The following is a 1,153,433-nucleotide window of genomic DNA, read 5'->3' as shown; positions in this document are numbered from 1 at the left end:
TACGCTTCAATTACAAATTATTACAAGTTAGGCAAGAATGCCTCTATAGATTTTCCCCTCAAGTTAGGGGAGAAGAAAGACCGGCAAGCAGAAAGACAATATGACTGGAAGGATAACAGCTGGAAAACTAGGAATAGTTTAATAACTAAAATTGGACCTTTTACCTGATCTCCATTAACTGAAATTCTAAAAGAGACAGCCAGCTTTGGGTATTTTTTAATCAATCTAATACTCAATCTTCAATCTCCTTTCCTCAATGAGGAAATAAAGAGAACATTATGGAATCATTTTTAATCTTTTCAGTAGCAAACCAAATGTACTGTCCATAGGCACTATTTAAATTAAATATAGGTGGTGCCTGGGTGGCTCAGCCATCAAGCATGTGCCTTCAGCTCAGGTTATAATACCAGCATCCTGGGATGGAGCCCGCATCAGCTTTCCTGCTCCACGGGAAGCCTGCTTCTCCCTCTCCCACTCCCCCTGCTTGTGTTCCCTCTCTCGCTGTCTCTCTGTCAGATAAATAAATAAAATCTTTAAAAAAATAATTAATTAAATATAATTTCTCCTTTATCTTACTCCAAGCTTGTTTATGTGGGGAGGTAAGTAAAACCATCTCATCTTTATGTTGTATCACACTGCTTTCCCATACCATACAAACTGGCTTTGAAAATTTATGGCATTCAAATTGCTAATCTACTATTTGTCTGCGATAACTCAATTAAATACTACCTGATATTTCTATAGCTGTATTCTTGAAATAATGTAATGAAATATTTATTCCATTAATTATTTATTGAGCTATTAAAGAACATACCTTTCTATTTAAAGTAAAAAAGATGGATACAGACAACTGTATTCTGAGAATGTAGGATCTGTGCCAAGAAGAGGATCACCACCTGTGTTATACAGAAGAACCAGGTCAAAATAGTATCTAATTGTGAATTACAAGATGATGGATTACCAAGATTTCAAAACAGGAAAGCTGACAGCCCAGAGTTCATCTTTTCTTTCCTGGATGGTGAAATTTATGGATAAGTCTATGCTTTATATTAAGTTAATAAAACATAATGAAGTAACGAGTAGACAGCAGATCCTATGACCAAGATTTGATGGAAATGGATATGGGAGGCACTGAGTGAGTGACTCAAGATATGAATGGAGAAAAGAAACAGGACTCTATCTTTTTGAGTCGGACTTCTCATCACATCATGGAGTCAGCAAGGGATAAGCTGGTAAAAGCCTCCTTCAAGAAGCAAAAAATTTCTACAGGAGTAAAGTTAAGTTCTACTACACTTTTATTAGTACAGAAGTGAGTGGTAAATTTGCAAGACGACTAGGGAAGAATTCTCATAAAATTTGATTGGGCAGTGACATAAGGATAGTCATATAGATAAATGTATTAGAACTGACAATCTAAAAATAAACTGTCACATTATGGTGAATTGATTTTCAACAAGGGTGTCAATTAAATGGAATAAGAATAGTCTTTTTAACAAATGGTAGTGGGACAAAGTAATAAAATTAGACCTCTACCTCATAGCATATATACAAAATCAACTCCAAATATGAGAGCTAAAATTATAAAACTCTTAGAAAAAAACATATCATTTGTGACTGGATTTGGCAATGGTTTCTTAGGACAGCAGAAGATAAAAACAGATTAAGTATATTTCATCAAAATCAAAACCTTCTTTGCTTCAAATGTCACCATCAAGAAAGTGAAAAAGCAAGCTACTAAGAGAAAATATTTAAAAAGCCTATATCTGATAAGGGATTTGTATTTAGGATATATATAAATAACTCTTAAAATAATGAAAAGACAATCCAATAAAGAAATGGTCAAAAGAACTGATTCATTCGTTAAGGAAGATATAGAAATGGATAATAACCACATAAAAAGATGAGATACTCAACATCATTAGTTTTTGTTTAGTTTTTTTTTCTAACGTTTTATTTCTTTCTTTGATATAGAGAGAGAGAGAACAAGCAGTGGGAGCTGCAGAGGGAGAGGGAGAAGCAGGCTCCCTGCTGAGCAGGGAGCCAGATGTGGGGCTCAATCCCAGGATCCTGGGGTCATGACCTGAGCGGAAGGCAGACCTTAATTAATTGAGCCATCCAGGTGTCCCTCAACATCATTAGCTTTAAGAAAAATGCAAATCAAAGCCACAAGATTGATGGAACTCATCAAGTGTATTATGCTAAGCCAAACAAGTCAGTCAGAGAAAAACAAATACCCTATGATTTTACTCATATGTGGAATTTAAAAAACAAAACAGATGAACACAGGGGAAAGGGGGAAGAAAATAAGAGAAAGGGAGGCAAACCATAAAAGACTCTTAACTATAGAGAAAAAACTAAGTGTTGCTGTAGTGGAGGTGGATGGGGGGTGGGCTAGATGAATGATGTACTTGTTGTGATGAGCGCTGGGTGTTGTATGTAAGTGATGAATCACTAAAGTCTACTCCTGAAACCAATATGTTAACTAACTAGAATTTTAAAACTTCAAACAAACAAAAAACCCCACAAGATGCCATTTCCCACCCACTAGGATGGCTATAATAAAAACAACAGATAATGACAAACACTGGCAAAAATCACGAAAAATGAGAACCTTCGAACACTGCTGATGAAAATGTAAAATGGTGCAGCCATGCTGCAAAAACAGTGTGGCAGTTCCTCAAAGGGTTAAAAAAAAAAAAAAGAAAAGGTTAAAGAGAGTTACCATATGACCCAGCAATTCCATTTTTAAGTATATACCCAAGAGAAATGAAAACATATTCACACAAAAACTTGTACATGTGTGTGTACAATAGCATTATTAACAAAAAGCAAAACAATCTAAAGGTCTACCAACTGATAAATGAATAAATAAAATGTGGTATGTCCCTATACTGGGATATTATTCAGCAATAAAAAGAAATAAAGTACTGACACGTGCTACAAAATAGGTATAACTTGAAAATACTATACTAAATGAAAGAAGGCAGTCCCAAAGGACACATATTGTGTGATTCCATTGATATGAAATGTCCAAAATAGGCAAATTTATAGAGACAGAGAGTAAGTAATGGTTCCCTAGGGCTAAGGAGAGTAGGAAAGGGGAACCTAGCATAGGGTGACAGGTAAAAGGTACAGGGCTTCTTTACAGGGTGACAAAAATGTTCTAAAATTGATTGTGGTACTCTTTGAATATGCATATTACGTTCATTTTATCTCAATAAAGCTGTTACCAAAAAAAAAAAAATGTAGCACGTATATAAAATTAATAGAAAACATTTCATTGCTCAAAGCACTGAGTGACTTATTTCCCAAAATTAAATGATTTTGGAGTCCCAAAACTAATTAAAAATTACCTTCTGTTTTAGCATATCAATCTGACTATCCATTTCAATTTGATTGGCTTTTGAATTTCCAGGGAAAGTAAGCTCCCCATCTTCATATTCACTTAACTTTCTCCTTGTCACGTTTAAGAGTTTCTTAAATCTGCGGAAGGTATAGAATGAGTAAGTCAGGTTTTTTTAAGAGTAAATATTTAATAATTGTTTAAATAGATAATATGTTCTATCATATAAACAAATCTATAAATTATGATCTCTCATTTGTCCCAATCTCACATTGTTTAAGAACATACTAACTAAATTATAATCTCAGGTAAAAAATATGAAGAAAATTTTTGTGACACAACTGGCAGAATTAATACTGTAACTATATTAAGAGTTCTTATACATAAGTTATTAATATTTATTTTCAGTATCTTAATAGAATCATCTATTATTAAATAGTGACTATAAACCAGAGACCAGTATCCAAGGTGAAGAAGAAAAGCATACTTATCCATGAATGTTTTAAAAAGACACAAAAATACATTTTGGTACCCACTAACCACAGTCTACAAGAAGAAAAGAAAATACATACAAAAAACATCAAAGGAGATCACTCACATAAAAACAAGAAAGAAAAATCTTTAAAGTCTGAGTTGAGAGGAAAAATGAAGAGACAAAGCTTTAGAAGAAAGGAAATCAGCAAAGAGATAATGTGTGATGGTCTATGAGACTGTTTCAGGAAAGAAGTCACATATCTTGGCTAGGACACTGTTAACAAAGTGAAAGGGTTGCAAAACAATGCAGAGAAAGACAGTTAAATGAGAGAGTATCAGAGAACAAATTTAAGTACTCAGCAAAAAAACAGAAAGGGAGCCCTTCGGGAGCAACAGACATTGGAAAAAACTCTTTTTATTTTTTTTTAATCTGAGTGGTAAAAGCATGATTGCTAATTTTATTCTTCTTTAAGTCAGACATATATTTTTCTCTGTATATTTTATAATTAAAAAATGCAGAAAGAAAATATAAGCAAGTTGAATCAAAAACGATGGTGAAGGAGTAGGAGAGCTTAGTTTTGTGTGGTCTGGAACTCACTCGATAGGTATAAAATGATTTTGAACACCTGTGAACTCAACTGGAGATCTAAGAAAAGAATTGCCGCAATTCTACAAATAGAAAAGCGACCACGTTTGGGGAGGGTATGTGTTGTGGTGACCACTGTGTATTATGTAAGACTGATGAATCACAGATCTGTACCCCTGAAACAAATAATACACTGTATGTTAGTAATAAAAAAAAAAGAAAAGCAACCACTTTCTGCAAGTCTTTTTTAACTTTCATTTTTACACTTACATTCTATCCTTTCATTGTATTTAATTTTATTTTTGTATATATATATATATATATATAAGTTTTTCTTTCTTTACAATTTTGGGATGTAGTTTTCTAAAAAACAGACCCAAATACACACAGGATCCAGTGTATTTCTCTGTTCTGTTCACCTGATTATATTCTTTTTTCTTTTGGTTCTGGGTCTCCTCTAATTTGTTTAGTGTATATTTCACTGGGGTTGTTGTTGCTCTTTTAGTATTTTGTTCACTCATTCATCTACCTCTGGACAAAATGACAAGACATATAAACTCAGCTCAAATAAGAGAACTAGAGGCAGTAATGACTGCTAAGGACCTAATTTGTATGAATATAAGAGGTCAGAACTAGAGTTCAGAATAACGATGATAAAGATACTAGCTGGGCTTGAAAAAAGTATAGAAGACACTAGAGAATCCCTTTCTGAAGAAATAAAAGAACTAAAATGTAATCAAGTAGATATCAAAAAGGCTATTAATGAGATGCAATCAAATATAGAGGCTCTAAAAAAAATAGAGGCTCTAACTGCTAGGATAAAAGAGGCAGAAATGAGAAGTAGTGATACAGAAGACAAAATGACGGAGAATAAAGAAGCTGGGGAAAAAGAGAGATAAACGACTGGATCACGAGGTGAAATTTCAAGACACAAGTGATACCATAAAGCAAAACAATAGTAGAATAATTGGGATCCCAGAAGACGAGGAAGCGGGGGTGGCAGAAGGTATATTTGAGAGGATATAGTGGAGAACCTCCCTAATCAGGGGAAGGAAACAGGCATTCAAATCCAGGAGGCACAGAAAACCCCCTTCAACATCAATAAAAACAGGTCCACATCTTGACATAATAGTAGTGAGGGCTGCAAATTTCAGAGTCAAACAGAAAATCCTGAAAGCAGCTCAGCACAAGAGGTCCTTAACCGACAATGGTAGAAACATTAGAGTGGCAGTAACCACAGAGACCTGGCAGGCCAGAAAGGACTGGCATGATATATTCAGGGTGCTAAACGAGAAAAATATGCAGACAAAAATACCTCATTTATCCAGCAAGGCTGTCATTCAAACTTGAAGGAGAGAGAAAGAGTTTCCAGGACAAACAGAAACTAAAACATTTGTGATCACTAACCCAGCCCTGCAAGAAATATTAAAGGGGATCCTTTATGCAAAGAGAGAGCCCCAAAGTAACACAGATCAGAGAGGAACAGAGACAATATACAGAAACAGTGACGTTACAGGTATTACAATGGCACTAAATTCATATCTTTCAATAGTTAGTCTGAATGTAAATGGGCCAAATGTCCCAATCAAAAGACGCAGGGTATCAGATTGGATAAAAAAGCAAGACCCATCGATATGCTGTCTGCAAGAGACTCATTTTAGACCCAAGGACACCGCCAGATTGAAAGTGAGGGAGTGGAAAACTATTTATCACGCTAATGGACATCAAAAGAAAGCTGGGGTAGCAATCCTTGTACCAGACAAATTAGATTTTAGACCAAAGACTGTAATAAGAGATGAGGAAGGACACTATCATAATGACTTAAAGGGGTCTATCCAACAAGAAGATCTAACAATTGTAAATATGTGTGCCCCTAACATGGGAGCAGCCCATGACATAAACCAATTAATAACAAATTAAAGAAACACGATGATGATACAGTAATAACAGTGAATGACACACTGGACTGTGGGAAACAGAACGCCACAACAACCACTGGTGCATGTTCGTTCAGACTCCAAGATCTCTGAGAAATCTCAAGATTCCATGGTTAAAAATAAGCCAAAAGGATCAGAGTGAAATGCCCTTGGGATATGTGCGGTCTGTTCTAAAGTATGCAGCAGAAGATGTTTTGTAGATAGGAAGCCACCTATAAACAGCACACTGTGCACTCCCCTCTTGGTTCCCTGGCCCTGTAAATAGCACACTGTGCAGTCTCCTCTTTGTTCCCTGGCCGTGTAAATAGCACACTGTGCACTCCCCTCTTTGTTCCCTTGTCCTGCTTTAAAGATTCTTATCATACACGCGGGACTAATCCTGTGTACATGGAAGAATGTGCCTTACTAAGCCCCTGCTGTAAATCATTATATCTCTATATCGCTGTAGAAGGTATATAAGATTATGGAAAATAAACCTCGGAACCTTGGTCTGCTTGCTCGGGGTCCCCTCTGCCTCACTCTACTGTCATCTCTTTTCCTCAGTTCCTTCGCCACCCCACATCCATGACTCTCCGAGGTTGACACTGGACCAGATGGACTTCACAGATACATTCAGAGCATTCCAACCTAAAGCCACAGAATACACATTCTTCTGGAGCGCACATGGAACTTTCTCCAGAAGAGATCACATACTGGGTCACAAATCAGGTCTCAACCGGTACCAAAAGTATGGGATCATTCCCTGCATAGGTTCAGACCACAATTCCTTGAAACTTGAACTCAATCACAAGAGGAAATTCGGAAAGAACTCAAATACATGGAAGTTAAAGAGCATCCTATTAAAGAATGAATGGGTCAAACAGGAAATTAAAGAAGAACTAAAAGAATTCATGGAAAGAAAGGAAAATGAAAACACAACTGTTCCAAAACTTTGGGATGCAGCAAAGGCAGTTCGGGGAGGGAAGTACAGAGCGACAACAGCCTTTCTCAAGAAACAAGAAAGGTCCTACATACACAACCTAACCTTACACCTAAAGGAGCTGGAGAAAGAACAGCAAATAAAGCCAAAACCCAGCAGAAGAGAATTAATAACGATCAGAGCAGAAATCAATGAAATAGAAACCAAAAGAACAGTAGAACACAGCAACGAAACTAGGAGCTGCTTCCTTGAAAGAATTAATAGGATCGATAAACCCCTGGCCAGACGTAGCAAAAAGAAAAGAAAGGATACAAATAAATAAAATCATGAATTGACAGAGGAGAGATCACAACCAACACCAAGGAAATACAAACAATTTTAAGAACATATTAGGAACGACGATATGCCAACCAACTAGGCAATCTGGAAGAAATGGATGAATTCCTAGAGAGGTAGAAACTACCAAAACTGAAACAGGAAGAAAGAGAAAACCCGAACAGACCCACAACCAGCAAGGAAATTGAAGCAGTAATCAAAAATCTTCGAACAAACAAAACTCCAGGGCCGGATGGCTTCCCTGGGGAGTTCTAACAAACACTTAAAGAGGAATTAATGGCTATTCTTCTGAAGCTGTTTCAAAAAATAGAAATGGAAGGAAAACTTCCAAACTCTTTCTATGACGCCAGCATTACCTTGATCCCCAAACCAAAGACCTCACCAAAAAGGAGAATTACAGACCAATATCCCTGATGAACACGGATGCAAAAATTCTCATCAAGATACTCGCCAATAGGAGGCAACAGTACATTAAGAGGATTATTCACCACAACCAAGTGGGACTTATTCCTGGGTTGCAAAGGTGGTTCAACATCTGCAAATCAATAATCAGTGTGATACACTACTTTAATAAAAGAAAGGACAAGAACCATATGATCCCCTCTATAAATGCAGAAAAATCATTTGACAAAGTACAGCATGCTTTCTTAATTAAAACTCTTCACGGTGCAGGGATAGAGGGCACATACCTCAATACCATAAAAGCCATCTATGAAAAGCCCACGGCAAATATCTTTGTCAATGGGGAGAAACTGTGAGCTTTTCCCCTAAGGTCAGGAACACAGCAGGGATGTCCACTCTCACCACTGTTGTCCAACATAGTACTAGAAGTCCTAGCCTCAACAATCAGACAATAAAAAGAAATAAAAGGCATCGGAAACGGCAAAGAAGAAGTCAAACTCTCACTCTTCGCAGGTGATGTAATACTCTATGTGGAGAACCCAAAGACTCCACCCCAAAATTGCTAAAACTCATACAGGAATTCAGCAAAGCGGCAGGATATAAAAATTAATGCACAGAAATCAGTTGCATTTTTATACACTAACAATGAGACAGAAGAAAGAAAAATTAAGGAGTCCAACTAATTTAAAACTGCACCAAAAACCTAAGATACCTAGGAATCAACCTAACCAAAGAGGCAAAGTATCTGTACTCTGAAAACTATAGAACACTCATGAGAGAAACTGAGGAAGACACAAAGAAATGGAAAAATACTCCATGTTCATGGATTGGAAGAACAAATTTGTTAAAATGTCTATGCTACCGCTACACAGAGGAACCTGTGCATTCAATGCAATCTCTATCAAAATACCATCAACTTGTTTCACAGGGCTGGAACAAATCATCCTAAAATTTGTACGGAGCCAGAAAAGACCCCGAACAGCCAAAGGAATGTTGAAAAAGAAAACCAAAGCTGGTGGCATCACAATTCTGGACCTCAAGCTCTACGACAAAGCTGTAATCATCAAGACAGTATGGTACTGGCACAAAAACAGACACATCGGCCAATGAAACAGAACAGAGAACCCAAAAACGAACCGTCAACTCTATGGTCAACTAATCTTTGACAAAGCAGGAAAGAACGGCCAATGGAATAAGAAAGTGTCTTCAACAAATGGTTTTGGGAACATTGGACAGCCTCAGGCGGAAGAACGACACTGGACCATTTTCTTACAACATACACAAAAATAGACTCAAAATGGATATAAGACCTAAATGTGAGACAGGAACCCATCAAAATCCTAGAGGAGAACACAGGCAGCAACTTCTGTGACCTGGACTGCAGCCACTTCTTGCTAGACACGTCTCCAAAGGCAAGGGAAACAAAGACTTCATTAAGATAAAAAGCTTTTGCACAGCAAAGGAAGAAGTCGACAAAACCAAAAGACGACTGACAGAATCGGGGAAGATATTTGCAAATGACATATCAGATAAAGGGTTAGTATGCAAAATCTATATAAAAGAACTTATCAAACTCAACACCCAAAGAACAAATAATCCAGTGAAGAAACGCGTGGAAGGCGTGAACAGACATTTCTCCAAAGAAGACATTCAAATGGTCAACAGACACATGGAAAAGTGCCCAACATCACTTGGCATCAGGGAAATAAATACAAATCAAAACCACAAGGAGGTATCCCCTCACACCTGTTGGAATGGCTAAAATGAACAAGTCAGAAACAACAGATGTTGGTGGAGATGCAGACAACGGGGAATCGTCTTACACTGCTGCTGGGCTGTAAGCTGGTACAGGCACTCTGGAAAACAGTATGGAGGTTCCTCAAAAAGTTGAAAATAGAGCTACCCAATGACCCAGCAATTGCACTACTAAGGATTTACCCCAAAGATACAAATGTAGTGATCCGAAGGGGCACCTACACCCCAATGTTTTTAGCAGCAATGTCCACAATAGCCAAACTGGAAAGAGCCCCAATGTCCATTGACAGATGAATGGATAAAGAAGATGTGTAGATATATACAATGGACTATTACTCAGCCAATAAAAAACATGAAATCATGCAATGACGTGGATGGAACTAGAGGGTATAATGCCAAATAAGTCAGTCAGAGAAAGATAATTATCATTTGATTTCACTCTTATGTAGAATTTAAGAAACAAAACAGAGGAGCATAGGGGAAGGGAGGGGAAAATAAAACAAGATGAAATTAGAATGGGAGACAAATCACAAGGGACTCTTAATCAAAGGAAACAAACTGAGGGTTGCTGGAGCGGAGGAGGGGAGAAGGATGGGGTAACTGGATGGTGGACATTAAGGAGGGCACCTAATGTAATTAGCACTGGGTGTTATATAAGACTGATGAATCACTGAACTCTACCTTGGAAATTAATATACTTTATGTTGGTTAACTGATTTAAATTTAAAAAATAATATAAAAAAATATATATATATAAGCCAAACCAAGATAAATTTTGATATGATTAAACAGTGACATAGGTTTTTAGATATTAAAATACTTGTTGGAAGGGAAGAACACTATTAACAGGAAATATTGCCAAAGAACAAAGATATCTTGCAGAAACTCTTCAAGATGGACAATGAAACTTACAGTTGTTATTGTTAAAGGAACTGTTGTTATTATTTAAGGAATCATTAAAGAGTAAGTGTAATATTTTGCCAAGAATTTGTATTTAATAAAGTAAAATTACAGTTAAATCAGTTAATGAATGGTTAAAATTATCTGAAATATTACAATCTTACCTAGTCATCTCTTTTTCTAATTCACCATTTTTCTTCATTTCTTGATCCAAACTACATTCCAGAGATTGTTTCAACTCAATCAATTTCTTTATCTGTCCCTTTTCATCAGACTTTGAAAAAATTTTTTAAAGAAAATTATATTTGAAAAACAAGATACTCATTCTTCTATCATAAAATATTGTTTCTCATGAATTCATAAGTAATAAAGTGTTTAGAAAGGCTCATAAACTACATTTTATAAATTCTATAAATTTATAATTTTAAATTTATATAATGTAGTTTGAAATTTATAATTTTAAGTTTTACATAATATAGTTTTATAAACCTGATGCCAATAAATACAAATTTCAAATATAAGGACCTTTCTTAAAAACAGCTTAAACTGATTTTACATTTTCATCATTATTTTTTCCAGAATTTAAACTGCCAGAATTTACTTGTTAAATACAGAGGTTCTTACCCATATTAATACTGTTAATGAAAAATTTTAAAAAGTGGTTATATTTACATTTTAGTTTCTAAAGATGCCCTAGAAATATTTTCATCCAAAGTTTAAGATACTCTGGGTTTTGTGAGATCATACCTTTTTAAGATAATCTCTGAAAAATTCCCATGCAGTCCCCATGACAGTTTTGATGATCGTCTGACTTTAGAATGAGATACTCTCCTTCTCTGCAAGCATTGCAAGCATCTCCGCAAGGTTTCAATTTCTTCTGTTCTATTAACTACCTTTCTCTTTAAATAAAGTTTAAGTCTTCTCGATATTACATAAAAACTTTTGCTTCACTCTTGCTGCTTTTTCTATCATCCTGCTTCTCCCCTTTCACTGGACTTGAGCATTCTTTAATGTGTCATCTCATCCACAGATTCATCTTTCCAACACTTATTTTCTTCTTTTACATTAAAATCAAGTTTCAATCCTGGAATTCCACTAAAAAATTCTGAGGGTCATCAAGGATCTTTTTTTTTAAAGTCTTTATCCTGCTTTACTTCTCAGCAACAGCTGAAAACAATGACTATGCCCTCCCTCTGCTCTCTAAACCCATTTTATTTCTAAATGACAGCAACCGTGGTTAGTCCCTGACCTTTGCTATTCCTCTTATCAAATCCTCTCAGACTTCGTTAAATCTCAAGGCTTCAAAACCAGATTCTTTAATCTACATTTCCAGCCTTGACCCCTTTACTGAGGTCATCTCTACTTTTTGATCTTCCTTCTAGTTCCTCATAGACAATATTCTCAACCACACACTCAAAAACCATTACCTGATGTGGATTACCTTTATAGACAGCTAATTTTTTTAAATTTTTTAAAAATTTATTTATTTGAAATAGAGAGTGCATGAATAGGGGAAGGAGCAGAGGGAGAGGGAGAAGCAGACTCCCAGCTGAGCAGGGCTCGATCTCAGGACCCTGAGATCATGGTCTGAGCCGAAAGCAGGCGCTTAACTGACTGAGCCACCCAGGTACCCCTAGATAGCTAACTTTGTACATTTTATGTTGACTCTTTTTGGTATTACTTTGAGTGTATTGTTATTTTGTCATCTCAGGGGGCACCCTTACCCTTAGGATGCTGACCACCATACTCTGTCTTGCTTTTCTTTTCTGATGCAAATGTTTCTCCCAACGGTCAGACTATCAATTGTTTGCCTTTGTTTTCTTTTGAATAATTTCCTATTCCATAGAGATTGGATCTTATGGAAGTCTTCTTCTGAAGTTCTTTTCAGACACATACTTGACTATATTGTTTGGAAGCTTAAGTCAGCCTAGAGCTATCTCTTCTTCCCAATCCAGACTTCACCTCAAAACTATGTCCATCAAATATCTTAACCCAGGTAGTCTCTGGCCTGGGGATTCATGAGATAAAATCCTTCTAGAGATGTTAGGACTATGGACTGAGTTGGTTGAAAGCTAAGTGTTTGTTTCACAGGGTAGACCTTAAAGTGGCTAATAATTTTATGTCACAACCCTAATTCATTTCCACTGGAATCTACAGAATACCTACGGATATTCTTACAAACTTTACAAGATTTGATAGCTTCCTTAATAGATTTCTATATGACACCGTAGGGGGACAACTCCTGGCATTCTCATTCACATATCGTCACCTTACTTGCTCAATGAAAACTATAGTAATACAATGTGACTAATTTATAGGAAATCTAGAAAAAAAATAATTTTTGATTCCCATGCAGTCCCCATTACAGTTTTGATGATCGTCTGACTTTAGAAACTTTCGATGTTTCTTTGGCCACAAAAAGGACCAGTCAACAGAATGTGCTAGTTCCCCTGATAGGTATAGCTGTATAATGAAATTTGCAAGGATGCAGCTTCTGTGACTAAAAGAAACTAGTGGTAGGTGCATCTACCTCATTGTTCCAACCTAGGACTCACAATGCAGTCTTCTCATCTTAAATCATTGGTAGCCTCTCCTATGAAGGAGGGTATAAATGGCATGATAATCCGGTTCTGCTTAGTAAATAGTTATATAGTTTGCACTACGTATCAATAAGTTGTAATCCCGGATTGCACATTAATCTTTTCTGAGATTCGATTGCTAAATCTCTGAAAGGCTGATTAACTCAAATTAATGAAAAAAAAAAAAAAGTTCCTGAACTTGCAGTGAATGCTAGGAGCACTATGTTACTATGTAAGGCCCTGATTGAGCAGTCATTTCCACTTTTTCACTGGCATCTCTTTTCCTTTTCAAAATCCAACAAAGAGAAAAATATATTCCTTTGAGAAAAATGTTTGCATAATGATCTAGTAGTCATTCTTGATGAAGTCAACAAATTACAAATTTATAATTACAAATCACAACAAATTATCATGAAAGTAATCCATTCTCAAATCTCACGGAAGGGTTTAGATTACAAGAGAAAGTCAGAATTCAATATCAAATTATGACTCAAAGTTTCGGTTTTTTAAACATACTGAAAAATATTAGTAGGGACTCGGACGTTTGTATGCCAATATTCACAGCAGCATTACTAACAGTAGCCAAAAGGTAGAAAAACTCAATTGTCCACTGCCAGATAGATAAATAAAATGTGGTATGTATAAAATATTGCTTATCTTAGACTACCACAATCTTTTTTATTACAATCTTACTATAAAAATTATTAATTTATGAATTCAGTCAACTTCATCTATAAAGAGGAATTATACTACCAGTAGCAAGTAGCAACAATATGAATACAATAAACATTTTTATTAGTGAGAATTTTCATATTATCCAAAATGGTCTTATATACTACTACTAGAGAAATAAAAATTCCTTTTCAGTAGGACAGAAATTAAGAGACTGACTTACCAAACTTGTACTTAACAGGTTTTCCTGAAGTTGTTCAATTTTGCACGCTTGTTTTTTGACTGTAACTTTTAACTTGGCATTTTCAACTTCAAGCCTAAAATGAATATTTTAAAATTATTCTCACACATAAATTTTAAAAGTACCGTATAATTTCTAAACAAACATCTGACGGTCTTACATAAATTCTTAAAAATTTAAAAAGTAGAAGATTTGGCAATTGTGCCATTTTTCTGGTTGTGTTTTATAGTTAATGTGCAAAATTTAAAGATAATATGCAAAATTTATGCATTTCCAAATAGCGCAAAGCTGGAAGTTTTATCCAGCTTAACAATGATGTACTTATTATCATAACTGATATATTTCTCATCCTACACTGCTTCTCTGCTTTATAAATACTCAAGTATTTTCTGTGCTGCTTTAAATTGTACTTTTGCACGTGATCTTTCGACGTCTCAATACATCTTACAGCCTCTGCATGTCGATCTTGTGCTTCTTGCAACTAAAAAAGAAAAAAAAAAGAAATACTTTTAACTACTGGCAATCTAGTATAAAACCACCATCAGCTGTTTTTGTAAATAAAATTTTAGTGGACACAGCCACACTCTCCTCTACATACTGCTTTATGGCTACAGCAGATTTGAACTGCTGCAACAGAGACCTATGGCCTACGAAGCCTAAAATATTTACAGGGAGTCTGCTTCTCTCTCTCTCTCTCCCTCTGCCCTTCCCCGCTGTTCCTTCTCTCTCTCAAATAAATAAAATCTTAAAATAAAATAAAATATTTACAATCCCCTTACAGAAAAGTTTGCTGACTTCTCTAGTTACTAAAATGTCACGTTTTTAATGTTTTTAAATTATATTTTATCAGCTAAACCTACAAATTTATATATTGGTCAAAGGGGGAAAGATACGAAATTACCTTATGGTAAACATTTCTGTTTTTGTATTCGAAGTACCACATCCATTCTACTTTTAAATATTCACATATGTGAATGACCATGGCTGTTCCAGTGATTATAAAAGTTAACATGTTGCTTTCAGTGACAACTAGATATTTCATGGAATAGTATGAGAGGCATTATCTTCGTAGGAACCAGAATGCCTGGGGTCTGAACACTGGGTATTAGCTGTGTGACCTGAACAAATTACTTAAAATTTCTGTGTCTCAGTTTCTTCTTCGTAAAATGAAGATAAAAATAGTATCTACACACTGGGATGTTGGGAAGATTAATTTAGGAAGTATACATGAACTATTTATTTTTATTTTTATTTTTTAAAGATTGTATTTATTTGACAGAGAGAGAGAAACAGCGAGAGAGGGGACACAAGCAGGGGGAGTGGGAGAGGGAGAAGCAGGTTTCCCGCCGAGCAGGGAGCCCGATGCGGGGCTCGATCCCAGGACCTTGGGATCATGACCTGAGCCGAAGGCAGACGCTTAACGACTGAGCCACCCAGGTGCCCCTATACATGAACTATTTAGAAGGGTATGTGGCACATACCAGATTCTGTCTGCAATTAGCATTATTGTTGTTGCTATAGGTTATGTTCTAATAATATTTCATATTTTAGGCAGATGGTAGGCCAATGAAAGTGGTCTCTCATACAAGTTATACTGAAATCGTTCTTCACACCACTGAAAGTGGCAGCAAATGGGGAGCATGAGGCCCAGAATACATCCTCCACACTTCAAAAAACTTTTACCAATTCCACTAGCTAACAGTACTTTTTTCCACTTATAATAATTTTAACTTCCTTCCTCTCTACTCAGTGGACAATCTCATGGACTACAGTGCAAATAGTACCTCCTAGACTGAGTAATAAATATTTATATGACCATCAGAGGCAAGGTAAAGCCACTGACGTGGAAATAATGGACTCTTGCTAAATCAACATTCCCAAATCATGTCATGTTTATATTATCTTAACAACTGTCTCTGTTACACTGCTTTAGCAAGTACTCTGATGAATACATTAAGGCTACCTGGTATGGCATATGAGAAAAAACTGTCCGCAGGGGCGCCTGGCTGGCTCAGTGGGAAGAACGTGACTCTTGACCTTGGGCTCATGAGTCCAAGCCTCACAATGGGTGTAGAAATTACATAAATAAATAAATAAATACACAAACAAACAAACTTTCAAAAAGGAAAGGTAAAAAAAAAAAAAAAAAAAAAAAAGCTGTACCCGGAGCTTTATAGTTGGTAAAGTAATCTCAGTACTGGCTGCAAAATGAACAAAGGCAAATTTAGACGGGTTTTCCACAGTGAGGCGGGAGAAACAAGCATTTGACTGAACACTTCTCCTCTGTCAGATTAAATGCTTTCAATTTTACATTTAACTGCTTAAAATACGTTTAGAATAAAAGCTTTGTTATGTCAATGCTTTCAATCAGAAATTATTGATATGGTATAAAGTACTTAATTTTATCCTAAACACTGTAAAAATATTCTCAATTTATACAAGGATAGGTACCATGCATATCCCATATTTTGCCCCTTAGATAAATGTGTACATAGACAAAATTATCTATCATGAAAAAAATAAAACCAATGTAAAATAAAGGACTAAATTGTTCTGCATAGACTAGATGAGACAACTGTGAAGAGAGTAAAGTCAGTGGGAATTAGAATAGTCAGAGAGAGCTTCAAGGAGAATGAGAGACTATGAGCCAGGTCTGAATAGTGTAGGATTAGGCAAGAGGAAGGGAAACTAAAAGGACAGAAAGGACAGCATAAATAAAAGGCTGAGAGATGGTGAAATCAACCCAATTAACTCAGAGGAAAAAATCTGATGGCAGGGAAATAAAAACAGATGTCCAGACAACAATTAAATCAACGTTCAGAGCAGCATTATTAATGGCCATAAAGTGGGAAACAACCCAAAGGTGCATCAAATGATGAATGAACAAGGGTTTTGGCCCACAATGGAGTACTGTTGGACAATTAAAAAAAAAAAATGAAGCACTGATATATGCTATAACACAGATGAACCCTGAAAACATTAAGTAAAAGAAGCTAGTCACAAAGGACCACACATTGTGTGACCCCCCCTTTATATGAAATATTCAGAATAGGCAACTCTATAGAGGCTGGAAGTAGACTGGTGGTTGCCTGAGGCTGGGGGCTCAAGGGCTAAAGGTTTCTTTTCAGGGTGATGAAAATGTTCTACTTGATGGCAGTGATAGTTGCACAACTCTATGAATATGATCAGAAACACTGAACTATACATGTTAACTGGGTGAATTGTATGGTATGTGCATTATATCTCAATAAAGTTTTTAAAAAATCCAATGGGGGCGCCTGGGTGGCTCAGTCATTAAATGGCTGCCTTCGGCTCAGGTCATGGTCCCAGGGTCCTGGGATCAAGCCCCACATCAGGCTCCTTGCTCGGCGGGAAGCCTGCTTCTCCTTCACCCACTCCCCTGCTTGTGTTCCCTCTCTCGCTGTGTCTGTCAAATAAGTAAAATCTTAAAAAAAAAAGAAACCAATGGAAGGACCCATTCTTAATTTCTTAATTCTCTCTTTTGGGTGTATATACTACACATGATCTGAATATTTCTATGCATTTACAATATATCTAAAAGGAAAAGAAAATGAAGGAAATGCCTAAGTTCAACTGGTTTGTAAAATGACTTTTCTGTACAAGTTATCCTAAAATCAGTACAGATTCTATATCCGTTCATAAAAGTGAACATGAGAAATAAGACCATTGTCTGAAACATTCCATTAAAGATTATCTTCTGATTTTATATGGCTCACCTCATCATGGTAACAGAGATATCATTAAAAAACATTGCACCTGGGTGGCTCAGTTGGTTAACCATCCAACTCATGATTTCAGCTCAGGATCATGGAATTGAGCTGGCGTGGGGCTCTGTGCTGGGCAGGGAGTCTGCTCGAGATTCTCTCCCTCTCCCTCTGCCTCTCCACCCATTCACGCATGTGCCTGCGCACGCACTCTCGCTCTCTCTCAAATAATACATAAATCTTTAAAAAAAATTGTACAGTAGGAAAAAAAAGTCCCTCAATTTCTGTGAGGAATGATGAATCAGTTTCAACTTTCCTAAGGGTAAATACTGTAAGAAAAAAAAATGTATAACACAAATAGCAGAATGAAAGTCAAAGTTAGAGACACAGTGCATTGTGAACATACTAAAATTACACTAAATTATAATGTAAATACAAAAGAAAATGTTCCATGGAAATTAGCATCCTAAAACACTTTATATTAACCTGTTACAGATTAACTGTTGACATGCTACATTTAATACATACCTGACTTCTGATTTGACCTAATTTCTTCCTCAAATCCTGTGTCTCATCTTCTAAATTAATACGGCAACGTGATGTAACCTCCAGCGAAGCTTCTGACATAGATTGTTTTTTTAGGGCATCAGCCAGTTCTAGTTGAAGGTGTCTCACAGTTACCTAATAAGACGTTTCTGTTACTGATTTTATAAATTATCTTATATGAAGTTATGTTAATAATATATAACTAACATATGTACTTCAAAAAATATCACCACATACAGGTGTTATCCTCCTGCCTAGTCAGTGTTATGTTACTTAGATAATTAATTCAGCCCCACTCTCCATTCCTTGTTGATGAATCTGCAAAGCTTCCCACCCTACTGAAGTCTCAAAAAGAAATGGGTATATAGGTGGGCCTAGCAGTGGTAAATTCTACATGATGACATGGTTTCCCTCTTTTTTATTAGAGGCTTAAATTAATGTCAAAGTTCCTGACATATTCAATCCTCTGCTCAAATCCTTCCAATACATTACTATCTCAGAACAAAAGTGAAGTCATGCTAATGGGCTTCAAGGCCCTAGATAACCTGGCTTTCACCTCCCTCCCTGACCTCCATTCCTGCTACAATACAAGAATCCTGCCACCCCCCATTAGTCTGAAAATGGAGATCCAATGCCAAATTAATATATTACAGATACAATTCTCTTTGTTTTGGAAGGCAGCTATGCTCAGCACTATACCACCAATGCAGATCAATTCTCTTTGTTTTGGACAAACTTATGCCCAAATGATAGTCATTGAGCTTTGAAATAAGCAAATTATTGGTAAAATTGCCTTAAAAAATTATAAATAGCAGTGGGAACATTAAATCAAACAGTTTTGCTAAAGCTCACCACAGTTGTCCCAAATTATGATTTAATGAAAAGTGCCTGCAAAGGGTTAAAAGGTCATAAGATACACGATTTCAGACTAAAAATTCAAATTTATATAAATAAAAATAAAATTATTCCAACCTAAAATGTATAAAAAGCTACCAGAGGAAAAGTACTGAGAGATAGCATCTACACTTCAGTTCATGTGGGAAATCTGGAGTAAACCGTCAAGTGAATCCACTTAATTGAATCTCAATTTCAACATGCTCATTGCAGGTATGAACATTTCCATTTATCTGTTCATCATGGTATTAAAATGTAGTGACAAAGATTAAAATTATTATTTTAGCAGTATAAGACTAAATTATTAGTATCAGCCTACTATTAACAATTTATAACTTAACCTCTTAAACTTTCATAGATGACACAACAATTTTATTCAAATTAAAGCCCCTCTCAAGTCTAATTTTTATTTGCTGGATACAAGTTATGCTGAATCATAGTCTATATATTTTTTATATTCAACTAGATTCAAAATTCAGCAATAATCATTCAGGTCACGATCTCAGGGTCATGAGGTGGAGTTCTCTGATGTGGAGACCTCTTGGGATTCTCTCTCCCTCTCCCTCTGCCCCACTCCCATTCTTGTGCAGGTGCACTCTTTCTCTCTAAAAATATGAATTTTCTCTTAGAAAGCTTGAAAAATATTTATCTTTCTGGATACTTACTTCTCTTTCTACTTTCTCCTTTTCATACTGATATATTCTTTCTTTTAAAAGATTACATTCATTGATTAACTCTCTATTGCTTGCTTCCAGCAAAAGACCGTGTTTTTCACTTTCAGCTTGAAGTTTCTTTACGATATCCTGAAACTGGTCTTGGATATTAATTACTACATTTTCTTTACTGGCAGCTTTGTTGTGAGCATCATCTAGTTGCTGATGAAGCAGCATATTTTCACTTTGTAGTTGAGATAATCTCTCCACTAAGGATTCCTGCTTTCCAATGTATTTATTCACTTTATCTTGTTCATTTTGATACATGTGTTCCATTTCCTTTTTCTGACACTGTGTTTGACTTAGGTCTCTTTGTACACATTCTAAAACCAAAGTCTTTTCCCTGAGAGCATCTCTTGTGTGATGGAGCTCAATTTCTAAAGTATTGAATTCACTTTCAGCTTTAGAAAGGTTTTGAGAAAGAAGCTCATTGTTTTCTTTTAGGTTAGACACATCAAAATTCAGTTTGTCCTGCAGACGAAACCATTCATCTTTTGCTCTCTGGAAAGCAAGTTCTAGGTCTCTTTTTGACGCCTGACTTTGATCATAATCCTCTAGAGCAGTAGCTAGTCTAGCTCGAAATGATCCAACTTGTGTGTCCAGTCTTTCTTTGTTTTGCTTTTCATTCTCCAGTTTAGACTTTAGCATTGTATTCTCAGTGGTCAGGGCATTAATCTGTCCACTATATTCTAATACTGTTTTTGTTAATGTTTCCTCCTTCAGTTTTATGGTCTTTAGAAGACTGACATTCTTTTCTTTTATAATTTCAATGTCTTCACAATATTTAGTTTCCATTTCCTGGTTCTTACTGTTTATTGTGTCTATTTCCAGTCTTAGCATGGCAATTTCATCCTGCCACAAGTGGGTTTTAGGCAACAGATCTTTTTCTTCTTTATGACTATTAGATATCTAAGTAAAACAGAGGAGACTTTTAGCTGGAACTCAATAAAATGACATTATCCTGATTTTCTCTGAAATTAAAGAAAAACCTGTGTTTATACAATGAATAGGTTGCAGTAAGTGGATATCCCAACTGGAAAAAAATAAAGTTGGGTCCAAACCTCAAACTCTATACAAGTATAAATTCCCAAAGTTTCAAAAATTTAATTGAAGAGTGTGAATGCATGAAAGGAAAAAAGAAACCAAGACAGAATTTTTAAGAATCTCAGAACTGGAAAGGTCTTTGATTTTCAACAAACCCAGAAAGCCTGAAATAAAAGATTAATAAATCTGATTACACTAAAAATTGAATTTACAGTCTGATATCTAACACAGCTACCCCACAATAAAATCCCTAGCTCTACATTTATTTTGACAGATTCAATTTCCTAAAATTCTTTTTTCCTGACAATATTCCATACAAATTCTACTTTTCTAACATTTCTATAGTCACGTATAAGAATTACATCTACTGATAACTGACAAATCTAGGCACTGTACTATAAACACTTCTACCGACATCAGTGAACTTTTTGTTATCACAATTCTAGAATGGAGAGGTTAAAAACATTAAGTGAGCTGCAGGACTTTCCCCAGGTCTTCTTCCTCCACTACTAGTCTCTTACACCAAACCGCAGCTCTTCTCTAGTGTAAATCATACATACAAAAGAAGCCTTATATTTCAAAATACTGATGGTACATAAGGTAAAATTTATACAGCTCTTAGAAAAATCATGAGATTATTTGCTGCTGCAATAAATTTAACTTCCTCTTCATGATGTTTAAAATAGGGGAAAATACACTGAGCTATTTTATTAGGAATAAAACACTCATCAATAAGTTGTCATTAGCATATAATTGTTTCAAAAGCGCCTTGTAATGAAATAGGATACTACTTGGAGCAAATTGGTACTTTTCTCAAAAGTAGAGACTCAATCCAAAAGAAAGTCTCTGAACAGGCTACACTCTTCTGTTCATCAGTGGCAGTGTTAAGCTAACTTCTCTTTCAATTCAGAGGTGATGAAGTAACTGCCAAAAATTGAAACATATGTTGTTAGTAGCAATAGTTTTAAGCATATAGAAAGCTCAACAATTCTTATGGAAAATAATAAAAGCCTCTCCTTTGGATGAGGACATGATGAATGTCACTATTTGACTCTTGCAGACAAACGCATTTAAATTAAGGATATTACTTTATCCACTGGACCAAAAATGTCACCACCCACTATGCCCCCGCAAATACACACACACATACACATATATGCTTTAAAAATCCTCTATGCTTTCCATGATCTACAGTGTTGGTTTTAAAAATATATATATGCATACATGGAGAAAAAATAATAATTTCAGAAAATAAAATGTATATACATATAAATACATACACACATGTACTTAAAAATAACTAAAGAAAATACCCCAGAATTCATTCTGTTGTTACCCACTTCTATCTCCTTTTGTTTGCAAAGGTGATTCTTTAGAATTCCATCTTGTAATACTCTGGCATTCTGTTCTCGAGAAAGTTGTAACTTAGCGTCATTTCGCTCCTCCACAACCTAGAGACATATTTTCATTAGGATTTTGAATCACACCATTAAAAAAAAAAAAGTCAGGGGCGCCTAGGTGGCTTAGTCAGTTAAGCGGCTGCCTTCGGCTCAGGTCATGCTCCCAGGTTCCTGGGATCGAGCCCCACGTCGGGCTCCCTGCTCAGTGGAGAGTCTGCTTCTCCCTCTCCCTCTGCCTGCCTCTTTGCCTACTTGTGCTCTCTATCTCTCTGCCAAATAAATAAATAAAATCTTTAAAAAAAAAAAGTCAAAAGTTTAAGAGAACTTAAAAATAATGTTCAAAAGAAGTAGCCTTTTTAAATACAAGGATTTTATCCTGCATGAATAACTCAAATTTTAATTTAAATGACAGCTAAATTTGTCATAAAGTAAAAATACAAGAAGATATAGTATGTGAAAATAAAATTTCTTTACAAAACATTTAACTAGTTCCATCATAGTCTCAAGGCGATTGAGCCTGTACTTTAACATAAAAAATTCAAAACTGGGGTGCCTGGGTGGCTCAGTTGGTTAAGTGTCCTACCCTTGGTTTTGGCTCAGGTCATGGTCTCAGGGTTATAAGATCCAATCCTGAGTCGGGCTCTTCATTCAGCACAGAGTCTGCTTGAGATTCTTTTCCCTCCCTCTCCCTCCCCCTTTACTCCTTCCCTTGCTCATGCTCTCTCTCTAAAAATAAATAAAATCTTAAAAAAAAAAAGCCAACATTCACATTTATCTCAATTTACCCTCTATCCCTTCATTCAGAAAATATATAGAGAGCATATATGAGAAGCCAAGAATTCCAATAAGTTAATAATTTTAGCTAAAAATATTATACTTCCTATTAGGATAAAATTAAATTTTTTATCTATTTTATACCTAAATAATATACATTAAATCAAGGGTATATTATAAATAATACTGATGGAAATATGCAATTTTTATCAAAGATTTACCTGATCCAAATTATTTCTCATAGTCCTCAATTCCGCACCTACTGTTGCAAGACGAAGTTCAAGTTGTTGTTTCATTTCAACTTCTTTATTATACTGCTCTTCTTTTTCTCTGAATTGCTCCCTCATTTTTTCATATAATTTATCAGCATTTCTTCTTTTTCCTTCTTCTTGTTTGAAGGTAAATCTGCAAATAAATGTGCTCATTTTAAAATGTTTTGTAAGTAATAAAAAGTTCATTTTATGATCTGATTCCACATATGTTGGTTTATTAGCCAAATGAAATTTCTATGTTCTCAATTTTTTTCCTTTCTCGGGCTCATGTTTACTTTCTCACTTCAATCTCTTCCAAAAGATATATATAGTTGAAAAGAAGCAATGAGAAAGCATTATGCAGCTTAGTAATAAGTTTTAGTACTAACTCTGGTAGATATTGTAGAGAAAGGAATTTTGAAATTATTCAAGAAAGTTAGAATTAAAATTATCATTTTTCCCATACAGTCATAATTACTCCTCCATTAGAACAGATAATTTAGTTACTAATTAAAAAGAGAAGTTGCTCTTTATAAAAAAGTTTATAAATTCCCCATAGAAGTAAATTTCTACTTCACAAAACATCACAGGTACCTCCAAAAATAATTTGCAGTATTAAGACAGCATCTGCAGATGTCATTTACACAACATACACCTGCAGATTACTGTGATCCAGGACTAGGCTGTGGAGTCTAGTATCTGTTGCCCTATACATTTTATGTTTCTTCTTCTGCAATATTCTCAATTTACCTTGTTGATTATTCATTTTACATTTTTAAATATTTTATTTATTTATTTGACAGGGAGAGAGAGCACAAGCCGAGGGAGCAGCAGGCAGAGGGAGAGGGAGAAGTAGGCTCCCCGCCGAGCAGAGATCTGGAGATGGGGCTCAATCCCAGGACCCTGGGATCATGATATGAGCCAAAGGCAGACTCTTAACCAACTGAGCCATGCAGGTACCCCTATTATCCATTTTATAAATCATTTGAAAACCCCTTTTAGAACACAGGATCCATATTAATTAAGGAAACAATAAAGAGTCATATGTGCTTACAGCATAGACTTCTGGATTAATTTTATAAGAGAGATTTTGAAAAAACTTAGCAGTAATCATTTTCCATTTTACTTTTTAATTGCTGCATATGTTTAAAACTGAATAAATTTTTAAAATTTTTCCTATCTTGAGATAAACGGCCATTTCATACTCTGTTGATAGGCATATAAATTAATATAAACTTCCCAGAGAACAATTTAAAAATAGGATCAAAGACCTTCTTTAAAAATTTTTATACTTTAAGCAAACAATACGATATTGAAGAATTTATTCCAAGTAAGTAACCAGAATTGTAGAAACAGATTTATATAAAAGTCATTCCTTACAGCACTTATTAAAGTATAGAAAAATGGAAAATAACCAATATTCAATTTGTTAAATAATGAGGATTCCATATGGTGGACTTCTATATGGTCATTAAAATTATGATTTGGAATATACATTAAATTATCAGTAGAAGTATTCACTGTCAAGAACTTGCTGAATTATTTTGAAGAATCTCATACTTCACACTACTAAAGAAGTTTTCTTCCCTATAAAAATTCCAGAAGGTAAGTTAGCAATTATCAAACTTCTACACATCTGTAGTACAAAAGGAAATAGTTCAAGGGCCATCTGGCTGGCTCAGTTGGTAGAGCATGTGACTCTTGACCTCACAGCTGTGAGGTAAATAGTTCAAATATTTCCTTAAAACCAAGATGTCATACCTCAAATCGCTAAGTTCTTGTTCCCATTTCACTTTTTGATGCTCCAACTGCAATTTCAACTCTTTTGTTTCTGATAGCTCCTTTTGTAGTCCATTAACCTTATTTTCCATTTCTTTATTTTTTCTTTTAAGTTGTTTACACTGATTTTTTTTAAGTTCTACTAATTTTTTATATGAAAGAATCACATCCTGGATTTTTAGTAAAGTAGTAGAATCTACATCAGAGAAAAAACAAAAAAAATAAAATATATAGGGCACCTAGGTGGCTCAGTTGGTTAAGCATCCAACTCTTGGTTTCAGCACAGGTCATAATCTCAAACTCGTGGGATCGAGCCCCACGTCGGGCTCCACACTCAGCACGGAGTCTGCTTGAGGTTCTTCCCCCGACTTCTCCTCTGTTCTTCTCTTCCACCCCCCACTCATGCTCTCTTTCTCTCAAATAACTTATCTTTAAAAAAAAGAAATAAAATATGTGAGTACTTTTTGCATATAAAGGACTGTGTGCTTTCACATTCACTCACTCATACTTTAAACAATTATATACTGAATGACTTCAATATAAAAGATATTTTAGGGGTGCCTGGGTGGCTCAGTCGGTTAAGTGTCTGCCATCAGCTCAGGTCATGATCTCAGGGTCCTGGGATCAAGCCCCGTGTCAGACTCCCTGCTTACTGGGGAGTCTGCTTCTCCCTCTGCCCTGCCCCTTCCCCTGCTCGTACACTCTCACTCACCTTCTCTCAAATAAATGAATACAATCTTTAAAAAAGAAGAGAAAAAATGACCAAAACCTTTCAAAATAATGAAAACTACAATCCCACAGACCCAGAAGAATCTGGCTAGGAGAGAAGAAATGGAAGTAAGCTATTATAGTTTTCTTAAACTACTATGATGGGGCATAACATTACTCAAAGGTGGACTGTGATGCTTAAGTCATATACTTTAAACCCTAATCACTAAAATAGCACAACTAAAGAGTTATAGCTAGAGTAAGCAAAATACATACATATACATACTCACATAAATAAAACTAAATCAAAAAGATTCCTTGATTAATTTAAAAGAAAGCAGAAAAAGGAGAATAGGAGCAAAAAGCAGAAAAGACAAATGGAAGTCAAACAATTCGATGACAGATTCAAATCAACTACATCAATAATCACATTCAATGAAAATGCTCTAACAGCCTCAATTAAAAGGCAGACTGTCAAAGTGGATGAAAAAGGAAGACCCAACTATATGCCACCTATTAAAAAAATACACTTTAAGTGTAAAGACACAAATTTTTTAAAAGGCCAGAAATATGAGAGACCACACTAACAACTTGACAAAAGAACGCTGGGCCAGAGTGGCTATATTAATACGAGACAAAATAGATTTCAAAGCAAAAAACATTAGCAGCAATAATTTAGGTCATTTTATAATGATAGAAGGGTCAATTAAAAGAAGCATAACAAACCTAAATGTTTATGCATCTATTAAAAGGTTCAAAAATACATAAACAAAAATCAATAGAATTACAGAGAAACAGGCAAATTCACAATTATAGTCTGAGATTTCAATAGGCAGAAAATCAGCAAGGATATAGTAGACTGGAACACCACCATTTTTCTCAAGTATCCATGGAACACTTACCAAAAGAGACTATATTTTGGGTCATAAAATAAATTGTAATAAAAGGAGTAAGTCAAAAGGACTGAAGTCATGAAAGTGTGCTCTGCGACCACAAACTAATTAACACACATCTGAATAACCCCTAGGTCAGGGCACCTGGGTGGCTCAGTTGATGAAGCGTCTGCCTTCAGCTCAAGTCATGATCTCAGGGTCCTGGGATCAAGCCCCACATTTGGCTCCCTGCTCAGAGGGAAGGCTCCTTCCCCTCCAGCTCATGCTCTCTCTCTCTCTCAAATAAATAAAATCTTTAAATAACCCCTGGGTCAAAGAAGGACTGAAAAAAGAAATTAGAAAGTATTCTGAACTGAATACACATAACATGTTAGAATTTCTGAAGCCCTGCTATAGTGGCACTCATATGAGCATTTACAGCACTGAATGTATATTTTAAAAAAGAAGAAAAGTCTTAAATTGATGACCTTTCGCTCCACCTTAAGAAATTAGTAAAACAGCAGTTAAAGTTTGATAACCTTTGGTTATGTAGAAAATCTGACAGAATTTTTTAAAAAGCTACTAGAACTAATAAATGAACTCATCAAGTTTGGAGGACAAAGAATCATTATACAAAAATCAACTGTATTTCTACATATTAGCAATAAAAAACTAAAATTTAAGAATTAAAATTAATTTTAATTAATTAAAAAATTGAAACTGCATTGCAAAATAAAAAATAACCACAGGTAATATCATAAAGGATAAAAAGACCTATACACTAAAAACTACAAAATATTACCAAGAAAATTAAAGAAGATTTATATAATTGGAGAGAGATACTCTGGGGTTGAAAAATTCAATATTGTTAAAATTAATCTGTAGATCCAACATAATCCAAACCTGATCTCCAGAAGACCACCAGAGTTGTTTTTTTTAGAAAATGAGAAGCTGACTCTAAAATTCATGTGGAAAACATAAATAAATAAAATAAATACTATTCATGTTCTGGAAAAACAAAGGATCTAGGAGAGAACAGCAAAAGAACCCTGAAAAAGAACGAAACTGGAGGACTAACACTAACTACCTGATTTCAAAAATTATCATAAACTGGTAGTAATTACAACAGCATGATATTGACATAAAGAAGGCCAAAGAGATCAATGGGACAGAATAGAGTACCATAAAAAAACCCATACACATATGGTCAACTGATCCTGATAAAGACACAATGGTATGAAGTGGAGAAAATACAGCCTTTTCAACAAATGGTGCTGGAACTGGATATCCATATGCAAAAAGAATGAACCTGGATCCATACTATGCATCATAAGCAAAAAAAAAAGAATACAAAATGGAGGCGCCTGGGTGTCTCAGTTGGCTGAGCCTTGGCTCAGGTCATGATCCCAGGGTCCTGGGATCGAGCCCCATGTCCAGCTCTCTGCTCAGCGGGAGCCTGCTTCTCCCTCTCCCCGAGCCTGCCATTGCCCCTGCTCATGCTCTCTCACTCCTTGTCAAATAAATAAATATATAATTTAAAAAAAAATACAAAATGGATGACATGGATCACAGATCTAAAGGTAAGACCTAAAACTATAAAACTTCGATTTTAAACTACGAAACTTCTAAAAGAAAGCATGAGAGAAAACCTCTGACGTTGTGCTAGACAAAGATTTCCTAGATAGGAACACCAAAAGCAAAAATCCATAGAAGAACAAATGGATAAACTGGATTTCATCAAAAAGAAAAACTGCTCTTCAAAAGACACTGTTGAGACAATGAAAAGTCACAGATTGGGAGAAAATCTTTACAAAAAAATATAGGTGAGGGGCGCCTGGGTGGCTCAGTCGTTAAGCATCTGCCTTCAGCTCAGGTCATTATCCTGGGGACCTGGGATCGAGCCCCACATTGGGCTTCCTGCTCAGTGGAGAGTCTGCTTCTCCCTCTCCCACTCCCCCTGCTTGTGTTCCCTCTGTAGCTGTCTCTCTCTGTCAAATTAATAAATAAAATCTTAAACTGTATATATACATGATAAAGGAACTATATCTAGAATATACAAAGAATTCTCAAAACTCAACAAATAAGAAAACAACCTAATTTTTAAAATGACAAAGGATTTGGATAGTTCAAAGCAGATATACAAATGCCAAATAAGCACATAAAAATATGTTCAACATTATAAGTTATTAGGGAAATGTATATTAAAACCATAATGATAAAAATAAAAGAACCATAATGATATATATATTACATACACATCAGAATGGCTAAGATTTAAAAAACTGACAATACTAAGTGTTCATGAATATACAGGGAGAAATTAGAACTCTCATACACTGCTGGTGGGAATGCAAAATGGTACAACTACTTTAGAAAACAATTTGGCAGTTTCATAACAAGGGAATATAAAGAGACATGAGACTTACGGGTGATAGATATGTTGACTGCCTGAATTACGGTTATGGTTTCATATGCATATACATATGTCAAAACTATCAAATTACACACTTCATATATGTGCAGTTTACATAACTAAAGCTGTTGGGGAAAAAAAAAAGCTCTATTATACGAAAAAACATCTAAAACATGGCTGAGACACAGATGGAAAGAAGGATATGAAACATGGGCGCCTGGGTGGCTCAGTCATTAAGAGTCTGCCTTCGGCTCAGGTCATGATCCCAGAGTCCTGGGATCGAGCCCCGCATCCGGCTCCCTGCTCCGCGGGGAGCTTGCTTCTCCCTCTCCCACTCCCCCTGCTTGTGTTTCCTCTCTCGCTGTGTCTCTCTCTGTCAAATAAATAAAATCTTTAAAATAAAAATTAAAAAAAAAAGAAGGATATGAAACAATACAAGATGAAGCTAGAGTGCTGTGGTCTTTCACCTTAGAGCAATGAGAAGTAGTAGCTAAGCTTTAAGCAAGGGGGTAACGTGATGAAACATGAATTTTTAAAGATTATGATAACTATGGTTGCAGCGTAGACCAATATTCTGGGAGGTGGAATGACAGGGAAAACAGTCCTGAGGCTATTTCAGTATTCTAGGAGAAAAATAATGGTAACCTGACCTTGGGTGAAGGCACAGAAGAGAAGCGGAGTTAACAACACATCAGGTGTGCCATTCCCATGACAAAACATAGAGTGGAAATTATAGCCCTTTGGCTGAGAGTATTCAACAGTTCTCTATTCTCATATAAAACATATTTCTGAGATGAGTAGCTCATGAGTGTTGTGTGGTACAGCACTATACAAGATGGGCACATATTGCTACAGTAATATACATACAAAGGCTTTCTACTTATACAATGGTCCTACCTTTACGATCCTGGCCAACTGGTACAATTAGCGACTTGCAACTCATATACTTAGAGCAAGGCAACTTGGAATCCTCTGAAGCTGTTCCAGATGACTCCGTTAAGTCAAGGTCATCCATAAAATTAATTTGCTTTTTGACCTACAAATAAAAAATACTATTTCAAAATGTCCCCCAAATATTCATAAAATATACTAAGTGTAGAGAGATGATAAATACCCATCTTTTTATAAGAGCAAAAACATAAGTATTTTTTAAAAGAACTGATTTTTATCAAAACGACCTTTATCAATAATTAGTACTTCTGAAAAACTTTTTCACAATAAATGTCTATACAACAAAGGAAGATTTTCTATTTTTTCACTATACCCTTCCTAAAGTAATTTTTTACCATGGAATAATATTTCTAATAAATATTATTTATCAAAGTAATATAATAAAGTGAAAATTAAAAAATAAATGAAATACAATTATACATATTTTTTTACCTCTTTCTTTTCATGAGATGTTTTCTTTGCAGGTCTAAAAAAAAACAATTCTTTTCAGGCAAATATTAAATACTTAAAATACAAAGAATATCTAAATCATATCTAAACAATATTAATAATACTAAGCATTAAATTTAGATCAAATGGACAAAAAGCAAAGGAAAAGCATAATGTTACTTGCATTATTTGATACGAAGAAAAATACCACATTTTTTGTTGTCATTTTCAATAAAAACAACCTTTTATTGGCTCTAAAAACTATTGGGAAAGTGCAAGTTAAGTTCTTATATGAAAGAAACCCTTTTTTAATAATCATGATACTAGTATTTTGAGGATTTACTGTACAACTACTATGCATTACTATGAACACCTTACACATCTTAAAAGTATTTTAAGCCTCACAACAATCTTATAAACATAGTTAATTATATTAGGCATTTTACACAGGAAGAAAATGAGGCACAGAAATAAGTAACTTCCCCAAGCCCATACAGCTGGTCAGGAGTAGACCCAGAATTCAAATCCAGGATATGTGCCTTCAAAACGTGTGTTTTACAGTATGTGGTGAAGGTAATATTTAAGAGTTTCCAAGTAATATGACAGCAAATGAATCTACTATTATTCCATTTCTAGCTATAATTATAAATAATAATTTATGGATCTTACACATATTTTTTTAAAATAAAAAGACTTCATACCTAGGCAATATTGAAAATCTACTTTCCATAAACTAAAGATCTGCTTCTTCTGAAGAAGTTCATCAATGGCATTCATCTATTTATTCAACTGTTTATTCACAAATATATACTTACTGAGCACACAATATGTGTCAAACACAGTTGGTACAGGAACCATGGCTTTTGTCATTTAGAACTTTATAATCTAAAAGTAATAATCTATGATAGAATAATAGTTTATTTTTCAATTAGAAAGTCTTTCCCCTTTCCCCAGAATCGAAACAAATATTAACTTAATGCAACCAGATACTTCAAAGTCCCTAACAAAACCATAGCTATTCATGATTCTGTCAAAGGCACTGAATATCTAAAATCACCAAGGAATGATTAGTTCTATTCAGAATGGCCTAAGAGTGTATATTTACTATCATTTATATACTTTTAAGTCTATGAATGATACTCTCTACACATTCAATTATATGAGAATACTCCACTGGGGAACCAATTCTGAATCAACAACTTCTTGCCACAGGGACCTGGGTGGCTCAGTCGTTAAGCATCTGCCTTCGGCTCAGGTCATGGTCCCAGGGTCCTGGGATCGAGCCCCACATCAGGCTCCCTGTTCAGCGGGAGTCTGCTTTTCCCTCTTCCACTCCCCCTGCTTGTGTTTCCTCTCTCGCTATGTCTCTGTCAAATAAAATCCAAAAAAACCTCCCCCAAACCAAAAAAACAACCTCTTGCCACAAAACAACATGAATAGGAGTACTAAGGACAATTACTGTAATCTTTAAAAGATAATGTAATACAGTGGAGCCTAGGTGGCTCAGTCATTAAGCATCTGCCTTCGGCTCAGGTCATGGTCCCGGGGTCCTGGGATCGAGTCCCACATCAGGCTCCCTGCTTGGCGGGGAGCCTGCTTCTCCCTCTCCCTCTGCCTGCCACTCCCCCTGCTTGTGCATTCTCTCTCTGTGTGTCAAGCAAATAAAAAAATCTTAAAATAGGGGCGCCTGGGTGGCTTAGTTTAGACGTTAGGCGTCTGCCTCCGCCTCAGGTCATGATCCTGGGATCGAGCCCCACATCCGGCTCCCTGCTAGGCAGGGAGCCTGCTTCTCCCTCTCCCTCTGCCTCTGCCTGCCGCTCCCACTGCTTGTATTCTCTTTAAAAAATAAAAAATAAAAAATCTTAAAAAAAAAAGATAATGTAATACAATCAATAAGCTTTCTAATATTTGGAAATGCAAACAAAATTAAATAACCATGTCTATCTCTATCAGATCATTTCCAGCAGCATATAAATGTACTCTAAAGCTCCCATCTTAAAATTAAAAAAGAAAGAAAACTCCCTTGAATTCCACATTCTTTTTCAGTTATCATCCATTTCTCTATTACCTCTCCCTGTAAAATTTCTCTAAGGAGTTGTTTATACTTTTTCATTACAGTCCAGCTTCCATGGTGACTATTGAAACCGCTCCTTGTCAAAGTCACTTGTCCTCATCTTAACCTTTCAAGCAGTGTATCTGATATACTTGAGTATTTCTTGCCTTAGCCTGTACGTACACGACAGCGTTTTATTTCCATAAAAAGTAATCACTGCTAAACTTCCTTCAGAGGAAAATAAAGAATTTATAGATTTTACCTTACTTCATCCTGATCCATTTCACTTGAAGTGCTGTCATCATTCACTTGTGGTGGATGAGAAGGTAGGGAATCAGCCTTCTCAAGTCCTGGTGTAATCACAGATACTTCTGATGTCCATTTTTCATTTTCATCTTTCCTTACTCCCTTCATATGCAAACCAGGATCACTACTTTAAAAAATCCAATTAGAATATCCATTAAAAAGCCAATGTTTTCTAATAATTTTACTGGTAAAAAATAAAAACAATATTTTTTGTAAAATTCTGTTACCCATCTCAATGAACATTTATTAATTCACAGAACAGTTATGAAATCCAACCATATACAAGGAAATACACATCCCTTGCTTCAAAGAAAGATAAATATACAATTATAATCCAATGTCATTTGTGGGGACAAAACTGCTATGGATCTCTTTGTAGGAGCTGTGGAATCAAGGACCATACACCAAGGGACCTAGGAAAAGTCTTGCTTACCCATGTATTGGGTAACGGGAACACTCACTACATGTCCAGCTGTGGACCCAGCAATAGCCCATAAACTGGTTCCAACCCCTTCCTCTCAGCCACATCTGGGAGCCCCTGGAAAACACTGTCTTAGATAATCACCCATGGATGAGAGAGACATTTTGGAAAACCAGATTTCCTGCAGAAAAGTTCTAGCACACCACCAGAGCAAAAAAAAAAAATCAGGTTTGGACACATTGGAAAGGTAGTCGTTAAAGGCTATTTCAAAAGCAAAGACAGCAATGCCAAACTTCAAAGAATATAAAAAGTCAAGGATATATGACACCAAATCTTCCAGTAATTGACCTCAAACACATGGAGATCTGTAATTTATCCAAAAAAGAATTCAAAAGAGCAGTTTTAAGGAAACTTAATGAGCTACAAGAAAACACAAAAAGCCAATTCAGGGGTGCCTGGGTGGCTCAGTCAGTTAAGCGTCTGACTCTTGATTTTGCCTCAGGTCATGAGATCCAGCTATGCATCCTACTTACTCTCAGTGCAAAGTCTGCTTGTCTCTTTCCCTCTACTATTCCCCCCACTCACACACACGCTCTCTCTAAAATAAATAAATAAAATCTTAAAAAAAAAAAAGCCAATTCAATAAAACGAGAAAAACACTATATGAATAAAACGAGAAATTTAGTAAAGCACTGGAAGGGCACCTGGGTCGCTCAGTCAGTTAAGTGTCTGACTCTTGATTTCGGCTCAGGTCATGATCTCAGGGTCATGGGATCGAGCTCCGGGTATGCTTGAGATTCTCTCACCCTCTCTCTGTCCCTCCCCTGACTTGCTCTCCTTCTCTCTCTCTCTCAAATAAATAAATAAAATCTTTTTTTGAAAAAGAGCTGGAAATAGTAAAAAAGGTTTAAACAAAAATTCCAGAGCTGAATAATAGAGTGAATGAAATGCAAAAAAGCAATAGAAATCACTGACACTAAAATGGATCAAAAAAAAATCTGTGAATTTAAAATTTTCAAATTTTAAGACTTTCAAATTATCCAATCAAGGAGGTGAAAGATATGTACACTAAAAACTACAAGTCTTTGATAAAAAAAAGAGCAGAGACACAAACAGGAAGATATCTCATTGTTTATGGATTGGAAAAATTAGTATTATATATCCACATTATTCAAAGCCATCTACAGATTCAGTGCAATCTCCGTCAAAATTCCAGTGACATTTCTCACAGAAATAGGAAAAACAGTCCTTAAATTTGTATGGAACAAAAAAGACCCCAAACCGCCAAAGCAGTCCTGAGAAAGAACAAAGGTGGAAGCATTACACTTCCTGTTTTCAAACTGTTACCAAGCTATAGTCACCAAAACAGTATATGGAACTTGCATCAAAACAAACACAAAGACCAATGAAACAGAATCAAGAACCCAAAAATAAACCCATGCATATAGTCAAGAACACTTAAAGAAGAAAAGATAATCTCTTCAATAAATGATGTTGAGAAAACTGGATATTCACATGCAAAAAAGAATGAAACTGGACCCTAACTTACATCACTCACAAAAATTAACCCAAACTGGATTAAAGACTTAAATGGACAACGTTAAGCCATAAAACTCCTACAAGAAAACAGGGAAAACACTCCCTGACATTGATCTTGGCAATGATTTTGGATACGACATCCAAAGTACAAGCAACAAAAGCAAAAACAATGGAACAATGTTTCTCCACAGCAAAAGAAACAAGCAACACTCTAGTTCCATTTACATCAAGTATAGGGGAAGGAAGGGAAAAATAAGTTAAAAACAGAGAGGGAGGCAAACCATAAGAGACTCTTAACTATAGGAAACAAACTGAGGGCTGCTGGAGGGGAGGTGGGTGGGAAGATGCTGTAACTGGGTGATGGGCATCAGGGAGGGCACTTGCGATGAGCATTGGGTATTACATGCAAGTGATGAATCACTAAAGTCCAGCCCTGAAACTAATAATACAATATAGGTTAACTAACTTGAATTTAAATAAAATCTAAAAAACAAAAAAGAAACAAGTAACATAATGAAAAGGCAACCTACAGAATGGAAGAAAATATCTGCAAACCACATATCTGAAAAAAGGTTAATATCTAAAATATGTAAGGAGATCACACAATTCAACAGCAAAAAACAAATAATTCAAATAAAAACTCAGCAAAGCACCTTAATAGACAGCTCTCCTCAGAAGATACTCAAATGGCCAACGGTACCAAAAAAGGGGCTCAACATCACTATTCATCAGGGAAACGCAAATCAAAACCACAATGATATATCTATCACCTCACACCTGTTAAATGGCTTTCATCAAAAAGACAAGAGATACCACTGGCAAAGATGTACAGAAAAGGGAATCCTTGCACACTGTTATGGGACTGTAAATTGGTACAGCCACTATGCAAAACACTGTGGAGGTTCCTCAAAAAACTAAAAATAGAACTATCATATGACACAGTAATCCCATTTCTGGGAACATTTCTGATGGAAATGAAATCACTATCTCGAAGAGGTATCTGCACCCCTGTTTACTGCAGCATTATTTACAATAGCCAAGACAGGGAAGCAACCTGAGTGTCTATCAATGGATCCATGGGTTTAAAACATGTGGTATATATTTACAACGGAATATTTTAGCCACAAAAAAGAGGGAAACCTTGCCATTTGCAACAACATAAATGAACCTGGAGGGAATTATGCTAAATGAAATAAGTCACACAAAAAGACAAATACTGTATGATCTGACTTACATGTAGAAACTTAAAAAAAAACAAAACAAATTTCCACCTGGTGCTTGCCAGGGGTAGGAGGCTGTGGGAAATGGGTAGATATTGGCCAAAGGATACAAACTTCCTGTTACAAGAGTAGCAAGTTCTGAGGGTCTAATGTACAGAATGGTGATTACAGTTAACAATACTGTATTATATATTTGAAAGTCGCTAAGAGAGTTGCTAAAAAAGAAATGATAATTATGTGAGATGATGGAGTTATTAACACTATTACCATTTTACTATATAAAAGTGTATTAAATTAATATAGGTATACCTTAGACTTACACAGTTATCTGTCAATTATACCTCAATAAATCTGCAGAAAATTCAAAAATACTCATATGTCACTATATATATCACTCAAAAATAGCAATAACCTGGTTAATTTTGTTTGAAAATAAAATGATTTGGGGGTGCCTGGGTGGCTCAGTCGGTTAAGTGTCTGCATTCGGCTCAGGTCATAATCTCCAGGTCCTGGGATCTAGCCCTGCACCAGGCTCCCCACTGAGCTTCTACCTCTCCCTCTGTCCCTCCCTCCTGCTTGTGCGCTCACTCTCGCTCTCTTTCTCTCTCTCTCTTACAAATAAATTTAAAAAAAATTAATTTTTTTAAAGAAAATGATTTGGTAACTTTTGCATACTTTTAGCCTAGTATTTAATCCTAATATAAAAAGCTAGATTTACCAACAGAAAATTATAATTACTTTTTCATGGACTAAATGTATGCAAGAGAATATGAGCAGCATATAGCTACATAAATTTACAAAAGACTGAAATTTCCCAAAGGAAATAATTAATTTAGGAATTGAACATGAGCCCCTAAGAGCACTGAAAACAAAAACAGAGCCAGCAATTATTGTTTTAAAACTGTTACACAGATAACTCTTCTAGTTAAAATTTAACATCCAAAAAAGAAGGATCTTCCTGAAGGCAATTATTAACAATTCTTCTTAACCCAAATCTCAAAAATAAATCTATAATTACAGAATATGAAATAGCTTCCTTTTTGAACACAGTTGATAGAAGCAACTATTAAATAGAAAACATCTAGTTAAAGTCACCTCAAACTTGGGGGGCAGAACCCAAATATGAAGCCATGGGAACAAGAAGCCACCACAACCAGTTTTAAATGTGTGCGACTGATCAATGCCCACTGGCCTCACTCACCCACCAAGCAGTGTCAGCTCCTCCCTTCTAAAAGAAAGCCAATAGGAGACAAAACCATTCCATACACGTGCCTCATGTACCAACCAATCAACAACAGTCTCACCCAAATTACCATGGTGTTTCAGATGATGACAAACCACTTAATTCTCTGAAAGTCCCCCAAACCTTCCACTCTACTCTTCCCAAAACCCTATATAAGAATAGCAGACTGCTCTGTCAGAAAAGACCGTAAATGACCAGCATAGGTCTATCTTACTAGTAGGCAATAAATTCCAACTTCACCTTTTTATTTCAGATATTGAGGGCTCATAATCCTTTGGCAAGAATTTTTAAAGTCCTATAATTTACCACCATATTTCAGTTTCCTTAATAAAATATAAATGAAGTTTGCTATTCCTGATCCATTTTACCATAATTAAAACTAACCTAAATACCAGTAAAAGAATAAATAGCAAGTAACCACAATATTGGGCCCCCCAAAATAAAAAAAATGCATACAACTGACAGATTAAATTGTCAGAATGGACCTATATCAAACTTTCTTTTTCTTTAAGCGAGAGTTAGTATTATGTTAAAAAACAATACATGCAGGTTAAACTCCATTCACTCAAAAAACATTTTTGAATAGAACTATATATGCTAGAACATTTTCTAGGCACTGAGGACATGGCGATGAACAGATAAAAATCCTACTCATGAGTGAAGTAAACACAATAACAATAAACTACACAGGCAAGATAGTACTAGAGGAGAAAAACTAAAGCAGAGAAATCAAATTTTGATGTGCTGCAGGGAAAGAGGTAATCAGGATAACCAAGAAAGGCCTTGCTAAGAAAGTAACCTTTAAGCAAAAAATTGAAGGGGGAAAAAAAAATGGAAGGAGTAAGGAGCTAGCAAGACAGGAGGGTATTGGAGGGAAAAGCACTCCAGATAGAGTCAACAGCAAGTACAGAGGGATGCTTGAAGCGTTTATAATGAGGGAAAAAAAGTGAGAAATTCAGTGTGGCTAGACAGCGTGAAAGGGACAGAAAATAGGAGTGAGGCAGTAAGGGATAGGGAGAGATCAAGATGAACAGATCGAACAAGGCCTTGTAGGTGCTAGAAAGAACTTTGGCACGTACTCTGAGTGAAATAGGAGGCAATTAGGTTTTGAGCAGAGGAAGACATAATCTGACTTACGTTTTAATAGATCCACTGTGTTTAGAATTAATGCAAACAGAGAAAAGACAAAAGAACAAACAAGAAGACCAATTAGTTAATTATCACACTTATACACACAACAGATGATAGTGGCTAACTCCAGGATATATCCAAAATAATTAGTCATATTAAAATTCTATACGAGGGGCGCCTGGGTAGCTCAGTTGTTAAGCATCTGCCTTCAGCTCAGGTCATGGTCTCAGGGTTCTGGGATCGAGCCCCACATCGGGCTCCCTGCTTGGTGGGAAGCCTGCTTCTCCCTCTCCCACTCCCCCTGCTTCTGTTCCCTCTCTCGCTGTCTCTCTCTCTCTCTGTCAAATAAATAAATAAAATCTTTTAAAAAATTAAATTTAATTTAAGAAATTAAAAAGTAAAATTCTATAAGAGAAGTATAAGGTGTTTGGAATGCAGAAAATATTCCTATTTTGTAAAATGAATTTTCGTAAATTATATAATATGAAGTCACTGTTGAAAAATTTGGTGTGGTGCATATAGAAATATATTCTCTTTAAAAAGGAAGGTTAATAGCATACATGCAAGGTCCCTTCAAAAGAAGATTCACTGCATTAGGAACCTCTTGGTTTATAGCACAAGGATCATCAAATCAAATGTTTATATAGAATATGGGACAAGTTGACGTACGAAATCTCTTGGTAATATTCAGATCAATTTGAGGGTCCAAAATTTGAACACTCAAGCTCAATGGAACCAAAACCAAAAACCTAATAGCTAACAATTTTGCTGGTAATAAGATAGAGTGCCAGTGTAGCAGGTAACTTCCTTTTGCAACTCAGCAGATATTAAAAGCATTCTAAAATTTGCATAAGACATGACATCAAACCGAACACCTTAAATATACTTTGTTAAACAATCAGTACACTGTAGACCTAAACTCATTTTTTCAAATGGTCGCATGTTACATTGTCTTATAGGGGTGACAACTTACTTCCTTATTGATGGCTATTTAGACTATCTCCAACTTTTTGATATGAGAATGCTATAATAAATATCCTTAACATATCTGTCATATTTTATATATACAATAATGTACAATAAATGTCCTTAGAATGTGTTCGTGCGTGTGTGTGTGTTTACACAAGTCATGTTTTCCTATAGGATCTAGTCCTGGCAATGAAGCATTGGAATAAAGGGACAGCATATGGGGCGCCTGGGAGGCTCAGTCATTAGGCGTCTGCCTTCGGCTCAGGTCATGGTCCCAGAGTCCTGGGATCGAGCCCCGCATCGGGCTCCCTGCTCGGCGGGAAGCCTGCCTCTCCCTCGCCCACTCCCCCTGCTTGTGTTCCCGCTCTCGCTGTGTCTCTCTCTGTCAAGTAAAGAAATAAAATCTTTTAAAAAAATTAAAAAATAAACTTAAAACAGGGACAGCATATTTAAAGTTTTTGAAACACACTAACTCACCCTTCAGAAAGGAGTTACCACGTGCATCTAACCACAGTGTACAGGAATGCCTTTTTCCTCCCATTTGCTACCTTTGGTTATTATTTTTTTAATAAAATATTTATCACTAGGACTGCAAAAAATGGTATCTCGTTATTTGCATTTTTCTGATTCGCACCCAGGATGGACTAGCCTTACTAAAAATATAAAACTTGTTAATCATGAATGTTAGCTCCAACTAGAACTGGTTTTATAGGCAAATAATAATTACCTACTATTTCAATATGGCCATAGGCTTACCCATCAGAATCTTCCTTTTTCCCAACAGGAAAGAGGTGGTTTTCAGTTTTTCCACTCTCTCTTTGTTGAATGAGTCCAGCAGCAGCAGCAGCGACAGCATATGTGTTTTCTAATACTGCCGTCTCATTACTTTGGTGTCTCTTCTTTTCTTCATTAATCTTTAATGGAAATGTGATACTAAGGATAATTGTTACTACATTATTCATTAAAAAGAACTTTTTTTCATTAATTATAAATTTCTTAAAGGTTTTATTTATTTATTTATCAGAGAGAGAGCACAAGCAGGGGGAGGGAGGTACAGACAGAGGGAGAAGCAGGCTCCCCGCTGAGCAGGGAGCCTGATGCGGGACCCGATCCCAGGACCCTGGGATCAGACCTGAGCCGAAGGCAGACTCTTAAGGACTGAGCCACCCAGTCATCCCAGAACTTTTTTTCATTAATTATATCATTTGACTCTTAGTCTGTCGTAATTTTAATCAATAAAAATATTTTGTTTAACTTTATCATTATAAATAATTGCAACTTTTATAAGTTCTGCTTCATTTCCGTTTGAATAAAAACAGCAGAATTGGGACGCGTGGGTGGCTCAGTTGGTTAAGCGTCTGCCTTCGGCTCGGGTCTCATCCAGGGTCCTGGGATCGAGCCCCGCATCAGGCTCCTTGCTCAGCGGGAAGCCTGCTTCTCCCTCTGCCTGTAGCTCCTCCTGCTTGTGCTCTCGCTCTCTCTGACAAATAAATAAAATCTTTAAAAATAATTAATTAAAACAGCAGAATTTTCCAAAATTTGAAAAAGGGCTTTCTTAATTTTGTATTCATATCCACGCTTTGCTACCTAACATTCCCACCCCACCCCATCTGACCAGCAGATACAAAGAAATAAAAAGACAAAGACACAAATTTGTCCTCGTCTGTCGTTACAACCTGGATTTTGCAAAAACAGCCAGATTTAAAGGATGTGACATTGTGGTGCTCCAGGAACAAAGAGTTTTCCTCTTTCTGCACTGAGCTATTTTTTCGCCAACTGCCTTTTACAATTCTTTTTTCATTTGGATCCTAGGGTTATCAAACAAGTGGCAGTGTTCATTAAAATATATGAACCAAGGTTCACCACAACACAAAAAGAACAGAGTGAAACTGATGTTAGTGTAGAATTTTGGGAAATGAGTAATGCTCCCCAAATTCCACATTCATGGTTATCATAAACTTTTATAGCTAGAGGGTATAAAAGTAATTATCAACTTTAATCCCATTTTCCACTGATAAATGGGAGTGAAACCAAAAAAAGTTAAATGATTTGTCCAAAGTTCCTAAAGTGGCATTACCTAGCATCTTATGGCACCAAAAGAGATGATACAATTCTTTAATGCTGAATCAGCTAAGTTATCAAACAAATTCATTAAATTAATCAGATACATTAAAAGTATGACACTGGCACAGTAATTTAATATCTTAATGGGGACAAGGTGCGTAGCTACTTTTTCTTTTGAAGGAGGATATCTCTAGATTTTTCTCTATTTTTAAAACTCAATTCACCTCAAAAGTCAGCTTTCTCCCTTCGAGTTAAATACTGAAGGTTTCTGAAGGTTTATGGTACCTACATTATAAAAGCCATTCATGTCAAAATGTACCATACTTTATTAAACATAATATGAAGGTTTGACTCAACAGAAACATGTGAGAATGGTGACCAAAAAAAAAAAAAAAAAAGTGGAGGGGGGCGCCTGGGTGGCTCAGTCAGTTGGGCCTCTGACTCTTGATTTTGACTCAGCTCATGATCTCAGGGTTGTGGGACTGAGCCCCGCATCAGGCTCCATGCTCAGTGGGGAGTCTACTTCTCTCCGTCTCTCTCTCTCCCTCTTCCTCTCTCTCTCTCCCTTTGCCCCTCCCCTTGCTCATGCTCTCTAAATAAATAAATAAATCTTAAAAAGAGAGTCTGTTTTTAAAAAATGTGGAGGAAAACAGTGATAATACAAATATTTGTTATTAAAAATATCTCAAAGTGGTCCTGTTGGAATTCTAAGTTCCAAGAGTGAGTACAAAGCAGAAAAGATTGCACATACTGAAACAATAAATAGGTTTAGCTGAAATACTTGTTTATATCCTTTCTCTTAGTCATTGCTTCTTTCCCATTTTATTGTTTATGGAAATGCAATTTATATTTAAGCCAATAGATAAAAATAAAAACCCTAGAGATGGGGCACCTGGATGGCTCACCGTTAAGCATCTGCCTTCAGCTCAGGTCATGATCCCAGGGGCCTGGGAAGGAGCCCCATGTCAGGCTCCCTGCTCAGCAGAGAGTCTGCTTCTCCCTTTCTCTCTCCCTCTGCCTCTCCCCCGGCTCATGCTCGTGCACACACATGTGCTCTCTCTCAAATAAATAAATAAATAAATCTTAAAAAACAAAACAAAACACTAGAGATTATTATATATCTTTTTTAAAGATTTATTTATTTTATAGAGAGAGAGAGCATGAGCAGGAAGGGCAGAGGGAGACGGAGAGAGAAACTAAAGCACACTCCATGCTGAGCACAGAGCCCAACGCGGGGCTCACTCTCATGAACCTGAGATCACAACCCAAGCCAAAACCAAGAGTCGGATGCTCAACTGTGCCACCCAGATGTGCCAAGATAATTGCATTTTTTTAAGTTTTTTTTTTTTTTAAGATTTTATTTATTTATTTGACAGAGAGAGACACAGAGAGAGAGGGAACACAAGCAGGGGGAGTGGGAGAGGGAGAAGCAGGCTTCCCGCTGAGCAGGGAGCCTGATGCGGGGCTTGATCTTAGGATCCCGGGATCATAACCTGAGCTGAAGGCAGATGCTTAGCGACTAAGCCACCCCAGGTGCCCCAATAATTGCATTTTTTAAGGAATTTTCTTTACGGTTACTCTGGTTCATGAGGTCACAGGGTGCGTAGCTAAATCAGTTTCCCAGTTCATATGCCACTTGGGAGACTTACAGAGAAACTTAAGGAAAACCAATCATAAGAATGTTTTCCTGCACTCCGATCATTTAGACAGCAGAAATAATCTATTTCCGAACACAATTATGTATTTAGACAACCCCATGTTATACACGAACTTTTTTCCTAAGTGGAGAATCAGAATGACTCAGATAATTGATAAAGAGGAAAAACAAAAGAGCAGCAGCAAAGTGAACCTCTACCTCTTTTTGAAGTTGAACTTTCTTTTTTTCCTCATCCAGGATGTCTATCTGTAACATGCCTATCTCGTTCTTAAACTTTTGAACATCTTGCTGTAATTCTTCTTTTAGACATACTTCTGATGTTCTGTAACTACATGGTGGAGAAGAACTCACATTTTCTAATTCGGGTTCCATACTTCTATAGTTATTAGTACTGTTATTAACTGCACAGAATGGCTTCTGGAACAAGACTTTTGTTTTCTTGTAAATGTAACGGCAGAACTATGGTGCCTTTTTATTTGAGCCATTTGTCTCATCTCATTGGAGCGGGAAAACCTTTTGTCAAAATGGCTTTCTGAATCACTAGACTGAGGTATACGTCCAATGTCTAATTTAGAATTAGTGCTATTTTGGTTCATACTTTTTGCCATATGCACGTCAAACTCTTGGTCTTCTTTCACTTCAAACGTAGCGAGTGGGTTCCTTACTTTTTTAGTTTCTGTACCACTTTTAAAACTCTTATTTTTGGAGGGCGCCTGGGTGGCTCAGTTGGTTAAGCAACTGCTTTCAGCTCAGGTCGTGATCCTGTAGTCCCAGGATCGAGTCCCACGTCGGGCTCCCCACTCAGTGGGGAGTCTGCTTCTCCCTCTGACCCTCTCCCCTCTCATGCTCTCTCTCACTCTCTCTCAAATAAATAAATAAAATCTTTAAAAAAAAAACTCTTATTTTTGTTAAAAACATGCTCAGTGTCTGGTTTGTTATCATTTTCACAGTCTGATTTATTTTCACTAAAAGAAAAATCAGAAGATGCCTGGCAAGCATATTTGAGACTAGAATTTTTTTGTTCAGGAAATGCCTGAACTACTAGAGGGACAGGCACTGCAAATATATCCTTTTTCTCACAATCAAGTCTATCATTTGTCAAGTTAGAAGGTATTTCCATTAAGTTTGCTCCTTCTTTAAAGTTACCACGTAGTGACTCTTCCTTAGGATAAGGAGCAATTTTGTGTTTTTCACAAGTTGCACCAAACGTCCGCTTTAACTCACTGGTGATGTGTTTTAGATTATTTTTCCACACTAATTTGCCTTGTTTGATCGAGATTTCCTCACGCTTTTGCACAGAAGGATGTTCTGAATATACAGATATATTATCCTTTCTATCACATTTCTTATTCATTTCTGGTTCTCGAGACTTTTTTTGCAGATGCAAAAGTGGAACGTTAATTTGCTGGGTTTGATTTTCACATGTCTTTTCTGCCAGGATACATGTTTGTGAAATACCTTTATCCTTAAGTAATCAAGTATGGACAAAGAAAAATTAGAAAATAATTAAAATTTAACTGTTAAATTTCTTAATCTATGTTAAGCTGCTCCCAAGTCACTATGTTGTAAGAAAGAAGTGAAAAATAACTCGCCCTGGCTTAAGACAGAAGAAAAACATAAATCCATAAACTTAACTTTGTCAGTTTTTTTGAAATAAACATTTCATTACGTTACATTTACCAAAAAAATGAATTGGATTAGTTTTAATGTTGCAAACTTAAAAGCTTTTTATCTCACCATACTTAAGAATATATATATTTATATATATATGAATTATAATTTTCATATTTAAGAACAGTGAGCCCCTACAGTGCATTTGAGGATTTTCTTTAAAGATTAATAACTAGAGAATAGGCAAATTTTCAATTATTAGGAGCCAAAATCAGTTAACATGAATCAGAAAGAAAATTCCTAAATCTTAATTCAAATTATATACTATGATAGTGTTATACATCACTATAATTATCTGCTTATATACAGCCCTAATATAATGTCCACTGAGAGTGGATAAGAAAAATGTTAATAATACTTACTGATATCCTATGCTGAAATGAAATAACTGAAAAAGTTATTGTTTATTACCCAACTACAAAGGTCCCACCCTGGAAGGTGTGATTCTACAATAGGCAATTGTGCTGATTTTATGACCCCACTCTCTGAAGTCAACTACACAGAGATCACAAGGCAAAATAAATCTTTTATCTTGGCATCAGTGACTGGCAATACAGAACTGAACATTTTGAACCACTGAGAATAATTACTCCTTCTATCTGAATCTAAGTCACTAGTCATCATTATTATACTGCTCATAATTTCAACTCCTTAAACATATGATTCAATATTTGATGTTACCTTCTTTATTGCATAAAAAGTTACAAAAATGTGAAGAAGCAAACAATATTCAGGAATTTTTTTTTATCTCAATTCCAAGGATGAAGTTTAGCTATAAGTTACTATAAATTCTAACTATATTTTAAGTTTTGTAACTTGTAAAATTTTATAAAAACTAAATATTAAATTATAATCTATTGACTTCAATATGTCCATTCAAAAGATCATTTCATTTGAACTATGTTACATTATTAAAGCAGGAAAAATATCAAATCGGAAATTTAAATTTAAATTTTACATACCTTTAGGTGGTTATTTTCACTTTCATCAAGTCTTTTTTGCTCTTCCTCTGATGTCCTTTCTACGTCTAGTTCTGCTGGCCAATCTATATATTTAGTGAAAATGGACTACTTAGAATGGTTAGATAAAAGCTATAATCTTCTTAAAAATAGAAAATAACATTTTATCTATTGATAGTTTAAATTAAACTTAATCTTTAGCTGAATATTTACTTTAAGAAATACTTTTAATTATAGGAAACTTCAACAAACCATTTGGGAAATACTAAATGTCACCAGGTTAAAGACATACAAACATCTCAAAGATTCATTCACAGGTTCATCCACCTAACATCAATGAACAAAACAATCAGAAACAAAATTTTATAATGCAGCAGAAACATATAAAATCACAACAGACTGTTCTTTACCTTGTAACAGCACCTCTTAACACCCAAAGCGTCAACTATAACATTATTCATGGTTTCCAAAATTATTAGTATTTTTTATGCCTTTATTAGTGTACAAGCTTCCTAAGGGTGTATGTCCCTGATGAGTGTAAACATGCCTGAAATGTTTTCCTCTACTACTTGATAAATTTCTTCACATCTTGTAGGACACAGACTGCTATGTAAAGCCATCCTTGATTATGGCTCCTGTTCCCCAGATGAATAGGTGCCTCTTTCTTCAGGGCTACCTTACTACTTTACCGATTTTTCTAGTGTATCTTCACCACCTGAACTGTAAATTACTTCCTTATATATCTCTTATTTTGCTCCTGGACTGTATGGGACAATCTCTCTCTCTCTCTTTTTTTGGAGAGGGGGAGGACCAGATAGAGAGAGAGGGAATCTTGACGGGGCTCCAAGCCCAGCACTGAGCCCCACACGGGGCTCGATCTCACAACTCTGAGGTCATGACCGGAGTTGAAATCAAGAGTTGGACACTCAACCGACTGAGCCAACCAGGTGCCCCTGTATGGGGCAATCCCTTAAGTCATTTCTGTGTCTACACTCTTTATTTTACTCAGTAATTATTTACAGAGTTTCCCGTAAGTGCTAGGCACCCAGGTTTAAAGAAGCATGTAGATAAAAGGTGTCAGGAATGGTTTTTCTGGAGATAATGCCTGAACTGAAACTGAAAACAGTGAGGTCAGCCAGATTCAAAGGGGTTAGAGGGAGGAAAACAGGAGGAGTATGCAAGGCTGTAGTAAGACAAGGGAGAGAAGCACACAACAGGGTAAATATTTGTCTAAAAGGGAGAGAAGCACACAACAGGGTAAATATTTGTCTAAAATACAGGGATCTAAGAGGAAGTCAAGACTATGAAAGCTTTATATGTAATTTTAAGATACCTGGACACAAATATATTTTCAACGGTGGTTCATAGTCATATTTACATTTGAGACAGATCACTCTAAATGCTGTGGAGAGGGATGAATTTGAGGGGCACTGTAATAAAAGATGGGAGATGAATTAGAAGGCAGTAAGGCAAAATAAAGATGAAGTACACCTGCACTGACAGAATGGTTCCAGAAATACTGAGGCTATAAAATGATCAGGGCACAGTACAGAATAAATCTGTATTAAATGAATAAACACACAATCTTGGGTCCCTAGAGAACTAACTTTGCTCATTACTTTATAAAAGGCATCAAGTGAGAAGAGAAACAATCTACATGAACTGTTTTAAGTTGCTTGTATTTATAATTTGTGTTTCAGATCTTCCTTTGTTACAGGAGCCTGTAGGTATTTTAAAAGTCCTACTTCTTGGATCTACCAAGCTCATGAAGAAGTAACAGCAAACAAGTCACTTGTATAGGTAAATAACTTTGGATTTATTGCCTGTACACATTACTCTAGGAGATAATTGAAAATCCTTTGAAAATACAGTGTTAATTCTACAAGGAAAGAAAGAACATAAAACTACAGGGGTGAAAAAAATATTGTACGATTTATTAGTACAGACCTGATCATATGACCGATAAAAGGTAAGGAATGAACTGGTACATTAAGTAGAGCACACATTAGATGTGGTTAATCAATAGACAGAGTATCTTAGTAGAATTAAAATGGACTTTCCACATATTATTTTTAAATAATATAGTGCTCCTTAAAACCAATATTCCATTTATTTATTAAAAATAATAAAGGGAAGTGCCTGGGTGGCTCAGTCAGTTAAACGGCGGCCTTCGGCTCAGATCATGATCCCACGGTTCTTGGGATCAAGTCCTGCATTGGGCTCTCTGCTCAGCTGGGAGTCTGCTTCTCCCTCTGCCACTCCTCCCACTCGTTCTCTCAATTTCCCTCTCTCTCAAATCAATAAAAATTTTAAATAACAATAATAATAATAAAGAGGCACCTGGGTGGCTCAGTGAGTTAAGTGTCCAACTTTTGATTTAGGCTCAGGTCACGATCTCAGGGTCATGAGATTGAGCCCCCCCATCAGGCCCTGTGCTGAGTGTGAAGCCTGCTTCGGATTCTCTCTCTCCCTCTCCCTCTCTCCACCCATCTCTCTCTCTCTAAAGAGATAAAATAAAAATAATAAAACAAGGAGATGGACTATGCATACATAGCTGAGAAGATGATACTATATAGTAAATTCTCAACTATTCCCATTACTGCTGGGAAAGCCAACTCTAAAACAAAAGTCATACAGAACATAGGAAATATTTTAATATTTGATTTGGGAAGGTGCTTTTTATAGTTACAATGAATATAGCTTGACCAATACTTGTGAATTTAGAGCTACAAAATAAAGCTAAGAAACTATGTTTTGAGTAAGCAATCTTTAGATCTCTACCTAGTATTCCCCACTGGTCCCAAAGTTCTAAATATAATCCTGCTACCTACTCTCAAGTGAATGCTAAAAACTAGCCCAAAGGAAATTACTTTCTCATAATTCTTATTCAGATGTTCCTTTGGTTAGAGGAAGAAGAGAGAGAGAGAGAGCGCACAAGCAGGGGGAGCAGCAGGGACAGAGGGAGAAGCAGGCTCTTCACTGAGCAAGGAGCCAAATGTGGGACTCGATCCCAGGATCCTGGGATCATGACCTGAGCCACAGGCAGACGCTCAACGGACTGAGTGACCTAGGAGTCCCTATGTTCAGAAATTTTTAAGCCTTGGACAAACATCACAAATTTATCTCAGAAATGAAAGCCTCGGGTGATCTAATCATTTCCATGTAAAAACACAGTAAGTCTCAGTCCACGCTAGATCCAAAAACTACAGTGCCATGAAACAGAAAATGAATATATAACAAAAATACTTTCCTTTTTTTTTTTTTAAAACAAGATTGTCTGATTTAAACCTCTTAAGACAAGGGAAAGAAAAAGGCAAGAAATGCAGAAATGAAACCTTAATGCCCATTTCACCACAAGGGCCCCTCTATCATTTTGTATCCATGAAATCTGTACATGGTTTAAAACAGTTCTCCCATGTCATCTGAGAATCCCCAGAGTTCCAAGATCCATCCATTCAATAATGCTGAATGTTATTTGACATTTTCACTCTCATTCTCTTATTAAGTGTACGGTGAAGTTTTCTAAAGATAGGATATGTGATAGTATCACAACTCGCATGATTAGTGGGTCAGAGCTCTAACGGCTAAGAATGTATGATCGTGTATGCTTGTATTTTAAATGCTTGTTTTAATTTCTAATATGGTAAATATCAACACTTAAACAGAAGCTCTTTGGAATTCCCAATAATTTTTAAATAGTATAAAAGGACCCTAAGGCCAATAAGTTTCAGAATTATGGTTTTAAAAGACTGTGTCTACCAAATATTAGGATAGAACTAATTACTTCCCACAGTTTTAATAATCAAAGACACCACACACACACACACACACACACACACACACACACACACACACAGAGTCCGCTAATCAGAACATCTGTTTGGCTTAAGATGATCAACATAATAACACTAAGAAGAAATAAACTTAAAACACAATTGACATGATAGCAAGTGAAGCTTTACTCTAGGGAAAGGTCAGAATTGAAATAAACATTGTGAACACTGGAAAAATCTGAGAGTCTAATAATTAACTTCTGGGAATCCCAAAGAAGTAATGGGATTCCAAACTGGGAACTTCAGGATTTCAAAACATAAAAGTGGAAACTACAGCTAAAGCTTACATTTTAAAAATCTTTTCTTATGCTTATAAATATCTTTTGTTCAAACACGGGTATGAACAGTGGTATCTACCTTATTTATGTCAAATCCTTCAGTTAAATTTGCCACCAAAAAAAAAAAAAAACAAGAAAGAAGAATTCAGAATAAGAAGACTGAGCATTTCAAATATTTTAGTCTACTTCTTTCCACTGTTAAATTTGTATTGTAAAATTTACCTGAGTTGGATGTTTGTTTTTCCTTCACTTCCACTGTTTTATTAGGAACAGAATCTTTCACTTCAACGGGAGGCTGAATGGGTATTGAAACAATATGATTAAGACATGATGGACCTTTCATACAATCTGTAGTTAAAAATTCAAAATAAAAATATAAAAGTTTTACCTTCACGTAAGGATAACTTTTAGGAGAATCTGAAAAGTAAAATGGACATAATGTTAATTATATGTAAACATGAAAGGCAACTAAACATTCATGCAGTTAGTACTAAGCTGAATCCTCATGCTTGGCTCTGAAAATGATTACATTAGGTTTTGGTGTTCTGTTTCTGGAGATAGGAAGGTGGGTTCGGACAGCGACAAGAGAGAAATATGAACCCAGTATAAATATTGAAAAAAAATGCAAATATATGTATTCAGTGTCAATCTTACTGATAATAACAATTGTAGCATTTAGAGAACGAACCCTATAATCTCTTTGGTTTCCAAAATTAGTTTGATTTGCTAGATCATGTTAGTCTTTAAAAGGTTTTTTTGAAACAGCTATCATATCAAAAAATTGGCTATCTTAAAAAAAAAAAACAGCCAAAGCTTCCATATTCAAATTAATCTCACTGGAATAATGAATACCAATACAAGAGAGATCTTTGATGTCCCATAGATCTGAGGAGGATGAACGAGTGGCTGTTTTAGCCCAAGTTTAGCACTCCATCTGCTTTCAGTATTCTTTGCGGAGCAACTATAATTTAATCTGTTTTAGTGCAAATACACTCAAGTCATCTAAAGTGAATTCTCTCGAGTTTTCTCATCAACTCCAAAATTTCCTAGGTAACATGCCTTTCTTTCTTCCCTCCTTCCCTTCACTATCCACCTTCTCCAAAAGTAATTTCTGGGGGCGCCTGGGTGGCACAGTCGGTTGGGTGTCTGGCTCTTGATTTTGGCTCAGGTCATGATATCGGGGTCCTGGGATTGAGCCCCGCATCGGGCTCCAGGCTCAGCAGGGAGTCTGCTTAAGGATACTCTCTCCCTCTCCCGTTGCCCCTCGCCCTGGTCGCTTGCTCTCTCTCTCTCTCTCTCCTTAAAATAAATAAATCTTTAAAAAAAAGTAATTTCTGGATCTATGGTCTTGATTGTTCTGCTTTTACATCCCTTTTATTACGGATTATCTCCACCACTTCTTTCCTCTTTGTTTAGCAGTAGTATCTTACATCTATAACCTCTATTTCTGCATCTCCTTGCTCCCCTCTAGCTAAAAACATGCTCAGCAATAAAAACAAAATAATGCTTTTCCTTGATCCTATTATGTCTTGAACTATCCAATGGCCCTTCCAGATTTCTCTAAAGGGAAGTCTACATCCTTGCTATGGAGCACATGACCCAAGGACCACCAACACTGACATCACCTGAGAAGTCAGACTGCAGAATCCCAGACCTGCTGCTCACAATGTGCATTTTTAACAAGGTCTCGGATGATTCACTAAAATTTGAGAAATTCTGGTCCACACGGAGTCTGTTGCCACATTCCTTTACCTTAACTGAACCTTCTAGAAAAAGCCTCAAGTTCGTCACTATCGATTCTCCAAAACTGAAAATGTATTAAAAGTCATAAACTTTCGGGGTGCCTGGGTGGCTCAGTTGTTAAGCGTCTGCCTTCAGCTCAGGTCATGGTCTCAGGGTCCTGGGATCGAGCCCCGCACTGGGCTCCCTGCTTGGCGGGAAGCCTGCTTCTCCCTCTCTCACTCCCCCTGCTTGTGTTCCCTCTCTCGCTGTCTCTTCTGTGTCAAATAAATAAATAAAAATTTTAAAAAAGTCATAAACTTTCTAATGCACTTTTTATCAGGGCTAAAGCTTCCTTGATCTCCCCCTAACTGATCCTGCTCTCTTCTTCCTTCCAATTCTCCTATTTTGCACTAAATGATACTATCTGATGAAGTGCCACCATTTTATATGACATTAAGATATATACATTTATAGCTGACTAGGACATAGCTCTGCATAATCAGCTACGCCAGTCCTTAATGTCTTCCCAACAGTGAGGAAATCAGTAAGAGTGGAAAAGTTTTGGCATACTACTCTGACAAACTTTGGTACTGGAAGCTCACTTGATATTATTCCTGCATTTCAAATACTCTGCTCTTCCTTTTAAAAGAATTATTTTATGTTACCACCTTCCACTATAAAGAGCTGCTTTGTCCTTCATTTACTCCCGGTACTCTCCGCCTTTCTCATCATTCCCTCTTTTCCTCTTATTTCCTGATGTTCCTTAGGTCTTAGAGTATCTTGAAATGGAACCAGTAATTTAGCTCCTTCAGTGGCACTCTCAATTTAATCTGTTGCTGACCCCTGAAAAGATATACAACTGATCTCCTTTTCACATCTTTCTCCTTTCTATGCATTTAATAGGTGATTTTCTTTGGATATTAGAACATATCAGTATTCCCATTTTAAATTAACATTCTATCAAGTGACTTTTTAAGAAAATACAATTCTTACCTTCTACTTGTTCATTTAATATACGTGGTCCTTTCTGATCCACAGCTCCAAATAAATGTTTAACGTCTTTCTTTAGAAGACTCTCAGAAATACTCTGTTAAAATTATCATCAAAAATGAGCTGCATAAAGACTTCCTAATCCTTTTCTAAGAAAATATCAGAATTTCCTACTTTAACAGCAATCAGACTTACAAATAAGAAAAGCATGTATTGAAAACCAAAACATCTAAAAACCTCATATATGCTTTCTAGATTAAGTGTACCTTTTAATCTACATTTGCCCACTGACTCTAACTGAACATGGAAGGCCAGAGTAAATACTTTCATAGACAGAAGACTTATTTATATGTACATTTCAATAGGAATTAACAAAACACCTAACTCTCCTTTGCATTTCCCACCAAAATAAAAGGACATTAAAAATATGTATTTAAACAAGTTCTTTAATAAGTATATTTGCTACAGATTTAAACTGTTCCTAATGGCAGAAACTTTTTCAGTTCTAAAGTAAGATACTTGACATGATGAGAAACCTTGGAGTATATCATGTTGAGTATAAACAGAACACTGTGGTAGCTGCTGCTTCATTTAGATAAACAAAGGCTTGGACTTTTTATTGATAGGAGAAATGGTTGAATGAAATGGCAAAGTAGGAAGAAAAACTTTCCTTGAAATTATATTTAAATAATAGCAAAAAACTTTAGATACAGGTATGAAACTCTTCAAAAAGTATAGTAAGCTTTCATAAGGGAAGAATAAGAACATTTATTTATTAATTACCTAAAATGTACCAGGCACTTATCTTAGTATGCACATTTTCTTTTCTACACACAATAACAATGATTATGACAATGGGGTGGATCTTCCTGCTTCCTGGTCATTCCAAGACATAAGAGTGAAATGATGAATAGATGTGATCCATGGTTCTCTCTGTCTAGAATGTCCTTCTCCAAGACCTTTGCATGACTGGTCCTTCTCATCAACCAGTTGGTGGCTCTTGCCACATTCAGAGAGATCTTTCCTGACTAACAAAATTCCACTCCCATTCTCATCCCCATCCTAATTACAAATTCCCCAAAATTCCCTAACCTAACATTTCCATTTTCTTTATATGAAGCACTTATAGTAACTTACCAATGGATTGTTATTTCCTTATTTTTTCTGCTCCTACCACTACAGCCTAACCCCTCAACTTATACAGCCTGGTACATAGCTGATATTCAATAACAGAAATGTATTTAAGGTCAAAACATTTAAAATAATCTCACTGAGGGGGTGCCTGCGTGGCAGAGTCAGTTAAGTGTCCAACTCTTGATTTTAGCTCAGTTCATGATCTCAGGGTCATGAGATCAAGCCCCATGTCGGGCTCCGTGCTGAGCATGAAGCCTACTTGGAATTCTCTCTCTCCCTCTTCTTCTGCCCCTCCCCACCCTCTCACACGCTCTCTCTCTCTCTCTCTCTAAAAAATAAATAAAATCACCTCACTGAGAAGGTCTCAAGTACCAAGTCACTATACTGTCGACCCTTACACAATGCAAGGGTGAAGGGCGTTGACAGCCGTGCAGTCAAAAATCCACATACAACTTTTGATTCCCCAAAAACTTAACTACTAATCTCCTATTGAACTTCCTACTTTAAAAGCAATTAGACTTAAAAATAGGAACAATGTAAATGAAAAACCAAAACATTTAAATAGAAGACCTCGTATATGCTCTCTAGATCTAATCTATGTCTTAATCCTCATTTGGCCATTGACTCTGTTTACTGAGCATGGAAGGTCAGAGAAAATTATAACCTAATGCTGACCTTACCAATAATGTAAAATCAATTAACACATTTTGTGTGTTATATGTATTATATACTGTATTCTTACAATATAAAGAAAAGTTTATTAAGAAAATCATAAGGAAGAGAAAACAGATTAACAGTACTGAACTGTATCAAAAAAATAGTCTGTGTGTAAGTGGACACACAATTCAAACTCATCCTGTTCCAGGGTCAACTGTATACCTATACAATGTCACTGAAACGTAACATACCCCAACTTAGAAATCCACCTGCCCGTTCTAACTTTCCCATTCTTTTCTGGACACTACTGCCATTTATGTTACTGTCCTTCAGAAATCTTCACATTTAAAAAAAGTGTCCTCAATATTTAATAAATCACTAAATACTGCTGTGATCATTTTTGTCCTATATTTCTATAGCAGCCTTTACAGTATACAAAGTGTTTTCACATTTGTTACCACATTTGTTCATTACACATACCTGAGAGGTAGGTATTAGTACCATTTTTATGAATCAGGTCACTGACATTCAAGCAGGTTAAACAAGTTTTTCTGGCATCCCACAGCTACCAAGTGACAGAACCAGGATGCTAGCATATCTTTTGACTTCAAATACGGTGCCTGCACCATTCTGAAGCACCTGCCTGTGCTAAGAGATCAGGTCCTTTTCACCTCCTTCCACAGTCTGTCACCTTAGAATAGGTCATCATTACTTTATACTTATGTTTCTACAAGTATGGCTGCCACAAAGATACTCAATGCATACTATTTTAACGATCCCAAATGGCTGTTACCTATTAAAACACCACAAAACCAGGGACACCTGGGTGGCTCAGTCGGTTCTGGGATCTAGCCCCATGTGCTCAGTGGGGAGCCTGCTTCTCCCTCTCCCTCCGCACCTCCCCCAGCTCATGCTCTCTTTCTCTATCTCTTTCTCTCTCAAATAAATAAATAAAATCTTTTTAAAAATAAATAAATAAAACACCACTAAGCCAAATTGTTATTATAATCCCAATGCTCCTTGTAAATCTACTTGACAATCCAAGTATAATACTTTCAGGGCCCCTGGATGGCTCAGTCAGTTGAGTGTCCAACTCTTGGTATAGTAGGGCTCTGCGCCCAGAGGGAGTCTGCTTCAGATTCTCTTTCCCTCTCCCTCCTGCTCACTCACTCTCTCTCTCAAATAAATAAATAAAATCTTAAAAAAAAAAAAAAAAAAAAAAAAATATATATATATATATATATATATATATAAAATACTTTCAAGTCCCAGGCGTTAGCTTTTCAAGTTCCAAGTTGTAAAAAACTATAATCCAAACTTTCTAGATCTCATCAGAAATTTTGCACATCCATATACACCACAGAATCACATCTGGCCATAGGTTGGCCTGGAGTAATTCTTTAGTTTTTTAGATAACTTAATTTCAAAACGCAAACTAATTCCTTATCACTCCTAAACCTCAGTTTTCTGCAATAATAATACACAGCTTTCATTAAGTTAAGCTTGCAAATTAGCAGAACTGTATTATGCTGTATTATTATATTTAGCACATAATTATTTTATCAATTACAGGTAAAAAGTATAAGGAAATAGTTTTTATGGGCAAATGCAGAGATGACAGAGTAAAGTCTAAGCATCCCTTTTATGCTTTAACATCATTCAATGCTTATATTTTAAAATAATAAGAAGAAAACAGTACCTCAGAATCCCAAGGTGATTCTCCATCTTCCTCTTCTCCTAATCCCAATGCTGACATCGTAACTATAAAATACAGTCACAGATACATTAATGAGAACATGTATTATTATGAATTTTAAACATATGTACAAGCTTATCCCTACTCATGAATATTTCAATAAAATAAAAGTAATAGCAGTAAAGATTTTCAGAGGGTTGAATTATTTTCAGGAAGAAAAAGTTGGTAGTAGTCGGGATACTTAAAAAGAAAGACAGCAAAAGAAACATATCTTAATGAAATGCATAACATCTGGATCTACATACTTTCAGATTTCTTTATACTAGCATTTGAGCATAGGAAAAAATTCACAGATGTTTACTAACTTACCACTACTATTACTTTTGTATGCTCTATCAGCAGAAGTCAGATGGTCATTAACTGTTTGCTCTTGTGGAGCACTTTCAGTAATATTAATACCATTGTCCTTTTTTCCAGTTGCCGGCTGCACCTCTCCTTCCTATAAAAACAACACAAAACAAAAACCCAACTTCAGAAAACATCACATTAATTCACTTGTTCACTCACTCACTCACTCAGAAAGACAAAGACACACCGTACCTGTCAAGTCATAGGCACTATCGTGGGAGAAGTTGGAAATATAAACGACAGAGACTGCCCTATATGCTAGTAGGGGTAGAGATGGACCAAAACAATTAAGAACAGAAGAGTATCATTTACTAGTTCTACAGGTGAAGTGAATAAAGTACAGTGAAGGCACAAAGGAGAAAAGAGTTGCATATGGGAAGCTCAGGAAATGCTGCAGATAGGGCTGTATATTGAAAGACAGACAAGGTGCACAAGGAGGGTGCAAAGGACACTCTAGAAAAGGTAGAATGAGCGAAAGGATGAAGTATGAAATAACGCAGTAAGTTACGATAGCTCCAGAATGTGGCAAAACTGGAACACAACTTTTGGGAATGGGACAGAGAGAGATAACTGGAAAATCAGGACTGAACCAAAAAAGGCAAGTGTCATGCTAGAATATGAACTTTCTCCTTCATGTAATGGGGATCCACTAAATAAGCAGAGGAGTTACATCGTCAGAAATATATTGTAGAAAGGTCTGACAGCAATGTAAAGATGAACATAAGGGAACCAAAACCAGAAGAGTATTTCAAAACTATACGTGAGAGAGTGAATTATGATAATAAGATATGAAAAATGGTAAGCAGGGACAAAATACTGAATGTGGTGATTTTTTTGTTTTGTTTTTTACTTTTTTTTTTTTTAAGATTTTTTATTTATTTGTCAGAGACAGAGAAAGCACAAGCAGGAGGAGTGGCAGGCAGAGCGAGAAGCAGGCTTCCCGCTGAGCAAGGAGCCCAACTTGGGACTCAATCCCAGGACCCCCGGATCATGACCTGAGCTGAAGGCAGGCAGCCCCCTAACTGACTGAGCCTCCCAGGCGTCCCTTTTTCTAATTTAAATTCAATTAATTAACATATAATGTATTACTGGTTTCAGAGGTAGAGATGTGGTGATTTTTTTTTTTAAAGATTTACTTATTTTGAGAGAGAGAGTGTGTGTGCGTGCAGGGGGAGGGGCAGAGGGAGAGGAAGAGAGAGAATCCTCAAGCAGACTCCCTACTCAGTATGGAGCCTGTAACAGGGCTTGATACCAGGACCCTGAGATCATGACCTGAGCCAACATCAAGAGTCGGATGCTTAACCAAGTGAGCCACCCAGGTGCCCCTGGATGTAGTAATTTCAGGGAAGTTTGCAGTCCAGGATTTTTCCTGCTTCAGTGTTTCAGTGGCACAATATACTAGGATGGGGAAAACAAATGACAAAGCAGATTACAAAAAGTCAGGGTAGAGGAATGGGTCAGAAACAATGTCTTCAATCTGGGACATACCAAATGGAAGCACCCAGGAGACTTAAGGAGAAAGTTTTACACAAATACATTTGGAGTAGGAAAAAATGACAGGAAAAGCACATGATGTTAATAAAACATAAATATCTATAAAATATACTAACCTGATATAATTAAATAATGTAAACCTACACAGAACTCTGAAATTTTCAGAATAAAAATAAAAGCAGGGGGGGAAAACCATGGGATTCAATATTTCATTTATATACTTCAACATTAGTTTCAAGGATAGAAGATAGACTTTTATTTATTTATTTTTATTTTTTTAAAGATTTTATTTATTTATTTGACAGAGAGAATGAGAGAGAGAGCACATGAGAGGGGGGAGGGTCAGAGGGAGAAGCAGACTCCCTGCCGAGCAGGGAGCCCAATGCGGGACTCGGTCCAGGGACTCCAGGATCATGACCTGAGCCGAAGGCAGTCGCTTAACCAACTGAGCCACCCAGGCGCCCCGAAGATAGACTTTTATTAATAAAGGCAAGTTAGTGGGCACCTGGGTGGCTCAGCTGGTTAAGCATCTGACTCTTGATTTTGGCTCAGGTCATGATCTCAGATTTGTCAGATTGAGTCCCAAATCAGGCTCCATGCTCAGTGGGGAGTCTGCTTCCCTCCCTCTCTTTTCCTCTCCCTCTGACCCTCCCCCAGAGTCTCTCTATACCCCATGTCGGGTATAGAGATTACTTAAAATTTTTTAAATCTAAAACAAAAACAAAAATTAACAACGATGAATACTAAAGTTTCCTGAGAATAATATAAAATGTATCTACTATTGGAGATATTTGAAAAAGTAAAAATCATCTTCCAGAAATAATTCTGTATACTCTGTTGGCAACCTTTCCTTCCTTACGATTCTACAATGATAAACAGTTCATATTAGAAAAAAAACTATAAATTGTGAGTTCATTCATTTGATGTGTGTCTGTGTATCTATTAAATGCAGATACAATTAAAAATAAATTATAAATCACAATCCAGAAACAAAATTTTCTATTTTTTCTTTAAGAGTGTTACAGCTTAAAATTTATTTCATTTATTGGATAAAGATTAAGAACCTCACTTACATAATCAGAAATTTCAGTTTTAATTAATGAAAAGACTAAATGTTTACTTATTTCCTCTCTTTAGTCTCAAAAAGATCTAAAACCTACCAAGATTCTACCACACAGGAAGTTAAATCAGAAACCACAAGAAAGGGCACCTGGGTGGCTCGGTTGGTTTAGAGTCTGCCTTCAGCTTAGGTCATGAACCCAGGATCCTTGGATTGAGTCCTGCATCAGGCTCCCTCCTCAGTGGGGAGTCTGCTTCTCCCTCTGCACCTCCCCCTGCTCATGCATTCACACTCTCTCTCTCACAAAAATAAATATATAAAATCTTAAAAAAAAAAAAAAAAAGAAAGAAAGAAACCACAAGAAAGACAATGGCCAAAAATTCAAAATTCATAATAAATCTGATTAAGGCCTAAAACAGATTTCACTTTGCATTATCTATAAACACAGGTTTTGCTAAATTAAATATAAGATAGCACACTTTATTAAACTTAAATGGAAGGATAAAATTTTCTTCCAGTTCTTCATAAAAGTCAGCTGTAAGTCATTCAGAAGAGTCAAGAATTTTTTTTTATTACTTGACTTTGTTTTCTTATTTTGCACTTAAAATAATTTCTACCATATTTTGTAATATAGAGTATCTGCTCTCCCTTAGCCTCACTACTGCTGTTGTCTTTTTATAATAATCTCTCTCAACTCTTCAATCTTTACATCCATCTTGCCCTTCTTAAATTAATTCTTCCCCCCACCCCCTCCCTCATCTTCACATCCATCTAGTTGTTCTTTCCAGTTGCTTTCTAATTCTTTCCTTCCATAATGGCATACCTAAGAATTGTTTACTCCCACCAACCTTTATAAATCTCAATCTGGTACTTACCTCTCTGTTGTTATTATATTATTTCCCCTTATGATCTTGAGGACTTCCGTTTTTTCCTAAGATTCTTTTCATTATAAGGATCAACAGGATGGTATGTGAAAAAAAAAATAGGGAAAAAAGCTAAAAACAGAAAAACTTACCTTTATAACACCATGGCCTGCTAACGACTTGACAGAAGGTTTTGAAAAAGCAGGACAAGAAAAGTCATTGGCTTTGAATGGTGGTTTGTAAAGAAGTCCAACTATATTTTCATCTTCATAATCAGAATTATCATGCTCAGATAAAGTTCTACCTCCTAGTGTTATAAGGCCACATTTTGTTCCCACTTAGTAAAAAACAAAATAAAAAGAACATGAAAATATCTGTAATTTCGAATTACTGAATAATACAAGAATGGACAAAAATCAGTGAATAGCACGTCTTCAAATAGCTTACCATTCTTGAATTGCTCAGAAGCATTCATTAGCGCTCTTAAGTTTGGTTTTGGGACAGTCTAGAAAAAAATTAATAGTTTTAAGGATTACAAGTATCAAATTTGGTAAAATAATTATAATATTCCCCATTATCAATGAGCACCACTACACAGAGAACACAGGTTTTGGAATCATTCAAATGGAGATTCAAATCTCAGTTCTGCCATTTACAAAGCCTATATTTTCTCCTGGGATGAGGATTATGAGAGATTTAATAGCTAGTCCCAAAATGTTATTTTCCTTACCCCTAACTGATTATTATATAAATTCTTCCTCAAAAAGTTAAAAATAAAGCTACCCTACAACCCAGCAATTGCACTACTAGGTATTTATCCAAAGGATACAAACATAGTGATCTGAAGGGGCACCTGCACCCCAACAATTTACTTTATAGTGAAAAAATTAAATTCTTTACTACAGTATTTATAAACAAATAATTGTAGAGTGAGAAAAGTCAGTGTTATTGGGGATATACTATGAACAAAAGCCTCTGTTTTAGATATATTTATAATATATATGTAATGTATATATTTACAATATATACATAATATATTTATAATATGTAATTCAAAAAATTTAAGAGACTTCTGTTTATAGTATATCCATAATCATATTTACATATACTGAAAAATTTTTTTCCACTTACCTTTACCTTATCAGTACCTGAAAATTATAAATTATTACTACAGAGAGAAAAAATTAGAAAAAGAAATGTTTCTAACACATCAACTTTCCACTTGGAGAAAGAATTGGTAAAGAGAATTCTAAGTAGAAATGTACACCTTGAAAGGATATATCTAATGAGACACAGATGAGGTTAAAAAAGTTGAGGAATTTTTATCTAAAATTCTGAGCTCATGGGGCACCTCGGTGGCTCAGTCGCTTGGTTAAGCATCTGCCTTTGGCTCAGGTCATGATCCCAGAGTCCTGGGATCGAGCCCCACATCGTGCTCCTGGCTCTGCGGGGAGCCTGCTTCTCACTCTGACTCTCTCCCCTCTCATGCTGTTTCTCTCTCTCTCTCAAATAAATAAATAAATAAAATCTTAAAAAAAAAAATTTCTCAGTTCACAATTAGAGGATACTAAAAAATATACTGTAACCTTATTTATTTATTTCCTCAACATCATTCATTTGCACTTATAAATCTTAAACATAAAAAGGGAATATAGGGCGTCTGGGTGGCTCAGTTGGTTAAGCAACTGCCTTCGGCTCAGATCATGATATTGGAGTCCCGGGATCGAGTCCCGCATTGGGGGGGGGACGGGGGGGGGGGCGCATGCTCAGCAGGGGGTCTGCTTCTCCCTCTGACCCTCCCCACTCTCATGTGGTCTCTCTCCCTCTCAAATAAATAAATCTTTTTAAAAAATAGGAATATAAATTTGAGCCATATTTTTAAAAATTCATGTATTTAATTATGACACACTATGCACATTACTTATAACATTCCATTATACAGAATTCCATCTGTCTGCTCATTTATTCACATTCAAAAAATATTAAATTGCTTCTTCCAAGCAAGACTTTATTCTAGGTGTTCCAGGAGATGCACAATTACATTTCCTAACATCCAGTAGCTTATAATGATGCAGGGGCTTTAAAATGAATATTTAAATAAGAATGAAATTTTAAATTGTAGAATCTGATACAAAGATTGAGTAGATATTTTTAAAAACTGTAATATAAAAGATTTCTGAAATTGGACATTTTACCATATGGGTATGAAGAGCCTCTGCTTCTAGAGCTGATTATTATTTTAGGCAAAACATGTATTCTTCACTTAGATAACGTTTTAACTATACTCTTAATGGAATTATTTTGAAAACACAGTGGAATACCTTTGCAATATAAATTTTGAGAAACAATTTAAATTTCTGAATTTCCACAATTTCTAATATTATTTTAGTCTAAATGTACAACAAAGGATAAAAATAGAGAAAAAAAAGTCTTTTGTAAAACTATATGTTACCAAGGGAAAAAATGTCCGCAATAATTGAATCCACTAAAGATTTCATTTAGGCATGAGTATTATAAATGTCATATTAAGAAAGAAAACTCATGTTAAGATAACTAAAACTTACAGAAAAATCCTTATCCTTGACCAAATATCTTATTTCCTCCATTATGGAAAAGCTTTTCCCAGTGTAATTTTCCTGTCATTATATATTTTCCAGCCCACTTTTTTCAGCCTCCACCTTCAGTATTTACCAGAGTAAAAAAAAATTTTAAAAAAAATTTCTACAAAATGGTTTGTTCTGACCCACTTTCCATTACAAACATTAAATGATGATAGGTAGGCCACTGCTAAATTTTAAGAGTAAATAATATACAAACTAAATTCAGAGCAGGAAAACAAATTTCACAAGAGTACTTTACCTTGATATCAAAATTAAAGTCTTCATCATCTGATGTAGGCCATGAATCATCAGTACCAGGTTTAATGGAAATACTTTAGAGCAAAAACATACAACAAAAACAAGTTCATTAAAAAGAAAAATCGAATGAAAGGTCAGCTATTTACTGAATGAAGTTTCTTGATATACTTAAAATTTGGCCTCTGTTTTTGTTGTTTTTATTTTTCCTGTATCATTAACATACAAGTGCTATATTAGTTCCATGTATACAATATAATAATAGGGCAATTCCTTACATCACCCAGTGCTCATCATGACAGTGCATTCCTTAATCTCTATCTCCTATTTCACCCATTTCCCTACCCATCTCCCCTCTGGTAACCATCAATTTGTTCTCTATCGTTAAGTCTGTTTCTTGGTTTGTCTTTTTTTTTCCCCTTTTCTCATTTTTATTGTTTCTTAAATTATTCATATGAGTAAAATCATATGGTATTTGTCTTTCTCTGACTGACTTCACTTAGCATAATACTCTCTAGTTCCACCCATTTCATTGCAAATAGCAAGATTTCATTCTTTTCTATGCCTGAATAATATTCCATTGTGTATGTATATCACTTCTTTACCCATTCATCTATCAATAGACACTTGGGCTGACTCTTGTAAATAATGCTCCAGTAAACACAGGGGTGCATGTATCCCTTTGAATTGGTGTTTCTGTATTTTTTGGTAAATACCCAGTAGTGCAATTACTCAATTATAGGGTAGTTCTATTTTTAACTTTTTGAGGAAACTCCATACTGTTTCCCACAGTGGCTGCACCAGTTTGCATTCCCACCAACAATCCAAGAGGGTTCCTTTTCCTCCACATCCTCACCTTCTTGTGTTTTTGATTTTAGTCATTCTGACAGGTGTGCAGTGGTGTCTCATTGTAGTTTTGATTTGCATTTCCCTGATGATGAGTGATGTTGAGCATCCTCTTATGTGCCTGTTGACCATCTGTATGTTTTCTTTGGAAAAATCTCTGTTCAGGTGTTCTGATCATTTTTCAACCGGGTTGTGTTTTGGGTGTTGAGTTCTATCAGTTCTTTATATTTGTATACTAACCCTTTATCAGATATGTCATTTGCAAATATCTTCTCCTATTCATAGGTTGCCTTTTCATTTTGTGGACTGATTCCTTCACTGTGCAAGGAAGCTTTTGATTTTGATGTTTAGATAACTTAAAGCTTTTGATTTTGATGTAGTCCCAACAGTTTATTTTTGCTTTTATTGCTCTTGCCTCAGGAGACATAGAGAAAAACAAACAAACAAACAAAAACAAAAAACCACTGCTACATCCAATATTAGAGAGATTATTGCTTGTGTTCTCTTCAAGTATTTTTATGATTTCAGATGTCACATTTAGGTCTTAAACCCATTTTTGAGTTTATTTTTATTATTTTTTTTAATTTTTATTTTATTTATTTATTTATTTTTTAAGATTTTATTTATTTTTTTGACAGAGAGAGACACAGCGAGAGCAGGAACACAAGCAGGGGGAGTGGGAGAGGGAGGAGCAGGCTTCCCGCAGAGCAGGGAGCCCGATGTGGGACTCAATCCCAGGACCCTGGGATCATGACCTGAGCCGAAGGCAGATGCTTAACGACTGAGCCACCCGGGCGCTCTTTGAGTTTATTTTTAAAGAAAGTGGTCCAGTTTCATTCTTTTGCATGTAGCTGTCCAGTTCTCCCAACACCATTTGTTGAAAAGACTGCTTTTTCTCCATTGGATATTCTTTCCTGCTTTGTCAAAGATTGATTGACCATAGAGTTATGGGTTTATTTCTGGGGTTTTCTGTTCTATTCCACTGATCTATATTTGTTTTTTGCCACTACCATACTATTTTGATGACTACAGCTTTGTAATATAACTTGAAATCTGGAATTGTGATACTTCCAATTTGTTTTTCAATATTGCTTTGGCTATTCGAGGTCTTCAGTGGTTCCATACAAATTTTAGGATTGTTTGTTCTAGTTCTGTGAAAAATGTTGGTATTTTAATAGGCATTGCATTAAATCTGTAGATAGCCTGGGGTAGTACAGACATTTTAACAATATGTGTTTTTCCCATCCATGAGCATGCAACGTCTTTCCACTTCTTCTGTCTTGACACAATTTCTGTCATCAATGTTTTATAGTTGTTAGAGTACAGGTCTTTCAAAATTTGGTCTCTGTTTTTAAAAAGGTTTTCATTATCTTCTTGCCTCCACCTCTCCAAAGATGTGAAATACCTAGTAAAGACCCAGTCTTAGTTCCCATAACTAAGAGTGACAGGCAAGGAATTCTCTGAAATGTTTGCAAGTTAATTGTTCAAAAGTAAACCACAATGAATTATCACCCTACATCTGTCAGAATGGCTACAATCAAAAACACAAAAAACAAGTGTTGGTGAGGATGTAGAGAAAAAGGAACCTTTGTGCACTGGTGATGGGGATAGAAAATGGTGTGAAAAACAGTATGGAGGTTCCTTGAAATATTAAAAATAGAAATAACACAAGATCCAGTAATTCCATTACTGGTTATTTACTTTCCCAAAGAAAATGAAAACACTAATTTGAAAAGATATATGCACTCCCATGTTTACTGCAGCATTATTTACAACAGCCAATATATGTAAACAACCCAAGAGTACATCAACAGATGTATCTCTTACACACACACATATACACACAGAGGAATGTTACTCAGCCATAAAAAAGAATATAATCTTGCCATTTGCAACAATGTAGATGTACCTAGAGGGTATTATGCTAAGTGAAATAGTCAGAGAAAGACAAATACTGTATGATTTCACTTATATGTAGAATCTAGAAAGCAGAACAAATGAACAAACAAAAAGCAGAAATAGACACAGAAATAGAAGGAATTCTGTATTGCCAGAAGGGAAGGGTTGGGGGACGGACAAAATGGGTGAAGGGGAATGGGAGGTTCAGGATTCCAGTTATAGTAAGTCACAGGGATACAAGTACAACATAGGGAATATAGTCAATGGTATTGTAATAGCATTATGCAGTAACAGATAGTAGCTACACTTGTGGTAAGCATGGTGTAACATATAGAGTTGTTCAACCACTACCTTGTACACCTGAAACTAACATAACATCTTGTGTCAACTATGCTTCAATTAAAAGAAATAAATAAATATATAAATGTTAAAGAACAAATTTATGTTATTAGTGGGAATACTATTCCCAAATTAAAAGATTAAAAATTATAAGGTTCAAATTTTTTCCTTCACAGGTCCTGCCTTATTTAGGTCTACATAAACGAGCAAGACCTTAAAAACCTTCATAGGCACTCAGATACCCAAGAAGAGAGACTGCTATAAAAACAGAGTCCGGGTAGCTGTGCCTCTATTTCCCTATACACTGCCTAATATTTTCTTCCTGTGAGTTCCCACACCTATTATCACTCTTCTGCAGGGCTCAGTGGTACTCTCCAACCTTTAAGTCTTTAGCCTATGAAAGCACAGACTCCCAAAACAAGGATAGGCTCAAATGTCCAAGAGTAGGAGCCATTTCCTGCTCCTGGAGAACAAGCGAAATGGAGTTTCAGTCATCCATGGAGTCATCTCAATGTAGACATGTTACCAACTACCCAAATAAAACTCTGTTACTGATTTGACAGCCAGTCGTACCCCACCAAACCCTACATGTACATGGGCAGGGCATCAGAGAATTAAGAAAAGAGGTGGAGTGAGGAGACCGCTACCTTGGGCCATACATCTATGTTGTGTAGAGTCTCCATTGCGCCTATTACTCAAGAGGATCTAAGCCACTCTCTGTAAGTTGGGGTGGAAGTAGATGATATCACATTCTTATATGCTGTAAAAAGATTCTTCCCAGTGGCTCAAATGATTTTAATATCTCTCAACAGAAAACCTGAAGTATGCTAGTTCATTCAATTAAACCAACAAACAAAAAAGCTGCTCAAGATTCTCTTCAACCCTCTATTTTAGTATGCCTTTCTAAACAACTCCCAATATCCTGTGCCCTTCATTCCTTTGTGTGTGTGTGTGTGTGTATCCTTCATTCCTATAATTCATCTTTATCTAACTTATCATAAACCCCAATATTTTGACATCTTTTCTAAAACTATCCAAACCAGTGTTATTCTTCTTGAAACTTGGCCTCTCCTGCTAATTCCTTCCTTACCCCCCTTCACTGTGTTCACAAGACCCCCTCCCCATCTTTCAATTATTAAAACATTTACCTACAAGATGAGAAAAAAGGAAAAAACCTGAATTTAAATCTCATTTCTGTCACTTATCATATCCAAATAAGTCACTTTTAATCTCTTTTGGGTTTCAAATTCTCCATTTAAACAACCACTTGGTGGGAGGATGTTGAACATAGGTTGCAGTACCAGAGGGTATTTTGATTAATTCATCTCTAAGATTCCTTAAGATCCTGAAATTCTATGTGCTTTTGATTTTGTCTATAGAAACACAGAGACTATTTAGCTGGCAGAAATGGAAACAATTAATGGACTAAAAGAAACACCAAGAAAAGCAGAGAACAAAGTAAAAAAAAAAAATCAAGAAAAGATTACAGAAAAGTCATGGAGAAAAAGAAAAAGGTCTACAAAAAAAAGAAGAAGCTTCAAAGAACTAGTCAAGGGTACTAGCCTAGGGAAAACTAGACTGGGAAGTCAGTAAGTAGAGAATAATTTAGAAATATCCTCTAAATAGATGATAAATTTAATTAATGTAACATGGTCTACACCTAGATTACATATCCTTCACTTCTGGAAAAATCATTCATCTCAAGGAGAGCAGACATCACTATATCTAAGAATTTGCCTGATTAGGTCTTGCTTATGTAAAAGCTATGTACTGTGGCCATAGGTAACTGAGATCCACCCTAAAATCTTTGACAGTAAAAACAACAGACTAGTTACCACTGCAGTAATTACCTCTAGTTATCATTAGTTGTCAAATATATTAGGACAAATGCTTGAACTAACCTGGTTTCTTAAGAAAACTCTAAATCAGGGTTAACACATAACTAAATTTGACCAAGTTGATCTGACTAGGATCTGTATCTTAATCCCAGTGTTGCTGAGGGACAAAAGAATGGAGATGGGAGTCACACAGGCTGACAGTCAAATCATGGGTCTGCTACTCATTAACTATGTAATCACAGGTCAATTAATCAACCTCCCTGCACCACAGCTGACTAATAAAAAATAGGCTATAATAGCAGAGCTACTTTGTGAAGCTATTGTAATGACTATATAAGTAATAAATGTCAAGCACATAATATAGTGTCTAGCCCAGAACAGAACTCAACAAATGCTTTTCTCTGCATTCCCTTAGTTAACACATAATTTTAAAGACTCCATAAAAATCCTACCTGCTTAAAGACTCTTCTTCAGAACTCTTATCTGCCACTAAAGAAAAAAGCAAAATACATTTTAAATCAACAATAGAAAAATACAGAATATTAAAAGTATAAGACTGATGATTTGTTAAAAAGTATTCCTTCAAGATCACACCTGGAAAGTACACTGGAATGAATATTAATTATATTACTGGTAGGCAGTTAATGCATTAAGAAATCTTACTTTCTCCTCTACATTTACCAAATGCAAGAAAAGAATGGTATTTATCAGAATTTGATACCTACAAGTGAATGTTTATAATGACCATAATTGTAACCAAACACTATGAGACTGACAGAAAATGGTATCATTAGCAGAATCATTATCATAGACAGACAATGTCAAACCTAAATAACATGATTCTTCTGGACTTCCACTACTAGGAGCAGTTAAAAGAGACTGTATTTATTTTGCTGTAACAACAGAACTTCTCAAGCTCTTCAGCAGAGACTGTTAAGTTTAGGATGAAACATCTCATCACAAAGTTTGGCCTATAGCCACTGTACTTTGCAGCATGGCAAAACATAGCAAACAGACTCCCTCTGGCCTTATTTCTAATTGCAGGTAAGTATGAAAGATTTTAGTGATTTTAGTGATTCTGGTTTTATAAAGTATAACCTCTTGAGACTATCTACTTTCATTGCTAGAGAGTCTATCTGGACCTACCTCTTAGACCAGGATAGTACCAATGGTTAGTGCTAGGTAGTAGTATGTGATTTCATTGTTCTCAACCCTCACCATTATGTGAAAAAAGTCTATAGAAATCACACTTTTTCAGTCTGTAAGGCATATGTCATCGGATCCTACACTGATGAACACAAAACAAAACAAAACAAAGGACAAGGAATATCTTAAATCACTACATTCAATTACCTTGGAATTTTAAGGTTTTTTTTGGTTTTTTTGTTTTTTATTTTATTTATTTTTTTGACAGAGACATAGCAAGAGCAGGAACACAAGCAGGGGGAGTGGGAGAGGGAGAAGCAGGCTTCCCGCAGAGCAGGGAGCTCAATGTGGGACTCGATCCCAGGACCCAGGGATCAGGACCTGAGCCGAAGGCAGACGCTTAACGACTGAGCCACCCAGGGGCCCGGAATTTTAAGTTTTTAAACATTCAAGAAGAGGGGCGCCTGGGTGGCTAAGTCGGTTAAGCGGTTAAGCATCTGCCTTCAGGAGGGGGGAAAGGTGGTGGAGGAGTAGGGGACCCTATTTCAACTGGTTCCCGGAATTGAGCTGGATATCTACCAGACCACTCTGAGCACCCACGAAACCAGCCTGAGATGTAAGAAGATCTGGATCTCTACAAACAGAATATCACAGGCAGTGGTTTTGAGGTACAAAGCGGAGAGCCGTGATTCTGCAGGCAGATATCGGAGGATAAATGGCAGCCGAAGGGTGCCTGGACGTGGGGATCTTACACCGCCGGTGAGTGAGAGCCTCGCACGCCGCGGACGGGGCACAGACTCGCAGACCGGTAGCGTCGGGAAAGGACTTTAGGGCAGCCCCTGGGGTGGAAAACCAGAGCAGCGACATCGCGCGCATGCGAACTGCAGCCCCGCGGACAGAAACCTGGAGCTATGGAGCCACGTGCACGCGAACTGCAGCCTCCAGACGAAACCCGGTGCTCTGGGGTCGCGCTGGTGAACTGCAACCCCAGGGGTGGAAACCCCGAGTGGCGGAGTCGCGTGCACGCGAACTGCAATCCCCAGAACAGAAACCCGAAGCAGGGCAGTTGTGCGCACATGAACTGGGAGCGGCTGGCAGGTTTAGAAGCACAAAGGGGAGAGACGTGCCCCAATCTGGAGACAAGACTGGGAGCACTGCGGAGGGGCGCACAACCCAGGACACTGCAGTTTATAGCGGCACAGACATAAACAGAGACAGTGTGGCCTGGAGAGCTCACTGAAGAACAGACTGTGGTCTCTCTGCTCTGAGGCAGAGGGTTGGAAACGGTCTCTTCTACTCTGACTCGCGGAGGAGACGCGGAAAGCCGCCAGGGAAAGGCGCCAGAGAACAAAAGCCCCAAAGACTGATTTCCAATGAGCACATCCCCCACCACAGGGGCGCAGGGCAACTCCGCCCAAACAGGGTTGCCTAGTAACAGCGCGGCAGGCCCCTCCCACATAAGACAGGCTGGGAAAACAAAAGGCCAGCAACCCTAAGGTCCCAAGAAAACAGGTGCATCTTGCTTGGGGTCTGGTCAATAATTTAGACTCTACATTCCCTCAAACACCCATCAACAGAATGACTAGGAGGAGGAGCCCCCAAAACAGAAAAGACTCAGAGAATATGACTTATGCTGCAGATTTACAAATGGATGCAGATATAACCAAGATGTCAGAGATGGAATTCAAGCTAGCAATTGTGAAGACAATGGCTAGAATGGAGAAATCAATTAATGGCAACATGGAGTCTCTAAGGGCAGAAATAAAAGGTGAATTGGCAGAACTTAAAAAAGCTATCAATGAGATCCAATCCAATCTAGATCATCTTAACAGCTACGGTAACTGAGGCAGAAGAACAAATAAGCGACCTGGAAGACAGTATAATAGATAAAAAGGGAAAAGAGGAGGCCAGGGAAAAACAACTCAGAATCCATGAAAACAGAATTAGAGAAATAAGTGTCGCCATGAAGCGTTCCAATGTCAGAATAATTGGAATCCCGGAGGGAGTGGAGAGAGAGAGGGCTAGAAGATGTATTTGAGCAAATCATAGCTGAGAACTTCCCTAATCTGGGGAATGAAACAAACATTCGAGTCCTAGAGGCAGAGAGGACCCCTCCTAAGATCAAGGAAAACAGGCCAACACCCCGGCATGTAATAGTAAAACTTGCAAATCTTAGAACCAAGGAAACCATCTTAAGGGCAGTTAGGGGGAAGAGATTCCTTACGTACAGAGGGAGGAACATCAGAATAACATCAGACCTATCCACAGAGACCTGGCAAGCCAGAAAGGCCTGGCAAGACATATTCAGGGTACTAAATGAGAAGAACACGCAGCCAAGAATACTTTATCTAGCAAGGCTGTCATTTAGAATGGATGGAGAGATGCAGAGCTTCCACGACCGGCAGAAGTTGAAAGAATATGTGACCACTAAGCCGGCCCTGCAAGAAATATTAAGGGGGCTTCTATAAAAGGAGAAAGACCCCAAGAGTGATCTACGACAGAAATTTACAGGAACAATCTATAAAAACAACGTCTTCACAGGCAACATGATGACAATTAATTCATATCATTCAATAATCACTCTCGACGTGAATGGCCTAAACGCTCCCATAAAACGGCACAGGGTTGCAGATTGGATCAAAAGACAGGACCCATCCATATGCTGTCTACAAGAGACTCATTTTGAACCTAAAGATACATCCAGACTGAAAGTGAAGGGATGGAGATCCATCTTCCATGCCAGCGGACCTCAAAAGAAAGCTGGGATAGCAATTCTTATATCAGACAAATTAGATTTTAAACTTAAGTCTGTAATAAGAGACACAGAAGGACACTCTATCATTCTTAAAGGGTCTATCCAACAAGAAGATCTAACAATTGTAAATATCTATGCCCCCAACATGGGAGCAGCCATATACATAAGCCAACTGTTAACCAAAATAAGGAGTCATATTGATAACAATACATTAATTGTAGGAGACCTCAATACTCCACACTCAGCAATGGACAGATCATCTAAGCAGAAAATCAGCAAAGAAACAAGAGCTTTGAATGATACATTGGACCAGATGGGCCTCAATGTTACAGAACATTCCACCCAAAAACAACAGAAGACTCATTCTTCTCGAGTGCACATAGAACTTTCTCCAGAATAGACCATATACGGGGTCACAAATCAGGTCTCAACCGATACCAAAAGACTGTGATTATTCCCTGCATATTCTCAGACCACAATGCTCTAAAACTGGAACTCAACCACAAGAAAAAATTTGGCAGAAATTCAAACACTTGGAAGCTAAAGACCACACTGCTCAAGAATGTCTGGGTCAACCAAGAAATAAAAGAAGAACTTAAACAATTCATGGAAATCAATGAGAACGAAAACACATCGCTCCAGAACCTATGGGATACTACAAAGGCGGTCCTAAGGGGGAAATACATAGCCATCCAAACCTCACTCAAAAAAATAGAAAGATCCCAAATTCACCGACTAACTCTAAACCTTAAAGAACTAGAGAAAAAGCAACAAACGACGCCTAAGCCACGCATTAGAAGAGAAGTAATTAAAATTAGAGCAGAAATCAATGAATTAGAAACCAGAAACACAGTAGATCAGATCAATGAAACTAGAAGTTGGTTCTTTGAAAGAATTAATAAGATCGATAAACCACTGGCCACACTTACCAAAAGAAAAGAGAAAGGACCCAAATTAATAAAATTATGAATGAAAGGGAAGAGATCATGACCAACACCAAGGAAACAAACAATTATTAGAAATTATTATCAACAACTATATGCCAATAAATTGAGCAACACCTGGAAAAAATGGATGCCCTCCTGGAAACCTTTAAGCTGCCAAGACTGAAACAGGAAGAAATTGACAACCTGAATAGGCCAATAACTAGTAACGAGATTGAAGCAGTGATCAAAAACCTCCCAAAAAACAAGAGTCCAGGGCCTGGTGGATTCCCTGGGGAATTCTACCAAACATTCAAAGAAGAAATAATACCTATTCTACTGAAGCTGTTTCAAAAAATAGAAACAGAAGGAAAACTTCCAAACTCATTCTATGAGGCCAGCATTACCTTAATCCCCAATCCAGGTAAAGATCCCATCAAAAAGGAGAATTTCAGACCGATATCCCTGATGAATATGGATTCCAAAATCCTCAACAGAATCCTAGCTAATAGAATCCAACAATACATTAAAAGGATCATCCACCACAACCAAGTGGGATTTATCCCCCGGGATGCAAGGGTGGTTCAACATTCGCAAATCAATCAATGTGATACAACACATTAATAAGAGGAGGGAGAAGAACCATATGGTCCTCTCAATTGATGCAGAAAAAGCATTTGACAAAATACAACATGCTTTCCCGATTAAAACTCTCCAGAGTACAGAGATAGAGGGAATATTTCTCAAGCTCATAAAATCCATCTATGAAAAACCCACAGCGAATATCATCCTCAATGGGGAAAAGCTGAGAGCCTTTCCCTTAAGATCAGGAACACGTCAAGGGTGCCCACTCTAACCACTGTTGTTCAACATAGTACTACAAGTCCTAGCAACAGCAATCAGACAACAAAAAGAAATAAAAGGTATTCAAATTGGCAAAGAAGTCAAACTCTCTCTTTTTGCAGACGACATGATACTTTATGTGGAAAACCCAAAAGACTCCACCCCCAAATTACTAGAACTCATCCAGCAATTCAGTAATGTGGCAGGATACAAAATCAATGCACAGAAATCAGTTGCTTTCTTATACAGTAACAACGCAACTGTAGAAAGAGAAATTAAAGAAATGATTCCATTTACAATAGCAGCAAAAACCCTAAGATACCTCAGAATAAACCTAACCAAAGAGGTAAAGGATCTATACTCTAGGAACTACAAAACACTCATGAAAGAATTTGAAGAAGATACAAAAAGAGGGAAAAATATTCCATGCTCAGGGATCGGAAGAATAAACATTGTTAAAATGTCTATGCTACCCAGAGCAATCTATACCTTCAATGCCATCCCGATCAAAATTCCAATGACATTTTTCAAAGTGCTGGAACAAACAACCCTAAAATTTGTATGGAATCAGAAAAGACCCCAAATCGCCAAGATGTTGAAAAAGAAAAACAAAGCTGGAGGCATCACGTTGCCCGATTTCAAGCTATATTACAAAGCTGTGATCGCCAAGACAGCAAGGTACTGGCACAAAAACAGACATACAGACCAATGGAACAGAACAGAGAACCCAGATATGGACCCTCAACTCTATGGTCAAATAATCTTCGACAAAGCAGGAAAAAACATGCAATGGAAAAAAGCCAGTCTCTTCAATAAATGGTGCTGGGAAAATTGGACAGCCACATGCAGAAGAATGAAACTTGGCCATTCTCTAACACCATTCACAAAGATAAACTCAAAGTGGATGAAAGACCTCAATGTGAGACAGGAATCCACAAAAATCCTAGAGGAGAACATAGGCAGTAACCTCTTTGACATCGCCCACAGCAACTTCTTTCAAGATACATCTCCAAAAGCTAGTGAAACAAAAGCAAAAATGAACTTTTGGGACTTCATCAAGACGAAAAGCTTCTGAACAGCAAAGGAAACAGTCAACAAAACAAAGAGGCAACCCACGGAATGGGAGAAGATATTTGCAAATGACACTACAGATAAAGGGCTGGTATCCAAGATCTATAAAGAACTTCTCAAACTCAACACCCAAGAAACAAATAATCAAGTCAAAAAATGGGCAGAAGAGATGAACAGACACTTCTCTGAAGAAGACATGCAAATGGCTAACAGACACATGAAAAAATGTTCATCATCATTAGCCATCAGGGAAATCCAAAAGAAAACCACATTGAGATACCACCTTACACCAGTTAGAATGGCAAAAATGGACAGGGAAAGAAACAACAAATGTTGGAGAGGTTGTGCAGGAAGGGGAACCCTCTTACCCTGTTGGTGGGAATGCAAGTTGGTACAGCCACTTTGGAAAACAGTGTGGAGCTTCCTCAAAAATTTAAATAGAGCTACCCTATGACCCAGCAATTGCACTCCTGGATATTTACCCCAAAGACACAGATGTAGTGAAAAGAAGGGCCATATGCACCCCAATGTTCATAGCAGCAATGTCCGCAATAGCCAAACTGTGGAAAGAGCCGAGATGCCCTTCAATAGATGAATGGATAAAGAAGATGTGGTCCATATACACGATGGAATATTACTCAGCCATCAGAAAAGATGAATACCCAACTTTTACATCAACATGGATGGGACTGGAGGAGATCATGCTAAGTGAAATAAGTCAAGCAGAGAAAGTCAATTATCATACGGTTTCACTTATTTGTGGAACATAGGGAATAACATGGAGGACATTAGGAGAAGGAAGGGAAAAATGGGGGGGGGGAATAAGAGGGAGAGATGAACCATGAGAGACTATGGACCTGAGAAACAAACAGGGTTTTAGAGGGGAGGGGTGAGGACGGATTGGTTAGCCCAGTGATGGGTATTAAGGAGGGCACGTACTGCATGGAGCACAGGGTGTTATACGAAAAAAATCAGATTATTTCAAATCTGCACCTCCAATCTTGAAGCTCTATCTCCAGCTAGAAACTCCTAGTATTCGATTATCCAGTTACTGAAAATATACTACATGGACATTCCATCAAATTCAACATATACAGAAAAAAACCTGGTCTTCCCTATTCCCACCACTTTCCTCTCTTCATCTGATAAAGTCCTAGTCATTCTTCATGTCCAATTTAAATTTTAGTGTACAACCTGGAAACATATGAATCATCTTAGATTTCCTCTCTCCCCTAACTTTTTACATTCAATAATCACGAAATCATATTAACTATACTTCTTTTCTGTCTCTGCTTTGTATTTCCCCTGCCACTGCCCTACTCAAACATGAGCTCTTAACTGATGACTTCCAGCGGGGTAAAAAAAGCCACCAACTATTAATGTTATTTCTTAAATGAATAAAAAATTTTTAAGCAAAATGAATGAGAAAGGGGGCACGTGGGTGGCTCAGTCAGTTAAGCATCTGCCTTCAGCTCAGGTCATGGTCTCAGGGTCCTGGGGTCAAGCCCCGCATCGGGCTCCCTTTTCAGCGGGGAGTCTGCTTCTCCCTCTCCCTCTGCCCCTGCCCCTCTGCCCCACTGTGCTCCCTATCTCTCTCTCTCTCTCAAATAAATAAAATCTTTAAAAAAAATTGTTTAAATTTTAAAAAATGAGAAAGACATAAGGCCTAGAAAAAGAACAACATTTTAAATTGAATAAACTGAGCCTCCTGACTTTTTCAGTATAGAAGGGTGAAAATTTCATAATGGACTGATACTAGGCTAAGGAAATATAAGCTTCCTTTGTCTTCCAGTCTCTTTACGTGGTTTCCTTCAATATATCCTCCACATGAGGGGCCAGCAAACTACGGCCACAGGCCAAGTCTGACCTGCCATCTGGTTCTGTAAATAAAGTTTTATTGGAGGACAGTCACATCTATTCACCTATATATTGCTATGGCTGCTTTCACCCTACAATGGTAATTGTAATTGAGAAACCACATGGCCTAAAAAAGTCACGATCTGGCCCTTGAAAGAAAAAGCTTGGTGATCCCTATTTTATGCCATAACCAGAGGGCCCTAATTCAAATCTAATCTTATTACCCTTCTGCTTCAAATTCTCCAATGAATCCCTGCATCAAATACTGCTGGCTCCCTCCCCAATGGCCATTCCATAATTCTTCATTCTTGCTGCAGAACTACAACTTTATTTGGATATTTATTGTCCCCATACACAAAGAAGGTGGCCTCACCCCAGCTTCAAAAGGAGAAATGATTATTCTAAGCTAATCACAGTACTTGATTTACCAGTGACTGGTTTAGGAACAAGCATGTGATATAACCTAGCCTATAAAATGTTAGAGGAAATTCACTGCAAGCCTCTAAGTTTCCTTCTTATTTAAAAGAAACATATAGGGGGGACCTCGGTGGCTCAGTCGTTAAGCGTCTGCCTTCAGCTCAGGTCACGATCCCAGGGTGCTGGGATTGAGCCCTGCATCAGGCTCCCTGCTCCGCAGGAAGCCTGCTTCTCCCTCTCCCACTCCCCCTGTTTGGGTTCCCTCTCTCACTGTCTCTCTCTCTGTCAAATAAATGGATAAAATCTTAAATAAATTAATTAGTTAATTAATGAAAGAAACATATAAAGAAAAACAGTCCTTCCAGTCATTGGATATTGTCATGTGAGACTAGACCTGGAGCTGTTGCTAATTAGCCAACCAGGAAGGGAGACATAAAATACTGCCAACCTCAAAGCTGAACAAGAGACAACTGGGACCCTGATGACATCACTGAACCATCAAAACAATTCTAGTTCCTATTGTTTTAGTCACTGTTTTGTTTTGTTTTTTTTTTAGATTTATTTGAAAGAGAGAGAAAGAAAGGAAGCGTGCCATAGAGTGCAAGAATGGGGGGAAGGGCAGAGGAAGAGAATCTTCAAGCCCACTCCGTGCTGAGCACGGAGCCCAACGTGATGTGGGGCTTGATCTCATGACCCGAGACTGTGTAAAACCAAGAGTCAACACTTAACTGACTAAGCCACCCAGGTGCCCCTGTTTTAGTCACTGTTATAAGTCACCTATTATTTGCAGCTAAAAGCATTTTACCTGATAAAGTTACCAAGGTCTACAGGGTAAGATCTACTCCTTTCCATACGACTGAAAAACTTTCATAAGCTTGCCTTAGCTAAGTATTCACCTCATTCCAACCATTCCCATAGCACACTTTTTGTACTGGCAAAACTGAACTGCTCATAAATCCTCCAAAGTTCACTCGTACATCTTAGCCTTTGCACTGCTGTTCCGTCTGCAAAACATGTCATCTTGATGGATGTTTCTCCTGCCAAACATCGTCCTTCTGCCACTTTACCTGGCAAACTTACTATTCAGTCTGCATACTTACCCTAAATTCTACCCACTCTCCTAAAACTCTAATTCCTCACTATGGACATAGTATCTGGAACATATTAAATACCAACAAAAAAATAACAATGGTAATTATAAGCACTAGGGGACTCCGGCCCATAGTAAGCACTGAATAAAGTAGAGTAAATAATAAAAATGACAATGATAATAACAAATTCCTAGAGGGCAGGGATTGTATTTTTTGAATGTTTACATTCTACAACATCAGAATAACACTTAGGAACTAAAAGACACTTGGTAGTTATTTGTTAAGTGAACAAATGAAAGTATGTAAATTGCAAAACCAATAGACAGTTATCTTAAAAAAAAAAGTCTCATTGGTATTGCTGCATACTAGCTAAGTTTTGCAATTCTTATTGTTTGCCATTTGTTTACGATACCAGGAAGGTATTGTAAAGTCCCCAGTTTTAAGGATAGTTCCTTTTTTAATGAGACAAATCACTATATAATAATATTTACTAAATGTAATCCACTTGTAAAAATTAAAAGATCCACTTTCATAACAGGTTCAAATTATTATAATATGCTTATAGAGAAAACATAAAACATACTAACTTAAAAATCTCTTTTTCTTATTTACACAAAGATATCATATGGCATTTTAGGGGTCATGACTAAAATAATGAATTTCTTTTCAGGCAATACCACCTCATATTTTAAATTACCTACAATTAACTTCTTTTCTTGTTGTTGTTCATACTGAGGTACTTTAATTTTTTTTTATATTCAGTTACCCAGCATATAGTCCATCATAAGTTTTTGATGTAGTGTTCAACAATTCATTAGTTGCATGTAACACCTACTGCTCATCATAACGCATGTCCTCCTTAATACTCATCACCTGGTTACCCCCTCCCTTCTGTAACCCTCAGTTTGTTTCCCGGAGTCCAGTCTCTCTCACGGTTTGTCTTCCTCTGATTTCTTCCCATTGTTCATGACAGCAATGCCTACAATTAACTTCTTAAATAATCCTGAATACTAGACTATTAAGAAAGAAATTAAGAAAGAAAAAAAAAATAGGGGCATCTGGGTGGCTCAGTTCGTTAAGCGTCTGCCTTCAGCTCAGTTCATAATCCCCAGACCCTGGGATCAAGCCCCACATCGGGCTCCCTGCTCAGCGGGAAACCTGCTTCTTCCTCTCCCTCTGCCTGCCACTCCCCCTGCTTGTGCTCTCTCACTATCTCTCTCTGTCAAATAAATAGATAAAATCTAAAAAAAGAAAAAAAAGAAAAGAATAAAAAATACATATGCAATTGACACATTAGGTTTTTTTTTTTTTTCCCATTGCTCTTTCATTATCAAAACTTCCTTACTCTGACTTCATCTATGTTAGGACCACCAAAAGTAATTCACTCTGAAAAGTCTTACCTGCATTCTTACTTTGCAAATCATTGTTAAGTTTTTCTTCTCTATATTCGGCAATTAGTTGGTGACTGCTACATATAAAAAAGGGTGATAAACAATGTTACTATTTTAATACTGATATGAAAAACATTTACCAAATATCAAATTCTTAGGAGTATTTCAAATAATATCAGAACTAATATCAAAACTTGAAGTACCCCATATACTTCACATTTGTAAGTTCTATACACTTTTTATTAAGTATGTAATTAAAGGAGAAAAAAAGTAAGGTGAACCAGTCATGAATTAGTAATTTAGTAATTAGTTACTAAATCAGTTAGCTTGCCATAACGGAAAGTGTCTAGAACTCAGAAGTCCTAAGTCTCACAGCTATTTCCTCTTGGACAAGCCACTTCTCTTGGGCTCAAAGTCTTCCTCTATAAAACAGGCATCTTACTGCCTTATTTTACAAGGTTGTTAAGAGGATTTAATGAAATATTAAACCCAAAACATGGCCTTTCGGGAAAGGTGATGCCCACTACTCTGGGAAGGGCAATATGAGACCTTTCATCACCTAATAAGAAAAGGTGCTCCACAGGATTTAAAGCAGGCTTGGGACATGTCTAGTAAGAAAGGAGAAAGAGAAGTCCAGTCTCTTTCTGCAGCATTATTTAAACCTCTTTAACAGCTTAGAATGGTCCCAACTACCATCTGCTAGCAAAAAAGACAAGGATAATTCATCCTGAAGGTCTGGGCTAACATATGGGCTTCATGTAAGGCTTTTGAGTATGAAGGGAAGGGTGTGTGTGGCTAAAGCCAGGAGGCCCAGCTGACAGAACAGGGTGCTGGTGCTTTGGAATAGCTGAGCATAGAAGCTTATGTAGTAAACGAAAAAAAAGTTGTAACTTTGAAGTCTAACTGTGGATCACCATGAAGACTGAGGAATGTGGATCAGCAAGGGCATCCTAGGAGCAAAGGTCAGTCATGACCAGACTGCAGAACCAGTTTCTTTCTTACTTTTTTTTTTAAGATTTATTTATTTATTTATTTATTTGAGAGAGAGAGCATGAGACGGGGGAGGGTCAGAGGGAAAAGCAGATTCCCTGCTGAGCAGGGAGCCTGATGCGGGACTCAATCCTGGGATTCCAGGATCATGACCTGAGCCAAAGGCAGTCGCTTAACCAACTGAGCCACCCAGGCACCCTGCAGAACCAGTTTCAATGGCAATGCTGTAGTAGTAGAATCAGAGGAAACAAGGGAATGATAAGGATGTCTTTTCCTTCCAAATGACTTGTGAAAAAAGATGGTCTCTTTGGTCTTAGGGAACTCCTCAGGTTCTTGGAAAATTCAAGGCAGAAAGTATAGGAGATAGCCCTCAAGGGAAATTATAGGGTCTTCTACTAAACTGAACATCTCAAGACCCAAATAACTAGTTAGAAAAAACAAAGATGTTGGGGCGCCTGGGTGGCTCGGTCGGTTAAGCGTCTGCCTTCGGATCAGGTCACGATCTTGGGGTCCTGGGATGGAGCCCCACGTCAGGCTCCCTGCTCAGCAGGGAATCTGCTTCTCCCTCTGTCCCTCCCCGACCTGTGCTCTCTCTCTGTCTCTCTCTCAAATAAATAAAATCTACCAAAAAAAAAAAAAAAAGAAAGAAAAAGAAACACAGATGTAACATTATTTGTACCCCATGCATAACGGTTATACTTGGAATGAAACAGATACAGTTAGGCTCCCTAAGGATAAAGGTCTCAGTAGTCCTGAGATAAAGAATCCTGCACCCATTACTACTTCTTACTAGTCTAGCCTTTTTCTTGATTTCTGGCAAATGATGTGGGCTAACTCACTGCCATCCCAAAACTGCCTGAATCAAACAATGAACTCTCATCTGTTACATAAGAACTAACAGGGGCGCCTGGGTGGCTCAGTCGTTAAGCGTCTGCCTTCGGCTCAGGTCATGATCCCAGGGTCCTGGGATCGAGCCCCACATCATGCTCTCTGCTCAGCCGGAAGCCTGCTTCTCCCTCTCCCGCTCCCCCTCCTTATGTTCCCTCTCTCGCTATGTCTCTCTCTGTCAAATAAATAAATAAAATCTTAAAAAAAAAAAACACCTAACAGTTAAATTATTATATACCTCAGTTTAGTAATAACTAACATTTTAATGTAAACACTTACACTTTAAGATCATTAAAAATAGAATATTCTTCTGCAGTCCATCCACACACATCTTCAGAAAAGATATTAATACCTTGCTGAAGAAGAACCCTGACTAGATCTGCAGAATCATAATGTACAGCAAGCATGAGGGCTGTTCTAAAATAACAGAGAGAGAACTTCACCCTTAGGAACTTAAGAGTTATTTAAACAGCTAATTTGATATACTTCATCAGGTTAATATCTTGCCTGTCAGGACAGAGTTGACCATTAACATGTTCAAGTGCTCAACTTTGTAAATACCTCCACGGCTAAAATGAAAGGACAAAAAAGAAGCCTCTTGTCCTACTTGACTATGACAGAAGTTGCTAATTTAAAGTCCTTTGATGGGGGTGCCTCGGTGGCTCAGTTGTTAAGCGTCTGCCTTCGGCTCAGGTCATGATCCCAGGGTCCTGGGATCGAGCCCTGCATCGGGCTCCCTGCTCGGCGGGAAGACTGCTTCTCCCTCTCCCACTCCCCCTGCTTGTGTTCCCTCTCTAGCTGTCTTTCTCTCTCTGTCAAATAAATAAATAAAATCTTAAAAAAAAAAAAAGTCCTTTGATGGACAAGAAACTATGCTGAGGTCACTTATCTGAATAGTTAAAGATTTTAAAAAAGAATTCCCCATTTCTTCCTTAATCTGATACAGTGTACTTCCAAGCCATCTAGAGGACAGGTCCCTATAAAAAGCTATTTGCAGGGGCACCTGGGTGGCTCAGTCAGTTAAGCATCTGCCTTCAGCTCAGTCATGATCTCGGGGCTCCACGTCTGGATCCCTGCTCTAGCCCCTCCCCCTGCTCATGCTCTCTCTCTAATAAATAAAATCTTTAAAAATAAAAAAATAAAAAAGCTTATTTGCAGGCTGAAAATAACAGTATTCATACTAATGGTAATAAAACAGTCATAGTTGCAGTTAATGATGCTAAGATAAGCACGTGGTAGGCACTAAATTAAATGCTATATATATATAAAATAGTACACACAACCACCCTTGAAGGATATATTATTATCCTCCTTTTCATATCAGGAAATGTATCTGGTTATGATAAGTAATGTTTCCAAAGTCACACACCCAGCAAGTAGGAAAGCTAGGAATTAAACCTAGTCTTGTGTCAATCTAAAGCCCATCTCTTTTCTCTTTATCACCCACCTATGATTTGTCCTCATTAAAGGAAAAGTCTATTCAATTAAAGTTATCTTTCATCCTTTTATCCTTACCAATGAAAACAAAAAAATATATATATACTGAACATGAGAAAGGATGATGAGCCCATATTATCTGGTAATAGTAATTATTAATCACTTAGGGATCATCCAACATCAGTATTCTTCAAAAACAAAAAGCAATTTAAAGAGTCATTCAAAAGACATAGCAACTCCTATTTATGTTTAATATTCATCTTTTAAGGAAAATATATATGAAGTAGAAGTTTCAAAAATACTATAAAAGGGTTAAGAAGTCCAATATTGCATCATAAAGTAAAATAAAAGTTAGGAGTCCACACTTTATAAAACTAATAAAACTAATATGAAACCCCTTTAGCTAATATAAAATCATATGGCAAAAAAAAAAAAAAAAAGACTGCAAATGACATCAGTCAATAACATGAAGGAATATAAATTCTACCATATACTGTTCTTCATGTTGCCCCGTCAGAATAATTGCTTTCTGCCTAACTGATGACATGTTGACATTTTTCACTATATAATTATAAATTAATCCTCTTCTTATTAAGTTAATCTTTCTGACTTGAGTAACTGTGCCACTCTAGAACAATATAAGGTTTAAAAAAAAACCCAAAACTACTGTACCTTTCCAACTTATCAACTGCATGTACATTTGCTTCTTTTTCTATTAAAAATTCCACCATTTGCTGTTTGTTCTCACTTACAGCAAGTAAAAATGGTGTGAGTTCATCCTGTAAAAGTGCAAAAACAACTTATAATTTACAAAATTACATAATTCCATACTGAATTTTAAAACTTATAAAGGATCCTCTAAACTCAAATATATAATATACAAAGTACTCTCACCCTTCTGTGCTTTCACCAGCTGCTCCTTCTCTTTCAAATAGCCCTCCTCAGGGGGCCTGGGTGGTTCAGTCGGTTAAGCATCTACCTTGGACTCAGGTCAGCTCAGGTCGTGATCCCAAGGTCCTGGGATCCAGCCCTAAGTAAGGCTCCCTGCTCAGAGGGGAGTTGGCCTCTCCCTCTGCCCCGCCTCTATGCTCCTACTCTCACCCACTCTCTCTCTCTCAAATAAATAAATAAAATCTTTTTTAAAAAATAAATAAAACTAAATTAAATAGCCCTCTTCCACCTCTTCAACAGATTAACTGCAGTCATTCTCCAAAGCTCACTTCATTGACTGGTTCCAAGAATCTTGGCTTCTATCACAGTATTTATTATGGTATACTCTAGTTATTTTATTGCACCCCCTCTAAACCAAGAGCTTCTTGAGGAAAGGGATTATTTTTTTTCTCTATATCTCCAAAATCTAAAACATAGCAGTAAATGCTTTAAGTATTTTTATTGAGTTAACAACCTAAATGATTATCTCTGGAGTAGTGTTTTTTAAATTACATTCCAAAGAACATATACTTTGCTGGAAGGTAAGTACTATGCCCCAACAGAAAGATTCAATGATCATCTATGTTTGAGAAATATTAAAACACTGCACTATATATCTAGCACAAAAGAAATCCGTTTAAATTTGCTTATCCCCGTTTGACAATACTTTTTGTGGCAAACATTAACATTTGAGAAATTAGAGATTCAGGGATATAGTTTTGAGAGCTTTCCAATAAAGATGAAGGTTTTCGGGGTGCCTGGGTGGCTTAGTCATTAAGCGTCTGCCTTCAGCTCAGGCCATGATCCCAGGGTCCTGGGATCGAGCCCCACATCCTGCTCGGCGGGAAGCCTGCTTCTCCCTCTCCCACTCCCCCTGCTTGTGTTCCCTAGCTCGCCGTCTCTCCGTCAAATAAATAAATAAAATCTTAAAAAAAAAAAAAATGAAGGTTTTCTCCAGGTTACACATACATGCTTGATTCTCTTCTATCAATGGTATCAGGATCCCAGATGGCAACATAAGGCACTCTTGATCCAAATGGGTCACTGAGGAGATGGACTCGGAATTAAAAGAGTGGCTTTGGGGCAACTGGGTGGCTCAGTCAGTTAAGCGTCTGTCTTTGGCTCAGGTCATGACCCCCGGGGTCCTGGGATCCACCCCTGCATCAGGCTCCCCTGTTTCTCCCTCTCCCCTTCCTCCATACTCATGTTTTTTTTTTTTTTTTTTGTTGTTGTTGTTTTTAAAGATTTTATTTATTTATTTGAGAGAGAGAATGAGAGAGAGAGAGCACATGAGAGGAGGGAGGGTCAGAGGGAGAAGCAGACCCCCTGCTGAGCAAGGAGCCTGATATGGGACGCGATCCCGGGACTCCAGGATCATGACCTGAGCCGAAGGCAGTCGCTTAACCAACTGAGCCACCCAGGCGCCCATACTCATGTTTGTTCTCTGTCTCTCTCAAGTAAATAAAATCTGAAAAAAAAAGTATCATTAAAGTGAAATCTTAGACAATTATTTCAAAATATTTTCATTCAGGGAATGCAGGAGCTTCCAAATATGAAAAACTGACCCTACCTATGTCAACCAACAGTGTTTCTGTAAGGGCAGTGGTAGAAATAATGCATGTCACAGAAACAGAAGGTGGACTGGTGCGCGTGGTCATCAACTACTCCCCATATACAGCTACCTCCCCACTGAGGAACTACACAAGGCTGAGCAGGAACTACTCTCTGAAATGGGAGACCCCAATGTGGTACGTGGCGGGAAGAGTGGCTACAAGCACAAGTAAATGCCCCTGTAGGATGTCATGACCTGATCCCTTTGCTCTCATTTTCAGAACCTGGGGCCTCGAGTGCCCAGGGCCTGTAACCTGCTGCTTTCTCCTCCAACTTGCACTTACCCAAGTTACCCCACTGGGTCAGGGTCTCCCACCCATTCCCAGCATCACCCATTTCCTAAGCCCCTGCACAGCACCCAGCCTCCACCACCTCCACTCCCCTCTAGGCCTTCAATCCTTTGTGGGCTCTGAGCCCACCATCCACTCCCAAGCGCTAATGGGAAGATTTTCTTTCTGGGGTGGAAGCGGGGCTGGGAGACAGAACTTCGCCCTCTCCATGGGCATCCCCTTTCTCTAGCCTTCCCTGCCCTGGCTTTGGAGTTGTTTCCAGGATGACAGGACCTGATGTATAGAATTCAGTATATGTATTTATTACACATATAAATAAATATGTAAATAAAATGATTTGTGGCTAAATTTATGTATACATATATTATATATTATTTCAAATACTCTATAAATACACTTGATCTGCACCTTGTTTCTCACTTCAATATTTGCATGGTGTAGAAGCAGCTTCTCTGCTATTGATGTATTCGAACCAAGGGCGGCATAGTGGAGAGCAGTATTGCCAGCAATGTCCGTAAGATTTGGATCAGCACCGTGTTCTAGAAGAATAGTCACACATCTCTCATCCTGACATTGTACAGCCTGTCAGTATTATACCAAGAAACAGAGTGTCAATTCTGGGAATTTAAAGTAAACATGCCACAGGTTTCACCAATTAGTTATGTTTAAATGCAATAAGTTTTCATTCTAAGTAATTAAATCAAATCCATCTCAGGCAGACACAGCTGCTTCCACATACCTTCATCAGAGCAGTCCTATAATCTGTATCAAAGAGGTCAAGCTGGCATTTCCTCTCCACTAGGACAGCAACGACATCTGGATGGCCATTGGCACAGGCCAAATGAAGAGCAGTCCTTTGAAAGTGAAAGAACTTTTTAGGAAATTATAGTGCACTATTTCAAAACATGCAGTTAATTCATGTAATTGCAAACGTTAAATAGCATCTTATTCCTATGACTCCAAAACAAAGATTTAGTTTTCTTTTGAAGAAAGTACAATATTTATTAGTGATTCTTCACCACACTAATAAAGAGCAGCCTATCTGAGTAGGTAGAGCATGACCTCAGGATTCAGCTTAACTTGGGTTTGACTCCTACTTTAACTCTGTCACTTAACAGTTATCACCTACTTAGCCTTATCCTCAATTTCCTCATCAACAAAATGGGGATAAAAATAGTTATCTCGGGTCCCCTGCCCAGCTCAGTTTGAAGATCATGTGACTCTTGATCTTGAGGGTTGTGAATTCGAGCCCCACGTTGGGTATAGAGATTACTAAAAAATAATAATAATAAATAAAGACTAGTTATCTCACAAGACCTCGGCGTGATGCTTAAATGAGGATCTATGCAAAGTTTGTTATATAATATTATTAATAACTATTACTATTACTACTATTTTACAAAGACAACATCCAATTAGGTAAAGTGATACAATTATGCCTACTTTGTAGATATGTTTTAAGGATTCACAAGAATACTAAATTTCAGTGATTCTAAGATGCTCATTATGTCACCTTTTAATATCTCTGACATTGGAATGCAACTTATAATTCAAAATGTCTTACAACTATAATTGGCAGAATTGTTTTAAAATTTCTTATTGGTACAGAAAATACTGGGGCATCAGACAATCTATGGTGCCTTACATTACATGAAATAATGATATACACAACAGGTCTATTGCAGTTCTAGTCATATGCCTGGCATTTAAATAAATTTTAGTTCCTGAAAGCATTATGGGAAAAGAGGATTAAAATAACGGAGAATGTTTTTTAAGTAATTCTTATTCTGTTTTTCAAGAAACTAAGCCAAAGGAAACTCAGGATTTAAATAAACAGGGACAGCTCATTTTATTAAATATTTCGATTTATAAATCACATGAAAATCAAGTACTACCAATTATCAATAGTAGTATTTAATACTATTATAAATTTCAAAAGGACAAGTAAAGGTTAACTTTTACGATTTCCTATCTTCAGAAATGTTTTCGTTTGAAAGGAAAGAGGAAAAGCTTTAACTGAGATTAAGTCCTAATACTTCAATTTAAAATTGCTCATCTTAGGGGCACCTCGGTGCCTAGTTGGTTGGGTGTCCGACTCTTGGTTTTGGCTCAGGTCATGATCTCCAGATCTTGAGATCGAGCCCCATGTCGGGCTCCATGCTCAGTGTGGAGTCAGCTTGAGATCCTCTCTCCCCCTCTAACCCTCCCTTCTCCCTCTCCAGCCACTCCCATTCACTCTCTCTCTCTCAAATAAATCAATCTTTTCTTAAAATTAAAAAAATAAAATTTCTCATCTTAGTAGTACCTGGCTGCGTCATCAGTAGAACATGCAGCCTTAGTCTCAATGATATAAATTCAAGCCCCCTGTTGGGTATAGAGATTACTTAAAAATAAAATCTTATGAATGAATGAATGAATGAATGAATGAATGAATGAAAAATAAATAAATAAATAAATAAATAAATAAATAAATAAATAGAAATTCTCATCTTACTAATACTGGGCAACATGAAGTCTTTAAGAATGAAAGATTCTGGGTAGAGTATGTCTCCTACATTACATGTGTTCAGATTCTATTTGATAAATAAATGGATTGAAAGAGTAGATAAATACAGTTGGAGAGTTCAATATTTTTTAAAGATTTATTTCTTTTAGAGAAAAAGAGAGAGTATGCGCAAGCGGGGGGAAGGGCAGAGGGAGAGGGAGAGAATCTCAAGCAGTCTCCCCACCAAGCATGGAGCCCGACATGGGGCTCCACCCCCCAACCCCGAGATCACGACCCACGCCGAATTCAACACTCTGATGCTCAAACGATTATGCCACCCAGGCACCCCAGAGTTCAGTATTTTTAAAGAAAACTTTTATAAAGTAAAGCAATACATCTGAAATTGCAACAATCATTTATATTTCCTATTTTTGATTTTTTTCATAAGGACACAACTAAAATTTTACATACTTTTATAGTATCATTTATATTATTTATTTTCATAAGGATGTAACTAAAATAAAATGATTAATCTATAATCACCTATATGTAATAAAGCTACACACAACAAAAAAATGTATATATTTAATGTATGAATAAAATCGACAAGTACAGGTAAAAACATTCCCTTTACTTCTGAAGAGGTTAAACGTTGTCAGAAGATACCAATCCCCACCCGCAGTCCCCAATTTTTTTTAAATAGAAAGTAAGAGGGGCACCTGGGTGGCTCAGTCAGTTAAGTGCTTGCCTTCATCTCAGGTCGTGTTCCCAGGGTCCTGAGATCGAGCCCTGCATCGGGCTCCCTGCCCAGCAGGGAGCCTGCTTCTCCCTCTCCCACTCCCCCTGCTTGTGTTCCCTCTCTCGCTGTCTCTCTCTCTCTCTGTCAAATAAATAAATAAATAAAATCTTAAAAAAAACAAAAACAAAAACCTGTCTGTAAAGTGGTCTACCCGGGGAATTATGAGTGGGTCCAAAGGCAGCTGAAGCTTTCGTTTTCGTGCTCCGACAGCCGGCCTGGGCGCTACACCCCTGCTGGGGGCCTCAGGAGGGAAGACCGCAAAGCGCCCTCGGTGACAGGGGGGCTCCGCTCCACAGGCGGAGCCCGGGAAGGTGCGCGCTTCTCCCGGTCCGCCCCACCTCCTCCCCGCCGTCTCCGGCAGCCGGCCTCCAAGTCCCTATTACCTGTTCATCTGGTCTCTTTCGTCCACGCCGTGTTTCCCGGAAAGTAGAATCTCCTGCAGTTTCCTTACGTTGCCCATGCTGGCAACTTTGTGGATCTTTCTGAGATCTTTGTCTCGGATGTTGTACCCCCACCCGAAGCTGTTGGTTCCAATTCTCCTCTCACGCAGGATGCCCGGGCCGTCCCTCAGCGAGCTGGTAACGCGAAAGGACGACCCGCCCTTCTTACTCCCGAAGCTAAAAAACTTCTTCATCGCAAAGCCTGGAGGCTTCACAAACACTTCCCCTTCCCCTCGGCTTTTCACCGCCTCTAGAGCCCAACACTAGCGCTAGAGATAAGCCAAACCCGCCTCGCCACTACATCACAGTAGCGAAATTCCGAGGTTTGGAATCTTTGAGCGCAGAATAACGTAACACAGCAATGACGCCAAACAGAAATGCGCTTGCGCACCTCACAGACCGGCGTCGCTGCGAGTGCGCACAAAGGGCCTGCGGCCAAGGGTGCCCAAAGCGCATGTGCGAGGTCCAAGTCTCTCAAATCTCAGCGATCGCTTGTGAGCCGACTGGTTTCCCCTTCAAACATTGGCGAGAGTTGGCTGAGCGTTTCTGAACCTTTGCAGAAGTTAGACTCGCCGGTGGGGAAAGGCACTCTTCCTATACTACTGGGGCTAGAGAGCATGAAACTTCAGGATGTTGAATGCCTCGTTCCCCAGAAAACTTCCCTAAAAAAAGCTCTCCCTCAGTTTATTCCTCTTCCATATCCCTCTGGGCCCCAGCCGGTCTCCATGCAATTGAGCAGATGCAGCTATTAGAAAGCCTTTTTCAGGGGCTCCTGGGTGGCTCAGGTGGTTGGGCTTCTGCGTTCCCCGGGGCATGAAAGAAAGACGTGTTAGCTAGGATATTTGGAGTTGATGAGGAAACTCCAGAGAATTCACTTTAGATGGCTTGAGTGTATTTGCACTAAAACAGATTAAATTACAGCTGCTCCACAAAGAATACTGAAAGCAGATGGAGTGCTAAACTTGGGCTAAAACAGCCACTCTTTCATCCTCCTCAGATCTATGGGACATCAAAGATCTCTCTTGTATTGGTATTCATTATTCAAATGAGATTAATTTGAATATCGAAGCTTTGGCTGTTTTTTTTTTTTTAAGATGGCTAATTTTTTGATATAATAGCTGTTTCAAAAAAACCTTTTGAAGACTAACATGATCTGCCAAATCAAACTAATTTTGGAAGCAAAAGAGATTATAGGGTTCATTCCCTAAATGCTACAATTGTTATTATCAGTAAGTATGACACTGAATACATATATTCGTATTTCTTTTTCAATATTTATAATGGGTTCATATTTCTCTCTTGTCGCTGTCCTAACCCACCTTCCTATCTCCAGAAACAGAACACCAAAACCTAATGTAATCATTTTCAGAGCCAAGCATGAGGATTCAGCTTAGTATTAACTGCATGAATGTTTAGTTGCCTTTCACGTTTACATATAATTAAATGTATGTCCATTTTGCTTTTTATATTCTCCGAAAAGACATCCTTACGTGAAGGTAAAACTTTTATATTTTTATTTTGAATTTTTAACTACCGATTGTATGAAAGGTCCATCATGTCTTAATCATATTGTTTCAATACCCATTCAGCCTACCGTTGAAGTGAAAGATTCTGTTCCTAATAAAACAGTAGAAGTCAAGGAAAAACAAACATCCAACTCAGGTAAATTTTACAATACAAATTTCACAGTGGAAAGAAGTACACTAAAATATTTGAAATGCTCACAGTCTTCTTACTCTGAATTCTTTTTTTTTTTTTTTTTGGTGGCAAATTTAACTGAAGGATTTGACATAAATAAGGTAGATACCATTGTTGATACCCATGTTTGAACAAAAGATATTTATAAGCATAAGAAAAAGAGATTTTTAAAATGTAAGCTTTAGCTGTAGTTTCCACTTTTATGTTTTGAATTCCTGAAGTTCCCAGTTTGGAATCCCATTACCTCTTTGGGATTCCCAGAAGTTAATTATTAGACTCTCAGATTTTTCCAGTGTTCACAATATTTATTTCGATTCTGGCCTCTCCCTAGAGTAAAGCTTCACTTGCTAACATGTCAATTGTGTTTTAAGTTTATTTCATCTTACTGTTATTATGTTGATCATCTTAAGCCATACAGATGTTCGGATTAGTGGACTCTGTGTGTGTGTGTGTGTGTGTGTGTGGTGTCTTTGATTATTAAAACTGTGGGAAGTAATTAGTTCTATCCTAATATTTGGTAGACACAGTCTTTTAAAACCATAATTCTGAAACTTATTGGTCTTAGAGTCCTTTTATACTATTTAAAATTATTAGGAATTCTGTTTAAGTGTTGATATTTACCATATTGGAAATTTAAACAAGCATTTATTTTTTTTATTTTTTTTTATTTATTTTTTTTTTTTTTTAAAGATTTTATTTATTTATTTATTTGACAGAGAGAGAGAGATAGCGAGAGCAGGAACACAAGCAGGGGGAGTGGGAGAGGGAGAAGCAGGCTTCCCGCCAAGCAGGGAGCCCGATGCGGGACTCGATCCCAGGACCCTGGGATCATGACCTGAGCCGAAGGCAGACGCTTAACGACTGAGCCACCCAGGCGCCCTTAAACAAGCATTTAAAATACAAGCATACACGATCATATATTGTTAGCCATTAGAGCTCTGACCCACTAATCATGCGAGTTGTGATACTATCACGTATCCTATCTTTAGAAAACTTCACCATACACTTAATAAGAGAATGAGAGTGAAAATGTCAAATAACATTTAGCATTATTGAATGGATGGATCTTGGAACTCCGGGGATTCTCAGATGACATGAGAGAACTGTTTTAAACCATGTACAGTGTTCATGGATACAAAATGATAAAGGGTCCCTTAAGGTTTAATGCCCTTAAGGGTATTAAGGTTTCATTTCTGCATTTCTTGCCTTTTTCTTTCCCTTGTCTTAAGAGGTTTAAATCAGACAATCTTGTTTTAAAAAAGAGAAGGGAAGTATTTTTGTTATATATTCATTTTCTGTTTCATGGCACTGTAGTTTTTGGATCTAGTGTGGACTGAGACTTATTCTGTTTTACATGGAAATGATTAGATCACCCGAGGCTTTCATTTCTGAGATAAATTTGTGATGTTTGTCCAAGGCTTAAAAATTTCTGAACATAGGGACTCCTAGGTCACTCAGTCCATTGAGCGTCTGCCCGTGGCTCAGGTCATGATCCCAGGATCCTGGGATCAAGTCCCACATTTGGCTCCTTGCTCAGTGAAGAGCCTGCTTCTCCCTCTGTCCCTGCTGCTCCCCCTGCTTGTGCGCTCTCTCTCTCTCTCTCTTCTTCCTCTAACCAAAGGAACATCTGAATAAGAATTATGAGAAAGTAATTTCCTTTGGGCTAGTTTTTAGCATTCACTTGCGAGTAGGTACCAGGATTATATTTAGAACTTTGGGACCAGTGGGGAATACTAGGTAGAGATCTAAAGATTGCTTACTCAAAACATAGTTTCTTAGCTTTATTTTGTAGCTCTAAATTCACAAGTATTGGTCAAGCTATATTCATTGTAACTATAAAAAGCACCTTCCCAAATCAAATATTAAAATATTTCCTATGTTCTGTATGACTTTTGTTTTAGAGTTGGCTTTCCCAGCAGTAATGGGAATAGTTGAGAATTTACTATATAGTATCATCTTCTCAGCTATGTATGCATAGTCCATCTCCTTGTTTTATTATTTTTATTTTATCTCTTTAGAGAGAGAGAGATGGGTGGAGAGAGGGAGAGGGAGAGAGAGAATCCGAAGCAGGCTTCACACTCAGCACAGGGCCTGATGGGGGGGCTCAATCTCATGACCCTGAGATCGTGACCTGAGCCTAAATCAAAAGTTGGACACTTAACTCACTGAGCCACCCAGGTGTCTCTTTATTATTATTATTGTTATTTAAAATTTTTATTGATTTGAGAGAGAGGGAAATTGAGAGAACGAGTGGGAGGAGTGGTAGAGGGAGAAGCAGACTCCCAGCTGAACAGGGAGCCCGATGCGGGACTTGATCCCAGGACCGTGGGATCATGACCTGAGCCAAAGGCCACCGTTTAACTGACTGAGCCACCCAGGCAACCCCCTTTATTATTTTTAATAAATAAGTGGAATATTGGTTTTAAGGAGCACTATATTATTTAAAAATAATATGTGGAAAGTACATTTTAATTCTACTAAGATACTCTGTTTATTGATTAACCACATCTAATGTGTGCTCTACTTAATGTACCAGTTCATTCCATGCCTTTTATCGGTCATATGATCAGGTCTGTACTAATAAATCGTACAATATTTTTTTCACCCCTGTAGTTTTTTTTTTTTTTTTTTTAAGATTTTTATTTATTTATTTGAGACAGAGAGAATGAGAGAGAGCACATGAGAGGGGGGAGGGTCAGAGGGAGAAGCAGACTCCCTGCCGAGCAGGGAGCCCGATGCGGGACTCGATCCAGGGACTCCAGGATCATGACCTGAGCCGAAGGCAGTCGCTTAACCAACTGAGCCACCCAGGCGCCCTCACCCCTGTAGTTTTATGTTCTTTCTTTCCTTGTAGAATTAACACTGTATTTTCGAAGGATTTTCAATTATCTCCTAGAGTAATGCGTACAGACAATAAATCCAAAGTTATTTACCTATACAAGTGACTTGTTTGCTGTTACTTCTTCAAGCTTGGTAGATCCAAGAAGTAGGACTTTTAAAATACCTACAGGCTCCTGTAACAAAGGAAGATCTGAAACACAAAGTATAAATACAAGCAACTTAAAACAGTTCATGTAGATTGTTTCTCTTCTCACTTGATGCCTTTTATAAAGTAATGAGCAAAGTTAGTCTCTAGGGACCCAAGATTGTGTGTTTATTCATTTAATACAGATTTATTCTGTACTGTGCCCTGATCATTTTATAGCCTCAGTATTTCTGGAACCATTCTGTCAGTGCAGGTGTACTTCATCTTTATTTTGCCTTACTGCCTTCTAATTCATCTCCCATCTTTTATTACAGTGCCCCTCAAATTCATCCCTCTCCACAGCATTTAGAGTGATCTGTCTCAAATGTAAATATGACTATGAACCACCGTTGAAAATATATTTGTGTCCAGGTATCTTAAAATTACATATAAAGCTTTCATAATCTTGACTTCTGCCAAACTCTGAAGCCCTTTCTGCTTTCTGCCCTTTTCTCTGGCATTCTGAACTGCTGGTGATGTCTTCCTCTTAGATCCCTGTATTTTAGACAAATATTTACGCTGTTGTGTGCTTCTCTCCCCTTTAGACAAATATTTACCCTGTTGTGTGCTTCTCTTCCTTGTCTTACTACAGCCTTGCATACTCCTCCTGTTTTCCTCCCTCTAACCCCTTTGAATCTGGCTGACCTCAACTGTTTTCAGTTTCAGTTCAGGCATTATCTCCAGAAAAAACATTCCTGACACCTTTTATCTACATGCTTCTTTAAACCTGGGTGCCTAGCACTTACGGGAAACTCCGTAAATAATTACTGAGTAAAATAAAGACTGTTTACACAGAGGTGACTTAAGAGATTGCCCCATACAGGGGCACCTGGTTGGCTCAGTCGGTTGAGTGTCCAACTCTTGATTTCGGCTCCGGTCATGACCTCAGAGTTGTGAGATCGAGCCCCGTGTGGGGCTCAGTGCTGGGCTTGGAGCCCGGTCAAGATTCCCTCTCTCTCGCTCTCTCTCTCTCTGCTCCTCCCCCTCTCTAAAAAAAGAGAGAGAGCGAGAGAGATTGTCCCATACAGTCCAGGAGCAAAAGAAAGAGATATATAAAGAAGTAATTTACAGTTCAGGTGGTGAAGATACACTAGAAAAATTGGTAAAGTACTAAGGCAGCCCTGAAGAAAGAGGCACCTATTCATCTGGGGAACAGGAGCCATAATCAAGGATGGCTTTACATAGCAGTCTGTGTCCTACAAGATGTGAAGAAATTTATCAAGTAGTAGAGGAAAACATTTCAGGCATGTTTACACTCATCAGGGACATACACCCATAGGAAGGTTGTACACTAATAAAGGCATAAAAAATACTAATAATTTTGGAAACCATGAATAATGTTGTAGTTGACGCTTTGGGTGTTAAGAGGTGCTGTTACAAGGTAAAGAACAGTCTGTTGTGATTTTATATGTTTCTGCTGCATAATATAATTTTGTTTCTGATTGTTTTGTTCATTGATGTTAGGTGGATGAACTTGTGAATGAATCTTTGAGATGTTTGTATGTCTTTAACCTGGTGACATTTAGTATTTCCCAAATGGTTTGTTGAAGTTTCCTATAATTAAAAGTATTTCTGAAAGTAAATATTCAGCTAAAGATTAAGTTTAATTTAAACTATCAATAGATAAAATGTTATTTTCTATTTTTAAGAAGGTTATAGCTTTTATCTAACCATTCTAAGTAGTCCATTTTCACTAAATATATAGATTGGCCAGCAGAACTAGACTTAGAAAGGACATCAGAGGAAGAGCAAAAAAGACTTGATGAAAGTGAAAATAACCACCTAAAGGTATGTAAAAAGTTAAATTTAAATTTCCGATTTTATATTGTTTTTCCTGCTTTAATAATGTAAATTAGCTCAAATGAAATGATCTTTTGAATGGACATATTGAAGTCAATAGATTATAATTTAATATTTAGTTTTTATAAAATTTTACAAGTTACAAAACTTAAAATATTGTTAGAATTTATAGTAACTTATAGCTAAAATCCATCCTTGGAATGAGATAAAAAAAATTCCTGAATATTGTTTGCTTCTCCACATTTTTGTAACTTTTTATGCAATAAAGAAGGTAACATCAAATATTGAATCATATGTTTAAGCAGTTGAAATTATGAGCAGTATAATAATGATGACTACTGACTTAGATTCGTGTAGAAGGAGTAATTATTCTCAGTGGTTCAAAATGTGCAGTTCTCTATTGCCAGTCAGTGATGCCAAGATAAAAGATTTATTTCGCCTTGCGATCTCTGTGTAGTTGACTTCAGAGTGTGGGGTCATAAAATCAGCACAATTGCCTATTGTAGAATCACACCTTCCAGGGTGGGACCTTTGTAGTTGGGTAATAAACAATAACTTTTTCAGTTATTTCATTTCAGCATACAAAATCAGTAAGTATTATTAACATTTTTCTCATCCACTCTCAGTGGACAGATAAACAGATAATTATAAACAGATAATTATAGTGATATATAACACTATCATAGTATATAATTTGAATTAAGATTTAGGAATTTTCTTTCTGATTCATGTTAACTGATTTTGGCTCCTAATAATTGAAAATTTGCCTATTCTCTAGTTATTAATCTTTAAAGAAAATCCTCAAATGCACTGTAGGGGCTCACTATTCTTAAATATGAAAATTATAATATAATTTATATATATAAGTATATATATATTCTTAAGTATGGTGAGATAAAATGCTTTTAAGTTTGCAGCATTAAAAATAATCTAATTCATTTTCTGGTAGATGTAACATGTAATGAATTGTTTATTTCAAAAAAACTGACAAAGTTAAGTTTATGGATTTATGTTTTTCTTCTGTCTTAAGCTAGGGCGAGTTATTTGTCACTTCTTTGTTACAACATAGTGACTTGGGAGCAGCTTAACGTAGATTAAGAAATTTAACAGTTAAATTTTAATTATTTTCTAATTTTTCTTTGTCCATACTTGATTACTTAAGGATAAAGGTATTTCACAAATATGTATCCTGGCAGAAAAGACACGTGAAAATCAAACCCAGCAAATTAACGTTCCACTTTTGCATCTGCAAAAAAAGTCTCGAGAACCAGAAATGAATAAGAAATGTGATAGAAAGGATAATATATCTGTATATTCAGAACATCCTTCTGTGCAAAAGCGTGAGGAAATCTCGATCAAACAAGGCAAATTAGTGTGGAAAAATAATCTAAAACACATCACCAGTGAGTTAAAGCGGACGTTTGGTGCAACTTGTGAAAAACACAAAATTGCTCCTTATCCTAAGGAAGAGTCACTACGTGGTAACTTTAAAGAAGGAGCAAACTTAATGGAAATACCTTCTAACTTGACAAATGATACACTTGATTGTGAGAAAAAGGACATATTTGCAGTGCCTGTCCCTCTAGTAGTTCAGGCATTTCCTGAACAAAAAAGTCTAGTCTCACATATGCTTGCCAGGCATCTTCTGATTTTTCTTTTAGTGAAAATAAATCAGACTGTGAAAATGATAACAAACCAGACACTGAGCATGTTTTTAACAAAAATAAGAGTTTTAAAAGTGATACAGAAACTAAAAAAGTAAGGAACCCACTCGCTACGTTTGAAGTGAAAGAAGACCAAGAGTTTGACGTGCAAATGGCAAAAAGTATGAACCAAAATAGCACTAATTCTAAATTAGACATTGGACGTATACCTCAGTCTAGTGATTCAGAAAGCCGTTTCGACAAAAGGTTTTCCCGCTCCAATGAGATGAGACAAATGGCTCAAATAAAAAGGCACCATAGTTCTGCCGTTACATTTACAAGAAAACAAAAGTCTTGTTCCAGAAGCCATTCTGTGCAGTTAATAACAGTACTAATAACTATAGAAGTATGGAACCCGAATTAGAAAATGTGAGTTCTTCTCCACCATGTAGTTACAGAACATCAGAAGTATGTCTAAAAGAAGAATTACAGCAAGATGTTCAAAAGTTTAAGAACGAGATAGGCATGTTACAGATAGACATCCTGGATGAGGAAAAAAAGAAAGTTCAACTTCAAAAAGAGGTAGAGGTTCACTTTGCTGCTGCTCTTTTGTTTTTCCTCTTTATCAATTATCTGAGTCATTCTGATTCTCCACTTAGGAAAAAAGTTCGTGTATAACATGGGGTTGTCTAAATACGTAATTGTGTTCGGAAATAGATTATTTCTGCTGTCTAAATGATAGGAGTGCAGGAAAACATTCTTATGATTGGTTTTCCTTAAGTTTCTCTGTAAGTCTCCCAAGTGGCATATGAACTGGGAAACTGATTTAGCTACGCACCCTGTGACCTCATGAACCAGGGTAACCGTAAAGAAAATTCCTTAAAAAATGCAATTATTGGGGCACCTGGGTGGCTCAATCATTAAACATCTGCCTTGGGCTCAGGTCATGATCCTGGGGTCCTGGGATTGAGCCCCGCCTCAGGCTCCCTGCTCAGCGGGAAGCCTGCTTCTCCCTCTCACACTCCCCCTGCTTGTGTTCCCTCTCTCTCTGTGTCTCTCTCTGTCAAATAAATAAATAAAATTTAAAAAAAAATTTAAAAAATGCAATTATCTTGACACATCTGGGCACAGTCGAGCATCCGACTCTTGGTTTTGGCTTGGGTTGTGATCTTGGGTTCATGAGATTGAGCCCCGCTTTGGGCTCTGTGCTCAGCATGGAGTGTGCTTTAGTTTCTCTCTCCTTCTCCCTCTGCCCTTCCTGCTCATGCTCTCTCTGTCTCTCTCTGTCTCTCTCTAAAATAAATAAATCTTTAAAAAAATATATAATAATCTCTAGTGTTGTTTTTTTTTTTTTGAAGATTTATTTATTTATTTATTTGAGAGAGATCACACGTGTGTACATGAGCATGAGCCAGGGGAGAGGCAGAGGGAGAGAGAAAGGGAGAAGCAGACTCTGCTGAGCAGGGAGCCTCACATATGGCTCCATCCAAGCCCCTGGGATCATGACCTGAGCTGAAGGCAGACGCTTAACCGCTGAGCCATCCAGGTGCCCCATCTCTAGGGTTTTTATTTTTATCTATTGGCTTAAATATAAATTGCATTTCCATAAACAATAAAATGGGAAAGAAGTAATGACTAAGAGAAAGGATATAAACAAGTATTTCAGCTAAACCTATTTATTGTTTCAGTATGTGCAATCTTTTCTCCTTTGTACTCACTCTTGGAACTTAGAATTCCAACAGGACCACTTTGAGATGTTTTTAATAACAAATATTTGTATTATCACTTTTTTCCTCCACATGTTTTTTAAACAGACTCTTTTTTTAAGATTTATTTATTTACTCAGTGAGCATGAGCAAGGGGAGAGACAACGGGAGAGAAAGAGGGAGAGAGAGAGAGGGAGAGAAGTAGACTCCCCACTGAGCATGGAGCCTGATGCGGGGCTCAATCCCACAATGCTGAGATCATGAGCTGAGCCAAAATCAAGAGTCAGAGGCCCAACTGACTGAGCCACCCAGGCGCCCCCCTCCACTTTTTTTTTTTTTGGTCACCATTCTCACATGTTTCTGTTGAGTCAAACGTTCTTATTATGTCTAATAAAATATAGTACATTTTGACATGTATGATTTTTATAATGTAGGTAGCATAAACCTTCAGAAACCCTCAGTATTTAACTCGAAGGGAGAAAGCTGACTTTTGAGGTGAATTGAGTTTTAAAAATAGACAAAAATCTAGAGATATCCTCCTTCAAAAGAAAAAGTAGCTAAGCACCTTGTCCCCAATTAAGATATTAAATTACTGTGCCAGTGTCATACTTTTAATGTATCTGATTAATTTAATGAATTTGTTTGATAACTTAGCTGATTCAGCATTAAAGAATTGTATCATCTCTTTTGGTGCCATAAGATGCTAGGTAATGCCACTTTAGGAACTTTGGACAAATCATTTAACTTTTTTTGGTTTCACTCCCATTTATCAGTGGAAAATGGGATTAAAGTTGATAATTACTTTTATACTCTCTAGCTATAAAAGTTTATGATAACCATGAATGTGGAATTTGGGGAGCATTACTCATTTCCCAAAATTCTACACTAACATCAGTTTCACTCTGTTCTTTTTGTGTCCTGGTGAACTTTGGTTCATATATTTTAATGAACACTGCCACTTTTTTGATAACCCTAGGATCCAAATGAAAAAAGAATTGTAAAAGGCAGTTGGCGAAAAAATAGCTCAGTGCAAAAAGAGGAAAACTCTTTGTTCCTGGAGCACCATATGTCACATCCTTTAAATCTGGCTGTTTTTGCAAAATCCAGTTGGTAACGACAGACGAGGACAAATTTTGTGTCTTTGTCTTTTTATTTCTTTGTATCTGCTGGTCAGATGGGGTGGGGTCGGGAATGTTAGGTAGGAAAGCATGGATATGAATACCAAATTAAGAAAGCCCTTTTTCAAATTTTGGAAAATTCTGCTGTTTTAATTAATTATTTTTTAAAGATTTTATTTATCTGTCAGAGACAGCGAGCACGCGAGAGAGAGCACAAGCAGGAGCGGCAGTCGGAGGGAGAAGCAGGCTTCCCGCTGAGCAAGGAGCCTGATGTGGGGCTCGATCCCAGGATCCTAGAGCAGACCCGAGCCTAAGGCAGACGCTTAACCAACTGAGCCACCCATGCGTCCCAATTCTGCTGTTTTTATTCAAACAGAAATGAAGCAGAACTTATAAAAATTGCAATTATTTATAATGATAAAGTTAAACACAAAATATTTTATCGATAAAAATTATGACAAACTAAGAGTCAATGATATAATTAATGAAAAAATGTTCTGGGAAGACTGGGTGGCTCAGTCCTTAACAGGACTCCCTCTGTCTGTACCTCCCTCCCCCTGCTTGTGCTCTCTCTCTGATAAATAAATAAATAAAACCTTTAAGAAATTTATAATGAAAAAAAGTTCTTTTTAATGAATAATGTAGTAACAATTATCCTTAGTATCACATTTCCATTAAAGATTAATGAAGAAAAGAAGAGACACCAAAGTAATGAGACGACAGTATTAGAAAACACATATGCTGTCGCTGCTGCTGCTGCTGGACTCATTCAACAAAGAGAGAGTGGAAAAACTGAAAACCACCTCTTTCCTGTTGGGAAAAAGGAAGATTCTGATGGGTAAGCCTATGGCCATATTGAAATAGTAGGTAATTATTATTTGCCTATAAAACCAGTTCTAGTTGGAGCTAACATTCATGATTAACAAGTTTTATATTTTTAGTAAGGCTAGTCCATCCTGGGTGCGAATCAGAAAAATGCAAATAACGAGATACCATTTTTTGCAGTCCTAGTGATAAATATTTTATTAAAAAAATAATAACCAAAGGTAGCAAATGGGAGGAAAAAGGCATTCCTGTACACTGTGGTTAGATGCACGTGGTAACTCCTTTCTGAAGGGTGAGTTAGTGTGTTTCAAAAACTTTAAATATGCTGTCCCTGTTTTAAGTTTATTTTTTAATTTTTTTTAAAGATTTTATTTATTTATTCGACAGAGAGAGACACAGCGAGAGAGGGAACACGAGCAGGGGGAGTGGGAGAGGGAGAAGCAGGCCTCCCGCAGAGCAGGGAGCCTGATGCGGGGCTCGATCCCAGGACTCTGGGACCATGACCTGAGCCGAAGGCAGACGCCTAATGACTGAGCCTCCCAGGCGCCCCATATGCTGTCCCTTTATTCCAATGCTTCATTGCCAGGACTAGATCCTATAGGAAAACATGACTTGTGTAAACACACACACACGCACGAACACATTCTAAGGACATTTATTGTACATTATTGTATATATAAAATATGACAGATATGTTAAGGATATTTATTATAGCATTCTCATATCAAAAAGTTGGAGATAGTCTAAATAGCCATCAATAAGGAAGTAAGTTGTCACCCCTATAAGACAATGTAACATGCGACCATTTGAAAAAATGAGTTTAGGTCTACAGTGTACTGATTGTTTAACAAAGTATATTTAAGGTGTTCGGTTTGATGTCATGTCTTATGCAAATTTTAGAATGCTTTTAATATCTGCTGAGTTGCAAAAGGAAGTTACCTGCTACACTGGCACTCTATCTTATTACCAACAAAATTGCTAGCTATTAGGTTTTTGGTTTTGGTTCCATTGAGCTTGAGTGTTCAAATGTTGGACCCTCAAATTGATCTGAATATTATCAAGAGATTTTGTATATCATCTTGTCCCATATTCTATATAAACATTTGATTTGATGATCCTTGTGCTATAAACCAAGATGTTCCTAATGCAGTGAATCTTCTTTTGAAGATACCTTGCATGCATGCTATTAGCCTTCCTTTTTAAAGAGAATATATTTCTATATGCACCACACCAAATTTTTCAACAGTGACTTCATATTATATAATTTATGAAAATTCAGTATACAAAATAGGAATATTTTCTGCATTCCAAACCCCTTATACTTCTCTTATAGAATTTTATTTTTTAAAATTTTTTAAATTGAAGTTAATTTTTTTAAAGATTTTATTTATTTATTTGACAGAGAGAGAGACAGCGAGAGAGGGAACACAAGCAGGGGGAGTGGGAGAGGGAGAAGCAGGCTTCCCACTGAGCAGGGAGCCCAATGTGGGGCTCGATCCCAGCACCCTGAGATCATGACCTGAGTGGAAGGCAGATGCTTAACTGACTGAGCCACCCAGGCGCTGCTTGACTGTGCACTCCTTATCAGGACGTTGGTATAGCAGAACCCATGTAAGACAGATCCTTCGGAGTGGACACTGAAGCATTTCTAGGTAAATAATCAGGCATAACAATAACAAACCCGAATTTCACAATACCGTATTCTCCTATGTCCAGTATTCCCCATGAGTTCTCAAAATTGCTAAATAAGAATGTTTTGTACCATATTTCTGAGATAGAGTTTGAACTGAAGGACAATGAAGGGTATTAATGTTGCGATACCAGGAATACTAGTTGGAGAGCCAAGCTAACCATCTAGGCAAAGCCTGACCTGGTGGTTCGTTGTGGGAAATGAGTCTAGTCCTCCTGTGGAAGGTCTAAATACTGGATCTTATCAGTTCACTTGGGTCCGGATACAGGGGAATACTCACACTAAGCAAAAATCACATGTTCGCTGTCTAGATTAAGTCTTTCTTGCGAATCCACATACCCGAGAATCTGAATTACCTTGCAGCTCTGGAAAAAGAACAGAGCACTACATGGTCCAATGTAGGTCATTTATGGTGGTCTGATGAATGTTCCATTCCTCATGAAAGTAAATCCCTCTGTGGTCTGATGAAATGGAGCCCCCAGAAAAGGTCTTTGGCTCATAAATTCTTATTATTTATTTCACCGACTCTAAGATCCACATCTTTATCATCTTTGGATGAAATCTGAGATTGCATGAACTATGGTAATTGCCCTCTTCTTACTCTCCATCAGACCTCTACCTTTCCCGAACCACTCACTGCATGTTGCAATGTATGCATTGCACATTGGCTGGGTTATGCTCCAGGCATGCAGATCCACTATGGTCGGTTGACCAGACAGAGAGATTTCCCGAATTGCCCTCAGCAGCACGGTCACAAATCTTCTTGCAGGTGGACTCACTTCTGCAGATGGCTAAGCTCTACCATTTTCTTCACATTTTTTTCACCTCCCTTTTAAACATCTAAACTAGCTCCACATACAAGATAACCTCTACCGCAGTGCTCAAGGGCATTTGGCAGTAAGATCCAAATTCCACATCAAGACTGCTCCTGCCCAGACGCCCCTCGTGCTTCCCATCTTGGTTTTCAGCTTTAGCCACGTGACAAACACTTCCTGATGGATTTTTACAAGAGTGGATATGTCATGTCATTGCCGCAAAATTTTAAGACATTAAAATGATCTAGTCTCAGGAGTTTTTCCATACAAGATTTAGTCGCATAATATTGTCCTGGCTAAAGAACTTGCTATTTCCTTTCCCAGCCCTTTATTTAAGAACTTTGGTTATGGATGAAGCACAACATAAAACAAGTTTACCTAACAGAGCCTGCACCACCTAATCATAGATTACAGCTGGTGATAAAAGAAAAATAAGCACTTTACATATGATGACTCCAGAAAGAATTTAAATTACAAACCTAACTTGAAACCTCTTGGCTTTTATTAGACTATAGGACTGATAATATCCATCTGGAATATATAAATTACTATGTTCAGAGTCAGCACTTGACTCGTAATCAAATCCTCATGCTATTTAATCTGAGATGTTATCACTTTTAATAATCGGTAGGTGCTCTTTTCAATATAAATACACATTATATTTATACCTGTTTCAAAGAGGCATTTGAAAATTTAAAATCATGCCATAAATCCTGTTATCTTAAAAAGTAAAAATTATTTTAGCATATGAGATATTCAACTTTTAAGAAATGGAAGACTTTAAATGGTGTATTCCTTAGTTGTGGTTTAGAAAGGAGGAACACACTGGTTAGTATTTGTCTTGTGTCCTGCATGAGTTGTGTGCTTTTCTCGCTTTATAGATTACTGCCAACCACCCTGAGAAAAGCTCATTATCCAGTTTTTACTGGTGAGAAAAAAGAGGCTCAGAGGTGTTAAATAATTTGCCCAGTGTTCTAAAGCAACTAAATTTCAGGGAGTCTTTTTTCTTTTCTTTTCTTCCTTCCTTCCTTCCTTCCTTCCTTCCTTCCTTCCTTCCTTCCTTCCTTCCTTCCTTCCTTCACCTTCCTTCCTTCCTTCCCTCCTTCTTTCTTTTTAATGTTTATTCCCAAGGGCATGAGCTTTCCACTAAAAACCATCAATTAATTCATCATGTGATACAAAGAGCCTGGATTCAGTATGACAGATGCTTTGACAGTGCCCAACCCAGTTGTTATAGGCGAGAATATGATCTGAAATGAACAATTTTATAAGGCAGAACACCTGAGAGGTAAGCATGGGTAACTGACAACAAGAGAAGTGTTATGTACTTAATAGTTTCAAAAACAGTCATGCTCATAACTTGGTCTCCCAGACACTGAAATCTGAAATTCTGTGATGTGTTATAGCAAGGCTTCAAACAAAGAGGTTTTGTTCTGTTCATGTTTTTGTGGGAGGGTGGAACTATGCAGTCTATATCAGTCAACAAATGCTGCACAGAGCTGACCAATGACTCATGAAGTCTATGGTGAGCCCTCCCTCCTCAGTTTCAAAATACACACTTCGAACTGCATTAGTGAAAGAGCCAACAGCTTGTCACCGTCTTTTCACTACCTCGGCCTGGTCCTAACAAATTAGGTTTTTAATTTTACCTTGGAATTTTTCTCTTTATTTCAAAATTTTTATATGCATTGTGGTAAAAAAAAAAAGTCACTTAAGAAAAGATAATTTATTATAGATTTATACATTTCTCTCTTTTAAAATACTTTTTGATTACATGGCAAAATTTCCCTCAAGAGACTTAGAAGTTCGATTTTGAAAACAAAAATCTATGTAGAGTCAAAGTAACTCTTTTTCTTCTCTCTTCATCTTCTCAAAGAAAAACAGACCTTTACAGAAGATCATGTTGGCATTGGTTACATTTTTTGGGGAAGGGGAGCCATTTGGGGCCTTCCATCTTTGTCTTTAAATACAAGAGTTGTATTAATGCTACAGTCATTTCCTTTTTGTATTCTGAGCTTCCGATATCAAACTAACTTCGTTTTCACATAATTATAAGAGAGAAAATCTTTTGTTTTCCTGTAGACCATATATTGAAATGCAAATATGGTATACTTAGTTCTAAAACCAGCAAATGACATACTGATGATGTTAGAAAAGATACTCACCATTGTCCATACATGATACATAATTTGAACAACCGTTTCATTATTACGCAGCTTCTCTCACTGTTGTAGAAACCTAGTAAAAATAAATTCCACACTACCTGTAGAGCTTAAAACTTAACGCCTGGATTCTGACCTTCATATTAAATAGAAATGTAGGCTGTTTAATCTCTGCAAAGATTTTTTTTTTTTTTTTTTTTGGTCCATGAAACGCCTACATCTGTGGCCAAGTGGCAGGTGTATGCAATTCATCAGGCCGCCCGCTTCCTTCCTATTATGGCTTTGCCCCTGGAGCCAAGGCTCATGAGGTCCTAAGCTTGGTTGCTTATTGCCAGGGTGCACTATTCCTCCTCCTGAGGCTGCCCTGTAGCACAGGGCGGAAGGCCAGGAAGGCGAGGGTCGCCGAGCTCTGGCTCTAACCTGGCGTGGGGAGGGTGTTCGTGTGAAAAGGAAGATGCTCTGGAATCCACGCCACCCCAACCCCCAAGTGCGCTGGCCTGGCGGGAGGCTGAGCACAGAGGCTCCGGAGAAAAGAAGGCGAGGAGAGCTTGGTGGCGTGGAGGCACCTCGCAGGGGTATCGAGACGGGTCCAGCTTTCGTGGGGACATTTCAGCGGCGGGCTGGCCCGCGGGCCGTCCGGGATAGAGCGCGCGGCGCCGAGCAGCAACGAGGCAGGCGGGCAGAGGCAGCGAGCCCGGTCCTGTTCCGCCGCGCCCCCCGCCCGCCGCTTCCCACGCTCCGCCCCCCCAGGGGTCGCCATGGCAACGGACGCCGGGTTCTGGACTCCCAACTGCCCCAAGCCTGCAGCTGCGCGGGAGGCGCCCCGGCGCAGCGGCCAGCCCCTGGCTCCGATGGAGAGCGAGGAGGACGCGTCGGAGAGAGAGGAGGACACGTCCAAGACCGAGGAATGCCGGAAGATCCTCGAGAACCTCGTGTCGACTCTGGAACAATTCCGGTTCAGCCCCAGATGACCCGCACGAGCCACCGCGGCCCGCGCAGCGCCACCTCCCCTTCCTTCGGGCCACGCGCCCCTTTCCCGCGCCTCCCGCCCGCGCTCCAGGCGCGGGAAATTGATTTCTTAAGTGCATTCACATAAACTGAGAACATGGACTCTGGAGCCAGAGTGCCTGGGTTCAAATCCTGCGACCCTCTACAGGGCCCCTGAGTTGGGCGAGTTCCTTAAAAACTTCTGTCGCAGTTACCTCGTGGGGAAACCGCCGTGTCGGTGGTGGTCGGTGTAGCTGAGAGTGAACACGAAAGGGGTGCATGTGCGTACTGTGTGTAGACGAGCGCCGTACACATATACACAGAGTACCCTGTAGGTGTTTGCCAACGTCGTTGTTATCCCTTGATCCTTTCTTCACATTTCCTCCCTTTCATCATCCTTTGCCCCCCTCTGCCCATATTGTGTCTGTTCGGATAACATAGAGCTGATGAGCCTGGAAAAATGTGTTTTTCCTTCCAAAAACCCTTTAAGATCAGTAAGTGGCCAGCACTAGGTTAGCTACTGTGCAAGCACTTAGAGTTCCCTAAGTCAAGGGCTTCATGGTGCCTGGTAGGCCGGCTTGGAGAGGCAAGCCCGGCACACTGAGGCTCCGGAGTGAGAAGAAAGGACCAGCACGGTACTTGCCCCATGGTGGAGACTGACCCAGTGAGACAATGCTGCCAGCTCAGCGTAAGTGGGTGCATTTGTGAAAATAGATCAGGGAGACACAGGCCCTGGTTTATTGGGGGTTGTGGAAAGCACATATTGGCAATGGCCCATAATAACACCATGGGCACAGTGTCTAACCTGTTCTGCTTGTTTACTGCTAGGAATGACTTCCTGCCTTGGATTCCTTGGCATTGCCTGGTGTGGAGCTCACCAGCAAAACACACTGGCTGCGCTCAGTGGGCAAAATGACAGTGCCAGGTGCTCAGTTAATACGTGGTGCCTGAACAAAGGAACCACTGATGCCAATGTTAATCCCCCCCCCCCCCCCCGGCCCCGGGCTAGGGGGGCTGTGTTGGTGCTCTGGGAGGAATGGGAGAGGCTGGAATAGGGATGCAGTCCTGGGTTTCGGGCAGAGTGTGGCCCTGGGCAAGCAGCAATCTACAAACCAACTGAAGGCCCGCCTTTGTCAAGTTTACATTCTAGTCAGGAAACCAATGATAAGCAAGGAAACTATGTAATAAAGAAGTTAGTGGTGTGTGCTAAGGAAGGAACAGCAGGGAGGGAGCAGAGGAACTGGTGTGTGGAGCAGGGAAGTGGACTGTAATTTTAGACACTGTGGTCGAGGAAAGCTTCTCAGAGATGATGTTGGGGTGAAGACCTGCAGGCTTGATGGAGGAACCATTCTGATCTATCAGGGAACAAAGTGTTCCCGCGAAAGAACAGGAAGCAGGAAGGGGTGGGCCTGGATGTCTCAGGCTCAGCAAGGAGCCTTGTGTGGCTGGAGCAGAGGGAGAAGGGGAGAGCTGCGGAGAGGTCAGAGGTAAGGGGACAGTGCCAGACAGTGGCCCTGACTAGGTGTCCTACAGTTTAACTCAATTCTCTGCTACCCAGAGACAGCGTCAGATCGCACAGGTGAAGGGCCCAGTCCCACAAGACTGCCCCCTCCTCCTTCAGATGCCAATCGCAAATCCAGGTTGTTACCTGTGCTTCTCACCATTCAGCCTGAAGTTAGAGATTCTTATAACCCCTGCTGTGGGTTCAATTAATTTGCTAGAGCCACTCATAGAACTCAGAAAACCAATTTACCTACGGGGTGGCTGGTTTATTACAAAGAATATTGGAGGACACAAATGAATGGCCAGATAAAGAGATTCTTAGAGTGAGGTCTTGAAGGATCTGGAGCACAGAAGCTTCTGTCCCCATGGAATTTGGAGTGTGCCATCCTCCTGGCACCTGGATGGGTTCTGCTTCACCCCCCCAGAAGCACGCTGAAACTTGTAGTTCAGAATTTTTTTATGGAGGCTTCATTACATAGGCCGAATTGATGAAATCATTGGCTTTTGGTGATTGAGTCTACCTCCTGCCCCTCCAGAAGTGGATGTGGCAGTGGGACTGACACGTCCCACCCTCTAATTGTGGTTGGTTTCCCTGGCAACCAGCCTCCATCCTTAGGGGCTTTCCCAAAATGCCCCCATTAACATCGACTCAGATGTGGTTCAAAGGAGTTTGTTATGAATTACAAAAGACCCACAGTTCACCTTTTTTCCACAGGGAGACTATTTCAGGAACTGAGGACAAAATACCAAATATAACAAAAGATGATCCCATTGCTCCAGTCACTTAGGAAATTCCAAGGATCTTGGGAGCTTTGAGGCAGGAACTGTGGATGAAGACCAAAATATAGATTTCTTAGTATAAATCACACTATCAAAATGGGAAGCCGTGAAGGGGGATTGGTGCAGAGGAATGATTTGATATGATTAATCTATCAACAGGATTACTCTGGCTGCTGTTTTGATAATAAATTATAATGGAGATAAGGGCAGAAACAGGGAAACCAGTTAGGAGATGGGGGGAAATAATTTTTCCTTTACCCGTGTAGGTTCTGGGATGAGACCAACCCCATGATAAAAGACAGACTAATAGGGGAGGAACAAACAGAAATTTAATAGCTTGTATGCCTCTTGTATACGTGGCAGATACCCAGGAAAATTGAGTAACTCCCCAAAATGGCCCAAGCCACCACCTTAAATGCCAACACCTAAAGACAAGGGATGGAGATTGGATAGGGGGAGGGGAGTCAGTTATGGAAAGTTGCCAGGAAAAGCACAGTAAGCAAAACTATGGCTGTTTCACAGATTGGTGCCTTATTTCAGTCCTTGATTTTCTTTCTCTTGACTTTTACTATCTTGTATATTCTAATGATCTTCAGGTTTATATCTCCAGCCCAAATCTCTCTGCATAAGTCCAGACCTACATATCAAACTGCCTATTTGATAGCTCTTTGGGATAGCTATTGGGTATTACGAACTTAACATGTCCAAAATCGAACTACTGATATTCTTTAATACCTGCCCTTCTTGTCTTTCCTAATTGAGTTAATGACAGTTCTTCCAGTTGCTCTGCCAGAAAACTTGGTATCATCTTTGACTCGTGTCTTTTTCTTTTCCATACATGTCACATCTAATCTGTCAGCAGATCTTGTCAGGTCTTCCTTCAAAATATATCCAGAACCCAAACACATCTTCCATGACCAAGCCACTATCATCTGTTGTGTGTATAAGTGTAATAATTAACTAATTGGTCTTCTTGTTTGTTCTTTTGTCTTTTCTCTGTTTCCATTAATTCTAAACACAGTGGATCTATTAAAACATAAGTCAGATTATGTCTTCCTCTGCTCAAAACCTAATTGCCTCCTATTTCACTCAGAGTACATGCCAAAGTTCTTTCTAACACCTACAAGGCCTTGTATGATCTGTTCATCTTGGTCTCTCCCTATCCCTTACTGCCTCACTCCTATTTTCTGTCCCTTTCACACTGTCCAGCCACACTGAATTTCTCACTTTTTTTCCCCTCACTATAAACACTTCGAGCATCCCTCTGTACTTGCTGTTGACTCTAACTGGAGTGCTTTTCCCTCCAATACCCTCATGCCTTGCTTGCTCCTTGCTCCTTCCTTTCCCCCCCCCCTTCAATTTTTTGCTTAAAAGTTACTTTCTTAGCAAGGCCTTTCTTGGTTATCCTGATTACCTCTTTCCCTACAGCACATCAAAATTTGATTTCTCTGCTTTAGTTTTTCTCCTCTAGTACTATCTTGCCTGTGTAGTTTATTGTTATTGTGTTTACTTCACTCATGAGTAGGATTTTTATCTGTTCATCGCCATGTCCTCAGTGCCTAGAAAATGTTCTAGCATATATAGTTCTATTAAACAAATGTTTATTGAGTGAATGGAGTTTAACCTGCATGTATTGTTTTTTAACATCATACTAACTCTCACTTAAACAAAAAGAAAGTTTGATATGGGTCCATTCTGACAATTTAATCTTTCAGTTGTATGCATTTTTTTTTATTTTGGGGGGGCCAATATTGTGGTTACTTGCTATTTATTCTTTTACTGGTATTTAGGTTAGTTTTAATTATGGTAAAATGGATCAGAGGAATAGCAAACTTCATTTATATTTTATTAAGGAAACTGAAATATGGTGGTAAATTATAGGACTTTAAAAATTCCTGCCAAAGGATTATAAGCCCTCAATATCTGAAATAAAAAGATGAAGTTGGAATTTATTGCCTACTAGTAAGATAGACCTATGCTGGTCACTTACAGTCTTTTCTGACAGAGCAGTCTGCTATTCTTATATAGGGTTTTGGGAAGAGTAGAATGGAAGGTTTGGGGGACTTTCAGAGAATTAAGTGGTTTGTCATCATCTGAAACACCATGGTAATTTGGGTGAGACTGTTGTTGATTGGTTGGCACATGAGGCACGTGTATGGAATGGTTTTGTCTCCTATTGGCTTTCTTTTAGAAGGGAGGAGCTGACACTGCTTGGTGGGTGAGTGAGGCCAGTGGGCATTGATCAGTCGCACACATTTAAAACTGGTTGTGGTGGCTTCTTGTTCCCATGGCTTCATATTTGGGTTCCGCCCCCCAAGTTTGAGGTGACTTTAACTAGACGTTTTCTATTTAATAGTTGCTTCTATCAACTGTGTTCAAAAAGGAAGCTATTTCATATTCTGTAATTATAGATTTATTTTTGAGATTTGGGTTAAGAAGAATTGTTTAATAATTGCCTTCAGGAAGATCCTTCTTTTTTGGATGTTAAATTTTAACTAGAAGAGTTATCTGTGTAACAGTTTTAAAACAATAATTGCTGGCTCTGTTTTTGTTTTCAGTGCTCTTAGGGGCTCATGTTCAATTCCTAAATTAATTATTTCCTTTGGGAAATTTCAGTCTTTTGTAAATTTATGTAGCTATATGCTGCTCATATTCTCTTGCATACATTTAGTCCATGAAAAAGTAATTATAATTTTCTGTTGGTAAATCTAGCTTTTTATATTAGGGTTAAATACTAGGCTAAAAGTATACAAAAGTTACCAAATCATTTTCTTTAAAAAAATTAATTTTTTAAAAATTTATTTGTAAGAGAGAGAGAGAAAGAGAGCAAGAGTGAGCGCACAAGCAGGAGGGAGGGACAGAGGGAGAGGTAGAAGCTCAGTGGGGAGCCTGGTGCAGGGCTAGATCCCAGGACCTGGAGATTATGACCTGAGCCGAACACAGACACTTAACCGACTGAGCCACCCAGGCACCCCCAAATCATTTTATTTTCAAACAAAATTAACCAGGTTATTGCTATTTTTGAGTGATATATATAGTGACATATGAGTATTTTTGAATTTTCTGCAGATTTATTGAGGTATAATTGACAGATAACTGTGTAAGTCTAAGGTATACCTATATTAATTTAATACACTTTTATATAGTAAAATGGTAATAGTGTTAATAACTCCATCATCTCACATAATTATCATTTCTTTTTTAGCAACTCTCTTAGCGACTTTCAAATATATAATACAGTATTGTTAACTGTAATCACCATTCTGTACATTAGATCCTCAGAACTTACTACTCTTGTAACAGGAAGTTTGTATCCTTTGGCCAATATCTACCCATTTCCCACAGCCTCCTACCCCTGGCATGCACCAGGATGTAAATTTGTTTTTGTTTTTGTTTAAGTTTCTACATGTAAGTCAGATCATACAGTATTTGTCTTTTTGTGTGACTTATTTCATTTAGCATAATTCCCTCCAGGTTCATTTATGTTGTTGCAAATGGCAAGGTTTCCCTCTTTTTTGTGGCTAAAATATTCCGTTGTAAATATATACCACATGTTTTAAACCCATGGATCCATTGATGGACACTCAGGTTGCTTCCCTGTCCTGGCTATTGTAAATAATGCTGCAGTAAACAGGGGTGCAGATACCTCTTCGAGATAATGATTTCATTTCCATCAGAAATGTTCCCAGAAATGGGATTATTGTGTCATATGATAGTTCTATTTTTAGTTTTTTGAGGAACCTCCACAGTGTTTTGCATAGTGGCTGTACCAATTTACAGTCCCATAACAGTGTGCAAGGATTCCCTTTTCTGTACATCTTTGCCAGTGGTATCTCTTGTCTTTTTGATGAAAGCCATTTAACAGGTGTGAGGTGATAGATATATCATTGTGGTTTTGATTTGCGTTTCCCTGATGAATAGTGATGTTGAGCCCCTTTTTTGGTACCGTTGGCCATTTGAGTATCTTCTGAGGAGAGCTGTCTATTAAGGTGCTTTGCTGAGTTTTTATTTGAATTATTTGTTTTTTGCTGTTGAATTGTGTGATCTCCTTACATATTTTAGATATTAACCTTTTTTCAGATATGTGGTTTGCAGATATTTTCTTCCATTCTGTAGGTTGCCTTTTCATTATGTTACTTGTTTCTTTTTTGTTTTTTAGATTTTATTTAAATTCAAGTTAGTTAACCTATATTGTATTATTAGTTTCAGGGCTGGACTTTAGTGATTCATCACTTGCATGTAATACCCAATGCTCATCACAAGTGCCCTCCCTGATGCCCATCACCCAGTTACAGCATCTTCCCACCCACCTCCCCTCCAGCAGCCCTCAGTTTGTTTCCTATAGTTAAGAGTCTCTTATGGTTTGCCTCCCTCTCTGTTTTTAACTTATTTTTCCCTTCCTTCCCCTATACTTGATGTAAATGGAACTAGAGTGTTGCTTGTTTCTTTTGCTGTGGAGAAACATTGTTCCATTGTTTTTGCTTTTGTTGCTTGTACTTTGGATGTCATATCCAAAATCATTGCCAAGATCAATGTCAGGGAGTGGTTTCCCTGTTTTCTTGTAGGAGTTTTATGGCTTAAGGTTGTCCATTTAAGTCTTTAATCCAGTTTGGGTTAATTTTTGTGAGTGATGTAAGTTAGGGGTCCAGTTTCATTCTTTTGCATGTGAATATCCAGTTTTCTCAGCATCATTTATTGAAGAGATTATCTTTTCTTCTTTAAGTGTTCTTGACTATATGCATGGGTTTATTTTTGGGTTCTTGATTCTGTTTCATTGGTCTTTGTGTTTGTTTGTTTGTTTGTTTATTTATTTATTTATTTATTTATTTATTTTATTCTTATGTTAATCCCCATACATTACATCATTAGTTTTAGATGAAGTGTTCCATGATTCATTGTTTGTGCATAACACCCAGTGCTCCATGCAGAACGTGCCCTCCTCAATACCCACCACCAGGCTAACCCATCCTCCCACCCCCCTCCCCTCTAGAACCCCGTTTGTTTTTCAGAGTACACCGTCTCTCATGGTTCGTCTACCCCTCCGATTTCCCCCGCTTCACTCTTCCCCTCCCGCTACCCTCTTCTTCTTTTTTTTTTTTTCTTAACATATATTGCATTATTTGTTTCAGAGGTACAGATCTGAGATTCAACAGTCTTGCACAATTCACAGCGCTTACCAGAGCACATACCCTCCCCAGTGTCTATCACCCAGTCTTTGTGTTTGTTTGATGCAAGTTCCATATACTGTTTTGGTGACTATAGCTTGGTAACAGTTTGAAAACAGGAAGTGTGATGCTTCCACCTTTGTTGTTCTTTCTCAGGACTGCTTTGGCGGTTTGGGGTCTTTTTTGTTCCATACAAATTTAAGGATTGTTTTTCCTATTTCTGTGAGAAATGTCACTGGAATTTTGACAGAGATTGCATTGAATCTGTAGATGGCTTTGAATAATGTGGATATATAATATTAATTTTTCAAATCCATAAACAATGAGATATCTTCCTGTTTGTGTCTCTGCTCTTTCTTTAAACAAAGACTTGTAGTTTTTAGTGTACATATCTTTCACCTCCTTGATTGGATAATTTGAAAGTCTGAAAATTTGAAAATTTTAAATTCACAGACTTTTTTTTTTATCCATTTTAGTGTCAGTGATTTCTATTGCCTTTTTGCATTTCATTCACTCTATTATTCAGCTCCGGAATTTTTGTTTAATTCTATTTTACTATTTCCAGCTCTTTTTCAAAAAAAGATGTTTATTTATTTATTTGAGAGAGAGAGAGATAGAGAGCAAGTCAGGGGAGGGACAGAGAGAGGGTGAGAGAATCTCAAGCATACCCGGAGCTCAATCCCACGACCCTGAGATCATGACCTGAGCCGAAATCAAGAGGCAGACACTTAACTGACTGAGCGACCCAGGTGCCCTTCCAATGCTTTACTAAATTTCTCGTTTTATTCATATAGTGTTTTTCTCATTTTATTGAATTGGCTTTTTTTTTTTTAAGATTTTATTTATTTATTTTAGAGAGAACATGTGTGTGAGTGGGGGGAATGGCAGAGGGAGAGAGACAAGCAGACTCTGCACTGAGCGTAAGCAGGATGCATAGCTGGATCTCATGACCTGAGAGAAAATCAAGAGTCAGATGCTTAACTGACTGAGCCACCCAGGCACCCCTGAATTGGCTTTTTGTGTTTTCTTGTAGCTCATTAAGTTTCCTTAAAACTGCTCTTTTGAATTCTTTTTTGGATAAATTACAGATCTCCATGTGTTTGAGATCAATTACTGGAAGATTTGGTGTCATATATCCTTGACTTTTTATATTCTTTGAAGTTTGGCATTGCTGTCTTTGCTTTTGAAATAGCCTTTAACGACTACCTTTCCAATGTGTCCAAGCCTGATTTTTTTTTTTTTGCTCTGGTGGTGTGCTGGAACTTTTCTGCAGGAAATCTGGTTTTCCAAAAAGTCTCTCTCATCCATGGGTGATTATCTAAGACAGTGTTTTCCAGGGGCTTCCAGATGTGGCTGAGAGGAAGGGGCTGGAACCAGTTTATGGGCTATTGCTGGGTCCACAGCTGGACATGTAGTGAGTGTGCCTGTTACCCGATGCATGGGTAGGCAAGACTTTTCCTAGGTCCCTTGGTGTATGGTCCTTGATTCCACAGCTCCTACAAAGAGATCCATAGCAGTTTTGTCCCCACAAATGACATTGTATTGTAATTGTATATTTACCTGTCTTTGAAGCAAGGGATGTGTATTTCCTTGTATATGGTTGGATTTCATAACTGTTCTGTGAATTAATAAATGTTCATTGAGATGGGTAACAGAATTTTACAAAAAATATTGTTTTTATTTTTTACCAGTAAAATTATTAGAAAACATTGGCTTTTTAATGGATATTCTAATTGGATTTTTTAAAGTAGTGATCCTGGTTTGCATATGAAGGGAGTAAGGAAAGAGGAAAATGAAAAATGGACATCAAAAGTATCTGTGATTACACCAGGGCTTGAGAAGGCTGATTCCCTACCTTCTCGTCCACCACAAGTGAATGATGACAGCACTTCAATTGAAATGGATCAGGATGAAGTAAGGTAAAATCTATAAATTCTTTATTTCCCTCTGAAGGAAGTTTAGCAGTGATTACTTTTTATGGAAATAAAACGCTGTCGTGTATGTACAGGCTAAGGCAAGAAATACTCAAGTATATCAGATACACTGCTTGAAAAGTTAAGATGAGGACAAGTGACTTTGACAAGGAGCAGTTTCAATAGTCACCATGGAAGCTGGACTGTAATGAAAAAGTATAAACAACTCCTTAGAGAATTTTTATGCGGAAAGGTAATAGAGAAATGGATGATAACTGAAAAAGAATGTGGAATTCAAGGGAATTTTCTTTCTTTTTTAATTTTAAGATGGGATCTTTTAGAGTACATTTGTATGCTGCTGGAAATGATCCGATAGAGATAGACATGGTTATTTAATTTTGTTTGCATTTCCAAATATTAGAAAGCTTATTGATTGTATTACATTATCTTTTTTTTTTAAGATATTTTATTTTTTATTTGACAGAGAGAGAGTACAAGCAGGGGGAGCGGCAGGCAGAGGCAGAGGGAGAGGGAGAAGTAGGCTCCCTCCCAGCCAGCAGGGAGCCCGATGTGGAACTTGATTCCAGGATCCCGGGATCATGACCTGAGCTGAAGGCAGACGCCTAACGAGTAAGCCACCCAGGCGCCCCTATTTTAAGATTTTTTTATTTGCTTGACACAGAGAGAGAGAATGCACAAGCAAGGGGAGTGGCAGGCTGAGGGAGAGGGACAAGCAGGCTCCCCGCCGAGCAGGGAGCCTGATGTGGCACTCGATCCCAGGACCCCGGGACCATGACCTGAGCCGAAGGCAGATGCTTAATGACTGAGACACCTAGGCTCCCCTGTATTACATTATCTTTTAAAGATTACAGTAATTGTCCCTAGTATTCCTATTCATGTAGTTTTGTGGCAAGAGGTTGTTTTTTTGGTTTGGGGGGGGTTTGGATTTTATTCATTTGACAGACAGAGACATAGCGAGAGAGGAAACACAAGCAGGGGGAGTGGGAGAGGGAAAAGCAGACTCCCGCTGAACAGGGAGCCTGATGTGGGGCTTGATCCCAGCACCCTGGGACCATGACCTGAGCCGAAGGCAGATGCTTAACGACTGAGCCACCCAGGTCCCTGTGGCAAGAAGTTGTTGATTCAGAATTGGTTCCCCAGTGGAGTATTCTCATATAATTGAATGTGCAGAGAGTATCATTCATAGACTTAGAAGTATATAAATGATAGTAAATATACAAACTCTTAGGCCATTCTGAGTAGAACTAATCATTCCTTGATGATTTTAGATATTCAGTGCCTTTGACAGAATCATGAATAGCTATGGTTTTGTTAGGGACTTTGAAGTATCTGGTTGCATTAAGTTAATATTTGTTTCGATTCTGGGGAAAGGGGAAAGACTTTATTTATAATTGAAAAATAAACTATTATTCTATCATAGATTATTACTTTTAGATTATAAAGTTCTAAATGACAAAAGCCATGGTTCCTGTACCAACAGTGTCATTGACACATATTGTGTGCTCAGTAAGTATATATTTGTGAATAAACAGTTGAATAAATAGATGAATGCCATTGATGAACTTCTTCAGAAGAAGCAGATCTTTAGTTTATGGAAAGTAGATTTTCAATATTGCCTAGGTATGAAGTCTTTTTATTTTAAAAAAATATGTGTAAGATCCATAAATTATTATTTATAATTATAGCTAGAAATGGAATAATAGTAGATTCATTTGCTGTCATATCACTTGGAAACACTTAAATGTTACTTTCACCACATATTGTAAAACACACGTTTTGAAGGCACATATCCTGGATTTGAATTCTGGGTCTACTCCTGACCAGCTGTATGGGCTTGGGGAAGTTAATTATTTCTGTGCCTCATTTTCTTCCTGTGTAAAATGCCTAATATAATTACCTATGTTTATAAGATTGTTGTGAGGCTTAAAATACTTTTAAGATGTGTAAGGTGTTCATAGTAATGCATAGTAGTTGTACAGTAAATCCTCAAAACACTAGTATCATGATTATTAAAATAGGGTTTCTTTCATATAAGAACTTAACTTGCACTTTCCCAAGTGTTTAGATCCAATAAAAGCTTGTTTTTATTGAAAATGACAACAAAAAATGTGGTATATTTCTTCGTATCAAATAATGCAAGTAACATTATGCTTTTCCTTTGCTTTATGTCCATTTGATCTAAATTTAATGCTTTGTTAATATTATTAATATTTTTTAGATATGATTTAGATATTCTTTGTATTTTAAGTATTTAATACTTGCCTGAAAAGAATTGTTTTTTTTTAGACGTGCAAAGAAAACATCTCATGGAAAGAAAGAGGTAAAAAAATATGCATAATTCTATTTCACTTATTTTTTAATTTTCACTTTATTATATTACTTTGATAAATAATATTTATTAAAAATATTATTCCATGGTAAAAAATTACTTTAGGAAGTACATAGTGAAAACCTAGAAAATCTTCCTTTGTTGTATAGACATTTATTGTGAAAAAGTTTTTCAGAAGTAGTAATTATTGATAAAGGTCATTGTGATAAAAATCAGTTCTTTTAAAAAGTACCTATGTTTAAAAAAAAAAAAAGTACCTATGTTTTTGCTCTTATAAAAAGATGGGTATTTATCATCTCTCTACACTTAGTATATTTTATGAATATTTGGGGGACATTTTGAAATAGTATTTTTTATTTGTAGGTCAAAAAGCAAATTAATTTTATGGATGACCTTGACTTAACGGAGTCATCTGGAACAGCTTCAGAGGATTCCAAGTTGCCTTGCTCTAAGTATATGAGTTGCAAGTCGCTAATTGTACCAGTTGGCCAGGATCGTAAAGGTAGGACCATTGTATAAGTAGAAAGCCTTTGTATGTATATTACTGTAGCAATATGTGCCCATCTTGTATAGTGCTGTACCACACAACACTCATGAGCTACTCATCTCAGAAATATGTTTTATATGAGAATAGAGAACTGTTGAATACTCTCAGCCAAAGGCTATAATTTCCACTCTATGTTTTGTCATGGGAATGACACACCTGATGTGTTGTTAACTCCGCTTCTCTTCTGTGCCTTCACCCAAGGTCAGGTTACCATTATTTTTCTCCTAGAATACTGAAATAACCTCAGGACTGTTTTCCCTGTCATTCCACCTCCCAGAATCTTGGTCTACACTGCAACCAGTTATCATAATCTTTAAAAATTCATGTTTCATCACGTTACTCCCTTGCTTAAAGCTTCGCTATTACTTCTCATTGCTCTAAGGTGAAAGACCACAGTACTCTAGCTTCATCTTGTGTTGTTTCATATCCTTCTTCTTCTTCTTTTTTTTATTTTAAAGATTTTATTTATTTGACAGAGAGAGACACAGCAAGAGAGGGAACACAAGCAGGGAGAGTGAGAGAGGGAGAAGCAGGCTCCCCGCCGAACAGGAAGCCCGATGCGGGGCTCGATCCCAGGACTCTGGGATCATGACCTGAGCTGAAGGCAGATGCTTAACGACTGAGCCACCCAGGCGCCCATGTTTCATATCCTTCTTTCCATCTGTGTCTCAGCCACTGTTTTAGTTGTTTTTTCCTATAATAGAGCTTTTTTTTCCCCCAACAGCTTTAGTTAGGTAAACTGCACATATATGAAGTGTATAATTTGATAGTTTTGACATATGTATATGCATATGAGACCATAACCGTAATTCAGGCAGTCAACATATCTATCACCCGTAAGTCTCATGTCTCTATATTCCCTTGTTACGAAACTGCCAAATTGTTTTCTAAAGTAGTTGTACCATTTTCCATTCCCACCAGCAGTGTATGAAAGTTCTAATTTCACCCTGTATATTCATGAACACTTAGTATTGTCAGTTTTTTAAATCTTAGCCATTCTGATGGGTATGTAATATATATATAATTATGGTTTTAATATACATTTCCCTAATAACTGTTAATGTTGAGCATATTTTCATGTGCTTATTTGCCATCTGTATATCTGCTTTGAACTATCCAAATCCTTTGTCATTTTAAAAATTAGGTTGTTTTCATATTTGTTGAGTTTTGAGAATTCTTTGTATATTCTAGATATAGTTCCTTTATCACCTATATATATTTTTTAAGATTTTATTTATTAATTTGACGGGGAGAGAGACAGCTAGAGAGGGAACACAAGCAGGGGTAGTGGGTGAGGGAGAAGCAGACTCTCCACTGAGCAGGAAACTCAATGTGGGGTTCGATCCCAGGACCCCAGGATAATAACCTGAGCCAAAGGCAGACACTAAACAACTGAGCCACCCAGGCGCCCCTCACCTATATTTTTTTGTAAAGATTTTCTCCCAATCTGTGACTTTTCATTGTCTCAACAGTGTCTTTTGAAGAGCAGTTTTTCTTTTTGATGAAATCCAGTTTATCCATTTGTTCTTCTATGGATTTTTGCTTTCGGTGTTCCTATCTAAGAAATCTTTGCCTAGCACAAAGTCAGAGGTTTTCTCTCATGCTTTCTTTTAGAAGTTTCGTAGTTTAAAAATGAAGTTTTATAGTTTTAGGTCTTACCTTTAGATCTGTGATCCATGTGATCCATGTCATCCATTTTGTATTCTTTTTTTTAATGATTTTATTTATTTATTTGACAGCGAGAGAGAGAGCATGAGCAGGGGGAATGGCAGGCTGAGGGAGAGGGAGAAGCAGGCTCCCCGCTGAGCAGAGAGCTGGACATGGGGCTCGATCCCAGGACCCTGGGATCATGACCTGAGCCAAGGCAGACACTCAACCGAGACACCAAGGCACCCCCATTTTGTATTCTTTTTTTTGCTTATGATGAAAGGTATGGATCCACGTTCATGCTTTTTGCGTATGGATATCCAGTTGTTCCAGCACCATTTGTTGAAAAGGCTATATTTTCTCCACTTCATGCCATTGTGTCTTTGTCAGGATCAGTTGACCATATGTGTGTGGTTTTTTTTTTTTTTTTAAAGATTTTATTTATTTATTTGAGAGAGAGAGCACATGAGAGGGGGGAGGGTCAGAGGGAGATGCAGACTCCCTGCCGAGCAGGGAGCCGGATGCGGGACTTGATCCAGGGACTCCAGGATCATGACCTGAGCCGAAGGCAGTCGCTTAACCAACTGAGCCATCCAGGCGCCCCTCTGTGTGGTTTTATTTATGGACTCTATTCTGTCCCATTGATCTCTTTGGCCTTCTTGATGTCAATATCATGCTGTTTTAATTACTACCAGTTTATGATAATTTTTGAAATCAGGTAGTTAGTGTTAGTCCTCCAGTTTTGTTCTTTTTCAGGGTTCTTTTGCAATTCTATTCTAGATCCTTTGTGTTTCCAGAACATGAATTGTATTTATTTTATTTATTTATGTTTTCCACATGAATTTTAGAGTCAGCTTCTCATTTTCTAAAAAAAAAAAAAAAAAAAAACAACTCTGGTGGTCTTCTGGAGATCAGGTTTGGATTAGGTTGAATCTACAGATTAATTTTAATAATATTGAATTTTTCAACCCCGAACAGATTATCTCTCTCCATTTTTATAAGTCTTTAATTTTCTTGGTAATATTTTGTAGTTTTTAGTGTATAGTTATTTTTATCTTTTATGATATTACCTGTCATTATTTTTTATTTTTCAATGCAGTTTCAATTTTTTAATTAATTAAAATTAATTTTTAATTCTTAAGTTTTAATTTTTTTGTTGCTAATATGTAGAAATACAGTTGATTTTTGTATAATGATTCTTTGTCCTCCAAAGTTGATGAGTTCATTTATTAGTTCTAGTAGCTTTTTAAAAAATTCTGTCAGATTTTCTACATAACCAAAGGTTATCAAACTTCACTGTTTTACTAATTTCTTAAGGTGGAGCCAAAGGTCATCAATTTGAGACTTTTCTTCTTTTTTAATATATACATTCAGTGTTGTAAATGCTCATATGAGTGCTAGTATAGCAGGGTTTCAGAAATTCTAATATGTTATGTGTATTCAGTTCGGAATACATTCTAATTTCTTTTTTTCAGTACTTCATTGACCCAGGGGTTATTTAAAGATTTTATTTATTTGAGAGAGAGAGAGAGAGAGCCTGAGCTCGAGGAGAAGCAGCCTCTCCTCTGAGCAGGGAGCCAAATGTGGGGCTGATCCCAGGACCCTGAGATCATGACCTGAGCTGAAGGCAGACGCTTCATCAACTGAGCCACCCAGGTGCCCTGACCTAGGGGTTATTCAGATGTGTGTTAATTAGTTTGTGATCGCAGAGCACACTTTTATGACTTCAGTCCTTTTGACTGACTCCTTTTATTACAATTTATTTTATGACCCAAAATATAGTCTCTTTTGGTAAGTGTTCCATGGATACTTGAGAAGAATGGTGGTGTTCCAGTCTACTATACCCTTGCTGATTTTCTGCCTATTGAAATCTCAGACTATAACTGTGAATTTGCCTGTTTCTCTAGTTCTCTAATTCTCTAATTCTATCAATTTTTGCTTTCTGTATTTTTGAACCTATTAATAGATGCATAAACATTTAGGTTTGTTATGCTTCTTTTAATTGACCCTTCTATCATTATAAAATGACCTTATTTATTGCTGCTAGTGTTTTTTGCTTTGAAATCTATTTTGTCTGGTATTAATATAGCCACTCAGGCTCAGCCTTCTTTTGTCAAGTTGTTAGTGTGGTCTGTCATATTTCTGGCCTTTTAAAAAATGTGTGTCTCTACACTTAAAGCATATTTTTTTAATAGGTTGCATACAGTTGGGTCTTCCTTTTTCATCCATTTTGACAGTCTGCCTTTTAATTGAGGCTTTTAGACCATTTTCATTTAATGTGATTATTGAGGTCGTTGATTTGAATCTGTCATCGTGTTGTGTGACTTCCATTTGTCCTTTCTGCTTTTTGCTCCTATTCTCTTCCTTTTCTGCTGTCTTTTAAATTAATCAAGTAATTTTTATGATTTAGTTTTATTTATGTGAGTATGTATATGTATGTATTTTGCTTACTCTAGCTATAACTCTTTAGTTGTGCTATTTTAGTGATTAGGGTTTAAAGTATATGACTTAAGCATCACAGTCCACCTTTGAGTAATGTTATGCCCCATCATAGTAATTTAAGAAAACTATAATGGCTTACTTCCATTTCTTCTCTCCTAGCCAGATTCTTCTGGATCTGTGGGATGATAGTTTTCATTATTTAGAAAGGTTTTGGTCATTTTTTCTTTTCTTTTTTAAAGATTTTATTCATTTATTTGAGAGAAGGAGAGTGAGAGTGTACGAGCGGGGGACGGGGCGGGGCAGAGGGAGAAGCAGACTCCCCAGTAAGCAGGGAGTCTGACACGGGGCTTGATCCCAGGACCCTGAGATCATGACCTGAGCTGATGGCAGACACTTAACCGACTGAGCCACCCAGGCACCCCTAAAATATCTTTTATATTGAAGTCATTCAGTATATAATTGTTTAAAGTATGAGTGAGTGAATGTGAAAGCACACAGTCCTTTATATGCAAAAAGTACTCACATATTTTATTTCTTTTTTTTTAAAGATAAATTATTTGAGAGAAAGAGAGCATGAGTGGGGGGTGGGAGAGAAGAACAGAGGGGAAGTCGGGGGAAGAACCTCAAGCAGACTCCGTGCTGTGTGTGGAGCCTGACGTGAGGCTCGATCCCACGACTCTGAGATTATGACCTGTGCTGAAACCAAGAGTTGGATGCTTAACCAACTGAGCCACCTAGGTGCCCTATATATCTTATTTGTTTTTTCTCTGATGTAGATTCTACTACTTTACTAAAAATCCAGGATGCGATTCTTTTGTATAAAAAATTAGTAGAACTTAAAAAAAATCAGTGTAAACAACTTAAAAGAAAAAATAAAGAAATGGAAAATAAGATTAATGGACTACAAAAGGAGCTATCAGAAACAAAAGAGTTGAAATTGCAGTTGGAGCATCAAAAAGTGAAATGGGAACAAGAACTTAGCGATTTGAGGTATGACATCTTGGTTTTAAGGAAATAGTTGAACTATTTACCTTTTTTTTTTTTAATAGGCTCCACACCCAATGAGGGGCTTGAACTCACAGCTGTGAGGTCAAGAGTTGCATGCTCTACCAACTGAGCCAGCCAGGTGCCCCTTGAACTCTTTACTTTTGTACTACAGATGTGTAGGAGAAGTTTGATAATTGCTAACTTACCTTCTGGAATTTTTATTTTTATTTTTATTTTTTTAATTTTTTAATTTTTTTAATTTTTAAAGATTTTTATTTATTTATTTGAGAGAGAGAATGAGATAGAGAGCATGAGAGGGAGGAGGGTCAGAGGGAGAAGCAGACTCGCTGCCGAGCAGGGAGCCCGATGCGGGACTCGATCCTGGGACTCCAGGATCACGATCTGAGCCGAAGGCAGTCGCTTAACCAACTGAGCCACCCAGGCGCCCCCTTCTGGAATTTTTATAGGGAAGAAAACGTCTTTAGTAGTGTGAAGTATGAGATTCTTCAAAATAATTTAGCAAGTTCTTGACAGTGAATACTTCTACTGATAATTTAATGTATATTCCAAATCATAATTTTAATGACCATATAGAAGTACACCATATGGAATCCTCATTATTTAACAAATTGCATTTTGGTTATTTTCCATTTTTCTATACTTTAATTAATGCTGTAAGGAATGTTTTATATAAATCTGTTTCTACAATTCTGGTTACTTGGAATAAATTCTTCAATACCGTATTGTTTGCTTAAAGTATAAAAATTTTTAAAGGAGGTCTTTGATCCTATTTTTAAATTGTTCTCTGGGAAGTTTATATTAATTTATATGCCCATCAACAGAGTATGAAATGGCCATTTTTCTCAAGACAGGAAAAATTTTAAAAATTTGTTCAGTTTTAAACATACGCAGTGATTAAAAAGTAAAATGGAAAATGATTACTGCTAAGTTTTCTCAATATCTCTCTTATAAATAAATCCAAAAGTCTGTGTGGTAAGCACATATGACTCTTTATTGTTTCCTTAATTAATATGGATCCTGTGTTCTAAAAGGGGTTTTCAAATGATTTATAAAATGGATAATCGGGGTGCCTGGGTGGCTCAGTTGGTTAAGGGTCTGCCTTCGGCTCAGGTCATGATCCCAGGGTCCTGGGATTGAGCCCTTGATCTCTGCTCGGTGGGGAGCCTACTTCTCCCTCTCCCTCTGCCTGCTGCTCCCTCTGCTTGTGCTCTCTCTCTCTGTCAAATAAATAAATAAAATCTTTTAAAAAAGTAAAATGAATAATAATCAACAAGGTAAATTGACAATATTGCAGAAGAAGAAACGTAAAATGTATAGGGCTATCTATATAAAATGTATAGATATTAGACTCCCCAGCCTAGTCCTGGATCACCATAATCTGCAGGTGTATGTTGTGTAAATGACATCTGCAGATGCTGTCTTATACTGCAAATTATTTTTGGAGGTACCTGTGATGTTTTGTGAAGTAGAAATTTACTTCTAGTGAATTTATAAACTTTCTTATAAGGAGCAACTTCTCTTTTTATTTAGTAACTAAATTATCTGTTCTAATGGAGGAGTAATTATGACTATATGGGGAAAATGATAATTTTTAATTCTAACTTTCTTGAAAAATTTCAAAATTCCTTTCTCTACAATATCTACCAGAGTTAGTACTAAAACTTATTACTAAACTGCATAACGCTTTCTCATTACTTCTTTTCAACTATATATATCTTTTGGAAGAGATTGAAGTGAGAAAGTAAACATGAGCCTGAGAAAGGAAAAAAATTGAGAACATAGAAATTTCATTTGGATAATAAATCAACATATGTGGAACCAGATCATAAAATGAACTTTCTATTACTTACAAAACATTTTTAAATAAGCACATTTATTTGCAGATTTACCTTCAAACAAGAAGAAAAAAAAAGAAGAAATGCTGATAAATTATATGAAAAAATGAGGGCGCAATTCAGAGAAAAAGAAGAGCAGTATAATAAAGAAGTTGAAATGAAACAACAACTTGAACATACTCTTGCAACAGTAGGTGTGGAATTGAGGACTGTAAGGAATAATTTGGATCAGGTAAATCTTTGATAAAAATTGCATATTTCCATCAATATTATTTATAATATACCCTTGATTTAATGTATATTATTTAGGTATAAAATAGATAAAAAATTTAATTTTATTCTAATAGGAACTATAATATTTTTAGTTAAAATTATTAACTTATTGGAATTCTTGGCTTCTCATATATGCTCTCTCTCTATTTTCTGAATGAAGGGATAGAAGGTAAATTGAGATAAATGTGAAGGTTGGCTTTTTTTTTTAAGATTTTATTTATTTTTAGAGAGAGAGCATGAGCAAGGGAAGGAGCAAATGGGGAGGGAGAGGGAGGGAAAAGAATCTCAAGCAGACTCTGCGCTGAATGAAGAGCCCGACTCAGGGTTGGATCTTACAACCCTGAGACCATGACCTGGGCCAAAACCAAGGGTAGGACACTTAAGCAACTGAACCACCCAGGCACCCCAGTTTTGGATTTTTTATGTTAAAATACAGGCTAAATCGCCTTGAGACTATGATGGAACTGGTTAAATGTTTTGTAAAGAAATTTTATTTTCACATACTTTATCTTCTTGTATTTTTACCTTATGACAAATTTAGCTGTCATTTAAATTAAAATTTGAGTTATTCATGCAGGATAAAAATCCTTGTATTTAAAAAGGCTACTTCTTTTGAACATTATTTTTAAGTTCTCTTAAACTTTTGAATTTTTTTAAAAAGATTTTATTTATTTATTTGGCAGAGAGATAGAGAGAGAGCACAAGTAGGCAGAGAGGCAGGCAGAGGGAGAGGGAGAAGCAGACTCTCCACCGAGCAGGAAGCCCGACGTGGGGCTCGATCCCAGGGCCCTGCGATCATGACCTGAGCTGAAGGCAGCCGCTTAACCGACTGAGCCACCCAGGCGCCCCTGACTTTTGTCTTTGTAATGGTGTGATCCAAAATCCTAATGAAAATATGTCTCTAGGTTGTAGAGGAGCGAAATGACGCTAAGTTACAACTTTCTCGAGAACAGAATGCCAGAGTATTACAAGATGGAATTCTAAAGAATCACCTTTGCAAACAAAAGGAGATTGAAGTGGGTAATAACAGAATGAATTCTGGGGTATTTTCTTTAGTTATTTTTAAGTACATGTGTGTATGTATTTGTATGTATATACATTTTATTTTCTGAAATTATTATTTTTTCTCCATGTATGCATACATATAAATTAAAAACCAACACTGTAGATCATGGAAAGCATAGAGGATTTTTAAAACATATATATATATGTGTGTGTGTGTGTGTGTGTGTGTATTTGGGGGCCATAGGGGGTGGTGACATTTTTGGTCCAGTGGATAAAGTAATATCCTTAATTTAAATGCGTTTGTCTGCAAGAGTCAAATAGTGACATTCATCATGTCCTCATCCAAAGGAGAGGCTTTTATTATTTTCCATAAGAATTGTTGAACTTTCCATATGCTCAAAACTATTGCTACTAACAACATATGTTTCAATTTTTGGCAGTTGCTTCATCACCTCTGTATTGAAAGAGAAGCTAGCTTAACACTGCCACTGATGAACAGGAGAAGAGTGTAGCCTGTTGAGAGACTTTCTTTTGGATTTAGTCTCTACTTTTGAGAAAAGTAGCAATTTGCTCCAAGTAGTATCCTATTTCATTACAAGGCGCTTTTGAAACAATTATATGCTAATGACAACTTATTGATGAGTGTTTTATTCCTAATAAAATAGCTCCGTGTATTTTCCCCTATTTTAAACATTTTAAACATCATGAAGAGGAAGTTAAACTTATTGCAGCAGCAAATAATCTCATGATTTTTCTAAGAGCTGTACAAATTTTACCTTATGTACCATCAGTATTTTGAAATATAAGGCTTCTATTGTATGTATGATTTACACTAGAGAAGAGCTGTGGTTTGGTGTAAGAGCACTAGTAGTGGAGTGAGAAGACCTGGGGAAAGTCCTGCAGCTCACTTAATGTTTTTAACCTCTCCATTCTAGAATTGTGATAACTAAAAAGTTCACTGATGTCGGTAGAAGTGTTTATAGTATAGTGACTGGATTTGTCAGTTATCAGTAGATGTAATTCTTATATGTGACTATAGAAATGTTAGAAAAGTAGAATTTGTATGGAATATTGCCAGGAAAAAAGAATTTTAGGAAATTGAATCTGTCAAAATAAAGGCAGAGCTCTGGATTTTATCGTGGGGTAGCTGTGTCAGATATCAGAGTGTAAATTCAATTTTTAGTGTAATCAGATTTATTAATCTTTTATGTCAGGCTTTCTGGGTTTGTTGTAAATCAGAGAAAGACCTTTGCAGGTCTGAGATTCTTAAAAATTGTGTCTTGCTTTCTTTTCTCCTTTCATGCATTCACTGTCTTCAATTAAATTTTTGAAACTTTGGGAATTTATGCTTGTATCAAGTTTGAGGTTTGGACCCAACTTTATTTTTTTCCAGTTGGGATATCCACTTACTGCAACCTGTTCATTGTATAAACACAGGTTTTTCTTTAATTTCAGAGAAAATCAGGATAATGTCATTTTATTGAGTTCCAGCTAAAAGTCTCCTTTGTTTTACTTAGATTTCTAATAGTCATAAAGAAGAAAAAGATCTGTTGCCTAAAACCCACATGTGGCAGGATGAAATTGCCATGCTAAGACTGGAAATAGACACAATAAACAGTAAGAACCAGGAAATGGAAAAGAAATATTGTGAAGACATTGAAATTATAAAAGAAAATGTCAGTCTTCTAAAGGCCATAAAACTGAATGAGGAAACATTAACAAAAACAATATTAGAATATAGTGGACAGATTGATGCTCTGACCACTGAGAATACAATGCTAAAGTCTAAACTGGAGAATGAAAAGCAAAACAAAGAAAGACTGGACACACAAGTTGAATCATATCGAGCTAGACTAGCTACTGCTCTAGAGGATTATGATCAAAGTCAGGCGTCAAAAAGAGACCTAGAACTTGCTTTCTGGAGAGCAAAAGATGAATGGTTTTGTCTGCAGGACAAACTGAATTTTGATGTGTCTAACCTAAAAGAAAATAATGAGCTTCTTTCTCAAAACCTTTCTAAAGCTGAAAGTGAATTCAATACTTTAGAAATTGAGCTCCATCACACAAGAGATGCTCTCAGGGAAAAGACTTTGGTTCTAGAATGTGTACAGAGAGACCTAAGTCAAACACAGTGTCAGAAAAAGGAAATGGAACACATGTATCAAAATGAACAAGATCAAGTGAATAAATACATTGGAAAGCAGGAATCCTTAGTGGAGAGATTATCTCAACTACAAAGTGAAAATATGTTGCTTCAACAGCATCTAGATGATGCTCACAACAAAGCTGCCAGTAAAGAACATGTAGTAATTAATATCCAAGACCAGTTTCAGGGTATCATAAAAAAACTTCAAGCTGAAAGTGAAAAACAAGGTCTTTTGCTGGAAGCAAGCAATAGAGAGTTAATCAATGAATGCAATCTTTTAAAAGAAAGAATGTATCAGTATGAAAAGGAGAAAGTAGAAAGAGAAGTTAGTATCCAGAAAGATAAATATTTTTGAAGCTTTCTAAGAGAAAATTCAAAGTAATATTTGATTATTATTATTATTTTTTTTTTAGAGAGAAAGAGTGCACCTGCACAAGAATGGGAGTGGGGCAGAGGGAGAGGGAGAGAGAATCCCAAGAGGGCTCCACATCAGAGAACTCCGCCTCATGACCCCGAGATCGTGACCTGAATGATTATGGCTGAATTTTGAATCTAGTTGAACATAAAAAATATATAGACTATAATTCAGCATAACTTATATCCAGCAAATAAAAATTAGACTTGAGAGGGGCTTTAATTTGAATAAAATTGTTGTGTCATCTATGAAAGTTTAAGAGGTTAAGTTATAAATTGTTAATAGTAGGCTGATACTAATAATTTAGTCTTATACTGCTAAAATAATAATTTTAATCTTTGTCACCACATTTTAATACCATGATGAACAGATAAATGGAAATGTTCATACCTGCAATGAGCATGTTGAAATTGAGATTCAATTAAGTGGATTCACTTGACGGTTTACTCCAGATTTCCCACATGAACTGAAGTGTAGACGCTGTATCTCAGTACTTTTCCTTTGGTAGCTTTTTATACATTTTAGGTTGAAATAATTTTATTTTTATTTATATAAATTTGAATTTTTAGTCTGAAATCGTGTGTCTTATGACCTTTTAACTCTTTGCAGGCACTTTTCATTAAATCATAATTTGGGACAACTATGGTGAGCTTTAGCAAAACTGTTTGATTTAATCTTCCCACTGCTATTTATAATTTTTTAAGGCAATTTTACAAATAATTTGCTTATTTCAAAGTTCAATGACTATCATTTGGGCATAAGTTTGTCCAATACAAAGAGAATTGTATCTGTAATATTTTAATTTGGCATTGGATCTCCATTTTCAGACTAATGAGGGGTGGCAGGATTCTTGTACTGTAGCAGGAATGGAGGCCAGGGAGGGAGGTGAAAGCCAGGTTATCTAGGGCCTTGAAGCCCATTAGCATGACTTCACTTTTGTTCTGAGATAGTAATCTATTGGAAGGATTTGAGCAGAGGATTGAATATGTGAGGAACTTTGACATTAATTTAAGCCTCTAATAAAAAAGAGGGAAACCATGTCATCATGTAGAATTTACCACTGCTAGGCCCACCTGTATACCCATTTCTTTTTGAGACTTCAGTAGGGTGGGAAGCTTTGCAGATTCATCAACAAGGAATGGAGAGTGGGGCTGAATTAATTATCTAAGTAACATAACACTGACTAGGCAGGAGGATAACACCTGTATGTGGTGATATTTTTCGAAGTACATATGTTAGAGTTATATATTATTAATATAACTTAATAGTAAGATAATTTATAAAATCAGTAGCAGAAACGTCTTATTAGGTAGCTGTGAGACACCTTCAACTAGAACTGGCTGATGCCCTAAAAAAACAATCTATGTCAGAGGCTTCGCTGGAGGTTACATCACGTTGCCGTATTAATTTAGAAGATGAGACACAGGATTTGAGGAAGAAATTAGGTCAAATCAGAAGTCAGGTATTTATTAAATGTAGCATGTCAACAGTTAATCTGTACCAGGTTAATACAAAGTGTTTTAGGATGCTAATTTCTATGAACCATTTTCTTTTGTATTTTCATTATAATTTAGTGTAATTTTAGTATCTTCACAATGCACTTATTTCTTAAACTTTGACTTTCATTCTGCTATTTGTGTTATACATTTTTTTTTTCTTACAGTATTTACCCTTAGGAAAGGTGAGACTTATGCATCATTCCTCACAGAAATTGAGGGACTTTTTTTTCCTACTAAACAACTTTTTTAAAGATTTATGTATTATTTGAGAGAGAGCGAGAGTGCGTGCGCAGGCACACGCGTGAATGGGTGGAGAGGCAGAGGGAGAGGGAGAGAATCTCGAGCAGACTCCCTGCCCAGCACAGAGCCCCACGCCTGCTCGATTCCATGATCCTGAGCTGAAATCATGAGTTGGATGCTTAACCAACTGAGCCACCCAGGTGCAATGTTTTTTAATGATATCTCTGTTACCATGATGAGGTGAGCCATACAAAATCAGAAGATAATCCTTAATGGAATGTTTCAGACAATGGTCTTATTTCTCATGTTCACTTTTATGAACGGATATAGAATCTGTACTGATTTTAGGATAACTTGTACAGAAAAGTCATTTTACAAACCAGTTGAACTTAGGCATTTCCTTCATTTTCTTTTCCTTTTAGATATATTGTAAATGCATAGAAATAGTCAGATCATGTGTAGTATATACACCCAAAAGAGAGAATTAAGAAATTAAGAATGGGTCCTGCCATTGTTTTTTGTTTTTTTTTTTTTTAAGATTTTCTTTATTTGACAGAGAGAGACACAGCGAGAGAAGGAACACAAGCAGGGGGAGTGGGCAAGGGAGAAGCAGGCTTCCCGCCGAGCAAGGAGCCTGATGTGGGGCTTGATCCCAGGACCCTGGGACCATGACCTGAGCCGAAGGCAGCCACTTAATGACTGAGCCACCCAGGCGCCCCCATTGGATTTTTTAAAAACTTTATTGAGATATAATGCCCATACCATACAATTCACCCAGTTAACATGTATAGTTCAGTGTTTCTGATCATATTCATAGAGTTGTGCAACTATCACTGCCATCAAGTAGAACATTTTCATCACCCTGAAAAGAAACCCTTAGCCCTTGAGCCCCCAGCCTCAGGCAACCACCAGTCTACTTTCAGCCTCTATAGAGTTGCCTATTCTGAATATTTCATATAAAGGGGGTCACACAATGTGTGGTCCTTTGTGACTAGCTTCTTTTACTTAATGTTTTCAGGGTTCATCTGTGTTATAGCATATATCAGTGCTTCATTTTTTTTTTTAATTGTCCAACAGTACTCCATTGTGGGCCAAAACCCTTGTTCATTCATCATTTGATGCACCTTTGGGTTGTTTCCCACTTTATGGCCATTAATAATGCTGCTCTGAACGTTGATTTAATTGTTGTCTGGACATCTGTTTTTATTTCCCTGCCATCAGATTTTATCCTCTGAGTTAATTGGATTGATTTCACCATCTCTCAGCCTTTTACTCATGCTGTCCTTTCTGTCCTCTTAGTTTCCCTTCCTCTTGCCTAGTCCTACACTATTCAGACCTGGCTCATAGTCTCTCATTCTCCAGGAAGCTCTCTCTGACTATTCTAATTCCCACTGACTTTACTCTCTTCACACGTGTCTCATGTAGTCTATGCAGAACAATTTAGTCCACAATTTAGTCCTTTATTTTACATTGGTTTTATTTTTTTCGTGAGAGATAATTTTGTCTTTCTAAGTACACATTTATCTAAGGGGGAAAATATGGGATATGCATGGTACCTATCCTTGTATAAATTGAGAATATTTTAACTTAACAGTGTTTAGGATAAAATTAAGTACATTATACCATATCAATAATTTCTGATTGAAAACATTGACATAACAAAGCTTTTATTCTAAATGTATTTTAAGCAATTAAATGTAAAATTGAAAGCATTTAATCTGACAGAGGAGAAGTGTTCAATCAAATGTTTGTTTTTCCCCCTCACTGTGGAAAAACAGCTATATTTGCCTTTCTTCATTTTGCAGCCAGTACTGAGATTACTTTACCAACTATAAAGCTCCGGGCAAAGCTTTTCTTTTTTCTTTTTTTTTTTTTTAACCTTTCTTTTTTAAAGTTTGTTTGTTTGTGTATTTATTTATGTAATTTCTACACCCATCGTGGGGCTTGAACTCATGAGGACAAGGTCAAGAGTCGCATGTTCTTACCACTGAGCCAGCCAGGCGCCCCCGGGGACAGTTTTTTCTGATATGCCATACCACGTAGCCTTAATGTATTCATCAGAGTACTTGCTAAAGCAGTGTAACACAGACAGTTGCTAAGATAATATAAACATGAAATGATTTGGGAATGTTGATTTAGCAAGAGTCCATTATTTCCACGTCAGTGGCTTTACCTTGCCTCTGATGGTCATGTAAATATTTATTACTCAGTCTAGGAGGTACTATTTGCCCTGTAGTCCATGAGATTGTCCACTGAGTAGTATAGAGAGGCAGTAAGTTAAAATTATTATAAGTGGAAAAAAGTACTGTTAGCTAGTGGAATTGGTAAAAGTTTTTGAAGTATGGAGGATGTATTCTGGGCCTCATGCTCCCCATTTGCTGCCACTTTCAGTGGTGTGAAGAACGATTTCAGTGTAACTTGTATAAGAGACCACTTTCATTGGCCTACCATCTGCCTAAAATATGAAATATTATTAGAACATAACCTACAGCAACAACAATAATGCTAATTGCAGACAGAATCTGGTATGTGCCACATACCCTTCTAAATAGTTCATGTATAGGGGCACCTGGGTGGCTCAGTCGTTAAGCGTCTGCCTTCGGCTCAGGTCATGATCCCAAGGTCCTGGGATCGAGCCCCGCATCGGGCTCCCTGCTCGGCGGGAAGCCTGCTTCTCCCTCTCCCACTCCCCCTGCTTGTGTCCCCTCTCTCGCTGTTTCTCTCTCTCTGTCAAATAAATACAATCTTTAAAAAATAAAAATAAAAATAAATAGTTCATGTATACTTCCTAAATTAATCTTCCCAACATCCCAGTGTGTAGATACTATTTTTATCTTCATTTTACGAAGAAGAAACTGAGACACAGAAATTTTAAGTAATTTGTTCAGGTCACACAGCTAATACCCAGTGTTCAGACCCCAGGCATTCTGGTTCCTACGAAGATAATGCCTCTCATACTATTCCATGAAATATCTAGTTGTCACTGAAAGCAACATGTTAACTTTTATAATCACTGGAACAGCCATGGTCATTCACATATGTGAATATTTAAAAGTAGAATGGATGTGGTACTTCGAATACAAAAACAGAAATGTTTACCATAAGGTAATTTCGTATCTTTCCCCCTTTGACCAATATATAAATTTGTAGGTTTAGCTGATAAAATATAATTTAAAAACATTAAAAACGTGACATTTTAGTAACTAGAGAAGTCAGCAAACTTTTCTGTAAGGGGATTGTAAATATTTTATTTTATTTTAAGATTTTATTTATTTGAGAGAGAGAAGGAACAGCGGGGAAGGGCAGAGGGAGAGAGAGAGAGAGAAGCAGACTCCCTGTAAATATTTTAGGCTTCGTAGGCCATAGGTCTCTGTTGCAGCAGTTCAAATCTGCTGTAGCCATAAAGCAGTATGTAGAGGAGAGTGTGGCTGTGTCCACTAAAATTTTATTTACAAAAACAGCTGATGGTGGTTTTATACTAGATTGCCAGTAGTTAAAAGTATTTCTTTTTTTTTTCTTTTTTAGTTGCAAGAAGCACAAGATCGACATGCAGAGGCTGTAAGATGTATTGAGACGTCGAAAGATCACGTGCAAAAGTACAATTTAAAGCAGCACAGAAAATACTTGAGTATTTATAAAGCAGAGAAGCAGTGTAGGATGAGAAATATATCAGTTATGATAATAAGTACATCATTGTTAAGCTGGATAAAACTTCCAGCTTTGCGCTATTTGGAAATGCATAAATTTTGCATATTATCTTTAAATTTTGCACATTAACTATAAAACACAACCAGAAAAATGGCACAATTGCCAAATCTTCTACTTTTTAAATTTTTAAGAATTTATGTAAGACCGTCAGATGTTTGTTTAGAAATTATACGGTACTTTTAAAATTTATGTGTGAGAATAATTTTAAAATATTCATTTTAGGCTTGAAGTTGAAAATGCCAAGTTAAAAGTTACAGTCAAAAAACAAGCGTGCAAAATTGAACAACTTCAGGAAAACCTGTTAAGTACAAGTTTGGTAAGTCAGTCTCTTAATTTCTGTCCTACTGAAAAGGAATTTTTATTTCTCTAGTAGTAGTATATAAGACCATTTTGGATAATATGAAAATTCTCACTAATAAAAATGTTTATTGTATTCATATTGTTGCTACTTGCTACTGGTAGTATAATTCCTCTTTATAGATGAAGTTGACTGAATTCATAAATTAATAATTTTTATAGTAAGATTGTAATAAAAAAGATTGTGGTAGTCTAAGATAAGCAATATTTTATACATACCACATTTTATTTATCTATCTGGCAGTGGACAATTGAGTTTTTCTACCTTTTGGCTACTGTTAGTAATGCTGCTGTGAATATTGGCATACAAACGTCCGAGTCCCTACTAATATTTTTCAGTATGTTTAAAAAACCGAAACTTTGAGTCATAATTTGATATTGAATTCTGACTTTCTCTTGTAATCTAAACCCTTCCGTGAGATTTGAGAATGGATTACTTTCATGATAATTTGTTGTGATTTGTAATTATAAATTTGTAATTTGTTGACTTCATCAAGAATGACTACTAGATCATTATGCAAACATTTTTCTCAAAGGAATATATTTTTCTCTTTGTTGGATTTTGAAAAGGAAAAGAGATGCCAGTGAAAAAGTGGAAATGACTGCTCAATCAGGGCCTTACATAGTAACATAGTGCTCCTAGCATTCACTGCAAGTTCAGGAACTTTTTTTTTTTTTTCATTAATTTGAGTTAATCAGCCTTTCAGAGATTTAGCAATCGAATCTCAGAAAAGATTAATGTGCAATCCGGGATTACAACTTATTGATACGTAGTGCAAACTATATAACTATTTACCAAGCAGAACCGGATTATCATGCCATTTATACCCTCCTTCATAGGAGAGGCTACCAATGATTTAAGATGAGAAGACTGCATTGTGAGTCCTAGGTTGGAACAATGAGGTAGATGCACCTACCACTAGTTTCTTTTAGTCACAGAAGCTGCATCCTTGCAAATTTCATTATACAGCTATACCTATCAGGGGAAGTAGCACATTCTGTTGACTGGTCCTTTTTGTGGCCAAAGAAACATCGAAAGTTTCTAAAGTCAGACGATCATCAAAACTGTAATGGGGACTGCATGGGAATCAAAAATTATTTTTTTTCTAGATTTCCTATAAATTAGTCACATTGTATTACTATAGTTTTCATTGAGCAAGTAAGGTGACGATATGTGAATGAGAATGCCAGGAGTTGTCCCCCTACGGTGTCATATAGAAATCTATTAAGGAAGCTATCAAATCTTGTAAAGTTTGTAAGAATATCCGTAGGTATTCTGTAGATTCCAATGGAAATGAATTAGGGTTGTGACATAAAATTATTAGCCACTTTAAGGTCTACCCTGTGAAACAAACACTTAGCTTTCAACCAACTCAGTCCATAGTCCTAACATCTCTAGAAGGATTTTATCTCATGAATCCCCAGGCCAGAGACTACCTGGGTTAAGATATTTGATGGACATAGTTTTGAGGTGAAGTCTGGATTGGGAAGAAGAGATAGCTCTAGGCTGACTTAAGCTTCCAAACAATATAGTCAAGTATGTGTCTGAAAAGAACTTCAGAAGAAGACTTCCATAAGATCCAATCTCTATGGAATAGGAAATTATTCAAAAGAAAACAAAGGCAAACAATTGATAGTCTGACCCTTGGGAGAAACATTTGCATCAGAAAAGAAAAGCAAGACAGAGTATGGTGGTCAGCATCCTAAGGGTAAGGGTGCCCCCCTGAGATGACAAAATAACAATACACTCAAAGTAATACCAAAAAGAGTCAACATAAAATGTACAAAGTTAGCTGTCTAGGGGTACCTGGGTGGCTCAGTCAGTTAAGCGCCTGCTTTCGGCTCAGACCATGATCTCAGGGTCCTGAGATCGAGCCCTGCTCAGCTGGGAGTCTGCTTCTCCCTCTCCCTCTGCTCCTTCCCCCTATTCATGCACTCTCTATTTCAAATAAATAAATTTAAAAAAATTAGCTGTCTATAAAGGTAATCCACATCAGGTAATGGTTTTTGAGTGTGTGGTTGAGAATATTGTCTATGAGGAACGAGAAGGAAGATCAAAAAGTAGAGATGACCTCAGTAAAGGGGTCAAGGCTGGAAATGTAGATTAGAGAATCTGGTTTTGAAGCCTTGAGATTTAACCAACTCTGAGAGGATTTGATAAGAGGAATAGCAAAGGTCAGGGACTAACCGCGGTTGCTGTCATTTAGAAATAAAATGGGATTAGAGAGCAGAGGGAGGGTATGGTCATTGTTTTCAGCTGTTGCTGAGAAGTAAAGCAGGATAAAGACTTTAAAAAAAAGATCCTTGATGACCCTCAAAATTTTTTAGTGGAATTCCAGGATTGAAACTCCGATTTTAGTGTAAAAGAAGAAAATAAGTGTTGGAAAGATGAATCTGTGGATGAGATGACATATGAAAGAATGCTCAAGTCTTGTGAAAGGGGAGAAACAGGATGATAGAAAAAGCTGCAAGAGTGAAGCAAAAGTTTTTATGTAATATCGAGAAGACTTAAACTTTATTTAAAGAGAAAGGTAGTTAACAGAAAAGAAGAAATTGAAACCTTGCGGAGATGCTTGCAATGCTTGCAGAGAAGGAGAGTATCTCATTCTAAAGTCAGACTATCATCAAAACTGTCATGGGGACTGCATAGGAATTTTTCAGAGATTATCTTAAAAAGGTATGATCTCACAAAACCCAGAGTATCTTAAGCTTTGGATGAAAACGTTTCTAGGGCATGTTTAGAAACTAAAATATAAATATAACCACTTTTTTAAATTTTTCATTAACACTTAGTATTAATATGGGTAAGAACCTCTGTATTTAACAAGTAAATTCTGGCAGTTTAAATTCTAGAAAAAATAATGATGAAAATGTAAAATCAGTTTAAGCTGTTTTTAAGAAAGGTCCTTATATTTGAAATTTGTATTTATTGGCATCAGGTTTATAAAACTATATTATATAAAACTTAAAATTATAAATTTTAAACTATATTATATAAATTTAAAATTATAAATTTATAAAATGTATAAAATGTAGTATATGAGCCTTTCTAAACACGTTATTACTTATGAATTCATGAGAAATAATATTTTATGAGAGAAGAATGAGTATCTAGATTTTTAAATATAATTTTCTTTAAAAATTATTTTCAAAGTCTGATGAAGAAAAGGGACAGATAAAGAAATTTATTGAGTTGAGGGACGCCTGGGTGGCTCAGTCAGTTAAGCGTCTGCCTTCAGCTCAGGTCATGACCCCAGGGTCCTGGGATCGAGTTCCGCATCGGGCTCCTTGCTCAGCGAGGAGTCTGCTTCTCCCTCTGCCTGCCACTCCCGCTGCTTGTGCTCTCTCTCTCTCTCTCTGTCTAATAAATGAATAAAATCTTAAAAAAAAAAAAAGAAATGTATTGAGTTGAAACAATCTCTGGAATGTAGTTTGGATCAAGAAATGAAGAAAAATGGTGAATTAGAAAAAGAGATGACTAGGTAAGACTGTAATATTTCAGATAATTTTAACCATTAATTAACGGATTTAACTGTAATTTTACTTTATTAAATACAAATACTTGCCAAAATATTACACTTACTCTTTAATGATTCCTTAAATAATAATATAAATACATAATATAAATATATTAATATAATTATATTATATTAATAATATAATTATAAATTATATAATATATTTATATATAATATATTATATATTATAATTATATAATAATATAATTATAAAATAAATATAATAATATAAATAACATAATATAAATAACATAAATAATAACAATAGTTCCTTTAACAATAACAACTGTAATTTTCATTGTCCATTTTGAAGAGTTTCTGCAAGATATCTTTGTTCTTTGGTAATATTTCCTTTTAATAGTGTTCTTCCCTTCCAACAAGTATTTTAATATCTAAAAACCTGTGTCACTGTTTAATCATATCAAAAGTTATCTTGGTTTGGCTTATATTTTCTTTTTTTTAATATTATTTTTTAAATTTAAATTCAGTTAACCAACATAAAGTATATTATTTTCCAAGGTAGAGTTCAGTGATTCATCAGTCTTATATAACACCCAGTGCTAATTACATTAGGTGCCCTCCTTAATGTCCATCATCCAGTTACCCCATCCTTCTCCCCTCCTATGCTCCAGGAACCCTCAGTTTGTTTCCTATGATTAAGAGTCTCTTGTGATTTGTCTCCCACTCTAATTTCATCTTGTTTTATTTTCCCCTCCCTTCCCCTATGCTCCTCTGTTTTGTTTCTTAAATTCTACATAGGAGTGAAATCAAATGATTATTATCTTTCTCTGACTGACATATTTGGCAAAATACCCTCTAGTTCCATCCACGTCATTGCACGATTTCATTTTTTTTATTGGCTGAGTGATAGTCCATTGTATATATCTACACATCTTCTTTATCCATTCATCTGTCAAGGGACATCGGGGCTCTTTCCACAGTTTGGCTATTGTGGACATTGCTGCTATAAACATTGGGGTGCAGGTGCCCCTTCGGATCACTACATTTGTATCTTTGGGGTAAATCCTTAGTAGTGCAATTGCTGGGTCGCTGGGTAGCTCTATTTTCAACTTGTTGAGGAACCTCCATACTGTTTTCCAGAGTGGCTGTCCCAGCTTGCATTCCCACCAGCAGTGTAAGAGGGTTCCCCGTTGTCTGCATCCCTGCCACATCTGTTGTTTCCTGACTTGTTCATTTTAGCCATTCCAACAGGTGTGAGCTGATATCTCATTGTGGTTTTGATGTGTATTTATTTCCCTGATGCCAAGTGATGTTGGGCATTTTTTCAAGTGTCTGTTGACCATTTGAATGTCTTCTTTGGAGAAATGTCTGTTCACGTCTTCCATGTTTCTTGACTGGATTATTTGTTCTTTGGGTGCTGAGTTTGATAAGTTCTTCTATATAGATTTTGCATACTAGCCCTTTATCTGACATGTCATTTGCAAATACCTTCTCCCATTCTGTCAGTCGTCTTTTGGTTTTGTCGACCGCTTCCTCTGCTGTGCAAAAGCTTTTTATCTTGATGAAGTCTTTGTTTCCCTTGCCTTTGGAGACGTGTCTAGCAAGAAGTTGCTGTGGCCCAGGTCACAGAAGTTGCTGCCTATGTTCTCCTCCAGGATTTTGATGGGTTCCTGTCTCACATTTAGGTCTTACATCCATTTTGAGTCCATTTTTGTGTATGGTGTAAGAAAATGGTCCAGTTTCATTCTTCTGCATGTGGCTGTCCACTTTTCCCAACACCATTTGTTGAAGAGACTGTCTTTTTTCCCATGGCTGTTCTTACCTGCTTTGTCGAAGATTAGTTGACCATAGAGTTGAGGGTCCGTTTCTGGGTTCTCTGTTCTGTTTCATTGGCCGATGTGTCTGTTTTTGTGCCAGTATCATACCATCTTGATGATTACAGCTTTGTCATAGAACTTGAGGTCCGGAATTGTGATGCCACCAGCTTTGGTTTTCTTTTTCAACATTCCTTTGGCTATTCGGGGTCTTTCCTGGTTCCGTACAAATTTTAGGATGATGTGTTCCAGCTCTGTGAAACAAGTTGATGGTATTTTGATAGAGATTGCATTGAATGCACAGATTGCTCTGGGTAGTGGTAGCATAGACATTTTAACAAATTTGTTCTTCCAATCCATGAACATGGAGTGTTTTTCCATTTCTTTGCGTCTTCCTCAATTTCTCTCGTGAGTGTTCTATAGTTTTCATAGTACAGATCCTTTGCCTCTTTGGTTAGGTTGATTCCTAGGTATCTTACGGTTTTTGGTGCAATTGTAAATGGGTTTGACTCCTTAATTTCTCTTTCTTCTGTCGCATTGTTAGTGTATAGAAATGCAACAGATTTCTGTGCATTGATTTTATATCCTGCCACTTTGCTGAATTCCTGTATGAGTTCTAGCAATTTGGGGGTGGAGTCTTTTGGGTTTTCCACATAGAGTATTATGTCACCTGCGAAGAGTGAGAGTTTGACTTCTTCTTTGCCAATTCCCATGCGTTTTATTTCTTTTCATTGTCTGATTGCTGAGGCTAGGACTTCTAGTATTATGTTGGACAGCAGTGGTGAGAGTGGACATCCCTGCCGTGTTCCTGACCTTCAGGGAAAAGCTCGCAGTTTCTCCCCATTGAGAATGATATTTGCCGTGGGCTTTTCATACATGGCTTTTATGGTATTGAGGTATGTGCCCTCTATCCGTGCATCGTGAAGAGTTGTTTGTTTGTTTGTTTTTTTAAAGATTTTATTTATTTATTTGACAGGGAGATAGAGAGAGAGCACAAGTAGACAGAGCGGCAGGCATAGGGGGAGGGAGAAGCAGGCTTTCTGCTGATTAGGGAGCCGGACGTGGGGCTCGATCCCAAGACCCCAGGATCATGACCTGAGCCAAAGGCAGCCGCTTAACTGACTGAGCCACCCAGGCGCCCCATGAAGAGTTTTAATCAAGAAAGCATGCTGTACTTTGTCAAATGCTTTTTCTGCATCCATTGAAGGAATCATACAGTTCTTGTCCTTTCTTTTATTAACGTAGCATATCACGTTGATTGATTTGCGGATGTTGAACCACCTTTGCAGCCCAGGAATAAGTCCCACTTGGTTGGGGTGAATAATCCTCTTAATGTACTGTTGGCTCCTATTAGCGAGTATGTTGATGAGAATTTTTGCATCCGTGTTCATCAGGGATATTGGTCTGTAATTCTCCTTTTTGGTGGGGTCTTTGTCTGGTTTTGGGATCAAGGTAATGCTGGCCTCATAGAAAGAGTTTGGAAGATTTCCTTCCATTTCTATTTTTTGAAACAGCTTCAGAGGAATAGGCATTAATTCCTCTTTAAGTGTTTGTTAAAACTCCCCAGGGAAGCCATCCGGCCCTGGAGTTTTGTTTCTTGCGAGATTTTTGATTACTGCTTCAATTTCCTTGCTGGTTGTGGGTCTGTTCAGGTTTCCTGTTTCTTCCTGTTTCAGTTTTGGTAGTTTCTACCTCCCTAGGAATGCATCCATTTCTTCCAGATTGCCTAATTTGTTGGCATATAGTCATTCCTAATATGTTCTTGAAATTGTATTTCCTTGGTGTTGGTTGTGATCTCTCCTCTTTTATTCATGATTTTATTTATTTGGATCCTTTCTCTTTTCTTTTTGCTAAGTCTGGCCAGGGGTTTATCGATCCCATTAATTCTTTCAAGGAACCACCTCCTAGTTTCGTTGCTGTGTTCTACTATTCTTTTGGTTTCTATTTCATTGATTTCTGCTCTGATCGTTATTAATTCTCTTCTCCTGCTGGGTTTCGGCTTTATTTGCTGTTCTTTCTCCAGCTCCTTTAGGTGTAAGGTTAGGTTGTGTATTTAGGACCTTTCTTGTTTCTTGAGAAAGGCTGTTGTTGCTCTCTACTTCCCTCCCCGGACTGCCTTTGCTGCATCCCAAAGGTTTTGAACAGTTGTGTTTTCATTTTCCTTTGTTCCCATGAATTCTTTTAATTCTTCTTTAATTTCCTGGTTGACCCATTCATTCTTTAATAGGATGCTCTTACATTCCATGTATTTGAGTTCTTTCCGAATTTCCTCTTGTGATTGAGTTCAAGTTTCAAGGCGTTGTGGTCTGAAACTCTGCAGGGAATGATCCCCTACTTTTGGTACCGGTTGAGACCTGATTTGTGACCCAGTATGTGATGTCTTCTGGAGAAAGTTCCATGTGCACTCGAGAAGAATGTGTATTCTGTGGCTTTAGGTTGGAATGCTCTGAATCTATCTGTGAAGTGCATCTGGTCCAGTGTCGACCTCAGAGAGTCGTGGACCTGGGGCGGTGAAGGAACTGAGGAAAAGAGATGCCAGTTTTGCGAGGCACAGGGGACCCCGAGCAATCAGCCCAAGGTCCCGAGGTTTATTTTCCATAATCTTATATACCTTCTACAGCGCTATAGATCTCTAATGATTTACAGCATGGGCTTAGTAAGGCACATTCTTCCATGTACATAGGATTAGTCCCGCATGTATGATAAGAATCTTTAAAGCAGGACAAGGGAACAAAGAGGGGAGTGCACAGTGTGCTATTTACAGGGCAAGGGAACCAAGAGGGGAGTGCACAGTGTGCTGTTTACAGGTGGCTTCCTATCTACAAAACATCTTCTGCTGCGTACTTTAGAACAGACCACACACGTCCCAAGGGCAATTCACTCTGATCCTTTCGGCTTATTTTTAACCCAGCAAATCGAGTTTTCTCAGAGATCTCGGAGTCTGAACGAACATGCACCAGTGGTTGTTGTGGAGGTCTGTTTCCCACAGTCCAGTGTGTCATTCACTGTTATTATTGTATCATCATCAATGTGTTTCTTTAATTTTATTATTAATTGGTTTATGTCATTGGCTGCTCCCATGTTAGGGGCACACATATTTACAATTGTTAGATCTTCTTGTTGGATAGACCCCTTTAAGTCATTATGATAGTGTCCTTCCTCATCTCTTATTACAGTCTTTGGTCTAAAATCTAATTTGTCTGGTACAAGGATTGCTACCCCAGCTTTCTTTTGATGTCCATTAGCATGATAAATGGTTTTCCACTCCCTCACTTTCAATCTGGAGGTGTCCTTGGGTCTAAAATGAGTCTCTTGCAGACAGCATATCGATGGGTCTTGCTTTTTTATCCAATCTGATACCCTGCATCTTTTGATTGGGGCATTTGGCCCATTTACATTCAGGGTAACTATTGATAGATATGAATTTAGTGCCATTGTACTACCTGTTATATCACTGTTACTGTATATTGTCTCTGTTCCTTTCTGGTCTGTGTTACTTTGGGGCTCTCTCTTTGCGTAAAGGATCCCCTTTAATATTTCTTGCAGGGCTGGGTTAGTGATCACAAATGTTTTAGTTTCTGTTTGTCCTGGAAACTCTTTCTTTCTCCTTCAAGTTTGAATGACAGCCTTGCTGGATAAATACAGTATTCTTGGCTGCATATTTTTCTCGTTTAGCACCCTGAATATATCATGCCAGTCCTTTCTGGCCTGCCAGGTCTCTGTGGTTAGGTCTGCTGCCAGTCTAATGTTTCTACCCTTGTCGGTTAAGGACCTCTTGTGCTGAGCTGCTTTCAGGATTTTCTCTTTGTCTCTGAAATTTGCAGGCTTCACTACTATATATCGAAATGTTGACCTGTTTTTATTGATGTTGAAGGGGGTTTTCTGTGCCTCCTGGATATGAATGCCTGTTTCCTTCTCCGGATTAGGGAGGTTCTCTGCTCTAATTCTCAAACACACCTTCTGCCACCCCCCCTTCCTCTTCTTCTGGGATCCCAATTATTCTACTATTGTTCCGCTTTATGGTATCACTTATCTCTTGAAATTTCACCTCGTGATCCAGTCGTTTATCTCTCTTTTTCCCCAGCTTCTTTATTCTCTGTCATTTTGTCTTGTATATCACTACTTCTCCTTTCTGCCTCATTTATCCTCTCAGTTAGAGCCTCTATTTTTTTAGAGCCTCTATATTTGATTGCATCTCATTAATAGCCTTTTTGATATTGACTTGATTAGATTTTAATTCTTTTATTTCTTCAGAAAGGGATTCTCTAGTGTCTTCTATACTTTTTTCAAGCCCAGCTAGTATCTTTATCATCGTCATTCTGAACTCTAGTTCTGACCTCTTATGTCCATACTGATTAGGTCCTTGGCAGTCTTTACTGCCTCTAGTTCTCTTATTTGAGCTGAGTTTTTCCATCTTGTCATTCTGTCCAGAAAATAGATGAATGAGTGAACAAAATACTAAAAGAGCAACAACAACCCCAGTGAAATATACACTAAACAAATTAGAAGAGACCCAGACCAAAAAAAAAAAAAAAAAAAAGAAAAAAGAATATAATCAGGTGAACAGAACAGAGAAATACACTGGATCCTGTATGTATTTGGGTCTGTTTGTTAGAAAACTACATCCCAAATTGTAAAGAAAGAAAAACTTATATATATATACAAAAATAAAATTAAATACAATGAAAGGATAGAATGTAATTGTAAAAATGAAAGTTAAAAAAGACTTGCAGAAAGTGGTTGCTTTTCTTTTTTTTTTTTTATTACTAACATACAGTGTATTATTTGTTTCAGGGGTACAGATCTGTGATTCATCAGTCTTACATAATACACAGCGGTCACCACAACACATACCCTCCCCAAACGTGGTCACTTTTCTATTTGTAGAATTGCGGCAATTCTTTTCTTAGATCTCCGGTTGAGTTCACAGGTGTTCAAAATCATTTTATAGCTATCGAGTGAGTTCCGGACCAGACAAAACTAAGCTCTCCTACTCCTCCACCATCTTTTTGGATTCAACTTGCTTATATTTTCTTTCTGCATTTTTTAATTATAAAATATACAGAGGAAAATATATGTCTGACTTAAAGAAGAATAAAATTAGCAATCATGCTTTTACCACTCAGATTAAAAAAAAAAAAAGTTTTTTCCAATGTCTGTAGCTCCCACAGGGCTCCCTTTCTGTTTTTTTTTTTTTTTTTTTTTTTTTTGCTGACTACTCAAATTTGTTCTCTGATATTCTCTCATTTAACTGTCTTTCTCTGCATTGTTTTGCAACCCTTTCACTTTGTTAACAGTGTCCTAGCCAAGATATGTAACTTCTTTCCTGAAACAGTCTCATAGACCATCACACATTATCTCTTTGCTGATTTCCTTTCTTCTAAAGCTTTGTCTCTTCATTTTTCCTCTCAACTCAGACTTTAAAGATTTTTCTTTCTTCTTTTTTTGTGAGTGATCTCCTTTGATGTTTTTTGTATGTATTTTCTTTTCTTCTTGTAGACTGTGGTTAGTGGGTACCAAAATGTATTTTTGTGTCTTTTTAAAACATTCATGGATAAGTATGCTTTTCTTCTTCACCTTGGATACTGGTCTCTGGTTTATAGTCACTATTTAATAATAGATGATTCTATTAAGATACTGAAAATAAATATTAATAACTTATGTATAAGAACTCTTAATATAGTTACAGTATTAATTCTGCCAGTTGTGTCATAAAAATTTTCTTCATATTTTTTTACCTGAGATTATAATTTAGTTAGTATGTTCTTAAACAATGTGAGATTGGGACAAATGAGAGATCATAATTTATAGATTTGTTTATATGATAGAACATATTATCTATTTAAACAATTATTAAATATTTACTCTTAAAAAACCTGACTTACTCATTCTATACCTTCCGCAGATTTAAGAAACTCTTAAACGTGACAAGGAGAAAGTTAAGTGAATATGAAGGTAGAGAGCTTACTTTCCCTGGAAATTCAAAAACCAATCAAATTGAAATGGATAGTCAGATTAATATGCTAAAACAGAAGGTAATTTTTAATTAGTTTTGGGACTCCAGAATCATTTAATTTTGGGAAATAAGTCACTCAGTGCTTTGAGCAATGAAATGTTTTCTATTAATTTTATATACGTGCTACATTTTTTTTTTTTTGGTAACAGCTTTATTGAGATAAAATGAACGTAATGTGCAAATTCGAAGAGTACCACAATCAATTTTAGAACATTTTTGTTACCCTGTAAAGAAGTCCTGTACCTTTTACCTGTCGCCCTATGCTAGGTTCCCCTTCCCTACTCTCCTTAGCCCTAGGGAACCACTACTTACTCTCTGTCTCTATAAATTTGCCTATTTTGGACATTTCATATCAATGGAATCACACAATATGTGGTCCTCTGTGACTGCCTTCTTTCATTTAGCATAATATTTTCAAGTTACACCTATTTTGTAGCATGTGTCAGTACTTTATTTCTTTTTATTGCTAATAATATCCCACTATACAGACATACGACATTTAATTTATTCATTTATCAGTTGGTAGATCTTTAGATTGTTTTGCTTTTCGTCTGTTGTTAATAATGCTATTATACACACACGTACAAGTTCTTGTGTGAACATGTTTTCATTTCTCTTGGATATATACTTACAAATGGAATTGCTGGGTCATATGGTAACTCTCTTTAACCTTTTCTTTTTTTTTTTTAACCCTTTGAGGAACTGCCACACGGTTTTCCAACATGGCTGCACCATTTTACATTTTCGTCAGCAGTGTTTGAAGGTTCTCATTTTTCCTGATTTTTGCCAATGTTTGCCATTATCTGTTGTTTTTATTATAGCCATCCTAGTGGGTGGGAAATGGCATCTTGTGGGGTTTTTTGTTTGTTTGTTTGAAGTTTTAAAATTCTAGTTAGTTAACATATTGGTTTCAGGAGTAGAATTTAATGATTCATCACTTACATACAACACCCAGTGCTCATCACAACAAGTACATCATTCATCTAGCCCACCCCCCATCCACCTCCACTACAGCAACACTTAGTTTTTTTCTCTATAGTTAAGAGTCTTTTATGGTTTGCCTCCCTTTCTCTTCTTTTTTTTCCCCCTTTCCCCTGTGTTCATCTGTTTTGTTTCTTAAATTCCACATATGAGTAAAATCATAGGGTATTTATTTTTCTCTGACTGACTTGTTTGGCTTAGCATAATACACTTGATGAGTTCCATCGATCTTGTGGCTTTGATTTGTATTTTGCTTAAAGCTAATGATGTTGAGGGTCACCTGGATGGCTCAATTAGTTAAGCGTCTGCCTTCGGCTCAGGTCATGACCCCAGGTTCCTGGGATTGAGCCCCACATCTGGCTCCCTGCTCAGCGGGTAGCCTGCTTCTCCCTCTCCCTCTGCATCTCCCCCTGCTTGTGCTCTCTCTCTCTCTCTGTCAAATAAACAAATAAAACGTTAGAAAAAAAAACTAAACAAAAACTAATGATGTTGAGTAGCTCATCTTTTTATGTGGTTATTATCCATTTCTATATCTTCCTTAAAGAATGAATCAATTGTTTTGACCATTTCTTTATTGGATTGTCTTTTCATTATTGTAAGAGTTATTTATGTATATCCTAAATACAAATCCCTTATCAGATACAGGCTTTTCAAATATTTTCTCTTATTCAGTAGCTTGCCTTTTCACTTTCTTGATGGTGACATTTGAAGCAAAGAAGTTTTTGATTTTGATGAAATATACTTAATCTGTTTTTTCTTTTGGTGTCCTAAGAAACCATTGCCAAATCCAGTCACAAATGATATGTTTTTTTCTAAGAGTTTTATAATTTTAGCTCTTATATTTGGAGTTGATTTTGTATATGTGCTATGAGGTAGAGGTCTAATTTTATTACTTTGTCCCACTACCATTTATTAAAAAGGCTATTCTTATTCCATTTAATTGACACCCTTGTTGAAAATCAATTCACCATGTGCTCGCTTCGGCAGCACATATACTAAAATTGGAAAATCAATTCACCATAATGTGACAGTTTATTTTTAGATTGTCAATTCTAATACATTTATCTATATGTCTATCCTTATGTCACTGCCCAATCAAAGTTTATGAGAATTCTTCCCTAGTCGTCTTGCAAATTTACCACTCATTTATGTACTAATAAAAGTGTAGTAGAACTTAACTTTACTCCTGTAGAAATTTTTTGCTTCTTGAAGGAGCCTTTTACCAGCTTATGCCTTGCTGACTCCATGATATGATGAGAAGTCAGACTCAAAAAGATAGAGTTCTGGTTCTTTTCTCCATTCATATCTTGAGTCGCTCACTCAGTGCCTCCCACATCCGTTTCCATCAAATCTTGGTCATAGGATCTGCTGTCTACTCGTTACTTCATTATGTTTTATTAACTTATTATAAAGCATAGACTCATCTATAAATTTCACCATCCAGGAAGGAAAAGATGAACTCTGGGCTGTCAGCTTTCCTGTTTTGAAATCTTGGTAATCCATCATCTTGTAATTCACAATTAGATACTATTTTGACCGGGTTCTTCTGTATAACACAGGTGCTGATCCTGTTCTTGGCACAGATCCTACATTCTCAGAAAATACAGTTGTCTGTATCCATCTTCTTTTACTTTAAATAGAAAGATATGTCCTTTAATAGCTCAATAAATAATTAATGGAATAAATATTTCATTACATTATTTCAAGAATACAGCTGTAAAATATCAGGTAGTATTTAATTGAGTTATCAGAGACAAATAGTAGATTAGCAATTTGAATGCCATAAATTTTCAAAGCCAGTTTTGTATGATATGGGAAAGCATTGTGATACAACATAAAGATGAGATGGTCTTACTTACCTCCCCACATAAACAAGCTTGGAATAAGATAAAGGAGAAATTATATTTAATTAATTATTTTTTTAAAGATTTTATTTATTTATTTGACAGAGAGAGACACAGCGAGAGAGGGAACACAAGCAGGGGTAGTGGGAGAGGGAGAAGCAGGCTTACCGTGGAGCAGGGAGCCTGATGTGGGCTCCATCCCAGGACCCTGGGATCATGACCTGAGCCAAAGGCAGATGCTTAATGACTGAGCCACCCAGGCACCACCTATATTTAATTTAAATAGTGCCAATGGACAGTACATTTGGTTTACTACTGAAAAGATTAAAAATGATTCCATAATGTTCTCTTTATTTCCTCACTGATGAAAGGAGAATGAAGATTGAGTATTAGATTGATTTAAAAATACTCAAAGCTGGCTATTTCTTTTAGAATTTCAGTTAATGGAGATCAGGTAAAAGGTCCAATTTTGGTTATTAAACTATTCCTAGTTTTTCAGCTGTTATACTTGCAATCATATTGTCTTTCTGCTTGCCGGTCTTTCTTCTCCCCTAACTTGAGGGGAAAATCTATAGGGGCATGCCTGCCTAGTTGTAATAATTTGTAATTGAAGCATATCTTAGAGAAATGTCTTGAGAGAAAGGAAGATGGTAGCAGAGTAAGAGGAGCCTAAGTTCACCTAATACCTGAAGACTGACAGAACAAACTCCACAACTAAAGAGGGAAGAGGACACATCGAAGAAGGTAGAAGTACAGAGATGTGGTTTAGGAGAGAAACAGATCGTGGCTGTTATAGAGGGGAGGGATTCATGGTCATAGAGAAGGGCAGGAGAGGAGTACATGGAAATGCCCAAAGAGAACGTTTCCTCATACCCACTGGCTTGGAAGATGAGAGGGGCTGAATTTCATGAGTTCTTACAACGAGGGGGGCTTAAAGCCTGGAGTTCTAAAGGTCATCAGGCTTAGCTGGGATAGAGCCTGTAGGGCACTGTGCTGCTCTTGGAGAGAAGGCAGGTAAACAACCCGGGAGCATACAGCAGGGAAACAGTGATCTGAACAGTGCCTGGGGCATACAGTGGGGAGATTACTCACTCTTCTCAGAGCATGTCCCTGAGAGGCAGTGTTGACGGAGATTCTTCTCTAGGAACAAAGGAACCAGCTGGTGCCATTTCCCTCCACTGCCCCTCAGCACCAATACAGAGCCTCCTGTGGGAAGCGGTGCAGCTCTGACACTGGCTGTCTAATTTGCTTACATCAAACCATCCCCTTGCACTCCAGTGGAACTGCCCTGATCAATCATTCTTGCCTCAGTTCCAGCACAGCAGGCCTTCCCCCCCCCGCCCCCAGAAGACCTCTGCCCACACCACATCTCCTGAATAGATTCAGGAGGACCTCAGTTCCAGTGGAGGTGGTGACAGGTCTCATTTCACAAGCACACCAGAGCACACCGAATTTAAAAGTTGCTACATTCCAGCCAGGTACCAAACACTGCCCACAGCAGGTGGGGAGAGCCTCTGCAGATGACTGGCCTAAAGGATAGAGCAGCCAGAACACAACAGCAGAGTGCATGCAGCACACACTGTGGACACTGCCCTAAGTGCCAGACCCTGGGCACTACATGACGTCTTTTTCATAAGTCCATTACTTTCAGGAGCAGGTAACATAACTGGCTTTTCTAACACAGAGAAGCTGGTAGAGACGTAGACAAAATGAGAAAACAGGAATTTATCTGAAATGAAAGAACAGGATAAGGCCATGGGACCAGAGATTTAATGGAGGCAGAATAAATATCATGCCTGATGGAGGATTTAAAGCAGTGATCATAAGGATACTCACTGGACTTGAGAAAAGAATGGAAGACATCAGTGAGACCCTTACAACAGAGATAAAAGAATTAAAAAAAAGAATCAGAGATGAAGAGTGCAATAAATGAGATTAGAAACATACCTGATGCAATGAACAGCAGGCTGGAAGAAGCAGAAGAACAAATTAATCACCTAGAAGACAAAGTAATGGAAAGCAATAAAGCTGAAGAAGGGAGAGAAAGAAGAATTATGCAAAATGAGACAAGACCTCGGGAACTCAGTGTAGGAGTCCCAGTAGAAGAGAGAGAAAAGGCGTAAGAAAATTTATTTCAAGAATAATAACAGAAAACTTCCCTAATCTGGGGAAAGCAACAGACACCAAGATCTAGCAGGCACAGAAAACTCCCATCAAAATCAACAAAAGCAGGCCAACACCAAGATACATTATAATTAAATTTGCAAAGTATACTGATAAAGAAAACATCTTAAAAGCAGGAAAACAAGTCAGTAACTTCCAGGGGAAACCCCTTAAGGCCATCAGGAATGTTTTCAACAGAAAGTTTGCAAGCCAGAAGGGAGTGGCATGATATATTCAACATGGTGAATGGGAAAAATCTGTAACCAAGAATACTCTATCCAGCAAGCCTATTACTCCGAATAGAAGGAGAGAGAGAGTTTCCCAGACAAAAATTAAAGGAGTTTGTGACCACTACACTAGCCCTGCAAGAAACATTAAAGGGGGCTCTTTGAGTGGAAAAGAGAGACCAGAAGTGACAGTATAAAGGCAAGAAACACAAAAGTAACAAAAATGAACATTTATGTAAAAAATAATTTAAGGAACTCAGAAACAAAGGATATAAAATATACCTTATCTGAAGCATGGGGAGAAGAAGAGAAAAGAATTGGTTCAAACTTAAATGACCAGCAACTTAATATAGACTGCTATATGCAGAAGAGGTTATATACAAATTATATATCAAAAACCACCAATAGAGGTGCCTGGGTGGCTTAGTTGGTTAAGCATCTGACTCTTGATTTCAGCTCAAGTCATGATCTCAGGGTTGTGAGATTGAGCCCTGCATTGGGCTCCGTGCTGGGCATGGCATCTGCTTAAGATTCACTTTCCCTCTCCCTGCCCCGCTCGTGTTTTCTCTAAAAAGAAAAGAAAAGAAAACCAAAAACAAAACCACTAATAAACATGCAAAGAGAAAGAATCCAAATATATCACTAAAGAACATCAGCAAAGCATCAAAGACACAAAAAAGGATCGGAGAAAAATCTCCAGAAACAACCACAAAACAAGTAGTAAAATGACGAATACATATCTATCAATAATTACTTCGGATATAAATGGGCTAAATGCTCCAATCAAAAGACATAGGATGTATATGCTGCCTACAAGAGACTCATTTTTGACATAAGGATACCTGCAGATTGAAAGTGAGGGGATGGAGAAACATGTATCATGCAAATGGACATCAAAAGAAAGCCAGAATAGCAATAACTTATATTGGACAACATAGAGTTTAAAACAAAGACTGTAACAAGAGACAAGGGCACTATATCGTAAGAAAGAGGACAATCTGACAGGAAGAAGATCAATTGTAAATATTTATGCACCCAACATGGGATCACCCAAATACATAAAACAATTAATGACAAACATAAAAGAACTAATTGATAATAATACAATAATACTATGGTACTTTATTTTTAATATATATATAGTTTTTTTAATGGAATAAGTTGCTTTTATTCCTAATAGTAAAAGTATCCATGAACACAATGTACAGTTTGGATATTTTAGGAAGGAATAGAAATAATCAATAGTTGGGAACTTTAACACCCTACTTACATCAATGGACAGATCAACTAACAGAAAGTCAACAAGGAAACAATGTCTTTATATGACACACTGGATTAGATGGACTAAAGAGATATATTCAAAATATTCCACCCTTAAACAGCAGAATACACATTCTGAAACATTCTCTAGAATATATTACATATTAGGCCACAAAACAGGCCTTAATAGATACAAAAAAGATTGAAGTCATACCATGCACCTTTTCTGACCACAATAATATAAAACTAGAAGTCAGCCACAAGAAACAATCTGAAAGACCACAAATACATGTTGGTTAAGTAACATTCTACTAAACAATGAATGGACCAACCAGGAAATAAAAGAAGAAATTTAAAAATACATGGAAACAAATGAAAATGAAACACATTCGCCAAAACTTTTGAGATACAGCAAAAGTGGTCCTAAGAGGGAAGTATATAGCAATACAGGCCTAGCTCGAGAAGCAAGAAAAATCTCAAACTACCTTACACCTAAAGAAGCTAGAAAAAGAATAATAAATGAAGCGTACAGTCAGCAGAAGGAAGGAAATAGTAAAAATTAGAGCAGAAATAGGGGCACCAGGGTGGCTCAGTTGGTTAAGCAGCTAACTCTTGATTTCCGCTCAGGTCATGATCTCAAGGTCCTGGGATTGAGCACTGCTTCAGGCTCCATGCTCAGCGGGGAGTCTACTTGAGGATTCCCTCACTCCCTCTTCATTTGCCCCTTTCCCCACTCTCTCTCTCTCTCTCTCAAATAAACAAATCCTTTAAAAAAAATACAGCAGAAATAAATAGTATAGAAACTTAAAAAAGATAAAACTAGAAGAGATCAATGAAACCAGTTGCTGGTTCTTTGGAAAAATTAATAAAACTGACAAGGCTCTAGCCAGAGTTACAGAAAGAAAAGAGAAAGGACCCAAATAAATAAAATCACAAATGAGAGAGGAGAAATAACACCACCACAGAAATGCAAACAGTTATGAGAGAATATTATGAAAAAGTATATGCCAACAAATAGACAATCTAGAAGAAATGGATAAATTCCTAGAAACATACAAATTACCAAAACTGAAACAGGAGGGAATAGAAAATTTGAACAGACTGATAACCCGCAAAGAAATTGAATCAGTAATCAAAAAACTCTGAACAAACCCAAGTCCGGGACCAGACGGCTTCAGAGGCAAATTCTACCTAGCACTTAAAGGAAGAGTTAATACCTATTCTTCTCAAACTGTTCCCCCCTCCAAAAAAAAAAAAAAAAAAAAAAAAAAAAACAGAAAAGGAAGGAAAACTTCCAAATTCATTTTATGCGGCCAGTATTATTACCCTGATACCAAAACCAGATAAAGACACCACAAAGAGAACTACAGGCCAGTATCTCTGGTGAACCTAGTTGCAAAAATCCTCAACAAAATACTAGCAAACTGAATCCAACAATACATTAAAAAGCCATCACCATGATCAAATGGGATTTATTCCTGGGTTGTGGGGGTGGTTCAATATCTGCAAATCAATCTATGTGATACACCACATTAATAAAAGAAAGGAGAAGAATCATCTGATCGTTTCAATAGATGCAGAAAAAGCATTTGACGAAGTACAACATCCATTCATGATAAAAACCCTCAACAAAGTAGGTTTAGAAGGAACATACTGCAACATAATAAAGGTCATATATAAAAAATGCATAGGTAATGTCACCCTAAATGGGGGAAAATGGAGAGAAAAACTTCTTAGATCTTGCTTCTAGTTATGTGCTGCTTCTCATTAGCACTGTTTGTCATTAATAAATTAATCTTGACATTTATTACTTCCCACTTTAATGGAGACCAATTTCTACTATATAAGTTATGTATCTTATTAACTCTTTTTATCATCCATTTATCTTTTTTTGTTTTTTTTTCTTAACAAACTCCCCAAAGTTTAGTGGCTTAAATAAATAACATTTATTTTGTTCACAAATCTGTTAGGAAAAGTGTGGCCAGGACAGCTTGTTTCTGTTCCCCTAGCTTCAGGTGGGGCAACTGAAAGGTTTGGGGATGGAAGTGTTTGAAGATTTGTTCCATCACTTCTGGTGTTGTTGATGCTCGCTGTTGACTAGGACTATAGTTAAGGCAGGCAGCTGAAACACCTAGACTCTCTTTGTGGCCTGAGCTTCCTCACAAATTGGAGGGCTAAATTCCAAGTAAGCAGCCTGAGATACAGAGCAAGGCAGAAGCTCTATTGCCTCTGTAACCTAGCCTTGGAATACACACAGCATCACATTCACCATATTCTGTTTGTTAGGAGATAAGTCACTAAGATTGGCCCACGGTCTTTTTATTTATTTATTTTTAATAGAATGAATATTTAAAAACCTATGGACACATTTAAAAACCAGCATATTTTTGTATTCCTCCAACATGAAAAATACACTCACCTCCTCCCACAAATCTGTTATCATGGCATTAGGTTCAGGCTTGAATCCAAGATCTTACCATTTTAATCAGGAGCAGTGGGGTTAAGGTGTCTGAATTATAGTCCCTTGAGTTCAAGTCCTCTCAATATGAAGACTTGAGAATTAAAGTGACAGTTCTCTACCACTCAAAATGCAGGATGCGGATAACCTGCTAAGGACTCTCCCATTCAGAAAGAAGATGGGAAGCACGCTAGTCCATAGCAGTTTTGAAATATAGCCTGAAGCATGCTGTCAGTTCTTTAGTTAGGACTTAGTCCTAACCATGGGAATACTTCTCCATGGCTCTTTGCTTTACTCTTTGAGCTCTTGGTTCTGTCCTTTTCATAAGGAATGACCTGTGTTTTTAGCTGTTTTTTCAGCCTGCTTCCTCCCTGTGGGACTTCTAAGACCCAAAGGCCTATTTTCAGCTTGTACTATCTTGGTCTCTTTTAGTCCAAGCTCGCAAACAGTGTTTTTGCTTCTCTAATTCTCTTCACTTTTTTTTTTTTTTTTGAAGATTTTATTTATTTGACAGAGAGATAGAGAGCACAAGTAGGCAGAGAGGCAGGCAGAGGGAGAGGGAGAGGCAGGCTTGGAGCCTGATGTGGGACTCGATCCCAGGACCCTGGGATCTTGACCTGAGCTGAAGACAGCCGCTTAACCGACTGAGCCACCCAGATGCCCCTATAATTCTCTTCACTTTTTGAGTTTTCTGTGAATATTATTGGAGTTCATGCCATTAGAAAAGCCATTCTCCTGGGTCTTTTTGAGATAAGCTTTTCAACTCAGGTTTCCTGTGAACCTCTTATTTGACAATGCCTTTAAAATTCTTATACTCTTAAGATCCTTAAAGAAATTGGAGGCACACCTTAAAACCTTCCGAGGTCTTAATAAAGGGTTTTATAGTCTTGGCTTCATCCATAGACCATGTTTTCCTCGATTTGCTCTTAACCCAGAAGCCATTTATTTTAGCATTATTTGACAATTCAACATGTGGAGAGGCTGTAAATGAGAAACAGATATTTGAACCCAGCAAATCCTGGTTCCTTCATATTGAATAGTGTTTCTTTAGCTTATCTCCCCTATGAGTTTCCTTTCAAGTGGTTTGTTGCATGAGTTCCTTTCCCTCTAGTGTCATTTTCTTCACTTGTCTAGAAACCTTTGCTGTAAGCCTCTTCAAGGGCCATCAGGTTTCCACTAACAGTTTCTTGGAAGCCCTTTTGGTTTTCATTCTTACTCTTCTCTACATCCTTTCAGGTTCCACCTACCTCCTGGTTCAAAGGAGGTTTATTTTTAGTTTGTTTTGTTTTTAATGGCAGCACCCCATTTTTAATATCAGTATCTGTGCCAGTTATTTATTGCTGCATACTCAACCATCTCAAAACCCAGTGGCTCAAAACAGCATTTATCTTGTTCACACATCTTTAGACAAGGCTGAGTAAGGCCAACTCATTTCTTCTTCATTTGGCATCAGCTGGGATGACTGGAAGCTGGGAACTAGAATCATCTAAAACCTTGTTCTTGTTCATGCACATGTTTGGCTGTTGAGGCTGCTTTTTGACTAGGATGTTAGCTGAGGCAGTCTCAGCTGCAGTATCTGCATGAGGACTCACTAGGTGGCCTGGGCTTTCCCACAACAGCTGGATGCTAAGGGTGAGCTTCTGTAGAAAAAGTCAGATGGAGGCTATCTCACATTTTGTAACCTAGCCTTAAAAATCACACAGCAGTTCTGCCATATTCTATTCACTAGAAACCAGTTACTAAGGCCAGCACATATTAAGGGGGGGGGGGGATTGTCATGGGAGAAGTGTCAAAGAATTTATAAAACCACCACATCCACTCATCTTGTCTTACCAATCATATCTAAAAGAAAGAAGTTCTTCCCAATTCAGCATCACTGAAACTCCAGCAAGTTTTTTGGTTGTTTTTGTCTTATTTTGTGGGATGTAACAAAGGATTATAATACTGTTGAATTAAGGGGGTTTTTTGGGGGGTTTTTTTGGTCAAAAATGTATGGATCATCTCACTAAATTTTTTTACTGAGAGATGCGATTTCTTAACCTTGCAAATCATTTCTTCTCAGAATGCAATTCAAATTAGCATAAAACATTTGTAATTCAGAAAAAGGCTTATGGCATTAAAATCAGTCTTTATAGATTCATTAATTAGAGTTTTATTTTCAAAGTCTTATTTTGGTAAGCATTTATTTGCTGAGACCTACATAAGTCAATATGATATTCCTAAAACTTCTTTAAAACTTATGGAGTACCAGGGCACCTGGGTGGCGCAGTCAGTTAAGTGTCTGCCTTTGGCTTGGGTTGTGATCCTGGCATGCTGGGATTGAGCCCCACGCTGGGCTCCCTGCTCAGTGGGGAGTCTGCTTTTCCCTCCCCCTGCTCTTGCACTCTTGCTCTCTTGCTCTCTTTCCCTCTCAAGTAAATAAATAAAATCTTTAAAAAAAATTATGGAGTGTTAAGATGAGGGAAGGGTTAAGAGACTTTCTACTAAGAGATGACTTACAGTTATTTTGTGAAGGAAAGATCTGAAACAATCATAGAAAAATAAAAGTATAAATGTGTGGCAAAGAGAACGATAGCAGAGATCTCCTTTAGTAACTACTAGTGGTTTTAATTTTGTTCTTGATTTTCTGAGTTATTTGAGGTTCCACATTCCAAGACTCTACTTACAATATAGATAACATTTTGTTGAAAATGAATTTATTTTAAAATTTGAGCACCTGGCTGGCTCTGTCAGTAGAGCATGTGACTCTTGATCTTGGGGGTTGTGAGTTTGAGCCCCGTGTTGGGTGTAGAGACTTAAAATCTTTTAAAAAAAAAACTTGGTCATAGTTTTGCATTAGACTATTTTCACTCTACTTCCAAACTGTATTATTTTATTCATGCAGGTTGATGATCTTACAGCAAAACTGGAAACTGCGTCTTCAAAATGTCTATACCTGGATGCAAACAACCAGCTTCTTACCCAGGAGTTAACATCTATGAAGGAAATGCAGAAGAAATATGAAAAACTAGAGAAGAATAAAAAGAAGTTGGAACAAGTAGTAAACCTCAGAAGTCATGTAGAATTCAGTATGGTAGAATACAGTAAAATAGAACACTATAAACGGGAGCTTGAAGAAAGAACAAGATTGGACATAACAGAAAAATTAAAAGAAGCCAATCTGTTTTTCCAGGTTAATTTATTGATCTGTAGTATGCTTTAATCATTTCACTGCAAGTTACATTTTGGTTATATGCATTGTATAGTTTTCCTCTACTTCCTTTATAGCAATTTGGTAAATTTCTGGAAGCATTTGTTCCTTCTCTTTAAAAATTTCAGTTTTCATCGGGGCGCCTGGGTGGCTCAGTCGTTAAGCGTCTGCCTTCGGCTCAGGTCACGATCCCAGGGTCCTGGAATCGAGCCCCGCATCGGGCTCCCTGCTCCGCAGGAAGCCTTCTTCTCCTTCTCCCACTCCCCTTGCTTGTGTTCCCTTTCTCGCTATCTCTCTCTCTGTCAAATAAATAAATAAAATCTTTAAAAAAAAATTTCAGTTTTCATCATTATTCTCACTAAATTGATTTTTCAGAATGATTCACAGTAGAGAATCATTTTATTTTTTAAGATCACTTGGTATAAAACAAGACTATTGACAGGAAAAGAAAAGATGGTGTTTTAAAAATTTTAACCATGGGGTGCCTGGGTGGCTCAGTTGGTTGAGCAGCTCAGGCTTGTGAAATCAAGCCTAGCATGGAGCCTACTTTAAAAAAAAAAAAATTGTACCATACTTGGATTATTTTTTTTAAGATATTTATTTATTTATTTAGAAAGCACGGGTGAGGGGATGCACAGAGGGAGAGAGAGAATCCCAGGCAGACTCCATGCTGAGTATGACACAGGGCTTTATCTCATGACCCTGAGATCACAATTGAGCAGAAACCAAGAGTCAGGCGCTCAACCGGCTAAGCCAGCCAGGCACCCCCGGTACTTGAATTATTCTTAAGTTGTATTGTTCACTTTTTTAAAGTTTTAAATGATTCTATTATTCTCTGAATTACCAGATTGCATGAGTTCTAATATAAGAATGATTGAACTTTATCATTCAGATTTAATTCAGTTGACATTGATGACAAATATTTTACGCTTCAGCTTTTTTTTCACATTTACAATTGCTCTCTGAATCATTGACTCAAAACTAAAGGAAAGAAATATACTATAATTACCCAGGTTATAACTTATTTTAAAAGTATGCTTTTAATTTGCTTTAGACACAAGTAGCATCTCAAGAAAGCTTAGGACAGTTAAGAGAAGCTAATAATGCTTCAATAAGAAATCAAATGGAACTCAGAATTAAAGAACTAGAATTTGAACTATCCAGAATGAAATGTTCTCAAGAAGATTTTAATAAAACAGAATTGGAAAAATACAAGCAACTCTACCTAGAAGAATTAAAAGTTCGAATGTCATTGACAAATGAACTGAACAAGTAAGTTAAAACAGAATCATAGAAAATAGATTTAGCTTGTTAATTTGCCTCTAAAGTGTAATTTTTATGGAGCCAGGTTCATGAGATGAGTAGGAAGTGAAAGCCAATTAGATAGTTTAATTTTGGAAAATGATGTTTGTAAAAGAACTTACCTTTGAAATGTTCGTCCAAGACAGTTTGCATCTCTCCTCCTTTTTTTGGTTTTACATGATTTTATTTTTTTCCCCTTAATATTTTCAGTTAATCTGATCTCCTAGTCTTTAAGCTAATGGTTAGAAGCTTTATAATTTAGACAGCATGTTATTATAAAATTGTTTGTCAGAATTGCCCTAAATAGAAATGAGTTTATTAATATTAGTGAGTTTATTTTTGGAAGAATACATCTGTAACCCAACTGCACATCCTGGCAGCTTGGTAAATTTACTTTTTTGATTGTGATTTTTGTTATTATTACCAAATAGAGGGTGCTTTGAAACAAACTGTTCTTTATAGTTTTTCTACCTTACATAAAAGTATACATGTGAAATACAAAAAGATTCCCCTAGGGGCCGAAAGGCAGTATAATTCCCAAAGTGGCTAAAAAAAGCACCATGGTGGACATGAGGAGGGGCTGGGTGAAAGACAGAAAGGGTAGATTCCACCTCCAGTACCCTGGTAGCTGTGTTATAACCTAATTGGCTCTGGAGCTGTTTTATTTCTTTCTGATCACAACTCTGCCATCTAGCAATTGTTGGTCTAAATTATTCCTCAGTGCCAAATGCTCAATTTCTCTGAGGTAATGAGTGAAATGTGCAAGAGTGGTGAAAGCCAATGCTTGAAAATGTCTTTGAGGGATGGTTTATTTTTATTTTTATTTTAAAGATTTTATGTATTTATTTGACAGAGAGCGAGCGAGTGAGCTCAAGCAGGGGGAGCGGCAGGCAGAGGTTGAGGGAAAAGCAGGGGCTCGATTCCAGGACTCTGGGGTCATGACCTGAGCCGAAGGCAGATGGTTAACTGACTGAGCACCCAGCCCCCTGGGATGGTTTTATATTTTTATATCTCTAAACTGGTTTACTAAATAGAAGTATATGTAATGGCATCCTGGTTTACTAAATATAAGTATGTGTAATGGCATCCTCAAGAATCTTGTTAAGTCCAGCCATTCCAGAAGGCAGCAGGTATTACCTGTTAAGCCATGTGCATCACTAATAGCCATTTCTGTCCCTCCTTAATTTGAATTACTTGTTAGTTAGGAATCCTCTAGAAATATATGTCCTTTAGAGCAATTTTAAACCTATCATTATATATTGTAGGTCTGCTCTGTCACATTTTCAGTGTTAAAACACCGTTTAATGGCACATTCTGTTTACTATTATGGAAACTTTAAAAAAATGCAAGTCACTTAGGAATGATTTGGGGAGAAATGAAATACTAAGCATTGTGTTTTGTAATCTTAACAGGACTAATGAGAAGCTGGCAGAGACCAGTACCAAACTTCTGGTGGAGACACAGCAAAAAAAGTCTTTGATTAATACTATTGCTATGAGCCCTGTCCTAGAATTGCCTTCTGTTAGAAATATGAATAATAGTTCACTGTTCAATAGATATGTTGCTCCGAGAGAAAACCTAGTGATTCCTACCTCAAGCTCACGGCCTACAAAGAATGGCGTTGAGACTTTCTTGACCAAGGTTAGTTATCTTTTTGCCCTTGGGTTTCAGATTTCTGATATAATTTTTGTTTTTAATTTGGTGAAATTCTGAGTTGTTTAACTAACACACACTAAGTAAAAGTCATAATTATATGCGCTAATAAAGAAATGAGACAGAAATTTTACGATTTTTTTTTAGTTCCTGGAGCTCTTACTTTCAAGAGATACCTATTATTAACTTTATTTAGTAAATATAACTAAACTGACATATTTTACTATTTTTAAGATTTTATTTATTTTATTTTATTTTTTTGAAGATTTTATTTATTTATTTGACAGAGGCACAGTGAGAGAGGGAACACAAGCAAGGGCAGTGGGAGAAGGAGAAGCAGACTTCCCTCCAAGCAGGGAGCCCGAAGTGGGGCTTGATCCCAGGACCCTGGGATCATGACCTGAGCCAAAGGCAGCCGCTTAACGACTGAGCCACCCAGGCGCCCCTAAAGATTGTATTATTTTAGAGAGAGAGAGTGCACAAGAGGGAGAGAGAGCATGCGACTTTCAAGCAGATCCCCCCCCCCCCCCCGAGCATGGAACCCTACATAGGGCCCAGTCTCATGACCTGTTTTCTCACATGAGAGTACATTTTTAATTGCTTTCTTACTTATAGCATTTTTTTTTACTTATAACACTTCTATTTCACGTTTTACAAAATGTCTTGAGCAGTTGTAGAGCATTTTCTAAATAGCTAAATCAAGCAAATATTTGATTTTTTTTTTTCCAGAGAGGGAGTGCAAGCAGGGGGTGAGGAGCAGAGGGTAAGCAGGCTCCATGCTCAGTGTGGAGCCCGATGTAGGGCTTAGTCCCACAACCCTGAGATCGTGACCTGAGCCAAAATCAAGATCAGACACTTAACTGTGACTGAGCCACCCAGACGCCCCACAATTTGAATTCTTAAAAAGAAGTTCACATATATCTACCTTGCCATCAGTTGAATGATTGATGACTAAGATGGGAATGATAGGGAGTCTTTAAATAGCAGCTAGTTTCCTTTGTGTCATTGTTATTAAAATATCCATTTCAATGAATGCACATAGGTTTATGGTTTTGATGGTATATTCACGTTCTTATTAATGTAGACAAAAGTAGCATAGGCTTGTGGTAAATGAGGCCTCAATCTTGTTCCTTCATTCGGCATCCTTATTGTCTTGCTCTCTTCCCTTCTAATTTGAGGACTTTCTTTAGTGTTATGCTTGGATGCCTTTAGATTTTTGGTTTGTGATCACATGAAGTTCATATATAACATCCTATGTATATAGCAGTCTATTTTAAGTTGATGGTTACTTAAGTTCAAACACATTTTAAAAACACTACATTTTTACACCCCACCTTGTTTTATTTATTTGATGTCTTAGTTTACATCTTTTTATTTTGTGTATCCCTTAACTAATTACTGTAGATATAATTGATATTACTACTTTTGTCTTTTAACCTTCATACTGGCTTTATAAAAGTGATTGATCTATTACCTCTACTGTATGTTTGCTTTTACCAATAAAACTTTCTTTTTCTTATTTTAAAAGATTTTATTTATTTGAGAGAGAGAGCAGGGGAAGGGTGGAAAAGCAGGCTTCCCACGGAGCAGGGAGCCTGATGTGGGGCTCGATCCCAGGACCCTGGGATCATGACCTGAGCCGAAGGCAGATGCTTAACCGACTGAGCCACCCAGGCGCCCCCCAATAAAACTTTCTTTCATAATTTTTTTACTTCTAGTTATGGCCTTTCCTTTTTTTTTTTTTTTAAGATTTTATTTATTTATTTGACAGAGACAGCCAGAGAGAGAACACAAGCAGGGTAAGTGGGAGAGAGAGAAGCAGGCTTCCTGCTGAGCAGGGAGCCCGATGTGGGGCTCGATCCCAGGACCCTGGGATCATGACCTGAGTGGAAGGCAGACGCTTAATGACTGAGCCACCCAGGCACCCCTCCTTTTTTTTTTATTTTAATTTATTTATGAGAGAGAGAGGGAGCAGAGCAAGCAAGAGAGAACACAAGTGGGAGGGGAGGGCCAGAGGGAAAGGGAGAAGCAGGCTCCCTGAGCAGGGGGCCTAATGTGGGGCTCGATCCTAGGAGGTCCCTTAACCTATCCTCATTTTTAAAATTCTTTTTTTTCTTTTTGGCTTGGAGGATTTCTACTACCCTGTCTTGCAGATCACTGGTCTGTTCTGCAGCTTTCAATCTGCTGTTGATTCCCTCTGGTGTATTTTTCATTTCAGTTATTGTAGTCTTTAGCTCTGATTGGTTCTTCTTTGTATGTTCTCTTTGTTGAAGTTCTCACTGAATCCATCCATTCTCCTCCCAAGTTTGCTGAGCATCTTTATGACCATTACTTTGAACTCTTTATCAGGTAGACTACTTATCTCTGTTTCATTTAGTTATTTTTCTGAAGTGTTGCATTGTTCATTCATTTGGAACATACTCGCCTGTCTCCTCATTTTGGCTGACTTTCTATGTTTGTTTCTGAAGTTGTTCTTTTCAACTTTTTCCCTCTTTAAAGTATGTTGCTTTGAAGAATGAATGTTAGTTATAAAGTCAAGGAAGAAGAAAACATGTCTAAGTGTTGTCTGGTCATTTTTCTTGTTGGAACTGTGGTGGAGTAGGTGGCAGATGACATTGCTCTTCTTTTTCTGAGTTGAGAACACAGGAGTCAGGCAGATGGAGATAAGCTTAGTAACTTTATTAGTAATACATACTAACAAATAGGAGGATATGGTTTAGGTAGGTAGCCACAGCGAGCTTCCCAGTACTTTATCCCAAATTAGGCACTTCCACACACAGTTGTAATGGAAGGAACAAATGTTTGATGCCCATCCCACAAAGATGAGAGCAGACTTGAATTCATGCTACTATGGCAGGCACATCTTTTTAAAGAAGAGATTTGGAACCATGTATGCATTGCTTAGTGCCTTCTCCCAAATTCACCCTTTAGGTAAATCTCCCTTCCTGTCGTGAGGAAGGTAGAGAAAAGTCCTCACATGGAAATGAAGGTTTACCTATAATTTCTGACTTGATTTAAATTCTAATTAAAGTTAATCATGTCTTTTGTACATACCAACTAATGATGAGAGGTTGGACAGAGCATGCTAGATGGTAAAGAGAAATCTGTTGTGCGTTTTAAATTTTGCTATAAATAACCCACAACATAGGTAACTCATTTGTTGATTGATTTGGATAAACAAAGTTTTATTTGAAGGAAATGAATAATTCTTTCAAGGAAGAATTTCCTCAGTTTCAGGTTCTTTGGTTCGACTAAAGATTTTCTCCTTCAAGTTCCTTGTCCTTTGGTTAAAAAAATTTATGCTTATAAATTGCACATGTTGACTGTTACTAAAAGGAGTTAAGATAACTTCTGTTCCTTTCTTTTTGTTCATGACTTTAAAATTTATACTTTAGTTAGAAAGCTATTTTGTGCCTAATGCCTGAACATTATTGAGCCACATGACAAAGTTTTATGTATTCATATTCTCTGAGTTATAGTTAAAAATGCATGCATTGTTCCTGAATATGAGGAAGTAACTGGCATAAAACTCTAGGCTCAGTAAGACCTAAACCACATTCCTGGCTTGCAGCTAGGTGGTTTTTTGACCTCAGGCAAACTGCAATCTCTCTGGGGCCTTTTTGTCTCTTATGTAAAATTAGGGACTTTGACGAAGTGAGTGACTTTTATACCTTTGGAAAAACTTTTTTCCCAAAGAATAGAACTTGAATTTTTTTTTTTTTTTGCATTAAACTGTATTATATAAAACAGAGACAGGTAGAGCTGTTTAGCTAAAGGAGAGATGAGACTACACCTGTAGACTTCCTTGTCCCTCAATCCTGCTTTGTCCCCAGTGGAACGTTAGATTACTATGGGCATAGTTTGAAAACTAACAGTTATGAGAAAATCCTTCTAGTTAATAATTCTTCAAATTAAAATTTGCTGATACATTGGTACATTGTTTTTCTGTGTATAATTTTCTTACCCGCCTATATTTTTGATAAATGGAAAAGTATAAATAAAATTGCAGATGTGTTCTATTTATTAATGGACTTCAAGCTATTTCTACGAAGCACAATTCTTACCTTGAAATAAACAAAGGTCACAGAAGTAAATATTTAGGAAAAGAGCTTTTGGGGAAAAGATAATAACATTACATTGGTAGTTCCTTAAGTCACGTCATATGAAAAAGTAGTTTATATTTTACATAGTATTTGTTAATGGTATTATAAAATTGCTTCAATAAAAGTTTCTCCCATCAAGTGGTATTGAGTTATTAATTTTACAAGGCCTGTCTAGTAATGTTGTCAGATTATTCGTTTTATAAATCCTGAATATAATGTTACTGTCAAAAAGTGTTGTGGTTCCTCAAAAAATTAAAAATAGAAATATGATACAATTCAATACTTCCACTACTGAGTATTTACCCAAAGAAAATGAAAACACTAATTCGAAAAGTTGTATGCACCCCTGTGTTTTTTGAAACATTATTTACAATAACGAGAGTATGGAAGCAACCTCAGTGTCCATCAATAGACGAATGGATAAAGAAGATGTGTTATATGTATATAATGAAATATTACTCAGCTATAAAAAAGAATGGGATCTTGCCATTTGTGACAACATTGGTAGACCCAGTATTTTGCTAAGTGAAATAACTCAGAGAAAGGCAAATACCATATGATTTCACTTATGCATGGAATCTAAAAAACTAAACTACTAATAGCCTAGTTCGACTTAATTTCTCTATCTTCTGGAAGCCTTACCCATAACATTAAATAATCCATTAACACGTGTTTCGTACATTGCAGGTACTATATACTATATCCTCACAATAAAATAAGCTAGAACAAAAATGTTATTAAGAAAAACATAAGAGAAAAGACACTCCAATGCAGTATCAAAAAAAGTCCATGTGTAAGTAGAGTAGACCTGTACCGTTCAAACACACGTTGGTCAAGGATCAACTGTATATTACAAGTATTCCCATCTAGAATGTTCTTCCTTAGACCTTTCTTATAAAAGGTATCCTTTCATTCAATGCCCAAAATGGGGTCTAAAGTAGGGTACTGAGGGGTGCCTTGGTGGCTCAGTCAGTTAAGTGTCTGTCTTCAGCTCAGGTATGATTCCAGGGTCCTGGGACAGAGCCCCACTTCAGGCTCTCTGCTCAGTGAGAGTCTGCTACACCCTCTCCCTCGGCCCTTCCCCCCACTCGTGCACTCTCTCTCTCTCTAGCTCTCATTCTCAAATACATAAAACTGCTGTAAACATTGGGATGCAGGTGCCCCTTCGGATCACTACATTTGTATCTTTGGGGTAAATCCTAGTAGTGCAATTGCTGGGTCATTGGGTAGCTCTATTTTCAAGTTTTTGAGGAACCTCCATACTGTTTTCCAGAGTGGCTGTCCCAGCTTGCATTCCCACCAGCAGTGTAAGAGGGTTCCCCGTTGTCTGCATCCCTGCCAACATCTGTTGTTTCCTGACTTGTTCATTTTAGCCATTCCAGCAGGTGTGAGCTGATATCTCATTGTGGTTTTGATGTGTATTTATTTCCCTGATGCCGAGTGATGTTGGGCATTTTTTCAAGTGTCTGTTGACCGTTTGAATGTCTTCTTTGGAGAAATGTCTGTTCACGTCTTCCATCCGTTTCTTGACTGGATTATTTGTTCTTTGGGTGTTGAGTTTGATAAGTTCTTTCTATATAGAGTTTGCATACTAGCCCTTTATCTGACATGTCATTTGCAAATATCTTCTCCCATTCTGTCAGTCGTCTTTTGTTTTTGTCGACCGCTTCCTTTGCTGTGCAAAAGCTTTTTATCTTGATGAAGTCTTTGTTTCCCTTGCCTTTGGAGATGTGTCTAGCAAGAAGTTGCTGTGGCCCAGGTCACAGAAGTTGCTGCCTGTGTTCTCCTCCAGGAGTTTGATGGGTTCCTGTCTCACATTTAGGTCTTACATCCATTTTGAGTCCATTTTTGTGTATGGTGTAAGAAAATGGTCCAGTTTCATTCTTCTGCGTGTGGCTGTCCACTTTTCCCAACACCATTTGTTGAAGGGACTGTCTTTTTTCCCTTGGCTGTTCTTTCCTGCTTTGTCGAAGATTAGTTGACCATAGAGTTGAGGGTCCGTTTCTGGGTTCTCTGTTCTGTTTCATTGGCCCATGTGTCTGTTTTTGTGCCAGTACCATACTGTCTTGATGATTACAGCTTTGTCATAGAATTTGAGGTCCGGAATTGTGATGCCACCAGCTTTGGTTTTCTTTTTCAACATTCCTTTGGCTATTCGGGGTCTTTCCTGGTTCCGTACAAATTTTAGGATGATGTGTTCCAGCTCTGTGAAACAAGTTGATGGTATTTTGATAGAGATTGCATTGAATGCACAGATTGCTCTGGGTAGCGGTAGCATAGACATTTTAACAAATTTGTTCTTCCAATCCATGAGCATGGAGCGTTTTTCCATTTCTTTGTGTCTTCCTCAGTTTCTCTCATGAGTTTTCTATAGTTTTCATAGTACAGATCCTTTGCCTCTTTGGTTAGGTTGATTCCTAGGTATCTTATGGTTTTTGGTGCAATTGTAAATGGGTTCGACTCCTTAATTTCTCTTTCTTCTGTCTCATTGTTAGTGTATAGAAATGCAACTGATTTCTGTGCATTGATTTTATATCCTGCCACTTTGCTGAAATCCTGTATGAGTTCTAGCAATTTGGGGGTGGAGTCTTTTGGGTTTCCCACCTAGAGTATTATGTCACCTGCAAAGAGTGAGAGTTTGACTTCTTCTTTGCCAATTCTGATACGATTTATTTCTTTTCATTGTCTGATTGCTGAGGCTAGGACTTCTAGTACTATGTTGGACAGCAGTGGTGAGAGTGGACATCCCTGCCGTGTTCCTGACCTTAGGGGAAAAGCTCGCAGGTTTACCCCATTGAGAATGATATATGCTGTGGGCTTTTCATACATGGCTTTTATGGTATTGAGGTATGTGCCCTCCATCCCTGCACCGTTATGAGTTTTAATCAAGAAAGCATGCTGTACTTTGTCAAATGCTTTTTCTGCATCCATTGAGGGGATCATATGGTTCTTGTCCTTTCTTTTATTAATGTAGCGTATCACGATGATTGATTTGCAGATGTTGAACCACCTTTGCAACCCAGGAATAAGTCCCACTAGGTTGGGGTGAATAATCCTCTTAATGTACTGTTGGCTCCTATTGGCGAGTATGTTGATGAGAATTTTTGCATCCGTGTTCATCAGGGATATTGGTCTGTAATTCTCCTTTTTGGTGGGGTCTTTGTCTGGTTTTGGGATCAAGGTAATGCTGGCCTCATAGAAAGAGTTTGGAAGATTTCCTTCCATTTCTATTTTTTGAAACAGCTTCAGAAGAATAGGCATTAATTCCTCTTTAAGTGTTTGTTAGAACTCCCCAGGGAAGCCATCCGGCCCTGGAGTTTTGTTTCTTGCGAGATTTTTGATTACTGCTTCAATTTCCTTGCTGGTTGTGGGTCTGTTCGGGTTTTCTGTTTCTTCCTGTTTCAGTTTTGGTAGTTTCTACCTCTCTAGGAATGCATCCATTTCTTCCAGATTGCCTAGTTGGTTGGCGTATCGTCGTTCCTAATATGTTCTTAAAATTGTTTGTATTTCCTTGGTGTTGGTTGTGATCTCTCCTCTTTCATTCAGGATTTTATTTATTTGGATCCTTTCTCTTTTCTTTTTGCTAAGTCTGGCCAGGGGTTTATCGATCCCATTAATTCTTTCAAAGAGCCAGCTCCTAGTTTCGTTGCTGTGTTCTACTGTTCTTTTGGTTTCTATTTCATTGATTTCTGCTCTGATCGTTATTAATTCTCTTCTCCTGCTGGGTTTCGGCTTTATTTGCTGTTCTTTCTCCAGCTCCTTTAGGTGTAAGGTTAGGTTGTGTATTTAGGACCTTTCTTGTTTCTTGAGAAAGGCTGTTGTTGCTCTCTACTTCCCTCCCCGGACTGCCTTTGCTGCATCCCAAAGGCTTTGAACAGTTGTGTTTTCATTTTCCTTTGTTCCCATGAATTCTTTTAATTCTTCTTTAATTTCCTGGTTGACCCATTCATTCTTTAATAGGATGCTCTTACATTCCATGTATTTGAGTTCTTTCCGAATTTCCTCTTGTGATTGAGTTCAAGTTTCAAGGCGTTGTGGTCTGAAACTCTGCAGGGAATGATCCCCTACTTTTGGTACCGGTTGAGACCTGATTTGTGACCCAGTATGTGATGTCTTCTGGAGAAAGTTCCATGTGCACTCGAGAAGAATGTGTATTCTGTGGCTTTAGGTTGGAATGCTCTGAATCTATCAGTGAAGTGCATCTGGTCCAGTGTCGACCTCAGAGAGTCGTGGACCTGGGGCGGTGAAGGAACTGAGGAAAAGAGATGCCAGTTTTGCGAGGCACAGGGGACCCCGAGCAATCAGCCCAAGGTCCCGAGGTTTATTTTCCATAATCTTATATACCTTCTACAGCGCTATAGATCTCTAATGATTTACAGCATGGGCTTAGTAAGGCACATTCTTCCATGTACATAGGATTAGTCCCGCGTGTATGATAAGAATCTTTAAAGCAGGACAAGGGAACAAAGAGGGGAGTGCACAGTGTGCTATTTACAGGGCAAGGGAACCAAGAGGGGAGTGCACAGTGTGCTGTTTACAGGTGGCTTCCTATCTACAAAACATCTTCTGCTGCGTACTTTAGAACAGACCACACACGTCCCAAGGGCAATTCACTCTGATCCTTTCGGCTTATTTTTAACCCAGCAAATCGAGTTTTCTCAGAGATCTCGGAGTCTGAACGAACATGCACCAGTGGTTGTTGTGGAGGTCTGTTTCCCACAGTCCAGTGTGTCATTCACTGTTATTATTGTATCATCATCAATGTGTTTCTTTAATTTTATTATTAATTGGTTTATGTCATTGGCTGCTCCCATGTTAGGGGCACACATATTTACAATTGTTAGATCTTCTTGTTGGATAGACCCCTTTAAGTCATTATGATAGTGTCCTTCCTCATCTCTTATTACAGTCTTTGGTCTAAAATCTAATTTGTCTGGTACAAGGATTGCTACCCCAGCTTTCTTTTGATGTCCATTAGCATGATAAATGGTTTTCCACTCCCTCACTTTCAATCTGGAGGTGTCCTTGGGTCTAAAATGAGTCTCTTGCAGACAGCATATCGATGGGTCTTGCTTTTTTATCCAATCTGATACCCTGCATCTTTTGATTGGGGCATTTGGCCCATTTACATTCAGGGTAACTATTGAAAGATACGAATTTAGTGCCATTGTACTATCTGTAACGTCACTGTTTCTGTACATTGTCGCTGTTCCTTTCTGGTCTGTGTTACTTTGGGGCTCTCTCTGCGTAAAGGATCCCCTTTAATATTTCTTGCAGGGCTGGGTTAGTGATCACAAATGTTTTAGTTTCTGTTTGTCCTGGAAACTCTTTCTCTCTCCTTCAAGCTTGAATGACAGCCTTGCTGGATAAATACAGTACTCTTGGCTGCATATTTTTCTCGTTTAGCACCCTGAATATATCATGCCAGTCCTTTCTGGCCTGCCAGGTCTCTGTGGTTAGGTCTGCTGCCAGTCTAATGTTTCTACCCTTGTCGGTTAAGGACCTCTTGTGCTGAGCTGCTTTCAGGATTTTCTCTTTGTCTCTGAAATTTGCAGGCTTCACTACTCTATGTTGAGGTGTGGACCTGTTTTTATTGATGTTGAAGGGGGTTGGGGTTTCTGTGCCTCCTGGATTTGAATGCCTGTTTCCTTCCCCAGATTAGGGAGGTTCTCTGCTATAATTTCTCAAATATACCTTCTGCCACCCCCCCCTTTCCTCTTCTTCTGGGATCCCAATTATTCTACTATTGTTCCACTTTATGGTATCACTTATCTCCTGAATTCTCACCTCATGATCCAGTAGTTGTTTATCTCTCTTTTTTTCTCAGTTTCTTTATTCTCCATCATTTTTTAAATTTTTTTAAATTTTTTAAAAAGATTTTATTTATTTATTTGACAGAGAGAGACACTGCAAGAGAGGGAACACAAGCAGGGGGCATGGGAGAGGAAGAAGCAGGCTTTCCGCTGTACAGAGAGCCCGACGCGGGGCTCGATCCCAGGACCATGGGATCATGACCTGAGCCAAAAGCAGACACTTAACGACTGAGCCACCCAGGTGCCCCTATACTCCATCATTTTATTTTGTCTTCTGCATCACTACTTCTCCTTTCTGCCTCATTTATCATAGCAGAGCCTCCAATTTTTTTTTTTATTTTAAATACATAATTTTTATTAAGTATAGCTCAGTCCGTCTGGAAAAGATAAGTAAATAATGTTTTATTGGGGCGCCTGGGTGCCTCAGTCATTACGCATCTGCCTTCGGCTCAGGTCATGATCCCAGGGTCCTGGGATCGAGCCCCGCATTGGGCTCCCTGCTCTGCGGGCGCCTGCTTCTCCCTCTGCCCCTCCCCCTGCTTGTGTCCCCTCTCTCGCTGGTCTCTCTGTCAAATAAATAAAATCTTTAAAAAAATAATGTTTCATTTCACCATTACCCATATGTATATGATAAATTTTTTAAAATTTCATTTTATTTTAAAGAACATATTTATTTATTTGCCACAGAGACAGAGATAGTGAGAGAGAGAGCACAGAGAGGGAGAAGCAGACTCCCCGCTGAGCAAGGAGCCCATGGGTTCGATCCCAAGACCCTGGGATTATGACCTGAGCCGAACGCGGCCGCTTAACCAACTGAGCCACCCAGGCACTCCTGAAATTTCTCTTCAGTTAGCTGACATATGATATATCATTAGTTTCAGATGTAGTGTTCAGTTAATCATCAGTTGTATATAACACCCAGTGCTCTGCACATCACGTGCCCTCCTTCATGCCCATCCCCCCACCCACCTCCCCTCCAGCAAACCTCAGTTTGTTTCCTATAGTTAAGAGTCTCTCATGGTTTGTTTCCCTCTCTGGTTTCTTCCCATTTTAGTTTTCTCTCCCTTCCCCTACGATTCTCTGCACTTTTTCTTATATTTCACATATGTATGAAACCATATGATAATTGTCTTTCTCTGATTGACTTTTCTCTCCGCATAATACCCTCCATTTCCATCCACGTCAATGTAAATTGTAAGATTTCATCCTTTTGATGGCGTAGTAATATTCCATTGTATGTATATATACCACATCTTCTTTATCCATTCATCTGTCGATGGACATTTGGGCTGTTTCCACAGTTTGGCTATTGTGGATATTGCTGCTATAAAAATTGGTGTCCAGGTGCGCCTTCTGATCACTACATTCGCATCTTTGGGGTAAAGACCTTGTAGTACAATTACTGGGTCATTGGGTAGCTCTATTTTTAACTTCTTGAGGAACCTCCATACTGTAGAGCCTCCATTTTTTACTGCATCTCATTAATAGCCTTTTGATTTCGATTTGTTAAGCTTTTAGTTCTTTTATTTCTCCAGAAAGGCATTCTGTAGTGTCTTCTGTGCTTTTTCAAGCCCAGCTAGCATCTTTATAATTGTTATTCCAAGCTCTAATTCCAACATCCTACTTTTATCCATACTGATTAGGTCCCTGTCAGTCAGTACTGTCTCTTGTTCTCTTATTTGAGGTGAGTTTTCCCATCTAGTCATTCTGTCTAGAGAAGAATAGATGAATGAGAGAACGAAATACTAAAATAGCAACAACGACCCCAGAGAAATCTACTCTTAACAAATCAGAGGAGACCTGAAACCAAAAAAATAGATAAGAATTAAAGGCGAAAGAGAATATAATCAGACAGGTGATGAGAACAGAGCAATACAGTAGATTCTGGGTATATTTTGGTCTGTTTGTTAGAAGAAACTACACCCCAAAATTGTAAAGAAAGAAAAACTTCTGTATATGCAAAAATAAAATTAAATACAATGAAAGTATAGAATGTAATTATAAAAATGAACATTGAAAAAGTTTTAAAAAACGAGTTGATAAAATAAGAAATTGGTTGAAAAGGAAAACAAAAATTACAATTGAGAGATTGAGGAATCATGAGAAAAAGCCATGAATTCTATATAGTATTTTCCTCTAGTGCTGGAGTTTTGCATTTCTGTGTGATCGGTAAACTTGGTCTTAGCCGGATGTTCTTGCTGATTTTCTGGAGGACAGGCCTGTGGTGCTGATTCTCAGGAGTCTTTGCTCCAGCAGTACTGCACTGCCCTTGCCAGGGGGCCAGGCTAAGTCCGGGCCTCGGGATTGCTCTATGTGGCTTTTGTTCCCTGAAGGCTTTCCACACCACTTTATAGGATGAGAATGAAAATGTCAGCCTCCCAGTGTCCAGCCCGGGAGCTGAAAGCTGGCACCCTCCACTCCTCAGTGTGCCCTCATGGAGAAGCTGTCAATCACTCTCGCCTCCCTGGTTTCTGTCTGCATTCTGTGTACACCCAGCCTGTGACTGAACATTTTTATCTCAGCCATGCAACCCCCTTTGGAGTTTCCAAACTTTGCAGTCTCCTGTGGCATGCATTCGTGCCACTCCTCCTGGGAGAGGGAGGGAGGTCTTGCCCTGGTTCTGCCACTTGTATGGCCCCTGCTCTGAGAGCGGTCGCCCAACTGGCTGCAGTTTGTGGTTTATGGCAACACTGAGCTGAAAGCCCCCTCCTCAGCTCTCTGATTGCAGCCGGCTTCACTGCTCAAATGCCTGGGAACTCTCCCATACTCAGGCACCCCCATTCTTTCTGTGACCCTGGGGATCCTGAGATAAGGCCGTCCCACCTAGGATTCCACCCTGCTTCTGCACCTGAGTGCCTTTCAAGCAGGATGTCCCTCACCGGAGCAGACTTCTACAAGTTCTGATTTGCACACCACTGCTTTATCACTTTCTGATAGCTGGCTTATGGAGGCTCCCTCCCCCCCACGGTTTATCTTCCTATGGATCACCGCCGATTCGCTTCTCCACACCTCCTACCTTGTAGAAAGTGGTCGCTTTCCTATTTGTAGAATTGCAACAGTTCTTTTCTTAGATCTCAGGTTGAGTTCACAGGTCTTCAGAATGATTTGAAAGCTATCCAGCTGAATTCCAGGGACCGGACAAAACTACGGTCCTCTACTCCTCCGCCATCTTCCTCTTCTTCCAGAAAGTATGTATATTCAATAGACCAATATTAATTGTACTTTTTATCAGATTCATCTAAATAGCATTACATATGTTTCTTCTCAGTTACCTAAGATTAAAATAAGTAGGGATTTATTTTATTTATGTCATTATCTTTCTATTTCAGCAATCCCTAACTTAGTTTTAGTCTCTAAAAGTGTTATTTAAAGACCACATTTCATAAGCTATATATAGTTCCTACAATAATGTCTCTTGTTTAACTTGAACATTATAAATAATATTTGACTTATTTCAGATGGACATATCTCAGCAGGAGATGGAAAGGAATATAACTAGAGAACTAGAAGGTATGTTGCCAAATTTATGAATTAAGATGGTCATTGATTTCTGAAATAAACTATGAATAGTAAATGGCATCCCTTTCCATGGTTTGGATAATAGGTACTACATTAATTTTTTTAAATATATAGCCAATAAAAAATGTAAAGCATTAACATAATGATGAACTTACTTATTCCTCATTTAGTCATCGTGTTCATTCAGACTTTAAAAAATATCCAAATGTCTATGTATCTATTATTATTTCTGGCTATAATCTTCCTTCACTTCTGCCATTCCTATGGAACCGTCAACCTGAATATGTGGGCTTTCTCAAATTCTTGTTTCTGCTAGTGGTATAAGACCAAAAAACTCAGACTTGTCTTAGTAATAGTTAAGCAACTATAGTCCATATAGCTGTCACTTGACAGGTGATATTTAAATCTCCAGTCATTGGTTTACCTTTTGCCATTGAATAAAATTCCAAGTTCCTTATATGGAATAAAAACACCCAAGTCAATTTGGTTCTTGCCAGATTATTCAGCCTTCTCTGTCGCTACTTACCCTACTCTGTTGCTTTGCTCTAGCACCTCTTCAGCGTAGACTACTTGCAATTCCACAAGTGTTCTTCCTCACTCTTTGTATATGTTCTTTGTATATGTGTCTTCCCTCCACCTGGCCCACTTTTTCCTTGTACTTCAGGTATCAACTTACATATCACCTCCACCAAAAAGCAGGCAGTATTGATAGAAAACTAGGATGTCCCTTTTGTGTGTTCTTATAGTGTCTTGTTTTATACCTGTCATGGTATATTCAACTCTAAAATTGCCTGTTTGATTTTTCAGTTTCTAGTATATGATTGTTCAGGGGTGGGCTCTGTCATCATCTTGTAATTTCATCTTGTAATGAGAAAACTAGAAGCTCTGATATTTATCCACAATAGCAATTAACTCACTGGGCAACCATGAGCAAAATATATTTAAAAGTAATCTTGTATTTTATATTGTAGTTCTATGTAGATGTTTTTCATTCTTTTTAACACTCATAAGGCTTCAACTTTGTTTTTTACTAACTTGTAGTTAACTACAAAGTATTTTAGATAAAGAATGTAATTCTTTTTCTTTTCAGCTGCTGCTGAATTTGAATCAGACTCATGGTGTATGACCTCCTCTTTAGAATCTACTTATGAATCACATGTAAATGACGATCTACTAGTGAAATCTTCAAAAGAATATTTACAGATTTTGAAGAAAAATTATATGTTCTGAAAGACAAACATTAAAAATTTATTTACTGGATGTTTGTATAACATCTTAATTGTGTCCTACTAAACATATCGTGTGAAAATCTTGAATAAAGGAAAATAGTTCTGGATCATGTGTGTAATGAAAGTTTATATAATATTTTAAGCTATGTTTCTTGGCACCTAATTAACTTTTAAGCAGGTTTTATACATGGAGACCAGCACTGTTGGGTTTTACATGCTTCAAGCTGCCCAAATACCAGCTTTTTAAACAGCACCCAACCAACCAAATTGTCATTAGTACTTCAGGGGTGTTAATTGATAGCCTTTTAGTATTTTCCAGTTTATATTACTACATATGGACCTGGAGATTTACACAGACATCATTTTGATATATTGCTGCTAAGGCTATTGTCAATGTTTGTATGTATTACAATTTTTATAGTGCCATAAAACCTATGTATAATTTTAATTTTAAGTACTGATTCATAGCTCTTTCCTCATGGTGAAATAAGATTTGCCTAAAACTTTTCACCTTTTCTGTTTATTTTTGATTTACTTTTTGAAGACAGTCTTAAAATTAGAGAAAAGAAAAATTAGAGAAAGAGAAAAGAACGTTTTCCCCCAGAACCATTTGCAAGTAAATTGTTAGATTATGCCTGATTGCCATAGCATTTATATCCTACAAATCAGTACATTCCACATGACTACTGTACAACCCTGACAAGTGACAAAACTTAAAAATATGACCCTGACAATCAGACAATTAGCTCTAATACAATTAACCCTTGAATAATGTGGGGGTTAGGGGCACTGACCCATTGCAGTCAGAAATACGTGAATAACTTTTGACTCCCCAACTTTTGACTTTACTAATAATCTGCTGTTGACCAGAAAACTTACTGGTACCAGAACAGTCAATGAAACTGTGTTTTGTGTGTTATATGTATTCCATATTATATTCTTCCAATAAAGTAAGCTAGAGAAAAGAAAATGTTATTTAAATCATAAGAGAAAATACATTTACAGTACTATCATGTATTTATTGAAAGCATCTGCATATAAGTGCACCCATTCAAACCATGTCAACTATACATTCTATCATTTTTTTTTTAAAGATTTTATTTATTTGACAGTGAGAGCACAAGTAGGCAGAGCGGCAGGCAGAGGGAGAGGGAGAAGCAGGCTCCCCACTGAGCAGAGAGCCCGACATGGGGCTCGATCCCAGGACCCTGGAATCATGACCTGAGCTGAAGGCAGACGCTTAACCAACTGAGCCACCCAGGCACCCTGTACATTCTATCATTTAATCCTCATATTTCTAAGTTTTGTCACTTGTCTGTAATATCCTATACGCAAGGAAGGTCCTGTTCAGAGCCATGTATTTAATTCAGATGTTGTGTCTCTTAGTTCCTTCAGTTTAGAATCGTTCCTTAGTCTTTCCTTAATTTTCACAACTTTTAATCTTTTAAACAGTTAATTCCAGTAATGTAGAATGTCTTTCAATGTGGGTTTTTCTTATGTCTCCTTATGATAAAATTCAGATCAGGGACGCCTGGGTGGCTCAGTTGGTTAAGCAACTGCCTTCGGCTCAGGTCATGATCCTGGTGTCCTGGGATCAAGTCCTGCATCAGGCTCCCTGCTCAGTGGGAAACCTGCTTCTCCCTCTGCCTGCCGCTCCCCCTGCTTGTGTTTTCTCTCTCTCTCTGACAAATTACAAAAAAGAAAAAAACAACACCAAGAAAAAAACAACTTTAAAAAAGTTCAGATCAGGGGAGCCTGGGTGGCTCAGATGGTTAAGCATCTGCCTTCGGCTCAGGTCATGATCCCAGGGTCCTGATATCGAGTCCCACATCGGGCTCCCTGCTCCTTGGGAGCCTGCTTCTCCCCCTCCTCCTCTGTCTCTCATGAATAAATAAATAAAATCTTTTTAAAAAAATCATTTCATACATTTTTAGCAAGAGTATGAAGTGGTCCTCTACTCTTCTCATTGCATCCTATCATGAGACCTACAATTTTGATTTGTCCCATTTTTGGTCATGTTAGCATTGATCCTGGAGGTAATATCTGCCAGGTTTCTCCTCTGGAATGTTAACTTTCCACTTTATAATTAATTAGTATTTTGGGGGAAGTACTTTGAGACATGTAAATATCTCCTTTCTCAGACACCCTGTGCCAGGCCACGTCTTCTGCAGATGATTGACTGCCCCCACAGGCTCTGAAAACCCATGCTGGGCTGTTCTTTCCCTTCAGTCTGCAATAGCACATTCTATGTTGTTGTCCTTTCAGGGGTGTTCCAACACTGTGCAGGGTGGCTCTCCCACTTTTATGCCTTCCCCATTCTATCCAGGCTCCAACACCTCACTCAGGGCCACCACAGATCCCTGTTTCTGTTTCTATGCTTTTGAACTGAAAATGTGGAAATAGAAAGAATAAAGGGGGAAAGGCTCCATAGGTCTTTTATAATCAACTTGTCAAGCTTTACAAAGCAATGATTCTGATTAGAATTGCATTGAATCTATAGATAGTTTATAGGGAAAAGACATAATACTGAGTTTTCCTAACAGTATTTTAATTGATTAACTCTCAATGTTTAAAAAATTTCTTATAAAGGTCCTGCAGATATTTTTTAGATTTATTCCCAGTTATTTAATATTTTGACCCCATTATAAATGTTATTTTAAAAAATCAATTTCATTTCCTGTTTGTTGCTAGCTTATAGAAATAAAATTACTTTGCATATTGAGCTTAGATTCACCTATCTTGCTAAACTGTCTTATTTTATTGTTTCCCACAATTCTGGAGGCTGGGAAGTCCAAAATCAAGGCACTGGCAGATTCAGTGTCCAGTGAGGGCCGGCTTCCTGGTTCATGGATGCTGGTCTTCCTCTGTTTCCTCATAAGGCACAGGGCCACGGGAGCTCTCTCAGGTATCCTTTATTTATAAGGGCACTAATCCCATTCATGAGGGCTCCACCTTCATGACTTAATCACTTCCCAAAGCCCCCACCTCCAAATATTATTACATTGAACATTAAGACCTAATACATGAATTTGGGAGTGGGGGGAACAAATATTCAGTCTATAGCAAGGCTGTTCCTTGTTCCTGGCCATGTAAGCCTCCACAATATGGCTGCTTGCTTCATGAGGCCAACAAGGAGAATTTCACTGCAGAGAGGCCTCAGTCCTCTTTTAAGGGCTTCACCTGCTTAAATCAGGCTTACACAGAATAATCCCCTTCTGATTAACTCAAAATTAACAATTGTATCTGCAAAATTCCGTTACATTTGCCATTTTCTAATGGCTAGAGTCAAGTCACAGATCTTGGCTACACTTAAGGGAAAAGGATTATAAAAGCTGAGAACACCACAGGGCATTTATTATGGGGTCACCTAGGGTCTTTCTGTTACAAATATATTAACAAAGTTCCCTTATACTACTAGTTTTCTAAGTTTTATCATGAATGTTGAAAGATAATAGATGTTTGTTTTGCATATATTGAGATAATTTTTTAAAAATTTGTCAATGTGGTGAATTACATTATGTGCTCATGTGAAACCAGCCTTGCGTTTCTTAGGTAAACTGAATTTAGTTGTGATTTCATTCGTCTGTTGCATACATTGCCACTCTTGATATGATGATATCTTGGTGAGGGTTTTCTTCTCTCTGTTCATGGATAATGATAATGCAAGGAGTTTTGAATACTTTTAACTCAATTTGCATGGCTCCAAACTAATGTGTATTGTTGCTTTGTGTTTTAATTCTCTCTTGTATCTTTAAAAAATACTCGACATTTTTATAGCTTTTATATGATACTGTCAGCGTCCATTTAAACTGAACTACATATTTATTTTTTTTCCCTGTCCTCTTGCATCTCAGAATTTCTATTTGGGATTATTTTTCTTCCATTTGTTTATGTACATTCTTTAAAATTTTCATGAGTGAGAACTGCCAGGTAATGAATCTCTGTTTAAAATGTCTTTATTGGGCTCCTGGGTGGCTCAGTTGATTAAGTGTCTGCCTTTGGCTCAGGTCAGGATCCCAGGGTCCTGGGATTGAGCCCCACTTCAGGCTCACTGCTCAGCATGGAGTCTGCTTCTCCCTCTCTCCCTGCCCCTCCACCCACTTGTTCTCCCTCTCTCGCTCCTTCTCTCTCACTCTCTTCCAAATAAATAAAATCTTTAAAAAATAAATAACAATGTCTTTATTTCCTCTTACTCTTGATATACATTTTCACAGCATAGAGAATCCTAGGTGAATAGTTATTTTCTTTGATCCTACAGAAAATGTCATTCCACTGCCCTTTGTCTTTCATAATTGCTCTTTAGAAAATAGCTGTTTGCCTGTTTCTCCTTTGAACATAATCTGTTCCCCACTCTGCTCCTTTTCCCCACAGTTTTTGGTGGCTTTAAAGATTTTACTCTTGGGGGGGAGAAAAGAATTCTTTTTCTTTGTGTGTTTACTGCAGTTACGCTATTATGGGTCTAGATTTGGATGTCTTGCTATTTATCTTAATATTCATAATGTTCCATAATGAGAATTCCATTTACAAGAGCTCCAAAAACCATAATATACCTAGGCATAAACCTAACCAAACAGGTAAAGGATCTATACTCTAGAAACTACAGAACACTTATGAAAGAAATTGAGGAAGACACAAAGAGATGGAAAAACATTCCATGCTCATGGATTGGAAAGATAAATATCGTTAAAATGTCTATGCTACCCAGAGCAATTTAAACTTTCAATGCAATCCCTTTCTAAATACCATTGACATTTTTCACAGAGCTGGAACAAATAATCCTAAAATTGCTATGGAACAGAAAAGACCCCGAATTGCCAGGGGAATGTTCAAAAAGAAAACCAAAGCTGGAGGTATCACAATGCCTGACTTCAAGCTATATAACAAAGCTGTAGTTAAGACAGTATGGTATTGGCACAAAAACAGACACATAGATCAATGGAACAGAGTAGAGACCCCAGAAATGGACTCTCACCTCTACGGTCAACTAATCGTCGACAAAGCAGGAAAGAACATCGAATGGGAAAAAAAAGACAGTCTCTTCAATAAATGGGGCTGGGAAAACTCGACAACCACATGCAGAAGAATGAAACCAGACCATCCTCTTACTCCATACACAAAGATAAAATGGGTGAAAGACCTCAATGTGAGACAGGAATCCATTAAATCCTAGAGGAGAACATAGGCAATAACCTCTTTGACACTGGCCACAAGAACTTTTTCAAGTCACGTCTCTAAAGGCAGGAGAAACAAAAGCAAAAATGAACGTTTGGGACTTCATCAAGATAAAAAAGCTTTTGCTCATCAAAGGAAGCAGTCAACAAAACTAAGAGGCAATCCAGAGAATGGGAGCAGATATTTGCAAATGACATTTCAGATAACGGGCTGATATCCAAGATCTATAAAGAACTTCTCAAACTCAACACCCAAAAAACAAACCAGTCAAGAAATGGGCAGGGGCGCCTGGGTGGCTCAGTCGTTAAGCGTCTGCCTTCTGCCTTCGGCTCAGGTCATGATCCCAGGGTCCTGGGATCGAGTCCCACATCAGGCTCCCTGCTCGGCAGGAAGCCTGCTTCTCCCTCTCCCACTCCCCCTGCTTGTGTTCCTGCTCTCGCTATCGCTCTCTCTTTCAAATAAATAAATAAAAATCTTTAAAAAAAAAAAAAAAGAAATGGGCAGAAGATATGAAAAGACACTTCTCTGAAGAAGACATACAAATGGCTAAGAGACACATAAAAAAAAGTTCAACATCGCTAGCCATCAGGGAAATCCAAATCAAAACCACATTGAGATACCACCTTACACCAGTTAGAATGGCCAAAATTAACGAGACAGGAAACAAGTGTTGGCAAAGTTGTGGAAAAGGGGGAACCCTCTTGCACTGTTGGTGGGAATGCAAGCTTGTACAGCCACTCTGGAAAACAGTATGGAGGTTCCTCAAGACATTAAAAATAGAGCTACCCTATGACCCAGCAATTGCACTACTAGGTATTTAGCCCAAAGATACGTAGGCAGTAAAAAGAAGGGGCACATGCACCCCATAGTTCATAGCAGCAATGTCCACAATAGCCAAACTGTGGAAGGAACTGAGAGGCCCTTCAGCAGATGAATGGATAGAGAAGATGCGGTACATATATACAACGGAATATTACTCACCCATCAGAAAGGATGAATACTCACCATTTGCATTGACATAGATGGAAATGGAGGGGATTATGCTAAGCGAAATAAGTCAAGTTCCTATGTGGAACATAAGGAATAGAGCGGAGGACCACAGGGGAAGGGAGGGAAAACTGAATGGGAAGAAATCAGAGAGGGAGACAAACCATGAGAGACTCTGGACTCCAGGAAACAAACTGAGGGTTACAGAAGGGAGGGGGGTAGGGGGATGGCGTAAATGGCTGATGGGTATTAAGGAGGGCACGTGTTGGGATGATCACTGGGTGTTATATGCAACTAACGAATGGTTGAACACTACCACAAAAACTTATGATGTACTATATGCTGGCTAACTGAACATAATAAAAATTCATTTGGCCTTTTGAATCTGTGATTTGGTGTCTCAGATTAAACATATTTAGACTTTCTTATCTAGCCTCCATATTTCTTAACCTCTCTTTCATGTTTCCATGGTTGTTTTTTGGTCTCTTCCCTTATATTCTCAATTATTTCTTCTCTTTTCCTAGTTAATTTTCACCTCTGCTCTATCCAGTCTGCTGTCTTACCTATCCACAGAAATTTAAATTGGGGTTATTGCATTTTTAAAATAAGTTTTCTTTGGGTCTTTAAAAAATCTATTTAAATAATATAGTTTTTCATTATTTGAAGAATATGTTTTGTTTTTTGTATCATTTACTGAGGATCTACTTCAGGGGAGGAAAAGACGGTGGAGGAGTAGGGGACCCTTTTCTAACCAGTCCTTGAATTGAGCTGGATATCTACCAGACCACTCTGAACACCCAGGAAATCAGCCTGAGATATAAGAAGATATATCTGGATCTCTACAAACAATATCGCAGGCAGTTGATTTTGAGGTATGAAGCGGGGAGCTGTGATTCTGCAGGCAGATATCGGAGGATAAATGGCAGCAGGAGGGAGCCTGGCGGTCGGGATCCTACACCGCTAGTGAGCGATAGCCTCCCGCGCTGGGGACGGGGCACAGACTCGCACACCGGTAGCGGCAGGGAAAGGACTTTAGGGCAGCCCCCGGACTGAAACCTGGAGTGGTGGGGTGCATGGGAACTGGGGGCAGCTGTCGGTTTTAGAAATGTAAAGGGCAGAGACGTGCCCTGACCAGGAGGCGGGGACTGGGAGTGCTGCTGAGGGGCACACAACCCAGGACGTTGTATTTCATAGCAGCACAGACAGAAGCGGAGATAGTGTGGCCTGGAGAGCTCACTGATGAACAGACTGCGATCTTTCTGCTCTGAGGCAGAGGGTTGGAAATGATCTCTTCTGCACTGGCTCTCAGAAGAGACGCAGAAAGCCACCAGGGAAAGCCGCCAGAGAACAAAAGCCCCCCACTGAGCCCATCCCCCGCCACAGGGGGCAGGGCAACTGCCCAAACAGGGTTGCCTGAGTAACAGCACGGCGGGCCCCTCCCCCAGAAGACAGGCTGGAGAACAAGAGGCCAGCAGCCCTAAGGTTCCTATAAAACAGGTGCATCTTGCTTGGGTCATGGCCAATAATTTGGACGCTGTACATTCCCTCAACCACCCCTCAACAGAATGACTAGGAGAAGGAACCCCCAAAATAAGAAAGACTCAAGAGACTGTGACTTCTGCCGCAGATTTATAAATGGATACAGATATAACCAAGATGTCAGAGATGGAATTCAGGGTAGCAATTGTGAAGACAGTAGCCAGAATGGAGAAATTGATTAATGGCAACGTACAGTCTCTAAGGGCAGAAATAAAAGGTGAATTGGCAGAACTTAAAAATGCTATCAATGAGATCCAATCCAATCTAGATAATCTAACAGCTGAGGTAACTGAGGCAGAAGAAGCGACCTGGAAGACAATATAATAGATAAAAAGGGAAAAGACAAGGCCAGGGAAAAACAACTCAGAATCCATGAAAATAGAATCAGAGAAATAAGTGTCACCGTGAAGCGTTCCAATGTCAGAATAATTGGAATCCTGGAGGGAGTGGAGAGAGAGAGAGGGCTAGAAGATGTATTTGAGCAAATCGTAGCTGAGAACTTCCCTAATCTGGGGAATGAAACAAACATTTGAGTCCTAGAGGCAGAGAGGACGCCTCCCAAGATCAAGGAAAACAGGTCAACACCCTGGCATGTAATAGTAAAACTTGCAAATCTTAGAACCAAGGAAACCATCTTAAGGGCAGTTAGGAGGAAGAGATTCCTTACGTACAGAGGGAGGAACATCAGAATAACGTCAGACCTATCCACAGAGACCTGGTAAGCCAGAAAGGCCTGGCGAGACATACTCAGGGTACTAAATGAGAAGAACATGCAGCCAAGAATACTTTATCCGGCAAGGCTTTCATTTAGAATGGATGGAGAGATGCAGAGCTTCCACGACCGGCAGAAACTGAAAGAATATGTGACCACTAAGCCAGCCTTGCAAGAAATATTAAGGGGAGTTCTATAAAAGGAGAAAGACCCCAAGAGTGATATACGACAGAAATTTACAGGGACAATGTATAAAAACAACATCTTCACAGGCAACATGACAATTAATTCCTATCTTTCAATAATCACTCTCCACGTGAATGGCCTAAACACTCCCATAAAATGGCACAGGGTTGCGGATTGGATCAAAAGACAGGACCCATCCATATGCTGTCTACAAGAGACTCATTTTGAACCTAAAGATACATCCACACTGAAAGTGAAGGGATGGAGATCCATCTTCCATGCCAGCGGACCTCAAAAGAAAGCTGGGATAGCAATTCTTATGTCAGACAAATTAGATTTTAAACTAAAGTCTGTAATAAGAGACACAGAAGGACACTCTATCATTCTTAAAGGGCCTATCCAACAAGAAGATCTAACAATTATAAATATCTACGCCCCCAACATGGGAGCAGCCATCTACATAAGCCAACTGTTAACCAAAATAAAGAGTCATATTGATAAGAATATGTTAATTGTAGGAGACCTCAATACTCCACTCTCAGCAATGGACAGATCATCTAAGCAGAAAATCAACAAGGAAACAAGAGCTTTGAATGACACACTGGACCAGACGGACCTCATAGATATTTACAGAACATTCCACCCTAAAACAACAGAATACTCATTCTTCTCGAGCACACATGGAACTTTCTCCAGAATAGACCATATACTGGGCAACAAATCAGGTCTCAACCGATACCAAAAGATTGAGATTATTCCCTGCATATTCTCAGACCACAATGCTCTAAAACTGGAACTCAATCACAAGAAAAAATTTGGCAGAAATTCAAACAGTTGGAAGCTAAAGACCACTCTGCTCAAGAATGTTTGGGTCAACCAGGAAATCAAAGAAGAACTTAAACAATTCATGGAAATCAATGAGAACGAAAACACATCGGTCCAGAACCTATGGGACACTGCAAAGGCAGTCCTAAGGGGGAAATACATAGCCATCCAAACCTCACCCAAAAAAATAGAAAAATCCCGAATTCACCAACTAACTCTACACCTTAAAGAACTAGAGAAAAAGCAACAAACGACACCTAAGCCAAGCGCTAGAAGAGAAATAATTAAAATTAGAGCAGAAATCAATGAATTAGAAACCAGAAACACAGTAGATCAGATCAACGAAACTAGAAGTTGGTTCTTTGAAAGAATTAATAAGATCAATAAACCACTGGCAGGACTTATCCAAAAGAAAAGAGAAAGGACCCAAATTAATAAAATCATGAATGAAAGGGGAGAGATCATGACTAACACCAAGGAAATAGAAACAATTATTAGAAATTATTATCAGCAACCATATGCCAATAAACTGAGCAATCTGGATGAAATGGAGGCCTTCCTGGAAACCTTTAAGCTGCCCAGACTGAAACAGGAAGAAATTGACAACCTGAATAGGCCAATAACCAGTAACGAGATTGAAGCAGTGATCAAAAACCTCCTCAAAAACAAGAGTCCAGGGCCTGGTGGATTCCCTGGGGAATTCTACCAAACATTCAAAGAAGAAATAATACCTATTCTACTGAAGCTGTTTCAAAAAATAGAAACAGAAGGAAAACTTCCAAACTCATTCTATGAGGCCAGCATTACCTTAATCCCCAAACCAGGCAAAGACCCCATCAAAAAGGAGAATTTCAGACCGATATCCCTGATGAATATGGATTCCAAAATCCTCAACAAAATCCTAGCTAATAGGATCCAACAATACATTAAAAGGATCATCCACCACTAACCAAGTGGGATTTATCCCCGGGATGCAAGGGTGGTTCAACATTCGCAAATCAATCAATGTGATAGGACACATTAATAAGAGGAGGGAGAAGAACCATATGGTCCTCTCAATTGATGCAGAAAAAGCGTTTGACAAAATACAACATGCTTTCCTGATTAAAACTCTCCAGAGTATAGGGATAGAGGGAATATTCCTCAAGTTCATAAAACCCATCTATGAAAAACCCACAGCGAATATCATCCTCAATGGGGAAAAGCTGAGAGCCTTTCCCTTAAGATCAGGAACACGTCAAGGATGCCCACTCTCGCCACTATTGTTCAACATAGTACTACAAGTCCTAGCAACAGCAATCAGACAACAAAAAGAAATAAAAGGTATTCAAATTGGCAAAGAAGAAGTCAAACTCTCTCTTTTCGCAGACGACATGATACTTTATGTGGAAAACCTAAAAGACTCCACCCCCAAATTACTAGAACTCATCCAGCAATTCAGTAATGTGGCAGGATACAAAATCAATGCACAGAAATCAGTTGCTTTCTTATACACTAACAATGCAACTGTACAAAGAGAAATTAGAGAAACGATTGCATTTACAATAGCACCAAAAACCCTAAGATACCTTGGAATAAACCTAACCAAAGAGGTAAAGGATCTTTACTCGAGGAACTACAAAACACTCATGAAAGAAATTGAAGAAGACACAAAAAGATGGAAAAATATTCCATGCTCATGGATTGGAAGAATAAACATTGTTAAAATGTCTATGCTACCCAGAGCAATCTATACCTTCAATGCCATCCTGATCAAAATTCCAGTGACATTTTTCAAAGTGCTGGAACAAACAACCCTAAAATATGTATGGAATCAGAAAAGTCCCCGAATCGCCAAGGAACTGTTGAAAAAGAGAAACAAGGCTGGGGGCATCACGTTGCCCAATTTCAAGCTATATTACAAAGCAGTGATCGCCAAGACAGCATGGTACTGGCACAAAAACAGACATATAGACCAATGGAACAGAATAGAGAACCCAGGTATGGACCCTCAACTCTATGGTCAAATAATCTTCGACAAAGCAGGAAAAAACATGCAATGGAAAAAAGCCAGTCTCTTCAATAAATGGTGCTGGGAAAATTGGACAGTCACATGCAGAAGAATGAAACTCAACCATTCTCTAACACCATTCACAAAGATAAACTCAAAGTGGATGAAAGACCTCAATGTGAGACAGGAATCCATCAAAATCCTAGAGGAGAACATAGGCAGTAACCTCTTTGACACTGGCCACAGCAACTTCTTTCAAGATAACATCTCCAAAGGCAAGTGAAACAAAAGCAAAAATGAACTTTTGGGACTTCATCAAGATGAAAAGCTTCTGCACAGCAAAGGAAACAGTCAACAAAACAAAGAGGCAACCCACAGAATGGGAGAAGATATTTGCAAATGACACTACAAAGGACCGCTATCCAAGATCTATAAAGAACTTCTCAAACTCAACACCCAAAAAACAAATAATCAAGTCAAAAAATAGGCAGAAGACATGAACACTTTTAAAAAGAAGACATACAAATGGCTAACAGACACATGAAAGAAAATATTCATCATTAGCCATCAGGGAAATTCAAATCAAAACCACATTGAGATACCACCTTACACCAGTTAGAATGGCAAAAATTGACAAGGCAAGAAACAACAAATGTTGGAGAGGTTTTGGAGAAAGGGGAACCCTCTTACACTGTTGGTGGGAATGCAAGTTGGTACAGCCACGTTGGAAAACAGTGTGGAGGTTCCTCAAAAAGTTAAAAATAGAGCTACCCTATGACCCAGCAATTGCACTCCTGGGTATTTACCCCAAAGACACAGATGTAGTGAAATGAAGGGCCATATGCACCCCAATGTTCATAGCAGCAATGTCCACAATGGCCAAACTGTGGAAAGAGCTGAGATGGCCTTCAACAGCTGGCTGGATAAAGAAGATGTGGTCCATATATACAATGAAATACTACTCAACCATCAGAAAGGAAGAATACCCAACTTTTACATCAGCATGGATGGGACTGGAAGAGATTATGCTAAGTGAAATAAGTCAAGCAGAGAAAGCCAATTATCACAGAGTTTCACTTATTTGTGGAACGTAAGGAATAGCATGGAGGACATTAGGAGAAGGAATGGAAAAATGAAGGGGGGGAAATCGGACGGGGAGACGAACCACGAGAGACAATGGACTCTGAGAAACAGACTGACGGGTTTAGAAGGGAGGGGGTGGGGGATGGGTTAGCCTGGTGATGGGTATTAAGGAGGGCACATACTGCATGGAGTACTGGGTGTTATATGAAAACAATGAATCGTGCATCACTACATCAAAAACTAATGATGTATTGTATGGTGACTAACATAACATAATAAACTAAACTAAACTAAACTAAACTAAACTAAAAAACAAACAAACAAAAAAACCCCTGAAGATCTACTTTTAACAAGAAATAAAGGTTAAGGGTAGGGACCACTAATCAGAAAATGGGAATGACTACACTTTTGTTCTTTTTTATTTTTTAACTTTAAAATGTAAAATGTGAAAACCAAACCCCACACTAAAAAGGAGAACTACAGGCCAGTATCTCTGATGAACATGACTAGCAAATCAAACTGAACAGTACATTAAAAGAATTATTCACCATAATCAAGTGGGATTTATTCCTGTGTTGCAGGAGTGGTTCAATATTTACAAATCAATGTGATACACCACATTAATAAAAGGATAAGAACCATATGATCCTCTAAATAGATACAGAAAAAGCACTTGACAAGAAACATCAACTGTTCTTGATAAAAACCCTCTACAGTGTGGGGATAGATGGAACCTACCTCAATATCATAAAGGCCACATAGGAAAGACCCACAGGTAATATCATCCTCAATGGGGAAACACTGAGGGCTTTTCCCCTATGGTCAGGAACAAGACAGGGATATCCACTCTCACCATTACTATTTAACAGTACTGGCAGCCTTAGCCTCAGCAATCACACAACAAAAAGAAATAAAAGGCATCCAAGTCAGCAAGGAAGAAGTCAAACTTTCACTATTTGCAGACAACATGATACTCCATGTAGAAAGCCTGGAAGACTCCACCAAAAAATTGCTAGAACTAATACATGAATTCAGCAAAGTCACAGGACATAAAATCAACATATAGAAATCTGTTGCATTTCTATACACCAATAATGAAGTAGCAGAAAAAGAAATCAAGGAATTGATACCATTTGCAATTGCATAAAAAAAAAAAAAAGATACTTAGGAATAAACCTAACCAAAGAGGTAAAAGATCTTTTTTTCTGAAAACTACAGAACACTTATGAAAGAAATTGAAGAGGACACAAAGAAATGGAAAAACATTCCATGCTCATGGATTGGAACAAGCATTGTTAAAATGCCTGTGCCACCCAAAGCAATCTACATATTTAACACAATCCCTATCAAAATACCACCAGCATTTTTCACAGAACTAGAACAAACTATCCTAAAATTCATATGAAACCACCAAAGACTCTGAATAGCCAAAGCAATCCTGAACAAGGAAAAACAAAGCTGGAGGCATCATGATTCTGGATTTCAAGCTACATTACAAAACTGTAGTCATCAGGACATTATACTACTGGCACAAAAACACAAAGATCAATGGAACAGAATAGAAAACCCAGGAGTGGATCCACAACTACACAGTCAACTAATCTTCAATAATACAGGAAAGAATATCCAATGGATATTCAACAAATGGTTTGAGAAAACTGGACAGCAACATGCAGAAGAATGAAAGTGTACCACCTTCTTACACCGTACATGAAAGTAAATTCAAAATGGTTGAAGGACTCAAGTGTGAGACAGGAAACCATCAAAATCCTGGAGGAGAACATTGGCAGCAACCTCTTTGACCTTGGCTGGAGCAGCTTCTTACTAGACACATCACCAGAGGCAAGGGAAACAAAAGCAAAAATGAACTATCGGGACTTCATCAAGTTAAAAAGCTTGTGCGCAGCGAAGGAGAAAAAACTAAAAGGCAGCCTATGGAATGGGAGAAGATATTTGCAAATGGCATACCTGATAAAGGGTTAGTATCCAAAATCTATAAAGAACTTACCAAACTCAACACCCAGAAAACAAATAATCCAGTTAAGAAATGGGAGGAAGATATGAATAGACAATTTTACAAAGAAGACATGCAGGTGGCTAACAGACACATGAAAAGATGCTCAACATCACTCATCATCAGGGAAATGCAAATCAAAGCCATGATGAGATACCACCTCACACCTGTCAGAATGGCTAAAATTAACAACCCAAGAAACAACATGTGTTGGTGAGGATGTGGAGAAAGGGGAACCCCCTTGCACTCCTGGTGGGAATGCAAACCGGTGCAGGTACTCTGGAAAACAGTATGGCGTTTCCTCAAAAATTTAAAAATAGAACTACCCTATGATCCAGCAATTGTACAACTTGGTATTTACCCAAAGGATACAAAACTACAGATTCAAAGGCGTATAGTTCCCCTGATGTTTATAACAGCATTATCAACAATAGCCAAACTCTAGAAAGAACCCAAATGTCCATTGACTGATGAATGGATAGAGAAGATTATATAATGGAATATTATTCAGCCATCAAAAAGAATAAAATCTTACCATTTGCACCAGTGTGGATGGAACTAGAGTGTATTATGCTAAGCAAAATAAGTCAGTCAGAGAAAGACAAATACCATATGATTTCACTCATATGTCGAATTTAGGAAACAAAACAGATGAACATATGGCAGGTGAAAAAAAAGAGGGAACCAAACCATAAGAGACTCTTAACAAGAGAGAACAAACTAAGTGGTGATGGAGGGAGGTGGGTGGGGGATGGGCTAGATGGATGATGACTATTAAACAGGGCACCTGTTATGATGAACACTGGGTGTTGTATGTAAGTGATGAAACACTGAATTCTACTCCTGAAACCAATACTGCATGGTATGTTAACTAACTAGAATTTAAATAAAGACTTTTAAAAATGTGCAATGTGATGAGTTGATATATGTATACATTGTGAAAGGATTCTCACAATCTAGTTAATTAATGCATTCTGCCCCCTACATATTTATCTATTTATTTATGTATTTATGTATTTATGTATTTATTTATTGGTGAGAACACTTGTTTTAGTTTCTTAGCAAATTTCAATTATACAACACAGAATTATCAACTATAGCCACCATGTTATGCATTAGATCTTCCAACCTTATTCATGTTATAACTAAAAGCTTGTGTGCTTCTACCAACCTCTACACATTTTCCCCACTCTCCAGCCCCTGCAACCACCATTTTACTCTGTTTATATGAGTTCAAGTTCAAAAACATTTTTTTTAGATTCCACATATACATGGTATCATGCAGTGTTTATCTTTCTCTTGCTTACTTAGCATAATGCCTTCTGAGTCTATTCATGATTTCTTCCCATTCAGTTTTCCCTCCCTTCCCCTGTGGTCCTCCGCTCTATTCCTTATGTTCCACATAGGAACTTGACTTATTTCGCTTAGCATAATCCCCTCCATTTCCATCTATGTCAATGCAAATGGTGAGTATTCATCCTTTCTGATGGGTGAGTAATATTCCGTTGTATATATGTACCGCATCTTCTCTATCCATTCATCTGCTGAAGGGCCTCTCAGTTCCTTCCACAGTTTGGCTATTGTGGACATTGCTGCTATGAACTATGGGGTGCATGTGCCCCTTCTTTTTACTGCCTACGTATCTTTGGGCTAAATACCTAGTAGTGCAATTGCTGGGTCATAGGGTAGCTCTATTTTTAATGTCTTGAGGAACCTCCATACTGTTTTCCAGAGTGGCTGTACAAGCTTGCATTCCCACCAACAGTGCAAGAGGGTTCCCCCTTTTCCACAACTTTGCCAACACTTGTTTCCTGTCTCGTTAATTTTGGCCATTCTAACTGGTGTAAGGTGGTATCTCAATGTGGTTTTGATTTGGATTTCCCTGATGGCTAGCGATGTTGAACTTTTTTTATGTGTCTCTTAGCCATTTGTATGTCTTCTTCAGAGAAGTGTCTTTTCATATCTTCTGCCCATTTCTTTTTTTTTTTTTTTAAAGATTTTTATTTATTTATTTGAAAGAGAGAGCGATAGCGAGAGCAGGAACACAAGCAGGGGGAGTGGGAGAGGGAGAAGCAGGCTTCCTGCCGAGCAGGGAGCCTGATGTGGGACTCGATCCCAGGACCCTGGGATCATGACCTGAGCCGAAGGCAGAAGGCAGACGCTTAACGACTGAGCCACCCAGGCGCCCCTGCCCATTTCTTGACTGGTTTGTTTTTTGGGTGTTGAGTTTGAGAAGTTCTTTATAGATCTTGGATATCAGCCCGTTATCTGAAATGTCATTTGCAAATATCTGCTCCCATTCTCTGGATTGCCTCTTAGTTTTGTTGACTGCTTCCTTTGATGAGCAAAAGCTTTTTTATCTTGATGAAGTCCCAAACGTTCATTTTTGCTTTTGTTTCTCCTGCCTTTAGAGACGTGACTTGAAAAAGTTCTTGTGGCCAGTGTCAAAGAGGTTATTGCCTATGTTCTCCTCTAGGATTTAATGGATTCCTGTCTCACATTGAGGTCTTTCACCCATTTTATCTTTGTGTATGGAGTAAGAGGATGGTCTGGTTTCATTCTTCTGCATGTGGTTGTCGAGTTTTCCCAGCCCCATTTATTGAAGAGACTGTCTTTTTTTTCCCATTCGATGTTCTTTCCTGCTTTGTCGACGATTAGTTGACCGTAGAGGTGAGAGTCCATTTCTGGGGTCTCTACTCTGTTCCATTGATCTATGTGTCTGTTTTTGTGCCAATACCATACTGTCTTAACTACAGCTTTGTTATATAGCTTGAAGTCAGGCATTGTGATACCTCCAGCTTTGGTTTTCTTTTTGAACATTCCCCTGGCAATTCGGGGTCTTTTCTGTTCCATAGCAATTTTAGGATTATTTGTTCCAGCTCTGTGAAAAATGTCAATGGTATTTAGAAAGGGATTGCATTGAAAGTTTAAATTGCTCTGGGTAGCATAGACATTTTAACGATATTTATCTTTCCAATCCATGAGCATGGAATGTTTTTCCATCTCTTTGTGTCTTCCTCAATTTCTTTCATAAGTGTTCTGTAGTTTCTAGAGTATAGATCCTTTACCTGTTTGGTTAGGTTTATGCCTAGGTATATTATGGTTTTTGGAGCTCTTGTAAATGGAATTCTCATTATGGAACATTATGAATATTAAGATAAATAGCAAGACATCCAAATCTAGACCCATAATAGCGTAACTGCAGTAAACACACAAAGAAAAAGAATTCTTTTCTCCCCCCCAAGAGTAAAATCTTTAAAGCCACCAAAAACTGTGGGGAAAAGGAGCAGAGTGGGGAACAGATTATGTTCAAAGGAGAAACAGGCAAACAGCTATTTTCTAAAGAGCAATTATGAAAGACAAAGGGCAGTGGAATGACATTTTCTGTAGGATCAAAGAAAATAACTATTCACCTAGGATTCTCTATGCTGTGAAAATGTATATCAAGAGTAAGAGGAAATAAAGACATTGTTATTTATTTTTTAAAGATTTTATTTATTTGGAAGAGAGTGAGAGAGAAGGAGCGAGAGAGGGAGAACAAGTGGGTGGAGGGGCAGGGAGAGAGGGAGAAGCAGACTCCATGCTGAGCAGTGAGCCTGAAGTGGGGCTCAATCCCAGGACCCTGGGATCCTGACCTGAGCCAAAGGCAGACACTTAATCAACTGAGCCACCCAGGAGCCCAATAAAGACATTTTAAACAGAGATTCATTACCTGGCAGTTCTCACTCATGAAAATTTTAAAGAATGTACATAAACAAATGGAAGAAAAATAATCCCAAATAGAAATTCTGAGATGCAAGAGGACAGGGAAAAAAAATAAATATGTAGTTCAGTTTAAATGGACGCTGACAGTATCATATAAAAGCTATAAAAATGTCGAGTATTTTTTAAAGATACAAGAGAGAATTAAAACACAAAGCAACAATACACATTAGTTTGGAGCCATGCAAATTGAGTTAAAAGTATTCAAAACTCCTTGCATTATCATTATCCATGAACAGAGAGAAGAAAACCCTCACCAAGATATCATCATATCAAGAGTGGCAATGTATGCAACAGACGAATGAAATCACAACTAAATTCAGTTTACCTAAGAAACGCAAGGCTGGTTTCACATGAGCACATAATGTAATTCACCACATTGACAAATTTTTAAAAAATTATCTCAATATATGCAAAACAAACATCTATTATCTTTCAACATTCATGATAAAACTTAGAAAACTAGTAGTATAAGGGAACTTTGTTAATATATTTGTAACAGAAAGACCCTAGGTGACCCCATAATAAATGCCCTGTGGTGTTCTCAGCTTTTATAATCCTTTTCCCTTAAGTGTAGCCAAGATCTGTGACTTGACTCTAGCCATTAGAAAATGGCAAATGTAACGGAATTTTGCAGATACAATTGTTAATTTTGAGTTAATCAGAAGGGGATTATTCTGTGTAAGCCTGATTTAAGCAGGTGAAGCCCTTAAAAGAGGACTGAGGCCTCTCTGCAGTGAAATTCTCCTTGTTGGCCTCATGAAGCAAGCAGCCATATTGTGGAGGCTTACATGGCCAGGAACAAGGAACAGCCTTGCTATAGACTGAATATTTGTTCCCCCCACTCCCAAATTCATGTATTAGGTCTTAATGTTCAATGTAATAATATTTGGAGGTGGGGGCTTTGGGAAGTGATTAAGTCATGAAGGTGGAGCCCTCATGAATGGGATTAGTGCCCTTATAAATAAAGGATACCTGAGAGAGCTCCCGTGGCCCTGTGCCTTATGAGGAAACAGAGGAAGACCAGCATCCATGAACCAGGAAGCCGGCCCTCACTGGACACTGAATCTGCCAGTGCCTTGATTTTGGACTTCCCAGCCTCCAGAATTGTGGGAAACAATAAAATAAGACAGTTTAGCAAGATAGGTGAATCTAAGCTCAATATGCAAAGTAATTTTATTTCTATAAGCTAGCAACAAACAGGAAATGAAATTGATTTTTTAAAATAACATTTATAATGGGGTCAAAATATTAAATAACTGGGAATAAATCTAAAAAATATCTGCAGGACCTTTATAAGAAATTTTTTAAACATTGAGAGTTAATCAATTAAAATACTGTTAGGAAAACTCAGTATTATGTCTTTTCCCTATAAACTATCTATAGATTCAATGCAATTCTAATCAGAATCATTGCTTTGTAAAGCTTGACAAGTTGATTATAAAAGACCTATGGAGCCTTTCCCCCTTTATTCTTTCTATTTCCACATTTTCAGTTCAAAAGCATAGAAACAGAAACAGGGATCTGTGGTGGCCCTGAGTGAGGTGTTGGAGCCTGGATAGAATGGGGAAGGCATAAAAGTGGGAGAGCCACCCTGCACAGTGTTGGAACACCCCTGAAAGGACAACAACATAGAATGTGCTATTGCAGACTGAAGGGAAAGAACAGCCCAGCATGGGTTTTCAGAGCCTGTGGGGGCAGTCAATCATCTGCAGAAGACGTGGCCTGGCACAGGGTGTCTGAGAAAGGAGATATTTACATGTCTCAAAGTACTTCCCCCAAAATACTAATTAATTATAAAGTGGAAAGTTAACATTCCAGAGGAGAAACCTGGCAGATATTACCTCCAGGATCAATGCTAACATGACCAACAATGGGACAAATCAAAATTGTAGGTCTCATGATAGGATGCAATGAGAAGAGTAGAGGACCACTTCATACTCTTGCTAAAAATGTATGAAATGATTTTTTTAAAAAGATTTTATTTATTTATTCATGAGAGACAGAGGAGGGGGGGGAGAAGCAGGCTCCCAAGGAGCAGGGAGCCCGATGTGGGACTCGATATCAGGACCCTGGGATCATGACCTGAGCCGAAGGCAGATGCTTAACCATCTGAGCCACCCAGGCTCCCCTGATCTGAACTTTTTTAAAGTTGTTTTTTTCTTGGTGTTGTTTTTTTCTTTTTTGTAATTTGTCAGAGAGAGAGAGAAAACACAAGCAGGGGGAGCGGCAGGCAGAGGGAGAAGCAGGTTTCCCACTGAGCAGGGAGCCTGATGCAGGACTTGATCCCAGGACACCAGGATCATGACCTGAGCCGAAGGCAGTTGCTTAACCAACTGAGCCACCCAGGCGTCCCTGATCTGAATTTTATCATAAGGAGACATAAGAAAAACCCACATTGAAAGACATTCTACATTACTGGAATTAACTGTTTAAAAGATTAAAAGTTGTGAAAATTAAGGAAAGACTAAGGAACGATTCTAAACTGAAGGAACTAAGAGACACAACATCTGAATTAAATACATGGCTCTGAACAGGACCTTCCTTGCGTATAGGATATTACAGACAAGTGACAAAACTTAGAAATATGAGGATTAAATGATAGAATGTACAGGGTGCCTGGGTGGCTCAGTTGGTTAAGCGTCTGCCTTCAGCTCAGGTCATGATTCCAGGGTCCTGGGATCGAGCCCCATGTCGGGCTCTCTGCTCAGTGGGGAGCCTGCTTCTCCCTCTCCCTCTGCCTGCCGCTCTGCCTACTTGTGCTCTCACTGTCAAATAAATAAAATCTTTAAAAAAAAAATGATAGAATGTATAGTTGACATGGTTTGAATGGGTGCACTTATATGCAGATGCTTTCAATAAATACATGATAGTACTGTAAATGTATTTTCTCTTATGATTTAAATAACATTTTCTTTTCTCTAGCTTACTTTATTGGAAGAATATAATATGGAATACATATAACACACAAAACACAGTTTCATTGACTGTTCTGGTACCAGTAAGTTTTCTGGTCAACAGCAGATTATTAGTAAAGTCAAAAGTTGGGGAGTCAAAAGTTATTCACGTATTTCTGACTGCAATGGGTCAGTGCCCCTAACCCCCACATTATTCAAGGGTTAATTGTATTAGAGCTAATTGTCTGATTGTCAGGGTCATATTTTTAAGTTTTGTCACTTGTCAGGGTTGTACAGTAGTCATGTGGAATGTACTGATTTGTAGGATATAAATGCTATGGCAATCAGGCATAATCTAACAATTTACTTGCAAATGGTTCTGGGGGAAAACGTTCTTTTCTCTTTCTCTAATTTTTCTTTTCTCTAATTTTAAGACTGTCTTCAAAAAGTAAATCAAAAATAAACAGAAAAGGTGAAAAGTTTTAGGCAAATCTTATTTCACCATGAGGAAAGAGCTATGAATCAGTACTTAAAATTAAAATTATACATAGGTTTTATGGCACTATAAAAATTGTAATACATACAAACATTGACAATAGCCTTAGCAGCAATATATCAAAATGATGTCTGTGTAAATCTCCAGGTCCATATGTAGTAATATAAACTGGAAAATACTAAAAGGCTATCAATTAACACCCCTGAAGTACTAATGACAATTTGGTTGGTTGGGTGCTGTTTAAAAAGCTGGTATTTGGGCAGCTTGAAGCATGTAAAACCCAACAGTGCTGGTCTCCATGTATAAAACCTGCTTAAAAGTTAATTAGGTGCCAAGAAACATAGCTTAAAATATTATATAAACTTTCATTACACACATGATCCAGAACTATTTTCCTTTATTCAAGATTTTCACACGATATGTTTAGTAGGACACAATTAAGATGTTATACAAACATCCAGTAAATAAATTTTTAATGTTTGTCTTTCAGAACATATAATTTTTCTTCAAAATCTGTAAATATTCTTTTGAAGATTTCACTAGTAGATCGTCATTTACATGTGATTCATAAGTAGATTCTAAAGAGGAGGTCATACACCATGAGTCTGATTCAAATTCAGCAGCAGCTGAAAAGAAAAAGAATTACATTCTTTATCTAAAATACTTTGTAGTTAACTACAAGTTAGTAAAAAACAAAGTTGAAGCCTTATGAGTGTTAAAAAGAATGAAAAACATCTACATAGAACTACAATATAAAATACAAGATTACTTTTAAATATATTTTGCTCATGGTTGCCCAGTGAGTTAATTGCTATTGTGGATAAATATCAGAGCTTCTAGTTTTCTCATTACAAGATGAAATTACAAGATGATGACAGAGCCCACCCCTGAACAATCATATACTAGAAACTGAAAAATCAAACAGGCAATTTTAGAGTTGAATATACCATGACAGGTATAAAACAAGACACTATAAGAACACACAAAAGGGACATCCTAGTTTTCTATCAATACTGCCTGCTTTTTGGTGGAGGTGATATGTAAGTTGATACCTGAAGTACAAGGAAAAAGTGGGCCAGGTGGAGGGAAGACACATATACAAAGAACATATACAAAGAGTGAGGAAGAACACTTGTGGAATTGCAAGTAGTCTACGCTGAAGAGGTGCTAGAGCAAAGCAACAGAGTAGGGTAAGTAGCGACAGAGAAGGCTGAATAATCTGGCAAGAACCAAATTGACTTGGGTGTTTTTATTCCATATAAGGAACTTGGAATTTTATTCAATGGCAAAAGGTAAACCAATGACTGGAGATTTAAATATCACCTGTCAAGTGACAGCTATATGGACTATAGTTGCTTAACTATTACTAAGACAAGTCTGAGTTTTTTGGTCTTATACCACTAGCAGAAACAAGAATTTGAGAAAGCCCACATATTCAGGTTGACGGTTCCATAGGAATGGCAGAAGTGAAGGAAGATTATAGCCAGAAATAATAATAGATACATAGACATTTGGATATTTTTTAAAGTCTGAATGAACACGATGACTAAATGAGGAATAAGTAAGTTCATCATTATGTTAATGCTTTACATTTTTTATTGGCTATATATTTAAAAAAATTAATGTAGTACCTATTATCCAAACCATGGAAAGGGATGCCATTTACTATTCATAGTTTATTTCAGAAATCAATGACCATCTTAATTCATAAATTTGGCAACATACCTTCTAGTTCTCTAGTTATATTCCTTTCCATCTCCTGCTGAGATATGTCCATCTGAAATAAGTCAAATATTATTTATAATGTTCAAGTTAAACAAGAGACATTATTGTAGGAACTATATATAGCTTATGAAATGTGGTCTTTAAATAACACTTTTAGAGACTAAAACTAAGTTAGGGATTGCTGAAATAGAAAGATAATGACATAAATAAAATAAATCCCTACTTATTTTAATCTTAGGTAACTGAGAAGAAACATATGTAATGCTATTTAGATGAATCTGATAAAAAGTACAATTAATATTGGTCTATTGAATATACATACTTTCTGGAAGAAGAGGAAGATGGCGGAGGAGTAGAGGACCGTAGTTTTGTCCGGTCCCTGGAATTCAGCTGGATAGCTTTCAAATCATTCTGAAGACCTGTGAACTCAACCTGAGATCTAAGAAAAGAACTGTTGCAATTCTACAAATAGGAAAGCGACCACTTTCTACAAGGTAGGAGGTGTGGAGAAGCGAATCGGCGGTGATCCATAGGAAGATAAACCGTGGGGGGGAGGGAGCCTCCATAAGCCAGCTATCAGAAAGTGATAAAGCAGTGGTGTGCAAATCAGAACTTGTAGAAGTCTGCTCCGGTGAGGGACATCCTGCTTGAAAGGCACTCAGGTGCAGAAGCAGGGTGGAATCCTAGGTGGGACGGCCTTATCTCAGGATCCCCAGGGTCACAGAAAGAATGGGGGTGCCTGAGTATGGGAGAGTTCCCAGGCATTTGAGCAGTGAAGCCGGCTGCAATCAGAGAGCTGAGGAGGGGGCTTTCAGCTCAGTGTTGCCATAAACCACAAACTGCAGCCAGTTGGGCGACCGCTCTCAGAGCAGGGGCCATACAAGTGGCAGAACCAGGGCAAGACCTCCCTCCCTCTCCCAGGAGGAGTGGCACGAATGCATGCCACAGGAGACTGCAAAGTTTGGAAACTCCAAAGGGGGTTGCATGGCTGAGATAAAAATGTTCAGTCACAGGCTGGGTGTACACAGAATGCAGACAGAAACCAGGGAGGCGAGAGTGATTGACAGCTTCTCCATGAGGGCACACTGAGGAGTGGAGGGTGCCAGCTTTCAGCTCCCGGGCTGGACACTGGGAGGCTGACATTTTCATTCTCATCCTATAAAGTGGTGTGGAAAGCCTTCAGGGAACAAAAGCCACATAGAGCAATCCCGAGGCCCGGACTTAGCCTGGCCCCCTGGCAAGGGCAGTGCAGTACTGCTGGAGCAAAGACTCCTGAGAATCAGCACCACAGGCCTGTCCTCCAGAAAATCAGCAAGAACATCCGGCTAAGACCAAGTTTACCGATCACACAGAAATGCAAAACTCCAGCACTAGAGGAAAATACTATATAGAATTCATGGCTTTTTCTCATGATTCCTCAATCTCTCAATTGTAATTTTTGTTTTCCTTTTCAACCAATTTCTTATTTTATCAACTCGTTTTTTAAAACTTTTTCAATGTTCATTTTTATAATTACATTCTATACTTTCATTGTATTTAATTTTATTTTTGCATATACAGAAGTTTTTCTTTCTTTACAATTTTGGGGTGTAGTTTCTTCTAACAAACAGACCAAAATATACCCAGAATCTACTGTATTGCTCTGTTCTCATCACCTGTCTGATTATATTCTCTTTCGCCTTTAATTCTTATCTATTTTTTTGGTTTCAGGTCTCCTCTGATTTGTTAAGAGTAGATTTCTCTGGGGTCGTTGTTGCTATTTTAGTATTTCGTTCTCTCATTCATCTATTCTTCTCTAGACAGAATGACTAGATGGGAAAACTCACCTCAAATAAGAGAACAAGAGACAGTACTGACTGACAGGGACCTAATCAGTATGGATAAAAGTAGGATGTTGGAATTAGAGCTTGGAATAACAATTATAAAGATGCTAGCTGGGCTTGAAAAAGCACAGAAGACACTACAGAATGCCTTTCTGGAGAAATAAAAGAACTAAAAGCTTAACAAATCGAAATCAAAAGGCTATTAATGAGATGCAGTAAAAAATGGAGGCTCTACAGTATGGAGGTTCCTCAAGAAGTTAAAAATAGAGCTACCCAATGACCCAGTAATTGTACTACAAGGTCTTTACCCCAAAGATGCGAATGTAGTGATCAGAAGGCGCACCTGGACACCAATTTTTATAGCAGCAATATCCACAATAGCCAAACTGTGGAAACAGCCCAAATGTCCATCGACAGATGAATGGATAAAGAAGATGTGGTATATATACATACAATGGAATATTACTACGCCATCAAAAGGATGAAATCTTACAATTTACATTGACGTGGATGGAAATGGAGGGTATTATGCGGAGAGAAAAGTCAATCAGAGAAAGACAATTATCATATGGTTTCATACATATGTGAAATATAAGAAAAAGTGCAGAGAATCGTAGGGGAAGGGAGAGAAAACTAAAATGGGAAGAAACCAGAGAGGGAAACAAACCATGAGAGACTCTTAACTATAGGAAACAAACTGAGGTTTGCTGGAGGGGAGGTGGGTGGGGGGATGGGCATGAAGGAGGGCACGTGATGTGCAGAGCACTGGGTGTTATATACAACTGATGATTAACTGAACACTACATCTGAAACTAATGATATATCATATGTCAGCTAACTGAAGAGAAATTTCAGGAGTGCCTGGGTGGCTCAGTTGGTTAAGCGGCCGCGTTCGGCTCAGGTCATAATCCCAGGGTCTTGGGATCGAACCCATGGGCTCCTTGCTCAGCGGGGAGTCTGCTTCTCCCTCTCTGTGCTCTCTCTCTCACTATCTCTGTCTCTGTGGCAAATAAATAAATATGTTCTTTAAAATAAAATGAAATTTTAAAAAATTTATCATATACATATGGGTAATGGTGAAATGAAACATTATTTTTTTAAAGATTTTATTTATTTATTTGACAGAGAGACCAGCGAGAGAGGGGACACAAGCAGGGGGAGGGGCAGAGGGAGAAGCAGGCGCCCGCAGAGCAGGGAGCCCAATGCGGGGCTCGATCCCAGGACCCTGGGATCATGACCTGAGCCGAAGGCAGATGCGTAATGACTGAGGCACCCAGGCGCCCCAATAAAACATTATTTACTTATCTTTTCCAGACGGACTGAGCTATACTTAATAAAAATTATGTATTTAAAATAAAAAAAAAAATTGGAGGCTCTGCTATGATAAATGAGGCAGAAAGGAGAAGTAGTGATGCAGAAGACAAAATAAAATGATGGAGTATAGGGGCACCTGGGTGGCTCAGTCGTTAAGTGTCTGCTTTTGGCTCAGGTCATGATCCCATGGTCCTGGGATCGAGCCCCGCGTCGGGCTCTCTGTACAGCGGAAAGCCTGCTTCTTCCTCTCCCATGCCCCCTGCTTGTGTTCCCTCTCTTGCAGTGTCTCTCTCTGTCAAATAAATAAATAAAATCTTTTTAAAAAATTTAAAAAAATTTAAAAAATGATGGAGAATAAAGAAACTGAGAAAAAAAGAGAGATAAACAACTACTGGATCATGAGGTGAGAATTCAGGAGATAAGTGATACCATAAAGTGGAACAATAGTAGAATAATTGGGATCCCAGAAGAAGAGGAAAGGGGGGGGTGGCAGAAGGTATATTTGAGAAATTATAGCAGAGAACCTCCCTAATCTGGGGAAGGAAACAGGCATTCAAATCCAGGAGGCACAGAAACCCCAACCCCCTTCAACATCAATAAAAACAGGTCCACACCTCAACATAGAGTAGTGAAGCCTGCAAATTTCAGAGACAAAGAGAAAATCCTGAAAGCAGCTCAGCACAAGAGGTCCTTAACCGACAAGGGTAGAAACATTAGACTGGCAGCAGACCTAACCACAGAGACCTGGCAGGCCAGAAAGGACTGGCATGATATATTCAGGGTGCTAAACGAGAAAAATATGCAGCCAAGAGTACTGTATTTATCCAGCAAGGCTGTCATTCAAGCTTGAAGGAGAGAGAAAGAGTTTCCAGGACAAACAGAAACTAAAACATTTGTGATCACTAACCCAGCCCTGCAAGAAATATTAAAGGGGATCCTTTACGCAGAGAGAGCCCCAAAGTAACACAGACCAGAAAGGAACAGCGACAATGTACAGAAACAGTGACGTTACAGATAGTACAATGGCACTAAATTCGTATCTTTCAATAGTTACCCTGAATGTAAATGGGCCAAATGCCCCAATCAAAAGATGCAGGGTATCAGATTGGATAAAAAAGCAAGACCCATCGATATGCTGTCTGCAAGAGACTCATTTTAGACCCAAGGACACCTCCAGATTGAAAGTGAGGGAGTGGAAAACCATTTATCATGCTAATGGACATCAAAAGAAAGCTGGGGTAGCAATCCTTGTACCAGACAAATTAGATTTTAGACCAAAGACTGTAATAAGAGATGAGGAAGGACACTATCATAATGACTTAAAGGGGTCTATCCAACAAGAAGATCTAACAATTGTAAATATGTGTGCCCCTAACATGGGAGCAGCCAATGACATAAACCAATTAATAATAAAATTAAAGAAACACATTGATGATGATACAATAATAACAGTGAATGACACACTGGACTGTGGGAAACAGACCTCCACAACAACCACTGGTGCATGTTCGTTCAGACTCCGAGATCTCTGAGAAAACTCGATTTGCTGGGTTAAAAATAAGCCGAAAGGATCAGAGTGAATTGCCCTTGGGACGTGTGTGGTCTGTTCTAAAGTACGCAGCAGAAGATGTTTTGTAGATAGGAAGCCACCTGTAAACAGCACACTGTGCACTCCCCTCTTGGTTCCCTTGCCCTGTAAATAGCACACTGTGCACTCCCCTCTTTGTTCCCTTGTCCTGCTTTAAAGATTCTTATCATACACGCGGGACTAATCCTATGTACATGGAAGAATGTGCCTTACTAAGCCCATGCTGTAAATCATTAGAGATCTATAGCGCTGTAGAAGGTATATAAGATTATGGAAAATAAACCTCGGGACCTTGGGCTGATTGCTCGGGGTCCCCTGTGCCTCGCAAAACTGGCATCTCTTTTCCTCAGTTCCTTCACCGCCCCAGGTCCACGACTCTCTGAGGTCGACACTGGACCAGATGCACTTCACTGATAGATTCAGAGCATTCCAACCTAAAGCCACAGAATACACATTCTTCTCGAGTGCACATGGAACTTTCTCCAGAAGACATCACATACTGGGTCACAAATCAGGTCTCAACCGGTACCAAAAGTAGGGGATCATTCCCTGCAGAGTTTCAACCACAACGCCTTGAAACTTGAACTCAATCACAAGAGGAAATTCGGAAAGAACTCAAATACATGGAATGTAAGAGCATCCTATTAAAGAATGAATGGGTCAACCAGGAAATTAAAGAAGAATTAAAAGAATTCATGGGAACAAAGGAAAATGAAAACACAACTGTTCAAAGCCTTTGGGATGCAGCAAAGGCAGTCCGGGGAGGGAAGTAGAGAGCAACAACAGCCTTTCTCAAGAAACAAGAAAGGTCCTAAATACACAACCTAACCTTACACCTAAAGGAGCTGGAGAAAGAACAGCAAATAAAGCCGAAACCCAGCAGGAGAAGAGAATTAATAACGATCAGAGCAGAAATCAATGAAATAGAAACCAAAAGAACAGTAGAACACAGCAACGAAACTAGGAGCTGGCTCTTTGAAAGAATTAATGGGATCGATAAACCCCTGGCCAGACTTAGCAAAAAGAAAAGAGAAAGGATCCAAATAAATAAAATCCTGAATGAAAGAGGAGAGATCACAACCAACACCAAGGAAATACAAACAATTTTAAGAACATATTAGGAACGACGATACGCCAACCAACTAGGCAATCTGGAAGAAATGGATGCATTCCTAGAGAGATAGAAACTACCAAAACTGAAACAGGAAGAAACAGAAAACCCGAACAGACCCACAACCAGCAAGGAAATTGAAGCAGTAATCAAAAATCTCGCAAGAAACAAAACTCCAGGGCCGGATGGCTTCCCTGGGGAGTTCTAACAAACACTTAAAGAGGAATTAATGCCTATTCTTCTGAAGCTGTTTCAAAAAATAGAAATGGAAGGAAATCTTCCAAACTCTTTCTATGAGGCCAGCATTACCTTGATCCCAAAACCAGACAAAGACCCCACCAAAAAGGAGAATTACAGACCAATATCCCTGATGAACACGGATGCAAAAATTCTCATCAACATACTCGCCAATAGGAGCCAACAGTACATTAAGAGGATTATTCACCCCAACCTAGTGGGACTTATTCCTGGGTTGCAAAGGTGGTTCAACATCTGCAAATCAATCATCGTGATACGCTACATTAATAAAAGAAAGGACAAGAACCATATGATCCCCTCAATGGATGCAGAAAAAGCATTTGACAAAGTACAGCATGCTTTCTTGATTAAAACTCATAACGGTGCAGGGATGGAGGGCACATACCTCAATACCATAAAAGCCATGTATGAAAAGCCCACAGCATATATCATTCTCAATGGGGTAAACCTGCGAGCTTTTCCCCTAAGGTCAGGAACACGGCAGGGATGTCCACTCTCACCACTGCTGTCCAACATAGTACTAGAAGTCCTAGCCTCAGCAATCAGACAATGAAAAGAAATAAATCGTATCAGAATTGGCAAAGAAGAAGTCAAACTCTCACTCTTTGCAGGTGACATAATACTCTAGGTGGGAAACCCAAAAGACTCCACCCCCAAATTGCTAGAACTCATACAGGATTTCAGCAAAGTGGCAGGATATAAAATCAATGCACAGAAATCAGTTGCATTTCTATACACTAACAATGAGACAGAAGAAAGAGAAATTAAGGAGTCGAACCCATTTACAATTGCACCAAAAACCATAAGATACCTAGGAATCAACCTAACCAAAGAGGCAAAGGATCTGTACTATGAAAACTATAGAAAACTCATGAGAGAAACTGAGGAAGACACAAAGAAATGGAAAAACGCTCCATGCTCATGGATTGGAAGAACAAATTTGTTAAAATGTCTATGCTACCGCTACCCAGAGCAATCTGTGCATTCAATGCAATCTCTATCAAAATACCATCAACTTGTTTCACAGAGCTGGAACACATCATCCTAAAATTTGTACGGAACCAGGAAAGACCCCGAATAGCCAAAGGAATGTTGAAAAAGAAAACCAAAGCTGGTGGCATCACAATTCCGGACCTCAAATTCTATGACAAAGCTGTAATCATCAAGACAGTATGGTACTGGCACAAAAACAGACACATGGGCCAATGAAACAGAACAGAGAACCCAGAAACGGACCCTCAACTCTATGGTCAACTAATCTTCGACAAAGCAGGAAAGAACAGCCAAGGGAAAAAAGACAGTCCCTTCAACAAATGGTGTTGGGAAAAGTGGACAGCCACACGCAGAAGAATGAAACTGGACCATTTTCTTACACCATACACAAAAATGGACTCAAAATGGATGTAAGACCTAAATGTGAGACAGGAACCCATCAAACTCCTGGAGGAGAACACAGGCAGCAACTTCTGTGACCTGGGCCACAGCAACTTCTTGCTAGACACATCTCCAAAGGCAAGGGAAACAAAGACTTCATCAAGATAAAAAGCTTTTGCACAGCAAAGGAAGCGGTCGACAAAAACAAAAGACGACTGACAGAATGGGAGAAGATATTTGCAAATGACATGTCAGATAAAGGGCTAGTATGCAAACTCTATATAGAAAGAACTTATCAAACTCAACACCCAAAGAACAAATAATCCAGTCAAGAAACGGATGGAAGACGTGAACAGACATTTCTCCAAAGAAGACATTCAAACGGTCAACAGACACTTGAAAAAATGCCCAACATCACTCGGCATCAGGGAAATAAATACACATCAAAACCACAATGAGATATCAGCTCACACCTGCTGGAATGGCTAAAATGAACAAGTCAGGAAACAACAGATGTTGGCAGGGATGCAGACAACGGGGAACCCTCTTACACTGCTGGTGGGAATGCAAGCTGGGACAGCCACTCTGGAAAACAGTATGGAGGTTCCTCAAAAACTTGAAAATAGAGCTACCCAATGACCCAGCAATTGCACTACTAGGATTTACCCCAAAGATACAAATGTAGTGATCCGAAGGGGCACCTGCATCCCAATGTTTACAGCAGTTTTATGTATTTGAGAATGAGAGCTAGAGAGAGAGAGAGTGCACGAGTGGGGGGAAGGGCCGAGGGAGAGGGTGTAGCAGACTCTCACTGAGCAGAGAGCCTGAAGTGGGGCTCTGTCCCAGGACCCTGGAATCATACCTGAGCTGAAGACAGACACTTAACTGACTGAGCCACCAAGGCACCCCTCAGTACCCTACTTTAGACCCCATTTTGGGCATTGAATGAAAGGATACCTTTTATAAGAAAGGTCTAAGGAAGAACATTCTAGATGGGAATACTTGTAATATACAGTTGATCCTTGACCAACGTGTGTTTGAACGGTACAGGTCTACTCTACTTACACATGGACTTTTTTTGATACTGCATTGGAGTGTCTTTTCTCTTATGTTTTTCTTAATAACATTTTTGTTCTAGCTTATTTTATTGTGAGGATATAGTATATAGTACCTGCAATGTACGAAACACGTGTTAATGGATTATTTAATGTTATGGGTAAGGCTTCCAGAAGATAGAGAAATTAAGTCGAACTAGGCTATTAGTAGTTTAGTTTTTTAGATTCCATGCATAAGTGAAATCATATGGTATTTGCCTTTCTCTGAGTTATTTCACTTAGCAAAATACTGGGTCTACCAATGTTGTCACAAATGGCAAGATCCCATTCTTTTTTATAGCTGAGTAATATTTCATTATATACATATAACACATCTTCTTTATCCATTCGTCTATTGATGGACACTGAGGTTGCTTCCATACTCTCGTTATTGTAAATAATGTTTCAAAAAACACAGGGGTGCATACAACTTTTCGAATTAGTGTTTTCATTTTCTTTGGGTAAATACTCAGTAGTGGAAGTATTGAATTGTATCATATTTCTATTTTTAATTTTTTGAGGAACCACAACACTTTTTGACAGTAACATTATATTCAGGATTTATAAAACGAATAATCTGACAACATTACTAGACAGGCCTTGTAAAATTAATAACTCAATACCACTTGATGGGAGAAACTTTTATTGAAGCAATTTTATAATACCATTAACAAATACTATGTAAAATATAAACTACTTTTTCATATGACGTGACTTAAGGAACTACCAATGTAATGTTATTATCTTTTCCCCAAAAGCTCTTTTCCTAAATATTTACTTCTGTGACCTTTGTTTATTTCAAGGTAAGAATTGTGCTTCGTAGAAATAGCTTGAAGTCCATTAATAAATAGAACACATCTGCAATTTTATTTATACTTTTCCATTTATCAAAAATATAGGCGGGTAAGAAAATTATACACAGAAAAACAATGTACCAATGTATCAGCAAATTTTAATTTGAAGAATTATTAACTAGAAGGATTTTCTCATAACTGTTAGTTTTCAAACTATGCCCATAGTAATCTAACGTTCCACTGGGGACAAAGCAGGATTGAGGGACAAGGAAGTCTACAGGTGTAGTCTCATCTCTCCTTTAGCTAAACAGCTCTACCTGTCTCTGTTTTATATAATACAGTTTAATGCAAAAAAAAAAAAAAATTCAAGTTCTATTCTTTGGGAAAAAAGTTTTTCCAAAGGTATAAAAGTCACTCACTTCGTCAAAGTCCCTAATTTTACATAAGAGACAAAAAGGCCCCAGAGAGATTGCAGTTTGCCTGAGGTCAAAAAACCACCTAGCTGCAAGCCAGGAATGTGGTTTAGGTCTTACTGAGCCTAGAGTTTTATGCCAGTTACTTCCTCATATTCAGGAACAATGCATGCATTTTTAACTATAACTCAGAGAATATGAATACATAAAACTTTGTCATGTGGCTCAATAATGTTCAGGCATTAGGCACAAAATAGCTTTCTAACTAAAGTATAAATTTTAAAGTCATGAACAAAAAGAAAGGAACAGAAGTTATCTTAACTCCTTTTAGTAACAGTCAACATGTGCAATTTATAAGCATAAATTTTTTTAACCAAAGGACAAGGAACTTGAAGGAGAAAATCTTTAGTCGAACCAAAGAACCTGAAACTGAGGAAATTCTTCCTTGAAAGAATTATTCATTTCCTTCAAATAAAACTTTGTTTATCCAAATCAATCAACAAATGAGTTACCTATGTTGTGGGTTATTTATAGCAAAATTTAAAACGCACAACAGATTTCTCTTTACCATCTAGCATGCTCTGTCCAACCTCTCATCATTAGTTGGTATGTACAAAAGACATGATTAACTTTAATTAGAATTTAAATCAAGTCAGAAATTATAGGTAAACCTTCATTTCCATGTGAGGACTTTTCTCTACCTTCCTCACGACAGGAAGGGAGATTTACCTAAAGGGTGAATTTGGGAGAAGGCACTAAGCAATGCATACATGGTTCCAAATCTCTTCTTTAAAAAGATGTGCCTGCCATAGTAGCATGAATTCAAGTCTGCTCTCATCTTTGTGGGATGGGCATCAAACATTTGTTCCTTCCATTACAACTGTGTGTGGAAGTGCCTAATTTGGGATAAAGTACTGGGAAGCTCGCTGTGGCTACCTACCTAAACCATATCCTCCTATTTGTTAGTATGTATTACTAATAAAGTTACTAAGCTTATCTCCATCTGCCTGACTCCTGTGTTCTCAACTCAGAAAAAGAAGAGCAATGTCATCTGCCACCTACTCCACCACAGTTCCAACAAGAAAAATGACCAGACAACACTTAGACATGTTTTCTTCTTCCTTGACTTTATAACTAACATTCATTCTTCAAAGCAACATACTTTAAAGAGGGAAAAAGTTGAAAAGAACAACTTCAGAAACAAACATAGAAAGTCAGCCAAAATGAGGAGACAGGCGAGTATGTTCCAAATGAATGAACAATGCAACACTTCAGAAAAATAACTAAATGAAACAGAGATAAGTAGTCTACCTGATAAAGAGTTCAAAGTAATGGTCATAAAGATGCTCAGCAAACTTGGGAGGAGAATGGATGGATTCAGTGAGAACTTCAACAAAGAGAACATACAAAGAAGAACCAATCAGAGCTAAAGACTACAATAACTGAAATGAAAAATACACCAGAGGGAATCAACAGCAGATTGAAAGCTGCAGAACAGACCAGTGATCTGCAAGACAGGGTAGTAGAAATCCTCCAAGCCAAAAAGAAAAAAAAGAATTTTAAAAATGAGGATAGGTTAAGGGACCTCCTAGGATCGAGCCCCACATTAGGCCCCCTGCTCAGGGAGCCTGCTTCTCCCTTTCCCTCTGGCCCTCCCCTCCCACTTGTGTTCTCTCTTGCTTGCTCTGCTCCCTCTCTCTCTCATAAATAAATTAAAATAAAAAAAAAAGGAGGGGTGCCTGGGTGGCTCAGTCATTAAGCGTCTGCCTTCCACTCAGGTCATGATCCCAGGGTCCTGGGATCGAGCCCCACATCGGGCTCCCTGCTCAGCAGGAAGCCTGCTTCTCTCTCTCCCACTTACCCTGCTTGTGTTCTCTCTCTGGCTGTCTCTGTCAAATAAATAAATAAAATCTTAAAAAAAAAAAAAAAGGAAAGGCCATAACTAGAAGTAAAAAAATTATGAAAGAAAGTTTTATTGGGGGGCGCCTGGGTGGCTCAGTCGGTTAAGCATCTGCCTTCGGCTCAGGTCATGATCCCAGGGTCCTGGGATCGAGCCCCACATCAGGCTCCCTGCTCCGTGGGAAGCCTGCTTTTCCACCCTTCCCCTGCTCTCTCTCTCAAATAAATAAAATCTTTTAAAATAAGAAAAAGAAAGTTTTATTGGTAAAAGCAAACATACAGTAGAGGTAATAGATCAATCACTTTTATAAAGCCAGTATGAAGGTTAAAAGACAAAAGTAGTAATATCAATTATATCTACAGTAATTAGTTAAGGGATACACAAAATAAAAAGATGTAAACTAAGACATCAAATAAATAAAACAAGGTGGGGTGTAAAAATGTAGTGTTTTTAAAATGTGTTTGAACTTAAGTAACCATCAACTTAAAATAGACTGCTATATACATAGGATGTTATATATGAACTTCATGTGATCACAAACCAAAAATCTAAAGGCATCCAAGCATAACACTAAAGAAAGTCCTCAAATTAGAAGGGAAGAGAGCAAGACAATAAGGATGCCGAATGAAGGAACAAGATTGAGGCCTCATTTACCACAAGCCTATGCTACTTTTGTCTACATTAATAAGAACGTGAATATACCATCAAAACCATAAACCTATGTGCATTCATTGAAATGGATATTTTAATAACAATGACACAAAGGAAACTAGCTGCTATTTAAAGACTCCCTATCATTCCCATCTTAGTCATCAATCATTCAACTGATGGCAAGGTAGATATATGTGAACTTCTTTTTAAGAATTCAAATTGTGGGGCGTCTGGGTGGCTCAGTCACAGTTAAGTGTCTGATCTTGATTTTGGCTCAGGTCACGATCTCAGGGTTGTGGGACTAAGCCCTACATCGGGCTCCACACTGAGCATGGAGCCTGCTTACCCTCTGCTCCTCACCCCCTGCTTGCACTCCCTCTCTGGAAAAAAAAAAAATCAAATATTTGCTTGATTTAGCTATTTAGAAAATGCTCTACAACTGCTCAAGACATTTTGTAAAACGTGAAATAGAAGTGTTATAAGTAAAAAAAAATGCTATAAGTAAGAAAGCAATTAAAAATGTACTCTCATGTGAGAAAACAGGTCATGAGACTGGGCCCTATGTAGGGTTCCATGCTCGGGGGGGGGGGGGGATCTGCTTGAAAGTCGCATGCTCTCTCTCCCTCTTGTGCACTCTCTCTCTCTAAAATAATACAATCTTTAGGGGCGCCTGGGTGGCTCAGTCGTTAAGCGGCTGCCTTTGGCTCAGGTCATGATCCCAGGGTCCTGGGATCAAGCCCCACTTCGGGCTCCCTGCTTGGAGGGAAGTCTGCTTCTCCTTCTCCCACTGCCCTTGCTTGTGTTCCCTCTCTCACTGTGCCTCTGTCAAATAAATAAATAAAATCTTCAAAAAAATAAAATAAAATAAATAAAATCTTAAAAATAGTAAAATATGTCAGTTTAGTTATATTTACTAAATAAAGTTAATAATAGGTATCTCTTGAAAGTAAGAGCTCCAGGAACTAAAAAAAAATCGTAAAATTTCTGTCTCATTTCTTTATTAGCGCATATAATTATGACTTTTACTTAGTGTGTGTTAGTTAAACAACTCAGAATTTCACCAAATTAAAAACAAAAATTATATCAGAAATCTGAAACCCAAGGGCAAAAAGATAACTAACCTTGGTCAAGAAAGTCTCAACGCCATTCTTTGTAGGCCGTGAGCTTGAGGTAGGAATCACTAGGTTTTCTCTCGGAGCAACATATCTATTGAACAGTGAACTATTATTCATATTTCTAACAGAAGGCAATTCTAGGACAGGGCTCATAGCAATAGTATTAATCAAAGACTTTTTTTGCTGTGTCTCCACCAGAAGTTTGGTACTGGTCTCTGCCAGCTTCTCATTAGTCCTGTTAAGATTACAAAACACAATGCTTAGTATTTCATTTCTCCCCAAATCATTCCTAAGTGACTTGCATTTTTTTAAAGTTTCCATAATAGTAAACAGAATGTGCCATTAAACGGTGTTTTAACACTGAAAATGTGACAGAGCAGACCTACAATATATAATGATAGGTTTAAAATTGCTCTAAAGGACATATATTTCTAGAGGATTCCTAACTAACAAGTAATTCAAATTAAGGAGGGACAGAAATGGCTATTAGTGATGCACATGGCTTAACAGGTAATACCTGCTGCCTTCTGGAATGGCTGGACTTAACAAGATTCTTGAGGATGCCATTACACATACTTATATTTAGTAAACCAGGATGCCATTACATATACTTCTATTTAGTAAACCAGTTTAGAGATATAAAAATATAAAACCATCCCAGGGGGCTGGGTGCTCAGTCAGTTAACCATCTGCCTTCGGCTCAGGTCATGACCCCAGAGTCCTGGAATCGAGCCCCTGCTTTTCCCTCAACCTCTGCCTGCCGCTCCCCCTGCTTGAGCTCACTCGCTCGCTCTCTGTCAAATAAATACATAAAATCTTTAAAATAAAAATAAAAATAAACCATCCCTCAAAGACATTTTCAAGCATTGGCTTTCACCACTCTTGCACATTTCACTCATTACCTCAGAGAAATTGAGCATTTGGCACTGAGGAATAATTTAGACCAACAATTGCTAGATGGCAGAGTTGTGATCAGAAAGAAATAAAACAGCTCCAGAGCCAATTAGGTTATAACACAGCTACCAGGGTACTGGAGGTGGAATCTACCCTTTCTGTCTTTCACCCAGCCCCTCCTCATGTCCACCATGGTGCTTTTTTTAGCCACTTTGGGAATTATACTGCCTTTCGGCCCCTAGGGGAATCTTTTTGTATTTCACATGTATACTTTTATGTAAGGTAGAAAAACTATAAAGAACAGTTTGTTTCAAAGCACCCTCTATTTGGTAATAATAACAAAAATCACAATCAAAAAAGTAAATTTACCAAGCTGCCAGGATGTGCAGTTGGGTTACAGATGTATTCTTCCAAAAATAAACTCACTAATATTAATAAACTCATTTCTATTTAGGGCAATTCTGACAAACAATTTTATAATAACATGCTGTCTAAATTATAAAGCTTCTAACCATTAGCTTAAAGACTAGGAGATCAGATTAACTGAAAATATTAAGGGGAAAAAAATAAAATCACGTAAAACCAAAAAAAGGAGGAGAGATGCAAACTGTCTTGGACGAACATTTCAAAGGTAAGTTCTTTTACAAACATCATTTTCCAAAATTAAACTATCTAATTGGCTTTCACTTCCTACTCATCTCATGAACCTGGCTCCATAAAAATTACACTTTAGAGGCAAATTAACAAGCTAAATCTATTTTCTATGATTCTGTTTTAACTTACTTGTTCAGTTCATTTGTCAATGACATTCGAACTTTTAATTCTTCTAGGTAGAGTTGCTTGTATTTTTCCAATTCTGTTTTATTAAAATCTTCTTGAGAACATTTCATTCTGGATAGTTCAAATTCTAGTTCTTTAATTCTGAGTTCCATTTGATTTCTTATTGAAGCATTATTAGCTTCTCTTAACTGTCCTAAGCTTTCTTGAGATGCTACTTGTGTCTAAAGCAAATTAAAAGCATACTTTTAAAATAAGTTATAACCTGGGTAATTATAGTATATTTCTTTCCTTTAGTTTTGAGTCAATGATTCAGAGAGCAATTGTAAATGTGAAAAAAAAGCTGAAGCGTAAAATATTTGTCATCAAGGTCAACTGAATTAAATCTGAATGATAAAGTTCAATCATTCTTATATTAGAACTCATGCAATCTGGTAATTCAGAGAATAATAGAATCATTTAAAACTTTAAAAAAGTGAACAATACAACTTAAGAATAATTCAAGTACCGGGGGTGCCTGGCTGGCTTAGCCGGTTGAGCGCCTGACTCTTGGTTTCTGCTCAATTGTGATCTCAGGGTCATGAGATAAAGCCCTGTGTCATACTCAGCATGGAGTCTGCCTGGGATTCTCCTCTCCCTCTGTGCATCCCCTCACCCGTGCTTTCTAAATAAATAAATAAATATCTTAAAAAAAATAATCCAAGTATGGTACAATTTTTTTTTTTTTAAAGTAGGCTCCATGCTAGGCTTGATTTCACAAGCCTGAGCTGCTCAACCAACTGAGCCACCCAGGCACCCCATGGTTAAAATTTTTAAAACACCATCTTTTCTTTTCCTGTCAATAGTCTTGTTTTATACCAAGTGATCTTAAAAAATAAAATGATTCTCTACTGTGAATCATTCTGAAAAATCAATTTAGTGAGAATAATGATGAAAACTGAAATTTTTTTTTAAAGATTTTATTTATTTATTTGACAGAGAGAGAGATAGCGAGAAAGGGAACACAAGCAAGGGGAGTGGGAGAAGGAGAAGAAGGCTTCCTGCGGAGCAGGGAGCCCGATGCGGGGCTCGATTCCAGGACCCTGGGATCGTGACCTGAGCCGAAGGCAGACGCTTAACGACTGAGCCACCCAGGCGCCCCAATGAAAACTGAAATTTTTAAAGAGAAGGAACAAATGCTTCCAGAAATTTACCAAATTGCTATAAAGGAAGTAGAGGAAAACTATACAATGCATATAACCAAAATGTAACTTGCAGTGAAATGATTAAAGCATACTACAGATCAATAAATTAACCTGGAAAAACAGATTGGCTTCTTTTAATTTTTCTGTTATGTCCAATCTTGTTCTTTCTTCAAGCTCCCGTTTATAGTGTTCTATTTTACTGTATTCTACCATACTGAATTCTACATGACTTCTGAGGTTTACTACTTGTTCCAACTTCTTTTTATTCTTCTCTAGTTTTTCATATTTCTTCTGCATTTCCTTCATAGATGTTAACTCCTGGGTAAGAAGCTGGTTGTTTGCATCCAGGTATAGACATTTTGAAGACGCAGTTTCCAGTTTTGCTGTAAGATCATCAACCTGCATGAATAAAATAATACAGTTTGGAAGTAGAGTGAAAATAGTCTAATGCAAAACTATGACCAAGTTTTTTTTTTAAAAGATTTTAAGTCTCTACACCCAACACGGGGCTCAAACTCACAACCCCCAAGATCAAGAGTCACATGCTCTACTGACAGAGCCAGCCAGGTGCTCAAATTTTAAAATAAATTCATTTTCAACAAAATGTTATCTATATTGTAAGTAGAGTCTTGGAATGTGGAACCTCAAATAACTCAGAAAATCAAGAACAAAATTAAAACCACTAGTAGTTACTAAAGGAGATCTCTGCTATCGTTCTCTTTGCCACACATTTATACTTTTATTTTTCTATGATTGTTTCAGATCTTTCCTTCACAAAATAACTGTAAGTCATCTCTTAGTAGAAAGTCTCTTAACCCTTCCCTCATCTTAACACTCCATAATTTTTTTTAAAGATTTTATTTATTTACTTGAGAGGGAAAGAGAGCAAGAGAGCAAGAGTGCAAGAGCAGGGGGAGGGAAAAGCAGACTCCCCACTGAGCAGGGAGCCCAGCGTGGGGCTCAATCCCAGCATGCCAGGATCACGACCCAAGCCAAAGGCAGACACTTAACTGACTGCGCCACCCAGGTGCCCTGGTACTCCATAAGTTTTAAAGAAGTTTTAGGAATATCATATTGACTTATGTAGGTCTCAGCAAATAAATGCTTACCAAAATAAGACTTTGAAAATAAAACTCTAATTAATGAATCTATAAAGACTGATTTTAATGCCATAAGCCTTTTTCTGAATTACAAATGTTTTATGCTAATTTGAATTGCATTCTGAGAAGAAATGATTTGCAAGGTTAAGAAATCGCATCTCTCAGTAAAAAAATTTAGTGAGATGATCCATACATTTTTGACCAAAAAAACCCCCCAAAAAACCCCCTTAATTCAACAGTATTATAATCCTTTGTTACATCCCACAAAATAAGACAAAAACAACCAAAAAACTTGCTGGAGTTTCAGTGATGCTGAATTGGGAAGAACTTCTTTCTTTTAGATATGATTGGTAAGACAAGATGAGTGGATGTGGTGGTTTTATAAATTCTTTGACACTTCTCCCATGACAATCCCCCCCCCCCCTTAATATGTGCTGGCCTTAGTAACTGGTTTCTAGTGAATAGAATATGGCAGAACTGCTGTGTGATTTTTAAGGCTAGGTTACAAAATGTGAGATAGCCTCCATCTGACTTTTTCTACAGAAGCTCACCCTTAGCATCCAGCTGTTGTGGGAAAGCCCAGGCCACCTAGTGAGTCCTCATGCAGATACTGCAGCTGAGACTGCCTCAGCTAACATCCTAGTCAAAAAGCAGCCTCAACAGCCAAACATGTGCATGAACAAGAACAAGGTTTTAGATGATTCTAGTTCCCAGCTTCCAGTCATCCCAGCTGATGCCAAATGAAGAAGAAATGAGTTGGCCTTACTCAGCCTTGTCTAAAGATGTGTGAACAAGATAAATGCTGTTTTGAGCCACTGGGTTTTGAGATGGTTGAGTATGCAGCAATAAATAACTGGCACAGATACTGATATTAAAAATGGGGTGCTGCCATTAAAAACAAAACAAACTAAAAATAAACCTCCTTTGAACCAGGAGGTAGGTGGAACCTGAAAGGATGTAGAGAAGAGTAAGAATGAAAACCAAAAGGGCTTCCAAGAAACTGTTAGTGGAAACCTGATGGCCCTTGAAGAGGCTTACAGCAAAGGTTTCTAGACAAGTGAAGAAAATGACACTAGAGGGAAAGGAACTCATGCAACAAACCACTTGAAAGGAAACTCATAGGGGAGATAAGCTAAAGAAACACTATTCAATATGAAGGAACCAGGATTTGCTGGGTTCAAATATCTGTTTCTCATTTACAGCCTCTCCACATGTTGAATTGTCAAATAATGCTAAAATAAATGGCTTCTGGGTTAAGAGCAAATCGAGGAAAACATGGTCTATGGATGAAGCCAAGACTATAAAACCCTTTATTAAGACCTCGGAAGGTTTTAAGGTGTGCCTCCAATTTCTTTAAGGATCTTAAGAGTATAAGAATTTTAAAGGCATTGTCAAATAAGAGGTTCACAGGAAACCTGAGTTGAAAAGCTTATCTCAAAAAGACCCAGGAGAATGGCTTTTCTAATGGCATGAACTCCAATAATATTCACAGAAAACTCAAAAAGTGAAGAGAATTATAGGGGCATCTGGGTGGCTCAGTCGGTTAAGCGGCTGTCTTCAGCTCAGGTCAAGATCCCAGGGTCCTGGGATCGAGTCCCACATCAGGCTCCGAGCCTGCCTCTCCCTCTCCCTCTGCCTGCCTCTCTGCCTACTTGTGCTCTCTATCTCTCTGTCAAATAAATAAAATCTTCAAAAAAAAAAAAAAAAAGTGAAGAGAATTAGAGAAGCAAAAACACTGTTTGCGAGCTTGGACTAAAAGAGACCAAGATAGTACAAGCTGAAAATAGGCCTTTGGGTCTTAGAAGTCCCACAGGGAGGAAGCAGGCTGAAAAAACAGCTAAAAACACAGGTCATTCCTTATGAAAAGGACAGAACCAAGAGCTCAAAGAGTAAAGCAAAGAGCCATGGAGAAGTATTCCCATGGTTAGGACTAAGTCCTAACTAAAGAACTGACAGCATGCTTCAGGCTATATTTCAAAACTGCTATGGACTAGCGTGCTTCCCATCTTCTTTCTGAATGGGAGAGTCCTTAGCAGGTTATCCGCATCCTGCATTTTGAGTGGTAGAGAACTGTCACTTTAATTCTCAAGTCTTCATATTGAGAGGACTTGAACTCAAGGGACTATAATTCAGACACCTTAACCCCACTGCTCCTGATTAAAATGGTAAGATCTTGGATTCAAGCCTGAACCTAATGCCATGATAACAGATTTGTGGGAGGAGGTGAGTGTATTTTTCATGTTGGAGGAATACAAAAATATGCTGGTTTTTAAATGTGTCCATAGGTTTTTAAATATTCATTCTATTAAAAATAAATAAATAAAAAGACCGTGGGCCAATCTTAGTGACTTATCTCCTAACAAACAGAATATGGTGAATGTGATGCTGTGTGTATTCCAAGGCTAGGTTACAGAGGCAATAGAGCTTCTGCCTTGCTCTGTATCTCAGGCTGCTTACTTGGAATTTAGCCCTCCAATTTGTGAGGAAGCTCAGGCCACAAAGAGAGTCTAGGTGTTTCAGCTGCCTGCCTTAACTATAGTCCTAGTCAACAGCGAGCATCAACAACACCAGAAGTGATGGAACAAATCTTCAAACACTTCCATCCCCAAACCTTTCAGTTGCCCCACCTGAAGCTAGGGGAACAGAAACAAGCTGTCCTGGCCACACTTTTCCTAACAGATTTGTGAACAAAATAAATGTTATTTATTTAAGCCACTAAACTTTGGGGAGTTTGTTAAGAAAAAAAAACAAAAAAAGATAAATGGATGATAAAAAGAGTTAATAAGATACATAACTTATATAGTAGAAATTGGTCTCCATTAAAGTGGGAAGTAATAAATGTCAAGATTAATTTATTAATGACAAACAGTGCTAATGAGAAGCAGCACATAACTAGAAGCAAGATCTAAGAAGTTTTTCTCTCCATTTTCCCCCATTTAGGGTGACATTACCTATGCATTTTTTATATATGACCTTTATTATGTTGCAGTATGTTCCTTCTAAACCTACTTTGTTGAGGGTTTTTATCATGAATGGATGTTGTACTTCGTCAAATGCTTTTTCTGCATCTATTGAAACGATCAGATGATTCTTCTCCTTTCTTTTATTAATGTGGTGTATCACATAGATTGATTTGCAGATATTGAACCACCCCCACAACCCAGGAATAAATCCCATTTGATCATGGTGATGGCTTTTTAATGTATTGTTGGATTCAGTTTGCTAGTATTTTGTTGAGGATTTTTGCAACTAGGTTCACCAGAGATACTGGCCTGTAGTTCTCTTTGTGGTGTCTTTATCTGGTTTTGGTATCAGGGTAATAATACTGGCCGCATAAAATGAATTTGGAAGTTTTCCTTCCTTTTCTGTTTTTTTTTTTTTTTTTTTTTTTTTTTTTTTTTTTTTGGAGGGGGGAACAGTTTGAGAAGAATAGGTATTAACTCTTCCTTTAAGTGCTAGGTAGAATTTGCCTCTGAAGCCGTCTGGTCCCGGACTTGGGTTTGTTCAGAGTTTTTTGATTACTGATTCAATTTCTTTGCGGGTTATCAGTCTGTTCAAATTTTCTATTCCCTCCTGTTTCAGTTTTGGTAATTTGTATGTTTCTAGGAATTTATCCATTTCTTCTAGATTGTCTATTTGTTGGCATATACTTTTTCATAATATTCTCTCATAACTGTTTGCATTTCTGTGGTGGTGTTATTTCTCCTCTCTCATTTGTGATTTTATTTATTTGGGTCCTTTCTCTTTTCTTTCTGTAACTCTGGCTAGAGCCTTGTCAGTTTTATTAATTTTTCCAAAGAACCAGCAACTGGTTTCATTGATCTCTTCTAGTTTTATCTTTTTTAAGTTTCTATACTATTTATTTCTGCTGTATTTTTTTTTAAAGGATTTGTTTATTTGAGAGAGAGAGAGAGAGAGAGTGGGGAAAGGGGCAAATGGAGAGGAAGTGAGGGAATCCTCAAGTAGACTCCCCGCTGAGCATGGAGCCTGAAGCAGTGCTCAATCCCAGGACCTTGAGATCATGACCTGAGCGGAAATCAAGAGTTAGCTGCTTAACCAACTGAGCCACCCTGGTGCCCCTATTTCTGCTCTAATTTTTACTATTTCCTTCCTTCTGCTGACTGTACGCTTCATTTATTATTCTTTTTCTAGCTTCTTTAGGTGTAAGGTAGTTTGAGATTTTTCTTGCTTCTCGAGCTAGGCCTGTATTGCTATATACTTCCCTCTTAGGACCACTTTTGCTGTATCTCAAAAGTTTTGGCGAATGTGTTTCATTTTCATTTGTTTCCATGTATTTTTAAATTTCTTCTTTTATTTCCTGGTTGGTCCATTCATTGTTTAGTAGAATGTTACTTAACCAACATGTATTTGTGGTCTTTCAGATTGTTTCTTGTGGCTGACTTCTAGTTTTATATTATTGTGGTCAGAAAAGGTGCATGGTATGACTTCAATCTTTTTTGTATCTATTAAGGCCTGTTTTGTGGCCTAATATGTAATATATTCTAGAGAATGTTTCAGAATGTGTATTCTGCTGTTTAAGGGTGGAATATTTTGAATATATCTCTTTAGTCCATCTAATCCAGTGTGTCATATAAAGACATTGTTTCCTTGTTGACTTTCTGTTAGTTGATCTGTCCATTGATGTAAGTAGGGTGTTAAAGTTCCCAACTATTGATTATTTCTATTCCTTCCTAAAATACCCAAACTGTACATTGTGTTCATGGATACTTTTACTATTAGGAATAAAAGCAACTTATTCCATTAAAAAAACTATATATATATTAAAAATAAAGTACCATAGTATTATTGTATTATTATCAATTAGTTCTTTTATGTTTGTCATTAATTGTTTTATGTATTTGGGTGATCCCATGTTGGGTGCATAAATATTTACAATTGATCTTCTTCCTGTCAGATTGTCCTCTTTCTTACGATATAGTGCCCTTGTCTCTTGTTACAGTCTTTGTTTTAAACTCTATGTTGTCCAATATAAGTTATTGCTATTCTGGCTTTCTTTTGATGTCCATTTGCATGATACATGTTTCTCCATCCCCTCACTTTCAATCTGCAGGTATCCTTATGTCAAAAATGAGTCTCTTGTAGGCAGCATATACATCCTATGTCTTTTGATTGGAGCATTTAGCCCATTTATATCCGAAGTAATTATTGATAGATATGTATTCGTCATTTTACTACTTGTTTTGTGGTTGTTTCTGGAGATTTTTCTCCGATCCTTTTTTGTGTCTTTGATGCTTTGCTGATGTTCTTTAGTGATATATTTGGATTCTTTCTCTTTGCATGTTTATTAGTGGTTTTGTTTTTGGTTTTCTTTTCTTTTCTTTTTAGAGAAAACACGAGCGGGGCAGGGAGAGGGAAAGTGAATCTTAAGCAGATGCCATGCCCAGCACGGAGCCCAATGCAGGGCTCAATCTCACAACCCTGAGATCATGACTTGAGCTGAAATCAAGAGTCAGATGCTTAACCAACTAAGCCACCCAGGCACCTCTATTGGTGGTTTTTGATATATAATTTGTATATAACCTCTTCTGCATATAGCAGTCTATATTAAGTTGCTGGTCATTTAAGTTTGAACCAATTCTTTTCTCTTCTTCTCCCCATGCTTCAGATAAGGTATATTTTATATCCTTTGTTTCTGAGTTCCTTAAATTATTTTTTACATAAATGTTCATTTTTGTTACTTTTGTGTTTCTTGCCTTTATACTGTCACTTCTGGTCTCTCTTTTCCACTCAAAGAGCCCCCTTTAATGTTTCTTGCAGGGCTAGTGTAGTGGTCACAAACTCCTTTAATTTTTGTCTGGGAAACTCTCTCTCTCCTTCTATTCGGAGTAATAGGCTTGCTGGATAGAGTATTCTTGGTTACAGATTTTTCCCATTCACCATGTTGAATATATCATGCCACTCCCTTCTGGCTTGCAAACTTTCTGTTGAAAACATTCCTGATGGCCTTAAGGGGTTTCCCCTGGAAGTTACTGACTTGTTTTCCTGCTTTTAAGATGTTTTCTTTATCAGTATACTTTGCAAATTTAATTATAATGTATCTTGGTGTTGGCCTGCTTTTGTTGATTTTGATGGGAGTTTTCTGTGCCTGCTAGATCTTGGTGTCTGTTGCTTTCCCCAGATTAGGGAAGTTTTCTGTTATTATTCTTGAAATAAATTTTCTTACGCCTTTTCTCTCTCTTCTACTGGGACTCCTACACTGAGTTCCCGAGGTCTTGTCTCATTTTGCATAATTCTTCTTTCTCTCCCTTCTTCAGCTTTATTGCTTTCCATTACTTTGTCTTCTAGGTGATTAATTTGTTCTTCTGCTTCTTCCAGCCTGCTGTTCATTGCATCAGGTATGTTTCTAATCTCATTTATTGCACTCTTCATCTCTGATTCTTTTTTTTAATTCTTTTATCTCTGTTGTAAGGGTCTCACTGATGTCTTCCATTCTTTTCTCAAGTCCAGTGAGTATCCTTATGATCACTGCTTTAAATCCTCCATCAGGCATGATATTTATTCTGCCTCCATTAAATCTCTGGTCCCATGGCCTTATCCTGTTCTTTCATTTCAGATAAATTCCTGTTTTCTCATTTTGTCTACGTCTCTACCAGCTTCTCTGTGTTAGAAAAGCCAGTTATGTTACCTGCTCCTGAAAGTAATGGACTTATGAAAAAGACGTCATGTAGTGCCCAGGGTCTGGCACTTAGGGCAGTGTCCACAGTGTGTGCTGCATGCACTCTGCTGTTGTGTTCTGGCTGCTCTATCCTTTAGGCCAGTCATCTGCAGAGGCTCTCCCCACCTGCTGTGGGCAGTGTTTGGTACCTGGCTGGAATGTAGCAACTTTTAAATTCGGTGTGCTCTGGTGTGCTTGTGAAATGAGACCTGTCACCACCTCCACTGGAACTGAGGTCCTCCTGAATCTATTCAGGAGATGTGGTGTGGGCAGAGGTCTTCTGGGGGCGGGGGGGGGAAGGCCTGCTGTGCTGGAACTGAGGCAAGAATGATTGATCAGGGCAGTTCCACTGGAGTGCAAGGGGATGGTTTGATGTAAGCAAATTAGACAGCCAGTGTCAGAGCTGCACCGCTTCCCACAGGAGGCTCTGTGTTGGTGCTGAGGGGCAGTGGAGGGAAATGGCACCAGCTGGTTCCTTTGTTCCTAGAGAAGAATCTCCGTCAACACTGCCTCTCAGGGACATGCTCTGAGAAGAGTGAGTAATCTCCCCACTGTATGCCCCAGGCACTGTTCAGATCACTGTTTCCGTGCTGTATGCTCCCGGGTTGTTTACCTGCCTTCTCTCCAAGAGCAGCACAGTGCCCTACAGGCTCTATCCCAGCTAAGCCTGATGACCTTTAGAACTCCAGGCTTTAAGCCCCCCTCGTTGTAAGAACTCATGAAATTCAGCCCCTCTCATCTTCCAAGCCAGTGGGTATGAGGAAACGTTCTCTTTGGGCATTTCCATGTACTCCTCTCCTGCCCTTCTCTATGACCATGAATCCCTCCCCTCTATAACAGCCACGATCTGTTTCTCTCCTAAACCACATCTCTGTACTTCTACCTTCTTCGATGTGTCCTCTTCCCTCTTTAGTTGTGGAGTTTGTTCTGTCAGTCTTCAGGTATTAGGTGAACTTAGGCTCCTCTTACTCTGCTACCATCTTCCTTTCTCTCAAGACATTTCTCTAAGATATGCTTCAATTACAAATTATTACAACTAGGCAGGCATGCCCCTATAGATTTTCCCCTCAAGTTAGGGGAGAAGAAAGACCGGCAAGCAGAAAGACAATATGATTGCAAGTATAACAGCTGAAAAACTAGGAATAGTTTAATAACCAAAATTGGACCTTTTACCTGATCTCCATTAACTGAAATTCTAAAAGAAATAGCCAGCTTTGAGTATTTTTAAATCAATCTAATACTCAATCTTCATTCTCCTTTCATCAGTGAGGAAATAAAGAGAACATTATGGAATCATTTTTAATCTTTTCAGTAGCAAACCAAATGTACTGTCCATTGGCACTATTTAAATTAAATATAGGTGGTGCCTGGGTGGCTCAGTCATTAAGCATCTGCCTTTGGCTCAGGTCATGATCCCAGGGTCCTGGGATGGAGCCCACATCAGGCTCCCTGCTCCACGGTAAGCCTGCTTCTCCCTCTCCCACTACCCCTGCTTGTGTTCCCTCTCTCGCTGTGTCTCTCTCTGTCAAATAAATAAATAAAATCTTTAAAAAAATAATTAATTAAATATAATTTCTCCTTTATCTTATTCCAAGCTTGTTTATGTGGGGAGGTAAGTAAGACCATCTCATCTTTATGTTGTATCACAATGCTTTCCCATATCATACAAAACTGGCTTTGAAAATTTATGGCATTCAAATTGCTAATCTACTATTTGTCTCTGATAACTCAATTAAATACTACCTGATATTTTACAGCTGTATTCTTGAAATAATGTAATGAAATATTTATTCCATTAATTATTTATTGAGCTATTAAAGGACATATCTTTCTATTTAAAGTAAAAGAAGATGGATACAGACAACTGTATTTTCTGAGAATGTAGGATCTGTGCCAAGAACAGGATCAGCACCTGTGTTATACAGAAGAACCCGGTCAAAATAGTATCTAATTGTGAATTACAAGATGATGGATTACCAAGATTTCAAAACAGGAAAGCTGACAGCCCAGAGTTCATCTTTTCCTTCCTGGATGGTGAAATTTATAGATGAGTCTATGCTTTATAATAAGTTAATAAAACATAATGAAGTAACGAGTAGACAGCAGATCCTATGACCAAGATTTGATGGAAACGGATGTGGGAGGCACTGAGTGAGCGACTCAAGATATGAATGGAGAAAAGAACCAGAACTCTATCTTTTTGAGTCTGACTTCTCATCATATCATGGAGTCAGCAAGGCATAAGCTGGTAAAAGGCTCCTTCAAGAAGCAAAAAATTTCTACAGGAGTAAAGTTAAGTTCTACTACACTTTTATTAGTACATAAATGAGTGGTAAATTTGCAAGACGACTAGGGAAGAATTCTCATAAACTTTGATTGGGCAGTGACATAAGGATAGACATATAGATAAATGTATTAGAATTGACAATCTAAAAATAAACTGTCACATTATGGTGAATTGATTTTCCAATTTTAGTATATGTGCTGCCGAAGCGAGCACATGGTGAATTGATTTTCAACAAGGGTGTCAATTAAATGGAATAAGAATAGCCTTTTTAATAAATGGTAGTGGGACAAAGTAATAAAATTAGACCTCTACCTCATAGCACATATACAAAATCAACTCCAAATATAAGAGCTAAAATTATAAAACTCTTAGAAAAAAACATATCATTTGTGACTGGATTTGGCAATGGTTTCTTAGGACACCAAAAGAAAAAACAGATTAAGTATATTTCATCAAAATCAAAAACTTCTTTGCTTCAAATGTCACCATCAAGAAAGTGAAAAGGCAAGCTACTGAATAAGAGAAAATATTTGAAAAGCCTGTATCTGATAAGGGATTTGTATTTAGGATATACATAAATAACTCTTACAATAATGAAAAGACAATCCAATAAAGAAATGGTCAAAACAATTGATTCATTCTTTAAGGAAGATATAGAAATGGATAATAACCACATAAAAAGATGAGCTACTCAACATCATTAGTTTTTGTTTAGTTTTTTTTTCTAACGTTTTATTTGTTTATTTGACAGAGAGAGAGAGAGAGCACAAGCAGGGGGAGATGCAGAGGGAGAGGGAGAAGCAGGCTACCCGCTGAGCAGGGAGCCAGATGTGGGGCTCAATCCCAGGAACCTGGGGTCATGACCTGAGCCGAAGGCAGACGCTTAACTAATTGAGCCATCCAGGTGACCCTCAACATCATTAGCTTTAAGCAAAATACAAATCAAAGCCACAAGATCGATGGAACTCATCAAGTGTATTATGCTAAGCCAAACAAGTCAGTCAGAGAAAAATAAATACCCTATGATTTTACTCATATGTGGAATTTAAGAAACAAAACAGATGAACACAGGGGAAAGGGGGAAAAAAAAGAAGAGAAAGGGAGGCAAACCATAAAAGACTCTTAACTATAGAGAAAAAAACTAAGTGTTGCTGTAGTGGAGGTGGATGGGGGGTGGGCTAGATGAATGATGTACTTGTTGTGATGAGCACTGGGTGTTGTATGTAAGTGATGAATCATTAAATTCTACTCCTGAAACCAATATGTTAACTAACTAGAATTTTAAAACTTCAAACAAACAAACAAAAAACCCCACAAGATGCCATTTCCCACCCACTAGGATGGCTATAATAAAAACAACAGATAATGGCAAACATTGGCAAAAATCAGGAAAAATGAGAACCTTCAAACACTGCTGACGAAAATGTAAAATGGTGCAGCCATGTTGGAAAACCGTGTGGCAGTTCCTCAAAGGGTTAAAAAAAAAAAAGAAAAGGTTAAAGAGAGTTACCATATGACCCAGCAATTCCATTTGTAAGTATATATCCAAGAGAAATGAAAACATGTTCACACAAAAACTTGTACGTGTGTGTATAATAGCATTATTAACAACAGACGAAAAGCAAAACAATCTAAAGATCTACCAACTGATAAATGAATAAATTAAATGTCGTATGTCTGTATAGTGGGATATTATTAGCAATAAAAAGAAATAAAGTACTGACACATGCTACAAAATAGGTGTAACTTGAAAATATTATGCTAAATGAAAGAAGGCAGTCACAGAGGACCACATATTGTGTGATTCCATTGATATGAAATGTCCAAAATAGGCAAATTTATAGAGACAGAGAGTAAGTAGTGGTTCCCTAGGGCTAAGGAGAGTAGGGAAGGGGAACCTAGCATAGGGCGACAGGTAAAAGGTACAGGACTTCTTTACAGGGTAACAAAAATGTTCTAAAATTGATTGTGGTACTCTTCGAATTTGCACATTACGTTCATTTTATCTCAATAAAGCTGTTACCAAAAAAAAAAAAATGTAGCACGTATATAAAATTAATAGAAAACATTTCATTGCTCAAAGCACTGAGTGACTTATTTCCCAAAATTAAATGATTCTGGAGTCCCAAAACTAATTAAAAATTACCTTCTGTTTTAGCATATTAATCTGACTATCCATTTCAATTTGATTGGTTTTTGAATTTCCAGGGAAAGTAAGCTCTCTACCTTCATATTCACTTAACTTTCTCCTTGTCACGTTTAAGAGTTTCTTAAATCTGCGGAAGGTATAGAATGAGTAAGTCAGGTTTTTTAAGAGTAAATATTTAATAATTGTTTAAATAGATAATATGTTCTATCATATAAACAAATCTATAAATTATGATCTCTCATTTGTCCCAATCTCACATTGTTTAAGAACATACTAACTAAATTATAATCTCAGGTAAAAAATATGAAGAAAATTTTTATGACACAACTGGCAGAATTAATACTGTAACTATATTAAGAGTTCTTATACATAAGTTATTAATATTTATTTTCAGTATCTTAATAGAATCATCTATTATTAAATAGTGACTATAAACCAGAGACCAGTATCCAAGGTGAAGAAGAAAAGCATACTTATCCATGAATGTTTTAAAAAGACACAAAAATACATTTTGGTACCCACTAACCACAGTCTACAAGAAGAAAAGAAAATACATACAAAAAACATCAAAGGAGATCACTCACAAAAAAAGAAGAAAGAAAAATCTTTAAAGTCTGAGTTGAGAGGAAAAATGAAGAGACAAAGCTTTAGAAGAAAGGAAATCAGCAAAGAGATAATGTGTGATGGTCTATGAGACTGTTTCAGGAAAGAAGTTACATATCTTGGCTAGGACACTGTTAACAAAGTGAAAGGGTTGCAAAACAATGCAGAGAAAGACAGTTAAATGAGAGAATATCAGAGAACAAATTTGAGTAGTCAGCAAAAAAAAAAAAAAAAAAAAAAAAACAGAAAGGGAGCCCTGTGGGAGCTACAGACATTGGAAAAAACTTTTTTTTTTTTTAATCTGAGTGGTAAAAGCATGATTGCTAATTTTATTCTTCTTTAAGTCAGACATATATTTTCCTCTGTATATTTTATAATTAAAAAATGCAGAAAGAAAATATAAGCAAGTTGAATCCAAAAAGATGGTGGAGGAGTAGGAGAGCTTAGTTTTGTCTGGTCCGGAACTCACTCGATAGCTATAAAATGATTTTGAACACCTGTGAACTCAACCGGAGATCTAAGAAAAGAATTGCCGCAATTCTACAAATAGAAAAGTGACCACGTTTGGGGAGGGTATGTGTTGTGGTGACCGCTGTGTATTATGTAAGACTGATGAATCACAGATCTGTACCCCTGAAACAAATAATACACTGTATGTTAGTAATAAAAAAAAAAAAGAAAAGCAACCACTTTCTGCAAGTCTTTTTTAACTTTCATTTTTACAATTACATTCTATCCTTTCATTGTATTTAATTTTATTTTTGTATATATATATAAGTTTTTCTTTCTTTACAATTTGGGATGTAGTTTTCTAACAAACAGACCCAAATACATACAGGATCCAGTGTATTTCTCTGTTCTGTTCACCTGATTATATTCTTTTTTTTTTTTTTTTTTTTTTTTTTGGTCTGGGTCTCTTCTAATTTGTTTAGTGTATATTTCACTGGGGTTGTTGTTGCTCTTTTAGTATTTTGTTCACTCATTCATCTATTTTCTGGACAGAATGACAAGATGGAAAAACTCAGCTCAAATAAGAGAACTAGAGGCAGTAAAGACTGCCAAGGACCTAATCAGTATGGACATAAGAGGTCAGAACTAGAGTTCAGAATGACGATGATAAAGATACTAGCTGGGCTTGAAAAAAGTATAGAAGACACTAGAGAATCCCTTTCTGAAGAAATAAAAGAATTAAAATCTAATCAAGTCAATATCAAAAAGGCTATTAATGAGATGCAATCAAATATAGAGGCTCTAAAAAAATAGAGGCTCTAACTGAGAGGATAAATGAGGCAGAAAGGAGAAGTAGTGATATACAAGACAAAATGACAGAGAATAAAGAAGCTGGGGAAAAAGAGAGATAAACGACTGGATCACGAGGTGAAATTTCAAGAGATAAGTGATACCATAAAGCGGAACAATAGTAGAATAATTGGGATCCCAGAAGAAGAGGAAGGGGGGGTGGCAGAAGGTGTGTTTGAGAGATTAGAGCAGAGAACCTCCCTAATCCGGAGAAGGAAACAGGCATTCATATCCAGGAGGCACAGAAAACCCCCTTCAACATCAATAAAAACAGGTCAACATTTCGATATATAGTAGTGAAGCCTGCAAATTTCAGAGACAAAGAGAAAATCCTGAAAGCAGCTCAGCACAAGAGGTCCTTAACCGACAAGGGTAGAAACATTAGACTGGCAGCAGACCTAACCACAGAGACCTGGCAGGCCAGAAAGGACTGGCATGATATATTGAGGGTGCTAAACGAGAAAAATATGCAGCCAAGAATACTGTATTTATCCAGCAAGGCTGTCATTCAAACTTGAAGGAGAAAGAAAGAGTTTCCAGGACAAACAGAAACTAAAACATTTGTGATCACTAACCCAGCCCTGCAAGAAATATTAAAGGGGATCCTTTACGCAAAGAGAGAGCCCCAAAGTAACACAGACCAGAAAGGAACAGAGACAATATACAGTAACAGTGATATAACAGGTAGTACAATGGCACTAAATTCATATCTATCAATAGTTACCCTGAATGTAAATGGGCCAAATGCCCCAATCAAAAGATGCAGGGTATCAGATTGGATAAAAAAGCAAGACCCATCGATATGCTGTCTGCAAGAGACTCATTTTAGACCCAAGGACACCTCCAGATTGAAAGTGAGGGAGTGGAAAACCATTTATCATGCTAATGGACATCAAAAGAAAGCTGGGGTAGCAATCCTTGTACCAGACAAATTAGATTTTAGACCAAAGACTGTAATAAGAGATGAGGAAGGACACTATCATAATGACTTAAAGGGGTCTATCCAACAAGAAGATCTAACAATTGTAAATATGTGTGCCCCTAACATGGGAGCAGCCAATGACATAAACCAATTAATAATAAAATTAAAGAAACACATTGATGATGATACAATAATAACAGTGAATGACACACTGGACTGTGGGAAACAGACCTCCACAACAACCACTGGTGCATGTTCGTTCAGACTCCGAGATCTCTGAGAAAACTCGATTTGCTGGGTTAAAAATAAGCCGAAAGGATCAGAGTGAATTGCCCTTGGGACGTGTGTGGTCTGTTCTAAAGTACGCAGCAGAAGATGTTTTGTAGATAGGAAGCCACCTGTAAACAGCACACTGTGCACTCCCCTCTTGGTTCCCTTGCCCTGTAAATAGCACACTGTGCACTCCCCTCTTTGTTCCCTTGTCCTGCTTTAAAGATTCTTATCATACATGCGGGACTAATCCTATGTACATGGAAGAATGTGCCTTACTAAGCCCATGCTGTAAATCATTAGAGATCTATAGCGCTGTAGAAGGTATATAAGATTATGGAAAATAAACCTCGGGACCTTGGGCTGATTGCTCGGGGTCCCCTGTGCCTCGCAAAACTGGCATCTCTTTTCCTCAGTTCCTTCACCGCCCCAGGTCCACGACTCTCTGAGGTCGACACTGGACCAGATGCACTTCACAGATAGATTCAGAGCATTCCAACCTAAAGCCACAGAATACACATTCTTCTCGAGTGCACATGGAACTTTCTCCAGAAGACATCACATACTGGGTCACAAATCAGGTCTCAACCGGTACCAAAAGTAGGGGATCATTCCCTGCAGAGTTTCAGACCACAACGCCTTGAAACTTGAACTCAATCACAAGAGGAAATTCGGAAAGAACTCAAATACATGGAATGTAAGAGCATCCTATTAAAGAATGAATGGGTCAACCAGGAAATTAAAGAAGAATTAAAAGAATTCATGGGAACAAAGGAAAATGAAAACACAACTGTTCAAAACCTTTGGGATGCAGCAAAGGCAGTCCGGGGAGGGAAGTAGAGAGCAACAACAGCCTTTCTCAAGAAACAAGAAAGGTCCTAAATACACAACCTAACCTTACACCTAAAGGAGCTGGAGAAAGAACAGCAAATAAAGCCGAAACCCAGCAGGAGAAGAGAATTAATAACGATCAGAGCAGAAATCAATGAAATAGAAACCAAAAGAATAGTAGAACACAGCAACGAAACTAGGAGGTGGTTCCTTGAAAGAATTAATGGGATCGATAAACCCCTGGCCAGACTTAGCAAAAAGAAAAGAGAAAGGATCCAAATAAATAAAATCATGAATAAAAGAGGAGAGATCACAACCAACACCAAGGAAATACAATTTCAAGAACATATTAGGAATGACTATATGCCAACAAATTAGGCAATCTGGAAGAAATGGATGCATTCCTAGGGAGGTAGAAACTACCAAAACTGAAACAGGAAGAAACAGGAAACCTGAACAGACCCACAACCAGCAAGGAAATTGAAGCAGTAATCAAAAATCTCGCAAGAAACAAAACTCCAGGGCCGGATGGCTTCCCTGGGGAGTTTTAACAAACACTTAAAGAGGAATTAATGCCTATTCCTCTGAAGCTGTTTCAAAAAATAGAAATGGAAGGAAATCTTCCAAACTCTTTCTATGAGGCCAGCATTACCTTGATCCCAAAACCAGACAAAGACCCCACCAAAAAGGAGAATTACAGACCAATATCCCTGATGAACACGGATGCAAAAATTCTCATCAACATACTCGCTAATAGGAGCCAACAGTACATTAAGAGGATTATTCACCCCAACCAAGTGGGACTTATTCCTGGGCTGCAAAGGTGGTTCAACATCCGCAAATCAATCAACGTGATATGCTACGTTAATAAAAGAAAGGACAAGAACTGTATGATTCCTTCAATGGATGCAGAAAAAGCATTTGACAAAGTACAGCATGCTTTCTTGATTAAAACTCTTCATGGGGCGCCTGGGTGGCTCAGTCAGTTAAGCGGCTGCCTTTGGCTCAGGTCATGATCCTGGGGTCTTGGGATCGAGCCCCACGTCCGGCTCCCTAATCAGCAGAAAGCCTGCTTCTCCCTCCCCCTATGCCTGCCGCTCTGTCTACTTGTGCTCTCTCTCTATCTCCCTGTCAAATAAATAAATAAAATCTTTAAAAAAACAAACAAACAAACAACTCTTCACGATGCACGGATAGAGGGCACATACCTCAATACCATAAAAGCCATGTATGAAAAGCCCACGGCAAATATCATTCTCAATGGGGAGAAACTGCGAGCTTTTCCCTGAAGGTCAGGAACACGGCAGGGATGTCCACTCTCACCACTGCTGTCCAACATAATACTAGAAGTCCTAGCCTCAGCAATCAGACAATGAAAAGAAATAAAACGCATGGGAATTGGCAAAGAAGAAGTCAAACTCTCACTCTTCGCAGGTGACATAATACTCTATGTGGAAAACCCAAAAGACTCCACCCCCAAATTGCTAGAACTCATACAGGAATTCAGCAAAGTGGCAGGATATAAAATCAATGCACAGAAATCTGTTGCATTTCTATACACTAACAATGCGACAGAAGAAAGAGAAATTAAGGAGTCAAACCCATTTACAATTGCACCAAAAACCGTAAGATACCTAGGAATCAACCTAACCAAAGAGGCAAAGGATCTGTACTATGAAAACTATAGAACACTCACGAGAGAAATTGAGGAAGACGCAAAGAAATGGAAAAACACTCCATGTTCATGGATTGGAAGAACAAATTTGTTAAAATGTCTATGCTACCACTACCCAGAGCAATCTGTGCATTCAATGCAATCTCTATCAAAATACCATCAACTTGTTTCACAGAGCTGGAACACATCATCCTAAAATTTGTACGGAACCAGGAAAGACCCCGAATAGCCAAAGGAATGTTGAAAAAGAAAACCAAAGCTGGTGGCATCACAATTCCGGACCTCAAGTTCTATGACAAAGCTGTAATCATCAAGATGGTATGATACTGGCACAAAAACAGACACATCGGCCAATGAAACAGAACAGAGAACCCAGAAACGGACCCTCAACTCTATGGTCAACTAATCTTCGACAAAGCAGGTAAGAACAGCCATGGGAAAAAAGACAGTCTCTTCAACAAATGGTGTTGGGAAAAGTGGACAGCCACATGCAGAAGAATGAAACTGGACCATTTTCTTACACCATACACAAAAATGGACTCAAAATGGATGTAAGACCTAAATGTGAGACAGGAACCCATCAAAATCCTGGAGGAGAACATAGGCAGCAACTTCTGTGACCTGGGCCACAGCAACTTCTTGCTAGACACGTCTCCAAAGGCAAGGGAAACAAAGACTTCATCAAGATAAAAAGCTTTTGCACAGCAGAGGAAGCGGTCGACAAAACCAAAAGACGACTGACAGAATGGGAGAAGGTATTTGCAAATGACATGTCAGATAAAGGGCTAGTATGCAAAATCTATATAGAAGAACTTATCAAACTCAGCACCCAAAGAACAAATAATCCAGTCAAGAAACATGGAAGACGTGAACAGACATTTCTCCAAAGAAGACATTCAAATGGTCAACAGACACTTGAAAAAATGCCCAACATCACTTGGCATCAGGGAAATAAATACACATCAAAACCACAATGAGATATCAGCTCACACCTGTTGGAATGGCTAAAATGAACAAGTCAGGAAACAACAGATGTGGCAGGGATGCAGACAACGGGGAACCCTCTTACACTGCTGGTGGGAATGCAAGCTGGGACAGCCACTCTGGAAAACAGTATGGAGGTTCCTCAACAAGTTGAAAATAGAGCTACCCAGCGACCCAGCAATTGCACTACTAAGGATTTACCCCAAAGATACAAATGTAGTGATCCGAAGGGGCACCTGCACCCCAATGTTTATAGCAGCAATGTCCACAATAGCCAAACTGTGGAAAGAGCCCCGATGTCCCTTGACAGATGAATGGATAAAGAAGATGTGTAGATATATACAATGGACTATCACTCAGCCAATAAAAAAAATGAAATCGTGCAATGACGTGGATGGAACTAGAGGGTATTTTGCCAAATATGTCAGTCAGAGAAAGATAATAATCATTTGATTTCACTCCTATGTAGAATTTAAGAAACAAAACAGAGGAGCATAGGGGAAGGGAGGGGAAAATAAAACAAGATGAAATTAGAGTGGGAGACAAATCACAAGAGACTCTTAATCATAGGAAACAAACTGAGGGTTCCTGGAGCATAGGAGGGGAGAAGGATGGGGTAACTGGATGATGGACATTAAGGAGGGCACCTAATGTAATTAGCACTGGGTGTTATATAAGACTGATGAATCACTGAACTCTACCTTGGAAAATAATATACTTTATGTTGGTTAACTGAATTTAAATTTAAAAAATAATATTAAAAAAAAGAAAATATAAGCCAAACCAAGATAACTTTTGATATGATTAAACAGTGACACAGGTTTTTAGATATTAAAATACTTGTTGGAAGGGAAGAACACTATTAAAAGGAAATATTACCAAAGAACAAAGATATCTTGCAGAAACTCTTCAAAATGGACAATGAAAATTACAGTTGTTATTGTTAAAGGAACTATTGTTATTATTTATGTTATTTATATTATGTTATTTATATTATTATATTTATTTTATAATTATATTATTATATAATTATAATATATAATATATTATATATAAATATATTATATAATTTATAATTATATTATTAATATAATATAATTATATTAATATATTTATATTATGTATTTATATTATTATTTAAGGAATCATTAAAGAGTAAGTGTAATATTTTGGCAAGTATTTGTATTTAATAAAGTAAAATTACAGTTAAATCCGTTAATTAATGGTTAAAATTATCTGAAATATTACAGTCTTACCTAGTCATCTCTTTTTCTAATTCACCATTTTTCTTCATTTCTTGATCCAAACTACATTCCAGAGATTGTTTCAACTCAATACATTTCTTTTTTTTTTTTTAAGATTTTATTCATTTATTAGACAGAGAGAGAGAGAGAGCACAAGCAGCGGGAGTGGCAGGCAGAGGGAGAAGCAGACTCCTCGCTGAGCAAGGAGCCCGATGCGGAACTCGATCCCAGGACCCTGGGGTCATGACCTGAGCTGAAGGCAGACGCTTAACTGACTGAGCCACCCAGGCGTCCCTCAACTCAATAAATTTCTTTATCTGTCCCTTTTCTTCATCAGACTTTGAAAATAATTTTTAAAGAAAATTATATTTAAAAATCTAGATACTCATTCTTCTCTCATAAAATATTATTTCTCATGAATTCATAAGTAATAACGTGTTTAGAAAGGCTCATATACTACATTTTATACATTTTATAAATTTATAATTTTAAATTTATATAATATAGTTTAAAATTTATAATTTTAAGTTTTATATAATATAGTTTTATAAACCTGATGCCAATAAATACAAATTTCAAATATAAGGACCTTTCTTAAAAACAGCTTAAACTGATTTTACATTTTCATCATTATTTTTTCTAGAATTTAAACTGCCAGAATTTACTTGTTAAATACAGAGGTTCTTACCCATATTAATACTAAGTGTTAATGAAAAATTTAAAAAAGTGGTTATATTTATATTTTAGTTTCTAAACATGCCCTAGAAACGTTTTCATCCAAAGCTTAAGATACTCTGGGTTTTGTGAGATCATACCTTTTTAAGATAATCTCTGAAAAATTCCTATGCAGTCCCCATGACAGTTTTGATGATAGTCTGACTTTAGAATGAGATACTCTCCTTCTCTGCAAGCATTGCAAGCATCTCCGCAAGGTTTCAATTTCTTCTTTTCTGTTAACTACCTTTCTCTTTAAATAAAGTTTAAGTCTTCTCGATATTACATAAAAACTTTTGCTTCACTCTTGCAGCTTTTTCTATCATCCTGTTTCTCCCCTTTCACAAGACTTGAGCATTCTTTCATATGTCATCTCATCCACAGATTCATCTTTCCAACACTTATTTTCTTCTTTTACACTAAAATCGGAGTTTCAATCCTGGAATTCCACTAAAAAATTTTGAGGGTCATCAAGGATCTTTTTTTTAAAGTCTTTATCCTGCTTTACTTCTCAGCAACAGCTGAAAACAATGACCATACCCTCCCTCTGCTCTCTAATCCCATTTTATTTCTAAATGACAGCAACCGCGGTTAGTCCCTGACCTTTGCTATTCCTCTTATCAAATCCTCTCAGAGTTGGTTAAATCTCAAGGCTTCAAAACCAGATTCTCTAATCTACATTTCCAGCCTTGACCCCTTTACTGAGGTCATCTCTACTTTTTGATCTTCCTTCTCGTTCCTCATAGACAATATTCTCAACCACACACTCAAAAACCATTACCTGATGTGGATTACCTTTATAGACAGCTAATTTTTTTAAATTTATTTATTTGAAATAGAGAGTGCATGAATAGGGGGAAGGAGCAGAGGGAGAGGGAGAAGCAGACTCCCAGCTGAGCAGGGCTCGATCTCAGGACCCTGAGATCATGGTCTGAGCCGAAAGCAGGCGCTTAACTGACTGAGCCACCCAGGTACCCCTAGACAGCTAACTTTGTACATTTTATGTTGACTCTTTTTGGTATTACTTTGAGTGTATTGTTATTTTGTCATCTCAGGGGGGCACCCTTACCCTTAGGATGCTGACCACCATACTCTGTCTTGCTTTTCTTTTCTGATGCAAATGTTTCTCCCAAGGGTCAGACTATCAATTGTTTGCCTTTGTTTTCTTTTGAATAATTTCCTATTCCATAGAGATTGGATCTTATGGAAGTCTTCTTCTGAAGTTCTTTTCAGACACATACTTGACTATATTGTTTGGAAGCTTAAGTCAGCCTAGAGCTATCTCTTCTTCCCAATCCAGACTTCACCTCAAAACTATGTCCATCAAATATCTTAACCCAGGTAGTCTCTGGCCTGGGGATTCATGAGATAAAATCCTTCTAGAGATGTTAGGACTATGGACTGAGTTGGTTGAAAGCTAAGTGTTTGTTTCACAGGGTAGACCTTAAAGTGGCTAATAATTTTATGTCACAACCCTAATTCATTTCCATTGGAATCTACAGAATACCTACGGATATTCTTACAAACTTTACAAGATTTGATAGCTTCCTTAATAGATTTCTATATGACACCGTAGGGGGACAACTCCTGGCATTCTCATTCACATATCGTCACCTTACTTGCTCAATGAAAACTATAGTAATACAATGTGACTAATTTATAGGAAATCTAGAAAAAAAATAATTTTTGATTCCCATGCAGTCCCCATTACAGTTTTGATGATCGTCTGACTTTAGAAACTTTCGATGTTTCTTTGGCCACAAAAAGGACCAGTCAACAGAATGTGCTACTTCCCCTGATAGGTATAGCTGTATAATGAAATTTGCAAGGATGCAGCTTCTGTGACTAAAAGAAACTAGTGGTAGGTGCATCTACCTCATTGATCCAACCTAGGACTCACAATGCAGTCTTCTCATCTTAAATCATTGGTAGCCTCTCCTATGAAGGAGGGTATAAATGGCATGATAATCCGGTTCTGCTTGGTAAATAGTTATATAGTTTGCACTACGTATCAATAAGTTGTAATCCCGGATTGCACATTAATCTTTTCTGAGATTCGATTGCTAAATCTCTGAAAGGCTGATTAACTCAAATTAATGAAAAAAAAAAAAAAGTTCCTGAACTTGCAGTGAATGCTAGGAGCACTATGTTACTATGTAAGGCCCTGATTGAGCAGTCATTTCCACTTTTTCACTGGCATCTCTTTTCCTTTTCAAAATCCAACAAAGAGAAAAATATATTCCTTTGAGAAAAATGTTTGCATAATGATCTAGTAGTCATTCTTGATGAAGTCAACAAATTACAAATTTATAATTACAAATCACAACAAATTATCATGAAAGTAATCCATTCTCAAATCTCACGGAAGGGTTTAGATTACAAGAGAAAGTCAGAATTCAATATCAAATTATGACTCAAAGTTTCGGTTTTTTAAACATACTGAAAAATATTAGTAGGGACTCGGACGTTTGTATGCCAATATTCACAGCAGCATTACTAACAGTAGCCAAAAGGTAGAAAAACTCAATTGTCCACTGCCAGATAGATAAATAAAATGTGGTATGTATAAAATATTGCTTATCTTAGACTACCACAATCTTTTTTATTACAATCTTACTATAAAAATTATTAATTTATGAATTCAGTCAACTTCATCTATAAAGAGGAATTATACTACCAGTAGCAAGTAGCAACAATATGAATACAATAAACATTTTTATTAGTGAGAATTTTCATATTATCCAAAATGGTCTTATATACTACTACTAGAGAAATAAAAATTCCTTTTCAGTAGGACAGAAATTAAGAGACTGACTTACCAAACTTGTACTTAACAGGTTTTCCTGAAGTTGTTCAATTTTGCACGCTTGTTTTTTGACTGTAACTTTTAACTTGGCATTTTCAACTTCAAGCCTAAAATGAATATTTTAAAATTATTCTCACACATAAATTTTAAAAGTACCGTATAATTTCTAAACAAACATCTGACGGTCTTACATAAATTCTTAAAAATTTAAAAAGTAGAAGATTTGGCAATTGTGCCATTTTTCTGGTTGTGTTTTATAGTTAATGTGCAAAATTTAAAGATAATATGCAAAATTTATGCATTTCCAAATAGCGCAAAGCTGGAAGTTTTATCCAGCTTAACAATGATGTACTTATTATCATAACTGATATATTTCTCATCCTACACTGCTTCTCTGCTTTATAAATACTCAAGTATTTTCTGTGCTGCTTTAAATTGTACTTTTGCACGTGATCTTTCGACGTCTCAATACATCTTACAGCCTCTGCATGTCGATCTTGTGCTTCTTGCAACTAAAAAAGAAAAAAAAAAGAAATACTTTTAACTACTGGCAATCTAGTATAAAACCACCATCAGCTGTTTTTGTAAATAAAATTTTAGTGGACACAGCCACACTCTCCTCTACATACTGCTTTATGGCTACAGCAGATTTGAACTGCTGCAACAGAGACCTATGGCCTACGAAGCCTAAAATATTTACAGGGAGTCTGCTTCTCTCTCTCTCTCTCCCTCTGCCCTTCCCCGCTGTTCCTTCTCTCTCTCAAATAAATAAAATCTTAAAATAAAATAAAATATTTACAATCCCCTTACAGAAAAGTTTGCTGACTTCTCTAGTTACTAAAATGTCACGTTTTTAATGTTTTTAAATTATATTTTATCAGCTAAACCTACAAATTTATATATTGGTCAAAGGGGGAAAGATACGAAATTACCTTATGGTAAACATTTCTGTTTTTGTATTCGAAGTACCACATCCATTCTACTTTTAAATATTCACATATGTGAATGACCATGGCTGTTCCAGTGATTATAAAAGTTAACATGTTGCTTTCAGTGACAACTAGATATTTCATGGAATAGTATGAGAGGCATTATCTTCGTAGGAACCAGAATGCCTGGGGTCTGAACACTGGGTATTAGCTGTGTGACCTGAACAAATTACTTAAAATTTCTGTGTCTCAGTTTCTTCTTCGTAAAATGAAGATAAAAATAGTATCTACACACTGGGATGTTGGGAAGATTAATTTAGGAAGTATACATGAACTATTTATTTTTATTTTTATTTTTTAAAGATTGTATTTATTTGACAGAGAGAGAGAAACAGCGAGAGAGGGGACACAAGCAGGGGGAGTGGGAGAGGGAGAAGCAGGCTTCCCGCCGAGCAGGGAGCCCGATGCGGGGCTCGATCCCAGGACCTTGGGATCATGACCTGAGCCGAAGGCAGACGCTTAACGACTGAGCCACCCAGGTGCCCCTATACATGAACTATTTAGAAGGGTATGTGGCACATACCAGATTCTGTCTGCAATTAGCATTATTGTTGTTGCTGTAGGTTATGTTCTAATAATATTTCATATTTTAGGCAGATGGTAGGCCAATGAAAGTGGTCTCTTATACAAGTTACACTGAAATCGTTCTTCACACCACTGAAAGTGGCAGCAAATGGGGAGCATGAGGCCCAGAATACATCCTCCATACTTCAAAAACTTTTACCAATTCCACTAGCTAACAGTACTTTTTTCCACTTATAATAATTTTAACTTACTGCCTCTCTATACTACTCAGTGGACAATCTCATGGACTACAGGGCAAATAGTACCTCCTAGACTGAGTAATAAATATTTACATGACCATCAGAGGCAAGGTAAAGCCACTGACGTGGAAATAATGGACTCTTGCTAAATCAACATTCCCAAATCATTTCATGTTTATATTATCTTAGCAACTGTCTGTGTTACACTGCTTTAGCAAGTACTCTGATGAATACATTAAGGCTACGTGGTATGGCATATCAGAAAAAACTGTCCCCGGGGGCGCCTGGCTGGCTCAGTGGTAAGAACATGCGACTCTTGACCTTGTCCTCATGAGTTCAAGCCCCACGATGGGTGTAGAAATTACATAAATAAATACACAAACAAACAAACTTTAAAAAAGAAAGGTTAAAAAAAAAAAAAAGAAAAAAGAAAAGCTTTGCCCGGAGCTTTATAGTTGGTAAAGTAATCTCAGTACTGGCTGCAAAATGAAGAAAGGCAAATATAGCTGTTTTTCCACAGTGAGGGGGAAAAACAAACATTTGATTGAACACTTCTCCTCTGTCAGATTAAATGCTTTCAATTTTACATTTAATTGCTTAAAATACATTTAGAATAAAAGCTTTGTTATGTCAATGTTTTCAATCAGAAATTATTGATATGGTATAATGTACTTAATTTTATCCTAAACACTGTTAAGTTAAAATATTCTCAATTTATACAAGGATAGGTACCATGCATATCCCATATTTTCCCCCTTAGATAAATGTGTACTTAGAAAGACAAAATTATCTCTCACGAAAAAAATAAAACCAATGTAAAATAAAGGACTAAATTGTGGACTAAATTGTTCTGCATAGACTACATGAGACACGTGTGAAGAGAGTAAAGTCAGTGGGAATTAGAATAGTCAGAGAGAGCTTCCTGGAGAATGAGAGACTATGAGCCAGGTCTGAATAGTGTAGGACTAGGCAAGAGGAAGGGAAACTAAGAGGACAGAAAGGACAGCATGAGTAAAAGGCTGAGAGATGGTGAAATCAATCCAATTAACTCAGAGGATAAAATCTGATGGCAGGGAAATAAAAACAGATGTCCAGACAACAATTAAATCAACGTTCAGAGCAGCATTATTAATGGCCATAAAGTGGGAAACAACCCAAAGGTGCATCAAATGATGAATGAACAAGGGTTTTGGCCCACAATGGAGTACTGTTGGACAATTAAAAAAAAAAATGAAGCACTGATATATGCTATAACACAGATGAACCCTGAAAACATTAAGTAAAAGAAGCTAGTCACAAAGGACCACACATTGTGTGACCCCCTTTATATGAAATATTCAGAATAGGCAACTCTATAGAGGCTGAAAGTAGACTGGTGGTTGCCTGAGGCTGGGGGCTCAAGGGCTAAGGGTTTCTTTTCAGGGTGATGAAAATGTTCTACTTGATGGCAGTGATAGTTGCACAACTCTATGAATATGATCAGAAACACTGAACTATACATGTTAACTGGGTGAATTGTATGGTATGGGCATTATATCTCAATAAAGTTTTTAAAAAATCCAATGGGGGCGCCTGGGTGGCTCAGTCATTAAGTGGCTGCCTTCGGCTCAGGTCATGGTCCCAGGGTCCTGGGATCAAGCCCCACATCAGGCTCCTTGCTCGGCGGGAAGCCTGCTTCTCCCTTGCCCACTCCCCCTGCTTGTGTTCCTTCTCTCGCTGTGTCTCTCTCTGTCAAATAAAGAAAATCTTAAAAAAAAAAAAAACAAAAAACAATGGCAGGACCCATTCTTAATTTCTTAATTCTCTCTTTTGGGTGTATATACTACACATGATCTGACTATTTCTATGCATTTACAATATATCTAAAAGGAAAAGAAAATGAAGGAAATGCCTAAGTTCAACTGGTTTGTAAAATGACTTTTCTGTACAAGTTATCCTAAAATCAGTACAGATTCTATATCCGTTCATAAAAGTGAACATGAGAAATAAGACCATTGTCTGAAACATTCCATTAAGGATTATCTTCTGATTTTGTATGGCTCACCTCATCATGGTAACAGAGATATCATTAAAAAACATTGCACCTGGGTGGCTCAGTTGGTTAAGCATCCAACTCATGATTTCAGCTCAGGATCATGGAATCGAGCAGGCGTGGGGCTCTGTGCTGGGCAGGGAGTCTGCTCGAGATTCTCTCCCTCTCCCTCTGCCTCTCCACCCATTCACGCGTGTGCCTGCGCACGCACTCTCGCTCTCTCTCAAATAATACATAAATCTTTAAAAAAGTTGTTTAGTAGGAAAAAAAAGTCCCTCAATTTCTGTGAGGAATGATGCATAAGTCTCACCTTTCCTAAGGGTAAATACTGTAAGAAAAAAAAATGTATAACACAAATAGCAGAATGAAAGTCAAAGTTTAAGAAATAAGTGCATTGTGAAGATACTAAAATTACACTAAATTATAATGAAAATACAAAAGAAAATGGTTCATAGAAATTAGCATCCTAAAACACTTTGTATTAACCTGGTACAGATTAACTGTTGACATGCTACATTTAATAAATACCTGACTTCTGATTTGACCTAATTTCTTCCTCAAATCCTGTGTCTCATCTTCTAAATTAATACGGCAACGTGATGTAACCTCCAGCGAAGCCTCTGACATAGATTGTTTTTTTAGGGCATCAGCCAGTTCTAGTTGAAGGTGTCTCACAGCTACCTAATAAGACGTTTCTGCTACTGATTTTATAAATTATCTTACTATTAAGTTATATTAATAATATATAACTCTAACATATGTACTTCGAAAAATATCACCACATACAGGTGTTATCCTCCTGCCTAGTCAGTGTTATGTTACTTAGATAATTAATTCAGCCCCACTCTCCATTCCTTGTTGATGAATCTGCAAAGCTTCCCACCCTACTGAAGTCTCAAAAAGAAATGGGTATACAGGTGGGCCTAGCAGTGGTAAATTCTACATGATGACATGGTTTCCCTCTTTTTTATTAGAGGCTTAAATTAATGTCAAAGTTCCTCACATATTCAATCCTCTGCTCAAATCCTTCCAATAGATTACTATCTCAGAACAAAAGTGAAGTCATGCTAATGGGCTTCAAGGCCCTAGATAACCTGGCTTTCACCTCCCTCCCTGGCCTCCATTCCTGCTACAGTACAAGAATCCTGCCACCCCTCATTAGTCTGAAAATGGAGATCCAATGCCAAATTAAAATATTACAGATACAATTCTCTTTGTATTGGACAAACTTATGCCCAAATGATAGTCATTGAGCTTTGAAATAAGCAAATTATTTGTAAAATTGCCTTAAAAAATTATAAATAGCAGTGGGAAGATTAAATCAAACAGTTTTGCTAAAGCTCACCATAGTTGTCCCAAATTATGATTTAATGAAAAGTGCCTGCAAAGAGTTAAAAGGTCATAAGACACACGATTTCAGACTAAAAATTCAAATTTATATAAATAAAAATAAAATTATTTCAACCTAAAATGTATAAAAAGCTACCAAAGGAAAAGTACTGAGATACAGCGTCTACACTTCAGTTCATGTGGGAAATCTGGAGTAAACCGTCAAGTGAATCCACTTAATTGAATCTCAATTTCAACATGCTCATTGCAGGTATGAACATTTCCATTTATCTGTTCATCATGGTATTAAAATGTGGTGACAAAGATTAAAATTATTATTTTAGCAGTATAAGACTAAATTATTAGTATCAGCCTACTATTAACAATTTATAACTTAACCTCTTAAACTTTCATAGATGACACAACAATTTTATTCAAATTAAAGCCCCTCTCAAGTCTAATTTTTATTTGCTGGATATAAGTTATGCTGAATTATAGTCTATATATTTTTTATGTTCAACTAGATTCAAAATTCAGCCATAATCATTCAGGTCACGATCTCGGGGTCATGAGGCGGAGTTCTCTGATGTGGAGCCCTCTTGGGATTCTCTCTCCCTCTCCCTCTGCCCCACTCCCATTCTTGTGCAGGTGCACTCTTTCTCTCTAAAAAAAAAATAATAATAATAATCAAATATTACTTTGAATTTTCTCTTAGAAAGCTTCAAAAATATTTATCTTTCTGGATACTAACTTCTCTTTCTACTTTCTCCTTTTCATACTGATACATTCTTTCTTTTAAAAGATTGCATTCATTGATTAACTCTCTATTGCTTGCTTCCAGCAAAAGACCTTGTTTTTCACTTTCAGCTTGAAGTTTTTTTATGATACCCTGAAACTGGTCTTGGATATTAATTACTACATGTTCTTTACTGGCAGCTTTGTTGTGAGCATCATCTAGATGCTGTTGAAGCAACATATTTTCACTTTGTAGTTGAGATAATCTCTCCACTAAGGATTCCTGCTTTCCAATGTATTTATTCACTTGATCTTGTTCATTTTGATACATGTGTTCCATTTCCTTTTTCTGACACTGTGTTTGACTTAGGTCTCTCTGTACACATTCTAGAACCAAAGTCTTTTCCCTGAGAGCATCTCTTGTGTGATGGAGCTCAATTTCTAAAGTATTGAATTCACTTTCAGCTTTAGAAAGGTTTTGAGAAAGAAGCTCATTATTTTCTTTTAGGTTAGACACATCAAAATTCAGTTTGTCCTGCAGACAAAACCATTCATCTTTTGCTCTCCAGAAAGCAAGTTCTAGGTCTCTTTTTGACGCCTGACTTTGATCATAATCCTCTAGAGCAGTAGCTAGTCTAGCTCGATATGATTCAACTTGTGTGTCCAGTCTTTCTTTGTTTTGCTTTTCATTCTCCAGTTTAGACTTTAGCATTGTATTCTCAGTGGTCAGAGCATCAATCTGTCCACTATATTCTAATATTGTTTTTGTTAATGTTTCCTCATTCAGTTTTATGGCCTTTAGAAGACTGACATTTTCTTTTATAATTTCAATGTCTTCACAATATTTCTTTTCCATTTCCTGGTTCTTACTGTTTATTGTGTCTATTTCCAGTCTTAGCATGGCAATTTCATCCTGCCACATGTGGGTTTTAGGCAACAGATCTTTTTCTTCTTTATGACTATTAGAAATCTAAGTAAAACAAAGGAGACTTTTAGCTGGAACTCAATAAAATGACATTATCCTGATTTTCTCTGAAATTAAAGAAAAACCTGTGTTTATACAATGAACAGGTTGCAGTAAGTGGATATCCCAACTGGAAAAAAATAAAGTTGGGTCCAAACCTCAAACTTGATACAAGCATAAATTCCCAAAGTTTCAAAAATTTAATTGAAGACAGTGAATGCATGAAAGGAGAAAAGAAAGCAAGACACAATTTTTAAGAATCTCAGACCTGCAAAGGTCTTTCTCTGATTTACAACAAACCCAGAAAGCCTGACATAAAAGATTAATAAATCTGATTACACTAAAAATTGAATTTACACTCTGATATCTGACACAGCTACCCCACGATAAAATCCAGAGCTCTGCCTTTATTTTGACAGATTCAATTTCCTAAAATTCTTTTTTCCTGGCAATATTCCATACAAATTCTACTTTTCTAACATTTCTATAGTCACATATAAGAATTACATCTACTGATAACTGACAAATCCAGTCACTATACTATAAACACTTCTACCGACATCAGTGAACTTTTTAGTTATCACAATTCTAGAATGGAGAGGTTAAAAACATTAAGTGAGCTGCAGGACTTTCCCCAGGTCTTCTCACTCCACTACTAGTGCTCTTACACCAAACCACAGCTCTTCTCTAGTGTAAATCATACATACAATAGAAGCCTTATATTTCAAAATACTGATGGTACATAAGGTAAAATTTGTACAGCTCTTAGAAAAATCATGAGATTATTTGCTGCTGCAATAAGTTTAACTTCCTCTTCATGATGTTTAAAATGTTTAAAATAGGGGAAAATACACGGAGCTATTTTATTAGGAATAAAACACTCATCAATAAGTTGTCATTAGCATATAATTGTTTCAAAAGCGCCTTGTAATGAAATAGGATACTACTTGGAGCAAATTGCTACTTTTCTCAAAAGTAGAGACTAAATCCAAAAGAAAGTCTCTCAACAGGCTACACTCTTCTCCTGTTCATCAGTGGCAGTGTTAAGCTAGCTTCTCTTTCAATACAGAGGTGATGAAGCAACTGCCAAAAATTGAAACATATGTTGTTAGTAGCAATAGTTTTGAGCATATGGAAAGTTCAACAATTCTTATGGAAAATAATAAAAGCCTCTCCTTTGGATGAGGACATGATGAATGTCACTATTTGACTCTTGCAGACAAACGCATTTAAATTAAGGATATTACTTTATCCACTGGACCAAAAATGTCACCACCCCCTATGGCCCCCAAATACACACACACACACACACACACACACACACACACATATATATATATGTTTTAAAAATCCTCTATGCTTTCCATGATCTACAGTGTTGGTTTTTAATTTATATGTATGCATACATGGAGAAAAAATAATAATTTCAGAAAATAAAATGTATATACATACAAATACATACACACATGTACTTAAAAATAACTAAAGAAAATACCCCAGAATTCATTCTGTTATTACCCACTTCAATCTCCTTTTGTTTGCAAAGGTGATTCTTTAGAATTCCATCTTGTAATACTCTGGCATTCTGTTCTCGAGAAAGTTGTAACTTAGCGTCATTTCGCTCCTCTACAACCTAGAGACATATTTTCATTAGGATTTTGGATCACACCATTACAAAGACAAAAGTCAGGGGCGCCTGGGTGGCTCAGTCGGTTAAGCGGCTGCCTTCAGCTCAGGTCATGATCGCAGGGCCCTGGGATCGAGCCCCACGTCGGGCTTCCTGCTCGGTGGAGAGTCTGCTTCTCCCTCTCCCTCTGCCTGCCTCTCTGCCTACTTGTGCTCTCTCTCTATCTCTCTGCCAAATAAATAAATAAAATCTTTTTAAAAAAATTCAAAAGTTTAAGAGAACTTAAAAATAATGTTCAAAAGAAGTAGCCTTTTTAAATACAAGGATTTTTATCCTGCATGAATAACTCAAATTTTAATTTAAATGACAGCTAAATTTGTCATAAGGTAAAAATACAAGAAGATAAAGTATGTGAAAATAAAATTTCTTTACAAAACATTTAACCAGTTCCATCATAGTCTCAAGGCGATTTAGCCTGTATTTTAACATAAAAAATCCAAAACTGGGGTGCCTGGGTGGTTCAGTTGCTTAAGTGTCCTACCCTTGGTTTTGGCCCAGGTCATGGTCTCAGGGTTGTAAGATCCAACCCTGAGTCGGGCTCTTCATTCAGCGCAGAGTCTGCTTGAGATTCTTTTCCCTCCCTCTCCCTCCCCATTTGCTCCTTCCCTTGCTCATGCTCTCTCTCTAAAAATAAATAAAATCTTAAAAAAAAAAGCCAACCTTCACATTTATCTCAATTTACCTTCTATCCCTTCATTCAGAAAATAGAGAGAGAGCATATATGAGAAGCCAAGAATTCCAATAAGTTAATAATTTTAACTAAAAATATTATAGTTCCTATTAGAATAAAATTAAATTTTTTATCTATTTTATACCTAAATAATATACATTAAATCAAGGGTATATTATAAATAATATTGATGGAAATATGCAATTTTTATCAAAGATTTACCTGATCCAAATTATTCCTTACAGTCCTCAATTCCACACCTACTGTTGCAAGAGTATGTTCAAGTTGTTGTTTCATTTCAACTTCTTTATTATACTGCTCTTCTTTTTCTCTGAATTGCGCCCTCATTTTTTCATATAATTTATCAGCATTTCTTCTTTTTTTTTCTTCTTGTTTGAAGGTAAATCTGCAAATAAATGTGCTTATTTAAAAATGTTTTGTAAGTAATAGAAAGTTCATTTTATGATCTGGTTCCACATATGTTGATTTATTATCCAAATGAAATTTCTATGTTCTCAATTTTTTTCCTTTCTCAGGCTCATGTTTACTTTCTCACTTCAATCTCTTCCAAAAGATATATATAGTTGAAAAGAAGTAATGAGAAAGCGTTATGCAGTTTAGTAATAAGTTTTAGTACTAACTCTGGTAGATATTGTAGAGAAAGGAATTTTGAAATTTTTCAAGAAAGTTAGAATTAAAAATTATCATTTTCCCCATATAGTCATAATTACTCCTCCATTAGAACAGATAATTTAGTTACTAAATAAAAAGAGAAGTTGCTCCTTATAAGAAAGTTTATAAATTCACTAGAAGTAAATTTCTACTTCACAAAACATCACAGGTACCTCCAAAAATAATTTGCAGTATAAGACAGCATCTGCAGATGTCATTTACACAACATACACCTGCAGATTATGGTGATCCAGGACTAGGCTGGGGAGTCTAATATCTATACATTTTATATAGATAGCCCTATACATTTTACGTTTCTTCTTCTGCAATATTGTCAATTTACCTTGTTGATTATTATTCATTTTACTTTTTTAAAAGATTTTATTTATTTATTTGACAGAGAGAGAGAGCACAAGCAGAGGGAGCAGCAGGCAGAGGGAGAGGGAGAAGTAGGCTCCCCACCGAGCAGAGATCAAGGGCTCAATCCCAGGACCCTGGGATCATGACCTGAGCCGAAGGCAGACCCTTAACCAACTGAGCCACCCAGGCACCCCGATTATCCATTTTATAAATCATTTGAAAACCCCTTTTAGAACACAGGATCCATATTAATTAAGGAAACAATAAAGAGTCATATGTGCTTACCACACAGACTTTTGGATTTATTTATAAGAGAGATATTGAGAAAACTTAGCAGTAATCATTTTCCATTTTACTTTTTAATCACTGCGTATGTTTAAAACTGAACAAATTTTTAAAATTTTTCCTGTCTTGAGAAAAATGGCCATTTCATACTCTGTTGATGGGCATATAAATTAATATAAACTTCCCAGAGAACAATTTAAAAATAGGATCAAAGACCTCCTTTAAAAATTTTTATACTTTAAGCAAACAATACGGTATTGAAGAATTTATTCCAAGTAACCAGAATTGTAGAAACAGATTTATATAAAACATTCCTTACAGCATTAATTAAAGTATAGAAAAATGGAAAATAACCAAAATGCAATTTGTTAAATAATGAGGATTCCATATGGTGTACTTCTATATGGTCATTAAAATTATGATTTGGAATATACATTAAATTATCAGTAGAAGTATTCACTGTCAAGAACTTGCTAAATTATTTTGAAGAATCTCATACTTCACACTACTAAAGACGTTTTCTTCCCTATAAAAATTCCAGAAGGGGGCGCCTGGGTGGCTCAGTTGGTTAAGCGACTGCCTTCGGCTCAGATCGTGATCCTGGAGTCCCAGGATCGAGTCCCGCATCGGGCTCCCTGCTCGGCAGCGAGTCTGCTTCTCCCTCTGACCCTCCTCCCTCTCATGCTCTCTATCTCATTCTCTCTCTCAAATAAATAAATAAAAATCTTTAAAAATTAAAAAAATTAAAAAATTAAAAAAATAAAAATAAAAATAAAAATTCCAGAAGGTAAGTTAGCAATTATCAAACTTCTCCTACACATCTGTAGTACAAAAGTAAAGAGTTCAAGGGGCACCTGGCTGGCTCAGTTGGTAGAGCATGCAACTCTTGACCTCACAGCTGTGAGTTCAAGCCCCTCATTGGGTGTGGAGCCTATTAAAAAAAAAAAAGGTAAATAGTTCAACTATTTCCTTAAAACCAAGATGTCATACCTCAAATCGCTAAGTTCTTGTTCCCATTTCACTTTTTGATGCTCCAACTGCAATTTCAACTCTTTTGTTTCTGATAGCTCCTTTTGTAGTCCATTAATCTTATTTTCCATTTCTTTATTTTTTCTTTTAAGTTGTTTACACTGATTTTTTTTAAGTTCTACTAATTTTTTATACAAAAGAATCGCATCCTGGATTTTTAGTAAAGTAGTAGAATCTACATCAGAGAAAAAACAAATAAGATATATAGGGCACCTAGGTGGCTCAGTTGGTTAAGCATCCAACTCTTGGTTTCAGCACAGGTCATAATCTCAGAGTCGTGGGATCGAGCCTCACGTCAGGCTCCACACACAGCACGGAGTCTGCTTGAGGTTCTTCCCCCGACTTCCCCTCTGTTCTTCTCTCCCACCCCCCACTCATGCTCTCTTTCTCTCAAATAATTTATCTTTAAAAAAAAAGAAATAAAATATGTGAGTACTTTTTGCATATAAAGGACTGTGTGCTTTCACATTCACTCACTCATACTTTAAACAATTATATACTGAATGACTTCAATATAAAAGATATTTTAGGGGTGCCTGGGTGGCTCAGTCGGTTAAGTGTCTGCCATCAGCTCAGGTCATGATCTCAGGGTCCTGGGATCAAGCCCCGTGTCAGACTCCCTGCTTACTGGGGAGTCTGCTTCTCCCTCTGCCCCGCCCCGTCCCCCGCTCGTACACTCTCACTCTCCTTCTCTCAAATAAATGAATAAAATCTTTAAAAAAGAAAAGAAAAAATGACCAAAACCTTTCTAAATAATGAAAACTATCATCCCACAGATCCAGAAGAATCTGGCTAGGAGAGAAGAAATGGAAGTAAGCCATTATAGTTTTCTTAAATTACTATGATGGGGCATAACATTACTCAAAGGTGGACTGTGATGCTTAAGTCATATACTTTAAACCCTAATCACTAAAATAGCACAACTAAAGAGTTATAGCTAGAGTAAGCAAAATACATACATATACATACTCACATAAATAAAACTAAATCATAAAAATTACTTGATTAATTTAAAAGACAGCAGAAAAGGAAGAGAATAGGAGCAAAAAGCAGAAAGGACAAATGGAAGTCACACAACACGATGACAGATTCAAATCAACGACCTCAATAATCACATTAAATGAAAATGGTCTAAAAGCCTCAATTAAAAGGCAGACTGTCAAAATGGATGAAAAAGGAAGACCCAACTGTATGCAACCTATTAAAAAAATATGCTTTAAGTGTAGAGACACACATTTTTTAAAAGGCCAGAAATATGACAGACCACACTAACAACTTGACAAAAGAAGGCTGAGCCTGAGTGGCTATATTAATACCAGACAAAATAGATTTCAAAGCAAAAAACACTAGCAGCAATAAATAAGGTCATTTTATAATGATAGAAGGGTCAATTAAAAGAAGCATAACAAACCTAAATGTTTATGCATCTATTAATAGGTTCAAAAATACAGAAAGCAAAAATTGATAGAATTAGAGAATTAGAGAACTAGAGAAACAGGCAAATTCACAGTTATAGTCTGAGATTTCAATAGGCAGAAAATCAGCAAGGGTATAGTAGACTGGAACACCACCATTCTTCTCAAGTATCCATGGAACACTTACCAAAAGAGACTATATTTTGGGTCATAAAATAAATTGTAATAAAAGGAGTCAGTCAAAAGGACTGAAGTCATAAAAGTGTGCTCTGCGATCACAAACTAATTAACACACATCTGAATAACCCCTAGGTCAGGGCACCTGGGTGGCTCAGTTGATGAAGCGTCTGCCTTCAGCTCAGGTCATGATCTCAGGGTCCTGGGATCAGCCCCACATTTGGCTCCCTGCTCAGAGGAGAGGCTGCTTCTCCTCGAGCTCAGGCTCTCTCTCTCTCTCTCTCAAATAAATAAAATCTTTAAATAACCCCTGGGTCAATGAAGTACTGAAAAAAAGAAATTAGAATGTATTCCGAACTGAATACACATAACATATTAGAATTTCTGAAACCCTGCTATACTAGCACTCATATGAGCATTTACAACACTGAATGTATATATTAAAAAAGAAGAAAAGTCTCAAATTGATGACCTTTGGCTCCACCTTAAGAAATTAGTAAAACAGTGAAGTTTGATAACCTTTGGTTATGTAGAAAATCTGACAGAATTTTTTAAAAAGCTACTAGAACTAATAAATGAACTCATCAACTTTGGAGGACAAAGAATCATTATACAAAAATCAACTGTATTTCTACATATTAGCAACAAAAAAATTAAAACTTAAGAATTAAAAATTAATTTTAATTAATTAAAAAATTGAAACTGCATTGAAAAATAAAAAATAATGACAGGTAATATCATAAAAGATAAAAATAACTATACACTAAAAACTACAAAATATTACCAAGAAAATTAAAGACTTATAAAAATGGAGAGAGATAATCTGTTCGGGGTTGAAAAATTCAATATTATTAAAATTAATCTGTAGATTCAACCTAATCCAAACCTGATCTCCAGAAGACCACCAGAGTTGTTTTTTTTTTTTTTTTTTTTTAGAAAATGAGAAGCTGACTCTAAAATTCATGTGGAAAACATAAATAAATAAAATAAATACAATTCATGTTCTGGAAACACAAAGGATCTAGAATAGAATTGCAAAAGAACCCTGAAAAAGAACAAAACTGGAGGACTAACACTAACTACCTGATTTCAAAAATTATCATAAACTGGTAGTAATTAAAACAGCATGATATTGACATCAAGAAGGCCAAAGAGATCAATGGGACAGAATAGAGTCCATAAATAAAACCACACAGAGGGGCGCCTGGATGGCTCAGTTGGTTAAGCGACTGCCTTCGGCTCAGGTCATGATCCTGGAGTCCCTGGATCAAGTCCCGCATCCGGCTCCCTGCTCGGCAGGGAGTCTGCATCTCCCTCTGACCCTCCCCCCTCTCATGTGCTCTCTCTCTCAAATAAATAAATAAAATCTTTAAAAAAAAAAAAAAAACCACACACATATGGTCAACTGATCCTGACAAAGACACAATGGCATGAAGTGGAGAAAATATAGCCTTTTCAACAAATGGTGCTGGAACAACTGGATATCCATACGCAAAAAGCATGAACGTGGATCCATACCTTTCATCATAAGCAAAAAAAAGAATACAAAATGGGGGTGCCTTGGTGTCTCGGTTGAGTGTCTGCCTTGGCTCAGGTCATGATCCCAGGGTCCTGGGATCGAGCCCCATGTCCAGCTCTCTGCTCAGCGGGGAGCCTGCTTCTCCCTCTCCCTCAGCCTGCCATTCCCCCTGCTCATGCTCTCTCTCTCGCTGTCAAATAAATAAATAAAATCATTAAAAAAAAGAATACAAAATGGATGACATGGATCACATGGATCACAGATCTAAAGGTAAGACCTAAAACTATAAAACTTCGTTTTTAAACTACGAAACTTCTAAAAGAAAGCATGAGAGAAAACCTCTGACTTTGTGCTAGGCAAAGATTTCTTAGATAGGAACACCGAAAGCAAAAATCCATAGAAGAACAAATGGATAAACTGGATTTCATCAAAAAGAAAAACTGCTCTTCAAAAGACACTGTTGAGACAATGAAAAGTCACAGATTGGGAGAAAATCTTTACAAAAAAATATAGGTGAGGGGCGCCTGGGTGGCTCAGTTGTTTAGTGTCTGCCTTTGGCTCAGGTTATTATCCTGGGGTCCTGGGATCGAACCCCACATTGAGTTTCCTGCTCAGTGGAGAGTCTGCTTCTCCCTCACCCACTACCCCTGCTTGTGTTCCCTCTCTAGCTGTCTCTCTCCCCGTCAAATTAATAAATAAAATCTTAAAAAATATATATAGGTGATAAAGGAACTATATCTAGAATATACAAAGAATTCTCAAAACTCAACAAATATGAAAACAACCTAATTTTTAAAATGACAAAGGATTTGGATAGTTCAAAGCAGATATACAGATGGCAAATAAGCACATGAAAATATGCTCAACATTAACAGTTATTAGGGAAATGTATATTAAAACCATAATTATATATATATTACATACCCATCAGAATGGCTAAGATTTAAAAAACTGACAATACTAAGTGTTCATGAATATACAGGGTGAAATTAGAACTTTCATACACTGCTGGTGGGAATGGAAAATGGTACAACTACTTTAGAAAACAATTTGGCAGTTTCGTAACAAGGGAATATAGAGACATGAGACTTACGGGTGATAGATATGTTGACTGCCTGAATTACGGTTATGGTCTCATATGCATATACATATGTCAAAACTATCAAATTATACACTTCATATATGTGCAGTTTACCTAACTAAAGCTGTTGGGGGAAAAAAAAGCTCTATTATAGGAAAAAACAACTAAAACAGTGGCTGAGACACAGATGGAAAGAAGGATATGAAACATGGGCGCCTGGGTGGCTCAGTCGTTAAGCATCTGCCTTCAGCTCAGGTCATGATCCCAGAGTCCTGGGATCGAGCCCCGCATCGGGCTTCCTGTTCGGCGGGGAGCCTGCTTCTCCCTCTCTCACTCTCCCTGCTTGTGTTCCCTCTCTTGCTGTGTCTCTCTCTGTCAAATAAATAAAATCTTTAAAATAAAAAAAAGAAGAAGAAGAAGGATATGAAACAACACAAGATGAAGCTAGAGTACTGTGGTCTTTCACCTTAGAGCAATGAGAAGTAATAGCGAAGCTTTAAGCAAGGGAGTAACGTGATGAAACATGAATTTTTAAAGATTATGATAACTGGTTGCAGTGTAGACCAAGATTCTGGGAGGTGGAATGACAGGGAAAACAGTCCTGAGGTTATTTCAGTATTCTAGGAGAAAAATAATGGTAACCTGACCTTGGGTGACGGCACAGAAGAGAAGCGGAGTTAACAACACATCAGGTGTGTCATTCCCATGACAAAACATAGAGTGGAAATTATAGCCTTTGGCTGAGAGTATTCAACAGTTCTCTATTCTCATATAAAACATATTTCTGAGATGAGTAGCTCATGAGTGTTGTGTGGTACAGCACTATACAAGATGGGCACATATTGCTACAGTAATATACATACAAAGGCTTTCTACTTATACAATGGTCCTACCTTTACGATCCTGGCCAACTGGTACAATTAGCGACTTGCAACTCATATACTTAGAGCAAGGCAACTTGGAATCCTCTGAAGCTGTTCCAGATGACTCCGTTAAGTCAAGGTCATCCATAAAATTAATTTGCTTTTTGACCTACAAATAAAAAATACTATTTCAAAATGTCCCCCAAATATTCATAAAATATACTAAGTGTAGAGAGATGATAAATACCCATCTTTTTATAAGAGCAAAAACATAGGTACTTTTTTTTTTTTTAAACATAGGTACTTTTTAAAAGAACTGATTTTTATCACAATGACCTTTATCAATAATTACTACTTCTGAAAAACTTTTTCACAATAAATGTCTATACAACAAAGGAAGATTTTCTAGGTTTTCACTATGTACTTCCTAAAGTAATTTTTTACCATGGAATAATATTTTTAATAAATATTATTTATCAAAGTAATATAATAAAGTGAAAATTAAAAAATAAGTGAAATAGAATTATGCATATTTTTTTACCTCTTTCTTTCCATGAGATGTTTTCTTTGCACGTCTAAAAAAAAACAATTCTTTTCAGGCAAGTATTAAATACTTAAAATACAAAGAATATCTAAATCATATCTAAAAAATATTAATAATATTAACAAAGCATTAAATTTAGATCAAATGGACATAAAGCAAAGGAAAAGCATAATGTTACTTGCATTATTTGATACGAAGAAATATACCACATTTTTTGTTGTCATTTTCAATAAAAACAAGCTTTTATTGGATCTAAACACTTGGGAAAGTGCAAGTTAAGTTCTTATATGAAAGAAACCCTATTTTAATAATCATGATACTAGTGTTTTGAGGATTTACTGTACAACTACTATGCATTACTATGAACACCTTACACATCTTAAAAGTATTTTAAGCCTCACAACAATCTTATAAACATAGGTAATTATATTAGGCATTTTACACAGGAAGAAAATGAGGCACAGAAATAATTAACTTCCCCAAGCCCATACAGCTGGTCAGGAGTAGACCCAGAATTCAAATCCAGGATATGTGCCTTCAAAACGTGTGTTTTACAATATGTGGTGAAAGTAACATTTAAGTGTTTCCAAGTGATATGACAGCAAATGAATCTACTATTATTCCATTTCTAGCTATAATTATAAATAATAATTTATGGATCTTACACATATTTTTTTAAAATAAAAAGACTTCATACCTAGGCAATATTGAAAATCTACTTTCCATAAACTAAAGATCTGCTTCTTCTGAAGAAGTTCATCAATGGCATTCATCTATTTATTCAACTGTTTATTCACAAATATATACTTACTGAGCACACAATATGTGTCAATGACACTGTTGGTACAGGAACCATGGCTTTTGTCATTTAGAACTTTATAATCTAAAAGTAATAATCTATGATAGAATAATAGTTTATTTTTCAATTATAAATAAAGTCTTTCCCCTTTCCCCAGAATCGAAACAAATATTAACTTAATGCAACCAGATACTTCAAAGTCCCTAACAAAACCATAGCTATTCATGATTCTGTCAAAGGCACTGAATATCTAAAATCATCAAGGAATGATTAGTTCTACTCAGAATGGCCTAAGAGTTTGTATATTTACTATCATTTATATACTTCTAAGTCTATGAATGATACTCTCTGCACATTCAATTATATGAGAATACTCCACTGGGGAACCAATTCTGAATCAACAACTTCTTGCCACAGGGACCTGGGTGGCTCAGTCGTTAAGCATCTGCCTTCGGCTCAGGTCATGGTCCCAGGGTGCTGGGATCAAGCCCCACATCAGGCTCCCTGTTCAGCGGGAGTCTGCTTTTCCCTCTCCCACTCCCCCTGCTTGTGTTTCCTCTCTCGCTATGTCTCTGTCTGTCAAATGAATAAAATCCAAACCCCCCCCAAACCAAAAAAACAACCTCTTGCCACAAAACTACATGAATAGGAATACTAGGGACAATTACTGTAATCTTTAAAAGATAATGTAATACAGGGGAGCCTAGGTGTCTCAGTCATTAAGCATCTGCCTTCGGCTCAGGTCATGGTCCCGGGGTCCTGGGATCGAGTCCCACATCAGGCTCCCTGCTCGGCGGGGAGCCTGCTTGTCCCTCTCCCTCAGCCTGCCACTCCCCTTGCTTGTGCATTCTCTCTCTCTGTGTCAAGCAAATAAAAAAATCTTAAAATAGGGGCGCCTGGGTGGCTTACTCGTTAGGCGTCTGCCTTCGGCTCAGGTCATGATCCCGGGATCCTGGAATCAAGTTCCACATCGGGCTCCCTGCTGGCTGGGAGGGAGCCTACTTCTCCCTCTCCCTCTGCCTCTGCCTGCCGCTCCCCCTGCTTGTACTCTCTCTCTGTCAAATAAAAAATAAAATATCTTAAAAAAAAAAGATAATGTAATACAATCAATAAGCTTTCTAATATTTGGAAATGCAAACAAAATTAAATAACCATGTCTATCTCTATCGGATCATTTCCAGCAGCATACAAATGTACTCTAAAAGATCCCATCTTAAAATTAAAAAAGAAAGAAAATTCCCTTGAATTCCACATTCTTTTTCAGTTATCATCCATTTCTCTATTACCTTTCCGCATAAAAATTCTCTAAGGAGTTGTTTATACTTTTTCATTACAGTCCAGCTTCCATGGTGACTATTGAAACTGCTCCTTGTCAAAGTCACTTGTCCTCATCTTAACTTTTCAAGCAGTGTATCTGATATACTTGAGTATTTCTTGCCTTAGCCTGTACATACACGACAGCGTTTTATTTCCATAAAAAGTAATCACTGCTAAACTTCCTTCAGAGGGAAATAAAGAATTTATAGATTTTACCTTACTTCATCCTGATCCATTTCAATTGAAGTGCTGTCATCATTCACTTGTGGTGGACGAGAAGGTAGGGAATCAGCCTTCTCAAGCCCTGGTGTAATCACAGATACTTTTGATGTCCATTTTTCATTTTCCTCTTTCCTTACTCCCTTCATATGCAAACCAGGATCACTACTTTAAAAAATCCAATTAGAATATCCATTAAAAAGCCAATGTTTTCTAATAATTTTACTGGTAAAAAATAAAAACAATATTTTTTGTAAAATTCTGTTACCCATCTCAATGAACATTTATTAATTCACAGAACAGTTATGAAATCCAACCATATACAAGGAAATACACATCCCTTGCTTCAAAGACAGGTAAATATACAATTACAATACAATGTCATTTGTGGGGACAAAACTGCTATGGATCTCTTTGTAGGAGCTGTGGAATCAAGGACCATACACCAAGGGACCTAGGAAAAGTCTTGCCTACCCATGCATCGGGTAACAGGCACACTCACTACATGTCCAGCTGTGGACCCAGCAATAGCCCATAAACTGGTTCCAGCCCCTTCCTCTCAGCCACATCTGGAAGCCCCTGGAAAACACTGTCTTAGATAATCACCCATGGATGAGAGAGACTTTTTGGAAAACCAGATTTCCTGCAGAAAAGTTCCAGCACACCACCAGAGCAAAAAAAAAAAAATCAGGCTTGGACACATTGGAAAGGTAGTCGTTAAAGGCTATTTCAAAAGCAAAGACAGCAATGCCAAACTTCAAAGAATATAAAAAGTCAAGGATATATGACACCAAATCTTCCAGTAATTGATCTCAAACACATGGAGATCTGTAATTTATCCAAAAAAGAATTCAAAAGAGCAGTTTTAAGGAAACTTAATGAGCTACAAGAAAACACAAAAAGCCAATTCAGGGGTGCCTGGGTGGCTCAGTCAGTTAAGCATCTGACTCTTGATTTTCTCTCAGGTCATGAGATCCAGCTATGCATCCTGCTTACGCTCAGTGCAGAGTCTGCTTGTCTCTCTCCCTCTGCCATTCCCCCCACTCACACACATGTTCTCTCTAAAATAAATAAATAAAATCTTAAAAAAAAAAAAGCCAATTCAATAAAATGAGAAAAACACTATATGAATAAAACGAGAAATTTAGTAAAGCATTGGAAGGGCACCTGGGTCGCTCAGTCAGTTAAGTGTCTGCCTCTTGATTTCGGCTCAGGTCATGATCTCAGGGTCGTGGGATTGAGCTCCGGGTATGCTTGAGATTCTCTCACCCTCTCTCTGTCCCTCCCCTGACTTGCTCTCTATCTCTCTCTCTCTCAAATAAATAAATAAACATCTTTTTTTGAAAAAGAGCTGGAAATAGTAAAATAGAATTAAACAAAAATTCCGGAGCTGAATAATAGAGTGAATGAAATGCAAAAAGGCAATAGAAATCACTGACACTAAAATGGATAAAAAAAAAAGTCTGTGAATTTAAAATTTTCAAATTTTCAGACTTTCAAATTATCCAATCAAGGAGGTGAAAGATATGTACACTAAAAACTACAAGTCTTTGTTTAAAGAAAGAGCAGAGACACAAACAGGAAGATATCTCATTGTTTATGGATTTGAAAAATTAATATTATATATCCACATTATTCAAAGCCATCTACAGATTCAATGCAATCTCTGTCAAAATTCCAGTGACATTTCTCACAGAAATAGGAAAAACAATCCTTAAATTTGTATGGAACAAAAAAGACCCCAAACCGCCAAAGCAGTCCTGAGAAAGAACAACAAAGGTGGAAGCATCACACTTCCTGTTTTCAAACTGTTACCAAGCTATAGTCACCAAAACAGTATATGGAACTTGCATCAAACAAACACAAAGACTGGGTGATAGACACTGGGGAGGGTATGTGCTCTGGTAAGCGCTGTGAATTGTGCAAGACTGTTGAATCTCAGATCTGTACCTCTGAAACAAATAATGCAATATATGTTAAGAAAAAAAAAAAAAGAAGAAGAAGAGGGTAGCGGGAGGGGAAGAGTGAAGCGGGGGAAATCGGAGGGGTAGACGAACCATGAGAGACGGTGTACTCTGAAAAACAAACGGGGTTCTAGAGGGGAGGGGGGTGGGAGGATGGGTTAGCCTGGTGGTGGGTATTGAGGAGGGCACGTTCTGCATGGAGCACTGGGTGTTATGCACAAACAATGAATCATGGAACACTTCATCTAAAACTAATGATGTAATGTATGGGGATTAACATAAGAATAAAATAAATAAATAAATAAATAAATAAATAAACAAACAAACAAACAAACACAAAGACCAATGAAACAGAATCAAGAACCCAAAAATAAACCCATGCATATAGTCAAGAACACTTAAAGAAGAAAAGATAATCTCTTCAATAAATGATGCTGAGAAAACTGGATATTCACATGCAAAAGAATGAAACTGGACCCCTAACTTACATCACTCACAAAAATTAACCCAAACTGGATTAAAGACTTAAATGGACAACCTTAAGCCATAAAACTCCTACAAGAAAACAGGGAAACCACTCCCTGACATTGATCTTGGCAATGATTTTGGATATGACATCCAAAGTACAAGCAACAAAAGCAAAAACAATGGAACAATGTTTCTCCACAGCAAAAGAAACAAGCAACACTCTAGTTCCATTTACATCAAGTATAGGGGAAGGAAGGGAAAAATAAGTTAAAAACAGAGAGGGAGGCAAACCATAAGAGACTCTTAACTATAGGAAACAAACTGAGGGCTGCTGGAGGGGAGGTGGGTGGGAAGATGCTGTAACTGGGTGATGGGCATCAGGGAGGGCACTTGTGATGAGCATTGGGTATTACATGCAAGTGATGAATCACTAAAGTCCAGCCCTGAAACTAATAATACAATATAGGTTAACTAACTTGAATTTAAATAAAATCTAAAAAACAAAAAAGAAACAAGTAACATAATGAAAAGGCAACCTACAGAATGGAAGAAAATATCTGCAAACCACATATCTGAAAAAAGGTTAATATCTAAAATATGTAAGGAGATCACACAATTCAACAGCAAAAAACAAATAATTCAAATAAAAACTCAGCAAAGCACCTTAATAGACAGCTCTCCTCAGAAGATACTCAAATGGCCAACGGTACCAAAAAAGGGGCTCAACATCACTATTCATCAGGGAAACGCAAATCAAAACCACAATGATATATCTATCACCTCACACCTGTTAAATGGCTTTCATCAAAAAGACAAGAGATACCACTGGCAAAGATGTACAGAAAAGGGAATCCTTGCACACTGTTATGGGACTGTAAATTGGTACAGCCACTATGCAAAACACTGTGGAGGTTCCTCAAAAAACTAAAAATAGAACTATCATATGACACAATAATCCCATTTCTGGGAACATTTCTGATGGAAATGAAATCATTATCTCGAAGAGGTATCTGCACCCCTGTTTACTGCAGCATTATTTACAATAGCCAGGACAGGGAAGCAACCTGAGTGTCCATCAATGGATCCATGGGTTTAAAACATGTGGTATATATTTACAACGGAATATTTTAGCCACAAAAAAGAGGGAAACCTTGCCATTTGCAACAACATAAATGAACCTGGAGGGAATTATGCTAAATGAAATAAGTCACACAAAAAGACAAATACTGTATGATCTGACTTACATGTAGAAACTTAAACAAAAACAAAAACAAATTTACATCCTGGTGCATGCCAGGGGTAGGAGGCTGTGGGAAATGGGTAGATATTGGCCAAAGGATACAAACTTCCTGTTACAAGAGTAGTAAGTTCTGAGGATCTAATGTACAGAATGGTGATTACAGTTAACAATACTGTATTATATATTTGAAAGTCGCTAAGAGAGTTGCTAAAAAAGAAATGATAATTATGTGAGATGATGGAGTTATTAACACTATTACCATTTTACTATATAAAAGTGTATTAAATTAATATAGGTATACCTTAGACTTACACAGTTATCTGTCAATTATACCTCAATAAATCTGCAGAAAATTCAAAAATACTCATATGTCACTATATATATCACTCAAAAATAGCAATAACCTGGTTAATTTTGTTTGAAAATAAAATGATTTGGGGGTGCCTGGGTGGCTCAGTCGGTTAAGTGTCTGCGTTCGGCTCAGGTCATAATCTCCAGGTCCTGGGATCTAGCCCTGCACCAGGCTCCCCACTGAGCTTCTACCTCTCCCTCTGTCCCTCCCTCCTGCTTGTGCGCTCACTCTTGCTCTCTTTCTCTCTCTCTCTTACAAATAAATTTTTAAAAAATTAATTTTTTTAAAGAAAATGATTTGGTAACTTTTGTATACTTTTAGCCTAGTATTTAACCCTAATATAAAAAGCTAGATTTACCAACAGAAAATTATAATTACTTTTTCATGGACTAAATGTATGCAAGAGAATATGAGCAGCATATAGCTACATAAATTTACAAAAGACTGAAATTTCCCAAAGGAAATAATTAATTTAGGAATTGAACATGAGCCCCTAAGAGCACTGAAAACAAAAACAGAGCCAGCAATTATTGTTTTAAAACTGTTACACAGATAACTCTTCTAGTTAAAATTTAACATCCAAAAAAGAAGGATCTTCCTGAAGGCAATTATTAAACAATTCTTCTTAACCCAAATCTCAAAAATAAATCTATAATTACAGAATATGAAATAGCTTCCTTTTTGAACACAGTTGATAGAAGCAACTATTAAATAGAAAACGTCTAGTTAAAGTCACCTCAAACTTGGGGGGCGGAACCCAAATATGAAGCCATGGGAACAAGAAGCCACCACAACCAGTTTTAAATGTGTGCGACTGATCAATGCCCACTGGCCTCACTCACCCACCAAGCAGTGTCAGCTCCTCCCTTCTAAAAGAAAGCCAATAGGAGACAAAACCATTCCATACACGTGCCTCATGTGCCAACCAATCAACAACAGTCTCACCCAAATTACCATGGTGTTTCAGATGATGACAAACCACTTAATTCTCTGAAAGTCCCCCAAACCTTCCATTCTACTCTTCCCAAAACCCTATATAAGAATAGCAGACTGCTCTGTCAGAAAAGACTGTAAGTGACCAGCATAGGTCTATCTTACTAGTAGGCAATAAATTCCAACTTCATCTTTTTATTTCAGATATTGAGGGCTTATAATCCTTTGGCAGGAATTTTTAAAGTCCTATAATTTACCACCATATTTCAGTTTCCTTAATAAAATATAAATGAAGTTTGCTATTCCTCTGATCCATTTTACCATAATTAAAACTAACCTAAATACCAGTAAAAGAATAAATAGCAAGTAACCACAATATTGGCCCCCCCAAAATAAAAAAAAATGCATACAACTGAAAGATTAAATTGTCAGAATGGACCCATATCAAACTTTCTTTTTGTTTAAGTGAGAGTTAGTATGATGTTAAAAAACAATACATGCAGGTTAAACTCCATTCACTCAATAAACATTTGTTTAATAGAACTATATATGCTAGAACATTTTCTAGGCACTGAGGACATGGCGATGAACAGATAAAAATCCTACTCATGAGTGAAGTAAACACAATAACAATAAACTACACAGGCAAGATAGTACTAGAGGAGAAAAACTAAAGCAGAGAAATCAAATTTTGATGTGCTGTAGGGAAAGAGGTAATCAGGATAACCAAGAAAGGCCTTGCTAAGAAAGTAACTTTTAAGCAAAAAATTGAAGGGGGGGGGGAAAGGAAGGAGCAAGGAGCAAGCAAGGCATGAGGGTATTGGAGGGAAAAGCACTCCAGTTAGAGTCAACAGCAAGTACAGAGGGATGCTCGAAGTGTTTATAGTGAGGGGAAAAAAAGTGAGAAATTCAGTGTGGCTGGACAGTGTGAAAGGGACAGAAAATAGGAGTGAGGCAGTAAGGGATAGGGAGAGACCAAGATGAACAGATCATACAAGGCCTTGTAGGTGTTAGAAAGAACTTTGGCATGTACTCTGAGTGAAATAGGAGGCAATTAGGTTTTGAGCAGAGGAAGACATAATCTGACTTATGTTTTAATAGATCCACTGTGTTTAGAATTAATGGAAACAGAGAAAAGACAAAAGAACAAACAAGAAGACCAATTAGTTAATTATTACACTTATACACACAACAGATGATAGTGGCTTGGTCATGGAAGATGTGTTTGGGTTCTGGATATATTTTGAAGGAAGACCTGACAAGATCTGCTGACAGATTAGATGTGACATGTATGGAAAAGAAAAAGACACGAGTCAAAGATGATACCAAGTTTTCTGGCAGAGCAACTGGAAGAACTGTCATTAACTCAATTAGGAAAGACAAGAAGGGCAGGTATTAAAGAATATCAGTAGTTCGATTTTGGACATGTTAAGTTCGTAATACCCAATAGCTATCCCAAAGAGCTATCAAATAGGCAGTTTGATATGTAGGTCTGGACTTATGCAGAGAGATTTGGGCTGGAGATATAAACCTGAAGATCATTAGAATATACAAGATAGTAAAAGTCAAGAGAAAGAAAATCAAGGACTGAAATAAGGCACCAATCTGTGAAACAGCCATAGTTTTGCTTACTGTGCTTTTCCTGGCAACTTTCCATAACTGACTCCCCTCCCCCTATCCAATCTCCATCCCTTGTCTTTAGGTGTTGGCATTTAAGGTGGTGGCTTGGGCCATTTTGGGGAGTTACTCAATTTTCCTGGGTATCTGCCACGTATACAAGAGGCATACAAGCTATTAAATTTCTGTTTGTTCCTCCCCTATTAGTCTGTCTTTTATCATGGGGTTGGTCTCATCCCAGAACCTACACGGGTAAAGGAAAAATTATTTCCCCCCATCTCCTAACTGGTTTCCCTGTTTCTGCCCTTATCTCCATTATAATTTATTATCAAAACAGCAGCCAGAGTAATCCTGTTGATAGATTAATCATATCAAATCATTCCTCTGCACCAATCCCCCTTCACGGCTTCCCATTTTGATAGTGTGATTTATACTAAGAAATCTATATTTTGGTCTTCATCCACAGTTCCTGCCTCAAAGCTCCCAAGATCCTTGGAATTTCCTAAGTGACTGGAGCAATGGGATCATCTTTTGTTATATTTGGTATTTTGTCCTCAGTTCCTGAAATAGTCTCCCTGTGGAAAAAAGGTGAACTGTGGGTCTTTTGTAATTCATAACAAACTCCTTTGAACCACATCTGAGTCGATGTTAATGGGGGCATTTTGGGAAAGCCCCTAAGGATGGAGGCTGGTTGCCAGGGAAACCAACCACAATTAGAGGGTGGGACGTGTCAGTCCCACTGCCACATCCACTTCTGGAGGGGCAGGAGGTAGACTCAATCACCAAAAGCCAATGATTTCATCAATTCGGCCTATGTAATGAAGCCTCCATAAAAAAATTCTGAACTACAAGTTTCAGCGTGCTTCTGGGGGGGTGAAGCAGAACCCATCCAGGTGCCAGGAGGATGGCACACTCCAAATTCCATGGGGACAGAAGCTTCTGTGCTCCAGATCCTTCAAGACCTCACTCTAAGAATCTCTTTATCTGGCCATTCATTTGTGTCCTCCAATATTCTTTGTAATAAACCAGCCACCCCGTAGGTAAATTGGTTTTCTGAGTTCTATGAGTGGCTCTAGCAAATTAATTGAACCCACAGCAGGGGTTATAAGAATCTCTAACTTCAGGCTGAATGGTGAGAAGCACAGGTAACAACCTGGATTTGCGATTGGCATCTGAAGGAGGAGGGGGCAGTCTTGTGGGACTGGGCCCTTCACCTGTGCGATCTGACGCTGTCTCTGGGTAGCAGAGAATTGAGTTAAACTGTAGGACACCTAGTCAGGGCCACTGTCTGGCACTGTCCCCTTACCTCTGACCTCTCCGCAGCTCTCCCCTTCTCCCTCTGCTCCAGCCACACAAGGCTCCTTGCTGAGCCTGAGACATCCAGGCCCACCCCTTCCTGCTTCCTGTTCTTTCGCGGGAACACTTTGTTCCCTGATAGATCAGAATGGTTCCTCCATCAAGCCTGCAGGTCTTCACCCCAACATCATCTCTGAGAAGCTTTCCTCGACCACAGTGTCTAAAATTACAGTCCACTTCCCTGCTCCACACACCAGTTCCTCTGCTCCCTCCCTGCTGTTCCTTCCTTAGCACACACCACTAACTTCTTTATTACATAGTTTCCTTGCTTATCATTGGTTTCCTGACTAGAATGTAAACTTGACAAAGGCGGGCCTTCAGTTGGTTTGTAGATTGCTGCTTGCCCAGGGCCACACTCTGCCCGAAACCCAGGACTGCATCCCTATTCCAGCCTCTCCCATTCCTCCCAGAGCACCAACACAGCCCCCCTAGCCCGGGGCCGGGGGGGGGGGGGGGGGATTAACATTGGCATCAGTGGTTCCTTTGTTCAGGCACCACGTATTAACTGAGCACCTGGCACTGTCATTTTGCCCACTGAGCGCAGCCAGTGTGTTTTGCTGGTGAGCTCCACACCAGGCAATGCCAAGGAATCCAAGGCAGGAAGTCATTCCTAGCAGTAAACAAGCAGAACAGGTTAGACACTGTGCCCATGGTGTTATTATGGGCCATTGCCAATATGTGCTTTCCACAACCCCCAATAAACCAGGGCCTGTGTCTCCCTGATCTATTTTCACAAATGCACCCACTTACGCTGAGCTGGCAGCATTGTCTCACTGGGTCAGTCTCCACCATGGGGCAAGTACCGTGCTGGTCCTTTCTTCTCACTCCGGAGCCTCAGTGTGCCGGGCTTGCCTCTCCAAGCCGGCCTACCAGGCACCATGAAGCCCTTGACTTAGGGAACTCTAAGTGCTTGCACAGTAGCTAACCTAGTGCTGGCCACTTACTGATCTTAAAGGGTTTTTGGAAGGAAAAACACATTTTTCCAGGCTCATCAGCTCTATGTTATCCGAACAGACACAATATGGGCAGAGGGGGGCAAAGGATGATGAAAGGGAGGAAATGTGAAGAAAGGATCAAGGGATAACAACGACGTTGGCAAACACCTACAGGGTACTCTGTGTATATGTGTACGGCGCTCGTCTACACACAGTACGCACATGCACCCCTTTCGTGTTCACTCTCAGCTACACCGACCACCACCGACACGGCGGTTTCCCCACGAGGTAACTGCGACAGAAGTTTTTAAGGAACTCGCCCAACTCAGGGGCCCTGTAGAGGGTCGCAGGATTTGAACCCAGGCACTCTGGCTCCAGAGTCCATGTTCTCAGTTTATGTGAATGCACTTAAGAAATCAATTTCCCGCGCCTGGAGCGCGGGCGGGAGGCGCGGGAAAGGGGCGCGTGGCCCGAAGGAAGGGGAGGTGGCGCTGCGCGGGCCGCGGTGGCTCGTGCGGGTCATCTGGGGCTGAACCGGAATTGTTCCAGAGTCGACACGAGGTTCTCGAGGATCTTCCGGCATTCCTCGGTCTTGGACGTGTCCTCCTCTCTCTCCGACGCGTCCTCCTCGCTCTCCATCGGAGCCAGGGGCTGGCCGCTGCGCCGGGGCGCCTCCCGCGCAGCTGCAGGCTTGGGGCAGTTGGGAGTCCAGAACCCGGCGTCCGTTGCCATGGCGACCCCTGGGGGGGCGGAGCGTGGGAAGCGGCGGGCGGGGGGCGCGGCGGAACAGGACCGGGCTCGCTGCCTCTGCCCGCCTGCCTCGTTGCTGCTCGGCGCCGCGCGCTCTATCCCGGACGGCCCGCGGGCCAGCCCGCCGCTGAAATGTCCCCACGAAAGCTGGACCCGTCTCGATACCCCTGCGAGGTGCCTCCACGCCACCAAGCTCTCCTCGCCTTCTTTTCTCCGGAGCCTCTGTGCTCAGCCTCCCGCCAGGCCAGCGCACTTGGGGGTTGGGGTGGCGTGGATTCCAGAGCATCTTCCTTTTCACACGAACACCCTCCCCACGCCAGGTTAGAGCCAGAGCTCGGCGACCCTCGCCTTCCTGGCCTTCCGCCCTGTGCTACAGGGCAGCCTCAGGAGGAGGAATAGTGCACCCTGGCAATAAGCAACCAAGCTTAGGACCTCATGAGCCTTGGCTCCAGGGGCAAAGCCATAATAGGAAGGAAGCGGGCGGCCTGATGAATTGCATACACCTGCCACTTGGCCACAGATGTAGGCGTTTCATGGACCAAAAAAAAAAAAAAAAAAAATCTTTGCAGAGATTAAACAGCCTACATTTCTATTTAATATGAAGGTCAGAATCCAGGCGTTAAGTTTTAAGCTCTACAGGTAGTGTGGAATTTATTTTTACTAGGTTTCTACAACAGTGAGAGAAGCTGCGTAATAATGAAACGGTTGTTCAAATTATGTATCATGTATGGACAATGGTGAGTATCTTTTCTAACATCATCAGTATGTCATTTGCTGGTTTTAGAACTAAGTATACCATATTTGCATTTCAATATATGGTCTACAGGAAAACAAAAGATTTTCTCTCTTATAATTATGTGAAAACGAAGTTAGTTTGATATCGGAAGCTCAGAATACAAAAAGGAAATGACTGTAGCATTAATACAACTCTTGTATTTAAAGACAAAGATGGAAGGCCCCAAATGGCTCCCCTTCCCCAAAAAATGTAACCAATGCCAACATGATCTTCTGTAAAGGTCTGTTTTTCTTTGAGAAGATGAAGAGAGAAGAAAAAGAGTTACTTTGACTCTACATAGATTTTTGTTTTCAAAATCGAACTTCTAAGTCTCTTGAGGGAAATTTTGCCATGTAATCAAAAAGTATTTTAAAAGAGAGAAATGTATAAATCTATAATAAATTATCTTTTCTTAAGTGACTTTTTTTTTTTTACCACAATGCATATAAAAATTTTGAAATAAAGAGAAAAATTCCAAGGTAAAATTAAAAACCTAATTTGTTAGGACCAGGCCGAGGTAGTGAAAAGACGGTGACAAGCTGTTGGCTCTTTCACTAATGCAGTTCGAAGTGTGTATTTTGAAACTGAGGAGGGAGGGCTCACCATAGACTTCATGAGTCATTGGTCAGCTCTGTGCAGCATTTGTTGACTGATATAGACTGCATAGTTCCACCCTCCCACAAAAACATGAACAGAACAAAACCTCTTTGTTTGAAGCCTTGCTATAACACATCACAGAATTTCAGATTTCAGTGTCTGGGAGACCAAGTTATGAGCATGACTGTTTTTGAAACTATTAAGTACATAACACTTCTCTTGTTGTCAGTTACCCATGCTTACCTCTCAGGTGTTCTGCCTTATAAAATTGTTCATTTCAGATCATATTCTCGCCTATAACAACTGGGTTGGGCACTGTCAAAGCATCTGTCATACTGAATCCAGGCTCTTTGTATCACATGATGAATTAATTGATGGTTTTTAGTGGAAAGCTCATGCCCTTGGGAATAAACATTAAAAAGAAAGAAGGAGGGAAGGAAGGAAGGAAGGTGAAGGAAGGAAGGAAGGAAGGAAGGAAGGAAGGAAGGAAGGGAGGAAGGAAGGAAGAAAAGAAAAGAAAAAAGACTCCCTGAAATTTAGTTGCTTTAGAACACTGGGCAAATTATTTAACACCTCTGAGCCTCTTTTTTCTCACCAGTAAAAACTGGATAATGAGCTTTTCTCAGGGTGGTTGGCAGTAATCTATAAAGCGAGAAAAGCACACAACTCATGCAGGACACAAGACAAATACTAACCAGTGTGTTCCTCCTTTCTAAACCACAACTAAGGAATACACCATTTAAAGTCTTCCATTTCTTAAAAGTTGAATATCTCATATGCTAAAATAATTTTTACTTTTTAAGATAACAGGATTTATGGCATGATTTTAAATTTTCAAATGCCTCTTTGAAACAGGTATAAATATAATGTGTATTTATATTGAAAAGAGCACCTACCGATTATTAAAAGTGATAACATCTCAGATTAAATAGCATGAGGATTTGATTACGAGTCAAGTGCTGACTCTGAACATAGTAATTTATATATTCCAGATGGATATTATCAGTCCTATAGTCTAATAAAAGCCAAGAGGTTTCAAGTTAGGTTTGTAATTTAAATTCTTTCTGGAGTCATCATATGTAAAGTGCTTATTTTTCTTTTATCACCAGCTGTAATCTATGATTAGGTGGTGCAGGCTCTGTTAGGTAAACTTGTTTTATGTTGTGCTTCATCCATAACCAAAGTTCTTAAATAAAGGGCTGGGAAAGGAAATAGCAAGTTCTTTAGCCAGGACAATATTATGTGACTAAATCTTGTATGGAAAAACTCCTGAGACTAGATCATTTTAATGTCTTAAAATTTTGCGGCAATGACATGACATATCCACTCTTGTAAAAATCCATCAGGAAGTGTTTGTCACGTGGCTAAAGCTGAAAACCAAGATGGGAAGCACGAGGGGCGTCTGGGCAGGAGCAGTCTTGATGTGGAATTTGGATCTTACTGCCAAATGCCCTTGAGCACTGCGGTAGAGGTTATCTTGTATGTGGAGCTAGTTTAGATGTTTAAAAGGGAGGTGAAAAAAATGTGAAGAAAATGGTAGAGCTTAGCCATCTGCAGAAGTGAGTCCACCTGCAAGAAGATTTGTGACCGTGCTGCTGAGGGCAATTCGGGAAATCTCTCTGTCTGGTCAACCGACCATAGTGGATCTGCATGCCTGGAGCATAACCCAGCCAATGTGCAATGCATACATTGCAACATGCAGTGAGTGGTTCGGGAAAGGTAGAGGTCTGATGGAGAGTAAGAAGAGGGCAATTACCATAGTTCATGCAATCTCAGATTTCATCCAAAGATGATAAAGATGTGGATCTTAGAGTCGGTGAAATAAATAATAAGAATTTATGAGCCAAAGACCTTTTCTGGGGGCTCCATTTCATCAGACCACAGAGGGATTTACTTTCATGAGGAATGGAACATTCATCAGACCACCATAAATGACCTACATTGGACCATGTAGTGCTCTGTTCTTTTTCCAGAGCTGCAAGGTAATTCAGATTCTCGGGTATGTGGATTCGCAAGAAAGACTTAATCTAGACAGCGAACATGTGATTTTTGCTTAGTGTGAGTATTCCCCTGTATCCGGACCCAAGTGAACTGATAAGATCCAGTATTTAGACCTTCCACAGGAGGACTAGACTCATTTCCCACAACGAACCACCAGGTCAGGCTTTGCCTAGATGGTTAGCTTGGCTCTCCAACTAGTATTCCTGGTATCGCAACATTAATACCCTTCATTGTCCTTCAGTTCAAACTCTATCTCAGAAATATGGTACAAAACATTCTTATTTAGCAATTTTGAGAACTCATGGGGAATACTGGACATAGGAGAATACGGTATTGTGAAATTCGGGTTTGTTATTGTTATGCCTGATTATTTACCTAGAAATGCTTCAGTGTCCACTCCGAAGGATCTGTCTTACATGGGTTCTGCTATACCAACGTCCTGATAAGGAGTGCACAGTCAAGCAGCGCCTGGGTGGCTCAGTCAGTTAAGCATCTGCCTTCCACTCAGGTCATGATCTCAGGGTGCTGGGATCGAGCCCCACATTGGGCTCCCTGCTCAGTGGGAAGCCTGCTTCTCCCTCTCCCACTCCCCCTGCTTGTGTTCCCTCTCTCGCTGTCTCTCTCTCTGTCAAATAAATAAATAAAATCTTTAAAAAAATTAACTTCAATTTAAAAAATTTTAAAAAATAAAATTCTATAAGAGAAGTATAAGGGGTTTGGAATGCAGAAAATATTCCTATTTTGTATACTGAATTTTCATAAATTATATAATATGAAGTCACTGTTGAAAAATTTGGTGTGGTGCATATAGAAATATATTCTCTTTAAAAAGGAAGGCTAATAGCATGCATGCAAGGTATCTTCAAAAGAAGATTCACTGCATTAGGAACATCTTGGTTTATAGCACAAGGATCATCAAATCAAATGTTTATATAGAATATGGGACAAGATGATATACAAAATCTCTTGATAATATTCAGATCAATTTGAGGGTCCAACATTTGAACACTCAAGCTCAATGGAACCAAAACCAAAAACCTAATAGCTAGCAATTTTGTTGGTAATAAGATAGAGTGCCAGTGTAGCAGGTAACTTCCTTTTGCAACTCAGCAGATATTAAAAGCATTCTAAAATTTGCATAAGACATGACATCAAACCGAACACCTTAAATATACTTTGTTAAACAATCAGTACACTGTAGACCTAAACTCATTTTTTCAAATGGTCGCATGTTACATTGTCTTATAGGGGTGACAACTTACTTCCTTATTGATGGCTATTTAGACTATCTCCAACTTTTTGATATGAGAATGCTATAATAAATATCCTTAACATATCTGTCATATTTTATATATACAATAATGTACAATAAATGTCCTTAGAATGTGTTCGTGCGTGTGTGTGTGTTTACACAAGTCATGTTTTCCTATAGGATCTAGTCCTGGCAATGAAGCATTGGAATAAAGGGACAGCATATGGGGCGCCTGGGAGGCTCAGTCATCAGGCGTCTGCCTTCGGCTCAGGTCATGGTCCCAGAGTCCTGGGATCGAGCCCCGCATCGGGCTCCCTGCTCGGCGGGAAGCCTGCCTCTCCCTCGCCCACTCCCCCTGCTTGTGTTCCCGCTCTCGCTGTGTCTCTCTCTGTCAAGTAAAGAAATAAAATCTTTTAAAAAAATTAAAAAATAAACTTAAAACAGGGACAGCATATTTAAAGTTTTTGAAACACACTAACTCACCCTTCAGAAAGGAGTTACCACGTGCATCTAACCACAGTGTACAGGAATGCCTTTTTCCTCCCATTTGCTACCTTTGGTTATTATTTTTTTAATAAAATATTTATCACTAGGACTGCAAAAAATGGTATCTCGTTATTTGCATTTTTCTGATTCGCACCCAGGATGGACTAGCCTTACTAAAAATATAAAACTTGTTAATCATGAATGTTAGCTCCAACTAGAACTGGTTTTATAGGCAAATAATAATTACCTACTATTTCAATATGGCCATAGGCTTACCCATCAGAATCTTCCTTTTTCCCAACAGGAAAGAGGTGGTTTTCAGTTTTTCCACTCTCTCTTTGTTGAATGAGTCCAGCAGCAGCAGCAGCGACAGCATATGTGTTTTCTAATACTGCCGTCTCATTACTTTGGTGTCTCTTCTTTTCTTCATTAATCTTTAATGGAAATGTGATACTAAGGATAATTGTTACTACATTATTCATTAAAAAGAACTTTTTTTCATTATAAATTTCTTAAAGGTTTTATTTATTTATTTATCAGAGAGAGAGCACAAGCAGGGGGAGGGAGGTACAGACAGAGGGAGTCCTGTTAAGGACTGAGCCACCCAGTCTTCCCAGAACATTTTTTCATTAATTATATCATTGACTCTTAGTTTGTCATAATTTTTATCGATAAAATATTTTGTGTTTAACTTTATCATTATAAATAATTGCAATTTTTATAAGTTCTGCTTCATTTCTGTTTGAATAAAAACAGCAGAATTGGGACGCATGGGTGGCTCAGTTGGTTAAGCGTCTGCCTTAGGCTCGGGTCTGCTCTAGGATCCTGGGATCGAGCCCCACATCAGGCTCCTTGCTCAGCGGGAAGCCTGCTTCTCCCTCCGACTGCCGCTCCTGCTTGTGCTCTCTCTCGCGTGCTCGCTGTCTCTGACAGATAAATAAAATCTTTAAAAAATAATTAATTAAAACAGCAGAATTTTCCAAAATTTGAAAAAGGGCTTTCTTAATTTGGTATTCATATCCATGCTTTCCTACCTAACATTCCCGACCCCACCCCATCTGACCAGCAGATACAAAGAAATAAAAAGACAAAGACACAAAATTTGTCCTCGTCTGTCGTTACCAACTGGATTTTGCAAAAACAGCCAGATTTAAAGGATGTGACATATGGTGCTCCAGGAACAAAGAGTTTTCCTCTTTTTGCACTGAGCTATTTTTTCGCCAACTGCCTTTTACAATTCTTTTTTCATTTGGATCCTAGGGTTATCAAAAAAGTGGCAGTGTTCATTAAAATATATGAACCAAAGTTCACCAGGACACAAAAAGAACAGAGTGAAACTGATGTTAGTGTAGAATTTTGGGAAATGAGTAATGCTCCCCAAATTCCACATTCATGGTTATCATAAACTTTTATAGCTAGAGAGTATAAAAGTAATTATCAACTTTAATCCCATTTTCCACTGATAAATGGGAGTGAAACCAAAAAAAGTTAAATGATTTGTCCAAAGTTCCTAAAGTGGCATTACCTAGCATCTTATGGCACCAAAAGAGATGATACAATTCTTTAATGCTGAATCAGCTAAGTTATCAAACAAATTCATTAAATTAATCAGATACATTAAAAGTATGACACTGGCACAGTAATTTAATATCTTAATTGGGGACAAGGTGCTTAGCTACTTTTTCTTTTGAAGGAGGATATCTCTAGATTTTTGTCTATTTTTAAAACTCAATTCACCTCAAAAGTCAGCTTTCTCCCTTCGAGTTAAATACTGAGGGTTTCTGAAGGTTTATGCTACCTACATTATAAAAATCATACATGTCAAAATGTACTATATTTTATTAGACATAATAAGAACGTTTGACTCAACAGAAACATGTGAGAATGGTGACCAAAAAAAAAAAAAGTGGAGGGGGGCGCCTGGGTGGCTCAGTCAGTTGGGCCTCTGACTCTTGATTTTGGCTCAGCTCATGATCTCAGCATTGTGGGATTGAGCCCCGCATCAGGCTCCATGCTCAGTGGGGAGTCTACTTCTCTCCCTCTCTCTCTCTCCCTCTTTCTCTCCCGTTGTCTCTCCCCTTGCTCATGCTCACTGAGTAAATAAATAAATCTTAAAAAAAGAGTCTGTTTAAAAAACATGTGGAGGAAAAAAGTGATAATACAAATATTTGTTATTAAAAACATCTCAAAGTGGTCCTGTTGGAATTCTAAGTTCCAAGAGTGAGTACAAAGGAGAAAAGATTGCACATACTGAAACAATAAATAGGTTTAGCTGAAATACTTGTTTATATCCTTTCTCTTAGTCATTACTTCTTTCCCATTTTATTGTTTATGGAAATGCAATTTATATTTAAGCCAATAGATAAAAATAAAAACCCTAGAGATGGGGCACCTGGATGGCTCAGCGGTTAAGCGTCTGCCTTCAGCTCAGGTCATGATCCCAGGGGCTTGGATGGAGCCATATGTGAGGCTCCCTGCTCAGCAGAGTCTGCTTCTCCCTTTCTCTCTCCCTCTGCCTCTCCCCTGGCTCATGCTCATGTACACACGTGTGATCTCTCTCAAATAAATAAATAAATAAATCTTCAAAAAAAAAAAAACAACACTAGAGATTATTATATATTTTTTTAAAGATTTATTTATTTTAGAGAGAGACAGAGAGAGACAGAGAGAGCATGAGCAGGAAGGGCAGAGGGAGAAGGAGAGAGAAACTAAAGCACACTCCATGCTGAGCACAGAGCCCAAAGCGGGGCTCAATCTCATGAACCCAAGATCACAACCCAAGCCAAAACCAAGAGTCGGATGCTCGACTGTGCCCAGATGTGTCAAGATAATTGCATTTTTTAAATTTTTTTTTAAATTTTATTTATTTATTTGACAGAGAGAGACACAGAGAGAGAGGGAACACAAGCAGGGGGAGTGTGAGAGGGAGAAGCAGGCTTCCCGCTGAGCAGGGAGCCTGAGGCGGGGCTCAATCCCAGGACCCCAGGATCATGACCTGAGCCCAAGGCAGATGTTTAATGATTGAGCCACCCAGGTGCCCCAATAATTGCATTTTTTAAGGAATTTTCTTTACGGTTACTCTGGTTCATGAGGTCACAGGGTGCGTAGCTAAATCAGTTTCCCAGTTCATATGCCACTTGGGAGACTTACAGAGAAACTTAAGGAAAACCAATCATAAGAATGTTTTCCTGCACTCCTATCATTTAGACAGCAGAAATAATCTATTTCCGAACACAATTACGTATTTAGACAACCCCATGTTATACACGAACTTTTTTCCTAAGTGGAGAATCAGAATGACTCAGATAATTGATAAAGAGGAAAAACAAAAGAGCAGCAGCAAAGTGAACCTCTACCTCTTTTTGAAGTTGAACTTTCTTTTTTTCCTCATCCAGGATGTCTATCTGTAACATGCCTATCTCGTTCTTAAACTTTTGAACATCTTGCTGTAATTCTTCTTTTAGACATACTTCTGATGTTCTGTAACTACATGGTGGAGAAGAACTCACATTTTCTAATTCGGGTTCCATACTTCTATAGTTATTAGTACTGTTATTAACTGCACAGAATGGCTTCTGGAACAAGACTTTTGTTTTCTTGTAAATGTAACGGCAGAACTATGGTGCCTTTTTATTTGAGCCATTTGTCTCATCTCATTGGAGCGGGAAAACCTTTTGTCGAAACGGCTTTCTGAATCACTAGACTGAGGTATACGTCCAATGTCTAATTTAGAATTAGTGCTATTTTGGTTCATACTTTTTGCCATTTGCACGTCAAACTCTTGGTCTTCTTTCACTTCAAACGTAGCGAGTGGGTTCCTTACTTTTTTAGTTTCTGTATCACTTTTAAAACTCTTATTTTTGTTAAAAACATGCTCAGTGTCTGGTTTGTTATCATTTTCACAGTCTGATTTATTTTCACTAAAAGAAAAATCAGAAGATGCCTGGCAAGCATATGTGAGACTAGACTTTTTTGTTCAGGAAATGCCTGAACTACTAGAGGGACAGGCACTGCAAATATGTCCTTTTTCTCACAATCAAGTGTATCATTTGTCAAGTTAGAAGGTATTTCCATTAAGTTTGCTCCTTCTTTAAAGTTACCACGTAGTGACTCTTCCTTAGGATAAGGAGCAATTTTGTGTTTTTCACAAGTTGCACCAAACGTCCGCTTTAACTCACTGGTGATGTGTTTTAGATTATTTTTCCACACTAATTTGCCTTGTTTGATCGAGATTTCCTCACGCTTTTGCACAGAAGGATGTTCTGAATATACAGATATATTATCCTTTCTATCACATTTCTTATTCATTTCTGGTTCTCGAGACTTTTTTTGCAGATGCAAAAGTGGAACGTTAATTTGCTGGGTTTGATTTTCACGTGTCTTTTCTGCCAGGATACATATTTGTGAAATACCTTTATCCTTAAGTAATCAAGTATGGACAAAGAAAAATTAGAAAATAATTAAAATTTAACTGTTAAATTTCTTAATCTACGTTAAGCTGCTCCCAAGTCACTATGTTGTAACAAAGAAGTGACAAATAACTCGCCCTAGCTTAAGACAGAAGAAAAACATAAATCCATAAACTTAACTTTGTCAGTTTTTTTGAAATAAACAATTCATTACATGTTACATCTACCAGAAAATGAATTAGATTATTTTTAATGCTGCAAACTTAAAAGCATTTTATCTCACCATACTTAAGAATATATATATACTTATATATATAAATTATATTATAATTTTCATATTTAAGAATAGTGAGCCCCTACAGTGCATTTGAGGATTTTCTTTAAAGATTAATAACTAGAGAATAGGCAAATTTTCAATTATTAGGAGCCAAAATCAGTTAACATGAATCAGAAAGAAAATTCCTAAATCTTAATTCAAATTATATACTATGATAGTGTTATATATCACTATAATTATCTGTTTATAATTATCTGTTTATCTGTCCACTGAGAGTGGATGAGAAAAATGTTAATAATACTTACTGATTTTGTATGCTGAAATGAAATAACTGAAAAAGTTATTGTTTATTACCCAACTACAAAGGTCCCACCCTGGAAGGTGTGATTCTACAATAGGCAATTGTGCTGATTTTATGACCCCACACTCTGAAGTCAACTACACAGAGATCGCAAGGCGAAATAAATCTTTTATCTTGGCATCACTGACTGGCAATAGAGAACTGCACATTTTGAACCACTGAGAATAATTACTCCTTCTACACGAATCTAAGTCAGTAGTCATCATTATTATACTGCTCATAATTTCAACTGCTTAAACATATGATTCAATATTTGATGTTACCTTCTTTATTGCATAAAAAGTTACAAAAATGTGGAGAAGCAAACAATATTCAGGAATTTTTTTTATCTCATTCCAAGGATGGATTTTAGCTATAAGTTACTATAAATTCTAACAATATTTTAAGTTTTGTAACTTGTAAAATTTTATAAAAACTAAATATTAAATTATAATCTATTGACTTCAATATGTCCATTCAAAAGATCATTTCATTTGAGCTAATTTACATTATTAAAGCAGGAAAAACAATATAAAATCGGAAATTTAAATTTAACTTTTTACATACCTTTAGGTGGTTATTTTCACTTTCATCAAGTCTTTTTTGCTCTTCCTCTGATGTCCTTTCTAAGTCTAGTTCTGCTGGCCAATCTATATATTTAGTGAAAATGGACTACTTAGAATGGTTAGATAAAAGCTATAACCTTCTTAAAAATAGAAAATAACATTTTATCTATTGATAGTTTAAATTAAACTTAATCTTTAGCTGAATATTTACTTTCAGAAATACTTTTAATTATAGGAAACTTCAACAAACCATTTGGGAAATACTAAATGTCACCAGGTTAAAGACATACAAACATCTCAAAGATTCATTCACAAGTTCATCCACCTAACATCAATGAACAAAACAATCAGAAACAAAATTATATTATGCAGCAGAAACATATAAAATCACAACAGACTGTTCTTTACCTTGTAACAGCACCTCTTAACACCCAAAGCGTCAACTACAACATTATTCATGGTTTCCAAAATTATTAGTATTTTTTATGCCTTTATTAGTGTACAACCTTCCTATGGGTGTATGTCCCTGATGAGTGTAAACATGCCTGAAATGTTTTCCTCTACTACTTGATAAATTTCTTCACATCTTGTAGGACACAGACTGCTATGTAAAGCCATCCTTGATTATGGCTCCTGTTCCCCAGATGAATAGGTGCCTCTTTCTTCAGGGCTGCCTTAGTACTTTACCAATTTTTCTAGTGTATCTTCACCACCTGAACTGTAAATTACTTCTTTATATATCTCTTTCTTTTGCTCCTGGACTGTATGGGACAATCTCTCTCGCTCTCTCTCTTTTTTTAGAGAGGGGGAGGAGCAGAGAGAGAGAGAGCGAGAGAGAGGGAATCTTGACCGGGCTCCAAGCCCAGCACTGAGCCCCACACGGGGCTCGATCTCACAACTCTGAGGTCATGACCGGAGCCGAAATCAAGAGTTGGACACTCAACCGACTGAGCCAACCAGGTGCCCCTGTATGGGGCAATCTCTTAAGTCACCTCTGTGTAAACAGTCTTTATTTTACTCAGTAATTATTTACGGAGTTTCCCGTAAGTGCTAGGCACCCAGGTTTAAAGAAGCATGTAGATAAAAGGTGTCAGGAATGTTTTTTCTGGAGATAATGCCTGAACTGAAACTGAAAACAGTTGAGGTCAGCCAGATTCAAAGGGGTTAGAGGGAGGAAAACAGGAGGAGTATGCAAGGCTGTAGTAAGACAAGGAAGAGAAGCACACAACAGGGTAAATATTTGTCTAAAGGGGAGAGAAGCACACAACAGCGTAAATATTTGTCTAAAATACAGGGATCTAAGAGGAAGACATCACCAGCAGTTCAGAATGCCAGAGAAAAGGGCAGAAAGCAGAAAGGGCTTCAGAGTTTGGCAGAAGTCAAGATTATGAAAGCTTTATATGTAATTTTAAGATACCTGGACACAAATATATTTTCAACGGTGGTTCATAGTCATATTTACATTTGAGACAGATCACTCTAAATGCTGTGGAGAGGGATGAATTTGAGGGGCACTGTAATAAAAGATGGGAGATGAATTAGAAGGCAGTAAGGCAAAATAAAGATGAAGTACACCTGCACTGACAGAATGGTTCCAGAAATACTGAGGCTATAAAATGATCAGGGCACAGTACAGAATAAATCTGTATTAAATGAATAAACACACAATCTTGGGTCCCTAGAGACTAACTTTGCTCATTACTTTATAAAAGGCATCAAGTGAGAAGAGAAACAATCTACATGAACTGTTTTAAGTTGCTTGTATTTATACTTTGTGTTTCAGATCTTCCTTTGTTACAGGAGCCTGTAGGTATTTTAAAAGTCCTACTTCTTGGATCTACCAAGCTTGAAGAAGTAACAGCAAACAAGTCACTTGTATAGGTAAATAACTTTGGATTTATTGTCTGTACGCATTACTCTAGGAGATAATTGAAAATCCTTCGAAAATACAGTGTTAATTCTACAAGGAAAGAAAGAACATAAAACTACAGGGGTGAGGGCGCCTGGGTGGCTCAGTTGGTTAAGCGACTGCCTTCGGCTCAGGTCATGATCCTGGAGTCCCTGGATCGAGTCCCGCATCGGGCTCCCTGCTCGGCAGGGAGTCTGCTTCTCCCTCTGACCCTCCCCCCTCTCATGTGCTCTCTCTCATTCTCTCTGTCTCAAATAAATAAATAAAAATCTTAAAAAAAAAAAAAAAAAACTACAGGGGTGAAAAAAATATTGTACGATTTATTAGTACAGACCTGATCATATGACCGATAAAAGGCATGGAATGAACTGGTACATTAAGTAGAGCACACATTAGATGTGGTTAATCAATAAACAGAGTATCTTAGTAGAATTAAAATGTACTTTCCACATATTATTTTTAAATAATATAGTGCTCCTTAAAACCAATATTCCACTTATTTATTAAAAATAATAAAGGGGGTTGCCTGGGTGGCTCAGTCAGTTAAACGGTGGCCTTTGGCTCAGGTCATGATCCCACGGTCCTGGGATCAAGTCCCGCATCGGGCTCCCTGTTCAGCTGGGAGTCTGCTTCTCCCTCTACCACTCCTCCCACTCGTTCTCTCAATTTCCCTCTCTCTCAAATCAATAAAAATTTTAAATAACAATAATAATAATAAAGAGACACCTGGGTGGCTCAGTGAGTTAAGTGTCCAACTTTTGATTTAGGCTCAGGTCACGATCTCAGGGTCATGAGATTGAGCCCCCCCATCAGGCCCTGTGCTGAGTGTGAAGCCTGCTTCGGATTCTCTCTCTCCCTCTCCCTCTCTCCACCCATCTCTCTCTCTCTAAAGAGATAAAATAAAAATAATAAAACAAGGAGATGGACTATGCATACATAGCTGAGAAGATGATACTATATAGTAAATTCTCAACTATTCCCATTACTGCTGGGAAAGCCAACTCTAAAACAAAAGTCATACAGAACATAGGAAATATTTTAATATTTGATTTGGGAAGGTGCTTTTTATAGTTACAATGAATATAGCTTGACCAATACTTGTGAATTTAGAGCTACAAAATAAAGCTAAGAAACTATGTTTTGAGTAAGCAATCTTTAGATCTCTACCTAGTATTCCCCACTGGTCCCAAAGTTCTAAATATAATCCTGGTACCTACTCGCAAGTGAATGCTAAAAACTAGCCCAAAGGAAATTACTTTCTCATAATTCTTATTCAGATGTTCCTTTGGTTAGAGGAAGAAGAGAGAGAGAGAGAGAGCGCACAAGCAGGGGGAGCAGCAGGGACAGAGGGAGAAGCAGGCTCTTCACTGAGCAAGGAGCCAAATGTGGGACTTGATCCCAGGATCCTGGGATCATGACCTGAGCCACGGGCAGACGCTCAATGGACTGAGTGACCTAGGAGTCCCTATGTTCAGAAATTTTTAAGCCTTGGACAAACATCACAAATTTATCTCAGAAATGAAAGCCTCGGGTGATCTAATCATTTCCATGTAAAACAGAATAAGTCTCAGTCCACACTAGATCCAAAAACTACAGTGCCATGAAACAGAAAATGAATATATAACAAAAATACTTCCCTTCTCTTTTTTAAAACAAGATTGTCTGATTTAAACCTCTTAAGACAAGGGAAAGAAAAAGGCAAGAAATGCAGAAATGAAACCTTAATACCCTTAAGGGCATTAAACCTTAAGGGACCCTTTATCATTTTGTATCCATGAACACTGTACATGGTTTAAAACAGTTCTCTCATGTCATCTGAGAATCCCCGGAGTTCCAAGATCCATCCATTCAATAATGCTAAATGTTATTTGACATTTTCACTCTCATTCTCTTATTAAGTGTATGGTGAAGTTTTCTAAAGATAGGATACGTGATAGTATCACAACTCGCATGATTAGTGGGTCAGAGCTCTAATGGCTAACAATATATGATCGTGTATGCTTGTATTTTAAATGCTTGTTTAAATTTCCAATATGGTAAATATCAACACTTAAACAGAATTCCTAATAATTTTAAATAGTATAAAAGGACTCTAAGACCAATAAGTTTCAGAATTATGGTTTTAAAAGACTGTGTCTACCAAATATTAGGATAGAACTAATTACTTCCCACAGTTTTAATAATCAAAGACACCACACACACACACACACACACACACAGAGTCCACTAATCCGAACATCTGTATGGCTTAAGATGATCAACATAATAACAGTAAGATGAAATAAACTTAAAACACAATTGACATGTTAGCAAGTGAAGCTTTACTCTAGGGAGAGGCCAGAATCGAAATAAATATTGTGAACACTGGAAAAATCTGAGAGTCTAATAATTAACTTCTGGGAATCCCAAAGAGGTAATGGGATTCCAAACTGGGAACTTCAGGATTTCAAAACATAAAAGTGGAAACTACAGCTAAAGCTTACATTTTAAAAATCTCTTTTTCTTATGCTTATAAATATCTTTTGTTCAAACATGGGTATCAACAATGGTATCTACCTTATTTATGTCAAATCCTTCAGTTAAATTTGCCACCAAAAAAAAAAAAAAAAAGAATTCAGAGTAAGAAGACTGTGAGCATTTCAAATATTTTAGTGTACTTCTTTCCACTGTGAAATTTGTATTGTAAAATTTACCTGAGTTGGATGTTTGTTTTTCCTTGACTTCTACTGTTTTATTAGGAACAGAATCTTTCACTTCAACGGTAGGCTGAATGGGTATTGAAACAATATGATTAAGACATGATGGACCTTTCATACAATCGGTAGTTAAAAATTCAAAATAAAAATATAAAAGTTTTACCTTCACGTAAGGATGTCTTTTCGGAGAATATAAAAAGCAAAATGGACATACATTTAATTATATGTAAACGTGAAAGGCAACTAAACATTCATGCAGTTAATACTAAGCTGAATCCTCATGCTTGGCTCTGAAAATGATTACATTAGGTTTTGGTGTTCTGTTTCTGGAGATAGGAAGGTGGGTTAGGACAGCGACAAGAGAGAAATATGAACCCATTATAAATATTGAAAAAGAAATACGAATATATGTATTCAGTGTCATACTTACTGATAATAACAATTGTAGCATTTAGGGAATGAACCCTATAATCTCTTTTGCTTCCAAAATTAGTTTGATTTGGCAGATCATGTTAGTCTTCAAAAGGTTTTTTTGAAACAGCTATTATATCAAAAAATTAGCCATCTTAAAAAAAAAAAAACAGCCAAAGCTTCGATATTCAAATTAATCTCATTTGAATAATGAATACCAATACAAGAGAGATCTTTGATGTCCCATAGATCTGAGGAGGATGAAAGAGTGGCTGTTTTAGCCCAAGTTTAGCACTCCATCTGCTTTCAGTATTCTTTGTGGAGCAGCTGTAATTTAATCTGTTTTAGTGCAAATACACTCAAGCCATCTAAAGTGAATTCTCTGGAGTTTCCTCATCAACTCCAAATATCCTAGCTAACACGTCTTTCTTTCATGCCCCGGGGAACGCAGAAGCCCAACCACCTGAGCCACCCCGGAGCCCCTGAAAAAGGCTTTCTAATAGCTGCATCTGTTCAATTGCATGGAGACCGGCTGGGGCCCAGAGGGATATGGAAGAGGAATAAACTGCGGGAGAGCTTTTTTTAGGGAAGTTTTCTGGGGAACGAGGCATTCAACATCCTGAAGTTTCATGCTCTCTAGCCCCAGTAGTATAGGAAGAGTGCCTTTCCCCACCGGCGAGTCTAACTTCTGCAAAGGTTCAGAAACGCTCAGCCAACTCTCGCCAATGTTTGAAGGGGAACCCAGCCGGCTCACAAGCGATCGCTGAGATTTGAGAGACTTGGACCTCGCACATGCGCTTTGGGCACCCTTGGCCGCCCGCCCTCTGCGCGCAGGCCCAGCGACGCCGGTTTGTGAGGCGCGCAAGCGCATCTGTGTTTGGCATCGTTGCTTGGTTACATTATGCTGCGCTCAAAGATTCCAGACCTCGGAATTTCGCTACTGTGATGTAGTGGCGAGGCGGGTTTGGCTTATCTCTAGCGCTAGTGTTGGGCTCTAGAGGCGGTGAAAAGCCGAGGGGAAGGGGAAGTGTTTGTGAAGCCTCCAGGCTTTGCGGTGAAGAAGTTTTTTAGCTTCGGGAGTAAGAAGGGCGGGTCGTCCTTTCGCGTTACCAGCTCGCTGAGGGACGGCCCGGGCATCCTGCGTGAGAGGAGAATTGGAACCAGCAGCTTCGGGTGGGGGTACAACATCCGAGACAAAGATCTCAGAAAGATCCACAAAGTTGCCAGCATGGGCAACGTAAGGAAACTGCAGGAGATTCTACTTTCCGGGAAACGCGGCGTGGACGAAAGAGACCAGATGAACAGGTAATAGGGACTTGGAGGCCGGCTGCCGGAGACGGCGGGGAGGAGGTGGGGCGGACCGGGAGAAGCGCGCACCTTCCCGGGCTCCGCCTGTGGAGCGGAGCCCCCCTGTCACCGAGGGCGCTTTGCGGTCTTCCCTCCTGAGGCCCCCAGCAGGGGTGTAGCGCCCAGGCCGGCTGTCGGAGCACGAAAACGAAAGCTTCAGCTGCCTTTGGACCCACTCATAATTCCCCGGGTAGACCACTTTACAGACAGGTTTTTGTTTTTGTTTTTTTTAAGATTTTATTTATTTATTTATTTGACAGAGAGAGAGAGAGACAGCGAGAGAGGGAACACAAGCAGGGGGAGTGGGAGAGGGAGAAGCAGGCTCCCTGCTGGGCAGGGAGCCCGATGCAGGGCTCGATCTCAGGACCCTGGGAACATGACCTGAGATGAAGGCAAGCACTTAACTGACTGAGCCACCCAGGTGCCCCTCTTACTTTCTATTTAAAAAAAATTGGGGACTGCGGGTGGGGATTGGTATCTTCTGACAACGTTTAACCTCTTCAGAAGTAAAGGGAATGTTTTTACCTGTACTTGTCGATTTTATTCATACATTAAATATATACATTTTTTTGTTGTGTGTAGCTTTATTACATATAAGTGATTATAGATTAATCATTTTAGTTACATCCTTATGAAAATAAATAATATAAATGATACTGTAAAAGTATATAAAATTTTAGTTGTGTCCTTATGAAAAAAATCAAAAATAGGAAATATAAATGATTATTGCAATTTCAGATGTATTGCTTTACTTTATAAAAGTTTTCTTTAAAAATACTGAACTCTGGGGTGCCTGGGTGGCATAATCGGTTGAGCATCAGAGTGTTGAATTCGGCGTGGGTCGTGATCTCGGGGTTGGGGGGTGGAGCCCCATGTCCGGCTCCATGCTTGGTGGGGAGACTGCTTGAGATTCTCTCCCTCTCCCTCTGCCCTTCCCCCCGCTTGTGCATACTCTCTCTTTTTCTCTAAAAGAAATAAATCTTTAAAAAATATTGAGCTCTCCAACTGTATTTATCTACTCTTTCAATCCATTTATTTATCAAATAGAATCTGAACACATGTAATGTAGGAGACATACTCTATCCAGAATCTTTTCATTCTTAAAGACTTCATGTTGCCCAGTATTAGTAAGATGAGAAATTCTATCTATCTATCTATCTATCTATCTATCTATCTATCTATCTATCTATCTATCTATTTATTTATTTTAAAGATTTTATTTTTAAGTAATCTCTATACCCAACATGGGGCTTGAATTTATATCATTGAGACTAAGGTTGCATGTTCTACTCATTGAACCGGCCAGGTACTACTAAGATGAGAAATTTTATTTTATTTTTTTAATTTTAAGAAAAGATTGATTTATTTGAGAGAGAGAGAGTGAATGGGAGTGGCTGGGGAGGGAGAAGGGAGGGTTAGAAGGAGAGAGAGGATCTCAAGCTGACTCCACGCGGAGCACGGAGCCCGACATGGGGCTCGATCTCAAGATCTGGAGATCATGACCTGAGCCAAAACCAAGAGTCGGACACCCAACCAACTAGCCACCGAGGTGCCCCTAAGATGAGCAGTTTTAAATTGAAGTATTAGGACTTAATCTCAGTTAAAGCTTTTCCTCTTTCCTTTCAAACGAAAACATTTCTGAAGATAGGAAATCGTAAAAGTTAACCTTTACTTGTCCTTTTGAAATTTATAATAGTATTAAATACTACTATTGATAATTGGTAGTACTTGATTTTCATGTGATTTATAAATCGAAATATTTAATAAAATGAGCTGTCCCTGTTTATTTAAATCCTGAGTTTCCTTTGGCTTAGTTTCTTGAAAATCAGAGTAAGAATTACTTAAAAAACATTCTCCGTTATTTTAGTCCTCTTTTCCCATAATGCTTTCAGGAACTAAAATTTATTTAAATGCCAGGCATATGACTAGAACTGCAATAGACCTGTTGTGTATATCATTATTTCATGTAATGTAAGGCACCATAGATTGTCTGATGCCCCAGTATTTTCTGTACCAATAAGAAATTGCAAAACAATTCTGCCAATTAGAGTTGTAAGACATTTTGAATTATAAATTGCATTCCAATGTCAGAGATATTAAAAGGTGACAAAATGAGCATCTTAGAATCACTGAAATGTAGTATTCTTGCGAATCCTTAAAACATATCTACAAAGTAGGCATAATTGTATCACTTTACCTAATTGGATGTTATCTTTGTAAAATAGTAGTAATAGTAATAGTTATAATAATATTATGTAACAAACTTTGCATAGATCCTCATTTAAGCATCACGCCGAGGTCTTGTGAGATAACTAGTCTTTATTTATTATTATTATTTTTTAGTAATCTCTATACCCAACGTGGGGCTCGAATTCACAACCCTCAAGATCAAGAGTCACATGATCTTCAAACTGAGCTGGGCAGGGGACCCGAGATAACTATTTTTATCCCCATTTTGTTGATGAGGAAATTGAGGATAAGGCTAAGTAGGTGATAACTGTTAAGTGACAGAGTTAAAGTAGGAGTCAAACCCAAGTTAAGCTGAATCCTGAGGTCATGCTCTACCTACTCAGATAGGCTGCTCTTTATTAGTGTGGTGAAGAATCACTAATAAATATTGTACTTTCTTCAAAAGAAAACTAAATCCTGGTTTTGGAGTCACAGGAATAAGATGCTATTTAACGTTTACAATTACATGAATTAATTGCATGTTTTGAAATAGTGCACTATAATTTCCTAAAAAGTTCTTTCACTTTCATAGGACTGCTCTTCATTTGGCCTGTGCCAATGGCCATCCAGATGTCGTTGCTGTCCTAGTGGAGAGGAAATGCCAGCTTGACCTCTTTGATACAGATTATAGGACTGCTCTGATGAAGGTATGTGGAAGCAGCTGTGTCTGCCTGAGATGGATTTGATTTAATTACTTAGAATGAAAACTTATTGCATTTAAACATAACTAATTGGTGAAACCTGTGGCATGTTTACTTTAAATTCCCAGAATTGACACTCTGTTTCTTGGTATAATACTGACAGGCTGTACAATGTCAGGATGAGAGATGTGTGACTATTCTTCTAGAACACGGTGCTGATCCAAATCTTACGGACATTGCTGGCAATACTGCTCTCCACTATGCCGCCCTTGGTTCGAATACATCAATAGCAGAGAAGCTGCTTCTACACCATGCAAATATTGAAGTGAGAAACAAGGTGCAGATCAAGTGTATTTATAGAGTATTTGAAATAATATATATATGTATACGTAAATTTTTTTAGCCACAAATCATTTTATTTACATATTTATTTATATGTGTAATAAATACATATACTTACTGAATTCTATACATCAGGTCCTGTCATCCTGGAAACAACTCCAAAGCCAGGGCAGGGAGGGCTAGAGAAAGGTGATGCCCATGGAGAGGGCGAAGTTCTGTCTCCCAGCCCCGCTTCCACCCCAGAAAGAAAATCTTCCCATTAGTGCTTGGGAGTGGATGGTGGGCTCAGAGCCCACAAAGGCTTGAAGGCCTAGAGGGGAGTGGAGGTGGTGGAGGCTGGGTGCTGGGCAGGGGCTTAGGAAATGGGTGCTGCTGGGAATGGGTGGGAGACCCTGACCCAGTGGGGTAACTTGGGTGAGTGCAAGTGGGAGGAGAAAGCAGCAGGTTGCAGGCCCTGGGCACTCGAGGCCCCAAGGTTCTGAAAATGAGAGCAAAGGGATCAGGTCATGACATCCTACAGGGACATTTACTTGTGCTTGTAGCCACTCTTCCCACCACGTACCACATTGGGGTCTCCCATTTCAGAGAGTAGTTCCTGCTCAGCCTTGGGTAGTTCCTCAGTGGGGTGGTAGCTGTACATGGGGAGTAGTTGATGACCACGCGCACCAGTCCACCTTCTGTTTCTGTGACATGCATTATTTCTACCACTGCCCTTACAGAAACACTGTTGGTTGAGATAGGTAGGGTCAGTTTTTCATATTTGGAAGCTCCTGCATTCCCTGAATGAAAATATTTTGAAATACCTTAATTGTCTAAGATTTCACTTTAATGATACTTTTTTTTGTTTTTAAGATTTTATTTACTTGAGAGAGACGGAGAACAAACATGAGTATGGAGGAAGGGCAGAGGGAGAGGGAGAAACAGGGGAGCCTGATGCAGGGGTGGATCCCAGGACCCTGGGGGTCATGACCTGAGCCAAAGACAGACGCTTAACTGACTGAGCCACCCAGTTGCCCCAAAGCCACTCTTTTAATTCTGAGTCCATCTCCTCAGTGACCCATTTGGATCAAGAGTGCCTTATGTTGCCATCTGGGATCCTGATACCATTGACAGAAGAGAATCAAGCATGTTTGTGTAACCTGGAGAAAACCTTCATTTTTTTTTTTTTTTAATGATTTTATTTATTTATTTGATGGAGAGACGGCGAGAGAGGGAACACAAGCAGGGGGAGCAGGAGAGGGAAAAGCAGGCTTCCGCCGAGCAGGATGTGGGGCTCGATCCCAGGACCCTGGGATCATGGCCTGAGCTGAAGGCAGACGCTTAACGACTGAGCCACCCAGGCACCCCGAAAATCTTCATTTTTATTGGAAAGCTCTCAAAACTATATCCCCAAAACTCTAATTTCTCAAATGTTAATGTTTGCCACAAAAAGTATTGTCAAATGGGGATAAGCAAATTTAAACGGATTTCTTTTGTGCTAGATATATAGTGCAATTTTGTAATATTTCTCAGACATAGATGATCATTGAATCTTTCTATTGGGGCACAGTACTTACCTTCCAGCAAAGTATATGTTCTTCGGAATGTAATTTAAAAAACACTACTCCAGAGATAATCATTTAGGTTGCTAACTCAATAAAAATACTTAAAGCATTTACTGCTATGTTTTAGATTTTGGAGATAGAGAGAAAAAATATAATCCCTTCCCTCAAGAAGCTCTTGGTTTAGAGGGGGTGCAATAAAATAACTAGAGTATACCATAATAAATACTGTGATAGAAGCCAAGATTCTTGGAACCAGCCAATGAAGTGAGTTTTGGAGAATGACTGCAGTTAATCTGTTGAAGAGGTGGAAGAGGGCTATTTAATTTAGTTTTATTTATTTTTTAAAAAAGATTTTATTTATTTATTTGAGAGAGAGAGAGTGGGTGAGAGAGTAGGAGCATAGGGGCAGGGCAGAGGGAGAGGCCAACTCCCCTCTGAGCAGGGAGCCTGACTTGGGGCTGGATCCCAGGACCTTGGGATCACGACCTGAGCTGACCTGAGTCCAGGGCAGATGCTTAACCGACTGAACCACCCAGGCCCCCTGAGGAGGGCTATTTGAAAGAGAAGGAGGAGCTGGTGAAAGCACAGAAGGGTGAGAGTACTTTCTATATTATATATTTGAGTTTAGAGGATCCTTTATAAGTTTTAAAATTCAGTATGGAAATATTGTAATTTTGTAAATTATAAATTGTTTTTGCACTTTTACAGGATGAACTCACACCATTTTTACTTGCTGTAAGTGAGAACAAACAGCAAATGGTGGAATTTTTAATAGAAAAAGAAGCAAATGTACATGCAGTTGGTAAGTTGCAAAGGTACAGTAGTTTTGGGTGTTTTTTTAAACCTTATATTGTTCTAGAGTGGCACAGTTACTCAAGTCAGAAAGACTAACTTAATAAGGGGATTAATTTATATAGTGAAAAATGTCAACATGTCATCAGTTAGGCAGAAAGCAATTATTCTGACGGGGCAACATGAAGAACAGTATATGGTAGAATTTATATTCCTTCATATTATTGACTGATGTCATTTGCAGGCTTTTTTTTTTTTTTTTTTTTGCCATATGATTTTATATTAGCTAAAGGGGTTTCATATTAGTTTTATTAGTTTTATAAAGTGTGGACTCCTAACTTTTATTTTACTTTACGACGCAATATTGGACTTCTTAACCCTTTTATAGTATTTTTGAAACTTCTACTTCATATATGTTTTCCTTAAAAGATGAATATTAAACATAAATAGGAGTTGCTGTGTCTTTTGGATGACTCTTTAAATTGCTTTTTGTTTTTGAAGAATACTGACGTTGGATGATCCCTAAGTGGTTAATAATTACTGTTACCAGATAATATGGGCTCATCATCCTTTTTCATGTTCAGTATATTTTTTTTTGGTTTTCATTGGTAAGGATAGAAGGATGAAAGATAACTGTAATTGAATAGACTTTTCCTTTAATGAGGACAAATCATAGGTGGGTGATAAAGAGAAAAGAGTTGGGCTTTAGATTGACACAAGACTAGGTTTAATTCCTAGCTTTCCTACTTGCTGGGTGTGTGACTTTGGAAACATTACTTATCATAACCAGATACATTTCCTGATATGAAAAGGAGGATAATAGTATATCCTTCAAGGGTGGTTCTGTGTACTATTTTATATATATATAGCATTTAATTTAGTGTCTACCACGTGCTTATCTTAGCATCATTAACTGTGACTATGACTGTTTTATTACCATTAGTATGAATACTGTTATTTTCAGCCTGCAAATAAGCTTTTTTTTTTTTATTTTTAAAGATTTTATTTATTTGAGAGAGAGACAGAGAGAGAGCACGGGTGGGGAGGGACAGAGGGAGAAGCAGATTCCCTGCTGAGCAGGGAGCCTGACGTGGGGCTCCATCCCAGGGTCCCAAGATCGTGACCTGAGCTGAAGGCAGACGCTTAACCGACTGAGCCACCCAGGTGCCCCAACATCCTTGTTTTTTCTAACTAGTTACTTGGGTCTTGAGATGTTCAGTTTAGTAGAAGACCCTATACTTTCCCTTGAGGGCTATCTCCTATACTTTCCCCCTTGAATTTTCCAAGAACCTGAGGAGTTCCCTAAGACCAAAGAGACCATCTTTTTTCACAAGTCATTTGGAAGGAAAAGACATCAACTACTCAGCATTGCCATTGAAACTGGTTCTGCAGGGCGCCTGGGTGGCTCAGTTGGTTAAGCAACTGCCTTAGGATCAGGTCATGATCCTGGAGTCCCAGGATTGAGTCCCACATCAGGCTCCCTGCTCAGCGGGGAGTCTGCTTCTCCCTCTGACCCTCCCCCCTCTCAGGCTCTCTCTCTCAAATAAATAAATAAATAAATAAATCTTCAAAAAAAAAAAGTAAGAAAGAAACTGGTTCTGCAGTCTGGTCATGATTGACCTTTGCTCCTAGGATGCCCTTGCTGAGCCACATTCCTCAGTCTTCATGGTGATCCATAGTTAGACTTCAAAGTTACAACTTTTTTTTCGTTTACTACATAAGCTTCTATGCTCAGCTATTCCAAAGCACCAGCACCCTGTTCTGTCAGCTGGGCCTCCTGGCTTTAGCCAGACACACCCTTCCCTTCACACTCAAAAGCCTTACGTGAAGCCCATATGTTAGCCCAGACCTTCAGGATGAATTATCCTTGTCTCTTCTTCCAGCAGATGGTAGTTGGGACCATTCTAAGCTGTTAAAGAGGTTCAAATAATGCTGCAGGAAGAGACTGGACTTCTCTTTCTCCTTTGTTACTAGACCTATATCCCAAGCCTGCTTTAAATCCTATGGAGCGCCTTTTCTTATTAGGTGACGAAAGGTCTCATATTGCCCTTCCCAGAGTAGTGGGCATCACCTTTCCCGAAAGGCCATGTCTTGGGTTTAATATTTCATTAAATCCTCTTAACAACCTTGTAAAATAAGGCAGTAAGATGCCTGTTTTATAGAGGAAGACTCTGAGCCCAAGAGAAGTGGCTTGTCCAAGAGGAAATAGCTGTGAGACTTAGGACTTCTGAGTTCTAGACACTTTCCATTATGGCAAGCTAACTCTAATTTACTAATTACTAAATTACGAATTCATGACTGGTTCACCTTACTTTTTTTCTCCTTTAATTACATACTTAATAAAAAGTGTATAGAACTTACAAATGTGAAGTATATGGGGTACTTCAAGCTTTGATATTAGTTCTGATATTATTTGAAATACTCCTAAGAATTTGATATTTGGTAAATGTTTTTCATATCAGTATTAAAATAGTAACATTGTTTATCACCCTTTTTTATATGTAGCAGTCGCCAACTAATTGCCGAATATAGAGAAGAAAAACTTAACAATGATTTGCAAAGTAAGAATGCAGGTAAGACTTTTCAGAGTGAATTACTTTTGGTGGTCCTAACATAGATGAAGTCAGAGTAAGGAAGTTTTGATAATGAAAGAGCAATGGAAAAAAAAAAAAAACCTACTGTGTAAATTGCATATGTATTTTTTTCTTTCTTTTCTTTTCTTTTTTTTTTTTTAAGATTTTGTCTATTTATTTGACAGAGAGAGATAGTGACAGCAGAAGCAGGGGGAGTGGCAGGCAGAGGGAGAGGGAGAAGCACGTTTCCTGCCTAGCAGGGAGCCCGATGTGGGGCTTGATCCCAGGTCTGGGGATCATGAACTGAGCTGAAGGCAGACCCTTAACCACCCAGATGCCCCTATTTTTTTTTCTTTCTTAATTTCTTTCTTAAGAGTCTAGTATTCAGGATTATTTAAGAAGTTAATTGTAGGCATTGCTGTCATGAACAATGGGAAGAAATCAGAGGGAGACAAACCGTGAGAGAAACTGGACTCTGGGAAACAAACTGAGGGTTACAGAAGGGAGGGGGGTGGGGGGATGGGGTAACCAGGTGATGAGTATTAAGGAGGACACGCGTTATGATGAGCAGTAGGTGTTACATGCAACTAATGAATTGTTGAACACTACATCAAAAACTTGTGATGGACTATATGCTGGCTAACTGAACATAATAAAAAAAATTAAATAAAGTACGTCCGTATGAACAACAACAACAAAAGAAGTTAATTGTAGGTAATTTAAAATATGAGGCGGTATTGTCTGAAAAGAAATTCATTATTTTAGTCATGACCCCTAAAATCCCATATGATATCTTTGTGTAAATAAGAAAAAGAGATTTTTAAGTTAGTATGTTTTATGTTTTCTCTATAAGCATATTATAATAAATTGAACCTGTTATGAAAATGGATCTTTTAATTTTTACAAGTGGATTACATTTAGTAAATATTATTATATAGTGATTTGTCTCATTAAAAAAGGAACTATCCTCGGGGCGCCTGGGTGGCTCAGTCGGTTAAGCGGCTGTCTTCGGCCCAGGTCATGATTCCAGGGTCCTGGGATCGAGTCCCGCACCGGGCTCCCTGCTCGGTGGAGAGTCTGCTTCTCCCTCTCCATCTGCCTGCCTCTCTGCTTACTTGTGCTCTCTCTCTATCTCTCTGTCAAATAAATAAATGAAATCTAAAAAATAAAATAGGGGGAAAAGTTAAAAAAAAAAAAGGAACTATCCTTAAAACTGGGGACTTTACAATACCTTCCTGGTATCGTAAACAAATGGCAAACAATAAGAACTGCAAAACTTAGCTAGTATGCAGCAATACCAATGAGACATTTTTTTTTTTTAAGGTAACTGTCTATTGGTTTTGCAATTTACTTATTTTCATTTGTTCACTTAACAAATAACTGTCAAGTGTCTTTTAGTTCCTAAGTGTTATTCTGATGTTGTAGAATGCAAACATTCAAAAAATACAATCCCTGCCCTCCAGGAATTTGTTATTATCATTGTCATTTTTATTATTTACTCTTCTTTATTCAGTGCTTACTATGTGCCAGAGTCCCCTAGTGCTTATAATTACCATTGTTATTTTTTTATTGGTATTTAATATGTTCCAGATACTATGTCCATAGTGAGGAATTAGAGTTTTAGGAGAGTGGGTAGAATTTAGGGTAAGTATGCAGACTGAATAGTAAGTTTGCCAGGTAAAGTGGCAGAAGGACGATGTTTGGCAGGAGAAACATCCATCAAGATGACATGTTTTGCAGACGGAACAGCAGTGCAAAGGCTAAGATGTACGAGTGAACTTTGGAGGATTTATGAGCAGTTCAGTTTTGCCAGTACAAAAAGTGTGCTATGGGAATGGTTGGAATGAGGTGAACACTTAGCTAAGGCAAGCTTATGAAAGTTTTTCAGTCGTATGGAAAGGAGTAGATCTTACCCTGTAGACCTTGGTAACTTTATCAGGTAAAATGCTTTTAGCTGCAAATAATAGGTGACTTATAACAGTGACTAAAACAGGGGCACCTGGGTGGCTTAGTCAGTTAAGTGTTGACTCTTGGTTTTACACAGTCTCGGGTCATGAGATCAAGCCCCACATCACGTTGGGCTCCGTGCGGAGTGGGCTTGAAGATTCTCTTCCTCTGCCCTTCCCCCCATTCTTGCACTCTATGGCACGCTTCCTTTCTTTCTCTCTCTTTCAAATAAATAAATCTAAAAAAAAAAACCAAAAACAAAACAGTGACTAAAAAATAGGAACTAGAATTGTTTTGATGGTTCAGTGATGTCATCAGGGTCCCAGTTGTCTCTTGTTCAGCTTTGAGGTTGGCAGTATTTTATGTCTCCCTTCCTGGTTGGCTAATTAGCAGCAGCTCCAGGTCTAGTCTCACAGGACAATATCCAATGACTGGAAGGACTGTTTTTCTTTATATGTTTCTTTCATTAATTAACTAATTAATTTATTTAAGATTTTATCCATTTATTTGACAGAGAGAGAGGGAACACAAGCAGGGGGAGTGGGAGAGGGAGCAGGGAGAGGGAGCAGGGAGCCTGATGCAGGGCTCAATCCCAGCACCCTGGGATCGTGACCTGAGCTGAAGGCAGACGCTTAACGACTGAGCCACCGAGGTCCCCCCTATATGTTTCTTTTATTTTTTTATTTTTTAAAGATTTTATTTATTTATTCATGAGAGACAGGGAGAGAGAGAGAGAGAGGCAGAGAGAGAAGCAGGCTCCCAAGGAGCAGGGAGCCCGATGTGACCCGATCCCAGGACCCTGGGGTCATGACCTGAGCCGAAGGCAGACGCTCAACCATCTGAGCCACCCAGGCGCCCCTATATGTTTCTTTTAAATAAGAATACTCAGAGGCTTACAGTGAATTTCCTCTAACATTTTCTAGGCTAGGGTGTATCGCATGCTTGTTCCTAAACCAGTCACTGGTAAATCAGGTACTGTGAATAGCTTAGAATAATCATTTCTCCTTTTGAAGCTGGGGTGAGGCCACCTTCTTTCTGTATGGGGACAACAAATATCCAAATAAAGTTGTAGTTCTCCAGCAAGAATGAAGAATTATGGAATGGCCATTGGGGAGGGAGCCAGCAGTATTTGATGCAGGGATTCATTGGAGAATTTGAAGCAGAAGGGTAATAAGATTAGATTTGAATTAGGGCCCTCTGGTTATGGTATAAAATAGGGATCACCAAGCTTTTTCTTTCAAGGGCCAGATCGTGACTATTTTAGGCCATGTGGTTTCTCAATTACAATTACCATTGTAGTGTGAAAGCAGCCATAGCAATATATAGGTGAATAGATGTGACTGTCCTCCAATAAAACTTTATTTACAGAACCAGATGGCAGGTCAGACTTGGCCTGTGGCCATAGTTTGCTGGCCCCTCATGTGGAGGATATATTGAAGGAAACCATGTAAAGAGACTGGAAGACAAAGGAAGCTTATATTTCCTTAGCCTAGTATCAGTCCATTATGAAATTTTCACCCTTCTATACTGAAAAAGTCAGGAGGCTCAGTTTATTCAATTTAAAATGTTGTTCTTTTTCTAGGCCTTATGTCTTTCTCATTTTTTAAAATTTAAACAATTTTTTTTAAAGATTTTATTTATTTGAGAGAGAGAGAGAGATAGGGAGCACAGTGGGGCAGAGGGGCAGGGGCAGAGGGTGAGGGAGAAGCAGACTCCCTGCTGAAAAGGGAGCCCGATGCGGGGCTTGACCCCAGGACCCTGAGACCATGACCTGAGCTGAAGGCAGATGCTTAACTGACTGAGCCACCCACGTGCCCCCTTTCTCATTCATTTTGCTTAAAAATTTTTTATTAATTTAAGAAATAACCATAATAGTTGGTGGCTTTTTTTTCCCCTCTGGAAGTCATCAGTTAAGAGCTCATGTTTGAGTAGGGCAGTGGCAGGGGAAATATAAAGCAGAGACAGAAAAGAAGTATAGTTAATATGATTTCGTGATTATTGAATGTAAAAAGTTAGGGGAGAGAGGAAATCTAAGAAGATTCATATGTTTCCAGGTTGAACACTGGCATTTAAATTGGACATGAAGAATGAGTAGGACTTTATCAGATGAAGAGTGGAGAGCGGTGGGAGTAGGGAAGACCAGGTTTTTTTCTGTATACGTTGAATTTGATGGAATGTCCATGTAGTAGATTTTCAATAATTGGATAATCGAATACTAGGAGGTTTCTAGCTGGAGGTAGAGCTTCAAGGTTGGAGGTGCAGATTTGAAATAATCTGATTAGAATTATTAAGCAAAGTGATAGCTTGGACAAAGATTGAGCTTGTCCATGGTGGAGAAACATATAGAATGAGAAGGAGGCCAGTGAACAAACCCTGGGAATACCAAAATATAAGGGTGGATGGAGGAGTAGGAGTTAGTAGAGAAGACTGAGGAGTGACTGGGGAAACGTAAGAGAGGAATTAGAGGAAGTGATGGTGAAAAAATTAAAAAAATATTTCAAGGAGGCGTATTACTGAAAAGAAAGAAATTACTGAAAAGAAAGTTGGATTTAACTTTTAAAAGCTCTTTGGTGGTAACCTTTTCAAAAGAATTTTTGAGTTGTACGATCTATTATTTACATGATTGGTACTTTCTACGTCCAAATTTGGAAAAATAACACATCAAGTAAGGTCCTACGTAACTTTTTTGTAACTGCAGTGTCTACCCGGACAGGGTCAAGGGAAAATGGTCTAGCCTGGTGAGTAGACTTGCCAACATTTTTCCATAATTGTCAAAACCTAGGAGTCAAGTGTGAGGAAAAGTGTTGTCTTTCTTACCTGTTTCTGGTGGAGATACTTGAGTTTTTCCTCAAGTCCTTGATACACTCTTCTGGATGAATACGAAAACAAAAACAGCAACAGGCAGGAAGCCACTGTCAGGCCCTATCTCTGATATGGAATCATGATGCAGCTGTATTTTGAGAGTTTTAAAGTTTGATCAGAAATAGTTTACAGACCTGCAGTTTGGAGCCTTTTGACCTCTTTTAAATATTTTATTGCAGAAAACTAGTATAATACCGAGGAGAAAATATAAGGTGATACACTGAATATACTAGTCTCACTAGTTTAGGAATTCTGTGTCAGTAAAAACAGTCAATACCTGACTATTTTGGTTAGTGCTGTCTCTCTTGATCCTCTTTTCATTTGCCTTCTTCTAATATCTCCACTTCTACTGCTCCTTTCTGAATTTCATCTCTAAAGAAAGCGCTAAGGAAAATTGTCTTGGAATCCAACACTATTAGAACACATTTCTACCATATGTATGTTTGACATATATGTGTATTTCCTTCTAAGGTAATGGGCTACCTAATCTAAAGTGTATCTCATATTTTATTAGTTTCTTGTGCTAAATTTCTTTGTATCTGTATCACAGTGACAAAGTTAGTGATGATGGTCTGCCAAGACTGAAAGCATTTTCTGGATTGTCAGAAATTTTTATCTGATACACCTTTAATGTGAAATGCTTTTATATTTTTTTTCCAGAAATTGGTAAACTGTGACTTAACAAGAATATGTGGCCAATTAGATTATCAAGTTTTTAACCATCTATGTATATAAGATAACTCACTTTGTTTTCCCCCAAATGAGCCCTATTGATCTTTAATGATCAAATCCACTATTTTCAGGGTGGAGCGGATAACTCATATTTTGGATGGAGTATTTTTGGCTTTTTTTTTTTTTTTTAAGATTTTATTTATCTACTTGACACACAGAGAGATAGCAAGAGCAGGAACACAAGCAGGAGGAGTGGGAGAGGGAGAAGCAGGCTTCCCGCGGAGCAGGGAGCCCGATGTGGGACTCGATCCCAGCATCCTGGGATCATGACCTCAGCCGAAGGCAGACGCTTAACGACTGAGCCACCCAGGCATCCTATTTTTGGCTTTTTGACTAGTTTGTCGACAACTGCCTTTAATAGGTGAACTATGCTTTTAATTCTGTAAGAAATTAAGGAAAAGACTGGAAACAAAACTCTATAATCAATAGTGTGTTGTTAAACTGTGTATGATAGTTACATATTTTTCTATAGTTATCCCAGTTACCTTATTGATTCATAACTACCATAAAAATGGTATTAAGCCCTATTTATTTATGTATTTATTTTCTTTAAGATGTTTTTTTTATTTATCTGACAGAGAGAGACACAGCGAGAGAGGGAACACAACTAGGGGGAATGGGAGAGGGAGAAGCAAGCTTCCCGCTGAGCAGGGAGCCCGATGTGGGGCTCAATCCCAGGACCCTGGGACCATGACCCGAGCTGAAGTCAAACGCTTAACCACTGAGCCACCCATGCGCCCTGAATTAATCCCTATTTAGTTGGAGAAAATTTATGTGATCTTTTCATTTTTTTATAGGAAATTTTATACTGTAGAATATTTTGGTAATCATCAGGATTCTCTTTTTTTTTTCCTGATTAAAATAAGATTGTTGCTTGTTTGACATTATTTTCCGATCATTATGTCATCTCTTCTTTTTATGCCTTTATTCAGATGGGTATAGAAAAACAGGAATCTCCAAGGCAGATACTAAGAAAACCAGATTCAAGTAAAGGTGTTCTGTGAAATAACCGTCTGACTGTAATCATGTATAAAATATCAACCCAAATCATAAAAATTTCATATAATGCAGTTGTATTAGAGATTCCCAGAACGACACCCAGATTTGGTTATTCACTAGAAGAACTCACAGGTCTTAGCATATTTGTACTCATGCCTTTGGTTTATTACGGTGAAAGGATACAAAGCAAAATCAGCACAGAGGAAAGGTGCATGGAGTGAAGTCTAGAGGAAACCAAGTGCAGGCTTCTAAGAATCCTCTGCCTATGGCTGTGCTTAATTCCTCCAGCATCAAGTTATGTGCTTAATTCCTCCAGCATCAAATTATGACAACACATATGAAATGTTGTCTGCCAGTACAAGAATCTTGTAGAGACTCAGTGCCTGAAGTTTTCTTGAAATGATAATCATGTAGCCATCTTCTCCCTAGCGTATACCAAAATTCCAGGCTCCCTGAAGGAAATCAAGTATACAGGATAAGACACCTGGTTTGTACCAACACTTAGGCACAGCCACTCTTACCAGCTATGGAATGGTGGGAACCCTCCCAAAATCCAAGTTCCCGGATACCAACCAAGGGCCAGCCATTCAAGTGGGATCTAATGGTGGCAGTCTTTGGCCTGCTCTATGGAATCTTTTTTGCATAGGAATTATAGCCCTGACTTAATTTTTGTTGTTGTTTTAAGATTTTATTTTAACAGCAAGAAATATGATGGTATCACATGGTACTGGTTTCAGTAGCATGATCTGTATTAAATGAAGTGCTGGTTACTTTTTTGACTTTTGGTGAATATTTAACAGGTATTTGTACATAAATTACTGCGGCAATATTAGGTAATTATAATCTTTTTTTTACCTTATTAAACTTTCATTATGATTCTTAGATTAAACAATGGTTTCTGATTTAAAATTAGAATAAAAATTCTTAATTATATAGATAATCCAGTTTTGTTTCATATGATAGTGAATCCCTGTTTATAAGATTCGATTATATAATTGTCAGTTATTTTCTTGCCTAAGTATGCAATTAAAATTATTTGCTTTATGTATTTTCATATACTTCAATTTGGTGGATAATACCTGTATTCTGTTACTTCGGTCTTTATCTTAATTTTCACGGTGGCTGTATCTTACTTTAATACATGGTGATAGCAGGCTTAATGGATACCTTTTTTTTCCTTCACGAAAAATAGACCTTACTTTTTAGAACATTTTCAAGTTAACAGCAAAATATAGCAGAAAGTACAGAGTTTCCATTTACCCCATGTTCCCATACATGCATAGCCTCCCCTGTTGTCAACATCCTGTACCACAGGGATACATTGTTTTATTTACATTAACTCATCTTTATCATCCAAAGTCCATAATTTACATTTCGGTGCAGTCTTGGTGTTGTACATTCTATTGGTTTTAACAAATGTATAATGACATGGAATAGTCTCACTGCCTTAAAAGTCCTCTGTGCTGTGCCTATTCATCCCTCCTTTTGCCGCAACCCTTAACTCCTAACTTGAAAAGTTTTACTTTTTCCAGAATGTCATATAGTTGCAATCATACAGTGGATATCTTCTTGAATGCTTATTTTTTAATTTATTTTTATTTTATTTTATTTTTTTAAAGATATTATTTATTTATTTGAGAGAGAGAGAGAGAACTCGAGGAGGGGGAGGGGCAGAGGGAGAGGGAGATGCAGACACCCCCACTGAGCAGGGAGCCCGATGCGGGGCTCGATGTCAGGACCCTGAGATCATGACCTGAGCTGAAGGCAGATGCTTAACCACTTAACCGACTGAGCCACCCAGGCGCCCCTCTTCTTGAATGTTTGAAAAATTAAAATTCCAAGGTAATTGAATATAGTGATTCAAGATATTCTTTGTCCTTTGTTTTGTTTTGTGTTCATCAGTGTAGGATCTGATGACATATGCCTTACAGACTGAAAAAGTGTGATTTCTATAGACATTTGTCACATAATGGGGAGGGTTGAGAACAATGACATCATGTACTACTACCTAGCACTAACCATTGGTACCATTCTGGTCTAAGAGATGGGTCCAGATAGACTCTCTAGCAATGAAAGTAGATAGTCTCAAGAGGTTATACTTTATAAAACCAGAATCACTAAAATCACTAAAATCTTTCATACTTACCTGCAATTGGAAATAAGGCCAGAGAGAGTCTGTTTGCTATGTTTTGCCATGCTGCAAAGTACAGTGGCTATAGACCAAAGTTTGTGATGAGATGTTTCATCCTAAACTTAACAGTCTCTGCTGAAGAGCTGGAGAAGTTCTGTTGTGTTACAGCAAAATAAATGCAGTCTCTTTTAACTGCTCCTAGTAGTGGAAGTCCAGAAGAATCATGTTATTTAGGTTTGACATTGTCGGTCTATGATAATGATTCTGCTAATGATACTGTTTTCCGTCAGTCTCATAGGGCTTGGTTACAATTATGGTCATTATAAACATTCACTTGGAGGTATCAAATTCTGATAAATACCATTCTTTTCTTGCATTTGGTAAATGTAGAGGAGAAAGTAGGATTTCTTAATGCATTAACTGCCTACCAATAATATAATTAATACTCATTCCAGTGTGGTTTCCAGGTGTGATCTTGAAGGAATACTTTTTAACAAATCATCAGTCTTATACTTTTAATATTCTGTATTTTTCTGTTGTTGATTTAAAATGTATTTTGCTTTTTTCTTTAGTGGCAGATAAGAGTGCTGAAGAAGAGTCTTTAAGCAGGTAGGATTTTTATGGAGTCTTTCAAATTATGTGTTAACTAAGGGAATACAGAGAAAAGCATTTGTTGAGTTCTGCTCTGGGCTAGACACTATATTATGTGCTTGACACTTATTACTTATATAGTCATTACAATAGCTTCACAAAGTAGCTCTGCTATTATAGCCTATTTTTTATTAGTCAGCCGTGGTGCAGGGAGGTTGATTAATTGACCTGTGATTACATAGTTAATGAGTAGCAGACCCATGATTTGACTGTCAGCCTGTGTGACTCCCATCTCCATTCTTTTGTCCCTCAGCAGCACTGGGATTAAGATACAGATCCTAGTCAGATCAACTCAGTCAAATTTAGTTATGTGTTAACCCTGATTTAGAGTTTTCTTAAGAAACCAGGTTAGTTCAAGCATTTGTCCTAATATATTTGACAACTAGTGATAACTAGAGGTAATTACTGCAGTGGTAACTAGTCTGTTGTTTTTACTGTCAAAGATTTTAGGGTGGATCTCAGTTACCGATGGCCACAGTACATAGCTTTTACATAAGCAAGACCTAATCAGGCAAATTCTTAGATATAGTGATGTCTGCTCTCCTTGAGATGAATGATTTTTCCAGAAGTGAAGGATATGTAATCTAGGTGTAGACCATGTTGCATTAATTAAATTTATCATCTATTTAGAGGATATTTCTAAATGATTCTCTACTTACTGACTTCCCAGTCTAGTTTTACCTAGGCTAGTACCCTTGACTAGTTCTTTGAAGCTTCTTCTTTTTTTTTTGTAGACCTTTTTCTTTTTCTCCATGACTTTTCTATAATCTTTTCTTGATTTTTTTTTTTTTTTTACTTTGCTTTTCTTGGTGTTTCTTTTAGTCCATTAATTGTTTCCATTTCTGCCAGCTAAATAGTCTCTGTGTTTCTATAGACAAAATCAAAAGCACATAGAATTTCAGGATCTTAAGGAATCTTAGAGATGAATTAATCAAAATACCCTCTGGTACTGCAACCTATGTTCAACATCCTCCCACCAAGTGGTTGTTTAAATGGAGAATTTGAAACTCAAAAGAGATTAAAAGTGACTTATTTGGATATGATAAGTGACAGAAATGAGATTTAAATTCAGGTTTTTTCCTTTTTTCTCATCTTGTAGGTAAATGTTTTAATAATTGAAAGATGGGGAGGGGGTCTTATGAACACAGTGAAGGGGGGTAAGGAAGGAATTAGCAGGAGAGGCCAAGTTTCAAGAAGAATAACACTGGGTTGGATAGTTTTAGGAAAGATGTCAGAATATTGGGGTTTATGATAAGTTAGATAAAGATGAATTATAGGAATGACGGATACACACACACACACAAAGGAATGAAGGACACAGGATATTGGGAGTTGTTTAGAAAGGCATATTAAAATAGAGGGTTGAAGAGAATCTTGAGCAGCTTTTTTGTTTGTTGGTTTAATTGAATGAACTAGCATACTTCAGGTTTTCTGTTGAGAGATATTAAAATCATTTGAGCCACTGGGAAGAATCTTTTTACAGCATATAAGAATGTGATATCATTTACTTCCACCCCAACTTACAGAGAGTGGCTTAGATCCTCTTGAGTAATAGGCGCAATGGAGATTCTACACAACATAGATGTATGGCCCAAGGTAGCGGTCTCCTCACTCCACCTCTTTTCTTAATTCTCTGATGCCCTGCCCATGTACATGTAGGGTTTGGTGGGGTATGAGTGGCTGTCAAATCAGTAACAGGAGTTTTATTTGGGTAGTTGGTAACATGTCTACGTTGAGATGACTCCATGGATGACTGAAACTCCATTTTGCTTGTTCTCCAGGAGCAGGAAATGGCTCCTACTCTTGGACATTTGAGCCTATCCTTGTTTTGGGAGTCTGTGCTTTCATAGACTAAAGACTTAAAGGTTGGAGAGTACCACTGAGCCCTGCAGAAGAGTGATAATAGGGGTGGGAACTCACAGAAAGAAAATATTAGGCAGTGTATAGGGAAATAGAGGCACAGCCACCCGGACTCTGTTTTTATAGCAGTCTCTCTTCTTGGGTATCTGAGTGCCTATGAAGGTTTTTAAGGTCTTGCTCGTTTATGTAGACCTAAATAAGGCAGGACCAGTGAAGGAAAAAATTTGAACCTTATAATTTTTAATCTTTTAATCTGGGAATAGTATTCCCACTAATAACATAAATTTGTTCTTTAACATTTATATATTTATTTATTTCTTTTAATTGAAGCATAGTTGACACAAGATGTTATGTTAGTTTCAGGCGTACAAGGTAGTGCTTGAACAACTCTATATGTTACACCATGCTTACCACAAGTGTAGCTACTATCTGTTACTGCATAATGCTATTACAATACCAGTGACTATATTCCCTATGTTGTACTTGTATCCCTGTGACTTACTATAACTGGAATCCTGAACCTCCCATTCCCCTTCACCCATTTCGTCCGTCCCCCACCTCCTTCCCTTCTGGCAATACAGAATTCTCTCTATTTCTGGGTCTGTTTCTGCTTTTTGTTTGTTCATTTGTTCTGCTTTCTAGATTCTACATATAAGTGAAATCATACAATATTTGTCTTTCTCTGACTATTTCACTTAGCATAATACCCTCTAGGTACATCTACATTGTTGCAAATGGCAAGATCATATTCTTTTTTATGGCTGAGTAACATTCCTCTGTGTGTGTGTGTGTGTGTGTGTGTGTAAGAGATACATCTGTTGATGGACACTTGGGTTGTTTCCATATATTGGCTGTTGTAAATAATGCTGCAGTAAACATGGGGGTGCATATATCTTTTCAAATCAGTGTTTTCATTTTCTTTGGGAAAGTAAGTAACCAGTAATGGAATTACTGGATCTTGTGTTATTTCTATTTTTAATATTTCAAGGAACCTCCATACTGTTTTTCACACCATTTTCTATCCCCACCACCAGTGCACAAGGGTTCCTTTTTCTCTACATCCTCACCAACACTTGTTTTTTGTGTTTTTGATTCTAGCCATTCTGACAGGTGTAAGGCGATAATTCATTGTGGTTAACTTTTGAACAATTAACTTTCAAACATTTCAGAGAATTCCTTGCCTGTCACTCTTAGTTATGGGAACTAAGACTGGGTCTTTACTAGGTATTTCACATCTTCGGAGAGGTGGAGGCAAGATAGATAACGAAAACCTTCTTAAAAACAGAGACCAAATTTTGAAAGACCTGTACTCTAACAACTATAAAACATTGATGACAGAAATTGTGTCAAGACAGAAGAAGTGGAAAGACGTTGCATGCTCATGAATGGGAAAAACACATATTGTTAAAATGTCTATACTACCCCAGGCAATCTACAGATTTAATGCAATGCCTATTAAAATACCAACATTTTTCACAGAACTAGAACAAACAATCCTAAAATTTGTATGGAACCACTGAAGACCTCGAATAGCCAAGGCAATATTGAAAAACAAATTGGAAGTATCACAGTTCCAGATTTCAAGTTATATTACAAAGCTGTAGTCATCAAAACAGTATGGTACTGGCAAAAAACAAATATAGATCAGTGGAATAGAACAGAAAACCCCAGAAATAAACCCATAACTATATGGTCAATTAATCTTTGACAAAGCAGGAAAGAATATCCAATGGAGAAAAAGCAGTCTTTTCAACAAATGGTGTTGGGAGAACTGGACAGCTACATGCAAAAGAATGAAACTGGACCACTTTCTTTAAAAATACACTCAAAAATGGGTTTAAGACCTAAATGTGACACCTGAAATCAAATATTTGAAGAGAGCACAAGCAGTAATCTCTCTGATATTGGCTGTAGCAGTGGTGTTTTGTTTTTTTGTTTGTTTGTTTTTCTCTAATTATGTCTCTTGAGGCAAGAACAATAAAAACAAAAATAAACTATTGGGACTACATCAAAATCAAAAGCTTTTGCACAGTGAAGGAATCAGTCCACAAAATGAAAAGGCAACCTATGAATAGGAGAGGATCTTTGCAAATGACATAGCTGATAAAGGGTTAGTATACAAATACAAAGAACTGATAGAACTCAACACCCAAAACACAACCCGGTTGAAAAATGATCAGAAGACATGAACAGACATTTTTCCAAAGAAAACATACAGATGGTCAACAGGCACATAAGAAGATGCTCAACATCACTCATCATCAGGGAAATGCAAATCAAAACTACAATGAGACACCACTGCACACCTGTCAGAATGACTAAAATCAAAAACACAAGAAACAAGTGTTGGTGAGGATGTGGAGGAAAAGGAACCCTCTTGGATTGTTGGTGGGAATGCAAACTGGTGCAGCCACTGTGGGAAACAGTATGGAGTTTCCTCAAAAAGTTAAAAATAGAACTACCCTATAATCGAGTAATTGCACTACTGGGTATTTACCAAAAAATACGGAAACACCAATTCAAAGGGATACATGCACTCCTATGTTTACTGCAGCATTATTTACAAGAGTCAGCCCAAGTGTCCATTGATAGATGAATGGGTAAAAAGTGATATACATACACAATGGAATATTATTCAGGCATAGAAAAGAATGAAATCTTGCCATTTGCAATGAAATGGGTGGAACTAGAGAGTATTATGCTAAGTGAAGTCAGAGAAAGACAAATACCATATGATTTTACTCATATGTAGAATTTAAGAAACAATAAAAATGAGCAAAGGGAGAAAAAAAAAAAAGACAAACCAAGAAACAGACTCTTAACGATAGAGAACAAATTGATGGTTACCAGAGGGGAGGGAGATGGGTGGGGGAATGGGTGAAATAGGAGACAGAGATTAAGGAATGCACTTGTCATGATGAGCACTGGGTGATGTATGGAATTGCCCTATCATTATATTGTATACATGAAACTAATATAGCACTTGTATGTTAATGATATAGGATTTAAAATAAAAACTTAACAAAAACAGAGGCCAAATTTTAAGTATTATCAAGAAAGTTCATTCAGTAAATAGCTGACCTTTCATTCGATTTTTCTTTTTAATGAACTTGTTTTTGTTGATGTTTTTGCTCTAAAGTATTTCTGTTAAACCTGGTACTGATGATTCATGGCCTACATCAGATGATGAAGACTTTAATTTTGATATCAAGGTAAAGTACTCTTGTGAAATTTGTTTTCCTGCTCTGAATTTAGTTTGTATATTATTTACTCTTAAAATTTAGCAGTGGCCTACCTATCATCATTTTGTTTGTAATGGAAAGTGGGTCAGAACAAACCATTTTGTAGAATTTTTTTTTTTTTTTTTTTTTTTTTTTTTTACTCTGGTAAATACTGAAGGTGGAGGCTGAAAAAAATGGGCTGGAAAATAGGTAATGACAGGAAAATTATATTGGGAAAAGCTTTTCCATAATGGAGGAAATAAGATATTTGGTGTAGGATAAGGATTTTTCTGTGAGTTTTAAGTTATCTTAACATGACTTTTCTTTCTTTCTTAACATGACATTTATAATACTCATGCCTAAATGAAATCTTTAGTGGATTCAATTATTGCGGACGTTTTTCCCTTGGTAACATATAGTTTTACAAAAGACTTTTTTCTCTATTTTTATCCTTTGTTGTACATTTAGACTAAAATAATATTAGAAATTGTGGAAATTCAGAAATTTAAATTCTCAGAATTTATATTGCAAAGGTATTCCACTGTGTTTTCAAAATAATTCCATTAAGATTATAGTTAAAACGTTATCTAAGTGAAGAATACATGTTTTGCCTAAAATAATAATCAGCTCTAGAAGCAGAGGCTCTTCATACCCATATGGTAAAATGTCCAATTTCAGAAATCTTTTATATTACAGTTTTTAAAAATATCTACTCAATCTTTGTATCAGATTCTACAATTTAAAATTTCATTCTTATTTAAATATTCATTTTAAAGCCCCTGCATCATTATAAGCTACTGGATGTTAGGAAACGTAATTGTCCATCTCCTGGAACACCTAGAATAAAGTCTTGCTTGGAAGAAGCAATTTAATATTTTTTGAATGTGAATAAATGAGCAGACAGATGGAATTCTGTATAATGGAATGTTATAAGTAATGTGCATAGTGTGTCATAATTAAATACATGAATTTTTAAAAATATGGCTCAAATTTATATTCCTATTTTTTAAAAAGATTTATTTATTTGAGACAGAGAGAATGAGAGAGACCACATGAGAGTGGGGAGGGTCAGAGGGAGAAGCAGACCCCCCCGCTGAGCAGGCGCCCCCCCCTCCACCCCCCCGATGTGGGACTCGATCCCGGGACTCCAAGATCATGACCTGAGCTGAAGGCAGTCGCTTAACCAACTGAGCCACCCAGACGCCCTATATTCCCTTTTTATGTTTAAGATTTATAAGTGCAAATGAATGATGTTGAGGAAATAAATAAATAAGAAAAAAGGTTACAGTATATTTTTTAGTATCCTCTAATTGTGAGCTCAGAATTTTCTTTTTTTTTTTTTTAAGATTTTATTTATTTATTTATTTGAGAGAGAGAAACAGCATGAGAGGGGAGAGAGTCAGAGTGAGAAGCAGGCTCCCCGCAGAGCCAGGAGCACGATGTGGGGCTCAATCCCAGGACTCCGGGATCATGACCCGAGCCAAAGGCAGATGCTTAACCAACCGACTGAGCCACCAAGGCACCCCATGAGCTCAGAATTTTAGATACAAATTCCTCAACTTTTTTCTTTAACCCCATCTGTGTCTCATTAGATATCCTTTCAAGGTGTACATTTCTCCTTAGAATTCTCATTACCAATTCTTTCTCCATGTGGAAAGTTGATGTGTTAGAAACATTTCTTTTTCTATTTTTTTCTCTCTATAGTAATAATTTATAACTTTCAGGTACTGATAAGGTAAAGGTAAGTGGAAAAAATATTTTTCAGTATATGTAAATATGATTATGGATATACTATAAACAGAAGTCTCTTAAATTTTTTGAATTACATATTATAAATATATATATTATGTATATATTGTAAATATATACATTACATATATATTATAAATATATCTAAAACAGAGGCTTTCATTCATAGTATATCCCTAATAACACTGACTTTTCTCACTCTACATTTATTTGTTTAAAAAAACTGTAGTAAGGAATTTAATTTTTTCTCTATAAAGTAAATTGTTGGGGTGCAGGTGCCCCTTCAGATCACTATGTTTGTATCCTTTGGATAAATACCTAGTAGTGCAATTGCTGGGTTGTAGGGTAGCTTTATTTTTAACTTTTTGAGGAAGAATATATATATAATAATCAGTTAGGGGTAAGGAAAATAACATTTTGGGACTAGCTATTAAATCTCTCATAATCCTCATCCCAGGAGAAAATATAGGCTTAGTAAATGGCAGAACTGAGATTTGAATCTCCATTTGAATGATTCCAAAACCTGTGTTCTCTGTGTAGTGGTGCTCATTTGATAATGGGGAATTATCAATAATAATTAAAATTAAAATAATAATTATTTTATCAAATGTGATACTTGTAGTCCTTAAAACTATTAATTTTTTTCTAGACTGTCCCAAAACCAAACTTGAGAGCGCTAATGAATGCTTCTGAGCAATTCAAGAATGGTAAGCTATTTGAAGACGTGTTATTCACTAATTTTTGCCCATTCTTGTATTATTCAGTAATTCGAAATTACAGATATTTTCATGTTCTTTTTATTTTGTTTTTTACTAAGTGGGAACAAAATGTGGCCTTATAACACTAGGAGGTAGAACTTTATCTGAGCACGATAATTCTGATTATGAAGATGAAAATATAGTTGGACTTCTTTACAAACCACCATTCAAAGCCAATGACTTTTCTTGTCCTGCTTTTTCAAAACCTGTCAAATCGTTAGCAGGCCATGGTGTTATAAAGGTAAGTTGTTCTGTTTTAAGCTTTTTTCCCTATTTTTTTCACATACCATCCTCTTGATCCTTATAATGAAAAGAATCTTAGGAAAAAACAGAAGTCCTCAAGATCATAAGGGGAAATAATATAATAACAACAGAGAGGTAAGTACCAGATTGAGATTTATAAAGGTTGGTGGGAGTAAACAATTCTTAGGTATGCCATTATGGAAGGAAAGAATTAGAAAGCAACTGGAAAGAACAGCTAGATGGATGTGAAGATGAGGGAGGGGGTGGGGGGAAGAATTAATTTAAGAAGGGCAAGATGAATGTAAAGATTAAAGAGTTGAGAGAGATTATTATAAAAAGACAACAGCAGTAGTGAGGCTAAGGGAGAGCAGATACTCTATATTACAAAATATGGTAGAAATTATTTTAAGTGCAAAATAAGAAAACAACGTGAAGTAATAAAAAAAAATGCTTAGACTCTTCTGAATGACTTAAAGCTGACTTTTATGAAGAACTGGAAGAAAATTTTATCCTTCCATTTAAGTTTAATAAAGTGTGCTATCTTATATTTAATTTAGCAAAACCTGTGTTTATAGATAATGCAAAGTGAAATCTGTTTTAGGCCTTAATCAGATTTATTATGAATTTTGAATTTTTGGCCATTGTCTTTCTTGTGGTTTCTTTCTTTCTTTCTTTTGTAAGATTTTATATATTTATTTTTGTGAGAGAGAGAGAGTGTGAGTGCACGAGCAGGAGGAGGTGCAGAGGGAGAAGCAGACTCCCCACTGAGGAGGGAGCCTGATGCAGGACTCAATCCAAGGACCCTGGGTTCATGACCTAAGCTGAAGGCAGACTCTAAACCAACCGAGCCACCCAGGTGCCCTTTCTTGTGGTTTCTGATTTAACTTCCTGTGTGGTAGAATCTTGGTAGGTTTTAGATCTTTTTGAGACTAAAGAGAGGAAATAAGTAAACATTTAGTCTTTTCATTAATTAAAACTGAAATTTCTGATTATGTAAGTGAGGTTCTTAATCTTTATCCAATAAATGAAATAAATTTTAAGCTGTAACACTCTTAAAGAAAAAATAGAAAATTTTGTTTCTGGATTGTGATTTATAATTTATTTTTAATTGTATCTGCATTTAATAGATACACAGACACACATCAAATGAATGAACTCACAATTTATAGGTTTTTTTCTAATATGAACTGTTTGTCATTGTAGAATCATAAGGAAGGAAAGGTTGCCAACAGAGTATACAGAATTATTTCTGGAAGATGATTTTTACTTTTTCAAATATCTCCAATAGTAGATACATTTTATATTATTCTCAGGAAACTTTAGTATTCATCGTTGTTAATTTTTGTTTTAGATTTAAAAAATTTTAAGTAATCTCTATACCCAACATGGGGCTTGAACTCACCACCCTGAGATCAAGAGTCACACACTCTTCCAACTGAGCCAGCCAGGCGCCCCATAGTTGTTAAATTTAACATGTGAATTCTTTCATATCTGAAATTCAGAAATACTGGTGATTTGATTTTTTTTTGTCCCTTTCTTCTTTCCTTCTGTGAATATTGGGTCCTGCTTGATGATCATACATGTATTTGGAGACTTTAAAACCTTCAACTTGGATGATCATGATTATTAATTTTTTAATACTAGATTCTTTCCCCAGTCTTTAACTACCATCCTATATTCATTGATAGGAAATTAGAGCTATTAGTATGCTGTTCACAGTGGAATAAGAAAATCATGTGAATTTTAAAATAGGGCTTTATATTTTTCTCGTACATTGTAGTAGTACTTAAAGATGCCTCAAAATTCTATAATCCTATAAGTATTTCTCTTCTACAATTTAAATCTTTTAAAATTAATTTTTAGAAAATTATTCTTACAAAATCTTGAATTGGTGTTTTGCAATTAAATCTTTTTATTAATCTTAAAAATGCTATTCATTAAAGAAATTAATACTTGCCTATATATATATTTTTTTTTCTAAATATTTATTTCAGAGAGAGAGAGAGTCAGGGGGAGGGGCAGAAGGAGAGGAAAAGAGAGGGAGAGAAGCAGACTCCCCACTGAGCATGGAGCCTGATTTGGGACTCAATCTGACAAACCTGAGATCATGACCTGAGCCAAAATCAAGAGTCAGATGCTTAACGAGTTGAGCCACCCAGGTGCCCACTAACTTGCCTATATTAATAAAAGTCTATTTTCTATCCTTGAAACTAATGTTGAAGTATATAAATGAAATATTGAATCCCATGGTTTTTCCCCCCCCTGCTTTTATTTTTATTCTGAAAATTTCAGAGTTCTGTGTAGGTTTACATTAATTATATCAGGTTAGTATATTTTATAGATATTTGTTTTATTAACATCATGTGCTTTTCCTGTCATTTTTTCCTACTCCAAATGTATTTGTGTAAAACTTTCTCCTTAGGTGCTTCCAATTTGGTATGTCCCAGATTGAAGACTTTGTTTCTGACCCTTTCCTCTTCCCTGACTTTTTGTAATCTGCTTTGTCATTTGTTTTCCCCATCCTAGTATATTGTGCCACTGAAACACTGAAGCAGGAAAAATCCTGGACTGCAAACTTCCCTGAAATTACTACATCCAGGGGCACCTGGGTGGCTCACTTGGTTAAGCATCCGACTCTTGATGTTGGCTCAGGTCATGATCTCAGGGGTCCTGGTATCAAGCCCTGTTACAGGCTCCATACTGAGTAGGGAGTCTGCTTGAGGATTCTCTCTCTTCCTCTCCCTCTGCCCCTCCCCCTGCACGCACACACACTCTCTCTCTCAAAATAAGTAAATCTTTAAAAAAAAAAATCACCACATCTCTACCTCTGAAACCAGTAATACATTATATGTTAATTAATTGAATTTAAATTAGAAAAAGGGACGCCTGGGAGGCTCAGTCAGTTAGGGGGCTGCCTTCAGCTCAGGTCATGATCCGGGGGTCCTGGGATTGAGTCCCAAGTTGGGCTCCTTGCTCAGCGGGAAGCCTGCTTCTCGCTCTGCCTGCCACTCCTCCTGCTTGTGCTTTCTCTGTCTCTGACAAATAAATAAAAAATCTTAAAAAAAAAAAGTAAAAAACAAAACAGAAAAATCACCACATTCAGTATTTTGTCCCTGCTTACCATTTTTCATATCTTATTATCATAATTCACTCTCTCACGTATAGTTTTGAAATACTCTTCTGGTTTTGGTTCCCTTATGTTCATCTTTACATTGCTGTCAGACCTTTCTACAATATATTTCTGACGATGTAACTCCTCTGCTTATTTAGTGGATCCCCATTACATGAAGGAGAAAGTTCATATTCTAGCATGACACTTGCCTTTTTTGCTTCAGTCCTGATTTTCCAGTTATCTCTCTCTGTCCCATTCCCAAAAGTTGTGTTCCAGTTTTGCCACATTCTGGAGCTATCGTAACTTACTGCGTTATTTCATACTTCATCCTTTCGCTCATTCTACCTTTTCTAGAGTGTCCTTTGCACCCTCCTTGTGCACCTTGTCTGTCTTTCAATATACAGCCCTATCTGCAGCATTTCCTGAGCTTCCCATATGCAACTCTTTTCTCCTTTGTGCCTTCACTGTACTTTATTCACTTCACCTGCAGAACTAGTAAATGATACCCTTCTGTTCTTAATTGTTTTGGTCCATCTCTACCCCTACTAGCATATAGGGCAGTCTCTGTCGTTTATATTTCCACCTTCTCCCACGATAGTGCCTATGACTTGACAGGTACGGTGTGTCTTTGTCTTTCTGAGTGAGTGAGTGAGTGAACAAGTGAATTAATGTGATGTTTTCTGAAGTTGGGTTTTTGTTTTGTGTTGTTTTTATAGGAAGGAGAGGTGCAGCCGGCAACTGGAAAAAAAGACAATGGTATTAATATTACTGAAAGTGCTCCACAAGAGCAAACAGTTAATGACCATCTGACTTCTGCTGATAGAGCATACAAAAGTAATAGTAGTGGTAAGTTAGTAAACATCTGTGAATTTTTTCCTATGCTCAAATGCTAGTATAAAGAAATCTGAAAGTATGTAGATCCAGATGTTATGCATTTCATTAAGATATGTTTCTTTTGCTGTCTTTCTTTTTAAGTATCCTGACTACTACCAACTTTTTCTTCCTGAAAATAATTCAACCCTCTGAAAATCTTTACTGCTATTACTTTTATTTTATTGAAATAGTCATGAGTAGGGATAAGCTTGTACATATGTTTAAAATTCATAATAATACATGTTCTCATTAATGTTATCTGTGACTGTATTTTATAGTTACGATGTCAGCATTGGGATTAGGAGAAGAGGAAGATGGAGAATCACCTTGGGATTCTGAGGTACTGTTTTCTTCTTATTATTTTAAAATATAAGCATTGAATGATGTTAAAGCATAAAAGGGATGCTTAGACTTTACTCTGTCATCTCTGCATTTGCCCATAAAAACTATTTCCTTATACTTTTTACCTGTAATTGATAAAATAATTATGTGCTAAATATAATAATACAGCATAATACAGTTCTGCTAATTTGCAAGCTTAACTTAATGAAAGCTGTGTATTATTACTGCAGAAAACTGAGGTTTAGGAGTGATAAGGAATTAGTTTGCGTTTTGAAATTAAGTTATCTAAAAAACTAAAGAATTACTCCAGGCCAACCTATGGCCAGATGTGATTCTGTGGTGTATATGGATGTGCAAAATTTCTGATGAGATCTAGAAAGTTTGGATTATAGTTTTTTACAACTTGGAACTTGAAAAGCTAACGCCTGGGACTTGAAAGTATTTTATATATATATATATATATATTTTTTTTTTTTTTTTTTTTTAAGATTTTATTTATTTATTTGAGAGAGAGAGTGAGTGAGCAGGAGGGAGAGGGAAAGAGAATCTGAAGCAGACTCCCTCTGGGCGCAGAGCCCTACTATACCAAGAGTTGGACACTCAACTGACTGAGCCATCCAGGGGCCCTGAAAGTATTATACTTGGATTGTCAAGTAGATTTACAAGGAGCATTGGGATTATAATAACAATTTGGTTTAGTGGTGTTTTATTTATTTATTTTTAAAAAGATTTTATTTATTTATTTGAGAGAGAAAGAGATAGAGAAAGAGAGCATGAGCTGGGGGAGGTGCGGAGGGAGAGGGAGAAGCAGGCTCCCCACTGAGCACATGGGGCTAGATCCCAGAACCGACTGAGCCACCCAGGTGTCCCTGGTTTTGTGGTGTTTTAATAGGTAACAGCCATTTGGGATCGTTAAAATAGTATGCATTGAGTATCTTTGTGGCAGCCATACTTGTAGAAACATAAGTATAAAGTAATGATGACCTATTCTAAGGTGACAGACTGTGGAAGGAGGTGAAAAGGACCTGATCTCTTAGCACAGGCAGGTGCTTCAGAATGGTGCAGGCACCGTATTTGAAGTCAAAAGATATGCTAGCATCCTGGTTCTGTCACTTGGTAGCTGTGGGATGCCAGAAAAACTTGTTTAACCTGCTTGAATGTCAGTGACCTGATTCATAAAAATGGTACTAATACCTACCTCTCAGGTATGTGTAATGAACAAATGTGGTAACAAATGTGAAAACACTTTGTATACTGTAAAGGCTGCTATAGAAATATAGGACAAAAATGATCACAGCAGTATTTAGTGATTTATTAAATATTGAGGACACTTTTTTTTAAATGTGAAGATTTCTGAAGGACAGTAACATAAATGGCAGTAGTGTCCAGAAAAGAATGGGAAAGTTAGAACGGGCAGGTGGATTTCTAAGTTGGGGTATGTTACGTTTCAGTGACATTGTATAGGTATACAGTTGACCCTGGAACAGGATGAGTTTGAATTGTGTGTCCACTTACACGCAGACTATTTTTTTGATACAGTTCAGTACTGTTAATCTGTTTTCTCTTCCTTATGATTTTCTTAATAAACTTTTCTTTATATTGTAAGAATACAGTATATAATACATATAACACACAAAATGTGTTAATTGATTTTACATTATTGGTAAGGTCAGCATTAGGTTATAATTTTCTCTGACCTTCCATGCTCAGTTTACAGAGTCAATGGCCAAATGAGGATTAAGACATAGATTAGATCTAGAGAGCATATACGAGGTCTTCTATTTAAATGTTTTGGTTTTTCATTTACATTGTTCCTATTTTCAAGTCTAATTGCTTTTAAAGTAGGAAGTTCAATAGGAGATTAGTAGTTAAGTTTTTGGGGAATCAAAAGTTATGTGTGGATTTTTGACTGCACGGCTGTCAACGCCCTTAACCTTTGCATTGTGTAAGGGTCGACAGTATAGTGACTTGGTACTTGAGACCTTCTCAGTGAGGTGATTTTATTTATTTTTTAGAGAGAGAGAGAGAGCGTGTGAGAGGGTGGGGAGGGGCAGAAGAAGAGGGAGAGAGAGAATTCCAAGTAGGCTTCATGCTCAGCACGGAGCCCGACATGGGGCTTGATCTCATGACCCTGAGATCATGAACTGATCTGAAATCAAGAGTTGGACACTTAACTGATGCTGCCACGCAGGCACCCCCTCAGTGAGATTATTTTAAATGTTTTGACCTTAAATACATTTCTGTTATTGAATATCAGCTATGTACCAGGCTGTATAAGTTGAGGGGTTAGGCTGTAGTGGTAGGAGCAGAAAAAATAAGGAAACAACAATCCATTGGTAAGTTACTATAAGTGCTTCATATAAAGAAAATGGAAATGTTAGGTTAGGGAGTTTTGGGGGAGTTTGTAATTAGGATGGGGATGAGAATGGGAGTGGAATTTTGTTAGTCAGGAAAGATCTCTCTGAATGTGGCAAGAGCCGCCAAGTGGCGGATGAGAAGGACTAGTCGTGTGAAGGTCTTGGAGAAGAACATTCTAGACAGAGAGAACCATGGATCACATCTATTCATCATTTCACTCTTATGACTTGGAATGACCAGGAAGCTGGAAGATCCACCCCATTGACATAGTCATTGTTATTGTTGTGTATAGAAAAGAAAATGTGCATACTAAGATAAGTGCCTGGTACATTTTTTTTTTTTTAAGATTTTATTTATTTATTTGAGAGAGAGACTGAGAGAGAGAGAGCATGAGAGGGGGAGGGTCGGGAGGGTCATAGGGAGAAGCAGACTCCCTGCCGAGCAGGGAGCCCGATGCGGGATTCCATCCAGGGACTCCAGGATCATGACCTGAGCCGAAGGCAGTCGCTTAACCAACTGAGCCACCCAGGCGCCCGAGTGCCTGGTACATTTTAGGTAATTAATAAATAAATGTTCTTATTCTTCCCTTATGAAAGCTTACTACTTTTTTTTTTTTAATTTTATTATGTTATGTTACTCACCATACATTACATCATTAGTTTTTGATGTAGTGATCCACGATCCATTGTTTTCGTATAATACCCAGTGCTCCATGCAGTGCGTGCCCTCCTTAATACCCATCACCGGGCTAACCAATCCCCCCTCCCCGCTCCCCTCTAAAACCCTGTTTGTTTCTCAGGTCCATAGTCTCTCATGGTTCATCTCTCCCTCCAATTCCCCCCGCCCATTTTTCCCTTCCTTCTCCTAATGTCCTCCATGTTATTCCTTATATTCCACAAATAAGTGAAACCATATGATAATTGACTTTCTCTGCTTGACTTATTTCACTTAGCATAATCTCCTTAGCATAAGCTGTACCAACTTGCATTCCCACCAACAGTGTAAGAGGGTTCCCCTTCCTGCACAACCTCTCCAACATTTGTTGTTTCTTTCCCTGTCCATTTTTGCCATTCTAACTGGTGTAAGGTGGTATCTCAGTGTGGTTTCGATTTGAATTTCCCTGATGGTAATGATGATGAACATTTTTTCATGTGTCTATTAGCCATTTGTATGTCTTCTTCAGAGAAGTGTCTGTTCATCTCTTCTGCGCACTTTTTGACTTGATTATTTGTTTCTTGGGTGTTGAGTTTGAGAAGTTCTTTATAGATCTTGGATACCAGCCCTTTATCTGTAGTGTCATTTGCAAATATCTTCTCCCATTCTGTGGGTTGCCACTTTGTTTTGTTGACTGTTTCCTTTGCTGTGCAGAAGCTTTTTATCTTGATGAAGTCCCAAATTTCATTTTTCCTTTTGTTTCACTAGCTTTTGGAGATGTATCTTGAAAGAAGTTGCTGTGGCCTATGTCAAAGAGGTTACTGCCTATGTTCTCGTCTAGCATTTTGATGGATTCCTGTCTCACATTGAGGTCTTTCATCCACGTTGAGTTTATCTTTGTGAATGGTGTTAGACAATGGTCGAGTTTCAGTCTTCTGCATGTGGCTGTCCAATTTTCCCAGCACCATTTATTGAAGAGACTGGCTTTTTTCCATTGCATGTTTTTTCCTGCTTTGTCAAAGATTATTTGACCATAGAGTTGAGGGTCCATATCTGGGCTCTCTATTCTGTTCCATTGCTCTGTATGTCTGTTTTTGTGCCGGTACCATGCTGTCTTGGTGATCACTGCTTTGTAATATAGCTTGAAATTGGGCAACGTGATGCCCCCAGCTTTGTTTTTCTTTTTTAACAGTTCCTCGGCGATTCGGGGTCTTTTCTGATTCCATTCAAATTTTAGGATTGTTTGTTCCAGCACTTTGAAAAATGTCATTGGAATTTTGATCGGGATGGCATTGAAGGTATAGATTGCTCTGGGTAGCATAGACATTTTAACAATGTTTATTCTTCCGATCCATGAGCATGGAATATTTTTCCATCTTTTTGTGTCTTCTTCAATTTCTTTCATGAGTGTTTTGTAGTTCCTAGAGTATATATCCTTTACCTCTTTGGTTAGGTTTATTCCGAGGTATCTTATGGTTTTTGCTGCTATTGTAAATGGAATCGTTTCTTTATTTTCTCTTTCTACAGTTGTGTTGTTAGTGTATAAGAAAGCAACTGATTTCTGTGCATTGATTTTGTATCCTGCCACATTACTGAATTGCTGGATGAGTTCTAGTAATTTGGGGGTGGAATCTTTTGGGTTTTCCACATAAAGTATCATGTCGTCTGTGAAAAGAGAGAGTTTGACTTCTTCTTTGCCAATTTGAATACTTTTTATTTCTTTTTGTTGTCTGATTGCTGTTGCTAGGACTTCTAGTACTATGTTGAACAACAGTGGTGAGAGTGGGCACCCTTGACGTGTTCCTGATCTTAAGGGAAAGGCTCTCAGGTTTTCCCCATTGAGGATGATATTCGCTGTGGGTTTTTCATAGATGGATTTTATGAGCTTGAGAAATATTCCCTCTATCCCTATACTCTGGAGAGTTTTAATCAGGAAAGGATGTTGTATTTTGTCAAATGCTTTTTCTGCATCAATTGAGGGGACCATATGGTTCTTCTCCCTCCTCTTATTAATGTGTTCTATCACATTGATTGATTTGCGAATGTTGAACCACCCTTGCATCCCGGGGATAAATCCCACTTGTTCGTGGTGGATGATCCTTGTAATGTATTGTTGGATCCTATTAGCTAGGATTTTGTTGAGGATTTTGGAATCCATATTCATCAGGGATATCGGTCTGAAATTCTCCTTTTTGATGGGATCTTTGCCTGGTTTGGGGATTAAGGTAATGCTGGCCTCATAGAATGAGTTTGGAAGTTTTCCTTCTGTTTCTATTTTTTGAAACAGCTTCAGTAGAATAGGTATTATTTCTTCTTTGACTGTTTGGTAGAATTCCCCAAGGAATCCATCACGCCCTGGACTCTTGTTTTTTGGGAGGTTTTGGATCATTGCTTCAATCTCGTTACTGGTTATTGGCCTATTGAGGTTGTCAGTTTCTTCCTGTTTCAGTCTTGGCAGCTTATAGGTTTCCAGGAGGGCATCCATTTTTTCCAGGTGTTGCTCAGCTTATTGGCATATAGTTGTTGATAATAATTTCTAATAATTGTTTCTATTTCCTTGGTGGTGGTCGTGATCTCTCCCCTTTCATTCATAATTTTATTAATTTGGGTCCTTTCTCTCTTCTTTTGGATAAGTCTGGCCAGTGGTTTATCAGTATTATTAATTCTTTCAACGAACCAACTTCTAGTTTCATTGATCTGATCTACTGTGTTTCTGGTTTCTAATTCATTGATTTCTGCTCTAATTTTAATTATTTCTCTTCTAATGCGTGGCTTAGGCGTCATTTGTTGCTTTTTCTCTAGTTCTTTAAGGTGTAGAGTTAGTTGGTGAATTCGGGATCTTTCTATTTTTTTGAGTGAGGCTTGGATGGCTATGTATTTCCCCCTAGGACCGCCTTTGCAGTATCCCATAGGTTTTGCACCGATGTGTTTTCGTTCTCATTGATTTCCTGAATTCTTTAAGTTCTTTTATTTCTTAGTTGACCCAAACATTCTTGAGCAGTGTGCTCTTTAGCTTCCAAGTGTTTGAATTTTTGCCAAATTTTCTCTTGTGATTGAGTTCCAGTTTTAGAGCATTGTGGTCTGAGAATATGCAGGGAATAATCCCAGTCTTTTGGTATCGGTTGAGACCTGATTTGTCGCCCAGTATATGGTCTATTCTGGAGAAAGTTCCATGTGCGCTCGAGAAGAATGAGTCTTCTGTTGTTTTAGGGTGGAATGTTCTGTATATATCTATGAGGTCCATCTGGTCCAGTGTGTCATTCAAAGCTCTTGTTTCCTTGTTGATTTTCTGGTTAGATGATCTGTCCATTGCTGAGAGTGGAGCATTGAGGTCTCCTACAATTAATGTATTGTTATCAATATGACTCTTTATTTTGGTTAACAGTTGGCTTATGTAGATGGCTGCTCCCATGTTAGGGGCATAGATATTTACAATTGTTAGATCTTCTTGTTGGATAGACCCTTTAAGAATGATAGAGTGTCCTTCCGTGTCTCTTATTACAGACTTCAGTTTAAAATCTAATTTGTCTGATATAAGAATTGCTACCCCAGCTTTCTTTTGAGGTCCGTTGGCATGGAAGATAGATCTCCATCCCTTCACTTTCAGTCTGGATGTATCTTTAGGTTCAAAATGAGTCTCTTGTACACAGCATATGGATGGGTCCTGTCTTTTTATCCAATCTGTAACCCTGTGCCGTTTTATGGGAGCGTTTAGGCCATTCACGTTGAGAGTGATTACTAAAAGATATGAATTAATTGTCATCACGTTGCCTGTGAAGATGTTGTTTTTATACATTGTCCCTGTAAATTTCTGTCGTATATCACTCTTGGGGTCTTTCTCCTTTTATAGAACTCCCCTTAATGTTTCTTGCAGGGCCGGCTTAGTGGTCACATATTCTTTCAGTTTCTGCCGGTCGTGGAAGCTCTGCATCTCTCCATCCATTCTAAATGAAAGCCTTGCCAGATAAAGTATTCTTGGCTGCATGTTTTTCTCCTTTAGTACCCTGAGTATATCTTGCCAGGCCTTTCTGGCTTGCCAGGTCTCTGTGGATAGGTCTGACGTTATTCTGATGTTCCTGCCTCTGTACGTAAGGAATCTCTTCCTCCTAACTGCCCTTAAGATGGTTTCCTTGGTTCTAAGATTTGCAAGTTTTACTATTACATGCCGGGGTGTTGGCCTGTTTTCCTTGATCTTGGGAGGGGTCCTCTCTGCCTCTAGGACTCAAATGTTTGTTTCATTCCCCAGATTAGGGAAGTTCTCAGCTACGATTTGCTCAAATACATCTTCTAGTCCTCTCTCTCTCTCCACTCCTTCCAGGATTCCAATTATTCTGACATTGGAACACTTCATGGCGTCACTTATTTCTCTGATTCTATTTTCATGGATTCTGAGTTGTTTTTCCCTGGCCTTGTCTTTTCCCTTTTTATCTATTATATTGTCTTCCAGGTCGCTTCTTCTGCCTCAGTTACCTCAGCTGTTAGATTATCTAGATTGGATTGGATCTCATTGATAGCATTTTTAAGTTCTGCCAATTCACCTTTTATTTCTGCCCTTAGAGACTCCATGTTGCCATTAATTGATTTCTACATTCTAGCCATTGTCTTCACAATTGCTAGCCTGAATTCCATCTCTGACATCTTGGTTATATCTGCATCGCTTTGTAAATCTGCAGCATAAGTCATAATCTCTGAGTCTTTTCTGTTTTGGGGGCTCCTTCTCCTAGTCATTCTGTTGATGGGTGTTTGAGGGAATGTATAGAGTCTAAATTATTGACCAGAACCCAAGCAAGATGCACCTGTTTTCTTGGGACCTTAGGGTTGCTGGCCTCTTGTTTTCCCAGCCTGTCTTCTGTGGGAGGGGCCTGCCGCACTATTACTCAGGCAACCCTGTTTGGGCGGAGTTGCCCTGAGCCCCTGTGGTGGGGGATGGGCTCAGTGGAAATCAGTTTTTGGGGCTTTTGTTCTCTGGTGCCTTTCCCTGGCAGCTTTCCGCATCTCTTCTGCGAGTCAGAGCAGAAGAGACCGTTTCCAACCCTCTGCCTCAGAGCAGAGAGACCACAGTCTGTTCTTCCGTGAGCTCTCCAGGCCACACTGTCTCTGTTTCTGTCCATGCTGCTATAAACTGCAGGCTCCTGGGTTGTGCGCCCCTCCACAGCGCCCCCAGTCCTGCCTCCAGCGTCGGGGCACGTCTCTGCCCTTTGTGTTTCTAAAACCGGCAGCCGCCCCCAGTTCGTGCGGGCGCACAAATCCGCCGCTCGGGGTTCCCACCCCGGGGCTTGCAGTTCACCGGCGGGACACGGTGCACCATGTTTCCCTCTCGGAGGCTGCAGTTCACGTGCGCGCGACCGTCGCTGTGGGTTTCTGTCCGGGGGGCTGCGGTTCGCGTGTGCACGACCCCGCCGGTCTGGTTTTACACCCCAGGGGCTGCCCTAAAGTTCTTTCCGGAGGCTACCGGTCTGCGAGTCTGTGCCGTGTCCGCAGTGTGCGAGGCTATCACTGACCGGGGGTGCAGGATCCCCACGGCCAAGCACCCTCCCGCTGCCATTTATCCTCCGATATCTGCCCTCAGAATCAGGGCTCTCTGCTTCGTACCTCAAAACCAACTGCCTGCGATATTCTGTTTGTAGAGATCCAGATCTTCTTACATCTCAGGCTGGTTTCGTGGGTGCTCAGAGTGGTCTGGTAGATATCCAGCACAATTCTGGGGACCAGTTGAAATAGGGTCCCCTAGTCCTCCACCATCTTTCGCCCCTCCGCTTACTATACTTTTTGAAGAGTTTCATACCTGTATCTAAAGTTTTTTGCTATTATTTAAATATAATTTCAAGGAAAGTTTTTCTTCCTACTTTGCCATTTCATTCAACCATTTCTCCTATCAATAAAAAGTCCAAGCCTTTGTTTATCTAAATGAAGCAGCAGCTACCACAGTGTTCTGTTTATACTCAACATGATATACTCCAAGGTTTCTCATCATGTCAAGTATCTTACTTTAGCACTGAAAAAGTTTCTGCCATTAGGAACAGTTTAAATCCGTAGCAAATATACTTATTAAAGAATTTGTTTAAATACATATTTTTAATGTCCTTTTATTTTGGTGGGAAATGCAAAGGAGAGTTAGGTGTTTTGTTAGTTCCTGTTGAAACGTACATATAAATCAGTCTTCTGTCTATGAAAGTATTTACTCCTCTGGCCTTCCATGTTCAGTTTACAGAGTCGGTGGGCAAATGTAGATTAAAAGGTACACTTAATCTAGAAAGCATATATGAGGTTTTTAGATGTTTTGGTTTTCAATACATGCTTTTCTTATTTGTAAGTCTGATTGCTGTTAAAGTAGGAAATTCAGATATTTTCTTAGAAAAGGATTAGGAAGTCTTTATGCAGCTCATTTTTGATGTTAATTTTAACAGAGTATTTCTGAGAATCCTCCAAAGAAAGACATTAAACATTTATTTAGAGCTGCGGATCAGAAAGGACCACGTATATTAAATGAACAAGTAGAAGGTAAGAATTGTATTTTCTTAAAAAGTCACTTGATAGAATGTTAATTTAAAATGGGAATACTGATATGTTCTAATATCCAAAGAAAATCACCTATTAAATGCATAGAAAGGAGAAAGATGTGAAAAGGAGATCAATTGTATATCTTATCAGGGGTCAGCAACAGATTAAATTGAGAGTGCCACTGAAGGAGCTAAATTACTGGTCCCATTTCAAGATACTCTAAGACCTAAGGAACATCAGGAAATAAGAGGAAAAGAGGGAATGATGAGAAAGGCGGAGAGTACCGGGAGTAAATGAAGGACAAAGCAGCTCTTTATAGTGGAAGGTGGTAACATAAAATAATTCTTTTAAAAGGAAGAGCAGAGTATTTGAAATGCAGGAATAATATCAAGTGAGCTTCCAGTACCAAAGTTTGTCAGAGTAGTATGCCAAAACTTTTCCACTCTTACTGATTTCCTCACTGTTGGGACGACATTAAGGACTGGCGTAGCTGATTATGCAGAGCTATGTCCTAGCCAGCTATAAATGTATATATCTTAATGTCATATAAAATGGTGGCACTTCATCAGATAGTATCATTTAGTGCAAAATAGGAGAATTGGAAGGAAGAAGAGAGCAGGGTCAGTTAGGGGGAGATCAAGGAAGCTTTAGCCCTGATAAAAAGTGCATTAGAAAGGTTATGACTTTTTTAAAAATTCTATTTATTTATTTGACACAGAGAGAGAGACAGCGAGAGAGGGAACAGAAGCAGGGGGAGTGAGAGAGGGAGAAGCAGGCTTCCCGCCAAGCAGGGAGCCCAGTGCGGGGCTCGATCCCAGGACCCTGAGACCATGACCTGAGTTGAAGGCAGGCGCTTAACAACTGAGCCACCCAGGCACCCCGAAAGTTTATGACTTTTAATACATTTTCAGTTTTGGAGAATCGATAGTGACGAACTTGAGGCTTTTTCTAGAAGGTTCAGTTAAGGTAAAGGAATGTGGCAACAGACTCCGTGTGGACCAGAATTTCTCAAATTTTAGTGAATCATCCGAGACCTTGTTAAAAATGCACATTGTGAGCAGCAGGTCTGGGATTCTGCAGTCTGACTTCTCAGGTGATGTCAGTGTTGGTGGTCCTTGGGTCATGTGCTGCATAGGAAGGATGTAGAGTTCTCTTTAGCGAAATCAGGAAGTGCCATTGGATAATTCAAGACATAATGGAATCAAGGAAAAGCATTATTTTGTTTTTATTGCTGAGCATGTTTTTAGCTAGAGGGGAGCAAGGAGATGCAGAAATAGAGGTTATAGATGTAAGATACTACTGCTAAACAAAGAGGAAAGAAGTGGTGGAGATAATCCGTAATAAAAGGGATGTAAAAGCAGAACAATCAAGACCATAGATCCAGAAATTACTTTTTTAAAAAATTTATTTATATTAGGGATAGAGAGAGCGAGCGACCAGGGCGAGGGGCAACGGGAGAGGGAGAGAGTATCCTTAAGCAGACTCCCTGCTGAGCCTGGAGCCTGATGAGGGGCTCATTCCCAGGACCCAGACATCATGACCTGAGCCGAAATCAAGAGCCAGGTGCTCCCAGAAATTACTTTTGAAGAAGGTGCATAGTGAAGGGAAGGAGGGTAGAAAGTGAGACGTGTTAGCTAGGAAATTTTGGAGTTGATGAGGAAGCTCGAGAGAATTCACTTTAGATGACTTGAGTGTATTTGCACTCAACTCAACAAAACATTACATTACAGCTGCTCCACAAAGAATACTGAAAGCAGATGGAGTGCTAACGTTGGGGTAAAACAGCCACTCTTTCATCCTCCTCAGATCTATGGGACATCAAAGATCTCTCTTGTATTGGTATTCATTATTCCAATGAGATTAATTTGAATATGGAAGCTTCGGCTTTGTTTTTTTTTAAGATAGCTAATTTTTTGATATGATAGCTGTTTCACAAAAACTTTCAAAGAATAACATGATCTACCAAATCAAACTAATTTTGGAAACCAAAGAGATTATAGGGTTCGTTCTCTAAATGCTACAATTGTTATTATCAGTAAGATTGACACTGAATACATATATTTGCATTTTTTTTCAATATTTATACTGGGTTCATATTTCTCTCTTGTCGCTGACCTAACCCACCTTCCTATCTCCAGAAACAGAACACCAAAACCTAATGTAATCATTTTCAGAGCCAAGCATGAGGATTCAGCTTAGTACTAACTGCATGAATGTTTAGTTGCCTTTCATGTTTACATATAATTAACTATATGTCCATTTTGCTTTTTAGATTCTCCGAAAAGATATCCTTACGTGAAGGTAAAACTTTTATATTTTTATTTTGAATTTTTAACTACAGATTGTATGAAAGGTCCATCATGTCTTAATCATATTGTTTCAATACCCATTCAGCCTCCCGTTGAAGTGAAAGATTCTGTTCCTAATAAAACAGTAGAAGTGAAGGAAAAACAAGCATCCAACTCAGGTAAATTTTACAATACAAATTTTACAGTGGAAAGAAGTACACTAAAATATTTGAAATGCTCACAGTCTTCTTATTCTGAATTCTTTTTTTTTTTTTTTTTTTGGTGGCAAATTTAAGTGAAGGATTTGACATAAATAAGGTAGATACCATTGTTGATACCCATGTTTGAACAGAAGATATTTATAAGCATAAGAAAAAGAGACTTTTAAAATGTAAGCTTTAGCTCTAGTTTCTACTTTTAAGCTTTGAATTCCTGAAGTTCCCAGTTTGGAATCCCATTACTTCCTTGGGATTCCCAGAAGTTAATTATTAGACTCTCAGATTTTTCCAGTGTTCACAATGTTTATTTCAATTCTGACCTTTCCCTAGAGTAAAGCTTCACTTGCTATCATGTCAATTGTGTTTTAAGTTTATTTCATCTTAGCGTTATTATGTTGATCATCTGAAGCCAAACAGATGTTCTGATTAGTGGACTCTGTGTGTGTGTGTGTGTGTGTGTGTGTATGGTGTCTTTGATTATTAAAACTGTGGGAAGTAATTAGTTCTATCCTAGTATTTGGTAGACACAGTCTTTTAAAACCATAATTCTGAAACTTATTGGCCTTAGGGTCCTTTTATGCTATTTAAAAATTATTAGGAATTCCAAAGAGCTTCTGTTTAAGTGTTGATATTTACCATATTAGAAATTAAAACAAGCCTTTAAAATACAAGCATACACGATCATACATTCTTAGCCGTTAGAGCTCTGACCCAGTAATCATGCGAGTTGTGATACTATCACGTATCCTATCTTTAGAAAACTTCACCATACACTTAATAAGAGAATGAGAGTGAAAATGTCAAATAACATTTAGCATTATTGAATGGATGGATCTTGGAACTCTGGGGATTCTCAGATGACATGGGAGAACTGTTTTAAACCATGTACAGGTTTCATGGATACAAAATGATAGAGGGGCCCTTGTGGTGAAATGGGCATGAAGGTTTCATTTCTGCATTTCTTGCTTTTTTCTTTCCCTTGTCTTAAGAGGTTTAAATCAGACAATCTTGTTTAAAAAAAAAAAGGAAAGTATTTTTGTTATATATTCATTTTCTGTTTCATGGCATTGTAGTTTTTGGATCTAGCGTGGACTGAGACTTACTGTGTTTTTACATGGAAATGATTAGATCACCCGAGGCTTTCATTTCTCAGATGAATTTCTGATGTTTGTCCAAGGCTTAGAAATTTCTGAAGATAGGGACGCCAGGGTGGCTCAGTCCGTTGAGCGTCTGCCTGTGGCTCAGGTCATGATCCCAGGATCCTGGAATCGAGTCCCACATTGGGCTCCTTGCTCAGTGAAGAGCCTGCTTCTCCCTCTGCCCCTGCTGCTCCCCCTGCTTGTGCGCTCTCTCGCTCTCTCTCTCTCTCTTCTTCCTCTAACCAAAAGAACATCTGAATAAGAATTATGAGAAAGTAATTTCCTTTGGGCTAGTTGTTAGCATTCAGTTGAGAGTAGGTAACAGGATTATATTTAGAACTTTGGGACCAGTGGGGAATACTAGGTAGAGATCTAAAGATTGCTTACTCAAAACATAGTTTCTTAGCTTTATTTTGTAGCTCTAAATTCACAAGTATTGGTCAAGCTATATTCATTGTAACTATAAAAAGCACCTTCCCAAATCAAATATTAAAATATTTCCTATGTTCTGTATGACTTTTGTTTTAGAGTTGGCTTTCCCAGCAGTAATGGGAATAGTTGAGAATTTACTATATAGTATCATCTTCTCAGCTATGTATGCATAGTCCATCTCCTTGTTTTATTATTTTTATTTTATCTCTTTAGAGAGAGAGAGATGGGGGGAGAGAGGGAGAGGGAGAGAGAATCCCAAGCAGGCTTCATGCTCAGCACAGGGCCTGATGGGGGGGGCTCAATCTCATGACCCTGAGATCATGACCTGAGCCTAAATCAAAAGTTGGACACTTAACTCACTGAGCCACCCAGGTGCTTCTTTATTATTATTATTGTTATTTAAAATTTTTATTGATTTGAGAGAGAGGGAAATTGAGAGAACGAGTGGGAGGAGTGGCAGAGGGAGAAGCAGACTCCCAGCTGAGCAGGGAGCCCGATGCGGGACTTGATCCCAGGTCCGTGGGATCATGACCTGAGCCAAAGGCAGCCGTTTAACTGACTGAGCCACCCAGGCACCTCCCTTTATTATTTTTAATAAATAAATGGAATATTGGTTTTAAGGAGCACTATATTTTTTATTTTTTTATTTTTTTATTTTTTATTTTTTTTAAAATATTTATTTATTTGACAGAGAGAGAGATAGCAAGAGCAGGAACACAAGCAGGGGGAGTGGGAGAGGGAGAAGCAGGCTTCCTGCCGAGCAAGGAGCCCGATGTGGGACTCGATCCCAGGACCCTGGGATCATGACCTGAGCCGAAGGCAGACGCTTAACGACTGAGCCACCCAGGCGCCCAAGGAGCACTATATTATTTAAAAATAATATATGGAAAGTCCATTTTAATTCTACTAAGATACTCTGTCTATTGATTAACCACCTCTAATGTGTGCTCTACTTAATGTACCAGTTCATTCCATGCCTTTTATCAGTCATATGATCAGGTCTGTACTAATAAACCGTACAATATTTTTTTCACCCCTGTACTTTTATGTTCTTTCTTTCCTTGTAGAATTAACACTGTATTTTCAAAAGATTTTCAATTATCTCCTAGAGTAATGTGTACAGGCAATAAATCCAAAGTTATTTACCTATACAAGTGACTTGTTTGCTGTTACTTCTTCATGAGCTTGGTAGATCCAAGAAGTAGGACTTTTAAAATACCTACAGGCTCCTGTAACAAAGGAAGATCTGAAACACAAAGTATAAATACAGGCAACTTAAAACAGTTCATGTAGATTGTTTCTCTTCTCACTTGATGCCTTTTATAAAGTAATGAGCAAAGTTAGTTCTCTAGAGACCCAAGATTGTGTGTTTATTCATTTAATACAGATTTATTCTGTACTCTGCCCTGATCATTTTATAGCCTCAATATTTCTGGAACCATTCTGTCAGTGCAGGTGTACTTCATCTTTATTTTGCCTTACTGCCTTCTAATTCATCTCCCATCTTTTATTACAGTGCCCCTCAAATTCATCCCTCTCCACAGCATTTAGAGTGATCTGTCTCAAATGTAAATATGACTATGAACCACCGTTGAAAATATATTTGTGTCCAGGTATCTTAAAATCACATATAAAGCTTTCATAGTCTTGACTTCCTCTTAGATCCCTGTATTTTAGACAAATATTTACCCTGTTGTGTGCTTCTCTCCCTTTTAGACAAATATTTACCCTGTTGTGTGCTTCTCTCCCTTGTCTTACTACAGCCTTGCATATTCTTCCCGTTTTCCTCCCTCTAACCCCTTTGAATCTGGCTGACCTCAACTGTTTTCATTTTCAGTTCAGGCATTATCTCCAGAAAAAGCATTCCTGACACCTTTTATCTACATGCTTCTTTAAACCCGGGTGCCTAGCACTTACGGGGAACTCTATAAATAATTACTGAGTAAAATAAAGAGTGTAGACACAGAAATGACTTAAGGGATTGCCCCATACAGGGGCACCTGGTTGGCTCAGTCGGTTGAGTGTCCAACTCTTGATTTCGGCTCCGGTCATGACCTCAGAGTTGTGAGATCGAGCCCCGCGTGGGGTTCAGTGCTGGGCTTGGAGCCCCGTCAAGATTCCCTCTCTCTCTATCTGCTCCTCCCCCTCTCCAAAAAAAGAGAGAGAGAGAGATTGTCCCATACAGTCCAGGAGCAAAAGAAAGAGATATATAAAGAAGTAATTTACAGTTCAGGTGGTGAAGATACACTAGAAAAATCGGTAAATTAGTAAGGTAGCCCTGAAGAAAGAGGCACCTATTCATCTGGGGAAGAGGAGCCATAATCAAGGATGGCTTTACATAGCAGTCTGTGTCTTAAAAGATGTGAAGAAATTTATCAAGTAGTAGAGGAAAACATTTCAGGCATGTTTACACTCATCAGGGACACACACCCATAGGAAGGTTGTACACTAATAAAGGCATAAAAAATACTAATAATTTTGGAAACCATGAATAATGTTGTAGTTGACGCTTTGGGTGTTAAGAGGTGCTGTTACAAGGTAAAGAACAGTCTGTTGTGATTTTATATGTTTCTGCTGCATAATATAATTTTGTTTCTGATTGTTTTGTTCATTGATGTTAGGTGGATGAACTTGTGAATGAATCTTTGAGATGTTTGTATGTCTTTAACCTGGTGACATTTAGTATTTCCCAAATGGTTTGTTGAAGTTTCCTATAATTAAAAGTATTTCTGAAAGTAAATATTCAGCTAAAGATTAAGTTTAATTTAAACTATCAATAGATAAAATGTTATTTTCTATTTTTAAGAAGGTTATAGCTTTTATCTAACCATTCTAAGTAGTCCATTTTAACTAAATATATAGATTGGCCAGCAGAACTAGACTTAGAAAGGACATCAGAGTAAGAGCAAAAAAGACTTGATGAAAGTTAAAATAACCACCTAAAGGTATGTAAAAAGTTAAATTTAAATTTCCGATTTTATATTCTTTTTCCTGCTTTAATAATGTAACATAGTTCAAATGAAATGATCTTTTGAATGGACATATTGAAGTCCTTAGATTATAATTTAATATTTAGTTTTTATAAAATTTTACAAGTTACAAAACTTATAATATTGTTAGAATTTATAGTAACTTATAGCTAAACTTCATCCTTGGAATTGAGATAAAAAAAAAATTCCTAAATATTGTTTGCTTCTTCACATTTTTGTAACTTTTTATGTGATAAAGAAGGTAACATCAAATATTGAATCATATGTTTAAGCAGTTGAAATTATGAGTAGTACAATAATGATGACTACTGACTTAGATTCGTGTAGAAGGAGTAATTATTCTCAGTGGTTCAAAATGTGCAGTTCTCTATTGCCAGTCACTGATGCCAAGATAAAAGATTTATTTTGCCTTGTGATCTCTGTGTAGTTGACTTCAGAGAGTGGGGTCATAAAATCAGCACAATTGCCTATTGTAGAATCACACCTTCCAGGGTGGGACCTTTGTAGTTGGGTAATAAACAATAACTTTTTCAGTTATTTCATTTCAGCATACGAAATCAGTAAGTATTATTAACATTTTTCTCATCCACTCTCAGTGGACATTATATTAGAGCTGTATATAAGCAGATAATTATAGTGATGTATAACACTATCATAGTACATAATTTGAATTAAGATTTCGGAATTTTCTTTCTGATTGATGTTAATTGATCTTGGCTCCTAATAATTGAAAATTTGCCTATTCTCTAGTTATTAATCTTTAAAGAAAATCCTCAAATGCACTGTAGGGGCTCACTATTCTTAAATATGAAAATTATAATTTATATATATATATTTATATATTTATATATACTTAAGAATATATATATATTTATATATATATATAAAGTATGGTGAGATAAAATGCTTTTAAGTTTGCAACATTAAAAAATAATCTAATTCATTTTTTGGTAGATGTAACATGTAATGAATTATTTCAAAAAAACTGACAAAGTTAAGTTTATGGATTTATGTTTTTCTTCTGTCTTAAGCTAGGGCGAGTTATTTGTCCCTTCTTTGTTACAACATAGTGACTTGGGAGCAGCTTAACATAGATTAAGAAATTTAACAGTTAAATTTTAATTATTTTCTAATTTTTCTTTGTCCATACTTGATTACTTAAGGATAAAGGTATTTCACAAACATGTATCCTGGCAGAAAAGACATGTGAAAATCAAACCCAGCAAATTAACGTTCCACTTTTGCATCTGCAAAAAAAGTCTCGAGAACCAGAAATGAATAAGAAATGTGATAGAAAGGATAATATATCTGTATATTCAGAACATCCTTCTGTGCAAAAGCGTGAGGAAATCTCGATCAAACAAGGCAAATTAGTGTGGAAAAATAATCTAAAACACATCACCAGTGAGTTAAAGCGGACGTTTGGTGCAACTTGTGAAAAACACAAAATTGCTCCTTATCCTAAGGAAGAGTCACTACGTGGTAACTTTAAAGAAGGAGCAAACTTAATGGAAATACCTTCTAACTTGACAAATGATAGACTTGATTGTGAGAAAAAGGACATATTTGTAGTGCCTGTCCCTCTAAGTAGTTCAGGCATTTCCTGAACAAAAAAAGTCTAGTCTCACATATGCTTGCCAGGCATCTTCTGATTTTTCTTTAAGTGAAAATAAATCAGACTGTGAAAATGATAACAAACCAGACACTGAGCATGTTTTTAACAAAAATAAGAGTTTTAAAAGTGATACAGAAACTAAAAAAGTAAGGAACCCACTCGCTACGTTTGAAGTGAAAGAAGACCAAGAGTTTGACGTGCAAATGGCAAAAAATATGAACGAAAATAGCACTAATTCTAAATTAGACATTGGACGTATACCTCAGTCTAGTGATTCAGAATGCCGTTTCGACAAAAGGTTTTCCCGCTCCAGTGAGATGAGACAAATGGCTCAAATAAAAAGGCACCATAGTTCTGCCGTTACATTTACAAGAAAACAAAAGTCTTGTTCCAGAAGCCATTCTGTGCAGTTAATAACAGTACTAATAACTATAGAAGTATGGAACCCGAATTAGAAAATGTGAGTTCTTCTCCACCATGTAGTTACAGAACATCAGAAGTATGTCTAAAAGAAGAATTACAGCAAGATGTTCAAAAGTTTAAGAACGAGATAGGCATGTTACAGATAGACATCCTGGATGAGGAAAAAAAAAGTTCAACTTCAAAAAGAGGTAGAGGTTCAATTTGCTGCTGCTCTTTTGTTTTTCCTCTTTATCAATTATCTGAGTCATTCTGATTCTCCACTTAGGAAAAAAGTTCGTGTATAACATGGGGTTGTCTAAATACGTAATTGTGTTCGGAAATAGATTATTTCTGCTATCTAAATGATAGGAGTGCAGGAAAACATTCTTAAGATTTGTTTTCCTTTAGTTTCTCTGTAAGTCTCCCAAGTGGCATATGACCTGGGAAACTAATTTAGCTACGCACCATGTGACCTCATGAACCAGAGTAACCGTAAAGAAAATTCCTTAAAAAATGCAATTATCGGGGCACCTGGGGTGGCTCAGTCGCTAAGCATCTGCCTTCGGCTCCAGTCATGATCCTGGGGTCCTAAGATCGAGCCCTGCATCGGGCTCCCTGCTCAGCGGGAAGCCTGCTTCTCCCTCTCCCACTCCCCCTGCTGGTGTTCCCTCTCTCGCTGTGTCTTTCTCTGTCAAATAAATAAATAAAATCTTAAAAAAAAAAAACTTAAAAAAATGCAATTATCTTGGCACATCTGGGTGGCACAGTTGAGCATCCGACTCTTGGTTTTGGCTTGGGTTGTGATCTCAGGTTCATGAGAGTGAGCCCCGCCTTGGGCTCTGTGCTCAGCGTGGAGTGTGCTTTAGTTTCTCTCTCCTTCTCCCTCTGCCCTTCCTGCTCATGCTCTCTCTCTAAAATAAATAAATCTTTAAAAAAGATATATAATAATCTCTAGTGTTTTGGGTTTTTTTTAACATTTATGTATTTATTTGAGAGAGAGCACATGTGTGTGCACAAGCATGAGCCGGGGGAGAGGCAGAGGGAGAGAGAAAGGGAGAAGCAGACTCTCTGCTGAGCAGGGAGCCTGACATGGGGCTCCATCCCAGGCCCCTGGGATCATGACCTTAGCTGAAGGCAGACGCTTAACGCTGAGCCATCCAGGTGCCCCATCTCTAGGGTTTTTATTTTTATTTATTGGCTTAAATATAAATTGCATTTCCATAAACAATAAAATGGGAAAGAAGCAATGACTAAGAGAAAGGATATAAACAAGTATTTCAGCTAAACCTATTTGTTTGTTTCAGTATGTGCAATCTTTTCTGCTTTGTACTCACTCTTGGAACTTAGAATTCCAACAGGACCACTTTGAGATATTTTTAATAACAAATATTTGTATTATCACTTTTTTCCTCCACATGTTTTTTAAACAGACTCTTTTATTAAGATTTATTTATTTATTTAGAGAGCATGAGCAAGGGGAGGGGCAAAGGGAGAGAGAGAGAGATTGGGAGAGAGAGAGAGAGACGGAGAGAAGTAGACTCCCCACTGAGCATGGAGCCTGATGTGGGGCTCAATCCCACAATCCTGAGATCATGAGCTGAGTCAAAATCAAGAGTCAGAGGCCCAACTGACTGAGCCACCCAGGCGCCCCCCCTCCACTTTTTTTTTTTTGGTCACCATTCTCACATGTTTCTGTTGAGTCAAACGTTCATATTATGTTTAGTAAAATATGGTACATTTTGACATGTATGATTTTTATAATGTAGGTAGCATAAACCTTCAGAAACCCTCAGTATTTAACTCGAAGGGAGAAAACTGACTTTTGAGGTGAATTGAGTTTTAAAAATAGACAAAAATCTAGAGATATCCTCCTTCAAAAGAAAAAGTAGCTAAGCACCTTGTCCCCAATTAAGATATTAAATTACTGTGCCAGTGTCATACTTTTAATGTATCTGATTAATTTAATGAATTTGTTTGGTAACTTAGCTGATTCAGCATTAAAGAATTACATCATGTCTTTTGGTGCCATAAGATGCTAGGTAGTGCCACTTTAGGAACTTTGGACAAATCATTTAACCTTTTTTGGTTCTACTCCCATTGATCAGTGGAAAATGGAATTAAAGTTGATAATTACTTTTATACCCTCTAGCTATAAAAGTTTATGATAGCCATGAATGTGGAATTTGGGGAGCATTACTCATTTCCCAAAATTCTACACTAATATCAGTTTCACTCTGTTCTTTTTGTGTTGTGGTGAACTTTGGTTCATATATTTTAATGAACACTGCCACTTTTTTGATAACCCTAGGATCCAAATGAAAAAAGAATTGTAAAAGGCAATTGGCGAAAAAATAGCTCAGTGCAGAAAGAGGAAAACTCTTTGCTCCTGGAGCTCCACAATGTCACATCCTTTAAATCTGGCTGTTTTTGCAAAATCCAGGTGGTAACGACAGACGAGGACAAATTTTGTGTCTTTGTCTTTTTATTTCTTTGTATCTGCTGGTCAGATGGGGTGGGGTGGGAATGTTAGGTAGCAAAGCGTGGATATGAATACAAAATTAAGAAAGCCCTTTTTCAAATTTTGGAAAATTCTGCTGTTTTAATTAATTAATTATTTTTTAAAGATTTTATTTATTTGTCAGAGAGAGCGAGAGAGAGAGAGAGAGCACAAGCAGGAGGAGCGGCAGGCAGAGGGAGAAGCAGGCTTCCCGCTGAGCAAGGAGCCTGATGCGGGGCTCGATCCCAGGACCCTGGATGAGACCCGAGCCGAAGGCAGACGCTTAACCAACTGAGTCACCCACGCGTCCCAATTCTGCTGTTTGTATTCAAACGGAAATGAAGCAGAACTTATAAAAATTGCAATTATTTATAATGATAAAGTTAAACACAAAATATTTTTATCGATTAAAATTACAACAAACTAAGAGTGAAATGATAAAATTAATGAAAAAAGTTCTGGGATGACTGGGTGGCTCAGTCCTTAAGAGTCTGCCTTCGGCTCAGGTCTGATCCCAGGGTCCTGGGATCGGGTCCCGCATCAGGCTCCCTGCTCAGCGGGGAGCCTGCTTCTCCCTCTGTCTGTACCTCCCTCCCCCTGCTTGTGCTCTCTCTCTGATAAATAAATAAATAAAACCTTTAAGAAATTTATAATGAAAAAAAGTTCTTTTTAATGAATAATGTAGTAACAATTATCCTTAGTATCACATTTCCATTAAAGATTAATGAAGAAAAGAAGAGACACCAAAGTAATGAGACGGCAGTATTAGAAAACACATATGCTGTCGCTGCTGCTGCTGCTGGACTCATTCAACAAAGAGAGAGTGGAAAAACTGAAAACCACCTCTTTCCTGTTGGGAAAAAGGAAGATTCTGATGGGTAAGCCTATGGCCATATTGAAATAGTAGGTAATTATTATTTGCCTATAAAACCAGTTCTAGTTGGAGCTAACATTCATGATTAACAAGTTTTATATTTTTAGTAAGGCTAGTCCATCCTGGGTGCGAATCAGAAAAATGCAAATAACGAGATACCATTTTTTGCAGTCCTAGTGATAAATATTTTATTAAAAAAATAATAACCAAAGGTAGCAAATGGGAGGAAAAAGGCATTCCTGTACACTGTGGTTAGATGCACGTGGTAACTCCTTTCTGAAGGGTGAGTTAGTGTGTTTCAAAAACTTTAAATATGCTGTCCCTGTTTTAAGTTTATTTTTTAATTTTTTTTAAAGATTTTATTTATTTATTCGACAGAGAGAGACACAGCGAGAGAGGGAACACGAGCAGGGGGAGTGGGAGAGGGAGAAGCAGGCTTCCCGCCGAGCAGGGAGCCCAAAGTGGGGCTCGATCCCGGCACCCAGGGATCATGACCTGAGCCGAAGGAAGACGCTTAATGACAGAGTCACACAGGCGCCCCATATGCTGTCCCTTTATTCCAATGCTTCATTGCCAGGACTAGATCCTATAGGAAAACATGACTTGCGTAAACACACACACACGCACGAACACATTCTAAGGACATTTATTGTGCATTATTATATATATAAAATATGACAGATATGGTAAGGATATTTATTATAGCATTCTCATATCAAAAAGTTGGAGATAGTCTAAATAGCCTTCAGTAAGGAAATAAGTTGTCACCCCTATGAGACAATGTAACATGCGGCCATTTGAAAAAATGAGTTTAGGTCTACAGTGTACTGATTGTTTAACAAAGTATATTTAAGGTGTTCGGTTTGATGTCATGTCTTATGCAAATTTTAGAATGCTTTTAATATTTGCTGAGTTGCAAAAGGAAGTTACCTGCTACACTGGCACTCTATCTTATTACCAACAAAATTGCTAGCTATTAGGTTTTTGGTTTTGGTTCCGTTGAGCTTGAGTGTTCAAATGTTGGACCCTCAAATTGATCTGAATATTACCAAGAGATTTCGTATGTCAGCTTGTCCCATATTGTATATAAACATTTGATTTGATGATCCTTGTGCTATAAACCAAGATGTTCCTAATGCAGTGAATCTTCTTTTGAAGGGACCTTGCATGCATGCTATTAACCTTCCTTTTTAAAGCGAGTATATTTTTATATGCACCACACCAAATTTTTCAACAGTGACTTCATATTATATAATTTACGAAAATTCATTTTACAAAATAGGAATATTTTCTGCATTCCAAACCCCTTATACTTCTCTTATAGAATTTTATTTTTTTAAATTTTTTAAATTTAATTTTTTTTAAAGATTTTATTTATTTATTTGACAGAGAGAGAGAGACAGCGAGAGAGGGAACACAAGCAGGGGGAGTGGGAGAGGGAGAAGCAGGCTTCCCACCAAGCAGGGAGCCCGATGTGGGGCTCGATCCCAGAACCCTGAGACCATGACCTGAGCTGAAGGCAGATGCTTAAAAACTGAGCTACCCAGGCGCCCCTCTTATAGAATTTTAATATGACTAATTATTTCGGATATATCCTGGAGTTAGATGATTTTTATCAAGCATGAAATATTGCTGTTGAAACTTAATAGTTTATCTATGGTCTTTCTAAGCATGAGAAAAAGTGATAATCAGGTTATATAATATTATATATATATTATATATCCAGAAAATTTTTAAGGACTCTTTTGGTTTTATTGTTTTGTGAATTATTTAATGCCTTGGTCTGCCTTTTTTTTTTTTTTTTTTTTAAGATTTTATTTATATTAGAGAGAGAGAGTGCGTGGTGGGGGAGAGGGACAAGCGGACTTGGCACTGGGAGCAGAGCCCCATGCGGGGCTCGATCCCACAACCCTGAGATTATGACCTGAGCCAAAATCAAGAGGTTTAACCAACTGAGCCACCCAGGTGCCCCCTTGGTCTGGCATTTTTAAAAAAAAACATTTAGTGATACATGTATGTAATTTGAAAAACTATATTACAAAATATATTACAGAAATACTACATCATCCTTGTGTAAGGATTGAACTAAACAAGAAAATTAAATCATCTATGATCATTCCTCTTAGCTATGAAATCCTTAAAAGAACCATGTACACTCACTGATCCTGATTTACCTCCCATTCATTCTTGAATTCTCTCTAGTAATTTTCACTCCCACTACCCCGGATTTGATTTTTCAAAGGTTACCACTGATTTTCACTTTAATGAATCTAAACATAATTTCTTAGATCTCATTTTATTTGACCTATCAGCAATATTTGACCCAATGGAGAACTCTCTTCAAAATTCTGTCTTCATTTAGCTTTCAGGGTATCACTCACTCACCTGGTTTTCTCCCTGCCTTTCTAGTCTGTACATCTCAGCCTGATTTGATTCTTTCTCCTCATCCCCCACCTCTTACTTACACATTGACATCTTCCAGGAATCAGTCCTTGATTTTCTTTCTCTTGACTTTTACTATCTTGTATATTCTAAGGATCTTCAGGTTTATATCTCCAGCCCAAATCTCTCTGCATAATTCCAGACCTACATATCAAACTGCCTATTTGATAGCTCTTTGGGATAGCTATTGAGTATTATGATCTTAACATGTCCAAAATCGAACTATTGATATTCTTTCTTATACCTGCCCTTCTTGTCTTTCCTAATGGAGTTAATGACAGTTCTTCCGGTTGCTCTGCCAGAAAACTTGGTATCATCTTTGACTCATGTCTTTTTCTTTTTCATACATGTCACATCTAAACTGTCAACAGATCTTGTCAGGTCTTCCTTCAAAATATATCCAAGAGCCAAACACATCTTCCATGACCAAGCCACTATCATCTGTTGTGTGTATAAGTGTAATAATTAACTAATTGGTCTTCTTGTTTGTTCTTTTGTCTTTTCTCTGTTTCCATTAATTCTAAACACAGTGGATCTATTAAAACGTAAGTCAGATTACGTCTTCCTCTGCTCAAAACCTAATTGCCTCCTATTTCACTCAGAGTACATGCCAAAGTTTTCTAACACCTACAAGGCCTTGTATGATCTGTTCATCTTGGTCTCTCCCTATCCCTTACTGCCTCACTCCTATTTTCTGTCCCTTTCACACTGTCCAGCCACACTGAATTTCTCACTTTTTTTTTCCCCCTCACTATAAACACTTCGAGCATCCCTCTGTACTTGCTGTTGACTCTATCTGGAGTGCTTTTCCCTCCAATACCCTCCTGTCTTGCTAGCTCCTTGCTCCTTCCTTTTTTTCCCCCCTTCAATTTTTTGCTTAAAAGTTACTTTCTTAGCAAGGCCTTTCTTGGTTATCCTGATTACCTCTTTCCCTACAGCACATCAAAATTTGATTTCTCTGCTTTAGTTTTTCTCCTCTGGTACTATCTTGCCTGTGTAGTTTATTGTTATTGTGTTTACTTCACTCATGAGTAGGATTTTTATCTGTTCATCGCCATGTCCTCAGTGCCTAGAAAACGTTCTAGCATATATAGTTCTATTCAACAAATGTTTATTGAGTGAATGGAGTTTAACCTGCATGTATTGTTTTTTAACATCATACTAACTCTCGCTTAAACAAAAAGAAAGTTTGATATGGGTCCATTCTGACAATTTAATCTGTCAGTTGTATGCATTTTTTTTATTTTGGGGGGGCCCAATATTGTGGTTACTTGCTATTTATTGGTTTTACTGGTATTTATGTTAGTTTTAATTATGGTAAAATGGATCAGAGGAATAGCAAACTTCATTTATATTTTATTAAGGAAAATGAAATATGGTGGTAAATTATAGGACTTTAAAAATTCTTGCCAAAGGATTATGAGCCCTCAGTATCTGAAATAGAAAGATGAAGTTGGAATTTATTGCCCACTGGTAAGATAGACCTATGCTGGTCACTTACAGTCTTTTCTGACAGAGCAGTCTGCTATTCTTATACAGGGTTTTGGGAAGAGTAGAGTTGAAGGTTTGGGGGACTTTCAGAGAATTAAGTGGTTTGTCATCATCTGAAACACCATGGTAATTTGGGTGAGACTCTTGTTGATTGGTTGGCACACGAGGAACGTGTATGTAATGGTTTTGTCTCCTATTGGCTTTCTTTTAGAAGGGAGGAGCTGACACTGCTTGGTGGGTGAGTGAGGCCAGTGGGCATTGATCAGTCGCACACATTTAAAACTGGTTGTGGTGGCTTCTTGTTCCCATGGCTTCATATTTGGGTCCCCCCTCCCCAAGTTTGAGATGCCTTTAACATCTATAGATGTTTTCTATTTAAAAGTTGCTTCTATCAATTGTGTTCAAAATGAAAGCTATTTCATATTCTGTATAGATTTATTTTTGAGATTTGGGTTAAGAAGAATTGTTTAATAATTGCCTTCAGGAAGATCCTTCTTTTTTGGATGTTAAATTTTAACTAGAAGAGTTATCTGTGTAACAGTTTTAAAACAATAATTGCTGGCTCTGTTTTTGTTTTCAGTGCTCTTAGGGGTTCATGTTCAATTCCTAAATTAATAATCTCCTGTGGGAAATTTCAGTCTTTTGTAAATTTATGTAACTATAGGCTGCTCATATTCTCTTGCATATATTTAGTCCATGAAAAAGTAATTATAATTTTCTGTTGGTAAATCTAGCTTTTTATATTAGGATTAAATACTAGGCTAAAAGTATGCAAAAGTTACCAAATCATTTTCTTTAAAAAAATTAATTTTTATTTTATTTATTTGTAAGAGAGAGATAGAGAAAGAGAGCGAGAATGAGCGCATGAGCAGGACGGAGGGGCAGAGGGAGAGGTAGAAGCTCAGTGGGGAGCCTGAGGCAGGGCTAGATCCCAGGACCTGGAGATTATGACCTGAGCCGAACGCAGACACTTAACCGACTGAGCCACCCAGGCACCCCCAAATCATTTTATTTTCAAACAAAATTAACCAGGTTATTGCTATTTTTGAGTGATATATATAGTGACATATGAGTATTTTTGAATTTTCTGCAGATTTATTGAGGTATAATTGACAGATAACTGTGTAAGTCTAAGGTATACCTATATTAATTTAATACACTTTTATATAGTAAAATGGTAATAGTGTTAATAACTCCATCATCTCACATAATTATCATTTCTTTTTTAGCAACTCTCTTAGCGACTTTCAAATATATAATACAGTATTGTTAACTGTAATCACCATTCTGTACATTAGACCCTCAGAACTTGCTACTCTTGTAACAGGAAGTTTGTATCCTTTGGCCAATATCTACCCATTTCCCACAGCCTCCTAACCCTGGCAAGCACCAGGATGTAAATTTGTTGTTGTTTTTTTTTTTAAGTTTCTACATGTAAGTCAGATCATACTGTATTTGTCTTTTTGTGTATCTTATTTCATTTAGCATAATTCCCTCCAGGTTCATTTATGTTGTTGCAAATGGCAAGGTTTCCCTCTTTTTTGTGGCTAAAATATTCCATTGTAAATATATACCACATTTTTTAAACCCATGGATCCATTGATGGACACTTAGGTTGCTTCCCTGTTTGGCTATTGTAAATAATGCTGCAGTAAACAGGGGTGCAGATACCTGTTTGAAATGATTTCATTTCCATCAGAAATGTTCCCAGAAATGGGATTACTGCATCATATGATAGTTCTATTTTTAGTTTTTTGAGGAACCTCCACAGTGTTTTGCATAGTGGCTGTACCAATTTACAGTCCCATAACAACAGTGTGCAAGGATTCCCTTTTCTGTACATTTTTGCCAGTGCTATCTCTTGTCTTTTTGATGAAAGCCATTTAACAGGTGTGAGGTGATAGATATATCATTGTGGCTTTGATATGCGTTTCCCTGTTGAATAGTGTTGTTGAGCCCCTTTTTTGGTACCGTTGGCCATTGGAGTATCTTCTGAGGAAAGCTGTCTATTAAGGTGCTTTGCTGAGTTCTTATTTGAATTATTTGTTTTTTTGCTGTTGAATTGTATGAATTCCTTACATATTTTAGATATTAACCTTTTTTCAGATATGTGGTTTGCAGATATTTTCTTCCATTCTGTAGGTTGCCTTTTCATTATGTTACTTGTTTATTTTTGTTTTTTAGATTTTATTTAAATTCGAGTTAGTTAACTTATATTGTATTATTAGTTTCAGGGCTGGACTTTAATGATTCATCACTTGCATGTAATACCCAATGCTCATCACAAGTGCCCTCCCTGATGCCCATCACCCAGTTACAGCATCTTCCCACCCACTTCCCTTCCAGCAGCCCTCAGTTTGTTTCCTGTAGTTAAGAGTCTCTTCTGGTTTGCCTCCCTCTCTGTTTTTATCTTATTTTTCCCTTCCTTCACCTATACTTGTTGTAAATGGAACTAGAGTGTTGCTTGTTTCTTTTGCTGTGGAGAAACATTGTTCCATTGTTTTTGCTTTTGTTGCTTGTACTTTGGATGTCGTATCCAAAATCATTGCCAAGATCAATGTCAGGGAGTGTTTTCCCTGTTTTCTTGTAGGAGTTTTATGGCTTAAGGTTGTCCATTTAAGTCTTTAATCCAGTTTGGGTTAATTTTTGTGAGTGATGTAAGTTAGGGGTCCAGTTTCATTCTTTTGCATGTGAATATCCAGTTTTCTCAGCATCATTTATTGAAGAGATTATCTTTTCTTCTTTAAGTGTTCTTGACTATATGCATGGGTTTATTTTTGGGTTCTTGATTCTGTTTCATTGGTCTTTGTGTTTGTTTTGATGCAAGTTCCATATACTGTTTTGGTGACTATAGCTTTGTAACAGTTTGAAAACAGGAAGTGTGTTGCTTCCACCTTTGTTGTTCTTTCTCAGGACTGCTTTGGCGGTTTGGGGTCTTTTCTGTTCCATACAAATTTAAGGATTGTTTTTCCTATTTCTGTGAGAAATATCACTGGAATTTTGGCAGAGATTGCATTGAATCTGTAGATGGCTTTGAATAATGTGGATATATAATATTAATTTTTCAAATCCATAAACTAACATATCTTCCTATTTGTGTCTCTGCTCTTTCTTTTATCAAAGTCTTGTAGTTTTTAGTGTACATATCTTTCACCTCCTTGATTGGATAATTTGAAAGTTTTAAAATTTGAAAATTTTAAATTCACAGATTTTTTTTTTGATCCATTTTAGTGTCAGTGATTTCTATTGTTTTTTTGCATTTCATTCACTCTATTATTCAGCTCCAGAATTTTTGTTTAATTCTTTTTTACTATTTCCAGCTCTTTTTCAAAAAAAGATTTTATTTATTTATTTGAGAGAGAGAGAAAGAGAGCAAGTCAGGGGAGGGACAGAGAGAGGGTGAGAGAATCTCAAGCAGACCCAGGGCTCGATCCCACAATCCTGAGATCATGACCTGAGCCGAAATCAAGAGTCAGACACTTAACTGACTGAGCCACCCAGGTGCCCTTCCAATGCTTTATTAAACTTCTCGTTTTATTCATATAGTGTTTTTCTCATTTTATTGAATTGGCTTTTTTTTAAAGATTTTATTTATTTATTTTAGAGAGAGCATGTGTGTGAGTGGGGGGAATAGCAGAGGGAGAGGGACAAGCAGACTCTGCCCTGAGCGTAAGCAGGATGCATAGCTGGATCTCATGACCCTGAGATCCTGACCTGAGACAGAATCAAGAGTCAGACGCTTAACTGACTGAGCCACCCAGGCACCCCTGAATTGGCTTTTTGTGTTTTCTTGTAGCTCATTAAGTTTCCTTAAAACTGCTCTTTTGAATTCTTTTTTGGATAAATTACAGATCTCCATGTGTTTGAGATCAATTATTGGACGATTTGGTGTCATATATCCTTGACTTTTTATATTCTTTGAAGTTTGGCATTGCTGTCTTTGCTTTTGAAGTAGCCTTTAATGACTGCCTTTCCAACGTGTCCAAACCTGATTTTTTTTTGCTCTGGTGGTGTGCCGGAACTTTTCTGCAGGAAATCTGGTTTTCCAAAAAGTCTCTCTCATCCATGGGTTATTATCTAAGACAGTGTTTTCCAGGGGCTCCCAGATGTGGCTGAGAGGAAGGGGCTGGAACCAGTTTATGGGCTATTGCTGGGTCCACAGCTGGACATGTAGTGAGTGTGCCCGTTACCCGATGCATGGGTAGGCAAGACTTTTCCTAGGTCCTTGGTGTATGGTCCTTGATTCCACAGCTCCTACAAAGAGATCCATAGCAGTTTTGTCCCCACAAATGACATTGTATTGTAATTGTATATTTACCTGTCTTTGAAGCAAGGGATGTGTATTTCCTTGTATATGGTTGGATTTCATAACTGTTCTGTGAATTAATAAATGTTCATTGAGATGGGTAACAGAATTTTACAAAAAAATTGTTTTTATTCTTTACCAGTAAAATTATTAGAAAACATTGGCTTTTTAATGGATATTTTAACTGGATTTTTTAAAGTAGTGATCCTGGTTTGCATATGAAGGGAGTAAGGAAAGATGAAAATGAAAAATGGACATCAGAAGTATCTGTGATTACACCAGGGCTTGAGAAGGCGGATTCCCTACCTTCTTGTCCAGTACAAGTGAATGATGACAGCACTTCAAGTGAAATGGATCGGGATGAAGTAAGGTAAAATCTATAAATTCTTTATTTCCCTCTGAAGGAAGTTTAGCAGTGATTACTTTTTATGGAAATAAAACGCTGTCGTGTAGGTACAGGCTAAGGCAAGAAATACTCAAGTATATCAGATACACTGCTTGAAAGGTTAAGATGAGGACAAGTGACTTTGACAAGGAGCAGTTTCAATAGTCACCATGGAAGCTGGACTGTAATGAAAAAGTATAAACAACTCCTTAGAGAATTTTTACGGGGAAAGGTAATAGAGAAATGGATGATAACTGAAAAAGAATGTGGAATTCAAGGGAATTTTCTTTCTTTTTTAATTTTAAGATGGGAGCTTTTAGAGTACATTTGTATGCTGCTGGAAATGATCCGATAGAGATAGACATGGTTATTTAATTTTGTTTGCATTTCCAAATATTAGAAAGCTTATTGATTGTATTACATTATCTTTTTTGTTTTAAGATTTTTTATTTTTTATTTGACAGAGAGAGAGTACAAGCAGGGGGAGCGGCAGGCAGAGGCAGAGGGAGAGGGAGAAGCAGGCTCCCTGCCAGCCAGCAGGGAGCCCGATGTGGGACTCGATCCCAGGATCCCGGGATCATGACCTGAGCCGAAGGCAGACGCCTAACGACTAAGCCACCCAGGCGCCCCTATTTTAAGATTTTTTTATTTGCTTGACAGAGAGAGAGAGAATGCACAAGCAAGGGGAGTGGCAGGCAGAGGGAGAGGGAGAAGCAGGCTCCCCACCGAGCAGGGAGCCTGATGTGGGACTCGATCCCAGGACCCCGGGACCATGACCTGAGCCGAAGGCAGATGCTTAATGACTGAGCCATCTAGGCTCCCCTGTATTACATTATCTTTTAAAGATTACAGTAATTGTCCTTAGTATTCCTATTCATGTAGTTTTGTGGCCAGAGGTTGTTTTTTTGGTTTTGGGGGGGTTTTTTTGGATTTTATTCATTTGACAGACAGAGACATAGCGAGAGAGGAAACACAAGCAGGGGGAGTGGGAGAGGGAAAAGCAGACTCCCGCTGAACAGGGAGCCCGATGCGGGGCTCGATCCCAGGACCCTGGGACCATGACCTGAGCCAAAGGCAGTTTTTCAGAAGTGGGCGCCTGACGACTGAGCCACCCAGGTCCCTGTGGCAAGAAGTTGTTGATTCAGAATTGGTTCCCCGGTGGAGTATTCTCATATAATTGAATGTGCGGAGAGTATCATTCATAGACTTAAAAGTATATAAATGATAGTAAATATACAAACTCTTAGGCCATTCTGAGTAGAACTAATCATTCCTTGATGATTTTAGATATTCAGTGCCTTTGACAGAATCATGCATAGCTATGGTTTTGTTAGGGACTTTGAAGTATCTGGTTGCATTAAGTCAATATTTGTTTCGATTCTGGGGAAAGACTTTATTTATAATTGAAAAATAAACTATTAATCTATCATAGATTATTACTTTTAGATTATAAAGTTCTAAATGACAAAAGCCATGGTTCCTGTACCAACAGTGTCATTGACACATATTGTGTGCTCAGTAAGTATATATTTGTGAATAAACAGTTGAATAAATAGATGAATGCCATTGATGAACTTCTTCAGAAGAAGCAGATCTTTAGTTTATGGAAAGTAGATTTTCAATATTGCCTAGGTATGGAGTCTTCTTATTTTAAAAAATGTGTGTTAGATCCATAAATTATTATTTATAATTATAGCTAGAAATGGAATAATAGTAGATTCATTTGCTGTCATATTACTTGGAAACACTTAAATATTACCTTCACCACATATTGTAAAACACACGTTTTGAAGGCACATATCCTGGATTTGAATTCTGGGTCTACTCCTGACCAGCTGTATGGGCTTGGGGAAGTTAATTATTTCTGTGCCTCATTTTCTTCCTGTGTAAAATACCTAATATAATTACCCATGTTTATAAGATTGTTGTGAGGCTTAAAATACTTTTAAGATGTGTAAGGGGTTCATCATAATGCATAGTAGTTGTACAGTAAATCCTCAAAACACTAGTATCATGATTATTAAAAATGGGTTTCTTTCATATAAGAACCTAACTTGCACTTTCCCAATAGATTTTAGAGCCAATAAAAGCTTGTTTTTATTGAAAATGACAACAAAAAATGTGGTATATTTCTTCGTATCAAATAATGCCAGTAACATTATGCTTTTCCTTTGCTTTATGTCCATTTGATCTAAATTTAATGCTTAGTATTATTAATAATATTGTTTATCTATGATTTAGATATTCTTGGTATTTTAAGTATTTAATACTTGCCTGAAAAGAATTGTCTTTTTTTTTAGACCTGCAAAGAAAACATCTCATGAAAAGAAAGAGGTAAAAATATATGCATAATTCTATTTCATTTATTTTTTTTAATTTTGGCTTTATTATATTACTTTGATAAATAATATTTATTAGAAATATTATTCCACGGTAAAAAATTACTTTAGGAAGGGCATAGTGAAAACATAGAAAATCTTCCTTTGTTGTATAGACATTTATTGTGAAAAAGTTTTTCAGAAGTGGGCGCCTGGGTGGCTCAGTCGTTAAGCGTCTGCCTTCGGCTCAGGTCATGATCCCAGAGTCCTCGGATCGAGCCCCACATTAGGCTCCCTGCTCCGCGGGAAGCCTGTTTCTCCCTCTCCCACTCCCCCTGCTTGTGTTCGCTCTCTGGCTGTCTTTCTCTCTGTCAAATAAATAAAACCTTAAAAAAAAGAAAAAAGTTTTTCAGAAGTACTAATTATTGATAAAGGTCGTTTTGATAAAAATCAGTTCTTTTAAAAAGTACCCATGTTTTTGCTCTTATAAAAAGATGGGTATTTATCATCTCTCTACACTTAGTATATTGTATGAATATTTGGGGGACATTTTGAAATAGTATTTTTTATTTGTAGGTCAAAAAGCAAATTAATTTTATGGATGACCTTGACTTAACGGAGTCATCTGGAACAGCTTCAGAGGATTCCAAGTTGCCTTGCTCTAAGTATATGAGTTGCAAGTCGCTATTTGTACAAGTTGGCCAGGATCGTAAAGGTAGGACCATTGTATAAGTAGAAAGCCTTTGTATGTATATTACTGTAGTAATATGTGCCCATCTTGTATAGTGCTGTACCACACAACACTCATGAGCTACTCATCTCAGAAATATGTTTTATATGAGAATAGAGAACTGTTGAATACTCTCAGCCAAAGGGCTATAATTTCCACTCTATGTTTTGTCATGGGAATGGCACACGTGATGTGTTGTTAACTGCGCTTCTGTTCTGTGCCTTCACCCAAGGTCAGGTTACCATTATTTTTCTCCTAGAATACTGAAATAACCTCAGGACTGTTTTCCCTGTCATTCCACCTCCCAGAATCTTGGTCTACACTGCAACCATAGTTATCATAATCTTTAAAAATTCATGTTTCATCACGTTACCCCCTTGCTTAAAGCTTCGCTATTACTTCTCATTGCTCTAAGGTGAAAGACCACAGTACTCTAGCTTCATCTTGTATTGTTTCATATCCTTCTTTTTTTTTTAATTTTTTATTTATTTGGCAGAGAGAGACCCAGTGAGAGAGGGAACACAAGCAGGGAGAGTGAGAGAGGGAGAAGCAGGCTCCCCGCGGAGCAGGGAGCCGGATGCAGGGCTCGATCCGAGGACCCAGGGATCATGACCTGAGCCGAAGGCAGATGCTTAACGACTGAGCCACCCAGGCGCCCATGTTTCATATCCTTCTTTCCATCTGTGTCTCAGCCACTGTTTTAGATGTTTTTTCCTATAATAGAGCATTTTCCCCCCCAACAGCTTTAGTTAGGTAAACTGCACATATATGAAGTGTATAATTTGATAGTTTTGACATATGTATATGCATATGAAACCATAACCATAATTCAGGCAGTTAACATATCTATCACCCATAAGTCTCATGTCTCTTTATATTCCCTTGTTACAAAACTGCCAAATTGTTTTCTAAAGTAGTACCATTTTCCATTCCCACCAGCAGTGTATGAAAGTTCTAATTTCTCCCTGTATATTCATGAACACTTAGTATTGTCAGTTTTTTAAATCTTAGCCATTCTGATGGGTATGTAATATATATATATCATTATGTTTTTTTTAATCATTATGGTTTTATTTTCTATTTTATTTTAATTTTTTATTGTTATGTTAATCCCCATACATTACATCATTAGTTTTAGATGTAGTGTTCCATGATTCATTGTTTGTGCAAAACACCGTGCTCCATGCAGAAGGTGCCCTCCTCAATACCCATCACCAGGCTAACCCATCCTCCCACCCCCCTCCCCTCTAGAACCCTCAGTTTGTTTTTCAGAGTCCATCGTCTCTCATGGTTCATCTACCCCTCCGATTTTCCCCCCTTCATTCTTCCCCTCCTATCTTCTTTTTTTTTTTTCTAAACATATATTGCATTATTTGTTTCATAGGTACAGATCTGAGATTCAACAGTCTTGCACAATTCACAGCGCTTACCAGAGCACCTACCCTCCCCGTGTCCATCACCCAGTCAGCCCATCCCTCCCCCACACCCCCCACTCCAGCAACCCTCAGTTTGTTTCCTGAGATTAAGAATTCCTCATATCAGTAAGGTCATATGATACATGTCTTTCTCTGACTGACTTATTTCGCTCAGCATAATACCCTCCAGTTCCATCCACGTCGTTGCAAATGGCAAGATCTCATTCCTTTTGATGGCTGCATAATATTCCATTGTATATATATACCACATCTTCTTTAGCCATTCATCTGTCGATGGACATCTTGGCTCTTTCCACAGTTTGGCTATTGTGGACATTGCTGCTATAAACATCGGGGTCCACGTACCCTTTCAGATCCCTACTTTTGTATCTTTGGGGTGTATACCCAGCAGTGCAATAGCTGGATTTATTATTTTCAAAATAAATTCTCTATTTTCAACTTACATCTTTTTATTTATTTATTTATTATTTATTTATTTATTTTATTTTATTTATTTATTAACATCTTTTATTTTCAACTTACATCTATTTTCAACTTACATCTCTAGGAATGCATCCATTTTCAACTTTCTGAGGAACCTCCATACTGTTTTCCAGAGCGACTGCACCAGCTTGCATTCCCACCAGCAGTGTAGGAGGGTTCCCCTTTCTCCACATCCCCGCCAACATCTGTCGTTTCCTGACTTGTTAATTTTAGCCATTCTGACTGGTGTGAGGTGGTATCTCATTGAGATTTGGATTTGGATTTCCCTGATGCCGAGCGATATTGAGCACTTTTTCATGTGTCTGTTGGCCATTTGGATGTCTTCTTTGGAAAAATGTCTGTTCATGTCTTCTGCCTATTTCTTGATTGGATTCTTTGTTCTTTGGGTGTTGAGTTTGATGAGTCCTTTATAGATTTTGGATACTAGCCCTTTATCTGATAAGTCATTTGCAAATATCTTCTCCCATTCGGTCAGTTGTCTTTTGGTTTTGTTGACTGTTTCCTTTGCTTTGCAAAAATTTTTTATCTTGATGAAGTCCCAATAGTTCATATTTGCCCTTCCTTCCCTTGCCTTTGGCGATGTTTCTAGGAAGAAGTTGCTTCGGCTGAGGTCGAAGAGGTTGCTGCCTGTGTTCTCCTTGAGGATTTTGATGGACTCCTGTCTCACATTGAGGTCTTTCAACCATTTGGAGTCTATTTTTGTGTGTGGTGTAAGGAAATGATCCAGTTTCATTCTTCTGCATGTGGCTGTCCAAGTTTCCCAACACCATTTGTTGAAGAGACTGTCTTTTTTCCATTGGACATTCTTTCCTGCTTTGTTGAAGATTAGTTGACCATAGAGTTGAGGGTCCATTTCTGGGCTCTCCACTCTGTTCCATTGATCTATGTGCCTGTTTTTGTGCCAGTACCATACTGTCTTGATGATGACAGCTTTGTAATAGAGCTGGAAGTCCGGAATTGTGATGCCACCAGCTTTGCTTTTCTTTTTCAACATTCCTCTGGCTCTTTGGGGTCTTTTCTGGTTCCATACAAATTTTAGGATGATTTGTTCCATTTCTTTGAAAAAAGTGGATGGTATTTTGATGGGGATTGCATTGAATGTGTAGATTGCTCTAGGTAGCATTGACATCTTCACAATATTTGTTCTTCCAATCCATGAGCATGGAACATTTGTCCATTTCTTTGTGTCTTCCTCAATTTCTTTCATGAGTATTTGATAGTTTTCTGAGTACCGATCCGATGCCTCTTTGGTTAGATTTATTCCTAGTTATCTTATGGTTTTGGGTGCAGTTGTAAATGGGATCGATTCCTTAATTTGTCTTTCTTCTGTCTTGTTGTTGGTGTATAGGAATGCCACTGATTTCTGTGCATTGATTTTATTTCCTGCCACTTTACTGACCTCCTGTATGAGTTCTAGCAGTTTTGGGGTGGAGTCTTTGGGGTTTTCCACATAAAGTATCCTATCATCTGCAAAGAGTGAGAGTTTGACTTTTTCTCTGCCGATTTGGATGCCTTTGATTTCTTTTTGTTGTCTGATTGCTGTGGCTAGGACTTCCAATACTATGTTGAATAGCAGTGGTGATAGTGGACATCCCTGCCGTGTTCCTGACCTTAGGGGAAAAGCTCTCAGGTTTTCCCCATTGAGAATGATATTCGCTGTAGGTTTTTCATAGATGGCTTTTATGATATTGAGGTATGTACCTTCAATGCCTCTACTCTGAAGAGTTTTGATCAAGGAAGGATGCTGTACTTTGTCAAATGCTTTTTCTGCATCTATTGAGAGGATCATATGATTTTTGTTCTTTCTTTTGTTAATGTATTGTATCACGTTGATTGATTTGCGGATGTTGAACCAACCTTGCAGCCCAGGGATAAATCCCAGTTGGTCGTGGTGAATAATCCTTTTAATGTACTGTTGGATCCTATTGGCTAGTATTTTGGTGAGAATTTTTGCATCCATGTTCATCAGGGATATTGGTCTGTAATTCTCCTTTTTGATGGGGTCTTTGTCTGGTTTTGGGATCAAGGTAATGCTGGCCTCATAAAACGAGTTTGGAAGTTTTCCTTCCATTTCTATTTTTTGGAACAGTTTCAGAAGAAAAGGTATTAATTCTTCTTGAAATGTTTGGTAGAATTCCCCTGGGAAGCCATCTGGCCCTGGGCTTTTGTTTTTTGGGAGATTTTTGATGACTGCTTCAATTTCCTTAGTGGTTGTAGGTCTGTTCAGGTTTTCTGTTTCTTCCTGGTTCAGTTTTGGTAGTTGATACATCTCTAGGAATGCCTCCATTTCTTCCAGGTTATCTAATTTGCTGGCATAGAGTTGCTCATAATATGTTCTTATAATTGTTTATATTTCTTTGATGTTGGTTGTGATCTCTCCTCTCTCATTCCTAATTTTCTTGATTTCTCTTTTCTTTTTGCTAAGTCTGGCCAGGGATTAATCAATCTTGTTAATTCTTTCAAAGAACCAGCTCCTTGTTTCGTTGATCTGTCTACTGTTCTTTTAGTTTCTATTTCATTGATTTCTGCTCTGATCTTTATTATTTCTCTTCTCCTGCTGGGTTTAGGCTTTATTTGCTATTCCTTCTCCAGCTCCTTTAGGTGTAGGGTTAGGTTGTGTACTTGAGACCTTTCTTGTTTCTTGAGAAAGGCTTGTATTGCTATATACTTTCCTCGTAGGACTGCCTTTGCTACATCCCAAAGATTTTGAATCGTTGTGTTTTCATTTTCATTGGTTTCCATGAATTTTTTAAATTCTTCTTTAATTTCCTGGTTGACCCATTCATTCTTCAGTAGGATGCTCTTTAGCCTCCATATATTTGAGTTCTTTCCAACTTTCCTCTTGTGATTGAGTTCTAGTTTCAAAGCATTGTGGTCTGAAAATAGGCAGGGAATGATCCCAATCTTTTAGTACCGGTTGAGACCTGATTTATGACCTAGGATGTGATCAATTCTGGAGAATGTTCCATGGGCACTAGAGAAGAATGTGTATTCCGTTGCTTTGGGATGGAATGTTCTGAATAGGTCTGTGAAGTCCATTGGGTCCAGTGTGTCATTTAAAGTCTTTATTTCCTTGTTGATATTTTGCTTAGACGATCTGTCCATTTCAGTGAGGGGGGTGTTAAAGTCCCCCACTATTATTGTATTGTTGTCGATGTGTTTCTTTGCTTTTGTTATTAATTGCCTTATATAATTGGCTGCTCCCATGTTAGGGGCATAGATATTTACAATTGTTAGATCTTCTTGTTGGATAGACCCTTTAAGTACGATATAGTGTCCTTCCTCATCTCTTATTACAGTCTTTGGTTTAAAATGTAATTTGTCTGATATAAGGATTGCCACCCCAGCTTTCTTTTGGTGTCCATTAGCATGGTAAATGGTTTTCCACCCCCTCACTTTCAATCTGGGGGTGTCTTTGGGTCTAAAATGAGTCTCTTGCCGACAGCATATCGATGGGTCTTGTTTTTTATTCCAATCTCATATCCTGTATCTTTTGATTGGGGCATTTAGCCCATTTACATTCAGGGTAACTATTGAAAGATAGGAATTTAGTGCCATTGTATTGCCTGTAAGGTGACTGTTACTGTATATTGTCTGTGTTCTTTTCTGGTCTATGTTGCTTTTAGGCTCTCTCTTTGCTTAGAGGACCCCTTTCAAGATTTCTTGTAGAGCTGGTTTCGTGTTTGCAAATTCCTTTAGTTTTTGTTTGTCCTGGAAGCTTTTTATCTCTCCTTCTATTTTCAGTGACAACCTAGCTGGATATAGTATTCTTGGCTGCATATTTTTCTCATTTAGTGCTCGGAATATATCCTGCCAGTCCTTTCTGGCCTGCCAGGTCTCTGTGGATAGGTCTGTTGCCAATCTAATGTTTCTACCGTTGTAGGTTACAGATCTCTTCTTCCCAGCTGCCTTCAGGATTTTCTCTTTGTCTCTGAGACTCGTAAGTTTTACTATTAGATGTTGGGGTGTTGACCTATTTTTATTGATTTTGAGAGGGGTTCTCTGTGCTTCCTGGATTTTGATGCCTGTTTCCTTCCCCAAATTAGGGAAGTTCTCTGCTATAAGTTGCTCCATTATACCTTCTGCCCCTCTGTCTCTTTCTTCTTCTTCCGGGATCCCAATTATTCTAATGTTGTTTCATCTTATGGTATCACTTATTTCTCGAATTCTGCCCTCGTGATCCAGTAGTTGTTTCTCTCTCTTTTTCTCAGCTTCTTTATTTTCCATCATTTGGTCTTCTGTATCACTGATTCTCTCTTCTGCCTCATTTATCCTAGCAGTTAGCGCCCCCATATTTGATTGCACCTCATTAATAGCCTTTTTGATTTCTACTTGGTTAGATTTTAGTTCTTTTACTTCTCCAGAAAGCATTTCTCTAATAACTTCTATGCTTTTTTCAAGCCCAGGTAGTATCTTTAAGGTGATGATTCTGAACTCTAGATCTGACATGGTACTAATGTCCGTATTGAGTAGGTCCCTGGCACTCGGTACTACTTCTTGTTCTTTTTGTTGAGGTGATTTTTTCCGTCTTGCCATTTTGTGCAGTGGAGAATAGATTAATGAGAGAACAAAATGCTAGCAGGGTAACAACGTCCCCAGAAAATATACTCTAAACAAATCAGAAAAGACCTGAAGCACTGGGAAAAGAAAGGGAAAGAGAGAAAAAAGAAAAGGAAAGAAAAGAAAAAGATAAAGATAAAAACAAACAAAAACAAAACAAAACAAAAACAGAATGTGATCAAATATGATCAGGCTGGTATATAGATCAGTGCCACACACTAGATTTTGGGTGTATTTTGGTCTGTTAAAAGAAAGTTCCTCCCAAAATTTTAAAGAAAGAAAAACTTATATATGTACAAAAATAAGGGTTGATATATTGAAGGGATGGAATATGACTGTAAAGATGGAAATTATAAAAAATTTTATAAAAGGAATTGATAAGTTGTTTGAAAAAAGAAAGAAGAGGATTTTTTAAAAAAAGAAAAAAAAGGGAGAGAATGTGATCAGGCAGGGGAGTAGAAAAAAACCATACACTAGAGATTTAGGGTGTATTTTGATCTGTTAGAAGAAACTATCTCAAAATTTTAAGGAGAGAACAACTTATATATATATATATGCCAAAAATACAGGTAACTACTATGAAGGGATAGAATATGACTCTAAAAATGAAAAATAAAAATGTTTTTTAAAAAAGGGATTGATAAGATGTTGGTTGAAAAAGGGAAAAAGAAAAATTCAAAAAAAAAAAAACAGTTAAAAAAAATAATTACCTTTGAAAGACTAAAGAATCATGGTAAAAAACTCATGAATTCTATGTGCAGTATTCCCCTAGTGCAGGAGTTCTGCCCTTCTCATTGATCGGTAAACTTGGTCTTGGCTGGCTGTTCTCGCTGATCTTCTGGGGGAGGGGCCTGTTGCCGTGGTTCCCAAATGTCTTTGCCAGAGGCGGAATTGCCCCGCCCTTTCCCCGTCTGGGCTAAGTAATCTGCTCGGGTTTGCTCTCTGGAGCTTTTTTTCCCTTCAAGCTTTCCATACTGCTTTGGAGGCGGAGAGTGAAAATGGCGGCCTCCCAATCTCCGCCCCGGAGGAGCCGAGAACTCGGGGCCCCACTCCTCAGTGCACCACCAGAGAAAAGTAGTCCGTTACTCCCGTCTCCCCGGTCTCCGGCCACATTCCATGCTCACCCGGCCTCTGACCGCGCGTTTGTATCCCTGGCACCCGACTCGGTGTGGAGTCTCCAAACCCAGCAGATCCCTGCGGTGCACTCCCGTGCCGCTCCTCCCAGGGAAGGAAGGTGAGTCTCCCCAGATCTGCCTCTTGTTGGGTCTCTGCTGGAGGAGCAGTGGCCCGACTGTGCCACGGATCATGGTTTATAGCAACCCCGAGCTGAGAGCCCACGCCTCGGCTCCAACTCTGCAGCCGGCTTCCCGCTCCGATACCTGGGAGCTCTGCCGCACTCAGGGACCCCCGGTCTTTCTGTGACCCTGAGGGTCCTGAGACCACACTGTCCCACGAGGGTTCCACCCCCCACTTAGCCACCAGAGTGATGTCCCTCAGCGGAGCAGACTTCTAAAAGTTCCGATTTTATGCTCCGTGGTTCTATCACTTGCCAGAAGTGGCCCACGGAGGCCCCTCCCCCGCCATCTATCCTCCCGAATATCGCCTCGGATTCACTTCTCCGCACGTCCTACCTTCCAGAAAGTGGTCGCTTTTCTGTTCAGAGAGTTGTTGCTATTCTTTTCTTCGATCTCCTGTTGAGTTTGTAGGTGTTCAGAATGGTTTGATCCCTATCCAGCTGAATTCCTAAGAGCAGATGAAATCCAGGTCTCCTACTCCTCCGCCATCTTGCCTACTTTACCCATTACGGTTTTAATATACATTTCCCTAATAACTGATAATGTTGATCATATTTTCATGTGCTTATTTGGCATTTGTGTATCTGCTTTGAACTATCCAAATCCTTTGTCATTTTAAAAATTAGGTTGTTTTCTTACTTGTTTTGAGAATTCTTTCTATATTCTAGATATAGTTCCTTTATCATGTATATATATATTTTAAGATTTTATTAATTTGACAGAGAGACACTAGAGAGGGAACACAAGCAGGGGGAGTGGGAGAGGGAGAAGCAGACTCTCCGCTGAGCAGGAAGCCCAATGTGGGGCTCGATCCCAGGACCCCAGGATAATGACCTGAGCCGAAGGCAGATGCTTAACAACTGAGCCACCCAGGCGTCCCTCACCTATATTTTTTTGTAAAGATTTTCTCCCAATCTGTGACTTTTCATTCTCTCAACAGTGTCTTTTGAAGAGCAGTTTTTCTTTTTGATGAAATCCAGTTTATCCATTTGTTCTTCTATGCATTTTTTGCTTTCGGTGTTCCTATCTAAGAAAGCTTTGCCTAGCACAAAGTCAGAGGTTTTCTCTCATGCTTTCTTTTAGAAGTTTCGTAGTTTAAAAACAAAGTTTTATAGTTTTAGGTCTTACATTTAGATCTGTGATCCATGTGATCCATGTCATCCATTTTGTATTTTTTTTTTAAGATTTTATTTATTTATTTGACAGAGAGAGAGAAAGCATGAGCAGGGGCAGTGGCAGGCTGAGGGAGAGGGAGAAGCAGGCTCCCGCTGAGCAGAGAGCTGGACATGGGGCTCGATCCCAGGACCCTGGGATCATGACCTGAGCCAAGGCAGTCACTCAACCGAGACCCCCAGGCGCCTCCATTTTGTATTCTTTTTTTTTTTTTACTTATGATGCATAGCATGGGTCCAGGTTCATTCTTTCTGCATATGGATATCCAGTTCCAGCACCATTTGTTGAAAAGGCTATATTTTCTCCACTTCATGCCATTGTGTCTTTGTCAGGATCAGTTGACCATATGTGTGGGGGTTTATTTATGGACTCTATTCTGTCCCATTGAATTCTTTGGCCTTCTTGATGTAAGTATCATGCTGTTTTAATTACTACCAGTTTATGATAATTTTTGAAATCAGGTAGTTAGTGTTAGTCCTCCAGTTTTGTTCTTTTTCAGGTTTCTTTTGCTATTCTATTCTAGATCCTTTCTGTTTCCAGAACATGAATTGTATTTATTTTATTTATTTATGTTTTCCACATGAATTTTAGAGTCAGCTTGTCATTTCCTAAAAAAAAAAAAACACCATTCTGGTGGTCTTCTGGAGATCAGGTTTGGATTATGTTGAATCTACAGACTAATTTTAACAATATTGAATTTTTCAACCCCAAACAGTGTATCTCTCTCCAATTATATAAATCTTCTTTAATTTTCTTGGTAATATTTTGTAGTTTTTAGTGTATAGGTCTTTTTATCCTTTATGATATTACCTGTGGTTATTTTTTATTTTGCAATGCAGTTTCAATTTTTTAATTAATTAAAATTAATTTTAATTCTTAAATTTTAATTTTTTATTGCTAATATGTAGAAATACAGTAGATTTTTGTATAATGATTCTCTGTTCTCCAAACTTGATGAGTTCATTTATTAGTTCTAGTAGCTTTTTAAAAAATTCTGTCAGATTTTCTACATAACCAAAGGTTATCAAACTTTAACTGCTCTTTTACTAATTTCTTAAGGTGGAGCCAAAGGTCATCAATTTAAGACTTTTCTTCTTTTTTAAAATATACATTCAGTGCTGTAAATGCTCATATGAGTGCTAGTATAGCAGGGTTTCAGAAATTCTAACATGTTATGTGTATTCAGTTCAGAATACTTTCTAATTTCTTTTTTCAGTCCTTCTTTGACCCAGGGGTTATTTAAAGATTTTATTTATTTGAGAGAGAGAGAGAGACAGAGAGAGCATGAGCTGGAGGGGAAGCAGCCTTCCCTCTGAGCAGGGAGCCAAATGTGGGGCTTGATCCCAGGACCCTGAGATCATGACCTGAGCTGAAGGCAGACACTTCATCAACTGAGCCACCCAGGTGCCCTGACCTAGGGGTTATTCAGATGTGTGTTAATTAGTTTGTGGTCGCAGAGCACACTTTCATGACTTCAGTCCTTTTGACTGACTCCTTTTATTACAATTTATTTTATGACCCAAAATATAGTCTCTTTTGGTAAGTGTTCCATGGATACTTGAGAAGAATGGTGGTGTTCCAGTCTACTATACCCTTGCTGATTTTCTGCCTATTGAAATCTCAGACTATAACTGTGAATTTGCCTGTTTCTCTAGTTCTCTAATTCTCTAATTCTATCAATTTTTGCTTTCTGTATTTTTGAACCTATTAATAGATGCATAAACATTTAGGTTTGTTATGCTTCTTTTAATTGACCCTTCTATCATTATAAAATGACCTTATTTATTGCTGCTAGTGTTTTTTGCTTTGAAATCTATTTTGTCTGGTATTAATATAGCCACTCAGGCTCAGCCTTCTTTTGTCAAGTTGTTAGTGTGGTCTGTCATATTTCTGGCCTTTTAAAAAATGTGTGTCTCTACACTTAAAGCGTATTTTTTAATAGGTGGCATATAGTTGGGTCTTCCTTTTTCATCCATTTTGACAGTCTGCCTTTTAATTGAGGCTTTTAGACCATTTTCATTTAATGTGATTATTGAGGTCGTTGATTTGAATCTGTCATCGTGTTGTGTGACTTCCATTTGTCCTTTCTGCTTTTTGCTCCTATTCTCTTCCTTTTCTGCTGTCTTTTAAATTAATCAAGTAATTTTTATGATTTAGTTTTATTTATGTGAGTATGTATATGTATGTATTTTGCTTACTCTAGCTATAACTCTTTAGTTGTGCTATTTTAGTGATTAGGGTTTAAAGTATATGACTTAAGCATCACAGTCCACCTTTGAGTAATGTTATGCCCCATCATAGTAGTTTAAGAAAACTATAATAGCTTACTTCCATTTCTTCTCTCCTAGCCAGATTCTTCTGGATCTGTGGTATTATAGTTTTCATTACTTAGAAAGGTTTTGGTCATTTTTTCTTTTCTTTTTTAAAGATTTTATTCATTTATTTGAGAGAAGGAGAGTGAGAGTGCATGAGAGGGGACGGGGCAGGGCAGAGGGAGAAGCAGACTCCCCAGTAAGCAGGGAGTCTGACACGGGACTCGATCCCAGGACCCTGAGATCATGACCTGAGCTGATGGCAGACACTTAACCGACTGAGCCACCCAGGCACCCCTAAAATATCTTTTATATTGAAGTCATTCAATATATATTTGTTTAAAGTATGAGTGAGTGAATGTGAAAGCACACAGTCCTTTATATGCAAAAAGTACTCACATATTTTATTTCTTTTTTTTTAAAGATTTAATTAAATTACTTGAGAGAAAGAGAGCATGAGTGGGGGTGGGAGAGAAGAACAGAGGGGAAGGCGGGGGGAGAATCTCAAGCAGACTCTGTGCTGAGTGTGGAGCCCGACGTGGGGCTCGATCCCACAAGTCTGAGATTATGACCTGTGCCGAAACCAAGAGTTCGACGCTTAACCAACTGAGCCACCTAGGCGCCCTATATATTTTATTTGTTTTTGTTTTCTCTCTGATGTAGATTCTACTACTTTACTAAAAATCTAGGATGCGATTCTTTCATATCAAAAATTAGAACTTAAAAATCAGTGTAAACAACTTAAAAGAAAAAATAAAGAAATGCAAAATAAAGTTAATGGACTACAAAAGGAGCTATCAGAAACAAAAGAATTGAAATTGCAGTTGGAGCATCAAAAAGTGAAATGGGAACAAGAACTCGGCAGTTTGAGGTATGACATCTTGGTTTCAAGGAAATATTTGAACTATTTACCTTTTTTTTTTTTTTAAGAGGCTCCACAGCCAATGTGGGGCTTGAACTCACAGCTGTGAGGTCAAGAGTCGCATGCTCTACCAACTGAGCCAGCCAGGTGCCCCTTGAACTCTTTACTTTTGTACTACAGATGTGTAGGAGAAGTTTGATAATTGCTAACTTACCTTCTGGAATTTTTATAGGAAAGAAAACGTCTTTAGTAGTGTGACGTATGAGATTCTTCAAAATAATTCAGCAAGTTCTTGACAGTGAATACTTCTACTGATAATTTAATGTATATTCCAAATCATAATTTTAATGACCATATAGAAGTACACCATATGGAATCCTCATTATTTAACAAATTGCATTTTGGTTATTTTCCATTTTTCTCTAAGTGTTGTAAGGAATGTCTTTTATATAAATCTGTTTCTAAAATTCTGGTTACTTACTTGGAATAAATTCTTCAATATAGTATTGTTTGTTTAAAGTATAAAAATTTTTAAAGGAGGTCTTTGATTCTATTTTTAAATTGTTCTCTGGGAAGTTTATATTAATTTATATGCCCATCAACAGAGTATGAAATGGCCATTTATCTCAAGATAGGAAAAATTTTAAAAATTTATTCAGTTTTAAACATATGCAGCGATTAAAAAGTAAAATGGAAAATGATTACTGCTAAGTTTTTTCAAAATCTCTCTTATAAAATTAATCCAAAAGTCTATGCTGTAAGCACATATAACTCTTTATTGTTTCCTTAATTAATATGGATCCTGTGTTCTAAAAGGGGTTTTCAAATGATTTATAAAATGGATAATAGGGGCGCCTGGGTGGCTCAGTTGGTTAAGGGTCTGCCTTCGGCTCAGGTCATGATCCCAGGGTCCTGGGATCAAGCCCCATTTCCAGATCTCTGCTCGGTGGGGAGCCTACTTCTCCCTCTCCCTCTGCCTGCTGCTCCCTCTGCTTGTGCTCTCTCTCTGTCAAATAAATAAATAAAATCTTTAAAAAAAGTAAAATGAATAATAATCAACAGGGTAAATTGAGAATATTGCAGAAGAAGAAACATAAAATGTATAGGGCTATCTATATAAAATGTATAGATATTAGACTCCCCAACCTAGTCCTGGATCACCGTAATCTACAGGTGTATGTTGTGTAAATGACATCTGCAGATGCTGTCTTATACTGCAAATTATTTTTGGAGGTACCTGTGATGTTTTGTGAAGTAGAAATTTACTTCTAGTGAATTTATAAACTTTCTTATAAAGAGCAACTTCTCTTTTTATTTAGTAACTAAATTATCTGTTCTAATGGAGGAGTAATTATGACTATATGGAGAAAATGATAATTTTAATTCTAGCTTTCTTGAAAAATTTCAAAATTCCTTTCTCTACAATATCTACCAGAGTTAGTACTAAAACTTATTACTAAGCTGCATAATGCTTTCTCATTGCTTCTTTTCAACTATATATATTTTTTGGAAGAGATTGAAGTGAGAAAGTAAACATGAGCCCGAGAAAGGAAAAAAATTGAGAACATAGAAATTTCATTTGGCTAATAAACCAACATATGTGGAACCAGATCATAAAATGAACTTTTTATTGCTTTCAAAACATTTTAAAATAAGCACATTTATTTGCAGATTTACCTTCACACAAGAAGAAGAAAAAAGAAGAAATGCTGATAAATTATATGAAAAAATGAGGGAGCAATTCAGAGAAAAAGAAGAGCCGTATAATAAAGAAGTTGAAATGAAACAACAACTTGAACTTCGTCTTGCAACAGTAGGTGCGGAATTGAGGACTGTGAGAAATAATTTGGATCAGGTAAATCTTTGATAAAAATTGCATATTTCCATCAGTATTATTTATAATATACCCTTGATTTAATGTATATTATTTAGGTATAAAATAGATAAAAAATTTAATTTTATCCTAATAGGAAGTATAATATTTTTAGCTAAAATTATTAACTTATTGGAATTCTTGGCCTCTCATATATGCTCTCTATATATTTTCTGAATGAAGGGATAGAGGGTAAATTGAGATAAATGTGAATGTTGGCTTTTTTTTTTTAAGATTTTATTTATTTTTAGAGAGAGAGCATGAGCAAGGGAAGGAGTAAAGGGGGAGGGAGAGGGAGGGAAAAGAATCTCAAGCAGACTCTGTGCTGAATGAAGAGCCCGACTCAGGATTGGATCTTACAACCCTGAGACCATGACCCGAGCCAAAACCAAGGGTAGGACACTTAACCAACTGAGCCACCCAGGCACCCCAGTTTTGAATTTTTTATGTTAAAGTACAGGCTCAATCGCCTTGAGACTATGATGGAACTAGTTAAATGTTTTGTAAAGAAATTTTACTTTCACATACTATATCTTCTTGTATTTTTACCTTATGACAAATTTAGCTGTCATTTAAATTAAAATTTGAGTTATTCATTCAGGATAAAATCCTTGTATTTAAAAAGGCTACTTCTTTTGAACATTATTTTTAAGTTCTCTTAAGATTTTGATTTTTTTTTTAAAGATTTATTTATTTGGCAGACAGAGAGAGAGCACAAGTAGGCAGAGAGGCAGGGAGAGGGAGAGGGAGAAGCAGACTCTCCACCAAGCAGGGAGCCCAATGTGGGTCTCGATCCCAGGACCTGGGATCATGACCTGAGCTGAAGGCAGCCGCTTAACTTACTGAGCCACCTAGGCGTCCCTGACTTTTTTTTTTAATGGTGTGAGCCAAAATCCTAATGAAAATATGTTTCTAGGTTGTAGAAGAGCGAAATGACGCTAAGTTACAACTTTCTCGAGAACAGAATGCCAGAGTACAAGATGGAATTCTAAAGAATCACCTTTGCAAACAAAAGGAGATAGAAGTGGGTAATAACAGAATGAATTCTGGGGTATTTTCTTTAGTTATTTTTAAGTACATGTGTGTATGTATTTATATGTATAAATTATTATTTTTTCTCCATGTAGCATATATATATTTTAAAAACCAACACTGTAGATCATGGAAAGCATAGAGGATTTTAAAGCATATATATGTGTGTGTGTGTATGTGTGTGTGTGTATTTGGGGGCCATAGGGGGTGGTGACATTTTTGGTCCAGTGGATAAAGTAATATCCTTAATTTAAATGCGTTTGTCTGCAAGAGTCAAATAGTGACATTCATCATGTCCTCATCCAAAGGAGAGGCTTTTATTACTTTCCATAAGAATTGTTGAGCTTTCCATATGCTCAAAACTATTGCTACTAACAACATATGTTTCAATTTTTGGCAGTTACTTCATCACCTCTGTATTGAAAGAGAAGTTAGCTTAACACTGCCACTGATGAACAGGAGAAGAGTGTAGCCTGTTGAGAGACTTTCTTTTGGATTTAGTCTCTACTTTTGAGAAAAGTAGCAATTTGCTCCAAGTAATATCCTATTTCATTACAAGGCACTTTTAAAACAATTATATGCTAATGATAATTTATTGATGAGTGTTTTATTCCTAATAAAATAGCTCCATGTATTTTCCACTATTTAAAACATCATGAAGAGGAAATAAAATTTATTGCATCAGCAAATAATCTCATGATTTTTCTAACAGTTGTATAAATTTTACATTATTTACCATCAGTATTTTGAAATATAAGGCTTCTTTTGTATGTATGATTTACACTAGAGAAGAGCTGCGGTTTGGTGTAAGAGACTAGTAGTGGAGTAAGAAGACCTGGGGAAAGTCCTGTAGCTCGCTTAATGTTTTAAACCTCTCCATTCTAGATTTGTGATACTAAAAAGTTCACTGATGTCGGTCGAAGTGTTTATAGTACAGTGCCTAGATTTGTCAGTTATCAGTAGATGTAATTCTTATACGTGACTATAGAAATGTTAGAAAAGTAGAATTTGTATGGAATATTGTCAGGAAAAAAGAATTTTAGGAAATTGAATCTGTCAAAATAAAGGCAGAGCTCTGGATTTTATCGTGGGGTAGCTGTGTTAGATATGAGACTGTAAATTCAATTTTTAGTGTAATCAGATTTATTAATCTTTTATGTCAGGCTTTCTGGGTTTGTTGTAAATCAGAGAAAGACCTTTGCAGGTCTGAGATTCTTAAAAATTGTGTCTTGATTTCTTTTCTCCTTTCATGCATTCACTGTCTTCAATTAAATTTTTGAAACTTTGGGAATTTATGCTTGTATCAAGTTTGAGGTTTGGACCCCACTTTATTTTTTTCCAGTTGGGATATCCACTTACTGCAATCTGTTCATTGTATAAACATAGGTTATTCTTTAATTTCAGAGAAAATCAGGATAATGTCATTTTATTGAGTTCCAGCTAAAAGTCTCCTTTGTTTTACTAAGATGTCTAATAGTCATAAAGAAGAAAAAGATCTGTTGCCTAAAACCCACATGTGGCAGGATGAAATTACCATGCTAAGACTAGAAATAGACACAATAAACAATAAGAACCAGGGAATGGAAAGTAAATATTGTGAAGACATTGAAATTATAAAAGAAAAGAATGTCAGTCTTCTAAAGACCATAAAACTGAATGAGGAAACATTAACAAAAACAATATTAGAATATAGTGGACAGATTAATGCCCTGACCACTGAGAATACAATGCTAAAGTCTAAACTGGAGAATGAAAAGCAAAACAAAGAAAGACTGGACACACAAGTTGGATCATATCGAGCTAGACTAGCTACTGCTCTAGAGGATTATGATCAAAGTCAGGCATCAAAAAGAGACCTAGAACTTGCTTTCCAGAGAACAAAAGATGAATGGTTTCGTCTGCAGGACAAACTGAATTTTGATGTGTCTAACCTAAAAGAAAACAATGAGCTTCTTTCTCAAAACCTTTCTAAAGCTGAAAGTAAATTCAATAGTTTAGAAATTGAGCTCCATCACACAAGAGATGCTCTCAGGGAAAAGACTTTGGTTCTAGAATGTGTACAGAGAGACCTAAGTCAAACACAGTGTCAGAAAAAGGAAATGGAACACATGTATCAAAATGAACAAGATCAAGTGAATAAATACATTGGAAAGCAGGAATCCTTAGTGGAGAGATTATCTCAACTACAAAGTGAAAATATGCTGCTTCATCAGCAACTAGATGATGCTCACAACAAAGCTGCCAGTAAAGAAAATGTACTAATTAATATCCAAGACCAGTTTCAGGGTATCATAGAAAAACTTCAAGCTGAAAGTGAAAAACACAGTCTTTTGCTGGAAGCAAGCAATAGAGAGCTAATCAATTAATGTAATCTTTTAAAAGGAAGAATGTATCAGTATGAAAAGGAGAAAGTAGAAAGAGAAGTTAGTATCCAGAAAGATAAATATTTTTCAAGCTTTCTAAGAGAAAATTCAAAGTAGAATTTTATTATTATTATTATTTTTAGAGAGAAACAGTGCACCTGCACATGAATGGGAGTGGGTCAGAGGGGGAGAGAGAGAGAATCCCAAGAGGTCTCCACATCAGAGAACTCCACCTCATGCCCCCGAGATCATGACCTGAATGATTATGGCTGAATTTTGAATCTACTTGAATATAAAAAATATATAGACTATGATTCAGCATAACTTGGATCCAGCAAATAAAAACTAGACTTGAGAGGGGCTTTAATTTGAATAAAATTGTTGTGTCATCTTTGAAAGTTTAAGAGGTTAAGTTATAAATTGTTAATAGTAGGCTGATACTAATAATTTAGTCTTATACTGCAAAATAATAATTTTAATCTTTGTTACCACATTTTAATATCATGATGAACAGACAAATGGAAATGTTCATACCTGCAATGAGCATGTTGAAATTGAGATTCAATTAAGTGGATTCACTTGACGGTTTACTCCAGATTTCCCACATGAACTGAAGTGTAGACACTGTATCTCAGTACTTTTCCTTTGGTAGCTTTTTATACATTTTAGGTTGAAATAATTTTATTTTTATTTATATAAATTTGAATTTTTAGTCTGAAATCATGTGTCTTATGACCTTTTAACCCTTTGCAGGCACTTTTCATTAAATCGTAATTTGGGACAACTGTGGAGAGCTTTAGCAAAACTGTTTGATTTAATCTTCCCACTGCTATTTATAATTTTTTAAGGCAATTTTACAAATAATTTGCTTATTTCAAAGCTCAATGACTATCATTTGGGCATAAGTTTGTCCAATACAAAGAGAATTGTATCTGTAATATTTTAATTTGGCATTGGATCTCCATTTTCAGACTAATGAGGGGTGGCAGGATTCTTGTACTGTAGCAGGAATGGAGGCCAGGGAGGGAGGTGAAAGCCAGGTTATCTAGGGCCTTGAAGCCCATTAGCATGACTTCACTCTTGTTCTGAGATAGTAATGTATTGGAAGGATTTGAGCAGAGGATTGAATACGTGAGGAAGTTTGACATTAATTTAAGCCTCTAATAAAAAAGAGGGAAACCATGGCATCATGTAGAATTTACCACTGCTAGGCCCACCTATATACCCATTTCTTTTTGAGACTTCAGTAGGGTGGGAAGCTTTGCAGATTCATCAACAAGGAATGGAGAGTGGGGCTGAATTAATTATCTAAGTAACATAACACTGACTAGGCAGGAGGATAACACCTATATGTTGTGATATTTTTCGAAGTACATATGTTAGAGTTATATATTATTAATATAACTTAATAGTAAGATAATTTATAAAATCAGTAGCAGAAACGTCTTATTAGGTAGCTGTGAGACACCTTCAACTAGAACTGGCTGATGCCCTAAAAAAAACAGTCTATGTCAGAGGCTTCGCTGGAGGTTACATCACATTGCCGTATTAATTTAGAAGATGAGACACAGGATTTGAGGAAGAAATTAGGTCAAATCAGAAGTCAGGTATGTATTAAATGTAGCATGTCAACAGTTAATCTGTAGCAGGTTAATACAAAGTGTTTTAGGATGCTAATTTCTATGAACCATTTTCTTTTGTATTGTCATTATAATTTAGTGTAATTTTAGTATCTTCACAATGCACTTATTTCTTAAACTTTGACTTTCATTCTGCTATTTGTGTTATACATTTTTTTTTCTTACAGTATTTACCCTTAGGAAAGTTGAAACTGATTCATCATTCCTCACAGAAATTGAGGGACTTTTTTTTCCTATTGTACAATTTTTTTAAAGATTTATGTAGTATTTGAGAGAGAGCGAGAGCGTGTGCGCATGCACACACATGAGTTGGGGGAGAGGCAGAGGGAGAGGGAGAGAATCTCAAGCAGACTCCCTGCCCAGTACAGAGCCCCACGCCAGCTCGATTCCATGATCCTGAGCTGAAATCATGGGTTGGATGTTTAACCAACTGAGCCACCCAGGTGCAATGTTTTTTAATGATATCTCTGTTACCATGATGAGGTGAGCCATACAAAATCAGAAGATAATCTTTAATGGAATGTTTCAGACAATGGTCTTATTTCTCATGTTCACTTTTATGAACGGATACAGAATCTGTACTGAATTTAGGATAACTTGTACAGAAAAGTCATTTTACAAACCAGTTGAACTTAGGTGTTTCCTTCATTTTCTTTTCCTTTTAGATATATTGTAAATGCATAGAAATATTCAGATCATGTGTGGTATATACACCCAAAAGAGAGAATTAAGAAATTAAGAATGGGTCCTGCCGTTGTTTTTTTGTTGTTTTGTTTTTAAGATTTTATTTGACAGAGAGAGACACAGTGAGAGAGGGAACACAAGCAGGGGGAGTGGGCGAGGGAGAAGCAGGCTTCCCGCCAAGCAAGGAGCCTGATGTGGGGCTTGATCCCAGGACCCTGGGACCATGACCTGAGCCGAAGGCAGCCGCTTAATGACTGAGCCACCCAGGCGCCCCCATTGGATTTTTTAAAAACTTTATTGAGATATAATGCCCATACCATACAATTCACCCAGTTAACATGTATAGTTCAGTGTTTCTGATCATATTCATAGAGTTGTGCAACTATCACTGCCATCAAGTAGAACATTTTCATCACCCTGAAAAGAAACCCTTAGCCCTTGAGCCCCCAGCCTCAGGCAACCACCAGTCTACTTCCACCCTCTATAGAGTTGCCTATTCTGAATATTTCATATAAAGGGGGGTCACACAGTGTGTGGTCCTTTGTGACTAGCTTCTTTCACTTAATGTTTTCAGGGTTCATCTGTGTTATAGCATATATCAGTGCTTCATTTTTTTTTTTAATTGTCCAACAGTACTCCATTGTGGGCCAAAACCCTTGTTCATTCATCATTTGATGCACCTTTGGGTTGTTTCCCACTTTATGGCCATTAATAATGCTGCTCTGAACATTGATTTAATTGTTGTCTGGACATCTGTTTTTATTTCCCTGCCATCAGATTTTATCCTCTGAGGTAATTGGGTTGATTTCACCATCTGTCAGCCTTTTACTCATGCTGTCCTTTCTGTCCTTTTAGTTTCCCTTCCTCTTGCATAATCTTACACTATTCAGACCTGGCTCATAGTCTCTCATTCTCCAGGAAGCTCTCTCTGACTATTCTAATTCCCACTGACTTTAATCTCTTCACACGTGTCTCATCTAGTCTATGCAGAACAATTTAGTCCTTTATTTTACATTGGTTTTATTTTTTTCATGATAGATAATTTTGTCTACGTACACATTTATCTAAGGGGGAAAATATGGGATATGCATGGTACCTATCCTTGTATAAATTGAAAATATTTTAACTTAACAGTGTTTAGGATAAAATTAAGTATTCATACCGTATCAATAATTTCTGATTGAAAGCATTGACATAACAAAGCTTTTATTCTAAATGTATTTTAAGCAATTAAATGTAAAATTGAAAGCATTTAATCTGACAGAGGAGAAGTGTTCAAATGCTTGTTTCTCCTCCCTCACTGTGGAAGAGCCGTCTAAATTTGCCTTTCTTCATTTTGCAGCCAGTACTGAGATTACTTTACCAACTATAAAGCTCCGGGCACAGCTTTTCTTTCTTTCTTTTTTTTTTTTTTAACCTTTCTTTTTTAAAGTTTGTTTGTTTGTGTATTTATTTACTTATGTAATTTCTACACCCATCGTGGGGCTTGAACTCATGAGCCCAAAGTCAAGAGTCACGTTCTTCCCACTGAGCCAGCCAGGCGCCCCTGGGGACAGTTTTTTCTGATATGCCATATCACATAGCCTTAATGTATTCATCAGAGTACTTGCCAAAGCAGTGTAACAGAGACAGTTGTTAAGATAATATAAACATGAAATGATTTGGGAATGTTGATTTAGCAAGAGTCCATTATTTCCACGTCAGTGGCTTTACCTTGCCTCTGATGGTCATGTAAATATTTATTACTCAGTCTAGGAGGTACTATTTACCCTGTAGTCCATGAGATTGTCCACTGAGTAGTATAGAGAGGCAGTAAGTTAAAATTATTATAAGTGGAAAAAAGTACTGTTAGCTAGTGGAATTGGTAAAAGTTTTTTGAAGTATGGAGGATGTATTCTGGGCCTCATGCTCCCCATTTGCTGCCACTTTCAGTGGTATGAAGAACGATTTCAGTGTAACTTGTATAAGAGACCACTTTCATTGGCCTACCATCTGCCTAAAATATGAAATATTATTAGAACATAACCTACAGCAACAATAATAATGCTAATTGCAGACAGAATTTGGTGTGTGCCACATGCCCTTCTAAATAGTTCATGTATAGGGGCACCTGGGTGGCTCAGTCGTTAAGTGTCTGCCTTTGGCTCAGGTCATGATCCCAGGGTCCTGGGATCAAGTGCTGCATTGGGCTCTCTGCTCCACAGGAAGCCTGCTTCTCCCTCTCCCACTCCCCCTGCTTGTGTTCCGTCTCTCGCTGTCTCTCTCTCTCTGTCAAATAAATACAATCTTTAAAAAATAAAAATAAAAAAAATAGTTCATGTAAATTTCCTAAATTAATCTTCCCAACATGCCAGTGTGGTAGATACTATTTTTATCTTCATTTTATAGAGAAGAAGCTGAGACACAGAAATTTTAAGTAATTTGTTCCAGGTCACACAGCTAATACCTAGTGAGTTGGGATTCAGACCCCAGGCATTCTGGTTCCTACGACGATAATGCCTCTCATACTATTCCATGAAATATCTAGTTGTCACTGAAAGCAACATGTTAACTTTTATAAGCACTGGAACAGCCATGGTCATCACATATGTGAATATTTAAAAGTATAATTGATGTGGTACTTCGAATACAAAAATAGAAATGTTTACCATAAGATAATTTCCTATCTTTCCCCCTTTGACCCATATATAAATTCGTAGATTTAGCTGATAAAATATAATTTAAAAACATTAAAAATGTGACATTTTAGTAACTAGAGAAGTCAGCAAACTTTTCTGTAAGGGGATTGTAAATATTTTATTTTAAGATTTTATTTATTTGAGAGAGAGAAGGAACAGTGGGGAAGGGCAAAGGGAGAGATAGAGAGAAGCAGACTCCCTGTAAATATTTTAGGCTTCGTAGGCCATAGGTCTCTGTTGCAGCAGTTCAAATCTGCTGTAGCCATAAAGCAGTATGTAGAGGAGAGTGTGGTTGTGTCCACTAAAATTTTATTTACAAAAACAGCTGATGGTGGTTTTATACTAGATTGCCAGTAGTTAAAAGTATTTCTTTTTTTTCTTTTTTAGTTGCAAGAAGCACAAGATCGACATGCAGAGGCTGTAAGATGTATTGAGACGTCGAAAGATCACGTGCAAAAGTACAATTTAAAGCAGCACAGAAAATAACTTGAGTATTTATAAAGCAGAGAAGCAGGGTAGAATGAGAAATATATCAGTTAATATAATTACATCATTGTTAAGCTGGATAAAAATTTCAGCTTTGCGCTATTTGGAAATGCATAAATTTTGCATATTATCTTTAAGTTTTGCACATTAACTATAAAACACAACCAGAGAAATGGCACAATTGCCAAATCTTCTACTTTTTAAATTTTTAAGAATTTATGTAAGACAGATGTTTGTTTAGAAATTATACGGTACTTTTAAATTTTTATGTGTGAGATAAATTTTAAAATACTCATTTTAGGTTTGAAGTTGAAAATGCCAAGTTAAAAGTTACAGTCAAAAAACAAGCGTGCAAAATTGAACAACCTCAGGAAAACCTGTTAAGTACAAGTTTGGTAAGTCAGTCTCTTAATTTCTGTCCTACTGAAAAGGAATTTTTATTTCTCTAGTAGTAGTATATAAGACCATTTAGGATAATATGAAAATTCTCACTAATAAAAATGTTTATTGTATTCATATTGTTGCTACTTGCTACTGGTAGTATAATTCCTCTTTATAGATGAAGTTGACTGAATTCGTAAAGTAATAATTTTTATAGTAAGATTGTAATAAAAAAGATTGTGGTAGTCTAAGATAAGCAATATTTTATACATGCCACATTTTATTTATCTATCTGGCAGTGGACAATTGAGTTTTCCCACCTTTTGGCTATTGTTAGTAATGCTGCTGTGAATATTGGCATACAAACGTCCGAGTCCCTACTAATATTTTTCAGTATGTTTAAAAATTCTGAAACTTTGAGTCATAATTTGATCTTGAATTCTGACTTTCTCTTGTAATCTAAACCCTTCAGTTAGATTTGAGAATGGATTACTTTCATGATAATTTGTTGTGATTTGTAATTATAAATTTGTAATTTGTTGTCATCATCAAGAATGACTACTAGGGGGCGCCTGGGTGGCTCAGTTGGTTAAAGCGACTGCCTTCGGCTCAGGTCATGATCCTGGAGTCCCTGGATCGAGTCCCGCATTGGGCTCCCTGCTCCGCGGGGAGTCTGCCTCTCCCTCTGACCCTCCCCACTCTCATGTGCTCTCTCTCATTCTCTCTCTCTCAAATAAATAAATAAAATCTTTAAAAAAAAAAAAAAGAATGACTACTAGGTCATTATGCAAACATTTTTCTCAAAGGAATATATTTTTCTCTTTGTTGGATTTTGAAAAGGAAAAGAGATGCTAGTGAAAAAGTGGAAATGACTGCTCAATCAGGGCCTTACATAGTAACATAGTGCTCCTAGCATTCACTGCAAGTTCAGGAACTTTTTTTTTTTTTTTCATTAATTTGAGTTAATCAGCCTTTCAGAGATTTAGCAATCGAATCTCAGAAAAGATTAATGTGCAATCCGGGATTACAACTTATTGATACGTAGTGCAAAGTATATAACTATTTACCAAGCAGAACCGGATTATCATGCCATTTATACCCTCCTTCATAGGAGAGGCTACCAATGATTTAAGATGAGAAGACTGCATTGTGAGTCCTAGGTTGGAACAATGAGGTAGATGCACCTACCACTAGTTTCTTTTAGTCACAGAAGCTGCATCCTTGCAAATTTCATTATACAGCTATACCTATCAGGGGAAGTAGCACATTCTGTTGACTGGTCCTTTTTGTGGCCAAAGAAACATCGAAAGTTTCTAAAGTCAGACGATCATCAAAACTGTCATGGGGACTGCATAGGAATTTTTCAGAGATTATCTTAAAAAGGTATGATCTCACAAAACCCAGAGTATCTTAAGCTTTGGATGAAAATGTTTCTAGGGCATGTTTAGAAACTAAAATGTAAATATAACCACTTTTTTAAATTTTTCATTAACACTTAGTATTAATATGGGTAAGAACCTCTGTATTTAACAAGTAAATTCTGGCAGTTTAAATTCTAGAAAAAATAATGATGAAAATGTAAAATCAGTTTAAGCTGTTTTTAAGAAAGGTCCTTATATTTGAAATTTGTATTTATTGGCATCAGGTTTATAAAACTATATTATATAAAACTTAAAATTATAAATTTTAAACTATATTATATAAATTTAAAATTATAAATTTATAAAATGTATAAAATGTAGTATATGAGCCTTTCTAAACACGTTATTACTTATGAATTCATGAGAAATAATATTTTATGAGAGAAGAATGAGTATCTAGATTTTTAAATATAATTTTCTTTAAAAATTATTTTCAAAGTCTGATGAAGAAAAGGGACAGATAAAGAAATTTATTGAGTTGAGGGACGCCTGGGTGGCTCAGTCAGTTAAGCGTCTGCCTTCAGCTCAGGTCATGACCCCAGGGTCCTGGGATCGAGTTCCGCATCGGGCTCCTTGCTCAGCGAGGAGTCTGCTTCTCCCTCTGCCTGCCACTCCCGCTGCTTGTGCTCTCTCTCTCTCTCTGTCTAATAAATGAATAAAATCTTAAAAAAAAAAAAGAAATGTATTGAGTTGAAACAATCTCTGGAATGTAGTTTGGATCAAGAAATGAAGAAAAATGGTGAATTAGAAAAAGAGATGACTAGGTAAGACTGTAATATTTCAGATAATTTTAACCATTAATTAACGGATTTAACTGTAATTTTACTTTATTAAATACAAATACTTGCCAAAATATTACACTTACTCTTTAATGATTCCTTAAATAATAATATAAATACATAATATAAATATATTAATATAATTATATTATATTAATAATATAATTATAAATTATATAATATATTTATATATAATATATTATATATTATAATTATATAATAATATAATTATAAAATAAATATAATAATATAAATAACATAATATAAATAACATAAATAATAACAATAGTTCCTTTAACAATAACAACTGTAATTTTCATTGTCCATTTTGAAGAGTTTCTGCAAGATATCTTTGTTCTTTGGTAATATTTCCTTTTAATAGTGTTCTTCCCTTCCAACAAGTATTTTAATATCTAAAAACCTGTGTCACTGTTTAATCATATCAAAAGTTATCTTGGTTTGGCTTATATTTTCTTTTTTTTAATATTATTTTTTAAATTTAAATTCAGTTAACCAACATAAAGTATATTATTTTCCAAGGTAGAGTTCAGTGATTCATCAGTCTTATATAACACCCAGTGCTAATTACATTAGGTGCCCTCCTTAATGTCCATCATCCAGTTACCCCATCCTTCTCCCCTCCTATGCTCCAGGAACCCTCAGTTTGTTTCCTATGATTAAGAGTCTCTTGTGATTTGTCTCCCACTCTAATTTCATCTTGTTTTATTTTCCCCTCCCTTCCCCTATGCTCCTCTGTTTTGTTTCTTAAATTCTACATAGGAGTGAAATCAAATGATTATTATCTTTCTCTGACTGACATATTTGGCAAAATACCCTCTAGTTCCATCCACGTCATTGCACGATTTCATTTTTTTTATTGGCTGAGTGATAGTCCATTGTATATATCTACACATCTTCTTTATCCATTCATCTGTCAAGGGACATCGGGGCTCTTTCCACAGTTTGGCTATTGTGGACATTGCTGCTATAAACATTGGGGTGCAGGTGCCCCTTCGGATCACTACATTTGTATCTTTGGGGTAAATCCTTAGTAGTGCAATTGCTGGGTCGCTGGGTAGCTCTATTTTCAACTTGTTGAGGAACCTCCATACTGTTTTCCAGAGTGGCTGTCCCAGCTTGCATTCCCACCAGCAGTGTAAGAGGGTTCCCCGTTGTCTGCATCCCTGCCACATCTGTTGTTTCCTGACTTGTTCATTTTAGCCATTCCAACAGGTGTGAGCTGATATCTCATTGTGGTTTTGATGTGTATTTATTTCCCTGATGCCAAGTGATGTTGGGCATTTTTTCAAGTGTCTGTTGACCATTTGAATGTCTTCTTTGGAGAAATGTCTGTTCACGTCTTCCATGTTTCTTGACTGGATTATTTGTTCTTTGGGTGCTGAGTTTGATAAGTTCTTCTATATAGATTTTGCATACTAGCCCTTTATCTGACATGTCATTTGCAAATACCTTCTCCCATTCTGTCAGTCGTCTTTTGGTTTTGTCGACCGCTTCCTCTGCTGTGCAAAAGCTTTTTATCTTGATGAAGTCTTTGTTTCCCTTGCCTTTGGAGACGTGTCTAGCAAGAAGTTGCTGTGGCCCAGGTCACAGAAGTTGCTGCCTATGTTCTCCTCCAGGATTTTGATGGGTTCCTGTCTCACATTTAGGTCTTACATCCATTTTGAGTCCATTTTTGTGTATGGTGTAAGAAAATGGTCCAGTTTCATTCTTCTGCATGTGGCTGTCCACTTTTCCCAACACCATTTGTTGAAGAGACTGTCTTTTTTCCCATGGCTGTTCTTACCTGCTTTGTCGAAGATTAGTTGACCATAGAGTTGAGGGTCCGTTTCTGGGTTCTCTGTTCTGTTTCATTGGCCGATGTGTCTGTTTTTGTGCCAGTATCATACCATCTTGATGATTACAGCTTTGTCATAGAACTTGAGGTCCGGAATTGTGATGCCACCAGCTTTGGTTTTCTTTTTCAACATTCCTTTGGCTATTCGGGGTCTTTCCTGGTTCCGTACAAATTTTAGGATGATGTGTTCCAGCTCTGTGAAACAAGTTGATGGTATTTTGATAGAGATTGCATTGAATGCACAGATTGCTCTGGGTAGTGGTAGCATAGACATTTTAACAAATTTGTTCTTCCAATCCATGAACATGGAGTGTTTTTCCATTTCTTTGCGTCTTCCTCAATTTCTCTCGTGAGTGTTCTATAGTTTTCATAGTACAGATCCTTTGCCTCTTTGGTTAGGTTGATTCCTAGGTATCTTACGGTTTTTGGTGCAATTGTAAATGGGTTTGACTCCTTAATTTCTCTTTCTTCTGTCGCATTGTTAGTGTATAGAAATGCAACAGATTTCTGTGCATTGATTTTATATCCTGCCACTTTGCTGAATTCCTGTATGAGTTCTAGCAATTTGGGGGTGGAGTCTTTTGGGTTTTCCACATAGAGTATTATGTCACCTGCGAAGAGTGAGAGTTTGACTTCTTCTTTGCCAATTCCCATGCGTTTTATTTCTTTTCATTGTCTGATTGCTGAGGCTAGGACTTCTAGTATTATGTTGGACAGCAGTGGTGAGAGTGGACATCCCTGCCGTGTTCCTGACCTTCAGGGAAAAGCTCGCAGTTTCTCCCCATTGAGAATGATATTTGCCGTGGGCTTTTCATACATGGCTTTTATGGTATTGAGGTATGTGCCCTCTATCCGTGCATCGTGAAGAGTTGTTTGTTTGTTTGTTTTTTTAAAGATTTTATTTATTTATTTGACAGGGAGATAGAGAGAGAGCACAAGTAGACAGAGCGGCAGGCATAGGGGGAGGGAGAAGCAGGCTTTCTGCTGATTAGGGAGCCGGACGTGGGGCTCGATCCCAAGACCCCAGGATCATGACCTGAGCCAAAGGCAGCCGCTTAACTGACTGAGCCACCCAGGCGCCCCATGAAGAGTTTTAATCAAGAAAGCATGCTGTACTTTGTCAAATGCTTTTTCTGCATCCATTGAAGGAATCATACAGTTCTTGTCCTTTCTTTTATTAACGTAGCATATCACGTTGATTGATTTGCGGATGTTGAACCACCTTTGCAGCCCAGGAATAAGTCCCACTTGGTTGGGGTGAATAATCCTCTTAATGTACTGTTGGCTCCTATTAGCGAGTATGTTGATGAGAATTTTTGCATCCGTGTTCATCAGGGATATTGGTCTGTAATTCTCCTTTTTGGTGGGGTCTTTGTCTGGTTTTGGGATCAAGGTAATGCTGGCCTCATAGAAAGAGTTTGGAAGATTTCCTTCCATTTCTATTTTTTGAAACAGCTTCAGAGGAATAGGCATTAATTCCTCTTTAAGTGTTTGTTAAAACTCCCCAGGGAAGCCATCCGGCCCTGGAGTTTTGTTTCTTGCGAGATTTTTGATTACTGCTTCAATTTCCTTGCTGGTTGTGGGTCTGTTCAGGTTTCCTGTTTCTTCCTGTTTCAGTTTTGGTAGTTTCTACCTCCCTAGGAATGCATCCATTTCTTCCAGATTGCCTAATTTGTTGGCATATAGTCATTCCTAATATGTTCTTGAAATTGTATTTCCTTGGTGTTGGTTGTGATCTCTCCTCTTTTATTCATGATTTTATTTATTTGGATCCTTTCTCTTTTCTTTTTGCTAAGTCTGGCCAGGGGTTTATCGATCCCATTAATTCTTTCAAGGAACCACCTCCTAGTTTCGTTGCTGTGTTCTACTATTCTTTTGGTTTCTATTTCATTGATTTCTGCTCTGATCGTTATTAATTCTCTTCTCCTGCTGGGTTTCGGCTTTATTTGCTGTTCTTTCTCCAGCTCCTTTAGGTGTAAGGTTAGGTTGTGTATTTAGGACCTTTCTTGTTTCTTGAGAAAGGCTGTTGTTGCTCTCTACTTCCCTCCCCGGACTGCCTTTGCTGCATCCCAAAGGTTTTGAACAGTTGTGTTTTCATTTTCCTTTGTTCCCATGAATTCTTTTAATTCTTCTTTAATTTCCTGGTTGACCCATTCATTCTTTAATAGGATGCTCTTACATTCCATGTATTTGAGTTCTTTCCGAATTTCCTCTTGTGATTGAGTTCAAGTTTCAAGGCGTTGTGGTCTGAAACTCTGCAGGGAATGATCCCCTACTTTTGGTACCGGTTGAGACCTGATTTGTGACCCAGTATGTGATGTCTTCTGGAGAAAGTTCCATGTGCACTCGAGAAGAATGTGTATTCTGTGGCTTTAGGTTGGAATGCTCTGAATCTATCTGTGAAGTGCATCTGGTCCAGTGTCGACCTCAGAGAGTCGTGGACCTGGGGCGGTGAAGGAACTGAGGAAAAGAGATGCCAGTTTTGCGAGGCACAGGGGACCCCGAGCAATCAGCCCAAGGTCCCGAGGTTTATTTTCCATAATCTTATATACCTTCTACAGCGCTATAGATCTCTAATGATTTACAGCATGGGCTTAGTAAGGCACATTCTTCCATGTACATAGGATTAGTCCCGCATGTATGATAAGAATCTTTAAAGCAGGACAAGGGAACAAAGAGGGGAGTGCACAGTGTGCTATTTACAGGGCAAGGGAACCAAGAGGGGAGTGCACAGTGTGCTGTTTACAGGTGGCTTCCTATCTACAAAACATCTTCTGCTGCGTACTTTAGAACAGACCACACACGTCCCAAGGGCAATTCACTCTGATCCTTTCGGCTTATTTTTAACCCAGCAAATCGAGTTTTCTCAGAGATCTCGGAGTCTGAACGAACATGCACCAGTGGTTGTTGTGGAGGTCTGTTTCCCACAGTCCAGTGTGTCATTCACTGTTATTATTGTATCATCATCAAGGTGTTTCTTTAATTTTATTATTAATTGGTTTATGTCATTGGCTGCTCCCATGTTAGGGGCACACATATTTACAATTGTTAGATCTTCTTGTTGGATAGACCCCTTTAAGTCATTATGATAGTGTCCTTCCTCATCTCTTATTACAGTCTTTGGTCTAAAATCTAATTTGTCTGGTACAAGGATTGCTACCCCAGCTTTCTTTTGATGTCCATTAGCATGATAAATGGTTTTCCACTCCCTCACTTTCAATCTGGAGGTGTCCTTGGGTCTAAAATGAGTCTCTTGCAGACAGCATATCGATGGGTCTTGCTTTTTTATCCAATCTGATACCCTGCATCTTTTGATTGGGGCATTTGGCCCATTTACATTCAGGGTAACTATTGATAGATATGAATTTAGTGCCATTGTACTACCTGTTATATCACTGTTACTGTATATTGTCTCTGTTCCTTTCTGGTCTGTGTTACTTTGGGGCTCTCTCTTTGCGTAAAGGATCCCCTTTAATATTTCTTGCAGGGCTGGGTTAGTGATCACAAATGTTTTAGTTTCTGTTTGTCCTGGAAACTCTTTCTTTCTCCTTCAAGTTTGAATGACAGCCTTGCTGGATAAATACAGTATTCTTGGCTGCATATTTTTCTCGTTTAGCACCCTGAATATATCATGCCAGTCCTTTCTGGCCTGCCAGGTCTCTGTGGTTAGGTCTGCTGCCAGTCTAATGTTTCTACCCTTGTCGGTTAAGGACCTCTTGTGCTGAGCTGCTTTCAGGATTTTCTCTTTGTCTCTGAAATTTGCAGGCTTCACTACTATATATCGAAATGTTGACCTGTTTTTATTGATGTTGAAGGGGGTTTTCTGTGCCTCCTGGATATGAATGCCTGTTTCCTTCTCCGGATTAGGGAGGTTCTCTGCTCTAATCTCTCAAACACACCTTCTGCCACCCCCCCCTTCCTCTTCTTCTGGGATCCCAATTATTCTACTATTGTTCCGCTTTATGGTATCACTTATCTCTTGAAATTTCACCTCGTGATCCAGTCGTTTATCTCTCTTTTTCCCCAGCTTCTTTATTCTCTGTCATTTTGTCTTGTATATCACTACTTCTCCTTTCTGCCTCATTTATCCTCTCAGTTAGAGCCTCTATTTTTTTAGAGCCTCTATATTTGATTGCATCTCATTAATAGCCTTTTTGATATTGACTTGATTAGATTTTAATTCTTTTATTTCTTCAGAAAGGGATTCTCTAGTGTCTTCTATACTTTTTTCAAGCCCAGCTAGTATCTTTATCATCGTCATTCTGAACTCTAGTTCTGACCTCTTATGTCCATACTGATTAGGTCCTTGGCAGTCTTTACTGCCTCTAGTTCTCTTATTTGAGCTGAGTTTTTCCATCTTGTCATTCTGTCCAGAAAATAGATGAATGAGTGAACAAAATACTAAAAGAGCAACAACAACCCCAGTGAAATATACACTAAACAAATTAGAAGAGACCCAGACCAAAAAAAAAAAAAAAAGAAAAAAGAATATAATCAGGTGAACAGAACAGAGAAATACACTGGATCCTGTATGTATTTGGGTCTGTTTGTTAGAAAACTACATCCCAAATTGTAAAGAAAGAAAAACTTATATATATATACAAAAATAAAATTAAATACAATGAAAGGATAGAATGTAATTGTAAAAATGAAAGTTAAAAAAGACTTGCAGAAAGTGGTTGCTTTTCTTTTTTTTTTTTATTACTAACATACAGTGTATTATTTGTTTCAGGGGTACAGATCTGTGATTCATCAGTCTTACATAATACACAGCGGTCACCACAACACATACCCTCCCCAAACGTGGTCACTTTTCTATTTGTAGAATTGCGGCAATTCTTTTCTTAGATCTCCGGTTGAGTTCACAGGTGTTCAAAATCATTTTATAGCTATCGAGTGAGTTCCGGACCAGACAAAACTAAGCTCTCCTACTCCTCCACCATCTTTTTGGATTCAACTTGCTTATATTTTCTTTCTGCATTTTTTAATTATAAAATATACAGAGGAAAATATATGTCTGACTTAAAGAAGAATAAAATTAGCAATCATGCTTTTACCACTCAGATTAAAAAAAAAAAAAGTTTTTTCCAATGTCTGTAGCTCCCACAGGGCTCCCTTTCTGTTTTTTTTTTTTTTTTTTTTTTTTTTGCTGACTACTCAAATTTGTTCTCTGATATTCTCTCATTTAACTGTCTTTCTCTGCATTGTTTTGCAACCCTTTCACTTTGTTAACAGTGTCCTAGCCAAGATATGTAACTTCTTTCCTGAAACAGTCTCATAGACCATCACACATTATCTCTTTGCTGATTTCCTTTCTTCTAAAGCTTTGTCTCTTCATTTTTCCTCTCAACTCAGACTTTAAAGATTTTTCTTTCTTCTTTTTTTGTGAGTGATCTCCTTTGATGTTTTTTGTATGTATTTTCTTTTCTTCTTGTAGACTGTGGTTAGTGGGTACCAAAATGTATTTTTGTGTCTTTTTAAAACATTCATGGATAAGTATGCTTTTCTTCTTCACCTTGGATACTGGTCTCTGGTTTATAGTCACTATTTAATAATAGATGATTCTATTAAGATACTGAAAATAAATATTAATAACTTATGTATAAGAACTCTTAATATAGTTACAGTATTAATTCTGCCAGTTGTGTCATAAAAATTTTCTTCATATTTTTTACCTGAGATTATAATTTAGTTAGTATGTTCTTAAACAATGTGAGATTGGGACAAATGAGAGATCATAATTTATAGATTTGTTTATATGATAGAACATATTATCTATTTAAACAATTATTAAATATTTACTCTTAAAAAACCTGACTTACTCATTCTATACCTTCCGCAGATTTAAGAAACTCTTAAACGTGACAAGGAGAAAGTTAAGTGAATATGAAGGTAGAGAGCTTACTTTCCCTGGAAATTCAAAAACCAATCAAATTGAAATGGATAGTCAGATTAATATGCTAAAACAGAAGGTAATTTTTAATTAGTTTTGGGACTCCAGAATCATTTAATTTTGGGAAATAAGTCACTCAGTGCTTTGAGCAATGAAATGTTTTCTATTAATTTTATATACGTGCTACATTTTTTTTTTTTTGGTAACAGCTTTATTGAGATAAAATGAACGTAATGTGCAAATTCGAAGAGTACCACAATCAATTTTAGAACATTTTTGTTACCCTGTAAAGAAGTCCTGTACCTTTTACCTGTCGCCCTATGCTAGGTTCCCCTTCCCTACTCTCCTTAGCCCTAGGGAACCACTACTTACTCTCTGTCTCTATAAATTTGCCTATTTTGGACATTTCATATCAATGGAATCACACAATATGTGGTCCTCTGTGACTGCCTTCTTTCATTTAGCATAATATTTTCAAGTTACACCTATTTTGTAGCATGTGTCAGTACTTTATTTCTTTTTATTGCTAATAATATCCCACTATACAGACATACGACATTTAATTTATTCATTTATCAGTTGGTAGATCTTTAGATTGTTTTGCTTTTCGTCTGTTGTTAATAATGCTATTATACACACACGTACAAGTTTTTGTGTGAACATGTTTTCATTTCTCTTGGATATATACTTACAAATGGAATTGCTGGGTCATATGGTAACTCTCTTTAACCTTTTCTTTTTTTTTTTTAACCCTTTGAGGAACTGCCACACGGTTTTCCAACATGGCTGCACCATTTTACATTTTCGTCAGCAGTGTTTGAAGGTTCTCATTTTTCCTGATTTTTGCCAATGTTTGCCATTATCTGTTGTTTTTATTATAGCCATCCTAGTGGGTGGGAAATGGCATCTTGTGGGGTTTTTTGTTTGTTTGTTTGAAGTTTTAAAATTCTAGTTAGTTAACATATTGGTTTCAGGAGTAGAATTTAATGATTCATCACTTACATACAACACCCAGTGCTCATCACAACAAGTACATCATTCATCTAGCCCACCCCCCATCCACCTCCACTACAGCAACACTTAGTTTTTTTCTCTATAGTTAAGAGTCTTTTATGGTTTGCCTCCCTTTCTCTTCTTTTTTTTCCCCCTTTCCCCTGTGTTCATCTGTTTTGTTTCTTAAATTCCACATATGAGTAAAATCATAGGGTATTTATTTTTCTCTGACTGACTTGTTTGGCTTAGCATAATACACTTGATGAGTTCCATCGATCTTGTGGCTTTGATTTGTATTTTGCTTAAAGCTAATGATGTTGAGGGTCACCTGGATGGCTCAATTAGTTAAGCGTCTGCCTTCGGCTCAGGTCATGACCCCAGGTTCCTGGGATTGAGCCCCACATCTGGCTCCCTGCTCAGCGGGTAGCCTGCTTCTCCCTCTCCCTCTGCATCTCCCCCTGCTTGTGCTCTCTCTCTCTCTCTGTCAAATAAACAAATAAAACGTTAGAAAAAAAAACTAAACAAAAACTAATGATGTTGAGTAGCTCATCTTTTTATGTGGTTATTATCCATTTCTATATCTTCCTTAAAGAATGAATCAATTGTTTTGACCATTTCTTTATTGGATTGTCTTTTCATTATTGTAAGAGTTATTTATGTATATCCTAAATACAAATCCCTTATCAGATACAGGCTTTTCAAATATTTTCTCTTATTCAGTAGCTTGCCTTTTCACTTTCTTGATGGTGACATTTGAAGCAAAGAAGTTTTTGATTTTGATGAAATATACTTAATCTGTTTTTTCTTTTGGTGTCCTAAGAAACCATTGCCAAATCCAGTCACAAATGATATGTTTTTTTCTAAGAGTTTTATAATTTTAGCTCTTATATTTGGAGTTGATTTTGTATATGTGCTATGAGGTAGAGGTCTAATTTTATTACTTTGTCCCACTACCATTTATTAAAAAGGCTATTCTTATTCCATTTAATTGACACCCTTGTTGAAAATCAATTCACCATGTGCTCGCTTCGGCAGCACATATACTAAAATTGGAAAATCAATTCACCATAATGTGACAGTTTATTTTTAGATTGTCAATTCTAATACATTTATCTATATGTCTATCCTTATGTCACTGCCCAATCAAAGTTTATGAGAATTCTTCCCTAGTCATCTTGCAAATTTACCACTCATTTATGTACTAATAAAAGTGTAGTAGAACTTAACTTTACTCCTGTAGAAATTTTTTGCTTCTTGAAGGAGCCTTTTACCAGCTTATGCCTTGCTGACTCCATGATATGATGAGAAGTCAGACTCGAAAAGATAGAGTTCTGGTTCTTTTCTCCATTCATATCTTGAGTCGCTCACTCAGTGCCTCCCACATCCGTTTCCATCAAATCTTGGTCATAGGATCTGCTGTCTACTCGTTACTTCATTATGTTTTATTAACTTATTATAAAGCATAGACTCATCTATAAATTTCACCATCCAGGAAGGAAAAGATGAACTCTGGGCTGTCAGCTTTCCTGTTTTGAAATCTTGGTAATCCATCATCTTGTAATTCACAATTAGATACTATTTTGACCGGGTTCTTCTGTATAACACAGGTGCTGATCCTGTTCTTGGCACAGATCCTACATTCTCAGAAAATACAGTTGTCTGTATCCATCTTCTTTTACTTTAAATAGAAAGATATGTCCTTTAATAGCTCAATAAATAATTAATGGAATAAATATTTCATTACATTATTTCAAGAATACAGCTGTAAAATATCAGGTAGTATTTAATTGAGTTATCAGAGACAAATAGTAGATTAGCAATTTGAATGCCATAAATTTTCAAAGCCAGTTTTGTATGATATGGGAAAGCATTGTGATACAACATAAAGATGAGATGGTCTTACTTACCTCCCCACATAAACAAGCTTGGAATAAGATAAAGGAGAAATTATATTTAATTAATTATTTTTTTAAAGATTTTATTTATTTATTTGACAGAGAGAGACACAGCGAGAGAGGGAACACAAGCAGGGGTAGTGGGAGAGGGAGAAGCAGGCTTACCGTGGAGCAGGGAGCCTGATGTGGGCTCCATCCCAGGACCCTGGGATCATGACCTGAGCCAAAGGCAGATGCTTAATGACTGAGCCACCCAGGCACCACCTATATTTAATTTAAATAGTGCCAATGGACAGTACATTTGGTTTGCTACTGAAAAGATTAAAAATGATTCCATAATGTTCTCTTTATTTCCTCACTGATGAAAGGAGAATGAAGATTGAGTATTAGATTGATTTAAAAATACTCAAAGCTGGCTATTTCTTTTAGAATTTCAGTTAATGGAGATCAGGTAAAAGGTCCAATTTTGGTTATTAAACTATTCCTAGTTTTTCAGCTGTTATACTTGCAATCATATTGTCTTTCTGCTTGCCGGTCTTTCTTCTCCCCTAACTTGAGGGGAAAATCTATAGGGGCATGCCTGCCTAGTTGTAATAATTTGTAATTGAAGCATATCTTAGAGAAATGTCTTGAGAGAAAGGAAGATGGTAGCAGAGTAAGAGGAGCCTAAGTTCACCTAATACCTGAAGACTGACAGAACAAACTCCACAACTAAAGAGGGAAGAGGACACATCGAAGAAGGTAGAAGTACAGAGATGTGGTTTAGGAGAGAAACAGATCGTGGCTGTTATAGAGGGGAGGGATTCATGGTCATAGAGAAGGGCAGGAGAGGAGTACATGGAAATGCCCAAAGAGAACGTTTCCTCATACCCACTGGCTTGGAAGATGAGAGGGGCTGAATTTCATGAGTTCTTACAACGAGGGGGGCTTAAAGCCTGGAGTTCTAAAGGTCATCAGGCTTAGCTGGGATAGAGCCTGTAGGGCACTGTGCTGCTCTTGGAGAGAAGGCAGGTAAACAACCCGGGAGCATACAGCACGGAAACAGTGATCTGAACAGTGCCTGGGGCATACAGTGGGGAGATTACTCACTCTTCTCAGAGCATGTCCCTGAGAGGCAGTGTTGACGGAGATTCTTCTCTAGGAACAAAGGAACCAGCTGGTGCCATTTCCCTCCACTGCCCCTCAGCACCAACACAGAGCCTCCTGTGGGAAGCGGTGCAGCTCTGACACTGGCTGTCTAATTTGCTTACATCAAACCATCCCCTTGCACTCCAGTGGAACTGCCCTGATCAATCATTCTTGCCTCAGTTCCAGCACAGCAGGCCTTCCCCCCCCGCCCCCAGAAGACCTCTGCCCACACCACATCTCCTGAATAGATTCAGGAGGACCTCAGTTCCAGTGGAGGTGGTGACAGGTCTCATTTCACAAGCACACCAGAGCACACCGAATTTAAAAGTTGCTACATTCCAGCCAGGTACCAAACACTGCCCACAGCAGGTGGGGAGAGCCTCTGCAGATGACTGGCCTAAAGGATAGAGCAGCCAGAACACAACAGCAGAGTGCATGCAGCACACACTGTGGACACTGCCCTAAGTGCCAGACCCTGGGCACTACATGACGTCTTTTTCATAAGTCCATTACTTTCAGGAGCAGGTAACATAACTGGCTTTTCTAACACAGAGAAGCTGGTAGAGACGTAGACAAAATGAGAAAACAGGAATTTATCTGAAATGAAAGAACAGGATAAGGCCATGGGACCAGAGATTTAATGGAGGCAGAATAAATATCATGCCTGATGGAGGATTTAAAGCAGTGATCATAAGGATACTCACTGGACTTGAGAAAAGAATGGAAGACATCAGTGAGACCCTTACAACAGAGATAAAAGAATTAAAAAAAAGAATCAGAGATGAAGAGTGCAATAAATGAGATTAGAAACATACCTGATGCAATGAACAGCAGGCTGGAAGAAGCAGAAGAACAAATTAATCACCTAGAAGACAAAGTAATGGAAAGCAATAAAGCTGAAGAAGGGAGAGAAAGAAGAATTATGCAAAATGAGACAAGACCTCGGGAACTCAGTGTAGGAGTCCCAGTAGAAGAGAGAGAAAAGGCGTAAGAAAATTTATTTCAAGAATAATAACAGAAAACTTCCCTAATCTGGGGAAAGCAACAGACACCAAGATCTAGCAGGCACAGAAAACTCCCATCAAAATCAACAAAAGCAGGCCAACACCAAGATACATTATAATTAAATTTGCAAAGTATACTGATAAAGAAAACATCTTAAAAGCAGGAAAACAAGTCAGTAACTTCCAGGGGAAACCCCTTAAGGCCATCAGGAATGTTTTCAACAGAAAGTTTGCAAGCCAGAAGGGAGTGGCATGATATATTCAACATGGTGAATGGGAAAAATCTGTAACCAAGAATACTCTATCCAGCAAGCCTATTACTCCGAATAGAAGGAGAGAGAGAGTTTCCCAGACAAAAATTAAAGGAGTTTGTGACCACTACACTAGCCCTGCAAGAAACATTAAAGGGGGCTCTTTGAGTGGAAAAGAGAGACCAGAAGTGACAGTATAAAGGCAAGAAACACAAAAGTAACAAAAATGAACATTTATGTAAAAAATAATTTAAGGAACTCAGAAACAAAGGATATAAAATATACCTTATCTGAAGCATGGGGAGAAGAAGAGAAAAGAATTGGTTCAAACTTAAATGACCAGCAACTTAATATAGACTGCTATATGCAGAAGAGGTTATATACAAATTATATATCAAAAACCACCAATAGAGGTGCCTGGGTGGCTTAGTTGGTTAAGCATCTGACTCTTGATTTCAGCTCAAGTCATGATCTCAGGGTTGTGAGATTGAGCCCTGCATTGGGCTCCGTGCTGGGCATGGCATCTGCTTAAGATTCACTTTCCCTCTCCCTGCCCCGCTCGTGTTTTCTCTAAAAAGAAAAGAAAAGAAAACCAAAAACAAAACCACTAATAAACATGCAAAGAGAAAGAATCCAAATATATCACTAAAGAACATCAGCAAAGCATCAAAGACACAAAAAAGGATCGGAGAAAAATCTCCAGAAACAACCACAAAACAAGTAGTAAAATGACGAATACATATCTATCAATAATTACTTCGGATATAAATGGGCTAAATGCTCCAATCAAAAGACATAGGATGTATATGCTGCCTACAAGAGACTCATTTTTGACATAAGGATACCTGCAGATTGAAAGTGAGGGGATGGAGAAACATGTATCATGCAAATGGACATCAAAAGAAAGCCAGAATAGCAATAACTTATATTGGACAACATAGAGTTTAAAACAAAGACTGTAACAAGAGACAAGGGCACTATATCGTAAGAAAGAGGACAATCTGACAGGAAGAAGATCAATTGTAAATATTTATGCACCCAACATGGGATCACCCAAATACATAAAACAATTAATGACAAACATAAAAGAACTAATTGATAATAATACAATAATACTATGGTACTTTATTTTTAATATATATATAGTTTTTTTAATGGAATAAGTTGCTTTTATTCCTAATAGTAAAAGTATCCATGAACACAATGTACAGTTTGGATATTTTAGGAAGGAATAGAAATAATCAATAGTTGGGAACTTTAACACCCTACTTACATCAATGGACAGATCAACTAACAGAAAGTCAACAAGGAAACAATGTCTTTATATGACACACTGGATTAGATGGACTAAAGAGATATATTCAAAATATTCCACCCTTAAACAGCAGAATACACATTCTGAAACATTCTCTAGAATATATTACATATTAGGCCACAAAACAGGCCTTAATAGATACAAAAAAGATTGAAGTCATACCATGCACCTTTTCTGACCACAATAATATAAAACTAGAAGTCAGCCACAAGAAACAATCTGAAAGACCACAAATACATGTTGGTTAAGTAACATTCTACTAAACAATGAATGGACCAACCAGGAAATAAAAGAAGAAATTTAAAAATACATGGAAACAAATGAAAATGAAACACATTCGCCAAAACTTTTGAGATACAGCAAAAGTGGTCCTAAGAGGGAAGTATATAGCAATACAGGCCTAGCTCGAGAAGCAAGAAAAATCTCAAACTACCTTACACCTAAAGAAGCTAGAAAAAGAATAATAAATGAAGCGTACAGTCAGCAGAAGGAAGGAAATAGTAAAAATTAGAGCAGAAATAGGGGCACCAGGGTGGCTCAGTTGGTTAAGCAGCTAACTCTTGATTTCCGCTCAGGTCATGATCTCAAGGTCCTGGGATTGAGCACTGCTTCAGGCTCCATGCTCAGCGGGGAGTCTACTTGAGGATTCCCTCACTCCCTCTCCATTTGCCCCTTTCCCCACTCTCTCTCTCTCTCTCTCAAATAAACAAATCCTTTAAAAAAAATACAGCAGAAATAAATAGTATAGAAACTTAAAAAAGATAAAACTAGAAGAGATCAATGAAACCAGTTGCTGGTTCTTTGGAAAAATTAATAAAACTGACAAGGCTCTAGCCAGAGTTACAGAAAGAAAAGAGAAAGGACCCAAATAAATAAAATCACAAATGAGAGAGGAGAAATAACACCACCACAGAAATGCAAACAGTTATGAGAGAATATTATGAAAAAGTATATGCCAACAAATAGACAATCTAGAAGAAATGGATAAATTCCTAGAAACATACAAATTACCAAAACTGAAACAGGAGGGAATAGAAAATTTGAACAGACTGATAACCCGCAAAGAAATTGAATCAGTAATCAAAAAACTCTGAACAAACCCAAGTCCGGGACCAGACGGCTTCAGAGGCAAATTCTACCTAGCACTTAAAGGAAGAGTTAATACCTATTCTTCTCAAACTGTTCCCCCCTCCAAAAAAAAAAAAAAAAACAAAAAAAAAAAACAGAAAAGGAAGGAAAACTTCCAAATTCATTTTATGCGGCCAGTATTATTACCCTGATACCAAAACCAGATAAAGACACCACAAAGAGAACTACAGGCCAGTATCTCTGGTGAACCTAGTTGCAAAAATCCTCAACAAAATACTAGCAAACTGAATCCAACAATACATTAAAAAGCCATCACCATGATCAAATGGGATTTATTCCTGGGTTGTGGGGGTGGTTCAATATCTGCAAATCAATCTATGTGATACACCACATTAATAAAAGAAAGGAGAAGAATCATCTGATCGTTTCAATAGATGCAGAAAAAGCATTTGACGAAGTACAACATCCATTCATGATAAAAACCCTCAACAAAGTAGGTTTAGAAGGAACATACTGCAACATAATAAAGGTCATATATAAAAAATGCATAGGTAATGTCACCCTAAATGGGGGAAAATGGAGAGAAAAACTTCTTAGATCTTGCTTCTAGTTATGTGCTGCTTCTCATTAGCACTGTTTGTCATTAATAAATTAATCTTGACATTTATTACTTCCCACTTTAATGGAGACCAATTTCTACTATATAAGTTATGTATCTTATTAACTCTTTTTATCATCCATTTATCTTTTTTTGTTTTTTTTTCTTAACAAACTCCCCAAAGTTTAGTGGCTTAAATAAATAACATTTATTTTGTTCACAAATCTGTTAGGAAAAGTGTGGCCAGGACAGCTTGTTTCTGTTCCCCTAGCTTCAGGTGGGGCAACTGAAAGGTTTGGGGATGGAAGTGTTTGAAGATTTGTTCCATCACTTCTGGTGTTGTTGATGCTCGCTGTTGACTAGGACTATAGTTAAGGCAGGCAGCTGAAACACCTAGACTCTCTTTGTGGCCTGAGCTTCCTCACAAATTGGAGGGCTAAATTCCAAGTAAGCAGCCTGAGATACAGAGCAAGGCAGAAGCTCTATTGCCTCTGTAACCTAGCCTTGGAATACACACAGCATCACATTCACCATATTCTGTTTGTTAGGAGATAAGTCACTAAGATTGGCCCACGGTCTTTTTATTTATTTATTTTTAATAGAATGAATATTTAAAAACCTATGGACACATTTAAAAACCAGCATATTTTTGTATTCCTCCAACATGAAAAATACACTCACCTCCTCCCACAAATCTGTTATCATGGCATTAGGTTCAGGCTTGAATCCAAGATCTTACCATTTTAATCAGGAGCAGTGGGGTTAAGGTGTCTGAATTATAGTCCCTTGAGTTCAAGTCCTCTCAATATGAAGACTTGAGAATTAAAGTGACAGTTCTCTACCACTCAAAATGCAGGATGCGGATAACCTGCTAAGGACTCTCCCATTCAGAAAGAAGATGGGAAGCACGCTAGTCCATAGCAGTTTTGAAATATAGCCTGAAGCATGCTGTCAGTTCTTTAGTTAGGACTTAGTCCTAACCATGGGAATACTTCTCCATGGCTCTTTGCTTTACTCTTTGAGCTCTTGGTTCTGTCCTTTTCATAAGGAATGACCTGTGTTTTTAGCTGTTTTTTCAGCCTGCTTCCTCCCTGTGGGACTTCTAAGACCCAAAGGCCTATTTTCAGCTTGTACTATCTTGGTCTCTTTTAGTCCAAGCTCGCAAACAGTGTTTTTGCTTCTCTAATTCTCTTCACTTTTTTTTTTTTTTTTTGAAGATTTTATTTATTTGACAGAGAGATAGAGAGCACAAGTAGGCAGAGAGGCAGGCAGAGGGAGAGGGAGAGGCAGGCTCGGAGCCTGATGTGGGACTCGATCCCAGGACCCTGGGATCTTGACCTGAGCTGAAGACAGCCGCTTAACCGACTGAGCCACCCAGATGCCCCTATAATTCTCTTCACTTTTTGAGTTTTCTGTGAATATTATTGGAGTTCATGCCATTAGAAAAGCCATTCTCCTGGGTCTTTTTGAGATAAGCTTTTCAACTCAGGTTTCCTGTGAACCTCTTATTTGACAATGCCTTTAAAATTCTTATACTCTTAAGATCCTTAAAGAAATTGGAGGCACACCTTAAAACCTTCCGAGGTCTTAATAAAGGGTTTTATAGTCTTGGCTTCATCCATAGACCATGTTTTCCTCGATTTGCTCTTAACCCAGAAGCCATTTATTTTAGCATTATTTGACAATTCAACATGTGGAGAGGCTGTAAATGAGAAACAGATATTTGAACCCAGCAAATCCTGGTTCCTTCATATTGAATAGTGTTTCTTTAGCTTATCTCCCCTATGAGTTTCCTTTCAAGTGGTTTGTTGCATGAGTTCCTTTCCCTCTAGTGTCATTTTCTTCACTTGTCTAGAAACCTTTGCTGTAAGCCTCTTCAAGGGCCATCAGGTTTCCACTAACAGTTTCTTGGAAGCCCTTTTGGTTTTCATTCTTACTCTTCTCTACATCCTTTCAGGTTCCACCTACCTCCTGGTTCAAAGGAGGTTTATTTTTAGTTTGTTTTGTTTTTAATGGCAGCACCCCATTTTTAATATCAGTATCTGTGCCAGTTATTTATTGCTGCATACTCAACCATCTCAAAACCCAGTGGCTCAAAACAGCATTTATCTTGTTCACACATCTTTAGACAAGGCTGAGTAAGGCCAACTCATTTCTTCTTCATTTGGCATCAGCTGGGATGACTGGAAGCTGGGAACTAGAATCATCTAAAACCTTGTTCTTGTTCATGCACATGTTTGGCTGTTGAGGCTGCTTTTTGACTAGGATGTTAGCTGAGGCAGTCTCAGCTGCAGTATCTGCATGAGGACTCACTAGGTGGCCTGGGCTTTCCCACAACAGCTGGATGCTAAGGGTGAGCTTCTGTAGAAAAAGTCAGATGGAGGCTATCTCACATTTTGTAACCTAGCCTTAAAAATCACACAGCAGTTCTGCCATATTCTATTCACTAGAAACCAGTTACTAAGGCCAGCACATATTAAGGGGGGGGGGGGATTGTCATGGGAGAAGTGTCAAAGAATTTATAAAACCACCACATCCACTCATCTTGTCTTACCAATCATATCTAAAAGAAAGAAGTTCTTCCCAATTCAGCATCACTGAAACTCCAGCAAGTTTTTTGGTTGTTTTTGTCTTATTTTGTGGGATGTAACAAAGGATTATAATACTGTTGAATTAAGGGGGTTTTTTGGGGGGTTTTTTTGGTCAAAAATGTATGGATCATCTCACTAAATTTTTTTACTGAGAGATGCGATTTCTTAACCTTGCAAATCATTTCTTCTCAGAATGCAATTCAAATTAGCATAAAACATTTGTAATTCAGAAAAAGGCTTATGGCATTAAAATCAGTCTTTATAGATTCATTAATTAGAGTTTTATTTTCAAAGTCTTATTTTGGTAAGCATTTATTTGCTGAGACCTACATAAGTCAATATGATATTCCTAAAACTTCTTTAAAACTTATGGAGTACCAGGGCACCTGGGTGGCGCAGTCAGTTAAGTGTCTGCCTTTGGCTTGGGTCGTGATCCTGGCATGCTGGGATTGAGCCCCACGCTGGGCTCCCTGCTCAGTGGGGAGTCTGCTTTTCCCTCCCCCTGCTCTTGCACTCTTGCTCTCTTGCTCTCTTTCCCTCTCAAGTAAATAAATAAAATCTTTAAAAAAAATTATGGAGTGTTAAGATGAGGGAAGGGTTAAGAGACTTTCTACTAAGAGATGACTTACAGTTATTTTGTGAAGGAAAGATCTGAAACAATCATAGAAAAATAAAAGTATAAATGTGTGGCAAAGAGAACGATAGCAGAGATCTCCTTTAGTAACTACTAGTGGTTTTAATTTTGTTCTTGATTTTCTGAGTTATTTGAGGTTCCACATTCCAAGACTCTACTTACAATATAGATAACATTTTGTTGAAAATGAATTTATTTTAAAATTTGAGCACCTGGCTGGCTCTGTCAGTAGAGCATGTGACTCTTGATCTTGGGGGTTGTGAGTTTGAGCCCCGTGTTGGGTGTAGAGACTTAAAATCTTTTAAAAAAAAAAACTTGGTCATAGTTTTGCATTAGACTATTTTCACTCTACTTCCAAACTGTATTATTTTATTCATGCAGGTTGATGATCTTACAGCAAAACTGGAAACTGCGTCTTCAAAATGTCTATACCTGGATGCAAACAACCAGCTTCTTACCCAGGAGTTAACATCTATGAAGGAAATGCAGAAGAAATATGAAAAACTAGAGAAGAATAAAAAGAAGTTGGAACAAGTAGTAAACCTCAGAAGTCATGTAGAATTCAGTATGGTAGAATACAGTAAAATAGAACACTATAAACGGGAGCTTGAAGAAAGAACAAGATTGGACATAACAGAAAAATTAAAAGAAGCCAATCTGTTTTTCCAGGTTAATTTATTGATCTGTAGTATGCTTTAATCATTTCACTGCAAGTTACATTTTGGTTATATGCATTGTATAGTTTTCCTCTACTTCCTTTATAGCAATTTGGTAAATTTCTGGAAGCATTTGTTCCTTCTCTTTAAAAATTTCAGTTTTCATCGGGGCGCCTGGGTGGCTCAGTCGTTAAGCGTCTGCCTTCGGCTCAGGTCACGATCCCAGGGTCCTGGAATCGAGCCCCGCATCGGGCTCCCTGCTCCGCAGGAAGCCTTCTTCTCCTTCTCCCACTCCCCTTGCTTGTGTTCCCTTTCTCGCTATCTCTCTCTCTGTCAAATAAATAAATAAAATCTTTAAAAAAAAATTTCAGTTTTCATCATTATTCTCACTAAATTGATTTTTCAGAATGATTCACAGTAGAGAATCATTTTATTTTTTAAGATCACTTGGTATAAAACAAGACTATTGACAGGAAAAGAAAAGATGGTGTTTTAAAAATTTTAACCATGGGGTGCCTGGGTGGCTCAGTTGGTTGAGCAGCTCAGGCTTGTGAAATCAAGCCTAGCATGGAGCCTACTTTAAAAAAAAAAAAATTGTACCATACTTGGATTATTTTTTTTAAGATATTTATTTATTTATTTAGAAAGCACGGGTGAGGGGATGCACAGAGGGAGAGAGAGAATCCCAGGCAGACTCCATGCTGAGTATGACACAGGGCTTTATCTCATGACCCTGAGATCACAATTGAGCAGAAACCAAGAGTCAGGCGCTCAACCGGCTAAGCCAGCCAGGCACCCCCGGTACTTGAATTATTCTTAAGTTGTATTGTTCACTTTTTTAAAGTTTTAAATGATTCTATTATTCTCTGAATTACCAGATTGCATGAGTTCTAATATAAGAATGATTGAACTTTATCATTCAGATTTAATTCAGTTGACATTGATGACAAATATTTTACGCTTCAGCTTTTTTTTCACATTTACAATTGCTCTCTGAATCATTGACTCAAAACTAAAGGAAAGAAATATACTATAATTACCCAGGTTATAACTTATTTTAAAAGTATGCTTTTAATTTGCTTTAGACACAAGTAGCATCTCAAGAAAGCTTAGGACAGTTAAGAGAAGCTAATAATGCTTCAATAAGAAATCAAATGGAACTCAGAATTAAAGAACTAGAATTTGAACTATCCAGAATGAAGTGTTCTCAAGAAGATTTTAATAAAACAGAATTGGAAAAATACAAGCAACTCTACCTAGAAGAATTAAAAGTTCGAATGTCATTGACAAATGAACTGAACAAGTAAGTTAAAACAGAATCATAGAAAATAGATTTAGCTTGTTAATTTGCCTCTAAAGTGTAATTTTTATGGAGCCAGGTTCATGAGATGAGTAGGAAGTGAAAGCCAATTAGATAGTTTAATTTTGGAAAATGATGTTTGTAAAAGAACTTACCTTTGAAATGTTCGTCCAAGACAGTTTGCATCTCTCCTCCTTTTTTTGGTTTTACGTGATTTTATTTTTTTCCCCTTAATATTTTCAGTTAATCTGATCTCCTAGTCTTTAAGCTAATGGTTAGAAGCTTTATAATTTAGACAGCATGTTATTATAAAATTGTTTGTCAGAATTGCCCTAAATAGAAATGAGTTTATTAATATTAGTGAGTTTATTTTTGGAAGAATACATCTGTAACCCAACTGCACATCCTGGCAGCTTGGTAAATTTACTTTTTTGATTGTGATTTTTGTTATTATTACCAAATAGAGGGTGCTTTGAAACAAACTGTTCTTTATAGTTTTTCTACCTTACATAAAAGTATACATGTGAAATACAAAAAGATTCCCCTAGGGGCCGAAAGGCAGTATAATTCCCAAAGTGGCTAAAAAAAGCACCATGGTGGACATGAGGAGGGGCTGGGTGAAAGACAGAAAGGGTAGATTCCACCTCCAGTACCCTGGTAGCTGTGTTATAACCTAATTGGCTCTGGAGCTGTTTTATTTCTTTCTGATCACAACTCTGCCATCTAGCAATTGTTGGTCTAAATTATTCCTCAGTGCCAAATGCTCAATTTCTCTGAGGTAATGAGTGAAATGTGCAAGAGTGGTGAAAGCCAATGCTTGAAAATGTCTTTGAGGGATGGTTTATTTTTATTTTTATTTTAAAGATTTTATGTATTTATTTGACAGAGAGCGAGCGAGTGAGCTCAAGCAGGGGGAGCGGCAGGCAGAGGTTGAGGGAAAAGCAGGGGCTCGATTCCAGGACTCTGGGGTCATGACCTGAGCCGAAGGCAGATGGTTAACTGACTGAGCACCCAGCCCCCTGGGATGGTTTTATATTTTTATATCTCTAAACTGGTTTACTAAATAGAAGTATATGTAATGGCATCCTGGTTTACTAAATATAAGTATGTGTAATGGCATCCTCAAGAATCTTGTTAAGTCCAGCCATTCCAGAAGGCAGCAGGTATTACCTGTTAAGCCATGTGCATCACTAATAGCCATTTCTGTCCCTCCTTAATTTGAATTACTTGTTAGTTAGGAATCCTCTAGAAATATATGTCCTTTAGAGCAATTTTAAACCTATCATTATATATTGTAGGTCTGCTCTGTCACATTTTCAGTGTTAAAACACCGTTTAATGGCACATTCTGTTTACTATTATGGAAACTTTAAAAAAATGCAAGTCACTTAGGAATGATTTGGGGAGAAATGAAATACTAAGCATTGTGTTTTGTAATCTTAACAGGACTAATGAGAAGCTGGCAGAGACCAGTACCAAACTTCTGGTGGAGACACAGCAAAAAAAGTCTTTGATTAATACTATTGCTATGAGCCCTGTCCTAGAATTGCCTTCTGTTAGAAATATGAATAATAGTTCACTGTTCAATAGATATGTTGCTCCGAGAGAAAACCTAGTGATTCCTACCTCAAGCTCACGGCCTACAAAGAATGGCGTTGAGACTTTCTTGACCAAGGTTAGTTATCTTTTTGCCCTTGGGTTTCAGATTTCTGATATAATTTTTGTTTTTAATTTGGTGAAATTCTGAGTTGTTTAACTAACACACACTAAGTAAAAGTCATAATTATATGCGCTAATAAAGAAATGAGACAGAAATTTTACGATTTTTTTTTAGTTCCTGGAGCTCTTACTTTCAAGAGATACCTATTATTAACTTTATTTAGTAAATATAACTAAACTGACATATTTTACTATTTTTAAGATTTTATTTATTTTATTTTATTTTTTTGAAGATTTTATTTATTTATTTGACAGAGGCACAGTGAGAGAGGGAACACAAGCAAGGGCAGTGGGAGAAGGAGAAGCAGACTTCCCTCCAAGCAGGGAGCCCGAAGTGGGGCTTGATCCCAGGACCCTGGGATCATGACCTGAGCCAAAGGCAGCCGCTTAACGACTGAGCCACCCAGGCGCCCCTAAAGATTGTATTATTTTAGAGAGAGAGAGTGCACAAGAGGGAGAGAGAGCATGCGACTTTCAAGCAGACCCCCCCCCCCCCCGAGCATGGAACCCTACATAGGGCCCAGTCTCATGACCTGTTTTCTCACATGAGAGTACATTTTTAATTGCTTTCTTACTTATAGCATTTTTTTTTACTTATAACACTTCTATTTCACGTTTTACAAAATGTCTTGAGCAGTTGTAGAGCATTTTCTAAATAGCTAAATCAAGCAAATATTTGATTTTTTTTTTTCCAGAGAGGGAGTGCAAGCAGGGGGTGAGGAGCAGAGGGTAAGCAGGCTCCATGCTCAGTGTGGAGCCCGATGTAGGGCTTAGTCCCACAACCCTGAGATCGTGACCTGAGCCAAAATCAAGATCAGACACTTAACTGTGACTGAGCCACCCAGACGCCCCACAATTTGAATTCTTAAAAAGAAGTTCACATATATCTACCTTGCCATCAGTTGAATGATTGATGACTAAGATGGGAATGATAGGGAGTCTTTAAATAGCAGCTAATTTCCTTTGTGTCATTGTTATTAAAATATCCATTTCAATGAATGCACATAGGTTTATGGTTTTGATGGTATATTCACGTTCTTATTAATGTAGACAAAAGTAGCATAGGCTTGTGGTAAATGAGGCCTCAATCTTGTTCCTTCATTCGGCATCCTTATTGTCTTGCTCTCTTCCCTTCTAATTTGAGGACTTTCTTTAGTGTTATGCTTGGATGCCTTTAGATTTTTGGTTTGTGATCACATGAAGTTCATATATAACATCCTATGTATATAGCAGTCTATTTTAAGTTGATGGTTACTTAAGTTCAAACACATTTTAAAAACACTACATTTTTACACCCCACCTTGTTTTATTTATTTGATGTCTTAGTTTACATCTTTTTATTTTGTGTATCCCTTAACTAATTACTGTAGATATAATTGATATTACTACTTTTGTCTTTTAACCTTCATACTGGCTTTATAAAAGTGATTGATCTATTACCTCTACTGTATGTTTGCTTTTACCAATAAAACTTTCTTTTTCTTATTTTAAAAGATTTTATTTATTTGAGAGAGAGAGCAGGGGAAGGGTGGAAAAGCAGGCTTCCCACGGAGCAGGGAGCCTGATGTGGGGCTCGATCCCAGGACCCTGGGATCATGACCTGAGCTGAAGGCAGATGCTTAACCGACTGAGCCACCCAGGCGCCCCCCAATAAAACTTTCTTTCATAATTTTTTTACTTCTAGTTATGGCCTTTCCTTTTTTTTTTTTTTTAAGATTTTATTTATTTATTTGACAGAGACAGCCAGAGAGAGAACACAAGCAGGGTAAGTGGGAGAGAGAGAAGCAGGCTTCCTGCTGAGCAGGGAGCCCGATGTGGGGCTCGATCCCAGGACCCTGGGATCATGACCTGAGTGGAAGGCAGACGCTTAATGACTGAGCCACCCAGGCACCCCTCCTTTTTTTTTTATTTTAATTTATTTATGAGAGAGAGAGGGAGCAGAGCAAGCAAGAGAGAACACAAGTGGGAGGGGAGGGCCAGAGGGAAAGGGAGAAGCAGGCTCCCTGAGCAGGGGGCCTAATGTGGGGCTCGATCCTAGGAGGTCCCTTAACCTATCCTCATTTTTAAAATTCTTTTTTTTCTTTTTGGCTTGGAGGATTTCTACTACCCTGTCTTGCAGATCACTGGTCTGTTCTGCAGCTTTCAATCTGCTGTTGATTCCCTCTGGTGTATTTTTCATTTCAGTTATTGTAGTCTTTAGCTCTGATTGGTTCTTCTTTGTATGTTCTCTTTGTTGAAGTTCTCACTGAATCCATCCATTCTCCTCCCAAGTTTGCTGAGCATCTTTATGACCATTACTTTGAACTCTTTATCAGGTAGACTACTTACCTCTGTTTCATTTAGTTATTTTTCTGAAGTGTTGCATTGTTCATTCATTTGGAACATACTCGCCTGTCTCCTCATTTTGGCTGACTTTCTATGTTTGTTTCTGAAGTTGTTCTTTTCAACTTTTTCCCTCTTTAAAGTATGTTGCTTTGAAGAATGAATGTTAGTTATAAAGTCAAGGAAGAAGAAAACATGTCTAAGTGTTGTCTGGTCATTTTTCTTGTTGGAACTGTGGTGGAGTAGGTGGCAGATGACATTGCTCTTCTTTTTCTGAGTTGAGAACACAGGAGTCAGGCAGATGGAGATAAGCTTAGTAACTTTATTAGTAATACATACTAACAAATAGGAGGATATGGTTTAGGTAGGTAGCCACAGCGAGCTTCCCAGTACTTTATCCCAAATTAGGCACTTCCACACACAGTTGTAATGGAAGGAACAAATGTTTGATGCCCATCCCACAAAGATGAGAGCAGACTTGAATTCATGCTACTATGGCAGGCACATCTTTTTAAAGAAGAGATTTGGAACCATGTATGCATTGCTTAGTGCCTTCTCCCAAATTCACCCTTTAGGTAAATCTCCCTTCCTGTCGTGAGGAAGGTAGAGAAAAGTCCTCACATGGAAATGAAGGTTTACCTATAATTTCTGACTTGATTTAAATTCTAATTAAAGTTAATCATGTCTTTTGTACATACCAACTAATGATGAGAGGTTGGACAGAGCATGCTAGATGGTAAAGAGAAATCTGTTGTGCGTTTTAAATTTTGCTATAAATAACCCACAACATAGGTAACTCATTTGTTGATTGATTTGGATAAACAAAGTTTTATTTGAAGGAAATGAATAATTCTTTCAAGGAAGAATTTCCTCAGTTTCAGGTTCTTTGGTTCGACTAAAGATTTTCTCCTTCAAGTTCCTTGTCCTTTGGTTAAAAAAATTTATGCTTATAAATTGCACATGTTGACTGTTACTAAAAGGAGTTAAGATAACTTCTGTTCCTTTCTTTTTGTTCATGACTTTAAAATTTATACTTTAGTTAGAAAGCTATTTTGTGCCTAATGCCTGAACATTATTGAGCCACATGACAAAGTTTTATGTATTCATATTCTCTGAGTTATAGTTAAAAATGCATGCATTGTTCCTGAATATGAGGAAGTAACTGGCATAAAACTCTAGGCTCAGTAAGACCTAAACCACATTCCTGGCTTGCAGCTAGGTGGTTTTTTGACCTCAGGCAAACTGCAATCTCTCTGGGGCCTTTTTGTCTCTTATGTAAAATTAGGGACTTTGACGAAGTGAGTGACTTTTATACCTTTGGAAAAACTTTTTTCCCAAAGAATAGAACTTGAATTTTTTTTTTTTTTTTGCATTAAACTGTATTATATAAAACAGAGACAGGTAGAGCTGTTTAGCTAAAGGAGAGATGAGACTACACCTGTAGACTTCCTTGTCCCTCAATCCTGCTTTGTCCCCAGTGGAACGTTAGATTACTATGGGCATAGTTTGAAAACTAACAGTTATGAGAAAATCCTTCTAGTTAATAATTCTTCAAATTAAAATTTGCTGATACATTGGTACATTGTTTTTCTGTGTATAATTTTCTTACCCGCCTATATTTTTGATAAATGGAAAAGTATAAATAAAATTGCAGATGTGTTCTATTTATTAATGGACTTCAAGCTATTTCTACGAAGCACAATTCTTACCTTGAAATAAACAAAGGTCACAGAAGTAAATATTTAGGAAAAGAGCTTTTGGGGAAAAGATAATAACATTACATTGGTAGTTCCTTAAGTCACGTCATATGAAAAAGTAGTTTATATTTTACATAGTATTTGTTAATGGTATTATAAAATTGCTTCAATAAAAGTTTCTCCCATCAAGTGGTATTGAGTTATTAATTTTACAAGGCCTGTCTAGTAATGTTGTCAGATTATTCGTTTTATAAATCCTGAATATAATGTTACTGTCAAAAAGTGTTGTGGTTCCTCAAAAAATTAAAAATAGAAATATGATACAATTCAATACTTCCACTACTGAGTATTTACCCAAAGAAAATGAAAACACTAATTCGAAAAGTTGTATGCACCCCTGTGTTTTTTGAAACATTATTTACAATAACGAGAGTATGGAAGCAACCTCAGTGTCCATCAATAGACGAATGGATAAAGAAGATGTGTTATATGTATATAATGAAATATTACTCAGCTATAAAAAAGAATGGGATCTTGCCATTTGTGACAACATTGGTAGACCCAGTATTTTGCTAAGTGAAATAACTCAGAGAAAGGCAAATACCATATGATTTCACTTATGCATGGAATCTAAAAAACTAAACTACTAATAGCCTAGTTCGACTTAATTTCTCTATCTTCTGGAAGCCTTACCCATAACATTAAATAATCCATTAACACGTGTTTCGTACATTGCAGGTACTATATACTATATCCTCACAATAAAATAAGCTAGAACAAAAATGTTATTAAGAAAAACATAAGAGAAAAGACACTCCAATGCAGTATCAAAAAAAGTCCATGTGTAAGTAGAGTAGACCTGTACCGTTCAAACACACGTTGGTCAAGGATCAACTGTATATTACAAGTATTCCCATCTAGAATGTTCTTCCTTAGACCTTTCTTATAAAAGGTATCCTTTCATTCAATGCCCAAAATGGGGTCTAAAGTAGGGTACTGAGGGGTGCCTTGGTGGCTCAGTCAGTTAAGTGTCTGTCTTCAGCTCAGGTATGATTCCAGGGTCCTGGGACAGAGCCCCACTTCAGGCTCTCTGCTCAGTGAGAGTCTGCTACACCCTCTCCCTCGGCCCTTCCCCCCACTCGTGCACTCTCTCTCTCTCTAGCTCTCATTCTCAAATACATAAAACTGCTGTAAACATTGGGATGCAGGTGCCCCTTCGGATCACTACATTTGTATCTTTGGGGTAAATCCTAGTAGTGCAATTGCTGGGTCATTGGGTAGCTCTATTTTCAAGTTTTTGAGGAACCTCCATACTGTTTTCCAGAGTGGCTGTCCCAGCTTGCATTCCCACCAGCAGTGTAAGAGGGTTCCCCGTTGTCTGCATCCCTGCCAACATCTGTTGTTTCCTGACTTGTTCATTTTAGCCATTCCAGCAGGTGTGAGCTGATATCTCATTGTGGTTTTGATGTGTATTTATTTCCCTGATGCCGAGTGATGTTGGGCATTTTTTCAAGTGTCTGTTGACCGTTTGAATGTCTTCTTTGGAGAAATGTCTGTTCACGTCTTCCATCCGTTTCTTGACTGGATTATTTGTTCTTTGGGTGTTGAGTTTGATAAGTTCTTTCTATATAGAGTTTGCATACTAGCCCTTTATCTGACATGTCATTTGCAAATATCTTCTCCCATTCTGTCAGTCGTCTTTTGTTTTTGTCGACCGCTTCCTTTGCTGTGCAAAAGCTTTTTATCTTGATGAAGTCTTTGTTTCCCTTGCCTTTGGAGATGTGTCTAGCAAGAAGTTGCTGTGGCCCAGGTCACAGAAGTTGCTGCCTGTGTTCTCCTCCAGGAGTTTGATGGGTTCCTGTCTCACATTTAGGTCTTACATCCATTTTGAGTCCATTTTTGTGTATGGTGTAAGAAAATGGTCCAGTTTCATTCTTCTGCGTGTGGCTGTCCACTTTTCCCAACACCATTTGTTGAAGGGACTGTCTTTTTTCCCTTGGCTGTTCTTTCCTGCTTTGTCGAAGATTAGTTGACCATAGAGTTGAGGGTCCGTTTCTGGGTTCTCTGTTCTGTTTCATTGGCCCATGTGTCTGTTTTTGTGCCAGTACCATACTGTCTTGATGATTACAGCTTTGTCATAGAATTTGAGGTCCGGAATTGTGATGCCACCAGCTTTGGTTTTCTTTTTCAACATTCCTTTGGCTATTCGGGGTCTTTCCTGGTTCCGTACAAATTTTAGGATGATGTGTTCCAGCTCTGTGAAACAAGTTGATGGTATTTTGATAGAGATTGCATTGAATGCACAGATTGCTCTGGGTAGCGGTAGCATAGACATTTTAACAAATTTGTTCTTCCAATCCATGAACATGGAGCGTTTTTCCATTTCTTTGTGTCTTCCTCAGTTTCTCTCATGAGTTTTCTATAGTTTTCATAGTACAGATCCTTTGCCTCTTTGGTTAGGTTGATTCCTAGGTATCTTATGGTTTTTGGTGCAATTGTAAATGGGTTCGACTCCTTAATTTCTCTTTCTTCTGTCTCATTGTTAGTGTATAGAAATGCAACTGATTTCTGTGCATTGATTTTATATCCTGCCACTTTGCTGAAATCCTGTATGAGTTCTAGCAATTTGGGGGTGGAGTCTTTTGGGTTTCCCACCTAGAGTATTATGTCACCTGCAAAGAGTGAGAGTTTGACTTCTTCTTTGCCAATTCTGATACGATTTATTTCTTTTCATTGTCTGATTGCTGAGGCTAGGACTTCTAGTACTATGTTGGACAGCAGTGGTGAGAGTGGACATCCCTGCCGTGTTCCTGACCTTAGGGGAAAAGCTCGCAGGTTTACCCCATTGAGAATGATATATGCTGTGGGCTTTTCATACATGGCTTTTATGGTATTGAGGTATGTGCCCTCCATCCCTGCACCGTTATGAGTTTTAATCAAGAAAGCATGCTGTACTTTGTCAAATGCTTTTTCTGCATCCATTGAGGGGATCATATGGTTCTTGTCCTTTCTTTTATTAATGTAGCGTATCACGATGATTGATTTGCAGATGTTGAACCACCTTTGCAACCCAGGAATAAGTCCCACTAGGTTGGGGTGAATAATCCTCTTAATGTACTGTTGGCTCCTATTGGCGAGTATGTTGATGAGAATTTTTGCATCCGTGTTCATCAGGGATATTGGTCTGTAATTCTCCTTTTTGGTGGGGTCTTTGTCTGGTTTTGGGATCAAGGTAATGCTGGCCTCATAGAAAGAGTTTGGAAGATTTCCTTCCATTTCTATTTTTTGAAACAGCTTCAGAAGAATAGGCATTAATTCCTCTTTAAGTGTTTGTTAGAACTCCCCAGGGAAGCCATCCGGCCCTGGAGTTTTGTTTCTTGCGAGATTTTTGATTACTGCTTCAATTTCCTTGCTGGTTGTGGGTCTGTTCGGGTTTTCTGTTTCTTCCTGTTTCAGTTTTGGTAGTTTCTACCTCTCTAGGAATGCATCCATTTCTTCCAGATTGCCTAGTTGGTTGGCGTATCGTCGTTCCTAATATGTTCTTAAAATTGTTTGTATTTCCTTGGTGTTGGTTGTGATCTCTCCTCTTTCATTCAGGATTTTATTTATTTGGATCCTTTCTCTTTTCTTTTTGCTAAGTCTGGCCAGGGGTTTATCGATCCCATTAATTCTTTCAAAGAGCCAGCTCCTAGTTTCGTTGCTGTGTTCTACTGTTCTTTTGGTTTCTATTTCATTGATTTCTGCTCTGATCGTTATTAATTCTCTTCTCCTGCTGGGTTTCGGCTTTATTTGCTGTTCTTTCTCCAGCTCCTTTAGGTGTAAGGTTAGGTTGTGTATTTAGGACCTTTCTTGTTTCTTGAGAAAGGCTGTTGTTGCTCTCTACTTCCCTCCCCGGACTGCCTTTGCTGCATCCCAAAGGCTTTGAACAGTTGTGTTTTCATTTTCCTTTGTTCCCATGAATTCTTTTAATTCTTCTTTAATTTCCTGGTTGACCCATTCATTCTTTAATAGGATGCTCTTACATTCCATGTATTTGAGTTCTTTCCGAATTTCCTCTTGTGATTGAGTTCAAGTTTCAAGGCGTTGTGGTCTGAAACTCTGCAGGGAATGATCCCCTACTTTTGGTACCGGTTGAGACCTGATTTGTGACCCAGTATGTGATGTCTTCTGGAGAAAGTTCCATGTGCACTCGAGAAGAATGTGTATTCTGTGGCTTTAGGTTGGAATGCTCTGAATCTATCTGTGAAGTGCATCTGGTCCAGTGTCGACCTCAGAGAGTCGTGGACCTGGGGCGGTGAAGGAACTGAGGAAAAGAGATGCCAGTTTTGCGAGGCACAGGGGACCCCGAGCAATCAGCCCAAGGTCCCGAGGTTTATTTTCCATAATCTTATATACCTTCTACAGCGCTATAGATCTCTAATGATTTACAGCATGGGCTTAGTAAGGCACATTCTTCCATGTACATAGGATTAGTCCCGCGTGTATGATAAGAATCTTTAAAGCAGGACAAGGGAACAAAGAGGGGAGTGCACAGTGTGCTATTTACAGGGCAAGGGAACCAAGAGGGGAGTGCACAGTGTGCTGTTTACAGGTGGCTTCCTATCTACAAAACATCTTCTGCTGCGTACTTTAGAACAGACCACACACGTCCCAAGGGCAATTCACTCTGATCCTTTCGGCTTATTTTTAACCCAGCAAATCGAGTTTTCTCAGAGATCTCGGAGTCTGAACGAACATGCACCAGTGGTTGTTGTGGAGGTCTGTTTCCCACAGTCCAGTGTGTCATTCACTGTTATTATTGTATCATCATCAATGTGTTTCTTTAATTTTATTATTAATTGGTTTATGTCATTGGCTGCTCCCATGTTAGGGGCACACATATTTACAATTGTTAGATCTTCTTGTTGGATAGACCCCTTTAAGTCATTATGATAGTGTCCTTCCTCATCTCTTATTACAGTCTTTGGTCTAAAATCTAATTTGTCTGGTACAAGGATTGCTACCCCAGCTTTCTTTTGATGTCCATTAGCATGATAAATGGTTTTCCACTCCCTCACTTTCAATCTGGAGGTGTCCTTGGGTCTAAAATGAGTCTCTTGCAGACAGCATATCGATGGGTCTTGCTTTTTTATCCAATCTGATACCCTGCATCTTTTGATTGGGGCATTTGGCCCATTTACATTCAGGGTAACTATTGAAAGATACGAATTTAGTGCCATTGTACTATCTGTAACGTCACTGTTTCTGTACATTGTCGCTGTTCCTTTCTGGTCTGTGTTACTTTGGGGCTCTCTCTGCGTAAAGGATCCCCTTTAATATTTCTTGCAGGGCTGGGTTAGTGATCACAAATGTTTTAGTTTCTGTTTGTCCTGGAAACTCTTTCTCTCTCCTTCAAGCTTGAATGACAGCCTTGCTGGATAAATACAGTACTCTTGGCTGCATATTTTTCTCGTTTAGCACCCTGAATATATCATGCCAGTCCTTTCTGGCCTGCCAGGTCTCTGTGGTTAGGTCTGCTGCCAGTCTAATGTTTCTACCCTTGTCGGTTAAGGACCTCTTGTGCTGAGCTGCTTTCAGGATTTTCTCTTTGTCTCTGAAATTTGCAGGCTTCACTACTCTATGTTGAGGTGTGGACCTGTTTTTATTGATGTTGAAGGGGGTTGGGGTTTCTGTGCCTCCTGGATTTGAATGCCTGTTTCCTTCCCCAGATTAGGGAGGTTCTCTGCTATAATTTCTCAAATATACCTTCTGCCACCCCCCCCCTTTCCTCTTCTTCTGGGATCCCAATTATTCTACTATTGTTCCACTTTATGGTATCACTTATCTCCTGAATTCTCACCTCATGATCCAGTAGTTGTTTATCTCTCTTTTTTTCTCAGTTTCTTTATTCTCCATCATTTTTTAAATTTTTTTAAATTTTTTAAAAAGATTTTATTTATTTATTTGACAGAGAGAGACACTGCAAGAGAGGGAACACAAGCAGGGGGCATGGGAGAGGAAGAAGCAGGCTTTCCGCTGTACAGAGAGCCCGACGCGGGGCTCGATCCCAGGACCATGGGATCATGACCTGAGCCAAAAGCAGACACTTAACGACTGAGCCACCCAGGTGCCCCTATACTCCATCATTTTATTTTGTCTTCTGCATCACTACTTCTCCTTTCTGCCTCATTTATCATAGCAGAGCCTCCAATTTTTTTTTTTATTTTAAATACATAATTTTTATTAAGTATAGCTCAGTCCGTCTGGAAAAGATAAGTAAATAATGTTTTATTGGGGCGCCTGGGTGCCTCAGTCATTACGCATCTGCCTTCGGCTCAGGTCATGATCCCAGGGTCCTGGGATCGAGCCCCGCATTGGGCTCCCTGCTCTGCGGGCGCCTGCTTCTCCCTCTGCCCCTCCCCCTGCTTGTGTCCCCTCTCTCGCTGGTCTCTCTGTCAAATAAATAAATAAAATCTTTAAAAAAATAATGTTTCATTTCACCATTACCCATATGTATATGATAAATTTTTTAAAATTTCATTTTATTTTAAAGAACATATTTATTTATTTGCCACAGAGACAGAGATAGTGAGAGAGAGAGCACAGAGAGGGAGAAGCAGACTCCCCGCTGAGCAAGGAGCCCATGGGTTCGATCCCAAGACCCTGGGATTATGACCTGAGCCGAACGCGGCCGCTTAACCAACTGAGCCACCCAGGCACTCCTGAAATTTCTCTTCAGTTAGCTGACATATGATATATCATTAGTTTCAGATGTAGTGTTCAGTTAATCATCAGTTGTATATAACACCCAGTGCTCTGCACATCACGTGCCCTCCTTCATGCCCATCCCCCCACCCACCTCCCCTCCAGCAAACCTCAGTTTGTTTCCTATAGTTAAGAGTCTCTCATGGTTTGTTTCCCTCTCTGGTTTCTTCCCATTTTAGTTTTCTCTCCCTTCCCCTACGATTCTCTGCACTTTTTCTTATATTTCACATATGTATGAAACCATATGATAATTGTCTTTCTCTGATTGACTTTTCTCTCCGCATAATACCCTCCATTTCCATCCACGTCAATGTAAATTGTAAGATTTCATCCTTTTGATGGCGTAGTAATATTCCATTGTATTTATATATACCACATCTTCTTTATCCATTCATCTGTCGATGGACATTTGGGCTGTTTCCACAGTTTGGCTATTGTGGATATTGCTGCTATAAAAATTGGTGTCCAGGTGCGCCTTCTGATCACTACATTCGCATCTTTGGGGTAAAGACCTTGTAGTACAATTACTGGGTCATTGGGTAGCTCTATTTTTAACTTCTTGAGGAACCTCCATACTGTAGAGCCTCCATTTTTTACTGCATCTCATTAATAGCCTTTTGATTTCGATTTGTTAAGCTTTTAGTTCTTTTATTTCTCCAGAAAGGCATTCTGTAGTGTCCTCTGTGCTTTTTCAAGCCCAGCTAGCATCTTTATAATTGTTATTCCAAGCTCTAATTCCAACATCCTACTTTTATCCATACTGATTAGGTCCCTGTCAGTCAGTACTGTCTCTTGTTCTCTTATTTGAGGTGAGTTTTCCCATCTAGTCATTCTGTCTAGAGAAGAATAGATGAATGAGAGAACGAAATACTAAAATAGCAACAACGACCCCAGAGAAATCTACTCTTAACAAATCAGAGGAGACCTGAAACCAAAAAAATAGATAAGAATTAAAGGCGAAAGAGAATATAATCAGACAGGTGATGAGAACAGAGCAATACAGTAGATTCTGGGTATATTTTGGTCTGTTTGTTAGAAGAAACTACACCCCAAAATTGTAAAGAAAGAAAAACTTCTGTATATGCAAAAATAAAATTAAATACAATGAAAGTATAGAATGTAATTATAAAAATGAACATTGAAAAAGTTTTAAAAAACGAGTTGATAAAATAAGAAATTGGTTGAAAAGGAAAACAAAAATTACAATTGAGAGATTGAGGAATCATGAGAAAAAGCCATGAATTCTATATAGTATTTTCCTCTAGTGCTGGTGTTTTGCATTTCTGTGTGATCGGTAAACTTGGTCTTAGCCAGATGTTCTTGCTGATTTTCTGGAGGACAGGCCTGTGGTGCTGATTCTCAGGAGTCTTTGCTCCAGCAGTACTGCACTGCCCTTGCCAGGGGGCCAGGCTAAGTCCGGGCCTCGGGATTGCTCTATGTGGCTTTTGTTCCCTGAAGGCTTTCCACACCACTTTATAGGATGAGAATGAAAATGTCAGCCTCCCAGTGTCCAGCCCTGGAGCTGAAAGCTGGCACCCTCCACTCCTCAGTGTGCCCTCATGGAGAAGCTGTCAATCACTCTCGCCTCCCTGGTTTCTGTCTGCATTCTGTGTACACCCAGCCTGTGACTGAACATTTTTATCTCAGCCATGCAACCCCCTTTGGAGTTTCCAAACTTTGCAGTCTCCTGTGGCATGCATTCGTGCCACTCCTCCTGGGAGAGGGAGGGAGGTCTTGCCCTGGTTCTGCCACTTGTATGGCCCCTGCTCTGAGAGCGGTCGCCCAACTGGCTGCAGTTTGTGGTTTATGGCAACACTGAGCTGAACGCCCCCTCCTCAGCTCTCTGATTGCAGCCGGCTTCACTGCTCAAATGCCTGGGAACTCTCCCATACTCAGGCACCCCCATTCTTTCTGTGACCCTGGGGATCCTGAGATAAGGCCGTCCCACCTAGGATTCCACCCTGCTTCTGCACCTGAGTGCCTTTCAAGCAGGATGTCCCTCACCGGAGCAGACTTCTACAAGTTCTGATTTGCACACCACTGCTTTATCACTTTCTGATAGCTGGCTTATGGAGGCTCCCTCCCCCCCACGGTTTATCTTCCTATGGATCACCGCCGATTCGCTTCTCCACACCTCCTACCTTGTAGAAAGTGGTCGCTTTCCTATTTGTAGAATTGCAACAGTTCTTTTCTTAGATCTCAGGTTGAGTTCACAGGTCTTCAGAATGATTTGAAAGCTATCCAGCTGAATTCCAGGGACCGGACAAAACTACGGTCCTCTACTCCTCCGCCATCTTCCTCTTCTTCCAGAAAGTATGTATATTCAATAGACCAATATTAATTGTACTTTTTATCAGATTCATCTAAATAGCATTACATATGTTTCTTCTCAGTTACCTAAGATTAAAATAAGTAGGGATTTATTTTATTTATGTCATTATCTTTCTATTTCAGCAATCCCTAACTTAGTTTTAGTCTCTAAAAGTGTTATTTAAAGACCACATTTCATAAGCTATATATAGTTCCTACAATAATGTCTCTTGTTTAACTTGAACATTATAAATAATATTTGACTTATTTCAGATGGACATATCTCAGCAGGAGATGGAAAGGAATATAACTAGAGAACTAGAAGGTATGTTGCCAAATTTATGAATTAAGATGGTCATTGATTTCTGAAATAAACTATGAATAGTAAATGGCATCCCTTTCCATGGTTTGGATAATAGGTACTACATTAATTTTTTTAAATATATAGCCAATAAAAAATGTAAAGCATTAACATAATGATGAACTTACTTATTCCTCATTTAGTCATCGTGTTCATTCAGACTTTAAAAAATATCCAAATGTCTATGTATCTATTATTATTTCTGGCTATAATCTTCCTTCACTTCTGCCATTCCTATGGAACCGTCAACCTGAATATGTGGGCTTTCTCAAATTCTTGTTTCTGCTAGTGGTATAAGACCAAAAAACTCAGACTTGTCTTAGTAATAGTTAAGCAACTATAGTCCATATAGCTGTCACTTGACAGGTGATATTTAAATCTCCAGTCATTGGTTTACCTTTTGCCATTGAATAAAATTCCAAGTTCCTTATATGGAATAAAAACACCCAAGTCAATTTGGTTCTTGCCAGATTATTCAGCCTTCTCTGTCGCTACTTACCCTACTCTGTTGCTTTGCTCTAGCACCTCTTCAGCGTAGACTACTTGCAATTCCACAAGTGTTCTTCCTCACTCTTTGTATATGTTCTTTGTATATGTGTCTTCCCTCCACCTGGCCCACTTTTTCCTTGTACTTCAGGTATCAACTTACATATCACCTCCACCAAAAAGCAGGCAGTATTGATAGAAAACTAGGATGTCCCTTTTGTGTGTTCTTATAGTGTCTTGTTTTATACCTGTCATGGTATATTCAACTCTAAAATTGCCTGTTTGATTTTTCAGTTTCTAGTATATGATTGTTCAGGGGTGGGCTCTGTCATCATCTTGTAATTTCATCTTGTAATGAGAAAACTAGAAGCTCTGATATTTATCCACAATAGCAATTAACTCACTGGGCAACCATGAGCAAAATATATTTAAAAGTAATCTTGTATTTTATATTGTAGTTCTATGTAGATGTTTTTCATTCTTTTTAACACTCATAAGGCTTCAACTTTGTTTTTTACTAACTTGTAGTTAACTACAAAGTATTTTAGATAAAGAATGTAATTCTTTTTCTTTTCAGCTGCTGCTGAATTTGAATCAGACTCATGGTGTATGACCTCCTCTTTAGAATCTACTTATGAATCACATGTAAATGACGATCTACTAGTGAAATCTTCAAAAGAATATTTACAGATTTTGAAGAAAAATTATATGTTCTGAAAGACAAACATTAAAAATTTATTTACTGGATGTTTGTATAACATCTTAATTGTGTCCTACTAAACATATCGTGTGAAAATCTTGAATAAAGGAAAATAGTTCTGGATCATGTGTGTAATGAAAGTTTATATAATATTTTAAGCTATGTTTCTTGGCACCTAATTAACTTTTAAGCAGGTTTTATACATGGAGACCAGCACTGTTGGGTTTTACATGCTTCAAGCTGCCCAAATACCAGCTTTTTAAACAGCACCCAACCAACCAAATTGTCATTAGTACTTCAGGGGTGTTAATTGATAGCCTTTTAGTATTTTCCAGTTTATATTACTACATATGGACCTGGAGATTTACACAGACATCATTTTGATATATTGCTGCTAAGGCTATTGTCAATGTTTGTATGTATTACAATTTTTATAGTGCCATAAAACCTATGTATAATTTTAATTTTAAGTACTGATTCATAGCTCTTTCCTCATGGTGAAATAAGATTTGCCTAAAACTTTTCACCTTTTCTGTTTATTTTTGATTTACTTTTTGAAGACAGTCTTAAAATTAGAGAAAAGAAAAATTAGAGAAAGAGAAAAGAACGTTTTCCCCCAGAACCATTTGCAAGTAAATTGTTAGATTATGCCTGATTGCCATAGCATTTATATCCTACAAATCAGTACATTCCACATGACTACTGTACAACCCTGACAAGTGACAAAACTTAAAAATATGACCCTGACAATCAGACAATTAGCTCTAATACAATTAACCCTTGAATAATGTGGGGGTTAGGGGCACTGACCCATTGCAGTCAGAAATACGTGAATAACTTTTGACTCCCCAACTTTTGACTTTACTAATAATCTGCTGTTGACCAGAAAACTTACTGGTACCAGAACAGTCAATGAAACTGTGTTTTGTATGTTATATGTATTCCATATTATATTCTTCCAATAAAGTAAGCTAGAGAAAAGAAAATGTTATTTAAATCATAAGAGAAAATACATTTACAGTACTATCATGTATTTATTGAAAGCATCTGCATATAAGTGCACCCATTCAAACCATGTCAACTATACATTCTATCATTTTTTTTTTAAAGATTTTATTTATTTGACAGTGAGAGCACAAGTAGGCAGAGCGGCAGGCAGAGGGAGAGGGAGAAGCAGGCTCCCCACTGAGCAGAGAGCCCGACATGGGGCTCGATCCCAGGACCCTGGAATCATGACCTGAGCTGAAGGCAGACGCTTAACCAACTGAGCCACCCAGGCACCCTGTACATTCTATCATTTAATCCTCATATTTCTAAGTTTTGTCACTTGTCTGTAATATCCTATACGCAAGGAAGGTCCTGTTCAGAGCCATGTATTTAATTCAGATGTTGTGTCTCTTAGTTCCTTCAGTTTAGAATCGTTCCTTAGTCTTTCCTTAATTTTCACAACTTTTAATCTTTTAAACAGTTAATTCCAGTAATGTAGAATGTCTTTCAATGTGGGTTTTTCTTATGTCTCCTTATGATAAAATTCAGATCAGGGACGCCTGGGTGGCTCAGTTGGTTAAGCAACTGCCTTCGGCTCAGGTCATGATCCTGGTGTCCTGGGATCAAGTCCTGCATCAGGCTCCCTGCTCAGTGGGAACCCTGCTTCTCCCTCTGCCTGCCGCTCCCCCTGCTTGTGTTTTCTCTCTCTCTCTGACAAATTACAAAAAAGAAAAAAACAACACCAAGAAAAAAACAACTTTAAAAAAGTTCAGATCAGGGGAGCCTGGGTGGCTCAGATGGTTAAGCATCTGCCTTCGGCTCAGGTCATGATCCCAGGGTCCTGATATCGAGTCCCACATCGGGCTCCCTGCTCCTTGGGAGCCTGCTTCTCCCCCCCCTCCTCTGTCTCTCATGAATAAATAAATAAAATCTTTTTTAAAAAATCATTTCATACATTTTTAGCAAGAGTATGAAGTGGTCCTCTACTCTTCTCATTGCATCCTATCATGAGACCTACAATTTTGATTTGTCCCATTGTTGGTCATGTTAGCATTGATCCTGGAGGTAATATCTGCCAGGTTTCTCCTCTGGAATGTTAACTTTCCACTTTATAATTAATTAGTATTTTGGGGGAAGTACTTTGAGACATGTAAATATCTCCTTTCTCAGACACCCTGTGCCAGGCCACGTCTTCTGCAGATGATTGACTGCCCCCACAGGCTCTGAAAACCCATGCTGGGCTGTTCTTTCCCTTCAGTCTGCAATAGCACATTCTATGTTGTTGTCCTTTCAGGGGTGTTCCAACACTGTGCAGGGTGGCTCTCCCACTTTTATGCCTTCCCCATTCTATCCAGGCTCCAACACCTCACTCAGGGCCACCACAGATCCCTGTTTCTGTTTCTATGCTTTTGAACTGAAAATGTGGAAATAGAAAGAATAAAGGGGGAAAGGCTCCATAGGTCTTTTATAATCAACTTGTCAAGCTTTACAAAGCAATGATTCTGATTAGAATTGCATTGAATCTATAGATAGTTTATAGGGAAAAGACATAATACTGAGTTTTCCTAACAGTATTTTAATTGATTAACTCTCAATGTTTAAAAAATTTCTTATAAAGGTCCTGCAGATATTTTTTAGATTTATTCCCAGTTATTTAATATTTTGACCCCATTATAAATGTTATTTTAAAAAATCAATTTCATTTCCTGTTTGTTGCTAGCTTATAGAAATAAAATTACTTTGCATATTGAGCTTAGATTCACCTATCTTGCTAAACTGTCTTATTTTATTGTTTCCCACAATTCTGGAGGCTGGGAAGTCCAAAATCAAGGCACTGGCAGATTCAGTGTCCAGTGAGGGCCGGCTTCCTGGTTCATGGATGCTGGTCTTCCTCTGTTTCCTCATAAGGCACAGGGCCACGGGAGCTCTCTCAGGTATCCTTTATTTATAAGGGCACTAATCCCATTCATGAGGGCTCCACCTTCATGACTTAATCACTTCCCAAAGCCCCCACCTCCAAATATTATTACATTGAACATTAAGACCTAATACATGAATTTGGGAGTGGGGGGAACAAATATTCAGTCTATAGCAAGGCTGTTCCTTGTTCCTGGCCATGTAAGCCTCCACAATATGGCTGCTTGCTTCATGAGGCCAACAAGGAGAATTTCACTGCAGAGAGGCCTCAGTCCTCTTTTAAGGGCTTCACCTGCTTAAATCAGGCTTACACAGAATAATCCCCTTCTGATTAACTCAAAATTAACAATTGTATCTGCAAAATTCCGTTACATTTGCCATTTTCTAATGGCTAGAGTCAAGTCACAGATCTTGGCTACACTTAAGGGAAAAGGATTATAAAAGCTGAGAACACCACAGGGCATTTATTATGGGGTCACCTAGGGTCTTTCTGTTACAAATATATTAACAAAGTTCCCTTATACTACTAGTTTTCTAAGTTTTATCATGAATGTTGAAAGATAATAGATGTTTGTTTTGCATATATTGAGATAATTTTTTAAAAATTTGTCAATGTGGTGAATTACATTATGTGCTCATGTGAAACCAGCCTTGCGTTTCTTAGGTAAACTGAATTTAGTTGTGATTTCATTCGTCTGTTGCATACATTGCCACTCTTGATATGATGATATCTTGGTGAGGGTTTTCTTCTCTCTGTTCATGGATAATGATAATGCAAGGAGTTTTGAATACTTTTAACTCAATTTGCATGGCTCCAAACTAATGTGTATTGTTGCTTTGTGTTTTAATTCTCTCTTGTATCTTTAAAAAATACTCGACATTTTTATAGCTTTTATATGATACTGTCAGCGTCCATTTAAACTGAACTACATATTTATTTTTTTTCCCTGTCCTCTTGCATCTCAGAATTTCTATTTGGGATTATTTTTCTTCCATTTGTTTATGTACATTCTTTAAAATTTTCATGAGTGAGAACTGCCAGGTAATGAATCTCTGTTTAAAATGTCTTTATTGGGCTCCTGGGTGGCTCAGTTGATTAAGTGTCTGCCTTTGGCTCAGGTCAGGATCCCAGGGTCCTGGGATTGAGCCCCACTTCAGGCTCACTGCTCAGCATGGAGTCTGCTTCTCCCTCTCTCCCTGCCCCTCCACCCACTTGTTCTCCCTCTCTCGCTCCTTCTCTCTCACTCTCTTCCAAATAAATAAAATCTTTAAAAAATAAATAACAATGTCTTTATTTCCTCTTACTCTTGATATACATTTTCACAGCATAGAGAATCCTAGGTGAATAGTTATTTTCTTTGATCCTACAGAAAATGTCATTCCACTGCCCTTTGTCTTTCATAATTGCTCTTTAGAAAATAGCTGTTTGCCTGTTTCTCCTTTGAACATAATCTGTTCCCCACTCTGCTCCTTTTCCCCACAGTTTTTGGTGGCTTTAAAGATTTTACTCTTGGGGGGGAGAAAAGAATTCTTTTTCTTTGTGTGTTTACTGCAGTTACGCTATTATGGGTCTAGATTTGGATGTCTTGCTATTTATCTTAATATTCATAATGTTCCATAATGAGAATTCCATTTACAAGAGCTCCAAAAACCATAATATACCTAGGCATAAACCTAACCAAACAGGTAAAGGATCTATACTCTAGAAACTACAGAACACTTATGAAAGAAATTGAGGAAGACACAAAGAGACGGAAAAACATTCCATGCTCATGGATTGGAAAGATAAATATCGTTAAAATGTCTATGCTACCCAGAGCAATTTAAACTTTCAATGCAATCCCTTTCTAAATACCATTGACATTTTTCACAGAGCTGGAACAAATAATCCTAAAATTGCTATGGAACAGAAAAGACCCCGAATTGCCAGGGGAATGTTCAAAAAGAAAACCAAAGCTGGAGGTATCACAATGCCTGACTTCAAGCTATATTACAAAGCTGTAGTTAAGACAGTATGGTATTGGCACAAAAACAGACACATAGATCAATGGAACAGAGTAGAGACCCCAGAAATGGACTCTCACCTCTACGGTCAACTAATCGTCGACAAAGCAGGAAAGAACATCGAATGGGAAAAAAAAGACAGTCTCTTCAATAAATGGTGCTGGGAAAACTCGACAACCACATGCAGAAGAATGAAACCAGACCATCCTCTTACTCCATACACAAAGATAAAATGGGTGAAAGACCTCAATGTGAGACAGGAATCCATTAAATCCTAGAGGAGAACATAGGCAATAACCTCTTTGACACTGGCCACAAGAACTTTTTCAAGTCACGTCTCTAAAGGCAGGAGAAACAAAAGCAAAAATGAACGTTTGGGACTTCATCAAGATAAAAAAGCTTTTGCTCATCAAAGGAAGCAGTCAACAAAACTAAGAGGCAATCCAGAGAATGGGAGCAGATATTTGCAAATGACATTTCAGATAACGGGCTGATATCCAAGATCTATAAAGAACTTCTCAAACTCAACACCCAAAAAACAAACCAGTCAAGAAATGGGCAGGGGCGCCTGGGTGGCTCAGTCGTTAAGCGTCTGCCTTCTGCCTTCGGCTCAGGTCATGATCCCAGGGTCCTGGGATCGAGTCCCACATCAGGCTCCCTGCTCGGCAGGAAGCCTGCTTCTCCCTCTCCCACTCCCCCTGCTTGTGTTCCTGCTCTCGCTATCGCTCTCTCTTTCAAATAAATAAATAAAAATCTTTAAAAAAAAAAAAAAGAAATGGGCAGAAGATATGAAAAGACACTTCTCTGAAGAAGACATACAAATGGCTAAGAGACACATAAAAAAAAGTTCAACATCGCTAGCCATCAGGGAAATCCAAATCAAAACCACATTGAGATACCACCTTACACCAGTTAGAATGGCCAAAATTAACGAGACAGGAAACAAGTGTTGGCAAAGTTGTGGAGAAAGGGGAACCCTCTTGCACTGTTGGTGGGAATGCAAGCTTGTACAGCCACTCTGGAAAACAGTATGGAGGTTCCTCAAGACATTAAAAATAGAGCTACCCTATGACCCAGCAATTGCACTACTAGGTATTTAGCCCAAAGATACGTAGGCAGTAAAAAGAAGGGGCACATGCACCCCATAGTTCATAGCAGCAATGTCCACAATAGCCAAACTGTGGAAGGAACTGAGAGGCCCTTCAGCAGATGAATGGATAGAGAAGATGCGGTACATATATACAACGGAATATTACTCACCCATCAGAAAGGATGAATACTCACCATTTGCATTGACATAGATGGAAATGGAGGGGATTATGCTAAGCGAAATAAGTCAAGTTCCTATGTGGAACATAAGGAATAGAGCGGAGGACCACAGGGGAAGGGAGGGAAAACTCAATGGGAAGAAATCAGAGAGGGAGACAAACCATGAGAGACTCTGGACTCCAGGAAACAAACTGAGGGTTACAGAAGGGAGGGGGGTAGGGGGATGGCGTAAATGGCTAATGGGTATTAAGGAGGGCACGTGTTGGGATGATCACTGGGTGTTATATGCAACTAACGAATGGTTGAACACTACCACAAAAACTTATGATGTACTATATGCTGGCTAACTGAACATAATAAAAATTCATTTGGCCTTTTGAATCTGTGATTTGGTGTCTCAGATTAAACATATTTAGACTTTCTTATCTAGCCTCCATATTTCTTAACCTCTCTTTCATGTTTCCATGGTTGTTTTTTGGTCTCTTCCCTTATATTCTCAATTATTTCTTCTCTTTTCCTAGTTAATTTTCACCTCTGCTCTATCCAGTCTGCTGTCTTACCTATCCACAGAAATTTAAATTGGGGTTATTGCATTTTTAAAATAAGTTTTCTTTGGGTCTTTAAAAAATCTATTTAAATAATATAGTTTTTCATTATTTGAAGAATATGTTTTGTTTTTTGTATCATTTACTGAGGATCTACTTCAGGGGAGGAAAAGACGGTGGAGGAGTAGGGGACCCTTTTCTAACCAGTCCTTGAATTGAGCTGGATATCTACCAGACCACTCTGAACACCCAGGAAATCAGCCTGAGATATAAGAAGATATATCTGGATCTCTACAAACAATATCGCAGGCAGTTGATTTTGAGGTATGAAGCGGGGAGCTGTGATTCTGCAGGCAGATATCGGAGGATAAATGGCAGCAGGAGGGAGCCTGGCGGTCGGGATCCTACACCGCTAGTGAGCGATAGCCTCCCGCGCTGGGGACGGGGCACAGACTCGCACACCGGTAGCAGCAGGGAAAGGACTTTAGGGCAGCCCCCGGACTGAAACCTGGAGTGGTGGGGTGCATGGGAACTGGGGGCAGCTGTCGGTTTTAGAAATGTAAAGGGCAGAGACGTGCCCTGACCAGGAGGCGGGGACTGGGAGTGCTGCTGAGGGGCACACAACCCAGGACGCTGTAGTTCATAGCAGCACAGACAGAAGCGGAGATAGTGTGGCCTGGAGAGCTCACTGATGAACAGACTGCGATCTTTCTGCTCTGAGGCAGAGGGTTGGAAATGATCTCTTCTGCACTGGCTCTCAGAAGAGACGCAGAAAGCCACCAGGGAAAGCCGCCAGAGAACAAAAGCCCCACACTGAGCCCATCCCCCGCCACAGGGGGCAGGGCAACTGCCCAAACAGGGTTGCCTGAGTAACAGCACGGCGGGCCCCTCCCCCAGAAGACAGGCTGGAGAACAAGAGGCCAGCAGCCCTAAGGTTCCTATAAAACAGGTGCATCTTGCTTGGGTCATGGCCAATAATTTGGACGCTGTACATTCCCTCAACCACCCCTCAACAGAATGACTAGGAGAAGGAACCCCCAAAATAAGAAAGACTCAAGAGACTGTGACTTCTGCCGCAGATTTATAAATGGATACAGATATAACCAAGATGTCAGAGATGGAATTCAGGGTAGCAATTGTGAAGACAGTAGCCAGAATGGAGAAATTGATTAATGGCAATGTACAGTCTCTAAGGGCAGAAATAAAAGGTGAATTGGCAGAACTTAAAAATGCTATCAATGAGATCCAATCCAATCTAGATAATCTAACAGCTGAGGTAACTGAGGCAGAAGAAGCGACCTGGAAGACAATATAATAGATAAAAAGGGAAAAGACAAGGCCAGGGAAAAACAACTCAGAATCCATGAAAATAGAATCAGAGAAATAAGTGTCACCGTGAAGCGTTCCAATGTCAGAATAATTGGAATCCTGGAGGGAGTGGAGAGAGAGAGAGGGCTAGAAGATGTATTTGAGCAAATCGTAGCTGAGAACTTCCCTAATCTGGGGAATGAAACAAACATTTGAGTCCTAGAGGCAGAGAGGACGCCTCCCAAGATCAAGGAAAACAGGTCAACACCCTGGCATGTAATAGTAAAACTTGCAAATCTTAGAACCAAGGAAACCATCTTAAGGGCAGTTAGGAGGAAGAGATTCCTTACGTACAGAGGGAGGAACATCAGAATAACGTCAGACCTATCCACAGAGACCTGGTAAGCCAGAAAGGCCTGGCAAGACATACTCAGGGTACTAAATGAGAAGAACATGCAGCCAAGAATACTTTATCCGGCAAGGCTTTCATTTAGAATGGATGGAGAGATGCAGAGCTTCCACGACCGGCAGAAACTGAAAGAATATGTGACCACTAAGCCAGCCTTGCAAGAAATATTAAGGGGAGTTCTATAAAAGGAGAAAGACCCCAAGAGTGATATACGACAGAAATTTACAGGGACAATGTATAAAAACAACATCTTCACAGGCAACATGACAATTAATTCCTATCTTTCAATAATCACTCTCCACGTGAATGGCCTAAACACTCCCATAAAATGGCACAGGGTTGCGGATTGGATCAAAAGACAGGACCCATCCATATGCTGTCTACAAGAGACTCATTTTGAACCTAAAGATACATCCACACTGAAAGTGAAGGGATGGAGATCCATCTTCCATGCCAGCGGACCTCAAAAGAAAGCTGGGATAGCAATTCTTATGTCAGACAAATTAGATTTTAAACTAAAGTCTGTAATAAGAGACACAGAAGGACACTCTATCATTCTTAAAGGGCCTATCCAACAAGAAGATCTAACAATTATAAATATCTACGCCCCCAACATGGGAGCAGCCATCTACATAAGCCAACTGTTAACCAAAATAAAGAGTCATATTGATAAGAATATGTTAATTGTAGGAGACCTCAATACTCCACTCTCAGCAATGGACAGATCATCTAAGCAGAAAATCAACAAGGAAACAAGAGCTTTGAATGACACACTGGACCAGACGGACCTCATAGATATTTACAGAACATTCCACCCTAAAACAACAGAATACTCATTCTTCTCGAGCACACATGGAACTTTCTCCAGAATAGACCATATACTGGGCAACAAATCAGGTCTCAACCGATACCAAAAAATTGAGATTATTCCCTGCATATTCTCAGACCACAATGCTCTAAAACTGGAACTCAATCACAAGAAAAAATTTGGCAGAAATTCAAACAGTTGGAAGCTAAAGACCACTCTGCTCAAGAATGTTTGGGTCAACCAGGAAATCAAAGAAGAACTTAAACAATTCATGGAAATCAATGAGAACGAAAACACATCGGTCCAGAACCTATGGGACACTGCAAAGGCAGTCCTAAGGGGGAAATACATAGCCATCCAAACCTCACCCAAAAAAATAGAAAAATCCCGAATTCACCAACTAACTCTACACCTTAAAGAACTAGAGAAAAAGCAACAAACGACACCTAAGCCAAGCGCTAGAAGAGAAATAATTAAAATTAGAGCAGAAATCAATGAATTAGAAACCAGAAACACAGTAGATCAGATCAACGAAACTAGAAGTTGGTTCTTTGAAAGAATTAATAAGATCAATAAACCACTGGCAGGACTTATCCAAAAGAAAAGAGAAAGGACCCAAATTAATAAAATCATGAATGAAAGGGGAGAGATCATGACTAACACCAAGGAAATAGAAACAATTATTAGAAATTATTATCAGCAACCATATGCCAATAAACTGAGCAATCTGGATGAAATGGAGGCCTTCCTGGAAACCTTTAAGCTGCCCAGACTGAAACAGGAAGAAATTGACAACCTGAATAGGCCAATAACCAGTAACGAGATTGAAGCAGTGATCAAAAACCTCCTCAAAAACAAGAGTCCAGGGCCTGGTGGATTCCCTGGGGAATTCTACCAAACATTCAAAGAAGAAATAATACCTATTCTACTGAAGCTGTTTCAAAAAATAGAAACAGAAGGAAAACTTCCAAACTCATTCTATGAGGCCAGCATTACCTTAATCCCCAAACCAGGCAAAGACCCCATCAAAAAGGAGAATTTCAGACCGATAGCCCTGATGAATATGGATTCCAAAATCCTCAACAAAATCCTAGCTAATAGGATCCAACAATACATTAAAAGGATCATCCACCACGAACAAGTGGGATTTATCCCCGGGATGCAAGGGTGGTTCAACATTCGCAAATCAATCAATGTGATAGGACACATTAATAAGAGGAGGGAGAAGAACCATATGGTCCTCTCAATTGATGCAGAAAAAGCGTTTGACAAAATACAACATGCTTTCCTGATTAAAACTCTCCAGAGTATAGGGATAGAGGGAATATTCCTCAAGTTCATAAAATCCATCTATGAAAAACCCACAGCGAATATCATCCTCAATGGGGAAAAGCTGAGAGCCTTTCCCTTAAGATCAGGAACACGTCAAGGATGCCCACTCTCGCCACTATTGTTCAACATAGTACTACAAGTCCTAGCAACAGCAATCAGACAACAAAAAGAAATAAAAGGTATTCAAATTGGCAAAGAAGAAGTCAAACTCTCTCTTTTCGCAGACGACATGATACTTTATGTGGAAAACCTAAAAGACTCCACCCCCAAATTACTAGAACTCATCCAGCAATTCAGTAATGTGGCAGGATACAAAATCAATGCACAGAAATCAGTTGCTTTCTTATACACTAACAATGCAACTGTACAAAGAGAAATTAGAGAAACGATTGCATTTACAATAGCACCAAAAACCCTAAGATACCTTGGAATAAACCTAACCAAAGAGGTAAAGGATCTTTACTCGAGGAACTACAAAACACTCATGAAAGAAATTGAAGAAGACACAAAAAGATGGAAAAATATTCCATGCTCATGGATTGGAAGAATAAACATTGTTAAAATGTCTATGCTACCCAGAGCAATCTATACCTTCAATGCCATCCTGATCAAAATTCCAATGACATTTTTCAAAGTGCTGGAACAAACAACCCTAAAATTTGTATGGAATCAGAAAAGTCCCCGAATCGCCAAGGAACTGTTGAAAAAGAAAAACAAGGCTGGGGGCATCACGTTGCCCAATTTCAAGCTATATTACAAAGCAGTGATCGCCAAGACAGCATGGTACTGGCACAAAAACAGACATATAGACCAATGGAACAGAATAGAGAACCCAGGTATGGACCCTCAACTCTATGGTCAAATAATCTTCGACAAAGCAGGAAAAAACATGCAATGGAAAAAAGCCAGTCTCTTCAATAAATGGTGCTGGGAAAATTGGACAGCCACATGCAGAAGAATGAAACTCAACCATTCTCTAACACCATTCACAAAGATAAACTCAAAGTGGATGAAAGACCTCAATGTGAGACAGGAATCCATCAAAATCCTAGAGGAGAACATAGGCAGTAACCTCTTTGACACTGGCCACAGCAACTTCTTTCAAGATAACATCTCCAAAGGCAAGAGAAACAAAAGCAAAAATGAACTTTTGGGACTTCATCAAGATGAAAAGCTTCTGCACAGCAAAGGAAACAGTCAACAAAACAAAGAGGCAACCCACAGAATGGGAGAAGATATTTGCAAATGACACTACAAAGGACCGCTATCCAAGATCTATAAAGAACTTCTCAAACTCAACACCCAAAAAACAAATAATCAAGTCAAAAAATAGGCAGAAGACATGAACACTTTTAAAAAGAAGACATACAAATGGCTAACAGACACATGAAAGAAAATATTCATCATTAGCCATCAGGGAAATTCAAATCAAAACCACATTGAGATACCACCTTACACCAGTTAGAATGGCAAAAATTGACAAGGCAAGAAACAACAAATGTTGGAGAGGTTTTGGAGAAAGGGGAACCCTCTTACACTGTTGGTGGGAATGCAAGTTGGTACAGCCACGTTGGAAAACAGTGTGGAGGTTCCTCAAAAAGTTAAAAATAGAGCTACCCTATGACCCAGCAATTGCACTCCTGGGTATTTACCCCAAAGACACAGATGTAGTGAAATGAAGGGCCATATGCACCCCAATGTTCATAGCAGCAATGTCCACAATGGCCAAACTGTGGAAAGAGCTGAGATGGCCTTCAACAGCTGGCTGGATAAAGAAGATGTGGTCCATATATACAATGAAATACTACTCAACCATCAGAAAGGAAGAATACCCAACTTTTACATCAGCATGGATGGGACTGGAAGAGATTATGCTAAGTGAAATAAGTCAAGCAGAGAAAGCCAATTATCACAGAGTTTCACTTATTTGTGGAACGTAAGGAATAGCATGGAGGACATTAGGAGAAGGAATGGAAAAATGAAGGGGGGGAAATCGGACGGGGAGACGAACCACGAGAGACAATGGACTCTGAGAAACAGACTGACGGGTTTAGAAGGGAGGGGGTGGGGGATGGGTTAGCCTGGTGATGGGTATTAAGGAGGGCACATACTGCATGGAGTACTGGGTGTTATATGAAAACAATGAATCGTGCATCACTACATCAAAAACTAATGATGTATTGTATGGTGACTAACATAACATAATAAACTAAACTAAACTAAACTAAACTAAACTAAAAAACAAACAAACAAAAAAACCCCTGAAGATCTACTTTTAACAAGAAATAAAGGTTAAGGGTAGGGACCACTAATCAGAAAATGGGAATGACTACACTTTTGTTCTTTTTTATTTTTTAACTTTAAAATGTAAAATGTGAAAACCAAACCCCACACTAAAAAGGAGAACTACAGGCCAGTATCTCTGATGAACATGACTAGCAAATCAAACTGAACAGTACATTAAAAGAATTATTCACCATAATCAAGTGGGATTTATTCCTGTGTTGCAGGAGTGGTTCAATATTTACAAATCAATGTGATACACCACATTAATAAAAGGATAAGAACCATATGATCCTCTAAATAGATACAGAAAAAGCACTTGACAAGAAACATCAACTGTTCTTGATAAAAACCCTCTACAGTGTGGGGATAGAAGGAACCTACCTCAATATCATAAAGGCCACATAGGAAAGACCCACAGGTAATATCATCCTCAATGGGGAAACACTGAGGGCTTTTCCCCTATGGTCAGGAACAAGACAGGGATATCCACTCTCACCATTACTATTTAACAGTACTGGCAGCCTTAGCCTCAGCAATCACACAACAAAAAGAAATAAAAGGCATCCAAGTCAGCAAGGAAGAAGTCAAACTTTCACTATTTGCAGACAACATGATACTCCATGTAGAAAGCCTGGAAGACTCCACCAAAAAATTGCTAGAACTAATACATGAATTCAGCAAAGTCACAGGACATAAAATCAACATATAGAAATCTGTTGCATTTCTATACACCAATAATGAAGTAGCAGAAAAAGAAATCAAGGAATTGATACCATTTGCAATTGCATAAAAAAAAAAAAAAGATACTTAGGAATAAACCTAACCAAAGAGGTAAAAGATCTTTTTTTCTGAAAACTACAGAACACTTATGAAAGAAATTGAAGAGGACACAAAGAAATGGAAAAACATTCCATGCTCATGGATTGGAACAAGCATTGTTAAAATGCCTGTGCCACCCAAAGCAATCTACATATTTAACACAATCCCTATCAAAATACCACCAGCATTTTTCACAGAACTAGAACAAACTATCCTAAAATTCATATGAAACCACCAAAGACTCTGAATAGCCAAAGCAATCCTGAACAAGGAAAAACAAAGCTGGAGGCATCATGATTCTGGATTTCAAGCTACATTACAAAACTGTAGTCATCAGGACATTATACTACTGGCACAAAAACACAAAGATCAATGGAACAGAATAGAAAACCCAGGAGTGGATCCACAACTACACAGTCAACTAATCTTCAATAATACAGGAAAGAATATCCAATGGATATTCAACAAATGGTTTGAGAAAACTGGACAGCAACATGCAGAAGAATGAAAGTGTACCACCTTCTTACACCGTACATGAAAGTAAATTCAAAATGGTTGAAGGACTCAAGTGTGAGACAGGAAACCATCAAAATCCTGGAGGAGAACATTGGCAGCAACCTCTTTGACCTTGGCTGGAGCAGCTTCTTACTAGACACATCACCAGAGGCAAGGGAAACAAAAGCAAAAATGAACTATCGGGACTTCATCAAGTTAAAAAGCTTGTGCGCAGCGAAGGAGAAAAAACTAAAAGGCAGCCTATGGAATGGGAGAAGATATTTGCAAATGGCATACCTGATAAAGGGTTAGTATCCAAAATCTATAAAGAACTTACCAAACTCAACACCCAGAAAACAAATAATCCAGTTAAGAAATGGGAGGAAGATATGAATAGACAATTTTACAAAGAAGACATGCAGGTGGCTAACAGACACATGAAAAGATGCTCAACATCACTCATCATCAGGGAAATGCAAATCAAAGCCATGATGAGATACCACCTCACACCTGTCAGAATGGCTAAAATTAACAACCCAAGAAACAACATGTGTTGGTGAGGATGTGGAGAAAGGGGAACCCCCTTGCACTCCTGGTGGGAATGCAAACCGGTGCAGGTACTCTGGAAAACAGTATGGCGTTTCCTCAAAAATTTAAAAATAGAACTACCCTATGATCCAGCAATTGTACAACTTGGTATTTACCCAAAGGATACAAAACTACAGATTCAAAGGCGTATAGTTCCCCTGATGTTTATAACAGCATTATCAACAATAGCCAAACTCTAGAAAGAACCCAAATGTCCATTGACTGATGAATGGATAGAGAAGATTATATAATGGAATATTATTCAGCCATCAAAAAGAATAAAATCTTACCATTTGCACCAGTGTGGATGGAACTAGAGTGTATTATGCTAAGCAAAATAAGTCAGTCAGAGAAAGACAAATACCATATGATTTCACTCATATGTCGAATTTAGGAAACAAAACAGATGAACATATGGCAGGTGAAAAAAAAGAGGGAACCAAACCATAAGAGACTCTTAACAAGAGAGAACAAACTAAGTGGTGATGGAGGGAGGTGGGTGGGGGATGGGCTAGATGGATGATGACTATTAAACAGGGCACCTGTTATGATGAACACTGGGTGTTGTATGTAAGTGATGAAACACTGAATTCTACTCCTGAAACCAATACTGCATGGTATGTTAACTAACTAGAATTTAAATAAAGACTTTTAAAAATGTGCAATGTGATGAGTTGATATATGTATACATTGTGAAAGGATTCTCACAATCTAGTTAATTAATGCATTCTGCCCCCTACATATTTATCTATTTATTTATGTATTTATGTATTTATGTATTTATTTATTGGTGAGAACACTTGTTTTAGTTTCTTAGCAAATTTCAATTATACAACACAGAATTATCAACTATAGCCACCATGTTATGCATTAGATCTTCCAACCTTATTCATGTTATAACTAAAAGCTTGTGTGCTTCTACCAACCTCTACACATTTTCCCCACTCTCCAGGCCCTGCAACCACCATTTTACTCTGTTTATATGAGTTCAAGTTCAAAAACATTTTTTTTAGATTCCACATATACATGGTATCATGCAGTGTTTATCTTTCTCTTGCTTACTTAGCATAATGCCTTCTGAGTCTATTCATGATTTCTTCCCATTCAGTTTTCCCTCCCTTCCCCTGTGGTCCTCCGCTCTATTCCTTATGTTCCACATAGGAACTTGACTTATTTCGCTTAGCATAATCCCCTCCATTTCCATCTATGTCAATGCAAATGGTGAGTATTCATCCTTTCTGATGGGTGAGTAATATTCCGTTGTATATATGTACCGCATCTTCTCTATCCATTCATCTGCTGAAGGGCCTCTCAGTTCCTTCCACAGTTTGGCTATTGTGGACATTGCTGCTATGAACTATGGGGTGCATGTGCCCCTTCTTTTTACTGCCTACGTATCTTTGGGCTAAATACCTAGTAGTGCAATTGCTGGGTCATAGGGTAGCTCTATTTTTAATGTCTTGAGGAACCTCCATACTGTTTTCCAGAGTGGCTGTACAAGCTTGCATTCCCACCAACAGTGCAAGAGGGTTCCCCTTTCTCCACAACTTTGCCAACACTTGTTTCCTGTCTCGTTAATTTTGGCCATTCTAACTGGTGTAAGGTGGTATCTCAATGTGGTTTTGATTTGGATTTCCCTGATGGCTAGCGATGTTGAACTTTTTTTTATGTGTCTCTTAGCCATTTGTATGTCTTCTTCAGAGAAGTGTCTTTTCATATCTTCTGCCCATTTCTTTTTTTTTTTTTTAAAGATTTTTATTTATTTATTTGAAAGAGAGAGCGATAGCGAGAGCAGGAACACAAGCAGGGGGAGTGGGAGAGGGAGAAGCAGGCTTCCTGCCGAGCAGGGAGCCTGATGTGGGACTCGATCCCAGGACCCTGGGATCATGACCTGAGCCGAAGGCAGAAGGCAGACGCTTAACGACTGAGCCACCCAGGCGCCCCTGCCCATTTCTTGACTGGTTTGTTTTTTGGGTGTTGAGTTTGAGAAGTTCTTTATAGATCTTGGATATCAGCCCGTTATCTGAAATGTCATTTGCAAATATCTGCTCCCATTCTCTGGATTGCCTCTTAGTTTTGTTGACTGCTTCCTTTGATGAGCAAAAGCTTTTTTATCTTGATGAAGTCCCAAACGTTCATTTTTGCTTTTGTTTCTCCTGCCTTTAGAGACGTGACTTGAAAAAGTTCTTGTGGCCAGTGTCAAAGAGGTTATTGCCTATGTTCTCCTCTAGGATTTAATGGATTCCTGTCTCACATTGAGGTCTTTCACCCATTTTATCTTTGTGTATGGAGTAAGAGGATGGTCTGGTTTCATTCTTCTGCATGTGGTTGTCGAGTTTTCCCAGCACCATTTATTGAAGAGACTGTCTTTTTTTTCCCATTCGATGTTCTTTCCTGCTTTGTCGACGATTAGTTGACCGTAGAGGTGAGAGTCCATTTCTGGGGTCTCTACTCTGTTCCATTGATCTATGTGTCTGTTTTTGTGCCAATACCATACTGTCTTAACTACAGCTTTGTAATATAGCTTGAAGTCAGGCATTGTGATACCTCCAGCTTTGGTTTTCTTTTTGAACATTCCCCTGGCAATTCGGGGTCTTTTCTGTTCCATAGCAATTTTAGGATTATTTGTTCCAGCTCTGTGAAAAATGTCAATGGTATTTAGAAAGGGATTGCATTGAAAGTTTAAATTGTTCTGGGTAGCATAGACATTTTAACGATATTTATCTTTCCAATCCATGAGCATGGAATGTTTTTCCGTCTCTTTGTGTCTTCCTCAATTTCTTTCATAAGTGTTCTGTAGTTTCTAGAGTATAGATCCTTTACCTGTTTGGTTAGGTTTATGCCTAGGTATATTATGGTTTTTGGAGCTCTTGTAAATGGAATTCTCATTATGGAACATTATGAATATTAAGATAAATAGCAAGACATCCAAATCTAGACCCATAATAGCGTAACTGCAGTAAACACACAAAGAAAAAGAATTCTTTTCTCCCCCCCAAGAGTAAAATCTTTAAAGCCACCAAAAACTGTGGGGAAAAGGAGCAGAGTGGGGAACAGATTATGTTCAAAGGAGAAACAGGCAAACAGCTATTTTCTAAAGAGCAATTATGAAAGACAAAGGGCAGTGGAATGACATTTTCTGTAGGATCAAAGAAAATAACTATTCACCTAGGATTCTCTATGCTGTGAAAATGTATATCAAGAGTAAGAGGAAATAAAGACATTGTTATTTATTTTTTAAAGATTTTATTTATTTGGAAGAGAGTGAGAGAGAAGGAGCGAGAGAGGGAGAACAAGTGGGTGGAGGGGCAGGGAGAGAGGGAGAAGCAGACTCCATGCTGAGCAGTGAGCCTGAAGTGGGGCTCAATCCCAGGACCCTGGGATCCTGACCTGAGCCAAAGGCAGACACTTAATCAACTGAGCCACCCAGGAGCCCAATAAAGACATTTTAAACAGAGATTCATTACCTGGCAGTTCTCACTCATGAAAATTTTAAAGAATGTACATAAACAAATGGAAGAAAAATAATCCCAAATAGAAATTCTGAGATACAAGAGGACAGGGAAAAAAAATAAATATGTAGTTCAGTTTAAATGGACGCTGACAGTATCATATAAAAGCTATAAAAATGTCGAGTATTTTTTAAAGATACAAGAGAGAATTAAAACACAAAGCAACAATACACATTAGTTTGGAGCCATGCAAATTGAGTTAAAAGTATTCAAAACTCCTTGCATTATCATTATCCATGAACAGAGAGAAGAAAACCCTCACCAAGATATCATCATATCAAGAGTGGCAATGTATGCAACAGACGAATGAAATCACAACTAAATTCAGTTTACCTAAGAAACGCAAGGCTGGTTTCACATGAGCACATAATGTAATTCACCACATTGACAAATTTTTAAAAAATTATCTCAATATATGCAAAACAAACATCTATTATCTTTCAACATTCATGATAAAACTTAGAAAACTAGTAGTATAAGGGAACTTTGTTAATATATTTGTAACAGAAAGACCCTAGGTGACCCCATAATAAATGCCCTGTGGTGTTCTCAGCTTTTATAATCCTTTTCCCTTAAGTGTAGCCAAGATCTGTGACTTGACTCTAGCCATTAGAAAATGGCAAATGTAACGGAATTTTGCAGATACAATTGTTAATTTTGAGTTAATCAGAAGGGGATTATTCTGTGTAAGCCTGATTTAAGCAGGTGAAGCCCTTAAAAGAGGACTGAGGCCTCTCTGCAGTGAAATTCTCCTTGTTGGCCTCATGAAGCAAGCAGCCATATTGTGGAGGCTTACATGGCCAGGAACAAGGAACAGCCTTGCTATAGACTGAATATTTGTTCCCCCCACTCCCAAATTCATGTATTAGGTCTTAATGTTCAATGTAATAATATTTGGAGGTGGGGGCTTTGGGAAGTGATTAAGTCATGAAGGTGGAGCCCTCATGAATGGGATTAGTGCCCTTATAAATAAAGGATACCTGAGAGAGCTCCCGTGGCCCTGTGCCTTATGAGGAAACAGAGGAAGACCAGCATCCATGAACCAGGAAGCCGGCCCTCACTGGACACTGAATCTGCCAGTGCCTTGATTTTGGACTTCCCAGCCTCCAGAATTGTGGGAAACAATAAAATAAGACAGTTTAGCAAGATAGGTGAATCTAAGCTCAATATGCAAAGTAATTTTATTTCTATAAGCTAGCAACAAACAGGAAATGAAATTGATTTTTTAAAATAACATTTATAATGGGGTCAAAATATTAAATAACTGGGAATAAATCTAAAAAATATCTGCAGGACCTTTATAAGAAATTTTTTAAACATTGAGAGTTAATCAATTAAAATACTGTTAGGAAAACTCAGTATTATGTCTTTTCCCTATAAACTATCTATAGATTCAATGCAATTCTAATCAGAATCATTGCTTTGTAAAGCTTGACAAGTTGATTATAAAAGACCTATGGAGCCTTTCCCCCTTTATTCTTTCTATTTCCACATTTTCAGTTCAAAAGCATAGAAACAGAAACAGGGATCTGTGGTGGCCCTGAGTGAGGTGTTGGAGCCTGGATAGAATGGGGAAGGCATAAAAGTGGGAGAGCCACCCTGCACAGTGTTGGAACACCCCTGAAAGGACAACAACATAGAATGTGCTATTGCAGACTGAAGGGAAAGAACAGCCCAGCATGGGTTTTCAGAGCCTGTGGGGGCAGTCAATCATCTGCAGAAGACGTGGCCTGGCACAGGGTGTCTGAGAAAGGAGATATTTACATGTCTCAAAGTACTTCCCCCAAAATACTAATTAATTATAAAGTGGAAAGTTAACATTCCAGAGGAGAAACCTGGCAGATATTACCTCCAGGATCAATGCTAACATGACCAACAATGGGACAAATCAAAATTGTAGGTCTCATGATAGGATGCAATGAGAAGAGTAGAGGACCACTTCATACTCTTGCTAAAAATGTATGAAATGATTTTTTTAAAAAGATTTTATTTATTTATTCATGAGAGACAGAGGAGGGGGGGGAGAAGCAGGCTCCCAAGGAGCAGGGAGCCCGATGTGGGACTCGATATCAGGACCCTGGGATCATGACCTGAGCCGAAGGCAGATGCTTAACCATCTGAGCCACCCAGGCTCCCCTGATCTGAACTTTTTTAAAGTTGTTTTTTTCTTGGTGTTGTTTTTTTCTTTTTTGTAATTTGTCAGAGAGAGAGAGAAAACACAAGCAGGGGGAGCGGCAGGCAGAGGGAGAAGCAGGTTTCCCACTGAGCAGGGAGCCTGATGCAGGACTTGATCCCAGGACACCAGGATCATGACCTGAGCCGAAGGCAGTTGCTTAACCAACTGAGCCACCCAGGCGTCCCTGATCTGAATTTTATCATAAGGAGACATAAGAAAAACCCACATTGAAAGACATTCTACATTACTGGAATTAACTGTTTAAAAGATTAAAAGTTGTGAAAATTAAGGAAAGACTAAGGAACGATTCTAAACTGAAGGAACTAAGAGACACAACATCTGAATTAAATACATGGCTCTGAACAGGACCTTCCTTGCGTATAGGATATTACAGACAAGTGACAAAACTTAGAAATATGAGGATTAAATGATAGAATGTACAGGGTGCCTGGGTGGCTCAGTTGGTTAAGCGTCTGCCTTCAGCTCAGGTCATGATTCCAGGGTCCTGGGATCGAGCCCCATGTCGGGCTCTCTGCTCAGTGGGGAGCCTGCTTCTCCCTCTCCCTCTGCCTGCCGCTCTGCCTACTTGTGCTCTCACTGTCAAATAAATAAAATCTTTAAAAAAAAAATGATAGAATGTATAGTTGACATGGTTTGAATGGGTGCACTTATATGCAGATGCTTTCAATAAATACATGATAGTACTGTAAATGTATTTTCTCTTATGATTTAAATAACATTTTCTTTTCTCTAGCTTACTTTATTGGAAGAATATAATATGGAATACATATAACACACAAAACACAGTTTCATTGACTGTTCTGGTACCAGTAAGTTTTCTGGTCAACAGCAGATTATTAGTAAAGTCAAAAGTTGGGGAGTCAAAAGTTATTCACGTATTTCTGACTGCAATGGGTCAGTGCCCCTAACCCCCACATTATTCAAGGGTTAATTGTATTAGAGCTAATTGTCTGATTGTCAGGGTCATATTTTTAAGTTTTGTCACTTGTCAGGGTTGTACAGTAGTCATGTGGAATGTACTGATTTGTAGGATATAAATGCTATGGCAATCAGGCATAATCTAACAATTTACTTGCAAATGGTTCTGGGGGAAAACGTTCTTTTCTCTTTCTCTAATTTTTCTTTTCTCTAATTTTAAGACTGTCTTCAAAAAGTAAATCAAAAATAAACAGAAAAGGTGAAAAGTTTTAGGCAAATCTTATTTCACCATGAGGAAAGAGCTATGAATCAGTACTTAAAATTAAAATTATACATAGGTTTTATGGCACTATAAAAATTGTAATACATACAAACATTGACAATAGCCTTAGCAGCAATATATCAAAATGATGTCTGTGTAAATCTCCAGGTCCATATGTAGTAATATAAACTGGAAAATACTAAAAGGCTATCAATTAACACCCCTGAAGTACTAATGACAATTTGGTTGGTTGGGTGCTGTTTAAAAAGCTGGTATTTGGGCAGCTTGAAGCATGTAAAACCCAACAGTGCTGGTCTCCATGTATAAAACCTGCTTAAAAGTTAATTAGGTGCCAAGAAACATAGCTTAAAATATTATATAAACTTTCATTACACACATGATCCAGAACTATTTTCCTTTATTCAAGATTTTCACACGATATGTTTAGTAGGACACAATTAAGATGTTATACAAACATCCAGTAAATAAATTTTTAATGTTTGTCTTTCAGAACATATAATTTTTCTTCAAAATCTGTAAATATTCTTTTGAAGATTTCACTAGTAGATCGTCATTTACATGTGATTCATAAGTAGATTCTAAAGAGGAGGTCATACACCATGAGTCTGATTCAAATTCAGCAGCAGCTGAAAAGAAAAAGAATTACATTCTTTATCTAAAATACTTTGTAGTTAACTACAAGTTAGTAAAAAACAAAGTTGAAGCCTTATGAGTGTTAAAAAGAATGAAAAACATCTACATAGAACTACAATATAAAATACAAGATTACTTTTAAATATATTTTGCTCATGGTTGCCCAGTGAGTTAATTGCTATTGTGGATAAATATCAGAGCTTCTAGTTTTCTCATTACAAGATGAAATTACAAGATGATGACAGAGCCCACCCCTGAACAATCATATACTAGAAACTGAAAAATCAAACAGGCAATTTTAGAGTTGAATATACCATGACAGGTATAAAACAAGACACTATAAGAACACACAAAAGGGACATCCTAGTTTTCTATCAATACTGCCTGCTTTTTGGTGGAGGTGATATGTAAGTTGATACCTGAAGTACAAGGAAAAAGTGGGCCAGGTGGAGGGAAGACACATATACAAAGAACATATACAAAGAGTGAGGAAGAACACTTGTGGAATTGCAAGTAGTCTACGCTGAAGAGGTGCTAGAGCAAAGCAACAGAGTAGGGTAAGTAGCGACAGAGAAGGCTGAATAATCTGGCAAGAACCAAATTGACTTGGGTGTTTTTATTCCATATAAGGAACTTGGAATTTTATTCAATGGCAAAAGGTAAACCAATGACTGGAGATTTAAATATCACCTGTCAAGTGACAGCTATATGGACTATAGTTGCTTAACTATTACTAAGACAAGTCTGAGTTTTTTGGTCTTATACCACTAGCAGAAACAAGAATTTGAGAAAGCCCACATATTCAGGTTGACGGTTCCATAGGAATGGCAGAAGTGAAGGAAGATTATAGCCAGAAATAATAATAGATACATAGACATTTGGATATTTTTTAAAGTCTGAATGAACACGATGACTAAATGAGGAATAAGTAAGTTCATCATTATGTTAATGCTTTACATTTTTTATTGGCTATATATTTAAAAAAATTAATGTAGTACCTATTATCCAAACCATGGAAAGGGATGCCATTTACTATTCATAGTTTATTTCAGAAATCAATGACCATCTTAATTCATAAATTTGGCAACATACCTTCTAGTTCTCTAGTTATATTCCTTTCCATCTCCTGCTGAGATATGTCCATCTGAAATAAGTCAAATATTATTTATAATGTTCAAGTTAAACAAGAGACATTATTGTAGGAACTATATATAGCTTATGAAATGTGGTCTTTAAATAACACTTTTAGAGACTAAAACTAAGTTAGGGATTGCTGAAATAGAAAGATAATGACATAAATAAAATAAATCCCTACTTATTTTAATCTTAGGTAACTGAGAAGAAACATATGTAATGCTATTTAGATGAATCTGATAAAAAGTACAATTAATATTGGTCTATTGAATATACATACTTTCTGGAAGAAGAGGAAGATGGCGGAGGAGTAGAGGACCGTAGTTTTGTCCGGTCCCTGGAATTCAGCTGGATAGCTTTCAAATCATTCTGAAGACCTGTGAACTCAACCTGAGATCTAAGAAAAGAACTGTTGCAATTCTACAAATAGGAAAGCGACCACTTTCTACAAGGTAGGAGGTGTGGAGAAGCGAATCGGCGGTGATCCATAGGAAGATAAACCGTGGGGGGGAGGGAGCCTCCATAAACCAGCTATCAGAAAGTGATAAAGCAGTGGTGTGCAAATCAGAACTTGTAGAAGTCTGCTCCGGTGAGGGACATCCTGCTTGAAAGGCACTCAGGTGCAGAAGCAGGGTGGAATCCTAGGTGGGACGGCCTTATCTCAGGATCCCCAGGGTCACAGAAAGAATGGGGGTGCCTGAGTATGGGAGAGTTCCCAGGCATTTGAGCAGTGAAGCCGGCTGCAATCAGAGAGCTGAGGAGGGGGCGTTCAGCTCAGTGTTGCCATAAACCACAAACTGCAGCCAGTTGGGCGACCGCTCTCAGAGCAGGGGCCATACAAGTGGCAGAACCAGGGCAAGACCTCCCTCCCTCTCCCAGGAGGAGTGGCACGAATGCATGCCACAGGAGACTGCAAAGTTTGGAAACTCCAAAGGGGGTTGCATGGCTGAGATAAAAATGTTCAGTCACAGGCTGGGTGTACACAGAATGCAGACAGAAACCAGGGAGGCGAGAGTGATTGACAGCTTCTCCATGAGGGCACACTGAGGAGTGGAGGGTGCCAGCTTTCAGCTCCAGGGCTGGACACTGGGAGGCTGACATTTTCATTCTCATCCTATAAAGTGGTGTGGAAAGCCTTCAGGGAACAAAAGCCACATAGAGCAATCCCGAGGCCCGGACTTAGCCTGGCCCCCTGGCAAGGGCAGTGCAGTACTGCTGGAGCAAAGACTCCTGAGAATCAGCACCACAGGCCTGTCCTCCAGAAAATCAGCAAGAACATCTGGCTAAGACCAAGTTTACCGATCACACAGAAATGCAAAACACCAGCACTAGAGGAAAATACTATATAGAATTCATGGCTTTTTCTCATGATTCCTCAATCTCTCAATTGTAATTTTTGTTTTCCTTTTCAACCAATTTCTTATTTTATCAACTCGTTTTTTAAAACTTTTTCAATGTTCATTTTTATAATTACATTCTATACTTTCATTGTATTTAATTTTATTTTTGCATATACAGAAGTTTTTCTTTCTTTACAATTTTGGGGTGTAGTTTCTTCTAACAAACAGACCAAAATATACCCAGAATCTACTGTATTGCTCTGTTCTCATCACCTGTCTGATTATATTCTCTTTCGCCTTTAATTCTTATCTATTTTTTTGGTTTCAGGTCTCCTCTGATTTGTTAAGAGTAGATTTCTCTGGGGTCGTTGTTGCTATTTTAGTATTTCGTTCTCTCATTCATCTATTCTTCTCTAGACAGAATGACTAGATGGGAAAACTCACCTCAAATAAGAGAACAAGAGACAGTACTGACTGACAGGGACCTAATCAGTATGGATAAAAGTAGGATGTTGGAATTAGAGCTTGGAATAACAATTATAAAGATGCTAGCTGGGCTTGAAAAAGCACAGAGGACACTACAGAATGCCTTTCTGGAGAAATAAAAGAACTAAAAGCTTAACAAATCGAAATCAAAAGGCTATTAATGAGATGCAGTAAAAAATGGAGGCTCTACAGTATGGAGGTTCCTCAAGAAGTTAAAAATAGAGCTACCCAATGACCCAGTAATTGTACTACAAGGTCTTTACCCCAAAGATGCGAATGTAGTGATCAGAAGGCGCACCTGGACACCAATTTTTATAGCAGCAATATCCACAATAGCCAAACTGTGGAAACAGCCCAAATGTCCATCGACAGATGAATGGATAAAGAAGATGTGGTATATATAAATACAATGGAATATTACTACGCCATCAAAAGGATGAAATCTTACAATTTACATTGACGTGGATGGAAATGGAGGGTATTATGCGGAGAGAAAAGTCAATCAGAGAAAGACAATTATCATATGGTTTCATACATATGTGAAATATAAGAAAAAGTGCAGAGAATCGTAGGGGAAGGGAGAGAAAACTAAAATGGGAAGAAACCAGAGAGGGAAACAAACCATGAGAGACTCTTAACTATAGGAAACAAACTGAGGTTTGCTGGAGGGGAGGTGGGTGGGGGGATGGGCATGAAGGAGGGCACGTGATGTGCAGAGCACTGGGTGTTATATACAACTGATGATTAACTGAACACTACATCTGAAACTAATGATATATCATATGTCAGCTAACTGAAGAGAAATTTCAGGAGTGCCTGGGTGGCTCAGTTGGTTAAGCGGCCGCGTTCGGCTCAGGTCATAATCCCAGGGTCTTGGGATCGAACCCATGGGCTCCTTGCTCAGCGGGGAGTCTGCTTCTCCCTCTCTGTGCTCTCTCTCTCACTATCTCTGTCTCTGTGGCAAATAAATAAATATGTTCTTTAAAATAAAATGAAATTTTAAAAAATTTATCATATACATATGGGTAATGGTGAAATGAAACATTATTTTTTTAAAGATTTTATTTATTTATTTGACAGAGAGACCAGCGAGAGAGGGGACACAAGCAGGGGGAGGGGCAGAGGGAGAAGCAGGCGCCCGCAGAGCAGGGAGCCCAATGCGGGGCTCGATCCCAGGACCCTGGGATCATGACCTGAGCCGAAGGCAGATGCGTAATGACTGAGGCACCCAGGCGCCCCAATAAAACATTATTTACTTATCTTTTCCAGACGGACTGAGCTATACTTAATAAAAATTATGTATTTAAAATAAAAAAAAAAATTGGAGGCTCTGCTATGATAAATGAGGCAGAAAGGAGAAGTAGTGATGCAGAAGACAAAATAAAATGATGGAGTATAGGGGCACCTGGGTGGCTCAGTCGTTAAGTGTCTGCTTTTGGCTCAGGTCATGATCCCATGGTCCTGGGATCGAGCCCCGCGTCGGGCTCTCTGTACAGCGGAAAGCCTGCTTCTTCCTCTCCCATGCCCCCTGCTTGTGTTCCCTCTCTTGCAGTGTCTCTCTCTGTCAAATAAATAAATAAAATCTTTTTAAAAAATTTAAAAAAATTTAAAAAATGATGGAGAATAAAGAAACTGAGAAAAAAAGAGAGATAAACAACTACTGGATCATGAGGTGAGAATTCAGGAGATAAGTGATACCATAAAGTGGAACAATAGTAGAATAATTGGGATCCCAGAAGAAGAGGAAAGGGGGGCGGGTGGCAGAAGGTATATTTGAGAAATTATAGCAGAGAACCTCCCTAATCTGGGGAAGGAAACAGGCATTCAAATCCAGGAGGCACAGAAACCCCAACCCCCTTCAACATCAATAAAAACAGGTCCACACCTCAACATAGAGTAGTGAAGCCTGCAAATTTCAGAGACAAAGAGAAAATCCTGAAAGCAGCTCAGCACAAGAGGTCCTTAACCGACAAGGGTAGAAACATTAGACTGGCAGCAGACCTAACCACAGAGACCTGGCAGGCCAGAAAGGACTGGCATGATATATTCAGGGTGCTAAACGAGAAAAATATGCAGCCAAGAGTACTGTATTTATCCAGCAAGGCTGTCATTCAAGCTTGAAGGAGAGAGAAAGAGTTTCCAGGACAAACAGAAACTAAAACATTTGTGATCACTAACCCAGCCCTGCAAGAAATATTAAAGGGGATCCTTTACGCAGAGAGAGCCCCAAAGTAACACAGACCAGAAAGGAACAGCGACAATGTACAGAAACAGTGACGTTACAGATAGTACAATGGCACTAAATTCGTATCTTTCAATAGTTACCCTGAATGTAAATGGGCCAAATGCCCCAATCAAAAGATGCAGGGTATCAGATTGGATAAAAAAGCAAGACCCATCGATATGCTGTCTGCAAGAGACTCATTTTAGACCCAAGGACACCTCCAGATTGAAAGTGAGGGAGTGGAAAACCATTTATCATGCTAATGGACATCAAAAGAAAGCTGGGGTAGCAATCCTTGTACCAGACAAATTAGATTTTAGACCAAAGACTGTAATAAGAGATGAGGAAGGACACTATCATAATGACTTAAAGGGGTCTATCCAACAAGAAGATCTAACAATTGTAAATATGTGTGCCCCTAACATGGGAGCAGCCAATGACATAAACCAATTAATAATAAAATTAAAGAAACACATTGATGATGATACAATAATAACAGTGAATGACACACTGGACTGTGGGAAACAGACCTCCACAACAACCACTGGTGCATGTTCGTTCAGACTCCGAGATCTCTGAGAAAACTCGATTTGCTGGGTTAAAAATAAGCCGAAAGGATCAGAGTGAATTGCCCTTGGGACGTGTGTGGTCTGTTCTAAAGTACGCAGCAGAAGATGTTTTGTAGATAGGAAGCCACCTGTAAACAGCACACTGTGCACTCCCCTCTTGGTTCCCTTGCCCTGTAAATAGCACACTGTGCACTCCCCTCTTTGTTCCCTTGTCCTGCTTTAAAGATTCTTATCATACACGCGGGACTAATCCTATGTACATGGAAGAATGTGCCTTACTAAGCCCATGCTGTAAATCATTAGAGATCTATAGCGCTGTAGAAGGTATATAAGATTATGGAAAATAAACCTCGGGACCTTGGGCTGATTGCTCGGGGTCCCCTGTGCCTCGCAAAACTGGCATCTCTTTTCCTCAGTTCCTTCACCGCCCCAGGTCCACGACTCTCTGAGGTCGACACTGGACCAGATGCACTTCACAGATAGATTCAGAGCATTCCAACCTAAAGCCACAGAATACACATTCTTCTCGAGTGCACATGGAACTTTCTCCAGAAGACATCACATACTGGGTCACAAATCAGGTCTCAACCGGTACCAAAAGTAGGGGATCATTCCCTGCAGAGTTTCAGACCACAACGCCTTGAAACTTGAACTCAATCACAAGAGGAAATTCGGAAAGAACTCAAATACATGGAATGTAAGAGCATCCTATTAAAGAATGAATGGGTCAACCAGGAAATTAAAGAAGAATTAAAAGAATTCATGGGAACAAAGGAAAATGAAAACACAACTGTTCAAAGCCTTTGGGATGCAGCAAAGGCAGTCCGGGGAGGGAAGTAGAGAGCAACAACAGCCTTTCTCAAGAAACAAGAAAGGTCCTAAATACACAACCTAACCTTACACCTAAAGGAGCTGGAGAAAGAACAGCAAATAAAGCCGAAACCCAGCAGGAGAAGAGAATTAATAACGATCAGAGCAGAAATCAATGAAATAGAAACCAAAAGAACAGTAGAACACAGCAACGAAACTAGGAGCTGGCTCTTTGAAAGAATTAATGGGATCGATAAACCCCTGGCCAGACTTAGCAAAAAGAAAAGAGAAAGGATCCAAATAAATAAAATCCTGAATGAAAGAGGAGAGATCACAACCAACACCAAGGAAATACAAACAATTTTAAGAACATATTAGGAACGACGATACGCCAACCAACTAGGCAATCTGGAAGAAATGGATGCATTCCTAGAGAGGTAGAAACTACCAAAACTGAAACAGGAAGAAACAGAAAACCCGAACAGACCCACAACCAGCAAGGAAATTGAAGCAGTAATCAAAAATCTCGCAAGAAACAAAACTCCAGGGCCGGATGGCTTCCCTGGGGAGTTCTAACAAACACTTAAAGAGGAATTAATGCCTATTCTTCTGAAGCTGTTTCAAAAAATAGAAATGGAAGGAAATCTTCCAAACTCTTTCTATGAGGCCAGCATTACCTTGATCCCAAAACCAGACAAAGACCCCACCAAAAAGGAGAATTACAGACCAATATCCCTGATGAACACGGATGCAAAAATTCTCATCAACATACTCGCCAATAGGAGCCAACAGTACATTAAGAGGATTATTCACCCCAACCTAGTGGGACTTATTCCTGGGTTGCAAAGGTGGTTCAACATCTGCAAATCAATCATCGTGATACGCTACATTAATAAAAGAAAGGACAAGAACCATATGATCCCCTCAATGGATGCAGAAAAAGCATTTGACAAAGTACAGCATGCTTTCTTGATTAAAACTCATAACGGTGCAGGGATGGAGGGCACATACCTCAATACCATAAAAGCCATGTATGAAAAGCCCACAGCATATATCATTCTCAATGGGGTAAACCTGCGAGCTTTTCCCCTAAGGTCAGGAACACGGCAGGGATGTCCACTCTCACCACTGCTGTCCAACATAGTACTAGAAGTCCTAGCCTCAGCAATCAGACAATGAAAAGAAATAAATCGTATCAGAATTGGCAAAGAAGAAGTCAAACTCTCACTCTTTGCAGGTGACATAATACTCTAGGTGGGAAACCCAAAAGACTCCACCCCCAAATTGCTAGAACTCATACAGGATTTCAGCAAAGTGGCAGGATATAAAATCAATGCACAGAAATCAGTTGCATTTCTATACACTAACAATGAGACAGAAGAAAGAGAAATTAAGGAGTCGAACCCATTTACAATTGCACCAAAAACCATAAGATACCTAGGAATCAACCTAACCAAAGAGGCAAAGGATCTGTACTATGAAAACTATAGAAAACTCATGAGAGAAACTGAGGAAGACACAAAGAAATGGAAAAACGCTCCATGTTCATGGATTGGAAGAACAAATTTGTTAAAATGTCTATGCTACCGCTACCCAGAGCAATCTGTGCATTCAATGCAATCTCTATCAAAATACCATCAACTTGTTTCACAGAGCTGGAACACATCATCCTAAAATTTGTACGGAACCAGGAAAGACCCCGAATAGCCAAAGGAATGTTGAAAAAGAAAACCAAAGCTGGTGGCATCACAATTCCGGACCTCAAATTCTATGACAAAGCTGTAATCATCAAGACAGTATGGTACTGGCACAAAAACAGACACATGGGCCAATGAAACAGAACAGAGAACCCAGAAACGGACCCTCAACTCTATGGTCAACTAATCTTCGACAAAGCAGGAAAGAACAGCCAAGGGAAAAAAGACAGTCCCTTCAACAAATGGTGTTGGGAAAAGTGGACAGCCACACGCAGAAGAATGAAACTGGACCATTTTCTTACACCATACACAAAAATGGACTCAAAATGGATGTAAGACCTAAATGTGAGACAGGAACCCATCAAACTCCTGGAGGAGAACACAGGCAGCAACTTCTGTGACCTGGGCCACAGCAACTTCTTGCTAGACACATCTCCAAAGGCAAGGGAAACAAAGACTTCATCAAGATAAAAAGCTTTTGCACAGCAAAGGAAGCGGTCGACAAAAACAAAAGACGACTGACAGAATGGGAGAAGATATTTGCAAATGACATGTCAGATAAAGGGCTAGTATGCAAACTCTATATAGAAAGAACTTATCAAACTCAACACCCAAAGAACAAATAATCCAGTCAAGAAACGGATGGAAGACGTGAACAGACATTTCTCCAAAGAAGACATTCAAACGGTCAACAGACACTTGAAAAAATGCCCAACATCACTCGGCATCAGGGAAATAAATACACATCAAAACCACAATGAGATATCAGCTCACACCTGCTGGAATGGCTAAAATGAACAAGTCAGGAAACAACAGATGTTGGCAGGGATGCAGACAACGGGGAACCCTCTTACACTGCTGGTGGGAATGCAAGCTGGGACAGCCACTCTGGAAAACAGTATGGAGGTTCCTCAAAAACTTGAAAATAGAGCTACCCAATGACCCAACAATTGCACTACTAGGATTTACCCCAAAGATACAAATGTAGTGATCCGAAGGGGCACCTGCATCCCAATGTTTACAGCAGTTTTATGTATTTGAGAATGAGAGCTAGAGAGAGAGAGAGTGCACGAGTGGGGGGAAGGGCCGAGGGAGAGGGTGTAGCAGACTCTCACTGAGCAGAGAGCCTGAAGTGGGGCTCTGTCCCAGGACCCTGGAATCATACCTGAGCTGAAGACAGACACTTAACTGACTGAGCCACCAAGGCACCCCTCAGTACCCTACTTTAGACCCCATTTTGGGCATTGAATGAAAGGATACCTTTTATAAGAAAGGTCTAAGGAAGAACATTCTAGATGGGAATACTTGTAATATACAGTTGATCCTTGACCAACGTGTGTTTGAACGGTACAGGTCTACTCTACTTACACATGGACTTTTTTTGATACTGCATTGGAGTGTCTTTTCTCTTATGTTTTTCTTAATAACATTTTTGTTCTAGCTTATTTTATTGTGAGGATATAGTATATAGTACCTGCAATGTACGAAACACGTGTTAATGGATTATTTAATGTTATGGGTAAGGCTTCCAGAAGATAGAGAAATTAAGTCGAACTAGGCTATTAGTAGTTTAGTTTTTTAGATTCCATGCATAAGTGAAATCATATGGTATTTGCCTTTCTCTGAGTTATTTCACTTAGCAAAATACTGGGTCTACCAATGTTGTCACAAATGGCAAGATCCCATTCTTTTTTATAGCTGAGTAATATTTCATTATATACATATAACACATCTTCTTTATCCATTCGTCTATTGATGGACACTGAGGTTGCTTCCATACTCTCGTTATTGTAAATAATGTTTCAAAAAACACAGGGGTGCATACAACTTTTCGAATTAGTGTTTTCATTTTCTTTGGGTAAATACTCAGTAGTGGAAGTATTGAATTGTATCATATTTCTATTTTTAATTTTTTGAGGAACCACAACACTTTTTGACAGTAACATTATATTCAGGATTTATAAAACGAATAATCTGACAACATTACTAGACAGGCCTTGTAAAATTAATAACTCAATACCACTTGATGGGAGAAACTTTTATTGAAGCAATTTTATAATACCATTAACAAATACTATGTAAAATATAAACTACTTTTTCATATGACGTGACTTAAGGAACTACCAATGTAATGTTATTATCTTTTCCCCAAAAGCTCTTTTCCTAAATATTTACTTCTGTGACCTTTGTTTATTTCAAGGTAAGAATTGTGCTTCGTAGAAATAGCTTGAAGTCCATTAATAAATAGAACACATCTGCAATTTTATTTATACTTTTCCATTTATCAAAAATATAGGCGGGTAAGAAAATTATACACAGAAAAACAATGTACCAATGTATCAGCAAATTTTAATTTGAAGAATTATTAACTAGAAGGATTTTCTCATAACTGTTAGTTTTCAAACTATGCCCATAGTAATCTAACGTTCCACTGGGGACAAAGCAGGATTGAGGGACAAGGAAGTCTACAGGTGTAGTCTCATCTCTCCTTTAGCTAAACAGCTCTACCTGTCTCTGTTTTATATAATACAGTTTAATGCAAAAAAAAAAAAAAAATTCAAGTTCTATTCTTTGGGAAAAAAGTTTTTCCAAAGGTATAAAAGTCACTCACTTCGTCAAAGTCCCTAATTTTACATAAGAGACAAAAAGGCCCCAGAGAGATTGCAGTTTGCCTGAGGTCAAAAAACCACCTAGCTGCAAGCCAGGAATGTGGTTTAGGTCTTACTGAGCCTAGAGTTTTATGCCAGTTACTTCCTCATATTCAGGAACAATGCATGCATTTTTAACTATAACTCAGAGAATATGAATACATAAAACTTTGTCATGTGGCTCAATAATGTTCAGGCATTAGGCACAAAATAGCTTTCTAACTAAAGTATAAATTTTAAAGTCATGAACAAAAAGAAAGGAACAGAAGTTATCTTAACTCCTTTTAGTAACAGTCAACATGTGCAATTTATAAGCATAAATTTTTTTAACCAAAGGACAAGGAACTTGAAGGAGAAAATCTTTAGTCGAACCAAAGAACCTGAAACTGAGGAAATTCTTCCTTGAAAGAATTATTCATTTCCTTCAAATAAAACTTTGTTTATCCAAATCAATCAACAAATGAGTTACCTATGTTGTGGGTTATTTATAGCAAAATTTAAAACGCACAACAGATTTCTCTTTACCATCTAGCATGCTCTGTCCAACCTCTCATCATTAGTTGGTATGTACAAAAGACATGATTAACTTTAATTAGAATTTAAATCAAGTCAGAAATTATAGGTAAACCTTCATTTCCATGTGAGGACTTTTCTCTACCTTCCTCACGACAGGAAGGGAGATTTACCTAAAGGGTGAATTTGGGAGAAGGCACTAAGCAATGCATACATGGTTCCAAATCTCTTCTTTAAAAAGATGTGCCTGCCATAGTAGCATGAATTCAAGTCTGCTCTCATCTTTGTGGGATGGGCATCAAACATTTGTTCCTTCCATTACAACTGTGTGTGGAAGTGCCTAATTTGGGATAAAGTACTGGGAAGCTCGCTGTGGCTACCTACCTAAACCATATCCTCCTATTTGTTAGTATGTATTACTAATAAAGTTACTAAGCTTATCTCCATCTGCCTGACTCCTGTGTTCTCAACTCAGAAAAAGAAGAGCAATGTCATCTGCCACCTACTCCACCACAGTTCCAACAAGAAAAATGACCAGACAACACTTAGACATGTTTTCTTCTTCCTTGACTTTATAACTAACATTCATTCTTCAAAGCAACATACTTTAAAGAGGGAAAAAGTTGAAAAGAACAACTTCAGAAACAAACATAGAAAGTCAGCCAAAATGAGGAGACAGGCGAGTATGTTCCAAATGAATGAACAATGCAACACTTCAGAAAAATAACTAAATGAAACAGAGATAAGTAGTCTACCTGATAAAGAGTTCAAAGTAATGGTCATAAAGATGCTCAGCAAACTTGGGAGGAGAATGGATGGATTCAGTGAGAACTTCAACAAAGAGAACATACAAAGAAGAACCAATCAGAGCTAAAGACTACAATAACTGAAATGAAAAATACACCAGAGGGAATCAACAGCAGATTGAAAGCTGCAGAACAGACCAGTGATCTGCAAGACAGGGTAGTAGAAATCCTCCAAGCCAAAAAGAAAAAAAAGAATTTTAAAAATGAGGATAGGTTAAGGGACCTCCTAGGATCGAGCCCCACATTAGGCCCCCTGCTCAGGGAGCCTGCTTCTCCCTTTCCCTCTGGCCCTCCCCTCCCACTTGTGTTCTCTCTTGCTTGCTCTGCTCCCTCTCTCTCTCATAAATAAATTAAAATAAAAAAAAAAGGAGGGGTGCCTGGGTGGCTCAGTCATTAAGCGTCTGCCTTCCACTCAGGTCATGATCCCAGGGTCCTGGGATCGAGCCCCACATCGGGCTCCCTGCTCAGCAGGAAGCCTGCTTCTCTCTCTCCCACTTACCCTGCTTGTGTTCTCTCTCTGGCTGTCTCTGTCAAATAAATAAATAAAATCTTAAAAAAAAAAAAAAAGGAAAGGCCATAACTAGAAGTAAAAAAATTATGAAAGAAAGTTTTATTGGGGGGCGCCTGGGTGGCTCAGTCGGTTAAGCATCTGCCTTCGGCTCAGGTCATGATCCCAGGGTCCTGGGATCGAGCCCCACATCAGGCTCCCTGCTCCGTGGGAAGCCTGCTTTTCCACCCTTCCCCTGCTCTCTCTCTCAAATAAATAAAATCTTTTAAAATAAGAAAAAGAAAGTTTTATTGGTAAAAGCAAACATACAGTAGAGGTAATAGATCAATCACTTTTATAAAGCCAGTATGAAGGTTAAAAGACAAAAGTAGTAATATCAATTATATCTACAGTAATTAGTTAAGGGATACACAAAATAAAAAGATGTAAACTAAGACATCAAATAAATAAAACAAGGTGGGGTGTAAAAATGTAGTGTTTTTAAAATGTGTTTGAACTTAAGTAACCATCAACTTAAAATAGACTGCTATATACATAGGATGTTATATATGAACTTCATGTGATCACAAACCAAAAATCTAAAGGCATCCAAGCATAACACTAAAGAAAGTCCTCAAATTAGAAGGGAAGAGAGCAAGACAATAAGGATGCCGAATGAAGGAACAAGATTGAGGCCTCATTTACCACAAGCCTATGCTACTTTTGTCTACATTAATAAGAACGTGAATATACCATCAAAACCATAAACCTATGTGCATTCATTGAAATGGATATTTTAATAACAATGACACAAAGGAAACTAGCTGCTATTTAAAGACTCCCTATCATTCCCATCTTAGTCATCAATCATTCAACTGATGGCAAGGTAGATATATGTGAACTTCTTTTTAAGAATTCAAATTGTGGGGCGTCTGGGTGGCTCAGTCACAGTTAAGTGTCTGATCTTGATTTTGGCTCAGGTCACGATCTCAGGGTTGTGGGACTAAGCCCTACATCGGGCTCCACACTGAGCATGGAGCCTGCTTACCCTCTGCTCCTCACCCCCTGCTTGCACTCCCTCTCTGGAAAAAAAAAAATCAAATATTTGCTTGATTTAGCTATTTAGAAAATGCTCTACAACTGCTCAAGACATTTTGTAAAACGTGAAATAGAAGTGTTATAAGTAAAAAAAAATGCTATAAGTAAGAAAGCAATTAAAAATGTACTCTCATGTGAGAAAACAGGTCATGAGACTGGGCCCTATGTAGGGTTCCATGCTCGGGGGGGGGGGGTCTGCTTGAAAGTCGCATGCTCTCTCTCCCTCTTGTGCACTCTCTCTCTCTAAAATAATACAATCTTTAGGGGCGCCTGGGTGGCTCAGTCGTTAAGCGGCTGCCTTTGGCTCAGGTCATGATCCCAGGGTCCTGGGATCAAGCCCCACTTCGGGCTCCCTGCTTGGAGGGAAGTCTGCTTCTCCTTCTCCCACTGCCCTTGCTTGTGTTCCCTCTCTCACTGTGCCTCTGTCAAATAAATAAATAAAATCTTCAAAAAAATAAAATAAAATAAATAAAATCTTAAAAATAGTAAAATATGTCAGTTTAGTTATATTTACTAAATAAAGTTAATAATAGGTATCTCTTGAAAGTAAGAGCTCCAGGAACTAAAAAAAAATCGTAAAATTTCTGTCTCATTTCTTTATTAGCGCATATAATTATGACTTTTACTTAGTGTGTGTTAGTTAAACAACTCAGAATTTCACCAAATTAAAAACAAAAATTATATCAGAAATCTGAAACCCAAGGGCAAAAAGATAACTAACCTTGGTCAAGAAAGTCTCAACGCCATTCTTTGTAGGCCGTGAGCTTGAGGTAGGAATCACTAGGTTTTCTCTCGGAGCAACATATCTATTGAACAGTGAACTATTATTCATATTTCTAACAGAAGGCAATTCTAGGACAGGGCTCATAGCAATAGTATTAATCAAAGACTTTTTTTGCTGTGTCTCCACCAGAAGTTTGGTACTGGTCTCTGCCAGCTTCTCATTAGTCCTGTTAAGATTACAAAACACAATGCTTAGTATTTCATTTCTCCCCAAATCATTCCTAAGTGACTTGCATTTTTTTAAAGTTTCCATAATAGTAAACAGAATGTGCCATTAAACGGTGTTTTAACACTGAAAATGTGACAGAGCAGACCTACAATATATAATGATAGGTTTAAAATTGCTCTAAAGGACATATATTTCTAGAGGATTCCTAACTAACAAGTAATTCAAATTAAGGAGGGACAGAAATGGCTATTAGTGATGCACATGGCTTAACAGGTAATACCTGCTGCCTTCTGGAATGGCTGGACTTAACAAGATTCTTGAGGATGCCATTACACATACTTATATTTAGTAAACCAGGATGCCATTACATATACTTCTATTTAGTAAACCAGTTTAGAGATATAAAAATATAAAACCATCCCAGGGGGCTGGGTGCTCAGTCAGTTAACCATCTGCCTTCGGCTCAGGTCATGACCCCAGAGTCCTGGAATCGAGCCCCTGCTTTTCCCTCAACCTCTGCCTGCCGCTCCCCCTGCTTGAGCTCACTCGCTCGCTCTCTGTCAAATAAATACATAAAATCTTTAAAATAAAAATAAAAATAAACCATCCCTCAAAGACATTTTCAAGCATTGGCTTTCACCACTCTTGCACATTTCACTCATTACCTCAGAGAAATTGAGCATTTGGCACTGAGGAATAATTTAGACCAACAATTGCTAGATGGCAGAGTTGTGATCAGAAAGAAATAAAACAGCTCCAGAGCCAATTAGGTTATAACACAGCTACCAGGGTACTGGAGGTGGAATCTACCCTTTCTGTCTTTCACCCAGCCCCTCCTCATGTCCACCATGGTGCTTTTTTTAGCCACTTTGGGAATTATACTGCCTTTCGGCCCCTAGGGGAATCTTTTTGTATTTCACATGTATACTTTTATGTAAGGTAGAAAAACTATAAAGAACAGTTTGTTTCAAAGCACCCTCTATTTGGTAATAATAACAAAAATCACAATCAAAAAAGTAAATTTACCAAGCTGCCAGGATGTGCAGTTGGGTTACAGATGTATTCTTCCAAAAATAAACTCACTAATATTAATAAACTCATTTCTATTTAGGGCAATTCTGACAAACAATTTTATAATAACATGCTGTCTAAATTATAAAGCTTCTAACCATTAGCTTAAAGACTAGGAGATCAGATTAACTGAAAATATTAAGGGGAAAAAAATAAAATCACGTAAAACCAAAAAAAGGAGGAGAGATGCAAACTGTCTTGGACGAACATTTCAAAGGTAAGTTCTTTTACAAACATCATTTTCCAAAATTAAACTATCTAATTGGCTTTCACTTCCTACTCATCTCATGAACCTGGCTCCATAAAAATTACACTTTAGAGGCAAATTAACAAGCTAAATCTATTTTCTATGATTCTGTTTTAACTTACTTGTTCAGTTCATTTGTCAATGACATTCGAACTTTTAATTCTTCTAGGTAGAGTTGCTTGTATTTTTCCAATTCTGTTTTATTAAAATCTTCTTGAGAACACTTCATTCTGGATAGTTCAAATTCTAGTTCTTTAATTCTGAGTTCCATTTGATTTCTTATTGAAGCATTATTAGCTTCTCTTAACTGTCCTAAGCTTTCTTGAGATGCTACTTGTGTCTAAAGCAAATTAAAAGCATACTTTTAAAATAAGTTATAACCTGGGTAATTATAGTATATTTCTTTCCTTTAGTTTTGAGTCAATGATTCAGAGAGCAATTGTAAATGTGAAAAAAAAGCTGAAGCGTAAAATATTTGTCATCAATGTCAACTGAATTAAATCTGAATGATAAAGTTCAATCATTCTTATATTAGAACTCATGCAATCTGGTAATTCAGAGAATAATAGAATCATTTAAAACTTTAAAAAAGTGAACAATACAACTTAAGAATAATTCAAGTACCGGGGGTGCCTGGCTGGCTTAGCCGGTTGAGCGCCTGACTCTTGGTTTCTGCTCAATTGTGATCTCAGGGTCATGAGATAAAGCCCTGTGTCATACTCAGCATGGAGTCTGCCTGGGATTCTCTCTCTCCCTCTGTGCATCCCCTCACCCGTGCTTTCTAAATAAATAAATAAATATCTTAAAAAAAATAATCCAAGTATGGTACAATTTTTTTTTTTTTAAAGTAGGCTCCATGCTAGGCTTGATTTCACAAGCCTGAGCTGCTCAACCAACTGAGCCACCCAGGCACCCCATGGTTAAAATTTTTAAAACACCATCTTTTCTTTTCCTGTCAATAGTCTTGTTTTATACCAAGTGATCTTAAAAAATAAAATGATTCTCTACTGTGAATCATTCTGAAAAATCAATTTAGTGAGAATAATGATGAAAACTGAAATTTTTTTTTAAAGATTTTATTTATTTATTTGACAGAGAGAGAGATAGCGAGAAAGGGAACACAAGCAAGGGGAGTGGGAGAAGGAGAAGAAGGCTTCCTGCGGAGCAGGGAGCCCGATGCGGGGCTCGATTCCAGGACCCTGGGATCGTGACCTGAGCCGAAGGCAGACGCTTAACGACTGAGCCACCCAGGCGCCCCGATGAAAACTGAAATTTTTAAAGAGAAGGAACAAATGCTTCCAGAAATTTACCAAATTGCTATAAAGGAAGTAGAGGAAAACTATACAATGCATATAACCAAAATGTAACTTGCAGTGAAATGATTAAAGCATACTACAGATCAATAAATTAACCTGGAAAAACAGATTGGCTTCTTTTAATTTTTCTGTTATGTCCAATCTTGTTCTTTCTTCAAGCTCCCGTTTATAGTGTTCTATTTTACTGTATTCTACCATACTGAATTCTACATGACTTCTGAGGTTTACTACTTGTTCCAACTTCTTTTTATTCTTCTCTAGTTTTTCATATTTCTTCTGCATTTCCTTCATAGATGTTAACTCCTGGGTAAGAAGCTGGTTGTTTGCATCCAGGTATAGACATTTTGAAGACGCAGTTTCCAGTTTTGCTGTAAGATCATCAACCTGCATGAATAAAATAATACAGTTTGGAAGTAGAGTGAAAATAGTCTAATGCAAAACTATGACCAAGTTTTTTTTTTAAAAGATTTTAAGTCTCTACACCCAACACGGGGCTCAAACTCACAACCCCCAAGATCAAGAGTCACATGCTCTACTGACAGAGCCAGCCAGGTGCTCAAATTTTAAAATAAATTCATTTTCAACAAAATGTTATCTATATTGTAAGTAGAGTCTTGGAATGTGGAACCTCAAATAACTCAGAAAATCAAGAACAAAATTAAAACCACTAGTAGTTACTAAAGGAGATCTCTGCTATCGTTCTCTTTGCCACACATTTATACTTTTATTTTTCTATGATTGTTTCAGATCTTTCCTTCACAAAATAACTGTAAGTCATCTCTTAGTAGAAAGTCTCTTAACCCTTCCCTCATCTTAACACTCCATAATTTTTTTTAAAGATTTTATTTATTTACTTGAGAGGGAAAGAGAGCAAGAGAGCAAGAGTGCAAGAGCAGGGGGAGGGAAAAGCAGACTCCCCACTGAGCAGGGAGCCCAGCGTGGGGCTCAATCCCAGCATGCCAGGATCACGACCCAAGCCAAAGGCAGACACTTAACTGACTGCGCCACCCAGGTGCCCTGGTACTCCATAAGTTTTAAAGAAGTTTTAGGAATATCATATTGACTTATGTAGGTCTCAGCAAATAAATGCTTACCAAAATAAGACTTTGAAAATAAAACTCTAATTAATGAATCTATAAAGACTGATTTTAATGCCATAAGCCTTTTTCTGAATTACAAATGTTTTATGCTAATTTGAATTGCATTCTGAGAAGAAATGATTTGCAAGGTTAAGAAATCGCATCTCTCAGTAAAAAAATTTAGTGAGATGATCCATACATTTTTGACCAAAAAAACCCCCCAAAAAACCCCCTTAATTCAACAGTATTATAATCCTTTGTTACATCCCACAAAATAAGACAAAAACAACCAAAAAACTTGCTGGAGTTTCAGTGATGCTGAATTGGGAAGAACTTCTTTCTTTTAGATATGATTGGTAAGACAAGATGAGTGGATGTGGTGGTTTTATAAATTCTTTGACACTTCTCCCATGACAATCCCCCCCCCCCTTAATATGTGCTGGCCTTAGTAACTGGTTTCTAGTGAATAGAATATGGCAGAACTGCTGTGTGATTTTTAAGGCTAGGTTACAAAATGTGAGATAGCCTCCATCTGACTTTTTCTACAGAAGCTCACCCTTAGCATCCAGCTGTTGTGGGAAAGCCCAGGCCACCTAGTGAGTCCTCATGCAGATACTGCAGCTGAGACTGCCTCAGCTAACATCCTAGTCAAAAAGCAGCCTCAACAGCCAAACATGTGCATGAACAAGAACAAGGTTTTAGATGATTCTAGTTCCCAGCTTCCAGTCATCCCAGCTGATGCCAAATGAAGAAGAAATGAGTTGGCCTTACTCAGCCTTGTCTAAAGATGTGTGAACAAGATAAATGCTGTTTTGAGCCACTGGGTTTTGAGATGGTTGAGTATGCAGCAATAAATAACTGGCACAGATACTGATATTAAAAATGGGGTGCTGCCATTAAAAACAAAACAAACTAAAAATAAACCTCCTTTGAACCAGGAGGTAGGTGGAACCTGAAAGGATGTAGAGAAGAGTAAGAATGAAAACCAAAAGGGCTTCCAAGAAACTGTTAGTGGAAACCTGATGGCCCTTGAAGAGGCTTACAGCAAAGGTTTCTAGACAAGTGAAGAAAATGACACTAGAGGGAAAGGAACTCATGCAACAAACCACTTGAAAGGAAACTCATAGGGGAGATAAGCTAAAGAAACACTATTCAATATGAAGGAACCAGGATTTGCTGGGTTCAAATATCTGTTTCTCATTTACAGCCTCTCCACATGTTGAATTGTCAAATAATGCTAAAATAAATGGCTTCTGGGTTAAGAGCAAATCGAGGAAAACATGGTCTATGGATGAAGCCAAGACTATAAAACCCTTAAGACCTCGGAAGGTTTTAAGGTGTGCCTCCAATTTCTTTAAGGATCTTAAGAGTATAAGAATTTTAAAGGCATTGTCAAATAAGAGGTTCACAGGAAACCTGAGTTGAAAAGCTTATCTCAAAAAGACCCAGGAGAATGGCTTTTCTAATGGCATGAACTCCAATAATATTCACAGAAAACTCAAAAAGTGAAGAGAATTATAGGGGCATCTGGGTGGCTCAGTCGGTTAAGCGGCTGTCTTCAGCTCAGGTCAAGATCCCAGGGTCCTGGGATCGAGTCCCACATCAGGCTCCGAGCCTGCCTCTCCCTCTCTCTCTGCCTGCCTCTCTGCCTACTTGTGCTCTCTATCTCTCTGTCAAATAAATAAAATCTTCAAAAAAAAAAAAAAAAGTGAAGAGAATTAGAGAAGCAAAAACACTGTTTGCGAGCTTGGACTAAAAGAGACCAAGATAGTACAAGCTGAAAATAGGCCTTTGGGTCTTAGAAGTCCCACAGGGAGGAAGCAGGCTGAAAAAACAGCTAAAAACACAGGTCATTCCTTATGAAAAGGACAGAACCAAGAGCTCAAAGAGTAAAGCAAAGAGCCATGGAGAAGTATTCCCATGGTTAGGACTAAGTCCTAACTAAAGAACTGACAGCATGCTTCAGGCTATATTTCAAAACTGCTATGGACTAGCGTGCTTCCCATCTTCTTTCTGAATGGGAGAGTCCTTAGCAGGTTATCCGCATCCTGCATTTTGAGTGGTAGAGAACTGTCACTTTAATTCTCAAGTCTTCATATTGAGAGGACTTGAACTCAAGGGACTATAATTCAGACACCTTAACCCCACTGCTCCTGATTAAAATGGTAAGATCTTGGATTCAAGCCTGAACCTAATGCCATGATAACAGATTTGTGGGAGGAGGTGAGTGTATTTTTCATGTTGGAGGAATACAAAAATATGCTGGTTTTTAAATGTGTCCATAGGTTTTTAAATATTCATTCTATTAAAAATAAATAAATAAAAAGACCGTGGGCCAATCTTAGTGACTTATCTCCTAACAAACAGAATATGGTGAATGTGATGCTGTGTGTATTCCAAGGCTAGGTTACAGAGGCAATAGAGCTTCTGCCTTGCTCTGTATCTCAGGCTGCTTACTTGGAATTTAGCCCTCCAATTTGTGAGGAAGCTCAGGCCACAAAGAGAGTCTAGGTGTTTCAGCTGCCTGCCTTAACTATAGTCCTAGTCAACAGCGAGCATCAACAACACCAGAAGTGATGGAACAAATCTTCAAACACTTCCATCCCCAAACCTTTCAGTTGCCCCACCTGAAGCTAGGGGAACAGAAACAAGCTGTCCTGGCCACACTTTTCCTAACAGATTTGTGAACAAAATAAATGTTATTTATTTAAGCCACTAAACTTTGGGGAGTTTGTTAAGAAAAAAAAACAAAAAAAGATAAATGGATGATAAAAAGAGTTAATAAGATACATAACTTATATAGTAGAAATTGGTCTCCATTAAAGTGGGAAGTAATAAATGTCAAGATTAATTTATTAATGACAAACAGTGCTAATGAGAAGCAGCACATAACTAGAAGCAAGATCTAAGAAGTTTTTCTCTCCATTTTCCCCCATTTAGGGTGACATTACCTATGCATTTTTTATATATGACCTTTATTATGTTGCAGTATGTTCCTTCTAAACCTACTTTGTTGAGGGTTTTTATCATGAATGGATGTTGTACTTCGTCAAATGCTTTTTCTGCATCTATTGAAACGATCAGATGATTCTTCTCCTTTCTTTTATTAATGTGGTGTATCACATAGATTGATTTGCAGATATTGAACCACCCCCACAACCCAGGAATAAATCCCATTTGATCATGGTGATGGCTTTTTAATGTATTGTTGGATTCAGTTTGCTAGTATTTTGTTGAGGATTTTTGCAACTAGGTTCACCAGAGATACTGGCCTGTAGTTCTCTTTGTGGTGTCTTTATCTGGTTTTGGTATCAGGGTAATAATACTGGCCGCATAAAATGAATTTGGAAGTTTTCCTTCCTTTTCTGTTTTTTTTTTTTTTTTTTTTTTTTTTTTTTTGGAGGGGGGAACAGTTTGAGAAGAATAGGTATTAACTCTTCCTTTAAGTGCTAGGTAGAATTTGCCTCTGAAGCCGTCTGGTCCCGGACTTGGGTTTGTTCAGAGTTTTTTGATTACTGATTCAATTTCTTTGCGGGTTATCAGTCTGTTCAAATTTTCTATTCCCTCCTGTTTCAGTTTTGGTAATTTGTATGTTTCTAGGAATTTATCCATTTCTTCTAGATTGTCTATTTGTTGGCATATACTTTTTCATAATATTCTCTCATAACTGTTTGCATTTCTGTGGTGGTGTTATTTCTCCTCTCTCATTTGTGATTTTATTTATTTGGGTCCTTTCTCTTTTCTTTCTGTAACTCTGGCTAGAGCCTTGTCAGTTTTATTAATTTTTCCAAAGAACCAGCAACTGGTTTCATTGATCTCTTCTAGTTTTATCTTTTTTAAGTTTCTATACTATTTATTTCTGCTGTATTTTTTTTAAAGGATTTGTTTATTTGAGAGAGAGAGAGAGAGAGAGTGGGGAAAGGGGCAAATGGAGAGGAAGTGAGGGAATCCTCAAGTAGACTCCCCGCTGAGCATGGAGCCTGAAGCAGTGCTCAATCCCAGGACCTTGAGATCATGACCTGAGCGGAAATCAAGAGTTAGCTGCTTAACCAACTGAGCCACCCTGGTGCCCCTATTTCTGCTCTAATTTTTACTATTTCCTTCCTTCTGCTGACTGTACGCTTCATTTATTATTCTTTTTCTAGCTTCTTTAGGTGTAAGGTAGTTTGAGATTTTTCTTGCTTCTCGAGCTAGGCCTGTATTGCTATATACTTCCCTCTTAGGACCACTTTTGCTGTATCTCAAAAGTTTTGGCGAATGTGTTTCATTTTCATTTGTTTCCATGTATTTTTAAATTTCTTCTTTTATTTCCTGGTTGGTCCATTCATTGTTTAGTAGAATGTTACTTAACCAACATGTATTTGTGGTCTTTCAGATTGTTTCTTGTGGCTGACTTCTAGTTTTATATTATTGTGGTCAGAAAAGGTGCATGGTATGACTTCAATCTTTTTTGTATCTATTAAGGCCTGTTTTGTGGCCTAATATGTAATATATTCTAGAGAATGTTTCAGAATGTGTATTCTGCTGTTTAAGGGTGGAATATTTTGAATATATCTCTTTAGTCCATCTAATCCAGTGTGTCATATAAAGACATTGTTTCCTTGTTGACTTTCTGTTAGTTGATCTGTCCATTGATGTAAGTAGGGTGTTAAAGTTCCCAACTATTGATTATTTCTATTCCTTCCTAAAATACCCAAACTGTACATTGTGTTCATGGATACTTTTACTATTAGGAATAAAAGCAACTTATTCCATTAAAAAAACTATATATATATTAAAAATAAAGTACCATAGTATTATTGTATTATTATCAATTAGTTCTTTTATGTTTGTCATTAATTGTTTTATGTATTTGGGTGATCCCATGTTGGGTGCATAAATATTTACAATTGATCTTCTTCCTGTCAGATTGTCCTCTTTCTTACGATATAGTGCCCTTGTCTCTTGTTACAGTCTTTGTTTTAAACTCTATGTTGTCCAATATAAGTTATTGCTATTCTGGCTTTCTTTTGATGTCCATTTGCATGATACATGTTTCTCCATCCCCTCACTTTCAATCTGCAGGTATCCTTATGTCAAAAATGAGTCTCTTGTAGGCAGCATATACATCCTATGTCTTTTGATTGGAGCATTTAGCCCATTTATATCCGAAGTAATTATTGATAGATATGTATTCGTCATTTTACTACTTGTTTTGTGGTTGTTTCTGGAGATTTTTCTCCGATCCTTTTTTGTGTCTTTGATGCTTTGCTGATGTTCTTTAGTGATATATTTGGATTCTTTCTCTTTGCATGTTTATTAGTGGTTTTGTTTTTGGTTTTCTTTTCTTTTCTTTTTAGAGAAAACACGAGCGGGGCAGGGAGAGGGAAAGTGAATCTTAAGCAGATGCCATGCCCAGCACGGAGCCCAATGCAGGGCTCAATCTCACAACCCTGAGATCATGACTTGAGCTGAAATCAAGAGTCAGATGCTTAACCAACTAAGCCACCCAGGCACCTCTATTGGTGGTTTTTGATATATAATTTGTATATAACCTCTTCTGCATATAGCAGTCTATATTAAGTTGCTGGTCATTTAAGTTTGAACCAATTCTTTTCTCTTCTTCTCCCCATGCTTCAGATAAGGTATATTTTATATCCTTTGTTTCTGAGTTCCTTAAATTATTTTTTACATAAATGTTCATTTTTGTTACTTTTGTGTTTCTTGCCTTTATACTGTCACTTCTGGTCTCTCTTTTCCACTCAAAGAGCCCCCTTTAATGTTTCTTGCAGGGCTAGTGTAGTGGTCACAAACTCCTTTAATTTTTGTCTGGGAAACTCTCTCTCTCCTTCTATTCGGAGTAATAGGCTTGCTGGATAGAGTATTCTTGGTTACAGATTTTTCCCATTCACCATGTTGAATATATCATGCCACTCCCTTCTGGCTTGCAAACTTTCTGTTGAAAACATTCCTGATGGCCTTAAGGGGTTTCCCCTGGAAGTTACTGACTTGTTTTCCTGCTTTTAAGATGTTTTCTTTATCAGTATACTTTGCAAATTTAATTATAATGTATCTTGGTGTTGGCCTGCTTTTGTTGATTTTGATGGGAGTTTTCTGTGCCTGCTAGATCTTGGTGTCTGTTGCTTTCCCCAGATTAGGGAAGTTTTCTGTTATTATTCTTGAAATAAATTTTCTTACGCCTTTTCTCTCTCTTCTACTGGGACTCCTACACTGAGTTCCCGAGGTCTTGTCTCATTTTGCATAATTCTTCTTTCTCTCCCTTCTTCAGCTTTATTGCTTTCCATTACTTTGTCTTCTAGGTGATTAATTTGTTCTTCTGCTTCTTCCAGCCTGCTGTTCATTGCATCAGGTATGTTTCTAATCTCATTTATTGCACTCTTCATCTCTGATTCTTTTTTTTAATTCTTTTATCTCTGTTGTAAGGGTCTCACTGATGTCTTCCATTCTTTTCTCAAGTCCAGTGAGTATCCTTATGATCACTGCTTTAAATCCTCCATCAGGCATGATATTTATTCTGCCTCCATTAAATCTCTGGTCCCATGGCCTTATCCTGTTCTTTCATTTCAGATAAATTCCTGTTTTCTCATTTTGTCTACGTCTCTACCAGCTTCTCTGTGTTAGAAAAGCCAGTTATGTTACCTGCTCCTGAAAGTAATGGACTTATGAAAAAGACGTCATGTAGTGCCCAGGGTCTGGCACTTAGGGCAGTGTCCACAGTGTGTGCTGCATGCACTCTGCTGTTGTGTTCTGGCTGCTCTATCCTTTAGGCCAGTCATCTGCAGAGGCTCTCCCCACCTGCTGTGGGCAGTGTTTGGTACCTGGCTGGAATGTAGCAACTTTTAAATTCGGTGTGCTCTGGTGTGCTTGTGAAATGAGACCTGTCACCACCTCCACTGGAACTGAGGTCCTCCTGAATCTATTCAGGAGATGTGGTGTGGGCAGAGGTCTTCTGGGGGCGGGGGGGGGAAGGCCTGCTGTGCTGGAACTGAGGCAAGAATGATTGATCAGGGCAGTTCCACTGGAGTGCAAGGGGATGGTTTGATGTAAGCAAATTAGACAGCCAGTGTCAGAGCTGCACCGCTTCCCACAGGAGGCTCTGTGTTGGTGCTGAGGGGCAGTGGAGGGAAATGGCACCAGCTGGTTCCTTTGTTCCTAGAGAAGAATCTCCGTCAACACTGCCTCTCAGGGACATGCTCTGAGAAGAGTGAGTAATCTCCCCACTGTATGCCCCAGGCACTGTTCAGATCACTGTTTCCGTGCTGTATGCTCCCGGGTTGTTTACCTGCCTTCTCTCCAAGAGCAGCACAGTGCCCTACAGGCTCTATCCCAGCTAAGCCTGATGACCTTTAGAACTCCAGGCTTTAAGCCCCCCTCGTTGTAAGAACTCATGAAATTCAGCCCCTCTCATCTTCCAAGCCAGTGGGTATGAGGAAACGTTCTCTTTGGGCATTTCCATGTACTCCTCTCCTGCCCTTCTCTATGACCATGAATCCCTCCCCTCTATAACAGCCACGATCTGTTTCTCTCCTAAACCACATCTCTGTACTTCTACCTTCTTCGATGTGTCCTCTTCCCTCTTTAGTTGTGGAGTTTGTTCTGTCAGTCTTCAGGTATTAGGTGAACTTAGGCTCCTCTTACTCTGCTACCATCTTCCTTTCTCTCAAGACATTTCTCTAAGATATGCTTCAATTACAAATTATTACAACTAGGCAGGCATGCCCCTATAGATTTTCCCCTCAAGTTAGGGGAGAAGAAAGACCGGCAAGCAGAAAGACAATATGATTGCAAGTATAACAGCTGAAAAACTAGGAATAGTTTAATAACCAAAATTGGACCTTTTACCTGATCTCCATTAACTGAAATTCTAAAAGAAATAGCCAGCTTTGAGTATTTTTAAATCAATCTAATACTCAATCTTCATTCTCCTTTCATCAGTGAGGAAATAAAGAGAACATTATGGAATCATTTTTAATCTTTTCAGTAGCAAACCAAATGTACTGTCCATTGGCACTATTTAAATTAAATATAGGTGGTGCCTGGGTGGCTCAGTCATTAAGCATCTGCCTTTGGCTCAGGTCATGATCCCAGGGTCCTGGGATGGAGCCCACATCAGGCTCCCTGCTCCACGGTAAGCCTGCTTCTCCCTCTCCCACTACCCCTGCTTGTGTTCCCTCTCTCGCTGTGTCTCTCTCTGTCAAATAAATAAATAAAATCTTTAAAAAAATAATTAATTAAATATAATTTCTCCTTTATCTTATTCCAAGCTTGTTTATGTGGGGAGGTAAGTAAGACCATCTCATCTTTATGTTGTATCACAATGCTTTCCCATATCATACAAAACTGGCTTTGAAAATTTATGGCATTCAAATTGCTAATCTACTATTTGTCTCTGATAACTCAATTAAATACTACCTGATATTTTACAGCTGTATTCTTGAAATAATGTAATGAAATATTTATTCCATTAATTATTTATTGAGCTATTAAAGGACATATCTTTCTATTTAAAGTAAAAGAAGATGGATACAGACAACTGTATTTTCTGAGAATGTAGGATCTGTGCCAAGAACAGGATCAGCACCTGTGTTATACAGAAGAACCCGGTCAAAATAGTATCTAATTGTGAATTACAAGATGATGGATTACCAAGATTTCAAAACAGGAAAGCTGACAGCCCAGAGTTCATCTTTTCCTTCCTGGATGGTGAAATTTATAGATGAGTCTATGCTTTATAATAAGTTAATAAAACATAATGAAGTAACGAGTAGACAGCAGATCCTATGACCAAGATTTGATGGAAACGGATGTGGGAGGCACTGAGTGAGCGACTCAAGATATGAATGGAGAAAAGAACCAGAACTCTATCTTTTCGAGTCTGACTTCTCATCATATCATGGAGTCAGCAAGGCATAAGCTGGTAAAAGGCTCCTTCAAGAAGCAAAAAATTTCTACAGGAGTAAAGTTAAGTTCTACTACACTTTTATTAGTACATAAATGAGTGGTAAATTTGCAAGACGACTAGGGAAGAATTCTCATAAACTTTGATTGGGCAGTGACATAAGGATAGACATATAGATAAATGTATTAGAATTGACAATCTAAAAATAAACTGTCACATTATGGTGAATTGATTTTCCAATTTTAGTATATGTGCTGCCGAAGCGAGCACATGGTGAATTGATTTTCAACAAGGGTGTCAATTAAATGGAATAAGAATAGCCTTTTTAATAAATGGTAGTGGGACAAAGTAATAAAATTAGACCTCTACCTCATAGCACATATACAAAATCAACTCCAAATATAAGAGCTAAAATTATAAAACTCTTAGAAAAAAACATATCATTTGTGACTGGATTTGGCAATGGTTTCTTAGGACACCAAAAGAAAAAACAGATTAAGTATATTTCATCAAAATCAAAAACTTCTTTGCTTCAAATGTCACCATCAAGAAAGTGAAAAGGCAAGCTACTGAATAAGAGAAAATATTTGAAAAGCCTGTATCTGATAAGGGATTTGTATTTAGGATATACATAAATAACTCTTACAATAATGAAAAGACAATCCAATAAAGAAATGGTCAAAACAATTGATTCATTCTTTAAGGAAGATATAGAAATGGATAATAACCACATAAAAAGATGAGCTACTCAACATCATTAGTTTTTGTTTAGTTTTTTTTTCTAACGTTTTATTTGTTTATTTGACAGAGAGAGAGAGAGAGCACAAGCAGGGGGAGATGCAGAGGGAGAGGGAGAAGCAGGCTACCCGCTGAGCAGGGAGCCAGATGTGGGGCTCAATCCCAGGAACCTGGGGTCATGACCTGAGCCGAAGGCAGACGCTTAACTAATTGAGCCATCCAGGTGACCCTCAACATCATTAGCTTTAAGCAAAATACAAATCAAAGCCACAAGATCGATGGAACTCATCAAGTGTATTATGCTAAGCCAAACAAGTCAGTCAGAGAAAAATAAATACCCTATGATTTTACTCATATGTGGAATTTAAGAAACAAAACAGATGAACACAGGGGAAAGGGGGAAAAAAAAGAAGAGAAAGGGAGGCAAACCATAAAAGACTCTTAACTATAGAGAAAAAAACTAAGTGTTGCTGTAGTGGAGGTGGATGGGGGGTGGGCTAGATGAATGATGTACTTGTTGTGATGAGCACTGGGTGTTGTATGTAAGTGATGAATCATTAAATTCTACTCCTGAAACCAATATGTTAACTAACTAGAATTTTAAAACTTCAAACAAACAAACAAAAAACCCCACAAGATGCCATTTCCCACCCACTAGGATGGCTATAATAAAAACAACAGATAATGGCAAACATTGGCAAAAATCAGGAAAAATGAGAACCTTCAAACACTGCTGACGAAAATGTAAAATGGTGCAGCCATGTTGGAAAACCGTGTGGCAGTTCCTCAAAGGGTTAAAAAAAAAAAAGAAAAGGTTAAAGAGAGTTACCATATGACCCAGCAATTCCATTTGTAAGTATATATCCAAGAGAAATGAAAACATGTTCACACAAAAACTTGTACGTGTGTGTATAATAGCATTATTAACAACAGACGAAAAGCAAAACAATCTAAAGATCTACCAACTGATAAATGAATAAATTAAATGTCGTATGTCTGTATAGTGGGATATTATTAGCAATAAAAAGAAATAAAGTACTGACACATGCTACAAAATAGGTGTAACTTGAAAATATTATGCTAAATGAAAGAAGGCAGTCACAGAGGACCACATATTGTGTGATTCCATTGATATGAAATGTCCAAAATAGGCAAATTTATAGAGACAGAGAGTAAGTAGTGGTTCCCTAGGGCTAAGGAGAGTAGGGAAGGGGAACCTAGCATAGGGCGACAGGTAAAAGGTACAGGACTTCTTTACAGGGTAACAAAAATGTTCTAAAATTGATTGTGGTACTCTTCGAATTTGCACATTACGTTCATTTTATCTCAATAAAGCTGTTACCAAAAAAAAAAAAATGTAGCACGTATATAAAATTAATAGAAAACATTTCATTGCTCAAAGCACTGAGTGACTTATTTCCCAAAATTAAATGATTCTGGAGTCCCAAAACTAATTAAAAATTACCTTCTGTTTTAGCATATTAATCTGACTATCCATTTCAATTTGATTGGTTTTTGAATTTCCAGGGAAAGTAAGCTCTCTACCTTCATATTCACTTAACTTTCTCCTTGTCACGTTTAAGAGTTTCTTAAATCTGCGGAAGGTATAGAATGAGTAAGTCAGGTTTTTTAAGAGTAAATATTTAATAATTGTTTAAATAGATAATATGTTCTATCATATAAACAAATCTATAAATTATGATCTCTCATTTGTCCCAATCTCACATTGTTTAAGAACATACTAACTAAATTATAATCTCAGGTAAAAAATATGAAGAAAATTTTTATGACACAACTGGCAGAATTAATACTGTAACTATATTAAGAGTTCTTATACATAAGTTATTAATATTTATTTTCAGTATCTTAATAGAATCATCTATTATTAAATAGTGACTATAAACCAGAGACCAGTATCCAAGGTGAAGAAGAAAAGCATACTTATCCATGAATGTTTTAAAAAGACACAAAAATACATTTTGGTACCCACTAACCACAGTCTACAAGAAGAAAAGAAAATACATACAAAAAACATCAAAGGAGATCACTCACAAAAAAAGAAGAAAGAAAAATCTTTAAAGTCTGAGTTGAGAGGAAAAATGAAGAGACAAAGCTTTAGAAGAAAGGAAATCAGCAAAGAGATAATGTGTGATGGTCTATGAGACTGTTTCAGGAAAGAAGTTACATATCTTGGCTAGGACACTGTTAACAAAGTGAAAGGGTTGCAAAACAATGCAGAGAAAGACAGTTAAATGAGAGAATATCAGAGAACAAATTTGAGTAGTCAGCAAAAAAAAAAAAAAAAAAAAAAAAAACAGAAAGGGAGCCCTGTGGGAGCTACAGACATTGGAAAAAACTTTTTTTTTTTTTAATCTGAGTGGTAAAAGCATGATTGCTAATTTTATTCTTCTTTAAGTCAGACATATATTTTCCTCTGTATATTTTATAATTAAAAAATGCAGAAAGAAAATATAAGCAAGTTGAATCCAAAAAGATGGTGGAGGAGTAGGAGAGCTTAGTTTTGTCTGGTCCGGAACTCACTCGATAGCTATAAAATGATTTTGAACACCTGTGAACTCAACCGGAGATCTAAGAAAAGAATTGCCGCAATTCTACAAATAGAAAAGTGACCACGTTTGGGGAGGGTATGTGTTGTGGTGACCGCTGTGTATTATGTAAGACTGATGAATCACAGATCTGTACCCCTGAAACAAATAATACACTGTATGTTAGTAATAAAAAAAAAAAAGAAAAGCAACCACTTTCTGCAAGTCTTTTTTAACTTTCATTTTTACAATTACATTCTATCCTTTCATTGTATTTAATTTTATTTTTGTATATATATATAAGTTTTTCTTTCTTTACAATTTGGGATGTAGTTTTCTAACAAACAGACCCAAATACATACAGGATCCAGTGTATTTCTCTGTTCTGTTCACCTGATTATATTCTTTTTTCTTTTTTTTTTTTTTTTTTTTGGTCTGGGTCTCTTCTAATTTGTTTAGTGTATATTTCACTGGGGTTGTTGTTGCTCTTTTAGTATTTTGTTCACTCATTCATCTATTTTCTGGACAGAATGACAAGATGGAAAAACTCAGCTCAAATAAGAGAACTAGAGGCAGTAAAGACTGCCAAGGACCTAATCAGTATGGACATAAGAGGTCAGAACTAGAGTTCAGAATGACGATGATAAAGATACTAGCTGGGCTTGAAAAAAGTATAGAAGACACTAGAGAATCCCTTTCTGAAGAAATAAAAGAATTAAAATCTAATCAAGTCAATATCAAAAAGGCTATTAATGAGATGCAATCAAATATAGAGGCTCTAAAAAAATAGAGGCTCTAACTGAGAGGATAAATGAGGCAGAAAGGAGAAGTAGTGATATACAAGACAAAATGACAGAGAATAAAGAAGCTGGGGAAAAAGAGAGATAAACGACTGGATCACGAGGTGAAATTTCAAGAGATAAGTGATACCATAAAGCGGAACAATAGTAGAATAATTGGGATCCCAGAAGAAGAGGAAGGGGGGGTGGCAGAAGGTGTGTTTGAGAGATTAGAGCAGAGAACCTCCCTAATCCGGAGAAGGAAACAGGCATTCATATCCAGGAGGCACAGAAAACCCCCTTCAACATCAATAAAAACAGGTCAACATTTCGATATATAGTAGTGAAGCCTGCAAATTTCAGAGACAAAGAGAAAATCCTGAAAGCAGCTCAGCACAAGAGGTCCTTAACCGACAAGGGTAGAAACATTAGACTGGCAGCAGACCTAACCACAGAGACCTGGCAGGCCAGAAAGGACTGGCATGATATATTCAGGGTGCTAAACGAGAAAAATATGCAGCCAAGAATACTGTATTTATCCAGCAAGGCTGTCATTCAAACTTGAAGGAGAAAGAAAGAGTTTCCAGGACAAACAGAAACTAAAACATTTGTGATCACTAACCCAGCCCTGCAAGAAATATTAAAGGGGATCCTTTACGCAAAGAGAGAGCCCCAAAGTAACACAGACCAGAAAGGAACAGAGACAATATACAGTAACAGTGATATAACAGGTAGTACAATGGCACTAAATTCATATCTATCAATAGTTACCCTGAATGTAAATGGGCCAAATGCCCCAATCAAAAGATGCAGGGTATCAGATTGGATAAAAAAGCAAGACCCATCGATATGCTGTCTGCAAGAGACTCATTTTAGACCCAAGGACACCTCCAGATTGAAAGTGAGGGAGTGGAAAACCATTTATCATGCTAATGGACATCAAAAGAAAGCTGGGGTAGCAATCCTTGTACCAGACAAATTAGATTTTAGACCAAAGACTGTAATAAGAGATGAGGAAGGACACTATCATAATGACTTAAAGGGGTCTATCCAACAAGAAGATCTAACAATTGTAAATATGTGTGCCCCTAACATGGGAGCAGCCAATGACATAAACCAATTAATAATAAAATTAAAGAAACACCTTGATGATGATACAATAATAACAGTGAATGACACACTGGACTGTGGGAAACAGACCTCCACAACAACCACTGGTGCATGTTCGTTCAGACTCCGAGATCTCTGAGAAAACTCGATTTGCTGGGTTAAAAATAAGCCGAAAGGATCAGAGTGAATTGCCCTTGGGACGTGTGTGGTCTGTTCTAAAGTACGCAGCAGAAGATGTTTTGTAGATAGGAAGCCACCTGTAAACAGCACACTGTGCACTCCCCTCTTGGTTCCCTTGCCCTGTAAATAGCACACTGTGCACTCCCCTCTTTGTTCCCTTGTCCTGCTTTAAAGATTCTTATCATACATGCGGGACTAATCCTATGTACATGGAAGAATGTGCCTTACTAAGCCCATGCTGTAAATCATTAGAGATCTATAGCGCTGTAGAAGGTATATAAGATTATGGAAAATAAACCTCGGGACCTTGGGCTGATTGCTCGGGGTCCCCTGTGCCTCGCAAAACTGGCATCTCTTTTCCTCAGTTCCTTCACCGCCCCAGGTCCACGACTCTCTGAGGTCGACACTGGACCAGATGCACTTCACAGATAGATTCAGAGCATTCCAACCTAAAGCCACAGAATACACATTCTTCTCGAGTGCACATGGAACTTTCTCCAGAAGACATCACATACTGGGTCACAAATCAGGTCTCAACCGGTACCAAAAGTAGGGGATCATTCCCTGCAGAGTTTCAGACCACAACGCCTTGAAACTTGAACTCAATCACAAGAGGAAATTCGGAAAGAACTCAAATACATGGAATGTAAGAGCATCCTATTAAAGAATGAATGGGTCAACCAGGAAATTAAAGAAGAATTAAAAGAATTCATGGGAACAAAGGAAAATGAAAACACAACTGTTCAAAACCTTTGGGATGCAGCAAAGGCAGTCCGGGGAGGGAAGTAGAGAGCAACAACAGCCTTTCTCAAGAAACAAGAAAGGTCCTAAATACACAACCTAACCTTACACCTAAAGGAGCTGGAGAAAGAACAGCAAATAAAGCCGAAACCCAGCAGGAGAAGAGAATTAATAACGATCAGAGCAGAAATCAATGAAATAGAAACCAAAAGAATAGTAGAACACAGCAACGAAACTAGGAGGTGGTTCCTTGAAAGAATTAATGGGATCGATAAACCCCTGGCCAGACTTAGCAAAAAGAAAAGAGAAAGGATCCAAATAAATAAAATCATGAATAAAAGAGGAGAGATCACAACCAACACCAAGGAAATACAATTTCAAGAACATATTAGGAATGACTATATGCCAACAAATTAGGCAATCTGGAAGAAATGGATGCATTCCTAGGGAGGTAGAAACTACCAAAACTGAAACAGGAAGAAACAGGAAACCTGAACAGACCCACAACCAGCAAGGAAATTGAAGCAGTAATCAAAAATCTCGCAAGAAACAAAACTCCAGGGCCGGATGGCTTCCCTGGGGAGTTTTAACAAACACTTAAAGAGGAATTAATGCCTATTCCTCTGAAGCTGTTTCAAAAAATAGAAATGGAAGGAAATCTTCCAAACTCTTTCTATGAGGCCAGCATTACCTTGATCCCAAAACCAGACAAAGACCCCACCAAAAAGGAGAATTACAGACCAATATCCCTGATGAACACGGATGCAAAAATTCTCATCAACATACTCGCTAATAGGAGCCAACAGTACATTAAGAGGATTATTCACCCCAACCAAGTGGGACTTATTCCTGGGCTGCAAAGGTGGTTCAACATCCGCAAATCAATCAACGTGATATGCTACGTTAATAAAAGAAAGGACAAGAACTGTATGATTCCTTCAATGGATGCAGAAAAAGCATTTGACAAAGTACAGCATGCTTTCTTGATTAAAACTCTTCATGGGGCGCCTGGGTGGCTCAGTCAGTTAAGCGGCTGCCTTTGGCTCAGGTCATGATCCTGGGGTCTTGGGATCGAGCCCCACGTCCGGCTCCCTAATCAGCAGAAAGCCTGCTTCTCCCTCCCCCTATGCCTGCCGCTCTGTCTACTTGTGCTCTCTCTCTATCTCCCTGTCAAATAAATAAATAAAATCTTTAAAAAAACAAACAAACAAACAACTCTTCACGATGCACGGATAGAGGGCACATACCTCAATACCATAAAAGCCATGTATGAAAAGCCCACGGCAAATATCATTCTCAATGGGGAGAAACTGCGAGCTTTTCCCTGAAGGTCAGGAACACGGCAGGGATGTCCACTCTCACCACTGCTGTCCAACATAATACTAGAAGTCCTAGCCTCAGCAATCAGACAATGAAAAGAAATAAAACGCATGGGAATTGGCAAAGAAGAAGTCAAACTCTCACTCTTCGCAGGTGACATAATACTCTATGTGGAAAACCCAAAAGACTCCACCCCCAAATTGCTAGAACTCATACAGGAATTCAGCAAAGTGGCAGGATATAAAATCAATGCACAGAAATCTGTTGCATTTCTATACACTAACAATGCGACAGAAGAAAGAGAAATTAAGGAGTCAAACCCATTTACAATTGCACCAAAAACCGTAAGATACCTAGGAATCAACCTAACCAAAGAGGCAAAGGATCTGTACTATGAAAACTATAGAACACTCACGAGAGAAATTGAGGAAGACGCAAAGAAATGGAAAAACACTCCATGTTCATGGATTGGAAGAACAAATTTGTTAAAATGTCTATGCTACCACTACCCAGAGCAATCTGTGCATTCAATGCAATCTCTATCAAAATACCATCAACTTGTTTCACAGAGCTGGAACACATCATCCTAAAATTTGTACGGAACCAGGAAAGACCCCGAATAGCCAAAGGAATGTTGAAAAAGAAAACCAAAGCTGGTGGCATCACAATTCCGGACCTCAAGTTCTATGACAAAGCTGTAATCATCAAGATGGTATGATACTGGCACAAAAACAGACACATCGGCCAATGAAACAGAACAGAGAACCCAGAAACGGACCCTCAACTCTATGGTCAACTAATCTTCGACAAAGCAGGTAAGAACAGCCATGGGAAAAAAGACAGTCTCTTCAACAAATGGTGTTGGGAAAAGTGGACAGCCACATGCAGAAGAATGAAACTGGACCATTTTCTTACACCATACACAAAAATGGACTCAAAATGGATGTAAGACCTAAATGTGAGACAGGAACCCATCAAAATCCTGGAGGAGAACATAGGCAGCAACTTGTGACCTGGGCCACAGCAACTTCTTGCTAGACACGTCTCCAAAGGCAAGGGAAACAAAGACTTCATCAAGATAAAAAGCTTTTGCACAGCAGAGGAAGCGGTCGACAAAACCAAAAGACGACTGACAGAATGGGAGAAGGTATTTGCAAATGACATGTCAGATAAAGGGCTAGTATGCAAAATCTATATAGAAGAACTTATCAAACTCAGCACCCAAAGAACAAATAATCCAGTCAAGAAACATGGAAGACGTGAACAGACATTTCTCCAAAGAAGACATTCAAATGGTCAACAGACACTTGAAAAAATGCCCAACATCACTTGGCATCAGGGAAATAAATACACATCAAAACCACAATGAGATATCAGCTCACACCTGTTGGAATGGCTAAAATGAACAAGTCAGGAAACAACAGATGTGGCAGGGATGCAGACAACGGGGAACCCTCTTACACTGCTCGTGGGAATGCAAGCTGGGACAGCCACTCTGGAAAACAGTATGGAGGTTCCTCAACAAGTTGAAAATAGAGCTACCCAGCGACCCAGCAATTGCACTACTAAGGATTTACCCCAAAGATACAAATGTAGTGATCCGAAGGGGCACCTGCACCCCAATGTTTATAGCAGCAATGTCCACAATAGCCAAACTGTGGAAAGAGCCCCGATGTCCCTTGACAGATGAATGGATAAAGAAGATGTGTAGATATATACAATGGACTATCACTCAGCCAATAAAAAAAATGAAATCGTGCAATGACGTGGATGGAACTAGAGGGTATTTTGCCAAATATGTCAGTCAGAGAAAGATAATAATCATTTGATTTCACTCCTATGTAGAATTTAAGAAACAAAACAGAGGAGCATAGGGGAAGGGAGGGGAAAATAAAACAAGATGAAATTAGAGTGGGAGACAAATCACAAGAGACTCTTAATCATAGGAAACAAACTGAGGGTTCCTGGAGCATAGGAGGGGAGAAGGATGGGGTAACTGGATGATGGACATTAAGGAGGGCACCTAATGTAATTAGCACTGGGTGTTATATAAGACTGATGAATCACTGAACTCTACCTTGGAAAATAATATACTTTATGTTGGTTAACTGAATTTAAATTTAAAAAATAATATTAAAAAAAAGAAAATATAAGCCAAACCAAGATAACTTTTGATATGATTAAACAGTGACACAGGTTTTTAGATATTAAAATACTTGTTGGAAGGGAAGAACACTATTAAAAGGAAATATTACCAAAGAACAAAGATATCTTGCAGAAACTCTTCAAAATGGACAATGAAAATTACAGTTGTTATTGTTAAAGGAACTATTGTTATTATTTATGTTATTTATATTATGTTATTTATATTATTATATTTATTTTATAATTATATTATTATATAATTATAATATATAATATATTATATATAAATATATTATATAATTTATAATTATATTATTAATATAATATAATTATATTAATATATTTATATTATGTATTTATATTATTATTTAAGGAATCATTAAAGAGTAAGTGTAATATTTTGGCAAGTATTTGTATTTAATAAAGTAAAATTACAGTTAAATCCGTTAATTAATGGTTAAAATTATCTGAAATATTACAGTCTTACCTAGTCATCTCTTTTTCTAATTCACCATTTTTCTTCATTTCTTGATCCAAACTACATTCCAGAGATTGTTTCAACTCAATACATTTCTTTTTTTTTTTTTAAGATTTTATTCATTTATTAGACAGAGAGAGAGAGAGAGCACAAGCAGCGGGAGTGGCAGGCAGAGGGAGAAGCAGACTCCTCGCTGAGCAAGGAGCCCGATGCGGAACTCGATCCCAGGACCCTGGGGTCATGACCTGAGCTGAAGGCAGACGCTTAACTGACTGAGCCACCCAGGCGTCCCTCAACTCAATAAATTTCTTTATCTGTCCCTTTTCTTCATCAGACTTTGAAAATAATTTTTAAAGAAAATTATATTTAAAAATCTAGATACTCATTCTTCTCTCATAAAATATTATTTCTCATGAATTCATAAGTAATAACGTGTTTAGAAAGGCTCATATACTACATTTTATACATTTTATAAATTTATAATTTTAAATTTATATAATATAGTTTAAAATTTATAATTTTAAGTTTTATATAATATAGTTTTATAAACCTGATGCCAATAATACAAATTTCAAATATAAGGACCTTTCTTAAAAACAGCTTAAACTGATTTTACATTTTCATCATTATTTTTTCTAGAATTTAAACTGCCAGAATTTACTTGTTAAATACAGAGGTTCTTACCCATATTAATACTAAGTGTTAATGAAAAATTTAAAAAAGTGGTTATATTTACATTTTAGTTTCTAAACATGCCCTAGAAACATTTTCATCCAAAGCTTAAGATACTCTGGGTTTTGTGAGATCATACCTTTTTAAGATAATCTCTGAAAAATTCCTATGCAGTCCCCATGACAGTTTTGATGATCGTCTGACTTTAGAAACTTTCGATGTTTCTTTGGCCACAAAAAGGACCAGTCAACAGAATGTGCTACTTCCCCTGATAGGTATAGCTGTATAATGAAATTTGCAAGGATGCAGCTTCTGTGACTAAAAGAAACTAGTGGTAGGTGCATCTACCTCATTGTTCCAACCTAGGACTCACAATGCAGTCTTCTCATCTTAAATCATTGGTAGCCTCTCCTATGAAGGAGGGTATAAATGGCATGATAATCCGGTTCTGCTTGGTAAATAGTTATATACTTTGCACTACGTATCAATAAGTTGTAATCCCGGATTGCACATTAATCTTTTCTGAGATTCGATTGCTAAATCTCTGAAAGGCTGATTAACTCAAATTAATGAAAAAAAAAAAAAAAGTTCCTGAACTTGCAGTGAATGCTAGGAGCACTATGTTACTATGTAAGGCCCTGATTGAGCAGTCATTTCCACTTTTTCACTAGCATCTCTTTTCCTTTTCAAAATCCAACAAAGAGAAAAATATATTCCTTTGAGAAAAATGTTTGCATAATGACCTAGTAGTCATTCTTTTTTTTTTTTTTAAAGATTTTATTTATTTATTTGAGAGAGAGAGAATGAGAGAGAGCACATGAGAGTGGGGAGGGTCAGAGGGAGAGGCAGACTCCCCGCGGAGCAGGGAGCCCAATGCGGGACTCGATCCAGGGACTCCAGGATCATGACCTGAGCCGAAGGCAGTCGCTTTAACCAACTGAGCCACCCAGGCGCCCCCTAGTAGTCATTCTTGATGATGACAACAAATTACAAATTTATAATTACAAATCACAACAAATTATCATGAAAGTAATCCATTCTCAAATCTAACTGAAGGGTTTAGATTACAAGAGAAAGTCAGAATTCAAGATCAAATTATGACTCAAAGTTTCAGAATTTTTAAACATACTGAAAAATATTAGTAGGGACTCGGACGTTTGTATGCCAATATTCACAGCAGCATTACTAACAATAGCCAAAAGGTGGGAAAACTCAATTGTCCACTGCCAGATAGATAAATAAAATGTGGCATGTATAAAATATTGCTTATCTTAGACTACCACAATCTTTTTTATTACAATCTTACTATAAAAATTATTACTTTACGAATTCAGTCAACTTCATCTATAAAGAGGAATTATACTACCAGTAGCAAGTAGCAACAATATGAATACAATAAACATTTTTATTAGTGAGAATTTTCATATTATCCTAAATGGTCTTATATACTACTACTAGAGAAATAAAAATTCCTTTTCAGTAGGACAGAAATTAAGAGACTGACTTACCAAACTTGTACTTAACAGGTTTTCCTGAGGTTGTTCAATTTTGCACGCTTGTTTTTTGACTGTAACTTTTAACTTGGCATTTTCAACTTCAAACCTAAAATGAGTATTTTAAAATTTATCTCACACATAAAAATTTAAAAGTACCGTATAATTTCTAAACAAACATCTGTCTTACATAAATTCTTAAAAATTTAAAAAGTAGAAGATTTGGCAATTGTGCCATTTCTCTGGTTGTGTTTTATAGTTAATGTGCAAAACTTAAAGATAATATGCAAAATTTATGCATTTCCAAATAGCGCAAAGCTGAAATTTTTATCCAGCTTAACAATGATGTAATTATATTAACTGATATATTTCTCATTCTACCCTGCTTCTCTGCTTTATAAATACTCAAGTTATTTTCTGTGCTGCTTTAAATTGTACTTTTGCACGTGATCTTTCGACGTCTCAATACATCTTACAGCCTCTGCATGTCGATCTTGTGCTTCTTGCAACTAAAAAAGAAAAAAAAGAAATACTTTTAACTACTGGCAATCTAGTATAAAACCACCATCAGCTGTTTTTGTAAATAAAATTTTAGTGGACACAACCACACTCTCCTCTACATACTGCTTTATGGCTACAGCAGATTTGAACTGCTGCAACAGAGACCTATGGCCTACGAAGCCTAAAATATTTACAGGGAGTCTGCTTCTCTCTATCTCTCCCTTTGCCCTTCCCCACTGTTCCTTCTCTCTCTCAAATAAATAAAATCTTAAAATAAAATATTTACAATCCCCTTACAGAAAAGTTTGCTGACTTCTCTAGTTACTAAAATGTCACATTTTTAATGTTTTTAAATTATATTTTATCAGCTAAATCTACGAATTTATATATGGGTCAAAGGGGGAAAGATAGGAAATTATCTTATGGTAAACATTTCTATTTTTGTATTCGAAGTACCACATCAATTATACTTTTAAATATTCACATATGTGATGACCATGGCTGTTCCAGTGCTTATAAAAGTTAACATGTTGCTTTCAGTGACAACTAGATATTTCATGGAATAGTATGAGAGGCATTATCGTCGTAGGAACCAGAATGCCTGGGGTCTGAATCCCAACTCACTAGGTATTAGCTGTGTGACCTGGAACAAATTACTTAAAATTTCTGTGTCTCAGCTTCTTCTCTATAAAATGAAGATAAAAATAGTATCTACCACACTGGCATGTTGGGAAGATTAATTTAGGAAATTTACATGAACTATTTTTTTTATTTTTATTTTTTAAAGATTGTATTTATTTGACAGAGAGAGAGAGACAGCGAGAGACGGAACACAAGCAGGGGGAGTGGGAGAGGGAGAAGCAGGCTTCCTGTGGAGCAGAGAGCCCAATGCAGCACTTGATCCCAGGACCCTGGGATCATGACCTGAGCCAAAGGCAGACACTTAACGACTGAGCCACCCAGGTGCCCCTATACATGAACTATTTAGAAGGGCATGTGGCACACACCAAATTCTGTCTGCAATTAGCATTATTATTGTTGCTGTAGGTTATGTTCTAATAATATTTCATATTTTAGGCAGATGGTAGGCCAATGAAAGTGGTCTCTTATACAAGTTACACTGAAATCGTTCTTCATACCACTGAAAGTGGCAGCAAATGGGGAGCATGAGGCCCAGAATACATCCTCCATACTTCAAAAAACTTTTACCAATTCCACTAGCTAACAGTACTTTTTTCCACTTATAATAATTTTAACTTACTGCCTCTCTATACTACTCAGTGGACAATCTCATGGACTACAGGGTAAATAGTACCTCCTAGACTGAGTAATAAATATTTACATGACCATCAGAGGCAAGGTAAAGCCACTGACGTGGAAATAATGGACTCTTGCTAAATCAACATTCCCAAATCATTTCATGTTTATATTATCTTAACAACTGTCTCTGTTACACTGCTTTGGCAAGTACTCTGATGAATACATTAAGGCTATGTGATATGGCATATCAGAAAAAACTGTCCCCAGGGGCGCCTGGCTGGCTCAGTGGGAAGAACGTGACTCTTGACTTTGGGCTCATGAGTTCAAGCCCCACGATGGGTGTAGAAATTACATAAGTAAATAAATACACAAACAAACAAACTTTAAAAAAGAAAGGTTAAAAAAAAAAAAAAGAAAGAAAGAAAAGCTGTGCCCGGAGCTTTATAGTTGGTAAAGTAATCTCAGTACTGGCTGCAAAATGAAGAAAGGCAAATTTAGACGGCTCTTCCACAGTGAGGGAGGAGAAACAAGCATTTGAACACTTCTCCTCTGTCAGATTAAATGCTTTCAATTTTACATTTAATTGCTTAAAATACATTTAGAATAAAAGCTTTGTTATGTCAATGCTTTCAATCAGAAATTATTGATACGGTATGAATACTTAATTTTATCCTAAACACTGTTAAGTTAAAATATTTTCAATTTATACAAGGATAGGTACCATGCATATCCCATATTTTCCCCCTTAGATAAATGTGTACGTAGACAAAATTATCTATCATGAAAAAAATAAAACCAATGTAAAATAAAGGACTAAATTGTTCTGCATAGACTAGATGAGACACGTGTGAAGAGATTAAAGTCAGTGGGAATTAGAATAGTCAGAGAGAGCTTCCTGGAGAATGAGAGACTATGAGCCAGGTCTGAATAGTGTAAGATTATGCAAGAGGAAGGGAAACTAAAAGGACAGAAAGGACAGCATGAGTAAAAGGCTGACAGATGGTGAAATCAACCCAATTACCTCAGAGGATAAAATCTGATGGCAGGGAAATAAAAACAGATGTCCAGACAACAATTAAATCAATGTTCAGAGCAGCATTATTAATGGCCATAAAGTGGGAAACAACCCAAAGGTGCATCAAATGATGAATGAACAAGGGTTTTGGCCCACAATGGAGTACTGTTGGACAATTAAAAAAAAAAATGAAGCACTGATATATGCTATAACACAGATGAACCCTGAAAACATTAAGTGAAAGAAGCTAGTCACAAAGGACCACACACTGTGTGACCCCCCTTTATATGAAATATTCAGAATAGGCAACTCTATAGAGGGTGGAAGTAGACTGGTGGTTGCCTGAGGCTGGGGGCTCAAGGGCTAAGGGTTTCTTTTCAGGGTGATGAAAATGTTCTACTTGATGGCAGTGATAGTTGCACAACTCTATGAATATGATCAGAAACACTGAACTATACATGTTAACTGGGTGAATTGTATGGTATGGGCATTATATCTCAATAAAGTTTTTAAAAAATCCAATGGGGGCGCCTGGGTGGCTCAGTCATTAAGCGGCTGCCTTCGGCTCAGGTCATGGTCCCAGGGTCCTGGGATCAAGCCCCACATCAGGCTCCTTGCTTGGCGGGAAGCCTGCTTCTCCCTCGCCCACTCCCCCTGCTTGTGTTCCCTCTCTCACTGTGTCTCTCTCTGTCAAATAAAATCTTAAAAACAAAACAACAAAAAAACAACGGCAGGACCCATTCTTAATTTCTTAATTCTCTCTTTTGGGTGTATATACCACACATGATCTGAATATTTCTATGCATTTACAATATATCTAAAAGGAAAAGAAAATGAAGGAAACACCTAAGTTCAACTGGTTTGTAAAATGACTTTTCTGTACAAGTTATCCTAAATTCAGTACAGATTCTGTATCCGTTCATAAAAGTGAACATGAGAAATAAGACCATTGTCTGAAACATTCCATTAAAGATTATCTTCTGATTTTGTATGGCTCACCTCATCATGGTAACAGAGATATCATTAAAAAACATTGCACCTGGGTGGCTCAGTTGGTTAAACATCCAACCCATGATTTCAGCTCAGGATCATGGAATCGAGCTGGCGTGGGGCTCTGTACTGGGCAGGGAGTCTGCTTGAGATTCTCTCCCTCTCCCTCTGCCTCTCCCCCAACTCATGTGTGTGCATGCGCACACGCTCTCGCTCTCTCTCAAATACTACATAAATCTTTAAAAAAATTGTACAATAGGAAAAAAAAGTCCCTCAATTTCTGTGAGGAATGATGAATCAGTTTCAACTTTCCTAAGGGTAAATACTGTAAGAAAAAAAAATGTATAACACAAATAGCAGAATGAAAGTCAAAGTTTAAGAAATAAGTGCATTGTGAAGATACTAAAATTACACTAAATTATAATGACAATACAAAAGAAAATGGTTCATAGAAATTAGCATCCTAAAACACTTTGTATTAACCTGCTACAGATTAACTGTTGACATGCTACATTTAATACATACCTGACTTCTGATTTGACCTAATTTCTTCCTCAAATCCTGTGTCTCATCTTCTAAATTAATACGGCAATGTGATGTAACCTCCAGCGAAGCCTCTGACATAGACTGTTTTTTTTAGGGCATCAGCCAGTTCTAGTTGAAGGTGTCTCACAGCTACCTAATAAGACGTTTCTGCTACTGATTTTATAAATTATCTTACTATTAAGTTATATTAATAATATATAACTCTAACATATGTACTTCGAAAAATATCACAACATATAGGTGTTATCCTCCTGCCTAGTCAGTGTTATGTTACTTAGATAATTAATTCAGCCCCACTCTCCATTCCTTGTTGATGAATCTGCAAAGCTTCCCACCCTACTGAAGTCTCAAAAAGAAATGGGTATATAGGTGGGCCTAGCAGTGGTAAATTCTACATGATGCCATGGTTTCCCTCTTTTTTATTAGAGGCTTAAATTAATGTCAAACTTCCTCACGTATTCAATCCTCTGCTCAAATCCTTCCAATACATTACTATCTCAGAACAAGAGTGAAGTCATGCTAATGGGCTTCAAGGCCCTAGATAACCTGGCTTTCACCTCCCTCCCTGGCCTCCATTCCTGCTACAGTACAAGAATCCTGCCACCCCTCATTAGTCTGAAAATGGAGATCCAATGCCAAATTAAAATATTACAGATACAATTCTCTTTGTATTGGACAAACTTATGCCCAAATGATAGTCATTGAGCTTTGAAATAAGCAAATTATTTGTAAAATTGCCTTAAAAAATTATAAATAGCAGTGGGAAGATTAAATCAAACAGTTTTGCTAAAGCTCTCCACAGTTGTCCCAAATTACGATTTAATGAAAAGTGCCTGCAAAGGGTTAAAAGGTCATAAGACACATGATTTCAGACTAAAAATTCAAATTTATATAAATAAAAATAAAATTATTTCAACCTAAAATGTATAAAAAGCTACCAAAGGAAAAGTACTGAGATACAGTGTCTACACTTCAGTTCATGTGGGAAATCTGGAGTAAACCGTCAAGTGAATCCACTTAATTGAATCTCAATTTCAACATGCTCATTGCAGGTATGAACATTTCCATTTGTCTGTTCATCATGATATTAAAATGTGGTAACAAAGATTAAAATTATTATTTTGCAGTATAAGACTAAATTATTAGTATCAGCCTACTATTAACAATTTATAACTTAACCTCTTAAACTTTCAAAGATGACACAACAATTTTATTCAAATTAAAGCCCCTCTCAAGTCTAGTTTTTATTTGCTGGATCCAAGTTATGCTGAATCATAGTCTATATATTTTTTATATTCAAGTAGATTCAAAATTCAGCCATAATCATTCAGGTCATGATCTCGGGGGCATGAGGTGGAGTTCTCTGATGTGGAGACCTCTTGGGATTCTCTCTCTCTCCCCCTCTGACCCACTCCCATTCATGTGCAGGTGCACTGTTTCTCTCTAAAAATAATAATAATAATAAAATTCTACTTTGAATTTTCTCTTAGAAAGCTTGAAAAATATTTATCTTTCTGGATACTAACTTCTCTTTCTACTTTCTCCTTTTCATACTGATACATTCTTCCTTTTAAAAGATTACATTAATTGATTAGCTCTCTATTGCTTGCTTCCAGCAAAAGACTGTGTTTTTCACTTTCAGCTTGAAGTTTTTCTATGATACCCTGAAACTGGTCTTGGATATTAATTAGTACATTTTCTTTACTGGCAGCTTTGTTGTGAGCATCATCTAGTTGCTGATGAAGCAGCATATTTTCACTTTGTAGTTGAGATAATCTCTCCACTAAGGATTCCTGCTTTCCAATGTATTTATTCACTTGATCTTGTTCATTTTGATACATGTGTTCCATTTCCTTTTTCTGACACTGTGTTTGACTTAGGTCTCTCTGTACACATTCTAGAACCAAAGTCTTTTCCCTGAGAGCATCTCTTGTGTGATGGAGCTCAATTTCTAAACTATTGAATTTACTTTCAGCTTTAGAAAGGTTTTGAGAAAGAAGCTCATTGTTTTCTTTTAGGTTAGACACATCAAAATTCAGTTTGTCCTGCAGACGAAACCATTCATCTTTTGTTCTCTGGAAAGCAAGTTCTAGGTCTCTTTTTGATGCCTGACTTTGATCATAATCCTCTAGAGCAGTAGCTAGTCTAGCTCGATATGATCCAACTTGTGTGTCCAGTCTTTCTTTGTTTTGCTTTTCATTCTCCAGTTTAGACTTTAGCATTGTATTCTCAGTGGTCAGGGCATTAATCTGTCCACTATATTCTAATATTGTTTTTGTTAATGTTTCCTCATTCAGTTTTATGGTCTTTAGAAGACTGACATTCTTTTCTTTTATAATTTCAATGTCTTCACAATATTTACTTTCCATTCCCTGGTTCTTATTGTTTATTGTGTCTATTTCTAGTCTTAGCATGGTAATTTCATCCTGCCACATGTGGGTTTTAGGCAACAGATCTTTTTCTTCTTTATGACTATTAGACATCTTAGTAAAACAAAGGAGACTTTTAGCTGGAACTCAATAAAATGACATTATCCTGATTTTCTCTGAAATTAAAGAATAACCTATGTTTATACAATGAACAGATTGCAGTAAGTGGATATCCCAACTGGAAAAAAATAAAGTGGGGTCCAAACCTCAAACTTGATACAAGCATAAATTCCCAAAGTTTCAAAAATTTAATTGAAGACAGTGAATGCATGAAAGGAGAAAAGAAATCAAGACACAATTTTTAAGAATCTCAGACCTGCAAAGGTCTTTCTCTGATTTACAACAAACCCAGAAAGCCTGACATAAAAGATTAATAAATCTGATTACACTAAAAATTGAATTTACAGTCTCATATCTAACACAGCTACCCCACGATAAAATCCAGAGCTCTGCCTTTATTTTGACAGATTCAATTTCCTAAAATTCTTTTTTCCTGACAATATTCCATACAAATTCTACTTTTCTAACATTTCTATAGTCACGTATAAGAATTACATCTACTGATAACTGACAAATCTAGGCACTGTACTATAAACACTTCGACCGACATCAGTGAACTTTTTAGTATCACAAATCTAGAATGGAGAGGTTTAAAACATTAAGCGAGCTACAGGACTTTCCCCAGGTCTTCTTACTCCACTACTAGTCTCTTACACCAAACCGCAGCTCTTCTCTAGTGTAAATCATACATACAAAAGAAGCCTTATATTTCAAAATACTGATGGTAAATAATGTAAAATTTATACAACTGTTAGAAAAATCATGAGATTATTTGCTGATGCAATAAATTTTATTTCCTCTTCATGATGTTTTAAATAGTGGAAAATACATGGAGCTATTTTATTAGGAATAAAACACTCATCAATAAATTATCATTAGCATATAATTGTTTTAAAAGTGCCTTGTAATGAAATAGGATATTACTTGGAGCAAATTGCTACTTTTCTCAAAAGTAGAGACTAAATCCAAAAGAAAGTCTCTCAACAGGCTACACTCTTCTCCTGTTCATCAGTGGCAGTGTTAAGCTAACTTCTCTTTCAATACAGAGGTGATGAAGTAACTGCCAAAAATTGAAACATATGTTGTTAGTAGCAATAGTTTTGAGCATATGGAAAGCTCAACAATTCTTATGGAAAGTAATAAAAGCCTCTCCTTTGGATGAGGACATGATGAATGTCACTATTTGACTCTTGCAGACAAACGCATTTAAATTAAGGATATTACTTTATCCACTGGACCAAAAATGTCACCACCCCCTATGGCCCCCAAATACACACACACACATACACACACACACATATATATGCTTTAAAATCCTCTATGCTTTCCATGATCTACAGTGTTGGTTTTTAAAATATATATATGCTACATGGAGAAAAAATAATAATTTATACATATAAATACATACACACATGTACTTAAAAATAACTAAAGAAAATACCCCAGAATTCATTCTGTTATTACCCACTTCTATCTCCTTTTGTTTGCAAAGGTGATTCTTTAGAATTCCATCTTGTACTCTGGCATTCTGTTCTCGAGAAAGTTGTAACTTAGCGTCATTTCGCTCTTCTACAACCTAGAAACATATTTTCATTAGGATTTTGGCTCACACCATTAAAAAAAAAAGTCAGGGACGCCTAGGTGGCTCAGTAAGTTAAGCGGCTGCCTTCAGCTCAGGTCATGATCCCAGGTCCTGGGATCGAGACCCACATTGGGCTCCCTGCTTGGTGGAGAGTCTGCTTCTCCCTCTCCCTCTCCCTGCCTCTCTGCCTACTTGTGCTCTCTCTCTGTCTGCCAAATAAATAAATCTTTAAAAAAAAAATCAAAATCTTAAGAGAACTTAAAAATAATGTTCAAAAGAAGTAGCCTTTTTAAATACAAGGATTTTATCCTGAATGAATAACTCAAATTTTAATTTAAATGACAGCTAAATTTGTCATAAGGTAAAAATACAAGAAGATATAGTATGTGAAAGTAAAATTTCTTTACAAAACATTTAACTAGTTCCATCATAGTCTCAAGGCGATTGAGCCTGTACTTTAACATAAAAAATTCAAAACTGGGGTGCCTGGGTGGCTCAGTTGGTTAAGTGTCCTACCCTTGGTTTTGGCTCGGGTCATGGTCTCAGGGTTGTAAGATCCAATCCTGAGTCGGGCTCTTCATTCAGCACAGAGTCTGCTTGAGATTCTTTTCCCTCCCTCTCCCTCCCCCTTTACTCCTTCCCTTGCTCATGCTCTCTCTCTAAAAATAAATAAAATCTTAAAAAAAAAAAGCCAACATTCACATTTATCTCAATTTACCCTCTATCCCTTCATTCAGAAAATATATAGAGAGCATATATGAGAGGCCAAGAATTCCAATAAGTTAATAATTTTAGCTAAAAATATTATACTTCCTATTAGGATAAAATTAAATTTTTTATCTATTTTATACCTAAATAATATACATTAAATCAAGGGTATATTATAAATAATACTGATGGAAATATGCAATTTTTATCAAAGATTTACCTGATCCAAATTATTTCTCACAGTCCTCAATTCCGCACCTACTGTTGCAAGACGAAGTTCAAGTTGTTGTTTCATTTCAACTTCTTTATTATACGGCTCTTCTTTTTCTCTGAATTGCTCCCTCATTTTTTCATATAATTTATCAGCATTTCTTCTTTTTTCTTCTTCTTGTGTGAAGGTAAATCTGCAAATAAATGTGCTTATTTTAAAATGTTTTGAAAGCAATAAAAAGTTCATTTTATGATCTGGTTCCACATATGTTGGTTTATTAGCCAAATGAAATTTCTATGTTCTCAATTTTTTTCCTTTCTCGGGCTCATGTTTACTTTCTCACTTCAATCTCTTCCAAAAAATATATATAGTTGAAAAGAAGCAATGAGAAAGCATTATGCAGCTTAGTAATAAGTTTTAGTACTAACTCTGGTAGATATTGTAGAGAAAGGAATTTTGAAATTTTTCAAGAAAGCTAGAATTAAAATTATCATTTTCTCCATATAGTCATAATTACTCCTCCATTAGAACAGATAATTTAGTTACTAAATAAAAAGAGAAGTTGCTCTTTATAAGAAAGTTTATAAATTCACTAGAAGTAAATTTCTACTTCACAAAACATCACAGGTACCTCCAAAAATAATTTGCAGTATAAGACAGCATCTGCAGATGTCATTTACACAACATACACCTGTAGATTACGGTGATCCAGGACTAGGTTGGGGAGTCTAATATCTATACATTTTATATAGATAGCCCTATACATTTTATGTTTCTTCTTCTGCAATATTCTCAATTTACCCTGTTGATTATTATTCATTTTACTTTTTTTAAAGATTTTATTTATTTATTTGACAGAGAGAGAGCACAAGCAGAGGGAGCAGCAGGCAGAGGGAGAGGGAGAAGTAGGCTCCCCACCGAGCAGAGATCTGGAAATGGGGCTTGATCCCAGGACCCTGGGATCATGACCTGAGCCGAAGGCAGACCCTTAACCAACTGAGCCACCCAGGCGCCCCTATTATCCATTTTATAAATCATTTGAAAACCCCTTTTAGAACACAGGATCCATATTAATTAAGGAAACAATAAAGAGTTATATGTGCTTACAGCATAGACTTTTGGATTAATTTTATAAGAGAGATTTTGAAAAAACTTAGCAGTAATCATTTTCCATTTTACTTTTTAATCGCTGCATATGTTTAAAACTGAATAAATTTTTAAAATTTTTCCTATCTTGAGATAAATGGCCATTTCATACTCTGTTGATGGGCATATAAATTAATATAAACTTCCCAGAGAACAATTTAAAAATAGAATCAAAGACCTCCTTTAAAAATTTTTATACTTTAAACAAACAATACTATATTGAAGAATTTATTCCAAGTAAGTAACCAGAATTTTAGAAACAGATTTATATAAAAGACATTCCTTACAACACTTAGAGAAAAATGGAAAATAACCAAAATGCAATTTGTTAAATAATGAGGATTCCATATGGTGTACTTCTATATGGTCATTAAAATTATGATTTGGAATATACATTAAATTATCAGTAGAAGTATTCACTGTCAAGAACTTGCTGAATTATTTTGAAGAATCTCATACGTCACACTACTAAAGACGTTTTCTTTCCTATAAAAATTCCAGAAGGTAAGTTAGCAATTATCAAACTTCTCCTACACATCTGTAGTACAAAAGTAAAGAGTTCAAGGGGCACCTGGCTGGCTCAGTTGGTAGAGCATGCGACTCTTGACCTCACAGCTGTGAGTTCAAGCCCCACATTGGCTGTGGAGCCTCTTAAAAAAAAAAAAAGGTAAATAGTTCAAATATTTCCTTGAAACCAAGATGTCATACCTCAAACTGCCGAGTTCTTGTTCCCATTTCACTTTTTGATGCTCCAACTGCAATTTCAATTCTTTTGTTTCTGATAGCTCCTTTTGTAGTCCATTAACTTTATTTTGCATTTCTTTATTTTTTCTTTTAAGTTGTTTACACTGATTTTTAAGTTCTAATTTTTGATATGAAAGAATCGCATCCTAGATTTTTAGTAAAGTAGTAGAATCTACATCAGAGAGAAAACAAAAACAAATAAAATATATAGGGCGCCTAGGTGGCTCAGTTGGTTAAGCGTCGAACTCTTGGTTTCGGCACAGGTCATAATCTCAGACTTGTGGGATCGAGCCCCACGTCGGGCTCCACACTCAGCACAGAGTCTGCTTGAGATTCTCCCCCCGCCTTCCCCTCTGTTCTTCTCTCCCACCCCCACTCATGCTCTCTTTCTCTCAAGTAATTTAATTAAATCTTTAAAAAAAAAGAAATAAAATATGTGAGTACTTTTTGCATATAAAGGACTGTGTGCTTTCACATTCACTCACTCATACTTTAAACAAATATATATTGAATGACTTCAATATAAAAGATATTTTAGGGGTGCCTGGGTGGCTCAGTCAGTTAAGTGTCTGCCATCAGCTCAGGTCATGATCTCAGGGTCCTGGGATCGAGTCCCGTGTCAGACTCCCTGCTTACTGGGGAGTCTGCTTCTCCCTCTGCCCTGCCCCATCCCCTCTCGTGCACTCTCACTCTCCTTCTCTCAAATAAATGAATAAAATCTTTAAAAAAGAAAAGAAAAAATGACCAAAACCTTTCTAAGTAATGAAAACTATAATACCACAGATCCAGAAGAATCTGGCTAGGAGAGAAGAAATGGAAGTAAGCTATTATAGTTTTCTTAAACTACTATGATGGGGCATAACATTACTCAAAGGTGGACTGTGATGCTTAAGTCATATACTTTAAACCCTAATCACTAAAATAGCACAACTAAAGAGTTATAGCTAGAGTAAGCAAAATACATACATATACATACTCACATAAATAAAACTAAATCATAAAAATTACTTGATTAATTTAAAAGACAGCAGAAAAGGAAGAGAATAGGAGCAAAAAGCAGAAAGGACAAATGGAAGTCAAACAACACGATGACAGATTCAAATCAACGACCTCAATAATCACATTAAATGAAAATGGTCTAAAAGCCTCAATTAAAAGGCAGACTGTCAAAATGGATGAAAAAGGAAGACCCAACTATATGCCACCTATTAAAAAATACGCTTTAAGTGTAGAGACACACATTTTTTAAAAGGCCAGAAATATGACAGACCACACTAACAACTTGACAAAAGAAGGCTGAGCCTGAGTGGCTATATTAATACCAGACAAAATAGATTTCAAAGCAAAAAACACTAGCAGCAATAAATAAGGTCATTTTATAATGATAGAAGGGTCAATTAAAAGAAGCATAACAAACCTAAATGTTTATGCATCTATTAATAGGTTCAAAAATACAGAAAGCAAAAATTGATAGAATTAGAGAATTAGAGAACTAGAGAAACAGGCAAATTCACAGTTATAGTCTGAGATTTCAATAGGCAGAAAATCAGCAAGGGTATAGTAGACTGGAACACCACCATTCTTCTCAAGTATCCATGGAACACTTACCAAAAGAGACTATATTTTGGGTCATAAAATAAATTGTAATAAAAGGAGTCAGTCAAAAGGACTGAAGTCATGAAAGTGTGCTCTGCGACCACAAACTAATTAACACACATCTGAATAACCCCTAGGTCAGGGCACCTGGGTGGCTCAGTTGATGAAGCGTCTGCCTTCAGCTCAGGTCATGATCTCAGGGTCCTGGGATCAAGCCCCACATTTGGCTCCCTGCTCAGAGGGAAGGCTGCTTCCCCTCCAGCTCATGCTCTCTCTGTCTCTCTCTCTCTCTCAAATAAATAAAATCTTTAAATAACCCCTGGGTCAAAGAAGGACTGAAAAAAGAAATTAGAAAGTATTCTGAACTGAATACACATAACATGTTAGAATTTCTGAAACCCTGCTATACTAGCACTCATATGAGCATTTACAGCACTGAATGTATATTTTAAAAAAGAAGAAAAGTCTTAAATTGATGACCTTTGGCTCCACCTTAAGAAATTAGTAAAAGAGCAGTTAAAGTTTGATAACCTTTGGTTATGTAGAAAATCTGACAGAATTTTTTAAAAAGCTACTAGAACTAATAAATGAACTCATCAAGTTTGGAGAAGAGAGAATCATTATACAAAAATCTACTGTATTTCTACATATTAGCAATAAAAAATTAAAATTTAAGAATTAAAATTAATTTTAATTAATTAAAAAATTGAAACTGCATTGCAAAATAAAAAATAACCACAGGTAATATCATAAAGGATAAAAAGACCTATACACTAAAAACTACAAAATATTACCAAGAAAATTAAAGAAGATTTATATAATTGGAGAGAGATACTCTGTTTGGGGTTGAAAAATTCAATATTGTTAAAATTAGTCTGTAGATTCAACATAATCCAAACCTGATCTCCAGAAGACCACCAGAATGGTGTTTTTTTTTTTTAGGAAATGACAAGCTGACTCTAAAATTCATGTGGAAAACATAAATAAATAAAATAAATACAATTCATGTTCTGGAAACAGAAAGGATCTAGAATAGAATAGCAAAAGAAACCTGAAAAAGAACAAAACTGGAGGACTAACACTAACTACCTGATTTCAAAAATTATCATAAACTGGTAGTAATTAAAACAGCATGATACTTACATCAAGAAGGCCAAAGAATTCAATGGGACAGAATAGAGTCCATAAATAAACCCCCACACATATGGTCAACTGATCCTGACAAAGACACAATGGCATGAAGTGGAGAAAATATAGCCTTTTCAACAAATGGTGCTGGAACTGGATATCCATATGCAGAAAGAATGAACCTGGACCCATGCTATGCATCATAAGTAAAAAAAAAAAAGAATACAAAATGGAGGCGCCTGGGGGTCTCGGTTGAGTGACTGCCTTGGCTCAGGTCATGATCCCAGGGTCCTGGGATCAAGCCCCATGTCCAGCTCTCTGCTCAGCGGGAGCCTGCTTCTCCCTCTCCCTCAGCCTGCCACTGCCCCTGCTCATGCTTTCTCTCTCTCTGTCAAATAAATAAATAAAATCTTAAAAAAAAAATACAAAATGGATGACATGGATCACATGGATCACAGATCTAAATGTAAGACCTAAAACTATAAAACTTTGTTTTTAAACTACGAAACTTCTAAAAGAAAGCATGAGAGAAAACCTCTGACTTTGTGCTAGGCAAAGCTTTCTTAGATAGGAACACCGAAAGCAAAAAATGCATAGAAGAACAAATGGATAAACTGGATTTCATCAAAAAGAAAAACTGCTCTTCAAAAGACACTGTTGAGAGAATGAAAAGTCACAGATTGGGAGAAAATCTTTACAAAAAAATATAGGTGAGGGACGCCTGGGTGGCTCAGTTGTTAAGCATCTGCCTTCGGCTCAGGTCATTATCCTGGGGTCCTGGGATCGAGCCCCACATTGGGCTTCCTGCTCAGCGGAGAGTCTGCTTCTCCCTCTCCCACTCCCCCTGCTTGTGTTCCCTCTCTAGTGTCTCTCTGTCAAATTAATAAAATCTTAAAATATATATATACATGATAAAGGAACTATATCTAGAATATAGAAAGAATTCTCAAAACAAGTAAGAAAACAACCTAATTTTTAAAATGACAAAGGATTTGGATAGTTCAAAGCAGATACACAAATGCCAAATAAGCACATGAAAATATGATCAACATTATCAGTTATTAGGGAAATGTATATTAAAACCGTAATGGGTAAAGTAGGCAAGATGGCGGAGGAGTAGGAGACCTGGATTTCATCTGCTCTTAGGAATTCAGCTGGATAGGGATCAAACCATTCTGAACACCTACAAACTCAACAGGAGATCGAAGAAAAGAATAGCAACAACTCTCTGAACAGAAAAGCGACCACTTTCTGGAAGGTAGGACGTGCGGAGAAGTGAATCCGAGGCGATATTCGGGAGGATAGATGGCGGGGGAGGGGCCTCCGTGGGCCACTTCTGGCAAGTGATAGAACCACGGAGCATAAAATCGGAACTTTTAGAAGTCTGCTCCGCTGAGGGACATCACTCTGGTGGCTAAGTGGGGGGTGGAACCCTCGTGGGACAGTGTGGTCTCAGGACCCTCAGGGTCACAGAAAGACCGGGGGTCCCTGAGTGCGGCAGAGCTCCCAGGTATCGGAGCGGGAAGCCGGCTGCAGAGTTGGAGCCGAGGCGTGGGCTCTCAGCTCGGGGTTGCTATAAACCATGATCCGTGGCACAGTCGGGCCACTGCTCCTCCAGCAGAGACCCAACAAGAGGCAGATCTGGGGAGACTCACCTTCCTTCCCTGGGAGGAGCGGCACGGGAGTGCACCGCAGGGATCTGCTGGGTTTGGAGACTCCACACCGAGTCGGGTGCCAGGGATACAAACGCGCGGTCAGAGGCCGGGTGAGCATGGAATGTGGCCGGAGACCGGGGAGACGGGAGTAACGGACTACTTTTCTCTGGTGGTGCACTGAGGAGTGGGGCCCCGAGTTCTCGGCTCCTCCGGGGCGGAGATTGGGAGGCCGCCATTTTCACTCTCCGCCTCCAAAGCAGTATGGAAAGCTTGAAGGGAAAAAAAGCTCCAGAGAGCAAACCCGAGCAGATTACTTAGCCCAGACGGGGGAAAGGGCGGGGCAATTCCGCCTCTGGCAAAGACATTTGGGAACCACGGCAACAGGCCCCTCCCCCAGAAGATCAGCGAGAACAGCCAGCCAAGACCAAGTTTACCGATCAATGAGAATGGCAGAACTCCTGCACTAGGGGAATACTGCACATAGAATTCATGAGTTTTTTACCATGATTCTTTAGTCTTTCAAAGGTAATTATTTTTTTTAACTGTTTTTTTTTTTTTTGAATTTTTCTTTTTCCCTTTTTCAACCAACATCTTATCAATCCCTTTTTTAAAAAACATTTTTATTTTTCATTTTTAGAGTCATATTCTATCCCTTCATAGTAGTTACCTGTATTTTTGGCATATATATATATATAAGTTGTTCTCTCCTTAAAATTTTGAGATAGTTTCTTCTAACAGATCAAAATACACCCTAAATCTCTAGTGTATGGTTTTTTTTTACTCCCCTGCCTGATCACATTCTCTCCCTTTTTTTTCTTTTTTTAAAAAATCCTCTTCTTTCTTTTTTCAAACAACTTATCAATTCCTTTTATAAAATTTTTTATAATTTCCATCTTTACAGTCATATTCCATCCCTTCAATATATCAACCCTTATTTTTGTACATATATAAGTTTTTCTTTCTTTAGAATTTTGGGAGGAACTTTCTTTTAACAGACCAAAATACACCCAAAATCTAGTGTGTGGCACTGATCTATATACCAGCCTGATCATATTTGATCACATTCTGTTTTTGTTTTGTTTTGTTTTTGTTTGTTTTTATCTTTATCTTTTTCTTTTCTTTCCTTTTCTTTTTTCTCTCTTTCCCTTTCTTTTCCCAGTGCTTCAGGTCTTTTCTGATTTGTTTAGAGTATATTTTCTGGGGACGTTGTTACCCTGCTAGCATTTTGTTCTCTCATTAATCTATTCTCCACTGCACAAAATGGCAAGACGGAAAAAATCACCTCAACAAAAAGAACAAGAAGTAGTACCGAGTGCCAGGGACCTACTCAATACGGACATTAGTACCATGTCAGATCTAGAGTTCAGAATCATCACCTTAAAGATACTACCTGGGCTTGAAAAAAGCATAGAAGTTATTAGAGAAACGCTTTCTGGAGAAGTAAAAGAACTAAAATCTAACCAAGTAGAAATCAAAAAGGCTATTAATGAGGTGCAATCAAATATGGGGGCGCTAACTGCTAGGATAAATGAGGCAGAAGAGAGAATCAGTGATACAGAAGACCAAATGATGGAAAATAAAGAAGCTGAGAAAAAGAGAGAGAAACAACTACTGGATCACGAGGGCAGAATTCGAGAAATAAGCGATACCATAAGATGAAACAACATTAGAATAATTGGGATCCCGGAAGAAGAAGAAAGAGACAGAGGGGCAGAAGGTATAATGGAGCAACTTATAGCAGAGAACTTCCCTAATTTGGGGAAGGAAACAGGCATCAAAATCCAGGAAGCACAGAGAACCCCTCTCAAAATCAATAAAAATAGGTCAACACCCCAACATCTAATAGTAAAACTTACGAGTCTCAGAGACAAAGAGAAAATCCTGAAGGCAGCTGGGAAGAAGAGATCTGTAACCTACAATGGTAGAAACATTAGATTGGCAACAGACCTATCCACAGAGACCTGGCAGGCCAGAAAGGACTGGCAGGATATATTCCGAGCACTAAATGAGAAAAATATGCAGCCAAGAATACTATATCCAGCTAGGTTGTCACTGAAAATAGAAGGAGAGATAAAAAGCTTCCAGGACAAACAAAAACTAAAGGAATTTGCAAACACGAAACCAGCTCTACAAGAAATCTTGAAAGGGGTCCTCTAAGCAAAGAGAGAGCCTAAAAGCAACATAGACCAGAAAAGAACACAGACAATATACAGTAACAGTCACCTTACAGGCAATACAATGGCACTAAATTCCTATCTTTCAATAGTTACCCTGAATGTAAATGGGCTAAATGCCCCAATCAAAAGATACAGGATATGAGATTGGAATAAAAAACAAGACCCATCGATATGCTGTCGGCAAGAGACTCATTTTAGACCCAAAGACACCCCCAGATTGAAAGTGAGGGGGTGGAAAACCATTTACCATGCTAATGGACACCAAAAGAAAGCTGGGGTGGCAATCCTTATATCAGACAAATTACATTTTAAACCAAAGACTGTAATAAGAGATGAGGAAGGACACTATATCGTACTTAAAGGGTCTATCCAACAAGAAGATCTAACAATTGTAAATATCTATGCCCCTAACATGGGAGCAGCCAATTATATAAGGCAATTAATAACAAAAGCAAAGAAACACATCGACAACAATACAATAATAGTGGGGGACTTTAACACCCCCCTCACTGAAATGGACAGATCGTCTAAGCAAAATATCAACAAGGAAATAAAGACTTTAAATGACACACTGGACCCAATGGACTTCACAGACCTATTCAGAACATTCCATCCCAAAGCAACGGAATACACATTCTTCTCTAGTGCCCATGGAACATTCTCCAGAATTGATCACATCCTAGGTCATAAATCAGGTCTCAACCGGTACTAAAAGATTGGGATCATTCCCTGCCTATTTTCAGACCACAATGCTTTGAAACTAGAACTCAATCACAAGAGGAAAGTTGGAAAGAACTCAAATATATGGAGGCTAAAGAGCATCCTACTGAAGAATGAATGGGTCAACCAGGAAATTAAAGAAGAATTTAAAAAATTCATGGAAACCAATGAAAATGAAAACACAACGATTCAAAATCTTTGGGATGTAGCAAAGGCAGTCCTACGAGGAAAGTATATAGCAATACAAGCCTTTCTCAAGAAACAAGAAAGGTCTCAAGTACACAACCTAACCCTACACCTAAAGGAGCTGGAGAAGGAATAGCAAATAAAGCCTAAACCCAGCAGGAGAAGAGAAATAATAAAGATCAGAGCAGAAATCAATGAAATAGAAACTAAAAGAACAGTAGACAGATCAACGAAACAAGGAGCTGGTTCTTTGAAAGAATTAACAAGATTGATTAATCCCTGGCCAGACTTAGCAAAAAGAAAAGAGAAATCAAGAAAATTAGGAATGAGAGAGGAGAGATCACAACCAACATCAAAGAAATATAAACAATTATAAGAACATATTATGAGCAACTCTATGCCAGCAAATTAGATAACCTGGAAGAAATGGAGGCATTCCTAGAGATGTATCAACTACCAAAACTGAACCAGGAAGAAACAGAAAACCTGAACAGACCTACAACCACTAAGGAAATTGAAGCAGTCATCAAAAATCTCCCAAAAAACAAAAGCCCAGGGCCAGATGGCTTCCCAGGGGAATTCTACCAAACATTTCAAGAAGAATTAATACCTTTTCTTCTGAAACTGTTCCAAAAAATAGAAATGGAAGGAAAACTTCCAAACTCGTTTTATGAGGCCAGCATTACCTTGATCCCAAAACCAGACAAAGACCCCATCAAAAAGGAGAATTACAGACCAATATCCCTGATGAACATGGATGCAAAAATTCTCACCAAAATACTAGCCAATAGGATCCAACAGTACATTAAAAGGATTATTCACCACGACCAACTGGGATTTATCCCTGGGCTGCAAGGTTGGTTCAACATCCGCAAATCAATCAACGTGATACAATACATTAACAAAAGAAAGAACAAAAATCATATGATCCTCTCAATAGATGCAGAAAAAGCATTTGACAAAGTACAGCATCCTTCCTTGATCAAAACTCTTCAGAGTAGAGGCATTGAAGGTACATACCTCAATATCATAAAAGCCATCTATGAAAAACCTACAGCGAATATCATTCTCAATGGGGAAAACCTGAGAGCTTTTCCCCTAAGGTCAGGAACACGGCAGGGATGTCCACTATCACCACTGCTATTCAACATAGTATTGGAAGTCCTAGCCACAGCAATCAGACAACAAAAAGAAATCAAAGGCATCCAAATCGGCAGAGAAAAAGTCAAACTCTCACTCTTTGCAGATGATAGGATACTTTATGTGGAAAACCCCAAAGACTCCACCCCAAAACTGCTAGAACTCATACAGGAGTTCAGTAAAGTGGCAGGAAATAAAATCAATGCACAGAAATCAGTGGCATTCCTATACACCAACAACAAGACAGAAGAAAGACAAATTAAGGAATCGATCCCATTTACAACTGCACCCAAAACCATAAGATAACTAGGAATAAATCTAACCAAAGAGGCATCGGATCGGTACTCAGAAAACTATCAAATACTCATGAAAGAAATTGAGGAAGACACAAAGAAATGGACAAATGTTCCATGCTCATGGATTGGAAGAACAAATATTGTGAAGATGTCAATGCTACCTAGAGCAATCTACACATTCAATGCAATCCCCATCAAAATACCATCCACTTTTTTCAAAGAAATGGAACAAATCATCCTAAAATTTGTATGGAACCAGAAAAGACCCCAAAGAGCCAGAGGAATGTTGAAAAAGAAAAGCAAAGCTGGTGGCATCACAATTCCGGACTTCCAGCTCTATTACAAAGCTGTCATCATCAAGACAGTATGGTACTGGCACAAAAACAGGCACATAGATCAATGGAACAGAGTGGAGAGCCCAGAAATGGACCCTCAACTCTATGGTCAACTAATCTTCAACAAAGCAGGAAAGAATGTCCAATGGAAAAAAGACAGTCTCTTCAACAAATGGTGTTGGGAAACTTGGACAGCCACATGCAGAAGAATGAAACTGGATCATTTCCTTACACCACACACAAAAATAGACTCCAAATGGTTGAAAGACCTCAATGTGAGACAGGAGTCCATCAAAATCCTCAAGGAGAACACAGGCAGCAACCTCTTCGACCTCAGCCGAAGCAACTTCTTCCTAGAAACATCGCCAAAGGCAAGGGAAGGAAGGGCAAATATGAACTATTGGGACTTCATCAAGATAAAAAATTTTTGCAAAGCAAAGGAAACAGTCAACAAAACCAAAAGACAACTGACCGAATGGGAGAAGATATTTGCAAATGACTTATCAGATAAAGGGCTAGTATCCAAAATCTATAAAGGACTCATCAAACTCAACACCCAAAGAACAAAGAATCCAATCAAGAAATAGGCAGAAGACATGAACAGACATTTTTCCAAAGAAGACATCCAAATGGCCAACAGACACATGAAAAAGTGCTCAATATCGCTCGGCATCAGGGAAATCCAAATCCAAATCTCAATGAGATACCACCTCACACCAGTCAGAATGGCTAAAATTAACAAGTCAGGAAACGACAGATGTTGGCGGGGATGTGGAGAAAGGGGAACCCTCCTACACTGCTGGTGGGAATGCAAGCTGGTGCAGTCGCTCTGGAAAACAGTATGGAGGTTCCTCAGAAAGTTGAAAATGGATGCATTCCTAGAGATGTAAGTTGAAAATAGATGTAAGTTGAAAATAAAAGATGTTAATAAATAAATAAAATAAAATAAATAAATAAATAATAAATAAATAAATAAAAAGATGTAAGTTGAAAATAGAGAATTTATTTTGAAAATAATAAATCCAGCTATTGCACTGCTGGGTATACACCCCAAAGATACAAAAGTAGGGATCTGAAAGGGTACGTGGACCCCGATGTTTATAGCAGCAATGTCCACAATAGCCAAACTGTGGAAAGAGCCAAGATGTCCATCGACAGATGAATGGCTAAAGAAGATGTGGTATATATATACAATGGAATATTATGCAGCCATCAAAAGGAATGAGATCTTGCCATTTGCAACGACGTGGATGGAACTGGAGGGTATTATGCTGAGCGAAATAAGTCAGTCAGAGAAAGACATGTATCATATGACCTTACTGATATGAGGAATTCTTAATCTCAGGAAACAAACTGAGGGTTGCTGGAGTGGGGGGTGTGGGGGAGGGATGGGCTGACTGGGTGATGGACACGGGGAGGGTAGGTGCTCTGGTAAGCGCTGTGAATTGTGCAAGACTGTTGAATCTCAGATCTGTACCTATGAAACAAATAATGCAATATATGTTTAGAAAAAAAAAAAAGAAGATAGGAGGGGAAGAATGAAGGGGGGAAAATCGGAGGGGTAGATGAACCATGAGAGACGATGGACTCTGAAAAACAAACTGAGGGTTCTAGAGGGGAGGGGGGTGGGAGGATGGGTTAGCCTGGTGATGGGTATTGAGGAGGGCACCTTCTGCATGGAGCACGGTGTTTTGCACAAACAATGAATCATGGAACACTACATCTAAAACTAATGATGTAATGTATGGGGATTAACATAACAATAAAAAATTAAAATAAAATAGAAAATAAAACCATAATGATTAAAAAAAACATAATGATATATATATATTACATACCCATCAGAATGGCTAAGATTTAAAAAACTGACAATACTAAGTGTTCATGAATATACAGGGAGAAATTAGAACTTTCATACACTGCTGGTGGGAATGGAAAATGGTACTACTTTAGAAAACAATTTGGCAGTTTTGTAACAAGGGAATATAAAGAGACATGAGACTTATGGGTGATAGATATGTTAACTGCCTGAATTATGGTTATGGTTTCATATGCATATACATATGTCAAAACTATCAAATTATACACTTCATATATGTGCAGTTTACCTAACTAAAGCTGTTGGGGGGGAAAATGCTCTATTATAGGAAAAAACATCTAAAACAGTGGCTGAGACACAGATGGAAAGAAGGATATGAAACATGGGCGCCTGGGTGGCTCAGTCATTAAGCATCTGCCTTCGGCTCAGGTCATGATCCCTGGGTCCTCGGATCGAGCCCTGCATCCGGCTCCCTGCTCCGCGGGGAGCCTGCTTCTCCCTCTCTCACTCTCCCTGCTTGTGTTCCCTCTCTCACTGGGTCTCTCTCTGCCAAATAAATAAAAAATTAAAAAAAAAAGAAGGATATGAAACAATACAAGATGAAGCTAGAGTACTGTGGTCTTTCACCTTAGAGCAATGAGAAGTAATAGCGAAGCTTTAAGCAAGGGGGTAACGTGATGAAACATGAATTTTTAAAGATTATGATAACTATGGTTGCAGTGTAGACCAAGATTCTGGGAGGTGGAATGACAGGGAAAACAGTCCTGAGGTTATTTCAGTATTCTAGGAGAAAAATAATGGTAACCTGACCTTGGGTGAAGGCACAGAACAGAAGCGCAGTTAACAACACATCACGTGTGCCATTCCCATGACAAAACATAGAGTGGAAATTATAGCCCTTTGGCTGAGAGTATTCAACAGTTCTCTATTCTCATATAAAACATATTTCTGAGATGAGTAGCTCATGAGTGTTGTGTGGTACAGCACTATACAAGATGGGCACATATTACTACAGTAATATACATACAAAGGCTTTCTACTTATACAATGGTCCTACCTTTACGATCCTGGCCAACTTGTACAAATAGCGACTTGCAACTCATATACTTAGAGCAAGGCAACTTGGAATCCTCTGAAGCTGTTCCAGATGACTCCGTTAAGTCAAGGTCATCCATAAAATTAATTTGCTTTTTGACCTACAAATAAAAAATACTATTTCAAAATGTCCCCCAAATATTCATACAATATACTAAGTGTAGAGAGATGATAAATACCCATCTTTTTATAAGAGCAAAAACATGGGTACTTTTTAAAAGAACTGATTTTTATCAAAACGACCTTTATCAATAATTAGTACTTCTGAAAAACTTTTTTCTTTTTTTTAAGGTTTTATTTATTTGACAGAGAGAAAGACAGCCAGAGAGCGAACACAAGCAGGGGGAGTGGGAGAGGGAGAAACAGGCTTCCCGCGGAGCAGGGAGCCTAATGTGGGGCTCGATCCGAGGACTCTGGGATCATGACCTGAGCCGAAGGCAGACGCTTAATGACTGAGCCACCCAGGCGCCCACTTCTGAAAAACTTTTTCACAATAAATGTCTATACAACAAAGGAAGATTTTCTATGTTTTCACTATGCCCTTCCTAAAGTAATTTTTTACCGTGGAATAATATTTCTAATAAATATTATTTATCAAAGTAATATAATAAAGCCAAAATTAAAAAAAATAAATGAAATAGAATTATGCATATATTTTTACCTCTTTCTTTTCATGAGATGTTTTCTTTGCAGGTCTAAAAAAAGACAATTCTTTTCAGGCAAGTATTAAATACTTAAAATACCAAGAATATCTAAATCATATCTAAACAATATTATTAATAATACTAAGCATTAAATTTAGATCAAATGGACATAAAGCAAAGGAAAAGCATAATGTTACTGGCATTATTTGATACGAAGAAATATACCACATTTTTTGTTGTCATTTTCAATAAAAACAAGCTTTTATTGGCTCTAAAATCTATTGGGAAAGTGCAAGTTAGGTTCTTATATGAAAGAAACCCATTTTTAATAATCATGATACTAGTGTTTTGAGGATTTACTGTACAACTACTATGCATTATGATGAACCCCTTACACATCTTAAAAGTATTTTAAGCCTCACAACAATCTTATAAACATGGGTAATTATATTAGGTATTTTACACAGGAAGAAAATGAGGCACAGAAATAATTAACTTCCCCAAGCCCATACAGCTGGTCAGGAGTAGACCCAGAATTCAAATCCAGGATATGTGCCTTCAAAACGTGTGTTTTACAATATGTGGTGAAGGTAATATTTAAGTGTTTCCAAGTAATATGACAGCAAATGAATCTACTATTATTCCATTTCTAGCTATAATTATAAATAATAATTTATGGATCTAACACACATTTTTTAAAATAAGAAGACTCCATACCTAGGCAATATTGAAAATCTACTTTCCATAAACTAAAGATCTGCTTCTTCTGAAGAAGTTCATCAATGGCATTCATCTATTTATTCAACTGTTTATTCACAAATATATACTTACTGAGCACACAATATGTGTCAATGACACTGTTGGTACAGGAACCATGGCTTTTGTCATTTAGAACTTTATAATCTAAAAGTAATAATCTATGATAGATTAATAGTTTATTTTTCAATTATAAATAAAGTCTTTCCCCAGAATCGAAACAAATATTGACTTAATGCAACCAGATACTTCAAAGTCCCTAACAAAACCATAGCTATGCATGATTCTGTCAAAGGCACTGAATATCTAAAATCATCAAGGAATGATTAGTTCTACTCAGAATGGCCTAAGAGTTTGTATATTTACTATCATTTATATACTTTTAAGTCTATGAATGATACTCTCCGCACATTCAATTATATGAGAATACTCCACCGGGGAACCAATTCTGAATCAACAACTTCTTGCCACAGGGACCTGGGTGGCTCAGTCGTCAGGCGCCCACTTCTGAAAAACTGCCTTTGGCTCAGGTCATGGTCCCAGGGTCCTGGGATCGAACCCCGCATCGGGCTCCCTGTTCAGCGGGAGTCTGCTTTTCCCTCTCCCACTCCCCCTGCTTGTGTTTCCTCTCTCGCTATGTCTCTGTCTGTCAAATGAATAAAATCCAAAAAAACCCCCCCAAAACCAAAAAAACAACCTCTGGCCACAAAATTACATGAATAGGAATACTAAGGACAATTACTGTAATCTTTAAAAGATAATGTAATACAGGGGAGCCTAGATGGCTCAGTCATTAAGCATCTGCCTTCGGCTCAGGTCATGGTCCCGGGGTCCTGGGATCGAGTCCCACATCAGGCTCCCTGCTCGGTGGGGAGCCTGCTTCTCCCTCTCCCTCTGCCTGCCACTCCCCTTGCTTGTGCATTCTCTCTCTCTCTGTCAAGCAAATAAAAAAATCTTAAAATAGGGGCGCCTGGGTGGCTTAGTCGTTAGGCGTCTGCCTTCGGCTCAGGTCATGATCCCGGGATCCTGGGATCGAGTCCCACATCGGGCTCCCTGCTGGCTGGCAGGGAGCCTGCTTCTCCCTCTCCCTCTGCCTCTGCCTGCCGCTCCCCCTGCTTGTACTCTCTCTCTGTCAAATAAAAAATAAAAAATCTTAAAACAAAAAAGATAATGTAATACAATCAATAAGCTTTCTAATATTTGGAAATGCAAACAAAATTAAATAACCATGTCTATCTCTATCGGATCATTTCCAGCAGCATACAAATGTACTCTAAAAGCTCCCATCTTAAAATTAAAAAAGAAAGAAAATTCCCTTGAATTCCACATTCTTTTTCAGTTATCATCCATTTCTCTATTACCTTTCCCCGTAAAAATTCTCTAAGGAGTTGTTTATACTTTTTCATTACAGTCCAGCTTCCATGGTGACTATTGAAACTGCTCCTTGTCAAAGTCACTTGTCCTCATCTTAACCTTTCAAGCAGTGTATCTGATATACTTGAGTATTTCTTGCCTTAGCCTGTACCTACACGACAGCGTTTTATTTCCATAAAAAGTAATCACTGCTAAACTTCCTTCAGAGGGAAATAAAGAATTTATAGATTTTACCTTACTTCATCCCGATCCATTTCACTTGAAGTGCTGTCATCATTCACTTGTACTGGACAAGAAGGTAGGGAATCCGCCTTCTCAAGCCCTGGTGTAATCACAGATACTTCTGATGTCCATTTTTCATTTTCATCTTTCCTTACTCCCTTCATATGCAAACCAGGATCACTACTTTAAAAAATCCAGTTAAAATATCCATTAAAAAGCCAATGTTTTCTAATAATTTTACTGGTAAAGAATAAAAACAATTTTTTTGTAAAATTCTGTTACCCATCTCAATGAACATTTATTAATTCACAGAACAGTTATGAAATCCAACCATATACAAGGAAATACACATCCCTTGCTTCAAAGACAGGTAAATATACAATTACAATACAATGTCATTTGTGGGGACAAAACTGCTATGGATCTCTTTGTAGGAGCTGTGGAATCAAGGACCATACACCAAGGACCTAGGAAAAGTCTTGCCTACCCATGCATCGGGTAACGGGCACACTCACTACATGTCCAGCTGTGGACCCAGCAATAGCCCATAAACTGGTTCCAGCCCCTTCCTCTCAGCCACATCTGGGAGCCCCTGGAAAACACTGTCTTAGATAATAACCCATGGATGAGAGAGACTTTTTGGAAAACCAGATTTCCTGCAGAAAAGTTCCGGCACACCACCAGAGCAAAAAAAAATCAGGTTTGGACACGTTGGAAAGGCAGTCATTAAAGGCTACTTCAAAAGCAAAGACAGCAATGCCAAACTTCAAAGAATATAAAAAGTCAAGGATATATGACACCAAATCGTCCAATAATTGATCTCAAACACATGGAGATCTGTAATTTATCCAAAAAAGAATTCAAAAGAGCAGTTTTAAGGAAACTTAATGAGCTACAAGAAAACACAAAAAGCCAATTCAGGGGTGCCTGGGTGGCTCAGTCAGTTAAGCGTCTGACTCTTGATTCTGTCTCAGGTCAGGATCTCAGGGTCATGAGATCCAGCTATGCATCCTGCTTACGCTCAGGGCAGAGTCTGCTTGTCCCTCTCCCTCTGCTATTCCCCCCACTCACACACATGCTCTCTCTAAAATAAATAAATAAAATCTTTAAAAAAAAGCCAATTCAATAAAATGAGAAAAACACTATATGAATAAAACGAGAAGTTTAATAAAGCATTGGAAGGGCACCTGGGTGGCTCAGTCAGTTAAGTGTCTGACTCTTGATTTCGGCTCAGGTCATGATCTCAGGATTGTGGGATCGAGCCCTGGGTCTGCTTGAGATTCTCTCACCCTCTCTCTGTCCCTCCCCTGACTTGCTCTCTTTCTCTCTCTCTCAAATAAATAAATAAAATCTTTTTTTGAAAAAGAGCTGGAAATAGTAAAAAAGAATTAAACAAAAATTCTGGAGCTGAATAATAGAGTGAATGAAATGCAAAAAAACAATAGAAATCACTGACACTAAAATGGATCAAAAAAAAAATCTGTGAATTTAAAATTTTCAAATTTTAAAACTTTCAAATTATCCAATCAAGGAGGTGAAAGATATGTACACTAAAAACTACAAGACTTTGATAAAAGAAAGAGCAGAGACACAAATAGGAAGATATGTTAGTTTATGGATTTGAAAAATTAATATTATATATCCACATTATTCAAAGCCATCTACAGATTCAATGCAATCTCTGCCAAAATTCCAGTGATATTTCTCACAGAAATAGGAAAAACAATCCTTAAATTTGTATGGAACAGAAAAGACCCCAAACCGCCAAAGCAGTCCTGAGAAAGAACAACAAAGGTGGAAGCAACACACTTCCTGTTTTCAAACTGTTACAAAGCTATAGTCACCAAAACAGTATATGGAACTTGCATCAAAACAAACACAAAGACCAATGAAACAGAATCAAGAACCCAAAAATAAACCCATGCATATAGTCAAGAACACTTAAAGAAGAAAAGATAATCTCTTCAATAAATGATGCTGAGAAAACTGGATATTCACATGCAAAAGAATGAAACTGGACCCCTAACTTACATCACTCACAAAAATTAACCCAAACTGGATTAAAGACTTAAATGGACAACCTTAAGCCATAAAACTCCTACAAGAAAACAGGGAAAACACTCCCTGACATTGATCTTGGCAATGATTTTGGATACGACATCCAAAGTACAAGCAACAAAAGCAAAAACAATGGAACAATGTTTCTCCACAGCAAAAGAAACAAGCAACACTCTAGTTCCATTTACAACAAGTATAGGTGAAGGAAGGGAAAAATAAGATAAAAACAGAGAGGGAGGCAAACCAGAAGAGACTCTTAACTACAGGAAACAAACTGAGGGCTGCTGGAAGGGAAGTGGGTGGGAAGATGCTGTAACTGGGTGATGGGCATCAGGGAGGGCACTTGTGATGAGCATTGGGTATTACATGCAAGTGATGAATCATTAAAGTCCAGCCCTGAAACTAATAATACAATATAAGTTAACTAACTCGAATTTAAATAAAATCTAAAAAACAAAAATAAACAAGTAACATAATGAAAAGGCAACCTACAGAATGGAAGAAAATATCTGCAAACCACATATCTGAAAAAAGGTTAATATCTAAAATATGTAAGGAATTCATACAATTCAACAGCAAAAAAACAAATAATTCAAATAAGAACTCAGCAAAGCACCTTAATAGACAGCTTTCCTCAGAAGATACTCCAATGGCCAACGGTACCAAAAAAGGGGCTCAACAACACTATTCAACAGGGAAACGCATATCAAAGCCACAATGATATATCTATCACCTCACACCTGTTAAATGGCTTTCATCAAAAAGACAAGAGATAGCACTGGCAAAAATGTACAGAAAAGGGAATCCTTGCACACTGTTGTTATGGGACTGTAAATTGGTACAGCCACTATGCAAAACACTGTGGAGGTTCCTCAAAAAACTAAAAATAGAACTATCATATGATGCAGTAATCCCATTTCTGGGAACATTTCTGATGGAAATGAAATCATTTCAAACAGGTATCTGCACCCCTGTTTACTGCAGCATTATTTACAATAGCCAAACAGGGAAGCAACCTAAGTGTCCATCAATGGATCCATGGGTTTAAAAAATGTGGTATATATTTACAATGGAATATTTTAGCCACAAAAAAGAGGGAAACCTTGCCATTTGCAACAACATAAATGAACCTGGAGGGAATTATGCTAAATGAAATAAGATACACAAAAAGACAAATACAGTATGATCTGACTTACATGTAGAAACTTAAAAAAAAAAACAACAACAAATTTACATCCTGGTGCTTGCCAGGGTTAGGAGGCTGTGGGAAATGGGTAGATATTGGCCAAAGGATACAAACTTCCTGTTACAAGAGTAGCAAGTTCTGAGGGTCTAATGTACAGAATGGTGATTACAGTTAACAATACTGTATTATATATTTGAAAGTCGCTAAGAGAGTTGCTAAAAAAGAAATGATAATTATGTGAGATGATGGAGTTATTAACACTATTACCATTTTACTATATAAAAGTGTATTAAATTAATATAGGTATACCTTAGACTTACACAGTTATCTGTCAATTATACCTCAATAAATCTGCAGAAAATTCAAAAATACTCATATGTCACTATATATATCACTCAAAAATAGCAATAACCTGGTTAATTTTGTTTGAAAATAAAATGATTTGGGGGTGCCTGGGTGGCTCAGTCGGTTAAGTGTCTGCGTTCGGCTCAGGTCATAATCTCCAGGTCCTGGGATCTAGCCCTGCCTCAGGCTCCCCACTGAGCTTCTACCTCTCCCTCTGCCCCTCCGTCCTGCTCATGCGCTCATTCTCGCTCTCTTTCTCTATCTCTCTCTTACAAATAAATAAAATAAAAATTAATTTTTTTAAAGAAAATGATTTGGTAACTTTTGCATACTTTTAGCCTAGTATTTAATCCTAATATAAAAAGCTAGATTTACCAACAGAAAATTATAATTACTTTTTCATGGACTAAATATATGCAAGAGAATATGAGCAGCCTATAGTTACATAAATTTACAAAAGACTGAAATTTCCCACAGGAGATTATTAATTTAGGAATTGAACATGAACCCCTAAGAGCACTGAAAACAAAAACAGAGCCAGCAATTATTGTTTTAAAACTGTTACACAGATAACTCTTCTAGTTAAAATTTAACATCCAAAAAAGAAGGATCTTCCTGAAGGCAATTATTAAACAATTCTTCTTAACCCAAATCTCAAAAATAAATCTATACAGAATATGAAATAGCTTTCATTTTGAACACAATTGATAGAAGCAACTTTTAAATAGAAAACATCTATAGATGTTAAAGGCATCTCAAACTTGGGGAGGGGGGACCCAAATATGAAGCCATGGGAACAAGAAGCCACCAAAACCAGTTTTAAATGTGTGCGACTGATCAATGCCCACTGGCCTCACTCACCCACCAAGCAGTGTCAGCTCCTCCCTTCTAAAAGAAAGCCAATAGGAGACAAAACCATTACATACACGTTCCTCGTGTGCCAACCAATCAACAAGAGTCTCACCCAAATTACCATGGTGTTTCAGATGATGACAAACCACTTAATTCTCTGAAAGTCCCCCAAACCTTCAACTCTACTCTTCCCAAAACCCTGTATAAGAATAGCAGACTGCTCTGTCAGAAAAGACTGTAAGTGACCAGCATAGGTCTATCTTACCAGTGGGCAATAAATTCCAACTTCATCTTTCTATTTCAGATACTGAGGGCTCATAATCCTTTGGCAAGAATTTTTAAAGTCCTATAATTTACCACCATATTTCATTTTCCTTAATAAAATATAAATGAAGTTTGCTATTCCTCTGATCCATTTTACCATAATTAAAACTAACATAAATACCAGTAAAACCAATAAATAGCAAGTAACCACAATATTGGGCCCCCCCAAAATAAAAAAAATGCATACAACTGACAGATTAAATTGTCAGAATGGACCCATATCAAACTTTCTTTTTGTTTAAGCGAGAGTTAGTATGATGTTAAAAAACAATACATGCAGGTTAAACTCCATTCACTCAATAAACATTTGTTGAATAGAACTATATATGCTAGAACGTTTTCTAGGCACTGAGGACATGGCGATGAACAGATAAAAATCCTACTCATGAGTGAAGTAAACACAATAACAATAAACTACACAGGCAAGATAGTACCAGAGGAGAAAAACTAAAGCAGAGAAATCAAATTTTGATGTGCTGTAGGGAAAGAGGTAATCAGGATAACCAAGAAAGGCCTTGCTAAGAAAGTAACTTTTAAGCAAAAAATTGAAGGGGGGAAAAAAAGGAAGGAGCAAGGAGCTAGCAAGACAGGAGGGTATTGGAGGGAAAAGCACTCCAGATAGAGTCAACAGCAAGTACAGAGGGATGCTCGAAGTGTTTATAGTGAGGGGGAAAAAAAAAGTGAGAAATTCAGTGTGGCTGGACAGTGTGAAAGGGACAGAAAATAGGAGTGAGGCAGTAAGGGATAGGGAGAGACCAAGATGAACAGATCATACAAGGCCTTGTAGGTGTTAGAAAACTTTGGCATGTACTCTGAGTGAAATAGGAGGCAATTAGGTTTTGAGCAGAGGAAGACGTAATCTGACTTACGTTTTAATAGATCCACTGTGTTTAGAATTAATGGAAACAGAGAAAAGACAAAAGAACAAACAAGAAGACCAATTAGTTAATTATTACACTTATACACACAACAGATGATAGTGGCTTGGTCATGGAAGATGTGTTTGGCTCTTGGATATATTTTGAAGGAAGACCTGACAAGATCTGTTGACAGTTTAGATGTGACATGTATGAAAAAGAAAAAGACATGAGTCAAAGATGATACCAAGTTTTCTGGCAGAGCAACCGGAAGAACTGTCATTAACTCCATTAGGAAAGACAAGAAGGGCAGGTATAAGAAAGAATATCAATAGTTCGATTTTGGACATGTTAAGATCATAATACTCAATAGCTATCCCAAAGAGCTATCAAATAGGCAGTTTGATATGTAGGTCTGGAATTATGCAGAGAGATTTGGGCTGGAGATATAAACCTGAAGATCCTTAGAATATACAAGATAGTAAAAGTCAAGAGAAAGAAAATCAAGGACCGATTCCTGGAAGATGTCAATGTGTAAGTAAGAGGTGGGGGATGAGGAGAAAGAAGCAAATCAGGCTGAGATGTACAGACTAGAAAGGCAGGGAGAAAACCAGGTGAGTGAGTGATACCCTGAAAGCTAAATGAAGACAGAATTTTGAAGAGAGTTCTCCATTGGGTCAAATATTGCTGATAGGTCAAATAAAATGAGATCTAAGAAATTATGTTTAGATTCATTAAAGTGAAAATCAGTGGTAACCTTTGAAAAATCAAATCCGGGGTAGTGGGAGTGAAAATTACTAGAGAGAATTCAAGAATGAATGGGAGGTAAATCAGGATCAGTGAGTGTACATGGTTCTTTTAAGGATTTCATAGCTAAGAGGAATGATCATAGATGATTTAATTTTCTTGTTTAGTTCAATCCTTACACAAGGATGATATAGTATTTCTGTAATATATTTTGTAATATAGTTTTTCAAATTACATACATGTATCACTAAATGTTTTTTTTTAAAAATGCCAGACCAAGGGGGCACCTGGGTGGCTCAGTTGGTTAAACCTCTTGATTTTGGCTCAGGTCATAATCTCAGGGTTGTGGGATCGAGCCCCGCATGGGGCTCTGCTCCCAGTGCCAAGTCCGCTTGTCCCTCTCCCCCACCACGCACTCTCTCTCTCTAATATAAATAAAATCTTAAAAAAAAAAAAAAAAAAAAGGCAGACCAAGGCATTAAATAATTCACAAAACAATAAAACCAAAAGAGTCCTTAAAAATTTTCTGGATATATAATATATATATAATATTATATAACCTGATTATCACTTTTTCTCATGCTTAGAAAGACCATAGAAAAACTATTAAGTTTCAACAGCAATATTTCATGCTTGATAAAAATCATCTAACTCCAGGATATATCCGAAATAATTAGTCATATTAAAATTCTATAAGAGGGGCGCCTGGGTAGCTCAGTTTTTAAGCATCTGCCTTCAGCTCAGGTCATGGTCTCAGGGTTCTGGGATCGAGCCCCACATCGGGCTCCCTGCTTGGTGGGAAGCCTGCTTCTCCCTCTCCCACTCCCCCTGCTTGTGTTCCCTCTCTCGCTGTCTCTCTCTCTCTGTCAAATAAATAAATAAAATCTTAAAAAAAAATTAAATTTAAAAAATTTAAAAAAATAAAATTCTATAAGAGAAGTATAAGGGGTTTGGAATGCAGAAAATATTCCTATTTTGTAAAATGAATTTTCGTAAATTATATAATATGAAGTCACTGTTGAAAAATTTGGTGTGGTGCATATAAAAATATACTCGCTTTAAAAAGGAAGGTTAATAGCATGCATGCAAGGTCCCTTCAAAAGAAGATTCACTGCATTAGGAACATCTTGGTTTATAGCACAAGGATCATCAAATCAAATGTTTATATACAATATGGGACAAGCTGACATACGAAATCTCTTGGTAATATTCAGATCAATTTGAGGGTCCAACATTTGAACACTCAAGCTCAACGGAACCAAAACCAAAAACCTAATAGCTAGCAATTTTGTTGGTAATAAGATAGAGTGCCAGTGTAGCAGGTAACTTCCTTTTGCAACTCAGCAAATATTAAAAGCATTCTAAAATTTGCATAAGACATGACATCAAACCGAACACCTTAAATATACTTTGTTAAACAATCAGTACACTGTAGACCTAAACTCATTTTTTCAAATGGCCGCATGTTACATTGTCTCATAGGGGTGACAACTTATTTCCTTACTGAAGGCTATTTAGACTATCTCCAACTTTTTGATATGAGAATGCTATAATAAATATCCTTACCATATCTGTCATATTTTATATATATAATAATGCACAATAAATGTCCTTAGAATGTGTTCGTGCGTGTGTGTGTGTTTACGCAAGTCATGTTTTCCTATAGGATCTAGTCCTGGCAATGAAGCATTGGAATAAAGGGACAGCATATGGGGCGCCTGTGTGACTCTGTCATTAAGCGTCTGCCTTCGGCTCAGGTCATGATCCCTGGGTGCTGGGATCGAGCCCCACTTTGGGCTCCCTGCTCGGCGGGAAGCCTGCTTCTCCCTCTCCCACTCCCCCTGCTCGTGTTCCCTCTCTCGCTGTGTCTCTCTCTGTCGAATAAATAAATAAAATCTTTAAAAAAAATTAAAAAATAAACTTAAAACAGGGACAGCATATTTAAAGTTTTTGAAACACACTAACTCACCCTTCAGAAAGGAGTTACCACGTGCATCTAACCACAGTGTACAGGAATGCCTTTTTCCTCCCATTTGCTACCTTTGGTTATTATTTTTTTAATAAAATATTTATCACTAGGACTGCAAAAAATGGTATCTCGTTATTTGCATTTTTCTGATTCGCACCCAGGATGGACTAGCCTTACTAAAAATATAAAACTTGTTAATCATGAATGTTAGCTCCAACTAGAACTGGTTTTATAGGAAAATAATAATTACCTACTATTTCAATATGGCCATAGGCTTACCCATCAGAATCTTCCTTTTTCCCAACAGGAAAGAGGTGGTTTTCAGTTTTTCCACTCTCTCTTTGTTGAATGAGTCCAGCAGCAGCAGCAGCGACAGCATATGTGTTTTCTAATACTGCCGTCTCATTACTTTGGTGTCTCTTCTTTTCTTCATTAATCTTTAATGGAAATGTGATACTAAGGATAATTGTTACTACATTATTCATTAAAAAGAACTTTTTTTCATTATAAATTTCTTAAAGGTTTTATTTATTTATTTATCAGAGAGAGAGCACAAGCAGGGGGAGGGAGGTACAGACAGAGGGAGAAGCAGGCTCCCCGCTGAGCAGGGAGCCTGATGCGGGACCCGATCCCAGGACCCTGGGATCAGACCTGAGCCGAAGGCAGACTCTTAAGGACTGAGCCACCCAGTCATCCCAGAACTTTTTTCATTAATTTTATCATTTCACTCTTAGTTTGTTGTAATTTTAATCGATAAAAATATTTTGTGTTTAACTTTATCATTATAAATAATTGCAATTTTTATAAGTTCTGCTTCATTTCCGTTTGAATACAAACAGCAGAATTGGGACGCGTGGGTGACTCAGTTGGTTAAGCGTCTGCCTTCGGCTCGGGTCTCATCCAGGGTCCTGGGATCGAGCCCCGCATCAGGCTCCTTGCTCAGCGGGAAGCCTGCTTCTCCCTCTGCCTGCCGCTCCTCCTGCTTGTGCTCTCTCTCTCTCTCTCGCTCTCTCTGACAAATAAATAAAATCTTTAAAAAATAATTAATTAATTAAAACAGCAGAATTTTCCAAAATTTGAAAAAGGGCTTTCTTAATTTTGTATTCATATCCACGCTTTGCTACCTAACATTCCCACCCCACCCCATCTGACCAGCAGATACAAAGAAATAAAAAGACAAAGACACAAAATTTGTCCTCGTCTGTCGTTACCACCTGGATTTTGCAAAAACAGCCAGATTTAAAGGATGTGACATTGTGGAGCTCCAGGAGCAAAGAGTTTTCCTCTTTCTGCACTGAGCTATTTTTTCGCCAATTGCCTTTTACAATTCTTTTTTCATTTGGATCCTAGGGTTATCAAAAAAGTGGCAGTGTTCATTAAAATATATGAACCAAAGTTCACCACAACACAAAAAGAACAGAGTGAAACTGATATTAGTGTAGAATTTTGGGAAATGAGTAATGCTCCCCAAATTCCACATTCATGGCTATCATAAACTTTTATAGCTAGAGGGTATAAAAGTAATTATCAACTTTAATTCCATTTTCCACTGATCAATGGGAGTAGAACCAAAAAAGGTTAAATGATTTGTCCAAAGTTCCTAAAGTGGCACTACCTAGCATCTTATGGCACCAAAAGACATGATGTAATTCTTTAATGCTGAATCAGCTAAGTTACCAAACAAATTCATTAAATTAATCAGATACATTAAAAGTATGACACTGGCACAGTAATTTAATATCTTAATTGGGGACAAGGTGCTTAGCTACTTTTTCTTTTGAAGGAGGATATCTCTAGATTTTTGTCTATTTTTAAAACTCAATTCACCTCAAAAGTCAGTTTTCTCCCTTCGAGTTAAATACTGAGGGTTTCTGAAGGTTTATGCTACCTACATTATAAAAACCATACATGTCAAAATGTACCATATTTTACTAAACATAATATGAACGTTTGACTCAACAGAAACATGTGAGAATGGTGACCAAAAAAAAAAAAGTGGAGGGGGGGCGCCTGGGTGGCTCAGTCAGTTGGGCCTCTGACTCTTGATTTTGACTCAGCTCATGATCTCAGGATTGTGGGATTGAGCCCCACATCAGGCTCCATGCTCAGTGGGGAGTCTACTTCTCTCCGTCTCTCTCTCTCTCTCCCAATCTCTCTCTCTCTCCCTTTGCCCCTCCCCTTGCTCATGCTCTCTAAATAAATAAATAAATCTTAATAAAAGAGTCTGTTTAAAAAACATGTGGAGGAAAAAAGTGATAATACAAATATTTGTTATTAAAAATATCTCAAAGTGGTCCTGTTGGAATTCTAAGTTCCAAGAGTGAGTACAAAGCAGAAAAGATTGCACATACTGAAACAAACAAATAGGTTTAGCTGAAATACTTGTTTATATCCTTTCTCTTAGTCATTGCTTCTTTCCCATTTTATTGTTTATGGAAATGCAATTTATATTTAAGCCAATAAATAAAAATAAAAACCCTAGAGATGGGGCACCTGGATGGCTCAGCGTTAAGCGTCTGCCTTCAGCTAAGGTCATGATCCCAGGGGCCTGGGATGGAGCCCCATGTCAGGCTCCCTGCTCAGCAGAGAGTCTGCTTCTCCCTTTCTCTCTCCCTCTGCCTCTCCCCCGGCTCATGCTTGTGCACACACATGTGCTCTCTCTCAAATAAATACATAAATGTTAAAAAAAACCCAAAACACTAGAGATTATTATATATCTTTTTTAAAGATTTATTTATTTTAGAGAGAGAGCATGAGCAGGAAGGGCAGAGGGAGAAGGAGAGAGAAACTAAAGCACACTCCACGCTGAGCACAGAGCCCAAGGCGGGGCTCACTCTCATGAACCTGAGATCACAACCCAAGCCAAAACCAAGAGTCGGATGCTCAACTGTGCCACCCAGATGTGCCAAGATAATTGCATTTTTTTAAGTTTTTTTTTTTTAAGATTTTATTTATTTATTTGACAGAGAAAGACACAGCGAGAGAGGGAACACCAGCAGGGGGAGTGGGAGAGGGAGAAGCAGGCTTCCCGCTGAGCAGGGAGCCCGATGCAGGGCTCGATCTTAGGACCCCAGGATCATGACTGGAGCCGAAGGCAGATGCTTAGCGACTGAGCCACCCCAGGTGCCCCGATAATTGCATTTTTTAAGGAATTTTCTTTACGGTTACTCTGGTTCATGAGGTCACATGGTGCGTAGCTAAATTAGTTTCCCAGGTCATATGCCACTTGGGAGACTTACAGAGAAACTAAAGGAAAACAAATCTTAAGAATGTTTTCCTGCACTCCTATCATTTAGATAGCAGAAATAATCTATTTCCGAACACAATTACGTATTTAGACAACCCCATGTTATACACGAACTTTTTTCCTAAGTGGAGAATCAGAATGACTCAGATAATTGATAAAGAGGAAAAACAAAAGAGCAGCAGCAAAGTGAACCTCTACCTCTTTTTGAAGTTGAACTTTTTTTTTCCTCATCCAGGATGTCTATCTGTAACATGCCTATCTCGTTCTTAAACTTTTGAACATCTTGCTGTAATTCTTCTTTTAGACATACTTCTGATGTTCTGTAACTACATGGTGGAGAAGAACTCACATTTTCTAATTCGGGTTCCATACTTCTATAGTTATTAGTACTGTTATTAACTGCACAGAATGGCTTCTGGAACAAGACTTTTGTTTTCTTGTAAATGTAACGGCAGAACTATGGTGCCTTTTTATTTGAGCCATTTGTCTCATCTCATTGGAGCGGGAAAACCTTTTGTCGAAACGGCTTTCTGAATCACTAGACTGAGGTATACGTCCAATGTCTAATTTAGAATTAGTGCTATTTTCGTTCATATTTTTTGCCATTTGCACGTCAAACTCTTGGTCTTCTTTCACTTCAAACGTAGCGAGTGGGTTCCTTAATTTTTAGTTTCTGTATCACTTTTAAAACTCTTATTTTTGTTAAAAACATGCTCAGTGTCTGGTTTGTTATCATTTTCACAGTCTGATTTATTTTCACTTAAAGAAAAATCAGAAGATGCCTGGCAAGCATATGTGAGACTAGACTTTTTTTGTTCAGGAAATGCCTGAACTACTTAGAGGGACAGGCACTACAAATATGTCCTTTTTCTCACAATCAAGTCTATCATTTGTCAAGTTAGAAGGTATTTCCATTAAGTTTGCTCCTTCTTTAAAGTTACCACGTAGTGACTCTTCCTTAGGATAAGGAGCAATTTTGTGTTTTTCACAAGTTGCACCAAACGTCCGCTTTAACTCACTGGTGATGCGTTTTAGATTATTTTTCCACACTAATTTGCCTTATTTGATCGAGATTTCCTCACGCTTTTGCACAGAAGGATGTTCTGAATATACAGATATATTATCCTTTCTATCACATTTCTTATTCATTTCTGGTTCTCGAGACTTTTTTTGCAGATGCAAAAGTGGAACGTTAATTTGCTGGGTTTGATTTTCACATGTCTTTTCTGCCAGGATACATGTTTGTGAAATACCTTTATCCTTAAGTAATCAAGTATGGACAAAGAAAAATTAGAAAATAATTAAAATTTAACTGTTAAATTTCTTAATCTATGTTAAGCTGCTCCCAAGTCACTATGTTGTAACAAAGAAGGGACAAATAACTCGCCCTAGCTTAAGACAGAAGAAAAACATAAATCCATAAACTTAACTTTGTCAGTTTTTTTGAAATAATTCATTACATGTTACATCTACCAAAAAATGAATTAGATTATTTTTTAATGTTGCAAACTTAAAAGCATTTTATCTCACCATACTTTATATATATATATAAATATATATATATTCTTAAGTATATATAAATATATAAATATATATATATAAATTATAATTTTCATATTTAAGAATAGTGAGCCCCTACAGTGCATTTGAGGATTTTCTTTAAAGATTAATAACTAGAGAATAGGCAAATTTTCAATTATTAGGAGCCAAGATCAATTAACATCAATCAGAAAGAAAATTCCGAAATCTTAATTCAAATTATGTACTATGATAGTGTTATACATCACTATAATTATCTGCTTATATACAGCTCTAATATAATGTCCACTGAGAGTGGATGAGAAAAATGTTAATAATACTTACTGATTTCGTATGCTGAAATGAAATAACTGAAAAAGTTATTGTTTATTACCCAACTACAAAGGTCCCACCCTGGAAGGTGTGATTCTACAATAGGCAATTGTGCTGATTTTATGACCCCACTCTCTGAAGTCAACTACACAGAGATCACAAGGCAAAATAAATCTTTTATCTTGGCATCAGTGACTGGCAATAGAGAACTGCACATTTTGAACCACTGAGAATAATTACTCCTTCTACACGAATCTAAGTCAGTAGTCATCATTATTGTACTACTCATAATTTCAACTGCTTAAACATATGATTCAATATTTGATGTTACCTTCTTTATCACATAAAAAGTTACAAAAATGTGAAGAAGCAAACAATATTTAGGAATTTTTTTTTTATCTCAATTCCAAGGATGAAGTTTAGCTATAAGTTACTATAAATTCTAACAATATTATAAGTTTTGTAACTTGTAAAATTTTATAAAAACTAAATATTAAATTATAATCTAAGGACTTCAATATGTCCATTCAAAAGATCATTTCATTTGAACTATGTTACATTATTAAAGCAGGAAAAAGAATATAAAATCGGAAATTTAAATTTAACTTTTTACATACCTTTAGGTGGTTATTTTAACTTTCATCAAGTCTTTTTTGCTCTTCCTCTGATGTCCTTTCTAAGTCTAGTTCTGCTGGCCAATCTATATATTTAGTTAAAATGGACTACTTAGAATGGTTAGATAAAAGCTATAACCTTCTTAAAAATAGAAAATAACATTTTATCTATTGATAGTTTAAATTAAACTTAATCTTTAGCTGAATATTTACTTTCAGAAATACTTTTAATTATAGGAAACTTCAACAAACCATTTGGGAAATACTAAATGTCACCAGGTTAAAGACATACAAACATCTCAAAGATTCATTCACAAGTTCATCCACCTAACATCAATGAACAAAACAATCAGAAACAAAATTATATTATGCAGCAGAAACATATAAAATCACAACAGACTGTTCTTTACCTTGTAACAGCACCTCTTAACACCCAAAGCGTCAACTACAACATTATTCATGGTTTCCAAAATTATTAGTATTTTTTATGCCTTTATTAGTGTACAACCTTCCTATGGGTGTGTGTCCCTGATGAGTGTAAACATGCCTGAAATGTTTTCCTCTACTACTTGATAAATTTCTTCACATCTTTTAAGACACAGACTGCTATGTAAAGCCATCCTTGATTATGGCTCCTCTTCCCCAGATGAATAGGTGCCTCTTTCTTCAGGGCTACCTTACTAATTTACCGATTTTTCTAGTGTATCTTCACCACCTGAACTGTAAATTACTTCTTTATATATCTCTTTCTTTTGCTCCTGGACTGTATGGGACAATCTCTCTCTCTCTCTTTTTTTGGAGAGGGGGAGGAGCAGATAGAGAGAGAGGGAATCTTGACGGGGCTCCAAGCCCAGCACTGAACCCCACGCGGGGCTCGATCTCACAACTCTGAGGTCATGACTGGAGCCGAAATCAAGAGTTGGACACTCAACCGACTGAGCCAACCAGGTGCCCCTGTATGGGGCAATCCCTTAAGTCATTTCTGTGTCTACACTCTTTATTTTACTCAGTAATTATTTATAGAGTTCCCCGTAAGTGCTAGGCACCCGGGTTTAAAGAAGCATGTAGATAAAAGGTGTCAGGAATGCTTTTTCTGGAGATAATGCCTGAACTGAAAATGAAAACAGTTGAGGTCAGCCAGATTCAAAGGGGTTAGAGGGAGGAAAACGGGAAGAATATGCAAGGCTGTAGTAAGACAAGGGAGAGAAGCACACAACAGGGTAAATATTTGTCTAAAAGGGAGAGAAGCACACAACAGGGTAAATATTTGTCTAAAATACAGGGATCTAAGAGGAAGTCAAGACTATGAAAGCTTTATATGTGATTTTAAGATACCTGGACACAAATATATTTTCAACGGTGGTTCATAGTCATATTTACATTTGAGACAGATCACTCTAAATGCTGTGGAGAGGGATGAATTTGAGGGGCACTGTAATAAAAGATGGGAGATGAATTAGAAGGCAGTAAGGCAAAATAAAGATGAAGTACACCTGCACTGACAGAATGGTTCCAGAAATATTGAGGCTATAAAATGATCAGGGCAGAGTACAGAATAAATCTGTATTAAATGAATAAACACACAATCTTGGGTCTCTAGAGAACTAACTTTGCTCATTACTTTATAAAAGGCATCAAGTGAGAAGAGAAACAATCTACATGAACTGTTTTAAGTTGCCTGTATTTATACTTTGTGTTTCAGATCTTCCTTTGTTACAGGAGCCTGTAGGTATTTTAAAAGTCCTACTTCTTGGATCTACCAAGCTCATGAAGAAGTAACAGCAAACAAGTCACTTGTATAGGTAAATAACTTTGGATTTATTGCCTGTACGCATTACTCTAGGAGATAATTGAAAATCTTTTGAAAATACAGTGTTAATTCTACAAGGAAAGAAAGAACATAAAAGTACAGGGGTGAAAAAAATATTGTACGGTTTATTAGTACAGACCTGATCATATGACTGATAAAAGGCATGGAATGAACTGGTACATTAAGTAGAGCACACATTAGAGGTGGTTAATCAATAGACAGAGTATCTTAGTAGAATTAAAATGGACTTTCCATATATTATTTTTAAATAATATAGTGCTCCTTGGGCGCCTGGGTGGCTCAGTCGTTAAGCGTCTGCCTTCGGCTCAGGTCATGATCCCAGGGTCCTGGGATCGAGTCCCACATCGGGCTCCTTGCTCGGCAGGAAGCCTGCTTCTCCCTCTCCCACTCCCCCTGCTTGTGTTCCTGCTCTTGCTATCTCTCTCTCTGTCAAATAAATAAATATTTTAAAAAAAATAAAAAATAAAAAAATAAAAAAATAAAAAATATAGTGCTCCTTAAAACCAATATTCCATTTATTTATTAAAAATAATAAAGGGAGGTGCCTGGGTGGCTCAGTCAGTTAAACGGCTGCCTTTGGCTCAGGTCATGATCCCACGGACCTGGGATCAAGTCCCGCATCGGGCTCCCTGCTCAGCTGGGAGTCTGCTTCTCCCTCTGCCACTCCTCCCACTCGTTCTCTCAATTTCCCTCTCTCTCAAATCAATAAAAATTTTAAATAACAATAATAATAATAAAGAAGCACCTGGGTGGCTCAGTGAGTTAAGTGTCCAACTTTTGATTTAGGCTCAGGTCATGATCTCAGGGTCATGAGATTGAGCCCCCCCCATCAGGCCCTGTGCTGAGCATGAAGCCTGCTTGGGATTCTCTCTCCCTCTCCCTCTCTCCCCCCATCTCTCTCTCTCTAAAGAGATAAAATAAAAATAATAAAACAAGGAGATGGACTATGCATACATAGCTGAGAAGATGATACTATATAGTAAATTCTCAACTATTCCCATTACTGCTGGGAAAGCCAACTCTAAAACAAAAGTCATACAGAACATAGGAAATATTTTAATATTTGATTTGGGAAGGTGCTTTTTATAGTTACAATGAATATAGCTTGACCAATACTTGTGAATTTAGAGCTACAAAATAAAGCTAAGAAACTATGTTTTGAGTAAGCAATCTTTAGATCTCTACCTAGTATTCCCCACTGGTCCCAAAGTTCTAAATATAATCCTGTTACCTACTCTCAACTGAATGCTAACAACTAGCCCAAAGGAAATTACTTTCTCATAATTCTTATTCAGATGTTCTTTTGGTTAGAGGAAGAAGAGAGAGAGAGAGAGCGAGAGAGCGCACAAGCAGGGGGAGCAGCAGGGGCAGAGGGAGAAGCAGGCTCTTCACTGAGCAAGGAGCCCAATGTGGGACTCGATTCCAGGATCCTGGGATCATGACCTGAGCCACAGGCAGACGCTCAACGGACTGAGCCACCCTGGCGTCCCTATCTTCAGAAATTTCTAAGCCTTGGACAAACATCAGAAATTCATCTGAGAAATGAAAGCCTCGGGTGATCTAATCATTTCCATGTAAAAACACAGTAAGTCTCAGTCCACGCTAGATCCAAAAACTACAATGCCATGAAACAGAAAATGAATATATAACAAAAATACTTTCCTTTTTTTTTTTAAACAAGATTGTCTGATTTAAACCTCTTAAGACAAGGGAAAGAAAAAAGCAAGAAATGCAGAAATGAAACCTTCATGCCCATTTCACCACAAGGGCCCCTCTATCATTTTGTATCCATGAAACCTGTACATGGTTTAAAACAGTTCTCCCATGTCATCTGAGAATCCCCAGAGTTCCAAGATCCATCCATTCAATAATGCTAAATGTTATTTGACATTTTCACTCTCATTCTCTTATTAAGTGTATGGTGAAGTTTTCTAAAGATAGGATACGTGATAGTATCACAACTCGCATGATTACTGGGTCAGAGCTCTAACGGCTAAGAATGTATGATCGTGTATGCTTGTATTTTAAAGGCTTGTTTTAATTTCTAATATGGTAAATATCAACACTTAAACAGAAGCTCTTTGGAATTCCTAATAATTTTTAAATAGCATAAAAGGACCCTAAGGCCAATAAGTTTCAGAATTATGGTTTTAAAAGACTGTGTCTACCAAATACTAGGATAGAACTAATTACTTCCCACAGTTTTAATAATCAAAGACACCATACACACACACACACACACACACACACAGAGTCCACTAATCAGAACATCTGTTTGGCTTCAGATGATCAACATAATAACGCTAAGATGAAATAAACTTAAAACACAATTGACATGATAGCAAGTGAAGCTTTACTCTAGGGAAAGGTCAGAATTGAAATAAACATTGTGAACACTGGAAAAATCTGAGAGTCTAATAATTAACTTCTGGGAATCCCAAGGAAGTAATGGGATTCCAAACTGGGAACTTCAGGAATTCAAAGCTTAAAAGTAGAAACTAGAGCTAAAGCTTACATTTTAAAAGTCTCTTTTTCTTATGCTTATAAATATCTTCTGTTCAAACATGGGTATCAACAATGGTATCTACCTTATTTATGTCAAATCCTTCACTTAAATTTGCCACCAAAAAAAAAAAAAAAAAAAAGAATTCAGAATAAGAAGACTGTGAGCATTTCAAATATTTTAGTGTACTTCTTTCCACTGTAAAATTTGTATTGTAAAATTTACCTGAGTTGGATGCTTGTTTTTCCTTCACTTCTACTGTTTTATTAGGAACAGAATCTTTCACTTCAACGGGAGGCTGAATGGGTATTGAAACAATATGATTAAGACATGATGGACCTTTCATACAATCTGTAGTTAAAAATTCAAAATAAAAATATAAAAGTTTTACCTTCACGTAAGGATATCTTTTCGGAGAATCTAAAAAGCAAAATGGACATATAGTTAATTATATGTAAACATGAAAGGCAACTAAACATTCATGCAGTTAGTACTAAGCTGAATCCTCATGCTTGGCTCTGAAAATGATTACATTAGGTTTTGGTGTTCTGTTTCTGGAGATAGGAAGGTGGGTTAGGTCAGCGACAAGAGAGAAATATGAACCCAGTATAAATATTGAAAAAAAATGCAAATATATGTATTCAGTGTCAATCTTACTGATAATAACAATTGTAGCATTTAGAGAACGAACCCTATAATCTCTTTGGTTTCCAAAATTAGTTTGATTTGGTAGATCATGTTATTCTTTGAAAGTTTTTGTGAAACAGCTATCATATCAAAAAATTAGCTATCTTAAAAAAAAACAAAGCCGAAGCTTCCATATTCAAATTAATCTCATTGGAATAATGAATACCAATACAAGAGAGATCTTTGATGTCCCATAGATCTGAGGAGGATGAAAGAGTGGCTGTTTTACCCCAACGTTAGCACTCCATCTGCTTTCAGTATTCTTTGTGGAGCAGCTGTAATGTAATGTTTTGTTGAGTTGAGTGCAAATACACTCAAGTCATCTAAAGTGAATTCTCTCGAGCTTCCTCATCAACTCCAAAATTTCCTAGCTAACACGTCTCACTTTCTACCCTCCTTCCCTTCACTATGCACCTTCTTCAAAAGTAATTTCTGGGAGCACCTGGCTCTTGATTTCGGCTCAGGTCATGATGTCTGGGTCCTGGGAATGAGCCCCTCATCAGGCTCCAGGCTCAGCAGGGAGTCTGCTTAAGGATACTCTCTCCCTCTCCCGTTGCCCCTCGCCCTGGTCGCTCGCTCTCTCTATCCCTAATATAAATAAATTTTTTAAAAAAGTAATTTCTGGATCTATGGTCTTGATTGTTCTGCTTTTACATCCCTTTTATTACGGATTATCTCCACCACTTCTTTCCTCTTTGTTTAGCAGTAGTATCTTACATCTATAACCTCTATTTCTGCATCTCCTTGCTCCCCTCTAGCTAAAAACATGCTCAGCAATAAAAACAAAATAATGCTTTTCCTTGATTCCATTATGTCTTGAATTATCCAATGGCACTTCCTGATTTCGCTAAAGAGAACTCTACATCCTTCCTATGCAGCACATGACCCAAGGACCACCAACACTGACATCACCTGAGAAGTCAGACTGCAGAATCCCAGACCTGCTGCTCACAATGTGCATTTTTAACAAGGTCTCGGATGATTCACTAAAATTTGAGAAATTCTGGTCCACACGGAGTCTGTTGCCACATTCCTTTACCTTAACTGAACCTTCTAGAAAAAGCCTCAAGTTCGTCACTATCGATTCTCCAAAACTGAAAATGTATTAAAAGTCATAAACTTTCGGGGTGCCTGGGTGGCTCAGTTGTTAAGCGCCTGCCTTCAACTCAGGTCATGGTCTCAGGGTCCTGGGATCGAGCCCCGCACTGGGCTCCCTGCTTGGCGGGAAGCCTGCTTCTCCCTCTCTCACTCCCCCTGCTTCTGTTCCCTCTCTCGCTGTCTCTCTCTCTGTGTCAAATAAATAAATAGAATTTTTAAAAAAGTCATAACCTTTCTAATGCACTTTTTATCAGGGCTAAAGCTTCCTTGATCTCCCCCTAACTGACCCTGCTCTCTTCTTCCTTCCAATTCTCCTATTTTGCACTAAATGATACTATCTGATGAAGTGCCACCATTTTATATGACATTAAGATATATACATTTATAGCTGGCTAGGACATAGCTCTGCATAATCAGCTACGCCAGTCCTTAATGTCGTCCCAACAGTGAGGAAATCAGTAAGAGTGGAAAAGTTTTGGCATACTACTCTGACAAACTTTGGTACTGGAAGCTCACTTGATATTATTCCTGCATTTCAAATACTCTGCTCTTCCTTTTAAAAGAATTATTTTATGTTACCACCTTCCACTATAAAGAGCTGCTTTGTCCTTCATTTACTCCCGGTACTCTCCGCCTTTCTCATCATTCCCTCTTTTCCTCTTATTTCCTGATGTTCCTTAGGTCTTAGAGTATCTTGAAATGGGACCAGTAATTTAGCTCCTTCAGTGGCACTCTCAATTTAATCTGTTGCTGACCCCTGATAAGATATACAATTGATCTCCTTTTCACATCTTTCTCCTTTCTATGCATTTAATAGGTGATTTTCTTTGGATATTAGAACATATCAGTATTCCCATTTTAAATTAACATTCTATCAAGTGACTTTTTAAGAAAATACAATTCTTACCTTCTACTTGTTCATTTAATATACGTGGTCCTTTCTGATCCGCAGCTCTAAATAAATGTTTAATGTCTTTCTTTGGAGGATTCTCAGAAATACTCTGTTAAAATTAACATCAAAAATGAGCTGCATAAAGACTTCCTAATCCTTTTCTAAGAAAATATCTGAATTTCCTACTTTAACAGCAATCAGACTTACAAATAAGAAAAGCATGTATTGAAAACCAAAACATCTAAAAACCTCATATATGCTTTCTAGATTAAGTGTACCTTTTAATCTACATTTGCCCACCGACTCTGTAAACTGAACATGGAAGGCCAGAGGAGTAAATACTTTCATAGACAGAAGACTGATTTATATGTACGTTTCAACAGGAACTAACAAAACACCTAACTCTCCTTTGCATTTCCCACCAAAATAAAAGGACATTAAAAATATGTATTTAAACAAATTCTTTAATAAGTATATTTGCTACGGATTTAAACTGTTCCTAATGGCAGAAACTTTTTCAGTGCTAAAGTAAGATACTTGACATGATGAGAAACCTTGGAGTATATCATGTTGAGTATAAACAGAACACTGTGGTAGCTGCTGCTTCATTTAGATAAACAAAGGCTTGGACTTTTTATTGATAGGAGAAATGGTTGAATGAAATGGCAAAGTAGGAAGAAAAACTTTCCTTGAAATTATATTTAAATAATAGCAAAAAACTTTAGATACAGGTATGAAACTCTTCAAAAAGTATAGTAAGCGGAGGGGCGAAAGATGGTGGAGGACTAGGGGACCCTATTTCAACTGGTCCCCAGAATTGTGCTGGATATCTACCAGACCACTCTGAGCACCCACGAAACCAGCCTGAGATGTAAGAAGATCTGGATCTCTACAAACAGAATATCGCAGGCAGTTGGTTTTGAGGTACGAAGCAGAGAGCCCTGATTCTGAGGGCAGATATCGGAGGATAAATGGCAGCGGGAGGGTGCTTGGCCGTGGGGATCCTGCACCCCCGGTCAGTGATAGCCTCGCACACTGCGGACACGGCACAGACTCGCAGACCGGTAGCCTCCGGAAAGAACTTTAGGGCAGCCCCTGGGGTGTAAAACCAGACCGGCGGGGTCGTGCACACGCGAACCGCAGCCCCCCGGACAGAAACCCACAGCGACGGTCGCGCGCACGTGAACTGCAGCCTCCGAGAGGGAAACATGGTGCACCGTGTCCCGCCGGTGAACTGCAAGCCCCGGGGTGGGAACCCCGAGCGGCGGATTTGTGCGCCCGCACGAACTGGGGGCGGCTGCCGGTTTTAGAAACACAAAGGGCAGAGACGTGCCCCGACGCTGGAGGCAGGACTGGGGGCGCTGTGGAGGGGCGCACAACCCAGGAGCCTGCAGTTTATAGCAGCATGGACAGAAACAGAGACAGTGTGGCCTGGAGAGCTCACGGAAGAACAGACTGTGGTCTCTCTGCTCTGAGGCAGAGGGTTGGAAACGGTCTCTTCTGCTCTGACTCGCAGAAGAGATGCGGAAAGCTGCCAGGGAAAGGCACCAGAGAACAAAAGCCCCAAAAACTGATTTCCACTGAGCCCATCCCCCACCACAGGGGCTCAGGGCAACTCCGCCCAAACAGGGTTGCCTGAGTAATAGTGCGGCAGGCCCCTCCCACAGAAGACAGGCTGGGAAAACAAGAGGCCAGCAACCCTAAGGTCCCAAGAAAACAGGTGCATCTTGCTTGGGTTCTGGTCAATAATTTAGACTCTATACATTCCCTCAAACACCCATCAACAGAATGACTAGGAGAAGGAGCCCCCAAAACAGAAAAGACTCAGAGATTATGACTTATGCTGCAGATTTACAAAGCGATGCAGATATAACCAAGATGTCAGAGATGGAATTCAGGCTAGCAATTGTGAAGACAATGGCTAGAATGTAGAAATCAATTAATGGCAACATGGAGTCTCTAAGGGCAGAAATAAAAGGTGAATTGGCAGAACTTAAAAATGCTATCAATGAGATCCAATCCAATCTAGATAATCTAACAGCTGAGGTAACTGAGGCAGAAGAAGCGACCTGGAAGACAATATAATAGATAAAAAGGGAAAAGACAAGGCCAGGGAAAAACAACTCAGAATCCATGAAAATAGAATCAGAGAAATAAGTGACGCCATGAAGTGTTCCAATGTCAGAATAATTGGAATCCTGGAAGGAGTGGAGAGAGAGAGAGGACTAGAAGATGTATTTGAGCAAATCGTAGCTGAGAACTTCCCTAATCTGGGGAATGAAACAAACATTTGAGTCCTAGAGGCAGAGAGGACCCCTCCCAAGATCAAGGAAAACAGGCCAACACCCCGGCATGTAATAGTAAAACTTGCAAATCTTAGAACCAAGGAAACCATCTTAAGGGCAGTTAGGAGGAAGAGATTCCTTACGTACAGAGGCAGGAACATCAGAATAACGTCAGACCTATCCACAGAGACCTGGCAAGCCAGAAAGGCCTGGCAAGATATACTCAGGGTACTAAAGGAGAAAAACATGCAGCCAAGAATACTTTATCTGGCAAGGCTTTCATTTAGAATGGATGGAGAGATGCAGAGCTTCCACGACCGGCAGAAACTGAAAGAATATGTGACCACTAAGCCGGCCCTGCAAGAAACATTAAGGGGAGTTCTATAAAAGGAGAAAGACCCCAAGAGTGATATACGACAGAAATTTACAGGGACAATGTATAAAAACAACATCTTCACAGGCAACGTGATGACAATTAATTCATATCTTTTAGTAATCACTCTCAACGTGAATGGCCTAAACGCTCCCATAAAACGGCACAGGGTTACAGATTGGATAAAAAGACAGGACCCATCCATATGCTGTGTACAAGAGACTCATTTTGAACCTAAAGATACATCCAGACTGAAAGTGAAGGGATGGAGATCTATCTTCCATGCCAACGGACCTCAAAAGAAAGCTGGGGTAGCAATTCTTATATCAGACAAATTAGATTTTAAACTGAAGTCTGTAATAAGAGACACGGAAGGACACTCTATCATTCTTAAAGGGTCTATCCAACAAGAAGATCTAACAATTGTAAATATCTATGCCCCTAACATGGGAGCAGCCATCTACATAAGCCAACTGTTAACCAAAATAAAGAGTCATATTGATAACAATACATTAATTGTAGGAGACCTCAATGCTCCACTCTCAGCAATGGACAGATCATCTAACCAGAAAATCAACAAGGAAACAAGAGCTTTGAATGACACACTGGACCAGATGGACCTCATAGATATATACAGAACATTCCACCCTAAAACAACAGAAGACTCATTCTTCTCGAGCGCACATGGAACTTTCTCCAGAATAGACCATATACTGGGCGACAAATCAGGTCTCAACCGATACCAAAAGACTGGGATTATTCCCTGCATATTCTCAGACCACAATGCTCTAAAACTGGAACTCAATCACAAGAGAAAATTTGGCAAAAATTCAAACACTTGGAAGCTAAAGAGCACACTGCTCAAGAATGTTTGGGTCAACTAAGAAATAAAAGAACTTAAAGAATTCAGGAAATCAATGAGAACGAAAACACATCGGTGCAAAACCTATGGGATACTGCAAAGGCGGTCCTAGGGGGAAATACATAGCCATCCAAGCCTCACTCAAAAAAATAGAAAGATCCCGAATTCACCAACTAACTCTACACCTTAAAGAACTAGAGAAAAAGCAACAAATGACGCCTAAGCCACGCATTAGAAGAGAAATAATTAAAATTAGAGCAGAAATCAATGAATTAGAAACCAGAAACACAGTAGATCAGATCAATGAAACTAGAAGTTGGTTCGTTGAAAGAATTAATAATACTGATAAACCACTGGCCAGACTTATCCAAAAGAAGAGAGAAAGGACCCAAATTAATAAAATTATGAATGAAAGGGGAGAGATCACGACCACCACCAAGGAAATAGAAACAATTATTAGAAATTATTATCAACAACTATATGCCAATAAGCTGAGCAACACCTGGAAAAAATGGATGCCCTCCTGGAAACCTATAAGCTGCCAAGACTGAAACAGGAAGAAACTGACAACCTCAATAGGCCAATAACCAGTAACGAGATTGAAGCAATGATCCAAAACCTCCCAAAAAACAAGAGTCCAGGGCGTGATGGATTCCTTGGGGAATTCTACCAAACAGTCAAAGAAGAAATAATACCTATTCTACTGAAGCTGTTTCAAAAAATAGAAACAGAAGGAAAACTTCCAAACTCATTCTATGAGGCCAGCATTACCTTAATCCCCAAACCAGGCAAAGATCCCATCAAAAAGGAGAATTTCAGACCGATATCCCTGATGAATATGGATTCCAAAATCCTCAACAAAATCCTAGCTAATAGGATCCAACAATACATTACAAGGATCATCCACCACGAACAAGTGGGATTTATCCCCGGGATGCAAGGGTGGTTCAACATTCGCAAATCAATCAATGTGATAGAACACATTAATAAGAGGAGGGAGAAGAACCATATGGTCCCCTCAATTGATGCAGAAAAAGCATTTGACAAAATACAACATCCTTTCCTGATTAAAACTCTCCAGAGTATAGGGATAGAGGGAATATTTCTCAAGCTCATAAAATCCATCTATGAAAAACCCACAGCGAATATCATCCTCAATGGGGAAAACCTGAGAGCCTTTCCCTTAAGATCAGGAACACGTCAAGGGTGCCCACTCTCACCACTGTTGTTCAACATAGTACTAGAAGTCCTAGCAACAGCAATCAGACAACAAAAAGAAATAAAAAGTATTCAAATTGGCAAAGAAGAAGTCAAACTCTCTCTTTTCACAGACGACATGATACTTTATGTGGAAAACCCAAAAGATTCCACCCCCAAATTACTAGAACTCATCCAGCAATTCAGTAATGTGGCAGGATACAAAATCAATGCACAGAAATCAGTTGCTTTCTTATACACTAACAACACAACTGTAGAAAGAGAAAATAAAGAAACGATTCCATTTACAATAGCAGCAAAAACCATAAGATACCTCGGAATAAACCTAACCAAAGAGGTAAAGGATATATACTCTAGGAACTACAAAACACTCATGAAAGAAATTGAAGAAGACACAAAAAGATGGAAAAATATTCCATGCTCATGGATCGGAAGAATAAACATTGTTAAAATGTCTATGCTACCCAGAGCAATCTATACCTTCAATGCCATCCCGATCAAAATTCCAATGACATTTTTCAAAGTGCTGGAACAAACAATCCTAAAATTTGAATGGAATCAGAAAAGACCCCGAATCGCCGAGGAACTGTTAAAAAAGAAAAACAAAGCTGGGGGCATCACGTTGCCCAATTTCAAGCTATATTACAAAGCAGTGATCACCAAGACAGCATGGTACCGGCACAAAAACAGACATACAGAGCAATGGAACAGAATAGAGAGCCCAGATATGGACCCTCAACTCTATGGTCAAATAATCTTTGACAAAGCAGGAAAAAACATGCAATGGAAAAAAGCCAGTCTCTTCAATAAATGGTGCTGGGAAAATTGGACAGCCACATGCAGAAGACTGAAACTCGACCATTGTCTAACACCATTCACAAAGATAAACTCAACGTGGATGAAAGACCTCAATGTGAGACAGGAATCCATCAAAATGCTAGACGAGAACATAGGCAGTAACCTCTTTGACATAGGCCACAGCAACTTCTTTCAAGATACATCTCCAAAAGCTAGTGAAACAAAAGGAAAAATGAAATTTGGGACTTCATCAAGATAAAAAGCTTCTGCACAGCAAAGGAAACAGTCAACAAAACAAAGTGGCAACCCACAGAATGGGAGAAGATATTTGCAAATGACACTACAGATAAAGGGCTGGTATCCAAGATCTATAAAGAACTTCTCAAACTCAACACCCAAGAAACAAATAATCAAGTCAAAAAGTGCGCAGAAGAGATGAACAGACACTTCTCTGAAGAAGACATACAAATGGCTAATAGACACATGAAAAAATGTTCATCATCATTACCATCAGGGAAATTCAAATCGAAACCACACTGAGATACCACCTTACACCAGTTAGAATGGCAAAAATGGACAGGGAAAGAAACAACAAATGTTGGAGAGGTTGTGCAGGAAGGGGAACCCTCTTACACTGTTGGTGGGAATGCAAGTTGGTACAGCTTATGCTAAGGAGATTATGCTAAGTGAAATAAGTCAAGCAGAGAAAGTCAATTATCATATGGTTTCACTTATTTGTGGAATATAAGGAATAACATGGAGGACATTAGGAGAAGGAAGGGAAAAATGGGCGGGGGGAATTGGAGGGAGAGATGAACCATGAGAGACTATGGACCTGAGAAACAAACAGGGTTTTAGAGGGGAGCGGGGAGGGGGGATTGGTTAGCCCGGTGATGGGTATTAAGGAGGGCACGCACTGCATGGAGCACTGGGTATTATACGAAAACAATGGATCGTGGATCACTACATCAAAAACTAATGATGTAATGTATGGTGAGTAACATAACATAATAAAATTAAAAAAAAAAAAGTAGTAAGCTTTCATAAGGGAAGAATAAGAACATTTATTTATTAATTACCTAAAATGTACCAGGCACTCGGGCGCCTGGGTGGCTCAGTTGGTTAAGCGACTGCCTTCGGCTCAGGTCATGATCCTGGAGTCCCTGGATGGAATCCCGCATCGGGCTCCCTGCTCGGCAGGGAGTCTGCTTCTCCCTATGACCCTCCCGACCCTCCCCCTCTCATGCTCTCTCTCTCTCAGTCTCTCTCTCAAATAAATAAATAAAATCTTAAAAAAAAAAAAATGTACCAGGCACTTATCTTAGTATGCACATTTTCTTTTCTATACACAACAATAACAATGACTATGTCAATGGGGTGGATCTTCCAGCTTCCTGGTCATTCCAAGTCATAAGAGTGAAATGATGAATAGATGTGATCCATGGTTCTCTCTGTCTAGAATGTTCTTCTCCAAGACCTTCACACGACTAGTCCTTCTCATCCGCCACTTGGCGGCTCTTGCCACATTCAGAGAGATCTTTCCTGACTAACAAAATTCCACTCCCATTCTCATCCCCATCCTAATTACAAACTCCCCCAAAACTCCCTAACCTAACATTTCCATTTTCTTTATATGAAGCACTTATAGTAACTTACCAATGGATTGTTGTTTCCTTATTTTTTCTGCTCCTACCACTACAGCCTAACCCCTCAACTTATACAGCCTGGTACATAGCTGATATTCAATAACAGAAATGTATTTAAGGTCAAAACATTTAAAATAATCTCACTGAGGGGGTGCCTGCGTGGCAGCATCAGTTAAGTGTCCAACTCTTGATTTCAGATCAGTTCATGATCTCAGGGTCATGAGATCAAGCCCCATGTCGGGCTCCGTGCTGAGCATGAAGCCTACTTGGAATTCTCTCTCTCCCTCTTCTTCTGCCCCTCCCCACCCTCTCACACGCTCTCTCTCTCTCTCTAAAAAATAAATAAAATCACCTCACTGAGAAGGTCTCAAGTACCAAGTCACTATACTGTCGACCCTTACACAATGCAAAGGTTAAGGGCGTTGACAGCCGTGCAGTCAAAAATCCACACATAACTTTTGATTCCCCAAAAACTTAACTACTAATCTCCTATTGAACTTCCTACTTTAAAAGCAATTAGACTTGAAAATAGGAACAATGTAAATGAAAAACCAAAACATTTAAATAGAAGACCTCGTATATGCTCTCTAGATCTAATCTATGTCTTAATCCTCATTTGGCCATTGACTCTGTAAACTGAGCATGGAAGGTCAGAGAAAATTATAACCTAATGCTGACCTTACCAATAATGTAAAATCAATTAACACATTTTGTGTGTTATATGTATTATATACTGTATTCTTACAATATAAAGAAAAGTTTATTAAGAAAATCATAAGGAAGAGAAAACAGATTAACAGTACTGAACTGTATCAAAAAAATAGTCTGCGTGTAAGTGGACACACAATTCAAACTCATCCTGTTCCAGGGTCAACTGTATACCTATACAATGTCACTGAAACGTAACATACCCCAACTTAGAAATCCACCTGCCCGTTCTAACTTTCCCATTCTTTTCTGGACACTACTGCCATTTATGTTACTGTCCTTCAGAAATCTTCACATTTAAAAAAAAGTGTCCTCAATATCTAATAAATCACTAAATACTGCTGTGATCATTTTTGTCCTATATTTCTATAGCAGCCTTTACAGTATACAAAGTGTTTTCACATTTGTTACCACATTTGTTCATTACACATACCTGAGAGGTAGGTATTAGTACCATTTTTATGAATCAGGTCACTGACATTCAAGCAGGTTAAACAAGTTTTTCTGGCATCCCACAGCTACCAAGTGACAGAACCAGGATGCTAGCATATCTTTTGACTTCAAATACGGTGCCTGCACCATTCTGAAGCACCTGCCTGTGCTAAGAGATCAGGTCCTTTTCACCTCCTTCCACAGTCTGTCACCTTAGAATAGGTCATCATTACTTTATACTTATGTTTCTACAAGTATGGCTGCCACAAAGATACTCAATGCATACTATTTTAACGATCCCAAATGGCTGTTACCTATTAAAACACCACAAAACCAGGGACACCTGGGTGGCTCAGTCGGTTCTGGGATCTAGCCCCATGTGCTCAGTGGGGAGCCTGCTTCTCCCTCTCCCTCCGCACCTCCCCCAGCTCATGCTCTCTTTCTCTATCTCTTTCTCTCTCAAATAAATAAATAAAATCTTTTTAAAAATAAATAAATAAAACACCACTAAGCCAAATTGTTATTATAATCCCAATGCTCCTTGTAAATCTACTTGACAATCCAAGTATAATACTTTCAGGGCCCCTGGATGGCTCAGTCAGTTGAGTGTCCAACTCTTGGTATAGTAGGGCTCTGCGCCCAGAGGGAGTCTGCTTCAGATTCTCTTTCCCTCTCCCTCCTGCTCACTCACTCTCTCTCTCAAATAAATAAATAAAATCTTAAAAAAAAAAAAAAAAAAAAAAATATATATATATATATATAAAATACTTTCAAGTCCCAGGCGTTAGCTTTTCAAGTTCCAAGTTGTAAAAAACTATAATCCAAACTTTCTAGATCTCATCAGAAATTTTGCACATCCATATACACCACAGAATCACATCTGGCCATAGGTTGGCCTGGAGTAATTCTTTAGTTTTTTAGATAACTTAATTTCAAAACGCAAACTAATTCCTTATCACTCCTAAACCTCAGTTTTCTGCAGTAATAATACACAGCTTTCATTAAGTTAAGCTTGCAAATTAGCAGAACTGTATTATGCTGTATTATTATATTTAGCACATAATTATTTTATCAATTACAGGTAAAAAGTATAAGGAAATAGTTTTTATGGGCAAATGCAGAGATGACAGAGTAAAGTCTAAGCATCCCTTTTATGCTTTAACATCATTCAATGCTTATATTTTAAAATAATAAGAAGAAAACAGTACCTCAGAATCCCAAGGTGATTCTCCATCTTCCTCTTCTCCTAATCCCAATGCTGACATCGTAACTATAAAATACAGTCACAGATAACATTAATGAGAACATGTATTATTATGAATTTTAAACATATGTACAAGCTTATCCCTACTCATGACTATTTCAATAAAATAAAAGTAATAGCAGTAAAGATTTTCAGAGGGTTGAATTATTTTCAGGAAGAAAAAGTTGGTAGTAGTCAGGATACTTAAAAAGAAAGACAGCAAAAGAAACATATCTTAATGAAATGCATAACATCTGGATCTACATACTTTCAGATTTCTTTATACTAGCATTTGAGCATAGGAAAAAATTCACAGATGTTTACTAACTTACCACTACTATTACTTTTGTATGCTCTATCAGCAGAAGTCAGATGGTCACTAACTGTTTGCTCTTGTGGAGCACTTTCAGTAATATTAATACCATTGTCTTTTTTTCCAGTTGCCGGCTGCACCTCTCCTTCCTATAAAAACAACACAAAACAAAAACCCAACTTCAGAAAACATCACATTAATTCACTTGTTCACTCACTCACTCACTCAGAAAGACAAAGACACACCGTACCTGTCAAGTCATAGGCACTATCGTGGGAGAAGCTGGAAATATAAACGACAGAGACTGCCCTATATGCTAGTAGGGGTAGAGATGGACCAAAACAATTAAGAACAGAAGGGTATCATTTACTAGTTCTGCAGGTGAAGTGAATAAAGTACAGTGAAGGCACAAAGGAGAAAAGAGTTGCATATGGGAAGCTCAGGAAATGCTGCAGATAGGGCTGTATATTGAAAGACAGACAAGGTGCACAAGGAGGGTGCAAAGGACACTCTAGAAAAGGTAGAATGAGCGAAAGGATGAAGTATGAAATAACGCAGTAAGTTACGATAGCTCCAGAATGTGGCAAAACTGGAACACAACTTTTGGGAATGGGACAGAGAGAGATAACTGGAAAATCAGGACTGAAGCAAAAAAGGCAAGTGTCATGCTAGAATATGAACTTTCTCCTTCATGTAATGGGGATCCACTAAATAAGCAGAGGAGTTACATCGTCAGAAATATATTGTAGAAAGGTCTGACAGCAATGTAAAGATGAACATAAGGGAACCAAAACCAGAAGAGTATTTCAAAACTATACGTGAGAGAGTGAATTATGATAATAAGATATGAAAAATGGTAAGCAGGGACAAAATACTGAATGTGGTGATTTTTCTGTTTTGTTTTTTACTTTTTTTTTTTAAGATTTTTTATTTATTTGTCAGAGACAGAGAAAGCACAAGCAGGAGGAGTGGCAGGCAGAGCGAGAAGCAGGCTTCCCGCTGAGCAAGGAGCCCAACTTGGGACTCAATCCCAGGACCCCCGGATCATGACCTGAGCTGAAGGCAGCCCCCTAACTGACTGAGCCTCCCAGGCGTCCCTTTTTCTAATTTAAATTCAATTAATTAACATATAATGTATTACTGGTTTCAGAGGTAGAGATGTGGTGATTTTTTTTTTTAAAGATTTACTTATTTTGAGAGAGAGAGTGTGTGTGCGTGCAGGGGGAGGGGCAGAGGGAGAGGAAGAGAGAGAATCCTCAAGCAGACTCCCTACTCAGTATGGAGCCTGTAACAGGGCTTGATACCAGGACCCCTGAGATCATGACCTGAGCCAACATCAAGAGTCGGATGCTTAACCAAGTGAGCCACCCAGGTGCCCCTGGATGTAGTAATTTCAGGGAAGTTTGCAGTCCAGGATTTTTCCTGCTTCAGTGTTTCAGTGGCACAATATACTAGGATGGGGAAAACAAATGACAAAGCAGATTACAAAAAGTCAGGGAAGAGGAAAGGGTCAGAAACAAAGTCTTCAATCTGGGACATACCAAATTGGAAGCACCTAAGGAGAAAGTTTTACACAAATACATTTGGAGTAGGAAAAAATGACAGGAAAAGCACATGATGTTAATAAAACAAATATCTATAAAATATACTAACCTGATATAATTAATGTAAACCTACACAGAACTCTGAAATTTTCAGAATAAAAATAAAAGCAGGGGGGGGAAAAACCATGGGATTCAATATTTCATTTATATACTTCAACATTAGTTTCAAGGATAGAAAATAGACTTTTATTAATATAGGCAAGTTAGTGGGCACCTGGGTGGCTCAACTCGTTAAGCATCTGACTCTTGATTTTGGCTCAGGTCATGATCTCAGGTTTGTCAGATTGAGTCCCAAATCAGGCTCCATGCTCAGTGGGGAGTCTGCTTCTCTCCCTCTCTTTTCCTCTCCTTCTGCCCCTCCCCCTGACTCTCTCTCTCTCTGAAATAAATATTTAGAAAAAAAAATATATATATAGGCAAGTATTAATTTCTTTAATGAATAGCATTTTTAAGATTAATAAAAAGATTTAATTGCAAAACACCAATTCAAGATTTTGTAAGAATAATTTTCTAAAAATTAATTTTAAAAGATTTAAATTGTAGAAGAGAAATACTTATAGGATTATAGAATTTTGAGGCATCTTTAAGTACTACTACAATGTACGAGAAAAATATAAAGCCCTATTTTAAAATTCACATGATTTTCTTATTCCACTGTGAACAGCATACTAATAGCTCTAATTTCCTATCAATGAATATAGGATGGTAGTTAAAGACTGGGGAAAGAATCTAGTATTAAAAAATTAATAATCATGATCATCCAAGTTGAAGGTTTTAAAGTCTCCAAATACATGTATGATCATCAAGCAGGACCCAATATTCACAGAAGGAAAGAAGAAAGGGACAAAAAAAAATCAAATCACCAGTATTTCTGAATTTCAGATATGAAAGAATTCACATGTTAAATTTAACAACTATGGGGCGCCTGGCTGGCTCAGTTGGAAGAGTGTGTGACTCTTGATCTCAGGGTGGTGAGTTCAAGCCCCATGTTGGGTATAGAGATTACTTAAAATTTTTTAAATCTAAAACAAAAATTAACAACGATGAATACTAAAGTTTCCTGAGAATAATATAAAATGTATCTACTATTGGAGATATTTGAAAAAGTAAAAATCATCTTCCAGAAATAATTCTGTATACTCTGTTGGCAACCTTTCCTTCCTTATGATTCTACAATGACAAACAGTTCATATTAGAAAAAAACCTATAAATTGTGAGTTCATTCATTTGATGTGTGTCTGTGTATCTATTAAATGCAGATACAATTAAAAATAAATTATAAATCACAATCCAGAAACAAAATTTTCTATTTTTTCTTTAAGAGTGTTACAGCTTAAAATTTATTTCATTTATTGGATAAAGATTAAGAACCTCACTTACATAATCAGAAATTTCAGTTTTAATTAATGAAAAGACTAAATGTTTACTTATTTCCTCTCTTTAGTCTCAAAAAGATCTAAAACCTACCAAGATTCTACCACACAGGAAGTTAAATCAGAAACCACAAGAAAGGGCACCTGGGTGGCTCGGTTGGTTTAGAGTCTGCCTTCAGCTTAGGTCATGAACCCAGGGTCCTTGGATTGAGTCCTGCATCAGGCTCCCTCCTCAGTGGGGAGTCTGCTTCTCCCTCTGCACCTCCTCCTGCTCGTGCACTCACACTCTCTCTCTCTCACAAAAATAAATATATAAAATCTTACAAAAGAAAGAAAGAAAGAAACCACAAGAAAGACAATGGCCAAAAATTCAAAATTCATAATAAATCTGATTAAGGCCTAAAACAGATTTCACTTTGCATTATCTATAAACACAGGTTTTGCTAAATTAAATATAAGATAGCACACTTTATTAAACTTAAATGGAAGGATAAAATTTTCTTCCAGTTCTTCATAAAAGTCAGCTTTAAGTCATTCAGAAGAGTCTAAGCATTTTTTTTTATTACTTCACGTTGTTTTCTTATTTTGCACTTAAAATAATTTCTACCATATTTTGTAATATAGAGTATCTGCTCTCCCTTAGCCTCACTACTGCTGTTGTCTTTTTATAATAATCTCTCTCAACTCTTTAATCTTTACATTCATCTTGCCCTTCTTAAATTAATTCTTCCCCCCACCCCCTCCCTCATCTTCACATCCATCTAGCTGTTCTTTCCAGTTGCTTTCTAATTCTTTCCTTCCATAATGGCATACCTAAGAATTGTTTACTCCCACCAACCTTTATAAATCTCAATCTGGTACTTACCTCTCTGTTGTTATTATATTATTTCCCCTTATGATCTTGAGGACTTCTGTTTTTTCCTAAGATTCTTTTCATTATAAGGATCAAGAGGATGGTATGTGAAAAAAATAGGGAAAAAAGCTTAAAACAGAACAACTTACCTTTATAACACCATGGCCTGCTAACGATTTGACAGGTTTTGAAAAAGCAGGACAAGAAAAGTCATTGGCTTTGAATGGTGGTTTGTAAAGAAGTCCAACTATATTTTCATCTTCATAATCAGAATTATCGTGCTCAGATAAAGTTCTACCTCCTAGTGTTATAAGGCCACATTTTGTTCCCACTTAGTAAAAAACAAAATAAAAAGAACATGAAAATATCTGTAATTTCGAATTACTGAATAATACAAGAATGGGCAAAAATTAGTGAATAACACGTCTTCAAATAGCTTACCATTCTTGAATTGCTCAGAAGCATTCATTAGCGCTCTCAAGTTTGGTTTTGGGACAGTCTAGAAAAAAATTAATAGTTTTAAGGACTACAAGTATCACATTTGATAAAATAATTATTATTTTAATTTTAATTATTATTGATAATTCCCCATTATCAAATGAGCACCACTACACAGAGAACACAGGTTTTGGAATCATTCAAATGGAGATTCAAATCTCAGTTCTGCCATTTACTAAGCCTATATTTTCTCCTGGGATGAGGATTATGAGAGATTTAATAGCTAGTCCCAAAATGTTATTTTCCTTACCCCTAACTGATTATTATATATATATTCTTCCTCAAAAAGTTAAAAATAAAGCTACCCTACAACCCAGCAATTGCACTACTAGGTATTTATCCAAAGGATACAAACATAGTGATCTGAAGGGGCACCTGCACCCCAACAATTTACTTTATAGAGAAAAAATTAAATTCCTTACTACAGTTTTTTTAAACAAATAAATGTAGAGTGAGAAAAGTCAGTGTTATTAGGGATATACTATGAATGAAAGCCTCTGTTTTAGATATATTTATAATATATATGTAATGTATATATTTACAATATATACATAATATATATATTTATAATATGTAATTCAAAAAATTTAAGAGACTTCTGTTTATAGTATATCCATAATCATATTTACATATACTGAAAAATATTTTTTCCACTTACCTTTACCTTATCAGTACCTGAAAGTTATAAATTATTACTATAGAGAGAAAAAAATAGAAAAAGAAATGTTTCTAACACATCAACTTTCCACATGGAGAAAGAATTGGTAATGAGAATTCTAAGGAGAAATGTACACCTTGAAAGGATATCTAATGAGACACAGATGGGGTTAAAGAAAAAAGTTGAGGAATTTGTATCTAAAATTCTGAGCTCATGGGGTGCCTTGGTGGCTCAGTCGGTTGGTTAAGCATCTGCCTTTGGCTCGGGTCATGATCCCGGAGTCCTGGGATTGAGCCCCACATCGTGCTCCTGGCTCTGCGGGGAGCCTGCTTCTCACTCTGACTCTCTCCCCTCTCATGCTGTTTCTCTCTCTCAAATAAATAAATAAATAAAATCTTAAAAAAAAAAAAAAGAAAATTCTGAGCTCACAATTAGAGGATACTAAAAAATATACTGTAACCTTTTTTCTTATTTATTTATTTCCTCAACATCATTCATTTGCACTTATAAATCTTAAACATAAAAAGGGAATATAGGGCGTCTGGGTGGCTCAGTTGGTTAAGCGACTGCCTTCAGCTCAGGTCATGATCTTGGAGTCCCGGGATCGAGTCCCACATCGGGGGGGTGGAGGGGGGGGCGCCTGCTCAGCGGGGGGGTCTGCTTCTCCCTCTGACCCTCCCCACTCTCATGTGGTCTCTCTCATTCTCTCTGTCTCAAATAAATAAATCTTTTTAAAAAATAGGAATATAAATTTGAGCCATATTTTTAAAAATTCATGTATTTAATTATGACACACTATGCACATTACTTATAACATTCCATTATACAGAATTCCATCTGTCTGCTCATTTATTCACATTCAAAAAATATTAAATTGCTTCTTCCAAGCAAGACTTTATTCTAGGTGTTCCAGGAGATGGACAATTACGTTTCCTAACATCCAGTAGCTTATAATGATGCAGGGGCTTTAAAATGAATATTTAAATAAGAATGAAATTTTAAATTGTAGAATCTGATACAAAGATTGAGTAGATATTTTTAAAAACTGTAATATAAAAGATTTCTGAAATTGGACATTTTACCATATGGGTATGAAGAGCCTCTGCTTCTAGAGCTGATTATTATTTTAGGCAAAACATGTATTCTTCACTTAGATAACGTTTTAACTATAATCTTAATGGAATTATTTTGAAAACACAGTGGAATACCTTTGCAATATAAATTCTGAGAATTTAAATTTCTGAATTTCCACAATTTCTAATATTATTTTAGTCTAAATGTACAACAAAGGATAAAAATAGAGAAAAAAGTCTTTTGTAAAACTATATGTTACCAAGGGAAAAACGTCCGCAATAATTGAATCCACTAAAGATTTCATTTAGGCATGAGTATTATAAATGTCATGTTAAGAAAGAAAGAAAAGTCATGTTAAGATAACTTAAAACTCACAGAAAAATCCTTATCCTACACCAAATATCTTATTTCCTCCATTATGGAAAAGCTTTTCCCAATATAATTTTCCTGTCATTACCTATTTTCCAGCCCATTTTTTTCAGCCTCCACCTTCAGTATTTACCAGAGTAAAAAAAAAAAAAAAAAAAAAAAAAAAAAAATTCTACAAAATGGTTTGTTCTGACCCACTTTCCATTACAAACAAAATGATGATAGGTAGGCCACTGCTAAATTTTAAGAGTAAATAATATACAAACTAAATTCAGAGCAGGAAAACAAATTTCACAAGAGTACTTTACCTTGATATCAAAATTAAAGTCTTCATCATCTGATGTAGGCCATGAATCATCAGTACCAGGTTTAACAGAAATACTTTAGAGCAAAAACATCAACAAAAACAAGTTCATTAAAAAGAAAAATCGAATGAAAGGTCAGCTATTTACTGAATGAAGTTTCTTGATAATACTTAAAATTTGGCCTCTGTTTTTGTTAAGTTTTTATTTTAAATCCTATATCATTAACATACAAGTGCTATATTAGTTTCATGTATACAATATAATGATAGGGCAATTCCATACATCACCCAGTGCTCATCATGACAAGTGCATTCCTTAATCTCTGTCTCCTATTTCACCCATTCCCCCACCCATCTCCCTCCCCTCTGGTAACCATCAATTTGTTCTCTATCGTTAAGAGTCTGTTTCTTGGTTTGTCTTTTTTTTTTTTCTCCCTTTGCTCATTTTTATTGTTTCTTAAATTCTACATATGAGTAAAATCATATGGTATTTGTCTTTCTCTGACTTCACTTAGCATAATACTCTCTAGTTCCACCCATTTCATTGCAAATGGCAAGATTTCATTCTTTTCTATGCCTGAATAATATTCCATTGTGTATGTATATCACTTTTTACCCATTCATCTATCAATGGACACTTGGGCTGACTCTTGTAAATAATGCTGCAGTAAACATAGGAGTGCATGTATCCCTTTGAATTGGTGTTTCCGTATTTTTTGGTAAATACCCAGTAGTGCAATTACTCGATTATAGGGTAGTTCTATTTTTAACTTTTTGAGGAAACTCCATACTGTTTCCCACAGTGGCTGCACCAGTTTGCATTCCCACCAACAATCCAAGAGGGTTCCTTTTCCTCCACATCCTCACCAACACTTGTTTCTTGTGTTTTTGATTTTAGTCATTCTGACAGGTGTGCAGTGGTGTCTCATTGTAGTTTTGATTTGCATTTCCCTGATGATGAGTGATGTTGAGCATCTTCTTATGTGCCTGTTGACCATCTGTATGTTTTCTTTGGAAAAATGTCTGTTCATGTCTTCTGATCATTTTTCAACCGGGTTGTGTTTTGGGTGTTGAGTTCTATCAGTTCTTTGTATTTGTATACTAACCCTTTATCAGCTATGTCATTTGCAAAGATCCTCTCCTATTCATAGGTTGCCTTTTCATTTTGTGGACTGATTCCTTCACTGTGCAAAAGCTTTTGATTTTGATGTAGTCCCAATAGTTTATTTTTGTTTTTATTGTTCTTGCCTCAAGAGACATAATTAGAGAAAAACAAACAAACAAAAAAACAAAACACCACTGCTACAGCCAATATCAGAGAGATTACTGCTTGTGCTCTCTTCAAATATTTGATTTCAGGTGTCACATTTAGGTCTTAAACCCATTTTTGAGTGTATTTTTAAAGAAAGTGGTCCAGTTTCATTCTTTTGCATGTAGCTGTCCAGTTCTCCCAACACCATTTGTTGAAAAGACTGCTTTTTCTCCATTGGATATTCTTTCCTGCTTTGTCAAAGATTAATTGACCATATAGTTATGGGTTTATTTCTGGGGTTTTCTGTTCTATTCCACTGATCTATATTTGTTTTTTGCCAGTACCATACTGTTTTGATGACTACAGCTTTGTAATATAACTTGAAATCTGGAACTGTGATACTTCCAATTTGTTTTTCAATATTGCCTTGGCTATTCGAGGTCTTCAGTGGTTCCATACAAATTTTAGGATTGTTTGTTCTAGTTCTGTGAAAAATGTTGGTATTTTAATAGGCATTGCATTAAATCTGTAGATTGCCTGGGGTAGTATAGACATTTTAACAATATGTGTTTTTCCCATTCATGAGCATGCAACGTCTTTCCACTTCTTCTGTCTTGACACAATTTCTGTCATCAATGTTTTATAGTTGTTAGAGTACAGGTCTTTCAAAATTTGGTCTCTGTTTTTAAGAAGGTTTTCGTTATCTATCTTGCCTCCACCTCTCCGAAGATGTGAAATACCTAGTAAAGACCCAGTCTTAGTTCCCATAACTAAGAGTGACAGGCAAGGAATTCTCTGAAATGTTTGAAAGTTAATTGTTCAAAAGTTAACCACAATGAATTATCGCCTTACACCTGTCAGAATGGCTAGAATCAAAAACACAAAAAACAAGTGTTGGTGAGGATGTAGAGAAAAAGGAACCCTTGTGCACTGGTGGTGGGGATAGAAAATGGTGTGAAAAACAGTATGGAGGTTCCTTGAAATATTAAAAATAGAAATAACACAAGATCCAGTAATTCCATTACTGGTTACTTACTTTCCCAAAGAAAATGAAAACACTGATTTGAAAAGATATATGCACCCCCATGTTTACTGCAGCATTATTTACAACAGCCAATATATGGAAACAACCCAAGTGTCCATCAACAGATGTATCTCTTACACACACACACACACACACACACACAGAGGAATGTTACTCAGCCATAAAAAAGAATATGATCTTGCCATTTGCAACAATGTAGATGTACCTAGAGGGTATTATGCTAAGTGAAATAGTCAGAGAAAGACAAATATTGTATGATTTCACTTATATGTAGAATCTAGAAAGCAGAACAAATGAACAAACAAAAAGCAGAAACAGACCCAGAAATAGAGAGAATTCTGTATTGCCAGAAGGGAAGGAGGTGGGGGACGGACGAAATGGGTGAAGGGGAATGGGAGGTTCAGGATTCCAGTTATAGTAAGTCACAGGGATACAAGTACAACATAGGGAATATAGTCACTGGTATTGTAATAGCATTATGCAGTAACAGATAGTAGCTACACTTGTGGTAAGCATGGTGTAACATATAGAGTTGTTCAAGCACTACCTTGTACGCCTGAAACTAACATAACATCTTGTGTCAACTATGCTTCAATTAAAAGAAATAAATAAATATATAAATGTTAAAGAACAAATTTATGTTATTAGTGGGAATACTATTCCCAGATTAAAAGATTAAAAATTATAAGGTTCAAATTTTTTCCTTCACTGGTCCTGCCTTATTTAGGTCTACATAAACGAGCAAGACCTTAAAAACCTTCATAGGCACTCAGATACCCAAGAAGAGAGACTGCTATAAAAACAGAGTCCGGGTGGCTGTGCCTCTATTTCCCTATACACTGCCTAATATTTTCTTTCTGTGAGTTCCCACCCCTATTATCACTCTTCTGCAGGGCTCAGTGGTACTCTCCAACCTTTAAGTCTTTAGTCTATGAAAGCACAGACTCCCAAAACAAGGATAGGCTCAAATGTCCAAGAGTAGGAGCCATTTCCTGCTCCTGGAGAACAAGCAAAATGGAGTTTCAGTCATCCATGGAGTCATCTCAACGTAGACATGTTACCAACTACCCAAATAAAACTCCTGTTACTGATTTGACAGCCACTCATACCCCACCAAACCCTACATGTACATGGGCAGGGCATCAGAGAATTAAGAAAAGAGGTGGAGTGAGGAGACCGCTACCTTGGGCCATACATCTATGTTGTGTAGAATCTCCATTGCGCCTATTACTCAAGAGGATCTAAGCCACTCTCTGTAAGTTGGGGTGGAAGTAAATGATATCACATTCTTATATGCTGTAAAAAGATTCTTCCCAGTGGCTCAAATGATTTTAATATCTCTCAACAGAAAACCTGAAGTATGCTAGTTCATTCAATTAAACCAACAAACAAAAAAGCTGCTCAAGATTCTCTTCAACCCTCTATTTTAATATGCCTTTCTAAACAACTCCCAATATCCTGTGTCCTTCATTCCTTTGTGTGTGTGTGTGTATCCGTCATTCCTATAATTCATCTTTATCTAACTTATCATAAACCCCAATATTCTGACATCTTTCCTAAAACTATCCAACCCAGTGTTATTCTTCTTGAAACTTGGCCTCTCCTGCTAATTCCTTCCTTACCCCCCTTCACTGTGTTCATAAGACCCCCTCCCCATCTTTCAATTATTAAAACATTTACCTACAAGATGAGAAAAAAGGAAAAAACCTGAATTTAAATCTCATTTCTGTCACTTATCATATCCAAATAAGTCACTTTTAATCTCTTTTGAGTTTCAAATTCTCCATTTAAACAACCACTTGGTGGGAGGATGTTGAACATAGGTTGCAGTACCAGAGGGTATTTTGATTAATTCATCTCTAAGATTCCTTAAGATCCTGAAATTCTATGTGCTTTTGATTTTGTCTATAGAAACACAGAGACTATTTAGCTGGCAGAAATGGAAACAATTAATGGACTAAAAGAAACACCAAGAAAAGCAAAGTAAAAAAAAAAAAAAAATCAAGAAAAGATTATAGAAAAGTCATGGAGAAAAAGAAAAAGGTCTACAAAAAAAAAAGAAGAAGCTTCAAAGAACTAGTCAAGGGTACTAGCCTAGGTAAAACTAGACTGGGAAGTCAGTAAGTAGAGAATCATTTAGAAATATCCTCTAAATAGATGATAAATTTAATTAATGCAACATGGTCTACACCTAGATTACATATCCTTCACTTCTGGAAAAATCATTCATCTCAAGGAGAGCAGACATCACTATATCTAAGAATTTGCCTGATTAGGTCTTGCTTATGTAAAAGCTATGTACTGTGGCCATCGGTAACTGAGATCCACCCTAAAATCTTTGACAGTAAAAACAACAGACTAGTTACCACTGCAGTAATTACCTCTAGTTATCACTAGTTGTCAAATATATTAGGACAAATGCTTGAACTAACCTGGTTTCTTAAGAAAACTCTAAATCAGGGTTAACACATAACTAAATTTGACTGAGTTGATCTGACTAGGATCTGTATCTTAATCCCAGTGCTGCTGAGGGACAAAAGAATGGAGATGGGAGTCACACAGGCTGACAGTCAAATCATGGGTCTGCTACTCATTAACTATGTAATCACAGGTCAATTAATCAACCTCCCTGCACCACGGCTGACTAATAAAAAATAGGCTATAATAGCAGAGCTACTTTGTGAAGCTATTGTAATGACTATATAAGTAATAAGTGTCAAGCACATAATATAGTGTCTAGCCCAGAGCAGAACTCAACAAATGCTTTTCTCTGTATTCCCTTAGTTAACACATAATTTGAAAGACTCCATAAAAATCCTACCTGCTTAAAGACTCTTCTTCAGCACTCTTATCTGCCACTAAAGAAAAAAGCAAAATACATTTTAAATCAACAATAGAAAAATACAGAATATTAAAAGTATAAGACTGATGATTTGTTAAAAAGTATTCCTTCAAGATCACACCTGGAAACCACACTGGAATGAGTATTAATTATATTATTGGTAGGCAGTTAATGCATTAAGAAATCCTACTTTCTCCTCTACATTTACCAAATGCAAGAAAAGAATGGTATTTATCAGAATTTGATACCTCCAAGTGAATGTTTATAATGACCATAATTGTAACCAAGCCCTATGAGACTGACGGAAAACAGTATCATTAGCAGAATCATTATCATAGACCGACAATGTCAAACCTAAATAACATGATTCTTCTGGACTTCCACTACTAGGAGCAGTTAAAAGAGACTGCATTTATTTTGCTGTAACACAACAGAACTTCTCCAGCTCTTCAGCAGAGACTGTTAAGTTTAGGATGAAACATCTCATCACAAACTTTGGTCTATAGCCACTGTACTTTGCAGCATGGCAAAACATAGCAAACAGACTCTCTCTGGCCTTATTTCCAATTGCAGGTAAGTATGAAAGATTTTAGTGATTTTAGTGATTCTGGTTTTATAAAGTATAACCTCTTGAGACTATCTACTTTCATTGCTAGAGAGTCTATCTGGACCCATCTCTTAGACCAGAATGGTACCAATGGTTAGTGCTAGGTAGTAGTACATGATGTCATTGTTCTCAACCCTCCCCATTATGTGACAAATGTCTATAGAAATCACACTTTTTCAGTCTGTAAGGCATATGTCATCAGATCCTACACTGATGAACACAAAACAAAACAAAGGACAAAGAATATCTTGAATCACTATATTCAATTACCTTGGAATTTTAATTTTTCAAACATTCAAGAAGAGGGGCGCCTGGGTGGCTCAGTCGGTTAAGTGGTTAAGCATCTGCCTTCAGCTCAGGTCATGATCTCAGGGTCCTGACATCGAGCCCCGCATCGGGCTCCCTGCTCAGTGGGGGTGTCTGCATCTCCCTCTCCCTCTGCCCCTCCCCCTCCTCGAGTTCTCTCTCTCTCTCTCAAATAAATAAATAATATCTTTAAAAAAATAAAATAAAATAAAAATAAATTAAAAAATAAGCATTCAAGAAGATATCCACTGTATGATTGCAACTATATGACATTCTGGAAAAAGTAAAACTTTTCAAGTTAGGAGTTAAGGGTTGCGGCAAAAGGAGGGATGAATAGGCACAGCACAGAGGACTTTTAAGGCAGTGAGACTATTCCATGTCATTATACATTTGTTAAAACCAATAGAATGTACAACACCAAGACTGCACCGAAATGTAAATTATGGACTTTGGATGATAAAGATGAGTTAATGTAAATAAAACAATGTATCCCTGTGGTACAGGATGTTGACAACAGGGGAGGCTATGCATGTATGGGAACATGGGGTAAATGGAAACTCTGTACTTTCTGCTATATTTTGCTGTTAACTTGAAAATGTTCTAAAAAGTAAGGTCTATTTTTCGTGAAGGAAAAAAAAGGTATCCATTAAGCCTGCTATCACCATGTATTAAAGTAAGATACAGCCACCGTGAAAATTAAGATAAAGACCGAAGTAACAGAATACAGGTATTATTCACCAAATTGAAGTATATGAAAATACATAAAGCAAATAATTTTAATTGCATACTTAGGCAAGAAAATAACTGACAATTATATAATCGAATCTTATAAACAGGGATTCACTATCATATGAAACAAAACTGGATTATCTATATAATTAAGAATTTTTATTCTAATTTTAAATCAGAAACCATTGTTTAATCTAAGAATCATAATGAAAGTTTAATAAGGTAAAAAAAAGATTATAATTACCTAATATTGCCGCAGTAATTTATGTACAAATACCTGTTAAATATTCACCAAAAGTCAAAAAAGTAACCAGCACTTCATTTAATACAGATCATGCTACTGAAACCAGTACCATGTGATACCATCATATTTCTTGCTGTTAAAATAAAATCTTAAAACAACAACAAAAATTAAGTCAGGGCTATAATTCCTATGCAAAAAAGATTCCATAGAGCAGGCCAAAGACTGCCACCATTAGATCCCACTTGAATGGCTGGCCCTTGGTTGGTATCCGGGAACTTGGATTTTGGGAGGGTTCCCACCATTCCATAGCTGGTAAGAGTGGCTGTGCCTAAGTGTTGGTACAAACCAGGTGTCTTATCCTGTATACTTGATTTCCTTCAGGGAGCCTGGAATTTTGGTATACGCTAGGGAGAAGATGGCTACATGATTATCATTTCAAGAAAACTTCAGGCACTGAGTCTCTACAAGATTCTTGTACTGGCAGACAACATTTCATATGTGTTGTCATAATTTGATGCTGGAGGAATTAAGCACATAACTTGATGCTGGAGGAATTAAGCACAGCCATAGGCAGAGGATTCTTAGAAGCCTGCACTTGGTTTCCTCTAGACTTCACTCCATGCACCTTTCCTCTGTGCTGATTTTGCTTTGTATCCTTTCACCGTAATAAACTAAAGGCATGAGTACAAATATGCTAAGACCTGTGAGTTCTTCTAGTGAATAACCAAATCTGGGTGTCGTTCTGGGAATCTCTAATACAACTGCATTATATGAAATTTTTATGATTTGGGTTGATATTTTATACATGATTACAGTCAGACGGTTATTTCACAGAACACCTTTACTTGAATCTGGTTTTCTTAGTATCTGCCTTGGAGATTCCTGTTTTTCTATACCCATCTGAATAAAGGCATAAAAAGAAGAGATGACATAATGATCGGAAAATAATGTCAAACAAGCAACAATCTTATTTTAATCAGGAAAAAAAAAAGAGAATCCTGATGATTACCAAAATATTCTACAGTATAAAATTTCCTATAAAAAAATGAAAAGATCACATAAATTTTCTCCAACTAAATAGGGATTAATTCAGGGCGCATGGGTGGCTCAGTGGTTAAGCGTTTGACTTCAGCTCGGGTCATGGTCCCAGGGTCCTGGGATTGAGCCCCACATCGGGCTCCCTGCTCAGCGGGAAGCTTGCTTCTCCCTCTCCCATTCCCCCTAGTTGTGTTCCCTCTCTCGCTGTGTCTCTCTCTGTCAGATAAATAAAAAAAAAATCTTAAAGAAAATAAATACATAAATAAATAGGGCTTAATACCATTTTTATGGTAGTTATGAATCAATAAGGTAACTGGGATAACTATAGAAAAATATGTAACTATCATACACAGTTTAACAACACACTATTGATTATAGAGTTTTGTTTCCAGTCTTTTCCTTAATTTCTTACAGAATTAAAAGCATAGTTCACCTATTAAAGGCAGTTGTCGACAAACTAGTCAAAAAGCCAAAAATAGGATGCCTGGGTGGCTCAGTCGTTAAGCGTCTGCCTTCGGCTGAGGTCATGATCCCAGGATGCTGGGATCGAGTCCCACATCGGGCTCCCTGCTCCGCGGGAAGCCTGCTTCTCCCTCTCCCACTCCTCCTGCTTGTGTTCCTGCTCTTGCTATCTCTCTGTGTGTCAAGTAGATAAATAAAATCTTAAAAAAAAAAAAAAAAAGCCAAAAATACTCCATCCAAAATATGAGTTATCCGCTCCACCCTGAAAATAGTGGATTTGATCATTAAAGATCAATAGGGCTCATTTGGGGGAAAACAAAGTGAGTTATCTTATATACATAGATGGTTAAAAACTTGATAATCTAATTGGCCACATATTCTTGTTAAGTCACAGTTTACCAATTTCTGGAAAAAAAATATAAAAGCATTTCACATTAAAGGTGTATCAGATAAAAATTTCTGACAATCCAGAAAATGCTTTCAGTCTTGGCAGACCATCATCACTAACTTTGTCACTGTGATACAGATACAAAGAAATTTAGCACAAGAAACTAATAAAATATGAGATACACTTTAGATTAGGTAGCCCATTACCTTAGAAGGAAATACACATATATGTCAAACATACATATGGTAGAAATGTGTTCTAATAGTGTTGGATTCCAAGACAATTTTCCTTAGCGCTTTCTTTAGAGATGAAATTCAGAAAGGAGCAGTAGAAGTGGAGATATTAGAAGAAGGCAAATGAAAAGAGGATCAAGAGAGACAGCACTAACCAAAATAGTCAGGTATTGACTGTTTTTACTGACACAGAATTCCTAAACTAGTGAGACTAGTATATTCAGTGTATCACCTTATATTTTCTCCTCGGTATTATACTAGTTTTCTGCAATAAAATATTTAAAAGAGGTCAAAAGGCTCCAAACTGCAGGTCTGTAAACTATTTCTGATCAAACTTTAAAACTCTCAAAATACAGCTGCATCATGATTCCATATCAGAGATAGGGCCTGACAGTGGCTTCCTGCCTGTTGCTGTTTTTGTTTTCGTATTCATCCAGAAGAGTGTATCAAGGACTTGAGGAAAAACTCAAGTATCTCCACCAGAAACAGGTAAGAAAGACAACACTTTTCCTCACACTTGACTCCTAGGTTTTGACAATTATGGGAAAATGTTGGCAAGTCTACTCACCAGGCTAGACCATTTTCCCTTGACCCTGTCCGGGTAGACACTGCAGTTACAAAAAAGTTACGTAGGACCTTACTTGATGTGTTATTTTTCCAAATTTGGACGTAGAAAGTACCAATCATGTAAATAATAGATCGTACAACTCAAAAATTCTTTTGAAAAGGTTACCACCAAAGAGCTTTTAAAAGTTAAATCCAACTTTCTTTTCAGTAATTTCTTTCTTTTCAGTAATACGCCTCCTTGAAATATTTTTTTAATTTTTTCACCATCACTTCCTCTAATTCCTCTCTTACGTTTCCCCAGTCACTCCTCAGTCTTCTCTACTAACTCCTACTCCTCCATCCACCCTTATATTTTGGTATTCCCAGGGTTTGTTCACTGGCCTCCTTCTCATTCTATATGTTTCTCCACCATGGACAAGCTCAATCTTTGTCCAAGCTATCACTTTGCTTAATAATTCTAATCAGATTATTTCAAATCTGCACCTCCAACCTTGAAGCTCTACCTCCAGCTAGAAACCTCCTAGTATTCGATTATCCAATTATTGAAAATCTACTACATGGACATTCCATCAAATTCAACGTATACAGAAAAAAACCTGGTCTTCCCTACTCCCACCGCTCTCCACTCTTCATCTGATAAAGTCCTACTCATTCTTCATGTCCAATTTAAATGCCAGTGTTCAACCTGGAAACATATGAATCTTCTTAGATTTCCTCTCTCCCCTAACTTTTTACATTCAATAATCACGAAATCATATTAACTATACTTCTTTTCTGTCTCTGCTTTATATTTCCCCTGCCACTGCCCTACTCAAACATGAGCTCTTAACTGATGACTTCCAGAGGGGAAAAAAAAGCCACCAACTATTATGGTTATTTCTTAAATTAATAAAAAATTTTTAAGCAAAATGAATGAGAAAGGGGGCACGTGGGTGGCTCAGTCAGTTAAGCATCTGCCTTCAGCTCAGGTCATGGTCTCAGGGTCCTGGGGTCAAGCCCCGCATCGGGCTCCCTTTTCAGCAGGGAGTCTGCTTCTCCCTCACCCTCTGCCCCTGCCCCTCTGCCCCACTGTGCTCCCTATCTCTCTCTCTCTCTCAAATAAATAAAATCTTTAAAAAAAATTGTTTAAATTTTAAAAAATGAGAAAGACATAAGGCCTAGAAAAAGAACAACATTTTAAATTGAATAAACTGAGCCTCCTGACTTTTTCAGTATAGAAGGGTGAAAATTTCATAATGGACTGATACTAGGCTAAGGAAATATAAGCTTCCTTTGTCTTCCAGTCTCTTTACATGGTTTCCTTCAATATATCCTCCACATGAGGGGCCAGCAAACTATGGCCACAGGCCAAGTCTGACCTGCCATCTGGTTCTGTAAATAAAGTTTTATTGGAGGACAGTCACATCTATTCACCTATATATTGCTATGGCTGCTTTCACACTACAATGGTAATTGTAATTGAGAAACCACATGGCCTAAAATAGTCACGATCTGGCCCTTGAAAGAAAAAGCTTGGTGATCCCTATTTTATACCATAACCAGAGGGCCCTAATTCAAATCTAATCTTATTACCCTTCTGCTTCAAATTCTCCAATGAATCCCTGCATCAAATACTGCTGGCTCCCTCCCCAATGGCCATTCCGTAATTCTTCATTCTTGCTGGAGAACTACAACTTTATTTGGATATTTGTTGTCCCCATACAGAAAGAAGGTGGCCTCACCCCAGCTTCAAAAGGAGAAATGATTATTCTAAGCTATTCACAGTACCTGATTTACCAGTGACTGGTTTAGGAACAAGCATGCGATACACCCTAGCCTAGAAAATGTTAGAGGAAATTCACTGTAAGCCTCTGAGTATTCTTATTTAAAAGAAACATATAGGGGCGCCTGGGTGGCTCAGATGGTTGAGCGTCTGCCTTCGGCTCAGGTCATGACCCCAGGGTCCTGGGATCGGGTCACATCGGGCTCCCTGCTCCTTGGGAGCCTGCTTCTCTCTCTGCCTCTCTCTCTCTCTCTCCCTGTCTCTCATGAATAAATAAATAAAATCTTTAAAAAATAAAAAAATAAAAGAAACATATAGGGGGGACCTCGGTGGCTCAGTCGTTAAGCGTCTGCCTTCAGCTCAGGTCACGATCCCAGGGTGCTGGGATTGAGCCCTGCATCAGGCTCCCTGCTCCCTCTCCCTGCTCCCTCTCCCACTCCCCCTGCTTGTGTTCCCTCTCTCTCTGTCAAATAAATGGATAAAATCTTAAATAAATTAATTAGTTAATTAATGAAAGAAACATATAAAGAAAAACAGTCCTTCCAGTCATTGGATATTGTCCTGTGAGACTAGACCTGGAGCTGCTGCTAATTAGCCAACCAGGAAGGGAGACATAAAATACTGCCAACCTCAAAGCTGAACAAGAGACAACTGGGACCCTGATGACATCACTGAACCATCAAAACAATTCTAGTTCCTATTTTTTAGTCACTGTTTTGTTTTTGGTTTTTTTTTTTAGATTTATTTATTTGAAAGAGAGAGAAAGAAAGGAAGCGTGCCATAGAGTGCAAGAATGGGGGGAAGGGCAGAGGAAGAGAATCTTCAAGCCCACTCCGCACGGAGCCCAACGTGATGTGGGGCTTGATCTCATGACCCGAGACTGTGTAAAACCAAGAGTCAACACTTAACTGACTAAGCCACCCAGGTGCCCCTGTTTTAGTCACTGTTATAAGTCACCTATTATTTGCAGCTAAAAGCATTTTACCTGATAAAGTTACCAAGGTCTACAGGGTAAGATCTACTCCTTTCCATACGACTGAAAAACTTTCATAAGCTTGCCTTAGCTAAGTGTTCACCTCATTCCAACCATTCCCATAGCACACTTTTTGTACTGGCAAAACTGAACTGCTCATAAATCCTCCAAAGTTCACTCGTACATCTTAGCCTTTGCACTGCTGTTCCGTCTGCAAAACATGTCATCTTGATGGATGTTTCTCCTGCCAAACATCGTCCTTCTGCCACTTTACCTGGCAAACTTACTATTCAGTCTGCATACTTACCCTAAATTCTACCCACTCTCCTAAAACTCTAATTCCTCACTATGGACATAGTATCTGGAACATATTAAATACCAATAAAAAAATAACAATGGTAATTATAAGCACTAGGGGACTCTGGCACATAGTAAGCACTGAATAAAGAAGAGTAAATAATAAAAATGACAATGATAATAACAAATTCCTGGAGGGCAGGGATTGTATTTTTTGAATGTTTGCATTCTACAACATCAGAATAACACTTAGGAACTAAAAGACACTTGACAGTTATTTGTTAAGTGAACAAATGAAAATAAGTAAATTGCAAAACCAATAGACAGTTACCTTAAAAAAAAAAAATGTCTCATTGGTATTGCTGCATACTAGCTAAGTTTTGCAGTTCTTATTGTTTGCCATTTGTTTACGATACCAGGAAGGTATTGTAAAGTCCCCAGTTTTAAGGATAGTTCCTTTTTTTTTTTTAACTTTTCCCCCTATTTTATTTTTTAGATTTCATTTATTTATTTGACAGAGAGATAGAGAGAGAGCACAAGTAAGCAGAGAGGCAGGCAGATGGAGAGGGAGAAGCAGACTCTCCACCGAGCAGGGAGCCCGGTGCGGGACTCGATCCCAGGACCCTGGAATCATGACCTGGGCCGAAGACAGCCGCTTAACCGACTGAGCCACCCAGGCGCCCCGAGGATAGTTCCTTTTTTAATGAGACAAATCACTATATAATAATATTTACTAAATGTAATCCACTTGTAAAAATTAAAAGATCCATTTTCATAACAGGTTCAATTTATTATAATATGCTTATAGAGAAAACATAAAACATACTAACTTAAAAATCTCTTTTTCTTATTTACACAAAGATATCATATGGGATTTTAGGGGTCATGACTAAAATAATGAATTTCTTTTCAGACAATACCGCCTCATATTTTAAATTACCTACAATTAACTTCTTTTGTTGTTGTTGTTCATACGGACGTACTTTATTTAATTTTTTTTATTATGTTCAGTTAGCCAGCATATAGTCCATCACAAGTTTTTGATGTAGTGTTCAACAATTCATTAGTTGCATGTAACACCTACTGCTCATCATAACGCGTGTCCTCCTTAATACTCATCACCTGGTTACCCCATCCCCCCACCCCCCTCCCTTCTGTAACCCTCAGTTTGTTTCCCAGAGTCCAGTTTCTCTCACGGTTTGTCTCCCTCTGATTTCTTCCCATTGTTCATGACAGCAATGCCTACAATTAACTTCTTAAATAATCCTGAATACTAGACTCTTAAGAAAGAAATTAAGAAAGAAAAAAAAATAGGGGCATCTGGGTGGTTAAGGGTCTGCCTTCAGCTCAGTTCATGATCCCCAGACCTGGGATCAAGCCCCACATCGGGCTCCCTGCTAGGCAGGAAACGTGCTTCTCCCTCTCCCTCTGCCTGCCACTCCCCCTGCTTCTGCTGTCACTATCTCTCTCTGTCAAATAAATAGACAAAATCTTAAAAAAAAAAAAAGAAAAGAAAAGAAAGAAAAAAATACATATGCAATTTACACAGTAGGTTTTTTTTTTTTTTCCATTGCTCTTTCATTATCAAAACTTCCTTACTCTGACTTCATCTATGTTAGGACCACCAAAAGTAATTCACTCTGAAAAGTCTTACCTGCATTCTTACTTTGCAAATCATTGTTAAGTTTTTCTTCTCTATATTCGGCAATTAGTTGGCGACTGCTACATATAAAAAAGGGTGATAAACAATGTTACTATTTTAATACTGATATGAAAAACATTTACCAAATATCAAATTCTTAGGAGTATTTCAAATAATATCAGAACTAATATCAAAGCTTGAAGTACCCCATATACTTCACATTTGTAAGTTCTATACACTTTTTATTAAGTATGTAATTAAAGGAGAAAAAAAGTAAGGTGAACCAGTCATGAATTCGTAATTTAGTAATTAGTAAATTAGAGTTAGCTTGCCATAATGGAAAGTGTCTAGAACTCAGAAGTCCTAAGTCTCACAGCTATTTCCTCTTGGACAAGCCACTTCTCTTGGGCTCAGAGTCTTCCTCTATAAAACAGGCATCTTACTGCCTTATTTTACAAGGTTGTTAAGAGGATTTAATGAAATATTAAACCCAAGACATGGCCTTTCGGGAAAGGTGATGCCCACTACTCTGGGAAGGGCAATATGAGACCTTTCGTCACCTAATAAGAAAAGGCGCTCCATAGGATTTAAAGCAGGCTTGGGATATAGGTCTAGTAACAAAGGAGAAAGAGAAGTCCAGTCTCTTCCTGCAGCATTATTTGAACCTCTTTAACAGCTTAGAATGGTCCCAACTACCATCTGCTGGAAGAAGAGACAAGGATAATTCATCCTGAAGGTCTGGGCTAACATATGGGCTTCATGTAAGGCTTTTGAGTGTGAAGGGAAGGGTGTGTCTGGCTAAAGCCAGGAGGCCCAGCTGACAGAACAGGGTGCTGGTGCTTTGGAATAGCTGAGCATAGAAGCTTATGTAGTAAACGAAAAAAAAGTTGTAACTTTGAAGTCTAACTATGGATCACCATGAAGACTGAGGAATGTGGCTCAGCAAGGGCATCCTAGGAGCAAAGGTCAATCATGACCAGACTGCAGAACCAGTTTCTTTCTTACTTTTTTTTTTTGAAGATTTATTTATTTATTTATTTATTTGAGAGAGAGAGCCTGAGAGGGGGGAGGGTCAGAGGGAGAAGCAGACTCCCCGCTGAGCAGGGAGCCTGATGTGGGACTCAATCCTGGGACTCCAGGATCATGACCTGATCCTAAGGCAGTTGCTTAACCAACTGAGCCACCCAGGCGCCCTGCAGAACCAGTTTCAATGGCAATGCTGAGTAGTTGATGTCTTTTCCTTCCAAATGACTTGTGAAAAAAGATGGTCTCTTTGGTCTTAGGGAACTCCTCAGGTTCTTGGAAAATTCAAGGGGGAAAGTATAGGAGATAGCCCTCAAGGGAAAGTATAGGGTCTTCTACTAAACTGAACATCTCAAGACCCAAGTAACTAGTTAGAAAAAACAAGGATGTTGGGGCACCTGGGTGGCTCAGTCGGTTAAGCGTCTGCCTTCAGCTCAGGTCACGATCTTGGGACCCTGGGATGGAGCCCCACGTCAGGCTCCCTGCTCAGCAGGGAATCTGCTTCTCCCTCTGTCCCTCCCCACCCGTGCTCTCTCTCTGTCTCTCTCTCAAATAAATAAAATCTTTAAAAATAAAAAAAAAAAGCTTATTTGCAGGCTGAAAATAACAGTATTCATACTAATGGTAATAAAACAGTCATAGTCACAGTTAATGATGCTAAGATAAGCACGTGGTAGACACTAAATTAAATGCTATATATATATAAAATAGTACACAGAACCACCCTTGAAGGATATACTATTATCCTCCTTTTCATATCAGGAAATGTATCTGGTTATGATAAGTAATGTTTCCAAAGTCACACACCCAGCAAGTAGGAAAGCTAGGAATTAAACCTAGTCTTGTGTCAATCTAAAGCCCAACTCTTTTCTCTTTATCACCCACCTATGATTTGTCCTCATTAAAGGAAAAGTCTATTCAATTACAGTTATCTTTCATCCTTCTATCCTTACCAATGAAAACCAAAAAAAAATATACTGAACATGAAAAAGGATGATGAGCCCATATTATCTGGTAACAGTAATTATTAACCACTTAGGGATCATCCAACGTCAGTATTCTTCAAAAACAAAAAGCAATTTAAAGAGTCATCCAAAAGACACAGCAACTCCTATTTATGTTTAATATTCATCTTTTAAGGAAAACATATATGAAGTAGAAGTTTCAAAAATACTATAAAAGGGTTAAGAAGTCCAATATTGCGTCGTAAAGTAAAATAAAAGTTAGGAGTCCACACTTTATAAAACTAATAAAACTAATATGAAACCCCTTTAGCTAATATAAAATCATATGGCAAAAAAAAAAAAAAAAAAAAGCCTGCAAATGACATCAGTCAATAATATGAAGGAATATAAATTCTACCATATACTGTTCTTCATGTTGCCCCGTCAGAATAATTGCTTTCTGCCTAACTGATGACATGTTGACATTTTTCACTATATAAATTAATCCCCTTATTAAGTTAGTCTTTCTGACTTGAGTAACTGTGCCACTCTAGAACAATATAAGGTTTAAAAAAACACCCAAAACTACTGTACCTTTGCAACTTACCAACTGCATGTACATTTGCTTCTTTTTCTATTAAAAATTCCACCATTTGCTGTTTGTTCTCACTTACAGCAAGTAAAAATGGTGTGAGTTCATCCTGTAAAAGTGCAAAAACAATTTATAATTTACAAAATTACAATATTTCCATACTGAATTTTAAAACTTATAAAGGATCCTCTAAACTCAAATATATAATATAGAAAGTACTCTCACCCTTCTGTGCTTTCACCAGCTCCTCCTTCTCTTTCAAATAGCCCTCCTCAGGGGGCCTGGGTGGTTCAGTCGGTTAAGCATCTGCCCTGGACTCAGGTCAGCTCAGGTCGTGATCCCAAGGTCCTGGGATCCAGCCCCAAGTCAGGCTCCCTGCTCAGAGGGGAGTTGGCCTCTCCCTCTGCCCTGCCCCTATGCTCCTACTCTCTCACCCACTCTCTCTCTCTCAAATAAATAAATAAAATCTTTTTTAAAAAATAAATAAAACTAAATTAAATAGCCCTCTTCCACCTCTTCAACAGATTAACTGCAGTCATTCTCCAAAACTCACTTCATTGGCTGGTTCCAAGAATCTTGGCTTCTATCACAGTATTTATTATGGTATACTCTAGTTATTTTATTGCACCCCCTCTAAACCAAGAGCTTCTTGAGGGAAGGGATTATATTTTTTCTCTCTATCTCCAAAATCTAAAACATAGCAGTAAATGCTTTAAGTATTTTTATTGAGTTAGCAACCTAAATGATTATCTCTGGAGTAGTGTTTTTTAAATTACATTCCGAAGAACATATACTTTGCTGGAAGGTAAGTACTGTGCCCCAATAGAAAGATTCAATGATCATCTATGTCTGAGAAATATTACAAAATTGCACTATATATCTAGCACAAAAGAAATCCGTTTAAATTTGCTTATCCCCATTTGACAATACTTTTTGTGGCAAACATTAACATTTGAGAAATTAGAGTTTTGGGGATATAGTTTTGAGAGCTTTCCAATAAAAATGAAGATTTTCGGGGTGCCTGGGTGGCTCAGTCGTTAAGCGTCTGCCTTCAGCTCAGGCCATGATCCCAGGGTCCTGGGATCGAGCCCCACATCCTGCTCGGCGGAAGCCTGCTTTTCCCTCTCCTGCTCCCCCTGCTTGTGTTCCCTCTCTCGCCGTCTCTCCATCAAATAAATAAATAAAATCATTAAAAAAAAAAAAAAATGAAGGTTTTCTCCAGGTTACACAAACATGCTTGATTCTCTTCTGTCAATGGTATCAGGATCCCAGATGGCAACATAAGGCACTCTTGATCCAAATGGGTCACTGAGGAGATGGACTCAGAATTAAAAGAGTGGCTTTGGGGCAACTGGGTGGCTCAGTCAGTTAAGCGTCTGTCTTTGGCTCAGGTCATGACCCCCAGGGTCCTGGGATCCACCCCTGCATCAGGCTCCCCTGTTTCTCCCTCTCCCTCTGCCCTTCCTCCATACTCATGTTTGTTCTCCGTCTCTCTCAAGTAAATAAAATCTTAAAAACAAAAAAAAGTATCATTAAAGTGAAATCTTAGACAATTAAGGTATTTCAAAATATTTTCATTCAGGGAATGCAGGAGCTTCCAAATATGAAAAATTGACCCTACCTATCTCAACCAACAGTGTTTCTGTAAGGGCAGTGGTAGAAATAATGCATGTCACAGAAACAGAAGGTGGACTGGTGCGCGTGGTCATCAACTACTCCCCATGTACAGCTACCACCCCACTGAGGAACTACCCAAGGCTGAGCAGGAACTACTCTCTGAAATGGGAGACCCCAATGTGGTACGTGGTGGGAAGAGTGGCTACAAGCACAAGTAAATGTCCCTGTAGGATGTCATGACCTGATCCCTTTGCTCTCATTTTCAGAACCTTGGGGCCTCGAGTGCCCAGGGCCTGCAACCTGCTGCTTTCTCCTCCCACTTGCACTCACCCAAGTTACCCCACTGGGTCAGGGTCTCCCACCCATTCCCAGCAGCACCCATTTCCTAAGCCCCTGCCCAGCACCCAGCCTCCACCACCTCCACTCCCCTCTAGGCCTTCAAGCCTTTGTGGGCTCTGAGCCCACCATCCACTCCCAAGCACTAATGGGAAGATTTTCTTTCTGGGGTGGAAGCGGGGCTGGGAGACAGAACTTCGCCCTCTCCATGGGCATCACCTTTCTCTAGCCCTCCCTGCCCTGGCTTTGGAGTTGTTTCCAGGATGACAGGACCTGATGTATAGAATTCAGTAAGTATATGTATTTATTACACATATAAATAAATATGTAAATAAAATGATTTGTGGCTAAAAAAATTTACGTATACATATATATATTATTTCAAATACTCTATAAATACACTTGATCTGCACCTTGTTTCTCACTTCAATATTTGCATGGTGTAGAAGCAGCTTCTCTGCTATTGATGTATTCGAACCAAGGGCGGCATAGTGGAGAGCAGTATTGCCAGCAATGTCCGTAAGATTTGGATCAGCACCGTGTTCTAGAAGAATAGTCACACATCTCTCATCCTGACATTGTACAGCCTGTCAGTATTATACCAAGAAACAGAGTGTCAATTCTGGGAATTTAAAGTAAACATGCCACAGGTTTCACCAATTAGTTATGTTTAAATGCAATAAGTTTTCATTCTAAGTAATTAAATCAAATCCATCTCAGGCAGACACAGCTGCTTCCACATACCTTCATCAGAGCAGTCCTATAATCTGTATCAAAGAGGTCAAGCTGGCATTTCCTCTCCACTAGGACAGCAACGACATCTGGATGGCCATTGGCACAGGCCAAATGAAGAGCAGTCCTATGAAAGTGAAAGAACTTTTTAGGAAATTATAGTGCACTATTTCAAAACATGCAATTAATTCATGTAATTGTAAACGTTAAATAGCATCTTATTCCTGTGACTCCAAAACCAGGATTTAGTTTTCTTTTGAAGAAAGTACAATATTTATTAGTGATTCTTCACCACACTAATAAAGAGCAGCCTATCTGAGTAGGTAGAGCATGACCTCAGGATTCAGCTTAACTTGGGTTTGACTCCTACTTTAACTCTGTCACTTAACAGTTATCACCTACTTAGCCTTATCCTCAATTTCCTCATCAACAAAATGGGGATAAAAATAGTTATCTCGGGTCCCCTGCCCAGCTCAGTTTGAAGATCATGTGACTCTTGATCTTGAGGGTTGTGAATTCGAGCCCCACGTTGGGTATAGAGATTACTAAAAAATAATAATAATAAATAAAGACTAGTTATCTCACAAGACCTCGGCGTGATGCTTAAATGAGGATCTATGCAAAGTTTGTTACATAATATTATTATAACTATTACTATTACTACTATTTTACAAAGACAACATCCAATTAGGTAAAGTGATACAATTATGCCTACTTTGTAGATATGTTTTAAGGATTCGCAAGAATACTACATTTCAGTGATTCTAAGATGCTCATTTTGTCACCTTTTAATATCTCTGACATTGGAATGCAATTTATAATTCAAAATGTCTTACAACTCTAATTGGCAGAATTGTTTTGCAATTTCTTATTGGTACAGAAAATACTGGGGCATCAGACAATCTATGGTGCCTTACATTACATGAAATAATGATATACACAACAGGTCTATTGCAGTTCTAGTCATATGCCTGGCATTTAAATAAATTTTAGTTCCTGAAAGCATTATGGGAAAAGAGGACTAAAATAACGGAGAATGTTTTTTAAGTAATTCTTACTCTGATTTTCAAGAAACTAAGCCAAAGGAAACTCAGGATTTAAATAAACAGGGACAGCTCATTTTATTAAATATTTCGATTTATAAATCACATGAAAATCAAGTACTACCAATTATCAATAGTAGTATTTAATACTATTATAAATTTCAAAAGGACAAGTAAAGGTTAACTTTTACGATTTCCTATCTTCAGAAATGTTTTCGTTTGAAAGGAAAGAGGAAAAGCTTTAACTGAGATTAAGTCCTAATACTTCAATTTAAAACTGCTCATCTTAGGGGCACCTCGGTGGCTAGTTGGTTGGGTGTCCGACTCTTGGTTTTGGCTCAGGTCATGATCTCCAGATCTTGAGATCGAGCCCCATGTCGGGCTCCGTGCTCCGCGTGGAGTCAGCTTGAGATCCTCTCTCTCCTTCTAACCCTCCCTTCTCCCTCCCCAGCCACTCCCATTCACTCTCTCTCTCTCAAATAAATCAATCTTTTCTTAAAATTAAAAAAATAAAATAAAATTTCTCATCTTAGTAGTACCTGGCCGGTTCAATGAGTAGAACATGCAACCTTAGTCTCAATGATATAAATTCAAGCCCCATGTTGGGTATAGAGATTACTTAAAAATAAAATCTTTAAAATAAATAAATAGATAGATAGATAGATAGATAGATAGATAGATAGATAGATAGATAGATAGATAGATAGAATTTCTCATCTTACTAATACTGGGCAACATGAAGTCTTTAAGAATGAAAAGATTCTGGATAGAGTATGTCTCCTACATTACATGTGTTCAGATTCTATTTGATAAATAAATGGATTGAAAGAGTAGATAAATACAGTTGGAGAGCTCAATATTTTTTAAAGATTTATTTCTTTTAGAGAAAAAGAGAGAGTATGCACAAGCGGGGGGAAGGGCAGAGGGAGAGGGAGAGAATCTCAAGCAGTCTCCCCACCAAGCATGGAGCCGGACATGGGGCTCCACCCCCCAACCCCGAGATCACGACCCACGCCGAATTCAACACTCTGATGCTCAACCGATTATGCCACCCAGGCACCCCAGAGTTCAGTATTTTTAAAGAAAACTTTTATAAAGTAAAGCAATACATCTGAAATTGCAATAATCATTTATATTTCCTATTTTTGATTTTTTTCATAAGGACACAACTAAAATTTTATATACTTTTACAGTATCATTTATATTATTTATTTTCATAAGGATGTAACTAAAATGATTAATCTATAATCACTTATATGTAATAAAGCTACACACAACAAAAAAATGTATATATTTAATGTATGAATAAAATCGACAAGTACAGGTAAAAACATTCCCTTTACTTCTGAAGAGGTTAAACGTTGTCAGAAGATACCAATCCCCACCCGCAGTCCCCAATTTTTTTTAAATAGAAAGTAAGAGGGGCACCTGGGTGGCTCAGTCAGTTAAGTGCTTGCCTTCATCTCAGGTCATGTTCCCAGGGTCCTGAGATCGAGCCCTGCATCGGGCTCCCTGCCCAGCAGGGAGCCTGCTTCTCCCTCTCCCACTCCCCCTGCTTGTGTTCCCTCTCTCGCTGTCTCTCTCTCTCTCTGTCAAATAAATAAATAAATAAAATCTTAAAAAAAACAAAAACAAAAACCTGTCTGTAAAGTGGTCTACCCGGGGAATTATGAGTGGGTCCAAAGGCAGCTGAAGCTTTCGTTTTCGTGCTCCGACAGCCGGCCTGGGCGCTACACCCCTGCTGGGGGCCTCAGGAGGGAAGACCGCAAAGCGCCCTCGGTGACAGGGGGGCTCCGCTCCACAGGCGGAGCCCGGGAAGGTGCGCGCTTCTCCCGGTCCGCCCCACCTCCTCCCCGCCGTCTCCGGCAGCCGGCCTCCAAGTCCCTATTACCTGTTCATCTGGTCTCTTTCGTCCACGCCGCGTTTCCCGGAAAGTAGAATCTCCTGCAGTTTCCTTACGTTGCCCATGCTGGCAACTTTGTGGATCTTTCTGAGATCTTTGTCTCGGATGTTGTACCCCCACCCGAAGCTGCTGGTTCCAATTCTCCTCTCACGCAGGATGCCCGGGCCGTCCCTCAGCGAGCTGGTAACGCGAAAGGACGACCCGCCCTTCTTACTCCCGAAGCTAAAAAACTTCTTCACCGCAAAGCCTGGAGGCTTCACAAACACTTCCCCTTCCCCTCGGCTTTTCACCGCCTCTAGAGCCCAACACTAGCGCTAGAGAGAAGCCAAACCCGCCTCGCCACTACATCACAGTAGCGAAATTCCGAGGTCTGGAATCTTTGAGCTCAGCATAATGTAACCAAGCAACGATGCCAAACACAGATGCGCTTGCGCGCCTCACAAACCGGCGTCGCTGGGCCTGCGCGCAGAGGGCGGGCGGCCAAGGGTGCCCAAAGCGCATGTGCGAGGTCCAAGTCTCTCAAATCTCAGCGATCGCTTGTGAGCCGGCTGGGTTCCCCTTCAAACATTGGCGAGAGTTGGCTGAGCGTTTCTGAACCTTTGCAGAAGTTAGACTCGCCGGTGGGGAAAGGCACTCTTCCTATACTACTGGGGCTAGAGAGCATGAAACTTCAGGATGTTGAATGCCTCGTTCCCCAGAAAACTTCCCTAAAAAAAGCTCTCCCTCAGTTTATTCCTCTTCCATATCCCTCTGGGCCCCAGCCGGTCTCCATGCAATTGAGCAGATGCAGCTATTAGAAAGCCTTTTTCAGGGGCTCCGGGGTGGCTCAGGTGGTTGGGCTTCTGCCTTCCCCGGGGCATGAAAGAAAGACGTGATAGCTAGGATATTTGGAGTTGATGAGGAAACTCCAGAGAATTCACTTTAGATGGCTTGAGTGTATTTGCACTAAAACAGATTAAATTACAGCTGCTCCACAAAGAATACTGAAAGCAGATGGAGTGCTAAACTTGGGCTAAAACAGCCACTCTTTCATCCTCCTCAGATCTATGGGACATCAAAGATCTCTCTTGTATTGGTATTCATTATTCAAATGAGATTAATTTGAATATCGAAGCTTTGGCTGTTTTTTTTTTAAGATAGCTAATTTTTTGATATGACAGCTGTTTCAAAAAAACCTTTTAAAGACTAACATGATCTACCAAATCAAACTAATTTTGGAAACAAAAGAGATTATAGGGTTCATTCCCTAAATGCTACAATTGTTATTATCAGTAAGTATGACACTGAATACATATATTCGTATTTCTTTTTCAATATTTATAATGGGTTCATATTTCTCTCTTGTCGCTGTCCTAACCCACCTTCCTATCTCCAGAAACAGAACACCAAAACCTAATGTAATCATTTTCAGAGCCAAGCATGAGGATTCAGCTTAGTACTAACTGCATGAATGTTTAGTTGGCTTTCACGTTTACATATAATTAACTATATGTCCATTTTGCTTTTTAGATTCTCCGAAAAGATATCCTTACGTGAAGGTAAGACTTATATTTTTATTTTGAATTTTTAACTACCGATTGTATGAAAGGTACATCATGTCTTAATCATATTGTTTCAATACCCATTCAGCCTACCATTGAAGTGAAAGATTCTGTTCCTAAGAAAACAGTAGAAGTCAAGGACAAACAAACATCCAACTCAGGTAAATTTTACAATACAAATTTTACAGTGGAAAGAAGTACACTAAAATATTTAAAATGCTCACAGTTTTCTTATTCTGAATTCTTTTTTTTGTGTGTGTGGCAAATTTAACTGAAGGATTTGACATAAACAAGGTAGATACCATTGTTGTTACCCAAAAGATATTTATAAGCATAAGAAAAAGAGATTTTATTTTATTTTATTTGTTAAAGATTTTTTATTTATTCATTTATTTGAGAGAGAGAGAGAGCACATGAGAGGGGGGAGGGTCAGAGGGAGAAGCAGACTCCCTGCCCAGCAGGGAGCCCGATGCAGGACTTGATCCCAGGACTCCAGGATCATGACGTGAGCCGAAGGCAGTTGCTTAACCAACTGAGCCACCCAGGCGCCCAAGAAAAAGAGATTTTAAAAATGTAAGCTTTAGCTCTAGTTTCTACTTTTATGTTTTGAAACCCTGAAGTTTGGAATCCCATTACTTCCTTGGGATTCCCAGAAGTTAATTATTAGACTCTCAGATTTTTCCAGTGTTCACAATGCTTATTGCAATTCTGACCTTTCCCTAGAGTAAAGCTTCACTTGCTAACATGTCAATTGTGTTTTAAGTTTATTTCATCTTAGTGTTATTATGTTGATCATCTGAAGCCAAACAGATGTTCTGATTAGTGGACTCGTGTGTGTATGTGTGTGTGTGTTTGTGTGTGTGTGTGTGTATGGTGTCTTTGATTACTAAAACTGCAGGAAGTAATTAGTTCTATCCTAATACTTGGTAGACACAATCATTTAAAACCGTAATTCTGAAACTTATTGGCCTTAGGGTCCTTTTATACTATTTAAAAATTATTAGGAATTCCAAAGAACTTCTGTTTAAGTATTGATATTTACCATATTAGAAATTAAAACAAGCTTTTAAAATACAAGCATACACGATCATACATTGTTAGCCGTTAGAGCTCTGACCCACTAATCATGCGAGTTGTGATACTATCACATATCCTATCTTTAGAAAACTTCACCGTACACTTAATAAGAGAATGAGAGTGAAAATGTCAAATAACATTTAGTATTACTGAATGGATGGATTGGAACTCCGGGGATTCTCAGATGACATGGGAGAACTGTTTTAAACCGTGTACAGGGTTCATGGATACAAAATGATAAAGGGACCCTTGTGGTGAAATGGGCATTAAGGTTTCATTTCTGCATTTCTTGCTTTTTTCTTTCACTCGTCTTAAGAGGTTTAAATCAGACAATCTTTTTTTTTTAAAAAAAGGAAAGTATTTTTGTTATATATTCATTTTCTGTTTCATGGTGCTGTAGTTTTAGGATCTAGTGTGGACTGAGACTTATTCTGTTTTTACATGGAAATGATTAGATCACCTGAGGCTTTCATTTCTCAGATGAATTTATGATGTTTGTCCAAGGCTTAAAAATTTCTGAAGATAGGGACGCCTGGGTGGCTCAGTCAGTTGAGTGTCTGCCTGTGGCTCAGGTCATGATCCCAGGATCCTGGGATTGAGTCCCACATCGGGCTCCTTGCTCAGTGAGAAGTCTGCTTTTCCTTCTCCTCTGTTGCTCCCCCTGCTTGTGTGCTCTCTCTCTCTGACAAATAAATAAATAAAATGTTTAAAAAATAAAATAAAATTTCTGAAGATATTGTTGCATTGAGGAAAGACCATCTCACTGTAATTAAAAGTAGTACCATTCATTAAAAGTTCTTTTAAAACACATGTCTTTAGAACACACAGTGCATTTTTTTTTTAAAGATTTTATTTATTTATTTGACAGAGAGATAGAGAGAAAGCACAAGTAGGCAGAGAGGCAGGCAGAGGGCGAGGGTTATTATTAGACTCTCTTTTGTGGGTTTGTGCCACTCTAATGAGCCTTGTCAAAGATCCAGGGATTTCAGAGTTGATGATAAATGCCCATGTGTATCACAATCGGTGACCAAAAATCAGTCAGCATCCACAGAATTTGGACAGACGACCTTCATATAGAAAGAAAAGATTAATAATATTGGAGTTGTGTTTCTGTTAGAGAATTATAAACTCCCTGACCTGTGTAAATCACAGCTACCAGAAAGCAGCACAAACAAGGTAATAAAGAAGCACAGAGAATTCAGTCTCTCCATGACTTCCCCATAGTTCTGATTTTTCAAAAATAATTTTGTGGCGGCGGCCGCTCCGGACGCGAGGGGCGGGTCGTGCGCGGGACAAAGGGAAACGAGGCCCGAGCTGCGGTTGCTTTTTCTGCCCGCGGTGTCTCAGATTCATTCTTAAGGAACTGAGAACTTAATCTTCCAAAATGTCAAAAAGACCATCTTATGCCCCACCTCCCACCCCAGCTCCTGCAACACAAATGCCCAGCACACCAGGGTTTGTGGGATACAATCCATACAGTCACCTCGCCTACAGCAACTACGGGCTGGGAGGGAACCCGGGCACCAACAGCCGGGTCTCGGGATTACGATTCCAAAACCCCAAAGCCACCAGATACGCCGCTGATGCCCTACATGAGGTACAGCAGCAAGGTCTGGGACCAAGTAAAAGCTTCCAACCCTGACCTAAAGTTGTGGGAGATTGGCAAGATTATTGGTGGCATGTGGCGAGATCTCACTGACGAAGAAAAACAAGAATATTTAAACGAATACGAAGCAGAAAAGATAGAGTACAATGAACCTATGAAGGCCTATCATAATTCCCCCGCATACCTTGCTTACATAAATGCAAAAAGTCGTGCAGAAGCTGCTTTAGAGGAAGAAAGTCGACAGAGACAGTCTCGCGTGGAGAAAGGAGAACCGTAGATGAGCATTCAGCCTGCTGAAGATCCAGACGATTATGATGATGGCTTCTCAATGAAGCATACAGCCACCGCCCGTTTCCAGGGAAACCACCGCCTCATCAGTGAAATCCTTAGTGAGAGTGTGGTGCCAGACGTCCGTTCAGTTGTCACAACAGCTAGAAGGCAGGTCCTCAACGACAGGTCCAGTCCTTAATGGTTCATCAGCGAAAACTAGAAGCTGAACTTCAAATAGAGGAGCGACACCAGGAAAAGAAGAGGAAATTCCTGGAAAGCACACATTCATTTAACAATGAACTTAAAAGGTTGTGCGGTTTGAAAGTCGAAGTGGACATGGAAAAAACTGCCGCTGATATTGCACAGGCAGAGGAACAGGCTCGAAAACGGCAGGAGGAAAGAGAGAAAGAAGCAGCAGAGCAAGCTGAACGCAGTCAGAGCAGCATGGTTCCTGAGGAAGAGCAAGCTGCTAGTAAGAGCCAGGAGAAGAAGGACGACGAGAGCATCCCGATGGAGACAGAGGAGACACACCTTGAAGAAGCAACGGAAAGCCAACAGAATGGTGAAGAAGGCACATCTACTCCTGAGGACAAGGAGAGCGGGCAGGAGGGGGTGGACAGTATGGCTGAGGAGGGGACCAGTGACAGTAACACTGGCTCAGAGAGCAACAGTGCCACAGTGGAGGAGCCGCCCGCAGACCCCGCGCCGGAAGACGAGAAGAAAGAATAAATGTTGCCTTGTTTTATGTGTTCTAAATACATTTTTAAATGAAAAAAAAAAAGATATTTTTTTGAGTTTAAAAAAAATAATTTTGTGGCAAAAATTACTTTGTGTTTACTCCTTTTATGCAACCTACAACCAAACAATATCTTTTAGCAAGACATTTGTCTTCTTCTTCTAACCAAAGGAACATCTGAATAAGAATTATGAGAAAGTAATTTCCTTTGGGCTAGTTTTTAGCATTCACTTGAGAGTAGGTAGCAGGATTATATTGAGAACTTTGGGACCAGTTGGGAATACTAGGTAGAGATCTAAAGATTGCTTACTCAAAACATAGTTTCTTAGCTTTATTTTATAGCTCTAAATTCACAAGTATTGGTCAAGCTATATTCATTGTAACTAAAAAAAGCACCTTCCCAAATCAAATATTGAAATATTTCCTATGTTCTGTATGACTTTTGTTTTAGAGTTGGCTTTCCCAGCAGTAATGGGAATAGTTGAGAATTTACTATATAGTATCATCTCAGCTATGTATGTATAGTCCATCTCCTTGTTTTATTATATTCATTTTATCTTTTTAGAGAGAGAGAGATGGGGGGAGAGAGGGAGAGGGAGAGAGAGAATCCCAAACAGGCTTCACGCTCAGCACAGGGCCTGATGGGGGGGCTCAATCTCATGACCCTGAGATCATGACGTGAGCCTAAATCAAAAGTTTTCTATGCCTCTTTAATATTATTGTTATTTAAAATTTTTATTGATTTGAGAGAGAGGGAAATTGAGAGAACGAGTGGGAGGAGTGGCAGAGGGAGAAGCAGACTCCCAGCTGAGCAGGGAGCCCGATGCGGGACTTGATCCCAGGACCGTGAGATCATGACCTGAGCCAAAGGCAGCCGTTTAACTGACTGAGCCACCCAGGCACCTCCCTTTGTTATTTTTAATAAATAAATGGAATATGGGTTTTAAGGAGCACTATATTATTTAAAAATAATATATGGAAAGTCAGTTTTAATTCTACTAAGATACTCTGTCTATTGATTAACCACATCTAATGTGTCTCTACTTAATGTACCAGTTCATTCCATGCCTTTTATCAGTCATTGATCAGGTCTGTACTAATAAATCGTACAATATTTTTTCACCCCTGTACTTTTATGTTCTTTCTTTCCTTGTAGAATTAACACTGTATTTTCAAAAGATTTTCAATTATCTCCTAGAGTAATGCGTACAGGCAATAAATCCAAAGTTATTTACCTATACAAGTGACTTGTTTGCTGTTACTTCTTCATGAGCTTGGTAGATCCAAGAAGTAGGACTTTTAAAATACCTACAGGCTCCTGTAACAAAGGAAGATCTGAAACACAAATTATAAATACAGGCAACTTAAAACAGTTCATGTAGATTGTTTCTCTTCTCACTTGATGCCTTTTATAAAGTAATGAGCAAAGTTAGTCTCTAGGGACCCAAGATTGTGTGTTTATTCATTTAATACAGATTTATTCTGTACTGTGCCCTGATCATTTTATAGCCTCAGTATTTCTGGAACCATTCTGTCAGTGCAGGTGTACTTCATCTTTATTTTGCCTTACTGCCTTCTAATTCATCTCCCATCTTTTATTACAGTGCCCCTCAAATTCATCCCTCTCCACAGCATTTAGAGTGATCTGTCTCAAATGTAAATATGACTATGAACCACTGTTGAAAATATATTTGTGTCCAGGTATCTTAAAATTACATATAAAGCTTTCATAGTCTTGACTTCCTCTTAGATCCCTGTATTTTAGACAAATATTTACCCTGTTGTGTGCTTCTCTCCCTTTTAGACAAATATTTACCCTGTTGTGTGCTTCTCTCCCTTGTCTTACTACAGCCTTGCATACCCATTTTCCTCCCTCTGACCCCTTTGAATCTGGCTGACCTCACTGTTTTCAGTTTCAGTTCAGGCATTATCTCCAGAAAAACCATTCCTGACACCTTTTATCTACATGCTTCTTTAAACCCGGGTGCCTAGCACTTACTGGGAGCTCCGTAAATAATTACTGAGTAAAATAAAGACTGTTTACACAGAGATGACTTAAGGGATTGCCCCATACAGGGGCACCTGGGTGGATCAGTTGGTTGAGTGTCCAACTCTTGATTTCGGCTCCGGTCATGACCTCAGAGTTGTGAGATCGAGCCCCGCGTGGGGTTCAGTGCTGGGCTTGGAGCCCCGTCAAGATTCTCTCTCTCTCTCTCTCTGCTCCTCCCCCTCTCCAAAAAAAGAGAGAGAGTGAGAGAGATTGTCCCATACAGTCCAGGAGCAAAAGAAAGAGATATATAAAGAAGTAATTTACAGTTCAGGTGGTGAAGATACACTAGAAAAATCGGTAAAGTACTAAGGTAGCCCTGAAGAAAGAGACACCTATTCATCTGGGGAAGAAGAGCCATAATCAAGGGTGACTTTACATAGCAGTCTGTGTCCTACAAGATGTGAAGAAATTTATCAAGTAGTAGAGGAAAACATTTCAGGCATGTTTACGCTCATCAGGGACATACACCCATAGGAAGGTTGTACACTAATAAAGGCATAAAAAATACTAATAATTTTGGAAACCATGAATAATGTTGTAGTTGACACTTTGGGTGTTAAGAGGTGCTGTTACAAGGTAAAGAACAGTCTTGTGATTTTATATGTTTCTGCTGCATTATAAAATTTTGTTTCTGATTGTTTTGTTCATTGATGTTAGGTGGATGAACTTGTGAATGAATCTTTGAGATGTTTGTATGTCTTTAACCTGGTGACATTTAGTATTTCCCAAATGGTTTGTTGAAGTTTCCTATAATTAAAAGTATTTCTTAAAGTAAATATTCAGCTAAAGATTAAGTTTAAACTATCAATAGATAAAATGTTATTTTCTATTTTTAAGAAGGTTATAGCTTTTATCTAACCATTCTAAGTAGTCCATTTTAACTAAATATATAGATTTGCCAGCAGAATGAATTAGAAATGACATCAGAGGAAGAGCAAAAAAGACTTGATGAAAGTGAAAATAACCACCTACGGGTATGTAAAAAGTTAAATTTAAATTTCCAATTTTATATTGTTTTTCCTGCTTTAATAATGTAACATAGTTCAAATGAAATGATCTTTTGAATGGACATATTGAAGTCAATAGATTATAATTTAAAATTTAGTTTTTATAAAATTTTACAAGTTACAAAACTTAAAATATTGTTTGAATTTCTGTAACTTATAGCTAAACTTCATCCTTGGAATTGAGATAAAAAAAATTCCTGAATATTGTTTGCTTCTTCACATTTTTGTAACTTTTTATGCGATAAAGAAGGTAACATCAAATATTGAATCATATGTTTAAGCAGTTGAAATTATGAGCAGTACAATAATGATGACTACTGACTTAGATTCGTGTAGAAGGAGTAATTATTCTCAGTGGTTCAAAATGTGCAGTTCTGTATTGCCAGTCACTAATACCAATATTAAAGATTGATTTTGCCTTGCGATCTCTGTGTAGTTGACTTCAGAGTGTGGGGTCATAAAATCAGCACAATTGCCTATTGTAGAATCACACCTTCCAGGGTGGGACCTTTGTAGTTGGGTAATAAACAATAACTTTTTCAGTTATTTCATTTCAGCATAAGAAATCAGTAAGTATTAACATTTTTCTTATCCACTCTCAGTGGACATTATATTAGAGCTGTATATAAGCAGATAATTATAGTGATGTATAACACTATCATAGTATATAATTTGACTTAAGATTTAGGAATTTTCTTTCTGATTGATGTTAATTGATTTTGATTCCTAATAATTTAAAATTTGCCTATTCACTAGCTATTAATCTTTAAAGAAAACCCTCAAATGCACTGAAGGGGCTCACTATTTAAGGTATGGTGAGATAAAATCTTTTAAGTTTGTAACATTAAAAATAATCTAATTCATTTTTTGGTAGATGTAACATGTAATGAATTGTTTATTTCAAAAAAAACTAACAAAGTTAAGTTTATGGATTTATGTTTTTCTTTTGTCTTAAGCCAGGGCGAGTTATTTGTCACTTCTTTGTTACAATACAGTGACTTGGGAGCAGCTTAACATAGATTAAGAAATTTAACAGTTAAATTTTAATTTTCTAATTTTCCTTTGTCCATACTTGATTACTTAAGGATAAAGGTATTTCACAAACATGTATCCTGGCAGAAGAGACACGTGAAAATCAAACCCAGCAAATTAACGTTCCACTTTTGCATCTGCAAAAAAAGTCTAGAGAACCAGAAATGAATAAGAAATGTGATAGAAAGGATAATATATCTGTATATTCAGAACATCCTTCTGTGCAAAAGCGTGAGGAAATCTCGATCAAACAAGGCAAATTAGTGTGGAAAAATAATCTAAAACACATCACCAGTGAGTTAAAGCGGACGTTTGGTGCAACTTGTGAAAAACACAAAATTGCTCCTTATCCTAAGGAAGAGTCACTACGTGGTAACTTTAAAGAAGGAGCAAACTTAATGGAAATACTTTCTAACTTGACAAATGATAGACTTGATTGTGAGAAAAAGGATATATTTGCAGTGCCTGTCCCTCTAGTAGTTCAGGCATTTCCTGAACAAAAAAATTCTAGTCTCAAATATGCTTGCCAGGCATCTTCTGATTTTTCTTTAAGTGAAAATAAATCAGACTGTGAAAATGATAACAAACCAGACACTGAGCATGTTTTTAACAAAAATAAGAGTTTTAAAAGTGATACAGAAACTAAAAAAGTAAGGAACCCACTCGCTACGTTTGAAGTGAAAGAAGACCAAGAGTTTGACGTGCAAATGGCAAAAAATATGAACGAAAATAGCACTAATTCTAAATTAGACATTGGACGTATACCTCAGTCTAGTGATTCAGAAAGCCGTTTCGACAAAAGGTTTTCCCGCTCCAGTGAGATGAGACAAATGGCTCAAATAAAAAGGCACCATAGTTCTGCCGTTACAAACATTTACAAGAAAACAAAAGTCTTGTTCCAGAAGCCATTCTGTGCAGTTAATAACAGTACTAATAACTATAGAAGTATGGAACCCAAATTAGAAAATGTGAGTTCTTCTCCACCATGTAGTTACAGAACATCAGAAGTATGTCTAAAAGAAGAATTACAGCAAGATGTTCAAAAGTTTAAGAACGAGATAGGCATGTTACAGATAGACATCCTGGATGAGGAAAAAAAGAAAGTTCAACTTCAAAAAGAGGTAGAGGTTCACTTTGCTGCTGCTCTTTTGTTTTTCCTCTTTATCAATTATCTGAGTCATTCTGATTCTCCACTTAAGAAAAAAGTTTGTGTATAACATGGGGTTGTCTAAATACGTAATTGTGTTCGGAAATAGATTATTTCTGCTGTCTAAATGATAGGAGTGCAGGAAAACATTCTTATGATTGGTTTTCCTTAAGTTTCTCTGTAAGTCTCCCAAGTGGCATATGAACTGGGAAACTAATTTAGCTATGCACCCTGTGACCTCATGAACCAGAGTAACCATAAAGAAAATTCCTTAAAAAATGCAATTATCAGGGCACCTGGGTGGCTCAGTCATTAAGCATCTGCCTTCGGCTTAGGTCATGAACCCAGGGTCCTGGGATCAAGCCCCGCATCGGGCTCCCTGCTCAGCGGGAAGCCTGCTTCTCCCTCTCCCACTCCCCCTGCTTGTGTTCCCTCTCTCGCTGTGTCTCTCTCTGTCAAATAAATAAATAAAATCTTGAAAAAAAAAAACTTAAAAAAATGCAATTATCTTGGCACATCTGGGTGGCACGGTCGAGCATCCGACTCTTGGTTTTGGCTTGGGTTGTGATCTCAGATTCATGAGACTGAGCCCCTCATTGGGCTCTGTACTCAGTGTGGAGTGTGCTTTAGTTTCTCTCTCCTTCTCCCTCTGCCCTTCCTGCTCATGCTCTCTCTCTCTCTCTAAAGTAAATAAATCTTTAAAAAATATATAATAATCTCTAGTGTTTTGGGGTTTTTTTTAGATTTATTTATTTGAGAGAGAGCACACGTGTGTGCACGAGCATGAGCCAGGGGTGAGGCAGAGGGAGAGAGAAAGGGAGAAGCAGACTCTCTCCTGAGCAGGGAGCCTGACATGGGGCTCCATCCCAGGCCCCTGGGATCATGACCTGAGCTGAAGGCGGACGCTTAACTGCTGAGCCATCCAGGTGCCCCATCTCTAGAGTTTTTATTTTTATCTATTGGCTTAAATATAAATTGCATTTCCATAAACAATAAAATGGGAAAGAAGCAATGACTAAGAGAAAGGATATAAACAAATATTTCAGCTAAACCTATTTATTGTTTCAGTATGTGCAATCTTTTCTGCTTTGTACTCACTCTTGGAACTTAGAATTCCAACAGGACCACTTTGAGATATTTTTAATAACAAATATTTGTATTATCACTGTTTTCCTCCACATTTTTTAAAAACAGACTCTTTTTTAAGATTTATTTATTTATTTAGAGAGCATGAGCAAGGGCAGGGGCAAAGGGAGAGAGAGAGAGGGAGAGAAGTAGACTCCCCACTGAGCATGGAGCCTGATGCGGGGCTCAATCCCACAACCCTGAGATCATGAGCTGAGTCAAAATCAAGAGTCAGAGGCCCAACTGACTGAGCCACCCAGGCGCCCCCCCTCCACTTTTTTTTTTTTGGTCACCATTCTCACATGTTTCTGTTGAGTCAAACGTTCATATTATGTTTAATAAAGTATGGTACATTTTGACATGTATGTTTTTTATAATGTAGGTAGCATAAACCTTTAGAAACCTTCAGTATTTAACTCGAAGGGAGAAAACTGACTTTTGAGGTGAATTGAGTTTTAAAAATAGACAAAAATCTAGAGATATCCTCCTTCAAAAGAAAAAGTAGCTAAGCACCTTGTCCCCAATTAAGATATTAAATTACTGTGCCAGTGTCATACTTTTAATGTATCTGATTAATTTAATGAATTTGTTTGGTAACTTAGCTGATTCAGCATTAAAGAATTACATCATGTCTTTTGGTGCCATAAGATGCTAGGTAGTGCCACTTTAGGAACTTTGGACAAATCATTTAACCTTTTTTGGTTCTACTCCCATTGATCAGTGGAAAATGGGATTAAAGTTGATAATTACTTTTATACCCTCTAGCTATAAAAGTTTATGATAACCATGAATGTGGAATTTGGGGAGCATTACTCATTTCCCAAAATTCTACACTAATATCAGTTTCACTCTGTTCTTTTTGTGTTGTGGTGAACTTTGGTTCATATATTTTAATGAACACTGCCACTTTTTTGATAACCCTAGGATCCAAATGAAAAAAGAATTGTAAAAGGCAATTGGCGAAAAAATAGCTCAGTGCAGAAAGAGGAAAACTCTTTGCTCCTGGAGCTCCACAATGTCACATCCTTTAAATCTGGCTGTTTTTGCAAAATCCAGGTGGTAACGACAGACGAGGACAAATTTTGTGTCTTTGTCTTTTTATTTCTTTGTATCTGCTGGTCAGATGGGGTGGGGTGGGAATGTTAGGTAGCAAAGCGTGGATATGAATACAAAATTAAGAAAGCCCTTTTTCAAATTTTGGAAAATTCTGCTGTTTTAATTAATTAATTATTTTTTAAAGATTTTATTTATTTGTCAGAGAGAGCGAGAGAGAGAGAGAGAGCACAAGCAGGAGGAGCGGCAGGCAGAGGGAGAAGCAGGCTTCCCGCTGAGCAAGGAGCCTGATGCGGGGCTCGATCCCAGGACCCTGGATGAGACCCGAGCCGAAGGCAGACGCTTAACCAACTGAGTCACCCACGTGTCCCAATTCTGCTGTTTGTATTCAAACGGAAATGAAGCAGAACTTATAAAAATTGCAATTATTTATAATGATAAAGTTAAACACAAAATATTTTTATCGATTAAAATTACAACAAACTAAGAGTGAAATGATAAAATTAATGAAAAAAGTTCTGGGATGACTGGGTGGCTCAGTCCTTAAGAGTCTGCCTTTGGCTCAGGTCTCATCCCAGGGTCCTGGGATCGGGTCCCGCATCAGGCTCCCTGCTCAGCGGGGAGCCTGCTTCTCCCTCTGTCTGTACCTCCCTCCCCCTGCTTGTGCTCTCTCTCTGATAAATAAATAAATAAAACCTTTAAGAAATTTATAATGAAAAAAAGTTCTTTTTAATGAATAATGTAGTAACAATTATCCTTAGTATCACATTTCCATTAAAGATTAATGAAGAAAGGAAGAGACACCAAAGTAATGAGACGACAGTATTAGAAAACACATATGCTGTCGCTGCTGCTGCTGCTGGACTCATTCAACAAAGAGAGAGTGGAAAAACTGAAAACCACCTCTTTCCTGTTGGGAAAAAGGAAGATTCTGATGGGTAAGCCTATGGCCATATTGAAATAGTAGGTAATTATTATTTGCCTATAAAACCAGTTCTAGTTGGAGCTAACATTCATGATTAACAAGTTTTATATTTTTAGTAAGGCTAGTCCATCCTGGGTGCGAATCAGAAAAATGCAAATAACGAGACACCATTTTTTGCAGTCCTAGTGATAAATATTTTATTAAAAAAATAATAACCAAAGGTAGCAAATGGGAGGAAAAAGGCATTCCTGTACACTGTTGTTAGATGCACGTGGTAACTCCTTTCTGAAGGGTGAGTTAGCAGTGTGTTTCAAAAACTTTAAATATGCTGTCCCTGTTTTAAGTTTATTTTTTAATTTTTTTTAAAGATTTTATTTCTTTACTTGACAGAGAGAGACACAGCGAGAGAGGGAACACAAGCAGGGGGAGTGGGAGAGGGAGAAGCAGGCTTCCCGCCGAGCAGGGAGCCCAATTTGGTGCTCGATCCCGGCACCCAGGGATCATGACCTGAGCCGAAGGCAGACGCCTAATGACTGAGCCTCCCAGGCGCCCCATATGCTGTCCCTTTATTCCAATGCTTCATTGTCAGGACTAGATCCTATTGGAAAACATGACTTGTGTAAACACACACACACACACACACACACGAACACATTCTAAGGACATTTATTGTGCATTATTGTTTATATAAAATATGACAGATATGTTAAGGATATTTATTATAGCATTCTCATTTCAAAAAGTTGGAGATAGTCTAAATAGCCGTCAATAAGGAAGTAAGTTGTCACCCCTATGAGACAATGTAACATGCGGCCATTTGAAAAAATGAGTTTAGGTCTACAGTGTACTGATTGTTTAACAAAGTATATTTAAGGTGTTCGGTTTGATGTCATGTCTTATGCAAATTTTAGAATGCTTTTAATATCTGCTGAGTTGCAAAAGGAAGTTACCTGCTACACTGGCACTCTATCTTATTACCAACAAAATTGCTAGCTATTAGGTTTTTGGTTTTGGTTCCATTGAGCTTGAGTGTTCAAATGTTGGACCCTCAAATTGATCTGAATATTACCAAGAGATTTCGTATGTCAGCTTGTCCCATATTGTATATAAACATTTGATTTGATGATCCTTGTGCTATAAACCAAGATGTTCCTAATGCAGTGAATCTTCTTTTGAAGGGACCTTGCATGCATGCTATTCACCTTCCTTTTTAAAGAGATTATATTTTTGTATGCACCACACCAAATTTTTCAACAGTGACTTCATATTATATAATTTACGAAAATTCATTTTACAAAATAGGAATATTTTCTGCATTCCAAACCCCTTATACCTCTCTTATAGAATTTTATTTTTTTTAATTTTTTAAATTAAATTTAATTTTTTTAAAAGATTTTATTTATTTATTTGACAGAGAGAGAGACAGCGAGAGAGGGAACACAAGCAGGGGGAGTGGGAGAGGGGGAAGCAGGCTTCCCACCAGCAGGGAGCCCAATGTGGGGCTCGATCCCAGAACCCTGAGACCATGACCTGAGCTGAAGGCAGATGCTTAACAACTGAGCCACCCAGGTGCCCCTCGTATAGAATTTTAATATGACTAATTATTTTGGATATATCCTGGAGTTAGATGATTTTTATCAAGCATGAAATATTGCTGTTGAAACTTAATAGTTTTTCTATGGTCTTTCTAAGCGTGAGAAAAAATGATAGTCATGTTATATAATATTATGTATATATTATATATCTAGAAAATTTTTAAGGAGTCTTTTGGTTGTATAATTTTGTGATTTAATGCTTTGGTCTGCCTTTTTTTTTTTTAAGATTTTATTTATATTAGAGAGAGAGAGTGCGTGGTGGGGGAGAGGGACAAGCGGACTTGGCACTGAGAGCAGAGCACCATGCGGGGCTCGATCCCACAACCTTGAGATCATGACCTGAGCCAAAATCAAGAGGTTTAACTGATTGAGCCACCCAGGTGCCCCCTTGGTCTGGCATTTTTTAAAAAACATTTAGTGCTACATGTATATAATTTAAAAAACTATATTACAAAATATATTACAGAAATATTATATCATCATTGTGTAAGGATTGAACTAAACAAGAAAATTAAATCATCTATGATCATTCCTCTTAGCTATGAAATCCTTAAAAGAACCATGTACACTCACTGATCCTGATTTACCTCCCATTCACTCTTGAATTCTCTCTAGTAATTTTCACTCCCACTAACCCGGATTTGATTTTTCAAAGGTTACCACTGATTTTCACTTGAATAAATCTAGACATAATTTCTTAGATCTCATTTTATTTGACCTATCAGCAATATTTGACCCAATGGAGAACTCTCTTCTCCAAAATTCTGTCTTCATTTAGCTTTCAGGGTATCACTCACTCACCTGGTTTTCCCCCTGCCTTTCTAGTCTGTACATCTCAGCCTGATTTGCTTCTTTCTCTTCATCCCCCACCTCTTACTTACACATTGACATCTTCCAGGAATCAGTCCTTGATTTTCTTTCTCTTGACTTTTACTATCTTGTATATTCTAAGGATCTTCAGGTTTATATCTCCAGCCCAAATCTCTCCGCATAATTCCAGACCTACATATCAAACTGCCTATTTGATAGCTCTTTGGGATAGCTATTGGGTATTATGAACTTAACATGTCCAAAATCGAACTACTGATATTCTTACACCAGCCCTTCTTGTCTTTCCTAATTGAGTTCATCATAGTTCTTCCAGTTGCTCTGCCAGAAAACTTGGTAAGATTCTCCTGTGATTTACTCATCCTTTTATTCCTGGTATAGAGAGGGAGACACTTACAAAAGGAGGTATCCTTTATAAATGTAAATTTCTCTTACAAAAGAGTAACTTCTACTTTGTTTTCAGAACTTCTCCTGTATCTGCAGTTCTCGAAATAATTAGCTCAAAATAATCCTGTGTCAAAGAGGCGTGTTTTGGGGTGCCATATTCTGCTACCCTTCAAGTGGGTGTTCACAAGAGAGGTCCAGGCTGGCTGTATCAATTTGGGAGTAATTAGCACAAAGATGGATGTAGGGGTGGAGGACCTGAAGAGGAAAAGAGTGAAGCAATGTTTTCCTTATTTAAAATTGAACAGTACACCATAGTGAAAATTTAGCACACCTAACACCATTTTCTTTGACTAATTGGTTAATAAGCATTTGTTAGGATAGACTATTCTAGGATCCAGTGAGAAGTGTCATTGCATTCTATTAATAAATATTCAAGGGTCTGTTTTCTATACTAAATTTACATGTTAATTTTGTATCTAGTTTATTCAAAAAACATAATTGTCATTTTTCCAAGACTGTATTTTATGCATAACAACTAAACCATTATTCAGAAATCAAATTGCTGAGACTATAAATAAGGCCTGTGTAGGAACCACTTAGCTAATTTGTTGTGATGTGGGTTTCCATTCTAGGCAAGGAGGTTGCCATTTAAAATCAGAGACATTTGGAATTTGACAGGAAACTGAAGAATGAACCTTCGTGTTTCACTTAGATTCTGAATGAGCCAGATCTTTCTGAGTCAGTTATACAAAAATTTAAGACTCAAGGGACCTTAGAGCCCTGAGTCTATTCTCCCTAGGGATGGAGAATTGGGATCTGTCCTTTCAGGCTTATGATTTTAGAAGAATTCTTTCCTCTCTTCAAACCCCGGTTTCTGTATCTTTGAAACAAGAAACCCAGTCTCTTTTATGAGATTATTGGGAGGAAGACCTGAAGGGAAAATGCGTGTGTTAGTGCATACATCTTAACAAACCACATGGGACGAGTTAAGCACTCAATAAATAGTGCTTAATATAATTTTTAAACACTCTGTAGGAGGTATCTATAAAATTTTTGGGTTTGATTTTAAAGCATTGTATTGTAGTGTTATAGTATTACGATACCAGAAGGAATAACTGAAAACATTCCAAGTTTTTAAGTCATATCTGGAAAATGTATGTATTTGGGTGTTTTTTTTTTACACTCTTAACTTATTTCTTTTTCAGCATTATTGAGATGTAATTGACATGTAACATATATTCATAATAGCTACCCACATTCCATAAACCTACTGCCCACAATAGATTTTTTTGCTTAAAATGGAAAAGAAAGAACATACATGTTCAAGCTTAATGAAAAATGAAGCTGAATAGTTAAAAGGAGCTGCTTGGCACCGAGGAGGGTAAAGGATTGTATTTCTAGACAGGGAGGATGAAGCATGAGGTGTGTTAAATGTACAGTGTTGTAGAATATAAAGAAACAGGTTAAGTGACCATTTGTATTTATTATGATGACCTAGCACTCAAGATCTAGACAGGAGGCAGAAACCTCGCCAGTATTGAAATGGGGGAATATTTCCTGTTCCTTATTAAATATTAAGAAGTATTTAAACAAAAAGCATTTTTAACTAGTAAAAGGGAGTAAAAGTGGTAAAAGAAGACTCTAAGCAGTCTTGTAATAGCAAACGCAAAATGGAGCTGTGATCCCAAAGGCAGAGGAAGAGTAAACATGAAAGGAAGTAAGAACTTAGAAGACCCTCACTCCCCCTCACTCCCACCCTCACTCCCACCACCATCCAAGGCGGAGATTAAGACCTCTTGGGAGAGGACGCAGCTGGTGGCAAAGAAACTTGTCAGAGGGTGCTGGCCAGAGCTGGTCCATGGGGATGACTTGTTGAGCGGCTGGCTGAAAGATGCAGGCCGACTGAGGTTCTTCACCCTGCTGGGAGATCCAAATCTTCATTCCTGAAAGGTTCTGAGTTCTCAAAAATAACTTTCCTGGGACTCCTGGCTGGCTCATTCGGTGGAGCATGGGACTCTTGATCTTGGGATTGTGAGTTTGAGCCCCATATTGGGTGCTGAGGTTACTTAAAAATAAAATCTTTAAAAATAAATAAGTAAATAAATAACTTTCCCTCTACCCTTCAGGTTCTTGGCTGAGACTCCCTGTAATAAAACATTAACAGGAGAAAACCAAAGAGAAGTTTAATAATGTGTATACCTCCTGTATACACAGAAGATACCCAGGAAAATTTAGTAACTCCCCCAAATGGCCCAAGCTACCACTTTAAATACCGTCTCCACCTAAAGACAAAAGAAGATGTTAGAGGGTGAGGGGTGGAGCCATTATGGGAGGTTATCAAGCAAAGCACCGTAAAGGAGGGCACGGTTGTTATGCAGATTTAAGTACTTGCCTTATCCATTGTTAAGTTTCTAGAGATTTAGTCATCCTCTCTTCCTGGTTCAGCTAGGGAGACTCCCTTACAAATGGAGATACCCCTTATAAATGTAAATGTCCCTTACAAAAGGGCAACTTCTACTCTGTTTTCAGAGCTTCTCCTTTGCCTGCTGGTCCTTAAAAGTAACTAACTCAGGACAATCCTTAAGCCGAAGAGGTGTATTTTAGGGTGGCAAATTCTGCTCCCCTACAGACTTGTAGAGAGTAAAATGGAGTCTCTCATGTCAAGCAGGGGCCTATGTCAAGCAGTGACGCAAGCAGGTAAGGTACTGCAGCCAGGAGACATCGCCAGGACCCAAGTCAACTGACAACAGAGGAGGGCTGCAGAGACCCACAGCCGATGAAATCCCTTTAAACAGGAAAGGATTTTGGCAGGAAGCTGTCAGTCTCTTCAGACCTGACCCCTCTATGCCTGGCCACTTAAAAAAGGCAACTGCCACTGAAAGCTCTGCCCGATGGATCTCCGAACAGAACCGAGGTCCTTGCCTGCTTGAACATCAGAAGCAGGCAGAGCCTAGGGTTGACCCAAACCAGACCGAGGCCTTATCTCAATTGCGCGCCCCCAGACTGACTTCGCGTTTGGTTCGTGGAACTTCCTACACCCTTCTGTTTATCTAGTTTGCTGTGTGGCTTGTCTTCTGTCCTGCTTTGTATGCTGTGTAAGAAGCCAAGTTTAATCACATGGTGAAATGTCATTGAGTTTGGAATCCTGAACCTGCTTTATAATTGTGATTTAACTTTGCTTTATGATTGAATAAAGCTGACATTGTGGAAAGACACAACTCGTGTGTGTGCCTTTATAGCTTGCTCATAAAAAGTATGGAAATGCAAAGAAGCACCCCAGAGAATCCCCTGGATTCCAGACATAGTCTTCACTGACTCCATTGTATACCAACAACCCACTTGATCCTTCATTATCAGAATCAATCACTACAGCCAGACCCCATTCTCCGCCAAAGGACCCCCAAGCGGCTAGATATCAGCTCAATTAAATCTCATCTAATTCAATGGAACTATAGCTGTGTTTCTGGGTGGAAGTATTCTTCCCCTGAGAACTAAGACCTCCAAGTCAGCAGATCATAAAGTTGCTGGGACAGGAAGAGATACTTTTGGGAGTGGGTTATTACACATAATGGTGAGAGGAGCCACTTCCCTTCTGTCTCCGGGTTCCTGGACCTATGGCCATGGGAGAGACAGTACCACATACTGATTCAAAGCACACACTGCATCCTGTAAGACAGAAACACATCCCTTATGGATCTGTCTCACCACTGCCATAATCGAATCTCCAGTAAGCTATTTTACCCTTCCATTAGGCTAGTCACTACTGGGTGATGGGATATATGGTAAGACCAGTCATTTCCATGGGCATGAGCCCATTGCTGCGCTTCTTTGGCTATGAAATGAGTACCTTTATCAGAAGTGATTATGTGTACCATGTCATGAGGGTGGATAAGGCATTTTGTAATGGATGGTGGTTCTGGCAGACACATTATGGTCAGGGAATACAAATCCACATCCAGAATACATATATATGTCTATCCCAGTGAGGATGATGGAAGAGGTTCAGTGTTATCAGGCTGCCACCAGGTGGATCCCCACTGGTTAATACTGGCATATTAGGGACTCAGTATTGATCTCTTGGTTGGCTGATGAGGCACTCCACTTGTAGCAGTCAGGCCGGACTCAGTAAGGGGAAATCCATGTTGTTGAACTCCATCCCTGCCACCATAGCCATTTCATGCAAGGGCCATTGAGCGAGCACTGGGATGGTTGCTGAAACTAACTGCTATCCACAGTGTGTGTCATTTTACCTGCTTGATCATTGGATACTTTCTCTGTGGTGGATAACTTTGATGGGCATTCACATGAGGCACAAGTATCTTTATAGCCTGTGCCCATTTTTTTTTTTTTAATTTATTTAGAGAGCATGAGTGAAGGGAGGGGCAAAGGGAGAGGGAGAGCGAGAACCTCAAGAAGACTCAGCACTGAGGACCGTAGCCTGACGTGGGGCTCAATCTCAGGACCCTGAGATCTTGACCTGAGCCAAAATCAAGAGTTGGACGCTTTAACTGGCTGAGCCACCCAGGCGCCCCTAGCCTGAGCCCCTTCTTAAAGGGTCATCCACAGAACTCTTCCCCAGACTTTCTTGTCACCAATCTCTCAGTCTTCTTCCTTCCTTAAAACTTTAGCAACAGTACATAAATTAATACAGATATGCAATTCTGGCTAGCTCTCATCCAGAAAAAGTAAACAAGAAAATGTACTACTTCAATTCTATTCAGTGGAAGGATTTTCCTTCATGGCTGTCCTTCAAGGTCACCTCGGAGTGAAGCTGTGGGACTATAGGTATCCCCCTTCTGATGGCAGCACCCTCCATTAACCAGGCTTGAGTCTTTTCTTCCTCAGTCAGCTGATCATACAGAACTTCCCACAAGGCTGCAACTATGGATTGGGGGGGGGGGGGAAGAGGAATGGAGCTGGGGCTATGGGCTCCTGGAAATGTCTTTTCCTTCTGCTTGAGCCTGGTCTCTTATGTCACTTCCGTCTTAAGAGATTGAAGCTGCTCATGCCCAATTTTATAGTTTGGTGGGTCAGAGAAAACCCAGTTTATCGTGGGAAACTCAGGCCTGATGACTCATGTTTATGCATTCAGTCTTAATAGCAAGCCAGGGCTGTTTCTCAAAAGGATAATAGTCATCTATAGAAGAAGGCATATGATTTGCTCTAAAACCTAGATGTCTCTACTGTGATTTTCTTCGTGGTGCTTGCCAGATCACAGATAATCCCACTATTTGTCATAGACAAATAGTGCTGTTACCTGCTGGATCATAATGTCCAAGTGGAAGGGCAGCTTGCACTACAGTCTAGATTTCTTTTATTCCAGGCTCCCACAAAAACTGGCAGCCTTACCCGGGACTTGGAAAATGGGTTGAAGTAGCATACACAAATGTGGTATATGCTGCTTCCAGTCCCCTTTGACCAACATCTCCCCATTTCCCCACCCCTCAGCCTCTGCAACCACCAATCTCTGTTTCTATGAGTTTGGGTTTTTTAGATTCCATATATAAGTGAGATCATACGATATTTGTCTTCCTCTGTCTTACGTATTTTACTTAGTATAATGCCCTCGGTGTTCATCTATGTTGTCACAAATGGCAGGATTTCCTTCCTTTTTTTATGGTGGAAGAATATTCCATTGTATATAAACATTACATTTTCCATATCCATTTATCCATTAATGGGCACTTAGGTTATTTCCATGCCTTGGCTATTTTGAATAATGTTTCAATGACCCTGGGGGTGTAAATATTGAGGTAATGACTTAATTTCCTTTGGATATATACTCAGAAATGGGATTGCTAGTACATAAAGTATTCTATTTTTAATTTTTTGGAAAAAATTTCCTTTTCTTAATCCAAATTCCACTGACCAGCCTTACCTGTCATTGATAACTCCCACCTTAATGAGTCACCTCTATGGTGATTGCCAAATGCTGATGCTCTGTTTTCCTCATTTTTTTTTTTTACATTTGTTACCTTTATGTACCCCGTCTCCCAATCATGCTGGCTCTGTGCTGCTGCTCCTATTTGTCACACTCCCCTGCTACATTCTTGGCCTTTGCCTCTGCATGGCTTCCAACCTTTCTCATCATGAAGAAATTCACTCATGTCATTGGCCACCATGTTGATTCCTCCACTCTGGCAAGGGAAGGGAATGGAAGGAATAGGTAGATGGAAAAGAAAGTGACTACAGGGGCGCCTGGGTGACTCAGTCGTTAATCGTCTGCCTTCGGCTCAGGTCATCCCAGGGTCCTGGGATCGAGCCCCGCATCGGGCTCCCTGCTCTGCGGGAGACCTGCTTCTCCCTCTCCCACTCCCCCTGCTCGTGTTCCCTCTCTCGCTGTGTCTCTCTCTGTCAAATAAATAAATAGAATCTTAAAAAAATAATAATAATAAATAAATAAATAAAATAAAAAAAAAGAAAGTGACTACATATGGTTTTAGTAAGCAGAACTGTGGGACGACTGTATCTTAGACTGAAGGTACTGCCCAGGTAGATATATTTTGAGAACATTTAATAGGTAAGTATGGTACATCAGGTATATGTAATGAGAGATGAGTTTAACACTGCCTCATATTTTTACATAATATATTTTTATTTATAATTTATAATTTATAAAAATAATTTATAATAAATTATTAATAGATATGTATAAATGAATATTTATAAATGTATATAAATTTATGTAAAATTTATGTGAATAAATAATAATATAATTATATTTATAAATAAATATTAATAACTAAAGTATAAAATTATAAAATAAATCAATAGTTTATAATATAATTTTTATATAACATATTTTTGTTTACTTGTTTACTAGTTGTCTCTCCCTTTAGAATGTAAGTTCCATGAGAACAAAGACTTTGACTTGTCCACTCCTGTTATCTTTGGTGCAAGAAACAGTGCCTGGCAAACATTAGCTACCCAGTCATTCTTTGTTAAATGCATGAAGCTCAGACAAGGAGTTTGCACCTATATTTTGGAGGTCAGAATAAGAAGACTGAATTTAATTCTGTTGGACAAAGGAAGGCTATCAAAGTCTTTATAGCAGGAGAGTAAAACAACCTGAGTTTTAGTAAGATACCTCTAGGAATCATGGGAATGATAGATTAAAAAGACAAAAATTTGGAGGCTTATAGTAATTTTAGGAAACTTTTATTGTCTATATTTTGTGGGACACTTGTTTGAAGGTATAAGGATTTTATTTTTATTTCATGTTTTAAAAGATTTCCAAATGTATAAGAAAGAGAATTTCTGTAAAATTTATAAAACACATGTTCTAGAAAAAAACCTGCCACATGTACAATTTGTCATCGATAATAGTTGTCATCCTTGAAAAGTATCAAAAACATTTTCCCTGAAATTATGTCATCACCACTTAAAAATTGGTTTTCTCTTATTTCTTATAAACTGCTTTAAAACATTGTTTTAAAATTTTTATCATAATTGATCATATGATTCATCCATTTCTATAGTGTAGTCCAATATCATACTTAATTTTAACATAATAATTATAATTTAGTGGTGGTTTTCACATATGATTTTCAAAAATGGTTACAAATTTTAGGTAGACAAATTTTTAAATATTGATGATCTTTTTAGTTTATTTATTAGATTTTAGTTAATTACTATATCTTAGTCTTAAAAATTTCGATACAGGATGCCTGGCTGGCTCAGTCAGAAGAGCTTGCAACTCTTGATCTCGGGATCATGAGTTTGAGCCCCATGTTTGGTGTAGGGATTACTTAAATAAATAAAAAACTTAAAAAAAATAAAATTAAAATTAAAAAATTTTCAATACAACAAGCATTTATTGAGAGGATTTTATGGGTCAGGACTCTGCAGTGTTTGAGATCTTACCCTACTTACAAGCTAACAAGTTTGCTTGTTTCATGGCCATTTGCAGAAGACACAAGACTCCTGGGTCAGAGACAAAGGACTTTATCACCATTGCAAAAACAGTATCCAGACCCTCATATTTATTTGTGTTGATTTGCCATGCCCCCTCAGGGCCATGAGGGTGACAGTAAAGACCCATCCTAGATACCTATATACACAGTGTGTTGCATTAAAGGAAGTGATCCCTGAGCTCACCACTTTCCTAGTAAAGATTATCAGCCTGCTTCTTGGCAGAAGAAAGGCATTACCTCATCCTTTAAGGCTGCTCACTGCAAACAAAATTCTGAGGAATGGCCTGTGGAAAGAGTGGTCAGGATTTTGCATTCTTGGCATATGCACAAAGAATGTGCAGGGACACTCAGGATCCAAGGAGATTGCCTCTTCTAACAGTACTCTGGTAGTGAGAAAAAATATATATAGGCTCCTAAAATGAAATTAGAGCAAATCTAAAATATAATTTTCTGTGGAAAAACACCAGAAATATTAGTTGAAACTGAGATATACAATATTACTGCTGTTTCCTCCCCATCTGGATAATGCTACTGATGAGATCTGTCATCACTATGATATTAAGGAGTGTGTAGAAGCTTAGTTGAAAATTGAGTGGGGTTAATTGAAAAATCATCATATTAAGTGTTAAAAATTTTATAAATTTAAACTTAGTCTTTCTTGGTTGAATATTACTATACTTCAAAAGTTTTTTCCAAACCAGATGAAAAAATATACTTCAGAACACAGTAGTTGATAGTAACAAGTACCACCACAGCACCAAAACCAGGTAACATTTCTTGAGGGCTTACTAAGTGACATGCATCATTCAAAGTACTTCTAGATATTAACACAATAATCCTGACAATAACTCTATGAAATAGGCACTATTATTTTTCATAAGAGGAAACTAAGGCACAGAAAGATTAAGTAATTTACATAATGTCACATAGCTAGGATATCAGCATGCTTTCAGCTCTGACTGACAGACGCTCTCACCAATTGGTGCATTTATTATATGACACTGCAGGAAGGCCAGAGGTATGACAGGTTTTAGAGCTAGCTGAGTCAATAGCTAAACAAAGTTGGTAGTCAAAATTATTTCTGATTTTTAAAAAAAACTCATCATCTATGTACTGGCGTTGCCCTTTGGCTGGCCCCACTTGTGGTCACCAGATGGCTGTGGCACTTCTTGGCACTTTTACTCTCCATTTTTTTTTCTCCAGACTTAGTATTTCAGATGATTTGAAGATTGGCTTTTTCTGCACAGATCATGCTACTCAAACAGATTACAGTGAAATTCTGCCACTAAAAGAGTTGAGTTCATCTACAGAAAAGCTAATACGGGTAAATTGGATTTGTTTTCAAACTTCTGAGATTATTTTGGGTATTGTTTGCCTTGATGTCTCTTTCCTTCGCAGAGTTGAAATGACTAAAAATTTTAATCTTAGCGTCTTTTATAAGCTGAATTGGACGACAGTCGTGTTTTTAAAAATAATTTGTATCAACTACTGTTTATATTTATATCATGCTTATATATGTTAACCAGTTTAGTGAAGTATGTTTTTACTCTCTTTGGAATTTTCTATTTATGCTACTTTTTAGAAATTATGAAATACTTTTGGATTGTAGAAAAATGTGGAGAGTAATATAATGAATCACTGTGTTACCCACCATACAGCTTTGTCAAATCTTGACTTTCCACCATATTTCCTTTGGATCTTTTTTGATTGTAAAGAAACAGAACATTTCATACACCTCGGATATCAAGAGTTATTAAAATCCCTAATCAATAAAACTGTCACACTGGATAGCATACTACTATAAATACTCTCGTGTACTTTGTTTCTGTTTTTTCACTTAACAGTATAACTTGAAAATCATCCCATATTGGTAGTGTCCTCGTCATTTTCACAAGTGTATCTATCCATCATAAAATGTACATCATTTATTTAGCTATTCCCCTAAAAATGGACATTTTGGATGTTTCAAATCTTCTACCGTGATGAAGAATTCTGTACATATTCAGAGGCCAGCCAATCTGTGGCATAAACTTCAAAGTGGAATTTCTGAGTCATAAGATGTATGCATTAGTCATTTTGAAGGATATTGCCAAATTGCTCTGCACGGAGATTGTACCAGTTTACACCCCCACTAGTAACTTTTGGAGGTGTCTCTTTTCTTACATACTTGCCAGTTTGTTGCCTTTTCTAGTAATACCTTCAGAAAAGTTTTATAACTTTTTTTCTTTGCAACTGGGCATGTCCAAATGACCAAGTTCTGGTAGTAGAATTAGATTAAAATATTATGTGGCAGCTTTGGGAACCTTCTTTAAGAAACAGCTCACCGTGCACTTACTGTTTGCTACTTCACTTCCTCCTCCTCTTCTCCCTTCCTCCCTTCCTCCTTTCCTCACTCCCTCCTTCCCTCCCTTCCTTTCCTTATTTCTGTGCCTAGAACACGGATGCTACCATTTGTGCCCTGATTTTGAGGCAGTATACAGTATAGTGATAAGATAGAAGGATCTTAGGTCATTTTCACCCCTGATTGCCTACTCAATTTCTAGTGAAAGAGAAATAAACTTATTTCTCTTTTGTGCTTTTGTTATTTGGATTTTTAAAATCCAGCTGAACCAAATTCTTATGCTTATATCAGATTAAGGGTGTTTCCTCTATTTTTAATTGATGAAAGGCATCTAAAAAATATAATGAATGACGGGATTTGAATGCTTTTCATGGGTCTATTGAGTCATATGTTTTTTTTTCTTTATGTGATGATGTGAAAATTGACTTTTGAACAGTAAGCCTGGAATGAACCCAACGGGACTATAATATTTCCTTCTGTTTTCTGCATCATTTGTATAATTCTACTAATGATTGTTTTCCATTCATGTTCATAAGAGACTGTCCTATATTTTTCTTTTCTTCTTATACTATTGTTGTTCAATCTCAGTACCAAGGTCATAGTATTTCATAGAATAAGTTGGAAGATGTTCCTTAGTCTATTCTCTGGAATAGTTGGCATGAGGTTGGAATTATCTATCTCTTCAATGTTTGTTAGAACTTGCTTGCAAAACTGTATGTGCTTATTTTTATTGCTATTTTTATCTTGTTATGGATATATTAAGGTTCTCTTAAATCCTCTTGGGTCAGTTTTGACATTATGTTTTTCTATAAAAGTATTTATTTTGTCAAGTTTTCAAATTATTGGCATATTGTTGACTGTCTTATTTTTAAATCTTTATTGTGTCTGTAGTTACCTATTTTTTTAAATTTTAATATTAAAAAATAAAAAGCTAATGTTGTGTGCATACCTCTTCTTTTTTTTCTAGATGAATGTTGGCAGTTTTATCTATTTCATTATTTTTTTTCAGAGACCCAACTTTTACATTTGTTAATCCTCTCTATCATATCTTTATTTCTAGTTCATAAATTTCTTATCTTTATTTTTTAATTTATTCTACTATTTTGTGTTCACTTTGTTTTCTTTTTCTGATTCCTTGAGTTGGCTCTCAGTATCAGTTAGGATGTCATAAAGCTCTATTTTTAGGAAATGCAACTATATTGGCTTAATCAAATAAGAAGTCACTTAGAATTAGACATCTGTAGTTGAGGCAGTAGCTCTCTGTTGTCATCTATATACCACACTTGTTTTATCTTTTTCAATCTCTGTTATTAGTGCATGGCTTTTGCTTTCATATTTCTGACCTCACAGTAGCAAGATGGCTGCTACACTTCCAGCCTCCATCTGCATTTCATACAGGACGGAGACTATGAGAGAAGTAGGGAGGGCTGGTGGTGGTGGCCATGATAGGAAAGCAGGAACTTTCTATAGAAAACCCCAGCTTATTTATCATTGGCCTTAACTTGACCACCTTAACTGGGAGGAGTTCTAGAGTAGTGAGCATTTTAGTTGGACATATTTCTGTCTGGACAAAGTCCTAGTCCTCTCAGTAAGGAAGAACCAGTGTAATGGATAGTGGTTGTCAGCTACAATGCCTATAGATCATTATTTTTGTGGCCCCCTCTTTTCTTTTATAAGCATTTACAGGCTTATATTTCCCACAAATTACTTCTTTACCTTCACCCCACAAATTTTGAAATGTAGCATTTTTATTAGTATTCGTAATACTAATTATTTTTATTAGTTAATGCTTTTAATATTTATTAATATTAGATTGAAATGCTCTAACATTTTCCAAGTATGCTTTTTAGTTATTGTTATGTTGTTGGTTTTTAAATTCAGTCCTCTGTTATCAGTGAAAATTCTTTGTGAGACAAATTATTTGGTGTTTGCAACTTGTACCAAGGCTTCGTGTGAGGTCAGTCTTTGTCATTGTGCCCTGGATATAAGAAATTAAAAATAATTTTCATTTGTTACTAGTTGAGAGTGTATATGCATATGTATGTGTATATGTGTATGTGTGTATATATATGTATGTGAATATATATATTTTGCCATTCTGTTCAATGCTAATATCCTTATATCAACATTCTTTGGTATAGTGTTTGCCTGGTAAATCTTTCTCGTTCTTACACTGACCTCATTTCTGTGTTGCATTTTAGGTATAATTTTACAGATTATAGATAGTAGGTTTAGAAAATATCCAATCTTATAATCTTTTTCAACAACTAGTTTATTCTCTTAATATTAGTTGTGATTACTAATACTAATAATTACTGTGTTTTTATTTTATTTTTTTTTTTTATTTTATTTTATTTATTTTTGTTTTTATTTTTCTGCCAACTTATTCTGTAATTTTTCTTTAGCTTCTTCTTCTTTTATACTTCTTTTTTCCTACCTCCCTACTTTTCATTGGATTGATAAACTTTCTTTAGTACCTATTCTCTCCTCTACTGGGAATTAAGTTAATCACGGTATCTTTATTCTTTTAATGGTTGCCTCCAGTTTGAACATGTGCACTTGGTTTTACAGTGTCTGCATGTAGCCAGAATTTCTAATTTCTGTCAAATAATGCAAGAAACCTACTACCTTTATCTATAATCACCCCCTATCTTACATATTATTATTCTCAAGTATGTCAGTTCTACCTCTTTTTCTAATATTTTTGTAGTTACCTATTCATATCATTATTTTATACAGTTAATATTTGTTTTGATTTGCTCACATTCACTAATTTCTTTCTCACCATTACTTCCTATATCTCTTACTTATTTTCGAGTTTAATTTTCATTCTTCCTAAAGATCCCTTGATTCTTCTTTCAGCAAAGAGCATGGTCTACTTAGTGGTAGTATTGTACAACCTCACATAACATGTAATACCCTTGCAATTGTATAGATCCATTTACCACCCTCCCCTGTCCTTTATGCCAGGGTTATCATATGTGTTACATCTACATACATTATACACTCAGCTTATGATGTTTGCTTTAAACATTCTTATATATCTTACACAAATAAGAGGAAAAACCAATCCATTATATTTATTTGGATATGTACTATTTCCAATGCTCTTCATTCTTTCCTGAAAATCTAAGTTTCCAGCCTGTAATATTTCTTTTTACCCTGAAGAAATTTCTTTAGCAATTCTCAGTCAAGGCAATAAATTCTCATAGTTTTCTTTATTTAAAATGTTGCATTGATTATAGAATTCTAGATTGATAAGTATTTTTTTTTTTCTTTTCACTGTAGCATAGCTCTTCTGACTTCCTTGGTTTCTAATAAGAAAACTTTAATCATCCCAAAAGTTATTCCTCTGTATGTACTTGTTTTCTTTTCTGTCTGCTTTCAAGATTTTCTTTTGGAGGTGCCTGGCTGCCTCAGTCAGTAGAGCATGCCACTCTTGATCTTGAGGTCATGAGTTCAAGCCCCACGTTGGGTATAGAGCTTACTTAAGAAAAAAAAAAAGATTTTCTTTTTATCTTTGGTTTTCAGCAGTTGAATTATTATGTACCTAGGTGTGGTTCATATGTATTTATCCTGCATGAGGTTTGTTCAGCATCTTGAATCTTTGTTTTTCACCACATTTGGGAGCTTTTTGGCCATTATATCTTCAAATATTTTTTTCTACCCTACTCTTTGTATCCTCTCCTTCTGCAACTCCAGTTACTTGCATGTTATACCTCTGATTATGGACTTACATGTCCCCAATTTCTGTTCACTTATTAAATTTTTAAAAATTATTTTTGGGGCGCCTGGGTGGCTCAGTCATTGGGCGTCTGCCTTAAGCTCAGGTCGTGATCCCCGGGTCCTGGGATCAAGCCCCTCATTGGGCTCCCTGCTCTGTGGGGGGCCTGCTTCTCCCTTTCCCACTCCCCCTGCTTGTGTTCCCTCTCTTGCTGTCTCTCTCTCTGTCAAATAGATAAATAAAATTTTTTAAAAAAAAATAAATAAATAAAATAAAAATTTTCTTTCTTTTGTTCTACTGATTTATCTTCAAGTTCACATACTTTTCTCCCATCATCCTTATTCTTCTATTAAACTCTTCCAGTGAATTTTTAATTTCAGACATTTTAGTTTTCAACTCGTGAATTTCTGTTTGTTTTCTTTATTGCCTATTTTTTCCCCATTTGTTATAAGCATATATTTTCCTTACTTCCTCCTGCATAGTTATAATAGCTGCTTTAAAAATCATTGCCTAATAATTCCAACATTTGGGTAATACTGGTCTTGGTCTCAATGATGTTTTTTCTTGGGACTGAATCACATTTTCCTGGTTTTTTTTTTCTTTTTTAATCAGGTATTTTGAATTATATCTTGGGTATTGTGAGTGTTATGTTCTGGCTTCTGATATTTATGTACATATTCTCCTGAAGACTGTTGATATCTTTGTTTTAGCACATAATAAACTTGTTTGGATTCAAACTGCAAATGTCTCTTCGTTGACAGCCCAAATCTCCTTGGGCTGCTTACAGTCTGTTCTATGTATGTGTGTTTTGGGGATCACCCAGAGGTTTGTTCTGAGTTTATATACAGATTTTGCACTCCTTCTCTTTGGTTTTTTTCTTTTTAGGAAGCCCACACAATCACATCCAGCATCTGTGGTTGCTCTGTCCCTTTATTATTCAGACCATAAAGGCCAATGATTTCTATTTGAGTTTTGGCTGCCTTGTGAGGTCACCGAACACAGCCACCCCAGCAGGCATCTCTCCTTGCATCAGTTCCTTCCTCCAATTTTTGAATCCCCTCCTGGATTCTCCTGCTTCTGTTTATTCTCCAGAATAATGATTGTGTTTTGTTCCTATTTTATCTAGAGTTTATAGTGATCTGTGGGAGTCTTAGATCCAGTGGAATTTGTTTGACCATACAGGATTTCTGTGCCTTCCTTCCTCAGAACATGCAGTCCATACAGGACTGGGTCTTCTAAAGGCAAAGTCATCTCTGCCTGTTCCTGGAATTTAAGGAATTCCTTAAGACTTCACTTGCTTTCAAATATTTTTTAAAAATGACTTGTCAACATAGTACCCTTTGTGAGTTGACAACATGATATAAAGAAATAGGGCTATGAGTCAGTCATAACTGTTTAAATCTGGGCCTTCCATTACTGGTCATGCAATGTTGCATTAGATAGTCATTAACCACTTGAAGTCTTATTATCCTCATCTGCAAAATAAAATCTTATCTATAGTTTCAGGATACTAAAATGAGATTCTTTCCAGGATGCTAGTACACCAGGTATAAAATTCCAAAGTGAATTTGAGTTAGATCCCATTTGCAGGATTTGCAAAAGGAATGTTGCATATCAGATCAATGACTCTTAGCTTTTGAAATAGATCAAGGATAATAAAAAAAGAGTCAGGAGGTGCAGAGGAAAAATTACTGATTGAGAAAGCGCTATTACCATGCTCTTTATAGGGGAAGAGGTACCAGAAACGATCTTCCTCAACTCAAAGCTAGTAAAGCAGGCTTGTATGGAACCTGAAGTACGTTTGCTGCTTTTGGAAAACACAGAGGACTGGTGCTGATCCATGCTTAAGGAAACTAGGAAGATGGAGTCGCTAAGTTGGGATCATTCTATACTTCCAAAGTTGTTGGGGTGAGGAATGTGTGATTGTTTCCTATGGACCATATGTGGCCTATGAAAGAGAAAGAGAGAGAGAAAGTGCATCATCATGGAGTCATTCTGGGCCCTATCCAGTAGAATGATCTAAAACAACAGAGGACCCCCAACAGTAGGAAGAAGAAAAAAAAGCTCTATATTCATAGGGGCTGAGGAAGGAGCAGCAATGATCTCCCAGTCTTACTTTGAATGTGTTTAACTCATGGTAATAATATTCTAAATGCCACTTTGAGGCTGTGTTTTGAGTGACAGTAGGATTTTCTATTCCCAAGAATGAGCAGAAAGGCCCTGGAATTGATTAGAGTTTCCATTCAGGGCAGAGGAAGATTGCCTAGTGAATACATTTTAAATAGATGATGGGAGACAAAAACACATTATATGTTTTGATGATCAGAAATGATTCTTAGTCAACATGCTGGTTTGCTTGGCTAGTAAATTCACAACAAATGTTGATTTTTGCCTATCTTTTCTGATTTAACATCCGCATCTTGAACTATACCTTTTGGAGGTATGATAAAGGGTTGTTGTTAACCCAGGTATTTTATCCTGGATGGGAAGAAATGACCAAGAACCTTCTCTCCCTTACTCCATTAGCATATATTAATTTAGCAGATTAACTGGAGTTCTCCAATGTATACCATATTCCAGAGGTATTCTTAAAAAGCAGGACAGGCCCCTAACTACATTCCAGGTCATATGCCCATGTTGGGGAGGAAAAATTTTTTCTTTACCTTTCAACATTCTTCTAGTTGGTCTAAGAATCAAATTGACAGGAGACAGATTAGCAGGAGAAAAACAATTCAGTAACATGTACACCTCCTGAATACAAGTGAGAGACCCAGGAAAACTGAGTAACTCTCTGAAATGGCCTTAAATACCACCTTCAACTAAAGACAAAAGATGATGTTGGGGGAGGAGGGGAGCAGTTAAGCGAGGTTATGAGGAAAAGCACAATAAACAAGGATATGATGGTTATGCAGGTTTAAATCTGCATAAGAGTTTCTAGAGATTTTAACTCATCCCCTTCTTGCTGGTATAGCTAGGGAAGGCACCCTTACAAGTGGAGCTTTCCCTTCTAAATGTAAATGTCTCTTATAAAAGGGTAACTTCTACTCAGTTTTGGAGTTTCTCCTGCGTTTGCAGTTTCTTAAAAATAATCAGCCTAAAATAATCAGTATGCCAAAGAGACGTATCAAAATTTGCTTTTCTACACCCAGAACCAGGCAATGTACTAGAATCTTTACACAGAGTGCCCTTACTCTCTTCAATAATGTATGTTTTTCCATTTTTCAGATTATTAGATCTCTTCAAGTGGATTTTGGGTTCCTCAAACAATTGCTTCAGTTGAAATTTGAGGACAGTCTTAAAGAAGAGTCTTTCAATCTCTTCACTGCTCTACATGACAGGATCCTAACAATCGAAAAACATTATCAAGAGGTACAAGTTCTCTTATTTCCTTTGTTTTATATGTGGATTGATCTTGTGCTTAGATAGGTATGTACTACAGTTTTGAATTTAGCAACTAGTGTGGGGGGCAATTTAATTTGCATATGTTGTGTCTCATGTAATAGCTAATCCATATAATAGCTTTCCTTTGTATCAGGAACTTTGTAAGTACTCTGTATGCAAATTAATCTAATCCTCACACTAACTTCATGAAGTAGGTGCAATTATTATCTCTCTTTTACAGATGAGGAAATTGAAGCCCAGGAAGTTTAATTAACTTGCTCAAGGCCACCAGTTAAACAGCAGAGTTTATTTTCCTGGCCAGACAGTTTGATGCTTGAGATCTGGCTCTTAAGCACAATTTTATAGGATATTATTTGTACTTATTATCTCTGTAAGGGCCAAAGGCTTGAAAACTCAGCTGCTTCAAGGAATTTCCTAAATTCTTTGGTCAGGTTAGCATATTTATCTGTCATTAAGAATAGGGACTGCTTTTCCTCAGTTATAATACACACACACAAACCCCTCATCTTCTATTGACTCCACCATTCTGAGAACCACTATAAGCCTTTTAAATGTGTTTCCTCCATAAGTCCCTCAACAATGCTTAAATGAAACCCGATTATTCCTGATCTACAGATAAGGAAACTGAGATGCCAAGGTTAAGTAACCTGCTTCAGGTCAGACAGATTGAAAGTGGCACAATAATACTGAAATCCAGTTCTGTCTGACTAAAGCCTAATTGTTGTTTGCACTCCATTGTTATCCAAAACAATGGTCAACTGATTTGATTAATCAGAAAATGACTCTGTTTTATGGATTAGTGGCTCTAGATTTCTTTTTATGAGCATATCCCATTCAAAAGGTACAAGGACCAGGAGAGGATATGAATTACAAATAGGTTTTACTATTTTTAAGAGCAGTTCTAGGAAGACAGTAAAAAGACTTAAATATGTAAAGTGAAATAAAATGTTCAAATTATCTATATTTATTTTATCCATTTGAGCTCTCTATTGCTTATAGTTAAGTAAAAATTGAATGCAGTGTGGAGTACCTGGGTGGCTCAGTCAGTTGGGTGGCTGACTTGATTTCGGCTCAGGTCACGATCTCAGGGTCGTGAGATCGAGTCCTGTGTTGGGCTCTGGGCTCAGCCTGCAGTCTTCTTGAGATGCTCTGTCTCCCTCTCCTCTGCCCCTCCCCCTGCTCACATGCATGTAATCTTTCATGTGCGTGCTCTCTCTCCCTCAAAAATAAATAAATAAATCTTTTTAAAAAATTGAATGCAGTGTAATAGCTATAGTGTTGGAGAAATGATTACAAATTGGAGTTTTCACAAGATTTGTGATGATCTGAATGATGGTTTTATACTGAGTCCTTTAGTAGGGTGAGAGAATCATATTTGGAAATTCAGTATGGTGTTCATTGTACTTATTTTTGGTTTGCAGAATGAGGACATCATAAGAAAATGCTACAATCAGCAGTTGGCTGATGCCATAGCTGTTATCAAAGGAATGTATAAGGTGGGTTTTTAGTGCTGTCATGGGCAAGGCCAGCTTCCCATCCTGCGAATGCACAGAGTGGGGCTCACTGGGGGTTCCCAGTCTGTGTTTTTGGCTTTGAAGATCTGTCTGCTCAGTTTTCAGGTCACTGAAAAGGGATCAGGCCTAAGACTGTTCACACCCACGTTAAATCGACCAAAATAACATTTTATTGTGACAGATATAGATTTGCAGAGACTGGAAAATTCCAGTCTGGTGTCCAGGTAAGTGACGAAGTCTGTTTGGTGAGCATGCAGTTGGATAGAAGGTCAGATAGTCTCAGAGAGTTCATTGCGATTGCTGTAAATCCCAATGAACTGTCTCTGACCCTTGGTGGAGTAACTCTTCTACTGATGAGGACATGTCTATCTGCCATATATGGTGCTTCACTCTCCTACACAATGGGAGCATTCATAGTTTTCAATGATTACCTTTTTAGGCTTACTAAGGACCTTGTGCTTCTTTTAGATTTTATAACTGTATTCTTGTCTTTCATTTCAATAAACCTCTGGGAAGAAATATTTTTTATTATAGCAAATTGTGCATTGATTGCATACTTCTTTTCATAGCATTTATCACGTTTGTATTTAATTATGTAATTGCCTGTTACATGTTCTTTTCCATGCCAGACTGTAAGCTTTATGAGGGCAGGGATGTTGTCTGTCTTATTCATTGCTCTGCCTGCCTCTTAGTGCTGTGCCTGATGCATGATTAGCAATCAGCTAATAATTGCTAAGTGAAAGGATAGTTACCTGTATTTGTGGCAGATACTGGTGACTCAATGGTGATTCTCCTTCCTCCTTTTTCTTATTAGCAGAAGCGCTTCTTACTATGAAGCCACAATGCTAGATCCTTTCTTTCCCTGCTTCCTTTTCAGATATGGTGTGAACATAGGCAAGGTCAGGTGCCTGACCAATGTGACCTGAAGCTAAGTTGGCTATGAGGTTTGGGGAGGAGGTTATTCTTTGTCACTTAAAGAGCTTTGTGGGGGGCACCTGCATGGCTCAGTAGGTTAAATGGCTGCCTTCGGCTCAGGTCATGATCTCAGGGTACTGGGATTGAGTCCCACATTGGGCTCCTTGCTCAGCAGGGGGTCTGCTTCTCCCTCTGCTGCTCTCCCTGCTTGTGCTCTCTCTCTCATGCTCTCTCTCAAATAAATGAATAAAATCTTAAAAAAAAAATAAAGAGCTTTGTGGGAATAAATATCCTTCTTTTTTCTTTGTTTGACATTGTCTCCTGATGCTTGGAATTGCTGCAGCCGACCTACAACCAAGGACTGAAACGTTTTGGATGTGCTAAAGGTAGCAGGGTGGAAAGATAGTAAGCACTGGGGGCCTTGATGAACATCACTGAACAACTAAATAATTCTGGACTTGCCCTGCCTCTGGCCCTTTCATTTCATGAGATAATACCCCTCCTAGTGTTCAAGCTGCTGGTTCAGTAGTTTCCAGCTGAAAATATTCCAGGACCTACTGCTCTGACAACAGTCTCTGTGACTCTGTGCCAGTTATGATTCCAAAAGTGCTGTGACCCTATCTTTCTCACCTGCTGTGTTACCTTGCTCCTCTCCCACACAGAGGTGGAGCCTAATTCTCCCTCCTTGAATCTGGGCTGGTCTCGGTGCCTTGCTCCTAGGTATAGAAGGTGACGCAGCACCAATTCAGAGGTTAGGTCAAAAGAAGCCTTGCAACTTCATTCTCTTCCTCTTGGAATGTTTGCTCTCTGGATTTGGCCTCTCTGAATCCCGCTGCCATGTTGTGAGAAGCTCAAGCTGTTTGGAGGATCTACATGTGGGTACTGGGTCCACAGACTCAACTGAGCTCAGCTTTCAAGTCATCCAGCCCCTAGCCATTTCGTCTTTCCCTCTGAGGTCCCAGGCATTATGGAGCAGAGACAAGCCATCCCCTCGTGCCGGTCTTAATTCCTTGCCCCATGGAGCTCGAGAGCATGATAAATGGTTGTGGTTTTAGGCCACTAAGTTTGGGGAGGTGTATTATGCAGCAGTAAATAGAGAGCTGGCGTGGGTTCCTTGCACTCACATCAATAAGCAACTTCCAATTGACTGTGTTGGATAGACGACTTCTCTAATAGTTCTGCCAGCACCATGTAGCGTTGTGGTTAAGAGTTAGCATAATGTGTGCTTTAGAACAAGGACCCTGTCTGGAGTCAGACTCCATGGGTTAGACTCCTGGCTCTGTCACTTTATCATTTTGTGACCTTAGGCAAAATACCGAACCTCTCTGCCTCAGTTTTGCCATCTGTCAAATGAGGATCATAATAGTGCCCCCCTCATGGGCTCGTTATGAGGATGGAATGAATTGATCCCTGTGAAGCACTTACAATAGTGCCTGGAATAAGGTAAGTGCAGTCTAAGTGTCTGCTAAATAAATGAACATTTCACATATGCATGACACTCCTTAGTACTGGTCATTTGTTCTGCTCCTTTATTATCTTAGTATTTAGGCTTGTAGCTTTCTGACCACTGACTGTGGATATGGTAAATGCCTTTAAGATATCTATAATAATTGTCAGTATTTGTTATGTTGAACTGTATGAAATTGCTGCTTTTGGAGCCCAAAATGTCAAATATCAGCAATTTCATATGGCTCAACATAAGAAACATACTTATCTTAATGGATAAAGGCAGCAACAAACTACATAAAATATGAGGCTATAATAACTTAAAGTAGAAGAGATTCATCTTCAATTTAACCAAACGTGTTGAATGAGTACTGTGTGCTAGGATATGGTGCGTACTGACATTACAAAGATGAAAGAGAGATGAATAGGGGTGAATTATAACCTCAGCCTTAATATACTTTGTTCACTGCAGAGATAAACATATAATGGGAGATATGGAAGCACCACAAAGGAAGCAGTTATTTCTGCCTTCATGCTTTAGGGAGGCTTCACAGAGAAGGTGATATTTGTGCTGGGTTTTAAAGTAAATTCTCAGTTGGTGGATAAGAAATACAAAGGGATTCTAGGTAGATGGCAGAGTGTCTCTTAGTCAGGATGTTTTTAGTGGCAAGTGATATATACCTAATTCACAATGGCATTAGTTAAAGGAATTTACTGGTTCATGTAACTGTAAAGTGTAGTGATAGTAATGACTTCAGGAAAAGCTGGATCTAGGTACTCAAATAATGTTATCAAGAAACTGTCCATCCCCTGCTTCCATCTTCTTCTCTGATGGTTTAATTTCCAGGCAGGTTCTCTTCACATAAGAGCAACCTTAGACAGAGCATCTCTTTCTAGATAGTTCCTACAAGAGTCTCAAGACTGACCCTGACCAATCTGGCCTAGTTATTGTCCCCCACTCCCACCACAAGCCAAGCCAGAGTGACGTACCCATCCCAGGAGATAATATCAAGGACAGGGTTTACCCAAATGGAAAAGAGAGGTTTTGATACTTAAAGGAGAGATGTTGGGTAGGCAAAACTGTTTAGACAAATTGGCTTCCCACTTTCAATAGCATGTGAAAAGGCAAATAGGACCTGGTCAGAGTTGCTGACTGTTGCATTTCCCCACATGGTAGCCAGTAACCATGGGTGGCTCTTAAAATGGAAGTTGAAATTAGGGGCGCCTGGGTGGCTCAGTCGGTTAAGTGTCTGATCCCAGGGTCCTGGGATTGAGCCCCGTATCGGGCTCCTTGCTCAGTGGGAAGCCTGCTTCTCCCTCTCCTTCTACTGCTTCCCCCTGCTTGTGCTTTCTCACTCTCTCTGTCAAATAAATAAAATCTTTAAAAAAAAAAAATGGAAGTTGAAATTAAATTAAAAATTCAGTTCCTGGGTTGCATTAGCCATAGATTGCCCAGCAATATTCCGTGAAACTGAATAACTTAGGAGAATTCATGAAAGTTTGCACAGGTGTGTTTGATTTATTTTATTTTATTTTTATGTTTTTATTAATAACAGTTAAAAAGCTATGCTTTATTGAGTGCCTTCTTTGTGCCGGGCACCATACGAAGGAGCTTAGATGTATCATTTTATTCAGTCTTCACATGAGCAAGTAGCAAGAACTGGGGCCCACAGCAATTCCTCAATTCTAATGTGGCACAGAGAGTGGTGGTAATAACAGGAACTACGTCATGGCCTCGTATTCTTACTTAGTGCTCTTGCTAATTTCAAGGTGTAAATTAGGCTGCTACAGAAGTGCCTGTGCTATCCGGTTCATCCAAAATGTGGTGCCCAAAGATAAAGTCCAAGTATCTTTTGCCTGGTTCAGCCCCATGACCAGGTGGAGCTGGGAGTCCAGTTCCCATCTATGTCATGTCTCTACAGTTGTTCTGCAGAAAATGGGAAATGCTTGAATTTTCTGAGCAGGAGAAAGAGAGGTGCCTTTGTATCCTTCAGGATGGTTACTCATGTAACAGAGTTAAAGGGCGTTGGAGAAATGAAGACACAGATATACACTCCAGGAAGACAGAAACCACGAAGAGTCTCCTCAATGCCCAGTACAGGGCTTGGATTTTAATAAATATTTATTGGAGGAAGATAGAAGGAGGAATGAGAAAGAGGGAAGGAAGGAAGATGAGCTACAATCTGTAGTTTAAGGCAGAATGTTGGATAGTGGAGGGGAGGGACAAAAGGAATGAAGTTCTGCTCTAGGTTAAAAGAATTTAAAGAGACGTCTCACTAAATGCAATATGTGGGGCTACTTACTATCCTGCTTTGAACAAACCAACTGTTAGAAAAAAAGTTTCGAGATCATTGGAAAAATTTTATTATGGACTAGATATTAAATGATATTAAGAAACTCTGTTACTTTTGTTAGTGTGATGGTGGCATTGTGATTACATGAAAAAGAAAAGAAACTCTTAGTTATTAGAGATGAACTGTGAAGTTAGGGTTCAAAGACAAGACGTCTAGGATTCCCATAAAAATACATAAGAACAGAATGGGTAGGTAAGTGTGTAACAGACTATTATAATTTTCTCTACTTTGGGGTATGTTTCATCATAAAAAAAGCAGACGTATTTGAAAAAATGCAGGTTACTTCTTTAGTCCTCTTTCTTAAACACCCCCAGTGGCCTCTCAGAATTCAAGATGGAGTCCAAGCTCCATTGCTTGGTCTATGCCTTCCAGACCATGGGGACCCTGGCCCCTTTGGTTCCCCAGGTTCATTCTGCTGCAGCTTTCAGACCCTCAAACCTGCCAAGTACATTCCTGCCTTACGGCTAATCCCTGGAACCCTCTGGCCTCCATCTTCATATTGCAGCTCAAAAGGTGCCTCCTCAGGCTTCCTGTGACCATCACCACTCAAGGACAAATCTTCCACACCAGTCTCTCCCTATTCCATTCTGTGGCCTTCAGAGCAGATGCCACTGCCTAAGATTCTCTTGTTCATGTTTATTTACTTATGAGTGTTCTGTTTCACCCCACTAGACTTTCTGCTTTGGGAGAGCAGCCATCTTGGCTTCATACCTAGAGGCATTTTAGCAGGTGTGAGATAAGAATATGTTGAAAGAATAAACACAGGAACAAATTAATGGGGAAGGGCTTTCTGAGCATGAATCTTTCCACAGAGACCATAAAAGAAAATAAAAATAAGCATAAAATGAAAAACTTCTGTACAACAAAAGAAAGTAAAAATAGTTTGAAGAAAAATGAAGAACTGGGAAAATATGTGCAAAAAAAAATGCAAATAATGTATTAATATTCCTAACATATTGAGAGCTCCCACCAATCATTAAGATAATGCTGAATAGGGGCACCTGCATGGCTCAGTCAGTTAAGCGTCTGACTGTTGATCTCTGAGATCATGGTGGTGAAATGGAGCCCTGCATCAGGCTCTGCACTCAACAGGGAGTCTGCTGGAGATTCTTTCCCCTCCCTCTCCCTCTGCCCCTCCTCTCAGTTCATTCGTGCATGCTCTCTCTCTCTAAATAAATAAATAAATAAAATCTTAAAAAAAGAAAATAATGCTGAATAGCCCATTAGAAAAATCAGCAACATATATTAAAAAGATATTAAAATAAAAATATCTAAATGGCCAACAAACTTACAAAAAATGTTCAACCTTATTAAAAATAAAATAAATGCAAATGAAGCAAAAATACTGCTTTCATCTATCAGATTGGCAGAAATTTAAAGATTGATATTATCTACTCTTGGCAAAGTGTGGGTTAATGGGTAAGCACATATATTGTGGAAGCATAAATTGGTACCACCCATTTGGAAGAAAATTTAACAAATTCTAATAAAAATTTAAATGTGCATTTATTTTGATCAGGCAATCCCACTTCCAGGAGATAAAAATACATATACAATGATCAGCAGCATTATAATCTAGTTTTTAATAGAAAATAATGGAATAATACTACTTAATGATACAAATGTTAGAAAAATACCCAGCCCATTTAAACAAAGGTAAATTCATATGTACTACTATGAAGGCGTTTCTAAGATACATTGTAATTGAAAAAAAATCTGGCAGAACAACACAATATTGTAGAACATTCAGAATGTCTGGAGAATGAGGGAGAAAAAGAAAGCAATTTTTAATTTGAAGTTTCTGCATTTTTATAACAGTCATGCTTCCATTTTTTATAACGTGTTAGTAGTAAAAAGAAGTGTCATTTCAGTTGCAATACATTTCTTTCCCTCGACCCCCCGCCCTTTCTCTTTTTTCTTTCTTTTCCTTGACATTGACTTTTACAACAAATAAGGCAGTTGTCTTTCAATATGTCCCATGTTCTGTAGTTGTTAGTTTGCTTCCTCAAGGGGTTGTGTTACTTGTTCTTCTGTTTTCCATATTTCTTATAAATTAGAATATAGCTCTAAAATCATGATTAGATTCAAATTCAAATTTTATACCTTTTGACAAGAATGGCTTATTGGCAGGGCTTTTAAAAAGTAAACTTTTACTTGAAGTGTAATTTACACACATAAAAGTACACAGATTAGGGGCGCCTGGGTGGCTCAGATGGTTAAGCGTCTGCCTTCGGCTCAGGTCATGATCCCAGGGTCCTGGGATCGAGTCCTGCATCGGGCTCCCTGCTCCTTGGGAGCCTGCTTCTCCCTCTGCCTCTCTCTCTCTCTCTCTCTGTCTCTCATGAATAAATAAATAAAATCTTTAAAAAAAAAAGTACACAGATTATAAATGTACAATTCAAATTTTTGTTAAAAAAAGGAACATACCCAAATAATCATTGTTTAGATCAAGAATTAGGATGTTATGGCAACTTCCACCTCTCCAAAGGTTACCATGATCTGACTTCTGTCACGGATTTGTTTTGCTTATGTTTGAATTTTAATGTAAATAAAACCATACAACACTTGCTTCTTTATGTCTGACTTCGATTGTTGGACCTTACATCTGTAAAATTTATCCATATTGTTGTGCATAGCAATAGTTTGTTCTTTCTCATTGCTGTAGAGTATTCTGTTGTATGAACATTCTTGTATATACCTTTTTATTGTTTTACATAATCTCTACACCCATCGTAGGGCTCAAACTTATAACCCCAAGATCAAGAGTTGCATGCTCTATGACTGAGCCAGCCAGGTGCCCCTCTTGTACATATCTCTTATTTACGTAAGTATGTATGTATGTATGTATGTATATAGAGAGAGGGCATCAGCAGGAGGGACAGAGGGAGAGGGAGAGAGAATCTCAAGCAGACTCCCCACTGAGCACAGAGCCCAATGCGGAGCTCGATCTCACGACCCCAAGATCAAACCCGAGCTGAAACCAAGAGTTGGATGCTCAGCCAAGTGAGACACCCAGGCGCCCCACATATCTTATAATGTACATATGTATGCATTTCTGTTGGGCAAATACTAGAGTAGAATTGCTAGATCACAGAGTGAGCACATTTTCAGTTTTAGTGGATGATGCTGTTTTTGAAGTTTTCTACTGTTTTTCTAAGTTACACCAATTTTTACTCCCTTCAGAGATGTGGAAGTGTTCTAGCTGCTCGACGTTCTTAGTTCTACCACTCTTTTAGATTTTAACACTTCTTGTGAATGTGTAGAGGTATGTGTTTGTGTCGTGACATGTATTTTTTAAAGATTACTAAGGTTGCTGTGAAGAGAATAAATTATAGGAAAGCAAGGATGGAAATAAGAACAGTGGAAGTTTGTTTCAGTCATCTCTGTAAGTGATGGTGGTGGCTTGGAATAGGATGGTAGCAATGGAAATAGAATGAAGAGGATGAATCTGGGATATATTTTAGAAGAAGAGCCAATAAGGTTTGCCAATGGGTTAGGTGTGGAAGGGAAACAAAAGGGTGAAATCGTGTGTAACTGCTAGCTTTTTGACTTCCACAGCTGGATGGCTGATTCACATCAGTGACTGGAGGAGTCTGGTGGAGGAAGAGTATGTGTGAATTCACGGGGTGGAAGTTGTTCAAAGTAAGCTTCCCAAGAGTAGGGTTCTTGGTTTGTACCTTTCACTTACATATCCCAAGCACCTAGAATATTAATTAACACGAAGTAAGTAATTAAAAGTATGTGTTGAACAAAGAGTGAATTAGACATCTTAGTGGTAATATCTGGCAATTTGTTGAATGTACGAGTTTAGAGGTTTGCGGAGAAACAGGTTAGATATATATATCTGATAGACATCATCATCATAGTAGATTTAAAGCCATAAGGACTGGATGAGATCACCCAGGGAGAAAGTGTATTTATACAAGGTTAGTAGTAATGAGGGGTTGTCAGAGAGGCCTTAGAAAAAGCAGGGGAGCCTGGTGTCACAGAGATCAAGAGAGGAGACTGTTTTAAGAAGGATGGAATGGTCAATGGTATCAAATACACTGAGACTTGAGTAAGCTGAGAGTCAAAAAGTAACATTGGCAATATTAACACTGGCATCACTGCAGATCCCAGGAAGAACATCAGAGTGATAGAGGTGGATGTTCAGTTGGAACTGGGGGGTGGGGGGGGTGATCCAATGTGGATTGAGGACATTGAAAAAGGGAATAAAGGGATAGGGCTATGGCTGGAAGGCTAGAGTGAGAGTTTAGGGTCAAGGGACGTTTTTTAAAAGAAGGGGTACTAGAAAATGCATGTATAGGGATGGGAAAGGTCCAGAACTGAGGGATAAATCAATAATGTAAAAGATAGAAGATATGGTGCAGGAGGGAGTACTGGAGAAGGCCAGAGCAGAGGGGATCCACTGCATAAAAAGAGGGGTTGTTCTTAAGGGCAACAGGGGGATTCTCCATCATTGTACAGAAGTGTTATGGGCTGGGGAGGCATGGGTGGTTCATCTGGTTAAGCACATGATCCAGGATTGTGAGATTGAGCCCCACGTCAGGCAACACACTCAGCAGGGAGTCTGCTTGAGATTCTTTCTCTCTCCTTCTCGCTCTGCCCCTCCCCCCTTGAAAATAAATAAATAAATCTTAGAAGTGTTATGGGCTGAATTGTGTCCCCCCCAAAATTCAGATGTTGAAGTCCTAACTTCCAGTACCTCAGAATGTGACTGTTAAGAGGTAGAGCCTTTAAAGGAACCATGAATGGATCTGTGAGGTCATATGAGTGGACTCTGATCCAATTTGACAGGAGTCCTTATAAAAACAGGAGATTAGGACATGGACACATACAGAGGGAATATTGTGTGAGGACATAGGGAGAAGATAGTCATCTGCAAGCCAAGGAGAAAGACCTCAGCAGAAACCAACCCTGCTGACACCTTGATCTCAAACTTCGAATCTCTAATATTGTGAGAAAATACATTTCTATTGGTTAAGCCCCCCAGTCCATGGAGCTCTGTCTTAGGAGCTCTAGCAAACCCAGGCAGGAAGAGAGAATGGAGTGCACAGACAGCTATAGGCAGCTTATAGATTTGGCAGTGAACTCTAGGCTGGCTTCTGTCTTCTTAATGAAGGCAGAGACATGACCACAGGCTGAATCTGAAAAAAGGTGGAGGGAGTGAGAGAGAGAGAGAAGAGAAAACTAGAAAATATTCTGCATAAAAAACACATTTTTATGTTTTCATGTTTTAAATCTGTTTTGTACACATTGTTGGGTCTTATTTAACTTGCAGACATTAACTTACATATGAATATCCAGTTTGCCTAAATTTGATATAAACTACCTAATTATATAATGATTTATCATTTTTAAATGGCCTTTATTAGGGGTGCCCGGGTGGCTCAGTCTGTTAAGTGGCCAACTCTTGATTACAGCTCAGGTCATGATCTCAGGGTCCTGGGATCAAGCCCTGTATTAGGCTCCAGCCCTGTGTTGGGCTCCCTGCTCAGCAGAGAGTCTACTTCTTCCTCTCTCTTTCTGACCCTCCTCCCCACTTGTGCTCTCTCTCTGTGTCTCAAAAAAAAAAAAATTAAGATTATCCTTCCTTGTGGATGATACCACTAAAATTGACATGTAATTTTAGGTATTTGGTATTAGATAAGCTATCTCATTTTCTTTTCTTCTACAGAAATGGCTTGAATATTCTTGGCTTTTTGTCCTTCCATATACATTAAATTATGTATTTAGTGCTATATTGTACAAATAAACTCGTTGAAAATTGTATTGGTTTGCCTTAAAACTATAGACCATTTTGGGGGAAATGTGTATTTTCTTATAGTTAGGATTTTTTTCCCTTTCAACGCTAAATCTACAGTCTTTTCCAGCCACTTGACACCAACAGGATGTCATAGAGGAGGAAAACTTTTTTCTCAATCCTCCAAGGTTCAGTAAGTGGAATGCAAAAATCAAACTGATAAAAGACAAATTAACAGGAGAGAAAAACAGATTTAATAAAGTGCTACGCATGCAAGTTCACAAAGAAATGTGGCTTAAAGAGGCCCTCAGAATTTGCAGGCTTATATGCCATCCCAGAGGGCAATAGAGTGTAGAGAAGAGGCTAAACAAAAGAAAAGGGGCTTGGGGGCTAGGGAGGTAAGTTACGGGAAGGTGACTAGGAAAAGTATGGTCAACAAGGATTGTTCAGTAAGATTCATTATACAGATTCAAGTCAGTGTCTTCTCCATTCCTAAGAGTTGCTAAGAGTCCTTCTCCTCCAGGAGATGCCTTTACAAATGGGAAATTCCTTTATAAATGTAAATTTCCTTTACAAAAGGAGTTTTATGCTGTTTTTAGGGTTTTTCCTGCCCCTCTTATTCCTCTGTTGCCTTTGAAATAATCATGCCAAAGTGGCATATTCTGGATTGTCCAAAAATTTGATTCAACTCTGACACCAATGATCCATAGCTGATGCAGACCCCACAGGTAAAGGGCTCCATCCCACAAGGCTGCCCCTTTTCAGATGCCAGTTGTGTGCAAGTCCCAGTACCTCTGACCAACTGGCTATAAATTTGGTATTCTCCACCCCACCCCCTCCCACCAAGGTTTGATAATTTCCTAGAAGGACTCCTAGAACTCAGCAAAGCACCTTACTTACTGTTATAGGTTTATTATAAAGGATACAACCCCAAAAAGCCAAACGGAAGAGATGGGTAAGGGAGCAAAACTTATTTTCCTTCTTCCCTTCTAGGTTTGTAGCTGACCCCTCCCCCCTCCCCAATAAATGACAGATTAACAGGAGAAAAACAAATTTAATAACATGCATACCTACTGTATACATGGGAGGGACCCAGGAAAACGGAGTAACTCCACAAACTGGCCCAAGCCACCCCCTTAAATACCATCTTCAGCTAAAGACAAAAGAAGATGTTGGGTGGGGAGGAGCCAGTTATGGGAAGTGACTAGGCAAAGCACAGTAAACAAAGTTATATTTGTTATGCAGATTTAAGTCCTTGCCCTGTCCATTGATAAGCATTTCTAGAATTTTAGTCATCCTCTTTCTGGTACAGAGAAGGGGACACGCTTACAAATGAAGATTTTCCTTATAGGAGTCTCTTCCATGTCTTATGTGTTTATGCCCTTATACAAGTCTCTGACAAAAGAGTAACTTCTCAATTTTCAAAGCTTCTCCAGTGTCTGCTGTTTTTTAAAAGTAATCAGCCTAAAATAATCCTTACGCCAAAGAGACATATTTAGGGGTGGCAAATTCTGTTCCCCTTCAGATGCATAGCATAAGTATGGGGCAGAGGCTCAAAGTTTCCATGACCTCTCCAGGTGCAGCACCCTCCCAGCTTCTAGTTATGTTCACCAACCCACAGCTCTCTGAATGCAGTCCTTTGGATCTTTAACAGAGGTCTCATAGTGTAGGACTGAATAAATCATTTGGCATTAACTCAATCTCCAGTCCCTTTCCTCTCCCAGGGGTGGGAGGATGGAGCTGAAAGTTCTAAGCTTCTAATCAAGGCTTGGTCTTTCTGGTGACCAGTCTTCATCCTGAAGCTATCTAGGGGCCCCTCAAGAGTGGCCTAGTTAGAACAAAGGTAGTCCTATTGCTCTTGCCAAAAGTTTTAGGATTTTTGTGCCAGAAACCAAGAACAAGGACCAACTATCTTCCGATGACACCATGCCTAAATTGAATCATCCAATACTGTATATACTATAATTCTCCATTTACTTAGCTCTTTTTTAATAGTTCAAAATACAAAAAGAACTTTAATGGTTTTGATGGGGGATGGAAGCAGAAAAATGTTCACCTTTAGCCCAGAAGGCTGACCCATAACCTGCATATTTCTGATAAGGATCAGATAATGCACCAGTTGCTACATTCTTGAAGGGTCTCATGACTGCCTGTAAATCTCACCAATAGTTAATATCAAACTGAGTGATAAGGACCAGAGAAATCTTGAAAAAGTAGGTTTCACGAGCAGAAATTCAAAGAAGATACCTATGACCTAATACTTCCTGCACATCCCCTTCCCCTTGAGCACTAAGCATAGAACCACCATGCCTAAATTGAATCATCCAATACTGTATATACTATAATTCTCCATTTACTTAGCTCTTTTTTAATAGTTCAAAATACAAAAAGAACTTCATACAGCAAAAGTTCAGCCCTTCCTGCCCATGGGTCCTGTCCCCGTGCTACTTAAACTTACTAAGTCACACCATACAATGTCTCAAGAATTCTTTCTTGACCATTGCGCTCCATGGCCCCCAACATTTTTTTTTCAAGTTTGATTTATTTAAGTAACCTCCAGACCCAATGTGGAGCTCGAACTCATGACCCTGAGATGGAGAGTCACTTACATGCTCCTCTGACTGAGCCAGCCAGGCGCCCGGCCCTACATTTTTATTACATTTATTCCTGAATACTTTTCTTGAAGACGTAGTAAATACCTTTTCTTTTTTTTTTTTTTTTAAAGATTTTATTTATTCATTTGACAGGGAGAGAGAGAGCGAGAGAGGGAACCCAAGCAGGGGGAGTGGTAGAGGGAGAAGCAGGTCTCCGCCAAGCAGGGAGCCCGACGCGGGGCTCGATCCCAGGACCCTGGGATCATGACCTGAGCCGAAGGCAGACGCTTAACGACTGAGCCACCCAGGCGCCCTAGTAAATACCTTTTCAAAATTAAATTTCTGACTGTTTATTACTGGGGTATAGAAATGCAGTTGATGAGTATATCAGCTATCTTACTAAATTTTTAAACTTACTTTAATAATTTATAGAGTCTTCAGGACTTCCTATATCAAGTTATATTAATTGAGAATAATTACATATTTGTTACTATCTTTTTCATCCTCATCCCATTTCTTCATTCATTCATTAATTTTTCCTTACTGCACTGGTGGTGCATCCAGTACAATGTTAAATAAGAGCGATAATAGCAAGCATCCTTATTTTATATCTAATCTTATAGGGAATGGATCAAATGTTTCAACATTACACATAATACTTGGTATATTAACAGGCTATTTTAAAGAGACTATTAAAAAAAATCATGAATCCATTTCAGTTTTATAAAATGTAGGGTTTATGCATCTACTAAGACATGCATAAATGCGTTCCCCTTCATGATGTTCCTCTTAATCTATTAATGTGGTGAAATTAATTAATTAATTTTTTAAGTGTTAAATCAACTTTACTTTCCTTGTGTATGTCCAACTTGGTCATGATATGTCTTTTATAAAAACAATTGTTGTTGAATTTAGTGTATTAATATTTTGATTAGGATATTTTAAATCCACGTTCATCAGTGAGGTAACCTGTACTTTTCTCTTTTTTATACTGTCCTTGTTGGGTTTTGGTGTCAGGCTTATGCTAGCTTCCCAAAATGAGTTGAGAATGTTATCCTCATTTTGTTCCCTAGGAACATTTATATAAGATTGGAAATATTTCCTCCTCAAATATTTAGAACTACCAGGAAAAGCCAACTGGGCCTGGAGGGATAGATTCACTAATCGACATCTTTTGGATTCCTCATTCAATTTCCTTAATGATTATAAGACTATTGGGAATTCTATTCCTTTTGAGTCAGATATAATGAAATATTTGTCTAGGGCTTTGTCTATTTGATTTAAACTCAAAAACATGTTGGAAGAAAGGCTTACTAATGTATATTGTTCTCAGATAAAAAATGTAATCCTATATTTTTAAACCCACATTTTATTACTATTTTATCCATTTCATTGAGTTTTAAAATATTACTTATAATATTTTTTTATGACTCAGAATTCTATTTGTACTTTATGCTTGGTTATTGGTTATTTTTTTATGGCTTTTGCTCATTGCTCATCATTTTAGTCCTGTTATTTCTATAAACATATTTAACTATACTTGATTTATATTCTGTGTCTCACCATTTCCATCTTTGAGGGTCTGATAAGTGCTGGCTGTCACATGTGACATGTCATTACTTTTGGGCTTTATGATTTTTGACTGTGAACTCAGATTTCTGTGGGAATTCCTTGAGGCCTAGAACAGAAGTCAGTTTCTGTAGAGATTTGTGTTTGCTTCTATAAGATTTCTGGGTCTGTGACCACTTCAATCTGACTTTTAGCTTGAGACATTTTAGACCACCCAGATGGATGACTTTGGGTCACAAGCTGTGTAGGTCATCTTTCATCTTGTGCTCATAAAACTTCTTTAGAAGACATGTTTTTTCCCTTCTCTGTACTCAGAGCCAAGTTTCCAGACAGGCAGTTCCACTTTCGGTGGGGTGGGAGGGGGTGCACAGTTCAAGGTAGTTTTAGTTTGTTCTTACAATGAAGGAGGGGCCTGTGGTGTCTCAACCTTAATGAGGAGGCCTCCTATTATTTAGAATTAGAATTGCCACCCTGAGGGGGACGGAGGTGATGTCTCTTCTCTGTGTCCTGCTGAGGAGCAAACCAAAGTTCACATGTCCCTGGGTTGGCAATGCCCTGGAATGAAAGCCAGCCTCAGTGTGCTGCACACCTCTCTGGATTTCTGCATTCACTTCATTTTAGCCCAAGTACTCCTTTCTTTGTCAGCTTATAGATGCACTTCACCTATCCTATCCAGAATTTTTGTTGTTTACAGTGGAAGAGTAAGTCAGAATCCCATGATTTTTTTTTTTAACATGCTTTCCTAATCTTTTGTGTCTTCAACAATTTCTGGGACACTGATATATGTCTAGTATGTATCAAATGCTCAGAAAATATGGCAGAATGGAGCACCTGGCTGGCTCAGTTGAAAGAGTATGCGACTCTTGATCTTGGGGTCATGAGTTTGAGCCCCACATTGGGCATAGAGATTACCAAAAATAAATAAACAAATAAACTTAAAAATAATGTGGCAGAATAAGTGACTATCACTCTTTATATGTACTTCTTGTACTTAAAGTAGAAAGCCCGGAAATGATTAAATGCTTTCTATTCATCAGTTTTTCTTAAACATGTTCTAGTAAAATATACTTAATCAGTGTATTAATTGTAGTTGGTTTATCGAATTAAAGAATTGCTTTAATGATATAAAAGTGATTATTTGAATCATCCCTTTGGTTGTTATCATTGTTTTGATCCATGACCTCAGACAGTCTGCCTAATCCTGGCCACCCAGTTTGCGGAAGCTCAGTCACAAGAAAAAAACAGAAGACTGTTGGGAAAAAAAAAAATAAATAAATAACCAAAGTAAACACTTGGGTTAAGAGGTAATTTTGGTTAAGGATAAATGACTCTGCTGCCCTCTGGAGGCCAGTTGAGGATACAGGTAACAAGTCCCTTTCCAGCTATGGAGCAAGTTTTTAAATCTATTTAACTTTTGAAACAATCTCTTCCGTGATATTATAGTACCTCATCTGAGACAAAAGAAAAGATTTTTCTAAAACTTACACCTGATTTAGCTATATTTTGTAGGAGCTCCGATTCAAGTAAGAAAACAAACTACTCTAGGGGTTTCAAACACATAGGGATTTAATAAAAGGATTTAGGAGCTTATAAAAAAAACCCTTGGAAAAGTCAAGGAGATTGTCACTACCTTTTGTATTAACAAGAAATTTTCCCATTTCTTTTTTATTCTTTCAGGTAAACTTTAGAATAATTTTGTTTACTGCCACTCCAAAAGGCCCCCCTTGGTATTTTTATTAAAATTGAACTGGTTGGAAAATTATTCATGAATTTTGAAATTTGTATCATTTATAATATTCAGTCTTCCTATTCAAGAATACCTCTTGATCCACTTATGTCTTATTTTATGTATCTCAAAGTTTTATAATTTTACTTTTGCAGGTTATATTTCTTTCTCATACAACTAAGTGATTCCTAAGTATTATACTTTATGTCCTTAGAATATGGAATCAATTTTGTCATATTTCAAGAATATTTGGGTATCCATGGAATCCTTTGGGTTTTTTTTTACTTTTTTATTTATTTAAGTGGTGTCTACACCCAACGTGGGGCTCAAACTCATGACCCCGAGATCAAGAGTAGCTTGTTCGGCTAAGCCAGCCAGGTGCCCCAATCAGCTTTACAGGTATAATTTACATTGCATAAAATTCACTCGTTTAAAGCCTACAGTTCACTGGTTTATAGTGTATTTACAGAGTTGTGCAGCCATCACCATAATCTAATTTTAAAACATTTTCATCACCTCCAAAAGAAAGCTTGTACCCATTAGCAGTCACTCCCTATTCTTCTCTCCTCCTTTTATGCCCCCACTCCCCCAGTCTCAACCCCTGGCAACTGCTAATCTACTTTCTGTCACTACAGATTTACCTATTCTGAACATTTCATATAAATGGGAATAAAAGATATGCTGTTTTGTGATTGCTTTCTTCCACTTCACCAAAATGTTTTGATGTGAACCATTAATTTTATAAATAGTGTATCCAACCACTTTGTTGATAGATTTCCTTCCAAATGTGGGATCATCAGATCTCTTTTTTTTTTAATTGAAGTACACTTGGCATTTAACATTATATTAGTTTCAGGTGTACAACATAATGATTCAATATTTGTGTATATTGTGAAATGATCACCTCAATAAGTCTAGTTAACATCCATCACCACACATAGTTACAAATTTTTTTCTTGTGATGGGAACTTTTAAGATTTTTTCTCTTAGAAAGAGAAATATATGATTTACAAATATATGTATATATATGATTTATAAATATATGATTTACAAATATTTTCTCCCATTCAGTATGTTTTCTTTTCATTTTGTTGATGGTTTCCTTTGCTATTCAAAAGCTTTTTAGTTTGATGTATTCTCACTTGTTTAATTTTGCCTTTGCTTTTGGTGTTATTCTAAAAAATCATCTCTAAGACCAATGTCAGGGAGCTTACTGCCTATGTTTTCTTCTAACAGTTTTATGGTTTCAAGTCTTAAGTTCACCTTTTATCAGACATTTTAACAGTTCTTGTTGATTCATTTGTATTTTCTAAGCACAAACATCTACTCATGGAAAATGACTATATTTATGTCTTAATTTCTCAATGGTATCTCTTTCTCTCTTTAACACTAGACAGACATTGCAGAATGATATTAAATAATAAGGCAGTGATCATTCTTTTGTTTTTACTGAATTTGATAAGAATCCATCAGTAACTCATAATTAAGTATAATAATGGCTTTTTGTTTGGAATAATTTGGAGCTGGATGGAAGGAGACTAAGACTAATTAGTCTTTTGAGATGGGCTGGTGGTAGAAATATAATTCCCTACAGTTTTAGTGCCTAGGGTGAGCAACTAAATATAGAATATATGTTTGTGGGGAAGGCTAAAATTGCACCAGAAAAGTAGGTCAATAAAGGGCTAACAAAGCCAGAGAGACTGGATGTTGGATGTTAGGTATACACAAGCCAAGTGGGGATCAGGGCACCGGAGATTAACGTAAGAAAAATCAGGCTAGAATGGATGAAACAGGTGAACTAAGTCCTAAGGCTGGGTTCCTCTATGACCCTAGCACAGTGTTGCCTGGGCTAATCAGGTCCCTTTACAAAGGTCCACGTGGGATAGATCCTGTTCCTCTCCCCTGAGTAGGGAGGGACTAGTTGTTTCTTTGCCTCGTCAAGTGGAAGAATTGAGCGCATACTGTAGGAGAGAAATGGGTTGAGGACACAATCTTTTGGCATGAATGTATCAAGAAAGCCAATAACCAGCCTCACACTCCGTGTGATGAACGTAGCTCCTGGCAAAGAAGAGAGTTCTGTGACTTTTGTGAAGCTGAAGAGTCTGAATCAGTCTAAGAAATGTTGCTTTGCGAGAAGCATCAAAGGTGAAGTTCAAATGAAGGCTGACAGGTGATTCTCAGTTCAGACTCTTGGGCACGGAAGATCATTTAATTTTGCTTTCTAGTTTGGAATATGCTCACTTCCTGTGCCTTACTGCATGAACTCAGATGCGTTTTTACATGATGGTCTCCCAGGTCTTTTAAAGAGAATTTTAGAGACTATGAAGCTCTATTCTTCTCCATCAACATGGGATGTTGAGGATTTTCTTATACACGGGGAAGTTTGTGACTAGCCCATAGCTGTGCATAGCAGGTCCTATAAATATGTACAGAATGAATGTTGGTGTTTTCTTGCAGGGTTCTTCAAGCAGAAGAGACTCTTTGGGTGACATAGTAGGGGAGGAGGATACTTCCCGTCGTTCAAAAGTATTAGGCACATTCACACCCCAAGAGTGCTTGAAATACAACCATTAGAATTTCATTTCCTCAAATCAAAGTACCACCCTCTCCTTTACAAACAGAGGGCTAAGGAATGAAGTTATTACCTTCTTAATGGATGTTCCTTTTTCTGTGAGAAAAATCTGGGATAGTTTGGAGGAGAGGGGGAGGTACAGAGAGATGCTTACATGGAGAAAAGTATACAGGGCTGTAGAGAGAGCCATGCTCTGTATAGACCTGCTCTGCTGGAACCTAATGCAGCCTGGGGCTGTGGTTATTCTTTTGTCTTAGGTGGTGATGGGCATTAGTTACAGAAACGTAGGTGAAAATGCTTGGGGAAACGTTCTCATTTTCTCTAGGGCGATAATTAATGATAATGAAAGCCGTTATCACCTACTAAATAATCTACAATGGCCCAGGCGCTGTGCACAGTGTTTCCTGTGCTGCATCATGATTTATTCTATTTCTCTAGAAAGACAAAAAAGACTAGAGTTAAATTCAGGTGGATTACAGAAAAATGCAAACTTTTATGTCTAAGTTTTTATTTCAATGACCTCCTTCTTGGTTCAGCTATAATTGGCATTCAGCAGGAAAGTTTTGTTAACATACATCTCTTCATATAGTTACAAACTTTTTTTTCCTTGTGATGAGAACTTTTAGGATCTATTGTCTTAGCAACTTCCAAATATACTGTATGACGGTGTTAACTCTAGTCCTCATGTTGTACATTATATCCCCGGTGTTTATTTATCTTACAACTGGCAGTTTGTACCTTTGACCATCTTCCTCCTCTCCCCCCACCCCTGCCACTTATAGACATTTCTTAAGTAGTGAACTAAATATATGCTACATTTCAAATACAAATGTTAAGAACATAAAGAAAACAACAAATAAAAACAAAAGTGTATAAAACGTAAACATTAAACTCATAGTTCTAATATAGGGGCGCCTGTGTGGCTCACTCAGTTAAGCGTCTGCCTTCGGCTCAGGTCATGATCCTGGGGTCCTGGGATGGAGCCCCGCATCGGGATCCCTGCTCAGCGGGGAGTCTACTTCTCCCTTTCCCTCTGCTGCCCCCCCACACCGCTCCTTCTCTCTCTCTCTTTTTCTCTTTCTCTCACTCGCTCTCTCAAATAAATAAATAAAATCTTTTAATATAAACTACTAGCAGATAAAACAAGTGTAGCTCAAAAAATAAACTATACTACATAAGATAGAAAAAAATGTAATCAGTCTTTAAAAAAACAAACAAACATGATCTTAAAAAAAAAAAGTGTCAATTGTTTTCATCATTTAAGCCGGAGACAATTTCTGTGCCAAGTTTCCTACCTTCCCAGAAATCTTTCTGATTGTCATTAACTAGGAGGATGGAAAATTGCTGTAAGTTAACTTCCAATATTTCCCCATCACATAATCACATCTCTTCTTTGATGACTGTGAAGAGATCAGCGCAAACAGTGCATTGTCTATTTTGCCGGACCGCAAGCCTTTTATGGATAACAAGTAGTAGTGTTGGGGCCAAGAAAAGCATTTTGGGTTTGTCCTCTTCTTTGCTTAGTCAAATATAGATGAAAATTTGATGCAGAATTACCCAAATCCATTTCAAGGCTCTTAAAAATGCATTTGTTAAAATGGTAAAATGTTAACATTGTTTTTAAAAGTCTTTGAACTGGGAAAGTATTTATTCTTGCAATAGAAGCCTTGCTTTGTTGACTGGCATTTTCTTACGCCTATTGAAGGTGGGAGAAGTGTAGAACAACCATATCTAATGAGGGCACTCATTTTAGATCCCAAATTTTAATGCAACAACTACTACCAGGGGTTAAGTGATTTTTCATTTCAGATTTTTTAAAAATTCCTAGTAACAGTATTATGCAATAAAATACCAACATTTTGGTATTTGGAGAGGATTAAATTTTCTGGACTGTGACTTAGGAAACGAAGATGGGCCTCTGCCAAGGGCAGGGTGCATCTCCTCAGATTGGGAGGAACGCCTTCTCTGGATCACAGCTAATGGCCTAAATGAGGCTTTATGTTGAGGAGAGGGTGGGAAAGAAAACTGCCTAGGCAAAATGGGAAAAAAAACTAACGTGATGAGTTACCAAATAAGTCACCACAGACTCAACCATGACACAAAGCGAACGACGTCATCTTCCCCCTTACTTCCACACCGCCCGCCTTAGTCCCAGTCTCAGGTGTCGGCGGCACGGTCCAACTGGTCTCCCCAGCTGGGAAGCTAGCTGTCACTCCTTGTGCTGGACACCACAATCCAGCCTCCAGGGGTTCACACCTGTGTGATCACCCTCCTCATCTCCTTGCTTCTAACCACAGATTACAGCCTTGCAAGGTGCCTGGATGATTCTATCTTGTAAAGGTGTAGCTCCCGTCTTGCAGAGCCTCTCTCTCCTTTGCTGGCTTGGAGGAAACAAGGGGCCATGTGGAGGTAAAGAACCTCAGGCAGCCTCAAACGGAGGGCAGCCTCTGGCGGACAGTCAGCAAGAAGCTGAAGCCCTCGGTCCTCCAGGTGCGAGGACGCAAATCCTTCCAACAACCTGAGTGAACATGAAAGCAAGATCCTTTCCCAGTCAAGCCTCCACCAAGACCAGTCCCAGAGGACACTTGGATTGCAGCCTCATAGCTCCTAAGCAGAGGACCCACCTAAGCCATGCCTGAACCCCTGCCCCACAGAAACTGAGAGAATGCATGTGTGTTTTAAGCCACTAAGTTTGTGGTAAAACTCTATGTTTGTGACATGGCATAGATACAAAATACACCCTGGTTTTCAGTGAGTCATCAACTCCTGCCACTTTTTTACTTCCTAAGTCCATCGCCTTTATCTTGCCACAGAACGAGGTCAGGCAGTTAGCACTGCTTGCCTGGCCTGTGGCTGCTACCCCCTTATCCCATCTGGTCTCTGTAATTCTGTGTCTGCCTGGTCAAGTGAGTGGTCTTTCAAAACATAAAACCCTTCACATCTTGCCCCTTTTTGAAACCCTTCAGCATCTTCTCCATAACTGTAGGGTGACATCTAAGCCTTCAGCATGGCCCAGAATGGCCCTTACATTTCTCCGCTCTTATCTCCTTCTACTTCTTGGAGAAAAATTTACCCTCCAGCAATCCTGAGCTACCTGCTGTCACCTGCCTCCCTCTGCATGCCTCAAGTTATTAGTCACCTCCCTGGAATTTTCCCATAATGTCCCTTCTTGCTGGAATGCTCTTTCTCTCCCAGATAATCGACACACTGAATTTTATCACAATTACCCACTTGTGGCCTGGTCTGGACTCTAGAATCTTTGTTCCTGTGGACCAGGGACTAAGCTATATTCATCTTTATATGCAGGTCCTAGCAGAGAGCCTGACACATCATAGATAGTCAACAAATGTTCGCTGAATAGAGGCCTGAATATAACCAAGAAAGGTGCCAAAGAACTTGACCTATGCCATGGTACTGGAAATAGATCATGAGTTCTTAGTAAAAATGTCCTAGAACATGGCAGGGCATGATGTCGAGGACTTGACCTGCTCTTTCACTCAATTGTTGAGTCATCCATGCACTGTCTGATTTTGTAGCAGAGACAAAAGCAGTCCTTGCTCTCAAATTGTTCATAATCTAGTGGCCATGAGAGATAGAAAGGAAAGAAGGAAGGAAGGAAGGAAGGAAGGAAGGAAGGAAGGAAGGAAGGAAGGAAGGAAGGAAGGCAGGCAGGCACCAGCACACAGCCCACGTATGAGCGAAGCATTGAGAAGCTCTCCATGCTGGAAAAGATCTACATCCAACCCAGGTACAACTGGAGGGAGAACTTGGACCGTAACATAGCCTTGCTGAGGCTCAAGAAGCCCATCACCTTCAGCAACTACATCTACCCCGTGTGCCTGCCTGATGAGGAAATCGCAATCAGACTGCTCCACGCCAGATACAGGGTGGGTGACTGGCTGGGGCAACCTGAAGGAGATGTGGATGTCCAACGTTGCCAAGGTACAGCCCAACGTCCTGCAGGTGGTGAACCTGCCCATTGTGGAGCGGCTGGTGTGCAAAGCCTCCACTCGGATCCGCATCACCGACATGTTTTGTGCTGGCTTCAAGCCCAGTGAAAGGAAATGAGGAGATGCCTGTGAAGGTGACAGTGGGGGGCCCTTTGTCATGAAGAGCCCCTTTAACAACCGCTGATATCAAATGGGCATCCTGTCATGGGGTGAAGGCTATGACAGGGATGGAAAATATGGCTTCTACACACACGTGTTCCACCTGAAGAAGTGGACACAGAAGGTCTTTGATCAGTCTGGAAGTTAGCAGACTGCTCACATTCTAGGCTCCTCACTGTAAAATTACAGAAACCAATCCAGCAGAATTATTTTTGTGGTTTGTTCCTAAAACTATATAGTTCTCAATAAAAGTGCCAGTCAACAAGCAAAAAAAAAAAGAAGAGAGGGAGGAAGGAAGGATGGAAGAAGGAAGGGAAGAAAGAAGGAAGGAAGGAAGAGAGGAAGGAAAGATGGAAGAAGGAAGGAAGGAAGAGAGGAAGGAAAGATGGAAGAAGGAAGGAAAGAAAGAAGGAAGGAAGGATGGAAGGAAGGAAAGAAAGAAGGAAGGAAGGAAGGAAGGGAGAAAGGAAGGGAGAAAGGAAGGAAGGAAGGAAATTCAACAATTACAATCCATAATCGAGGTTTGCACCTGATGGGTGCCCAACTCTTCTGTGGGGGTTGGGGGAGTAATTAAGGAAGATTTTCAGGATGAGGTGATTCCTGAGCTAAGCGTTGAAGGATGGTGACTATTTGGCAAGTTGGGGGGAGGGGGTGAGAGGAATCAGGGCCCATTTCACAGAACAGGCATTAAGGTGTAAGGCAGTCAGGGAGCTGCAGGTGGTTTGGTAAGGCTGGAGAACAGGGGACTGGAAAGAGTGGTGAGAGGTGATGCAGGAAAGTGAGACTAAGGAATCAATACTTTATGTTGAAGACATCAAAGAATCATTGTAGAATTCTAAGCAGTTTTCATGACGTGCATGGATTTGCCACCTTGAAAGATAAATATTATTGCAGTGTTTATGATGCTTGATAAATAATACCGCTCTTCCCCACCCAGGTTCTGGGCAAGTTGAAAAATTAAGTCAGGGAGCCAACAGATGGAGATCATCTGCTTTCCTGAGAAAGCAGGCTGCCTAGTGTTAACTCTCAGCACTTGGCCGACTTGCCTCCCCGCCAGAGGCCCTGGGCTGGGCGCGTCTCTTCCTGCAGCACTTGCCCCAAAGAGAAAGGGTGGAGAGGGGAATGGCCCAAATGTGAGCAAGTTTCTTCCTCCAGGATCAGAACTCAGTGGAGGGTATCACTTCACGTGGAAGGAAACAAGAGTCCCTGGATTTTTCTTTTTTCCTTTCTTTTCTTTTTTTAACTTCATCATTTAGTCTATGATCAGTTAGCTGTGTATCTGAGCCCTAGGGAGAGGAAAGCTCTGCTCCCACCTTCATGATGCAGCGCCCCCCAATACCAAGCACTTCTCTGGGGATCCTGAGCCTGCTGGTGCCCTGGGAGATTTGGCATCCTGTCAGAGGAGTGCATGATTTACTTTGCATCTAATACTAAGAATTCATTTTCTAGTCTGTTTCTCACCCCAGATAATATCCAGTTGTGTTGTTCAATATTGGTGGTCAAGAGGTTTTGCCCATGAGACCAGATGACATCATAAAACTATTCTAATAATAAAAAGCCAACAATTATGCCAGAGATTTGAATATCAACTCCTCCTCACTTTCTAATGCTGAGGGAAAAATTAAAATACAAATATTAATTCTTCTTGCAGGACCAAAGGAATTAAATTCCAAAATAAAGTTTTCTTGCCATTGTGAATTAAAAGACCAAAGGCATGTTTCTGCCTTTTCTGTCCCATTGCCTGAATCAGAGGCAAGCTCTTGGTGGCACAATGCAGTCAGGAGATGGGTTGCATGAAGGGAGGATTGAGCAAACACATCAGCCCATAAAGTATTGTGGGAGCCAGCTTCCCGGCTGCCAGAGGAGGGGTTATGCTATGGAAAGGAGATGGGCTATAATAAATGCCATGGTGTTGGGTTGGAATTGGAGGTGTCAGTGTGAGTTTATGGTCTTTAGATGTAGATATTATATTAGTCAGGATTCTCCAGAGAAACAGAACCAGTGTGTATAGAGAGCAAGAGAGAGAAAAAGAGAGAGATTGATTTTAAGGAATTGGCTCACACGATTGTGGGGGTTGGCAAGCTTGAAATCTGCAAGGTAGACCAGCAGACCAGAGATCCAGGTGTCGGCGGCACTCAAATCCAAAACAGTCTGCTGACAAAATTCCCTCTCCCCACGGGACCTGTCTTTCTCCGAAGACCTTCAACTGGTTGGATGAAGCCCATCCACATTATGGACAGTAATCTGCTTTACTCAGTCTATCGATTTTAATCTTAATCTCACCTAAAAAAATACTTTCACAGCAACATCTGGACTGGCATTTGATCAAATTTCTGGGTACTAGAAAACAAAGCCAGTTTTGGCCCCTCTTCTCCACCACAGGATGCCAAGTCCGAGGGAGGCCACAGTTGGGGGTGACAGGAACCCTGATGGGTAAGAGGAGGCTGGATTGAGATTTGGGGCATTTTATTCATTCATTCATTCATTCATTTATTCATTTATGGTTTATGCTTTCTTCCTATCTTTCCTTTATCCAGTTTTGTTGTCGTTATTTAAGAGTTAATAAAAAAAAAAAAAGCTGTGGCACTTTCCTGAGGGCTTTTCTAAGAGGTAAGAAACATGAGGCGGGAGACCAGATTTGAGGGTGGTGAAGAAAAATAAAAGTGCCTTCCGCTTATCTCCTCGTGAGTCCAGCTCATTCAATAAACATTGGTCGAACATCAGAAACATTCCTGGAGATGAAGAGAAATGAATCCAATGTGTTTGGGCCTTACAACTATTTTGCGAAATGTCAGAAGTAAAACTTTTTGTTCTTCCAAAGAACGGCATGACCCTCCCTGCCCTGAAGTCCAGAGGGACCGAGCCCTTCAGACAGGCTGGCTCGCTCCCATACTGCTGAGTTTGTGCAGCATCTCAGCCCAGTTCCTGGGGGCATTTTAAAGGAGCATTCAGCATGGTTTGCGTCACGTCACAGAGGAGATGACTTGGCCAGCTTGTCGGAAGCGTCTTTATTTTGGTGATTTTTTTTTTTTTTAGCACAGAATATCTCTTTATTGTAAATAGTATTGTTTTTTTAATTTAATTTAATTTAATTTTTATTTTTATTAAAAAAACCTTTTTTTTTAAAGATTTTTTTTTTTTTTTTTTTTTTTTATTCATGAGAGAGCGAGAAAGAAAGGCAGAGGGAGAAGCCGGCTCCCAAGGAGCAGGGAGCCCGATGCGGGACTCGATCCCAGGACCCTGAGATCATGACCTGAGCCGAAGGCAGACACTTAACCATCTGAGCCACCCAGGCGCCCCTAATTTTATTTTATTATGTTATGTTAATCACCATACATTACATCATTAGTTTTTGATGTAGTGTTCCATGATTCATTGTTTGTGCATAACACCCAGTGCTCCATGCAGAACGTGCCCTCTTTAATACCCATCACCAGGCTAACCTATCCTCCCACCCCTCTCCCCTCTAGAACCCTCAGTTTGTTTCTCAGAGTCCATAGTCTCTGATGGTTCATCTCCCCCTCCGATTCCCCCCCTTCATTTTCCCCTTCCTACTATCTTCTTTCTTTCTTTTTTTTTTTTAACATATAATGTATTATTTGTTTCGGAGGTTTTTAAAAGTAAAATAGGGGCGCCTTGGTGGCTCAGTTGGTTAAGCGTCTGACTATTGGTTTCGGCTCAGGTCTTGATCTCAGGGTCTGAGATTGAATCCCAGGTCAGGCTCTGCCCAGCAAGGAGCCTGCTTGAGATTCTCTCTCTCCCTCTCCCTCTGGCCCTCCCCACTCCCAGTCTACTCTCTCCTTAAAAATAATAAGTAAATAAATCTTTAAAAGTAAAATCCATCATCTTCAGAACATAAAAAATTAGTGAGCAAATAAACAAATAATAAATGAAGTGACCCAAGAGGACAAGATACAGAAAGAACACAGCAGTGGAGGGCAGGTGGGCAGGTGGGGTGCTAAGGCTTCCCAGGGCCAGTGGCATCTGGATTTGAATGATAAGAAAGAATGAAAATCAAATGCCAGAGTATAATACTTACAGGGAGCTGATTGTGTTGTAGACACTGTTCAAAATGGTTTAGGTGCATTGTCTTATTTAATTCTCACAGTACTTTAGGTACTGCTATGAATCTCATTTTACAGGTCATAAGACTCGGGCACAGGGCACTAAGTGACTGAGCTGGTCTGTCGATGCAGGCTATCCTGCTCTAGATAGTCAACTCTGTTCTTTTTTTTTTTTTTAATTTTTCTTTTTTTTTTTAAGATTTTATTATTTGACAGAGAGAGACACAGCGAGAGGGAACACAAGCAGGGGGAGTGGGAGAGGGAGAAGCAGGCTTCCCGCCGAGCAGGGAGCCCGATGCGGGGCTCGATCCCAGGACCCCGGGATCATGACCTGAGCCGAAGGCAGATGCTTAACATCTGAGCCACCCAGGTGCCCCGACCCTGTTCTTTAATGTCACTCAATTTAAAAAGCTGGAATTGTCATGTGGATTGTTTTACTTTCAATCTTTCCCACTATACTGCATATTCATATGCTGATTTTTACAGTAATGCAACGTAGGCCCTGTCAGTGTTCTGTTCCTAGCTTGACTCTCAATTCTACCCTGGTATATTATGCTCCTCAGTTGACTGATGTTCATCATATATTATAGAACAATTTTAGTTTGTGAATCTAACTCTGAAATACTAGCAGATGTGATTAGGTTTTACTACATTTCCTGTATGTGCATGTGCTCAAATATATTAGCAGTGAACACATAAAAACAAAATCATGCTGTAATTCTCAAGAGTTCAAAATGGACAATATGATTTTACACATCAGGGTTGAAAATGAGAGTTTTATATACTGGAATAAGTATAACAGTGTTCATTTTGTAAGTATTTCGTCCCTGTTTGGTTTTGTGACACGGTTCTTCAGAGTACTGAGTGCAAACGGGGAAGCACCTAAATGCTTAAAACAAGCTGTCAGGAAATGGCACTTCTACACTAGCAGATGGAAATAGGAAATCTAATCAATAAAACTACTAAATAGATCAATGGGAGTTCTAAAACTATTTTGAGTTCTCAGCAAAAGGGCATATAATTAGAATTGAGTATTTTCAAAACATATAGCATAAATATCTAATATGATATTAAAAAAATTCACTTTGGTGATCAAAACATACTGATTCAGGGGAACCTGGCTGGCTTGCTTGGTAGAGCATGTGACTCTTGATCTCAGGGTCGTGAGCCCGAGCCCCATGTCAGGGGTAGAGTTTACTTTTTGAAAAAAGAGGTGCCTGGGTGGCTCAGTTGGTTAAGCATCTGCCTTCGGCTCAGGTCTTAATCCCAGGGTCCTGGGATGGAGCCCCACTTCTGGCTCCCTGCTTAGCAGGGAACCTGCTTCTCCCTCTCCCCCTCCCCCTCCCCCTCCCCCTCCCTCTGCCTCTCCCCTTCTGCTCATGCTCTGTCTCTTGCTTTCTCTCTCTCAAATAAATAAATAAAATCTTTAAATAAATAAGAGGTAAAACATGCTGATTAAAACAAAAATAAAATAGTACGTTCATATATTGTCATAGTAAGACTCAGAAAATATACAAGTGATTCAGGGAATGTAGTAAGACAAACATCCTCATCCTCAAGGTCGAATATAAACTGCACAATCTTTTTGAAAAGAAATCTGTGAAATGAATCAAGACCATTGAAACATTTATATGTTCTGGTCAGGAATTCTACTTCTAGGGATCTATGCCAAGAAAAAAAGATGAGAAATGTGGACAGAGGTGTAGGTATAAAGATACGGTATGATAAAAAACTTAAAATATATATATTATAATTATATAAATAATGGCATGTCTATAGAGCAGAATGTGATGTAACCATCAGTAATTACATTTATGTAAAATGCTAATGACATGGGACATGCTCATGATATAAGGTCAAATGAATTAAATTTTTTTTTTTCTATAGAGGGAACAGGGTGAGTAGGGGAAGGGCAGAGGGAGAGGGAGAAAGAATCTTAGGCAGGCTCTATGCCCAGTACAGAGCCTGATGCGGGACTCAATCTCACCACCCTGAGATCATGACCCGAGTCGAAATCAAAAGTTGGACGCTTAACCGACTGAGCCAAATGAATTAAATGTCAAATGAATTAAAATAAGAGCAACACCATATGTGATATATGGTATCAACTAATATACAAATTCATTTCAAACCAATTTGAGTGTATTTTTTCATTTAATTTCTATTTGATTAGTGTTATCAAAAAACAGCTTTCTCAGTTTTTTTAAGAAAAGCAGAAACATAGCCATTTTTTTCATGCAGAGAGAACTGAATGATATGTTAGAATTACATAATTTTAGAATGGTTGTGCATATAGACCCTGAAGATTACTTTCTTATGCCTAATGGTTCATTATCCACAGCTTTGCAAGGAAAAAAAATTCTATTTAAATGCATCTTCCTCTGCTTTGGTCTCAGTTTCCTAAGTTTTCAAATGAAGCGTAGTCTATCTAGATTAATGGTCTACAAAGCTTTTCTGTGGAAAAAAAGGAAAGAAATGGTACTTGTCTCCACATCTCCATACCAAACCACTGGGGGAATTAGTTGCACCACTGAAGCTTACTTCTCTTTTTACATATTCAAATTTTTGCTATCTTCCTTTCTAGGGGAAGGTTGAAGTAGGACATTCACAACCATGATGTGAATTTACAATTAAGGTTTACTGTGATTACTTGCGTGGCTGATGCAGTTAGAGTACCACATAATGCTTTGTGTTTTATAGGAGAATAATGTGCCATATTCTATGGCACGTTAGCGTATCATTCAATATAAATATAGTTATTTCCTGAAAATTGTGTGCAAGTTCCAAAAATAAAATAACTTACAAGACAGTAGCTTAAATAAAACATGAACTACTTTCTGATGGTGCTCACTTAGTGTCTGATTTTTAATGTTGCTTTCCCCCCAGCAATTCTTTGAGGTGGAAGAAGAGACTTTTGTGCAAGAATCAACTACTATCAAAATGAGTGTTTTGTTAAAAAAACTGAAGGATAGAGAAGAAGTTATTAAGGAATTAAGAGAAGAACTAGACCAATACAAAGAGTCTAGACTTCAAAAATGTGTAAGTTTCAAAGCAATGAATAATTAATTTTAATATATATAAATAAAGTTATAACTTTCCAAAAGTTTGGCTCAAGAATAAAGGAAATACAAGTGGTATATCTTGGACATCTCTCCACAACATCAGCCAGTCCAACCTTTTTCTGCTCAATGGCATATTCCAGAAAACCCATAATTGTTATAAATAGGAGCAATATAATTGTTTTCAATTTTTATTTGTAATAGAAATGAAATCAACTATTTCCCACTGCAGAAATTGTCCTATTCTAGAAAAGCACGTAGATTTTTGTTTTAATTTTGAAGACTCCAACCCTGTTTTGCTGTTTAGATAGTTTGAAAGACACAAAGCAATCTCCATGTCGGAGGCTTCCACGAAGCACCATGGAACAGGAGGACCTTCAAGGAAAAATTCTCAAAGGGTTCCCCTGCTCCCAGTTCTCCTTGTTTCCAAGGGAGCCAGAAATTGGTTAACTACTTGGACAAAGGACTGGTGGGAACAGAAATGGAAGGAGAGAGCAAGGAGAGGCTAAACTCCTGTCAAGAAGGAGAATTTTAAGGGCTCTGGAAAGTGTGGACGCTGAGAGTGAATTCATTTTCATCTCAAGTCAGCTTTGAGGCACTGGCGGTGGCCCAACCACAGTTCAGAGCCACAGAGGAGTCTTTATTATTAGATTCTAAGAGCAAGAAGCTGATTGAATCAGAGAGGCTAGAAGAGAGGCCAGAGGAATAACAATCTTTTGAATATCAACTGGCAGGCACCACGTGCCTCATCAGTGGTACCTCTTCTCATCTCCTGGCTCAGTTTATGGAGGAGGAAGCAGAGACGGGTGGTTAAGTTACTTCCCCCAGGCACACAACTAGTACATGCTAGAGATAGCATGTGAACCGAGGTCCTGCTGAATCTGAAGCCCACAAAAGGATGTGGAGCTCTATGCTCTACAGTAAGGTGTCATGGTTGTGATTTTCCAAATTAACTAGTTGATATGTATATATAAAATAGACTATAATATTATAATATTATAATGTACACATATATTAATACAGGTGTATACATACACATGTAAATATTGACACATGCATAGATATGCACAGAAAAGGTCTGAAAAATTATACATCCAAATGTCAACACTAGGAAGAAACACTTATGCTTTGCCAGTCCTTTTAAAGCAATCGATAATTTACCTAAATCTCACACTAGTAATCTTATTTAAAACTCCAAGTTTAGAAGAGAGAAGGTATTGCACTTATATCATTCTGAAGGATTTTGTTTACTAATTGGTGAAGAAGTGTTTACTTTGTATAATCTATTAGAATTGTTTATGTTCTAAAAAAACCTGAGTATCTTCTAAATAAATATTAAGTGTTAGTAGCATAGATCTAATTAAATGTTAATTCTTTTTACATGTTCTGACTGCTTTGGAAGAGGCACATCCAGTTTTTGCACTTACTTTAACCTTTTCCTGGGTCTAATTCTAGTCTTATCTTTTGGAGACAATAATTTAATAGAAAGGACTAAAACAACTGTAATAGTTTTGGCTTTTAATCTTTCCTTGGTCAAAGATATCCAGTATAGATTGACAGGGTGATTTTTGTCCATTTATTTCCCATTTGTGAAGTACAAAGATACCTGCCTAGCTAAAAGAGATAGTTGTGAGAAGGATACCTGTTGTACTGAATGTGAATTGCTTTGAGTTCTTTGAAGAAAGCTAAGTACATAAATCCTAGTTATCATTTCGAGGAAATACACAAGTCCTTATGACCATCTAGTTTACATTCCATGAAATGCTCTGAACAGACCTCAGGACCTGTTCAGACCATCCCTATTTGGTAAATGAGCTCCTTACTCTAAAACATGAGGTCTATTTTGTAAGGTTTACATCTCGAAATGTCCTCAACCTGGTAACTGTTCTCTCTGATGCGAGAGGGGAAGGAGGATGAGGATGGGTAGCGGCTTTGTGAGGACAAGGGAAGTGGGGGGCTCCACCCTGCTGGCTCAGGAAGACATCCTGAATACCCTGGTTATTCCACTAAAATTTGTCCCCACATCCCAATTTCTGTAAACACCCTAAGGTTTGAGGGAGGTGAAGATACTCCTGATTTACTGGGAGTATACATTTCTCCCGGCTCCTGAGGACCCCCACAAAATGTATGGCGCTGGTCTCCCACCTTGATTGAGGGCAGTGTAGAGCAGTCGGGACTGGTGTGCATTTCAGGAACATGGACATGAAGGCCACAAAACAGATCATGAGTTATACAAAATAAACCTATGGAGGATAATTTTTTTTTTTTAATCCTCTAAGATTTCCTAAAACTCCATGCCACCGAGGATCTGAAAGAGAGCTTTTTAAATTTGAAATTTCATCTTATACAACTGCTCCCTCTGGTGGTATAAAAAAGCTTGAGACACAAAGCATCTGAGATTAGATTTGGAAAACAGAATTTGGAGAACCAAACGGAGAAGTTCAAAGTCGCAGTGGAGATAACTTGAAACGACTTGAAATAAGCAAGCTGAATAAGCAATAGGGAAACACTTTAGTTCATTCTTACTGACAGTCAAATTATATGAATAGCTTTATAGTTAATAAGTAGTCATAACATCTCTCTAGAATGGTTTTTGAGGAAAATCTGATGAGACTGTGATCGCAAAGGGAAAGTTTAATAAACCGCTAGCTTACATCATATTTATAACAAAATGGAAATCGGGAAAGGGAGCTCTTTAAGTTATAGAAGCCTCATCTCTCCAGGCTTGATGTTGAATATCCCTCCGAGCACCGTCACTCAAGGACTGAGCCTCTTTTCCAGTTTAGTTCTGTAGGAAACGGTCGTGACTTAGCTGCATGTCGCTGTGGTTCTCCGGTTGTCGTGCGCTCCATTGATCAGCCCCCTTGAGGGTTGCAAACGGAGGCTGGGCTGCCAGAGCGCATGCGCAGGTATGCGCGTGTCTGCCCGCACACATGCACGTGCGTTTTAATTGCAACTGACTTCATTTTTTCCCCTTACCCTCCCATAAATGAGCTGTGCAACCATCACCACCCCCCCGCTCCGCCCCTCGAGAAGGGAACGTAACTGCTTGTTGCTGACAGCTCCGAAACAGAGCTGTCCGTCAAGAGTGGCAACTCTGCAGGGCTGCACTGCCCCAGTGCGCCACTTTCCTGGCTGTCACTCACCGGGAGAGCACCTGCTCTTCTCCGTGACTGTCAGGCAGCACGGGCGGGCATGCATCAAAACCCTCCTGCACCCCCCAGCAGCAAATTGAGATGTCCAAGTACTGTACGGGGAGCCTGCAGAATTGAGACACCAATATGGCAGAAGGGGGACTGCTGAGAGGCACATGCAGGGCTCTAAACAGTACTCCCCAGACTTCATTGTGTGTATGGATCCTCCGCGGCTCTGGTTAAGATACAGATTCTGGCAGTGGGTCTGGGCTGGGGCCCGAGAGTCTGCGTTTCCCATAAGCTCCTGGGTGAGGCCGGGGCTCAGGGTCTGTGGACCACACTTTGAGTAGCAAGGCTCTACAGTACACCAAGTCTACAAAAACGATTCTTTCAAGATCTGTTTAGGATTCCGAAACCGGGGAACGACGGTTCTGCCCATCTCGTCAATGTTCACCAGAGAACTAGTGCCTAAGCCACCGCGGGAAGTCCTCGTTTTCACAGCGTGATAGAAAAACTTTACCTTGGCGAGTTCCTTTCGAAATTTAAAATTCCAGAATGATCGTGGATCACACACCATCTCTCTTCAGCTACGGTGCGGCTTTAAATAGCTACATCTAGTTAACCACCTTTTAATGATCTCCATCCTTTTTAACCTTGGTTTGTTAACGCAGTTTACTTTAAAGAAGTCTCATGGTTTAAATAAGCCAAAAACTAGTGGTGTGGGCAGATGGTAGAAGGAACACCACCACAAAACCTGCCACTCAGAGTGTAACAGATGACCGTGGCAGCCCAGAACTATCCCTTTGTTCATTTTGCTAATGAGTGTCCTCATTGCTGTGGGAGTCTGAATAGTTAATTACGTGCAGTTCCTGCAGCTGACAGATGGTGGGGACAGAGCTAAAGATTAACCTCACAAGCACGGGAGCTGTATAGATGGATAGGAAGAAAGACCGTCCAGATGAATGTGTTTTCCTTGTTTCCTGCTTTTATACGAGAGTTTCAGAAAACGCATTGAGGTATTAGCTGCTACCACTTATACATTTCATGCTTCGTGTGATGAATTCAAATAGTTCTTGTTTAGTTTATGATAATGAGTGCTCATATCATTCACTGTGGTCATTCATATTCTGCCAGTTAGGAAATGTATGCTTAAGCCTTTGGAGACAAATATGATTTGTTTGTTTGTTTGTTTGTTTGTTTTTGTTTAAAAACCATTTTTAGTCTATAAGTACCTTCTGTGATGGTTTCAAATTGAACCACGTGGGACTAGAAATTAACGATTGGGATTCTTCCTTTATTAAAACAGTGCTGTTTATTAACTATTAGATTTGTTAGTTCTCATGAATTAAGAATGAGTTGGGCTCAAATAATGTAAATGAAATGGTGGATCAAAATCATAAAGATTTGTATTGGGTTTAGTGCAAAACTTAACATTGTTTTAAAAATTAACTCTGATAAGACTAACTTTATTAGTAGGTGGCTTCTTATTGAATGTACTGGGTTTATTAAATGTACTGCAAAAATTGTAGCCACTTCTTTTTCTTTTGAGACATTATGGTCACAGAGTAAAACATTTTAATAATTTACTTTCAGATCTCTCTAAGGTTAAATAAAAATACGGTTTCAAAAGGGACCCAGTATGTTGGGAAGGAAGATTTTGTTTTTGAGAGGAGATCTCATTTTTTTTTGTATTAGCAATCATGGCATTGCTGCAAAAAGAATACATTATAATTGGTCTGAAGATTAAAGTTCAAAAGTACTTCTGTTAACCATATGAATTTTGAAGCAAGGCATATAGAACTTTCTATCTCTTTTAGCACAATAATAGAATGACTTTTCAGCCTACTCCTTAATATTTTGAGATTGTGTGATCGTTTAATATTTTACCATCACGAAGTACAAAGTTCTGCACCAGCTTCCCCAATCCATTACATCTTAATTTTTTAAAAAATGTGTGGCGGTAAAACCTCGACAGCCATAAGCGAGAGTATATTCAGATGTTTTTGAAAAGCTTTGAAACAGACAAGAAGAAGAAGAAGAAAGGAAGAGTAGCTGTCCCAATAAGCTTCTATTGCGTAAGAAAAAGTCTCTCCCATAATGGACATGGCAAGATTTAAACAAAAGACGCACATAATAAAAATGTAAATGAGTTTGCTTTACTAAAACTATAACTTTAAAGTCCTTTGTTGTAAGTTATCCTGAAACCTTCTTACAAGGTAATCGCTGTTTGCATAGAGATTTAAACTGAAGTCTTCAATAGCATTAAACGCCTGCACAGTCCCCAGTGTGACAGGCATGCAAAGCCATGTTAATGTTCAGAATATGAATTGCCTCTGGGTGGCTCCTCCACCAAGCCGAAAACCAACTGTGTGGATATCCGTGCGCCTGATGGACTCCATGCGGCTCCCAGGCTGAACACGTCACCGCTTTGACATGTGATGTGCTCCTCATGACACCGGCAGCGCTGACACTGGGAAATGCCACAAAGGCAACAAGCCCCCCTCCTTAACCGTGCACTTTGCCACCCCCTGGCGCTGCCCGTCCCGGTCCCCCCAGCCTGCCTAGTTACACAGGCGGACAGCGCTTCAGACACACACAGAGGGACGTGTGGGTGGAGGGGCCCCAGCTGCCTCCCCGGACGCAGCCTCCATAATGAATTGACCTGAATGATGAGGGCACACAAACAGTATGATATGCATTATTCCTGTCAATAAAATGTCCCCATGTGCTGTGGTCTTTGTACAGAATGTACTGCAGCCTTTCTTCCAGCGAGCTCTATTTAATCTCCTTCCTTTTTACTGTTCATATTATAAGTGTGTAATAGAATTCAGAAAATTATATGATAGCTCTTCTGCATCTGTATTGTCTTGTGTTGCATATTTAAATCCTTGGCTTTCTGCTTAGAAATACGGAATTCCCCATCTTTCAGGACACTTTTGCCAGAGAGACGATGCTAGAGAGGGAAAATTTGGAGTACAAAGTGGCAAACAAGAGACTGCTTCAGATCATTTCAGAACTTGAAGAAGCAATCCGACTCAATCTAAAGGAAAATTCAGTATTAGGTTACATTTTACAGTCATTTTTGAGAAAACCCTATGCATTGGGCACTTCATAAAATCCATAGCGGTGTTTGTCTTCACCAAACATACGTTTGCTTGGTTATTTACATGTATAAGATCAGTTGGATTTACATGTATAAGATCGGTTTGATTTTTATTGAAGATGGCATTCCTTGCTTGGGAAAGAGGGTTTATTTGTGGTTATATTTTTGAGCCATGCCATTCTAACTCAGGGTGTTTGTTTTCCCCCCAAGACAAACATTGACCTTTGAAAAATGTACTAAGATTTCACCTAGAAATATTATAAATCGACAGAGACTTTTGCTGATTTGTTTCATATGCTTGCTTGATTATCTAAAATTTATAACCTTTAAATACTTAAGCACATAGACTGGGGTATCCTTTATGGAGGAACAGAGTTAGCCCTTCAGAAAAATATGGCACTACTTACTACGGAACTATCTTCAATTTTGGATACAAATTTAAAGCACAAATCTTCATGTGTATGCCTCATACTCCCCTTTTTTACATACCTTAAACGTTGGCAAAAGGTGCATTTAAATCACCAAAGTTAGACTGCTTTAAAGTCTTTTTTCACTTACTGTTATCTTTGTATTTCTGTTACCTACATGGTGTTCCCCTTACCTGCAGTGATGAAAAGCAATAAAAAAAAAAACACAAAAACTTAGAGCAAAATATTGATGAAATCAGATAGATTACAATATCCCTTGAATATAAATTATACCATGCCAGTGTAGTTTCATTTCCCTTCTAATGTGGTGCGATGCTGCTTTTTCAGACTTTCTAGTTCTTACTGAGTCATAAAGTGCCACCTGCTAAAGCACTTTGTATTGGCTGTGACTAACGGCAAAAATGTCCATTGCTAGTATGGATGAAAAGCTTTCAGCCCTCAGCCACACTTGGATCTTGAACTTAGTTCTTAATCCCTATCTGACCAGCCGTCTGAACAGCAGGAAGAAGGCTGTGAATGTCAAGGGCAGTTGTGAAGGTCACAGTCCTGCTAGGACTTGCGTCCAGCATGTCTGCCAGCCGTGTACAGCCTGCCCTGAAGCAGGGAGCTTGAATACAGGGCCATAAGCTTGTAATTTCATGGTTGGCCTCTCTTTCCTTTTGTTTACAGGAGATGAAATTGTAAGTCTGAAAGAGAAGGCAGAAAAGAATCATAAAACTATTCAAAAGGTACTGTAATGTTTTACCTTGACGAACGACTCTTTTTACATTGAAATGTCAGCACGACGAGTGAAATAACACTGTGTCCCGCTTGTCTTGGGGTGTAGAGAAAAGTCCATTTCCGTATTTAGTCTCTCCCGTGATTTGGGTAGGGTCTCTGGTAATAAATAAGGATTCAGTCTTGAAAATGAATTAATGTACAGATAGTTCTTTCCTTTGGGATAACTGAGTGTCTACCCTGTTGACTGTAAGGAACTGAAAATTTATATGGACACCGGGGATCCAAAGGTGTGCTTGTGGGAGAATTCTATTATTAAGAAGGAGCAATCTTATTTTCAGCCCAGATGGGGCTTCATGTTCATTTTTCTGTTTGCATGTGAACTGGGCTTATGCTATGCAGGAAATCTGTATTGAGAACTGGAATTCTTTTGGGTATCAGCAAGGTCAAGATCTCCCAGTGCATCCAAGGCCGCAGGACCACAGCAGTCCCGCCCTCCCGCACAGGTCGGGTGCCCCTGCTTTGGGCTTTCTTAGCTCTCAGTGGTAGCGTTCCATCCTAGCTATCAACACATTTTCAGCGACGGCTGTCTTCCCTGCTGTGCTGCTAGCCTCATGAGGGCAGAGACGGTATCATCTCCATTTCTGGTATATTCCCAGTGCTGAGCACAGTGCCTGGTGTGTGGACAAATGCTCTTTGAGTGATTCATAGAATGAAGATGTGTTTAGAGTTCAGGAAGTTTACAGGTGAAAACGTGTATTTACATCCCTGACTTATTCCAAATAAACATCAATGCTCTCCACTCATTGAATTGAGTGCCAGTTTTAAAATGAAAATTAATTAAAACTGGGTGACATTCAGTTTTAATTAAACATTCATTCCCTCAGAGGCACTAGCCATGTTTCCAGAGCCCCAACGAATGACCACCTGTGCCTAAGTTTAGGTCCAAATTTCAACCTGATTTTACAGTTCAGGGTATTCTTAGGTTTTCGATAAAATTACTCTTAAGAACTATTTTTTTAAAGACTTGGTTACCCTGAAGGGTCAGAGTTGGGCGATATTTTCTCTGAAAACCAAACCCATCGATGGGGATTTGCAGAAAGAGTTCATTTTCTTGCACTTCACCTTGTTTGCAGCGGAGACAGTACAAGTCCCGTCCTCACAGAGAAAACAAGAGTCTGTGGACAGACAAGTTTAACCTTTTTAGTGTCAATGTCTTCAGTTGAAAATGAAGTCCCAGCTTTCTGGTGTCACTTAACCTCCAAGGAAGGCTTAAATGTTTCTAAAACTGTTCAGTCTATTCTGTCACTGGTAGAGATGAGTTGTGGAAGCTTACTATTCTCTGTGAGGAGCACAAGAACTTAAAGTGAAAAATCTGACCAGGAAGCCACCAATTAGAAAGAAACATGCCCCTTTGAGTGACGAGTTATACCTTGTGTGAGCTTAAATATTTCAGTTAAATGCATCCTCAGCTTCCTTAGGTCTGCACTGCCCAGTGGTAGCCCCATGTGGCTAGGTGAAAATATGAACTGTGTCTAGTGCAACTGAGGAACTCAATTTTAAATTATATTTAGTTTTAATTTTTTAATTTAAATTTAAAGATTTATAAATAAATATTTTAAATATTTATATTTAAATAACTTGGTTATATTTTAAATATATTTTATATTTAAATAACTTGGTATGTGAATCTGCTTTTTCTTCTGTAAGTTTTATGCAGTCTAAATACAGATCAAGTATTTCCGATGAAATTTTAGCTCCCGAATTGAGATGTGCTGTATATGAAAAGTACACACTGAGTTTCAAAGACTTAGTTTAAGTGAAATATCTCAGCAATGATTATTAATATTAATTATTACACATTGAGATGATAATATCTTGAATGTATATTTGGATAAATGAAATATATTATTAAAATTAATTTCACCTGTTTCTTTTACCTTTTCTTTAACAAGGCTACTATAAAATTCAAAATTATATATATCTTGCACCATATTTTTAATTCACAGCTCTCTTCTAGACAAATATAGCAGATCCTTAGTCTGTTTGATCATTTCTAAATCCTTTTTTCTTTTTTTCTTTATACGTACTGGACCTCCACAGAAACACTGAATATAAGCACAAATTTGTATTGAGCAGAAAGAATCTAGAACCTTGGGTTCCTCTTCCATTTCTGCCACTGTGGTCCCTTGGGCCAGTGCCTTATCCTTCTTCCTGTCTCTCACAGGCTTACCGTGAAGATAGAATGAGATAATGTGCATCAAAGTGCTTTGTCAACTGGCAAGCACGTCAGGAGTTGTTGAACAAACAAGACTGATATTACTGGTTTGGTTTCCAATATCCTCCACTATATCAGTTAATTCAGCAATGTTTATTAGATGCCTTTTAGGGCCAGGCTCTGTGCTACTGCGGAGACACACACACACGGCCCTGCTGTAGAGCAGATTAAGTCTAGAGCAAGAGACAAAAACCCTTGGGCTGTGTGATGTGGACTGTAATGGAAGTATGTACATAGAGAAGAGATGTCTAGTTTTACCTGGAAGGTTCTAGAAAAGCTTCACACATAGCTCCACACTTATTTTGCACTCTTTCACTGGAGCTGATCTTTCCAGGTAGGTAGGAAGGTGGAAGAGCTGGGTCAGACCATGAATGCATACAGCATGAGATATGTTTGTGGACTTGTTTGTGATTTGGTATGGCTAAGGTACAAGGTAGGAATCCGGTGAGCTATGAGAATTTGTGTTGGGGCAGAAGAAGGGGGCGGGGTAAACAGCTCAGAAGCCCCTGGATAAGACACATGTTTCCTTTTTTTAGCCCTGGGTTCAATGAAAACCAAGCTGAAAATGGCCTGTATTTGGGTAGGCTGATCTCGTGCCTTCCATCAGGGTTTGCAGCACTGTCTATTATGATATTCAGTAACTTGCATGTTTAAATTCCAATAATCTAATAACAGCTGAATCTATATTCCAGCTGTGGCCTTAATATGAATCTCCTTCTGGGAGGGAGTCAGCCAGAAGTCAGAAATGACAGCTCAGGGTGTGATCAGCATCAGGATGCAGGGCAGCATAGATTGCTGTGGGCCATGTTGGGGAGCCCAGCGTGGATTGTAAGGGATCCGGGAAGGTTGGAGGAAGGACTCTGAGTTGACTCCCAGAAGAGAGGTTCTAGTAAGCCAGGAAAGGGATATGGGAAGTGGGAAGGGTCAGAAACATGCAAAAGGGAAGTAAGTGCATGTGATTTGCTGTAGCTGAGGGGTATGCGAGAGCAAGGGGTGGTAAGAAGCAGGGCTCATGGCAGAGGATTATTATTCATGCTAAGGGGTTTGAGTTGCCTTCTGAGTGCATTGGGGAGCCTTGAACATTGTGGAAGAATTGGTTTCACGTTTCAGAAAGAAAATGAGAAGGAGGGAGGAAAATTTGGAGCTAGAGAGACCAGTTAAGAGGCTACTTGGATAGACCAGAGAAAGTATAATCTGAAACAGAAAGAGGACAGTGACACTGGGAATGATCAAGCAGGATGAATTCCAGGGATGTTTAGGCAGGAAAAGCTATGGTCATTGATAATGTTGAAGGTGGGAGAGGTAAAGGAGAAGTTGAGGCTGGAGAGCATTTGAATGAAGATGAGAACAGTCAGTAGGGGAAGCCAGAGAGGGGACATCACGGAAGCCAAGCAAGGGAGAATTTCCTTTGCACTGTGCTAAAGGCTCAAAAGGGAAGATTGGGCAATTAGCTCTGGCAACAAAGTGACCCCGGTGATATTAATGGGAGTCATTTTCCTGGAACGGTGGGAACAGGTGAGAAGCAGGGTGAATGCAGAAGTGGAGACGGTGAGCATGGGCAACTCTCTAGAAGTTTGGCTGTGGATGGCTAGAGAGAAGTAGGGGAGTAGTTGGAGAGGGACATGGGGCTGAGGGAGGAATTCTTTTTTAAAGAAGAAACTAGAATATTTTTAAACGATGCCAATGGAAAGAAGAATGAGAGTGGAGATGTAGAGCAGAAGAGGTCATTGATAAAGAGTGATCTAAGGAGGCAGGAAGGGTTGGGGCTAATGGTCTTGGTGTTTGTGGTAATTGACACCCATTGAAAACTTGGTGACACTCCTTTTCAGACCAAGGTATGATGACTCAATACAAAATCTTTTCCTTTTCTTCCACCTCATTCCATTACTTTCCCTAAACCTGCCATCTACCCTCCCACCTTATCAACTATACCACTGTGTCACCTTCGGAGACCCTTATCTAGCCAGTCCCCACTGTTCTCCAGCCCTGCTCCAGTGGAGATGGGCCAATCCTTGCCTGTTGGTGGCATTGCAAGCATATGGGGTTTTAATCCAGAGTAGCTGCACCTTCTCCCTGCTTAGCATTTCACTTGGATCTACTTAGCACCCTTTCTTACTACCCCCTACAGCTCTTCTAATCTCCACTACTTTTCTTAATTCACATATTCCATCCTCCATGCTTCCTAACTCACAGGAAACATGGCGGACACTTGGATTTTTTTTTCCCCCTTCTGCGCTCTCTTACTCCGTCACTTAGCTTACCTAGCCTTACCTTTACTCCTTTTTATCTGAAGAGGATCATTCTTCTTTGCCCTGATTCATCCTTCCATCTATTCCCTGACTCATCTCTTCCTTCTTCCTCTTCTGGAACTTTCTTCATCAGCCCCTTTCTCTCTTATGCTTTTAAAAATTTTCCTCTAGCTTACAGACGTAGTGAAACCATCATCTTGGTGGTATCCATTGACCCTAATCACCCCCAACCCATTGCCATTTACTGTACTTCAAATATTATTTAAAAGAAATCTATGTTTACCAGCCCCTTTTCGCTCCCCCTGTGGATAAGGTCACAGTGAGATTCATATTGCCTTCAATCCTTTTTTTTTTAAATTTTTTTTTTAAGATTTTATTTATTTGACAGAGAGAGACACAGCAAGAGACGGAACACAAGCAGGGGGAGTGGGAGAGGGAGAAGCAGGCTTCCCGCTGAGCAGGGAGCCCGATGCGGGGCTTGATCCCAGGACCCTGGGATCGTGACCTGAGCCGAAGACAGACACTTAACGACTGAGCCACCCAGGCGCCCAGCCTTCAATCCTTTTGAGGTTTTTTTCCTTCCTGAATTTTCTGCCATATATGACAGACTACTTGCCATGTCATAGAGTCTTCTGCAGCAATGCTCACTTCTGATTCTTCATACAATTCTTCATTCCTTCCTAAGCAATACCTGTCGGTGGCTTCTCCTTCTCCATTTTCCACTTGAATTCCATTCTTGAGAATTCTATTTAACCTTGATCTTCTTCATTTTCTCTTCTAGCTGACCTCAGCCTCTCCCATAACTGGCACACTTGTTTACCAGTGACTTCCAAACTTCCTCTCCTGCTTCGTGATTACCCTGAACACCACGTCTCTAGTTTCAACTCTGTTCTCATCTTTAATTTTGATGTTACATGCACTTTGACAGTCCCCATCCATTTCCTATGGTAATTAGAAGCTCCCTCTATGGCCCTGCATATCTGGGACTATTTGCTCTCTTAATGTCAGGAACTGTCTTGTTTATATTCTTAGTCATCAGCCCTAAAAAATATTTGCTGAAAAAATGCTCTACATGCTCATCAAACCCACTGTCAAAATTTGAACTCATTACCCCTTGAATTTGGATCCTGCTGTGTTCCCCCATTTAAATGAATGAACTTGCCATCGATCCTGAAGAACAGATGAGAAATCTAAGGCCGTTCTCTACTCTCTCCTTTATACCTTATATCTAGTTGGTCACTCAATCTGTAGATTTTCCATCCAAAATTGATCTTAAACCCCCCTTCTCTGTCACAGCATTGCTGCAGACTTGGTTGAGGCTCTCATCATTTCCATAGATTCGAACTTCATTTTCCTGTCTCCACCCTCATCCCTTTTCAGATCTAGCTTCCACACTCTGCCATAGCTGTGTCCTACCTTCATTGTACGTGCTAAAACTTTCAATGGTTCCCCATCGCCTACCGTATAAAATCAGAGCACCCAAAAATACACTGGGGGATTTTCAGATGCCAGAAACAGCTAAATTCTCTCCAGAAGAACTCTTTGAAATAGGTTTTATTATCTTAATTTTACAGACAAGAAAACTAAGACTTGAAGCAGAGACTTAGTTAACCCACACAGCTAGTAAGGAGAAGAGCTCCCATTTGAACAGACTCCTGTTCGGCTCATTGCATCATTCTGCCTTCCACCCCTGACTGTGGGGAGTGAGGCCTCTCCTATGGTCACCCAACCCTCCTCCTTTCCTGCCACTGCTGTCTCTCTGCACCTTGGGTCCCCTTACACCAAGCCTTCCCCAAGTCCTCCATGACTCCATGTTCCTCTCCAGTTGCTGTGCTATTTTGTTTGCTGTTTTCTCTGCCTTGTTCCTTCTCCAACTTGCACGTATCCCTCAAGACCATTGTCAAATAGTACCTCTCCTGGTATATCTGATTATAACTGGTTGCTGGGGTATGTAGATCGCTATGCTTTTGACCAGCTGAAAATGTGATTTATTAACATATTTTCTTACGTATTATGGTCATTTTTTCACATTGCTCTCCTACCATACTGTAGATGCTCCAGAGGAAGGGATCTGTTCTATTTCATTTCTGTACCTCCGTAGACGAACGTAGACCTCCCGGCATCTAATATACACATCTATACATGTGTATAAATAAATGAATATATGAATTAATTGAGTGGATGTCAGAATCAAGGTTTGAAGTTTATCAGTGTATATAGCATAACTGACGTCCAATATATGTATATAATATTATATAACTGGTATATATTATATGTCTTATACATATATACACATATGTGTATATATTATATAACTGATATATAATATGATATATAATACATAATATATGACATTATATATCATTGATAACATGTATATCATGATATATATTAATATATATTATATATCAGTTATATTATATCAGTGTATCTAATATAGTATAATATAAATATACACAAATGGCAAATAATCACTGAAGATATGGAGGCAAGTCATAGGAGTGCAGTGGCCCTACAGCGTATGCTCTTTGATGGCTGTTTTCAGGTGGCATGAAGAGAGTTTGATGTGCGTAGAAATAGAACACAAAAATCTAAAATAAAAGAAATGGGTCCTATAAAGAGGAGAGCAAAATTTCTCTTCTTGACAGACTCTACTTGCTTTATTATATATTGATGTCACATTCTGTTGGGGTAATGTAAGGAAGATTGTAAATAAATTGGCATTTCCTGTGTATATTTTGCTTGCTTTTCTAGTAAAAATACAGTAATTATATAATAATGTATTATTGTTACATGATAATCTACAGACATTTAAATTTTCTAAATCATATTAGAATCCCCTTTTCTCCTGTTTAAAATCAAAATATGTGTTGCTAAATTCTGCTGAGGAGGAATTTTAGACATTCTGTTCTTTTCTTTAATCAAAATGTAATATTCTTCTCTTTTAGCTAATTGATGGTAGAGACAGATTACTATGTGAGCTCGATTATGAAAAATCATTAGTTCAAGAAATGGTAAGGTGATTTACATTATTTCCTAATAAATTTGAAATCAGGAATTCAATTTAATCATGAAAGATTTATAAACTTTATCTGTAAACATTTTACTGTAAACTTATTTCACCTTCGTCAATAATCTAAATGCATGCATAATTATAGACTTTTTTAATTGAAGCATAATTAACACACAATGTTATATTAGTTTCAAGTGTACAACATAGTGATTCGACAGACAATTCCATACATTAAGCTATGCTCAGTACAGTAAGTGTGGTCACCATACAATGTTATTACAATATTATTGACTATATTCCCCATGTTGTACTTTGCAACCCCGTGACATATATATTTTATAACTGTAAATTTGTACCTCTTCATCCCTTCACCTATTTCTATAAACATTTTTAAATGATCATTTTAAGGCAACAGAATGATTAGTACTATGATAAACGTAATAAGCTGCCACGTGGATGAGTCTTCCATAAGAAATCGTGTTACCATTTAAAGCACTGTCCAAAGTTTTTGAGTTTGATTATGGAGATTTAAAAAAAACACACACACAAATAGGAGAGCCCAATATTTTGAAGGATCTGCTATTTTTAGTTACAAATTGCCATAAATGACAACAACAACAAAAAGAGCCCAGCTAGATATTTTGGCATTCTGTGTTTGTCTCATAAGAAAACACTGGCTTTTTATGTTCTTTTAAGAGAACTTTCCAGACGGCTGCTCTTTTATTTTATCTGTTGACTACCCACCCCCCAGGCCCTGCCACCTCACCCCCCGCCCAGCTTATGGTGGTGTACTTTGGCTTTCAACTGGTCACCACTAGTATGTCTTTGTTACAGGAAACTGACTGTGTTTATTATGATCAAAAATAAAACACAGCTTGACTTGCGTTCTAAATGTGCTTGAAAAGAATATGATACTGTTTAGAAGAGAAAAGGTTGTTCATAGGCAGTCAACACCACTTCAGATATTGAAACATTCCCTTTTTTACAGCTTGTCACACTTTGTGCCAAGTCATGACTGTTTCCCTAACTCTGTTTTGTTACTCTCAGCACCATGTGTTTTAGGTTCCTTGTCATAGAAATTAATGCAAAACAATGCTCCGGGATGACAATAAAGCCTTCTATGAAACCAACCTGGGAATGCAGGCAAGGAAAAAAATTTATGGTTAGCCATTCACAGAAACCATGTGCTAACAAATGACGTTATTTTGAACCCTTTACTTTTAGATACCTCACCTATAAAAATCGTCTCCATTATTGGAGTATACTTGGTCGATTTCTTCTCTCCCCACCCCCTTCTGTCATTCCTCCAAAGTCTAGGAGTTGTTTATCTAAACAAACGAAATGTGCACATTGTCATTAAAATTGAAAGTGTTTTTAGAGAACGGGAAGCAAGTGTTATATTGTCAGTTTGTTAACGACGTTGGAGAAGAAATTAAACTCCTTGATCAGTGAGTTTGTGTGGATACTATGAACAGAACCCATAGTTTTACTTGGCCTCTTTATTGAAACTTAAGCAGTTAACCAGGGCTATTATATTGCCCACAGGGGAACCAAAAAACGTTTTGTTTTGTTGTTTGGAAGTTCGTGGAGCACCAAGCTTGTTGCCAAGCAGCAAGATCTTGCATCACAAACCGCACCCCCCCATACACAAGAGCCTTCGGCATGCTCAGAACTAGTTTGGGGGTTCAGGTTTTCAGAAGAGAGAGTCTGCTTAAGGTTCTTCTCATGACCAAGGTTTCCGGGGCATACTTTTGGGCCCAGCAAGGTCACTGTTTGGCGCCCCCTCCCTCCCACCAAGGCATTCAGTTCCTAACTCGGTGGGAGGCTGGTTTTGTGGCTCTCTGGCTTCCTTTGTCTCTTGCCACAGTACTTTTTTTCCAGAAATGAAGATTTCTGGATTGATGATTGTACCTAGATGGAGGAGTGGGAGACGGTAGAGTGGACGCAGAGTCTTTTTGTAGAAATGTAAAAATGTTCTCACTGTAGGGTTTTTGTTCCATGCTTGCCTATTACTGTTTTCCAATGTAGTTTATTTTCTGGCCTCTTAAGAACCTAGCCTAAAAAGTCAAAGAGCTGCAAGTAAAAAGGCACCACCAGTTAAGTGTAGGGAAGCAATGAAATTTGGAATCATGGTATCCTGAGATTGGCTTGAAGGGAAGCGTATGAAATAGTTTTGTATCTTCCTGTGATTCTTATGCGTAGTGCCTTTCATTTATCTTTTTAAAAAATTGAGATGTAATCGCCACATAAAATTGTATTGGTTTTAGGTGTACAACAAAAGGATTTGATATATGTGTATATTGTAAAGTGATCACCATGGTTAAATCGAGTTAACATCCATCACCACACATAGTTACAAACTTTGTTTTCTTGTGATAAGAACTTCTAAGATTTGCTCTCTTTGCAATTTTCAAATATACAATACAGTATTGTTAACTATAGTCACTATGTTGTATGCTATATTCTTAGGACGTTTATTATGACTAGAAGTTTATGTACTGTGACCACCTTCACCCATTTCGCCAACCTCACTTCACTCCCCACCTCTGACAATCACCAGTTCTCTAAGTTCAGTTTTTTTACATTCCACATATAAGTGATCATACGGTATTTGTCTTCTTCTGACTGATTTCGTTTAGCATAATGTCCTCAAGGCCCATCCGTGTTGCTGCAAATGGCAGGATTTCCTTCTTTTTTATGGCTGAATAGTATTCCATTATATCAGTGCCACATTTTCTTTATCCATTCATTTGTTAATGGACACTTAGGTTGTTTCCACGTGTTGGCTATTGTGAATAATGTTGCAGTGATCATGGGGATGCAGCTATCTTTTTGAGATAGTGATTTTGCTCCCTTCAGATAAATGCTCAGAAGAAGAATTGCTGGGTCATATGGTAATTCTATTTTTAATCTTTTTGAGGAAACTCCATACTGTTTTCCATAGTGGCTGAACCATTTACATTCCCACCAGCGGGGCACAAGTGTTCCCTTTTCTCCACATTTTTACCGACCCTTGTTATCTATAGTGATAGCCATTCTATCAAGTATGAGGTGATATCTCATTAATGGTTTTGATTTGCATTTCCCTGATGATTAATGATGCTGAATATCTTTACATGTACCTGTTGACCATTTGAATACCTTCTTTGGAAAATGTCTACTTAGGTCACCTCCCTATTTTTTTTTTTTTTTAAGATTTTATTTATTTGAGAGAGAGAGCACACACACACGTACGCATGCATGCAAGTGAGTGCAGGGAGGGGCAGAGTGAGAGATAGAGGGACAAGCAGACTCCAGGCTGAGTGAGGAGCTGGATGTGGGGTTCGAACCCATGACCCCAAGATCATGACCTGAGCTAAAAGCAGGAGTCGGATACTCAACCACCCAGCTGCCCAGGTACCTCAATCATCTGCCCATTTTTAAGTGGATTATTTGGGTTTTCTTATTTATTTATTTATTTATTTATTTTTTGCAATGGAGTTGTATGAGATCTATATATATTTTGGATATTAATCCCTTATCAGATATATGATTTCCAAATATTTTCTACCATTCCATAAGTTGCCTTTTTATTTTGTTGATTGTTTTGCTGTACAGAAGCTCTTCAATGTGATATAGTCTCACTTGTTTATTTTTTATTTTGTTACTTTGCATTAGGTGTCATATCCAAAAAAATCATTGCTGATACCTATGTCAAGAAGCTTTTCCCCTATGTTTTCTTCAAGGAGTTTTATGGCTTCAGGCCTTACATTTAAGTCTGTAATTTATTTTGAGTTAATTTGGGGGAGTGGTATAAGATAGGGGTCTAGTTTCATTCTTTGACATGCGAATGTCCAATTTTCCCAGCACCATTTATTGAAGAGACTGTCTTTTCTTTATTGAGTGTCCTTGGCTCCTTTGTCAAATATTAGTTGGCTATGTATTCATAGGTTTAGTTTTGGACCCTCAGCTCTCTTTCGTTTGGTCTGTGCGTCTGCTTTTGTGCTAGTACCATACTGTTTTGATTACTGTAGCTTTATAATATACTTTGAAATCATGAAGTGTGATACTTCCAAATTTGTTCTTCTTTCTCAGCATTGCTTGGGTTTGGGGGGGTCTTTTGTGATTCCATATAAGTTTTAGAATTATTTTTTCTAATAATAATTCTATTTATTTTCTAATAATTCTTTTGGTAAAAAGTGAAATCTGTAAAAACTGGAATCATAATAGAGATCACATTGGCTTGGAGTAGTATAGCCCTTTTAACAATATTAATTCTTCCAGTCCAGGAACATGAGTTATCTTTCCATTTATTTGTGTCGTCTTCAATTTCTTTCATCAATGTCTTATAGTTTTCAGTGTACAGATCATTCACCTCTTTGGTTAAAAACCAAAAAAAATAAAAAAGTGTACTCATCAGAAAAGTACTATAACTGAACTCTTAATTTTAACTGTTTTCTCATCTGTTTCATCCCAGTGTACTTGGCTTCTAGGGACAACCCAGACTTAAGATAGAAAGGAGTTACAAAGGTTGCTGTAGCCCCTCATTCTGGGGGCCCAGCCCTGAGTTACTGCTGCAGTTGGCCTTGATCCCATAACTGGGGTCCCTGTTGCCTGAGTTCCCTTTGAGTCATGCCTCAGGTCTGTCTAGACATATACCAGGTAATGTGGCGGTGTTTGGCCATTCAACTAGGAAACCAGTATTTTGATGACCCAGACATTTACTATAATAAAATATATGTCTGAATTTCTGTGTCTAGTCCTGTGTATTTGATAAAATTTATGTTATTATATCACTTCTCATTAGTACTATCACTGTACATTTTTATTTATTTATTTTGAGAGAGAGAGAGTGAGCATGCAAGTGTGGGGAGGGTTAAGGGGAGAGGGAGAGAGAGCTCTGAAGCAGCCTCCATGCCTAGCAGGGTGCCCCACAAGGGGCTCTTTCTCACAATCCTGAGATCATGAAGTCAGATCAGATGCCCAACTGACTGAGCCACCCAGGCGCCCCTCTGGTGCTATCACTGTTCTGACGCTGGTGATCCACAGGTAGAATCTACAGTTTGCCAACTGTTGCTGCCATAGGACTGAGAACCACTTTGAAATCTGGGGGATGCTTCCAGTGATCTGTGGGAAACTTCATTTACATTATAGCTCTGGGAATCGTGGCAATTAATGAAGACAAGAATGACATGAGTAGTGGCTCAAGGTGATTGCATCCTTATATACTTGGCAGACCGCAGAGCAAGTTCTACTATCCATGTGTTCCCTGTCTCACTGTCAGTGAGTTCCTGCCCACCATCAGAAAATGTGCTTGCTCCACACAGTCCTGGACATCTGGTAGCCCTGCTCAGCCTTCATGATCTACTTGTAAGTCACAGGGCAGAGGGCAAACCTTGTGAAAGGAAAAGTTCCCTTGAGCCAGTGTTGTTCCAAATCCACCACAGTGAATCCCTCAGACCCATGCAGCAATTCATCCCCCATGAAATCAGCAGATACATTTGTCTACCTATAATCAGGAGTTTCATTACCAAATGTCTCAGAGTACTGTTTCTTTTATGTGGTTTCCTCTTCCTAAAGTGCCACCTCTTGGTTAGCTCCTGCTCATTCTTCAGGTCAGAGTTCAGATAACACCTCTGGGAACCCCTCCCCCTTACTCCCCTAGACCGGAGCAGATTCCCACCCTCAGGTTTATACAGCACACAGTTCCCCTCTCGTGGCTATCCTCACACTGTATGGAGATGGCCTGTTGACTTGTCTGCCATTTCCATCTGGTGAGCTACTTGAAATCAGGAACTGCATCTTGTTCACAGTTGTACCCCGAAAACTACCATGGTGGCTGCCACAGAGTAGATACTCAAATATTTGTCATGAGTAAATGAAGGAATGAATTTTAAAAGTGAGTAGTTGAAAATGACTTAACCCACACTATAGCATGGACTACATATAGTTTAATAAGCTGGTCATACTGTTCATACACAAGTGACACAACTATACAATATATGGACTAACTAGAGTGTACTTTAATTTATAGGTTAATTTATGTATTAATTTATAGGTTTTGTTCCAGTGGTTCTCAAACTTTTTGGTCTCAGGATCCCTTTCCACTCTTAAAAACTATTGAGGCCTCTAAGGAGATTTGGTTTAGATGGGTTTTATCAGTTAATATTTACTGCATGTGAAATTAAAACAATCAAATTATTTATTAGTTCATTTACAAATAATAATAACAATCTTTTGCATGCTAAAATAAATAGCATATTTCTTATAAAAATAGTTTCCAAAACAAAAAAGTTTAGTAAGAGTGTCATTGCCTTGCATTTTTGCAAATTTCTTGAATATCTGGCTAACTAGAAGACAGCTGGATCCCTACATCTGCTTCTGCCTTGCGTTTTTGCAAATTTCTTGAATATCTGGCTAACTAGAAGACCGCTGGATCCTTACATCTGCTTCTGCGTTCATTCTATCAGGGTCAATATCCCGGAGCCTCTGGAAAACTCCACTGTATGCTGGTGAGACCATGAGAGTGAAAAAAGGTGATGATTGTTTTCGTATTGTTAGGAAAATAATAATGATGCTGCAAAAGCCCTAAAGATTTTGGGAACCCCATGGATCCTTGGACCATCCATTGAGATGTGCTGCCCTTTTTAATAAGGAAAAACTCTTAGCCAGGTGTGGTTAAGGGAAATATCTTTGTTCTGTTCTAGTCCTGATCCTCTTTCCTTTGTTTTTATTTAATTCATTTAGTCCCTGATTCTCTCCCTTGACACCTCTCTGTCAGAATGTTACACTAATACATTGCAATGAACATAAGCCATTAATGCTGAGTTCAGGCAGAAAGCTCCAAATTCCCATTTGACGAAATTGTCGTTTATCTGTCACAGAGTAGTAGTTGCAGTAAATATTCGCTATGGGTAATACCTGGTGTTGTGTTGTGCTATAGTAATCCTAGATGTTGTGCAAGGGTCAGAGCCGTAAGTACCACTAGCATACCTGGTATATGTGTAAAGCTCACTAAAAAAAATAACAATTTACAAGAAGAAGATGAACGGAGAGGACACTCTCCCTTTATCTTTTATTACTCCACCACAAGGTGATGTTGGGCTAGGCCAGCAGGATGAGTCATGGAAAGTGCTACAGAAGAGGAAAACCAGCTCCATACCACTTTATACATTTATTGGGGACCATCTAGTGCATCTTTGTTCTAGAAGATTCCTGGCCAGGGAAATGCCCTGTTAAGATCACCCAGACTTGAGCTCAAGGAGGGGGCACCAATGACATGAATATCAAGTCTCCCAGAGAACTTACTTCGGTCCAGCTGAGCCACCTCATTGGTCAACTAGCAGGCGGAGGACAGATAAGGACCTGCAGGACCATGGGATTATCTGATCTCACTGGAAAGTGTGATGGTTCGTGTCCTTCTCTAAGAAAAGAGGGGTGGGTTACTCATACCTACACTTAGTGATGAAAGCAAAGTTATAGTTGAGAGGGTGACCAGATCATCCTGGTCTGACCAGAACTTCTCCAGGCTTAATGCGGAGAGTCTTGTATCTAGAAACCCCCCAGTCAGGCAAACCAGGACGGTTGGTCCCTCTGATAGCTAGAGACCTGAAAGCTCCTCCCGAGAGCAGACATGATTCTGTGTATCAACTCCAATGTATTAAGAGGATTCTGAGGGAAAATTCAAACTGTTTGGGAAAGAGGGCCTAAGCTTTTTCCATTACGCACACTGATACTGATTATAGTGGGGGAAACTATCAAGTAAGCTAGGCATTCAAACCAACTCCCAGAAAAAAAGAAAACAAAAACAATTTAGATGAAATAGTATAAACGTCTTTATAAATAAAGCACCAAAGAATTGACAAGAGAGGGATTACCAGGTAAAATCAAATGTCAAGGGAGAAACATCAGGGAGAATTTAGCATTCCAAACTGAACTTCCCCTTAGGGCATTCACCAGTCTGGGCAAACCAGAAACAGAAGTCACAGTGCTGGGCATGCTAGAATGTACGTGTGTGCATGTGTGTGTGTGTCTGTGTGTGTGTGTGAAGAGGTGGTCATAGGTGATCTCCCACATTAGGCTAAGAACCAGTGACCTTTTCTGCAGGGTGAATGTAAACCGAAAGTAAGCTGGCAGGAAATAAGGAACCATGTGTGAGAAACAAAAAATACTACAGATTGGTCATTATATGCTTCCCACTCTTTCCTTTTTTGGAAGGAGAGGGTGTCTAGAGGTTATCCAATGTCCCACTATGATATGTTGGCTATGGGGGTTGGATAACTTGTCTCTTTAGTTCCTGGGTCATCAGATCAAGATAGACTATATTCAAGGAGGCTTATGTGCACCTGGACCAGATTTAGACAATGAGATCTTGGCTTCAAGCTGACACTGTAATAGGATGGGATTTTTGGAGGCCTTGGGTGAGGATGAATGTGTTTTACGTATGGGAAAAAGTAAAATGTATGAGGCAGAAGGCAGATATAAATGTAGGAAAAGGATTTGAGAGAGTCCAATATACATTTGTGATAAAACTCTAAGTGAGAGGCGCCTGGGTGGCTCAGTCAGTTAAGCGTCTAATTCTTGATCTCTGCTCGGGTCTTGATCTCAGGGTCGTGAGCTCAGGCCCCATGTTGGGTCCACGCTGGGTGTGGAGCCTACTTAAAAAAGAAAAACTCTCAGCAAAATAGGAATAGAGCTTATAATGGGTATCTACAAAACATTTAAAACTACTGCCATGTTTCATAGGGAAAGACTGACAGCTAAGGTCAGGAATGAGACAAGAATTTCTGCTCTTCTGGGTGTTATACACAACTAATGAATCGTTGAACACTACATCAAAAACTAATGATGTACTATATGTTGGCTAACTGAACATAATAATAAAAAACAAACAAACAAACAAAAAAGGAATTTCAGCTCTTACCATCTCCATTCAACATTGTATTTTAGATCTTAACCAGGATACCAATGTAAGAAAAAGAAATGGCATCCAGATTGGAAAGGAAGAAGTAGAACTATTTTTATTCCCAGATGACATTATCATCTATGTAAGAAATCTTAAAGAATCTACAAAAAAGCTACTAGAATTAATAAGTGAATTTAGCAAGTTCACAAAGATCAAGATACAAAAACAATGTATTTCTGTATATAAGCAATAAACAATCAAAAATGGAAAATTTTAAAAACACCACTTATAATAGCATAAAAATAGGAAATGTTTATGGATAAATTTGACAAAATATCTACAAAACCATACAAAACACTCCTGAGAGAAATTGAAGACTTAAATAGATGGAGAAGCATACCGTGTTCATGATTTAGATGATATAAACTGTCAGTTATTTCCAGATTGATTTATAGATTCAACACAATCCCAATCAAAATCCTAGCAGGCTTTTTTTTTTTTTTTTTTAATCAACAAGCTCCTCTAAAATTTATATGGAAAATTCATGGACCTTAAATAGCTGAAGTAATTTTGAAAAAGAACAAAGCTGAAGGACTCACACAACCTGCTTTCAAGACTTATTCTAAAGACACAGTAGTCAAGGTACAATGATATTGGCATAAGGATAAACATATAGATTGACAGAATAGAATAGAGACCCCAGAAATAAACCTAGTGGGTCATATATGGTGAATTGATCTCTGACAAAGGTGCCAAGCCAATTCAAGCAGGAAAGGATGATTTTTTTCAACAAAAGGTGCTGGAACACATGGATAGCTATAAGCAAAAAATGAACCTCAACTCTACCTCACACCTCATATAAAAGTTAACTCAAATGGATCATAAACCTAAATGTAATGGCTAAAACCACAGAATTTCTAGAATAAGGTGCAGGAGGGGATTTTGTATATGAGAAAAATGTAAAATGTTGGAGCCAGAGGGCAGATAGATGTAGAAAAAACACATGAGAAAGTCCAACATATATTTTTGATGAAAACTCTCAGCAAACTGGGAATAGGGAGGGTTAAGAGGAAGTCTCAATACAATTTTTTAAGTACCTAAGGCAGAATGAAAAATAAAACATACCAAATATATGAGATACAGCTAAAGCAGTGCTGAGAAGGAAGTATACCTCTAAATGCTAGCGGTAGAGAAGAAGGTCTCAAATCAATAATTGTAGTTTCTACCTCAAAAAATTAGAAACAGAAGAGCAAAATAAACACAAATCAACCAGAAAGGAAGGAAATAATAACGATAATAGCAGAAATAAATGGAATTGAAAATAGGAAAACAACAGAGGAAATAAAAAACCTAGTTCTTTGAAAATAAACCAATAAAATTGACAAACCTCTAGCATGACTAATAAATATGGAAAGAGATGGGCAAAAGACGCAAATCTCCAACTTTAAGAATAAAATGAGATATCACTATAGAACTTGTCATCTTTAAAAGGATAATTGGGGAAACTACAAACAACTTTATGCTCATGAATTTCACAACTTAGAAAAAAATGGAGCAATTCCTCAAAAACCAGTAACTACCAAAATTCAATCAAAATGAAATATTCTTTAAAAGTCATATGACCATAAAAATTGAATTTCTAATTTAAAAGCTCCTGAAAAATGAATTTGCAGAATGTCTGGATAGTTTCACTAGAGAATCTTATCAGACATTAAAGAATTAACACCAGTTTTACACAATATATATCAGAAAATTAGAAGAGGCAGAATCACTTCCCAGTGCATTATATGAGGCTAGTATTACCATGGTACCAAAACCATACAGAGACCGTAGGCAAAAACGAAAACTATAGGGCGATATCCTTCATGAATTTAGGTGCAAAAATCCTAAAAAAAAAAAATTAGCAAATTGAAGCCTGCTATGTATAAAAAATTATATATTATGATCAACTGGGATTTATTCATGAAATGAAAGGCTAGTTTAACATTTGAAAATAAATCAATAAAATCCATAAGAACAGGCTAATAGAGACATAGCACATGATCATGTCAATCGATGGAGAAAAATCATTTGAAAAAATCCAACACCCATTCATGAAAAGAACTCTTAGCAATCTAGGAAAAGAAGGGAACTTCCTCAAACTGATGAAGAGCATGTGCCAAAAAAACCCTTTATCTTACATCAGACTCAATGATGAAAGACTGAATATTTTCCTTGTAAAAATCAACTGTCTTTCTGTATGTTAGGAATGAACATATGGAAACAAAAATTAAAAATACAGTGTAATTTGTACTTGCTCCAAAAGAAACATAAATAAATATAAATCTAACCAAACATGTATAGGTTCTGTATACTGATAATTATAAAATGCTAATGAAAGAAATCAGAGACTCAAATAAATGACATACTATGTTCATGAATTGGACAACCCAATGTAGTAAAGATGTCAGTTCTTCCCCAAATTGGGCTCTAGTTTAATATATTTCTATCAAAATGCCAGCTAGGTTTTTTTTGTTGACATAGACAATTTTATTCTAAAAGTAAGGCCCTAGAATATCTGAAACAATCTTGAAAAAGAAGAATAAATTAGAAGGACTCACTTTACCTGATATTAAGTTTTATTATATAGCTACAGTAATCAAAGAACTGTAGTATTTGTAGAGGTCTAGAACAGAACAGTGAACCCAGAAGTAGATCCACACAAATATGTTCAACTGATTTTTTTTTACATAAATGCAGAAGCAGTTTACTGGGAGGAAGGATAACCTTTTCAACATTTAGTGCAGGAGTAATTGGACATCTGTGGCCCCCAGAAATGAACCTCATGTAAACCTTATATCTAACACAAAGAATAACTCAAAATGGATCATAGATATAAATGAAAAATATAAAACCATAAACATTTGGGGAAAAAATAAGAGAAAATCTTTGGGATCTGGGGTTAAGCAAAGAGTTCTTAGTATTGACATCAAAAGCACAATTCATAAAAGGAAAGACTGATAAACTGGACTACTCTGTCCTATCTTAATATGCGCAGGCTGGTATAACAAAATACCACAGATTGGGTGGCTTAAACAACAATTTTTCTCTCAGTTCTGGAGGTTGGGAAGTTCAAGATCAAGAGGCCAGCAGATTAGGTGTTTAGTGAGAGCCTGATTCCTGGATTGCAGACTGACATTTTCTCCCAGTGTATTCACTTGGCCTTGCTTCAGTGAGTACACATGAAGTGCTGGGTAGGTGGGGAAAGAGGGGGAGACTGAGAGACAGAGCGAGAGCTAGAGCCCTCTAGCTCACTGTCTTCCTCTTCTTATAAGGGGATCAATCCCATCATGAGAGTGTAATACTCTTAGGACCTAATCTAAATTTAATTACTTCCCAAAGCCTCCACTTTCTAATACCATCACATTGAGGATTCATCATATGAATTTTGCAGGGACACAAAGATTCAGTCCATAAGGGACCTCATCAAAATTAAAAGCTTTTCTCCATGAAAGCACACATGAAGCAGATGAAAGACAAGCTACAGACTTAGAGAAAAGATTTGTGAACCACGTATCTCACAAAGGACTAACATCTAGATAAATAAAGACCTCCCAAACTCAACAGTACAAAAAAATCCAAATAGAAAAAGAGCAAAAGACATGACCAGACATTTTATTGAAGAGGCACATGAAAAAAATGTTCAATATTATTAACCATGAGGGAAATGCAAAATAAAACCATACTGAGATATCACTACAGACCTATCAGACTAATTAAAATTTTTAAAAGGGGCTGACAACACTAAGTCCTGGCAAGATGGTGAGGAACTGGATAACTAGGAAAGCAGTTTGACAGTTTCTTTAAAAACTAAACATGCAATTACAATATAACCAGCAATTGCACTCTTATGCATTTTCCCAGAGAAATAAAAACATAGTCACAAACCAAAAAACCACACCCAAATGTTCAAAACAGCTTTATTCATAATAGTCAAAACCTGGAAGCAACCTATATGTCTTTAAACATGTGAATGGTTAAACTGTGGGGTACCCATACCTCAGAATCCTATTTAGCAACAAAAAGGAATAAACTAAGGATACAGCAACAACTTGGATGAATCTCCAGGGAATTATGCTGAATGAAAAAAGCAATCCCAAAAGGCTACACATTGTATGATTCATTTCTATAACACTCTTTTAAAAATTCCACTATAATTAACATAGTGTTATATTAGTTTCAGGTGTATAATATAGTTATATAACACTTTTGAGAGGATAAAGTTTTAGAAATGGAGAACAAGTTAGTGGTTGCCAGGGTTAGGGATGAAGAGAGGAGCACAGTAAGGGAGGTGGGTGTGTTCCAAAAGGGCAACACAGGGTGGGGTGGGAGGGATGGGGTGACTGGGTGATAGACACTGGGGAGGGTATGTGCTCTGGTAAGCGCTGTGAATTGTGCAAGACTGTTGAATCTCAGATCTGTACCTCTGAAACAAATAATGCAATATATGTTAAGAAAAAAAAAAGAAGAAGAAGAAGACAGCGGGAGGGGAAGAATGAAGCGGGGGAAATCGGAGGGGTAGACGAACCATGAGAGACGATGGACTCTGAAAAACAAACAGGGTTCTAGAGGGGAGGGGGGTGGGAGGATGGGTTAGCCTGGTGGTGGGTATTGAGGAGGGCACATTCTGCATGGAGCACTGGGTGTTATGCACAAACAATGCATCATGGAACACTTCATCTAAAACTAATGATGTAATGTATGGGGATTAACATAAGAATAAAATAAAATTAAAATAAAATAAAATAAAATAAAATAAAATAAAATAAAATAAAATAAAATAAAATAAAATAAATCTCCTAACTTGAAGGACAGGAGAGGATCTCATGATTTATAAACTCAAAAAAACAAAAAAACAAAAAAAAACAAAACAAAAACAAAAGGGCAACACAAGGGTCTTTGTATTGACCACTGCAAACATACTGTATCTTCACTGTGGTAGTAGATAGATAATCCTACACAGGTGCTATAATTGTATAGCATAAAATACACACATACAAATGCATACTAGGGAAATCTGAATAAGATTGGTGGATTGTATCAATGTCAGTATCCTGGTTGTGATATTGTACTATAGTTTTGCAAGATGTTAACATTAGGGGAAAGGAGGTAAAGAGTATTATAAGATCTTGCTGTATTATTCCTTATCATTGCATGTGAATCTACAATTATTTCAAAATAAAAGTCCATTTTAAAACATTGAGTTTTTTTTTTTAATTAGTGAATAAGTGCAGAGAAACTAGGTAACTAGAGAGGTTAAATGTTTGATAGACTTCACCAATGAAACTATCTGGGCCTAGAGTTTTCTTTATGCAAAAGTTTTTGATAATGGATTTATTTTCTTTAATAGCTATAGAGCTATTCACATTTTTTATTTCATTTTGTGTTTTGCTAGGTTGTATTATTCAATTTGTTCACTTTATTTAATTACGTATTTGTTGATATGAGGTTTTCCATAGCATTCTCTTATTATCCTTCTAATATCTATAGGATCGGAAATAATAAATCCTCTTTTATTCCTGATATTAGTAAATTATGTTCTTGATCAGTCTAGTTGGGGGGCTATTAATTTTGCTGATCTTTTCAAGAAATTAGTTTTGGCTCTATTTTCTCTATTTTTTCCCTTTTTTATTTCACTGATATCTGCCCTGATCTTTGTCCCTTTCCCCCCTCTATTTATTTTTTGTTTACTATGCTCTTTTTTTTTAACCTTCTTAGGGTGGAACTTAAGGTCATTGATCTCAGGCTTTTTATTATTTTTAATTGAGCATTTAAAGCTATTAATCTCCCTCTGAGCAGCATCCTACACATTTTGGTATCCTATATTTCATTCAGTTTGGGATATTTTCTAATTTCTGATTTCCCCTGTGATTTAGAACTGTGTTGTTTAATTTATAAATATTAGTGATTTTCCTAGATATATTTTTTGTTATTGATTTCTAGTTTAATTCCATTGTGATCAGAGAACATCCTCCCTATGATTTAAATTTTTATAAATTTGTTGGCAGTCATTGTATGGCCAAACAGCATGTAGTCTATCATGGGACTGTACTATATCTACTTGAAAATAATTTATATTCTGCAGTTGATGCAGTTGTTATCAATTAAATCAAGGTAGTAATAGTGTTTTTTAGGTTATCTATATGTCTTTAACTTTTCTGTTTATTTCTTTCAATTCCTGGGAGAGGGGTGTTATTTTTCTCTATATACAATTTTGCCAATTTTTACTTTATGTGTTTTAAAGCTCTGTTATTAGGTGCATTTGTATTTATAATTATTATGTCTTCCCATGAATTGATCCTTTTATCATTATAAAATGTCCCTCTTTATCTCTAGTAATTCTCTGATCCTGAAATCTACTGTACATGTTAGGCATAAATGTAGTACTGCCAGCCTTCTTATGTTTGCATTGCATTTTTTTCAATACATGTATTTTCAACCTCTCTGTGTATTATATTTAAAGTGCTTGTGTTATAGATAGCAAATAATTGGGTCTTGCTGTTTTATACATTCTGCCTATTTCTGCATTTTAACTAGACTGTTCAGTCTATCAACACTCAGTGTTATTATTGCTAGGGTTGGATTTAGGTCTACCGTTTTATTATTTGTTTTCTATATGTCCCCTCCAGGTTTTTCATTGTTCTTTCCTCTGTTCTTTTTTTTTTTGGCTGTCCTTTTAATATATTTTAGAATTCCAATTTAATTTATTTATTATCTTTTTTAAAAGATTTTATTTATTTATTTAAGAGAGAGTGAGAGAGAGAGAGAGAAGGAGCAGGGCAGGGGCAGAGGGAGAGGGAGAAGCAGGGAGTCTGATGTGGGGCTCCATTCTGGGACTCCAGGATCATGATCTGAGCCTAAGGCAGTTGCTCAACTGAATGAGCCACCTAGGTGCCCCTAATTTATTTATTATTATTTTGGCTTTTTGCCTATCTTTTAGTGGTTGCTCTAGCAATTATAATTTACATCTTTAACTTTTTACAGTTTACTTAGAGTTAATTTAAGGCAGTTTCATGTAAAATATAGAAACTTTGAAATTATAGGTTTGTTTATATAGATTTATTTCTCCATTCTTCAAATTAAAGTTGTTTTATGTATTATATTTACATCAATATTACAGTTTTTGCTTTAAACCGTTGTATGTATTTGAAAGAAATTAAGATAAAATAGTCTTACATATTGACCATTTCTGATGCTCTACATTCCTTCCTAAAGATTGGAGGTTCTCCCTGGGATCATTTCAGTCTGAGGAGATTCCTTTAATGTTGCTTGTAGATCAGGACTGCTATTGATGCAATCCTTCTGTATCTTTCAGACACTTCCATCTTGAAAAATATTTTCTGGCAGTACAGAATTCCGAGCTAACAGTGTTTGTTTTTCTTTCATTCTTTCCACACTTTAGAGACCTCATTCCACTATTTTTGAGGTACCATCTCACTCTCAGTCTGTGTTAAGAGTCTTTTCGCTCAAGAATAGATCAGCAACATACAATTGTATGTTGAGCATTTTGGGATTTTACAGGCATTATGAATGCTGTGTGTTATTTTTAAAAATCAGGCAATTAGGGATGCCTGGGTGGCTCAGTCAGTTAAGCAACCAACTCTTGATCTCAGCTCAGGTCTTGATCTTGGGGTGGTGAGTTCAAGCCCTGTTCTCTCTCCATGATGGGTGTGGAGACTACTTTAAAAAAAAATCAGGCAATTAACTTGGATTTAAACTGCAAACTCTGTCTCGCATGCAGTGGAGGGAAGCTCAAGTCTCAACTCAATCTTTGAGCCTTAGCTTCACTGCCAAGCATGATTCAGGCATCTGCTAAGTATTTGGGCAAAATTTACGCACAAAGTTTGGGGCTCTGCCGTCTGGCTTTCCTTGGGATTTCCTTGCCTTGGAACTTTCCCTGGCTCTGGTTTCCCTGAACTGTGTCTCCAACAATCGGCTGCAGTTTTCCCATCATAGTTTTAGTTGTTCCACACAGACAGACTGGGCACTGCAGCTAAGTTAAAAGCCATTGTCTTCAGGTAATTTTTTTAAATATGTTTTTTCTGGAGCTTATCGTTGTCATCTGTGGGAAGGTTGGTTTCATAGCAGTTACTCAGCCATGACCAGAAACATGACTCCCCCCAAATTATGACTTCATACAATAAATATTATCATGTCCCATTCATACCCCCCCAACAGTTAAAATTATTCATTGGTATCCCATTGCATTTAAAGTAAAATTGAAGCTTTGCATATTATCCTTCATCTTAGCACACCTGCCCAGTTCTTCCTAAATGCAGTGCTTCATGGACATCAGTTACTGTCCCTCCAGACCTCAAGATTTCATGAGACAGACCTGCCCTATCTGTAGGTGAGAGATATTTTGGAAAATAGTTGTACCTGTGAGATTAATGATTAGGGGTGTATCTCATCATTGTTTAATTTCATAAGATTAGCCAGAATTAGAATCCCTAGCATTAGTCACATATGCATTTGATGAAAAAAAGCTTGATATTATTGAAGCATGCATTAATAATATATTTTTTGCCTCTTGCAACAGATGGATGGATCTTCAGGAAAGGTATCTCATTATACCAAGTGAAGTCGGAGAAAGACAAATACTGTATATTCTCACTTACATGTGGAATCTAAACAAAATGAAAACATGAACTTATAGAGAATGAATCAGTGGTTGCCAGAGGTAGGGTGGGAAGTGGGTGAAATGGGTGAAGGTGGTCAAAAGATACAAATTTCTAGCTATAAAATAAATAAGTCACAGGAACGTAATGTACAACACGGTGACCATAGTTAATAATACTGTATTATATATTTGAAAGTTGTTAAGAGAGTAAATCTTAAAAGTTCCCATCACAAGAAAAAAATTAAAACTGTGTGGTGATGGATGTTAACTAGATTTATTGTGGCCATCATTTTGCAACATATACAATTTTTGAATTATTATTTTTTTAACTTTTGAATTATTATGTTGTAGACCTGAAACTAATATAATTTTCTATGTCGATTATATCTCAATTATATATATGATAAAAAGCCTTTTATGCCTGGAAACTAGAATTGACTCTTTAAGTCAAAATTTTATCACTGTATTATTAAAGTCTGGCTATTGAATTATCTGAAATTTCTCCAAAACTTTTATAAGACTTGGAATTTATAACTATCATAATAATATATGAAACAAATTATTACCACAAAAGCAAACGATCTATGTTTCTCTATAATTTCTATTATGCTTAAAACAATGAGCAAATGCTAATGACTTAAAACAGTTACAACTTTCTTTCTGTTCACCTCTTTAAGTGCTCTTTTTTTAGGTACAAATTAATTTCTCTTCTAATTCATATGCACCATTATAACTTACGTTCTCATAATCGTGTTAGCAGTTAAGTGGTTTACCATTGTATTCTTCCATTGCTTGAGGAAGTTTTATAGAAAATTCTCCTTTTTAATCTTTGCAAATGATAACAAATAATGTGCGCCTTCAATTTCACAGATTAATAAACAGAAGGAGGACATGGAAACAAGGAAAAAGTTGGACAGCCTAGGTGGCAAGGTTTGCATTTAAATTTAAGTTATTTTTTTCTTCTTTTATTCTGTGTGAGTCTTATTTTGACATCTGGGTTGAAAAAGGTATACATACCATATTGAGACTTTTCACTTTCCAAGATTCGAGTTTGAAGGAGAAAATCCTTAAAAGTGTGGATGGGAGCCCAGGAGTGATGGCTGAGCTCAGTGAGAGGGGTATAAGCCAACAAGAAGGCAAACCTGGCTGAAGGAAGGGGAAAGTGTTGTCCCGGTACACCAAGCCTTAGGCTCATGCCGTATCTCTTCAGATCCCTGTCCCTATACTCCTACCTTCTATTCCCCTAGCTTCCTACAAATAAGATACAGACCTCAAGCTGTCATGTCACCCCACTCCTCACCCCACTCCCACCTTTCCAGGTGCTTCCAGAAAACACTGATCTGTTGGTATGTTTTTCTTAGTACAGTAGCATCAGTGGGAGGAGAGGAAAAACAGACCCAGCCGACACATTAAATCAGGCCAAAAGGGGGAGTGTAGCACTGGGAAAAGGACCAGACCCATGCCCTTTGGGACTGAAAATCTGACCCTGCAATGCCAACTCACAGGAGGAAACGAAAGGGACACGATTCTGGAGAATGAAGTGAGAATAACCAAGCTGCTTCTTTTTGTGTGCCAGAGCCTGAAACTAGTCAAGGCGAAAGAGACTGCTGTGTCCCCGTGGCCCTTACAGCCCAGGATTCCATCCAGACCTAGAGCAAGTTCAAGACCACACTCACCCTCCATCAGTGTCTCAACTGTGAACACCAGGAAAGTTAAGACTCCAAAGAAATCTGCAAAGGAAGAGCAGCCTGTGGTAAGAACTGCTCCTATGACCATACTCTAGGATACCTGCATCCATCCAGGGCCACGGCTGTGTTAGCACTATTATGACCTCACGTCCAGCATGAGCAAGGCTGGTGGTCTCCTACACTGGATGCCCCCTACTCTCTGTGCCTGCAGCCGGGCAGGGACCTCTGGCCTGCTCTCTCTACACCAATGTGTCCTTCCTTGTTGGGCCCCTTGACTGCCCAAGAGGATGCCATCATTATCCTCAACGTGGTCGTTTAGGCTCAGCTTAGTCGCTAAGGCTCAGTGGGTCTCTATTAAATTAGCAAGATAGAAAAGCCACATTCCAAGCACAGTCTAGGGTGTATAATTACTAACTCCTTACTGCCCAATACCTAACAGAAGCTTCCTGAAAATTCCCTGAAGGACGTGCAGCTATACAGTCCATTTGCTCATAGTATTCTAAGTTGACAACTGGATTAACTCACACCATCAGAGATACACATGCATCAGTGATACACTATTATTCTCTTAATTCACCATCCCTCCAAATAATCAGAATTGCTTTTACTGGACCCAAGGCGGTACTACTGGTCTGTATAAAAGAGCGTGTTAAGAAGTAGCTCTGTGATGTTCAACTCAACGTTGGCTTAGTGTGTGGACCCTGCTGAGACACAATCCCTCCCTTTGTAATGATTCTATGGGGAACTTGCTTCCGCTGTGAGTTACGGGAATTGTTGTATTTCTCTAAGAGACCGATCTAGCCTGTGGGCACTGTGAATTGTGTAACCAGTCAAAACTCTTTTTCCGTGTTGATTTTTTAAAAGCTCAGGAGCCGGTTGGTGATACAGAGAGCCAATGTGTAGCACTTCCCATACTTTTTTGTCTTGTTTCTGCCTGTCCGCGTGTTCTTCCTCCTTCTCCCACAGGGGGCAGAATTTGCCTCGCTAAGGCTTGGGGCACAGAGGACCTGAGCAGGAGCAGGCTGCCTGTGCCATCCTTGTTCCAAAAGCAAAGGTAGGGGTGTCTCATGCCGGCTCACCGGGCAGATGCTCACAGCTCCCCCGCAGCAGAGGAATAAGCGAGCAGGTAGAGAGAGTCCAGGGTGCCCACCAGTGGCCGTAACTCCCCAGGAGCTGAGACAGAGCCTTCTCTGCCGAAAGCATTTCCCCTTTACAGAAAATTAGGAAGTACAGACAACTGGAAACCAGGGTAATTTCCAAAGGAGGAAAATGACATTTGGGGGCGAATTTGGTGCATGACTGACCAGTGCCTAGGTTCTAGAAGTAAGATGTTTAGAATGCAGTTCTTGGGAAGTTGGTGTTTATTCGTTTTTTGTTGTTGCTGTTGCTGTTTGTGTTTGTGGAGTTTGTTTGTTTTGGTTTGTTTTTTGCTCACAAAACAAAACAAAAAACCCCACCCCCACGCCTGAGTGTACAATGCTGCCGGCTGACCTGCACAGATAGATCAGCCCGACTGGGTAAAGGGTTCTAGCCTAAGCCTTGGACTTAGGGAGCGTGCGGCTGAGGCTGTGTCCTGTTCCAGAAGGCTCCATCAACTGCCATGAAATCAGGTCCCTTGGCGGTGTGGCCGCGGGGGTGGGGTGGGGGGTGTCAGAGTCTGTGGTCGGAGGTTGTGAGATGATGGAGGACTGCAGAGCAGGGCTGGTGACAGGGACAGAGCAACGGAACTCCAATCCCAGGATCTCAGCAGCATGGGGAGCTGCCCCAGTCCCTGCAGCAAGCACAAAGCCCTAACTAAACCCTACAATTGCAGATAAGAAACAACAGGGTCCTCAATTTCCGGTTGAGATTGAGGTTCCCAGTTCACAGCCATGAGGGGCAGAAATAACCACTTGTTCTCACCCACAGAAGATGCACCGTAGGAGAGACAGGGCAGACAGGATCTCCCAGAGGTGTCAGTTCAATGCGGTGTTCTGTTAGTGCCATAGTCTCTCCTTCTAACTGTAAGGATTGCTATTTTGATGTTGCCAAAGCCTAACAGTGTGTCTTGTCGGCAGGGGAGACTCAGAAGTTAATGCATAACCATAAGTAAAAATCAGACTGGGGAGGGAGGGGGGAGGTGACGTAAGCTGGTGTTTACGTATTTGTATGAACTGACACGCTTTTAAAATGAAGTGTATTTTCCTAGTTCACCATTATTGCTATAGTATACACTTAAGTTGTTCACAGTTTTATGATAAGTGCTCCCTTCTATCAGCTTTCCATGTGGTACAGTCTTCACTGCAGATTAACTTGATGTATTATGCACCCTGACTTTAATTTTCCTTTTTTTCTCTTTGACATCTTTCATTATGCGGAGGTAGCTGGACTTCTCAAAAATTGTCTTTAAAGGGTTTTGTAACATGTATCACATGTAAATGATCAGACAGAGAGCTTGCTGAAGGAACTTTTTACATCAGTCACTTATCTTATCTAATTAATCATACTTACTTTTTGAAATCTGTGTCATTTGGTGGGAATAGCACACGTGCTTCCCACAGTGGGGTACAGAGTGATAAACTGAGTGGTTAGCCAGTCTGAAAAGCACGATAGGAACATTGCTGTTTGATTTCTATTTACGAAAGATTTCACAACATAAAATTTGTATTTGTACAGCGTTTTGTGTAAAGTTTATTTTTTGATATCTGGGAAACATTTCAAATACTAAGGTTTCATATAACCAGGTTAGATTGGATTCCCAGGAGGTTTGCCCCTCCCCCACCCCAGGGAATTAGTTAATTAAGGTTGCACCCAGTAAATGCTTCCCAGGAAGACTTCTGAGCTTCCATGGGGTAACCTGGTCTCTGCTGAGAGAACATATGGTGTGTGCTTACATCTGCAGAAACCATCGGGACCCTCTGTGTGGGAAATGGGACACGGACAAGTCAATCACATTCCCATTCTTAAAGTGCACTCAATACAAAGCAATTTGTACAGCATAAAAGACATCAATAAAAACTCTATAATGTGATACCTTTAACATTTAAAAATTGTCAGGTGAAATATTTTTGCAGTAGCTTTGCAATTATGATCATATTCACCCTGAAAGCTAGTAATTTAATAAAAAATATTAGTATAGGATAGAGAATGATTGTTACAGATCTGTAGTATTACAGGCTAGGTAGGTGAGGGGAAAAAAATCATTCTGAAATTGACCATTGCTCTCCTATGCAAACTTCTTATTTGATAAAATTGCACATGAAGTTTAAAATAAACATCATCAGGGAAGAAAATAATACAATCTGTTTATTGTTTCATTATTTCATGCTTTTTAACTTGGGCTTCACTTGGTAGAGCAGGCAGTTAAGAGTTCTACAGAGCAATGGGGGAAAGCCAGCATTTTGCTCGTTGTGGATTTGGCCACACTGGATTGCTGTTTAATACAGAGATAGGATCGTCCTGCTCATGTGCATGGTCTTGGAGGTTGTCAAAGGATACTCCCTGTATTTTGGTAGATTTTTTTGACACGGAAGAGTTTTCCTTATTGTACTAGATCTTTCTTTCAGCAAATAACTTTAAAATGTAGAGATTATTAAAATCATACACTATACTTGTTTTATTTCAAAATCAAATTTTTCATTTACCACTAAAATGAATTCATCTTTAGATTCTGCTCTCAGAGACCAAAATTGACAAGCTGAGTGATATTATATTTAGAAGTCAACTGAAAGGTGGTTTTTACTTTCTACATTATCTTATTCTGAGTGGTTCGATGATAAATACTTTCAGTATATTTGGAACTGAAAATATTTTAGTGAAAGTCAGATTCAATATTTGTCGCACAAATGAAAAATGTTTTTTGTTAAGAATCGCATAATGCATTTTATGCTTTTTCTTCTTGTTATGTTCTTGGGGAACAGTGATAGCATTTTATTTGTAGAGTTTGTGATATTTTAGTATAACTTAATTAAGGAACTAAGATACAATTGTGGGAATTGGGAAAAGATAAATTTGAGATTTGTATCCATTTCTGTTCTTCCCTTGGCACTCTCAGCCAGGGGCAGTTGCTAGGTCCTGACCACATGTAATAACACCCTGGTGTTAAAAGAAGGAGTGTCATCCTTGACATTCAGGTGCCCAGAGCAGCCATCTTGCCCCTCACTGTAGGGTGTTGCTTTATTCCATTTGCTTTGATTTCAGCTGTGGGTTTCTCTCCAGTTCCCACTGGGAGTTGAGGCCAGTCTTGAACACCAGGTCATTTAGCCAGAGTCCTGATACTGCCCAGACGTGCGTCTTACCCCCATGAATATTTGACATACTGGCACCCATTCTAACTGCCATTATTGCATGTACAAATTCTGCTGCTTGGTGCTATGAATTCTGTCATAGAACTCACTACCATAGGACTGCTTCAATATGGATGCTGGCCAGAGCCAAGCCTGAAGTAGCTGCACCCCCCTGAACACTGGCATTGGACTATTGGCTACCCCCTTTGGATCTAACCAACTTATCAGTTTCTCCAGACCCTACCACTTCAGGCCCAGTGTCCCCCAGGTCCCAGCTTTGTCCTCGCATCCTGGGATTATTTTACAATACACCAATTTTTTTTCTTAAGGAATGTAATTTCATGAAAGATGGTACTTGAACTTTTCTTCATTTAATATCCCTTTGTTTTCTTTTCCTGTAGTCTCTGCTTGTTCACAAAAAAACCCCCTGAACTTATTAAAGTTATTTGTTTTCCTTTATGCATCCATTTAGTACATATTACTTTTAACTTGGATATCTGATCAACCTTAGATAACCAGTGATATTTCACTGAATTGATTTAATGCCAACCAAACCCAAAGAGTTCTTAAGGATTGTTAGGTATGCGACTTTATTAGGGAATCAAGGTACACTTTTATTTAGACTTTTAAAGTTCTTGAAAATAGCTTGAAGATCTCCTTCACCAATTGCATTGTGGGATCCATCCCTCTTTTGAATATATGAGTATATATAGGACCATATATGAAAATATAATAATATAATATAATATAATATAATATAATATAATATAATATAATATAATATAATATAATATAATATAATATAATATAAGAAGTAGTTACCTACAACAAATGCCATGAAGTGTTATGGAGTTCAGTGAATCCATTGGCTAAAAGTATACATATGGTGAGTGCATATTCAGTTTCATGACACCAGAATTTTTAAAGATTTATTTATTTTTTTTTTTAAAGATTCTATTTATCTATTTGACAGAGAGAGAGACAGTGAGAGAGGGAACACAAGCAGGGGGAGCAGGAGAGGGAGAAGCAGGCCTCCCACTGAGTGGGGTGCCCCATGCGGAGCTCGATCCCAGGTCCCTGGGATCATGACCTGAGCCGAAGGCAGACGCTTAACGACTGAGCCACCGAGAGAGAAAGGGAGAAAGCATGAGCAGGGTAGGGGCAGGGGGAGAGGAAGAGAGAGAGAATCCTCAAGCAGACTCCTCACTGAGCACAGAGCCTGACATGGGGCTCGATCCCAGAACCCTGAGATCATAACCTGAGCTGGAACCAAGAATTACCTGCTCAACCAACTGAGCCACCCGGGTGCCCCTCATGCCACCATGATTGACATGACGTGAACAGCCTAGAGTGTAATTATGGTTAAGATACATAACATTTCTATTGGTTTACATGAAATAAGGCATAAACATATTTTTAAGCTAATTGCTTATGTTAAGATTAGAAAGACTTCAATATACAGTTTTAGATTTTTATACAACCATTGGTAGAGCTAGGACAATAAGTATTAGGAAAGCAACAAAAAAAAGATTTCAGACCGAAGCACCCAAATAACCGATTGGTAGGAGGTCAATAAGTCACTGCGATTTTTAGGAACCTTTGGCAATTTCCTACCACATAGCTTAGTCTCAGTGGCAAAGATAGTGTTTCTTAAGTGCTCTCCAAAAAGTCATTATGAAACTCATAACTGTCCATTCATCTTGCTTCACATGTCCCTGGATAACCTTTTCCAATGTCGCCATCAAAAGTACAATCCATGGAATTCCTAACATGTTGTATCCTTCAAAAATTTTAAAGTTTAATATATTTTCATATAAAAAAACTGATATAATTTGTCACAGGAAGATTTGTCAAATGCAAATGCATTTGACACTTTCATTTATACCATTTCTGGACCTTTCATTTCTTAAAATTTTTTTTTTAGTAGATTCCACACCCAGTGTGGGGCTTAAACTCACAACACTGAGATCAAATTGTTTTCCTCAGTGGTATTGAATCTACTGATGAGTCATCAGAGAAATTCTTCATTTTTATTATTTTTTTATTTTTTAGAGATTTTATTTATTAATTCATGAGAGACAGAGAGAGAGGCCGAGGCAGAGGGAGAAGCATGCTCCCCAAGGAGAAGGGAGCCCGATGCGGGAGTTGATCCCCGGACCTGAGCCGAAGGCAAATGCTTAACCATCTGAGTCACCCAGGGGCCCAAATTCTTCATTTTTAGTGTTGTCTTTTTCATTTCTAGTATTTCCATTTGACTCTTATATATATAATATACTTATATTTATATATATGTTATATATATAAATATATATATTTCATCTCTCTGCTGAAATTCATTATTTATTATCATCCATGTTGTTCACCTTTTCTCCTAGTTTCTTTAATATTTTAATTATAGTTATTTATAGTTATTTTAAAGTCTCCACCTGATAGTTCCAAGATCTGGGTCATCTTTGAATCTGGTTCTGTTGATTGCTTTGTCTCCTGACAATCAGTTCTTTTTTCCTTCCTTTTTCCTGTCTCATTTTTTTTTAAATTTTTTATTGTTATGTTAATCCCCATACATTACATCATTAGTTTTAGATGTAGTGTTCCATGATTCCTTGTTTGTGCATAACACCCAGTGCTCCATGCAGAATGTGCCCTCCTCAATACCCATCACCAGGCTAACCCATCCTCCCACCCCCCTCCCCTCTAGAACCCTCAGTTTGTTTTTCAGAGTCCATCGTCTCTCATGGTTCGTCTACCCCTCTGATTTCCCCCCCTTCATTCTTCCCCTCCTGCTACCTTCTTCTTTTTTTTTTTTTCTTAACATATATTGCATTATTTGTTTCAGAGGTACAGAGCTGAGATTCAATAGTCTTGCACAATTCACAGTGCTTACCAGAGCACATACCCTCCCCAGTGTCTATCACCCAGTCACCCCATCCCTCCCACCCCACGCCCCACTCCAGCAACCCTCAGTTTGTTTCCTGAGATTAAGAATTCCTCATATCAGTGAGGTCATATGATACATGTCTTTCTCTGTTTGACTTATTTTGCTCAGCATAATACCCTCCAGTTCCATCCACGTCGTTGCAAATGGCAAGATTTCATTCCTTTTGATGGCTGCATAATATTCCATTGTATATATACACCACATCTTCTTTTTTTTTTTTTAAAGATTTTATTTATTTGACAGAGACACAGCGAGAGAGGGAACACAAGCAGGGGGAGCGGGAGAGGGAGAAGCAGGCTTCCCGCGGAGCAGGGAGCCCGATGCGGGGCTCGATCCCAGGACCCTGGGACCATGACCTGAGCTGAAGGCAGACGCTTAATGACTGAGCCACCCAGGTGCCCTACACCACATCTTCTTTATTGATTCATCTGTCCATGGACATCTTGGCTCTTTCCACAGTTTGGCTATTGTGGACATTGCTGCTATAAACATCGGGGTGCACGTACCCTTTTGGATCCCTACTTTTGTATCTTTGGGGTAAATACCCAGTAGTGCAATTGCTGGATCATACGGTAGCTCTATTTTCAACTTTTTGAGGAACCTCCATACTGTTTTCCAGAGTGGCTGCACCAGCTTGCATTCCCACCAACAGTGTAGGAGGGTTCCCCTTTCTCCGCACCCCCACCAACATCTGTCATTTCCTGACTTGTTAATTTTAGCCATTCTGACTGGTGTGAGGTGGTATCTCATTGAGGTTTTGATTTGGATTTCCCTGATGCTGAGCGATATTGAACACTTTTTCATGTGTCTGTTGGCCGTTTGGATGTCTTCTTTGGAAAAATGTCTGTTCATGTCTTCTGCCCATGTCTTGATTGGATTCTTTGTTCTTTGGGTGTTGAGTTTGATGAGTTCTTTATAGATTTTGGATACTAGCCCTTTATCTGATATGTCATTTGCAAATATCTTCTCCCATTCTGTCGGTTGTCTTTTGGTTTTGTTGACTGTTTCCTTTGCTTTGCAAAAGCTTTTTACCTTGATAAAGTCCCAATAGTTCATTTTTGCCCTTCCTTCCCTTGCCTTTGGCGATGTTTCTAGGAAGAAGTTGCTGCGGCTGAGGTCGAAGAGGTTGCTGCCTGTGTTCTCCTTTAGGATTTTGATGGACTCCTGTCTCACATTGAGGTCTTTCAGCCATTTGGAGTCTATTTTTATGTGTGGTGTAAGGAAATGGTCCAGTTTCATTCTTGTGCATGTGGCTGTCCAATTTTCCCAACACCATTTGTTGAAGAGACTTTTTTCCATTGGACATTCTTTCCTGCTTTGTCAAAGATTAGTTGACCATAGAGTTGAAGGTCCATTTCTGGGCTCTCTATTCTATTCCATTGATCTATGTGCCTGTTTTTGTGCCAGTACCATACTGTCTTGATGATGACAGCTTTGTAATAGAGCTGGAAGTCTGGAATTGTGATGCCACCAACTTTGCTTTTCTTTTTCAACATTCCTCTGGCTATTCGCGGTCTTTTCTGGTTCCATACAAATTTTAGGATGATTTGTTCCATTTCTTTGAAAAAAGTGGATGGTATTTTGATGGGGATTGCATTGAATGTGTAGATTGCTCTAGGTAGCATTGACATCTTCACAATATTTGTTCTTCCAATCCATGAGCATGGAACGTTTTTCCATTTCTTTGTGTCTTCCTCAATTTCTTTCATGAGTATTTTATAGTTTTCTGAGTACAGATCCTTTGCCTCTTTGGTTAGATTTATTCCTGGGTATCTTATGGTTTTGGGTGCAATTGTAAATGGGATCGACTCCTTAATTTCTCTTTCTTCTGTCTTGTTGTTGGTGTATAGGAATGCCACTGACTTCTGTGCATTGATTTTATATCCTGCCACTTTACTGAATTCCTGTATGAGTTCTAGCAGTTTTGGCGTGGAGTCTTTGGGGTTTTCCACATAAAGTATCCTATCATCTGCAAAGAGTGAGAGTTTGACTTCTTTGCCAATTTGGATGCCTTTTATTTCTTTTTGTTGTCTGATTGCTGTGGCTAGGACTTCCAATACTATGTTGAATAGCAGTGGTGATAGTGGACATCCCTGCCGCGTTCCTGACCTTAGGGGGAAAGCTCTCAGTTTTTCCCCATTGAGAATGATATTTGCTGTAGGTTTTTCATAGATGGCTTTTATGATATTGAGGTATGTACCCTCTATGCCTATACTCTGAAGAGTTTTGATCAAGAAAGGATGCTGTACTTTGTCAAATGCTTTTTCTGCATCTATTGAGAGGATCATATGATTTTTGTTCTTTCTTTTGTTAATGTATTGTATCACGTTGATTGATTTGCGGATGTTGAACCAAACTTGCAGCCCAGGGATAAATCCCACTTGGTCATGGTGAATAATCCTTTTAATGTACTGTTGGATCCTATTGGCTAGTATTTTGGTGAGAATTTTTGCATCCATGTTCATCAGGGATATTGGTCTGTAATTCTCCTTTTTGATGGGGTCTTTGTCTGGTTTTGGGATCAAGGTAATGCTGGCCTCATAAAACGAGTTTGGAAGTTTTCCTTCCATTTCTATTTTTTGGAACAGTTTCAGAAGAAAAGGTATTAATTCTTCTTTAAATGTTTGGTAGAATTCCTCTGGGAAGCCATCTGGCCCTGGGCTTTTGTTTTTTGGGAGATTTTTGATGACTGCTTCAATTTCCTTAGTGGTTATAGGTCTGTTCAGGTTTTCTATTTCTTCCTGGTTCAGTTTTGGTAGTTGATACATCTCTAGGAATGCATCCATTTCTTCCAGGTTATCTAATTTGCTGGCATAGAGTTGCTCATAATATGTTCTTATAATTGTTTGTATTTCTTTGGTGTTGGTTGTGATCTCTCCTGTTTCATTCATGATTTTGTTGATTTGGGTCATTTCTCTTCTCTTTTTGATAAGTCTGGCCAGGGGTTTATCAATCTTGTTAATTCTTTCAAAGAACCAGCTCCTAGTTTCGTTGATCTGTTCTACTGTTCTTTTAGTTTCTATTTCATTGATTTCTGCTCTGAGCTTTATTATTTCTCTTCTCCTGCTGGGTTTAGGCTTTATTTGCTGTTCTTTCTCCAGCTCCTTTAGGTGTAGGGTTAGGTTGTGTACTTGAGACCTTTCTTGTTTCTTGAGAAAGGCTTGTATTGCTATATACTTTCCTCTAAGGACTGCCTTTGCTGCATCCCAAAGATTTTGAATAGTTGTGTTTCATTTTCATTGGTTTCCATGAATTTTTTGAATTCTTCTTTAATTTCCTGGTTGACCCATTCATTCTTCAGTAGGATGCTCTTTAGCCTCCATATATTTGAGTTCTTTCCGACTTTCCTCTTGTGATTGAGTTCTAGTTTCAAAGCACTGTGGTCTGAAAATAGGCAGGGAATGATCCCAATCTTTTGGTACCAGTTGAGACCTGATTTTTGACCTAGGATGTGATCTATTCTGGAGAATGTTCCATGGGCAGTAGAGAAGAATGTGTATTCCGTTGCTTTGGGATGGAATGTTCTGAATATGTCTGTGAAGTCCATTTGGTCCAGTGTGTCATTTAAAGTCTTTATTTCCTTTGTGATCTTTTGCTTAGATGATCTGTCCATTTCAGTGAGGGGGGTGTTAAAGTCCCCCACTATTATTGTATTGTTGTCGATGTGTTTCTTTGCTTTTGTTATTAATTGCCTTATATAATTGGCTGCTCCCATGTTAGGGGCATAGATATTTACAATTGTTAGATCTTCTTGTTGGATAGATCCTTTAAGTATGATATAGTGTCCTTCCTCATCTCTTATTACAGTCTTTGGTTTAAAATGTAATTTGTCTGCTATAAGGATTGCCACCCCAGCTTTCTTTTGGTGTCCATTAGCATGGTAAATGGTTTTCCACCCCCTCACTTTCAATCTGGGGGTGCCTTTGGTTCTAAAATGAGTCTCTTGCAGACAGCATATCGATGGGTCTTGTTTTTTAATCCAATCTGATAGCCTTTGTCTTTTGATTGGGGCATTTAGTCCATTTACATTTAGGGTAACTATTGAAAGATAGGAATTTAGTGCCATTGTATTCCCTGTAAGGTGACTGTTACTGTATATTGTCTCTGTTCCTTTCTGGTCTATGTTGCTTTTAGGCTCTCTCTTTGCTTAGAGGACCCCTTTCAAGATTTCTTGTAGGGCTGGTTTCGTGTTTGCAAATTCCTTTAGTTTTTGTTTGTCCTGGAAGCTTTTTATTTCTCCTTCAATTTTCAATGACAGCCTAGCTGGATAGAGTATTCTTGGCTGCATATTTTTCTCATTTAGTGCTCTGAATATATCCTGCCAGTCCTTTCTGGCCTGCCAGGTCTCTGTGGATAGGTCTGTTGCCAATCTAATGTTTCTACCATTGTAGGTTACATATCTCTTCTCCTGAGCTGCTTTCAGGATTTTCTCTTTGTCTCTGAGACTTGTAAGTTTTACTATTAGATGTCGGGTTGTTGACCTATTTTTATTGATTTTGAGAGGGGTTCTCTGTGCTTCCTGGATTTTGATGCCTGTTTCCTTCCCCAAATTAGGGAAGTTCTCTGCTATAATTTGCTCCATTACGCCTTCTGCCCCTCTCTCTCTTTCTTCTTCTTCTGGGATCCCAATTATTCTAATGTTGTTTTGTCTTATGGTATCGCTTATCTCTCGAATTCTGCCCTCATGATCCAGTAGTTGTTTATCTCTCTTTTTCTCAGCTTCTTTATTTTCCATCACTTGGTCTTCTATATCACTGATTCTCTCTTCTGCCTCATTTATCCTAGCAGTTAGCGCCCCCATATTTGATTGTACCTCATTAATAGCCTTTTTGATTTTGACTTGGTTAGATTTTAGTTCTTTTACTTCTCCGGAAAGGGTTTCTCCAATAACTTCCATGCTTTTTTCAAGCCCAGCTACTATCTTTAAAGTGATGAACTCTAGATCTGACATCGTACTAATGTCTGTATTGAATAGGTCCCTGGCAGTCAGTGCTACCTCTTGTTCTTTTTGTTGAGGTGATTTTTTCCATCTTGTCATTTTGTGCAGAGGAGAATAGATTAATGAGAGAACAAAATGCTAGCAGGGTAACAAGTCCCCAGAAAATATACTCTAAACAAATCAGAAAAGACCTGAAGCAGTGGGAAAAGAAAGGGAAAGAGAGAAAAAAGAAAAAGAAAAAAAAAGATAAAGATAAAGATAAAGATAAAAACAAACAAAAACAGAACAAAACAAAACAAAACAAAAACAGAATGTGATCAAATATGATCAGGCTGGTATATAGATCAGTGCCACACACTAGATTTTGGGTGTATTTTGGTCTGTTAGAAGAAAGTGCGTCCCAAAATTTTAAAGAAAGAAAAACTTATATATGTACAAAAATAAGGGTTGATATGATGAAGGGATGGAATATGACTGTAAAGATGGAAATTATAAAAAATTTTATAAAAGGAATTGATAAGAAGTTGTTTGAAAAAAGAAAGAAGAGGATTTAAAAAAAAAGGAAAAAAAGGGAGAGAATGTGATCAGGCAGGGGAGTAGAAAAAAACCATACACTAGAGATTTAGGGTATATTTTGATCTGTTAGAAGAAACTATCTCAAAATTTTAAAGAGAGAACAACTTATATATATATATGCCAAAAATATGGGTAACTACTATGAAGGGATAGAATATGACTCTAAAAATGAAAAATAAAAATGTTTTTTAAAAAAGGGATTGATAAGATGTTGGTTGAAAAAGGGAAAAAGAAAAATTCAAAAAAAAAAAAAGACAGTTAAAAAAATATTAACTTTGAAAGACAAAAGAATTATGGTAAAAAAGCCATGAATTCTATGTGCAGTATTCCCCTAGCGCTGGAGTTCTGCCAATCTCATTGATCGGTAAACTTGGTCTTGGCCGGCTGTTCTCACTGATCTTCTGGGGGAGGGGCCTGTTGCCGTGGTTCCCAAATGTCTTTGCCAGAGGCGGAATTGCCCGCCTTTGCCCGGTCCGGGCTAAGTAATCTGCTTGGGTTTGCTCTCCGGAGCTTTTGTTCCCTGCAAGCTTTCTGTACAGCTTTGGAGGACAAGAGTGAAAGGGCAGCCTCCCAATCTCCACCCCGGAGGAGCCGAGAATTCGGGGCCCGCTCCTCAGTGAGCCCCCAGAGAAAAGCAGTCAATCACTCCCGTCTCCCCAGTCTCCGGCCGCACTCCGTGCTCACCCGGCCTGTGACCGCGCATTTCTATCTCTGGCACCCGACCCCGTGTGGAGTCTCCAAACCCAGCAGATCCCTGTGGTGTGCTCCCACACCTCTCCTCCCGGGGGAGGAAGGGGAGTCTCCCCGGATCTGCCGCTCGTTGCGTCCCTGCTGGAGGAGCAGTTGCCCGACTGTGCCGTGGATCACGGTTTATGACAACCCCGAGCTGAGAGCCCGCGCCTCAGCTCCGTCTCTGCAGCCGGCTTCCCGGCTCCGATACCTGGGAGCTCTGCCGCACTGTCACCCCCAGTCTTTCTGTGACCCTGAGGGTCTTGAGACCACACTGCCCCACGAGGGTTCCACCCCCCACTTAGCCACCGGAGCGATGTCCCTCAGCGGAGCCGACTTCTAAAAGTTCCGATTTTGTGCTCCGCGGCTCTATCACTTGCCAGAAGCGGCCGACGGAGGCCCCTCCCCCGCCATCTATCCTCCTGAATATCACCTTGGATTCACTTCTCCGCACATCCTACCTTCCAGAAAGTGGCCGCTTTTCTGTTCAGAGAGTTGTTGCTATTCTTTTCTTCAATCTCCTGTTGAGTTCGTAGGTGTTCAGAATGGTTTGATCCCTATCCAGCTGAATTCCTGAGAGGAGACGAAATCCAGGTCTCCTACTCCTCCACCATCTTGCTCCGCCCCCCTGTCTCAATTTTTTATTAAATACCAAACATCATGTGTAGACTAGTAGAAATTGAACTAATCAGTATTCACATCTGGAAATGGCATTCCTCTTCTTATATCAGATTGTTATTGTAAGGGGTTGAGCCAATCTAGCTACAAGTTGAATTGAGTTGTTTGGTGGTTGCTGTGGTTCTTCTTAAAGGAAGAAGATGTCCTTCTGTTCTTAGGGACAGACAATGTTCCTTTTGCAGTGGATGTGTGCTTGCAGTGGGAGTGAAAGGAACAGAGTGTTTTTCTCTTTGAGCTGCTCCACCCTCAACTTCAGCAGAACCTGTCCACTTGTGCCACAGAGGAGGTCTTTCTCTATGCTCTTGTCCCTCCTTCAGTAGTAGGCAGCTCTTTCTTGGTAGTCCATAAGTGAGGCAGAGAGGGTTCTCTCTTGCTCTAATCCAGACCAGTCTTTGGGGAGTGCTGTGTGCCTGGGCCTCAGAGGTGGGCTCTGTCAGGATTCCTGCTCTTCCTCCCTGTGGTGGTCTACCTCTGCCTGTATATGAAGCAGACCTTGGACAGGAGTTGCCTGTCCCTCCTGCAATAGTAGGAACCTCCACTTGGTATTATTACAGACTCTAAGGCCCAAGACAATGGCTTGCCAGGGAAGGAAAATGTTTCTTTCATTTTCCCCCTTACCATAATATGTCTTCCCCTATGCCCTATAAGCAGAAGCTTTGCTGCCCTCCCCAGCAGTTGAACGTTTTTCTTTCCTAGGAAGGAAAGCTCTGGGAGAAGAGGGTGAGGCTTCATGCCTTACACTTCTCCACTGATCACCTTCTTTGGGTCTGGTTGGCGAGAGAGTTTGCTTCCCCTCTCCCAGGGACTTAAGACTTCTCCTATCTCAGGGAAGGTACTTTTCTCTTAGCATCAGCTGATCTCTTCTTGAAGTCTGTACCATCACCAAGTGTCCTGCCCTGCCCTCAATTACCTTCATGAGCATCTGGTAGGAGATGGGATAAAAAGTTGAGAGTGAGTGTGAACTCCCCTTATAATATGTCCCCCGGCCAGTTCAGACTGCTCTGTTAACCCATACTTGCTCTTCAGTGGTTCTTTACATTTTAGCTTACTTCTCCTACCTGCATGTGTTGCAACTGGGATGGTGCTGCCTCTGCTGTAGGTGAACCTGTGCATCACACCCCCCATTGGAAGGTCTTGCTCCTCTTTGGAATTCATGTTGCCTGGTCGTGACCTCAGTTCTCTGATGGGTCCAAGAAAGGTTGTGACTTTGTAGTCTATCTGGATTTTTCTAGTAATTGTATAGCAGTGGCCTTTTTTTTTTTTTTTTTTGGCATCCTATGTGGGATTCTAGAAGTCTGAAATTTTTTTTTTAATAAAACATTCATACTTATACCAAGTCTTTTCAATAAAGAAATGTCAAAAAAGGAAGTAAAAAAGAATCCTGCCACCCATAGGTAATTATTAAAAACTCCTTGTGACCATCCTTTCAGACAACTCTTGATGCAGATTTGCACACAACAAGATATGGAAACATTATTCAATGTATATAATAAATTACGTACAGTATTTTACTCCATGGAGCTAGCATAACTTACTTAACCAATCTTTGTCAATTTAGTAGTGCCTTCCAGAGATATTGTTTCTATTCTTTTGCTATTATAAACAATGGCTTCATCATCTTTAGACATTTCCATCATGGAAGAGTTCTGATTAAAAATTTTTAAGATTAGTTTGATAGAAGGTGTGTATGTAAAGTCTAGGATGAGCTGGAGCCAGGCGAGGAAGCCTAATCCACAGAGACTTTTGTCTTGAGATTTGCAGATAGCCTGGCTCAGCCTGGATTCTGTAGGGCTTTGTAGCCTCATCATCTGCCTAGATGTTTGAGAGCCCCCTGGCAGACAGGAAGTGGCACTCTTGGGGCCCATCAAATGGGCCTTGGGGTGCATCAAATGAAGACTTATCTTATTTTTGAGAGAATTCCCTAGCTTAATTTTGTTGCAAGAAAATTCACTGGTGATATATGTAGATAAATGTTTTATTTTTACTTTTGGCCTAGTCAATGATTAATGCTTGCTTGCATAGAGTCTCATATTTTATTTCAATATTCCTAATTCCCCAGTCTCTTTTCTCCAAACTGTCAGCACACAGGCTGGTTCTCCTCTCTTCATGGGCTTGTCATTCCCCCTCTCCTCCACCAACCAGCACCCACCAGGACGTACTGGCGTTTAAAAATAGTTGTTTAGCTTAAAGGTTAAAAAAAAAAAAAAGGAATGTTAATGTAAAAGTCAAGATTAATGAAATTTTAGGGACAGAAGATGATCTTTCTTCATGATGAGTTAGAAAGATTGTTTTGATAGTAATATATTTAATGGTTTAAAGGAGAGAGACGCAAGGAGGCAGGAAAGCCCAGAAAGAATGGCCAAAGTTTCAGAAGAGGGACATTTGTGGAAATTAGGAGAAAAAAGAGAATGTAATGACTCCTTCATTGACAAGAAAAGGAGAAAGTGGATCTGATAAGGAATATGGTTAATCTTGTGGTGATTAATAAACATAATTGCACATCTTCTGTTATTACAAACCTTGGCTGTTGATTCCTAATTTAGAAGATTAATATGTTTTTAACATGTTTTTGGTGCTAAAAATGGAAAACAAACTTAAGAATTATAATCTCTGTTGGGCGCCTGGGTGGCTCAGATGGTTAAGCGTCTGCCTTCAGCTCAGTTCATGATCCCAGGGTCCTGGGATCGAGTCCCACATCAGGCTCCTGGCTCAGCAGGGAGTCTGCTTCTCCCTCTCTCTCTGCCTCTCCCACTGCTCATGCTCTCTCTCTGTATCTCTGTGTCTCAAATGAATAAATAAAATCTTTAAAAAAGAAGAATTATAATCTCTGTTATAAATGAACCTGATTTCTTAATTTTATGATTTTTTAATTATATATACAAATTCAACAGAAAATGAGAACTATTTATAATAAATTATTTCTAATCAAAATTTTTGGTTATTTTTATAATTATTCAATTTACATTTTCCTACTTAGGAAGTTATCTACTTTTCTATTAATATTACCATTCATTTTCACCTCTATCTATTGTTTAGCAGTCCAATGTTTGCACCTGTCAATGAAGTAGCCACATAAAGACTAGCATGCATATTCCAGAGAAAGTGGAATGTCAGCAGCTGACAAAACAAAATGACAGTTTAATGTGCACAGAGCCAGGATTCAATATAACATGCTGTAGTAAAGTTGAAAGTTCAACTTAAACTGGAGAGCAAACACTCTAGTGTACATGTGGTGCTTTTTTTTTTTTTTTAATGAAAAGAGAAGCTATATTTGTCATTGTAAGAGTATTGTCTTTTGGAGAGATTGAATCATTATTTGTTTTATAGAAGATATGGTATAGCAACAGTCTTATCTTTAGTTATTACAGAGTTGATCATTATAGGAGAGGCAGGAAAAGGGAGCCTTGAAAAATTGGAACTCGTTTTTACTATACGTGAATTTAAACACAGGGTCTTTTTAATAAACTTTCAATTATGGATATGACTGGATATAGTGAAGTAAATAAATACAAATGTCTTTCTACATGGGAACTTACTTTGTTTTATCAAATTGTTTTCCTGACTTTTTGTGGATTACTTTTTAAAATTTGGGTTAATTTTTTCCCCACTAGCATACTGGCAAGTGCCCTCCAAAGCTTGGAATTCTTACCCCAGTGATTTCCTTGGTCCATTGTTAACCAAATGGCAGTGAACTCACTCTGTACTCCTTGTGCCTGGGGGAGAGAGGCAGTTCAAGTGGATTGTGCCCTTTGAGAACACATAGGTGGAAAGATTCTAAAAAGTGCATGCCTCTGTCATTTTGGTAATCCTCACGGTTTTGGGGTTTTGGATCCACAGAAGGTTAATGATAACCAACACTTTTCATCGTTTTTGTTAAATTAGTGTTATTATACCTTAGGCTTCGTTTTTGTCTAGCTTCCTGTGAAGACTGAGTCACAGTGCTGGTAATAGTAGTTGGTGGTTTCTTCCAGGGAGTTTGAGATAGCATGTCAACAACTAAAGGAACATTTATTTGGGTAGTTCTAGGGCCCCAAAGGGCTCTCCAGGACTGTGAGGATTCATGGAGTGGGAATTAGAGTTTTGAGAACTAAGGTAAGAGCAGTGGGTTAGGGTCCCAGGTTTGGGAGTTCCCTATCAGCCAAGGATAAATCAGAGCTACAGGTCAGCCACACCTGGACACAGGGTTTCATCCCTGACCTTCTGCTTTTCTTTCTCTGTAAATTTCATGAATGGCCTTATCTAAGTCTTCAGCTTCAACTAAAATATTGATGACTCCAAATTCTATCTCTAGGATCAACCCCACTCCCAAATTCCAGGCCCTTGTCCCAGTTGCCTATTGAAAAACTTACCAAATTTTTTTCATTAAATAAGAAAAGAATACTAGCATACAAAATTGTCCCTACTCCAATTCTTCTTCTTCTTTTTTTTTTTTTGTCTTAGTGAATGGTACCATTGTCCATCTAGTTGCCCAAATAAGAAATTCTAGGCAGTTACCTTTTCACTCAAAGAGTGCCCTAAGTTCTACCTCTTTGAGCCCTGTTCTGTTTTCTGTTGTATCTTTAGTTCCTAGAATGTTTTCTGTCACATAGTAAGAATTCAGCAAATATTTAGTGAGTGAAAAAACAAAGAGAACAAACAGCCATTGGCTCCATAAGAAAGATGGTTAATTCAGGGAATGGACAAGAACTTAAAAAACATTTTTAAAATAAGTATATTTGGTGAAACATTCATGAGAAACTTCTCCATTAAGGAAGGACAGGCAGCTATGGGAAAGGAACAGCCTAAGGGAAAGAACAATATCTTGGAAGTAACAATAACAACAACAACAACAAAAAAAACACCAATGGGCAGGCTGAATAATAAAACTTTCACAGCTGAAGACCCAATTAATAATCTGGAAGATTTGGGCACCTGGGTGGCTCAGTTAGTTAAGTGTCTGACTCTTGATTTCGGCTCAGGTCATGATCTCAGGGTTGTGGGATCGAGCCCCACATTGGGCTGCGTGCTTAGCACTGAGTCTGCTTAAGATTCTCTCTCTCCCTCTCCCTCTGCCCTTCCCGCCTCACGCTCTCTCTCTCTCTCTCCCTCAAATAAATAAATAAATAAATCTTTAAAAAAATAATCTGGAAGATTAAGTGAACAACAGAGTCTCTTAGAACATAGTGTAAAATGGCAGACAGAAATTATGAGAAAAGTTAAAATATGAAGGATGGATCCAAGGGGTCTAATACCTTTCTAATAGAGTTTTCAGGAAGCAAGACAGGTACAATGGAAGTAAGACAGCAATAAAAGAAATAAAATAAAATTTCCATAAACTAAAGCAAAGGAATATTAAGATTCAGATGGAAAGGCCCATCAAGTGCTAAACAGGATTGAAATGAAAAGCAGAGTATCTGTTGTATTTTATGAAATCTCAGATGACAGTGGTTAAGACACATCTTTATTTTATGTACCACGAGCAAGGCAAAACTGCTGCCTATTAAATTATGATGTGCACACAGTTGTAAGGCACCTCAATTTCAAAGATGTTAAAACACTGAGTGGGACACAGAATATGTCTTAGAATTGATGAAAACAGCAGGTACATTCTGGTGAAATTTTAGGTCTCTAAAAATAAAGAAGAGGAAAAAGACAGTTTATCTATAATGGAACAAAAAAAGGAAACTAATTTTCTCATCAGCATCACTGGTTGCTACAAGCAAATAAAGCAAAGTTTTCAAAAGGAAAAAAAATTGAATCCTAGTTCTTATATCCAACTAAAGTCTCAACTGAGTATGGAAGAGAAATAAAGATATTTTTGAACGTGTGAAAACTCAAAAAGTTTGTTATATGTGGAACCTGTTTAAAGAAATTATTCAAGAAACACTCTAACCAAACATGGAAAGAATCCAATATGCAGGATGATAAGGACCAAGAAGAAGGAGAAAGGAAATGTGACTCAGAAGTAAAGGGAGCTAGAAAATGACAAGTTGTAACATTAGGGGTGCCTGGGTGGATCAGTCGGTTAAGTGTCTGCCTTCGGTTCAGGTCATGATCCCGGGGTCCTGGGATCGAGCCCCGCATAGGGCTCCCTGCTCAGCAGGGAGCCTGCTTGTCACTTTCTCTCTTCATGCCGCTCCGCTCACTCTCTCAACCTGTCAAATAAACAAATAAGATCTTAAGAAAAAAAAGTTGTAACTTTACAGCAGCCCTGAGAAGAGTCTCCTTTTAGTAGCAAAGCTTAGTTACAGGTTTACCTTGTCTTCCCTGTGGAGCCAATTACACTTCTTGGTCTTGCAGTAAATAATGTTTGCAGAAACACATTTCACTTTTTAGATTCAGGCTGTAGATAAAGCGTGGGGCACTTAATTAGAGTTTGAGAACAATCCTATAGACATTAACAATGTAAAAATAACAGTCCTTCCCAAAACTGGGAGGTGGAGAGAGTGAAGACTGTTAGGGGGAAAAAAAGACTAAATAACTTTCCCATCTTTCACAGCAGGGAATTAACAAATCAAAATATAGAAGTTTACATATTTTGAAATGATAATAAAGGCAACTATGATGTGAGTTAAACATCTGCAAATTAAAAAAAAACCCCAGGCATGTGAGGGAGAGAGAGAGAGAGAAGGCAGAAGATAATGTGAATGCTTTAAATTCTGAATCTTTATTTGTGGAGAAGCCCAAATCAATAAAAGCTGTTATTTATTTATAATAATGATGAGAAAAATGAAAACAAAACACGATGAGCAAACAAAACCTTAACTTCTGGGAAGTGAGAATCTCAGGTTCGGGTATGCTATTTGCAGTTCATTTAAAAAATGCATGTATTATCTATTATGAAAAATCTAAAATAATATGAGGGGCGCCTGGGTGGCTCAGTCGGTTGAGTGCCGACTCTTGATTTCGGCTCAGGTCCTGATCTCAGGGTCATAGGATTGAGCCCCTACTGGGGCTCATACGCAGCATGGAGTCTGCTTGAAATTCTCTCCCTCTTCCTCCCCCCAGTCCTCCCCCACTTGCACATGCACCTTTCTCTAATAATAAAGAAAGAAAATCTTTACAAAAAGCGAAAGTAATATGAATGAAGAAGTCAATAGGTAGTATATAGAAGTAAACGGTAATATATGTTAACTGTCCATCACATAATAGGCACTCAATAAACTATAGCTTTTAGGGCTGTTGCTACAAATTTTGTTATCTTTTATTTGTGGCAGCTGATGTTGGCAGGGTTCTCTCTGTTCCCTCAGATATGAATAAAACTGGTTCAAACCCACATTCTGTGCTTTGTGGCAGCCTAGAGCATGCCCTGGGTTTTCTGCAGATGCCCACGGCATCGTCTGGTGGTTGTCGCCGTGTCTAGCTCCTTCTTCCACTGAACTAAGTCAGTTTCTGAGTTTCACTGTGCTCTGTTTCCCATCCCAGTTCCCATTTTGTTTAATCAGACCTTGAATTTCATCCAAGTATGCAATGTCTATTAAAACAACCCACTCGCAGGACCCCTTTGTATATGTAAATTTGAGGAGGTTGAAGAAGGTAAGTGACAGGGACCAGGTATCACCAAGATGCCATTTCAAATTAAATAGTGGCCATCACCCCTGGACACCAGTCACCCACAATGTCACCAGACGCTAGCACCACCAAGCCTTGTGGCCTTGCCTGGCCATTCTCTCTCTCTCTCTCACACACACACACTCTCTTTCCTCTTCCCAGTCCTTCTAATTACTCAGGGGAAGTTAGCTCTAAGTTCCTTTTACTCTCTTCTGCAGAACTCTCTAGTTCCTTTTCCCGGACCTGGCTCTAGACTTTCCTGGGTGGAGCCCACCTCACCAAGATGGACAACAGATTCAGGGCCTTTTGGGTCACAGAACCCACCAGAGAGGTAGTGGTAGTAATAAGGAGCACCTTTTTCTGTCTTTTGTGTAGGAACACAGAGATAGCTAAACAAGCAGATTTTTATATTCAGTATGCTTTCTCACTGCCATCTGCTCTTAACATCAGAGAGATAACACTAGTGAAAAGTCATTATAATTATCATTTCAATCATGTAAATCATCATTTAAAATAAAGTTTCCTTAAAGGTTATCACTACACTAATAACTGCCTACTTCATTAAAAAAAAAAAAGTATAATAGTAAAATTTGGCCAACATAGGAGTGCAGAGAGATGCACTTTAAAAAGATGGTAGTGGGAAAGTTGGTTTTAACGGACTGTGATTGTCCAGTTGCAAAGGCAATGTACAAAAGCCCTGGGCTTTATACATTAGGGAAGGCAGACAAGACCCCTGCGGGACTATGGTTGGCATATTCTAAGACTCAGTTGCCTGTCTCTAAGCTGCAGAAAAACTACATCTTTATGCACTGATTTGAAATGTTATATTTACATTGGTTTATTTTCACACCAGGTGAGGCATGCAAAACCAGCTGCGGTACACGAAGAAAGGGTGAAATTGTCAGTGGCTAAGGTATAATAATGACTAATATGACCAGTACTATTAACATGCTTATTGTTTATATTGATCCTGGCTAATCTTAAAAAGTGGCAATGACTTTGAAAGCTACACCGAGAGTGGGTCTCATGAAGAGACAAAGACCTGATTCACACTGTAGTCTGATTCTGGGGTACGTCCGGGCTGGATCCAAAGAAATCTCTCATTTGTGATATGCCTACAATTCCACTGTTAGAGATTCATTCCTTTTGCCAAACTTTGTCCCCTTGTAATATATAAACAATCCTGAGAAATGGGTGACATAAAGCTCTAATGTGATTGACTTGGTCAGATCCTTTCCTGAGAACAGTTTTGGTAAGAAAAAAAGAAAGAAGGAAAGAAAATAGAGTAACTGGAGCAGCTCCTGCCTATAATGAGCTGGAGAGGTCACAGTAAGAGAGAGAAAACAAGATTTAGAAAAAGGGATACCTGGTAAGGGGAGGGGTGATGAAGATAAGTTTTGATTGCTTTGTAATATTGCTTAGAACTGGCTGCCTTTAAATGAATCACTTACAGGACATGGAGGATGGGATCTTTAATTCTTGCAATTTATGGGGACTTGCAAGTAAATGTAACTCACTATTCCCTCAAATTATTTTTGATAGGTAGAATGTGCATGCTATTTAATAGAAATAGCTTTTAAGATTTATGAAGAAAGAATATATTGTTCATGTAATTCACTTTGTGATGCATTTTCTATTGAAAGATTGAAGACAGATACATTTTGGAGGAGCAAATACAAGTACTAAAGGCTAATTTAGAAAAAGAGAAAAAGAAGACAGAAAGGTACTGGTAATAATGAAGCATAATTGTTCATTTGTAGCTAATACAACATTTAACCATCTATAAATCTATTACAGATTTAAGAAAGAATCAGAACAGATAAACAAAAACTGGGAAAAGAAATTCTATATTCTCAGAAATAGGTATGTGGTGATATGTATAAATTCTATTTATAAAAATGTGACTAATCATCTTTTAAAAAGTGACTAATGTACATTTTTCTGTGCATATTAATATAAAATACCAGCATACACCTTTAAAAAGAAATGCAAAATTTGGCTTAAATAGACGAGTTGTCAAAGTCACTTCAAAGAAAAAATAATTCAATATTCTATTACATTCCCTATCTCCATATTTCAATTTTAAAGGATCAACAGGATAGACAGCCTCTTCTTGATATCTGGTTTAATCAGACCTACCTAGTCATCTTCCCTCATAGGGCTATTAAAAGAGTTTCCTGTTTATTTGCACATGATAATATTTAACTGGTCTAGATCTTCTTTATAAAATTGTTTTATATACTGTATCCTCTATTCTTTTACAGACAAAACAGCACCGATTCCTTAATTCTCAGATCTCTTCTTCACTCACATAATCATTTTAATTTATCTTCCCTATGTCACCTTTGTCTTTTTAAAAGTGGAGTAAGTGACTACTGTAAAATTCTGGAAAGGCTAAAAGCAACACCAAGTAGAGAAAATGCCTACTTTTTTCCCCTTGTCCTAACATGTTAATTTAAAACATCTATATTCTATTCTCTTGTTTCTGGCCATAATGTCGCCCAGATGCTCTTCTCTTTATCACATGCTGGAAGTTCCTTTGCAAGATTTTCTCACAGTCAAGGAGCATCCAAGGCAGGATGGATTCAGTGTTGGTCTGATGTCAGAGGTCAAGCATGAGACTCATACAGGACTTCGTAGGATGATAATGCCCTACATTTGCACAGCACCTCATAAGCTTACACTATTATTGTGAGTGTGTATGAGAGAGAGGGAGAAAAAAGAAATCCTATATGTTGCTGCATACATCACCCTCAAATGGTCTCAGGTGGTACACTGAGAATCCACATGCTAGCCGGAATACCACCAGGTGGTGAGAGAAAGATCTTGTGGTAACATGCACTCCTGCTTGTGTTTCACGTCTGTGCTGATAATGCTCTGTGCTCTGAAAAATGTGCATATTAATACCTGCCCTAACTACCTCATACAGTTATTCTAAGGATAGAATATAAATACAGGTGAGAAACAAGAGACTGAGACTGAGACTGGCTTAAATACGCACTTCATTTCCCCAAACATGGATTTTGGACTATTTCTGAAACTGAGTAGACTCTCTTTCCCTTACTTATTTCTGTGGGGTTCACTTTGGTGGTTTTTTTTTTTTTTTTTTTTAAGATTTTATTTATTTGAGAGAGAGAGGGAGAATGAGTGGAGGGCGCAGAGAGAGAGGGACAAGCAGACCTCCCACCGGGAGGCCGGTCGTGGGATTCCGTGTGGGGCTTGGTCCGAGGACCCAGAGATCACGACCTGAGCCACTTAACCGACTGAGCCACCGACTGAACCACCCAGGCGCGCCTGTGGGCTTCACTTTGATCCTTAATATTTATGCTGTGTCTATCCCAATGGGATTCATCCCATATTTCAATGACCATTTACAAGAATGTCTCAGTTTTACTTCAAGTTGATTTGCTGTTAATCAAGATGGTCTACGTCATTTCATCATTTTGATCTTTGCAGACTTTATGTTGCTATCTAAACATTTGGAATAGCAACGTATGATTACATATTTTCTATATGTTTTCTCACTTAACCGACTAACTGGGACATAATGTTGGGACAAAACGCATTGTCTCTCTCATGTGGTTGCATCACCAAGTGTTCATTCAAGGTAATATATAACATAAAGAGTGTGTATATCCAGGGTACTGCCTCATGGTGGGGGATGGAGATTGACAGTACAGTCGCAGATTTGTATCGCTAAAATGGTCATTTCATTTCATTGTAACAGATCTTAGATCAGGCGCCATCATTTTGTTTTGTAGAGGAAAAACTTCACCTTGGCCAGGTAACGTAACAGTCGAATCCAACAATTTCTCAGACAAGTCATGATGTATAGTCAGCCCCGGTCCAATTCAGAGCTTCCACCTCCAAGCTCCTTTTCTGTCTCTGCTGAGTTGGCTCTATTTCCAGGAAGCTGGACCTTAAGCGGGGCCGGCCAGGGCAGGAGCTAGTCTTTCCTCTTAGTGTGGCATGACGCCGTCATGGTCGCGTCTCTCCGCCCAAACGGTGTGCAGGTGTGGCACTTGGGCGCAGGACTAGATCCCCACCCGCCCGGTGCCGCAGTGATGCCGCCGTTGAGTGTCCCACCTCAGCCCGACACCCATCTGAGCCATCCCTCGGTCCCGCCTGCTGAGCTCCTGGGGCCGGCCGGACCCACTGCGCGCATCACTCCGGCCAGGGCGCAGAGAACTTACACGCACGCTGTTCCCACAGGGCGGTGAGTGCGCGCAGCAAACGGGGCTACGTCCGCACCCTTTCCCTCCCTCCTCCTCTCTCCGCATGCGCAGTCCCTCCCAGGGAGATTGCCAACCAGCGGAGCCGGAGACGCGACGTGCCCGCGCAGGCGCACTGTGCTCTCAATCGCCTCCCTCTTCCTCTCACTGTTCGAACCCCCCTTGTTCTTGGACTTGGGGGACAGGGAGAGTTAGATAAACAGAAACCCTGCGCCGCCCCTTCTTTCCTTTTCTCTCCCCGCTTCCCCCCCTTCTTAGGCTTCTGGCTTGCGTCGCCTGTCACAGGAGTCCTAGGACCTTTCCCGGTACACCTGCCCTCCCCGGTCCCGTTCGTTTCACCCCTGACAGGTTTAGACTCTTGTATCTTTGTTCTCAGCCCTTGTCAGGGTGTAGTGTGGGGGGAAAGGACGATTCGGCACTTGGCAGTTTGTTGTCGCTCATTGCCACCTGAGTATACCCACAACACGTTCATTGTCTGTGAAATTCAAGATTCACAAGAAATGCCAATGCCAAATCAGAGTAAATCTGGAGTCTTGGGCACTCGGTGGTTTTTCTGAGTCTTGTGCCTTCCTCTAAATTCAGCTGTCTGGAGTCTTCTCAAAAGCTAGGCCCTGGGCCGGTGAGGGGATGGTGTGGGGTTGGCTCCTGAAGTTCAGAGTGTTCAGCTGATGGTGATCCAAAACGCAGTTCCCAGGCTGGGAAGTGAGGGGAATTGGAATCAAAAGCCAAGCAGACATGGATGTTGATGGTAGCTTTATTTGTAACTACCCAAGCTCGGAAGCAACCAAGAGGTCTTTTAGGGGTGAATGGATACATTGTGCTATGTCCAGACCTAAAAAGAAATGAGCTGTCAGGCCATGACAAGACATAGAGGAACCTTAAACGTATATTACGAGGTGAAAGAAGCCAGTCTGAAAAGGCCGTGGTCCTATATGACATGCTGGAAAAGGGAAAACCATGGAGACAGCAGAAGAATCAGTGGTTGCCAAGGGCTGGGGGTAGGGAGAGATGAGTCGGTGGAGCACAGAGGATTTTGAGGGCAGTGACACTACTCTGCATGATACTACAAAGAAAGTACATGCCATTACACATTTGTTAAAACCCATAAAATGTACGACACCAAGACTGAACCCTAATGTCAACTATGGATTTTGAGCCATAATGATGTGTCAGTGTAGATTCATTGATTGTAACTAATGTACCACTCTGTTGGTTGTTAACAGTCTGGGAGGCCGTCCATGTGGGGGGGGGGGGCAGGAAGTATATGGGAAATCTCTGTACCTTGTTCTCCATTTGCTGTGAACCTAAAACTGCTCTAAAAAATTAAGTGTGTTTAAAAAATGAAAAGGAAAAAGAAAAAAGCTAAGCAGACAACCAAATGAAGGTGTCAGTCTGAAGATGCTGTTCAGAGAAGTAGGATCCACAGTGAGTAGTAACTGGGGGCTCTGGGACAGAGGAGATGGTTTAATGTGGAGGTCCGTGGTACGTGGTAGAGCGTGGAGGGAGGTCCACAATCCCTGAAGGCTGCAGCGATCCTTTTTCCCCCTGATTCTTGCAGTTTCCAAGGCTGAGTGTGGGGAACAGGCTATTATGATCACCAAACGACACTCAGAACTGAATTTTCCAATGTCCTTTTTTAGCTGAGGGGAGTGTACTTCATTCTTGGAGTATATTTATCCATTCCTAAATATCTCAACCGGAAGTCCTCGCCGCAGTTTAGCCAGCTTACTGCCCAAAAGATACACTTTGTTATTTGGAAATAGATATTTTCTCAAGCAATCATCTTCATCTGGTAAAGTTATGTTATATGAAAAATCCAGTGTCCTTTTTGCTAAAATATGTGCAACAAAGGATTAATCTCAAAGATGCCTGCCATGAAATTGTTAAACTGAATGAAATTAGCAGTTACTAATTGTGTGTTATTGTGTTATGTGTGTGTTGAATGTATACGATTAATGTTTTAGTTTACTAGATAGTGCCCGAGACAATACTAATCGTTTCACAGGCATCCAATCCTTATTGAAACTGTAGGTGGTAGTTAAAAATAGTAACTCCAGGGTGCCTGGGTGGCCCAGTCGTTAAGCTGACTCTTGATTTCAGCTTAGGTCATGATCTTGGGGTGGTGAGATCAAGCCCTGCATCAGGCTCCGGGCTGAGGGTGGAGCCTGTTTGAGGATTCTCTCTCCCTCTGCCCCTCCCCCACCATGCTTGCACGAGCTCTCACGCTCTCCCCCTCTAAAAAAATATTAACTCCACTTCTCTTATGAGAAAACTGAAGTTCAAAGAAGCTGAGTAATTTATCAGAATTCATACAGCTAAAGAGTGACAGATCTCAGTCATGGACACAGGTCTTTCTAACCCTTAAAAACATGTTACTCTTAGGGCGCCTGCGTGGCTCAGTTGTTTGGGCGACTGCCTTCGGCTCAGGTCATGATCCTGGAGTCCCTGGATGGAGTCCCGCATCGGGCTTCCTGCTCTGCAGGGAGTCTGCTTCTCCCTCTGACCCTCCCCCCTCTCATATGCTCTCTCTCATTCTCTCTCTCTCAAATAAATAAATAAAATCTTAAAAAAAAAATGTTACTCTTAGTTTCTTTTTCTGTACTAAAATTTTTTTTTGGTTCAACATTTAATATATACAGAAAAATACTTAAGATATACTAGTATAGTATAAAGATAGCAATATAATGAACACAAGTATTCTTACTACAAGATGAAGTGTTAGCAGTATCTTCACAACCATCGTGTGCCCATTCCATGCCTAGTGCCTCTTCTTCCTCCAATGTAACATCTATCCTAAGTTAATGTTTATCATTCTCTGGGGGAAGGTTTTATTTTTTTTGAATTCTCATTTTAATTCCAGCTAGTTAACATACAGTGTTAGTTAGTTTAGTGTTAGTGTTACTTTCAGGTGTACAATATAGTGATTCATTACTTCCATATAACAGCCAGTGCTCATCATGACAAGTGTCCTCCTTAATCCCCATCACCTGTTTAACCCACCCCTCTCCATTCTCTTCCTCTCTGGGAACCCTCTATTTGTTCTCTGTAGTTAAAAGTCTGTTTCTTGGTTTGTCTCTCTCTCTCTCTTTTTTTCCTTTGCTCATTTGTTTTGTTTCTTAAATTCCACATATGAGTAAAATCATATGGTATTTGTCTTACACTGACTGACTTATTTCCCTTAACATAATACTCTCTAGCTCCATCCAGGTCATTGCAAATGGCAAGAGTTCATTTTTATGGCTGAATAATATTCCATGGTGTGTGTGTGTGTGTGTGTGTGTGTATACACACAATGTATATATAAATATCTTCTTTATCTATTCATCAATTGATGGATGCTTGGGCTGCTTCCATATCTTGGCTATTATAAATAATGCTGCTTAAGCATAGGGCTGTATGTATCCTTTCAAATGAATGTTTTTGTATTTTTGGGTAAATATCCAGTAGTGTGATTACTGGATCATAAGGTAGTTCTACTTTTAACTTTTTGAGGAACTTCCACACTGTTTTCCACAGTGGCTGCAGCAGTTTGCATTCCCACCAACAGTGCACGAATGTTCGTTCCTCTTTCTCCACATCCTCACCAATGCCTGTTGTTTCTCGTTTTGTTGATTTTAACCATTCTGACAGGTGTGAGGTGGTATCTTATTGTGGTTTTGATTTACATTTCCCTGATCGTGAGTGATGATGAACATATTTTCATGTTGTCTATAGGCCATCCCTGGAGGAAGTTTTTAAATAATATCCAATTTGTTAAATAGATATTGAGTTATTCTGATTTTCCATTTCTAGTAGATTTCATAATTTATATTGTCTTTTTAAAGGAATTTTACCATGGCATCTGGGTGGTTCAGTCGGTTGAGCATCCAGCTCTAGGTTTCAGCTCAGGTCATGATCACATAGATCACGAGATCAAGCCCCACGTTGGCTCTGTGCTCAGGGAGGAGTCTGCTTGAAGATTCTCTCCCTCTGCCCCTCCCCCGACTCGTGTGCTTGCTCTCTCTCTCTCTCTCTAAAATAAATAAATAAATCTAAAAAAATAAAAAGGAATTTTACCTTTTCACTGAAGTGTCAAATTGATTGACTTAAAGTTGTTCATAATATCCTCATATTTTATACTTAAATTATCTGTAAGATCATTTCTGATATTGATAATATGTGTTCTCTTTTATTGATCAATCTTGTTAAGAGTTAGTCAGTTTTATTATTTATTTCAAAGAAATCATTTTTCCTTTGTTGAATTTCTCTCATATATTTGTTTTCTTTTCATTAGTTTCTGGTCTTACCTTTATTATTTTCTTCCTTCTACTTTCTTTGTGTATGATTTGCAATCCTTCCTAAGAAGAAAGCTGAAATCATTGGTTTTCAGATTTTTTTTCTTCTACTATATACATTTCAGACTACATATTGTCCTCTAAGCACTGCTTGAGTTGCATCCCACAAATTGAGACATGTTACGTACTACCGTTCAGTATAAAACATTTTATAAATTCTATTTTATTTTATCTTTGATCCATGGGTATTTAGAAGTGATATGTTTTATTTTCAGGTAGTGGAAGATGGTCTAGTTGTATTTCTAGATTAATTCTACTGTGCCCAGAGAACCTATTCTAAATTATTTCAATCTGTTAAAATTTTTGATACTTGTTTTATGCTCAGCATAGGGTTGATTTTGAAAAAATGATCCATGTACACTTAGAAAGAAGAGGAATTCTATCACTGAGTGCAGTGTTTTATCTATTTCAATTAGGTCAAGTTTATCCATTGTGTTTTTTATATCTTTTATATACTTACATTTTTGCTACAGTTCCAACTATTAAGACAGGAGTATTAAATTTTCCACTATGTTTATAGATTTATCTATTTCTCTTTTAGTTCTGTCAGTTTTTGCTTTAAATATTTTATGGCTACATTTATGGATACCTACAAATTTAGAATCCTGCTATCTTCTTATGAAGTTATCATTTATATGTATCATTATGAGCCATTCCTTTCTATCTGTAAAAATGCCTTCTGGCTGAATGTTTCCTTCATCTAGAATTAATATAACTGTATCACTCTTCATTGATTAAGATTGCATGGTGCATTTTTTCCTTCAACCTATCTTGTTTTTATATTTGAATGTGTCTCTTGTAAGCAGCATAGAGCTGGATTTTTAATCTGACCTGCCAGTCTTATTTATTTAATTGGCCTACTTCATTTACTTTTAGTGAGATTACTTGTATCCTTGGGTTTGTGTCTACCAACATAACACATTTTTTTCCTATTTAGCCAACCTGTTTCTTCTTCTCTCCTTTTCACCTTTTTTGGACTAATCAACGTATTTTTATTCCATATTTTCTTCTATTGACTTGTTAGTTACTTATTCTTTTCTCTTTTTGTAATTTTAACCCACCTCCTTTGCTTACCATAGTCTTTTACAAATTTCTATTTAATACTTGCCCAAGAATTCTAGAACCTTAGAATCATTATGTTGTACACCTGAAACCAACAGGATAGTGTATATCAATTATACTTCAATGAAAAAGAAAAAAGGAAAGAATTCTAGAACCTTAGAATATTTTAACTCCATTTAACCGCCTCCCACATTTTCATTTTGATTCCTTATAAATGTTTAACACCATCGAACAATTACAATTATTGTTAGGCATAGTCAGTATTCACTTCCATTAACATTTTTACTCTGTGAGCTCTTTATTTCTTCCTGCTTTCAATGTGTTTCCATCTGGGATCATCTTCCTCCTATCCAAATAGCTCTCTTTAGTTTTTCTTTCAATACAGGTTTGCACGCAAATAATTCCGTCAGCTTTCCTTTATAGGAAAATGTCTTTATTTTACCTTCATTATTGAAGATTATTTTCTATGAGTGTAGAATTCTGTGCTGGTAGTTTCTTTTCCCTCAGCCTATTCATGATGCCAGTGCATTGAGTACTGGCCTCCACCGGAGATGTCGAGACTTATCAACTATCAGCTTCTGCTCTTCTAGGATTCTAATTATATGTAAGTTGTGCCTTTTGACTATAACCCACATGTTTCTTACACTCCTGTCTGGTTTTTCCTACTTTTTTCTCCAGGCTTCACTTTGAAAAAAAAAAAATATATATATATATATATAGAGAGAGAGAGAGAGAGAGAGGTCTGCCTTTGAGATGAATAATCCTGTCTGTGCTCTGCTGTATCCATTCTACTATTCAGCCCATGTACTGAGTTCTTAATATCATATATGATTGCTTCAGTTCTAAGATGACTACTCATTTTTTTTAAGTAGATTCCAATTCTGTGCTGAAACTCACCATTTTTTATCTATTTTACCAATCTTTTGCTCTGTTTTCTTCATCATAGTGATATTAAAGTCATCATTGCTCTGCTTTTTTCTCTCTACTTTATTCATAAGTTTCCATTTTTTTAGCACACATAGTAACTTACTGTATAACAACTTTATTGACATATAGTTTACATACCAGCCTTTTAAAGGATGGTTTTTAGTGCATTCACAGAGTTGGACAACAATTACCGCTCTCTAAATCAGAACATTTTCATCAACCCATAAAGGAACTCCATATCCATTGGCAGCCACTCCCCATTGCCATGGCAGCCAACCACTAGCAACCACTAATCTACTTTCTGTCTCTATGGATTTGCCTGTTCTGGACATTTCATATACACAGACTCATACACTATGTGACCTTTTGTGACTAGCTTCTTTCACTTGGCATAATGTTTTCAAGTTTACCTATGTCGTAGAAGGTATCAGTATTTCATTACTTTTGGTTGCCAAATAATACTCCATTGCATGGATATACTACATTTTGTTTACCCATTCTTCAGTGTTTAGACATTTTAATTATTTCCACTTCTTAGTTACTATGTATAATGCTGCTATTAACAGTCATGTACAGGTTTTGGTGTGGAACATAGGTTTCCAGTTCTCTTAGGTATATACTGGAAGAAATTGCTAGGTCATATGATAATTCTATGTTTAACATTTTGAGGAATTGCCAAACTCTTTTCCAAAGTGGCTGCACCATTTTACAATTACAGAAGCAACAGATGAGGGTTCCCATTTCTCTGTATCCTCTCCAACATTTCTCATTGTCTGTCTTTTTGGTTTTAGTTATGCTAACAATTATATAGTGGTACCTCATTGTGGTTTTGGTCCATGAGACACACGCAGTCTCTGCTAAGACCCTCCATGTGACTGGATACTGGGACTTTTTTTGTTCCTTCCTAGTGGCTACCCAAAGTTGTCCAGCATACTGGTGGCTTTGTCTCCAGAACATGCTTTCCTGAGGGTGAATCTCCTACTTTTAGCAACGTTTGCAATCTGGATAGGCTGAGAATTTCCCAAATTTTTAATATATTTGTAGTGTTTCAATACATTATAATCATTATTTTTGATGCTCAGTTTCTCCAATCGTAAGTCAATGGGAGCCCTCTTAAGGTTGACTGCTGTGTTCTTTTGGCACAGTCTTTGATGACTCCCTTAACAATAAAATGTCCCAGGCCAACTTGGATATTTATTACCTTAGATCTAGAAACAGCCATTTCTGAAAGATGCCCTGGTTCATTTTAGGGAGAAATGTTTTTAAAGCTACACCTGGGTGGCTCAGTCGGCTAAGTGTCTGACTTCAGCTCAAGTCATGGTCTCAGGGTCATAGGATGGAGCCCCGAGTCTGGCTCGGAGCTCAGCAGAGAGTCTGCTTCTCTCTCTCCCTCTCCCTCTACCCCTCCCCCTGCTTGTGCTCTCTCTGTCTTCTCGTCTCTCTCTCAAGTAAATAAATAAAATCTTAAAAAAAAATAAAACAAAAAACACCCAAAACTACAGTTTGGGCTCCAAGATGCTCATTGATACTGGGTTGTCATTCATTGATTCTGTGCCTTTTCAGGGCTGGGAAATATGTAGTCTTAAAGATGAAAAAAGTAGGGTGCCTGGCTGGCTCAGTCATTAGAGCATGTGACTCTTGATCTCAAGGTTGTGCGTTCAAGCCCAAAGCTGGGTGTAGAGATTGCTTAAAAATAAAAGCTTTAAAAAAAATAACTAAAAATGAAAGAAGTAACAAATTCATACTAATATTTTAAATTTTTTACTTTTATCTCTTTCACAATGAAAATTGTAGTTCCTAACCACATGAACATAATATTAATTTGCTTTATCGTATGATTTCTATACATTTTAATTTCACCATTTCTTTTATTTTAGCTTTCATGTCCTTAAAGATGAGATGTTTACTAGGCACACATTGTTTCGTCAGTTTGCAGTACTTGCTGATACGTCCTTCAATTATATTGTAAGTACATATAATGTTTAGATACTGTTTGTCTCTTTGATGATATTTGTACATGTCTTTCTGTTCTTATTTAACATTTATTGAGCCCCTGTCTGGAGATAGTATGTGACAGTCATTTGCTAGATACTAAGGATACAAGACCGAGTGCCTGAGCCCAAAGAGCTCAATCTGGTACGAGATATAGATGTGTAAACAAATCCTTTCAATGCAGTATGATTGGGCTATAATAGAGGCAAGCAGAAATTTCAGAGGAGGGGTGACACTAGCTGGGAAGTATTTGTCAGTCTGACCACTTGTGGGCATGGATGGAATGTAAGGAAATAGATCCAAGTATCCAGTCACTTCCACAGGGAAAAAGGAGGCAAAAGAATCTTTTCCTAGTACCAAGCCATTCATTTTCATACTAGAAGTCACTTGTAGATAAAGCCCAATTTTAAAAGACTATTTTTTTAACCTGTGTACTTAATGTTTTTACTTGGGAGCTGTGATTGTAAAGGTAAATGATGTCCAGTGTAGAAATATATGCAGGAAATTTCGAATAGTAAGAAAATTAGCAAGCTATACATGCTATTGAGCACCTGTCATGATGCTAAGTATTCTGGGACAAGGCTTGTGGGAAAGAGCACAAGAAATACAAAATACAGGCTCTTGCTTTAGGAAGCTTCCAATCTAAAATTACTCTTAAAATTTTTTTCAACATTTTTTACTTTGACTTTATTTTCTAAATTTTAAGTTGCTGCCGATGAAAGAACTTAAGAATGTTGGCAAGATAACATTTAATTATTTCTAATTTTTAACTAAATTACCTGGTAATCTGAACCAGCTTGCTGAGCTTTTAATAACTGACTCCCCTGAAATATCCCCAGACTGGATTACATAGATAAAAATATATAGTCTCTTTTTTTATCCTTTTGGGTTTTCCTCTTTCGACTGAAGGTTACAGTTTCGATTGGAGTAATCCTCATTTCAGATATTTAATCAGCTGGACAAATAAAATATTGTTGGACCCATGAGAATGTTGTGCTAACTCAAAAATCGAGCTTTTTGAGGATTACCTGGTAAAACTGTCTGGTCCAAAGGTGAACTGGCCAGGTTTAATGAAAGAGAATTCTAAAAATCTCAAAGTTACACCAGTAAGGCACATTAATAGATCCAGTCCTTGTCTTGAGAAAAATCTCTGACTTGCCCTCAGTCTATCTTCCTGTGAGGAGAGCTAGTGCTCCATCCAGCCCAGAATACGTCCATGTGCCATTACTTCTGTGGGATTCCAGGCTCATGATCCTTATCTATATGTCCACACAGTATACAGGCACTTGAGATACTCGTCGGAGTGGATAGCAAATATTGAAGAAAAATAGACGGGGGCAGGGGTGGGGAGGAGGGAAAGAGAGTGATGAGTGAGTGAGTTATGGATAACTAATTTTTCCTTGGTTCCCTACACTATAGCCACTCCACAAATATTTATTGAGTGTAAACATGCACCAAGCACCATGCTCCGTGCTGGGAGCAAGATAGTGCACATGACAAATAGGGCTCCTTCCTTTACAGGCTATAAATTTCATGAGGGCCACAGACTGGTCTGTCTTGTCAACTGTTTTACTCACAGAGATTAGAATAGTGCCTGACTTACAGAGTAGAAAACATAGATATTAATAAGGAAATATCACAAACTTTAAATGACATATTTGAATAAATGCTATGAAAGAAAAAGTTTAATACTTTCTTACTATTGAGGTATTCATATGGGAAAGTTCACAAATATTAAGTGTATCCTTTCAAGTGTTTTGCCCTGTGTAGTCATCACCTAAATGAAAGGGTAGAACATTTCCATCCTCCCTGAAAGTTCCCTGGTGTCCCTTTCCAGACAATACCTTAGTCACATCCCCACGCTGGACAAATATTGCTCTGATTTCTATCACTGCAGATTAGTTTTGCCTGTTCTTAAAACTTACGCAGATGGAATCATACAGTATGTATTCTCTTATGTCTGGCTTATTTTAACTCAGCATAGTGCCTTTAAGATTTATCCCTGTTATTGTGTGCATCCCTAGCAATTGTTTCTCTGTATTGCTGAATAACATTCTATTGTATGAATAAACAATCATCTGTTTATCCTTTCTCTTCTTGATGGACTCCTGGGCTGTTTCTAGTTAGGAGCTGTTTTGGGGGAAAAAGGTGCTACAAACATTCTTATACTAGTTATTTCCCAAAATATGTTTTTGTAACTCTCACATAGGACTAGAATAGCTGGGACATAGGAATATATATTTTTAAGTTTATATTCCAGAGTGACTGTATCCTATTACTGTACCATCAGCAAAGTGGGAGAGTTCCTGTTCTCCACATCTTCACCAACTTGATATTGTCATTTTCTAAAGTTGGGCCATCCTAAAATAATGTCTCACTGAACTTTTAACTTGCATTCCCTAATAATTAATGATGTTAATATCTTTTGATGTGCTTATTGGCTAATTTTAGATCTTCTTTCCAAAAGGGACTATTCAAGTTGTTTAAAAAAAATTGTGGCAAAATACACATAACTTAAAATTTACCATCTAAACCATTTTTAATTGTGCAGTTTAATAATGTTAAGTACATTCACATTGTTGTGAAACCTATCTCCAGAACCCATTTCATCTTACAAAAAGGAAACTTTGGGGTGCCTGGGTTGTTCAGTCAGTTAAGTGTCCGACTCTTGATTTCAGCTCAGGTCATGATCTCAGGGTCATGAGATGGAGCCCCATGTCTGGCTCTGTGACAGTGTGGAGTCTGCTTGAGATTCTCTTTCTCCCTCTCCCGCTGCCCCTCCTCCCACTAAAATAAATAAATAAATAAATCTTTTAAAATAAATAAATAAAATGAAGCTTCATACCCATTAAGCAATAACTCCCCATTCACCCTTGCTCCCATTTTTGTCTGTTTTCAATTATTATTGAGTTATAGCATTTTATTATATATTCTGGATACAAGTCTTTTGTCATATATATATTTCAAATATTTATTCCCATTCTGTAATTTGTTCTTCCATTTTCAGAACAGCACCTTTTGAAGGTCAGAAATTAAAAACTTTTTTAGAAAATTTAAATTTTATTGAAGATCAACTTAGCTCTTTTTTTCCTGTGGCAGATTGTGTTTTCTGTGGCCTTAACTATAGCCTACATTCAGTATATACTTCTGATGTGATTTTGATCTTTGTTTTCCCATTGAATTTCACATTTCACTGGTTCCTTTGTTCTAATTCAATTGACAATGTATATTTGAGTCTGTTTCTAAACCTCTATTCTGTTCCATTGGTCTATTTGTCTGTCCTTTACCCAATACTATATTATCTTAATTAATATTGCTTTATAATAGGTCTTGAAATCAGGTGGTGTAAGTTCTTCCATTTTATTCTTCTCCAGGATCGTTTTGGCAATTCTATTTTTTTTGTTTTGTTTTGTTTTAAGATTTTATTTATTCACTTGAGACACAGAGATACAGAGAGAGAGAGCGTGAGCAGGGAGAGACGCAGAGGGACAGGGAGAAGCAGGCTCCCCGCTGAGCCAGGAGCCCGATGTAGGGCTCGATCCCAGGACCCTGGGATCATGACCTGAGCAGAAGGCAGATGAATAACCATCTGAGCCACCCACGTGCCCCAATTCTATTTTTTTTTTTTAAAGATTTTATTTATTTACTTGAGAGAGAGCACATGAACAGAGTAAGGAGCAGAAGCAAACCCCCGCTGAGCAGGGACCCTGGGATCATGACCTGAGCTGAAGGCAGATGCTTAACCAACCGAGTCACCCAGGCGCCCTGTTTTGGCAATTCTATATTCTTAGTACTTCTATATATGTTACATGCAGTTACAACAACAAGAACCAAACAAGTCTGAGTCCTACCCGCTCTGGGTAAAACAAGGGCTTATGCATGGTTTTGTTCCTCCAAGTTTCATTTCAGCCTTAATTGCATCAGTATATCCCTCCTTTTCTTCTAGTCTGTGTTAACTTTATTCTGTTTAGAGAACTACATTATTACTATGGGATTCTTTCTATCACATGAAAGTATTTTTGATTAACTTCTGCTTTTCATTTTGTAACTGTATGAATAGCAGTTATTTGTATCTACATTTACATGTTTATTTTTAGCCTTTTAAAAATCATGACTTCTGGGGGCTCCTGGAGGGCTCAGTTGGGTAAGCGTCTGCCTTGGGCTCAGGTCATGATCCCAGGATCCTGGGATCGAGAGTCCCACTCAGCGGTGAGTCTGCTTCTCCCTCTCCCTCTGCCCCTCCCCTCCTTGGGCTCTCTCTCTCTCTCTCTCAAATAAATAAATAAAATCTTTAAAAAAAATCATGACTTCTACCATTCTTTAGTTCTTAATTTTGATTTATTTCTTATAAACAGGATCATTTCTTTGAGTTTCTTTTTTTGTGGAAGGAACATTATCTTCACTTTGTTATGCCTTGCCCTGACTGAAGCCAGTTTAGTATTTGTTTTTTGCTAATTAATTTGGCTTATTTTCCCCCAGTGGATGTTTATAAGCTATTTTCTTTAAATTTGAAATTTAAAGGTGTCACCAGGAAATGAGTTAACACATGTTATTTTATTAATTTCCCTTGAATAAAATGAGCCACTCTCATCTATAGATCTAAATCTTTTTCTTTTCAACTCAGACAAGTTTCTTATGTACACTTCTAATGATTGCATCTACAGGATTTGTTTTTGTTTCTTTTTCAGAAACACTATGATAAATTAAAAATCTATTTTCTGTCCTCCATAGTTGACGTGTTCTTTTTAATTTAATGTTATTCTCTTTGTTCTTTTCCTTGGCATTTTTAGGAAACCCTTCCAGTCTGTGCCTCTCATCAGAATTTCCCAAACTTGTTTTAAGAGTTCTAAGATAGTGATTGTCCTTGGCCCTCCAGGGGGCAGGGATGGGGCCATGACTGGGGTAGCCTGAAACTCCTGTCCCACTCTCTAAGTCCATGAGCAACCTTGTCCACTTCCCCCAGTGCTCCCTGCAAGTAATACCATTTTTATGTGTCCTACGACAGCCTGGAGGTTAGAAACCATTACTCTATGTAAGTATTCTATTGTGTACCATGTTAGGTCTAATCATTACTATCTTAGATACTGATTTTAAATCTGTTATTGTGTGGTTAGCAATCTATTCATATTAATGCAAACCTGTTTATATTGGCCTGTTTATCCCCAGTGTAAGTTTCCATACTCTTACACTCTTAATGTGGTATCAAGGCTCAGTATGAAAGAATCCCTTTTGTCTCTACTCTGACTTTTTTGGTTTCTTTTTTTTTTTCTGTGAAATAACCATGTGCACAAAAAGAATGAGTGAGAATCCATATGTGCAACTTAAAGAATGATGATCACATGAATACCTGTGTACCCAGGATCCAAGCCATAAATACAATAAAATTACAGAAGCCCACCTATTGCATTCCTCTCTGCCAGAGACCACTGTTCTGATGTTCTTCTTGATAGTTTTTGTCACTTGCACCTCTCTCCCGAAGCAATATATCATTGGCTTTTGCCTGTTTTTCAACTTTCTATAAATGAAAGAATATAAGTGAAAAAAAATGTAAGTATCCTTCGGTGATTTGTTCCATTTTCTCAACATTATGCTTTTAAGACTCATCCATGTTGATGCTTGTGGTTGTAGTTCACCCACCAAGAGTATTCTATTGCTTGAATATACCACAACTTATGCTGATCAACATTTGGGTTAGATCTCACTGTTCTGCTATTATGAACATCATTGCCCTGAACATTCTTTTAGTTTCGTCTGATACACATATGTAGCAGTTTTTCTAGGTTTTTGTTTTGTTTTGTTTGTTTGTTTTTAGAGATGAGAGAGAGAGTGCAAGCAGGTGGGGAGGGGCAGAAGGAGAGAGAGGATCCTAAGCAGGCTCCACACTCAGTGGAGCCTGATGCAGGGCTTGATCTCAGGACACTGAGCCTGATGCAGGGCTTGATCTCAGGACGCTGAGATCATGACTTGAGCTGAAATCAAGAGTGGGATGCTTAACCAACTGAGCCTGATGCAGGGCTTGATCTCAGGACACTGAGATCATGACTTGAGCTGAAATCAAGAGTGGGATGCTTAACCAACTGAGCAACCCAGGTTACCCAGTTGTTCCAGGTTTTATAGTAATAATAGAACTTCTGGTCATAAAGTATTGGTATGTTCAAGTCTATGGAAGAATATGATTGCTATGACAAAAATATGCTCCCTTATATAAGATTGAAGATTACTTCTCTCTCAGGTCAGTGATGAAAAGAGCAGCTCCAGGCAGGGGAGTGAGCAGTACTCCACAGTACTGATGACACACAGGTTCCTTCATCATTGCTCTGCCATTTCCCCCATCCACACCAAGAAAGCCGGTTAACTCCATGTCTGTGGGTGTACGCTGCAGAAGGCGGAAGTCCAGGGCAAGCATATTAGTACTTAAGTATATGACCCCAAAATGGCATACATCACTTCCACTCATATCCCACTGGTCTGATCAAACTGCAAAAGACTGAGAAAACTGGGTGGCCAAATACCCAATGAAAATGTTACCAAAAGAAAAAGGGAGACTAGATATTGAGGGATGATAAACAGTTTCTGCTATATAAGGTAAAGCCAGATCGTTTTCCAAATTATTATTACTAATTAACACTCTAACCAAGAATGCATGAAAGTTTCTACTGCTCCTTGCTGTTTCTACCACTGATATTGTCAGACTATAATTTTTGTCTGTCTCGTGATTGTGTAATGGTTTCTTCTTGTGGTTTGGGGGTGTGTGCGTGTGTGTGTGTGTGTTTGTAACTTTTTTCCTCATTTCTCTACTAATAAATGTGATCATCTTTTCGTATGTTTATTAGCCATTCAGGTTTTCTCTTTGAGTTAGTGCTTCAAGTTTAAGCCTTTTGTGTCTACTGAGTTGTCTTACACTTATTCATAGAAATACTATAAGAATTAGATAAATTCCTAAAAATACATAACCTGTCAAGACTGAATCATTATGAAATGAAAATCTGAACAGAATGATCACTAGCTGGGGCACCTGAGTGACTCAGTCGTTAAGCGTATGCCTTCGGCTTGGGTCTTGATCCCAGGGTCCTGGGATTGAGCCCCACATCAGGCTCCCCGCTCCGTGGGAAGCCTGCTTCTCCCTCTCCCACTCCCTCTGCTTGTGTTCCCTCTCTCGCTGTGTCTCTCTCTGTCAGATAAATAAATAAAATCTTAGAAAAAAAAACAAATTATCACTAGAAAGGATATTAAATCAGTAATCAAAAGCCTCCCAACAACAACAAAAAAGCCCAGGACCAGATGGCTTCACTGGTAAATTCTACCAAACATTCCAGGAAGAATCAATACTAATACTTCTCAGACTCTCCCAAAAAATACAAGAGGAGGAACTCTTCCAAACACATTTTGAGGCCAGCATTACTCCTATACCAAATCAGACAAGGATACCACAAAAAAAGAAAATTACAGGCCAAATATCCATAATGAACATACATGCAAAAATTCTCAGCAAAATATTAGCAAACCAAATTCAGTAATTAAAAGGATCATTCACCATGATCAGTGGGATTTATGCCAGGGATGCAAGGATGGTTTGACATCTTCAAATCAATCAGTGTGATACATCACAAGGATAAAATTCATATGATCATCTCAATACATGCAGAAAAAGCATTCCATTTTCTGAAGAAAATCAACAACCACTTTTGATAAAAACTCTCAACAAAGCAAGCATAGAGGGAATGTACCTCAACATAATAAAAGGCATATATGACAAGCCCACAGCTAACATATTCAATGGTGAAAAGCTGAAAGCTTTTTCTCTAAGATCAGGAACAAGACAAGGATGTCCACTCTTGTCATTTTATTCAACATAGTATTGGAAGTACCTAGCCAAAGCAATAGGTAAGAAAAAGAAATAAAAGGCAAACAAATTGGAAAGGAAGAAGTTTTTTATGAACAAAAAAATTTTTAAGGAATTCTTTATATAATTTGGAAACTAATCCTTTGTCAGTTATATGTGTTGCAAATGTCTTCTTCCTGTTTTGGATGGTATTTTTGTATCTTTTCACAAATAAGTGTTCTTAATTCTGATGCTAATTTAATTAATAATATTTTCCTTTTTGCCTTCACATTTTCCTGCCTTGTTTAAGACCTTACCTAACCTTTAGTCACAAATATATTCTTTATGATCTTTAATTTTTTCCCCTTTCCCTTTCATATTTAGAAGCTTAACACACCTAGAATTGATAGTGTATAGAAAGGCAGATGTCTGATGGCATTTTCTTTTAATACAGAAAATCAACTGAACCAGCACCATTTATTAAAAAGTCTATTTTCTCCCTGGATACCTAATTCCACCAGTTATATATATTATATTAAGGGTTCACATATGTAATAATCTGTTTCTGTCACTCTATTCTGTTCTACTGTTCCGTTTGTCTATTCTTGTACTAATATGACACTAATTTAATATCTCTACCTTTATTATAAGTCTTTTCTGATAAGGCAAATACCCCTACCCTGGTGTTGATCTTTGCATTTCCATATAAAGTTTAGAATTGGATTGTTAATATGCACAGGAAAAAAAAAACCCAGAAACATAAGAAACAAAACAAAAAATTCAATTGGGATTTTGATTAGAAGTGCAATAAATCTAGATCAGTTTGGGTACAATTGACATCTTTATAGTACTGAGTCTTCTAATCCATAAACATGCTATTTCTTTTGTCTAGGTTTGATTTCAGTAGAGTTTTATAATTTTCTCCACAGAAGTTTTACAAAATTGTTTTTTAATTTAATGAGCAGAGGAATAAGACAATCTCAGTTAACATTTTAAAGGGATGACTCTGGCAGCTACGGAGGGCTTGGGGGGAAAGGAGCAGGTTAGGAAGCTGTGAGGTGATGCTGGTGACAGATGGTGGCATGGCGGCCTGGAAAGGAGAGGAGAGGGGCAAAAGGAGGCAGATACATGGCTGCAGTGCTATGTACTGGGCAGTACTAGATTTTAGGCATACACAGCAGAATGGATGGATCTTAAAAACATAGTACTAGTGAAAGTACTTAGTACTTAGCAAGAGAAGTGGGAACACATAAGGTGTACTAAGACTTTCTAAGTCTCTAAAAGAGAAAAGTGCTGCCAATTATACTGTGAGACTCCATCTATTGCAAGATGCATCCCAATTTTGGGGATGTTAAAATACCAGAAGGCTATACCTTAGAGAATCAACAAAATAGGATAGCACATAACACCACTAGTGTAAATTAAAAGACATGCACAACAGTATGTATTTTTGCAAGAACATAAACAAATTAAAGATATGCATAAAATATTTAAACCGTTTCCTTGGGGTGGGAACAAAAAGAGAGTGGGGGGTGCTATGGAGAATAGAAAAATACACACACACAAATCAACAAGAGAGAAGCCTTGAAGAGGGAAAACTTCACCTACATCACCAGGGTACATCCGTGGACCTCAGGCCTCTTTCTGATAAACACGCTTAGTGTACCTTTGGTCCTTTTCACCCACACATGTTTATTGTTGTCATTTACTTGGGAATAAATGATGCTAGGGACAATTCTGCTTGCATGCTGGGGCTCCTTAAGTCCGAGAAGAGATGCTTCTGGGCTTTCACCATTCAGTTCCTGGGAAAGAGGACCCCTACTGCCATAGTTGCCCAGAGCGAGGAGGTGCTGGACAAACCCCGTGATATCTGGCCAGTGACATGTTGTAAACCCCAGTGGGGTGGAGATTATCAAAAGGAAGAAGAGTCAGGGGACAGAGGGTAGCTGTACTTGGGATGAGCATAGCATACCATGCAAACTGGTCAGATCACTAAATTATACACATGAAACAAATGTAACACTGTGTGTCAACTGTACTTAAAAGAAAAGGAGAGGAGAGAAAAGGTGAGAAGAAAAGAAAAAGGTAGAGTCAGAACAGCCATTGAAGAAAACATTTTTCTTGAATTTTTTCTCAGAGTAGCCCAAATAAGGAAAGGGTCTGTCTATTCCATGGGTTTCAAGGAAAGGATTTCCCCAGCCATATTTAAACAAATAAATCAGGAGCTTAGTTTTCACATCTTGGTTAATTAAGAAGCGAAGAACCTCCTATCCATTTGATTTGATAACTACTTCCCCTTGATAACACAGTACATTCCTTTTGTGTCTTTCAGAAATTAAAACCTTTATTTGTGCAGTCTAAAATGAACTTGATAACAGGTTCTATATCTTCTGGAAGTGATCAAACACCTTTGGTAGGTAGATTTTTTTTCTATTAAACATTTAATTGGTTGCTATTCTTCAACCTCAGTAATGAAACTTTTTGCTTTACCTGCAGATGGACAAGGACATGGATGTAGTCAGTGATCAGATATTTTTCTCCCCTTTATCAAAAGGTAAGAATCTTTATTGTTGGAAAAAATGGTTCACGCACAGAATGGGTACTTAGTCTAGATTGACATCTCCTTCTTTTTGTTATCCTGAGGCATTTAGAATTCTGGATGAATGCATGGGGTTTTTTCAGCCAGTTTATAAAACTAATACATAGATATGCTGAATCAAAGAATGCTAATATGCATTTCTGAATATTGGTCGCTGCTAATCGAAAGACTAGACTGTTTTAGCAGAGAGAAACCTTTCTTCTGGGCTTCCATGCAACAGAGAAGCTTTTTCTGCAACACCGTAATGTATTAGGAGAAGAGACTCTCATGATTTATCATCAAAATCTAGATGATTGAATTTGGAACCTGTGGTTGGCCTCACATTTAAACGAGAGAGTTTAATTAACAGCAACATTCCATACCCCGAAAGATTCAGTGGACCATTTTGCATCCAGAATTGATTTTCCACAGCCAAGCAAAACATTTTTCAAAGGTCCATTTGAAGTAGTACAAATGAAACTTGATGGCCACCTGAAATGCAGGGCAGCCCCAGTGGAAACAAGCATCACTCCCTTTCCTCAGCACTGAAAATGCAAAAGATAGTTATTTCTACCCTGTCTACTGAAAATCCTCCTACAGTTCGTTAGTCCCTCCTTTCCTTTACTAAATAAAATCAAATGTAAATGCTTTTCCATGATCGAGAATCTTGTAGTCCGCCACAAAGCGCTATCACTCTGAATGTTAACCTGCATCGCAGAGAGGATGTATGTGACAGTGGTCGCACCCAGTACCTCTGGGCAAAACCTTGAAATTTCTTTTACTAAATCTCTGATACAACTTGGACATGCCATGTTCTTCCCTATGAAGACAGTGTGGGGGAAATAATCCAGGGAACAACAGTTTCTGGTTAAGTGGATTCCAGTTAATCCAAAATTTACTAGAAATAAATTTTCTATTTTTAATGAATAGAAATGAATATGTGAATTACACATTTGCTAATTCAGGGAGTAAGTGAATCTCATTAGCACACAGGTTATGGCTACTGGATGGGATATACACTAGACATTCAAAGGACCAAATCATCTTCATGAAACAAGTCACCCCAAGTTTCTTAGATACTTCACATGCTTGAGAGCCCCCTTCAGGCCCCTAGGAAATAGTTTAATTCATTATTAGTATTTTCAAGCACTAATTCACAAATACATTATTAAAGAGGCATTTAGCCACATGGTTAGTATGTACCTGATTTATAGACAAATATTTATTATTTTCTATAGCACGGGGGATTATTGTAACCTATCTGGTGATGGACCCCGAATCGAACTCTTTAAAGTCACCGTTGTATTGAGTTCCATTTTTTAGAATATGTAAATAGAATATTAATATTTTAAGTCCTTACTGAATATTTAGCCTCCCTGTTAACAGGATCCTCAGTGTTGCATCAAAGAACCTAAGAGGTTCCTGGGTTGTTCTTTCACACTACAAGATTCTTCTAAAACTTATGTATAGCTAACATTTAGTGGATGTAGGTGCTACTGTAAATGCCTTTCACCTTTTAGCTTTAATCCTCACAAAACCGTAGGTGGTTGGCGCTCTTGCTTTCCCCCCAGTCTAGGGAGGAGACAGTTGGATACAGAGAGGGTTAGTAGGCTACCAGAGTTATACCATGAACAGGAGACACAGCTGGATTCAAGCCCAGACGCTGTGGCCCCAGAGCCCTGGCTTGTCACCACTCGATTATATTGACTTGCCCCAAGTCTCATGCATGACATGTCGCCCCATTCTTAACCACAAGGGGAAAATATGGGATGTAGCAGAGAGGCCATGGAGGCCCACAGACTTCAGTTCCCATCCCAGCTCCAACCACTTACTTACTGGCATCATCTCAAATTCCTCTGCTGTGGAAAATGGGGATGGTGACCCCACCTCATAGCTTTGTGATGAGGATTACGTGAGATATATGTTATGTGCCTAGCCAACCCCTATTTCCTCCTGAGCTGTTGATCATATTTTCCCCAAGTCCCCCCGATAAAGCCTGCAAACCTACCTTTTAGCCCACCGCACAAGGATCATAATGTCCTCAGCATTAGGCTGGTCTAGTGATTTCAAAGAACCAGTCTCTCCTCTGGTTCTTCAGTAATTATTTTTCTACCAACATAAGTAGAAGAAAAGAATTGATCATTAGTATCAAAATATGCAGTAGGTATTTTGAAAACAGTGAAATAAAAATAAAATATGGTTTTAAAACAATGTTATATGAGGTGATACATCTTTTCTAAACAGATTGAAAATGACATTTTGTTATGTTGCAAGTTTTAATCCAAACAATTCTAAAGAGAACAACAGGGAGTCACTCATGCAATGTAGAAAAAGAGATAAATAGCTAAAAAGAGAGAGAGGCAGAGAGATATATCCTTGTTAATACAAGGGAATAAAAAACGAGGTATGATACTATCTGCAAAATTTCAAAGCAGTTTTTACGCAGTAGTAATGATCCCAAGAGAGCCCAAGTAACATTATTAATTTGTTTGCTGCTTAACTGTGATAAAATTTGGGATCTGAGCTGCCCATTGTGTGCAGTGCACTGGGGCAGATCGAATGTACTCAAGAAGACCTTTCTCAGTCCAGTAATTAGGTGCTATTGACATTGTAATCTCTGGCAATGTTCTTAATGAGCCCCAAAGACACGAATCTCATAGATAAAACCTCAAAGTAACACTGACCCTTTAAGTACCTTGTCGGTAAGAGAAAGCTCAAACATAAATATCTGAAGCACAGGAGAAACCCAAATTTAAACCTAGATTACATTGTTTTGTTCATTCTCTGAGACTCTGAGGGAAGAAACATCGAGCAGGTGATTTTAAAGGCTTTTAAAGAATAGTGGAACAATCGTAATATATTTGAAATAAGTCAAAAACCATTCTTTTCACCCTTTGAAGCTCTGGACTTGAAAAGTATTTTTTTCTAAATGAGTTTCCCACCAACTTGTAAAGATAAATATTGAAAGTGGAGTTCAGTGGCCCCTATTTTTAACACAAAGATAATTTTAAAACTCACATAAGAAATTGGAACTTAAATAAAAGATAAAAAGCAAAAGAAATTTCAGGCATAGTGTTAACATCATTTTGTATATCATTTCTAGATTTTAACTGTAATTAATATAATTTAGTGAGGTTTTCAAATTCATATTCAAATGCATATTTTATATTACTATATATACTACATATTTGCATAAACTATAACATCATTTAACATGTAATTGATGGCTATTAAAAATGTTAGAAGAAATAATTAATCCATAAATATGAGTTAAGTACCAGGACTAAGCTGATTTACTAAACATAATATATTAAGGGGTCTGTAAGTGTTAACGATATCACTGCCATCAACTTCTCTACTATTTCCCTATTATCACCAATTACCTACTATTCATACAGTGTATGTCTATGTTATTATACGTCATCGTTGTCTTTGAGATTTGAGCTAATCTCAACTACCTATCCTTAGGAATTTTTCCTGCTCTTCATACCTATATTCTAGAGATATTTTGTCCTCAAGCAATGGGATTTAGGATATTAGATGGTAATGAAAGCCTGGAAGATTAGCAGTGTGTCTCTTAAAACATCTTTCCAAATACTGTGAATTCTCAGTGACATAGAAAAGAGTCAAGATGACCAGTTGGGTTAGAGAATTAATCACAAAAATCAGAGGTTCTCTATCTAACTGAGGCTCTGTCCATCAGTTGGAGAGGGGATTGAAAAACGTGAAAAAGGAAAATGAAAGGTAATCTATCCTTTGAACACACAGTGTTAATCTTTGAAATAAGTAAGCAGGAATTTGAAATTCAATACTTTGAATTTGTAAGATTGTAAAAACTGAGCAGAAAAGAGGGTTAAGACATATACATATTTTAAAAAGTACTTTCTTAATTTGATGTCAGGACTGTCTTGTATTAATTTAGTCTAGTGATACTTTTAAGTATCTGTGGGCAATGTTTCATTTAATAAATGCCACTAAACACATTCCTAATTGTGCCCCCAAACTGGTACTGAGAGCTCTTCAAAGCATAAAGCATGAGACAAGAACACTTTCTGGTGTGCATTGTTATTCACATGTTGGACCACGAGAGGAGTCCAGCAGCCTCTCTGGATCTCCTGACCACTAATTGCATCCCAAACCTTAGCTGCCTGGTTGCTGCCCTGTCAATTAAAGGGTCTTATAAGTCATATAAGCCATTATGGTGATAACAAAATATCGAGCAAGGGTTTAATACATACTGCACAGACAGTATGTATTAATTTTTAAATTTAGGAATGGTTCTGTTACAGAAATCACAAAATGTTACAACATATTGGGTATAGATTCATGCAAATTTGTGGGCATATCACGTGCACCCCTACTGAGCTAGAAGTGACATCTTTGAGTGAGAAAGGTACCATATGAATATTACTTTCAACTGGAGGTACCCCAAGTTTGGAAACTGAGGGAATAAATTAAGATTAGAAAAGTGGGTATTTGCATCATTGTATAGAAATTTCAGCAGAGGGGCACCTGGGTGGCTCAGTTGGTTGAGCATCTGCCTTCCAATCGGAGGTTGATCCCAGCGTCCTGGGATCAAGCCCCATATCAGGGAGTCTGCTTCTCCCTCTCCCACAGCCCCTCCCCCTGGCTCGTGCTCTCTCTCTCAAATGAATAAATAAAATCTTTAAAAGAAAAGAAGAAATAGCAGTGGACTCCAGTCCTCAGCTAAATACTACGTTCCTCGCTATGTTCCTCGTTCCTCTTTAATGTAGGTTTCTCATCCTAAAAGAAACAAGCACATAGAAAAAAGTAGGTCGGGGCGCCTGGGTGGCTCAGTTGGTTAAGCGACTGCCTTCGGCTCAGGTCATGATCCTGGAGTCCCGGGATCGAGTCCCGCATCGGGCTCCTTGCTCGGCAGGGAGTCTGCTTCTCCCTCTGACCCTCCCCCCCTCTCATGTGCTCTCTCTCTCAAATAAATAAATAAAATCTTAAAAAAAAAAAAAACGTAGGTCATAGGGAGAAGCGTGTTGTCTGCTACTAATTTCCACACACTGTAAGCGAGAGGTGACAAAAAAATGATAAAATGATTTTATTATTTGTGTTTTCCTATCAGTAAGAACGAATTGAGGAAAGCCTTAATTTCTTCATAGACATATTTAATGTAGGAACTGTTTTAAGTTTTACTGTACAATATTTCAAATATTAGAAATATAGAAAACATAAGATTGTATCACACCTGGCTCTTTTAGATTTTGCCATGCTTGATTCATAAAAGAAAGAAAACCGTGAAGATTGAGTTGAAGCTCCCTTGGTAACTATTTCCCTCCTTCCCTCCCTCCCTCCCTCCCTCCCTCCCCAGACGTAACCACTGCCCTGATTTTGTATATTTTATATTTCTGCGCACACGCAGGCACACACACACACAATGTCATTTGGCATGTTTTCAAGGATTATATAAATGATAGTGGAATGTATGGATTCTTTTTTCCTCATGAATGTTATGTTTTTAAAAATCTAATTACAGTACTTTGCTGTATCTTGAGCTCATTTATTTTACCTGTTGTGTAGTATATTCCATTGTATGATATTCTACAATATATTCATTCTCCTGCTGATGGGAATTTAGAAGATTTTCAATTTGTTGCCATTGTAAACACCACTGCTATAAACATCCCTGTACATTTTCATAGTCATAAGGGGGAGAATTTCTCTACAGTAAATTCCTAGAAATGGAGTTGCTGAGTTGAAGAGTATATACATCTTTAACTTTATTAGATGCTCTCAAATTGTGCTACTAAGTGGTTATGCTAATTTAGATTCATACAAGTAGTATGAGTATGTTCCATATTCTTACTAACACTTGAGATTTTAATTTTTGCTGATCTAATGGGTGTGAAATTATCTCCCATTTTTTAATTTGAAATTCCCCGATAACCAGTGAGAATAAATTTTTTTATTGACCATTTTGGCTTCCTCTTCTGTGAATTGCTTGTTTTTAGTAGTTGAACATTTTTATATTATTTGATTGTTTTTCCTTTTTTGATTGATTAGTAGGAGTCTTTATAAATTCAGAATATTAGCCCTTTGTCAGTTACATGTTTCACAAATACCTTGTCACTGTCTGTAGTGTGTCTTTCAACTTTGCCTTTGATGTCTTTTTGTCAAACCAAAGTTTTTTTAGTTTTACTTAGTTTTATTTTTCCACCTTTTAATTTATGAATTGTTCTTTATTATCTATTTTAGAAAATTTTTCTTATTCTAAATTTATAAAACTAATCCTACATTGTCTTCTAAAAATACTGCCAATTTGATTTTCACACTTAGGTGCTTTAAAGCAGCAGAATTTATTTTTGTAGATGGACTGATTTTGGAGCCCAGCTTTTTTGTTCCAACAGAATAACAGATTACCTTATCACCATTATCCGCCTCCCCAAACCCGTGATTTGTAATGCTGCATCTGACATTAGCCAAGCTTCCCTGCAAGTATGGACTTTTTCTAGGCTCTCCATTCTGTGCCATTGACTTATTTTCCTTTCTGTTCTAATACCAGAGTTGTGAAAACGTTGGCTTTAAAATAAAACTTGATATCTGGCTCAGCAATTTCCTCCGTCTTGTTCTTCAAAATTGTCCCAGCCTTTCTTGGTTCCTATGAATTTTAGGTTTACCATTTCAAGATCCATGAAAAAAACTCTTGGTAGTTTGATTTCTTTGATGAATTCTATGTTTATCATTGTTGAGTATTGGATTCTGTATTTTCATCTTGTTTCCAACAAACTTGTTGAACTCTACTGATCCTAATAGCTCATCTGAATGTCTCAACACTTAGATAATCACATTATCTATAATTTTTAAAACTTCTGTCTTCCAATCTATATAGCACTTATTTTTTCTTTTCTTATTGCACTGGCTAGGATTGTCACTATGATATTGAATAGAGCAGTCAGTGGTACCCTTCTCTTGTTTGTCTCTTAATAGGACACATTCTGAAGTGTCACTATTGCAATACCATTAACTATATTCTCTAGGCTGTACTTTTTACCCCTGTGACTTATTCTTTCCATAACTGGAAGCCTGGACCTCCCATTCCCCTTTACCTATTTTGCCCGTTTCCCCAACTCCCTCCCCTCTGGCAATCATCAGTTTGTTCTCTGTATTTATAGGTCTGATTCTGCTTTTTGTTTGTTTATTCCTTTATTTTGGTTTTCAGATTCCACATGTAAGTGAAATCATATTATTTGTCTTTCTCTATCTGCCTTATTTCATTTAGCAAAATGCCTTCTAGGTCCATCCATGTTGTCACAAATGGCAAGATCTCATTCTTTTTTATGACTGAGTGACATTCCATTATATATATATATCCATTCACCTATCAATGGACACTTGGGTTGCTTCCATATCTTGGGTATTATAAATAATGCTGCAATAAACAGGGGTGCATATATCTTTTTGAATTAGTGTTTTCATTTTCTTTAGTAAATACCCAGTAGTGGAATTACTAGATCATATGGTAGTTCTACTTTTATTATTTTGAGGAACCAACAATTTCCCTCAACTGTGCACAAGGTTCCTTTTTCTACACATCCTCACCAATACTTGTTATTTCTAGTCATTTTGATTTTAGCCATATTGACATGTGTGAGATGATATCTCATTGTAGTTTTGATTTGCCTTTCCCTGAAGATTAGTGATGTTGAACATAGTTTCACGTATCAGTTGGCTATCTGTATGTCTTCTTTGAAAAAAATGTGTATTCTGTTCCTCAGCCCATTTTTAATCAGATTTTTTTTTTTAGTGTTGAATTATATAAGTTCTTTGTGTATTTTGGATATTAACCCCTTATTGGATATATCATTTGCTAATATCTTCTCCCACTCAATAGGTTGCCTTTGTTTTCTTTGATAGTTTGCTGGGCAAAAGCTTTTATTTTTGGTGTAGTCCCAGGAGGTTTTTTTTGCTCTTGTTTCCCTTGCCTTAGGAGACATATCTAGAAAAATGTTGCTATGGTTGATGTCAAAAAATTTATAAGCTGTATTTCTTTTGTTTTAGTGTATATACTTATGTATATGTGTATGTTTTTGTATATGTATGTTAAAAATTATTATTACTGCAATACTTTGTTTAGTGAAGCTCTATTGATGGTAAATTCTGTTTTCCTTAATTTTCACCTCACTCTTGATGGTAATTGAGTGAGATATGAAATTCTAAGTTGACATTATTTTTCCTTCACATTTTGTTATTTATACCATTGCCTTTGAGTCTCTGCTCAGGATTATGTGAAGTCTGTTGTCAATCTGTCAATCATTTGTGATCATTTTATGTTTTCTTTCTTATAGCTTGCATTTATTTATTTATTTATTTATTTATTTATTTATTTAAGATTTTATTTATTTATTTGAGAGAAAGAGAGCACAAGCAGGGGGAGCAGCAGACAGAGGGAGAAGCAGGCTCCCCACTGAGCAGGGAGCCTGATGCAGGACTCCATCCCCGGACTCTGGGATCATGACCTGAGCTGAAGACTGACGCTTAGCCAACTGAGCCACCCAGGCACTCTTATTTATTTATTTTTAAATATTTATTCGTTTATTTTTGAGAGACAGAGAGTGGAAGGGAGGGGCAGAGGGAGAAGGAAAGAAACTGAAGCAGACTCTGGGCTGACTGCAGGCCTGACATGGGGCTCAATCTCAAGACCCTGAGATCATGACCTGAGCTGAAATCAAGAGTCAGATGCTTTGGGGTGCCTGGGTGGCTCAGTCGTTAAGCGTCTGCCTTCGGCTCAGGTCATGATCCTGGGGCCTTGGATGGAGCCCCGCATTAGGCTCCCTGCTCAGTGGGGAACCTGCTTCTCTCTCTCCCACTCCCCTGCTTGTGTTCCCTCTCTTGCTGTGTCTCTCTTTTTCAAAGAAAAAAATAAAATCTTAAAAAAAAAAAAAGAGCCGCTTAACTGTGCCACCCAGGTGCCCCTCTTTATAGCAGCTTTTAAAGTTTATTTTTATTAGAATATACTCAATGGTATATTTATATTTACCAGTATTCAGAGTACAATCTGGATCTGATTATTTGAAACTTTCTTTACATCTAGAAATTTCTCAGCTACTATCTTTTCAAATATTGTTTATACAACCTTCTCTACATTATTTTCTTTGAAAGCACCTATCTCATCTCTATACATCTAATCTAAATTTTCTAATTTTTATGTTTATTTCTCTATTGTGCATATGGGTGGATTCCTCAATACTACCTTATAATTCACTAATTTTCTCTTCAGCTGTGCCCAATGTTTAAGTGTCTCATTTTAGTGACTTTATAAATTGATTCTTTTTCACAGCCCACTAGTTCTTATTTTATTCTGGCCTGTTTTGTGTCATAATTTGTTTTTTTAAAGGATATTATCAATTATTTCTTTGGCACATACACATATTTCAAAGTTTTTGTCAGACTATTTTATCAATTAAAATTTATCTGGAGTGAATTCATGTTCTCATAACTCATCTTGCTGTTGTCTTTATAAGCACTCTATTTCTTCGTGTATTTTGGAACTTTTGTTTTCGGCTCATTTTCTTTCTTCCTTTCTTTCTCTCCCTCTCTCTTTCTTTCTCTCTCTCTCTCAAAAAAAATAAAAAAAAATAAAATAAAATAAACCCACCCCCTATTTCACCCCTCCCCTCCACCCATCTCCCCTCTGGTAACCATCACTTTATTCTCTATAGTTAAGAGTCTGTTTCTAGGTTTGTCTCTTTTTTCCCCCTTTTGTTTCTTTGTTTTGGTTCTTAAATTCCACATATAAGGGGCACCTGGCTGGCTCAGTATGTAGAGCATGTGACTCTTGATCTTGAGTCATGAGTTTGGGCCCCACACTGGGTGGAGAGCTTACATTAAAAAAAAAAAGTAAAGTAAAAAAAAAAAAATCCACATATGAGTGAGATCATATGGTATTTGTCCTTCTCTGACTTATTTCACTTAGCATTTTACTCTCTAGCTCCATCCATGTTGTTGCAGATGGCAAGATTTCATTCCTTTTATGGCTGAGTAATATTCCATTGTATATATACCACATCTTCTTTATCCTTTCATCAGTCAGTGGACACTTGGGCTGCTTCCACTGTTTAGCCATTGTAAATAATGCTGCAATAAACATAGGGGTGCATGTATCCCTTTGAATTAGTGTTTTTGTATTTTGGAGGTAAATACCCAGTAGTGCAATTACTGGACCATAGGGTGGTTCTATTTTTAACTTTTGAGGAACTTCCATACTCTTTTCCAGAGTGGCTGCAGCAGTTTGTCTTCCCACCAACAGTGTAGGAGAGAGGGTTCCCCTTTCTCCACATCCTCACCAACATCTGTTGTTTCTTGTGTTGTTGATTTTAGCCATTCTGACAAGTGTGAGGTGATATCTCATTGCGGTTTTGATTTGCATTTCCCTGATGATCGGCGATGTTGAGCATCTTTTCATGTGTCTGTGGGCCATCTGTATGTCTTCTTTGGAGAAATGTCTGTTCATGTCTTCTGCCCATTTTCTAATTGGGTTATTTTTGGATGCTGAGTTGTATAAGGTCTTCATATATTTTGGATACTAACCCTTTATCGGATATGTCATTTGCAAATATCTTCTCCCATTCCGGAGGTTGCCTTTTTGTTTTTTTGATTGTTTCCTTTGCTGGGCAGAGACTTTTTATTTTGATGAAGTCCCAATAGTTTATTTTTGCTTGTATTTCCTTTGTCTCAGGAGGCATATCTAGAAAAATGTTGCTATGGCCAATGTCACAGAAATTACTGCCTGTGTTCTCTTCTAGGATTTTTATGGTTTCAGGTCTCACATTTAGGTCCTTAATCCATTTTAAGTTTATTTTTGTGTATGGTGAAAGAAAGTGGCCCAGTTTCATTCTTTTGCATGTGGCTGTTCAGTTTTCCCAACACTATTTGTTGAAGAGTCTATCTTTTTCCCATTGAATTATTTTTTCCTGTTTAGTTGAAGATTAATTGATCATATACCTGTGGATTTATTTCTGGGTTCTCTGTTCTATTCCACTGATCTATGTGTCTATTTTTATGCCAATACCATACTGTTTTAATTACTACTGCTTTGTAATATAACTTGAAATCTGAACTTGTGATACCTCCAGTTTTATTTTCGAGGTCTTTTGTGGTTCCAAGTAAATTTTAGAATTGTTTGGGGATGCCTGGATGGCTCAGTTGGTTACTGCCTTCAGCTCAGGTCATGATCTCAGGGTCCTGGGATCAAGCCCCGCATCAGGCTTCTTGCTCAGCGGGGAGCCTGCTTCTCCCTCTCCCTCTGCTGCTTCCCCTGCTTGTGCTCTCTCTCCCTCTGACAAATAAATAAAGATAATCTTTTTTAAAAATTAGAATTGTTTTTTCTAGTTCTCTGAAAAACACTATTGATATTTTGGTAGGAACTGCATTAAATCTGTAGATTGCTTTGGGTAGTATAGACATTTTAACAATATTTTTTTCTTCCAACCCATGAGCATGGAATGCCTTTCCATTTCTTTGTGTCCTCTTGAATGGCTTTTATCAGTGTTTTACAGTTTCCAAAGTACAAGTTTTTCACTTCTTTGGTTAAGTTTATTCCCAGATATTTTATTATTTTTGGTGTAATTGTAAATTACATGCCTTTTATTTCTTTATGTTTTCTAACGAAACATTTAAAAAATCTCTGTTGTATCTTAGCATAAGTCCTTTTTCCTGATGTTCTGCCTGTGAAATAAGCAATGAGTTACCTTTTCCAGGGAAGAATGCATTATGGGTTGAACTATGTGTCCCCCAAGAGATGTTGAAACCCTCACCCACATTTCCTGTGACTGTGACCTTATTTGTAAAATAGGGTCTTTGCAGATGCAATCAAGATGAGGTTGTTAGGTCATTAATCCATTATGACTAGTGTCCTAAGAAGAGGGAAATTTGGACAGACACACAGGGAAGTTTTAATCAGGAAAGCATGTTGTATTTTGTCAAACGCTTTTTCTGCATCAATTGAGAGGACCATATGGTTCTTCTCCCTCCTCTTATTAATGTGTCCTATCACATTGATTGATTTGCGAATGTTGAACCACCCTTGCATCCCGGGGATAAATCCCACTTGGTTAGTGGTGGATGATCCTTTTAATGTATTGTTGGATCCTATTAGCTAGGATTTTGTTGAGGATTTTGGAATCCATATTCATCAGGGATATCGGTCTGAAATTCTCCTTTTTGATGGGGTCTTTGCCTGGTTTGGGGATTAAGGTAATGCTGGCCTCATAGAATAAGTTTGGAAGGTTTCCTTCTGCTTCTATTTTTTGAAACAGCTTCAGTAGAATAGGTATTATTTCTTCTTTGAATGTTTGGTAGAATTCCCCAGGGAATCCACCAGGCCCTGGACTCTTGTTTTTTGGGAGGTTTTTGATCACTGCTTCAATCTCGTTACTGGTTATTGGCCTATTCAGGTTGTCAATTTCTTCCTGTTTCAGTCTGGGCAGCTTAAAGGTTTTCAGGAAGGCCTCCATTTCATCCAGATTGCTCAGTTTATTGGCATATGGTTGTTGATAATAATTTCTAATAATTGTTTCTATTTCCTTGGTGTTAGTCATGATCTCTCCCCTTTCATTCATGATTTTATTAATTTGGGTCCTTTCTCTTTTCTTTTGGATAAGTCCTGCCAGTGGTTTATCGATCTTATTAATTCTTTCAAAGAACCAACTTCTAGTTTCGTTGATCTGATCTACTGTGTTTCTGGTTTCTAGTTCATTGATTTCTGCTCTAATTTTAATTATTTCTCTTCTAGCGCGTGGCTTAGGTGTCGTTTGTTGCTTTTTCTCTAGTTCTTTAAGGTGTAGAGTTAGTTGGTGAATTCGGGATTTTTCTATTTTTTTGAGTGAGGTTTGGATGGCTATGTATTTCCCCCTTAGAACTGCCTTTGCAGTATCCCATAGGTTGTGGACCGATGTGTTTTCGTTCTCATTGATTTCCATGAATTGTTTAAGTTCTTCTTTGATTTCCTGGTTGACCCAAACATTCTTGAGCAGAGTGGTCTTTAGCTTCCAAGTGTTTGAATTTCTGCCAAATTTTTTCTTGTGATTGAGTTCCAGTTTTAGAGCATTGTGGTCTGCGAATATGCAGGGAATATTCTCAATCTTTTGGTATCGGTTGAGACCTGATTTGTCACCCAGTATATGGTCTATTCTGGAGAAAGTTCCATGTGTGCTCGAGAAGAATGAGTATTCTGTTGTTTTAGGGTGGAATGTTCTGTAAATATCTATGAGGTCCGTCTGGTCCAGTGTGTCATTCAAAGCTCTTGTTTCCTTGTTGATTTTCTGCTTAGATGATCTGTCCATTGCTGAGAGTGGAGTATTGAGGTCTCCTACAATTAACGTATTGTTATCAATATGACTCTTTATTTTGGTTAACAGTTGGCTTATGTAGATGGTTGCTCCCATGTTGGGGGCGTAGATATTTATAATTGTTAGATCTTCTTGTTGGATAGGCCCTTTAAGAATGATAGAGTGTCCTTCTGTGTCTCTTATTACAGACTTTAGTTTAAAATCTAATTTGTCTGATATAAGAATTGCTATCCCAGCTTTCTTTTGAGGTCCGCTGGCATGGAAGATGGATCTCCATCCCTTCACTTTCAGTCTGGATGTATCTTTAGGTTCAAAATGAGTCTCTTGTAGACAGCATATGGATGGGTCCTGTCTTTTGATCCAATCCGCAACCCTATGCCATTTATGGGAGCATTTAGGCCATTTAGGTGAGAGTGATTATTGAAAGATATGAATTAATTGTCATCATGTTGCCTGTGAAGATGTTGTTTTTATACATTGTCCCTGTAAATTTCTGTCGTATATCACTCTTGGGGTCTTTCTCCTTTTATAGAACTCCCCTTAATATTTCTTGCAGGGCTGGCTTAGTGGTCACATATTCTTTCAGTTTCTGCTGGTCGTGGAAGCTCTGCATCTCTCCATCTATTCTAAATGAAAGCCTTGCCGGATAAAGTATTCTTGGCTGTATGTTCTTCTCATTTAGTACCCTGAGTATGTCTTGCCAGGCCTTTCTGGCTTACCAGGTCTCTGTGGATAGGTCTGATGTTATTCTGATGTTCCTCCCTCTGTACGTAAGGAATCTCTTCCTCCTAACTGCCTTTAAGATGGTTTCCTTGGTTCTAAGATTTGCAAGTTTTACTATTACATGCCGGGGTGTTGGCCTGTTTTCCTTGATCTTGGGAGGCGTCCTCTCTGCCTCTAGGACTCAAATGTTTGTTCCATTCCCCAGATTAGGGAAGTTCTCAGCTACAATTTGCTCAAATACATCTTCTAGCCCTCTCTCTCTCTCCACTCCCTCCGGGATTCCAATTATTCTGACATTGGAACGCTTCATGGCGACACTTATTTCTCTGATTCTATTTTCATGGATTCTGAGTTGTTTTTCCCTGGCCTCGTCTTTTCCCTTTTTATCTATTATATTGTCTTCCAGGTCGCTTCTTCTGCCTCAGTTACCTCAGCTGTTAGATTATCTAGATTGGATTGGATCTCATTGATAGCATTTTTAAGTTCTGCCAATTCACCTTTTATTTCTGCCCTTAGAGACTGTACGTTGCCATTAATCAATTTCTCCATTCTGGCTACTGTCTTCACAATTGCTACCCTGAATTCCATCTCTGACATCTTGGTTATATCTGTATCCATTTATAAATCTGCGGCAAAAGTCACAGTCTCTTGAGTCTTTCTTATTTTGGGTGTTCCTTCTCCTAGTCATTCTGTTGAGGGGTGGTTGAGGGAATGTACAGAGTCCAAATTATTGACCATGACCCAAGCAAGATGCACCTGTTTTATAGGAACCTTAGGGCTGCTGGCCTCTTGTTCTCCAGCCTGTCTTCTGGGGGAGGGGCCTGCCATGCTGTTACTCAGGCAACCCTGTTTGGGCAGTTGCCCTGCCCCCTGTGGCAGGGGATGGGCTCAGTGGGGGGCTTTTGTTCTCTGGCGGCTTTCCCTGGTGGCTTTCTGCATCTCTTCTGAGAGCCAGTGCAGAAGAGATCATTTCCAACCCTCTGCCTCAGAGCAGAAAGATCGCAGTCTGTTCGTCAGTGAGCTCTCCAAGCCACACTATCTCCGCTTCTGTCTGTGCTGCTATGAACTACAGTGTCCTGTGTTGTGTGCCCCTCAGCAGCACTCCCAGTCCTCGCCTTCTGGTCAGGGCATGTCTCTGCCCTTTACATTTCTAAAACCGACAGCTGCCCCCAGTTCCCATGCACCCCACTACTCCAGGTTTCATTCCGGGGGCTGCCCTAAAGTCCTTTCCCTGCCGCTACCGGTGTGCGAGTCTGTGCCCCGTCCCCAGCGCGGGAGGCTATCGCTCACTAGCGGTGTAGGATCCCGACCGCCAGGCTCCCTCCTGCTGCTGTTTATCCTCTGATACCTGCCTGCAGAATCACAGCTCCCCGCTTCATACCTCAAAATCAACTGCCTGCGATATTGTTTGTAGAGATCCAGATATACCTTCTTATATCTCAGGCTGATTTCCTGGGTGTTCAGAGTGGTCTGGTAGATATCCAGCTCAATTCAAGGACTGGTTAGAAAAGGGTCCCCTACTCCTCCACCGTCTTTTCCTCCCCTGAAGTAGATCCTCAGTAAATGATACAAAAAACAAAACATATTCTTCAAATAATGAAAAACTATATTATTTAAGTAGATTTTTTAAAGACCCAAAGAAAACTTATTTTAAAAATGCAATAACCCCAATTTAAATTTCTGTGGATAGGTAAGACAGCAGACTGGATAGAGCAGAGGTGAAAATTAACTAGGAAAAGAGAAGAAATAATTGAGAATATAAGGGAAGAGACCAAAAAACAACTATGGAAACATGAAAGAGAGGTTAAGAAATATGGAGGCTAGATAAGAAAGTCTAAATATGTTTAATCTGAGACACCAAATCACAGATTCAAAAGGCCAAATGAATTTTTATTATGTTCAGTTAGCCAGCATGCAGTACAGCATAAGTTTTTGTGGTAGTGTTCAACCATTCGTTAGTTGCATATAACACCCAGTGCTCATCCCAACACGTGCCCTCCTTAATACCCGTCAGCCATTTACACCATCCCCCTACCCCCCTCCCTTCTGTAACCTCAGTTTGTTTCCTGGAGTCCAGAGTCTCTCATGGTTTGTCTCCCTCTCTGATTTCTTCCCATTCAGTTTTCCCTCCCTTCCCCTGTGGTCCTCCGCTCTATTCCTTATGTTCCACAAAGGAACTTGACTTATTTCGCTTAGCATAATCCCCTCCATTTCCATCTATGTCAATGCAAATGGTGAGTATTCATCCTTTCTGATGGGTGAGTAATATTCCATTGTATATATGTACCGCATCTTCTCTATCCATTCATCTGTTGAAGGGCCTCTCAGTTCCTTCCACAGTTTGGCTATTGTGGACATTGCTGCTATGAACTATGGGGTGCATGTGCCCTTCTTTTTACTGCCTACGTATCTTTGGGCTAAATACCTAGTAGTGCAATTGCTGGCTCATAGGGTAGCTCTATTTTTAATGTCTTGAGGAACCTCCATACTGTTTTCCAGAGTGGCTGTACAAGCTTGCATTCCCACCAACAGTGCAAGAGGGTTCCCCTTTCTCCACAACTTTGCCAACACTTGTTTCCTGTCTCGTTAATTTTGGCCATTCTAACTGGGGTAAGGTGGTATCTCAATGTGGTTTTGATTTGGATTTCCCTGATGGCTAGTGATGTTGAACTTTTTTTTATGTGTCTCTTAGCCATTTGTATGTCTTCTTCAGAGAAGTGTCTTTTCATATCTTCTGCCCTTTTTTTTTTTTTAAAGATTTTTATTTATTTATTTGAAAGAGAGAGAGATAGCGAGAGCAGGAACACAAGCAGGGGGAGTGGGAGAGGGAGAAGCAGGCTTCCTGCCGAGCAGGGAGCCTGATGTGGGACTCAATCCCAGGACCCTGGGATCATGACCTGAGCCGAAGGCAGAAGGCAGACCCTTCACGACTGAGCCACCCAGGCGCCCCTGCCCATTTCTTGACTGGTTTGTTTTTTGGGTGTTGAGTTTGAGAAGTTCTTTATAGATCTTGGATATCAGCCTGTTATCTGAAATGTCATTTGCAAATATCTTCTCCCATTCTCTGCATTGCCTCTTAGTTTTGTTGACTGCTTCCTTTGCTGTGCAAAAGTTTTTTTATCTTGATGAAGTCCCAAACGTTCATTTTTGCTTTTGTTTCTCCTGCCTTTAGAGACGTGACTTGAAAAAGTTCTTGTGGCCAATGTCAAAGAGGTTATTGCCTATGTTCTCCTCTAGGATTTAATGGATTCCTGTCTCACATTGAGGTCTTTCACCCATTTTATCTTTGTGTATGGTGTAAGAAGATGGTCTGGTTTCATTCTTCTGCATGTGGTTGTCGAGTTTTCCCAGCACCATTTATTGAAGAGACTGTCTTTTTTTTCCCATTCGATGTTCTTTCCTGCTTTGTCGAAGATTAGTTGACCGTAGAGGTGAGAGTCCATTTCTGGGGTCTCTACTCTGTTCCATTGATCTATGTGTCTGTTTTTGTGCCAATACCATACTGTCTTAACTACAGCTTTGTAATATAGCTTGAAGTCAGGCATTGTGATACCTCCAGCTTTGGTTTTCTTTTTGAACATTCCCCTGGCAATTCGGGGTCTTTTCTGTTCCATAGCAATTTTAGGATTATTTGTTCCAGCTCTGTGAAAAATGTCAATGGTATTTAGAAAGGGATTGCATTGAAAGTTTAAATTGCTCTGGGTAGCATAGACATTTTAACGATATTTATCTTTCCAATCCATGAGCATGGAATGTTTTTCCGTCTCTTTGTGTTTTCCTCAATTTCTTTCATACGTGTTCTGTAGTTTCTAGAGTATAGATCCTTTACCTGTTTGGTTAGGTTTATGCCTAGGTATATTATGGTTTTTGGAGCTCTTGTAAATGGAATTCTCATTATGGAACATTATGAATATTAAGATAAATAGCAAGACATCCAAATCTAGACCCATAATAGCGTAACTGCAGTAAACACACAAAGAAAAAGAATTCTTTTTTCCCCCCCAAGAGTAAAATCTTTAAAGCCACCAAAAACTGTGGGGGAAAGGAGCAGAGTGGGGAACAGATTATGTTCAAAGGAGAAACAGGCAGACAGCTAATTTCTAAAGAGCAATTATGAAAGACAAAGGGCAGTGGAATGACATTTTCTGTATGATCAAAGAAAATAACTACTCACTTAGGATTCTCTATGCTGTGAAAATGTATATCAAGAGTAAGAGGAAATAAAGACATTGTTATTTATTTTTTAAAGATTTTATTTATTTGGAAGAGAGTGAGAGAGAAGGAGCGAGAGAGGGAGAACAAGTGGGGGGAGGGGCAGAGAGAGAGGGAGAAGCAGACTCCATGCTGAGCAGTGAGCCTGAAGTGGGGCTCAATCCCAGGACCCTGGGATCCTGACCTGAGCCAAAGGCAGACACTTAATCAACTGAGCCACCCAGGAGCCCAATAAAGACATTTTAAACAGAGATTCATTACCTGGCAGTTCTCACTCATGGAAATTTTAAAGAATGTACATAAACAAATGGAAGAAAAATAATCCCAAATAGAAATTCTGAGATGCAAGAGGACAGGGAAAAAAAATAAATATGTAGTTCAGTTTAAATGGACGCTGACAGTATCATATAAAAGCTATAAAAATGTCGAGTATTTTTTAAAGATACAAGAGAGAATTAAAACACAAAGCAACAATACACATTAGTTTGGAGCCATGTAAATTGAGTTAAAAGTATTCAAAACTCCTTGCATTATCATTATCCATGAACAGCGAGGAGAAAATCCTCACCAAGATATCATCATATCAAGAGTGGCAATGTATGCAACAGACGAATGAAATCACAACTAAATTCAGTTTACCTAAGAAATGCAAGGCTGGTTTCACATGAGCACATAATGTAATTCACCACATTGACAAATTTTTAGGGATTTCAAAAATTTGTGCTTATATGGCCATTTTATTCCAACTTTAGAATATTTAGAAATCTGTCAGCCTCTCCTTTAAAAAAAAAAGTCTGGCATATTTGTTTAGTTAATGCATGGACACCATGCTAGGCTCTGATGAAGAATGTCATTTTTATTAAAAGCCATCTCTGGAATTTTGAAGTTAAAGAAAAATTCTGCGAAAAATCCCACTTAGTCATCTAATTCTAGTATTGTTAGGAAGTTTACCTATTTTTTTTCTTTTTGAAAGATGATTAAATACAATATTGCACAATCAGACCTTCACATTCTACCAGGCATATGGTGAGTGTTCAACAAATGTCGGCTTTTACTGTTACTACTCTTTAATTTGCTCAGCCACATACGATCACCACACAACAATTTTACCCTATGCTTATGTAATATCTTCTTGCTCTCCTTCTCTCTCCCCTCACTGACTCTTTCACTCTTCAATTTTTTCTTTCTCTTCTTGCTGTGGTCAACTCTACAATCATCCTCAAAGTCCACTACTATTTCTATTCTCATTGTTCCTATCAATAATTCCACCAGGCAAGTAGTACAAATTTGTATATTTACAAATTTCTTAAAAAAAAAAAGATTTTATTTATTTATTTGAGAGAGAGAGAGTACATGAAAGGTAGGGGGGAGGGGGGAAAGGGAGAGGGAGAAGCAGGCGCCTGGCTGAGCAGGGAGGCCAATGTGGAGCTAGATCCAAGGACCCTGAGATCCTGACCTGAGCTGAAGGCAAATGCTTAACTGACTGAGCCACCCAGGCACCCCTGTATATTTACTTTCTAGTCCTATAAAGTACCAGTGTGTTTCTTACTGAGGTATATTATTAAATTTAAACAAACTATTTAAATTACTATATCAACTTACACTAGGAGGTCCTATATGCTAGTATAAATGCATACCACCCAAATATTGTCACTCATTGGGAGATCCCTTTAGTCTTCATGGACTCATGTGTCCATGGATGTATCAGATTGCGTTTGTAATGCAGAAGAAGGCCTGCTTCTACTTTCCATGGCACCATTTTATATTCAAAGTAAGGATGCATGTTAGTTAGCTCATGGTATTTTCCTTCAGTCTAGTCTATAAGATGTGGACATTTGGGATGACATTTTGGCTCATGCTCATCATATTTCTTTGGTCAGTCCAGACATTCCTGGGAAGGATTTTAATACTTCTTTTTATAGCACTATGTTTTCTGGAAGTCAACCTGTACTTTCATGAACTCTTAAAAATCAAGTCACATGTTGTTTCTAGTGCTTGGAACTATCTCTCAAAGACATTTGCTGATTACCATGTTAATGCCTAAAAAATGTTTTAAAGCTTTTTTCCATGAATGCATTATCTTAATATTCAGAGTTAAGATCTATCTCTGATTCAAAAATCAAAGTATAATCATGGAAACTATTTTTTCAGGAAATTAGATTTTCCTGGCTGAGATTGCAATGAGTCTGATTGTCAAGGAAAACTCTCCAGATGAACAATATTCTAAAGGTGGAATAAAGAGGCTTTATCTGGGAATTTCAGAACACTGAGGGAAATGATTGTTTAAGGTGGGCCTGGTTTTGGCAAGGATTCTTTAATATATTGAAAAAAGTGAGATAAAATTTTCATTTTTACTTCTTCATAACCACAAGATGGCACCAGTTTCCCATTTTTAAAAGTTTGACACTGCTGTTTTTCATTTTTTTAACATTTTTTTCAAGATTACAAGCTGTTGGGTGACGTTTGGTTATAACTTTCCCTCACATACAGGCTCATAGACTGTAAGACTAGAGTTACTGCATTAACTAAGAATTTGTAGGTGGAATAAGGTTTATAATATGCATTGCTTATAACAAAACTTCAATGTGGAGGGAGTGACTAATGAATAAGGTGGAATATTGCAGTAATTTTGCTCACAAATATTAATTTACAGAGTAAGTTTCAAACTCAAAGCCTCATACTGGCAATTTTATGAGCATTTTCTCATACAAACTCATATAAATGAGTATAAGCCAGCAACTAAAAAGCAATAAATACTAGAAATCTATTTACATGCTTTGGGATTTGGCTATATATATGTCTTGTCTTCGTTACCAGAATTGTAATGCATTTATGAGTTTGGATGGCCAAGGCCAAGAATCAAAGCAGATTGTATCTAATTGCTTCCTGCTCGTTTTTCTAGATTATCCTATAAATAAAATTTAGATTTCTCAAAATGACTACAAAATAGATTTTGACTAAACATTCCATGGTCACATTTTTTGTGATGTTGCCTTTAAAGCAACTTGAAGTTGTGACATCCTTGTGAGACTCTAAGCCCTGGTGAGTTTGGGTTAGGGCCCAGGAATGATGAGATGGCATTGATGAAGCCTGTCTGTTTTCATTGTTTTCCACATTAGTTTACAAGTGTTAGAACTCTTCCAAAGGACTTAGGGCAGAGATGAAATTTTCTCATTCAACTGAAAAGTCCACAGATAGCCTGGCTTCCAGAACAATTGGATTCTGGGCCCCAACAACATCATTAGGGCTTGATATCTGACCCCCGGCCCCTGCCTTGCACTGGGCTGGTTTATATGCAAGCTTCCTGTCACAGCCCCCTGGAACTTCTAGGCTCTCTCTTTGTGGCAAGATGACTAAGGCAGTTCTAGACTCAGATGAGTTCAAGATTCAAGTCTAGTGGGAACACAAGCCCTTTATTTAGAGATCTGGGAATCACTCATATGTCCACTCACCAACCAGGCTCCAAGGGCAGGGGAATGTGATGTGCTGATTGGCGTGGACCTGAGACATCTGGTCCACCATTGGACCAGTGTATGTGGACTAGACTGAGGAAGGAGTAACCTCCAGGTTGAAATATGGGGCTGTTTTGAGAATGGATGCAGTGACAGGATCTTACTCTGGAAGAATCTCACACAGCCCTGTGCCTAAGGAAAAACAGTACTGGGGAGAGGAGATCTCTATGCTTCTGAAAATATTTTTTGAATGAGTATTTTCGAAGCTTTGGAAAATGCCGAAGCTAAAAGACATGTGGGTCATACGCTTGCATTCTTGTATTCTTAGTGCACACACTGATAAAATTAAGTAGGCAGGGTTTTCTTTGGTGTCCCTTACATATCTTTTTCTTATCTATTATCACTGTGGAGGTCCCAGGTCTCCAGGATTTCTGCATTCCTGTATGTTCCAAAACTTTTTTTACTTCCTGCCAAAAAAACTCACCTTTCCTAAATACCATTCTATGTTTGTTATAATTTAAGTGCTAGATATTACCTCCTGGCTTTTAATGCCTTAATTCAAAGAATGACCAATAATATTGATTAATTCTTTTTTAAATTTAATTTAATTTTATTGTGTTATCTTAGTTACCATATAATACATCATTAGTTTTTGATGTAGTGATCCACGATTCATTGTTTTCATATAACACCCAGTACTCCATGCAGTACGTGCCCTCCTTAATACCCATCACCAGGCTAACACAACCCCCACCCCCCTCCCCTCTAAAACCCTCAGTCTGTTTCTCGGAGTCCATAGTCTTTCATGGTTCGTCTCCCCCTCAGATTTCCCCCCCTTCATTTTTCCATTCCTTCTCCTAATGTCCTCCATGCTATTCCTTATGTTCCACAAATGAGTGAAACTCTATGATAATTGACTTTCTCTGCTTGACTTATTTCACTTAGCATAATCTCTTCCAGTCCCATCCATGTTGATGTAAAAGTTGGGTATTCATTCTTCCTGATGGTTGAGTAGTATTTCATTGTATATACGGACCACATCTTCTTTATCCATCCAGCTGTTGGAAGGCCATCTCAGCTCTTTCCATAGTTTGGCTATTGTGGACATTGCTGCTATGAACATTGGGGTGCATATGGCCCTTCTTTTCACTACATCTGTGTCTTTGGGATAACAACCCAGTAGTGCAATTGCTGGGTCATAAGGTAGCTCTATTTTTTTTTTTAAAGATTTTATTTATTTATTTGACAGAGATAGCGAGAGAAGGAACACAAGCAGGGGGAGTGGGAGAGGGAGAAGCAGGCTTCCCGCCGAGCAGGGAGCCCGATGTGGGACTCGATCCCAGGACCCTGGGATCATGACCTGAGCCAAAGGCAGACGCTTAACGACTGAGCCACCCAGGCGCCCAAGGTAACTCTATTTTTAATTTATTGAGGAACCTCCATACTGTTTTCCAAAGTGCTTTACCAACTTACATTCCCACCAACAGTGTAAGAGGGTTCCCTTTCTCCACAACCTCTCCGTATTTGTTGTTTCTTGCCTTGTCAATTTTTGTCATTCTAACTGGTGTAAGGTGGTATCTCAATGTGGTTTTGATTTGAATTTCCCTGATGGCTAATGATTATGGACATTTTTCATGTGTCTGTTAGCCATTCGTATGTCTTCTTTTGAAAAGTGTCTGTTCATGTCTTCTGCCCATTTTCTAACTTGATTATTTGTTTTTTGGGTGTTGAGTTTGAGAAGTTCCTTATATATCTTGGAAATCAGACCTTTGTCTGTAGTGTCATTTGCAAATATCCTCTCCCATTCTGTGGGTTGCCTCTTTGTTTTGTTGACTGTTTCCTTTGCTGTGCAGAAGCTTTTTATCTTGATGAAGTCCCAAAAGTTCATTTTTGCTTTTGTTTCACTTGCCTTTGGGGATGTTATCTTGAAGGAAGTTGCTGTGGCCAATGTCGAAGAGGTTACTGCCTATGTTCTCCTCTAGGATTTTAATGGATTCCTGTCTCACATTGAGGTCTTTCATTCATTTTGAGTTTATCTTGATTAATTCTGTGATGCTTGTGTGATTCATTATGTTGTGAACTTGTTAAATATGTGAAATGTGTTTTGTTCATCTCTGTGACTGAGGCTTAGCTCTCAATATATGTTGGTAAAATGAATGAAGGCATAAAAAGGATTTGAAACTTAAGATGGATGGTTACCAGCCTCTGTGCTTTTCAGAGCTTGTAAACATTTGCCTCTTCGGACAAAGAATCCCTGATCTACCTGCCTAATTATAGATCTTAATTATTTTGTCCATTTTTTAGAGGTAGTTGGGGACAATATTAGCTGTTTACCACAATTTCAAAATAATTTGGCACAGAGTAGTATATGATCTCTGTTTTCTTTTTTCTGGATTAGAGTACTAAATAATAGCTCATGCCAGGGAAAGAGAAATGTAATTAACTGGGATTACTATTAAATGTGGGTATTTAGTGGTTCAGTCCTGGTAAAGACAGTAGAGGGCTACTCCAGTGAAGTGTGATTGGTTCTAAAGTAAGTAGGATTGGATTAATGAGAAGGTGTCTGACCATATCTAATTGAGAATAATAAGTGATATCAGATATTGTCTATAATTTACCCAAAGGATTTAGAGAGGAGATACGTTGCCCAAATATATACAAGGACCATATCATTTTTAAATTATATTTTCCTTAGCATACAAGTGTTTTGATCCGCTTACGTGTGTGTATAATGAAAATAAAGAAATGCTGTAAAGGCCAATGCTACAGCATATGGAAGCCTCCTTTGTTACAGGGGTGTGATTTAAATGGTTGGAATCTCAACAGGAGGGAAAGGAGTGTCTCTGGGGGTTTTGCAAGTGAAAAAGGCATTGGGCAACTTAAATTGAGTCAGATGTAAAGAGAAGAGAAGTCAGATGTAAAGTGGTCTTGGCCAGGAGTTCGCTGTCTGGTCCAAGAGTATGAGTTGGCAGAGAATATAGGCTAGGATGAGAAAGAGGGTAGGAATGTCAGCTGTGCTGAGAGTTGAACTCTCCTAGAAATGATATTTTGAAGTGAGGGGAGTACTGAGGGTGTGTTTGAGGAAGGAGAGGGAAGAGATCAGAGAAGGAGAAGCATGCCTAAGGCAGAAGCAAAAAGTAGAAGGCAATTCCACCCACTTCTCAGCTCTGACCTAACTCTGTTAACATATTTTGGTTTGGCAAACTGTCCTGGGCCTACAAAAGACAAATGAAGGGAACCAATGGGGAACCAGCCATCTTCCTGTCATAAATGCTGTTGTAAGGTTGTTGTCTAGCTATAGTTCTAAGACCTTCCTCTCCTCAGTCTCCCTTCATCACCTGTTTTCCTCCTCCTCATCAGTCCAATCCCTTTGGGTTATAAGTAATAGAAACCCAGTGCAAAGTAGCTTAAACAAAAGGGAATTTATCAATGCATAAGACTTAAAAGTTCAGGGTTTGAATGACTTCAAACAGCTGCATATAGATGCTCCACTGTTGCCTCTTTTTTTTTTTTTTCTGTTGTCTTCATTCTCCCTCACATCTGTCCAGGGTGCAGGGAAGATTGTCCCAGCAGCGCTAGACTTTCATGATTTTCATAGCTCAATCTCAGAAGCCAGCAGTCTCTTTCCCAGTATTCCTACAGAGGACCCTCATTGATTGGTCTGGTTTGTGTGCCTGCCTGACTGACCACTGCATAAGAATTATATGGGCCACACAAGGTGCAATACTCAAAAGAAAATGTTTATGGACAGATTTTAAATGTAACCCATGTCCATTATATCTTCCTAGGAAAATGTCACAACTGTAATACGGCCCCAAGCCAATGTTCCCAATGCAGTAAGAACTAATCTACTAAATACAGTGAAAATGCACAGTTTGTAATTACGGATAAGGACTAGATCTAAGTTTGGAGATCTTCAACCTAGGAGGAAAGTCTCATGGAGAGAATTACAGGTTTGACCTGTTGTTACCCTCTAGTATTTCCTGTTCTTTTTAGCCATTTACTTCTATGGGTAAGCATAATGGTGGCAGGTTGACTTGAGAAGAATTTCTGGTCTCAGAGTCTCCCGACCTAAAATCAATCGCTTTCCCTCTCCCTCCTTCCATCCCTCTCTCTGCACCTCCTCCACCCCATCACCAATGTGACTGGATTTCCCTTGACCTACTTTATGTAGGACTTGCTCAGAATCCTGAAATGGGACATTCAACAGAAATCTTGGGACTGAAATCTTTGTGTTCAAAGTGGGGATTGGGGATGCTTCCTTATACTGACATGTGGTCATATAATTGTGCCAATAATGAAAACTCTAGATGTAGCTACTTTCATTAACTTCCATTTCACAAAGGTAACAAGTGTTCTGTTGTGAGTACCTGGGAAGATGTCTCTTGCCAAATCTGGAGAAGAATATATGAAGGGAAGAGTTCTTCTGGGTAAACCTTCTTGGTACCAGGTATCAGAAGCTTTTGTAGAGCTCAACAGCATACTGCAAAGTTTAATTATATACTCATATATTTTAGGCTCTCTAAGTTTATTTGATAAAGGTTCAACCCATTATATTAACATAATGACTGTGCTTTTCTTGTGGAAAACTTGGAAACAGACTAATAAAATATCTCCCCTGCTATGAAAACTAGATGGCTTTAGTTTGAGAGAATTGAATCTGGTTCATCACAGTCTCACACTGACAATTTCTACGCTATTTTGGACAGCATTCTCAGAGCATTTAACATTTACTTTGATGGCAAAGCTGTGGAAAGAAAGGTTTTGATTGAGTGGTTATGAACCAAAAACCAGGTAAGAAGCTTGACTTTTAGGCATAATTTCTACCCTGTTAATCCTCCTATAGCTCTTTAGGAAATGAGATAGAGAATAATCCATTCTTAGTGGGCTGAAGAGGCGCAAAATCTGAAAAGTTAGCATGTATATTGGAAGTTAAATTTCCATTTCATACAATTAGAAAATAGGACAGACTATTACAAAAACAACTATGGATGTTAGGAAAAGGAATATTTCTTAAAGAACATGCACCTGTAAATCAGAGAAGATGTTATCCTAACATTATTTGAAGTTTCAACAACTCAACATTGGTACAATTAGTGATGGCAGTCCCTCCGGTCCAGTGTTCTCTCACACAGGTGTTCTGCACACCACGTTAGTAGTCACTCTCAGGGTCATGACTTCCATCTTGCCATCATCCATCACCTCACCTCCAGAGGCAGAAATGACAGCACTTCACCTTCTGACCACAGCCTTCCATTATTCCAGATCACGTGGTCATCACTTTCCACTACTCTGAACCTCACTGGCACAGAGGTTCCTCACGCTCTGCTCCTCCCAGTACCCTGGGCCTCTACTCTTACCATTCCCAGCTTAGATTTCTCTTTCCTCAATGGCCAGTCCCCCCACTTGTATTTCAAATTCCATCTTCCCGTTTTTTCTCCAGTTCTTTACAGTATTAATAACCCCTTCTCTGTCTTGTAACTTCATTCTACTTCTCACTGAATCCTCCTGTTAGCTTTTAAATATATTAAGGACTCTCCCATTAAAATAACTAGAGTTGGTTCTCACACATTGCTCCAGCTACCCTTCTGTATCTCTCTCCTCCACCCTCAGAGTCCTTCAGAGAAGATTTGGAGTCACAGCATCCATTTCCTCATCTCCCACTTACTGCCCAGTCCATTCCTATGTAGCCTCTGGCTTGAAAGAGGTATTCTCAACACCTTTCACTGAAGTCACCAGTTTTGAGATTCCACTTACAAGTGAGATCATGCGGTATTTGTTTTTCTCTGTCTGGCTATTTCACTTAGCACAGTGCCCTCAAGGACCATCCATGTCATGGCAACGGGAAAGATTTCATTCCTTTTTACAGCTGAATAACTTCTCACATTCTATATATATAGTGGATATCTATATCTATATATCACATCTTCTTTATCTATTCATCCATTAATGAACACTTAGGTTGTATCCATATCTCAGCTATTATAAATAATCCTTCAATGAACATGGGGATGCATCTATCTTTTCAAGTTACCGTTTTTGTTTTCTTTGGATAAATACCCAGAAGTGGAATTGATGGATCATATGGTTCTATTTTTAATTTTTTGAGGAACCTGTATACTGTTTTCCACAGTGGCTGAACCCATGTACATTCCCACCAACAGTGTACAAGGGTTCCCTTTTCTCCATATCCTCACCAACACTTGTTATCTCTTGTCTTCTTTTTAATAGCGGTTCTAACAGATGTGAGGTGATATCTCAGTGGCTTTGATTTGCATTTCCTTGATGATGAGTGATGTTGAACATCTTTTCAAGTAGCTGTTGGCCATCTGTATGTCTTCTTTGGAAAAATGTCCATTCAGAGCCTCTACTCATTTTAAAATCAGACTGTGTTTTGTTTTGTTTTGCTATTGAGTTGTATGAGACCTTCATGTATTTTGGATATCCCCTCCACCCCAAGTCCTATTTCCCTGTTCCCTTTTCATTGACTGGTACCACCATTCATTTGGACATGCTAGTTTATCTCTCATCCTATCTGCCACTGAATTCTGAAATTTTTACCTCTGGAACATCTTTTGAATTCTTCTATCAGTTTCCACCATAGTCTAAACACCATTTTTTATGTGGTATATTGCATTATTAGCCTTAAAAGTGACCTTCTTGTATGCAATCTGACCTTCACCCTGGCAGAATATGAATCTGATGATACCACCCCTTGGGCAAGACACTTCAGAAATTCCCCTTGACATTTAGGATGAAGACTCCATTTCTAAACATAAGTCACCTGTGCCTGTATGATCTGGCCTCTCCCTTAAACTCTGGCTTTCTCCTGCACCACCTCCCTCACTCATCTATGCTCCAACCTCTCTGGCCATGCTCTCTCTTGCCACAGAACATTCTCACATGAGGCTCCTTCTATCTGGATTACTCTTTTACTCCTCCACTACTTACCAAGTTGGCTCCTATCTTCCCACAATATAAGCTCACTTTACCTCCTCGAGTCTGCCTTTGTGGACCCCCCTTGCATCTATTTCTTGGCACTCATCACTGATAATTTTACATTTGCTTCTATTATTATTGTTAGCCAATAATGCCTGTCTTCCCTACTGGACTCAAGCTCCACAAGGTCATGGATTATGTCTGTTTTTGCCAATCATTATTACCATATAGTCCCAGGCAAGAGAATGTAATAGGAGCTCAATAAATATTTGTTAGATGAAAGATTGCTTATGTTGCTTTACAACATAGTTTTCTATCTTAAAAAAGCAGTGTGTGATTACTGGTAGGTTTGCGCCGTCTTGAGAGTTGTCTTGAAGTGGCCAGCAGAAACTTTGATGGCATACACAAAAGGGAGCGTACATAGCAGGCCACTGTGTGTGTTCTTTCAGAGTAGGTTGTGGATATAATCGCCCAATTTCTCAGAAGAAATAAATTGTGGCTCCCACCTTATTTCCTTGCTAGCCACATAAAAAGCAGACTAAATGGAATAAATTAATTTAGCACCATTTCAAGTGAAGTTTCACACTATTCTGGGATGGGATAGCATTATAGGATAGTCAAGATGATCTAAGATTGGCTGTGGACAATTGCAGTTGGTGTTCTTCCCTACACATTGGGAAGCATGTCGAAGTTTCAAGAAGTGTTACCAGAAAAAAAAATCTTGTTTGCCTACCTAAAAGCTGTTCCTACCTTTTTTCCTGATGTAGAGCCTTTATTGCATTCCAGTGTGTAGCCCCAACTCATGTGACTTGAGAAAGATACACTATCCAGGCCCCAGCAATAAATTCTAATTGATCTAAGCCAGTCATTGTGATCCAGTATCCTTGTCAGTTATTGGATCTGATGTGGGCATGCCACTGCATTTCTGCCCAGTGAGATGTGAGAAGCCTTCCGGTTCTTGGAGAAAAGGCTCTTCTCTTATTATCAGAGGCACACGGATGAACAGTCGCTCTCCTTCTGCTCAATGCTGTTATGTCTGAATGGGGTCCTGAGAAGGCTGCAGCCAGCTTGTGACAATGGGAACTAGTCTGCAGATGAGAGACACACTGAGCATGGAATAGAAGAAAGATAGAAAGCTCTGGGCCACAGGCTAGTTCTCCTCACTGATATGGCTGGGTAGGCATGCACAATTTGCTGGACACACACACACACGCATGTTTGTACGTGTACAACAAAGAATTTGGCAAAACATCATGTGCTTCAGTTTCCTTCTGCTGTTGCATGCATATACGTATAGATTATCTCCACCATGGGACAGAATCTTGTAGTGCTGTGTTTCAGGAATGAAACTGAAAATTAACCACTTTCATCAATTTCATTACAGGTTAAAGAAAAATTGTGGTATGGCAAACACTGAAAAATTTCCCAGCCTGTCATGGTTTCTTCCACTTTTAAGAGCTTGGAGATTACATTGGCCCCACTTGGATAACCCAGGATACTCTCCCTGTCTTAAGGTCTGCTGATTAGCAATCTTAATTCCATCTGCAACCTTAACTCTCTTTCTGTACGCAACAAAGCATAGTCACGAGTTCTGGGGATTAGGACGCAGATTTATTTGGGTGTCACTCACATCCTCGCCATCTTAGTATTTCTTCCATTTTAAGTTCATTCAAAAATTTATCCATATGGTAAACATTTGAGCACTTACTATGGAAATGGAAATGAGATGTGGTCCCTGCATTTAAGGAGGTGATAATTTAGTAATGTCTTTCTCATAAAATGTTTTAATTTGTAGCATTCGATTTAATGATAAGGGAGATATGGTTCTAAATAGTCTAGATATCCTGTTCCAGATACTCTAGATGTATGTGTATATGTGTGTTTTTCATTTTCTAGCTGAGTAACAAGAAGTTTACTGAGGTAAAGCTACTCTTACCCAGGAGTGCAGCTGGGAAGACACGGAGACAGTGTGTGAATGGTGATTTTCTTGCTTGTCCAATGGTTTTTCCTCTGTATCAGTGAATGCTTTATGTATGAAGAATTCTGGTCTCATTTTTGTTTTACGATAACTTCCAGACCTGTAAAGCAAAAAAGGAATGTGGCTTTCCCTGTTTTCACAGAATTTCAGCTGAGAACAGTGGGTGATAGAATCCTCATTGCATCCATAAAGTTCAGGGACGGTAATTTCCAACAGTCTAAAAAGAATAAAGATTTCTTGAAGTTTTCTTTGACATACATCAGGAATACATACGTATGTAAGTGCATGTGAGCCTGTGAATGGCTTTTCCTCTCTCCTCCTGGTGGAGAGACTCTTGCATGACTCCTGCCTTAAGAATTCTGAAGGCAGGAGTTTGGCAGGAGTTAATCCATCAGCGCCGCAAGGAGGAAGGGCAGCAGAAAAACACGCCGTTTGGGAAGTAAGGGTATGTGATTTCATGGATTTGAGGATATTGCACAGACAAATGAGCTGTGCTTGAGTGAACAGACGGGTCCCTCTCTGGAGGGCAGGGGACCTCAGCGGGAGTTTATGTGGCGTGAACCACAAAGGGGATTTTAAAAGAAGTCAGCTGCAAGAGTATCTGCATTGGGGAATGCAAAAACTCCACCAAGGAGACCCAAGAGAAAACCTGCCTTAACAGAGTGAACAACAGCTATTTTAGAGGAATGACAGTTACGGGAATCGCACCCTTCTCGGAACCAGCAGCAGGATGGGAGGAGAGGAGGAAGGCAAGAACAGACACAACCCTCTCCCCCTTTCCCCTCGCTGATTTCAGTGCTGGGCGTATTCCTTTGTCCTCACGAACAACTTTGTGCTGAATGGTTCTCTAAAGGACAACTTTTAATTTTAAATGCAGTGTTTCTCAAACTTGGGTTTCTAAGCTTCTGGGAGTTTCTAAGTCTAAAGGCTCAAACTGTATCTTGGGAGGTCAGACTCCTGCTTTATTCATTTTTTCACAATATTACCTTCAGTATAATAATTTGCATTTAAAAAGCTATAACAGTTGACATTGAAAAACCCACAAGATGTCACATTTATAGCTTAAAATAAATAACCCTGACTTGAGGAGACTCTTACCTGTCAAATGTCACATGCACAGGCAGGAGTATGTCAAGATTTGTGTCTCATAATTGGGACTAAACATAGGATGAAACTTTGCTTTGGGTTTTGCCATTTTGTCCTGGGGATTTGTTGCACCAGTCCAAAGTGGAGTTGGTCTCTTGATTTTTAGGAAATGAAACAGGGTCACTGTGGCAGTAGATAAGACAATTTCTTGTCTTAGTGATGGGCACTGTCTCTGTATACAGTGGCTTTGGTCTGGGTAGGTCCATGGCTGGAGATGGCCAGGGGAGGAGGTGACTGAAAGGGAGGAAGGCCCTTGTGATTCTCCTTAAGTAGGATGACTACCTCTGCTCTTTTCAAAAGGCACAGGCAGGGTTATCATCTCTGCATTTCTGAATGGGTACATGGAAATCTAGGTACCTTCAAACTTTATTTGTAAGTACACCCAACTGCTTCCCAGCACAGCTGACCCAGGATAAATGTGGTAAAATAATAGACAGCACAACATACCCTAAGTTGATCTTGGATCTTCATATATGCACCCTTTGGTGCTGCCAACCATCGGTGATTTGAAGATTCTTCCTTCGGTCAGAGGAGGATGCCTTAGCCAAATTGAGGCAAGTAGCCATTGTTGATTAGAAACTTTCAAAATCACCTATTCCTTCTAACCAGTGGCAATGGGGACTGAGTGAAGAAAACACAGGCTGTGATAAGTAAAGCTTTACCCTAGAAAAATAGTCTGCTGAAAAGTTTTTGGTCTCAAAACGCTAATACACGAGTCAATCACTGGGAGCAGAATTCATATGAAGAAAATAACGAAGCTTTTTCTCAGGGAATGAGCAAAGTATTTCTCCACATTCCTGAAGTCACCTGAAACCGTAATGCATTCCACCACATTTCAGCAAGATAGTAAGAAAGTGCTGTGGGGACAGTGGCTTGTCTTGTATGCATTTGTCTGTGTGAGGATGAAATAAGCCACCAGTGGTGTGGAAAATCTGTAACTAGTGTTGAAAAGGGTATTGAGGGGCGCGTGGGTGGCTCAGTCGTTAAGCGTCTGCTCAGGTCATGATCCCAGCATCCTGGGATCGAGCCCCGCATCAGGCTCCCTGCTCGGTGGGAAGTCTGCTTCCCCCTCTCCCACTCCCCCTGCTTGTGTTCCCTCACTCACTGTATCTCTCTCTCAAATAAATAAAGAAAATCTTAAAAAAAGAAAAAAAGAAAAGGGTATTGAAATTATAGATTATATTTATTCATTCCTTATGGCAAAGGAATTGTGCAACACACTAGCTTTTATTCATTTTATTACTAACAAATTGTTGGCAAAGGCCTCGATAATGTATTTCCTTTTAAACACCAGAGAAAGTGTTGAAATAAAAGTAAGCTATTGTTTATTTTTAAAGTTACCAAATTTCTGTTCCAGAAATATTATGACCTTCACTTTTAAATGGTGAACTATATTTCTTGGTCAGCAATCTGAAAAATTCATAAAACCCTGTCCCCTCTTTGACTCTTGAACCTAGCAGCGGTAGCCTGCTCCCAGAATTTCCATTAGAGCTGATGGAAGACACAGGTGCGCTCTTAGAGCAACAATATCTGGTGGCCTGTTATTTGAATAACATTATAAAAGACTGCTTTAGAGATAGAACCAGTATGGGTAGGAGACAAAAACTGTGGAAAAAAAAGTCTGTGTTTCTTTATGTGGGTGTATATTTATGTGATATCATTGGTTGCCTAGTTCAGAGAATATCTCTTGAGAAAATAATTGTGGGGAAAATAACTCAGCAGAAAGAGAAAAATGGAAAAATGGAAAGTAAAACCTTAAAGGATTAATATATTTGGGAATCTAGTTTGCAATCTTGTGCACGCATGTGTGTGTGTGTGTGTGTGAGAGAGAGAGAGGTAGAGAGAGGGGGGAGAGGGAGGGTGGGAGAGGGAGAGAGAAAAAGGGAGCGATGGAGAGAAAGGGAGAGAGAGAGACAGGGAGGGAGAGAAAGAGAAGGAGAGAGAGAGAGGAGAGGAAAGAGAGAGAGGGAGAGAGAAAGAAAGTAAGAGGGATTACTGACTGCTACCTCTATTGGTAACATCTATTCAAAAACTATGCATACCTACTAAGGTTGTTTTAGGCTCGGCCATCTCTATGCCAAATATCTGTTTCTTCAATAAATGACTTTTAAAAAACCTCAATAGCTCTATCATGGCTTGCAATTGATTCTTGGCTCAAGATTATTTGGCTTTAGGTTTTTATTGATGAGTTGTGTGTTTTTCCTATTAATATTTTTTTTTATGATTTCCATAGCAGTTTAACACCTGGAATATAGTTTCTATTTTGGAGGAAGAAAACTTATTTATTTCATTTTATTAATTTTTTTCAAGGTCTTTTAACATCATGACCTAGATGATTGTCCTCATCATGCTGTTGATGATAGTTATTATTTGAATGAATTAACTGTCATATGGGCTTAGTCAACCTGAAACTTAAAGTGTGTGAGTTTTATTTTGTTGGACCAACATTATAACAGAGGATGAAAAAAAATGTACCATTCTGAATCCCTTAAGGCAGGTTCTGGACATCTGACATGCCTGTACAAAACATAGTCACTTATTTTGTCTGAAAGCACACGCCAATGCTTTTTGCTATATTTCTCTGTTGCTAGATACTGGATTTCATATATCCCTAAAGTCAATCTACCTCCACGTACTTTGTAGTGTCTGATAGGCTGATTCTCCACAAATGTTTAGGGCACAGATATCACACTGGACTTGAGAAAAATGCCCCTTTGGTTGGATTTTGTTGTGTCACACTATGGAATTCCTTTTTCTCTTCTACTTTCCAAAAGGTAGTACTCCAAGTGATTCCTGCATTTATAAGAGTATCCTTCAACATGCCAGTGTGATGAAGATCTGGAGGGCTTGGCATTTCCAGTGAGTGAAGACTTTTGTTATGGCAAAATAATGAGGTATGGGCTTTTTATTATGAAGTCTCCCTGGAGTGTCAGTGCTTTTTTTGTTGTTTTTTTATTGTTTTTCTACTTACTAAAAAGTAAGTGAACCCTTAAATCTAATACATTCTGTTAAAATAAGGTACATACTTTATAATTCAAAATCAATTTCCTTGTTGATACCCAGAAAGTTGATGCCGATCCCAAGCCATTTTAGAAAAGAGAAGAAAACAATAATCATGATTGATAATATGTAGGAGTACTGCATTTCCTTTACCTAAATTTACATTCCAGGTTAATGTATGTTAATATACTTATAAGAATAAGCTTTCATTTCCCCCCCAGTTTGCTCATAAACCGCTGTGGCAATTTCCTGCCCTGCCACCAACACACGTGGACACACACAGACACTAACTTGTGTATGTATGTACACACATATTCCTATTTAGTGATGAGGTCTCACGTTATCTTGCTGGACTTCATGGTAATTGCAATCCAGATGCTCAAAAAAATATTTGTGAAATGAATGAACGGATTGCAGGCTTTTAACACTAGAAAGGGGACTTATTATTACTGTTGTCAAAAAGAAAGAAGTGTTAACGACTGCTTCTCATTTACCCTCCCTCTTTTAGTCGGATATTCATTCTCTGAGTCTGTTCTTCTTATCAGGACTGAAATGCCTAACAAGCAATGTGGTCGTAATGGCTCTTCCTGGATTCGGATTCCATTTGCAATCCCTGCCCTGCCTCTCGAAGAAAATCTGGGCCGAAGGACTCTGTCTCAGGGCATTGTCCATGCAGAGTAAAGATGAAGTCCGTAATACTTCCACTGTGAGTCAGGTCAGATGCCCTCTGAGAAAACCTTGAACTTTAGAATTCTTAAAGCCTTTCTCTTTTTGGAGAAAAAAATATAGTCTTTTCAATTATCTATGCAAAAAGAGAAGATGAATGCTGATATTCTCTATTAACGTTAGAAAAATAAACAGTAAGATCATTTTAAATCTACAATTGCCAGTAATATCAGCTCTCCTCTGCACAGCATCAGATAATAAGTATTCTATTATGTATTATGTACAAAGTATGTGTGCTTATGCACATATATACATACATATATGTGTGTATATATGTATACATATATACATATGTATATATATATTAAAACAATAACAGACATCAGTTGTGGACTGAGTATCAAATCAAAGTGATAATTTTAAATGCTTGTATGTTCTTCATTATAAGTATAGCTGTGTTATAATTTGATTATCTTTTTTTTAAAGTTACTCTCAGCTGATACTTAAAAAAAAAATGTTTAAGTAACCTCCACACTCAGCATGTGGCTTGAACTCACAACCCTGAGATCAAGAGTCACATGCTCTACCGACTGAGCCAGCCAGGCGCCCCTCCAGTTTGATACTTATATGGCCAACAAATTCTTTAACTTTAGACAGTATGACTATATACTTTGACAAATATTAACTGACAAAGTTTTACTTAAATCACCTCAAGGATCTTTCTCCATAAAGAAAAGGAAAAAAGTTGGGGGGAGGGGTGGGAATAGAGGGTGAGAGTCATCTTATCTTGCAGATTTGCAGCATAAAAGGATATTATTTATAGTGGTGATGTATTCTTTGGAATTAAGGCAAAAGTGTTATATGGAAGAATTTTTCTGAACTTTCTGGGCAATTGGCATAGTATATGTATTAGTCTCTTTTGTAATTTCCTTGAAAACCTATTTACTCCGTTAAAGCAAAGTCTTTTTGTTGTTATTTTAGAAAGTTTAAGAGACAATCAAGGGAATTGTAAGATTTTTCGCATTATATGGCTATTACGTTATTGAGAGAGAAAAGGGATTTTCCAGATATATTGAAGTCCCATATAATTAATTTACTTCAAAGCTTACTTCAAGATGAACTAGATTGAACCCAAACTGTAAACTTAGATAGCAAAATGAATGACATAAATAGGAAAAAAGGGCACTTGTTTCCAACTCCGATGAGATAATTGAAAGACTGTCCTCTTATTGGAAATAACAAGACAAAATGTGTTGAGCAACTGTCTTCAGAAACCGGGCAATAAACAGTGGAGGACTATGATCCCTGGAAAAAAGGAAACAAATGAGGTGAACCATAGAACCCAGTCCTCTGACCTCCTTAGAGACATTTTCCAGACTGCAGCCCAGGAAGGAGAATCTAAGCAAAGCATAGCATTTTCTCTAAGTCGAGGAGACCAAGCAGAGTTTAGGGGGGGATGAGGTGCCTGAAATATGTGAGGCTGAGTGCCAGGGAAGAGAGACCTCTAGTGATAAAGTGCCTCAGAAATGTGCATGGGGTCCCTTGCAGTTTGTCCTCAAATCCCCAGTCACAGATGTGGACGATGAACTTCTTTGAAGTCAGGCAAAGCCTGGCCAGAGTCTGTCCCTAAATACTTAACCACGCATGCATGGATAAAACTCCACGAGCTGAGGCAAAACATAATTAGAGAAATAGATGCTAAAAAGTTGCCCAAGCTCATCCAGAGCGGGGGGACGGTTAAATTTTGAACAGCCAGAATGCAGAGTCTGCACTGGGGCTTTCAGGAGAAACTCCAGAGAGTTTTGCCTCATACTATGGCACAACTAGCCCTGGGACTAAAGTCTACTCTAGACTTGCTCTAACAAGGCTTAAAAATAAGTCTTGAAAGGATCAACCGATATATAAACAACTTCCTGTCAGATCAAAGTCCAATAGTATTTAAAGGAAGCAAAGAGGGGCACCTGGGTGGCTCAGTTGTTAAGCGTCTGCCTTCGGCTCAGGTCATGATCCCAGGGTCCTGGGATCAAGCCCCGCATCAGGCTCCCTGCTCAGCTGGGAGCCTGCTTCTCCCTCTCCCACTCCCCCTGCTTGTGTTCCCTCTCTTGCTGTGTCTCTCTCTGTCAACTAAATAAATAAAATCTTTAAAAAATAAAATAAAATAAAGGAAGCAATTTAGTACTCAACATATATACTCTACAAGGTCCAACATCAAATACAAAATTACTAGGCATGCAAAGAAGGAAAATATGACCCATAACTCTGGCAGAAATCAACAGTGGTAAATAGTAGCTTGACTCAATGATGGCTCTCAATTATCATCACCTCCTGATAGTCATATCCTTTAGTCTCCTTGCACATTGAGTTAGAATGAGTTGGTATGACCAACAGAGTGCATTAGCAGTGTCCCTGTGTGACATTCTAGGTTAGGACAAAAGGACAATTGGATCCCTTGTTCTGGGAGAAGCCAGCAGCTACATCATGAGCAACCCTGTAATGAGGCCCAGATGGAGAGGAACTGAGACCTTCACAAAATAGGCAACCCAACTTGCCATGCCCGTGAGTTAGCCACCTTGAAAATGAATCTTCCTCCTGCTCCAGTCAAGCCTTCAGATATATGCATCCCCAACTGATGTCTGACTAAATCTCATGAGAACTGCAAAATAGTGCATCCAATCAAAGCCATTCCCCATTTCCTTAACCACAGAAAATATGAAAGACAATAAATGTGATTATTGTTTTATGCCACTGAGTTTTGGGATAATTTGTTAGGGAACAATAAAGAATTAATATAGACATTGGTACTGCTACTATAACAAAACCCCCGAAATGTAGGAGTGACTGAGCAAGTAGGGAAAAGCTAGAACATCTTAAGGAGACTTTTAGTGAAAGGCAAAAGGCCTTGAAGTTACTATTAACGACGTTGTGGCCCTTGAGGAGGCTGCCACGGAGGCGGTAAGTGAGAAGAATATGATTGGAGACTGGGAAAAAGAGAATCCCTGCTATATGGTGGCAAAAAGTTGAGAGGCACTGTCAATACGCACAATACTGTGGTATCGTGGGAACTAGAAAAGGCACTGAATCAGCTGGATGATTAAACGAAGAATCTTTTCGGGCAGGAGGTTGCAGGTGCAGTCTGACTTCCTTTTGCAGTTTTTTGCACAACGTAAAGGAGAGAGAGAGAGAGAAGTTAGAGAAAAAGTTGTTAAACACAAGCAACTGCTAGGTTTGAAAGCAAACAATGCTAGAATTAAGAAATGGTTCTAGAAAAGATCAAATCCAAAGAACTATTAGGAAAGCATGGTCTAAAGATGAAACCAGACATGGAGGGGAGTGACGGCATCAAGATGGCAACACAGTGGTTCCCAACCGCTGTCCTCCTCACAAGAACAACCAGCAACTTTCCATAAGCAAGACACCATTTGAAAATCCCAGAACATGTGGGTAGGGCTGAAGGCCCCCCCCAGCACAGAGACTAAAAATGGATTGCATTAGAAGGCTGAGAGGAGCCCTTATACTCTGATTGCATCACCCCTCCCCCAGGCCAGCACAGTGAGGCACTGAGAGGCACCCCTTCCTTTCCCTCCCCCGGCCTATGGTTTCTCCAGTGGGGAAAAAAAGAGCCCAAGATGAACATCTAGTTATCCCAGCATTGTGGGATGCTTCCTGGAAGGCCCACTTGGGTCTTGCCTCACAAGGCTCGTAGGGGAAATCTGTGAGGCTTGAACCCTGGGGATCAGATTGAGATGGAGGAGTTGGGGTAGGGTTTACAGCAACTAGTGCTCAGATCTTGGCCAACAGCATTCTTCCTTGCAGGAGCAACCAAGTAGATACTGTAGCCAGTGGCTCTGCCCATCTGCAGAGCTGAGTTGCTGGCCCTGTCTGGCCAGGGAGCAGCTCAGGTTGATTATGTCCCCAGTAAATGAGCCATACACACCTTGGAGCCCATTCAATCCTTCAGCCTTGGCAGGGAAGCGAGCTCAAAGCCCCGCCTAATGCTGAATATAGCCTTCTGTCCTGCCAGAACAGGAAGCCTAACCAGAGTACCTGGGACGATGCATAGACAATCCTACAGACCCATATATAGTAGTAGCTGCACAGAGAGCCCAGCCAGTGGCTCTGCCGATCTCCAGAGCTAGCCAGTGGCTGGTCGGGTCAGGGAACTTGGTGGCAAGTTCTGCCCGATTCATGTACCCATCCGGCCAGTCATACCAGCCTTGGAGCCTGTTCTGTGACCACACCCAGGCAGGGAAGCAAATTCAAAGCCTGTGTACTGCAGAATATTGCCCACAGTCCCACCTAACCAGGAAGCCAAATCAGAGAACCGGAGAAGCTGTGGAGCCCATCCTACATGCTCTAACCCAGGAGCCAACTTAGCAAGTTGGAGATGAGAACGATATGTGATTGGAGAGGGCTAGAAATGTTTTAAATGTTTTATCCCACTAATTTTACAACACAAGTTTTTTTCATTCTTCCTGCTCCTCCCCTTCCTTTTTGTTTTTTTAAGAGATGTAGTTTGTCCATTATTCCAGAATAATGGGATTACGAGGTAATTTATTAGGGTTACTCACTGAGTTCAAGTCCCTTTACCTACTGGGGTCATCTTTCTCCTCTTTAAATCTATGCCCAGGTCCAAGAGCCCCAAGCAACAGGGCTGACTCCCTGCTTGGCTTGCCTTCAGCCTGTGCTCCGACACCCAGAACACTTCTAGAAACCCTCCCGATGTTGGTCTCCACTTAGTTTAGGACCCCTGATCTGATGTCCAGAATGCTTGTGACCTAGGTCCGGATGTTTGGTTTGGTTCCGGCCCCTGCCCCCACACTACCCTTTCTTCTAGAGCTGCTCCGACCCTTCCCTTGAGGATCTCTGCCGTTCTGACCCCAGGGCTGACTGATGACTGCTGACAACCCCTCTCAGGTTGACAATCAGTCCTGGCCCCGCCCCCGACTCCCCTTCAGGCTCCAGTATGGCTTCCAGTTCCAGCCTTGCTCTCGGTTCCGGGCTCCGTCCTGGGTAGTGATCGGACTCCGCTCAGGAGCAACCTTACAGGGACTGAGGCTCATTTCCGGGAAGGTAAGGATGTTCTCAAACCTGACGGTAGATGAGACCGCAGCTACTGGGCGGAGCGCCCATCTCCACCCCACCCGACGGTTTCCTGGAGAAATTGTAAGGGAGTCCGTCGGTTTGAGCTCCGGCTGCTCGGGCCTGGAGCCTGGAGGCTTCCTTCGGTGGGGAGCAAGCGGCTTGAGCGAAATTTGTGGTGTGCCTGTCCTCTCAGGAGTTCAGTTAATACAAGAAACACTTCTTAAAGGTGCATAAAATGCTTACATGTTCTACAGGACTCACAGTTTATTGGGGGAATTAGGCTTGTTCACAGACACAAACACACAAATGAATTCTAACTGGCAGTTTTTACCTTTCAGGGGATCATCCAGCAGCATAGTTCTTAGGTAAGGCTTTTGTGAATCTGGTACACCTAATTTAGTTATTTTTATTCCCTAATTACAAAAGTAATTGGTGCATACATTTATTCTCCTTGTAAAAAGTTAGAATTACATAAATTGAAAAGTGGATGTTCATCCTGACAAACCCTTTTCTATGCATTTACACATTTCAAAATACATGCAGGTATATGTTTTTCTTAAATGTTATATACTATTTGTGTATGCAAATTACATTTTTCATCTAATACATCCAAGGATCTTAACAGGTCCGTGCATATGGATATCTTATTCTTTTGAACTGCTCTATGATTTTCCAGTGTATGAGTGAAAGACTCATATGGGTATGACTTATATGGGTATAATAAATTAGTTATAACCCTATTGATAGGTCTGTGGGTTGTTTAGTCTTTTCTGTTATAAACAATACTAAGTGAATGAATGTCTTTTATTCAGAGCACAAGATCTGTATCTGTGAGATAATTTTTTAGAAGTAGATTTACTGGGCCAAAGGATATCCCCTTTTAAATTTCTAGAGCTATTGGTAAATTAATATTCTTAGAAGTTTATTAATTTACACCCTCAAAAGCAGTGTATGAGGTTTTGTTTTGCCATAGCCTATCCCAGAATGTCAATAAATCATTTGATTTGGGCCACTGGTATCTTATTTTGGTTTTATTTTTAAATTATTGCTTAGAATCATCATATTTCCTCTTTGCGTAAACTCTCATCTTATGTGTTTTCCTGGTTTACCTTTTGGACTGTTGGTATTTTCTACTTGATTTATGAGAACCATTCGTATATTCAAGAAATGATCACTTTTACCTGTGTTTTGAGTCATGAGTTCTTCCCTCCACCCACCCACCCCTGCCACCTTTGCTGGTTACCATGGCGCATATTTGTAGGTGAATTAACTAACGCTTTGCTTTTATGAGTTCTAGATTTTGTGTCATAATAGACAGACTTTTCCCTTTCCGTGATTATAATGATATACTTCATAAAAATATTTAAATAACAAGCTGGAATTTATTTTAGTGTAGTGTAAGAGGTTAAGAATCAATGACATTCAATCAGAGAAAGACATGTATCATATGACCTCACTGATACGAGGAATTCTTAATCTCAGGAAACAAACTGAGGATTGCTGGAGTGGTGGGGGTAGGAGGGATAGGGCAGCTGGGTGATAGACATTGGGGAGGGTATGTGCTATGGTGAGCGCTGTGAAATGTGCAAGACTGTTGAATCACAGATCTGTACCTCTGAAACAAATAATACATTATATGTTAAAAAAAAGAAGAAGAAGAAGAAGATAGCAGGAGGAGAAGAATGAAGGGGGGGAAATCGGAGGGGGAGATGAACCATGAGAGACGATGGACTCTGAAAGACAAACTGAGGGTTCTAGAGGGGAGGGGGTGGGAGGATGGGTTAGCCTGGTGATGGGTATTAAAGAGGGCATGTTCTGCATGGAGCACTGGGTGTTATACACAAACAGTGAATCGTGGGACACTACATCAAAAACTAATGATGTAATGTATGGTGATTAACATAACATAAAAAAAAAGAATCAATGACATTGAGTGCTAGCTGTCAAGCAAAAATTGTGCTATCTTTCCATAATATGGAATGGCAATTGAAACATGGCTGCCCACTCAAGGACTACATTTTCTAGTCCCTTTGACCTATGTGTGTAGCCATGCGGCCTGTAATCGAGTACAGAATATAAGCAGAAGTGATGTGTATCACCTATAGGCCAAGACTTTTAAGAAGTTCTCTGTTCTGTCTGCCATCTAGACAGAGGCAAGAGAGGAATCCATTTAAATTGTGGCACCGTAAGTCGGCAGGAATCTGGGTCCCTGAACTACCATGGTCAAGATAGCTACTCACTGACTAGGAACATCTACTGCAATTGTTACATGAGTGAGAAATATACCTCCACTGGGATAAGCCACTAAAATGTTGGGACTAATTATTAAAATGGCTAGTATGGTTTTACCAATAAATCATCCAATGAAGAGATAGCTGTCCCTAACCACTCATGCCTGAGCACACTTCGTTTTATTCAGTGAGCACTCTGCCAACTGACAGTGGAAGGGAAGTGTTAGTTACATAGCATTTGTAAAGGATCTGGAAGGGAGGTGGTTTATCAGTGGGTGACTTTCAGAGTTAACCATATGTTAAAGTGAGAATTCTATTCAGTGTCATCCACATCACTAGACCAGACCATGGCAGAATCTGAAAGTAAAAAGTAAAAGCAGAGGTATATCAAACCAATCCAGGCTTATTTTAATTCAACTATTTTTTTTTTTAAGATTTTATTTATTTGCGAGAGAGAGAATGAGAGACAGAGAGCATGAGAGGGAGAAGGGTCAGAGGGAGAAGCAGACTCCCTGCTGAGCAGGGAGCCTGATGTGGGACTTGATCCCGGGACTCCAGGATCATGACCTGAGCCGAAGGCAGTCGCTTAACCAACTGAGCCACCCAGGCGCCCATTTTAATTCAACTATTAATAATAACAATAATATAATTTAAAATAAGACATCCAAATTTAAATTAGGTGGTATACCTGAACAACTGTGGAAACCCAGTTTTGGCTCTGGAGATAGGAGTTAACATTCACATAGAAAACTTAATAATGACCTATCCTAAGCAAAATAGGCTTCATTTGTAAATATGAATGGATAATCAAAGATTACATCTGAGGAATACATGCAGAAGGAACAAGATGAGCTAATAAAATACCTAAAGTAAGTGAACAACAAATATTTGGTGATAAAACTGACATTGAATTTAAAAATATTCAAGCCTGACAGTATGTACTTTTTCCTCTTAGCTGTGCAACATCAGCCAGATTTTACAAATGCTTGACTCTTTGAAAAACTACTTTGAAAATCAATCTAGTGCCTTACAATGGTATTGGACTAGTTTGTAAATGAGTCCTCTATTTGTTCTTGTTGCAAAATTTGTTCAAAATCAGTTGTGAATCTTTAATCAAGTGTTCAATGAAGGGAAGACCAAAGAAACTTAAAAGTTTTGAAGCCATTGAAAACAAAGTGTGTGACTAGGAAGCCATTGAATTTGTCACTACAAAAGCGAGGAAGGAAATGAACAAATCAAACAAGGAGAGCTCAAACAGTGTATCTGATTTAATTTTGCAATTTTATAATTGTGCTTTGTAATTTCTTGGGAGAAGAATTTTTTGATGAGCTTCCATTTTGGGGATAAATTTACATTTTGTAATGAATGGAATGAAATTGAAAAGACCTATTATTTTGCAACATCTCCCATTATCTGCCAAACATTGAAGATAATCAGAAATAGTGAGAACTTATTTGATGATTTTTTTTTAAATGTTTGTCTAAGAATGATAACCTCAATGAAGTAAAAAAGGGACAGTAGTGATGAACATATATTGACTAAAATATTTAAATATTTCCAAACACAAAAGCATAATTAATAACCTTCACATAGTAGAATATTCCTGAGCTTACCAGGAATCTCACCATATGTAGAAAGACTGTTTTTTCAATAAAACATGGGCTACAGAGAAGAGTCTATTGAAGGTGTCAACAAATTCAAATTTATTAATGATAAAATGCAAACTTGAAGAATATTACAATATTATGCACCAACTAAAAATAACAAGAACATATTTGTAATCAGAGTCCCAGAAGGAGAAGATAGAGACAATGTGTTAGAAAAACATTTGAAGAAATAAAGGCTAAAATATTTCCAAATATGATAGAAAATATCAAGCTACAGGTCCAAAAGCTCAAGATACCCAAGAGGGTTGAATAGAAAAAACACCACACGCAATCACATCATAGTCAAATTGCTGAAAACAAGTAATAAAGGAAAAATCTTAAAAGCAGCTAGCGAAAAAAAGACATATTCCATAGAGAAGAACAGTATAACAATGGAAGCTGAATTCTAATCAAGAGGACAACACAATGACATTTTTAAAGTGTGGAAAAAACCCTCTCAACCTAGAACTCTATATCCAGTTAAAGTATTCTTTAAAAAAAATGAAGAGAAAGCAAAGGCATTGTCTGATCCATGATCAAAGAAGAAATCACAAGAGAAATGGGAACTTATTTTGAAAGGAATGTTAAGGAACACCCATTGCATAAAAATTTGTGGATACAGTTAAAATGGTAGTGAGAAGGAAATTTATAGCATTAAATGCTTTCTTAGGAGAATAAAGGTTTAAAATCAATCACTTAAGCTACTACCTTAAAGAGCTGGAAAATGAAAAGAAAATTAAACTCAAAGTAGAGAACAAGAAGGAGCAAAGAGTAGAAGCCAGTGAAGTAGCAAATAGAGAAATAATAGAGGAAATCAATAAGGCCAAAAGTTGGTTCTTGGAAAAATTTAATAAAATTGATAATCCCTCAACCAAGAAATAGAAGGGATATGATACAAATTACCAATATCAAGAATTGCACAGGGGACATCACTAGAGACATTAAAATGATAATAAGAAAACAATCCATTGTCCGCTTAGCTAAAAGGGATAATTAAAACATACCAAAACTGATCCAAGAAGAAAACAACATCTGGATACTCTTATATTTGTTAAAGAAAGTGAATTTTAAATTAAAAAAAAAAAAAACCTTTCCAGAAAAACTCTATGCCCAGATGACTTCACTGGTGAATTTTACCAAACATTTAAGTAAGAAATTGTATCAACCATACATCATATATTTCAGAAAATAGAAGAGGAATATTTATCAGCTCATTTCCTGAGGGCAGCATAACCCTGTTATCAAAACCTGAGGAAGACATTTTAAGAAAAGGGAACCGTAGACCAATATCCCTCATGATCACAGGAACAAATATCATTGACAAAAATGACAAAACTAAGACAGTAATATATGAAAACACTAATATGCCATGACCAAATGTGAGTCATCTTAGGAATGCAAGGTTGGTATAAATACTAAAAAGTCATTCAACATAAATTGCCACATTCACAGATTAAAACAAAAAATAACATGATAATCTTAATAGAGGGACAAAAATTATTTGACAAAATTCAATATCCATCCATGGTAAAACATCTTAGCAAACTAGGAGAAAGGAACTTCCCCAATCTGATAGAAACAACTATGAAATACCTCAAGGTAATCATCATATTGAATGATGAAATATTGAACATTTCCTCTAGAGTTGGGAACAAGGCAATGAGATCTGCCTTTAGTGTGTTTTCCCACATTTTACTGCATGTTTTAAGCCACTATAATGAGTCAAGTAAGAGATAAAGATTATATAAGAAGAAATAAAATGGCCTTTATGTGACCTTTACGTAATTGCAGATAAAAACTGCTAAAGAAACTACAAGGATCTACAAGAACTAATAAATGAACCTACACAATATAATTTAGGTATGCTGAAATCAATTGTATTTTTATATAGTAGTAAAAACAAAATGGAAAAGGAATTCAAATTTATTTATAATGCCATAAAGATAAAAATACTTGGAAAGTAAATCTACCTAAATCTGTGGGGCACCTGGGTGGCTCAGTTGTTAAGCGTCTGCCTTCGGCTCAGGTCATGATCCCAGGGTCCTGGGATCGAGCCCCGCATTGGGCTCCCTGCTCCACGGGAGGCCTGCTTCTCCCTCTCCCACTTCCTCTGCTTGTGTTCCCTCTCTGGCTATGTCTCTCTCTGTCAAATAAATAAATAAAATCTTAAAAAAAAAATCTACCTAAATCTATAAGATATTCCTGAGGGAAATTAAAGAAGACACAAATAAATGGAAAGGTAAACCATGTTCATAGATTAGAAGATTCCAAATGACTAAGATACCTATTTTCTCCAAACTGATCTGTAGATTCACTATAACCGAGTCATGAACCCAGAAGGCTTTCTGATAAATTGACAACTGATTCTAAAATTAGTATCTCAATGGGAAGAACCAAGAATAGCCAAAATAATTTGGAAAAGAAAAATGCTGCACACATTATACAACCTAATTTCAAGATTTAATATAAAAGTTCAATAATCAAGGCACTGTGGTATTGGCTTTAGGATAGACAAACAGATCAATGCACAGAAATAGAGCCACACATAAACTGTCAGCTGATTCTTTGACAGAGGTGCCAAATTAATCCTATGCTGAAAATGTAGTCTTTTTACTAATGATGCTGGAAAACTGAATGGATAACTATTATGGGAAAATAATGAACTTCTATTCACATGTCTCAACAAATACAGATCTATGGATCATAGACCTAAATGCAAAATTAGAATTATGAGCTTTGAGAAGAAATCATAGATGGATTTTTTTTGTAATCTTGGAATAGGCAAAGATTTCTTAGAGAGGACAAAGAAAACACTGACCATAAAAAAATGATAAATTGGATTTCAAAACTTTAAAAATTTCATTTTATTAAAATACACCATTAAGAAAATGCATACAGGGCGCCTGGGTGGCTCAGTTGGTTAAGCAACTGCCTTCGGCTCAGGTCATGATCCTGGAGTCCCGGGATCGAGTCCCACATCGGGCTCCCTGCTCAGCGAGGAGCCTGCTTCTCCCTCTCACCCTCCCCCCTCTCATGTACTCTCTCTCATTCTCGCTCTCTCAATTAAATAAATAAATAAAATCTTTAAAAAAAAAAAGAAAGAAAATGCATACAAAGCCCCCAGACTGGGAGAATAAATAATAAGTTGTACTTTTACATAATAATGATATAGGAAGTACAATGAAAATAATACTCCATTTATATTATAATGTATAAAATATTTGAATTCCAGGCATAAACTTCTAACAATGAAACAAAAAGAAAAAATAATTGGAAAGTCATACCTTATGCTTGGTTGTATAGACTATAATAAAGATGACAACACTTCTTAATTTAGTAAAGATATTTTAATGTAAGACTAATTGATTTTTCTCAGGATATTTTACATAACATTTTTAAATGGGATTTCCAAGCCAAGGAAACATGCCTTTGTTTTTAGTTTATTGACTATTTCTAATAGTACATTTTTATCAGATTGTATTGTGACAATCAGGAATTCTATAATTGGTCTTTGATTTGTTAGTAGATACTCAAACAAACCTTGAAAAAAAAAAGTTAAGAATACTGGAATAAATATTAGGCCATGAGCAGCCCCAAATACCATAACAAGAAACATAATCTTAAAAAATGTCCTGAAGATGTATGCTTTAGCTATAGATAAAACACACACCCCTATTACTGTTGAAAGTGCACTTTGTAACATTGGGTAGCCTAGCAGATACAATGCCTCAATTGCTTTTTGGTTTCCTGAGGGCTTAGAGCTGGAAACAAATGCATAAGAAATGTGTGCAGAAAAATCGAAAGAAAACCCTATGCAAATGACAAGATTAATCATGGATATGGAATCAAGACTGACATTCCAGAATGCCATGAAACCCGTTACTCCCACAATCACAGAAGTAATAGCAAAAGTCACCCACAAGGAACACAGTGGATGAGGAATTAACAATAAGGAAACAATGAACATAGCGGTTGATGCAACAATGACATTTCGAACAGTGTTTTCTAATACTGCGGTATACTGATCAAAATATATGAATGCCTGGTTATACACCATTAGGGGAATTTCACACTTTTTGGCTCTGCTTCGTAACTGGGATAACATCATCTTCTTATCGGTTGAAGAAGAAACACCCATGGTCTGAATGAAGCCCCGGGAAGAAATGATTTCATGTGATGATGAAATATTAATATCATACACAAAAAGTGGAAAATGTGTTAAAAAATTGGGCAAACCGTTCATAAAAGTGTCCTTATCATTTACATCTTGCTTGCTGTTTTCCATATATTGCACATACTCTCGTAACCAAAACTCTGTGAGATTTTTATCTACATAGTCACTGTTTTCCAAATCCATATTTCCAGTTTTTGCCTAGCATCTTTATCCCAGTAGTCAAGAGTTTCAGTAACAATAACCATAACCCTGGGACCATAATTCAAAAAATATTCTTCTTCTACATTAAAATATGGTGTGATGTAGGAATCGTCACTTGCCAAATTTTGAAGGTCTAAACCTTCCTGCACTTGGAAACACCCATAGATACTACTTATGATGTACAAAATGTATATAAGCACTACAAAAAATTTGGACCCAGTGCTTGTGAGAAAAGGGTCAAAATAGTCTCGAAAGAACAAATTCATTGGATGGATATCAGTTTCTTGTTCATCTGGGAGAGAATCACATGGGAGACAGCAGGACCTTTTCAATGAGGAACATTTTTGGTCAGGAGTTTCTGGCTTTTTCAACCTGCGTAGACAGACTACTTGTCTTTTACCATCCAGAGCCATAAATGCTCCAAAACAGGTGAAGTTATAGAAATAACAGAAGAGCAGGGTTGTTCCTGTATAGATGAAAAAGTATTGTACGGACCTGAAAGAGGTCATAATCCCTGTATAGAAGGCCAGGACGTTGGTGATGGTGGTGATCGTAATCGACACAGCCACTTTGGAATAGACGTTGGACAGCCGCTGTTTTATGTTGTCCCTGAGGCTAGTCTTCTGCCAGGCAGAAATCATTATGAACATATCATCAACCCCAACACCTGTTAAAAAAGGGAAACAATCTTCATGCCTATTAATATCCATTAAAAACTAAACACATAAACTCAAACCATCTTCTTTGTCCATCTCTTATAAGATGTCTTATTTATCTTGCCCAGTCTGTGCTTTGATACTATTTTCCCTGTTGTTTTCTCTGGTTGCCTATGAATCCACAGCAGAATTCACGCCCTCCTCTGTGACGACTCTGTGCTTTGTACGTACTCCCGTTATTTGTACATAGCACAGGATACTCTACTCCTAGTCTTCATGTAGGGTGTTTGAATGATGAGTCAGGAAACTGTTGTGGGTGTTAGTCAAAGCAGGAGTAGCAGTGTATCTTTGATTCCACTGGATTACTTGAGAGACCATTTTCCCTCATAAACCATTTTATACAGATGCACAAACACATCAAGCCAACATTCTGTTGCTTAAAATATAAGCTGGACTTATCTGTTCTACAGTTAGCATCTAACTATCAATGTGGTATGATTTGAGAGGCACCATATAGTTCTCTTTCTCTCTCTCCGTCACACACACACACACACACACACACACACACACACACACACCCTTTTCCTCCTAGCCTGTTTTTGGTACCCAGAAAGTTATCATTTAAACTTACTTTCCCAGGTTAAGGCATTGTTAGTAAAATGCAAGTACTTTTTTTTTTTTTTAAGATTTTATTTATTTGACAGAGAGAGACACAGCGAGAGAGGGAACACAAGCAGGGGGAGCGGGAGAAGAAGAAGCAGGCTTCCCGCGGAGCAGGGAGCCCGATGTGGGACTCGATCCCAGGACCCTGGGATCATGACCTGAGCCAAAGGCAGACGCTTAACGACTGAGCCACCCAGGCGCCCCTAAAATGCAAGTACTCTTGAGGTCAGACATATGCACCAAAGTAAATCTTTTTTTTTTTTTAAAGATTTTATTTATTTATTTGTGTGAGAGAAAATGAGAGAGAGAGCACATGAGAGGGGGGAGGGTCAGAGGGAGAAGCAGACTCCCTGCCGAGCAGGGAGCCCGATGTGGGACTCGATCCAGGGACTCCGGGATCATGACCTGAGCCGAAGGCAGTCGCTTAACCAACTGAGCCACCCAGGCGCCCACCAAAGTAAATCTTAAGAATCCCTTACATATTAATGCCTACTAAGGTAATTCTTTTCCACAGGGATGTTTCATGACTGGTTTGGAATAGAGAGGACAGAAGACCATTTGAGGACTTTGAAATCACCACTGAAGACTTGGAAAGGGGAACTAGAAGGAAGAAAGGGGATTAGGAAGGACAGCATGAGCATGTTGCAGGTAAATTTCACGTCCCTCAAGCTTTCTACTAGAGTTGACACTACTTCCACTCATGTATATTGATACAAACTCAATAAAATAAACAAGTAAACACAAAAAGTGGAATAAAACGCTGATCTTCATTTCAATTTGGGGGGATCTTCTCCATGGGAGGGTACTAGGAATTGCAACTTTGCCTCTGATCAGATGTTCTATGGGTATGATCAAGAAGGCAGAAGGCTCTAAAATAACGCAAGTCTACACAGCCGGTCACAAACTGCGTCCTGACATGCCATGGCTAGCGGCCTTGAGGATTTCAGTTGTACTCAGCTGGACAAAAGGGAAGAATCAGAAGTACGAAGGACCAAGAATGAACTCATTGATATTTATGAGGCATTTAAAAACTAGTTTTATTATTTATAGAACCTTATTCAGAAATTGTCCTCACACATTTCTTGCTTGAGTTGCTTAAATCACACACACACACACACACACACACAGAACCATTCACACTCCCGTGAATACACATACTATACAATCCTGGTTTACATTAAATCAATTATATACACCTTAACCATAGTTATCATGGGCCGTGGGGGGTACTGAGTGACTAAGTATGGCTGGGTACTAGACATCCAGTGTCTCCCCTAGGAAACCAAATACTACTTCTTCCAAGCTCCTTACTTCCTCAAATATAAACACCTTTGTTTTCTCATGCTTATTATAAATTCTGAAAGTACAGGAAAATACGGAGAAAAAATTTAAACAACTGTAATTCCACCCTTCATTTTTACATATATCCATCCAGAATTTGTCCTATACAACTACGCCCATACAACTGTATCTCTCTATTTCGAACACCTTGTTTCACAACTGACATTTTTCTGGTAGAGGTTATATATCTTGTATGTACCTTATATATCTTATAAATCTGCCTCTTTCTAAGGACTGAATATGATTCAAAATTTTAATATGTTACATTTGAGTTGCCCAATCCCATGTTGATCAGGGGATTAGATGGTTTTCAAAACCTTCTCGTTCTACATAATGCCAAAATGAACATAATTTTTCTACTTTTTAAGCACTTGTCCAAGCACTTCTAGGACAAATTCCTAGAAGTGGAATCAGTAAGCCAAAGGCATTCCCTGTTTAATTTTTAAGTCTTTTGATTTGTTGCAAAACTGGACTAAAAGAAGGGTGTACCAGTTTATAATTGTCCCGTAGCAGAATGAGTGTTCATTTCCATACAACCTTCCTTCAATCTTGCTGATATTTATTAATCTGATAAGAAAACAAGGTGTCTCACTTTTGGTTTAATTTTCATCCTTCAGTTAATTGAGAGATCAAATTATTTTTTTCTTATATTTCCAGTGATTCATATTTTGGACTTTTGGGGTGTGAACCGCCTGTTCATGTCCCTTGTCTGTGTTTTTCCATTTGGGGTACTAGACTTTTCTACCTCTAAGGACACATAATTCAATTTGACTTTCTTTTTTCCTGTCACCTCATTTTGGATCTATAGAGCCACTTAAATATAATTATTTTGCTTAATCTAACCTAAACTCCTTCCCTTATCTACCCCGCACCCCCACATATATGATGTGTAGTCTCATGTTTTGTTTTACTCACCCAGAATAAGAAACGGTGAATTTGCAACTATGATCACAAATGGCACCCCAATGTACAGCATCAGGCCAAAGCTGCTCACCATCGCCAAGGCCGCAGAAATCACTCCAAAGGCTGCAACCCACATTTTGTTGCGTACACAGTCACACCTGTAAATTTGGAGGGAAAAATCATGAGATCTGTGGTGGTAGCTTCTATACTGAAATTCCATCAGTTTATAACATTCTCGACTTGGACACCTGGTCAGAAAGCTCTTGGGCAATAATTCCCAGGCCTGTCTATTGGAGACCTTTAACTCCCAGGCACCATCCCAGACCAAGTGGGAAATAGGAGAGAGGGAACAGAAAAGTTATCTGTGCTTTTACCAAATTTCCTGGGTGATTCTTCTGCAGCTGAGCAAGCACTACTCCCCACTGACTGGTAGTTGAGAACCACAAAGATATACTAAAGCACTCCCAATGGTTAATTCCACTTTGCTCTTCAAAGGGTGTAAATGGAATACAACAGCAAAGGGAGGGCAAGCTGTAGCTGAGAAAGTACCCATACCCAGTGCTCTTTTCACCCAACCCTTGACCCCAGCTAGCCATAGGTGCAATCCTAAAGAGCTCCTGTATTTCAGAGCCAGTTCAATATGTATTGTCGTTAGCAAAGTGTAGAAAGACTCCTCCTAAAACATGTTCAGGATTCTTGTCTACTGCTGAAGTGGGCTGTAGAAAAGTTGCTACTAATTGCAAAAGAATTGGAAATGTAGTCCATTTTGAATAACATAGACGTGCCTGTTTCCCAGAAATGAGAATATATAGACAGCATTTTAAAGTATGGATTCAGTACTTGACCTACCCAACAACCACAACATTACATTTTTTTAAAAGATTATTTATTTATTTGTCAGAGAGACAGTGAGAGAGAGAGGGAGCACAAGCAGGGGGCGTGGCAGGCAGAGGGAGAGGGAGAAGCAGGGAGCCTGACGCTGGACTCGTTCCCAGAACCCTGGGATCGTGACCTGAGCCAAAGGCAACGCTTAACCGACTGAGCCACCCAGGTGCCCTCCACATTGTGTTTTAAAATATTGACAACAATCTCTGGTTTTATACTTCACTTGTTTGTTAACTGCTTCAAAACAAATGACTGATACTCGTCTCTAGATATTTTTAGGAAGAGAGAGAAACGAAGTTTGGATTGAAAACTAGGAGTCAACTATGGAAATGGAAGCACTGATTCTAACACAGCAGGAACGCGACTAAAGACCTTTTACTGTTGTAACAATAAAGTAGCTAAACTTATTATGAAAAAAAATTTCTACGCCATGGTTGTATTTCACTTTTTTTCAGCCCACCAGTGCTAGGAGTTAAATTCAGGACCCCAAATCAACCACATACACAAAATTCCAGAGCAAAAGTAAATTGCTTTGTTAGAATAAAATTTGACTATAATGAATACTTTTTTTTTTTATTAAAGATTTTTATTTATTTATTTGAGAGAGAGAGACTGAGAGAGAGAGCACATGAGAGGGGGGAGGGTCGGGAGGGTCAGAGGGAGAAGCAGACTCCCTGCCGAGCAGGGAGCCCGATGCGGGACTCAATCCAGGGACTCCAGGATCATGACCTGAGCCGAAGGCAGTTGCTTAACCAACTGAGCCACCCAGGCGCCCTAATGAATACTTTCTTAAAACACTACTGGCTTATAGCAGTTTAAAAGAAGAAAGTAACAAAGATGAACTCTGAAATCAGAAATATTAAGCAGGATAAAAGTTACATATGACATTTATTTCTATTCCTTCTTTCAAGTTTCCAGATTTTTTGGTGTGAATTTTTCAGATGGGGGAGTATGACTTTACTTTGACTAGTTGCTGAGTTGCTGAAAGTCATTGACTTTCTCTCAGTGACCTTTATTTTAATGTTCATTAGACAATGGAAGAAAAGATTTGAAAGTGGAACACTATAGGAGTTTGGTGAATACACTTGCAGATATTCCAGTCCCCCAGAAGGATTTTGTTTTAAGCAGTTTATCAGAATGACCTAGGAGAGTCTTAGAACTTTAGATTTCCTGGAACCTAGCTATGCAGATCCCGATTCAGTAGGTTTGTAGTGAAGCTGCTGAGTCTCTATGTCTAAAACTTTCCTCATACGATTCCAGTGCTCAGGCCGATTTGGGCATCACTGGCAGCAAAATGGCCAATCTTCTGAATTTTTTATTCACTTAGCAGAGAAGGGCTAAATTAGAAATTACTGCTCTTAGAAAACAATCTGTATGTTTGGTGAGAGATCCACATCTTCCTTGAAAGGTAATGATGTCTCCCATGAGTAAACAATAATTTACAGTGTATTTGAGAAGGGAAAGATTTTCCCCAGATTGTTTCAGAAACTGATCTAATATTTGGGGTAGGTTTTGTCATTTCCAAAATGTTAGACAATTTTGAAATAGTCTAGAAGCTCAATATACCACTACTTGAATAAGGTTTAAATTAGAGCATAAACTTGAAAAAGTCTTACTATTGTTCATATGACTTCACTATAAGACAACAAATATAGAACCCTAAAATGTGTTCAAATAAGGGTTCTGTGTGAGGTAAATGCATGCATGCAAGGAATAACCTTCATATGTAAGTATCTGAGACAAGCAGGATAGGCAATGTCTTAGGGACTGTCTAGGAGGCCCCGCCCAGAACAGAGATAAGAGATTCTCAGTGATAACAGAGGGGTAGGAGTGGGAGATGTCCAAGGAACTTACAAACACATTCATAGGAGAATTAGTTTTATTTTCAAGCCCAGAGAAGGCTTGAAATTGAATTGAATCATCGAATTGAACCATCATGGCAGCATCTGTACCTTAAGAATTTTCCTGCTCCCTTTCCTCTTCTCCTTGGGCATGCTCCAACCCAGGAGGCAGCTTAGCAAGATGAAAAGTAGGGATAGAAGTGATAGAGGAGGGCTAGTGAATCCCCTTTTTCCCCATTGAGGACTATCCCGCGCAGCACGCTCTGGCTAAGAGTGCTGGGGGGAAACTTAGCTTCAAATCTAGTTACCACTTTTGTTTATTACATGGACACGGACATTTTAGTTCTGAATGGAGCATTTTGTCTTACCTAAGAATGACCACAAAAGTCACAGGACCTGCCTGAGTTTTCATGGGACAGAGGAAGAACTTGCTCTACCTACAAAACTTAAAGGGAACAAAGGGAGACCAAAATCAAGTTGCTGTATGTTTATACCTCATGAGTCCCATGTGTTCAGTATCTTGGTTACATCCACATAAAGTCTTCAAAGAGACATAAATATAAATCATTTTCTAATTGCCTTTGGTATAAGATTTTCTGTATTACTGTCCATAATCATTTGTAAAGATAAGCAGGAATTGGTATAAACTTGTATCTTCAGAACCAACTATCTAGTAGAAAACTTGTGTCAAACCAGTTGTTGGTACCTTGTAGATTCCACACTAGTTTAACATTTTTTTTTACTCTACTGACTTTAACAAGACTGAATTTTGTCTTTTCCCCTCCCCATTCTTCCTCCCTCTCTCCCTCCCTCCTACCCTTCCTCTTTAGTATTTTGGTTTGTTTTCTAGGGTATGTGGTCTTTCTTTCCAGAATAACAAAGTTGTGAAATAGTTTATTGACTTGAAAGAAGTACCCACTGTGGTTAACTCCCTTTACCTCCTGGGGCCTCATTTTTCTCTACCTTAAAATCTAGAATGTTTGCAAGCCAACCTACACATGAGAATCAACTAGAGAAGTTTTTGAAATACAGATTTTCTAACTGAACCCCCAGAGACTTGGCTCAATAGGGCAGGGCCTCAGAATACATGGGTTTAGAGTTCTCTCTGTGACTGCTGTGAGAATCACTGGAATGATATAATCTGTGGGGTTCTTTCTATACCTAAATTCTTTTGTTTTGCTGATATTTTTCATATTTTAGCTTTCTGATCAAAAGAGCCCAAGTCAACCCTAATGCCTAGATAACAATTTTTAAGTGCTTAACAAGGTAAACCCCACATCAGAACAATGAAGATACCTAAGTCAGTTAAATTAAAGATTAATTTTTTATATACTTAGAAGTGCTAGTTCAAACTTATAATAGAAATAAGGACTGTTGTTTAGTTCTATCAGCATATCTGCCTCCAAATGGAATAATTAGTCATAATTGGCACAATATGTAAGATAAACAACATACGCCAAATCAAACAAAACTGGCCACAATTTCTTTTTTCCTTTTCTTTTTTTTTTTTAAAGATTTTATTTATGTATTTGACAGAGAGAGAGAGGGCCAACCAGGGGGAGTAGCAGGCAGAGGGAGAGGGAGAAGCAGGCTCCCTGCTGAGCAAGGAGCCAGATGTGGGGCTCGCTCCCAGGACCCTGGGATCATGACCTGAGCCGAAGGCAGACGTTTAACTGACTGAGCCACCCAGGCATCCCTGGCCACAATTTCTTTATTTCTTTTTACTATTCTCTCTGATTTCACCCTATTGCTAATGGGGAAAAAAAGTTTAAAAAATAAGAGTTTAGTGCTGGACATCAGCAAAACCTGGAGTAGGAATTTCCCAAGTCTCATCACCCCACCCAAGCCCCAGAAATATAGGAAAACAAGCATATATTTTCAGAATTCTGTGAACTCTGAAATGTAGTCAAAAGCTTACAACAACTAAGCAAGTGTTGAATAAAAGAAAAGGTGGGGGAGCACTTCAAAATTGTAGGAAGGTTTTGTAGTGAATTTACATGCCCTGTCCCTGTCCCTCTCCAGTGTGGTAGAAGTCTTAAAGTGGCAGTGACCATAAAGTGGCAGATGTGTTAAAGTGGCCACAGGCTCAAGGTTGCCACAGCGTTAAGGCAGTGGCAGTCTTAAAGCCGTACCAGCTCATGTTACCAGTATGGAACCAATTCCCTGTTTCTGGAGGAAGCAGAGCAGATCGTATTCCTAAAATATTTTATGTCTGTTCTAACATGTTTGGGGGCTACCTGAAGGACTGATGCGAAGCACCCCTCTGTTTTGTCTAACTCAACTCAGGTTGAGAAAATTGGAAATGCCACAAGTTGAATTACCAAACCTCAAGTGCATGGAGCAAAAGATTACAGCTCAAAAATACAAAAGACTGTCTATGGCTAAAGATGAGTAGCATTTCTCTGGGAATTTAGGACAGTAAAAAGCACTCAGGTATACTGGGGAATTTAGAAAGTTGCTCAGGGCAAGATGTATGCTCAGAAAAAAACCTGAGAAGACCATAAGCTTTCACCTAGGGCTGATCCCTAGGCACAGTGTAAGCCTTGCTAAGTGCTGAAAGAGGGTCCAGGCATAGAACCACTTTGCAAAAAGTGGGAGAGCTCCTGGCATCCAAGGAAATCTATGTCAAGACACTAGCTAAACACAAGCTAAGGTACAGAAACTTCAAAACTACAAAAACAAGAATTACAGTCTTTACAATAATAGTTTGGGAAAATCACTAAGAAAATGGATTACTACAGTCTTAAATAAACACATTAAAAAACAACAGAAAACTCTAGGGAAGAGGGAATCTGATTTCCAGTTACTACATTATGACAGCCAAATGTCTAGTTTTCAACAACAATAACAACAAAAATCACAAGGTATACAAAGAAAGAGGAAAGTGGCTCAAAATATGTATGAAACAAAATAAATCAACAGAAATAATCCTTGAGTAAAGACAGAGATAGGCCTTACTAAACAAACTCTATAAACACTGTTCTAAATATGCTGACAGAGTTAAAGGAGAACACTGATAAGGAAATTAAAAAAATGTTTGAATTTATAATAATAAATTAAAATAATGTTATGTTTAAGATTTGTTTATTTGAGAGAGAGCAAGAGCATGAGTGGGGGGAAGGGCAGAGGGAGAGAATCTTCAAGCAGACTCCACATTGAGCACAGAGCCTGCCTGCTGTGGGGCTCAATTTCAGCACCCATGAGATCATGACCTGAGCTGAAACCAAGAGTCAGACACTTAACCAACTGAGCCACCCAGGTGCCACCATATTTGTGTGTTTTTGAAGTTAAGCTGGTATCAATTTAATGTAGGTTGTTTAAAATTTAGAATTATATGAATCTCCATGGTAAGAAAATCTCACAAAATCATTGCCAAAGGAAATGACAAGAGAATCAAACAGCTCACTAGAAAAATTGAAACTAAACATTCAAGAGGCATAATGGATGAAATGAGGGACAAAAAGCTATAAGATACACAGAATGCAAATAGCCAAATAGCAGAAGTCTTTCCTTGTCAGCAGTTACTTTAAAAAAATTTTTTTTATTGTTATGTTAATCCCCATACATTACATCATTAGTTTTAGATGTAGTGTTCCATGATTCATTGTTTGTGCATAACACCCAGTGCTCCATGCAGAACGTGCCCTCTTTAATACCCATCACCAGGCTAACCCATCCTCCCACCCCCCTCCCCTCCAGAACCCTCAGTTTGTTTTTCAGAGTCCATTGTCTCTCATGGTTCATCTCCCCCTCTGATTTCCACCCTGTCAGCAGTTACTTTAAATGTAAATGTATTAAACTCTCCAGTCAAAACGTAGAGATTGACAAAATGGATAAAATAACATGATTCAACTATCTGCTATCTACAAGGGACTCACTTTAGATCCAAAGACACAAACAAACTGAAAGTTAAAGGATGGAGAAAGATATTTCATACGAATAGTAACCAAAGGACAGCAGGGGTGGATATACTAATATAAGATGAAATAGATTTTATTTTAAAAATGATTAAAAGAGACAAAGAAGGACATTATATATTGATAAAAAGGCCAATTCATCAAGAAGATATAAAAACTACAAACATACATGCACCACCAATAGAGACCCAGAATACATGAAGCAAATTTTGACAGACTTGTAGAGAGAAATAGGTAGCTCTACAGTAATAGTTGGAGAATTCAGTATACCATTTTCAATAATAAATAAAACAGCTAGGCAAATAATCTATAAGGAAACATAAGAAATGGACAACACTATAAATCAGTTAGACCTTACAGAGATATATAGAACACTCAACCCAATGATAGCAGAATATACATTATTCTCAAGGGCACGTGAAATATTCTCCGGAATAGATCATATGCTAGGTTACAAGATATGTCTGAAAATGTAAAAATATTGAAATTACACAAAGTATCTTTTCAACCAACAATGGAATGAAGCTCCAAATCAATAAGAGAGGGAAAACTGGATAATTCAAAATATATGGAAATTAAACAACTAATGGGCCAAAGAATAAATCACACAGGAAATTAGAAAATACTTAGCAACAAATGAAAAGAAACACACAGTATACCATATCATAACTTACTGGATGTAGCAACACCAGTGCTCACAGATAAATTTATACTACATTAAAAAAAGAAAAAAGATCTTAAATCACCTTATGGCGATTTCTAGACATTCTGTAGAAATAGAAACAAAACAAAACCCAAAGCTAACAGAAGGAAGGAAATGAAAAGATTAGAACAGAGAAAAATAAAACTGAAAATAGAAAAACAAAGGAGAATCAACAAAAGTAAAAGTTGGTTATATAAAAAAATCAACAAATTGACAAACCTTTATCTAGAGTGACAAAGAAAAAAGAAGATCCAAATAACTAAATCAGATATGAAAGTGAAGGCATTACTACTGATTTTAGAGAAATAGAAAGGATTATAAAAAATACTATAAACAACTTACACCAACAAATTAGATAACCTAGATGAAATGCACAAATTTCTAGAAACACACAAATGACCTAAACTGACTCAAGATGAAATGGAAAATCTCAACAGACATGTAACAAGTAAAAAGATTGAATCAGTAATCAAAAACCTCCCGACAAAGAAAAGTCCAAGACCAAATCATTTCACTGGTGAATTTTACTAAACACGTAAAGAAGAATTAACACCAATCCTTCTCAAATCCTTCCAAAAAATTGAAAAGGAAGGAACACTTCCTAACTCATTCTATGAGGCCACATTACACTAATACCAATGCAAGACAAAGACTACAAGAAGACTACAGATCAACATCTCTTATGAATATGGATGCAGATATCCTTAATAAAATTCTAGTGAACCCAATTCAATAGAACATTAAGAGGATTATACATCATGACCAAGTGGGATTTATCCCAGGAATGCAAGAGTGGTTCAACATGGGAAAATCAATCAATGTAATATACCACACTAATAGAGCAAAGGATAAAAAGCACATGATCATCTCAATAGATGCAGAAAAGGCATTTGACAAGATCTAATACCCATTTATGATAAAAAAAAAAAAACCCTCAAGAAACAAGGAATAGAAATGAACTTCCTCAAAATAATAGGGGTATTTATGAAAACTGCTTAGCTAGCATTATACTCAATAGTGAAAGACTGAAAGAGTTCCCTCTAAAATCAGGAACAAGATAAAGATGCCCATTTTCACCAATGGCATTCAACATTGAAGTAGAAGTGCTAGCCAGAGCAATTAGATAAGAAATAGAAATAAAAAGAATTCAAACTGGAAATGAAGAAGATAACTATTCCCTTTTACATGATTACATGATTCTATATCTGAAAATTCCAAAGAATCCACAATAAAACTAATAGAGTTAATAAACAAATTGAACAAAGCAAGATACAAGATCAACACACAAAAATCAGTTGTTTCTATTTGTGTGCAATCAACAATCCAAAAATGAAATGAAGAAAGCAATTCCATTTAAATAGTGTCTAAAATAATAAAATACTTAGAAATAAATTTAAACAAGGAAGTGAAAGACTAAAAATTACAAAAATTTGGTAAAAGAAACTAAAGAAGACCTAAATTAATGGAAAGAAATCCTTAGTTCATGGGGAGGAAGACAGTATTGTTAAAATGTCAATCACACCTAAAACAGCCTATAGATTCAACACAATCTTCATTACAAAATTCCAATTGGCCTTTTTTTTCTTAAGAAATGGAAAACCCAACCGTCAAATTCATATGGAATTGCAAGGATCCCTGGATATCCCTGAAAAAGAAGAAAAGAACTGGAGGACTGTGATTTCCAGATTTCAAAACTCACAACAAAGCTACAGCAATCAAAACAGTGTGGTACTGGCAAATCAACAGACTTGTAGGCTAATGGAATAGAATTGAGAGTCCAGAAATAAACCCATACATCTACAGCCAATTGATTCTTGACAAGGATGCCAAATCCAACCAACTTGGAAAGAACAGTCTCTTCAACACATGGTACCTGGACAACTGGATTTCCATATGTGCAAGAATGAATTCCATATGTGAGTAGAATGACCTCTACTCACACCATATACAAAAATGAACTAAAAACTGATCAACAACTTAAATATAAGAGCTAAAACCATAAAACTCTTAGAAGGAAACAGAGGGAAAATGTGCATGACCTTGGACTTGTCAATGGCTTCATAGATGTAACACCAAAAGCATAAGTAACAAAAGAAAAATGATAAAAGATAAATTGGATTTCATCAAAATTAAAAACTCCTGTGCATTAAAGACATTATCAAAAAAGTGAAGAGACAGTACACGGAGTGGGAGGAAATATTTACAAATCATGTATCTTTTTTTTTTTTTTTGAGAAAGAGAGAGATAGCAAGAGCGTGAGCAGGGGGGAGGGGCGGGGGGGAGAGAAAATCTTAAGTAGGCTCCACACCCAACACTGAGCCTGACGAGGTGCTCGATCTCACAACCCTGAGATCATGAGCTGAGCTGAAACCAAGAGTTGGTATGCTCAACTGAGCCACCCAGGCACCCCTACAAATCATATATCTGATAAGGGTTTAATATCCAAAATACACAAAGTACTCACTAACAACAGGACTCAACAACCAAAAGACAAACAACCCGATTAAAAAATGGGCAAAGGACTTGCATAGACATCTTTCCAAAGAAGATAGGCAAATGGCCAATAAGCACATGAAAAGATACTGAACAACATCAGTAATTAGGGAATTGTAAATCAAGCCACACTTTGCCACTACTAAGATGGCTATAATCAATAAAACAAAAAGTAACAAGTGTTGGTGAGGATGTGCAGAAATTGGAACCCTTATACATTGCTGGTAGGATATAAAATGGGGTAGCCTCTGTGGCAAGCAGTTTGGCTGTTCATCAAAGAATTATCATACAACTCACCAATTCAACTCTTAGGTATATACTGAAAGGAATTGAAAACAGAAGCTCAAACAAATATTTGTACACCAGGGTTCATTGTAGCATTATTTACAATAGCCAAAAGGTGGAAACATTCCAAGTGCCCATCAACAGATAAATGGATAAACAGTGCTGTTTATACACGATGAAATATTAGTCCGTCATAAAAAGGAATGAAGTTTTGATACATGCTACGTCATAGTTGAACCTTGAAAACATTGTGCTAAGTGAAATGAGCGAGTTACAAAAGAACAAATATTGTAAGATTCCACTCATATGAAATCTCTAGAATAGGCAAATTCATAGGGATAGAAAGTAGATGAAGGTTAACCGGGACTGGGGCCATGGAAGGTTACTGCCGAATGCTTATACAAATTCTGTTTGGAGAGATGGAAAATGTTTAGAAACAGATAGTTGTGACGGTTGCACGTTGAATCTAATTCAACGGTTGACAGTGTGAACCTAATTAATGCCACTGAATAGTACACTGAAAAATGATTGAAATGACATATTTTATATCTTTTATATGTATTTCATCACACGCAAATAATTTTTAAAAAGAGTTAAACAACCAGTAAAGCTGTTTTACCTGTAGCATGATGTGATTGCGAATAATACGATTAGAACGTATGCCAAGTGGAACAGAGGGATCACGGTTTTAGAAGTTGCTTCAAATTCCAGTTGTCTGGAAAGTGATGTGAAATAGACCACCTGCCACAAAAATATACACAAGTAAATAACTTTTCACTCCAATATCTGTGTGTGTTATAAACACTACTGAAACACTATAGCTTATTCATTGAAACAACAGGTTAAAATTTAGTAAAAGATCAAAATATGTGAACTATGACTTTAGAATAAAGAAGGCAACATAGATTTGCTTCTTCCCACAAATCCCTGACATGCTTTCCGAAGTTTCTTGCAAAAACCCAAAGTTTAAAACTCCTGACTATACAGGGCGCCTGGGTGGCTCAGTTGGTTAAGCGACTGCCTTCGGCTCAGGTCATGATCCCGGAGTCCTGGGATCGAGTCCCGCATCGGGCTCCCTGCTCAGCAAGGAGCCTGCTTCTCCCTCTGACCCTCCCCCCTCTCATGTACTCTCTCTCTCTCTCTCATTCTCGCTCTCTCAAATAAATAAATCTTTAAAAAACAAACAAACAAACAAAAAAACTCCTGACTATACAAAATCTGAGTTCTGTATAAGACTGTGAAGTCATTAACAGCCACAGAAAAGTGTCGCTTTTTCTAAATTTTATTAGGTTGTTGTCTTTTACTATTTTAATTGCATTGATATTTCAGAAAGCTCTAGCATTCAAAAGCTTTTTCCAGTAGTTGTCTCACTTTGACCAGGCTTATTCACAAGTACTAGTAGGCTTGCTGGCCCAACGTTACAGAATAGTTAGCATGTGCCTGGGTGCGATCACTTACTTGGAAAATGCTAAGCTAGTTCTCTTTTCAAAAACACCATGGAACTTCTGCTTAAAGGTTTTTCTTTTTAATTTTTTATTTATTTTTTATTTCAGTGAACTCCAAACAAATTTTAGGGGGCTCGCCCAAACAGCAGAGACTTTAACTAAAAGTAGGAATTTCAAAGTCATTTGACTAGGAAACCTGATGATCAATGTCTGTATGGAACAGACCTACCTTGAGGATGTAGGATTTGTGTTTTCCACCAGAACATTACTAAGGATTTAAGATTTGTGGCAACCTTTGATGTGTGAGATTAAGGCCTCTGGATTAAGTACCAAATAGAGTAGAGCACTCCCAGCTTCAAGCCAAGGACTCCATCAAATAATCAGGGAGTGCTACTGCTATGATCCTTGGAAAAAGTGTCCTTATTCCTCCCACCTTCTCCTGGCCTCCCTATCAAGCCCAACCACCAGGTACCTGGATCTTCTTCAGGGCCAGACTCGTTTTCATGTTGCTAGACTGGTTCAGGAAATGGATCAACCACATCTTGCTAAGCTCGTTGACCTCTCCATCCTCCGTCTTCAGGTAGTACAGAAGCCGCATGGCTTTGGCCTTCACGAGTAACTGGTTCATTCCCATCCTCTTGCCGAAAAGGGTTCCCCCAATGGTGCCGGCCAGGTAGATGGGCTGACCCGTTTGGTTGAAGATTGGGAAGGTGATGTGTCTCAGGTCGAGGTTCTTGTTCATCTTCCAGGCAGCCAGGAGTGGGTTGGAGGGCACGCAGAGGCCCTGGTTCTTAGCGCACACCTGACTGTAGCGGATCTGGGCTCCGTTTTCCTCTGTCACATACAGATCCTGTACCACGTCGTCCAATTTACCAATTTCCTCTAGGATTTCTTGTTCCAGCAGTGAGGCAGTGTTGGAGACCGCCAGAATACAAGCAAAGTTGACTTCGGTGCTCTTCCTGGAGATGGAGAAGAGGTAAGAGTCGTTGGTGGTGAAATGTCCCTGCACAAAGCGCCGCTCAGCCTTGGCCCGGCTCCCTATGGGGGTGTACTGCTCCTCGAGGTTTTCTTCTACATCCGTGGGCAAGTAAATCAAGCCAGTGCCCAGAGTGGCCGTCAGCACCATGGACACCAGCAGGAAGATCCAGGGGTGCGAGCCCACCTCCCAGCCCAGCCTTCCGAAGGCGCGGGAGAGGGGCGCCTCTAGGCAGTTGGTGCGGCAACCGGGTCTCCCCGACAACCGATTGCCCGACCCGGGAGCCGGCGGACTTGAACGCCCCTGCACTGACCCCGACTGGGGCTGGGACGCCCCAAGGGACTGCGTGCTCTGCCCCGAAGCCCAGTTCAGCTCGGGTTCCCGCCCTTGACTTGACTCCAAGAGCTGCTCTGGGTCCTGCTTGGAGGCGGGGAGCGGCTCTGCCCGCGGGCCTGCCTCCACCTCCGACGGCCGCGCGGAGTCTGGCCCAGGCCCGGCCTCGGGTTCCCGCTCCGCCTCCACCTCGGGCCAGGCCTCCCGCACCACGCTGGAAGGCCTGAAGCTCATTTCTGGGAAGGAAAGGCAATGTTCTCAAACTGGACAGCAGGTCAGACTGCAGCCACTGGGCGCTCGCGGCGCCCAACTCCACCCCCACCCAACGTTTCCTGGAGAAATTCTAAGGGAGTCCGTTTGAGTTCGCGGCCTCGCGCCCGGGGCCTGGAGGCTTCGTTGGGGAGCACGTGTTTGTTTGCTTTTAAAGATTTTATTCATTTGACGGAGAAGGACACTGCGAGAGAGGGAACACCAGCAGGGCGAGTGGGAGAGGGAGAAGCAGGCTTCCCGCAGAGCGGGGAGTCCGATGCGGGGCTCGATCCCAGGACTCTGGGATCATGAGCTGAGCCGAAGGCAGACGCCCAACCGCTGAGGCATCCAGGCGCCCCAAGGGAGGACGTGTTTTGACCCATAGCCTCACTGGCCCCATATTTGTCTGGGGTGTGCCTGTGCTCTCGGGAGTTTAGTTAACACAGAAACACTTCTTTCATTTTTTTTTTTAAGACTTTATTTATTTATTTGACAGAGAGACACTGTGAGAGAGGGAACACCAGCAGGGGGAGTGGGAGAGGGAGAAGCAGGCTTCCCGCAGAGCGGGGAGTCCGATGCGGGGCTCGATCCCAGGACCCTGAGCTGAAGGCAGACGCGTAACGACTGAGCCACCCAGTCGCCCCCCTGTTTATTTATTTTTTAAAGATTTTATTTATTTATTTGACAGAGAGACACAGCGAGAGAGGGAACACAAGCGGGGGAGCAGGAGAGGGAGAAGCAGGCTTCCCGCCGGGCAGGGAGCCTGACATGGGGCTTGATCCCAAGAGCCTGGGATCCTGACCTGAGCCAAAGGCAGACGCTGGACGACTGAGCCACCCACCCCGTTTTCTATTTTAAAAGTTAGGATAAAGGGGACCGAGGATTCCTTTTCTCCTTTATCTGCATGTTGCAAGTCCTGGTTATAGCTACATCCGGAGTTTATCCTCGGTGTGCTATAAATCTAGTGGTACCTGTATCACATTTAAATGGAGGAACTGATCTGGGAATTCCATTTGTTAAACCGTATCTACATTATGGAGAGAAATGGCTCAGCTGGTTTCCTAAACATTTAGGATGAAATGTTAGAGGGAGGGTGTTCACAAGTATTCTGTATTGTACAAAACCAAACACAGGGCCTCTTACTACCCGTCTTTATGGTATTTCTTTAGAACAGCATCAGCGTGTTTGTTTTTTTTTAATCTCAATACACAACATTCAAAACACAAAATTTCTACAATTGCTCATAAATCAGCCACTGTGAAGTACTAAATTCTATAGAAAAATATGTACCTCAAGGTTTGATTTTATCGAGTTTCTTCATTCTAGTTCATTGATTCTAGATTATGTAATTTTACTAATCTAGTTATCTAGATTACTAATGTTTGTGTGGGTTTAGAATGTCAATGAAAAATACCACTAATAGTTGTTCCCCACCGGTTTTTCTGTATTATTCCATAAAAGGAATTTGGCACTTTTAAAATGAGCTCATCTGCCATATTTGAGTTGTGAAACCCTTTCATATTGGTTTCAGAGCTCTAGACTAATCCAAGTGCAGCTATAACATGGCCTAGAAGTCACATGTCTTAAGTGACAAGTCTCTTAAGTTTCTTCCTTTCAATTCACACAACCCTCTGGCCTTAATCTGAAGAATGGTATCTACTTTGTCAGGATAGGATTCTCCATACTTTATAAAATGCCTTCTGGATGAGAAGGGGGTGGGTATTGGGAATTCAAGAATATAGTTTAGAACTTAAAATTTTAAAATTTTATCTAGTCTACTTCTTATCCATCTTCAGTCTAGATAAAATGAAGCAGGCAAAACATTACCTTTTCTTTATCTCTTATATGTAGATTCCATTTTCTTCTGTTCCCCAGTCCTTCTCAAGCATGTCCAATTTTTTTCCTCTTCCCCCTGTTTCTCCTTTTCTAAGTCCCATTCCCTCAGGTTAGCCAAACTGAGTTTGGTATAAGTAAAGGGCAGTTGCCCATTATTTTTTAATTTCTTATTTAAAATTTTTTTTAACTCTGTATTTTAGTTACTTGATAATCTGTTTCTGACACTTAAGTATGAGCTCCTCAGAGACAAGGACTGCATCTTTTTCATCCCTGTGTTTGATACTCAGAGGACACTTTAATGTTAGTCATAACTTAGGTGGTCCTGCTTGTCTTTCCACAGCTCTAGAAATGATATAATTCAACTATGGCAGACATAATGGCTGAAATATATTCTGTAGATCCTGTAGGGACTGCTCAGATGTCTGTGTTGCAACTGAGACACCAGGTATTTTTTTGCATCTTTTCATCTGCCCTATCTTAAGCTTTTTTCCTTTTCCTTTCTTACTTCTTGGAATTAAAACAGTATAGCTATTCCTCCTAACTCATATAATAATCTGTCACAGAGCGTTATGAAGTCACTCAGTTTTCCTTTTCTAGATTGAAATCTAAAGATTTAATAAAATGATTGGCCATTGAGAAAAGGCTCTAAAACTGAAATATGAATAATTAAGAAAGAAACTGAAGAAAGGACAGCAGCAAGAATTGATCATGAATGTAGTGATGGCGAAGAAACTTTTTTTTTTTCTTTGAGAGAGAGAAGAAGCAGAAAAAGAGGGAGAGAGAATCCCAAGTCCACTCCATGCCCAGTCCAGAGCCTGACTTGGGACTCCATCTCACAACCCTGAGATCATGACCTGAACCGAAACCAAGAGTAGACACTTAACTGGCTGAGTTACCCAGGTGCCCCAAGAAGCATATTGTTAAAATGCATGTACATCTAATGGTAGGGTGGTAGGTAGGCTTTTATATTGGTGGTCTCCAATGAATCATGGCTCCCAGTATTTATGACCATTCATAGTTCCCTCCCACATTGACTCTGGGTTTAGCCACGTGACTTACTTGGTTCAGTGGGACATTAGCAACTGTGACACAAGCAGAAGGTTGATAAGTACTGGTGCATTTGGGATTTGACTTCTTGGAGGCAAGAGAACTCAGGTTTTTATGGACTTGGGGTTCACAATGCTGATGGTAAAACTCTTTGAAGTAGTTACTTTATCATTGACCTTCATTAAATTCCTTTTTATATAATAAGGTGAATTTCTCATTTTTTATAGTATAGCGATGCCCAAAAACATGGCTGAGGAAATAGCAGAAGACAAGCTAGAGAATGCTTGAGAGAAAGAAAAATTAAGATTTCCTTAAAGGAATTGTTGGAATTTGGGAGAGCACATTAGACAGAACAGGAAAGGGGAGATCTTGAAGGCCACACTCAACGTACAGAAAGGAAAACACAGCAACAATAACCAGACTTGACAGCTTACTGAGTAGGACTTTAAAGGGGGGGGGTAATTAAAAATTAATAGGTTGGAGAGAGTGACTAGAGTCTTAAAAAATGTAACAGAGGAAACCAGACTAATCCTCCCAGAGTGAGCACAAATCCAGGGGATACCTGACTAACTGCAGGTGCCCTTGGGGATGTTCCCTTGAAGAACAGGAGAGCTAGTCACAGTGGTTACAAAAAATCTGAATAGACTTTTAAGTCTAGAATGTGGGCAATTAGAATCTTTCACATATTATTAATTCGGTCTCAAAGTGATGAAGTTACTTAGGTAAAGATTTTTGTATCTCCTGAGCCCTAGGGGACCAAGAATTTCTAGAGTTAAATCTTCTCAAAAGAGAAGCACAGGAAAGAGGAGAAATACTACAAGGAACCAGGGGCGACCAAAGTGATTGACTCTGGGCTTGAAGTCCATTGGGAGAGTATGAATTTATCCAATGGAGGTGAAGGTGGGCAAGATTCGGTAAACAGTGGGTGATTTGATCATTCAGTAACTCCTTGGCTTTATACTTCTGTCTTATGGGAGCCTTCCCAAAACAAAAATAAAAGACTATGTTAGCAGACCAAATGTCTGAGCCCTAAATCAAGGGGAAATAATAAAGGGAGACCACTCAGTCCCACCAAACAAGGCTGCTTACAGGTTTTTTGAGAAGGAAAGGGATCACTCTGAGGGGCAGGATAACATTTATAAAACTAAGGGAACCTTCTTAAAAAGAGTAGAGGAAATGTAGCCTGGAAGACCAGGTAGTCTTTGTCATGGATCTCCACCACAGAAAGCAATGTGAGAAAGGGAAGATCTTCTGCATCCCATTGAAGTGAAGTAAGTTCTTAAGAGTAGAGAAAATCCAAAAGCTGAAAAAGGTTAGTTTTGGTGGGGAGAGAACATGGCAGAAGTATTGATCCTTGGTAGACCCCAAGGGGCATAACCTTTAGGAGCATGAATAACAGATTCTGTTCAGGAATCTACTGAGGATGACTCTATCGCTGAAATGGATATGGGGACCTCAGGGGAAAGTGACCCTAAGACACAAGTTCTAGGGCCCACATAAATTCTGCTCAAACAGGACTAGACAGAATCTACATTCAATCCAGGAGTACATGGTCTACATGGGCAGTGGAAATTAAGCGGTTTTGGATATTTTTCAAGAAATTATGGCATCCTAGTTAAAAGTATGGATGGACTTTGAGGCTAATGTGCCTGGGTTCACATCCCAGCTCTACCTCTTACTACCCGTGTGATTTTGGGCAAGTTACTTAACCTCTCTCTGTCACATTTTCCACTTGTCAAATGGAGAAGATAATACCTTGCTATTGGGGTTCTTAGGATTAAATTATTTAATACATGTGAAATTATGTAAAACATGAAATTCAATAAGGGCTATTATTATTAGAAATATTTTCACCATTGAGTGGGATTTTTTTGTTTGTTTTAGTTTTGTACCTTTATGAAGGTAAGGAAAGTTTGCTACGAAATTGTTTTTTCATGAATGAGTTAAATTTTTATCAAATCATGTGTGTTAATCTATTGGGAAGAACATATGGAGTCTCTCCTTCATCTATGTATGTGGCAAATGGTATTATTATTGTTTTTTAATCTTGGAAAAAAGTGATTGAAAACCCTAAATGTCAGAATATAATGCGGATTCCATTTACTAAAGTTTATATAGCATTACTGCATTCATGTTGAGGTGAGATTGGTCTCTAATTTTCTTTTATTGTCCAATTTGGTTAAGAGGCCTTATAAGGGTAATTTTCTTTTTCTATTCTCTGCAAAAGTTTATATAAGATAGAAATAACCTGTTTCTTTTTTCCCCCTCTTTTTCTTTATTTTGTTTTTCCATCATGGTAAGTGTACTCTTTAATCCCCATCACCTGTTTCACCCATCCCCCCACCCCACTCCCCACTGGTAACCATCAGTTTATTCTCATAGTTAAGACTCTGTTTCTTAGTTTGTCTCTCTCTCTCTCTTTTTTTTCCTTTGCTGGTTTGTTTTGTTTCTAAAATTCTACCTGTGAGTGAAATCATATGGTATTTGTATTTCTCTGACTGACTTATTTTGCTTTGCTTAGCATTATACTCTCTAGCTCCATCCATGCCATTGCAAATGGCAAGATTTCATTCCTTTTTATAACTGAATAATATTCCATCATGTGTGTGTGTGTGTGTGTGTACTCATACCACTTCTTTATCCATTCATCTGTTGATGGACATTGGGCTGCTTCCGTATTTTGGCTATTGTAAATAATGCTGCAATAAACATAGGAATGCATGTATCCTTTTGAATTAGTGTTTTTGTATTTTTGGGGAAATACCCAGTAGTACAATTACTGGATCAAAGGGTAGTTCTATTGTTTCACCATTGATTATGATGTTGACTGTGGATTTTTCATATAAGTTCTTTATTATGTTGAGGTATGTTCCCTGTAGACCTACTTAACAGAGAGTTTTTATCATGCATGTATGATGTACTTTGTTGAATGGTTTTTCTGCATCTATTGAAATGATCATATGGTTTTTATCCTTTCTCTCAGTGATGTGACATATCATGGTGATTGTTTTGGGACTATTGAACCACGCTTGCATCTTGGGAATAAATCCCACTCGATTGTGGTGTATGATTTTTTTATTAACATACTGTTGGATTCAGTTTGCTAATATTTTGTTGAGGACTTTTGCATCTATATTCATGAGAGATACTGGCCTGTGTTCTCTTTTTTGTAGTGTTTTTGTCTGGTTTTGGTATCAGGGTGATACTGGCCTCATCAGAATGATTTTGGAAGTTTTCCTTCCCTTTCTATTTTTTGAAATAGTTTGAGAAGAATAGGTATTAACTCTTTTTTAAATGTTCGGTAGAATTTGCCCGTGAAGCTGTCTGGTCCTGGACTTTTGTTTTTTGGGAGTTTTTTGATTATTGATTCAATTTCACTGCTGGTAATTGGTCTGTTCAAATTAACTATTTCTTCTTGTTTTAGTTTTGATAATTTATATGTTTCTAGGAGTTTATCTATTTCTTCTAGATTGTTGAATTTGTTGGCATATAGGTTTTCATAATATTCTGTTAAAATTATTTGTATTTCTGTGGTGTTGGTTGTTATTTCTCCTCTTTCATTAGTGATTTTGTTTATTTGGGTTCTCTCTCTCTCTTTTTTTTTTGATGAGTCTGGCTAGAGGTTTATCAATTTTGTTGATCTTTTCAAAGAATCAGCTGCTGGTTTCATTGACCTGTTCTTTTAATTTTTTAGTTTCTATATCATTTATTTCTATTCTAATTTTTATTATTTCCTTCCTTTTGCTGGGTTTGAATGTTGTTGGTCTTATTTTTCTAGCTCCTTTAGGTAAAAGTTAGATTGTTTATTTCAGATTTTTTCTTGTTCCTTGGGGCAGGCCTGTATTGCTATAAGCTTTCCTCTTAGAACCACTTTTGCTGCATCCCAAAGATTTTGGACCATTATGTTTTGATTTTCGTTCGTTTCTATGAAATTTTTTATTTCTTCTTGTATTTCTTGGTTGACCCATTCATTGTTTAGTAGCGTGTAATTTGACCTCCATGTATTTGTGCTCTTTCCAGACTTTTTCTTCTGGTTGGTTTCTAGTTTCATAACATTGTGGTCAGAAAAGATGCATGGTCTGACTTCAATTTTTTTGAATTTGTTGAGACTTGTTTTGTGGCCTAATACGTGATCTATTCTGGAGAATGTTCCATGTGCACTTGAAAAGAATGTGGTATTCTGCTGTTTTAGGAATGAATGTTCTGAATGTCTGTTAAATCCATCTGCTTCAGTGTGTCGTTCAAAGCCACTGTTTCCTTGTTGATTTTCTGCTTGGACTATCCATCCATCGATGTATGTGGGGTGTTAAAAATCCCCTACTATTATTGTATTACTATCAATTATTTCCTTTATGTTTTTTATTAACTGATTTATGTATTTGAGTGCAAAAATATTTACAATTGTTGTATCCTCTTGTTGGATTGTCCCTTTTATTATACAGTGTCTTTCTTTGTCTCTTGTTACAATCTTTGTTTTAAAGTCTGTTTTGTCTGATTTAAGTATTACTACCCAGCTTTCTTTTGACATCCATTTTCATGATAAATATTTCTCCATCCCCTCACTTTGAATCTGCAGTGTTTTTTGGTCTGAACTGAGTCTCTTGTAGGTAGCATACAGATGGGTCTCTGTCACCCTATGTCATTTGATTGAAGCCTTTAGTCCATTTACATTCAAAGTAAATATTGATAGATATACGTATCGATTGCCATTTTGTTACTTGTTTTTTGGTTGTTTCAATAGATTTTCTTTGATCTTTCCCTCTCTTGCTTGTTGGCTTTCTTTAGTGATATTCTTGGATTCCTTTCTCTTTATTCTTTGAATATCTATTAGCGGTTTTTGATTTGTGGTTATCATTAGGTTTGTATATAACATCTTCTGTATATAGCAATCTATATTAAGTTGATGGTTGCTTAAGTTAAAACCCATTCTTTTCCCCTCTTCTTCCACATTTTAGGTATGTGGTGTCATATTTTACATCTTTTTATTTTATGAATCCCTTGACTGATTTGTACAGAAATACTTATTTTACTGCTTTTGTGTTTTTTGCTTTTCATATTCTCCCTTATGGTCTTTCGTTTCCACTCAAAAAGTCCCCTTTAATAATTCTTGTGGGGCTGGTTTAGTGGTCATGAACTCCTTTAGTTTTTATTTGTCTGGGAAACTCCATTTTTTTTTTAAAGTAAGCTCCACACCCAGCGTGGAGTCTAATGAGGGGCTTGAACTCACACCCCTGAGATCAAGACCTGAGCTGAGATCAAGAGTTGGAGGCTTAACTGACCAAGCTACCCAGGCACACCTGTCTGGGAAACTCTATCTGAATGAAAGTCCTGCTGGACAGAGTATTCTTAACTGCATATTTTTCCCTCTTGGCTCTTTGAATATATCATGTCACTACCTCTGGCCTGCAAAGTTTCTGTTGAAAAATCTGCTGATAGCCTTATGGGGTTTCCCTAGTAAGTAACTGTCTTCTTTTTTCTTGCTGCTTTTAAAATATTTTCTTTATCTCTACTTTTTGCCATTTTAATTACTATGTGTCTTGGTGTGGACCCCCTTGGGTTGAGTTTTTGGGGCACTCTCTATGCCTCCTGGATATGGATATCTGTTTCACTCCCCAAATTAGGGAAGTTTTCAGCTATTATTTCTTCAAATAAAATTTCTGCCACCTTTTCTGTTATTCTTCTGAGACCCCTACAATACAAATGTTATTATGCTTGATGGAGTCACTGAGTTCCTTAAGACTATTCTCAATTTGCATAATTTTCTTTTCTCTCTTTTGCTTACCTTGGTTACTTTCCATTCCTGTCTTCCAGGTCATTAATTCATTCCTCTACTTCATCTAGCCTGCTATTTATTCCAACAGGTATATTTTTAATTTCATTTATTGTCTTGTTGATCTCTGATTGGTTCTTTTTCATCTATGTGTTAAGGGGTCTCACTGATGTCTTCCACTCTTTTCTCAAGTCCAGTGAATATCTTTATGATCATTAAATTCTCTATCAGAATTATATCCATTTCACTTAAGTCTCTTACTGTGGTTTTGTGCTGTCTTTTCATTTGGGAGATATTTCTCTGTCTCCTCATTTTGTCTAACCATGTCTGTTCTTGTGTCTTAGGAAAATCAGCTACTTCTCTTGCTCTTAACAATAGTAGCCTTATGAAGAAGAGGTCCTGTAGTGCCTTGCAATGCAGTGTCCCCTGTTCCCTGGGGCTTCAGGGAGTGTCTCCTCTGTGTTGTGTGTGCTCTGCTGTTGAGTCTTGGCCTCTTTTTCCTTCTGTCCAGTTGTCTGCAGAAGCTCTCTTTGCCTATTGTGGGCAGTGTTTGGTCCCCAACAGTGGTGGGGGTGCATTTAAACAAGATGTGCAGTGGTCTCCTTGCAAAATGAGACCTGCCCTTGCTGCTGCAGGAACTGAGGTCCCGCAAAATGTGCTGGTCTGGAGATGTAGTGGACAGGTGGCCTGGTCTTCTTGGGGAGGGGCCCTGCAGCACTGGGAAGGGTGGATCTGCCCAAGCAAGGGGTTGGGGGCTTGGTGCAAACAAGTTAGGTAGCAAGTATTGACACAGCGCTTGTTCCCACAGATGGCCATTGTTTTATCTGGGGGCCAGGGGGAGGGAAATGGCACCTGCCAGTTCCTTTGTCCCTGGAGGGGTCTTCCCATGATCCTTATCTCTCTGGGCCACATTCTGATATGAGGAAATCACTCTCCCTCCTGTCTGCCCCGTCTGTTTTTCAAACTGTTGGTTCTAGTGCTGTATCTGCATGGGCTGTTTGTTGGCTGTCTCTTTAAGGGTGGGGACTCTGCTTTCTAACACCTCCAGGCTCTCCCAGAGGTGAGCCTGCCAATTTTTAAGATTCCAGGCTTCAAGTCCCACTAGTTATAAGAACTCATGAAGTTCGGCCTCTCTCTCTTTCAAAGGCAAATGTTTTGGGGATTTGTCCTCCCCGTTTGTGGGCTCTCCAGTGTGCAAGTCTGTTTTGTACCCTTCTCTGCACCACCAGCTCCCTCTCCACCAAGGACGTCCACGATCCATTTAGCTCCTAGACCACATCTTCTGTGTCTTTGCCCTTCCTACCTTCTTCAATGTGACTTCTTCTCTTTCTTGTGTAAGTCTTGGGTCATTTTCTGGGTGATTTACATTGCTGTGAGTGTTATCTAGTTGTATCTGTGGGAGGAGGCGAGCTTAGGGCCCTCCTACTCTGCCTTCTTCCCAGCGGACCAGAAACAACCTATTTCTTCAAAGATTGCTAAATCTGTCCTGTGACTTCTCTGGGTCTAGTGCCTTTAAGAGATGGAAATTTTTATCAACCAATTCAGTTTCTTTGATAATATTGGGTGAATCAGGTGTTAAATTTCTTTTTCAGCCAACTTGATAAGTTTTCTAAAAATGTGTTTGTCATTAATTTTTAAATTGCCAAAACATTTTCAAACATTTTTTAAATTAAAAAAAAATCTATTCTTTATCTGTACGTCTGACCCTTTTTCTATTCTTAATATAATCTGTGTCTACTCTCTTTTTTCCTTAGGAAGGCTTTTAAAGGTTTTTTTTTATTTACTACTCTTTTAAGAGAAGCAGGTTTTGATTTTGCAATTTAACTCTATTTTAAAATTCTTTGATCCTTGTTTCTTTAATTTCTACCTTTGCCTTTATTTCCTCCTTCCAACTTTTTAAATTTTTTTGACTTAAGTTGACAGCTTCTTGTTTTATAATAAATGCATGTAAAACTATGATTTTTCACTTACATACTGGATTAATGACCCTATAGGTTTTGATGGGTAGTGTTCTAAAGATAAATTTTCAAAAATTTATTAATTTCCTTAGAATTTATCCTATCTTATGTCATCTTTTTACCAAGCTTTTACCCCTACTTGCTTTTTCTACTGTTATTCTTGCTCCTTTTGTTGGAGTAGTACTTTTTTCTTAATTCTCATGGTTTGCTTTAAAAGTTACTCTTAAATTTTTAACATGTATCTTAGTTTTACATTCCTCCAACAAGTTCTTTCCTTTTTTTAAGATTTATTTATTTATTTTAGGGGGAGAGAGCACACATACAGGGGGAGGGGCAGAAGGAGAGGAAGAGGGAGAGAAGCAGACTCCTCACTGAGTGGGGAGCCTGACTCCAGGGCTCAGTTTCATGACCCTGAGATCATGACCTGAGCCAAAATCAAGAGTTGAGCGCTTAACCAACTAAGCCACCCAGGTGCCCTTCTCCAACAAGTTCTAAGGTTAATCATTAGCTGTTCTCTTCCAAAAGCAGCAGAAATATTTATAATTTTTTATTTCAAGTTGAAACACCCTTTCCTAGTATTGTTATCTAGAATTTTCCGTCAGCTTTCCTAGTATTGTTATCTAGAATTTTCCAATTTTTACACACATCCATGGAAATTATTGTCGTTATTTTTTTTCCTTTTAAGATTTATTTATTTTGGGGGTGACTGGGTGGCTCAGTCGTTGGGCGTGTGCCTTCGGCTTGGGTCATGATCCCAGTGGGATCGAGCCCTGCATTGGGCTCCCTGCTCTGTGGGAAGCCTGCTTCTCCCTCTCCCACTCCCCATGATTGTGTTCCCTCTCTCACTGTGTCTCTCTCTGTCAAATGAATGAAATCATTTAAAAAAAAAAGATTTATTTATTTTTATTTTAGAGAGAGAGAGAATGGGGTGGGGAGAGGCAGAGGGAGAGGGAGAGAGAAAATCTTCAAGCAGGCTCCCTGCTGAACGTGGAGCCCGATCCCAGGACCCTGAGATCATGACCTGAGCCAAAATCAAGAGTTAGACGCTTAACCAACTGAGCCACCCAGGCACCCCATACTGTGATTATTTTTTTCTCACTCAATACTTCATTTAGTTTAGCTGTGTTTTTCAAATGAATTTGCTCACCATTGAATTTCCTCCTTCATTCTTTGTATCAGTTTTATGGCTGATGCATACATATTCTTCAGCAGTTTCTTCACAAATGTCAGTGAGTAAACTCTTATTTCTTCATACTTGAATATATATATTGAATTATCTTCCTTCTTGAATAATTTATTATGTATAGCATTCTAGGTTATGAGTTCTTTACTTTAGGTATGTAAAAGATATTTTCCTGCTACCTTTTGGCATTTATTTTTGCTGATTAGAGCTCTGCTAACAACCTGATTGTTGTTTTTGGGGTTTTTTTTGTAAGTAATCTGTCATTAAAAAAAAAGAACAGCAGGGCGCCTTGTTGGCTCAGTCGGTGGAGCATGGGACTCTTGATCTCAGGGTTGTGAATTCAAGCCCCACTTTGGGTGTAGAGATTACTTAAAAATAAAATCTTAGGGGTGCCGGGGTGGCTCAGTCAGTTAAGCATCTGACTCCTTATTCTGGCTTAGGTCATGATCTTGGGGTTGTGAGATCAAGCCCCTTGTTGGGCTCCGTGCTGGATGTGCAGCCTGTTTAAGATTCTCTCTCTTCGGGCACCTGGGTGTCTCAGTCAGTTAAGCATTGCTTTTGGCTCAGGTCATGATCCCAGGGTCCTGGGATCGAGACCCACATTGGGTTCCCTGCTCAGCGGGGAGCCTGCTTCTCCCTCTCCCTCTGCCTGCCCCTCCCCCTGCTTGTGCTCTCTCTCCCCCTCTCTCTCTCTGACAAATAAATAAATAAAATCTTAAAAAAAATTCTCTCTCTCCCTCTCCCTTTACCTCTCCCCATCCCTGCTCATGCATGCTCTCTTTTTCTAAAAAAGTCATATGAGTAAAAATGAAAATAAAAATAAAAAATAAAATAAAATCTTAAAAAAAAGAATAGAATTTATTTTTTAGAGTAATTTTAGGTTCACGGAAAAATTAAACTGAATTTTTAATTTCTCATGAGATGCTTTCTCATCTACCTCCTGTCCCTGCACATGTGTGTCTCCCTCCTTATCAACATCCCCCACCAGAACTATAAAGAATAACAAGTGAATCTCCTCTTTGCCCTACACCACTCCCCTTTTCAATTTTTACTGTTTCATTGTTACCATTTGGTGTGCATCCTTCCTGACTCTCTGTCTCCATACAAATATAGACACTCACAGTCCAATAGTGCGTCTGTATCATAATACAAATGTGTATATACATTCATATACATGTGGTTGTGATGGTCAGTTTTATGTGTCAACTTGGCTAGACTATATAGTTCCCAGTTATCCCATCAAACGCTAATCTAGGTGTTGCTTTGAAGCTGTTTTGTAGACGTGATTAAAGTCCATAACCAGTTGACTTATTAGGAAGGGAGATTTTCCTAGATAATCTGGGTGGAACTGATTGAGTTATTTGAAAGCTCTTAAGAGCAGCTGCTTAGTCTTCCCTGAAGAGGAAATTCTGTCTGGGGGCAGCAGTTTCAGTTTGTGCCTGACAGTTGTAGATAACTCCCTTCCTGATGGCCTGCCTTGTGATTTTCCAACTTGCCTAGCCAGCCCTGATAATTGCATAAGCCAAGTCTTTGCAATAAATCTCCTATTACGTATTTCTTACTGATTCTGTTTCCCTGGTTGAACCATGACTGACATATTTCTGTAACTTGCTTTTTCACTAACAATATGTCTTAGAGATGGCATTATATTTAACTGCTGAATTATAGCATGTCATATGAATATACTCTATCTCATCTAATCATCCTGTTACTGGTGGATATTTTAGGTGTTTAGATTCAAATTTAAATTAGATTCAAATTATTTTCATTTGCTACTTTGGAAATTTGCTTTATTGACTTCTTGTATCCAGCATTGCTGTAATAAAATTTAACACCAGTTGGATTCTTGCTTCTTTGCAGATAATTATTTTTCTTCTTTGAAGGGTTTTAAGATTATTCTTCTCCTTTAATATTTCATAAGAACAGATTATTGGGGAGGAAAAAAATTTTCTTCTACCCTTCAAGGTTATTTGGCTGGTCTACTAATTAAATTAACATATGGCAGATTAACAGGAGACAACAAATTTAATTACATATGTATGAGGGGCCCCCTAAGAGTATGAGACCCAAGGGCGAGCTGGGCAGTTCCTGCTTACATGCCAACTTCAGCTAACGCATGGGATAGGGACCTGGGGCTTCAAAGGGGAGGAGGGTGATTCACAGGACAATAAGGAAAACAGATGTTTGGTAATTAGGTGTTTGCCCTGCCATACAGATCTGTCATTCAGATAAAAAAAATTATCTCTGGTAATAGTTTTTTTCTGGGGCAGGCCCCTATCTAAATTCTTTCAGGTCATTAAGGGAGTAGTAAAAGTTTTTCCTGAGTTTTCTGGGTCTTGATTTTCATTTAAAAATAGTCCACATGCCAAAGTGACACATTTTGGGGAGATTTGTTTTGAACCCCTTTAATAACTATGGTTGTTTTTCTTCCTGCTTCATTTTTATTAGTCCCTTTAAATCTGGAGACTCACTTCTTTTGATGTTCTCCTGTCATTGTTTTTATTATTATTTTTTCAGTCCTCTTTCTCTCTCTTTTTCCTTGGAACTCCTATTTGGTGGATTCAAGATTTTCTGGGACTTTCTCTCAAGCCTCAACTTCTTTTTTTTTTTTTTTTTAAAGGTTTATTTATTTGAGAGAGAGAGAGAGAGGGAGCAGTGGGGAGGGGCAGAGGGAGAGGGAGAGGGAGAAAAGAAATCTTAAGCAGACTGTGTTGAACACGGAGCCTGATGCAGGGCTCGATCTCACGACTGTAAGACCGTGACCTGAGAGGAAAGCAAGAGTCAGATGCTTAACCGACTGAGCCACCCAGGCGCCGCTCACAAGCCTCAACCTTTATGTCACACTTCCCACCCATTCATTCTGTTGTGCTGCATTTAGGGCTGGGTATTCAGCTTATTAACTTGCTCTTCACTAGTGTCCATTCTATCATTCAGCCGATATATTGAGTTTTATTGCAATAATAAAAACATTTTTTATTTTTAAGATCTAAAGTTGCATTTTTATAATACCTGTTCTTTTTTCATAGTTATGATGTTCTTCTGAGGATATTAATTTCACTTCTATTAAAGTCTCATTTTGTTTGCTCTATTAAGCATTTTTCCCCTCCAGTATTAGTTGTGTTAATGAAGTTTGGTACCTCTCTTTTATGGACACTGATTTTCCTCATGTATTTGGCAGTTTTGGGTTTGGGTACAGTATTTGTCGAGGTCTGTCTCCCATGATGGGGAGAAGGAACAGGATGGGTTACTGGATGTAGAACGCTAGGCATTCATACCCTCAGCGAGGACCACTTTGCTAGGCTTGAGTGACACCATTTGCAAGGGGCAGCTGAACTATCCATAGTCACTTCTCCAGCCTGGAGCAGATGCCTCAGCAACTTGCTCCTTGACAACGGGGAAGAGGGTCTTTGCAGTAGGAGGAAGGGGGTCCATGCATCTAGCATCCATCTCGCATGCATCTCCTCTGAGTTTGGAAACTTGCAAAGCATCCAGTTCGCAGCAGTTCTTTCCTGTGGCTTTTTCCTCAGCCAGTCCTATCTCCTTTCTGTCTGTTAGAAATGTCTCAGAAGTTTTTCTTCTCTTTTGCTTTCCGGCACTGTTACAGATTTTAATTTTTTTCCCCCTGTCATTTGTAGGGATTTGGGGTAAGAAGGAAGGTGGAAAAGTGTTTGTCTCTTCCAGTGCAGAGATAAAGAGATTTTATCTTTATCTGTGCACCATATTGCCATGAAATATTTGGGAGGGTTTAAGTTAATTTGCCAATAACTCTGAAAAAAACCACATCCCTTTGTCTTAAATAATAATAGTAATAATAATTTTAGAATTAAAATAAATGACTTGATTAATAATCTAGAAATTAAAAAAGAAACCAAAAAAATAAATTTTACAATACCCTGTTTGCCTGGGACGCCTAGGTGACTCAGTTGGTTAAGTATCTGTCCTTGGCTCAGGTCACGATACCAGGGTCCTGGGATCGAGCCCTGTGCTGGGCTCCTTGTTCAGCAGGGAGCTTGCTTCTCCCTCTCCCTCTGCCCCTCCCCCTGCTTGTGCGCTCTCTCTCCTCTCTTTCTGACAAATAAATAAACTCTTTTAAAAAAAATACCCCATTCCCTTTTTGTCAACCAAGTCCACACATCGTGCCATTAAATTTGCTGAAAATTACAAAGGAAAGAATATCAGGTGTCTTATTGTTATGGACAGTGTAATATAAAGAAGCTCTAAGGAAATGATGAAAAATTTTCAGGTTCAGAGGCTCAGAGAAAAGCCAAGGAAGAATAAGATGTGGGTTCATGTATATGTGTTTATACACTTTTATTAGGATGCCTAATTTAAAGAAATACAATTTCTGGAGAGGTTGATTAAGAATGCAAAATCACCATCAGAGAAAATGGAGTGTAAAATTTCAAAACATCTATCAGCGTGAAATGAGTGAAATCTGGGGATTATGAGAACGGCTTATAGATTTCTGCTGTGATTTCCACTGATGGTAGGGGCGGTATTTAAAGATTGTGTATACCCACTGGGCTTAAATTCTTGAAAGAAGATGCATGGTTGTGTTTTCTTGGTCAGGAGAGCCCTAAGTCAAATGTCTGTTTCTACAATAAGGATAAAAGTAATTCTTTGGCTGCTTTATCATGAGCCTCAATGGACTCATGGCCCAAGATTTAATAGGCTCTGGGTTCCTATTGATGCTCTGCATGTTTTTCCTATCAACCACTTTAGTTTGTGGATTAGATTCCCCTCCCCCCCCTCCGTTGTCTTTGTTTTTGGTTTTGGATTAAGACTGACATTTCTACTGTACATGATCACTATGATGGTGACTTATTTGATTTGCTAGGCATTTGGCTTTGTTCTACCTGAAGCTTTAAATTGTGAGCTTGGTGCTGTTGGGTTAACAGCATAGTAAAGAAACATGTCTTGGATTGTTCATCAATGTCATTTTAATGCCCTAAGAATGTTTCTGGACATCTGGAATAAGTGTCTGTCCAAAGCAAGATCATCAACGATGTCTCAGGGATACATCGTAAGCATTTCTATATATAATTCTATCTCTTTTTATGCTTATGTTCAACAAATATTAAATGTATATTTGGGACGAAATATTGTAGTCCAGTTTGGAAAAAAACCTTTCCTTGCCATAGAGTTCCTTTCTTTTGCAAAAGAAGGAGGAAACATCCTTCCATCCATTATTAAGATTAAAACACTTGGGGCATCTCGGTGGCCCAGTTGGTTGATTGTTGACTCTTGATTTTGGCTCAGGTCATGATCTCAGGGTCGTGAGATTGAGCCCCTAGTCAGGCTCCGTGTTCAGTGTGGGGTCTGCTTGAGATTCTCTCCCTCGGCCCCTCCCCCGACTCATGCGAGCATGCTCTCTCTCTCTCTCTCAGATAAATAAGTAAATCTAAAAACAAAAAAACAAAAAACAAAAGCAAGCACAACAATTATTGGACACCACATGAATGTCATTGAACTTACTGGAGTGCCTTGACAGGTCTAGATGCAAACACTTTAATTGTATAGTGATAATATAACAAGAATGTGAATTCTGTTTTGTTTCCTGCAACTCAAAGGATGGAATCCTTATATTTGTTAACTCCTAGAACAGATTAAATTCCTGGGGTGCCCAGATGGCTCAGTCAGTTAGGAGTCAGACTCCTGATTTCATGTGAGCAAGGGGGAGGGGTGGGGTAGGGGGATACCAAGTCATTACATTACCATGAAAAATATATCACAGGCAAGGTTTTCTTTTATGGATTAACATTCTTCCTGGATAAGACAGTTATGTGGGAAGTCGATTTTACATTTTAAGAGATTTTAGTGCAGTGTGTCTTCATGTTTTAGGATGTGAATATCTGATAAAAACCATGTGACTTCTTCTCAGGGAAAATGTGCATGTGCACCTATGTTCATGGTTTTGCCTGTTTCCGGGAGCTCATGACTCTCTGGGGTTCATTTTTGACTTAGCAGTTTGAGAGCAGAGCAGATTCTTCGCTACTCATTTTGCCAGTACTGCAAATGGGACAGCTATGTGATTTAATTCCTATTTCTAAAAAATTTTTACTGTGTGGAATTTGCACATGCAGTTTATAAAAAAAAAAAAAAAATAGGGGCGCTTGAGTGGCTCAGTCGGTTGGGCGTCTGCCTTCGGCTCAGGTCATGATCCCAGGGTCCTGGGATTGAGCCCCGCATCGGGCTCCCTGCTCTGCGGGAAGCCTGCTTCTCCCTCTCCCGCTCCCCCCGCTTGTGTTCCCTCTCTCGCTGTGTCTCTCTCCATCAAATAAATAAATAAAATCTTAAAAAAAAAAAAAGACTAAAAAAATATCAGGCTAGAAAGGCTGCTTAGTTAAATCCCTAATAATATAACCTAGGGCAAGAAGACAGGAAGTGTGTTTGTGTCATTTATACCAATAAATCTAGCCCCCACAGTCATTTATTCAGAGGTAGGATTGTGCACTGGTTAGTGGCATGAGCTCTATTAGTTAGGCGCCTGTGTTCACCTCCCAGCTGGGCAACATCTTGGGTGAGTAACCTGGGGCGAGTTAAATGGGGACCAACTAGAGCACCTGCTTCTAAGGAGTGTAAAATAGTGCTAGCACTTTGTACAAACTCAAATGCCCAAGACACAACAAAAGAACTATGTCAATATTTAGAATACATAAAGCAATTGTTTGGTTATGCCTTTCTGAGCTCTTCTTTTGTGCCAGTTCAGTGAAATGGACTCAATCTAGGAAGAGTTTCTTAGACTTTCCTGTGTTGTCCTGATTGAGCTGTCTTCGCCCAGCACAGTCCCTGGGAAGGCTGAGTAGGGCAGCAACAGATGGGTCCCCAGACTCTGCAGCAAGCTCCTAGAACACGATAATCTGCAGTGCTTTCTTTCCAGGCCTGCAGACTGAAGGTATGAAGCATTCGACATTCCCTTTCTGCAGTTGACAGTCTGGATTTGAGGTCCTTAGATATAGGTTTTGACTCTTGGAAGAACTTAAGTCTGCCAAACCAACAAAAGATTTTGCAACAGCACCGCTAAAGGTGTTATAAGGAAGAGATTTCAGCTCTTAAGTTTAGAAATTAGATATTCAGAAATAAAGGATGATACATTCTACAGAAATAGAATAATTACAATTTTAAAACGCTTTCCAGAGTGAAGCTCTGGAAGTGACAACATTCAGGCACTGATTTTGATAATGGCTAATTTCAACAACATATGGTAACATTTATAAAAATGTGTAAGTAAATGATCAAAACAAATTCATTAGACATTTATATTTCTGTCACGTACTTGTGTAGGTGTTTCCTTATTCTGTAGGATCAATGGTTCTTTGGGTGACATACCATGTAGCAGATGGAAAACATTAACTACTATCTTCCATACTTGTCAAAATGCTTGGTAATCATTACTCTAATTATATATATACATATTGTACTAAGTCACAGTGAAGAAAATATTCATAATAAAGTGAACCACTGGTGTGAAATGAAAAAGAAGTCAGACTTTAAAATGAAAATAAATATGAATTTGATCTTGAGCTGAGTAGCAATTTGAAATTAAAAACCATACAGAAATAAAATGATAGAGATTTGACTTTGCTTTCTTGGATCTCTAGGCAACATTTCTATGTATTTTTAGTATCTAAAAAATATAGACATAACATATTTCACCAATCACATCTGAGAGCTAATAACAATTTGTCATTAACACAAGTTTGTTAACTAACCTATAAAGAATATTCTGAAGCAATTGACCTGATTTTACTATTGGAACTAAGTCAGCTAAGACCTCTATTTTTGGCAGTTATGTTCAATATGAAAATCCTATTTTTAGGACTTTCAAAAATTTATGAATTACTGTTGATGTCTTTAACATCAGAGCTAAAGAATTTTAGAACTAATGCGGGGGGCGGGGGGGCTCCTGGGTGACTCAGTGTGTTAAGCATCTGACTCTTGATTTTGGCTACAGTTATGATCTCAGGGTTGTGAGATAAAGTCCTGCTCTGCCCTGGGTGTGGAGCCTGCTTAAGGTTCTCTCCCTCTCCTTCTGTCCCTCCCCTTGCATCCCTCTCTCTCTCTCTCCAAAAAAAAAAAAAAAAAAAGAACTAATGAAGAGCTAGGCAGCTATCTGGTCTACCTCTTTTATTTTATGTGAAACGGGAAGTTACATGAAGAAGAGTTTAAATGGTTTATTCCTGTTAATTGAGATCCATTATTCCTACTTTGCTTCTCAATTTTTTTCTCTTTATTTTTAGTGAAGGAAGTTCTACAACTCTGGTGACTTTACCTTTGTTTGCTTTTGTATCATAGCTAAATAGATCATACTTCTTGGTTTGCTAACTGTACTTTCTCTTGACTGTTCAGTAGAAATACTTGTCCTCAGTCTATAACCTATTAAGCTTTCAGTGGCCATCAGAGAAACAGTTCTCACTGTCTTGATAGCTGCCTTGTAACTTTTTAAAAGATTTTATTTATTTATTTATTTATTTATTTATTATTTATTTGGCATGATCAGGGGGAGGGGCAGAGGGAGAGAAAGAGAATCTCCAGCAGACTCTGCACTGAGCGTGGAGCCCATTGTGGGGCCCAACCCTGAACTAGGATCATGACCTGAGCTGAAATTAAGAGTGAGACACTCAACCAACTGAGCCACCCAGGCACCCCTTAGCTGCCTTGTAATTTTTACAGCACTACCTGCTGATTCTTTGATAAATTAGAACTCTGCCAGGTAAAAGTGAAAGAAACTTTTTTTAAAAAGTACTCAAGAATTAATTTGTTCTTTGTAATTAGCAGTAATTTGTTAAATGTAGGCTGTGGACTCTTATAAAACAACTTAGCTTCTAGAAGGTCTGGGATGTAGTTGGGCCTCAGGAAAATCTGGGACCAAACCTTGAATGCCATCAAGACTCTTGTGGTTCATCTGTTTTTCTCTCTGCCTTGGCTTCCTTTTTTTTTTTTTTTTTTTTGGAATACAAATGGATTTTTTCTCTAAAAGTCTACCAGCAGGCATAAATTGAAATCTTAATAGATTGCCAATTCCAATTTTAAGATTCTGGGGAAAGGACACTGATTGGCTTAGCCCGAGTCATGTTCCCGCTTATAGACTAACTGGCTGAGTCCAGGAAATGAATTACCACCAGAACAATGTCTTGGCTCAAGTAACCATTCTTGGTCCAATCAACTGTGTCCCGAAAGTGGGGTCATAGTGCTTCCCACCATAACCATGGGTTTTGAGTAAAGGGCAGTTCCTAGAAAAGGGGTGCCCAATAAATGATTGTCATGGAGGCTACTATGTAACCAAACTTGAGATTTGCTCTCCATGGGTTCTCAGATCACCATTCCAATCTCTCCTTTCCCCAGTTCTAAAGAACATGTCTTTAGATTTTACGCACACATCTTTATACTGGTACCAAGATATTTTATAGTTTTAATTGTGCAGTGGATGATACATATGAAAGATCATATGTAACAGCAATGTAATTTAAGAAGCACAAAAGTAAACACCTGTGAATCCACGAGCTAGGCTGAGGAAACAGCATTTACAAATGCTAGTGAAGCCGCTGGTGGGCACACTGCAGCACTCCTCCAACATCTTACTTAATCTATTAAATAAAGGTGAGTATATGTCCCCTTTTTTGGCAGGAAGACAACAGAAGGTAATAAAGAAATACAAGGTCTGGATTAGAATTCTGCCTTTTGCACTAAGTACATGCATGAACTTAGCAAGTTCCTTCATTTCCCCGTGTCTCTATTCTTCATCTGTAAAATGGGATTTAAAAGAAAATGTTCCCATCTCAAAGAATTTGACAATTATATGAGAAATGCAGCATTTTTTGTCATAGTGAAAACCTGGAGCCTGGAAACAATATAAAATGAATATTCATTAACAAAGGACAATTAAACAAATTGGTAGACTCAAACAGTTGACAGTGACGAAGCAATGAACATCATATAGCTTAGCTGTAGCTATAGGTATTTCCCTAATAGAAGGCAGTGGACCTTCTACAACATATATGGCTGTTTCCCTGGTCCCTCTAGTTTGCAACAGTGAGGCCGGAGCTTGGTCATGCACTTAGAGGCACCATGCATACTTGTGTCACAATGGAGTAGAACGATTGTTACTGAGTTTTGGCTTTCTCCTGTGGAGGAAAAACGGGCGAAAACAGGGAGCCAAGGACCTGAAGAGAGAAGATGCAGGGAAGCTTTGATATGAATAGTCATTGGTATGGCAGAGGCAAGGTGTGAAGCAGCCAGTAAGGGGCACCCTCTGGTGGTGCATGGAGGGTGTGGGTGGTGTGGGGGGTAGAGGCAGATTGGTGGAAAACTTTGGCCCGTTGGCCAAATCCAGCCCACCACCTAGTTCTGTATAGCCCAGGAGCTATGGATGGTTTTGCACATAGAAATGATTGAGAAATTTTTTAAAATAATATTTCCTGACACGTGAAGATTATGTGACGTTTCCATTTTGGTGTCCACGGGTCACATTCTCTTGGCACGTGCCATGCACATTCATTTGCCTAGTGCTTCTGCCTGTCTTCCCCGATGTCGGGGCTGAGCGGTTGTGACAGAGGCGCTATGGCTCCCAAAGCCAAAAATATTTACTATCTGGCCTTTTACTGAAAAAGTTTGTCGATTCCTGCCTTAGGGCATAACCCGCGGATTTTAGGAAGAGACGCTAAAACTTTTTTTTTTTTAAGATTTTTTATTTATTTATTTGAGAGAGAGAATAAGAGAGAGAGCATGAGAGGGGGAGGGTCAGAGGGAGAAGCAGGCTCCCTGCCGAGCAGGGAGCCCGATGCGGGACTCGATCCAGGGACTCCAGGATCATGACCTGAGCCGAAGGCAGTCGCTTAACCAACTGAGCCACTCAGGCGCCCGAAATGCTAAAACTTAATTCATGCTGAGCACTCACTTTTGCCCAGTGTGTCTCTAAGCTCTTCACGGGTATTTAATGTAATCCTGTGAGTAACACTAAAGATGGGTACTGTTACCATCCCCATTTCGCCAGTAAGAAACCAAGACACCCAGGTAAGTTGTCCAATGTCGTACCATTAGCGAGTAGAAAAGCTAGGATATGAACCTGGGCTGTCTCATCCCAGAGCAGTAATGTGTAATATCCAGTTTAGTTTAATTTCTCGTCTGTTACATAATTCCTGCCAGTTTCCCTGGGAGTGTCAGTACTGCAGTGTAAACAGTTTGCCCCCCGGGTCTCAGTCCTACTGTAGACACTCGCAGGATTACCTGTGCCTACACTTGAGGCGCAGCGTCAATGGAAGAGGACTGCAGCCTGGAGGAATGGTTTCGGTTTAACCCTGGGCTTTACATTTGATGGCATCATAGAATGGAGGGGATAATTGTGTGTGTGGGTGTGTGTGTGTATGCGCGTGCATGTGTGTCTATGTAATATACATAGAGCATGTCCAGGATTCACCCCAAACGCCAGATAATAGTTGCCCTTGAAGAATGAATGGATCATGTAGAATTGGCAGATTTCTACATTTTAATTCTATGGAGTTTGAAATTTTTAAGTGAAGTTCTAGTCTTTATATTGCCGTAAACAACAACAACAACAAGAAAAACAGCAACAATAATAACCTTATAGAATATGGTAGAAAGAACCCTCTGAACCGGTTTTTCCTTTTGTGAGGTAAATTAGCCTAAGTCTCCAGTGATTATCTCAGTGATACTGAGAAGAGATCAATTGTTTCATAATTGAATTCCCCAAGATACGGCCTACATGGAAGAGAGATTATCCAACCACCAAAAAATGCCCTGCTCTTCTAATTGGGATATGCCCAACTTAATCAGGAGTGGAGGACACCCCTTCTTCTTTTCAGAGATAGAGAATGGCACTGGGCTTCCTTTTTATTTTATTTTAAATCCAGTATAGTTAACATACAGTATTATATTAGTTTCAGGTGTACAACATAGTGATTCAACAATTCTGTACATTATTCAGTGCTCATCATGGTAAGTGTACTTTTAATCCCCATCACCTATTTCCCCCATCCCCTTCCCCTCTGGTAACCATCCAGTTTGTTCTCTAGAGTTGAGTCTGTTTTTTGGGGGGGCACCTGGTTAGCTCAGTTGGTAGAACATGCAACTCTTAATCTTGGGGTCATGAGTTTGAGCCCCACATTGTAGAGTTTACTTAATAGAAAAAATATTTTTAAAAAAGAGTCTGTTTTGGGGTTTGTCTCTCCTTTTTTTGTTTTCCTTTGCTGGTTTTGTTTCTTAAATTCCACATATGAGTGAAATCATATGATATTTGTCTTTCTCTGACTGACTTATTATACTCTCTAGCTCCATCCATGTTGTTGCAAAGGCAAGATTTCATTCTTTTTTATGGCTGAGTAATATTTCATTATATATATATATATATATACCATATCTTCTTTATCCATTCATCTATTAATGGACACTTGGGCTGCTTCCATATTTTGGCTATTGTAAATTATGCTGCAATAAACATAGGGGTACATATGTCTTTTTGAATTAGTATTTTTGTCCCCTTATGTACGTACCCAGTAGCAGAATTACTGACTCGTATGGTAGGTCTATCTTTAATTTTTTGAAGAACCTCCATACTGTTTTCCACAGTGGCTGCACCAGCTTTCATTCCCACCAACAGGGTAAGAGGATTCCTTTTTCTCCACATCCTCACCAACATTTGTTGTTTCTTTTTTTCTTTTTTTTTTTTTTTAGTCATTCTCATAGGTATGAAGTGATATTTCATTATAGTCTTTTTTTTTTTTTTTAAGATTTTATTTATTTATTTGACAGAGAGAGAGAGAGACAGTGAGAGAGGGAACACAAGCAGGGGCAGGGGGAGAGGGAGAAGCAGGCTTCCCGCTGAGCAGGGAGCCCGATGCAGGGCTCGATCCCAGGACCCCGGGATCATGACCCAAGCTGAAGGCAGACGCTTAACCGACTGAACCACCCAGGTCCCCCTCATTGTAGTCTTGATTTGCATTTCCTTGATGATGAATGATGCTAAGCATCTTTTGATCTGTCTGTTGGCCATCTGTATGTTTTCTTTGGAGACATGTCTGTTCATGTCTTCTGACTGGGCTTTCTCTTGACATAAGATATTCACACATGTTAGAGGATGAAGCTCCGTGCAGACAGCTTTATCTGTTTGGCTTTCTGCTGGTGGGAGTGGGAGAGGAAGTTTCTTCTTTGCTCAAGAGATTAAGGGAAACCAGTACTAGGCTTTGCTCACATGTGATACCTGCTGCTTCCCGGAACTTTAAGATGGTGAAGAATGTGCTTTTCTTCCTAGATAACTGGGTACTCAGAAGGATTACGTCCATTTCTCTTGCCTCCTCCCCCTCCCCAAAATTCCCATGCCCATTTCCCCAGGACCAAGAGAAAGAATACTGCCAGATGTTTGGCTACTCAAGGCTGGAAGGATATGGCAGAGCCCTCCAACACTTAGCCATCACTCATACCTGGCTCTAAGCTCTCAGCTTTGGACTAAGGAGTGAGATCTGGTCTTCTGAACTCCTCTTGGTATCTTGGGAGACTGTCTCAAGTTTAGTAAAAAATAGTAGCGAATGTCGCTTCCATTTTTGATATGGCCTTAAAAATGAAGTAACTGAACAAGTTGGGCATCTCAGTTCTACTTCTTTTGCAATGTTGAATACAGACTCCCATGTTAGAATCATAGCTAAAGGAAAATAATCACATGACACATGTAACATAGCAATATTTTTCATTCAAAGTTAAAAAAATAGTATAAAGTCAAACTTTGTTTCTTGGAAAGGACTATCTTTTTATTTCTGAGACTATCTTCTTTCTGTTTTGGTGGTGGGGGGAATGCCCTTTTATGAAATTAATTAGGAATTCCTATAATTTGCAAGAAACTGTTCTAGGTCCTCAGGTGTTAGCAGTGAACAAGACAACAGGAAGCCTCTTAACACAAGAGCAAATTCCAGAAAACGAACAAATACATAAAGCTATGTATTAAGTAATTATGTAATAAGTGCTATGAAGAAAAATGAAGCAAGGTCAGGAGTCTAAGCAGTGGGGCTCCACCTTGGCTCAACACTGGAAACACCTGAGAGCTTTCTTTCTTTTTTTTTTTAAGATTTTGTTTATTTATTTGTCAGAGAGAAAGAGAGAGCATGCACAAACAGGGAGCGGCAGGCAGAGGGAGAAGCAGGCTCCCCTCTGAGCAAGGAGCCCAACACGGGACTCCATCCCAGGCTCCTGGGATCATGACCTGAGCCGAAGGCAGATGGTTAACCGACTGAGCCACCCAGGTATCCCAGCACTTGGGAGCTTTAAGAAATGCGAAAGCCTGCATCCCACCTGGACAGATTCTATTTCAGTTGCTCTGGAGTACAGCTTGGGCATCTGGATTTTTAAGCTGCTCAGGTAGGTCTAATGTACAGCCAGAATTGAGAACCACTAGGTTAGAGAGTGACATAAATGCTCCTTCAGGTGGGTGGTCAGACACTGCCTCTCTGACTCAGTCACATGGGGAGAGACCCAAAAGAGGACAGACTGTGAGCCAAGAGCCTATCTGAGGTGCAATCCAAGTAGATGGACCACACAGGCCAAGTCCTGGGGTGAGGGCATGCTTGGTGTGCCCTAGGGATTGGAAGGCTATATATTTGGGTGGAGCAGGAAAGCATTAGGTTGCAGGGATAAGCAGGAGGCAGATCGCTTAGAGCCCTGGAGGCCATGGAAGGAACTTGGGTTTATTCTAATGTGATGGAGAAGCCATGGGAGGGTTTTGAGCTGAGGAGTGAAATAATTTAATCCATCTTTGAAAGGATTACTCTCGCAGCTCTGTGGAGAATAGGCTAAGTATCAGGTGCAAGAGGGGAAGTAGGGGACCAGTTAGGAACCTCTTGCTGTAGATCAGCCTAGAAATAATGATGGTTTAGACCAGAGTGCTAGGAGATCAAGGAGCTAAGAAGTGATTGGATTAGGGATAATTGGGAAGGGTAGAGCCAAAGGAATTTGCTGCTAAATTGGATGCCAGGTGTGAGAGAAATGAAATAAGAAGTCAGGAGTAACTCCCAAGCCTTTGGCTTGAGCAGACATTTTTGGGTGGATTGGTGGTGCCATTTGCTAAGCTGGATAACACCAGAGAAACAGATTTGTGTTGGCAGGAAGGGATCAGGAGTTTTGATTTTTGGACATGTTACATTTGAGATGGAATGATGCTGGGATAATAAATAGTAGGGTTTTACTTGTTAATATCCCCAATTGACACACAGTTGGTAACATTGGTCCCTTAATTTTAGAAGTTATACTATTCTGTAAATATTTTAAGGCAGTGCCTTCGCACGATTAGGAATTGCATTAGTGTTTATAAATATCTCCTGGCAAAATACGTCTAAAAGAAATTGGAGGATTTCCGGTTTTAAGAAGTTAACAATCTTTTACCAATTAAGACTGTCGAAATCAAATGTTCCTGATTTTATAATTTTCCTGAATTTCCTACATTTTTGGCAAAATTAAAGCATCAGACTAATGTTTCCTACGTTATGGCAAAATTAAATCATCAGTCTAATGTTAGTCTGGGGGATTTCTATAGGAATACATTCACGACAATGGCTGGACTGGAGCCTTTCAGTTTCAGGCCACTGTCTGTGTGTAAAATCAAGATACCTATGATTTTATGAGACCTCTGTACCCACTGTAGCATCTCAGAAGATGAAAATCAAGAATTTATGTAACCTAGAAAAAATATCTTTTCTTCCAGCACCATGGGTGATACCAGAGTACAATGTGTTATAAATGCAAAGAGATGTTGTTAATATTTAGTAGAGTAATATTGAATGTCTGACTTTCCCCTCTATTATTTGGCCAGTGGAACAATAAAATAATTGCCTATGATGTCAGTAGCCACATTGTGAATTTGAGTGTTTGTAGATAGAGTTCCCTGTGGCTCAGAATGTTTGAATAGGGGTCAGAATCCAAAGTGTGGTATTACGACCTCTTTCAAATGCAAAAAAAATGAAGAGTCCTTCCATGTTTCTCTGGCAATACAAGCAAAAAACTAATTACATTTTTCTTTTAGAAAAAATAAAATATGAAAGAAAAAGCCAAAATTCCCAAGAATCTGAATGTCTTTCAATGAAGTTCATTTCCTAATATCCAGTGATTTTTATCACTAGGTAGAGAGCCTCTACATTGAAAATGTACATGGCAAAATTGATACAAAATCAATAAAACCATGCCATGGGTAGAGAAGCTGCATTTTGTCATTTCATTTGTCGTGAATTTATTTGCAACTAAACTGTAGCCATCTGGACACTAGTGACATTAAAAGCATGTCCATGTTGTGCCTCTTTGGGTCACTTTTTGGGTAATTTTAAGGGTGTCTTCGTAAATATAAGCAGCATAAGTAACCGAGCATTAGTGAGGTCCCTATGGAGTTTTTTAGGTCCATAATGTTTTTACTGATTTCTTTTTGTGGATCTATGACACGTATCCCCAAAGCAGAGCTTTGTATACTTGTTGAGGAATAACCACACACATACACACTAAACCTGCTTCACAGAGGCTCCCCAGAGTGCTCTCTCTTGGTCCCAAAAGTGCTGGGAACTGGAAGGGGGCATTGGGAGCAGCAATTCCAGGGGATCCCTATTCTCCCTCTTCCTCTGCTGTCAGTCTCTTTTGTGATCTTTACACGGTCATGAAAAAATTTCAAAAACATAACCTATCTGACGAAAGCTGACAACGAAATCCTACTGGCACAAATAAAAATCGGTCTTCATTGCAGTTCTGAGTCACACACACACACAGAGACTTCTGATAGTAATGCTAACATATGTTTAACATTTACTTTGTGCTCTCCATGCATCATTAATCCTGAAAACAGTGCTATGATGTAGGCATTACTATTAGCCCCATTTTACAGATGAGGAAATGGGCCTTCGAGATTAAGGAACTTGTCTCAATCTATCCAGCCACCCAATGGGCATCTGGAAATGCTATCAGGGTTCTCCAAGAGCAACCAACATGGTCTCCCAGTCTTCTGGGCTCTTGACTAACCCCACATAAGGCATTCACCACCTCCTCTCCACCAGCTTTTCAGGAGACCCCCCACATCGCTAGGCCTTTGGGTAGAAGGTAATTAATGCCTGTCCTAAATAAGCAATATCCTGGAAGCTTAAGAGAACCAGAGATATTTAAAGCTAAATTCAGCCAACGGACACTATTTACTCACCTGGCAAAACCCGGTCCATGGGAAAAAGGAAAGAGCAATAATTATCCAATAAAACTCCCCTTCCTTTTCCTGAAAGTTAATTTGAAAAGGGATCCTACTTCTGGTATGTAAAAACCTAGAGTCGAAAGGGATCTCTAAAGGCAAAGAATAGATCAATTCTAGCTTCTTTGTATTTTAATATAATTCTTGAATGTGAGTCTTTGTTTTAAAGTTTTATATATTGTGAAGTTTCAAAATAACAAAAGATGGCTGGTGTTCAGGTCTTAAGCTTCTCCAGAAGGAAAAGACTTGTCTAGCTATGTCAAAGCATTTCTAGCTAAAAGCTTCAGCAAGCTCTGGCAACGCTTTGGAATCATGAACAACCTTGTTCTTTCTCAAACTATTCCACTCAAAAGTCATTTCTACTTAACTCCTTGCCAGATGGTTGGGCTACCCTAAGCCCTGCTGCCTCCCAGAATTCATCTCTAGGCAAATTTGCCTTGTCGCCTTTCCCGATTAATCTGGTTCCATGCACCTGAGCAGGGGACAGACCCAGAGGCTGCAATGCACTTCGGCAGGATTCTCCCTTTGGACTGCCAGCCTAAGTCAGGTCCAGGTGGCTGGTGATTCAAGTTGAAACGAACGTTGGCTCAGTCCAAGCTCTTGGTTTCGATCTGTAGGAAAACTTCTTTGTAATGTGTGCCAGGGGGATGTAATTTTACAATAATAATAATAATAATAATATGCAGGGAATGGTCATGTAAGAGTAAGAGTGCTTTATGGTTCCTTGGCTGGGATGTTTAAAATACTGTATTAGAGGGGGAAAATGTAACATGGAAGAATACTGCAACCAAGGCTTTGGTATAAAACATACCCCTTTTTTTAAAAATTGGAGTGTTAGTACCCTTTTTAAGGGAATTTGAGGCCATCCTGTGACTTTTCAGGAAGTCACCCCATTTGCTGCTGCTGGGGTTTTCTCCCAAATCTTGAAAGTATTAGAAGGTGATGAATCACAAAAGCCAAGAAGAAGCTTCTCATTCTTGTCCTCATCACCTGGCATGAGACTATATATTACTATATGTAATATCCTTTAAAAAGCATCTACAAAAGGAGATCTCTTGAATTCTAAGATTGATTTTCATTTTAGGTAAATTTTTACTTGGAACAACATAGGCCCACATGGATATCGAGGTGACTTATTTCTCCTTTTCCCTCATTTGACTGATTTTTATCTGTGGAATGCAGTGGATAGTTGTGAAAAATTATGCAAGTAACTGTCACAAAAAGTTTTAAAACATGGGTAGTTGAAATGATTGCTTCAGTTCTCCATGTATTAATGATATGCAGACATATCAGTTATAGACCAATTATTTATACTGCAGTGTTTATTTCTGTGATTAATTATTTTTTATTATTATTTTAAAGCATATCTAATGCTCGTGGGTCCTGAGAATGTGCATAACAACCATCTGCTTAAACTAAAATCTATTGTAATGTGTGACTAAAAATTAAAATTTATCAATCATAAGCAAAAGCCGTACTTTAGGTGGAACATTCCCTGTAAAATTATTTCCACTTTCCTGTATATATGAAAATTTACATAATAAAAGTGAAAAAAACCAATTATACTTACCTGGTGGGACCTCTGTAACTTTCCCATTAAAATACCCAAGAAGGTACACAGAGGGGCAAAAACGGGAAACAGTACGGGAAAGTAAGGAGGGGGTAAAAAAAAAAAAAAAAAAAGACTGTTTGCAAAGTTGAAAGACAACTGCGCTATTATATCACTGGGGGTGGGCTAAGGGACACATTCTGGGGCTCTGTGTGCTGTGAATTCTAAACTAAAGCAGCAGGGATCACAGCAATAAAGGAAGAAAAAGGCTTTGATTGACCTCAACTGCCTGCCCAGAACAAGGAGCTCTCTTGGACTAAAACACCAAAGACGCATTCAGCTGGCTCCCTGCTGCACGCGAGCTCTGAGCTCTGGTGTAAGCCGGTCAGAGTTGCGCCCCTCAGCACTTACCCCCTTCCGACCTCCCCCGCCACAGGGTCTTTCCTGTCTAGGTCCACTCAGACCCTGGAGCCCCTGCTACATCGCTGGCAGGCAGCGTCATGGCTTTCCGTATAAAATGATCTTCACGGGGGCGCCTGGGTGGCTCAGTCAAGCGTCTGCCTTCCGCTCCGGTCATGATCCCGGGGTCCTGGGATGGAGCCCTGCGTGGGGCTCCCTGCTCAGCGGGGAGCCTGCTTCTCCCTCTCCGTCTCTCTCGGCCTGCCCTTTGCCTACTTGTGCTCTCTATCTCTCTGTCAAATAAATAAATAAAATCTTTTTAAAAATAAATAAAAATAAAATGATCTTTACGGAAGAACTCTCATCAAGGGCAAAAAAAAAAAAAAAAAAAGTAAGAACCCCAAGAACAGTGTCTGTAGGGGAAGGGTTCACAAATGTCACAACAGAGCTAGAAACGGTGGCCAACTCTTGAGCACAGCTGGAGAGCTCAGGACGTAGGGCACAGGTCCCCACTACCCATGACACATCCATTAGGGCAAAGTGTTGGTGACCACAGCTTGGGGATTAAAGCCATGCTTTTAGGCTGAGTTGGTCTAAACCCACATATTTACTCTTTTGGTGCTCTTCATTTTGTCTGCAGATTCTTCTATTGGGTATCATCTCCCTTCAGCCTACACATGTTCTGCTGACCTTTCTTGAAGAGGCTGTCTATTGGCAATGAATTCTCTCAGTTTTACATCGTTTGAAAATCTTTACCTGGCCTTCAGTTTTGAAGGAAAATTTTGCTGGATATAGAAATTTAGTTTGTCAGTCTCCCCTTTTCAGGACTTAAAAGATGTGGGTCTGGTGTTTTCTGGTTTTCATTGTTTCTGGGAGAATTCAGCCATCATTTCCATCATTATTTCTCTGACAGCAATTTTGTTTCCCCCTCTGTGAATGCTCATAAGATTTGCTGTTCGTCTTTGGTTTTTAACAGTTTGACTCTGTTGTGTCCAGGGACAGTTTTCTTCATGTTTATCCTGCTTGGAGTCCCCTGAGATTCTTGAATCTGTGGGTTGATATCATTAATTCAAGAAATTTCTCAACCAGTATTTCTTCAGATTTTTCCTACGTTCCACTCTTTCCCTTGGGGACTCAGTTTCATGCACAATGTTAGGCCATTATTATTTTTTTAAGATTTATTTATTTATTTATTTATTTATTTGACAGAGAGAGAGAGAGAGACAGTGAGAGAGAGAGCACAAGCAGGGGGAGTGGGAGAGGGAGAAGCAGGCTTCCCGCCGAGCAGGGAGCCCAATGCAGGGGCCTCCATCCCAGCACCCTGGGATCATGACCTGAGCTGAAGGCAGACACTTAACAACTGAGCCACCCAGGTGCCCCCACAATGTTAGGTCATTTTTGTTACTGTCCCACAGAACTCAGATTCTCTCTCTTTTTAACCTCATTCTGCCCCCTCCCCACCTTTCTTTAGTTTAATTTGAATAATTTCAGTTGACTTGTCTACAAGCTCACTGATTTCTTTTCCTCTCCTGTGTCTAGTCTCCTGAGTCCATTGAAAGATTCTCATATCTGTTATTTATGTTTTTATTTGTTTTTAATTTGTAACTTAATTTTTTGAAAAAGATTTTATTTATTTATTTGACAGAGAGAGAGACAGCGAGAGAGGGAACACAAGCAGGAGAAGTGGGAGAGGGAGAAGCAGGCTTCCTGTGGAGCAGGGAGCCCGATGTGGGGCTCAATCCCAGGACCCTGGGATCATGACCTGAGCCGAAGGCAGACGCTTAACAACTGAGCCACTCCGGCTCCCCTGATTTAATTTTATTAAAGATTTTATTTATTTATTTGGGAGAGAGAGAGAGCACGAGTGGGGGGAGAGGGGCAGAGGGCGGGGGAGAAATAGACTCCTCGTTGAGCCTGACTGGGGTGGGGGGGGTTGCCTCAATCCCAGAACCCCAGGATCATGACCTGCACCGAAGGTGGACGCTTTAACTGACTAAGCCACCTGGGCACCCCTGTTATGTTTTTATTTCTAACATTTCTATTTGTTTCTTTTTTATAATTTCCTGCTCTCTGGATATTGCCCATCTATTTATGAATTGTCTATTTTTTACCTAGTAGGTTCTTTTACATATCTATTATAGTTATTTTAATGTCCTGGTCTGATAAGACCACTGTCTGGGCCATCTCTGGGTTCACTTTTATTGATTGTTTCTTTTTTCAACCATAGCTCACATTTTCTTGCTTCTTTGAATGTGCCATAATTTTTAATATTAGATCAGGCAATTGTGTGTGAAAAAACAATGGAGAGGAAAATAGTATTTACTCCCAGAAAGTAAATGTAGGGGCCTGAGCTAATCTAATCTTTAGCTGAACTGAGTATGGACTTTGTTGCAGCTTTGGTAGATTCAGGTCAACACTAGCTTCAAATGTTGTTGTTGTTGTTTTTTAAAGATTTATTTATTTGAGAAAAAGAAAGGGGGGAGGGGAGAGGAGCCGATTCCTCACTGAGTGTGAGCCTGATGTGGTGCGCGATCTCACAACTATGAGATCATGACCCGAGCCCAAACCAAGAGTCAGATGCTTAACTAACTATGCCACCCAGGTGCCCCTAGCTCCAAGTGTTTTGAGGGCAGGACCAGCACTTTCCCTTTAGCAGGGCTTGGGACCTTACAAATGTTTTGGGTTTTTGTTTTGTGTGTGTGTGTGTGTGTGTGTGTGTGTGTGTTTAGTTTCGGGGGTAGAATTTAGTGATTCATCAGTTGCATAAAACACCCAGTGCTCATTACATCATGTGCCCTCCTTTTTTTTTTTTTATTCTTATGTTAATCCCCATACATTACATCATTAGTTTTAGATGTAGTGTTCCATGATTCATTGTTTGTGCATAACACCCAGTGCTCCATGCAGAACGTGCCCTCCTCAATACCCATCACCAGGCCAACCCATCCTCCCACTCCCCTCCCCTCCAGAACCCTCAGTTTGTTTTTCAGAGTCCATCGTCTCTCATGGTTCATCTACCCCTCTGATTTCCCCCCCTTCATTCTTCCCCTCCTGCTACCTTCTTCTTCTTTTTTTTTCTTAACATATATTGCATTATTTGTTTCAGAGGTACAGAGCTGAGATTCAACAGTCTTGCACAATTCACAGTGCTTACCAGAGCACATACCCTCCCCAGTGTCTATCACCCAGTCACCCCATCCCTCCCACCCCACCCCCCACTCCAGCAACCCTCAGTTTGTTTCCTGAGATTAAGAATTCCTCATATCAGTGAGGTCATATGATACATGTCTTTCTCTTTTTGACTTATTTCGCTCAACATAATACCCTCCAGTTCCATCCACGTCATTGCAAATGGCAAGATCTCATTCTTTTTGATGGCTGCATAATATTCCATTGTGTATATATACCACATCTTCTTTATCCATTCATCTGTCGATGGACATCTTGGCTCTTTCCACAGTTTGGCTATTGTGGACATTGCTGCTATAAACATCGGGGTGCACGTACCCTTTCGGATCCCTACTTTTGTATCTTTGGGGTAAATACCCAGTAGTGCAATTGCTGGATCATATGGTAGCTGTATTTTCAACTTTTTGAGGAACCTCCATACTGTTTTCCAGAGTGGCTGCACCAGCTTGCATTCCCACCAACAGTGTAGGAGGGTTCCCCTTTCTCCGCATCCCCGCCAACATTTGTCATTTCCTGACTTGTTAATTTTAGCCATTCTGACTGGTGTGAGGTGGTATCTCATTGAGGTTTTGATTTGGATTTCCCTGATGCCAAGCGATATTGAGCACTTTTTCATGTGTCTGTTGGCCATTTGGATGTCTTCTTTGGAAAAATGTCTGTTCATGTCTTCTGCCCATTTCTTGATTGGATTCTTTGTTCTTTGGGTGTTGAGTTTGATCAGTTCTTTATAGATTTTGGATACTAGCCCTTTATCTGATATGTCATTTGCAAATATCTTCTCCCATTCTGTCGGTTGTCTTTTGGTTTTGTTGACTGTTTCCTTTGCTTTGCAAAAGCTTTTTATCTTGATGAAGTCCCAATAGTTCATTTTTGCCCTTGCTTCCCTTGCCTTTGGCGATGTTTCTAGGAAGAAGTTGCTTCGGCTGAGGTCAAAGAGGTTGCTGCCTGTGTTCTCCTTTAGGATTTTGATGGACTCCTGTCTCACATTGAGGTCTTTCAACCATTTGGAATCTATTTTTGTGTGTGGTGTAAGGAAATGGTCCAGTTTCATTCTTCTGCATGTGGCTGTCCAATTTTCCCAACACCATTTGTTGAAGAGACTGTCTTTTTTCCATTGGACATTCTTTCCTGCTTTGTCAAAGATGAGTTGACCATAGAGTTGAGGGTCCATTTCTGGGCTCTCTATTCTGTTCCATTGATCTATGTGTCTGTTTTTGTGCCAGTACCATACTGTCTTGATGATTACAGCTTTGTAATAGAGCTGGAAGTCTGGAATTGTGATGCCGCCAGCTTTGCTTTTCTTTTTCAACATTCCTCTGGCTATTCGCGGTCTTTTCTGGTTCCATACAAATTTTAGGATGATTTGTTCCATTTCTTTGAAAAAAGTGGATGGTATTTTGATGGGGATTGCATTGAATGTGTAGATTGCTCTAGGTAGCATTGACATCTTCACAATATTTGTTCTTCCAATCCATGAGCATGGAACATTTTTCCATTTCTTTGTGTCTTCCTCAATTTCTCTCATGAGTATTTTATAGTTTTGTGAGTACAGATCCTTTGTCTCTTTGGTTAGACTTATTCCTAGGTATCTTATGGTTTTGGGTGCCATTGTAAATGGGATCGACTCCTTAATTTCTCTTTCTTCTGTCTTGTTGCTGGTGTATAGGAATGCCACTGACTTCTGTGCATTGATTTTATATCCTGCCACTTCACTGATTTCCTGTATGAGTTCTAGAAGTTTTGGGGTGGAGTCTTTTGGGTTTTCCACATAAAGTATCATATCATCTGCAAAGAGTGAGAGTTTGGCTTCTTCTTTGCCGATTTGGATGCCTTTGATATCTTTTTGTTGTCTGATTGCTGTGGCTAGGACTTCCAATACTATGTTGAATAGCAGTGGTGATAGTGGACATCCCTGCCTCATTCCTGACCTTAGGGGGAAAGCTCTCAGTTTTTCCCCATTGAGAATGATATTCGCTGTAGGTTTTTCAAAGATGGCTTTTATGATATTGAGGTATGTACCCTCTAAGCCTATACTCTGAAGAGTTTTGATCAAGAAAGGATGCTGTACTTTGTCAAATGCTTTTTCTGCATCTATTGAGAGGATCATATGATTCTTGTTCTTTCTTTTGTTAATGTATTGTATCACATTGATTAATTTGCGGATGTTGAACCAACCTTGCAGCCCAGGGATAAATCCCACTTGGTCGTGGTGAATAATCCTTTTAATGTACTGTTGGATCCTATTGGCTAGTATTTTGGTGAGAATTTTTGCATCCATGTTCATCAAGGATATTGGTCTGTAATTCTCCTTTTTGATGGGGTCTTTGTCGGGTTTGGGGATCAAGATAATGGTGGCCTCAAAAACGAGTTTGGAAGTTTTCCTTCCATTTCTATTTTTGGAACAGTTTCAGAAGAATAGGTATTAATTCTTCTTTAAATGTTTGGTAGAATTCCCCTGGGAAGCCATCTGGCCCTGTTTGTTGGGAGATTTTTGATGACTGCTTCCATTTTCTTAGTGGTTATAGGTCGGTTCAGGTTTTCGATTCCTTCCTGGTTCAGTTTTGGTAGTTGATACATCACTAGGAATGCATCCATTTCTTCCAGGTTATCTAATTTGCTGGCATAGAGTTGCTCATAATATGTTCTTATAATTGTTTGTATTTCTTTGGTATTAGTTGTGATCTCTCCTCTTTCATCCATGATTTTGTTGATTTGGGTCGTTTTTCTTCTTGATAAGTCTGGCCAGGGGTTTATCGATCTTGTTAATTCTTTCAAAGAACCAGCTCCTAGTTTCGTTGATCTGTTCTACTGTTCTTTTAGTTTCTATTTCATTGATTTCTGCTCTGATCTTTATGATTTCTCTTCTCCTGCTGGGTTTAGGCTTTCTTTGTTGTTCTTTCTCCAGCTCCTTTAGGTGGAGGGTTAGGTTGTGTACTTGAGACCTTTCTTGTTTCTTGAGAAAGGCTTGTATTGCTATATACTTTCCTCTTAGTACTGCCTTTGCTGCATCCCAAAGATTTTGAATAGTTGTGTTTTTATTTTCATTGGTTTCCATGTATTTTTTGAATTCTTCTTTAATTTTCTGGTTGACCCATTCATTCTTCAGTAGGATGCTCTTTAGCCTCCATGTATTTGAGTTCTTTCTGACTTTCCTCTTGTGATTGAGTTCTAGTTTCAAAGCATTGTGGTCTGAAAATAGGCAGGGAATGATCCCAATCTTTTGGTACCAGTTGAGACCTGATTTATGACCTAGGATGTGATCTATTCTGGAGAATGTTCCATGGGGACTAGAGAAGAATGTGTATTCCGTTGCTTTGGGATGGAATGTTCTGAATAGGTCTGTGAAGTCCATTGGGTCCAGTGTGTCATTTAAAGTCTTTATTTCCTTGTTGATCTTTTGCTTAGATGATCTGTCCATTTCAGTGAGGGGGGTGTTAAAGTCCCCCACTATTATTGTATTGTTGTCAATGTGTTTCTTTGCTTTTGTTATTAATTGCCTTATATAATTGGCTGCTCCCATGTTAGGGGCATAGATATTTACAATTGTTAGAGCTTCTTGTTGGATAGACCCTTTAAGTAGGAAATAATGTCCTTCCTCATCTCTTATTACAGTCTTTAGTTTAAAATCTAATTTGTCTGCTATAAGGATTGCCACCCCAGCTTTCTTTTGGTGTCCTTTAGCATGGTAAATGGTTTTCCACCCCCTCACTTTCAATCTGGGGGTGTCTTTGGTTCCAAAAAGGAATCTCTTGCAGACAGCATATCGATGGGTCTTGTTTTTTAATCCAGTCTGATAGCCTGTGTCTTTTGATTGGGGCATTTAGCCCATTTACATTCAGGGTAACTATTGAAAGATAGGAATTTAGTCCCATTGTATTGCCTGTAAGGTGACTGTTACCGTATATTGTCTGTGTTCCTTTCTGGTCTATGTTGCTTTTAGGGTCTCTCTTTGCTTAGAGGACCCCTTTCAAGATTTCTTGTGGGGCTGGTTTTGTGTTTGCAAATTCCTTTAGTTTTTGTTTGTCCTGGAAGCTTTTTATCTCTCCTTCAATTTTCAATGACAGCCTAGCTGGATAGAGTATTCTTGGCTGCATATTTTTCTCATTTAGTGCTCTGAATATATCCTGCCAGTCCTTTCTGGCCTGCCAGGTCTCTGTGGGTAGGTCTGTTGCCAATCTAATGTTTCTAACATTGTAGGTTACAGATCTCTTCTCCCGAGCTGCTCTCAGGATTTTCTCTTCGTCTATGAGACTCGTAAGTTTTACTATTAGATGTTGGGGTGTTGACCTATTTTTATTGATTTTGAGGGGGGTTCTCTGTGCTTCCTGGATTTTGATGCCTGTTTCCTTCCCCAAATTAGGGAAGTTCTCTGCTATAATTTGCTCCATTATACCTTCTGTCCCTCTCTCTCTTTCTTCTTCTTCTGGGATCCCAATTATTCTAATGTTGTTTTGTCTTATGGTATCGCTTATCTCTCAAATTCTGCCCTCGTGATCCAGTAGTTGTTTATCTCTCTTTTTCTCAGCTTCTTTATTTTCCATCATTTCATCTTCTATATTACTGATTCTCTCTTCTGTCTCATTTATCCTAGCAGTTAGCGCCCCCATTTTTTATTGCACCTCATTAATAGCCTTTTTGATTTCAACTTGGTTAGATTTTAGCTCTTTTACTTCTCCAGAAAGGGTTTCTCTAATAACTTCCATATTTTTTTCAAGCCCAGCTAGTATCTTTAAAGTGATGATTCTGACCTCTAGATCTGACATTGTACTAATGTCCGTATTGAGTAGGTCCCTGGCAGTCGGTACTACCTCTTGTTCTTTTTGTTGAGGTGATTTTTTCCATCTTGTCATTTTGTGCAGAGGAGAATAGATTAATGAGAGAACAAAATGCTAGCAGAGTAACCACGTCCCCAGAAAATATACTCTAAACAAATCAGAAAAGACATGAAGCAGTGGAAAAAGAAATGGAAAGAGAGAAAAAAGAAAAAGAAAAAAAAAGAAAAAGATAAAGATAAAGATAAAAACAAACAAAAACAAACAAAACAAAACAACAACAATAAAAAAAACCAGAATGTGATCAAATATGATCAGGCTGGTATATAGATCAGTGCCACACACTAGATTTGGGGTGTATTTTGGTCTTTTAGAAGAAAGTGACTCCCAAAATTTTTAAGGAAGAAAAACTTATATATGTACAAAAATAAGGGTTGATATGATGAAGGGATGGAATATGACTGTAAAGATGGAAATTATAAAAGATTTTATAAAAGGAATTGATAAGAAGTTGTTTGAAAAAAGAAAGAAGAGGATTTAAAAAAAGAAAAAAGAAAAAAAGGGAGAAAATGTGATCAGGCAGGGGAGTAGAAAAAACCATATCCTAGAGATTTAGGGTATATTTTAATCTGTTGGAAGAAACTATCTCAAAATTTTAAAGAGAGAACAACTTATATATATATCCCAAAAATACAGGTAACTACTATGAAGGCATAGAATATGACTCTAAAAATGAAAAATAAAAATGTTTTTTTAAAAAAAGGGATTGATAAGATGTTGGTTGAAAAAGGGAAAAAGAAAAATTCAAAAAAAAAACAGTTAAAAAAAATTAACTTTGAAAGACTAAAGAATCATGGTAAAAAAGCCATGAATTCTATGTGCAGTATTCCCCTAGCGCTGGAGTTCTGCCGTTCTCATTGATCGGTAAACTTGGTCTTGGCTGGCTGTTCTCGCTGATCTCTGGGGGAGGAGCCTGTTGCCGTGGTTTCCAAATGTCTTTGCCGGAGGCGGAATTGCCCCGCTCTTGCCCCCTCCCGGCTTCCCTGCTCCCTTACCTGGGAGCTCTGCCACACTCAGGCACCCCCGGTCTTTCTGTGACCCCGAGGGTCCTGAGACCACACTGTCCCGGAGGGTTCCACCCCCCGCTTAGCCACCAGAGTGACGTCCCTCAGCGGAGCTGATTTTTAAAAGTTCCGATTTTGTGCTCCGTGGTTCTATCACTTGCCAGAAGCGGCTGACGGAGGCCCCTCCCCCGCCATCTATCCTCCCGAATATCGCCTCGGATTCACTTCTCCGCACGTCCTACCTTCCAGAAAGTGGTCGCTTTTCTGATGAGAAAGTTGTTGCTATTCTTTTCTTCGATCTCCTGTTGAGTTTGTAGGTGTTCAGAATGGTTTGATCCCTATCCAGCTGAATTCCTGAGAGGAGACGAAATCCAGGTCTCCTACTCCTCCTCCATCTTGCCTCGCCCCTCCATCATGTGCCCTCCTTAATGCCCATCACCCAGTTACCCTACTCACCCTCCCACCGCCCCTTCAGCAACCCTCTGTTTCCTAGAGCTAAGAGTCTCTTATGGTTTGTCTCCCTCTCTGTTTTGTTTTTTGTTTTTTTTTTAAGATTTTATTTATTGACAGAGACAGACAGCGAGATAGGGAACACAAGCAGGGGGAGTGGGAGAGGGAGAAGCAGGCTTCCCAAGGAGCATGGAGCCTGATGTGAGGCTCGATCCCAGGACCCTGGGATCATGACCTGAGCTGAAGGCAGATGCTTAACGACTGAGCCACCCAGGTGCCCCTCCCTCTCTGTTTTTATCTTATTTTCTTTTTCTTTTTTTTTTTTAAAGATTATTTATTTATTTGACAGAGAAAGACACAGCGAGAGAGGGAACACAAGCAGGGGAGTGGGAGAGGGAGAAGCAGACTCCCTGCCGAGCAGGCAGCCAGATGCGGGACTCGATCCCGGGACTCCAGGATCATGACCTGAGCCAAAGGCAGTCGCTTAACCAACTGAGCCACCCAGGCACCCCTTATTTTATTTTTCTTTCCCTTCCCCTATGTTCATTGGTTTGTTTCTTAAATTCCATATATGAGTGAAATCATATGGTATTTGTCTTTCTCTGACTGACTTATTTTGCTTAGCATAATACCTATCTCTAGTTCCATCCATGTCTTTGCAAATAGCAAGATCTTATTCTTTTTGATTGTTGAGTAATATTCCATTATATATATTTACCACACCTTCTTTACCCATTCTTCTGTCATTGTGCATCTGGGCTCTTTCCATATTTTAGCTATTGTGGACATTGCTGCTATAAACATTGGGGTTCATGTCTTTAATGCTTTATAACCAAGTCACCAGCTTTGTAAACCATGGAAGATCCCTTTCTGCTTTACAGGCTAGCTACCAACTTTTTGGGTCAATGGGAAGTTCTCTTCACTTTTCAATTATGATCCCCACTCAGAGGGCCTCAGATCTCTCTATGCCTATGCAGTGCATTCAGTGAAGGCCCGTAGAGCCCAGGGGTCTTTATCTCAGAACTCTGCTCTCCCCCAGCTATAGGAAACTGCCAGCCAATGCCTTATACTGAGTGAAACATTTAGAGAGGTTTTTCTCAATCCTCCTTACCTGCTCTCAGGCTTTGGTTTACCACCTCTGTGTATTCAGTGAAAGCCCATGGGATAGAGTTGACAGGTGGGTGCAGAACTGATCTGTGGATAAGGCTCCTTGGGATTCTAAACTGTCATGACAGCTCACATGGGGCATTAAGATTATGGGACACTGGGGTGCCTGGTGGCTCACTTGGTTAAGCATCTGACTTTGGCTTAGGTCATGATCTTGGGGTCCTGGGATCAAGCCCCACTTTGGACTCCCTGCTCAGTGGGGAGCCTGCTTCTCCCTCTCCCTCTGTTCCTCAGCTTGTGCTCTCTCTCTCTCTCTCAAATAAATCAATAAAATCTTTAAAAAAAAAAGATTATGGGACACAGCTAAAGTTGTCTTATAAGGAAACACAGAGCCTTAATGAATATAATGGAGAAGTAGAAATGCTGAAAATCAATGATAAATCTCCACCTAAGAAGATAGAAAAAGAACATAAAAATAAACCCAAACAAGGAGAAATAAGGAAATAAAAAAATTAATGAACTGTTTAATCAACAGATTGTAGAGAGGATCGAAAGAGACCAAAATGAGCCTTCGGAATGAATTATAAATTTAACAAATTTCTGGAAACACCAATTGAAGAAAAAAAGAAAGGCCTCAATAATCAAGAATGGAAATGAGATACAGCTCAGATGTTACAGAAATAAAATAGTTTATAATAAAAACAAAACAAAATATTTCACACGCACACACAAAAAAAGGGAATACTTAAAGGGGATGAATTCTTGAGAAAAACAAACAAAACCTTAAAATAAACTACAAAAAAGAAAAAGCTTTAATAATCATTAACTAACTAAATAATAAAATTAAAGAAATTTTATCAGTAGTCAAATAGCTATAAAAACCAAAACTTTGGGCACCTGGGTGGCTCAGTCTGTTAAGCATCTGCCTTCAGCTCAGGTCATGATCCCAGGATCATGATCCCAGGGTCCTGGGATCAAAATGGGCTCCTTGCTCAGCAGGGAGTCTGTTTCTCCCTCTTCCTCTGCCACCCGCCCCCCCCCCCCCAAGGGCACACACTCTCTCTCTCTTGCATGCATTCTCTTTCTCTCTCTCTCTCAAATAAATAAATGCAATCTTAAAAAAAAGAAAGAAAGAAACTCCAAACTTCAGGCCCGTGTGGCTTCACTGGCAAGGTTTACCAAGCATTAAAGGCAGGAATAACACTACTCTTGCATAAAATCTTTTAGATAATAGGAATAAGAAGGGGGAAAACTTATTTTGTGAGACTAGCATAACTTTGATACTAAAGCCTAACAAGGACAAAACAGGAAAGGACAATGACAAGCAAACTAAATTGGGTAATGTGTAAAAAAGGATAACCATTCTTACCAAGTAGGGTTTATATGAAAGATGTAAATTTAACATAAGAAAATCAATAATATTGTCACTATATATGGTGACAAATGTTAACTGGATTTATTGTGGTAATCATTTCACAAGGTATACAAATATTGAATCATTATTTTGTGCACCTGAAACTGTACATTGTTACATGTTATTTACACGTCAATTTTTATTTAATTTTAATTTTTTTTAAAGATTTTATTTATGTATTTGTCAGAGAGAGAGCACGAGCAGGGGGAACGTCAGGCAGAAAGCAGGCAGAGCAGGGAGAGGGAGAAGCAGGTTTCTCGCTGAGCAAGGAACCTGATTTGGGACTGGATCCCTGGACTCCAGGATCATGACCTGAGCTGAAGGCAGATGCCCAACTGACTAAGCCACCCAGGTGTCTCAGATATACCTCAATTTTTAAAAAAGGAAAAGCAATAAATGTAACTGATTGACAAAGGAAATATGTCCTATAATAATCTCAACAGATTCAGAGAAAGTACTTGATAAAATTCATGATCATTTATGATAAAAAACTCCCAGCTATTGTGGAATAAAAGCAAAAATATTTGTAGATTGCCAGAAATCATTCCATAAACTTTATATGTAATGGTGAGTCATTGAAGTTTCCACTGAAGTTTAGGAAAAGACAAGAATGTTCATGCCACATCTTCAGATTAGCATTTTGGTAATGCCCCTAAGCAAAGCAATGAAACAAATGAGAAACATCAAGTTTTGATGATTGGAAAGGACAAAATGAAACTGGTATAATTCACATGTGACACAGTTGTGTTTTTGGTAAAACAATATAATATACAGATAAAATATTAGAGTTAACAAGGAAGTTGAATGAGATAGGTCTATATAAAATCAGTACACAAATTTCAATTGCGTTCCTGTAAACCAGCAAATTCTTAAAAACATACGATTTACAATAGCATCAAAGTCAGTTATCTAGGAATAAATCTGAAGATATAGAAGGGTTTATTTCTAGGAAAAATAGCAAACTCAAGAGACATTCACAGATTTAAATATATGAAAAACACCACATTCATAGATTAAAAGACTCAATAATGCACAAATTAAATTGTTCACAAATTGATTTATAGATTTTAAAAAGTCAATAACTTTTTTCAGTGAAATCTCAAGAAAAGTTCCAACAGCTTTGTGTGTCTATGTTTGTGAAACTTGACAAATGGATTCTAAAATTTATACAAAAAAGAAAAAGAGACTGAATTTAAAATTCATATGAAATTTTAAAGGGCCAAATGTAGCCCAGGTATTCTTGAAGAAGATGTACAAGATGGCAGGATTTCCTCTCCTGACTATCAAGATGATTTCTAAAGCTGTAGTAATTAAGATAGCCTGATATTGGTGATGCAATGGGCAACTAGTAAATGGATCAAAATAGAGAGCTTATAAAAGGTTGTGCACGTACATGGATCTTGCTGTATGAAAGAAGTTGTAGACAGACTAGTAGGAAAGTTCTTACAGTAAACGTGCTCAGGGAGGCGCCTGGGTGGCTCAGTCAGTTAAGCGTCTGCCTTCGGCTCAGGTCATGATCCCAGGGTCCTGGGATCGAGCCCCGCATCGGGCTCCCTGCTCCGCGGGAAGCCTGCTTCTCCCTCTCCCACTCCCCTTACTTGTGTTCCCTCTCTCGCTGTGTCTCTCTCTGTCAAATAAATAAATAAAATCTTTAAAAAAAAAAAAAGTGCTCAGGTAATGAGATGTCCATATGGAACAAAAGGAAACTGAATCTCTAACCTTATATCATATACAAAAGTCAAAACCAATCAGATTAAGGCCAAAATGGAAAGCAGAACTATGAAGTTTAAGACGACAATAAAGGAGACTATCTTCACTGCTTCAGGAAAGGGAAGAATCTCTTAAACATGGCCCCCAAAAAACACATAAAAGAAAACATAAGTTGCATTACATTGAAATGAAGAATTTTATTTAAAAACATCATAAAACAAGGGAAAACACAGCCATAGTGTGAGAGAAGACATATTGCAACTATATCACTGACAGAGGACTAGTATTCAGAGCATTTTGAGAACTTTCACAATGTGAAAAAGATAGAGAATCCTAAAAATAGGCAAAAGACTCCAAACAGGCACTTTACCAAAGGGGAAATCCAAATGCCCATATATATGGAGAGGTACTCAATCTCATTAGTGATCGGGGAAATGTAAATTAAAATCATGAGATACTACTTCAATGTTATCAAATCGGTGGCTTTTCGGTTTCATTGTTTATTAGCTTGACTCATATCTTTTAAATATCTAGACATGGATGTGGAGCTCCACTTGTTGGTAATATTAGCTGGGATTAAGTGATGAGGACCTTTTTTTTTTAAGATTTATTTATTTTTGGGGGGGAGGGGTAGAGAGAGAGAATCTCAAGCAGACTCCCTGCTGAGTGCAGAGCCCACTGGGGGCTCAATCCCACGACCCTGAAATCATGACCGGAGCCGAAACCAAGAGTTGGACGCTTAACTGACTGAGCCACCCAGGTGCCTGGAGGAGGACTTGTTGATAAATAATTTTGAATTTACAGAAAAGTTGAAAGAATGGCACCCCCCAAAACAATTTTTTCCCTTGAACCATTTGGTTGCAACATGTAAGTTGCTACATGATTGAAAAAATGTTATGGTCTCACAATATACCAAGAGTTGGCAAAGATATGGAACTACAAGAACTCATATGTAGAATAAATGAGTGTCTAAATTGGTAGAACTACACTGGCAGATGGTTTGACACTGTAAGGTAATGTTCACAATATGTCTACCCTATGACTCAGAGATTCCACTCCTAATTATACCCGAGATATATGTACAAGAATGTTCACAGCAGTGTTGTTGATTAAATTACCCCAAACTAGGGGTGCCTGGGTGGCTCAGTTGGTTAAGTGGCTGCCTTCAGCTCAGGTCCTGATCCCAGGGTCCTGGGATGGAGTCCAGCATCTGGCTCCCTGCTCAGCGGGAAGCCTGCTTCTCCCTCTGCCTGCAGCTCCCCTTGCTTGTGCTCTCTCTCTCTGTGTCAAATAAATAAATAAAATCTTAAAAAAAAAAACTACCCCAAACTGGTAACAGCCCAAAGAGTTATCATCGGCAGAAAGGATAAATAAATTGTGGTATTTTTACAAAGTAGAATCTTATATACCAATGCAATTGGATGAATTATAGCTACATACAATATAGATGCAGGTTATAAAAAAATTAAGAAAATAAACAGGACAAACCGATCATTCCACCTAAGAAATTTAAAAACAGCAACACTAAACACATTATTTATGGATGGAGGCTTACATGGTAAAAATATAAAGGAGAATAGGGAATGATTAGCATAAAAGTCAAGTAGGAAGTGATTAGCATAACGGTCAGGATAAGCCAAGCCCTCTTTGGGGGAAGCAGGGTTTTGGGAGTAGCAAGGACTGCTCGATGGGTGGCTGCTATGCTAGGAAATTTCTATTTTGTGACCTACAGGATGGCTGCATTGGCATACGTTTTTTTAGCTATTTGTTCAACTATGGACGTCTGCCTTCGGCTCAGGTCATGATCCCAGGGTCCTGGGATCCAGCCCCACATTGGGATCCCTGCTCAATGGGAAGCCTGCTTCTCCCTCTCCCACTCCCCCTCGTTGTGTTCCTGTTCTCGCTATCTCTCTCTCTGTCAAATAAATAAATAAAATCTTATAAAAAAAAAAAAAGGAAAAGAAACCCACTCTTACCTGACATGTACTCAGAGGTACTTGGAGGTTTAAACTGTCCAGGACACAGGCCAAAACAGATTCCACAAACCAGGAAACAGGAACCAAAGGAGTCCCATTGTTTTTGTGCTCAAAAACATAAGACACCCTATCCTAAGTTACAAAACAGGTAAAATCTAAGTTGTCATTGGTACCACTGATAATAGGGTGTTGAAGTGGGGCGGCTGGGTGGTTCAGTCAGTTAAGCATCTGCTTACGGCTCAGGTCATAATTTGAGGGTCCTGGGATCAATCCCTGCAACAGGCTTCCTGTTCAGTGGGGAGTCTGTTTGTCCCTCTCCCTCTGCTCCTCTACCCCACTCATTCCCTCTCTCAAATAAATAAATTAATAAAATCTTTTTTTTTTTAAAGACGGTGTTGAAGTAAACAATTTTGTTCTACAACTGAAGACTTTTTAAAGAAGTCTTAAGATTCTTGTGATCAAACCAATATTTTGGGTAACCTATTGGAGTTGTTTTCAAACCTTCAAAAAAGCATGGCCAATTAAGGATGCATCCAAATTCAGAGATTTTATCAAATCAAAAAGGGTCTCATACTCTTAATTTGGTTGTAGAGAAGGAAAAATTATGATTTCTTCACCTAAGATTTCCCTGTTATTTCTTTGGATTCCTCTCTTTGGAGCTATTTCAACAAACATAGCATTTTCCCTTCCTTTGGTTGCAGCTGTGACAACCTGTGTGAAGGCAATTGGCTCTCAAACAGTCCTGGACCTATATCTGCCAGTAGCAAAATCTCACTCAGGGGTTGTTTTTCTTGTGACTGTTGAAATCCGTTCTATTTCTGATTCCCTCCTCACCAAGTTCCCAATGCACTCTTCAACATCTTTGAGTATTAAATCCATCATATAACGATGATAAGTAGCTGGAACTGATAAGATATGCAGAAATATATTCCTTTTCTCAAAGTCCTGAGCCAGCTTTTCACAACACCTGGCTATAGCTTTGCTTCTCCTGACAGAGTACAGGAGCTAGAACTGTTAAAGGCTAAAATGCACACCTTCATGGAAAGAAAGACAAGCGCCTTTGAGATCTCCTCTGCAGGAGTGCTTCCAACCACCATTTTCCCTCCAACCACCTCTGCCTGTAACCTGCTCTGGCAGTGGATCACCTTCACAGCATCTTCAAAGGAAATGACCCCTGCACAGTGGATGGCAGCAACTTCTCCCACTGAGGAATCCAATATGGCATTAGGCACAGTGCCCCAGTATTTCAGGAGAGTTGTCAAAGCTACTTGGAGCATACAAAGGAGAGGTTGGGTTATTTCAGGATTTGAAAAATTCAAGGAGACTTGTGCGATCATCCTGGAGAAACAACTTGGCAATTTCCCAGGATTTTTCTCTGAACACTGCTTCACATTTGAGCAGGATCTTTCTCATCCATTGGTGATAGAGTCCCTTTCCACAGAACACGAATATCAGCTGAGGGGGAACCCAGGTTTGAACTGTTCCCTCCTTGGCTGCTGATTGTAGATGTTGCCTTAGATGCTCTGAGGAAGTGATTACAAATGCGTTCCTGTACAGGTAGCTTGTGTGGCTCCTTCTGCAAGATGCTGTGTAGGCCAGATTTTGCAGTAATACTTAAACACGTTGACCCATATAATAAGCCACGTCTTCCTTTGGGAGCTGAAGGGACTTCCTGGAACCTGCAGGCTGTAAAAATGTTTCATTTAGCCTCCTAAGATTCTGGGATTACTGCTTCAACTCTCTAATGACAACATGAACATTGGTTCCCCCCAAATCCAAAACTGCTAACCCTAGCTCCCCTGATAAATTCTTAGGATTCTTCCCAAGCCTCCAGGCTTGCTGGAATGGACAGATTCAAAACCTCTTAGTGCTTATGCTGTTTGCACTGTCTACAAAGCACAAAGATGGAAGGATCTTCACATGGTACATCATTAGAAGCAACATAATGAGGCCTATTATTCCCACTGCAGATTCAGTGTGGCCACCGCTGCCTTTCACTGACCAACCTTCAGAGCAGGAGTCCCCTGTTGCCTGTTTCTCCCAATGGTGTTTGCCAAGGTCTCCACTTTAGTGGGATCTCCAGCAGACATTCCCATGCTGTGAGCTTAGTTGTAGTGTACTCTTAATGGGTCAACATGAGTCAAATAGATGCTCTGTAGGACCCTCTCCTGCTCCTCTGAGATGGTCTGCTGATGAGAGTAGCTGACTTTGATTGACAGCAGTGGCACTGATGACACCCCAGACTGTGATATGGCCTTCTAGTGCTTGATAAAGGAAATAATAAAAATATTACAGCTTTTACTTCCAAAATTAATCATAAGGGTAAGAGTGATGATAAGTAAATAAGGTAAGTTTTTAATGACTGTCAATATAAGGAATTGTGCTAACTCAGGATCAATAAAACTTTGCTCTTGACTTCTCCCTCTTTTACTATCTAGCACAATGGTTCACAAATTTTGGAGTGAATGTTAAGATCAGGGAAAGTTGGGAGTGACATCACCAAAATAGCGATGTAGGAGACCTTCATCCCTTCACAAAGATCAACAATCAGACAGCTATCCATGAACAAAAATGGTTCTGGGAGAGCTCAGGAGTCCTCTTAAGAAACTTTAGCAACAAACACAGTGGAACAAAAAACTTGAGAATAACTGCATAAGAAAAGAAGAACCCTTCATTTTTGCCTGCATCATCTCACCCCTCAAGTGGGCACTGCTCAGTGCCAAGAGGGAAATCCCCAGCCAGAAAGAGTTCTACTTACCAGAAAAGGAAAAGCAGAGGGAGTGACCAACTTCCCCAGCCTTCAGGGTACCACACAAAGGTCCCACTTCACTTTTACCCCATCCAGAGACCAACAAAGGGGAGATGTACAGAGATGGCTAGGAACAAGAAGAGACACAGGAGCTACCTAATAGCAGCCATGCAGCAGGACCCTCTGCAGAGAAACGCAGCAGCTTTTGCCACTGAAGAAGTCAATAGCCAACTTAGCCTCCATGGAACCCCTGCAGTTTTCACCAGCTTTCACCCCACAATGTACTGGCCTTTGCTGACACCAGGTGTCTGAGTCTCTTCCCACTACTTCCCCTCTCTGGCTCCCAAAAGAGCCTGGAAACTGCACCAGCGGTCAGCCCAGGCCTCTGTAGTTGCACAATTGTAAGATGCCAGCCTAGGCCCCCGACACGGACCCCACCACCATGTGTGCACTTGGGCCTAGCCCATCCAGCTGTGCACTTGCACACTGCAAGCCTGACAACTGTCACTGGTCTCCACTGAAATGTGCATGCCTTGGAGTAAGATTGTGGAGGCATAGGGGAGCACACCAACAGCCAGGACTTGTGTAATTGCTTGTGGGCCTGGATTAGGCCCTGTATTCTATCACTGGCCTGTGCCACAGCTAGCCCCTCCAGCTGTGCACCCACACACCCTAGCTGTGACTCCTGTCAACAGTCTACACTGCTGTGCACCCATGGCAATACCCAGCGGCCACAGTAGTGCATGCCAGTGAGCCTGTAGTTGGGCTTGTCCTTCGCTGCCTGCCCTGACCCCACCACTACATTATGTGCCCAACTGGCACATGACACTACACAGGCACCAGCAGCTAGACCCGGCAGCCAAGTATGTCACCACAAGCTCTGGCCACCACCACTACTGCCTGGTCCCTAGCCATTGTTCCTGGAAGTGCCACTGAGGACTTCAGCTGCCCTTGAAGCCACTACGGACCCCTGGAATGCCACCAAGGACCACAGAATTATCAATCCCGTGGACCGCAGTAGCCTGAGCCAAAGAGGCCCATTGCCACCCACACCCCACACTTGGTGTCCTGCATCAGCGTGCCCCCACTCCGAGGTAAAAGTCTTTTATTACCAAAGTCAGGACGTAAAGTTCAGAAGAGGTGACTACTTCAAAACAGACTGTTATACATATAAGATGTTTCTCATAAGACTCGTGGTAACCAGAAAGCAGAAACCTACAATAGATTCACAAATGATAAATAGAAGAGAGTCAAAGCATACCATTACAGAAAATCATCCGTTCAGAAAGGAAGTCAGTAAAAGAGGAAGAATGGTATAAGGGAACTATAAAACAGCTAGGAAACAATAAGATGGTGGAAGTAAGTCTTTACCTATCAATAATTACTCTAAATGAAAATGCATTGATTTCTCCCATGAAAAGACATAGAGTGGCTGAATGGATAAAATATATAAGACCCAAATGTATGCTTCCTACAAGAGACTCGCTTCAGCTTTAATACACATAGGCTAAAAGTGAATGGATGGAAAAATATATTCCATGCAGGTGGAAACCAAAAGAGAGCAGGAGTAACTATACTCACATTAGACAAAATAGACTTTAAGCCAAAAATAGTAACAAAAGACAACAAAGATCATTATATAATGATACAAGAATCAATTGATCAAGAAGATACAGCAATCATAAATATATATATGCATCCAACATGAGAGCACCTACTTCAAATACTACTAGGTCTGAAGAGAGGGGTGCCTGGGTAGCACAGTTGGTAAAGCATCCAGATCTTGGTTTCAGCTTAGGTCATGATCAGGGTCATGAGATGGAGCCCCACATCAAGCTCTGCATGCAGTACAGAGTCTGCTTAAGACTCTCTCTCCCTCTGCCTTTGCCCCTACCCACTGCACACACTCTCTTTCTAAAATAAATAAATAAATCTAAAAAAAAAAAAAAGGTCTGACGATAGAAACAGACAATACTATAAGAGTGGAAGACTTTAATACCCTACTTTCAACAGTAGATAAACCATCCAGATGGAATATCAACAAGTAAATAAATGTTGGGGGGGAAAAGGGCAATAATAAATATCAGAGCAGAAATAAATAAGAGACCAGAAAAATAATAGAAAAGATTAACAAAACTAAACAAAATTTTGGCTACACTTAGAAGAAAACAAAAATTTGGCTACACAAATAAACAAAATCAGAAATGATTTTCTATTTCTTCCTGATTCAGTTTTGGAAGATTATATGTTCCTAGAATTTCATCCATTTCTTCTAGGTTGTTCAATTTGTTGCCATATAACTTTCCACAGTATTCTCTTATAATACTTTGTATTTCTGTGATATCAGTTGTTACTTCTCCTCTTCCATTTCTGATTTTATTTATTTGGGTCCTTTCTCTTTTTTTCTTAGTTACAAAATACCTCAAATAGACAAAGAAACCTTGAGAAAACAAACAAACAAACAAACAAGCTGGAAGTATTACAATTCCAGATTTCAAGATATACTACAAAGTTGTAGTAATCAAAACATTATGGTACCGGCACAAAAATAGACACATAGATGAGTGGAACAGAAAAGAGCTCAGAAACAAACCAGTACTCATGAGGTCAATTATTCCATGACAAAAGAGGCAAGAATACAAAATGGGGAAAAGACAATCTGTTCAATAAATGGTATTGGGAAAACAGACAGTCATATGAAAGAATAAAACTGGACCACTTTCTAAAACCATACACAGGGGCGCCTGGGTGGCTCAGTCGGTTGGGCGTCTGCCTTCGGCTCGGGTCATAATCCCGGAGTCCTGGGATCGAGCCCCGTGTCGGGCTCCCTGCTCAGCGGGTGCTTCTCCCTCTCCTCCCCACCTGTGCTCTCTCTCACTATCTCTCTCTCTCAAATAAATAAATAAAATCTTTTATAGAAGAAATATAAATAAATAAATAAATAAAATCATACACAAAAATAAACTCAGAATGGCTTAAAGACCTACAAGTGAGACCTGAAACCATAAAAATCCTAAAAAAGAACACAGGCCGTAATTTCTCTGATATTAGTCATATCAACATTTTTTTGAGATATATCTCCTAGGGCAAGGGAAACAAAAGTAAAAATAAACTATTGGGACTACATTAAAATAAGAAGCTTTTGCACGGTAAAGTAAACCATAAACAAACAAAAAAAGACAACCTACAGGGGCGTCTGGGTGGCTCAGTTGTTAAGCGTCTGCCTTCGGCTCCGGTCCTGATCCCAGGGTGCTGGGATCGAGCCCCATATCGGGCTCCTTGCTCAGTGGGAAGCCTGCTTCTCCCTCTCCCACTCCCCCAGCTTGTGTTCCCTCTCTCGCTGTGTCTCTCTCTGTCAAATAAATAAATAAAATCTTAAAAAAAAAAAAAAGACAACCTACAGAATAAGAAACTTCCAAGAGATATATCCAATAAGGGGTTAATATCTAAAGTATATAAAGAACTTATATAACTCAACGCTAAACAAACAAACAAAAATCCAGTTAAAAAATAGGCAGAGCACCTGAAAAGGAATTTTTCCAAAGACATAGAGATGACCAAAGACCCCTGAAAAGATGTTCAACATCACTCATCATCAGGAAAATACAAATCAAAACCACAATAACATATCACCTTATACTTGTCGGAATTGCTACAATCAAAAACACAAGAAATAGTAAGTGTTAGCGAGGATGTGAAGACAAAGGAACTCTTGCGTACTGTTGGTGAGAGTGCACACAGATACAGACACTGTGAAAAACAATATGGAGGTTCCTCAAAAAAATTAAAAGTAGAAATACCATATGACCCAGTAATTCCACTACTATTTACTCAAGGAAATGAAAACACTAATTGGAAAAGATATATACATCCCTCTATTTATTACAGCACTATTGACAATAGCCAAGATATGAAAGCAACCTACATGTCTATCAATAGACAAATGGATAAGGAAGAAATACAAAATGGAATTTTATGCAGCCTTAAAAAGGATGAGTTTGTGACATATGCAACAAAATGGATGGACATGGAGAGTATTATGCTAAGTGAATTAAGTCATACTGAGAAAGACAAATGTGGAATCCGAAAAACCCCAGTGAATAAATAGACAAAATGCAGAATCAGACCTGTAAGTACAGAGAATAAACTGATGGTTGCCAGTGGAGTAGGAGTGAAGGGATGGGCGAAAATGTATGAAGGGGGGTGGAAGATACAGACTTCTAGCTATGAAATAAATAAGTCATGGAAATAAAAGGCACAGCACAGGGAACAGAGTCAATCTTATTGTGATTGTTTGTATAGTGAAACATGGTAGCTATAGGGGCAGTTAAGCATCTGCCTTCAGCTCAGGTCATGATCTCAGGGTTCTGGGATCAAGTCCTGTATTGGGCTCCCTGCCCAGCAGGGAGTCTGCTTCCCCCTCTTCCTCTGCCCCTCCTCCCTGGCTTGTGCTCTCTCTTTCAAATAAAATTTTTTCTTTTTTTAAGTGGTTCAAAAAAAAAAAACATGGTAGCTACATTTGTGGGGAGCATAGCATAAGGGATAGAGAAACTGAATGACTATGTTGTACACCTGAAACTAATGTAACACTGTGTTAACTATACTCAAATAGAAAAAAACTTTTAACTAAATAAAATCAGAAATGAAAGAGGAGACATTGTAACTGACACCACAAGTATACAAGTATCATAAAAGATTACTGTGAACAATTCTATGGCAACAATTGGAAACCTAAAAGAAACATATAAACTCATAAAAACATCTAACCTATAACGACTGAATCATGAAGAAATAGAAAATACAAACAGACCAATAATGAGTAAAGGACATTGAATCAGTAATCAAAAACCTCTCAACAACAAAAAGACCAGGACCAGATGGTTACATGGGTTGAATTCTGCCAAACATTAAAGAAGCATTAACAACAATCCTTATCAAATTCTTCCAAAAAATTGAAGAGGAAGGACCACTCCCAAAATCATTTTACATGGCCAGCATTGTCCTAACACCAAAGCCAGATAAGAACACTACAAGAAAAAAAACAAAACAAAACAAACCCCCCGCCCCCAAAACCACAGACTAATATCCCCTCTGAACGTAGATGCAAAAATTCTCAATAAATATTAGCAAACCAAATTCAACATCACAGTAAAAGTATCCTACACTATGATCAAGCAGGATTCAACCTTGTGATGCAGGGATGGTTCAATATATGCAAATCAATAAAAAACAATAATAATAATAATAGATAATAAATAACATCTTTAGTAGAATAAAAGATAAAAATCATATGATAATCTCAGTAGATGCATAAAAAGCAACTCACAGAATTCAACATCCATTCATGAAAAGAACCCTCAACAAATTAGGTATAGAAAGAAACATACCTCAACATAATAAAAGCCATACAGGACAAGCCCTCATATATCACAGTCAATGATGAAAGCTTAAAAACTTTTCATCTAAGATTAGGAACAAGGCAAGGTTGCCCATTCTCACCACACCTACTCAGTGCAATCAGCAAGGAAAAAAATTAAAAGTCTTCTCAATCAGAAAGGAAAAAGTAAGTTGTATCGATTTGCAGACGACATGATTTTATCTATAGAAAATCCTAAACATCACACCAAAGCCATTCTGACTTTTTAAATTGGACCTACCCAATAAAGGGTTAGAATCTAAAATCTATAAAGAACTTATAAAACTCACACACAAAATGAATAATCCAATTTTAAAAATGTACAGAAGACACAGGCATTTTTCCAGAGAAGACATACAGATGGCCAACACACACATTTGGAAAAGATGCTCATTATCATGTATCATCAGGGAAATGCAAATCAAAACTATAATGAGATATCACCCCATACCTGTCAGAATGGCTAAAATCAAAAACACAAGAAATAACAGGTGTTGGTGAGGAGGTGGAGAAAAAGGAACCCTCTCACAATGTTGGTGGTGCGAATGCAAACTTGTACAGCCACTGTGGAAAACAGTATGGATGTTCCTCAAAAAGTTAAAAATAGAACTAACTACCCTACTGGGTTTTTTGTTTTGGGGGGTTTGTTGTAGTTGTTGTTCGTTTTTGTTTTTGTTTTTTGCACTACTGGGTTTTTAACCAAAGATTACAGAAACACAAATTCAAAGGGATACGTGCACCCCTATATTTATTGCAGAATTACTTACAATAGCCAAGATATGGAAGCAACCCAAGTGTTCATTGATACATTAATGGATAAAGAAGATGTGGTATATATAAATGAAATATTTTTCAGCCATAAAAAAAGAACAAAATCTTGCCATTTGCAGCAACATGGATAAAACTAGAGAATATAATGCTAAGTGAAATAAGTCGGGCAGAGAAAGAATACCATATGATTTTACTCATATTTGGAACCTAAGAAACAAAACAAATGAGCAAAGAGGAAAAAAAGAGAGACACACAAACCAAAAATCCAGACTCTTAACTATAGAAAACAAACTGATGGTAACCAGAGGGGAGGAGGATGGGGAGATGGGTGGAATAGGTGATGGGAATTAAAGAGGGTACTTGTGATGAGCACTGAGTAATTAACATAAATTTTTTTTAAAAGGCAACCTATGAAATGGGGAGAAAATATTTCCAAACCATAATCAGTAAGGGGTTAATATTTAAATATACAAGGAACTTATGTAATTCAATAGGTAGTTAGAAAAACCAATTGAAATATGGTCAAAAGACCTGAAATATGGTCAATAGACATTTTTCCAAGACATAAAAATGTCCAACACATACATGAAAACGTGTTCAACATCACTAATCACCAGAGAAATTCAAAGCAAAACTACAATGAGAAATAACTTTATACTTGTTAGAATGTCTATTATCAAAAAAGTAAGAGTACCAAATGCTGCTGAGAATGTGGAGGAAAGGGAACATTCATACATTGTTGGTGGGAATGTAAACTGGTACAGCTGCCACTGAAAACAGTATGGAGGTTCCTCAAGAAATTAAAAATAGAACTACCATATGATCCATGAGTCCCACTTCTGGGTATATTTATCCAAATGAAATTAAATTATCTCAAAAAGACATCTATACTCTTATGTTCACAGCAGTATTCACAACAGCCAAGGTATGGGAAAAATCCTGTTTCCATTGATGGATGAATGGATAAAGTAAATGTGATGGAAGATGACAGATGATAGATAGACAGATGATAGATAGATAGATGATAGATGATAGGTAGATAGATAGATAGATAGATAGATAGATAGATAGATAGATGATAGATAGGAATATTATCCTTTAAAATAAGAAAATCCTATCATTTGCAAAAACATGAATAGACTCAGAAAGCATTATGCTAAGTAAGCAAGAGAAAGATAAACACTGCATGATACCATGTATATGTGGAATCTAAAAAAAATGTTTTTGAACTTGAACTCATATAAACGGAGTAGAATGGTGATTGCAGGGGCTGGAGAGTGGGGAAAATGTGTAGAGGTTGGTAGAAGCACACAAGCTTTTAGTTATAACATGAATAAGGTTGGAAGATCTAATGCATAATATGGTGGCTATAGTTGATAATTCTGTGTTGTATAATTGAAATTTCCTAAGAAACTAAAACAAGCGTTCTCACCAATAAATAAATAAATAGATAAATAAATAAATAAATAAATAAGTAGGGGGCAGAATGCATTAACTAGATTATGAGAATCCTTTCACAATGTATACATATATCAACTCATCACATTGCACATTTTTAAAAATCTTTATTTAAATTCTAGTTAGTTAACATACCATGCAGTATTGGTTTCAGGAGTAGAATTCAGTGATTCATCACTTACATACAACACCCAGTGTTCATCATAACAAGTTCCCTCTTTAATACTCATCATCCATCTAGCCCATCCCCCACCCACCTCCCTCCATCACCACTTAGTTTGTTCTCTCTTGTTAAGAGTCTCTTATGGTTTGGTTCCCTCTTTTTTTTCACCTGCCATATGTTCATCTGTTTTGTTTCCTAAATTCAACATATGAGTGAAATCATATGGTATTTGTCTTTGTCTGACTGACTTATTTTGCTTAGCATAATACACTCTAGTTCCATCCACACTGGTTCAAATGGTAAGATTTTATTCTTTTTGATGGCTGAATAATATTCCATTATATAATCTTCTCTATCCATTCATCAGTCAATGGACATTTGGGTTCTTTCTAGAGTTTGGCTATTGTTGATAATGCTGTTATAAACATCAGGGGAACTATACGCCTTTGAATCTGTAGTTTTGTATCCTTTGGGTAAATACCAAGTCATACAATTGCTGGATTATAGGGTAGTTCTATTTTTAAATTTTTGAGGAAACTCCATACTGTTTTCCAGAGTACCTGCACCGGTTTGCATTCCCATCAGGAGTGCAAGGGGGTTCCCCTTTCTCCACATCCTCACCAACACATGTTGTTTCTTGGGTTGTTAATTTTAGCCATTCTGACAGGTGTGAGGTGGTATCTCATCATGGCTTTGATTTGCATTTCCCTGATGATGAGTGATGTTGAGCATCTTTTCATGTGTCTGTTAGCCACCTGGATGTCTTCTTTGTAAAATTGTCTATTCATATCTTCCTCCCATTTCTTAACTGCATTATTTGTTTTCTGGGTGTTGAGTTTGGTAAGGTCTTTATAGATTTTGGATACTAATCTTTATCAGATATGCCATTTGCAAATATCTTCTCCCATTCCATAGGCTGCCTTTTAGTTTTTTTTTTCCTTCGCTGCGCACAAGCTTTTTATCTTGATGAAGTCCCGATAGTTCATTTTTGCTTTTGTTTCCCTTGCCTCTGGTGATGTGTCTAGTAAGAAGCTGCTCCAGCCAAGGTCAAAGAGGTTGCTGCCAATGTTCTCCTCCAGGATTTTGATGGCTTCCTGTCTCACACTTCATTCCTTCAACGATTTTGAATTTACTTTTATGTATGGTGTAAGAAGGTGGTACACTTTCATTCTTCTGCATGTTGCTGTCCAGTTTTCTCAAACCATTTGTTGAATATCCATTGGATATTCTTTCCTGTATTATTGAAGGTTAGTTGACTGTGTAGTTGTGGATGCACTTCTGGGTTTTCTATTCTGTTCCATTGATCTATGTGTTTTTCTGCCAGTAGTATACTGTCTTGATGACTACAGTTTTGTAATGTAGCTTGAAATCCAGAATCTTGATGCCCCCAGCTATGTTTTTCCTTGTTCAGGATTGCTTTGGCTATTCAGAGTCTTTGGTGGTTTCGTATGAATTTTAGGATAGTTTGTTCAAGTTCTGTGAAAAATGCTGGTGGTATTTTGATAGGGATTGTGTTCAATGTGTAGATTGCTTTGGGTAGCATAGACATTTTAACAATGCTTGTTCCAATCCATGAGCATGGAATGATTTTCCATTTCTTTGTGTCCTCTTCAATTTCCTTCATAAGTGTTCTGTAGTTTTCAGAAAAAAGACGTTTTACCTCTTTGGTTAGGTTTATTCCTAAGTATCTTTTTTTTTTACGCAATTGCAAATGGTATCAATTCCTTGATGTCTTTTTCTGTTACTTCATTATTGGTGTATAGAAATGCAACAGATTTCTATATGTTGATTTTATGTCCTGTGACTTTGCTGAATTCATGTATTAGTTCTAGCAATTTTTTGGTGGAGTCTTTCAGGTTTTCTACATAGAGTATCATGTTGTCTGCAAATAGTGAAAGTTTGACTTCTTCCTTGCCGACTTGGATGCCTTTTATTTCTTTTTGTTGTGTGATTGCTGAGGCTAAGACTGCCAGTACTGTTAAATAGTAATGGTGAGAGTGGACATCCCTGTCTTGTTCCTGACCATAGGGGAAAAGTTCTCAGTTTTTCCCCATTGAGGATGATATTACCTGTGGGTCTTTCCTATATGGCCTTTATGATATTGAGGTAGGTTCCATCTATCCCCACACTCTAGAGGGTTTTTATCAAGAACAGTTGATGGTTCTTGTCAAGTGCATTTTCTGTATCCATTTAGAGGATCATATGGTTCCTATCCTTTTATTAATGTGGTGTATCACATTGATTTGTAAATATTGAACCACTCCAGCAACACAGGAATAAATCCCACTTGATTATGGTGAATAATTCTTTTAATGTATTGTTCAGTTTGATTTGCTAGTCATGTTCCTCAGAGATACTGGCCTGTAGTTCACCTTTTTAGTGGGGTGCTTGGTTTTCACATTTTACATTTTAAAGTTAAAAAATAAAAAAGAACAGAAGTGTAGTCATTCCCATTTTCTGATTAGTCGTCCCTACCCTTAACCTTTATTTCTTGTTAAAAGTGGATCTTCAGGGGGTTTTTTGTTTGTTTGTTTTTTAGTTTAGTTTAGTTTAATTTACTTTAGTTTACTTTAGTTTAGTTTAGTTTATTATGTTATGTTAGTCACCATACAATAATACATCATTAGTTTTTGATGTAGTGATCCACGATTCATTGTTTTCATATAACACCCAGTACTCCATGCAGTACATGCCCTCCTTAATACCCATCACCAGCCTAACCCATCCCCTACCCCCCTCCCCTCTAAAACCGTCAGTCTGTTTCTTGGAGTCCATAGTCTCTCATGGTTCATTTCCCCCTCCGATTTCCCCCCCTTCATTTTTCCATTCCTTCTCCTAATGTCCTCCATGCTATTCCTTATGTTCCACAAATAAGTGAAACTCTATGATAATTGACTTTCTCTGCTTGACTTATTTCACTTAGCATAATCTCTTCAGGTCCCATCCATGTTGATGTAAAAGTTGAGTATTCATCCTTTCTGATGGTTGAGTAGTATTTCATTGTATATATGGACCACATCTTCTTTATCCATCCAGCTGTTGAAGGCCATCTCAGCTCTTTCCATAGTTTGGCTATTGTGGACATTGCTGCTATGAACATTGGGGTGCATATGGCCCTTCTTTTCACTACATCTGTGTCTTTGGGGTAAATACCCAGGAGTGCAATTGCTGGGTCATAGGGTAGCTCTCTTTTTAATTTTTTAAGGAATCTCCACACTGTTTTCCAAAGTGGCTGTACCAACTTGCATTCCCACCAAAACTGTAAGAGGGTTCCCCTTTCTCCAAAACCTCTCCAACATTTGTTATTTCTTGCCTTGTCGATTTTTGCCATTCTAACTGGTGTAAGGTGGTATCTCAATGTGGTTCTGATTTGAATTTCCCTGATGGCTAATGATGATGAACATTTTTTTTTATGTGTCTGTTAGCCATTTGTATGTCTTCTTTTGAAAAGTGTTCATGTCTTCTGCCTATTTTTTGACTTGATTATTTGTTTTTTGGGTGTTGAGTTTGAGAAGTTCTTTATAGATCTTGGATACCAGCCCTTTATCTGTAGTGTCATTTGCAAATATCTTCTCCCATTCTGTGTGTTGCCTCTGTGTTTTGTTGACTGTTTCCTTTGCCGTGCAGAAGCTTTTCAACTTGATGAAGTCCCAAAGGTTCATTTTTGCTTTTGTTTCACTTGCCTTTGGAGATGTTATCTTGAAAGAAGTTGCTGTGGCCGATGTCCAAGAGGTTACTGCCTATGTTCTCTTCTAGGATTTTGATGGATTCCTGCCTCACATTGAGGTCTTTCATCCACTTTGAGTTTATCTTTGTGAATGGTGTTAGAGAATGGTCAAGTTTCACTCTTCTGCATGTGGCTGTCCAATTTTCCCAGCACCATTTATTGAAGAGATTGTCTTTTTTCCATTGCATGTTTTTTCCTGCTTTGTCAAAGATTATTTGACCATTGAGTTGAGGGTCCATACCTGGGTTTTCTATTCTGTTCCATTGCTCTGTACGTCTGTTTTTGTGCCAGTACCATGCTGTCTTGGTGATCACAGCTTTGTAATATAGCTTGAAATCAGGCAACGTGATGTCCCCAGCCTTGTTTTTCTTTTTCAACAGTTCCTTGGCGATTCAGGGTCTTTTCTGATTCCATACAAATTTTAGGATTGTTTGTTCCAGCACTTTGAAAAATGTCCTGGGAATTTTGATCGGGATGGCATTGAAGGTATAGATTGCTCTGGGTAGCATAGACATTTTAACAATGTTTATTCTTCCGATCCATGAGCATGGAATATTTTTCCATCTTTTTATGTCTTCTTCAATTTCTTTCATGAGTGTTTTGTAGTTCCTAGAGTAAAGATCCTCTTTGCTTAGGTTTATTCCGAGGTATCTTAGGGTTTTTGGTGCTATTGTAAATGCAATCATTTCTCTCATTTCTCTTTCTACAGTTGCGTTGTTAGTGTATAAGAAAGGAACTGATTTCTGTGCACTGATTTTCTATCCTGCCACATTACTGAATTGCTGGATGAGGTCTAGTAATTTGGGGGTGGAGTCTTTTGGGTTTTCCACATAAAGTATCATGTCATCTGCGAAAAGAGAGCATTTGACTTCTTCTTTGCCAATTTGAATACCTTTTATCTCTTTTTGTTGTCTGATTGCTGTTGCTAGGACTTGTAGTACTATGTTGAACAATAGTGGCGAAAGTGGGCATCCTTGACATGTTCCTGATCTTAAGGTAAATGCTCTCGGCTTTTCCCCATTGAGGATGATATTCACTGTGGGTTTTTCATACATGGATTTTATGAACTTGAGGAATGTTCCCTCTATCCCTATACTCTGGAGAGTTTTAATCAGGAAAGCATGTTGTATTTTCTCAAACGCTTTTTCTGCATCAATTGAGGGGACCATATGGTTCTTCTCCTTCCTCTTATTAATGTGTCCTATCACATTGATTGATTTGCGAATGTTGAACCACCCTTGCATCCCGGGGATAAATCCCACTTGGTTAGTGGTGGATGAACCTTTTAATGTATTGTTGGATCCTATTAGCTAGGAGTTTGTTGAGGATTTTGGAATCCATATTCATCAGGGATATTGGTCTGAAATTCTCCTTTTTGATGGGGTCTTTGCCTGGTTTGGGGATTAAGGTAAAGCTGGCCTCATAGAATGAGTTTGGAAGTTTTCCTTCTGTTTCTATTTTTTGAAACAGCTTCAGTAGAATAGGTATTATTTCTTCTTTGAATGTTTCGTAGAATTCCCCAGGGAATCCACCAGGCCCTGGACTCTTGTTTCTTGGGAGCTTTTTTTAATCACTGCTTCAATCTCGTTACTCGTTATTGGCCTATTCAGGTGTCAATTTCTTCCTGTTTCAGTCTGGGCAGCTTAAAGGTTTCCATGAAGGCCTCCATTTCATCCACATTGCTCAGTTTATTGGCATATAGTTGTTGATAATAATTTCTAATAATTGTTTCTATTTCCTTGGTGTTAGTCGTGATCTCTCCCCTTTCATTCATAATTTTATTAATTTGGGTCCTTTCTCTTTTCTTTTGGATAAGTCTGGCCAGTGGTTTATCGATCTTATTAATTCTTTCAAAGAACCAACTTCTAGTTTTGTTGATCTGAACTACTGTGTTTCTGGTTTCTAATTCATTGATTTCTGCTCTAATTTTTTCTCATCTAGCGTGTGGCTTAGGTGTCGTTTGTTGCTTTTTCTCTAGTTCTTTAAGGTGTAGAGTTAGTTGGTGAATCCGGGATTTTTCTATTTTTTTGAGTGAGGCTTGGATGGCTATGTATTTCCCCCCTAGCAGTGCCTTTGCAGTCTCCCATAAGTTCTGGAGTGATGTGTTTTCATTCTCATTGATTTCCATGAATTGTTTAAGTTCTTCTTTGATTTCCTGGTTGACCCAAACATTCTTTTTTTTTTTTTTAAGATTTTATTTATTTATTTGAGAGAGAACACGAGACAGAGAGAGAGAGAGCATGAGAGGGGGAGGGTCAGAGAGAGAAGCAGACTCCCTGCTGAGCAGGGAGCCCGACGTGGGACTCGATCCCGGGACTCCAGGATCATGACCTGAACCGAAGGCAGTCGCTTAACCAACTGAGGCACCCAGGCGCCCTGACTCAAACATTCTTGAGCAGAGTGGTCTTTAGCTTCCAAGTGTTTGAATTTCTGCCAAATTTTTTCTTGTGATTGAGTTCCAGTTTTGGAGCATTGTGGTCTGAGAATATGCGGGGAATAATCTCAATCTTTTGGTACCAGTGAGATGTGATTTGTCCCCCAGTATATGGTCTATTCTGGAGAAAGTTCCATGTGCGCTCGAGAAGAATGAGTCTTCTGTTGTTTTAGGGTGGAATGTTCTGTAAATATCTATGAGGTCCATCTGGTCCAGTGTGTCATTCAAAGCTCTTGTTTCCTTGTTGATTTTCTGCTTAGATGATCTGTCCATTGCTGAGAGTGGAGTATTGAGGTCTCCTACAGTTAACATATTGTTATCAATATGACTACTTATTTTGGTTAACAGTTGGCTTATGTAGATGGCTGCTCCCATGTTAGGGGTGTAGATACTTAATTGTTAGATCTTCTTGTTGGATAGACCCTTCAAGAATGATAGAGTGTCCTTCTGTGTCTCTTATTACAAACTTTAGTTTAAAATCTAATTTGTCTGATATAAGAATTGCTACCCCAGCTTTCTTTTGAGGTCTGCTGGCATGGAAGATAGATCTCCATCCCTTCACTTTCAGTCTGGATGTATCTTTAGGTTCAAAATGAGTCTCTTGTAGACAGCATATGGATGGGTCCTGTCTTTTGATCCAATCTGCAACCCTATGCCATTTATGGGAGCATTTAGGCCATTCAGGTGAGAGTGATTATTGAAAGATATGAATTAATTGTCATCATGTTACCTGTGAGGATGTTGTTTTTATAGATTGTCCCTGTAAATTTTTGTCGTATATCACTCTTGGGGTCTTTCTCCTCTTATAGAACCCCCCTTAATATTTCTTGCTGGGCCGGCTTAGTGGTCACATATTCTTTCAGTTTCTGCCAGTCGTGGAAGCTCTGCATCTCTCCAACCATTCTAAATGAAAGCCTTGCCCAGATTAGGTATTCTTGGCTGCATGTTCTTCTCATTTAGTAAATATGTCTTGCCAGGCCTTTCTGGCTTGCCAGGTCTCTGTGGATAGGTCTGACGTTATTCTGATGTTCCTCCCTCTGTACGTAAGGAATCTCTTCCCCCTAACTGCCCTTAAGATGGTTTCCTTGGTTCTAAGATTTGCAAGTTTTACTATTATATGCTGGGGTGTTGGCCTGTTTTCCTTGATCTTGGGAGGGGTCCTCTCTGCCTCTAGGACTCAAATGTTTGTTTCATTCCCCAGATTAGGGAAGTTCTCAGCTACGATTTGCTCAAATACATCTTCTAGTCGTTTCTCTCTCTCCACTCCCTCCAGGATTCCAATTATTCTGACATTGGAATGCTTCATGGCGTCACTTATTTCTCTGATTCTATTTTCATGGATTCTGAGTTGTTTTTCTCTTGCCTCCTCTTTTCCCTTTTTATCTATTATATTGTCTTCCAGGTCGCTTAATCGTTCTTCTGCCCCAGTTACCCTAGCTGTTAGATTCTCTAGATTGGATTGGATCTCATTGATAGCATTTTTAAGTTCTGCCGATTCACCTTTTATTTCTGCCCTTAGAGACTCTATGTTGCCATTAATTGATTTCTCCATTCTAGCCATTGTCTTCACAATTGCTACCCTGAATTCCATCTCCAACATCTTGGTTATATCTGCATCCATTTGTAAATCTGCAGCAGAAGTCATAATCTCTGAGTCTTTTCTGTTTGGGGGGCTCCTCCTCCTAGTCATTCTGTTGAGGGGTGGTTGAGGGAATGTATAGAGTCCAAACTATTGACCAGAACCCAAGCAAGATGCACCTGTTTTCTTGGGACCTGAGGGTTGCTGGCCTCTTGTTTTCCCAGCCTGTCTTCTGCGGGAGGGGCCTGCCATGCTGTTACTCAGGCAACCCTGTTTGGGCGGAGTTGCCCTGGGCCCATTGCAGGGGATGGGCTCAGTGGAAATCATTTTTTGAGGCTTTTGTTCTCTGGCGGCTTTCCCTGGTGGCTTTCCACATCTCTTCTGCGAGTCAGAGCTGAAGAGACTGTTTCCAACCCTCTGCCTCAGAGCAGAGAGATCGCAGTCTATTCTTCAGTGATCTCTCCAGGCCACACCGTCTCTGTTTCTCTCCGTGCTGCTATAAACTGCAGCATCCTGGGTTGTGCGCCCCTCCGCAGCGCTCCCAGTCCTGCCTCCAGGTCGGGTCACGTCTCTGCCCTTTGTACTTCTAAAACGGCCAGCGGTTCCCAGTTTGCGTGCGTGTGACCCCTCTGCTCTGGGTTTCCATTAGGGGGTTGCGGTTCGCCAGCATGACCCCGCCCCTCCAAGTTTCTGCCCCATCCCGGGCGCTGCAGTTTGCAGGTGCAACCCCACCACTCTGGGTTTCTGCCCCGGGGGGCTGCCCTAGAAGCCTTTCCCTGCCACTACCAGTCTGCGAGTCTGTGCCTGTCCGCAGCGCACGAGGCTGTCACTCACCAGCAGTGTATGATCCCCACGGCCAGGCACCCTCCCACTGCCATTTATCCTCCGATATCTGCCCGTGGAATCATGACTCCTTGCTTTGTACCTCAAAACCAACCGCCTAAGATATTCTGTTTGTAGAGATCCAGATCTTCTTACATCTCAGGTTGGTTTCGTGGGTGCTCAGAGTGGTCTGGTAGATATCCATCTCAATTCCAGGAACCAGTTGAAATAGGGTCCCCTACTCCTCCAGCATCTTTCCCCCCTCCTTTTTAATGTATTGTTGGATCCTAGTAGCTAGAATTTTGTTGGGAATTTTGGAATCCATATTCATCAGGGATATTGGTCTGAAATTCTCCTTTTTGATGGGGTCTTTACCTGATTGGGGGTTAAGGTAATGCTGGCCTCATAGAATGAGTCTGGAAGCTTTCCTTCTGTTTCTATTTTTAAAAACAGCTTCAACAGAATAGGTATTATTTCTTCTTTGAATATTTGGTAGAATTCCCCAGGGAATCCATCAGGCCTTGGACTCTTGTTTTTTGGGAGGTTTTGGATCACTGCTTCAATCCCTTTACTGGTTATTGGCTTATGCAGGTTGTCAATTTCTTCCTGTTTCAGTCTAGGCAGTTTGTAGGTTTCCAGGAAGGCATCCATTTTTTCCAGGTGTTGCTCAATTTATTGGCATATAGTTGTTGATAATAATTTCTAATAATTGATTCTGTTTCCTTGGTGTTAGTCAATTTTATTATGTTGGGTCCCTTCTCTTTTCTTTTGGATAAGTCTGGCCAGTGGTTTTAGATATTAATTCTTTCAAAGGACCAGCTTCTAGTTTTGTTGATCTGATCTACTGTGTTTCTGGTTTCTAACCGATTGATCACTGCTCTAATCTTAATTATCTCTCTTCTAATGCGTAGTTAAGGAATCGTTTGTTGCTTTTTCTCTAGTTCTTTAAGGTGTAAAGTTAGTTGGTGAATTCAGGATCTTTCTATTTTTTTGAGTGAGGCTTGGATGGCTATGTATTTCCCCCGTAGGACCATGTTTGCTGTATCCCATAGGTTTTGGAACGATGTGTTTTCATTCTCATTGGTTTCCATGAATTGTGTAAGTTCTTCTTTGATTTCCTGGTTGACCCAAACATTCTTGAGCAGAGTGGTCTTTAGCTTCCAAGTGTTTGAATTTCTGCCAAATTTTTTCTTGTGATTGAGTTCCAGTTTTAAAGCATTATGGTCTGAGAAGACTCGGAATAATCTCAATCTTTTGGTATCGGTTGAGACCTGATTTATGACTCAGTATGTGGCTATTCTGGAGAAAGTTCCATGTGCACTCGAGAAGAATGAGTATTCTGTTGTTTTAGGGTGGAATGTTCTGTAAATATCTATGAGGTCCATCTGGTCCAGTGTGTCATTCAAAGCTCTTGTTTCCTTGTTGATTTTCTGCTTAGATGATCTGTCCATTGCTGAGAGTGGAGTATTGAGGTCTCCTACAATTAACATATTGTTATCAATATGACTACTTATTTTGGTTAACAGTTGGCTTATGTAGATGGCTGTTCCCATGTTGGGGGCGTAGATATTTACAATTGTTAGATCTTCTTGTTGGATAGACTCTTTAAGAATGATAGAGTGTCCTTCTGTGTCTCTTATTACAGACTTTAGTTGAAAATCTAATTTGTCTGATACAAAAATTGCTACCCCAGCTTCCTTTGAGGTCCGTTGGCATGGAAGATGGATCTCCATCCCATCACTTTCAGTCTGGATGTATCTTTAGGTTCAAAATGAGTCTCTTGTAGACAGCATATGGATGGGTTCTGTCTTTTGACCCAATCTGCAACCCTGTGCCCTTTTATGGGAGCATTTAGGCCATTCAGGTGAGAGTGATTATTGAAAGATATGAATATATTGTTATCATGTTGCCTGTGAAGACCTTGTTTTTATAGATTGCCTCTGTAAATTTCTGTCATATATCACTCTTGGGGTCTTTCTCCTTTTATAGAACCCCCCCTTAGTATTTTTTGCAGGGCTGGCTTAGTCGTCACATATTCTTTCAACTTCTGCAAGTCATGGAAGCTCTGCATCTCTCCATCCATTCCAGTCTTGCCGGATAAAGTATTCTTGGCTGCATGTGTCTGAATATGTCTTTCCAGTCCTTTCTGACTTGCCAGGTCTCTGTGGCTAGGTCTGATGTTATTCTGATGTTCCTCCCTCTGTACATAAGGAATCTTTTCCCCCTAACTGCCCCTAAGATGGTTTCCTTGGTTCTAAGATTTGCGAGTTTCACTATTACACGCTGGGGCATTGGCCTGTTTTCCTTGATCTTGGGAGGGGTCCTCTCTGCCTCTAGGACACAAATATTTGTTTCATTCCCCAGATTAGGGAAGTTCTCAGCTAGATTTGCTGAAAATATCTTCTCGTCGTCTCTCGCCACCCCCTCATGGATCCCAGTAATTCTGACATTGGAACGTTTCATGGTGTCACTTATTTCTCTGATTCTATTTTCATGGATTCTGAATTGTTTTTCCATGGCCTCCTCTTTTTCCTTCTTGTCTATGAATTGGTCTTCTAGATCACTAATTGTTCTTCTGCCTTGCTTACCTAGACTGTTAGATTATCTAGATTAGACTCGATCTCATTGATAGCATTTTAAAGTTCTGCCAGTTCAGCTTTCATTTCTGCCCTTAGAGACTCTATGTTGCCATTAATCGATTTCTCCATTCTGGCTACTGTCTTCACAATTGGTACCCTGAATTCCATCTCTGACATCCTGGTTATATCTGTATCCATTTATAAATCTGCAGCAGAAGTCACAGTCTCTTGAGTCTTTCTTGTTTTGGGGGTTCCTTCTCCTAGTCATTCTGTTGAGGGGTGGTTGAGGGAATGTACAGAGTCCAAATTATTGACGATGACCCAAGCAAGATGCACCTGTTTTATAGGAACCTTAGGGCTGCTGGCCTCTTGTTCTCCAGCCTGTCTTCTGGGGGAGGGGCCTGCCATGCTGTTACTCAGGCAACCCTGTTTGGGCAGTTGCCCTGCCCCCTGTGGTGGGGGATGGGCTCAGTGAAAACCGGTTTTGGGGGGCTTTTGTTCTCTAGTGGTTTTCCCTGGCAGCTTTCTGCGTCTCTTCTGAGAGCCAGTGCAGAAGAGATCATTTCCAACCCTCTGCCTCAGAGCAGAAAGATCGCAGTCTGTTCTTCAGTGAGCTCTCCAGGCCACATATCTTCGCTTCTGTCTGTGCTGCTATGAACTACAGCGTCCTGGGTTGTGTGCCCCTCAGCAGCACTCCCAGTCCTTGCCTCCTGGTCAGGGCATGTCTCTGCCCTTTGTGTTTCTAAAACCGACAGCCACCCCTATTTCCCATGCACCCCACTCTTCCAGGTTTCAGTCTGGGGGCTACCCTAAAGTCCTTTCCCTGCCACTACCGGTGTGCGAGTCTGTGCCCTGTCCCCAGTGCGGGAGGCTATCGCTCACTAGCGCTGTAGGATCCCAATGGCCAGGCTCCCTCCTGCTGCCATTCATCCTTCAATATCAGCCTGCAGAATCACGGCTCCCTGCTTCATACCTCAAAATAAACTGCCTGCGATATTGTATGTAGAGATCCAGATATACCTTCTTATATCTCCGGCTGATTTCCTGGGTGTTCGGAGTGGTCTTGTAGATATCCAGCTCAATTCAGGGACTGGTTGGAAAAGGGTCCCCTACTCCTCCACCGTCTTTTCCTCCCCTGAAGTAGATCCTCAATTAATGGTAAAAAAACCCAAAACATATTCCTCAAATAATGAAAAACTATATTATTTAAATAGATTTTTTAAAAACCCAAAGAAAACTTATTTTAAAAATGCAATAACCCCAATTTAAATTTCTATGGATAGGTAAGACAGCAGACTGGATACAGCAGAGGTGAAAATTAACTAGGAAAAGAGAAGAAATAATTGAGAATATAAGGGAAGAGACCAAAAAACAACTATGGAAACATGAAAGAGAGGTTAAGAAATATGGACGCTAGATAAGAAAGCCTAAATATGTTTAATCTGAGATACCAAATCACAGATTCAAAAGGCCAAATGAATTTTTATTATGTTCAGTTAGCCAGCATACAGTACATCATAAGTTTTTGTGGTAGTGTTCAACCATTCGTTAGTTGCATATAAGAGCCAGTGCTCATCCCAGCAAGTGCCCTCCTTAATACCCATCAGCCGGTTACCCCATCCCCCTCCCTCCCTCCCTTCTGTAACCCTCAGTTTGTTTCCTGGAGTCCAGAGTCTCTCATGGTTTGTCTCCCTCTCTGATTTCTTCCCATTCAGTTTTCCCTCCCTTCCCCTGTCGTCCTCCGCTCTATTCCTTATGTTCCACTTAGGAACTTGTCTTATTTTGCTTAGCATAATCCCCTCCAGTTCCATCCATGTCAATGCAAATGGTGAGTATTCATCCTTTCTGATGGCTGAGTAGTATTCCATTGATATATGTACCACATCTTCTCTATCCATTCATCTGTTGAGGGGCCTCTCAGTTCCTTCCACAGTTTGGCTATTGTGGACATTGCTGCTATGAACTATGGGGTGCATGTGGCCCTTCTTTTTACTACATATGTATCTTTGGGCTAAATACCTAGTAGTGCAATTGCTGGGTCATAGGGTAGCTCTATTTTTACTGTCTTGAGGAACGTCCCCATACTGTTTTCCAGAGTGGCTGTACAAGCTTGCATTCCCACCAACAATGTAAGAGGGTTCCCCTTTCTCCACAACTTTGCCAACACTTGTTTCCTGTCTCGTTAATTTTGGCCATTCTAACTGGTGTAAGGTGGTATCTCGACATGGTTTTGATTTGTATTTCCCTGATGGCTAGCGATGTTGAACATTTTTTTATGTGTCTCTTAGCCATTTGTATGTCTTCTTCAGAGAAGTGTCTTTTCATATCTTCTGCCCATTTCTTGACTGGTTTGTTTTTTGGGTGTTGAGTTTGAGAAGTTCTTTATAGATCTTGGATATCAGCCCATTATCTGAAATGTCATTTGCAAATATCTTCTCCCATTCTCTGCATTGCCTCTTAGTTTTGTTGACTGCTTCTTTGCTGTGCAAAAGCTTTTTTTATCTTGATGAAGTCCCAAATGTTCATTTTTGCTTTTGTTTCTCCTGCCTTTAGAGACATAACTTGAAAAATTTCTTGTGGCCAATGTCTAAGAGGTTATTGCCTATGTCCTCCTCTAGGATTTAATGGATTCCTGAATCACATTGAGGTCTTTCACCCATTTTATCTTTGTGTATGGTGTAAGAGGGTGGTCTGGTTTCATTCTTCTGCATGTGGTTGTCGAGTTTTCCCAGCACCATTTATTGAAGAGACTGTCTTTTTTTTTCCCATTCGATATTCTTTCATGCTTTGCCAAAGATTAGTTGACCGTAGAATTGAGAGTCCATTTCTGGGGTCTCTACTCTGTTTCATTGATCTATGTGTCTGTTTTTGTGCCAATACCATACTGTCTTGACTATAGCTTTGCAATATAGCTTGAAGTCAGGCATTGTGATACCTCCAACTTTGGTTTTCTTTTTGAACATTCCCCTGGCAATTCAGGGTCTTTTCTGTTCCATAGCAATTTTAGGATTATTTGTTCCAGCTCTGTGAAAAATGTCAATGGTATTTTGAAAGGGATTGCATTGAACGTTTAAATTGCTCTGGGCACCATAGACATTTTAACGATATTTATCCTTCCAATCCATGAGCATGGAATGTTTTTCCATCTCTTTGTGCCTTCCTCAATTTCTTTCATAAGTGTTCTACAGTTTCTAGAGTATATATCCTTTACCTGTTTGGTTAGGTTTATGCCTAGGTATATTATGGTTTTTGGAGTCCTTGTAAATGGAATTCTCATTATGGAACATCATTAATATTAAGATAAATAGTAAGACATCCAAATCTAGACCCATAATGGCATAACTGCAATAAACACACAAAGAAAAAGAATTCTCCCCCCCCCAAGAGTAAAATCTTTAAAGCAACCAAAAATTGTGGGGAAAAGGAACAGAGTGGGGAACAGATTATGTTCAAAGGAGAAACAGGTGGACAGCTATGAAAGAGCAGTTATGAAAGACAAAGGGCAGTGGAATGACATTTTCTGTATGATCAAAGAAAATAACTACTCACCTAGGATTCTCTATGCTGTGAAAATGTATATCAAGAGTAAGAGGAAATAAAGACATTGTTATTTATTTTTTATTTTTATTTATTTATTTTTAAAGATTTTATTTATTTATTCATGAGAGATAGAGAGAGAGAGGCAGAGGCAAAGGGAGAAGCAGGCTCCCCGTGGAGCAGGGAGCCTGACGCGGGACTCGATCCCAGGACCCTGAGATCATGACCTGAGCCGAAGGCAGACGCTTAACTGACTGAGCCACCCAGGCGTCCCTTATTTATATATTTTTTAAGATTTTATTTATTTATTTGAAAGAGAGACAGCACAAGTAGGCAGAGAGGCAGGCAGAGGGAGAGGGAGAAGCAGGCTCCCTGCCGAGTAGGGAGCCCGATGCGGGACTCGATCCCAGGACCCTGGGATCATGACCTGAGCCAAAGGCAGCTGCTTAACCGACTGAGCCACCCAGGCGCCCCTGTTATTTATTTTTTAAAGATTTTATTTATTTGGAAGAGAGTGAGAGAGAAGGAGCGTGAGAGGGAGAATAAGTTGGGGGAGGGGCAGAGAGAGAGGGAGAAGCAGACTCCACACTGAGCAGTGAGCCTGAAGTGGGGCTCAATCCCAGGACCCTGGGATCCTGACCTGAGCCAAAGACAGACACTTAATGAACTGAGCCACACAGGAGCCCAATAAAGACATTTTAAACAGAGTTTCATTACCTGGCAGGTCTCACTCATGGAAATTTTAAAGAATGTACATAAACAAACGGAAGAAAAAGAATCCCAAATAGAAATTCTGAGATGCAAGAGGACAGGGAAAAAAAATAAATATGTAGGTCAGTTTAAATGGATGCTGACAGTATCATATAAAAGTTATAAAAATGTCGAGTATTTTTTAAAGATACAAGAGAGAATTAAAACACAAAGCAACAATACACATAAGTTTGGAGCCATGCAAATTGAGTTAAAAGTATTCAAAACTCCTTGCATTATCATTATCCATGAACAGCGAGGAGAAAATCCTCACCAAGATATCATCATATCAAGAGTGGCAATGTATGCAACAGACGAATGAAATCACAACTAAATTCAGTTTACCTAAGAAATGCAAGGCTGGTTTCACATGAGCACATAATGTAATTCACCACATTGAAGAATTCTTTAAAAATTATCTCAATATATGCAAAACAAACATCTATTATCTTTCAACATTCATGATAAAACTTAGAAAACTAGTAGTATAAGGGAACTTTGTTAATATAATTGTAACAGAAAGACCCTAGGTGACCCCATAATAAATTCCCTGTGGTGTTCTCAGCTTTTATAATCCTTTTCCCTTAAGTGTAGCCAAGATCTGTGACTTGACTCTAGCCATTAGAAAATGGCAAATGTAACGGAATTTTGCAGATACCATTGTTAATTTTGAGTTCATCAGAAGGGGATTATTCTATGTAAGCCTGATTTAAGCAGGTAAAGCCCTTAAAAGAGGACTGAGCCCTCTCTGCAGTGAAATTCTCCTTGTTGGCCTCATGAAGTAAGCAGCCATATTGGGGAAGCCTACATGGCGAAGAACAAGGAACAGCCTTGCTGTAGACTGAATATTTGTTCCCCCCACTTCCAAATTCATGTATTAAATCTTAATGTTCAATGTAATAGTATCTGGAGGTGGGGGCCTTGGGAAGTGATTAAGTCATGAAGGTGGAGCCCTCATGAATGGGATTAGTGCCCTTATAAATAAAGGATACCTGAGAGAGCTCCCTTGGCCCTGTGCCTTATGAGGAAACAGGAGGAAGACCAGCATCCGTGAACCAGGAAGCCAGCCCTCACTGGACACTGAATCTGCCAGTGCCTTGATTTTGGACTTCCCAGCCTCCAGAATTGTGAGAAACAATAAAATAAGACAGCTTAGCAAGATAGGTGAATCTAAGCTCAATATGCAAAATAATTTTATTTCTAGAAGCTAGCAACAGACAGGAAATGAAATTGATTTTTAAAAATAATATTTATAATGGGGTCAAAGTATTAAATAACTGGGAATAAATCTAAAAAATATCTGCAGGACCTTTATAGGAAATTTTTTAAACATTGAGAGTTAATCAAATAAATACTGTTAGGAAAACTCAGTATTATGTCTTTTCCCTATAAACTATCTATAGATTCAATGCAATTCTAATCAGAATCATTGCTTTGTAAAGCTTGACAAGTTGATTATAAAAGACCTATGGAGCCTTTTCCCCCTTTCTTCTTTCTATTCCCAAATTTTCAGTTCAAAAGCATAGAAACAGAAACAGGGACCTGTGGTGGCCCAGAGTGAGGTGTTGGAGCCTGAATAGAATGGGGAAGGCATAAACGTGGGAGAGCCACCTGCACAGTGTTGGAACACCCCTGAAAAGACAACAACATAGAATGTGCTATCGTAGACTGAAGGGAAAGAACAGCCCAGCATGGGTTTTCAGAGCCTGTGGGGGCAGTCAGTCATCTGCAGAAGACGTGGCCTGGCACAGCATGTCTGAGAAAGGAGATATTTACATGTCTCAAAGTACTTCCCCTAAAATACTAATTAATTATAAAGTGGAAAGTTAACATTCCAGAGGAGAAACCTGGCAGATATTACCTCCAGGATCAATGCTAACATGACCAACAATGGGACAAATCAAAGTTGTAGGTCACATGATAGGATGCAATGAGAAGAGTAGAGAACCACTTCATAGTCTTGCTAAAAATGTATGATCTGAATTTTTGTAAAAAAGATTTTATTTATTTATTCATGAGAGACAGAGAGAGAGAGGGAGAAGCAGGCTCCCAAGGAGCAGGGAGCCCGATGTGGGACTTGATATCGGGACCCTGGGATCATGACCTGAGCCGAAGGCAGATGCTTAACCATCTGAGCCACCCAGGCACCCCTGATGTGAATTTTTTAAAAGTTGTTTTTTTTCTTGGTGCTGTTTTTTTCTTTTTAGTAATTTGTCTGAGAGAAAACACAAGTAGGGGGAGCGGCAGGCAGAGGGAGAAGCAGGCTTCCCACGGAGCAAGGAGCCTGCTGCAGGACTTGATCCCAGGACACCAGGATCATGACCTGAGCCGAAGGCAGTTGCTTACCCAACTGAGCCACCCAGGCGTCCCTAATCTGAATTTTATCATAAGGAGACCTAAGAAAAAACCACATTGAAAGACATTCTACATTACTGGAATTAACTGTTTAAAAGATTAAAAGTCATGAAAATTAAGGAAAGACTAAGGAACTATTCTAAACTGAAGGAATTAAGAGGCACAACATCTGAATTAAATACATTGCTCTGAACAGGACCTTCCTTGTGTGTAGGATATTACAGACAAGTGACAAAACTTAAAAATATGAGGAATAAATGAGAGAATTTACAGGGTGCCTGGGTGGCTCAGTTGGTTAAGCGTCTGCCTTCGGCTCAGGTCATGATTCCAGGGTCCTGGGATCGAGCCCCATATCGGGCTCTCTGCTCAGTGGGGAGCCTGCTTCTCCCTCTCCCTCTGCCTGCCGCTCTGCCTACTTGTGCTCTGTCAAATAAATAAAATCTTTAAAAAAAATGACAGAATGTATAGTTGACATGGTTTGAATGGGTGCACTTATATGCAGATGCTTTCAATAAATACATGATAGTACTGTAAATGTATTTTCTCTTATGATTTCAATAACATTTTCTTTTCTCTAGTTTACTTTATTGGAAGAATATAATATGGAATACATATAACATACAAAACACAGCTTCATTGACTGTTCTGGTACAGTACGTTTTCTGGTCAACAGCAGATTATTAGTGAAGTCAAAAGTTGGGGAGTCAAAAGTTATTCACGTGTTTCTGACTGCAAAGGGTCAGTGCCCCTAACCCCCGCATTATTCAAGGGTTAATTGTATTAGAGCTAATTGTCTGATTGTCAAGGTCGTATTTTTAAGTTTTGTCACTTGTCAGGGTTGTACAGTAGTCATGTGGAATGTACTGATTTGTAGGATATAAATGCTATGGCAATCAGGCATAATTTAACAATTTACTTGCAAATGGTTCTGGGGGAAAAAGTTCTTTTTTCTTTCTCTAATTTTTCTTTTCTCTAATTTTAAGACTGTTTTCAAAAAGTAAATCAAAAATAAACAGAAAAGGTGAAAAGCCTTAGGCAAATCTTATTTCACCATGAGGAAAGAGCTATGAATCAGTACTTAAAATTGAAATTATACATAGGTTTTATGGCACTATAAAAATACATACAAACATTGACAATAGCCTTAGCAGCAATATATCAAAATGATGTCTGTGTAAATCTCTAGGTCCATATGTAGTAATAAAAACTGGAAAATACAAAAAGGCTATCAATTAACACCCCAGAAGTACTAATGACAATTTGGTGGGTTGGATGCTCTTTAAAAAGCTGGTATTTGGGCAGCTTGAATCATGTAAAACCCAATAGTGCTGGTCTGCACCTATAAAACCTGCTTAAAAGTTAATTAGGTGCCAAGAAACATAGCTTAAAATATTATATAAACTTTCATTACACACATGATCCAGAACTATTTTCTTTTATTCAAGATTTTCACACGATACATTTAGTAGGACACAATTAAGATGTTATACAAACATCCAGTAAATAAATTTTTACTGTTTGTCTTTCAGAACATATAATTTTTCTTCAAAGTCTGTAAAAATTCTTTTGAAGATTTCACTAGTAGATCGTCATTTACATGTGATTCATAAGTAGATTCTAAAGAGGAGGTCATACACCTTGAGTCTGATTCTAATTCAACAGCAGCTGAAAAGAAAAAGAATTACATTCTTTATCTAAAATACTTTGTAGTTAACTACAAGTTAGTAAAAAACAAAGTTGAAGCCTTATGAGTGTTAAGAAGAATGAAAAATATCTACATAGAACTACAATATAAAATACAAGATTACTTTTAAATATATTTTGCTCATGGTTGCCCACCGAGTTAATTGCTATTGTGGATAAATATCAGAGCTTCTAGTTTTCTCATTACAAGATGAAATTACAAGATGATGACAGAGCCCACCCCTGAACAATCATATACTAGAAACTGAAAAATCAAACAGGCAATTTTAGAGTTGAATATACCATGATAGGTATAAAACAAGACGCTATAAGAACACACAAAAAGGACAATCTAGTTTTCTATTAATACTGTCTGCTTCTTGGTGGAGGTGATATGTAAGTTGATACCTGAAGTACAAGGAGAAAGTGTGTCACGTGGAGGGAAGACACATATACAAAGAACATATACAAAGAGTGAGGAAGAACACTTGTGGAATTGCAAGTAGTCTACGCTGAAGAGGTGCTAGAGCAAAGCAACAGAGTAGGGTAAGTAGCGACAGAGAAGGCTGAATAATCTGGCAAGAACCAAATTGATTTGGGTGTTTTTATTCCGTATAAGGAACTTGGAATTTTACTCAATGGCAAAAGGTAAGCCAATGACAAAATCAATGACTGGAGATTTAAATATCACCTGTCAAGTGACAGCCTCTATGGACTATAATTGCTTAACTATTACTAAGACAAGCCTGAGTTTTTTGGTCTTATACCACTAGCAGAAACAAGAATTTGAGAAAGCCCACATATTCAGGTTGACGGTTCCATAGGAATGGCAGAAGTGAAGGAAGATTATAGCCAGAAATAATAACAGATACATAGACATTTGGAGATTTTTAAAAAAGTCTGAACGAACATGATGACTAAATGAGGAATAAGTATGTTCTTCATTATGTTAATGTTTTACATTTTTATTGGCTACATATTAAAAAAATTTAATGTAGTACTTATTATCCAAACCATGGAAAGGGATGCCATTTATTATTCATAGTTTATTTCAGAAATCAATGACCATCTTAATTCATAAATTTGGCAACATACCTTCTTCTAGTTCTCTAGTTATATTCCTTTCCATCTCCTGCTGCATCTGAAATAAGTCAAATATTATTTATAATGTTCAAGTTAAACAAGAGACATTATTGTAGGAACTGTATATAGCTTATGAAATGTGGTCTTTAAATAACACTTTTAGAGACTAAAACTAAGTTAGGGATTGCTTAACTAGAAAGATAATCACATAAATAAAATAAATCCCTACTTATTTTTTTTAAGATTTTATTTATTTATTTGAGAGAGAGAGTGAGAGAGAGAAAGAGCACAAGAGGGGGGAGCGGGAGAGGGAGAAGCAGACTCCCTGCTGAGCAGGGAGCCCGATGCGGGACTCGATCCCAGGACTCCAGGATCATGACCTGAGCCAAAGGCAGTCGCTTAACCAACTGAGCCACCCAGGCGCCCAAATCCCTACTTATTTTAATCTTAGGTAACTGAGAAGAAACATATGTAATGCTATTTAGATGAATCTGATAAAAAGTACAATTAATACTGGTCTATTGAATATACATACTTTCTGGAAGAAGAGGAAGATGGCAGAAGAGTAGAGGACCATAGTTTTGTCCGGTCCCTGGAATTCAGCTGGATAGCTTTCAAATCATTCTGAAGACCCGTGAACTCAACCTGAGATCTAAGAAAAGAACTGATGCAATTCTACAAATAGGAAAGCGACCACTTTCTGCAAGGTAGGAGGTGTAGAGAAGCGAATCGGCGGTGATCCATGGGAAGATAAACCGTGGGGGGAGGGAGCCTCCATAAGCCGGCTATCAGAAAGTGATAAAGCAGTGGTGTGCAAAGCAGAACTTTTAGAAGTCTGCTCCGGTGAGGGACATCCCTGCTTGAAAGGCGCTCAGGTGCAGAAGCAGGGTGGAATCCTAGGTGGGACAGCCTTATCTCAGGATCCCCCAGGGTCACAGAAAGAGTGGGGGTGCCTGAGTATGGGAGAGTTCCAGGCATTTGAGCAGTGAAGCCAGCTGCAATCAGAGAGCTGAGGAGGGGGCTTTCAGCTCAGTGTTGCCATAAACCACAAACCGCAGCCAGTTGGGTGACTGCTCTCAGAGCAGGGGCCGTACAAGCGGCAGAACCAGGGCAAGACCTCCCTTCCTCCCCCAGGAGGAGTGGCACGAATGCATGCCACAGGAGACTGCAAAGTTTGGAAACTCCAAAGGGGGTTGCATGGCTGAGATAAAAATGTTCAGTCACAGGCTGGGTGTACACAGAATGCAGACAGAAAGCAGGGAGACAAGAGTGATTGACAGCTTCTCCATGAGGGCACACTGAAGAGTGGAGGGTGCCAGCTCTCAGCTCCAGGGCTGGACATTGGGAGGCTGACATTTTCATTCTCATCCTATAAAGTGGTGCAGAAAGCCTTCAGGGAACAAAAGCCACATAGAGCAATCCCGAGGCCCGGACTTAGCCTGGCCCCCTGGCAAGGGCAGTGCAGTATTGCTGGAGCAAAGACCCCTGAGAATCAGCACCACAGGCCTCTCCTCCAGAAAGTTAGCAAGAACATGCAGCTAAGACCAAGTTTACCGATCACACAGAACTTCAAAACTCCAGCACTAGAGGAAAAGACTATATAGAATTCATGGCTTTTTCTTGTGATTCCTTAATCTTTCAATTGTAATTTTTTTTTCCTTTTCAACCAATTTTTTATCAACTCGTTTTTTAAAACTTTTTCAATGTTCATATTTATAATTACATTCTATACTTTCATTATATTTGATTTTATTTTTGCATATATATGTTTTTCTTTCTTTACAATTTTGGGATGTAGTTTCTTCTAACAAACAGACCAAAATACATCCAGAATCTACTGTGTTGCTCTGTTATCATCACCTGTCTGATTATATTCTCTTTTGCCTTTAATTCTTATTTATTTATTTTTTTGGTTTCAGATCTCCTCTGATTTGTTAAGAGTAGATTTCTCTGGGGTCGTTGTTGCTATTTTAGTATTTTGTTCTCTCATTCATCTATTCTTCTCTAGACAGAATGACTAGGTGGAAAAACTCACCTCAAATAAGAGAACAAGAGATAGTACTGACTGACAGGGACCTAATCAGTATGGATAAAAGTAGGATGTTGGAATTAGAGCTTGGAATAACAATTATAAAGATGCTAGCTGGGCTTGAAAAAGCACAGAAGACACTACAGAATGCCTTTCTGGAGAAATAAAAGAACTAAAAGCTTAACAAATCGAAATCAAAAGGCTATTAATGAGATGCAATAAAAAATGGAGGCTCTACTTCTGGAAAACAGTATGGAAGTTTCCTCAAGAAGATAAAAATAGAGCTACCCGATGACCCAGTAATTGTACTACAAGGTCTTTACCCCAAAGATGCAAATGTAGTGATCAGAAGGGGCACCTGGACACCAATTTTTATAGCAGCAATATCCACAATAGCCAAACTGTGGAAACAGCCCAAATGTCCATCGACAGATGAATGGATAAAGAAGATGTGGTATATATAAATACAATGGAATATTACTATGCCATCAAAAGGATGAAATCTTACAATTTACATTGACGTGGATGGAAATGGAGGGTATTATGCTGAGAGAAAAGTCAATCAGAGAAAGACAATTATCATATGGTTTCATACATATGTGAAATATAAGAAAAAGTGCAGAGAATCGTAGGGGAAGGGAGAGAAAACTAAAATGGGAAGAAACCAGAGACGGAAACAAACCATGAGAGACTCTTAACTATAGGAAACAAACTGAGGTTTGCTGGAGGGGAGGTGCGTGGGGGGATGGGGTAAGTGGGTGATGGGCATGAAGGAGGGCACGCAATGTGCAGAGCACTGGGGGTTATATACAACTGATGATTAACTGAACACTCCATCTGAAACTAATGATATATCATATATCAGCTAACTGAAGAGAAATTGTAGGGATGCCTGGGTGGCTCAGTTGGTTAAGCGGCTACGTTCGGCTCAGGTCATAATCCCAGGGTCTTGGGATCGAACCCATGTTGGGATCCTTGTTCAGCAGGGAGTCTGCTTCTCCCTCACTGTGCTCTCTCTCTCACTATCTCTGTCTCTGTGTCAAATAAATAAATATATTCTTTAAAATAAAATGAAATTTTAAAAAATTTATCACATACATATGAGTAATGGTGAAATAAAACATTTTTTTTAAGATTTTATTTATTTATTTGACAGAGAGACCAGCGAGAGAGGGAACAGAAGCAGGGGGAGGGGAAGAGGGAGAAGCAGGCCCCCGCAGAGCAGGGAGCACAATGAGGGGCTCGATCCCAGGACCCTGCAATCATGACCTGAGCCGAAGGCAGTTGCTTAACCAACTGAGCCACCCAGGCGTCCCAATAAAACATTATTTACTTATCTTTTCCAGACTTACTGAGCTATACTTAATAAAAATTATGTTTTTAAAATAAAAAAAAATTGGAGGCTCTGCTAGGATAAATGAGGCAGAAAGGAGAAGTAGTGATACAGAAGACAAAATAAAATGATGGAGTATATGGGCACCTGGGTGGCTCAGTTGTTAAGTGTCTGCCTTTGGATCAGGTCATGATCCCATGGTCCTGGGATCAAGCCCCGCATCGGGCTCTCTGTTCAGCGGAAAGCTTGCTTCTTCCTCACCCACACCCTCTGCTTGTGTTCTCTCTCTTGCTGTGTCTCTCTCTGTCAAATAAATAAAATCTTTTAAAAAATTTTTTAAAAATTTAAAAAATGATGGAGAATAAACTGAGAAAAAAGAGAGATAAACAACTACTGGATCATGAGGTGAGAATTCAAGAGATAAGTGATACCATAAAGCGAAACAATAGTAGAATAATTGGGATCCCAGAAGAAGAGGAAGGGGGGTGTGGCAGAAGGTATATTTGAGAGATTATAGTGGAGAACCTCCCTAATCTGGGGAAGGAAACAGGCATTCAAATCCAGGAGGCACAGAAAACACAACCCCCTTCAACATCAATAAAAACATGTCCACACCTCGACATATAGTAGTGAAGTTTGCAAATTTCAGAGACAAAGAGAAAATCCTGAAAGCACCTCGGCACAAGAGGTCCTTAACCGACAAGGGTAGAAACATTAGACTGGCAGCAGACCTAACCATGGAGACCTGGCAGGCCAGAAAGGACTGGCATGATATATTCAGGGTGCTAAACGAGAAAAATATGCAGCCAAGAATACTTTATTTATCCAGCAAGGCTGTCATTCAAAATTGAAGGAGAGATAAAGAGTTTCCAGGACAAACAGATACTAAAACATTTGTGATCACTAAACCAGCCCTGCAAGAAATATTAAAGGGGATCCTTTACGCAAAGAGAGAGCCCCAAAGTAACAGAGACCAGCAAGGAACAGAGACAATATACAGAAACAGTGACATTACAGATCATACAATGGCACTAAATTCATATCTTTCAATAGTTACCCTGAATGTAAAAGGGCCAAATGCCCCAATCAAAAGACGCAGGGTATCAGATTAGATAAAAAAGCAAGACCCATCGATATGCTCTCGGCAAGAGACTCATTTTAGACCCAAGGACACCTCCAGATTGAAAGTGAGGGAGTGGAAAACCATTTATCATGCTAATGGACATCAAAAGAAAGCTGGGGTAGCAATCCTTATATCAGGCAAATTAGATTTTAAACCAAAGACTGTAATAAGAGATGAGGAAGGACACTATCATAATGAATTAAAGCGGTCTATCCAACAAGAAGATCTAACAATTGTAAATATTTGTGCCCCTAACATGGGAGCAGCCAATGACATAAACCAATTAATAACACAATTAAAGAAACACATTGATGATGATACAATAATATCAGTGAATGATACACTGGACAGTGGGAAACAGAACACCACGACAACCACTGGCGCATGTTTGTTCAGACTCCGAGATCTTTGAAAACTCGATTTGCTGGGTTAAAAATAAGCCAAAAGGATCAGAGTGAAATGCCCTTGGGACGTGTGTGGTCTGTTCTAAAGTACGCAGCAGAAGATGTTTTGTAGATAGGAAGCCACCTGTAAACAGCACGCTGTGCACTCCCCTCTTGGTTCCCTTGCCCTGTAAATAGCACACTGTGCATTCCCCTCTTGGTTCCCTTGTCCTGCTTTAAAGATTCTTATCATACATTCTGGACTAATTCTATGCACATGGAAGAATGTGCCTTACTAAGGTCCTGCTGTAAATCATTATAGATTTATATCGCTGTAGAAGGTATATAAGATTATGGAAAATAAACGTCGGGACCTTGGGCTGATTGCTCGGGGTCCCCTGTGCCTCGCAAAACCGTCATCTCTTTTCCTCAGTTCCTTCGCCGTCCCAGGTCCACGACTCTCTGAGGTCGACACTGGACCAGATGGACTTCACAGATATATTCAGAGCATTCCAGCCTAAAGCCACAGAATACACATTCTTCTCAAGCGCACATGGAACTTTCTCCAGAAGAGATCACATACTGGGTCACAAATAAGGTCTCAACCGGTACCAAAAGTAGGGGATCATTCCCTGCATAGTTTCAGACCACAATGCCTTGAAACTGGAACTCAATCACAAGAGGAAATTCGGAAAGAACTCAAATACGTGGAAGTTAAAGAACATCCTATTAAAGAATGAATGGGTCAACCAGGAAATTAAAGAAGAATTAAAAAAATACATGGAAACCAATGAAAATGAAAACACAACTGTTCAAAACCTTTGGGATGCAGCAAAGGCAGTCCGGGGAGGGAAGTATAGAGCAACAACAGCCTTTCTCAAGAAACAAGAAAGGTCCTAAATACACAACCTAACCTTACACCTAAAGGAGCTGGAGAAAGAACAGCAAATAAAGCCGAAACCCAGCAGGGGAAGAGAATTAATAATGATCAGAGCAGAAATTAATGAAATAGAAACCAAAAGAACAGTAGAACACAGCAACGAAACTAGGAGCTGGCTCTTTGAAAGAATTAATGGGATCGATAAACCCCTGGCCAGACTTAGCAAAAAGAAAAGAGAAAGGATCCAAATAAATAAAATCATGAATGAAAGAGGAGAGATCACAACCAACACCAAGGAAATACAAACAATTTTAAGAACGTATTAGGAATGACTATAGGCCAACAAACTAGGCAGTCTGGAAGAAATGGATGCATTCCTAGAGATGTAGAAACTACCAAAACTGAAACAGGAAGAAACAGAAAACCCGAACAGACCCACATCCAGCAAGGAAATTGAAGCAGTAATCAAAAATCTCCCAACAGGGGTGCCTGGGTGGCTCAGTCGTTAAGCATCTGCCTTCGGCTCAGGTCATGATTCCAGGTCCTGGGATCGAGCCCCACATCGGGCTCCCTGCTCCGCGGGAAGCCTGCTTCTCCCTCTCCCACTCCCCCTGCTTGTGTTCCCTCTCTCGCTGTGTCTCTCTCTCTCTCTGTTAAATAAATAAATAAAATCTTTAAAAAAAAAATCTCCCAACAAACAAAACTCCAGGGCCAGATGGCTTCCCTGGGGAGTTCTAACAAACACTTAAAGAGGAATTAATGCCTATTCCTCTGAAGCTGTTTCAAAAAATAGAAATGGAAGGAAAACTTCCAAACTCTTTCTATGAGGCCAGCATTACCTTGATCCCAAAACCAGACAAAGACCCCACCAAAAAGGAGAATTACAGACCAATATCCCTGATGAACACGGATGCAAAAATTCTCATCAAGATACTGGCCAATAGGAGCCAACAGTACATTAAGAGGATTATTCACCACAACCAAGTGGGACTTATTCCTGGGCTGCAAAGGTGGTTCAACATCTGCAAATCAACGTGATACGCTACATTAATAAAAGAAAGGACAAGAACCGTATGATCCCCTCACTGGATGCAGAAAAAGCATTTGACAAAGTACAGCATGCTTTCTTGATTAAAACTCTTCACGGTGCAGGGATAGAGGGCACATACCTCAATACCATAAAAGCCATGTATGAAAAGCCCACAGCAAATATCATTCTCAATGGGGAGAAACTGTGAGCTTTTCCCCTAAGGTCAGGAACACGGCAGGGATGTCCACTCTCACCACTGCTGTCCAACATAGTACTAGAAGTCCTAGCCTCAGCAATCAGACAATGAAAAGAAATAAAAGGCATCGGAATCGGCAAAGAAGTCAAACTCTCACTCTTCGCAGGTGACGTAATACTCTAGGTGGAAAACCCAGAAGACTCCACCCCAAAATTGCTAGAACTCATACAGGAATTCAGCAAAGTGGCAGGATATAAAATCCATGCACAGAAATCAGTTGCATTTCTATACACTAACAATGAGACAGAAGAAAAAGAAATTAAGGAGTCGAACCCATTTACAATTGCACCAAAAACCGTAAGATACCTAGGAATCAACCTAACCAAAGAGGCAAAGGATCTGTACTCTGAAAACTATAGAACACTCACGAGAGAAACTGAGGAAGACGCAAAGAAATGGAAAAACACTCCATGTTCATGGATTGGTAGCTACCGCTACCCAGAGCAATCTGTGCCTTCAATGCAGTCTCTATCAAAATACCATCAACTTGTTTCACAAAGCTGGAACAAATCATCCTAAAATTTGTATGGAACGAGAAAAGACCCCAAATAGCCAAAGGAATGTGGAAAAAGAAAACCAAAGCTGGTGGCATCACAATTCCGACCTCAAGCTCTATGACAAAGCTGTAATCATCAAGACAGTATGGTACTGGCATGAAAACAGACACATCGGCCAATGAAACAGAACAGAGAACCCAGAAACGGACCCTCAACTCTATGGTCAACTAATCTTCGACAAAACAAGAAAGAACAGCCAATGGAAAAAAGACAGTCCCTTCAACAAATGGTGTTGGGAAAAGTGGACAGCCACACGCAGAAGAATGAAACTGGACCATTTTCTTACACCATACACAAAAATACACTCAAAATGGATGTAAGACCTAAATGTGAGACAGGAACCCATCAAAATCCTGGAGGAGAACACAGGCAGCAATTTCTGTGACCTGGGCCACAGCAACTTCTTGCTAGACATGTCTCCAAAGGCAAGGGAAACAAAGACTTCATCAAGATAAAAAGCTTTTGCACAGCAAAGGAAGCAGTCGACAAAACCAAAAGATGACTGACAGAATGGGAGAAGATATTTGCAAATGACATGTCAGATAAAGGGCTGGTATGCAAAATCTATATAGAAAGAACTTATCAAACTCAACACCCAAAGAACAAATAATCCAGTCAAGAAATGGGTGGAAGACGTGAACAGACCTTTCTCCAAAGAAGACATTCAAATGGTCAACAGACACTTGAAAACATGCCCAACATCACTCGGCATCAGGGAAATAAATACAAATCAAAACCGCAATGAGATATCAGCTCACACCTGTTGGAATGGCTAAAATGAACAAGTCAGGAAACAACAGATGTTGGCAGGGATGCAGACAACGGGGAACCCTCTTACACTGCTGGTGGGAATGCAAGCTGGGACAGCCACTCTGGAAAACAGTATGGAGGTTCCTCAAAAAGTTGAAAATAGAGCTACCCAACGACCCAGCAATTGCACTACTAAGGATTTACCCCAAAGATACAAATGTAGTGATCCGAAGGGGCACCTGCACCCCAATGTTTATAGCAGCAATGTCCACAATAGCCAAACTGTGGGAAGAGCCCTGATGTCCACTGACAGATGAATGGATAAAGAAGATGTGTAGATATATACAATGGACTATTACTCAGCCAATAAAAAAATGAAATTGTGCAATGACGTGGATGGAACTAGAGGGTATTATGCCAAATAAGTCAGTCAGAGAAAGATAATTATCATTTGATTTCACTCATCTGTAGAATTTAAGAAACAAAACAGAGGAGCATAGGGGAAGGGAGGGGAAAATAAAACAAGATGAAATTAGAGTGGGAGACAAATCACAAGAGACTCTTATTCATAGGAAACAAACTGAGGGTTGCTGGAGCAGAGGAGGGGAGAAGGATGGGGTAACTGGATGATGGACATTAAGGAGGGCACCTAATGTAATTAGCACTGGGTGTTATATAAGACTGATGAATCACTGAACTCTACCTTGGAAATTAATATACTTTATGTCGGTTAACTGAATTTAAATTTAAAAAATAATATTAAAAAAAAGAAAATATAAGCCAAACCAAGATAACTTTTGATATGATTAAACAGTGACACAGGTTTTTAGATATTAAAATACTTGTTGGAAGGGAAGAACACTATTAAAAGGAAATATTACCAAAGAATAAAGGTATCTTGCAGAAACTCTTCAAGATGGACAATGAAAATTACAGTTGTTATTGTTAAAGCAACTGTTGTTATTATTTAAGGAATCATTAAAGAGTAAGTGTAATATTTTGGCAAGTATTTGTATTTAATAAAGTAAAATTACAGTTAAATCAGTTAATCAATGGTTAAAATTACCTGAAATATTACAGTCTTACCTAGTAATCTCTTTTTCTAATTCACCATTTTTCTTCATTTCTTGATCCAAACTACATTCCAGAGATTGGTTCAACTCAATCAATTTCTTTATCTGTCCATTTTCATTATCAGAGTTTGAAAAAAATTTTTAAAGAAAAATATATTTAAAAATCTAGATACTCATTCTTCTATCATAAAATATTATTTCTCATGAGTTCATAATAACGTGTTTAGAAAGGCTCATAAACTACATTTTATAAATTTTATAAATTTATAATTTTAAATTTATATAATGTAGTTTAAAATTTATAATTTTAAGTTTTATATAATATAGTTTTATAAACCTGATGCCAATAAATACAAATTTCAAATATAAGGACCTTTCTTAAAAACAGCTTAAACTGATTTTACATTTTCATCATTATTTTTTCTAGAATTGAAATTGCCAAAATTTACGTGTTAAATACAGAGGTTCTTACCCATATTAATACTAAGTGTTAATGAAAAATTTTAAAAAGTGGTTATATTTACATTTTAGTTTCTAAAGATGCCCTAGAAACATTGTCATCCATAGCTTAAGATACTCTGGGTTTTGTGAGATCATACCTTTTTAAGATAATCTCTGAAAAATTCCTATGCAGTCCCCATTACAGTTTTGTTTTTTGTTTTTTTTTAAGATTTTATTTATTTAACAAAGAGAGAGACACAGTGAGAGAGGGAACACAAGCAGGGGGAGTGGGAGAGAGATAAGCAGGCTTCCCACCGAGCAGGGAGCCCGATGCGGGGCTCGATCCCAGGACCCTGGGATCATGACCTGAGCTGAAGGCAGACGCTTAATGACTGAGCCACCCAGGCGCCCCCCCATTACAGTTTTGACGATCGTCTGACTTTAGAATGAGATACTCTCATTCCCTGCAAGCATTGCAAGCATCTCTGCAAGGTTTCAATTTCTTCTTTTCTATTAACTACCTTTCTCTTTAAATAAAGTTTAAGTCTTCTCAATATTACATAAAAACTTTTGCTTCACTCTTGCAGCTTTTTCTATCATCCTGCTTCTCCCCTTTCACTGGACTTGAGCATTCTTTAATGTGTCATCTCATCCACAGATTCATCTTTCCAACACTTAGTTTCTTCTTTTACACTAAAATTGGAGTTTCAATCCTGGAATTCCACTAAAAAATTTTGAGGGTCATCAAGGATCTTTTTTTTAAAGTCTTTATCCTGCTTTACTTCTCAGCAACAGCTGAAAACAATGACCATACCCTCCCTCTGCTCTCTAATCCCATTTTATTTCTAAAGGACAGCAACCGCTGTTAGTCCCTGACCCTTGCTATTCCTCTTATCAAATCCTCTCAGAGTTGGTTAAATCCCAAGGCTTCAAAACCAGATTCTCTAATCTACATTTCCAGCCTTGACCCCTTTACTGAGGTCATCTCTACTTTTTGATCTTCCTTCTCGTTCCTCATAGACAATATTCTCAACCACACACTCAAAAACCATTACCTGATGTGGATTACCTTTATAGACAGCTAATTTTTTTAAATTTTTTTAAAATTTATTTATTTGAAATAGAGAGTGCATGAATAGGGGAAGGAGCAGAGGGAGAGGGAGAAGCAGACTCCCAGCTGAGCAGGGCTCGATCTCAGGACCCTGAGATCATGGTCTGAGCCGAAAGCAGGCGCTTAACTGACTGAGCCACCCAGGTACCCCTAGACAGCTAATCTTGAACATTTTATGTTGACTCTTTTTGGTATTACTTTGAGTGTATTGTTATTTTGTCATCTCAGGGGGCACCCTTACCCTGAGGATGCTGACCACCATACTCTGTCTTGCTTTTCTTTTCTGATGCTAATGTTTCTCACAAGGTTCAGACTATCAATTGTTTGCCTTTGTTTTCTTTTGAATAATGTCCTATTCCATAGAGATTGGATCTTATGGAAGTCTTCTTCTGAAGTTCTTTTCAGACACATACTTGACTATATTGTTTGGAAGCTTAAGTCAGCCTAGAGCTATCTCTTCTTCCCAATCCAGACTCTTCATCTCAAAACTATGTCCATCAAATATCTTAACCCAGGTAGTCTCTGGCCTGGGGATTCATGAGATAAAATCCTTCTAGAGATGTTAGGACTATGGACTGAGTTGGTTGAAAGCTAAGTGTTTGTTTCACAGGGTAGACCTTGAAGTGGCTAATAATTTTATGTCATAACCCTAAGTCATTTCCATTGGAATCTACAGAATACCTACGGATATTCTTACAAACTTTACAAGATTTGATACCTTCCTTAATAGATTTCTATATGACACCGTAGGGGGACAACTCCTGGCATTCTCATTCACATATTGTCATGTTACTTGCTCAATGAAAAGTATAGTAATACAATGTGACTAATTTATAGGAAATCTAGAAAAAAAATAATTTTCGATGTTTCTTTGGCCACAAAAAGGACCAGTCAACAGAATGTGCTAGTTCCCCTGATAGGTATAGCTGTATAATGAATTTTGCAAGTATGCAGCTTTTGTGACTAAAAGAAACTAGTGGTGGGTGCATCTACCTCATTGTTCCAACTTAGGACTCACAATGCATCTTAAATCATTGGTAGCCTCTTCTATGAGGGAGGGTATAAATGGCATGATAATCCGGTTCTGCTTGGTAAATAGTTATATAGTTTTCACTACATATCAATAAGTTGGAATCCTGGATTGCACATTAATCTTTTCTGAGATTCAATTGTTAAATCTCTGAAAGGCTGATTAACTCAAATTAATGAAAAAAAAAAAATAGTTCCTGAACTTGCAGTGAATGCTACGAGCACTATGTTACTATGTAAGGCCCTGATTGAGCAGTCATTTCCACTGTTTCACTGGCATCTCTTTTCCTTTTCAAAATCCAACAAAGAGAAAAATATATTCCTTTGAGAAAAATGTTTACGTAATGACCTAGTAGTCATTCTTGATGAAGACAACAAATTACAAATTTATAATTACAAATCACAACAAATTATCATGAAAGTAATCCATTCTCAAATCTCACTGAAGGGTTTAGATTACAAGAGAAAGTCAGAATTCAAGATCAAATTATGACTCAAAGTTTCGGAATTTTTAAACATACTGAAAAATATTAGTAGGGACTCAGACGTTTGTATGCCAATATTCACAGCAGCATTATTAACAATAGCCAAAAGGTGGAAAAACTCAATTGTCCACTGCCAGATAGATAAATAAAATGTGGTATGTATAAAATATTGGTTATCTTAGACTACCACAATCTTTTTTATTACAATCTTACTATAAAAATTATTAATTTATGAAGTCAGTCAACTTCATCTATAAAGAGGAATTATACTACCAGTAGCAAGTAGCAACAATATGAATACAGTAAACATTTTTATTAGTGAGAATTTTCATATTATCCAAAATAGTCTTATATACTACTACTAGAGAAATAAAAATTCCTTTTCAGTAGGACAGAAATTAAGAGACTGACTTACCGAACTTGTACTTAACAGGTTTTCCTGAAGTTGTTCAATTTTGCCCGCTTGTTGTTTTTTTTTGTTTGTTTGTTTTTTGATTTTTTTTTTTTTTTTTTTTTTTTTGAGAGAGAGAGAAGGAGAAGGGTGAGGGTCAGAGGGAGAAGCAGACTCCCTGCCGAGCAGGGAGCCCGATTGCCCGCTTGTTTTTTGAGTATAACTTTTAACTTAGCATTTTCAACTTCAAGCCTAAAATGAATATTTTAAAATTATTCTCACACATAAATTTTAAAAGTACCGTATAATTTCTAAACAAACATCTGAAGGTCTTACATAAATTCTTAAAATTTTAAAAAGTAGAAGATCTGGCAATTGTGCCATTTTTCTGGTTGTGTTTTATAGTTAATGTGCAAAATTTAAAGATAATATGCAAAATTAATGCATTTCCAAATAGTGCAAAGCTGAAATTTTTATCCAGCTTAACAAGAATATACTTATTATCATAACTGATATATTTCTCATCCTACACTGCTTCTCTGCTTTATAAATACTCATTTTCTGTGCTGCTTTAAATTGTACTTTTGCACGTGATCTTTCGATGTCTCAATACATCTTATAGCCTCTGCATGTCGATCTTGTGCTTCTTGCAACTCCTGGCAATCTAGTATAAAACAACCATCAGCTGTTTTTGTAAATAAAATGTTAGTGGACACAGCCACACTCTCCTCTACATACTGATTTATGGCTACAGCAGATTGAACTGCTGCCACAGAGACCTATGGCCTACAAAGCCTAAAATATTTACAGGGAGTCTGTTTCTCTCTCTCTCTCTCTCCCTCTGCCCTTCCCCACTGTTCCTTCTCTCTCTCAAATAAATAAAATCTTAAAATAAAATAAAATATTTACAATCCCCCTACAGAAAAGTTTGCTGACTTCTCTAGTTACTAAAATGTCACGTTTTTAATGTTTTTAAATTATATTTTATCAGCTAAACCTACCAATTTATATATTAGTCAAAGGGAGAAAGATAGGAAATTACCTTATGGTAAACATTTCTATTTTTGTATTCTAAGTACCACATCAATTATAGTTTTAAATATTCACATATGTGAATGACCATGGCTGTTCCAGTAATTATAAAAGTTAACATGTTGCTTTCAGTGACAACTAGATATTTCATGGAATAGTATGAGAGGCATTATCTTTGTAGGAACCAGAATGCCTGGGGTCTGAATCCCAACTCACTGGGCATTAGCTGTGTGACCTGGAACAAATTACTTAAAATTTCTGTGTCTCAGCTTCTTCTCTGTAAAATGAAGATAATAATAGTATCTACCACACTGGCATGTTGGGAAGATTAATTTAGGAAATTTACATGAACTATTTTTTTAATTTTTATTTTTTAAAGATTGTATTTATTTGACAGAGAGAGAGAGACAGCGAGAGACGGAACACAAGCAGGGGGAGTGGGAGAGGGAGAAGCAGGCTTCCTGCAGAGCAGAGAGCCCAATGCCACACTTGATCCCAGGACCCTGGGATCATGACCTGAGCCAAAGGCAGACACTTAACAACTGAGCCACCCAGGTGCCCCTATACATGAACTATTTAGAAGGGCATGCGGCACACACCAAATTCTGTCTGCAATTAGCATTATTATTGTTGCTGTAGGTTATGTTCTAATAATATTTCATATTTTAGGCAGATGGCAGGCCAATGAAAGTGGTCTCTTATACAAGTTACACTGAAATCGTTCTTCACACCACTTAAAGTGGCAGCAAATGGGGAGCATGAGGCCCAGAATACATCCTCCATACTTCAAAAAACTTTTACCAATTCCACTAGCTAACAGTACTTTTTTCCACTTATAATAATTTTAACTTACTGCCTCTCTATACTACTCAGTGGACAATCTCATGGACTACAGGGTAAATAGTACCTCCTAGACTGAGTAATAAATATTTACATGACCATCAGAGGCAAGGTAAAGCCACTGACGTGGAAATAATGGACTCTTGCTAAATCAACATTCCCAAATCATTTCATGTTTATATTATCTTAACAACTGTCTCTGTTACACTGCTTTGGCAAGTACTCTGATGAATACATTAAGGCTATGTGATATGGCATATCAGAAAAAACTGTCCCCAGGGGCGGCTGGCTGGCTCAGTGGGAAGAACGTGACTCTTGACTTTGGGCTCATGAGTTCAAGCCCCACGATGGGTGTAGAAATTACATAAATAAATACACAAACAAACTTTAAAAAAGAAAGGTAAAAAAAGAAAAAAGAAAAGCTGTGCCCGGAGCTTTATACTTGGTAAAGTAATCTCAGCACTGGCTGCAAAATGAAGAAAGGCAAATTTAGACTGTTTTTCCACAGTGAGGGGGATAAAACAAGCATTTGAGTGAACACTTCTCCTCTGTCAGATTAAATGCTTTCAATTTTACATTTAATTGCTTAAAATACATTTAGAATAAAAGCTTTGTTATGTCAATGGTTTTAATCAGAAATTATTGATATGTTATAAAGTACTTAATTTTATCCTAAAAACTGTCAAGTTAAAATATTCTCAATTTATACAAGGATAGGCACCATGCATATCCCATATTTTCCCCCTTAGATAAAGGTGTACTTAGAAAGACAAAATTATCTCTCATGAAAAAAATAAAACCAATGTAAAATAAAGGACTAAATTGTTCTGCATAGACTAGATGAGACAAGTGTGAAGAGAGTAAAGTCAGTGGGAATTAGAATAGTCAGAGAGAGCTTCATGGAGAATGAGAGACTATGAGCCAGGTCTGAATAGTGTAGGATTAGGCAAGAGGAAGGGAAACTAAAAGGACAGAAAGGACAGCATGAGGAAAAGGCTGAGAGATGGTGAAATCAACCCAATTAACTCAGAGGATAAAATCTGATGGCAGGGAAATAAAAACAGATGTCCAGACAATAATTAAATCAACGTTCAGAGCAGCATTATTAATGGCCATAAAGTGGGAAACAACCCAAAGGTGTATCAAATGATGAATGAACAAGGGTTTTGGCCCACAGTGGAGTACTGTTTGACAAAAAAAAAAAAAAAAAAAGAAGCACTGATATATGCTGTAACACAGATGAACCCTGAAAACATTAAGTGAAAGAAGCTAGTCACAAAGGACCACACATTGTGTGACCCCCTTTATATGAAATATTCAGAATAGGCAACTCTATAGAGGCTGGAAGTAGACTGCTGGTTGCCTGAGGCTGGGGGCTCAAGGGCTAAGGGTTTCTTTTCAGGGTGATGAAAATGTTCTACTTGATGGCAGTGATAGTTGCACAACCCTATGAATATGATCAGAAACACTGAACTATACATGTTAACTGGGTGAATTGTATGGTATGTGCATTATATCTCAATAAAGTTTTTAAAAAATCCAATGGGGGTGCCTGGGTGGCTCAGTCATTAAGCAGCTGCCTTCGGCTCAGGTCATGGTCCCAGGGTCCTGGGATCAAGCCCCACATCAGGCTCCTTGCTCGGCGGGAAGCCTGCTTCTCCTTCACCCCCTCCCCCTGCTTGTGTTCCCTCTCTCGCTGTGTCTCTGTCTGTCAAATAAATAAAATCTTAAAAAAAAAAAAATCCCATGGCAGGACCCATTCTTAATTTCTTAATTCTCTCTTTTGGGTGTATATACTACACATGATCTGAATATTTCTATGCATGTACAATATATCTAAAAGGAAAAGAAAATGAAGGAAATGCCTAAGTTCAACTGGTTTGTAAAATGACTTTTCTGTACAAGTTATCCTTAAATCAGTACAGATTCTATATCCGTTCACAAAAGTGAACATGAGAAATAAGACCATTTTCTGAAACATTCCATTAAAGATTATCTTCTGATTTTGTATGGCTCACCTCATCATGGTAACAGAGATATCATTAAAAAACATTGCACCTGGGTGGCTCAGTTGGTTAAGCATCCAACTCATGATTTCAGCTCAGGATCATGGAATCGAGCTAGTGTGGGGCTCTGTGCTGGGCAGGGAGTCTGCTCGAGATTCTCTCCCTCTCCCTCTGCCTCTCCCCCCACTCATGTGTGTGCATGCGCACGCACTCTCGCTCTCTCTCAAATATTACATAAATCTTTAAAAACATTGTTTAGTAGGGAAAAAAAAGTCCCTCAATTTCTGTGAGGAATGATGCATAAGTCTCAACTTTCCTAAGGGTAAATAATGTAAGGAAAAAAATGTATAACACAAATAGCAGAATGAAAGTCAAAGTTTAAGAAATAAGTGCATTGTGAAGATACTAAAATTACACTAAATTATAATGAAAATACAAAAGAAAATGGTCCATGGAAATTAGCATCCTAAAACACTTTATATTAACCTGCTACAGATTAACTGTTGACATGCTACATTTAATACATACCTGACTTCTGATTTGACCTAATTTCTTCCTCAAATTCTGTGTCTCATCTTCTAAATTAATACGGCAACGTGATGTAACCTCCAGCGAAGCCTCTGACATAGATTGTTTTTTTAGGGCATCAACCAGTTCTAGTTGAAGGTGTCTCACAGCTACCCAATAAGACATTTCTGCTACTGATTTTATAAATTATCTTACTATTAAGTTATGTTAATAATATATAAAACTCTAACATATGTACTTTGAAAAATATCACCACATACAGGTGCTATCCTCCTGCCTAGTCAGTGTTATGTTACTTAGATAATTAATTCAGCCCCACTCTCCATTCCTTGTTGATGAATCTGCAAAGCTTCCCACCCTACTGAAGTCTCAAAAAGAAATGGGTATATAGGTGGGCCTAGCACTGGTAAATTCTACATGATGACATGGTTTCCCTCTTTTTTATTAGAGGCTTAAATTAATGTCAAAGTTCCTCACATATTCAATCCTCTGCTCAAATCCTTCCAATAGATTACGATCTCAGAACAAAAGTGAAGTCATGCTAATGGGCTTCAAGGCCCTAGATAACCTGGCTTTCACCTCCCTCCCTGACCTCCATTCCTGCTACAATACAAGAATCCTGCCACCCCTCATTAGTCTGAAAATGGAGATCCAATGCCAAATTAATATATTACAGATACAATTCTCTTTGTATGGGACAAACTTATGCCCAAATGATAGTCATTGAGCTTTGAAATAAGCAAATTATTTGTAAAATTGCCTTTTAAAATTATAAATAGTAGTGGGAAGATTAAATCAAACAGTTTTGCTAAAGCTCTCCACAGTTGTCCCAAATTACGATTTAATGAAAAGTGCCTGCAAAGGGTTAAAAGGTCATAAGATACATGATTTCAGACTAAAAATTCAAATTTATATAAATAAAAATAAAATTATTTCAACCTAAAATGTATAAAAAGCTACCAAAGGAAAAGTACTGAGATACAGCGTCTACACTTCAGTTCATGTGGGAAATCTGGAGTAAACCGTCAAGTGAATCCACTTAATTGAATCTCAATTTCAACATGCTCATTGCAGGTATGAACATTTCTATTTATCTATTCATCATGGTATTAAAATGTGGTGACAAAGATTAAAATTATTATTTTAGCAGTATAAGACTAAATTATTAGTATCAGCCTTCTATTCACAATTTATAACTTAACCTCTTAAACTTTCATAGATGACACAACAATTTTATTCAAATTAAAGCCCCTCTCAAGTCTAATTTTTATTTCCTGGATCCAAGTTATACTGAATTATAGTCTATATATTTTTTGTATTCAACTAGACTCAAAATTCAGCCATAATCATTCAGGTCATGATCTTGGGGTCATGAGGCGGAGTTCTCTGATGTGGAGACCTCTTGGGATTCTCTCTTCCTCTCCCTCTGCCCCACTCCCATTCATGTGCAGGTGCACTCTTTCTCTCTAAAATTAATAATAATAATCAAATATTACTTTGAATTTTCTCTTAGAAAGCTTGAAAAATATTTATCTTTCTGGATACTTACTTCTCTTTCTACTTTCTCCTTTACATACTGATACATTCTTCCTTTTAAAAGATTACATTCATTGATTAGCTCTCTATTGCTTGCTTCCAGCCAAAGACCGTGTTTTTCACTTTCAGCTTGAAGTTTTTCTACGATACCCTGAAACTGGTCCTGGATATTAATTAGTACATTTTCTTTACTGGCAGCTTTGTTGTGAGCATCATCTAGTTGCTGATGAAGCAGCATATTTTCACTTTGTAGTTGAGATAATCTCTCCACTAAGGATTCCTGCTTTCCAATGTATTTATTCACTTGATCTTGTTCATTTTGATACATGTGTTCCATTTCCTTTTTCTGACACTGTGTTTGACTTAGGTCTCTTTGTACACATTCTAAAACCAAAGTCTTTTCCCTGAGAGCATCTCTTGTGTGATGGAGCTCAATTTCTAAACTATTGAATTTACTTTCAGCTTTAGAAAGGTTTTGAGAAAGAAGCTCATTGTTTTCTTTTAGGTTAGACACATCAAAATTCAGTTTGTCCTGCAGATGAAACCATTCATCTTTTGCTCTCTGGAAAGCAAGTTCTAGGTCTCTCTTTGATGCCTGACTCTGATCATAATCCTCTAGAGCAGTAGCTAGTCTAGCTCGATATGATTCAACTTGTGTGTCCAGTCTTTCTTTGTTTTGCTTTTCATTCTCCAGTTTAGACTTTAGCACTGTATTCTCAGTGGTTAGAGCATTAACCTGTCCACTATATTCTAATATTGTTTTTGTTAATGTTTCCTCATTCAGTTTTATGGTCTTTAGAAGACTGACATTCTTTTCTTTTATAATTTCAATGTCTTCACAATATTTCTTTTCCATTTCCTGGTTCTTACTGTTTATTGTGTCTATTTCCAGTCTTAGCATGGCAACTTCATCCTGCCACATGTGGGTTTTAGGCAACAGATCTTTTTCTTCTTTATGACTCTTAGAAATCTAAGTAAAACAAAGGAGACTTTTAGCTGGAACTCAATAAAATGACATTATCCTGATTTTCTCTGAATTTAAAGAAAAACCTATGTTCATACAATGAATAGGTTGCAGTAAGTGGATATCCCAACTGGAAAAAAATAAAGTTGGGTCCAAACCTCAAACTTGATACAAGCATAAATTCCCAAAGTTTCAAAAATTTAATTGAAGACAGTGAATGCATGAAAGGAAAAAAGAAACCGAGACAAAATTTTTAAGAATCTCAGAACTGGAAAGGTCTTTCTCTGATTTACAAAAAACCCAGAAAGCCTGGAATAAAAGATTAACAAATCTGATTACACTAAAAATTGAATTTACAGTCTGATATCTAACACAGCTACCCCACAATAAAATCCCTAGCTCTGCATTTATTTTGACAGATTAAATTTTCTAAAAGTCTTTTTTCCTGACAATATTCCATACAAATTCTACTTTTCTAACATTTCTATGGTCACTTATAAGAATTACAACTACTGAAAACTGACAAATCTAGGCACTATACTATAAACACTTCTACCAACATCAGTGAACATTTTAGTTATCACAATTCTAGAATGGAGAGGTTAAAAACATTAAGTGAGCTGCAGGACTTTCCCCAGGTCTTCTTCCTCCACTACTAGTCTCTTACACCAAACCGCAGCTCTTCTCTAGTGTAAATCATACATACAAAAGAAGCCTTATATTTCAAAATACTGACGGTAAAGAAGGTAAAATTTATACAGCTCTTAGAAAAATCATGAGATTATTTGCTGCTGCGATAAATTTTATTTCCTCTTCATGATGTTTAAAATGTTTAAAATAGGGGAAAATACACTGAGCTATTTTATTAGGAATAAAACACTCATCAATAAATTATCATTAGCATATAATTGTTCCAAAAGTGCCCTGTAATGAAATAGGATACTACGTGGAGCAAATTGCTACTTTTCTCAAAAGTAGAGACTAAATCCAAAATAAAGTCTCTGAACAGGCTACACTCTTCTGTTCATTAGTGGCAGTGTTAAGCTAGCTTCTCTTTCAACACAGAGGTGATGAAGTAACTGCCAAAAGTTGAAAAACATGTTGTTAGTAGCAATAGTTTTGAGCATATGGAAAGCTCAACAATTCTTATGGAAAATAATAAAAGCCTCTCCTTTGGATGAGACATTATGAATGTCACTATTTGACTCTTGCAGACCAACGCATTTAAATTAAGGATATTACTTTATCCACTGGACCAAAAATGTCATCACCCCCTATTCCTCCCGAAATACATACACATACACGCACACACACATATATATATGCTTTAAAAATCCTCTATGCTTTCCTTGATCTACAGTGTTGGTTTTTAAAATATATATATGCATACATGGAGAAAAAATAATAATTTCAGAAAATAAAATGTATATACATACAAATACAAACACACGTACTTAAAAATAACTAAAGAAAATACCCCAGAATTCATTCTGTTATTAGCCACTTCTATCTCCTTTTGTTTGCAAAGGTGATTCTTTAGAATTCCATCTTGTAATACTCTGGCATTCTGTTCTCGAGAAAGTTGTAACTTAGCGTCATTTCGCTCTTCTACAACCTAGAGACCTATTTTCATTAGGATTTTGGATCACAAGAGTAAAAAAAAAGTCAGACGCCTGGGTGGCTCAGTCGGTTAAGCGGCTGCCTTCGGCTCAGGTCATGCTCCCAGGGCCCTGGGATCGAGCCCCGCATCGGGCTCCCTGCTCGGCGGGGAGCCTGCTTCTCCCTCTCCCTCTGCCTGCCTCTCTGCCTACTTGTGCTCTCTATCTCTCTGTCAAATAAATAAATAAAATCTTAAAAAAAAAAGTCAAAAGATTAAGAGGACTTAAAAGAAATGTTCAAAAGAAGTAGTCTTTTTAAATACAAGGATTTTTATCCTGCATGAATAACTCAAATTTTAATTTAAATGACATCTAGATTTGTCATAAAGTAAAAATACAAGAAGATATAGTATGTGAAAATAAAATTTCTTTACAAAACATTTAACTAGTTCCATCATAGTCTCAAGGCGATTTAGCCTGTATTTTAACAGAAAAAATCCAAAACTGCGGTGCCTGTGTGGCTCAGTTGGTTAAGTGTCCTACCCTTGGTTTTGGCTCAGGTCATGGTCTCAGGGTTGTAAGATCCAACCCTGATTCGGGCTCTTCATTCAGCGCAGAGTCTGCTTGAGATTCTTTTCCCTCCCTCTCCCTCCCCATTTGCTCCTTCCCTTGCTCATGCTCTCTCTCTAAAAATAAATAAAATCTTAAAAAAAAAAAGCCAACATTCACATTTATCTCAATTTACCTTCTATCCCTTCATTCAGAAAGTATATAGAGAGCATATATGAGAGGCCAAGAATTCCAATAAGTTAATAATTTTAGCTAAAAATATTATAGTTCCTATTAGGACAAAATTAAATTTTTTATCTATTTTATACCTAAATAATATACATTAATTCAAGGGTCTATTATAAATAGTACTGATGGAAATATGCAATTTTTATCAAAGATTTACCTGATCCAAATTATTTCTTACAGTCCTCAGTTCCGCACCTACCGTTGCAAGAGGAAGTTCAAGTTGTTGTTTCATTTCAACTTCTTTATTATACTGCTCTTCTTTTTCTCTGAATTGCTCCCTTCTTTTTCATATAATTTATCTGCATTTCTTCTTTTTTCTTTTTCCTGTTTGAAGGTAAATCTGCAAATAAATGTGCTTATTTTAAAATATTTTGTAAGCAATAAAAAGTTCATTTTATGATCTGGTTCCACATATGTTGGTTTATTATCCAAATGAAATTTCTATGTTCTCAATTTTTTTTCCTTTCTTGGGCTCATGTTTACTTTCTCACTTCAATCTCTTCCAAAAGATATACATAATTGAAAAGAAGCAATGAGAAAGCATTATGTAGCTTAGTAAAAAGGTTTGTACTACCCCTGGTAGATACTGTAGAGAAAGGAATTTTGAAATTATTCAAGAGAGTTAGATTTAAAAATTATCATTTTTCCCATATAGTCATAATTACTCCTCCATTAGAACAGTTAATGTGGTTACTAATTAAAAAGAGAAGTAGCTCTTTATAAAAAAGTTTATAAATTCACTAGATGTAATTTCTACATCACAAAACATCACAGGTCCCTCCAAAAATAATTTGCAGTATAAGACAGCATCTGCAGATGTCATTTACACAACATACACCTGCAGATTACGGTGATCCAGGACTAGGCTGGGGAGTCTAATATCTATACATTTTATATAGATAGCCCTATACATTTTATGTTTCTTCTTCTGCAATATTCTCAATTTACCCTGTTGATTATTATTCATTTTACTTTTTTTTAAGATTTTATTTATTTATTTGACAGAGAGAGAGAGAGCACAAGCAGAGGGAGCAGCAGGCAGAGGGAGAAGAAGAAGTAGGCTCCCCACCGAGCAGAGATCTGGAAATGGGGCTCGATCCCAGGACCCTGGGATCATGACCTGAGCCAAAGGCAGACCCTTAACCAACTGAGCCACCCAGGCGCCCCTATTATCCATTTTATAAATCATTTGAAAACCCCTTTTAGAACACAGGATCCATATTAATTAAGTAAACAATAAAGAGTTATATGTGCTTACAGCATAGACTTTTGGATTAATTTTATAAGAGAGATTTTGAAAAAACTTAGCAGTAATCATTTTCCATTTTACTTTTTAATCACTGCATATGTTTAAAACTGAATAAATTTTTAAAATTTTTCCTATCTTGAGATAAATGGCCATTTCATACTCTGTTGCTGGGCATATAAATTAATATAAACTTCCCGGAGAACAATTTAAAAATAGGATCAAAGACCTTCTTTAAAAATTTTTATACTTTAAGCAAACAATACTATATTGAGGAATTTATTCCAAGTAAGTAACCAGAATTCTAGAAACAGATTTATATAAAAGATATTCCTTACAGCATTAATTAAAGTATAGCAAAATGGAAAAGAACCAAAATACAATTTGTTCAATAATGAGGATTCCATATGGTGGACTTCTATATGGTCATTAAAATTATGATTTGGAATATACATTAAATTATCAGTAGAAGTATTCACTGTCAAGAATGTGCTGAATTATTTTGAAGAATCTCATACTTCACACTACTAAAGAAGTTTTCTTCCCTATAAAAATTCCAGAAGGTAAGTTAGCAATTATCAAACTTCTCCTACACATCTGTAGTACAAAAGTAAAGACTTCAAGGGGCACCTGGCTGGCTCAGTTGGTAGAGCATGCGACTCTTGACCTCACAGCTGTGACTTCAAGCCCCACATTGGGTGTGGAGCCTATTAGAAAAAAAAAAAAGTAAAAGGTTCAAATATTTCCTTAAAACCAAGATGTCATACCTCAAACCGCCGAGTTCTTGTTCCCATTTCACTTTTTGATGCTTCAACTTCAATTCCAACTCTTTTGTTTCTGATAGCTCCTTTTGTAGTCCCCTTATTTTCCATTTCTTTATTTTTTCTTTTAAGTTGTTTACAGTGATTTTTTTTTTAAGTTCTACTAATTTTTTATATGAAAGAATCGCATCCTGGATTTTTAGTAAAGTCATTGAATCTACACCATAGAAAAAACAGAAACACATAAAATGCATAGGGCGCCTAGGTGGCTCACCTGGTTAAGCATCCAACTCTTGGTTTCGGCACAGGTCATAATCTCAGAGTCATGGGATTAAGCCCCACATCGGGCGCCACACTCAGCATGGAGTCTGCTTGAGATTCTCCCCCCGCCTTCCCCTCTGTTCTTCTCTGCCACCCCCCACTCATGCTCTCCTTATCTCAAATAAATTAATTAAATCTTTTTAAAAAAAATAAAATATGTGAGTACTTTTGGATATAAAGGACTGTATGCTTTCACATTCACTCAGTCATACTTTAAACAAATATATATTGAATGACTTCACTATAAAAGATATTTTAGGGGTGCCTGGGTGGCTCAGTCGGTTAAGTGTCTGCCGTCAGCTCAGGTCATGATCTCAGGGTCCTGGGATCGAGTCCCGTGTCAGACTCCCTGCTTACTGGGGAGTCTGCTTCTCCCTCTGCCCTGCCCCATCCCCCGCTCGTGCACTCTCACTCTCCTTCTCTCAAATAAATGAATAAAATCTTTAAAAAAGAAAAGAAAAAATGACCAAAACCTTTCTAAATAATGAAAACTATCATCCCACAGATCCAGAAGGATCTGTCTAGGAGAGAAGAAATGGAAATAAGCTATTATAAGTTTCTTAAACTACTATAATGTGGTATAAAATTACTCAAAGGTGGACTGTGATGCTTAAGTCATATACTTTAAACCCTAATCACTAAAATAGCACAACTAAAGAGTTATAGCTAGAGTAAGCAAAATAATATACATACTCACATAAATAAACCTAAATCATAAAAATTACTTGATTAGTTTAAAAGAAAGCAGAAAAAGAAGGGAATAGGAGTAAAAAGCAGATAGTACAAATGGAAGCCATACAATACGATGACAGATTCAAATCAACTACATCAATAATCCCATTAAATGAAAATGGTCTAAAAGCCTCAATTAAAAGGCAGACTGTCAAAATGGATGAAAAAGGAAGACCCAACTATATGCCACCTATTAAAAAAATACCCTTTAAGTGTAAAGACACAAATTTTTTAAAAGGCCAGAAATATGAGAGACCACACTAACAACTTGACAAAAGAAGGCTGAGCCTGAGTGGCTATATTAATACCAGACAAAATAGATTTCAAAGCAAAAAACATTAGCAGCAATAAAGTCATTTTATAATGATAGAAGGGTCAATTAAAAGAAGCATAACAAACCTAAATGTTTATGCATCTATTAATAGGTTCAAAATACATAAAGCAAAAATCGATAGAATTACACAGAAACAGGCAAATTCACAATTATAGTCTGAGATTTCAATAGGCAGAAAATCAGCAAGGATATAGTAGACTGGAACACCACCATTCTTCTCAAGTATCCATGGAACACTTACCAAAAGAGACTATATTTTGGGTCATAAAATAAATTGTAATAAAAGGAGTAAATCAAAAGGACTGAAGTCATAAAAGTGTGCTCTGCAACCACAAACTAATTAACACACATCTAAATAACCCCTAGGTCAGGGCACCTGGATGGCTCAGTTGATGAAGCATCTGCCTTCAGCTCAGGTCATGATCTCAGGGTCCTGGGATCAAGCCCCACATTTGGCTCCCTGCTCAGAGGGAAGGCTGCTTCTCCTTGAGCTCAGGCTCTCTCTCTCTCTCTCTCTCTCAAATAAATAAAATCTTTAAATAACCCCTGGGTCAAAGAAGTACTGAAAAAAGAAATTAGAAAGTATTCCGAACTGAATACACAAAATATATTAGAATTTCTGAAATCCTGCAATACTAGCACTCATATGAGCATTTACAGCACTGGATGTATATATTAAAAAAGAAGAAAAGTCTCAAATTGATGACCTTTGGCTCCACCTTAAGAAATTAGTAAAACAGTAGTTAAAGTTTGATAACCTTTGGCTATATAGAAAATCTGACAGAATTTTTTAAAAAGCTCTAGGAGATAATTGAAAATCTTTTGAAAATACAGTGTTAATTCTACAAGGAAAGAAAGAACATAAAACTACAGGGGTGAAAAAAATATTGTACGATTTATTAGTACAGACCTGATCAATGACTGATAAAAGGCATGGAATGAACTGGTACATTAAGTAGAGCACACATTAGAGGTGGTTAATCAATAGACAGAGTATCTTAGTAGAATTAAAATTGACTTTCCATATATTATTTTTAAATAATATAGTGCTCCTTAAAACCTATATTCCATTTATTTATTAAAAATAATAAAGGGAGGTGCCTGGGTGGCTCAGTCAGTTAAACGGCTGCCTTTGGCTCAGGTCATGATCCCACGGTCCTGGGATCAAGTCCCGCATCGGCCTCCCTGCTCAGCTGGGAGTCTGCTTCTCCCTCTGCCACTCCTCCCATTCGTTCTCTCAATTTCTCTCTCTCTCAAATAAATAAAAAATTTAAATAACAACAATAATAATAAAGAGGCACCTGGGTGGCTCAGTGAGTTAAGTGTCCAACTGTTGATTTAGGCTCAGGTCATGATCTCAGGGTCATGAGACTGAGCCCCCCCGTCAGGCCCTGTGCTGAGCGTGAAGCCTCCTTGGGATTCTCTCTCTCCTTCTCCCTCTCTTCCCACATCTCTCTCTCTCTAAAAAGATAAAATAAAAATAATAAAACAAGGAGATGGACTATGCATACATAGCTGAGAAGATGATACTATATAGTAAATTCTCAACTATTCCCATTACTGCTGGGAAAGCCAACTCTAAAAAAAAAAAAGTCATACAGAACATAGGAAATATTTTAATATTTGATTTGGGAAGGTGCTTTTTTTAGTTACAATGAATACAGCTTGACCAATACTTGTGAATTTAGAGCTATAAAATAAAGCTAAGAAACTATGTTTTGAGTAAGCAATCTTTAGATCTCTACCTAGTATTCCCACCTGGTCCCAAAGTTCTAAATATAATTCTGCTACCTACTCTCAAGTGAATGCTAAAAACTAGCCCAAAGGAAATTACTTTCTCGTAATTCTTCTTCAGATGTTCCTTTGGTTAGAGGAAGAAGACAAATGTCTTGCTAAAAGATATTCTGTTTGGTTGTAGGTTGCATAAAAGGAGTAAACACAAAGTAAATTTGCCACAAAAATATTTTTGAAAAATCAGAACTATGGGGATGTCATGGAGAAACTGAATTCTCTATGCTTCTTTATTACCTTGTTTGTGCTCTCTGCTTTCTGGTAGCTGTGATTTACACAGGTCATGGAGTTTATAATTCTCTAACAGAAACACAGCTCCAATATTATTAATCTTTTCTTTCTCTATGAAGGTCATCCGTCCAAATTCTGGGGATGCTGACTGACTTTTGGTCACCGATTGTGATACAGATGAGTATTTATCATCAACTCTCAAATCCCTGGATCTTTGACAAGGCTCATTAGAGTGGCCCAAACCCACAAAAGACTTCCAACAGGAAAAAACTGAAAATAAAATTTCATTTATTAGAATGCAAGTAATAATATAAACTTGGCTAATTTTTATAAGTCCTTTTGTCAGAGAAGGAGTCCCATGTCCTACTCTTCTCCCAGACACACTACAACTCATTCGTACCTTATTGTATTTTACATGTCCTATACTTGCCATTCACACAGCTGAATTTAACTGTCTCTTTTTTTTTATACTCTAGTATTCCATAGTTTAATTTACTCACCAAGCTCTATTACATATTCTGTATTCCATAAGAGCTTTTGTTCATTAATAATTAAGATTTTCAAGGGTATGAATTTTTTTAGTAAGAAAATTTATGTCTACCTTTTATGTTTAAATACACACCGTGGGGGTACCTGAGTGGCTCAGTCAGTTAAGCGGCTGCCTTTGGCTCAGGTAATGATCCCAAGGTCTTAGGATAGAGCCCCACGTCAGGCTCCCTGCTTAGTGGGGAGTCTGCTTCTACCTCGCCCTCTGCCTGCCTCTCTGCCTACTTGTGCTTTCTCTCTATCTCTCTGTCAAATAAATAAATAAAATCTTTAAAAATAAATAAATAAATATGCACCGTGTGTTCTAAAGACTTGGGTTTTAAAAAAACTTTTAATGAATGGTTCTACTTTTAATTACAGTGAGATGGTCTTTCCTCAATGCAGCAATATCTTCAGAAATTTTTTTTTTTTTTAAAGATTTTATTTATTTATTTGTCAGAGAGAGAGAGAGCGCGCACAAGCAGGGGAGCAGCAGAGGCAGAGGGAGAAGCAGGCTCCTCACTGAGCAAGGAGCCCGATGTGGGACTCGATCCCAGGATCCTGGGATCATGACCTGAGCCACAGGCAGACACTCAAAGGACTGAGCCACCCAGACATCCCTATCTTCAGAAATTTTAAGGCCTTGGACAAACATCATAAATTCATCTGAGAAATGAAAGCCTCGGGTGATCTAATCATTTCCATGTAAAAACACAGTAAGTCTCAGTCCACGCTAGATCCAAAAACTACAGTGCCATGAAACAGAAAATGCATATATAACAAACATACTTTCCTTTTTTTTTTAAACAAGCTTGTCTGATTTAAACCTCTTAAGACGAGTGAAAGAAAAAAGCAAGAAATGCAGAAATGAAACCTTAATGCCCATTTCACCACAAGGGCCCCTTTATCATTTTGTATCCATGAACCCTGTACATGGTTTAAAACAGTTCTCCCATGTCATTTGAGAATCCCTGGAGTTCCAAGATCCATCCATTCAATAATGCTAAAGGTTATTTGACATTTTCACTCTCATTCTCTTATTAAGTGTACGGTGAAGTTTTCTAAAGATAGGATACGTGATGGTATCACAACTCACATGATTAGTGGGTCAGAGCTCTAACGGCTAACAATGTATGATTGTGTATGCTTGTATTTTAAATGCTTGCTTTAATTTCTAATATTGTAAATATCAACACTTAAACAGAAGTTCTTTGGAATTCCTAACAATTTTTAAATAGTATAAAAGGACCCTAAGGCCAATAAGTTTCAGAATAACGGTTTTAAAAGATTGTGTCTACCAAATATTAGGATATAACTAATTACTTCCTGCATTTTTAATAATCAAAGACACCATACACACACACACACACACACACTCACAGTCCGCTAATCAGAACATCTGTTTGGCTTAAGATGATCAACATAATAACACTAAGAAGAAATAAACTTAAAACACAATTGACATGTTAGCAAGTGAAGCTTTACTGTGACTTCCAGAGTTAAATCATAAAATACATTGTAGTTTCTGTCGCAGCCTCACTCTGGGAAGCCAGCCACCACATCACGTGGAACTTGCTGGCCGTGAGAATAAGCCACCCTGGAAGAAGATCCTCCAGACCCCATTCAAACATTCAGCTCACTGCAATCCTGGGCCTTGCTGACATGTGACCCAGTCTCATGAAAGACTCTGAGCGAAACCATCTAAACAATGGAGTCCCAAATTCCTGACCCACAAAACTTACAAGAGAGAATAAAAATTTCTTGCTCTTTTAAGCCACAAAGTCTAGGGTAATCATTTATGCAGCAATAGATTCCTAAGAATTGATAAAAATCAAAATGCTATTGTGGGAAGGAGGAATATTCACTGAAAAGCACAGTGGATGCCAACAATGAATCATGGAACACTACATCAAAAACTAATGATGTAATGCATGGTGATTAACATAACATAATAAAAAAAAATTTTTAAAAGCACAGTGTAAGTTCCAAGGGTAATAGAAAATTGTGTATCTTAATTTTTTTTTAAAGATTTTATTGATTTATTTGACAGAGAGAGAGACCGCGAGAAAGGGAACACAAGCAGGGGGAGTGGGAGAGGGAGAAGCAGGCTCCCTGCTGGAACATGACCTGAGCCGAAGGCAGACACTTAACGACTGAGCCACCCAGGCGCCCTGTGTATCTTAATTTTGATGATGTTTATATGGATGTATTCATATATAGAATTTTGAGCTGAATGTTTACTATCTATGCATTTTATTGCATTTAAAAAACACCTGAAAAAAAGTAATTAAACAATAAAGAAAACATGATTCAGGAAAGAAAAACCTCATCCGCAGTAGTAACTATACCATAAAATATCTAGAAACAAACATTAAAAATGTGTAAATTGTATAGAAAAAAATAAAAGACTATAACTCCTTGGAGACTAATACCAAGAGGGAAAAAAAAGACCTAAATAAAAAGAGAGACATGCCATGTTCCTAATAATAAAGGTAATTAGAATAATGAGCATTTATTGAGGGTTTTTAATGTAACAGGCTCTGGTTCTAGCACTGCACATGGATTACATCATATTATACCTTAAAATAACACATGAAGTGGGGCGCCTGGGTGGTTCAGTCGGTTAAGCCTCTGCCTTTGGCTCAGGTCATGATCCCAGGGTGCTGGGATCCAGCCCGGCATCAGGCTCCCTGCTCAGCTGGGAGCCTGCTTCTCCCTCTGCCTGCAGCAAACCCCGCTTGTGCTCTCTCTCTCTCTCCCTCTCTGTCAAATAAATAAATAAAATCTTGAAAAAAAATAACACATGAAGTTATTTCTATTTCATAGACAAACAGGTTGAGAGATTAAGTCAATATTGTCAATATGTCTATTCTACAGATAGATATTAACCTTTAAATTCAGTCTAATACCAAGCAAAAACTCCAACACCATTTTTATGAAATTTGGAGGACTAATTCTACAATATATATGGAAGAGAGAAAGAACAATGACAGGAGGATTTGCTTTATCAAATTATGCTATCCAAGGATGCAAAATAAATACTGATTTAAATGGGAAAATTTGGAAAAGACATTAATTAACAAATAAATAGGCAAAGTGAATATAAAGCCCAGAAATAGATCCATATATATGGAAATTTCTGGTTGTAAAATACAATATTTTGAATCACTGGTGAAAGAATATGCAATTCAGTAAAATGGTTTGGACATATATCCACCATTTGAGGAACAAATTACGTTGTTTTCCTACCTCATGCCATATGAAAATTTCTAATGGATTAAAATATCAAATGCTAAGTAACTACAAATATTAAAGGAAAGGTAATGTAAATTTTTATAACTTGGGATAGGAATGGCTTTACCAAATAACACTCAAAGCTCAAAACTCACCAAGAAAAAAATGGAAAGCTCTGATTACATGATTTTAAAATTTCTACTTATTGCATGATATCGTAAGTAAAAATTAAAAGGTATATTTGCAACATATGTAACTGGCAAAGAAAATATAAAGAACTTCTAAAAAGACAACTCAATAGAAAAATGAACATTGAATATATAGTTCACAGAGGAAATTCAAATAGGCAATAAGCATAAGAAAATATATTTGACTTTTCTAGTAATTGTAAAAATGCAACCTAAAATAAAAGTGAGATGTCATTTTATAACCTAACAAACTGGCAAAAATTAAAAATATTGGATTATATCCACTGTTCACAAGGATCTGGGAAAGGAACAATCTTATGCACACTTCATGAGAAAACCAATTAACAAAATCCTTTTGTAAAGCAATTCAACATTATTTTTCAAAGTTAAAATTTTATATATTCTTTGACGAAGTAATTTTACATCCATAAATCTATCCTGTAGAAATGTCCAAACATGAGCACAAAGATATTCTAACAAGGATGTTTATTGCAGCATTATTTATAATACTGAAAAATTTTAAATAACACAAATGTCTGTCAATACAAAGGTTAGTTTAATAAATTGGGATATATTACATAGTAAAAATACTAGTAATGATATGTAACTACTAAGAGTAAGAACTTTGTGCATCATTGTGGAACAATTACTAAGATATGTTCATTGAAAGTTTGTAATTATGCATAAAGGATTATTCCATTTGTTTAAGAAATCTATATGTATTTCTGTAGATGTATGTATATAGATATGTGTATTAATACAGTGAAAAAGAACTCAAAGGTACAAATCAAAATATGTATATAAGGTAGAAAATGAAGAAGAGGGTAGAAAATGAAGAAGAAAATGAAGAACTCTGTGTTCATGCACAACTGAGTAATTTATAAAAATACAGTAATTTATTTCTATTACCTGTACAACCAAAAATACAGAGACATATGATCATCAAAATCTATTACATTTACAATATACAGTTTATTAAATATAAGACTCTGATAATTTGAATGGTAGGTAATATTGCCAAACTTTTTTATAATTTTCAAAGTTAATTTTTTACATTTTATTCAGCAAATATTGAAGGTCACTAAGCAACGAGCACCGTTGGGTACTTAGACATAGTAGCCAGAGAAAACACAGCCAACTGCCCTCCTAGAGTTCACAATCTATTTGGAAGTAGAGGAAAAATAATAAGTAGTTAAATGAAATACAATAAATGTTAAAACGAGGGAAATATGGGGTACAAGGAAGAGGAAATTGCAAGAGAACCTAATTTAATCTAATCTAAAATTGACTCAAAGAGAGGAGATATGCCTTCCCAAAAGAGATGGTTACATTAAAACTGAAATGTTGACTCCGAGTAGCCAGTGACTAGAATAGGAGCGAGTGCTGGGGAAGGAGAGGGGAAAAGACCAAAATGACAATGTTCAGGGCGGAAGCAATTATCATGTGCAAAGTAGAAATGGTTGGAATGTGATGGGTGGGGGTTGAGTGGCAAGAAGTTAGTTTGGAGAGAGAGCCCAGGAGCTATTTGTGAAATTTCTGATTATCCCTGTTAAGAAAGGAAGAACTTTATCCAAAAGGCAATGAGAAGTCATTTAACAGTTTTAAAGCGGGAGCGTACAGGCTCAGATTTCTAGCACATTTTTGAAAGACCGTATCAGACGATTGTGGAGAGAGGACTCCCGTGGTACAAAAACGGAGGCAGAAAAATCTTTCAGGATACGGTTCCAGTAATCCGGCCAATAGAGACAGAGATGTGGGTGGAGTTGAAAGATACTTAACGCACGCAATTCAGTGGGACCTAGGGACTGGGTGGATGCGTGAGGACAGGGAGAGGAAAGAAGAAAGACTACGTTCCACCAGGGGCCGGATCCAGGGCGCGGAACTGAGGGGGCAGGAGCGGCGGCGAGGCAGGCTGAGCCGGAGGCGCTCGCGGCGGCGCTGGGGAGGGAAGGAGGGGCCCACGACGAGAACCGAGTGCACCGGCTCCTGGGCCTGGGGAGCTCCAGTGGCTCCGCAGGCCGAGGGGCGTTGTTCCGAGGAGACAGGAGGCCGCCAGGCTGGGGCTCCGAGTGTTCACGCACCGTCGCGCGGAGAGCACTCCGCCAGGGTCCTCCCCCGCCTCTGCCCGCAAGGAGCCTCGGTCGGAGGAGGAGAAGGCGGAGCCGGGCCCGAGAGCCACGGGAAAAGCTGGAAAGGGCAGAATAAAGAGAAGGCACACAGGAGCAGGGTGGCTTCTCGGCACCGCAGGCAGGGCTCCGACTCCGACGCGTCCTCGCCCTGCTGCAGGAGGCGGCGCCACAGTGCTTGCAACCAGCGCCCAGGGCAGCTCCGTGGGGCCCAGCTTCCAGCTGAGTCCCACCTCCAGCGGGCCCGGGCGCTGGAGGGCGGCCTTGTGGGAGCCCCCTGCTAGCAGGCAGGCCACGTGGCCCCAAGAAGGGAGGGCGAACGGAAGGACGCACCTGCCTGGGAAGGCGCCAGGAGACTTCGCTGTGGCCAAGCACAGCTATTTTTCTTTGACTCACTCTTGGTACTTAAATAAACTTATTTTGGGGTGGGGGGAGAATAAATTCCAACTTTCGATATATCCACTGGTCTCTCTAGCCACGTATATTCATTCCTTTCTACCTATTAATTTTTTTTTTAAGATTTTATTTATTTATTCCTGAGAGAAAGAGAGAGAGGCAGAGGGAGAAGCAGGCTCCCGCGGAGCAGGGAGCCCAATGTGGGACTCGATCCCAGGACCCTGGGGTCATGACCTGAGACGAAGGCAGACGCTTAACTGACTGAGCCACCCAGGCGGCCCTCTACCTATTAATTTTTATAAGTCATAGATACGATTCTTTTAATCATTTTTATTAACTATTTTCTAGAGTTGTCTGGAACTATTTCCTTCTTTGAGGAGCCTTATGCATTATCATGATCTTCCAGAATTAGATATTTGTGGTCTATGTTTCTTCTGAAAATGGAGTTCTATCCTAGGGATTAAATAAAATTGTCCATGACATATGTAAGGTTTTGAAAATTATAACAAAGAATGAGCTGTAGGAGAAATATTCTCTAACACAAGAACAACTGAAAAGTTTATAAACAAACCATTATGTTGGGTTATGTTTTTAGTGGATCAATAATCAATATAGCAATTTATGTTTCAGTTAGATGCTGTGGTAGGTCGAATAAACCACCACTCTCCCAAGATGTCCATGTCCTAATCCCTGGAACCTGTGAATGGCAGAGGGATTTTGCAGATGTGTTTAAATTAAAAACGCTGAGATAGGGAGATTACCTTTGATTATCCAGGAGGGCCCAATGTAATCACAAGGATCCTTATAAAAGGGAGTCTGGAGGTTTAGAGTCAGAAAAGGTGATGTGATGATGGAAACAGAAGTCAAGTGATCCGGCCATGAGCCCAGCTATACAGGCAGCCTTTAGAAAGTGCACAAGAAAATAAACAGATTCTCCACCAGAGCCTCCAAAGGGAACAGAGCCGTGCAGATGCATTTTGGACTTCTGACTATAAAAGTGGTAAATCTGTGTTGTCCTAAGCCACTAAATTGTGGTGAATTGTTACGGCAGCAAGAATACAGGTGTTCTTGAAAGCAATGTCTCAAACTGAGTGCTCCTACACACAACAGGTGATTTTGCCTCTCAACTTTTGATAAAACAGAAGCAATTATTCTTGAATTTCTTGAATCCAGAGTTCTCATACACCTAAAAACTTTGTGTGTACTCATAACCTCCTTTTCCTTAAACTAGGAAAAGGCTTCCCACTTTCTGAGAACTTACTGTCTTCACCGGTCCCTATTTTCACCTGGGTCTTACTCTATCAGTGATCTCTGTCTTGTGTCTTTACTCTCCCCCTCTCAACAGCCTCTACTCATCAGTCTATAAACAGGTTCAAATAATAACATTTATTGAGCCTTTTCTATGTGCCAGACATTAGGCTATGGTCTGCTTCATTAAGCTCTGAATCCTCTGAGATTGAATTTTATTAGTGGCAGATTTACTGTGAGGCTTTAAATTTAAACCTTAAACCTCAAAGCATTCAATGGCACAAGTTGTATCCAAAGCATATCTAATTTTATATTTTAATTTTGTATTCCTTTTTTTAAAAGGGCCCCCCAAATTGTATGAACTTCAGAATTCCACAAAACCATGATCTATACCTATCTATGAGGTAAATATTATTATTGTCCCCATCTTACAAATAAGAAAACTGTGCCATGGTGAGGTTTTATAATTCACCTAAGATTATATAAGCAGTAAGTGGCATAGCAGTATTTCAACCTAATTATTTCTGACTCTCAAGTCTAGAAATTGATAATTTGCCCATTAAATTTAATTCTGTCTTTTCAGGGAATTTCTTACCTTAACACACCCCTTCCCTTCCAGCTTCAGTTTTCCTCTAGTTAGTATTTTATCTCTTTTTTTCATTTCATGATCCAAAGAATAATCTACATCTACCAGCTCTACTTCCTTATCTCCCATTTAATTTTTACTCACTATAATCCAGTTTCTACCCACCCCATTAAAACTCTTACGATCTCCAGTAACCTCCAATTCACAAAATCCAATGGATGTTTTTTACAGCATACTTGAACTAACTGAACCATACTCAAACCATTCCTCCCCTCCTAAAGCTTTCTCTTTCCTTAATTACTAAAGCATATTTTCTGGGCGCCTGGGTGGTGTAGTCAGTTGAGCCTCTGACTCTTGCTTTCTACTCAGGTGTAACCTCGGGTGGTGAGATTGAGCCCCATGTCGAGCTCTGTGCTCAGCACTGAGTCTGCTTGGGACTCTCTCCCTCTCCCTCTGCCCCTCCCCCCTTCTCTAGAATAAATAACTCTGTAAAAAAAAAAAATACTTCCCTCTTTCTCCCCCTTCTTCTAAGACTTTGCCTTCTTTTTTTTATTGTGCTTCTCTTTTATTTGTCCCACTTCCTCATTCCACTATTTAAATATCAATGAAATTTCTAGTATTTTTTCTTCTACCTTCTTCTCACTCATCTCATTTCCTTACGGTTATCTCATTTTCACATGTACTACAGCTTTAACTAGACTCTAATAGGCAAAAATCTGTACCTCCATCTTAACCACGCATCATGAATTAAAGACCTACACATACAATTGCCCACTAGACATCTCCATCTACATACACTACTTCCAATTTAGCAGTTCTAAATCTAAATTTAAATCTAAATCAGCTCTTCCTTCTGCTTAACCCATCTAGTCAATCAAGTCAAACCCCAGGAATCTTCCTATTTCCTCATATTCTACATGTAATCTTAACCAAGTCTTTGTGGTTCTACATTTTATTCCCTCTTCTTCAACCCCCTGGGGATTGCTTCACCTCAGATTATCACCATATCTGACAACTTTTATCATAAAAATACTTATAATTTGTCTTACTAATCTGTATTTAACCCCTTTTACACACACACACACGTACACACACCACTTGCACACTCCTAAATAGTAACTTCCTCCAGGGTGCTTTTCCTAAAATGCAAATCATATTACATTACTTACCTTGTGTAAGGCCATTTTCATCTTCCTATCGCAGAAGTGATTAAATTCAAATGTGTTGCATGGCAAACCGATATCCTCTTTATCTGTCCCTAATTACATGTGACCTTAACTTCCAAGGTTTCTGCCTCAAATCTATACTTGAACCACTGTGAACTTTTTGTAAGTATTAAACTACGTTGTTCCGTATCTCTTTCACACACATGTCATTCCCTCTGGCAAGCTTCCATTTCTACGGTCCTTAAGACTCAGCATATATCATCTCCCTGAAGCCTTCCTTTTTCCCTCACTGTGTAAATTTATTACCTCCCCACATTGTGCTTTGTTATTTCACTTTGTATACTTCTTTATAATATTTAACATACAAAGATAGAATCTACAATATCTGAGATGAAAACACACTGGATTGATGGGCACCTGGGTGGCTCAGTTGGTTAAGCGACTGCCTTCGGTTCAGGTCATGATCCTGGAGTCCCGGGATCGAGTCCCGCATCGGGCTCCCTGCTCGGCAGGGAGTCTGCTTCTCCCTCTGACCCTCCCCCCTCTCATACTCACTCTCTCTCTCATTCTCTCTCTCTCAAATAAATAAATAAAATCTTAAAAAAAAAAAGAAAACACACTGGATTGATTAATGATAGACATTGCAGAAGAATAGGTTTGGGAACTTGAAGACCTAGCAAAGGAAACTATTCAAAATACAGAGAGGAAAGACTGAAAAAACAAACAAACAAACAAAAAAACCAACCTAACAGAGTATCATTGAGCTATGGGACAATTTCAAAGGACCTAAAGTTTATGGTATTGAAATCCCAATAGTGGTTGGAAGAGAGGAGGAATTTGAAGAAATAATGGCCAAAAAAACTTCCAAACTTGATAAAAACAAACCCACAGATGCAGGAATTTTAAGGAACAACAAGCACAAAAAAATTAAAAGGGAACCTATACCAATACATATCATAATCAAATTGGTTAAAATGAGGGAATAAGAGAAATCTTGAAAGCAACCAGAAAAACAAGACATTACTTAGGAAGGAACAAAGATGAGGAAGACAGCAGGCCTTTTGTCAAAAACTAGGCAAACCAAGAAACAGGGAACCAACATCTTTAAAAGTACTAAAAGAAAAAATTGCCAACCTAGAATTTTTACTCAGTAAGATAATATAACAACATCTTCTCAGTGAGATTATTTTTCAAAACAAAACAAAATAATTTTTCAGAGATTGAGATGTCATTAAATAGTGACATGTCATTCCTGACTTCAGTCCCCCTCACAAGAAGACTTCCCATCCATATATAAGACAACATTCTGAAAATCCCAGAGCCCAGAGGCTGAGGCTGAAGCACCACTCTGGACCACAGAGATTGAGAAGAAACACATTTGAAGGGTAAGAGGACTGACTACACTCTGACTGCATCAGACCAGCACAATGCTGTACAGACAGGGTCTCCCTGGGCCTACAGTTTTTCCAGTAGGAAAAGACAGGCCAAGGTGGACATCCAGCACCCCCAGCATTACAGAACACTTGCTGAGAGTACCTCAGGTCTTGCTTCATGGAGAATCTGCAGAGCTCAACACTAGGGATCAGATTAAGATAGAGAATGGGGGCAAGGCCTTTAGCGACCAGTGCGAAGATCTTGGTGGATAGCATTCCTGCATTCCTACTTGCAGCAACAACAGAGCAGAGCTCCTTGCCAGCAGTTCTGCTCATCTGCAGAACTGAGCTGGAGGTTCCATCTGGCCTGGGTGCTCAGTGTGCAGTTCTATCCGATTTGGGTCCCCAGCCAACAAGCAGAACTGACCATGGAATCTGTTCTACAGCCCCACCTATGCAGGGAAGCAAATTCACAACTCTGCCCAACAGAAAGCCTGGCCAGTTAACCCAGGCAAACAGAGAGCTCATCCTACAGCCCTGCTTCCAGAAGGAGCCAAAACAGCAGCCCTGCTTAACTGAGAAGTATAGCCTCTGGTCCCACATAACCAGGGAACCTAAACAGTGACCCTGAGCATCCTCGGAGCCCAGCCTGTAGTATCACCCAGGCAAGAAGCCCAGCCTACAGCCCTGCCTAAAAATAGAGCCCAGCCTATGGCCCTGCCTGATTGCTGAATACAGCCTAAGGCCTGGTCCAGGCAGGGAGTTCAGTCAGTGACCCTGCCTAATCATAGGGCATACCCTGAGGACTCACCAAATGAGTGAGCATAGACAGCAGCCCCACCTGACCATGAAGCACAGTGTCTAGCCCCATCAAATGGGGGATACAGGTGGACGCCTGTATATAGTAAGAGAAAACATATTTTCTCTCTTACTATACACATAATGGTATAATACCACATGACAGTAGACCGTATTACATTAAGGGTATATAATATAAATGCTAAAACATCCACTAAAATAATACAACAAAGACATAGCTAATGTGTCAACTGGGGAGATGAAATGAAACAATTTTTTTAAATACTCAGTCAAAAAGATGTCAGGAAAAGATGAGGGGAACAAAGAAAAGATAGGATAATTAGAAAATGGATAATATGATGATAGATGATCCCATTAAATATAAATGTTCTAAACACTTCCATTAAAAAGTGAAAATAAACAGATTAGGTATGAAAGCAAGATCCAATTATATGCTGCCTAAAGGAAACTCACTTTATTTTTGTTTTCAGTTTGAAAGTAGTTATTTATTAACTGACCAGATCACAAAAATAATCATGGTAGATACCTTAGTTCATCCTTCTAATAAGCCTGTTAATCTGGTCTTCCCTGTTACCAGCATCTCCATCTCCTACAAAATGGGTGGTCGTCTTCTTCATTCCCCCTCTTGGAGAAGATAATTTGAAGGGCCATAAAAAGTTGTTTGCATCTTTGAAACATTTTCCAACAGTATAGATCTCGTGAATTAGATGCTCCACGCAGATGATGCCATATTTACTAAGAGATTGAGCAATCAATGTGGTCTCTGTCAGGGCAATTTGCTTCTTATTGATTTTGCTGTAACCATGTTCGTAGATCAATTCATTAATCAACGTCAGGTTTGGGTACCCCCATTCTATATATGGTTCCACAATCCTTAGCATGTTAACTGAAGCTTTGTTGAACTTAACAAAGATGCCATTGAAGATCTGGTTAAGACGAAGAAGCTGCAATACCTTTCGATCCTCTGGGCTCATACCATTGATACCTCTAATCCTGATGACAAAGGCCAATTTGGGTTCTGCAGGTACCTAGAAGTTGCCAAATTTTCTTGACATCCTAGCCATTCAAATCTCAGTTCTGTACATCTGCTTATACTCCTTGTGGTAATGCTTAGCTTTTTCATAGGTAAGCTTCCTCCTTGCCTTTCGAAGCATCTTTTGGGCAAACTTTTTTCTCAGACACTTGATATTCAACTCGGCGAAATTCCTTCACTTTTTCTTAAGGGTTTCTGGCATAGCAGGAACCTTATTTTTCTTCTTTTCTGTACCCTCAATGGTTCCAGCCAGAAAAGAGAGCAAGGAAACTCACTTTAAATATAAAGGAACAAATAGATAAATAGTAAAAGATGGGATGCCTGTGGCTCAGTCGGTTAAGCAGCTGCCTTTGGCTGAGGTCATGATCTTAGGGTCCTGGGATGGAGCCTCGCCCGTGTCAGGCTCCCTGCTCAGCAGGGAGTCTGCTTCTCCTTCTGCCCCTCTCCACCCTGCTCCTTCTCTCTCTCAAATAAACAAATAAAATCTTTTTAAAAAAATAGATAAATAGTAAAAGAATGGAATGATATAGACCATACTAACATTAAATCAAATGAAAGTTGCAATGGCTATATTAATATTAGCTAAAGCAGAGTTTAAACCAAAGAATATTACCAGAATTAAAATGTATTATTTCATAATGATGAAGATGTCAATTTATCAAGAGAACATAATAGTGCTGAATGTTTATGCACTTCATACAGGCCTTCAAAATATATGAAGCAAAAACTAATAGAACTGCAAATTAAAGTCAGTCTTTCAATAATTGATAGAAGGAGTAGACAGAAGATCAGTAAGGATATAGAAGATTTAAACAACACTAGGAACCAGCTTGATCTAGGTGACATTTGTAGAATATTCCATCCAATAACATAAGAATGCACATCTCTTTCAAATTCACATGGACCACTGAGCAGGATAGATGATTTTCTGTGCCACAGAACACATCCCAATAAATTAATAAAAATTCAAGTCATGCAAAATTGTTCTTACATCTCATTTGAATAATACTGGAAATCAGTAACTAATAGATATCAGGGAAAGTCCCCAAATATTTAGAAACCAAAGTAATGCAAATCTAGAAAAAAAAAGAAGAGGGAAAAAAACCAAAGAGGAAAGTAAAAATACTTTAAGTTGATAGAAAATACATATATAAAAATTAGTGAGGTGCAAGTAAAGCAGAGGAAAATAGCACTAATTGCATATATTAGAAAAGAATATATATTAAGTCAATGTCCTCAGTTTCCACCTTTAAAAAAAAAAAGAAGACCAGTGCTCACTTCGGCAGCACATATACTAAAAAAAAAAATGAAAACCAAAATTAAAAATTAACAAAAGAAAGAAAATAGGGGCACCTGGGTGGCTCAGTTGGTTAAGCGACTGCCTTCGGCTCAGGTCATGATCCTGGAGTCCCGGGATCAAGTCCCACATTGGGCTCCCTGCTCAGCAGGGAGTCTGCTTCTCCCTCTGACCCTCTTCCCTCTCATGCTCTCTGTCTCTCATTCTCTCTCTCGCAAATAAATAAAATCTTAAAAAAAAAAAAAAGAAAAAGAAATTTAAAAAAAAAAGAAAGAAAATAAATGACAATCAGACAGAAATCAATGAACTAAGAAACCAACATATAGAAGATATTAATAAAACCAAAAACTGGTTCTCTGGGAGGATAACAAAAATAGATAAACATTGGGGTGCCTGGGTGGCTCAGTCGCTAAGCATCTGCCTTCAGCTCAGGTCGTGATCCCAGGGTCCCGCTCAGCGGCAAGCCTGCTTCTCCCTCTTCCACTCCCCCTGCTTGTGTTCCTCTCTTGATGTGTATCTCTCTGTCAAATAAATAAATAAAATCTTTTAAAAAAACCAGATAAACATTTAGCCATATGATCAGAAGAAAAGAGAAGACACAAATTACTAAATCAGGAATGAGAGAAATGACAGCACTACAGATTATAGGGAAAATAAAAGAATTATAAGGGAGCAGTGTAATTATCTTTGTATCCATAAATTCAGTGATTTGGATGAATAGATAAATTCCTTGAAAACTATATACTACCAAACCTCAATCAAAAGAATTAAAAAAAAAATTCTTTAGAAACTCATCGAAAAAATTTGGGGGAGAATATATCTTAACTCATTCTTTCAGCCAGCATTACTCTTTAACAAAACCAGATAAAGACACTATAATAAAAGAAATGTACAGACTAATATCCCTCATGAATATATGTGCAAAACTTCTAAACAAAATTTTAGCAAAATTAAATTCAACAGTATAGTAAGAGAATAATTCATCATGAACAAGTAGGGTTTATCCCAGGAATGCCAAGTTGGTTTAACATTCAAAATCATACAATACAACTAACAATATTAAAAAAAAGACAAACCATATCATAATATCAATTCATGTAGAAAAAGAGTTGCCAAAATCCAACATCCATTCCTAATTGTTTTAATTCTTGACAAAGTAGGAATAAAATGGGACTTTCTTTTTAATCAAAGGCATTAATGAGAAAATGATCTTAATTTAAAGAATACCATTTGCACTAGCATCAAAAATATGAATACTTAAGGATAAATCTGATAAAATGTGTACAATACCTGCACATTGAAAACTATAAACTATTGCTAAAATAAATTAAAGACTACGTTAGTCTACTTGGGCTGCTACAACAAAATACCACAGACTGGGTTGCTTATAAACAACGAACATTTATTTCTCATACTTAGGGAGGCTGGGGAATCCAACATCAGTGCATTAGCAATGGACCACTTTTTCCAAGAGATTTTGGTCAAAACTGAGTTTTATCAAATTTTAGAGGAGGCAATTTAGTAACAGGGCATGACTAACTAGGAGGTCAAGGATTTCCTTATAAGGCTGGCAGGTCTAGGGTAAAATAAGCTGGCAAAAGGTGAGTTGGTGGATTGTGATTTGTGTATGCTAGGTTTTCTTGACAGGTGTTTCCTGTAAGTGCAGGCTGACTTAGGTTTAGATTTGTGGCCTCCATTTTGTGGGTCCTGATATACAATTTAACTTTATCAGATCTCATACAGAAATAAAGAATATATTATTCCACAGTGGAGGAGAGGTGATCCTTGTCATAAAGTGGTAAAGAACTTGGCTGAATTGTGTTAGTGTCCTAATTTTTTGTGGAAGATAAGAATTTGTGAGTGATTAATTTAGATATTTGGTCAAGGAAATATATAAGCAATGTGTTGAAGGTGTGTCTTGGCTTCTATTGACCGCTTACAGTAAAATGCAAGAAAAGAGAAGTGACAGACAGAATTATTAATCAAACTGGAAGCAGAAATTTAAGATTTGAAAAATTCTCAATCTATCCATATTGGGAAATAAAAGAAATCCTATTGGGGAGAGAACAAAAAGGGTGTGGCCAAATTAGATAAAGAGACTCTTATGGATAAGCTATCTCAACAGAAGCTAGGAGCTATTGTCAAGACAGTGGGGAGATTAGTCATCCATCTAAATGGAAGTCAAGACCTATTGTCAAAGACCCCAGAGGTGTTTCAGAGATTTGGGGGCTGCCCCTCCCATCAGAAGCTCATAGTGGACAGGACCATAGAGAAACCCCATTAGGGCAATAACCAACAGAGCCTTGGGAATACTGGTCTACCCCAGTAGTAGAGCCACCACCCCACTCCAGCCCGGGGGAGCTCAAATGTTGTCACGGAGGTGGAGTCACTGCCCAGAATAGCTGCAGGGATAGGCGCAGGGACAAAGCTTCCTCTGCCTCAGGGCCTGGCCACCTAGAGCCCTAAGGGCAAGGCTGTCCAGAGCCTTGGGGGCCCAACCTCTGCCTAGTGTGCCAAAAGATAGGACTTCTGCCCCAGTGAGCTCACGGGGTAGTGCATCCATCCAAAGATTATTCTTAAGCCTTAAGGTTTTGGACTTGTTTGGGACTTGTTACCCCTTTCTTCTTTCCTATTCCTTTTAGAATGGGAATGTCTATACTATGCCTGTCCTATCACTGTATTTTGGAAGCACAGAACATATTTAATTTCACAGGTTCACAGATGAAGGGGAATTTGCCTCAGGATGAATTACTTTGAGTTTTGCCCATATCTGATTTAGATGATATTTAGATAAGACTTTGGATTTAGATTCCTAAGTTGATGCTAGAACAAATCAAGACCTTTGGGACCATTAGGATGTAATTAACATATTTTGCATATGAGAAGACATGAATGTTGAAGGCAAGGGCAGAATGCTATGATCTGAATATTTGTCTCCCCCTAAATTTATGTGTTGAAACCTAACCCCCAGGTGATGGTATCAGGAGATAGAGTCTTTGGGAGGTGATTAGATCATGAGGGCATGATAGAACTGTGAGAAATCACTGTTTGTTGTTTATAAGTCACCAAGTCTATGGTATACTGAACAGACTAAAACATGAACCCATATATACAGGGTCACTTGATTTTCAACAAAGTTGCAAAAGCATCTCAATGAATAAAGGGTAGTCTTTTCAACAAATTATTTGTAAAATTGGACATTCATATGCAAAAAGAGAACTTTGACCCAGAGCCCTATCATATGAAAATAACTTAAAGTGGATCATAGAACTAAAATGTAAAACTTAAAACTACAAAACTTCTGCTAAGGAAAATCTGTGTCCTAAGATGGCTGACCAAGCCAGCAAGAGAGTCCCAGTCCTTACCCCAGGGCTCTTCCGGGTTCTTCTCCCTGCTCTGCTTTCCATGAACACCACTCCGGGTCCTTCTCCCTGCCCTGCTTTGCACACATGTCAAAAGTGCCAAGTATGTAGAAGTAGAAGTGTATAAATTGCCCCCTTTGTTTGTGCTTGGGCTCAGACCTTTGGCGACCACTCTCCTCTGAGCCCGCCGGCATTAAATAAACCTCCTATTTTCCAAGATCTCCGAGTGCCACTTGGTTCTTCCATCAGGTGATCCAGTCCAGGTTCTGTAACACTTCTAGAATAAATTATGGAAGAAAAACCTGTGTAACTTTGGGTTAGGCAAAGATTTAGATACTACTCCAAAAGCATGGTCCATAAAACAAAAAATCAGTAAACTAGACTTCATCAAAATTTAGACCTGCTCTTGGAAAAATACTGTCCAAAAATGAAAAACTAAACCACAGACCAAGAAAAAAATATTTGCAAATCACATATCTGATGAAGGACTCATACAAAATATATTAAAACTCTCCAAACTCAATAATGAGAAACTGACAATCCACTAAAAAAATTAGCAAACAGATGAGGTCATGATCCTGGGGTCATGGGATCTAGCTCCACATTGGGCTCCACACTCAGCATGGAATCTGCTTGGGATTCTTTCTGTCCCTCTCTCTCTGCCCCTCCCCCTGCTTGCATGGGCACACACTCTCTCTCTGTTTCTTTCTTTCTCTCTCTAAAATAAATAAATAAATCTTTAAAAAAAGAAATGAGCAAAAGATTTGAACAGACGCTTCACCAAAGAAGATATGTGGATAACAAGTTAGCCCTGCTTAACATCATCAGTCACTGAGAAAATGCAAACTAAAACCACTACATTTAGAATATCTAAAAGTAAAAAGATTGACTATACCAAGTGAGGGTATGGAGGCAAAATAACTGGGAAGTTCATATAATGCCAGTAGGGAAGTATATCCAGTTTTTGGAAGTTTATTAAAAAGTGAAACATACATATAACCTAGCCATTCCATTCCTAGGTATACTCAAGAGAAATGAAAGCTTGTGCATGAATATTCACAGTAACTTTATTTTAAAATGCTGTGCGAAATAGGCAACACTAAAAATGGCACATGCTGTATAATTCCATTTATATGAAATTCTAGAAAATGCAAAATCTGCAGTTCCAGAAAGCAGATAAGTTGTTGCCTGGGGACAGGGAGGGGAGGAGGGAAAGGGAAGGGAGGAGAGGAATGGACTATTTCAAAGGTGCACAGAAAACTTTTTGAATGATGATTATATTATTTGCCTTAATTGTGGTGATGGTCTTATGGATATATATAATTGATACAGATTATATAATTGATACATATATATAAAAAAACAAATTATATACTTTATGGCAGTTTATTGTATATCTATTCTATCTCATTAAAGATGTTTTAAAAAAGAAGTAAAAAATAAACCTCTAGTCCCAAATCATAATTAGAAATCCAAATAAAAACAATTATTAACAAAAAATTTATGGAATTATGTACCCACTATAGGCCAAGCACCCACTATAGGCCAGTTGCTTTGGAGGAACACACAAAAATAGTTGAGTCCTTGCATTTAATCACATATCATGACCAAAATTTATAAGGCAGAATATATTGAGAGTATTGAACAGCTTTTGACTTTAAGGAAGATGGCAGAGTAGCAGATCCTAAATTCTTCTCTCCCACAAACACACCTAGATAACAGCTACATCAGTGCAGCCAATCCAGAAAACAACATGAAGATGGACAGAACAGACTTTCCACAGTTAATGGTAAAGAAGAAGCCATATCAGAAAGGGTAGGAGGGGCAGAGACATGATTGGGAACCAAACACCTGGCAAGACTAACCACAAACAGGAAGGATACCACAAGCACAGAGAAGGGAGAGGAGCAGACCAGGCACCCCAACATGGAGGACCTATGCAGAGATGAGTCCCCATGACATCTGGCTTTGAAAACCAATGGGACTTAACTTGGAGAATTTTTACAGCCAGCAGGGTTTAATTCTGGGTACTTTAAAAATCAGCAGGCTTAGCTCTAGGAGAGCTAGATGCAATAGGAAACTAAGCACCTGCCCTTCAAGAGATAGCACAACAAACAATCCCCCACCCCAAGATACAGCATAGAAGGAACAGTTTGAAAAACACCTAGGGTATATGTGAAGATTCATTTACTAATCTTAGAACCAGTGCTAGAAGGTTAGGAATGTTTAGAAGATTTCTATAAGAACAAAAAAGCTGGCAGGCTCCATTTCTCCCCCTGCACTTGCCGCCCCCCCACCCCCCGCCCGCCCAACCCAAGCCTAGATAGCCTGGACATTTGCAGGAATCAACACAAACACTTTTAACTACTTTGCTAACACTGTGTGTCCTGCTCCCACATTCTCCAGAGGATCTGCCCCATCCAATCCACCCCACTTGGCAGGAGTTCCTCCAAAGTGGCTCCTGCTGTGTCTCATCCTACAAGCAGCCCTGGCAAGGACCAGAGCCACTCCAAAGTGACTCCTGCTCTGGGGAGAGAGGAAGATAACCACATACACCAGTTCAACTGCAGACCCAGCAAATGAACTTTATAACTGGCAGTGCACTGTAAATCAGTGCATCTGCAGCCTGGGTAGCACATGATCCAACTGCTGACCCTGCTCACAACAAAAACTTTTAATAGGCAGCACAGGGAGAGAACCCTACAGTTCAGGGTCACTGCAGCCCCAGCAAAACAGCTGAGGGCAGATTGATGTTCTGATTGCTCATATCACCCAATTACAAGCCATCAATGGCCCAAGACTGGCCCCTTAACTGAACGGGGACAAAATCCAGCCCACAACAGGCAAGGTGGGCCATTATAACCTACTGAACTAAAGGCAAATGTGGCTCAGCGACAACAGTAGGGTGCATGCAACTTACATAGGAGACACCCTGAAGCACCAAGTTCAGCACCAAGGGAACACCACACTGCAAGACACAACAGAACCTCTTCCTCATAAAGCCACTACCAGCAAGAGCAGGAGATGTAGCTGACTTTCCTAATATAGAGAAACAATCAGAGAGTTAGACAAAATGAGGAGACAGAGGAATATGTTCCAAATGAAAGAATAGGACAAAACCACAGCAAGAGACCTAAACAAAACAGTAATATCAAGTAATATGCTTGATAGATAACTTAAAGTAATAATCATAAAGATACTCACTGGACTTGAGAAGAGTGCAGGGTCAATGAGACCCTCAACAAAGAGATAGAAATTATAAAGAAAAACCAATCAGAGATGAAGAACCCAATAACTGAAATTAAAAATACACTAGAGAGAATGATTAGCAGATTAGAAAAGGCAGAAGAACTATCAGTGATTTGGAAGACAGAATAATGGATAACAACCAAACTAAACTGCAAAAAGAAAAAAAGAACAATAAAAAATGACACTAGCTTAAGGGAACTCAGTGGCATCATGAAGCATAATAACATTCATGTTGCAGGGATTGCAGAAGAAGAGAGAGAAAGGGGGGTAGAAAATGTCTATAAGTACATACCTATCTATAATTACTTTGAATGTAAATGGACTAAATGTTCCAATCAAAAGACATATTCTGACTGAACCAATAAAAAAGCAAGACCCATCTATAGGCAACCTACAGGAAACTCACTTCAGATGTAAAGACATATGCAGATTGAAAGTGAAGGGATGGAAAAACATTTACAAATGGAAGCAAAAAGAAAGCTGGGGCAGCAATGCTTATATCAGATAAAATAAACTTTAAAACAAAGACTGTTGGGGGGCACTTGGCTGGCTCAGTCACAACAGCATGTGACTCTTAATCTCAGGGTTGTGAGTGTAAGCCCCACACTGGGCATAGAGAATACCTAATTAAAAATTTTTTTTAAAAAGACTCTAACAAGAGACAAAGAAGGACCCTATATAATGATAAAGGGAACAATTTGACAAGAGGTTATAACAATTGTAAACATTTATGCATCCAACATGGCAACACCAAATACATAAAGCAACTATTAACAGACATAAAAGAAGAAATGAACAGTAATAAAATAATAATAGGGGACTTTAACACCCTATTCACATCAATGGATAGATCATCCAGACAGAAAATCAATAAGGAAACAGTGGCTTTGAATGACACATTGGACCAGATGGTCCTAACAGATATGTTCAGAACATACCATCCAAAAACAGCAGAATATACATTCTTTTCAAGTGCACGTAAAACATTCTCTAGATTGGATCAATGTTAGGCCACAAAAAAAGTCTCAATAAATTCAAAAAGATTCAAATCTTTTGTAGAAGTTTTCTACAACAACTGTATAAAACTAGAAATGGATGACAAGAAAAAAACTGGAAAGAACACAAAAACATGGAGGCTAAATAACATGCTAGTAAATAATGAATGGGTCAACCTAGAAATTAAAGAGGAAATCAAAAAACACATGGGATAAATGAAAATGAAAACGCAATAGTCCAAAATCTTTGGGATGCAGCAAAAGCTATTCTAAAAGAGATTATAACAATACAAGCCTAACTAGAGGAACAAAAATCTCAAATAAGCAACCTAATCTTACAAAGCAAATAACCTAACCTTAATCTTAAAGGAGCTAGAAAAAGAAGAACAAACAAAGCCCAAGGACAGTAGAAGAAAGGGAATAATAAGGAATAGTGCAGAAATAAATGAAATAGAGAAAGAAAAATAGAACAGATCTAGGAACCCAGGAGCTGGTTCTTTGCAAAGATCAACAGAATTGAAAAACCTTTAGCCAGACTCATCAAAAAAAAAAAAAGAGAGGACTCAAATAAATAAAATCAGAAATGAAGGAGGAGAAATAACAACAAACACCACCGAAATAGGATTATAAAAGAATATTATGAAAAACTATATGCCAACAAATTGGACAGCCTAGAAGAAATGGATAAATTTCTAAAACATATAAATTACCAAAACTAAAACAGGAAGAAGTAGAAAACTTGAACAGACTCATAGCCAGTAAAGAAATTCCCAAAAAACAAAAGTCCAGGATCAGATGGCTTCAGAGGTGAATTCTACCAAACATTTAAAGAAAAGTTAATAACTATTCTTCTCAAACTGTTCTAAAAAATAGAAGAGGAAAGAAAGCTTCCAAATTCATTCTATGAGGCCAGCATTACCCCAATACCAAAATGAGATAAAGACTCTAGCAAACAAAAGAACTATAGGCCAATATCTCTGATGAACGTAGATGAAAAAGCCTTCAACAAAATATTAGCAAACTGAATCCAACAATATATTTTAAAAAATCATTCACCAAGATAAGCGGGATTTATTCCAGGGATGCAAGAGTGGATCAATATTTGCAAATCAATTAACATGACATCGCATTAATAGAGAAAGATAGAAACCATATGATCATCTCAATAGATGAAAAAAGCATTTGATAAAGTACAACATCCATTCATGATTAAAAACTCTCAACAAAATATGTTTAGAGGGAACATACCTCAACATAATAAAGGACATATATGACAAACCCAAAGCTAAAAATCATACTCAATGGTGAAAAACTGAGAGCCTTTCCCTTAAGATCAGGAACAAGACAAGGTTGTCCACTCTCACCACTTTTATTCAACATACTACTGGAAGACCTATTCACTGCAATCAGACAACAAAAAGAAATAAAAGGCATCCAAATTGGTAAATAAGAAGTAAAATTTTCACTATTTTTAGAAGACATGATACTATATAGAAAACCCTAAAGACCCACCAAAAAACTATTAGAACTGATAAATGAGTTCAGTAATGTCGCAGGATACAAAATTAACATACAAAAACCTGTTGCAATTCTATATTCTAATAATGAAGTAGCAGAAAGAGAAATTAGAAAAATGATCCCATTTACAATTACACCAAAAATAACAAAATACCTAGGAACAAACAACCAAGGAAGTGAAAACCTATATTCTGAAAACTATAAAATATTAATGAAAGAAATTGAAGACAGCACAAACAAATGGAAAGATATTTTAGGTTCATGGACTAGAATAACAAATATGGTTAAAATATCCATACTACCCAAAGCAATCTACAGATTTAATGCAATCAAAATACTACATTTTTTACAGACCTAGCAAAAATAATCCTTAAATTTATATGAAACCACAAAAGACCCCAAATAGCAGAGCAATCTTGAAAAAGAAGACCAAAGATGGATGTAACACAATCTGTGTTTAAGATATACTACGAAGCTACAGTAATCAAAACAGTATGTTACTGACACAAAAACAGACACAGAGACCAATGCAACAGAATAAAGAATTCAGAAATAAATCCACACTTGTATGGTTAATTAATCTACAACACAGGAGACAAGAATATACAATGGGAAAAGACAGCCTCTTCAATAAATGGCATTAGAAAACTGGACAGCTACCTGCAACAGAATAAAACTGGACCACCTTCTTATACCATCCATAAAAATAAACTCAAGATGGGTTAAAGACCTAAGTGTGATACCCGAAACCATAAAACTCCTAAAAGAAAATATAGGAAGTAATTTCTTTGACACTGGCTATAGAAACATTTCTGTAGATATGTCTCCTGGGCAAGGGGAACAAAAGCAAAATTAAACTATTGGAACTACACCAAAATAAAAGGCTTTTATTGAGTGAAAGAAATCATCAACAAAACAAAAGGCAACCTACAGAATGGAAGAAGATATTTGCAAATGATATATCTGATAAGGGGTTAATACTTAAAATATATAAAGAACTTATACAACTCAACACCAAAAAAACAAATACTCTGATTTTAAAATGGGCAGAGGACCTGAAGAGACATTTTTCCAAAGACATACAGAAGGCCAACAGGTTTTTTTTTTTTTTTTTGGATATGACACCAAAGCAAAAGCAACAAAAACAAAAATAAACAAATGGAATTACATCAAACAAAAAAGCTTCTGCACAGCAGAGGAAATATCAAAAAAATTAAAAGGCAACCTACAGAATGGGAGAGAATAAGGGGCTAATACCCAAAATATATATAAGGAACTCATACAACTCCATAGCAAAAAACAAAACAAACGAAGAAGCAAAAGCCTGATTAAAAACTGAATAAACAGTTTTCCAAAGATATACAAATGGACAACAGGTACATGAAAAGGTGCCCAACATCTTCATGGAAACACAAATCAAAACCACAATGAGATATTGCCTCATAGCTGTTAGAACAACTGTCTTCAAAAGGACAACTGATACCAGGTGTTGGTGAGAATGCCGAGAAAAAGGGACCCTTGTACACTGTTGTGGGAATGTAGATTGGTACAGCGAGTATGAAAAACAGTATGCAATTTCCTCAAAAAGTTGAAAATAGAACTATCATATGGTCCAGAAATCCCACTTCTGGGTATGATCTGAAGCAAACAAAATCACTATCTGGAAGAGATATACACACACCATGTTCATTGCACCATAATTCACAGTAGCTAAGACATGGAAATAATCTAAATGTCCATCAAGAGATGAATAGATGAATAAAATGTGGTATTTATATTTATGTGCACACACACACGCACAATGGAATATTATTCATCCATTTAAAAAAAGGAAATCCTGCCATTTGCAACAACATGAATGGACCTTGCAAACACTATGCTAAGCGAACTAAGTCAGAGAAAGATAAATACTGTATGATCTCACTTATGTATGGAATCTCAAAAAACCAAGTTCACAGAAACAGAGAACAGATTGGTGGTTGGAGGTACAGGGTGGGGCGTGGGAAATGGGTGAAAGTGGCCGAAAGGTACAAATGTTCGGTTATAAGAAAAATAACTCCTGGAGTTGTAATGTACTGCATGGTGACTATAGTTTTATATTTGGAAGTTGCTAAGAGAGAAGATCTTACAAGTTCTCATCCCAAAGGGAAAAGAAATTGTAAGTATGTGAGGTGATGAATGTTAAGTAAATTTATATGGTAATCATTTGTAATTTGATTATATTGAACACCTTAAACTAATACAATATTATGTGTCATTTATATCTTAATAAAAAGGGTAGGGGGGAAATGTTGACCCCATTTAGAGACTTCGCCACAGCTGATCATCTTCCCCCAGCACAGCCCACACACATACTTACTCCTGAGGCAGAGGGAGAAAAGGAATAGTTCCAGCAGCTACAAAGGATAAATAATAGTTACACTAGGTTGAATCAGAGAGAGTATGTTCTACTAAACACCAAGACTTCCTTCTGCTTGTTTCCAAGAGGCCATCTCTGGGGAAGTTAGCAATGCATTTGTATTCAATGAAGGTCTTGGAGGAGACCCAAATCACCACATTCAGAAGAGTTCCAGGAACTCTGGGAGGCTGTGTGTTCCAAACAGAGAGAAAGAACACAGAAAGCAAGGCTTGAAGTGCAGCCCAAAAAAGAATCTAGTAACAGGAACCATGAGTGTGGAAAATGAGCATTTTACATTAAAGTTGCTCAGGAATTCTCAGGATCAATAGTCTACATACTTCATGCTTGAAATATGCTTTTTTACAGCATTCCTTTTTGTTCACTAAACTTCTTTTTTTTTTTTTTAAAGATTTTATTTATTTATTTGGGAGAGAGAATGAGAGACAGAGAGCACGAGAGGGAAGAGGGTCAGAGGGAGAAGCAGACCCCCCGCTGAGCAGGGAGCCCGATGCGGGACTCGATCCCGGGACTCCAGGATCATGACCTGAGCCGAAGGCAGTCCCTTAACCAACTGAGCCACCCAGGCGCCCTGTTCACTAAACTTCTTAATACGACTTCAAACAAGGATGCCAACAGAGCATAGCCTGTAGACGAGAACACTGGCTGATTAATAATAATTAATAAATATTCCCATGTGTACATATACCAGACAAAGTGGGATATTCGTAAGGAACATATTAGTGACTAGAGGATGCTTTCTCAGAACATATTTCACTTTTTAGTTTCACAATAATACTACGCAGTGCTAGGGGCATCATTCAGGCTAGTACATCTTAGAAAATTCATTTTTAAAAGTAAGTCCACCTGGGGCACCTGGCTGGCTCAGTCAGTGGAGCATGCGACTCTTGATCTTGGGGTGGTGAGTTCAAAGCCCCACGCTGGGTGTGGAGATTTTGTAGAAAAAAAAAAGTGAGTCCACCCAAAAAAATTCTGTCACATGCTACAACATGGATGAATCTTAAGGATATTACGCTAAGTGAAATAAGCCAGTCACAAAAAGACATTCTATGACTCCACTCATATATATTATCTAGAATAGTCAAGTTTATGGAAACAGAAAGTCAGACGGTAGTCAGGAGCTAGGGAAGAGGTATTTGAGAAATTGTTGTTTAATAGATACAGAGTTTCAGTTTTGCAAGATGAAAAAGTTCCGGAATTCGTTGCACAACAATGGAAATATATTTTACAACACTGAACCATACACTTAAAAATGTTTAAGATGGTACATTTTATGTTATGCATGTTTTACCACAGTTTAAAATATTTTAAACTAAGGGAAAAAAGTCAGTGCACCAAGTACCCAGGCTTTCTGAGAAGTCACAGGACTGAATGTACTTTAAAAGTACTTACAATGTAATATTTTTAAGTACGCAGTTGAAAGAAAGAATAAAGTAAATGAGCATTTACTGAGTCACAGCGCAGGCTCATCACTATTAGATCCTTTACATATGTTCTATTAAACTCTTACAATAATCCTGAAAGTAGATATTCTGGTCCAGATGTTGCTATGCCTGTCCTGAAAAAAAAAATGGGGTTCAGAAAGGACAAATATCTTGCCTAAATTTTGCAGCTAATAAGCAGCCTAGGGGAATAGGGCTACCACCATTTAACTTTCTATTACTGGAAAATAACAGGGTCATTACAATGAAAGTTTAGAGAATTGAGGGAAGAATTAGTTTTCTACCTTCCCTACTCTATTTTCTCTTTTCTTTCTCATTTACTGAATCCTGAGAAGAAACTTAAAAACTAACATTGATGGAGGAAAGTGCAGGGAAAAGCTTTGAGAGTTTCTTAACTTAATTAGCATAAAATTTTGGAACTGGAAGTAAGATCAAGTTACCTGAAAGAAAACAATGCCCAGGAAAAGATCTCACAAGTCTGGTCATATACACAATTAACCTCCAGAGGGAAAACAAAATATGGTTGGGAGCCATTCACATTTATCACATTTATCATATGTTTAAGTTTCTTTTGATATAAAGTGTGTCAGTCAGAATACCAGATAAAATTGAACTTCCACCACTTAATAAATACTTTCCGTAAAATTTAACCCAAGGAATTTGTATCAGTCAGGGTCATGTCAGGAAACGGCACACACGAACTCAGCAATTTGAAGAAAGTTTAATAAGGGGCTAGTCACAAAGGTGTGGGCAGTGTACAAGGAATCCACAAGGAATAGTGCAGTACCTCAGGGCTGATGGCTTCGGGGCTTACCCACCCCAAGGCCAGCATGGACAAAAGGAGAGAGCTATTTCTGAAACACAGAGCGAGTGAGCTGCATGGCTGATGCTATCTTTTGGCCACAAGATGCAACCAGCTTGCCGTGACCCAGCAGGGAGAAAGTCCAGAAATTAAATATTCCCAATCCCAGTCTCCTCTATTCCTCTTTCTGCTCTCCTGTCAATACTCCCCTATTGGCCACACCTTCTCTTAAGGCTTTTAAGGCACCGAGTAAGGTGGGAAAGAAAGGAGAGAGCATTTGGAGGGGAAAACAAAAGGTATCCAGCAGAGACTGACTAACATTTTATAGGTCATGTGTGAAAATAAGTTTAGGCAATAAGCAAGTCCTCTGGGGTTTTTGTTTTTTAATAAAATATATTAGAAAACTTACTACTAAGCCTGAGAGATGTTGTGTTAGTCAGGTTTTGCTATAACAATGCAGCATCACAAACAACCCCAAAATCTCAGTGGCTTACAATAATCAACATTTATATTTTACTCTCAGGTCTACAAGTCAGTTCTGGTTAAATTACATTTGGCTAAGTTAGCTGGACATGGCTCCAGGCTAAGGGTTGGGATCAGTTGTGCTTTGCATATCTTCTTCTAGAACTCAGGCTAAATGGCCAATGATTACATAGAACATGGCAGATGGTAGGAGCACAAAGGGAAAAACAGAAATCTTAACATCTCTTATACCTGTACTTAAACTAGCATGCTGTCACTTCCAGCATATTGAATCCGCCAGTGGAAGTCTTTTGACCAAGCCAAAGGTCAATGGAGTGGGAAAGTCAATAGATAGAGAGTGGTAGAATGAATATTTTCCAAACTATAATTAATCTACTACACTTAGTAAAACTGCCTCTGAAAATACATGAAAACACCCAGGCATTATGACTACAAATAGATTTTTACCCCATTAACTGTTTTTATGTATATATATTTTTTCTTACTTAAAGTATCCTATGGAGACGCCTGGGTGGCTCAGTCAGTTAGGTGTCTGCCTTCAGCTCAGGTTGTGATCCCAGGGTCCTGGGATCCAGTCCCGCATCAGGCTCCTTGCTCAGCAGGGAGTCTGCTTCTCCCTCTGCCTGCCACTCCCCCTGCTTGTGTGCACGCTCTCTCTCTCTCAAATAAATAAAAATCTAAAATTAATTAATTAATTAATTAATTAAATTAAAAAAAACAAAAATAAACTATCCTATGGCTGTGAGGCATTCCCTGCCAATCACATTTACCTTCTACATTACTAAAAGAAACTGTCTAGGTAAACATTATTAACAGAAATATCAGCCTGAAAACACATTATATGTACCTTCACATATAGACATAGGTATAGGCCTGTGCCTAAAGCCCCTAAAGAAGACAAAAAGCACTAAAAGTTTATACATTATATACTCTAGTAGCTTATTCAAATTTCAAAGCTACTCATAGCCTTTCTAAATCATCAGCAGAATTTTTAAAACATATTAAAGCTTATTTTTAAAGATTTTTATGTTCAATGTTTCCTTGCTGTCCATCTACAGTTACAATGTTTTTTTCCCAGCTTTAGTGAGACATAATTGACATATAGCATTGTGTAAGTTTAAGGTGTACAAATTGTTCAATCAATACACTTATATATTCCAATATGATTACCACTATAACCTTAGCTAACACGTTCGTCACATCACATAATTACCATTTCATTTTTGTGGTGAAAAAAATTTAAGATTACTCACAGAAACTTTCAAGTATACAATACAGTATTATTAACTATAATCACAATGCTGTCCATAGAACTTATTCATCTTCTAACCAGAAGTTTGTATTCTTTGTCCAACATCTCTCCATTTCCCTCATGCCCCTGCTAACCACCGTTCTACTCTATGTTTCTACTAGTTCACTTTTTTTAGATTCCACATAAGTGATATCATATAGTATTTGTCTTTCCTTATCTGACTTATTTCACTTAGCATAACACTGTTAAGGTCCACTTGTATTGTTGTAAATGGCAGGATTTTCTTTTTTCTCATGGCTGAATAATATATATACATACATATATATATATGTGTGTGTATATATAACCATTTTTCTATCCATTCACCCATTGACAGACACTTGGTTATTTCCATATCTTGGTCATTGAGAATAATGCTGCAATAAACGGACATGCAGATATCTCATCAATATCCTGTTTTCATTTTTGCATCTATATTCATCAGGGACATTGGCCAGTAGTTTTCTTGCAGTGTCTTTATCTGGCTTTGGTACCAGGATAATTCTGGCCTTGTAAAATAATTTTGGAAAATTTTTTTTATTCTTATGTTAATCCCCATACATTACATCATTAGTTTTAGATGAAGTGTTCCATGATTCATTGTTTGTGCATAACACTAATTTTGGAAATTTTTTGGAAGAGTTTGAGAAAGATTGGCGTTAATTCTTTTTAAAATATTTGTTAGAATTTACCAGTGAAACCATCTGGTCCTGGGCTTTTCTTTGTTGAGAGGTTTTTGATTACTGATTAATGTTTCTACTCATTTTTGGTCTATTCATATTTTCTATTTCTTCATGATTCAGTCTTGATAAGTTGTATCTTTCTAGGAATTTATCCATTCTTCTAGGTTATCCAATTTGTTGATATGTAATTGTTTATACTAGTCTCTTATGATTTCTATGTATTTCAGTTGTAATAACTCCTCTTTCACTTCTGATTTTGAGTCTTCTCTCTTTTTCACTTATCTAGTAAAAGGTTTTCAATTCTATCTTTTAAAAAACAGCTCTTAGGGCGCCTGGGTGGCTCAGTTGGTTAAGCAACTGCCTTCGGCTCAGGTCATGATCCTGGAGTCCCGGGATGGAGTCCCACATCGGGCTCCCTGCTCAGCAGGGAGTCTGCTTCTCCCTCTGACCCTCTTTCCTCTCATGCTCCCTGTCTCTCATTCTCTCTCTCCCAAATAAATAAAATCTTTAAAAAAAAAAAAAAAAAGCTCTTAGTCTTTTCTATTGTTTTCCTGATCTCTATTTCATTTATTTCTGCTCTGATCTTTGTTATTTACTTCTATCTGCTAACTTTAGGCTTAGTTTGTTCTTTTTCTAGTTCCTTGAGGTGTAAAATTAGATTATTTCCAAAGATAAAGAGAGAGAATCAGAACATATTACCACAGAAAATCACCAATTAACAAGGGCAGCAAGAGAAGAAAAAAGAAACAAGGAAACTACAAAAAAAAAAAATAGCCAGAAAATGATTAATAAGATGACATTAATAAGTCCTCACATATCAATAATTTCTCTAAATGTAATAGACTGAATTCTTCAATCAAAGAACACAGTGTGGCTGGCTGGATTAAAAAAAAAGCAAGACCCAACTATATTTTGCCTATAGAAGACTCACTTCAGCTTTAAGGAAAACACGAGCTCAAAGTGAAAAGATGGAAAAGGATATTCTATGCAAGTAGAAACCAAAAGAGAACAAGGATAGCTATACCTATAATAAGACAAAGAAGGCTTTATGCCAAAAATTGTAACAAAAGACAAAGAAGGTCATTATATAAGATAAATGGGTCTATGTCAACTATACTCCAAAAAAATTAAATTTAAAAACATAATAAAAAAGTTTTTTAAAAAGATAAATGGGTCAACTCATTAAGAAGATATAATTGTCATAAATGTATTTGCACCAAACATGGGACCACCTAAATATATTAAGCAAATACTAACAGGTCTAAAAGGCAAAATAAATCATAACACAATAATAGTAGGAGACTTCAATACCCCACTTTCAGCAATGGACAGATGATTCAGACAGAAAATCAACAAGGAAACATTGGACTTGAACCTTGCCTTAGACCAAATGGACCTAATGAACCTATAAAGAACATTCCATCCAATAGCCTCAGAATACACATTCTTCTCAAGCACACACAGAACATAGTCTAGGATAGATTATATGATAGGTTGCATTATAAGTCTTATCAAATTAAAAGAGACGGAAATTATACCAAGAATCCTTTCCAGCTACAATAGTATGTAACTAGAAATCAATAGCAATAGAAAGCTGGAAAATTCACAAACGTGGAAATGAAACAACACACCTTTGAACAACCAACGGGTTGTTCAAAAGGGAAATCAAAAATTATCTCAAAATAAATTAAAATGGAGACACAGCCTACCAAAACTTAATGGGACACAGCAAAAGCAATTCTAAGAGGGAAGTGTATAGCAATAAATGCCTGTATTTAGAACAAAAGAAAGATTTCAAATACAAAACCTAACTTTACACCTCAAGGAACCATGATGTTTATCTTCTAATTTATACACTATGTGTGAAAGAAGGAAAATCACAAAAAACCTCAGAAAGGATTTAAGCAGTTTTATAGGTAAACTTACAATCCTGTTTAGAATTTTTTTCCACTGTGTGCCTGACAAAGGGTTGTGCCAAATAGCTCTGGTGATAGATAGTCACCATCTAACGTGGTAGTTTTTGGACACTCTACACCCAATGTGGGGCTTGAACTCATGACCCCAAGATCAAGAGTCACAGGCCCTACCAACTAAGCCAGGCAGGCACCCTACTTGTTTTGTTTTTTTAATTGATCCAAAATCTTCCTTTCTTCAGCTTCCTCTCTAATTGTCCCTAGTTTTGTCCTTGGGAGTAAAGCAAATACATTCCCTCTTCCGTTAGGATAGCTGCTCCATATTTGGAAACAGCTAGAACATGTGCTATCCTCCTTCCCCGACCCCATCTCCCACTCCACCAGTGCTCTAGTCTCTTCTTAAGACAAGTCTCTTTCGAAAAGTCCTATATCAGTGTCTCCAAAACTCTTCTCATCCTGGTTGTACTCTTTTAGATTCCATTGAGAAAAAAAGATTCAGGGAGATTTATTTCCAGATTTTAAATATTATGGTTCCTTCCCCAAACATCCAACCTAAAATAACTTTCATTATATTCTTGCAGGGTACCTAGTTCTATTATTCCTTTTAGCACTTATTATATATAATTGATACTTACAAATTTAATTAATCAAATATATCTAACTTAAATTACATTTAAATGTTCATTTAATAACTGAATTATACCTAAAATATTATCTGTCTGTCCCACTGGTCTGTAAGTTCTCTGAGGGCAGGAACTCTATTTTGCTCACCATCTTATTTCTTGCTTTCAGCATAATCCCTGCCGTACAGTAGATATTAATAAGTATTTATTGACTGATTTTCAGCTATTGAATAAAATGAAATTCACATTGTTAACATAATTAAAGAAAGCAGAGTGACATTGTCTTCCTACATAGAAAAAATTTCCCAGAAGAATTTAAGTTTAAGGTGAATTTTGAAGAAGACAAGGGTCCTGGATTGATGGCGAAAGCAGGGAAAAACACTCCAGCACATAGCGCTTTATCTCATGTGGTAGAGAATGGTGGCTGTTTACTCAAGTCCATCTCCCTTTCTTCCAGGACACATGGATAGGCTACATTTATAATCCTCCCTTCCCATTAGATAACTCCCTTGCTGGTGACTAAGTTCTCACCAATGGAACATGAACATGAGTGATGGCTACCCCTTTTGCGTTTCTGTCTTAGAAGTGGTTGTGTTTCCTCCTTGCCCTTTTGTCTCTTGCCAACCCCAGCGATGCAGACAACAGCAAGGACACAAGTGACTTATGCTCCACTTGGGGTGGAGCAACAAGTTGGAAGGAGCCTGGGTCCCTTTTTTGACTCCCTGGAGCAGAGCGGTCCCACTCTCTTGGACTGTACCTCTTGTATTACTGTGTGGAGAAATAAACTTCTTTGTTCTTTAGGCTACGTTATCATTGGGGCTCTTCTTATAACAGCTTATCCTTTGCCCTAAGACATCTGTCATTTAGAAAATGCTCCATCAATATTGTTTGAATTCACAGTACAGAGAATGACGTATGTGCCATAGCCTAAAAGAATCTACTCACAAAGAGAGAAGATGAATATGCCTCAGATAAGAAGCTAAATGAAAAGAATAGTGAGAAATCACTAATTTTGGAAAGTATTTGGGGTTATTATAAATATATATATGATATATATGTGTAAATAATATAAATTATATTATTAAACTCCCATTCACCTGTCCCCACAAAATGAATTAAATGTCAGCATTTTTGGAATTTACTTCAGATATTTTTCATTCTTTTAAAGCAATAGTACCTTATAAAAAATAACCATCCCCTATAATTATCCTCCTTGGAGGAGGTTTTTCAATATTCCTCTCAAAATATTCCTACACCTGAAACCCAAATAAGGACTAATCATGAAAGTACAGAGCCTATTACTCACTGGGATCTGAACAGCAAAGTTCTAATAACAGAGCCTAAGATTGCATTACTTGCTTAACAACTGCTTAACACTATTTGCTTATGTTAAACTTGAAATTTACTAAAACTGCCTAACCATCTTTCACATCCCCTCCTACCGCCAGTTCTCCCCTTTCCATGCTAATAAAACTTGTGAAATTCACTACTGACTTAAGTGCACCACCCAACATTTATTACTTGTAATTGTTATCCTGCTGATCTTGGTCTACTGATGACAGAGCATGATTTTTATTCAGGTGAATTTTTGGCATCTAACTGCAGACATTGCCCAGTTATGAGCACTGAAAAACTTCCAGGCGGATCCTAACATTGCCAATATCTTACATTACGATGATCACTTGGGTCCTTTCCTGAAACCAGTCAATATATCAGGCAGGTACAAGGTGCCTGGTGAAAGCAAGGCCTATTTTAGCATTTTTGTTTGGTTTGGTTTTGAGAGTGATGAAGTTTCATCTAAAAGTTGCTAGATGTATTCTGCCACAACCAGTAGCAACGTCCATTATTCCTTGGAACAGACTTCCTTTGTTTTGAAAAAATTACATGAAGGAGCCATTTAATTATATTTCTCAATTGTTCATGGATTGTTCTGCGGCAGCACGGAACAAGGGTTTGGTTTGGTTTGGTTTGTTTTTTTTTGCTTATTTGGACAGAATGGGTGAAATTAGTTCGAGAGATTTCCAGATGGTATTATTGAATGAGAAAAGTAAGATGCACAGAGGTGTGTATAATGGGATTCCATTCATGTAAAATAAATGAAACAAAAATATGAACATATAAATATGTTTTTAAATGGCTATGTGAAATAGAAAAAGTACATTAGGATACATACACCGGTATAAGAGAAAAGCAAAAACAGGGAAGGCAGGTAAAAAAAAGGAAAAGATATTTTTAATAAAGAACACTAAAAAGCAACATTACCATGTAGTATGAGTGAAAGATTCGACTTTGCTACACTAGTTGTATAGGGGCTCAAAGTCATCATTTTTCAAATAAGAAAGGAATGACCTTATTTTGTAGTAACAGGCCTGTGTTTTAAGATGAAGATCAAAATACAAAAAAAAAAAACTATATTTTGTTTATTTTTTAACTATATGTAAATTAGAAGAAAGGCGATGATAAAACCCTCTATGACAACAGCAAGTGCAAATTATCTCAAATGTTTCTGTTAATAGATTTTAAATGTGCAGTTTGAAAGGGTAGAGCTAATGGCATGTCATCCTTAAGAGCAAAGAAAAGAAATGCCAACTAAAGCACATTTGATTCTAGATGATGGAATAAAGTAGGTAGCCTATAGTGGCTTCTTCTGTTATGACTTAAGATTCCAGCATAGGACCATTTTACAGATGATGAAACTGAGTCTTGGAAAGTTTGGGCAGCTTTCCCAAGATTTGACCGATTCACATAATTCCAAAACCCATGTACTCACTCTGACAACAATTGTCTCGCTGCGTAGAATGATACAAGCATAATAGATTTAGAATCCGTTTAGGAATGTGACATACATATCCAGCATTTGCCCTGGCAGGCTATATGATAGTCCAGAGTAGTGCCACCTAGTTCCTCTCTCCTTTTGTATTAGCCCAAATGTTCTCTGTGTTTCCACACTCCAGTTTATAGATCCTTCATTAAATCTTCTTTTTAGGTTCTACAAACCTACATAACCTGCACACACTTCCATCTCTCTGACTTCCTCTCCTTTCTTACTCCACTCCAGTCACTCTGGCCTCCTTGTTGTTCATCAAACACAATAAGCATGCTTCTGCCGTAGGGCCTTTGCACTTGCCAACTTGGAATATTCTTCCTTCAGATGTCTACTTGATTCGCTCTCCTCTTCACAGTGAACCTTTTCCAGATCAACTTAATTAAAATTAGAATCTTTGTGGCCAGTCTGACTCTTCCTAATGCTGTCTCCTGTTTTATTTTTTCTATCACACTCATCATCATTTAATAAGCTTTATATTTATTTATTTACTTTGTTTGATTCCTACTACAAGAATGTAAGCTTCACAGGGCAGTGATTTTCTCTTTTGTTTACTGGTATGTCCCAGGCATCTAAAATAGCACCTGGAATACAGTTGGTACTCAATGTGTGGAACAAATGAATAAATGCACTGTTATTTTCCTTTCCAGTATTTAGATCTGATAGTATGGTGTTCATAAGATAGGTCTTTTAATTACCAGAATGCATCTCATCCTAGAAATGTCTACAATTTCTAGATGTCTATGATTTCTAGAGACAAAAACAGGAGGGAAGGGTTACAGGTGAGGAAAATGAGTCAATAATATTGTTGAAGAAGGGGCACCTGGGTGCCTCAGTCCATTAAGTGTCTGCCTTCGGCTCAGGTCATGATCCTGGGGTTCTGGGATTGAGCCCCCCCCCATCGGGCTCCTTGCTCAGTGGGGAGCCTGCTTCTCCCTCCAACCCTCCCCCTTCTCATGCTCTCTCTCTCTCAAATAAATAAATAAAATCTTAGAAAATATATATTGTTGAAGAAATTGTATTGTATAATATGAAAATATAGTTTTATCTGTGCTCATACTTTACACAAAAATGAATCTAGCTAGGGACACCTGGGTGGCTCAGTCGTTAAGCATTTGCCTTCAGCTCAGGTCGTGATCCCAGGGTCCTGGGATCGAGCCCTGCATCGGGCTCCCTGCTCTGCGGGGAGCCTGCTTCTCTCTCTCCCCCTCCCCCTGCTTGTGTTCCCTCTCTCACTGCATCTCTCTGTCAAATAAATAAATAAAATCTTTAAAAAAAAATGAATCTAGGTAGATTATATACGTATTTTTATATGGTGCAAAGCTACAGAAAGTAGAATTTTATCTTGTCACTAGAAGGGTAATAAACAATGTCTATATTGCAAAAAGGGACCAAACAAATTTAGAAGAAAAAAGTTAAGATTTTAGGAGATAAATGGGCAAGGTGTAAATAGGTAATTTACATAGTGAATACACAATTTGTAAACAAACAGGGAAAAAATCTTCAATGAGTTAATGAAAAATGCAAATGGAAACTATCATATGGTATCATTGTCTTGACAATTAAAAAGCACTATGGTGAAATAGTTTTGAAAATGTTAAATGAAAAAGGCAGAATTCAAATTGTGTCTGTCATGTTTATGGTTATATATATGGACATGGACAGGAAGGGAACCCAAAAGTTGAATGTAATTTGGTCTGCTGGTTTTATGAGCATACTAAAATTTAAAGTCTCCTTTATTTTTTTCCCTACCCTATGTTTTGGTACGTTGACATCTGAGGTCAATCCTCACCTGGCCAGTTTTGTGTTTTGTTGTTGTTTCTATTTTAAACTGAAAAATATTAATTTTCTATCTCTGTCACACCATATTTTCTTCAGAGCACTAAGCTTTGCAGTTTTGAGAGGCAGAATAGTACAGATGTTACAAGCAAGACTCTAGAGCTAGACTGCCCCAGTTTGAATCCCAGCCCAGCATTTTACTTGACCTCGGACAAGTTGCTCAAATGGCTCAGTTTCTTCATCTTTAAAATGGGCGTAATAATAATCCCCCACTTGTGTGGTTATTGCAAGGATTAAATGAGTTAGTGCATGTATAAAGCACTTAGGACAGTATGTAGCACTGGATAATAGTAGCTATTATTAATTATTTTAATTACTTAAATTATTATTTTCTCTCTGTCTTTCCATTTTCTCAATACTCTTAATCAGATTGAAACTCTTGTCAAACATCCTTTACAACCTTAATAAGAATCATAGGGTTGTTTGCCAGGGGTCTGATGTTTTCTAACTATAATTAATGGTTTGGGGAATCAAGATTTGATCTCTAAAGCCATCTGTGTAACTAACCATCTAACCACAGCACACAGCCAGGCAAGTCAGTTTCTCCCCGTGGCAGAACAGACCGGAAGGGGTTGGGATCTGGAGCCACACCACCAACCATGTGGGACAGACAGCGGAAGAATAGATCCCTCCCTAGGTGCTAGGAAATTAAGTCTAAGCATTTACCAAATATGTGTCATTTTCCAGGTATTGTGCTAGGTCTAAAATCAGAGTAGTCAGTGAGACAGAGTCATTGCTTTCATAGAGAGTAAGGACAAAGACAAACATTAAATAATCACAAGTATGATAAACGCTACTCGGAGGTCAGGATTCTATGGCAGCTTATAGTCTGGCAAGCAGATATTCCAACCGCATGGTCACAGTCAAGAAAACACAGGTTTATTCAGACTGGACTGTCAAGATAAGTGGCAGCACCTGGCGGCAAGGAATACCGAGCAAGTATCACTCAAACACACAGGAGGCACTCCAGGACTCTTTATTCCAGAAGTCCCTGCCACCAGACGGTTTCAGGGAGAGAATTCAGATACTCAGAAGATTAAGACAGATTGCCACATCCTGAAGGGATGTGAAAAGACTATACCATATTCTAGAACTGAAAGTAATTCCTAGACTGGGGAGAGTGCTGGGAAGTGGGGCTGGAGCAGCAAACAGGGACTAGGTCTTGAGAGCATATTCCTATCACGTGGTGGACAAAAGACCTGCAGCCGACTGGCTGGGGAGTACTATCCGGCCCAGTTCTCTTGTCCCTTTACACCTACTAATAGCACCAAACTGAGCTCATACCAGTGGAGAGAGAGTTTTCTAGCTACCACATTCTTCCAAGTGGTCCAAACCCACATTTTCAGAAGGACTTGTAACTAATGTGGCCTATATAGTTGCACCTCCGGATGCCAACAAGAAATAAGGTTCTCTTTCTTCTCTTTCCCTCTCCCTCTCTCTCTCCATCTCGCTTCCTCCCTCCCTCCCTTTTTCTCTCTGTCTCATTTTCTCTCTCTCTCCTGCTTTTTTAAAGTCCAACAACTTCTTTTCTAATGAATAAATAGCTCAATGTTTATTTTACCTTCTCCCTCATATGTCCAAAGGAAATGATCATACAGCCCTTCATTTTTCTTGCTAGGAATGGGGTGTGCTGACGTGGGGTCCTAGTGTCAGTAGGTTGCAGCAGGGGAGGAAGCTCTGCTGGGAACTCTCAGTCCAAAGGGAAGAAACACCTGCATTCCTACTGAAAAGCAAAACAGGCCATTTTATCTCATCCATGAGTTGTTGTTTTTTTTTTTCTGTGATCATTTTTCTTTGAATCATGCTGATAGTTTGTTATTGTTTTAAAACTATATAACCTTGGAACTATGTGTTATAAACACTACATGCTTGTATTGCACGGAACACCATTTTGAAATAATTTTAAATTTATAGAAAATTCGGCATTCTACTGTAAGGAAAAGCTTTCTCTTCTAATTATTTGTTGGCTTACTTATCTCTGTATGGACATGTGTTTTCCTATTTTATTTAATGTTTTGTACTCTGTTACTGTCCTTACTTACTTTGATGTTCAAAATGATCCTGGTTTGGCCAGTGGGGCCCCTTCAAACTAGCTTCTATGTCCTTTGACAAGTGTTTATAATTCTTTGAGCATTTCCTTACTTTCTTGATCCAAATCGTCTTGCATTTTCTCTGCCTCAGCTCTCGAACCAACCATTTCCAACAAGTACTGGTTCCTTTTAGTGGATATCGATATTTGGAAACCAAGATCTAAGCACTCTGTATGCTTATTTCTACTGAGTTGTCATTGTTTCAAAGCCCTCTCAGAGAACGGAAGTAGGAAATATATGCATGTGTACACATAGGCATACAAACATACATACAAATACATCTAGATCTATTTCTATTTCTATCCATGTATATATATATTTTTTTAACTCATTAGTTCACATACTTATACTTGCATTCCAGTCCAGCACCTCAGAGTTCTCTCCAGCCTCCCTCTTTCCATATTAGTAAATTCTTTCTCCAACGGTGAGAAACCCAACTCCCATGATCATCAATGTGTTTATTTACTTGTTCAATCTACCTGCATGTAACTGATCTATCTACCATGTCAGTTGCCTGCTCAACCCCAGGGACTGCCATCTCCACAGCAACTGCCTCTTTCAGGGGAAGAGAATGGATAGAAAGAGTGGCCTAATGAGAGGGAAAGAAAAAAGGAAGGAAGGGAAGGAGGGAGGAACCAATTCCATCCTAAGGCTTCTCACCTACAGATTGTTCAAAAAACCAAGAGCTTACTCAAAGGGGAGGGTTCAATAGGGTTTCCAAATGCCAAATCGGAAAAGAAATGGAGAGTCTGATCAGTATTTAACTGTGCTTCTTGCAGAAACCCAAAACTTCTGTCAATAATAATTTCAAAGAGTCCTACAGAGGCTTTTCTACAGACACTCTGATTATGGTTGAGGGTATTCCTACCATTGCCACAGTAATGTCCCCATTTGAGCTCCCCATTATATTTCTCTCTCTCTTTTTTTTTTAAAGATTTTATTTATTTATTTGAGACAGAGAATGAGATAGAGCATGAGAGGGTCAGAGGGAGAAGCAGACCCCCCGCTGAGCAGGGAGCCCGACGCGGGACTTGATCCCGGGACTCCAGGATCATGACCTGAGCCGAAGGCAGTCCCTTAACCAACTGAGCCACCCAGGCGCCCCCATTATATTTCTCTTAATCAGTCCTCACACACCTGTTGATGATCAACCACTCTGTCATAATATCTGTGTTAAGAGGAGCCTACACACAATGCCGAAACCCAGCCCTTCCCCATGGAAGTTTTTATATTGAAAGTGCAAGCTCTTGGGGACTAAATATAAAGACATGAATACTTTTATGAGAAGTTACCAGGCCTTTATCCTCCCTAGAAAAAGTCTTGATATTCTTTTTGGAGAAAAACAGTGATAATTTTGGACGGTTTCAGGGTAGTGATGGCACGTAACAAGCTCTGCAATTTACGAAATTCCAGAGCACACATAACTTCATTGAAGAAAAGGTAGGAAACTACCTTTCAGACACGTGTGGAGTGAGTGTTTGATTAAGCTTAGAAGACCTCAGCAAAACTCCAACGTATTAATAATATTCTCCACTTCCTCTTGGAGAACTCATGGCAAACTCTGATGATAAATCTGAATGCCTCCTGAGATAACAACTTATCCTTCATAGAAATCTCTAGTCCAGGTAGTACTAAGCCTTCCTCGACATTCAAGCCAACTTTAGAAACGCTCCTTTAAAGTCCAGAAGCCAAATTTCTGGAGCAAATCTGTCCGGTAAGGGATCAGAATAGTACCCAACTGTCCACTAACTGTAGAAATGAGAAATGAGAAATAAATTACAGTATACTCAAAAGTGAAATATTACACGGCAATGAGTAAACTACAACTATGCAGCAGCACTGCATCTCACAAACATAACCAAACATGAAACATACATCCTGTATGATTCTGTTTAGGTACAAGTTTTAAACCTAGACAAAGCCAGTGCGTGGTGCTACAAGTCAGAATAGTAGTCATTCATGGGGAAATAACTGGAAGAGGGTATAAGGGTTGGGGGAGGGGGTCTGGAATTCTAATACTATTCTGTCTCTTGATCTGGCTCCTATTCATTTTGTAAAATTTCATCAATTTATATATTTTTAGTATGTATGTTAAATTCAATAAAATGAGTATACCTCAAAAGACTCCTTGAGTGAAACACCATTGATCCTTAAGAATATCCAGAAGTTTTCAAGGACAAGAGACCATTCTTAGGTCACTTTCTAACATATCCAGGAAAGGTCATGATATATAAATCCCCTGGCTATGGCAGTGGTCTTCTCCTCTGTCCCAACACCAGCTTACCCTGACTAGCCTTAGCGCTACATATTTGAATCAGATAGGTCTAAGACCATGTGGGTACCATTAGTGACTAGAGGACTTTTGCAGGTGAGGGAACCTCTGCGCTTACACCTATATTTTTGAGAAAGCTGACTCTCTCCAAGTCAAATTTGCTAATATTTGATTGAGAGCCTACTGAACACCAAGGCACATTCAAGGCCTGGATACTATTCATCCTGAGGAGGCGGTGAAATCCAATCATGACGGGTAAACATCTCTAGAAAGCAGGAAAATTCAACAATCTTCTTTAAAAGGTTGAATTTAAGATTTCCAACACCCAAAAATCTTCAGTTCATATCCCATTTCCTAGTTTTAAGTACCAGAAAGTTTTGAAAGCTTCCCATACCCACGAGAGATTCTTTGCCCTTCAAAATGATGTGAGCTTACAACCACATTTATACCTATGGGGCCTAGATTGGTAGGGAAAATTGGATTTTTGTTGCTTTAGAGAAGAGAAAAAAAGATTAATAATATTTATTTCTTTTCCAGAATCAAAAAACGTTAATCACTTAAGTTTTTGAACTCCCCATTTGTCTTTCTAGGAAGCAATCTAACCTGAAGGTAAAATATACATTGACTGTTCCATATCCACACTCAATGAAGATATGCTCTTCCTGAACCTATTCACAGCATCATGTCCCTATAAGAGTTTCAGGTTGATGTCTTGCCCTGCTTATTCTTACTGTTACTATCATCACACCTATTCACCCTAAATCTTGCTCAACTGATTTAAAGACACTTTCTAACTTTTTTTCATTGCTATGTCATCTTTGCAGCTTTTTTTCCTCTGTTATTTGTAAATATTCTTTTTTCCCAGCCCAATTCAGATAGCTGCCACAATATCTAACTAGCAATTTTCACTTTCTCCTCCATATATTTTTTTCCAAAATAAATCACAAGTTACATTCTTGGCTTAACCAAGGCTTGACCAAGTTATATTCTTGCATTCTTGGCAGCTAAATCATTGAAAGAATGTATCAGATAATCCTTCCCAATGACATTTTTATCAGGGCTTTCATAAAATAATCCCTATATTTGGGCAATAAATAATTTATTTTAATTTCTCTTGAATAACAAATCATATTTAGAATGGTTCGGTGATCTGTGTACTTTTCCTAAGAGACTCCTTCTAGGCCTTTCTTTGTTCATCCAGTGACCAATAAGATCCACAAATGTAGCTACAGCTTGAGCAACTCATGTATTTTATAAGCTCACAAAGAAATAAAGGAACCCTTCAGGATGCGCATATATTTTCAAAGTCAACAGATTAATCTGGAAGTATCATCTGAAGCAGAATTTTGCTTAGGAACCAAGATTTGTCATTTTTAACACTGACAACATATGTTATCCTCTTTTCTTCTACCCTTTTAATTTCTCTACTGCTGTGATTCTTCCCTTCATTTGAACAGCTCCTAAACTCTTTATTCTAAGATCTTACCCTGTTTTGTTTTTTTTCTTTACTCATCTTACTACTCAAAAGTTGGAAGTAGGGTTCAGCAAACTTTCTAGGTGTCACCGAAGGGGACAGTTCGTCAAATTTGGCACCTTCTGGTTTAAGGCCTGTACCATGCTTCTGGTGTTTTATCTGTACTTTCAAACCTCCATTGGCTCCTTGGCTCCGTAACCCAACGCCCCACAGTCTCTGCTTACTGCCTGCAACTGGCGCAGGGAATCTCTCCTCTTCCCTCACAGATAACATGGCTCGTGGTTTTGAAACCTTTTCAAATGAGGGAAATGATGGCACCAAAAGTGATACTGATTGCATACCGTGCTATAGTTTATGTAACAGTTTATGAGATTGTTAGAAATAAATGACAGGCCTCCTAATTCCCAAACCCTTCTGGAAAGAATTTAATACTACTGTCTTACTGTCATTTTATTTAGTTTTAAGATTATCTTCTATTAATAATAAGTGAAACTGTTCTCCCATTAATGATGGCAATATAAATTCTCCGTTTAAAATACGATATTTAAGTAAAAATGCCATTACATTACATTAAAGAAAATTTAAGTAAATAACAGTAAAGGTGATATGAGGATATAGCAAAATGGTAATAATCAAATGACTGAGGTTTGGGAAACATCACTGTTTGGGAAACACTATAAAGACTGGTGTATAACGATGGCAGGGCAATTGAGAGTCAAGTGTCATTTACTCTGTTCTCTGGACGGTACTTAATGATACTTCATGTGGCTCCTTATGACATGGATCTCGGTCATGATGGCACGAGCCAATCCCATGCCTTAATCTAGCCAATAATTGACTTCATTACCCTCCTTGCTGGCTGGCAATTAGAGAAGCAATCCTATCACAGGTTTGGAACAACCAGAAAATATTGCTGACAGAAGCCAATCTGAGTGACAATCTTCAAGTCCTTGAAAAAATATAAAACTAACCCACGTAAATGAACAGGTGAGTTGGCCACGATCAGGGAGCATAGATTTGCATGCCATCTCAACCCTTGGGGCACCAGTCTCTGATTTTTTTTTTTTTTTTTTTTTGGCTCTTTTAAGAAAGCAGATGTGGTTCCTGGGCAAGTGTACAACACTGACAGAAAGAGCTCTATGGTCTGGGAAACCCTCAAAGTCTACTAAGGACATTGTAAGTTGGGGATCTTTGCTTGGTATTTATGGTATTTCTGTTATAGCAAGTATTCTTTTTAGCTAAAAATAATGATAAATATCTTATTTAAGTGTCAGGTAGTAGGAATGGTAATTTTGTTCTTGGCAAAGCCATAAGTGGGGGACAGGGGGAGGAAGGGGTAGGTAGAGAGATCGATACAAAGATCTGGCCCTAAACCCTTTCCAATGGGGCAGAATTTAGAAGAGGAAGCTCATGCTTTTAAGAACAATTTATACCAAAAATTAGAATAATATTTATTAACCTTGGGAAAGCCTTAAAACTTGTATAAGCTTCAAAGTCTTCATCTGAAAATAAAGACAGCAATAACTTACACATCTGACACTAATTATTGTGTGGATTACACAAGATAATGAATATAAAGCACCAAGTCACACTAATGCTCAATAAATGTGGCTTCCCCATGAAGCCAAAAGAACTCAGGTCAAGATCTGAATCTCACCATGGGTCAGTTTATTTATGTATAGCTCAAAATATTCCAAAATATGTATGAGGCAAATTATAAAAATTCCAAATAATAAAATGGTACACATAAAATTTCAGCATCAGGGAAAATATAAATTAGATCGAAAACCAAGGTGAGCCGAGATGCCCTTTAACAGACAAATGGATAAAGAAGATCTGCTTTGGTTCTTTCCTCATTATTTCCCTGATTAAACTAGAATTGCTCGGTGCTAATTCAACTGTAAAAACAGACCAAAATTGCAGAGTAGCACTTGGCTGGAGGGAGGTCATTCAGAGGAGCCCCAATATGCTTATTACTTTTAAATTATTGTTTAAATGAAAATTAAAAAATTTTAAACTCTCATAGAGAGCTCACAGACACCAGAGTCTCTTACTTGAGAAACCCCACCAGAGAGTATTCTTTAAAACCCAGGTGAGCAGATGATTTCTTTGTACTATGACGTGCAACCCTACCCCAGTCCATTGCCAGAGAGTCAGCACCAGGGCACCGCTCCTGCCGGTAAGAGAAGAAAGTCTCTAAGCAATGCTTATACTCCTCCACGTTTCCATTTCTTTCTATCATGTACCCAGGGCTCCTTGGGGCAGCTTCAGGTGGGGAGTACATCTAGTCTGAGTCCTATGTTGATGTAGGCCAGGGGAAAAGAGACATTAGGGAGAGATTTGGCTACAATAAATCTGTTCTGATGGTACCAAGTGCCCCATGCTGACCCTAAGGAGCCTCAGACTGACAGAGGGCTCTTTTAGGGTTCTTTGGGCAACAGCAAAGTCCCAGCATCATGCTCAGCTTGAGTTCCGAGCTGAAAGGGTTACAGTTCTCAATGAAGAGTTCAGCCCTGGGTTGAAAGCAGGTCCAGAAGCACTGCTTATAGGTAGGAATGGAGCCTTGTTGCCTAGTGTAAGTACTCCTCAAATTATGGTTTGCAAACTCAGGTTTGATGTTTTGGTTTCCAGATACGTACAATGGACACAGCGTTCTGATTTGAAGATATAAACAGGTTAAGATCTCTGTTACTGAAAATTACATATTAAGACTTCTATGAGGATAGTGAATATATTGCAGCAATCTCTACAGAGAAGCAAAGACAAGAGTCCAGCATGCCAGCTTCTGGCTTAAAACTACCATAAAATAAAGAGCCAATAGCACAGATCTTTACTAGCAGTTCTGAGAATGAAGTGTGGGCCCTGAAATAGAACGACTAACTCAATCTCATGATGACAGAAACCTGATCTTGGCCTCATCAACATTTTACACTAACTCCTGGATAAGCAATCTCTTTAAAGAACCCTCAGTAAGGATAAATAACACCCACCTGGCATTTTCTTTTGCTGGTGAAAACTGATAAGAGGTAAATGATGGTGAGTCAAAAATTAAGGAAGGTAATATCAAGAACTTATCATATATATAATAAAGGCAGCAAGCAGTTGGCTGTCACCAGGGCTGTAGGCTAATTTACAAAAAGATCTAAAATGACCATATTTCCTGATTTTCCTTGTATAATCCAGCCTGTTGTACCAGCACAATTATTAATAGTGCTGTTTGCACTCTTGAAAATGTTCTGGATTTTACTATAAATGATCTAGACACCTTGTCTACGGCACCATCTAACATTACTTTATGCTCCACTTCCTCTTCTGATCCTCTTCTCCCTCATCCCCTAGGAATCCCTTATCTTCTTTTTTGCCCATTGGCTGTCTTTCCCTGTTTTCCAAGTGTTTCATGCTCCAAAGTTACCCCTCTGTTCAGTATTCACTCTGGACTCCCATGTAATCCAATTCATTCAACTCAAATGATCCTGGTAAATGATTAGAAGGCAAGCAATCTGATTATTACATGTGAAGTAGTTTCTATTTGTGCTATCTGTGATTTTACAAATAACTTAGAACTATGTTGGGGGGGACAGTTTTCTAATGCCTCATGCAAAAATCTCTGCCATTTGTCAAAGTAAGGTACAATTGTGTTAATTATGTAATCACTTCTGTCTGAGTTATTTTTGTGACTGCTATTACATATACACTTGTTCAGTTATATAATAGGGATCGCTGACTTGGCACCCTTTATTCCAAAAGTTTGCCAACACAAAAAGAAGTACAAGGAAAGACATTGGAAAGAGATCCAGAGAAGCAGAATTACATACAAGTGGTTAGTATATTCTTTATTACACTTTTCCATATTTTCCAAATGGCTGGAATTGAGTTTATATTACTTTCACCATCTGGGGGAAAAAATGAATACAATAGAAGAGAATGATATATAAGATAAAAGTAAATGTCACTTAGACTATTACTTTTTTTTTTTTTAAAGATTTTATTTATTTATTTGACAGAGAGAGACACAGCGAGAGAGGGAACACAAGCAGGGGGAGTGGGAGAGGGAGAAGCAGGCTTCCTGCGGAGCAGGGAGCCCGATGCGGGGCTCGATCCCAGGATCCTGGGATCATGACCTGAGCCGAAGGCAGACGCTTAATGACTGAGCCACCCAGGCGCCCCTGACTATTACTTATTTTTATCAATAAGAAAATCTAAAAGCTAGATTTGACATGGGATAATAGTCTGCTGGTTATAAATATATATATTTACATCACATATATATCAAATAATGCTTCTTTCAATGGTCAAAAAGTTAAAGTGAATCATCACACTAGCAATCCAGCTTTGCAAGAACTGCCTCTCTTTTATTAGTTACCCTTACTAGCAAGGGAAAGGTCCCCCGCTTCCCATTGTGTGGCATGGTAAGGTGTGAACCCAGACAGACAGGAATAAGCCTTGTAACGGCACCTTTTTTAAGGGGTGTTGTTTCTCTGCACCCCATACTCTGAGCACCAGAATTTTTATTGCAATTGTCGATTGAGGGCTATTCAGTCCTCAAATCTAACTTATAACAATGCCTAAAGGGTGCTTTTCATGCAGTATAATATAAAGACAATAAAATTCATTATGAATAACTGACCTAAACATTAAAATATAATAAACCATCTGTATAGATTCTGTCATGAATATCAACCCCCACTCCCCCCCAACACTGAGGAGTTATATAAGAATCCTTAGCTAGACATAGCTAGGGAAATTATTTACGATTTGATCCTATTAAACCATTCTTCCTTTGTCATCCCAGGCCTGATTATTTGCTGACTTTTTTCCAGTAGTAATCTACATTCCATAACAGTAAATGATCTTTCTTGTATGGAAGCTTTAATGATTTCTTCAGAAAATTTTCATTTCTCTTTCTATAATTATTCAAAGTTCATACTTTAAGCAAGCATCTTTACCAACTGTGCTTCTATTGCTCTGCCTAGTCCAGTCCCTCTTTTACCTCAAATCTATACAAGGCTTAAATTTTAAGCATGATAGTCTCTGTCAGTATATGATTTTTTTCATCACTAATCTGAAGTTGGGAGTGGCGGGGGTCATGGAGGGGCACATATCCTCTATAGTCCTGGGGTTTTTTTTAGTAACAAAAAGAATAACTTTCATATTGAATACCAGATGAAAAATTCCTCTTTGTTGTATTTTTACCATGATAGTACAAGAAAACTCCAAGCTAGGATTTAGGCTTACTGTTTAACCATTCCATGTCCACAGGTCCACAATATGTCAGTCACCAGAGAGTCTAGAATTCTGATAAGGCACATAGGAACGAGAAGCTTGAGTACCAGCTGAGATCACCCGAGATTTAGGGTTTGTAAAATGAAAATGGCTAACATATAAATATAGGAGAGCCATTTTTTAATGAGAGAAATGAGTAGTGGTCTTAGGCACTTAGAACAGAGCTTATTGAATATTTTTAAAAGACATATCTGTCCAACTCCTTTACTATATATGTCTACATGCAAATTATCAGTTCCCATCACTCTGTAATAACTAAAATAGCTTCTTTAATTAAGAGATAACATACGGGGTACCTAGGTGGCACAGCTGGTTAAGCATCCGACTCTGATCTCAGGGTCGTGGGTTTGGGCCTTGCTTTGGGCTCCACGCTGGGTGTGGAGCCTATTTAGAAAAAAAGAGAGAGAGAAATAACACACATACAGCAAAACAGATTTAATGTACTAATCAATGTATAGCTCAGTAATTTTTACATACATATGTGTACATACATGATACACATATATACATACGTACGTGTGTGTCTCATACATTGGTAACGACAACCCAGATTAGGACCGAAAATTTCTTGCAGTCCAAAGTCCCCTTGCTCCCCTTCTCAGTCTCGTATACATGACAATTAAAAAGTAGCTGATTTTAACAGAGAAAACACTTTGAAGATTACTCACACTAATTGTACTAGAAATTGCATCAGCTGTGAAGAAGAGACCCCATAAAACAGTGCCTCAGACAAATTAGTGGTTTTCTTTTTCCCTTATGTGAAAAGAAGTCCAGATGGAATGAAGGTTCAAAGGACCTAGTTTTCTTCCTTCTGCGCCACTACCCTTAGCCATGAGTGATCTTGGTTGTCACAGAGCTCCTGACTCCACCCAGGTGTGATGACCACACTCCAAGCCGGAAGAAGGGCAAAGGTGAGGAGCAAAAGGCCCTGTCTGCTGAGTCAGGCCCCTGTCAGTGCTTCCTCAGAAGCTCCACCAAGTCACTTCTGCCTAAATCTCACCGGTGAAAACTGTGTGGCAAATAGTTATGGGTGGCAAACCCAAAATAAAATTGGATTTTATGAGTAAGAAAGGAAGGGAGGATGGATATTGGGTAGCCAGCCGTCCCGGCCACACCAGTGGTCACAAATTGCTCCCATAGATGACCTTTCCTGAAAATGCCACTTTGCTTGTAATGGATAAATGCACTCTGAAATCATCCCACAATGGGTAGTGCGTTCCAAAATAAACAGTCCTATGATCTGTGCTGCAGATAATATTAAACCATTTGGAAAAGAAGTTTAGTCAGGTACTGCTTCAAAAATATGTTTCCCAAGAAAGCATAACTTTATTCTTAAGAAAGAAAATACAGGGAAAATATTAAAGGGTAAAATTAAAAGAATTTAAGACCACACAAATAACTAAAGAAATTTGACGGCAGGTGTACATTAATTCATTAGGGCCCACAAATGGAAGGTTGGTCCTTTCCAAATTGTAACTCTGTTCATAATCCTGAGGACTATGAGCTTTGATTTAAACTAAGAATGATTTTTTTTTTTCCCAGCAAACTGAGTGGGACTAGAGTCTACAGATGCACAGTCTCTTATCTACACTTAATGAATTCCCAAAATTTGAAAACTTAAAACTTTTTTGCAAGTTGTACTATCTGTTTGGTGAGAAAAGCTGCCCTGAATTGACATGGGGCTACTTACAGTCTTTATTTACCCTATTTAGTATGATTGATCATATATTTTGTTATTATATTTGGTTATGGGGTGCTGCATCATATTACTACTTTAAAATTACAGAAGTCCCCCCCCCTTTATCCATGGGGATATGTTCTAAGACGCCTAATGGATGCTTAAAACCTCAGACAGTACCAAACCCTATATATACATGTATTTTCCTACACATACATACCTTTGATAAAATTTAATTTGTAAACTAGGCACAGTAAGAGATTAATAATAACTAATAATAAAATAGGACAATTATAACAATATACTATAATAAAAGCTATGTGTATGTTGTCTCTCTCGCCAAACATTTTATTGGACTATACTCACGCTTCTTGTTGCGATGATGTGAAATGATAAAATGCTACATTATGGATGAAGTGAGGTGAATGATAGAGGCATTGTGCCATAGCATCAGGCAACTATTATTGACCTTCTGATGATATGTTAGAAGAAGGATCATCTGGTTCCAGTCAGAAGGTAGGCCCCATGTAACTGAAACTGCAGAAAGCAAAACTGTAGGTAAAGGGGACTACTATATTTTAAAGCTCTGAAATCCGAAACATAGCTTCCCTTACCTCACAGTTCTGAAAGGCAAAGGTCTTAAAAACTGCATTACCAAATTGGTTCACAATTTGATTTGTTTAGAGATTCCTATAACTATCAAAACTCATTCGAGGAATTACACATCATTGCTTCCAAAATTTTTCTAACTCTTCGATTCTAAGAAATCAAACACATTATTTCTGCCCATGTATACACAGCATTTTGGTTTGCTAACAAAGAGTAAATTCAAAAAGGGTAACTGTTTTGATTCCAAGTGTATTAGTTAAATTCTAGTTAAATAATGCTTTGGTTCATTCGTTTAAAAAAATGTGTTAATTGAGCTCTGTTCGACTGATAGGAAATACAAGGTTTTTTGAATAATAAATACCAAAGCCAACACTTCAAAAGAAGCAGAAAATGAGGCAAATGGTTGCCTGAATTCTTTCTCTTCATTTTACTAGTAATATGTATGATCTTAGATATTTGTTTCTTGTTCATAGTCATTTATGAACTGAGTCATAATCAATGGCTATAATGATGCAGATAAAATGTAGATTTTTATTTTATTTTTTTTAAGATTTTATTTATCTATTTGTCAAAGAAAGAGAGAGCAGAAACAGGGGGAGCGGCAGGCAGAGGGAGAAGCAGGCTCCCTGCTGAGCAAGGAGCCCGATGTGGGGCTCTATCCCAGGACCCTGGGATCATGACCTGAGCCGAAAGCAGGCACTTAACTGACTGAGCCACCTAGGAGTCCCTGAAATGTAGTTTTTAAAAATATAATACCAAAACACTGTGATCCAGCTATGTAAATTCACAATTTGCATGGAATTTAGTTTTGGTTTTTTACTCCACTTCACCAAAGTTTCTCTGGATCTTATCATCACTAAAACCTCCAAAATCTCAAATTCCAACATTCTACTCTCTGAATATAATTCACTTGCTTATATACGGAACTCTTCTCCCGTAGCTTACAAACTTCTGCAGGATATCACTTCATTTCTGATGTCATTTCCCTTTCTCTCAATACGCTGCCCCCACTTTGGCCTCATTTTACTTCCTGGAATGCTTCAAGCTCCTTTCTGCCTCAGGACTTTAGCACATGTCATGCCCTCCTTCTCTATTTCTCACATATTTTTCAAGTTTGGCTCCTTCTTATCCATCAAATCTAGCTTCAATGTCACCTACTTAGAAGCCACTTTCCTTACCACCTTATCTATGTGTTTCCCGCCCTATTTTTGACTAAGACTTCACTCCATTTATTTCTTTAATAGTACTTAGTGTCTCCTCCTAGACAGTGAATTCCATGAAGGAGATAATAAACTGTCTCTTGTTCATTAATATGAACTGGCACATTCTAAACTCTTAATAACTATTTCAATAAACAACATGAGAATAATTTATCCTATGTTTTTCAGTAATAATTTTTCCAAAACATCTCACTCTACATTTTACCTTAACCAAAACAAAAGATGTTCAAATCTTGTATATCATGAATATTGGCTCAAAAACTCTGAAGAAAATTCTCCCATAAGAAAGCATATAATTAGGGCACCTGGGTGGCTCAGTCATTAAGCGTCTGCCTTCGGCTCAGGTCGTGATCCCAGGGTCCTGGGATCGAGCCCCGCATCGGGCTCCCTGCTTGGCGGGGAGCCTGCTTCTCCCTCTCCCACTCCCACTGCTTGTGTTCCTGCTCTCATTCTCTCTCTGTCAAATAAATAAAATCTTAAAAAAAAAAAAAAGCATATAATTAGAAATATGCACACTGTGGAATATGCACAGAAGATTCTAATCTATAGATAATAAAGTATACATTTGCATGAACATCTATATATGTATATATGGATATATGTATATATATGTATAATTGTATGTATACATATATGGATGTGCATGCATATATAGGGATGGTGGAAGGGATGGGAGAGAAAAGAACAGAGCTAGGGAGGTGAAAAGACAAAAGGACATAGTGATACTGGCCTCTAACAAATTTTTTCTATTGGAAGGAAAACTGCTTAAAAATTACTCAAGAATTTTACTCTACTCTCCTCATTAGATGACTTCATAAGAATGTTTTCCTGATTATAATCAAATATCACTGAATTTTACTCTCATCGGGTCACTATTGATGAGATTACAAAATAAAATGGGTATTTAGATATTCTCTTTACCACGGTTGTTCATTAAATATATCTGAATCTTTTGTCATCTCCTTCAGTTGACATTAGAGCAGGGACAGAGAAGGGGTCTAGCTCAGGTTCTATCTAAATTGGCCTAGGACTCATGCCTGTACGTGCCCTGTCTGGCAAAAGTTAAAGGTCTCTCTGAGATATGGCGAGCTCTACCTCCTGGTTTACCATGGACAGTCCCTGTTCATTCATTCCAGTCGTCATATAATTAATAATATGCCCCCTTTCATTCTCAAGTGTCCTGGTTAAGATGACACATTATATAGTCACCCTAGCTATAGCTCCTTAAGGATGTTATCTATTAAATGCCAGGCAGGGAAAGGGATGCCCAACCAACAAGTGTGTGTGTATGGGGAAAGGGATCCTGAAGAACGTAGGCAATTCCCCACCTCCGTCTTCATCCAATTCCTTTAAACCTTGTTCTATCCTTGGCTCATTAGAAATTTAGCTGGCAAAGAATTTTATCCTGAACGTTTTCAATTAACACATATGTGCAGTATGTGACACATTTCAATATTTGCTGACTTTTTGACTTTACATTTGCAACCGTCGTGTGGCATTCATTTCGTATTACATTTTTTTAAGTCTCAGACTTTGTTTTTATTTAAAAGCCCAGTTGCAACCACCAAATACCAGACTCAGCTCACAACTAGAGACAGAGCCTCAAATTTCCCAGCCCACTTAATTTGAAAGCCTGCCAAGATAGGTGAAAGACCTTATAAATATGTAAAGCAGGAAGTTCAAATTACAGTCAAGTAAATCTCTAGTGATTGATGTTCTGTTCAAAACAATTAAAAAAAAAAAAAAAACTTCACAAAAGCTGCACATTTCTAAGACCTCCCCCCCCCCCTTACCAAAGGTTTCACCCGAGTTCAGACTGGACAATGTACTTTTAGTACCGTATTTATTTTGGATTTTTACCGCTTCCTGGAGGCCAGGAGGAGGCACAGTGGGAGGATCCAAAAAAACTCAGTACCACAGCCATTTTGTTTGTGAGGCAGAGTGTAGGATTCTGTCAGCCAGGAAAGGTTTTTGAAACCGAATTTTTAAGGAGGAAGAAAAAAAAAGTATGCCTATTGTTTTAAATTTAGCCACTCAAACCCTTTCATTTTCATTCTTTGCACAAATGGTAGTTATTGCGGCTAACGAATTCTGTTTTTACGAGGAATTGAAGCTCCCTGAGCTGCAGGAGTCGTGAATTTTGTTCCTGGATGCCCGCCTTCTTCAGGGACCTAATGATGTCAAATCAAAATTGTTTTGATGGCAAGAGTTTTCGAATGGCCATGTTTGTGTCCTAACTGCATATGGACGTTCGCGAAGCGATGAACAGTTTGCTCAAGAAGGGCGCTGTATTCCGTAAAAACCCACACACAGCAGATAGGAGCGATCCTTGAGACGTTAAAAAGGGCATCTTCCCGAGCTCGCAGGCACTCGTGGGCGCTATTGTTTTGCAGTGTCACTTAAGCGCGAGCTTAGACTTTTGTCATCTGGCTGGCTGTGCTTTTAAGAGCCCAGTGTAAAATGGCACACACGCTGCATTTTTCCCGAGCTGCAGGAGGCGGGGGGGCGGGGAGCGCCGACTGGAGGGGCCCTGCCCTCCCAGCCAATCAGAGCGCGCCTGCTCGCCATCGCAAAGTTGTTAACCCCAGAGTCTTCTGGCTGCCGCGGCCTCCTCTGCTTTTAATCTTCGTGGATCTTCCTCCGATTTTCCCCAAACGCCCCCAGACCCTGGGGGAAGCCACCCCACTCAGCCGCCGATCATGGAAGAAAGTATTACTTTTTATTTACCAAGTATTTTAAAGATGTTTGAAGATCCATATGCTGCCTGGAGGCTGTTGTTTCTAGGGACACAAGTATCCAGCCTATATTGTTACAATTATTTTTCAAGAACTGGCTTCTTCTTTGCCTACACTAACGGTAAGTTTGTAATTTTAAACATTTATGTCATTAGATCTTTGGATGAGCTACCAGATAAAGAGGATTTTCATTGTGTTTCTTCTAACAAAACCAATCTTTGTATTTTTTCTTTAGCTTTGGTCTCTGCATATTCCACCTAATCTTGTCTGGTACATTTTTACTAAAAGAAAAAAAAAAAAAACACACATAGTTGTTTTTTTTTTTTCATTATTAAAGCTAAATATTTGTAATATAAATTACACTTTAATTATTGTGAACTACAGGGGAACTCAGCTATTTCAAGATGGACTTGTTTTGTGCCAGCAATGTTGGTAATGGCAAATATGTGCATATCCTCTTTATAAAAATTATCTGTTACCTAATTTGTCCAGGACTGAATGATCAGCAGGCAAACTATGGATGTAGTTTTGTTTCTTTTTTCTTTTCTTTTCTTTTTTTTTTAAATAGGCCTATTGTGGTTTTCTTGATGGATTACTTGGATACAAACTACAGAAAAGCTGCCCTTGGTATAATGAAGGTGGAGATTGACATAACCGGGTTTATATTAAGTTATGGCTGTTACTAAATAGTGGATCTTTTATTTGCTGATCAGATCTAAACTTGTATTCCATGATATTAATTCTTTGAAGCTCTTCATTAGATAATCTTTGCAGATCTAGCTTGTTTTTCTCCAAAAAGGTACATTTGGGAGACATTTTGTAATTTTTGGCATTTTTCTAATTTTTTTTTTTCTTTTTGCACACGGTGGGAGATCTTTTTTGTTTTGCATTGATCTGTGTTGGTGGCGCTGTAGTGCTCCTTAACAATTTATGTCAGTTTCACTAAAAGAAAAAAGGAGGAAAAAAAAAGAGGTGGGGCAAGATTTGATCTATTATCTTATCCCTTTATTTCCTTAAAGAAAGTTCAATTTGGTCAGAGGAATTATTCAGTTGTATTTTTTAAATGTTTGTTGTGAACTGTGAACCGTGGGTGAGAGCAGACATGTCGTCACAACCCGTTCAGGGAGCATCAGGGACAAGCGTGCAGTTTGCAGTTGTGTTTTATCTGATCTGATGATCTCTAGATCAGAATTTTTCAATAATAAGCTGTTGGTTTACTTTCTCTTGCCTCGGTAACATTTTGCATTTTGTCTATATCACAATACCACACGTGCTAATGTTTTTCCAATATAACAAAACGTTTGAGTTTTAGTTCACTCAACATTGTAAAAGTTGAATTTCGTTTTGAACCTAGGGATTTCTTAAATAACTATTCTAAGTTTCTCCAGGGAATTTTCTAGTAGTTTGACATGTAATAATGCCTACATTATTATTTATTTTGAAATGATACTTCAGTTGAATTTAGGTATGTTTTGAACTATGTTTTTAAAAGAGCAAATATTTTGGAATAAGGTAATTTTTTGAGAATATGTACACAACTGCTTCTAACTTTAAAAATGCTGGTATTCATGTATCTAAATGCAAGTAAATGTTTTTCATCTTTGTCCTTATTGAGAGTTATCTGATTAGAGAATATGGGGTTTAGGCCCAAAGCCTCCTAAGAACAAAATGTATATTACAATATGACATAGGTTATACCCGTCTCTGTGAACATTTTAGTTGTTTATGAAGATAGTAAGTATATCCTTCATTCAGAAAGAAAGTGGGAGGAATCAATAATTGTATCTAAAAACAGATTATTTTGCCAAATAAAATAAAAACAACTGAAATACTATCCTAGACCACCTTACCGTATGATTGAATAATTTCTTGAAAGAGTGAAAATTTCTGGAGTTACTGTTTTTATTCACTTTGAAATAGATAAATGCTTATTTCACTAATGATTTAAAATTCTGAAGTAAAAGAATGTGTGAAAATGGCTAAAAATAGTATTTCTCATTTTTGTGTCCATGTAATTTATTTCTATAGGACTCTTTTCCTTGAACTTCAAAAATAATTATGTATCATGTCCATACTTTGTTTATACTATGCTATAAAAATTTGAAAATGTCCACTGTAACATTTTATCTCTTTATAAAACTTGAATGCCCCCATCAAGACTAGTTTTGACATTATAGATTATTTATAGAATGAAATACAGCAGGTGTAAATATACTATCTAACCCTCTGGTTATTCTGGAGAGTTTATTCTAAAGTTGATCTACTGAATAAAATATACTTCCCAATATGTTTGTTGCTAAAATATTCTGTTATTCAGCTGGTGAGATATTTTATTTTAATTTGCAGAAACTAAAAATGTTTATATATTGTAGCCCCCCTTTTAAAAACAAACTGATGCTATGAAGTCCATATGTAGCTATGCAATGCTCTTTGTTCTCCTACATCATTGACTATTACATCATTGATTATGAAGTAACCATTATAGTTAAATCTTCACTTTTTAAAATCATCCATATATATTTATATTCAAGATATTCTTTCATATGTGCCTCTTACATCACTAGGTAGGTAAGGAGGTTTAAATCTATAAGGCAAAAACAATTTATTATTTTATATTATTCTCCATTTTTAAATCCACCTTGTGCTTCATTTTAGCTCTGGATTCTTTGGACATTAATTCTTTTTTTAACTGGCAATATTTTTGTGGGCATTAGTTCATGAGTTTGGTGTGATTTAGATTAGAATTATTATAAACTATGTTTTTATCATGAAAAAAATCTTTATTTATTAGATGTAGTCTAGAGAGAACTCAGTTTTCCATAGTAACAGTTGCTAGATCATGAACAATAAAAAAAATTATTTTAAAAAAATCCTGAAATGTCATTTTAGTTAATAATTACACATTTATTTCTTTCTTGTACACCATTTTATCAGAGATAGTAGCAAGTAGCAAAATTGACTACATTAAAATGTCATATCATATTTTTTTTATCCTGCCCATCCCTCTGGTGGAAGGGAGGGGTCAATGAGTAGTGAAATAGCCAAAAACAGGTTGCAGAAAAAATAAATAAATGACGCCAAAGACATGGAGTCTGTAAATCAAATTCTAAACAATAAACCTCAGAGAAATAAACTTGAAATTATGGAGTTTGATCAATAACAGAAATAAGCTGAAAATTTTATTAAGACTTAATGTAATGAACCAATACAATTTCCTAATTTATTAATTTGTACTCATTAGCATTGCTAAAAATTGAGGAAATTTTCAGGTTAGCCAAACCTATTAGGAAAGATGAGATAACAAAGGGAAGAGATATTAAGATGACCTAACATAAATGCTAAAAATATTAGCCAGGACCAATCTAATATACCTTGGAATGAACTTGTTTAGAAGAAGGAAAAATAGCTAAAAATTTTGTCCTCAGAAAACCAAGTTCAATACAGACCTGAAATTGTATGTTTCCAATTCCACCCACTTCTTGTGCATATTTACCTCTGCTGTTTCTTGGACATATCATTACTTTCCACAAGACCATACAGATTCACTACTGTCCTCAGCGTGGTTTTGCGAGGAAAGAGAAGGGGAAAGTAATAGACAAAATGGGTATTTGCAGTATACTCTCTTAAATGGAGAGTCTAAAGAGAAGGTAAAGCAAAGAAATTGTTTCTTTATGAAAAAGATGAAAGGGTTTTACTTTCTATTTGATTTGTTCAACATTTATTTTTATTTGGAGATTTATTTATTTTAGATTTCTCCTACCTATTATTTGCTATCATGCTAAGATGCTGGGGTATAATATTAAGGTGAGCCAAGCATCCCTGCTTTCATGGAGTTTATTGTCCAAGAAGGTTCAAAGTTCTAATCTAAGGTGTTAGATGTGGGGGGCTCCCATTTGGAAATAAAGACCAAATGAGATTTCTGGAGTAAAAGAAATTTTTTTTAAATTTAAATACAATCAGATAACTTAACAAGTGCCCTTCTATTGAAGGACCATTATTTGGGCACCAAATATTCACACATTGAGGGGAAAATAGCCTCAGATTTTAGATACAACCCAAATAGATGCTGTATAAATAGACAATTAACTAATACAAATTTCTATTGCAAAGTGAGAAATAAAACATAAACTTATTTGCTTGTGAAGAGAAATGGAGATCACTCTGGTAGTAGGAATTTAGGGTGTGTCATTGTAAGGTCCATTTAATGAAAACTTTTGAATGTGGTAGAGCCTCATTTTGTACATTTTGTTCACTTTGTCATGAAAAAACTGTCAATGTAAATATAAATTGTGAAATGAAGCAGGGAAATATGATTGCAGTGTTAAAGGATTATGTCAAAATTAAATTATTTTTATTTAAAAATCTGTAATATTTTTAACAATAGATATAACAAATTTTTAAAATAAAAACAAACATTTTCATTTACAAAGATAACATAATTACACACTTAGCTAATAGTTAATTAGTTAAGCACATCAGATATGGAGCAGGAAAGTAAGACTGCTGTTACATGCAGTTGATTTGGAGAAGGATCTCTTCATTAAGGATTCTCTATATGTGGTTTAAGATGACCTCAAGAATAAAGTCATCAAATTATTTTGTCATAAAGCCAATTAATCCATACTAGCTATAGATGTATTATGTCATTTAGTTTGCTTTTGTACTAACATAGAACTTTACTGATAGTGGCATAGAAAATATGGACATGTATTATTTCAACTAAATCAGTAACAGGAAGGAAGCCAGTTCTAGGTTTGGTTCAGTAGCTCAACAGCGTTACCAAGTTCCTTAGCAGGTTCCTTTCTTTTACATTGCCACAATGTCAGCAATGTCTTTCCTCATAGTCACAATGTGGCTGCTGCAGCTCCAAGCATTGTAGCTTGATATTACAATTTCCAAAGGGAAGAGAGTTTCTCTTAATGCATCCTTTTATAAGGGAAGAAATTCTTTCCCAGTGGCCCACAGCACACTGCTTCTTAACAGCTCATTGACTAGGTTTATAGGACATGCTCATACCTTACCCAGTCATGGACAAGGAGATTAAAATTCCCATGATTACTTTGGCTAGAGAAGAGCCCTTGGAAGGGTGAATACTGAATACCTGCTCAGCGGGTATTGAACCCGTGTTCAATATGGTTAGCTTCTATTTGCTTTGTATGAACTTTAACTGCTTTGTATGAACATTCTTGAGTGATAAAACATAAATATCTGTTTTCATAGAGACCAGACTGGACACAAAGGCAGCTAACTAAAAACAAAACAAAACTAAAAACAAACATTTAATCAGACCTTACTATGTTCCAGCTTCTAGCTAAATGCTACCTTTATTATATCCTTAAATTCTCACACAAACTTTGGAGATAGGACAATTATTATACCCATCTTACAGATGAGGAAACTGAGGCTTAGAAGGGTTTGACCCAGGTTACCCAGTAAATGAAAAAGATGGAGTCTGAACCTGGGATGTTTGAAATCAGAGACTTTATACTTACCTACACTTCTATACTATCACATTAGACATTTGTAAAATTTATGTTCTGTAAATGGACTTATTTTAAATGCACTGTATGACATCACTGTTTAAATGAATCCTCCAGTGAATCATCTTATAAATCTAATATTTTCATAAAAACAGTAATTGGCTACCAAACTTATCAGTTGTATACTTTTGAATTTTTGTGTGTTGAATTTGCTGAAGGCACACTGTATTGCATTTTATCTCTTCAGGAACATCTCATGAAATTCTTTCAGGAGTTTGATTTTTATAGGGAAAAAAAAGATCAAAGACTAGAGATTCAGTGAGGCTTAGTTGAACTGGGTAAATTCATGATTCATAACACTAGGTCCAAATAGAATGTTGGTGTCTATTTCACAACATACAAGTTCAGTTTTATGTACAAAATGTTTTGATCTTAACCAGGTTTGGGATGTATGGAAGTCTACCCCTCTGGGACATTTTTGGGGGATTCAGTGTACTCTAGATCAGTGGATCTCAAACATCAGTGTGCCCCAGAATCACCTAAAACACAGATTGCTGGGCCCCACAGCTAGGGTTCCTGGCTCAGTTGGTCTGGGGTGGGGCCTGAGAAGCTGCATTTCTGGCAAGCTCCCAGTTGCTGCTGATGTTCCTGATCCCCTGTGAGACCCTGCTCTAGAGAATCAGATGGCACTTGCCATGATAAATATTTTGACTTTGAAATATGCTGAACTTAAAAGGATGTCATTTAATATTTGGTAAATATATGAATACACATATATTGAAATATTGAATAGGGTTGTCAGGATAGCCTCACTGAAAAGGGAAGAGTTGAGCAATGACCTGAAGGAGGATTCTTCTTATGCCTCAGCATGAATATTACATTTCACATTTGCCAATGAATCATATATGTGTGTATTTTTAACCCTTTTTTTTTTAAATAGCAACCCACAATTTACAAATTATTTTTAAAAGTGGGTTAAAATAGAACTTAGTTGTGCTCAATAGCAAGTTACATCTGAGAAAGACTTCTGTATCTGTGGCGTGTTTCTGGTTTTTCTCAAGACGTTACCCCCCAGCCACTAATGCCCCACATTCATTAATAGGACATGGTTTCGATGAGACTCAGAATGAAGCTGCCATTGCCAATGACCTATATTTAGCTTTGAAACTCAGGCCACTGCCCCAATCCATGGAAACTCTCCATCATCCAAGACAAAGGTCACAACCTCCAGTTGAAAAACACTATCAGATGCCAAGGAGTGAAGATGACCTTTTCCAAGAGTTTAATTGCTCCACTGCTTTGACACTTAAGAAATTTTTAATTCTGAAGGCCTTTGCTCATTATTCAGTAAAGTTTAAAGTCCAAGAAACAAACTGCCAGCATAAATGAGTAAAAGACCATCAGTAAATCCAAAGTCCTAATATTCCCAGAGCCTATATAAGCTTTGAGCTATCCTTTCATACCACTAGAGGCTTCATCAAGAAGCTAGCATGAAGTACCCCAAGAGACAAAAGTAGTAAGTTTGGACTGGTGTGGTCCAGTATCAAAAAAAGACCATTCAGCACCTATATAATCATAAACTCAGATCATTTTAAATGGCCTAGGCCTGCCAAACTGTGCTGCCCAACACAGTAATCACCAACCTCCTGTAGCTATGTAGATTTAAGTTTGAATTAAAATTAAAAATTTAGGAGCTCGACCTAGCTAGTGGCTACCATATTGGACAACAGATTTATGGAACATTTCTGTCTTAGTCTGTTCAGGCTGCTCTACCAATACCATAGCGTGGGTGGGTTATAAACAACAAAAATTTCTCATGGTTACAGAGGCTGGAAGTCCAAGATCAAGGTGCCGGCAGACTCAGTGTCTGGTGAGGGTCATAGTGTCCTGGTTCATAGATGGCCATCTTCTTGCTGTGTCCTCACATAGCAGAAGGGGTGAGGGAGCTCTCTGGGGTCTGTTTGACAGAGGCACTAATCCCATGGGTGAGGTTTCTACCCTCATGACCTAATCACCTCCCAAAGGCCCTGCCTCCAAATACCATCACACTGGGGGTTAGGATTTCAGTATATGAATTTGGGGGGGACATAAGCATTCAGTCTACAGCAATTTCCATGATTGCAGAAAGTTCTGTTGGACAGCACCAGCACTCCAGACCATGGTAGGCTCACACTGTTGCACAAGTGCTTCTCAACTCTTCCTGTCGTTACCATCATCCAGAAACTTCAAAACAAAATGCCTGCACCACATCCCCAGAGATTCTCGTTGGTCTGGGATCAGATCTTGGCATAAGCACTTTCCAAAAGCTATTCACAGGATTCCAGTATACAGCTGGAGTTGAGAAATGCCAAGTTCCTCTATTGAAGTAAGCCAATAAACGAAAAATTGAAGAGGTCAGTAGATTAGTGCTGCTACTTCTCATCTCAATATTTCGGAAGCTATAATCTCATCTCCTACAAAGTGAGGAAGGTTCAAACCAAAATAAAGAATAACTGGACAGTCCAGCCAATTCTGTGGGATGAAACATTAAGTTGACCACCTAATGAACACCAACTTTAGCTGGGAGAGAAACAGCCCAATTGCCACTGTTAGTCTTGCATACTGAAAGACTATTCTGAAGTTAATTTGAATTTTTTTTTTTTTTAAGATTTTATTTATTTATTTAACAGAGAGAGACATAGCGAGAGCAGGAACACAAGCAGGGGGAGTGGGAGAGGGAGAAGCAGGGGTGGGACTCGATCCCAGGACCCTGGGATCATGACCTGAGCCGAAGGCAGACGCTTAACGACTGAGCCACCCAGGCGCCCTAATTTGAATTTTTAAAAGGTAACATGAAATTTATTAATGTTAATATCCGAGGAAGCGCTTCCTTATGTTTTTAAATTTAGTTTACAAATCTTAATCATATTTATAAATCTTGCAAATTTTAGAAATCATGGTCCTTTAAAATTTGGTCTTATTTATACTATTACTTGATTAAATACCTTCCAACTTTTTATTTCCCTTTGTATACCGCATTTATAAATTTACTGCATACAGCTACCTCCTTTGGTATCTAGTAAGCACTTTCAAGAAGTCAAGAAAGTCTTACATATCTAATAAATTTTAACTTCTAAGTATGGTGATTGTTAACTTCTCTTTAATGTTTCAACACTATATATAACTTTGCAGGAATTGTACTTAAAAGTCTAATGGGCTGACCTCTTATTCCTATAGGTCAAGTGTTCTTAAACAGAACAATTACCTACATTAAAAAACACTTCTGGGCGCCTGGGTGGCTCAGTTGGTTAAGCGACTGCCTTCGGCTCAGGTCATGATCCTGGAGTCCCGGGATCGAGTCCCGCATCGGGCTCCCTGCTCGGCAGGGAGTCTGCTTCTCCCTCTGACCCTCCTCCCTCTCATGCTCTCTGTCTCTCATTCTCTCTCTCTCAAATAAATAAATAAAATCTTAAAAAAAAAAAACAAAACACTTCTGTACTTACTCTAAATCTTTCTGGAGTTAAAAGCTTCTTACCTACTAAGAAAACAGTTATGTCCTACCAAACAATTTGGGTGATGCCTTCCCAAGTAAATTTTTTGATCTGCCTTTTCAGTGTACTGTGGTTTTCTTGATGAGCAGAGGTTTTGGTTGAAACACTAGATCCTTGTCTGAGACACTGATGTAACATTCTGAGCCTTACTTATATTCATTGTATCCCCCCCCCCCCCAAAAAGGAAGTTCATTTGCTCAAGATAGTGAGTCATATCTTTACCTTTTTCCAAGTCAGGTTAGAATCTTCGGTCCTCACACGCACAAATGGCTACAACAATGAACAAATATTTAGGTTGTGCATTTCTTAATCATTTAGAATATATAACTGTCCTTTATATCTAAATCTGGACACCTTTGAACTTGGCAGAATCCTTCACATTCTGTCTTGTAGGACAATCAACTCTTGGGCGTACTAACAGATACTTAATTGACACTGAATCTCTTCATGGCTTTGTTTGACTATGTGGTCACAATTTCCAAGCATATTCTATTGACAAAGTTTTTTTGTTTTTTTTTTTAACCCCTAGAATAGCTGACTAGAAGCCTCTCCATACACATTTCTATTGAAGACATTATGAGAATACAGCTTTGCCTGATCTGTTTGAGTTCCTAGCCCTGCCTTTACTACATGTATAACCTTGGGCCAGTTACTTAACTGTGCAGACCCTCCGTTTCCTCTTCTATGAAACGAGGTAATATTCCCTCCTCACCTGGCTGTTGTGAGACTACAATGAGTTAAATCACTTAAAGCACCAAGAATAGTGCCTAATATGTCATAAGCATTCAGTATATGCCATAAGTTCATTTTTTCATAGACACCCCTGATTTCAGGGATCAAAGTAGGCTTTACACAGTGTGATAGGAATTAAAAAGATCAGTCCATTTAGGCATATGGATATCGTAGTGTTATTAGAGAGGCTGTCATTATCCTTTGCAGCTACTCTCAGTAAGTCCGATAGCCTTTCCAACAATTAAGGTTTCTTTGTTAGCTGCTCTTCACTCACTAAATAAATCTTTTTCGAGCTTCTACTGTATTAAAAACAACAGCAACAACACTATCTTGAGCCTTAGCAGATTAGAGAGAAGAGAAGCAGTTGGGAATTGGGACAAACTTCATGGAGAAGATACTTTTGTCCAGAGCCTTGAAAGACACATAGCCTTACAAATATGTAGAAACTGAGAGAAGAAATTCCAGGTAAAGAAAGCAGTGTGGGCATAGGCAAGGAGGAGAGGAAACACATGGCATTTGCAAAGACCAGCTCGAAGTCCAGTGTTAGTTAGCTATAATGTGTGGGGGTTAGAGACTGGGAGAGATGGACCTGTGATGGTAGCTTGGAACCAACACAAGAGGGATTTGGAATCCCAAGCTAGGGAATCTGGATGTCAGTCATTTCCAATAGAACACCAATTCAAGTGCTTGTAATTAGCCAAAAAATGGTGATCGGATAAATAGGAGGAAACTAGTTATTTCTTATATTACCATTTACCCATTAGCCTGAGTAGAGGAAAACTTAGGTGGTCTGGATCTCTGGCAAGGTAAGTTTTGATGGGGAGAATAAAGAGAAGTAGCAAAGGTTGAAAAGTTTGAGACAATTTTCAGTAACAGTGGACACTGGGCAGCAGGGGGCAGCATGAGGGCACCTAAAAGTCGAAAGAATGCATAGGGCATTTGCTTCTGTAGTATTTCTTGACAATTAAAAATTTACATAATATAGGCTACTTATATTAATAATAACTTAGTATTCTTTTTCCCCAAATGAACAGAAATTAAAAGAGAAAAGAAGAAAAGTAACAGGCTGGCTGATGGGGCAGAATGACATTGCTGTTTATTTGAGAGCATAGAAATTAACAGTTGTCTATGTGTTTGTTGTTTCCTTTCAGAGTTGATATAAATTTGAAAATGTCTAAATTTAAATTGGAAAGCAATTGGTTTTCATTTGGAAAACCTTTATGACTCTTAAAGATTTTACATTTTTCGAAGCACCCTTGTTTAGATATACTGCTACACTGCATTCCTTAAAGAAACTAGTAAAAAAATGAGAAAACACTTGAAAATAAAATTTTAGTTAAATAATGAATAGAAATTTTAATACACATCCTATTTTACATACCAGATATATGGAATTTTAAATTTTGGCTTTTATGCTTATGAAATTTTTGGACTTTCAAATGAAATTTTTTTCTTTATATCTAAAATTCAGTGGGATGCCTGAGTGGCTCAGTCAGTTAAGCGTCTGCCTTTGGCTCGGGTCATGATCCCAGGGTCCTCCCTCTCCCTCTGCCCCTCCCCCCTGCTTGTGCTCTTGCTCTCTCTCTCTCAAATAAATAAATAAAATATTTTTTAAAAAAGTTTTGATGGGGGCGCCTGGGTGACTCAGTTGGTTAAGCGACTGCCTTCGGCCCAGGTCATGATCCTGGAGTCCCGGGATCGAGTCCCGCATCGGGCTCCCTGCTCAGCAGGGAGTCTGCTTCTCCCTCTGACCCTCCCCCGTCTCATACTCTCTCTCTATCTCATTCTCTCTCTCAAATAAATAAATAAAATCTTTTAAAAAAAAAGTTTGGATGGTTCATGATAGTAAGAGTAGAAAATTAGAAGTTTCCATGTAGATTTTTTTTAGCTCTGGAATTTACCATACACCCACCAGAAAATAGCTGTCTTTCTCTCCTTGTATGAGGAAGGTGGTGTAATACTGCTCATATACTACACACAGAGACACTTTCTCTTTGTTCCTTTATGCTTCTCTTAATGCCCATCACACGTGTTTAGGAGGTTGTGATCCTGCATGGGTCATCCTTCATGTGCTGCTTTTTGTTCCCTCATTTTACCTTTCTGTATATGCTTCTTTCCATGTATTGACATATGTTATACTTGTCACCTTAAATGGCCACATAAATTGATGGCTGACTATTCCATGATTGTTGAATATTGATTTCCACCTCCATTAATGAAAATCTAAAACGACGAACAAACTTTGGGTTTAAGGTAGTTTACCTGAGGGGCTCCCGGGTGGTGCAGTCAGTTAAGTATGTGACTCGTGGTTTCGGCTCAGGTTGTGATCAAAGGGTCATGGGATCGAGCCCCCTGTTGGGCTCCATGCTCAGCACAGAGTCTGCTTAAGATTCTCTCTCCTTCTCCCTCTGCCCCTCCTGCTTGTGCTCTCTCTCTCTCTCTAAAATAAATAAATAAATCTAGGGGCGCCTGGGTGGCTCAGTCAGTTAAGCGTCTGCCTTTGGCTCAGGTCATGATCTCAGGGTCCTGGGATCGAGTTCTGCATCGGGCTCCCTGCTCACCAGGGCGTCTGCTTCTCCCTCTCCCTCTGTCTCTTCCCCCTGCTCGTGCTCTCTCTCTCAAATAAATAAATAAAATCTTTTAATAAATAAATAATTAATTAATTAAATCTAAAAAAAAAAGACAGTTTACCTGTCTTTAATTAGTTCTTAAATATCATGAAAGGAAATGAAAACAAATGATTTTCTAAATTTATGAAGCATTTCCTGTATATTTTATTTCCATCATTTGTAAGCCTGAAAACAGAAAAATTTTAAAAAAATTTACATGTTACTTATCAAACCAGGATTACCAGGATATACACACAGGACATGCCCTGTTTGTTTTTACAGGAACTAAGTCCAGTAAGCAAAATAACATCTCTTTCTTTTGTATCTCCCATGGTTCATAATAACAATGCTTGCACAGAGGCAGGGCCCAATAAATGAAACAACATTAGGAAAACTTTATTAAAGTATATGTAACACAATCTAGTTTTTTGGTGTAAGATTTAAATGTACTCTTCATACTTTCATCATACTTTTCAAATTGTTAAACTGGTTAAATTGTTACTCTTACTGTTCTGGTTGTTGCTATTTGGTATTTTTCTCAGTGCCTGGATAATAGTATTGTGTTATTTTCTTAATTTATTACATAGAAATTCCCTGTGCTTTTCCAGTGAGAATTTCAAGCTAATTGCAGATCTTTTATTACTAGACTTAATTACTTCGAACATTTCTGCTTCAGCTTTTATTTTGAAGTTTGTCTCTTTCTTTTGATATTCTGAATCTTTATATTCCAGTTTTAATGATATAAGGTACATGGATTTCTCATGTCACATTTGACTATATTTATGGCAAAGCTACTTTTACTAAGCATCCTCTAAGAACCTTTTGTTTAAGCATCAAGTGTTACTAATTACCAACTAACAGAGCATCATATCTTTGACTCACTCAGTGAAATTACTCTCCCTCCTGCATAGCTTCCAGGACTCTATTTGCTCTTACACTCTTCATAGGGGCTTTCTATACTATGTAAACATATAGCCAGGAAACACTAAAGGCATAATTACTATAGAAATCGTACATCTCAAATTGAATTATCCTTTTTTAGCTTTTTACTTAAAAAATATTTCATATATCCTCATTTTTTTTTCTACCAACTATTAGAAAAATTTGACAGTTGGAAAAGTTGGGAGAGATCATCAAGTCCTTTTTTTCAAAGTCCTTTTTTCAAAGTTGAGGAGACTGAGGCCAAGGGACATTAAGATCAAGATCATACAGCTAGCTGGTGGTAGAAGCAGAATTGGAACCTACATTTTTTAACAGAAAATGTTCATAAATAACCACTTAATACAGATAAGATAACCAAGCATGCATTATTTCTTAATTCATTGATGACTCAATTATAAAAATGTAACATGGCTTAAAAACGTTTTCCTTCCTGGGGCGCCTGGGTGGCTCAGTCGGTTGAGCGTCTGCCTTCGGTTCAGGTCATGATTCTGGGTCCTGGGATCCAGGCCCACCCAGTCAGGCTCCCTGCTCAGCAGGGAGTCTGCTTCTCCCTCTCCCTCCGCCCCTCCCCCCTGCTCATGCACGCGCTCTCTCTCTCTCACTCGCTCGCTCGCTCTCTCTCAAATATAAATGAAATCTTTAAAAAAAATTAGTTGAGGGGTGCCTGGGTGGCTCAGTTGGTTAAGCATCTGCCTTCGGCTCAGGTCATGATCTCAGGATCTTAGGGTCCTGGGATCGACCCTGGGGCTCCTTGCTCAGTGGGGAGCCTGCTTCTCCCTCTCCCTCTGCCAGCCGCTCCCCCTGCTTGTGCTCTCTCTCTGTGTCAAATAAATAAAATCTTAAAAAAAAAGTTAAAAAAATTTTAAAAACCTTTTCTTTCTAAAAATAGTCTTAAAAACCCACATGATGGAGGCAATACTCTTATAAAGTTATTCTTTTCTCTATACTTAAAATTGTTTTTTTATTCCCACTGAGATTAATAAGATAGAATTTTAAGAAAGACCATTAGACAGAATATAGTTCAAAATTACTCCTGAAGAACCATTATTTTTCAAGTAGACCATGAAAGTTTATTCAAAGAAGCACAGGTTCTGGAACAAATCAAGAAAATAAAGGCAGGGAGTTCTATTAAGATGGAAGAATGGAATTAGATACTAAAGAGACACACAATAGTGTCCCCTACAAGCCTGATATAAAGAAGTGTGTGTGTGTCTAAATGTGTACATGCTAGCATTTTCTGTGAATGGGAGGATGAAAGATAGGGTTTGAAAATTTATTGAAGAAGGGATACTTTTTCATTCCCATAGCATTTCCTTCTTTTGAAGGTTTGGGTTTTGAGTATTTCTGTTCAAAGAAAAGAAGGACTGAACAGTTAGTGTAAACCCAGTTTAGCATTTATGTTAAAACAAAGGTAATTATGACCTGGTTCAGCCTACTCATGGGCAACCAACCTCCCACCTTATACTGACAACTATTCCTTAATCTTTCTTTGAGAAAAATGCTCAGCTTTTTTGTGAAACAGTATCATCTAAGAATACTTACTGAAATCTTACTTTGATGACAGGCACTGAAGCTGTTTTATAACATTTTGTAGGGATTAAACTAGATAGTGTATGTAAAGTGCCCAGCAAAACTAAGAACTCAGTAAATTTGGCTACGTGGCTTCTTTATCTATTCCAACCAATACTTGGAAGTATGAACTATCTCCATGCTACAGAGGAAAAAACTGCAATTCATAGAAATTAATAATTAAAATTAATAATTTTATTTAAATTTACAGCTACAAAACCCAAATCATGTCTGACTCTGGAGCTAGTGTTTTTAACCAAATGCATTTTAGCCATTTGTTTTCTTAGCATGTCATCTGCTAAAAACCTGGAATGCTGCTTTTAAAATGGGGGAAATTAGTAAGCAGAGAAGATTCAGGAAAAAAACATTTTTATTGATTTTCGGTTCTTAATAAGGTGATGATGAGGAAGAGAAAATTTTGAGAAAAATACATTAAAATTATAAAAATTTATAATTATAAAAATTATAATACAGGTACATTTCTTAGAATAATTCAAACTTACAATAAATTTTTAAACTTTTATTTTGTGCTAGACACTCTTTAGAATAATTGAAAAAAATATGACCAGATAAATTAAAAGGGGTGAAAAAAAGATTATTGAAAAATAAATAAAATGGGTTAATCTCAGTGTTATGTTAAAGATTTCCCATTTACGGCAAGGTCCAAAGCACACTAGTCTTGCAATCAAATCTTCTGTGATCAACTGCATGATTTAGATAGGTCATAGATTTTCTGTTCCAGTGTGTTATTTTGGGGCATGTATACGTATGCCCTTCCTAACCACTATGGTGAAATTGAAATAATATATTCTTCCTTAATATTTATATTTGTATTTGCAGCTGTCAAAGATTTTTCACTATATTATCTCATTGTTCATCAGAGTGTCCTAAAAGAGAGGAAAACAAGTATTCTTTATACTAAGTATATGAGATACTTAAGGCTCAGAAATTAAATCATTTCTATAGGGTCAAAAAATGGTAGATATTAGATTAGCATCCAGCTCTTCAAACTTGGAAGCCAGTGTTCCTTTCAAGACATAATGCTGTGTCTCACTGCACCATGTTGCTGCTTTGAATGTAAAATGTTACTTACCATTTGACTGTTTTTACACAAAGCACTCACCCTAAGGGAAACAGTAGCAGCCTGTACAGAGAGGCCCTGACCCCCTAGGAAGCTTGCTTGACCAGATTTGGAGATTAAGCAGTCACTGGGCAGCCACCTGATGAATCATTGGCAATGGGGGAGGGGCGTACAAAGCTCCTTGTAGATTTAAACATGTAATATATATAGATATAGATATATAGATATATATCTATATATATCATTTGAGGACATTTTTAGCTTGGTTTTGTTTTGTTGTCTTAGCTAAGAGTTTTGAAAGCGTTTGCAATTAATATTGTTTTATACTGTATATCTGGGGGGAAAAAAAGCTCAGAAAAATAAAATGATCTATGAGATAAAATAGGATTAAAATGTCCTTTAAAATAGCTCATGTTTATTGAGTGTTATTTTTGTGTCGGGTCCATGATAAACTCTTTGTGTTAATGATTTTATTGAATCCATGTATCAACCTACATGATAGATTCTGTTGATTCCTATTTTATGGATGGAGAAACTGCAGCTCCAAGAGCTTAGGTTAGAATAAAAATCTGAAAGTGGTTCACCATGTTCTTTTTTTTTTTTTAAGATTTTATTTATTTATTTGACAGAGAGAGAGACAGCGAGAGAGGGAACACAAGCAGGGGGAGTGGGAGAGGGAGAAGCAGGCTCCCCACTTAGGAGGGAACCCAATGCGGGGCTTCCATCCCAGGACCGTGGGATCGTGACCCGAGCCGAAGGCAAGACGCTTAACGAACGACTGAGCCACCCAGGCGCCCCCACCATGTTCTTTTTTTAATAGAGAAACTTTGGGAAAGAAACGTAGCTAAAAAATTTGGTTAATTTGGTATTAAATACCAAATATATTGCTAAAGAGTAGCAATTTGCTTAATTCTGTGTTGGTTAGAATTCTGTTCAGTTTTACACTTAAATGTCTTATTTTGTACTGTTCAGCAGGATAAAAATCTTAACTGGTAATAAGGATAGTACTTTGCATTTATAAGATCTTTATGCTTCTTTCAAAGTTCACATGTCAGACTGCTTAAGCAATTAAATGAAAAACTTGATTAGAAAAACTTTCATTTCCTTGTATTGCCTAGATTACAATTTCCCGAAGTGTGCTTTTATAGAATTAAAGGTAATAATTAACAGTACATAGTAAGGGGTTGCATGGTTAGATAAATTTGAAAAATACTGTGATAAGCATTAGTAAATAGATTTCTTTTCTGCAGGACTTGTCCTGATCCTATGCCTTGTGAGCCCATACGTATTTTTAAAAGAAAGATACAATAGACAGTATTTTTCTAACTTAGATACAATAGACAGTATTTTTCTAACTTACTGGTTTTATATGTAACTTTTTATGTACCTCATCTGAGAATGTAACCTCTGGGATTAATGTTTTATGGATCATACTTTTGAAAAATTCTAGGGGCACCTGCGTGGTTCAGTCGTTACCTGTCTGCCTTTGGCTCGGGTCGTGATCCCAGGGTGCTGGGATCGAGCCCCGCATAGGGCTCCCTGCTCAGCAGGGAGTCTGCTTCTCCCTCTCCCACTCCCCCTGCTTGTGTTCCCTCTCCCGTTGTCTCTCTCTGTGTCAAATAAATAAATAAAATCTTAAAAAAAAGAAAAATGCTAAACTAATATCTGGTAAGAAACACTTACATTTTAGACCTTAAATGTTGATATTTAAGATACTGAAGACCTATATTTTGCCATCAACTCAGAATGACAGTAAAATTGTCAACCTTCATTTGTGCAGACTTGGCACTATTGTTATTCAAAGAAAGGTAGGGGTGCCTGGGTGGCTCAGTCTGTTGAGCATCCTGCTCATGGTTTCAGCTCAGGTCATGATCTCAGGGTCCTGGGATCCAGCCCTGAGTGGGGCTCCGTGCTCAGCAGGGCGTCTGCTTCAGGGTTCTCTTCCTCTCCCTCGCCTTCTGCCCCTGCCACCTGCTGGCATGCATGTGCCTAATAAATAAATAAATATTTAAAAATAAATATTTAAAAAATAAAAATATGTAAAAAATAAAAAATAGGGCAACCCTCTTAAGTCCGCTCCCTCCTCGGGAGCTTTGTACTCTTTGCTATCTCTCAATAAACCTTTCTTTGCTGCCCACCAAAAAAAAATAAATAAACAAAAATAGTAAAAACAAAAAATAAACAAAGAACAGCAGATATTTGTTCTGCACCTCAAGCCATGAAAATTCAAACCCGTTGTTTGTTTTAAGTGTTCTATTAAGGCAATATGTGTTCTTTATAATAAAGAAAAGTCAGTACACTCTATAAACCTCCCTGAAGAGGGTGTGCTTAAGTGAATTATGATATATATATATAGATAACTATCTGTCAAAAAATAATCTTATAAAAATATTTAATGAGGTGAGAATATTCTCAGATTATATTTAGAAGTGAGGACCACGAAACAATATTCAGTATTATTCCAATATTACAAAACAAACAAATGAAAAATAAAAGAAAACCCAGGAAAGACTGGAAGAAACAAAAACATCAAAAGGTTAACGTGATTATAAAGAAATCAGTTAAACCCAAAATATAATATCCAAGTACATGTTCTACCACAGTGCACCTGTGTTGTTTTTTGGCTGATGAGTCTAGTGTTTGGGAAACTTAATTCAGAAGAAATCTGAAGATCTGGGATATGATGTATATCCTAATCACTAACTCATTTAAATAAATTGGGTTGGTTTTTTGTTTACTAGTTCCTGCAACTTTAAAGATGGTAGATATGTTTTACTTCCTCCTGTAACCAGGATTTTGTTGTGAAATAATGGAATGCATTTTCTTTTACTATGTCTAATGTGGGAGATGCTGATGATGTTAGCTACTCTGTCCCCGGCTATGTCCTGAAGCTAAGCTGATTTTTGGCCTCAAGGTGCTCTCACTTGGGTGGGCAAGTAACAATAAAAGTATCACAGAAAAGTACTGGGAAATCACTTCAAAATTTTACTTGGCTTTGGCTTGCCTGGTAAATGATTAATGAACATGCTTCAGGCACCACTCAGCCGGTGCCTCCTCCAATTCATCCCAACTCACCAGAGTATATTGTCCGCCCACAGCGTCCTCTAGAAGTCGTGCTTGCTATGATCTCCAGTGACAACCTCAGTCTTTCTGGTCCTCCTCATTGACCTTTTTGGTCCTCCTTGAAATACTGACCTCGCCTGGCTTCTCTTCATGCCTCCCCCAGCCCCTAGTGCCTCCTTCTCTGTTCTTTCCCCACCTCTTGACCCTCTGCTGACTCCTAGGTGTTCTGTGTGCCCTCCTCTTCTCACTCCATGAGTCATTCTTCGCACCTATAATCTCACTCCTTGGGCTTGAAATTATTCACTTTTCCTTCCCTATTCGGGAAGAGAGGAGAAACTGGATTTAGAGTGCTTATCTAAGTAATTGGCACAACGGTTACTCACAGTATCGTAAAGAATAGAGTGAAAGTAAAACTTTAAATTTCAACAATACCAACTTATTAGGTAATAGAGAAGATAGTTCTGTGCTTCAAGTTTCAAAAGTCAAATGATTTCCTTCCGTGGGTCATAGAAACAAGAGTAACTCACAAAAGTCTGTCTTGAAAGCCCTCTTCCCTGTCAGGCTCTTTTTGTCCACCACACACTAATAAGTTTGATTTAAACCTTCCAATGTAAATTTCTACTGTGTTAACAGTTTTTCTCTTATTTCTCCAAGTTTCATTTCTTCACCCCATGTACCATTTATACCATACCGACTTGTGTGTGTTGCTTACTAAAACTAGTGCTCAAAGTATAGTACATTTTATGTGCTGAGACGGTAAGACATCTAAAGGTTACTACCTGCCCGTTGCCTCCCTCTCTCTCCCTTTTCTTCCTCCTCCCTTTGGCCCTCTCCTCTGGTGCCTCCCAACTCTCATTCTTATGCCTTTGCCCCTTACAACCTTGGACTAACACCTGGGCTATACACAGCAGTCTGGCAGTAAGTGCCAGTCATTGGATTAAATGGGTTAATAGTAATTTAACAAAATTCAGTTTAGATAAATACTACCAAATATTTTTTAGTATTTCTGGTTTAGTTCTTCAATTTTCCTTGTTTTCTAAGATGGGCTTTTATTCTTCTGGCAAATTAATTGTTGGAATGTATGACATTCCTCTAAAGTACTAAATTGTTACTGTTCAAGTTTCAAGTGATTTCCTGCTTATGACTCCCACGTAGGCATCCAACTGCATCAGGTAGTCTAGTAGGATCCTCATTAAAATAATGCCATACAGGTCTCATCAACTGCCTACCAGGATTGGGAGGAGGGGGAGATCAGATGATGTATGGGACTTGGGAATTAAGGAATCCAAGTCCTAAAAATGGATAAACTTACCTAATCACCTTTTTTTTTGTTTCCAGGGGGTATGGTCTAAATTTTGGCAAAATCCTGGGCGCCTGGGTGGCTCAGTTGGTTAAGCGACTGCCTTCGGCTCAGGTCGTGATCCTGGAGTCCCGGGATCGAGTCCCACATCGGGCTCCCTGCTCAGCGGGGGGTCTGCTTCTCCCTCTGACCCTCCTCCCTCTCGTGCTCTCTGTCTCTCATTCTCTCTCTCTCAAATAAATAAATAAAATCTTTAAAAAAAATAAAAAACAATAAATTTGGGCAAAATCCTTGCTGTGTTCAAAGTAGATTTTCTATAAATTTAGGATTTTATATTACACAATAAGATGTATTATATTTCCTTATCTTTTTAATTTTTAAATCTCAATACTGCTGGCACCATTTTGTGAATTTTTAAAAATATTCTAATTCATTCTCAAACAGGCCCAATTTGTGTATTTTTTTTCTTTTTCTTTTCTTTCTTTTCTTTTCAGTTAAATTTTGAATTGGAGACAAAGGTAAACTGAAATAACTTTGAGTCCATCCTGCTACATTTGCCCTTTATTCTTTTAAGGTAGAGATAGATTTTTTCTGGATATATTCTGAATATTTTATATCAAACCTAGACCTTAAATATTACATACAGAATTCCAACTGTATAAATCAACAGAGTATAAATCAACTCTGTAAAGAAAATTAGTTCAGATATTGTTTCTTTGATACCCTATTAAATATATTGCAATATAATTGCAGTATTTCCAATATTTCCTGGTGGGGGGGGAACACATCATGAAAGTATTTCCAGTTTTTATTTTCCTAAATGTTATGTTGGAAGAATTCTTTGATGTCATTTATTTTTATAGCTTATCATGAAAATAAAAAGCAGAAGGTTAAGAAAAATAACGAAGTGAAAATGTATTGTCAGTATTTAGTGCTTTTGCACAATGCTTTCAATGATAGCACTGTATCACTGTCTCATGTTGAGATCATTATCCATTCACACATTTTAAAGAAATTAACTTCATATTTTCCCAATTAAATGTAAAGGCAATATATCACTTTATTATTAGCTCTGTGAGGCTATATGGATCATGTCTTATTTGTCATTGTTCCCCAGCACAAACTGCTTTACCTAGTTCTTAGTAAGCATCCAGTCAGTATTGAATGTTTGAAGGAATGACGAATCTAGATTCCTGCTAACAAAACTGGCATCATGATTTTTTAAATCTTATTGTTCCATCGAAGAGAGTTTATCTTCTTTGGATCACTATCCATTCTTGCCCTCCTTCCTTCTTGCCTCAGAGGAAGACAGTTAGTTCTAAAGTTAATCCATTTATATGATGCTTTGCTTTCAGTGTACAAACATGCCCACATCTCTCCCACCTTCAAAAACAACAAAATCTGTGATCCCTTTGTCTCTACCTCTCCTCCCTTCATTGCCAAGCCTCTTGAAAGGTTAGCCCATATTCAACATCTCTCTTTCCTCCTTCTAGTTCACTCCTCATTTCACTCTATAATCTGGTTATGGGTGTTTGACTCTGGAATCCGATACTAGGGATTTCAATCTCAGCATTGCCTCTCACCAACTTTGTGACCACAGGCAGGTCTTGCAACCTCTCTAACAGGACAGATCTCATAGGACTCTCATGAAAATTAAATGAGATAATGCATTTAAAATGTACTTCTGCATTGCCTGGCACATAGTAAATGGTGATTATTATTCTTACTGATTGAAAGTGTAATAGCAGTTCAGAGAGGAGAAAGAATGGTGTAGGCTTAAGAAGAATTATTTTGAATTCACCTAACCTCTCACTCTTCAGACTAGGAAATTAGAACCCAGAGAAATTAAGTAGTCAAAATTTCATGGAGGACATATTTGAATTGGATTTTGAAGGGTAATAACAATAGTTTACAACTACTGAAGGTTTACTGTGCGTCAGAGACCATTCTAAATATTCACACGGATTATTTTATTGAATCTTCAAAACATTCTTGTGAGGTAACATTTTGGTCAGTCTAGAAATATGCAGTCAGTCTGAAGCTGGACAGGGAGAATAGAGAGAAAGGAATGAATGAAAATCTGGAGGCAGGAAAGACATGATTTCTGAAGATGGTGATGAGACTTAGCAGCCAGAGTGAAGAGCTTGTCTTAGGCAATAATGGGAAATTATGTTGAACAGAGTTAGTCAGAGTCATCAAGGCACCCTAACAACGATACCAAAAAAAAAAAAGGCTTTATCTAATGGGCAAGATAAAGAGCAGATATAAATAAGTGACTTGGGGAGGGGAGGATAGACATGGAATGGGGATTTAGGCATACTGATTTGGTGGCATGCACTATGAAGCTCTAAAGGGCAGTTTGTACTGTGTTCTTCATATTCCCAGGAACCAAAGCTTCTTCCAGCCACTGTTGGTTACCACTAACCACTGTGAGAGTACTGCAGTTTCCTGTAAAGTAGGTGGTTAATAACAGTGTATCGAAGAAATGCATGAATAAAGGATGAATTGGATTGGAGGTCATTTCTAGGCGGGAAGTGATGAGAGCTGGGACTATGGTTGAGACAGTGGGAATGGAAATAAGGAAACGAATCTTGGGTACAATTTCCAAGAATAAATAATAAGACTTGGGCACATATTGGACATGAACTAAAATTCAGAACCATATTTCAGGTTTATTATATATAGCAAACAGCAGTGCCAGAGCAGTTGCATTTCACACATTTTTGGTGTTTTCAGCAGAAGTTCTGTATTTGGTATAAATTGAAATGAAGCACATTTCAGCATGATATTGTAAATAATTATTATCACCATTAAAATTTTATCTCTTTACTTTCTACCCCTACTCCCTCAACCCACGTTCTTACCCGTTTTACCATATACCTGGTTTGTTGTCAGAGTCTCCTACTGAACTCTGGCCAAATAAACCTTCTCATCTTCACACACCAGCCAGTTGCCTCCTCTCACTGTTTTGTTCAAACAGTTGCTTTCTCTCATGAATACCCTTTCTTCTACCAGTTCATTGCCATTGCCAACTGGAATATTAGTCATCCTTCACAACCAAATCACACGCTAGCTTCTCCATGCTGTCTGATCAGCCCAGGTGGAACTGACTTTTCCTTCTGAACTCCCATAGCACTGTACTTCACCATACTGCCTTGTACTGGTCATTTGGTTAACTGGGTATCCCTTGATCAGAATCTTACTTGTATTCCCTACATTGAAACCTGAACCTTTATTGCTGCACTCCTGCCCCTTAGGAGGGAGGGAAGTGAATTGAGTTATGAGGCTTGGGACTCCAGCCTTGGGTCCTTGGGAAACCAGTAGGACTGGGAGTCAGAAATCCAGGGCATTGAGCTGGATGGAGAATTGATGCAAAAAGAAAATGCCTCTCAGCAGGCATATTATCTGCAAAAAGGCAAGCTTAATTTGTAAGCATATCTCCGAACCTGCCATGGAGGATGATTCTAGAATTTCTAGACAACAAGGAACTGATTTGATTTGTACAGTGCCCATTAGGGATATAGAAAATGTTATCCATAAGCTGTTATTTTAATGCAGTTTAAAAATATATATTATTTGTTTCCTTGGTCGTTCACTCATAATTGAAGACCCTATTTTGTTCTAGAAAGTCTTATTAGTCCACAGAATCTGTAAAGACTTTGCTCTATGAAGTCTTTTGTAAAATCAGCAGGATTCTACTTGTAGGATTTTCAGAAATCTAATACTGCAGGCTGGAGAGGACTACTATACTAATATTGAGCCAGAACTCTTAAACCTGCCTAAATAGGTATCTATTCCACAGTATGGTTGGTAATTCTTGAGGCTCCCAGAATATGACAGGGGCTTTCGTGGCTGCCTTTGCACATGCTGCTTCCCTTGCCTAATTTACTTTTCTTCTCTTCATTTTTTGGCAAGGTTAACTCATACTTATCCTACACAATTTTGACTCAGATATCATCTCCTCCAAAACACCTTCCCTGAATGCTCTCATTAGAGCTGCTGCCCGTTCCCACAATAGCATGCGCTAAGCATGCGCTTTCATCATAACACTCCAGGTGTGGCAGTTGTCATCTACAGGTCCTTCTCCATGAGCTGTGGGTGACAATCAGCAGCATACTTAGGTCATGAGGACTCAGTAAATGTTTGCTCATTGAATAAATGCACAGTTTTAGTATAGGAAATGTAGATGCAAGTCCCTCTGCCTCACAGAGGGAAGTTGCCAGTATTAGAGTTTGAGGGTAATTTTTGAGAACTGCAATCTATGCAGTTCTTGTCTTCTCCCAACCTGGCAGTGTAGCTAAACCAACCTGGAAGACAGCAATTTGCCTATGTGCCTTAAGCAAGTAACAGTTCCTATCCAACCCGGTATTCAAGAATAGTGACTATTTTTACTATGTAGCCCCCAGGGAGAAAAGCAGACTTATAAAACATTTTCATATCTCAGTGAATGTTTATGTTTGAAATTTTGCTGGCAAACCTATTAAACCCACCCCAACAGCCTTTCTGGATTTTTAAAATATCCCACTGGAAAGAGCTTTCTAGATACCAATTTTCATGTATAAACCAAATAATAGATCACATCCGTCTAAATCTCTATAATAATACAGTCTTCCCCCTTTTTTTCTTTTTTGATTTGGCAGGAGCACTACGGGTCTTTATATTTTTCAATTTTAGAAAGTTTTTCAGAAAACAAATGGTAAGTGTGAACCCATGGCTATGTTGAAGCAGCGTTTTCTTTCAGTAAAAACAAAATCATGAGCTACATATAACGAATTGGCTCTAAAATTTTGAAGTAGGTCTTGCTTTAAATTTTTTCCCTTAACGTTACAGTGTCCGATAGTAACTCCTTTTGCTTCAATTACAATAAAAGAGTGAATATGGGTAGGTAAAATGCAAGAACACACACACACAGGTAAAATGCAAGAACACACACACACACAGGTAAAATGCAAGAACACACACACACAGGTAAAATGCAAGCACACACACACACACACACACCCCGACTTTGGGACAGAGGAGGATGTTTACCGTTTATATTAAACCGAATGGATGGAACGGACCAATGATTTGCGGCCGAGCCTGTCAAATATTATAATTCAGAGTTTCATTAGACGTAAAAATGATCGCTGGTAAAAGTTCACCCAAAGTAGCATTTCGCCCCTAATGTCGTTTGTATTTTTGTTCTAAGACCTAAAAAGCCGCGATAACTAAGACCTACGTTCACCCACTGAATTTGCCTTCAGTGCGCTGCGCCTCTGGAGCGCCCCCCAACCCCCACCCAGGGCGGCTTTGGCCCCCCGCGTCTCCCCCGCCCCTCGCGCCGGCAGCTGGCTGGGGTGACAGGTGCCGAGCCCGCCTACCCCGGGCAATAGCACCACCCCGCAATTCTCCCGCCGTCGCCTTTCGCAAAACCGGCGTGCGGGTGGAGATCGTCTGCCTGCACCTTCGCCTGTCACAAAACGGCGCTGGGGGGAGCGAGCGTGAGAAAGTGAGCGCGTGCCCGAGAGGGAGAGGAGGATCGAGGAGCCAGCGCCCGGCGTCCGAGCGCCCGGTCTGCCCCGTCCCGCCCGTCCGCCTCCGGGCCCGCAGAGGGTGGGGGCCGCGAGCCGCGAGCCGCGAGCCGCGAGGCCGGCGGGCGCCGGGGGTTGGCGGGACGCGCGCTCCGTGCCGGCGCCCGGCCTCGAGCCCGCGCTCCCCCCCCCGCCGCGTGCCCGCGCTGCTGCGCGATGCAGTGTGGGGAATGGCTGGGGTTGGCTGAAGAGCGCACAGTGGAGTTTTAATGTCCGCCATGTTGGCCATGGCGTATTGAAGAGAGCGAGCGAGAGAGGAGCGGAGCGGCACAGCCTCCCACCCTCCCGGCTGGTGTTAGTGCCCGGACGGCGGGCTCTGCGCTCCGCCCCTCAAGTCCCCGGCAGCGGTAGGCTAGTGGGGACCGAGCCCCCGGTTCTCCATGATCCCGCTGGCCGGGGCCGTTTCCCCAGAGCGGAGAGGTATCTGCTGCGCCTGAGATGAGTAAACTGTCGTTTCGGGCGCGGGCGCTAGACGCCTCGAAGCCGCTGCCGGTTTTCCGCTGTGAGGATCTGCCCGACCTGCACGAATACGCCTCGATAAACCGGGCCGTGCCGCAGATGCCCACCGGAATGGAGAAGGAAGAGGAGTCGGTACGTGTTAACTCCCCTGTCCGACCCAGCGCCAGGCCCCGTTCCCTCTGCTGCCTGCGGCGGCGGCGGAGCAGCATACCCACACAAAATGGCCGCCATCTTCTCTTCGCCGCCGACTCTCAGTCGCCGGCCGGGCCTTTACCCCGCCTCCCCCGGCCTCGACCCCCGGCCGCCGCGGCCCGGCGGGGCCTCCTCTAAGGCCACCCGCCGACCCCGGCCACTTGTACCCGGGTCCCGCGGAGTTCGGGAGCCCGAAAGGCACAAAGGGGTCACGTGACGAAGCTGCCGGCAGCCATTTTGTGGTCTTAGTTCTTGGGTTGGGCCTTGTGCATCCGGAGAGGGGAACGGGCTGGGTGGCGGTGGGGGTGCGGCGAGCCGGGAGCCGCGGAGGACCCGCCTGCAGCCCTCTCCGCAGGCCGCTGGGTGGCGTTCTAGGGCCACCTCGGTCTTCGCGCGCCGCCGGCGCCGGGGAGCGCAGGTTCCGTGCGCTGTGGGGGAATTTCACTTCCCGGTGGCCTGGAAAGGTGGCTGGGCGCAGTGGGGCCGGTAATGGTGACAGCACGTCTGTGAGGTTTATATTCCCTTCACCCCCTGCAGTAGAATGTCGAGGGTACGGCGTGTTTGCCCGGATGACTGACTTTCATAGAAGATAAGACTTAATTTCTGTATCCTCTTTCTGGGACTTCTGCATTCATTCCTCCCCAGTTCCGATTAATCGGAGGATAAGGAACTGTCCCAGACTTTTTCTTTGATCTTTGAGACTATGTTGCAGACTTATTTTGGAGTGCATAGCTCTTCTAAAGCCTGTAACTCTAGTATTGCTTTTTTTTTTTTTTTAATAAAGTGTAAGTTCGCCTTCTTTCTGGTTTCTCAACATAGGGGAAGAAAAGACCCAATTTAAGAAGATGCTATAGCTCTAGATTTCGAAAGAGGGTCCTTCCTTATCGATAACCGAACTAAAGTTAAGTGAGTTCATTTACAGAAGTCTTAACATTGAGATGTCTAAACCGGGTGGGTTTCAGTATTTAACTCTTTACACCTAGTAGACATTTTATCGTAGCTATGGCTTTACCTTGTTGTAGAAATTGGGTTCAGACACAAGGATAATAGAATCTTCCTCTCATTTCCCCCAGATCCTTGACAGTATAACTTGATGACTTCTAATCCTAAGGAATTGCATACCTTGGTTTTCAGGTACAGCCATTTAAACAGGGTGCAGTGTATTGACAGTCAAGGAAATCAAGGAGTCGCTGGATTTGTGTGCTACAATTTTGTTGTGGAAAATTGTACTGTAATACTTCTACTTGGTACTGTAAGAATTTTAAATGTAGAAATTATGTTTTGTAATGTTGATTTTGAAAATAAAGCTGTTTAAACTGTTTGGGTTATTTAACCTTTTCAAGTAAAATAGTTGTGACAGTTGAATGTTACTTTTGAGAGTAGTGTTTTAAATCTAACTTTACAGATAAGCTAAGTGATAAGTGTATGTAGTAGTTGAGATTGTCTAGTGTAGTAACTGACTTTTCAGCACACATCTGTGAGACAGAACCTCTTAATTTATTTTACATGTATCAACTTTAGAGTAGACTGGTGCCATTTGTTTATTTTTTAATAAGTGATTTGTTTTTAAAAATTAAAGTACTTGTGACTGCAGAATCTTGTCTTTTGGTTTTATTTTTGTTTCTGTTTATAAGTTTTACAGATAATACTTTAAAGTTGGGGTGCTGGTGTTACACTGCCTTGGAATTTAATTTATAGTCCTTGTTTTGCAGCCAAGGAAGGTGGGGAGAACTTTGATAAAAGCAAGGGAGCACTACAGTACACAGTAGACATTTAGTTGAGTCTTGCTTCTGTGAATACTTTGGACAGTCCAAGAGCTACAACCTGAAATCAGAGCTGAGCTCAACTGAATTATCAATACTTGTTAAATTTTACAGATAGTTTTTGTTCACAGAAATAATTTTGACATTTTATAGTGCAGTGGATATCGTTAGTAACATGTGGAATCTCTGTTTCTGAGGGACATGAGGGATGTTTTTCCTTCAGACTTCCTTTTCCATCATCTATTTAGAATTTATTTCACTTTACATACAACTGAAACTATGATCAGTGAAGCATAGACCTAAGGAACAGATACTGAATTTAATAGAAGAATGTAAACAGTACCAGGTAAATTGCTGCTGTACAGTCCTGTGGTTCCTGCTGTCAGTGGTAGTTGGCCATATAAATCACAGTGTTGAAAGTAGCATGTTACACGATACTGAAAATGTAGACTAAGCATAAAGGTAGTTGAATTCTGAGCTAACCTTAGAAAAACAAAACTTTCTGATAATTTGCTGAAGCATGATACACTTCTTAAAAAGCTAAATGGTTAAAACAAACTTTTGCCTTTGACCGACACATTATTTATGGTGTCTCTTAGGTCAGAGTGCCCTAGAACCTGAACTGAGGGTCTAGTTTAAGAAAAGTATAATGGTATGTTGATCATGAAAAATGGGGCAGACTTAAATGAGGACTGCTTTGTATACACCACCTGATTAAGAAAGCATTTCATGATCAAAAGGTATCTGCAAAGTTGTCAGGTAAACTGTATCTGGTAATTGTTACCATATTTTGTTTCTATGGTGAATAACAAATTCTAGGTCTTAATACTGAGAAAATAAAACTTATTAATGTACTCCCATTTAACCAATTTTAATAATGTAAGCTGAACACATTGACTTAATTAGGCATGCCTCTTAATTTTTAAGAAACAACTTTAAACAGAACTCCTCAGTTGCCCGCCCAAAAATGACTTAACTCAGTTTAAAAATTTTTTTTTATTACTGTTGGATTGAAAAATAACTCCACAGATTGTAATAAATTGAAGGACTTGACTGAGTTTTAGACATTTAGAGATTAAATGTTTGAATTGATACACTGTAACACATTATAACTTGTTAATCAAAAAATAACTTTTTAAGTAGGTTTCATGCCCAGGGTGGAGCCTGACGTGGGGCTTAAACTCCTGACCCTGAGATCAAGACCTGAGCTGATGTCAAGAGTCACCCAGGCACCCCCAGAAGTAATTTTCAAATAGGAAATCAATAGACTGTCAGCTCTAAAATGAAATAAATGAGTCCCTTTGGGGGTTAAAAAAGACAAAAGTTTAAGCAAGTTGAAAGGGCAGATGTTGCACCACTATAATACTTGAACATTTTTATTAAGATTATAATTGTAAATTTGAGATCTTAACTTTGAAGTTAGGAATATTCAAATACTAAGTTCAGTGCCAGAGCTTCACCTTTAATTGGAAATGTAGCTTTTAGAAGATGTCAGTACTGTTGATATGTTTTTATTAAAATTGATTTATTTTGGTCAAAATTGGAGCTTTAAATTATAATTGTCCCTTACAGATACTTACCCTTTAGGAAAGACATTCTGAAAACGTTGGTTTTAAAGTGATATTAAAGCTCCAAGAAATTGGAGCTGCCTTGTTCCAATAGTATAACATTTTCATTGGGATGTCTAGGGTGTTGTGGCTCCATTAGGAGTGGAGAGTTAACCTTTCTACTCCTATTACCTAGTCTCGTTTGGGTAAGATACATGATGTAATTGACATATTAATGATATCACACTAATATTACCTTATACAGCCGCCTTTGAGACTGTTAGAAGTAGGGTCTAGCCATTACAGTCCAACACTTTGTTTTAGTAGGGTTCTAACCAGACAAAATGGTCTCTTACACCTGCCTTTCTCTCCTCTTAAAACTACCACCTTTCATTTTGGTCCTGTATACAATGTTATTAAACCCAAGTTAAGGACCGTTTATAAAGTGGGCAGGTTTTTTTGTTTTTAGTTAAAGGGAAATTGGAAATACGTACATATCTCTGATATGAGGAAAAATGAGCGCTACATTTTCAAAACTTAAAGTCTAGTTTTCCTATTTTATAAAAAGTTAAATCACTTTAAATGATCAATTTAAGAGTTTGATTTCTCATTTTTTGAAAGAGACAAGAATCTTTTTTTCTCTTTAAAATTTTATAAACTAAGCTTTTTTAGTCCTTGGGAGCTGTAAAATTAATCTAGAGTTCTCCCTTCTGTCTTGGAAGCAAAGAAAAATATGTGAAATCTCAATTACTGTAGGAGCAAAGTTTAATTTTTTCAAATAGTTTGAATTAGAAACAATTTTTTTTGCATTAAGTAGCAAATAGTCTATTTAAAATCAAAGATAATTGAAAAGCAATAGTAAAATTTAATTTCTACCTTCCCAAGATTTTTTAATTTTTACTTTTTTTTTTTTTTTTTAAGTGAACTGAACACCCAACATGGGGCTTGAAATTATGACACCAAGATCAAGAGTCATATACTCTACCGACTGAGCCAGCCAGGTGCCACTCCCTACCAAGATATTTTTAAGTAGAAGTTTCTAAGCTGCGGTTCTAAGGATTATGTGGAAATGATCCTGAAAGTAATGAATTCCCACAGTACACATATAAAATTTTGTGATGGTATATTTTTCTAGGAGAAAAGTTCATATTTGTCAACAGTTTCTCAAAGTATTGGTAGTGAGGTGGAGCAGAAAGCTCAAGGTTAAGTGTTACTTCTAGAAATTTCAAATGAAGTTATTTTGGTTTTATCAGGATGACATATAGACTTATTAATAGGAGAAGGATAATTGAAAAAAGCTAATAGGCAACTCAGGAAGAGACTGAGCATTCTTTTTTTTTTTTTTTTTTTTTAAGATTTTTTTATTTATTTATTCGACAGAGAGAGACACAGTGAGAGAGGGAACACAAGCAGGGGGAGTGGGAGAGGGAGAAGCAGGCTTCCCGCCGAGCAGGGAGCCCGATGCGGGGCCTGATCCCAGGACCCTGGGATCATGACCTGAGCCGAAGGCAGACGCTTAACGACTGAGCCACCCAGGTGCCCCGAGACTGAGCATTCTTAACTGCAAAAGGAACCTCTTGAAAACTATAATTCCTAGGTGCCTAAAGAGCTCTTCTTTCAGTGTACTATTTGATATTTAAAATTTTGGATTAGTACCATTTGTACTTAGACTTCATTTTCTTATAAAACAATAGTAATGACAGCTGACAGGCTTACGTATCTAATCATGTTTTGTGAATGCTTTGTGATCTGTAATGGAGTTTGTGCTGAACTACCATTTCTTTTTCTTAATTAACAGTACTTAATTAAAAATATCATCTAAATGTAGGATAGCTTAAATTTTGTAAACAAGGAATAATAACCTGCGTTTACACATTCATGAATTTGTGGTTAGATTGAATATTAAACCAACACCCCTAAAAACTAGGTTTTAGTTTTATATTTTGCATTCTACATCATGGTATGTGGTGGTAGTAAAGTTAAACAGATGAAAGATATATGTGTGTATGTACATACATAGCTAATGACAAGAATTCTGTTTATATAAAAATGTAGAGTCTGACTATATGATTCAGTTTTCCTGAAAAGTTAGGGGTATTTGTTATCATCAGTTGGTTAAAACAGTAACTTTAAAACAGAAGATAGCTTTTTAAAAGGAGCAACAATACCATGGAATGATGGTATAGTTTGTAATTCTGCTTCTTAAGATAACCAACAAGGAAATGAGAATTTTATATTGTAATTTGGGAATAAAATGAGTTGTGAGTTTTTAAGTGCAAAAGTGGTATGAAAATATGAAATAACTTCTAAAGACAGGGACTAGAGTATGTCTTTTACTTTTTAAAGTAAACTTTTGAATCCTTAAGGTGTGGTTTACATTAGTATTTTGTAATACCTTTTCTGTAAGATTATGTCAATTTATTGGGAAATCAATAAGAAAAATGGTTCAGATGTTTTCAGTAAATGCTAAAACTACTTTCAGTCAGTTACTTGAAGGTAACTGTGTTGTCTTTAGCACATTTATAAATTGTGGCAAGTCTTTCTTGATCACAATTTCTTTCTTGAGTAAACAACAAATGCAGCTTTTCTGATATACAGGGACTCCGTTTTCTTTCTTTCTTTTTTTTTTTAAAGATTTTATTTATTTATTTGACAGAGAGACACAGCGAGAGAGGGAACACAAGCAGGGGGAGGGGGAGAGGGAGAAGCAGGCTTCCCGCTGAGCAGGGAGCCCGATGTGGGGCTCAATCCCAGGACCCCGGGATCATGACCTCAGCCGAAGGCAGACGCTTAACGATTGAGCCACCCAGGCGCCCCTCTATTACAGTATTTTGAACATAATGGAGACCCAACTTTGTTCCTTTAAATATATATGAAGTGAATTTCATCCACCAGCCTCTCAGTAGTAGGTGAATAAAAACAAAAACATGTTGTAATTAAATCTACTATGACCCATTATTTGAGTTGTAGCTGTGATGAATGGGGGTATAATCAGTTCTTCAAAAGATAAAACTCTTCCTCAATTATTTGTTGTTATGGAAGTTATCTTTGAAAAGTTTGGTTCTGCTTCATTTATGCACGGTGGCATAGTTGGCTGAATTTTGCAGCATATTATTAAAACACATCATTTTGTTTGAATTTATTTCAGTATAGCAAGTTCTGGCTGAAGAAATAGGACATGGCCTTAAAGTGAATCCAGGGGCAAAGGTAACGTGAGGTTTAAAGCATCCCATTGATGGGCAGACGGCCTCTCTGCTGTCCTGCCTGCTGCTTCCTTGCAGTGTATTCAGTAAACTTCTAGCTCCTTTGAAAATAAGTAAAGTGTCCCGTGGATGATTTAATACAGTTTCAAATCTTTTTATATATTGGGATGAATTATTTTCATAATTGTGGAATCACAAGTAGCAGTTGTATATTCTCTGAGAAAATGTAGTTTGGCTTTTATGGCCTTTGACAAATCACTTAACCTTACTGAGTGAACTTCACTCTCTTCTGTGTCTGCAGTCTTCTGACTGACGAGGTAGCTCCAAGGAATGAATAAGGTAGGGTAGGTAAAAATGCTGTATAGACGACTTTTGTTGTAACCAAATACTAATTGAATGTTTAGAATGGCCTTTTTCTTGATTCTGAAAAACTACTACATTTACACAATCCCTTGTATTTGGGGATTATCTGATATGAACGCGTTAGATGTGTTCTTTTTCTTTTAGAGTTGTATATAGTTGCAAAAAGGGTGTCTTTAAGTTTAGGTAATAATTGGGAAAATCAACCTTAGACTCAGGACTTCATCCAGGTTCCAACAGTGGAGTGTGTGCATACATGGACACACTCACCCAGGTTTTCTTAACTGCAAAATGAAGCAAGGCTATGAAAATTTCCTATTGTAATGAGTATATTACCAATAAATTTAAGTCTGTTTCCAGATGAGCTTTATGTGGTTATAGAATAGTCATTCAATCTTGATTTAGTTAATGATTTCATTTGCATATTATATAAGCATAATTTACACAGAAATAAAGGTAGTCTGGGTGCATGGATAATTGGTTTCATTTTAGTCTAGGAAGGCTCACAAGTTCTAAAGGATTTAAAGAATATAAGTGGGTGCTGTAGTCACAATGCTTTTATTGTTATGAGAATTTGAAATTGGAGCTAGAATCTTGTAGTGATGGTTGCAATTATGTGTTTTACCTGTAATGTAATGGAGGGTGAAGGGAAACAAAGTATAAATATGGCTGTTTGGAAGTCTAAAGCAAGAATTTGATCATTATTCTAATAAGTGGAGATATTTGAGGTAAGGTATGTCTGTTGTACAAAGACAGAAAATGGAGATAAATCCATTTTCATTCACTTTTGTAGCAAATATTTGTTGTGCATTTGCTTTGAGGCAAGGACTATCTAGAGGCCCTGTGGATACATGGATCTTATGTTCTGGAATATGGTAGGCTCTATTAGGGCAGGAATTTTTGTCTAACTTCATTTAACTGATGTTTTCAGCACCCAAAATAATGCCTGGCATGTAGTAAGTGTTTGATTTGTTTAATTGAATGAATTCTAATGGGAAAACACAAAAAAAAAGAAGGCAAGTGAATGTAAAATATAACTCTTACGTGGCAGTGAAACAAGAGAATTTCAGGTGGAAGGAGGAAGATCGAGTTTTCTTTGCATAGATGGTCAAGGAACATTGGATCTGAAACTTGAATGGTGGGAATGAGCCAACCCTGTGAAGAAGATCTGGATGAAGAACATTCCAGGCAGAGAGACCCATAGATGCAGAGAGCCTAAGGTAGGAATTAGAAGGCCAATATGACGAGGGCAAAGTGAAAAAAGGGTAGGGTAGTATGAGACTGAGGACCAGGGATAATCAGGAGTCCAAATCTGGTTAGGTATTATAGGCTACTACAAGAAGTTTGTATTGTTTTGAAATGAAATAGGCCATTAGAGAATTTCAGGCAGAGGACTGACATGATATGAATTGTGTCTTTTCAAGATTATTCTTGCCACCATGTGGGAGAATGTGCCATATTGGCAGGAATGAGGATTGACGGTAACTTTGACTAAGGTGGTGGTAGTGGAGATGAAGAGAAATGGATGGATTTGAGGTATATTTTGAAGGTAGAACCAGCAGAACTTGCTGGTGAATCTGAATGTACTAGGGATGGAGAAAAAGAATCAAGGATTAACTCCTGATTTTTACCTGGTGCACCTGGATAGATAGATGTTTGGGCCACTTACTGAGATAGGGAAAATTGGAGGAGGGAGGATATTGAAAGAATGGACATGTTTGGTTTGAAGTGCCTCTTGTCCATATTTAACTGGATATGTAAGAACATAGTGCAGTAGAACAGTCTGCACTACAACTGTAAAGTTTAGAAGTCATGGGTTGGTACTGTAAACTTGGACGTCTTTGGGAGATAGATGGTTTTTAAAGCTGTGCCTTCGGGCCCAGCTAGAGGAGTAGCTAATAGAGAAGTAGGAAGAAAACGAGGATCAAAGGGTCTCAAAAAAGAAGGACATTGGTTAACTATGTCCACTGAGAAGATGAGTAAGGGGAGGGTGATTGTTTGATTAGATGTGTGCCATTGGCCTATTTTGGTGGAGTAATGGGAAGGAAAGCCCAGTGAGAATAGAAGAAATAATGAAAGATAAATAAAGGAGTCATAGCAAGTATAGACGACTCTTTGCAATAGTTCTGCTATGAAAAGAAGCAGAAAAAGTAAGACAGTGGCTGGAGTGGGCTAGGGGATCAACAAATGATTTTTTTTTTTTTAAAGATTTTATTTATTTGACAGAGAGAGACACAGTGAGAGAAGGAACACAAGCAGAGGGAGTGGGTAAGGGAGAAGCAGGCTTCCCGCCGAGCAGGGAGCCCGATGCGGGGCTCGATCCCAGGACCCCGGGATCATGACCTGAGCCGAAGGCAGACGCTTAACGACTGAGCCACCCAGGTGCCCCCAAATGATTTCTTTTAAAAATGAGTCACGGCTGGGCGCCTGGGTGGCTCAGTTGGTTAAGCGACTGCCTTCGGCTCAGGTCATGATCCTGGAGTCCCGGGATCGAGCCCCACATCGGGCTCCCTGCTCGGCAGGGAGTCTGCTTCTCCCTCTGACTCTCCCCCCTCTCATGTGCTCTCTCTCATTCTCTCTCTCAAATAAATAAATAAAATCTTTAAAAAAAAAAAAAATGAGTCACGGGGCGCCTGGGTGGCTCAGTCTGTTTAGTGTTCCTGCCTTCGGCTCAGGTCATGATCCCAGGGTCCTGGGATCGAGTCCCACATCGGGCTCCCTCCTCGGGGGGGAAGCCTACTTCTCCCTCTCCCACTCCCGCTGCTTGTGTTCCCGCTCTCGCTATCTCTGTCTCTGTCAAATAAATAAATAAATAAAATCTTTAAAAAATAAAAATAAAAAAAAAATAAAAAAATAAAAATGAGTCACAAGAGGGTGCCTGGGTGGCTCAGTCTGTTTAGTGTTCAACTCATGATTTTGGCTCAGGTCATGATCTTGGGATTGTGAAATCGAACCCCACGTCGTGCTCCAGGCTCCAGAGTCTACTTGAGATTCTCTCTCTCCTCCCTCAGCCCCTCCGTGTGTGCTCATGCATTCTCCCTCTCTTTCTCTCTAAAATAAATTAATTTTTAAAAAATGAGTCACAAATTTCCAGCAGACACAAAGGGAGGAGAGGACAGAAACAAGGGAAGCAGAGCTAGCCTTCGGGTTCCCCGTCTCTATCTAGAGAGTTTCCAGGCTGAAAGCATAGGTAGGGGAGATCCCAAATAGAACCTGACAGCCTCTTTGAGTTGAAGAGAGAAAATTCAGAGTTTGGAGAAGCTGAAATGACTTCAGGGCAGGCTATCAGACATGCACAGAACATGTCTCCTTGAGTGTAGCTAAAAACTGATCAGAGCCTGTCTGTGAGGAAACTAAAGAGGCTGAAGGAAAAGCAGTTGGAAAGAACTAGGAGGGACAGTTCTGGGAGCGCACATAGGGCTAGGAAAATGTTATGTCTTCACTAGCCAGAGCAGAAAGACATCCTAATACACAGGGTGTCAGATAAAAGTTCTCAAAAGAGTTACTTCCTTAGTAGTAGGCCCCAGTTAGCTTTAAAGACTGTTCTGGATACAGCCTAACAAAGATTAAACACTCTTCTCAAAAGGATCAAACTAATTTCAAGCAACTTCACTGTGTACCAGAAAAAGCCCCAAAATGTTCAAAGGAATACTAAAAGGTCCTACAACATAAAACTTAGTTTTTGGCACCCAATAAAAAGTTACCAGGCGGGGCTCCTGGGTGGCTCAGTCATTAAGCGTCTGCCCTCGGCTCAGGTCCTGATCCCGGGGTCCTGGGATCGAGTCCCACATCAGGCTCCTTGCTCAGCAGGAAGCCTGCTACTCCCTCTCCCACTCCCCCTGCTTGTATTCCTGCTCTCACTGTTTCTCTCTCTCTGTCAAATAAATAAATAAAATCTTTACCCCCCCCCCCCCAAAAAAAAGTTACCAGGCATGCAAAGAAGCTGGAAAATACAACCAACAAGTAAGGGAAAAAAGTAATCAACAGAAAAAGACAGAAATAACCCAGGTAATAGAATTAGTAGACAAAATGTTAAAATAGTTTAGACTTAGTGTAATAGTTGGAATGATGTCAAAAAAAGATAAAATAATCCTATCCCCTCTTCTACTCGGCACTTTTTTAAAACTATTTCCTTCAAACTGTCTTTCCTGGATTAATTTCACAGTGGGGATTGGTCATTAATTAGAGCAGAAATACTTCTTCCTCTTTAAAAGTAAGAAGAAGGCAGGTATGTGAGGGGAAAATGCAGTTATGTTGTTAGAATTGGCAGTGGGAGAATGAGGTAATTCATCCTATGATTCTATTTTCTCTGTGAAGTATGAGGTGAGATCATCACCTCAGAGTGAGGGGGGTACCTTAAGAGAGATGAAGGTATGTGTGGGAAAGCTAACTTATTAGACAAATGTGGTATGATTGAAGGACTAGCTGAGGGCTCAGTATTTGTGATCATTTAAAGTGAGACCAGTCAGCTCACTTGAGCAGTTGAATGCAAGCCTTAAACTTGAGTTCAGGCACCAAATAGGTATACAATAGGGGTTTTTTTAGGGTGAAGATTTGCCCAGCATGTACAAAGGAAGAAGAGAGGGATGAGAGGTAGATTATCATGATAGACCATGGAATCTAAACTGGGTGGGCAGGGAAAGAAGACATCAGGGAGCTGATAAATAGTGGAGAGTGGTAGGAGTCATTGAAATAAAAGGCTCTGTGGGAGGGAAGTGCTAGAATAGGTGAAACTAAGTCAGGAGAGGGTGGTGGTTAAAAAGTGAGATGCTTGATTTTTAGATGTCAGAGGTGGCACAATTACCAGTGAAGGCAAGAGCTAGAGTATAATCACAAGAGTGGTGGCCGAGGTGGAATAGAGGAAAAGATCAATGTGGGTGAGGTCATGATGGCAGAAGTGTATTAGTCAAGAAGACTGGGAGCTCTGGGACTTGACCAAGAGAGTGTGTATGTCAGCTTTGGGAAGAGTGATGGTATGAATTTCTGAGGGGTTATGATTTTTGAAAGGACAGCGAAGAAGAAATGGTATGGGATTGGCAGTGTGAAGCAAGGAAGATGAATAGTTAACCCACCTATAAGGATGTGAGACATGGGAAAATAAATGGCTTCTGCTTTTAGGGAGTACGATTTCTGGAAGACACTGCCAGGCTTCAGTTAGGGAAGGAAGTTGGGGGAACAGTGAAAGAAGTTGAGACTTGTATGAAGAGTTTACTGATAAATCTCTAGAGAACAGAGCAGAAGAGTTTGGGAAGGCAGAGAAGGGCGGAAGATTGGGTCACATTAGGTGATATTGAAGTCAGAGCCAGGGAGTTGGATTCTGTTTGTAAAGAGAGGTTTATCCAGCTAACCTCAGATGCACAAACAGTTCAAGATACTTTCCTAGTTAATAATCTGAATCTGAACTCCTATGGAGCCATTCCTGCAGCTAGATATGGTGTGAGGGCCTGAAGGAAGGGCATCCCCACTAGGTAGAAACTGGCTGCTTGATGAACTCCAAGGAGTCCATCTATCACTCCTGGAGTTACATACAGGCATACTTCAGAGAAATTGTAGGTTCAGTTCCAGACCATTGCATAAATATGGCAATAAGGCGAGTCCAATGAATTTTTTGGTTTCCCAGTGCATTTGAAAGTTACGTTTACACTATACTGGAGTTTATTAAGTGTGCAATAACATTATGTCCAAAAAGTACATACCTTAATTAAAAATACTTCATTGCTGGGGCACTTGTGTGGCTCACTTGGTTACACATCCAACTCTTAATCTCAGCCTCAGGTCTTGATCTCAGGGCCATGAGTTTAAGCCCCCCCAAAATACTTTATTGCTGAAAAATGTTAACCATCATTCGAGCTTTCAGTGAGTCGTAATCACTGATCACAGATCACCATAACAAATATAACAATGAAAAATTTGAAATATTGTGAGAATTACCAAAATGTGACACAAAGACACGAAATAAGCAAATGCAGTTGGAAAAATGAGGCCTATACACTTGACCTATTCAGGGTTGCCACGAACCTTCAATCTGTAAAAACTGTGAAGCTCAATGAAAGGAGGTATGTCTGTAAATATCTTTACAATGAAGGCTTTTGATACAGTATGCTTATTTTAGGATCCAGTAAGTGGACCTTGGGGTTGTTATTGAGCATCTGAGAACTTTCCTTTCTCTACAGTGGTTCTCCACAGGGACTGTAGTATTCTCTCATCCCCAGGACATTCTGGAAAATTGTGGGGATGCTTTTGATTATCACAGTTTTGGAGAGCTTTTGGGGTCAAGAACAGTGTGAGTTCACTTTGCAAAGGGTAGTCCTGCAACACAAAGAATTGCCCTTATAACTTTCACTATCCCCAGAACATCCTAACAGGTTAAATTTCCATTTGTAAATTATCTGAGCCTAAGACCTAATTCCATTTTACATGTAAAGTGTTTTTTTGTACAGTTTTTACATATACTAACATTTCTAGTTGCTATTAGTATATAAAGTAATATATATAAAGTAGGGAAATGTTATACTGTATTTCATTTAGAACTTTGTAGGGGTTGTTACCATTTTGGAAATAACTTCATCAACATCATTTGTGGGATTTGAGTCAACAGACCTAAAGCGTAAAGTCTATTCTTTTTTAAGTGTTACATTCACAGTGATTCTTTGTAGACATGTAGCATCTGTGATGGCTTCGTTTTGTCTTCCTAGGTACATAACCCAAGCATTTACATGTTGCAGTACATATTTTATTATAAATTACTTTCCTTTTATTTCTCCTTTGTTTTGCAGTTACCTTCTTGGATTGAATATTTAAAAATGCGTAAAGTAGAATAGTGAAAGAATTTGAAAAGAAGGAGCATTGGGTCTGATTGATAGGGTTGAAAATATCTACTCAACTGGGCTCAAAACATGAGCTATGGAATTAGGTTTTAGTTAAAGTTCTGGTTGTGCAGTTAACCCCAAGTGTGGTCTAATTGAGATCCTATGTAAAGTATAGCATGGTGGCTTACATATAATAAGTGCTCAGATCTTTTTAACTTACTATTTTAGTTTCACTTTTAGTCCTTTAAGGATAGAAATGTGTTTTTTAGGTTGTTTTTTAAAATTTCAAGAAATTTCCATTATAACAAATGATTTTTGTTATGGAGTGTTGATAGTGAGTGAGTACCGATTTTGATACACCTATAGTTGTGTTTATGATAGAATGTGAAATACTAAGCAAGGTATCAAAGAACATGGCCTTTAGCAGACAAGTATGTCAACTAAATGGATTGTCTTCTCAACTTAAACACATGATTGGTTTCCTAGTGGATGCTAAAATGTATAAAATGTGTTTTGAAGAATTCATCAGGTGAAAAAAAAAGTTCTCTGCACTTTTTAACAGGTTCTGTACGCTTCAGTGATTTTTAATTTTTAAGGCTGTCCTTCACACAAATCTACACATTTGAATCTTAGAATTCCTGTTAAAAGGTTAGGATGCCCTCTTATTCTGAAAGATTTATAATTGCTTCTTTTTTTTTTTTTTTAAGATTTTATTTATTTGACTGAGAGAGGGAACACAAGCAGGGGAAGTGGGAGAGGGAGAAGCAGGCTTCCCGCTGAGCAGGGAGCTGGATGCGGGGCTCTATCCCAGGACCCTGGGATCATGACCTGAAGGCAGACGTTTAACGACTGAGCCACCTGGGCGCCCCTATAATTGCTTCTTAATTGGTCTCCCTGCTCTGGTTTTCAAATTTATAACCCCCTTTCAAAGTTGTCAGGGTGATCTTTTTAAAATTTGAATTTCGTTGTTGCTTTGATATCTAAAATCCATACATTATTCCTTTTTCTGATAGAATAAAATGCAAAAACTCCTTAATGGGGTTTCCTGGGCCCTGATGATCTTGACCTCTACTTCCAGTCTTTTCCTTTTCCCCTGCTTAAATTCTGTATTAATTATTGCTGCATAATAAATCACCCCTAAACTTAGCAGCTTAAAACAACAAACACTTGGGGCACCTGGGTGGCTCAGCCTTCCGCTCCGGTCATGATCCCAGGGTCCTGGGATCGAGCCCCGCATTGGGCTCCCTGCTCAGCGGGAAGCCTGCTTCTCCCTCTCCCACTCCCCCTGCTTGTGTTTCCTCTCTCTCTGTCTCTCTCTCTCTCTGTCAAATAAATAAATAAATAAAATCTTTAAACAACAACAACAAACACTTACTATCTCACACAGTTTCTGAGGGCTAGGCATCTGGGAGCAGCTTCTCTGAACCATCCTGTCCTAGAGTCATAAGGTCCCAGTAAAACTCTTGGGTAGGACTGCAGTCTTCTAAAGGCTTGACTGAGTCTAGAGAATTTCACTTCCAAGCTCCGTCACATAGTTGTTAGCGAGCCTCAATTCATCACTGACTGGAGGCCTCTGTTCATGAACTTCTCCGTTACTGTCTCATTGTCATCAAAGTATAGCAGCAGGCTTACCCCAAAGGCAGGACCCAAAAAAGAGTACAAATGAGAGAGCATGAGAGACGGAAACAGTGGTCTTTTATGATTTAAATTTGGAAGTTATGTATGGTCACCTCTGTCATACGCTATTTATTGGTCATACAAACCAAGTCTGGTAAATGTAGGAGCAACCACACGAGGCTGTGAATGCTGGAGGATGGGGATCATTGGAGGCTGGCTACCAGAGTAGCCACATGCAGAATACTCTCTCTTTCAAAGCCCCCACAAGTCTCATCCCATTATAGTATCCAGCTCATATCCCAGAATCTCATACAAATTGGTTTCAGATATATTGATGCTGCTCAGATGTAGTTCCTTAGGTACAGCTTCTCAGATTTCTCTCAACCTGTAAAGCTAAAGAGAAATATCTGCCCCCTCCCTCACATACCCAATATACTATACTGGGTAAGCCTTAGGATAATCCTATAAAGCATTCCCCATTCAAAGCAGGAGGCAGAAGGTAGGGGATGGTATACACAAGAGGGTTCCCGGTCCAAAGCATTTTTGAAATCCAGTCACACAAATTATGGTAGTTTCTCGGTTGGATGTCAGTTCCTGAGGATAATTTCACGTAAGACTCTCAGCTTTGCCCTTTGGGCATTTGGCTCTGCCCTCTTCTCATCCTTTGTTTTTCATGAAAGGTAGAATGTGTGTGTTTCTGAGTTTTCTTAGCTGGCTTCCTGCCAACAGTTTGGGATTCTGAAGACCTTGTTTCATTTTGTATTGTCTCTTGTCGCTTGTTTAAGCTGGCTGTGTTTCAGAATATGTAATTCTTTTAAAAACTTTGTGGGTCTTCTGTGTATTTTATTGAGGTCTATTTCATTAGTTGAACGCCACAGCCATACATGTCTAAGAGAAGACTTTTACTACCCTGAGCTGCTGCTGAGAGACTACACCCTTAAGCTGCCTAAAAAAGCGTTATTGTTTGAGAGAATCTGAGTTCTCTTTACCAGGCCTTTTATCTGGAACAGTCTTTGATCTGTCTGAGGTTTTAACAAAAGATTTTATAGTCACTCCCTCCATTTAGTTTTAGACCATGTTTTCCTGTTAGTGCCCTGGATTTGATCTTGGCTCAGAGTCCATTTCTAAATTTCAGTGTTTGCATCCTGGAGAAACTGCACATTTTCAAAACCATCAAGTCCTGGCTCTTCTTTAACAGTTCTTCATTTAGTTTATTTTTTGTCATTTTTTTCCTATATAAAGCAGAAAAACAAGTTAGCACTTTCAGCTCTCAGTTTAAAATCTCCTTAGCTAAATCACCCAGTTTATTAGGTAAATTTTCTACTTTTTACGTAACTAAAGATAATAGTGTTAGTAAATTTTCTGCCCCTTCCTCTAACATCTGCCTCACTTTTCTGCCCTCATCTGCAGCCTTAAGAAACACCGTGCAGCTTTTATTAACAGTTTCTTCACTAATACTGTCTTCAGAGGCCATGGTCTAGTTCCAAAGCCATTCCAACATTTTAGGTTTTTGTTATACAGTGAGGACTGAGTACCAACATAGGTGTATCTATGGCTGCATAACTACTTATCCAAACCCTAGCAGCTTAAAGCAAATAATCTGACCTACCTTTTCTCAGGATCAGGAATCTAGGAGTAGCTTTTTTAGGTGATTGTGGCTTGGTATCTGTAGAAAGCTGTTCAGGGTTGCAGTCATCTCAACTGGAAGGTCTGCTTCCAGGCTCACTTATGTTGGCTGGAGTCTTCTGTTCCTCATCACATGGGCCTCTCCATTTACTACCTGTTTGTCCTCAGTCTTGACATCTGGCTTCCCCAGAGCAAATGATGCAATATTTCTATGAGTGTGCTCATGTCAGGAGAGTGCCTAAAACAAGCTGCAGTCTTGTATAACCTAATCTTGGAAGTGATCCACCATCATCTCTGTTGTAGGCTACCAGAAACACTGTGCTCAACAAACTGAACTACTTATTGTACTCAGTATTCTCTTAGTTGCTCAGTTCTACCTTTGCTTACGCTGTCCCTCTTTTCTTTCCATGGGTTCACTCAACAAACTCTTATTTGCTGTCAATTTTGATGAAGCCTTTCTTGACACACCTTCCCAAGCCCTGTCATATAAAACCTGAACTTGTAGAAAATAAATTCACTTCTTTGATTATTTCTTACACTGAAAGCCCTTTGAAAGCAGAAACATAGTTGTATCTTAAACACTTAATATTTTTCTGGCACAAATGTTTCTTAATGTTTAAGTGTTGTGAGAAAATCTAGGTATTTCACAAATTTTTTGTTCTAAAATGGTAATCAGATACCTATTTTAACTGTCTTTGAGCTTTTAGAGTGAGGCTAATGAAGTAGGGTTTAAGCTATAATTTTTGTGTATTTTTGTAAGATTAGGAAGGACATGAGACATTCTAATAATTATACCAAAAGTTTAAGCCAGAGCAAATGTCATGACCTTTCCAAAAATATGTTTTGTGAAACACTGTGCTAAAAGTATTTACTTTATATTGTGTTGATTTATCAACTATTTGTAAACTTAAAAAGTATAATGATAAATATTATGGGCTCTATAGTCATGTCTTTTCCTTCAAGGGGCTTATAATTCATATGATAAATAAACTATGAGGCAGTCTTTTTAACTCCTTGTTGTAAAGATCAGAAATATCTATTTTTACTTTGGGTAGTTTATCACTCAAAATCTAATGAAACTGTGGAAACCAACTTCTAACATTAAGTTCCTGAAAAGTTATTTTCCCCCCATTTGAAGTAAATATAAGTAAAATCATGTAAGATCAAAATCAGTCATTTTACTCTAATTTAGTGTTTACATTGAAATGCCTTTTCTCTGATCTGAAAGTGTTTTGTAAACCAAGGTTTGGGTTGCAAATACCACTTTATTACCTTATTTAAAGTTTCCTTTTTCTCTACTGTAGTGACATCTGTATGAGAGAATTCTGTATGAATTTTTGCCCTTGGTGAATTTTTCCTTTGCAATGCAATTCCAATAAAATAAGAGCAGTCTTTTTTTTTTGGTATATTGGTAAATATCATAGAATCAACTCCATAAAAATATGTTCTTTTATCTTGAGTTTTTCTGTGCACTATCTAAAAACATCTATTGAATTGTATTTTTTTTTTGGTTACAACTTCTGTGTTGTGATTTTGTAGAATACAGTTTAGAAATTCCTCCTAACTTCTGCAGTGATGAAACATTTTCTTGGGGTTTTTTTGAAGATGGGACAGAGTAAAGAAATGTTTGGTAGGATTAACATTCTACCCTGGTCTTTATATTTTTAGGATTGGGTTTTTTCATATAAAATTTCTCAGTTGAACCTCAGTTCTTTTTCATATCTAGAAGTATTAGGAAGGATTCCTAATGCTTTGTATCACTAGGAAGAAACCAATTAAATAACTATAATGTCCCTTTATTTCTGCCCAGCTACCTTAAGTCCTTCCTGGAATAAATCTTAAGTTTGAATATAAAGCATCTGTAATTTCTAAGATTTAGATCTAGAAAATTTTCCCTAAATAGCCTGCCTTATCATTTGGGAAATAATGGAATATAATCTAATGTTTACTATATGAAGTGGCATGAAACAAGATGACCACTCATTCCTAGTACATGTGCATCTTCTAAACATATTGCTGGGGCCTGTTAGAGAGGCATCCTTATGATATAAATATGTTATGCTACCCATAACATCTTGGTGTTATGCTGTCTTTTCACTCAGTTTAATGCATTCAGATTCACTATGAATTACAGTGGAGAAGTTAGAGAATCGGGATGAATGTTCAGATAGGCTAGCAAGAGCGTAAAATACCCTGAATAAAATTCTTAAGTTGTTCGTATGTTATCGTCTCCATTGCTACTTCCCTAATTCAAAGTACTGTCATCTCTTGCTAGATTCGAGTACCTTCCTAACAAGTCTTTCCAAGACTGCAATTACTGCCTTCCCCAGTATTAACAAAACCAATGGTCCTTTGCAGACTGAAATCTCGTTGTGTCACTTCCTGCTGAAAACCTATAAAGAGCTCCCATTGCTCTTAGAGTGGCTTATATATTAGGCCTTACGTAGTCTGGCCCCTACCTCCTTTTAGTTCCTCCAAAGCCTTCCAGGTCCCACCATCCACAGGATAATTTCTCATTTTTTGCCATGTACTGATGAATTATTTCTCTACGGGTTGGTTTAGTAATCTCCCACAGATCCCTCAGATCACAGCTCCAGGTCACTTCTTCAGTTATCTACCCATTAAGATATAGGTCTGTTACATGCTCCCATAACATATCTTTTTTAGCAATTACTGTTATAAACTTCCATTTCATTTATGTGATTATTTGATTAATCTTTACCATATGACTCTTAGCTCCAAGTACTTTTAGCATTGGAGCTTAATGCCTTCAATATTTGTTGAATGAAAGGCTGGACTGGCCTATTGTTAATTTATTTATGTGTTTCTAATTCAATCTATCCCAGAGTTGGTGTTTAGAGATTAACAGCATAAATCCCATTGTAATTTAGAATTACATGAGGGTAATGATGTTTCCATCAAATTTTTCTACCATATGGTTACTGTGTGATTAGACAAGTCATGTAACTAGATAGACCTCATTTTTATCATTTGTAGAAGGAACTGGAACTAGTTGATCTATAAGCTTGCTCTGACTCAGATATTCAGTGATGTTAATGGTTTCCCCTTCATCATCAGAACAAAGGTTTTACTGATTTGAGAGAGAGCACGAGTGTACAAGTGGGGGGAGGGGCAGAGGGAGAGGGACAAGCAGACTCCCCACTGAGCGCAGAACCCATAATGGGGCTTAATCCCAGGACCCTGAGATCATGACCTGAGCCCAGGTCAGACGCTTAACCAACTGAGCCACCCAGGTGCCCGCAAAGATTGATTTCTGACTTCATTGTCCATTGGGTTGATTTGGAGGTTCTGTTCTACATGACCCCACTCCAGGATTAAGCTGACAGAACAGCCTCTATCCTGAACTTTGCTGGACACTGTAATAGAGGAAAGAACTCTGAAAGATCTCTTACCTTGTATCAGTGATTCAAATACTCTGGCCAGTAATTACATGTGACCTAGGTTTACAGCTCATTGGCCAGAATGAGCCACATGGTTGCACCTAACTAACTATGAAGGGACTAGGAGGTACAATCCTACCATATGACCAGAAAGCAAAGAAAAAAAAATATTTGGCAAACAACACTAATGACAGATCTGCCCTTCTGGTCAACCAAAGATTGGAATCACTGTCTTTACTGCAAAATACCCTCATCTCCTCCCCAGTGAACCCATCCCCAAAGTCCCAGGTAAACAGCATCCAGCTTGAAGTATTAGGATTTCCAGGTGATACACATAATTCTCTCTACACATAATTCTCATTGGTTTGGATGTGTTTCTCTTGATCTGGAGATCTGTAAATGAAAATACTGTCTGTACCACCACCTGCTACCCCTCTACCCCTGTATACGTCGGAATAACAGGGCCATGATAACCACAATAAACACTCCCATTTGGATATTGGAAGGTTGAGGGAAATACAGCACTCCCTAATCCGTAGTAACCAAAAATGCCACCAGGCTGACTTTATAAGGGTCCCCTTCCCCTGGATATGGGGAATATTTTTGTTTGGGTACTAAATTTTCTCTCCCCGAGGGTCTCCCCAGTCCATTGTTTTGTGGTTCTTGACATTCTTTCATTCTCCATCATTTTCCTTAGCCTCATCTGAAGTAGGTATTGGAAAATATGCCTTTTGGGGAGCTAATGTAAGTGTATTTTTAAATCAGATTTTAATCTGGGCTTTTGATTTTTGATTGTCAGCAGCACAACTTTGTAGGCTTCTAATGTGTTTCCATTTAGCTCCGTATGCTGGTAGCCTATATTCATAGTTCTTTATCAGATGTCAGTCTCCTAATTGCTAGTAGCATAAACCTATTAACTTTTGCTGGAAAGCTACACTCTTAGTGTCTTCTCTCTTTCTCCTGTGAGCATTTTGTTCAACTGAAAGCACTAACGCAGTTTTAATTGTGTCTCCGCTTTTGAGACTCGAATCAATTCAAATGTTTTATTGTAAGTATCATGGCCCTACTCTGATTTCAATCTTACCCTCAAGGTTGATTACTCTTCCTTTGTTAGCCAAAGGCCTTGATTTTTACACTTATGGCTGGGGTTGAGAAGAATTCTTCAAAGGCAACAAGTCCCTAAATTTTTGGACTCTTCCTTTTCATTCCTGCTTACCAACTAAACAGTTTTAAAAATGTGTTTCTTATAATACCAAACACAGAGCAACCAACACACCATTTTAATGTTCAGTTTTTTTTAACCTCTTCTAGAGCTACAGGTTTATTAAGTACATTATTTGCTTTTCAAGCTATCATAACTGACTTTTACCAAGTATTTTGTACTGCCTAATATGGATTACCGGCCTTCCATACTCAGAAGTCTCCTTGCTACTTGGCCCCCAAACTACTGGCATATATTTTCGCATTTGTGTTATAACAGTATCCCACTTCTGGAACCAGTTTATGTCATTCAGGATCAACTAGGTTATGATGTGATAACAAGCAAGTTTAAAAGTTTATTTCTTGTTTTATGTAACATTTTTTCATGGATCAGCTGGGGAACCAGGCAGATGTAGCAGTCAACAACTCAAGAATGGTGGCAGGTGGAAGGAGATTTCAGATTTTCACCAGCAATTAAATACTCTGGCCTAGAAATAATAAGTTGTTTTGATTCACAACTCATTGACCAGGATTAGTCACCTAGCCCCACCAGCCACAGGAGAGCCAGAAAACGCAATATTATTGTGTGTCTGGAAGGCAGCCAGGAATAATTTGATGAACAGAACTAAAGGCTATCTATCATACTTTAGTATTTATCTTTGTGTATTGGGGGAAGAAGATGAAGAAAGGGGGATATTTGAGGACATTTGTGAAGACAGATAAAAAGTACACCTTCAGGGGCGCCTGGGTGGCTCAGTCGGTTAAGGCGGTTAAGCTGCTGACTCGATTTCAGCTCAAGTCATGATCCCAGGGTTCTGGGGTCAAGCCCCAGGTCAGGCTCCAGGCTCAGCAGGGAGCCTGTTTAGAGATTCTCTCTCTCTCCCTTTGCCCCTCCCCCTGCTTGCTCGCTCTCTGTAAAATAAATAAATCTCTTTTTTTTTTTCTTTCTGTAAAGTATACCTTCAGTAAGCTATGTTTTATCTCTTCTGAACTTAAGATTTTTAACCTATCCTTCTTCACTCCATTTAAATAGTAACTTTTGCATTCTGACCATGGTTTGGTCAGATTATAATACAAATATCTCACTTACCTAAGATGTTTATTTTGGTCATCATCATCAGATTGAAAAAAACATAATTTCTAACTAAGTCAGGTCTAATACAAGCCCTCTGCTACCATTTATTACTGGAAAATTGATTTGCCTTTATGGGGTTAAAAAAAGATGACAGTGTCTGCCACAGTTTACTTCTTTAAAATGAGATCATGGAAGTGTATTGCTTACTCTTGTTTAGGTGTAGTGGAATCAGCCTTTCATTCTGACCAAATTTAATGCAGCTCCTAAGACGATACAAAACTTTTAGCATGATTTACTTAATACTTTTGTAGGAAACTTGTCTTAAATATTATCTGGAAGCTTTATTTAGTTATTTCATCTCTTTTTGCTATGAAATAAGAGAATTTGTGTAATGTTTCTATGAACCTAAAGACCTTTGCAAGAAAGAATAGAATTTTCCTTCTCTTATGGCTATAAATACCAACTATTTAAATAGAGATAATAATTTAAATGTGTTAGGATTAAATCTAAAATTGCTATAGGCATGTTATTCGAGTTTTGTAACCTTTTGCCCTTCCTCCCCAGATAAAAGTTCTGCATTTTTCTCTCATTTCTATAGGAAAGGGGAAACCAGATTTATTTGAGGTAGCATTAAATTAGTTTAAAAATGTTCCAGTGAGTTATCTCATATCCATTGTGGGGTAAAGTGTATGGTAAAAATAATCTTTGAAATGAATTAAGTGCCATTAATTTCACTTGATCAGGAAAGCTGGGGGAGGACAGGGCTTCCTTATGACTGCAGTGCATGTTTCTTTTTTCCTTTTGTACTTTAAAGTGTATAGAGGACCTCATTCTTCTGCAAAAGCTGAAAAAGTGGTGTGGTCACTATAGTATGGTGCCTGAATTTGTCATTTAAAGTTCTACAGTGAGTGAGATTTTACTGTCTTCAGAGGTTAGGATTGTTTTAACAGTGACAGTCTGCCAATAAAAATTAATTGGAGATTTAAAATGTCCCCATTTGGGGCACGGAGGTGGCTCAGTTGGTTAAGGATCAGACTCTTGATCTCAGCTCAGGTCTCAATCTCAGGGTTGTGAGTTCAAAGCCTGGCATTGGGCTCCATGCTGGGCTTGGAGCCTACTAAAATAAAATAAAATAAAGTATCTGCATTTATAGGATTAGTAGGAGAAAGTATATCATTTAAGAAAACAAGGTAAATTTGGACTTAATAACTTATTGATCCAAATATAGCTACAGTAAAGCAATTTCTATTAGTAATATAGACCAAAATTGAAATTGCTGTTACAATAATAATACACCACCACTTTATAGACATAATCTCACTCCTCAATGCAACCTTTATAAATTAGGTAGCATTTTCTGCCCTTTACTGATAAGGAAAAAAGGTTAAGTTGGTATCATTATTTATATTATGAAAAACTAATAAAAGTGTGCTAGGTGTATGCTAAGAGCTTACCTGCATTTCTTATTTCATTTACCTTTATAATAGCAGTTACCTCATTTTACTAATAAGAAAATTTAGGTTTAGAGAAGTTAAGTCACAATAAGTGGCAGAATTGGGATTCCAGTCCAGGTTTCTGACATCAGAGTGTGTGCTTTTAGGTAGTATACCTTGTATATCTCTTCCTATTTAATAAAGAGTATTCTAATAAAAATAAAAATCAGAAATTTTATTCCCATACAATATGTTTTATAACTTACAAGGAGATAATTTGTGGTACAAAATAGCATTAAATTAATAAGAATAATTTGAGATTATAAAATAATTATTTTCATCTAACAATGTGTTAGTTTAAATAAAGGGGGAGTGAGTTTGAGTAAGTGAAGGATACAGACATGTAATTAAATAAGAAAGTTTTGAGACTATCAGAGCTCCTTTTATTTTTTAGCCACTGCGGAAGACCACACCTTCAGAAATTACACCAGGAGTTTTGTGGTTTTGGTGAAACCAAGGGACTTGGTGTTAGTTAAGGAAGAAAATTTTGTGTGATTAGTTTTAGTGTATTATGAACTATGATTTCTTCCTATATTAGCCACGTTCTAGTGTTTTCCACAGTGACCTTAAACATGCACAAATCTTAGCATTCGTACAAACCCTGAAAGTTTATATTTTTGATGGGTAAAACAAAATATTAATAAGACAAGTGTAACAGCTAAGTCTCAATTGCTACATTGACTGGCAGGAAAATACAGTAGATAAATCTGTTATTTTTGATGAAAGAACAGGGAATGATCAAATTTAGTCTAACTTGAGACTGTTTCAATCTGTTATTATGTAGATCCTTATCTCTCTAGGGTGGTAAATCATTTAGTATTCTCTTGACTTATTTTATGGTAGATTATATAATTGTACCTAAATAAAGTACTTTAAAGCCAAAATGAATTCCTTCTTAATTTGCTTTTAATTCAAAGCTGATTCTCTTCTTAGAGGGAAACTCCTATTACTATTTATTTCTGTAAAAAGAAGATTATTTTGTTTCTACATTTGGTAAATGTGGTGCCAAAGGTGTAAGCGAAGTCTTGAAAGTCCAGAGGAAGAAGTACAAATTTTAATGTATTTCTACTGTCTAATTCAGCAAGATAAAACAATACTTAATAAAGTGAAACATACTTTACTCTTTACTCTAGACCTCTATATATGTAGGGGTGATAGACGATTAAAAGTAGTTAGTTACACAGGAAACATAGGTACGTGGTCTTGGTTCTCCTAGGAGTTAATCTTCCGCAGCTCCAATCTTCATATACACAGTGCCTGGGTATTACCAGAGTTAAGTTTTTGAGCAATGACTTAGTAAAGCACTCCAAAGAGAATCCTGTAAAAGAAGTTAGGAAATCGCTGTTACTTCCTCAACTTACCTGGTTGTAACTTTCCACTGATCCTTGTAGCCATGATGCTGTTGTTCATCTCTTCAGCTGTTTAAAGTCCTTTCTGCTTCTCTCTTAGTATTGAGTCCTCCCCTGAGTACCATCCAGAGCTCAGCCATACATGGGGAAGGCAAAAGAAGACAAGAAGGAGGAATTAAGCCACAGCAGAAAGACCATAGGGTTCTGGAGTCAGACCTCAATCCAAATCCTACTTCTACCACTTCGGGCAAGTGACTTAATCTTACTGAGCTTCACTTTCCCTGTAAAATAGGTATAATAATACATCTTATGAGTGGAGATGACGTATCTAATATAGGGTCTGAACATAATACAATTTTACATAATAAACTTACTTCCCTCTTCTCTCTGTCATTTTCACCATGTAAATAGTAGAGCATGCTTTCATGTCTGTCAGTGACCCACCTTACCACAACCCAACTGCTGAATCTTCAAAAATAAGCAGCGTAAATAACTATATCAATATCAGGATTCTCCAAACTTTGCATAAGAGTCAGATAGTAAATATTTTAGGCTTTGCAGCCCTTACAGTCTGTCACAACCACTCAGCTCTGCTATTGTAGGGCATAAGCAGCATGGACAATATGTAAATGAATGAGTGTGGCTATGTTCTACGAAAACTGTTTACAAAAGCAGATGGGGAGCTGGATTTGCCCCCCACCAGGCTATAGTTTGCCAACCACTAATCTGCATTACTGTCCATAAAAGGGAGTTCTGTTGTCAGATTTTGTAGTCTAAAAACAGCCCCCCGTTTTAAAAATAAACTTACTGAAAAACACCTTAGTATGAGTTGAACAGTGGAGTCATAAGGTTATGTTTCCCAAAATTGATAGACTCTATTATTGTAGAAGAGAATGGTTTTTATATGCCATGGTTTTACATTATAACTTTAATGCTTATCGTAGTTTTTCGTCCTGAAAATTAAAGGCTGGGTCCCACCAAACATTGAGATGAATCACACTAACAGTGGTCAATCAATAATTAGGGCATGTTGACTTCTGTATTACTGATTTGGAAAATCTGGTGCATTTTAGTATGTGTAAAATCTGTGAGGATTATTCTGTAAAGAAACTGTTAGACATTGCTTATCCCTGTCTGTGCATTTCCCAAAATCACAGAAATCTTCACATAACACTTGATATCTCTACAACTATTCAGAAGACAGTATTGTGATAATATCTAGTTTAGGTAAGGAAATTAAGAGCCAGAAAACTTTCACTGACTTACAGAGATCAGAGATTGTGCAGTTATTTGGCAGTACTTCTGGAAGAAGTACTTCCATCTCTCCCTCTTGCTTTCAGGGAGTCTTTTTTTTTTTTTCTTTTTACTCTTTAACAAAAAAAGAAACTACTTGGAAATAATTTCAAGCTTACAAAAAGTTTACAAGAAAAATAATAGTACACCCACACATATCTGTTGTTAACATTTTGCCCAATTTGCTTTATTGTTTTCTTCACACACTCTTGTTATACACAAACACATGTACACACACACACACACACATATTTTTCCAAACCATTTAAGAGTAAGTTGCCTACATCATGGCCCTTTATTCCTAAATATTTCAGTGGATGTTTAATCTTTTATGACGCAGACAGTTTTTGAAGATTACGGTCCCTTTGATATTTTTCTTTAATAGAGGACCCCATTTTGAGTTTGATGTTTTCTCAATTAGATTCAGGTTTTGCACTCCCAGGTAGAATTTTATATAAAGGATGTTGTAGTCTCATTGTATCACATCCTGAGGCACATAATTTTTCTGCCCCTGATTGGTAATGTTAGTTTTGATAACCCAGTCAAGGTGTGGGCTGATTTCTCCCCTGTATAGTTACTAGTTTTCCCTTGTAACTAATAAGCAATATATGGGGATTCTACATCCTTTTGAGAATTTAATATAGTGCAGTCGTTTAGAGTTCATACTAGGAGTGCCTGGTTGAAGCAAGCATCTGCCTTCGGCTCAGGTCATGATCTCTGGGTCCTGGTGTCCAGTCTGTTTGTCCCTCTCCCTCTGCCCCTCCCCGCACTCATGCCCTCTCTCTTTCTCTCTCTCTCTCAAATAAAATCTTATAAAAGAGTTCATTCTAGAGTCACAGCTGGGTTTGAATCCAGCTAATTATATGAACTTTTATAGACATTTAAAAAATCACCTGTACCTGTATTCTATTCTACCACTGTGATAGTGTTATGTAATAGTTGTAAGAGAGTTTTTGAAAGGGGTAGATATCCTAGTAGAATTATAAACAGTAGAGAGAGATTTAGATGGACTTAAAGAAAGGGAACATCACATGTAGGTATTACTAGAAAGGTCTGTTAGATGTTCCCTATGGCTAGAGTGTGAAATTCAGAGTAGAAAGTGGTAAGGTGTTGGACCAAAAGAATTAGCTAGAGCTAGATCATGAAGGACCTTGTTTGCCATGCCAAGAAGTCTGAATTTCATCATGAAGGCAAGGATTAAATGTGAGAGTGATAGGATCCAACTTTCAGAGAGACCCTGGCAGCTACAGCTATAGAAGGTAATTGGAGAACAGTGTGATAACAGAAGTAAGGAGGCTAGTTGCTGCCTGAACTGAAGACAGTGGGATTAAAAAAAAAAAAACACTGAATGATTTCTAGACCTAAAATGAATGAAAAATCTATAGGATTTGATGGCCTTGTTTGGAAATGGGGAAGTTGGAAGCAAGAGAGAGATGGAAAAGTCAAGGCTTCTGGCTTAGGTGACTGGATATATGATGGTGCTGTTAATTCACTGCAATAGGTAATACTGGAGGAAGAATAGATTTGGAGAGTCAGCACATGGGGATGTTCATGTTATGTGAAGTCTATCTGTAGAACATGTAGTAAGAGGTTTTTATACATAAGCCTGGAGTTTAGCAGAAATCTGGGCTAGAAATTAGGATTTTGAATCATGTCATCAGCATACAAATGGCAGTTAAAGCTATGAAAGTGGATGAAATTGCAAGAGTGAGTATGTGCAAGGGCTAAGGACTAAGTCTTGGCATAGCTTTTGTTTGTATTAGATTATATAAACATGTTTAGTTTTAGACACGCTTAAATTAGATTATTCAAGCTGTTTATTTTTAGGGTATTAACCCCCCAAAATGAGAAACACCATTTGTATTTTATTTGACTGCATAAGTTAAAAGGCATTAAATAATGGCAGATGACTAGCTCTCCAGGATATGTTGGAGGTTTAGAAATCATCAGGAGAAAGATTATAACCAAAAAAGAGCTTCTCAGGCCTTTTTAAATTTAATTTTTAGGGAAACATTCCACTTAGATTGTCACCTGTGAGAATAGAAAGAAACTAATTTTAGTCCCTTCCCCTTCACATGCCAGTTATAACACTGGGCATGTAGGCTCTTGGTAAATGCAGGACAACCCAAGTCTAAAGGGATGTAAGGGCTCCAAATAAAGGACATGAAAAGACAAACATCAAAATTGAACTTAATTTTGACTAGGGCTGCCTTTGACCACCATGCTACTTAGTAACTTTATGTCCTGAATATTTTGTAAGAAAAGTACTAAATTGACAAATATTTCACACCACAGAGAAGTAACAAGACTGGGCTTTTTTACCTGAACCTTAGCAATCTTTTACTGTTTTATACTCTAGAAATAAAAGTTATTTCAAGATCCTGAGCTTTAAGTGGGAGGAGGGGTAGAGGGTAATAGTCCTAGGATCTTTTACCATTTATTCCTTGTAGAAAATAATAAGTATTGAATCGTTCTTTTCCTTCTCAAATAGTCCATATCTTCGACTATTTTAACTATTCACCTTGAGTATTTTAAATACAAAGGCAAAATGTGTTCAAGTCTTAATTTTTTCTTTGCTTTTATGAAATTTAATCTGAGTTTTTTATGAATTCTGTTCCAGGCCAGTATTTGTGGACCTTAAATAACTGGCCCAATTCACTGGCTCGTTCATTCAGTAAATATTTATTGGATATTTGTGTGTGTTAGGCACAGTTCTAGACCTGAGGTAAAGCTAAGCAAAAAACAAATTCCTACCTTCATGGATCTTATCTTTTAAGTAGAGGAGACGACAATAAATAAAACAGTAAGTAAATTCAGTAGTCTATAAGGAGGTAAGTGCTACAGAGGAAAACAAAGCAGGGGGCGGATGAAGTGTTCTGGGGTTAAGAGAGGGGAGTGATTCCATATTTTTTGCAACATTTTGTTATGAAAATTTTCAAACATACAGTGAAGTTTCAAGAATTTGCAGTGACCGCCTATATACCCACTAGCTAGGTTCTCCCATTAACATTTTACTGCACTTGCTTTATCACACATCCATCATCTCGCCTTTTTTTTTTTTTTTTTTGGTGCATATCAAAGGAAACTGCAGATAGTGCATGTTTTCCTAAATATTTTAGCATAGATGTCATTAATTACGGTTCAGTATTTACTTTTTTTTTCTTTTGAGGTAAAATTTACATGCACAGAAATTCACAAATAATTAGTTTATATTAGCTGAATTTTGACAGTTCATATACTTTCATAACCCAACCCTCATCTAGATACGGACGGAGCATTATTACCGTCATCACTGAAAATCTCTTCATTCCCCTTTCCAATCAATTGTTGCCACCACTCCCCAGAAACAAGTACTGTTTTGATTTTTTTCACCATAGATTATTTTTGCCTGTTTTAAAACTTCACATAAATGGACGCAAAGAATGTGGACTCTCTTGTGTAAATCTGTTTTTACTCACCTCAGTGTTTTTGGGACTTACTCATATTGTTGCATGTATTAGTAGTTCCTTTTTGTTGTAGAATAATACTCCATTGTATTAACTCTGCCCTAGTCTGTTCATCTGTCCTGTTGATGGACATCTGGGTTGTTTCCACTTTGGGACTGTTAGGAATAAAATCATATGAATGGTCTTACTCACGTCTTGTTGTGGGCTTGGGTAAATACCTGCGAGTGGGATTGCTGGGCCCTATGGACTGTGTATGTTTGGTTTTATGAGATCTGCATACCTTTTTATCATTAACAGTGTATAAGAGTTTTGGTTATTCCACATCCTCACCACCATTTGATGTTGTGAGCCTTGAGTTTAGCCATTCTGGGGGGGTGTACAGTAGGAGAGCTGGCAAGGAATGATCTGTTAGCAAAGATGACTTTTGAACAAATACTTGAAGAAGGTGAGGGAACAAGCTATTTAAGTTTGAGAACAAAGCAAGGAATCTAGTACGCAAGAGCAGAGTGAGTGAAGAGAATCGTACATGATGCCAGAAAGGTAACAAGGAGAGGGGAATGCAAATCATGCTGGACCTCGTAAGCAGTTTTAAGAACTTTGGCTTTTATTCTGAATGAGGTAAGAAATAATTGGAATATTTTAAATGGAATAATGGCATGATTTGAGTATTAACAGATTGGCTATTCTGTAAAAGAATGGCCAAAAATGGATGTAGAGAAACCAGTCAAAGTTATAATAATGAGCCAATCAAGAATTCGGCTGTTTGGATGTAGAAAAACTACGGAGTCCTTGCTGGAGCCATGTTCCTGAATAGGCATTGATGTTTTAGTTCTTAGAAACGTCATTAGAAAATAGGAGAGAAAGTAATTCAGCTCAGTGCTTTTCAGGTAGCAATGGAGTCTAGCTCTACATGCATAAATAATCCGGGGGTTAAATTTCTTAAGTGGCCTTTTACAAATTAGTAATCACTTACTTCCCCACAAGGAATTTTATGCATTGTTGCATATAATAACCTGTTTTTAATTCCATAACCCAAAAGGTCTAAATGTGGTCTTAATTATTATGTTTAAGTGTTAAGGTCATTATTTGCTTAAATAAAACCTTAATGAATAAGTGAATATAATTTAATCTTTGTTTAGGAATTTGTACAATATAACTTTGAATAGCTCCTTTTGGTTTGCTAATATGTATTAGATATTATAAAGTAAATAGAAATATTCTTTTTATTTTTTATGCATTTTATTTAGACTGATACCATTTTTCTTTAATGATATTTTATAAAGTACTGGAAAATATTGTACTAGATGCGGAGCAGGTTATCAGGATAATTGTATTTAGTCCTCATCCTTAAAAAAATCAGAGTCCCCAAATAATACAAGAGAATACATCTTTAAAAGGAAAAAATACAAAGGTTAATTAAACATAGTGTCTACATTTTGGAGATCAGTATATAAACAAATAATTATAATTTCTAAGTAGAGACTGTAGTACTGTAGAAGCACAAAATGGGGAGCATTTCTGCTAAGGGGAGAGAGAGGAAAGGTAATTTTAAACCAGACTTTGAAGAACCAAGTGGGAATTTTCCATGGTGGAGTGGGGGTATGGTGAATGGTAATGTCAGCAGATGTCTCCATCCATGTGAGCAGAGGCACAGAGCAGATGTTTAAGACACATTTGCAGTAATGTCTCTTCAGATAGGTTTTATCTACACATAGGTAATGTCATTCTCACTTAATGATTAAAAATGGTGTTTTCTGATTTCTCAAATGCAAGTGACATGCCTTGTTCAGAGACAGTTAATCCTTTCACATTAACTACCAATGTATTTAACAAAAACCATAAAAAGCCACCTGGAAGGGCAATTATTTTTCTAGGGGTAAACAAAAATAACAAAGAGGAGAGTAAAAGAAAAAACATTTACTGATGGAGAGAAGAGAGGGAAAGATGGGTAAGGGGAAAAAAACAAAAAATAATACAAATAGCTAGCAGAGTGATTTGCTGTTGTCTGATGAGGAAGCTAGGATTCTTGAGTAGGTCTCTGTCTGTAAGACCCATGCCCTTTCAGTGTACTAGGCAGGCTGAAATAACAAGAGTGGATACTTTGGAGCCCAGTGCCATGATAGCAAGGTCCATAGAGACTTGACAGTGTGCCTCTGAACCTTACGATCATTGTTCAGTCTTTTCTGATCCTGTTTTTTATTGTCCGTATTGCTGCGTATAGAAAACATAATTACAGTGCAAGAAGCTTTTTTAAGTTACTTGCTTAATCATAAGTTGTAGTTCATCTAATTCCAGTTATGTAAGATCAAATATTAAAGAATTCTTTAGGTTATTTAATTTTATTTACTTTGTTCACCTGTAAAACCAAACGAGAATTTATGCCTCTGTTATTCTATGAAAAATTGGAATTTTTCTTGGTGTTTTGGTGATTAATTCTTGCAACTGTGCTTAATATAAATATTCTATAATATAAAGATATTTAACCTACCCACTGTGTCAAATACATAAGTGGTCTTCAAACATAGTTATCCGCTGGGGCACCTGGGTGGCTCAGTAGTTAAGCATCTGCCTTCGGCTCCGGTCATGATCCCAGCGTTCTGGGATCGAGCCCCGCATCGGGCTCCCTCCTCAGCGGGAAGCCTGCTTCTCCCTCACCCACTCCCCCTGCTTGTGTTCCCTCTCTCGCTGTGTCTCTGTCAAATAAATAAATAAAATCTTAAAAAAAAAAAAATAGTTATCCCCTTTTCTTAAAACAATCTTTTAACTCCCATTGCTGCCATGTTAGCTTAAATGTCCCTTTGCACTAGTGAAAATGATACTGTCCTTGATGTCCTTTTCTTTTACCATAACACACTGTATCTTTTTCTTCAGAGCACTTATCACACTGTACAGTTTATTTTTAGGGCTGTCTTGTTAGTATCTGTTCTCCCTACTAGAGTGTAAGCTCTACAGTGTTAGGAACTATGTGTATTTTATTTACAACATTGTGTTCCCAGTGCCAGGTACATGATTGGCACTCAATAAATAAGGACTAAATTAATGAATGAATAAACTTAATCCTAGATATTCTGCTCCGTATCTCTAGTTTTTGTTCTATACCAACATTTCCCAAACTGTATTTAAAAAGTTCTCTGTGAGCTATTAATAGATACTTTCTGAAAAAATGATTCTGTGGTCATAGGCTTGAATGACTGCATCCCTGCTGTGGAACAACCACAACTTACATTAGCATGTTAAAAGCGCTTAGAAGTCCTAAAGTTAAAAAAAAAAAAATCTAAGTTTAGAATCCAGCATTCTGTCTTTTTTTAACTGTCAAACTCTTTATTGGACTATTTGAAGTTATTTGAACACAGCTGGCCTATTCAATGTTGCATGTAGATTTATTCAAAAATTTCAATGACAAATACTATCTTCAAGGAACTTCTAACTTTTTATATAATTGTAATTTAAAATTGGATTATCTTAGGTATTTAGTCAAGGCATTCAATAATTACTGAATTGAATTCAGAACTCATTCTAGTTTATTTCATTTGTTACTTGGCTTCACCATTCTACATCTTTCTACTCAAAGCAAGAATCTCATTTTCACTTATAATTTAATGTTACTATTATGTAATTTAACATTCTATTTCCTAGAAATAGATGTATATAGTTTTGGGTTTTAAAAATACTTTCTTTACCTGGAAAGCTAAAAGTGTATTTTACTCTTGAACTAACTTAAATGGGAAAGTTTTGCTGAACCAAATAAATTATGTCTTTTAGAAATCATTGATGTTTTAGAAAATCATTTTGTGAAATGTATTCCTTTTTTTTTTTTTTTTTTTTTTTGTCAAAAAGTATCACAAGTACATTTTAAGAAATACGGGAAATAAGGGTGCCTGGGTGGCTCAGTTGGTTAAGCGACTGCCTTCGGCTCAGGTCATGATCCCGGGGTCCTGGGATCGAGTCCCTCATCGGGCTCCCTGCTCGGCAGGGAGTCTGCTTCTCCCTCTGACCCTCCTCCCTCTCATGCTCTCTGTCTCTTGTTCTCTCTCTCTCAAATAAATAAATAAATAAATAAATCTTTAAAAAAAATAAAAAGAAATACGGGAAATAAAATTACAAAAGAACATTTCAAAATTGTACCACCTAGAGATAATCTGTTAACTTTTTGGTGTATATACTTTGATACTTATGTATATCAAAATGCATGAATGCATGGATACATACATATGTCATTTATTCAGCAAATATTTAAGCACTGTGCTCTGTGCCCAGCACTGTTATAGGGTGGCTGTTTAGCAATGAACGAAACAGGCAAAAATCCCTGCCTTCATGATGCTTAGATTGAGGTGAGGGGTGGGGAGGAAAGGGTGACAGCCATGAACAAACATATGACATGTCAGAGGATGATAAGAGCTATGAAAAAATAAGACAAGGAATAAAGGAGTATAAAGAGAAGGATTGTTTTGTATATGTGCTCATCTACTTTAACTTTTTTCTGAATTTGCTTATGTTTAATCGTGTCTTTTTCTTTTAAAAAAGAGTAATTAATACAAATATTCTGAACATCCAGTTTTCAGAGCTTTTTTTGCTTCATAAATTGATGGGGTTTTTTTCCATATCATTAAATATTATTCTGAACCATTTAAAAGCTACACATACTTCATTTTATAGAATATGGTCTATTGTCTATATAGCAACTAGGGTGATCTTTTAAAACCTCTCAGTTAACTCTTGCTCTTAGTAAAAGGACAGATCTTTAACATGACCAATGACTCTGCATGATTTGGTGTTAATCCCCTGAGCAGATAGCATCTGTTACTCTCCCCTCTCACCACCGTGCTCTAGTCATATTGGCCTATGTTTGGTCCCCTTCCTATCTTAGAGTCCTCAGACATACATGGGGAGAGCGTAAATAGGAATATATAAAGTTATACCCCAGTTGTTGAAGAATCCTTTTGTAAGACTTAGAACTTAACCATAAATGCTGCATATTATACACATTTAGGATCCTTAGTACCCTATTCTTTAACTTTTTATTATAAGAATTTTCAAACTTAGAGAAAAGCTGAACAACTATATACTCAAACTAGACTCCAAAATTGTTAATGCTTTGCTGTATTTTTTCTTATTCTATAATAAAATATTTTTATAATTGAATCATTTGAAAGTATGTTGTACACATCAAGACACCACCCCTATAAGCCATGTATTAAGGGGAAATCATTTTCTTGACTGTTAAAGATAGGAGAAAATTGTGTGAAATATTTTATAAAACAAAAAACTACAAATAAGATTTTTTTTTTAAAGCAGTAAGTAGTCACTCTAATATTGATAAACAAAAATTTGAGTTCACAGTTATGGAAAATGGATAAAACCATAAGGAAAAATCTTTCTGTAGAACACTGTTCATACTAGAGAGAATATAAATGGTAACTATTAAGCATATGGAAGACTCTTTAGCTTTTATAATAATGAAAGATATATATTTGCTACCATATATTGGATAGTTAGTAGGTCTCAGGTATTTTATCTTAACCACAATTCCATATGGTAGGTAACAGTGTACATTGACAGATAATAAAACATATTGGGATAAATATCTCAAGTCCTAAAGTCCTAGAGCTACTAAAACATCGTGCCAACATTCAAATCCAGAGCCCTCTTGATTACCAAAGTCCATGTTCTTAACCAGCATTCTATATTGCCTGTAAAAATCAAAATGCTTTAGAGGTCCCGCTTCACACATAGAAAGTAATTTTCTTTATGCTTCATCTAGAAAAACAATTGAGATAGCCAGGAATATTCTGAAAAAGAATTATGAAGGAGGAATTGTCTTACTAGATAATAAAATGTAGTATGAGGCTACACTTTAAAATAAGTTAAATACTGGCATAAGAGACAGTTTGGATAGAGTAGGAAAAAGCTTAGGAATACTCCCAAGTGCAAGGGAAATTTATTCTGTGATACAGGTACATTTTTAATCATTAAATTATCTCTCCTTACACAAAAAATAAAAAGATAAACCATATTTCTCACATGTTCACCTACACGGGAAATTATGATAGATTAATTGTTCTAAAGTAGGAACAGAATGCAAATTAAGAATAATATGCCTTGCTTCCCCACTTCCTCCTTGAGTTTGATATGTATGTGGGGCATAGGTCAAAGAAAATTTTTCTTGACATTTGAAGGAATCTGAGAATAGAAAAGGTGTGACTGACTTCCCAGCCGGAGCTTACGGAGGCACCCTGTGTTAATAGATAAGGGCCAGTAGATAGAACAACAAACTATATCAAAGTATAAGAGGGTACATTTGGCCATTAGGGAGCCCGAATCAAAGCTAAAATTGAGTTATAAAAAAAGAAAGTATTTGTTTACACCCTAGTTTTTGAGTATACAGTTTATACCTGTTATTAAGCATGACAAAATCATAAAGGAAAAGATTAATAAATGTGACAAATAGAACTTTCTTGCATGGAAAAAAGACTTTAAACAAAATGAGAAGTCATACTTCAGGAAAATATTAGGAAAATTTATTACATGGGGCCAATTTCCTTAAAAAGGAAATAATCTATTTAAATGTCAGAAAAGAAAAGTAGCTCTTTTGAAAATGAGCAAACAGCAGCAACATTTAAGGAAAAAAATCGTCATTATAGTAGAATTAACCTAAAATGACAAGATGGATGATTTTAAAATTTAAAAAGAGTCATTAAGAAGATATTACAAGGAGGGTCACCTGGGTGGTGCGGTCGGTTAAGCGTCCAACTCTTAGTTTTGGCTCAGGTTTGATCTCAGGGTCATGAGATGGAGCCGAATGTGGGGTCCGCGCTCAGCGCAGAGTCTGCTTGAGATTCTCTCTCCCTCTCCCTCCCACTCGTGTGGTCATGCTTTCTCTCTCTCAAATAAATCTTTAAAAAAAAAGATATTACAAGGAATGATGGTGTATATTGTTGGAATCTCATATGCCCTTTGAGGACTTTTTTATAGTTGTCCTACAGATGCTTTCACAAATCCACAAAGATGTTTTGTATATAAAAGTACAGGTGTGATTTTTGTAGCATTCAGGGAGAAGAATAGGCATTTAGGTTGTCTCCAGGGGATTTTTTCCTATAAATTAGTGTCTGGTTAAATAAATCATGGTACATCCATACAGTGGAATACAATGCAGCTGCTGCAAAAATTGTAGTAGAAGTGTCCGTATAGAAAATCTCCAGGATATACCTAGTGAACCAAAGCCCTAGGAATAAAGCTCTAGGTGTTGCACAGTAGAATTCTGACTTTTAAATCCTATATGAGTATATATATATATTTTTTTAATTAAAACAGGGTACTTATGAGGACTGGAATTTTCTGTTTTCATACCATTGGAATATTTTTCATCCTTGAACTTGAATTTTATATATTTTTAAAAGCTAGTTTAAATTCAATGAAATGTTTACCAAAATTCAGGGATGATAGGGCTGAGTGAGAACAGATATTTTTATGGCAGCTGGTGGTATCACAAACTGGTAAAATCTTCCTGTGTGGTAACTAAACCAAAGCTTATTTCAAGTACCTGTTTTATGCCAGGCATTATCAGTTTTTGCACATTTATCTTACTTAAATCTCCAACCAAGCCTTAAAGTAGATTATTTTTCTCATACTTTAGGAAACAGAAGACTAAAGTGTCTTTCCACGAGTCACAGACTCTGAAGCCTATACTGGGCTTTCAACCCAGTATGTGTTTTCAACCCCTATACTGGGCTCTGGAAATTCTTAAGGGGTTATCAAGACAAAAGACTGGATTTGAATGTGTCAGTTTTCATCAAATAAAAATGGAGAGGATACTCTGCCCTTCTTTGAAAAGACCATATTAGTTGATTTGTATGAAAGTGCTTTCCAGATTTATGAAGCATTCTATGAAAAGGTTAGAATAACTTTTTTTTATCCATAGCCTGCTTTCTTCATACAAATGTAAATGTTTTAGCCCTTTTTCTTTGAATCTCATCCGTAAAATGCAAACTTAAAGTAACAGTTTAGTCAGTTTTTTGGCTTTTTTTGTATAATTTAACTCAATTTTGGTGTAGTACATTTCTTAAATTGAGGAAATATACAGTGTATCTAACAAAATCTTGTTTCTACTTAAAATGTGCTTACCAGTAATTGTATTGTTAGCATCCTTTCAAGGCTACTAAAATCCTTCCAGTTTTGGGATACCTGGGTGGCTCAGTCAAGCATCTGCCTTTGGCTCAGGTCATGGGCCCAGGTCCTGGGATCGAGCCCCACATTGGGCTCCCTGCTTGGCATGCTTCTCCCTCTCCCACTCCCATGCTTGTGTTCCCTCTCTCGCTCTCTCTCTGCCAAATAAATAAATAAAATCTTAAAAAAAAATAAAATAAAAAATAAAATCCGGTTTTAAAACAAATGAACAGAAAAGTCTTAATAAGGCTACACGTTCTGCTTGCTATTTTTTAAATACATAAACTTACCTATTTCTTCCTGTTTTTAGGAACACCATCTTCAGCGGGCTATTTCAGCACAGCAGGTGTATGGCGAGAAGAGGGATAATATGGTCATACCAGTCCCAGAAGCAGAAAGTAATATTGCTTACTATGAGTCTATATATCCTGGGGAATTTAAGATGCCAAAGCAGCTTATTCACATACAGCGTAAGTAATTACTCTTTTAATTATTATATTTTCTGTAGCTATTTTCTGCTTAACTCTTGACACAGTTTTACTTGTTCAAGGCCATTTTCAGTACCCATTTCATTGACTAGCATCAGCTAGAGAGTTCCTAGAGCCCATTTTCAACTTTTAAAATTGAGATTTCTGCCTGACAAAAAAGATGGCATTTTCATCCTAAGTGTTTAGTTTCATCTCAGCATGTGATCTTATACTACTTTAGACAAATAGGATAAGGAATATACCTGAGATGTAGAAATGGTTTTCTTACTATTCAGAAATAGTGATATGAGTAGCCTTAAAGAACGTCTTAGTAAAAGTCGGGAATCAGCAAACTTTTTCTAAAAAGGGTCAGATAGTGTGTGTCTTAGCTTTTTTGGGTCATTCAGTCTGTCACAATTCTTCAGCTATACTGTTGAAAGAAAGGCAAAATTAGCAGTTGACAATATGTAAACAGATGGGCATGGCTATGTTTCAATAAAACTTTATTGATCAAAACAGATGGCAACCAAGTATTGGCCCATGGACCAATAGTGCCAACCTCTGGTCTGTGATCCTACTGACTTTTAGTGTTCTAGGTGGTAACTTGTTTCACTTGGTAGTGATGAGTTCTTCATTAGCAATGATCCTTTGATGGCTATCACATTTGATGGTGAATAGCTGAGAGCTTATAAACTTAGGAGAATACATTTCATTCACTCAATCCACAAGTAGTTGACAACTTTAAAACGTAGTTGAAAGTTTACTAAGGTAAAATTGGTACAGCTTTCATTATTGTGTTGTTGACCTTTCTAAAGAGGGTTTTCCAGTGACCTGTCTAAACTTTTTTCAGGACCATATAAATCTGTGTTGTTTTTAGAAATTATTTAAAATGAATTAACTACTTTTCTCATTTAACCTTTCCTCCATATGATCTAGTTTCTGTCATGGATTCTAAACATTTATTTTACTATTTGTTAAATACGAAAATGCAAAACTAAAGATAGTGCCTGTATTGGCATTTGCTATTTTTAACTTAATGTTTTTTTCTCTTTAATTCTAACTTGCACCTTAATTTATTGATTTCCTTTAGAAAAAAGAATGTTTTTTTCCAATTTACTAAAGGTTACTTTGAAGTGAAATAAATAAGTGGCATGTGCTTTCTTGCCCACTCCCATGTTTAATTACATATAAGACATAGACACAGACATCTTAAACAAACTTGACCAATATTAGAACATAAAAATTAGTTCTCTGAAAAATCATGGCAATTTGAAAGTTACAGATCATCATCAGATCCATATATGTAACTGTTTTCCACAGCCACAGGTTATATTATCTTACAAATGCATGCTTTTAGGTTAAAGCAGGATTAAGTAAGATAAAATTATATTAATCAATGTACATTATCATAACAGAAAAAAAATTTGGAATGCCTGTTTTACAAATAGACTGCTCATTGATGACCAAAACCCACAAAACACATTTTACTGGTAACTAGTGGATTAAATTATGGTCAGAAGAGTCCAGAGTTACAATTTTAAAAGGAATTGACTTTGCTGATTTTGTAATCAAATAATAGCAATAAAATGGCAGCAGAATTGTAGCTTACTTGGGGAGAAAATTTTTTAATCAGTACAGATTTGACGTATCTTGTCTCTGGAAAGATACATACATTGGAATATTAATCAAGATAGTCTACTAATTAGTATTAGCTGCCATTGAGTTTCTCTTAACATTTTGTTTTAAATAATTATAAATTCACAGGATAAATATGCAGCTTTGTACACCTCAATCGAGATAACTCAACTGTACCATCACCACAAGATTCCATGTTGTTACTCCTTTATAGCCAAACCTAGCCCCTGGCAACCACTAATATGTTCTCTATTTCTATAATTATATTAGTTAATGATTACAATATAAACAGAATCATGCAGTGTATGTCCTTTTGAGATTGGCTGTTTTCACTTAGCATAATATCCTTGGAGTCCATCCAGCTTGTTTCATGTAATATAGATCATTCCTTCTTATGTGAGTAGTATTCCATATGTTTGTTTAACCATTGACCCAATGAAACACATTTCAGTAGTTTCCAGGTTTTGACTATTACAAATAAAGCCGCTATGAATATTCATCTGCAGGTTTTTGTGTGAACATGTTTTTGTCTCTCCTGGAATAAATACCTATGAGTTCAGTTGCTGGGTCTGTTTTTAGTTTGACAAGAACTTCCACAGTATTTCCAAGAGTATCTGTGCTGTGTTACATTATCTCCAGCAGTATATGTGTGATCCAGTTTGTCCTGTATTCTTGTCGGTATTTGGGATTATCACTTTTCTATGTTCGCCATTCTAATAGGTATGCAGTGATCTCTCATTATACTTTAAATTTGTATTTCTGTAAATGGCTAATATATTAAATATCTTTTCATGTGATTTGCCATCTATATATCCTCTTTGGTGAAATGATTGTATATGTGTTTGCCCATTTTCTAATTAGATTGTTTTAACATTGAGTTTTAGGATTCTGTTTTATTTGTATATTCTAGACACAAAGTCTTTGTCACATATGTAATTTACAAATATTTTCTCCCAGTATATAATTTGTCTTATCATTCTCTTAACAGAGTCTGTCACAGAGCAAAAGCTTTTAATTTTGATGAGATCAAGTTTAAATCGGTTTTCCTCTTGTGAATCATGATTTTGGTATCAACTCTAAGAACCTCTGCCATTTCCTGGGTCTGAAAGAGTTTCTCCTATGTTCTGTTCTAGAAGTGTACAGTTTCACATTTAAGTGTTTGATCGGTTTTGAGTGTGTGAGGTTTAGGTCAAGGAGTTTTTGTTCTGGTTTTGGTTTTTACCTCTGGGTGTGCAGTTGCTCCAGCATCATTTACTGAAACAGCCATCCCTCCTCCATTGAGTTGCTTTTGCTTCTTGGTCAGAAATTAACTGGCATATTGATATGGATCTCTTTCTGGTTCTATATTCTATTCCCTTGATTTCTGTTTAGTCCAAGATAGTAGCACTGTTTTGATTACTGCAACTTTATAAAACCCTTAATATCAGAGAGAGTCATTCCTCCTTTATTTTTCTTTTTCAAAATTGTATTGGGTATTCTAGGGCCTTTCCATGTAAATATTACAATAAGCTTGTCGGTATCTACAAAGAAACTTGCCGAGATTTTGATAGGAATTAGATTAAACCTATAGATCACTTTAGGGAGAATTGACATCTTTACTATGTTGAGTCTTCAGTCCATGAACACAGTATGACTCTGCAAGTATTTAGGTCTTCTTTGATACAGATCCTGACCATGTTTCTTTAGATTTATACCTGCGTGTTTTATTTTCTTTGGAGCAATTGAAAATGGTATTACATTTTTTATTTTGATTTCCACTTGTTCATTGTCAGTATACAGAAATGCAGGTAAAATTGTTTATCTTATGCCCTGTGTCCTTAACTGAAATTCCTTTTTAGTTCTTTCTAGGAGATGTTTGCAGATTCTCTGAGATTTTCTACATAGAAAATCATGCTGAAGTCTGAAAAAATAGTTTTATTTTTCCTTTTCAGTCTCTCTGTCTTTAATTTCTCTTTCTTCCATTATTATAGTGGCTAAAACTTTAATACTGTGTTAAAATATTAAGTGGTGAGAGCAGACATCCTTGCCTAGTTCCTGGTCTTAGAAGGAAATAATTAAGTCTTGCATCATTATGTATTATATTACCTGTAGGGTTTTTTGTATTTGCTTTTTATGAGATTGTCATATATGTGATTTGGAAATCTTTTCTCCCAGTGTATAATATGTCTTTTCATCCTCTTAACGGAGTCTTTCACAGAGCAAAAGGTTTTTTTGCTGAGATCCAGTTTATCAGTTTTCCTCTTATAGATCGTGATTTTTATTCTTAAAGTACTGAGAGTTTTTATCGTGAATCAGTGTTCAATGTTGTCAAATACTTTTTCTACATCAATGGATAGCATCATGTGATTTTTCTTCTTTAGCCTCTTGATATGATAAGTTACACTGGTTGATTTTCAAATATTGAACCAACCTCACATACCTGTAATAAATCTCACTTGACTGTAGTGTTATTTTTTTTCATACCTTGTTGGGGAGGATTTTATTGGGGACTTTTGCACCTAGGTTCATGAGAGATTGTTTGGCTATGTATATGTGTATGTGCACGTGTACGTGTTCTGTCTTATTTGGTTTTGGTATCAGAGTGATAGTGGCTTCATAAAACAGGTTGGAAAGTTCTCTTATTCTGTTTTCTGGAAGAAATTACGTAAGATTTATGTTAATCCTTAAAACTTGGTATTGTCTTTTAATACACTACACTAAATAAGAAAAATAATGAGTATAAATTTCTATAAAGTTAAAATTTTGTCTGATGGTGGTCTAGTAAATTACTTACGAAAGATATGTTACCTTGAATTACATATATGAACTGGTTCATTTTAGTTCCCCTAATTTCTGTTGTGTAAATCTCTTAAGCTAATGTTACACAAATTCTTCTTGGGAGTTTTTTAAAGGTGTTAACTAGTATTCTCTAAAAAAAGCAGTGGTCAAACATGTTTGAGAATAATTACATATTATATTCCCCTACCTGCCCCCAGAGTCATAATGCATATTACCATATTTATAGGCTCTAGGAGTCTTGTGGCTAGGAAAAAAAAAAGGCTAATTTTTTTTTTTTTTTAAGATTTTTATTTATTTATTTGACAGAGAGAGACACAGCGAGAGAGGGAACACAAGCAGGGGGAGTGGGAGAGAGAGAAGCAGGATTCCCGCTGAGCAGGGAGCCTGATGCGGGGCTCGATCCCAGGACCTTGGGATCATGACCTGAGCCGAAGGCAGATGCTTAACGACTGAGCCACCCAGGCGCCCCAGGAAAGGCTAATTTTAACCCAGCATTTTCTAGTTGTATTTATTACATGTTCTCTGTTAACATTTTATTGAACATTAGTTTGGAAAAGTTCAACTCTGTCCTTATCTTCAACTGGCTTAGCGAAGAGATCATAATTTTCTTCCTTTAATCCAATCAGAGCTTTGAAGGAAGAAACCCATATTATATTATAACCATTATCCCCTTCTTTAGTTCCAGACTTTAGGTACTTTTTAAGCTATTTCACTGAGTGCTTGACACTCAACATCTCCTAATCCAAAGGATCATGTAATGTTGTTTCTCTTTGCTGCTGATCTGTAAGGCTTCTAGAGTATACAGATGGGACTTTCCTATTTATACTGGAAGAAAGGACAAAACAGTTCTGACCAGAATAGGCAGGAACAATTCTTTCACCCCCTTCTTTTTGCACTTGGGTCTCAAGGCTCTCCTATTAATCCTGAAAGGAAGCCTTTTTTTATTTTTATTTTTTAAAGATTTTATTTATTTATTTGACAGAGACATAGCGAGAGAGGGAACACAAGCAGGGGGAGTGGGAGAGGGAGAAGCAGGCTTCCTGCCGAGCAGGGAGCCTGATGTGGGGCTCGATCCCAGGACCTTGGGATCGTGACCTGAGCCGAAGGCAGATGCTTAACGACTGAGCCACCCAGGCGCCCCGGAAGCCTTTTTTTTAAAGGGTAATCTTGATGTACATTTATATATGTATATATGCCTATGTGTGGAGATACATATATGTACATTTCTAACTCTGTCCACTGGAAGAGCCAAGAAGCAAGATTATTCGGTAGCAATGAGCACACCTAGCACCTCATCTCTAATCCATTCTCCATTAAATGGGACCACGAATCTGTGGAGAAATGGCTGATTCCAGGGCTGTGGAAGGGTAGGTGCAAGATGAACCTGGAACCTCTTATTATATCAGAAATTAAGCATTAAAAAAAAAAATGACAGGGGCATATCACAAGGACACAGGAATTTCTTTCACTGGCTGGTTCTGGGACTATTTAAGCAATGGAATAATTAGACATAATAATGAATTGTAAAGCATTGAAAAATGTAGGAATTCAGGAGTCCATACTGATAATAAAAAATGGTGACAAGTAGTCTCATGCTTCTGTAGTACAAAGCCAAAAGCTGAGTGGTACAATGTGAAGAGAGTACTGGAGTTGGAAGATCATTTTTGCTATTACTGTGACCAAGATTGAATCATGTAAGAATCGTCAATGTGTTCTCAATATAAGAGAAAATTTTGATGAGGAACAAGATATTTACATGACCTTAAGCTCTCCCTACCAACTGTTTATTAGTTACGGAGGGGGCGGGGGACAAAGAGTAGTTATGCAGTGAAACAATTGGGTAATTTCTTGACTGGTAATGAAAATTATCATCACTTATTAGGAACAGATGAACATTGTGTGTCTCTAGATGTGATACTGTGAGAAGGACTAAGAAAGTTGAGTATGCAGTATGCCATCTAAGAGTGCATATTCTAATCATAATGGGAATAATAATAAATGTTCTGGGGAGAGGGCTATATTCTTCAAAAACATCAGTGTCTTAAAAGACAAAGAAAGGCTATAGAAATGTTCCCGGTTAAAGGAGGCCAAAGAGACAATAACAAAAATAATACCTGATCCTAGACTGGTCTTGTGCTGGAGGGGGGAAAGGTTATGAATTACTGGGTCAGCTGATAAAATCAGAATGTAGGCAGGAGATTAAATTGTTCTATGAGTGTAAATTTATGAAGTTGATGACTGTACTGTGATTATATGAAAGAATCTAAGGAAATACACTCTGAAGTATTTAGCAGTAAGGAACCATTATGAATGTAATTTATCCTCCAGTGCCTCAAAAAATAAAGTGTGAGTGTACATAGAAGCTAGAGATATAAAACAGAACACATGCAAATGATAAAATAAAATTTAACAGTAGGTGATTCTGGGTAAAGGATATGCAGGTGTTCCTTGTACTATTTTCTTGTGGTTTTTTTAAGATTTTATTTATTTATTTGAGAGAGAGAGACCGAGAGCGCTTGCAAGAGAGAGAGAGAGAGAGAGCAGCGCGCACAAGCACATGGAAGGGCAGAAGGAGAGGGAGAAGCAGGCTCCTGGTTGAGTGGGGAGCCCAATGCAGGGCTCGATCCCAAAACCCTAGGATCATGACCTGATGAGCTGAAGGCAGACATGTAACTGACTGAGCCACCCAGGTGCCCCTAGACTATTTTCATTTTGCAATTTTTTATAACTGAATTTCTAAATAGGAAGGTGGTTTTTTTTAATAGATCTTTGTAGAACCTACTTTTAAAATTACCTCTGAATAGAGGTATCCTGTCTTTATGCCCTGATTCCGAAAGATTGCATTTCCTCCTTCTCTTTGCCTACCTCCATATCCACCTACAACATCCAGTCTTCTGCCATTATTCTTCGGGTACTACTCTCATGTAAAATCTTGAGCATCATCCACAGAATTTTATCAAAAAGGATTTTGTATTGGGCGCCTGGGTGGCTCAGTCGTTAAGCGTCTGCCTTCGGCTCAGGTCATGGTCCCAGGGTCCTGGGATCGAGTCCCACATCGGGCTCCCTGCTCGGTGGGAAGCCTGCTTCTCCCTCTCCCACTCCCCCTGCTTCTGTTCCTGCTCTTGCTATCTCTCTTTCTGTCAAATAAATAAATAAAATCTTAAAAAAAAAAAAAAAAAGGATTTTGTATCTGTGATTTCAAATCTGGGATTCTCCATTCATTCTCCTCAGGTACATTCTAAAAGTGACTCAAAGCTCTCAGTTACTTATGAATATAAAGAAGTTGAAGACTTTGATGATCTAGCTAGCCAGTGATAGCTTTGTCTTCTTAGGTCTAAGGCAAATGTGTCAAATACCTACCACACCATAGTAAATATCACTATTAACAATATTTTCTGCTGCTCAGAATTTGTTTCAAGAACTTTACAAGTAGATATTACCAATCATTGAGGGCTAGTGCTTGAGTTGAAACCCACTTACCATTCCTGGGCTGAGAAATTTCTCCTTGCCTTGTATAATGTGCCTTCTTTTCAATCAGGGATTACATTCTGTTTCTAATCCACAATTTGTGCCATTTTAGGGCCCAAATATCCTTTCACTATTGGTGTTATAGACATACATACTTAGTCCGAGCTACATATGGCATTTATTACATAAATATTTATATACATTTCATCTGTGTTACTTGACTCTAAGCATAAGGGCAAGGACTGTGTTGTGTACTACTTTGTATCTTCTTTAAAAATAATCAATTTAGGGGCGCCTGGGTGGCTCAGTTGGTTAAGCGACTGCCTTCAGCTCAGGTCATGATCCTCGAGTCCCGGGATCGAGTCCCACATCGGGCTCCCTGCTCGGCGGGGAGTCTGCTTCTCCCTCTGACCCTCTTCCCTCTCGTGCTCTCTGTCTCTCATTCTCTCTCTCAAATAAACAAATAAAATCTTTTAAAAAGAAAAAAAAATAATCAATTTAGGGGCGCCTGGGTGGCTCAGATGGTTAAGCATCTGCCTTAGGCTCAGGTCATGGGATCGAGCCCCACATCGGGCTCCCTGCTCAGCGGAGAGTCTGCTTCTCCTTCTCCCTCTGCTGTTCCCCCTTCTTGTGCTCTCTCCATCTCTCTGTCAAGTAAATAAAATCTTTAAAAAAAATAAATAAATAAACGTACATGTATGTACTATTGTGTTCTTTTTGCTTGGATTTATTTTCTACTGCATTTTCTCTTCCATCTGTGTATTTTGTTTAACCATAGACATAACTGGGTTTATCCCTATCAAAATATTTTAAAAGGAGTTAGCCTATATAGTATGGCTCCTGTTCTTAAACAATTATTGCCTAGCTAGGTCTCATTTTAATTGACAGAACTTAATTACAAGGTACAATCCACTTGCCTATTTCTTTGTAAACCCTGTTTTCTACTTTGAACACACTCAGTAACATGGCCCAGAAAATTTGAAGATTCTCCTCTTTCTAGGACCATGATAACTATGTTAAATCTTTATCAGCTGCTGTCATTTCGAAGGGGCAGGTTGGGCTGGAGCTAAATTGCACTTTAGTCATTGGCTCTGGTTTTTTAGTCAAATGAAATCCTAAAGTGATTTTTTACATGTTAGCATTTTTCTAGGGCTTTAGTGTTATGTCTGAACAAGATTTGGTTCTCCTTATATTTTAAGATCTTACATGTGTTTGCACCATCTGTAAAAGGAAAGCTTCTTCAGAGGCGAGAGCAGTCTGACCCTCAGATACTTGTTAACTTTCCGTAGAAAAGACACTGAGCTCCCTATCCTAGGGATCTTCCTTTCCAGTCTTGATTGCCTTCCCCGGTATGTTGGATGTGACTTGTCATTCATGATATATGTCAAATATAGTTTGGTAATGCAAACGTAAGGTGATATTAGGTGAGCTTGTTTCGTTTTTGTGAATAATTAAGTTTTGAAAGTATGATTTGATCTGAAAAATTTTATAGTGGAAGATGCCAAGTAATATATAAATAAGACCCTAAACATATATAAAATATGCCCTTAAGAAGCAGAACAATGCTAGTTGGTCCCTGTCAGCTTGGCTTTCTGGATTAGCAGGATCACCACTCTTTAATAGGACTTTAAATGATGACAGAAATATTTTATTATTTGTGCTTTCTAGTACAGCACTAGCCACATGTAGCTATTTAATACTTGAAATGTGGCTAATGTGACTGAGGTACTAAATTTTTAATTTAATTGATTTGAATTAGCTAATGGTTATCCTACTGAACAATGCAGATATGAATTGTTTTGGTTAGGGACCCAAGAAAACAAGTGTTTTAATCTAACAGACAGTGTTTAACCTACTTCAGGATCTGCAACAGCTCTGTTTACATCAAAATAACAAACAGAAATAGATCATGGAAAGTCATTGGAGGGCCTCTGGGTGTAAGAAACATGGGTTCAGAGGTGTTAACATATAGAGATTTTTATGAAGGAATCTAAATATTTTAATTAGGAATATTACAGAAGTGTAATATAGGTCAAAGCAGAAAACAAACAATGATATAATATGTTCAATTCTACAAATATTTATTGGATTCCTATAGGCCAGATACTATGTTAAACTTGAAGCAGGGAGGGAGGTTTGGGGTAGCCAAAGGGTCCCCTCTTGTACCTATCACAGATATCACTAATGGATAACTACATATTTTTTCAGGGTTTTTTTTCCCCACTTTAATCAAGGCAGTATCAGAATGCTTTTCAGTAAAGTACTGCAGAGTTGGCATACAAGATGAACATGTTTACTGTCTTTGCAGATAAGTCACAGTGCCTCCTCTCAAGGAGCTCAGTCATATTCTAATATTTATCAAGTAGATTATAAAGTATGTGTAGAAAATAGTACAAAAGAAGGTCATTGATTTAGAACTGGAATTTTTAACCTTGGTGCCACAGCTTTTAGGGATATTTGAATTCCTTGTAATTTGTGCAGAATGTTATATGTTCACACAGTCTGTTTTTCTGGGAAAGGGTTCATAGCATCAATAAAAGATAAAAGTGGCTGGGAACCACTTACTAGTTGGGGGCAATCAGGAAGGAATTCCACAGGACTTGAAGTCAGGTGGTTTGCAGTCATTCGTTAGGTGGGCAGGCAGAAAACAGCTAATGTAAAGGCCTAAAGACGTGAAATAGCATGCTGTATGAAATATGTGAAATTTGAGGGACACCTGACTGGCTAAGTTGGTAGAGCACACAACTCCTGATCCTCGGGGTTGTGAGTTCGAGCCCCACGCTGGTGGAGAGATTACTTAAAAAAAATTGTATATATGTATGTATATATATATATGTAATTTGATAATGCTACATCATAAAGTACTGATGAGACTGGAGAGACTAAGTCAAAAAAAGACCTCATACGGTCCTAAGGATTTGGATTCTGAGGTGACAGGAAGTTAAGAGGTATTAAGCAAGGGAAAGGTGTGAGACATTTTGATATCAGGCTATTTAATAGTTCACTTATATTATTGCTAGCCTAGTTTAATTTTGACACGTAATTGAATGACATTTGATAATGTGGTTCTTGGCGTATTTTTCAAATCTTAACAAATATAAGAAAGATACCACATTTCTGTCACCATGACAATGATTGTCATGAGGAAACAAGCCTCCTTAGCAGAAGTGCACTCATTGAGTGATAGCGATTACTGTTCTTGGCAGTGGCTTCTGACACTTCAGCTTTAAATACCACTCCCTAAGCATTTGGTAAAGAAGTTACATAATCTATTAAGTAGGATTTATTCTAGAAACAATCTTATTTAAAAGACCTTTTATATTATATCAAACCATATGAAATTGCTGATATTTTATCATTTTTAGCTATAAGATTTTCGTAGCGTTGAATCCAATACATTTAATCTCTTTATGTTCTTAATAATGGGCTTCTAGTTTATTTTTGAGGTGGGGGAAGGGGCCACACCCATTGTCTTTTATGACTTATGTGTATGTCTATATTAACAGTAACTTTAAGTGTGGGAAGCATAAATTTCTTACTTCTTTAGAAAATCTAGATTTCGTTTCTATCCAGACATCTGTTGAGAGGTTTTTGTCAGTGGATTCACATAGTAAATGATTGCTTATGGTTTCTTCTGTCAGCTTTTAGTTTGGATGCTGAACAGCCTGATTATGATTTGGATTCTGAAGATGAAGTATTTGTGAATAAACTGAAAAAGAAAATGGACATCTGCCCATTGCAATTTGAGGAGATGATTGACCGTCTAGAAAAAGGCAGTGGTCAGCAGGTACAACTTCACTGTATATATATGTATATGGAAACAGGATAATATTGGGGTGAGGGTAAGTGAGCAGTCTCTGGAATTAATAAGCATGAATTCACATCCCATTGCTGTCCAGTTCTAACCTGTATAATCTTGAGCGATACGTTTAAAAAAAAAAAAAAAAAAAAAAGCTCTGTGCCTCAGTTTCCCCTTCTGTAAAAGAGATGATAAACATAAGATTGACGTGAAAATTAACTAAACTAATGTATATAAAGCGTCAGTGACTGACATGTATAAGGCACTCCACGTTTGCTGTTATTAATACTGTTGTTATTTTGGGGCGCCTGGGTGGCTCAGTTGTTGAGCATCCGCCTGCAGCTCAGGTCATGATCCCAGGGTCCTGGGATCGAGCCCCGCATCAGGCTCCCTGCTCTGTGGGAGACCTGCTTCTCCCTCTCACACTCCCTCTGCTTGTGTTCCCTCTCTCGCTGTGTCTCTCTCTGTCAAAAAAAAAAAAAAAAAAGTTGTTATTTTGATTATTGTCATTAAAGTTAGAAGTACTTTTGAACCTTATTATGTATTATATGAAAATGACATAATGATTTTACATTTAGCCAGTCAGTCTGCAGGAAGCCAAGCTACTGCTAAAAGAAGACGATGAATTAATTAGAGAAGTTTATGAATACTGGATTAAAAAGAGAAAAAACTGTCGAGGGCCATCTCTTATCCCATCAGTAAAACAAGAGAAGAGAGATGGTTCCAGCACAAATGATCCTTATGTGGCTTTTAGAAGACGTACTGAAAAAATGCAGACTCGAAAAGTAAGTGAATTTGGAAAACTTTTTGTAATTTTTTTTTAATATATGAAGAATTATTTATACTTATGACATATCTCTGCATCAGAAGGCTGTATTTTAATTTGTATTTAAATAGACTTTCTGTGCAAAATAATGAAAAATATTAATTTAAAATGAATCAACCTTAGGATTCATTACACAGCTATTAATGATATATTTTAATGTTAAACTATTTAAAAATCACATATAAAATTGATTTCCTGGTGATCCATATTCCCTTTCAGTGTCTTTAAATTCTAACCAGCCCTTCAAATGTATGTATTCATATATATTAGTAACTGTGTTCAGAATGCCTCTAGTTAGAAATGTTATTGACATTAAAAAGCAACTTCATATTTGCAGAATCGCAAAAACGATGAAGCCTCTTATGAAAAAATGCTTAAACTGCGTCGAGATCTGAGTCGGGCTGTTACTATTCTAGAGATGATAAAAAGAAGAGAAAAGAGTAAAAGGGAGCTATTGCACTTAACACTGGAAATTATGGAAAAGAGGTAAAGTATACTTTAATAGGGTCAGGAAGTATCGTACCATTAGCATTTTGTATACTGAAGTATGGTACCTAAGCAATTAACCCTGGAAATACCTTCCTTTAATAATAAGTAGAAACTATTAAATGTGTGATATGATATATTTTGCATAATTTTACATGTGTTTCTCTATTTTCTTTAAAAGTGACTGGGTTCAGTAAAATTAAAATATGGCAGGTATAATCTTATTCTTTTGTCCTTATTTGAGTTGAGTGCAAGGCTGGGAGGGAGAGAACATTTGTCAATTCTAAAGTTTTTAATTTACTAGATGGTACTGATTTTTTTTTTTTTTTAAATACATACTGGGTTTTTTAACAGAGAAGTATAAAGAAGGGAGGGGAAAAGTCCCATAATCTTAACACTCAACCATTTGGCAAGGTACACAGTGACAACTTCAAGCCTCACTCTCCTATTTCCTAGTCAGTATCTCCAAAGAAAACCACTATTAAATTTCTCATAATTCATTTCAGGAAAATTAGTTTTATAGCACAAACAATTCAAATTAGCAGAAAGTTCCTCAGCACCATTGTGGGCATTAATTTCAACATCTCCACCAAATCTTTCACCCAAATTGGCAAGTTAAATTTCGAACCTTTATTTTTTTTACCCCAGTCATGTATTTATGGTGCAAAGATAAAGCTATAAGCCAAAACCTAAACGGAAGAAACAGAAGGAATTATGTACTCTTTATTTTTAATAAGCGTTCATCAAATTATCAGAGTTTAATCTTACCGTAAGTCTACTCAGTGTTTATAATCGTATCTCAGATATTAATAGTCCTAGGTATTTACAGCACTAACTTTAACTTTTGCAGCTTTCTTTTTTATAATTTCAGGTATAATTTGGGTGACTACAATGGAGAGATCGTGTCCGAGGTTATGGCACAGAGACAGCCAATGAAACCTACTTATGCCATCCCCATCATCCCTATTAATAATAGCAGTCAATTTAAACATCAGGAAGCAATGGATGTGAAGGAGTTCAAAGCAAATAAGGTGGTAAATATTTTTGTGATAACAGTAGCTGATAACAGAATGGCGTTTTATCAGTAGAGTGAAAAAGAAAAATACATATAAACCCTACCGTGAAATATGCTGCAAAGTGAGCTTTTGATTCGAGACTGACCTGTCGATGCAACAGTAGGAATTATAAAGGGAGATACCATATAGATGAACTTTTTAATAATTTACTTTTCCCAAAAAGAACCATAATGCCATAAACTACCTAAAACTTGATACAAATATTTAGCATATGTACACAACCATGATACTTGCCATGATCTTTTTCTTCCCAACAAGTATCATTTTTGCCTCTAACCTTTCTTTCCTATTGCATACTTCATACTTCCCCTAGCTTTTGCTGTCTGTCCACCTGCATACATATTTCTAACATGCACCGTGTTCATCAGCTCAGTCACTCCTGCTTCTGTAATATATCCTTGTGTTGTCCCTGTTTCATGATTTCATCTCTTTATCACCTAAAACTGCCCAAATTCACTCCAGAAAGCCTTTATTGTTTAGCTACCAAATCCTTACTATTATTTTTGTAACACCTCCACAGTATAAGTTATGAGGTTTGCTTTGTGTGTATGTAAAATTGTTTGCATTATTATCTTCCCAAAATTGATTTGGTAACTCTTTAGAATAAATACTAGATCCCCCCCCTTTTCTTTTATTCTCTTCTAGAATTTTGATAGAAAATTGAGAAAAAGGTACAGGAGCTAATGGTAAATACTAACTGCAGTTACAGGCTTTCAGAAGCTGAAGAACTTCTGTTCTCTTCTTTTACTTTAACTGAAACAAAATCTTTCATGAGATTATGTTTAGGTTGTAGGAACTTTATCCATGTTTCACAGAGACCAACCTGTAAGACTTTACAATATAAGATGACAAAACATAAGCATCTTATATAGCTCTTCTGAGTATAAATGACTTCGTTCTAGCTCTAAACTTCTTTTTAAAACTTACCCCAAACTGCAGGCTTGTTGAACGTGGTTTCTAGTGTTTGACTAATATTATGACTTTATTGCAGCAAGATAAAGCCGATCTTATCCGACCTAAACGTAAATATGAAAAGAAGCCCAAAGTCTTACCATCGTCTGCTGCTACAGCCCCTCAGCAGACGAGTCCTGCTGCACTGCCAGTCTTTAATGCTAAAGATTTAAATCAGTATGACTTTCCCAGCTCGGATGAAGAACCTCTCTCCCAGGTAAAGACACAAATTTCTCTATGAATATAGAGGAGAAATGGAGGAAGTCACATGTTTTGACTCACTTCATTTAATTTTAAAGGTTTTGTCTGGCTCTTCGGAAGCTGAAGAAGAAAATGATCCCGATGGTCCTTTTGCTTTCCGTAGGAAAGCAGGCTGTCAGTACTATGCTGTAAGTTTCAGGTTCTCTTTTTAAATAACAAACTGTTCACCTTTAACTGACAAAATAATTTGGATTTTTTTTTTTTTTTTAGCCTCACTTAGACCAAACTGGCAACTGGCCTTGGACTAGTCCTAAAGATGGAGGATTAGGGGATGTACGATACAGATACTGCTTAACTACCCTCACTGTACCCCAAAGGTGTATTGGATTTGCACGAAGACGGGTTGGGCGCGGTGGAAGGTAAGTGTTTCTGTATTCCTAGCATAGGGACAGTAGGGTAATGAAATCTAGAGCTTAAAGAGAAGGAATCCTTCTAAATAGCTTATTTGTTCCCATTTTCTGTTCCTAACTGATTTTTGACGAAAATACTTAAACTGCAAAAAGTTGTTTCAGAAGTTCTGGGAGAGGGGTGCCTGGGTGGCTCAGTCGTTAAGCGTCTGCCTTCGGCTCAGGTCATGATCCCGGGGTCTTGGGATCGAGCCCCACATCAGGCTCCCTGCTCAGCGGGAAGCCTGCTTCTCCCTCTCCCACTCCCCCTCCTTGTGTTCCCTCTCTCTCTGTCTCTCTCTCTGTCAAATAAATAATAAAATCTTTAAAAAAAAAAAAAAGGTTCTGGGAGATGTTAGGAGAAAGGATTGAATAAGCTAAGAAATGTCATGTAACTAGTACACTAAGTTGTTTAATTCCTCAGTGAAAAGGCTCCAGAAGGGGCACCTGGGTGGCTCAGTTGGTTGAGCGTCCAACTCTTGATTTCAGCTCAGGTCATAATCTCTGGGTCGTGAGATTGAACCCTGCATCAGACTCCGCACTCAGGGCTCAGCACAGAGTCTGCTTGAGATACTCTGCCTCTCCCTCTCCCTTTGCCCCTCCCCCCACATGCTCGCTCTCTCTCTCTCTCTCTCTCTCTCAAATACATAAATAAAATCTTTAAAAAAAAAAAAAGACTCCAGGATCCGTGCATGACCTGCCCTGACATCCCAGTTTTTCAGGATCTAATTACTCTTCTTCTTTTGTTTAAACATGATAGAACCCCTGTACACTCTAGATGCCTTTATGTGAGAATTTGTGTGGGAGGCAGGAAGGAATTACAGAACACATAAAAGTGAAGAAAAAGAAAGATATTCCCATGTAGGTGGAGAAAAAAAAAACATAATATCAGGGTGCTTTCAGGAAGAAACCTAAGGATGTAATTTATAGTGAATTATGGCTTATACCTGTTTCTTTCATTTTTCAATTCTTAATTGCAGTTTTTAATCACTTAAACATTAGTTTAGAATTGTCTGGGCACTGAAATGTATTTTATTTAGTGCCTTTCCCCCCATCATTATGTTGACATCATAGTGGTGAAAATTCTGTATGTTGGCTGTATTTTATTCTATACTAGCATAGTCAATGTTAGTATTTTAAGATGGAAACATTTATAAAGTTTATATAAATAACATATATCCTCTAGAGTAGTGGATCTCAAATATTTTGTTGATAAGAAATTTTAATCATATAAAATAACCCAAAGCTCACATACTTTTTACTACTTTTCTCCTACCTCCCCCACCCCTGCAAAAAAAAAAAAAAGAATGAAGTTTTTGCATAATAGAGAACAGATATTTTATGAAGTGTTTTGGTGCTTTGTAATGGAAGTAAAAATCTTTGGTTGAAAAGCAGTTTGGAAAGAAAAATAGTCTCATGTTTTATCAGTAACTTCTACTGTTAGACCAACTCATAGAACTATTAGTAGGCCATTGCTGATGTAAAATGAATAGTGTACCTAATTCTTTAAGGTGGATTACTCTCTTTAATCAGATCGTTATAAAGTAAAAGAACTTTTATCAGAAACTGAAAATTTACCCAAAAAATTTGAGAATTTAGCTTATAGGGCTAAATACTGAAATAATCAAATTTATAGCTTTTAAATATTTAGTATGAGATGGCTTTGGGGGAATTGGGAGGGTCTTTTTTAATAGTTCTTGAATAGCTATTTTACATACATGTTCCCTGCCTTATTTTTAATAGGGTCTTACTGGACAGAGCTCACTCAGACTATGACAGTATGTTTCGACATCTGGATTTGGAAATGCTTTCCTCTCCACAACATTCTCCAGTCAATCAGTTTGCCAATACCTCAGAAACAAATACCTCGGACAAATCTTTCTCTAAAGACCTCAGTCAGATACTAGTCAATATCAAATCATGTAGATGGCGGCATTTTAGGCCTCGGACACCATCCCTACATGACAGTGACAATGATGAACTCTCCTGTAGGAAATTATATAGGAGTTTAAATCGAACAGGAACAGCACAACCCGGGACCCAGACATGCAGTACCTCCACGCAAAGTAAAAGTAGCAGTGGTTCAGCACATTTTGGTATGTTTATTTGTTATGATGTACATTTCTATAGAAATGTCAGGTTCATCCATTTTCTGAATGTGGTGTATTATATTTAAGGCCAAAAGTCCTTTTCTCTCAAAATAATGAGAAAAAAAGGACCTAGGTTAAAGTATTTGAATTCTGTTTGTATGTGTGTTTTCACTTAAACACACCCACATGCAAAGGTGATTTATTACTACTTAATGTATGGCATTTGTTTCCTGGATACACTCTGTGAACCCACAGTTCACAATTCAGCAATTATATTTTCATAGAAAATAAGAAAAGAAAATGGGCCATTAATTGTTACTATTTTTTGCTTGGACACTTCTCTAGTCTTTTATTTAAACTGTTTAAAAGTAGACCAGCAAGTCAGTAGATATGCAAAAGCCTTATCTACTGACAGTAATGCAGAATAATTTATAAGAGAGAAACTAATTTTTCAGAGAACAATACTTAAAGGATTATTTTAATTTTATAGGATCATTATAATTTTGGAAACATTTCCAGATAACATCTACTTTAGCATTATGGCTACATTGTGAAATGTATCTAAAATAAATGCTGTCTTTAAGTATTCCTAAAATTTTGGCTTTCTATTTTAAAGCATAAATCTGTGTTATTTGAGGCATGTAGGTTATAGAAATTCACTGTTAAAATTATGTTACCACAGATTTTTGTAAAGGTAATTTAAATACAGATTTTGAAGGAACTGTAAAGATATTTATTGTGTCGCCCTAGTTATCTGGTAAGGCTACAGTTAAATCTCCTAATAAATATGAAAATGTGCTGCTTATTCTTAAAGATCTCCAGAAAAGGTTCCATAAACTAATTTACTTTGTGTCTGGAAAACAAGTACTTCTATGAAATGGAAGTCTTTAGCTCATAAGAAAAATAATCACATTTCAGAAGTCAACTAGAAGATAATCTAAATTATTCTGAGTCCTAACAGATTAGTTTAGTCCCATTAATTTCAGAGTGTATACTATGGAGAGTCTGTTTCTCTTGGCTATTACAGTCTTAAAAATCAAAATAAAGAACTTTTCAATATGAAGGAGGACTTATATAGTGTGCGAGTGTAGAGATTTTAAAAGTATAAACTTGTAATATGTTTTCCCTGATAGATATTTAAGCTGTATAAATTCCTTGAGACTTCTTGTAGAAAACTGGCATGTTTCGTCAATCCCCATCTTCTCACCCCTTAAAGTAGAGAACTTGAGGGGTGCCTGGCGGCTCAGTCAGTGGAGCATGAGACTCTTGATCTCTGGGTTGTGAGTTCGAGCCACATTGCATGTAGAGACTACTTAAAAAAGTAAAATCTTAAAAAAAAAAAAATAGAGAAGTTGAATTGTATAACTACCTTTTAATGATCTTTATATAAATTGTTTTGCTATACTACATAAGTAAGCATTAATATCATGAAACTTACTTGATTTGTGTTTGCCAAAGAATATTAAAGAGTGAACATTGAACAAGTAGTATTACCAAAAGTTTAGCTGAAAAACAATTTTTAGTAACTGTGATTGTCTTTTTAATCATGTTCTCTTCCATATAATGTGATACAACCTTTAAAGAATGGGTTTATCAATTTTTTTGTTGCACATAATTGTTTTCAATTTTCCCTTAATTTTTACTAGATCTTTTGTATACTTAGAGAATAGATGCCTACAGATTGCTGTTGGGTAATGCCTTTATTCTTTCCTATTTGTGAATATTCCAAAAACCTAAAGCTTTTCTCTTTATGCTCTACAAAGTATATTACAATAGAGTCCTATCATATGTACATTTAACTTAAGGGAATTCAACTATAGGCCCCTGGAGAAAAAAATAAAATTTTAATAGTTCAGAAGTTACACAGGATTCTAGTACAATTCTATTGCAAGAATATATTGTCCAGAGTGGGCCACTCTGGGAATGGCAGAAGTGAAATCTGTTACTGTTGCTCTCTAAGTATCTGTGCTTCCATTGTCTCACATTCAGAGGTTAAGCATCTCACCTCCGTCAGTGTGATTGTAATTTTAAAGATAAATTTTTCCGTATAGCATGGCCCCCAAATACAAGCCTAACTATGTCATCTGGTACTCAGCCACAGAACCTGATCTAGTCTGATGCCAGAGGAAAAACTGTCTTTGCTGTGCTTATTAAAAGAGATACATCCGTCATGGGAGACTCTAAAGGAATTTTCAAGGCTTAATTTTTACTATACTGACTTTAGAACTTAGCCACTATATGAGATATGAGTCAATTGATATATACTTACTCTTCTGCTGCTTAAGCCAAATACTTTGATTTAGCCATTTTTTATTAGTCTGTCATTATTTTAAATATTTACACATATGCTGTGGCATAGTGTTGCCCTCTGGACTGATTTTCCTTTTTCTAACTATCACCTATAAGAGCCTATTTATTCTCATTTTCAAATAGGAAATTCTAAATGAGGATATCAGGAGCCCATTATTTTTAGTAAAGGGCCTGAGCTTTAACACACCAACTTTTGTAGCTTCTGCTGCTTGGAATTTTTTTGCTTGCTTCCCAGTCTTGGCCATTTTGCATAGTTGTATGGCCAGATGGCTAATAACCTGGTTAGTCAGGTGCTAGAGTGCTTGATCCTCTGGATAACACACAGCAAAATGACACAATGTTGAGGAACTTGGGAAGACTTAAACATATGTGTATTTAGAATTTCTAGGACTAGATTTTAGTACATATGAATAAATTCTGTATTTTTAATAATCGAGTTAATATGTGATTTGGACAGTTTCCAAATACAGTCTACTATTTTTTTTTTTTTTTTTTAATCTATAAAAGTACCTTTGAAAATTTAGTGTTTGTTCAGTGACTTCATTTGCATGTGTTTGAGTTTGGGGGATATGACATGTCAGAATTAATACCTTTTTCATAATTAGAAAGAACTCTATAATTTAGAAAGACTGTAAATAGAAAAGTGATTTTTAAACCACCATTATATGTTCAGGATTTGAATTCCCAGTTCCCACTGAAATTTCATCAGCTTTCTAAATAATTTTCCTAAGCTCACATGTCTCTACTAAAGATTTGGTTTATTTTCATAAATTAGTAGGATATATGTAGCTGGAATGATATGTTCTTAAGTCTCAGGATCTGTAGCTTACTTTAATTAGTACATTTTACTTCATAAAATTTGTAGCATACAGTTTTCAAAGGAACTCTAGGTTCAAGCATTGGATATTTTCATGGTTAGATTTTTTAAATCTATTGGGCCTTAATCCTTATCCAAGTGTGTTTCACATTTCAAAATTACATCCTTAGCAGGGTGTGAAGTAGCAGCCATAGTAGTAGAATTAATAGCTCTGTAGTTGTGTGCTGAAGTGCAAGATGATTTACAATAAGTGGAAGATTGGATCACAGATAATCTCATGTTCAAGTAATTTGCAGCCAGATGAATTCAGGTTCATTTATGTTTGGCCATCCAAGGAAATACACCATATTTTTCTTTTCAGATTGGATTTCTGGGTGGCTGATAAGTACTTAATGAACCTCAAGGCTATCATTCAAGCTTCCTGGTTAGGGGATCATACTTTAATACTCCCTGAAGTCATTTTATTTTATATTTCTTTAAAGTTACCTTTTCCTGTATTAAAATAATTTTCTGCCTGTGTACTGCTCAAAGAAATTTCTAATCAAAGGTTATCTTTTAAAATAGGTGCTTGGGTTTATTGGAATTTTTTGTTTTTTGTTTTGGTTTTGGGTTTTTGCCTTTTTTTAACAAAACGATGTACATTTTGGTAATCTTCCATCTATCTTTTCAAACTGGATTTTCAAATTAATTTTTTCCTAAGTACCTGTCACCCTCACCTACACCCACTTCTTTGATCATTTCCGTTGGTCTGCTCCAGCTGCGGGAATGTGACTTAGAGGGCGAGAGCCTGAACTATTCCAAGTATTGGGGTGTCGCACAGTAGTTTCCTGTCCAAGTGGACTGGTAACATCTTAGACTATAGCATCTAAATTTCTGCTCCAGAGAATTGTTAGCAACTACCAAAAAATGGTAGTTTCTGACCTTTGTCTAGACCGCTTAGGGAGGGCAGATTCAACAGTTTTCTAGATCAGGTTATTCTAGAGTTGGGAATCTTGCTCAAAAGTTTGTCCATCTATGAACAAAAACTGCCTCCTTAAATTTATAGGTTCCTCTTTCGCCCTTAGAAACATACTGAATAAGTTTTCTTGCTTTCCAACATCATAGTATCCTTCAAATATGTGAAGTCCTGTTATGCTCCTTCCCTAGTCTGAGCTTTTAGTCATGTCCCTCACATGACTCTTCTCCCATACCTAGATTCCTGTCAGGTGCTGTATATATGGGGGTGTTTGGGTTTTTTTTTTTTTTAAGCACTTGATTCATACTGTTGGGTACATTAAAAGTTTAATTATTTCTTGTAAATAATATTAAATCTAAAACAAACTTTGTCTATTTCTTTTTCATATTTAAAATTTCAATGGTTTAGGGGTGGAGTTCCCCCCCCTTCCACTACTAACTTTATCTGTGACCTCAGATGAAAGTTTCTTCATCTTTAGTGTGAAGTTGTAGGAGGAAATCACCAAGCATGCCTCCTGATCTAAAAATTTGGGGTTCTGTGAAATGCTTCTGATTCTAGGTTTGTTCATCTGTCCCTGAAACCATCCTGTCCATCTTTATGTTAATTACAAACTTGACTACAACACCCTATCTGGAGGTAGACCTAGAACCGTAACATTTTCTACCTTGATAGAGATTAGGGAAATAACGGTTATCTTTATTTATTTCCACTTAGCATTTGATTAGACTTTGAATTATAATGCCTGAAGTCTTCTCGGTTTTCTGTATAAATAACAGTGTAAAACCCAGTTCAGATTGTATTTGCCCAAATTTATACCTTACCTTTGTCCAAGCTTTCCTACTTATTCATATAGCCTTTTGGATTGGAAATTTATTTCTCAGAAAAAATATAAAATCCTTTCATCACTTGGCTGAAAAGGGCTTTAGTGATCACCTAAATTAAGCTAAGTATGTTGGATGAACATAACTGAGCCCCAAAAGGTTCAGTTACTTGTCGAGGTATACTCTGCTAGTTACGATAGAGCTGAGAACTAAAAAAAATCAAGGTCTCCTGGCCTCTAGACCCATGGTCTTTATTACCATCATTTTCTGCATATATGTTGCTTGGCATATGCATTTCTTGTAGATCATTTATGAAACATGTTTGAGGAAGATTTTGTAACTAGACTCCAAAAGTGTAGAGATATTTCTAAGCAGTAGATTGATAGTAAGGATCTAAAATCATGATGAGCGGGGCACCTGGGTGGCTCAGTCGTTAAGCGTCTGCCTTCGGCTCAGGTCATGATCCCAGGGTCCTGGGATCGAGCCCCGCATCGGGCTCTCTGCTCTGCCGGGAGCCTGCTTCTCCCTCTCCCACTCCCCCTGCTTGCGTTCGCTCTCTCTCTGTGTCTCTCTCTGTCAAATAAATAAATAAAATCTTTAAAAAAAAATAAAAAAAATAAATAAATAAAATCATGATGAGCATTAGTCAGTTGCATTTTTATTTCTAAATCTTGTATTAGGAAGAAGTTAACAGTTGTTTAAAAGTGAAATTCACAAGACCCTCAGAGACCAGGGATTATAATGTTGACTTAAATTAGGGCGAAAATGTTTGGTACTTTTTTCCAAGTCAGTTTCTAATTTATTGCTAATTTTTTTATTAAAACGTACACAAACACAGAGTTCTATAATAATATTTTCATTCATATAAATGGAGTTTTTTTGTATATAGGTCTCCAGGGAATGCTAAATTATTGTTTTCATAAATATGTAATGACCTGACCTTGTAGAAATGATCTCTTTTTAAAAAAAAATTTACTGAGCATCCCCTGCTAGGAAATTCAAGATTTAGGCAACTTACTCAAACTTAGGAAGTTAAAATGTAAATCTCAAAAACATACTAGCAGAACTATTTAATAAATTAAAGATCTTTAGGTTTAAACAGTTGCTTTTTACGGATTTCTTAAAACATATAGATAAATGTTACATTAATTATATAAACAATCAGGGCAGCATTAATTTTTATAAATTTTCTTCAAGTTTTGATTCAGCACATTTCTATTATATGCAAATGGTCTTTCTGACACCAACTTACTTTATGTCAGTGTTTAGTAGGAGTTAATCCTGTTGTCAATAAAAGTCATCCCTATAGTATTCAGATCTGAGAATTACAACATAGTAGGAAAAGAAATGCATCAAAGGACAGATAACAACTAAAGTTTTTACAACAAGAGATTACGTTTTTGCTCTTATAGCCCAAGAACTTTAGTTCAAGTGTAAAGCCTGTGTAGACACTAAATTTCTGGGGTTTTCTTAAACATTATTTCAGAATTTTCTGATCCATTCACAATATGGTGGAATTTCTACCTAAACATTTTGCAGTGGTACTACTCAGGAAAGCTGTATCCTGGAAGATAACGATTCTTCATGAGTTATGAGTGAAAATTATAAAACTTGATGAAGTGATATTCTCAACTAAATTATTAAAATGCAATTAAAGACTACAACAAATTAGGTGACAGTGTTTTCAAAACAATAAAATTTAGACTGAGGAAGTTTGCATTGCATGATTTATAGATTCCCTGGTATTCAGGGATGCATGACCTTTTTTGTGTTTTGAAATAATTCTTACCCAAACATCACAGGTTTCTTAAAGAAGCCTTTAAAGTCAGATGTTGTGATTGTATGTGCCCTTTTTTTTTCCTCTTTTTAATTGGCAAAACTAAGAAAAAGAAAAGAAAAAGGTTTCCTTTTTAAAAACTGCACACACTTTTTGGGGGGGTAATAAATGAACATTTTTTTGTTTGTTTTTTTTAGAACTGAGCTCTCCATAGACAAACATAAGTAGCATAACACAGTGTCTTTCCTCAGACATCATTCTGTACAGTAAATCAACATAAACAACTCCGTTCTTATTGACTGGATTTTTTCCAGGTGGGTTAATTGGGTGGGGAAAATTAATTAACCTTAACATTTGGAGCCTCTTTTCTTCCTGTTAAAGGATGAGTTCTTTAAAAAAATAAAATAGAGGTAATAAACCAACAACTTTATATTCCATGTAGAGGGAATGTTTATAATGGCTAAAATTAGAAAAAAATGTCGAACGATTAGTATTGATACACAGAATGTTAGGGATCGTCTGAATGCATTGGGACAGTAATATGAGTAAACGAGAAACCAGATGGTAATTATCAGATTTCTTCTCAAGCTCAGTGCAAAGTTGAATTCCAAATATGTGGATTTAAAAAGCTGGATTACCTTTTTACACTGTCTAGCACAAGTGTCACAGCTTACAAAAGTCATGGTTCTCAAACTTGAGAAGTGAGTTCTCTTTCCTATGTTGTTATAACTCGGGAAGTTTATAATTTTGTGTTGCTTTGAACTCAAGCCACTCCTGTTAAATGTGGTTGTAAAAATGCGGAATTTTTCCTATGGAAGTGATCTTTAGCAGGATCATGAGCCTTTGTCAGATGCTTTAATTTTGCACAAAACCTTTTTTAATGCTGAAATTTGTTTTGGTACTGTAAGATGTGTGTGCGCTCTGTGAGTTTTTATAAAGTGTCCCCTTGTTTTATGTTCAGCATTTACAGCCGAACAGTACCAGCAGCATCAGCAGCAACTGGCACTAATGCAGAAACAGCAGCTTGCACAAATTCAGCAACAGCAAGCAAATAGTAATTCCTCCACCACCACTGCACAGGTGAGGGATTTGTCTGTCTTATGATTATCCCTCATTGTTTCCCACCAGAGTGCATCTCTAATTACCAACTGTTGTCATAGAACCTTGCATCTAACCAGCAGAAAAGTGGCTTTCGCCTGAATCTACATCATAGCCATTCTATACAGGGTTTAGAAAGAACATTACAGGTGAGTATGGAAGCTGTTACCTCTGCTCCCTATTTTAAGAAGTAAAACTACAAAGCATAGTTAAATGAGATCAAGACACTGTCTTCCAAGTTTGTCCTGTAGTCTGTGAATTTACCTCTTTAATATATAATCTTCCCCTGCTCATTATCTTGGGTATTTTAATTATTATTAAAATTTATTTAAAGTTACCATACTAAACCTCTTTTACTATTAAAAGAAATCACTTTTAAACCTCAGGCATGATAAACATTTGCCATTTAAACACATGTAAGGCTCAAAGGCTGAAATTTGAATCTCAGCATCTTAGAGGAAAAATTCATTTAAAAAACTCAAGGAGCCTCTTAATTTCTAGCCCAACTTACGACTATGATATTTTGTTACTTCTGTTCTAAAGGGATAGTTATCTTACTGTTCCAGAGGCACCTTTGTTTATATGTGTATATATGTGTAAGTTAGGTGAAAGAAGCTTACATAATCATTTTTCGTTATATGTATTCGCAAATCACTGAAATGTTTTACTAGTATATTTCTTGTCTGACACTTTGTGTCAGAGGTTTACTGTTTCCACATTCTAGGTTTCTTTTCATATTTGACTTGTCCATATTATATAGTGTCACATACGAAGATCAAAATTTATAATCCCTGAGTTCTTAGATCTCTTGAGCATTCTTCAAATTTGTGACTGTCAAAGAGATAAAGATATTTCAGTGGTTTGCCACTCTGGTTTATATTCAGACTACTGTGGTATACCTGTGTAGCTTTAATGTTAATTTGAGACCAAGCGATGCAGATTAGATTTGCTTTGTATTTTCTTTTTAGGGTTTTGTTTCCAAGACTTTGGATTCTGCTAGTGCTCAGTTCGCTGCTTCTGCTTTGGTGACATCAGAACAGCTGATGGGATTCAAGATGAAGGATGATGTGGTGCTTGGAATTGGGGTGAATGGCGTCCTTCCAGCCTCAGGTAAGGATAAAGACATTTAGGGGCGCCTGGGTGGCTCAGTCGGTTGAGTGTCCCACTCTTGATTTCAGCTTAGGTCATGATCTCAGAGTCGTTTGATCGAGCCCCGCAAGCCCTGCGTCGGGCCCCGCGTCGGGCTCCGCGTTGGGCTCCGTGCTCAGCAGGGAATCTCCTTGAGATTCTGTCTCCCTCTCTCCCCCCCACCCCCGTGCGTGCTCGCTCGCTCTCTCAAATAAATAAGTCTTTAAAAAAAGAAAAGGACAAAGACATCTAAATTGTTCTGATGTTTGTAACAGGTCTCTATAATAAACAGCAAAGTTGTACATTGTTTCAATGCTTCTTTCTTTTCCTCTAGGAGTATACAAGGGCTTACACCTCAGTAGTACTACACCGACTGCACTTGTACACACGAGCCCGTCAACGGCAGGTTCACCTTTGTTACAGCCTTCAAACATGACACAGACTTCAAGTTCCCACAGTGCACCGAGTCATCAAGTAACTGCTGCCAATTCTGCAACAACTCAGGTTCTGATTGGGAATAACATTCGATTAACTGTCCCTTCATCAGTTGCCACTGTAAACTCTATTGCCCCCATAAATGCACGACATATACCTAGGACTTTAAGTGCTGTTCCATCGTCTGCCTTAAAGCTGGCTGCCGCAGCAAACTGTCAAGTCTCCAAGGTTCCATCTTCATCCTCTGTAGATTCAGTTCCAAGGTCAGTAGTTCTTTGAAACCTAAAATGTTTGCAAAGTATGAGCTCTAACTTAAATCCTCTGGCAGTGCTCGCTACTTATTTGCGTTTTTTGTTCTTTTCCTTATAGACATTAAAAATGGATAGATGAGAATTCCTTATTTATTCAAGAACTAAACAGATGTAATAATTCAATATTTGTTGAGAATTTGAATTAAATGATATGCTGAATATTGCATATGTGCTTTGGACGTCACTTTCTTAGTATAATAATAGTTTACAATGCTCTCATTTTCCACCTTTGGGTGGGAGGAGTTCTCTTTAGAATGTTTCTTTTGTTCGTTTTCTTCCATAGCTTCTCATGTAAACAATTGATATAACCCACCTATGGCTTATGCTAAGCTGCTCTTAATAATGTAAATCATATAAAGGCTTACAGTATTAATGCCAGGTCAACTTCTACTCAAACCATTATTTTCTATGCAAATTTGTCTTGTTGGGTTTCAGTAGATGGTTTAGAATGTTTGCTCGGGCTCTCCTGTTTTAACTATTAATGGTAATTAGAATCCTGCTGTTTACAAAGTACTGAAAGGGGAAACAAAAAGAGAAAGACAAAGGGGTTTTCAGTTTAGTTAGAAGACCAGCGTAAAAGTGTAAAAATTAAATAATGTTCACTGTGAATAATAGATGAAAATCGTTCCTGTATTACAGAACATCATATCCTTATCAAATTAATTGTATAGGTTATGGCTATAATTTCAATATAAGGAGAAATCTTTTCATAACAGCGGTATTCGGGGAAAGTTCTACAAAATAAGATCAGATTTGATCTTGGTTGGGCAGAAAAGAGGAAGAGAGTTGGAGAAACACAAATGTGTTCAGAGGTTAAGGACTAAACTAGTTTGTCTAGAGGTTTGGGAAGGTTAGTAGTTGAAGTTGGAATGGTAGGAGGAGGGCAGACTTTGGAACAGCGTGGATGCCAAGCTGATAGGTACACTTCCTCAGCCAGGAGTGGCCCAGGATGGAGGCCCAGCAGGCTCTGCAGCAACGGACTGTAGCCTCAAGTTTCCAAACCCATGCATCCCTGTCTGCTTCTCAGCTTAAGTAATAGTCATCATCTGCTCCATTCAGATCCATTCTTATTAGCATTCTGGGCCTAGTCATAACTAATCAACCAGTTATAGTTCTTACTTAAATAGATAATACCTGGTTTTCATTATTAAATCACTTATTTTAGTCCCTTTGTTTTAAAGATAAGGGAAATAAGATCCAGAGAAGTTAATGGATTTCTGCGCACACACAGCAGTGTAGCCGCTAGAACAGCTATGATCCTGGTCTGCTAATCACCAGCTCCGTAGCTGCTCAACTTCACATAACCAAGTCCTGACAGGAATGAACCTCAGTCACGTCTGCTTCTCTTTCAGAACTTTTATGAAAGGTTTAAAAGAAGAGGAAAGTGAAGCTGTAGAGCCTAAAACCTGGGAATTCTTTATGTTTTTAACAGCTGGGTTGCTTGGCTGCTACTAGTTTTATTGGTCACATAGCTGACCATGGAATTTATGGTGGGCAGAAGCCTGACTTCTGGTTGTATATTCCTGATAATAAACTACAAAGGCCCGTATTCCTCTACTTGGGTCTCATCCCCAGAGAGAGTCACATTTCTTCCTATTATTAAAAACAGCTCATTTCTTCATTGGGAAGATAGTCTTGATTTGTTGAATTATGTATTTTGTTAAATTTGTTGCAGATAACTAATTGAATTGAACTTTATTTCAACAGGGAAAATCATGAATCAGAAAAGCCAGCACTGAACAACATAGCAGACAATACAGTGGCGATGGAGGTGACGTAGCTTCCTCAGGAGTGGAGCTGCGGCCTGGGGACTTGATTAGGTGCTATGCATCAGTAGCATTTTGAATGCAAGGGATGATGGAATGCAGCACATGCGTTTCTGTGGCAGCTGTGGGGACTCGACAGCAATGCTCATCTCTCATGCTTCAGTTTTTCTTTTCTTATTGTTAATAGGAAAAATCAACATCTGTAAATTAAGAATACAGCAATTACCTGTACAGTACTGCATATTTGTAATACCCTTGTATATATGTTACTTGAATACAGAAATGTTCATTTGTGATGCTTTGCACTTGGGGGTGGGGGGTGGGAGGGAAATAAATTGCAACAAAGAGTGTGAGATGTGAGATTGTATAGAGATGAAGTGTCATCACATCATGTGCATGGTGCGGAACCTGCTGTTTTATCTATTTATTGTGCCGTGTTTACAGTTTTTTGTACACTGTACCTTCATTGGTTCCTGTGCTGTAGTAAATGTGTTAGGTAGCTGTGGACTCCTTGGTATTTTGTAAATGGTATAACATAACTTGGTTCCCCTCTGGGTCCCTGAGTTTTCTGTGTATCATGTGAAAAAAAAAAGTGGTGACATACATACAGAATTTTACAAAAAAAAAAAAAAAAAGGCATCAGTTTTTAAAAAAAAATGGGGAATGTACTGTTAAATGGGGATCTTCCTGGTCTACTATCATTAGGACAAGTAACAAGCTAAAAATGAAGTCTCTTGAATCTTCCCATCCCCACTTGCCCACAAAGCTGTGGGTAGTTTCTGGTACTTAAAGCACTAATGTTATGTTGCTGCTCTGCAAACAGCCCAGTAGTCCCATTTCCTTCCACACCAAAAAGTGTTAAATCAAGTATGCAAATGGAGTCCTTACAACTGGAGTTTATGTTGTCTTGCCCTTTTTTTAGCACACACAAAAAAAATTGTACTTTTTTATTGTCGAATTGTTTAAAAGACTTCATTCTTTACTTGTTCTTACAAAAAGGATATAAGGGAGAAGAAATGCAGTAATTGCTGTACGTGTATCATCATTCCAGTTTCTAAAAACAGCCAGCCAGCTTTTTTCCTTTTAAGATTCTCCAGAAGGCTGCAAGGCCAGAACCACAAATATCGGGTGCCTTCCTTTGGAAATATTTGACCTCTCTTCTGTGAAGAGAATGGTACTTAACAGACTACTACTAGTGCTTTGTCAGTACCGAAGTCTGAATGCCCAGTCCAATGGCATACATTATCCTTAAGGTTTTTAATCCCACCTGGAAAAATTGTGATAGAATTCTCACAAAATAAACCCAGGGCATTACATGTTGACAAACTAATGTGTAGTGGTCTTTTGCTTTTATTTCCAACCCAAGAACTTCTATGTGACTTTAATTAAAATCACCCAGTAAGGTGGGGGGGGGGGCATGGGAATGAGAGTGATGACTTTAAGTTCATTTTTTTCAACAATTGAATGATTACTATGCTTAGATCCTAGAACAGTGGGGAAAAAAAGGCCTGCCCTCTTGGAGTTTGTAATCTGATTGAATGATGAAAACAAAATAAGGTTTAAATTGTATTACGGTAAGTATTAGGGAAAAAATTAATGCAAGGAATGGGGAGAAGCTGTGCTAGGGTGGGGTGGAGGTTTCAGTTTCAAGCAGGGTGGGCAAGGAAGGGCTCACAGACGTGGTTAAATGTGATCAGAGCCTTGAAGCTGGGGGGAGAGCACGCCAGGCAGAGAGGTTTAAGTACAAAGATCCCGAGGTGGGAGGGTGCCTGGATTGCTAAAGGAAAGGCACTGTGGCTGTGCAGAGGGAGGGCCTGGTAGGTGATTTTAAGGCCGTTGGCTTTTCCTCTGAGAAGGGAGTTTGAAGCAGAGAAGTGGTGTGATCTGAACAGGTGCATCCGACTTTGGTGTTAGGATTGACAACGGGGAGCCCAGTGAGGAAGCAAATCCACGAGAGAGACAACAGTGACAAGGATAGTAGGGATACCGTAGTGGGCCCATGGGCTGTCTAAGCAACAGAAATTGGTAAGAGGCCAAAAGGGAGTTCCAGGCAGGGCTTTACTGGGGCTTGTGCTCGAGCACAAAGGAAAGAATCCTCAGGCTGACTCCCCAAGGAGAGATCATGGAGAGTTTTTTAAAGATAAAGAAACGGGTAAAGAGTGATGTCTCAGCATGCAGAGGCAGGGACTTATTAGCACCTGTGCAGCTAAAAGTCATGCTTCTTCAGGCATCATGTACCTAATTAACATGTTAAATCTCAACCCCTGGGCATGGTTTTTATGTATTATAATGAGGAGGAAAGTTGGTGAAATGTCAGCGCTGGGGTCCATCTTTGTGCAGGCTGGTTTGGTCTGGTCTTTGCCTGTCTTTGTAGTAAGCGGCCTCCTTTTGGTAAGCATCCTCCCTCCACATTTCTGCAATAGTCTACTGAAGAGACAGAGTTGTTTTGTTTTTTCCTTGTAGAGGTGGCCTAGGGACGCTGGATTTCACGGTCAACTTTGAGGGGACCCAAGTCCAGTCCCTGCTCTGTGTCAGTAGTGAGAAGTAGTTGGGTTCTCTTCATATTTTAGAGGTCAGCCCAGTAAATTTTGTTCACTGAATAGATGTGAGGTACATGAGAAAATGAAGATACGAGGATGACTCCCAAGTTTCAAGCCTGAGCAACTGGCCACAGTTGGAGAGCACTGTGGAAGGAGTGGGTTTGGGGGAAGCTCAGTTTTGGCCTGTTAGGGATCTCCGTTAGAGATCCAAATAGAGTTGTTATGCAAGACGTCGCATATAAAATCTGGAATTTGGAGGAGAGGTCTGGGCTGGAGATCAAACCCTGAGAGTTCTCTTCATAGATTAAGTTTAAAGCCGAGAATCAGTGAGATATCCCCCAAGAGAGTGGGATTAAATCTTGGTGTAACAAATACAGCTATCACTAATTGCGTGTTTTAGAGTTACTCTTACGTTTAAGAGAATTCCCTGTCTCAAAGGGATAGATTTCCAATTTATATAACTACTTGTCTTTATTCTGTTCTACATTCTTTAAGGAGAAAAGACAAAAAGCTGCCTTTCAGTGCTAGTGGCTGATCAGTGTGACTAAAATTCAAACTGCTGCTTTAAATGTACTCAAGAATAATTAGGATTAAAATTTCTAAACAAAGTCTAGCAGAGAGAGTGAGGGGCTCCTGAAGTCCCCTAGTAATGCCTACTGTTCACGGGCAAATTTAGAAATGGATTGAGGAACAAGAAAATTAGTCTTCATCAAGCATACCCAGTTAGGGATTTGAAATGAGTCTTGCGATGGGGTAGAGAAGTGGCAGATAGGCAAGTAATCATCAACATCCATGTGGCACTCACTCCTTCATTTTAGCATACCGGAACTGAGATGCAGAGAGAATACTAATTCATATTGTTCACATTTTAAAATAATGAAGTTTATTCAAAATGGAGACTTGCTCAGCCTCTTAAGTTTCTTGCTATTTTTCCATGGACTTCATTACCAAGTTTATAATAGCCAAAAGTGAAGGATAATACAACAGAAGAATTTAAACACTAAGATCTTCGAGAAAGAGAGAAATAGGTCATCAAGGGAACTTTGACATCTAGTCAGTAAGTATCGTTTATTGAGTATTTACAATGTAACATCCTATGCATAGTAATTATTTAATCCTTACAATAATCCTTTTACATAGATGCTAGGATTATCACCATATTATAGGTGAGATTCACACAAAGTTACACAGTGAGTGGCAGTCCGGGATTTGAACTCATCTGCCAAATTCCAAAGCTGTTGCTATTTGCTTCCCCCTACTTAGTGGCTAAGCCCAGAAACAGATTTCTAACGAAATTTCTTAGTAACCTTTGTTCCTGTTGTGCTCCTAAAGAACTGCTGATTTTGTTACTCTGGTATTTGTTATGCTTTTGTTCGTTTCGTGAGCAGAAGCCCAAAACACCTCCCAAACTGACTTTTTACCTAGATATAAATTTTGTCTCTTGAAAAGGACTATGTAAATAGCGTTTTCTGAGCTCCAAATTGAAGAGTTTCGCGTATAATATGCTACAATATTAATGTGTATTATGTTACAGACAGGTAAGCAGGATTTCACACCCCTCACTAAGAGCAGATCTACTTGTATCTGTTTTATATATTAATGTTCTTTATAAAATATAAATTCAACAAAAGGATTCTGTTTTTTAAAAGTTCGAAAAAACAGCAACAGAGAAATAGACAAACGGCACACTGATGCAACAAATATTTATGAACTGTGCCAGGCACTATTAGATGTTAGGAACCCATCAATGACTAAAGTCCCTACCTTCAATGTTGGTAACATTTTCATAGGATATGCATCGATCATCATTGGAAGAACCAGATGACAATTCTAATATTTTCTCACAAGAGTGTATTCTGAACAAATCAGGCACAGAAGAAAAAAAAAGTTTCACATAGGCAAATATATAACCATGCATTTTGAAAGAGAATCCAGTCTTAGAGAATAATCCACCCTCCTTTTATAGTTCTATAAAACAAAAGGGGGTTAGTGCGTAGGACTCTTAGTATCACAGAGCATTCATCTTTACTGAAGACTTTGTTGCTGACCTCATGTATCAGTTACCTGTGGCTGCCATAATAAATTACCAAATGATGGCTTTAAAACAACAGAAACTTGGGCGCCTGGGTGGCTCAGCTGGTTAAGCGACTGCCTTCGGCTCAGGTCATGATCCTGGGGTCCCAGGATCGAGTCCCGCAACGGGCTCCCTGCTCGGCAGGGAGTCTGCTTCTCCCTCTGCCCCTCCCCCTCTCGTGCTCTCTCTCCCATTCTCTCTCTCAAATGAATAAATAAAATCTTAAAAAAAACCCAAAAACTAACATACTGTTGTACACCAATTTTACCTCAACTAAAAAAAAAGAAAATGTAATAAATAAAATCTTTAAAAAAGGTGAGGGGGGGGGCACCTGGGTGGCTCAGTCGTTAAGCGGCTGCCTTCGGCTCAGGTCATGGTCCCGGAGTCCCGGGATCGAGTCCCGCATCGGGCTCCCTGCTCAGCGAGGAGCCTGCTTCTCCCTCTGACCCTCTCCCCTCTCATGCTGTTTCTCTCTCTCTCTCAAATAAATAAATAAATAAATAAATAAAATCTTAAAAAAAAAAAAAAATGTTTAAAACAACAGAAACTTACTCTCTCACAGTTCTGCAGACCAGAAGTCCGAAATAAGTTTTCGGTGAGCTGAAATCAAGCGGTCAGCAGGGCCACGCTCCCTTTGCATGCTCTAGGGGAGGATCTGTTTCTTGCCTCTCCAGCTTCTGATGACGGCCTGGCATTGCTTGGCCTGACGTGGCAGCCCTCCAGACTCTGTCCATCTCTGTGTTCGCATTTCCTTCTCCTGGGTGTGTCTGAACACTGCCTCTGTCTCTTAGAGTACACATGCAGTTGCTTCTAGGGCCCGCCCACAACACCCAGGATCAACCCTTCCTGGGCCTTAATGTAATCACCTCGCTTGCCATATAAGGTGATATTCACAGGTGCTGGGGGTTAGGGCTTGGACCTATATTTGAGGCCACCCTTCAACCTGCTATACGATGATACTTCTGTGACTCCAAATATCCTACCGAAGGACAGTAAAAGAGCAAAACAAAGCTTACCCTTGTACCAAGCCCTTGTTGTAAGTAGCTAGAATTGATTTTTTTAAGATTTTATTTATTTGCCCGAGAGAAAGAGAGAGAGCACAAGCAGGGTGAGCAGCAGGCAGAGGGAGAAGCAGGCTCCCCGCCGAGCAAGGAGCCCGATGCGGGACTCAAACCCAGGACCCTGGGATCACGACCTGAGCTGAAGGCAGACGCTTAACGACTGAGCCACCCAGACATCCCTAGAATTGATTTAAAAAAAAAAAAAAATTCTGGTTTGTCTATCTCAAGAAAAAAAGTCCTCAGGTTTCCTGAAAAAGCATCTAGAAAGATCATGGATATAAGAGAATGGTATTGTGGATAGACTAAAAACATTGGTCTCTAGTCTGGAAAGGTAAGACAATCTATGACTACAGTCATTACGATAGATATACAGAGAGTGAGCATTGATTTTGTTCACCAAATATTGAAATTCTAGAAAATGAGAGCCTCCCAACCTCACACACACACACACACACACACATCTGATTCTGGGAAAATATGATTGGAGGAAGAATTTTGTAAGTTTACAGTGACTGAATTTAAGGTATCAACTGTGCTTAGAAGTTAGCTAAATTAAAAAGTTCAAAACAGTTTTAATGAATGTAATAAAATTGGTATGCTGTTATGGTCAAACTAGAGATTCTCTAAGATCTTTATTCCAAGGTAGCCATCATAAAACCATCTAATTTCTCTTAGACTAATCTGATTTGACTCGAGCCAGATTTATTATCACTTGAGCTCTTGACTCTAAACTCCATGCCTGTGCAATTCAATATGCTAACTACTAACCACATGGCAACTTAAGTGTAAATTAATTAAAATTAAATAAAATTCAAGATTCAGCTCCTTAGTCACACTAGCCACATTTCTAATCCTCAAAGGCCATTTGGCATAGTAGCCACCATATTGGACACATTTATAGTACTACAGAAAGTTCTATTAGACAGTGATGTTCCAAAGCCATATATATATCATTTCCACTTGGGTGTCTTTTAACACACTTCAAACTCAGTATGTTCCACACTAAAGTCATCTTTCCTCTTCCTCCTCACCCCTAAAGAATCCACATGTGCAATTTGGTTCCTCTCTACTGTTCTCTATCTTAATAAATGGCACCACCATTTATTTACCCATCTTACTGAGCGAGAAACCTGACTGAGATCCTTATTTTTTTTCCCTTCTACCTAACCTCCCACATTGATCAGGCAAAAATTCCTATATGTATTCAATTGGTATACTTTTTTCCATCTCTACTACTGCCACATTTGTTCAGACTACCTAATTTCCTTACTGGACTATTGCTGTGGTTCCCTAACTGCTCTCCCGGCTCCCAGTCTTAATTCTAAACCTTTCCCCCATCTCATTCTGCTGCCGAAGCATTCCTTCTAAAACTCAAATCTGACTATATTGAATACTGTTGGAGGTGAGTTCCAAACTTCTTCACATGGTTTACGAAAACCATCTTGGGCCATTTTCCCCTTCACATTTTCTACTCCAGCCCTAATAATAGCTAAGTTATTGAGCACTTAACCGAGTCCCAGCACTACTCTAAGCACTTTGTTTGCATTATCTCATGTAATCCTCACAACCAAGGCCCCTGGGTATGTATGGTTGTACAGGTTCTGCTACTATGACCTATGTGGTCTCATGTAAATGGCACACTCCCAACTCTCCACTGCACAACTTACAGATGAGAAATTACAACTTACAGATGAGAAATTACAACTTACAGATGAGAAAGCAGCCTACCTCGGGTCAGATAGAACTCCAAACCATTTTAACTCCTGAGTCCACATAAGTAATGGAAGGCCATAATTTAAATAACAGTCTAGCTTTAACGAAGACAAGCGTGAAGTATTACATTTGTGAATAAATAATACAAACCATATGTAGAAGATTGTGCTTTCAAAGCTAAGAGTTATAAAAACCAAAGAGGCTTCACTTCTAGGAAGAAATACTCCCTCTTTCTTCATCAGATTAGAAGACGGAAGAAATTCTTACAACTGTCCACCCTTTTCTAAAGTGAAGCAGCAAACCTTTGTGCTACTTGTTGGCCATTCCAAGAAATTTGATAGTTTAGGCATAAATGACATCCTAATAGTTTGATTATTATGAATTTGGGGCCTGAACTTGTGAAAGCCAAAAATTTAAAAAGATACAATTATTAAATCTCATTTAGTAAAACCCAACCTTATGTTTTAGTAGTTTTAAAATTTTTGTGGAAATAACAAAGTACTTGGTCCATAAAATCAATGTAGGACATTCAGAGAGTTTAAAATCACAAGTAAAAACTAACCTTAGTCATGTACAAATGAGTATTTTAGATCTTGGCAAAATTAGAGTGAAGACGTAAAGCTGGTTGTAAACCAATTTTATTAACTCTAATTTGTGCGAAAATTCAGTTATTCAGCAGGAACATTATACGAACTGTGCTGCACTATACATTATAAAATCCATATTTCTAAATCAAACTGTTAGAGTCTTTAAATTTTGCTTAAAAACTCTGAATATGAGCTTCTAATTGTGGCCAAAATGGAGTAACAAAGATCAGATTTACTCTCTCGCCTGAAACACAAAACTGAACAAAGTACATAAAACACTCATTTTTAGGTATCAAACATAGGCAACAGAGGATAGTGAGCTCTGAGAGAGAGGAAACAAATGAGGTGAGTTGTGAGGGGGACAGTGCAGGGAGGAGGAACTCAGAGCCTAGCAGTGTCACAGAGTTGAGGAGATGGAGCTAGAAGTCCGAGGTCAAGGGCCAGAGTTCACTGAACAAGTACCACAGAGTGCTGAAAAGAAAGACACCACCAGAGATTTGCAGAGGTCCTCTCTGATTATTCAGTTGTAAACATAACAATGTGCGTGTGTGAAGAAACTGCACAAGGATGAGGAAAAGCCACCAGAAAGATTTACAGGCAACAATTCTTAAAGCTTAGTCAGGGCTGGGAGCAGTTTTTGTACTTACTGGCCACAGAGTGGAAACCCTCATAACTCATGAGGCATCAGGCAGAGTACTCAGAAGGTTATTGCCTCAGTAGTAGGACAAATTAGACTGTCTGCTCTGGATCTACCTAATAAATCTGAAAAGCTAACTTCAAAAGAATCAAATCATTTCCAAGTAATCTAACTACTTCCCAAAACAAAGCTCAAGAATTTTTTTAAATACAAGAATTTTTAGGGGCGCCTAGGTGGCTCAGTCAGTTAAGCATCTACTTTCAGTGCAGGTCATGATCTCAGGGTCCTGGGATTGAGCCCCATGTTGGGCTCCCTGCTCAGGGGGAGTCTGCTTCTTCCTCTCCTTCTGCCCCTCCCCCTGCTCATGCTCATTCATGTGCATGCTCTCTCTCTCTCTCTCAAGTAAATAAATAAAATCTTAAAAAAATATATTTTAGCACCCCACAAAATAAAACTCACAATTTCTGGCATCCAATTCAAAATTATCTGGCATGCAAAGAAGTAGTAGGGAAATACAACTCAATCAGGAGAAAAATCATGTGGAAGAGTTCTAAATGGCACAGATGAAAGAATTAGTAGATAAAAAAATGTAAAATCTGTTATAACTATATTTTATATGTTTCAGAAGTTACAGGAAAACTTGAGCATAATAAGTGCAGACATTGGAAATACTAAAAAGACTCAAATAGAACTTCAAGATGTGAAAAATAAAATGTCTGATATGAAATTAAGAGTAGATTAAATACTGCAGAAGAAAAGACTAGTGAAATTGAAAACACGGCAATAGAAGCAATCCAAAATAAGACATGGGTGAAGAAAAGATTTAAAAAAAAAAATCGATCAGCTGTGGTATAATTTCTAATATATACGTAATTAGAGAATAGGAAAGACAGGAAAGGAGGGCCATACTTAAATAATGATCAAAACTTTCCCAAATATGATCAAAAGAATTCACAGACACAAATCAATAAGCCACAAGCAAAAAAGAAGAAGAAAGAAAATTCACCAAATTCACCAAAGCATATTATTTAAAAAATTGCTAAATATCATTGATAAAGAGAAAAAATTTTAAAACTAGTAACAAAATAAATAGAACAACTAGAAAAAAAACCACGGATAAACAAAAATAAGAATGACAGCAGAAATTCATTGGAAGACGTGAAAGCTAACAGAGGAGCAATATCTTTATTGAACAAAAAACAGCCTATCAATCTAGAATTCTATACTTAGCAAAATTACCTTTTGAAAGTGAAGGTGAGGGGCACCTGGGTGGCTCAGTCAGTTAAGCATCTGCCTTCGGGTCCGGTCATGATCCCAGGGTCCTGGGATCGAGCCTCGCATCGGGCTCCCTGCTCAGCGGGAAGCCTGCTTCTCCCTCTCCCACTCCCCCTGCTTGTGTTCCCTCTCTCGCTGTGTCTCTCTCTGTCAAATAAATAAAATCTTTAAAAAAAAAAAAAGAAAGAAAGAAAAGAAAGTGATATACAGACATACAAAATTGTCAGACTTCATCACAAGCAGACATCCACTACCAGAAACATCAAAGCATTCATTGAAGCAGGTGAAATATCAGACCAAAATCTGGATGTATACAAATAAAGAACATTAGAAATGGAAAATATAGGGCACCCAGGTGGCTCAATCAGTTAAATGTCCAACTCTTGATTTCTGCTCAGGTCATGATCTCAGGATTTTGAGATCAAACCCCAAATGGGGCTCCATGCTCAGCATGGAGCCTGCTTAAGATTCTCTCCCTCTCCCCTCTCTAAAAAAAAGGTTTAAAAAAAAGAAATGAAAAATATGTATGTACATATAAAAACCCCTATTCCTTATTTTTTAAGTCTTTTTAAAAGATAATTGACTTTTTGAAGCACAAGTAACAATGTATTATGGCATTATAACAGAAAGAAAACGTATAACAATAGCACAAAGGTCATGAGTAAAGAGTCTTATGCTATACTTGAAGTGGTATAATATCACTTGAAGGTAGACTATAATAAGTTAAAGATGTATACCAGAAGTCCAAAAGCAACCACTGAAATAACAAAACAGAGTTATAGCTAATAAGCCAGTAAAGAAGATAAAGTAAAATCATAAACAATATTCTATTGACCCAAAAGAAAGCAGAAAAAGAAGAAAAAGGATAGAGTAAATAGAAAACAAATGTAACATAGTAGATTTAAACCCAACCCCATAAATAATATTAATTGCTAATGATCTAAACAACCCAATGTAATGGCAAAGATTGTTCAACTGTATAAAAAAGAAAAATCTGGAACACCCGGATGATGCAGTTGGTTGAGCAACTGACTCTTGGTTTCAGCTTGGGTTGTGAGATCAAGCCCCGCACTGGGCTCCATGCTCAGAGTAGAATCTACTCAGTTACTCTCTCCCTCTCTCTCTGCCCCTCCCCCCCATACACACTCTCTTTCTCTCTCTCTTTAAAATGGACGAATGAATCTTTTTTAAAACAATTTTTTAAAGAAAAAGAAAAAATCCATCTATACATTGCCTACAAGAAACTCACAAATCTAAAAACACAAACAGGATAAATAAACCATGTTAACACTGATCAACAGAAATCTAGAGTAGCTATATTAATATATTAGACAAAGTAAATTTCAGAATAAAGAATATTGCCAATAAGGGAGTGAAGCAAACCATAATAAACTCTTAACTACTTGAGAACAAACTGAGGGTTGATGATGGGAGGTGGGTGGGGGATGGGCTAAATGGGTGATAGGTATTAAGGAGGGCACTTGTGATGATCACTGTGTGTTATATGTAAGTGATGAATCACTTAATTCTCCTATCAACCAACTTGACCTAATTGACATTTATAGACTTTGTCCAACAACTGCAAGTACACATCTGCTTCAAATGCACATGAAACATTTATCAAGATGAACCATACCATGGGCCATAAAACAAATAACAATAAATTTAAAAGGAGTTAATCATACAAGGTATTTTCACTAACCACCATGGAATTAAATTAGGATTATTAACAGAAATCTAGAACCTTAAATATTTGGAAACTAAATGACAAACATCTAAATATATGTATCATAGCAGAAATCAAAAGAAGAATTAGGACATTTTGAGCTAAAGGAAAATAGAAGTAGACATATCAAAAGTTGTGAAATATAGTTAAAACAGTGCTTAGAAGAAAATTTATAGCAAAAAGAAGAAAGAAATCAATGATCTAAATTCCTACCTCCATAGGAACTAGAATAAGAAGTACAAATTAAATCTAAAGCAGACAGAAGAAAGGAAATAATGAGGATCAAAACAGAAGTCAAAGAAATTTTTAAAAAGTAAAACAATACAGAAAACCAATGATACCAAAAGCTGATTCTGTAATTCAGTAAGATTGATAAATCTCTAGCCAGACTAATTAGAATAAAGAGAAAGAAGTATGGAGTATGAGGAGTATGGGAAGAAGTATCACTACAGACTCAACTGAAATTAAAATGATAAGGAAATATTAAAAACTATGTCAATAAATTTGACAACTTAGATGAAGTGGAAAAATTTCTTAAAAGACACAAATCACCAATGTTCCCTCCAGAAGAAATAGATTTTTTAAAAAAGAAAGAAACCACAGATCAATACAAAAAAAACATAAACATCCATACAAAAAAAATCTAAAAATATTTTAGTAAATCAATTGTTATATATTTAAAGGATACTACATTATGACCAAGTAGGAATGATCCCAAAAGTGACTGTGTGGCATTGCTAGGTGACTCATGCCTGAGACACTTACATAGTTTCCCATGGTCCAGGTGTGGCCTTGTAAGGTGGCTGAAATTTACCCCATGCTTCCTAAGAGGGTGTGAATAGAACTTAGATGCATCCAGAGCTGTAGAGACTCTGTATTAGAAGACAGGAACAGTTATACATCAACAGCCAACATTCAATGGGGCAATTTATATCTTACCATGTGTCAATGTATGATCAGATGACAATTGAAACCCAGGCAGCTCTGGTTCAAATCCTGGCTGTACAATTAACTAGCTGTGTGACTGTGTGAGTCACTGAACCTATCTAAACTTCAGTGTCTTTATCTCTAAAATGAGGGAAATAATAGTACCTACTTGTTGGGAGAATTAAATGAGATCATAAAAGTAAAGTATTCAGTAGGGCCAATGTTAAACAAACGAGAAAGAGAAAAAGAGAGATAAAGTCTATAGTGCCTTCCCCCAAAAAGAACTGAATTTCATGCTGTAAAGACGATGCAGTCAGATGGGGACTGGGAAAACAATTTACAACTTAATACTTGTTCTGGATTTTTGTTTGTTTGCCAGATAGGTTGACATCTAGATGTACTCTTTATCTCTTGCTGTTCCTGAAGTCTCTCAATACACTGTGCCCCAAATTGCAAAAGGAAAAGAGACACAAAAGTCAAGCCAGTAATGTGTTAGAAACAGCCCACATTGACTCATGAGAATCGATTGTTAAATTTTTAGGAATTTTATGAACTGGTTGTTAAACATTGTTAAAAAATAAATTATATAAGCTTACAGGTAAATAAATTCTATAATAACAAAGATAATAATACAAGAAAGGAAAACTACAGAACAATATCCCAGATGAATATTAATGCAAAATTTTAAACAAAATTCAACAGAATTCAATAGCACTTTAAAAGGATTATATACTGAGGAGGTTCCAAAAAGATGGCGGAGGAGTAGGGGACCCTATTCCAACCGGTCCCCAGAATTGAGCTGGATATCTACCAGACCACTCTGAACACCCATGAAATCAACCTGAGAGGTAAGAAGATATATCAGGATCTCTACAAACAAAATATCGCAGGCAGTTGGTTTCCAGGTACAAAGCGGGGAGCCATGATTCACTGGGCAGATATCGGAGGATAAAAGGAAGGGAAAGGGAGCCAGCCCTTGGGATCCTACACCGCCAGTGAGCAATAGCCTCCTGTGCTAGGGATGGGGCACAGACTTGCAGACCGGTTGCAACACGGAAAGGACTTTATGGCAGCCCCCACAACAGAAACCGGACTGGCGGGGCTGCGCATGTGAACAGGGGGCGGCTGGTGGTTTTAGATGCACAAAGGGCAGAGACGTGCCCGACCTGGAGGCGAGGACTGGGAGCCCTGCTGAAGGGTATAAACCCAGGACGCTGCAGTTTATAGCAGCACAGACAGAAATGGAGATAGTGTGGCCTAGAGAGCTCGCTGAAGAACAGACTGCCATCTCTGCTCTGAGGCAGAAGGTTGGAAATGGTCTCTTCTGCTCTGACTCTCGGAAGAGACATGGAAAGCCGCCAGGGAAAGCCACCAGAGAAAAAAGTCCCCAAAAAACGGTTTCACTGAGCCCATCCCCTGCCACTGGGGTGGGCAGGGCAACTCTGCCCAAACAGGGTTGCCTGAGTAACAGCCTGGCAGGCCCCTCCCCCAGAAGACAGGCTGGGAGAACAAGAGGCCAGCAACCCTAAGGTCCCTATAAAACAGGTGCATCTTGCTTGAGTAGTGGTCAATAATTTCAACTCTGAACATTCCCTCAACCACCCTTCAACAGAATGACTAGGAGGAGGAACCCCCAAAATAGGAAAGACTCAGAGACTGTGACTTCTGCCACAGATTTACAAATGGATACAGATATAACCAAGATGTTGGAGATGGAATTCAGGGTAGCAATTGTGAAGACAATAGCTAGAATGGAGAAATCGATTAATGGCAACATAGAGTCTCTAAGGGCAGAAATGAAAGCTGAACTGGCAGAACTTAAAAATGCTATCAATGAGATCCAATCTAATCTAGACAATCTAACAGCTAGGGTAAGTGAGGCAGAAGAATGAGTGATCTAGAAGACCAATTGATAGAAAAGAAGGAAAAAGAGGAGGCCTGGGAAAAACAGCTTATAATCCATGAAAACAGAATTAGAGAAATAAGTGACACCATGAAACGTTCCAGTGTCAGAATTATTTGGATCCCTGAGGGGGTGGAAAGAGAGAGAGGACTAGAAGATATATTTGAGCAAATCCTAGCTGAGAACTTCCCTTATCTGGGGAATGAAACAAACATTTGTGTCCTAGAGGCAGAGAGGACCCCTCCCAAGATCAAGGAAAACAGGCCAATGCCCTGGCATGTAATAGTAAAACTCGCAAGTCTCAGAACCAAGGAAAACATCTTAAGGGCAGTTAGGGGGAAGAGATTCCTTATGTACAGAGGGAGGAACATCAGAATAACTTCAGACCTATCCACAGAGACCTGGCAAGTCAGAAAGGGCTGGCAAGACATATTCAGGGTATTAAACGAGAAGAACATGCAGCCAAGAATACTTTATCTGGCAAGGCTGTCATTTAGAATGGATGGAGAGATGCAGAGCTTCCAAGACCAGCAGAACCTGAAAGAATCTGTGACCACTAAGCCGGCCCAGCAAGAAATATTAAGGGGGGTTCTATTAAAGGAGAAAGACCCCAAGAGTGATATAGAACAGAAATTTATAGAGACAATCTATAAAAACAAAATCTCCACAGGCAACATGATGACAATTAATTCATATGTTTCAATAATCACTCTCAACGTGAATGGCCTAAATGCTCCCATAAAACGGCACAGGGTTGCAGACTGGATAAAAAGACAGGACCCATCCATATGCTGTCTACAAGAAACTCATTTTGAACCTAAAGATACATCCAGACTGAAAGTGATGGGATGGAGAGCCATCTTCCATGCCAACGGACCTCAAAAGAAAGCTGGGGTAGCAATTCTTATATCAAATTAGATTTTAAGCTAAAGACTGTAGTTAGGGACACAGAAGGACACTCTATCATTCTTAAAGGGTCTATCCAACAAGAGGACCTAACAATTGTAAACATCTATGCCCCCAACATGGGAGCAACCATCTACATAAGCCAACTGTTAACCAAAATAAAGAGTCATATTAATAACAATATGTTAATTGTAAGAGACTGAAGTACTCCACTCTCAGCAATAGACAGATCATCTAAGCAGAAAATCAACAAAGAAACAAGACCTTTGAATGATACACTGGACCAGATGGACCTCATAGATATATACAGAACATTCCACCCTAAAACAAGAGAATACTCATTCTTCTCAAGCACACATGGAACTTTCTCCAGAATAGACCACATCCTGGGTCACAAATCAGGTCTCAACTGATACCAAAAGATTGAAATGATTCCCTGCATCTTCTCAGACCATAATGCTTTAAAACTGGAACTCAATCACAAGAAAAAATTTGGAAGAAATTCAAACACTTGGAAGCTAAACACCACTCTGCTCAAGAATGTGTGGGTCAACCAAGAAATCAAAGAAGAACTTAAACAGTTCATGGAAACCAATGAGAATGAAAACACATCGGTCCAAAACCTATGGGATACTGCAAAGGCGGTCCTAAGGGGGAAATACATAGCCACCCAAGCCTCATTCAAAAAAATAGAAAAATCCCGAATTCACCAACTAACTTTACACCTCAAAGAACTGGAGTAAAAGCAACAAACAATGCCTAACCCATGCATTAGAAGAGAAATAATTAAGATTAGAGCAGAGCTCAATGAATTAGAAACCAGAAACACAGTAGATCAGATCAACGATACTAGAAGCTGGTTCTTAGAAAGAATTAATAAGATCGATAAACCACTGGCCTGACTTATCCAAAAGAAAAGATAAAGGACCCAAATTAATAAAATTATGAATGAAAGGGGAGAGATCACGACTAACACCAAGGAAATAGAAACAATTAATAGAAATTATTATCAACAACTATATGCCAATAAATTGAGCAACCTGGAAGAAATGGATGCCTTCCTGGAAACCTATAAACTACCAACACTGAAAGAGGAAGAAATTGACAACCTGAATAGGCCAATAACCAGTAACCAGATTGAAGCAGTGATCAAAACCTCCCAAAAAACAAGAGTCCAGGGCCTGATGGATTCCCTGGGGAATTCTACCAAACATTCAAAAAAGAAATAATACCTATTCTCCTGAAACTGTTTCAAAAAATTGAAACAGAAGTAAAGCTTCCAGACTCATTCTATGAGGCCAGCATTACCTTAATCCCCAAACCAGGCAAAGACCCCATCAAAAAGGAGAATTTCAGACCGATATCCCTGATGAATATGGATTCCAAAATCCTCAACAAAATCCTAGCTAATAGGATCCAACAATACATTAAAAGGATCATCCACCACGACCAAGTGGGATTTATCCCTGGGATGCAAGGGTGGTTCAACATTTGCAAATCAATCAGTGTGATAGAACACATTAATAAGAGGAGAGAGAAGAACCATATGGTCCTGTCAATTGATGCACAAAAAGCATTTGACAAAATACAACATCCTTTCCTGATTAAAACTCTCCAGAGTATAGGAATAGAGGGAATATTTCTCAAGCTCATAAAATCCATCTATGAAAAACCCACAGCGAATATCATCCTCAATGGGGAAAAGCTGAGAGCCTTTCCCTTAAGATCAGGAACACGTCAAGGATGCCCACTCTTGCCACTATAGTTCAACAGAGTACTAGAAGTCCTAGCAACAGCAATCAGACAACAAAAAGAAATAAAATGTATTCAAATTGGCAAATAAGTCAAACTCTCTCTCTTCGCAGATGACATGATACTTTATGTGGAAAATCCAAAAGATTCCACCCCCAAATTATTAGAACTCATCCAGCAATTCAGTAATGTAGCAGGATACAGATTCAATGCACAGAAATCAGTTGCTTTCTTATACACTAACAACGCAACTGTAGAAAGAGAAATTAGAGAAATGATTCCATTTACAATAGCACCAAAAACCATAAGATACCTCGGAATAAACCTAACCAAAGACATAAAGGATCTATACTCTAGGAACTACAGAACACTCATGAAAGAAATTGAAGAAGACACAAAATGATGGAAAAACATTCCATGCTCATGGATTGGAAGAATAAACATTGTTAAAATGTCCATGCTGCCCAGAGCAATCTATACCTTCAATGCCATCTCGATCAAGATACCAATGGCATTTTTTAAAGTGTTGGAACAAACAATCCTAAAATTTGTATGGAATCAGAAAAGACCCCGAATTGCCAAGGAAATGTTGAAAAAAAAAAGCTGGGGGCATCACATTGCCCAATTTCAAGATCTTTACAAAGCTGTGATCACCAAGACAGCATGGTACTGGCATAAAAACAGACACATAGACCAATGGAACAGAATAGAGAGCCCAGATATGGACCCTCAACTCTATGGTCAAATAATCTTCGACAAAACAGGAAAAAATATGCAATGGAAAAAAGACAGTCTCTTCAATAAATGGTGCTGGGAAAATTAGACAGCTATATACAGAACAATGAAACTCAACCATTCTCTTACACTATACACAAAGATAAACTCAAAATGGATGAAAGACCTCAATGTGAGACAGGAATCCATCAAAATCCTAGAGGAGAACATAGGCAGTAACCTCTTCAACATCAGCCACAGCAACTTCTTTCAAGACACATCTCCAAAGGTAAGGTAAACAAAAGCAAAAATGAACTTCTGGGACTTAATCAAGATAAAAAGCTTCTGCACAGCAAAGGAAACAGTAAACAAAACAAAGAGGCAACCCACAGAATGGGAGAAGATTTTTGCAAATGACATTATAGACAAAGGGCTGATATCCAAGATCTATAAAGAACTTCTCAAACTCAACACCCAAAAAACAAATAATCAAGTCCAAAAATGGGCAGAAGACATGAACAGACACTTCTCCAAAGAAGACATACAAATGGCTAACAGACACATGAAAAAAATGTTCATCATCATTAGCCATCAGGGAAATTCAAATCCAAACCACATTGTGATAACACCTTACACCAGTTAGAATGGCAAAAATTGACAAGGCAAGAAACAACAAATGTCGGAGAGGTTGTGGAGAAAGGGGAACCCTCTTACACTGTTGGTGGGAATGCAAGTTGGTCAGCCACTTTGGAAAACAGTGTGGAGGTGCCTCAAAAAATTAAAAATAGAGCTACCCTATGACCTAGCAATTGCACTACTTGGTATTTACCCCAAAGACACAGATGTAGTGAAAAGAAGGGCCATAGGCACCCAAATGTTCATAGCAGCAATGTCCACAATAGCCAAACTGTGGAAAGAGCCAAGATGCCCTTCAATAGATGAATGGATAAAGAAGATATGGTCCATATATACAATGGAATATTACTCAGCCATCAGAAAGGATGAATATGCAACTTTTCCATCAACATGGATGGGACTGGAGGAGATTATGCTAAGTGAAATAAGTCAAACAGAGAAAGTCAATTATCATATGGTTTCACTCATTTGTGGAACATAAGGAATAGCATGGAGGACATTAGGAGAAGGAAGGGAAAAATGAAGGGGGGGGGAATTGGAGGGAGAGATGAACCATGAGAGACTATGGGCTCTGAGAAACAAACTGAGGGTTTTAGAGGGGAGGGAGGTGGGGGAATGGGTTAGCCTGGTGATGGGTATTAAGGAGGGCATATACTGCATGGAGCACTGGGTGTTATACGAAAACAATGAATCGTGGATCACTACATCAAAAACTAATGATGTACTGCATGGTGACTAACATATATGATAAAATTAAATTAAATTTTAATTAAGTAAATAAAAGGATTATATACCATGACCACATGGGATTTATTCTTGAAATGCATTGATGGTTCAACATATAAAAATCAATCAATATAATATAACACATTAACAGAATGATGGGAAAAAAATACATCATCATCTCAATTGATGCAGAAAAGGCATTTGAAAAAATTCAACACTTTCTCATGATAAAAACACTCAACAAACTAGGAATAGAAGAAAACTATCTCAACATAATAAAGATCTGTATGACAACACTACTAAATCATACTCAATGGTGAAAGACTGAAAGCTTTTCCTCTAATATCAGAAACAACACAAGGTTGCTTGCTTTCACCACTTCTAGTCAGAATAATACTGAAAGTCCTAGCCAGAGCAATTAGATAAGAAAAAGAAAGAAAAGAAAGGAAAGGAAAGGAAAGGAAAGGAAAGGAAAGGAAAGGAAAGGAAAGGAAAGGAAAGGAAAGGAAAGGAAGGGAAGGGAAGGGAAGGGAAGGGAAGGAAGGGAAGGGAAGGGAAGGGAAGGGAAGGGAAGGGAAAGGAAAGGAAAGGAAAGGAAAGGAAAGGAAAGGAAAGGAAAGGAAAGGAAAGGAAGGGAAAGGAAAGGAAAGGAAAGGAAGGGAAAGGAAGGGAAAGGAAGGGAAAGGAAGGGAAAGAAGAGAAAAGAAATAAAAGGCATGCAGAATGGAAAATAATAAAATTATCTCTGCTCATAGACAACATAACTGTTTATGTAGAGAACCCTTAAGATTCCTCAAAAAACTTGTTAGAGGGTGCCTGGGTGGCTCAATTGGTTAAGCATCTGCCTTTGGTTCAGGTCATGATCCCAGGTCTTGGGATCAAGTCCTGCCTTTGGGCTCCCTGCTTCTCCCTTTGCCCTTCACCCCACTTGTGCATGCTCTCTCTCTCTCTCTCCCTCCTTCTCTCTCTCTCAAATAAATAAAATCTTAAAAAAAAAAACTTGTTAGAACAAATAAACCAGCAAAGTTGTAGGATACAAAATCAACAGAAAAGTAGTAGTGTTTCTATACACCAACAATGAACAATCTGAAAAGCAAATTTTAAAAATAATTCCATTTACAATAGTGTCAAAAAGAATGAAATATTTAGGAATAAATTTAACCAAGGAGGTGAAAGTCTTATACACACTGAAAACTATAAAACATTGCTAAAAGACATTAAGAAGTCACCAAAAAATGGAAGAATAGCCTGTGTTCATGGACTGGAAGACCTGATATTGTTAATTATTGTTCAATCCAAAGTGATCTACAGATTCAGTGAAATCCTTCTCAAATTCCAAATGGCAATTTTTTGCAGAAAAGAAAAATCCATCCTAAAATGCATATGGGATCTCAAGGACCAAACAATCTTGAAAAATCTTGAAAAAGAACAGTTAGAGAGCTCACACTTCCTGATTTCAAAATTACCACAAAGCTACAATAATCAATGCTGGTGCTGGCAGAAAGACAGATACATAGGCTAACAGACACATGAAAAAATGTTCATCATCATTAGCCATCAGGGAAATTCAAATCCAAACCACATTGAGAGACCACCTTACACCAGTTAGAATGGCAAAAATTGACAAGGCAAGAAACAACAAATGTTGGAGAGGTTGTGGAGAAAGGGGAACCCTCTTCCACTGTTGGTGGGAATGCAAGTTGATCAGCCACTTTGGAAAACAGTGTGGAGGTTCCTCAAAAAGTTAAAAATAGAGCTACCCTATGACCCAGCACTCCTGGGTATTTACCCCAAAGATACAAATGTAGGGATCCGAAGGGGTATGTGCACCCCAATGTTTATAGCAGCAATGTCCGCAATAGCCAAAATGTAGAAAGAGCCGAGATACCCTTCAACTGATGAATGGATAAAGAAGATGTGGTCCATATATACAAAGGAATATTACTCAGCCATCAGAAAAGATGAATACCCAACTTTTGCATCAACATGGATGGGACTGGAAGAGATTATGCTAAGTGAAATAAGTCAAACAGAGAAAGCCAATCATCATATGGTTTCACTCATTTGTGGAACATAAGGAATAGCATGGAGGACATTAGGAGAAGGGAGGGAAAAATGAAGGGGAGAAATCAGAGGGGGAGATGAACCATGAGAGACTATGGACTCTGAGAAACAGACTGACGGTTTTAGAGGGGAGGGGGGTAGGGGGATGGGTTAGCCCGGTGATGGGTATTAAGGAGGGCACGTACTGCATGGAGCACTGGGTGTTATACGCAAACAATGAATCATGGAACACTACATCAAAAACTAATGATGTACTGTATGGTGACTAACATAACATGATAAAATAAAATTTAAAAAAAAAAGACACATAGACCAATGGAATAGAATGGAGTGTCCAGAAATAAACCCTCATTTATATGGCCACATGATCTTTGACAAGAGTGCCAAAACCATTCAATAGGGAAAGCATACTCTTTTGAACAAGTGGTGTTGGGACCTTACACCATATACACAGATTAACTCAAAATGGATCAAAGACCTACATGTAAGACCTAAAACTATAAAACTCTTAAAAGGAAACATAGGGGGAAACCTTCATGACTTTAGATTTAGCAATGATTTCTTGAATATGACACCAAAAGCATAGGGAACAAAAGTAAAAATAGATATATTAGACTACATCAAGATTAAAATCTTCTATTCATCAAAGGCCGCCATCAACAGTGAAAAGGCAATCTATAGAATGGGAAGAAATACTTGCAAATCATATATCTGATAAGGGATTAATTCAAGAATATATACACTACTCCTATAAAAACAACCCAATGGAAAAAAAAAATCAGGCAAATGACTTGAATAAAGGTTTCTCCAGAGAAGTTATACAAATAGCCATAAGCATATGAAAAGATGTTCAACATCACTAATCATTAGAGAATTAGAGAAATACAAATCAAGACCACAAAGAGATACCACCTCATACCCATTAAGATAAGTGACTATTTTTTTAAAAAAGCAGAAAATAACAAATGTTGAGGAAGTAGAGAAATTGGAACCCTTGTGCATTGTTGGCAAAAATGTAAAGTGGTGCAGCTGCTATGGAAAACAGTATGGCAGCCCTTCCAAAAACTAAAAATAGAAATACCATATAATCCAGCAATCCTACTTCTGGTGATTTGTAGATAAAGCAGTATCTCAAGGAGTTATTTATACACCATATTCATAGCAGCATTATTCACAATATCCAATGGGTGGAAGCAACACAAGTGTTCATCAACAGACGAATAGATAAAGAAAATGTGTTATATACATACACTGGAATACAATTCAGTCTTTAAAAAGAAGGAAATTCTGTCACATGCTGCAATATGGATGAAGCTCGAGGACATTAGGCTAAGTGAAATAAACCAGCCACAAAAGGACAAATACTGTGTACTTGCACTTACATAAGGTATCTAAAGTCGTCAAATTCATAGAAACAGAAAGTAGAATGGCAGTTGTCAGGAGCTAAGGGAGGGGGAAACGAGGAGTTGTTTTGGGTACAGAGATTGAGTTTTACAAGATGAGAACAGTTCTTCGGGTGGATTGCACAACAATGGGAATATATTTAACAGTACTGAACTGGACACTTACAAATAGTTAAGATGTTAAGTTTTATGTCCTGTGTGTTTAGCACCATTAAAAGATGTTAAGAACAAGGATAATAGACACTCAAACCCCATAACTTCGTAGTTATTTTATTGTTTTTACTCTAATATGTGCTCGTGGGGTCACATCGATTATATTTAGGTGGTAAACATACTCTATACAGATGGGCTTCTGCCATTTAGCTTGGCATTTAGTAAGATCACCTTGATAGCTTGAAATCAGCCATGATGAAAGTATTTGTCCCCACAGAAATGGATAAAGGCTAAAAATCATTAGTTGTTTGGAGTGCTGGATGTTAAACATTTCCCAGCACACCACTGGGTCTAGGAGAGATACAGATTTGGGCCCTCTCTGCCACTGAAAAACACAGTAATCACTGGCACGGGAGTGCCCTTCTTTCCTAAGCCCCTTGACGGTGCTAGGGGAGGATGAGGGTGGATATTGAGATCACATGTAGATTGTTATTTTTGTTCCCTGGCCTCGGGAGAAAGAATGTGAAAAGGATCATTAGGACTTGATGGGGAAAAGGTATCAAACCCACAATTCTGTCTCTGAGCCTCTACACAAGTGCTGCGTTATTGACAACTATCCTTTCCGCCCAGCACAGCCTAGACCAAACCCCTCAGGCTGAAGTCCCCAGGCCCAGTCCAACCTGGCACACCCCACCCCCCCATGCACATAACCTCTTCAGTCATTATCAATGGAGCAATGGCCCAAAGTCAGCTGTTACGGGATCCATCCTAATGTGTTCAGAGGTGAAAAGATCCGGATCTTTGAGGCCCTGGGTAGTAAAGTCTGACTGATAAAACATCCCATGCCTCTTCCTTCAACCTCTTGCTAACGGCTTGCCAAATTGGCAATTTTGATTAGCACTCTGCGTACTAGGAGGAAGTCACTGGTGCCCCCTTGCGGCGAACCTTGAGGAGGTGTGAGCCCAGAACTGCCCAGAAAACAGGGAAAACCAAAGGACATGTCAGGTGACAAGGCAAAGCGCAAAACAGGGCGCGCCCTCGCACTTCCCCTTTTGTTATGAAAGGAAGCAGGGACGGGAGAGCAGGTCTACACTCTCTAAAAATGTGACGATAGCATCGTAAGGCTTTAAAAAATATTCTAAAGAAATAGAGACAGCTTGTCCTTGTATCAGGAGAGATCCCACGGCAAGTGTTCACTCAAGCAGTACCAGCCACTCCTGGGTAGTTTCTCAGAATCTGGGCCTCTGACTGCCTGCCTCCGGCACCCGGCCCACGCATCAAAAGGCATATTCCCAGACATTAGCCAAACCTTACGGATTTCGTTTCTCTGGGAGCAAACCTGTAAAACAATCTCCCTGGGTGCTTCTTACGAACACTAATATTTGAAAACCAGTTGAATTCAAAGATGAGTAAGAAATTCAGGTGGGTTGTCATTGTGGTGATGGCCGTCTGTCACTGAAAGTCTCTCGTGTAATCTGCCCCACATCAAAGGAGACTGAAGAGACAAGACAGTGGACTAGGACATGTGACCCTGAACGGGTCCTGGTCCAGAAAGAAGGCACGGGTGAGGCAATTGAAGAAATTAGAAAAAATGTCTGAAGATTAGTTAATAGTATTGCTTCAATGTCAATTTCCTTGTTTGGATAATAGTATGATGATTATATAGAAGATATTAATATTTGGGAAGTTGGGTAAAGGGCCTCTGGGAATTCTTTGTACTGCTTTCATTTTTACTTTTTGCAAGGACAACATTATTTCAAGATTTTAATTTACAAATTTAAAAAGAAACTTGGGTCTCCCATTTGGTAAGTACTTTATACCCTTGCTACCTGAAGTGTGGCCCGTGTCCAGCTGCAGCAGCTGCACCTGGGAACTTGTCAGCGATGCAGATTCTTGGCAACCCCAAAGCAGCACGGAACCAGAATCCAGGTAATTCATACGCTCATTCAAGTTCAAGAAACACCAACGTTTATACACGGTACCGCATTAAATCTTCCAATGACACTATGATTCAGATAGTATTATCCCCCATTTTAGTGATGTAGGGGCTGCAACTCTCAGAATTGTCACTTGCCCTATGTCCCATGGGCAAATGAATAGAAAGGCCAGACTTGAACCCTTGTCTACCTAACGCTAAAGCCCATTTTCCTGAAGTGCTGCCAGCCAGTTGCAGATATAAAATTTACTATCATATGAAAGAGCAGGACTCAACTCTTACCAATCCTATCTTCTGGTTTCTATTGTGAAGGCAGATATATTTGAGAGAGCACTGCAGGGTGAGATCAGGGTCACTCTGCCAGTTTGTTGGTTTGGAACTTCAGGAGTTCCCTGGATAAAATCTGAAACTCAGAGGGCAAGGAGAGACTGAAGAGGCAGACCGTTCCCAATTGGCAGGTGGCAGTTTTAATGAGCAAGGGAACTTAAAAGTGGGGCTTGTCTTGGGTAGTTGCAAAATGAGTACCTTTTTGCACCCACATTTTGCACCCAGATCTTAGAAGTTTCAGTCATGCATTCGATCCAAATGGTCTCAACACTTGACTCTCTCGAGACTATGTCCTCGAAGCAGCTGCTAGTATGGGAAGAGCAAGCTGAACATACGGTCCAAGGACGAGGGAGGGGGTAAGGAGCCTCTGGCTGCCTGCATCCAGCTCTCGGGTCCGCTGGAGGTCACGGCCTCTCGATAACCTCCTCCAACACACTTCCACAGCCCACTTCACTGAGGCTGCCCCGCATATGAGTGTCAGGATGCTCATATGCTCACATGCGGAGTGAATGGGCGCCACAGACCTTCTGCCTGGTCCCTTCCAGCTCCAGCATCCAGTGAGCTTTCTGTCACCTTGATCCAGGCCCCACAGCTAGTTGGAGAGGTGGGGTGAGAAGTACATGGCCATCGTAGGCCTTCATCTAAGGTTCCCAACCCGCGAAGTAAGTGACCTGTCCCACGTCCCCCTTCTCCACACGACTGCCACTGTGTCCAAATGCCACACGGCCCTCTCTTCCCAGGCTCCTCAGGCCACTAGGATGACGCTCTCAAAGAGGTGACTGGCTCGGAAAGAGCCGAGCGGACAAATCCACTTTGCAGCGTTAGCTGCCCAGTACCCGTTAGGTCTCATCCCTCATGTCTCCCTACTCAGAGCAGCCCTTTGGGGGACAAGCTGCCCCGTCATGAACGCTACTTCCGGAAGCGGGGAGAAAGAAGGTGCTTAGGGCCACACCGAGTCCTGACAGCACGCTGGGCAGCTACCCAGAGACAAGTGTACTGAAAGGGCTGAGCCTCACGGCAGCGTACACTTTACCCCTCAGAAGGTTAATGTGCAGAGGTCGTCCTCCTCTGACTCCCTTTCTTACCTTAACCCCAGCGCAGGTGTGCGTGTGCGTGCGCGTGAGCATGCGTGTGTGTGTGAGAGGGAAGTGGAGATTGAGGAAATGGCATAGGACAAGGGAACATCATTAAAAATGCAGTCAAACTGGGTGTGTGGAGTCAGAGCCCCGTCAGATCCCACTAGCACAGACAGTTTCGCTTCTCTCTCCCCCCATCGCATTTCTCCTTGAGAAACCTCACATTCTTAGAAGTGGTTCCCAGAGGAGGGAGTTTTGGGGGTGGGGGAGAGAGAGTCATCAAAGTAGCTTTTTTTTTTTTAAGATTTTATTTATTTATTTGAGAGAGAGAGCACATGAGCAGGGGTTGGGGAGGGGCAGAGGGAGAGGGAGAAGCAGACTCCCCACGGAGCATGGAGCCCGACGCAGGGCTCGATCCCAGGACTCCCAGATCATGACCCGAGCAGAAGGCAGACACTTAACCTACTGAGCCACCCAAACACCCCTCAGAGTAGCTTTTTAAACCACTTTTTTTTTTTTTTTAATAAGAACTACAGCAATGGTTCTCAAGCTAGTTTGCCTAAGAGTCATGTGGGGTAATTTTCATGAGTCTTGGGCAGGACTCAGGAATATGCATTTTTAATAAGTATCCCCAGGCAATTTTGCTGAGGGAGGTCTAAAAGCCACCCTCTGAGAAACAGTGCTCGATAGCAATGCTTGTCAAACTTTAATGAGCATTCCTAGAAATTTTGTTAAAATGCAGGTTCTGATTCAGTGGGTCTTGGGCAGGGTTGCACATTCTGCACTTCTGACAAGCTCAGAGAATATGCTAATGTTGCTGGTCTGAGAACCAGCTCAGAGTAGCAGGGCTCCAGAGTTTGAAGGTTTTTTTAATCAATTGCATGCTCTGGGGTGTTCTTCAATAATATGTCTTTTGCTCGGTTATAAGCTCCCTGAGTTATCAAAGTTACAACTTGATCTAGGAAAGATAGGATAGTAATTTTGTATATTCTTCTCCCTGCTAAAAAATATTGTGTGATGCTTGAGCTCAGATAAAATTGTGTTAGACAATCTAACATAACTCAATCTTGCCAGTCAGCTAAGAATAAGTCTATTTTTGAAAACCATATAAAATTCAATAGAATGTCTGCTAGGACCAGGTGTTTTCCGGTCTTTGGAGACAAAACTGCTAATTCAGGCTCCAGCTGCAAACATTTTCTTCTTCTCAATGTTTCTTTCCCTCTCGGGAAAAAGACTTTTAAATTCAGTGACAGCAGAGCTCTAGAGCTCATTTAGAAGGAACTTATAATGTTCTCCAGTTTGTCATCTGCTGAGCTATGTGATTCCAAAGGCCCTGGTAGAAGGACGTCTTCACTGTGCACATGGTGAGGTGATGGAAAAGGCAGCGCCGTGGCCAGGATGATCATGCTGCCATTCTCCGCCCAGCCCAGCCCTCAGCCCACGTTTTTATAGAGGGGCCTGGTGATGAGGCCACAGGGCAGTTACTATCGAGGCAGCACCCGTGGGGCAGAGGGGAGAACGAGTTGGAGAGCCGAAGATGGAGTCAGTTTGGCAGCGCTCCTACACTCCACCCCTAACATCTTGGGGCCCGTGCAATCCTTACACACAATTCTTCCACGATGACCCTACAGCCCGATATCAGGAGGCAACTTGCATCCCTCTCCCTTTGCCACAGTGGCAATATAAACAGCAACACGAGATTTCCCAGCGGCCTGGAAAGAGGTCTCCTCCAACCCAACAGAGCAATGCGAGCTTCGGCGTAAGTGGTGGCCCGTGATGCTTCCTGATGCGACAGGAGGGAGCGTCAGCAGTGTGAGGCCGGAGGTGATGAGACAAATGGTGTATAGGCAACAGAGACGGCAAATCTTCATCTAGCAACAACACGGTAGCGGTTTGGTCCCCTTGAGCCAATACCCACCCCTGGCTTCGGTAGTTTCCCTGGGTGATGATACCACGTAGTCTGCCCCTTAATATCATCAGAGGATACGTCCATGTTGTGCAGAGGCATTTCGGCTGGCACCCATACTGACAACCCTTCCTCAATGCCAAGCATCAGCGGTTCAGAAACAGTTATTTGTGTGTGTCTTGGGCCCTGACCAGTGTAGAACAAGGGGTTAATACCAGAGGTGAGCCCTTGGCCCCAAGGTATTAGGACACCAAGCCACCTGGGCGGGGGGGGGGGGGGGGGGGGGGTGCACTCCAAGCTAATTTCCAATGCACTCAAATCTTCCCATGTGTGAGGTCTCCTGGCAGTTGCAAAGTGAGTCCCCCCTCCAGCATCTAGGCCTCAAGCTGGTAGACTGTGTCCCCTGATCACTATCTGAGTTGGTGTTGGCACATGCCCGCTAATTTTGTTCATTCCTTTGTAGTTGCAGCCTGATGGACTCTTTCACAGGCAAGGTCTTGCACAAGTCCTGTGGAGATGTGACACAGGTCAGCGTATATTCGTGTCCTTCTGATACCAGCAAAGGGGTCTATATCATCTATTTGCAGCGAGAAACAGGGCATGGAGTCCACCCATATGCCCCAGGTATACAACACAACAGCCATTGTCGCGGGGGTATTGGGGGCGGTCCTTGTCAGCAGCTTGCAGATTTTCAAGGCAAATGTAATCTTTTTACTATTTCCCAAGTAGTGTTGGGATCTCGGTGCCCCAATTTACGGTGGACCCATTCTGCTACATCAGATGGCATCAGGATTTCCTCGGACAGAAGGGCTCAGGCTCAGGCTAACTAACTCGTCTGCCTCGCAATTGCCTGGTAGTGTGGATGCAGAGTGAGCGGACACGTGCCATATTTTGGATAGCTGCATCGGGTTTAGTGCATCTTCCCCAGCATCTTTCCCTAGTTCCGCTCCCCACAAGGGTCTGTTCAATACAGCCCAGCCTTCTCTGCACCATCGTAACATCCGTGTTGTTAACCCTTTCCACACTGCCCAGCTGCCAGTGGTCAAACAGATGGGCACAGGTTCACCCGTCAACACAGTCGGTACTGCTCACCACTCGTAGTTCCTTCTTCCAGCAAAGTACGTCAGGATCCAGTCGGTAACAGAGGAACGCCAAACAGGCAGGTTTCCTGGCACTGCCATCAGCGTGTGTCCGCCTTGTGTCCGCCCGGGGCCAGCCTTCCCCTTGCTTCACTTGGGGCCGGGGAGGCGTACTGTTGGGCTGGGGTTGCCCTATGTGACCGGCCCCAGGAACCAGTGCAGTTCACGAGACAGCAGGCTGGCGGTTAGTGGGTCAATGTGCCATTTCTGTAAGGTGCTTTTCTGGGCACAGGCACGCTTTGGTCTGCTGAGCATGTTCTTAATCCATCCTCCCACTGGCAGGGAGGCTCATATCATCACGGGCGGGTCAGCAGTCGGTCCTTCCATCTGTTGCAGTGCAGGGTAGACAGCTAATCATTGCTTCTTGAGGGGACTATACCTGGTTTCTGTTCCTTTCCATAATTGAGGCCAGAATCCTAACGGGGTTTCTTTCCCATTTTGTCGGGGCCGCAAGCCCCAGCTAGACCCTTCTGGATATGAACTCACATCGAATTCACAACTCACTTCTGGCATCAATACCCCCATCAATACGTTTTACTACCGTTTCTTCCTTTAAGAAAGCCTCTTGTTGGTCAATACCCCAATCCCATCGGCCTCCCTTCTTAACCAAGGTGTATGAAAGTCTTAATATCTGATCTCCATGGGGAATAAAAGGTCTCCAGTAACCTAATAAACCAATGAAAGTCTGTTGGGAAGGCTTGTATCTCATCATTGAGCGCCTCCGGCATCACTTTGTCTTACCCAACCAGATGACACCAAGGGCCTTCACTGATTGACCCAGCCCACAGATCTCCTCATGACTTTAAGTATGCCACAGCTACTTGAGACAAGGAGAATAAATCGACACAAGTTAACATGACATCATCTACATAATGATAAAGCATCATCTCCTTGGGCAATAACCATTTTTCCAAATCTCAGATCTCTGGCTACCATCCTGTGACCGATTGTGGGACTGTGGAGGTACCCTTGGGGGCAATGCCCGGAAGGTCTATTGTCTCCTGTTCCACAGGAAGGCAAATTGGTCTCCGGATTCAGGTCCTAATGGAATGTTGAAAAAGGCTACGTAGGCCCAATATATGATGATCTGTCTTAATGGAGGCCATGATTTTCTTCTAACAAGACTATATAAGGCATCTCTGCAAGGATGCGCAGAGTAACTTTATTGAGTTCCCTATAATCTATTGTCATTCACCAGGTCCCATTAGATTTCTTTACAGGCTGAACTAGACTAATGAATGGGCTTGGCAGGCCTGATTACCCCTGCCTTTTCGAATTCTTTAATGATGGCTGTAATCTTGTCATGCCCCCCTACCCCACCCGATAGCTTATATTGTTTTATGTTTATTACTCTCTGGGAACAGGCGGCTGTCTAGGTTCCTATTTTGCATGACTCATGAGGACATGTTTCACTACTTGGATACACCACCCGAATTCACTGGTCATTGTAGTTAGATTCAAAATCTATGCCCAAAATATACTCAGGAATGGGTGAAATATGCACTAGAAAACAGCCAGGATGAAGTCTACCACTCTGTAGGGAAAGACTAGTTTGTCTAACCTTGATAATTTGTCCCCCCCCCCCACCCCCATAAACATCAAAAGCTTTTATTTCTCCCTGAAATTTTGAGCAGTTTCCCTAGGTAAGTGTGCTTTCAGCTCCAGGGTCTCTTAGAGCAAGTATAGTCTGTTAGTGCAAGACCAGTAAATGGTTAACTCAACATGGGGCCTCCAGTCACCTCCTATTGCAGGCCCTCGAGGACAACACCTCATCTCTAGGGGTCGGGGATATCCGACCCTGAATCCCTCCATCAGTGGAAGGGCACTGGGTGACACATCTGGCTTTTTTGAACCTTCCTTCAGAGGAGAAACAGCTTTCTCTTAGGCAACGCCTTCCATAGGCTTAGAAGACCTAATTGGGTTGTTTGTCTATATTGTCTCTCCAGGTCCCAGATAATATTCGATCTTGCCATAATTGTTTTTGAGAGACCTTAATGGGCCCCCCTTTCCACCATTTTATTTTTCAGGATCTTTTGTTCTTCCCCATTTTTCCATCCATCCATTTCCCTTAATGACAGATTCTTTCACTTTCATGGAAGCCGGCCACCACAGCGGTTAGCACGGGTCTCTTAACCACAGATACTAAGGTCCCTACCTGCCCCCAGGGCTGATTATAAGATACCATCCTTCATACCAAAGGAAACTAATTCTTCATCTGGGCCTCTAAAATGCTGGGCATAAATGGTGTACTTCATTCCCAGTTCACGTACAATTTCTTAGAGTTCTTCCATGGAAGTTCAGGGTAATGGAGGGGAAGGAGCATCCCCTTTGGTAGGCCTGGTTATCTCAATGCTAACATTTATCCAGTCAATCAAATTAGCTAAGCATCTGCAGCTCTCACTCATGCCTGCAGCACACAACCTCTGTCCAAGGCAGGTCAAGCAGCTACTGAGGCCATCTCTAACCTTTCAAACCCATTTAACATAATACCACCTCCCCCAGGATCCCGTAGTCGTAACACCCAAGCTGCCAACCCTCCTCGGCCCCCTTGCTTCAAGCAACTCGATAGCTCTACCAATTCCACGGACAACGGGCTCTCCCCCAGCACAGCCCCTTTACCCACTCTCATTTTGTTTTCCATATCTTTGCTGACTACTCCAATTGTTAGGAGGAGGAGAATCAGTAATGTATCCTCCAGACTGAGAAGGCACTTTAATACGGAAAAACGAAGCAAGCCACTCCATACCATTCATGCCAAGTTTTGTTCAGGGTCACTTACAGACAGGGGCCGTGGGGCGGGTGGGTGGATGGACGGACGATCCAGGCGGTACCGCGCAGCTCTTCCCCACCCAGCCCAGACCTCAACCCACAGCTTTTATAGAGTGAGGGGCATGGTGGTGAGGCCACAGGGTAGTTCTCTAAAGTGGTGTCATCTGTGTGCCCGACAGAAGAACAAGATGGAGGCAGTGTTGGCAGCATTCCTGCACCCTGCTAACTAACCACCGTTCGACAGTCCATCTCTGTGAATCTGAAGCCTCTGGGTCCCTCATATGTCAGTCAGCTCAGGCTGCCATAACAAAATAGGACAGGCTGTGTGGCTTAAACAACAGACATTTATTTCCTCCCAGTTCTGGAGGCTGGCAGTCCGAGATCAGGGTGCCAAGATGGTTCAGGTGACAGCTCTCTTCCTGGTTTGCAGATGGCCACCTTCTCACCTGTCCTCACATGGTAGGTAGGGAGGAAAGGAGAGGGAGAGAGAGCGAGTGAGAGAGAGGGAGGAAGACTGAGAGAGAGAAAACTCTCCGGTGTCTCTTCTTATAAGGACCCAAGTCTTTTTTGTTTTTTTAAGTTTTTATTTAAATTCCAGTTAGTTAACATACAGTGTGATATTCGTTTCGGGTGTACAATATAGTGATTCAACACTTCCATACAACACCCGGTGCTCATCACCAATGCACAAGGACACTAGTCTTCCTGGATCAGAGCCTTACTTTTATGACCTCCTTTAACCGTAGTTACCTTCATGAAGGCCCTATTGCCAAACACTGGGAGCTGAGACTTGGCAACCAAGGCCAGGACCAGGTATAAGATTTCAAAAATGCCAAAAGACAGCCAACGAATTCCAGGGACACTTTTCCTCCTCCACTATCTCTCAAAATTGGAAACTCACAAGGAGTGTGACCCAATGATCACTTCTTGAACTTACAAGCATATCGTGCAGGGCCATTCATTGTCAAACATGTCAGCCTTTCCTTTATGACTTCTGAGTTTTATCTTTTTAAAAGGGCTTTCCATCTGCAAGATTATGCATTTTTTCTCCAAATTTTTTTTCTAATACTTTCATGCCTATTTACCAGCTCTTCTGGAATTCAAATTTAGCATGAAGTAGGGATTTGTTTGTTTTCAAACAGATAGCCAGATGTCCCCCAAACAATGTATTGAGTGAACCATATTTTCTTTGCTGACTTAAAATACTATTTTTTTAAAAAGATCCCATTCATTTATTTGACAGAGAGAGAGAGAGCACAGGCAGGGGGAGTGGCAGGGAGAGGGAGAAGCAGGCTCCCCACCCAGCAGAGCCCGATGTGGGGCTAGATCCCAGGACCCCGAGATCATGACCTGAGCTGAAGGCAGATACCTAACCAACTGAGCCACCCAGGCACCTCTTAAAATACTATTTTTTAAAAAAGATTTTATTTATTTATTTGACAGAGAGAGACACAGCAAGAGAGGGAACACAAGCAGGGGGAGTGGGAGAGGGAGAAGCAGGCTTCCCGCCGAGTAGGAAGCCCGATGCGGGGTTCGATCCCTGGACCCTGGGATCATGACCTGAGCAGAAGGTAGACGCTTAACGACTGAGCCACCCAGGCACCCCTTAAAATACTATTTTATCACAAACTAAATTCCCTCATGTACCTGGATATAAAATAGGGAAAAGTGAAGAAGAATGTCTGTCCACTTTGGAACAGTGGTATCAATATAAATTCACAATTTTGTGTATGTGTGTATCTGTTTGTGTTTATTTCCTAGCTCTGTCCATAGAAATGGCCTTAAAACAACAACATTACAGAACATTGAACATATCTAATGTCTATTTCTTGGTTTCTAAATACCATTGCCCATTAAAAAGAAGTAGGGATCCCTGGAGGAATTAGGAATCCTCTGACTTACTCCAGACCCTGAAGCAGGGAAAGTCCAAGGTAAGCATGAAACATCAACATCTTGCTCCCAAAAGAAGAAAGGGCTCAAGGACTAATAAGGTAATGTCAAAAGGGCATAGAAGTCAATTTGAAGGAGATCTTATAAGCCAAATCTGGGACAATTTGAGAAGGAAGGAAGGAAAGAAGGGAGAAAGAAAGAATTAAATTTATGGATTACAACTTATTGAACTTTAACAATTCATGAGTCCACAGTGATAGTCACAAAAACAGATACAGAAAAGAGGAGGAAAAGAAGAGTTTTTCTTTCCTGAATGCCAGCTAATAAATACAGGAAGAATGATAAAATAGAAAACACCATTTTGTAACTCCCAGTTTAATATCAAAGATGCTAAAACATCAGGTAGGGACACCTGGGTGGCTCAGTTGTTAAGCATCTGCCTTTGGCTCAGGTCGTGATCCCAGGGTCCTGGTATCGAGCCCCACATCGGGCTCCCTGCTCAGTGGGGAGCCTGCTTCTCCCTCTCCCTCAGCTGCTCCCCCTGCTTGTGCTTTCTCTCTCTCTCTCTGTCAAATAAATAAATTTTTTAAAAATCTTAAAAAAAATAAAACCATCAGGTAAAAAAGCTGAGAAACAAGATTCACATGACTTCAAAGAACCATCCCATAGATTACATATTAATACAAATGAAAAGTGTGTCTTACAGTGGATTGTTTAGACATGGCTACTATAATTCCCCTCCCTGTATTCAATTCTATCAACCATGTGATTTCCTTTGGCTAATGGACAATAGATCACGTTACAGAAGCAGGAACACGAAAAGTTTGTGAATTGGGAATTACTTTCTTGTTACTGGTAATATTTCCACTACCATAGAAACAAGCTTGGGCTAGTTTGAAGATGAGAGACTGTGTGAATGAAGGCTCCAGACATCGCAGCTAGCCAAGCCATTCCAGACAAATAAGCTCAGCTGAGAAGAGCCAAGCCTGGCCCAGACCAGGAAGCCCCCTCGGCTACAGTGGCTGACCTGCAGAATTGTGAGCTAAGCAAAATGGTTGTTGCTTGAAGGCACTAAGTTTTGGGGTGTTTCTTATGCATCAAGGAATGACTGCTACATAAGCTGGTACCAAGAGTGGTGTGCCATTAAAACAAAAATTTTAAATTTATGGCCTTGAGACTGGGCAGTGGGCAGAAGCTAGAAATGTAGTGAAGAAACTCCTAGTGGTGTTAAAAATGGCAAGCAAATTATTAATGGAAGCTGGAGAAACAATGAGAAAACTGCTATATAGCAGCAAGAAAAATGGGGACCTGTGTTAGGCAGCAGCTCAGCAATCAGCCAGAGTGCCTCCTCTGCTAAGTTGAAAGGTACAGAAAATACGAAATGAGCTAAATTGTGTTTAGAAGCACAATTTAGTGGAAATATTGAGGAGCTAGGACTTGCTGGGTTGGAGACTGAAAACATCACTGCATCTGACAAACATTTGCAAGAAAGAATTAATGCCTTGAGTGTAAAGCACAAACCAAAAGTATGGCTTTAAAGACTCTTTGCTAATACCCTACGACCCAGCAATTGCACTACTGGGTATTTACCCCAAAGATACAAATGTAGGGATCCGAAGGGGTACGTGCACCCCGATGTTTATAGCAGCAATGTCCACAATAGCCAAACTATGGAAAGAGCCAAGATGTCCATCAACAGATGAATGGATAAAGAAGATGTGGTATACATATACAATGGAATATTATGCAGCCATCAAAAAAAGTGAAATCCTGCCATTTGCAATGACGTGGATGGAACTAGAGGGTATTATGCTAAGCGAAATAAGTCAATCAGAGAAAGACAAGTATCATATGATCTCACTGATATGAGGAATTCTTAATCTCAGGAAACAAACAGAATTGCAGTAGTGGTGGGGGGTGGGAGGGATGGGGTGGCTGGGTGATGGACACTGGGGAGGGTATGTGCTATGGCGAGCCCTGTGAATTATGGAAGACTGATGAATCACAGACCTGTACCTCTGAAACAAATAATACATTATATGTTAAAAATAAAAAGAAGAGGGGTGCTTGTGTGGCTCAGATGGTTGAGCATCTGCCTTCGGCTCAGGTCATGATCCCAGAGTCCTGGGATCGAGCCCCACCTCAGGCTCCTGGCTCAGTGGGGAGCCTGCTTCCCCCTCTCCCTCTGCCTCTCTCCCTGCTCGTTTTCTCTCTCTCTCTCTCTCTGTATCTCTGTGTCTCAAATGAATAAATAAAATCTTAGAAAAATAAATAAATAAAAAAGAAAAAGAAAAAGAAGATAGTAGGAAGGGAAAAATGAAGGGGGGAGATCGGAGGGGGAGACGAACCATGAGAGACTATAGACACTGAGAAACAAACTGAGGGTTTTAGAGGGGAGAGGGGTGGGGGGAGGGGGTAGCCCCGGGAAGGGTATTAAAGAGGGCACATATTGCATGGAGCACTGGGTGTTACACGCAAACAATGAATCATGGAACACTACATCAAAAACTAATGATGTACTGTATGGTGACTAACATAATAAAATAAAATTTTTAAAAAAAGATTCTTTGCTAAGACCTCAAGAAAATTTAAAATGATGTCTAGTAGATCATCTCAGCTTGATAAAAGGAATTGTCAGGCTTTTTATGAATATAAAGTTGTGTCTTATTGTGCCCTTAATCTGTATAGCCTGATTGAGTATATTTCCATTTGTACCTTGGCTACTCATAATTCCTTTTCATCCCTTATCACTTTAGAGAAGGGAATGTTCCTCCAGGGAACATGATGAGCTCGTGGGCTCTCCAGTCCTATACGATGGATCCATTCTGGTATAACCAGTTTTCTAAACCTTCTAAACTCTTCCTAGTATACCATCAGGGAAGTTCTGGGAGCTCCCCTCATGTGGGCCATCATGATCTCCAAGTATCAAGGAGTCATTTTCACAGCGTGGTAGGCATCCTTGCCAGGATGTCAAATCATCAGTCATGGGATACTCATCTGATGTAAACGTCCGTATCAATAAACTCCCCCCATCAAGATTTATATTCCATTCCCTGCCCTGTCAAGCCATACCTTTCATACGCATTCCCAGACTCACTCTCCTGGTTCCTGCCAAGCCCTGCACATTTGGGAATGGGGAAATAATCCATTTTCTCTCATTGTGGAGACAGTACTTCCCTGTTCAGGTCATTCAGAGACTGAAACCTAGTTCTTTGTCTGGATACAATGAGGATAAACAAAGGCAGATTTGAGGACATGCATCATCTTGCAATGCATCTGCTTCAGATGAGAACTTTGCATGATCTACAGGCAGTAGGAATCCACTCTTCTCTACCAAGAGAAAGGGTCTGCTTCTGTTAGCCAGAATGTTGAAGAGACTCAGGTGTTTTAATGTTTTTGACTGCAAATGTACCCATCCCACATCTCTGGATCCTCATTTTAGCTAAGGAGACTTTCTGGAGCTATGAATTTAGTTTTCCAAGTAACTCCGCCACATTACAAATTTTGGACCTGATTTTTAATATAACCTTTAGCTGCCAGAGGGGAAAAAGAACATACCGAGGGCAGAACAACAAAAATTAAAAGGAGAGCAGAATTCTCATCAAAAACCATGCAGATAAGAAGATAATAGAGCAACATTTAAAAATATTTTTAAGGGGTGCCTGAATGGCTCAGTTGGTTAAGCATCTGCCTTCAGCTCAGGTCATGATCCCAGGGTCTTGGGATCGAGTCCCACATCGGGAGCAGGGAGCCTGCTTCTCCCTCTCCCTCTGCCCCTCTTCCTGCTCATTTTCTCTCTCACTCATTCTCTCTCAAATAAATGAAAATTAAAACAAATATATTTTTAAAAATACAAATCTACAGAGAAAGACAAATGCCATATGATTTCACTCGTATGTGGAATTTAAGAAACAAAAGAGATGAACATAGGGGGGAAAAGAGGCAAACCAGAAAACAGACTCAGCTACAGAGAACCAACTGAGGGTTGTTGGAGGGGAGGTGGGCGGGTGGATGGGCTAAATGGGTGATGGGTATTAAGGAGGGCACTTGTAATGAGCACTAGGTGTTGTATGTTAGTGATAAGTCACTAAATTCAACACCTGAAACTAATATTACACTGCATGTTTTAACTAACTGGAATTTAAATAAAAACTTGAAAAAAGAAAAAGAAAAAATAAGAATACAGATCTAGAATTCTATAACCAGAGAAAATACCTTTCAATTTGAAGGTGAAATAAAGAATTCTTAAATAAGGAAAAGAGGTAATAATTGAGCACCAGCAGATCTTCACTACAAGAAATGTTTAAAGCAATTCTTTAAACAAAAGAAAAATAATTCCATATGGCAATCTGAACATGAACAAGGGGATGAAGAGCATAGGATATGGCAAATATATATAAATATATTTTATATTTATATATATTTATATATACTTATATATAAATATAAAAGAGAATTTTCCCTCATTTTTAATCTCTTCAAAAGATCACTGAGTATTTAAGGAGAAATAATAACAATGTATTTTGGGACTATAACATGTAGAGGTAAATGACATGACAGCAATCGTACAATAGATTAAGAAGAAAAAAAATATGCTGTTGGAAGATTCACTCTATGTGAAGTGATATAATATTAGCTGAAGGTAGACTGTGAGAAGTTAAAGATGTGTATTATGAACCTTAAAAAATAGAGATATAACTTAATAAGCCAATAATGGAGATAAAATTATATTATAAAAAATATTCAAATAATCCAGAGAAAAGCAAGAAAAAAGGAAAAGAAACAAAGAACAGGTATGATTGATACTTAAAAGCAATAGAAAGATGGTAGATTTAAGCCCAACTATATGAATAATTACATTAAATTGTCTAAACATTCCAATTAAAAGGCAGAGATTTTCACATTGGATAAAAAAAAAATCAAGACCTAATAATATTCTGTCCACAAGAAACTGATATTAAGTATAAAGGCACAGATAGGTTAAACATAAAAGGGTAGATAAAAATAGACCAAACAAAAACTAATTGAAAGAAAGGTGGTTGGCTATATTCCTATCACACAAAATAGAAGAGAGAACAAGAAATGTTACCATGGGAAAAGTGACACATTTTATAAGGATAAGAGGCTTAATTCATCAATATCTTAAGTTTATATGCACTTAGTAATAGAGTTTCAAAATACATGAAGCAAAACCTGATAGAACTGAAAGGATAAGTGGGCAAATTCTCCAGGACAGTTGAGATTTCAACACCCCTCTCTAAGCAGTTGTAAACAAATAAATAAAAAATCAGTAAGGATATTGAAAACTTGAACAACAGTGTCAGCCAAATGCCCTAATGGACATAACACTCCACCACAAAACAGCAGATTACTCATTCACATGCACATGAAAATAGAGCAAGACCATATTCTAGGCCATAATATAAGTTTCAATAAACTTGAGAGAAGTCAAAATATATTTCCTGATCACAATGAAATTATATTAGAAATTAGTAACAGAAAGATACCTGGAAAATCCCTCAAATATTGGGGAATTAAATAATAGGCTTTCTAAATTACCCTTGGATCAAAGAAAATAATTACAAATATTAGGACTATCTTGAGTTAAAATGAGAACACAATCTATCAAAACTTGTGGGATATGAGTAAAGTAAGACTTATAGGGAACTTTATACCATCAAAGCTCATACTGGAAAAGAAGAAAGCTCTTCAATCAGTATCTAAGCTCCCATATTAAGAAACTAGAAAAAGCAGAGTAGAGTAAACACAAAGTAAGCAAAAAAAAAAGGAAATAAAGATAAATAATAAATAAAAGAAATAAAGATAACAGTGAAAATCAGCATACATGTAAAATAGAAAAACAGGAAAAAACAATAAAATAAAAAGCTGACTTTTTACAATCAATAATAATAGATAAACATCTAGCTGGAATTATCAAGTACAAAGAGGAGGCAAAAAATTGCAAAGTCCAGGAATGAAAGTGGAGACATTTCTAAAGAATTTATAAATATCACAAGAATAATAAGGGGATATATAAACAAATTTTTACCAATAAATTTGACAACTTAAGTAAAATAAAGAGCTTCCTTGAAAGACACAGATAACCAAGGCTTATTCAAGAGGAAATACATAACCTGAATCGCCCTAGATCTAGTAAAGAGATTGAGTGCATGGCTAAAAAACTTTCCACAGAGAAAATTCCAGGCCTAAAAAACTGACGTTATCCAAATCCTTCTGATTTCGTTTTCAAAAGTCTGAGGCTGGAAAGAGTTGGAGAGCACAGACAAGCCTTATGACTGGAAACACGAAGGGAGAATGACATCCGAATCCAAGAATGGTATTTTCCCAGGCTGGGCAAGTGGGAGCAAAGGGACCATGCTTCCCAGAGTGGGGGGATCTGGGCCCCAGTTCCTGACAGCAGGGCAGAGAAGCAGCAAAATTTGACAGACGCATGACCATAGGCTACAGCGTAGCAGACATGAGCCAAGGTGGCCTGAGCCAAGTCTTGATTACAAGTGAGGCACAGAACTTCAGAAACACCAAGCCTGAGAAGTCCACGTGGAGCGGGACAGCGGAACTCTCAGGATACCCTGTATGGACCAGTGACTTGAGGACCAGTCAGACTCCACCCAAAGCTTTTACACTTCCTAACTAACCCCAGGAACCTTGATACAAGCTTAAAAATGGCTGGGATGTATTTCCCACCAGTCCAGCAAGAATGGGTCTCAAACAAAAAATGGAGTTGTTAAATTATGCACGTGAGGGTATACCCTGAAAGCTATATCCCCAACAAAAATCCCCCCCAAATAGGAAATGTTATCAGTAAAACAGTAACAAAAGGAAAGCATCAGGATGAAGAAAAATACATACACTGTATTTTATAACCTTTGAGGACAAACGCTATCTCAAAGAAAGGAAAAAACAACGTGGCACAGATTCTACCAGAGAAGCAGAAAAAAGAGAGAGGAACTGGTTTCCATCTATGTATAGATGGAAATAGACAGAAACTACCAAATGGAAAATGTACTGCTTCTATAGAGTAACCCGGAGGCCAGATGAGGACACCCGCTCTGTTGTCTGGGTTGTGCATAACCTATAATTCTGGATCACAAATTTGTTTACTAGCAAAGATACTTGCAAATTCTGGATAGATTGTATTTTATGACCACCGAGCCCCACTGAACACTTCATCTCCCCAGCAGCTCGCCTCCTAGGGTCTTCTCCTCTCTCACCATATACTGTATCACTGAAGCTTTTGACTTAGCAAAAAGCTACTTAGTGCAGTGAGAAATTACGATACTTCTTTAGAGGAGAAAGAGAGGAGCCAAATAGCATTCTTTTCCCTCTGACTCACTAACAAAAAAATATTTATTCTCAAGAAGAAAATAATTTATTCATCCTCCATTCCTCATGTCAAGGGGCCAGCCATGAGTCAACATCTCCCAACCGCTTATTACAGCCTCATGAAAAAAATACATCATGCACTGTTGAGACCCACACCATCTGCCTACACTGCACCAGCTCCCTTTCTTCATTCACAGACCCTGGTCACTTCCACCCCAGCTCTGGACGTTCTCCTGGGTGTTTTGATGTCAATGTGACTTCTCACCTGCGAGCTAGCCTCCTCCTTCTTCTTCCACCTGTTGCGGCCCAGTTTTGTATGGTAAGAGTGCTGAGTCAGCAGCAACTTCAAGGCCATCACGACTACCGGGTATCAAAGTCTCATCATTTCCGTAAAATATCCACAGTTGCCACGCTCCTCGGAAGTGTGAGGCTGCTTGCCTAAGAACAGTCTCTTGTCCTAAAGAACGTGTGCACACCTTGCATCTATGGTGTTCGACCTCAGCTGTGTCCCCAGCACTGCTCAGCAATCCTGCCTGCTCCTATTCCGCGGTTCCCCTCGGCCTCTCGACCCTTCAGCGGTCGAACCAGAAGTTAGCTCTCATTCACGGAGAAGATGGGGTCTCTCGGGCATGAACTCCAGTTCTCCATCCCCCCGCCCTGCAGAACGGCTTGTGTGTGCCCCTACACATGCCTTCCTTGCCCTTGCCCCTTCCTAAACGAGAAGGGGGTCCCCCTCCATCCAAGGGGATTTCCACCTCTTGTGCTTGGGATCCTTTTCCCCATCTCAGACACGTTGCTTTTCAAAAATTCCCTCCTTTTCCTAGGTCTTCAATCCCTCCCTTTCTGTTGGCTTCTTCACTTAAAAAAAAACCTAAATCTTTCCTTTCGTAGCAAACTCTTCTGTTCTTCATCCCCATTTACTCTGTTTTTTCCATTGAAAACATTTATTGTGGGATGCCTTGGTGGGTCAGTCGGTTAGCCGTCTGCCCTCGGCTCAGGTCATGATCTCAGGGTCCTGGGATCGAGCCCCACATCGGGCTCCCTGCTCAGCGGGGAGTCTGCTTCTCCCTCTGCCTCTCCCTCTGCTTGTGCTCTCTCTCTCTCTCTGACAAACAAATAAATAAAATCTTTTTAAAAAAATTTATTGCTATTTCTGACTACTAAAAAACACATTTTTACTGCAGAACAACTTTTACATTAGCCGAAATTATACACAGCCAACTTCAATTTTCCCTAACCTGGCTACCTGTATCAAATATATCAGGCTCAAGCCCTTATAAAAGGAAAGAGGCCAATTTGGTGGGAACTGTGAACAAAAATTGACAGATTTAACTACCATACTCATCTTCCTTGCCCCTCTCTACTCCTGTTCTCCCTTCCCTATCCCCAAAGCCCAACACTGCCATACTCTGGACATTCCTCACCTTAGGGTAGGTGTGGTTGGTGACAGCTGAGGATTTCAGTGGCTCTTCTGATCCGTGTCTTGACTGTTCTAAGCTCTGCAGATCCTGGAGGGGCAAGGAGGTCACAAGGGTGGAAGTGAGTAAGATGGATGTTTGGAAACATTTCTTTTAAAAAATGCTCCTGTCAGGGTGCCTGGGTGGCTCAGATGGTTAAGCATCTGCCTTTGGCTCAGGTCATGATCTACAGGTCCTGGGGTCAAGCCCCATGTCAGGCTCCCAGCTTAGTGAGGAGTCTGCTTCTCCCCCTCCCTCTGCCTCTCCCCCTGCTTGTGCTCTCTCTGTCTCTCTCTCTCAACTGAATGAATGAATAAAATCTTTTAAAAAAATGCTCCTGTCCCCCAACTTAAGTTCATTCCCTCTAAAGCTATCAGGTTTAACTGGCTTATTTCCTCTTAAACTAAGAGGAATAGGGGGTGGTAACTAATACTGACTTAATTATTTTACTTGGTAATAATTGGAAATAACTAGGAATCAAGCGGTGCCTGGGCAGCTCAGTCGGTTAAGCGTCTGCCTTCAGCTCAGGTCATGATCTCAGGGTCCTGGGATCGAGCCCCCCATGGGGCTCCCTCCTCCGCGGGGAGCCTGCTTCTCCCTCTCCCTCTGCCTGCAGCTCCCCCTGCTTGTGCTCTCTCTCTGTCAAATAAATAAATAAAATCTAAAAAAAAAAAAAAAAAGAAAAAGGAAATAATTAGGAATCAAAACATTCTTTTGGCCAAGTCTCATAGATCTACGCAAAATCATACCTCTGTGATCCTTCTTCATTGTCACATCTCTCTCTGGCTACAGCCAGGAACATTTCTCAACTTTTAAGGACTCATGGGATTAGACTGGGCCCTCAAAGGTAATCCAGGATAATCTCACATCGTAAAGTCCTTAACCCTAATCACATCTGTAAAATCCCTTCACCCAGACAAGGTAACAAGGTCACAGGTTCTAGGGATTAGAAAGTGGACGTTTTTGGAGGGTCATCAACTGCCTACCACACATGATACACTTTGAACCTTCAGAAACTGATTCTCTTGCCATCATCCTTTACAAGTGTGAACGTGTAGCACAGTGGGTCCAGCGCACTAGTGTGAACCGTTGTGTCATTGATCCCGTGTCGAATGCAAATATGGCTGAAGCCGAGACGACTTGTTCTGTCTACTCAAGCTACTGTTCCAGATGTGAAATCGAAAATCTACGCACTTTTAGAAACACAGAGAAGCCCTCAACTGTGTGAAGAGAAAGGGAAGGACTTAGGTATTTTTAAAAGCTGTTTAAATTGTTACATTTGTCCATTTTAACTGAATTCTCAGCTTTTCTTCAGCTTTGTGTAGAGAAAGGCAGTGACTCCAAACAGTGACTGTTTCACATTGAAGCTTTTTGGTTTCCCCAGGGTACATCCAAACCATGAGGACAAAGTCATTCTGAAAGAGACTTTTATTCTCTGAGTTAATATCCATGATTGGATAACTGAGCAAATTAGCATAATCTCAGTTACATTTGGTCATCTGAACAACTTGAATTTATTCCTACAAAGCAGCATGCCCCTGGAGAGGCATAAAATTAGACCCAGGGAGGGCCACTCTTTGATTATGACATGCTTGATCCCTTTTGTTAGGTGAACAAATTGGTTTTGAACTCAGTCAAAGATCTTGCCAAGAAAATTTTGAACAAAAGAGATTCAAACAACTTAATAAAAAGAAGGTTCTCATAAGTGTTTTTCCAATCTCATTGGCAGCCTCGAGTGAATAAGGAATTTTTTTCCCCATCATTTTGGGCATCATTACCAAATAACACAAGTATAAATTCTGGCAATCTCCTCAGATGGTTTCTTTTAACTAAAATTTGTTGAACAAAAATCACTTACATCACTTTTGTTATGAACTATCAAAAGAGTAAATTATATGTAATCACCTCTCAAGCTATGAATGCACGTGAATTAGGAATATTGGTGCAAGCTTACATCAAAACTAAAACATTCTCATTAACGTAGATTCTCATAAGTTTTTCTTAAGCTATGTGAAATTGAGCTGAATATCCTTATTTCCTGACTGATCTTAAATACTTTTCTTCTCATTGGAGAACATTTTAGCAAATTAATTAGATACCCTACTGTTTATATTACATAGTTTACCTATTTCCATTTTTGACAGTAATACTCGCTTTCCACATGCAGTAATAATATAAAATTTTCCTTTAAAATACATTTATCTTAGCAAAAATGAGTCAAACTAAATAAAATAGTCTGCACTGGAACTTGGGAAACGTGTAACAAAATCAAAAGTATTTGCTTAAGCATCTGGCAAATAGTAAATACATGATGAGAGATAACTACCATTTTAAAAACACTTTCACTTATTTTTTAGTTAAATCACTGTGAAATTTTACATTTATATTATTTAATTTACAATTTCGAATTTATTCAGCAAATAGATATTGCCCATGACATGCCAGGCCCTGGCAATTCAAAGATGAAAATGAAGTAAGTAACCCTTGCTTTCAAGGAGCTATCATTTTAGTGGAGAGAGCTACTCAACAACCAGTAACAACCTAATGTTTTCTTTCTTTCCTTCTGTTTTAAGATTTTATTTATTTATTTGACGGAAAGCGAGTATGTGCAGGTGCGCACAAGCGCCTGTGGGGCAGAGGGAGAGGGGGCAGCAGACTCCCCGCTGAGCAGCGAGCCCGGATGCGGGACTCGATCCTAGTACCCCAGGATCATGACTGAGCTGAAGGCAGACACTTAACCGACTGAGCCACCCAAACGTCCCCAAAATGTTTTATTTCTCATTATGAAGCTATGTACAAAGTGCTGTATGAGCACAGGGGAAGGCTCCCTAGTCTGCCCGCAAGATCAGGGAATTCTTTACAGAGGAAAGCAATTGAGCAGAAGTATGAAGGGTGGGCGCCTGGGGGGCTCAGTCGTTAAGCGTCTGCCTTCGGCTCAGGTCATGGTCCCAGGGTCCTGGGATCGAGCCCCCCATCGGGGTCCCTGCTTTGCGGGAAGCCGCTTCTCCCTCTTCCACTCCCCCTGCTCCTCTCTGGCTGTGTCTCTCTCTGTCAAATAAATAAAATCTTAAAAAGAGAGAAAGAAAGAAAGAAGTAAGAAGGGCAAGTAAAGGGAGACACAAGCAGCTCCATACCCCAGAGGATGAAGCTTAGGGAAGGGAAGAGAGGGAGATGAGGCTTAACAGGAAGGCAGGGGCAACCTTGATGGTCTTTGTATGTCAAGGGCAAAAGTTTTTTGGGGTTTTTTTTTAAAGATTTTACTTATTTATTCATAAGAGACAGAGATTGAGAGGCAGAGGGAGAAGCAGGCTCCCCGCTGAGCAGGGAGCCCGATGCGGGACTCGATCCCAGGAGTCTGGGATCATGACCTGAGCTGAAGGTAGACGCTTAACCATCTGAGCCACCCAGGCGCCCCAAAAGTTTTGATTGTATCATGTGGCTAGTGAGCAGAGAGCTGCTGAACAAGTTCAGCCGGGGAAGTAAACCAGTCATATCTCTGTGTTAGAAAAATCACCCAGGCAGGAGCCACGTGGACAAGCTGCTAGAGGGGACAAGGCTAGAGGCGGAGGAGCGTCAGGCAGTTCTGCAACAGTCCGTGCGAGAGCTGAGGCCGACCACACCCGACAGCCCAGCAGAGGCCACGGAAAGGATGGACACATGGGAGCCACGGCCAGGTGCAAGCGACTGCCGGACTCGTGAAGGATGGGATGCGGACCCTCTCCAGCTCTCCCCTCGACCTACCAGACTTCTAGAGAATCCTGCAGTCAGTTCCATTTTCTCTTAGTCACATCAGAACAGCATGCTTTGCAGCCATACTCTGACACTGTCATGCAAAATAACAGGAACCGTTTCTTTTGAGCTAATCAAGCAACTGTTGATTGCCTTGTCTTTGGAAATCAGTATTCCATTCACAATACTGCAAATGACTGCTAATGAATATGACTTGAACAGATGTTAAAATAATGTTTTGAGTAAGTAGGGTGCTCTGTGAACAAGGTTAGAATCTCCCCATTACAATTTTCCAACATCACACACCTGGCATCTTTGCTAACTGAAACTGTTAGATATCATTCACCATAAATCCTGCTTATATGGCTAATGTAGCATGAAATTATGCCAACTGAAGCAAAACATAATGCATAATAAACATTGGCAAAACCAGTGACTATGTTAGCAGCTTTGCATACAGAGTACAAAATCAGGTTTTCTTCTTGGAACATGTGGCCAATTCTTTTTTTTTTTTTTTTAAGTGGAATGTACAAAACAAAATAAGGAATGTTTATTAAATTTGCATTGTAGAGTAAAAATTCATTGGTGATGGAAAAGGCAAGAAGGATCACAAAAAAGATCCCACTCAAGGTTTTCTTTGATTTCTGAAAGGTGGTTTTTGACAATTTGGTTCCTTGAGCGTGTGTGCAGATCTTCATCAAATACTCAAGACTGGCTGTTCAGGGCCAGTCACCAAAGACTGACATTAAATTCTCCCATCCTCTGCAGTGTCTTTCCATTTCTTTGCCCTCACTTAACTTAAGAGTTAGGTAACTGGGTGATGGGCATTAAGAAAGGCCCTTGATGGGAATGAGCACTGGGTGTTGTACGCAAATGATGAACCACTAAATTCTACCCCTGAAACTAATAACACACTATATGTTAATTAAATTGAATTTAAATTAAAAAAAGAGTTAGGGAATCCTTAATAACAACAACTAACATTTATTGAGTGCCTCAATGTTGTAGAAGTTTTACATATATTACCTCAATTAACCCTCTTGACAATCCTATGAAGCAAGTACTATTATTCTTCACATTTTTTATCTGAGGAAGCCAAGGAATGGAGAGGTTTACTAGTTTGCTGAAAGTCAGACAGCTAGGAAGTGGTGGAGTCAGGATTCAGACCTCAAGACTCCCAACTGCTTTGCTCTACTGTTTCTAATTGGGAGGAGATGCTGGGTGACCTCAGGGCGGGAGTCATATCTTAGATTTATACCTCAAGCAGAGTCTCCTGCCTGAGAAACCAGAAACCTACCACCCTCTTTTTTATCAGTGAAATACAGCAAGGTAATAAAAAAGGTAAGATTTCATTTACCTTTGGTGATGGCCCCACCACCACCAAAACAAGGCTCAAAAGACTTGGCCGTTCATTTAACTTGGGGACCAAGGGAGCTAATCAGTGAAAGCCATAAAATCAAGGTGAGGACTACTTAAACGGAGTCCCTCATTATTAAAGTATATAGAAATATTTTATATTATTTCTTGGTTTTTTTCTGGATATACCTCATCACAAATTTATGAAGTTCTAGAAAATATCTTTTGAGAATTTTAATTAAGAGGGCTATTACAAAGAGAAAATTACTTTACAATCACGATAAAAACTAAGTAAGACTCTCCAGAAATTAACTTCAACAATTACATGAACTTAATGAATTATTAACCAGCAGTAGCACAGCAGAGGGGAAAAGGAATGTAACAAAATGCTGTGGGAATAAGTCTACAGCTGGATCCCAGATGAACAAAATGGAGCTGACTTCCCAAACTACAGACTATTACAAGTGGGTTAAAAAATTAAAACGTAACAAATCTCTGAAGCACCAGCTCAATCCAGCTGGGAAAGAGAAATAAACTTATGAATGAAGAAATGAAAGATATTATCAGTTCTAAGATGTGTGGATATTTTTAAAATTTATGATTGCATAACGGAACATATTTTGTACATGTCAAGAAAAACAAGGCAAGAAATTACATTTGTGTGAATACAAGCGACAAATGCTGTCTGTTAAGAACGTACAAATAAGAGAACCAGAAGTATTTATTAAATGCCCAGATTTCATTCTGGGAGTGATTCCAAGTAGATGAATTCAGAGTTTCCATGGGAGGAAGGGTGCCTGGATGGCCCAGTCGGTTAAGCATGGCACTCTTCGTTTTGGCTCAGGTCGTGATCTCAGGGTCATGGGCCAGAGTCTGGCATTGGGCTCTGCGCTCAGAGTACAGAGTCTGCTTAAGACTCTCTCTCGCTCTCCCTCTGCCACGCTCTCTCTCTCTCTCTCTAAAATAAATACATAGATCTTAAAAAAGAAAAAGCGTTTACATGGGAAGAAACAGAAAGATAAAACCCATCTAAGTACCTAGCTTCAGTAACAATCAAAAGAAAGGTGTCTAAGATAAATGAAGGTACTATAGTACCTGTATATGGGGTATAGTAACATACCTGAGAACTGAGTTTATATGATATAGTGCCATACATGATCATTGAGAACTTCTTTTTTTTTTTGGTAAAGATTTCATTTATTTATTTGCCAGAGAGAGAGAGTGCTAACAAGCAGAGGGAGAAGCAGGCTTCCCGCTGAGCAGGGAGCCTGGATATGGGGCTCGATCCCAGGACCCCGGGATCATGACCTGAGCCTAAGGCAGACGCTTAACCCACTGAGCCACCCAGGCGTCCCGAGAACTTCTTAACTGTTTTTGTAACCCTAATCCTGCCGCAGGGTAAAAAGTGGTAGGTAAAACACGAAAACAGAGAAATATGCCAAGATTTCTAAGTGTTTTTTCAGAGTAGTGCTGGGCTTGCACCTTTGATTCACTTTGTATTGACTGAGCTATTTTCCATCTCCACAGGGACAGATTCACTTGTGAATATTTGTTTGGTAAGGGGTGCAAATCATTTCTGTCCACAGTCAAAAACAATGCCCAAGGTTGCAGTTTATAACTTTGCAGGATACTAAGCTGCTTAAATATCCCCAGCTCCTCAAATGTCCTTTGAGATAATTTTCATCTTATTGGTTCTCTCATCCATTCATTGGTTAAATAACATTTTGTGCATGTGCTTACTTTATATTTGCACGAGAGTCAAGATTTTACCTTCTTGAAAATTTACTTTAGCACTTTCAGAGGTCATCCCATAGAGACTTCCTGACAGACCCAGTTAAACCGCCTTGCTTGAGACACCCACCCATGGGTTGCTCGAGCCCAGATACGTCTTTTCTTAGCTTCCAGAGTGACTCTCAAGTAGTGATAAAACTATTGCTTCTGGTGGTTTTTTTTTTTTCTTCTGATTTTCCAGTTTTGTTTTTGTTTCTAGCTCATGTAAGGCCAATCAACAATTCCCCATTAATGGCAGCAATGGCTAGAAACTTGCTGATATGGTCTAATGATTTGGGATGTCTGTAGCGTGGGTAATGGACATTTATTCTCTATAGGCTGACAAGATGACAGAGACTCTGGTTTGCCTTTTTGTTTGTCTGTTTGTATCTTGGTGAGCTCAATCCAATCAACCAAATATTTGATGTCTACTGTGAGGGAACTCTGAGATTAGGACAATTGAGTTTCTTTATTTCTGTGTTTACTTTTGATCCCTTGCTGTAGTCATAGGACTGAAGTTTTAAGCTATGTGTTTATGCACCTGTGTGTCTACAGTTCAGAACAGGCTTTACCTCTAATTGTGCAAGTGTGAAATGTTACCCTACATCCAGAGGTTCTTAATAATTACCGCTCTTAAGTTAAAGGAGCTCTGTTCTGATTGTTTATAGGGATCAATAAGTGCCTAAAGAAATCAAATAGTTCTCAAAATTTACAGAAAATAAATAAACTGTACCCTTAGCACTTTAAACATGCTAAACTTTTAGGGAAAAAAAATCATCCTTACAGAAACTACTAACTCAGAAATATTTTAAAAATCTAAGCTTCAATAATTAAGGTGAATCTTTGAACAAATCAGACTGGTTTGACAATTTTGGTTTAAGAAAGAAAAGAAACAGTTTTATGTTTTTTCTCCGATTTATCAGTACTATGTAATCTATAAGCATACATTTTACTTTTTCATAAGACTTATATTTATTTTCTCATATAAAGAGATTAGTTGACTTGAATTTCATAAATTTCTTATATAGATCATCTATCAAATAAGCTAATATTACTCCTATATAATATTTAAGATTATTAAAGTCTGTATTTGTGTTCAACTAAATTGAATCATAATTTCAACTAATGTTTTATAACAGTAATTATGTTTTATAGTAGTTCAGTTTAAATATAATCTCCAAAATCTTTAGGAAACTTAAACACTTGGATTGATAGTACATCAATTTATTTATTTTTATTTTTTTATTAAAAGACTTTATTTACTTCAGACAGAGATAGAGAGAGCACGAGCTGGGGGTGGGAGAGGAGCAGAGGGAGAAGCAGACTCCCCACTGAGCAGGGAGCCCACCACAACACGGGGCTTGATCTTAGGACCCTGGGATCATGACCTAAGCCAAAGGCAGACGCTTAAACAACTGAGCCACCCAGGAGCCCCAATAGTACATCAATTTAATTAATGAATAATCTTTTGATCCATGAAATTTTTCTTTTTTTTTTTTTTTAAGATTTTATTTATTTATTTCAGAGAGAGAGAGCACAAGCACCAGCGGGGTCAGAGGGAGAGGGAGAAGCAGACTTCCTGCTGAGCAGGCAGGGAGCCCGATGCGGGACTGGATCCCAGCACCCTGAGATCATGACTTGAGCCAAAGGCAGACACTTAACCAACTGAGCCACTCGGGCGTCCCTGAAAAATTTCTAAGACTGAACACTGAACAGCGATTACTAAGCATGATTTTAGGCTTTGGGTTTTTCCTTTTTTTTTTATACACAACAAGTGATTGTATCTTTAGGTTGTGTTAAGAAATGTGTTCATTTTTTTCACTCGTATGTGGAATTTTAAAAATAAAACAAAGGAAAACTAATGATGTAATGTATGGTGATTAACATAACATAATAATAAAAAAATAAAAACAAAACAAAGGATCATAGGGAAAAAAAGAGAGAGAGGCAAACCAAGAAACAGACTCTTAACTATAGAGAACACACTGATGGTTATTAGAGGGGAGGTGGGTGGGGGGATGGGAGAAATAGGAGATGGGGATTAAGGAGGGCATTTGTTGTAATGAGCACTGGGTATTGAATTGAAGTGTTGAATCACTAAATTGTATTCCTGAAACTAATATAACACTGTATGTTAACTAACTGGAATTTAAATAAAAACTTAAAAAAAGAAATGTATTCATTCTGCCACTTTAAGAAGGTATGAAAGAAGGTATAAGTGTGTAGCTGTTGAGGATTGTGTTATATGCATCCATGCGCTTTGCTATCTGCTGAAATGCTTATATATAACAAACAAAGTTCCCAGTTTTCTATTTGAAATATAATTTAGTTCCTTTGGCTAAAAGTTATAATATGCATGGACTCACAGCAAAAGTGATAGAAAACTATAGCTGTGTATACCAAGTCATGGGATGAGTTTTTGTTTTCAAGGAAAAAAGAAAGTAGCTTTGTCTAAAATAAAATACAAGTTTGTTTCAGGATATGCAAGAGTAAAATGAAAGATAAAATTTGAGTGAATAGGGCGCCTGGGTGGCTCAGTTGTTGAGCGGCTCAGTCGTTAAGCCTGTGCCTTCAGCTCAGGTCATGATCCCAGGGTCCTGGGATTGAACCCCGCATCCAGCTCCTTGCTCCTCGGGAAGCCTGCTTCTCCCTCTCCCACTCCCCCTGCTTGTCTCTGTCTCTGTCAAAGAAATAAATAAAATCTTAAAAAAAAATTTTTTTTTGAGTGAATAGCATACTGCTATGAGGGTAGCAGACTTTATTTGCCTTAGTTTATACTTGGCTGAGTCTGAGATGTGACCATGATATATGATCAATTTTGACCAAGTTTGCCAGCTTTGATGCACTTATTCACTAAGCTATTGTTTAAAAAGGTCATGAAACATTTATTTCCATGTACCCTATAAATGCAAAACTAGAATGTGGCTTTCCCTCTGTTACATGACAGATTGGTCCTAGAGCTCTTACCAAGCAGTGGGTACAGGTTATCCTTTACCCTCTGAGAACTCTGCCCAGATAGCCGAGATCCCATAGCTTACCAGAATAATGTCCTTGCTTATTCAAAACAAAACACAAAATGTTCCTCACTTGTGAAAAAGCTAAGTTTCTTCTATGTTTATCTTAAAATTCTTTTACGTTTGTTAAGTAAGTAACCAAGCATTGATCCCCAGGCCTCCTATCTTAATCAAATATCCAAACATTTTTCTGATTATTTTTTTTTATATTGTCTTTCCAAAATCCAGCCTTCAAATTTAGGAAGAAAGGGGTGGGGGGCTGGCTTTTAAACTTAAACTATCTTTGAAATTTCCCAGAGGGCCCTCAGAAATTGCAAGGTTGTATTCTTTTCACCTTATAAAAGGAAAGATGCTAGAAATAATTGGGTTTGTTTGGTATCCTTTATTAGTTCAACACAATTGTAAAAACTGCATGGGAAAAAATTATCAAATCAGAAGAGATGCCCAGCCTTCCCTCGGTTAGTCTGTATTGGTAAAATGTTATAAATATCGATATTCTAAAATGTGTCTATCTTATGGAAAGATCTTAGAGATTTATAAATGCTCTCACTGTTTGTAATATATTCTTACTCTCAGGGGAAGGAAACACTGACTGAACCCTAATGAAACAGTTATGTACTGATCGCAATAGAGAATTTTACTTTCTTCCATTCTGATGCTATTGTCCACTGAATACATTAACTACATTCAGTCTCATGATTATACAGGTGTCTGCTTCCCTAGAAGCTTGACTGAAGGCTCTGCTCTAAGCTAGAATTTGTTCTTCACAAAAAGACAGTTGCAGAGCCCTGTAGAAAGGGCTGGTGTAGGTCCTTTAAACTACTGATACTTCGAAGACTAGACTCCTGTGTATGGGCTTTTGAGTTGACATTGCTTAGATAACGTTCAGACTATTCCAGTGAACTTAGTGGGGATTTCCAGGACTCTTTTTAGTCCAGATGCAGATATACCTCAGGAAAGCAGATTGCTGACCCAAGATCCAGCCACACAACAATCAATTCCATAGGACTGAACCCAGGAAAATTTCATCATGGCATTTTATTGGGGATATTGTTGGTATGATTTCTAATATTCTAGTCTTCGTGGAAATAGGAAGCCCATTCTCTGTCTTTTCAAGCTATTTATAGCTCCCTTTCAATTTCGTAACCTATGCTTTGTAAACTGTATATAAACATATTTTAGAAAGGGGCCCCTGGCTGGGTTAAGTGTCCGACTCTTGATCTCAGTTCAGGCCTCCACCTCAGGGTCATGAGTTCAAGCCCCATGTCGGGCTCCACACTGAGCATGGAGCCTACTTAAAAAACAACAACAACAAGAATGGAAGAAGATATTTGCAAATGACACTACAGATAAAGGGCTGGTATCCAAGATCTATAAAGAACTTCTCAAACTCAACACCCAAAAAACAAATAATCAAGTCAAAAAGTGGGCAGAAGAGATGAAAAGACACTTCTCTGAAGAAGACATACAAATGGCTAACAGACACATGAAAAAATGTTCATCATCATTAGCCATCGGGGAAATCCAAATCAAAACCACATTGAGATACCACCTTACACCAGTTAGAATGGCAAAAATGGACAGGGAAAGAAACAACAAATGTTGGAGAGGGTGTGGAGAAAGGGGAACCCTCTTACACTGTTGGTGGGAATGCAAGTTGGTACAGCCACTTTGGAAAACAGTGTGGAGGTTCCTCAAAAATTTAAAAATAGAGCTACCCTATGACCCAGCAATTGCACTCCTGGGTATTTACCCCAAAGACACAGATGTAGTGAAAAGAAGGGCCATAGGCACCCAAATGTTCATAGCAGCCATGTCCACAATAGCCAAACTGTGGAAAGAGCCGAGATGCCCTTCAATAGATGAATGGATAAAGAAGATGTGGTCCATATATACAATGGAATATTACTCAGTCATCAGAAAAGACGAATACCCAACTTTTACATCAACATGGATGGGACTGGAGGAGATTATGCTAAGTGAAATAAGTCAAGCAGAGAAAGTCAATTATCGTATGGTTTCACTTATTTGTGGAACATAAGGAATAGCATGGAGGACATTAGGAGAAGGAAGGGAAAAATGGGGGGGGCAATTGGAGGGAGAGATGAACCATGAGAGACTATGGACTCTGAGAAACAAACTGAGGGTTTTAGAGGGGAGGGGGGAGGGGGGATTGGTTAGCCCAGTGATGGGTATTAAGAAGGGCACGTACTGCATGGAGCACTGGGTATTATACGAAAACAATGGATCGTGGATCACTACATCAAAAACTAATGATGTATTGTATGGTGACTAACATAACATAATAAAAATTAAAAAATAAAACAAAACAAAACAAAAAAACAACAACAACATTTAAAATGGTATTGGAATCTCAATGACCCCTCAGAATTCAGAAAACAAACATTCTTACTGAATCTCCTTACTTTTAATAACAATGTAATTATTTGTATAGGTTTCATAATAATTTGTTTCCCTTTTATCTGAAAACGATGGGAAAACCAACTGTGCAATCGAGACCACACCTGGAGTGTTATATTTGAGAATGATTCTTATTTAGGTCTGAGTAGTTTCTGCAGGTGAAATCCGATAAATGCAGCATCTTGGGCTGGGCAGTGGCCAATACTGTGTGGCTCTAGGTTTGCAGAGCAAACTCAAGTTTTCCCGATGGCTAATTAATTTTCTTGCTACACCTATGTAAATAATCAAGCTAACCAAATCGTATGAGACCAGACTCCTTGTATTGAGAATACTCGTTGGAGGTTATTTCTGATTGCAAGTGAGGGAAACTGTCAGAATAATTATGCAAAATGTAGAACTAGACAAAGGAAATTTCTGGGTGTTCTTTCAGTCCCGAGCTAGGTTTGCCCTTTGATTTACTTTCTATTGATTGAGCTATTTTACAGCTCTGCAAAGATTAACCTAAAGAGGTCTGGTAGAGATGTAAATAATCTATCTGGTGGAAAAGATAACCACAGAAGTTACAGTTTATTGCCCTGTAAGATATTAGACAGTTTTTATCTAACCTCGTAATCTTATCCTAACAATCCTTGATTAAATTGCCTGTAAGTGCTCAGCTCTGCAAATGCTCTTTGAGCCGAGATTAACATCTTCCTGGATCCCTCATTAATTAATGGATTGGATAAAATCTTTGAAATGTGCTCATTACTTATTTGTATGAAAGTTATGGTTTTACCTATTTGAGCGGAGGTTCAAAATGTTTGCTAACCAAATCGGAGCCCATGGGGGAAGATCCAGAGTTTACACTTTAAAGATGGGAGCAGGGGCTGAAATCTAGCCCATGCTCCATCCACAAAGCCTCTCCTTGTCACAGTCCCATGTCCATCCAGAGATGGACACAAAGATGCGTGTGTGGCTGCTTCCTTCCCATTTACACCATGGCACTGACAGGCTAGTGGTGGCCCTGAATGTATCTGTGAAAGTAACAAAAATATTTTTTTTTTTTTAAAGTTTTTATTTATTTATTTGAGAGAGAGAGCCAGAGATAGCGAAAGAGAGCACAAGCAAGGAGGAGTGGGAGAGGGAGAAGCAGGCTCCCCCCTGAGCAGGGAGCCTGATGCAGGGCTCGATCCCAGGACCCTGAGATTATGACCTGAGCTGAAGGCCAACACTTAACTGACTGAGCTACCCAGGCGCCCCACAAAAACACTTTTAAATTATAAAATCCAATGAAATAGGTACTGCATGAAAACTAGTATAAATACTTTGTGGGTAACCAGGAAATATTTTCAGTTCCTGAAAGGAGATATTTCAATACATAATGAGCTATATAATTTTAATTCAGTGATTCTATTTTAGAGTATATAGTCCAAGAAGACAGATTCTCCCGCCACCTCCTCCAAAAATAGATCTGTGTATGAAGCAGCACATTAATAACATCAAAAAATTTCAAACACATAATGCATGTACAGCAATCCAGTTCCAATGAGGCTGGAAAAAAATAGAGCCATGTTGTGGACGCCGTCGAGTGCCAGACTGTGGAGTTTGAACTTTGCACTGTGGCGAAGGAGAGCTGCAGAACAGTCTTCGAGAAGCAACATGACGAAAACAATATTGTTGGAAGTAGCTGTGACTATCTGGGTAAAGGTGAATGTGGGCTAAAGTTGGCTCCCGCATTCCCAGTCTTGAAGGAAGGCAGAAGGGTAGGAGCAAAAGATTCTCCATTTATATATGGCAAAGGAGAGTTTGAAGTGATATAAATAATAAAGGGCTTAATACTGATTCTTTTTCTGTAAAGTTGTATAAATTTCTAGTTGACTTGGTATGAATAATTTTTATCATAATTTTTTTTTTAAGATTTTTATTTATTTATTTGACAGAGAGAGACACAGTGAGAGAGGGAACACAAGCAGGGGGAGTGGGAGAGGGAGAAGCAGGAGAGAGAGAAGCAGGCTTCCCACAGAGCAGGGAGCCCAACGCGGGGCTCGATCCCAGGACCCTGGGATCATGACCTGAGCCGAAGGCAGACGCTTAACGACTGAGCCACCCAGGCGCCCCTTTATCATAATTTTTAAAAATCTTGTCTTGGTTCTCTGTTGAAGAAGAAAACACCTTGGATTTCCATGGGACTCTCACTAGAGGGCAACCTAATCCCGTCCACCTGACAGCTTTGGAGCCTGACTGCTCAAGTATAACCCTTGCACCTGCAACATCAGCCCCAATGGGGTGCTTAGTAGAAATGCAGACGGTGGGGTCCCCGAGACCCAGCAGCATCAGAAGCTGTATTTTAACAAGCTCCGCAGTGACTGGGATGCACATTGGAGTTTGAGAGGAACTGCCTGGAGCATACAGCTCTCTCCTACTTTTTTGCTAACAATGGCTTGGCATTTCTTTTCAGGTGCCTGGCCTCGACTGCCCCTTTGCTGTCTTGGTCATCTTGGTCACTGCATTTTCCTGTGGTCATTGTCCATTTTCACTTTCAACCCACAGCTGGTGGATTAATATACACATGGACAAGCAGGACAGAAGTGGGTTTCAAAGCCGGCCCAGAAACCCCACAGCTGCTCAGCTCCTTCCTAGCGCTAGCACTTTTTAAGGCCAACACAGAGCAGCTGCTTCAGCTTTCTTGCATTTCTGCAGGATAAGAAGACAAATTCTGTTTTCGATTTACCAAAACGGAAATAGAGGACAGCTGCTTTTTAAAGTGTGTTTACCACTGAGGTCACATTTTTAAGTAAGATTTAGCTCTCGAAATCAGTCTGCCTGGAAAACCAAACAACATAAACAGCCTGCCCCCCAACTCTGCCAGCCAGGAAGAAAGGGGAGAAGAGAAGTCGGTCTGTCTATGGATGGGACCAGATTGGATGCTGGTGGACAGCAGCCTCACAGGGAGTGGCTCGGCTCATCTCTGCAATTATTCCTCCCCACAAGGGCATGGGCAGGTTTAGGGCAACAAGTTAACTCCTGGTTCCATTTCTGCCTTTTATACTGATGGAATCCTAGCAACTCACATCTGTATTTCCCACCATCTTACCACTTTCAAAGAGTTAAGGCTTGGCTTGCCGTCAACACAGGAGATAGGATTGTAGAGAGGATGTCTTCCAGGAACAGAAACAGCAAATTCTCAGGGAGCAACTATAGCCTTGACCCACATCCTCAATTACATTGCAGCTGTGTCCTAAAAATCGAACGCAACAGTTCTCAAACTGTCCGATGCCTCAGAATCCCCTAGAGGGCTTGTTAAAACACAATTGCTGGGCCCACCTACAAAATACTTGATTCAGCAGGGCTGAGGTGGGACCTGAGAATTTGAACTTCTACTACGTTCCCAGTGATGTTGATGTTGATACCGATTGGTGATCACACTTTGTAAATCATTAAAATGTTCTACGGCACTTCAGCGCATGGCTATACATTCCTGTAATGAGTTGAAAATTGTTGTGGCAGGCTTGGGGAATTTTGTAGACATTAGTCAGCGCTTTTGGTTTTTGTTCCCCATTGAAAAGCCCATTTTAAACTGTCTACAGAACTGAGTACAGATTAAAATATGACCTGATTTAGACCAACCCCACCAAGGGACAGAGACGTATTCTCTGGCTTTCAGTCTTGTTTCACAGGCAAACAGGCCTCCTGCTAAAGAACCTACCTCTTGCCTCTATCTCCATAACCCACAAGGTGGGACTGCTGGACTACACAAAGAAGGCTGAGAAAATCCCACGACAAGGGCATCAGTAATGTTTCTAAGGGTACCAAGAGCATCTTAACTTCAGCTTAAAAAATGTTTTAGGTTACCCAAACCAACCGAGAACTCCTAAAGGTTCTTCTTCCTTTCCCCACAAACTCATTAATTTCTACCCTCCTCCTTTTATTAGGGCTTTCAATTAAGTTATTTATTTATTTATTTTTAAATTTTATTTATTTGAGAGAAAGAGTGAGAGAGAGAGAGCACAAGAGGGGGTAGGGTCAGAGGGAGAAGCAGACTCCCCGCTGAGCAGGGAGCCCGATGCGGGACTTGATCCCGAGACTCCAGGATCATGACCTGAACTGAAAGCAGTCACTTAACCAACTGAGCCACCCAGGTGCCCTTAAGTTTTGTGTTTTTTTTATAGAGGGAGGAGTGAGCAGCAGAGGGAGAGGGAGAATCTTAAGCATGCTCCACACCCAGCTCAGAGCTCCACACGGGAATCCATCTCACAACCCTGAGCCAAAATCAAGAGTTAGACACTTAACTGACTGAGCCAACTAGGCACCCTGAAATTAATTTTTTAAAGGGAAGGTGATTTGTTCTCTTAAAATGCAAGTAAAATCAAGAGAGATAACATTTTCAGTTACAAAAGTTTGAATTAGGACACTAAAGTTTTTTATGGTTTGGTTATAAGAGAGGGAGGACAGGTGGATTCAAATAGAAATCTCAACTGGAGCTAGAACTGCTCACCAGCAGCCCTACACCCCCTTGCCCTGCCAGGCTGAGGAATTGAAGGGGGGTAACCTCAGCAAGCTGGTGGAATAGTGGTTTTCTACTGTCATCCCCCCAAGAACATTAACATTAACAGCCACTCCCAGACAAGAGTACCTTCGTGGGAGTCCAGGAGTTCAGCAGAGCAGTTCCAACATATTATTGGAGCAAAATATAGATGTATTGAAGAAGGTAAGAAGAACCAGTTTCACTTTATCCATGTCACCCCTTCCCTAAGGCAGCAAGTTCCAAGAGAGAACCCCTCAGCCCAGTTTCTCTCATGGGGGAAAGTGACAACATAGTGAGTGAGTTGCCAGCTTCCGTACCTATGCAAGACACTGCCCCGGAGGCCCAATTCTTCCTCACCCTGCCCAGAGTACAGAAGTGATCAGCACAGCTGAGAGGTTTAGAGAGGTGGGAGCATAGTAACGAGGGCTCATAACTCATCAAAAGGCCACAGAAGCCTCACAGATGCCATCAAGAAGCCCAGTCATGAGCTTCTTGGGACACCTAATCTGTGGACCCCTCTCACTGGCCCACAGGCAACCCCAGTGCTCTTTATGTTTCACACACCCCTCCTAGCCATCTCCCTGTGTGCCCCCATAGCCTGCAAGAGAAGCCCTTGCAGATGGCTCTCAAGCACATGCAGAAAGCCAGCCCCACTCTGCAAGTATGGGAAAAGGTACACAAAGTTGAGCGTTTCATGGCATTGCTGTGGGGTAAACAAACAGAAGGCTCTCAACATTGGCCTGACTTTGTGGAATTGAGAGAAGATATACAATATTGAGCATTCCCCCAACAAGAGGTATGAAGCAAGCACATCCATAGACAAGGTCTCAGGGAGCCTCAGAACCCTGAACTGGGCTGGTGAAGGTCTTTCTCTCCTGAAGCCAAGTAGTAAAGACTGGACACATGACTCCTTCTTCAAATGCAAAAAAAAGCAATGCAAGATGCCAAAGAATATAGAAAGTCAAAGGAATATGACATCACCAGAGGAACACAATAATTTTCCAGTAACCAATCCCAAAGAAATGGAGATCTATGAATTTCCTAATAAAGAATTCAAAATGATGGTTTTCAGAAAGCTCAAAAAGCTCCAAAAGAAATAGACAACTCACTGAAATCAGGAAAATAATGTATGAACAAAACAAGTTCAACAGAGATATAATAATGAAAAGAACCAACAGAAATTCCAGAGCTGAAGAATACAATGAATGAGAATTTTTAAACACAGGCGCCTGGGTGGCTCAGTCAGTTATGTGTCTGCCTTCGGCTCAGGTCATGATCCTGGAGTCCTGGGATGGAGTCCTGGGATTGAGTCCTGCATCAGGTTCCCTGCTCAGTGGAGAGTCTGCTTCTCCCTCTGACCCTCCCCCCCCTCATGCTTTCTCTCTCTCACACTCTCTCTCTCTCAAATAAATAAAATCTTCAAAAAAAATTTTTTTAATGTTATATAAAGCATCAGTGAAAGACTTGATCAAGCAGAATAAAGAATCTGTGAATTTGAGGACAGTCCATTTGAAATTATCCAGTCAGAGGAGAAAAAAGAATGAGAAGAAACAAGGAAAGCCTACAGAGTTTATGTGATACTAACAAAAGGACTAATATTCTCATTATGGGTGTCCCAGAAGGAAAAGAGATAGAGAAAGGGGCAGAAAGCTTATTTAAGGAAATAATGGCTAAAAACTTTCCAAATCTGAGGAGAATATGGAATTCTAGGTACATGAATCTCAAAAGTTCCCAAACAGGTTTAATTCAAAAAATGCCTCTTCACTGAGATGCATTATAATCAAATTACCAAAAATCAAATTTGAAGAGAACTGTGAAGTAGCAAGAGGAAAGAGACACATCACATAAAAGGGAACCCCCATAAGTCTATGAGTGAATTTCTCAGCAGAAACCTTTTAGTCCAGGATAGGGTAGGATGATATATTAAAAGAGCTGAAAGAAAAAAAACTACCAACCAAGAACACTCTTCCCAGCAAAGCTGCCCCTCACAAATGATGTAGAGATAAAGAATTTCCCAGACACTAAAAAGCCAAGGGAGTTCATTACCAATAGGTCTGCTTTATAAGAAATGCTTAAGGGAGTTCTTCAAGCTGAAATGAAAGGACACTAAGTAACACAAAAACATATGAAAGTATAAAATTCACTGGTAAAGGTCAATATATAGTCAAAATTAGAATACTCTAATACTGTAATGGTGGTGTATGATATAGACCAGTTTTAACTCTAGTATAATGGTCAAAAGAAAAGCATTAAAAATAACTATAACTACAATCATTTGTTAATGGATACACAATATAATGAGATGAAAATTGTAACATCAAAAACATAAAATGTAGGGATGCCTGGGTGGCTCAGTCGTTAAGCACCTGCCTTTGGCTCAGGTCATGATCTCAGGGTCCTGGGATTGAGCGCTGCATCAGTCTCCCTGCTCAGAGGGAAGCCTGCTTCTCCCTCTCCAACTGCCCTGCTTATGTTCCCTCTCTTGCTGTGTCTCTCTCTGTCAAATAAATAAATAAAATCTTTTTAAAAATGTTTAAAAAAAACATAAAATGTAGAGAAGGGAGTAAAAGGGTAGAGTTTTTGTATGTGATCAGAGTTAAATTGCTATCCTCTTAAAATAGACTGTTATAACTGTAAGATGTTTTATGCGAGCCTCATGGTAACCACAAAGCAAAAACTACAGTAGATACACAAAAGATAGAGAAAGGAATTAAGCATATCACCATAGAAAATCATCAAATCACAAAGGAAGACAGAGGAGAGGAAGAAAAGAAAAAAATGACAAAACAGCCAGGAAACAACAAAATGGAAAGGAGTATGAATGCAAGGAGACAATTTATGTGAACATAAATGTGATTCATTATTAATAATACCTGAAAAGCTACTTCAAGCATAGCATTCACATGACTTCCAGTTCCACTAAAAGCAAAATTCAAATTAAATAGAGACCTAGGTCAATTAAAAGAATCTTCTGATTCTGACACCAGTAAAATAGCTACATATGTTGAAATTCCATAACATTAGCTTTCAGAAGAGCATTTCTTGCCTTTTGGCAAATAGAAATAAGCAGAATTCCATTCCTTGGGTGTCCAGGAGTAACTGGGTGACCTTTTTTGCCCAGAGAATGAGGGAATGGCACCTGCTGGGTGGGGCTAGCTCACCAGGCCCTGGCTCTGTCCCCCTTTCCCCATTGTGCTTCTCCTCCAGAGAGCTAATGAATATCTAATTTTTCCATAGCTGATCATCAATAACAGATGCCCTCTGCAAAAAGTATAAGATCTTTAGGTAAAGGAGATATCTCACCTAAATACCATAAATACACTTTGAAGCCATAACTTCTTTCATAACATCCTGTAACTTGGTATTACTGAATTAGTCTACTTTTTGAGTAACATATTTTGTGACCTTTCTGGTTTCAGAGGCCATTTAGCTTGTGTATTTTGTCTCAGCTGCTAAATGGCTGCTGGGACTAAAATGAAGCCCCAGGATTGAATCACTACAGAAAGTGGGTCAAAGCTTCATCCTTGGACTTGGCAGAGACTGTCACAGCCCCCCACCTTCAGTGTCCTAGAGACAATGAGCCAGAGAGAAGAAAGAGGCCATGGAAAGTTCTAATCTTAATGGGGTCATGAAAAGGATAGGCCAGGGAGAAGTCCCAGATACCAGGGAGACATTACAGGTAACTGCCAGATGCAGATGATTAGTGAGCTGAGGGTGACAAGAAGTGAGCGGCAGATTATATTTTCCAAAGATAGCCCCAACAGTTTCTCTGTCCCAAATGCTCATCTGCAATGTGACTTTCCCTGTTTAGGAGAGAGAGTATGCGTGCCCTCTGCTTGAACCTGGGTGTACTGTGACACTTTGAACGATATAATACAGCAGAAGTGATATTCTGTGACTTCCCAAGTGGGTCAGAAAAGGTGATATAACCCTTGTGCTTGGAGCCTTGAGCCGCCATGTAAGAAGTCTGACTACCCCGAGGCTCCATGTTGTGAGGAAGCCCAAGCCACATGCAGAGGCCACATGTGGGCCCTCGAGCTAGCAGTCCTTGGCTTTCAGTAGTCTTAGCCCAGGGACCACCGATGTGAAGGAGCCTGTGGATGATACCAGTTCCAAACTGAGGCCCAGACATTGTGGAGCAGAGGCAAGCCATCCTGCTATGCCCTCTTTGAATTCCTGACCCACAGAATCCATGAGCATAATCAAACCTGCTAGGTCTGGAGGGAATTTGTTAAACAGCTGGAACAGGTGGAGAAGCGGAGAGTGAGAAGACAGGAATGAATCTAGAGCTCAGCTGGCAGAAGGGAGATCAGAAAGCCAAATTTACCAATATATCCTAAAGGTAGAAGAAAAATTATAATATATAAATGTATATATTATACACACATATATAAATACATATATATGCACATATACATATATTTGTGCATATATACACACATATATAAATACACACATATATAAATACATATATATGCACATATACATATATTTGTATATATGTGACTGTGTGTGGCATTTGTCAATTATTGAATCTTAGCAAGTAAATGTTTGAGGTTCAATAGTGAGATTATCAGAGTGTGGACAGCATCAAATGTTATCTCTTATCTGGTGATTTAGATCATGGCCTTTGGAGAATCCAGACCTGGAATTGAGGCCTAATTCTACCACTTACTAGATGTGAACTTGAGCAAGATCCTTCATATTTCTTTGCCTCCATTCCTTGTCTGTAAAAATGAAAGTAATAATACTACCAGTATTATAGGACAACCAGACAGAATATCAATAAGGAAATAAAGAACTTCAACCGCCTATAGACCAATTGGACCTAACAGACTTATAAAGAATGCTCTACCCACAAATAGCAGATTACACATTTTTCTCAAGTATAAATCCAAGATAGATTGTATTTTAGACTGTAAAATAAGTCTTAATAAACTTTAAAAATCTGAAATCATACCAGTAACTTTTCTGATCAGAATGGAATGAAATTGGAAATCAATAGCAGAAAGGAATATTGGAAAATCCACAAATATGTGGAAATTAAACACCACACTCTTAAACAACCAATGGATCAAAGGAGAAATCACAGTGGGAATTAGAAAATATATGAGACCAATGAAAATGAAAACACAACATACCAAAATTTATGGGATACAATGAAAGCAGTGTTAAGAGGGAAATTTGTAGCTGTAAGCATTACATTTAAAAAGAAGAAAGATCTTGGGGCGTCTGGCTGGCTCAGTCCTTAAGCAGCTGCCTTCGGCTCAGGTCATGATATCAGGGTTCTGGGATCAAGCCCTGCATCGGGCTCCCTCCTCAGTGGGCAGCCTGTTTCTCCTCCTCTCTCTGCTGCTTCCCCTATGTGTGCTCTCTCTCTCTGTCAAATAAATAAATAAAACCTTAAAAAAAAAAAAAGATCTTAAATCAACAACCTAAATTTCACCTCAAAGACCTAGAAAAAGAACAAATGAATGCCAAAACTAGCAGAAGATAGTAATAAAAAAGATTAATCAAAATGGAAAATAGAAAATAATAGAGAAAATAAACTAAACCAATAGCTGGTTCTTTGAAAAGATCAACAAAATTGACATCTTTTAACTAGACTGACTTAGTAAAAAAGAGAGAAGACTCAAATATCTAAAATCAGAAATAAAAGAGGAGGCATTACTGTTAATTTTACAGAAATAACAAGGATTATAAGAGAGCACTATGAACAATTATATGTAAATAAATTAGATAAACCAGATAAAATGGACAAATTCCTAGAAACACATAACCTACCAAGACTGAATCATAAAGAAATAGAAAATCTAAACAGGGGCGCCTGGGTGGCTCAGTTGGTTAGGCGACTGCCTTCGGCTCAGGTCTTGATCCTGGGGTCCCTGGATCGAGTCCCGCATCGGGCTCCCTGCTCGGCAGGGGGTCTGCTTCTCCCTCTGACCCTCTTCCCTCTTGTGCTCTCTGTCTCTCATTCTCTCTGTCTCAAATAAATAAATAAAATCTTTAAAAAAGAAAAGAAAAGAAAAGAAAATCTAAACAGATCTATAGCTAGGAAGGAGATTGAATTAATAATCAAAAACTTCCCAATAAAAAAAAGCCCCAGACCAAATGGTTTCACTGGAGAGTTCTACCACACATTTAAAGAATTAACATCAATCCTTCTCAAACTCTCCTAAAAAATTTAAGAGGAAGGAATACTTGCTAAATATCCTATGAGGCTAGCACTAGCCTGACACCAAAGCTAGGCAAAAACACTGCAAGAAAACTACAGACCAATATCTCTGATGAATATTGACACAAAATCCTCAACAAAATACTACCAAACAGAATTCAAAAGCTCATTAAAAGGATTATAACCATGACCACGTTGGAATGCAAGGATGGTTCAATCAATCATTGTAATACACCACACAAACAGAATGAAAGCAGAGAAAATCACATGATAATCTCGACTGATGCAGAAAAAGCATTGACCAAACTCATCACTGAACAAACTAACAAAAAAGGAAACAACCTCAATATAATAAAGGCTTGTTATGAAAACCCCACAGGTAACATACCAGGTAATGAAAAGACTAAAAGTTTTCCCTCTAAGATCAGGGACGAGACAAGGATGACTTCTTTCTCCACTTCTTTTCAACACAGTACTAGAAGTCCTAGCCAGAGCAATTAGACAAGAAAAAAGAAGTGAAAGGCATCCAAATTGGAAAAGAAAAAATAAAATTATCTCTATATACAGACAACATGATTTTATATATATAAAAAACCCTAAAGATTCCACAAAAACTGTTAAAACTCATAAACAAATTCAGCAAACTTGCAGAATACAAAATCAACACACAAAAAACCAGTTGCATTTCTATACACCAACAATGAACAAGGGGGAAAAAGACTTGTACACTTAAAACCACAAAACACTGCTGAAAGACATTAAAGAAGACACCAATAAATGGAAAGATGTCCTGTGTTCAAGGATGGGAAGACATAACATTGTTAGGATGTCAGTGCAACGCAAAGTGGTCTGCAGATTCAATGCAGTTACTATCAAAATTCAAAAGACATTTTTTACACAAATAGAAAAATTCATTCTAAAATCTCAAGGGACCCTAAATGGCCAAACAATCTTGACAAAGAACAAAGTTGACAGTTCACACTTCCTGATTTCAAATATTACTACAAAACTAAAGCAATCAAAACAATGTGGTAGTGGCATAAAGACAGACATACTGACCAGTGGAATAGAACAGAGTCCAGAAATAAACCCTTACATGTATGATCAAATGGTTTTCAATAAGGATGACAACGCCATCCAATGGAGAAAGGACAGTATTCTCAATAAATGGTACTGGGGAAACTGGATATCCACATGCATAAGAATGAAGTTGGACCTTTCCCTTAAGCCATATATAAAAATTAACTCAAAATGGATCCATGACCTAAATGTAAGACCTGACACTATAGGAAGAAAATATATGAATAGCTTGATGCATTGGATTTGGCAATAATTTTTTTGGATACGATACCAAAAGCACAGGCAACAAAAGAAAAAAATAGAGAAATTGGACTATATCAAACTTAAAGACTCCTGTGCATCAAAGGATATGCTCAACAGAATGAAAAGTTAACCCACAGAATAGGAGAAAAATCTTTGAAATCATACATGTAATAAGGGCTTCATATCTGGTATATATAAAGAACTCCTATAACTCAACAACAAAAGCCTATTAGAAAATGGGCGAAGGACTTGAATAGACATTTCAGCAAAGAAGACATACAAATGGCCAATAAACACATGACAAGATGTTCAGTATCACTGATCATTAGGGAAATCCAAATTAAAACTACTATGAGATACCACCTCACACCCATGGCCACTGTTAAAACAACAACAACAGAAAATAAGTTTCGGCAAGATTGTGGAGAAATTGGAACCCTTGTGCACTGTTGGTGGAAATATAACATGGTACAGCTGATATCGAAAACAGTATAGTAGTTCCCCCCCAAAAATAAAAATAGAATTACTATATGATCCTACAATTCCTCATCTAGTATATACCGAAAAGAATTGAAAGCAAGGGGGCGCCCGGGCGGCTCAGTCGTTAAGCGTCTGCCTTCAGCTCAGGTCATGATCCCAGGGTCCTGGGATCGAGCCCCACATCGGGCTCCCTGCTCCACAGGAAAGCCTGCTTCTCCCTCTCCCACTCCCCTGCTTGTGTTCCCTCTCTCGCTGTGCCTCTCTCTGTCAAATAAATAAATAAAATCTTTAAAAAAAAAAAAGAATTGAAAGCAAGGACTTGAAGGAATGTTTGTACAACCATGCTCACAGCAGCATTGTTCATAATAGCCAAAGATGGAAGCTACCCAATTTCCATCAGTGGATGAATGGATAGACAAAATGTATATATATATATATATATATATATATATATATATATATACACACACACACACATATATATATATACACACACACATATATATATACACACACAATGGATTATCATCCAGCCTTAAAAAGGAAGGAAATCCCAACACATGCTACCAGATGGATGAAACTTGAAGACATATGTTAAGTGAAATAAGCCAGTCACAAAAAGACACACATATGTGAGGTACCTAAAGCAGACAAATTCATAGAGACAGAAAGCAGAATGTTGGTTGCTAGGGGCTGGGGACATAGGAGACCAGGGAGACAGTGTTCAATGGGTACAGAATTTTGGTTTGGAAAGATGAAAAAAGTTCTGGAGATGGATGGTGATGGTGGCGCACAACATCGTGTATGTACTTAATACCACTGAACTGTACACTTAAAAAATGGTCAAAATAGGGCGCCTGGGTGGCTCAGATGGTTAAGCGTCTGCCTTCAGCTCAGGTCATGATCCCAGGGTCCTGGGATCGAGTCCCACATTGGGCTCCCTGCTCCGCAGGAGCCTGCTTCTCCCTCTGCCTCTCTCTCTCTCTGTCTCTCATGAATAAATAAATAAAATCTTAAAAAAAATGGTCAAAATAATATATCTTATGTATATTTTACCACAATTTTTTAAAAAGAATAATAGGTGAAAAAAATAATAGAATAGAAAGTTTGTTTTAAAATTGCCTTTCATGGGCGCCTGGGTGGCTCAGTCGTTAAGCGTCTGACTTTGGCTCAGGTCATGATCCCAGGGTCCTGGGATCGAGTACTGCATCGGGCTCCCTGCTCTGCGGGAAGCCTGCTTCTCCCTCTCCCACTCCTCCTGCTTGTGTTCCCTCTCTCGCTGTGTCTCTTTCTGTCAAATAAATAAATAAAATCTTAAAAAAAAATTGTCTTTCATTACAAAAAAAAATGTTTTTTAAGATTTTATTTATTTATTTGTCAGAGAGAGAGAGAGAGCACAAGCCGGTGGCGGGGGGTGGGGGGATGGCAGGCTTCCTTCTGAGCAGGGAGCCTGATGTGGGACTCGATCCCAAGACCCTGGGATTATGACCTGAGCCAAAGGCAGACGCTTAACCAACTGAGCCCTTCAGGCGTCCCTCATCACCAAGAATTTTAAAAGAATGTTTACTGTAGGCTTTTTTGCCAGTACTCTTTACCAAATTAAAGAAGTTTCCTTCTATTCACAGTTTGCTACAAGTTTTTCTTTGAATGTGTGTTGAATTTTGTCAGACTCTTTTGCATGCATATGATTTTCAATATATCATATATGATTTTCCACTGTTATTCTCTTAGCACAGAAAATTACATTGATTTTTCAAATGTTGAACCAACCTTGCAATTTTGGAATAAACACAACTTGGTTGAAAAAAAAAATAGTATCTCCAACTTATCATCAGGTTACTATGAATAGTCTTAGCAAAATAACTGGCACATAGTAAGTGCTCCTAAATGTTTTCAGCCATTATTTATTATAAACTTTGGAGAAAATCCTGAGTCCTGAGTCCCAATTTTCCCACGAAAGCTTGTTGAGGTTCTTGTCCTTTGAATTCTTGGGGAAGGTATCTAAGTGATCTGTGGCAGCGAACTCTCCAACAGAATTATTTCAAATACTACACTGCCGCACATATGGGTAGCTCTTAAACATGAAATAAGCACTGACATCAATTGATGCTGGAAACATTGCAAGATAGAAATTCAGCATTTAACGTGCTTAGAGAGCAGTCACAAACTTACCACACTTAAGCAAAGTTATGAGCTAAGTATTGGCCAGGGGATGGTTTTAGACAGTTTCCCTAAGAGTTCATTGCTGCCCACACATTTACATTCACCATTATTTGGGACCCAAACAAATGGATTGATATTACTTTGACACATTAGAAACCACCATAAGATAGAGGTAGAGGGAACCCAAGCAATAGTTTAAGGGATGTATGTGTCTGAGTAGTTTTTAGGCCAAAAGTCTGCCATCTAGTGGCACAAATGATTAGTACAGACACAGGCGAACAGGTTACAAGGAAAAAAAGGGAACTAATACTTATCAAGGGGTTTACTCTATGCCAAGCATGGCAGTAGGTCCTTTATTTCTTTACCTCTTTCGGTCTCCTCCAGTCTTCTTTGCAATGAATATGTCACTGCTGTAACTTCACAAGCAGAGGATGAAAAACAAAAGAGAAGCTTCTTCTAAAATTACATGCAGGTAGAATAGGAAAAAAACAAGGGATGGGCACAGAATTAGGAAGTTCGGAGACTCACGTATGCGAGTACCTGTTTCCATGACCCTGTAACTTAAATGAATCAACAGATATTAACATTGCCTGGAACATAGGAAGTCCGTTAAGAGTAGCTGTAATGATGATGATGATGCTAATTACAAGCTTCCTCTATATTCTCTTGCAATAGGGAATTGCAGCCTACCAGAGGGCCAGCCATTAAAAAACACATCATTAATTTAGTGAAAATAATGTTGGTATAGTGTGCTGTGGGGCCCAAAGTTCACAGGCAGTTAGCCCTGCTGGCGGAGCCCTAGAGGATGACGGGGGGGGGGGGGGGGGTGGCAAAGGCAAAGGCCCAGCATTCTGGGAGGAGAAGCCAGCACGAAACAGGGACGGTGACACCATTCCCTACAATATGATAATGGTGGATCCATGGAATTATCCATCATACATCTGTCCAAACAAATGCGCAAACACCAAGGGTGAGCCTTCATGGAAAACTGGCGGATAATGATGGGTCGATGTGGGTTCGCTGGCTGGAACACATGCACAGGTCTGGTTAGGGATGTCGACGGTGCGAGAAGCTGTCCCAGTGTGGCGGCAGGAGGTACATGGACATCTCTGTACTTCCTGTTCAATTCTGTTGTAAACTTAAAAGTGCTCTAAAAAATAAAATCTACTAAAACTGAAAAGCACACGACACCTGGACTCTTGAGAGAATGCAGTTTCTATGCGACAGAGGGAGGAAACAGTGATCACGAAGAGTATATTTATCTAGGGAGCGTTCAATGTGGCCCGGGGCTGTGTTAAATGGCATGAGGGATATAACCGAAGGTTATCCTAATGTCCCTGAATAATGTCCTGTGCCCACTGCTGTACCCATGCCCCGTGGGCTTCTCGGTGTCATTTGCTCTGGCCAATTGGATGTTAGCATATATGTTGCTGACAGAGGCTTGCAAAACTCTTCCATGTTAGGCTTGCACTCTTGGGCTTAGAACTCCCTGGTTGTGTGAGGAAGCCCTGGGCTGGCCTGCAGGACGATGAGACACCACAGAAGCAGAGACTGGTGCCCCAGTCAAGGCCCTTGTCTAGAACAACCAGCCCGACAACCACCCGAGATGAGGCATAAAGCTGTCCTGAGGTGTCCAACCCCAGCTGAGGTGCCGGCTACCGTGTAATGAGGAAAGGTGGCCCAGTTCAGAACCATCACCTTGCTGACCGAGTCCTGTGCTCCTCACTCCTCACTTAGCTCAAGCCACAGTGGCCTGCTTGTCGTTTGTTCCTCAAACTTCAAGCCTGCCAGGACTGCTCCCACCTCAGGGCCTTTGTACTTGCTGTCCTCTCTAACTCAGATATCCTTCACATCTTTGCTTAATTGTGACCTTCCATAAGACCTGCCCTGACCATCAAAGTTAAAATTCACTTCCTAACCCTTGACGCTTCCTATATCCCTTCCCTGATTTTTTCAAGATTTTATTTATTTATTTGACACAGAGAGAGAGAGAGAGAGAGAGAGAGAGCAAGCAGCGGGAGGGAGAAGCAGGTTCCCCAAGGAACAGAGAGCCCGACGCGGGGCTCGATCCTAGGACCCTAGGATCATGACCCACGACCCATAGCTGCTCAACGGACTGAGCCTCCCAGGAGCCCTCCCCCCCTTGCTTTTTTTTTTTTTTTAATGCATTGATCAACTTCCAAAAGAATATATGACGGACATATTTATTTTGTTTAGCTTCTATTTGCTTCTACCAGAATCTTAGCTCCAGTGAGCAGAAACTTTATTTTGCTCACTGCTGTATCTCCAACATCTAGAACAGTATCTGGCATTTTAGGTGATCAGTAATTATTCATTGAATGAATAAATAGGAAATTCTGATCACTGCAAATTTAAAAATCCTCTGCCAGCCTCTAAGTAATCAAACTATCATGGTTATAAATAGTGTGGATGTCACTAAAATTATAAATCTAAGTATAGGGCTATTTAAATCCCAGAAAGTACAGAAATCCACTGAGACAAGTAAGAAGAGAAACCTACAGCATTAGGGCTCAGACCCATCCCCCCCTCTACTGCCTCACTACAGTCAATTGTCAAGATCTGTCACGGTTCCAAATACTTTGCTCTGTTGTTTCTGCAAATATACTCCCATTTGTCAGAACAGATTCCCGATTTGTGGAAAATATGGCCCCACACAGTCAAAGCAATTTTGCTTATAACAAAATGGAGGGCACCAAAGGGGTCCCTGATGGTCGTATTCTAGAGGCTTTTAGAGCCGTGTTCAAGCTCCCAAGCTGAGTATGCAGGTCTTCCATGGGCAGTGCTCCCTCTCCTCCTCACCCCTGCCTCATTTCTCCTCATTTCTCACATTCCATTGCAACTGGACCCACTGGGAGTTCTTAGGACACTCAGAGCATTTTCCTGCCTTTGGGCTTCAGCCATGCTGTGTCCTTTGCCTGGAAGGAATTCTCTACCCCCCAGGCCCTCCACCGAATACACTCCATGGTTTTGCCCTTCAGAACCAACCTCAAGCAATGGTTTCTTGAGGACCTCCTCTGGCTCCCTCCCAGTCAGTCAGACATCTTTCCACTGTGCCACTTCCAGTAACAATCAACTGGACTGAGCCTGTTGATTTACTTGCTCATATCTCTGTGGACCATGAGCATCTCGAGGTGAGAGTCTCTGTGTATAAGACTTGATTTTATTATCTCCAAGACTTAACAAAACAAATACTTGTTGAATACATGAGTAAAGGACCAAACATGGCCAAATAATGGTAATTAGGCTCAGTGCATAGGAGATTGCATTCCTGGATCCTGAGAGCATTAGATATAGATAGCTCTTTCTAAACCTGACCCCAGGTTTGTGGGAAATGGGAAAGAGCAGTTCCCTTTAAAGGATTACACTACAAAGATGGGAACTTTGATTTCCAGAGAAGTCCAAGCTGATATTGCTATGTTTATTTGATAAGCACACATGTAGACACATTTAAACTCATGTCAGCCAAAATCAACAGACTTTAAAAATGAGGAAAGGCCAAATACACAAAAAAATCCTAGTGAGTCAAGAGGAAAGGGAAACAAATACAGGGCAAGTCTAACAGAACCTTTTTTTTTTTTTTCTATTTTAAGCAGGGAAGGGAAATCAGCAGGACAAAGAAATTAGATATCCCCACTCCTCTGAGGAAAGACAAACACCCCAAGAAAGGCTTGGGCCCGCACCTAGTCTACTGGGGAAGAAATCTTAACCACCCCATAAAGCTGACTTCTCCACCAATAGCAGATTCCCCAGGCACCTTCCAAGAAACGGCCTCTCATCCAGCAGGGATGCAGGCTAAAAACTTTTACAACAAGAATTTTTTAAAAAGATTTTATTTACTTATTTGACACAGAGAGAGAGAGAGCACAAGTAGGCAGAGCGGCAGGCAGAAGGAGAGGGAGAAGCAGACTCCCCGCTGAGCAGGGAGCCCGAAGCAGGGCTCGATCCCAGGACCTTGAAACCATGACCTGAGCCGAAGGCAGACGCGTAACAACTGAGCCGCCCAGGCGCCCCTACAACAAGAATTTTCCACTGAAGGAGGCAATACTCACAGTTATTTCAAATGCGAAAGCACTTTTAAGGCCACTGAATTACTCTCAATCTGATTTTTCCGACTTCAGAGCCTTGTCACAGGCTGGTGCCGGATGCCTGCTCTTCAGTTTATTCACTTACCTCTGGTCAAACATACTTTACCTCCTGCAGAGCTTTCCTGATCTCTGTATAGAGACACACCGTTTCCAGAATGTGAACAGGGAGGAAATAGTGGGACTATTAGCCAGGCTTTGCTATGTCTTTTGTCCTCCCCTGTCTGCATGGCTGTTTCTTATTTTCATTTATTTGATTCTTTTTATCCAGCAACTCCACTTAACTTTATCTCAGAGCTGAATATGTTGCCTTAAAAATTTTTAAAGAAAAAGAGCAGTTTTCTAGAAATCAATGATCCCATAACTCTGGTAGGGGTTTGATTTTTGTCAAGATAGCGTCTTCTAGGAGAAGTGGGGAACAATGTTATTCTCTCCTCAGCTGAGACAGAGATTTAAGATGAGAAATGATCAGACCACAAAGTTCTTTGGCGTCTGTCCAGTGGCTTTACTGAAAGGCTGGCCTTGGGCAAGAGAGAGGGGTTGCTGGCTTAGGGCTGAAGGTGAGGAAGGCAGCTACAAATCTCATATGATTTCCTGTTTGAGCTATTCAGTAAGTATCTGTTATAGTTAACTAAAGAGGGACTCACCAGACTGAAAAAACATTTTGAACACTGTATTTTGAAATAACCTCAAACTTACAGAAAAGTTGAAAGAACAGTGCCAAGTACCTTTTTTTCTCCTGTTCTACTTCGGAACAGGTCGCCGACGGCGTCCTGCCACACCCACATGCTTGAGTGTCTATTTCCTACAAATAAGGACATTCTCCTACAGAATAGCACAACAACTAAAATTGGGAAATTAATAGTGATACATTACTATCTTCTAATTCTCAGTCCCATTCAAGTGTCACCACCTGTCCCAGTAATGTCCTTAAAGAGCAAAAAGATGTAGTCGGAACTTCCACTTAATTTAGCTTTTATGTGCCTTCAGTCTCTTTCGATCTAAAACATTTATTTTCTTCTTGACTTTCATGATCTTGACACCTGTGAAGATGATAGGCCAGTTACTTTGAGGAATGTGCCTCAGGTTGGGTTGGTCTGATGTTCCTGATGATTATACTCTGGTTAAGCAACTCTGCAGGAATGTCAAAATATCGAGACCATGTTTTTCATGTTGCATTACACCAAGGGGTGCATGGTTTTGATTTGTCTCATCACTGGTGATGTTTATTTTGATAAATTGATAAATGTGTTATCTGCCAGGCTTCTCCACTGTAAAGTTAATTTTCATTCCCTTCATAGTTAATAAGTATTTTATGGGAAGGTACTTTTGGTCTTTTATCCATATCAGTAAGGAATTTCTATTTCATTCAAGGGTTTGCAATCTATTGCTATCATTTTTACTTTGATGATATAATCCATGCTTTGTTGAAGGAGCCCCCTTAGCTTCTGTATCTTGTTGACATGTTCTTCTCCTCATTTCTTGAGCACTTCCTCACCACTGTCTGGCCAAAGGGATATTCTAGACTCATCTGGAATCAATAAATTTTCCAAGAAGTTCTGGTCCCTTTTAGATCAGAAAGGTGTTTAGAAACCAAGATCTGGGTCCTAGGTATGCTTGTTGCTAAAGGATTTCCAGGACCTCTCAGGGGACTGAGCCTAAGATCCTCACTACTGTTTCTGAAAGATATACATCATACTTATTTCTCCCTCTATTTATATGGGAAACAATGGGTTCACACAGATATCTTCAATGTTAATCCAATACTCCAAGTTCATTCTATTTTTCTCTCTTTTCATGTTTATAATTCTCTAACAGTGAGAAACCTGGTTCCCATTATCACCAATCTATTTACTTATTTGATGAATCCCTCTTTGTAAAGCCAATCTTCACACTCTTGCCACCTCCTCACCAGGCAAATGCTCTCCCTGGATGGGCGCTGCCACCCCCACTAAGACCACTGCCATCAAGGTGTGAATACCCTCCTCACTCCACCTAGAATCTGACACCCTCACCAAGCCACCCCCTTGAGCAGATTCATTCCTCACTTGAATTGGGCTCCAACATCCAAACCAGGTCACCCTCCTGCGTGAATATCTTTTTCCATACACAAAAGTTCATGCTGTTCAGACTCTGACCCCGTACAGCAGGTTACCCTCCCGCACAGATGCTTTCCTCATTTCACTTAGTCTCCACGATTCCATCTTGGGCCACCCTGCTCTGCTCCTTTACCGGACTGCCACTTCATGTAGCCTTCTGCCTTGGTGGCCTCCACAGAAATGTTGGGGAAGGGGGAGCTTGAGGTGTTTCACATTCAGTTAATATTGGTTCCCACACACTCATGTACTTGCTCTCGTGGATAGATTTGGGTTTCCAAAACAGTCATATAGACACTTTTCATTTCCTCCTGGGAATGGATGGTCTGAAAGCCAGACGGCTTCCCTAGTCCCTGAGAATGTTGGTGAGGCCTACTCCCAAGCATAGGTAGCTAAAATGGCAATAATTCCGCCTGGTACAGACAAAGGCAGGTGTCCAGAAGGAGAGAGCAGAGACAAGGCAAGATTGGGATGAGAAGAACTAGTACACCAAACAGTGTGGCAGGACCTGGTCAGAAAGGATGGGCTTCTGGACAGCACCTCCATTCCAATAAGAAACTACAACGCCATGCAGAGAAACAGAGACGAACACCATTATAGAGACTAAACCCAGTTATTAAGGTGCAGGAGAGGCTAAACTGTGGCTTGCTATACAGGTGCCAGATATCAGATCTATGGCAACAAAGCGAATGCTAGGTGCTACATGGTGATGGGCCTAAGACTGTTAACCGGGTCAGGATTAGTAAGAAATTTGGAGTGTGGTGAGCAAAAGTATATTGGAGATCCCACAACTGTCTAAGTTCAGTGACTTGCTAGAGGACTCATGACTCCACAGAAAGTCATACTTGTGGCTAAGATTTATTACACCAAGAGATACAGAGCAAAGCAACAGCTGATAGATGTACATTGGTAGATTCCAGAGAGATCCAGCATACACTTCTGATGTCCTTTTTCATCTGAGAACCATGGGAGTACTCTCTCTGGCAGAGAACTACAGAGACATGAGTGGAATGTCTCTGTCCAGGAAAACCTATTTGAATCTCATTGTCCAAGGTTTATATGGGAGGCTGGTTATGTACACATATTTTTCTAGCAACCAACCATGGCAACCAAAATTCAGTACCCCAACTGACAGCCTAGGTACCCATCCTCAATTTTGATGTTTGTGCAAAGCAATCTAATGGTCTGGTATTATACTGTCCATTGCTCCTAGCATATATGATAAAATCATCAATTGCTAACATAAAAAAACTCTCCAAAAGCCACATTCCCAGGGGTTGCACAAGAATCAACCATCATCCCTTGAGACACACAAAGAGTAAGTAACCGGACCTGCTTGTTAACTCTTTCCTCACAGGAGTGCAACAAGAATTCCAAATGGAGGGGCACCTGGGTGGCTCAGTCGTTAAGTGTCTGCCTTCGGCTCAGGTCATGATCCCAGCGACCTGGGATCAAGCCCCGCATCGGGCTCCCTGCTCTGCGGGAAGCCTGCTTCTCCCTCTCCCTCTGCTTGTGTTCCTTCTCTCTCTGTCTCTCTGTCAAGTAAATAAAAATTTAAAAATCTTTAAAAAAAAAAAAAAAGAATTCCAAATGGATGGCGCCAGGAAGTCAGGAGCTTAAAACATGTAACTAGGGCCCAGAATTGGTTAATAATGTTTTCCCATGTAATTGACTAGCAACTAGCAACATGAACACTAATACTAACATAAATACTAATAACTAATCTCTAATTTGGATTCATAAACTGATAGGAAATCCCAAACAACAGTGAAAGAAGTAAACACAGCTAGGCACAAGTGAGCACCTTCCTCATCCTAGAGAAATTATGAATGGAAAGCACTTTGAAAAGCATAGTGATAAAAAAAAAAAGCAAAGTGATAAAACATAATGTAAACATGACTTCTGTGAATGCCCTGCAGGAAAGACTCAGACCATCCCCAGAAAGAACCCAGCCTCCTAATGAATGATCTCAGACAGAGATAAATGCAGAGGATGGTGCCAAGATTTCTTGCAGTTTAGCACTGACTAAACCTCGGGTGGACAAAAATCCCTCACCAGTCTTCCTTTCTGCAGGATCCCCACTTTATCCTGCTAGGAAGGCACCTCCCCTCACACCCTGTGGGAGTCTGGAAGACACATTGTCCATCCATAAAGAGGACATAAAACCCTATTTAGCTCCACATATGTGCCATCAGCTACACTTATCTGCAAAAGCCGGGCCAGATCAGTGTTTTGTGCAAGTGATGCATGTCAAAATCAACCAGGGGAATTTTTTACAAATAAAGACTCTAGGTCCCACTTCAGCTATACTGAACCAGATTTGCCAGCAGTGAAGTATAGATAGCAGTGAAGAAGGCCTTCCTACCCTTCAGCTCCCTCGAGTTCCTCCTTTATGCCCATTATCTAGAAGTCTCTGTGGGTGTCCTCCCTCCTCAAGGACAGCCAGTCTCCTTCCTGTCAATCAAGAACAAGCTTGGAATCCAGAAGATGCCCCTAGGGTCTCTCCCGCTCCTACTGATGGGCCTTTCAGTCCATTCAAGACTGCACAGATGCCCAGGAGTCCTTTCTTCTGTGATGTCCTCCAGGCTTCTTCCTCGTTTATCCCTCTGCCCTGCCCTCTACCCCACCTGCCTCCATCTTGCCTCACCCCTCCTGTTCAAGACCATCAAAGCTGGAAAGAACCGGTTCAGGCTCAGTCCTAGGAAGGCACCGGAGGATTCTTTAATTATTCAGAGCAAAGCTTCTATCACACACACACACACACACGCACGCACACACATACACACACCAGCAGCAGCCTTCTCTCAGCAGTATCAACCACCTCCCACCGCATAAATAACTTCAGTGGGCCATTACCTTCCCTCCCAGGGAAACTCCAGTGATGAAGAGCACCCCTGAGCCAGACTACCGGTGTTTGAATCCCCACCTGCCCCCACTATAACTTCAGTCAGTCTCTGAACTTTTCTACACCTCAATTTCCTTATCTATGAAATGGGATTAGAAGAGTACTTATTTCATGGGGAGTTCTAGGATTAAGCAAGTTAGTATCTGTAAAGCCCTTGAAAGATGCCTGAGCCTAGTAGGTGCTGTAAAGTGCTAGCTATGATTATTAGCAGGAATGCAGTTCGGGGAGGATTAGAGGCAGTGAAATGGGCTGAGAATTCATGCAGTCATGCATTCTGTTCCTCGGTTACTCATCTAGCTTACTGCAAAAAGAAGCTCCAATCGGCTTTTATTATGGTGAGGGGTTCATGGTTCAGAAGGCTTTGACCCCCTACCCCGACCTTCCCCAGTCTAAACAAGCCGGGTGTGGATTTTCTCTCCGTAATTCGTTCGCCACAAGCCATCCATTCCCTGACCAACTCACATTGCTAGCCGATGCTCAGACAAGGTGCCATTCCTCAGAGAGAACTGAACTTATTTTTCAGGAGAGATATTTTGGGGGGAAATTTTCCTTAAGCTCACTATCACTATAGCCTTCTTCCAAATCAAAAACAGAAATTCCATCACTATCTACCTCCCAATTACGTATGTAGCCACATTTAGCCACATGCATGTACATATTTGAGATGATCTAACCCAATTTCCTCATTTTACAGGTAGAGACTGAAACCCTGAAGCCAACTCACGTATCTGAGGTCCCACAACTTATCGGGGCACATGCCCCTTGCCCTGTAGCTTCATGTCTGCCCTGTGTCCCTCGCAGCCTCCCTGAGGATGCTGACACCTGAGGGAACTACTCTCCTGAGCCCCTCACCCTGGTGCAAGGAAAGGGTTCTACTGCATCTTTTTATTGATAAATTTGAAATCTCCGGGGGGTAAAATTATCACGTACTTGGGGTAAAACCTATACTGGAAGGTTGAGACCCAAGATCATAAATTCATTTCACTAACTCTCTGGAGCATAGATTTTTCTTTAAAACCCATATTTGAGAAGAGCAAATGAAGAAAAGAAGGAGAAAAAATATCCAGGAAAAATGAAAGTCAATTAGTTTAACATCAGGCTGAGAAAACAAGATCTCCATTCTGTATTCCCCTTGAAGGGCATATCACAAAACGAAGGAAGCAGGCTTTCCCTCTGAGACGAGAAACTGAGTTAAATTAACCAGCCTTCTTTGATAAGGTTACACATGTGCTGCATTTGTATCACGTCTTAAATATTGTATGTCTGCCTAGAGAGGATGTAAAAAGAAACAAATGCAGTTCTGGTCTTTCCATCTGGACTTCGGCTAGGGTACCTCAACTCAGTCCTAGATAGGAACTGCCTGTATTCAGAGAAGCCTTCCGATATGACCAGGTGGTCAATCGTCCCAGTGCTGGGGGAGCTGAGTGATTAGCAGAGATGAAGAAGCCATTTCAATTCTGGGCTGGGCCCCCACGGCCGTGGCCTCAAAGGTGCAGCGGGAGAAGTATTCCCAGGTGTCTCCAGCCCGTGCAGAGGCTGCTCGGGCAGTGGCTGTCTGTGGAGCTGAAGCTTCCAGCTGGCGTCTTTCCACTCACCAGGGGCCTTTCTCCTAGCAACAGTTGGGCTTATCATCCTGCAGCTCCCCATGGGCTGGTATGAATCACCCAGTGTTACGAAGCTTATTGATGTGATCAGCAGGGAGCGCCGCTTGAACAGTTAGAAGCAAACCATAGACTGCGGGGCTTGGCTGCTGTTTACAATCATAACGTTCGGTCTCCTGCTGGCCACGTCTCACAGGGAAAACATGCAAGGACACACATTTAGGTTTGCATTTTCCAGAAACTATAGAACTGTGGATCCTAACTTTTCTCAGGATCCTCTTTTTGTAATTTCAGAAAAAAAACAAAATCTCCCCCTCAGGAACCTTAAATGCGTATTACTAAGTGAGAGAAGTCAATCCTAAGAGGCTACATACTGTATGATTTCAACCTCATGACAATCCTGGAAATGAACACATTATGGAGACTTGGGGCGCCTGGGTGGCTCAGTTGTTAAGTGGCTGCCTTCAGCTCAGGTCATGATCCCAGGGTCCTGGGATCGAGCCCCGCGTCGGGCTCCCTGCTCTGCGGGAAGCCTGCTTCTCCCTCTCCCGCTCCCCCTGCTTGTGCTCTCTCTCTCTGACAAATAAATAAAATCTTTTTAAAAAGGAAAGAAAAATTATGGAGACAGTGAAAAGTTCAGTGGTCGCCAGGGGTTAGGGAGAGGGATGAATCAGTGGAGCACAGAAGATTTTTAGGGTAGTGAAAATACCCTGTGTGATATTACAATGAAAAATACACATCATTTTGCATTTGTTCAACCCATAAAATGTACAACACCAAGCGTGAACCCTGAGGTAGACTATGGACTGTGGGTGAATATGATGTCTCAATGCAGGTTCATCATTCTGGCAAGTGGTGTTGATACTGGGGGAGGCCATGCATGTGTAGGGACAGGGGATACATGGGAAATCTCTGTACCTTCTTCTCAATCTTGCTGTGAACCTAAAACTGCTCTCAAAAAACAAAGTAAAAAAAGAAATCTTCCCTTAACCCCCAATTTTTTCCCCAAGTCCCATGAAGCAGAAATAAAATCTGATCCTAAATGAGAGCCTCCCTGTTTTCCCCATTGTTCTCTCCCTTCTCCTCACCACCTGGTACATTTTCAGATTTGTTCTTTGGGCATGAAGGGACCATGTCCGTAGATGAGCCCAGCTGGTTACCGTGGTGCCTGATCTGTGCTGAGCCTCTATGCGTGCCCTCCCCTCCCCCAGAAATGTGCCAAAGTGCCAGGCTCTCGAATTCCCTCTCCCTGACTCAAAGAGCCTCCATAGCCTCTAGCCAGCACTGAAAGTGCCCACCCATATCACACTCACTCACACACACACACACACACCACCACCACCACCACCATCACCCCTTGAGGTCACTTACAGAAAAATTCCTCTATGACTGAGCTTCTCCAAGAGCTTTTCCTCAGAATTAAACCCCAGAACCACCCTCAACCACGAAACATGGATTAATACCCCACCTTCCTCGCCCCCAGGGGAAACAGTTCTCAGGCAGAGTTCACAGCCTCTTATGTGTCCCCAGCAGAACTGAGCCTCTGTTGCCCACAGGGATCTGCTCAACCACACACTCAAATACACTACTTGCACCCGGATCCTTTTCTTCGGGTCTGTTTTGGGGGAAACTCAAATTACAGTGAACTTCCTCTCCTCCTCAAAAAATAGCCGAGTCTCCATTCTCATCTTGCCCACTGCAGGTCAAAAGAGGCAGTGTCTCGCCCAAGGTTAAATGCTCTCCTCTTGAAGACACTTGGGAATGTCCCACCTCCACCTCTGAACCCTCAGTTGCCCCTCTCAGTGATTCCTGTCCCTCACGCTCAACATACAAACTAACTGACAAAAACCATCTCCACAAGGTATCTTGTTTCTCTCTCTTCTTCCCTCAACTCTGCAGTTTGGAGACTCAGTCTGTACTTGCTGCTCCTACCCCTCCACCCCACCACCTGCTTACTGCCTGTGTCTTTTTAATCCCCTTTCCTTACGGCTTTCTGGAAACTTCTCTTGAAGGTGACCTCAGGATTACCAATTACCAAAAACTGTCCTTCTCAGCCTTGTGCATCTTTGATGTCTCTGCACTCTTGGAGAGAGAGTTGATAATCCCATTTTTCTTAAAGCATCTCCTTTCTTGGCACAGCACTCCCCTGGTTCCTCTCCCATCTCTTGAACCTCTCTTTCTCCATCTCCTTTTATGAGTGTTTCTCTGGTTCTCCTTGCTGTGTTTGCCAACTGTGTCCCCCAAGGTATGTCCTTGGCCTTCTTTTCTCTTGTTCCCTTCTGTTCTAACTTCAACTGTCATTTTTCAAAGGCTGATTCTCAATTCTGTGAGTCTATAGTGCCAACCTCTCTTGGGAACCATCCACATGCCCACATTGACCTGCAGGAAGTATACGATTCTGTGGTTTGTGGCGCTCCCCCAAATTCTGCTAGAGCAGCAGTGATAGGCATGACCACCAGAGTGGGGCTGGGACCTCTGCTGCAAACACGCACAGCAGGTGGATGTCTCCACTGGGGGCCATAATTATAAGCCTGGTGTTGGTTTCATCCTCATGGAGACTGACTTGCAGTGTAGTCCCTTTCTGGGGACAGCAGAAGAGGCTAGTGGGACTTCAATCCCCAGAGTGACCCCCATCTGAATTTGAGCTGTTTCCAGAACCAAGCTTGAGGAATTGTTCAATCTGGTTGATCCTTAACCAGTTGTGTGGGCTTAAAACTGGTCTGAACGCTTCTCCTTCTTCCTCTCCTTAACACCCCAAAGAGGAGCTCCTTCTCCTATGAATACATGCCTACCCAGGCACCGGTCTCAACCCCTAAAATTCACACGGTTCCTGACTTTCTTTGCTGCCCATATCCAATCAGCTCTTAAGACCTTTTCCAAAGTGGTTCTCTGACATCTGTCCTATCCTCTCTGATGGGGGATCGTGCTAGTCCAGGTCCATGGTTAGGCTTTGACAATGGCTTCCCAGATGGCCCACCTAACCCCCATTTCTCTCTCCCCCTCTGCTCTTCCCAGTGAGGGTCAACTTGGAATCACTCAGAAAACCTTCAGTGGCTCCTTATTGCCCACAGAATAAAGCACAAATTCCACTGCTTGGCTTTCAGCCTCTTCATGAACTGGCCCCAGCTATCTTTTCAGGTTTGTCTCCTTCTTTTCTATGTGTGAATCAAACCAAACTTCTCACCTTACCTTTTGCCTCATGTTTTCTCAGCCTATTCCTTTTACCTTACCCACCACCTTCTGTTAAAAGTCTATTCAATTTCAAGGCTCAACAGAAATCCCTCTTCTTCCAGGAAGCCTTTCCTGACCACCTTAGCGGAAATGACTTCTTTCTTCTTCTGAATCTGTAAATGCCAAATGTCTTACATTCTGCCTTACATTGGAGTCATGTGTATGGAGTCATGTGTTTTATCTCCCTGTCTAGATTATATGTTCCTCGTGGTCAGAGACTTCTTTGGTACCTTTGCATGTCACATACAAACTTAAACAAGAAACTCAATAAATTTCTGTGGAACAAAATGCCTGATTTGCTCTTGAGATAGTTCACCTCTAATAAGTTTAACAAACAATATCAAAACCTAAAGGCACTTGTCAGTGTGACCTTTTCTGGTGTTCTCTTTTTCATTTTTTCTCTGCTATGATCAGAAACTTGTGATAACATTTACATGTTAAGACTCTATTTTTGCCTGGCTCTTGTTGGTTTCTATTATGACTGTCAGGAAGCAGCTCTATTATTAAGTACAAATCACTTTCTTTCTCATCAGTCTCTGGCCCCAGAGATCTGGCCCTTCCCCTGGGATGGGAGGTGCCCAAAGGTGTGACTAGGCAACTGTTCAATTTGCTTACATCATAGGAGAGGCCCCGGGGCTTAGGGCTGTGTTGATGTTCAGAGATAGGGACTCTAAGGAGATATTCTTAACCTTGCGTTTGCTTGCTACGGCTCTCCTCTCCATTTCTTGAACACCCACGAGTCACAGTGTACGACTGCTGAGTAGATCCCAATAGACCAATGGGATTCCCCCTGCTTCCCAACCTAAGCTATCTCTAACCTGGAAAAGGATCTCCATCTCCTCTCCCAGTCTCTCTTGCATCCATGTCACTGACAATAAAAACGTAAGGCATTTCATTCCATAATTGGGGATGACTTTTCAAAGGCCAACACAATCATCCAAGATGCATGTTTAAACTAATACCACAGTGCGAATGATTGAGGGCAGACAAGGAATGGGCAAGGAGTCTGGGAGAACCAAATCCAATCTTTGCCGACCTTGTTGACAGCACCGGGTTTAGCAAGGGTGTAACTGAGTAATCGAAGGGGTCAGAATGAAGTGCTTCGGAGGCCAGTTTGGGATTCATAGCGCCACCTATGAACTCATGACAACGAAAGCAGGACAAGAGAAGGCTCTGTGCAGATTGGCTTCCAGCCGGATGTTGCTTCTCCTCCCACCTGGCAGGGATGAACAAATGCTCCTGGGACAGCTGCACCCCCAGCCTCCCAGGTATCAACAAGAGAGTCTCAACACCCTTCACGGCCCCCAGCAAAGACAACAAAGAGAGAAGAGGACACCCGCCTCAGAAACTGTTTCATGAAGATTGAGGAGCCCAGCCATGCTGGGACCCAGGCAACCCCCCCCCCCCCCGCCCCAACTCAGGTACTTGATAGAACAGCACAGAAGCAGGTGTTAGGCAAGGTTCTGTGATGGTTTTGCTGATGAAAGTCTCCAAGGACTTGGGCTTCCTTCAGCCCTCCACACACCTGTGATTTCAGTTCCTTCAAAAACCGTAATTGAGCGCTGGGGCTCTGGCACCAGACGCTCCTGCGTCTGAGTCCTTATTCCTCTACTTACTATCTCTGTGACCCTGGGCAACTGACTTACCCACTCAGCTTCCTTCTCTGTCAGAAGAGATGATAATAATACCCTCATTCATTTGCTGGGAGGACAGAATTAAATAATCCTTCTAAAGTGGTTGGCACACTTCCAGGCACATAGCAAGCACACAACAGATCTTAGTAATGATATTATTGAGTTAAGCAGGTGGACCCACATTTTCCTTCAAATTTCTTTTTTTTCCCTTCAAATTTCATGAAACCATATTCGTTCTAGAATCCCTCCACCTACCCAAGCCCCTGGCCCCACCATGCCAACTCAGGAATTCCTTTTGAGTCCAACTGAGTCCTTTAACCTTCTTGCATGTCACAGATGTGTGACGTGGAAGCCTTTTGAAATTTTGTTCCAGTGTCTGCTTTTTTTCTGGTCATCAAGATAGTTGACCATGCACAGGTGGCCTCTCCCAGCAAGCCCAGGGGCTAGCGTTGCGGTTATGGGTTTAGGTTCCTGAGGACGGGACGGTGGTGGGGGGTGGGAGGGTAGGGGATGGAGGGCTAATGCTGCCGCAGCATCCAGCTCCTTCCCAGGAGGTTCCCTTGGGGCTGATCCAGTTCTGTTGGAGCGTGGGCAGGTCTAGAAGAAACATTTTTGGGGTTGTTTATGATGTGGTCTACCTAAGCCAATTTGGTCACTCGCAATTATTAGGCCTTTTTAAGAATTAATGGGTCTGGGTCACCACAAGGCAGGTGGAGCGTTTGTTACATGAAACTACCTCTCTATCAGGCCGTTTGCTACAATGAAAGCAAGTATCACAAGAAGTTGTCACACCTACAGATATTTAGTAGCAAGCTGGCAAATAGTCGTAGAGCCTGTTCTGTAAGTTCCATGAAATGGCAGCTCTTGGCTCTTTCCAGCACACCATCAAGGACCTTGTATGAAAGGTTTATTTAAGGTGGACTCAACAATGGCCTAGCAGCAGGATTCAGCAGATGTGGTCAGGACTGAGTGAAAGACGCTTCTAGAAAACCAGGAAACAGGACTGTGTCTGCCATCTTGGGCACAATTCCAAAGTATACAGACAATGGGCTTACAGAGGTAGGAGGATCACAACAATGTTAACGTTGTTTAAAGCCAGTTCACACAGCTAAAACCCTGGTCATTTCACCAGTGTAAAATCAGTTATAAAGCCCCTGTGTTAATGATCGAATCCCCCGTGATGATCCAGGATAAGGCTAACGGAAGGGCCCAGAGTCTTCCTCTCTGGAATATGCTGGAATATGGGCTTCTGATTAGTCTTTTAAATGCCAACTAAACACCCCGAAATTGAAACCCTAATTAAGAATCGTGAAGATCACAATTGACACACACGTGCGCACACACACATGCACACACACAACACCTTTACTGAGTATTTTAAAAGTAAACTACAGACAGCCCTTCAAATCCCCTTTTGTGGTATCCAAATCAGAAAAAAAAAAAAAAAAAAAAAAAAGGCTCTGCTTATACTTAGCCCAAGTTAAAAAACTAGACACAAAGTCATCGAATGAAGGTCACATCCTGGCTAAGTCTTGAGCCCAGTAACATAGCCGGCTACCTGCATCCGTCCATCCGCCTACCTGCCACCTCTCCAGGTTTACCCTTCTGTTGGGGGCCTGGGCCACCTGGGAGTGCCCCTGCAGGGACCACACAATAAGACGTAGAAAACTCAGGGTCTCTTAAAGGGGAGAGCTTGGGGCCCTGAGCGTCTTCTGCAAATGGCTCATGGGAAGGGACTGCAGGGAAGGGGGCTGGAAGGTGGCCCTGGGAGAGGGGCCCGGAAGGAGACAGTCCCTGGTCATGGAGGAGTCATGAATGAAAAGAGGAGACTAGAAGCCTGGATGTGGGAGGAAGCAGTGGAAATCAGACATCAGAAAGGAAGTACAAGACACAGTTGATTACATACGACCTTGAATGTGGAACATAAACAGATTAAGTGTCCATCGGCTGCCTTTGCTATTCATGGCTTTCCAGATTAGCCACTTCAAGTGTGGGTGCCTTTTAATACGTAGTGCTGATTATTCATTCTGGAGAACCTCAAGCAGCGGTTCTTATATTTTAATTCAGTTAAGATCACCCGGAGTGCTTATTTGTAATGCAGATTCCAGAGCCCCACGCCCAGATGTTCACATTCAGTAGGTCTGGAGTGGGACCCAGAAATTTGTATTTTTAAGTATCCCAGGTGATTCTCTTACACGCTGACATATGCATACCACTGCTCTAGGTTTGGAGTACTTGTTTGTTTTTTCTGCAACAAGGGAAAAAACTCTATTAATGATTTAAATACCACATACTCAATATAAAATTTGAACAATTCCTAAGAGTGTAAAGAAAAAAAATAGAGAGCCAGTTGAAATCCTAGCCCCTACAATGTTTGGTTCTCCAGGAAATGTTCAGGCATGAATCAATATGTATACTCTTGTGTAAGTAAGATCACTTAAATGCACTCTTCTTTCTCGTGCATTTCTCTAGTCCCCTTGGGCTACCTTCCCCCACTCCTGCCAGCACCCTCACCACTTACAGTGGGCTCATGTTTTTCTCCCTGTTTGCATATTCATACAAAAATATGTACATGGGATTTTGTCGTTGTTTGACCAAAATGTGTGTGGGGTATTTTAAAATTGTCATTCAATATGTATATGCCTACACTGATCTAAGGATTCCTCTTAGTGGCTGTGCTGCGTGGTTGCTCCATGATTTGACAAAACAGGAGCATTCACTGTTTCTGGTATTTTGCCACCACAAAGAGTGCTTAAGAAACATGCCCTGCCCTCAAGGACTTTATAATACTTTTTTTAAAAGATTTTATTTATTTATTTGAGAGAGAGAGAGTACAGAGGGAGAGGAAGAGGGAGAAGCAGACTCTCCGCTGAGCAGCGAGCCCAATGTGGGGCTCGATCCCAGGACCCCGACATCACGACCTGACCCGAAGACAGACGATTAACTGACTGAGCCATCCAGGCGCCCCGGAGTTTATAATATTTTAGGCTAAATTGTTGTGTTTGGAGGTGCATCGGTCAGCTTTTGTTATATAATAAACTACACCAAAATTCAGTGGCTTAAACTAATAATCATTTGACTCAGAGCAGGGCCCGCTGTGTGATCCTTCGGCTCCCGGCTGGCTCAGCTCATATCTACTGGATTCCCATGTACGTTTTCCGTCAGTTGGCAGCTTGGCTGGCGGCTGGGTGGCCTCACTCACGTGTCCAGGGGTTGGCAGGCTAGTTGGTCTGGGCGCAGGAGGCCCTCAGCGGGGACGTCTTGTCTCTGCTCCATGTGGCTTGTCTCTGCTCCAGGAGGCTGGCCTGGTTTTTTCACACGCTACTCACAGTTCACACTGAACCAAAGAGCAGCAAGGGAGTGCAAGGCCAATGTGCAGCCCTTTGCAAGTCTTTCCATGTGCTTTTGCCACATTTGCTCCTCTCCCACCACACGAAGCGAGACACATGGTCAAGCCCAGAGTCACTGTGAGAAGTGACTGAGGGAGAGCAGGATGTGCTGCCCCCAAACATACCACTTGGACATTTTGAGCTCAAGGCAACTGAGAAGAAGCAGATACAAGAGAATCCTCTCTGCCCTCCCTCTATTTGCCTAAAAGCAGGACATAAATTTGTACAGAAGTCAATCACCAACAGTCCTAGCCCCTTATCAGCCCAGAGAGGGCATGGGAGGACTCTCCATAACTTTACTGACCAGCCCTTACCTTCCATAAGTCTCCCATATATTTACCTTCTCATAATTTGCTGCCCAGAAACTCACAGCCTTTTTCCTTTATCTTGTAACTTCTCTGAAAATTTATTATTTTTGGTTCTGACAATATATAAGCCTAAATTCTAGCTACTTGTTTGAGTTACTCATCCCTGAGTTTTCCCCATATGTATATAAGATATACACGTCAATAAACTTGTTTGTTTTTCTTGTTAATTGCCTTGTGTTACAGAACCCCAGCCAAGAACCCAGAAAGGTAGAAAGAAAAAGATTTTCCCCTCCCCTATACTACCCAAGAGCATGGACATAAGAGACATACACTCTTGCAGACAATTTACCACAGGAGCTATCTGCTAAGACGTTCTCCATGATTAATAGGAAACCGAAAGTCTTGGAAAATTTGTGAATTACAGGAAAAGAACCTGTCATTTCCTGCCCAAAGATTGGTTCCAATGATGAGCCGAAGTCAGCACATTCTAATGATCCCAGGACTCCTGGAACAGTCTCCAGAAGAGCTGACATCATCTGGTCTGTTCTAGCTCCCTTCACAAATGCTCCCGAAGGAGAGCTGTCCCAGCAGCTGCTGTCTGCACCTGCTATTGTGAAGCTTCAAGAAAGTTCCTTTTTCCTTGGGGCTCATGTTTCCAGGGGTTGTATGTGTATATTCCGTGGAGTGACCCAGTTAGAGCGAGTCCTTAGTAGAACACCGAACTCCCACTGGTATTTTTCTGACTCTGCACCGCCATCTCTCAGGGTCATCTTAGGTCTCCACCTTTGACTTTGGAGTTGGGATACTTGGGTTCTAGTCCTGTGTGTTCTCAGGCAAGTCACTTTATCTCTCTGGATTTCACTCTTTCTAAGAAAAATGAAGAAGTTGGTCAAGAGTGGTGTTTTTCAAGATTTAATGTGCATACACATCGCTGGGAGATCTTGCTAAAAGTGCAGTATTTCAGGTTCCACCCTGGACACACTGAATCAGCACCTGCTTTTTCACGAAATCTCCTAATCTAAGCCCTTGTTCTCAAACTTGGCTGTAAATTAGAATCTCCTGAAGGAGCTTTAAAGTAAGGGTCTCCAGTGCCCCCTCCTAGAGATTCTGATTTCATTGGTGTGTGGGTGCAGCCTGGACACGGAGTCCCCCTAGACTGGAAGGAATGAAGCAGGACCTGGGGAGAATGCTGTCGGAGAAGACCCAGGCTTCGGTAGGAACACAGCCACTGCCGACCTATGGCCAACAGGGAAGTGGTCAAGAGGGGGTTAATATCCCACCCCCTCATTTCCTGTCACTGCTTCCCATTCAGTGAGCCCAATTGGATTCCAGAAAACAAGGAAGCCCAGTTGATCCACTCTGTAACTGTCAGCCTGGTTGGACAGAGAAGGATGGACAATGGGTCTCAACAGGCAAATAGAAATTATTCAGCAGAGGATGCTTATTTTGACATACAGATTCCTGGGCCCCATTCCTGGGCCCCATTGAAGTAGGTCTTTGCTTTGGAGCTGAGACCCAGAGATCTGCATTTCTAAAAAGTTGGTGAGATAGACGCACTAAATTTGAGAAGGACTGGGCAAGATGATCTCTGAAGTTCTTTCTATCTCGAGGGCCTATGATATTACTCCTTACCTAAACTGCACATTGTTCCCTTGTATTCACTGCTACAGTACTTTGCTTGGCTTTTCAGCTTGTGTGTTCTGCATCTCCAAAATGCATATGCTTAAGTAAATCAATAATGATCACTTTATTGGGTCTGCTTTCCACATTTACAGTCTCTGAGCTGAAATGTAGAAGCAGGATGCTTCTACAGGTTTGCAGTTTGCCTGGTGACATTGTGGAAAATTCAGCAGGTTGTAGCTGCTCTGCTTTTAGTTCTAGTAATCACAGGAAATGTCAGCTAGAAGCTTCCCACTTAAACACTAGATAAGTGTTCTCTTTCCTTTTCTCGCAGCTATGATGAAGAGTATCAGGTCTGACCAAACATAGGATCTCACGTTGGAAGGCCTTGGGAAACTATTTCACTCTTTTAACACATAAATATTAAGAACTATGTTTAAATATTTACCAGAGGAAAATGGAAGGGGTGTATGGTTGATAAGACGCTTAACTATATGCACCATTAAAAATTCCTAAGGACTGAATCTTGTATCACCTTTGTGGAACCCACGTGGCCTATATTCCACCACATATAACTACAAACAGAAGTCACATTTTATTTATTTTTTTTAAAGATTTTATTTCTTTATTTGACAGTGAGAGAAAGAACACAAGCACAAGCAGGGCGAGCAGCAGGTGGAAGGAGAGGGAGAAGCAGAGAGCCCAACATTGGGCTCGATCCCAGGACCCCGGGATCATGACCTGAGCCGAAGGCAGATGCTTAACCGATTAAGCCAGCCAGGGCCCCCAAGAATGATAGGATTTTAAAGGAGAGAAAGACCCCAAAGAGACATAAAACATTACCTAGAAGAGTTAGGACGGTAAACATCAGGGCTGACAAATCATAGCTCTTGGCCAAAGCTACTCCAGACCCAGCAGGTGAACCGATAACAGCTTTCAGGGACGTGTTTGAGCTAAGAGCCACAAGAGCTTCTTGAAGCTTTGAAAAACTGTGAAAATTCAAATGACCTTTGACATTCAGAAACCTCTAGCAAGCTGAAGACAGATGATGAACATGAATGACTTAATTTCTAGTTAGAGGAAAAACAAGGTGAGAACCGTAGGAAACTGTTTTCACTTCATGGACCAATTTTCAGATAACACAAAGCTGACTGAGAAAACCAGCTCAGGAATCAGGGAATTATAGGCAGAAAAATAACAGTGAAAGGGAGACACTGAATGGGATGATGTGGAATGCAAGCCTTTTGTGGTTGAAGGAAACACTTGGAAAGCTCTCTGGTGTTAGCTCAAGTTTAATACCTGCATCGCACAGTTACTTGTAACAGAGAAAGCAAAGGCTCCTGGACTGTAGATCCCAGAGTCCTCTGTGAGGAGGCTGGTGTGCTATTTCTAAATCAGCATCACTCCGGTTAAATGTCTTGGTAGAAGAGTTCTACACACTTCCTCGAGCCTCCCAGGTGTGCAGAGAGCTTTATTACTAACATGGAGCTAGAAAGCACCACACCTATAGACATAATAACCAGCAGGACTGGTGACTTCCTCTTCATACTTGTTTTTCGCTCTGAACTGTGTGTTTACAAATACAAGCATAAATAAGCAATTGCCTGCATGTGTCGTGTACCTACAAAGCCCCATGCTAGAGCTTTCTATCTCCGCGGATCACTGCAACAGCCCCAGGAAGTAGGTGATTATCAGCCATCTCCAGAGAGGACACTAGGGTGTACAGCCAAGATTTGACCATGGGTCTGACTCTCGAGGCTGCCTTCTTAACTTCTCCAAAGCCCTCTGGTGAAGAGGAATTCTTGCCATTTTCCCCAAATGCAAGAGAATCTGCATTTTCACCTGGACACAACTGACATTTTCTTGAGGTAGGGGGTGAATTAAGGAGCCCTTGGCGATACATTATGATATTTTCATACAAAATGTAAGGTAAAGTACCAATGACTGCATGTGGGTTATCAAAACAGAGATTAACAGTCTGAGTCATATAGTAATTTATTTCAAATTTGGCTTCAGCACCCCTTGCTAAGTGATTTCAAAAGTAGGCCAACGGCGTGGGAATGGCTCTCATGACGTCATAGTTAGGCAATCTGATTCCCACCCTGAAAGGCTGAGACCTGCATTCGAGCCTGGTGCTGGCCTCTTGCCATCCCCCACCCAACCACCCACCCATCCACAGTTCAGATTCAACGAGTTGTTCCCCGTTTTGTGTATGTGTGTTTTTTAAAAGATTTTCTTTATTTATTTGACAGAGAGAGACACAGCGAGAGAGGGAACACAAGCAGGGGGAGTGGGCGAGGGAGAAACAGGCAGGAGCCCAATGCAGGGCTCGATCCCACGATGCTTAACGACTGAGCCACCCAGGCGCCCCCGGTTTTGTGGTTTTTATCTCCTACTCATGTGGCTGCCTGATGCACTCTCATCTTTCAGGCTGAGCTGCCAACTTTCCATTCTGCGCTCCAGAATGAAGACAAAGAATCACCCTCCAAAGTGATGCTGGAGCTTTTTTTCACCTCTCCTTTTAGCATCAGTGTTTTTAATGGAAACTTGATTCACTTGTCACCAAAAAAAACCACAGAGAGTGCTGCATCAGAAGAGTTGGACAAAGCCTCTCCACTGGGATTCTATTTCAGGTGTGATCACTCCTCATGCTGAGAAGAGGGCTTCAGAGAAAGACCAGGAAGGAGGTTCCTCCCGAGGGGTTGGGTGGAGCTGCTCTGAGAACCCAAGGGACCATTCTTGAGCAGGGAGACATTCTTGTCCTGACGCACAAAAGTTCCACATTGTGTCAGTCCTGGGACGTTTGCCCTCTCGGGGATGAAACGTCCACAATTTAATGATCTCAAGTATAACAACATTAAGATGCAAATGTTTCGAATACTTAAATACTGTCTTACTGTTGGTTCTCAGAGAGGGAGTCTGCCACTTACTAGGTGCTGGTCAAACTGTAAAATGGGAAAGATTATAGAAATCCTCCTTCAAGGCAAATCCTAAGAGACTCTTAACTATACGGAACGAACTGAGGGTTGCGGGAGGGGAGGTGGGTGGGGGGGTGGAGTCAGTGGGTGATGGGCATTAAGGAGGGCATGCGATGTAATGAGCACTGGGTGTTATACGTAAGTGATGAATCACTAAATTCTACTCCTGAAACTAATATTACACTATATGTTAATTAACTTGAATTTAAATAAGATCTTAAAAAATGAAACAGAAAAGAAATCCCTCCTTCATGGGTTTGTTGTGAGGATTAAATGAGATAAGGACAAAGATTAGAGACCAGGCACACACAAAGCAGTAGAGTGTGGTATGTAATGGCGGGGACTCTGGACCCAATCACCTGGGTCAAAAATCTGTTACCACCACTTACTAGCCAGGCGAACTAGAACAAGTTATTTGACCTTTGAGTGAGTGCCTCCATTTCCTCACCCCAAATGGGGTGAAAATGATAAAAATAGTGTCTCCTCATAAGGCCGTTGCGGGTGTCAGTGAATTAATATGTATAAATCATCCAGAACCATCATTAACACATACTATGTCTTCTATAAGTGTATTCAACTTTTATTATAGTAAGCGTCCAATAAATGGTGGGTATAGATGTATTATTAGTCTTCCCTTCTTTAACCCTACATGCTGGCATTTAGATGCCTATAGGTGGTTTTAGATTGATGTGGTCATCTTTGCCCATACACAGAATAAACCTATGGTTACTAGGTCAGAGCTAGGGAAGAGAAAGATAAATAATACATACCGAGCACTTACTGTATGCTAGATACTTTATGTGTATGGGCTAATTCAATCTTCGTAATCACCCTGAAGGTAAATGTACTATAGGTGAGGACAAATATACTGAGAAATATTCACTTACTCCAAATCACAAAGCAGAGAACAGCAAAGCCAGGATCCAAAGACAGATGTCTTGCCCCCTTCCTCCTGCCTCGGGAAGGAACTCAGACTGAGGTTTATCACCCCACCTGCTCATTTGAAACCCAGCCTTCCTTTTAGCAGGCGAGGTCTTTCATTCCACATCAGAATAGAGGTTTGGAGAAACAGACAAAAAAGCCCACTGATGTGTAAGCATCTGACACAAAATCCTTTCCTGATATCAGATTTGGTTGTGGCAGGAACAAAAGGGCACTGGTCCCAGAAAAGGGAAGCCAGATCAAATTTAGGTCACGACTTACTCTTTTCCTGGTCAGTTCTGCTTACTCTCAAAAACTCTCATTTTTAATGTCTGCTCCTGGTAGGGCTTCCAGACTTTAAAGTATATAGCTCTGTATATATATGATTTATATTTTTTTAATATAAGTATGTCCTGTGTCATATTGGAGACACACTAAAAAATTAATTGGTTTTTTTTTAATATGAAATTCAAATTTAACAGGGTGTCCCATGTTTTAGCTGACAACCCTAGTCCCTTGACCTAAAAGCCTTCCACTGAGTATGTCACAGGCAGACGAGAAGATAAAGACACTGAGCATCAGAGAAATAGTCCCAGTGCCTTCCTAACCCACAAGCTTACGGTGAACTTTGAGCTACACTCAGGAATGTCCGGTCTGGGCCTGACAACAGCAATTTCCACAGAGTACCATAGGACCTGTTGCCTGAGGGAGTGGCTCCCAGGTCTGGAGTAGCGGCAATGGTATGATGAGCAAGAGTGGACACTATGTGTCTTCTGTGCTTTCGAACCCGTGTATTCGTTCCCCGTCACTGCTGTCACAAATGACCACAAGCTTCCTGGCTTAGAACAACACCCATTTAGGGGCGCCTGGGTAGCTCAGTCATTAAGCATCTGCCTTCGGCTCAGGTCACGATTCCAGGGTCCTGGGATCGAGTCCTGCATCAGGCTCCTTGCTCAGTGAGGAGTCTGCTTCTCTCTCTCCCTCTGCTGCTCCCCCTGCTTGTGCTAGCTCTCTGACAAATAAATAAATAAAAATCTTTAAAAAAGAACAACACCCATTTATTATCTCACAGCTCCTGTGGGTCATGTGTCCGCGTGGCCTTAACCAGATACCCTGCTAAGGGTCTCCCAAGGCTGCAACAAGGGGTTAGCCTGCCTGGGCTCTTCCAGAGGCTCTGGGGAAGAATCTGCTTCCAGGCTTATTGACGTGGTTGGCAGAATTCAGTTCCTTCTCATGCGCTGGCAGGACTGACATCCCTGAGTTTTTGCTGGCTGTCCTTTGGGGGGGGGGGGCATTCCCGGCTTCCAGATACCACCTACTCCATTGGCCCATGGCTCTCTCCATCTTCAAAGCCAGAGCATCAACTCCTTCTCATGCTTCCACTCTCTCTGATTTCCCCTTCTGTTTCATTTCTCTGACTTTCTGCTCTCCTCTTGTCCTGAAAGCTCATGGGATTACATTGGGTTCACCAGATAATCCAGAATTATCTCCTTCCAGGAAGGTCAACTGATTAATAACCTTAATTATACCTCCAAAGTCAATTTCCTATGTAACGTAGTGTATTCACAGGTATAGCACCAAGAGCAAAGGTCATGGGGTCAAAATTCTGCCTACCACAACAGGCTTTGGAAGTTACAACTCATTCTGGCCAGGGCTCCCAACTTCCCAAAGCAGAAGAACAACTTCCCATAATATTAGGGGCTACCAGTGTTCACCTACCCGTTTCTGGTACGGTGTGAAATAATCAGGAGCTCTGCATCCACCAAACCAAGTGAGCTTAGACAAGTCATTGAAAGTCTCTGTGTCTCCAGCTACTTGACCTGTCAGATGGAACATATTGGATGAGGAGTCGAGCTCTCAGCAAACACCTAAGTGCGATTTTCAGGCCTGACAACCCGCGATTACAAAGGCTTCATCTGCCGGTCCTCCAGGGGGAAGCCGACCTCCCCACACACAGACAGGAGTTACAGTCAAGGACTCGGGTCCCCAGCCAGCCTTGCTCTCATACACATCTGCATTCCTAGCCCAGGCACCTCCATCTGGAGGCGTCTTTATCAGGGAGGCCTTGACAGAGCCCTTCCTCAGGAGACTCTGCCAAGACTTCTTCTAGAGGAAGAGAGGAGGAAACCTGAAGACAGTTTTTCTCTATGCTGACTTAGTATTCAGTACTTTCCCACTGCAGTCCTCCTCCCTTTGTTTCCTCAGCCCTGGGTCCATAAAACTCCAGGAAAACTTGTGCTCAGGGCTCCCTCAGCAGTGAGACAACTTCCCCACCTGTACTGATACATCAGACCCTCGCTTGGCTCTGTTCCACGGGGAAAATGAACAGGAGGAATGAGCAAGTTCTCCAGTCTAGCCTCTCGCTCATACTAGCTGGTGATTGAAGGCTTGACTGTTACCTACATGTTGGTTCATTGTCTTAATCGGTTACTCCAACACCTGGTCGTCCAGCTCTCTCCAGCTCTCTCCAGCTCTCTCCAGCTCAGCAGAGCACTTGACAATCCTGGACAGCCTCGTTGCCTTAGTAGTGACATGAGTTACATGTCTCATTCCTTCATTTATTCAGTAACATTAAGCACCTGTGATGGGCTGGACACTTGCTAAGTGTCAGGGATACAGAGATGAGTAAGACCTGTTCCATCATGGCAGGAAGGTTACACTCCAGGTGAGGAACTGGGACAAATTAATTATGACACAGTATAATTAATTCTGTCATCAAGTATTTCTTGAAAGCCTAGCTTCTTGCTTGAGATCCCATATAATGATTCTTTGAGAGAAATTTTATGATTGGCTTTATTCTACAGACAAGTAAACCAAGGATCAGAGAATAAATATTTTGCTCAAGGCCCCACCGCTAGTAAGTGATGGATCAGGATTCAAACTCAGGGCTTCTGATTTAAATGTAGTATTCTCTCCTCATCCCAGCTAGAGATAAGTTCTATAGGGACACAGAGGAGGAGACTGATTCTTCCTGGGGTTAAAGAAGGAAGGGAATGCTGTCATCCTCAGGACTTGAAAAAAGTTGAGTGCCATATATGGTGGCTCCTGGTATTATCATTCACCATTTACAATCTTACTCCTTTTAATACATTGATAAAATCAATGTTCCAAGTCAGCTGTGAGCCATCATGCAAAGCCCTGCCTTCCCTCCGAGGCAGACAGTCCTCTGTTGTCTCTGTCAGAGACCTCACTCACAGGCAGTTCCTGCGAGCCTGGGCTGATGACAGCCACACCCCAGACGACGGTGCAAATGGCTTTCTCCACGGGGGTTTGGGGAAAGCCCGTCTTTAGGTAATGATCCATTAAACACAATGACTCTCAAAAACACTGGTTCTTTAACGAGGCGTTGGAGGATCAGAGTCCTATCTGGACATAAAGGAATCCATTGATTCCATCTCACTGACTTGAAGGAAAAAGCCAAACGTGGGTGTTTGCAGAATGCCGGGCGACACTAAAGGGCTCAGCACTCAGCGCTAGAAGGAGGCAAAAGCGAGCATGATGTAATGGGCTCCTCCCTAAAATACTTCCTCTCGGTTCCCAATGAGTATGAAGTTGTTGGCAAATATTTAAGATAAGTGCCCTTGTCTAGATGCACTCACTAATGCTCTAGGACTGTGTCCAGACAGAGACGAGCACCGGGGAGCCTCGCCCTGGCCTGAGCCTCTCCAAGCTGCCTCCTGCTTTCCATTTGTTTATTCCATGGCCACTTCCCAGTCTTTCTTCCTTTTCAGGGGCCCCAAGGAAAATGCAGCCGTCCACACAGACGCCAGAGGCCCTGCCTGTGGCCTTGCATCTGCCCCCTAAGAAATTCTGCAGACATAGAGGGAATCCAAGCTGCTTCTCTCGGGTCCCCCTCGGATGGACATAAGTCACTGGCCCCCGTGACTAGTTATGATACTTTTTTTCCTCTTAGATCCTAGGTCCTCCTCCCAAGCAATAGAGCTTCAAAGTGAGAACAAGAAAGATTGAATTTTATTCTGCCCAGTTTGGTGGTAGCCAAATTATATCCTCACTCAACATGAGCGTTTCCTGTTATCAAATAAGACTGGTATGCATTGATTATCTACTTGAAGTTCATTGGAAAAGGGCCCTAGAGAACAACAAAGTATCATGCTGCTCTTACTGGCTATTGCTTACTAATAGTGATAATTGGAGTCCCCATCCATTTGCGTTTCTTCCCTTAATAAACATGTATTGAGCACCCACTGCATGCAGAGTGCTTTGCCAGACATCCATGGTGGTACAGATACACAATCTCTGTCCTTCCAGAATTTAGCATTTACTACTTAAAATGGGCAAAGAAGGGTACTGGAGAAGAGGAACAAAAAGGTGTCCTTGGTGGTGTGTCGTGTTGGTTCTCAGCACTGTGTCACAAAACTGGACATTCTGAATAACCAGAGGAGGCTGATGCTGACAGCTGGCTTCACTCATATGCTTCTTGAGCCATCTGAGAGGCAAGGCCCTGGCAAGCCCCAAATCCTCTTGTTGGGCTTAATGCACAAGGGTGGTTTGGTGTCTGCCAGAGGCCAACGGAGTTAATTTCAGGTCTGTTTGTGGGCACTCTGGGACTTTAAGTGCAGGCATTTTTTCTTCATGAGATTGGAAGGAGACCCGGAAATAGTTGGCTCTCCAGACTTAACAGGCGGGCCTGAGCACTTTGTAAGGGATCTGGGGTGGGGGGTGGGGGGATCCACGCCCTAGCTGGGGCAGGGGAAGTGATGACTCGCCCAGAACCACTTAGGTTGGGCAGGAAACAGCTGATTCTTTTGTTGCTGGTCTAGGCAGGGCCTGCATTCCCGGGGAGGGACAGGTTGCATTAGGATTTTAGCATGAGTTTAACCTCAGCCCTTTATCTCTCTTCGATTCTTCCTGGGGATTTGGGGAAAGAGGGTTGAGCCATAGGATGAGCTAAACAAATAGGAAGGAAACATGGTGTCTGCCAGGCCAGCCCCTCACAGTGGGTTCCAGCAAACCTGAACTGGGGTGCCTCCTAAGGAGGTAATGGAACCAGGAGAAGCACACAACCAACAAGTGATCCTTCCCACTGGTTTTGGAGCTTACCTGGTGAGCAACCCCCAAAGCTGTAGCTTTCCACTAACGGCCAGTGGCCTGAAGACATCCTCTTGCTTGATGTAAAATAAGATGAACAATAGAAGCCACCTAGAGGGTTGTTTGTGAAGTTGCGTGCATAAAAACACAAAGCACCTAGAACAATGTGTGGTTCAGAGTTAAAGCTTAATAAATATTTCGCTGTGGGGGCGGAGCAAGATGGCGGAGGACTAGGAGACCTGGATTTCATCTCCTCTCAGGAATTCAGCTGGATAGGGATCAAACCATTCTGAACACCTACAAACTCAACAGGAGATCGAAGAAAAGAAGAGCAACAACTCTCTGAACAGAAAAGCGACCACTTTCTGGAAGGTAGGACGTGCAGAGAAGTGAATCCGAGGCGATATTCGGGAGGATAGACGGCGGGGGAGGGGCCTCCGTGGGCCACTTCTGGCAAGTGATAGAACAACGGAGCACACAATCGGAACTTTTAAAAGTCTGCTCCGCTGAGGGACGTCACTCTGGTGGCTAAGCGGGGGGTGGAACCCTCTGGGACAGTGTGGTCTCAGGACCCTCGGGGTCACAGAAAGACCGGGGGTGCCTGAGTGTGGCAGAGCTCCCAGGTAACGGAGCAGGGAAGCAGGCTGCAGAGGCGGAGCCCAGGTGCGGGCTCTCAGCTCGGGGTGGCCATAAACCGTGATCCGCGGCACCGTCGGGCCCCTGCTCCTCCAGCAGGGACCCCACAAGCGGCAGATCCGGGGAGACTCCCCTTCCTCCCCCGGGAGGAGCCGCGCGGGAGTGCACCGCAGGGATCTGCTGGGTTTGGAGACTCCACCCGGGGTCGGGTGCCAGAGATAGAAACGCGCGGTCACAGGCCAGGTGAGCATGGAGTGAGGCCGGAGACCGGGGAGCCGGGAGTGACTGACGGCTTTTCTCTGGGGGCTCACTGAGGAGCGGGCCCCGAGTTCTCGGCTCCTCCGGGGCGGAGATTGGGAGGCCGCCATTTTCACTCTCCGCCTCCAAAGCTGTACGGAAAGCTCGCAGGGAACAAAAGCCCCGGAGAGCAAACCCCAGCAGATTACTTAGCCGGGAGGGGGCAAGGGCAGGGCAATTCCGCCTCAGGAAGAGACATCTGGAAACCACGGCAACAGGCCCCTCCCCCAGAAGATCAGCGAGAACAGCCAGCCAAGACCAAGTTTACCGATCAATGAGAACGGCAGAACTCCAGCGCTAGGGGAATACTGCACATAGAATTCATGGCTTTTTTACCATGATTCTTTAGTCTTTCAAAGTTAATTTTTTTTAACTGGTTTTTTTTTTTTGAATTTTTCTTTTTCCCTTTTTCAACCAACATCTTATCAATCCCTTTTTAAAAAAAAAAAAATTTTTATTTTTCATTTTTAAAGTCATATTCTATCCCTTCATAGTAGTTACCCGTATTTTTGGCATATATATATATAAGTTGTTCTCTCTTTAAAATTTTGAGATAGTTTCTTCTAACAGATCAAAATATACCCTAAATCTCTAGTATATGGTTTTTTCTACTCCCCTGACTGATCACATTCTCTCCCTTTTTTTTTTCTTTTTTTAAATCATTTCTTTTTTCAAACAACTTCTTATCAATTCCTTTTATAAAATTTTTTATAATTTCCATCTTTACAGTCATATTCCATCCCTTCATCATATCAACCCTTATTTTTGTACATATATAAGTTTTTCTTTCTTTAAAATTTTGGGAGGCACGTTCTTCTAACAGACCAAAATACACCCCAAATCTAGTGTGTGGCACTGATCTATATACCAGCCTGATCATATTTGATCACATTCTGGTTTTTTTTGTTGTCGTTGTTTTGTTTTGTTTGTTTTTGTTTGTTTTTATCTTTATCTTTTTCTTTTTTCTCTCTTTCCGTTTCTTTTTCCACTGCTTCAGGTCTTTTCTGATTTGTTTAGAGTATATTTTCTGGAGATGTGGTTACTCTGCTAGCATTTTGTTCTCTCATTAATCTATTCTCCTCTGCACAAAATGACAAGATGGAAAAAATCACCTCAACAAAAAGAACAAGAGGTAGTACCGACTGCCAGGGACCTACTCAATACGGACATTAGTACGATGTCAGATCTAGAGTTCAGAATCATTACTTTAAAGATACTAGCTGGGCTTGAAAAAAATATGGAAGTTATTAGAGAAACCCTTTCTGGAGAAGTAAAAGAGCTAAAAATCTAACCAAGTAGAAATCAAAAAGGCTATAAATGAGGTGCAATCAAAAATGGGGGCACTAACTGCTAGGATAAATGAGGCAGAAGAGAGAATCAGTAATATAGAAGACCAAATGATGGAGAATAAAGAAGCTGAGAAAAAGAGATAAACAACTACTGGATCACGAGGGCAGAATTCGAGAGATAAGTGATACCATAAGACGAAACAACATTAGAATAATTGGGATCCCAGAAAAAGAAGAAAGAGAGACAGGGGCAGAAGGTATAATGGAGCAAATTATAGCAGAGAACTTCCCTAATTTGGGGAAGGAAACAGGCATCAAAATCCAAGAGGCACAGAGAACCCCTCTCAAAATCAATAAAAATAGGTCAACACCCCGACATCTAATAGTAAAACTTACGAGTCTCATAGACAAAGAGAAAATCCTGAAAGCAGCTCAGGAGAAGAGATCTGTAACCTACAATGGTAGAAACATTAGATTGGCAACAGACCTATCCACAGAGACCTGGCAGGCCAGAAAGGACTGGCAGGATATATTCAGACCACTAAATGAGAAAAATATGCAGCCAAGAATACTATATCCAGCTAGGCTGTCATTGAAAATTGAAGGAGAGATAAAAAGCATCCAGGACAAACAAAAACTAAAGGAATTTGCAAACACAAAACCAGCCCTACAAGAAATCTTGAAAGGGGTCCTCTAAGCAAAGAGAGAGCCTAAAAGCAACATAGACCAGAAAGGAACACAGACAATATACGGTAACAGTCACCTTACAGGCAATACAATGGCACTAAATTCACATCTTTCAATAGTTACCCTGAATGTAAATGGGCTAAATGCCCCAATCAAAAGATACAGGCTATCAGACTGGATTAAAAAACAAGACCCATCAATATGCTGTCTGCAAGAGACTCATTTTAGAACCAAAGACACCCCCAGATTGAAAGTGAGGGGGTGGAAAACCATTTACTATGCTAATGGACACCAAAAGAAAGCTGGGGTGGCAATCCTTATAGCAGACAAATTAGATTTTAAACTAAGGACTGTAATAAGAGATGAGGAAGGACATTATATCCTACTTAAAAGGTCTATCCAACAAGAAGATCTAACAATTGTAAATATCTATGCCCCTAACATGGGAGCAGCCAATTATATAAGGCAATTCATAACAAAAGCAAAGAAACACATTGACAACAATACAATAATAGTGGGGGACTTTAACACCCCCCTCACTGAAATGGACAGATCGTCTAAGCAAAAGATCAACAAGGAAATAAAGACGTTAAATGACACACTGGACCCAATGGACTTCACAGACCTATTCAGAACATTCCATCCCAAAGCAACGGAATACACATTCTTCTCCAGTCCCCATGGAACATTCTCCAGAATAGATCACATCCTAGGTCATAAATCAGGTCTCAACTGGTACCAAAAGATTGGAATCATTCCCTGCCTATTTTCAGACCACAATGCTTTGAAACTAGAACTCAATCACAAGAGGAAAGTTGGAAAGAACTCAAATACGTGGAGGCTAAAGAGCATCCTACTAAAGAATGAACGGGTCAACCAGGAAATTAAAGAAGAATTTAAAAAATACATGGAAACCAATGAAAATGAAAACACAACTATTCAAAATCTTTGGGATGCAGCAAAGGCAGTCCTAACAGGAAAGTATATAGCAATACAAGCCTTTCTCAAGAAACAAGAAAGGTCTCAAGTACACAACCTAACCCTACACCTAAAGGAGCTGGAGAAAGAACAGCAAATAAAGCCTAAACCCAGCAGGAGAAGAGAAATAATAAAGCTCAGAGCAGAAATCAATGAAATAGAAACTAAAAGAACAGTAGAACAGATCAATGAAACTAAGAGCTGGTTCTTTGAAAGAATTAACAAGATCGATAAACCCCTGGCCAGACTTATCAAAAAGAAAAGAGAAATGACCCAAATCAACAAAATCATGAATGAAAGAGGAGAGATCACAACCAACACCAAAGAAATACAAACAATTATAAGAACATATTATGAGCAACTCTATGCCAGCAAATTCGATAACCTGGAAGAAATGGATGCATTCCTAGAGATGTATCAACTACCAAAACTGAACCAGGAAGAAATAGAAAACCTGAACAGACCTATAACCACTAAGGAAATTGAAGCAGTCATCAAAAATCTCCCAAAAAACAAAAGCCCAGGGCCCGATGGCTTCCCAGGGGAATTCTACCAAACATTTCAAGAAGAATTAATACCTATTCTTCTGAAACTGTTCCAAAAAATAGAAATGGAAGGAAAACTTCCAAACTCATTTTATGAGGCCAGCATTACCTTGATCCCCAAACCAGACAAAGACCCCATCAAAAAGGAGAATTACAGACCAATATCCCTGATGAACATGGATGCAAAAATTCTCACCAAAATACTAGCCAATAGGATCCAACAGTACATTAAAAGGATTATTCACCACGACCAAGTGGGATTTATCCCTGGGCTGCAAGGTTGGTTCAACATCCGCAAATCAATCAATGTGATACAATACATTAACAAAAGAAAGAACAAGAATCATATGATCCTCTCAATAGATGCAGGAAAAGCATTTGACAAAGTACAGCATCCTTTCTTGATCAAAAGTCTTCAGAGTATAGGCATAGAGGGTACATACCTCAATATCATAAAAGCCATCTATGAAAAACCTACAGCGAATATCATTCTCAATGGGGAAAAACTGAGAGCTATCCCCCTAAGGTCAGGAACGTGGCAGGGATGTCCACTATCACCACTGCTATTCAACATAGTATTGGAAGTCCTAGCCACAGCAGTCAGACAACAAAAAGAAATAAAAGGCATCCAAATTGGCAAAGAAGAAGTCAAACTCTCACTCTTTGCAGATGATATGATACTTTATGTGGAAAACCCCAAAGACTCCACCCCAAAACTGCTAGAACTCATAGAGGAATTCAGTAAAGTGGCAGGATATAAAATCAATGCACAGGAGTCAGTGGCATTCCTATACACCAACAACAAGACAGAAGAAAGAGAAATTAAGGAGTCGATCCCATTTACAATGGCACCCAAAACCATAAGATACCTAGGAATAAGTCTAACCAAAGAGACAAAGGATCTGTACTCAGAAAACTATAAAATACTCATGAAAGAAATTGAGGAAGACACAAAGAAATGGAAAAACGTTCCATGCTCATGGATTGGAAGACAAATATTGTGAAGATGTCAATGCTACCTAGAGCAATCTACACATTCAATGCAATCCCCATCAAAATACCATCCACTTTTTTCAAAGAAATGGAACAAATCATCCTAAAATTTGTATGGAACCAGAAAAGACCGCGAATAGCCAGAGGAATGTTGAAAAAGAAAAGCAAAGCTGGCGGCATCACAATTCCGGGCTTCCAGCTCTATTACAAGGCTGTCATCAAGACAGCATGGTACTGGCACAAAAACAGACACATAGATCAATGGAACAGAATAGAGAGCCCAGAAATGGACCCTCAACTCTATGGTCAACTCATCTTTGACAAAGCAGGAAAGAATGTCCAATGGAAAAAAGACAGTCTCTTCAACAAATGGTGTTGGGGAAATTGGATAGCCACATGCAGAAGAATGAAACTGGACCATTTCCTTACACCACACACAAAAATAGACTCCAAATGGTTGAAAGACCTCAATGTGAGACAGGAGTCCATCAAAATCCTAAAGGAGAACACAGGCAACAACCTCTTTGACCTCAGCCGAAGCAATTCTTCCTAGAAACATCAACAAAGGCAAGGGAAGCAAGGGCAAGAATGAACTACTGGGACTTCATCAAGATAAAAAGCTTTTGCAAAGCAAAGGAAACAGTCAACAAAACCAAAAGACAACTGACAGAATGGGAGAAGATATTTGCAAATGACATATCAGATAAAGGGCTAGTATCCAAAATCTATAAAGAACTTATCAAACTCAACACCCAAAGAACAAAGAATCCAATCAAGAAATGGGCAGAAGACATGAACAGACATTTTTCCAAAGAAGACATCCAAATGGCCAACAGACACATGAAAAAGTGCTCAATATCGCTCGGCATCAGGGAAATCCAAATCAAAACCTCAATGAGATACCACCTCACACCAGTCAGAATGGCTAAAATTAACAAGTCAGGAAATGACAGATGTTGGCAGGGATGTGGAGAAAGGGGAACCCTCCTACACTGTTGGTGGGAATGCAAGCTGGTGCAGCCACTCTGGAAAACAGTATGGAGGTTCCTCAAAAAGTTGAAAATAGAGCTACCATATGATCCAGCAATTGCACTACCGGGTATTTACCCCAAAGATACAAAAGTAGGGATCTAAAAGGGTACGTGCACCCCGATGTTTATAGTAGCAATGTCCACAATAGCCAAACTGTGGAAAGAGCCAAGATGTCCATCGACAGATGAATGGATAAAGAAGATGTGGTATATATACACAATGGAATATTATGCAGCCATCAAAACGAATGAGATCTTACCATTTGCAATGACGTGGATGGACCTGGAGGGTATTATGTTGAGCGAAATAAGTCAAAAAGAGAAAGACATGTATCATATGACCTCACTGATAGGAGGAATTCTTAATCGCAGGAAACAAACTGAGGGTTGCCGGAGTGGGGGGTGAGGTGGGAGGGATGGGATGGCTGGGTGATAGACACTGGGGAAGGTATGTGCTCTGGTAAGCGCTGTGAATTGTGCAAGACTGTTGAATCTCAGATCTGTACCTCTGAAACAAATAATGCAATATATGTTAAGAAAAAAAAAAGAAGAAGAAGAAGGTGGCAGGAGGGGAGGAATGAAGCAGGGGAAATCGGAGGGGTAGACGAACCATGAGAGACGATGGACTCTGAAAAACAAACTGAGGGTTCTAGAGGGGAGGGGGGTGGGAGGATGGGTTAGCCTGGTGATGGGTATTGAGGAGGGCACGTTCTGCATGGAGCACTGGGTGTTATGCACAAACAATGAATCATGGAACCCTACATCTAAAACTAATGATATAATGTATGGGGATTAACATAAGAATAAAAAAAAAAAAGAAAAAGAAAAAATAAATAAATATTTGGCTGTTGTTATGGGGGTGTCAAGAGGAAGGCATGCAGGGATCAAGGATTGGGGCAGACCCCAATTGTTACATTATGTCTGGAAGCAAGGTCACTTGTTTCGTTTTAATGAGCCATATGCTTGTAGGAAGTCACTCTGCACCTTTTGAGCGCAACCTGGATACGGTTCTCTCCTTCTCAACCTGGGGGCATGTTTCCTTCCTGGTCTAGACCTCAAACTTGAATGGTACATAAATTACCTAAGAGTCTTAGTAAAATGCAGATTATGACTCAGCAGACCTGGAGGTAACTGAGAATCTGCATTTTTAACAAGTCCCCGGCTGATGCGGCAGCCGCTGGTTCACAAACTCCGAGTACCGAGGACCTAGTCCCATAGAACCTCCTGTGGTGCTGGAAATCTTCAGCGTGTGGATTAGTGTGGATTAGCCATTCGCCGCTAGCCACATGTGACTCTGGAACCTGTGAAATGTGGCTGTTGGAAACTGAAGTTTTTCTTTAATTGGAGTGTAAACAACACGTGGTTAGTGACTATAGTAACGGACAGCACGCTCCAGACCCTTCCGCCCAGAAGCTCAAAGTCTTGAGTTGGAGCCTTGTCAAGGACTACATATTATACCTGAGATGACAATGGGGACTGAGGAAAAAAGGTATCTAGCTCTACCCAATCCATCTACACACCCAGAAAATACAGCCAACGCCTGTGCTCTGGTACATGTAAGTGTTAGTAAAATAACCTTATTTGCTGATGAACTTCCCGGTAGAGCCGTCTGATCAACTTCCTTCTCTTACCTCCAGACCTGGAGCTAGAACTGTTTAGGACTTGTGTGTTGGAAAAGAAGGTATTCCATTAACAATAAATTCAGGGATGGCCTCAGCTTTATAGTTTTCCCTTCTTCGTTGTTTTCCTTGCCTGTTTTCAGTGTGAGCCTTTGATATCCATATACATCTTAGAAATAAACATTGTCTGAACTTAAAAAATGGAAAGTTGAATGAACTTAAATAGGTGAAAAGATCTTTATCTGACTATATTGAAAAATAATAACTTAGAATGTTTGATAAAGACGTTTTCTTAGGTTGAAAATTATATCCAAGTCTTTAGCTTTCTTCATGGTTGTTCCAAATAGTATTGATTTCTGCAAGTGCTTTCTTGGGTGAGGTGGACGTGTGAAACATCTTGGATAAATAGTGATGAGCCTTACACCCATATCAGTGACAAATAACTGACTCTGATCCAGAGCCATGAGCGGGATTCTGAATAGAGGCCAAGGCCTGGTGTTTTCACATTGATATGAAGAGGAAGCCAGCCCCGTTTTTCACTACATCTTTGTGAGAAATATGTCAGTGTTCTTACCTGTTTGGTTTTTTTTAAGATTTCTTTATTTTAGAGAGCGAGAGTGTGAGCGGGGGAAGGGACAGAGGGAGAGACAGAAAATCCTTGAGCAGACTCCCTGCTGAGTGCAGAGCCCCATGCGGGGCTCAAGCCAAAGACCCTGAGATCATGACCCCAGCCGAAACCAAGAGTCAGATGCTCAACTGACTGAGCCCCCCAGGCGCCCCTTACCTGCTTTTGATATTACACATAAGAGATCAATTTCAATCATCTCCAAATTGCCTTATTGATTTGAGAAATGACACTTGCCATTTTTTCTGACACTTGGTATTTTTAGCATGTGAATATTTGGAACCATAGGCAACACACAGGTACAAAGTAAAGAGCAATTATATTAGCTCTAGCTGTATATTGTATATAGTTATATAATGTATATAGCTATACTTATGAGAAACCCTTACTGCAACAAATATCAAATTGAATTTAAAAACAATTAAGGATGTAATGCTTAGGGGCGCCTGGGTGGCTCAGTCGGTGAAGCGTCTGCCTTCGGCGCAGGTCATGATGCCAGGGTCCTGGCATCCAGCCCTGCATCAGGCTCCCACAGGGAGCCTACTTTTCCCTCTCCCTCTGCCCCTCCTCCCCGCTCCCATTCTGTCTCTCACTCTCTCTCTCAAATAAATAAATAAAATCTTTTTTTAAAAAAAGGAATTTTTTTTTTAAGATTTTATTTTATTTATTTATTTGAGAGAGAGAGAGAGAGAGAGTATGAGAGGGGGAGGGTCAGAGGGAGAAGCAGACTCCCTGCTGAGCAGGGAGCCTGATACGGGACTCGATCCCGGGACTCCAGGATCATGACCTGAGCCGAAGGCAGTCGCTTAACCAACTGAGCCACCCAGGCGCCCCTAAAAAAAGGAATTTAATGCTTACCTTTTATTTCATGAGAGTAGAAAGTACTTTCTGTATCCACATTGCACTTTTAAAAAATATTACAGGGATGAGATATATTGAGAGACTCTAATATATGCCCCTACACCCTGCTACCAAACGTGTGTCAAGAAGAACATATACTGAATAGAATGATTCAGTTCTTGTTCAAGGACAAAACGGAATTTCCTGCCATAGTGAACAGTGAAAGGGGGCCCTTTGCAATCAAGGTTCACATAGAAATTAAAGTGGGTTTCATTAAATGCCTACAAACCTTAGACATTTTGTTTAGTATGACACAGCACTTAATAGATTCAAGATTAACTCTCAGATGAGAAAGGATTCCAGTGGGTCAAGGTACAAAGGGGTATTTTTCTCTTTTCTCTTACTGTCATTGTCTCCCTCCTCCCCTATTTTCCCCTCTCTAGCTATCTTTGTTTTTTAACAATTAAAAAGTTTTTCTGTATTCCTTTGTCTATCCCATAACTTCTTCCACTGGAAAGTCGTGTCCTCTTAATTGGTCCTCAAATGTACCCAGCCCTGTGCCAGCTGTCATAGAAAGGTACATAGAGGTTTCCTTCCCACAGGCAATTTAGAATATTATCAGGGGAGATGACCTTCATATATCAATCGGCAAGCATATAAGGAACATAAGTGATTGAAAACCATTCACACATAGAAAAGCTAGGGTGGTGGACCATAAGCAGGAGAAGGAAAAGAGAAACTGCAGAAAAAGCAACCGCAGAAAAGCAGGCCAATATATTGAGTGTCGTAGGAGAATCAGAGAGGCTAAGAATGCAGTTTGCAAGGAGAGTTCATTTAGGCAAAAGCAGTCTGGGCCCACAAGGCCACCAAGGTGAGAGCTCCTGAAACAAAGCTCTCAATGAAGCTTATACTAGTGGGCACCTACTCGGTATGGACAGGCTAGCGGGGGCTCTTCAGGGGTACCTGGACTCACAGCAGAACATCTGCTTAGAAGAGACAGAGACGTACCTCTGTGGGCCATACACTCAGGAGGAATGCAGGCGTCTAGGAGCTGGTGATTGGATCTGAAGCAGGCAGAGCTGGGTCTTCAGGATCTCAACCAAGCACTTCTGGCTGGTTTGAAGCTGCATGTTCCTTTTATTTTATTAATTGCCTTTCAGAGAAAGTGCTGGGTAATGTTTGGTCATGTTAAAGTAATGATCCTGCTTTGACCATCAGCCTGGGAAATAGATTGGGCTAAACCTATCTATGCTGGTTTTATACAGCACCTTTCGAGTTGAATCTTCACATTGTGAGCTGCATTCTTAACAAAGCATATTTACAAAAGCATGTAATAATTAAGCTGACATAAGACAGATTAACAGGAGAAAAACAAATTTAATGTCATATGTATGGGAACTCCACAAAAATATATGACTCAAAGACGTGACCAAAGCCGGCAGCTCCTACACATTTAAACAAAGAAACAATGCATTTGTGAGGAATCAACAAGACAAAGACATTTGTGCTTGGGGAAGTAAATTAGTGAAAAAGTAACAAGATTTGTTTACACAGCCTTCTTGGCCCTGAATTCTCATTCTCTGATGACAAGGATGCCTTTTATCCTCCTGGATCAGGGATGGTACCTTTCACATGGAAGATTTATTTCCTGCTTTTAGGGGGTACAAAAGAGGGTCAGAGTGTCCTTCTTACACCAGTTGTTTCTTAAGCAACTTTTTTTTTTTTTTAATATTTTGTCTATTTATTTGTCAGAGAGAGAGAGAACACAAGCAGGAGGAGTGGCAGAGGGAGAAGCAGGCTTCCCGCTGAGCAGGGAGCCGGATGCAGGACTTGATCCCACGACCTGAGCCCGAGGGAGACTGAGCCACCCAGGCGCCCCTCTTAAGCAACTTTAATTCAAAATAATAAATATGCCTAAATGGCGTATTTTGGGGTAGCATACTCTGCTTCTCTTCAGCAGCAAATAAAAGCAAATAGTCAAGGCCTTGGGAAATATAGGAATTGAGGAATAATAAACCAGAGTGTGGCCTTGATACATAATAAAACCTTGAAGAATAAAAAAGAGAAAAAACTATGATCACTTAAAACTTTTTTTAAATTCACTGCTATAAATTAATGAGATCAAGTTGAAAATGACAGATGCTGAAATATACAATAGCTGAGAGGTGAGGCTATAAAAGCATGTTCTTAAATTCTTCAATTTGGGGAACTAAGGGACACCACCGAGATTGTGTCTACTAGCAACACAGACAGATTTGAAATGTTAAAAATTCATACAATTATTTTCTTTACTCATGCAAATGCCTTGGGAGCTGCCTTTTCTACTAAATTGATGAATAGACCTTTGTCTAAAGCATCCTGGAGACACAGCCTTTGTTGAGAATCCCTGAAGGATGGGGAGGAGGAGATGGGGGAGGGGGAGTAATAGAGTAGTTTAGAAGACAGGATGGTTCTTTTTGGTTTTTTTAAAAGATTTATTTATTTATTTATTTGCGAGACAGAGAGAGCAGAGCGAATCAGAGAGAACACGAGTTGGGGGGAAGGGCGGGGGGAGAAGCAGGCTCCCTACTGAGCAGGGAACCCATGCGGCGCTCCATCCCAGGACCCTGAAATCATGACCTGAGCCCAAGGCAGACGCTTAACCGACTGAGCCACCCTGCAGCCCCGATGAGATTGTTGATGAGAGAAAACAACGGTACTGGTTTAGTCAGGATTTTTTGGTTGGACTGCTAGGTCCCTGACTTAGACTAGCTAAAGCAGAAAGAAGAGGTTATTCAAGGACACTAGAGTGTCCTATGGAGCCCAAAGAGAGAAATGATGCTGGATCTCAGGAAGGAGCAATCCAACCTCTGAAAGGCTGCCAGCACCATCTTGCCCCTGCTTGGTGCATATCTGGGTCCTTCCTTCCCTCCCTGGGCCCTGAATCCCACCTTAATCACAACCTGAATCTTTTAGCTTTCTCTCCACAGCCAGCCTGTGCACCTAAGCAACTTAGGGGCTTAGTAAGTATGTGCCAGGCTGAACCAAACTAGAATATCTGACCCAGAAGTTCAGTTCCTCACCAAGTAGACTGCCAAACCTCCCAGGACCCCTCACACAAACTATCGTGACATTGACAGGTCTAGGGGTTACCACAAAGAGTTTGTGCCCACATCATTATTTTAAATCAAAGGAGGCAGCTATGATTGTTTCGGGATCCTTGAGTGTGATGGTCAAGAAATAATTCTTCGGAGGGGGGTGCCTAGCTGGCTCAGTGGGTAGAAATGCGACTCTTGATCTTGGGATTGTAAATTCAAGCCCCACATTGGGTGTAGGTACTACTTAAAAAAAAAAAATCAAAAGAAAGAAAAAGAAAGGAAGGAAGGGAAGAATTTTCGGGATGTTTTACGGTGCAACTTAGTAACTTTACTTAAGTGGCACGGGACAAGACCCATGGGCAGAAAGAGATGCACCTTCACTGTATGAAGCTAGTGGTTATATGCTTAGTGCCCAAGGGGACATATGGGGAATATTAGACCATAAATGTCTTCTTCAAATTTCTACTCATAAAACTACTTTCGCGAGATTTCTCTGGTGCTTTTCATTCAGTTCAATAATTGATGAGGGGCGCTTGGGTGGCTCAGTTGGTTAAGACTGCCTTCGGCTCAGGTCATGATCCCGAAGTCCTGGGATCGAGCCCCACATCGGGCTCCCGGCTCAGCGGGGAGCCTGCTTCTCCCTCTGACCCTATCCCCTCTCATGCTGTTTCTCTCTCTCTCTCTCTCTCAAATAAATAAATAAATAAAATCTTTAAAAAAAAAAATTGGTGAGATTTACAGGCAGTCATTGAGACCCTCTAAGAATGTAGCAACCAGCTCCTATTTAATCCTTATGAAAACTATGTAGGCTCTAGGTTAGCCTGCTGGACTAAAGGTGAACATTTTTCTACTTCTATCCCCCATTATAATGACATGTAAGTCCATATTTCTAGATAGAACAAGAGATAAAATAATGCCTCCATGTAACATTGAATAGAAGCAGTAGTGTTTTGCCTTCTTTTCAATGTTCTCCTTCATGTTAAATATCTAAGCACCAAGTTGTGCCCTTCAAAGTCCTGTACTGGCCCCCAGCTTGATGACTTCAAGGCACAGTTTGATCCCAGCTTGATCAAGAGCCACCTCCCTCTTTGTCAGACTTCAAAGAATTTTTTTTTCTGTCTGGGGGTTTCTACTAAGGAAGGATAAAGTAAGACAATGGAGCTCGAGCCTTTGCCTTCAAAATCCCCTCATCATCTGTGCTTTTGCAACACTACAAACTTCTGGGCTCTGTCCTCTTCTTTCTGGGCAACTTTCCACACACTCTTACCCAGAGACCAGCCTTCCAACAGGATCAGACCTGGCCCCCATAAGCTTAAAAGATTAACGAACAAAAACAGCCCTATAGTCTCTCTCTCTCTCTCTCTGTCCTACACAAGGGCTCCTTGGGCGTGCTACCTTCTGCTTTGAGCTGTAATCACTATTGTTCCCTGTACTGAAGGCAGAGACACCATGGCCTCGGGACTGTTGGGTCCCAGGGGTCCACGTCACTGAATGCCTCACCTTGGGGAGTGGAGCCTCTGTGGTGGGAACAAAATTTACCTCTTTGCTCCTGACAATGAATGCCTGGAGCATTCTGTGTTGTCATGTGCCTAAGAACTCAAGTTAAATCGCATTTTATCCCTAAGAACTTTCAGTGTTATGGCACAAAACACTAGGTTTAAAAAGAAGAGAATGCACTGAAAAAAAGGCAAAGCAAGATTCTATTTTTTAAAAAATGAAACTTGAAAACTTGACTTGAAAGAGATTCCACATGTAAAGTTGCCTGAGGAAGTTTATCAAATTTTTATCCTTTGTTTTATTTTTGCTTTGGTCAAGAAGCAATCCAGAATATGAATTTTGACACCATCATTAGTTGGACTTTGTATTCTCTTTCATCAACAAGCAATTTTGTTTTCTATGTAGTTATAATTTATTTATAAAGAGAAGTTTTATAGAGACCTTTGCTTACCAAGCATAACTCGAGAGTACTTCACACTGTATTTCTGGAAACCTCTTGTTTTCTTTTTAAGACCTGCCTAAGAAAGCGACATCGATGGATGTGAAAGACTTTAAACTTCATATGGGCCATCACCCATGGACACAAAACAAGAAAAAGAACTTTCTGTTGGAGTGATCATTTCATGTCAAAATCATCTTAACTATTTTTAAGGGAATTATAGTTTAAAAGAGATCAAACATCACATGAGTTGTCTTTATTAACATGGGGTTGTCTTTGTGAACATCCTACCAACCTGATCTATAAATAGTAGTGAAGTCATTTGTCTATATCTGGCCCAACAATATCCACATAGATGACATTATTCTTTGTTGTCTTCCTAACATATTTTATAAACATTTTTCTCCAGTTGTCCGATTCTGCCAAAGAACCCCATTGGGGTCAACCCCAGGTCATTGGACCTGCTAAGGGTCATCAGAGCCTGTGACTTTTATGTTTATTTATTTGCTTCAAATTAGTTTTATACTGACTTTTTTTTTTTAAGATTTTATTTGTCAGAGAGAGAGAGAGAGAGCACAAGCAGGGGGAGCGGCAGGCAGAGGGAGAAGCAGGCTTCCTGCTAAGCAGGGAGCCCAATGTGGGACTGGATCCCAGGACCCCAGCACCATGTGCTGAGCCGAAGGCAGATGCTTAACCCACTGAGCCACATCCCTTACACTGACTTTATAATCTCATGATAAATATATGCTCATTAAAGAAAATATTAGAAAGTACAGACAAGCAAAATAAAAATCATCTGTAAACCCATTCTTCAGATGGGATGATGTGGTAGACAAGCCTTCAGCTGTGACATGGTGAGGTGGTGTGGCAGAGGGCAGAGTGGAAAGAGGGACTGTGGAGTCTCCCATCCCCCTAGGGCAAGCATGGAAGAAGCTGTGTGTGTGTGTGTGTGTGTGTGTAGGCGGGATGCTTGGTTCCTAATAAGTTGGGGAATCTCAACACTTGGAGGTTGAAAGAATCCTCAAGGAACTGTTATCAGTGCCTAGAAGTGGAGCATGTCAGCGTGAAAACAATCAACTACACAAATGTGACAAGATTTTATTTGGGCCCCGAAGGGGAGAAGCCAAGTTATGCTGTGTTTGACTATGTCTGTGTAGGTGTCTGGGATTTTTACTGAGGGCAGCACATTAACTGGTGTCCATTGCTGTAGTTCAGGGAACTTCAAGCATGAATGACAGAGCAGAGCAAAGATTTTTTTTTTTTTTTTTTTTGTAAAATGGCTTTCCTGACCGACTTCTCAAGTATCGAACTATTTTACTGATATGCAAGGCCGGTTCCATTCTGTCTCATAATTAATTGGCTGGATAGAATGAGGAGAAAGGCCTCTAAACAGATATGCTGGAGAATTACTGCAAAAAGGAACTCCTAGAGTCAAGTAAGTCCTAAAAAAGTTCCCGAAGCCAAAAGCCCCCAAATATTTCCTGCCCCAACCCTCCACCCTCTGCCATATGCCGTTGACCTGGCAGCAACTACAGCCTCTCCTCAGCCACAAGGTTTTGCATTTAGTTTTTCATTTTTGCTAAAATTTAAAAGCATTTCAAATGAAAACTTCCAAAGATAAACAGAAGTAGAAAGAACAGTGTAATTAACTGCCAAGTACTCAGGTCCAAGAATTGTCAGTGTTTCATCTAGGCCACCATCTGCTCCAAAAATTATTTTGAAGCAAATTCTAGATGTCACATCATTAGATAGATGGCAGATAGATAGATAGATAATAGATCTTAAAAAAGAGTCCGCGCAGGCTGTCATACAGGATGCCATGGACCGGATGGCTTAAACCACAGAAATTATTTTCTCCTCGTTCTGGATGCTGAAAGTCCAAGATCAGGATGCTGGCCCGCTGGTTTCCAGTGAGAACTTTCTTCCTGACTGTCAGATAGCTGGCTTCTCACTGTGTCCTCGCATGACTTTCTCCTCTGGTGCACTCCTATGTCTCTTCTTCTTGTAGAGACACCAGTCCTGTTGGATTAGGACCCCACCCTATGACCTCACTGAATCTTAATTACCTCCTTAAAGGCCCCATCTCCAAATATAGTCCCACAGAAGTTAGGGTTTCAACATATGGATTTTGGGGGGGACACAATTCAATCCAAATACAGAGATTTCTTTTAACATAAATACACTACTGGGGCACCTGGGTGGCTCAGTCAGTTAAGTGTCTGCCTTTGGCTCAGGTCATGATCCCAGATCCTGGGATCAAGCCCCACATCGGGCTCCCAGCTCAGCGGGAAGTCTGCTTCTCCCTCCCCCTCTCCTTCTGCTCCTCCCCCTGCTAGTGCTCTCTCTATCTCTCAAATAAGTAAAATCTTTAAAATAAATAAATAAATACAATACAATACCATTATCACACCTAAAAATAGTAACAATAATCTCTTAAAATCAAATATTTAGTCAAAGTTCAATTTTTGCAATTATTCTTATAAGTATTTTTTATAATGGCCTCAAGGTTTCATCTTAATGATGATAGTCTGTAGGAACATCTTGTTTTTATCTTTAAAAATCCATTAGTAAGCGTGCATTTATTAAGCCCTTACTATGTACTCAGCATTGTTCTACACACTACGAGGAGCATGTCAAGAAACTGTAAGTAATGAAGTCAAGTAGCTAGATGGGGCTAGACAAAAAAAGATGTTGAAAAACATTAAAAAAAAAAAAAAGCATAGCAAAGTTTAAACTTGACTCAGTTAAAGATTGATAACCTTTGAAGATTTTTGAGCTTTGAGGCGACAGGATGAACTTTAGTATCTCCAGCGAATGACCACATGACAGTGACAATTTCCTTTATCTCTCATAATGCCTCACCCCTAGGTTGGTTGAAAGATCAAGTAAAATAATGAATGTCTTATACAAACCTCAGTTGTGATGATAAATGTATAAAGATTATATTTAGTTTACAGAAATTTGTCATTATAGTCAACTGATTAGAAAACAGATAATCTGCAAAGCAAGACTATAACTATGTATATAACTATATTTTAATATTTAATAAAAGATTTTAGTTAAAAGTTTTTAAATGGTAAAATAACCATATGAATAATATAAACAAGATCATCCTTAATGGCCAGGAGAGATAGAATGAAAGAAATTAACTTTAAAGATATAGAAAATACAGGGTGCCTGGGTGGCTCAGTCGTTGAGCATCTGCTTTCAGCTCAGGTCACGATCCCATCGGGCTCCCTGCTCAGCGGGAAGCCTGCTTCTCCCTCTCCCACTCCCCCTGCTTGTGTTCCCTCTCTCACTGTCTCTCTCTCTGTCAAATAAATAAATAAAATCTTAAAAAAAAAGATATAGAAAATAAATATGCATTTAAATTTTTTCATTGTATGAGTCTTAACCAATACTGTAAGAGCTAAGTACGTATACAGACAAATGCTATGTAAAGGAAATTTAACTCTAGTTATTTTTAGCTAAATGCATTGTAAAATAAACCTAAGGCCTCATTATGGGCCAGGTTTTTGCAAAGATATAAAAATTGAGCTATGGTTGGCAGGGATGCATGTGATAGAGTTTTGAAACACTTGTAATCTATGAGTCAGTACCTCTGGAATGTTGGAGAAGAAAGAATGGCAGTAGTCAGTCCAAGAGGACACAAAGGCATGTGTGCTGTGAGCTGTTCCAAGTCTATTTTAGCAAGTGCACATGTCTCCAAAATGAAAGATACTCTCCAAATGGTCAAATGGCATCTGGATCATATAAGGGGTTTTTTGTTGTTGTTGATTTTTGGTTTGTTTTTCTTTTCTTTCTTTTTTTTCTTAGTCTTTTAAAATCATTTCAAATTCAAGGAGATGCTCCAAAATCTTCAGTAAAAGGAAAAGTTTTCAAAATTTAGAAAGGGCTTTAAGGAAAAGTCTTTATTGGGACTAGAGTTTATCATTAAAATATTGTCATTATTTGTTTTTAGTATTATTAAATGAGGATATTCCATAAAAGCACATAATTCTGATGATTAAAAAAGCAAAAAAATAGCACATTTGGGGGCTATGTTTGAAGTTTCTGTAAGAGTGTGTTTTGTTTGGTGATTTGCCAAAGACTCAATAGCAGGTTATACTTAGGGCTAAAATTTATTACAGCAAAATATCCTGAGCAAAAACAGAAGGAAATAGATGGGCATCAGTGGAGTCCCAAGAGGTTCAGCGCAGGCTTCTGATGTCCTTCCCCATCTAAGACCATACAGGAGCACTTTCTCTCTGGTAGATCTGTCCGGGGTGTAGGTGGAGTGTCTCTGCCTAGGGAAGTCCATCTGAGCATCAGAAACCAAGGCCTTTACGGGGGGCAGTCACATAGGTAAAATCTACTACATAACCAGCCATGGCAACCAAAATCAAGACTCATCATCATTCTTGGGATTTTTGAGTAACAACTTGACAAACCAGTACAGCATGGTCCCTTGCTCCAAATGTATATAACAAAATTATCAATCATTAACATAAAAAAGATCCCAGCGACCACATTCCTAGGTATTGGCCAAGGATCAATTATGGCTCCTTTGAAGACATGGAAGGAAAAAGCATATAGACCTGCTGGTATTTTGGTATGAACCAAAGGGAAAAAGCTTGCAAGATAGTATCACTCCTGAGAGCATGCCTTGTATGCTCCACCACTCTTCCTTTCCCAAAGTTTTTCCCCCAGCGAGACTGTCTTCCACAACCTCTCCCGTCCTCATTTCCAAATCCCATATGCCCTTTAAACTTCCAAGGTATTGGTTGATTACCCAGAGATCCATGCAGAGCTGGTAGCCACCATCTGTGCAGTTAGGACCAGCTACAGAATTTGCAGGGCCTAGTGAAAAATGAAAATACTGGGCCAGGGCGTCTGGGTGGCTCAGTCAGTTAAGCGACTGACTGTGGCCCAGGTCATGATCCTAGAGTCCCGGGATCGAGTCCCGCATCAGGCTCCTTGCTCAGCAGGGAGTCTGCTTCTCCCTCTTCCCCTCACCCTGTTTGTGCTCTCTCTCTCTGTGTCAAGGTCTTAAATAAATAAATAAAATCTTAAAAAAAAAATACTGGGCCACTTGTTAAAAAATTATTTAAAAATTCGAGACTGTGACAGTAAAGCTTTACAACAAGAGAGAGACCTAGCACAGAAAGCCCTGTAGAGCTCTGCAGGTCGGACATCCATGAAGCCGGTCCTGAGTGCAGCGATTATCTTACAGAGATGTGCCTCTTCCAAGAGGCCCAATTACTGATAAAAAGATGACTTGATGATACCTTCTAGGTCCATCCATGTTGTCACAAATGGCAAGATCTCATATTTTTTAAGTCAGAGAAAGGCAAATACTATATGGTTTCACTTATAAGTGGAATCTAAAAAACAAAGCAAATGCAAACAAAAAACCAGAAACAGCCCTTAAATGCAGAGAACTGGTGGTTGCCAGAGGGGAGGAGGTGGGGGGGATGGGCAAAATAGGTGCAGGAGATTAAGAGGTACAAACCTCAAGTTATAAAATAAGTAAGTCACAGAGTTGAAACGTACTGCAGAGGGAAAACAGTCAATAATATTGTAATAATGTTGTATGGTGACGGACAGGGACTACATTTATCACGGTGAGCACTGAGTAACGCATAGAATTGTCAGATCAACATGTTGTACACCTGAAACTAATATAACATTGTATGTCAATTACACTTCGTAGTAAAAAAAAATGACTTGATGAGCCTAGAGTCAGATAAAGGAAAGTGTCTGTTGCCGAGAAGCTCTTTGGGCCCCCTGAACTCATCGTGGTGGGTTTTCTACTGGTGTGTGTGAGACAGCTAAGTACACTCACCTTCAAGTCAGATCACTCAGTCCTGCCCCTCCCTGGCAGTGTGACCTTGGAAAGTCACTCAGCCTTCCAGACTCTTATTTCCTCCTCGACAAAATAGGAACGACAAGGACACTGACTGAGTTTATGGGGCAGCTGGGAACGTTGAAAGAGATAATGCCCTGGGAGGCGCTTTGTAAACCAAAGTGCTATGCAAATGTTATTAGCCTTCTCTCCGGAGATATTTCCTTCTAGATAATGAATACTGGTTGTTATTTCCTACTCCCTGGGTAGTACTTGAGACACACTGGCCGGTACTTTCTTTTCCAATCTTTTCCCCCCAAACACTAATGCTTCTCTCGTGACAGCATTACAACATAACCTCATAATGTGTTTCCCCAAATCATAAAATACAGTTACAGTGATAGCTGATCTGTCAGGAGACACTGATATATTCATATCGTCCAGGTTGAGTATCTTCTACGGGTGGCTAATCTTCTGCACTTTATTTTTGTTCCAATTAACTTCAAATTTAGAGAGTGTCATTTTCAAACCTTGTCCTAAATTGTAGGTCCATCACACTATATAATACCTGCAGTGGCCTATGCACAGAATACATTTTGCTCTTATAATCTCTCAGCTTCTTAATTACTGCTATGTATGCATGAAGATCTTGATAAATATTTTGCTAAATGAATGAATTAGTAAAGGAATGAATGAAGGGAAGAGAAGGTCATAGTCTGGAGATACCAAAGGAATTAAATGCTGAAACTTGTTTATGATCACCAAGCGTGATTTCTTTGACATGAGAAATAATCGTTGTCCTAGTTGCTACCTAAAGACTTCCAACACAACACAGAAATGCGTCCCAGATAGTCACGGTACTCGATCGCAGGAAAGATGCAGTCTTACTGAGAGCAGTTGCCTGGGATGATATGGAATAGAATGAAGTGAGATGAGCCACAAGTCGGCCTATACACACCAGCCTACCCTGGATGGGAACAGAGCTCCTGCCTTGGGGTTCTGATTCTGTTTCAGAATTGTCAAAGGGGTCATCCTAGAGGCAGATCTGGAAGTCTGTGGTACTCCTACTTCCTGATTTTCCTCCTTCCTCTCCATTTCCCCCCTCTTCTTCCCCACCATAGAACAAACACACAATCATGGCCACTGTTGATCTCTCTTAGGCCAGATTCAAACCATAAGTCATCTCTAGGACTGTTCCCATTCCCACGGAACACAGGAGTTCAACAGGGTCATCTTAGAAGAAGTACAGCATGGAACTGAATCCTTGGCTTTGAAAGACTAGACAAGCTTTTGGAAGTGTCTTAAAAGAAAGAAACGAATGGTTTTCATTCCAAAGTTCTATTTTTTATATGTCTTTGGGTGGAGTGTATGATAAAAACTCAATTAATGTGGGTGGTCACACTGAGTAGAACTCCCACTCTGGTCAGCTCACAGAAATGGAGAGCACAAGTACAGAATGTGACTGGGATCTCTCAGATAAGTTGCTTTGCCTGAGGATTTGGAGACTACCCAAGAAATTCCAATAAAAGTGAATTGCATGCTCTGAAAATGGAAGTGTTCGATTTTTAATGTTATGCAAGAAACAATTGAATGACTCAGAGCATTCAGTTTTAGGATGATTAAGAACCCCCAAACTGGGGCGCCTGGGTGGCTCAGTCTGTTTGGCAACTGCCTTCAGCTCAGGTCGTGGTCTGGGGGTGCTGACCCTCCTCCCTCTCATGCTGTCTCTCATTCCCTCTCTCACAAATAAATACAATCTTTAAAAAAAAAAAAAGAACTCCCAAATTGGGGCGCCTGGGTGGCTCAGTCTGTTCGGCAACTGCCTTCAGCTCAGGTCGTGGTCTGGGGGTGCTGGGGTCAGCCCCACTTGGGGCTCCCTGCTCAGCGGGGAGCCTGCTTCTCTCTCTCCCTCTGCTGCTTCTCCTGCTTGTGAACTTTCTCTCTCTCTGTCAAATAAATGGATGGAATCTTTAAAACAAATAAACAAAAACCAGAAACCCAAAATTGTTACAACACTAGCCCCTAAATGAAGCAGAACCCTCTTTGAGCAAGTTAAAATCTTTGCTGCTTGTGCTCGCAGGGTCCCAAGAAAACAGAGTGAAAATAATTAAAGCATGGTTATTGCAACTTGGACAGCACTCAAGAGTTTAATCTTCAAGAGGTGATCTTCAGCCTCAGAGAGCTCAGAAGGCTTCAGTTATGTACGGATATCATGAAATAGAATAATAAGTCAAAATGTGTCACTTTGGAGGAGCTAATGTTTCTGAGGGATGGATTTAGTGAATAGAATTTATAGCAGTTAGATGGGGCGCCTGGGTGGCTCAGTCGGTTAAGCGTCTGCCTTCGGCTCAGGTCATGATCCCAGGGTCCTGGGATCAAGCCTCGCTTCGGGCTCCCTGCCCAGCGGGAAGCCTGCTTCTCCCTCTCCCACGCCCCCTGCTTGTGTTCCCTCTCTCGCTGTGTCTCTGTCAAATAAATAAACAAAATCTTAAAAAAAAAAAAAAAGAATTTTTGGCAGTTAGAAAAAGATTTTCCTTTTTATTCCTTCTGGGGGTAAGGAGTGGCATTTCTCAGCTAGACGATGATGAAAGTCCCTGCTATAGGAAAAGGAGAGTAGAGTAGTCACATGCTATGTTAAAATGGAAGAAGCAGTATGAACGCTAGGTTTAAAAAAGACATATTTTCTGGGTCTATCACCATTCCCTTTGCTCTCACCACAACCACAAAAGCAGCACACTTACTCCTCACAACTTTGGTCCCTAATACTCTTCTTCCCCAAAAGGAGAACAGACTCGTGCAGGGTACCTAATTCCACTCTTGGGACAAGAAAAATCAGGATGGTTGCGGAACATCATATCTTGCCAAAAAGCAAGAATGCCTCTAAGGATTCCAGAAGCAGGCATAAAGGGCAAAGAAACTTGCTTGAACAGTCTCCTGCTGTGAAATAGAGCCTCAGCGAACAATAAATGTTATTGCTAATATAATTAGGACAAGTTGAATCTATGAAAGGCCATGAATTTAAAATACCCCAAAAGAAATATTAACATATATTATACAAAAGGTAATTGTAGCACAGAAACAAGTAAGCAGAAGAGGATATGGTTTATTCATATCGATTTTAATAAATGAAAGTGTGTGTGCTTTCTTTCTCTCATTAAATTTATGCGTGTTTATAAAGTGTGGATATACACTTGCTCCTATCTGTGTGAGTAAAAGTAGTGAATACAAGCAACTGTGAAAAGTCCCAGAAATTGTGGAGGCTGTACAAAGGCCAGGAAGGATGACTCGTTTCTGGCGGTCACACATAAAAACGGGGAAGAAAGGGGCTTGACATCGAATCACTACGGGTAGTCATACAAAAGACAGAAAAAAAAAAGTTCAACAGTGATAAAGGAGCCAAATGTCCTAAAGGAAAGGTAACTATGCCTCTAGGCAATTAAACCTCTTGCTCGTCCTACTAGTTATAATAAAACACCAAAAAGGAATAAATATGGTTTTAATAATGGTAACAGACAAGGTGGATATATCATCATGGAAAAACATGCTATTTAACGCTAGTCAAGCAGGGTTTTAAAAATAAACCATTTTGAAGAAAGATACCAAGTTGTGAAAACACTCAAACATATGCTAAAAATGATCTTGAAAAATTTTACTAGTAAGTGGAGCTGGTACGTGGAGCTTGACTGTAAGCAAAACCTCTGCCCTGTTGCCCAGGGGCTCAGGTTTGACTCACATCAAGTCCCGTGCTCTGACCAAGAATGAGTTGATAAGCTCCATCTCATAAGTGGTCTCGTTTGGGGAATATTTTTTGGGTCTGCTAAGATCACTGCAAGCCTGGGAAAGTGTCCAAATAACGAAATGAAAACCCTAGAAAGATATTTAAATAAAAATAGCTATAGCCTGAGAACAGTATAAAAACAAGTACAGGAAAAAATGAAGAAATAGGAGAGGGCCATTTTCTTGATGTCTCAGAAATAACTTCAGTGTGATAATACGTTTTATAATCATTTGTGTATGTTTTATCAACTGTTTGAAGGATTTGAAATGTTTTTTAAAATCAGCAATACTGGGGTGCCTGGGTGGCTCAGTCGTTAAGCGTCTGCCTTCAGTTCAGGTCATGATCCCAGGGTCCTGCTCAGCGGGAGGCCTGCTTCTCCCTCTCCCACTCACCCTGCTTGTGTTCCCTCTCTCACTGTGTCTCTCTCTGTCAAATAAATAAAATCTTTAAACAAAATAAAAATAAAAAATAAAATAAAAATCGGCAATACTAATACATATGTCTGCAATCGTAGTGTAAATTGTTTAAGAGAATTAATTGATTTTTTAAAAGATTTATTTATTTATTTATTTTAGTGGGGGGAGAGAGAGAGAGAGAGAGAGCATGGCACGCATGAGCAGGGGGAGGGGCAGAGGGAGAGGAAGAGAGAATCTCAAGCCAACTCTGTGCTGAGCGGGAAGCCTGATGCAGGGATCGATTTCATGACCCTGAGATTCTGACCTGAGCCAAAACCAAGAGCTGGATGCTTAACTGACTGTGCCACCCAGGCACCCCTAAATTGATCTTTAAATGCTCAAAAAATTTAGTTTTAAATGATATTTAATTACTCAATCTGAGTATTAAAATTTAAATAGTTATGGGTATTCCTATCCATATCCCAAAGCTCCTGGGCATTAAAGAATGTAAGCTTTGGGAGGGACGACATGTGGCAGGAACCACTTGGACTGATGACAATGCTCAGTGGGCAGGGGACACTGGGATGGGGAGGGGGACAGGAGGCCTTCCTTGTACCTTGTACCACATTTATTATTTCAACTGGGCTTCTGGGTGAAGAGGTGTTTACAATATTATACTCCATACATTCTTCTGGGCTGAAACATTTCATAAAAAACAAATTTACAATTGTACTTAAAGGAAGAGAAACTCTCCCTGATAGGAAAGATGGTCTTGATCCAAAATGAATGGCTAGATTGGTTCAAATTACACTGAGAAATGTTCACACCTTGTAATTTTAACTCCAGAGGCAGAATTTTACAAGTTCAAAGCTATTTTAAGATATTGTAATAGCCATGTATGGTGACAGATGGTAGTTCCACTTGTGGTGTACCCAGCATAAGGTATAAACTTGTCAAATCACTATGTTGTGCACCTGAAACTAATGTAACACTGTGTGTCAACTATACTCCAAAAAAAAAAAAAAAAAAAAAGCCATTTTTACAACTGGTCAAGTTAGATGACTACTACTACATTGCATTTAGCTGTATCATTTGATTCTAATGGCATTAACCATTACATATATGTTAACCTATTACATGTCTTAGATTTTCATGAGTTTGTTTAATATATTTTCCAGAGATTAAGTCACAGTGCTTCTGCAGGACTCTCAGCTCAAAAACTAAATGTATCTGTGGGAAAACATTTGCTGCACTAACAACGTTTCATTTGTTGGGTTTAAGCAAGCAAGTTGCCAATAAGTTATTTTTAACTTTTAAAATTCCAGTATAGTTAATGTCCAGTGTTATATTAGTTTCAGGTGTACAATATAGTGATTCAACAATTCTGTACATTACTCAGGGCTCACATCATGCTAGGTGTACTCTTAATCCCCTTTGTCTATTTCACCCATCCCTCCCAGCCCCTCCCCTCCCCTCTGGCAACCACCAGTTTGTTCTCTATGGTTAAGAGTCTGGTTTTTTGTTTGTCTCTTTTTTTTCTTTGCTCATTTGTTTTGTTTCTTAAATTCCACTATGGTATTTGTCTTTGTCTGACTGACTTATTTCACTTAGCATTATACTGTCTAGATCCATCCATGTTGTTGCAAATGGCAAGATTTCATTCTTTTTTTTTTTATGGCTGAGTAATATCCCATTGTATGTATACACAACATCTTCTTTATCCATACTTCTATGGATGAACACCTGGGTTGCTTTCATATCTTAGCTATTGTTAATAATGCCGCAATAAACTTAGGGGTGCATATATCTTTTCAATTAAGTTGCTTTTGTTTTCTTTGGGTAAATACCCAATAGTGGAATTGCTGGATCCTATGGTAACTCTATTTTTAATTTTGTGAGGACCCTCCATACTGCTGTCCACAGTGGATGCACCCACTTCCATTCCCACCAACAGTGCACAGTCCACATCCTGGCCAACATTTGTTGTTTCTTGTGTTCTTGATTTTAGCCATTCTGACAGGGGTGAGGTGATGGCTCATTGTGGTTTTGATGTGCATTTCCCCAATGATATAAGCTGTTTTTATATTAACTTTGGGAAGCAACAGCCATCCTGGAAAACAAAAATACAGCTAATTCACAGCAATAACCTGTTAGTGCAATACAGTGGATTAACTTTACAAGAGAAGAAAAAATATGAAAAATAGGTCTAGAGGTATTCTGTACCTTTACATAGAACTTTGCAGTGGGCCAAAGCTACCATTTCATGGGCTCAAAATTGTGATCCGTCTAGGTCACAGAGTGGGCTCTTGACAGCACTGCAAGTTTTGTTACTAAGAGCCACTTAAAATGGGTTTTTCTATAGCAGCCTTTAGAGGGAAGCTCTGTCTAGAAGGCATTGGCAGGGCTCATGTCTGAATTAAGACTCAAAATCTCTACCTTTAGGAAAGATTACTTTTTTTCCATAGCTGCCCCTGAGGTTTAGTGGCAAGGTGGAACCCGAGAGAATTCTTCACTCATTCCAATTGGATTGATTCCAAGTGACTATCCTTAATGCATGTGTACTGAAACTTTGGGTCATCATTTCAGTTAATCAATTCTGTATTTGCTGATTCCACACTTTCAGAAACTTCAAGATTTGATGTTTGTTATTTGAGCCAGACTGGCTCTTAAACATTTTCTTTTTTCTTGGTAGCTTGTAATATTACCTCTCTGTTGTATCTTGTAATAATTACCTTTTTTTTTTTCCATTGCTAAACTCAACTCTAAGACAATGGGGCTTGGGGACATCTCTCCTTATGGACATAGTCACTATTTGCTAAAAGTGAAAGCAAATAAAGGAAAACAGCAAAGGTGCTCACAGCACCACCCACAGGATGTCTCAGCTCTGCAAGGGTCCTGTGGTAGAGGGGAGGCACCACCATGTAATCCAACACAAGCTGGGTTGGGCCTCTGGCTTCTGGCACTTGCTGGCTGTGTGAGCTTCAGCTAAGTATTTTCCTTCTCTGGGTTGCAGTTTTCTCAGTGAAAATGCTTAACAACCTTTCTTAGTAGGGATGTTGTATTCAGGGCAAGATTAGGGTGAGGTAAGACAGTTACATAAGTACAGAGTCACAGTCTTTCTTTACTTAAAAATGTTGATATTTGGTGTGTGTGGGGGGGTGCCTGGGTGGCTCAGTTGGTTAAGTGGCCGACTCTTGATTTTGGCTCAGGTCGTGATCTCAGGGTCATGAGATCGAGCCCCGCATCAGGCTCTGCACTCAATGGGGAATGGAGTCTGCTTGAGATTCTCTCTCTTGCTCTCCAACTGTCCTTCCCCAACCCCCCACACGCTCATGCTCTCGCTCTCTCTCTCTCTCTCTTTAAAATAAATAATCTTTAAAAAAAATGTTGATATTTGGTTCATCATGGATCTGCATTAATTTTGCATTAATTTTGATTTTTAAAATAGTGCATTAAAATGTATTATTATTTATTTGATTACTGAATTTTTGTGAATCCCCTTCATTTATGCCTGAGACAAGTGCCTCACTTCCTCACTCGTCTTGGCACTGATTGCATTTGCTCTCTCTATAATTTGCCCCATCATCCAAGGCAGAATCCTGGGAATAATCCTAGATCTCTCATTCTGAACCCCCTCCCGCATCTAAACAATTTCCAAACTTCATAGATTCTACTCTCCCTCTCTCTCATTGCTCCTCTGTTCTCCATTCCCACAGCCCTGTTTTGTGTCTCATCACTTCCCTCCAAGATGATTGCAAGAGCATCTTAACTAGTTTATCCCAACTAGCCTACGTATCTTCCCTCCGCAGCATCCTCCAAATCACTGCCAGAAATATCTTTCTAGAAGGCAAATCTGATCACAGCACTCTCCCGCTTTAAAGCCTTCAAAGATTTCCTCCAGGTTTCAGAATAGCCTGAGCTCATTCCCAGGCTTTTCATAGCCTGGACCCTGCCTATTTCTGCAGCTCATTTCCTGCCGTAGCCTACATGCGTGCCCCATGCATTGTGCTGTTGCATGTCGCCGTGCATACTCTTTGTACCTACTGTTTTCCTTCTTTGGAATGCCCTTACTACCTCTGTATCCAGCTAACTTAGGATGTTTCGAAGCTCACCTCAAGAATTTTTCCTCTGGAAAGACTTGGCTGCCAACATCATTGAATTTATCTACCTAGTTTCTGTGTTTCCAAAGCACTTCGTGTGTTCATCTACCATCCCTTCCATCATGCTATACTGAATTCATTGATGTACTTGCTGTAACTAGATGGTTAAGTCCTTAAGAAAAGGAATCATGGCTTTTTACCTTTGTTTCCCATCTCCTAGCAGAGTGCTGATGGTCCTCAATAAATATCTGTTGAGTGAATGAATGAATGAATGAATGAATTAGATAAAGGACATAATAATGCATGGTATACAGTAGGTACTCAAAGTGTTGGTCTTCCTTTTTTTGTTTTTCCACCCAACTACCCTAATAATAAATTTATAGTTATTATTCTCAATAATCAGATACTTTTTAAGAACTGATACTTTTCTTAAATAAAGAGTCTCAAGGCATTTGTTGATTCCATCACCACTGGTTGGAGGCTTTGTTTGAAGTTATTCAACCTAACTGA

The 1,153,433-nt window shown here is 38.4% G+C and overlaps 10 protein-coding genes, 2 long non-coding RNA genes and 2 pseudogenes across 26 annotated transcripts in view; 6 read left to right on the top strand and 8 right to left on the bottom strand.

Annotated features, from left to right (window-relative positions):
• Nucleotides 1–89,524, bottom strand: part of LOC123841828 (ankyrin repeat domain-containing protein 26-like) — a 113,288-nt gene extending 23,764 nt beyond the window's left edge. The window contains exons 1-30 of one of the 5 annotated variants that reach the window (XM_064591919.1): nucleotides 89,096–89,524; nucleotides 86,168–86,282; nucleotides 85,837–86,010; nucleotides 83,270–83,376; nucleotides 81,440–81,577; nucleotides 79,292–79,359; nucleotides 68,241–68,277; nucleotides 62,871–62,943; nucleotides 60,459–60,516; nucleotides 60,164–60,348; nucleotides 56,556–56,685; nucleotides 56,190–56,251; nucleotides 52,703–52,796; nucleotides 50,376–50,404; nucleotides 50,210–50,282; nucleotides 45,880–45,962; nucleotides 40,282–40,439; nucleotides 38,563–38,577; nucleotides 32,959–33,129; nucleotides 30,647–30,680; nucleotides 30,161–30,299; nucleotides 25,253–25,466; nucleotides 23,462–23,645; nucleotides 22,407–22,517; nucleotides 19,975–20,931; nucleotides 18,398–18,550; nucleotides 14,555–14,625; nucleotides 14,127–14,220; nucleotides 10,817–10,926; nucleotides 3,354–3,483 (exon numbers count right to left, since the gene is read on the bottom strand). In XM_064591919.1, coding sequence (XP_064447989.1) covers nucleotides 3,354–3,483; nucleotides 10,817–10,926; nucleotides 14,127–14,220; nucleotides 14,555–14,625; nucleotides 18,398–18,550; nucleotides 19,975–20,931; nucleotides 22,407–22,517; nucleotides 23,462–23,645; nucleotides 25,253–25,466; nucleotides 30,161–30,299; nucleotides 30,647–30,680; nucleotides 32,959–33,129; nucleotides 38,563–38,577; nucleotides 40,282–40,439; nucleotides 45,880–45,962; nucleotides 50,210–50,282; nucleotides 50,376–50,404; nucleotides 52,703–52,796; nucleotides 56,190–56,251; nucleotides 56,556–56,685; nucleotides 60,164–60,348; nucleotides 60,459–60,516; nucleotides 62,871–62,943; nucleotides 68,241–68,277; nucleotides 79,292–79,359; nucleotides 81,440–81,577; nucleotides 83,270–83,376; nucleotides 85,837–86,010; nucleotides 86,168–86,282; nucleotides 89,096–89,346 — 4,218 coding nt within the window. In that variant the 5' untranslated portion in view covers nucleotides 89,347–89,524. Of the gene's footprint in view, nucleotides 1–3,353; nucleotides 3,484–10,816; nucleotides 10,927–14,126; nucleotides 14,221–14,554; nucleotides 14,626–18,397; nucleotides 18,551–19,974; nucleotides 20,932–22,406; nucleotides 22,518–23,461; nucleotides 23,646–25,252; nucleotides 25,467–30,160; nucleotides 30,300–30,646; nucleotides 30,681–32,958; nucleotides 33,130–38,562; nucleotides 38,578–40,281; nucleotides 40,440–45,879; nucleotides 45,963–50,209; nucleotides 50,283–50,375; nucleotides 50,405–52,702; nucleotides 52,797–56,189; nucleotides 56,252–56,555; nucleotides 56,686–60,163; nucleotides 60,349–60,458; nucleotides 60,517–62,870; nucleotides 62,944–68,240; nucleotides 68,278–79,291; nucleotides 79,360–81,439; nucleotides 81,578–83,269; nucleotides 83,377–85,836; nucleotides 86,011–86,167; nucleotides 86,283–89,095 lie in introns of those variants that run through there. The other 4 variants (XM_064591920.1, XM_064591923.1, XM_064591921.1 and 1 more) reach the window with 4 other exon arrangements.
• Nucleotides 89,525–123,931: 34,407 nt separating this feature from the next.
• Nucleotides 123,932–176,605, top strand: LOC135364485 (ankyrin repeat domain-containing protein 26-like). Its single transcript, XM_064591932.1, is given in 13 exon segments — nucleotides 123,932–123,958; nucleotides 128,607–129,560; nucleotides 130,960–131,112; nucleotides 134,915–134,985; nucleotides 135,320–135,413; nucleotides 138,609–138,624; nucleotides 138,840–138,936; nucleotides 146,653–146,782; nucleotides 158,581–158,868; nucleotides 159,941–160,158; nucleotides 161,601–161,829; nucleotides 175,216–175,267; nucleotides 176,367–176,605. Coding segments are annotated over 13 exon segments (2,469 nt in total). The 3' UTR covers nucleotides 176,507–176,605.
• A 21,950-nt stretch (nucleotides 176,606–198,555) lies between these two features.
• LOC135364298 (ankyrin repeat domain-containing protein 26-like) lies at nucleotides 198,556–561,086 on the bottom strand. The gene is given in 40 exon segments (XM_064590297.1): nucleotides 198,556–198,794; nucleotides 199,894–199,945; nucleotides 213,335–213,563; nucleotides 215,006–215,223; nucleotides 216,295–216,582; nucleotides 448,957–449,185; nucleotides 450,628–450,845; nucleotides 451,918–452,205; nucleotides 464,003–464,132; nucleotides 471,846–471,942; nucleotides 472,156–472,171; nucleotides 474,017–474,110; nucleotides 474,440–474,510; nucleotides 478,293–478,403; nucleotides 478,405–478,446; nucleotides 479,840–480,796; nucleotides 482,244–482,378; nucleotides 483,313–483,496; nucleotides 485,158–485,365; nucleotides 497,303–497,441; nucleotides 498,002–498,035; nucleotides 500,349–500,519; nucleotides 508,954–509,111; nucleotides 514,390–514,472; nucleotides 518,946–519,018; nucleotides 519,112–519,140; nucleotides 521,413–521,506; nucleotides 530,928–530,989; nucleotides 531,295–531,424; nucleotides 535,255–535,436; nucleotides 535,547–535,604; nucleotides 538,013–538,085; nucleotides 543,127–543,296; nucleotides 544,174–544,247; nucleotides 552,408–552,475; nucleotides 554,957–555,063; nucleotides 557,321–557,494; nucleotides 557,652–557,766; nucleotides 560,574–560,893; nucleotides 560,937–561,086. Coding segments are annotated over 40 exon segments (6,171 nt in total). The 3' UTR covers nucleotides 198,556–198,654.
• On the bottom strand, nucleotides 237,608–248,639 carry LOC135364620 (ankyrin repeat domain-containing protein 26-like). The gene is made up of 7 exons (XM_064593502.1): nucleotides 248,616–248,639; nucleotides 248,052–248,189; nucleotides 245,609–246,562; nucleotides 244,057–244,209; nucleotides 240,185–240,255; nucleotides 239,757–239,850; nucleotides 237,608–237,718 (listed from the first exon to the last, which is right to left on the bottom strand). Exons 1-7 carry the CDS (start codon nucleotides 248,637–248,639, stop codon nucleotides 237,608–237,610), a joined length of 1,545 nt encoding a protein of 514 aa, XP_064449572.1.
• LOC135364619 (ankyrin repeat domain-containing protein 26) lies at nucleotides 248,910–268,790 on the bottom strand. The gene is made up of 5 exons (XM_064593501.1): nucleotides 268,594–268,790; nucleotides 259,196–259,361; nucleotides 256,345–256,483; nucleotides 251,221–251,434; nucleotides 248,910–249,319 (listed from the first exon to the last, which is right to left on the bottom strand). The coding sequence occupies exons 1-5, from the start codon at nucleotides 268,788–268,790 to the stop codon at nucleotides 249,124–249,126; spliced, it is 912 nt and encodes a 303-aa protein (XP_064449571.1). The 3' UTR covers nucleotides 248,910–249,123.
• LOC123842471 (ankyrin repeat domain-containing protein 26-like) lies at nucleotides 285,320–412,221 on the top strand. Its single transcript, XM_064593500.1, is given in 36 exon segments — nucleotides 285,320–285,469; nucleotides 285,513–285,832; nucleotides 288,636–288,750; nucleotides 288,908–289,081; nucleotides 291,339–291,445; nucleotides 293,928–293,995; nucleotides 303,239–303,275; nucleotides 308,317–308,389; nucleotides 310,797–310,854; nucleotides 310,965–311,146; nucleotides 314,977–315,106; nucleotides 315,412–315,473; nucleotides 324,895–324,988; nucleotides 327,261–327,289; nucleotides 327,383–327,455; nucleotides 331,928–332,010; nucleotides 337,290–337,447; nucleotides 345,882–346,052; nucleotides 348,368–348,401; nucleotides 348,962–349,100; nucleotides 361,038–361,245; nucleotides 362,908–363,091; nucleotides 364,026–364,160; nucleotides 365,608–366,564; nucleotides 367,958–367,999; nucleotides 368,001–368,111; nucleotides 371,894–371,964; nucleotides 372,294–372,387; nucleotides 374,234–374,287; nucleotides 374,485–374,558; nucleotides 382,271–382,400; nucleotides 394,201–394,488; nucleotides 395,561–395,778; nucleotides 397,221–397,449; nucleotides 410,840–410,891; nucleotides 411,991–412,221. Coding segments are annotated over 36 exon segments (5,244 nt in total). The 3' UTR covers nucleotides 412,131–412,221.
• An 18-nt stretch (nucleotides 561,087–561,104) lies between the features above and the next one.
• LOC129045759 (putative coiled-coil domain-containing protein 144B) lies at nucleotides 561,105–580,176 on the top strand. Of its 5 annotated transcripts, XR_010411674.1 has the most exons (8): nucleotides 561,105–561,205; nucleotides 562,095–562,123; nucleotides 562,215–562,287; nucleotides 568,759–568,839; nucleotides 569,958–571,025; nucleotides 574,010–574,167; nucleotides 579,091–579,272; nucleotides 579,633–580,176. XR_010411674.1 is itself a non-coding variant. In XM_064591929.1 (7 exons), exons 4-7 carry the CDS (start codon nucleotides 568,783–568,785, stop codon nucleotides 579,706–579,708), a joined length of 1,359 nt encoding a protein of 452 aa, XP_064447999.1. In that variant the 5' UTR covers nucleotides 561,105–561,205; nucleotides 562,095–562,123; nucleotides 562,215–562,287; nucleotides 568,759–568,782; the 3' UTR covers nucleotides 579,709–580,176. The 5 variants fall into 5 exon arrangements, 4 of the variants coding, with proteins under 4 accessions (XP_064447999.1, XP_064447997.1, XP_064448000.1 ...); XM_064591929.1 differs by lacking the exon at nucleotides 579,091–579,272; XM_064591927.1 differs by lacking the exon at nucleotides 579,091–579,272 and having other exon boundaries at nucleotides 579,630–580,176.
• LOC135364482 (SWI/SNF-related matrix-associated actin-dependent regulator of chromatin subfamily E member 1-like) lies at nucleotides 564,073–565,877 on the top strand (annotated as a pseudogene). Its single transcript, XR_010411673.1, has one exon. The product of XR_010411673.1 is annotated as an SWI/SNF-related matrix-associated actin-dependent regulator of chromatin subfamily E member 1-like (transcript).
• Nucleotides 580,177–583,909: 3,733 nt separating the features above from the next.
• On the top strand, nucleotides 583,910–706,073 carry LOC135364297 (uncharacterized protein C10orf67, mitochondrial-like). The gene is made up of 17 exons (XM_064590296.1): nucleotides 583,910–584,022; nucleotides 586,081–586,201; nucleotides 594,168–594,311; nucleotides 595,766–595,840; nucleotides 625,837–625,989; nucleotides 626,392–626,422; nucleotides 632,089–632,205; nucleotides 633,344–633,402; nucleotides 640,867–640,932; nucleotides 659,345–659,404; nucleotides 660,051–660,227; nucleotides 683,461–683,540; nucleotides 683,615–683,680; nucleotides 694,250–694,337; nucleotides 704,519–704,599; nucleotides 704,683–704,740; nucleotides 706,003–706,073. Exons 1-17 carry the CDS (start codon nucleotides 583,910–583,912, stop codon nucleotides 706,071–706,073), a joined length of 1,560 nt encoding a protein of 519 aa, XP_064446366.1.
• Nucleotides 706,074–747,822: 41,749 nt separating this feature from the next.
• Nucleotides 747,823–770,205, bottom strand: LOC123841294 (patched domain-containing protein 3-like). The gene is given in 6 exon segments (XM_064590295.1): nucleotides 747,823–747,866; nucleotides 752,696–753,514; nucleotides 753,517–754,197; nucleotides 757,106–757,251; nucleotides 767,837–767,958; nucleotides 769,135–770,205. Coding segments are annotated over 6 exon segments (2,883 nt in total).
• A 76,433-nt stretch (nucleotides 770,206–846,638) lies between these two features.
• Nucleotides 846,639–861,494, bottom strand: LOC123844150 (uncharacterized). Its single transcript, XR_006790708.3, has 4 exons — nucleotides 860,861–861,494; nucleotides 857,393–857,484; nucleotides 847,978–848,023; nucleotides 846,639–846,864 (listed from the first exon to the last, which is right to left on the bottom strand). It is a non-coding gene; the product is annotated as an uncharacterized LOC123844150 (long non-coding RNA).
• Nucleotides 861,495–887,742: 26,248 nt separating this feature from the next.
• On the bottom strand, nucleotides 887,743–888,410 carry LOC123841798 (large ribosomal subunit protein uL30-like; annotated as a pseudogene).
• Nucleotides 888,411–930,194: 41,784 nt separating this feature from the next.
• On the top strand, nucleotides 930,195–1,026,192 carry EPC1 (enhancer of polycomb homolog 1). Of its 6 annotated transcripts, XM_064591916.1 has the most exons (16): nucleotides 956,692–956,816; nucleotides 994,692–994,949; nucleotides 995,532–995,691; nucleotides 1,007,211–1,007,356; nucleotides 1,007,947–1,008,153; nucleotides 1,008,532–1,008,680; nucleotides 1,009,531–1,009,711; nucleotides 1,010,748–1,010,924; nucleotides 1,011,007–1,011,096; nucleotides 1,011,179–1,011,327; nucleotides 1,013,098–1,013,450; nucleotides 1,021,086–1,021,204; nucleotides 1,021,285–1,021,371; nucleotides 1,022,191–1,022,332; nucleotides 1,022,685–1,023,048; nucleotides 1,024,804–1,026,192. In XM_064591916.1, exons 2-16 carry the CDS (start codon nucleotides 994,833–994,835, stop codon nucleotides 1,024,874–1,024,876), a joined length of 2,514 nt encoding a protein of 837 aa, XP_064447986.1. In that variant the 5' UTR covers nucleotides 956,692–956,816; nucleotides 994,692–994,832; the 3' UTR covers nucleotides 1,024,877–1,026,192. The 6 variants fall into 6 exon arrangements, with proteins under 6 accessions (XP_064447988.1, XP_064447985.1, XP_045730212.1 ...); XM_064591918.1 differs by lacking the exons at nucleotides 956,692–956,816; nucleotides 994,692–994,949 and adding an exon at nucleotides 930,195–930,467; XM_064591915.1 differs by lacking the exon at nucleotides 994,692–994,949 and having other exon boundaries at nucleotides 956,015–956,816.
• Nucleotides 1,024,773–1,030,244, bottom strand: LOC123844149 (uncharacterized). The gene is made up of 3 exons (XR_006790707.3): nucleotides 1,030,029–1,030,244; nucleotides 1,029,167–1,029,258; nucleotides 1,024,773–1,025,062 (listed from the first exon to the last, which is right to left on the bottom strand). It is a non-coding gene; the product is annotated as an uncharacterized LOC123844149 (long non-coding RNA).
• Nucleotides 1,030,245–1,153,433: the final 123,189 nt, after the last annotated feature.

Source organism: Mirounga angustirostris, unplaced genomic scaffold (assembly GCF_029215605.1).
Source record: "Mirounga angustirostris isolate CCGP_5_RB_7025 unplaced genomic scaffold, mMirAng1.0.hap1 SCAF_5, whole genome shotgun sequence".
Classification (NCBI taxonomy): Eukaryota; Metazoa; Chordata; class Mammalia; order Carnivora; family Phocidae; genus Mirounga; species Mirounga angustirostris.
Note: the sequence above shows the minus strand (reverse complement) of the source record. Positions and strands in the feature narration are given on the sequence as shown.

Excerpts from the sequence above, each read along its gene's own strand:
- LOC135364620 (XM_064593502.1), bottom strand. The coding sequence starts at position 248,639 with ATGATGGAACTGGTTAAATGTTTT. Across the intron at positions 239,851-240,184 it reads TCGAAAGATCACGTGCAAAA|GCTTGAAGTTGAAAATGCCA; the intron begins GTACAATTTAAA and ends TATTCATTTTAG. Across the intron at positions 237,719-239,756 it reads ACCTGTTAAGTACAAGTTTG|GTAATGGTTTTTGAGTGTGT; the intron begins GTAAGTCAGTCT and ends AATCCACATCAG.
- LOC135364297 (XM_064590296.1), top strand. The coding sequence starts at position 583,910 with ATGCATGAAGCTCAGACAAGGAGTTTGCACCTATATTTTGGAGGTCAG. Across the intron at positions 586,202-594,167 it reads CTACAGAAAAGCTAATACGG|ATTATTAGATCTCTTCAAGT; the intron begins GTAAATTGGATT and ends TCCATTTTTCAG. Across the intron at positions 594,312-595,765 it reads TCGAAAAACATTATCAAGAG|AATGAGGACATCATAAGAAA; the intron begins GTACAAGTTCTC and ends TTTGGTTTGCAG.
- EPC1 (XM_064591915.1), top strand. The coding sequence starts at position 956,664 with ATGAGTAAACTGTCGTTTCGGGCGCGGGCGCTAGACGCCTCGAAGCCG. Across the intron at positions 956,817-995,531 it reads TGGAGAAGGAAGAGGAGTCG|GAACACCATCTTCAGCGGGC; the intron begins GTACGTGTTAAC and ends TCCTGTTTTTAG. Across the intron at positions 1,021,205-1,021,284 it reads CCTCCACCACCACTGCACAG|AACCTTGCATCTAACCAGCA; the intron begins GTGAGGGATTTG and ends CTGTTGTCATAG.
- LOC135364619 (XM_064593501.1), bottom strand. The coding sequence starts at position 268,790 with ATGGCAACGGACGCCGGGTTCTGGACTCCCAACTGCCCCAAGCCTGCA. Across the intron at positions 259,362-268,593 it reads TCGACTCTGGAACAATTCCG|TAGTGATCCTGGTTTGCATA; the intron begins GTTCAGCCCCAG and ends GATTTTTTAAAG. Across the intron at positions 251,435-256,344 it reads AGTTGGCCAGGATCGTAAAG|ATTCTACTACTTTACTAAAA; the intron begins GTAGGACCATTG and ends TCTCTGATGTAG.
- LOC129045759 (XM_064591927.1), top strand. The coding sequence starts at position 568,783 with ATGACATCAGAGGAAGAGCAAAAAAGACTTGATGAAAGTGAAAATAAC. Across the intron at positions 568,840-569,957 it reads GTGAAAATAACCACCTACGG|GATAAAGGTATTTCACAAAC; the intron begins GTATGTAAAAAG and ends TGATTACTTAAG. Across the intron at positions 571,026-574,009 it reads AAGTTCAACTTCAAAAAGAG|ATTAATGAAGAAAGGAAGAG; the intron begins GTAGAGGTTCAC and ends TTTCCATTAAAG.